The 1,153,433-nt window shown below is 33.0% G+C and overlaps 2 protein-coding genes across 4 annotated transcripts; both read left to right on the top strand.

The window, feature by feature from the left end:
- The first annotated feature begins 29,913 nt into the window (after positions 1 to 29,913).
- Positions 29,914 to 968,337, top strand: LOC118188575 (glutamate receptor ionotropic, NMDA 2C-like). 3 transcript variants are annotated; one of them, XM_085820357.1, is made up of 18 exons: positions 29,917 to 30,068; positions 308,239 to 308,294; positions 487,983 to 488,322; positions 532,325 to 532,587; positions 659,441 to 659,622; positions 677,709 to 677,965; positions 785,770 to 785,953; positions 799,394 to 799,520; positions 802,982 to 803,202; positions 833,687 to 833,834; positions 835,460 to 835,643; positions 839,219 to 839,344; positions 843,630 to 843,850; positions 861,792 to 861,952; positions 894,505 to 894,686; positions 936,432 to 936,667; positions 954,242 to 954,414; positions 968,026 to 968,337. In XM_085820357.1, the coding sequence occupies exons 3-18, from the start codon at positions 488,091 to 488,093 to the stop codon at positions 968,189 to 968,191; spliced, it is 3,063 nt and encodes a 1,020-aa protein (XP_085676483.1). In that variant the 5' UTR covers positions 29,917 to 30,068; positions 308,239 to 308,294; positions 487,983 to 488,090; the 3' UTR covers positions 968,192 to 968,337. The 3 variants fall into 3 exon arrangements, with proteins under 3 accessions (XP_085676482.1, XP_085676483.1, XP_085676481.1); XM_085820355.1 differs by having other exon boundaries at positions 308,239 to 308,278; XM_085820356.1 differs by lacking the exon at positions 308,239 to 308,294 and having other exon boundaries at positions 29,914 to 30,068.
- Positions 968,338 to 990,776: 22,439 nt separating this feature from the next.
- LOC146996215 (zinc finger BED domain-containing protein 5-like) lies at positions 990,777 to 991,607 on the top strand. Its single transcript, XM_085821388.1, has one exon. The coding sequence runs from the start codon at positions 990,777 to 990,779 to the stop codon at positions 991,605 to 991,607; it is 831 nt and encodes a 276-aa protein (XP_085677514.1).
- The last annotated feature ends 161,826 nt before the right edge of the window (positions 991,608 to 1,153,433 follow it).

The following is a 1,153,433-nucleotide window of genomic DNA, read 5'->3' on the forward strand; positions in this document are numbered from 1 at the left end:
ATTACTGTCTAAGTTTAACTCCTCCATTTTAACATTCCAAGCCTCACACTTTAATTTATGCATTTCAAGCTTAATATGCTTACTGATCCTATTTAACTCCGTTTTAATAATTGGGTCCCAGGTGATATTATACCTCCTTCGCAGCCTGTTTCTTTCGGCTATGAGAGATTTGACGTACCTTGGAATCTTAGCGATTTTTCAAGACCTTTGAGTAACCTTGGTGGCCTCATAGTAAGAGTCATTAAGACATGTAGTAAACTTATCAATCTCCTTGTCAATATCAGAAGGGCTTTTCATAGCACCTAATTTAGGGAGCCTCACTTTCACAACATTGTGGTACATTCTCCAGTCGGTATGGGTCTTAACATTCGTATAATTAATACTGGTGACCCCTAGTGTAGCAATCACAGGAGTATGATCAGAGCTTAAGTCGTCTCGAACCTCCAGCACCATATTAATTCCTGTATTAGTCAAGATGATATCTAGAATATCAGGAGTGTACCTGATGTTGCTGGGCCTGAACGTCGGTACGTCAGGCGCAAATATACCAACTGGGTGGTTACTGATATACTCTCTCAGTACTTTACCATTGTGATTAGTGCTACGGCAGCCCCAATCTTTATGCTTACTATTGAGGTCACCACCAACAATCATTATTGAAGAATCCGGAATAATATTTTGTAACATTTCCTCAGTTAGCCTATTAGTAGGGGGGTTGTAGATTGCCGCAAATAAGGTATCTCCAATCTTAGGCAAGCTAATAGAGGCAATCACAATTTCATAGCCCTTGTCTCTTTCAGTCGAAATTAAACAAGATGAATATTTACAATGAACGTAGATGAGTGCTCCACCTCCTCTGTGATGTAACCTATCACATCGGTAGGTTCTATAATTTTTGATGCTAACTCTGTCTCCTGGGGTGATGTGCGTCTCGGAGATCAGGCAAATATCAATGTCGTTCTCATACATAAAGTCCTCCAACTCATCTTTCTTTCCTCTTATGTTGTTAGCATTCCACACTAACATCTTGATTGGCCTAAAATTATTATCTTTCCTATCCATGATTGGGTTCATTATTGACCGCGTTGAAACTACTAGCATTGGCGCTAGGAGCTAAATTTACTTGTAGAATGCCGGAAGCCTTAATAGCCTCAACAAGGTTTTTAAGCCCTTCAAAAATACTTCTAGCTTCATCTAGAGTATTCATTGTTTGCCCGCCAACAGCGGCGGCATAAGATTTATTGATAATTACTCTATCACTGAAATTCTTCAAAGGCGGATTTTGAGTATTTATTTTGGGAAAATTCGGGCAACCCCTGTAGTTGCTTGTATGATCTAATTGGCAATTTATACACTTAGGTTTATCTTCTCTTGGCTTGGGGCAGTCTTTTGAATAATGATCGCCAGCGCATTTCATGCATTTCGGGTCATGCATACATCCTGCCTGGGCATGATGAAATGCTTGACACCGAAAGCATTGTACCGGCCCTTTCCTTCCTTTGTAAGCTTCTACTTTAACATTCAGCAAACATAATTTAGTTATATTATGTATCCCTCTCGCTTTTTCATTCCTCTTCAAAATAACTAGAAACAGGGGCAGATTAAATTTTTCTCCATTTCTGCGTCTTACTAATTGCGAGACTCGTTCAACTGGGAAACCTCTATCTATCAGTTCATCAGATATCTCAGGTTGGCGTGTCGATCGGTAAGCTGCGTATAACAACTTTAACCTTCTTGTTTTCGGGTAAAATAAATGAGTGATATTTCACTCCTTTGGCATTAAGTAATGCAGTTAAACTCTTATGAGTTTCTATACTGTCAACTTTTAGCTCATAGTGGTCTTGAGCTTTCATTATACCTGATTTTAGCTTAATTCCTGCATCTTTAAACATTTCCTTATATTTTGACCAGGAGTATTTACCATCCTGTATAATAATCGGGGGAGCTTTATTGCTCACTTTATTTGGATGTATGAATTTATCCACATCCTGCTCATTATTTTCGGCAGAATTGGTACCAGTTTCATGATCATGAGCATCACCTATTAGCCCAGCCGGGCACGTGACCTCATCTGCAGCACCGATAGGCCGCACCATGCTTTCCGTCTGAGACGTACTCGCAGCCGGCTTTTCGGGGATCTCACTAGATGGCGCCACATTAGCGTGGGCTTTATCCATATTATCCACGTCTGGGGCTGTATCCATATTATCATAAGTTATTTCCGTGGTCGGCTCAGCTGTCGAAACTTCTGACAAAACAGAGGAATCCGTCAGAGTAGACTTTCGAGAGGGTTTTCTTAGTCTTCTAGTAAAATCTCCTTTAGGACCTGAGTCCGTGTCGGAGCTGTCTTCATTCAGTGCTTTATGTTTTTTTAGACTGCTCTTCATCTGAGCGCGCAGGGCTGCTGGCTCGTCTGACATTAGTTTTGTTGATTCCAGTTATTGAAGAATCACTGTCATTAACCTTAGGAGCAGGGATGTTTGGTTTGGGAAGAGAAGTAGAAGAACGATCAGCGTTCAGTTCTCTGTCAATGAAAAGTTTGAGGCGTCGAAGGAATTTAAGGTCTCGTGCGTCCTTAGATGAGAGAGATCCATCAGCTTCTTTGATGCATTCTAAGTTGGTAATCTCAGAGGCAATAAAATCAATCATTCGATCCATGGTGGAGCGGATGGCAGAAAATGAAGCAGCGGAGAAAGCAACCAGAGTCTATTGCAATGCCGACCTACTGTTACAGCGGCATGCACTCTGATCAGGTATAATAAAAGAAGAGTTCTAATATCACAAAATCAGGAGCGAGCAGATGCACGTCTTAAAAATCTCAATGCAATGCTGATGTTGAGAGGGCGTGTCTTGCCCTTTTGGATGGAGGGTAGATGCCGAACTCTCGGCCAATCACGGCTCTCGGTCTCTTCTGTGAGCTGCGAATAGCAGGATCGTATGCAGGAATCCGCTGAAGTGCTCGGTTATCAATCTGTTCAATTTTGAGGAATAAATTTTGACTAAGCTTTTTAATATGGTAATCTACAGGTTTAATATTTAGGTCCGAATGAATCACACCTGTACGGACGTACCAGGCTGCATTCAGGGCCATACGTAGGGTCTTACTTTGAAAGGATTGAAGTTTTTTCACATGAGTTTTTGCAGCAGTACCCCAGATTGTACATGCATACATGAAGACAGGTCTTATAATTGATGTATAGAGAAGAATTTTGTTTTTAATTGACAGTTGGCTCTTCCGAGCTAAAAATGGGTAAAGTTGGGCTCTAGCACCTTTCGCTTTATTGAGAACACTTTCAATGTGAAGGCGCCAGGTTAATTTAGAATCAAGTACAACTCCTAGGTACTTGTAAGAGTTTGACCAGGGAACATAGTCGTCAAAGAATTTAATATTAATGGAAGGGTACGGGAGGGGGCTACGTTTGAATATCATAGCAGCACATTTAGCAACATTAATTTTTATTTTCCAAGTGATGAGCCAGTGCTCAAGGCTAGAGAGATAACTCTGAATGTTTTGGACTAAGTTTTCCAGGCGTTTGTGTTGAGCTAGGATGGCCGTATCATCTGCATAAAGTGCAAGAGTGATACTTGATGATTTTGGTATGTCATTTATGAAAATGTTGAACAAAATTGGGCCTAAAAGTGACCCTTGGGGGACGCCGCTTAGTATAGGACGGGGTGTCGAAATGATAGAATTAACTCGTACAGAAAAAGATCTATTAGTGAGGTACGAATTAATTATATGAATTAAATGGGCCGAAACGTCAAGTCGTATGAGCTTGATAATAACTCCTATATGCCAAGTCCTATCAAATGCTTTGGCTATGTCAAGAAATAAAGCGCCAGTAAGCATTTTGTTACGAAACCCTTCGTGAATGAACTCCACTGTCCTCAGCAGCTGGTGCGTGGTGCAGTGTTTTGCTCGAAATCCAAATTGTTCGTCAATTAGAACGTTGTGATTTCGGAGAAAATCATTCAGGCGTTTAAGTAACACAAACTCGTATATCTTTGATAACGAGGATAGGAGGCTGATAGGTCGATAATTTTGAGGGTTAGAAAGGCTTTGGCCTGGTTTTGGAATAGGCACAATAAGTGCTTGTTTCCAGCTTTGAGGAAAATAGCAATGCTGTATCATAAAATTTATAAGCATTACTAAGAAAAATAGATAATGGGTGGGTAAATTTTTAATCATACGATTAGAAATAGAGTCCATACCAGGGGCTTTTTTGGGTTTGAGCTTGGTAATGTATTCACTTACCTCGCTCATGGATGTATATTGTATTTCTCTCGCAAAAGGCGAGGAGAGGAAACGTTCAACATCTTGTGGGAAAGAACTTGCGTTGTTCGCAAAAATTCCTTCATTATGTGGTGTAAATTGAGTTTGAAGAGAATCCGCAATTAATTCGGATTTCTCAGCGTCTGTGTGAGCCACCGCTGCGTCCGTAGCTAAGGACGGAATGTTAGATTTGTGTTTGCGTAGGCGGGCTGATGCGCGCCAAAGACTGTTATCATTGGTCGTTAAGGACTGAATGTAATTCGTGTATTGTGATTGGAAGAACTGGTCACATGATGCCTTGATCTCATTTTGGAGAGTACGAAGTTGAATTTTTAAGCCAGGATTTCTATTTCTTTGCCAAAGTCTCCGTACTTTATTCTTTTCTTTAATTTTGAGTTTAATTTCTTGAGGTATTTTACGAAAATTGGGTCTGAGGGTGGGTTTTGATACTTCCTTATAAGTATCAGTAAGGGTGTTCGTTAACTGATCTACTGCTTTGTCAATATCATGGCTGGATTTAATTTCGAGGGAGGGTATGCTTTTAGAATTTAATTTAAAGCGAAAATTGTCCCAATTTGTAGAAACGAGTGCCGGAAAATTTTGAGTAAAAATAGTACAGCTAAGGTCAATGGTTACGGGGTTGTGATCTGATGATAGACAATTTTCAACAGTCACTTGATATCCAAAAGGGATGTTTCTAAAGAGTGCCAAATCTATAAAAGAGGGGGCACCCCGTGAACCATATCTAGTGGGGGAATCCGGCGCAATGATTTTAATTTGGGCGCACTGAGCCCATTTTAGGAGGCCACGACCAGCAGGGTTTGATCTATGGCAACGCCAATGCTGGTGGTGACAATTTAAATCACCAGCTATGATAAGATTATTTGAAAAATTGAGCAGTTTATTAAAATCGACCACAGGAAAATTTCCACCTGGTGGAAGATAGGCAGAGATCAGGACTAGGGATGGTGAATTTTGAATAAAAATTTCGATAATTGTTGCTTCAAGTTTGTTCATATTTGGAGTGTCAATTCTGCGATGCGGGATTGAATTTTTTATGTAGATACAAGTGCCACCATGATAAACATCACGTGTATTCGAAGCTTGCCTGTCATTTTTATAAAGTGCATAATTTACAAGCTTGGGAGCTCTCCCTGGCTGGAGTTTGGTCTCTTGGACAAAAATGATATCAAAATCCTTCTCTTCTACATAGTCTCTAAACTCATGGAATTTGGAAAGAATGCCATTTGCATTCCAGGTGCATAGTTTTAGATTTTTCAACCCTTTCAAGGTATTGAATTTTAATGAATGTGGGAATCAGAGAATTGGAGAGTAATATAACTCTCAAAGATATAGTAGGCCGCGTCAGCACCAGATGGAGCCACTCTGAGCTGCGGTAAGGCGTTTTTGAATGCCAGAAGTAATTTGCTCTGGTCAATGCCAGGCTGATTAGAAATTTGGATTATAGCCAAAAGGATCTCGGTACAATTTAGAGTCGGATTTGCTCCTAAGGGGACCGATAAATTTGGAATAAGTGGGGGTGCAGTCTGTTGCATACCCGTAAGGGCAGCAGAGTAGGATACTCCAGGACGAGTATTATTTGCACTGGGAGTGTGTGCAGCCGGCAGTGTTGGAAATGAGTTATGTTGTATACTAAATTTGTTCGTGTTGCCAACGGTCTGACTGGGTTTTGTACTTGGCTTTGGTGGTTGACGATTTTTGGATCCAGGGAATCTTGGACAGGATCTCCAGTTTGCTGCGTGGCTTCCAGAACAGTTAGCACATTTATTGGGTTCCTCGAAGGGCTTGGTGCATTCCTTCGCCTGATGCGGACCAGCGCATCTGACACATCGTTGAGGTAACGTACAGACCTCCGAAGAATGAAAGAATCCCTGGCAACGCCAGCATTGCGAGGGACCTTTCTGCCCTTTGAAGTGTTCCATCACCACTTCTGTGCCAAGGAGTTCAGTAACTGAATATATTTCTGAAGCTTTGAGGCTGTTATGTATCTGGAGGTAGAAGAGTGGCGTTGGCATTTTTGTCTTGAATTTTTTGTTCACAAAATGGCACGCATTCGTTATTTATAGTAGCGGTTACATAATAAGTGTGAATGTTCTAGAAGGTACTGGTCTAGGGGGAAGATCCTAAATTGCGGAAAGTTAATTAGAGGTTGCCCGTTCGCGTAGAGCAAAGCCATCGTATTTTTTATATTTTACATATCCCCCCTCAAAAACAAGAGGCCGGGTGAGCAAAGCATTAGTAGATTAGTGAAGCAAGAAGTATGAGGAAAGACATGAAGAAATATCCAGGACATAGCTTACAGTCCTTTTCCTCGAATGAAGGTACTGGTGAAGTTTCTTAATTATAGATTACATGCTTTAACTATGTCCTATCATAAATCATGATCTTCTCTTATATAATTATGAAGTTTTTGAATTATACAATTTTAAAATGATTTATATATAAAAATATAACTAAATTTTATATGGAAGAATAATAATAAATAAATTACAAGCATAAAAGTCCTGAATTTTTCTCAAAATATCCGCTAAACAGTCCTTTTCCTCGAATGAACGTACTGGTGAAGTTTCTTGATGCCAGTAAGTTAGCTTATTTTTATCTTATGGACTAATAAGTTCACAAATATTATGCACTTTTTCCAATAAATATGGTTCAATAATAATTTCCTTTTCATATAAAACTTAGAAGATATACAATTTATACATGATATAAATAATGTATTATGTGCATTCATTCTTCTCATCGTGGGTAATTAACAATACATTCACATATTTTAAAATAACTAAAAAATTCAATACAAAACATTATGATATAATACATTAAAACAATTCAATAGAAATTTCTAATAATATAATGTAATATTTCATAAAACAATAACACCTTGAATAAAACCTTTGGGATGTCCTCTCCAGCAGATCAGCGTGATTAGCTTGCTGATGGTTGGGGGGTGCTAGGTACATAATATCAAAAAAGCCTCCGTTGCCTAATAAAAGGTAACTGGTTTTTGGCATTGTACGTTGTATCAAAGTGTTTTTGTAAAAATACAAAATCTTACAAAATTAAGTTTTAAGATAACTTGTATGATCAAGTTAAAGTCTTTGCTAGAAATTTGGAAACTAGTAATGAATATTACTCTACAACAAGAAGAAAGAAAAAAAATTGTTACAAAATAATTTAAAATTATATGAAAATGAAAACAGGGGAACTTTTAACAGTTTAGATACTGCGTAGATGATCGAGAAGATCGTAGTGGGTTGAAGGTGGCAGAGTAGAAAGCATGATGAAGCAATTTAGCACAACGTATCTTGAAAAATCACAATCTTTATTTTTTTACGCATATCAAATCATCCTTTTTCAGACAAGATGTTTCCTAATTATATTTGAATACAGTAAGTTGCATTTTGAAGTACGAATTCGTTTTAAGCAAATAAGCGGCAGCAGCATACATAAAGAGCATCTTGCCGGCAGGAGAGCTTATGCGGAAAAGGATGATTTGATATGCGTAAAAAAGCAAAGATTGTGATTTTTCAAGATACGTTGTGCTAAATTACGTCATCATCCTTTCCACTCTGCCACCTTCAACCCACTACGTCTTGTCGGTCATCTACGCAGTATCTAAGCTGTTAAAAGTTCCACTGTTTTCATCTACGTATTTTGGAATCATTACATATATATATATATATATATATATATAGGCAGTTTCAAACATATATATACACGTACACACACGCACACCATTTTAAATCTATTTTACAATCCGGTTTGGAAAACGAGTCCTTTATTGTATAAGGTATTCTTAGCATGCCTTCGTGGTGTAGTGTTCAACACGCTCGGCGCGTATTCGAGAGGTCTGTGGTTCGAGTCTCGGTGAGGGCATTGCTCATTATTCATCTTTCATGCTTCCAAAAAATCTGAATGTCTCTACAGTCATGCCCGAACTAAAAAAGTTTGTGGATAGTGATTCTCCACCATCAGGATTGACGTTTGGGTCCCCTAATCCCCAGTCGTCATTAAAAAAAAAGGGGGAGTACAAAAGGTATTTCTCCCGCCTTCTTAGCACGCCTTCGTTGTGTAAAGGTCAGCATGCTCGGCGCGTATTCTAGAGGTCCGTGGATCGATTCCCGGCATTGGATCCGTGGATCGATTCATTTTCATCGCTCCTGCTTCAAAAAAAAAAAAAAAAAAAAAAAAAAAAATCCTAAAGTCTACAATTGTGTCACATAGAGATGTGACGTAAAAATAACATCCAAACGGATTCGAGAACGATGGAAATGAATATTTCCGTTGAAATATGATATCAAGAGCACAGCAACGTCGAGTGGTAAAATCGTGAAATAGTAATAGTTCATACCAAGCTTGAATTCATGCGAACGGGCTGGCTGCGTGGGCGTTTTCATTGTTTTCTCCATGTGTCATGAAGGCATCCCTCCCCTTAGGTAAGTGAGGGCCCTTGAGTGCTTTGCTGTAATGAAATTAAATAAACCAAACCGAAATATAATACCTGACACTTTTCGCGATTACAATACTTCCTTTACTTCATAACAAGAACGTTAAAATTTATTTTTCTTCATCTTTCATTTTAAAAGTACCGGGAAATTTTCAGTCCTTGACATAGTCCATGTCACACATTTATTATTATTACAGTCAGTTCTAGACACTTGAGAAATTTATGCTTAAAGGTATGTTTCTGAAGCCTGGTGTTTAATAAAGCTAGCATTTGTTTAACAATGTGACATTTTGTTCCAGAAGAGCAGTGATTGTCCACATGTACAAAGTATTTTGTGCAGTGTATCGATAGTAATTACAATATTTGTCGTATATGTATTATAAATGCATTATATTAGTTAGTCCGTCCATAGTATCTCCCAAAAGTTGAATATTAGTAGGTTGATCTGAGGTCGACTCAAATATACGGGCTGCTTGCATAATTAGTTTCGATAGCTTTCCGCATGTGTACCGTGAATACGAGCCAATTACACAAAGAAATTCTTCCATGAAGGCATCCCAACCCTTAGGCGGATCGTCATGGTGTGCTTTGCTATACATAAACAACCTAAGCTAGCGTTTCTCAAACGGGTTTCAAGTGGGGACCATTTTTATTTGTTAGAATGTTCTGCGGACCACCCACCTTTTTTAAATAATGTAATGAATCTCTTTACTCTCACTTTTAATACCTACTTTAATTGTCAAAAATATTATGATAGCCACATGTTAAATTACTCTTTTAAAGGTTTTACCGAAGTTGAAAAAAAGAAATAAATGTTTTGGCAGTTTTTATTTCCGTCAGTATTTTTTTAATGATTTTCTTACTATATCTTTTAAGATAGCGAAATTACTGAAAAGTAATGTCAGTGATAACTGATTGTTTTTGAGGCTGTAATTCATTTAATGCGAAACTGTCACTTTGTACTGCTATGATTAAGAATAAAAATGAATAAACAGGAAAGTTTATTTATACATGAATTTTAATTTGAATATTGAACTTAAGTCACAATTTCGCAATATAAACCTGATAACTGAAATAACTGAAATTAAAGCTGGTAATACGTACTCTTAGTCAGTTTAATTGTAATATAGACGTCTGGAACCCAACCAGTTCTAACTGCTAATTACCATAATAAGTTCAGAATTACGTTTAATAAATCCACTATTCAGTTAGATCTACTCGGCTTTGTATTTGGCAACGCTTTACTAATGGCGAGCAAATCAATCCAAAGCGAGCGTAAGTTACAGTTAAACGCACACCTAGAATGAGATTAAACTTTAGGGTACAGAAAGAGAGTGGGAGAGAATAGAGTGATAACAAGCAAAATTGGTTACGATAAAATTACATAATGGCAAGCATAAATTTATTTTTTCTTTTTTTTAAATTTAATTGAATTTATCTATTTACTTTATCTCATAAATGTAACCCAAAGAAATTTTAAGTTAATAAAGTTAAGTTAATAAATCAAATTATTATTATTATTTCTTCAATTTCAAATTTATTTATTTAATTGAATAAGTCTGTGAAGAGTATGCATTAAAGGTGAAATACCTTCATGGAGAACTTATCAAGGGAAGCTGCTTATCATTCACTCAAATCATCTTTAGGAAATCTAAAAATGTCCTTCTCAAGTACAATTTCAGTAATATTATAGCTAAGCTCCGTCAAATATAAAATTAGAAAGTTTTTTTCCATAGAACTGATACTTCTTACTGTATAACATTTTACTCCAGTCTTCAAATCTGATGAAAGAAATAATTCTGATGTAGGAAATTAGAAATAAATAACTAATAATAATAGCGTAATAAATAATAATAAGATTTTTTTATCTGTACATCTGCAGAGATTTTTGGATATAATAAAGAATAGAAATAACAATATAATAATGAATATTATAATATAATGCATATAATAATGAAATGGAACTGATTTTCTGTATGTAGAATCTGTTTCGAGCTTGTATGTAGAATTGTTAGAAAGCGCTTGTCGCCTGAAACTGGTTGAACGTTTCGAATAGAAATTTCTTTATGCGTATGGTATAAATATTATTATAAAAATATAGCTTCCTTTCTAGCATTTCATTTGGTGAACATTTGTAAGTTTATTTACTTTCTAAAATCATTCAGCCAAATTTGCTTTCTATGTATACGCAAGAGTGTTCCACAAATTTGAACAGCTGAAGAAATATAAAATTTTGATTATAAATTCCTTTCCAAAAATCGATGTAGTAAAACTATTTTACTTTTGATAAGAACAGGAAACGAATTCCGCGGAACACTGTGTAAAGCGAAAGTATCGTTGATTATATCGGCATATTTTTAACTTGAAAAACTTAAAATCTTGCGAAAATGCTACTACCAAATCTCTGACATATAGGATTTGTGATTCAGGGATTCCATATAACGGAATGGTCATAATCATGAGACTTTTAAGATTTTAATCTCATAATATTGGCCATCCATTTCATATTGTTATTGTTTGTTATTTAAAGAAATCGGAATTTTCCTGAACCTTTTTAAATGAGAAAATAATATTGGACTTGCGTTTACTACGCGTAAAAATCGAGCTTATATAATAAATCGAGAACTTGAAAAAATTTGAACTAGTGGTGGCAGCTCATTACCTCCAAAATAAGTGAATTACACAATTACGTAGGTTCCATGGACAATTTTAGGGTTGTCAGATCGCTGAAAGAAATTTTTGAATTTCACATTTAGGACAGAACTGTGCGGCTTTCACCGAGATAGCTCAAATTCAGTCAGTGTGGGCTACATATAAAAAGCGAATATATAGAAAATATTTTAAAAATGAATAAATAAAATGTGTCACCGAGATGGGATTTTGTTTGTACCTCACGCGCTCTTGTTGGGCCACACTGATATTTTCTTTGAGCCTTATGCAGCCCGCGGGCCGTGAGTTGGACACTCCTTCTTTAAAGGAAAAAATGTAGGTCTTGATCCTACGACGGATCTTAGCATTAAAGCTAAGTTTACAATAAAGGAAACCTTAACTTTTCCAGCAAAAATTTCATGAACTGAAATACGAAATGCTATAACTTTCGATTATGTTATTCTTCTAGAAGATTAAAAATCAAAAGTGTTAGCTACCTAAGTCTCACATCGATCTACGTCGCTTCTCTGTGATGTCATTTTGCCATCATCGTTTTCAACTGCTGAGCAGTTTTCTATTTTCATCGAAACAAATCCTGCGTCTTCTCACATTTCCTCAATTTGACACAAGATAACCATCATTAAAATGCCTACACCATAATCTTATTTGCTGTCTTTGTCATAGACATTATGCTTTCATCATACAGATTATCATAAACATCGTCATCAATATCAATCATCATTGCAAGAGAAAGAAGAATAAGGATTTCACCGAGTGCAACAAGAAGATAATATACTTTATAAAAAGAGAAATATACTGTACATTATATACGAGTAAAAACACACTAAGTTTCACTTTAATGTTTCACCTAAAAGTTTTCTTTGTTATGCTTAAAATGAAAGATTTTTATTTTGACATTCTATTGAAAAAGTTAATTATGCAGAAAAATCCAGAAACTCTTCAGTTTCAGTTCTAACTCATGTTTTAAGGATCATCTTAAATTTTCAGGGTCTGTTATTTAATATACCTAAGCGTTACTTAGAGTGTACTGCAACTCATAGCAAATGCTGCTTTACTTTAATAATGCAGTATACAAAGTAATACAAGGTACGGTATATTTTATAACTACGTAATAAAATTGATAACGCCTTGCGCTAAATGAGCTATTGTGCATTGTGCTAAATTTATCGATTGCATGTCCTAAACATTGTAATTGCATTTGCGTAAGTATCTTACACCATTTAAAACCGAATATTTGTATAAGTATCGTACTGACATATCCAGTTTCAAATAGTGTTCGCGCATGTCTGCATTTCAGGTATCGGCGATATGGCCTGAAACACATTAACCGCGTATACGGAGTTCTACTTCACATCGTTTTTGTGTACACTGTGCAAAAAAAAAAAAAAAAAAAAAAAAAAAGAGGAGGGGCGAGGATTGTTCTATATCTTTCGTTCTATTGGGCCAATTAACGAAATTCAACTTGCGTTTTCATGTGTCGAAAGCGCGACTTAGGATATATATATATATATATATATATATATTTAGTTTATTTACTAAAGAAATATTCATTATGTTATCTCCTAATATAAATTTAGTAGAAGTATCAAAAAAGAGGGAACCCATATGTAGGAAGTATAATTCCGAAAATTGTGTTTTAAAGTAACTTGAATGTAAATTATGAAAAAAAAACGTTTTACGGGGACTTGAATTTAAATCATGAATAACCAAATTTCAAACATTGAAAAAGAAATTAAATATTAAAAACAAGTAATTATCGCTATTGATCGGAAACTAGTTGACTTTTCAAGGGGAACAAACCAACTCCCTTTCACTGAACAATAATTAATAAATGCGAAGGTGTTTCGCCTTTTACTCAAGTAAGAATGATGATGCTAAACTGGCAAATTAAGTTAGACCAAATTTTGGAATTTATAGCCAAAGAACTCATTCTGAATGAAGCATTTTAGCTAATACAAGATTCTTTATAAATTTTGAGTGAAAAGCAATTTATGTAGTAAAATGTACAAAATAGTTGAGTAAATGTCCCTCGACACCTTCGCTTTTATGCATGTTAATTCAAGACTATTTTTATAAAAATAAATACTGTAGTAATCTTAATTGGAATTATGAAAGAGAACTCAAAGTAGTTGAAATAAACATGAGAAAATTAAGAAACATAATGCTGTCCTTGCAAAAACAAATCAAATAAAAATTGAAAAATTGAAATATATAATAAGAAAGTAAAATGTAAAATGTTCCTGAAGATATAAAAGGCCAGAAAATGCCTTAATTAACTTACGTTCTTTCTAGTGGGATGTCGGTAAAGTGTTCTCTTCTGTAAAATCGGACTTTTTCTGAAATGACATGCCAATATTTTTCCATATTTCGATTCTACGACTGAAATTGTACCCAAGTGCCATTAATATCTCTTTTTTTATTAAATTTACTTGAATCATTCTTCCAAAATTCGAAATTTAGGTTAATTTCAAATACAAATTTTATGATTTATTTTTAAAATTTGTATTTTTTGTTATTTTTTATAAATTTGTCGAAAAGCGTTTTGTATTATAACCTACAGAATTTTTACTATCATCTTAAAGTAGATGTACACAGGTAAAATAAATTAAGAAAATTTCCATATTTGATCTACGATCTCCAGAACTACTGTACAGATTTTAATAAAATTTGGTGTGAACATAGGTTGATATAATATAAGCAAAATAAACTTTTAACAGGTTTAATAGACACACATGTTCGTGTGTAACACTCATGGAAGTCTGAAGGTCTGAAACAGCGGTTGCAGAAGACACAAAGAAATGGGTTAATAGGGGGTATGAGTCACCTATTACAACCGTACAGGCCTCGCAGCATGATGTCATACTGGAAATAAGGCAGTTTATCAGTTCCTATGGCAATTGGTCCGACTCATTCAGCAACACTGTTTTCAGTTCATGGATGGTTCTCGGAGGGGGTTGCGAGTTGTAATTGCCTTCCCCAGAGCGACCCAGACATGCTGTATAGGTTTGAGGTCTGGAAGCCTGACTGGCCAATCTATCCGGCGATTGTCCTCACTCTCGAGAAATTCGTCGACCAGAAGAGCTCTATGTGGCCTTGCGTTATCGTCCTGTAAGATGAACTCGGGGCCCACTGCACCCGGAAAAGGCGAACATAGGGCTCCAAGACCTCATCTCTATACTTCACACTAACAGAGCCTCTGTCAAAGGCGTGGAGAGGTGTGCGGCCAATCAACATGATGCCTGCCTAGACCATTACACCGCTACCGCCATAATTGTTGATTTCGCGGTCATTGAAGGGTAGGTAACGAGTCCTTGGATCTCTCCATATGAAAGTACGGCGAGAATCGGTGTTTAGGGACTTGTCGGTGAACAGAACGGTCGTCCATTGCTCCGTACTCCAATGACTATGCTGCCTGCACCATGCTAATCGGACTCTCTTGTCCGCAGACGTGAGCGGGATGCAAAGAGCCGGTCTTCTGGCAAACAACCCTCTCTCATTCAGTCTTTTGGAAACAGTCACCTTTGTTACACGGGTTCCTGTGGCTGCATACCGGTCCCGGGGGAGCTGCGAAGCTGTAGCCCCTTTGTTACGCTTCGCTAAAATGAACAAATAGCGGTCTTCTCTGGCCGTCGATGGATCCAGTATTATGGAACTGTTTCCATAGGTTACACACGACGCTGAGCGTTAAATTAAACTCTCTGCATATCTGGCCTACCTCTAGGCTCTCCACAATTCGCCACCTCATTCCATCGTCTAAACGTTGGTATTTACTCATTTTTACTGTTCCGATGTGAATTGTACGCGAATTGCTGCAAGATAACACCAAGAAATTCGCCGAGGGGTGATAACGAACGCAATTCGTCTTACCCCCCCTCCACGCGCTTATAAAACTTGTTTTTCTGTTGGCTCCTCGTACACATACGTGTACGCTTACCTATTTGCCGTACAAGATTTGTATTTTTATCTAGAAGCAGTGATTTTTTTTTCAGTTCAGTTTTTTTCATGCAATTCGATAAAATATGCAAGTTCTCTTAATTTATTTCACCAGTGTATATCTAAGCATACCTGCAAAAAATTAGAGTTTTTTTATTCAAAATTTCCTTAGATATACGTGAATTTACATTTTGGAGCGTTTTGAAATTTGACGTATTTAATATAAGCGGTAATAATGAAAATGTGGTTAACGCACTTTGTTAAAATTATTTGAAAGAATAAACGTTGGATAAATTTTTCCTCTCGTGAATCAATGAAAAGGAAAGGAAAAAAGTAGTAATTATGAAATGTAGTAAGTAAAAAGTAATTATGAAAAGTAGGTTACTATAAATTAAGAATTACGCCAAATGAATTATTCTTGGCGCAATCTGAAAAAATGCGCCAAGATAAATTATTAAATTTCTCCATAAATTTCTCACCAAAAATTACAAAATTTAATATCTAGGCATAAAATGAGTCGTAGAATCGAAATATGGGAAAAAGTAATATATAATTTTAAAAAAAGTCCGATTATGTAGCAAAATACCTATGTTAGAATAGTGCTATATATAAATATAATATTATATCCGAAGTCGCGCTCTCCAGACATGAAAAACGCAATTTGAATTTCGTCAATCGGCCTAGTAGAACTGGAGATATGGAACAGTCTCATTTTCATTTTTTGCGTAGTGTTCTTCCTATACACCCATACAATCATATTCTGTATAATATTAAGCAATGACGGAACAAACGTAATTCCGTTCTTTACATCTTGAAGCACAGATCCTTAATACAAGGGTTCAGTATTCAAATACGAAATCGACTTTAGTTTAACAGCAATGCGCAATTAAGCGCACGACAGAGTTCTTGCCTTTTGGCAAAGACGTTAGATTAGACACAAATTTATCTTTTTAGTATTTTATATTAAGAGGAACAAGAAATTCATTTATCTTATATATCTATTCCATTATTTTAACTTCACGGCCACTAATACGTTAATTATGAAGAAATTTCATATTATTGCATTCCGTACAAATGCGAATTTCGATTAATAAAGATTGAGGCCTATAAAATTTATCAAGATGTAACGAAATTGTTTTCCTTAATTTCGACAAATGGAATTAATTAATTTAGAGTGTGATACAATCCTTTTCAAAGAAATTTTAAAATTCAAAGGTTTTATTAGCTTTTTTTTGCACTAAGCAAAAGGTAAATAACCATTTTAGTTAAGAATTGTTTCACTAAAAATAAACGCTTTCTTTCGTAGACAATAATGCTACGTGAATAGCTTTTTTTAAACAGTTAAAGGATAAGAAAAGAACCGAATTGACTGATTAGCAACTGCAGGCCCTAATGAAGGTCATTTCTTTCTCTCTATAGATTTTATCAGAACAGAAACATCATCAAGCGTCAAGCTGTAATGAGAAACAAAGAAGTTCATAATTATTTCCACATCAATATACACATTTTTATTTATGAGTAGAGGAAACTTTGGTAAATAAGATTAATAGGCTATATTGTCATTATTTATTCCAAGTTTTGTCCATTTGGATGAAAATTTAGAAAGTTTTCATAATTTCTTTATTTTTAGATTAAATTAAATTAAGTTATTCAGTAGTTAATTAAGCATACTAAAAATATTTGACATGAATGTCAGTCTGAAAATGTAGTAATTAGTTGCCAGTTTATATGAATATGTTTTTATTTTACTAATTAAAAATTTCTTTGTATGGGAAAAAATAGGATGTCCACCGTTTTCAGATTGTGGATTGGGCCCACATATAATTTGAGTTTGAGATCACTGTCCCTGAAGCATCATACTAGATTAGTTAAATCTTGTGCATCATTTACATATACTACATTTCGCTTGTAATACTTTAATTGTTGTTTCCATAATTTTGGGCTCCTAGTTAATGTAATATCTTATTCACTCCCAAATTTAGGGAGCTAGGATAATTTTGAAATTTTAGAAGATAAATTTAATAAATTTCTTTGGATTTTCACATTATTATAAACCAAAAAACTAATACTGTAAAAAATAGTCTAGACTGCTTCGAAATACATATTATTTTTATGGGATCGCAACACGTTTAAATCGTGTGACCTGGGAGGTTTCTGAAGGACGCGGGAAAGAATGAAAATTCATTTTATAAATAGTATTGAAAAAAAAAATGGGGATTATCATGCCAAGTAAGCTTCTATCATTGAAAAGACTCTATTATTTAATGCTGGCAAAGCTTTTTCTTGTGATTGTGTCATATGAAAAAGGGGAACGCTAAGGAAGGCTAAAAAAGGAATGTTAAGGATTTTAGACTTAAAATTTCTACTTTTGTATAAATCGAAATTTTTTTAGCACAAACAGATTATATACAGCATTCGCAATATTATTACATTCGGGTTCTCAGCATTTATCATTGACAACACCATTTTGGAACACCATTTTATTACTTTTAAGGTATTTAATTAAAGGGGCTACATAAAATATCTTTTAGAATAACATTTTATTTTAAATTATCTGAGAAGGGTCGGTGTGTTACAAAGCTTCTAACAGCTTATTTCTTCATTCATAACAGTATCTAAGCTTTATTGATTTCCAGCTACATCGAGTGGTAAATAATTTACGAATGCCCTTGTATAGGAGATTCCTGGGATGATATATAAGATTTGTTGCAGTTTTCTTATTAGAAGAGAAACTAATGTAAACTCCATTCAGGTGCTAACTTACTTTAAGCAGTCTACATTTAATAGTAATTCTAGCTAACTTTGAGAAATTTTGCTAACCAAGTTACTGACAAGATTCACTGCATTTACAGAAATTATTGGTTCACTTACATGTTTTATTAAAATTAAAATTAAAATTTTAATTATTATTAATTTATTATTGGAATTAACTGATGCATTACATGCAAAATAACCCAAGACTCTGACGGGCTTCATCACAAACTGAGATATAATTTCTTTCATTTACTCGAAGGCTCATGAGGAATATATGTAGCCACAGATGCTATTTATGAACGACATCAAAGCTTTGCTCAAACAGTATATACTTCATTTACAATTTTCTTCTATTACTCAAAATATTATTATGTTGTTTATGAATCAACATATTATTGAAAGATTCATTAAGGTTACCTCCTCAATGACAATAAACCAGTGATTTTTTAGTGTAATTGTTTTAAATGAATTTTCTTCGAAATCAGAAAAAAAGTTTTGCAAGTATACTCTAGTATTATATAAATGTAATAGGAATGGTTAGGTATGTAGAAGTAATTTTCGAAAAACACAGCAATCAGTTCGTTAGATTATAAGGTTATCTTTAATTAACCTGTTATATAACATTCCAACCTAAGTTTATTCTGGCAAATTATCAACAACATAAATAAATTTGTCTCTACAAAAACTTGAGTAAGCTGTCGTGGAAAATAAAATTCAACGAAATTATTTATTTTTACTACTATTTGGCATTATGAAACTACATATAACAATAACAACCCACAAAATGTAAAACTGAATTAATCTTAATGCTTAAATTGTCACCAAATTAAGACTAGCTTTCAAAAATAGTCAAAACTATTGCTTTTAAATAGCCGACTGCCGCTATTTAAAACTCTTTTAACCGGTTCGAATCCAATAATGGTAAATATTATTTAGGGGCTAAAGCAAGAAATACTGCCTACTGAAATAAATACCTACTGTTCCTTACTGATACATATGCTGCGCGATTTTCAGCAAAGCATAATGCTAAATTGTGAAGAAACTTCCTAACTCAGTGCTTTTTGTACAAACGAATGATTTAAAAGATTATTGATCATTAAAAGAATCATTTTTAATACGAATGAAAATAGGCGAAAGAGTGAACTTTTTGGCTTTGAAACTAGGAAAAAATGTATGATTATATAATAAGACAGAACGTTTTGCGCCTTTGTTTTGCTATTCTCTTGCGATCATGAATATAATGTTTAACCAATATAACTGATATGGCAAGTTACATTAACGTATCATTAAATGTGATCAATCATAGACAGAAACAAGCAGAGTTGTATTTAAGAGAATTAAGAGCACGTGGTATGAAAGACAAAAAAATCAATGTAATGATCCTTTTCTTTGTCAGCGCTATGAAAGAAAGGTATTTAACATTATAATCTAAGATAAAGTAGATTATTAACGCACTTTTAAATTCTGATTTACTTTACGAAATTAACTTTTTATTCTAGCATTTGATTACAAGGAAACAAAATGTCACGAATTTGTAGCAAATATTTACTGCATATTTTACCAGTCATAATTTTCATACGACTAGTCAAATAAATTACTAGTCAAACAATAATATTAAGTTTTTTCTGAAAGGAGCGGAAAGAAATTAAGCCTTGTAAATAGTTTTTTTGCTTTCCATTAAAAATTGCATCAAAATTAGATAATATATTTTAACGTGAAACTGGTTTTAATAAAATAAAATTTGAACTTAGCGGGTTGAACTTGGTGGTTTTTATCCTCTACAATGAGGTATTGCCAGTTGAAGAAGTTTAAAGGTCATATCTTCAACATCATAAAAGTAAGTTACTGGTTTGACTCGTTTAAAAAATGATTTTATCTGAACATTGAAATAACATTTGATAAAACGTGCCATTTTATACAACTAGTGTCATAAACAGAATACTATTTCTAACACCATATGATGTGTCGACTACGAAATTCCTAACTCTAGTTCTTATGTTTATTTGAATATACAGTTCAGTATAGTAGTCATTAAAAATAAAATAAATGACAATAATGAGATTTTTTAACAATTTTACGTTGCCCTTCTCTCTGTGTATTTAAAAAATATATTGAAATGGTAATCTTCTTTTATAAAAGGTAATGCACTTTTTAATATTTTCATGGTTTAATTACAGCATTTTACTTAAACGTTTTATTGTTAACTCCTAAATTAAGTTTTTTTATTAAAATATTTTAACAGTAATGATCTAGTGTTATTAAATGGCCCTCGTAAGTACGCTTTTTTTACTTAATCCAAAGTATTATCTTAAATATTAGATTATTATATGACATGTTATGTTCAGAATGCAAAATAAGCTTATTAACGGCTAAGCGAATAAGATTTACGACCACTGATACTTCGACTCGATTTAGAATCCCATTAAAATTGTTGCAACTGGCAATATACGAAATGCGGATTTCTCTACTCACAGTAGGAAAATCCACATTTCGGGGATTTCCCTACTGTGAGTACGAGCCAGTTCCTCTCAGAAAGTATCTCCAAAGACATCCCTTCTCATATAAGATAGCCCTCTTGTGCTTAGCATGATTGATGAAAGAAGAATAGAAAGTGCAGAACAGTGTTTGATTTGTTAATGAAATTTTTCTGCCCTTCTAATCAGCACCAAGATAAAACATGCACCTGTAAACACAAAACAGAAAAGGATAAGTTTCTGAAAAGATTTACACAAGTAAAAATTAAATTAGGCAAACTTTATACCTTAAGCGGATCGTTTTTGTCTGATCCACTTCGAAATCACTATGGTTTTCTAGCAAATCAGTGTCAACCTAGAATTCAGATTTTTACCTAACTTCATGTTTCTCCTTTTGAACATGTTTAGGTTTATGATAGCTTTCGATTAATAATTTTTTTAATTTGCCTTCTACTTCAGGTAAGGCTCTTGAAATTATTATTATTATTTTTTTTGAATAAAAAATTTTAAAAGTTAATTTTATACCACATAACAACAAAATTTTTTCCTTTAAGTCTTTTGAATATAAGGCATTTTAAATATTTTACTAATGTTTTAAAGGTTGCAACATTTACAAATGATTCTAAGGAGAAAATAAAAAGAAACTTCAAACAGAATGAACACGGATTTACACATTCTAATAAAATTCTATTTATTTTTAAGCTTGAACAGTTGCTTGTCTTACAAATAAAGTCAGCTACTGAAAGATCATAGTTTTGTAAATTTTAATTATACGCTTTTCTTCGTTTCGTTAACGTAACAAAAAGAAAAATTCAGAAAAGGAAATTACGAGACTCAGGAGCATGAAATATTCATTCTTCATTATCCTCTTTGAGTATAACTTAATATTTGAGTCGTATTGTAAAACGTAATCCAATGTATCACTACAAGATCTCCTTAACCAGCTTCGGAATAAGCCATTTAAAAAGGACGGTTCGTGTTATGCAGCACATGCAAATGCAAAATTGGATTTGCAGCTTTGTGTAAATTGTAACAATGGAGGGACGCTCCCAAATGGTTAGATTCGACAAAGTTATTCTGGGAAACTAAAATAATTGAAAGATTAGAGATTCGCAGTAAATGTTAGAATTTAATTTATGGATAGAAGACATAACACGACTAATATTTAGTTACGTTTAATATCAGAAAATCAAATTTAAATAGATCGGAGTTGTTATCTATGAATTATCAGTATACACAGAGTAACATGATTTCTATCTTTTGTGGATTCAAAGAAGCAATTAAGGCGAGCCTAAATCAATAAAGCAAGAATAATTCGTTTTCAAGTATAGTTCTTACACATATAATTATATACAGGGTGGTGTGATTAATTAAAATTACCCTATTTAGACCTATGAAGAGTTCGTTCTGGTAGACCTATTTCGTTGAGACTTGGTATGTAGGTTACAAGCACCACGGAGAAAAGAAAACTTCATTAAAAATAATCGTTCAAATTTCGAATGGGATGGGAGAGTCCGAAAAAAAGAAAAACACATACTGGAAACACAAGTCTTTATTTAATCAAGCATTTTTCAATGCGCATTCTGTTTGCTTCAAGCACACGTTCAAAGTGTGTTATAAAGTGCTCATAAGCAGCACGAAGGATTTCCCCATCAATTGCAGCAATGTGTTGTGTTATATTTGCTTTAAATTCAGGCTTAGTCCGTATGCTTCCTACAATGACATCTTTCGTTTGTTTACTTGACACACCGATAGAATTTTAAATAAATCGCGGAATATATTTTAACTCTCTTGTTAAATTTCCTGAAAATTCTGAACGGCCTTCAATTTGATATCCTTGTAGAGAATATGCCTATACCAACATGTAGCTTGTGGCGAAACGTCAAATAGACGTGTAAGCGACTTATCGTTATGTCAAAGACGAAACAGAACTTAGGAAGGGTATAACAGACCTTTTTATTTAAAATTAAGTAAGTTCTACAGAAGGAACTTCTTGTACTTACAGAACTAACTAGCAATTTATGGCGTAAATCAAAAAGTATGGAATTAAAATTTAGCTAAATTAGTCAAGGGATACACAGAAATAATCAAGTCTCAAGTTGGCTCAAGCCTTCACCGGTCTCACAAGTACTTTGGCAAGAATAAAGCAACGCCGTAGACCGGAACGCTGGTCTCAGAATAACAACTAGTAACGCGGCCTTCCACAGACAGAACACACTTTGACTAAGCAATCTCAAAACCTCCCTTAAATACACACGAGCTAATTTGCAATCTGGCAGGAAAACGGAAAAGTGAAGAGACAGTGAAGATTTGAAACATAAAGTAAATGATTAATTAACCTTACATCCTATAAGATGAGTTTTTATTTTTGGGGAACAAAGAGAAATCAGTATATTCATCATATAATATGGCCCGAATAAACGATTACTGAGATTAATCATATTTATTTTTGCAAAAAGCTGATTGATAACATTGCGTTGTGAGAAAATTAAAAAAAATCATTTGATTAATGAAGCATTTTATAATGTAATGTGTACGATATTTTATTAAAAATACGCTATCATTTCTCGTAGATCATGTAGTTTATAAATTGATTATAATCAAGATTATAAATTTTTTGTCAATTGCTTTCTATCTAACCTTGTACATAAAAAAAATCTGAAAGGTTTCAGATTTTAAATTACGTCCAAAGGGGCGTTCTTTTAATAATTTGTCTGTTACCTTTATTTATTAAATATCACGTTCTTCGAACTTAAAACATAAAATTCAGTTCAATAGCAATATCGCAAAACAGTTTTAAATTGAGCATATCACTAGAATTTCCGATACAGAATCTCGCTCGCTGGAATTAAAAATGTTTTTTCTGTACAACGTTGTCATCGCTCACTTTGAAATTGTTGAGTTTGTTAATCAAAAATTCCTTAAAGTTTTAAAAAATATGAAATCGATAATAAAACAAATTTCAAATTTGGGCTTTCACATGCCCATACTCGCAGCAGGATTACGTCATTCAAAATTCGATGGCTCTATGTACCGTTGTTTTATTACAATGCGAGAAATATGCATACATTTATGCAGATGTTTCATTATTTAATTTCTTCAAATATAATGCAGGACTCTAACATTTGGTGGCAACAGTTTGAAAAGTGAAACGTACATTTATAGTGAACCAACGCAAAATCGCAAAACGAAAACAGAAGTCCTTTAGGGACAAAGCCCCTTTGGACTAAATGGACTTAAAAATAGAAGGTTCTTTGGATTGAAATAATATTTTTTCCTGTCCTTTGATAGGGTTATTATTTTATCATAAATGATATGCAGACATCCAGCTTTCGTCTTATTTACGATTTCTTGAAAATAAGGCAATATTTCTGTTTGTCATTTGTATCAGATCCGACTGAAAGATAGGTATTATAATTTATTGGAGGAAATTGTTTTTCATTTCAATAGAATTTTAATGAGTTAATTTTTTAATTTGCGTATTCGAGAGGTCCGTGGTTTGAGTTCCGACTTGGGCAATGCTCATTTTTCATGACTCCTCCTTCCAAACAAACCTAAATGTCTCTACAATTTTTTATTTATTATTCGATACTTGGAAGTATAACTGGTATTTATCTGATTAAGCTTTAACCAGCATTGTGAAATATTGTTCTAAGGCGGTGGCAGTTAGTTTTTGAGCGTGGAAGCAGGGCAGTAATAAGAGGAAAAAATAAAATTGGCAAAGGATGTGCCACTATCTTTAGTTGCACAAAGATGAGGTTTTCTTTCCTATTTCATTTCTTTTTGCTATTGGGCTGGTGACATCGTAGTCAGCACTTCCTCTTCTCTTGTAAAATGTATGAGCATATCTGCTGTTCTCAAAAATAAATTCAGAACATGCGCTGGTGATTGACTTTCCTTAGTCTTTTTAGCAGGGAGATGTTTTACCTATCGTAAGGTATCTGTGCATGTTTTAATCTGCTTGCTTTACTTTTGATGTACAGCTTTTCAGTATATCGCTCTAATTTCTTCTGATTTGTCTTGTCGGATTTTGGTTTCAGAATTCTCGTGCAGCAGGAGAAAATTCTCATCTGTCATTCGAATCTGTCTTTCTGTCTGTCTGTTTCCATGGTTTGGGAAGGTTCTTGATGTATTATTTGGGACACCTTCTTCAACTGTTCGCATGGGGTTCTCGGTAGTAAAGAGAGCTAGGATTTCTTCTTTCTCGAGAAGGCATTCAGGACGTCTGCGGTTTAAAACTACATTTCACGCAATTTGTACCACAGAAGTACAGATGCTATGTGTGGCTAAATCTCTGGCATTTATAGCACTGAATTGGCCTATTGTTTTTTGGTTTGAATTCCCTTATCCTTACATTTATACCTAGAATATTGTTTACATTTAGACGACTCTTCCTGCTTTATTCTTCATTAGTTCAAGTATATATATCGAACGTTTTTCAATACCAATTTCATTTCTCTTATAAAACTATTTTACCATATGTTGTGGAAGTGTCTGGCTGCAAGGTCATCTTTAATGCCTTCTTCGGAAGTCATCTATATAGGGAACTCTTTTAATAATAACTTCAACTGATTTTTCGCTTTTACTCTGATATTAATGAGCAAAAATATTTCTTTTCTGTTAGTGATCGGTCAATCTCATTTTCTGCGTTGATGAAAAAGGAAGTTTGCTTCAACGTGAACTGAACAAATGACCAGTAATTCTTTCTTTAGCTCGTTCCAGTCAGAGTCGTTATTACAGTTGGAGGAAGTTTTTTTGTCACTACATATATTACACCATTTCTTTCGTTGTCTGTCTGCAGATCACTTAGTGATGAAAATTTATTCCACTGTGAAATTTCAGTCATCTCTGCAGAGCAATTTTTGCCGCCAGGTTGCCATTTCTTTACCTTCAATCTCCGTTTCTTGCATCGATTCGCTCTGAGCCTCCACGTCAATAATATTATATTCCTCTTTCTCCATATTTATCATAATTTTAGGTTAGCTTGCATCGAATGCATTTTTGTAGTCTTTAGAGATTTTCACATCTCCAAGTCTTATGCAAGATAAGTATACGTATCGTTAGCCTTATAGTGCTTTGTTCTGGCGTAAACTTCAGTTCTGGATCGTTGTCTGCTATTTCAATAGCTTTCCATTTATTTTTCCTCTATTCAAATTCTGATACTGTTCTAGGAATTGAAACATCATTTCGACATTTTTTCTCTTACCTAGATTTCTCTGAAGTATTGGTTCGCTTTCCCTTCTACTACTTCTTTTTTTGTAGCTATTTCTGTCTTTGGTTGTTTTAAAAAGCCTTCAAGTTTTATATGTCCTGAGAGTTTTGATACAACAGAACTGTCTTCAGAATCTTCCGAGATACCTTCACTATCATTCGGTTCTATAATACAGCCACCGTTCAAACGCGTTAAGAATTTATCCCCAGAAATTCAAAACATATAACTCTCACAAAATGTCATTTCTACCATTTTTGGACGAACATTTCAGATATTATTCAAAACCAGTCATGTCTTAAACAAAACAGTCACAAGTGGCTCATAAGGGTATTTATATCAACAATAAAAATGGCTGAAATACAAACGTATTTTTGAACTTTAACCACACCAAAATATGTTGGTAACACAAATGCGTATTACCTATTAGATTCAGTTGGGATAAATTTGTTATTAGAATTTTTAGCAAATAAGGAAAATCTGGGACACATCGCCCTGCGATTGACAGTATGAAAAACTGCAAGGATCTGTCAATGCTTCCATGATTAGATACATTTAGATAATATAATGTTTTTGTTCAAAGATATTCTGACAGAATTAATCACTGAAATTTTATTCAGCTCAAATTTTATTCATGCGATGAAATTTCAGTTGATTCATAATAACATTAAATGTAATTCAGAATTAAAATTTACCAAATTTAAGATGTAGTTGGAATCTTTCATATATTTCTTAAGCAATAACATATCAGCAATACCATTCAGCTTTGGTTGGAATATGAATTTATAATAGATATATAATACAATAATATGTTCTGTTGCTAGAAGTAATGTATAAGAACCACGGTCTTGATGTGCGATTAGAAACATTACAAGGTATTTTCCCCCTCCTTTCCGCATGTTTTCGTGATTAATTGGAAGCACGCTGGGAATGTATTCGGGAGGTCATGAATATTAATCCCGGCGAGGACAATAGCGGATTTTTTCACTTTCCTGATATTAAAAAAAAACTCTACAAAGACACTACAAGTGGCACCCGAACTGAAAGGTGATGAGCGATGATTCTTCACAGAAGGATTTGACGATTGGGTCCCCAAATCCGTAGTCGCCCTTTATAATGGGAAGTATATGAGGTATATTCTTCCTTTTTTCCGAATGCCTTCGTGGAGTATCCGTAAGTGCATTTCACGCGCAGTCGGGAAGGTACAGAATTCGAATTCCAGCTAAGGCATGGCGGATTTCTTTAGTTCCCTTACTTCGAAAAATTCTAGAAAGATTCTACAGCATTATATTAGCGTTAAAGAAATTTAACATTGTAATGAATTTGAAAACGAAGACAAAGATGTGGAGAGAGAGGTATAGTAGAGTAAAGACTGATATTCTCGATTATAAATTTAGCAGCTATAAATTCTAAAACTTATTATATCTGTGACTGAGACAATCCTTTAAAATTAGAAAGTATGAGTTAAATTAAAAACACATTTATACATAATCAAAAGTTTGTAAAGTTTATTCTAAGTTTTCAATAGTTATCTTTAGTTAAAGCTACTATCCTGTCCCTTCTAATTTCAACTTACAATTTACTGCCAGAGTGTGTTTTTAGAATCGCGGTTAATGCAAATGAAGGAAGAGCGGTACTTAAGTCGAAGTTCCGCTGACTTCGTTAGAGAGCCAGAGATTCTGACTAGCTCGCGTTTGCCTTTTGGGTACACTCTCTCTAAGCTATAACTACGCTCGTACGTATTTCAGGCCCTTGATAGCTTCGGCGTTTAGTTAACATTTAGGGGTTAACTCCTTTAGAATTTTGATAGCTTCGGCTATATCGTTTTAGTTAAGCATTAGTTAAGTTTGGTTTCCTAGTACTCTTGCGTTCAAGCCCAAATGGACGCTTTTCTGTACGCTGTAACACAAGAGCCCTCTGTAAATTCTCATTTTAAGAAATAAAGAGTAATTAACCCTTCCTGAGTTTACACTTCTGTTGCCTGAGCTAAGGCGATTATTCACTTACCAGTTCTCGAGGTTCCACACACATAGCTTAGGAGAAGAGGTTGGAACCCTATAAGTGTACCTAAAAATATTGACACCTGACAGATAGCTGAGTATTCCCAACATGTGTCTGAAAATATTTGTGAATCATACATACATAATATAATTTTGATCTACTTATCCACACATTAATATGATTCAAAACTATATTAATTTTATATATCATTATATCTATCGTTTACATTTATCTATTGCTTTTTGATATAATATCTTAAATAACTAAGTTTTGAAATTTAGTTTTAAATGCATGAGCATATTGAATTTTTTTGTTAAGTGCAAAATTTGGTTTTTTCCCCGTTTACAAGACTTACTTTAATTAATGCTCCAGTGAGCTTATAACATGAGTTTAAAACTTCTTAAGTTTTAATAAGAAGCTCTCTTTGTAGAAAATATACAGTTCCTTCACATTTTCTCTCTGTTTTTTGCCTATTTGAATTCGGTAAAATATCTCTCAAACTACACTACTGTAAAGATTTCTTAATGACGATATATATAAAAATGATTCCGAAGTCGATAGATATATGAGTTGTATAAGATATATACATATATATATATATATATATCTTATAAGAATGTTCCTGAAATTTAACATTAAAAAAATGTTGCACATGGGTTTCATTTTCTAGTTACGGTAATTTCTGATCGTTTAGCTTGAGCGCCCTGGGCACAGACTACAACACGGTGAAATTAAGATATGCGATTCTTCTGTGGATCTATTCAATAGTCAATATTCAAAGATTAAATTATCGACGAGTAGAAATCGCAAGTATATGCAGCAGTGAAAATTATAGTGTGCTTGAAACAGCAGCGTAGAATGTATTTTAGAATACTTATGTTACCGTTATAACCAACAGTATACCAATATTTCTATCACCGCCGGAAATGTATTGTATAGTACATCAGATAAAATAGTGGAATCTGTATTTGGATTTATCTCGCAAGCTGAAATCACACCAGCATGTGTGATTCAGATTCATTTATTTTTGAAATAAATAAATGGATGGTATTTTCCACATGAGACAATACTTTTGTAGAAAATTAGGTTAAAAAACATTAAATAGAGATCGATTGCATAAAACTCTTATTGATGTCGAGAACGACTGTCATTCACCTCTCTTTTCAAGGAAAAGAAAAGGTGAAAATAAAATTTTAGGCGACATGTGACTGATTTTGCTGCATAAACTTTCCTAAGTGATTCAAGAAATCGAGGCATAGTTAGAATTAGAGGCTTACAATTAATAGTTAAGATAATCAATAGTTAGAATTTAAAACGCAGAGTGGAAAATTCTGAAATGGTACTTCTTCTTCCTAGATTATCCTTTAGTCAGACGTTTTTAAAATAAGGTTAAGTATTTAGTAGAGGTGCCAACTAACATCAATTTATATATGTCTAAACAATATCTGCTATAGTTTAAGTTCCATTAACAATGCAGTTTTATGTGGATAGAGAAAGATAACACAACTAGTTAATGTAAATGTATGTTATGTATTACAGCTGTGTGCATACTTAGATTTGTATTTTAATTTTATGTAAGAGAGCTGCCAAGTAAAGGGGGATTAAATTCTAATGCTTTTGAATAAGCTCTGAATTTAGAAACATTCCTTGACGATCCTTCTGGAAATTCCCTTTATCCTTTAAGTAAAAACACGCTTGACAACTTGAGCACTACCAGATTACGACTTTATACTACGCTTAAGAACACTTTCCCAAAGGAATTGGAGTAAATGATCCTTAATTTAGGTGATAAATGAAAGCTAAAAAACAATTCTCTCGGAGTGGGATTAAAAAATATCTTCGGCATGAAAACATCAAAAGGACATCAGACAGCCTTAATCACCTTCTTCTTCACCGAGCAGCACCTCATGATTTAAATTCCTTCGGAAGATTGCCTTGATGGAGAGTGGATAGAGAAAAAAATCTTTCTTGCCTTTGATGCCAACCCAGATCCCCACATTTCTCCTCGTCCCCTCACTCTTCGGGATAATATGGCGAGCATCTCGAACCCGATCACCACCCACTCGCGCATGCGCGCTTGTGGGAGTGATCCCTTGTATTTCTCCACCTTAGCATCCCCTCACGGTTTCTCAGAATCCCCGAGCTTTCCGGCGGCAGATAGCTGCACCAGTCTGGAGAAATGCCGCCACTGGCTGGAGTGAAGTCCGTTTCGCTTTTCCCATGTGCCCGCAGCCGGAGTACTCTGTTCCAGAGACACTTTGACAGCCGTCGGAAATATTGATACTGGTAAGTAAATGCCATTAAATTGCCTGTCACCTGAAAATTGCATTTATATTTGCATGCCATGCTAGGTATGCGGATACTGTTTTTAGTGGAAAGAAATAATGATATAAAGGAAACGTAAAGGATTGTCGCTAAACTAGTCATTCTACGCAATAGTATGACATACGTATTTATATTTTTGATGTAGTAAACCTCTGACCTACATTTTGTAAAAATTTGAAAATACGTATAAATTTAAGGAGAGTTTGAGGAATTTATGAATTTGTGTTAAATTAACTTAAATGCTTATACATTTAATTCCACTGTAATTAAGTTTTAACTTTTAAAATATTTTGTTTTCTATTATAGGTTAGAAATAAAGTCGAAAATGCGAGACAGTTATAGAAAGTATTGCAATAGTAGTTAAAAGAAAGTATAATTATTAAAAGGAAAAACATTCTAAATTATTTTACTTCACTCGCGTGCATTCATTAATGAAATTACTAAATGTGAAGCTCGAGAATCGAATCCCTAAAATGTCATTCAGTTTGAATTGAAATTTTAAATGATTGTTACGAGGATTTTGTTACTTTTATATCTAATTTTTGCAACAAGAATCTGAAAGAGATCTGAAATGCACCAAGGAAATACACTATGAAAAGAGAATGACATGTTTTTTTTCTATATCAAATTATTTAAAAAATTTCACTTGAGATGCAATGGAATAAATTAATTATAAAAGTTGAAAACAAATTAACGAATTCATTCTATTTATTAACACTATAATGCAAATGTTTAAATGCTTGAGTGATATTTAATTCATATTTTACTTTACTGTGAGTCTAATTATTTAAAGGTTTTATTGAAATTACAGCTTGAAATTAGTTGACCACAAAGAATATTCAAGAAAATATGAAATTATAGGATTTTAGTGGGATTTTGGAGGAATTTAAACCAAAGCATTACAGGAATTGTCTCGTGATTTTTTGGGGGGGACCTCCCAGGCCTTTTACTATTTTTTGTGCTCTCAGGGATTTTTAAGGAATGTTTGTGAAACAGTTTCTGATTCTTTTAACGAAAGACAAGAAATAGAGTTTCTTTTTATAGGATAACCCAAAACTAGTTTCTTCAACTTACGTATAATGAACGAAATTTAAATTGAACTTTTGTAGACCTATCGTGGTTGCATACATAAATATGAAGCGAATTTCTTCAAAAATTCTTCGAGAATGCATTTCAGGTTAGCTAGCGCATACGTGTTTTATTGTTTCTAATTTCTCAAAAAATAGAACTACTCTACTTGTGACCGGAGAAAAATATGTTTGAAATTAATGACGAAAATCGAAGAAATTGCACTCTAATTCTATATTACCGTAATTATTCAATGAAAGGTATCGTTTCATTGTATTCGTACATTTGTACATATGTACAAATTTGTACATATGCACATTGTACATTTGTACATTGTACATATGTACATGGTATTTGTACATATGTTCATTGTATTTGTTACATTGTATTTGTAAATAATCAGAAGTGAATAAGGTTAAAATAAAGCGGCAATTTCAGATTCAAAATGTCATCGAAATGTCACCGGACGTTTCTAGAAGATGGCGTGAAAGCACATTGCAGTGTCTGAATGAAGCATTAACGTTTTGAAATTGCTTTCAAGCAATGTTTTAAAAATTTTTTTATTCTCCAATATTGATATTTTCTGTTCATTTAAGTTTTAATTTGTTAGTTATTTCGTTTTATTGTTTGGGCTGTTATTGTAAATTATCAAAGAAATTTCAATTGATTATTTGATGTAATTTATTAGCTACGCAAGTCGTTAAAAAATCTAAAAATGACATGACGACCTCTTTGTGTTACAAAGATCCTGATTGTTTCTAATTGTGAAGAACCTTAGATTGCGATTAAAATAGAATGTAATATTTAACCTGGTAAATAATTTAACGAATATTTTTAATAAAGTTGCCGTATATACTTTAATTTTATGAAAAATTAATTTAAATTTATTAATAATACTTGAGCTGATGAGAATATCTGCTCCGTGTAGAATGCTTTAGAAGATGACTTTTTAAAGCAAGTTTTAAGGTATTTATTCAAGCGGAATACGTAAGAGAAAATAATAACACCAGAATCACAGAACGTTGCTTTTAGCCTAAATTACCACTAATTAGTACCAATCATAACGAATTCAGCAAATATTTAGGTAATTATTGAGATTGCATAAAAATGTTTTAAGTAATCGAAATACCTTCGATAAATTTTAAAGTCATTAGTTAATTTGATTTATTTAAGGAAAAATGGCAAATGAAAAGAGTATATTATAATCTATTAATTCAAATAAAATTTTATATGAGCAGTTCTTTTTAAATAAATTCTATTTAGTATTTCTTTTCGGGATAAAATTTAACACAAGTTTTCTGAGATAACACTTGGTAAGTTGATGGGTCAGTGGATGAATCAGTTTAAACTGTGATAAATATATAATTCTCCTTCTTAAGCTGATATTACTGTTAACAGAAATGAAAAGAGTCTTATAATTTCTCATTTAATACTTTTGAAAAATATTATTTTACTTCGAGAATTACTAAATGCTGTAAAGCTTTTAATGTTGCTTTAAATAAGTAAATTAAAGCGCACTTTGCGGACGCAACATTTTACAAAGCACACATTTAAAATCCATATGGCAGAGTAAAGTAAGAAGTGCTAATACTATAATAATTTTTTCTAATCGGATGCACCATATTCTTTCATTTTCTTAGCTAGCGTGCGTTGAGTTCAAGCGTTTCTTTAGACTAGCAGCTTTTTAGTTATACAAAACTAGAAGATTAATAAATAACAGTTAATTAAGTAGCCAATTAAAACGTTAGTTTATTTTCTCAATTGTTTTCAAATGAATATGATTTTGAACAGTAATCTGAAGTTAAAATAACTTTAGTGTTAAATACGGAGGCATTGTGAAATACGAAATATCACGTAACATGCTGCAATCTAATTTTACATCAAGAATAATATACGCGAAAGCTATTATAATAAGACTAATCGAAAATATATGTAAAATAATTTAATTAACTATGATTCGAAAAATTCTTAATTTTTGCTTTATGAATAGTTTATTCCCTGAGAAAAGCTTCTTAAAATATGGAGTATATTTATTTTGACACATTAATTGATTTAAAATCGAAAACTTTCGTAATGATTAAGGACTGTGGAAAATCTTTAAATTGAATTTGAAAATTCTGCTAATTTTTTATATCACGAAAAAGATAGTAGCTATAACTCTGGTTTTGTAATTTAATTTGTCATAATAATTAATTAATCTGTGATTAGAAAAATACTTTCTAATATTAATAAATGTAGCATTGCTTTATTCGTATGCACGAGAAATTGCAAAAATATCTTTTTTGCGTGTGATGTGATTTATCACTGAAGATAATGGTAAACGATCTATGAGAGACTTGAGAAACGTTCAACCTTTATAGTATCCAAAATTGGACTTTTACTTAACTCATCGTTAAGACTGCAATTTCTTTTTAACATTTTGCGAAAACATTTAAAGCAATACTTTAAAGCTGGCGATATTTAAGATACCTCAATTAAATTACGTGTTATTGCACGATTTGTTTCTCATTTATTAAATATGATTTCTTACAATAATTTCAATTACACAAAATGTTCTGGTGAATTTTTAATTAGTAGTATGCGATTATTTAGTCAGGGCAAAATGATACCACCATTTTGGGGTTTTATATAATTCGGAGTTGGTGTATACCTCCGCATCAGCTGTATAAGTTATTTTTTGCAGTCATGTGATTTGTTGACAAGTGATTTCGTTAAGATGTTTTTGGCTTGATTGGAATTAGATTGGCTTGGGTTACTCACTTTTGAAAGCTAAGAATATCCATCTACATAGAGGGATTCCTGCATGAAGAAAACATTTGGAAGACGTAAAAGCAAGTGCTGTGAACGCTATTCACTTTGAAACAGTGCCATTTGATAATGGCATGTCACTAGGTTTTCTTACCGTATTTAAATTGCAATAAATTATTTCTTACAACGAATGTTTTATGCAAAAATTCAATAAATGTAATGATATTATGTAAATTTATAAGTGGAAACAATCAAAGTAATCTACTCGTATTTTTCAGAACAAATATTAGATGTAAGTTTCTTTTTTAGCATTAAAATTCCAAAATAAATTTCAAATTTATTTTGAAATTTCTCAAAAATTTTGTACTCAGTTTCAGCGCTAGTAATGTCAGTTTTTTTGTTTCATGCACTAGCCTTGCAGTGATCGAGCAGTAAAGTCGCTAAACACTTTCTTTCTTTTCGCCATCGACGGAACAACTGGTCCACTGGGTGCTTTTCAGCCTGTTGGATCCCATCGATGGAATTAAAAATAAATACATGAAAAAATATAAACAAAGAGCTTAGTACTGTGTTCTCCGGGGATTGGTAACGAAACGAGGAACATTGAAATAAGGACCAGAACATGGAAAGAAGGTGCATGGTGGGAACTGCTGAGACTAAGCGGAACACTTTTCACTATTATGGTACATGTTAGGCATACAGTTATATTAAGGATGTGCTATAATAATCAGGTACAGATGTAAAGGTGATCAAATACATTACAAATTGTGGAGTACATTAAATGAGTTCTGTATTAATCATAATATTAAATATAATTAAAAACAGCAACAAAAAAAAAAAAAAAAAAAAAAAAACAGCCCCCCCCCAAAAAAAACACAAGACATTAAGTAAATTAATATATATACGGAGCGGGATGTTGACGGCACGTTGTCCAAGGAAAGAAGTCACTCCAGTCTGTCAGCAATGCCTTTAGCAATGCAGTCTCTAGTCTTTAGTGCAGTCTCTAATGCGGCTTCAGATCATGGCGAAGGGGCTACATAGGAGGTTTCGTTGTCATCGCCGTGAGTATCCTGATTACATGCCAATTTCTTTCAAAAAGTCCTTTGCGAAAGCATCCCTTTCCTGAAGCTAGTAAGCCAATTGTGCTTTCCCGTATTCAAGTACTTTAACATCTTCCAATCAGTGAAGGAATATTGAATTATAATTGATATAATATTTGTTACTGACGAAATAGTTTTGCTACTGTAAGGTTAGATAACTTGAGAATGTCCTCGAGGGTTATCAACCTAGGAGGAAGGTTACCTTCGTTGATGACTTTCTAAGAGAAATTTGCTCATGTTCACATTGCCCTTGGAGAAAACCACGAAAATCAATCATGCAACCAGACTGTTCACCTGTAGCCGAACCTGTGTCAAATTACCAGCATTCAGTGGTGTCGGGTATTTGTGGGCTTATAACTTTTAGAAACAAAATTTGAATTAAATTTTCTACAAAAAATGTTTAATTATGGTTTCTGCTTAGCCAGTATAATCAACAAGGATGCTTTTAAGAGTGTAACTTTTATTTTTTTTAACCTAAAATTTTTTAAATATTACATACAGCAACTCTAAAATTCTGGAGTACCTAGATTAATAGCTTGTACCATATTTTAGACACAGGATATTTCCGGTGTCTAAAATCTTTTTTGCAGTAGGCTAGATTCGCATTTATCTAACTGAAGTTGAATAATTTGATTTCAATAAAAATATTACATAGTTAAGAAATAATGTATTTTAATATTAAAAATTTGCTTAAGAAGTAATTGACGTAGCATCATCATGTTTATTTAATCTATGTCGAGAATAAGAAAACCAATTATTGCTAGGAATTTACAATATCAGCAAAGAAAGATCAGGGGAAGGCGCTAGACACCCTGCTTTTCTCTTTACATTTATACTGCGTATTTTACAGAACATTATAGGCTATACACATTCATCTAAATTAATTGAATAGCACCTTTAGGAATATGCTGTTTGTTACATTATATTTCTATATTATTTTAATCAATAAAAATGCTAAAAACAGACAAAAAATTGAGAGAGAAAATTTTCTTACTGAAATAAAAGGCAACATTAACAATTCCATAAATACAGTTCTTTAATAATTGCAGTCCTATAACTCAATTATAAGGGTAAGCAATTTTATTTTACGATTTCTTTGACCTCTCCTCTTTTCCCGTCTCATTCTCAGCAGAAAGTGATATTCAGCATTCCTGCAGCACGTATTGTTTGTTGTACGTTAAACCGAGAAAAGGAGTTCTGATAAAATTTTAATTCTCCTCTAAAATATATTTTATTCAGAATTTTTGATTACGAAAAGTATTTGCTTCATTAATTAAAGATTTCGTTTTACATTAAAAAAGAAAAAGATGCTTTTATTTTCTACATCTAGAAATTAAATCCATTTCTCGAATTATGAGAATTTGTTTTTCCAAAAAACAATGTTTGTAGAAGCTACAAATAAGCTAACTAGCTCCAGTTTGATCAAATTTTGGAATATGTTTAACTTCTGTACATACTGCAAAAAACGCAAGCAGTATTCAGGTGAAAAAAAATGAAAACAAATTCGGAATATTCTTCTGAATAAAAATATAAAACTTTTATATTATATTCACTCAAAAAGTAAAATTCGCAAACTCCACAATTGCGGTGATAATTTTAATAAATACCGATGTGTATTACTTAACAAAAATGTTCTCAGAGAAATTTCTATAAAAACTGTTTCCTGAAAATGTGTTTCGTAAAAGTTTTATAGCACGTATCTATAAACCTGCTTTTATTAGAAATATGAATTAAATAAGTTAAGAAAATGATTGTAGTTGTTCAAATGTTAGAAATCATTTTGAAAACTAATTTTCAACCCTGAAAGTTTTCCCAGTGATACACATAATTATATGATTGCTATTTTGATGGTGTTTTGTGATTACATTAGCCTGCATACATATGACGGCATTCTTTCATACTTGAAATTACTTTCTACCGAATAGCAGATTTTGATCTCCAACAGTTTGCGAAAATACATGTCACGTATGTAAAACATGATACAGCTAAATACGGGTACTAGAAAACATTAGCGTAAATTCTGCAAGACAAATACATCAAGTTACATTATCAGATAAAATATAGTTCATGTTGTCATGCAAACATAATTAATGCAGCTTTCGACCATTTGGCGTCATATAGCTTTTTCAGCAAAGGGAATTTCTGTAAAGAAGCTTGGGTTTCCATCTATGATTTAGGAACGGAAGTCAGCCTTCAAGGTTTTTAACATCTTAATGAAGAAAAAAAAAAAAAAAAAAAAAAAAAAAAAAAAAAAAAAAACCAGTCAGCCAGCAATAATATCGAGCCAGAAAATAAAATGTCACCGTCATGCTGATGGCATTGAGCATGACTCATCTTGAATTTGAGCCAGTGGGTTTCATTATCAATGCTACAATATTATGTATAAGCACATATGCATAATGCAGTACTATGCATAAGCGCTTTTACGCTTATGCACATTATTGTAGCACTAATAGTGAATCCCAGACTAAGTTACAAAGACAGAAGAAAATGTGCAGAGATCCGGAAGACCGGATGGGTTCCGTATTTATATAATATTCCTACTCTCATTTCGTATCTTGTAAGAAATTTGTGGCCACGAAACAGATCTCTCACGCGCCATATCAACTTTATTTATTTATTTACTTATCCACTGACTTCTGGTTGCTCTCTATCAAGATAGGTTTACGAGGTCAAATTTTTTTTTAGCATTTCCAGGTATCTAATACAGGCAAAAGCAAGTGTATCACAAACACCAAGGGATCCATTCATCTAACGTTTTCAGATATGACAGAGTATTAATACAAATGTGTGTTTTCAGTAATTTCTTAGATTTCAAATAAAACTGCTGTATCAGCATTTTCTAAGAGAACTTTGAACAATGGGGAGGTACCTTTCACAGAAAAGTGCCCTGAAAAATTTGCAACTGGAAACATAAAGCAATATAAATATTCCACAAACATTGTAATTTAGCTTGGCGTTTTCAATCATTACCTAAATACTTGCATTTCAGAACTCTAATGGGGTCCCAATTAACTAGATTAATAAGGCCTCTAAACACCCGTGTAACTGGGTGGCTCGTGCGTAAAATAAACGCACGTTAAGAGTAACGCAAGTTGGTGAATTTTCTTTTTATTTACGTTTATGGTACTTTTTTTCAATAAAGGCTATGCGGCTAAAAATATTTTGTAATTGATACCCAACGAAAAATGCATACTCTCAAGAACAAAACATCAAAACTCCCAAACAAACAATGGGATTTTGCGAAAAAAGAGTAACATGAGAAACCCGTCTAAGATTACTCTAAAGAAAACAAATTATATATGATGAGGGAATTCACACATCAACAAATTTCCTTCGACTATTTTTAGAAAAGGATAACTTGCTGAGGCTAAACATTAACAAATGTGGCAATTAAAGAGAAACAGCCGTGCATCAAAATAAATAATATCCAAACAAACCTTCCGCCAATATCCCAAACCGTTTGAAATTGGACTAATCGGTGAAATAAATACACACAAAAAATTAAAATTACGTCTAAAAATATGTTGTTCCTTATTTTCATTGGATAAAAGACAATTTATATATTTACATATCTTTATAGAAGTAATTTTAGAAATGTGTATGCCATAATTCAGTTTTATTCTCTAAAATTCTTTAAATCGATATTTGCACAATTTTGTTTACCTGAGTATGAAATTTGTAGAGATTATTTCAACGTTAATGTGTTTACTAAAGAATTTAAAAATGTCAACTAACATGTGAATCAAACGAAGTTTTACTTAAGCAAATAAATGAAGTTTATTAAATTTGCCTTATATTTTCTTATTTACTTATAAAAGAAATAGATTTTGAGAAATATAAGTATTCTTTCTTTTTTACTTCCTTGTACGAAGTAAAAAGGAAGTATTGTAATCGCGAAAAGTTTCAGGCAGCATATTTCAACGAAAATGTCCATTTTGACCGCTATCGAATGCAATTTAACGATGTTTTTGAGTGATATCTGTACGTAAGGACAGAATAAAAGACTCGTTTCCTCCAAAAAAAATTATAAAACTGCTTTAAAGTTAATTCTGAAGAAAATGTTTCGTGGCGTATGTACGTACGTACGTATCTCGCATAACTCAAAAACGAGTAGCCTCAGAACGTTGAAATTTTGTATATAGGACTGCTATAACATGTAGATGTGCACCTCGTATTTTGGTTGCAATCGGCCGCACTAAACGTATATAAATATATTTATATATATATCCACTCTGTTACCCAGCTCAGTGATCTCAGTTTCTTTACTTTTATATGTTTGTAAATTGTACATTTTTTGCTTTAAAAATTTTTTGCTTTTAATTTGATTGAATTATGTTGTTTTTATCTTCCGGTAAAGGTTTTTATGCCTTTAGTAAATCTGCGTGCAATATTTTTAGAATTATCAACAATTTTAAAGTTGTTTAAATGCCGCTAAGCCTTTTTTTTTTCTGGCGGCCATTGATTGTTTACATTTGAAACAGCAGACTGGTGGATTTGTTGCCAATCTAGAGAAACTTAGCTTCGCAACAGCAAAGATAACGCCTTAATTTATTATTGCCAATTAAATCATGCTTAATCCTTTCTGGAATTTTTGCGAGGAAATAAGTGTTTAAGATTTACTTCGTAATTTGTAATATAGATATTTTGAGTTTTTATGTAATTTTGCCTTCTCGCGAAGGGAGAACTGAATTAATTGAATGAGAAATACTCAATCGTCTGTGAAAAACTGTTTCTTTTTTGTTTTGTTTGCTTAATTTCTTTTATACATCATTCTAGCTTTATTATAGTATTTGAATAGAACATGTGGCAACGATTATATAATTATATTCTTTAAATGATATAAATTGTGTACATTGTGAGTTATAATATGAACGAAATATAATACTGTTAAGTAAATCTAGTGCCAGAGTGTCGCTATGGTAAACAAATACTAGAGTGAATTTTAAAGAATGCATTTATTCTATTGTGGTTTATGCGCTGTCGGCGAAGTAGATTTAATTCAATCCAATAAGTTTAAATGAAATGCAAGAAAACGTGTGTATAATTTAACATTCCGTACAAGGAAGTCATGTGGTGTACACATCAGATTTTTTATGTAATATTTTCTGAGAAGTCGTGTAGAATTTTAAATGATATAAATTATTTTTTTAACATTCTGTTCTTCATTAAAAACGATATTGTTGGTTATAATTAATAATAAAGTTACATTAAGACTTCTAAAAACTATTAATAATGTAAAAATGTTAAAGGAGAAGCTAAAAAAATTAAAATGCGTTTTTCTCGAAATACGCCACAATACTGCTTCAGATGAGATTTTCTTCAGAAAAAAAAGAATAAGCTCAGACTGCATACTTATTAGTTTGACTGAATAAACGATTCCCTGGAAAAGCGTTTGCCCGGAAGAACGTTTAAAATTATTTTTCGATTATAAAACTTTAGTACAGTATTTTTGAAATATTCATTTCGCTGTACTTTATTTTTAGTACTATTACCGCTTTTTCTAACGGAAAGAAATTCGGAAAGGATTTTCTCTTTCAGGAAAAACGGTTAGATATTATTTAAATCTTGCTTCATGCAATAATTTTAGATTTGTATGTTTGACTGTGACAAAACTCCTGGGTTTAAAATGGTTTCATAAAATGCTTTCAGGGAAAGATGAAAACAAATATTTGACTCTTAAGTTATCAATCACTATCAAAAACAAAAGATTGAGAATAATGCTGTATTTCAAGCCGTTTTCATCGGACAGAACTGATCAAATCTGAGAGTTGTTGATACATACACTAACTATGTTTATTATTATATTCTAAAATCGCAAAGAAAATTAAGTGACGTGTTGCTTGATCGTTGCTGGTCAGATGAACAGCACAACCACAAACACGGCTTAAAATAAAATGTTTCCTTTACTTGTTAGCCTGACGATTACACAACTTAGTAACAATAATAGAAAATGAAATCTTTCAAGATATTCAGAAAAAGGCTTAAAAATAAAGGCTTAGAAGTTAAAATATTAAATACAGGCAAACCATGCCTAAGTAAACTTTAGCAATCATGTATCAGTCTTTTCACGAAGCAATCATGGCTACAGAGGGTGACGCTGAAATAATTCCGAAGGGTGAGGTAACAGAGTGACGGTCGGCGACAGCTTTCAAAGATTTTGTCCCAAACTTTAGGTTATAGTTACATACGATACAAACGATACAAACATAGTTAGTGTATCGTTAGTTTAGGTTATTTGAATTAACAAAGCATGTGGAGCTATCTGTCTAAAATTAGACACGCCTTCGTGAAGGATGTTTGAAGGGAAATCAGCTAGTATTCACGTTAGAGATTGAGAAATGCACGAAATCCGTCCACAAAATTATCCAATTTATCTAGGGTCCAACCCAAGGTCGAACTACCAGTAGTCAGCCATCTAAACCACTCGGAAACTAAAGAAAGCCCTCGAATTGAAGAATTCTGAACTTATTCACATTAACCAATTTGCCTTCCAGAAGGAGCGAAGGAAAGCAGAAGAAGTATAGACAAAATAATAAGGCAAGTGGTTAATTAACATAAATCCCTGCATATACAATGAAATGATAAATACTAGCAGCAGTGAGATGCTAATATCAATACCACTGTTTTAATGCCTTTTACTGTGATTGGTGTGTTTTCAGTTTGGGAAATCAAATTATGCTATTTATTTATTATTTCCATTTTATTATCCCAAAGGGCGTTAGCCCAGATGGGCTATTAATTTTGTTTTGGCGTTTTGCGTTGAAAACTTTAAATGTTCGTTTCACTTTTCAAATTGTTGCCACCAAATATTATCGCCCTGTGTTATATTTAAAGAAATTAAGTAATGAAAACCTGCATAAATATATGTATGTTTCTGGCGTTGTGATAAAACAACGGTACCTAGAGCCATCAAATTTTGAATAACGTAATTCTCTTCCGAATATGGGCATCTGGAAGCCCTAATTTTGAATGTTTAATTTGTTTTATTATCGATTTGATATTTTGTAACCCTGTAAGAACTTTAGATTAAAAAAACCAACAATTTTAAAGCGAGCAATGGCAACACTGAACGGGAGAAAAAGAAAAATTGTTATCTCCAGTGCGTGATACTGTGTATCGGAAATTCTAAAGGTATGCTTTTTAAAAATTATTTTGCGCTATTGCTGTTGAATTGAATTCCATGGTTTAAGTGCGAAGAATATGATATTTAATAAATAAAGATAATACACAAAACGTTAAAAAAAGGCCCCTTTGGGCGTAATATAATATATGAAAACTTTCAGATTTTTTATAGCCTTGTTTTTAATCTTTTTATTTTTAAATGTATGTTCTTAACTGCTAAAATACGTATTTTTTGCACATTTTAGCTTTTAATATTAATATAGTTTTTAACTATCATTTGGCTTGGCTTTCCAGGACTTACTCTTGTAGTCAGACAGTGTTAAAAAGATATTTTTATGTAAACTACTGTAATTACTTCTCCTCTTTAAGCCATTTAAACTTAAAGTTTCCATAGGAACATTTATGCTTTTCAAAATTAGAGAAAATATACACAATTTATATAATCGCTTTTAAATATTATAAATTTTAACTAGAAAATTTTCATGCAGCTTTCCAGTGAGAACTGACATTCTTTAAGGTCCTTTTATAGGGTTTATTCTATTACGACATTTTAATTCAGCTTACACAAATCAGCCTAAGAAGGTAGTGCCTTCGTGAAGACTCATCTAAAAGAAACGGGCTCGTATTCACATGATCCATAAGAAAAATCTGATGTGGGCACTATATGGCTTCCTTCTATGGCTTATTAAATTATACACATATTTATCTGCACTTCATTAAAACTAATTTCCTCTAATTATTCTACCTTAATTAACCGTTCTCTCAAGGCAAGTTGGAAATGATATATAAAATCAAAAATTTTAAAATTAAATATCCTGGTCAATTTTTATCGTACGATAGCCAAAATTCATCTAATTTTATTTTGAAATAGCGAGTATAAAACTTTTCCAAATGTACGGATAGGAAATGGGAGATCGCATTAAAAATTAGGTTTCGTTAGTTGTTGAAAATTAAATTTTCTTAGAAATTATTTTCGTCATTTAAAACACATCCATAATTGTAAGTATAGGACTACGATCAACGATTGCGAAAATAAAGGGAAGGCCGTTTAAGCCGTATGACGGGGGTGGATATAAAGCTCTTCTTTTATATACATAGCAGAAATAACGGGATCCTTGGAAGTTTAGTAAATAGAAGAATTATATAACTGGAAAATCAAAACTAACTGAAAGGACTGAAAATGTTTTCCGCATAAAATAAAGTTTTCCTATAGTGTGTTGAAATCTTTTCATTTTTTTATTTAAGAGTGTAAGTAAATGAAAACATAATGCTACGATTCTGCGTAAAATTTTGTTATTACAGACTAACGAATCATCGCCGAATTAATATAATTCAATTCTTGAAGTGTAAATGCTGTTAGAAATGTCTTCATTTGTTTATATACGTTAATAATAGGAATGTTATTAAAATGCAAGTTGAACTGACTGACCAGTACAGTTTTATTGCTTCCTCCTAAAATGACTAAAGATAACACAAAATTCTATTGCACAAATTGAGTGAGTATTGTATGCTATTTATTGTTGTAGATACTGAATGTTTTATTCTTACTGCTTCAGTAATATTGTAACAATACAGGATGTTAACAGAGAAATGCCAATATGTTCGCACTCTTACTGGAACTTTTTGTTTTCAAAATGATATCATCCAAATGATTTCTTTCATCCTCTATATTCTACCTTTCCATTTTATACCACTTTTTTAGGCATTTACAGGGTATACGTCTTTGAAATCGTTAGCGTCTTAGTAGAATGTCAGCATCAAGTGTCCCCAAAAGAAAGTATTACAAACTGTAAAGGCCTGGGAGTGTGCCATCCATAGGAGAGTCGTGTAGATTTGTGGTAGTTTAAGGCTATATAGGAACAAATATATTCTAGATTTGTGTGGGCGCTTTCGTTTTGCAGCTCACGGCTAACATCATGTAGCGTCATAATACATTAACATTTCTGAGGACTCCGAAATGATGATGTAAAATGACATAACATGCTTCCTCTGTTTGAGCAATAATAGGTAATATTATTGCAACTGGTATCTTTATCTCTGTTGCACACTTGAATGGCTCTGAGCTTCAATAATACTTCTGAGAGTTCCGGAATTATGACGATAAAAAAGCAATACTTCTTCTACTTGAGAAATAAAAGGTATGCAATTGTTATTTTTTTTCTATTTTACACTTGAAGAATGGCTCTGAGATTGAAATTTTTTATAATCTTTGTCATATTTATGTTCAGTTTAAAACAATATGAGATCATTTTGCATTTTATAGCATCAGTATATTAAACATTCATTTTACGTATTAATGACCAGTCTTACGAGCAAGCTCATATTTTATACCTTTTATTGTAAACTAAGCTATGGACGACTGAATAAGACAACGATTGAATAGGACAGTTAAATCTGGCAGTTCTCCTTGGGTTTAATTCCATTGAGTAAGTCAGCTGTGTGGGTGTTTCGAATTTTCTCATGTGTAGCATGAGTACTCTCAGAACAGGAAGGTATTCCTTTCTTTACATACACCGCTGGCCATCCAAAATGCAATACGAAGAAGGACAAGAGCTATCCAAGTTAAATTTATTTCAGAGATTACACATAATATCAATGTTAATTAATTTGAAATACACCCTTCTTTGAAGTGAGGAAGACGAGAAAATCAGTAATGACAGTTATTTACACGTTCGTCAATAACCTCTGTTACACGCAGCGGCAATGAATGAAAGGGGCTTTTAACGTGCTGCTGAGAAACGGCAGCCCCATGCCTCCGCACACAGCCAAAGATGATGCGGTGTACCCACGGGTCCGGCATGCCCGGGTAGGCGTTCTCTAATTATTGACTAGACATAGTCGATGGGAGACAGATCTGAAAAACGGACAGGCCTGGAGATAATTCAGTATGGTGGGATAAGAATAAAGCTTGAACATTGCGTGCACTGTGTAGTCGCGCATTGTCCTGCTGAAATGTGGTTGGAGGCAAGCCCTGAAATTAAGGAAGGAGAATAGCCTCAAATATATTGTTGGTTGGTAAGCGTACCGATAATGTGTACTAATAGGGTACTGTAGTGGAATCCATTATCACTCCATACCATAACACTAGGTACAGGACCAGTATGACGATGCATAGCAGCCTTTCTCCACAGTGTCTCCAAACTCTAATTCGACGATCGTGGTACTACAGGTAGAAGCATGTTTCATCCGAAAACACAATGACATGCCATTCTTATGTCCATGACTGCATTCAGTGCATCATTGCAAAACAAATGCCGATAGTTTAAAGGTAAGCGAGGCAGTGTACGCCTAGCGGACAGTCCGTTGTATGGTAAACGACGTCGAAATTTTTGGGCAGGCACATATTGCGTAGTTATAGTCTACATTATGGTATGGTTGCGGATGTGGCAGTGCGCTCCTTCAGTGCCAAGCATACGTGTATTTCCGCACAGAGGTGCGATGAGGCTGTTGCAATTGCTCCTGTTTGTTAGTCATTCTCTCCTGCATCCAACAATTGCACGTTTGCATGACTATTGCTTGACTACTTGCGGCACGATGACCGATTTCCGGAAAAATAATTTACAATCTGTGAATGCAACAGTTATTTCCCGGTCGAACTCAAAAACGTGCTTGAATTATGCTAGTATTTTTCTACGAGGCATACGGATGCTACATAAACAAAAAAGTCTCATGAGAGAATAATTCACGTTATTCAAAAGGGTAAAATCTTTAATCTCTTTATATGCGGATTACAAGGAGAGATGCATTCGTCCATGACATGCGCGTGCTCTGAAATCGTAATCATGTACATAATCCAATGTGGTATACACATGATGTAAGTTTCATGCTACTTGGATGCTTCTTTCATGGTACCGTATTTTGGATATAGCAGTTTATTGCGCTCTTCTGTTTCTTATATTCAAATAAACAATTAAACAGATTTTTTTTGTATGCGCTGTATTCTATTTCAATAAAAAAATTCCCTAATGGGGGATCCTTACTGCTTGCTTGTATCTGATTAATTAGTGCAGCAAAACAGTGGTTGCGTACACAGCGTTCATCTTTCGGTGTTTAAAAAGGAGCAAAACAATTCCGCAACTGCATACGGATGCAATAGTTGAATTGCGAGATTTCTGGAGGAAACTCCTCTTTAATTTATTGATAATAAGCTTTCCGTTGTATCACCGAATTTACACAGTCTTTTCACGTATGGTGTAGCACTATTTAAAATACATTTAATTCTGCAATGAATGATGAAAAAGGAGGGATTGTTATGGAAACTCATTTTGCAAATTGCCTTGGATTAATAGCTCTAATTTTTTAATAAACATAACTATTTTAATCATTGACTTAACAAAAATAGTAGAATAACTAAAACAAATAATGAGTTTCAAAAATTCATATGTGTTCGATATTATATTAGTGGCACATTCTGCACGTTACGCTGGCCCGTCAAAGATAACAAATAACACATAAGAAAGGAAGAACTTCTCAACCTTTTTATGGAGATCAAAATAAACAAAAAATTTCAGCCGAATTGCAGGTAAAACGGAAATGGAATTTGGAGCCGTAAACCTCACAGAAGTTGATGAAAAGCATATTTTCTGAGCCAGAATTTAATTCAGAGCAATAGCGCCATTTTCATTCCTCGAAAAATATTTCCAAAAGAAGAGGTCAAAAGTTGCAGAAATATAAAAGTTAAAATGTTGAACAAATATTTTTCCTAGCTCTATTTTTATTCAAAAGGGAAAAAAAATTCGATTTCTTTTTATGCATTCCTTTTGACTAGTTATCAGGTTGTATTTCCTTCAAAATGACAGACGTGAATTTCGCATTTAAAAATGTATGTTCCTAATGATTATTTAAGATACTGTCTAACATCTTTATTGCTCACTTTGAACATCCACCGGAAACAAAGGAATTTAAGCATCATAAATACCTGGTTTAAACTGTAGAATATATCCTTCTTTTTTTGGCAAAAGATTTCTGCTCATAGCATCACGTGTTGTAAAAATCTGTTACAAAATTTAATTCGCACATTGTCTCAGAGACATAAAATTCATTCTTTTACATCTTGCTTCCTATATGAAATACATTTGCTTCCTGTTTCCCTCTAAATGTTTTAGCGTGTTAAGTCATTATCCCCTAACATAATTGAAAAATTTCAGTCACTCCTGATATAATTCACAACAGTTAGTCTTTTTTAAAAAAGATTCAAAACGCTTGAGAGAAAAAGGACTATAATATTTTAATGATGAAAGGAAGTTACTTGTGAGACATCTAAAAACTTGTCTGCGTTCGTTATCTATGACACAGTTACATTTTAAAGCGGTATTTAACAGTAGCATCAGAATAAATTACCTATTTAAGAGATCAGTTATTGAATAGCGTTAGGTGATGATGAGTATCTGAGATTGCCATGTCATCAATCTCAAATGTAATATAATATTTTAATAGTTCTATAAAAGATTTGAAATTCTATAAATTTCTCAGTCAAAATATAAGGAATTATCTCATTCCTCGGTGCTTGCTGTCCTGGTTTAAATGGGTACGTGATTCGAATTCCAGCGAGGTGAAGTTGATTTCTCATGTTTTCTGGCTCTAAAATCTCTAATGGCATCTATTGAATTGTAATAAATTATTAATGTGACCACAAATGCTAACTTCTGAGGAAACGCAGCAGCGAAGTACCTTGGTCATATAAAAGAATTTCTATTGGAAAGGAGCAAAAATTAAATGTCACATAGTTAAAAGTTGAATTAATTAAATACATTCAATAAATTCAGTTTAAGGTATTTTCTCTGTTATACACATTTTCTTCTGTCCTAACTTGCTATTTTTCTGCGTTTGATGTATAACAGATGGGTCACTGGTTCTTCAATGCAAAGCACTGCAGTAGAATGCTGAGCTTTACAGATTTTAGAAGGCAAGAAATCTTCAAAGAAATGACTACTCTAAATTAACATTCTATGCTGGTTTTAAAATTTGTTTTTTTTTTTCGATTTATTTGTCAGTGAAAACAAATGAAGTGTTTCGTTTAAATTGTACTGCAGGTAGAGAAAAATATTTCATTTATATTTCTTACTTAACAGCTTTGAAAGAAGAAAATAACAAACTCATCAAAAATATAATAGTTAGTAATCCAAAACTAAACAGAACAAAAAATAAGAACTTTTTTCTGAAATAACATCGGCGATGGACATTATGCTCATTAAATAGTAGACAGACAAAACTAGTTGTTTTATTTTTGGTGGGAAATACCAGACGGAAAAATTAGTTTTCGAAAGAAGCGTCTAGCTATTAATATCTAATCTAAAATTCTTTCTTTGGTTTTACGTATCAGCTTCCGGTAAATTGCTTCACAGACGGAAAATTGAAGAGGGATATTATTTTTTACAGTGCTATTGTTCGTGCTGATATTTTTAAGAATTGCTATAGTTTCAAACATTTGAAATTTCTACAGTTTTTCTGCCCTACTATGTCTCTTTAAGCGGCAGTAATATTTACTTATAAATCTACATTAAAAAAAAAGATTATGAAACCCTTGTACGCTTCTCGAATGGATTTAGAAAAGAGCTTCATCCATGATTCCATAGAGATTAATGGATGCAATGATTATTGAATGAGATATTCACAACTTTAAATTCTGTTCTCTTTAGTTTCATTTCACATCTTCTGTAGTCTGATTTATTGTGGAAAAAAACTGCATGTTTCTCTTTCATAGCAGGTAGAATGTTTTAAAACAAATCAGAATTACGAGAAAGAACATGTTTACTACTTATAGACTGTTAAGCAATTAAGTGCGCGAGGTGATTTAGTCCCGAAATATTTTCTTAAAACGAATATGAATTTTGTGAAGGTGTAATAGTTTGCTTATTTCCTTTTGGGAACAGAAAAATACATAAATAATCCTTTGATTTTTTCTCATAAATTGCGTGTGGTTTCTATACTGCATATGATACTGTAAAAGCCAATTTTTAACTCTGTATATATTAGGTTTCGTTAAATACATTGGCTGGGATTTTGTACCAAAATAAAAATCTTTGTGTTTTTCTCATGCTGATTTTACCAAGTTGTTAACAAAAAGACTGCTCTAATGTGTATCAATTATCTCCTGAACTACTGCCAGAAACTTAGCTCAGTATACAGTAATTCCTTATTATAATGTTACTCAACATGCTGGGATTTCGGATGTTACGTGGGTGCGGGTCGAAAACACAACTGACAAACTGGAACGGAATGAGGATAAGAGGATACGGAATAATGAATTTAGTAAACTGAAAGAGTAATTAGTCGACTTAAGGACACAGAATAATGCTTTGTAAGAATACGTGGTTTTTAACAACTTCTTTCATGAACTACACTTATTATGCATCTGTTTATACTAAAACTGATCATAGACATAAAACAGACGTAACAATAGACATAAACAAAAACATGATTAACTACATACAAAAATAAAATAAAAATGTAAATTATCAAGAAGTACATTTATCCATTTTGTTCAGCTATTATTCGGCTTACACTCAACCTGATAAGTTCAGCTTATTTGCCATTTAGTTCTCACATTTTTTTCAGCTTAGAATTTGAAAGGTAAATTGATGATCTCATATCATGTTGTCTGTCAAATGGAATTAGGGAATACCAAATTCTGAGATGAGAGGAAATTAAAGAAAGGATGTGAGCAAAATTTGAAAATTGATATGATGAAATGAGAAAATATTGAAAAAATTATAAAAAATGTATACCAACAATTAATAAATACTCCATCAGAAATTTTAAACATGTCCTAAACTGCAACTGTTAAAAATTTTGCTATTTCATTGCTGAACTGTATGTGGTGTAAGTTGAAGAAAACGATGCATAGTAATAATAAAAAAGAAAAAAAAAAGGATCAATATAAGTGAGTGTAAGAGCAGACTGGTAGTGCGAGAGCTCAGCGAGGGCGTAAAAAACCTTAGAAAACTCTTTTGGTTAAAACTCTCCCTCGTTAAAATCTGAAACGTTTTAGAATTTTATATATATTTTTTATGTACGAACATGTATTATGAAGTAATCTTGAAAGTTAGTGCAACACGTTTTACATGAATTACATTATCATGCATTATTAACGGTATTACCAGCTATTGATCCAAACAGTTGCATTTCAACGTTTTTCATTTAAGAACTATAAATTATTCGAATAAGTTTTTATAACTACAATTTCAGATATTGTAAAAGTATTATAATTTAAAATAGTAATCTTTAATGAACGTAAAAGTGTACAAATATACTTAATTTAACTGCGTACAAGCTCACGCAATTACCTTCTTACCTCCGGGTGAGAAAATATCTTGCTTCGGCTCTGTAATTGATTGTATATCACAGGTGGTCAAATACTTTTAACCACAGGCTACAGAGATCTTATTTAGTGCATCATACGAGGAAGGTCGTCGCAACGTGCGATGCTGGGTCTGTGACAGTCTTCTACGGTGGCCTTATTGTTTACTCGGATGCGGTACTCGATTTCATTGGCAGAAATAAAAAAATAAAAATAAAAGTTAAAAAAACTGCCTTTTAAGAGCGTTTTATGACTTAATTTCATACCTTTTGCTTTAAATATGCTCCAGACTTTAAACACGCGGTCACGACAGCCTTGCATGAGGGTCAGTTAATGAAATATAACATGTAGACAGGAAATGACGTGTGTACTGGTTCATTTTTAAAGAAAAATTTAGGGATTCATAAGCTCTCTTTTCTTAATAGTCTTTCTATTTCAACGATGTTTATATTTCGGTTTTAAATTTCTATATTAAAGCTGTTAGAAATGAAAGAACTATATTCTTTGGCAGATGCATGTGTTTCTAGCATTTGTAGTGTTCTCAGCTTAGGTGATGGCTAGCGTAATCATGCGTATTTATGCTATTTATGCGCATATACTGTATAGCAACAGAGGCGCAATCATGCTGCTCGTAGTTCACGTAGATAATCGGGTATGAAAGAAATGAAACTATTGTTACACAGGGTTTCATAAGGGCAAAGCCCACGCCCCGAAAGGCCACCTTTTTTCCAAACCCATTGTAGATGCTTCTAACGCCAACATGAAGAATTATCCGTCAAATAAATTTCAAGATCTAGCAAAATAGAGAATGACGACTAGGGCGAAGAGTTACACAACATAAACGAAAACAGCCAGAACCAGTTCCAGAATTTTCGGCTCATATGTAATCAAAACATTTGTCATCCCATATAATAATAATAATCCCTTATAATAAGTCCGTTAAATGCACGTTTATTTAGTTGTCGTATGTGAAAACAACTTAGTAAACGGTTTGTTAGGCATCTGCTTTTATCGGCTATGCTTGGAATCATCCAGAAGGAGCAAATTCAGACGAATGGGCATTCAAACACGAAACACATTTAAAATTATTATTGCAATTATCTGCGATAAAGGTTTAGTTTTATGGGAAAGTAACAAGAGCGTAACAAAAAGCGAAAAGTTGTAGACAGTTGTGTATATTTTTAATTTTAAATAAAATTAGTAAAAAAATTACTTTTAATGTTTTAAAAATAATTTTACAGAAGCATAACATGAACATTACGTACATTAAAGTATATAGAATTGCATATGATGAGATTTGATTAACATATATATATATATATGTAAATTATAAAATATAAAACAAAATTAATAGCAAAAATATGAAACTTTTGGTAAAATACCTTTGAATTCATAATTCTTAACCAACTGGCAAAAGACTTTTAAATTCATAACTTTTAATTAAACGCATCGCCTTTCTAAGGATACGTTTTGTACCATTCTGCGTCGCTCTGCAACATGTCACGCACTACGATCCTCCCCTCCACGATTTCACTGCACTGCGAAATATATTCTGTCTAATCGCTGCTCAAAACTAAAACAATAGAACCAGCTTTTAAATACAACCAGCCACGTACTACATCGCACTTTCTCGCTCACCGCTTTCAGTATAATCCGTATTCACTGCTCCATGGGCCTTCTCTATTGCTTAAGATGTAATATGCATATAGTAAATTGTGCGGGTGCATTTTGCGCCAAATATGCTCTACCGATCAATTATATGATGTACGAATTAAAATGTATTTAAAAGATGTTTCTAAAGTGTCCAAGAATAAATTATATGTTCAGCTTTGCACATCTATCTACAACTTCATCATTTCACCTACTACACAGTAACTTCAAGCTATATATCTCATGTACAATCGTCTTGGTCTTGATTAAAAAAGTGATTGGCCTCCTCTTCTCTAGTCAGCTTTCTGATAAGCTCTATCAACGTATCACGACTGTAAAACTCTAAAATATCATATCACTCGCATACCCACATATACATACGGTGTGTCGGTCCCCGTGCAGTTTACTTTTTTATGCATTACCTTTTCAAAATATTGCAGAAAAATAAGTTTAAAAGAAAAATAAAAAATTTTCCCTTTTATCGTCACACATCAGTTAAACAAAAAGTAAATAATATAGGATGTCCCAAATTTCAGAAAGGTATCTGATTAAGATGGTCGAGATCGTAAAACTTCAGATCTGGAACAGAGAAAGTTTAAAAACACTGTATATGAACAGAATAGTCAGAATATCCCCCCCCCACATCAACATAATGAAGAGATCGTCGTGAAAATGTTAGCCAAAATTTATTTTCAGTTATTCAATTTGACAGTACGTTTAGAATATACATGATTCAGGAGTTTATTGTATTATTACCGGTAATGCAAGTGCTTGAAGAAAAGTGACATAGTAAAGGAGTGCAGGACACCAGAGTTTCATCATTAATCTAAAGGTATATTCCCGCTCCACTAACTGTGTATTTCTGTTCCAATTTTAAGAGTGAACACCCCGGGAACGGTTCGAAGGTCTAATCCCCCTCTTTCCTTACCGCCAGCCGCTCGAGAGAACTTTCGGCTTGTCGTGTAATTTGAGTGCCCTTCTGCAGCACAGACACTATACGCTTACAAACATCGATTCTTTATTCTGAATTTGAAGCCTTGCCGATAGGTACAGCAGTAAGCATCGCTAACCACTATACCGTTTGGGACGCTCACACAGAGGTACAGAAAGTTTGTCATAAAATACATATTACAGTCACAAAATGTAAAAATGAATTCCAAGAATCTGGCGCTGAAGACTATGCAAGCCTTTTCGTATTACAGTTAACGAATGCATAGCTTACATAGGTAGCAGCTAATCTCATGATATTTTGATTGCAGGTTGGATAGAAACAATGTAATAAGTTTGTAAGAGCTTTGTGAAATATTATGACTTCATATACTGTGTGGCAAGAGAAAATTATTTCTGAAGTCTCTCTACTCTATTACAGGAAGTGACGTTATTAAAGTTTCAACAGCTGTAACTTCGAAATGTGGCTCTAGAAAGAAAACCGTTTAATGTTTTTGAGGCAGTGTCTCAGCAGAATTTACAAAGAATATTACTACACGGTGATTCATTGGGTGGTTTTAAGCATGTGTATGTAAAGGAAAACAAATGAGAAAAGTACGAATTTAATTTTCTAATGATTTAAACTCTGTTAGAGTTAACTTTATTAATAGCATTAAAAGCACATTCGTCAAGGAGTTAAAAAGTTGATTAAGTAAATTTTAAAATTTCCAATTTAAAATCTTTTTCATCTCTATTTTCAAATAATGTTATCAGATTTTCAATAAAAATGTTTTCAGGTTGTAGCATGTTTGTTGTATTTTAAAGGCTTAAAAATTTTAAAAATTGACAAAAAGCTAGATTTCATAAATTTTACAAAACTGATTTCATTACATTTAAAGATTTCAAAATATGAATATATATGACTTTTAACCCAATTTTGTAACAGGAAGTTTATATTTACGATATAGAGCTGCAAAAAAAAAAAAAAAAAAAAAAAAAAAAAAAAAAAAAGAGACTTTGTAAGGACATATATATATATAAAAGAATAAAGTATAAAAGAAGTATTCTTCTTTATTGAATCGCCTCATTTCAAATAGGAGTATTTTTCTTAATGCCGTTCCAATTGAAAGATGCAATTACTGGAAAAATATATAAAGACCGATTTTATTTTCTTCTTCTAGGGCATGTCATTTATAGGCATTTCTACTCGTTTAGGCTGCCACGAATTCAAAACTGAATGATTCCGCTTGTCATGCGGAAGGAAAGCGCAACTTAACCGTGAGACCTTTCCTAATTCCGAAATGCCAAAAAGTCGTTCCTGCATCATTTATCTGAAAGATTCCGAACGAGATCGCAGGTATAATAAATCACTTAAATGAATCAATCACTGCTTTTCATTCAAACGTATCTTTCAGAGTATCTTGAATCATTGAACTGCTATAATTGTAAATGATGCACAAACCAGAGTACTGGTTTAGTTACCGATGTTATTAACTTTGTAAAGCTTTTAATTACCACTTATCAAGCATTAAACGCAAAAAATGTTCTGAGTAATAATTATCCAATATCTTCTGTCAGCGGGTAACAATTCAAAACTTACTAGTTTCTTTTTGTCTTTATCTTTTTTTAAGTGTATATAGGGAAAATAATGTTAAGACACCATTATTTTGTAAATAATTTCTTCTTTTAATTTATTAGAATAAGAAAGGATTTCATGCTTGTTAGCTTTTTTTTTAAAAGATTTTTGATTTGATACTTTTACTGTGACACTGTAAACCAGATTTATCTCTCTACGAGGGACGATATCTTTATGAAGGATTTTATGACGGCGGTTTGCATTCACGTTACATACGAACAAAAACGGGGAAATCCTGGCTTAGCTAGCCTGTTAAATCATTCAGGAAAGAATCGAGCTAATTTACCTGATAAATGAAGACATAATCATAAATACCTAGAACCGGGCTGACTGAAAACTAGGTCTCTTTCATTACTAGAACTAGGGAGTTTTAACCACGACACTGGTAGATTTAAGAACGTTTGAAACAAAGTTTTAAAAAAAAGATTTTCTCTTCTTTCGTCATGTAAAAATGTTAGGAATCAATTTATATTTCTACTCAGTTCGTTGAAAGAAGTATAGGATTTATGTTTTCGACCGGTACTAGGTGACCGGCCATTGGTATTAATGCTTACATATACATACATTTAAATCCTATTCCTTTTATAAAGTTTCCATATAAAACTTTAAAAAATTATGTTTACCAAACGCAGCTTAATTTAATTTTTTTATTTTATGCAAATGGTTTGCTTCACTCTAGTGGATTCTACTTTACGTCAAATTACTACTTCTCTTTCTCTTGGACAGATTGTTATCAGCAGATAATCCTACTTTTCTTTCTCTTAGGCAGCTTGTTTTGGAAAAATGTTTATTCATCATGTTTTAAGATTCAAATTAAAATCAGATTATTTATAGAGTTTACAAAATATAAAGAAACAGATAAAAATCAAATAAAATGCACTTTTAATTGAAAATTATGGTCATAATACTGAAACGCTGTATTGAAATCTTCTGAAAATTGTATAGAAAACGGTGTAATGCGATTGTAATCAAGTGCTTATTTGTAAAGTTGAGATAACTCTGGTACACTAAAGTACATTATAATTACTAAGTACTAATACGCTGGTACACTAAAGCATGTTTGTAATGAATAAAATTCATTAGAAAAATAATTTGTAACAAGTTCTAATGAATCGATTACGATTATTTTAGCACCTATCACTTAGAGGCATAATCAGCTTTTGTATTCGAACTAGCCAGCCTATTGCTATTTGAGCAAGCATCTCATTATGATAAAACAATGATAATGATGATAAAACAATTTAATGAGTAAATGACACTGGAACGAGCACTTGTAGACGACTGATTAATTGATTCATTTTCATGCATTTGTTTTGCCCTGAGCTTGTTTTACATACCAATTTATCATGTCTGGATATTTAATTTTACTTAAAGTTTTCGAGCTTCTTCGTTTATCATCTTACAATCACTTATCTGATTTTTTTCCAATGTATGTAGCTGGAAGGGAAGCATATACAGTCTACATACCTTACCAGTACATGGATTTTATATTTTGCCTCAGTATGTAAAGAGATAATTAATCAAGCTAAAAAATGGATTAAAAAAACCTAGATAGCTTTTTAAAGAAACTGACTTCCTTAGTAGAGTCCTATTTTAAATTTCTAGAATTAAATAATTATTTTTAAATTCCACCTTATTTTCTTCATCAATCAATGTCTCTTAGGTAAAGAAAGCGATAATGATGCAACATTATATTAGTTTAAACTATTACTATTATTATTATGACTTATTCTAAATTTTACATTTTTTATGATTATGTTTTTATTTTATCTATGTATGACTTTATATAAGAATTTGCTTTGTATTATTTCTAAGTGAAGGTCAGATAATACCTAGATATGCTGTTATTATTGTTGTTGTTGTTTACAGAACTGTACTGCATTGTTATTAACCTATATGAGCCAAAGAATATTCGAAGTTCAGATTTTGAGCGTGAAGATGCAGTTGCCCCTCGCTCCCTGTTTTTAACTTCACTAATTTTTCTTGTCCTTTTTGTTACATGTTTGATCATATAGCCTGGCTCAGTAAAAGTAGGCGGCCAGTGTAACTCTGATTAAAAATCCGGTTATAACCACGTGCAGTGCTGATAAGGACCACGTGTTTCTGAGACTCCTTCCCCTTTATTTTTCTTCTTACTATGTATTTCTTTCTTCTGATGAGGAGGGACCTTTAGCTGCCCTCGAAATCGATTGAGTGTTTCAATATACTTACGCTAAATACAAGGTTGTTTTTACGATTTTGATTGTCACATTAGCGTGTTTCTCTTCTAGTCTATCTCTTAAATTCTTTAAATATGTTTTAGTTGGGTTAAATGGAATCATTGATTTTTAAACACTTTTAAATTTAACATAACATTGTATCCCAGAGCTATGATCTTAGTTTGGGTAAATATGAATCATGACACGTTTTTTAAAACATTCTGCACTGAGCTACATAACACGGGTGTCTGGGTTGAAAGGAGTTTTTACTGATTACAATTATATTGAAAATGTTCATTAAAACTTCGAAAGGATATATTATTTAAATTATGTCAACTAGACTTGCAAATTAAAATAAAAAAAATTAGATTATTGACAGGTTCTTTTATTGCTTTTAAGCTTTAGTCTCTTATGAAAGTAACCTTAATTTGAACTGTAAATTAAATATCTTATATAATATCGAATTATATTAAACATTATTGTAATTATGGTTATAATAGTCAATCGCGTAATAATCAATATTATTCAAACGTATGGAATTTAAAGAACTACGTATCTTGAAATGGCAACACTTTCTAACACAAGTAAATAGCATACAATGTCAGCATAAAATTGCTACCATACTTAAAAACAATCTTCCTAAACATCTTACTGAACGCAATTCTTTAAGTAATCTTTTCTTTCGGGAAGTTTACACAGGTAGGTCTCATAAGCCTTCCCTTCCTCAGACTGTTTTATACGGCATGCAAAGTCGAATGGAAATTTTTGGCCATTGCCATAAAATATTTGCCTATTGCATTTGGTGGCCATAGATCTCATACCAGCTTAGCGAAAAACATAATGTAACTGTCTGTTGTTGTGAAAGGCTTTTCTGATGTCAAAACTAGTTTTAAAATGTATATTTAATTTTGATTTACACATTTACACTTCCAGGACGTAATTTCTTTCTTTTTTTGAGTATCGTTTGTATATCTTCTTTTCTATATTGTTTCTTGTCTTTTCTCATTTCTAGGAACGTATGTTTGATTCATCACTAAAACTTTGAAGAACTACTGGCTAGAAATCATTGTATATCTCGTCGTTGTTTTCATTCTTCATAACAAAGTCCTTCGCATTTCGAACAGAATGGTCATGATTAAAAATACGAACACTCCCTGTAACAGTTTAATTATAACTTGTTTAAAAGTTATGATGAAACTCATACTTAGATAATAGCCGTTGCTTGAAGTAGATCGCAACTTAATAACACAAGAAAATTCTGTAACTATATTGAATCTCATTATTTTTCATTACGTATATTCCTACAAATCGCGTCCTTTTGTCATTAATAATAACCAGAGAGTCATTATTTGACAAGTGCACTGATCCTTAGTGCCTTTATTCATGGGTGAATGAATCCTTTGTGCATGACAGAACATATTCACTCAAGATTATAATTTACGAAGAATTTTAATAAGGCATTTGTGTATAAGGATGCAATGACATTTACTCTATCATTTTTATTTCAGTTTCAGAGGTAATTATTTTTCTCGAAATATATTGATGTTACAAATCTTATAACGGCATGAGTAAAATGGAAAAACTATAAATGATTATTGATTTTCCATTTTTTTGCATGACGTTTTACAGGCCTTTATATAACTTAAAAATTCCCTTCCCAGAACCGTGCAGACTGACAGACGACTTATTGGCTGTCCTTTCGTCTAGAAAACTGTAAATACAAACTCAGATAGGGTTTTAAAATAAATATGTTTGTTAACAAATCATCTGACGGTTGTACAAGACTTTAAAATAATATGAAAGGGCACAATTTCCGCAGCTTCTGGAAATTCAGAACATATGTTCAATTTAAACTAAAATATTAATTGCACAGTAATGCACGTCTTCTAAACTTTGGCTCGGTACTTCATGTTTTGACGAAACAATGGCCGCTAGCGAAGCTAAAATGATAATTTACTTCAGTAACAGGAAAGTGTAATAGAGTAATCGCTCAGCGATAGCTTCCAAAGGATCTTTCTCTCTCTAATTTAAAGCCTAAACGCTCTTTTACACTAACTAATTTGTATCCTGGTGGAAACGGGCGAGTTTATATTAAAAACAAGATAATAAGATAGCTGGATAAATTAACAAAACACTCTACAACGACATGTTATGTGGCGTAATCTCAATATTAATTAACCATTTGCAGAGACCGTGTTTAAAGGCTGTGTCTGTTCTTACGGACGAAAATCTGTCTTAGTGTTCGCGGCATCTTCTTTAGGAACAAACGTGCTAGCATGGTTAAAATTTGCACTAAAAAAGTGCATAATAATGTCTTGTGCAACAAATTATGTGTCATATGCTTCTTAGCTTTTTGTCATTTTAAATAGCTTCATTTTTTATGAATGGTTTGCTCTTATAAGTACGTCTTTTTTATAAGATGTCTGCTTAGACTTCTTATTAGCCCCAAATTCCAGTTGCCGCAGCAGCATCTATGAAATCAAATTTAGTCGTAATCTGCATCTTCCCAAACGGGTAAAACTTTTGTTTTTAACTAATACATAAATAGCTGCTATAAAAATTAAAAAATATATATCTATAAGCTTTTAGATTTTACATTGCGCTCAAAGGGGCGTTTTTTAACGCTTTGTGTGTTGCCTTTATTTATTAAATATCATGTTCTTCGCACTTAAACCATAAAATTCAGTTCAACAGCAATATCGCAGAATAATTTTAAAATGAGCACATCTTTAGAATTTCCGATGCACAGTCTGGATAATAAGCTGGGCTGGAGATAAAAATTGTTTTTTGTTTTTCGTACAGTGTTGCCATTGCACGCTTTGAAATCATTGAGTTTGTTAATAAAAAATTCGTTAGTGTGTTACAAAATATGAAATCAGTAATAAAACAAATTCCAAATTAGGGCTTCCAGATGTCCATATTTTGTGGAGGATTACGATTTAAAATTTGATGGCTCTAGGTACTAATGTTTTATCACAATGCGAGAAACATAAATACATGTACACAGATTCTTGATTATTAAATTTCTTTAAATACAATACAGCGCTGTAATATTTCGTGGCAACAGTTTGTAAAGTGAACCGACAAATCGTGAATTAACGGAAAATTCCAAAACGAAATTAATAGTCCTCCTAGGCTAACGCCTTTTGGGCTAATAAAGCTCTAATGCATTCGCTTAACTGTTATAGAATAACATAAAATAAACTTCGAAATAATCGAAATGAACTTTTCTCAAATTGTGTAAAAGCTCTAGCAGAGTTATTGTTGAATTTACTCAGCAAAATGTTTAAAATCTGAGAAAAATCCGAGAATGAGTAAATATTTACAGACTCCTTGCAATTTTTCTCTCTTGAGGGGGGTAACATTTAAATTTAGATTATAGTTACAGTACATGTATATTCCTTAAAAAGTGCTTTAAAAATTTCTAATCACAAATATAGAACGGTATTGCATGCTACACAGCATTTGTATAAAACAAAGAACGTTTATACTTAACGAATGAAACAGAGGTAATCCTGCACGCCAGCGGCAGAATCGTTGTAACCATGAAAAAATAAGAACTCATTCCAGGCTTTTATTTCTGGCAGTTGTATGATTGAATGAGATACTACTTGGTAGTTCCTTGGTTTCTTTTATGTAAATTTGAATACGGACAATTAATTTAGAAAAGCCTCAGTGAAGAAACTTTTCCCCACTAGGATACGTTGCTGTAAACAAGGTACCCATTTGTCAAATATCTCTCCGCCGTTAGCCAATCAGACTCTCCCTGACTGCCAGCAGAGGAGAAGAAAAAAGACGTCAGCGAAGAGCTAGCAAGAGAAATTTGAATTTGTCTGTAATAATTTGTGTAAGGTGTTCGTTCGTGAATTTTAAATTTGGATAAGCCGGTATTCTGAGGTAACTTTGTAAGGTGTCAATGAGAACACTGAGTGGAGTATTTAAATCTACATACCCTTCAAAATTATTTCGTATTCACCATTGTATATAGCATTGAAAAAGTGAAATAAAGTGTTTTAAAATGGATGTATCAAGTTAGAAGTAACTCTCGTCATTCTGTCAAGATATTACGCCAGTCATAATTAATCCAATAATATCCATTTACGTGTTGCTTTCTCAGTACAAAATTATAATTACATGGAATACAAATTCGCCTCACGGACACGAATACCACGGATTTGTGAAATTATTTTGAAAGGAAAAACTATTTTCATAAAATGTGTACTAGCTGAGGTAAAGATTATTAAGCTAGTCTCTTTTAATATAAACATAAGAAGCGGTAAATTAATTTAATATATGTGTTTAAAGCTAGGTTATTTCGACTGCTTATGAAAGGATTGTTAATGAAAAAACATTGCGTTTATATAACAAAATGTCTTTATTACATATTTAGAGTGATTCATAGAAATCTCTTGAAACTTTCTTTCTGAGAAACAGCGCAAATGAAGTATGAGAGAATCTTTTGTTAAAGTAGTAGTTCTGTGACTATTGCTACTTATAAGAATGATTCTTAATACTGGTAACCTGTGAATTTAACTTGAACATACAGGGTGTAGAAGCTAAACGGAACACAGATGCAGATTTTTATAGATTTTTATTTCCTAAAATCTTAAAATTTCATTAGAAGTATATCTTACATAAGTAATTCTAATTTTTAAAACTAAATAAAAAATTTCATAAGAAGGATTTCTGTTCTGTAATGGAGCATGTTCCAAAAAATCTCACTTTTTATGGCCTACATATAAAAAAAATGCAAACAAAGTACTTATTGTATGCTGTTATTGCATTACTATAAAACATTTATTGTATGTTTATGGATTAAAAAACAAATCGTTTTACACTTATATATTCAAAGTTCTCTGAATTGTGTTTAACAATATGTTTAAAGCGTTAGTCAAAATTTCAATACCAATTTTTGTTTTACTTGCTATTTTCTTACTTGACACGAAAACATTAATCGTAAGAATGAGCAAGTGTTGTTTCATAATTGTTCACTAGATTTATTTACTAGTCTTGAATTCCATTGGTAACGAACGAAGAAATATCACTGAAATCAATAAATTCGTTGTCGAATATTTATTTGCCAATTTTGTATGCAAAGGTATGAAAATTCTAGTTTTTTAACAAATTAAAGCCAAATAGCTATTTTCTTGATTGAAATTTTTTTCCCAATATTTCGAAGCTATTTTTAAGTTTATTTTTTAGAGATGAGCATTGGGCTGCTAATGAGTATGACAAAAGATAATAAGTCAGTAAATTCATTATTATATATTTCCTTGGATATTGAGTATAAAGTTAACAAACTGCTTGTATTTATTGCATTAAAGACATTTTTAATACTTTAGTTATTGCAGCTTACATTGAGCAGGACCCATGTAAAATTCTCATTTTAGTTTTGTAGAACTGTATAAAATTGTTTCAACATTTTTATCAGGATTGAATGCTTTTTTATAAATTTCTGTATCTTGTTTTCAAAATAAAAGAGGACGTATATATGTGTAAAAAATACTTAAGGAAATGAAGACTTCTAGCCGTCTTCTTCGAACACATTGATAGGATAGACTAAAAGAGATGTCTAAGAAAAAAAATCAGTGCTCCAATAGATTTCCAAATAATTCATAGAGTTGTTCGTTAAGACACACTGATAAATCATGAAGAAACTGAATGTTTATCTAAGGTATTGAGGAACTTTATACAATATATATGTCACCTGAAGTAAGATAAACTTTCTTCTCTGAGAAACTTCGCATTGTCTTCTATGTTCACCGGACATATCTCTTTCTTTTCGATTACTTCTTTCTGTTTTTTGTCCGAACAATCTTATGCGCTACCAGAATTTCTTGGACCAAGAAACATTAGAAATGGAGTTAACAAAATGTTTTTCTGTCACAGAATAAAGATTTCTATCGAAAAATAATTTATAACGTAGCTGCAGGTGGCACAAGATTATCGATTCTGAAAAGAAACGATAGCTGAAAGAAATGTTTTTGAAAGATTTCTTTTAGCATTTTCAATGAATGATGTAACATATTTTGCCTTATCTGATGTTTTCATAATGTTTGTTTCAATAAATATGATATTCGCATCGATAATGGGGAATTAGCTAATAAATTTATATTGTAAAAAGTAATTTCAGCTACATTTTTTGCCACATAATTGTTGCCGGCCAAATGAAAAATTCAGCATTGTATAAAATAACAAAATACTGCACACTATTCACTGTTTGGAAATTATGTCTACAACGTAAGTAGTAAATGAAGCTCTAATAGGATTTAATCTACCTGTTAAATCTGTTAATAAAAAACAGTGAATTATTCTGGTTACATAAAAGCAAGTGAGGGTCATCCGCTTAAAGAAATGTTTGGCTTTGTGGATGACGTTCTAAAGAAACCTGAAGGTTTTCTGCTACTAAGAAAAGATCTGTTCATCTTCGACGTGTTCCACCCAGAATGAGGCCTTCATAACCTAAGTGCCTGCATCAGTGTAAACTAATGCACCAGTAAAGGAGGGTTTTTCCCGTTGCAAATGAAGAAATTATGAGAAACCCATGCAACAGACTCGTTCCTTGAAATTTCAAGCCACGTAAAAGTAACATTACTCAGCAGATTTATCCTTTCAGCTAGTGTTGGGATCTTTAATAAAAATTCTGTCGTCAGTTGAATAAATGAAACAAAATAAAATCTCAGATATTAACTTTATATCTAAAATCAATCAACTACTGTAAAATTATGACATAGAATGCATCTAAATAAATGGAGTAAATGCGCATGCATAGAACATAGGCATAAATATAGGAATATATCCTAAATAAATGGAATATATGCACATATATGGAACATAGGCATAAATATAGGAATATATGCTAAGTAAATGGAATATATGCATAATAAATACAATAAATATAAATGGAGTAGGTGCGCAAAATATAAATAAAAATGAATGCAAAAAATGACAGATGTCATGTTTGTATTAAATTCAATTTTGTTTGCTAATTTGTTTATTGTACATAGAAAATAATTTGTGAGACTTCTTCTCTACGTATCACTAATTCATGGCTGGAAATATCACAGACTAAAGCAAGTTAAAATGGAACCTCAGGGTAAGAATTAGAGTGAGCATAAAGTAAATGAAAGCCAGGGGGGTGGGGAGTTAGTCTAAATATCCCCTGGCTTGCATATACTGAATCTGAATCTGAATTATAGCATCATAATTCCTTTACCAAACATACATTAACATAAATAATATCCTGGATATTTCAGGAGAAGATGGTCGAGGAAGAAATATTATATATGCGCTCTTAAACGCAATATACAATTGAAAATGTTTATAACTGCAGAAAAAAACATTTACTTATTTACTTACTTTTTTTTCCTACTTTTTTTCCTTCTTTACAGTATAAGATTTTAGTCTAACGTAATAGTTTTTATTACGATTCATAAGGTTCTTTGTTTTTATCTTAATACTAATTCGAAGAAAAACATTTTGAATTATTTGAGTAAAAGAAGAGTTTGAATTTGCGGCTACCGTTATCAGTTGACGACAGATTTATCTGCTGACGCTGCCATTTCAGTATAAAGTGAGTTAAGTTTGTAAAGGCGTTGATTTGTTTTGGTAAATTAAATGTCTTCTGGTGAGGAGCTTTTAAACGTCAAGTGAAGCCACACGCGCAGGTAATCCTTGACTGACCTATAACACGCAAATATAGTTCAGCATTTAAGTTAATCAAGCCCAGTTTGCTATTCAAATACCTCTGTTGTTAAATTCTAAGCCTATTTAATTTATCTTTGCAAGGCATCGTGAAGAGTTTTAGTGCCTCTTCTTAAGTCTTAATTTTGTGTTTTTTACCAGTGAAAATAACACAAAGTTTTATTCTCACTGGTGGTGATTTTTTTGAAGTGCATTAAAACAGTCAAGACACCAGCAGTTAGAGATATATAGACAAATTTAAAATTTTATTTAAGATAAGACTTTAGAAAACGTACGAGCGCAATTTCAAAATAATTGATCCATTTAGTTCATTCAAATGTATAACGTTTTAATCATTAAAGAAAAATTATTGAAACTAAATCTCCAAGAATTCATAACCTATTACGTACTTTATAAGAAAGAAAAAATGAATGGAACTGATTCACGTAATAGAGCAAAACAAGTATATTATATGCTATTAAATATATCGAATAGTATTCGATGACTGACAACTCACAGAGACTGCAAATAAATTGCAGATTGAAACTTTAAACGAGACACTGATTAAAAACACCAAAGCTTGTAAAATTGGACAATAATATATACTAATGTAGAGCAGTCTTCATTAATGTGTATGAAATGAAATAATCAATCATGATCTTTCTTTCCGATTCGTTATAACATCTTGTGTGCAATTTTTTTTTATTCTATTTCCTTATTAAATTTAGAAATTTCCAGAATCATTAGAGATTTTTTGAAGTAAGAGATATGAAAAATGCGCAATACCCTTGCCGGAAATCGAATCCTGGACCTCTCGAATATGCGTCGAGTACGCTTTCAATTATACGACGAAGGTATGTGGAAAGGAGGAAGAAAATACCTTGTAAACTAAAGTTCAAATTTTTGCTAAAAATGAATAGTTAAACTGAATGTTTTTTGATAACTACATTTAATTACGAATCATGATTTTCAATGCTAAAATGAATTTCATGCGCTTGTCCTTATCTTACCGTCAGAGAAGTGATATAAGTCACAACAGACACAATAACAATAATAGCAGTTAGAAGCAATTTGTTTCCGTATAAACATTTCATTCTCATTCACCTTCACCTGATTTAATATAGTTGTTTAGGTCCTTGATGCCTGCAGTTTAACGGCTTTTGTATTAATTTACTTTATGCTTATGTACCCACAAGTACTTGAAAATAAGTTTTAAATGATTTTAAATTTGTTCTGTAATTATTGCTAATCACTTCTATAACTTGTCCCTGATTTTAGCAAAAGCTAGGTTTCAGCGAATGGAGCATTAACATTTTAATTTAAAGCTATAACACCATGCAAAAATTTTCATCGGTGTAAGTCATCATTTACAGTTGACGAACACAGAGCTGTTTCTCCTTTGCTTAAACCATACTAAATATGCTTTCGGAGAACAAATATGTTTTTGTTTGCATATGTAAATCTTTTCAGATGTTCCAGAATTAAAGATACTGCATTGGCATTGCGTAATTTAATTAAAAATATTTTCAATTAAAATATAATTTTAAATAAAAGAAAATGCAAGGTTATGAGAAATTAAGGCATTCTTCTCGTGGGTGCCCTTATGATGTAACAGTTAACAAATTAAACTAGCAACTGGAAGACATGTGTTTGGATGTCGTTGAGGACATAGTTACTTTTTCACATTTCCAGCAGTTAAAATCTGAGAATATATATATTATCAAGCAGTAATTAAAAAAAAAAAAAAAAAAAAAAAAAGCTTCAAACGTTTACGTAGCATAAAACTGACCTTTTATAAGGCAGGACATTTATAACCTTAAATGTTATTTGCTGACCAACTACAATTTGTTGGGTAAATAAGTCGGTGTTCTAATCTATTAATGTTGAAATCTGAAAGTCATCAAATGCAAAATATCCACGAATAGAAAATAAATGTTATTGAAGAAATGAAAATGGGCAAATTCTACGTAGACAAATGAAATGCTGACGCAGAAATGGAGTAAAATATTTTGTAACTACGGGAGTAATGTTGTGCTGGGCAACTGCTTTTCAAATTAATTTTAAAATATGTTAAATAAAGTAAGGAAATGTGACTGAATGGTAATAAGACGACATCTTAAGAATGAGAGTGCAAAATCACTCTCATTCTTAAGATGAACGTTTACGTATGAACAACTGTTCGACCACTAAATTTGCTTATACATACGTTTAAACATATATTTATATCTTGCCACAAAAAAGACAGTTCTGTATCTTCCATTCTGCTGGCCTGATTGAAAAAAATTAATTTACATTTTTCATGTCTCAAAACCTCGACTTAAGATGTATATTAGATTTATATTACGTTCTAAAGCAGATATTCTCACACAAAATCGGACTTTCGTGAAATGACATACCATTGTTTTCCATATTTCGATTTTACGACTCCAGTTATGCTAAAGGGCCAAATATTGTAAAAATCGCACTAGTAAAAATTAGCTCTCCTCTCTAAATTTTATGTCCTCAATATTAATTTAATTTGGTATATATTTATCAATCTCTCTTTTTTTATTGAACTTACTTGATTCCTTCTTTTGCAGCTATTTTCTGATTGGTTTTTAAAATTTAAATTTTTTAGTAATTTTTATAAATTTTTGGAAAACATTTGAATCTATAAACATTTTGCCACCACCTTAAAATAGATGTATTTAAAAGCATGTCTGCAAATAATTAGAGTTTTTTATTCAAAATTCCAAATGATATACGAGAATTTATATATTGGAACGTTTTGAAATTTGGCATTTTTATTATAATCGATAATAACGTCAGATATCCTTTCCGCACTTTGTTAAAATTATTTTAAAGAATGAACGATGCACCTCCTTTTCCGCTGGTGCACACTAAAGAAAGGGAAAGGGAAATACACTCGCTTCCCAAAGTTAAAAAAAATCATCAAATACTGCTTTGATTGACACAAAATTCGGCAGGAAAGTAGCATGTATATTCATGCATAAAACAAAATCAATAATTATATACAGAAATGAAAACAATATTAAATTTTTGTAAGTTATCAGATAATGGAGACTTAAACAGAATTATGTATAAAGTGAAAATAAACAGCATAAAATGAAAAAAAAAGGACATTAATAGGATATGTGACCCCCCTCATCTGTATACAAAGTTTACACCTTGTGACCATGCTTTCAATTTGGTGGTCAACCGCCGCAAAATTAAGCAATCGCCATTCTTTTTGTAGAGCAGTTTCCAGCTCAATAACAGTGGTTGAAGGTGGGAAACGTGAAGATACAGCACGGCCGAGAGCATCCCAAAGATTTTCAATGGGATTAAGTTTGGGCGGAATATGCTGGTCACACCATACGCGTAATCCCTTCACTCTCCAAGTAGTCATCGACGATGTCAGCTCTATGGGGACTTGCGTTATTGTCCATTAAAACAAAAGTAGGGCCAACTGCTGCAACGTACAATCTCACAATGGATTCCAGGACTTCATCTCGATACCGGACAGCCGTTAAAGAACCCCTTTTAAAGATGTGCAGATCGGTGCGGTATCCTAATGAAATCCTTGTTCACACCATAATGCTTCCACCTCGGAATGCGTGATGTTCGGTGATGTTTTGGGACTGATTGCGTGTTCGTTGTTCACGCTATATCCTTATACGCTTGTCATCTGCCTCTAGAGCAAATCTTGACTCATCAGTAAACATGACATTTCCCCAGTCAGACACATTCCAATTGACATGTTCCCGGCACCACTGTAATCGTGCCCCTGTTGATTAGACGAATACAGCAACACAACCTCGAGGTACCCGGGTGTACAGTCCACTCATATCTAATCTTCGGCGTACAGTGACTGCAGATATCGCCTTACTAATGGACGCTGTAACCATAGATGTCACACGTTTAGAGGTCGCTCTGTGATTCCGCTTGACTACAGTAGCATTATATCGATCTTCCGCGTTGGTTGTAACCCTTGGGCGACCGACTACGGGCCTTCGGACAACTGTCTGTGTGGTTTGGAATTATTTCCATAGACGTGAAATTACAAAATGATGAACGCCGAAGAAAAGAACAGTATCTGTGATCGACTATCCTGCTTCAATGCGCTCCACAGCACGCCAGCGCTCAGAATCTTCCATTCGTCTTCTGGAACTCATAGAAACACGTATGTCTTGAAAACAAATTGTACGAAAGTTTTAAACACCTTCTATCAGCCCTTACAATCAACTTTTGTAACCCTTCATAAAGCTGGCTTCTTATAAGACAGCCTTTTTTGCATATTTATTGACATGAAAGCGCGATTGGCTGTTACCTAACATATTTGCATACTTTCATCTACCTCTGCAGCGAATTGCATCCTCTTCAATTCTGATTGGCTTCCGGAAATTAGCATTTTCCTCTCCATGCTTAACTTTTGGAAGTGAGTGCAGATTACTATAAATTAAGAATTTATCCAAGTAATTTATTCTTAAGACAAACTAAAAAGGTGCGCCAAAATTAATTTTGAAATTTCTTGGTAAGTTTCTTCCTAAATTTTATAACATTTAATATTTGATCATAATTTGAGTCATAGGCTCGAAATATGGTATGTCATTTCAGAAAATGTCCGATTTTGTGCCAAAATACCTATGTTTGAACAATGCTAAATATAAATCTAATATATGTATGTAATGAAAGCACACATTTGGAAGCACTGATGGTAAAACCACTGAGATGTAGAAGCGTAGCAATGTTGTTTAGCGTAGAGATGATTAGAGCTTCCATCAATTTTGAAGAAGAAACAGTCATAGCCGGATTAAATTCTATATTTATTTAAATTCTCATTTGTGGCTACAATTCACTTAGCACTCCAGTCGTGCCTATCTCCAGAACAATTTTAATACAATTGCGATAGAAGCAATCATTGCAGCAGCTTCTTGTTAGGATAAAAACGCAAGCGAAAAGAAAGAGAAAGTCGCAGTAGTAATGCCGAAAAAGAAGGGAGGGAGTCAAAGTTTTGGTTTACAATTATTTTGATTGGGCAAGAGGTATCTGCATTAAGGATTACGTAAGATCGTATGATTAATGTGAATGCCGCAGTTTAGACTTGTAGCGCTATTTTTAAAATAGGGAGATGAAGTCCCCTAATTAAATAAAACGAAAAGAGATTACAGACAATTAAAATTAGAAGTTTGTTTTTATATTTTTTATCTTACACATTCCCCTGTTTCAAAAAGAAAAGGCGGAGGGATAGAGAAGCCTTTTTGAGAGAAAAAGCATTAGAGCAGCAAAATATGTGAAATATAATTTTGAAAATACAAAACATAAAGTTAACTTTTGAACAATTAAAAAATAATAAGTCGTAAAATTTTGAATTTAGTAATAATTTTAAACACTATTTTCTTTCAAAACAATTGCATATTTTTAAAGTCCTACTAAGATTTGAGTGCACTTGTTTCTGGATCTCTCGCATCACAATTTTGATACTTCAGGAACGGATTTCAGAAAATGTTTACACACAATATCACAGTTATAAAAATTTTATATACCATTAATTGTTACGAATAACCATAAATCTTAAAATTTTACACCATACTAATATTCACATTTATAATATTTTAGCAATCGCAATAGCATGATTGGGTTTTACTTTTATTACTACATTTTTAAAACTTTCTTATTTTACACAAACTGGAAGACCAAAGAGCTTTCTTCTAGCACACACATATTCAGCTATTTAGGCATCACCACTTTAATGAACTCATGTACTAAAGTTTCATGAGTGGTTAAGGGTTGCTTTTGGCAGTTGCTTATACAGGCCTCCGTTCCTTGTTTAAAGGCAACTGGTATTTTGAACTGCACTATACATTGCATTTATATTTAAAAAAATAACACTCCATTATATGAAAAAATAAAAATTCTATATAAAAAATTAAATAAAGTGGAAGCCTTCAAAGTTTTCGTTTATATGAGGAGGGTAAAAGAAACAAATAACAGAGGTAAAACAGGGCCTCTGTTTTGAACCACTACTTCCCCATATACTCTATATTTAACATACAAATATTGATAATTATAACATTCATTTACCATAATTCCAAGCAAATTTTAATACATTTTACTCTTAATTAAATTCTGATATAAATTTTTTTACGATTATTCAATTTCTTAAATCTTTGGTATTTTTAATAATTTTAACAAAATGTAATATTCTCCCATTTAATAATTATTTAATTTATATTTCATACATACAACATTCTCAAAATAATTAGAAAATTCATAAAATTCAAATTTTTAAACAGTTATGTTATTACAAAATAATTCCAAAATTCTTCTCATGTCAGCAAAATAATCCAAAAATTAACAATAATTAAAAATATTGTACAAACTTATACTTACTAATAACGATAAAATTTCTTAATCTTCCCTGAATAAAATCTTAGCATACTTATATATTTTAATTTGATATCTTCTTGAAACAGTGCTACTTTTTTTTATATTGATCGAATTAAGCTCATTTTCTAAAAAAACCAGACTTTCTGATTTCAAAATATAACCAATTACTGAATAAGTTATTTACAATGATGCAGCCGGAGAGAAACTAAAAAAAAAAAAAAAAAAAAAAAAAAAAAAAAAAAAAAATAGCGCTATTAAAACACAATATCACATAACATAATACAAAAATATAATAAACGTAATATTTTTCAATAGCACCACTTGATTTTCTGGATGGAAACAACTTTAAAAAGCTAATTTGGAACCGGAGGAAAAAATCACATTTCAATAGCACTTTTGTGTAAGACAAAAACTATGAAAGCAAACTTCTAATTTTGTCTTTAATCTCTTTTAGTTTTATTTAATTTGGGGATGTCATCTCCCTATCTTAGAAACAGCACTACAAGTCTAAACTCCGTCGTTCAAATTAATCATGCAATTTTACGTAACCCTTGATGCAGATATCTCTTGCCCAATCAAAGTAATTGTAAACCGAAACTTTGACACCCTCCCTTCTTCTTCTGCATTACTACTGCCATACATTCTCTCTTTTCGCTTGCGCTTTCATTCTAACAAGACGCTGCTGCAATGATCGCTTCTATCGCAATAGCATCAAAATTGTTCAGGAAATAGGCAATGATTGGAGTGTCAAGTGAATTGTGACCATAAATGAGAATTTAAATAAATATGGAATTTAATCCGGCTCGACTGCTTCTTCTTCAAAATGGATCGACGCTATAAGCATCAAGTCTAAGCTAAACAACATTGTGCTTCTACATCTCAGTGGTCTTACCATCAGCGCATCCAAATTTGTGCTTTTATTACATTTTTAGCTCGACGGATTTGGATTACGTGCTAATAACCTCAATGGAACATTTATTTTTCAGTTCTAGTTTTGTAAAATAGTATCTGAAAAGTCATCATTCTAAAAGTTAGATGTGTCGAGTAATCAAATGATATGCTATCATTAAATGTATATCCTAAATTATGCTTTTGAGACATAAAAAGTGCAAATTAAATAACATCAAACGACGAGTAGAATGGCGTGTATAGACCTGTCTCATTTTGTTTTGTGCAGAGTTGAAAATTAACCAAAAAAGGCTACTGAGAACCAAAAATATGATAATTATTTCTTCTAAACTGAGACTGCAAAAAAGAAATTTTATTCTCCTTTTGGTGTAAATTAACTGTTATGTAGAACTAACTAATTGCGTTTAGAAAAAAGCCACACTATTGCGGATAAATTTAGCATTGCACTTTGTAAGAATTATGTTAATTTTATAAACAGTTAAATTCTGAGTTACAGTTCCTTTCCTATCGATTCTTACTTCAACTTACCACTTCCGGCCAGAATGTAGATTTAGAATCATCGTCTGAATGTTAATGAGGAAACGCGGTATATAAGCCTGAAGTTCTACAGTCTTAGTGAGAGAGATACCAGATATTCTGGTTGTACGCGTCCGCCTTTTTAGGCTACTCTCTCGTAAGTTATTATTACGTTCGGCCGTACTTTAGGCCCTTGATAGCTTCGCAGTCAGTTAGCTTTGAGAGGCCAACTTTGTGAGAATTTTTAAAGCTTCGGCTATATCTCCTTAGTTAAGATTAGTTTAGTAAGATTAGTCTCTTAAGTTCAAGCCCAAGTGTCGGCTTTATTAAATCTCTAAGTAGAAGTCATCTGTTAAACTTTACTTAAAATAATAAAGGGTAACAAACCCTTCGAGTTTCTTTTCTCTGTCTACTGAACTAAAGCGATTATTCGCTTACCTGTTCTTAAGGTTCCTCAACTTTAGCTGTAGATTAGTTTTAGTTGGTATAATAAAGGGTTATTTTACCCTTCTATCTTGTTGTTTCATGTCACATACGAACTCAAGCGATTATTCGCTTATCAGTTCTTAAGATTCTTCATTTCCAACAGTAACTTAGAATTACACAGTGGAGAACCCTACAACTTTTCGCATGGAATGGTTTCTCTCATTTCACTAGAATGATATAGTAGAAAGTAAAGATAAAATAATTTAGTTTGTTTTGTAATTAAAAAAGTTAGTTAGAAGTATCTCGAATACAGATAAAACCGAATGTGCAGTACCTCTAACACTATCTGATAACCGGCAATGTGTTCTGTCTTTTCGTATCCAAAGAAATTCTGGTTTCTCCAAGGGAAGCTAATTAAGTTATAATCTAATTAGCTGGAGATAATTATATGCAGAACAAAAAAGTGGATAAAGGTAACATTTTGTATCAAAAGCCCTTTGTAGCAAGCTTAAAATAGAATTGTGGCAATATGTTCCCTTTAATTGTTCCTGTCAATTAAAACTCATTGAAAAGTTTGGCTTCGCGAAAAAGTATCAACAAAACGCTTGTTTAGGACTGAATAAAAACACCTGTTTGTTACTTTTATTGCTAAAGAAAGAAAATAAATTACAAAAAAGAAATAAGTTTATTTTTTTTCTTTTACGACATACATTCATCACATAATAAAAATAGTTAATGAATCTCTTCCAATTATTATTCTTTTCTCCAGGTTTAGATACTATTTTCTTTCAAGAGAGTTTTCTCTTTTTTCGCCTTTTAAGAAGATAATAGGGCTACAGTCATGTGTTGTAACTAAAACAATAAATTTAACGAAGGAAAAAAAATGTCAAAACTTTCGAAGTGGTCATGGAATAAATTGCAAATTTTGTGGCCGTTAAGACTTCTCATTAGCATTTACAGGAAAACAAGGAAGGAAAGAAAATTCTACTGTATGTTCAAAGCAAAAACTGAAATACGTGATACATAACTAATGAATAAACTTTGCCCTGCACAGTTTTTTGTTAATCAAATTTTATTATTTAAATTCAGCTCCGTTATCTACAATCAAGATTCCCATTAAAAATGAACGGTGACAGGTGATTTATGTATTCTTGACATCTAATAATGTCGAATCTTTCTCTCTGTTTGTATATATATATATATTGCGTACACGCACAAAAAATTTCATTAATATTTTAAAGTTGGAGAGAAGATTTATTCTGAATCGAAACTGTCCATATCGAAAAGCAAAGGAAAACAACTTTCTGTAGTTTGGAAACGATGAAATAGGTTTTATTTTGGAATTTTTGAATGAGATTATTTCAGTGCATTTTCCTCAAAAAGCTCTCATGGAAATTAATAACAAGTAATGTAAATTTGACAGAAATACTCTAATAATTCCAATTAAAATTAAAAGATGATAAGGAACGTCTGAAATCTGTGGATGTAAATGACATTCACTAGAAAAACTGATGCTTTTGAATTCCCATGAAAACTTCTTTGAAAATTGCGAAAGAATCTGTGACAATTCACCCAGCGTTACTACTTTACTTAAGGTGAAATTCTACTTAATAATTTGAATTTTTAATGTAAAAATGTAATTGTTTTCATCACTGTATTTTACATAATCATGTTTCCAAGTACAGATTTCTGTCGCTTTATGAAAATAAAACATTCGTATAAAACTTTCTTCAAACGGAATTTTGAAACATGAAGAAACATCCATCATTAAGTTATATGAGAAACAGTATGATCATTTCAGGCTTGTGAAAAAATAAAAAGGAAACAATGAAAAGAACATATGAAACAAAACCTTAACAAATTATACCCAATAAACACATAATACTAAAATGATGATACGATAACACTAAAGCGAAGATGATATGATATAACATCTCTCCTTAGTTCCAAACAGAAATAGCATTGCTTAGTGTACTTTTATTTCCAAAATTTAAGAAGATAGAGAGGAATCTGGATGACTTACAAGGGCTGATTCGTAAACTGAGTCGTCGGAAGCTGGATATTAGAAGATACAAGAGACTATACTGAAGAAAAGGGATGGTAAAGAATATTTGTTCTTTTTATCAATTTTGTTTTAGTTGATATTTTATTTGTTTCTTTGTTCGTTTAAACGCTTGTGGCAAAAGAAGTGAGTGTCTCTGCTTTATGGAAAGGATGCTTTTGTAGCCGTACATTTTCTGAGAGTAAGTGGCATAATGAATGTTCGAAGTTGGGAAAGACTCATAAGAGCCCGCATATTCAGCTTCACAGCCGGAGTTGAACCTGGTTCAAAGTACATATATTCAGTGGTTTTTAACTTTACAGCAATTGGTTAGGTTTGGTTTATACGAAAAAGATGAAATGTTTAACTAACAGATTTTTTTTGCCTTTTACAACACCTTCCTTTGTATACAATAAATAGTTTTTAAAATTATCTTAAGCTTGCACAGTGGTTTCCAATTCTTTTCTTTCATTTATGCATTCATTGCTTAAAGCAAACGATAAATTTTCATGTTTTAATTCTAGTCAAAGAGAAGTTCTTCTAGTTTTATTCGGGTAACGAAAAAAGGTAGTAACATAGTTCTTTTGTAAAAATGATATGGCTTGGAGTGAACTTTTATGGCACAAGGGATATGTGTAGTTTTATTCTTTAATCAGCTATTTCAAGATGTTGGAAGCCATGGGAATGTAGAAGTTTCGGGAACCAGCGGACTATGTCATATATTTTATAAAAAATGATATGTTGCGCTGAAGGTTATGAGTGAGCAGGTTTTTCTCAATCGTGTTTGCATCATGAATTGAAATAATTTTTTTCTTTTATTTAGTTGTTAACTTAACCGATAGAAAAATATTTCTGCAATGATCAGCAGTTTCTTATCATTCGAATCGACCGTTACAAGAGACAGGGGGAATCGATAGAAACATTTTATCGGAAAGACAGTTGAGCTCAACGGGACAAAAACGTTCAATCGATATGTGTTATAGTGATGACAAGGTTCTTTCGAAAGTCGAGCTTCCTGTCAAATTAACATATATCTCTATTAATCACCTTGTCCAATGCTCCGGGCCGTACTTAAACAAGAAGAGATTTTGAATTCCCATGTTTCCTTCCGTATAAAAGTGAATAGAGAAATGTTTCAAATTTGAGTGATGGACGAATCGAAAGTATTTCAGCCAAAAATGTAGAAATAGTTCCAGAGAAACAATCCTTGGGTGGAGAGTTTATTTAGAAGCGAGTGATTTAGATCGAGTCATATTAATGTATGATAGTTGTTAAAAGGTAAGAAAAGATATAAGTGCCAGAAGCAAAGAAAATTCAATAATAATAAGCAAATGCATAAGGTAAATCTAAATACCTAACTTCGTGATACAAGGCATGTCATTTACCACAGAGTAACGCATGCATTGTAGATTGGATTGAATCCTTTCTCGAAAGAAGCGATAATTATTGCAGTGCTGACATTACTCAGAGTTTTAGTTTGCATGACGTTAAAAGGCTGTCCAGTTAAATGATCTTCGAAGAAGTAACATTTTCTTTTGGAAATATTCTTGCATAAGTTTGCTCTAAAAATACATTTGTTCCAAATTGTTAATTAGTTATTAATATGATTATATAAATTAAGTTATTCAAGCTGAGCGCAATGTATGTTTCATGGTATTTTTAAATATATATTATTTGCTCTTTTTTTTCCCGTAAAGCTTAGATAACATGTGCAACTTTTAAAGATAAAAATCACCCTCTTCTTGCATGTTTTTAAATCTACGCATTTTAATAACCCTCCTCAGTGACATGGAATTAGCCGGAATATTGTTATTATCAAAAATTAATTAATAATTATACATTAATGAGTTAATTTTGAATATACAATATGATACAAGATTTCTTACTTAAATTTCAATAGTAGAACAGTGCACAAAAATAAAGAATAGTTTCATGATGAAATGAGCATTTCAGAAATATTAAACGTACCTTATGTCTAATAACCATTGTGCTTTACATTATTTATGTTCTTTTATCAGTCTTCTTGTATTTCTAGAACCTTTAGACACTACACGTTCATAAGCATACATAGTGTTTTCTGCATTTCTGGCCTTCGTTTAAAGTTTTTTTATGATCATTTAATGACCTGCCTATTTTATAAAACTTAAAATTAAATTTATTTCCTACTCCGAAAAATGTAGCTGATGCCTCCCACATGATCAAAATTTTGGTAATCTTTGCTCTAAAACAAATTAAAGGTAAGAGTTTTGCAGTGGTATCATTAAGTTTCCCTTGTTTTTCTACCTGCAAAATTTAATTGAAAAGGAAAATGTTTTCTTTCATTAATGTATAGATACAAATACCTTTGAGTAAAACATTATCCCATCAGATACATAAATCAAAACGAATTCATTGATTAGAATTTATTTCAGTTTGCACGATTTTGAGAAAATAATCGTACAGAGAATTTCGATGGCTATGGTTATTAAATATTCTAAATTTAGTTTCCGTGAATTCAAATTTAAGTTAAACTTGCATAATATTTTATGATCTATTTGCCAAATATGGTTTTCTCATCTGGTTCTAAATCTGTTTTAGTCAGTACACATTCCCCCATTAACATTGCGATCCCACATTTTCGCAGAATTCAGTCCCACAGTTGCGCGTGCGATCACATAGTTGAGCGTAATTCAACCCATTGTGCTATTTAATGTTTATTATGGCTTATTTGGCTATTATCAGATATTTAATAGAACTATTAATGCTCGTTAGTTCGCAGTTGCCCAGCCAGCTCATATCAGCTAGAATCAGTTTGCCAGTAAACGAACGTAGTTTCAAAAATTCTTTTCTGCATTCACCCTCAGATTGCCACAATCTTCCTTATGGCGTATTATTTCACTATAAATCAGTATAAAATATTTAACTTACGTAGCTAAACGTTGAACATTAGACAGGCTTGTAAAGAATAGGTATTACTTCATTCTTCAATAACTTTAGTTAGAAAAGTAGCATGCAACTTTCTTAATATTGAGACCGTATATGCTATCAAGTAAACAATAATTAATTAAGTAAAGTATGTGTTTGAAAGGGCCATCTGGATTAAATTATATAAGTCTATAATGATCTTTACCAATTAAAAATGTTAAATATTTTCTTCGCCTTTGAAACGCAAGGTAATACAAATTGTTACACACGCACAGTATAAAAGTGCTTTTCCATGAGAGTACACAATTATTACGAAATTTGAAAGCAGATCCTTTTGAAAATTACAGAGTAGCTAACTAATTTGTTTCAGTAATGCTTTTGATAAACAAAAATGCAGCGATATGTCTCTTATTACACTCTTGCGATCCCACATTTGCGCAGAATTCAGTCCCACAGTTGCGCGTGTGATCCCATAGATGCGCGTAATTCAACTTCATATTAGATGGCTCTGCGCTCAACAACAATGATTCCAGTTAGGTAAATTCACATAATTTGGAAACGAACAAACGTAGATATATTTATCACCTGTAGAGCACAGTGTCATATGCTTTTGAATATGTAGTATACTTTGAATAAATTTGAGTGTCCATTAACTATGCTTCAAGCAATAAAAGATACACTCCTCATAATTTGATAATGATGACACAAACCCTTTTCTAATTGCTATATCAATATATTTAAAATATGTATTTTGATTGTTCCTATTTTTCATCTAAAAAGTTTTTTTTGACTGCGAAACGGATATTTGGATCATTCTTTATGTATGTACGTTAAGCAATATAAACTTGTCAGATGCAATTACTTCTTCAAATGAATAAACATAACTATTAAATTTTCCGTAACTAGTGAGCTAAAAAGGAAAAAGGTTCTACTTCAATTGTTATACGCATCACATATTATGCTTAGTTATGATAGCAACTGATGGTCCGAAAGCTTAAATATTGACTTTCTGATAGTACGAAATTAGTAAATAGTCAGCATTTTTAGGCTTACTATAATTTATCTATCTAGATATTTAGATAAAAGTTACAATAGTAAAAGGTTAGTTAAATGAAATGCAAGTTAAGATAATAAATTTTAAGATTGTTTGTTTCAAAGCACTTTATTTTTCAAATAGATGTTAAAAACCAGGAATCATTTCAATCACTTAAAGCATGAAATTGATTTTAATACAAAATTCAAAGAAATCTTGTTAGGAAAGTCATATTGGTTTTAAGAACTAAGCTGATGAATTTGAAAGACAAAATAAATGTTTCACAAATGCATTATTACGAATTAGCTTTGTTTTCATTTTATTTAGTATAATACAAAATAATTGCAATTTATTTGAAAATTTATTAAATTTAAAATGGAGCTTAATGAATCAAAGAAGAAAAACTGAATTTAAGATAATCGTTTATCTTCTTGGTTCTTACTTTAAACAAACGCTTCAAGGGTAGTAATTCTTTTTTCTTTTGTTAACTCTTCTCACCGATTTTGCTAGAGTAAATTTAATTATGTGAATTTAAAGTCAGTGTCACATGATAGTTATTCACATCGTAAGAAAGTATTTTATCGTTTTACAGAAAAAGAGGAATTCGCGTTCCGTTTCGATTTGAAGAAAGTTAAAATATATATTCAGTAAGAGTTTTATTTGGGTTGTCTAATAGTTCTGAATAAGCTTGTATCTGTGTTCTGACAAAGAAAGTGCAAGATATTATTTAACCATTCTAATCTGAACTGCTCGAGGTTTAAGTTATATTGGAATCTACTGGAAATCATTTGTAGAAGCATATCTATCACCTTTTCAGAATTAACAGAAACACAGTGAACGAAGTTCTAAATAACGTAAGTTACAATAGTTTACTGAATTTTGCATCTTTCTGTCGCATAAACATAACTTACGTATTTCGAATTAAATACTTTATTTCAAATCTGGGAAAGTTCTAGAACTTTACTATGTGGTATTTTATCTTAATTTGATTTGAAAGATATTTTTAGACAAAGTAGGGAAAAGAAATTTTAATTTCCTTTAATATATGGCGGAAAGAGAATACAAAATTGAATTCGAAAACGTTCTTACTTGTGAAAGAAAACATATCCAGAAGAAGTATTTCCTTAAAACTCAGTTTCATTAAAAATACAGAAATATAATTCTTTTTTAATAATTCTCTAATAAACGCAACAAGAATGAGCTAAGTTGCTTTGATTCTTGTTGTTACACTATTGCTTTTAGGCGTCCTATTGCAGTTAATAAATGAAATTTTCTTAAACTTTATGTTCTTTTGTTGGAAAATCTTTATGTTTATTAACTGAACTCTAAATGTTTATTTTCTTAACATCAGGAAACAGCGTCACAAAAATAGTGTATTCCTTGATAACGTTATGCAGCAATCTTATTTCAAAGAAAATAAAATAACAAAACTATTTTATTTCCGATTCCTTGACAGGAAAGGCGAGTAATCTTGTTGTGACAATGGATAGGTTGCAGGTTCCAGTGAAATGTAGATAAACAAAGACTTAGAGTAAAGTTTCCTATTCATTTTTTATTTACACATAGCATAATAGAAGACACGTTCTGTCGCTCGACTGAGCCAAATATTTGTTTCAGAGTTGAGGGGACACAGTTTAAAGAAATAAGTGTTGATTTGAAATGGAATGCTTCCATGTACTTGGTAGTTTGACAGAAGAAAGGTCTGAAATCAGAAAATTTGTAATATACAAGAAAACATTCTTAGTGGTCGGTGAGATATAAGCGGTAGCTTCGAAACACAATTTTCTTAATTAGTACAGCTCCATTTGTTATTTGGATTTAAATGGACCCTTTGTTGTATGGACATGCTAAGCAAACAGACTGTCTGCGGGGCCTATTCTTTTCTTACAGTCATTTTGTATGATGCTTTTCGTCCGCTGTCGAGCCCCCAGGAAAGTTACTAAGAAATTAGTTTCTTTTCTTGGGGTTGTGGAAAATGAACATGTTACAATTTTGTTCTTCTGTGAGATTAATTGTTTTTCAAGAGATGGTGTAACATGCTTTTCAGCCAATCTAAGATGATATAATGTGTGGTTGTATCAAACGTAATTTTAGATTAATGATTAAATAAAATAGATGTAGATGATGGGAAGAAAATAAGAAGGAAATAAAACGAAAAGAAATAACAGTAAGAAACAATAAGAAAAAAGTCGGAAACGAGGGTGAGCTGATTTAGAGCCTACCAATTAGGAAGAAACGACGAAAAGAAAGTACGAAGGTTTAGATATCGTGAGTGCGTAGGTGGACGGAGTAAATTTGTAAGAATGAAGATGAAATTTATTTGCGAGAACGAGGATGAAAACGAATGAGGGATTGGTCCCTCGAAGGATGACCAACTGAAACAGACTGTAAACCAGCGTGTGTTGGAGATTGCTATATTGTTTAGTGCGTGAGGGAAATAAAAAAAAAGGAGAAAAAATTGAATGTTACTAATGTTATTTGAAAAGAGACTGATATTTATGAATTCTTGTTTCCAGTGACTGCTAAAGCATCAGGAATATTCTTTCCTGAGTATCTTCGTAGATTATTTCTGGAGTTTCTGTTTCTGTGATTGACTGCGACAAGCAGCCCGGATGAGTAGAGTTTAATGCTGTTGTCTATGGCGCTTTATTGAGAGACTACTTTCCCAGTGTCATTTTTGACTCCGATTCATAAATTCCTGAGCGATTTCAATAGTTCGAACCTGTGTTCTACCGACCGAAATCGCGTATATGCCTTCGGATACTGCTGCTTCGGGAAACAAATTTCCAGAAGCTTTCGGAATTGACGAAATCTGATGTGCTTTGAAAACCAGCTGATTTGTGTAATGTATTCATTTGCTCGTGACAAGAACTATTTTAGGAATAATTTTCAAACATATAACCGAGAAGATTTGTGTTAACTCGTTCGAAATGTTTGATATCAGCTCACATACGTACTTCTTCCCTCTTTTAGTGTATAGTAATGATTGTGTAATCTCTAAAGACGAATTTACATGTAATTTTAACTAGATCAAGGTTTTTATGTCTATTACGAATGAGTGCTGAATTCAGTATCCATTTGTATTCTTTATTTAGAACTCAATTTCTTTCTAAGAAATTTAATATCGTATCAGATATTGGTCTGTGTTGCACTAGTGTAAAAGTCTAAAAAAATATTTAAAATTAATATTTTAGAATTATATGTTGCTTGTCTTTCTAGCATAATTCCTAGTTTAAGTAATTAAACTTGCTTTATCATTTTGAAGCCCGTTCACTCATTTTGCCTCAATTTTGCAGTCATAGCTGAATAAATGCTTCCTTTGGCAGATATTAAAATACGCACATGCAAAACGTGATCATAAGGATTATTGAAAAAGAGAGAGATATTCATAAATAATCGGGAAAGATTTTGTTTAGCTAATACGTTAATTCTGATTAATTGTTTCAAAGAGGAATGATTCTTATTACACTTAAAAGACTAGTAAAATGCCAATGCGAGGCGTATATGACACTGATTCAAATAAAATTAATTTCACTTTATTAATTTATATCTTAGGTGTAAAATATTTTCAAGACAAAGACAAGGCATAAAATCACGATGCAAAAATGCATGTCGAGAACACACTGATGAATATGCCCTAAGATCTAATCATTGTTTACAATTGGTAAATAACAATGTTTATGAAGACTGGAGGACAGGGAAGAGAATCGGTTGCACTTTACTGTGAATTCTGTAATGAAGGGATACTTTACAGGATATGGAAATTTAATAGTTTAATAAAATCTCTTAAAATAATTTGTAAACTGTTATCGACAGTATTCATTTATTAAAATTTGTGTTATTATTCACTGTCAGCACACGAAGCAGAAAATAAATATTCATTGTCAGTCACAGATGAACAACACAATGTCTACTGTTTACCTCTGATGACAGATCGAGCACTTAACTGTTAAAATAAAACGTCTGCACTACCAATGGAATTTCATTAAGCAAAAAGTAAAGCAATATATATTTGTTTTCATTTTTGATACAAAAATGATTCAGTAGTTTTCTATAGATAACGAGTTCCTTTCTTAGGAACTATAATATTTCTTAGGAACTATAATATTTTACCTAAAATCGCCAGTATTCCTTGAAACGAATTGAGCTTATTTAGCGCTAAATTAATGGATAATTTTGACACTTATTAAAATTCATTTATTCTTATGTATATATGTTATCTAAGTGTGTAGTACATCACTAATCGATAAATTAAAATCAAAAATCCATTGTTTTCTTTAAGCTTACATTCCGCAATAAATTTAGGTCTTGTATGGAAAGCAGTCTCCATTTCATGGAGAAATGTTGTGCTTATATAATGGAAGATTAATGAAGAATTTCAGCTGAGTGATTAATTAAAACAGAGACCTGCTAAGTATTATGTAAATTAAAGCGAACGTTGAATAAAGGCTGCGGTCTTTTGCCTACTCTCAGTGGATTTCCTCTTTTGTTATTGATAAATGAACAGAATTTTCGGAATGAACTGCTTAGGGAAATTTAGAAGCTTCGAAGAATTTGAGCATTATGTTTGCTGCCTATAGTTTATGAGTAAATCGGCAAATAATAATTGCGATCGGCAAAATAGGCTAGCCCACAATTCTCTTTATTCAGGTCCTGTTTAGTTCTGTATGTATGCACTGTGAAGTTGAATTCAAAATTTAAATTTACCTTTAGAATGGCTTCAGTTCTTATAAAACAGTACGTGATCTTAATACCACCTTGTATATTCAGAAGTAAATGTATTCGTTTTACGGATAAATACTTAATTTATTTTAAAATTCCTGAAAATAGACTTGTAATTTAATACTCTATATTGCCTTTCTCTTCTCGGAATGTTAGCTTTTTCCTTCTAAATCATTTTATTACAAACTACTGTAACAGTAATACCAAAATCTGAAACGTCGGGGAATAAACTGAAGGCTGAACAGGAAAATCACTGCCCGTCTTGGGTGACGCGTGACTCATGATCATGAAAACTCTTTCATCTTGTCTTATGCATTCACTATCTATTGTGTAATATCTTACAAAGAATTACATACTCTGATTTCTAGGAATTATTTCTCATGTTCTCCATCATTTTGTAGGAGACTGAAATTTTTAATCTAAATAATTCTTACGAAATCTGAAAAATGCTTAAAGTAAATGTTATGCATTAATTGTAGCATATATACCAGTTTTATTAACCTATTTTGCTGTTTTTATGGAAATATGTTGCCACTAAATTTATCAGGTACCTTCTCCCTCCTTTCTGCATGACTTGTGATGTAACGTAAGCACACTCGGAGCATATTCGAGAAGTCCAGGTTCGAGATTCGGTGAGGGCAATGTTCATTTTTCAAATCTCTTGCTTTTAAATAAACTAATACCTCTACAGTGGCAGCCGAACTAAAAGGTGGTGAATGATGATTCTTCACCAGCAGCTTTTGGTTAATGGGTCCCCTAATACCCAGTCTCCCTTTAAAAGGGGGATATGTAAGATATTTTCTCCTTTTTTTCTGCATGCCTTCGGGGTGTAACGGTAGCACACTCAGCGCGTATTCGAGAGGTAAAAGTTGGAGTCCCGGCGAAGGCATCGCTCATTTTTCATGTCTCCTGCTTCAAAATAACCTAATGATGGTACGAATTTCAATTTAGCATCTATTTTCTTACCACGAACATTCTACATTATATGAAAATAAATGCTTGTTCTGAAAAACAAAATTCTACGCAACGCATGTCCGTATACAAACCTATTAATAAGATGAAATATATTTGTAAGAATGAAAACAATTGATTATTACTAATTTATTGAGAGCGATACGCTTAGCTTATATTGATCTGGAAGTTTTAAATATAAGCTCTAGCTTTGCAAATAAAAGATGAAGATACTTCCTTTTACATTATCAAGTTGGTGGTTATAAGTTGGTAATTAACAACATTGACGCATTGATTAAATAAGGCCAGATTATAAAATGTGAAGTGGAAGAAAACAAACATGTATAACTTTTTTCTTTTTATAGTAATGAGTATTCCTAGGCAATGTCATCATACTTTCAGTCGGTTAAAATGGAATTGCAGTTTAGAATTTAGTTTCAAACGTTTCGTATCTCTGTATTATAATTAGACTCTTTTGTAAGAGAATTAGAATATCAGCAGAATTAATTTCAAAGGAAATCGTCATCTGACCTTTCATATTTATCTGTGGTAGAAAACGTTATTATCGTTATGCAAATACATTTCATGTTCAACATGCTTAGCAAGATAACCAGTTATAAATCAAAACCTTCTTACGTAAAATACAAGCATTTTTTCTTCTGTTCTACTTTAAATGTTTTTCTAGAAGAAGGCGTAACCAAGCAAAAACTGTCGATCATTCATTTGCAAATGTCTCGTACTATGTAAATAATAAAGTTAACTCCTAACTCAGTAAATATATATTTATATTCTGTTCTGCTTTGTAATGCACATAAAATCTTTTGTGGATTGTGTAATATCTTATAAATATGATTTATTCTTGATGCAGGTTTCAAGATAACTATTATTATCCGTTGCTTAGATTAAAATTATTCATTCCCTCACAAAATGAGACGGCTCGCATGACTTGACAGGCAAGAAGTTGCTTTAACATTTGTTTAGAGACAACATTTAATTATTTACAATAAAACTGCTTAATTACAAGCTTGTTTTTTTTTTTTCGAAAAATTTTAAACTGGCTGCTCTAATCACAATAAATATTTATCTCTAAAACACTAAGGCGTTGCCACCCATTTGCAAATAAAGAATGATTTAAAGTAGTTTGCTTACCATAGGTTGAGCAACATTCTTCTCACTTGAGTTCTAGGATTCTTAGGAGAGCACTTAACAAATATATACATTAAAGAATACCGATAAATACTAAAAATATACTAAACATACAATTATAAATGTAAAATGGTTTAAAAGACATTAATGTAGGAAATTCAAATTCTCGCAGTCTAAATAGAGACAAAATATTATCCTTAAATATTAAATATAAACTTGCTGAAACACTAGAAATGCTCAAAATATAAAATGTATATTTCAAGTTAATGTTAATATTATTCAAATGTTCGGCAATTTCTAATGGATATAGCCTTTGAATAGGTTTTAGTAGTTTTTTAAAGGTGTTTTTTTTTTTTTTCATTTCACCAGTCTTACTCATTCGTCTCTTCAAGGAAAGAGTTCGATCGCTGTTGCTAATGGCTAGTAACTTCTTTTTCTTTATCCTATCTACTAATGAGGACGATATCTCCAACTTTGATTTGGTCCAGATTTTCAGGAACGGATAAACACAAGAATCCCAAGGTTTAACTTAGGTATATATAAATATACGCATATACGCATGCACAAAATTTTAAAGTAAATTTAAACTTATGAAAATAATGAGATATCAGTAGGAATGTATATCATAAATTCAAATGAAAAGAATACAGAAACCAAATATGGAATGATAAATAATAATTTAATAAGAAAAAGATCTTAATGAAAAGTAAACATGTTTTTGAGATAATCAAAAATTTTAATACAAATATAAAATAATATCTATGTATGCGTTTAATACATGAATATCAGTGCTAGCAATAAGCCTTCAACAGATTTCTAAAATTTACAAAGACTAGTTTAAATTTGTAAATTTTATTAGAGAAAACGTATTCCCAAACGATTTATATCGAAATGATATGTTATTATCAGCCTAGTATTTATAAGGAAAGATTACCTCTAACTCACAGATGAAAGCTACATATGCTTCTTGCATCTTGATTTCAATATTATTTACAAACAGAACCGAATTCATATTGTGACACATAGCGGTGAAATGGATAAATTAAATGAACAAATGCAGTCGTGTAATTTGGTTCTTTGTGTGGGTCGGAATACAAGCAGAGTTGCTTTTAACTATCTAGACTAACGGGATAAAGGTGCATGTGTTTAAACAATTAAAGGAGCTAGTAAACACTGTGTCGCCATCACAGCGGTAGAAAACAATACCAGTTTGAAAATAAATTCTGTGTGACCTGATTATTATTTCACCATAATAATATCTGGAGCAAATGTGGTATAATCCTATGGCTTCTGTTACACGAGTAAAATTATTTAAGTTCCGGCTTCAATTCAAAACAAAAAAGTAAATACATGAAGCCACATGAAAGAAAAAAAATCTTTTGCCTTTTGTATGAAGGATGAAAACTTTCATTCAATTTAAATAGTGTTCCCTAAATATCATATAGTTAGTTAGAACCTACGAATAAAAAGTGATCTTAACCTGAGGTAAAACCAAACAACTCATTTGTGATCGTTAGATTTTTAAAAATTAATATAATAATTATAGGAGATCAATTCCGAAATATGAAATGAATGTCTTTCAGACCCTACTAGAATGACAAGCGAGCTTTAGTCTGAATTAAGATAACAAAGTTCTGAGATGGTTAAAATAACTTCTTTATTGAACCTTTAAATTAAACAGAAGGACCTGATGTGTACAAATAACCTTCATCAGTTGCGGATATTTAAAATAACATAAGTTGAAATTCAAATTCAAGTATCATAGATAGAGACTGTACAAGCTGGCCTATTTAAAATGGCTAAATACGTGTATTTCAAAAGAGAGGATTTTTAACGTGGGCTAGCAAAACTTCTGAAGCCGAAATATTCTCTGGCAGAGCTGGCGATAGGATATGAACTGTAGGCGAGTTGACAAAAGCTCGAACTGTAAAAAATTCAAAACCCTCGATATAAATACATTTGCGTATTGCATTCAGCTGAGAACATCAATTCTTACGCCTACATTTCACATCTTCAACGAATATTTTTGTCACGATTTTTTTCTCTCACAACCCCTTCTAGATTTCTTTTGTTTTTATGTAAGCCATCCATCTTTTGTTTCCACAAATGTACTCAAAATTGTGTAAATTGCGGTTCCATTAACTCGACGAATTCGTTTGCAGACCTGGTAGTCATCCTGGGGATTTCTGGACTTCTACCGCGTTTCCATTTGGTTCTTGATCCGCGTCGATTTCCTTTGACTGTCTGCGTATTTCGGGGGTTGCGGTTTCTTTCTTAGAACATTTCTTTGGGGGTTTGTGGTCTCCATTATATGGTTTGCCGTTCATTTGCATTTTCTAATGCAGTTCACTGCATTCTTTGAAAAATCAAGACTAAAACATTAATCTGAATAAGTGGGAAAACTTTAGGGGATGATAGAAGGCAGCTATGCCAGCAATATTCGTCATAGAATGTATGGTCGAATCGCAAATGGCAAACCACTAGGTGGCATTGTAAATAAATGGTATAAAAAAGGTCAGTCCTCGCACCCAAAATCATTTTCTGCCGTCATTACCTATAGTATTGCTGTTTATACCCAAAATTTCTAGGGCGATAGATTGGTCGAGGTCTCCCATAGTTTCGTCACCAAAATCACTGGGTCTGTCGTCTTTGGACTTTTTCCTGTGGGGGCCCATATGAAAACCCTGATCTACAAGTACTCCATTAAAACCAATATGATCTAGTCAGGGGTGCTGTTGTTGCCGGTGATATTCAGGAAATGCCTGGTGTCTTCTCAAATGTGCGTCAATCGCTATCCGCAGGTGTGAAGTCTGCATTTCAGCTGGCGGAAGGTGTTTTGAACAATTTCTATGAGCATGTTCTATTAATAAAATGTTTTCTGAAGTATCTCCTCTCATTCATGTGTGAATTCTTTAAATGAGATACTGGAAAACTATCTTTAACTTCTCACTGCTTACGTTCCGACTCTACATTCAATGACGAATATTGTTCGTATAGTTGCCTTCTGTCGCACTATAAAGTTTTGTCCACTTGTTCAGATTCACCCTGTATATATATATATATATATGTTTAACGTATTCTTGCGAAGTCTCCTGATGTCTTACATATAGACTATTGTGTTTCTGATGTCTTAAAAAGGGCTCTTTCTAAGCTCAAACCAACCACGCTTGATGGACTGTAGAAAATATCAGAAGAGGCGGAATGGCAGTTTATACCCATGGGAACTTAACGAAAAGCCCCCTATCATGGAAATCCTAATGTAGATTTCTAGTCCAGAAAAAAGGATGTTAAACGGAACATTTAAAAACCTACCTTTTTTACAGTTTAAATATTTATCAGACGACCCCTAATCCGTTGTAAAAACGTCTAAACACCCTCCGCAATAAAGGAGTAAAAATATAACTTTGAAAAGTGCCTTTCAAAATTTAACCAATTTGAATAATACGAGAATATTTAAGCACTTTTCTAATTTTTGAAAATAGTAGTTCAACTTTTAAGCCACTTTAATTTTCCTTTCATTTAAAGAATAAATGTCCAGACAGAAAATAATAATTTAATATATTCTTTGAATCTGTGTAGGAATTTCACGTTTCTTTCTAAATGTTACGAAGCATTAATTCTTCTATTTCCGAATAACATTAAGTCCCGTCTGTGGTAATTACAGTTGGGAGGCTAAAGCACTTCAGAGCAATTGTGTAGTCTTTTCCTATCAAAGGGAAGGAGAATTCCTCTCCTTAAATTCTGAGAAAAGATTAGTAGAATAAATTGCATCAGGACTCCTATCCTCATCCAGTGCGTCTAGATAACTTGATTTAAACTTGAGACTGGAACATTTCTCAGAAATAAATAATCTTAGTCGAAAGTTTTCAGATTAAATGCATAAAATCCTCTTTCCTTTACCTTGCAATTTTATACCATTACCAGAAACATAGCCTAGAAATGATGACAGTTTTTATCTTTCACGCAAAGTACTGTGCCAGACATGAAAACTAAGAGTTAGGAATTATTACGTAAATGTCCATTTGGAATGCTTGGACTAGGCATCATTATCTTGGACCAGGCATTTTTATCAAACTCTACTGTGCCCGTGGTGTGATTATACTTGTTTCTTATATATATATAGAGCCTTTAGCATAGCTGTTTGGAAGGGTGATACGAATATGCATCGAAAACATATATTTGTTTTTGACATGCACTAGCGTGCTAGTGAAACACACGCGAATTATTCCATGTAATTTCTTCTTTAGTTTCCTTAAACGCTTCAAATAGAATTACGAATCGTTCGAGATAAAAATAATGTCTAGCTATAATTCTGCTCTTTGCATTAAAAAATTGATTTCATAAAGCTCATACCAAACGTCTGAAATTTTAACATCTTTCAGACAGAAAATTCGCTATTTGTTAAATTCTAGTTTCGTGAGAGGGTCGAATAAACACAAAAAAAAAAAAAAAAAAAAAATATACAACTTATCTGTTAAGACATTTAAGGTTATATCTGAAGTTCCTATATGTTAAATGTTAAATATGAAACTACTTGCCGTGAAAGGTAGTGATCGTATAGTGAAACGTGTACAGCATTTTTGCGTTGTGAAAAAAATGCATTCCGGGACCGCGCCGTGAGAGGATCGAAAACATAAAACATATACAAGATATAAAGGAAAAGTTCATATTAAATATATAAAGAAAACATACTGTAAGAGGTTCCAGATTAAATATCAGTTTATTCAATTACAACACAATAAGAAAAATCTTAACCTCATCTGAGAGTCTGTTCATTTAAATTCATAAAAAAACTTAAGGTTTGTCTGGTGATTTAAAAGAAAGGAAAGGGAAACAATTTAAGGCATGAGAGTTAAATTTTAGATTCGACGTTGTTTTTTACTGCAAAGGACGTTTTTGAAAAGCTTGCCTAAAGTTCAAACACACCAAAAAAAATAAAACTTATCTTGAGGGGACATCTTGAAGTGGAGGACTCGTATCTTATCAAGCGTTGATGTCGGCCGGGCTCATCTTGACACTGGTACTTTATTTTTTCACTGTAGAACAGAAACAGGAGCACTGCTGCCCAGGACGGCTATCCGCTTGGTCCTGAAAGTCCTATGTCAACACGCAGGTAACTCGTTCAAATTTCGCCTCTTTACCAGCATGCCGCAATGAAGAGGGTTTTCAGCCTCCGGTCAGAAACGTTTTTTTCTAGGCAATTACGGCTCGCCTGTTCTTACTCATCCCAAGAGCAAGCTTCACGAGTAACGTCCCAAGTAAGTTCCACCCGCCAGTCAGTAAGAGAGAGAATCCAACTCGAATTTCCTTCAAGCCAGTTTTCAAGAGCAACGTCCACAAGTACAGCAAGCCCGAAAGTCAGCGAGTCCAAGAGTGAGCGAGTCCCAGAAGTGAGTGCGTAAGAGAGTCGCCTCTTAACCCAAAACGCCGTCGGGGAGCATATTTGCCGCTCCCCGCCGGAAAACATCTCTCGTAGTCAATTACATTTATCTCCTTCAAGCCAGTTTTCAAGAGCAACGTCCACTAGTCCAGCCAACCCAAAAATCAGCGAGTCAGTCCGAGAGTCAGCCAAAAAGTGAATCCCACTCGAATTTTCCTTCGTCTCCTTCACAAACCGGGCTCCCACTATGGCTTCACTTATCGCCCCCTTAATTATGGCAAAATCTTCGTTTTCAACTCCAGAATGCGGAAATAAGGGTGATCGCGCATGCGCGCCCTTCTTCACTTAGCCAACAACCGGACCCTCAATCGCCAAAAACCTGAATGACTTACATTGAAAGACAAGTAGCAACCTTTGACCTTTCCGTCACGTACTTTCCTCTCTTAAGGTCAACTAACAATGAAAATTCTTTCTCGAACATTCTAAAGGACAAGGCGCGCGAAATCATGACTTGGCAAAAATTGCCTCCCTTTCCCTGCTTCTTTCACAATGAATAAAAGTTTGTACAAGATTTGCAAATAGAGGAAAATAAATAATACTCTTTTAAACTAAATAATATTCCCAGAAGCATCTGTTTTTCCCCAGAATTAAAGCCTTAAAATAAATAATTCATAATCAAATAAAAATTAAGATTTCCATAAATCATAAAATCACTCACCTAATTTTTTATAACGCTATCAGATAATTTCTCTACATAACATATTTATTTTTATTATTTTATTGGTTTGCAATGGAACAGCTATATTTTGTCGCTGAATACTCACTAAACATTCTTCACAAAGCCGAAGAACAATAAAAGTTTCTCTCTACGTGAACGAGATCTATATTCATCTAATAGCAACATATTCCGTATCTCTTTCTTACATTTTGGATATCCATTCAATATATTTGAAATGCAGACGATATTAATTTATTCTTATTCAGGTATTTTTTAGAACTGTTAGTTTATAAATTTATAGATTAATTATTGCCAATTTTACATTTATACAATGTTTTAGAAGTTTGTAATATTCCGCTCCAAAAATAAATTAAATATAATTTGTAGCACATTGTAAATGAAAATATAACATTTGTTTTACAATGTATTGTACCTCATAGAAAGTTATCACTATCCAAAAAATATCATTTACCGATATCTACTTCCACGCCCGAATACTACTTTCATATTTCTAAAGGTACACTGCGCAAAAAAAATGGGACAGTTCTCGGCCTTTTAGCTAAGAACATATTGTAGTATATCCCGTTCCACTGCGCCGATTGACGAAATTCAAATTGCGTTTTGCATGCCTTGAAAGCGCGACTTAGGATATATAGTAGATTTACTCGTATATATAGCATTGTTCTAACATAGGTATTTTGACACAAAATAGGACTTTTTCTAAAATAACATGCCAAATATGTTTCCATATTTCGATTCTACGACTCAAATTATGCCTAAATATTAAATTGTGTAAACTTTGGTGCGAAATTTACGGCGAAATTCAAAAACTTATCTTGGCGCGTTTTTTTCAGTTTGCGCCAAAAATAATTCTTTCGGTGAATTTTTTAATATATGGCAACCTATTTTCCTTTCTTTTCTATTGTGTAAGAGCGGGAAAAAAGTCACTTCATTCCTACCTTTTTACACTGTGCATGAGCGAAGAAAAAGTCACATCGTTTCTACTTTCAAATAATTTTAACAAAGTGCCTAAACCACATTTGATGTTATTATTGCTTTCAAAAAATATTCCAAATTTCAAAACGCGCAATATATAAATTCACGTATTTCTTCGGAAATTTTGAATAAAATCTCTAATTTTTTGCAGGTATGCTTAGAAATGCATCTACTTGATGGTAAAAATTTTATAGTTTATAATTCAAAACATTTTTCGAAAAATTTATAAAAATTATTTAAAAGTACACATTTTAAAAATAAATCATAAAAATTTGACAAATTTTATTTGGAATGAAGCTAAATTTATAAATATGAAATAAAGAATCAACTAAGTTTAATAAAAAAAAGAGAGATTAATAAACATATACCAAACTCAATTAACATTGAAGAGCTAAAATTTTGAGAGCTAATTTTTTAAAAACTACTCGTGCGATTTTTACAAAATTTATCAGTTTGGCATAATTTAAGCCGTAGAATCGAAATATGAAAAAAACATGGCATGTCATTTCAGAAAAGTCTGATTTTGTATCAAAATACGTATATTAGAACAATGCTATATATAAATCTAATTCATATCCTATCTCACGCTTTCGAGACATGAAAAGAGCAAGCTGAATTTTGTCAATCGGCCCAATAGAACGTAAGATATAGAACTGTCCCATTTCTTTTTTTCGCAGTACACATCACTGCGTCTTAATAATAACCTGGAGTGCTACTAATATTGGTTTCTAAGCTTGTGTTATTTACGTAGTATTCTAAATATCTCATTTCGAACACTTTTTAAGATATCACATGAAAGTGTGAGATCGTCTGTATGTACGTGTCTGCAATTTACTTGCTGGTCACCATTGATTATAGCACTCAATATTTATGTATTAAAATGTACCTGTTACATCCAACCCAGCAGTAATTCCAGAATTTTCTAATAATATACCAGGCATTTATGTGGTGTTCTTAAAGTGGAAAAGTGTGTTATTGTGTCAAATTAACGTGAAAGTTATGTACGTGGCACAGGTGAAAAGTGATTTAAAGTGTTATTAAGTGTTGATATTGTATGGTGAAAGTGTTTTCAAGTGTTAAGTGATTTACGCGAAAAGTGATTTAAAAAGTTTACGTTCTGTCAACGGGGATTTATAGTGTGATTTAAAGTGTTCTAACGTATTTTAAAGTGATCCATAGTGTTTATGTGAAAGTAATATTACGTGCGTGGTGAATTCCATCAACACTGATTTAAAGTGATTAAGGTGATACAAGTGTTAACGTGAAAGTGATATAAATGTGTTATTAAGTGAAAAGTGCTCAACGTGTATCGGTGATTCAAGAATGACACGTAACTCATCTGCACAGTCGGAAGGAGAGCCTCAGATGGAAAGGTTGGATTTCGATCCGCAAGAGTTACTCGACAGTGACCAAGATCATCAAGGCAAAGTTCACCTGCTCTACGAATTTATAAGAAAGACAGCCAGCACTTATAGAAGGGGCAAATTCCTCCTACCTCAAGATCTTCGTGAGCAACTGCTATGTGCTCTGGAAACGCTAGCCTTGAGAGGCCCATACCTTGCAGAGAGTCCAACCCTAGCAGACATAGGAGTAAACACGTCGACGGTACTTTGCTGTGAACTTGCTCACTCGATTCAGCAAAATGCAAAAAGACAGGTGAAGCAGCTCTATGCAAGCAAAGATACTATACAGCAGGATGAGCACCCGGTTATAGAGGGCAAAAATGGCCAACCTACGTACGCGCAGGCGGTAAAACGGAGATGGAAAAGGAAGGTCACGAACAGGCCGACACTGCTGATCCTCCCTAAACGTGATGAACAGAGTGCGGATATACGCGGGGTACTAGAAAAGCATGTCCAAATTGAAGATCTGGGTGTCAACCTTCGGGGCATTACGAACTTAAATGCGTGGCGGTGCGATGCAACAACAAGGATGAAGTACAGAAGATAAGTCAGTTCCTATCTCAGCACGACAACCTAAAGGATACAGTACGCACGCGTATACCACGGAAGAGAGCACCGAAATGCACAATCGACAATGTACCGTACGGCACCTCGGAGGTGGAAGTACAAGAAATGCTACAAAAGTCTTGCAAACTTGGGAATGAAGAGTGTAGAGTCCTCTTCAAGCGCCCGGACAGAAGGAATAGAGCCCCAAAGTGGGTGATTGAATGTACCCCTGGTGCCTTTCATGTCCTCATGTCCAAACGAAGATTGTTCCAAGGATGGAGGGAACATAGTATCTACGAGTTTACAGGAGCCAAGAGCTGTTTCCGCTGTCAGGACCTGGAACATACGTCGAAAGACTGCTGCCACAGGCCTTACTGCGCTTACTGCGGAGGCTGTCATGACATTAACGAATGTAAGGCGGACTGCCCTGAATGCATTAACTGCATCATAGCAAACAGAGATTCAAAAGTTAAAGTGGATACACACCATGCAGCGTACGCAGCCAATTGTCCAACATTTAATGCGCACATCCAGAAGATTAAAGCACGCACTGACTACGGCGAGGACAACTAATTTAATAGCCAAGTAAGCAAGGCACCGTCTACCTACTACAACAGCCAGTCCACTTAATAACAAGCGCACCTTTCTAGGAAGCAAGTCAAGTATTTTTACAGTTAGTAATTTTACCTTAAAAGTCAATTAATTTACAAAAGTAATGGAAGTGAATTCAAAAACAGAGGAAAGCAATGTGCTCAAGTTTGTCCAAATTAACCTCCAAAGAGCGCGCGCGGCTACTGCACAGCTAGTGCAATATGCTATGGAGGAAGAGGCGGACTTCTTTTTAATAAAAGAACCTTTTCTTTATGCAGGGCAAGCAGCAGAATTTCTCCTCCAATGGACCGTCATCCAGGATTCAGGAAGTGAGGGAACAAGAGCGGCAGTAGTTTGTTGCCACAGCAGATGGTTGCAAGTTGTGCTAGCAAAGTCAAGAGACATGGTCACAATAGCAATCGAGGCTATGGGACTGAGTGTCCTGGTCACGAATGTTTACATTCCACCTACAGTAGACATTTCTCCCACATTAGATGCCTTGCAGAATATCCTTACGTCCTACCCGCATGCACACCATGTATTGGCAGGAGATTTTAACTCTCATGCGGAGGACTTCGGATATCCGACCACAGACCCAAGAGGTAGAGAAGTTGTGGACTTCATTGCATGCAACGGACTCATTCTTCATAACGTGCCGGACAGTCTGCCGACCTTCGAGACCCAAATGGGAAAAGGATGGCCCGACATCACTCTGTCAACAGCGCGTCTGGCTCAGAAAATACAGCACTGGACCGTAAGTGACACTCCCTCAAACTCGGACCATCGCTATATAACGTTCCAGATAGGTCAGCCACATGCGCACTTTATGAACAAGCGTTATAGAACCAATGGCAGAAAATAAAACAACTTGTAAGCAGGCTAGGACCAGTACTAGAGCAGGTGGACGAGGCACTTATGGAATGTCAGAACAAAAAGGATGCTGACGATTAACCACCAGTATGATACGAGATATTCAATCTAACTGTGATGCCACCCTAGGCCTGAAATCACCAAAAGTTTTAAGTGTGGCAAACTGGTGGACGAAAGAGCTCCGTGCACAGCGTAGTCGCACCAGGGCATTTAGGCGTAAGATGAAGAGCGAAAGAGACCCAGACAGGAGGCAAGCCCTTAGTGTTTTTTATAATAAAGAGCAAGCTCAGTACAAAAGGGCAATTACAGCCGCAAAACTTGCCAGCTGGAGGGAGTTCTGTACTAAGAATGTAGAAGTCTATTGTGCTCTCCACAAGATAGCTTCGAGCAAAGTTTACAGACCACCGCAGCTAAGAGCCTTTGCAGGGCAGCAGGCTGGACACATAACGGAAATCACGCTCAGGACAATTCTTGACGCCGTACTTCCGGAAGAGGATAATACAGATCCGTTCGACCACTAGGCTTATATGCTGCACACATCTGTCCCAGATGATATGCCTTTTACGGAGAAGGAAGTCTCCGCAACGATCAAAATTCTCCCGAAAAGTAAAGCCCCTGGTCCGGACTCAATAGACTATCCAATCTTGAAAGCAATACATAAAGCAAGATCGGGCTTTCTCACGGGTTATTTTAACAAACTGCTAGCACTGCAAAGCTTTCCAGAACCTTACAAAATGGGGCAGGTTGTGCTCTTTAAGAAAGAAGGAAAGGATCCAAACAGCCCATCCTCTTTTAGGCCGATTTGTCTTCTCCCGGTTATAGGGAAATTCTATGAGAAGCTCCTAGTCCAGCGGCTTAAATTTCATATGACGCAGAGTGGGGCAATCTCTGACGCTCAATATGGATTCAGAGAGCTACGCTCAACGATTGCTGCCCTATCAAAGATAAGAGAGTATATCAGCCACTTGCATGAAAGGAAACAGCATGCAGCGGTCCTAAGTCTGGACCTGCAAAGCGCATTTGACTCTCTGTGGTGGCCCTCAATTTTAGAGGCACTGCACTAGGCAAGAATCCCTGATAACATCCTGCAGGTTTCCAAGCAATACCTGTCCAATAGAAAGTTCATAGTAACACACACTGGCGGAGTCATAACCATAAGCCAGACAGAAGGCTGTCCACAGGGATCGTGCGCGGGTCCAGACTTGTGGAACACAACTTTCGATTCCATCCTACGATAAGAATGGCCGTCCCATACACAGATAGTAGCCTTAGCGAATGACGCGACCTTTGTGGTGGGCGGCAAGAGTAGAGATGAACTGCAGCAAAACTGCAATGAGCTAATTGATACCTTCTCACGGCTATGTCAGAAGAAAAAGCTAATAATTTCTGAGGCAAAATCGAAATATATAATTTATAAGCCAGGCCAAACTTTAATAAGAAACTCAACCATCCAGCTTAATGGGAAGACCATCAAAAGGGTCAGAGAACTAAAACTCTTGGGTATTATATTGGATGAAAAGTTCACCTGGCTGCCTCACCTTAAAGCGCAAAGAGAAAAGGCCCGCCGAATCGCAAACAATCTGCAAAAAATGCGAGGCCCGCACTGGGGCCTTCGGCCCAACATCTACAAGATACTTTACTCCACTGTCGCGGAGAGGGTTCTAACCTACGGAACAGCCATCTGGGCAGCCCCGATGACAGTCAGAAAGGCAAAATTGCTAAGTAGTGCACAGCGACCATTTGTCCTGGCCATAACGAAGACCTACAGGACAACGTCGACTGCGGCCGCTTCGGTATTAGCAGGGCTTATGCCGCTCCCAATCAAAGCGCAGCAAGAAGCCTCAATTGCAAAGGTGACGCAACTCCAACAGCCATGCACATATGTGGATGTATGCTATCTGCCAGAAGTCTACGAAACACGCAGGTCCAAACTAAGCACACATCCGCCGGAATATGGACTGGGCATAAGGACTTTCCACTCACCAGCGTTAACCCCGCGCTTAGACGGACCAGGGGCCGTGCTTTATACAGACGGGTCAAAAATTGATAACGCTGTAGGCAGTGCCTATATAGCCTATATAGATGGAAACATAGCAAAGGATTGGAAGGGCCGTCTGGGTGCACAGAACTCAGTGTTCCAAGCGGAAGTAGTTGCCCTCACAAAGGCAGTGAAATGGGCAATTGACACACGGCAGAGTCGAGCTACGATATTTGCTGACAGCCTGTCAAGCATTTATGCTATCAACAACCCTCTCCAGCGCTCCGCACTAATCTCGCACCTGCAAGAAGTCCTCCGTCTACAAGTCAATGAGAATCCAAATTTCCTGGGTGAAGGCGCACGCCGGAATCCAGGGAAATGAAGCAGCAGGCGCTCTTGCCAAGGAGGCTGCCCAAAATGAGGAAAGGGAGCAGATTCAGGTGCCCCTGCCCTGGTCATGCCTAAAGAGGCAAATAGAGGAGACCGCCATTGGGAACCGGCAGAAAGAATGGGACCGAATCCCGCAAGACCGCAGAGCATATGAGTTCCTGCCCAAGGTAGAGGTGGACCGGCTCATCTCAGCGCCCTACCTCACGCGATATATAACAGGCCACGGCCCTTTTCCGACGTACTTTGCAGAAAGGGGTCTAGCAACAACTAATATGTGTGTTTGTGACAACTTGGGCTCACCAGACCATTATGTCACGGAGTGCCTCTTAACAGCAGAATGGCACATCAAATTCCCAACCACCAATGTTTTGCCTTTCAAACGCCTTCTCGTAAAACAATCGCGGCACGCGGCAAAAGCTTAAAAGCATAATGGACAAGCTAGAAAAAATGGGCATAGACCTCTGCAGGCCGGAATAGGGCACATGCAATAAACATAATTGGCATAACGATTCTCAAAGCTTACTAAAGTAGCTAGGACAGCAATGGTATGTGTATCCGTAGTATGGAAATGTAACTGTTTTTAGTTATCCACGAGCCGACGTGCCGTTAAAGGCTATTAGCACAGTAATGGACAGTGCACATCTAATACTGTAGATGTAACGTGGCATGTATTGAGCACACATCTGTTAAGCGTCTTACAACTGTGAAATCTCTAGATGGTTGCAGGGCCAGGGTAATACCCGAGTAGTCATAGAAAGCAGTCCGGGTGCCCTGTCCTGCTGTCACCTGTCACCTGTGTGTGTATGTCTTTCGTCCGTGCTGCGCGTAAGCTAATAGACCAATGGCTACGAAATTTGGTACACAGGCGCATCTAGACTAGAGACAGTGCACCTGGAAAAGATTTTTTCAAAGTTCGAATGAGATTCTTTTTATTTTATGTTTTTTGATTAAATCGCATTAAATCGATAATTTTTTCTCATTATATCAGCAATAATGGCTAAGTGCCGTTGCTGACATCACTGTTACCATTGTTCCTGATATCAGCACTGTTGCCACTCGGAAAAATGAGGGGGGTAATTCTGTGCAGTTTTTAAATTTCATGTTCTCTTGGATACTGGACGTTCGTCGAAAGAACGCAGTAGGAAGTTGGTTAATTTATTTATTAGGATAATTAATATTTGCATTGAGGCGTATTGCTTATTTCGTTGTAAAATTTTTATATGTAATACATTTTTTATTGAATTTTTTTTCCTAATAAATTTTTCCTTCAGAGTCAAATTTTGTGCAGTTTTTACATTTAATGTTTAGTGTTCCCTTTAGGCATTTTCCGGTACATTTAAAAGCCAGACGAAGGCTGGCCGTGTAGCGGATGGTAAGAAATACATTTTAATTTTGTAACGCCTTATTAACTTCGGGAAGCGAATGCAACAATCAGCTAAACAGTTTCTCCGCACATAGTATATATCTGCTGAGAAACAAAGTTTACAGACAGAAGACGTTTCTGCGCTTCTATTTTCTCCTTAAAAATGAAGTATTTGCGATGTTCAAAGTTATCAAGAACCGTTAAAATAATCGGACTGCGGAAAATTAGACTTTTATGAATTTTCAGTTCTTTCAGAAGTGGCTGAGTTAATAGTGAACTTCCTTAAAAAAGTGTCTGAGTGGTCCCTTTAACGATAAATGTTTATTTTATTAGATTTCTTTCTTTTTTCTTATTTTTTGAAAAAAAAAAAATCAATATCGTTTTTTCGGTACCTTATTCTCTACTCAAATAATCAGCTCTATCAAGGGTATCTCAAAACGTAACGTCATTTTTTCATACCGGTACCCCTCCTAGTACAAAGTTTTGCCAAGGTTTTAAATGGGTACATATAGCATATCAATAAAGCGTAAAACTCCATTATTCGCACTCTTTTGAAATTGTTCCTAGCTATCCTTCAATATATTTACTTGTTCATATGAAAACTTGTTCATATGAAAAAAAAAACCCATTCATATGTTTCCTCTTTTTGATTCAGTGTCAGTTGTGATTTAAGCAATAATTTTTTTTAATTCCTCTGCGACTTGTGTTGTATGATTCTATATTGAGTGTTGACTGTAACAGGAACAAGCTACTCTAAGCACAAAATCCCTCCCCCACTATCCAGATACCAACCAACGGTCGAGCAGTTAAAGTCGCTGAAACTGTGTTCTACCTGGGTTCGATTCCAGCTGAACTGGCTGCTACTTGGGAGTTTTCGCATATCTCCCTTAGATATTCGAGTGGGACACGAGTCAATTTCCATTAGAAAGTCCTCCACGAAAGCATCCCTCCCCAAAGAAAGATAACCCTAGAGTGCTTTGCCATAATTAAACGAAATTAAATTAATAAATCCTACTTTATTAAAGTCGTTACATTTGTATTGCAGTATTGCTTGTCACGTCAATTTTGGTACTGTGAGAAAATAATAACCTGCGGCGCGATAGATCTGAGGATTTTTAGCGAACTGAAGCGTGATGCTGCAATTTTGCATCGCAGTATAATGCAGCTATCACATTTCACTCGTCATTTTTAAAATTGAACTAGCATCAGAAAATATCCATTACAACTTACAGCTCTTCTAATGTATATTTCTAGATTAAGGCATGATAATATTTTTTTTCCATGTCCTGACATACCTTCAGTGAGTGGTTGCGATTTTATTGACTCAGTACAAAGTAAAATCGCGTTGCTACCTAGTAATTTTTTTAAACGGTTCATAGTTGTCTCTTGTTATCCTATAACAGTTTATAACCTACTTACTAACCCACTGAATCTTTCTTTGCAGTACCTTTGATTTTATTGTAGAAATGTAGCTTCAATTTAAGAACTTCACCATTCAGTACAACTCCACGATAAAGGTATTTCTAGGTATAACAAGTATTTTATTTTTACTTAAACCTTTTAATACGTCGTACATTTGTAAGGCTGATTCATTTATTTTTACAATAAAATTATGGAAATTGGATATGGTTTTTGATTTATATGGGCTGTATTTACTTTCGTACGTCTCCCTTTTTTAATCAATAATTCTCTGAAAATTAAAAGAGAAACAGTATGCGAATACTTTGATTTCCGAAGGATTTGGTAGTTACAGAAAGAACACAATGAAAAGTATTCAAGCATAAACTACCAGTAACTATCACTATATTATTTATTTAAAAGAAATCTACATTTAAAAATGAACGCATAATAATATTAATATTACAAATATCTTATAAGATATCTTTATTTATAATTCCTGTATCTTGAATCTTGCCCGCTCTTATTGTTGTCCACTGCTTCTCTCTAGGCCTCAAATCATTTAATGCTGCTAGAATCGCTATTTGTGACGTTTGTTGCAATTTGCAAACTACTGCCATCGTCACCATTGTTATCGTCTTACTCACTATTCAGTCTACCTTCCCACGAGAAGTGATTTTCAGAACCGCCATGAGCAACATGTTAGCCCCGTCTTCTTGAAACTCCTTGCTTCATCAACGGGAGCCAATAAACCAAAAATCCACGAGCAAATCAATTAGATTAAAATACTATCTGGACGAATCCATTTTAATATTCAGGGAAGTTCGATTATTGAACCTCTTGTAGAAGGGTAAAAATACATTAATACTTAAAACAATTCAGAAACTTGCGTAGAAAGCCGAAGAAAAAGATATTCAAGTATATACGGTATATATATTCGGTTTTTAACAAACGACGTTTTTGATTTTTATCTCTTTTAAGCAGGCAATCAAAGGTATAAACGTAGAAAACTTATAATGATTTCCTCTGTTCATGTTAGCAATCTGCTTCTCATATCGCTTATTAAAAGTACAAATTTTAACAACATGTAAACTAACAGATAGTGTTTTTTACGCACCTATAATTCATAATAAGAGCTACTGCACTTATTATGTTATAAGTAAGTAAATTCTATACTCAAAAATCTAAGAAGAGTTTAAATAAAAACAAAAATTTAAAATTGAATTCATGCAATTGCATTTTAAGGAATTCCTTTGACAAAAATTTCTATTCCTGCAGTTTTTTAAACTTAGAATTACGTATTTTCTTAATCAATTTTATAAATTTAGTCAATAAATTCAACAAACTATTTCAGCAAATTCCACATTATTAAGGACAGTTTACCCTGTTTACTAATATAACTTGACAGTTTCCTTATTATCACGGAATCCGCAATATAAACACATTTTTGCAGATGATCTTTAGCGTGACGAAAATAGAATTGCCGTGCAAAGTAAGTTAAAACTGTTGAAAACATATGTTCATACGATTCTTAAGATAACAATATAATAAAAAATGATTTCATATGCTCTCACTGTTAATATATTCAGCTGGAAACATACTGGGTTTAAGGACTGTTTGAAAAATGGGAGGTAATGCATTACTGTATGACGAAAATGCTAAAATAAACAATGCATGCCATTTACATTTTTTTAAGAAAGCTTTTAAGTAACTGGCATGAATAGAAATGCCAGTTACTTAAAAGCTTCCTTAAAAAATGTTAGTGATATTTATGCTAATATTTACGCAAATATAATAACCTTTAAAAAGTAGTTAAACTTTGATTTCGCCTTAGACAGCTTTCTTCTGCAAATGGTAGCATTATTAATGACCTCATTAAATAAACAGGAAGAGGAAATATGAAACCTTAGAATGAAGTGAAAAATATTTTAACATGATTAGTAAATGAAACAATACTTACATGCTAAGAAAAAGACAAAATTAGCTCACGGTAAGGTCAGAGATGGTGCTCAAATATTACTCAATACAAGAGGAATATCGAAAGTTATAAAATTGCTTACAAAGCAAAGATTCTTGAGAAATAAATTTAGTAGAACGTCGATGAAAGAATATTTTCATTCCTCAGCTATCTATTTACAGCAAACTTGTATATCTCTGTCAAAACGGAAAGGAAGTTCCTAATAAAACTGTTGATAAAAACGAATCCTAGACTATCGAAAATGCGTTTTCGAGAAGCTTTCAGAATACTATTGACTTAGCAAGCAGTTATCTATTTTCTGCAAGTTGGAGGCAAACATTTGTCGTGAAGGCCTCTTAATCGTATGTAAATTATACATTTTGTGTTTTTCCTCACCCTCTTTTTAAAATACTGACAATAATTTTTCCAGAACTATAAATTCTGAAAAATAATAAAGAAATTAAATGCATGCAAAAGAAATTAGGGTGTGTAAATGATGCATTAGAAAAATGCTTCAGAAATGATTACAAAGTTGTGATAAAATAACAGGGAGAATAATTAAAAATAAGCACATATTAATGAAAAAATATGAACCAAAAATACAAGAGAGTAATAAAAATATTTATCAAAAGGAAAACGTCATTGTTAATTCAGCCATCGTCAAGCAGAAACATTTTAAGTATCTGCATGTCTAAGTCAAATTATATCTGTAAGAGATCAGACTTTGAATAGTTTTTATAAAAACAGAAACCCATTAAAAATTGTAATACGTCATAAGAATGAAAGAGAAATGTAGTAAAGAGCAGAAACAAATCACTCTTCACTTCCACGCCGAAATCTTACGGATAAATAGAAATCTTTGGAGAGGCAATCAAATTTAAACTAGAGTTTACATTTTCGATGCTACTTGACTTAAAATATGCATTCTTCCTGATTAAAATAGTTGTGAATACACTTCAAAATAGCTCTCTTTTAACTTGATTTCAAATTCATCGCTTGATTTCAAAATTATGATCGAAAACTGAAAACGACGCTTCTAGTTTTAATGCATTTTCCTTGAAATGGATGATTTAAATATAATTGTGTGAGGGTCATTGAGATTTCCTCGTTTCTTTTAAGATGCATAAAACCTAATCATTCATTCAAATTCATACGGAGTATTGTGGGGTGAGGAGTTGTTTCTTTAAAAATGAATAATTTATATCTGCGATTCGCTTCGTATGACTTGTTTCGATAAATCCTTTTTTAATGAAACAAGGGCTACAACAAATATACTTTTTTTCATGTTTTTTAAAAACTCGTACGTTAAAGTAACTTAAGTATTAAAATTCACAACGGCATAGCCATAAGCGTGTAGTACTCTTATATATGCATTGAGGAATGCTGGAAAATAGTAAATGACATCGCAATTATTAACTGAACGAATGCCGTATTCAGGATACTACACTTTTCTGAGACCGTTTAATTTGTCAACGGACACGACATCAGTTATCCATTTATTTGACATATTGTAAATGGATCATCAGAAATTTAACCTTATTTAGCATAAAACTAGTTTTTGATGATATTGGTTTGGTAAACAAAGCGAGTAGTAATAAATCACTTATGAATTGCTACCTGACGGCAAAATCATTATTAACATGAAAATCTGTGACATGTTTAAATAGGCAGTATCTCAGTTTTGAATAGAAATCTAACACTAATGAGTGTTTTTACTTTTATTACCCGATATTTTCACGAATCAATTATATGCTATTAAAACAAGAACTAAGCTTATTTTCTTTTGTTGCACTTGAATTTTGAACCATTTTTAGTGTAATGATGTTTACTGTTATTACAGGTTTCCGCTCCCCATTCTTATTCCACGAAGAATAGAGTTTTAATCTAAACAATTTAAACAAAGCTGAACGAGGATCTTCTCTTTCGTTTAAAGCGCTTTCGTGTCAGAAATTGAAGTTTTACAAAAATACGCAATGAAACAAACAAAGAATTGTACTTCTCACAACTATTTTATATAAACTAGACTGTTCGTTTTTATAACCTAACTAGAATATGGGATTGCTTATAGAATTAAAGAATTTTCAGAATGAATTAAGAGGTAGGACTTTTTTTATGTAAAGTGAAGAGTTTATATTTTTTATTCAACAAAACGTATCATATTCCATACATTTAGTCTGCGGGATTCTCATTTTCAGGATAATATGTTTAAAATGATAGTAAAAATTTTATGCGAACTGAAGTAGTATCCAAACCTGAGAATTTAGTCCCAAGACTTCGAATGTCGTCTTCAGGATACTACATTTTATGGCAAATAAAAGTATCATGGAAACATATATCAGGTATATACCGAGGAATGCATTTGTCGCCTGTTAGGGGATGCGAAATATTGATATATATATATATATATATAAAACCCATAAAACATTTAATAAGGATAAAGGTGTAAGGCAATGATTAACAAAACCACATATTCGTGACATTAAATATTTGAAATGCGAAACATCTCCAATGGTACAGGCGAACAAAAAATGGATTTCGTCTAATAAAGAATAGGGTGAAAACAAATGCGGTCATCAAGCGTTCACGTAGGATATCTAATGGTTTCATGTCGAAGATTTGAACAAGTTAATAGATGACGCTACCTCCCTTAATTTATCTTCTGTCGTATTGGTGACTAAGATGGTTTTGAACATAAAATGTAATATATGCAGGCTTTCCATCGTTTTCAACCACATGTCTTAACTTGTGTTTAGAATAGTTTTCAGTAGCACTGTAATTTATGCTCCAAGAACTAAAATCTAATGGAAGACGGATATGAGATTTCGCCTACGAATGACATTCAGACTGAAAGTGCTTAATATCGAATCTCAGTAATGGCATGAGGATTGACAGGCTACAGAAAACATGTATTATGCATTGTAAAAATTTAGAGTTTATGTTAGTTAACCCATTTACTTATGATTTAGATCTATAATATCACTTTCTTTTTCATTAGCTCTCATCAGGTTGTGACTGAGTTAAGCATGTTTATGTCGGAGTTTTTTAAAGCTTTAGAAATAGAGCTTTTGGCAGCACTGCTAGCAGTTGCACCTTTTTTTTTTTTTCGTTCAGATCGGCTGCGTTAGAAAACCATCATTAGCCTTTTTTCTATCCGAAGTTGAATTGTGCAATTAGAAGTAAGCCAACGCTTAGTTAGGCTATTTGTATTATAGTCTCTTGCCATAAATCCCTGTATTTAATTTGTGAATTCAAGTTTCTGTTACTTAATACCCGTAAGTGACGGAGTTTAAATTTGTACTCACAAGTTGTGCGTTTGTTAAATTCAAGTTCTTCATAGAAAGTTTATTTAAACCTTCCCAAATTTCTGCCAAAGTTTATACAGGGCAAGCGATAACTCGCTTGTCAGTCTAAGCAAGGTTTAAGAATTTTAAGTCACATTTACACAATGTCGAAGCCTAGAAATATACTTCTTGTAATTGGTTTTCACGTAGAAGCAGCTCTTGTGTACAACAGCTAGAAATATGATATAGAAACGCCACAAATGTAAGAGTTTTTCCTACGTCTCTCAGCATCCCTTGTGTAAATCCTGTCCATACTGGGTAATTAGCTGGTAATATGCCTGTTGCTTTTCATAAGAGAGGTAGAAGTCATGTTTTTTGTTTTTTAGAAATGCGTCAATCGGATCTTCTGGTGGAAAGTATAGTAGCTAATACTCATTTGATGCTTCTTCCAATCTATCGAAATTTTTGTCAATGATGCTATTTTGACCTCATTCTCACTTTTCGGTGTTATCCATATTGTTTCTCTGCAACTGCAAAGTTATCCGTTCATATATTATGTACCAGTCTGACTTCTGATTAGGTTAAATAGTATTTCTGTTTATTCAGATTCCAGGAAAAGAAAGTCAAGTAATTTTGTTATAGGCGCTTGGAAAAACGGATAAACCGAAAGACTGTCAATAAAATCCTTTCCACTTCTAATTCCAGAAACGTAATACGAAGAGAGAAAAATACTTCCTGTTCATTTGATGAGCCAAATTGTTTCATAGCCAATTGGAGTCAGCGAAAATAAAAGAAAGTTATTTTCACAGAAATGAGCCTTAATGCATGATGGTAAAAACAGTTAGAAGAAAATGCAGACATACTATATACCAGACATTTCATTTCTTGAAAGTCGTTTCGCTAAAACAAGTCTTGTGTTGTAAGAAAGAGTGCTGAAAATACGTTAATATTTTTTTACCTTCTGGGTAAATAGTAGAAGTACGGCGCAAACGTGTAACTGCTGCATACTTATTATTGATTTGGAAAAAATTGTATTACATACTGTTTGAGCAGAGTCAGATCATGTGAGGCCTGGCTGTATCAGAAATAGGTTTTAATTAATAATTAAATGAAGAATTAAATAAGAAAATACTGTCGTATAGAAAACGAAAGGAAAGGAAGGAGGAAAGTGCGGAAGATAAACGTTATTGGGTTCGTGACTGAGGTTCTGGAGGTTTATTGATACGGTGAAAAAACGATTAAGAAAACAAAATGATGGTAAAATGTAGAGCAAGGAGAACAGAGCTATGAGGAGTTTCGGTATATACTGAGTTTAGTGTGCGAGATAAAATGGATCGCCCGAATTGTGGTCTTCCGTTCTTGGTATGTTAATTTAAGAAGAGAGCGATTTTCTAGGAGTTTATTTCTCGATAGTGATTTGTGCTTCTATTTCATGATGTTTAGAAAGAAACATTTTCCTGATTGTCTTCGTGATATACAGATTTGAGGATCTTGTTTCTAATTCTGACGAGATAAGTATCAGCTAATGTGTAGTGATTTTTTCTACGGCATAATATTCAGAGAATGCTTCCTGTGTGCCTTCCCTGATTCTGATTCGAGAGTTCCGTGTAAAATTTCTCTTTGTGTAATTAGCTGTGACCAGATGACAAAAGATAATTTGTAATCTTCCCAGCTATTGCGTCTTATTCAGGGATTATTACCTGACATTTTTCCTTGCATTTGGATGTGGGCTAATGATCATGGTGTGCTTGGATTAAGAAAACCACTGAGAGAACAATGAATTCATCTGCTACTTTCAGAACTAATTTTCAAAAACGAATCTCAATATAAAATCAAAAAGGTTAGAGGGAACTCAATAAAAACCATTAATGACAGACTATGCAAGTACTCCTTTCCTTACATTAGTATGTAGAAGTGATTTTGTAATTTCTGAAGATGAACTTGCGATAATTGTAAATGGATCAAGTTTCTCCCTTCATTTGTCTAGTACAATCTGAGTAGACAATTCACTCAGCATTTGTTTGCCGTACTTGGACCTAATTTCACTAATTTCAAATCGTATCAGATATTGATCTAGGCACTTTCGTGTAAAAATGTTAAGGAATTATTAAAAATATTTGTGATATATGTTTATGTTGTTTACCTGTTAACCACAGAACAACCTTAATATTTCCAAATTGGTTTATATTTACTTAATCTGGGTTGAAGTGATCTCGGTTTTACTCTGTTATGCTAAAATGATTTATACTAATAAGAATCTAGAGTTTCCTTTCCAATTAGAAGTATGATATTTTTATCTAAAATTCTCCTCTACGACTCATTTGCTTGTAGGTAGGTCACATAAAATATAGCTTTTTCGGAATATGGTTGGTTAAGATACACTAGATGGTTCATTTTGTTTCCTTCGAAATGCCTTTCGTTTGCCAGTTAAAGAAATTTACAACAAAGTATTGCAGTTAAAATAATAAGGCGCTGAGCATCTGTCAGTTGACTTCCCGCAGCGGCCTACAACATATACTTCTTATGATATAGATATACGTTTCTACGGAGCACGCCTGACAACATACTTTCTCAAGGTCTATGTGCAGCTTGTTTCTGTCTGCTATTTCATAAGTGCACATGCAAAAACTTTATTTACTCTGTTACGTAAACTTGAAATGCAGCCTATCTTCACTACACCATGATCATTTTACGCAATGTTGAAAGGAATGTAACAGCTCATGTACATTATACTATCGATAGTATAATGTACATGAGCTGTTACATTATACTACCGTTTTGTTTCACTGTCTTCTTGAATAACCTTTATCTGTGATTATAGATTACCGTATACATAACAACTCAAGCAAAAATAAAGATCTTAATCTATACGGTTAAATTATTATCTTAAATTTCCGATTACTGTATTTAGTAATAATAGAAGATTGTCGGACCGAAAGTTAAAATCTGGAATAAAGCGGCTTATTAACATGTTGAATCTGGCGTTTATACAAACCAATAAATTGAATAAAAAAAACCGCCGCCAAATTTCGGCTAGGTAAATAATTCGTAACACAAGTTCAAGCTAAATAAATGTAAAACACAAAATTAGTAAATTCTATTCTAAAACTTGGCTCCTCCTGACTAATCGCTACAGAAGAAATCATAGCAAGCTAAGTGAAACAGCAGAAAATCGAAATTAGGGTGATGGCCGGCTTACATCGGCAAACACTGTCTAATAAATCTTGAAACAAGTAAGATATTATACTGTAAACTAATTTGCGTAATTTGCGTTCTGTTTGAAAGTTTTCTTTGCGTTTTCATTGCGCTAAGTTTTTCAAATTAACCTCATTTCAAAGCGCTGTATATAGTATCTTATTTTAAGGTATTGTTAAGAAATAAAGCTTAGTTCAGTTTTTTAAAGCTTATTTTGCTTGAATAAATGAACCTTTTTATTTTTATCTTTCTTCAGTCGTTACCCCTGACAAAGCCTACATTCTTTGAAATCATGTAAGAGTACACCTGTGCAGCTCTAGTTACGGTTGATGTCACATTGGGTTCTTTTTTTGAAATTTATAAATTGTAGTATATTCAAAATTTGGAATCTGTTTGCATAGCCGAGACAAATATTTAATTAGCAGGTTATCTGCGGTGTTTCATTAATATTTATACTGCCACAAACTACATAGGGATTTTCTGCGGTATTATAAAAATGAAGATTTGAACCACTTATTTGTTCACTTTATTCAAAATCTTATTATTCGTTTCTGTAACAGAATTTCTAAGACATCTTGAAATTAGCTTTTTATAATTCCATTAATTATTTATCAAAGTTTATGAATTTAATCTTATTTTTAAATCTTCTAAAAATCAAATATTTGTTCAGTTACAAAATCCGTATTAGCTCCCAACCGAATTTGAAATGGAATGCTTTGGGGAATTTTAATTCTCGTTATGTATATCTTTTAAGTGATAATTTTGAAATAAGAAAGATTAATAAATAAAATTAATATGTATCTTTTCAACTAAACATTCTATTAACTGGTTAAATTCGTTGTTGAAGATAAAAATTGTTTTAAATAATTTTTTAGATAATTTAGTTATTCGGAATATGTGTTGCTTAATTGCTATTGTACACAAAAATCCTTTTCCATTTTGTGTTTCTTGGCACTCGAACTATTTATTTCATATTGAAATCTTTTTTTTCCATTCATTTCGTTTTCATATAACAACTTAAGTTCATTCAAATCCACATTTTCAATTTGAAAAATTCAGAAAAGTATTTGATAAATAAATATTTCTATTAAACTGTGACATTCTTTTTGTAGTTTTCTTTTCATCATGTTTATATGTGAATATATAAAATCTGAGCCCGTTAAAATATATTTTGACGCTATTTTTAACTGCAAACTACATTTCCACTTTTAGCATACATTAAATTTCATATATTGTTTACAAAAGTTTCAAACATTCGAGCTTGGGTTAAATTTTGGTTGATTGCATTATGCCTATCAGAAAATATTTCTTATATATTTTATTTATATTGCATTTTAGCAGCAATTAATATGTTACTTTTCCTTACTACATATTGAAAATGGTCTAACAGAAAAAAATGCATTCATTTGCTTATGTATGTGCGCTCGTATTATTTTTGAATTAAGTGAAAATATTGATTAAAACTATGTTCCACATAAAACTGATTAACTCTCTAGACTTCTTCAACGATAAAGAGGATTTTTTCTCATACCATAAGTTTTCATTAACTAAGATTAAATAAAAATGCAAAAGCTAAACTAAAATGCTTTAATTGCTTCTGCTATCAGTATAATTAAAAAGAGAATATGAAACTCAATATATGCTGCGTTATTGTTGGTAAATTTAATTATCCTCGAACACTTTATATAATGAATTTTTTCCCGTCTAAGGAATCGTTTCGAACTCGACAGGTTCGAAAGATTAATAAAAATTACCAGGGTTCAAAAGACTTAATAAAAATTATATACAAGAGTAAAATTTAAAATAAAAAATATTACGTTTGCTCCTACTATCCGCGTAATTACAAATTAAGCGAATTCATAACTCAAGTTCTATCGTACCTCTAAAGACTGCCAGATATACGTACATTTAATAAAAAACCATAATAATTAGAAATTTCATAGCCACAATTAAAAGCAAAACTGATTTACAGGTCGTATAAGAATATAAAAAATAAGACTCATTTACTTAGCTTTCCAACAGAACAAAATAACTGTAAACTCACAGCGTCACAAAATGTAATCAAAATTAATATACGAAACTTTTACACCAACCTATAAAACTAAATTTAGCTACTGAAATTAAAAAGCAATAAGGCATTTCTTAAATACTTTATTCTAAATTCATGTTTAGTCTGTTATTCTCAAATCTGGTTTAATAAGCCGAGAGAAATATTAATAAAAGGAGATGTTCCTGATCAAATTTCACTTTTCTATAACACTTTTCAATGAATAAGTCATATTAAATCATGGAGTAAAATTACAATTATTTATTTTTTATTTATTTATAGGAACGAAATGCATTTTGCTTTATGAGATGAAGCATTAAAAAGGAGGAAACCTTTTTTGACACTTTAGAATTAGTTATAAAACCATGCCAGTTATATAAAACGGATATTAATGATCTAAAAGAAGATTTTCAGAAAAAGCATGCGCCATTCCTGTCAGCTCATTTTTTTTTTTTTTTTTTGTTTTGTTTTTATGCTCATCGTGTCTTTTTTAGAAAAAAAAATTAAAAAAGGAAACATTAAAGAATACGTGAAAGAAGTGCGATCTTCCTTTCCCTTCTAGTTGATCGGTAATTCTGTGGCCCGGAGGCAAATGTGCTTTTTTAGAATTAACCGCTTGTTATTCTTTTGTTCTGTATTAGAACGCTGTTAATTATAAGTTTAGAAACTTAATTAAGAGTGTTGAGTAAAAAAATTTAAACTTTTATCACCTAATTTGCATTTTGTCAAAAATATATAAGAAATCAAAAACTTTGTTACCTAATTTGGAATTACGATATTATTGGTACCTGGTGGGATACTCCTTTTTTACATTGAGAATAAACATTACATTTTTTTTTTCATTCAGAATAATATGAAAAACATTCCGTGTTCATTTAAATATGAAAATTAAATTAGATACGGAATGTCGTGTTACAGAGTTATGCGTATGACTTATTTTTAAATAAACAGTTATGTAGCTAATTTATTATAATGATTACAGATTTATAATATTTATCTGCAGCAGTCCTAGTAAAATGAATTTCTACCAAGGAAATTTAGTCAGTGCTTACTACTTTCTTACACACGCCGGTTACTTTTAACCTAACATAGAAAGAAATTCAGGTTTATAAAAAATTTAGGCTACAACAATTAAACATATTAAAATAAAGAATTGTTGAATTGTGGTGAAACAACATAATTTTTGGTGAATGAATTGTTTTGAATATTTAAGAATATGCAAACATGAGCAAAAACTATGTTCATATATTTTTAGTGGTAAAATTGAAAAGGTGGTTTTAGACATAGCATTTTGTAAATGAATAAAAACCTTTTGTGCAGAGAAAATAAAATAGAGATTCAAAGAATACAGTACTTACAGTAAATAGTTCATAAGAGATAAATATATATAATTGTAATGTATACCCTGCATAAAATCATAAGCATAATTTAAATAAAATAATATGATCTGGATGTATTTACTTATTAAATGCGCATGGTGTTTGAACATGGTACAGTTCTTGACTTTCGGCCTTGGTTACGTTATGATTGGAACTATTATTTTGCCCTATTATATTATTTCCATGATAAAAGATTTTAGGAATATAAATATAGTTTTACTGATTTTAAAAGTTTTATGACTGAAAATTGCTATTCAAACGACAAGATATTTTACTAAAAATCTTGACATTCAAAAGCATCAAAACATCTCAAATAAGCGTACCAATTCTTATATAAAATAACATAATATATCTGTAATATGAAATACACATTAAACATGCATCATTTTTTAAATTCGCACATTCATGAAATCTGATGACATTGTGTTAATTTTGTTGCCTTCCGTGACCAAAAATTCTGTTCAGACTATTTAAAGTTATTGAAAGACAGAGGTATATACGGAGACAAAGTGTAAAATTTTAAACCAACAAAAATTCTATTTTGTCCTATACAATTTGAAATAGTGTTAATGATTATTGGAGAAGTTAAAGCAAGATGTATATGGAAGAAAAATCGTACAATTTTACACCAACCAGATTTCTCTTTGGCCTGTATAATTTGCAACAGTGTTAATGATTATTGGAGGAGTTAAAGAAACAAGAATAAGAGTAATATTTAAAAAATATTGAAATTTTGAATATTACCTTGATTCTTGTTGCTTTAACTCTGCCAATAATCGTTATTTGGCAAGTTACTTTTAACTCAAAGTAGAGTTAATGGTTTGGCTGTATGTAACTATATAATTGTACAGTATCTACTGTTTGCGTTTGAAAAAACTGGGAGGCTAATGAAGTTATTTCAAAGTCATATTTTTCATACTCTTAGCTATTTGAGTATGCAAAAGCATATAAGGGCTTTCACCCTATCTGAAATGTCTTCGTGGAGGATTTTTTAAGGAAACGTAGTTTGTATTAATATGGCACATGGCCAGAAATAACAAAACCAATTACTCAGCCCGTTCGTGTGACTTGAACTCAGATGGAACTAACAACAGTCAGTGGTCTTAAGAACTTGGACACTAATTGGACTCATTTTTCATTGGAAAAGATTACAATGCTTGAAGATGTACTGTTTTGTTTGGAAATTATATTAAAATCACGTTATTAATGTATGACTTTAGAGAACAACTGCGCAATATTAAAAAGTAGTAAATCAAGCAATGGTATAATATCTTTTTAGTAGCATCTAGCAATGCATTGTTTTCCTTTAGTAAAGTTTCAGAAATCTTCTATTGCATACTGTCCCTTTCTGTCATTCTGCATCCTAACAATAAATACATATTTCTTTGGAAGAGAAAGCAACTCTTTCCAAAACTACGTGATATTTCCAATCTAGAGTGACATGTGAGAGACTGTCCAGAGGAACCCTAAAATAAACCGCTCATTTCAGAACATTTCCCAGTAAACAAAGATTTGAGCATATAGCAGATATTCATTTCCCAACAGCGAACGAAAAGAAAAGCAAAAAGAAAGAAAAATATTCATTCCCGTTCCGTGTGCTATTCTATTTTTTTGAGGTTGGAACTACGACAGTTGCAACCACGAGATTCTTGAAGAAATTGTTTTTGAATAAATCTTATGTATCAAGAGAAAAACTGTTGAGAAATATTTTTATGATTTCTCTTCTGGGAGCAAGAGTGGATCTCGTGTATATATATATATATATATATATATATATATATATATATATATATATATATCGTATATATATATATATATATATATATTAAGTAAGAGGAATGTTTAAAAGCTAATGCTAAAAAATACATTTGACACTATAGTTCCTTAGCAAAAATGTAAAATCATGTAACAACAACAAACAGTACTAAAGTAGTAAAAGCTATCTCGTAAAAAAATATGTAAAATTTAGAAATCGAGATGACTTCAAAATCAAAAAGGGTGAGAAAAAATTAAGAAATTTTAATGCACAAAATATTTTAAAAGGACGCTTGTAAAAGTTAAATACATAATAAATATGTACAAAAATTGCAAAAAATGGTCAGATAGCTCAACTCGAGGTTTGAGCCGGATTTATCAAAGGAAAAGCAGCTCAAAACTCGAATCAAATTAATACCTAAAACGAGTTTCTTCAAACGATAATAATTGAGACTATAAACGTAACTTCATTAATAGAATAATCCAACTTAATAATTTTTAAAATGTTAGTAAGTGTCAAGTATATCGCTTCTTTTTTCGACGCTCTAGTAATTTAAATTGCAAAGTAAAACTTACCATTAAATAAGAAAAAGCTATACAAGAAAGCCTAGTTAGGCAAATGTACAATTAAAATAAATAGCCAAAAAGCTATTAGTCCAAAAATTATACAATTTTAACCGTCACTAGCACTATCTTGGCCACTAAGGTCTCTCTAATTCAAGTTGTCTTGCTTCTTTTAAATATATATATATTTCTCCTAAAAAACGTTTTCGTAACCGGAACCTTTCTGCTTTCAATTTCTACAAGCACAGATAGAATTGTTGCATTTGAACTAGTTTAATTTATCAAATGAGGCAAGCTTGTTTTGATTTTAGAAGGGAAATAATAATATACTCTGTGAGCAGTACCTACTTTACTTTTAATATAAGGAAATTAGGGCAAAACTGTACTGCTGTTTTTAATGATTTGTGTTGTCTAGTACTTACTTCCTTATCGGAAATGCATACTGGTGTTACAAATATTACTGAAAGACATTAGTATATTTTTATTTCACTAACTGCTTTATTACTATATTCCTTTACAGAAGAAACTTAAATAAATTAACATGCTTTTTCATGAAATCTTGGAACTTGTAATGTTTTGGAACTTTGTTTTTTCTTTTTTTCTTTTGTTTTCACATGGGGGTTTTCACGTATTCTATTACTTTTGCTTTTGCAGGTCTTTGCTAGAAACGTTCAGTAAACGACCTGAAAGAATACTGATATAATATTCTAAAGTTATCAATCATGAAGCACTGCTGTCAACCAACATGACATTCATCCTTTTTACAAATCTCTAAACCAATCCCATTGCTGCAACTGATTTCCAATGTGTCTTATGTTGTTCAATCATTTTATGTTCACTATAGTGAAATTCAAACTCAGAAGCAATGACCAGGAGGAGGAATTTGGAAGGCGTAGAAATATTGATCCATGATTGACTAGGAAATTGGAGGCGAAGGCAGATTAAATATTCAGTTTTATTTGCATCAGCATGTTGCAGCTACACACAAGTCGGCACGTTAAATATGCCTGCTCTAAAAAGCTTACATTTTTGATAACTTTGTAGCAAGAAAGCAGCAACAGACAGACAGCACTGCAGCTAGGCCAAAGAGTTGAAAGCAAGTGCGTAATGTTCAAGATTAAATCTCAAGTCAGACTGAGTCAGTTTTGGTTTTCAAATCATTTTGATTGGACAGTTAATACTGCTGTAAAATTACTATTGGCTGGTTGGGTTTTAGTTCCATTTACATCATCACAATTACGTAAGAATCATATGGCATAGAATTTTCTCGAAATGACGCAGTGCTAATAGATGTTCCTGTTTTTAGAATACAGAAGGGAAATTAATTTACGCTGCTAATTTAATCTTTTATATATTCTTTATTTTTCTTACATATTCCCCCTTCAAGATTAAAAAGGCGTAGCGACAGAGAAGCCTTTTTAAGGAAAAAACGTTAGAGCACTAGCAAATGAAAAAAAACATAAATCATAAAATTTTGATCCTGTACAGTATAATTTAGAAATATCAATTTTTTTAAAATAAATTTTTAATTTTTAGAATCCTATTGAATGTTTCAGCATTTCGGTCCAAAAGTCTTTTTGTTTGAGAGTTCACATAATCACAATTCTTCAGGTAAGGTTCTTGTTATCACACACACACTCATATATATATATATATATATATATAATTTGTATATATGTATAATTTGTATATATATATATATATATAATTTGTATATATATATAAAATTTGTATATATATATATAATTTGTATATATATATATATATATATATTTAAATTTGTATACATATATATATATATATATATATGAATTTAACAAATATTCTCTGTTCGTATTATCAAATATAAAATTCTCTAATCATATAAAGCAAATATAAAATTTAAATTTAAGAAATTTTAATACAAAGAAATAAATATAATTATTTTTGCTGCGAACTAATTTACAATATCATTTAAATTCTAAGAGCATATGTAAATTAATTCCACTTATCTAAAACCATGAAAAAGTATATATATACATATAGTGTATATCTCCATACAAACGTATGTATATGTATATACATATACACATACAATATGTGTATATTTGTATATCGTACATGTATACATACAATATTCAAATAAGCTTTACTAGCTATCACCCAGTCTTTATGAAGACAGAAGATTAAGCTATGAGAAAAAAAGGACTCATGCTTCAGATTAATTTTGAATATGGAATAAAATGCTTTTAATATGATTTTAATTCATTTTCACAGTAGTCTACCTAATTTCTTTTAGAACCATCCAACATGAGGCCATATTATGGATTAAAAATGATGTTAAAATAATTATAAAGAGTTAAGACGAAAGTTTTAACTGTTAATTCGTAGACATTCGGGTAATCGTTTTTACATATCTGAAGGAAATTTGACATGTTCATAAATAATTCCGTAAGCAAATTATGTGAAAAATACTTGATTAATAAAACACAGACTAGCGTTAGAATAGAGACATAACCTTCCAGAATAAGAATAGTTTTAACGTAATCAAAAATTAATTATGCTCATATTCTACAAAATTGTTCGAAAACGGTGAATGCAAGGATTTATTTTCTTGAGTATTGAATCTATATATATGTACTTCCAGCTGTAAAATTCATCAAAGTAAGACAGAGAAATTTATGAAAATATTTTATCACACCGAGAAGACTCTTCTGAAAACAAAAATTAACGTATCATATCATCTCAACAAGACAAAGTTCCTTCTGCTTCTGTGTGCGAACCTCACAGATATATGTTTAAATCGTAGCTTAATTAAGCTAGCCATAAATACAACAACGAGTGCTTTTTACCCAGGGCAAAAATGTTAAATGTTGGAACGAGCAATTTTTGTTCCATAGTTGTTATCTGAATCTGATTCAAAAGTTTCGAATTTCTGCTGGAAAAATTCTGCACGCAAAGGCATGGAACTTAGAAATCCTTACTAATTTATAATTTAATTAATATCTTAATAACTGGAAGTTTTTCCTCCATGGGGGATAGTAAAATAGCCGAGCTTTCTTTTACGTAACCCATTACCTATAGCAGCAGAACAGTTTCCATAAAACTATAAGTCTTCCTTATTTTGTGATGTTTTGTAGTAGAAAGTACATGTTGAAGAATCAGTAGTTATGAAAAGACACACTGTAAATATTCTGTGAAAAATTTTTAATGGAAAATTGTTATAAATTACTAAGAAAATTATCTTTTATCTCGAAGAAAGTGCTAAGTCATAAAATGTAAAAGTAAATTATTTTGAATTCTGTAAAGGTAAGGATCAGTAATGAAGGCATGTGATAAACAAAAATTTTGATTATTTAAGGATCATAAAAGTTTAGAAAGAGTCATTAATTTAGGAGAAGAATGTGCATGAAAGGTTTGGGTACCAATAAAGCAGATTACTTGCGGATAATAAATGAATTTCTTCCCCAGTTAGTTTATTTTAAATATATGTGTAAAAGGACATAATTCTTATTTAGTAGTAGTATATGATATTTATGCATTTTAGGAATTTATATCCAAATTTTCATATTCATCACAAAGCTCTTGCTATTGAATTTCACGCTAGACATTATTTAATATATACTATAATTCATAATTATTAATTTTAAACTTGGAACCGAAAGCTGTAAAAAATCTTAAATGTCTTAAATTTGCAGAATGTAATTTAATAGAGAATGACATTTCTAGCTCTCCAACACACAAAAAACATTAGCTTTTACTACATGCAGAACAAAATCTTCTAATCTGTGTATAAACGGCATTGTAAGAAAACCGCCGTTAGAGGGCGCAGAATGAGAAGCGTGAGTGCCAAGCGAATTTGATGGTTATATGTTGCGTTTCCTAGCAAAAAAAAAAGATTCCTAGCATGCGGCTGATTGTATAAATCGTTGTATATAAAAGCGGCTTAAGTGTGTGTCGCCGATAGTTTATTGTTGCCACTCGGAGAAATGAGCGCGCAAATTAACGTTTCCACAGTTTTTAATTAATATCTCGGCCGATTAAAGATTAATTAATATCTCGGCCGTGCGAAAATGAGAACGGTATCGAAGGTACGCGACTCGAATTTCAACTCGGCGCCGTTCCGTAGATATTCGAGAAAAAGGAATTTGCACATAGCCAAATCCCTCTAATAGGGAAAACCCAAGAGAGAAAGTGGAAAACGTAGGGATAATTAGTTTTTATTTAATATCTCGGCTAATTAAAGTCTCACGAAGACGCGAATGCTCAAAATTGCGTGCCACGGACCTGCGGAATTCAACGGTGTGCTTCGGCTAAGCCCGGGAGCCAGCCGTTTCTAGAGGAGATGATGTTACTTCACCCCATATATATATGCGGCTTAAGTGTCTGTTTGTCGCCGGTAGTTTATTGGTTGCTTGCGTAACTGTACTAGCCAATGGGGTGAAGTTGCCACTGCACAGGGTTGCCGTTTCAGTTGAGACGTAGACAATTTCCTGTAAAACTTGCATTTGCTATGGCAAACAATAAGTCTTAGGGCCAAACGCTTAAGCGTGTGGGCATTTTTTTACCTGAGCATGCATTTGGACACGGTCAACTTTATGTTGCCTGTTCAAGAGTTCGTGAAAGAACGGACATAAAATTAAAAAAAATGGATGGTCCTCTGTAAGGCGAGCTTAAAAATGATGGAAATATCTACACAAGAAATGTTGTGTACAAAGAGATCTTTGACATGTGAATTAACATTTTATTATTTAAATAACATTTATTTATTGAACTAGCGTCGGTTCTTAAGAAATGTACCGCCAATGGTTTCCTTCATTGCACTCTACTTTAAGCAAGTGGAAGGGAAAACCCCGTGAGGCAGTAAGCAAAGGGGCGTCCTCGCCGCCTGTGTTAAGTACTAAGTTGGTTCGAAAGGTCACGGCACCAAAATTGTTGGTGTCCGCCGATAACATCGCGGACGAAAACGTCGCAAAGAAAACAACGCAAGGCGAAAACATCGTGCTACAAAACATCGTGGGAGAAAACATCGCAGTCCTAAAACATCGTGATACAAAACATCGTCGTCGAAAATAAAGCGGTTCAAAAACTTCGCAGTTTAAAAACATCGTCGTCGAAAATATCGTGGTAAAAAATAAAGTATCTACAAATCATCGCATGACGATAACATCGCAGACATGCTTTTTCCATACATGCTTTAATAACTGTAAATGAATATTCTCATAAAGATTTGTGAGCGCAAAATGTAAAGAAGGATAATTTTTACTTTCACATTTTTTATTAACTAATAAATTTTTTCTGAAAAAGTAAGAAGGAAACTTAAGCATAGAAAATTAAATGCAACTTATAGATTATACTTTTCATGAAAAATTACCAGTAAAAACTTTATAAAAAATGATTTATTAATGGCCTTTGTTAGTTAACTATGTCAGTTTAAAATTCTATTAATTGCTATAAGTTGCATTAATTTGCTATGCTTAAGTTTCCTTCTTACTTTTTCAGAAAAAATTTATTAGTTAATAAAAAAATGTGAAAGTAAAAATTATCCTCCTTTACATTTTGCGCTCACAAATCATTATGCGAATATCAATTTACAGTTATTAACGCATGTTTGCGAAAAGCATGTATGAAAAAAGCATGTCTGCGATGTTATCGTCATGCGATGATTTGTAGATACTTTATTTTTTACCACGATATTTTCGACGACGATGTTTTTAAATTGCGAAGTTTTTGAACCGCTTTATTTTCGACGACGATGTTTTGTACCACGATGTTTTAGGACTGCGATGTTTTGTCTTTGCGATGTTTTCTCCCACGATGTTTCGTAGCACGACGTTTTCGCCTTGCGTTGTTTTCTCCGCGACGTTTTCGTCCAAGATGTTTTTGCCGCGATGTTTTCGGCTGTAACCAAATTGTTATGTCGTTTTTTGAAGGTACCAATAAGGTAACCTACTAGTTGACCATAACACTAAAATACTCTTACAACAGGAAAATACTAGTATCAATAAAGTTTTCAATTGCGTTGTGTTTTTTTTTTTTTTTTTTTTTTTTTTTTTTTTTTTTTCCGGATTAACCCTAAAATCAATTTGAGAAGTAGACTGGTGAAAATCATGAGCACACAAAAATAAAATAACCATTGATTGATCTAGAAAAAGAACCTATTTATTTAATTCTTATGCATTTACTATATCCATTACTTAGAAAATCAAAATATATTCAACAATTCTGTACTATTGTTTTACAATCCTTACTCTTACTGAGTAATATTTCTTTAACTTTAGTCTTTAGAATCTCTATTATAGTTACTTTTACAAGCATGTAAACATACCAGAAATAAATTATGAATTAATGAACAGTACTCTCCCCGGGGAGAAAAATAATAATAAAAAAAATAAATAAATTTAACAAGTTACTCTTTCCACTTCACACAGAATAATCAATACAAAAAAAATGCATACTACTGCACTCAATAACACCAATTAAAATACAGTTATTGCACATAATAATTTTTTATTTTCTTTAAAGTATAGTTTAACCGGATAAAAGTAGTTACGCTATTACAATTCTACAAACAAAGTTAATCCCTGAGAGGAGCAAAAATGCTCAGATAATGATACTATTACAAATCAATCCTCACCATGAAGGAACTCCCAAAGTTCAATTAAATAATTTCATGAAGAACTTATTTTTCTTTACAATTGAGTTAAGTTACAATAATTTAAAAAAGTTATAAATCCTTAGTCAATCTAATACTTTTACTTAATCGACACACAAGAAATGATTTCTATAGATTTAGTTTAAATTTATCAACTACAAAAAAAAAAAAAAAAAAAAAAAAAAAAAAAAAAAAAATTAAGGTTCAACAAATTAAATTAATTCAATAATTTTAAACTGCAGATTTCCATAACATTTAACGAACCAAGAAAGAAAACATAAAAACTTATCTGGTTGCTGAGTAGCAGGAAAAGTCAAACAAAAAAAAAAAAAAAAAAAAAAAAAATGTCAATTGAAGCTCAGGAGGAATGCTGGCAGCATGTTGAAGGAAAAGTGTTCGTCGAGTATATGGAGTCATCACGGGAGCCGAGAAGTTTCTAGTAGATTTTAGGATGAACAAATGAGGTTCCAATACAGTAAGGTAGTTGAAATACAGTCCAGGATTTGGAGATACGAGGAGTTTAGGATGAACAAATGAGGTTCCAATACGGTAAGATAGTTGAAATACAGTCCAGGATTTGGAGATACGAAGAGTTTAGGATGAACAAAATTTCAGAACATAACTCAGGAAATCTGTCGGCGGGAAACGACGAATCAATTCTCTATGGTCGTAGACGCGGGTGTAAATTAAACAATTCAGAGTATGCAAGAGCCAAATGAATCCTTTCTAAGGCATCGTAGACCACTTCCAAGGCAGCAATTATATGGTAGAGAATTAAGAGCAGGCATCATTTTTCTAGACATTTTTCTGCATTATATTTCTTGAGATACACAAACACACAAAATCAACTGATGAAGAAAAAGGAATTTGGTGAAGACATTGATGCCCATAAACTAGGGCCCACGCTCAAAGCGCAGTGGCAAGAGGCCCGTATTTCTATCTGGACGATTTTTCATTTCCTCGCAGAATCAGCTGTCGTCTCGAACAGCATAAGAAAGCAATTCAAAAGTGCCAAAAAAGTGTGCTCGTCCCACAAAACAGCCCGTTAAAAGGGGAAGCGCCGGAATACCAACTTGGCACTGCTCACTCCTCGCCAAAATTTAAACCAATTGCAACTTCAGCATTCCTTCATATTAACAACCTCGCCAACGCCACCACTTTGAAACCCCAACGGAAATTCGAAGTCGCCAAGCCGTCGCCAATCAACCACGCCTCGCGAAAGGGAGAACTTGGAATTTCAACAACCCTGTAAGCAGTCCCAACGAAGGAACGCTGAAAACTCGAAAAAACGACTATTTTACCAGAAAGAGGGCACTTTCCCCAAAGTAGAAATCACAATGACAACGGAAAAAAAACCTATTAATTAAAGCTCATAACTAAAATGCAATTAAAGTTAGGAAAACGAAAGTTATGTCAAATTAAAGAGCTAATTTTTCTGCAACTAATGATATTAAATACTAAGAAATCGACTTAATTTTTATCATGAAAAACTGAGTTTATTACATGAAAATTCACCTATATCCATTGTCTGAGTGTACAAGATTGAAGACGCCGTTCGCGTAAACTCGAATAGCCGAAATAGATTACACTAGAATTAATAAGCCAAATAAAAGAATATATCCAAACTTGTTGTGTAGCTAAAATTTTGAATATTTACAAATTAAAATTTTGATCTTTATGATTGACTTAATTATATTAAATTTGCTACACAACACCTGCCCTGGGTAATTCAGTTTGAATTATTAGACACCTTTGCACAAATCATTTTAATTACAATTTATAATATCTAGAACAGCGGTCATTTCGTATGACCGCCGGGCTTTCTAGTGTATATATAACTGTATTAATAAATTAAAATGTAACGAATAACAAAACTAAAAAAAAAAAAATAAAATACAACCCCCCACCCAAAAAAAAAATCTGAAAGATTTCAGATTTTAAACTACGTCCAAAAGAGCAAATTTTTAACGTTTTGTGTGTTACCTATATTTATTAAATATCATGTTCTTTGCACTTAAACCATAAAATTCAGTTTAGTAGCAATGTCGCAAAAATAATTTTAAAATGAGTCTGTCTTTAGAATTTCCGATACACAGTTCCGCGCCCGCTGGAGATAAAAGGTTTTCCATCCGGTAGAGTGTTGCTATTGCTCGCTTTGAAATCGCTGAGTTTGTTATTCAAAAATTCGTTAAAGTTTTACAAAATATGAAACCGATAATAAAAAAAATTCTATATTTCAAATTTGGTCTTCCACCTGCCCATATTCGGAAGAGGATTACGTCATTCAAAATTCGATGGCTCTGTGTACCGTTGTTTTAGCACAATGGGAGAAATATACATACATTTATGCATATTTTTCATTATTTAATTTCTTCAAATATAATGCAGTAAAATATAGAATAGATGGAGCAGAGACCCACGTATTAAAAATTAGGTATGATTTAGATAGATTGATTTTAATTGTCCCAATGTCCCATTCTTCAGAAATGGTCGTTAACCTAATGATATATGAATTTCTAGAATTTTAAATCAAATCTACTATCTTGGGTTTCAACAGTTACTGACAAGAAAAGCTGCCGAAGATTCTGACCGCGAACTCCATGAAACTATCAGGCTCTGTGATGCAGAACACAGGTGTGTTCTACTGTTAATAAATAGTGAATTGGTTTATAAGTATTTGAACTACTGTTAACAAATAGTGTTTGGGGTTATAAGTATTTGAACTATTATCTAAATCGCTTGTAATTCTCAAATGGTGACACAAGTATTAATAACAGAGGTGACGCATAAGATGCCGTGGTTTCAATATACACCGAAAAGCATCTTGTATGGGAGCTACTTCTTGTTGGGAACCTGTTGGAGCAAACAGCAAATGCCTGAACTTAAATAGAAAGACAAACAGAATAATAAAATGCCACAAAATGTTACGGCTTCTGAACCAGTCTTTACCATGGAACCATAGAACACGAAGAAACAAGACTTTACCAGCATACGTATTTTAAAATTCTAAGAAAAGAATAAAGTACGACTCATTGACTATAAAATGCTTTAAAACTCACAAGCACGTTACGTTTATAGTATTTATAATATATATCTATCATTGTAGTATCCATTGTACTTACAATGTATATCTATCACTGTAAATACTACGGAGGCGCAGTCCGCTTTCAAAGCCCTAGTCTGAAAAACTCTGGTTGTGGGTGAATGCGAAATATCACACTAGAATCCTTTTATGGCAATAAACATTGTTGTTCAAAAACGTTCTTGTCTTTTCTAAAATTTCAAGTCAGACCAATATATATATATATACATTCTTTCCCTATACTGATTTTTATCTCGCATAATGCTATTTGAAAATATCAGGACACTGGCGACACGAGCTGTTTGGTCTGATATTCAAATTTTTTTTTTTTTACTTCAGCTTTTATAAAGCAAATTATATATAATTTGTTTTATAAAAGCTTTTTAACATCCTCATGAAATAATAAGAATTGCAAACTTAAAATGGATTATGCAAAATGCTACAGCAATTTCTTAGAATTAAATAATTAAACCAAGTAAAAAATATGAGAAACTGCTTAACCATAAAAAAGGTTTAAAAGATTAAGGAGTAAAATAAGAATTGTTCCTAAGAGAATAATAAACAAGCTCTTGTCAGAGGGGAATACAGAATTAAAAAATCTCTTAGACATATTTCTGTATGGAAGACAACATTAAATTTAGACTCAAAAAACTAATATAAAGTATTATTAAAATAACTGTAGCCTTGTCTGTTATAAACTAACCTTCAATATTGCGTTATTCTTAAATAAATTGCAAAGAACAAAATTATAGTTAAAATCAAATTAAATAGCTAAAAATATCAATAATAATAAGTCTAAAATGTTGACTTAAATTTAAAAAATTATCATGTTACGCTGTGCCGAAATGGATTTAATTTCAGTATATAATAAGTAAATAAATAATAAAATGAAAGGATGAGAGTATTAGAAAAGCATAAACTCATAGCTTTATAATTCTTTTTATTATTGTTTTAGAGGAAATATGACTAAAAGATATTTTGAAGCAAATCTTCCCCCTGACGAAATCTTGTTTAAATTAACTTTTATTATTTTATCAGTAAAGAATGTTTTTTACTTCTGAATAATGGAAAAAATTTCTTGGCTGGAGGGGTTTTATTGCTTAATTTAGGAATTGTTACAAATTTTGTTGTAATTCATTTTAAGCTTATGTTTACAGTTTCATGATTATGCTAAAATGTTTCTCATAAAAATTAAATACTTTAATTAATTTTGTTGCTTGAAAGCTAATTAACTTTTCCTATGTATTTTTTATATAATTGTTTTTTCTCCTTTGTTTTAGATATAATTATATTACCGAAAACACTTTGATGTATGTAATACTAAAACTAATGCATATTCTAACGATAACTAGACACTTTTTGTTGCATTGTATAATATTTTGTAATAGGCTCCATACCCGTGGTCTTAAACTGGAAGCCCGCGAACCACATGATAACCCCCCGAAGTAATTTTATGCAACCAACGAAAGTATTTCAATTGTATATTTGTTACAAATACGGTGTCGTAAAGATTTAAAGATTTTAATAATTTGAACTTCGAGTTTGCGTTATTTTCATTTCCATTAAAGCCGAACATGAATAATTCACCAGAATCTCTATAAATGGAGCTACTTAATTTATTATGTGATACAAAGCTAACTCAAAGATTTAAAAACACAGATTTTATTAATTTTTGTTTGTACTCGTCGTTGACCAATGAGTATCTGCAATCCGCAAAGGGACAAAGTTTTAGTAATTTATTTCCAAGGCTACGAGTTTTATCAGAATTGAAATGCCCTCAAGTGTCAAGCTATAGTACGAAATAAAGAAATCATTATTTATATACAAAGATGTGTATTTTTATTTATTGCATCGAAGAAAAATTAAATATATAAGACAGAGAGAGACTGAGTAGTCATTATTTATTCTCTAGTTTTGTCCCATTAATAAATTTTCTCTGAAAACTTAAAAAGTTTTCACAATTTGTTTATTTTTAGTTGAAATTAAAGTAAGATGTTTAATGACTAATTAATCATGATATAAATATTTGAAAGAAATGTCAGCCTAAGAATTAAAACTGATCTATCAATAAATTTGAATTATAAAAACCAACAAAACCAATTAAGTGGAACCAACAAAAATGCCTCAGATGTATCATATTTTAGATTTCAGATAGACAATAAACTTGAAATTTGCCTTCGGGATGTTATTATTAGTGTTTACATATGTTATTATAAATTTTTAGTAAGCGAAATTTAAAATTTATTACCTTACGTTTTATTTTGTTGTTAAAATTAATCACTTTGTTAAAAAAGGAAAAGAAAAAAAATCGGCAGTTGTTTTTAGATCGCTCATTTGGTTCATTTGATTATGGTAAAGCACTCGAGGGCTATCTGCCCAGGAAGATGCATGCCTTTGTTGATGACGTGGCTCATATATACGTTACACATGGGGAAAATTACGAAAACGCCTATGCAACCAGTCCGTTCGTGGGATTCGAACCTCGGACCGAAATGCCAGTGTCCAGCAAATTCACCGTTCTGCCGCTGGTGGGTACATGCAATTGCACACCACTGCTCACTGTTTTAAAAACATTTTCTTGTACTTGACTTATCATCTTGGTTTATTGCCTTTCGAATTCTGAAAATGGGATCTGTAATTAATTTGCTTTTGCACATCAGCAGCAGGAATCCATAATATTACATTTTGAGTTGGGATCGAATGCAGCGTTCTGATAAGACTTTCCCAGCTTTCATTTATGCCTGGGAAAAGAGTAGATTACTTCGATGGCAGACGCTAAGCTGAAGGCTTCAAGTGAAGAATACTACTGTAACATCAATTTAATAGAATACTACTGTAATATCAATTTAATATTTTTACCCCAATACCGGAGAGTCATTGCAGCTGTGAACGTTATGCCTTATTCACAATACTAATTGGTGCCTAATAGTGTGCTAAATTAGCATTTAGTAATTAGCACTAAGATTTGAAGAAATATAGATAATAAATATAGAATACAGATAACATTGACCAAGTTGTGACATAATTTACAAGTATGATCTTAACAAAATGCTATGTCAGCAGCTTCAAAGCGCTCTATAAGAATTATGTAGAACATCCTGAGAAATAATTGAAGCAAAACTGTAATCGGCTTATTTGAGCTTTTGAATTAACCTACCTAGGATATATATGCACTTTACTTGAAGTATGTGAACCATAACATTAACAGTGGAAATTTATTGCGGAAAGCAATTTCTTTAATTAAAGGAAAATACTTGGATAATTTAATAGTAATAACTGATGATCTTTTAGTCCTCTGAACGCGCACATCATCTAATTAAGTCTGTAAAGTTCTCTCCTCCATGGTAGTGGTTTTAAAGGCATATATACAACATTTAAAGAGCAATTCTTTAAATAAAAGCGTTCGTACAATAATTATGAGTATACTAATTTCACAATTTCAAGATGCTTAAGCTATTTTAGTAAATTACCTCTAAAAAATAAAATAATCATTTTTCAAATGTTCATTTAAATTTTAAATTGAATGAAGCAAAATATACCATATTTGTCGATGACCAATTCGGACATTAATGATTCAAAGTTTTTATATTGCTGTGGAAAAATGTAAACGTATAAAATGTACCGTTAGTTATTACTATATAGTGCATTATTGGATTTCAAGTAAAGTTTATTTACATATACGAGCCATCCGATTACCGCTTTCATTTGAGGTTTTTTATTTATAGCTGGAATATGGTAAATGTATTCGGCGTGTAATTCATTTGATTGACCATTTTTATTTTAATATATAAACCTTAAAGTATTGCTTTTTATTACTTTAGGATACTTCTACTCGTATGGCATATCTGTATATTACTCACCTTTCGTTCGTATTTTCAACTGATAAAAGTGCATTATTAATGTTTTTTGGTTCCCAAAGTCATTTTAGAAACTTAGAAGGAAGGCAAGCTTAGGTGGAAGATAGAATGAATGGTTTCTGAGAATTCTTGGGTTTGTCATTGGCGAAATGGAACATTTGATTAGAATAAAGCTTTCTAGGGCTATCTGTCTATAAAGAGGAATGCTTGGTCGAGGACATTTCGCAAGAAAACTGATTCTTATCTATAGATCATATAATTTATAGGAAAACTCGTAGTGAACTCTGAAGTGTTTCTTAAGCTATTCGGCTACTGATCAACTCTTTAAGCTATTCAATAACTAATGCGATGTTTGTGTTACTAAACTAGAGTTTTGAAAGAGGAGCTCAGGACTATACTAAACTTTAGATTTCAAAAGAAAAGCGGAGACCATTTCTTGAAACTTTTGTAAAGAATTTTTCAATTTCATAACCTCAGTTAAGCGCCATTAATTTCTGAGTAAAGGCAATTGCCCATTTAAGTCTTGTAATGTATTTTCGATTCTTCCCAACTTAAATATTTGAATTTAAACATACTCTGCATGACCTGAATTGAGTAAACGGCAGAAGTTTCGAAATCTTTAGATGGCAGGGTTCTTAACTAGCTTCAAGATTAAAAGGCATTTTCTAGAAACTCATACAACATTATCTAGTTGTCGCTGAATTGTTGTTTCTGATTACAGTACTTCAATAAATTCGCTCATCGAAATCCCCCTTCGCGGCCGTTTAATAAACATTCAAGAGGCATATGAAAAGACTGCAGTTTAATAAACAATGCGAAATAATTAGACAGTGATATAAATATTGTGCAATTAAAAGCATTTTAAATTCTGAGTTTTATTATTAAACAGAAAACAGATTTTACATTGAGGAGGGGGAGAAAACTGTGAAATTCTTCTATAATCAATGAAAAGGATTTTATTATGCGATGAAACGCGATTAGATGAGATTGGATGACTTATTGAGATGGGAGGAGGTTCCTCGTGTTAGTTTAGTTACAGAACGACAGAATGGTTTTACGTATGTGAGCATCGTGATGTAACACATTTAGATTAATATTGGATTAAAGCGGTTATTTTTTCAGTCTTCCGATGGCAAAAGAATAAATAATATAAATGACAATAAGAAATTAAGAATTGAATATTTCACAAGAATTGAATATTTTTTTTAAATGTAGAAAACCTTTCAATAAATATTTTTTTTTTTACCATTTTGGTTTTAAAAGAGGGCGAAAAGTTTGTTTTTATATCTGTGAAAACTTCAAAACATTATCCGATGCATTTTCAATATTTAAATTTTAAAATCGTATATGCCAAATACTCAAAAAAAGAGCAAGTTTCAGAAATTCAGCAAAAATTCAAAATGTTATTTAAAATTTTCATGAAAGTTTTTTTGAAAGATGTTTTTGATGTTTTTTCTGTTGTATTCGGTGTTGCATGCAGTAAAATTCTGATGCGCTTAGTATATTCGTGAAACGAAGTTATGTGTGAAAAACCGTTTGTGCGCGAAAAATCGTTTAAAGATTAAATAAAAAAATCGAATTTTGAAAAATATTTCCTTACCACATTTTACTTTCATTAACAAAAAATGTATATGCAAAATTTGAACTCGATAGTTTAGCAAGAGTTAGGTTAAGAATCGATGACAAACTTTCACCCACAATGAAACACTAGAAGTGAAGTAAATAAAAGATTACATTAATTATTTAAATATCATGTATTATCTCTGTATGTAGCGAAATCTAACTCTGTATAAATCTGAAACTATAGAGAAACAAACAAAGTGTGACATATTAGAATGCACAAGTAAGCAACCAAACGTGATGCTGCTATAAATGAGAGTACCTATTTTCAATTCTAGTAAAGCAAGAGCGGTAAGGAAACCATGCAGTATGCAAAAGAACGATTGCAGGGGATCTTTTATTCGTGCGAATGGGACTCAAGGTATTTGGAAAATATATTTGGGTCGAAACGGCACGCATTACACGGTTTTTCTATTAGAAATCTGGATTCGACTTCTACAGCAACATGAAAATGATCTTCAGCTATTCCGCTGAGATTTCTGTTTTTCAGTAATATCGAATATAAGTTCAAAACAGTTGAAGATTAATCCATAAAAGAAATTTATTCGTCTTAAGATAGACGTTTATATCTTTAGTCACTCTCGTTTACTTGCAGGCTATTGATAATTCATAGATATTTTGTATTATTCCACTCTAAAACATCAAAGTAGTACTAAAATTATCCCGATTTCGAATATCTGAAGCAAAGTTTTGTTTATCCTTTACTTATTTTTCCAACATAGTAAAAGTTTCTTTTTTTTGTTCATTAAACTAATGTTAATGTGTATGATAATTTAGGGCAGAGGTTTTCGAAGCATTAATTTCAGTCAGTGTCTGCAATTAAATTGTTTAAAGTGATTAGAAATTATGTTGCCTATTCTTGGAAAAGCAGTATTGTACTGTATATGGAATTGGTTATTCATAATTGCGATACCCTTTGTTAAGTACAGCAAGTGCTCTTTAATTAAAATATATTCAAAATTAATTTTGTTATTTTTACGCTCTAAAAATGTTTCTTAATCTAATTTTAAGAGAACAGGAACAGGTTTCACATCCTGTTTCATATAAATAAAAATGCATGTTTACATAAATTTAACTTGATAAGATCGAGGTAAATAATTATTTTGATAAGATCTTAATAAAGTTAAAATCGAGTTTTTAGAGTTTGGTTTAGAATTGTTTTAATTTTAGATAGTTTAACCAGTATACATAAAAGTTAGTTCCGTTGTTTTATTTAATGGAAGCGAATTATATGGTTAGGCAATGAAACATTGTCTCATTTTAAAATTTTATCCAAAGTAAATGGGGTTTTTTTATTTTGGAATGTGAAAATAAATGTGTTTTACCTTACTTTAACAAATAATCTTAATTGACGACAAAATACGACAACTAGCATTTCCATTATAAAAAAATGCACTTTTAATATAAATGATTACCGAATCATTCGGACGTTTCGAATAACTGAATGAACTATGATCTTAACTGCTTCTAATATTTGCAGATTTCCTTGTTATAATTGTTCTGTAACAAAAAGAAGAAGGTTATTTGAAACGACAAGGACGTATTCGATTTCACCAAGGGTTATGTGAAAAGGATTCTGCACAATGCCTTTTTAATCACACTGCTCGATATTTTAAAGTATTTATAATGCTTAACTTCTTAAGAATGGTTTTAATTCTTTGCCATGAAACTAGTAACTCCTTCAAAAATTTATTAAATTTGTATGGTACTAATTAAAGATGAAGAAACTTATAATTGATTTTTTAAGAAATATATGAGTGCATCTGCGCTTTTCAGTATGTCATTATTAAGTATTCTGCACAAAATCATTAGTTCATTCAGCTTAAACTTGCTACGTGCTTTCCATTGAAAAATAAAAGGAAAACATAACAAGAAAAGAAATTGTTTAAGTGAAATTCGCAAGAAAGATATAAAATGATCAGCATTCTTACTTAATTCTTTGAACAAATTTAAAAGTTTTAACAGCACTAAAATTTCAAGAAAATATTATTAGCCAATTAAATTATTTTCTTTTTCTTTATTCTTTGAGTAAATGCAGTCCAAGAAAAATAAAAGAATGGTTAAATAATCAGTGATTAATGACGGAACGTTTCTATATTTCTTAATAAATATCAATTTAATTAATAGCATTAAACAACGAATTATTGCCTACTTCTTGTATCTTTGATCTTGAGTACATAAAACAACAAATGTGCAAATATTTTTTGCAGTTACATGTGATTATCGTTTGATAGTACACATCAGTGTTTCCTGATATTAATATTACTACAACCAACACTTTTATCTCACAACAGATAACTTGTGCTTGTAATGAAATAATTTTTTGTCACAATTCGTTTTGAGAATATCCTGTTACTTAAAAATGTTCTTATGTAAAGCAGTTTCCTTTCCATCTACCTTTAAAAGAATTACTCCATTACATGTTGTCATATGACAGAGAAACATCATAATGCATCTTGTGAAAACGGTTTAAATTTATATGACTAGAACTAATGCAGGAATGATTATCGAATCACGATTGATCGTGACAAGCAAGCTATCGAGGTATCCCTAAAGCTAAAATAGCTGTATTGTATGTACAGAGTTCCTTAAATTTGCGAGTTATAGCATAATTGCCAATATAAGTTGCAGGAACAATGCGATACACACTTCCTGCAACGTAAACCTAGGGCTAAGTCAGTGCCATCGAAAAAATATACATGGTCTCATCTTAGTACAGGGAGCAAGTGATACCCATCCTGAAAAAAGAGATATACAGCACTACAATACCCAAGTTTACAGTTCATTTCAAAGTACGCTTAGTACCGTCAAATGCGCAAAAAGGTTATATCACATAAAGTGTTATATCATGTTGTACATCTCATCTCCATTTTCGAACTCGTCAGAGGCGTACGATTTTTAGGGTCAGTAGTGTCAAGAATATACGGAGAATACACGGATGGTGGGAAAAAGAATTAGCGAAAGGGAAAATTTCAAAGAGCAATAAGCCTCGAACGAGAGTGGTGAGAGAAAGTTCAGTCGTGTTGTGCATAGTCAACGAAGCTCAAATTCCCACCCTGCTGAGTCAGGCTGCCAGTCGTATAGTCAATGAATTGATCGTACAAGACTCGTTTCACCATATGGGCTTCGGAAGCCGTAGACCCACATTGCTGAATTGCACTCGTTTCACCATTGCTGAATGCATGCCATCGATCTGCAGTTCTTGCCTGGACAAGACAACACAGCGAATAGACTATAAAGGAATGAATAGTCTCGATTCCTATTAATTAATATCGACGGGAGGATGAGAATTTGGCGTCAAGCTCATAAAGCCATGGATCTTGCATGCTGGGTCGGAACTCCACAAGGACATGGCAACTCAGTCATAGTCTGAGATTTTTTTCTCTTGTCAGCGTTTGGGATCTTTGGTATTTTTACTAACCTCCCTGAATATGATTCGGTACGTAGAGTTGCTGGGGAATTATCTCAATCCATTTCGATTGCTCTGTCATTCGCACAGAAATGGAGTATCCCAGCAAGAAAACTGCATTCTCAAAGGTTCCAGTTAGCTACTGCCTGGTTGGATGAGCATTCCTCTGACTTCTCTGTCATAAATTGGCTACCTAGAAGACCTGATTTAAATTCTTTTGGATGACTTTTTGAATGTTTTGGAGAAAGGTGTGAAATCTTATCACACATAACTACAGACCCTTCCTGAATTATGAATACCTCTCTACAGTCTTTGGCAAGCCATTCCCATAGAATGCTTTCGCAAACTTATTGAATCGATGCCTCGTCATGTGGCAGCCATTATCAAGGCCAGAGTAGTCCCAACTCGTTATTGACTAGCTACTCTCAATTCAGTGGCACTTCACTGTAGGAAGAAATAATGTTACAGACTTAAAGGGGCGTAAAAGTTATAAAATTAATTATGTAAAAATGCCTGCACAAAATATTTATATTCTGGAGATCTTTTATTTCACGCTCAAACGCTTCATAAAAATATGCAAAATTTAAGCACCTAAATACATTGAAACAGATATTTGCGTTTTGTAGAAGTATTCGCATTTAATATGCTTCTGGAAACATCCTTACTGTTGAAGCCATTTTTTTGATATATTGCCTCTTTCTTGTTTCCAATATTTTCTTGAAAAGCATAATCTGTGAATCAAATTACAGGAACCAGGAATAACACTAGTAATTTAATTATGAAACTCCATTCATAAGGACCATATTCTAAAATAAACAGAGCAGAAAAAGTGTTACACAAATGAAAGCGTGAGCAATCAATGTACTTGAAAAAGTTACTATTCTATGCGAAAGAAATACGGAAACTCTTTCATCATTTGAATGGATGTGTGATTATTTGTTGTGGAGCATGTCCATTTGCTTTAATGAAATTCTTTGTAAATCAAAAGTAAAAAAAAAGAAAAATACCTGGCTCTTTCGAAGAAAAGTCACAGATTTAACCTTCTAAAAAACATAGAAATTTGTATCAGATGTTCAACAACCTTTTCAAATATGCAATCAAACATATAGGATAGAGTAATTTCATATTTCTGCTCACTTAACCCATTTTGTATATTGAGATGAAAACAACGAAAAATTTTAAATGAAAGTTAAGTAAATACTTACTTCGGTACTACAGATCTGAAAAATAATGCGTTGCTTTAAATTATACGCATACTTGGAAATTATTTATTACATATAAACTCTTTTAAAATTGAAGAATGACTGCTTTAAATTTCTTTAAATACAATGCTTAAAACGTTTGCGGAACACGCCTGTAGATAAGCTTTGGGGAAAATATCTATTACCTAGTTATTTTCGAAGTAATAATCATTAGAACGCACACATGGACTCCAACACTCCGGACAATCTTGGAAGCACTAGTAAATGGAAATACCTGTAAACAAAGACCTCTAAACTGACATTCTGATAAGAGAATAAAATAGAATAAGAAGGCTAAATAATGATTGAAACAATGACGGTGACCCATTTAGAATTAGAGAAAACCAAGCTTCTTTTGCCAAACTTGGCGTCGTAGCGAATAGTAACTAAATACTTTAACCTCATTTGCACTACAGCATGACATGTACTTACAAGATGATGTCACGTCATTTTTAACGCTAGATGGTAAGTACATTAACACTCTTGACGATCAAATTTAAATATTTTCAAGTTCCACCCAAATGAAGTACAGAAACAGTTACTCGAGAATTGTTCAGCTACTGTGAAAATCCTAAGCACCTTACTGTAATTTTGGAGGTGATTAAAATGGACTTCATTTTATTTGTGTGAATAGAAACTCTTCTGCTAGGATTATGAATCGAAAGGGAAACGTTAATGAGTAAATATCAGCGTTTCATTATTACAGTGCAGCCGACTTAGTAATGAATCAACTAATCCGAAATAATAAAAATTTTATCTAATCTTAAAATATTTGATTCTTTTGTTTCAAATACTAAATAAATCAAAGCGTATCAAATACTAAAATAAGATGGCCTTTAAAGGCACTGCGATTAAGAAAGCTTAGATAGCGTTGTCTTATCTATCATTTTTCGACTCCCGAATTTGTTGCTCATTCTCTGTTAATATTTCTACAATAAGATACCTGTGCTCATATAGCGGCGTCACTCTTCTAACTGATTAACTGCATGGCAAAGGGACAGTTTGCATGCATATAATGAACTCCACTCGATATTAAATTATGTAAGGGGCAAAACTAATAGAATTTGTAAATTTTCTCTATTTTTAAGGTAACTATTGATCCATAAATACTAATTACCCGCCAAAGAATTATGTAAATTTTCAGAGTCGAATACGGAAGAGTACACGTGCGTGTCTGCGGAGCTGTGATACTCATTCACAACATTCATCGTGTTTCCCGCGAGAGTTGAGTAAATTTATGAAGCATCAGGTAAAGTCAGTAGCCACGAGTGTTGGATGACAGAATCAGATGGAGAATTATGGGTAGTGTAGAGGCAGACCAATGACAAACGCAGGCGGCTACAGAGCTCAGTGTAACACCCACTATAGTCTGCAATTTATGGATGTAGTTTGGATCTACATCGAGAAGACCTGACAAGATCGAAAAAGATCCATAATGACAAACGAGAATCTTTATTTGGTACTTTCAGTACGGCGACACAGGACCGATACACCTTAACGGCTTCGACGTAAGCTGTGTGCTGCCACTGGATTCCGAGTTTCACGATCTACAGTTGCTCGAAGTTTTCATTAGATAGGCCTGTATGACAAAAAACGCGCTTTTTGCTTTCCGCTCACTTCAGCACACGAGAGAGCGCATTTAGCAAACAGCATGCACCTTGGACCAAACATCAGTGGAGTACCGTCCTTTTTCCAGATTAGTCGAGATTCAGCCCGGTCACAGATTCTCGGCGTAATTTCTGGTGAGAACACGAAACACGTTATCATCCCTCCTTCTTCATGGAAAAGGATCATTACGTTGATGGAGGTGTAATGGTTTGGCCAGGCATTACGTTAGACTGCCACCCTTGTATGTGTTTGACAAAGGCGCACTGCTGTGAGGTATAGAGAGAAGATCTTAGAGCTCAATGTTCAACCTTCAAGGGGCTTAATGAGTCCTGTGTCCCTGCGTCGGATGACAGCGATCGTCCAGATAAGGCTTAGCTCGTCGACGATTACTTAGAAAGTGAGGATATTCGTCGCATAGATTTGTCAGTCTGATCTCCTGACCTTAACCATACAGTATGTCTGTAACGCTCTGGGAAGGGCAAGTACACCTGGCCCCACTCATTCCCTCTGAGAGCCATACCGGAGTTGAAACCTTCCTTGTTGCAGGAGTGGGATCGAGTGCCACAGAGAATCCTCAATTGCCTTTTCCCCCGGAATTCATGATTTTACTCAACCCACAATCTTTGGCCACCATAACAAACTGAACACAACTGAATAAAGCTGAAAACTATAATCTGGATGGTTTGAAAGTAATGCTGTTAATTTCTCACTTAACTTTTAACTATTAACCTTCAAGAGACGGGGCAGTTTGGAAAGGTTTCACTTAAAAAGACGGGAAATCCAAATGCATTTCCACCCCTCATTTTAGCTGCCATTGTAAAGCGAAACTGCTACTCTTTTGCAACTTTTTCTGTAGGTCGCCTTTGGGGGTCCCCTTTTGTTAATTTTCAGATAAGAGACTAGGGAATAAGATAAAAGAATTTGTTGAATTTGTTCTCTTTTCTGCTGTTTCTTTTCCCTGAACTAGGGAAACATATTATGGTGAGATTTCGTAGCTAAATAATTGTCGTATGTTGGAATATTAACTTTATTCAGTTTTTATTTGTTTCCAAACTGAATTTAGTTTAGAATTAAATGTACTAATTAACATTTTTAATTTATACTCGAAAATGATGTTTAACTATTTGTTTCTCGTGTAAATCGGTAGTACGCTTTTATTTGTTTCCAAGCATTATATATCAAACAAATCCCATTGTATTTTTCTTATATTAGTTTGGTTTAATTTTTTTATTAGTATTCTTATTCAGTTTAATTTATTGATTCCCCCCATTGTATCGTAAGTTATTTCATCTTTCAACTACATTATTGTTCATTGTTCTTTCTTTCAGTTTTGTGGTAAAAGCTTTTTTTTATCCTTTAGCGTTTTTTCTAATTATTTTTCTTTACTTTAAAAACAGATTTTATTGATTATATTTTCATTGCATTGCCCTCCATTGCATTTTGTATGTTTCAAACAGCAATATTAAATACAAAAATTACAATAAAGAGGAGAATATAAAGAAAAAATAATTTTTAATGACTCTGAAAAGTTGGTGAAATTAATACTAATGTAAATTTGCTAAGATTTCACTGCTGAAGGAAACGAAAGGGAATTATGAAACCCCACAGCTGGGAGGCGCGAAGGTCATCTCGCATAAGTGGCAAGGGAGGTTATTCGAACAATGACTATCTATCTCCGCACCCTGAAGGATGAAGGGAGGGGAATTCGCTGTCCGATATTTCGGCCACAGCCGTCCTTTTGAGACACTGCAGCTCTGGCCGATTCTTAGGCCACCTGTCTTGTAAAGGTTAAATAAAATGTCAATAAGATATCAAAATAGATAGTTATATAGCAGAAGTAGGTTTAATATTGATGTTGAACATTGATTGATTGTTTAATATTGATTATCCTCACCCGAATTTCAGCATAAAATGAACATCAATTTTCGGAGACGTCTTTATAATCGTGCTGCACTTTTGTGCAAGTCGACCGGTATTCGCAAAGACACAAATCTTCAAAACGGTGCCGCGGCATAAGGGACTGTGCACAAAATGAAGATCAGTCCCCCCTCCCGAAACTGATCGTCAGCACCCATATGCCAGTTCAGTGTTTTTCATAAATCTGTGCACATAATTATGCAAATCTGATTTTCTTTTAATTAATAATTAATATAATTAAACAGGCAATGAAATAAATCTTCAGCACCTTTATAAAAAATCTGAGTTGTAATAAAATACCTTTATGGAAAATGGTGCATTGGCATAAAGGTAACCGCACCTTTATGAAAAAATGTAGGGTTGGCATACGAAGTTTTCGTCAATAAGAACAATTTCTTATGTTCTTAGAAAAGGCCTCAAGAATTTTAATAAATTAAAATTTATTTTGGTCGAAATGAAGAACTGCATGCAGAAAAGGGAGTGAAAATACATACATATGGAATGAATATAGATAATAAATTTAATAAAAGTGTCTTATACCAGGTCTTCCATATTCTATCAAATTTTCAACGTTTTATACCGTCTATCTAATAGTTTAAATACCCAATCTGATTCACTTTTGGCTATCTATGTACATGTCTATTTTAAATATAAAAACATTTTTATTGCTAGTAATAAAATGTTTCGAATTCTGATTCCCAATTTAATATTTGCTTTTTATAGTGTTTTCCAAAATTTTTACCATCCTGACCTACGAGCTCGACTGCATATAGAAGAAATTTGATTTTTCAAAATTCTCTAGAAAACGTTGCTCTCTATAAAACAAAAAGAAGAAAGTCAGAAGAAAATAATGTTATTTAATAATAATTAAATACGAATACCTATCAATAATCATTTAAATCAATTAAAAATTGTAGATTAGTTCATAATCTAAATAAATATATATGACTGTTAAATAAAAAAAAAAAATCTGATGTGTACTCCACATGACTTCCTTGTACGGAATATTAAATTATACGCATTTTTTCCTTGCAGTTCATTTAAACTTATTGGATTTAATTAAATCTACTTCGTAGATAGCACATCAACAACAGTAGAATGAATGCACTCTTTAAAATTCACTATATTTGTTTATCATAGTGACACTCTGACCCAAGTTCATTTAACAGCGTTACATATCATTCATTTTATAACTAATTCTAATCCTAATAGCCTCTGGTGTAATGGTACACAATGACATTAGGATTTTAACCAGTTCATTTTGCATATGCCTTAGGCCAGTTGCGTATGTAAATAAATCAAGGTGCTAATATACCCACCCGAAGGCGAAGATACTTCGGCCTTGGAAAAGTTTTGTGAAAAAAATTAAGTTGCATGAGTTTTATAACTCAGAATGGACGCAATTTATATAATCTGAAGAATTAGTTAATCGCTGCTATATGTTCTAATTAAATACTTTAATAAATCTAAAACGATGCATAAATGAAATTAAAGAAACAAAAAAAAAAAAAAAAAAAAAAGCCAGTTTTTGACAGACGATTCAGTATTTCTCATTCAATTAATTCATTTCTCACTTCGCGACAAGGCAAAAATACACAAAAACTAAATATATATATATATTATTAAATATATATATATATATATATATATGTGTGTGTGTATATATAATAAAAAAAATAAAAACGAAGTAAATCATAAACATTTATTTCCTCGAATAAATTCCAGAATGAATTAAGCATGACTTAATTCGCAATAATAAATGAAGGCATTATCTATGTTGTTGCGAAGATTAGTTTTTCTAGATTGGCAACAAATCCACTATTCTGTTAAGTTTCAAAATTTAAACAAACAAAGCTGCCAGGATTATCAAAAAGTAGGCTTAGCCACACTTAAAAAAAAACTCTTCTATTGTTAATAATTCCACAATGGTTGCATGCAGGTTAACTAAAGGCATAATAATTTTAACCAGAACAACATAATTCAATCATTTTTAAGCAAAAATGCGCAATTTACAAACATATAAGAATAAAGAAACTAAGCTCACTGAGCGGAGAATCAGAGTGGATATATATATATATATATATATATACATATATTTATATACTTTTGAGGTGGCCGACTGCAACCAAAATACGAGGTAGAATACATCTACATGTTATAGCAGTCTTACATACAAACTTTCAACATTCTGAGGCTACTCGTTTTTGGTGCATACAAGATAGGTAGTTACTGACGCACAGACGTCATAAAAAAATTTTCTTCAGAATTCATTTTGAATCCGTTTTATAATTTTGTTTTGGGGGGATAAGTCCTTTAGTCTGCCCTTATGTGTAGATGTCATACAAAAATTTCGTTAAATTGTATTCGATAATCGTCAAAATGGATATTTTCTTTGAAATATGATACTCGAAATTTATCGCGATTACAGTACTTCCTTTTTATTTCTCAATCAATGTTCTTTCACGATGCAGTCCATGTTTTGAGAGCCACTATTTTAGTTTTTTCAGCGTTTAAATTTGCGTTTTTAGAAAGCGGGGTTTACTGATTCTATATAAGAACGCAGATGCGAACCTATATGAAAAACGCTTGATTGGCGTAATGGTGATTACGATTATTTTCAGCTCGCATATGGGTGCAGCACCCTTATGCGGGAGAACTGTTATGAAGCGGTCCCTGTCTTCGTTTAAAATTAACTTTCTAATAGAAGACAGATTAAGTCGTTTATGGTGTTTTAATAATTAAATATATAGACCAAAAGTAATAAGAAATATTAAAATCTTCAGTTTTTATTTTACTTACCATGAAATTTTTATCAATACTAGCATTCAAGCATAGTCTTAAAATTTAATCAAGAAATCTGACGGCATCCGTTCGAAGCTACTTGACCACTTCACCGGCGAGCAAAACTTCTATATTTTGTACCATTTTTCTCTTCCAAAGGCAAACATTTTGTGTCTGAAATTTAGCTCAGTTAACGAGAGAAATATTTCCTTCCCCCTTCCACTACCTGTGAGGTCTATTGAGAAATTCTATTGAAATGAACCTGAACCCCGTACTTGTCACACTCAAGGACGTCAGTGACAACCCCATAAAGGCGACCATCGAACACAAAAGCTGGTACCTCGTAGAGGAGATATTATCAGCTTTGACCACACTACCATTTAAGACCAAGCTATGTCGTCCCTGGAAATCTGTTTTTATAATTATTTTAAATATAGGAATAATTTTAAAGTGTAATATATCATACATCATTTTATAAATAATAAAACTATATTCGTACGAAATATTCCTAAATTAAAAATCTTACATAAAAATAAATAAAATATCTTAATATCTTATATAATATATATATATATATATATATATAAATGTGTGTGTGTGTATTCGGGGTAATGATGTGATGATAAAACGTGTTAAAAACTCGCATCCGTCTCATCTAATGCTATGCATTTTAGGACTTTTCGATTTGCATCTGATAATTAGTAAGAAGAGTAAAATCGATTGAAAGTTATTCAAATGCAAATGCCATTTTTGATTGTGAAATAAAAGCTTTGTTAATTAAAGCAAAAATCAGTACATTTGCTTATTTGAAATAGAAAATAATCTGTAATAAAACACGCTCGAATTACTTCTCATATATTTTCATACATTTAATTATTAGCCCAAAAGCGCTATTAATCTCATATCGGGATTTTTCGTCCTGTCACTTTAAATGTCTGAATCATTTTTAAATTGTTCCCATCAAGTCTGTTATCGCCTTGCATTATTTTTAAAGAAATTAAATAATGAAGAATCTGCATGTATTGTGAAAAAATGATGGTAGATACAACCGTCAAATTTTGAATAATGTAATTTTCATGCGAACACGTGCACCTGAAAGCACAAATTTTAATTTCGAATTTGTTTTATTATTTTTTCATATTTTGTAATACTTTAATTAATTATTAGTTAACAGTCTCAAAGATCGGAAAGCGAGCAGTGGCAACACTATTCCAAATAAAACATTTTTTATCTCCGACTCGCGAGACTGTTGCCATTCGGAAAAAAAATAAGATATTTCTCTTTCATTATCAAATATTTTGTCATTTTGCTGCTGAATAGAATTTTATGTAGCGAAAGTTTATATTTAATAAATAAAATTCGCATACGAAAACTTAGTAATAAAAAGAAACAAAAAAGAAAAGTTCTCTAAGCCATCTTATTAAGAAAACTGAGGATTGGTATTATGAAATGAGAAAAGACTGAATAAAATAGAAAAATATATTGCAGCATTTAAAATTGCATCGGGAATTCAAAAAATAGGCTGCTTTTAAAAAAGTTGTGATTTTGCTGTTGAACTGTATGCGCGATGAAAGCGATACTTAATATTAAAGCTAAGAATACAAACAAAAATGGGTTAGCAGGAATGAGTGCAATAGAGACTAAGGACTCAGTGAGAGTGTTAAGATACGCCATCAAATCCGTTAGTTGACCGTTAAAATCTTAAAACTTTCAGATTTTTTTTTTAGCCCAAAAGGACTATTAGTCTCAGTTTACCATCGCCACTGAAAATTTGCGTTGTGTCATTTTTCTGTCTGTATCACTTTTCAAATTGTTGCCACAAAATATGCTATCTCCCTGCATTATATTTAAAGAAATTAAATAATGAAAAATCTGCATAGATTGTGAAAAAACGATGCTACACAGAGCTATGAAATTTTGAATAAAGTAATCCTTCACGCGAACATGTGCACCCGAAAGCACGAATTTTGAATTTCGAATTTGTTTATTTATTTTATTATTATCTTTTTTCATATTTCGTAAAATTCTAATTCATTTCCGACTAGCAAACTCAACGATTTGAAAACAGTGGCAACACAATTCGGAAAAATTATTAAAAAAAAATTTAACATACGAAAATTTAGTAATAAAAAGAAAAAAATGTTTTGCAAGCCATCTTACTAAGAAAACTAAATATTAATGTTATGAAATAAAAAAAAGACTGAATACAGTAGAAAAATATATGGCCAAAGTTAACACTGCATCGGGAATTCTAATGAAAATAAGAAATGAAAATAAAAAATGAAAAATGAAAATGAAAAATGAAAAATAAAAAATTTGAAAATAAAAAAAAATTGTCCTTTTGGGCGATCATTAAAATCTGAATTTTTCAGATTTTTTTTTTTTTTTTTTTTTGTGTGTGTCTATTTAATTTTCTTTATGTGCGTGTGTGGGGAGGGGAACTTCGGTAGCTTAGATGTTTAAAATTCGTATTTAAAATTGCAATTATTTAACTTACAGTTTTTTAGCTTATTGTAATTTTTCTACAGCAAAGAATGTTTTAATTATGTATAGTGCCTGTGTCAAAGAGTAAGAAGGTAGTAAATTTTCAGTTGTTCTTGTAACAGATGCCTGGAGAAATGACAATGCTTTGAATAATGGACTGAAAATTCAATGTTATTCATAATAAAATTAAGCAGTAAATTTTTGATAATTTTTTTTTTTTAACTTTCTTGTACGAAATATTGCAATCGTGAAAAATTTCAGGTATCATATTTGAACTGAAGTATACATTTTAAACATTCCCAAATGCATTTAGACGACTTTTTTTTTTTTTTTTTTTTTTTTTTTTGCGTGACATCTATACATGCTGGCAAAGTAAAGGGCACTTTTTTCCAAAACGGATTATAAAATGGATTTAGAAAGGATCAAAAGGAATTTTTTTTCGTGACGTCTGTATGTACGTATGTATGTATCTGGCATAACTCAAAAACTATTAGTCATAGAACGTTGAAATTTTGTATGTGGGACGGCTATAACATCTAGTTGTGCATTTCTCTTGCAATCGGCAATACCAAACTATATTAAGACACAATAACACGCCGAATAAATACTAATTCAGAAGTCAAACAACAAAAATCAGCGTTATACCTACAAAATTTTCACAGGACTAGTTTCGATGGTTTTACCGAACCATCATCTTCAGCTGCAAAACCGCAAATGAACAAGATAGGAAATAATGATTAGATAAGATAAGAAAGCCTGAACAAGAATAAGCAAGTGGCGCCATCTGTTGGCGAAACCAGAACTAAAACATAATTTCTCTAAAAGCCGAAGGCAAATTTGGATTGGAATTAGGATCGTTAACTAGAACAGAAAGATTTTTATGAATGTGAAATGCCTCTAGAAAATCCAGTTCTCCAATGGAAGATGTTTTTTGAATAATTTTGGCAGCAGAAAAATTGGAAGTGTGATTTTCGGACCAGCAATGTTGAGCAACAGAAGACTTCTGTGTTTCCTTTTTTCTAACATATGCCTCATGTTCTTTGACGCGAAATTTTAAGGCTCTCTTAGTTTGGCCAATGTAAATTAAACCACACTGGCAAGGAATCCTATAAATACCCCAGGAATTCATATCCGGAATGGGGTCCTTGAGTATAGAAGTTGGAATTTTATTGATGGGAGAATAAACAACCCGAAAGTTAAATTTCTGCAAAATATGTGCAACGTTATAGCTAATTGATGGAAAGAAGGGAATGACAACAGAATTTTTATAATCTCCTAAAATAAGAGTGTGGCTTTTAGTGTGTTCAGATGAGAATTTTTTAACTGCTTGATTAATAATGTTGGGTGAAAAGCCCCTGTCAATAGCTAAAAGTGGTATTCCTTTCCGCCCTATTGTATCAAATTTAGGTACTGCCTCGTATCCTTTAGCTAAATATTTAGTTTCTAGATTTTCCACTCTATTAGACAATAACATTTACACCATAAAAATTCAATAGAGTTTGTAAAAAAGGTTAAAAACATTTCTCCTAGTAATTTACTCATGGTTTCTTTTGATGTAAAATCATTATTCACCAATGTCCCAGTGGAGGGTGCATTAAGATGTCTAGAAACCAGACTTCGCGAATTTCATTTCTCTTGCATCGAAATTGAGGAGCTAATTTCTCTCACTCAACTCTGTTTGAAACAAACACATTTTGTTTTCCAAAATAAATATTACAAGCAAACTGAGGGATTAGCCATGGGAAGCCCCCTCAGTCCCATCCTGGCTGATATCTACATGCATTATTATGAATCAAAATTGTTTGAAACTTTAAACTTCCCGGCATGGTTCCGCTACGTAGACGATACTTTTACCCTGTTTGAAGATAATAAAGATGATTTAAATAAAGTTCTTTCAACAATGAATTCTATTGATCCTGCTATTCAGTTCACTTTTGAACTTGAGACTTGCAATTCTCTTCCGTTTCTCGACATTCTGGTCACACGTAACATATCCAACTTCAGTACTACAGTTTACCGTAAACCTTCATCGGTTTGCCTTCCACCACACTTTAAATCATGTCATCCGACTAAACAAAAGTTAGCTTGATTTTATTCCTATGTTTTCCGTGCTCTTCAAGTTTGCTCCTCCAAACTAGCCCTTGATGAAGAACTAAATTATTTAAAAGCAATAGCTCAAGTCCTTGGTACATAATGTAGAGTTTTATGAAATTAACTAAAACATATGTAATACAGAGTAATGACACATTTCTATATTTTAAAAAGAAATTAAAAGACATTCATAATTGGAGGTAATCAAAATCAAAACATACTGATATGGCAACGAAATGAACTGAAATAAAAACATAAGAACCTTAGTTTTAAAAATGTTGTGATACTTCTTTTGTATTGCAGCTTCCATTTTTTAAACATCAAGCTGGGATCAGAATTATTGCCAAGTTCATGTCTCATGCACACTTTGTTGCTGCCTTACTTCCTCAATTGCTTTTAATATGGCATAATATGGCATTCTAAGGTCTCAAAGATTTTTACTATATTAACTCTGCAAAGTAAGATATATGATTCAGAAGTCAAACAACAAAAATCAGCGTTATATTTAAAAAATTTTCACAGGACTAGTTTCGATGGTTTTACCGAACCATCATCTTCAGCTGCAAAACCGCAAATGAACTGAAATTGTTCTAAGGCATTCTAAGGTCTCAAAGATTTTTACTATATTAACTCTGCAAAGTAAGATATATGATTCAGAAGTCAAACAACAAAAATCAGCGTTATATTTAAAAAATTTTCACAGGACTAGTTTCGATGGTTTTACCGAACCATCATCTTCAGCTGCAAAACCGCAAATGAACTGAAATGATTTGCGGTTTTGCAGCTGAAGATGATGGTTCGGTAAAAGCATCGAAACTAGTCCTGTGAAAATTTTGTAGGTATAACGCTGATTTTTGTTGTTTGACTTCTGAACCAAACTATATATATATGTAATGTATGTGTGTATGTATATATACCCGGTTTAATACCTTTATTCCGCCGATATTTTTGCAATCGTTGGTCGTAGTAATACACTTCCAGCTACAGAAGTGTTTTAAATGACTAAAATATTCAGGTTTTGACAATTTCAAATTAAAAATAAATACATTTTTAGATAGATAATGAAACTAACATTTAATGCGCTCTCCCGGTTTCTGTATATATATTTGGTAAAGATTTATACTCGTTATGAAAAAATACAAATATAAGAAGTTTGACTCTTGTATTCCAAAAAATTGGAGCAGGATATATAATATCATAACTTACATTTTTTATGTCATTTCCAACTTGCCTTGACGAATCGGTTAATTAGGTTACAATAAGCGAAGTGTAGCAAAAATATGTATAATTTAACAGGCTGTACAGGAAGCCATGTAATGTACACGTCAGATTTTAATTTTTTAAATTATAATTGTTGCTGCTGTCTTTATAATTCCATTATTATTTCCTTTTTCTTATTCTAGACTCGAGAATTGTATTTTCCAAGGCTATTTTCATATAAAATTTTCGCTGCCCTTAAAGTTAGATTAAGTGAAATTAAGTGCTTAACCAAATTTATTTCTTAAGGTTTTGGTATGTGTAGGTTAATTTCAATATCTTTGCATAAAGCACTTATCTCTCATATATTTTAAATGATGTAATTACATATAGTTTTTTTCACTTTGTATTTAAAATTTAAATGTTCTTTTTAATACTAAATTTTAAATGTTAACATAAGGCTGCAAGTGTTAAATAAATAATGAAAATTGCGTGTAACAAATTATTAATTGTGAAATACCAATACTCTATTCTTATTTACTTATTTCTTTATGACTTTACAATGAAGGTATACCTAATTCTACTTGAAGAAATTAAAATTACATTTGCAAAATAATTTTTTATAAAGTAAATATGTTACGAGGTTTATTTATGAAATATGAAAGCTAATTAGTTTTACGATTTCTACCATGAAAGTGCAAATTTTATAATATTTTAATTTTTTTCAGTATTTTTTACAAATGAAGATACACTCGGAAAAACTGTGGATATATCTTTTTAAACCTTTTACTCCATTAATGAATTAGAAAGTAATCATTAAATAAATAAGGAAATAGTGAGAATATAATATGGTTTTATAAAAAAATTTCCTTGTTGTTTCATGAAATTTAATTTACTGTTTCTCGTCCTTTAATTATTTAATTATTATAGAGCATGGTATAATAAAAGTTTAGGTAGACTTACACGGATGGTTAACTAAAATTACTGGGCGGCCCGCCGAACGAAATGCTCTAAAGGAAACACTGCATAAAGAGTCGTATAAATGAGATACAACTACATTCAAAAAGTTAAAAAAAAATTCTTCAAGGAATCAAAATTAAAACAGAAAATATTTTATTTATACTAAGTTAATCATGAAGGGGTAAAGGAATTATTTCTATGCGAAATTCTTATTACTTCAGAAAGAGTTCAGAGTATATAGTGTATGTACTCAAAAAAAAAAAAAAAAAAAAAAAAAAAAAAAAAAGGCCACGTTCGGATTTGAAAGGATAGCATTTAAAACCTTCAGACTTGTTTGTCAGTTAATGGGAAGGTGTGTGAATTGTTGTGCATCTCTCGAAATCTGTGTTAAGGGGGATTATTCCCTCGGAAAAAGCGATCCCCCGTCGTTTGCTTTTCAGGTACAATCTGTGGAGTGAGTCTGGTCAATTAAGCCATCAATCACTTCTTTTCCTTTTCGACTGGTACTGAGGGGTAGGAAAAATAAGAAGCGTCGAATCTCTCTCGGGGGTCACGGTTCATGCCAAATTTCACCTCGACGATAGTCTGCCGTCGCTGACGGTTAAATAAACATTTCAAACTGACGATACTCTATCGGGGCAAACGGTGAAGTGGTTAAACACATTATTTCCTGCATTACAAACACGGAATTGTAGTAAAATCTGTTATGTAAAACTGAAACGTTATATTTTGTAAAATCTTCAAAAGCGAAAATTAGTCGAACAAGAGGAATTTCGCCAAGCGCTGTCCATGTTTATATATCAATATCGCTGCTTTTTGACCACTAATTTACGATCACTGACAGCATGATATTCGACAGAGTGTGTTGCTGGTAACCGGTAAAATTTTAAAAGTACTTTTATCTTTACTTTGAATCTGTGACATATAATGTTTAATTTTTCTTCCAGCTAATTATACATTCTTCTTTATTACATTCTCTAATTTATGTACGATTTTCACCAGAAGATTACTAGATTATTCACGTAAATTACTTAAAAGAAACTGAGTATAGTGAAAATTTGCAGTTGAAATATAGTGAAAATTTGCAGCTATCAATTAAGTTGTTTCAATATATGTAAAATGAGAGCACTAAAACTTGTTAAATTCTACTTAAACGTATAGCAACAATCTGAAATTTAATAGAAGCCAAAGTCCAGCACAATAAAATTCCATTTTCTGAAATTAATCTCAAACTACTAAAGTTGAATTTGGCCATTAAATCTCAAGTGAAAGCCCTTCTTATGCATCAGTCATCATTTGCGTCTTTCCTTAAACTGTACTTTTCAAGGACATTAAGCTGACAACATTTAAAATCATGAGATAAAGAATAAGCATTTTCCACGTTTCCTGAAGACAGAATAGAACGTTTTGTATTTCATTTTGATCTTTTTCTTCAGAGAGCCTAAAATCAATTTACATTAAGAGCAATTTAAGTAATGGGAGTTACTCTTAAAAGTTTTTCAATTCTCCCAAAATTCCGGGAAAAACTTAAAATATCAAAAAGCCGATATATATAATTTCTGCTAATTGCATGCATGCACTTTCATCATTTCGTAAAATTCTTCGTTTCTTGCAAATTTCCAGCGTTTAGAATAATTGCTAATTGCTTTCAACAACATTGGATAATTATTCTGTTACGAGTATTTTTATTTTATCAGCCTACTTCTATGAAAATTTATTTTCTTTCATCTTTCCTTAAATGTGTTGGAAGTATAGAAGCATTTCCTGAGACTTCGCTTTATTTTGGTTATCTTCCCTTAATAATATGGCTTTAGCACGTAACAGCTGTAGCTTTGATTGCTGTGCTTCGTTTATATTTCACTTGAAAGTAAATATTAAATTGAAGATTGTGCGATATCACTCACAAATTATCTCATAGCAGTTTTCGGGTGTATTCTCAAAACGTAAATATTTAAATTATTTATAAATTAGAAAGTGTTAATTATCATTAATTTTAATATGTTTTAACTGTTTCTGAATTTAAAATCTTTCATTCTACTTTAAAAGATTTCAGGTCTTTAATTGAAAGCTTTATATATGTAATAATAATATAATATAATACAATAGATGGTATAGCAAACTGATGATTCTAAAAGTTCAGATAGCTCAATTAATGAAAATATCGATACTTTCTACCAGCCGCGTGCACGAGGATTCATATTTAATTCTTAAAATATAATAGAAGTGTATGTTTTTGCTTATGAAGTTTTAAGACTAAAAAATAATTTGCAAACATTGTAAAAGAAAAGGAAAATTAAACTTTTCTTTAATTCAAATGGAGTTCAGTTTTCAACGCCATAGATAAAAATAAAGCAAGTTTAAATATGACTTGAAGTATTTGCTAAAAAACATAGCATCACAGTTTATAATGGCAGAATTAAAAATGTTTCCTCTGTGCATTTTTTATAATTTTGCAAAAAATCATAAAATAATTAAAAAAATTTAAAGGCCTTTTTGTTTAGAAATAGTCAACTGATACGCAATACTTGTAGTTACAAAGTTTTAGATTCCATTTGCTTAAATATGAGTGATCATTTATCTGTATGTAATGTAAATATTAAAATGAAATTTAACATTTAAAATAGCTTAGAATATATAGATAGAAAATTAAAGTAAATGGATTACAAATACGAAGGATAAAAATACTGTAATTCAAAAATTGTCTCAATGAAGAGAGGATGACATGAGATTGCAGCTTAACAATTTCAATCTAATAACAATGAAATGAAACGTATCACATTCCCGAAAATCTTCAAAGATGTTAGTTGTTGTAAATCGTTTCCGATGTACTTTGCTAATTTTGTGCCTTTAACACATTTTAGTTTTTGTAATTATAGAAATATAATACTAAATGTATAAATAAACAAAAATTGCATAATTAAAAATTATTGATAGTACTAAAGAACAAAACTGAGTTGAAGTAAGACTTGTATGATTTTACATCCTTGGAGAGTTTGTAGCAGCTATCAATTAGCAGACATTTAGTGTCGATAGTCACATATAGAGAACTAGCTTGTAGATCACAGTTAAAACAAAGTATTATCATGATTATTAATCCAATTTATACTTAAAATTCATTTTCATACTAAAATATATATAGTCTGTATCAAAAAGCCGATATATATAATTTAAGTTTAAAAGTTTTAAAGCGAGCAGGCGGAAAAAAAACCGTAACAAAAAAAGAGTAGCCTATTAGCGAACTGATAAAACATAGTAATAAAGTGATAGATGAAATTATTGAAACAAAAATTAAAGCTTAAAACTATTTTTATTATTACACATAGATTTTGTTTCATTAACTAGATTAAAAATCTTTAAAACATAGTTTAAAGTATTTGAAACGCAGTGAGAACCTTATTGCTTACTTGAAGCAGTAATTGGTAAATAAATTAGCTGAATGTTTCTGCAGATCCTGGGAAATACTTCAAATAATAGAACAGCCACTTATTTTTACTTCTCAACTGTTTTGAGACGACTGGTATCTGCAATAGTAGCTTCTCTGAGAGCATGTTTTTTCTATTCTTTTTCTTAAATTGAGGATACATTTATTGTATGAACCTTGAGTACAAAAGAAGCAGAAAAGAAACTTTTTTTATTGCCTGCTTCCGAAATATCTGTTTCTAAGCTAGCATAAATACGTTACCGGGATCAAAATGAGACAATACTACTTACGAATGTATTGAATGTAATTTCTTCAGAGTCTTTATTCTCTCACGCCATCGCAACAGAATTTATTGTTAGATCTTTTTCGTTGCTAGAGAAAGAAGATAGTTGATGGATCTCATATTTTTATCTTACGTGCCTCAATGTTTTACTTTTCAAATTTAGATAGAAAAGTAGATAATGATTCGCTTTTCTAACAAACTCTTAGAAAGAACACAAAAAATACGAAAGTACTTCCCTTGAACAAATATAAAATGTCTTCACATATAAAGCGATTATTCATTTTCAAGAAACACAAGACCTGTATATATAAGACGACCTCACATGTAATTTTAAAACATAATTATTTTAAAACTTTTCTGTAAAGAAGATAATTAAATTACTTGAAACAATATTTTTATATTTTCTTTTAATTTAAATGTTAATGGATAAGTGATGAATTATGTAAAGCTGTGCATTTAGAACGAATTACGTTTTCAGATAGGCAGATTTCTGGAAGAAATATTACCATACATTCCGATCAATACCGTTATATATTACTGACACTTTAAACTAAAGTTCTAAACTTGAAGCAGCATTAAACCTCCCAAGGGTAACGCACTTTGAAACTACGCTAACGGTAACTACATGTGAAATTTATATAAATAGTAAATATCTCTACAGAATGTTCTTGTACATACTCGTAAATCTATTCATGTATTATTTTACATATTTACAGTCATAAAACAAGTATTAAATTTTGCATATTTTAAATGGAGATGTAAGTTTTTCTGCTTTAAAAGTGTTCGCATGATTTGAAGAAAATTACAAAAAATATATGTACATTTTGATGGATTTTCAAGCACAATCAGTAATTTTAAAAAACGCTTTGAAAAAGAGAAAATTTGCATGTAAACTTAGCAACAGAAAATTCGATTTTTCTTCGAACGGTTACCACATATTGACTCAATACAGATTCTTCATCATCTTATTCTAAGTGTAGTAGAAATGTAGACAGTATGTTAGGAAGTTTTTATACGAAAATGAGGAACATATGAGATCACCGCATCATCTCAATAAACTCTCTCATTCATTTTCTTAAAATCACAAGAACTGCTTAAACAAGGTTTTGCTTTTCCTATGACATTTCTTTATTGACTGATAATACAACAGGGGACTTATATTAATATTGATTTATCACCATTTTTTTAGAAAATTATGAACAAAGAGTGTGTGTGTGTGGATCTCAATTATATCTCACAAAGCGTGCAACATTTAATTTTATGTACAATATTATCTCCTTTTTTCGCATTTTTTACAGTACTGCAATGTGAATGACTTACGGTTTACGATATATGATATACACTCAAGAGCCAAAACATTATGACCACCTGTCAATAACGAGTTGGGCCACCTTTGGCGCGCAACACAACTTCAACCCGCCTTGGCATGGATGCCACAAGTCCTTGATAGATGGCCGGAGACAGATTGTACCAGATGTTGTAGCAACTGTAGTCACGCAAATCCGAGATATTGCGAATTGGTGGTCTTTGACCTATGAGCTGCCGTCCCATGACATCTCAAATGTGTTCTATCGGATTGAGATCCGGTGAGTTAGGCGGCCAGGACATTAGCTGGAAATCAGCATCATATTCCTGGAACCACTCCAACACAATTGTAGCCTTGTGACACGGGGCGTTGTCCTATTGGAATATTCCATTTCCAGGTGGAAAAACAGAGGCCATGTAAGGGTGCAAGTGGTCCGCAATGATGTTCAGGTACCCTGTAGCATTCATGATCTGCTCTATCACAAACACGGGTCCCAGAGACGCCCAAGAGAACGTTTCCCAGAGCATAATACCGCCACCACCGGCCTGTGTATGACCTACTGTGCATTGAGGGAGCAACTGTTCGCCTGGAAGACGGCGTATCCTGACACGGCCATCTGAGTGATGAATGACAAACCGTGATTCATCTGACCAGGCAACTCTCCCCCACTGATCCATGGACCAGTCGCGATGTTCCCGGGCCCAGCGGAGGCGCAGTTGGCGATGACGCTTCGTCAGGAAAGGCACACGAGTTGAACGTTTGCTGCGTAGCCCCATATCCAACAGTGTCCGCTGAACAGTGTGCTCTGATACTTTTCTACTTGGCCCTGCATTGTATTCGGCTGTCAGCTGGGGCACAGTCTGGCTCGTTTTGCTTCACCATGCGAGGCAGTCTCCGACGACCTTTTTCTTTGATAGCGTGTGGACGTCCAACACCATGTCGTCTACTGCTGCTTTCACCGTCATTCATCCACTTTTCATACGTACTAACAATTGTAGATCGTGAACAACCCACGAATCGTGCAGTTCGGAAATACTTGTTCCGAGCCTTTGAGCCATTACAATCTGCCCTCCATTAAAGTCGCTTAGATCCGCAGCCTTTCCCATCACACACAAAAGTAAGTGAAAAAATGATTCTTCAGACTCCAGCAGCAGTTAAATACCACTTCCACCTGATCACGTGCCTTCCACGTCATCCAGGCGCGTTCATCGCAAAATGTATGTGAAATGGATTGTGAAATCATTATGCTGGTAACAATGTTAATTACCTTTGTATCATTTAAATTTTTGCCATACTAAATTATTTCCTAGAATGTAAGTTAACTGCCCAAAATGAAGCTTTAGAGATTTTCAATGAATTATATAACATTTCTTAGAAATCGCAAATGAATTTTATGAAGAAGGGTACTACTATCTTTCCTTCCCAAGATGAAGGAAAAAGTGCTCCAAAATTCCGCTCACCTGAGTTCCACTGTGAAGATCAATTAAATATTTAGTGTTTAAAGAAGCATATTACTTTTATACATGATTTAAATAAAACGTAAGTTTAAAATAAAATTTTTGAAACAAAATTCATTAATTATTAATGCATTCAAAAATAGTATTATTATCGAAATTGATGAATGCAAAAATGACCCATTTCTACATTTGTAAAAGTAAGCTTGATTACGAATTATCCAGAAAGAAAAATGATACGAAACTAGTTCTTCCCAAAAGAATCGTATTACGAAGGATGTAATGTAAACAATAAATTGCAAATTCTCCATTTCGCACTAATGATAATCGATCTTCGTAGTAAACACAAGGAATTTGAACGTGCTTAATCTTTTAATGATAAAGATACATAAATGCAGTTTCTAGTATTCATGTATTGATAATTATATGTAATGCAGGCGTACTTACCCTTCAATGAATTTTGTTTAGGGGAAACTGATGAGATCTATTTCTCACCGTCAGCAAATAATGTAGGACGATTTGTGTTAGGTACTGCTTGATTACGGAGCGGGTTGGAAAAAATGTCCATTATTTTAACGTACCATTACCATCCTCAGTCTAAAATAGATTTCGAAGTTGAAGAACAAACTTCAAAGTGTTAGAAATTTCTAACATCTTTACGAAATTTTGCTGGAATGAAATAGAAACAACTTCAGGGATATAAAACAGAAGGAATCATTCGATGACTAAAATTCAGCCGATAACGTCCTTCGGATTCTGAAAGTGTGTTAAAATAATATTGACTGTGCTTTATAGGAATTTCATTGGAATTTTGGATAAAACACAACTAAAGGCTTTCCTCCAATTGATTCAGAGTTATATGCTTAGCGCGGTAAAACCCTTCGATCCCTTTCTCTACACAAAGAAGCTGATCGATTGAAGATACTAGAAATTGTTATCTAGCCACTGTGTTTGTAAACTAAAGCTGTCTTCTTCATTTTATTAAAAAACTAGCAGCTACGTGGCCAGCCTTCGTCTGGCTTTTAAATGTTTCGGGAAAATGCCTGAAGGGAACAACAAACGTTAAATTTAAAAACTGCGCAGAATTTTACTCTGCAGAACAACTTCATAAAAAAATTACACAAATTTAAAAAAATGTATTACGTATTACAAAATTTAAATGAAATAAGCAATATCCCTTAATACAAATATTAATTATCCTAATAAATAAATTAACCAACTTCCTGTTGCCTTCTCTCAGCAAATGCCCAGTATCCAAGATTTAAACATTAAATTAAAAAACTGCAGAGAATTTTCACTCTCGTTTTTCGAAGTGGCAACAGTGCTGATTTTCAACAGTCAGCAGTCCAGTATACAATTGAATGAAAAACTGTTGCCAAAATCACATTTCTAAAAGAATGAAACTATTCAAAAAATGCGATAAAATCGAAAAGATAAAATTTAAAAAAATCTGATTCTAATTTTGGAAAAATCGCTTCGAGGTGCACTGGCTTTTGTCTAGATGCACCTATATGCCAAATTTCGTAGGTCTGGTCTATTAGCTTACGCGCTGCACGAACGAAAGACACACAGACTCTTTCCTTTATTATATGTAGAGACTAGGTGACTAAGGTTTTTCAAAATAGATATAATAGAATTCACTAAGTAATTATTAAAGAATAAGCCCACAAAAAAAATGACTGTCATACAACAACTAACATCGCAAAGATTTGCCCTTTTTAATACATATATCCAGATTCTTTCGTATTCAGTGTTAAACTGTATTGCCATCATTAGAGGTATAAAATGCTTGCTGTTTCAGTCTAAATAAATACTGTTTAAAAAAGTTATCAGAAAGTTATTATTCAGAAACCTGGCACATTTCAGGCAATATTAACCAGTAAATTTACGTCACATTTAAATTTTTTTTTTTTTTTTTTTTTTTTTTTTTTTTTTTTACATTTTAAAGCCATAAGTGTTTTGTAAAGAGTAATTGATATGAAAATACGTTCTTATGGAGTTACGCGTGTTTGCTATTTACATCAAAGGAACTCTGGAGAGATAAATTTCTTTAATCATTTAAAAATTGAACTTACTCATTCGATTTAAAATATTTTACGAAGATGATTAAGTTTGGCTCCTAATTTGCTGTCAACGAGACACTGAGTTCATAAAGAAGAATCTTCGAATAAGGTTGTTGGTTTAAACTTTTTTAAAGCCTAATTTCGTCTTATTTGGCACATTGCAGACAGTTTTAACATACTAAAAATGGTTATACAAAAATTATTATTTTTCTAATAATGCCATTACTGTTTCTTTTATATTTTCTTTTAAAAGAAAATCATGAAAACAATGAGTTTGAATTTTCTGTGATGTTATGATAATTTGGATATCGTTGTTAAAGTTAGAAAAAAATCTTAATATCTGAAAAACATTACCCTCAAATTCCACTACTTTCAAAGAAAATTAAAATGGTACTCATGATCTGGAGCTTTTGTATGATATTATCATGATAAAATGCATTTAAAGTGCAATTGAAACAATTGAGATTTTGTAAATGTTATATGTCTTCAAGATAATTGTTTTCTCCCAAAGAAGAGAGATTTCCCAGGTTCCTGAAGTGACCTTTAGATGTTTATTGAACATTTTCGTATGTAATAAATACAAGAAGAAAATAATTTCTGCAATTCTGAAAGTTCAAGGTGAAAAATGTAGTATATACTTTTCTCTAATCGTTTTACTAGGAAAGAGATAAGTCACAGAAATATCTTCAGATATTTTACTAAAGGAAATATGCATGAAATATTTGATTAAAAGAATTATAGAGAGAAAGATGATTCACTGTACCATAATTTTGCAATAATAATCCTTTTATGAAGATATTAACTGCCTCCCCAATGCGGTATACTTGGTATATGGATTTGACTTCATTGGAAGTTTTGACGTAATGCCAAAATACAGTCTGCAACACCTCCAAGCGGCAGTTATCCATCTTCGATAATTTCAACCTTGAGTGCGGTGAGCGTCATAATTAATTGAGAGTGATGTATTTTGAATAAGGTTCCTCTTGAGACAAATGTGTTGGCACGAAGATAGACATTCACATGCAGGATTATTAATTACAGACTATATTCATTGGTTTCAGTGTATCGCTGCGCTCCTTCCGGTTCACTACTTGATATTAATCGATTGGCAGCCAACGTTAAGATTATATCGATGAATATTTAAAGATATTATCCACAACTGCAGCTGAGATTATAGGAATGCCACAAGCAGGAAGGTAACTTTAGCAGGAAAGTTTGTAATTATCAGTCTAAAAAGAGAAAAGTTTTTAATTTGCCATTATTGTTTCATCATAAATAATCTATGCAAATGGAATTAATTAGTTTTACTTATTTACCAGCATTTGACAATATTTGAATAATATAGCTTACGAAATTTATTGGATGAAGGATTTATTCTGCCAGGGCAGAAAGTTTTCCCTATTTATGGACGTGATGTTTTCACCTCCCAGAAAAAGTTGACGTTTGCTTCTGAAAGTATTATGGCTTTAGTTGGCTAAACTGAAAGGAGACTTTTTTGGTATGCACATATGCATAGATAAGATTGTAGAGACATTAGGTATTTTTTTGAAGCAGGCAAGATGAAAAATTAGCAAAGCCTTCGCCAGGAATCGAACCACGGACCTCTGGAATACTGGCCCAGCGTGCAGAACCACTACACCACGAAGGAACGCTAGGAAGGCGAGAAAAGTACCTTATATACTACCCCTTTTAAACGGCGACTGGGCTTCTTAGGGGACCCAATCGCCATATCCTGGCTGAGGGGAAGCATCATCCAACACCCTTTTTTAGTTCGGGCGCCACTGTAGAGACATTAGGATTTTTTTGGAAGCAAACAAGATGAAAACCTAGCAACGCCTCCGCCGGGAATCGATCCACAGACCTCTGGAATACCAGCCCAGCATGCAGAACCACTAAACCACGAAGGCACGCTAGGAAGGCGGGAGAAATACTTTATAAGGTTTAATCTAAATCCGTAGTCAATATTAGAACCTTTTAATTTCTTTCAGTACGCAAATTTGAAGAGGGTTAAGAATTCTTTACAAATTATTCTCTTTACCTTTGCTTTCCACGAGCTTTCACTATCATAAAATTATTGCTTATCAGGTTTTAAAAGAAGTCTCCTGAAAAATACCTTTATAGTATAAATAAATAAAGGGAAAACGGAAGAGAGAAAAATAAAAAACAGCCCAGGATATTTGACTTTTCAACGTATAGCTAGCTGAATTAATATCATTATTGTCTTTTTTTAAAAGATAAAATTTTAAGAAAAGCAATGGAAGAAAATCTCGTAATAATCTATTAAAGTAAGCAGTGACATTTCTTAAATTTAAACAAAAATTTGAGAAAATAGCAGAGAAAGATAAATTAATTCTGCATCATTTTCTTTTTCTCATTTATTTATTATTTATTAATAATTTTTGTTACTTATGAACACACATTTCCTTTACCTCTCCAAGACCAAATTCTTCTAGGATCATCTATCATTAATTATTTCTTGCTTCCTCTGCACAGTACTCCAGATAAAATTAAATTTGCTTGGTTTCAACAAACTGCCGTTATTTGAAGTGATACTTAAGTAGCTTGGAACTTAATAGATTTCATCAGTGAGACATTGATTAGATTTCATTTTTGGTTCTGCTGATGCATTCTGTGACAAAGATAGCTATAAGTAAGTTCAATATAAGCTTTCGCACAGAGTAGTTAATAAGCTATCAAAGTACAAAACTTAATTTAAGAACAAAGAAAACTACAAATCCACTAATTAACAGTGATTACCTTTGTCAAATATATTTCAGAACTGAAGCGACAGCTGCTATCAATCTGTCATGCTCCATTTTAAGAACAATTTATAGCTACTAAAGGTCTTAAATGAAATATTTGTCTGTAACTCTAAATGTACAGAAGCCTTGATAATATACTAGCCTGGATATTGCTTCAAAAAGCACGTTTTAAAGTGCAGTGACATTTAAAACGAAATCGTGTAAATGCATAAAGTGATATATTTAAGTTTTCCATACTAAATTCACTAAAGGGAGAAATAAATTTTTTTTTATCTTACACGTAGCTTCTCTTTCTTTTATAATAGATACCGATTTGAATTCGGTTGCTAGTAAAATTAGAAATTAAATTTTATTTCAGATGTATATAATGTAGCATAATTGTCAGTTGTAATTTCATTCAAATATGAAAATACGCTCTTAATTTTTCTACACGCTGTTAAGTTATTTTCTTTAGTTGTTTTTCTAAATGCTAAACTTCTCTTAATATCCTCACAGTACGCCTGAAGCAAAAAGTGGTGAATAATATTTATGGCGTTATGGTAATATAAACCTTACAATTCAGCAAATTTCAGTTTTAGTTTTGCGGATATTTTTGAATAAAATTTTATTGACTTCGAGGGCGATAAGACATAAGTCTCTTTTTCTCTCGAGAAAAACTACGGTACTATTCGGTTTTGAGGGCCGTAAAAAGTCGCCAAACTATTGTTGATGCCAGTGCTGCCAAAAATAATTGCGGCAACCCTAATGTAAGAAAGGAAGTATAATAGTAAATAACTATTTAAGATTGATGTTTTAATTTAGATGAAATGTTAATTTCGTATAATACTTTTTTATTATTATAATTTATATTAAAAAAAGCTAAACATGACTGAATGGAAGTATAAGAGTAAATAACTATTTCAGATCATTTTTATAAAAATTGCTAAACATAACTGCATGGATGCCTGCATCGCTATCGAGTTATCGCTAAAGCATAATTTCATCTCGTTGGTTGTTCAAACATAATTTTCTATAATGAATGATGCCTTTTCTATGAAAAAATTCTCGGTAAAGTGCAGAATCGCCCACTGTTTCAAGTGTCTGTCTTAAAACAGACCGTGTTTGCCGCTTTTACACAGATAAAAACAATTGGATTTTTGTCAATTTTCTTTTACTTTTTAAGTGAAAATAGGTCGATGTGTACATAGATAAAGTCAAGGGTGTGCGCAGTGCCGTTTTTGTGCAATTCTAGGATTTTTGAAGTGAAATAGTCGTGAAAATAGTGAAAATAGGTCGATGTGTACATGGATACCGAGTATACGCAATTCTTAAAAACGCGTCAAGCAGTGGGTGATTCTGCACTTTACTCAAAATTCTATTGCAGACTTTTCGTCACGGGCAATTCACAAGTTGTTAAATAGGATATCAAAAAAGGATTTAAAAATTAAACTAGTATTTCAATGGCGTCTTAAGAAATATAGAACTACATAAACTTATATAAACTTACGCAATCTGAAATCGGCGCGTACGCTAGATTTGGCGCTCTGTTAAATGGGCACGTTTGCTAGATTTGGCGCTTTTGCGCATACATTTTCGCTGCAAGTTTTTTACGGTCCTCAAAACGGAATAGTACCAAAACTGCTTTTGCAAAAATCAGAAAACTGGCAAATATTTCATATTGAAAATAACAAGCGGAGGAAACCGAAAGCGAACATAACGCCATCTATTAAGGAAGATAGTAATAATACTTGAGAAACTAAGATTTTAGAATTCTGAAAGCACTTAGAAAGAACTAGTTTGGAATTGAAAACATTAACTAAATTTCATAAAAGTGAACAGCTTCAAGCTGGAGAAGCTCTGTAGATAGTTTTTGTAAATCAGTTATGCTTAGCTATCCCAGCTGGTGAAAGAACTTATCTGAAATCAGGAGGTTCTAGTTGGAGCACTACGTTTATAAAGTGAAACAATCAACTATGTTTTTTTTGTTTTTGAGATTTCTGTCAGTTGAAAAATGTGCATTTCGGTTATTTGCAAAATCATTCACAATGCTCATTTGAAAATGCGTCATCATATAACATCAATTCATTTAGCTAAACATGACCGGAAAACATAAGGTGTTGTTAGAAATAAATCTGATGATGCTATAAATGAAACATTCAATTCATGGGATTTTTAGTATAAGAAAATTTGCTGTTAACATCACATGACTTCTTTATACTACCTATTAAATTACAGGCATATTGTTTTCTGGCATTTAATGTAAACTTATTTCATCGAATCATTCTAACTTAATGACAACAAAAACTGCAAATTTTGAAATTAAATATCCCGGTCAATTTTTGTCGTACGAATATCAAAATTTCTTCTAATTTTACTTTTTCATAAAAAGTATAAAACGTTTCCAGATATAAGCATAGGAAACGGGAGATGGAATTAAAAGTTAGATTTCATAATATGTCGAAAAAATGTTTTCTTTAATTTGACATTGCCAAAACAAATATTTTCGTCATTTCAAACTTTTCTGCAACTGGAAGTATATGGCTAGGACGAATGATTGAGAAAATTACTGGTTAAAGACTTTAATACATATATATACACCGAATGGCCATTACATAATGACCACCTTGTTAATAACATGTAAGACCACCTTTAGCCTTCAAAACTGCCAGCACGCGGCATGGTATTGACTCCACAAGATGCTAATAGTTAATCTGAGGTATCTAGTACCAAGCGCTAACCACCTGGTCCTGTAATTCCCGTATATTGCGAGGGAGACAGCGTGGCAACACGACTTTGGTTTTCGAGGTTGGACCACAAATAATCTATTGGAGTAATGTCAGGTGAATTTAGAGGCCACGACATGAATGTCAGTTGGATGTTCCTCGAACCACTTCCTGACATTCAATCCCTATGACATGGTGCATTATTCCGTTGGTAAACACCATGCGCCGCCGGAAATATTGTTATCATGAATGGGTGAATCTGGTCTGCAACGGTGTTCACGTAGCGCCCAAACATCAGGGATTGTTCTGTGGGAATGGTGGGTCCTAATGTGCTCCATGGAAACATTGCCCACACCATAATACCCCCAACACTGGCTTGTCTCCATCCAACTGTGAGTCGGCGAGCTAGGATTTCGTTTGGAAACTGACGTATTAGAACACGCCCGTCGATGTGATGTACCAGAAAACGTGATTCGTCGGACCAAATGCAACTTTCTTCTATTCTTCTAATGTCCAATTCCGATGTTTTTTGTTTGCCCATTGCAGATGCAGCTGGCGATGACGTGTTGTCAGTGGAGGGACATGTATACGCCATACAGTGTGTTGAGAACACAGTTTGGGTCGCCATTGCTGTAGCTGGTGATGATTTCGGCTGTTGTAGCTTTTCCGTCATGGCGAAAAATGCGTAACATCCTCCGCTCTCTTCTGGAATAAATGCGCCGTCGATGACACACTGCTGGCCGGAGAATTGCCGTTTCACCATCCGTACATCACTTTCGATATGCTCACAACAACTGCATGTGAACAGCCCACTAAACGCGCCGTTTCTGATATTTATGGTCCCAGTCGCCGAGCCATAACAATTTGACCTTTATCGAAGTCTTATAAATCAGCTGCTTTTCCCATTATGTCGCTAATTGCGCTATGTTTGGAAATAATCGAATCGAATCGAATCATAATGTACCGGGAATATCGTGCAGGGCACGACGTGTCCGGATCAATGACACATATTGCCATTAAGGCACATAACATGGATGCAGTCATGATAAGTAGGATCTGGAAGGGAATAGCAGTGAGTGGGAGCAAAGAAGGGCAAGAGGATCATGAAATAACCCGACACCGCAAATAAGGAAGTGCTGGAGTGTATGAGAAAGCAAGTCAATAAGTATAGTAGAGTTAACTGGCAGTGGTTTAACGTAAAAAAAAAATCTGCTCCTAGTGTAAAAGAATATAATGCAAAACAAGTGCAATGAAAAACAAAACAAATGCAAAAACAATATGGAAAGACAATGTGAAAAATGACTACGTGATAGGAAGATCAGTCTTATTGTGGTGCGTAGCGAATCGCCTTAGATCATAGTTCTTTTCAGATATTTTATAGTTCAAGAGATTAAATAAATTTTAAGTATTGACAACCTAATGCTTTATCGAAGAATTTTGTGTTTGTCTTGTTAAGATACGTTTAAGATACGTTTCAATGGTATTAAGCCTGAAATCTTAATGAACTGTGACATTTCTGACATAGCGATGTGCATTAGTGATAGTGGAAAGGGAACGATTTTGAATTTTCTGTAATTTCAGATCATTTTTTGTAGCCAAGATCCATAGAGGTGAAGCATAAACTAAAGATAATGGAGGTGTAAGCAAAACTTTTTTCTCCTAAGATCCATACTAGACGTTTTCCGACAATGGGAATTAGACTATTGATAAACTTACTTGCTTTGTGTCTAATCTTGTTAATATGATCATTCCAATTAATTTAGAACTCAACGCATAGCCGCTTTATATACTCCAACATCAGCCGAGCATGCGCAGTGGTTTCCTGGGCAAGCGCAATGGCTGTATATACACATATAAATCGTATCTATATATATCTATATATATAAATAGAGAGAGAGAGTATATGTGTATATACACTGAAGAGCCTAGAGACAGAATTTTTGACTAAATTGGTCTCTCTTTTTCGTTTACTACTTTCTACTTTTGTAGTTCCTTTTTCACAGCTTCGCGAGTAAAACGTTTCATTGGATTTTCTGAAATCTTCGAAATTACATTTTTCCAGCTTTAGCAGTGAAGTAATTTGATACTCTTTGCAGTTCCTATTCCACATTATGTTAGTCTTCCTAACAAAAAAACACTGTAAAGCAGGTTAGCTCTGTAACAGCTTTAATATAGTTATTAATCTCTCGTGCATTTGAAATAAATGAATAATAAATAATGTGCAGATTACTGGCAATATTGAAATGCAGGCTCGAGAGCTGCATGCATTTTCTCGCACGAAGCATGTAATTATTTTTTTTTAAATAAGTTTATAGAATATGTTTTCTCTTCTTGTTTGTATGTCGCTATTTTTGAGTGTTAAATAAAAGTTATTGCTGTGTTCCATCATTGGAGTTGCTTCATTTCGCCAAAGAAGTATTACAGCTCCGTCTTTACCTTTATCTCTTGCTCAGTTGAAAAATATTAAAATTATTGAATGAAGCAATATGCTTTGTAAATGTTGTAGATTAAATGCCACGCTTACAACTTCAAAAGTTATACATCAGCAAACGCTCTGAAAAACTTTTAACTGTATTTCGAGACACCATTTTGTAAGAGTTGAATCCGTCTTCTACCTTCGAAACCCCTCTTTCGGACCCCGTGTTTTTCCCCACTGGCCGTTTCGTACCATTGGCTACTGCTTTTTAATACGTTTGTTTCCCCCTTCCTCACCGTCGTCTCACCTAATTGGTGAAATTTGATTGCTTTTTCATACTGGAAGCTTTTATTTGGAATTCATCTAATTCCGGCAACCTTTTTCAGCGATTTTTGCTCACTTTAATCGGATAAGGCCAATGCAATGAACACAGGTATGTTAGTCTCTTTCTTCTATTTTTCTTTGCCTTTGATCTTAGCAGCACCCGTTTTGAGTTGTTATTTTTATTTTTATTTTAATCTTCTTTTTAATAAAGTTTTTGTTATTCGTGTTATAGCGATTACGCTTAAAATTGTGTACTTTTTTGACTAATAGCTTTTAAGCTATTTATTTCAAATTGTACATTTGCCAACCCAGACTGCCTTGTATAGATTGTTCTTGTAACAGTATCTAGTTTTAAAAAAAAATAAAGAAAATTTTTTCTTGGTTCCTTTTTGTTCTTGTCCCTCAGGAGCTCACTTTTGTGAGTACGGGTGTGGTAATCCCGAGGTACCCTAGCCCTTCAGGGGATCATCTTCTTGGTGAAACGGGGGGTTACGATCCTGGAGCCCTAGTTGTTATGTCGTGGAGCAAAAACACTTTTACTTTACACCTGACTGCCACTGGCTCCGACATAGCAATGTGAATACTCTACATCTAAAATTTTAAAACACCATTCCAGAATTTAAATGTTTATTTAATAGAATTCTATTCATATATTTGCAAGTTATACACTATAAACACAATAAACAAAATTTGAACTTATCTGCACCAGCCTGAATAAGCCTGGCATAATATTCTGAACTCGACGCAACCTTAGGGGGGAAAATACCGCAAATTCAAACACAAGGTTTCATCCTTTCCAACGCAGCTAATTTTCTAAATATATTTTACTAATATCCGCAGCGGGACAGCGGATTCATTTCATTCACCCAAAACTCAATTGTTTTAACGCAATAATATCGCAAAGGAAAACATCGACTCAAAAATCAAAATATTAAAATCTATAGAATATCATCCGCTGTTGCCATTCCAGCACTGCCAAGTTTTTCTTCCTGCAGCTGTTGCCAGACTTATCCTCGCTGTATGATGAGAAGTACGACATCCTCCCACCCTGATTTTCTCAAAATTGGACATTGCATAAAATTTTCTAACATTACGAATAAAACAAAACAGTACTATGTATTAGTTTAGAAAACACATAAAAGAAACTCGGTTAACATACAATATATATGACAGATCATACTAAAATGAGATCAATAAAGAATAAACTTAAATAATTAAAGTCATTGCTAAAGAAAAGAGGATATAAGTCCAAAATGTCTATATTGTACATTATGTCTAAGAGCATGTCCTTGGTTTTAAGAGTCTACCGTAGCTAGATCTGTTTTCAGTTGCCAGAGTTAGCACAGGATCACTGGTAGTTGAAACTTCTAGTGGATACAGTTTTTTGATTGGTCTTACCAAATATCCACTGCTTGTTTTTACCTGTACCACTCTGGTAGCCCCATCTCTGCTACTGAATATTTTTACAATTTTGCCCATTGGCCACATTAGACGTTTTTTATTGTCTAGTTCTATGAGGACTACATCCCCCACCTTTAGGTTTTGACATGAAGCGCTTGCCTTCTGCACTAGTTGAGCCAGATATTCCTTGCGGAAGCGACTTCTCAGTTCTTGTCTCAACGTATTGCAGTAATTTACACGCACATTCAGTTTCTGGGAATCAATGTAATCCAGATCTGGTACCCCCACTTGTTTTATGTCTTGCAAAAATAGGGAAGGTGTCAGAGGTACGAGCTCTTCCGAATCATCATAGATGTATGTTAAAGGACGGTTGTTTAATGTGGATTCAACATCACACAGGACGGTCAGTAACTCCTCGAAATTCACCGACGATCTCCCTAGAATTCGCACGAGAAGAGTCTTGGTGGAACGAACTAAGCGCTCCCACCATCCCCCCCACCAAGCAGCCGTAGGGGGGTGAATTTCCATTTTATTGGAAAACACTCGTTTTCTGTGATTTGTCTCCAATACAGGCATCTCAGAGCATTGTCTTCTCCGGTAAAATTGGTTCCGTTATCTGAATACATTGTCGCAGGACGGCCTCGTCTGGCAATGAACCGTCTCAGAGCCTGTAGAAACGTTTCGGTACTCAGAGAGGTGACGGGCTCCAGGTGAATTGCCCGGTATACGGCGCAGGTGAACAAGACGATCCAAGCTTTACTCTTTGGTCTCAGAAGTAAAGGTCCACAAAGATCGACTCAAGTTGTTTCAAAGACTGCCGAATCTCTTATTCTGTCAAGGGGTAACTGGATCGGAGGGGTAGATAAAGCCTTAGCGGTAAATCTCCTACATACTACACATCGACTTACGCAAGATCTTATATTACGTTTCGACGAAATGATCCAGTATCGCTCTCTTAACTTAGCAGCTAATATCTGCATCCCGCATGACAGTTCTTTTCATGATACTCTCTTATGAGGCATTCAGTTAAGTAATGCTTAGACGGAAGCAAGAGGGGATAAAGGAAGCAGAATTCATCATCACGTTCAATGATTTTAGTTTTAACTCTGAGGACTCCGTCGTTTTATTTCACTACCAATAATCCATGGACTCTTGAAAGTGCTTCCTTTGCTCTAAACTCCACAATTCTCTTGAAAGTGCTTCCTTTGCTCTAAACTCCACAAAAATGTTTCGGCGTTAGTTTTTTCTTCTACTGTTAAGGTATCTGAAGAACACGAGGGCTTCTTTAGGAGTTTATTAGTAAAGCGTAGAACCCAGCAGAATACTCGAACTATTTTAGAAAAACTCGAAAAACGTTTGTACCACTCAGAATCTTCTAATTTTATACTCAAACTGACAATCACTCCCCTCTTAATTTCTGCTGAACAGAATTTTTGTCTGGAGTAAACTCAAAGTCTGGCCATTCTTTCGGAGAGCTTTTCAGAAATTCGGGGCCCTCCCACCAATTGCATTGCCGCAAATGTTCAGGCATACAGCCACGAGATGCCACATCTGCCGGATTCAATTTCCCAGGGATATGTCTCCAACATTCCTGCTTCGAGATTTTCCGAATCTCCTTTACTCTATTATTCACAAATGCTCCCCAGTTTTCCTCTCGTTGTATCCAGCTAAGAGCCACAGTAGCGTCTGTCCAGTAATATATCGGGACATCGACTAAGCACAGGGTTTCAACAGTATACCTTGCCAAGCGTGCACCTAGAACACACGCTAGCAACTCCAAACGCGGAATAGTTATTTTCTTTAAGGGCGATACCCGTGATTTTGCTATGACGAATTTCACGAAAACTTTGTCTTCTTCCTTACTTCGTAAGTAAATGACAGTTGCATAAGCAGCTTGACTGGCATTACAAAAGACGTGTAGAGTCCATGAATCCTTAATTCCAAGACCCATGCGACGAGGTAATTTAAGGCTGGAAAGACTAGGCAACCTTTCGTACCATCTCTCAAATCTTGTTTGAAGTTCATCCGGTAATGGCTTATCGCAGGTCGATTTTGTTGCCCAAGCCTCTTGAAGAATTAATTTCGCAGGTAGTATGACGGGCACAAAGAAACCTAGCGGATCAAAAACAGCATGGATTAGAGACAATAGTCTCCTTTTTGATAAGTCTCTTTTAACGATTTCTCTTTGGACGGATATTGTAAGGCTGTCATCTCGTCGGTCCCACTGCAAGCCTAGAACTGCGGAGACTGGATCACTATCTTCAGCTGCTAGCTCTTGATCATCATATTGATTAAAAGTCCACATTCGAAGATCCATTTTGGCTTCTGCCATAATAGTAACCGACTGGCTCATAAAAACCTTTAGCGCTTCGTTATCATCGACTGACGTGACACAATTGTCAACATAAAATAATTTGGCAAGTTTTTTCGCAACAGCTTTGAATTCAGGTAAAACGTGAGACAAAGGAAATGAAATCACAGCTGCCAAGAAATAGGGGCTACTAGTTAACCCAAAAACAACCCTCTTGTGACGAAACACTTCAATTCTATTATTTATCCACCACAAAAACTTTAAGTAATTTTGATCGTCACGCTCTACCTCAATCTGTAAAAAGGCCCGCTTGATATCGGATGTTACACCAATTGCCTTTTCCCTAAACCGCATTAGAATGGCTGAGATTTCTTCTACAAGGTTTAGACCTTTTATCAAGCAATCATTTAGCGAAAGCGAACCAACGACTTTACTCGACGCATCGAATACAGGCCTAATCTTGGTAGTGAGGCTACCTAATTTTACTACTAGATGGTGTGGTAAATAATGCTCTCCGTCATTCTTTACTGATTTTGGGGCAATTTCTATGACATCTTCCGCTAGCCATTCGTTAAATACTGTACTATACTCATCAAATTTATTTAATTTTCTCAATTTTCTCGTAGTAGCAAAGAGCCTCTTTTCTGCAATATGCCAGTTAGAGGGAATATCAGGAGGGAATTTTAGAGCCCAAGGTAAACTCACGCAATATCTGCCATCTCCGGTTCTGCGAAGGCCCCTAAGAAACTGCTCTTTCGCTGCTTGATCTTCTGCGACTCTGGAAATGCTTTGTGCATCATCTGCAATGCCGATAGTTTCTAACTTCCACATAAAGGAAGGTTCCATGTCTTGAATAAGAAGATTAGTTACTAACATAGATGGGGTACCCTTAAAACTTTGGATAATCGTTCCTTTCGATTCTCCGCACAGCGTCCATCCCAGTTTAGTATTTATGGCTGTCAAACCATCCTCAAGCTGAATTACTTCACCAGTAAGTATTTGTCCATAAATATCACTCCCTATGAGGATTTCTATTTCCGGGTGACCCTCACCGACATCTGAAATCCAAATTCTGTGTCTTTTTAATTCCTTCAATAACGGTCCTTTAGGTATGCGTGGTATGTCTCCACAAATGGTATTTTGATCCAGAAAACTAAATTGGTACACTTTGTTTTTCCCAACCGTTCATAGACCTATAGAATATCTCTTGTGAATTTTTGACTCAGTCCTTGTGCCGCCAAATAACGCGTGAGTTAAAATTTCAGAGGAAGTGCTTTTCAGATTTAAAGCTTCAGCTGTGGATTGTAAAACGTAAGATCGTTGGGATCCACAATCCAAGAGGCACCTGACCACCTTCTTTACAGTGCCTACAACTATTTCAACCATTAACGTCATAAGAGTGACTTCATTCATACATAAGGGAGAGGACATTGTACTTTGTACCATTACTGACTCGTTTAGTTTTTCCTTATTGTCAGCATTGTTTTCTGATACCTCCGGGCATAAAATTATAGGGTGAGATCGCCTACACAAATAGCATTGAATAAACTGTGGGCACTTCTTCGCAAAATGCCCAGGTTTAAGACAGCGGAGGCAGCATTTTAATTCTCTTAATTTGTCTAATCTTTCCTTTAAGCTCATCGATCGAGCTGTAAAACATTCTTTGCTTTCGTGAGATTTTCCGCAAAAACACATTTTTGTTCTTTGACAGCCACTAGACTTGCTGCGCTAGCGATTGGTTTTTTGGTCTTAACTTTTACATCTTTAGAATGATCATTGCGCGAAGTAGAAAAAATTTCAAATCCAGACCTAGCTAGTTTAACTCTCTGCTCTCCTTCGACCTCTTTACGCAAAAATTCCAGGAGATTCGTGAGACGTGATCCTTCTTTACTGAACAAAACGCTTCTCTGCCATACTCGAAGCGTCTCAGCAGACAGACAAGACTCGACCATGGGATATAACCAGGAAACATTAGTATCCAGGGCTAAGCCTAAAGACTCTATAGATCTGAGATGGGATTCGATTTTGTCAAACAGTGACACTAGCGGCAACCGATCTTTCCCTTGTGAGCGTACATTTTGGATAATTAATATTAACAATTCCCTCACATATATCTCAGTTAAAATTTCCTTGTTTCCAAAACGCTCCTCAAACGCAGAAATGGCTTTCGGGTAATTTTCAGCCGTTAAAGGATAACTATCTATCAATTCATTAGCCCGAGTTCCGGGTAACATTGATTGAGCTAAATAATGGAATTTGTCAACGTCATTAAGCTCCTTATCCTCATGGATCTTTTTAAATTGACCCCAAAATGTAAGGTAACTTAATAATTGTTCATCGAATTTTTTAATTTGAATTTTCGGCAACTTGTACCGTTTTCCATTAGAAGCACTTATGTTACTATCCGTGTTAGAACTCGTATTGACACTACGGTCAACCGCATTATCTATATTCTCTTTCACCCGACGATTGTGATAAACTCATCTGAATATTCTTCGCAGCCTATGACCTCTGTTTCCAGATCATCTTCAGCGGTTTTTTCCTTAATCATTGAATCTAGTATTTCTGAATCGCAAGATCTCAACTCAGCAATTATCATCTGCAACTTCAAAATTTTGTCTTTCAATACATCTCTATCCGCTTGAACGTCTTTACAAAAGTTCGGTTTTTAGAATCTTAGCCGTCCTAGTAAAGGCTTTGCGTGCCGTTGCACGCTTTTTCTTCAACATATCAACATCCATTTTATCTTTAAATGCAGACCCACTCAAAACTCAAAATCTGTAATGTTATCACCAATCCGACAAATCCTCAAAATTCGTCTTTACTCAGCAATTCCAAAAATATAACTCAATATAATAAAAATGAATAACAATATGTCATAACATTCATAATACAGCAAAACAAAATTATTTTGAATATCACACCAGAAGATTTAACGCATAACCTTTTCTACGTTTACACTGCAGACGATTTAGCGCATAGCATTTCAATTAAAAATTGAAACTAATTCGAATACAAATACGAAATTCAACATTGCAGACGATAAAACGCATAATAACACTTAAATTAATATTTACTTCTACAATAATATAATATAGCAAACACAATACTTTCTCAACTATATTAATATAATAATCCCAACACATTCGAATCAGGATCGCAATCCTGGCAGGCTCGCCATTTTGTTATGTCGTGGAGCAAAAACACTTTTACTTTACACCTGACTGCCACTGGCTCCGACATAGCAATGTGAATACTCTACATCTAAAATTTTAAAACACCATTCCAGAATTTTAAATGTTTATTTAATAGAATTCTATTCATATATTTGCAAGTTATACACTATAAACACAATAAACAAAATTTGAACTTATCTGCACCAGCCTGAATAAGCCTGGCATAATATTCTGAACTCGACGCAACCTTAGGGGGGAAAATACCGCAAATTCAAACACAAGGTTTCATTCTTTCCAACGCAGCTAATTTTCTAAATATATTTTACTAATATCCGCAGCGGGACAGCGGATTCATTTCATTCACCCAAAACTCAAATGTTTTAACACAATAATATCGCAAAGGAAAACATCGACTCAAAAATCAAAATATTAAAATCTATAGAATATCATCCGCTGTTGCCATTCCAGCACTGCCAAGTTTTTCTTCCTGCAGCTGTTGCCAGACTTATCCTCGCTGTATGATGAGAAGTACAACACTAGTGATCATTCCTCCTTTATTTTTGATCTCTCCTTATCTGTGCTAATTTCTTTTCTTCTGCCTTTGTGGTTTTCCATTTCGAAGGTTTGGGCTCAAAGTGAGATTCTAATACATTCCTTTGTTTCTAGTTTCTCACAGAGAGAAACCGTTTACGCGTTTGCCGTGCGTTGGGACCCGTAAGGCTGGAAAGAATGGTCCTGGTAGTTGAGGGGCGAGGTACTGTCCCCAACACACTGCTTTGGCCTCTGCTTCAGACTAAAACGGGAGGCACTTAGTTGTCCCCGCTAGTGACAATCGGCTGGTCTTTTGTCCTTAATGACAGTGGCTTGGGGATAAGCTTTCGGGAGAGCTGACTGTGGGGACTTCAGAATGCGTATAGGTCTGGCTAGAAATTATTGGCAAATCCATTAGCAAGAACATCCGTACTGATGCAAACGCCAAAGAAACTACTGATTGTCCGCGCTTTGTTGTTGTTTCCAGTGCCTCTGCAGAATTGAAAAAGATGTCTCCTTTCGTGGTAAGCAAATACATTCATTCATGCATAGGTGAGCCAAAGAACATAAGCGTGTTCGATCTAGAGAGCTGCTTATTGATACCGTTTCGGCCATCCAGTATGCTTCATTTTTATGTCAAACCAAACTTGAACATGTATCTATAACTGTGTCAGCGCACAAAACACTCAATTCCTGTAGAGGTGTGATCTCGGAGATCGGTTTCAGAAGAAGAGTTCCTCTCAGAGTTAGCTGACCAAAATGCCTGTGGTGCTAGGCGTATCAAGATGCGAAAGGAAGGCCAGTTGATTGACACGAAAGACGCGATCCTGACCTTCAAATCGCACGATCTGCAGAAGAATATAAAGGCTGGGTATCTAAATTGCCTTTGTCAGACCATATATTCCTAACCCAATGCGATGCTTTCAGTGCCGGCGGTTTGGTCACTCTAAGACATCCTGTCGTGGCAACCTGACGTGTGCTCGATGCTCGTTGATTGGTCACGATAGTGATAATTGCACTGCTGCGGTATTGTGTATAAGTTGCAAGGTTGATCATCCAGCATTTTCTCGATCGTGTCCAAAATGGAAAACAGAAAACGAAGTACAGACGGTAAAATTTATTAGAACATCTCCTATGCAGAAGCCAGAAAGGTGGTTCAAAGCGCACAGCTTCAACCAAATATATCATATGCTAGTGCCGTTAAAGCAACACGAACCATTGCCACCCAAAATTCAATAAATGTACAGACTCCACCAAATAAAACGCAGCAGATTGTAAGCAAGAAAAAAGAAACCCATGTCGTACCAAAAAAATAAGAAATATCAATCCATAGTAAACCCAAACATGTCCCTCCAAAAATTTTAACAAAAAAATAGAAGCCTCAGCAATAGCTTATTTGATGATATGGTATCTGAATCTTTAGATTCACAAAATATGGAAGTAGAAGAGAAGCTAGATGTTCCCAAGCGTCTATTTCTACGAAAACAAAACAGCAACACTGAAAGAACAAGCATAAATCATAATGCGCACCCTTTTGTGTCATGAAACTGCCTCGGCTTCCACCGAAATTTGCTTTACATCAAAAGTATAGTAAATGCTCATCCCTCTGTGTGCTTAGCAATACAGGAAAAAACTGAAGCCAGAACAAGAAGCAAAACTTCGGAGGTTTTGGTTTGTTAGGAAAGATAATCTTGCATGTGAACGTGCCAGTGGAGGTGTAGGTCTCCTCACCGCACTTGATTATCCATCAGATACACTTCCTTTGACAACATGCCTCCAAGTTGTCGCTATACGGGTAAATTTTCATATTGTGGTTTCAGTCGTTTCTCTTTACTTACCTTCAAATGAGCATGTTGATCAACAGCATTTAAATGACCTCATACAGCAGCTGCCTAAGCCCATTATCATAACAGGGGATTTTAAGGACCATAGCCTGCTGTAGTCAATGAGGACAAATGAGCAGATGATCCAAGATCATTGCCTTTGTCGCCTGAATAATGGGCAGGACACAAACTTCCATAAACATACAAGGACATTTCACGCTGTTGATCTTGCCATCTGTTCACCATCTTTGTTGCCATTTTGCACTTTCAATGTTGAGAATGATCTTTACAACAGAGATCATTATTCCATTTTTGTATCTCTCGTACGAGGAGTAGCAGGCCCCATGTCGAGATCCCCTCGTTTTATACTTGATAGTTTAGACTGAGAACTCTTCTCTTCCTCTGAAGAGCTCACAGAGAACATGGTAGAAGATGTGCACATCGATGATGCAGTGATATCGATGATTACAACTGCTTTTACTCAGGCAGCTATACTCTCCATCCCTAGAACATCAGAAAAAATACTAAAATATTAGAAACCATGGTGGAATAGCGACTGTCATGAAGCACTGAAGTAAAAGAAAAAATCATGGGGAATTTTTCGCAGATACCCTACTTTGCGAAACCTCATAGCATTTAAATGAACCAAAGTAAGTGCGCGAAAACAAAGAAGGCAAAGCCAAAGAAATTCTTGGATTACATGTGTCGCAAATAACATCCTCTACGCCTAGTAAGTGAGCTTGGGAAAAATTTAGAAAAGCATGCGGAATATATAAAGAACACTCACTTTCCTTTTTGGGAAAAGATGGCCGAGTGATTAGCTCCATAGAAGGAATTGCGAATACTATTGGTGAGACATTTGATGCCGTTTCTTCCAGCAGAAACTATTCACCTGCATTTCTCTCTATCAAGAAGCACTCCGAAAGAAATCCCATCGCACTCAAATCTTCCAAATCTGAACCTTATAATAGAGACTTTACTATGCTTGAATTAAGGAGAGCTTTGTTGCAGGCACATAGGTCTTCTCCGGGTCTTGATGGCGTGAATTACGAAATGCTGAAGCATCTGTCCTGTAAGTCACTGACTGCCCTTTTCCCTCTTTACAATAGGGTGGGGAATTTTCCCCAATGCATGGAGGGGAGAGCTGTAGTAATTCCTATTGCTAAGCCAGGGAAAGATCCAAGGAATCCCTCCAACTATCCGCCAATGGCCCTTACGAGTTATGCAAGCTGCTTGAGAAAATGGTAAACAGTCGCTTAGTCTACTTCTTGAAAAAGAATAATATTATATCGCCTTATCAAAGCGGTTTTCGAAAGAGAGAATAACCGTAGATAACATGCTCCTTTTAGAGATATCGAATCGAAAAGCTTTTGTAAGAAGAAGTGACAGTGTCTCAGTATTCTTCGATATTGAGAAAGCTTATGATAAGGCATGGAGATGCGGTATACTTCGGGATCTTCACAACAGTGGCTTGCGCGGCAACCTACCAATTTTCATTGAGAATTCCTTGAACCCTATAACTTTTCAAGTAAGGATTCGCTCTGTGTTGTCCGATGTTTTTGAACAGGAAGAGGGTGTGCCTCAAGGCTGTGTGCTTAGTGAAACCCTGTTCAGCTTAAAAATAAACTCTGTATTAAACGAACTTCCTCCCACCATCTTAGGATCTCTTTATGTTGATAATCTACAGATTAGCTGTCGAGCGGCAGACATGAGATACGTAGAAAGGCAATTGCAGATCGCTCTGAATAAGATCCAAGCATGGTCAGACAAACAGGGATTTATATTTTCCAAACAGAAAATTTTGTGCGTGCACTTTTGAAGGAACTAAGTAAAATTTTTAGAAGTAACGTTCGACCGAAAATTGACTTAATTGAATACTAAATATTTTAAAAGTCTTGGCAAACACCTCCTGGCGTGCAGAACGTTGCTCTGTGCTTCGCATTTACAGAGCGCTTGTCCGCTCTAGACTGGACTATGGCTCAGCTGTTTATGGATCAGCTCGGTCATCAATATTGATAAAACTAGATCCTGTTCACCATCAAGCTTTGTGGAGTTGTTCTGGAGCTTTCAGGACATCTCCTGTTTAGAGCCTGCATGTTGACTCTAACGAACCATCCCTTTATCTGAGGCTTGAGCAGTTGTCCCTTTTGCAGTATTTTAATATTTTATCGCAACCTGAGCATCCTAATAAGCTGTGCTTACTTAATAATATGTGCAGCACTTTATTTGAAACACGTCCATCCTGTGTGCCTACCTTTCCTTTAAGTGTTCGCCCTATCATTGAGGAACTCTCCCTATCTGATATGTGTCTCCAAGTAGTGCAGAATTTAGAAATTCCACCTTGGGAAAATGCACTGATCCAGCTTCTTAATGTTTTCAACCATCACGTGAAGACATGCACTAAGGACATCGTTTACAGACAACTCTTTGCTGAGCACAGCATAAATATAGCAGTTATCTTCCAGTATAGACAAGTGGATCTAAGTCAAACGATCTTTTCGGGATGGCATTTGAATTGAAGATCATATGGAGGGCAAACGCTTGCACCATGCTTTCTCTGTCCTAACATCTGAACTAACTGCATTATACTATAGTCTTTTTTACATCTCAAAGCTTGGCCTAAAAACGTTTATAGTTTATACAAACTCCTATAGTGCGCTTAAAACATTAGAAGCTTTTCCCAACACTCAATCCAGTAATAGTGGATGTTCTTAAGATTCATATAAACTTAACGAGTCGTGGATATGATCCTGTATTGCTGGGTTCCTGGGCATGCGGAAATAAAGGGGAATGAGCTGGCAGATATCACAGCGAATGTGCTGTTGACCTGTCCAGTCGCCTCATCCCTTTTAGAGACATATGTTGTGTTGTCGAAGAGAAGATCCGAAAAATATGGCAGCAACTTTGGGATGCTCAGCTTCAAGTTGAGAAATGTAAAGCCTAGAATTGAGCATTGGGATTTTACTAGAAATCGTAAAGAGGAAGTTCTTTTGACTCGCCTAAAAATTGGTCACACTAGAGCGACACATAATTACACTTTTGAAAGCTTTTGAAAGCTGTTTGCTCAAATTGTAATGTTTGTCTATCAGTTCGTCATATTTTAATTGACTATCCATGTTTTAATAGCCTTCGTCAAAATTATTTTAATAGCCGTGACTACCTCTCGGCCGTTTAATAGGAAGAGAAGTCAATGGTAATTTATTTTATTTCTTAAGAGTCTGGCATTTATTACTTAATCTAATCTATTTTGAAAGATTATATATTGTGTTTTAATGTGCGCTTTTATGACTTCATTATCTGGATTTGGTACATTTGTCCTATTTTTATTTACTAAGAAATTGTTTTATTTCATTAAATTAAATCATCCTACCTCATGTTTGGCGCATTATAATGATCTTTGGTTTTGCGCGAAAAAATCTCACTCACTCATTTAAATTGCAGGCGCGTGTGGAAAAGCAGCAAAGCCATTGAGACTTAGCTATATTAATTTAATTTGATAATTTTATCAATGAACTTCCGCTTTCTGTCTCCATTGTTTTCGTTTGACGAAATGCGCTTACTGTATTAGCTTAATTTGAGTTTTATCCCGCTTTTCCTTTGATAAGTCCGTATGAAACCTCGAATTGGGCTAATTTACCATTTATTGCAATTCTTTGTATATAATTTCTTTAGCTTTGAAATGTTTTTGATTGTTTGCGTAAATAATATGAAAATTTTTAATTAAAAATTTTTTTTGTCTTTTCTGAGCACTTTTTGTTTTTGAAATTTATAACGTTTTGTAGTTATTACTATAGGCGTTTTCGCGATAGCTTTTACTGCTTTAATATTATATTATTGTTTATACTGGGCATAATCCTTTACTCTGGAACTGCAGTATCAAATGTGCTTTATAGCATTAGCTATTTTGAACTTTTTTCTTCTGTGCAAATAGTATACACTCGTATATACATACATACATACATATATATATATATATATATATATGTGTGTGTGTGTGTGTAGACTGCCAATTACAATAATAAAGGGGGTGTATAACTAGATGTTATAGCAGACCCATTTACAACATGTTAATATTCTACAAATAATTGTTTTTGATTTATGTGAGATAAATCATTACATGAATACGTACGTACATGATTACAGACGTCAGGAAAAAAAGTCCCTTTTGCATACATTTTAAATCCATTCTAAAATCCGTTTTGGAAAGCAGATTTGTTTATTCAGTTCGTACGTACAACTCTGACGGGGAAAAAAAGGATCCAGATAGATTCGGAAATGGTCAAAATGGATATTTCTTTTGAAATATAATACCCGAAATGTTTCACGATTACAATATTTCCTTTACTTCGTACAAGGAACCATTTCTATTTTCTTACTTCGTATAAGGAAGAAAAATGTTTCAGCATGTAAGATATTGATTTTTATAGCTTTGAACAACCAACTACAATCATCAAAATTAAGAAATATAATATACAGTTTTTTGTTAATTTAACTATAAAAGCAAAATTTATGTATTTGTTTTGAAATTTTTTAATAGACCTTAATGTACATTTTTTAATGTAGAATGACACATGATCAAAAGTTTCGTGTTTTAAAGTTAATTTTATTTGATTCATTAATTAAGCTGGGGTCATCAGTATGCGATCAAACACGAAACTAATATTTAGTTACGAAAAACATACCTTGCCCGTTTAAATTTCTTATATGAGAAAGGTTTCCTAGTTAAATATCAGCAAAAATGCAAAGTATATTAAGTGCAAGATTATCTTATATCCTAAAACTGAGGAAACTTGAGTATTCAAGTACACGAATTAAAAATAAATAATTCATTTGACAGAAAATATGTTATTGGGATACTGATATTTTTCTTGCTTAGGTTCCATTTTTTTATATTATGTATAGTAAAAGAGTTGATAATTCTATCACTTTCTGCTCTGAAATGCCGTTTATCTATTTTATTTCTTTATAAAAACATCTGAATTTATATAATTAAATTTTAAAGTGTGTAATCCTTATTCTTCTGTGTCGAATGTTATCTCCAAAAACCTATTTCTGAGGTTCAGAAAAATGGTGAGGAAAAGATAAAATTTAACGCCTTTGAAGCAGAAAAATTCTTTACCAAGTTGACAGTTATTATCCTACATTGCGTTAGCTCATGTAAAAAAAGGAAGTCTCTTTCCTGGGGCTCAAATTAAATTGCATTAACAGCTAAGTTAAATAAAACGCATTTACCTTTTTTTAATTCGCTATTTTATTATAAAAAGAAATGAAAATTCTCATTAGGAAACTTGTTCTCTGAAATGCTTTTATAGCGGTTGTTTTTAAATTTTAATGTGAGATTGCGAAGAATCGTTTTCTGCTCTTAAATATTTTCCTGAATATGAAGTGTTAGTCACAATTTTTCATATTTATGCTTGAGTTTATGCTTGAAATGTGTTTGGCAGTTAGCTTAATTTAGAATATGGACAGGAAGATACGACGCCAGCATCTAAGAATTTAATTTATGAAGAGATTCTAATTTTAGCAGTGTCTTTATTCTTTTTCATTGTAATATAAACAATAGTAATGAATATAAAAACGTATACCGACAGTGTTATTATATAATTAAAGTAGTTAAATCTGGCCATAGAAAGGCGGATAAAAAGTGAAAAGGCGCGTAAAATAAAATATTTTATATTTGCTGTTAAAAAAATGAAGATCTCTTACAATCTCTAGAGTTTAATTAATTTTCTCTACATTTCTTAAAGTAATGAAATTTTATTTTTACCTATATAACTTAGAATTCAGCTTATTAAAATCGAAATTTTTATGCATGCATTCTAATGCAGAGTAGCCCATAATTCCCCTCGGAGTTTCGAATCATTTTAAGGCAATGGCTAAAACAAATGCAACAGAAAAGTACATAAATACATTAAGAATTTCTTCAAATTTTGTACCTACCATATAGGTGAAGTATAGTATGTGCACATCTGGTGATGCGGTCGTCATCAGTCTTAGCCTAGTTTTCTCAGACAGCTTGTTGAATTTTCATCGTACAGGAAACCAGGCTCTTTGAACTTCCCAAATAACGCATGAACGTCTGTAAATACTTCTGTTTGATATTTCAGGAATTATCTTCATTGTACCTTCATAAAAGATTGACATTTGGCAAATCCTAAGATGTAATAAGCTTCGTGATCTCTAATAAGTGCTATTCTTGTGAACATTTCCAACCAGGGTTATGATTAACAACTAGCGGCTTACGATTACGTGACAGGCTCATTATGAATATTAATTTAGAGAAACTCTTTATGTTCTGTTTTTGTATGCTTTTAATATTAATTTTAATTTAGTTTTAATTACTGCATTATGAATTTTCAAAACCCTAGTAGGAATAGTGAATGATAAATCCAAGGTTTATATATACCTTGAACCTTAATGTTATTGATGAATATAAATAAAATGTGAATTTTGTACAATGACTAACAAACTATGTTGAGGTTCAAATGGAGAAAAAATAATAGTTTTTCAATAATTCAATTGGTGAAGATTAAATGGGTTGAATGAATAGGGATTCAATGATGGTTACATAGCGGCGAAAATGTCGCGGTTTAAGATAACACAAAGGGGAAAAGTATTCGTACAAAGAGATCATGGAAGAAAAGAGACCAAGGCGTAAACATCGCAGCTCTAAAAATATCGTAGTATAAAATACAATAGAAAATAAAGCGGTGGAAAAAAACTTCTCGTTTTAAAATACCATCGTACAAAATATTGAGGTAAAAATAAAGTACCTAAAAATCATTTGCTCGATGATAACATCGCAGACATGCGGTTTCTTATTAAAAGATGTTGCACAAATTTTTGAGTATGATCTCATAATTCATTATTTTTATTTGCATATTGCTGTTTTCTTTTTATTTTTGAGACAATAGAAATTTCTACTTTTTTGTTTTCTTTCTATGTGACGTGGGTATTTGCTTCCGCATTTAGACTCGCATTTCCATAGTGATTATTTCATGTTTTTCATTTTTTGGGGGATGAGGAGAACTCAAGAAAGTTCACATTTTATTTTGTATTAAAACATTTATTCACATATTTCATATTTTTCTTCTCTTCTTTTTTTCCCATGTGTACGTGTGTGTGTGCGTGTTCAGTTTTTAATTATTGTCAATATGGCTGGGATAGGGAATTACTGATATTATTAAATACTTCCTTTTACTTAAATGATCAAATTTTAATCTTTCTTAATTGTTTTATTGTAATAAGTATATGAGAATTTTAAAATAAATTATATATTAATTTTTTGTTTCGCACTTTTTTCGTTTTGTTTCTCATTCATTTATATGTACTATAAACACACTTACACGCATACCTACTACGTGTACATAAATTTATCTTAAATTCCTTTATTTCGTATCCACGCAAAAAATAAACCCCAAACGAATTACGTAGCAATAAACAGTGTCTAGTCGATTTCTTCTTTCTTTCTTTTTTTATATAAAAAAGCAAGATTTTTTTTGTTTGTTTTACAATCAGAAACCTTCGATTTCTAATGAAGGTGAAAACCTTTACATTTAACTCGCTCCAGATCTGTAATCTGTTTTTAAAGTAGTTGTTGACAATCTTTGAAACATAAGATGTGTGTAATGAAATTGAACAAAAATGTTTATTTGAATTAGCAGTTCTAATTATTTTCTAGGTTCCGCGTTTCTAGGAAATTTTAGATTAGTGTGCGCATTTCTAAAAAAATATGTCACATGTAAGCTCCTGTTCTTAAAAGTTTTGTGATGCTTTTCGATCGGAATACTTTTGTTCCATTTTGTTTTTACCTAATTAAAGATATTTTTATATCCTAACAAATTTTACGAAAGAGCCATTAAGTGTTTGGCGTTTTATCTGTAAAATTAAGCTTTTAAATAAACACTTTAAATTTTGCTTATAAATAAAAAAGCCATTTTCCAGGCGATAAGCTAGAAACGGGTATAAAGATCAGATTGCAAATTTTTTAGAATTTTATTTAAACAACAGTTTCACAGAAGCAGGTAATTTCTGTTTAGATGTAGGTCGAATTGTTTCGTAACAATTCGAAAAATGTATTTGATTTAAATGTGCTTTAATTCTGAGCACCGTCTTTTCGGCATTAAAGGTGATTCTAAAAATCATATTTCAGCCTTTTTGGATATTGTTTTGCATTCGTAATTGCTAAGTTCATGTGCATATGTGCATTCGTATTGATTGAAACATTAAGGTAAGGCCTTGTTGAATACAATTTAATTATTGTGAGAGACCTATCTGTCGAAAGAGAGCTAAAGAAGAGAATGTTAAATTATATGATTTCCTAAATCTGACACGGATTGGCGAGAATGTTCTATGTGAAACATTCAAGAAGAAAAAAGAAAATACTGGTGTTTCTTATTTGTTTTTGTCTTCGGCTAAGCTTTTTATTTCTTGTCTTCCACCTCGACGGACAACTAGTTATCCATAAGTTATATAGCCTCCGAAGATATTCACAAACAAGGTAGAACATTTTAGCAAGATTTATGAGGCGGATGTGACAGAAGTGGCTAACTAGAGAGCATGGGCACTGATTTATCCAGCGATCCGAGGAGAAAAGGATTTTCACTTAATGGTTTACCGTTTTCAGTTCGTGTACTGAATACAGATGATTTGTTATCATATTTTTGTCTTTTTAAGTCTCTTTTCAGAGTTCCATTGTTACATTTAATTTCTGCTAGACCTAATTCAAATATTTTCGCTTCAATTACTTCGAGCTTTAGATTATTTATTTGAAAGAGTATCATATAACTGATACCCTCAGATGAATAAATTAAAAACAAATCTGGAATCTTCCAGATCATACAAAGAGCCTTACGTTCAGTGAAAACTTCATGGAAAAGCATAAATTATTTTATGCTTTCGTTGAGCTCGGAATCTACCAATCTGCTGTTGCATTCATTCCTGCTAAACAGCATTTTTGTTGTATTTTAAGCTTTATTATTAAACATCGTTTTCTTTGCATTTACATCATACATAATTCAAAAGCAAGATCACAAGAATTTTAAAAGCAGCATATGTTTAGAATTCCCGATAAAGTGTTGGCATACATTTTTCCTATTTTTTACAATCTTTTCTCAGTTCACCATAGCAGTGTGCAGTTTTCTTACTGAGATGGCTTTACAAAACTTTTGTCTTTTCTTATTAACATTTTGTGTATTAAATTTATTTATTAAATATCACGCTCTTCGCTTTTACGCTACATAAAATTCAATTCATCAGCAAAATCGTAAAGTGAAGAAATAAATGAGCCTAAATAGATTGTAATATCAATGAACATTTTTAATGACAGAGATTAACTTAAACATAGTTGCGTACAGCAGAGAAAAAAAGGGCGAAGAAGTAAGAATGGTATACATATACATACATACGTAGTAAACAGTTACGTCATCATTCACCGCGCGGATAAACGCGAACGGCGCATGCGTCAGGAGAAGCTCTCTTAAGCTAAACGTCGTATTATAATTTATGATACAACATAAAGTATTTAAAATAAGCATATATTTAGAAAATTCAGTCTCGCGCGCTGGACATAAAAAGTTTTTTCCTTTGAACAGTGTTTCCACTGCTCACTTTATAATGGTTGAGTTTTTTAGTTAAAAGTTTTAGAAAATTTTAGAAAGTATGAAATAAATGATTAAGGGAACTCGAAATTCAAAATTTCGCCTTCCAGGAACCCGTGTTTGGGTGGAGGACTATATTATTTAGAGTTTGATGACCCTAAGTATTGTCGGTTTTTCCCAATGCAAGGAACATGCATATATACATGCATGCAGATTCTTCAGGGTTTAATTTTTTTTAAATACTACGTACCGATAATATTTGGTGAAAATCGATATGCCGTTTATAGTGAACCGACGCAAAATCAGTCTTCTAGATATTTACTAGCCCTTTTGGGCTAATAAGTATTAAATAAAATATTTACTTAGAAATTTAAATATTTTCCGTATACCTCTCAAACTGTTGCCAGTTTATAAAACATAAAATATGTGCAATGTAATTTAAGAAAATATGAGTTTTTTAATCATAGGCTTGTTATCTTTCGGCGCATTACAGCTTTATTCATTTTTCGGTTTTTATAGGCTTTCAGTTTAAATTATTTCTAACGCGACTAATTTCACTCAAAACTCATACCATGGCGCGTTGTGTTTTGGTTTGTTATCTGAAAAATGGGCTTTTAATTGCATTATGATTACCAACTATTTGTTAACAGGAAATATAAATTTTCTTTACCTGTAGGATAAAAATATATTGTCGGATGTTAACCTGTACCAGATTGCAAGTGTGTTTATTACCCTAAAGGTTTTACAGTTTTAATAACAGATGTAATAAAATGTATGTAAATTATTAGAAGCATCATATTAGTAATTTGAACGGAGTTTTCCCTTGTTCTTTAGATTTCTTTTAAATCTCCCTTTATGTGAATAAATAGCAAGTTTATTAACTAATATAAAATTAAATTCACTTACAAATTATGTCGTAATCTCTGTTATTAAATAAAGAAGACGCTGTATGCATGTTCTTTGCATCACGAATAAAGGAGGGGACACTCGTAGACAAAAATTTTAAATGCACGTAATCTTGCACTCGAACATGTGCACCTCGATGCCTCAAATCTGAATTTTTATTTATTTTATGTTTTGTAAGAACGTAATGAATTTTTGATCAATTAACTCGCGAATGAAAAGCAAAGTGTTACGCCTCGCAAATAAAATCCCCCTCGCACTAGCGTATTGCCATTTCGGGAAGAGTACAACGTATTTATCTTTCCAATTCAATCAAAAAAACTTGAATATTTGAAAGCAGTGTGTTACCAGCGCTGGAAATAATACACTTTTATCTTCCACGCGGTAACGTGTTGCCACGTGAGGTTCTAAATAATTTTTAATTTGTGCTTGCTGAAACCTAATATTGATAAAATAATCGAAAAATATTTTTTTTTTCTGAGCAGCAAATGGAATTAGGTAAAAGTGTTTAACCATTTATTTAGAATGAAATGTTTCTAAAGTTTAATTGATAATAAAAATAATAAAACTAAATTTATGCACTGCTCCAAAACTTTTATGGAATATCAAAGTTTTGGATAACGTTTGAAATGGATGGAAGCTGACAGATAAATGTTAGTCTTAATACGTTATGTGAAAACATAAGTTGAAAATGATAACTAAATTTTAATAAACTTTTAAGGATAAACTTGAAAACATATATTTTGGTATATATCGTAAAACAAAAAGTAAATTCTTTGACAGCAGGTGTATACAGGATGCGCAGGTCAATGCGATTATAAATAAAAGTATTTGGTCACACTATAAACTCACCATCTTAAAATCGAACACTTCGTTGCGCAAATAAGGATTTGCTATCTTAAAGAACTGCTCTCTAAACGGCACATAGTCTGATGTCAATAGATAAGAAAAAGTGTATTTTATACGAGAAAAGAATATTGTTTCATTCGTCTAATATCCAATCCACAAAGTTTTCACACACACTCGGAGGGCAGATTTTTGCCGCAAGTTTAAGGAAACGTATACGTTAGACCTAAGGTAATGCAAGCCATTATTATGGACCCATTTTCAAACAGTTTGAATTAAACATTTTGTAATAACATTACACCGCCCAGCCAAAATTAGTTAATGATGCTGACTGACGTACCGGTGGAGCTGTGTTCGAATCCTCGAGAAGGCACTGATGTTTATAAGCGCATAATATCTGTGCAGCAAGGGGGAATTAAAAAAACACGGCGAAAGGAAATTCCTATCAAGAGGTTGGTGATAAGATAAAAGGGAGAGACACTTGAACCGCCCCTGGGTTAGTCTGTCTTAAAATTTAGGCTGGAGCTTAAGGGGTAGCTATGTTCAACAATACGTTGATCACCTGCCGTACTACAATGCTACCGGCCTAGCTTCAACTTGTACCTAGACTTAAGGAAATATCTCTCGGTGATCTTAGATTGTAATCCCGAACAAGATATAGATGTTTACATGTGTATAGTAATTGTTCGGCATGGATCGCTTAAAATATGGTGAACCAAAAGATTTGTTATGAGGTTTAGTTGTGGCGAGAGAGGATTAGGTGATCCTCAGATCGGACTGTCGGTATTTTCGTAACTGAAACGAGGATAGATCTGTACAGTAAGTGCGCAAACTATACCTGTGAAACTGCAGGGAGAATTATGTTGCCCCGCGCATATCTTCCTGTCACGTACTACGGCAATAATCGTTTGAAAGTCATGTGATAAACTGAGTTCACGATTTAAAAATCAGGTTAGGTTTAAAAGCTAACGTTTAATGAAACAAGCAACTGTTTTCATTATTTACTTCAAGTATGTACTTATTTTCCTTCTAAAGGTAGGACTCAGATAAGAAGCAAACCTTTTATTTTTTTCTTTTGAATAAATATTTGTTAACTCTTACATTAAAATCCTTTTGAAGAAGGCAGAGTAACGGTTGCCTATGACGAGAAGATGCAAAGCCTATTGTCAAATTTTTAGACAAATATAAAAATGTCTATTCACCATCCACTTCAGAAAGCAGATTCAGGAAGCAATCAAGTGCTGAACGACGAGATCTTTGGGCTGAAAACTATTCGATGCGTATGAGGAAGGAAACTATTAAGGCAAGGAACGCAGTCTATTGACTTAGAAATCTCAGGGCAGAAACTCGTAAATCCTATCTCTATATTTGAAAGATAAACTATGGATTTTTGAAACCGTACAGATTTATGCTTCTTATGATTTCTTTCAGGCCGTAGCAGTAAAAATATGTTTTCAAGAATAGCCATTACTTGTTAAGAAATTTATTGAACTTCAATCTGATTTTCAGAAGCGTTTTATTTTTAAAATTTATGCGAATTAACGTTTCGATATTTTCTTAATATTTCTGAAATTATACTGACATTTAATTCCATTTAACATTTTAGAAACTACGTTGTCATTTTATTTCACATGTGAAATAAAATGTAGTCATCGGATGTAGATGTGCATTGGGTTAAAAGTGCTTAAATTCCTGATCTATATTACCGACAATACACAACATTTCATTATTTAAAGTTTTCATTTGTAATCCATACGTATCCACATGTATATATTTTTAATTATATAAATTTATATGTCTCTAATTTCGTCCCATGTCGAAGCTGTTCTGAACTTTGCTGACTGCTTCACCTAAACTTCTATCTTTTAAGTTACGTTAAAAAAATTCAAATCATTAAATTATAAAAAATACATCTTTCTCTCAAAACTCCAATTGAAATGAGCAATTAATTCAGATATTGAGTCAAAAAACATAGCTCTATTTGCTATTTTTTGGCTTATTTTATATCAACTTCTTATTTTATGCACTGCGTTCTCTCTGATTATTTTCATTCGCTTACAAGATTGAAAATGAAATATGCGCAGTCTGATGTTGTATTCCAATTGATCGTATATATATATATAAATATATATATATATATAGGTATGTATCGAACTAGCACTGAACAGAATTCGCCATTTTAAACGCTTAATTCTTTGGCCAAAGATAAAAACGAAAATTCCAGAGCTTAAGACCAAATTCACTACTGCAAAAATAGGCAAAGCAAGCAATAATTTCAGCATCATCTGTATAAAATTCTACCAAATGCGTTTTGAAAAAGAAATCAATCAACAAATTATATACTGTTTTTTAAAAGTAACGAAAGATTAACAAGCTTCATGGTTTCCGCAGAAAGCTTCATTTATCCCTTAATTCTGATAATTAGATTTTCAAAACATTTTCAAAAGCAAGTACGGCCTAAGTTTCACAAGAACCTTATGAAGTTCAGGTATACATCTAATGGAACCAAGAGCCACAAGAAAGATTTTGACATTTGTTTTTCATTAAACTAAAAAAGACTGTAAATTTACTTGTTATAAAACTAAAAGAATAACACCATTCGAACTGGATCATAAATATAAACCTTCCTGTTCTAAATTTAATTTAAAAGATCAAAATACTTAATATCAATTGCTATGCCTTTACGCATCAATGCCTCTTGAAACTTGAAAATCTTTACGCATCAAATGCCGCTTAAAGAAATCTACAGCAGTCTACTAAAATTACCTGAATTATCTCCAGATATGCTTAATATTTTGGATGCTAATAGTTGAAAATAGATCTCAACTGCTCACTTGTTCATAATTACATCAAGTTTCAAAATCCTGTTTACCTCAATGGTTTATCTGCAGATAAAAGACTCAGCTGCCTCGTATTCAGTTTGCTGCCCTGCCTCTCTCGTTATGAGCGAGGAACATAATTTACAAGTGCACATCGCCATTGAGGGAGGGGTTCAATAATGAACCAATGAAGCTTCTACTGCTCTTGCGACGCTGAATCTTCGAAACCGTAGATGTGAGCGCATGTTGTTGTCTACGTTTTATTTTGCATTTACCTCGCAGTTATAGTATATGTATAGCTTATTAATGCTGCTACCATTTCGGTAGAAAATCTTAGTGTTTCATTTTATCAGTTTATTTAATCGCCAGCATTTCACTTCCGTGACACTTATCACGATTTGATATTCGGATAAGTGGCATAATATCGCTCTTTATATCGAGACAATGACTCATGCAATTAGTCTCAAATATTATTTGTTTACTAACACTCGCGGAGTAGTACTTCGATACTTTTATATCATACTGGTCCACAGCAGGAGATTTCTTATCCTGTTCTTACCAGTTCTTTAAAGAGTCCCGATGAAAAGCATCAGCGAAGCTTTCTCCAGGGAAGGCAGAAATAGATGGAACAAAGGGTGCAAAGCAGCTTTCTTCATTCGAGCAGATGCCTGACTGGTTGTAGATTAAAGGAATTCAAGCGTACAATTATTTAATCTTTTATTTGATTATACCTATTGTTAATGTTAAAAGTTACATATGAATAGATTAAAAATATTCGTTGTGAATGGGATACATCCATTCTCTTTGCAAAGTATTTCTTGCGCAGGCAGTACATTTAAGAGTGAACAGTTACTAACGTGAAATTTAACACATTAAATATGTAAGAATGCAATTTAGGAAAATTCACTTTGAATAAAACTGTGCGTTGGCTATTATTATGGAACATTCTTTTCATATAGACTGCAGTAAAAATTGCTATGCCTTCTGTTATTTACTTGCATAATTACACTTATTTGATCTTAATTCGCACTGAAAATTTTCACAAGACATCCACAATAGATTAATTATTTTGTACAGGAAATCGCGTGGCAAAACGTTTTCAACCAACTTGCTTAAAGCGCGCAAAGGTCATGAAAATGCCCGAAGTATTACTGCAAGCTCATTGGTAAATTCTAGAAGTCACTCCCTCGGTGGCTATACAAATGTGCACTTGCGAAATATGCGAGAGGGGACCATGCCACATATGAGACTCATTTTCAGTTCGATATCACAATGGGATTTTGGACATCCTCCACAGAATAATCTTCATAGAAGTGCTTATTACTTAATATCTTAACACCAGAAACATTTTATAAACCAATATTTTACATTTAGTTATGCCCTGCATACAAAAATTTCCCTATTCAAATTTGTGTGGTTCTTAAATACGATTCAACAGTTAAATTCAAAATGCCTCGATCAATTTTTGATGTACGGAAGCCAAACAGTTATAGAGCTACAATTTATATGTTAATGCTAATTAGCTCAATAACCAAAAGATGTGAAAGTAATAGTAGCTATATCTAAAACAATGACAAAATCGTGATAAGTTAAAAAATAACCTCGTTATTTAAACAGAAATTTAGAACTCCAAAGTACTCTTTTGTGCTGCAATTTCCACAACGCGTGGGAATGCAGAATAAAATAGAAGAGTCCAAATTAACTCAAACGTGTAACAGCAGGAAAAGAATATGCAATTACTTATATTAGAAGCTAGCTGACGACTCCACTGTCATAATTTAAGTTTCGGCAGCGATAGAATGCAAAACCGAACAATTACAACTATCAGAGCTGGTAGGAACTAACAAGTAAGTTGCACGCCATTCCAGAAAGCGCTCTGCCCTAAAATCCAATAACCACACTTTAAATACCGGTTACTAGGTACCCGGCTGGGCTAAAAATAATAACGTTAATTGGCAAATGTTGAGGGACATTCCGAGATGGTTTGTAAGTGGCGCATCACTGAAATAATTGTCTCTAGAGTATCAAGAATTTTTGAAGTTAACATTACACCTTTTACTTCGTTTCCCTCATCACCTAATTTATTTTTTGATAGATCATCCGCTACAATATTTTCTTTCCCAGGAGTATGTTTAAATATTAAATTGTAGCCTTACAATTTAGAGGCCCATCTTATGAGTCTCGATGGTATATTCTTCCCGGAATACAAGCGAACAACGGAGTTGCCTTCCCAAAATACATTCAAAATTTTGGTTCCCCAAAAGGACTGTTAGAGTTTCTTTCTCTGCAGCGGTACAATTTGAGTTAGGTTTAATGTCTTGCTAAAATATGCAATCGACTGTCCGGCTTGTTTAATCACGACACTTAACCGCAAAAGTCGACGCATTTACGGAGATTTTTAATTTGCCGTCCGCGTCAGGAAATTTTAAGAACGGGTGCTTCAAATACTGCCATTTTATGTGCTTCAGGTACTGTGTTTGCTTCTGTCGACCAGGCGAACCAAACGTTTTCCTCTTTAACAGTGGTTTTGCTTTGTTAAATCTTTGATGGAATTGGAGGACATATAATAGCCTATAATAGGAGCATAAGCCCCAAATAGAGACCAATTATTTGCCGTATTAAGCTGCGATTAATATTTTACTGCTCCCATTTTAGAATCTTCCGTTTCGATTTTCCCCTTTTTACGTATCTTATGGCCCCGGAAACGAAGTTCTTTGGCCGCAAATTTGCATTTAGACCTATAACCTACTTTTAGAAGCGATAAATTTCGTGTGAATTCCGAATATGTTCACAGCTGTCTCGCTAGTAACTATTATATCAGTCTGAGTAAATAAACATAGAATTTCCAACCAAAGATCTTAGAGTAATGCCCATAGGTCTTTGAAACGTATCGGTTGCTCCGCATAGGCTAAACGGCATACTTAAGAAATGCATAACTCCTGATTGGGTTATAAATGATGTATCTTATGGTTTCTTATACATATGAAACTATCCAGAGGTGAGGTTTGGAGGCGTCATATATTTTATGGATTTTGTATTTTTCGAATGTGTGTATGTGATTATGGCAAAGCCTCGAGGGCTATCTGCCTAAGGGGAGGAATGCCTTCGTGGAGGACTTTCTAAGGGAAATTGGCTCGTATACACGTTACACATGAGAAAAACGTCCATGCAGCCAGCCCGTTCGCGGTATTCGAACCTCGGACCGAACTACCAGTGTTCAGCGAGTTTACCGCTCGGCCGCTGGTGGGCCAATTTTTTTTCGAATGATTTCCTCAATTAATTCTAAGAGATAAAACGAATACTGTTATGTAGTTTAGATTTTTGTGGCTTACAGCAAAAACGCTTTGCTTGAAAATTAGTAAGTGGAAGATAATTTTCTTTTGGCACAGGACTACAGTATTAATTAATAAAATTATGGTTACTTATGAGAATCATAATTTTATTGTTTCAAAAATCTGTCGTTCTATTATTACCTTAGTGGTTATGTTACCATAGTGGTAGGGTTTTGCTGGGTGCGGGATTTCCAGTTTCTAAGTTTGATTTACCATTTGAGTCAGTCTGAATTCTCATCAGTCAAATCTGAAAATTCTCTTACCTACTGCTTCAATTTTATTTTCTCGCCCGTGTTTAATTTCTTTAAGTCCAAAGCCGGAGGATGGATTTCTTTTCCCACTTGCTCATTCATTTCCAATTGCACACTAGCTTCCTGAAAGCTAATTTTCGGATCCGCAGCCTTTTAGAAATACATCCGCCTGTCACTTTGCTACTAGAAAGGAAATCACCTTCTGGTGTTTATTTTTTATCTGTGCCTGTAAGGCTACTTACTAACTCTGATTTAACAGAATTTCAATTAAAGGGAGGGAAAATATTTTTTTCAACACGGTATTTAATTGAAACTCGGAGGAAGATTTTTCCTGTGACGTTTCTATTATCTCTGTTTTTCAATATCTCTGAAATAGTCTAAATTCTTAGTATCTTCCCTGAGTTTCTTTATTTCTGATTTATTTAACGATCGCCATTAGCGGTTGAAAATTTCTTCCGGTTTTCTGAATATCTTCTGTCTACTACACTTTGGGCTTCCTTTCGTTTCAGATCTACGAAAATAATTGCTTGATCTCTAGTCTTTCGCGCTGTTTGTGCACTCTTTGACATTCGTCTACTTTCGAACTTCACCGCGAGCTAACTGCTTTAGGATACTCGGTTTCCTAATTAAACAAAATCCTGAATTTGTGGCAGAAACCTAGGCAATGTTACTTGGATAACCTGTGTATCAGGCTTTTCTCCATACAAGCATACAATTTATATTTTCTATAATATGAACTCCGTCAAGTCCTTAAACTTATTTTGATATCTACCAAACAGTTACGCTTTTAATTTCGCCTTATCTTTCACCACTGGGAATATTTTTACAAGAGCGGTTTTAAATATTTCGAATATGTGATTTCACTTCCTGATTCAGAAAATAAAAATTTTCCGACGCCTTTGCACTAGCTTTGTGCTTATATTCAAAGCGCGGCATTTAGTACCATGAACTTCTGTACTTTTTTCTGCAACCGGACAAAGTGTGCCTCTAGAAGTTCCAAAAATATCGAAAATCTACTATCCATTAATGGCTGGTTTCATCAAAGCTCGCAAAGTGTCTAGGATGAATCCGAAGTTTTCCATTGAACTTCCTCATGCCAGAGGAGCCTCCAGTCTTGGGACACCAAACTAAATGTTGCTTTGCAACATGATACGTAACTTGCTCGGGAGCCACTTGTAAGGTTACACTTGAAGTGACAATCCTAATTAGTCCAGTTCTAATTAGATGTGCTAATCCTAATCATTGTAGTTACCGCGTATGAAGGCAAAGGAAACTTATGGAGAAAAAGAACTGTCAGAATGTCATCATTTATGCTCAGAAGAAAAGGAGGTTTTAGGTCTAAAAGTCATAACTCCCGGAAAGAATAAAGAAATTTCAGCCTGCATGCAGCGCGTAACAATTTTCCGGTAAATAAACAAATAGGCTACATATTCGGTGAGTTTCAAAAACAATCTGCCTGTCCTACATATCCCTCTAAATTATGTGCTTCCTTAAAAGTAATGTGTTTTACTTTATTACTGTCTTGTACTATTCACTTGAATTAAAAAGTTGAAAGCACGAAAATAAGTAAGGGTAAATTATTTTAAGGAAGGAAAAGAAAAGATCAGAGTAACTATAGATCGATTGTTTAAAAGAAAGAAAACTGTGATGCCCTTCATCTGAAAACCGCTCTTGATTACGGTCCACACGGGCTTTAAGATGGGGTTCTGGGACTTTAAATACTTTTAGAACTAACAGTAACAGCGGTATTTGTGTTTAGTAAATTCTTAGAAACTGGACATAAATTTTTATTGTTTACCAAAAGCCGAAATACTAAATGTGTCCCTTGAGAAATTAGTAACCAACATACGAAAAAAAGAAATTTTTATTTAGAAGTAGTGGAAAAAAAGGGAACAAAGAAGACTGAGAAAATAATCAGACAAGCTTTATAAGGATTGTAAAAGTGGACTTAAAAGATACTTTACCTCGAGGGACAGAACTCTTTTGCGATAAAAAATTATTTGATTGTGGCAAAAGAATTTGTTATAGCAAAAGAGCTTAAAGCGCCATCTAGTTCTACAAAGATATTTCTTGTGCTAATGTAAATTGAAACTGTTTAATGAAAGCTGTAGAATTTATATCAATTATAATTTATTTATTATTATACCGATTTAACACGTGATGGTGATCACACAAACTGAAGAGCACCATTTTACATTTAATAAATTTGTGACATTAGCTTTTAAAAATAAACAGCTTAACTGAAATCTCATGCCAAAAGATAACCATAACGAGTGCTTTCTATCTGATTACTTACTTCTATCAGCTACTGTCACACAATACCTTTTGAGTGACCTTTCTGTCTGCTGCTTAGCTGACTGTAAGAAATAGAGATTAAAAAATGGGAAATATTAGCTTAATTTTATAAGATGGCCCTTACAACTTGCTATCGTTTTAAATTTATTTATTAAACAACAGCACTATACAAAAACAAAACGTTCGTAACATTGGTTCTTTTAATTTCACTACCCTTTTAACGGCTGGCACCGACGCTCATCTCTTACTCTCTCTGTGCCTATTTTCCTCTGTCTGTGTTTAACCCCCCCCTCCGATTTAAATTGTCCTGTTAGTTTCCTTTTCAATTTAACTTGTATATTTTTTATAGTCTCTGTATAATTTCTTTGAATGTAATACATGACGATAACATTAAATATTTTTAAATCACTACGTTTCATTTCAATTTTCACACACTCTGGCTGTTAATTTTTGATCAGTAGGATTTGTACTATTTACACACTAGTTTTTAAGTTTCAATTAATTCTTTTGGGCTATATATGTTATTTCTTTACCCTTTCGGTTAGATTCATTTTGTTAATTTCCACTAAATTATTGATCTGAAAACCAGTGCTTCAATGATAATTATGTTTGCTAAATGTAATCGAAAAATTTGTAAAATAGGGAAATAATTTGCATGTGTAAAATCGGGAGGGCTAGCGAAGCGAAGTTCTGCTCTGTCATTCTATTTTCAAAGTACGGGAAACGCGTGGAATATTCCAGAACTTTCGCATTGTTCTTTAGCTTGCTCGGGTGTTAGAGTACGTGATATCCTTCAGCAGAAATCAAGGGTTAATGTGAGGTTACGTGAAAAAAAATCAACAGGTTTAGGCGAAATGGCGTCCACTGGTGTTACTAGATTTGACTGGCTGCGCTTGCTCAAATCATTGTTTTTTATTGATTTGGTAAAATAGTGGTTTTGGTCGTGCTTAGAGGGTACGAAATTCTAGATTTCTGGTATCGTAGTTTTGTGTGATCGCGCGTACGATTTTCGTTTTCTTATAATCGGACGTTTTGATTGCGAAGTAATTGTGATGCCGAATGGGTATTGCAGGGAGATTTTTGCACAGCAGAACCACCGGCCTAGTCTTGGTTCCCGACCCATCGAAGTAACTGCTTTCGTTCCAGCACTGAACATTGTCGGTAAGCTTAGTACTTTTAGATAAGTTTTTTTTAATATTTTGTTTAGTTATTTTTCCTTATTTTTCTCAATTTACACCTAATCTGATTAATGTAAAAGGGTTTTGTGTGAATGAGCAGTTGGAATTTTCTTCGCTGTCTTTTCCTGAAATCGGTATCAGTGAAATTAAATTAACTGATGGCTGTGATTTGAAAATATCATTAATGTGTAAGTTGATACTTAAGAAGCTTTATTTATTATAATGAAGTGATAATGCCAGAAAAGAAAACACAAAATAAAATGTAACGGTCTGTTTTGTGCCAGGATAAAAAAGTTAGGTTTTTTTTGGGGGTACACCTCACTTATGTTAAAATATGATTTTTTTAATACATGTACTTATTTTTGTTACTTATGTACTTATTTTAGTTAACCTAGAATCCAAAGGTAAAATGAATAAAAGTGATTAATTGGTTAAATCCTCTGCTTATTATTTTGTCTTTTCTTAATATAATTGTTCTCAAAGTCACGAGCCTAGCATTCGATAACACAGCGTATTTTGTCCCATTACTTTCCGACTTAAATTTTAGTGAAATTGACCTAAATATGGTTTATAAGTTTAAATGAGAAATAAGATAAATATGTTTTGTAAAATTTCAATTTTTTTTACATTTTTTATTTTACAAGTCAGTGCCGTGGCGGTACTGAACGTTGGTGCCGTGACTTTTGCCTTTTGGCAGACGCGGTACTAAACATAGTTGATACAAATTCAGAAGACAAACAACAAAAATCAGCGTTATATTTACAAAATTTCCACAGGACTAGTTTCGATGGTTTTACCGAACCACCATCCTCAGCTGCAAAACCGCAAATGAACAAGATAGGAAAAAATGATTAGATAAGATAAGAAAGCCTGGACAAGAATAAGCAAATGGCGCCATCTGTTGGTGAAACCAGAACTAAAACATAATTTCTTTAAAGGCCGAAGGCAAATTTGGATTGGAATTAGGATCGTTAACTAGAACAGAAAGATTTTTATGAATGTGAAATGCCTCTAGAAAATCCAGTTCTCCAATGGAAGATGTTTTTTGAATAATTTTGGCAGCAGAAAAATTGAAAGTGTGATTTTCGGACCAACAATGTTGCGCAAAAGAAGACTTCTGTGTTTCCTTTTTTCTAACATATGCCTCATGTTCCTTGACGCGAAATTTTAAGGCTCTCTTAGTTTGGCCAATGTAAATTAAACCACACTGGCAAGGAATCCTATAAATACCCCAGGAATTCATATCCGGAATGGGGTCCTTAAGTATGGAACTCGGAATTTTATTGATGGGAGAATAATCAACCCGAAAGTTAAATTTCTGCAAAATATGTGCAACTTTATAGCTAATTGATGGAAAGAAGGGAATGACAACAGAATTTTTATAATCTCCTAAAACAAGAGTGTGCCTTTTAGTGTGTTGAGATGAGAATTTTTAACTGCTTGATTAATAATGTTGGGTGAAAAGCCCCTGTCAATAGCTATTGCTTTTAAATAATTTAGTTCTTCATCAAGGGCTAGTTTGGAGGAGCAAACTTGAAGAGCACGGAAAACATAGGAATAAAATGAAGCTAACTTTTGTTTAGTCGGATGACATGATTTAAAATGTGGTGAAAGGCAAACCGATGAAGGTTTACGGTAAACTGTGGTACTGAAGTTGGATGTGTTACGTGTGACCAGAATGTCGAGAAACGGAAGAGAATTGCAAGTCTCAAGTTCAAAAGTGAACTGAATAGCAGGATCAGTAGAATTCATTGTTGAAAGAACTTTATTTAAATCATCTTTATTACCTTCAAACAGGGTAAAAGTATCGTCTACATAGCGAAACCACGCCGGGAAGTTTAAAGTTTCAAACAATTTTGATTCATAATAATGCATGTAGATATCAGCCAGGATGGGACTGAGGGGGCTTCCCATGGCTAATCCCTCAGTTTGCTTGTAATATTTATTTTGGAAAACAAAATGTGTTTGTTTCAAACAGAGTTGAGTGAGAGAAATTAGCTCATCAATTTCGATGCAAGAGAAATGAAATTCGCGAAGTCTGGTTTCTAGACATCTTAATGCACCCTCCACCGGGACATTCGTGAATAATGATTTTACATCAAAAGAAACCATGAGTAAATTACTAGGAGACATGTTTTTAACCTTTTTTACAAACTCTATTGAATTTTTTATGGTGTAAGTATTATTGTCTAAGAGAATGGAAAATCTAGAAACCAAATATTTAGCTAATGGATACGAGGCAGTACCTAAATTTGATACAATAGGGCGGAAAGGAATACCACTTTTATGAATTTTGGGAAGAGCATATAATCTGGCACAATTCGCAACAGATGGGATAAGCGAATGTTTTAAGTTGCTTGAAATGATTTGAAGATTTGCGAAGATTTCATGCATTTTGCTTACAAACTTTTTGTTTTCTATTCATTTCAGTGAGGGATTCTTCTGCTGTTTTGTGTGTGCTTTATTATTGCTTAGTTAATTTAGTTTGATTTTCTGCATTGTTTATCATGCCCTCATCCATTAATCGTTTCACTAAATTACGCCTGAAACGGCAAAAATTCGGCAAAAGTCGGTTGCATATTTTTCATCTTTTCTGCTTCTAATTATCCTAATGACTCTACAAATGGTGCTCGAACTAAAAGGGTTGTGGATGATGATTCTGCGCACCCAGGATTTGGCGACTAGGTCCCCTAAAACCCTAGTCGCCCTTTAAAATGGGGAGTATATAAGGTATTTCTCCCACTTCCCTAGCGTGCCTTCGTGGTGTAACGGTAGCACGTTGGGCCGGTATTCAAGAGGTCCGTGGTTCGATTCCCGGCGAAGGCGGTTGCATATTTTTCATCTTTTCTGTTTCCAATTATCCTAATGACTCGACAATTTGACGAATACTTCTTGGTTGAATTATGTGTGACATATAAGACTATGCTAATAGTTCTAAATATGCAATAAAATATTCTGAATATGCAATATAAATATAAAATAGTTTATAAACATTTTCAACCATGCAATTTTCTTTACCAGATAACAGCTGCTAGATTACTGCAATTGAATCCCGTCTAGATCCTTTTCGCATGACGAAATAAAAATTCACCAGACAACGAAGCAGGTGGTTCTAACGAGGAAAATGTTTCTTTGGATGTTTTATTTCATTTGGTGCATTCTAATCGTGCCCCCCCTCAGAACGTGAAGCAAAGAAACGAAGCTGGAGTTTTCTTTTCTTAGGAGGCACATTCAGAGTTAAATTTTTACGCTGATGTTGCTGTTGTTATTTTAATAATAAAGAACGCCAGCATAAAAGGTCGAAGACATACATTTTTCTGCAGTTGGTTATTTTTATTTTGAAACGAGTTTCCATGTCACGAACTTCATGAGTATAATTAAATTAGAGGAGCTAATTTTGTTCTTAAATGGCTTAAAAAATGGCATAAGTGAGGCAAGCAGTAAAGCTAAAACATACAAAACCATATCATAAGCTTCATAAAATCAAATCAATGAAATTTTAATAAAATCTAAAGATACACGTAATTCAGTTTTAATGTCTTTTAATGCATAGATCATAGAAAAAGGGAACAGGAAAAATGTAGTAGAAAATCACCAGTGCCTTTGCCTGGAATTGAGTTTTCATTCATTAAAAATGTAATGAAACTATTACGGTAGATATGAATACTGAGGTGTATTTCAAAAACTTCGAAGATTTAAAAGGTTTTACGCGTCCTGAACTAATGATAATGTCTTATGTCAGGTTTTGCATATTTCACTAAAACACCGCGAATGCGAACGATACATTATTTTTATAAAATACGTTATTGTTTCAAATAATATGTAGTGGTTTTAGACATTTTCTCTTTATTTAAATAACTTATTTCAATGAACAAAACTTCCAAGGATTCATCAGTAAAATTTTCAGACTTTTTTAGCAGCATAAGGTATATCAGAAATTTTAATACAATTTTACTTGTAACAAGAAGTTAATTTAAGGTTTTATTTCAAGCATAGTCTGGATTCTGATGAAAAAAAGTACAAATCAAAAGTAATTGCAATAATTAACATAGTTAAAATTCAGAAGTCAAACAACAAAAAAATCAGCATTATATTTTCAAATTTTCACAGGACTAGTTCCGATGGTTTTACCGAACCACCATCCTTAGCTGCAAAAGCGCAAAGGAAGAGATAGGATATAATGATCAGATAAGATAAGAAAGCCTGGACAGAAGCTAGTGGCGCCATCTGTTGATGAAACCAGAACTGAAACATAATTTCTTTAACTCTTTCGCATCGAAGTCGCCCGTAACGCCCGTTCATTCAGGCAACGGCAAACCGCCCCAACGCCTCGTTTATTTTCTACCTAGTTCTTTCCCCTCCACGTTAGTGTATGGCTCATTGGTTGCGCGAGTTGTTAAAAGACATGTCAATCATTCTTTTGAAGCAAATAAAGGAGAAATACGTAAAGCTATTGAAGTTCGCAGGTGCAATCCGGTTCTAAGGTGAAACTGCACACAATGGATGAAACCGCAGGGGGAAAGGAAAACTATTTCAAGACAAATTCGTAAACACGGGCGTTTTCGATGTTTGTTGAAAACAGATTTGGTCGTCTATCGATGCGAAAGAGTTAAAGGCCGAAGACAAAGATGGATTGGAATTAGGATCGTTAACTAGAACACAAAGTTTTTTTTTTGAACGTGAAATGCCTCTAGAAAATCCAATTCTCCAATTGAAGATGTTTTTTGAATAATTTTGGCAGCAGAAAAATTGAAAGTATAATTTTCGGACCAACAATGTTGCGCAACAGAAGACTTCTGTGTTTTCTTTTTTCTAACATATGCCTCATGTTCCTTGACGCGAAATTTTAAGGTTCTCTTACTTTGGCCAATGTAAATTAAACCACACTGGCAAGGAATCCTATAAATACCCCAGGAATTCATATCCGGATTGGGGTCCTTGAGTATGGAACTCGGAATTTTATTGATGGGAGAATTAATGACTCGAAAGTTAAATTTCTGCGAAATATGTGCAACATTATAGCTAACTGATGGAAAGAAGGGAATGACAACAGAATTTTTATTATCTCCTAAAACAAGAGTGTGACTTTTAGTGTGTTGAGATGAGAATTTTTTAACTGCTTGATTAATAATGTTGGGTGAAAAGACCCTGTTAATTGCTATCGTTTTTAAATAATTTAGTTCTTCATCAAGGGATAGTTTGGAGGAGCAAACTTGAAGAGCACGGAAAACATGGGAATAAAATGAAGCTAACTTTTGTTTATTCGGATGACATGATTTAAAGTGTGGTGGAAGGCAAACCGATGAAGGTTTACGGTAAACCGTAGTACTGAAGTTGGATGTGTTACGTGTGACCAGAATGTCGAGAAACGGAAGAGAATTGCAAGTCTCAAGTTCAAAAGTAAACTGAATAGCAGTATCAATAGAATTCATTGTTGAACTTTATTTAAATCATCTTTATTACCTTCAAACAGGGTAAAAGTATCGTCTACGTAGCGAAACCATACCGGGAAGTTTAAAGTTTCAAACAATTTTGATTCATAATAATGCATAAAGATATCAGCCAGGATGGGACTGAAGGGGCTTCCCATGGCTAATCCCTCAGTTTGCTTGTAATATTTATTTTGGAAAACAAAATGCGTTTGTTTCAAACAGAGTTGAGTGAGAGAAATAAGCTCATCAATTTCGATGCAAGAGAAATGAAATTCACAAAGTCTGGTTTCTAGACATCTTAATGCACCCTCCACTGAAACATTGGTGAATAATGATTTTACATCAAAAGAAACTATGAGTAAATTTCTAGAAGAAATGTTTTTAACCTTTTTTACAAAATCTATTGAATTTTTTATGGTGTAAATATTATTGTCTAATAGAGTTGAAAATCTAGAAACTAAATATTTAGCTAATGGATACGAGGCAGTACTAAATTGTTTTTGTAACGTTTTTGTTGTTTGACTTCTGAATTAGTATTTGTTCTGCGTGTTATTGTGTCTTAATAATAGTTACAATAATAAGACAGTGGCTTAGCGAAGGGTATATGATGCACCAGCGCCGCCCGCAGAGAGAGACGCCAAAAAGATATTTTGTCCCGGGCGCCAGTTATGCTCGCTACTCCACTGTAATAAGATTAAAATTTCTTACACATCACAGAGGAAGCATGTCTTAATTTTTGACAAAACTCAAATCATATAAGAAAGTTTTAACGAAACTGAAACATATGTTTATTTTAAAGCAACGTTAGTGGAGTTTTTGGACTCCTTAATTCAATTGAAACTTAAACATTATTTTCTTTAGTTGTGTAGTATCATTTTACTGAGAAGCACTTCTAACTGTTAAGATTTAAGTTTCACATATTTTAACTAAAAATATTTCGGCTACGTCATACTGCTACATACTGTACTAGAACGTTCGGTGTCTGCAGAATACCGGTTGTCTGTCTCGCTGAATTCTTATTTCTTTAAACTGAAACCAAGTGCTTCTATTACTATTTAAGTGATATATTAACCGTGCATACTTTCCGACACACAAAGTTTGCTAAAATGTACAGAAAATAAAGCTTTTTTACTTTCCTATCATTCGTATGCGGCAACACTTTCCACCCTTTCAAGTATTAATTTCTTCTGTAACTTGACCTGTTTATGCATGCAAAAGAATCTCAGCTTTTTCGATGTTCAATATCCTTTTATTCCTAAGATTAAACACTCTAGCTTTTGATTTAGAATGCAGACGTGGACCTTCATCCTTTCTCTTGTAACTGTCGTAATCAATAACTATTACATTTGTATTATATTTGAAGAGACATTAAAATATTCAGTATATGAATAATCTAAATATTGAACATGCGATAATTATGGAAATATTGTTGTGTCCCAAATTTTAACTATACTTATTTAATTTAATTAATCAGTATTTATTTTATTTTATTGAAATTGTTGTAAAGATGTAGTGGATATTTATACTTTAGCAGTTAAAATCATTAGCTGTATTTATTTTTCGATGGACAGACTGTCTTTCAAAGACAGGAATCGGTTTTCTGAACATCTAGGCGAAAACACGGTCTTAGTGTTCCACAACTGATTGTGAATAGCATGTCCTATAAGAGAGAACTGTATAGTAGTATGTTTTTGCGCTACAGGGGTTTTGTTACTGCGTAGTAAAGGAATATTTAATTGGCATCTTTGCTTCACTTTTCTTTGCGAATGATGAAAGTGTTGAATAAATGTTTTTTTTTTTTTGAACCGTTTATTCAACATTAAATAAATGAAATTCGCCTGTAAATTCTTATTTCAAGAGCAGCAGTGATTCTTTTCTGTTGTTGTTTCTCCGTTGTTAGGAATCGAATTTTGTTTCCAACGCGTTTAGGGGTAACTCACTAGTCGCAACTGCCCAGCTGAGATCTTTGTGCAGCGTCTCTATTTCTATTAATTGAAGGGAGTGAAGTATTAAAAACAATAAAAAGAGAAAATTCTTTTCGGTTGGTCAGAATTAATTTTATGTGTAATTTTTCGGTCTGTAGAATTTAGTGGGTGGAGAAACCGAGTTTCCTTCGGGCTTTTCTTCAAATTTAGAGTTAGTTTTGAGTGTTGGAGTTTGAAGTTTGGCTGGAAAGGAGTTTCTGAGGTAAGCTGTTCTTACTGCGGGTTTGCCTGCGCAAGTGAGCTGGCGCTGCGTTTCATTTCTACTGTAGCGATCGCGTGTTTCGATGAAGCTTCGGTAGTTGCTTGCGCGTGTTGCCATCTGTTAACACCAGTGAGAAGTTCACATGTATGTATCACATGGGCGAGATCCAAATCTTGGTCGGTTAATTACGAGTCGAGTTCTTTACCGCTAGCCCAAAAGATCTCCGTTGCGTTAGGTTAAGAATGCTCTTTCAAGTTTGCGAGCGTTGATTTGTTCTCGAGATCGCTACACACTTCCCAAGCATCTATGATGGGATATGAGGAGAAACCCGTTTTGTTGGCATGTGTATCGCCTTTAGGTTGTGGGGTGGAGCATGTGACATAGTTCGTCATTTATCCTCAGTGGAGGGAGGAGTCTGTCCTTCTCCGGGTCACCAAAGTATTGATCACGTAGTTCGGTGAAGACTCGGTAGTTGCTGGCTTGTGTCGCCTTCTGTTAACACTGGTGAGAAATGCTGCATCGCATGAGTTGGACCCGAACCTGGGTCGGTTTATTACGAGTCGAATTTTTTAACGCTAACCAAATAGAGCTCCGCTGCGCTAGGTTCAAGAATTCCAACTCCTTCAAATTTACAAACGTAGAGTTGTTCTCGAGATCGTTACACTACCGATAGTGCAGAACCAGGGCTACCTCTTTGCGGGCCTTAACTAGCTAGGCAGGCGCGAAAATTTGCTTATGGAGGGCAGCCAAATTTTGTCCGAGGCGATTTAGCAATTTACTGCGAGATTTAACTTCGAAATTTCCACTTCAGCTTGCATCTGCGGATAACCTCTTCCAAACTCAAAACTCGTGTGAAGCTGAGTATGCAGAAACATTAAATATTTGAATATTGTATATGTTATTTGAGTATTCGTCTGTCTAGTATTGGTCTGTGACAGTTGGTCTGTCCAGTTACTCCATTTATTTGAGCCGTAAGGCTTTTAAGAAATTTGGAGTATCTATATGTATAAAAGGAAGATTCTATGTCTACGAAATTTGATACATAGGTGCATCTAGACAGGAACAAATGCACCTCGAAGTGTTTTTTTTAAAATTTTATGGTTTTTGATGAAATCGCATCAGATGGATAATTCTCTATCATTATATCAGCACTGTTGCCACTCGGAAAAATGAGAGCGATAATTCTGTGCAGTTATTAAAATTAATGTTTCCCTTGGATACTGGACGTTTGCTAGTAACGGGAAATTGGTTTATTTATTTATTAGGATAATGAATATTTTTATTAAGGAATATTGCTTATTTCATTGTGATTCTTCTTATATGTAATACATTTTTATTGATATTTGTGCTTTTTTTAATAAATTTGTTCTGCAGACTAAAATTATGTGCAGTTTTTAAATTTAATGTTTGGCGTTCCCTTTATGCATTTTCCCGGTACATTTAAAAGCCAGACGAAGGCTGGCCGCGCAGCGGTTAGTTGTTAATATTTTGATTGAGTGTATAGGGTACTCAAAACGCGCCCTTAAATTTACTGCACTTGTTATAATTATTTGAATGTTTATTGGTAAATTGTAATGCCGTAGGTGCCAGAAATGTATTTAAACTCCTTAAGTTTATTATTTATGTGAAACTGATTGATTGTTGCATGAATATTTCTTCTCTGGTGTTGTGAGGTTTTGAATTTATAGATTTGAACTTTGTTGCTCTAGAGCTATTTTGCTAATAGATTGAATAGGTAGTTTATGGGAATTGAAGTGATGGTTTTTGTTAGAGAGGTAGCATTCTGTTTGCTGAAGCAACAGCAAAGATTTATTCCTCTTTGTTTTTCAGGTTATGATTTTACCAAGTGTGAAGTGGCATTTATTTGAATTAATTGATTTTAAAGATATGTCTAATGATTCATTTGGGGTTTAGATTAAACATGGAGTTCTCCTACACAATAGAGAAGTTTACAGTTTTTAGCATTATTTTTAAGAAGACACTTTATTCTTTTTTTATTGTTTATCCGCCACCAAACAGAGAAAGAAAAGCTAAATAAGACGGTGAATTTAAATATTACTACTTAAAATTTAACAATATTGTGAAAATCAGATATAAAAATATAATTTAGAATATATAGTCAGTTACTGTAAAAAGTAAAAATTAAATAAGAATATTTTGAGCATTTAATATTTAAATGGAGTAATTATGACAAAGTTTAAAGAGAGTATTATCATACAGCATTTTACGCGCATCGTATGACTATAAATGTGACCTTTAAAATTACCAGAAATTGCCGTAGATAAACGAACCAAGTGTTGTGTAGAGAATTTGTCTGATAGCGTTATAAAAACTAGGTGAATGATTTTCTGATTTATGGAAATCTTAATTTTATTTGATTCTGAATTATTTATTTTAAGGCTTTAATTTTGGGGAAAAACAGATGCTTCTGGGAATATTATTTAGTTTAAAAGAATATTATTTATTTTTTCTTTTATTTGCAATTTTTGTACAAGCTTTGATTCATTGTGAAAAGAAGTAGGGAAAGGGAGGCAATTTTGCTAAGTCATGATTTCGCGTGCTTTGTCCTTTAGAATGTTCTAGAAGGAATTTCATTGTGCAGTTGACCTTAGGACAGGAAGTACGAGACAGAAGGTTCAGAGGTTGTCACTTGACTTTCGATGCAAGTCATTCAGGTTTTTGGCGATTGAGGGTCCGGTTGTTGGCTAAGTGAAGAAAGGCGCGCATGCGCGATCACCCTTATTTCCGCATTCAGGGGTTGAAAACGCAAATTTTGCCAAAATTAAGGGGGCGATAATTGAAGCCATAGTGGTAGCCCGCGTTTGTGAAGGAGAGGAAGAAAATTCGAGTTTGAATCACTTTTTCGTGTGACACTTTCCGTGCGAGACTTGGCAAGACTTGCTTGCGGAACTTACTTTGGACGTTACTCTTGAAACTTGCTCTGGGATTGAGTGTTCTAAACGATGTAATTTACGAAGAGAGATGCTCCCCTGCCGCGTTCTCGAGTTTGAATCAATTCTCGTGCGAGACTTGGCAAGACTTGCTTGCGGAACTTACTTTGGACGTTACTCTTGAAGCTTGCTCTTGGGATGAGCAAGAACAGGCGAGCCGTAATTGCCTAGAGAGACGTTTCTGGCCGGGAGCTGCAAACATGCTCCCCTGCCGCGTTCTGGTTAAAAGGCGAAATTGAACCGGGCGAGTGACTTAAGACTTTCAAGACCAGGCAGACAGCCGTGCTGGGCAGCAGTGCTCCTGTTTCTGTTTTCCAGAGTAAAAATAGCTTCGTCGTTATGAAAAACAGTTACCTGCGCGTGTGTTTCGCCAATAGTGCCAGGACAGGACGATGTCTTCTGAAACTTCCATTTGTGACCGTAAAAATCAACCCCGCCGACGTCAACGCTTATTAGGATACGAGCCCTCCACTTCAAGACGTCCTTACAAGATAAGTTATATTTTTTTGTGTTTGAACTTTAAGTAAGGTTTCAACGACTTCCTTGGAATGTAAAATAACAACGTCGAATCTTAAATTAATTCTCAGGCTTTCAATTGTTTCCCTTTCCCCTTCTAAATTACCGAGACAAACCTTAAGGTTTTTATATGAATTAGGGTGTAATAATTCAAGTTGTTTGTGTAATCTTCCTTAGAACATATGTGAATTGCAAATAATATGTTTTCCTTAACCTCTTAGAAATTTTAGATCGGGTACCCGTTAAATTAAAAGAGTCATGTAATAGATTTGCAAATCATGAATTTAAATGTAACAAAAAGTAAATGACAAATTGAAGAATTGCCCTGTGTCTAAAATAAGTAAATTAAAAGGTAACAAAAATAAGAAATTAGACTCTCTGATGAGGATAAGATTTAATTTTTATTGTGAGGAATTTGAATAAACTGATATTTAATCTGGAAACCTATTACTTATGTGTTCTTTATATCTGTTATGTGTTTTTCTTATATATATATAGATTTTACATGTTGTTTATTCGATCCCCTCACGGAGCGGTCCGGATGCATTTTAACAACGCAATGCATTAAAAATTCACTTATACGATCTCTAAAAGTTTGGTAATTAGCCAACTCTTAAGAGTTTAGTTTCGCAGTTGATATTTAACTAGTTACGGTTTCACCTGTCTGTTTCTGCATTAGTTTCCTCCCTAAGAGGAAGTAGTAACACTACATTGGTGCCCATGATTTTTACGGCAAAGTATAGAAACAGAACATTGGTGCAGTAGCTATTTAACACCAAGTCAATATATGATAAACAGCAATATTTGCATATCACAATAATAGGAGACATTTCTGTATATGCATTATGTCTATACAAACAATTCACGAAGATTTCTCATTATATATTCTCATTATATAAGCCAACATTTTTACGTTTGTTTTATTTTATTGAATAACTAACAGTACTTTATCAAAAGACTATCCAAACAGTTATTTTTTTTTTTTTTGATAGTAAGTTAAAATTTCCTAATTCTGGAAATCAATGGTTCCAGTGCAGTTTCCCTAAAAGGACAGGGAAAAATCAATATTTCCATCTTTTTTCGCCTCTTAAACCGCTTGAGAGTCAACATTTAACTTCTTCGAAGATTCCCAAAAATATTTATCGGTTACCAATAAAGATGAGACGCCACCAAAATATTCCTTTGCTTTCCTTTCTTCTTTCGATTTTCGATCTTAAAGAGAAGGGTGGGATGTAGAGTGTAGGGTGCGGGGGAATAGGGTGCCGATTTGGAGAAATTCGAAAGCCGCTTACTTTTCTAGTGTTAAGCATAGATCAGACTATATATTTGCTTTTTCGTTGCTACTTTTCGCGGGACACGTTCTGTAGAATCTGACGTTGTTTAGGAATTATTGATTTCTTTCTCTAGTTGTTTAGAGAACACCTTCCGTAACAATCATGAGATGCAAGTTCAATTATTCACAATGTAAGAACGAAGAAAATGCCATGTTTGTTGAGATAGAATAAATTGTTTTCTTTGTTTTTGTTAGTCCGTGACCGTCTGCTGTTGCTTGTAACTTATTATTTCCCATTTCTTTAGTACCTGCTTTAGAATAGTCGTCTAGTTCTAATAGTACACAAATTATTCCCAAAATGCTCATCTAACACAGGTTTCAAAGCTTGTATAGAGTGTACCATTATCCAAGTTCAGTGTGTTGCACTCAAAGGAAAGAGTTGCAAGGTTATAAATATTTCGATAACACTTTTAGATGAAACAGGAATCTTAGAAGCAATATAAAGATTATTGGACGCTTTCACGCAATAAAACTTACATGATTAATACCATTCATTTTTAAGGGCTTAGCAAGTGTGTAAAGATATTTATTTTACATTAATGACGTTTATAAATTTAAAGCTGATTAAAATCTAGAATTTTGTATGTAAACAAAAACAAAAACCCAAAACATTTTGCCGTCTGACACAGAAACGCATTCGTATGAAGGTTATTCCAACACATTTTGAACGTTCAGGAAGCTACACATTAAAGAACATCGTAAAATTATCTGTTTATCGTTGCTCAAGTAATAAAAAAAGTATTATTCATAATTGTGAAAAATAAAATTTTCAAACAGGGATTATCATTATACTTTTTTGGTTATATTTTTAATGCTTTCATTCCTTCCATTACAAAATCTGTGAATAACTCAGAAATAATACAGTATTTATGTTTCGTGAATAAAATGGAAACATTTTGCTGAAACCATTCAAATATTATACGTGAAATATGCAGTTTTTCATTAGGAAAGCCTTTTCTATTATAGAGAAATTCTGAAATTTTACATGAAACTGTTTGGAAAACTGATACGGCAATGGAATATAATCAAAGAAAAATAAGAGAAATTAATTTCATATCAGGAACATCATTTTCGTTCCAGTGATTGTAGCTGCTTCGCTTTTAAATGATTTTAATTATAAGACATTCCCATTCCTTTACATATTTATACAAAATACTTCAGAGAAAAAACTTATGCCAATCTTAATAAACTGTTTTTAATAAATTAATTAATTTTTAGTATTCTTCACGCAGAAATAATTCTGAAAACTAAGAAGACCTGCTAGATAAAGATTAAATAAATTTCAGCTGTATTGAATACAGCCAAATATCAAAGAAAATGAATATAAATATACTGGGAATTTTAGAAATTAAATGCTTGTAAATTACGATTATACTAACCAGGAAGGGTATAACAGTGACTGCTTTATTGTGGACAGCATACTAAACGACCAAGTAGAACTAATTTCTGCTTGCTACTAATAATGTATTGAAAAAATACATCTATATTTTTTGCAGTGACTGGACTTTTGGAAGCCTGGAGAGAAATGCTTTTGTTCTCAAGCTAAGCTTCGTTAAACTTAATTATGGAATAAATTTTAGAGTATTCAGGTTAATTTTCTAGTGTTAAGCATAGTACTGATTTGACTTGAAGTAACTTTCTATTACCGATCATTGCTTTGCAGAACATTAAACTTTGAAACATTAATCATGGCTAGCAGCTTCTCTTTATTTCTTATTCTGAAGCCTATAGCCTTTCTCATTCTTTCTTATTCTGAAGCCAACTATACCATTAGTTTTATGTATATATCATTGGTAACGGGACAACAAAGTTAATGCCAAGGCTTGTACAGATTTGCAAAATGTATAAGATGTACGTAAGTGTTTTAAATTTAAAAAAAATGTTCTACGAAGAAGACATTATCGTAAACGGAAATAAGGAGTATCCTTTTTGCCATGGCATAATTGTTTAAAGATTCCAATATTTCGGGTTTATCAAAAGCGGTATTATTTCTCAAACGGAATGTAATGAAGTAGTAAAGCCCGAATCTCTAAGGAATCAAATAAGCGAACGAATGAAACTATGCTAAGATGCTGCTGTCACTGCTAATGCTGCATATAATAATTAATGTAACAATAAGTAATAACTAAAGTAACAATCATGCCTTAAAGCTTATTCATCTCATAATATCTTAAAACGAACATCAAAATAGTTTGCATAATAAAGATCATAAAGTTAAATCACATTAATAAAGTTTATAACATCCCATTGATTGTATTACTGGAATCTTAAACTTTACAATTTTAAGCATATAAAACTCTCCAAAGTATTTTTTGCTTGAGCATTTAGATATCTGAGTAAACGGCGTGTGCTTTGAAATGAATTGCAAAAACTTTCCATTTCTGGTCAACAGATCATCCGAACTCTATTTCATATTCAAAATACGTAATTTGCCAATACTTGTGATGTGAATATTTTAATTTCCCTTCCTTTTCCGTTTCATTAATTTTATGATTCGCGATTTTTAATTTCTTATTTTTACGATCGATATTGTGATTTGTGATGTAAAAAGAAATACATTTTATAAAACCAAATTTAAAAACATGTTTCTGTCTGTATGGTAGCAAATGAAACACTACGCTGATGATTTGTGTTCAGATCCCGAAGAAGGCATAAACATTTGTAACTATACTCTCATTTGAAGTACTACAAACGCTTTTGAAATTTGTTGATCGGAACTTTAGTTCAATTAGTTAGCAGGAAAACTGGAATACGAGACTTTCAGTTCCTGTTCCCTGAGGTTTTTCTCTAATAAGTTGAGACAATGTTGGGCAAAGCATATCTTCCGTTTAGAGGGTTATTCCTGTCCGGCCATGGAGTTACAACAACACAAGAAAGAATAATCTAAATTTTATTTAAAATTCTTAATTTAAATAATTATCAAAACTTAAAACAAAAAAAAGGCTTTAAATATGTTATAATTTGATTTATTATTACAAATTTAATTTCTCATCGTTACCGAACTGAGATTTTCTTCCCAGGAACCTGGTATTCGTGTACGTTCTCATCGACCTTTTATTAAGAATTAAAGGCATTTCCTAAAACTCCGTGATTTAATGTTACTTCACATTTCCGACGAGTTTTACCGGAAATGTTAAGTTGCATTAAATTTTTGCTTTAAGGCACGCAAATCAAAGAATTCCTTAAAAAGACGATTTTGGTAATTTTCTTGCATTGTAGTTTTGAGAACGAAGCAGGAATTTTCCCGTTTTTACTGCGCATTCAATGCGGGAACCACGTTCCTTGAAAATGGGAAAACATACCGATGATTGTGCAATTTCCAGGGAAAAGGGTGGAAATATTACTAGCGTATTTTGACAAAAATTGCAGGTATTAAAAATTGTTAATATATATATATTATTATAGAAGTGTTTACTATAGATATTTCCACAAAACCAACTGCATATCGATTGACGCTGGCAGGCATAGTTTTGTTCTCTTGCAAATTTACCGCTGTATTATAAGCAAAAGGATAGGGTTTAGTTATTTTTCATAAATGGAATTATTCTATTTTTAGAAAAGCAACACGATGTTCTAGTCTCCCGCTAAAGTATCTCTTCTTCAGATGTTGTGTAATTTGAAGAAAATGCTAGAGGGCGCTGTTGCTCGCTTAGTTGTAAGAGAATAAAGTTTGTTCATGTTGAAGGCGGCGGCCTAAGAATACGCTCTGTATATAGTAATTAAAATATTGTTAAAAACGTAAAAGTGTTCAAATTAGTAAACCCACTGAACCACCATCATCTGTTTTGGAGATGCACAAAATTATTAGATGGTGTATCGGCCGGGAATTAAGGCTTTGTGAAGATTTTAGGTGTTCGATCCAAGTGTTTCGATTTCAATAGATGTTTCATACTCGAGGGACAATGGAATTCCAAATAAAGGTAGGGAAATCTTAAATTAATTATTTAGTGATTATTTGTAGTACATTAGTAAGTATTTATTATTGCTGTCGTGGGTGTATTTAAATTAAATAAAATGGAAGAGAAGTTAGATAGATTGAAACGTAAACGTTCCACATTGAGATCGTCTGTTACTAGGTTAATTAAAGTGATTGAAGATAAATTAAAAATTGAAGGGGAGGAAAATTCGATTAAAGAATTACGAGAATTGTTTGAATTATCAACCGAAAAGAAAAATAATTTGAGAACGCTTGATGATGAAATACAAGAGTTAATTGAAGAAGATTGTAGTATAAGCGAAGAATACAATGACAAATGTATAATTGCTTGTAGTCAAATTAAGCAGTTTCTAGGTGCGGTTACCGCAGTACCGCCAGCAAGGAATCCCCAAAGTTCTGATTTAAACCAATCTAGTGGTAATGGAATTTTGCATGTAAGTTCCAGTTCTAGTGGGAGAAGTACGCTGAAATTACCAAAATTAATGATTGATAAATTTTGGGGAGACCCCAAACAATGGAAGGAATTTTGGAATAGTTTAGAAAATTCGATACATAAAAACGAAACGCTTTCAAAAATACAAAAATTTGTATACTTAAAAACATTCTTAACGGGACAAGCTTCGAATGTTGTGTCAGGCTTTGAGTTAACAGAAAGTAATTATGATAGTTGTGTAGCATTACTAAAGGACAGATATGGTCGAAAAGACCTGATCATTAATTCGTTCATGAATAAAATTCTCAATTTGGAAGCCGTTAAAAATTCTGCTAACGTAAAGGCTTTACGTAAATTGTATGACGAATTAGAAGTTTCGATTCGTAATTTGGAAACTTTAGAAGTAACTTCTGGCTCATATGGACATTTACTAATCCCAATATTATTAAAATTAATTCCGGACGATTTAGTTTTGGAATTTAATCGGCAAAGAGGATCGAAAGATAAAGTTGAAGTTTCGGAATTAACACAATTTATTAAAACGGAAATAGAATGCAGGGAAGTTTCAAATCTAGTATTAAGCGAAAGGAAAAATCCTGTGCCTCCGCGAGTCGATCAATCAAAATATGAAACTAGAAAATATGTAAAAATACACCCACGGCTGCATTTCATACTGCAGTTAACCGAAAATGCATCTTTTGTGATAATTTGCACGAGTCATTTAAATGCGAAGTGAATGTTTCTGATAAATTAAAGAAACTAAGATCCGAAAACCGCTGCTTTTCTTGTTTTAAAAAATTCCATACATCAGAAAGGTGCAGAAATAAAACTAAATGTAATAAATGTGGCGGTATGTATCACAATGAATCGCTTTGTACTAATAAATCCCTTGTAAACAAAAAGTCGGAACAAGGTTATTCCAAAAATGAAACTGAATCTCGGACTTTGAATTCTGAGGAAAGAAATAAAGTTCAAAACTTAAAATTGATTGCTTCTGTTCCTCAAGGTGATAATAATAATGACTGTAATGCCAGGGAAATATTATTACAAACTTGTACAGTTTATGCTTGTTCTAAGTATAAATCAAAATTAACTAGATTAATTCTTGATCAAGGCAGTCACAGATCCTTTATAACGAAAAAATTGGCCGACCTTTTAAAACTTACTCCAATCCGTTGAATTAATGATTCTGGTGATTATTCCGATATTGACTGCGAAATAGTAGACCAGTTTGAAAGAAATTTGCAGTTTAAAAACGGAAGATATGAGGCAAATTTAATCTGGAAATACAGTCCGAATAATTTAAGAAATAATTTTGAGGTAGCTAAGAAACGATTCGCAAACCTTCACAATAAACTAAGTAAAACTCCGGAGATTTTTCAGGAATATAAAAATATAATTGAAAACCAGATATTAGAAGGAATTGTGGAGGAATGTCCAAATAATGATACAAATTTGGGATATTTTATGCCTCACCGAACAGTGATACGACTTAGTGAAACTACTAAGGTAAGAATTGTGTACGATGCTAGCTCAAGGACAGAGGATACGAATTCGTTAAATGACTGCCTTGAATCGGGACCTAATCTAAATCCAAATATACTAGACATTATGTTAAATTTTCGTAAGTTTAAGATAGCATTTTGTGGAGACGTTGAAAAAGCCTTTTTGATGATAGGAATTGCTGAAGGTGATAGAAAATTTCTAAAATTTCTTTGCTTTAATGAAAATAATGACTCCTTTAAGATTATGCAAATGTGTCGCGTAGCTTTCGGTTTGACTATATCTCCTTTCATTTTGGCCGCCACTATAAAATATCACATTCGAAAATATAAAGATAAAATGCCGGACAGTTTCCAAATGTTAAATTCTTCTGTCTATGTCGACGACCTATATTTTGGAGCAGGAACGGTTGAAGATGCATATCGGTTATCTGTAGATGCGGTTAACATATTTAAGGATGCTGGGATGAATTTCAGAAAATTAAGAACTAATTCTAAAGCATTAAACGATTTATGGGTCTCAGATGGGATTAAGGAATCAGACAACAAATTAACTAGTGAATCGAATTTCTTGGGCATGATTCGGAATTCCATTGAAGACAATATAAAGTTAAATTTAAAAAATTTAATTGACTTTTCTACTGGAAACGATTTTGCTACAAAAAGGAAACTTTTACAAAACATCGACCAAATATACGATCCATTTGGATTTATCGCACCCTTTGTTATTCGGGCGAAAATTATTATGCAAAAAATCTGGTGTTCCGGTTCTGACTGGGATGAGGTCCTTCCTGCAAAGATTAAGGACAAATTCAACATTTGGCTGGAGGAACTTAATGATTTAACTGAAATATCGATACAGCGAAATTTCTTTGATGACGATCCAATGAATATAAGCCTTCACCTATTTTCGGACGCTAGTCCTAAAGCATATGGGACCATCTTATATTTCAGATATTGTACGAGTGATTCTAAAATTAAAACTTCCTTTATCATGTCGAAATGCAGAGTTGCACCTTTAAGAGCAATCACGCTTACTCGTTTAGAGTTAATAGGAGCATCATGGCTGCTCGAATGTATAAATATTTGAAAAAAATTGTTTGGTGATTTAATTGAGGATGTTTATTTTTGGAGTGATTCCGAAATCGCCATTACTTGAATTAAAGGTTCGCCAAATAATTGGAAACCATTTATCGCCAATCGTGTTACAGAAATACAGAGTATATGCAACAAAAAATTGTGGAACCACTGCGAAGGAAAACAAAATCCTTCCGATTTACTGACTCGAGGAATTAGTGCTCAGTCACTAGTTAAGAATGATCTGTGGTGGCATGGGCCACACTGGTTACGTTTTTCTACTGAAAGTTTTCCGAAACAAAAGAAATTACAACCAAATTCAGAATCGTTGGAGTTAAGGAAAAGTATTATTCTGACTGTACCTGTGATTAACAATGAATCCCAAATTTTGCATATAGAAAAATTCAGTTCTTTAGGAAAATTACTTCGAATTACTGCCTATGTATTTAGATTTATTGGGAGGCTTCGGAAAAGGTCTACAGGGAATGGACCTTTAAGTGCTTTTGAGATTAAAGCAGCTGAACATTATTGGGTAAAAATTACGCAACGAGAATCGTATCAAGCGGAAATAATTAAGTTATCAAATAAAAAATCAATTCTCGATTCTTCCATCTACTCCCTTAATCCAAGGCTTGATGAGGAGGGAATTCTTCGGTTGAAAGGTCGCATTCAATTTGCAGACTGTCACGAGAATTTAAAACATCCTATTCTATTACCCTCAAAATGCAAGTTTACCGAGTTGATCATCATGGACTCGCATGAAAGGGTATTCCATGCTGGAGTTAATTCGACACTAACTCAGATCAGAGACAAATATTGGATCATTAAGGGAAGACAGCGTGTTAAGACTATCATCAGAAAATGTGTGATATGCAAACGATATAGTGCTCGTCCTGGGGTACAGGATATCGCTCCACTTCCTCCAGACAGAATCCAAGAGGCGCCTCCATTTGCTGTGACCGGGTTGGACTTCGCCGGTCCATTTTTTTACGAAAGACAGGCAAGGTAAAGTTTACATGCTGTTGTTAACGTGTCCGGTCACTCGTGCCTTACATATAGAGATAGTAACTGATCTCAGCACTGAAAGGTTTTTGCTAGCTTTCCGAAGATTTTTAGCTCGCCGAGGACTGTGTACCACCGTGTACTCCGATAATGCCAAGACTTTTAAAAGAGCTGATAAAGAACTAAAACATATTTTTAAAACTTTGAGTGACTCATCTGTGAAAGAATTATTTTCTGCTAGAGGCATAAATTGGAAATTTATTATTGAGAGGGGTCCATGGTGGGGAGGGTTTTGGGAGCGTATGGTACGAACCATAAAATCCAGCTTATGCAAAATTATTGGTCGAGCATCCCTTACTGTGAAAGAGCTTGAAATCCAGGCAATGATTAATTGTAGATCAATTACCTACGTGTTTACCGATCCCAATGAACCTTCTCCACTAACATCCTCTCATTTCTGGTTGGTAGACGATTACTATCTCTGTCCTGCTAATCAAATAACATCCCAGAAATCTCTGGACAATAAGGCAAATTTTGGAATTAATGGCAGGCAGAGATGGTAAAATAAGATCTTGCATAATTAAAACACCTACTGGTACCTTAAAAAGGCCTATACAATTGTTATATAATATGGAACTTAACTAATGTTTGTATTTTGTATTTTTAGGTATGATTCTCCTGATCTTGCTGATAGGTATCATTTAATGTTTTGTAAAATTTTATGTGCTTATAATTATGTATGCATGTTTGTTATATTTAACCATTTCTCCAGGATTTATTGTCGAAATATTAATTGAATATTCTAGAATATATTGAAAGATGAACTCTCCACCGAGTTCAGGTGGGGAGTGTTGTGTAATTTGAAGAAAAAGGCTAGAGGGCGCTGTTGCTCGCTTAGTTGTAAGAGAATAAAGTTTGTTCATGTTGAAGGCGGCGGCCTAAGAATACGCTCTGTATATAGTAATTAAAATATTGTTAAAAACGTAAAAGTGTTCAAATTAGTAAACCCACTGAACCACCATCATCTGATTTGGAGATGCACAAAATTATTAGATGGTGATATTTGTCGTCATGAATCAAGACAATATCGTTGATTTTAAACTGAGATGCGTTAGAGTGTGGAGGACAAATATTGGCTGATCTTAGATTAAAAAGATACTCTGATCTCCAACGCTTCCAAAAATGATTTAAAATATCTTGATGGTATTTACATCGTCAAATATCAGATGACAGTATTCGTAAAATGCGACTTTATTTCAATAAATATATTCCTAGTTATTTGTTACTTTTTCTTCTGATTATAAAGTTCCCAGAAGGTAATAGAAGACATTTTAAGTACTGTTGGTAAATCGACTGATTAAATAAAAAAATTGTACTCTTTATATGACTACCGTAAAGATTATTATACAATCAACGTAAGAAAAACCTAAAAGTTTGCAGATTTTAACGGTCGCCCAGAAGAAGTTTGTTAAGGTGTTTTTACAACTTGTAGACTATCGGTCTGCTATTGTATTCACTCCTGCCAACCCACTGTTAGTATTTTGTCCTTTTAGCTTTACTATTAAGCATCATTTCCTTCGCACCTATGACATACACAGTTCAACAGCAAATTACAAAAATTTTAAAAGCAACATACATTTAGAATTCCCGATGCAGTGTTAAGTGTTAGCATGGGGCACTTTTCTATTTTTTCAGTCTTTCTTAATTAATCATATCAATGTTCAGTTTTCTTAATAAGATGGCTTACAAATATTTTTGTCTTTTTATTATTAACCTCTTATGTATTAAATTTATTAAGCAAATATCACATTCTTCCCCACATAAAATTCAATTCAACAGCAAAATCACAAACTATTTAAAAGCAGCATAACTTTAAAATTTCCGAGAGACAAACTTGAGCGCTGAAGATAAGAATATTTTATTCCGTATAGTGTTGCCACAGCTCGCTTTCTAATCGTTGAGTTTGTTAATCAAAAATCAATTGAAGTTTCATAAAACACGAAATCTTAAATTCAAAATTCGGGCTGCCAGATAAACATGTCCAGGTGAAGGATTATTTGATTCAAAATTTGATGGCTGTAGGTATCTTTTTTTCATAATACTAGGAACATGCATACATACATATATACATGTAGATTTTCATTATTTAATTTCTTTAAAAATAATGCAGGACAATAATATTTAGTAGCAACAATCTGAAAAGTGATACAGCCGTTTATAGTGGACAACGTAAAATCCAGTTTCGAGAATAATAATCACATTTCGGCTAAAACACTTTTGGATACAAATGTTCATTATTCCATAGCAAGTTAATAAGTTCAAAATAAGTTCCACAAATCTGCTTAGAAAATTCAGAAAGAACATAGTAACTAATACTTTCACAAGGACAGATACAAGGTAGTAAAATTGCGGTTTTACATAATAGTTAACATCATTAGAACGTTTTATGAAATCGGTACTCAAAGGCTTAATAACAGGACTTGAGCATGATTAAAGCAACTAAATTAGTTCTCATATATTTCTATGAATTTGTAAATTAAGTTTTCAACCATTCTTTTTTTAACTTATGAAAAGTTTGATGAATATTTTACTAACTATTGGAATATCTGATGTAGTGTAGTTTCCATATAAAAAGTTAGATTTTATATTTATAGAAGTTTCCTAATATGAATGCTGAAACCCTTTCCAAAAGCTTCTTCGCTGTGTTTTGAAAAACCGCTTGATTTGAAGTACATACCTGAGACCACTAATTAAGAAAACAAAGCCTATAGCTACAGTTTCCGAGTAGTGTATGTAAAACAACTATACAGCCGGGATTTTCTGAATTCGTACAATCATATCCAGGCTTATGTGAGAACAGTGCTCTTTTATAAAAAACTCGGAGAATATGTAGCTAGAAAAGAGTGTTCAATTGTGAGCAGTTGGGAGCCAATTGTGTGTGTGGGGTAAATATTATGCACGGTTATGCACTATCAAAACAAGTAATACCAAATTATTCGATGTTAAAAGTCACCAATTAAATATAAACGTGAAAAGAAATCCTAGTCTGTTTACTATTTTGGGGAGCTGTAATTTAAGATTCTGTATTTATCGGTTGTCTCAAAATAACTGAAAAGATGCCTGTAGCGCCATTTAAATCCCAATTTCTTTCAGGTTTCAGAGTTATAAAAGGCTCCAAGAGACATTATCGCATTCTAGGACTCCTGCGGTATAAGCCCCGAGGACCGGCTTAATAACTATAAATCTTTTGTAATGTCTGAAGACAATCCCTAAGGAAATCGGGTCTCAGCTTTGCAATTTCCTAAACTGTGATAGTAAAAAGGAACTCAGAAGGAATTATTTGTGGAAAGCAATTCTATTGTTCTAAGAAACGAAATTTAAAATTGATGTTCGAATAACGTGAATTTGAATTACATTGCGATATTTTGCGCGGAATTTCCTAATTTCAAATAAGTATGTTGGACTATTTGAATATGGCAATGAATACAAGACTTACCCATCTAAGGGAAAGAGTTCCTTCGTGGTGAGTTTTTTAAAGAAACCTGTCTCGTATTCACATGGAGAAAACTGAAAAACCGCACCATGGAACCAGTCTGTCGTCCTGGGCTCGAACCTGCTTCTACTTACCAGCATGCAACGGTCTTAATCGGTCGGCTAGCGGTAAGGCAAATTTACAACGGCGTCTGTAATCTGATCCGTTACTAGTTTGTCTTATCATATTATATTACATTCCGTTATACTATCACATCATTAAGAGTTCGAACAACATGGTATATTAACAGATCTGAGAGAAGCGTACGAATTTTAATTTACTACGAATATTATATATTCACTATCCTTATGAGCGTAGACGAAACAGTTTTAAAACGATAAATGCAATTAACAGTTTTCATCTTAGAATTTGTACTCTTTTCCATTCTAATTATGGTAGTAAATTGCTGACTACTTTAATTAAAAAGTAACATCAGTATGAAAGTAGTAACCACTTAAGAAAATAATGCATCAAAATAATTTATACAAGTATTTTATAAAGTATGAGATTGTAAGGTTTATCCAAAGTTTTTAACAGTTATCTTTAGTTAAAGCTACTTTCCTGTCTCTCCTAATTTCAGCTTACAATTTCCTTCCAGAATGTGGTTTTAAAATCGGGGTTAATGCAAATGAGTAAGAGCGGTATTTAAGTCGAAGTTCCACTGACTTCATTCTGACTAGCGCGCGTTTGGCTTGTGGCTAAACTCTTTCTAAGCTATTACAACGCTCGGCCGTATTTCAGGCCCTTGACAGCTTCACCAGTCTACTTGATATTTAGGGGCCAACTGCTTATAATTTTGATAGCTTCGGCTATATCTTTTTAGTTAAGCATTAGTTAAGTTATATTTCTTATTAGAGTTCAGCCCAAGTGGAGGCTTTGCTGTACGCTCCGAGAAAGGAGCCGACTGTTCAATTCTTATTTTGAGAAATAAAGGTAATTAACCCTTCTTGAGTTTTACGTATCTGTTTCTGAACTAAAGCGAATATTCGCTTACCTGCTCACGATGTTCCTACACATCTAGCTGTTAGATAACAGGTTGGAACCCCACAAGATTATATTGTTTATAATATTGCATAAATGTGCACTAGGCGCTGCTTAATGTGATCAGATTTATTCGCAATTACTTTAATAAAATTAACCGAATAACAGCATTAAATGATGAGAAAAAATATCCTTCAAAACATCAATGAAACTTGACCGATTTAATAAAGACATCACTAGAAACATATAAACAGGTACTTTCACACATCACAGTATTTTATTTAGGGATGTGCAAAGTGTGTTTATAAACTATTTACAACATCTTTTATATAAAATTTTATTTATGAACTGTTCATAAAATTTCCCATGCTATCTTAATATTCAGAGGCCATTGCTCACTAGATTCCTCGGTGATTCCTCACTGCTAATGTAAAATTTAAAATTCAGGAAAAGGAAACGTTCTTAGGTTGGCCTAGACGATTTCAAGGAATTTTTTTTTGAAAGGAGGAAAATTCTTCAGAATTTGATTTTCTCCGGAAGAAGAAAGGCCTATGTCTGATTGATTTGAAAATCGTCAGAATTATTCAAAATCTAGCTCAAAGTATCGTTGCTCTTTTTCCTAAATTTAAATGTTTAACTAAAGTCCAAACCAAGAGGCGACTCAATCCTTTAACTTAACGACATTTCTTCGGCATTTGATAATAGTTATAATCTGCCTACCAGCGACTAAGTGGTAAAGTAGCTGTAAAGTGAGATTCCCCCTCCCCGTGTGAAACATCAATAATAGCCAGTTTCCCTTGAAAATTCTCCATTGGGCATCTCTCATTTTGGCGTGTAACACTAGGTGCGTCGCAAAAATCCGTAAATTAGTTCATTCAATTTATGTAATTTAATTCTAACTATTGTTTTCAAAGTAGATAACATATTAAATAATCTACTAGAAAAAATATATATAATCTGTTTTGATTTTATTTGACTACATTATTTTAACTTAAAACAAATTTATTCTATAATACATTAATCATATTAACCGAATTGTTAATCATAATAAGCGATGTACCAGTGTTCTCACCGGCAAACGGACAGGAGTTTGGCAATGTGATAACAGTATTCGATTGATAACGTTAACCTTCATCACATTAAGCGGTGTCTACTGTATTTACTTACAAGTTCTTTACGCTCTTACATTAGTGTTATTACTAAAACACCGTTTTATATATTTCGTCTGTTTAATAACGTATGTTTAAAATCTTAAAGAAATTCGAGACTCTCTGAAAAACGTAGTAGCCAAAATGGAAGTCCAAAATACCGAAAACAAGGCGAAATATGTTCCTTTCGATATGACTGTGTTAAATGACTAGAAGCTGGTGCTAGCTCACTGGTGACAGATAAATAAAATAAAATATGTCAAACAAGTAAATAACTATCGTATAAGAAACTCTCAATATGAATTCAGCCGGTTGAGCGACCATGTAGAGACATTAGGTATTTTTTGGAAGCAAGAGAGATATAAAATGAGCAAACGCTTTCGCCGTGAATCGAACCACGAATCTCTGAAATACGCGCCGTGTGTGCAAATCACCACACTACGAAGGCATGCCAAGAAGGCGGGAGAAATACCTTATAACTTTAGATTTAACCTTTAACTTTAGAAGTGCAAATCTGTCGCATTCGACTCGATTGATTTTGGTCTTTCTTTCTAAGCCTTCATGCAAAATATTTCATGATAATAATCCGTTCTTAAAGTGGATCGAGGACATATATATATTTTTACAAAAGACGCTCATATGCGCAGAACTGCTCGAAATGTTTTTCATTCCGATAAGCTCTTTTAATCACAATGGATTTTTGGTTGTTTCTAGTTATAGGAAAGTAAGCATGGCAGTATAATATCGAAATGCAATGTGCAGTTTTTGGATTACAATTTCAATGCAATTAATACAAATTTGCGCAGCAAATGCAACCTGATAAGAGTATTAATGTTTCAACCAAATATATATGTGTCTGACGTATTATTAAATTATTTATTTCCTTATATATTTATTTTGTAGCTGTTTTGACTTTATCTCGTAGAATCCTTGGTGTACACGGAATGCTACTTGGTAAATGATTTCGTTTATGTAATGTAGGAAACTATATTGCACGAAGACTAACTTAGTACAGTTGTGTTTATTATATGTGTAAATTTTATTTATCTGAATATTTATAATACAGATCTGTAAGCTAACTTCAAAACAGTTTTTTTTTATGTTGTTGTTCATTAAGATATTTTTACTTGTATATGAAGGAAGAGAGGTAAAAGCAAATATATGAACTTTTACACTTAATCATCTTCTGTTAAAGTGATCGTGGATCTTAGTAGTTGCTTCTCGGCTAAACAAACAATCTGGCTGTAAGCGTGTTTTAATGCTTCTCCTAACCTAAAATAATCTTCTTAATGAGGGTATATTATTTGTTGTTTTCTCTAATTCTCAGAAGCGAAATAGAATGATTTTGAGTTTAATGTAAAATGAGTTTATGTATGAAGGGCGTAAACAGTCAAAAGTCGGTAACGATGAAACGAAGCGACGTGTAAAGTCGTAACCTTAGCAACAAACAATCGATGAACCTCATACGTTGAGCTGCAGGTGCAAGATTCAAATCTCAGCTAAATTTGCAATCTTTGCAAGTTTTTCTAAAATAGTCTTCTATGATGGCATCATTTCATAGGCTGAGTGCATAAACGTAATTAAAACATACGTCTAATTATCTGCAGTAGCTTTTCAATACGTTTCATGTTAACGTAATTTCTGAAAAGGGAAGAATAACTGAAAATTCGTGTTTAATCATCAAACGTAATACCGAAAAACATCAAACGTAATACCGATTGTCACGTAAGAAATTAGTGAAAATTTAGTAAAAATATTTACTACAGATTCATTTAGTGGAAAATGTTTATAGAAATGGTATTTTCTAATCCATTTCTTTTTACTGATTTCATTCCCAGTGAATTAACAGCGAAGTAGAAAACATTAAGAATTTCCGTTGCCAGTAAAATCATTTTTATTTTACATTTTCAGCAGTCCCTCTCTTTCTTCTTTCAAGCTAATGATGGTTCATTGCAATAATTCTCTGCGTGATTTAACCGTTAACACATTTATTTCTGGCAAACTGTTTCGTGATTCTTTTTTTTTTTTAGCAAAATCGAAACTTCGGAATTTAATGGTTTCTAAAGGACAATCTTAGATTCGCATTTCGGAGCACTTGTGAAAACCTTAAATGGTATATTCGTATAATGACATACATTTATCTTTGGATTTTCCGATGCTCAGAAATATCATTTAAAGATTGAAGAACCACCTGTAAAACTGTGAAATATTTTTCATATCTTTCATTAATGGAATATAAACGAAGAAGCTTCTTACTGTAGTCATTAATGACTATTTTGATTAATCAGGGGAGGAAATAATTATAACCATTCAAAATGAAAATCGTCATGAAGCTAAGGAAGAAGGCAAAAAAAGTAAATTTCTGAAAGCACTTGAATTTCACGGAAGATTTCCATACTCATGGAAGAAAAGTTCTTATTTAATGAAACATAAATGCCATGCATTATGTATACATGAATGCATATATACATATATTCGTGGGCCTGTGTAAATATATATATATATATATATATGTATCTGTGCGTGCGTGTGTGTAAGATAAGCAAACATGTAAATCAAAATTTTACTTTAATTTGCAATAGTCCCTCAGTTCTCTATTTTAATTTGGTTACCTACCCTCTCCGTTCTAAAGTAGCTACTTCTTATAATAAATGTCTCTACACTGTGTCATTTCAAAAGCGCTGTCATATGATACTTATATAACACTTCTACTGATATAACATGACGCAGATGTGCATGAAACGCTTTGGCCTAAGATGATCTCAAAATGAGGAATAGAAATTTCAAATTGAAAAATGACTTAAACTAAATCATTCTGAACCAAGCTTGACGGTATCGCAATCTCTCTGTCGCTAGTGGGCTGCCAATCGTTTTTTGCTGTTGCCCTTTTTTATGCCATCGAGATTAATTGCTATGAAGATGTATAAAAGACATAAATGTGATTAAAAGCGGACGCACAGACTGTGACTATTCCACTGTGAAATTCAAAATAATGGAATCTTCGGGCAGTTATCAATGTGATATCGAAGAAGTTCTGATTCATCCGAGCCAAAGTTTTCCCTTTATTCCATGCAAGGGTAATCTACAAGTTTTGCTCCTTTCGAACAAGGTCATGCTTCATGGTGACGTCGACGTCTTTGACTCGTAAAGCCCTGTTTCCATTAGTGAGGTACGAATGTGTTGTTTATGCGGTTTACAATCAGCAAAGAAACTAACTTTGATTGGCATCTGTAATGCAGTTTTCAGCCGTCAGAAAGAGAATGGTTTGATCTTGAAAGAGCTTAACCTTGTCTGTCTAGTGACATTGGTTCCATAGTTCAGTTGCAGTGTTTCTGGGAACTACTGCAGTCGTAAATGTTGATCATGTTGGGTTAACAAAGCAAAATGAGAGAGCTGACTACTGCGAAATCCCATATCCATTAAAGACCAATTTAAATTTTGACACTGGACATGAACTGTATTCAACTGTTGGTTAGACTATAACAATCACCTATTTGGTTTCTCCAGGCTGGGTTCTTGCCGACGTTCGCGTTCGTTGATAAAGTGTTGATGTCCAACCTCTCGGCAACTACTACTAATTCTACGGCTTTTTTTTTTGTAGGTGCTAATAACGACAACTTGCGATCCACGGCGAGCAATATCGTTTCGCAGATACGCGTTCCTAAATTTCGGACCCCCGCAGTTTGTTCTGTAGCAAGTCACTCAAGACTCACAGGCAATCGAAAAAAATGTCTTAGTGTCCCTGGCAACCTAGTTGGGGAAGTGTAAGTGCAATTAATAATTACAAACATATTTTAATTATGTATAAATCATACAAAATTTGAAGAATTACTTTGTGATTAGATATACATTGTAATTACTTGTTTGTAATTCTAATTATGGTATAATTTACCTTAAACCACACAATTACACCCCTTCATGTAATTATATATTTTAGTTACAATTACAATATGTATAATTGTGGTAAGTAATTATAATTAAGTAATTTAAAAAATAATTGACTGATCAGTTATAATTACGAAACTGGTATCATAACCATAATTAAAAATTATTATGAAATTCAAAAGCACTTTTGAACTGGTTATTCATTTCGGATAACAAGATCTTAAATAACATAAATGAGAATTGGCTGTTAGTGAAATGGCAATATTTTTCACCTGGAATCGTTCTGCACATATCTGTTTATCGTAACCATGTAAATTGTGAACCCGTCTTTTATTTAGAAATAAAAAAAGTAGTTAAAGCGAAATGTAATTAACAAAAATTGCTTTCTGTCACTTCAATTCGGAGTATCTAACTTTGTGAAGTGAAACTGATTACTTCATATATTCCCAGAAACGACACTTCAATTGGTTTATTTGTTCATGGGAAGAAACATAAAAATGGAAGTGATTTCATGAAGGAATTGTTAAGGGAAACTGGATGACTTTCACATCATACGGTAGGTGATATAAAAGAAAATCTTAAAATTAGCTAGACCATTCAATAAAACAGGACTGAATACAACTGTGAACTCCAACTTATTCGTTTTCATAATGCCAATTAACCTGTGCAGTAGTTTAATTGATTGCATAAATTTTTAATCCAGTTAATAACACCTGATTTTCGTAATTATAAGTATTATAATGAGTAGTCATTACTTCAGGGATATTTTACAGTTATAACATTCAGTATTTTGCATCTGGGACATTCCTTCTTACTATCCAGTAATAGTCCATATCTATTCTGTAATTTTACGTTTCTACTATTTATGTACATAGGACATATTTTTTAATAAAAGCTGCTTTCAGGAAGGGTACGAACAATTTTCTGTCTTCGGGCTTGTATTGGTACCCCGAAAGCTACTCAAGTAATTAATCTCCATACCTGTAGCATAAAATATTGTATTTAAAAAACGATCGTTTAGTTGCTGATGCGCTGATGCTTCTGGTGAAAATTATGCTCTTTTTAGTGGTTCTTTAGAAAATTGATTGACGTTATGATAAATTAGAATATCTGGTAAATAAGTGGGCAGGCAGTATGTCAATAGTAGCTAGTATATTAGTAGAAAGCCAATATGTCAGAACAATTTTCTGTCTTAGGGCTTGTATTGGTATCCCGAAAGCTACTCAAGTAATTAATCTCCATACCTGTAGCATAAAATATTGTATTTAAAAAACGATCGTTTAGTTGCTGATGCTTCTGGTGAAAATTATGCACTTTTTAGTGGTTCTTTAGAAAATTGATTGACGTTATGATAAATTAGAATATCTGGTAAATAAGTGGGCAGGCAGTATGTCAATAGTAGCTAGTATATTAGTAGAAAGCCAATATGTCAGACTCATTAGTAGAAACTAATATGTCTGTCAGTAGGTAGTCAGTATGTTAGCAGAAAGCCTATATGTCAGATACACTTTCTGATAAATTAGCATTTTACTGGTAAATTAGTGACGAAAAAAATCATTGAAGCCGAAATGGCCTAAATTAATCTAAATGGCCATTTAGATTAATTTAGTTTAGCGATTTAGATTTAATAATTCAGCTGAAAGTTCTGTTATAAGAAAGATTCTGAGGTAAAATTATGAGTTTTTATTTATTTATTTTGAAGTATTTTTAATTCTGTAATGATAAAATTCTGAGTTTTTAGTTGAAATCTGCTTCGCAGAATGCATAAGAATGAGTGAAAAGACAGTCAACAGACAGAGTAACAGAGAACTGTTCGTAATCGTGACCTTCCATACACGGCATGTAATTTCATTTCATAAAAATGTTTTTAGTAGCACAAAAGAATAATCTGTATGAAAGAGGCGTTCATTCAAGGCGAATATCATAAATTACTACACCGGGCGAGTACATAGGATGATATCCCTTTCCTAATAGTGTTCCTGTAAAAAGAACATCCATCATGGAAGCTCTGTTTGACGGGTTTATAAAATGTAGTAAGACATTTCATGACTTTTTCTAACTTTTCTGAGGAAAGAAAAAATATTTACAATATTATATTTAATTTAAGCCGCACTTGATGACCAAATTTGTAAGACTAAATTTAGGACGCAGCTTCAAATCAAAGCGAATACTTTAGCATCTTATTTCTCAATATATTAGGAATTTTATTTTGTTTATATTAATATTTATCTATGAAATTAATTTTAATACTCTTTGAAAAATTTTTTAATATTTTACAATTTACAATCCAGTAAGTTTTAATTTTACTGGATGGTTATTTTTTATCATTTCTTCCAAATTCTCAAATCCTACTGCAGCTTAAGTTCGAAGTGTTTTTTAACTTATGATAGACAGTTAGACCCTTTTATTACCTTCTAGAACAATATCAACATATACACAAACGTATACACATAACAGTCTTATGTATAAGCCTTTATCACAGTATGCATCCTTATTACAGCAAGACTCCCGTATCGAGCCGCTTCATGCACCACCGCAAGATGATGTAAAAAAATATAAAAACTATAAAAAATAAAAATTCTGATTCATCTAAGCGCCAGCTGTATTGACTTCGAGCGGGTTCGATATGCATCCGCGCCCTTCGAGAAACAAAATATTCTCAAGCGTTTCAAGACACAAAATTATTCTGAATAAATTTGCTCCTTGAAGAAGGATCCCATGTCACTTTTTTCCTAACGATAACGATAACGCATAACGATTTTTTTTATATAATTTTTGTACATAATAATAAATACTTTTTATCATTAGTAATTATTTACTATTGTTGCTCCTAGCAGAAAATCTTATGATAATCTCCAGTTTTTGTATTACTATTAAAACTGGTACCATTAGTGTACTGATAACTATTCAACAATTAATTTGAAAAATTAATCTTCGCAGGAAAATTTTAAATTTTCGAATATTTCTGCTTGCTGATAAACTCCCAAAGTTAAATATGCCTTAAATATTCAACATATATGATCATTCTGATTAACATGTGACAATGCTCAGAAGTTATTTTCTCTAATTCTTAGAAGAAATTACCTAACTGTGAAAGCATCAAACTTCTATTCCCGTTTATTAAAAAACACAGGCACGTATTTTTAACATATGCATGCTTGCATCTGGGTTTTCGCATTTTCCTGCCCTATTCATTAATATGTTATGTCCGTTCCTATTTATGTAAAATAGCTCTCTGCACAGTATAAGTTTTTATTCCATATCTCTAAATGTACCATAATGTACAGCTTTATAAATGTTTCGATCCTCTTCCCAGCGAAGCGATTTATCAAAGCATTCAGAAATGACGTGATTTTTATGCTGGATGTTTTTGGAATTTCAATAATTCATACGCAGCGAAATCTGTCGTAGCCCTCGTCGCGTTAGGAATCGGAAGATGGCTTTTGCTACTTGAAGGTTCTGTCATATGAAACTCGTCAAAGAATGATGACGTTTCTTATATGCTATACATGAAAAAAAAGAGTATATTTCTATATTTTGTTGGACTTCATAAAAAAGATTTCGCTTCGATAATTTTTGAAGCTTTAAAGCAAATTTGAATGTAATAAGATTGTGAAATTTTAATTATTTTATTAGAAGTAACTAAAATATTATGGAAAAATATTAAACTGACCCCGTCTTTTTTATAGAAATAACCAACGCATATCTCTATATGTGTACAAGCGTTGTAAAATAGGTATTATACTGAGGTAAAATAGGTACTGCAAATATTTGGGCTCTCGCCTTCTATAAAGAATATAATATTCTGGAATCAAATTTTAACATTTTGGAAGAGTTAATATTTGAATTTAGCAATTTCCTTCCGTTCCTAGCATTATTATTTTCAGTTAGTGATTTTTATTTGTTACAGTAAAGATCAAAAGTTTTTACCAAAAGCCTATCAGCATTTATTTGTTTTTTTAAATTATGAATGCATGTTAAACATCAGTGTAACAAACAGGATCATTTAAAAGTATCTTTAAATACGCTTGTACTATTGTAAAAATGTGTTTAAATACACTGTTTGCAAAATAGCTACACTGTTTGTATTCTAGATATATTATTTAGTTTCATTTTTCAGCAGTTCCTGTTTTACATAACAATTAACATATAAAACATAATGCTCATATTAGGTTAGGTTAATTGCAAAAAATTATTCTGCTTCTCCTGCAAGTAATCTTCTGCATCAAAAGTGATATCTAAACATAATGTCAAACTTTTGCACTCACATAGAGATTAAAAGGGTCTATGAATATTTTATACAAAAACATAATCTTTTCAAGCGTAATGTACTTTTTAAGATCTAATAATTTTTCTATTTATATCTTTTCTCAAAAATGTCACTTTAAAATTTTAAAGAAAGAGTTTTTAATGCATATGCGGTGTCATTAGCCACAACATCCGCTGATTATATTTCATTCACCTTTCACGCACATTACAGTGACTGAGCTAAGGAGGTCGTTACAAGAGCAAAGAGCATGATATTCAAGTCATGCTTATTGATGAGCTCTTATATTCTTTTCAATATTATTTATGTGACGTTACATTTTTGAGAGAGCAAACAATATAGCCAATCTTATGTTGTGGAAAGGGATACTTATTAAGGCGGCAGTTTTCTCGTTTACGCAGAAGTCAGTTTAACAACCACACTAGCCTGCATGTTTTTTCGCTTGAATTGTTGCAGCGCAAACTAAAAAGAATGGATATACCAATAAACCTTTTTTAAAATGCTTTTATATTGTCTTCTTGGTGTATACAGAGTACAGTATTCGTATTGGATTTATAGTTTGTACTTCTAAATCGTAGTATAGTAACATATAATAAGAAGTCTAATAAGACGACTAGAAGAAGCTAGAAATTTAAAGTGTTTTCAGTTTTAAATTGACAAGAATATCTGGGAAGAAAAAAGGAAACATGCTGCATATATAAAGAAATAGCTTAGAAATTATTCGAGGCATTGCCATTCGGTTTTAAACAATATTCTATTCTGCGTATCAAAACTATCAACCAAAATAAAATACTTAAACGTTTTTGAGCTTTAATTTAAAAGTTTAGTTTAGTCAGTTGGCAAGAGTAAAAAGAATTTCACTTATTTAATAGTAAATTCTCTTCTGTGGTGTTAGAGTGAATTTGAAGTTTCTCAATGGTAGCCTAGCAAATCAGAGAATTAACCTTAACTGATATTATTCAATTTAAGGAAAAATATCCATTTCTAACGAGATTATCAAAAAATAGTGCACCTATGCCGACAAAAGAAATATATATATATATATATATATATATATATCACTTCACTCACACTGAATAACAGCTTACAGTTAAATGTCTAGCGCATTAGTGTGAAAACCGTAATTATTGCGATACAAAATAGAGCAGTGTCATATGTTTATTCAATGCATTATCAAGCAAAAGCCTTGAGATTGTTTCCTAAGAGCATCTTTCAGTTATTTACACGACTGCTGTCTCTGCTCCTATAAATAATATTTAGTAATGTCTCACGGGGATATTCACATGACGAGAAGTCAGGACTCCTGGCTAGCCATTCTATCGTTGTAGGGAGTTGTGCCTATCCGTTTACTGGAAAATTGACATTTGGGAATAATCTGACATAGATGTCATAGTAAGCAACAGCTCCATCAAGATGGATTGAACAATTCAGTTGTCAGCTAGAACATTCAGTCTTAGGAGCTCTGGAGAAAATAATTAACGTATTTAGTTGTTATGTAGATTACAAAAATCTAATTAGATACATGCATAAACGATCAGCTTTTATATGTTATCTAAAGTGAAATGCAGACTAGAAATGTTCATCATGCAAAGGGAGTAGAAAGATTTCTGTACAAACTTATAGATAAGATTCTTTAAGCTGCTGTTGCTGTTGATGGCTTTCAGAAGTTGTTTATACAGTCTGCGGATTTAATATTTTGGTTATACAAATTAACATAAGATAAGTAGTTTAATGCTGATTTTATAAATAGGACCTGGTTAGACGATTTTTAGACAATATTGAGTTTTAAATAAGTAAATTGAATATTTATTTTAAAATTCACTTGAAATTGTAAATGACGTTTGAAATAATGGCAACATTCGAAAGTAGATTAAAAACTGTCTCACATTAAGAAAAACGATTTGATCCGGCGTAATTCAATCTAGAGAAAGTCATGTAAACAGTGAACAAATGTGATATTGCTTGCCATTTTAGTAGAAGATACTGAGAATACATCTCATGATTGCAAAAAACACTAACTGCGTTTAGTACGTTTACCATTTTAAGTTGACATTGAGGCTTCCTGCAAACTGGCAGGAGGAAAGTAGAGAGTTTTCATCAAGCAATTACACGCGTAGAAATTTATTGAAGTGGACATTTATTGTATTGTAAACAATAGCTACAGAAACATATATTTTACTTTGTTACGGTAATAGATTTTCCCTGTTCATGATGTCTCTTCCTGAACAGGAACGTGTTGTTCCTTGCAAAAAGTTTTCCACAGGGCTGTAGGTTCAGAGTTTCTCTTTTGGTTGGACAAGAATTCTCTATGCATTCTGTTCTCATTAAATGAGTTAATTAAATCCCTTTCTTAAAAACCTTTGTCTCCTGAAAACATTTTTAATAAAATAAAATTGTTTAGCGGGTATTCCAACAATACTGTGAGGAATAATTTTCTTTTCAGTTTGAAGCACACAGAAGTGAAATAGAACAAACCTTTTCAGCAACCATTTTGAAAATATTCTTCACAGTTGTTAAAACGTCCGTCAAAATATGGTGTAAGTATATATATGAATACATCAAACATTCTTATATCGTGCATCAGACTATGCTTACAAATTGTATGACATTTCAACAGGTATAAAATTTTCCCGTAATATGTTATTCCATCATGTACCAAACTAAACCGATGTTTTAAAGTACTTAATATTCACATTATAAATGCTAATGCTCATAAGTTTTATTAATTCATTTATTGAAGAATGCTATAATGCGGTTGTTAATAAGTAGTAGATTATGTATGTGATTTTTTGAGAATTTGTGTCTAACGGTTCAGCCCGCAATACGCCTTTACCAGATCAGAAGGTCGTTTAAACACCTTTGATTTTGATTATCTGTCATATTAGCAAATACTGTTTTGTTTATTTTAGAAGGTTCCATCAAATATAATCTTTGTTTTTTAAAGACTGTTAATTTAACTGTCGAAAATTTATTTTGAAATTAAAAAAAAGAATTTTTAATGAATACATTTTTATGGAAAGTAAGCAAAATTCTTAAATTTAGTGAAAATCAAACCTTAAACTGATTTTGTTAGAATGTAATGTTAGTTACAGATCGAATTTGGCTGAAAATTAAATATATACGTTTATTTAATGATGCACCCTCACTAAAATCATACTTTTATTAAAAATTGAATTTTGAGTCATAGTTTCAATTTATTTTTATACTGAAGTATAAAAATGAAAATCTTAAACAGGCTTCCTGTTAGATCTCAAATCAATTAAATTAGTTAAAGAAGTTAATATTTGTGATTTACTGAAAACCAAATAGTTGTTTAGAATCCTCTGGTGGCAATCTTTTGCATTCGAAGTGTTTACTGAAATTAAATATTTGAATGGGACATTAAACTTCTTTCTTGTATAAATAACTGATTTTCACTGAATGAATTTTGATTTTATTACATTTTCGTTACTTTACATACCATCATTCAATTGCAAATCTGTTTATTTCTATTGTTTTTTAATCATTGATAATGCATTTACAGACGTAACAACCATCGACTATTAATGCATTTACAGACGTAAGGTTAACTAAGATAATGATATTTAGCTAAAATTCATCGCTTGAAATTTCGTTGAAACGAACTGTGATGTCTTTGATCATATGTTATATAGTGCTTCTTTTCTTCCTCTTTCACTGGATATTTGGCGACATGTCATTATTAGAAGATTCTAAATGATTAGGCGAGACTTGGCTTCTCTGATTCTGTCAAAGTTTAGTTTCAAAAATTATTCTAAATCTGAAAGAAACCTAAAACATGTAGCTTTCAATTTAGTGACTAGTCTGAATATTTAGGAAAGAATAACGAAATATGATTGCACTGATTAACATTTAAACTTTCTGTAACCGACAGAGGAGAAGATATTGTATCTTCTAAAAAGCGTTCTAGGTATCTTCAGAACCCAAGTTTTTCCTTTCATTAAACAATAGTTCTCTGTACGCCTCTTCATTGGGTGAGTTAATAAAAACCTTATATTCTGCAAACCATAATTTCCTAAAAATTGTATTGCATGAAACAATGTTCCAGGTGGCTGCTGGCCCAGAATTTCTCCTGGTGACTGAATGAAAATTATTTTTTGCGTTTATAAAATTCTTACTACTTTATTAGAAACGTAAATTAAAGAAACCAAGATTTTTAAGGGCACTATATGGCCTGATGATTTTCTAACCAATGGACGAGAATTGTTTATCTTTCCTAACTGTAAGTAGTTTATCTTTTTTAACTGTAGTCATTGTTAGTGAGCAGTTAAAAAGAACTGTTTCACTTCTGTGAGTGAACAGTTCTATCTGATCCTTTAAAGGAGAGGTTTTGCTCAACTCTAATTCAGACAGCAAGCAGAAACTTAGGAATATTTAGTTCATGCCTCTCATGGTCCATTTTAAACTTCATTTTGACGCTCAGTGATCTTTGAGTACTCACTAATACATGTAATTCCCCAGATAAAAATTTCAGGGTTTATGTCTTTAAATTAATTTGGTCATTCATGTTGAATATTATTACTTTAAATTAATAAGGTCATTCATGTTGAATATTATTACTTTAAATTAATATGGTCATTCATGTTGAATATTATTACTTATTATTCTATTCTGTAAAACCTTTGAGAGTAAAATGGGATTATCTTTGAGTAGTCGTAACTATAGACAGTTCCATAACTGAGAATTTCAGGGTTAACAACATATTATTCCATTACGTAGAAACTTTGAAAGTAAGATATGATTATCTTTGACTACTGATAACTATGGTCAGTTCGATACCCGCGCATTTCAGGGTTTTAGTTCTGGAAAATGGTTTGATCATTTTCATTGCTGATACAATCGAATGCTTGTTAGAACGTTCCCTCTCGCACTGAAGGAAAAGGTTATTAAAAGGATTAGTCGCGACAGAGAAACTCAATTTATATAACCTCAGAACGGGAAAATTAAGATTCTCAAAGAGATTCTATCCGTAGCATAGAGTTTTAAAAAACTGATATTTGAATGGGCAAAATTTTCCCAGTGTGATTTGTTACTGCCCGATTTTTGAAATGCTTCTAAAGTGAAAGATGGCATTGTCGTTGGAAATGCTTATGCCCTAGCCTGTTACTGCATTATCAAGGTAAAATATTTACACGAAAACTTTCTGTTCTATCCCACTTTGCATCAGATTCGCAGGTCAGAAACTTAATGTCATTTTTCTCTTTCCCCTTCTTCCAAAGGCATTTCTTCCAAAACATTTTACCTATCAGACGTAATAACATTCCTAGTCACAAAACATGGCATAGGTGAGAGAAAAATGTCCGTTGCGTCGAAGGGTTGAAAACAATCTCTATGTAATCTGGATGCCTCAACCTCGCCATAAAAGTTTCTAACCAGATGTAATAGTCCTGTGAGTCACCTTCTGCCAGGCTTTGTTAATGAGAATTAAGCAGTGGAGAGGATTAAAATTTTGTTTTCACTTATTTCTGAGTGCTAATTATGTGACTCAGTTGCTTCAAAACACCTTTTTAAAATCACAGGTTTCCCACGTTCTTCCATAATTATCTGACGGGAAAACAAAAATTGATACTCTATTTGAGCCGGGCGCGAATGCTTATATCTTCGAAATTACAAATGTTACAACCAATCTAAATGCATCATTAGATAGATAGAATATCACATCACCAAACTCAACTCTTTTGTTTAACTTGGGTGAAGGATATACGCATACTAACGTGTCAAAAGCAGTGAAATTTTGGCGAAGCTTCGTGCGCCTGTGCGACCGCGTGAAAGTGTCATTAGTCGTCTAGTAAACAGTCGTACGTAAATAATCAGTGTGTTCGAGTGATGTTTACTCTACTTATTTTATTTCGTTCGGCAAGCTAGTGGTGTTACTATTTATTGAAATTGGACGAATGTACGATTTGCACCACCAGAATTTACTGTTAAGCAGCTTAAGAGAATACATGATCCAGAAGCAGGCGATATTTGTGTGGTTGATGTAATTGTTAATGGGCAGTCAAGATTTATTCTAACATCCGTATGTATTCAATTAACTGTTAACTCAGGAGATTTGAAGATGTCCTTGTTTAGTACATTGATGAAATATTCTGTGACTGCTTTATTGAGCAATGTAGAGTTTACTGATGTTCCTGTTATTATGATGGGAGATTACAATGTAGACAAATGAAAGTTATTTGATTTTATGAAACATGATAATAATTACAATATGGTGCCAAGTAACTATCCAGGTATACTTTGCAGCTCATTTATAGATTTAACATTTACTAGGAATGCAACTACGGACATCTTAGATGATATTAACTCTCGTACCATAGAACAGTTTTACATTTTAAATGAATAAATATGATAAATAAAAATCTGATGTGTACACCAAATGACTTCCTTGTAAGGAATATTAAATTATAAGAATTTTTTCTTGCATTTCATTTAAACTTATTGGATTGAATTAAATCTACTTCGCCGACAGCGCATAAACCACAATAGAATAAATGTATTCTTTAAAATTCACTCTAGTATTTGTTTACCATAGCGACACTCTGGCGCTAGATTCACTTAACAGTATTATATTTCGTTCATATTATAACTCAGAATTAACAAAATTTATATCATTTAAAGAATACAATTATCTAATCGTTGCCACATGTTCTATTCAAATACTATAATAAAGCTAGAATGATGTATAAAAGAAATTAAGCAAACAAAACAAAAAAGAAACAGTTTTTCACAGACGATTGAGTATTTCTCATTCAATTAATTCAGTTCTCACATCGCGAAAAGGCAAAAATACATAAAAACGCAAAATATCTATATTAAAAATTACGAAGTAAATCTTAAACACTTATTTCTTCGAAAAAATTCCAGAAAGGATTAAGCATGATTTAATTGGCAATAATAAATGAAAGCGTTATCTTTGTTGTTGCGAAGCTAAGTTTCTCTAGATTGGCAACAAATCCACTAGTCTCCTGTTTCAAATGCAAACATCAATGACCGCCATTAAAAACAGGCTTAGCGGCAATTAAACAACTTTAAAATTGCTGATAATTCTAAAAATATTGCACCCAGATTTACCAAAGGCATAAAGTCCTTAACCGGAATATAAAAACAGCATAATTCAATCATTTTTAAAGCAAATAATGTACAATTTACAAACATATAAGAGTAAAGAATCTGAGATCACCGAGCCGGGTAACAGAGTGGATATATATATAAATATATTTATATACTTTTTTGTGCGGCCGATTACAACCAAAATACGAGGTGCACATCTACATGTTGTAGCAGTCTATATACAAAATTTCAACGTTCTGAGGCTACTCGTTTATGAGTTATGCGAGATACGTACGCAATACGTACATACGTTCTTACAGACGCCAAGGAAAAATTCTCTTCAGAATTCATTTTAAAGCAGTTTTATAATTTTTTGGAGGAAACGAGTCTTTTATTCTGTCCTTACGTACAGGTATCACGCAAAAACATCGTTAAATTGCATTCGAAAGCGGTCAAAATGGATATTTTCGTTGAAATATGCACCCTGAAACTTTTCGCGATTACAATACTTCCTTTTTACTTTGTACAAGGAAGTAAAAAATAAAATAAAATGTATTTTGTGTGTGCAAAATGTTTCTTTTTTGTTTTATTTGGTCTGTAACATTCTCACTCTTCTGCTAGTAATCCTACGCATTAAACATCAGTGGCTTTTTAAACTAAAAGCGAGTGTCTACCGTCAATTTTGTTAAGACAATTTGTTCATGAACCAAACTGTCCTTAAGATAAGGCGTTCATGAGCTATAGTTTCATTCTAACTCTATTCCCCAAAAATGCTTTCCTTCATTAGTAATATCTCAGAAGGTTGCTGTTAAACGTTCTATTGCCTTAGAAGACCTACAACGTTTAGACTTATCTTTCAATAAGACTTAAAGCTTTCCAGTATGTGATATATACCTACACTACTATATACCTAGACTAGGTAATACTACCTAGACGATATGTTGGTTAGCAGAGGCTGACTGCTACTCTAAAACAAAGCATATCTGCACAATTTCTTTGTAAGGCTTAACTGTGTCTGTGTTTTGCTTTTCCTTCAGGTATAGAATCAGTATCACTTATGGTCGTCGCCTTGGATAATGTTCTCTATGATGAGAAAATTAAATGATTTATAACTTCAGTCGAATGATAAGCCAGTAAGTGTCCAACCACTGGAGTCCAGGAGAAGGGAGCGTTAATCATCTGTGGAATAGTTTTCTAGTTGCTGAAGTTTCTTTTCCTGCAGTTTATTAAGCAAAAAAAAAAAAAAAAAAAAAAAAAGACAGAAGTGTAGATTTTTATTATCTCAGAGCATCGAAAATTTGGAATGTTGAAAGCTTTATAAATTTCGGACGTAGAATACTGTGAAAGTTTTTATCACATCGTCAAAAGTCTCACATTATGAATTCTTTTGAGAACAACTACCTCTGCAAATGCAAAGCTGATTTCCTGCACGCTTGAAATTCATGTAAAGCTATGCCTTAAGTGTCTATTTATTCCTTCGAAAAAATCGATCCGAATGCCCATTATACGTTATTCTCAATATTGATGCAGATTTTTCAATTTATTTCAAATACTTAGTATGTTATATAATTATGTGACTCTTTGGGAAATTTTTTAAGTACTCGAAATGTATTTTCTTCTTGTTCGCGTAGTGCATTTTAGGATTTATTCATAATGACATTACTGTAGTTTTACTTTTATCCTTTGTAAAATTGCTAATCCATTTTAATTTTAAAGTAAAACGCGAAAAAATAAATGTTAAATCTGAATTTGATTTTGAAATTTGTGGAGTTATTAATAAAAATAAAATTGAAACATTAGCAGTTTAACAATAAATAAAACTCTAAAAATATTAAATTAGGTTTAATGAACTGAAATTTTACATTTTATTTAACCGCCAATCTTCAAACGGCAGAAGTGCTCACTTAGTTGGATCCCTTCAAATCTATCTAATATTTTGATAAAATCTATTTCTCTTAAAATGCATTAAGAAGAGACAATTCATCACTATTTGTTATTATGAATTAAGTTAGTTTCTCATTCTTTGACCACATCATCAAATTTATCAAAGTCAGTCCCATGGATTTGGGTAACGAGAAATAATACAGAGTTTTCACACTTAAAATCATCAAAATTAATAAAATTTAGCTATTAAATTCATTTTTTTTTTTGTTATTCAGGATTTTTATCAGCACATTTACTGCAAAACATTATGTACCATATACAAATTAATCATGTGTTACGATATGAATAGGTTTCAGTTAAAAAAATCTTTCTATTTCTCTGTACTTTCATTTTCCTATATACGCATTTAATTTACTTTTAGAATAAATTTCACTCGAAATCTGCTATCAATCAAATCACATATGTCAACAGAAAAAACATGTTTCCGGACAGCATTTTGAAAATTTTGTTTGTGCATAAGAAAATGGAGTTTCGGAATATGCTTTCGAGCAAGGATTCTAAATTGTCATCAATCATCTAAAGCTTCCAAGAAAAGCGATACCATCATGGATAGTTTTCCTAGTGCTAGTTTTCATCTGAAAATGACATGATAAATGTGTAATAGCTCACAATCTCAAAGTGACGATCACAGGAACGAGTTCTGTTATCATTTTTAGAGGTTTTCTTATAACACAGTATAAATTATATAAAAACAGTCTTTTGAAAAGCTGAATTTAAAAAAAAAAAAAAGAACTAAAAAAATGTCAAAGTATCAAATTTAACAAAAGACAGTTTGGAGCAAAATGTCCATCAAGAAACCAAGGTGCTACAGAAGAATCATATGATATATAGAGATTAATACTGAAACTATTTATTTTAAATAGTAATAAGCTTTAGTATTAAACTATTGCTATTTATAGGACAGATAGGCGAAAGACCCAAAGCCGGCTGCTTTATAAATCCAATTCAGAATTTTATATCACATTATCAATTTGTTACATTTCAAATTTCTGTTTAGTAATTTTTTTAAAAAATATTCATTGCTTCTGAAAATATTGATTCAATTAAGTTAGTTTACTTCACCATCTCATTCGGTTAATCACTTCGTTTCGTAAAATAGTTTGAACGTTTATAAAATGAAGCAGTTAGCAATTAGAAAAATCAGTTATCTTGTTACTATCAATTACGTATTATATTTTTCTGTAATTTTCTTTTGCTACAGAGGTCCGGTATTTTCTTCAGTAACTTCTAATTATGTTTCTAAATTGAATGCTTTTAGTTTTTGTTCCGTAAACGCCTTAATTTAAGATTATTGAAATATCTTAATGTAACATTAATTACTTACTATTGACGAAATTTAAAAGTAAACTACTCATATATATGTATTGAATCATCAGCTTTGGTACAAACACTTTCATTTGCAACAATTCCAAAGTAGAAATGAACGGACTAGATCCCATTTACCGATTCATTGCATGCTAATAGCTGCACAGGCGGAAAATAAAAAAAATGGCGTAAACTAATTAGCAATGGGATGAGTTATTTGAAGTATGTTGTATTAAACAATTTAAAGAGATCTACATAATAAATTATAACCATGATGGGAAAAACGAATATTAGTGAAACGAAAAGAATTAATACAAAAACAGTTTAGCGATTATAATAATTGCAAATGTCTTAAACTCTTACGTACAATAAGTATTTTATTTCAATAGTTCATTAGATAATTTTATCGGCATAATATACATTTAGTCTCAACTGGGTTAAACATTTGTCGCCTAAGCGAGTAATCCATATTTGTCAACAGCAATATGAACTAATGTTCTCAGATTACTGGTCGTTTCATGAATTTGATATAGATATTTACCAAGAGAGGATTCACTGTATTTATCACAAACCGGAAGCTGAAACGTACAAGTGCAAACAGTAGATAATGCATGTAGATGGAATTAAAAATATTGCGATATAATATAGAAGCTCACAATAAATTCTAGCAAAGCCGTAGGCCAGAGCTTTTTATTTACACGGACGCATGTCACTTTATTCCTAAACTTACGCAGTTAAAATGGGGTCTGCTGAATTTTATTTCCGTATGGAAATAGCATTTTTATCTTCAGACATAATAATCAATGTAAGCTTCTAATTAAGAATACTTTATGAAAATTATTGTTAACTATCACGATTTTTACTGCTTATTTAAAGTCAAACTTAACGTATGATAATTAGTAAATTACGCAAAACACAATAAAATTGATGACGGAATTCTTTTGGGATTTCTTTCATAATTAGGTTTCGATAGTAACCTTGGAAAGTCCTTGGAAAGATAAGTCCTTGGAAATAATAAGTCCTGGGAAATAAATAAGTCCTTGGATATAATAAAATAAGTCCTTGGAAAGCAATGCAGTTTTTTACTGTTTTCAGTTTCGATAACATTTAGTTGCTGTGGTTTGTTTGATTTGTAAAACACGAAGAGGGTTGCGATTTTGTGAAACATAATATAAATTAGATCAAATAAATTTAATTCAAAGCATCAAAATTTGAGACAGTAGTTAGCAGTTTGCTCTAAATATTTATTCGTTTGCTGCTGAAAGTCTTATATAATAAAAGTCATGTACTAATATCAGTCAATTTATGTTTTAATGTACATGATTTCTTGGATTTCAATGAGCATTGCATTGGAACTTAATATGTCAAACAATTTCGTGAATGAGCTTTAATTTAAAATCAGTATTCAAGTATCAAACGTCTGCATTGGTAGATCTATGCAATCAAAGTCTGTGTATTTTCGTAATTTACCTAAATCTTAATTTCTCAAATAGAAATGGTATAACAATTATGTTTTCTACAATCGTCAAGAATTTTAGGTCTCAAGTAAAATTAAAACCGAAAATTAATGAAAGTGCAAAATTACTTGAAAAAAAATTAAGTCCTTCGTGAGAGAATAAAACATTAATACATTTTGTAATCCTGTCTGCTACATGGAATTATTTAGTACGTCTGAGGAAATTCTAATTTTGAATTTAAAAAAAAAATTAATGTTTAAAAGAAAATAGCTTTATTATTTTGACTGACTCTTATGTACCTTTTTTTGTAATGCCAAACACCTCATAGCCTATTAATAAAGCTCCTGAATGCTTTCATAGAAATCAAATTTCGGTATAAACCTCAGCTTTTGTTATGTTACTTAATTTCGAGAAGAGTTCTTAGAGGAACTTTTCATTTTTAGAAACATACAATAGAATATGTGTGTCGAATGTAACGAACAAGAAAAATGACTAAGTATAGATATATTTTTCATTATAATAAAGTAATAAATTCATTTTGTGAGTAATTTTATTGAGTAAAAAGGAAACAACATTATCTGGCTTTTTTCTTCAGCTGTAAATTCTTCGATTGAAGGCCCACCAGTGGCCAAGCGGTAATGTCGCTGAACACTGGTAGTTCGGTCCGAGGTTCGAATCCCGCGAACGGGCTGGCTGCATGGGCGTTTTCGTGGTTTTCCCCATGTGTAACGTGTGTACGAGCTAGTTTCCCTTAGAAAGTCCTCCACGAAGGCATCCCTTCCCTTAGGCAGATATCCCTAGTGTGCTTTGCCATAATTAAATACACCTCACCACACCTCAGACCTCTTCGACTGAAGTAATTAATAACTCACATCATTATAAGATCGCTTTTTCCGTATTGCATTTTTATTTGGCATATTCTTTTTCATCCAAACTTTCCACTGTCACTGCTTCAGTTGTTTAGGCTTTTAAGTGGATGATATCAGTTAAATAAAACCATGCAAAATATTGAACTTAAACTTCTTTTTTAAAGCAAAGGAAAGAAGAATCGCGAAAAGAATATGTTTGCACCACTGACAACAGTCTGTATGATTGAAACTGAAAAACTTCCTTTCCGAAACGTTGTCAATACATTATGTACGCACTGAGTCTTAAAAGAAGCTACTCTTCCTAACTGCATTTCTTAGATTACGATAGAAGAAATAGAAACATCGCTATATTCCGAAAAAAAAAAAAAAAGTTTTTCCTCTAAAGAAAGAGCCTGTAGGAAAAACTACAGTTTTAAAATCGTAAAAATAATCTCTCTCTCAATACTTTAAAAGAACTGCCCTGGAAATTGGAGATGTGACAGCATTTTCCAAAAGCTCATAGCTTTTTCTTTGACAGTTGTTATTTGCTAATGAGGGATACTTTAGAAGAACATTGTTAAGTATGTTTTCCTTTTACGCCGAATTTTAGTTTTAATGTTTTGAAACGAAATACAATTTCAATAATGTCAAAATATCTGAAGTTTTATCTTTCCGATGCTGAGCCTATTTATTTGCCATTTGGTGAAAATAACTGAAAGGTACTAGTGTAAATCTAGCTTCCCGTGGGAAATAAGCTTGATTTGCCGAATATAGCTATGCGATGATACTGTGTTACAGTAAATTAAATTTGGACTCATTTAATTAAACTCATAAAAATACTCGTCATTTAACTTAATCAGACACGTACTTCAGATTTCTTTCGAAGACCAACTTTTACTGCAACTAAAATGTTTTTAAGCAAATCTACTGAGCTTTCATCTAAAAAAAGAATAAATAATTAAAAATTAAAAACAAATACATATGCGTATTCTAATTACAGTTAAAATCAAAGGAAGAAACCTTTTTCAGAATATCTGCAAATGAAACTATTGTAACTGATTTACGTGTCTTATTTAAGACTTGTTGAGAACAGCTCCCTTCATCAACTTAACTTACATCCTTCTACTTCAAATTTCCAATAGTGTTTCACTTACCACAATGATATATAGATTAGGGAAAGTGCTTCTAGAGCCTTGTTCATTTAAACGAGAGCTCACACAAAGTGCATCGTTGAGAATTAATTAGGCGTCAAGAGAGCAGAGTTACAGCGTTAATCAATGGTAAGTATCTCTCTTTCTATCCATGCTTCTTTATTTCTGTCGAACTACCGCTCAAATAGCTAGCAGGTTAAGCATGAAATCTTCCTTTCTTACTTCTGAACTTAACGTTTTGTACCTTATGGGCAAGAATCAAAACGAAAGGAATGCATTAACTAAAATTAAACTTGCTAAAAAAAGGAGGAGATAGAAATCTGATCTTCATGTATAAAGTATTGTTTAATAACTGAGAAAGCTACTTTATCTAACAAAAGAAAATTTGAAATTACGATGCATTTCGGCTCTCAATTTTCGAGAAAACAAAGCAAAACAAAGCGAATGAATATGCTTCTTCTTTAAAACAGGAAGAGAAGTACGCCTATGTAAAATTTTAAATTAGACAAAATAGCAGTTCTATTTATATTACATATCGATGAAACTTTATTTAAAGGGACACAATATAAGGTTGCTCTTTTGCCTAGCTTTAAATGCTCCTCTTTGTTCTCCGGATTTCGAAGCTCTGCTGAGACACATATATCATTGTAGAATAAGAAGTATTGTTATCCAGGAAACATATGAAACTGAAAGAACGTTTCTGCCTTAAAATTATTTTTACATAAATAATAAAATATGTTTCTTAAATTATATTACTCAGCTATGCATCTTATAATTTAGAAGATAAATGAACATGCCCCGAGGCTTATCCGTTGTGCTTGATTTGGATATTAATGTTCTTTTCCTTTCGATTACCTGCGTGTGAGGTTTGCACCTTGTGTTTCCCATCTGGAGACCAAACAGTAGAATTACTGATCAAACGATTAAATTATACTATACACAATAATGGAGCTAAGTGCGCTTGCAGTGACCCCATGAAGTGAAATGGCAATAATGCCATGCTTAGACAGGATGTCAGTGCTTGAGTAGTGAAAACAATTTGCGTTCAAATATTACTACACAAAACCATAATAGATCACTTTGGTAAAAATTTTAATGCATATTTTTCTTAATATCTTGTAAGCTGTTTCGCTATTTCACTTCGGCCACCTCTATCGATCATTTCGAATGATAAACCATATTAAACTTATCTTTAAAATTTGAATCTGTTGAGGCCTTTCTTCAGTCTTTCCTCGTTTCTTCATATAACTATTCAGCTTTCTTAGTAACATGACTTAACAAAATTATTTTTTCTCTTTCTATTATTAACGTTTTCTATTTTTAATTAATGTCGCTTTTCTTTTTTGTATGCTTAAACAATATTTTGCTCGCACATACACTACATAAAATTCAACAATAAAAATGCATAAAAATAGCATATCTTTAGAATTTGAATTCCCGGTAGAGTGTTAAATATTTCTATACATTTTTTATATTCGCTTTATTATATTTTAAATAACTCATAATATGTAGTGGCAACATTCTTTTATTTCTTTTACCATATATTTTTTATATTCGCTGTATTATTTCTTTAAATGTACATGACGATAACATTTGGTGCCAACGTACTTTTATATGAAAGCGACGTGGACAAAAAAGTGAGGATCGAGAGTAAAAGTATTTCTGTATTTCTGGTACTAAAAAGCGGCAATATAAAATCTTGGTTACAATCAACTACCTAGAAGCATTTACTGTTTAAGTTTAAAAAATTACAAATATTATACTAATTCATAACATTAAAACAACTGCAATTTAATTTTGATGTGTAGATTTCAGTTTAACGTCTGGAACTGTTTTAAAGTAAACAGCTATGGTAAGCTCTGTTAGTCTACGAGTTAGTCCTTTTAAGATTTTAAAAGTACTGAACATTAAAAAGTGTAACAAAAGCTGTGCAGAATGAGAAAAATAAATGGTATATAACATTTAGTATGACATTATTTCTTAGTAAATTAATACTACATGAAGATTTGTGCGCTTGAGTAATAAAAAAAATAATAGTCTATGCAAAACATCGCTATACATTCATTTTACTCAAATTCATGAGTTTAGGATTTGTAATAATGATTACATTTATGTAACAATATTTCCTATTTTGTCAGGAATGTACAGCGTGAACTGGGAACAAGACACTTCAAATTAGTTTCCTTCGTCATGTTTACAAAATGCGTTTAGGGATGTATGCGTACATAACCGCGTTTATGCTTGCTTAAAGATGCAGTTATTTTAGTTTGTAAGATTTAGACAGATAAATTTTAAGGCTTACTACTTTAATTCACAAAACATTGTACAAAGCGAACTTTGCTATTTTCAGTAATGTTTGCTTGTTTTCAGCTCCTAACTGTAAATTCTGAATATTTTCAGTCGAGTTTTCGTTTTTCTTTTAATTCGAAAATCGTAATTCAAAAGATAGTTAAACATGTCAGTTTTATTAAAAATTTACTTGCATTTTTATGTTTATAAAATACATAACATTTTCCTGTAGATTTGAAAATTTTGCTTTCATGACAGCATAATTTCATCTTAGTAATATAGAATAATGGCGACTAAATTGAAAACTGTGTACGCGGTTTGAAGTAAGACATTATATAGCCACGTAGCGTATTTTTTTTAATTCAATAGTTTTTTTTCCTTTTGGTGTTTATGACAGTGTGCGGAGCATATTTTCTGCTCGATAGTAGCATTTGACCGAGCAGGTATAAAAAAATCATTTTGCCGTATAGACTTTGAGAAATATTGACTTTAAAATACCTTACTAATCTAGAAGTTCTCGAAGGAGGGGAAAAAACCCTTTTTGAACTTTTCGAAGAAGTACACAATCTTTGATGCTAGCTTTACTGAACAAAAGCAAATTCAAACATACTTTTCCTAGTTTTTGGCAGTCATAAAATAAGTGAGTAAAATCTCAGCTATCATACGTTTTTGAGTTTCAATAATCAATATTTGTTTCGGTTGACTGTGCATTTTGAATCATTTGGGATTTTTGTTCCAAATATTCCGTTATTTTTCTGAGAATACTGAGTTGACACTTTTTTTCATGAATGAATAAACTCTTGCAAAATAAATGTGTTTACGAAGTGCTTTCCACAAAACTGCCGACAAAAATGTGCATCGAGAGATATATGAGTAAAAGTCACACTGAATCTCTCAGAAGGAAACAAATTCGAAAAATAATTTTGTAACCTTTTACTTTATTTGTAACATATTACTAACTTTTGTAATATGTAACTTAACATTTACGAGCATAATTTTGTCACCATTTTCAGTTATTATTACAACATAACCATGAGCTGCTTTAAGAACGTTGAATAATACTGGTCAAAAGGAATAATTTATCAAGCAAAAATTAAACTAAATCTTCTTAAACTATCCCTTTTCTGTCATTAAAATCAAACAATACTTGTTTTCCTATTATGTAGAGTTTTTTTTTTGTTCATAAAAATAATGGTGTTATTGAATGTATCTCTGCATAAATATGCATTGCAGTGGAGCGCTGGTTTGACAGTCCATATAAGCTTTGTGAAAGATTTTTTATACACCATCAGTAATTGAACTGAAACGCATCGTTTACAAAAGTTCTCTATATATTTTTAATTCTGCATTTTAGCTAAGTACATTCGTCATAATATAAATACAGTATCTTATATGGCGTGAAAGAAAATATGTGTTTTATATGTATTCCCGTGCGGTGACTTTTGAAATGTATCAATTATAAAATTCTTCAGATGTTATCACCTTGAGATTTCGATCAGAATATCCCAATATGGGATTGTATGAAATATGGGATTATATGTAAATACATTTAGAGTAAAATTCCATAAGGCTACCGCAAATTGCACTAATTTTTTATAGCTACCAAACTTGGATAGTGGTTAGCGACGCTGACTGCCGTACCGTAGGGCCCGCGTTCAAACCTCGGAGAAGGCATGGATGTTTGCAAATTTAGAATGTCTGGGCGGCATTCGACACTCTAAATTTGCGGCGAGCCGAAAATCTTTTCGAGAGTTCGGTTATAGGGTAAGAGGGGTGGGAGACTCTCAGACCTGTCCCTCCCAGGAGTGCTGTCGATCAAAATTGGTCGCGGAACTGTGCGAAGTCTTAACTGTCACTTGTACTGTGCTCAAGGCGCAACGGCAGTCTGTCACGCAGAATTCCGTGAGCTTGTTCTGATGTTACTGTCAAATAAGTGAGATAAGTCATAACAACAATAACAACACTAATTTTTTATGGTCGAATCTCATCCATTTAAGTGCCTTGTTTTCCTTATGTGTTACGAGTTTCGTTGACATAGTTTTCTGCATTGCCGAGTTAGTTCAAAGACTGTCTGAATGTTCAACAACCTTAATTCATAACAAGTTCTCTATTCTAGGATTTATTCTAAAAATTTTCGGAAAATTTTTTAGTCAGTTTTATGTCTGAACGAATGTGTAGATATTTTTGTTCATTACTGTCTGCACCTACGTTACCTGGCAAATGATCATGCATGAGTTCAAGAAGTATGTATTTCGGAATCATGTTATAACCAAATTTCATATCGAAGCCTAATTCTGTATTATAAGCTCTTTCTTATATTTATTATTTAATTGCATCAGTGCTTTTTCTCAACGTATAGTAGATATCCAAAGTAGATTAATTATTTTCTGAGTCTGTTCAAATTGTAAGTTTTTGTGGCATAGTTGTAAAACTATGAGACCAGAGCAGAATGTATTTTACTAGTTTTTGCATCTGCAATGTACGGCCGTGTTCTTTTATTATAAATTTACAGAACAAAGCGAATGATATTTTTATTTTATAGCTTCTGAAAATTAGTTGAAAAATGCAAGAAAAATATTTTTCGAAACTAAGTAACGGTTCAGAAAAGGAAGAGTTTTAGAATGCAAAATTATTAAAAATAAAATATACTATAGCCTGGAATCGAATTCAGTATCTTTGGATGAACGGCTTGGTGTGCCAAACATTTCACGTCTAAAGCTTACGTATTTTTCCTTGAAAGGTAATGAATTAGATAATAAGAATTTAAACAAAATATATATTTTAAATTTATAAGGAATGATTACATAATAATTATTGCGTATAAATTGTGAGAAACAGAACATTATGTAGAAAGTAAATAGATACATATTTATTTAATAGCCCAAAACGAGAATTAATTATTAGCCCAAATTGTCTCGAAACGGGATTTTGAGGCATATCGCTATAAATGTGCGTTCACTTTAGATAAAGATGATTCCCTTAACCACCAAATTTTCGCCACCAAATGTTTTCACCCTCTATTGTTATTAAAGAAAATAAATAATGTAGAATTTGCATGCATGCATGTTTTCCTCGAGCTATTAAATAACGACGGAACCCAGACCCATCAAATTTCGAATAACATAGTCCTTCACCGAACCTATGCATCTGGAAGCTCAGATTTTGAATTTGGTATTAGTTTTATTACTTTTTCATATTCTGTAAAATTTTAATTAATTTTTGATCAACCAATTCAAAGATTTGAAAGCGAAAAGTGGCAGTACTGTTCGAAAGAAATAACTTTTATCATTTTATTTAACAACATTTTTATTTCCAGCACGTGAGAATGTTGCCATTCGGAAAAATATAAAATACACTTCAAATCTTTCAATTTTAATTAACAAACTCGGCTTTATGAAACAATGTGTGTTTCCACGGCCGGAAATAAAATACTTTTATCTTCCAAATGCTACTACATTGAATAAACTATTTCAATATAAAAATTATTTACTCTGACAGGGTAAGAGGGGTTAACATATTGAAAATGCCTTGACATAAAAATAATTCTTTCGTGAAATTTCTAGAAGCTATGCAAAAAAATTGAAATCTCTGACATTCTGTCAGAGTTCTTTTCAAGGCAGTTGATAAAACAAAATATGATTTTCAACGTTCTTCTGATATTTTGGTCATCAGTTTCAAAAACTTGTTTGTCGTCTTCAGACCTTGTAACACATATTAAGAAATTGTACTTCGTCACGAGCAGTGACGAACTATCAACCTTCCTGCGCTATTTTTGCTGATCGTTAATTTAAATGTGTGATATTTTGCAAGAATTTTAAAATTTCACGTAATTTTGTAACTGTTCGTAGATAAATGAAATAGAATTTCTCTAGAATCAATTTTGAAATTTGGCAAACTTAAACATGCAACAGATATTTCGTACAAAAGCTTTACAGAAAGCTTTTACATGCACTGAACGAATGTGGAAAGCATAATATAGCATACGAAAAGACTTTGGTTCTGTCTCTCGAAAAGGTATTGCAGTTGATAGTATATAAAAGAGAGCAGTCATTTACGGAGTGGGAAATGGAATATACTTCTAATGATTCTAGTAATCTAGATAAGATTTGTTTCCATTTGCTCTCTACCTGAAGCCAGATACTGTCGTAAACTGCTGAAAGGAAGTTTGATTTAAAAAATAAGCATTTTTGATATCCGACCTTTGAGGTAACATCAATAATTTAATCCAGTTTCTCTCTTCGCATTTGAAATATTTACCTAAAGCATATACAATCAAACTGAGTCTTTTGCATTTAGTAACACTAAAAACGCATATGTCCAAATTTTTCGTTTACATTTTGTCAGGACTCTGTGTCCTATGCATACTCTTGGCAAACATATTGGTGACAGTATCAAGGTCCTGATCTCGAAAAGTGAGCTGAATGCAGCTATGATATTGTGAGTGCTAAAAGAAGGGTGTAAAATGCCCTTTTATTTAAATCACTATTTACAGCAACTCCCAGCTCGGGAGTGATAACAAAAAGATAATGAACTGGGTCTAAACTGAACAATCAAACAAATTAAAGTAAAGCTTAAGTAGAAATTTAAATAGTCGCTGTTCTCAGAGCTTAAACGCGAGATTTGGCCTATCTATGGTGCGTAGCAAGCCTTAGCTAAGTACTAGCGCACTTAAATAAGTAGAGTAATAGCGCTAAGGCGTAAGAATTTAAATACTAACTAGTCTGGCGGAATGTCGACCGACCCGAAGTGGTCTGAGACTAAAAGCTCTCTTACACACTTGAGAAGTTTCTCACTAACCTTTAAATACAAAAACTTGGCTCCAACACAAATTAGCATAAAGCTGAACCGCGCGCTCATTCTGAAGGGAAGTTGAAAGAGTTTACAGGAAAGGGTAACTTAAAATAAAAAGAAATTTGGTTAGTTTAAATTTAAACCTTACAATTTAACTTCTGAAATGTATGTCTATACACAAATACACTGTCGCAGAGCCGTTCCAATATATTTTTTCACCTGAGGCTAAAAGGTAAATACGCGCCCCTATACATATATATATATACATGTCAAAATAACTATATTTGTATTAAACAAAAGAAAATGTATTAAATCAAAATATCATAATTCTTATAGCATAATTATACCATAATTCTTTTAATTGTATTATTAAGTATTTTTAATCGAAGCTTTATAAATTCAGAAAAATAATATAGCCAATTATTTATAACTTTCAAATGAAAATGTTAAAAAATTCTTTTTTGATAAATAAGAAATAACATCGAAACGCACATTGCATTAATTTCCAGATTTTCTTTCAGTTCTTCCTATTGTTTTATTAACCTATTGTTTTCCTCTAATAATAACTGACAAATTTAAAAACATAAAGTAATTTTCGAATTCGTACGGCTAGTTTGGCGCTCCTTCTAGTGATTCACCTGAGGCAAGTGCCTCACCCTTGTCCTGACTCTGCACTGTCGACTCACTATGTAAGTGAACTGAAGGAGAATTAAAATTTTTTCTTATAAGCCAATAGTAGCTCAGGAGAGATAAACTTACGAGTGTATTAGGAGCGCCTCCAAGTCAAATACTGTTCTTAAAAAGCTGCTATCGGTTTCATGTTTTCTCGATTGATAATGCATTACAGCTTCCAATCCCACTGTATTCGAAAGTTAAAATTTGAAACTCAGGGACCCCGCAAATAAACTGTTTTGTGAGAAGTTATAGAATGACCAGGGTTTCTGAACCATAAAGCTTTAGGTCTGGGGCAATAGTGCCTGTGTCCTATATATGCACGAATAATTTTTGTCTAGAAAGAGCAGAAAAATGTAACAAAATGATAAGCAGTGAAAAAAAAAAAAACCTAATGAAATTTTTTTGTACATCTTATCACAAAAACCACTCAAAATAAGCAGACAAACGCAAGTTAAACTATCAAAGAGTTGAAAATAACACACATATTTCATAGACTAGTGCAATATTTTTAAAAATAAATTAATTTTGCGAAAATACTTTTAATATTGGGAATAGAAAAGGGACCGAAAATTAAAAATTTTAATTTTATGGGCCACAGATAGAAAGCGCACACAGCGAACTGATTGTTCTTAAGTAAGCTGAATGCGAAATGCTTCATATCTTCACTGCATTATTTGCATATGTGCATGATAATACAAGAATATGCAGTTTATCCGCGTGCTATATAAACATTTCACTATTTTGCTTGAAGGCACTTTATTACTTAAAAGACAATTTAAGTTATAAAAAGGTAAATTAAAATTTTACTGTGAAAAATATATTGCAGGTTTTAAAAGTAACTAAATATATTTACATGAAAAATGCAGTAGGTTTAGAATGTAAATATTAACGTACGTTTTTATTTGTTTATATATATACTAGAAAGCCTGGCGGTCATACGAAATGACCGCTGTTCTAGATATTATGAATTGTAATTAAAATGATTTGTGCAACGGTGTCTGCTAATTTAAACTGAATTACCTAGGGCAGGCGGCGAGGACGCCCCTTTGCTTACTGCCCCACGGGGTTTCCCCCTTCTACTTGCTTAATTGCTTAAAGTAGAGTGCAATGAAGGAAACCACTGGTGGTACAGTTCTTAAGAGCCACCGCTAGCTCAGTCAATAAAGGTGATTTAAATAACGAAATGTTATTTCAGATGTCACAGATCTCTTTGTACACAACATTTCTTCATCCATTATTTTTTATTTTATGTCTGTTCTTTCACGAACTCTTAAACATGCAATATAAATTTGACCGTGCCCAAATGCAGGCTCAGGTAAAAAAATGCCAACACACTTCAGCGTTTGGCCCTGAGACTTATGGATGGTCATAGCAAAAGCAAGTTTTATTGGAAACTGTCTACGTCTCAACTGAAACGGCAACCCTGTGCCGTGGCAACTTCATCCCATTGGCAAGTACAGTTACGCAAGCAATCAATAAACTATCGGAGACAAACAGACACTTAAGCCGCATATATATATGGAGTGAAGTAACATCATCTCCTCTGAAACAGCTGGATCCTGGACTTAGCGAAGCACACCGTTGGATTCCGCAGGTCTGTGGTACGCCATTTTGACCATTCGCGTCTTCTTGGGACTTTAATTAGCCGGGATATTAATTAAAAACTAATTTTCCCCAAGGTTTTCCCTACAATTTCCACTTTCTTTCTTGGGTTTTCCCTATTACAGGGATTTAGCTACGTGCAAAATTCTTTTTCTCGAATATCTACGGAACGGTGCCGAGTTGAAATTCGAGACGCGTATCCTCGGATTCCAAAAACTTCTCCGAATCCACCGATACCATTCTCATCTTCGTACGACTTTATTCGGCCGAGATATTAATTAAAAACTGCGGAAACGTTAATTTCCGCGCTCATTTTTCCGAGTGGCAACAATAAACTATCGTCGACAAACACTTAAGCTGCTTTTATATATAAAAGATGTGTGTGTGAGTATGCATTGTAGTTTTCAGATTCTTTATTATTAGCAGTAGAGGTACTAATTATCACAAAACTAACTTTTTGTTCGAATCCCTTTTCGAAATGTTGCCACCAAATGTTATCGCTATGTATGATTGTTATAAAGAGATTGGATAATGACGAATCCGCAAGTACGTTCGTAACACTGTGGAAGTACGACTACACCTAGAGAGCTATCAAATGTTTAATATATGTTCTTCATGAATATGGGCGCATCGAAGTATGAATTTGAAATTCAAATTTGGTTTTGATTTATTTCACATTTTGTACAAATTTAATGAATGTTTTTGATTACCAAACTCAGCGATCTGAAAACGAGCCGTAGCAACACTGTTTGAAATAAAACATTTTTGTCTTCAGAGCACCAAACTGTTGTCATTTGAGAAAAAGGTAAGATATTTATATTTTGATTTTAGTTAAAAAATTCGGCTATTTGAAAGTAATGTGACACCACTGCCGGAAGCTCCAGCCAATTGCCTTTCAACAAAGCCTAAGATATTTTACTTTTAAATTTAATCTAGAAGGATACTGAGTAACAAACTGAGCGATTTGAAAGCAATAAATACAGTTCTTAAGAACACGTTTTAACATAATTTATAGGGTATTTATGCTAATTGACTAGTTATTTCAAGTTTTGAATCCGTACTTTCACTTCTCTCTTCTCGTCTTCCTGTCACAAGCTCGGGTGTATAAGTGAGGCTTTGAGACTGATTAGACACATCGTGTTCTGCCGGCTGAAGGACATGTTACTAATTATTAGGTTAAGTTCAAAGTTTCTGTCTTTGGCATTGCTTTATTCTTGCCCACAGTGCTGTCACGACGGGTAAACTTAAAAGGCAATTTACGCGTTTAAATTGCTTTTGGCTAATAGGCACTTAGATTTAATATTAAGTTCTATCTTGAGTTCACGCAATAAATGCTGGCTGATTTGATGTTCCTTCTGCTTAAATTCCTTAATTTTAAGTAAAAGGGTCTTGCACCCTTCTTAAGATTCCGTTTCATCTAATACATAGCAGTAAGTCGCTTACGTGTCTACTTGATGATTTGCGTTAAGTTGCATTTAATAAAAGGCATACTCTGTACAAACTGATTTTTAAAAAATTCATTAAAATCACGAGATATCTGTTTAGAAATGTTAAATACTTTTATGAAATTACACTTGATGAACACATTCACCGAAATCATTATTTACTTTTCTTTTTTTTTTTTTAACTAGTACAGGCGGCTGTTCACGTGAGCGGTTAGTTTTTAAAGAAATGATTTAGCTAATATAAAAAAGTGCATGGAAACACTTATAAAGTTATATTATTTATTTTAAGCTATTTTTAAGTATTTTATGATTTTGCTGTTGAATTTTGAGGCGAAAGTGTAAAGAACGTGATATTTAATAAATAAAGTTAAAAAGCCAAAACCGTTAGCAATAAAGAGATGAAAAAATATTGTACTAAGAAAACTGAACACCAATATTAAGAACTGAGAAAGACTGAAAAAAAAAGTAGAACAATTTTAAGCTAACACTTAACACGGTGTCGAGAATGCTAAACATGTATTACTGTTAGAATTTTTCTAATTTTGTGCTGAATTTTATATGGCATATGTGCAAAGAAAGCAATTCATAACAATAAAGCTGAAAAAGATTAAAAAAATGTTGTGTTAGTAAGAGTGAATTTAAGAGCAGACTGGCGAGCTCAGCGAGAGCATTAAAATCTTAACAAACCGTCTGGAGCTACGCTGAATCTGAATCTTTTTAGGTCTTTTTTTAGTGCATCTGATTTTATTTGCTGAATATTATGTATTATTTGTGTTTTAGTTCGACGCATGTTTTACAAATATTTTTTGCGTAATTTGTGTAATTTTAATTTAGGTATAATGATTATTTTTAGTTCAAAGGGATTTGAATCCCGAAGGACTATTAGTTTCGTTTTGGCATTTTGCGTCGGACGGATAAATGTCGGTTCACTTTTCAAACTGTTGCCATAAAATGTTAGAGTCCTGCATTATATTTGAAGAAATTAAATAATGAAAATCTGCGTAAATGTATGTATATTTCTCACATTGTCATAAAATAACGGTACATAGAGTCATCGAATTTTGAATAACGTAATCCTCCAACGAATATGAGCATGTGGAAGACCAAATTTGAAATTTGAAATTTGTTTTATGATCGATTTCCTATTTTTTAAAACTTTGACGAATTTTTGATTAACAAACTCAAGGATTTCAAAGCGAGCAATGGCAACGTTGTGCAGAAAAAACATTTTTATCTCCAGCGCGTGAGTCTCTGTATCGGAAATTCTAAAGATATGCTCGTTTTAAAACTATTTTGCGATATTGCTGTTGCACTGGATCTTATGGTTTAAGTGCGAGGAACATGATATTTAATAAAGAAAGGTAACACACAAAATGTTAAAAAACGCCCCTTTGGACGTAATTTAAAATCTGAAACATTTAAGATTTTTTTTCTTTTTTTTCTTTTTTACATGCTTAATTTGTTTATTATCTTACAGAGTTCGCAAATGCATGGAAATAGATTTGTATGCATATCATGAACAGAACTGGAGGCAAAGCTTAATAAATTATAGCAGGGCTTGGTTAATTTTACAAGATTTGGCCTTTTCTTCGCCAAATTTTTCCATATTTCAGAAATGTCAAGTCTTTCGAAAGTCGTATTCGGGAGTTAAGGGCCATGTAGACTGATTTTTCTAGAACATTCTTTTGTTAACCATATTCCTTCGCCTCTCCGCCAAATGAAATTTTTAAACTTTTGCGATAAGAGAATTGGAAGTACAGTTGCACCTTTTGATCTTTATAATAAACAGGCACTATTAGGACATCTAAAGATATTCGTTCGTGAAGCATAGGAAGGGTATATGGAAGCTTTGCTGGATTTTCCATTTACTGTTTTAGTTAGTTGTTATTATCACTTGGATTTGCAATAAAGGTTCAGATGTTTTTCTTCATCTGGCCTGATTTCTCAGGAGATCTTGTTAAATAAGTAACAACAGTTCTTTGTAACATTTGCTTTAATAGTACTCTTGTGAATCTTGCGGATATTTTTATGCCCTTCGAACGTGGATGAAATCTGATACAGGAAAGAAGGAATCTTTCAAGCTCTCAGCAGGACAAATTTTGAATACTTGATATAATTCCTCATAGAAATATCTAACATCGCCAGTGATATTAACTGAGCAAACAAGTAGCAATATAATGACTTTATTGCTATTGTATTGCCTGTGTTTCTATATGCTAGGTAAACATTCGCTCCTATGCATTTGTTAAGTTACACTAATAACATTTTGCCGCATGTCTGCGCAAATATATAATTGATTACAAATAGCATATATTTCCGAATGATTAATAATTGTTTAACATAGGTTTCTGATGCAATTCTTACGAAAGGTAGCAATGTATTAGCGGATAAAAATCAGAGTAATATAATATGCTATCTTAATCAAAATGAGCTTTGTTCAGTAATTTGTCTTTCTTTTTCAATTCGTAATTATGGATCAACGTTTTCAACTGCATAATTTTTCATCAACTTATAGCAAAACGTAGTTTGGCTCTGATCCTAATTTAAATAATTTTAAGAATAAATTTCTGTTTCTCAACTTACAAGGACTTTACAATAAATTGCAGTTTCTTAATAATATAAAATTTATACGTTTATGTATTTTTCCCTGATTCATAACAGCTCTACGAAAGCACGTCACACCTTACATAGTACCCCATCAATCATTAGCTGTAAGACATCAGCATAAAAGAATAAAACACATCAGGGTTTGCAGTAGGACGCCATCAGATGACGTCATGCCTTCCTCTTGATGTATGAAATATGAAGCCGTGGGGTTATTTGTTTTAATCTGTTGGATGCTTTTTGTTTTCGAAACTTTCAGAATTATTTTGCACTTGAAATTTATACTGCCTCATATCAAAAATTTATATTTGATGAAAGTTTCCCAAGAGCTATAAAATTTAAGGCTAGTTAGGCTGTTTTTATTCATTGCTTTTTCTGAAATATATTTTCTTATTTTATGAGAGACGTTGTGGGTATTCTTCTTAACCTACTTCATTTAAATTGATGACCGGGGTGTTTACGATTTTGCACAATAATAATGCACTAAAATGAAACTGGAAAAGCGCTTAAATTCTTTTTCATTCTAGAATTGTACGTTTTTCCTCTGCATCTTCATAGGACACTTTGCTTTATTTCTGATCATAGAATGCTCAGCTGCATGGTGCCGTATTTAGGGAAGTTGAAGGGATTGCAGCCCCTCCGAAAACTTAAATTTTAATTTATAAATAGAATACAGTTACAAAAATATTAGTTTTTTTTATAAGAGTCATAGGCCCCTTCCCCGAATTTAAATCCCAGTTACAGTCATACACGACTGCTTTTGGTGATTTGTTTTGCAATACTTTGAATGCAGAAAAGGATACTAGCTTTACACATTATATATATATATATATATATATATATTATATATATTATATATCTTACATTCTCTATTTAGTACCTATTCATTTTTCTGTTCCTATCCCTACGTATGCACATAGTACACATCGACAAGTCAATACAACACAATTTAATTTCTCCTATAACCACATATGCACACATATGGGATAAAAATAAGTAATCTATAAAACATCAAACTAAAATTTACTTAATTATGAGTTTATTGATGCCTCGCAAATGCAGCAACCAGAGCGGATAAAAACAAATAATGTTTTTTGATAAATCGTTCTGAAATACTTCACAAGCAAAAACTTATTAACGAAGAAACTAACAATAGTGACTCCCTAGCACATAATTAAAAATATTAACAAATTTGTAATGTGGAAAAAAACAATTTAAAGATATTTAGAAAGCTATCTATCTATCTTTCAAAATGTTTACATTTTTTATAGCTTTGCAGTAAGAAGAGAGCAGCAGGCAACAGCCTTAACTAAGGCGAAGTATAGAAAGCAAAGACAGTTATGTTCAGAAAGAAACCTTAATTCAGAACTAGTTAGTTTCGGTCTTTAATTTATTTAATTGTATAAATAATACTGCTGTAAAATTATTATTGGCTGTTTGCGTTTTAGTTCCATTTACATTATCAGTGTTATGTAAATGTCATATGGCATGGATTAGTCTAGAAATGACTCAGTTCAGTAAAAGGCTACTATTTTTAGAATACAATTTGGAAATACCAAATTCAGCATTAAGGGGTTACTGCTAATTTAAATTATAATTTATCTTTTATATATTTTTTATCCTACATATTACTAATACATGTTATATGACACTTGACTGATAATAAAAACCTATGTTCTCAATCAAATAAAGTTTATATAATATGTGGCAATGAAATGTTAGAAAAGCACGAATACTTCGAAAATGAATGCAAACTTTTTATAACAACACGAAAGCTGATCTCTTATAATTCTTCAACGCGTACTTTAAGACTGTTTCAGTCTTTGAATGAGATAACTAATTACAGTGTGAAGAAGTAAGTTTCTTGTTTCTAATTAATACTGTCTTCAATATTGAGATATTCGGAAGAAGAATTTTGTTGCATAACATCTCTTTTAAGGATGTCTCGTAATTTAGATATGAGATTAAAATCAGACGATATCAATTGTCGGTTTGTTCAAGAATTTCATCAACCATCTTTGCTTATGTGAATGCGCATCACCGTTCATAAAAGAATCAAGGACTTCTAAAATTCTTTATATAGTGTTCCGGGATTTAGAAATCTATTGACAGACCATAACGCTTGTGCATTTCTTGCAAGAGAGTGAGTTTATTGATCATTATTTCTACCATACTACGACATTTTCATCGTTGTGAAAATCACACTCCGTAATACTTGAGAGAATATTTCATGCTCTTTACTTCCTGACTGTTTTGAATCAACTGATAAATTATACTTCTAATTGACACTAAAGATAACACATGCCCATTGAGTCCATCTCTTAATTTATCAGTATCGATTCATGAAGACATCTTTTATTGTGTTATATAAAAAAAATTGTGTTGTTGTTTTAATACCTTTAAACTTTAAACTTTGACTCATGGTGCCGGACAAAATACTCAAAAATAAAATATCAAATAATTCAAAGCAATAATTATTCATAATATATCAAAAGATGAAACAAATATACAATCTTATATCGTATCTGTCAATCAATCGTATAGTGGTAGTACAATTTAACGTTTAAGGTTTGCGTTGTGAGTAACCTATGTGAAAGGAAATATCAATAACTCCAAATTCAATTAAACTCCATGTTTCTTAAAAGCCTCCCGGCTCAAACAAATGGACGGACATGACAGATCACAGTAAATTATACGCTACATAAATACACAAATGCAATTAAATTTTAAACACACATTTATTAAATTCTTGAATATATTATATAATTAAATAATGGATAACTGATCAGTATCCTACAACATATTTTTACTCGGAAAAGTAACACATAATGTCACACGCATTTACAGCCTACAAAAATTAATATACCTTAAGAAGGAAAATGACACATATCTCATTCCAAAATTAACGTACTCATATTAATTTGTAAGTTTACTATTTTTGACGTTCAATAGCTCACTAATTAAGCCGGTAAAACAAATCTTTAAACCTTCCTTTACAGACTTTAAATTTATTAGTCATTATTCAAAATTTTCTAATCCTTTAGTAGTTTACATATGTAAAATAAATAATTTCCGTTTAAGTAATTTGAAAAGATAGAGAGGTAGACAAATTTAAAAATCACTCACAGATGGAAGACAGTTTTTCTGGATTGAAGAATCTTTAGTGTCCAATCCACTTGGAAATGAGCTAAAAGAATTTTTTTTTTCCAAAACACTTTCAGAAGCGTCCATTGATTCAGGAACCGCCTTAAATATTTCCATTAAGTGAGAGACAATTTCCGAAAGAAAAGATCTTTAGTATCCAATCTTTTTTCTGTCAAAACACTTTCAGAAGCGTCCAGCGTCCATTGATCTCAGGAACAAGGGAAGCATGATACCTCCTTCTGGAACAAATCTGTATCTCATGGAAATTTCTTTAACTGGAATGTCTCAAACATGACTATTCAAGTTTCCAAAATACACGATGAAGCGGCGAAACTAAATTTTGGGTAGAGCACTTTTGGCACAAACTTCTTAGTTGTAACCAGTCTCTCCTGTCTATGACGAACAATTCTAACTGGAAAGCCTCTAACATGACAATTCAAAGATCACAAAATACACGATGAAACGGTAAAATCAAATTGTGCGTAGAGCACTTTCTCCGTGCGAACAAATTCTCATCAGCGGGAAAGCGGCGAGAAACCTCGCCTCAGACCGAGTCGCAAGCACCCCGCAGGAGGTAAAGCCACACCGAACTTTTTCTTTTACTGCCTTACATCTTCGCAACTCAAATGTCTCCAAATCCGACGCAATAGCCGGCGCCCGCGAGAGCAAGACCCGCAAGGGGTCAAGCCTCCACTCCTCTTCTTACTCTTAGCTTCTAAGAATCAGGAAACAGAATCAGCAATCTCTAGCCTGGTGCAAGCACCCAGGAAAACTCGGTTTCTCCGCCTCTGTGAGTTCATAGGCTTTCAAAAAAATCATAAAATTAAATCTTACAAATCCCGGAATTTTAAGTTATCTAAATTGAGAAAATGACACACCCATGACGAATCAAACACCAGAAAATCTGACAATGCAATCCGAAAAACATCTGCACATATAACGTGAGAAAAAGAAATAGACCCCCGAACTAACAAGCGAAACTAGCTTTTACGAGCATCCAATTATCTAACTTAGTACACCTCCCACTGTCTTGAAGTAATAAAACTGCAAACTTTAACAAAGCGACAAGAAAGCGATTTCCGTTTCACACGCCAAGAGTTAAAATGGCGACAATACGCACCCTCTACTTCCTCCATTGTTAAAAGGCCATAAACCAGATGGCTCCCGCAACCGTTTCTCGCCTTAGTTACGATTCCTACTCAAGAATAATGAGTTAAATAAAACCTTAAGAGCTTAAGAATACTATTTTCCAGATTAAAATACTCATGAATACAAATAAAAATATTAGAAAAATAATAACTTAAAACACATATTAATAATTGAAATTCGCGACATAACAATTGTGAGCTCAGTGAAATTCTGACTATTAGTTTTCTGGTATAAAGGTTTTAATCAACAAACTTACTGTTAACAGTTTGTCACAGTACAAGTTCCAGTGACGGCTATAATCCCTAAACATGTTGCTTAGCTATAAAGTCCACGTTGCAGCTCACAGTTACGATCAGAAGCTGATGCTGAGAAAGTTGATTGTTATTTTTACTGGTATAGTAGCAACAGTTATAACAAATGACTTTAAACTGCTTTTCGAAAAACGTCAACCATCTTGCCACATACATTCATAACTGCGTTTTGTTCCTAAGATGCTAAATCCTCATAAATTCTTCCAATATATTTCAGCACAGTTTAGGCGTCATAGAAACTTGTTTTTATTCACGAAACATTGATATAAATCCATAAATTTAAAAATATTACTTGGTTTCATGTCATGCATTATTTATACATTGAAAAGCATATTTCTCATATTGAATTGGATAATATTAACTGGGCTTGCGTTCTATTCATTACATGAAAGAAATATCAGATGCACTGTTTATTTATGAAATAACATTATTTTCTGAAATACTATTATTTTTATAAAGACAATTTTGGACGCAAAAGCACATATTAATTCATTCCGTAACCTAAAAGATTTTATCTGAATTACAGTATGATAGGTTTGTTAATTATCGTTTATCTAGTAATGTTTCAAATAGAAATATTTATAAAAATTATTAAGTTGTTCGTTTTTCAAATTTTTCATAGTAATCCACCTAATTTAATTACTAGCTCATTCTCGAACATGCAGTTTCGTTGACATGTTCCATGCAGGAAATTAACAAATAGGAGAGATACACAACGCTTCATTAGAATTTACTTTTAATGCAAGCAGTTTCAGCATGTCTTATATTAAAATCCAAAAATAAAAATATCAAACAATTGTTCGGTGATATCGTGGAGAATATGTGCAATACATTAATGTGCTCAACAATTATGCGAGAAATATACACAGACGTTCTTTAAACAGGAACATGACAAACTACTGTATACAAACTACTGTATACAAATATCTGATATTTCTTATATAATTTATTATTCATTAATTTTAGTGACAATAGAATAGAAGTACATGCTAAGGTTCGTGAAATCTTATAATTTAGGTATTTCTATTTTACTTGCCAGTGGTTAATACATGTTTAAATTAAATGCTCGTTTGATATTTTGAAGCAAATATTAGCAGAATGCAGCCCTAAGCTTCAGGAATAATATCGTGTTTTTTTCCTAAATATATATATGTAACAGTATTCTTCGCCATGTTTTAATTCACGGCTATCCCTAAACATACCTTAGATATATAAGTTATTTTCTTTGATAATATAAGTCGACGTCTACAGAAATTTACTTACATGGAATCAGAGCTGCCACTTTCCCGTGGGAAATAAATACGGTATATAAGTAAGTTGGCCGGGCATAAAGCGAAAAGAAACTTACTGCAGAGATGCTTGGGAAGTTGCAATGGTAGATTAAGAAAGTAATCCGTTCCTCCTAGCGTTTGTCTTTTCTTCCGGACCGAAACGTAAGCAGATATATTCTAGTACAAATATTTATCAACAAATGAAAAACTGGGTAGTTCAAACCTTTTGTATACTGCATTCCTCTTTTTAAATCAGAATGCATGAAATGTGTTTTTATGCAAGGTGCTTCAAATTGAAAGTTGTTGCTTAATATTTGACAAACATTTTCCTCCTTAACTTCATCGGTTATCCTGTCAACATGATAATCAAACTCATCAATCATACTTTCTTTTAGTTGGAACAACATCTGCATTACTTCGTTTAATCAATGATTCGACTGATAGATTTCCAGGTCACACTTTGACCAAACAAATTGCATGGTTTGTCTGATGAATTAGCAGTAGTTTATGGTTGACATTGAGAAAATATAACGATAATTGTAATACCTTTGCGTGCAAAGAATGTGTTTCACGTTTTTCGTAACATTGATAGAATATGCATAAGAGGAACTTTTATTATCTTAAATTATTAAAACGGATTAAACGCGTACAGATATTTTGAGTTAAGTCTTTAACGATTTAACTTTTGCAGCTATATTGGCTTTATTTTTTATTTAATTTAAGAGCCGTGAAGAAACATAGATGAGTAAATTTGTTCTGGAATATATGTAAAACTTTTTCAGTTAAATGTGTGAAACGTTTCGTTTTAACTAATTAATGGAAAAAATAGTATTTTACAGATTGTATGTTTTACTCTATGCATTATGAGGAAAATAATTTTTATTTTTACAAAAGCCTCGTACTTATCGTTTATAAAACTATTTAAAAAAATCATGTATCCTATAAAGAAACCTTTCAATTGGAAATGCATTTTAGAATCAATCTTCGAATCTGTTAAGTCTGTTACCGATTTCTTTAGACTTCTTTTATATTTATATTTGTAATCCACCGATAGATGGCAATGTGAAAAATGCCACTATCAGAGGATGGAGTTTAACTCGGGGTAGAATGAGAAGTACGGGAAAGTGCGAAGCGAATGTAACGGCGTTCTGTTGGTTTTGCGAAATATAATGGCTTTATGAAGAGAATATAATTACGTTGTGTTGTTTGTATATTTGTGTAATATAAATTCTATTGATAAACCAAACGAAATAGTCGTGTGAGTTTATTCTGCGTCAAACCAGCAAACATCTTTCACATCCTGCTTATATTTTATCTTCTTATATTTCTTATATCTTATCCTTCTTATAATTGTTTGAAATTTATTAAAGACATCGAGATAATTTCTTTTGCCATGTTTTGGGAGTTTGTGAGTTGGTTTGTCTCAGCTTTGCCAATCCAACAATGTCAAAATTGAAAGTGGAAATAAATGAATCTCAATCTATGTATGTCTGTAGAATAGCAAATCAGTATGAGAGAAAACCTGTGATATAGTTGTACTATTTAAAGGCTGTTGTCAAGACAAACTGTAATAAATCATTAGACTTCTGTTAAGTAATGTGATGATATTAAATAAGAAAGCTGCTAATTTACAGATTTTTCACATGAGGATGTAAAAAAAAAACAAGAAACTTGTATGATAATGATTTAAGAACGTTTCATGGGCATGTTAAATCTGCTTTTCTAATGTAGGGTATAGTGGAGTTAAACAACCAATGTAATAATAATAATAATTAATGCAATTTAATTTACAAGTGAAGGTATATCAAATGTGAATCTTTATTAAAATTCAGCTCTTGCAATGAGAAGTTATGTTTTAGTTTATTTCTGTTGGCTTGTAAGGCATTTAATTTTGTAAAAATATATTTTTATACACATGCTGATATATTTGTAAGTATGCATTTTAATGATACGTATTTTATACTTTCATTCTCTCAAAACTAAATCATAATCTTATGCAAATAAACCAGATTGCTATGCTAGCCAAATTGCCAATATTTATTGCTATATGTATGGTGATTTGCATAAGCAATTTCCGAATTGCTTACCCACAACAATAATGAATTAAAAAAAAAAAAAAAAAAAAAAAAAAAAAAAAAAAAAAAAAAAACAGGAAAAGGAATCCATAGCAACTGAATAAAAAAATAATAGAAAATGGCTAATATGACATTTTATGCCTGAGCTCTCAAATAACTTCCCATAATTTACAGTTAATGTCTGAAAATAATTACAGTTAATCGTAAACATAATTAAAATTAATTACTTAAGGTATTTTCAATCCATATTGTAATATAGTCCATTTAACGCATTCGTAATTTTATGGTTCAACATTCCTCATTCTTGGTTCAACATACTGACAATTCTTTTCAACCTATTACCAAATAATGGTTTAGCCAAAGCACCAAATAATGAAGACGCAAGAGAAAGAAGCCGACGTGGAAAATAAAATATTTATATTTTACAAAATCCACGCCGAATACGAGATTGCCGATTAGGCTGATTCACCAAATAATGGTTCGATTTTTCGTCATCTTTTGGTTGCCAATTAATCAGTACTATAATTTGGTGAAACCTTGAACCAAACTTTTAACACTGTATCTGTTTTCTATATGATTGAAGAGCGCTTTCATGGGAAGGTTGCCAAAGTTTCAATCTAGATATGTATCGTCTTTAAATTTCTAGAATCAAAAGATTCTTTTCTGCGAAGCAAAAAATGTGAAAAATATGCAACTCGCCGGGACTCGAACTTGGACCTGTAGATAATGCACCGAATGTGTTACTCTTACACCAAGAAGGCATGCTTGAAGAAGGGATAAAATGTACTCCTTGGGCGTGGCATAAGACCAACTTGTTTGGTTAGGTGCGTCGGGCTGCGCCCATATTTGGTACCTTATGTATTCCCCCCTTTTAAAGGGCGACTGGGGAATAGAGGACCTATTCGCGAAATCCTGGTGGAGATAAATTGTTGTCCACCACCTTTTAGTTCGGGCGCCACTGTAGAGTCATTAGGTTGTTTTTGTGAAGCAGGAGATGTGCAAAATACGGAGTGCGCTGGCTGGGACTCGAACCTAAACCTCTCGATTACGAACCGAATGTGCTACCATTACACCACGAAGGCATGTTGGAAAGAGGGAAAAATTTCCTTATATAATCTACACTATTTTAGACAGATGTGCTGCTTATTTTTACTCATGTTAGGTTTCTGAAATAGATTACTGATTGTCACTGTGTTTTTCCCTAGACATCTTAAACGCTTCAATGCTTACGTGTTTCTGATTACTCAGAGCACATTTCTCTCTAGGTAGCAATTTCTCACATTGCTCTCAGACTGCAGTAATTTTCTCAGTTAATAATTGCTGTCATTATAAAATTATATGGTTTATACACTGACCACCAATAAGTATTTGGACACCTGTGATAGAAAAGAAAAACTAACTTTATTCAAAATCAATAGTTGGTAGAGCCTCCACGAGAGGTAATTACAGCGTGGAACCTCCGGGGCATACTTTCAATAAGTCTTTGTATGGCAGCTAGTGGTATTTTCTTCCACTCGGCTTCAAGAAGACATAGAAGTTCCTTCACCAATTTTGCAGCTGTAGTGCACCCCTGAATTCGGCGATGCAACTCATCCCAGAGGTTCTCGATAGGGTTCAGGTCTGGACTCTGGGAAGGCCAGTCCATTCGATGAACTCCATTGGCACCATATCAAGCCTTGGTTAACGTCGAAACATGAGAACTGGCATTGTCGTCCTGAAAGTAACAGGGATCCAACTCGTAAAACTGCCACAACGTAGGAAGCACATTGTCATCCAAAATAGTGCAGTAGGCATCGGAATTGAGCTTACCATGAATGGGGACCAAGGGTCCCAGCCCATACCACCTCCGCCGAACTTGACTGTTGGCACAATGCATTCTGGCAGGAGACGTTCTCCAGGTAGACCCCAGACCCTGCCATCCGAACGGTAAAGTGTGAACTTTGATTCGTCACTCCAAAGAACCCGTTTCCACTGATCTACGGTCCAATTTCGATGTGCTTTGCACCCCATTAACCGAGCAGCGCGGTTGGACTTTGTGATCAAAGGCTTATGGGAAGCAGCACGACCATGAAAACCAAGCAGATGTGCTTCCTTACGGATGGTATTCATTGAAACAATACTCTCGGATGCCTGTTGAAACTCCTCGCGGATGAGGGCCATCGGTTGGGTGCGGTTCTTCCGAATTTCTCTGGACAGCACTCGTCGTCTCTATCTTCCAGTTTCGTTGGTCTGCCGACTCGGGGCACATTCCGACAATCACCGCTCACCTTCCACTTCTTAATAACATAGGCCCCTGTCGATTTTGGGTACTTCAGATCGCTAGATATGTCTCTTAAGGATCGGCCACATTTGTGATACCCGATAATTATACCTTTCTCGAAATCAGAGAGCTCCGAACTGCGAGGCATCTTGAATGCGACTAAAGCCGATGCTGTTTCCTACACGATATATACCGGCGGAGTCCGTGACGTACCTTAGGACCGCAGATATCGTCATTTGCATAGGTGTCCAAATACTTATTGGTAGTCAGTGTAGTTTAACGTATACTATTATTAAGATCATTGCAAAATTTCTAAAGCTTGTATGAATTAGTGTTTTTCAAGAAAACTCGTAGGCTGTTTGAAGTGTTGCGTATCACTAATTAGCACATGCATGAAGCTATTTCTTCATGAAGTAATCGGTCATTCATATATAAATATATATATATATGATGGCTTCATGAAAAGTAATGCGACTGACTCATGGACTTCACTGTAACAACTCAGAAAAATATACTGTGTCATATAACGCGCTATGATTTTTTTGTTCTTTAAATTAAAATAATTTGCTTTGTCCAATGAAAAATTATGTTTCACAAGAGACTAAATTTGTTCTCAGTATATTAAATAGGTCACGTTATCGCCATTTTTCACGCGATAGACTACACATGATGTAGATTCTCCATTATTTAATTTTTTTAAATATAATACAGGGCTGTAATATTTGGTGGCCACAGTTTGGCAATTACCTTATGACGAAGAGGCAGCCATCGTTCAGGACAAAAGAATAATTCATAGCAATTGACTTCACAAAATAATTTGATGAAGTTAACTTTTGATTCAAAGAAATAAACTCCTATATGGCGTCGTTACGTAGGTTCTTGCTGTGAGAATAAAAGGATTTGAGAACTAAAACGTGGTTCGGAGGCTCATATCTTTCTTTTCTCAGTGTCGGTGGTTTTATATATGTGTGGTGTCTGGAATTGAGCCTGAATGAATTTCGCCAACTTCCCCCAGAAATCAACCATAATACGACAGTAAACTTGGGAAGAAAAAATCTGAAAGCTTTCAGATTTTACATTACGCTCAGAGGGGCGGTTTCTTCACGTTTTATGTGTTACCTATCATGTTCTTTGCACTTAAACCAAAAAATTCAGTTCAAGAGCTATATTGCAAAATAATTTAGAACTTTCGATACACCTCGAGCGCTGAAGATAAACATTTTTTTTTTTTTTTTTCCGCTACAGTGTTGCCGTTTTTCGCTTTGAAATCGTTGAGTTTCGTAATCAAAAATTCTTTAAAGTCTGATAAATTATGAAATAGGTAATAAAACTGTTGTTTTTTAAATTTGTGTCCTTTAAAGAACCTTGAAATTAAAGGCAGTATTATGTGTATAAACGAGATTCTCTGTTGCAGAAGTATAAATTGCACTAAGTTGAAAAACATAAGATTTAATCGGTTACTTTCTTTCTGTTTAACAAAATAGATGAACATATCGTGTCGGACTATGAAACATTAATAAAATTATACATAAGAATATGTAACGTAGGAATGTATTCGACTGGTACAACATGATTTGATGCCTGCTTAACAATCCATTCGGGCAGGTAGGTACTTGGCGATATGGAAAGATTATCCGGAATGCTTATCTAGATTCCTATTTCCATTGTGCTGTTCCTTGTTAGGACTCTATGCACCACATTTCTGCACTACGCTTAAGAGAATCACGGCTTCTGGCCACGTCGACAACCACCTAAGATAGGCATGGCAGAAAGGATAGTCTTCGGCACCATCAAAATCGGAAAGAACACAACCCTATCTCTCTCCATCGGGAGGATACTTCCGCGAAACTATATAGTTCACCTTTTCTGCTGAGCGCAGTCACGTGCAAATTTTCCAACAAAAACAGATTCCAAATTACGGCTTCCAGATGCCCATATTCGTATTCGTTGGAGGATTACGTTATTCAAAATTTGATGGCTCTAGGTGCCGTTGTTTTATCACAACGCGAGAAACATACATACATTTATGTAGATTCTTCATTATATAATTGCTTTAAATATAACACAGGGCTGTAATATTTGGTGGCAACAGTTTGAAAAGTGAATTAGCGCAAAATGCTAAAACGAAATTCATAGCTATTTTGTGAGAATGCTCTTTGGACAAACAACTACTAGAGGGAGGTATGTGCAAATATTTTGATATCTGTTAAAAGAAATAAAATCCTTGGAACCGGCAAAATCGTATAAACAGACGAAAGTCTTTCCACAAAAAGAAAAAGCAACGTTGGAACAGTGGGTATCCGGGAGTTTATGATGGAAAGTAAAGAATGTCTTCTGATGCCCTTCGCGATCGTGGTGCTACAACATTGATGACTGTCATTCAGGAAAACATCGCGGATGGCAGCATTATATTTTCAGATTCCTGGAAAGGATATAAGAAAGAGGAATTAAGAAATGCTAGCACAGTTATAATTTTGTATACTCTGAAACCGAATGCCATAGCCAAACCGTGGGGCAGTGCTAAATGGAGTCAGCGGGGCAGTGTTTGTCATTATTTGATAGACTTTATATGGCGTCGATTATATTCCAAAACTGAAATTTTTTCTCTAATATTGAATAATATCTATAGAATTTTATGCCACCTATTTAATTTGAATTTAGTTTTGTTTTGTTATTTTTTGTTTATGTGTAGAATATTCTTTATGCCAACTGTTTAGTTTAAATTTCGATTTGTTTTGTTATTTTTTATTTGTGATTACAATATTCTAGGTTAAAAAATTAAAAAGACAAATTTACTTTCTTTAAGAATTGCGAAATTAAATTTAAAAAAAATTACTTTTTGCAGAACTAAGTTTTTAGTCTTTTAAACTATATTATTACTTCATAATTTTATACTTGGCAACAATTGATCGTTGTTCCTTCTTTAATGATGGCAAAAAATGGCGCATTTTTTAACTAAAACACTCAAATGGAATAGTCAAATGTCTGCAAAATGAGTGTTCAAATTCTTCTTAATTTAGTAGAAACTATGGTCTATTTCCCGAAATGTATGCCGCCAGATGTTATATAAAAGAATGAAGTGTGTATAACAAATATGAAGTCTTACGTTGTTTTCTTATAGGCTCGGTCAGAGAGAGACAGGAACATTGTTTTGTAATCATTAATAAATAACACCCCAAAAAATTCAAAACTTTGTTCTTTCTTTCGGGTCACCTTTTTTTTGAAACGACCTTATGCTGCAGTAACACAGTTAGTTAATTTCAGTTGTTTGAGAAATTAAAGAAGATGCTTAATAACGTCTATCACCAGACTCCAGAAACTTTCACAGCTGTCATCTTTATTGAATAAAGCATTTAATTTGCTTATCAGATTTTTCTGTGAACATTAATTTTACGGATATTCTATGCTGTACACGTCACCACAGATTTTATATTCGAAGTTCCAGTTAACCATGTTTATCAAGGATTGATACTTTCGTACAAAACTTTTAATCACATATAGTTTCTCCATGCTATAAGAATGCTTTCTTTCCGAATTTTATTTCAATCGTCAGTGTACATACACTCATGTTGATAAATCCAGAAAGTCAAATGCAAATTAAAAAAGCTGACGTTAATTTTCCGATTTTCAATGATTTCCTTTCAACTTAGGAAACAATCGGTTATCAGTATTTTTACTTTTTAAATACTCCATTATTTATATTTCCTTCCTGTATCCATCTTTTGAATAGTTTAGAAATGTGATTGAAAACACACAAAAACAATTTTTTCCCCTCTTTCATAATTTATTTTCTATGTTTCCTTTAATTAATTCTTCTCAGCCACATTTTGCTTATGTTTTCTTTTCAACCAGAAGTAGCAAAAATTTCAAAAGAAAAGAAAAAGGTAGAAGCGGTAACTGTTTGAGTAAGCATAGTTCCATTTTATTCATACTCCTTTGAAAGAAAGATAAAAGCAAACTGATAATTGTTAATAATGCATTCTGATAAATTTCTTTTCGCAAAAGATTTTTTTTAACTTGACACTTTGAAGACAAAATTAAATCTTAAGCATCGAACATAGTTCTCATGTCACTTTCGAGAAAATGAAAGTGATTGCTGTATACACCCTCCGTGCTTTCTACCACAATGAGTAATCAATTAACTACATTTAATTAATCCATAGCTTACACATTTAAATTAATTCGCCTTATTAAAGGAATGGAAGAAGTGTTGTATAGTGCGCAATCTTTCTCTATAATTTTATTGTTGATATTTCATATATGTGATAGTTACGCCAACCGGAATTTTCCAACTCCAGTTCCAAATAAGACTCGTTTACGTTAAAAAAGAGACGGATAAAAAATACTTTGTCTCATTTATGGAAATTTTTATTTCAAATAATTATTAGTTCTTATTCCATCAACATTTCATGGCAAAACTTAATCAGGTAATCAAAACATATTACGTTCTAAACGTCTTTGTCGAATTATAATGTTCCTAACTACTTCGTCTGGGCTGAACGTAGAGGAACCTAATGAACTGTGTAGCGACTTGCCGCTAAATTCACGTGTGTCACCACAAATCCAGAGAAGTGTTAAAATACCCTTTTATTCACTGAAAGAAATACCAACAACTGGCCCCTTCTCGGGCTTACAGGAAAGCCTCCACTTGAAAATCAGTATAAGAAACTAACTGAGCATTGAGAAAATGACTAATTTTTATAAATTCTTAAATATTTGTTTATCCAAGTCTATGTATACATTTGAAATGAAGAAACTTGTAGGGTTTCTTTTAGCTTAACTAACGCATTATTCAAATTTTTGTTACCCTTCCTGAACTTCTCTCACATTTCTTTGCCAGGATGTAAATTTAAAGTTACGCGAAATGTGTGTTTAATCTTTGAGTTTAAAGAACGTGTTTTCGCTAGTCAGAGCAAGTTTCGTTGCTGAGCTTGCTGCTACGCTAATATTCCCCATGGCCATTTCGAGTAACCGTCACACCGGTTACAGCCGAAAACATCGCGGCAAAAACATCGCGGACGAAAACATCGCGGAGAAAACAACGTAAGGCGAAAACGTCGTGCTACAAAACATCGTGGGAGGAAACATCGCAAAGACAAAACATCGCAGTCCTAAAACATCGTGGTACAAAACATCGTCGTCGAAAATAAAGCGGTTCAAAAACTTCGCAGCTTAAAAATATCGTCGTCGAAAATATCGTGGTAAAAAATAAAGTATCTACAAATCATCGCATGACGATAACATTGCAGACATGCTTTTTTCAGACATGCTTTTCGTTCGCAAACATGCTTTAATAACTGTAAATGGATATTCCCATAATGACTTCTGAGCGCAAGATGGAAAGAAGGATAATTTTTACTTTCATATTTTTTATTAACTAATAAATTTTTGCTGAGAAAATAAGAAGGAAACTTAAGCATAGATAATTGATGGAACTTAGAGCACTTAATAGAATTTTAAACCGACATACTTAACTAACAAAGGCCATTAATAAATCATTTTTTATAAAGTTTTTACTGGTAATTTTCCATGAAAAGGTATAATCTATAAGTTACATTTAATTTTCTATGCTTAAGTTTCCTTCTTACTTTTTCAGCAAAAATTTCTTAGTTGATGAAAAAATGTGAAAGTAAAAATTATCCTTCTTTACATCTTGCTCTCACAAATCATTATGGGAATATCCATTTGCAATTATTAAAACCTGAAAAAAGCATCTGTGCGATGTTATTGTCATGCGATGATTTGTAGATACTTTATTTTTTACAACGATATTTTCGACAACAATGTTTTTAAACTGCGATATTTTCACTTTGTGATGTTTTCTCCCTCGATGTTTTGTAGCACGACGTTTTCGCCTTGCGTTGTTTTCTCCGCGACGTTTTCGTCTGCGATTTTTTTGACGCGATGTTATCGGCATACACAGTCACACCTGTTAGGTTTGTTGAGTCAACCTAAGTTAGCCATACTTTAACGTGCTAATTTAGCCGTATTCTTTTTATATTTGAATTTGATTGTGTAATAACGTTTAAGTTCCACCGCAAGTAGTCGGTGCTATTGTATAAAGCACGAAGTACGTGTCTTTCTATTAATACTTGTAGTTGGAATTAATAAATGGTTATTTTCACCATTCTTCTGTGCCTGTGCGAGAATTCGACAGGTTCATTAGTAGGATCTAGCTTAGTTTATGTGCCTCAAAAGACTAGATCTTATAAACATACCAAATTTTTATTAGTTTGATCAATACAGCCTGACCTAAAAATAGGACAATCGTATAATCCACTGCTAATCATTCTTACTTAAGTGGAATGGGAGACAGCACTCTAAGCATAGTCTAACGTTATATTTGTTTAAAGATAGTTTATTGGTTTTGTTGTGCAAGTTTTTAACTGCATCTTCTTTGTCTATTTTGTAGATTTTCACAATAACACGTTCAATTTGAAACTTTAGAAAATCTTTATTAATCTGTTGAACACCCACTTTTCTGCAAGATGGTTTTCTCCGAATAGAAAGTCCCAAATAGGCAACTGTTACCTGTCTTCGAAAATTAAGCAGGATCAGACTAGTATCCCTAAATAACTGACGGAGCTTTCATGCAGCAAAAAATGCTGTTTCAAACGCGTTAACAAAATAAATAAACAACAACAAATAAAGGCCAGTACCCTTTTTTTCCTTGAATTCAAGTAAGAGAAGTTGCTGCATGATTATCAAATAGATCAACTCCATTTTTATATTTATTGTAGGACACAATGCGCATTCGTATCTTCCTGTTTTCTGCCGAATTTTACTCTTCTTTCTACGGTTGATACGCTTTTTGTTTCTTCCAAATTGGACATTGCTTAAAAAACACGACTGACATTCCATTGAACTCCTGCAAATTTGTTTTTTGCATCAAACATACTATCTGAAGAGCCGTGTTCCACTTTTGACATTGGTGTTAGAAGGTATAAGTGTGCCTTTAGGCATTCTGTGTTCTGTAACAGTACCCGTAGAGAAGAAGTTTTTATTTTCAAGAACGGGTAATAATTCATGGGAAGTAAAGAACGTATCCATATAAAACTTAAGTATTTCGTTTGTAAATACTGACTTGCAATAAAAACAAATATACGAACAAAAAATTTGAAAAAGTTCCCATTAAAAAATTATTAAAACATATCTGAATTAATTCTAACTTGCGATAAAGACAAATATATAGTCAAATGACTCTTTACTTCTTTAATTTGAGTTAAATTATTTAAAAAATTTTATACAAAGACCATTTATATGCGCTGTCCTATTTTTAGGACGATGAGGAAATTTGCGTTAAATTAGCCGGCGATTATCAACTGGCATGAACAGTGCGGTACATAGTTGGCTTAATAACGAAGTAGCCTGACGGCAAACACGCGCCACTAAGGACTCCTAAACTCTCCTACTGAGTAAACTGAACCTTCCCTAAATACTCCTTCTACCTCATTTACATGTTAAATTACTAAAAACGTATTCTGGTAAGGAGTTGTAAGTGGGAAATAAAAATTTAGAGGAAAGGGTTTCAAAATTAAAAATAACTGTTATAAAATTGAAATAAACCTTAAATAGTGATTAGTTTAACGTCTAAACTTTCTTCATTTCTTTAAATGATTTAACTTTAGAAAGATTCATCGACGTTACGCTTATAACCCATGTAGCCTTCAAAGTATCATACTTTAGATTTTTTCAGGTATCTTGATTAAAAAGAAATATATGCTGTGTTGCAGAATTTCTTCTCAGTTTTAATGTATTTTAAATATTATAAATTATTTCAAGAACTTTCTTGGACAAATAACCCTTTACTGGTGCATTTTTGCGTTATCAAAACAGTTTTCTGAAAAGAGGTAAATAAAAAATTAAAAGCGTGTAAATGATAAATATTAAAAATATAACTAAATTATATCAAAATAGATAAATAAATACACTGCTGGCCACCCAAATTGCAACACAAAGAAAGACAAGAGATATCACAACAAAATTTATTTAGTAGATAAAATGATGACCAAGTATTAAATGATTAAATTTGTAGACTACTGTGATGTGTGGTTCCTTCAAGAATCAGTAGTCAGAGTAGCCGCCCATTATTGAAGATCACCGCTGCCAAACTCCTCGGTATTCATTCAAAGAGACTTTGGATGTGTTCTTGGGGTATAGCAGACCAAGCAGCTTCCACACGTTTCCAAAGTTGATCTGGTGTGGCAGCTTGGAATGTAATCTGGGTCATTCGTTCAGCAACCTTGGACCACATGTTTTCTATCGTGGAAAACATGTGGTCCATGTGGTTCCCTGGCCGGAGAGCGAACCGGCCAGGGAAGCAGTTCAATCTGGCGATTGACGAAGAACCGTTGGATAATTCGTGCAACGTGTGGACGCGCATTATCCTGTTGAAATATGGCTGTGGGCAAGCCCTGAAGGTAAGGAAGGACAACTGGCTCCGACACTTCGGAGATCTAGCGCTGGCTGTTTAAAGTACCAGCAATGCGTACTAGAGGAGTGCGAGAGTGATATCCAATACCGCTCCATACCATAATACCAGCTGCAGGACCAGTGTGGCGGTGCATAACGCAGCTGTTCAGCATCCTCTCTCCACGGTGTCTCCAGACTCGAATCCGATCATCGTGGTGTTGTTGACAGAAGCGTAACTCGTCAGTAAAGACAATTTCATTCCATTCTACCACCCACATCCTTTGACGGCGGAGACGTCTGTGGTTCTTCGTCAAGGGTACACGAAGCAATGGACGCCTTTCGCAAAGACCACTCTACTGTAAACGGTGTCGAATGGTTATTGTACTCGGCAGGCAGGTTTTAGTCCCTATAACTTTAATCCTTTTTATTACAATATACTTAAAACGTAAAGTGAGGCAAATTGATTTTTTCAAAGCAAAAATAGGGCAAATACTAAATAGTTACCTAACATTTTACCACCTTCTGACCTAGGACACTGGTCAAGGTGCAGCACATGTTTGCACTCTTAAATAGAGACAGTCACACATAATAATTAATGATTTACAATAGCTATGAACGCTGGCTTACCAAAGACCCTAACATGATACTGACCAAAGGTTACAGTAAAAATGTCTCTTTTAAAAATAAAAAAGAGGATAAAGATTATGATAATGTTTTTTTGATTTAACAAGCCTTATATTATACTCCTTATATTACATCATGGATGTAATACGTCTTGATATGAAGTGGATTTTCATGAAGCTTTAATCCGTTTTATTACAATACACTTAAAACGTAAAATGAGGCAAATTGATATTTTCAAAGCAACAATAGGGCAAATTACTAAATAGTTACCTAACATTTTACCACCTTCTTACCTAGGACACTGGTCAAGGTGCAGCACATGTTTACACTCTTAAATAGAGACAGTCACACATAATAATTAATGATTTACAATAGCTATGAACGCTGGCTTACCAAATACCCTAACAAGATACTGACCAAAGGCTACAGTAAAAATGTCTCTTTTAAAACTAAAAAAGAGGATATGGTAATGTTTTTTTAATTTAACAAGCCTTACATTATACGCCTTATATTACATCATGGATGTAATACGTCTTGATATGAAGTGGATTTTCATGTCACCCGAACTTTACATAAAACCGCGTGTAAGATGAGGAATAATAGCCCTAAAACGCATCAATTATTTTTCTAACGTTTCTACTCCTAATAAATAAGACAGGTTGAAGTTAATATGCTTAGATCCGCATGATTTAGGAACTTACTCATAAAAGAAGGAAATCTAATCAGTGCTAATTGCAAATATTCACAGACCCCCTTCAATAACTAGAGACTTTGTTTACTTTAGAACGTATATATCTTGAAATAATAAAACGAAGTAGGAGGAAAGACTACATTTTATCTCTTGAAAGATTATTTGCATTACATACATAGGGCGCTGAGACATCTTTAGAACGATTTCGATATATAACAAAAAAGCAAATGCTTTGGAATAAAATGTTTGCCAACAACTTATTTGAAATGAAAAATATCGTCTCTTACTTTTAAATTTATTTTTCTTTCAAAAAGTCACATTTAAACAAGCTTCGGATTAAAGGATAAGTTTCATGCGCATTCCGGAGAGAAATATTCCTTTTCCATAATTCAAAAGTGTTGTGAAATGAAAGCATTTCTAACAGCAAAATAAGTAACATTATTAATCGGAAGGGGGAAAAAATCTTCAGTCATTACTTTTACATGGAAAAACGACTCCAAACGTATACCCAAAAGAGGCACATACTCTTTCTAATGTTTGTAAATTGTTGGTAACAAGAGAAAATCTGCCTACTCAGAAATTTACAAATCTTAAAATACATCTGTAAAACAATAAATAAAATAACAAAGTAAGATTTACAACTTATAAAAGCTAAAAATTCCTAATGTTGACCAACTTGTGGCAAGGCATGTGGCTCAAAGCAAAACAATTTGTACAACTCTTTATGAAACCTATTTAGCAGAGATAAATTGAAATAAATTATGATTCTTGATAAAACATAGGTACTGAATGACTGGAAAAATATCTATTTACTATTGAAAACAAAGCAAAAAATTGTACAAACTTGGCTTCGTGAATACAAAAATGTTTCAGTATGGGATTCACTGTTGTCACGGAATTCTCTTGAGACAGGAAATTAAAAAAAAAGAGAATGGAAAAAAATACTAAAATCAAGTCAATCAAATTTCGTTTTGATTATTTGTTTTTGTCTATCACATTATTTCAAAAACATTTCATTTTTCTTAACAAAACAGAAATCACAATTACTTTGATAAAATTAAAGGATGGAGTTATATTTTAAAATAAATTTTAGGCAAAATAACTAGTAAACTTGATATTTTCTTCTGATTTAAGGAAATTTCTTGTAGTACAAAAATGTTTTGTTAACGGAATAAAAAATTACGGTACTAAAAAGACATTATTTTAATGTCTTTTTTTACTTCCTTGTAGGAAGCAAAAGAAGTAATAGTGTTATCCTGGAAATTTTTGTTATCATATTTGAATAAAAATATCAATTTTGAGCACTGTCAGATCCTTTCATATAAAAAAACGAGCAGACATAGAACGTTAAAATTTTCTATATGAGACTGATATAACATATAGTTGTGCATCGCCTTTTTTCTTCGCAATCGGCCACAACAAATGTAGTAAACACGTATATAAATATATTTATACATATATTTCTTCTGTGTTACCCTGCTGGATGAGCTCAGTTGTTTTATTCTTTTATGATAGTAAAAAGTACAGTTTTTGCTTTAAAAGTGATTGAATTATGTTGTTCTTATATTTCGGAGAAGGTTCTTATACCTTAATGAATCTTCATCTAGTAGTTGCAATATTGTCAACAATTTAAAAGTTTAACTAGCGCTAAGCCTGACGAGCCCGCCATTTGTTTACATTTGAAACTCTTAGTACTATAGCGAGTAATGTCAGTTGGTGCATCATTCTCAGTGTCGCTCTCTCTAGGGTGATCAAAAGTTAACTTTAAATTCTGGCGCTGAGAAAATCATGTCTTCTCTCCCCGTTGTCAGAATTGCTTGTTTTTGTCTAGAAGCTTTATTCTCTGTTTCAAGTTTTTTGTATTTTATAACTTTTATTTGTGTATTTATGTATTTTTGCCTTGCCGCGAGGGAGAAGTGAACTGATTAAATGAGAAACATAGCTCTAATGAAATACGAGGAAATAAGCTTAATTCAAGTGCATTAAAAATGTGTATAATTTAATAGGCCGTACAAGGAAGTCGTGTCCACATCATATTTTTTTTTTTTTTGGTAGTCAAAATTTCTACTTAGGTACTTATGTTATGGGGTTTTTAGGTACTTATGTTATGGGGATTTTAGGTACTTATATTATGGGGTCTAAGGCAACATTACTTATTCTGAATTATGAAACAGATCAAGCAAGCTTGGGGAAAGGAAAAACCAAGTTTGGTTAAAAGTGTTAAATTGAAAAAGTTTTCGCCGGGAAATAATGTTATGAATCTTACTTCACGGCACCAATGTTATATAGATTACCGTGAGAATTCAATCCAAAAAAAAAATTACTTATCTGGTAAAGACATCTTGACCAATGTTATATCTTAAATTCATATTATGTTAAATGTTAAATATGAAACTACTTGCCGTGAAAAGGGTTTCTACTTCCTCTTAGGGAGGAAAACTAAACTCTGAAGAATTTGCCAACTAACAAAATTTTAGTGATCGTATAGTGAAACGTGTACAGCATTTTTGCGTTGTGAAAAAAAATGCATCCCGGGACCGCGCCGTGAGAGTATCGAAAACATAAGAAAAACATATACAAGAAATATAGGAAAAAACATATTAAATATATAAAGAAAACATACTGTAAGAGGTTCCAGATTAAATATCAGTTTATTCAATTACATCACAATAAGAAAAATCTTAACCTCATCTGAGAGTCTTTTCATTTAAATTCATAAAAAAAACTTAAGGTTTGTCTGGTAAATTAAAAGAGAGGAAAGGGAAACAATTTAAGGCATGAGAGTTAAATTTTAGATTCGACGTAGTTTTTACTGCTAAGGACGTTTTGAACAGCTTGCCTAAAGTTCAAACACACCAAAAAAAAAAAAAATAAAGCTTATCTTGAGGGGACATCTTGAAGTGGAGGACTCTTTATCTTATCATCAAGCGTTGATGTCGGCCGAGCTCATTTTGACACTGGTTCTAAAAATGTAGACTCCACTTCACCACTGTAGAACAGAAACAGGAGCACTGCTGCCCAGGACGGCTATCCGCTTGGTCCTGAAAGTCCTATGTCAACACGCAGGTAACTCGTTTAAATTTCGCCTCTTTACCAGCACGCCGCAAGGAAGAGGGTTTTCAGCCTCAGGTCAGAAACGTTGTTTCTAGGCAATTACGGCTCGCCTGTTCTTACTCATCCCAAGAGCAAGCTTCACGAGTAACGTCCCAAGTAAATTCCACCCGCCAGTCAGTAAGAGAGATAATCCAACTCGAATTTCCTTCAAGCCAGTTTTCAAGAGCAACGTCCACAAGTCCAGCAACCCCGAAAGTCAGCGAATCCAAGCGTGAGTGCGTAAGCGAGTCTCGCCTCTTAACCAAACGCGGCCGGGGAGCATATTTGCCGCTCCCCGCCGGAAAACATCTCTCTTCGTAATTACATTTTGTCCAGCAAGCCCGTAAGTCCAGCAAGCCCGAAAATCAGCGAGTCCAAGAGTGAGTGAGTCAAGAGTAAGTGTGTATCCAACTCGAATTTCCTTCGTCTCCTTCACAAAACGGGCTCCCACTATGGCTTCACTTATCGCCCCCTTAATTTTGGCAAAATTTTCGTTTTCAACACCTGAATGCCGAAAAAAGGGTGATCGCGCATGCGCGCCTTTCTTCACTTAGCCAACAACCGGACCCTCAATCGCCAAAAACCTGAATGACTTACATTGAAAGACAAGTAGCAACCTTTGACCTTTCCGTCACGTACTTTCCTCTCTTAAGGTCAACTAACAATGAAAATTCTTTCTCGAACATTCTAAAGGACAAGGCGCGCGAAATCATGACTTGGCAAAAATTGCCTCCCTTTCCCTGCTTCTTTCACAATGAATAAAAGTTTGTACAAGATTTACAAATAAAAGAAAATAAATAATATTCATTTAAACTAAATAATATTTCCAGAAGCATCTGTTTTTCCCCAAAATTAAAGCCTTAAAATAAATAATTCAGAATCAAAATAAAATTTAAATTTCCATAAATCAGAAAATCATTCACATAATTTTTATAACGCTATCAGATAATTTCTCTACATAACATTCCTTTCCCCTAAGGAATTAAATTTTGGTTTACCAAAATTTAGAAGACAGACAGTTCTTGAAATACCATGACTCATACTGTGCAATAAGGCTAAAGGATAACATAATGTAACAATAGTGCACACGACTCCTTGGTAACAGTGACGTTACTGACACATTAAATTTCAAGTCCAAAATGTGCAAGTAAAACAACAATATTAATCAAAGCAATTACTAATTAAAATACTCAAGGAAGATCATCAAAAATAATTAATCAAAAACATCAATTAAATCACTTAATTAATTACATAGAAATATTCAGAACACATACAAAAATAAAAATAAAAATAAGGCGCTAATCACAAACAAAATATGTCTAAGATCAATCAATAATGACAAAAAGAATTTCTCTTTTTTTTTTTTTTTCAGTTCATTGCATCACATTAGTGTTGCAGTCTCTGTGTGGCCACATTTCTGAACGTTTATTTATCCATTCATTCCTTTTCAGTCCATTAATGTAAACAATTTCACCTGAGGTCGAACACATTCTACTATTGTGACAATTTCTGCTGAGCACAATCATGGAGTACATTAAATGAGTACGGAGTTGTCAATGCAAGCGAGGGAAAACCCTGTAGTTAGAAATCATTGTGTTAGCAACTCCCCCCTGCAGCCTTCAACGCGAGAAAATGAAAGCAACCAACCCCGGAATGTGAACTCAGCACCACAATACTCCTTAGTACAGGAACTTGACCTTAAAAGAAACCAGATTTCACCCTCCTACGTCTCACCTTCGACCAAGGAAGAACAATCACTCCTTCAAAGTTGAAGAAGACTTTATCTGTCAATTTTTTCCCTTACAATAGATAAGCCACTGAATGTGTTCGGATACTCACACCCGAAGAAAGAAATAATCTAATCCAATTGTTCACACCAAAAAAAATGAAATAAATAAAAATAAGATAATTAACGCGCCGCAGATACATAAAATACATTCCTGAGAAAATAAACACACGAATAATTCAAACAATTCCAAATAAAATATGTCACATGAACGTATTCAAACAAAGAATAAAGACCCCCCCCCCCTAAGTACACGAAATTGAATAACTTCCAGGAATGAATCCCAAACAATCACGTCTAAGAACAGAAGCGGCCTGATCAGGGCCAAGCATTAGAAAAGAAAAGAACGTTACAACACAAGGAACCTCGGAACCAGCCAAAAATACCCCCCCCCCCACACACACACACACCAAAAAAAAAAAAAAAAAAAAATCAGAAAGAAAGAAAACGTGATTGTCCAAAAATTCAATCCAACCAAAATCAATTCCGAAAATTAACATAACGAATACGCTGTGCAAATACCAATTAGAATTTTATCCAAAACACACAAAAATAATACTAATACAACCCAATGCATATACAAAATAACGTTTGGCCAAACTGAAAAGTCAAACTATATACAACAAAAAAAATATATATATATCTATATGTATATATTTCGCTAAAGTCTGATTTACTGAGTCCAAAAATAAATGTTTGCAAAGCCCTACATTAGTAAGCAACAAAACCCTGCGAATCCCTACGTCTCAGGTTATAAGGAATATCAGCACATTGATTATGAATTCTCTCTGGAGCATCAGAGTTGCACGCCTGCAATGAAGGAAAGTTTATACGTTCAGGTACCTTTGTCAATCTATCCACATGTACTACCTGCGACTGCTGTGGGCTCGTAACTGACTCAATTTTAAAATTCACTTTGGTGACCTGTTCGACCACTCTAAATGGACCCTTATTAAACTTCGCAAATTTCTTAGTCAATCCAGGCCGCAACACAGGAGTATAAAGATACACCATATCCCCTATTTTAATATTTTTTGAAAAAACAGCCTTGTCTCTAATCTTTTCCTGTCTTTCAGCCGCTTCCGTTAAGTTTTTATTTACTAAAGAGAAAACCCTGCGGAGTCTTAAAATTAAATCCCTTGAATAAGTGTCTGTGTCACGATAAGTCTTAAAGTCTGTTTGTGTCAACAAATCAATAGGTAAATTTAAATCTCTTCCATAAAGAAAAAATGCTGGGCAGTCCAGTAATTCGCTATGCCGTCCAGTTCTGTGCGCTAAAAGTGCGAAAGGCAAATGTCTGTCCCAATCTTCCTGCGTCTCACTCACAAGGTGGCTGAGAGAATTTATTAGAGTTGCATTTAAGCGTTCAACGACTCCGTCAGACTGCGGGTGGTAACTGGTGGTGGTGTGCTTAGTGATGCCTAATTTCTGATATACTTCTTTTATTGCATGTGAAATAAAATTCGAGCCCCTGTCAGTAACTACGTGCAAAGGCACACCGTGAGCCGAAATAAAAAGTTCCAGTTTTTCTATGATAGATTCAGAAGTAAAGTCTTTCAAAGGATAAGCCTCGGGCCACCTCGTAAAATAATCAGTGATAACTAAGATGTATTTATTTCCCTGTAAAGTAATGGGTAAGGGACCAACAATGTCCATGGCTATTCTTTCTATCGGACGGGAAGCCACAGGCATTCTCAGAAGAGGAGCCCTGTGAGAAGGCCGCTGACCCCTCCTTCCGATACAGGAGTGACAAGATTTTACATAATTATGAATGTCCCTATACATGCCTTTCCAATAAAAGGATTTTTGAATACGTTGCAGTGTGCGATGGAACCCGGAATGCGCCGCCACCGGCGAATCGTGGTGCTCTTGCAGAATACGTGAAACTAAAGATCGTGGAACAACCAACCTGTGCAGTTTTTGCCAACGGGTACGTTGCTTAGCATATTCACAATATAAAATGCCATTACGCATAAAAAATTTCAAAAAACAAGGACTAGGAGTCAAATTTTTTTTTATATCTGAAATAATCTGCTTACAGCTCTTCTTTGAACGTCTGTAATAAGTCTGGACTGACAGAATTTTGAGCAAGGTGCGTTACATTTACTGCTCTAGACAAGAAATCAGCTGTTACGTTCAATTTCCCTGGTTTATGTATTATTGTATAGTCAAATTGGGACAAGCCCATAATCCACCTAGCTATCCGAGAAGTGGGATCCTTCAATTTTAGTACGTGGGACAGCGACGCCTGATCTGAATAAATTGTGAACCTTTTCCCTAAAAGGTACTGGCGAAAGAAGGCAGTAGCCCAAACTACTGCTAAAACTTCCCTTTCAACTGTACTGTATCTGGTCTCCGGATCTTTTAACTTCCGGCTTGCGTAACAAATTGGATGCAAGAACCCAGTATCATCCTCCTGACAAAGAACAGCTCCTAAGGCTAAATTGGAAGCGTCCGTACAAAGCGAAAACGGTTTGGAAAAATTGGGTAGAGTTAAAATAGGTTCCTTTAAAAGTTCATTTTTAAGAGTGTCAAAGGAATTTTGAGCTTCATTGGTCCATTTAAATACAACTTTGTCTTTTGTTAGCTGTGTAAGAGGAAGAGCCTTCTGTGCGAAATTAGGTATAAATCTTCTATAAAACCCTACAAGCCCGAGAAACCTTCTAACTTCTTTTCTATTCCGAGGAGGAACAAATGCTTGTACAACTTTTAAATTTCTGTCATCTGGTTGTAAGATACCTTTTGATACCTTAAATCCTAGATAAGTTATTTGGCTTTTGAGAAAATGACACTTGGACGGTTTCAACTTAAGATTATGATTTCTGAGTCTGTCAAAAACTATTTTAAGCTTTTCAAGGTGTTCGTCAAAAGTACTCGAAGCTATCACAATGTCATCTATGTATATGCCTATTTTTAACGGGGACAGATTGGCTAAGACAAAAGACATGAGCCTTTGAAAGGAACTGGGTGCATTGCGCATTCCGAAAGATGTCCGAAGCCATTCGTAATGCCCGGAAGGGGTCGAAAAACCACTTTTAAATGTGTCATCCGGGTGGATCTTCATTTGGAAAAATCCCGAAGTTAAGTCCAACGTTGAAAACAAATTCGCATCACCCAATTGTTCCACAAGCTCGAGCATATTAGGAAGAGGAAATGAATCTTCAACAGTTTTTTCATTAAGTTTCCGAAAATCCGTCACTAATTTATACGTATTATCAGCTTTCTTTACAAAAAGAACCGGCGCACTATATGGACTATCGCTTTCTTGAATAATATTGGAATCCAATAATTCTGTTATTTGCCTATCTAATTCCTCGCGAAGATGAAAAGGCACTTTGTATGGCTTTTGTCGAACCGGAATACTATCCTTAAGGTTAATATTGTGTAGAATTGTATCGCACCCCGTTAGCTGAGTTACAGAAGAAGCGAAAATGTCATTGTAATGGCTTAAAAGCTTAGTCAGGTGCTGCTGCTGATCCGGTGACAAGTGAGAAAGGTCAAATTCTCCCCCCCCCACGACTCAAAATCCTCTCCTTTCTCCATGGTCGTCGTGTTATTCACGCAAGCAGTTTCTATTGAAGACACAGTAACAGGAAGAATAGATGCTAACTTAGTTCTTTTGTTAATATGAATAGTCTGTGGAGTAAAATTTGCTATCTTAACGCTAAAAGTCTTAGAATCATTATTTAAATTAACTGATCTTGCCACAGAGAATTTACTATGAGAGTTTTTATCAATCGGCTCTAATAGGACTGTGTCATGCGAATCATTAAACGTAGGAGCAATTACCTTTACTATATTCTCAGAAAACGGCAAAAGTTTATGTTTACGAACTGCATAGCAATAATCCAAGGAATCTATCAGTCTCGGAAAGAGACAATTTGAACTGTCACACCAACGTAAAGCAAAATTTTGCCCAAGTAATTGTTTAGTGCTAAATTCCAGCATGAGTGCATTATCAAGTAAAAACTGTGTTCCTAAAATGGCACCATAGTGCAAAGAAAAATCCTTGTCCTTAATGAGAAATTCAACAGGAAAAATCCTGCCTTGCAATACTACGGGAAGTGAAACTTTTCGTGTGATTAGAACATTCTGATTAGAAATTCCTTTTAAATAAAGTTTACAAGGAGAAAATGAAATTTTATCCCCTAACCCTGCAATAAGTTTTTCCTCTATAATATTAACCGTTGCCCCCGAATCTATCAAAAATTTAATTTCTGTCTGTAATATAGAACCCTCTACTATTGGTAATGAAGACTCTCCTGTAGTGACTACAAAGACGGATGGCACCTCTAAAAGGGCATTCGAGGAAGAAATGGAAGCGTGTTTCTCCCCACCCTTTTCTAGTTTAAATTAAATGTCTGAGCTTGGTGATTCAATTTGCTACCAGTTGCACCTCGATCCTGAGATGCTACCGTCAAATGTTCGGGTGCCATATGAGAATTAAGTGTATTCGCCGTTCCTGCCTCTCTTTGTCGAAATCTGTGATCTGATCTACCCTGCTCGTTATTAGACCTGCCATTTACATAACAATTTCTGCTTATGTGTCCTACCCGGTTACAACGGAAACATCTAGGCTGTAAGGATCTCGACCGAGGATTATGCACCATCAAAGATTGCATTTGGCTCTGCAAAGTATTCATCATCTGTGTCAACTGGGTTAAGTTCTGTTGTTGCAATCGAATAGCCTCTACAAGCTCTACATTATCACCCGAAACACAAAGAGTGTCCTTGGAATTTACCGTACCCGTAGTATGGACCGCCTTAACTTCCTCTGACTGAAAATCTGCCTCAGGATGGTTTTTTATCCACATCATTTCCTCCAAAACTGCGTGGTTTTTCGCTGCTACAAATGATTTATAATTATGGGGCAAAAGCAGACGTCTAAGGTGCAAATGCAATCCTTCTAGAAAAACAGATAATAGCAATTCCTGTCTCTGAGTCTCTGCTGCCGGATCGCCCATCCTTTCTACTGGCACTGTTTTATAAGATAAAGCCTCGATACGCGCAGCGAATTGTCTGACTGACTCCCGCGGCTTTTGAAATGCCTGTATAAGGGAGCGAATATGGGAATGTAGACTTTAAACTGTTGTAAACCTGTCCTTCAAGGCACCTACCAGGTAGGAAAAACCAGCTTCGCTCCTCAAACGCGGATTATTCCTAACAAATTCCGCGGCTTCCCCCCCAAGTTTAACCCGAATTACCGTAACTTTATCTGACTCCGTCCATCCTACATGTGATGCTATCAGTTCGAGTCTATCTAAAAAATCAGCTAGGCTAATGCTATTTTCTCCTCCCGTAAAAATAGGAACTGACTCCAGTCTGACTGAAGTACCCTTTACGCCCGGGGCTGTCTCTTCCAACATCTCTACTGATGGGTCAGGCTGTCTAGTAGAACGGCGCGTTTTCTTCGACATATCACCCTCTAATAGTTTTGAATCATTCAAAAAAGTTTCCAAATTGTCAAGCTAATTTAATCAGCTGCCAGTTACGCGCAAAACTTAAAAGAACCTCCACTCATTGACAACTCCGGTACTTTTACAGAAAACATAAGTATCGATCATTACATCTAAAACATACTGACTATTTCGAAAGCCTCAAAATTTGAAATTTACAAGCCTTCTTAAAACCTAATCGTTTGTACTAGTAAACAACCTAACATGCACAGTATGAAATCATTGAATCACACGTACTAAAACACTATCTTTTTGGTTAATATTATACCAAAACAGTTTAACTAATCTTAAATTCAAGTCTTAAATTAAATTAGAGAATTAATCTCCTGCAGTAACCAGTAAGCAACATAATTCAAATCAAAACATTAATTAGTCCTCACACATAAAATTTAACACTTTCATAAAACAGTAAGTTATACAACATAAATAAATTCAAAAAATCAGTTACCGATTCGATCCTTCACTAAGCAGAGGTCATGGCACCAGTGTTAAATTGAAAAAGTTTTCGCCGGGAAATAATGTTATGAATCTTACTTCACGGCACCAATGTTATATAGATTACCGTGAGAATTCAATCCAAAAAAAAATTACTTATCTGGTAAAGACATCTTGACCAATGTTATATCTTAAATTCATATTATGTTAAATGTTAAATATGAAACTACTTGCCGTGAAAAGGGTTTCTACTTCCTCTTAGGGAGGAAAACTAAACTCTGAAGAATTTGCCAACTAACAAAATTTTAGTGATCGTATAGTGAAACGTGTACAGCATTTTTGCGTTGTGAAAAAAAATGCATCCCGGGACCGCGCCGTGAGAGTATCGAAAACATAAGAAAAACATATACAAGAAATATAGGAAAAAACATATTAAATATATAAAGAAAACATACTGTAAGAGGTTCCAGATTAAATATCAGTTTATTCAATTACATCACAATAAGAAAAATCTTAACCTCATCTGAGAGTCTTTTCATTTAAATTCATAAAAAAAACTTAAGGTTTGTCTGGTAAATTAAAAGAAAGGAAAGGGAAACAATTTAAGGCATGAGAGTTAAATTTTAGATTCGACGTAGTTTTTACTGCTAAGGACGTTTTGAACAGCTTGCCTAAAGTTCAAACACACCAAAAAAAAATAAAACTTATCTTGAGGGGACATCTTGAAGTGGAGGACTCTTATCTTATCAAGCGTTGATGTCGGCCGGGCTCATCTTGACACTGGTTCTAAAAATGTAGACTCCACTTCACCACTGTAGAACAGAAACAGGAGCACTGCTGCCCAGGACGGCTATCCGCTTGGTCCTGAAAGTCCTATGTCAACACGCAGGTAACTCGTTCAAATTTCGCCTCTTTACCAGCACGCCGCAAGGAAGAGGGTTTTCAGCCTCAGGTCAGAAACGTTGTTTCTAGGCAATTACGGCTCGCCTGTTCTTACTCATCCCAAGAGCAAGCTTCACGAGTAACGTCCCAAGTAAGTTCCACCCGCCAGTCAGTAAGAGAGATAATCCAACTCGAATTTCCTTCAAGCCAGTTTTCAAGAGCAACGTCCACAAGTCCAGCAACCCCGAAAGTCAGCGAATCCAAGCGTGAGTACGTAAGCGAGTCTCGCCTCTTAACCAAACGCGGCCGGGGAGCATATTTGCCGCTCCCCGCCGAAAAACATCTCTCTTCGTAATTACATTTTGTCCAGCAAGCCCGAAAATCAGCGAGTCCAAGAGTGAGTGAGTCAAGAGTAAGTGTGTATCCAACTCGAATTTCCTTCGTCTCCTTCACAAAACGGGCTCCCACTATGGCTTCACTTATCGCCCCCTTAATTTTGGCAAAATTTTCGTTTTCAACACCTGAATGCCGAAAAAAGGGTGATCGCGCATGCGCGCCTTTCTTCACTTAGCCAACAACCGGACCCTCAATCGCCAAAAACCTGAATGACTTACATTGAAAGACAAGTAGCAACCTTTGACCTTTCCGTCACGTACTTTCCTCTCTTAAGGTCAACTAACAATGAAAATTCTTTCTCGAACATTCTAAAGGACAAGGCGCGCGAAATCATGACTTGGCAAAAATTGCCTCCCTTTCCCTGCTTCTTTCACAATGAATAAAAGTTTGTACAAGATTTACAAATAAAAGAAAATAAATAATATTCATTTAAACTAAATAATATTTCCAGAAGCATCTGTTTTTCCCCAAAATTAAAGCCTTAAAATAAATAATTCAGAATCAAAATAAAATTTAAATTTCCATAAATCAGAAAATCATTCACATAATTTTTATAACGCTATCAGATAATTTCTTTACATAACAAAAGCTTTCAAATTAAAAATTTCCCAATATTTATTAGCAGTAAAAAATCAATAATTTTCACTTCTTTCTAATAAAGGAAGTATCTTAATCGCAAAAAATACTGGGTATCATATTTCGACGAAAATATCCATTTTGTCCGCTCTCGAATCCATTTAAACGACGTTTTTCCGTGACATCGGTACTTATTGGTAGAATAAAGGGCATTTTTCCCCCAAAATGGATTTAGAATGGGTTCAAAAGAGAATGTTTCGTGACGTCCGTACATATGTAGGTATATATGTATCTCATAGCCTTAGAACGCTGAAAGTTTGTATATGGGACTGCTATTACATGTAGTTCTGCATCTCCCCTTTTTGGTTACAATCTGCCTCAGCAAACGCATATATATATATATATATATACATATGTAACAGATTGGGTATATATATATATATATATATATATATATATATAAGAGAGTGGGTGCATATATATGTACCCACTCTCTTACCCTGCTTGGTGAGCTCAGTTTTTTATCCGTATATTGTGGTAAATTATGCATTTTTTGCTTTAAAAGTGATTGAGTTATGTTGTTCTTATGCTTCACTTAAGGTTTCTATGTCTTTAATTAATCTGCATGCAATAGTTCTAGAAATATCAAACAGTTTAAATGTTAATGAGTTGCTAAGCCTAACGAGGTCGTCATTTGTTTACATTTGAAACTTAGTATCATAGAGAATACCTGAATTATATGCAATATTTTCTATTGGGTAACAGGATATAAATGTATTAACAGGCAAAAAAATGATTAAGGAATCTTGCAAATAGATATCGTAATGTCCTATAATATGTCTCTATTTCTCTCATCTTTTTTCTTATATTTTTAGTCCAAAGTGGCTTTGTTCCTGAGGGACTATTATTTTCGTTTTGCGATTTTGCGCCGAATCACTCTGAATGTCCGTTTCATTTTCAAACTGTTGCCACCAAATATTATCGCCCTGTATTATATTTGAAAAAATTAAATAATGAAGAATCTGCATAAATGTATGTACGTTTTAAGCACTGTGGTAAAACAACGGTACCTAGAGCCAGCGAATATGGGCATTTGGAAGCCGAAATTTGAAATTTAGAATTTGTTTTATTATCGACTAGCAGCTTCGCTGCCAGCCTTCGTCTGGCTTTAAAATGTACTGTTAAAATGCCTGATGGGAAGACGAGACGTTAAATTTAAAAACTGCGCAGAATTTTATCTGCAGAACAACTTCATAAAAAAAAACCACAAATTTAAAAAAGTGTATTACGTATAACAAAATTACAATGAAATAAGCAATACCCCTCAATACAAATATTAATTATTTAATAAATAAATTAACCAACTTCCCGTTGCTTTCTCTCAACAAACGTCCATAACCCAAGAGAAACATTAAATTTAAAAACTGCACAGAATTTTCGCCCTCATTTTTCCAATTGGCAACAGTGTTGATTTTCAACAGTCAGGAGTCCAGTATACGTACAATTGAATGAAAAACTGTCGCCAAAACCACATTTCTAAAAGAATGAAACTATTCAAAATGATGCGATAAAATCTAAAAGATAAAATAAAAAAAATCTGATCCGAATTTTGAAACAGTCGCTTAGAAGTGCACTGGCTCTTGTCTAGATGCACCTATATACCAAATTTCGTAGCCCTGGGTCTATTAGCTTAAGCCCAGCACGAACGAAAGACACACAGACCCTTTCTTCTATTATATGTAGAGATTTCAAATTTTGTAAAACTTTAACGAATTTTTGATTAACAAACTAAAGGATTTCAAAGTGAGCAATGACAACGTTTTACAGGTAAAACATTTTTATCTCCAGCGCGTGAGACTGGGTATCGGAAATTCTAAGGATATGCTCAATTTAAATTGTTTTGCGATATTGCTCTTGAACTGAATTTTTTTAGTTTAAGTGCGAAGAACATGATATTTAATAAGGTAACACACAAAATGTTAAAAAAATGCTCCTTTTTAGCGTAACTTAAAATCTGAAACCTTTCAGATTTTCTTTTTTATTTATTTATTATAAATGAATTTTATTTAATTATTTATTATTTTATTTCGATCAAACAATACTCCTGTGTGTCAACAGATTTTTAACTGTTAGATTTCTTGAGAGTCAAATGTTATATGTCGATTCATGACTTTTAGGATTCACCCTCCCCAGCAATCGCATATAAATTGCATTTCTTTGAGACTTCTATCAGTAGCAATTTCTTTGGAAGAAATTGATTTGAGAAAGTGCTTTCGATATTAAAAAGACTAGACTGAGACTGTGAATAAGTATTTTATTGACATAAAACACTTGGGCCATTATAAAACGTATTGACGCATATTCTGTACACTTTGATAATCACATCCAGGCAACTTGTTCTGAAAATTCAAAGCCGCTTTGGAGTATCGGTTTTCATTGGTATCATCAATTTCGTTTGTGCGTGTACTATTTCTATATATGTAGTATTGTATATATAGTATTTCTTTTGGATGGTGCGATGCAATAAAAGACGTCAGTTTTTATGTCTTCGGATAGTCTTACCCGGAAGTTGAAAAACACTGCATTGTATTGAGTTGCATATTTTTTATTTTTGGACAGAGAACAGCTCTGAAGATTTCTTTTAAGACGAAAAAACTCATTCTTTTTGTTTCTGGTGGAATCATATTCTGAAAAGCAATTTTCCTGTGGCATTTAAAAAATCACCGTCAAGAATAAAATGCATCCAAGCTGATGTCTCTAAAATATGAAAGATAAATATTACGGAATGTTTAAAACGTAGAATATACATTTCCCCTCACATTTTTACTCTTTAAATGTTTTTATATTTTTAATTATGCGTCATATACTTCAACGTTTCAATTAACATGGCATTAGGAAACAAAAATGTTTAGCTCTTATAAAATATCAATTTAAAGTTAATGTACTTGCAAATTATTTTTGTAAATGTGCGGAGAATGCAGCTTCATTCATTTTCTTCTAATTATTAAGGAATGAGCTGTGTTTTGAAATTACTGAGTATTTTTACTGTCTTATTGAACCCTTTTTATAATTAATTTAATCAAATGTGGTAAGATGCTGATCCGTATCTTTGGAAAATGCTGCCTTTGTGTGTGTCATTCTAAAGAGAAGTGGGTCATGTCCGTAGTGTTTACTATTAATTATCCTTTTAAACAACACATGTTTCGAATCTTTAGAATGCATGTTACGGGAAGATGGTTTACCTAAGTGAATATAGTTTTGTCTTAAGAGCTATAAAAGAAAGATATGTTTACCTTTTGAACCAGTGACAGAAATCTCCAAATGTATAAAAGATTTCCTAAGGCGTTCCGTAAGCTTTTATATTTCTTTCGCCTCTACAATACACCAAACTTCGCAAAATGGGTACAACAATTTATAAATATGTAGTATTTGAGACAAACCGCCGCTCTTCCATCACTGGTATGAGTTGTAATAATAATTTCTCAAATTAGGCGACTTTACGATGCACTAGCAATAGACTTTTATAATCGGGTAAAAATTTTTCAATGGCCCGCTGTGAGCAACGGGATTTGATGTAGATATTCGCTGCTGCAGTCCTTTTCTTCGATGGCATGACGACCAGGTATACTTTGCAAGTAACAAAAAATTCTTTACTTTTTAAATTACGATGTCAATTATTTCAAATTAATTTGGTAACCCTTCATGGAGTCAGGAAATTCACAGACACATTTTCGCCTATGCTTGGCAGATTTAATACTTCCTCTACAGACTTTACAGACAAGGGAGTTAATTTGAAGAAACTATTCCTTCGTTTAATCATTTGCTGATATCTGACACTTTAGAAATTGATATAATATGTTGATACCGTGATGTATACAATATTCCATCATTTTGATTTATGGAAATATTAATAAAACGTTGCTTTCCGAAGAAGATAATGAAGACAATTTCATTATGATAAGCAATTTTGTACTTAGCAAAAGGCCAAAATATGCTAATGAACAATACTAATAATATGTAACAGATGAAAAGCGTAATATTTCATGCAAATGTAATTCGAAATACAGTGTATTTTATTTTGCGGCTTGCATCAAAAAGGAAAAAGACCTGGAGACTTTTTGGTTCGAAAAGTGCACTTAGAAACACCAGAAATAAATTAATAATGGTTCCAACCGAGGAAGAAGTAACCAGAACGCTCCTTACTTATTCTGTTGCTATATTTCCATGGAATAAAAAAATATTTACTGAAAAACGAAAGAAACCGTCTTCATATTTTATGTGCGTACAAAAACTTTTAACTCTATATTAGTATATCTCTGGCTAAATTCCTTTAGAGCCAATGTAGCTACTTCGTTTAATGGCAACTTCTTCTTTCTGTTAGAAAAGAATGTAATAGAAAAATCTTAGGACAAGATATAAAGTTTATTAAAACAGGTACCTCTTAGATTTGATTTCTTTTCTCAATCGTTGATTTTACCAAGAGCGTGAAATTAACTAGTATGGTTTTAATATTCAATATTTTTTTTTGCAAGGAAATTCCGGAAATCATAAAGATGCACGTTGATTGGCACTTAGTTCTTCGTATAATATTTACAAAAATATGTGCTCTAAAGTAATACTCACAAAAACGCATCTTATTAATTACAACATGTATAAATGCATCAACTTTTATCTTCTCGGAGTATTAATTAATATTTGATTTCTAACCTCTGTAGGTAAGAGCATTTACGCTAATAATATTTTTAAGCCGAGTCCTGCAATTTTCGCACTGCTCATTTGTCTTATAAAAAAGTTCTGTATGAGCACCTCGGTTTTTTTTAAATTTACAATTTTAGCGAATTTACTGCTCTCTTTTCGAATCATATTTTTTTCTTTCCTCCGATGGCAGGGCTGCTGATCCACTGGAGAGCTAGCATATCGGCCAAGTGGCTCCACTGACGGAATTAACATGGCTACAAAAGTTCCTGGATTAAAAGCTACTCATTCCTATGTTTGGCGGGGATCGTATCTACTTATTAGAGGACATCATAGCATTTTTTATCCTACTCAGCCGTACTAAATATTCAAATATCTTACTATTGGCTAAATAAACCAACAATGCGGTGATATTTGATTCAATTAAGAAATCAAATTAGGTTATTTTGAATGTAATTGGCGGAAATCATATCTTTCAGATATTAGAAAAATTAACCTATCAAACAGATTTTACAGCTGAAGAAAAATGGACATTTCATATATCTGTATGCGAAGGTTCCATTATCGCTCGTTTAAATTGCGGCCGGGGTAGTGCCCGTTAGAAATGTCATTGTGGCCCAGCGGGGTCCCCGACTTCTTCGCTTGCTCGGATGGTCTACGGATTACGGATGCTGATTCCTGAAAGGCAAACTCCTACTGCAGGGGTCCATCTCTGGTAGTCCGTGTGTGAAGATCAGACGGATTATGCGACTCCTAATGGAGGCATTACTGAGGTATACATTGCGCTGTGCCTATGTGCGATTTTGTTAATAAAGTTAACAAACAAATGCACTACCTGACAGTGGATCGGATTATTTAACTATGACAAAGCGCACGAGTTTTTTTGCCTAGAGGGATACCTTCGTGGAGGACTTCCTAAGGGAAACTGGCTCGTATACACGGTTCACATGGGGAAAACCACGAAAATGCCCATGCAGCCAGCCCGTTCGCGGGATTCGAACCTCGGACCGAACTACTAGTGTTCAGCGTCTTTACCGCTCGGGCGCTGGTGGGCACTACCTGACAGTGAATATAAAAGTATGATCTCCCCTTAAACACGTTTTTCGGTTATAATATTTTATATTCTGATACTTTGAATACTTAGAGACGCTTCATACTTGATTCACTTTGATGTTGAGTTACTGCTTTTGGAATTAATTATTATGATTCTGATGTTTTTACATTTTCTACGGGACTGGAGTTAAAAACAGTCTCCAAAATAAAAAGAGACGTTAAATCAGGAATGTGAAATATTCGTATAGTTACATCGTTCACGAAAGCGTAAAGATTGGGTAATCGATTATGCCTGCATTAAATGCAAAAAATTATTATTATATCGGAATTTCAGCATTTGACTCCATTGTAACCATAATATTACTTTTAAGAGTAATTTCTTTTAAAAAAAACCTAATGATTTAATGTCAGAGATGACAGCCTAGGTACAGTAATGAGTGCCTAGTAACTTCATTTTGAAAATGGGATTTAATAATATGGAAAGCTAATGAATGAAAAAAATCTAGTGGTGTTTTTCCCGCACAGTTTTAAATAGCGAGTAATTTGTATGACAGATGGGTTTAAATAAATTTTAACTAATTTGACGATACTGTGTAAGTCAAGATGTGCGAAAAATTATGAAAATATAAAAGTGAAAAAGAGTTATTTACGTTAGGGAATAATTTAATTTATGGTTCTAAGATTACAGACCTTTTCTAATACCAGAGGGAGTGGATATTTTCTGATGAAAGTTTCGCAAGCTGCCATTCGTATAGTAAATAAATCTGTTTTCTATTTCTGAGATAATAGTATTCGAAATCATAAGACATGGAAATTCAGACAATTTAGTTTGGTTTATTTTCTGAAATCGAAAAATTCTAATACGTAGACAAAAAATTCTTCTGTATAGCATTCCTGTAATACGAAGCAAGAAATTATATGAAGAAAACCATGAAAAAGAAATCTAGTATTTTGTAATTACATTGAAAACTGTGAGAATTATTATAATCAATGCTCTGCTTTTGTGAGCAATTTTCAAAGACTTACTGGATTTTAACAAATAGGAAAATAATAATAGAGATGGTGAAGGGATAGGATTTCTAAAGGGAAATTTGCTACAGCTAAAAAGTAATATTTTTAATTTGTGTATACGAATCTTCGACCTGATTACAAGCTTATAATACTTCCAAACTGACATAAATCATTTTACCAGACTGGGCAAAATACAACAGAATACGGCTATCCATATTTTAAAACCCACAGAAATTACTAAGTCTAGCCTTCAATTCCTACAATATCACACCTCGAATTCCAGTTCTGAATTTATTCACCATTACTAACGGTTGCATTATGATTTCGATACTCAATTATAATTCACGTAAGATTTTTGTTTTTGAAGTCTAGTGATGATGACCTGAATGTACTCTCTGGTGTCAAAATGGTGGCTTCGTACGTTTGGATATGAAAAGAGAAAATTCTCGGATTCTCGATAAAATTTGAAATATTGGGATCTGCTGCGAATTTTATTTTTGGAAATAACTGATGCTTTTTCAGGTCACTATGGCTTTATAATTTGTATTATTAGAAAATCTGATCTCGCCCTTGCATAAATAAACTCTTTTCCAACAGATATCCTCACTCAACTGCTTTAATACGTTACAAAAAAATGCTTCACTTTCTTCTGACGTGGAAAAGTATTCTCAGTGCACAATGTTAAAGAAGTTACTAGCATTGTTTTAGATGGACTTCTAATTATCTTGGATTCATTGCTCTTAAGGAACTTGGATTCTCAGTTTTGAGAATCTCAGCACTATTTTGTGCTCTTAGAGATAAAATAGTCGGTTACCAGCTTGACTGTTACAGAACTTCGAATTAAGTTATGATGATAAATGATTTGCAAATAGTATAAAATGAAAAGGAATCGTGGTACTGTTTACAAATACTGCATGTGCTTTGAAATTTTTCCAAGCTGCTATAGAAAGTTATTGAAATTACCAGAAACTTAAGTAAGAAATTCTATGTGTTTTCTGGGTGGGGCAATAAAACTTTAATCAACATTTTATTGAAAATATAAAGTGATAGGGTGTAAATATTGTGAAAAGTTTCTATAGTGATTATACAGTACATGGATAATGTAGACGAATATTACAGGCATTCATGTGTTCAAACACAAGTCGCAAAAATTAAGTTCATTTTAATACTTAATATTAGTCTGTTGTACGGACATGTCCTCAAATACTTGGCGCCTTTTATTTGAACTCTCTCAGCCATAATCCGATGCCATAAATTGAGGTTACATTTAAGGATGAATTCCACGCCCCCCTACATGTAATTCCAACTCAGCCGGATTAATGACGAGCGTAAGAGAAATGTACGTCTATTTCAAGCGATGTAACGTGGATGAAATAATACTCCAGCAGCGAAATTCTGGCTGTTCTGTGGGCGTCATCAGATCCCTTATTACTAAAGCTTTCCTCGTCGCGCGTGTCGGTAATTGATTTTGATAACTGTTAACCCGAACTGGAAATCTTTCGCGTGGTTGAATAGTTAGATATTGCTTATAATACTGAGGTTTTGGTAAGTTCTCTTTTAAATTGAAATAGCTTTCGGGCTAGCACATCTGCTGTAATATTTGTAGCACGTAGATTGCTTTCAATTACTCGCAAACTGGATTGAGAATTGGTTTATTTGTAGTTTAAGGCGACTCAGATATTTAACAAGCTTTTACATTACTTTAAGACTCAGACACGAAATGTTTTGTTTAAGTTATAAAATTCATAAGAATTCGAAAGCGAGAAATAAGTGAAAATAAATAATTCTGCTGCCAAGAATTGAGTTTCGTTGATACGCCGAATCGATTTATTATTCATTATATTACAACCGCATAAATTATTCATTATAAATTTATTATTCATTATAAAGCAAATATCTTAATTATTTTCAGTGTAAATTTTATTGCGAACGCTAGATCTCTTGAAGTTTATGGTTTCGGTATTTGTAAAATCACATCAACGCATGGCTATCAGCTTAAGGAAAGCATTTCGTGAAGAACTTTAAAAAGGTTTTTGGCTTGTATTCACGATTCACTACCAGTGTGTATTCAACGGTTTTATCTTGTCAGCGCTGTTGCGTTCTAAAGCTCATTGGATCAGAAAAAACTATTTTAGCATAATATTACCTTAAGTTTTGATTACCTTAAAGCATGCACTTAAGATAATCAAAACTCGAGTTACCTAGGGAAGAAGGTTCGTCTCTCATTGGAACTTAATTCATAGCACTAGCACTGTGATTTGTTTCAAATGCTGCATTGAGTAGGATATGTCAATAACAAAAACCTGGAATGAGATTAAATTTGCAGATACATTTTCTAAAATTCAAAATGCTTGTTACTAGGAATCTGAGACAAGACTGAAAAACTGATGTAATTATGTTTAAACTTCAAATGGCGTAACAGGAAATTACTTTCAACTGAATTATTAATCTCTTTAATTTTTTTCTAACATTATAAATCAAACAAATCTAGCACACCATTGATGGAATTACTAAATTTAGAGATCATTGATAATTTTTACCTTGAGTTCAGTTTTCGGACTAACTAGATACTTTTTCCCTTCTCGTGACTTTCCAAAAGTGTAACGTTAAGTAAAGTTAATTTTCCCTCAAGTATATTATGAAAGCCTGCCTTGGAGGCGAGATAGCAGTTGATGATTTGAAAATTAATAAACCTAAAGCATTAGATCTTAACACCTTCTTTCAAATCGTATTTCAGTTTTATTAAAAAAGGAATTCCCCAGAATGTGTTAAATAATGTTTAGTTTCCCTTATGTCCGTCATGATCTAGAGCAAGTAGTCATCAGTGGTTTTAAAGTTAATTAAAACTAGAGCGATAAATCTAAATGGTGCCTTTAGGGAAAGTCAGTGTAAGTTGTATTTAAAAATGTCAATGTAATAGTTTATAGTACATCTCAACTCAGAATTTAAGGTATCCAAGATTTTCGGAGGACGCTTTAAAAAAATAAAAGAAAAACACATTTACTCGTATGTTTAGCTTTCAAGAATATTAAGGATAGATTATCATTATTTAAAATAAATGGCATGGTTTTGCAGAAAGGTTAAATAAGTATATAAAATTAGGGAAAGTTTATAAAACTTGCAAAATATTACATAAAACGTATTTGGATTTATTCTAACGAGTTTAATGTTATTTGAAGGAAATTTTAATTAGAAAGCTAGAAATGATAAAAAATAGTCTCATGATTAGGTTAAAAACACGGAACATTATTTGAAATTTATTCAAGCTATCTTTTTCCTTCAGTATAAGAATGAAATAAAGGTCTAAAGAGAATTTTCAAGGAGTGTCATGAAAACTAGATAACAATACCTTCAGCCATCGTATTTGAAGAGACTTTTGTAATTAGAGTAAATACCAGCCATTTCAAGATCGACTAAAATCTTTTAAAACCTTTCATAGAAAGTACGACAGCTATAGATGTTCATAATTTTCGGGGTTTTTTGTTCAAGAAAATGACTTTCCAGGGTGCATCGACACAAAATATCACTGAAGCTTTCGTTTATATTCCATGTTTTCCCATACACATCTTTAATTAACACTGATTACATAATTCAGTGTTAACAAGTTTATGTATGCTGTTGGTATCCTTCTGTACGTAATCAGTATTACTGTATATTCTCTTAAGGCTTAGTTTTAAATTTCTAAAGCCTAAAGCTGATTCACTTCGGCATTATCCGAATCTTCATATTTATTTATACATATTCCTCTATATACTATAAATAGTATTATCTCAAAATATATTATCAAACAATTGCAATTTCGAATTATTTTTTGACAGGTTTCTGGCATTTAAAAATGCCACTCTTAACGATTTGAATGCCCAATTCCTCTTCTTCCGTCTTCTTAAAATGTTCAATATCCTATCTTGTGATTAACTCAGACATGAGAAACATTTATTTCTAAAAGTATTTTAGCAGCTTTTTCGACAAAAGAAATGTTTGGGTTTTATTATATTGATGATATAAATCAGCTAATAAGTGGATTAAGATAAAGAAAGTTCTAAAAAGAATTTATATTGAGCGATAAAAATAGGAACTGAAAGGACTGAATGCTTCTGTAAAACCTAAAATACATGTTTCCTCAGCATCACGTGACATTAACTGACATATATTCCTGTGGAAATACGATTCAAGATTCCTAATTTATTTTGAGGTACCATCACAGTTAAATGTATAATAAAAACTGAATTTATTTCATAATGAAGGTTTATTTTAACAGGAATGTTTACAATTAGATCAAAACAACATAGTTAGTTTAAAATTATTCTTATCTTATTAACTACAAAATGCTGTAAAGCCTTCCTCTTTAAATCTACTTTGAAATAAAAAAGAAAATAAATAAAAATTGAAGAATGTCTCAACTCTATTCCCCATTAAACACTTAAAAGGAAATAGTATAGTCTCCTTCAATACGTACAAAAAAGTTTATCAAGATTAATTCAATAATCCGTGAACGAGTTAAAACCCATCAGGAGCATCAAAAGAGACAATTCTCAAATATTTACAATAATCTAAGACGAAATCTTTTGTACTTTTGCTGGTGTAGAGTTAAATGATTACAGGAGTATCATTACTATAGCACAGTATTTACTTTAATTCCAGAGACTGCACGATTCAGCAGATGTACTCAGATTACAGTGTACATTAATGCATTGTTTAATGATGAAACATCATTTATAGTTTATGTCTAGTTTATTGATGTAAACATCACATTACTCTGTGTGGATATATCTTCTTGAAACCTAGAAAAATACTCCAAAACTTTCGTCTCTGCTCATATAGTATATATATATATATATATATATATATGTAATATTTTTAAGTGCTCAGTCGTGAATCCGGTACTTCAACCTCTGGCTGTAGACATGGCTGAGGCTGAAGGCTTGATGAAGCAGGTAACAAAAATGAATCGAAGAATCACCATCTTTATTTTTTTACATGTCAAATCATCTCTTTGGCAGACAAATTATTCAGTCGTATTTGAATATAATACATTTTAATATGTATTTGAATATAATGCTTTTTAAAAGTACGACGTAAGCAGGAAAGCAGTGTGAATATGTTTTCACGGCAGAAGTCAGGAAAAAGGAACGTAGTTCCCCGCGAAGCAGAATTTATACTGCGTAGGTACATACGTGAATCTAAGCCGTGATTGGCTAATTTTGCTTTTAGTTACCTTTTTCAAACATGTTATGTAATTTGGAAAGATCTCGAATTTGGGAGAAAGGATGAACTTAAGGGGAGACCATAAAATCTAGAATAGTCAGTTTCGAGGTTGCCATTATTTCTTAACATATACATCGTATTTTATTAAATCTTATACATATATATAAACTTAAAATATCTAACTCCATGAACTAAGTATTTTGCTTTCGCGCTAGAGCAGCTTAACTGTTAACTGTGCATATAATAAGAAAACTCTAGTCAGTTATTAGAAGAAGTGTAAGATGATAAAGGACGTACGATGATTCTTAATAATAGTATGTATATATTGTATTAATAGTATAATAATATGTATATATTGCATTAATAGTATAATAATATGTATGTATAATTGTTATTAATAGTATGTATATATTGTAAATAAGTTTTCCTTATCAAAGTATACTTGTGTACACACGCATACATTCATATATATATAAATTAAGTCATAATAATTAAGTTAAAAAAACGGGGTCAGTCAAAGGTCCAACAGGAAGTACGTGTGCACCAAAATTCAAACAAAATCAAAACTCAATAAAATTAATTCACCATATTGTTGAAATTGCCTGGGAGCCAAGGAGCCAAAGAATTTCTGGAGCAGCCAAAGAATTTTCCACAAAGTCACGATTCTGGTTCAAGAAAGTCACCATGGTTGTGAATTCTTGAAATTATTCAAAAATACCAAGTGAGAAATTAATTTAATTAAAATTAAAGTCTGTTACAAGTGTAATAATGTATTTTTTTTTACATTTTAACTAATTAAGATATAATCTGTCTCCGACGTGACATTGAACCAAAAAATACTGCAAAAATAAACACTTCAGAAAAAATTCTCGAAATAAGAAATCAGAAAAATCATTGAGTGAATGAAAACCAATTATATATATATACATACATATATATATATATATATATATGTATATACATATATATGCACATTATATCGTAGTTTGATAATCAGACGATCTGAGTAAAATATTCAATAAGTTTTTATTATAATACTGGACTTACTGGGAGAGGTAAATCTAATTCAGCTTCACAGCTGGGAAACATTAAGTACGTCTTTTATTTCCTACCTTAAGAAAGCAGATGTTTCAGAGGGAAAACGTCTTATGCGAGATCTTGTTCCAGCTAGTTCCTTCAAAATGGTACTTCACGGTAAAAAAATTGGCCCTTCCCGGAAAACATGGGATCGATCTATTTCGTCTAACCTATAGTGCTCAAAATTAATGTTTAACACATTTTTTTTCAATCGTTTCCAAATGTGGTTTATGCTTTATTCTGATGAATAGTAGTGCGATCGGATTCTATCGCGTAAGGGAAGATTTCAGAATTGTGAAGCTTGAAGCAAGTTGCTCTTGGCTGGAAAATAAAATCAATTTATTCGGAAGCATGTACAAATATAAATAGTTTGAACATTTTATTTACATAACAAAAATTAATTTATCTTTATAATCGTAACAAAAGATCGAGAATCAAGTGCTAAGAAATATTATCATTCTGTTATTTACATCATTACTCATTACCTTCGTTCTAGAGTTGAGATGGACAAAGGAATGAAAGATCTAATATTATTTGGTATTCTTTTCTTTTCTTTTGTACTACACTTTCCAATTTTAATCCTAATAATACATTCTCTATTCTCCGAGTTTTCATTTATTCTAGGGATATATCTACTTCGGTATTTTATAGCGTTATGGCATCGAGAACAAAATATGCGATTTTATAATATGCGAGAACAAATATAATAACAAAATATGAGAGAGTAATATCATATAAGAATATTTAACAACAATTATTAATTAATTTTAACAGACAATAGAGTTCAAGGGTTTCTTAGTCATGTCATGTCTGCGCATTATTTCTTTTCTTTGACATCATGTAAATAATCATAAAAAGAAAATCAAATCTTAATCATACATACTGGGATGGAAAATTAGGAGTTTAGTTATGCTTATTGAGCATGTGGGCCAGCCTTTAAAAATGATGGGTATAATGATAAATGTTTTCTTCTGAGTGTTTATGTGGTGGAATCATAATGGCAATAACAATCAGGTGTACAATGGCTTCCGTAGATAGGATCCGGTCTATGCCTGGCCATATAGAGAAGAACTGAAGCACACAAAAGACAAAAAGAGAAGAACTGAAACATCCAATTTGAATTTACCACTTTAGTGATAACCTTTCATGATAAACATGGATTCTTGTTTGTACAAAACCAATAGAAAAAGAAGACATAATTCGGCCGTAAGGGTGGACGACATCTTGAGATGGATACAGGCTAATACCATGGTATTAATGATCAACATTTCATTAGTTGCACCTTAATGTAGGTTCCACAGACATTGTAAGAGTAGTCGACACTGCTTCGTTATTGAGTCGTGCCCAGCATATTCATCGCCGGGCGGATAGTCATGTCCGGATGAAAAGGTCACTGTGCAAATAAGTAGATGAGATATTCACAATTTTAACATCTCAAGCCTCCATTTAATAACAACAATCACAGCAGCTATCAATATTCACATCCAATGCAATCTTTCTAGAGGTCGGATATCGCAGATCATCACTTTATAAGATGTCTTCGGCCAGATAAGGTCTTTACCAATGTAGTTCTCGTATTCCCCAGGGCGGGTCTTTAACATTCTTTGAAGAAGCAATATCTTTGCCAGGTGAGGTGAAAACAGAAGCCAAAAATGGTGCATGTAATTGAAAAAGGAAAATTGTAAGTCAGATAGATGCCCGAACCCAAGACGAGGAAATCTGTAGAAGTCTGGTCTAATCCTGCTCTACTGTGGCTTCGCTTGCCTTAAGTAGTAATTAGCCGTGCTATTTTTTAGCTTCTTTTATTCTCTTAAAGACAATCATAACTTCATTCATTAGATTAAAACTTTTAGATGCTTAAAGATGGGAAAGAGGTCGTCAAGTTCTTCAGATGGAGGGAGGTTTGCTTTAAATTATCACTATATTTTTCTTTCCTGGGGAGTGATCGTTGTTTGCTATTAGGACCTAAGATGAGATTTGTTTTATGTTTTATTGAAGTTTTAGAATCACCTTTGGTATACTCTATAACTTCTGTAAGAACTTAAAGTTATTCTCTTAACGAAAATGGCAAACTGGCTTTTCTTCTGGTTTTAGAGTGCAAGTATCACTTCTGCGATTTTGTAAACATTTATAGAATCTTTTTTTAAAGCAACTGTGTCTGAGTGTAACCATATACTTAGTACCTGGAATATTATATAAGATGTTTTGCGGATATATTTTTCTATTCTGATAGGGAAATTGTAGAGCTTATTTAGAATACAGATAGCTTCTCCTTTTGGTTCTATTTTTCCTCAAAGAAGTAAATGGGAATTTAATTATTTGATCATTTTGTTTTTTGAAAAACCGTGATAACTGATCAGTGCCTTCTATATAAAGTCTTGGAAAATAGCCTCTTCAGTGACAGTGCTCAAGTTAAGTTTTGAGTACGACTTTAATAAATGATTTTGAACTAGTTTGAAATGTGTGGAAATTGATCTTAGCTTTTTGCAGATTTGACATGGTAGTTTTGTTATCAATTAAGGATCTAGTAAAAAGAAAAAAATGACTTGGCTTTCATTTCTGCTCTGTAATAATTTATTCAAGTTCTTTGCAGCATTTTATCTATCGAGATAAAGTCGGAGTTGTCTTTAATAATTACAATTGGTGGGATTCTTTGGTAGTTTTTAGTATCGGGTATCTGCATATTTTCAGCACCTTCATTACTGGGCGATAGTTTTTTAAATCTACTAATCTATTTCTTTGGGGGATTTCAATGATTATTATATTTCTAGCGGAAGTTTTGCGAGTCCGAGTTGGAAGTATCCATGTATATTCTGGAACTCGGTCCAAAAAGAAGTTAGTTTTCTGAGTGTTTTGGGAGTTCTTCTGTTGGTCAGCAGAAGATCCTATGGAAGATGAATGAATGTTCTGAACATTATTTTATTTATTTCTTCTGTTAGATAAGGAAATAGTTTCCAGGTGAAGTTCGACTATATGTTCTAATTTAGGGATTCCCGAGGCCTAGAGATATAATGCTTGCTGCCTTAATCATTTTTGACATTTTAGATTTGTTGTTTTCAGAGTTAGAATTTGTTATTTTACGAAAATCGCTGATTTTTTGTTTCTGATTATTATTTGACCTAGTATAATAATTTGAACCGGTGACATCCATGTCATCATCACTATAATATCCATAAATTTTGCCTAACTTGTCGATATCCAGCGATTTTCTTCTGGCCATAATGAGCATTTAGAATGATACTAAGCAGAACGAAAGCAGTCAAATTCGCTCGTCGTACAGCGATGCCAAACCTCGCCCGAAATGATGTGCACCTGTCTTAAGTTCCCCCTTTTTAGATTCTCCTACAGTTAAGCATCTCAACTAATGAAAATTTATACAGTGAGAACAACCAATCATAAAATTCGTCTTGCTTATCAGACGAACTGAACTGAAATTAATTCTTGTCTAATGTATTCCATTTTTCAGACTTTTAACAAACAAGCTGGTGGAGAATCCTGTCTTCCAAGGGAATCTGATAAAATCTCTTAGCTGCTCGCGTCTGATTCAGTCTCTCAGAAAGTTTCATAATAACCTTAATAATTTAGGAACTTAACATAATGTAACCTCGTCACAAAAGGGATTCAGTGTTTAAATTTTGAAGCGACCGCAATTAGATGAGCTATAACAATTTACGAAAACTGATCTTTTAATGAATGAAAAGCACAATACAACTCTCATCCGCATCTACATTGCTTACCATTACTCTACTTTCTGACCCTACTGCTTTCGCAGAAACGGAAATGATTCAAACATGTACAAATAGTGTCATACTCTGTTCGGAATATTAGCAAAAGTCTACACTGTTGACTTTCAGATATTATATATATTCCTATTTTGTAGGTAATCCTAATGCTTTCGGTAAAGAATTTCCTTGTCAAGTGATGCATTAGTAATCGCATTTGCTTCATGTTTTAACGAAGAATGAATGTTTTTGTTACAAAATGTTGTAAAATATAATATTTTACTTGAAATTAAGAAGTCGTGCACAAAAGCAAAAATCTGTTTCTTTAATTGAATTTTGATCTGTATTTAATTTTTATCTGTACGTCTTTCCACGTATTATAATTAAAAATGACATAATACTACTCGTTCCCGAATGTACTGTTATCCCAAAGAAGTTTTTCATGGAGCAGTTTACAAATATTTTCATCAAAAATTTAAATATCGTGATATTTTATGTAAATTTTCAAAATTCTGGCCAAAAATAAAAACTTTAAATTAAAAGAATTGAAAATGCATCTTCGATGCTGTTGAAAATGCTCTTCGAATTGACAATTATGAAAACTTTTGACACCCAAACTTGACTACTTTAAACAATTGCGTCTATTGAATAAATCACAGTTTGTTGATTTTCTTTGAACGTACTGCATTTCAGCGTAAGGAATTTCTCAATGAACATATTTCCGAGAATGATTCACCCTGAAGCTGTAAAAGATACATTTATTGAAAAATTCGTTATCGAAGTAATTCTGTTGGTTTCTTGATGATCTGTTAAATGAACCGAAAACTTTTATTGATGCTGCAATGAATAAAAATTTCTAACCTACGGAGACGTGTTGTTATTTGCATTTTACAAAGAGCATCGCGCTCTATCAGAGTAAGAAAAAAATATTGCCCAATAACGGGTAATGCGATTTTTGTAATCTAAATTAGCATAAAACGATGCTGTTTATTGGTATTATAACTTGAGTCATTTATGATACTCGTTTGATAATTTCGATGGATGTGAATTACTAAAAAGATACATTATTGTTAATAAGAAAATTTGCTGGTCACGCAACGTAGTTTTAATTCAATTACTTCATAGATATTTGCAAAATGTAAGTTAAAACTTCAAGATTAATTACCTTATTGACATTTATACTAATAAAGTAAAGTAAAGATGTTTCTAACGCACTATATTATATACCGTTGATAAATTTATATCACATTTCCTCTTTTGCATGAATTATCCTCACAATTCTAGTTTCTCATTTAAAAACACGTAGTCTGAAAGTTTTTATGCGTTTCGAAGTTAGAAAGATTACTATTACGTAAGCTATATTTCTGAATTTATCGCTTCTACAGTGCGGCATTTACTGAAGTACTTCACTATGATTAAAAAAAAATGTTTTGAAAATTTGATGAATCAACTAATTAGCGTTTATACCATTTATGAAATAAAAGAAGGATGTTTCTAATTCTTTATCTTATATACTTCTTTCGATGAATTTGTTTCAGATTTTGTCTTCTGCACACGGTGCCATCAAAGTTCTAATTTCTACCTATAATTTCTGAACAATCATTTGAATCAAAAAGAAATATTATTATAAAATTAGTAATACATAAATATGTATTAAAAATTATTTATTACAAAATTAGTAACACATAAAGATGTAACATAGAAATAAATGTAGACGTAAAATAGAGTTATAAATAACATGCAGATATTTTGTTTAGGTATTACAAAATTGCTAATATATAAATATGGAGGTGGCAACTTAACTTCAATGATGCTCAGGTTTATAAGTTTATAAAAATAAATTTACATAGTAAGGACTTAGTCTCAATAGAATTAAATTGTTACACAAGAATTCTTGTTCAAAACAATTATCGACACATTTATATTTCTCTTTTGTATTTTCTTATTAGCGTGTAATTCAAAAATTCACATTGTAAGAATTCAGAATCAGAACATTTACTATTTATGTAGCTATCAGAATTTTTCCTATTTATTATTAATTTATGCATTATGTGTATAAGGGAGACTAAAAACGATTGATTTCTTATTCAATATTTTCTCTTACAGGTAAGGCAACTGATGATTCTATGGTGAAGAAAGTTTGGAGGTATCACATTTTAAGAGTAATGTATAACGAATTTATGTAAAACCTGAATGTAACAATGTTCTATATATTTACAACATAAGAACGCCATTTTGTGGTTTTGATTGCATGCATTTTTATCATTTGCAATTGATACCAAACAACGTTTTTCAACATAATTAAAATATTTATATCACGATGTTATTCATGTTAAATTTAAGGACATGGCAAATATAAGGAACACTTTATATCTTCCTCTTTTATATATATCTATATATCGTGTTTACCTGTCTATCTATCTCTCTCTATATATCGTATATGTATATATACTTTCTGCATCTAGAACAACCTGTCTAATTACATATTGGCATTTCTAAATGTAATACTAGTTCATAACATGTCATTTTTCTCATTTACGTGAGAATAAGGATTATAATGTGGCAACAGAACCTTAGGCAACAGAAAGCCTTATCAAAATATTATTAAAATTTTCTCCACTAATTTTCAAAATTTTTACATTTGCAGCTGCATAATGTGATGATTTTATTTTACTTAATATTCCAAGGAGTAGTAGTATTAGACCATGGTCAAACAGGCTGTCACTGACACAAGAGAGTCATCATAAAAAAAATATTTACCTCTTTGCAATTCTTCTAAACCATTTTAAAATATATATACTTATAACTATTTTATGCAAGGTACTTGATTTGGAAAAATAAGTGCAAGATTTTATCACTATTGTTAAAAGCTTGACAATTCACTAGACAATTGCTAGACTCTTTTCACACAATCATAAATACTCATGGGCAAAATCCCATAAAAGCGAAATCTATTATTGTTGCTCGAATGACTGCCTTTACTGTTTTCCTAAGTTGTAATGCCATTTCAGTTATTCTAACAGAGGTAAATGTCTGGCACAGAGCACAAAAGCATTATAATTTTGCCTAAATATTTACCTGCATCTAAAATCGTTTAAAATTCCCTATAAATGTTTTTGTCGCATTCTAGGGACAAAAAATTTCTTGAATGTTAAACATAATGCTTCGAACTTCAAAGCATATTATTAAAATAAAGAAAGATGTAACTTTATAAATTGCGCAAGAAATGCATCATTAACTCCTTTGCTTTGGAGCTCTCAATACTAGCAACTGAAATTTAGAAGATAAATACGTTTATTGAAGTCTGCATTTTTTAAATTTAAGACTTAGCGATAAAAATCTAGTTTATTGCTTTGAAGTTCGTTCAAGATATGTTTTTATAATTCTTGCTCATTACTAGGAGCATACATGCATGCATAAAATGCTATTCTGAGAAATAAACGTTTACACTGTTAGCTTGAAGTTTTAAAAGGGCTGTGTTTCAGATTCCCTCAAGCTTGCAAATCTTTTTTAAAGTGCAGAGCGTTATGCTTTTAAACTCATTTAAAGAATAATGGTACATCAAACGAAATTGCGATATTTGCTGAAAGGCGATATTTTATCTTCTTTTTGACAATAAATGAATACAAACGATTCCGATTTGTAAGGAATTTCGAATAATTTATGAAATTGTTTCATATGCTACAAGTTTTTCTAATAAAATTACTAAGCCAAGGATTTAGTAACGTGAGTTGATTTTGTTATTTAATGCAAATCCTGTTTCTTGCTGTGGCTATTGCCTATTCTGAAGTTAAAAGGATTAAGAGTTATTTGAAGAAAAGTTGTTGTACACAGTAAATTTCCGCAACACTACAGACTTGTTTGAAAGATATCCGAAATCAATAGTTGACACTTAACTCGTCACAAAGAGGGCGTTGAAACAATACCTGATATTTTGTTCGATTTCGTTTGCCATCATGCATTTGTGCACCATTCTACTTGCGAGTACGATCCCAAGAATTCGGTAAGTCCTACAATAAAGAAACCATAACATTCACTTTTTCAACTTCCCCCTCCCCCAAAATAATAGCATAGAGAAATTCACAAGTGATGTATATCTGTGAAATATTATATTTGTTAATACAATTGCGCAAAAATATTCCTGTTAATAATAATCGTTCATAGATTGAGTATACTAGACATCATCTAAATGAAACACAAACTGGATGACCGTAACTTGTGACTTAGCTCGTTGCTGCAGATAGTTTCGATAATCAGCTGCGGAGAGTTGACCACTGTTGACAAGTAATAACCGAAACGCATAACAGCAGAAAAGGTTTTAATTTGTAAAGTGCTGTATTATATTAGTTAAACAGTTAATATTTTTTTCAACTTTTTCCGCCATATTTGTTTTTTACAAATTTTCTTTGAAAAACTGTATATGTAAACAAACTATTATTCTTTTGCCGAATAATAGTTAGTTTGTTTACGTGTGGTTAGTTTAACATGTGCCTATAGAAACGTCTGTTATAAATGATATTAATAATATAAATATATGTTTTATAAAAATCTATTAGTTAAATGCAGAGTTAAATATTACAAAATCCGCTTAAAAATTCTGCTGGACGAAATAATTTTGAAATTTTGAAACCATTCCATAGTTCAAATTTAAACAGCTGATCAAATAAAAAATCTCTTCAGAATACGAAAATTATTATATTATTTTTATAATTGCATCACTGTCTGATAATAGTTGATGAGAAGAACAATACATTTTCTCGAATCCGATCTTAATTCCTAAGAGATTCTCAAATCTTTAGACTCTCGGAACTGTTAAATCTTTCTTATAAGAAATAATAAAGAAAAAAAGAAAAGCTCTTACTGAAACTTAAAATTGTTTACTTAAAATACATTTTGAAATCTGTAATTATTAAAAGACAAATTTGAAAATAAATTTTTAAAAATGTACCTATATTAAAGAAAATATGCTAATAATATTTATATAATGATATACAAAGCTATTAAATGAACATTCTCAGTTAAAAGTTTTTGAATTTTTAATTTCCTTTACAAATTATATTATTTCAAAGTATATTAAGTTTCACTCAAGTTTTATATTTTCTAGAATTGTTATAAAAGCAATCACAATGTGAACAGAAACACCAAGTAGCAACGCTAAATTCCATCCACACAAAAGAAAGTCTTTAGCATTCAGAGCAGCCATGTGGTGATATTAGTGATCTCTGCATCGTAAATTTGCGTCCTTTTCTTACTGTATTGAACACTTCTGTTGAATGCTAGAAGACAAATTTTGTCCAAGTCTTGGACTAAAATATTTAACTGTTTACAGGCTAAGATTTGAAAGATTCTAATTGAAACCATTTGGTTAGGATTTCATGAAATAATTAATTTTAATAAATGAACTAAAACCCCAATTTTCGCTAATTCCGTTATCATGCTTCAAAACTCAATAGTTTTCTTTTTAGAGAGTTTTAAAATTCGAAATTTAATTATAATCGTGTTGAATTATATCGTTGAGAAAGTGCTATTTGTGTTATTTAAAAATTGTTTATACCTAAGAATTTTAACAAGAACTTACAAACACATCATAAATTTCATAATATATGGCCTTTTTAAACTTAATTATACGATTAAAAATTACTGTATTACGATTTTACGGCTATACACGATTAAAATTTAGTGACATATCATGATTTATTTTCTTTCATCTTATTAATGTAACAAAGGCACTCTGGTATGAAACTATAACCTCCATCATTATCAATTCAATCCTTAAGACTAGAATAAACGATTCAGTTATCATTTCAGACTTCATTTACATCATCGCGAAGAATGTTATGATTCTTTCGTCTCCGAGAAACGCATGCTAAACTTTTCTATAAGATATTTCTCCTCATACGCTCTATCTTCAAATATACAGCTGAAACAAATCTTTAAAATCCCAAAGTATGAATTAGCAGCGAATGTATCTCAGAAATAAATATTTTAAATCAATTGGCATTGTGATACAGCAAAACGGTGTTCTCTTAAAGCAAATTATGAGTTTAAAAATTCTTTAGTAAAATACATTCAGAATTTTAAAATAGATTCTTGATGTCAAATGCAAAAGTAAAAACGTTTCAAAAGTAAAAAATGTTGGAAACCCTGTTTATCACCCTGAAGCAAATATATGAATCCCATACGTATGAAAATCTTTCTTTCTGTGGAAAACTTCTCCGAATTCGATCTTTCAAATATAAAGATATACTATTCAGCTTCACCGAGTTACTTTGCATATAAAAGGAAACTAAGTGAAATACAGCTAAATATATTTCATTGGAAAGGGAACTGATAAGCCTTGAAGTGATAGATTTGAAATTATATTTGTGATTCAATATGTATCATAAAAATAATAATACGTGCATATATGGGTGAATTCATATACTTACATATAATTCACTTATTTTATAAAGTGAATCATATGAGTGAGAATTTCCGATGTAACTACATTAATTCGCTTTGATTGCCTAATTATAAAATTTATAGATAACAGAAAACGATAGACCTATCAATATCATTGATCACTAATTGAGACGTCGACCTAGAGAACAAACTGAGATAAGCTTTTGGGTATTAACTTGTAGAGTAGTAGCCTATGTTCAGGTTACCAGAGAAAGAATATTTGTTGAATAATCAAGCGAATCAAGCGAACGAGGCTTTGCCATAATCCCGCACACGCACTTGCCTGAATTTAATTTATTTTCTTTCTGTCTCGAAAGTGTGTTCTTTCTTTAGAGCTACTGCTTCTCGGCTGGTACTAGATTGATTACTGGTAACTACATTTATGTTTGGGAATGGCAGTGTTTTTTAGAGTTCATAAAATTTACACGCTGGCATATTTTATGATTTTTATAGTATCAGCAAAGGATACATTTTGAAAAATATCGAAAACCAGTCTCATAGCTTCTGTACCTGCAATGCTTTTGCTACTTTCGTAGTCTGTTGTTCCGTTTCAATTTTCCAAGTTATGTGCATCCCTTTGTAATTTCAATATAAATATCGTGACCCTCCGTAGAGCAGCGCACATACATAGAGTTATCACAAGAAGACATCTGTGTGTTACCAGAGCGCTGGCACTGAGTATCGCATAGGGTTAGTGATGTATTGGTCCTACAGATCAGTGCAAATAGCTTATCTTTATACTTTTGAGCGAATCAGGTGAACTGAAGATCAGGATCACATTTTTGCTTTCATCAACTGCCCCGTTTTATCTTGACAACACAGACAGCACAGATACTCTGATCCGAGAGCGGGGGGACACATTTCTCTTCCAAAACGGGAAGAAGATCGAACTGACAGTTATTAAACAGAAGAGTTTTAGGCTGGCTAGGAGAATTTGTTTCAATCGGCAGTGTCCTAAACGAAGCCGCTTGATATTCATTCGTTCGCTTTCGTAAGATAATAAATGCTTTTTTACGAAATATGTCGAACGTTTTCATCTGTTGTATTATTGCTTACGAGAAATCGAAGTGAAGATCTTGTGTTCTTCTTTCAGGGAAAATTCATCGAGTTTCTCTAAATGTACCATAGACTGAGACCGTGTATATACAAATTTATGCCGCTTATTCATAATTCTCAGACACTACGGCCAAGTGTCTGCAAATTAATAACAGCAGGATTTTACTCCCATTTTTAACTGAAACAATAGAGTAGCTGTTTTTCGGGAGCAGTACCTCGTTCCTCTGTTACCAGACTTCTCATTTCCAGCCGTACGGGTTTCTTAGAGGCATAAACGCGTTGGCAGTTTTCTCTCTGTGACAGAGGAAAAACAAATAGAATGTAACAGCATCTCACCCGGAGCTCCAGTCACCTAACAGGAAATCCTAAAGGAGAAATAAACGAGAAATTAGATGGTGAGAAAAGGAAAGATAACTTGCGCCCTGGGCTTGCGACCCCTGTGCTGACTAAGCAGGTGATCCGTCGAGGTGAATTTATCTTTGATTCAAATTACATTTGTAATTCCCAGGTAACGGATAGAGGATAAAATGTGATTGGATCACAACCCTCGATTTATTGGCCCTATTGTGAAACGGAGATAGGTTTTTAGACTTTAAACTGAAATTTCGATATGTAAATAATTTGTTTCGTTGTTATTTGTCCAGCACATAAAAGCGGAAGCTAATTAGAGTAGCTTTAAGTTCCTGTAACTTGAGCTGAAGTTATAAGTAATTTCTCTCGCCATTTTAGCATGCCTTCGTGGTATAGTGATCAGCACGCTCGCCACGAACTCGAGAGGTCCGTGGTTTAAGTCCTGGCGAAGGCATTGCTCATTTTTCATTTCTTCTGCTTCCAAAAAAAATCCTAATGACTCTACAGTGGCGCCAGAACTAAAAAAATGGTGCATTTGGCGACAGGGTTCCCTAATCCCCAATCTCTAAGGTATTTCTTCCTCCTTCTTAGCATGTCTTCGTGGTGTTGTGGTCAACACGCTCGACACGAATTCGAGAGTCCGTTATTCGAGTCATTGCTTATTTTTCATTTCTTCTGCTTCCAAAAAAAAGTCCTAATGACTCTACAAAGTGAAAATGCACGTTTAATTTGATTTTTATTTTGTGGTTGTTTTAACATTTTAAATTTGAGAGTAAAGACGAAACGACAATTTCTAATAATAAAGTAACATTTTCAAGACGCACAGTAAACTGAAAATAAAAGAAAGAAAGAAATATTTGCGTAAATGCTATTATATCTTCCCAAAATTTCAAAAGCGTTGAAAGCGACTCATAAACAGTTTACTTTTGTGTACTATTAAATTAACTTAGCTTTCTTTCAGAGAATTACATTATCTGATGAAGAATATTACTAGAATTACGTTATCTGATGTGCAAGAAGACATAAAACTTTTGCAGAAAATTGTTTTATTATTTAGTAATCAATTACGTGTTTGGACACTATCTCAATAATATATAATTTGATTTTATTAACAAATAGTTAACATTTTGTTCTTAATAAGTAATAATTTTACTCGAATAAGGAATTTTAGCTACATGTATATGCTTGTTAAATAGAAACTTAATTAATGAAATCATGCTTGAAATATAGGAAGATTCCAAATGTGTAAACCAACTAATTTGATAATTCGCACTTCAGTATAACGTGCTCTTTTTATGTAAATTAATGTAATTGCTTTAAAATTCCTCTCATTCGTAATTATCAATAATATTTAAGTGTTAATATAAGTGTTAATAATAATTGAATGGTGTGAATGATAATTGGAGTGTACAAATGGCCTCAAAAATGGTGGTCAAAGAATTTAAAAATAATTAAAACATCAGATTATAAATTTGATTTATTTGATTTATAATCTAAATGCAGTTTTGCAGCTAGAATAATCATGAAAGGATTTCTAAATATCTAAAAGTCTTTCGTCTTCTAAAATTAAGAGAAGTTCAAACAAAAAATACTTCCTAACTCAGAGAGTTACAAGACATTCGTTAACAACGAATTTATTCTAACAAATTTTCTCCAGGCAATGAAAATTAATTATTTGATTTGTTTACTTTTGAAAAATTAATAACAACATATTTAATTCCATTTATTAGAGAACATTAAATACCTCTTTTCGAATTATTGCTTCAGTTGTAATCATAGGTAAATAAATACCTTTGCTTTTACTAAATTTATCACGAGTAATTTTCGGAAGGATTAAAAAAGAATCATATTACAACTACTAACTAAATGCGTAGGAAGCGTTGTTCCTAACATTTAAAACAATTAAGTTAATATTTTATTTCACAATATTCAAGCAATATTTGAAAAATTACATTCAAATGGAAATGGAAATGCCAAGAATCGTTTGAACGTAACTGCGTTATTTGAACCCTCGATGAATCTTAATTTTAAAGAAAAGTTTTGCTTTTCGAGGTGTATTTTCTGCAAATGTTTCAGAAATAGTTTTTTTTTCTATTATGCTACTTGTAAAGATACAGTTGCTTTCTATATAACAAATTATATCGTCTTTTGTCAATAGCAATTCATTGCAGCAGAAAAATTAAAATTCCTTCACAAAATTAAAAGCCAACATTTTTTCCTCATTATTAAATCATTTCTTTCTTTATGTTTCTTTTCCTACAGTTTAATGCATCTGTTAATTTATGGAAAAATTGCATCAAACTTATTAATATCTAAAACATCAGTCTACTTATTACTTTCATTTTATATCTGATCCCATTCAGCTCTTACTGTTGCTGCCAGTTGATCCGGTGTTAAGACCCTTCATTTGTTTTTCCAAACACATTATTTATCAACGTAAGAAAATGAATAATTCAAAAACAATATAGCGTTTCGTAATAATATTTTTAACAAGTTTTATCTCTGTTATAATTTTAAATTTTCCTATCTGTACACTATCGTCTATTTCAAAAGCAAAAGTTAATGATGATATTTTCGAGCAAAATATAGAAGACTATCACTCACATGTATATTATTACTTTAATTATTATTTTTAAATGTATGCTTTTAATAAACTTGTACACTGTGAAATAACTGCATTTCGTATTCATAAGGCTACGTAGTTTGCAATACGATTCACAGTTGACAATGCCTCCATAGCTCTCTTTCTGTTGCGCGTGCAAATTTCTGAGGGCTGCGAGAACAAGCGTAACAAATTCTTACAATTTTATTAGGGATATATTTTTTTAAAACTATTTTGACGATTATAAAGGACATTATCATTTACAAAAAATTTTCATGCCATGATAACTTGTTCTTATTGCACAGAGGATCATTTCTAAATTATTTTAGAATTTATTCTAAGATATTATGCTTCATCTACATAACAGATTTGGTTTCAAAATCCCTGCAACACAAGTCGCATTCCTTGATACACAAGCAATTACGCAAATAAATTAAAGTATCATTTTCAGTCTGATCAATACTGTCTGTTGTACACTACATTATACTGTGCCATGAGTATCTTCATATTAGTGGTAGAAGGATTAAAGCGCTTCACTTAGAGCATCTGTGAAATAATTTTTGGGATTATATGAGTGAATACAGTTGTTAAGAATTTTAGAGCAATAAATACAGACAGTCCATTACTAATGAATAATTTTTGTTTTAAATTCTAAATAGAGTCTTGCTTTGTTATGTATTTGTATTTCACAATATGTAGCAGCTTAATTATTACAACTTTATTGCTGTTTCTGAAGAATATATTTTTTATCGTTTAAAGATATTACACAGCTGTTTACAAATGTGGTCCAATTAAGTGGCACATAATGCAGTTCATTATTTTCCGAAACATTCATTATCATAACATGGCAGATTTTAGAAAGCTAACAATCCAGTTCTATGTAGCTTACTTCTATTATATTTTTGCCAATATACATTTATGCTACATTGGAAAATAAATTCACTAAACAGTTAAACTTCCAGGTAATATTTACACAAATAGATGTGCATAAGAAAATCCTCATAAATAAAACTCACATTAAAAGTAGTCAAACGGCCTACCCCATTGCATGAAGTGACTGTAATACCAGAAAATATATACTATATTCCATCTTAAGTTACATCAGAGTAAGGAACTCCGATAAGAGATGGGATAAACGGCACGACATCGTGTATTCATCAAGCTATAAATCATAACCGGGGATTGAACATCATTGTCCATTATCGTCGATTACATCCGTCGGGAAACATACCCCGAAGGTCCATTTCCTCTTGACCTAGACATCGTGTTATTTCCCTCAGAAATGATTCAAAGATATTATTATAGAGAGACGCATATTTCCTTGTTCCTATACTTCGTAAAGGCCAAATGTTTAACTTAGAAGGAAAAAAGGCGTTGTCGGAGGAGATTCATTTTTTCCTTATTATATGCTTTTTGCACTAAGAACTGGTAAAACGCATATTAGTTTCTCCAGCCGTTTTAGCAATATAAAGAAATTTTAAGAATTTCAGTTATTTTTCCATTTAATATTAACTTTATCTGATTTTTAATCTCGCAAAGTAGAGCTCCTCATTTTAAAATTCCTCAGCAATAATCAACCATTAATTTTTAGCAAGGTAAATTTGATATGTTAAGCATTTTATTTTGATATGATTATCTATTTGGTATATTTTTTTAACTTTGTAAACTTATTTTTGCGATATGGTATAAATGTTAATATGCCTTTGTCATTTTCATGACTTCTTAAATTGTACTTTGGAATTTTGCATCTATTGAATTGCTAAGAAGCATTTTTAAAGATTTCTCTGAGTTTCTGGTTTTAATATTTTGCTTTATGAAAGATGCTAATGAAACATGTCATTCTTGACATATACAGTAAGTAACTAGAAATGCTTTGAATTCCGGATTATGTCTTCTGAAGTAACAGTGCTATCAGGAATGCTTACCCGTTTTTGGTTATTGAGGTCTAGATTACACTGCTATAAATGAGAATGCTTATTTCATATAGAAATAAATCTTCAGCTAGCAAAGTATTTAAGAACAGTTTTACTCTCTGATTTGTTTGGAAATTAACGGAGGCGGATGCCATTTGAAAAATCTGGACTTCGCATATCGATTGAACCAAGTACATTTTTCACTTTAATGTCTATTAATCGGACCGTTTAAAATCCATCAGTTCGAAATTTTTCTCTACAGATTGGTGGATTGAAAATAGTGATGCAAGGGCCTCTGATTCCGTTATATAGTATATTTTCTGGCGAGTCTCATTTTTGGATCATACGGCCGGTTTGTGTCGGCTAGGAGGATCGGGGCTGTGCACTTATAATGATAATAATAATGATACCTCAGTTCAAATTGAGCTGCATTCCCGTTGTGTCGTTGCCTCGGAGTCACTTGAAAAGTTTGGGGATCAGTGACCAATGGGCTTCTATTAAAGAGCTGTGTAAGTGAATCTAGTACTGCAATTCTCGAGATGCGTTTGCTGATTATGTCTCAAATCTGGGATATAATTAGCAAAATTCATGTTGTTGGCACTGGTACCTACAGTCTATGATATACCTAGTCACATTTTATGATTATTCATTGGTCTGGATGCGTCTAAAAATTCGGATAAAATACTTCAGCAAAATAAATGAATGAATATATTAACTTGAAATAAAATGAATTAAATACCATAATGGAATTATGCAGCTTTTTTTATAAATTATATTATTTTGTATTTTATTTGTAGAGATTCTTAATCATATTAGAGATTCTTAATCGTTTGTAGCGGTTATTTGTACACATAAATATTTTAACTTCTAATCTATTTAAAATCTGATTCTAATGATTACAATGAAATTGTTAAACCCTTTTTTATTAAATGTTTGATATGAGAACAGAAGCCTAAAGAGAAAAATTTAAGATGATTTGAAGAAAATTTTAAATCACATATTTTGAACGCAAATCATGATTTAGGAAAATTCCTCTTTCCTTTTTATACAAAACAATTACGAGTTAATTACCTCTAGTAAAAAATCTTTTAATCGCATTCTCATTTCGCACTACTTACGGCTTTTAGTCTTTTATGCAAGATGCGTTATAAGGTAATTAGTATTCAAAACACACCACCTTTAATTGCCCAAAAACGTTTAAGCTAAAAGTGCTTTTGTACAAATTACAGAAATTATAATTTAAAGTCACTTATTTTGAATAATACTTCTGCACAAAATTTTAAATCAATAGAAAGTAATTAGCGTATGCTGTGCCAACTAAAAGGCTTTCCGTTTTCAAAATGTTAAATCTGAATATTTTACAAAAACTAAAATGAAGTAGAAAGAAGTTTTCAATCTGTAAGATTTCATAAGCTTAACTGAGATTATTTATCACGAAATGCTGCTTTGCATTCCTACATCAGATAAGAAGTTAAATTAAAAATCTGTAACTTTGATTTCTTAATGTGTGTAAATGTAACAGAAATTTTAAACATTTATGCATAATTATTTCTGTTTATGGAAACGTTTCTTTATTTGAAACAATTGAAGTTTTGAAAATAATCTCAAAGAAAGGATTTTGCTTACAATTTTAATTCATTATTTTACGTTTTATCAGTGTTTATAACTAATGCATAATTCATCTTAAAACTTTAAGGAATAAAGTTGAGTTTTCTTGCAAAAAATTATGAATTTCTAATCATAATAGAGCCATAGAAAAATGAAAATTTCTGAAAAACATAAAAACAATACTTTGATTTGTGTAATTTTGGAAATGTGCAGACAGTTTTCAGATAGTCTTTAGAATCAAACTAAAAATTGTATTAAACAGTTTCAAAATTTAAACAAAAAAGATGACATCAAGAGCAAAAGAGCGAAGATATTTTAAGAAAAAAAGCTCAGAAGTCGTATGCAAAGTTTTACATTAAAATATATAACTTTTCGAAATTAGGTGCCAAGTTCATAAAGTAGAAAAATTTTATAAACTTAAAAAAACAATAAAGGCTTTGGGTGAAAATGTGCTTTAGGCCCCTGCTTGGCGATTTAAAAAATCGTCAGTAAAATATCAGAATACGTTGCATAAACAAAGTTGCGAAGGCGGAGCTATGTGACGTTCATAAATGGGTGGGACTAAGATTGTGACGTCACAATGTATTCTTTACAGATGTAGAAATAAGTATACTAAATGTTTTGTATTTCAACTACTATAATACGGTAAGTGAATTGTAACAATTATTAAAACTGTAAACAACGTCGCAGTCTCTCATACAGGGTGAATATTTTTAAGCTTTAGTATTTATACAAATAAAAACAGGTTTTTTAAAATTTTAATTTCATATTGCGGAACATTTTAACTTATCATCTTTACAAAATTACCTTATTGCTACGTAACGACACCATCTCTTACATACTAGTAAGTAAACAATCTTCATTATTTTCTAAAAATTTTTAAGCTTTACATTAATAAAAAAGAAAAATATTTATGATTGAATATCAACATCATACACAGCTTTCATTTCCCTGTTTCTTAAGTTCCTAAACCACGTTCTATACTCTCGTATTAGAATTCTACACGTTAATACATTTAAAAAATCTAATTTCTCACAGTGAAAGAAAATAAGAAAATATTAAAAATAAGCAATTTTAAAAAGAAAAAATATTTTCACTTACCCTTTTCAGGAAAATAAAAAGTCTTTTTTTTTTTTTTTTTTTTTTATGTCGGGGGAAAACATCTCTAAACCCGTCTTTAAGAAAATTTACTCAGTTTTATCAGCCGTTTCCGGCGGATAAATCTTTATGATTGCCGCTAAAAAGGCACGATAATGTTCATCACTTAGTGAGTGGTTGTGCCATTTTCGCCACATATATTCCGCTAAATATGAATCAAATTCGCCATCTACGTGGTTTGTATTTCGACGTAAATGACGTTTGATTCCAGACCAGGTACCTTCTATGGAATTAGTGTGCGCACCCGACTCGGAATCATGGAAGTACAGATTGTGGTTGACAGTCAGATGGCTATAACCTAAATTTTTTAATCCACCATATGCCTTCCAGCAGTCTGAAACCACAGTTGATCCCGGCAACACCCATTCAACTATCACTCTTTCCAAACTCTCCTTTGATTTATTCTCAACCTCTCTAAAAAAACATCTGTTCGTTCCTCTCTCTATACCACCAATTACCCAATGACCGTCCAAAGGCTTTCCTCTTCCATACTTCATTTTCCCGAATTTGCTCTCATCCACTTCAACTATAACTCCTTCACCACCAATTGGAACACTATCATTTATCACAGCCGTCATACACACTTCTCTGCAAAACATAAATCAATCAACAACAGCATGTTCATGCACTTTCACTTCTTGAATCACAGATTCATTTCCCATTTTCAAAAACCAACACTTCGTAATTCTCAAAATATCACATATTCTCAAATGGCTATGACTAAACCATGAACCTTTCCTTATACTCCTACAAACATCATGCGCATTCACTTTTACTTGCTTTCTACATCGCCATTCAAATCCATCTATACTTCCCTCTCTCTCACAAAAACGCATATTTTCACCCCATTTCGAACAAACAAAAAAAGTAGCAATCAAACCAACTTTCATACACCATTCAATGACGGCACGTTTTCCTTGCACTTCCAATAAAGTAATAAATTTACATGTACAATCACTCACCTCTCTCAGCATCACAGATAAATCCATTGCGACTGTTATTTAACGAAATATATGCAGAAAAATGTTAAAAACACACAGATAAGACTACTCGATTGATAACTACCAAATAACATTCAAACGGCAACTGAATTAACTGCCCAAATTACGAAGTAAAAATTCCAAGAGAAATCGTCTGCTTGGAAATTCTTTTTAACTGCAAGTATATATTTTTGAAAACATAAATTATCGTCTGCTACTTGACAATTTGTCTTCGGACATGTGTGCTCTCTCCGAAGAAATTTATTCGTATCTAGTTATTAAAAAACGCTGTGAAAGCCATGGCTTTTCGATATCTAAAGCTACGATAAGTAATATTGTCAACGATAGGAAATTTAAAAAAGACAACAAATATAATGAAATTAAAAAACAAAATAAAATCTGAAATTTAAGTTTGAAACACAAAATACCATTAGTTTCGCTTAAACGCTACGTGTAATTCACAACAAATGAAAGAGGTTTAAACCTCGTAGAAATTTACAACATTTTCATTCAAACATGGAAGTTTATTTCTCGCAAAATGCATGATTCATGCGAAGGATTCATTTGTTAAAATTTATTTGTGTGCATACATATTTTGTTAAAGAGATATCAGTCACTATGCATACCAGAAACAGTGTATAGAAAAGCCTGCTATACAATTTGAAGTCAATTAAATAAGATTAAAAAATTCATATAATTACACAAACTTGGCATAGCGCACTGCCTTGGCTTTGTCCATGTGCAAGTCGATCTATTTTTACTTAGAAAACATTAGAGAATTGCACAAACTCGGCATCGCGCACTACATTGGCTTTGCCCATGTGCACATCGATCTATTTTCACTTAAAAAAAATCCCAGAATTGCACAAACTCGGCATCGCGCTCAACGTCGGCATTGCGCACCACATTGGCTTTTCCCATGTGCACATCGATCTATTTTCACTTAAAAAAACATCCCAGAATTGCACAAACTCGGCATCACGCACAACCTCGGCATCGCGCACCACATTGGCTTTGCCCATGTGCACATCGATCTATTTTCACTTAAAAAAAATCCCAGAATTGCACAAATTCGGCATCGAGCACAACGTCGGCATTGCTCACCACATTGGCTTTGCCCATGTGCACATCGATCTATTTTCACTTCAAAAAACATCCCAGAATTGCACAAACTCGGCATCACGCACAACCTCGGCATCGCGCACCACATTGGCTTTGCCCATGTGCACATCGATCTATTTTCACTTAAAAAAACCCAGAATTGCACAAACTCGGCATCGAGCACAACCTCGGCATTGCGCACCACATTGGCTTTGCCCATGTGCACATCGATCTATTTTCACTTAAAAAAACATCCCACAATTGCACAAACTCGGCATCGCACACAACCACGGCATTGCGCACCACATTGGCTTTGCCATGTGCACATCGATCTATTTTCACTTAAAAACATCCCAGAATTGCACAAACTCGGCATCGCGCACAACCTCGGCATTGCGCACTACATTGGCTTTGCCCATGTGCACATCGATCTATTTTCACTTCAAAAAAATCCCAAAATTGCACAAACTCGGCATTGCGCACCACATTGGCTTTGCCCATGTGCACATCGATCTATTTTCACTTAAAAAAACATCCTAGAATTGCACAAACTCGGCATCGCGCACAACCTCGGCATTTCACACTACATTGGCTTTGCCCATGTGCTCATCGATCTATTTTCACTTAAAAAACATTCCAGAATTGCACAAACTCGGCATTGCGCACCACATTGGCTTTTCCCACATCGATCTATTTTCTGTGTATTACTGTGCACATCGATCTATTTTCACTTCAAAAAAACATCCCAGAATTGCACATACTCGGCATCGCGCACAACGTCGGCATTGCGCACTGCATTGGCTTTGCCCATGTACATATATTGATCTATTTTCATTAAAAATACATCAGAGAATAGCACAACGTCAGCTTTTCCAATTTTCTAGGATTGAGCCAAAAAGAAATACAAAATATTAAAAATAAGCAACTTTAAAACGAACCATACAAGAAAATTTTTTTCACTTACCCTTTTCAAGAAAAATGTAAAATCTTTTAGAGGGGTTTTATATATGAATTTATCTCAGGGGGAAACCTTTTGGATCCCTCCTCATCTTTAAATAAATTTACTAACGTTTTATACGCCGTTTCCGTAATATATGCAGAAAAAATGCTAAAACCCACAGGGGGGGGGGAAACACTCGATTAAAAAAAGAACCACCGCATAAGAATATTCAAACCGCAACAGAATTAACAAGTAAAAATAAAAATAAATAAATAAATAAATTTTTAAAAATGAAAGCTTTTAGATTTTACATTACGCCCAAAGGGGGCGTTTTTTTTTAACGTTTTGTGTGTTACCTTTCTTTATCAGATATAATGTTCTTTACACTTAAACCATAAAATTCAGTTCAACAGCAATATCGCAATATAATTTAAAATGAGCATATCTTTAGAATTTCCGATACACAGTTTTGCACTCTGCACGTAAAAATGTTTTTTTTTTTTTTTTTTTTTTTTTTCTCGTACCGTGTTGCCGTTGCTCGCTTTGAAATCTTTGAATTTGCTAAGCAAAAATTCGTTCAAGTTTTACAAAATATCAATCAGATAATAAAAAAAATTCCAAGTTTGGGCTTCCAGATACCCATATTAGGTTGGAAACGTACGTTATTCAAAATTTGATGGCTCTAGGTACCGTTGTTTTATCACAATGCGAGAAACATTTATACAGATTTTTCAATATTTAATTTCTTTAAATATAACACAGGGCGATAACATTTAGTGGCAACAGAATAATAACACAGCTTCAAAAGTGGGCTAAACCTTCAAGCAGTGGGCTAAACCGCATTTTAACCAGGCTTTGAAATCAAATACAACGACTTTTTTTGGTACATTTCCGTTTCGGCGGCGCAAATTTCACCAAGCAGACTTTATTGGCGATAATACACAGTATACACATAAAAAATGTTAGCAAATGTTAGTTCTAAGATATTTTTTTACTTTAAAGGCATAAACATTTCAATATCGTTTAAATTTTTTTAAAAAAAAACAGTAAATAAAAACATTAAATTTGTAAAAAGACATTAATTTAAGAATTTACTATGTTTTCATGGTTCAACATCCTTATTCGGCGGTTCATATCACGTGACCCCGAGTGATCTCATCTCACGTAAACTACTACAAAAATCCAATTCTCTCAGTAATTATCTACATTAATTTCAAGTTGAATCTTAATTTTGATTAAATGTTTAAATGCAAGAATTATTTCAATTCATACGTATAGCTTACTCAGAAATTATTTAAAACTTCGCTTTACTTCGTTAGTGCATTCTCATGAATTTAACCCTTGATTTTGCCTTTTCTATATTTTCGCCTTTCGGTGAGCGATGTGATTGCATCCTAATTGACTTAATTACCGCGAAGGGCCTTAGGGCATAAAATTCAACTATCTGGTAAAAATTCTATGTAATTGTGTGCCAGAGTTCAAAGAAACAATCAATCTGATAAGAAATGGCTGTGACATGTTTTGAAAATGGAGTGTAAAAGGTTACCAGCGAGGGTATTCTGTTTGGCATCAGTTGTACCATTATTGGCGACATCATCGCCTGCGACGGCAAAACGGAAAATTACCGACTTTTTATGTTATAGAATGTGCTGAAATCAAACAGAAAGAGTTTCTGAGTAATTTTGTTTTAAATTACATTGCAAGAACAAACAATCTGACGTAGCCAGCACATGATTTAACGCCGATTCCATGTTAAAACAAGAAATTAGCCGAATAGCAACGAGCTTTAAGTAAGCTATTACTTCCGGTTGATCTTTAGTAAATAAAATTAAATTTTCTCATAAACTTTATGGCTAGATGTTAATTATTAAAGGGGTTCAATTTTTCATTATTTTTTCCTGGCATACAATGGACAATGATAAATATACGTGCTCTCGTACACATCTATTCTGATGCTTTCATTTGAAAATATCGTATAGATCGTAGTGTATCCTCTGGTCATATAGTTTTTCGGATTAAAAAAAATGGTTTTACAACCACAAAAATTTTTAAAGTAACATATCTTTAGAATTCCTGATAGTGTGTTAAGCATTGCCATACATTCCGTTTTCAAACTTTTTTTAGTTTATGATATCCATGATCAGTTTCTAAATAAAATGACCAACTTCGTTTATTTTCATTTTAAACGTATATATTAAACATATTTTTTTTTTCACTTTGCCAAATAAAATTCAACTGAAGAATCCCAAAATCTTTAAAATCAGTAACTCTTTAGAATTCTCAACAAGGAATTGACGTTAATTTTTCCACAGACATGCCATGCACTTCCAAACGTACTACGTATTGCCATACATTTTTTTTTTCATATTCATCATATTATTTACATTGATTATATTATTTCTTCAAAAATGATATATAGCGATAACATTTAGTGGCAGCATACTTTTATTTCAAAAGTGAATTGACACAAAATTGAATCTGAGGCTATTATATTTAATTGCTTCATAACGAGCGTATTCTTTTTGCATTTATCGTAATTCCAAGAATACATGTAATGCTTAGAAACGTAATATATTGTCCTCATTAATATTCCTACTTTAAATGCCAAAATATGAGGTGTTTTAGGTTATCACTTCTTTGCTTTCTTTTTTAGTCAAAAAAGTGCTATTGTCTTATAAATCGATTCGACGTCGGTTCACTATAAATGGCGGATCAATTGTCAAATTGTTGCCACCAAATACTTTCCTCCTGTATTACTTTTAAAGTAATTAAATAATGAACAATTTGCATGTATGCATGTATGTCCTTTGCATTATGAGAAAACGACGGTAAATAGAGCCATTAAATTTTGAATAACTTAGTCCTGCACGCAAACATGCGCACCTGAAAGCTCGGACTTCGGAATTTTGAATTTTATAATTTATATTTTGAAAAACATTATTGAATTTTCGTTTAACAAACTCAAAGATTTCACTGCAAGTAGTGGCAACAGTGTTTGAAATTAAACATTTTTAACCAGAGCGCGAGAGACTTTTGTCATTTGGAAAAATATAAGATATTTATTTTTCAATTTTAATTAACAAATTTGGGCCTATGAAATCAAAGTATTGCAGGTATACAGAAAAAAGTACTTTTATCTTTTGCCATTCAGTAAACCCGATGATACTTTAAAATTTAATCTCAAAGGCTAATGAGTAATAAATAAACTAAACGATTTAAAAGCATTTAGCACATTTCATAAGAATATTTTTTCTCTTTTTAAATGTGTTTGATTTAAATTAACATGCATTAAAATCACGAGTTGTCTAATTAGAAATGGTTCTTATTTCTATGAAATTACATTATGATTATATGTGGATTCATTAAAATCATTATATACTTTCTAGGGGTAACATTTTAGGTTGCTGAGCACTTGAGCGGCTAGTTTTTAATGAAACAGTATAGGGAATATAAAAATATGTATGGCAAACTCTACCACTCTATACGGGATTATAAAGATATGCTGATTCTAAATAATTTGATATTTTGCTGTTGAATTGAATTTTACGTGGCGTAACTGTAAAGGTGCGATATTTAATAAATAAAATTAACACATAAAAAGATAGTAATAGAAACACAATTTTGTTCTTAGCCAACTTACTAAGAAAACTGAATATCGATATGTTAAGAGAAAAGACTGAAGAAAATACAAAAATGTATGTCAATACTTGACACAGCTTCGAGAATTCTAAATATATGCTGCTACGCAGTTTTTAAAATTTTTATGATTTTTGTTGTTAAACTCTTATGGGGCGTAGGTGTGAAGAAAACGATGTTTAATAATAAAGATAAAAAGAAAAGAAAAAGATTATCAGGAGTGAGTGCGAGATCGTACTGTTAGACAGCAAGCTCAACGAGGGCGTAAAAATTCTTAACAAAACGTTTTGGGTCACCAGAAAAATATGAAACCTTACAGAATCTCTTTTCTAAGTAATTCGGTAATCAGTGGAATAGCATAGTAGATTCTGCATACAATAGATAATATACAGGGTGATCAGCGAATAAGCCCTGATTTCAAAATTAAATATATCTACAACAACGATCGATAGAATTATGCGGCAAACTGTACGTTCATTAGCAAAACTGTAAAAATGGTGTACAAAAGTTTAGAAAATTTAGTTAGGAAAATCGTTAATAGATGGCGCTTTGCGCTGAAACTCTTTTCTCTGAAAGGAGTAAAAAAAAAAGTGAAGCAGCCTTTGCAATAAAAATACAATTTTTTCAAAATGTTCACCGTTCGAAACAATGAGGTGGCGTAAACGAACAATGAAATTTGACATCACGTCTTGCAATGTCTCAACGGAAATGGAATCACAAGCGACACCAATCAACGATTCAAGCTCTTCTAGAGTAGGGGATTGTCTCGATAAACAACGTCTTTCAATGCGTCTCATAGAAAGAAGTCACAAGGACTCAGATCGGGAGGCCAAGCTCCTGTGTCAGTAAATTGTGAATAATCTAACGCAATTACTCTATTTCCAAGGTATTCATGAAGAAAGCGAAAAATTTTATCTGTTCGATTTGGTCGAGCCCCATCTTGCATGAACCAGTCGATATCTGGTCGATCCTCCAACGCTAGTTGAGTGCTGACAAATTGTTCCAAAATTGTAACGTAACGTTCAGTAGTTATCGTTTCTCGTACAAAAAAGGGTCCGATAATGCCTCTGGCGCATACCGCAGCCCATGCAGTAACTTTAGGCGAATGCAGTGCTTTTTCTTCACACAAATGAGGATTTTCGGAACCCCAAAATCTCCAGTCTTGTTTATTAACGATTCCATTCAAATGAAAATGTGCCTCATCTGTGAACCAGATGCAGCTCACATCAAATCTGTCGTTGTCGACCATTGTTAGAATCTGATTCGCAAAGTCAACCCTTTGTTGCACACCTTTCATGGGTATGGCCTGATGTCTTTGTATTTTGTATGGAAACAGCCGTATGCTATTTTTTAATATTTTTTGCATGTTCGTGTACTTCAAACCTGTCTCTGATGTAATCCGTCGGATGCTTTTCCTAGGATTTTGCTGAACAATTCCAGAAACTTTGGCTGCATTTTCAGGAGTGATTACAGTTTGCCTAGGCCCAACATTTCCCTTTCGATCATCAGCCACGCTGCCAGTGCGTTCAAATTTCGCGAAGAGCATGCGAATGGTTTTCGCATCGGGTCCGACTGGAACATTGAATCGGTTTTGAAAACTGCGACGTGTTGGCGTAGGACTGTGTTCTAATCGGTGAAATTCCAGAACCAAAAAAACACGTTGTTCAGTGGAATACATTATTTCACTTTCTACGCTAGCCTTTTTTCACTAGCCAACAGTCGTACTGATCACTTTGGAATTTAAAGCACATTTTTAGAGGCTATTGCGATTAGAGCACCATTTGTTAATGATTTTCATAACTAAATTTTCTAAACTTTTGTACACGAATTTTACAGTTTTGCTAATGAACATACAGTTTTACCGCATAATTCTGTCGATCTTTGTTGTAGAGATATTTAATTTTGAAATCATGGCTTATTTGCTGATCATCCTGTATATATGTAAGATATAACGAAATACAGTGGCTGCGCTAAGAAACGATTGGCGACCTTAAAAATTGACTATTCTAGAGTTTATGCTCTCCCCCTAAATTCATGTTTTCTCCGAAATTCGAGATCTCTCCATGTTACATAACAACCTAAAATTAACCAATAGCAGCTTAGATATACTTATGCATCTACTTGTATAAATACTGCTTTGCAAAAACTACGTCATTCCTTTCCCTATCTTCGCCATGCCAAAATCTGCACGTTGCTATACCCACTTGCCTAAAATGACGTCGCTTCCCTTTACCTGTGTACATAAAAATTATTGTAATTGCTTATCATCTAGAAGTATCTTATCTACTAAGAACTGATATGATATGTGCGAAAATGCAGATTGGTGATTCGTCAAAGTCCAGTTTTTGTTAGCTTCGTCTATATGTCTCTACACTCAGACACGTCTACTGCTATAATTAAAAAGCACTGGTGTCTAACTACACACTTAAAATACTGCAGATGCATATATATATATTCTTTATTAGAAAAGTCTGTTAAAACAACCTTCAAGTAAAGTATCACTTCCAGTTTATCGATTTTATGAAAAATCTTTACGCTGTTCCCATTGATTACTAAAACTGAAAAGTTCTGGGTTATATTTTAATATAGTTTTTGATGAAAAACATTGCTGGCTAACTGTAAAGTACAACTTCTGATTGTCCAGTTTTCCCAAAATTTAACTAAGTCTTCGACTGAATGTAGAAAGCATTCTGCCGAAAACGTCGCGGAGAAAACAACGCAAGGCGAAAACATCGTAGGCGAAAAAAAAGCAGGGAAGTAAATATCGTAGTTTCTAAAATATCTGTGGTACAAAAGTGGAAAACTTCGTGATTCGAAAGTATTGTGATTCGAATTCATAAAGTGATTCGAAAACTTCACAGATTAAAAACATCCTCGTCCGAAAGAACATGGTAAAAAATAAAGTAACAACAAGTCGTCGAATGACAATACTATCTCATAATTGAGTTTTCAGACTTTAAAAGTTGTAAATGCATATTCTCATAACCATATGAGAGCACAAGAAGGAATTAGGATAATTTTTAAAATTTCGTATTTCATATTTTTTAAATAAATAATATTTTTTGTTGAAAGTTTAAGAAGGAAACTTAAGTATTTAAAAAGTGAAAATAAGTAAAGAATTAAAGCTACATTTAGCAGTTAATAGAATTTTAAACTTACATAGTTAACCAATAAATGTAATTAATGAATTAATCTTTTTATGCAATTGCATAAATATTAATGACATTTTAAGAAAACATAAACTGAAACAAAGCAAAATTTGATTTTCATTAAACGAATATCAGATTAAAAAAGGTGAAAGAAAATAATTTGATAATATGGCATCTAACTAAACAAATTTAGCATACGTAACCTTTTGCAGTTACTCGTATTCGTTTTCTAATCTTTTTACTATATTTTTCATGAAACATTTTCAATAAAATTTTATAAAAGAGATTCTATTCAAGTTTATAATTCGATTAACTGTTTTAAGTAGCATTTCGTTTTTAATCACTTTCAGTTTGAATCCTTAAGTTTCCTTCTTACTTTTTCAATAAACATTTATTAGTTAATTCGAGAAATATAAAAATAAAAGTTGTAGAGTCCAGTATATGAACTTCTGTCTGAAACTGGAGTAGCAGGAAAGAAAGAGAAGGGTTAAAGTGTCCTTTATTAAATCTTTGAAAACTTACAATGCGTCAACTCGACGCTAACAAACTTCGCCTCTGCTTGAGCGGTAACTGACAGTCAGATAATTGAAACTAAAAGTTGAGATATTAACACGAGATAGAACTAACCTACAGGGCTCAACGAAACCCCGCAACTTAAACCCCTTTCGAAGCTAGTGGCAGCAGATAAATGCAGCTTAAGCCACTTGAACCCAGCAATAAGCAAAACGCACCTACGTCAGAGGTGGTGGTTAAAGCCTAACTCTCCCTTTCTCCTACCGAAACTCGGCTTTTAAATACTTTGTATAAAGTAGAAATTTGCTTGCGTTCACACATGCTACAACATGTAACTATTCTGGAACTCACAATTAGGGGAATGAAGGCTTATAGGAAAGTTTTAACTTAAACTTTAAATTGTTAATTAAAATAAATATAAATCCCAACAAAGTATTCCTTCTTGCGCTCACAAATCATTATTCTAATATGCACTTATAACTTTTAGAGCCTGAAAACCGCATGTCTGGGATGATTTGTAGGTGCTTTACTTTTTTACCGCGATATTTTCGACGACGTTGTTTTTAAAGTGCGGAGTTTTAGAATCGCATTATTTTTTATGACGATGTTTTAGAACTACGGCGTTTTCTTCTTGCTTTCTTTCTCCCACGATGTTTCGTACGATGGTTTCGTCTTGTGTTGTTTTCTCAGCGACGTTTCTTTCCGCGCTTTTTTTGCCGTGACGTTTTCTCCTGAAACCATGTAAAAACTTAAATATGGAAAATAGAAATTTGGCGAGTTTCCTATAAGTGGTATCGCGGACGAAAAAATCGTCACGCGCATGCTAATAATACATAGACATCATGGTAAAAATAGTGAAAACGTGTTATGGGGGTTCCAATTCACGTTTATTCACTAACAACTCAGTCCCGAATTTTTGGACCCAAAACATTACTTCTCTTACCTAAATCTATTAGTTGATGAAATGTAAAAAATAATCATAAAAATCTAGGTTCTTTACTTGGTGAATTAAATGTTCTTGAAACATTTATTTGATAGTTTCAAATTTAGTTGTGTTTTCATAATTCATAAACATTTATGTTATTCTTTCCCCCCTGCTATTCAGAATTATAAAAATGGGATTTTTTTTTAGATTTATTTTTTACATTTACTAATTACTATTTTGTAACAATTCAATAAATTGAATAGTTTATTAAAAAAAAGGAAATTTGGAAAAGTAATACGAGCTCTACTGATAAAATAGCTTTCTGAAGGAAACCTATTTCTACAAAGAAATTCAATCCCATTTCGCAATCAACCAGAAATTTCTTTCATCCATTGGTTTAATTTGTTCCACTCTCATCTTTCATCTATATATTTTATGCTTCTATTCAAATCTTTCACAAAGTCTTGGAAATTTTCTTCTCTGCTCTGAAAACCATTTTTTATTTCTTATAATTCCTCCAGTGATTGCCCTTCATTGATGAAAAAAATCATTTATCGGCGTAGTGAAAGTAGAAATATATTATTTCCCAGTTTCGAAAGCAGACGTTTCCACAATAACAGAGTTCTAAAAAATTGAGGAATTCTTTGTGTGTTACCAGGGAAACGGAAATCAAATTATTTTTTGGACTCTTTCTGATAAGGAGACAAGTTATTTACATCTTTAATTCTACATCAAAATTCCTTCAAAGACGTTAAATGCATTTTTCTGTATAAATTTATTAGTAGAATATAAATAGGTTTTATTACAAATCAAATCCGTGTTTTCATTTGAATACTGCATACGGAAATAAAGTAAATCATAATGCGATTCCCTTAACGAAAACAGGTAATATGATATTAACTTTCTTATTTGAAGAGCCTTTAGAACTGATTCATATTATAATAACTCGTTCTATTTTTATTCAAATTTCTTAGGTAAATGAGAAATACAAAATGCAAATAATTTTTGTATATAAAGTATTATTGCAATATCGATATTTTAAAAGGTATTGCATTTGGACACTTTAAACATTTTTAATTAATTAGTTTTGCTTTAACCCTACTGTCTTTTCCTCCAGTTTACAAAATCAATCTCCCATTCGAGAAGTATTTGAATTTAGTAATATTTAAAATGTCCCAGCTGAATGAAGATGATGCAAATTTAACTGTATAACTGCTCTTAACGTTTCATATTTGACCTATTCATAACAGAGATAGGCATTAATACGGCATCATATGATAAGTTTAAGTTTTAGTGAGAATGTTTTCAGGTAGCTGAAGTTATTAGTTATTCTAAGATATCGCAAAATCCGAATATGTTAGTATTTTTATGTGCCAAGCATTTATCATTGTATTTCTGATTCTAATTCTCTACCAATAGTTACAATCCAGTTTTTAACGCTGTTTACCAGTTGTGGACATTAATTTGCTTTCCTGTATTTTACATTGTGTTATACCTATTCAGGAAAGGTTCATTAACCTGTGTGGAAGCAATTATTTATCCACAAAATCTAATGGGATTAGTGATTTAGTAAAATATGCATATTTGCACTTCATTTATTATAAAGATTTTTTGCAAAAATGTAACAGGAATCAGGTTGCAATGTTTAATAAGAACATTACTTTTCCTGCAAATATTGTAGACGTCTTAGTATTATTACTAAACCATCGCATATATTTGTCATAATGTATATCTTGAATCGCATAAAAACGCTTCCATTATACCACGTATTTCCGTATGACTTCATTTCTTTTTAATATAACAGCAGTTTGTTTAATTTTCTCCTTTTCTAATAATTGGTCTGACTTATTTTCACTAATATTATCTATTTTTGCTATATATAAAACAAAAAATACAAGATGTATAACAACTGATATATTACGGAGAACAGGGACGCCTGATAACTAACAGAGGTAAACGTGTATTTGCCTTCTTTTATCTACAGGTATCAATTCTCTGGGCAAGATGTATTACAAAAGAACAAGGAAAAACAACAAAAAAGTTAATTTCAATACAAACAATGTATAAAAAATCTTATAAACTCAATACTTGAATAATACGTTAATAGTGTATTCCATGTCTTTGAATTTAATCCACTATTTTATTAATCATACTGTCATCAATTGTTTCTACAAAGACTTCAAATTCCTCAGGCACTGGCAACTATTTAGCTGCTCGTAAATTTTTATGCTTTCTTATAGATTTCGAATGTTACAATGCCTGCTTTTTCCCTTTATCATTTCATAAGTCTGCCTTTACAAAAGTTCCAATTATTATTATTTTAATTTGTTATTTTATGTTCTGAAACTTTACTAACATTTATCTCTTTCCGTTTTGCCGCCAGATTTTCATTCTGCATTCCAATATAATCGTGAAAGTTTGAGAGGGTTTAGGTAGAAGGCGTTTTGCCTAGTAAAGACCACGTTGCAAAATGTTCTATTATAAGACAACAGTATCTGCCTTGCGCCGTTCCGATAGTATCTCACGCTGGTAAGTTTCAAGACCCGACTCCGCTTTTAAATTGCTCTGCATAGTCCGTGGCTCCATTACCTATATCGATTTAAATTTACTCTGAAGTTCTGCTTTGAGTTCTTGTCACAAATGTTGCCCGATTTGTGAGCACCAGTTTTGTCTTCTGTTCATCTTACTTAGTTTTATAAAAAAGAGTTTTCTACAACCTTATTATGTTTATGCAGTATTTCTGAAGTCGCTTACAGTCTTGCTGAGGATACTCACAAGTTACATTTAGTAAAAGGCTTTTTCCTTACAATTTAACTAAATCCAATCTTCATTATTCTCATCACAGTATTGTGTTGTTTTTCCTGTCACGTTCTCGTTTGATCTTCATGCTATAGATAACTAATTAATTCTTATTTTACAAGCATTTAAACATTTCTTACGATTAATTTAAGATTCCAGTTCTAATATAGTAAAACAAAGCAAAAGAGAAACATAACCATATAGAGACATTAGGTTATTTTGAAGCAGGAGAGATGAAAAATTAGAAACGCCTTCGCCGGGAATCGAACCACGGACCTCTGCAATACGCGTCCAGCGTGCTGACCACTACACTACGAAGGCATGCTAAGAAGGCGGCAGAAATAGCTTATAAGCATAGATGCGTAGTAAAGTGCTCAGCATAATATAAGTTCACCATTTTATGTAATCATTGCAACCGATGTTTTAACTGTTTCATAAAGTCCATTACTCAAATTTGAATGAAATAACGGAAGTCATTGTTGATATATTTCGTTCATTCGTAAGATCATGTAGCAAAAAGTGCGATTTATTTAGGGTCGTGTGCTTTGTGGAACGTTAAATAGATTTGGTCGAGTTATCCCACTTTACGAATTAAACAGAAGATAAATAACAACAGCTGAAACATTTATTGGAGATTTATATTTTATCCGCCAAAGGAAAGACCATTCCGGAATGAATCCCTGGAGCGCAAAACCCTAAGTGTCTATTCTCTGTGTCATCAGATGAGAGTCTGCATTACTTATGGTGTCTTGTACTAGTTAACGAAATATTCATAATTTAATGCAAAATTCTCTGGAAATGTTTCGTACGAGAAAAAAACGCAGGACACAGCATTTGATATATTTCGAGCATGCGCTATCAAGACAAGGAATTCATGCAAAATTACGTATAAATATAAAACGTTAATTTCTCTCATACAACTATTATTTCATTCATATGAGATTATGTAAAAAGATTCTAGATGTGAAGTGGGTATTCAAAAGAAAACCAGGTAATGTTTTTAAAGCTAGATTAGTGGTTCGAGGTTTACAGTAAAAAGATAGTATTGAGGATACTTACTCCCCTGTCATTAAGATGCAAACCTTAAAAATGTTACTTTCATTCTTGTAAGTATAATTTAAATATTCATCAAATGGATGTTGAGACTGCCTTTTTAAATGGTTATGTTGTGTCTGAGGTTTATGTTAAACAACACAAGGCTATAATGATAATTCGAATAGAGTGTATAAATTAAAGAAAGCACTATATGGGTTGAAAGAAAGCCCTCGTGCTTGGTATGAGTGTTTTAACGAGTATATTGAGAATCTAGGATTTCGTAGAAGTAAATATGATTATTGTCTTTACGTAAAATCTGAAAATGATGTATTTGTATATATTCTTTTATTTGTTGATGATTTGTTGATATGTTGCAGAGATACTCGGGTAATTAATGGTATTAAGGAACAACTACATAATAAATTTAAAATGAAAGATTTAAATAAAGTAAAAAGCTACATTGGAATTGATATTGAATATGATAATGAGAAAAGTAATATCTTAACACTGAGTCAGGAAAATTATATTGAATCTTTAGCTAAACTGTATGGTATTGAAAATTCAGAGCTTTATGATACACCAATGGAGACTAATCTTAAACTAAGCCAATCTAATTTAAATCAAAATGTCAAATATAGAAATCTAATAGGGGCACTCTTGTATATTAGTCATGGTACTAGACCAGACATATCTTTCAGAGTAAATTATTTAAGTAGATTTCAAAATTGTTATGATGAGACACATTTCAAATATGCTTTGAGATTTTTAAAGTATTTGTACTTAACAAAGCATCTAAAATTAATCTATAGTAAAAATATTAAAACTGATATTATGAATTGTTATGTTGTTGCTGATTGGGCAGGTGATATTGTTGACAGAAAGTCAACTACTGGGTTTGTTATTGAATTATTTGGTAATCCAATTTACTGGAAATCCAAAAAGCAAAATTGTGTGACAAAATCTTCCACTTTTGCCGAATATATTGCTTTATCTGAGGCTGCGACAGAAATTAATTTCTTGAAAAATGTTGTGAATGATGTTTTTGCTGATATAACTCACCCCATTAAAATTTATGAAGATAATTGAGGAGCTTTGGCCATTGCTAATTATGGGAACTTCACTAAAAATTCAAAACACATAGAAGTTCAATATCATTCTGTTGACGAAAATGTTCAAAATGGAGTAATTGAAATTGTAAAGATTGATTCAGAATCAAATATTGCAGATATCTTTACTAAGTCTTTAGGAAAGATTAAATTTATGAAATTTAGAGAAGGTTTGAAATTGAAATAAATTTTGTATACTATTTATTTAAGTGATGTTTATTTAAATATTTTTGCTTGAAATGAAATAGATTTTGATGATGTCCTTATGTAAACTAAATTGTGTTTAACTTTGATTTTAACATTTAAGTTAATGAAAGAAATTTAAAAAAAAAATAAAAACAATAATTTGAGTTAAGTGTTGAATGTTATTGTTTATATCTATGCTTAATTGTAAATGGTAAAGATGAAAAGATTGCTTATATCTATGTTTGTTTGTAATTAGTAAATATAAATGTAAGGAGGCGTGTTAGTTTGGTACATTTATATTTATCGTATTGGCAACACCAAGTTCTCTCTTCTCTGTGTGCGAGCTATGGATGCCGTTGTAATGTTGTGCACGTGTTGTTAAGTTTCAATAAAAAATGTGAAAAGATGCGTTTCTTATTTTTCAACTTGCTTCTTCATATGATATCGATTTATTTAACAACAATGTAATATCTCCGATATATTTTCAGAACAAAACCCTGTATTTCTTAAAAAACTGAGAGTTTAAAAATTTTTATACGCATTTATTAACGCATCCTACCTTCTTTGAAATAATGGAGTAGCTATCAGGCATAGCATAAGCCAAATAGATGCAATTCGTGATTCTGTCTGATTCACTTATAATATGAAAAATGATAAGCTTTTTTAAATGATAAAATTTAAAAACCAATTCGTAGTCATTATCTGATACGCTTTATTCAATTTTCATCATTAGAGCACTTGCAAAAATGTTTCTAATACTTTATGCTACTTCTTTCGACCGTAGATGAATTGGTCACTGATTTCTTTTCAAAATCTTACCCATTTCTAAAGATACGGCCATCTTTTTCAAATAAAAATGAAATTATATTCTTAATCTAAATATTCATGGAATTTCGTTTTAATAAAAATTTGAATTTCATTAAAGCTCTAAATTCTTGATCCGAACATCCTTAGAGGATTTTATTTTGAAATTCAGAAAAGAATTCTTCTGAAATTTATAGCATATCATAAACCTAAATTCTTGAGTAGTTATAGTAAGCCTAAATTCTTTGAGAGATTTATTATCCTTTATAAAAACGGTTTGATGGCCAAACTAATAATTTTAGACTTTCGCTTTAAAGGCTTAACGACAAATAGGAGAATAAACAAAGTTTTCTTTTCCAATAACGTTTGATCTCATAAACTTTCTCTCTCTTGAAAATTAGCTAAGGTCGTATTTTAAGACTTTCTGCATTTATTACGTTCTGATAATTTTACTTCTTGACTGCAGCTTTAATCATCACTTTCTAACAGATTTTGCACATCTTATTTTATGATTTTTCTGTTGCTTGTTTGCTCAATTTTTTCAATAGAGGTGAGCAACTTTGCAATGTATTTTCGATACTCTAACTAGTGTTAGCTTCCTTTTGTAGTTAAATTAATCATTCATAAAATGGTTGTAAGAGACAAACAAACATTTATTTAAAGATAAATCTTAATAACCTACACGTAACGTATTCGTAAACGTACATAACATAACAATCGTACTTACTGCATCGTAACATTAAACATTTGAAGCGTACATCATCTGCAAGTATATTTTTAAAATTATAAATAGAACGACATCCAGAAATTAGCTGTTGCCATTTCTCAATAGATATTTTGTCTAATAACAATTAAATAAGGTACTTTTCCGTTTTGCCGGCGCAAATCTCGCCAAGCAGACTTTATTGGCGACAACATACATTATACACACAAAAAATATTAAAAAAATGTTAGTCCTAAGAATTCTTTTTTTGAAGGCATAAACATTTTAATATCGCTTAAAATTTTATAAAAAGCGAATAAATAAAGACAATAAATTTATAAAAAGACATTAATTTAAGAATTTGCTATGCTTTCATGGTTCAACATCCTGTTTGCCGGTTCATATCACGTGACCCCAAGCGATCTCATCTCATGTATACTACTCTACAAAAATATAACGCTCTCAGTAATTATCTACATTAATTTCAAGTTAAATCTTAATTTGGAACACAAGTTTAAATGCAAGAAATACTTCAATTCGTACGAATAACTTACTCAGAATTTATGTAAAAGTACAGTGCTTTACTTCGCTAATGCATTCTCTAAGAATTAATGAATTTAACCCTTGACTTTACCTTTTCTATATTTTCGGCTTCGGGTAAGCGTTGTGATTGCATCCTAATTGATTTAATTGCCGAAAATGGCCTTAGACATAAAACTGAACTATCTGAATGAGGCGTAAAAGGTTACCAGCGAGAATATCCCGTTTGGCATCGGTTGTACCATTATTGGCGATGTTATCGCTTGCGCCGGCAAAACGGAAAAGTACCTTAAATAATTTACAATCGTGCTTACATTCGACCATCCTGACTTTTCAATTGTCCTCAATTGAACCAAATCTTATCATACATCAAAACGACAAATAAACAACAAAATATAATAAGTAGGTAGGAAAAAAAATAAAATAAAATATAATTTTTAAAAAAATTCTATAAGTCCTACACAAAGTCTCTATAGCGCAATGATTTGCGCACTATTCGCTTGGGCCTTTTAAGTTCGCCGTCAACCTCGTCATTATCATCATCTTCTGTATTTCTGGAAATGATGGCCTCCGAAGATCTGTTTTTAGCACATGAATCAGCTTGGTGGGGCTTTCGACAACCCATTTTTGATCTGTAAAGTGGACAAGATCTATATCCTTGACCGCGTGGCTGCTGTTCTTCGCCATTTGCTTCAGTATCTTTACTAGTTGCTTCTCCTTCCATTCTACTTTGACTGCATTGAGTGTCATTCCTATGATAGTGGGTTTTGCTATTAAAGCACCTTTGATAAAATCGTCTGGGATTCCAGTGATTGTCTCTTCTACCTCCTGAAACTCTTTGTTCGTTTTTTCTTTCATTTTGTTCATATTCACTTCCATCACGTTCAACGTTTCGTGGAAGTCCTATGGATATATAACTACAATATTGCCTGAAGTAAGGATGACGTAATTGCCTTCGCAAAGGCCTTTGAGGTTGTAGTTGCTGCTTATCATCTACATTCTTTTGGCTCTGACTACCATCACTTTCGTCATTGCCTTGGCATGAAGTGGTGTTTAGAGAACAGTTGGCCACAGTGTCGATTTCTATTTGCAGCATAAGGACTACTTTTCACCGAAGTGCGATTCAGTCCAATCAGATTTGCAGCTTCATTCCTCTTCTCTCGATCAACTTCAAATTCACCATATCCTACACTTCGAACGTCACTTTTTGTATTGTTTTTCTTTACTGGAGTTTGGTGAACGAATATATCTTCTTTAGTGTTCATTTTTATGAATTCAGTGCACCTGAGTTCTGAAATATTTAGTAGGAAGCTATCTCTGTATTCATTCGAAAGACGTAATAATTCTTGCTGATGATTAGCGTCGAGATCCGAGCTAATTTTAACTTGCCTTAAACTTATAGGAACTTTTATGTTGTTAATATTTTCCGTTTTTGTTAAGTTCGAGCTCAATTCAGAAATTTCAGTATTTAAACATAGTTCAACTTCTTCTGCTCTCCCAATGCATTGATCTTTTTGGAGCTTAATACTTCTATCGCCAACGTTAATCACTGGTATACAAGTTTCGCCATTTTTAATTTCTAATAAACAGCTTATACCTTCGGAAGGATTTTCTATCATAATTAATCCATTATCTACAGAATCTGTTTGAGAACTGACAAGACTGATCTCATTTTTCTCTAATTCATTTTTCTCAAGAGCTTTAAGGCAGACTCGATTTATTTTTTCATCAATTTGGAGGTTACAAAATAGTTCATCTTCCCTATACCCGAAGTGAAATCTTTTTCCTATTCTGACATAAGCGATGTGAGGTAGATCAAGCCATGTCCGTCCGATGATTAGATCAACTGGCTGTGCATTATCAGGTACAAGGTATATATTTATGGCTTGGCCTTTTACATTATCAATTTCAATATCGGCTTTAATCATTCCTATAGAGGTCACTGCAGGCACCCTTTGATTTCCAAAACCGTACAATTCATTCATAGCAGGTTCTTGTTTCACTTTAAGTTTCTGAGCAACTGAAGTCCTTAAGCGACAACAAAAACTCCCCGTATCAATTAAAGCCTGTACTTCTTCAGAATTATTCAGTTTTGCTTTCTTTAAATATGAATTGCTCTCTTCTATATTTTCGCCAACTTGCTCAACAGAATAATTTTTATCATTTGAATGATTATTTTCAGCTTTAGTAACACAATTTTTAGCTTTATGACCTGTTTTATTACATTTTCGGCATGTTACTACTGGTTTGGGGAGCGGACAGTCCCTTGAGATGTGTCCAAAATTATTACAGCTTAAGCATTTTGGTTCACCTTTTTCATTATGTGTGATAGCGTAGAGTTTTTTCTTTTCGTTCATTGTAGCAACTGGACAATCTTTAAAAGAGTTTCGTTTGTCGTAAGATCCTTCTTTCCTTCTTTACGCGGTTGTTTATTGTTGAAAGTTGACTTCAAGGTATCATAATCATCTAGTTTTTCAACTAAATCATTTGGTGAAATCAACTCAGACCATATGTCAATAAAATGTTCTTTTACTTCTGGAGACACTTTACGTTTTATCTGATCCGCTACAATAAATAAGGTCGCTAAGTTTCTCAAAAGTATCTACTTTAATTCCGCTTATCCATTCATTAAAAAAAATTTCTTAACTCCTAAGCAAAATTCTTCCATGTGTTTCCTACACTCTTATTGTGCGTAAAAAATTTTTGGCGAAATTTTTCAGGTGTCATCTTGTACCGTTTTAATAAGATCCTTTTAACTTCTTTATAATCGTTTGCAATCTCATCGGATTCTCTGGCGATTAACTGAGCAATATCATACGGCAATAAGCCAAACAAATGAGTAACCCATGTATTTTCTGGTATTTCAACTTGTTTAGCCAAACGTTCAAACATGATTAAATATAAACTGATATTCTCGTCAGGTTTAAATTTTTGCATCAAACGATGAAGCTCTAACTTTGGATTCATGTGCGTACCACTAGCATTTTCATTGGTGCCAGAATTTGTAGATCTACTTTCTGCTTCAATACGTAGTTTTTGCAGTTCAAATTCCATTTCATACTTTCGTTTTCGTTCCTCATATTCTTTTTTTCGTCTACGTTCTTCAATTTCTTCTTGACGTTTTCGTTCTTCAATTCCTTCTTGACGTTTTCGTTCTTCAATTTCTTCTTGACGTTTTCGTTCTTCAATTTCTTCTTTTTCCTTTCTTTCATTTATTATAATGTTTAACCATTCTTTGGGCATTCTTCATCGTACTCTTTGCTAGCCAAAATTATCTTTTTCAAATCGCTCATTTTATGACTCTCATTTACATCTTCTCCCAATTCTTCAGCTAATATTCTTAAATTGCATTTCTTTGCCTTACCGAAAATAGACATTTTCGTACTCATTAAAATGCAAATTATATATACATGCTATTATTATTAACTTCCAATTAGACAACTTAGTAGAACACAATTATTGGTATTTTATAAGTTTGTTTGACGTTCTAAATATATTTAAAAATTTAAAAAATGAAAATAATAAACTCTCTTTCCAAAATGATAAAAAAATAACAAAATTAAATTCTATAATGATTATGTTACATCAATTAATGCACATACCTTGAAATTCAAATTCTTTTCAATTTGTTTACGTGATAGCAAATTCTTGTAGCTTTAGGCTTATGTTTCAGAATAATCCCACTTCTGATTTATGTTAGCTTCCTTTTGTAGTTAAATTAATCATTCATAAAATGGTTGTAAGAGACAAACAAACATTTATTTAAAGATAAATCTTAATAACTTACACGTAACGTATTCGTAAACGTACATAACATAACAATCGTACTTACTGCATCGCACCATTAAACATTTGAAGCGTACATCATCTGCAAGTATATTTTTAAAATTATAAATAGAACGACATCCAGAAATTAGCTGTTGCCATTTCTCAATAGATATTTTGTCTAATAACAATTAAATAATTTACAATCGTGCTTACACTAGTGAATTTACGAGCTGCAGAGAACATATATTTTAAGCTTTTTTTCATTACAGTAACTCTAAAACTATACCAGCGATCGAATATGAACTGTTTTATAAAGATTTTACCGGTTATTTCCTTTAGATTGATAAGGACAGCAAATCATTTTATTAAAAAAGTTAAATTTTCCGTTAGCATTAATGTATTTGAAGGTCCCACGTAACTGTGGTTGAAATTATGATTAATTTACTAAATCAAACTAATCTTAAGAAATACGTATTGAATTAAAATATGTTTGGAACGTAAACACATTTTATGAATACTCACTCTACTGTAAACAATTTTTTTTCTTTTAAGAAAACTTTCAGATATTGATTTTGCGGTATTCCAAGCGTGTTTTCGCTCAAAAAAACTAAGAAGATATTTATTTCTTAAAATTACTCTTAATCGGTTTCCAGTGTTATAAATTTGCATTAGAAAAGTTTTTTATTAATTATACTAGTGATATAAAAAATAATCACGTTCAGAAATACCTAAATATTTTCAAAAGTGTACAATATGTGATATGAAAAACCATTATTATAATTTGCAAGGTGAATTAAAAAAGGGCAATATATCACAGAAATAACAATTTGTCAGACTTAATGAATGTGTTTTTAACTATTAAGCAGCATAACGTAATGTACCAGAAAGAGAGAAATAGGAATGTGGTGTACAGAATGTTCAAACTAATTCGTAGAAGCACCTTTTGTTTCGCATGCAAAATTCTACAAATAGAAATAATGAACTTTAAGATATAAAAAAAATCTGTATATTAACTATCAGATTTCGGAAAGTCCTAAAAGCGAAAATGACGAATGCATTTTGTTAGCATATAATTAATGTTCGTATACAGTAAATATGGTATATTATATAAATAAGGATCCAAAGTTTTGAGAAAGCGTGATATCAATACATCTTTGCTAGATATCTCTTTGATTTACTTTCACATGTAGATTTTAAAATCATACTCTGATTTTTCGAAAGAAAACACTTTATTACTTTATTATTAATTACTTTAAGAAAGATTTCCATAAAACATGTTTTACTTAAATCTGGGGATTCTACTTTCACACTAACGTGTGTAACAAAATATTTATGAAGTTTAATCGTATGCTACTAAAACCTGCAGAATAGACATTTCGCATTCAATGAATCAATCTGCTTGTTTGCTGTCAGTATGAGTCCTTGTATTTGACAATGTTAGTATAACGCATAGGTAGTTCTATTAAATAACCGCTTGATCCGATAATATTCGATCAGGTTAATTTTAAAGGAATTAGAAAAGTTAAACGAAAGACACAGGGAAAATGTGGATAGTGCTAGCTACTGTACTTTCACCAGGGCATGCGCAATGATATTGGCCTTTAAAATAATATGGTAGTAAATATGATTTAAATAAATGTTTTTTTCAATAACGAATCTCATTAATCCTTCTATTCAGTTCCCTTTTGAACTTGAAACATCAAATTCTCTTCCGTCCCCCGACATTTTGGTCAATTTTAACATATCCAACTTCAACTATCAACAACAACTGTTTAGAGTAAACGTTCCCCGGTTTGCCTTCCACGACATTTCAAAACATATCATTTGACGAAACAGAAGTTACCTTAATTTTATTCTCTTGTTATCCGTGCATTTCAAGTTTCTTTCTCCAAATTGGCTCTTGATCAAGAACTAAAAGTATTTAAAAGCAGCTGCTATTCAGAGGGGCTTTTTACACAATATTATAAACCAAGTAGTTAAAAAATTCTCATCTTAACTCATCAAAAGGTATACTCTTGTTTTAGGAGCTTATAAGAATTATGTTGTCATTCCTTTCTTTCCATACATTAGCTATGAAATTACACGTATTTTACAGAAATTTAACTTTCGGTTCATTTATTCTTCTATCAGTAAAATTCCCACTTCCATACTTAAGGACCCAATTTCGAATATTAATTCCTGGGTTATTTACAGGATTCCTTGCCAGTGTGGTTTAATTTACATTAGTCAAACTAAGAAAGCATTAAAATTTCATAAAATTTCGCGCTAAAGAATATGAGGCATATGCTAGGAAAAAGGAAAAACAGAAGTCGTCTGTTGCCCAACACTGTTGGTCCGAAAATCACTCCTTCCATTTTTCTGCAGCCAAAATTGTTAAAAAAATCTTCCACTGGGGAATTAGATTTTATAGAGGCGTTTCACATTCGAAAATCTTTCTGTTCTGATTAACGACCCTAATTCCAATGCATCTTTATCTTCAGCTTTTAATAAAATTGTGTTTTGGTTTTCTTGTGTTATCAATAGAGGGCACCAGTAGCCTAACTGCTGTCCACGCATTCTCATCTTAACTTATTTTTTTATCATACCTTATCTCGTTCATTTGTTCTTAGGCAGCTGAGGAGGATGGTTATGTAGTTAAACCATCGAAACTAGTCCTGCAAAATTTAAAAAATTTTTCGCTGATTCTTGTTGTTTGATTATTCCAACAACATTACGAATTGCATTAAAAACTAATAATAACGGTTATTCAGAAATTTGTACAGACAGTGGGCAAATTTAGAGTCTTGAGCCATATATGCCCGAAATTTTAACGTATTAACAATTATTTTTTTGTTCTTACAATTTTCTTCTCATGTTATGACTTCAAGTTTGAAATAAAACAATAATTCTTCAACTTTATGAATGACTCCAAGTGAATTTCGAGCGAGCATTGAATAAGACCCTCATCTAACTCATATCTAGACTCCTGCAGCAATAGAAAACTAAAGTTAACGTCAGGCAGTAAAAACCCTTATTTAATTTGACTTCTTCACAAAACATAGACATTTGATTAATGGAAGGCTATTACATGGTGTAACGAGTATCTAGAAGTATATCTCACGAAACACTCAAATTTACGTGTTTTCAAACGATTGCTATCAGAGAATGTGGTTCTATAATGCTGTATGGTAGTTTGAATAATTATAAATTACGGCATTAATAAAACCAAAAAAAAAAAAAAAACAACCTGATTATAAAAATCTTATACCTTCATATGGTCTCCCTGCGTAACATAATAGAATACTCATAAAATAATATACCCACTTGATTAACTTACCGATTCTCGAATTGATGGCGCTAAGAACAGTATATTTTACTCCCAACATCATGATAAAAGTTTTTAATGCATGCGCTGGCCGATTAAATTGCCTGAATGAAATCACGTCTGGAATACACGTGTCCACACTGAGCAAAGTTAAGGAAGCGAAAGGCAGTATCCTAGGTGTTTCAATGAATTGTGATACAGCGGTTTCTAGAATGGTTATGTAATTTATTTAAATAACAGTGAACTTTTATCAAAATTTAATACAACGATTTCTGCAAGAGGTTACATAATGTAACTACAGATAAAAAGTTAGTTTGTTGTCTAACATTTTTTTAATCCCAGTAAGATGAAAGAGAATTAAAGATCTGATTCAAAGATTTGGTAACTTGGTAATTAGTAACTTCTGTAGGAATTTGACTAGAGGGAAAGTCAAACAATTCTAAATTTTCTGCTTTCGATTCATTGATAGAAAAGACGAGTAATTTTGGTAATAAAAAGATCAGCTGGCTTTCCCTGAAACAGATATTTAAATAAAGGATTTAGGACAAAAACGTCCGAGTAAAGGTACTGTAGTCCATCTCAGTATGAAAGGGAAATGTGCTTATTTACTAGAGTTCTAATGATATGAATCATTCCAATGTTCTTAGGGGGATCGTCACAAATAAACGAACTTGCTTTGGGGAAAAATATTTCGTTCAATATACTGTTGAATATAGATATACCCCGTAGCTCTGAAATCAGGGGAGATAAAATAGGCCAAATAAGCCAAAACAATAGTTGCAGGAACATTATTCAAACTTTCGGAGCTGAAAAACGGAAGAAAGGAATTATTGCTCTTTCGCCTTCATTCAAACCACGAACATTTCATTAGCTAGTTAAATATGTTAACTACTTACATCACTAAATCACGTAGAGGACAATGAGATAACTTCTAATATTTCTGTCTACTTACTATTGGGAAAGACATGAGATCCTGACGATGAGTAATGACGAATTACCGTCCGCAACCATTTTTAGTTCGAATCGCAATAAAGAGAGCAACATTGTGTTTTCAAAGATGGGGACACGTTCTTGGAAGGATGCGAAAATATATTTTCCACTTGATATCTAGATTAAGAGCCGCTTACACCGCGAAAGCAGGTCACAGAAATGCGATAATTCCCTGTATACAGATTGATACGTAAAATATGAAACTCAGCTTAAAATTATATCAGTCCTTGTAAACTTAATACATTTACACATTTTCAGCGTGCTATCACGAGCATCGTACCTTTTACACAAACGCTTTGTCCTAGGTAACTATGAATTGCTAGTCATTTTTGGAAATTTTCCATTTATATTGCGTTTCAAAGACTTTTAAGAATCTTGCCTCCTCACAGAGAATAATAAAAAGGAGAAACATTTACTGAATCTTCCACGTCTACTATTGAGAAATCATATAGCTAATATTTATTCGAATAAATCATTTTGTTCTGAACATACCGATACACTACTTATAGCTATTGTCTAGGTAAGCGTTTTAGAACTTTAACCATATTTTAAAAGGAAACCCGGGATTTACCTTTGACTTGCAAACAATTTTAAAATAGTTATGTAGCGGCAAACCAATATGATACAACATAGCCAATCATTGTTTTAACTTTTGAAAATGCTGGCCTATCCACCTCTTTATCGCACATATTTCTTCCATGCTTTGAAACAACCGCTTAACTAATCAATCAAACCTCTGAAGGCTTGAAATCTACGCTATTTAATGCATTTCTTAACGTATACGATCATTGTTCTACGACAATTCATTAAAAAATTAATTGTAAAATGTTTATTATTATTATTATTATTTGTCTGTACACTAATAATTATATTTTGCCTCACTCATTAGATACTCAAGACAATACTTCATCTTTGCCTACCATTGATAGCTTGCAATATACAGCCATAAACAATTTTTACATTTTTAAGTATCTGCCGCTGTTAACTATGGATAAAATAGTTTGCTAAATTTTTGTAATTATAATCGTTTTAGGTACTGATGAACATCGGTTGTTTGACTCATATTAAATAGCATACTGATTTTTTATTACCTAGCTAAATGGATCACACGAAGTCGTTTTATACAGTAGAGGTTGTATGAAGGTATTTTATTTTATTTCAATGCTTGTAATACAGTTTTTTCCTTTATATTTTGAACTCCGTATGGCACCTTTAATCTTTTGATTCAACTTTAAATAAAACATTTTCCCCCAAAATTTAATAGGTTTTAATACAGCATAGTTCAAAAATTGTTTTTTCTCATTTAACCATTAATTTTAGCATCATAAGGGCAAAGGGGATAAAAGGAATTATTTGAAACTTGAAATTTTTTACTATAAAAATGATAGATATCTCATTCCTTCATAGGTCAGGAAATGCTGTTACCTGAATTTAGTTACATGCATTATGAATCAACCTGTGTATCAACTTACCATTTTCTGCGAAAGAAATGTAATCAATAAATGCGTTAACGACGTACGCAAGAATGTTCTCAAAAGATAAGAAAAAAGCTTATAAAGTAAGAGAAGTCCCTATAGCAACTGTGTTTGATGGTTTTATTTTGATAAAATGCAGGTGGCTCCTTTAGGGAAAAATAATGCACTACATACATGTCAAAAACCAGCAATGGGCCACTTTGGTTAGGATATAGGTGCTTAAGTATTCTAAGTAAGAGAAAGAGGAATATTTGATAAGAAATATCTATAGCAAGAGTACTGATTTAAGCAAATTGCCGAAAACATAGGAATAACTTAATTAGTGGAAATTTACTATACAAGGACTTTGAAAATGGTAGATACATGTTCTTTATTCTTAAATATTGATCCTAAGCATGCACTGCCAGTAATAAAATTTCTCGAAATAAAGTAGAGACTTTCACGAAAACAGTTCCAAGAATGTGAATGTAGAGATAGTGTAACTTTAATGCTCACAGAGTAAAATTTCAAATTAATAAATACATCATCGTGATTTCAATGAATTTAAAAATAAGTATTTCCGTATTTTTACGTGTTAAATTCAAAGTGATATTCAAGAACAAAATTATTGGTTCAGATCAGTTTATTGCTCAGTAAGACATGGTAAGACTTCACAATTAAATCTCCTAAATTTAGGGATCGGAATTTTTGGATTTTCGTTTAGGTGAAAGGAAAACTAGTCTTATCTGTTTAAGAGCAGGGATGACTCCTGAATGACTTTCTAAGAGATACTGATTTCTATTTACCCCACACATGTCGAAAAACCATGTAGCAGCCCATTCCTCAGACTCATACGTGAGACTGAACTGCCTCTATTTAGTGGTCTTACTACTCGGATACATGTAGGTCCAGATTTAGGGAAACGTTATAAAGCTTTGGCTATGAATGATTCTATAAACAACATTCGTAATTAAATTAACAGCTGGTTCTTTGAAATTATTTAATTATTCATATCCAATATTGTTTGCATTTCTAACTTTCTAACTCATATATCTATATCCTCTGCAATGTGTATTAAATTGGAAAATATTTCTAAAAGTATTAAATGTGAATTTAAAGTGATTCGGAAACAAGTATTATACCAGGATTTCTTGTGCTGTTCAAACTGGATATTGAGAAAAAAGACATCTGAAAGTATATAGCACAGTTTATTCTAACATACATGTATTTATCTCCAAAATTCTAATGTAAACAATATTGCAGTATTTGAATTGGACATTTAGTGGAATGTGATCAACTGATATTATTTAACAAGCTGAATTTAAAAAATGAATAAAAATATATACGTGTTTTACAACAGTTTTAGGAATAGGATTATATTAAGAACACATTTATAAATTTTAAATTTTTATGCACTTTTGGCTGAATGGATTATCTGAAAGCAACTGACTGGTCGGAAATTTTTTTAACAAAATGAGAGTAAAAATACATTTTTTGATTGCAGTGTACTTTATAGCATACACACAATATTTAAACAATGTGCAAAAGTTATGTCCAATTTCGAAAGATCAGTATTAATATAATGCATATATATCAAAAAGCACAAATAAATAGATTTTATAAGCCGCAGGTTAGTTTTTCTCAATTTATACTATAACATGAACTGCTAAGCTATGCACCCAGCTAACCAATTGGTGATAGAAAAACATAAATATCAGAAGTATAATATAGTAATATATATCAGAAGTACCAACTCAGCAGACAAAAGCGAAAATCCATAATATTAAAGCACCCCCATTTTTCACCTGTCAAGCTAAATTTACTGATTATACGGACATGGTAACTTATCCACCTTTAACGCACTCACTTTGCCTGGTGCACAGGTATACAATGACAAAGCCCAATCTTATATTAATTCTATCTCTTTTTCCTTTAGCAGCAGTCATGCACAAAAAAACAGCCTTTATCTGTATGACTTTAAAACTATAAATACCATATTTACAATAAAGTCATAATTGAAATGCATTCACCTTTTTTTTAATACCTTTTTTTTAATATGATAAGTAACTTAGGTAACTTAAACTTATTTTTGTAGTACACCGCATGAAAATTCAAATAAGAGAAATAAGCCGGTGTTTTAGGTATATAATTGCTTGGAACGTAACAAAAATCATTCGTTCATTAAAAATAAATTAAAATTAAGCCAGAAAAACAAAAGCATGCAGTCTGTTTGTTTTATAATTTATCACATTCTTTAGTAAATGCACTCAAACTAATTAATTTTGATCACCATATTTTTTTTCCCTTTCTTTTTTTAACATTTTCTCCTGATTGGAAATTTTCCTTATATCCATTTTAATTTTTATTTCTGTAATAAATTTTCGAGTAAGTAGAATATTCGGAGCTTTGGAAAGCACAAACGCTTTCATTATTCCTTAGCATTTTTAGCGTTAGTGTTGGAAATAAAGCCTTCTTTATTTTTTATTTCACGAATTTTATGCTAATCCTTCCCTGTAAAGCTTACTCTTTTGGTTTTATATATTTTAAAGCTATTGATACTAATTTCAGAGATAATGTATAGATAACAAATGAGCAGTAATTGGAAATCAATATATAGACAAAATGCGATATTTCGTACATTAAACATTTGTATCATTCTGTGTTACTCATTAATATTTTATTTCCATGCACCTTTAACATAAAGGATGCTTTTGAAATGAAATTATATTCCATTCTGGGATTCCTCTCCTGTAATTTCCATTCACAGCCTAGCACATGGGAAAAACTATTATGATTTCACGGAGAAGCTTTGCCGCTGGTAAAATAAAATGTTCTTTCCATTAAGAAGTTGATCACATATAAGCAAAATTATTTCACAACCCAAGACTTCCTACGAGAGACATATCTCATGCACCCTTCATTCTACGGCTGTGTAAGGAACTCTATAATTTCTATGGGAAGCAATGCTTAGGCAGTAGAGTCCCAGAATAATATTGTAGTAAAAATCAAGACAGAAGAGTAATAGGCCTCAAATAAATCATAAATGTGAAGCAGCAACCTGTATTAGGCGTAGATTTTTAGCATAGAATCTCTATTGATTTCGAGGGCGAACAAACTCCTTCTTCATCAAAAGCAAAGAAATCTGCAATTGGAAAACTAAGTTACGAGCATATTTATACCCTAAGGAAATCTAAAGATTCGACTGCTTATCATAATTTCGACTTTGAGTCTGCAAAAATTATCCAGAAAGCTTCTTCCACAGGAGAATTAGATTTTCTTGAAGTTTTTCACATTCATAAAAATTTACTGTGTTTAGTTAATGATTTTAATCCACTCCAGCCAGTGGCGTAGTGAGGGGGGAAAGGGGTGTATGATGCCCCGGACGACGCTCGCAGAGGGGCGCCATATGGTCTCCAAACAAGATTTTCATCATATCACTGTGCTTTTTTCATGGAAGGGGACTCCGAAAAGGTATTTTTCCCAGGCGCCAGTTATGCTCGCTACTCCACTGAGTCCTACCTAACGCTTTTAAATCTCTGTTATCCTAAATTTTCAATTTTCGTTATTATTTCTTCCAGGAGATGGCGCTACTCTTCCTCTCTTGACTTCCTTCGGGTATAAATATGTTCGTAACTTGGTTTTTTCCTCATGAAATTATTTTCATCCGCAGCTCATTTTTGAACTCCCGAAATTTCTCAGTGCGGCAAGGAGATTTCAGTTCAAACCCACATCAAATTTTCGCTGGTGGACAAGGAAGTATCCTTGGACCGATATTTTATATTTTGTACGTAAATGACTTCCCAAAATTCAGACAAGAACCTAATATTATGTAAGCATGCTACGCCAAAGTCTAGACGGCCAAATCACGCCTTGGAAAAGATTCAGCAGTTTATTCCTGATATTGAAGCATGGTGTCAGCAATGGAAAATTAAGATCTCCCCGGAAAATTCAAACGTTTTAGTCATCAGAAAATTCAAGACCACAGACCCCTCACTTGCAATGTTACTGTTCGGTAAAACAGTCCCTACTGTAGGTACGGGAAAATACCTAGGAGTTATATTAAACCGATTACTTACCTGAAATGCACACATAAGCAGTGTGTGTGGAAAAGCGTACGGCATTATGAAAATGTTTTACCCACTACTTTCTAAGAACTCTGGACTAAACCTTGAACGCAAAAAAGGTTTCACACTGTAATTCTCAGGCCTGTTATCACATATGCCTCCTCGGCCTGAGAAAGTGCTAAGGCAAGGGAAATTCACCGGCCGCAAGTTCTGCAAAATAAGATCATGAGAACCATCACGAACGCCCCATACTATATTAGAATGGAAGATACTATATTAGAATGGACGACCTTCATATTGATTATATTAAAGACTACTTATCCAAGCTAAATGGAAACTTTTTCAGGAAAGCAAAGAGACTAAAAATACAGCTACCTTTGCGTATATGAGCTATGAAATCATTCCGGACGATTTGCTCATCCAACCTTATGCTGCACACTTAATTAGGCAAGCCAATAATTAATTTTACTCGTCAGTACTCTCTGCTTACGCTCCGTGTGCATCTTTCCGCATCATCTATTCTGACAAGCATTCCAACTAGATTCCGACCAATCACAGTGAAGTGCCAGCAGGCTACGAGCATCTCACGGCTTTTTAGGTGTACCTACTTTGGACTTGTTTTTTTTTTGGACCAGTGTTGCAAATAGCTCGCGTCAACTCCTGAGCCCAGGCGAAACCCTCAGAGGAAACTCAATAAGGAATTTTCTAATACCAGGCTCCGCATGGAACTCTTTTCACTTTGCATGACTGAGAAGTATCGCTTCGGGAACAGAAACCCAATACAATACAGTATATCGCAGCATCGCAGTTTTCAGTTACACATTTCTTGGCTTCTGATGAATAAGGAGTTTGTTCGTCCTCGTAATCGATAGAGTTTCTAAGCTAAAAATCTACGCATAATACAGGTTGTTGCCTCACTTTCATGAATATTGTAGTATCGCAATATCGCACAAAATTATTCAAAAAGATAAAACTTTAGAAAAAAAATTCGTAGACCTACGGCATCAGTTTTAGATATTAATAAAACGCACGCACTTTCAGTCTGCAATGCATATGATCACGAGTTCTATTTAAGTAAATTTACATCAAATTTAATTTTTCTCTCATTTTAAACGATAAAGGAGGTCCAACGGGAAAGGTATTTTCTATATCTGAACTAGTCATGAAATCATCAATATCTTGCACTGCAACTCAGATGAGATATAAATTACGTAAAAAAAGGCCTAAGCCACTCCAGCTTTACGAGGAAATTCTTACAAAGAGCATTTTATTCGTGTTAATATTTAATATAGATTATAAATTTCATAAATTCTGATTTTCAAAAAGCTAAATTCAAGATATATTGTAGGAAAATATTTTGTGCGTTGCGTCTGCTAAAAATGGTACACGTCAGGTCAGTGGTCTTAAACTACATACAGTCACACATTTTTTTATTGCATTTATGAGAAAGAAAAAGGATGGAAGTAGCCAGTTTTATTTTGAACACATTCGTGAGCTAAATCTTTTATCTGAACACTTTAAGATAGATTTATTTTACATTTATTCGCTGATGCCAACTCTTGTACTACGAATGGAATTCGCTCTGAAAGTCATTCAACTTCTCTATGCCTGCGCTTTCTGAGATGGAACATGACAATGATCTGCAGTCAACAGAAGGAAAGAGGTTTTATACTCTGAGTTGAAGCATCTCATCTCATAGTGGAAGACTTAGATTTGTATAATCTAAGTAGTCATAGTGGACTATACTTAAATTATACAAATCTAAGTAAGCCAAAGAAAGCTAGATTAAAATGCATGTAACATTGACAACATTTTCTTACATGAAAGGGGTTGTACATCAACAATTTGTGTTTATATATTCGAATGTCACAGTAACATTTCATGCGATACTTTCATGTGTTTTATAAAAATGGTTGTAGCAAATGTTGCTAGCAATGAAGTAATGGAACTTGATTACTTCCACAGGACAAAAAAGGGATCAAAGTTCTCTAAAGAATCACACAATAATTGCAAAATAAATTTCGGATTAAAAGAAATTTTAGTGTTTCTTCCATTTTCGAGATTTTTTGTACAAGAAAGTAAGATCACATCTCAGAAGGTGCTTGATGCACATTGATTAAAGGAGCATACCAATCACTGCGCAGGTGTGCGATATGTGCTCAGTTGCAGAAAGGAACTAAATCGGAAAATTTAGTATTTGATATAATCCAGATAACTTTCCCGACTTTGGTCAGCTTATCTGTTTCTTTGATCTACAGTGCTCGAAAACGGTTCTTATGTTCCGAAAATTTTAAAAAAGCATATATCTATAGTTGAACTCAGATAAAAAGGTGTCCGCCGAAAACATCGAGGACGAAAATGCCGCGGAGAAAACAACGCAAGGTAAAAACGTGATGGTACAAAACATCGTGAGAGAAAAGAAAGCAAAGAGAAAGCATCGTGGTACAAAGTATCTTCATCGAAAATAAAGCGCTTCAAAAACTTCGCACTTTCAAAACATCGTCGTTGAAAATATCGTGCTAAAGTTCCTACAAATCATCGCATAACTCTAACATAGCTCACATGCGTAATTCAGATTTTAAAAGCTCTAAATGCATTTTCGTGTAATGATTTAGGAGCGCAAGAAGAAAAGAGCGGTATTTGTACTTTTATATGTCATATTTTTGAATGAATTAATAAATTTTTCTGAAAAAGTAAGAAGGAAATTTAAGCATTTAAAAATTGAAAATGAATGTAACTTATAGCATTTAAGATAATTTCAAATTTACATAGTTAATTAACAAAGCTCATTAATAAATTAATCTTTTTAAAAACGTTCTGGTCATATTTTTCATTAAAAATACAGCCCAAAAATATTTAGGAAAAGGAAAATAAATATCAGCATAATGTTGCCTCTCTAAAAATTGCTTAGTTAATTATCAAAATACTTTCTTTCACATTTGTTAATCTGATATTGTGAAAATTATATCTTGTTTTGTTTCCGCTTATTCTTACGTTAACATTCATTGCGCTTCCAAATCGTTACGCGAATATGCATTTACAACTTTTAAAACCTGAAAAGCGCATGTGTGCGATGTTATCGTCATGCGATGATTTGCAGGTGCTTTATTTTTTACCACGATATTTTTGACTATGATGTTTGAACCGCTTTATTTTCGACGGTATTTTGTACCACGGTGTTTTAGAATTGCGATGTTTTCTCCTTGCTTTCTTTTCTTCCACGATGCTTTGTGGCACGACGTTTCCGCCTTGCGTTGTTTCCTCTGCGACGTTTTCGTTCGCTATGTTTTCGGTTGTAACCTTGCTTCCATGATCTACTGTTCTTGAAAACGGTTCTTATATTCCTAAAATTTAAAGAAAGAATGCATCTATAGTTGAAGTGAGATAAAATGTATTACTGATAGAAAATGTTATATAAATTAGAGTTAATGGTTTTCGTTAATTTGTTCATTAGGCCGATTTCAAATTAAGTGTCATTTAATCTACTGCTGCTTAAACTCAGATTAAAACGCAACTCGAAGAGATTACGTTAGGTTAACCAAAACCAAGTCGAACTACCAGTATTATGCAGCCTCAATCGTTTAGCCACTGGTAAGCCATTACCAACTTAAACAGCATTCTATAAAGAACTGATTCGGAAAGAATTAGGATTTAAATTTAGTAGAAATAAGTTTGCTTAATGGCAAATAAAATGCATTGAATCAAAGTTTATTTCAAATTTTAAAGAGATGATACGTTATATTTTGAACAGTAAAATATCGTCACACTGTACTTCAGACTATATCTTTCTGTTTTTCTGCAATATTATGCAGAGAAACAATCAAAACCCGCAGTGAAATAATTTCTTATTAGTAAGTTCTGTGTTAAATGGGAAAAGAAACACGGCAATGTAAAATTTAAATCTGGGCAAAGAAACTGTAATTTGGAGTAGATTTTGAATAAGCTCTGTCGATTTCTAAGGTGATCAGACGCAGGTCCAACTTTTTAGAAGCAAAAATATTTACGCTGCAATAAAGAATGTAACTTCGCAAATTTCCCGTAAATAGAATGAGGATCGACAGATACAGTTTTAATATGAATTGTGTATCATTATCACCCTATTTCTGGTAGGTGATATGTCAAAAATAAATGAACATTTCTTCAGAACTTTAGAAAGGTAACTGCTTATGACCACCAATAGTAAAAATAATATTTTTTAAAACAGAACGAAAATTGCTCATAATGCTGGAAATATTCCCTTCCTGTAATAGTTTTGAAGGACAGAATAAGGCAACTTAAATGTTCTGCCTCGGAATGCTTCAGCATTAGTGTTGTACAACTGTATATCCTTCAAAACTTCTAGATTAACGAACTCAAGCTAATATTTATTGTAGCTTAGTAACAAAAGTCTATTTGCTTTGCGACTTCGTAACCATAGCAACCGACAGGTCGGATGAAGAAATTTGACGCTGTAGAGACTTTAGCATTCTATAAAATACGGCAAAGCAATATTCCAAAGCTTATTTTCGAACTGCAACTACGATAAATCGACGAATAAACTTTGAGCTGGTTAACATTTAGGAAGTGATATACGAAATTCATTTACTGCAACTTACTGACAGACCAGCGTCATTTATTGCCCCTTACTTTATTGCGTGTCTTAGAAACTACATTTCAACAAATAAAAGACGTGAGGCAATTTTGTATCCAGTTAGATCCACTGGCACAACGTTTTCAATCACAGTGCACTGTTTCATGGCTTTGTGCCACATTCTAGAAATTCTCATAAAATTCCAAGCTTCATCGCTATAATTACAGCAAAATTGAATAAAATATTAGTCGTAAAATAGCTTTTACACGTTTCTTGATGATGAGTTTAATGAGCCTTTGAATTATTATTATTCAGTTTGTCTATTGCCGTTTATATCTTCAAAATAAAAATAAATAAATTATTAAAATTATCTATTACACAGAATTTTGTTATTTATACAAGGGGTGATCAAATGGAAAGGTATGAAACGACACGGTGGGTACAAATGTAGACTTTTTTCAAACTATACATCATAGGCCTGAGCACAACGATCCCACTGATGAACAAGCCGCAGTATTTCTTGTTCCCGGAATTCCTGTGGCCGTGACGCGACCCAGTCCTTCAAAGCGTCCTTAAGTACGTCGTCCGAGTTGAAGTGCTTCCCTTTCAGGTGTTTCTTCAGTGGACCATACGCATGGAAATCGCAGGGCGACATGTCCGGACTGTAGGGTGGATGGTTCAACGTCTCCCACTTGAACTTGGCTAGTTCCATGTTGTGACTCTGGACGTGTGGACGCGCGTTATCATGGAGCACAACCATACCCTCCGTGAGCAGCCCCGGTCTTTTGTTCTTGATGGACCTGCGTAGGCGTCGGAGTGTCTCACAGTTCACATCGTAGTTAATGGTTTTCCTATACTCGAGGAATTCCACAAATAGAGGACCTTGAACGTCGCAAAAGACGGTGAGCAACACCTTGCCTGCTTGACGGCACGGCTTTGAACGTTTTAGTGGGAGGTGACGATCATGCTTCTACTGCATGCTGGCCCGCTTTGTCTCTGGTTCGTAGTGATGGCACCAGGTCTCATCACCTGTGACGATCCGCTCCATGAAAGCGGAGTCTTCCTGATACCGAAACAGATGTTGCAGTTCTTTTTGCTGGTCGGTGAGCTGCTTCGGAACCCAAGCGGCACACGCCTTCCGATATCGCAACTTGTCGTGAACAATTGTCCACACGGTTCCATAGCTGACATCCACCTTCACCGCCAACATTCGCAATGTGACACGCCGATCACGTCTCACTAGGTCGGTCGTTCACCTTGTCGATGAGATCGGAAGTGATGACAGTGTTTTCCTGGCCTGGTATTGGGTCATCACCCACACTCTCACGGCCTGCAAGAAAACGGGCACACCATTTTCTGACAGACGTGTCAGAGACACATTTATCCCCGTAAAATGTCACCATCCGGCGATGAATAGCTGCCGGTTTCTCACCTTCCGCTGTCAGAAACACCTAGCTGCTCCTCAGTCGGCGAATTTTGCAACGCGAACGCCATCCTGTCCTCATACGGAGTGCCGTATCATTTGGACGCGGCTTTTGATAAGAGCCTCTGCTCTCTCCTGCGCATGCGGGTGCCCGCGCATGCTCCGATCCCAGTCAGACACTCCAATCGCATCTCGAGATGTTTCGATAGGTTCTCCCATGGCGGAATATGCAAATATTATGTGTTACGTTTTTACGTCGTTTCGTACCTTTTCATTTGATCATGCCGTGTATATTATAGAAATTATATGCATTAGGTAAACTTTATATAAGTTCTTACAATATTACAAAATTTCCCATAAGAAATGGGACCATCAGAAACCGCAAAGTCTCAAAGTGAAGGAAAGAGATACACGGTGGATGGTTATGTTAGAAATCTACTGGCCGCCTTGATCAGTAAACACTGCTGGTATATCAAAAATGCATTAAATGTATTTCCCACCATTCAACATACGCGAAGTAAATGACAGTTGATGACCTCTTTTAGTTTCCGATGTAGAACGGAAGTATATCGCATATGGCACTTCAAAACACTTTTCATAAACACACACTGATGAATGGAACAGTGAATCATTTTGTAGTTGATTGAAATATGTTCCTACTGAGCTTAAAGCACTGATTAATTGAAAAGCGCTTAAATCACAGATGATCTCACAGCCTATTTTTTTTCCTTTTAGTAGACACTTTGAGAACACAACCGAGCAATTTTGAACGCAGGAATTAAAACTAAGCATGGCACAGACTTGCATTAAAATTCTCGGTGAAACGGGACTTTTTCCGTGATTCGCTGTGCATATAGAATGACAAAGCTGTGTACATTTCTTCATAATTCGAACTGGCCGAATAAGTTTTTCCATTGGAGTGTTGAAACATAGGTACACATCCTGATCGACTAAAAATATAATAAAAGCAAAATTTCAGAGAAGTACTGATATCCATATTGAAGAAAAAGAAGTCGGCATTCGGAGTGGTTTCAATTCCACTTTTATTTAAACTCACATTTGTGGCCACAGTTCACTTGACACTCTAATAATGCATATTTCCAGGACATTTACATTTTTTATACTTTTGCGATACAGCGTTACGCAAGCTTCGTGACATAGATTAATCCTGACTTTCTAGACACAGTCTAGAAATGTTATTGTTATTTACAGAATGAAGACGGGAGTTAAATGGCTGTTATTAATTTATTATTTGAAAGATAGATATTTAATATTTTACATCATAATTCTTCAGAGAAGATTCTTGTTATCACAGAGTATCACAAATAAAAATTTTTGCATGTTCATTACTTATAATTAAATGTAACACGCATAAATATTTATGATATCAATTTCCATATTGATAAATTATATTTTAACACCATAGATATAATAGGAGTGACATCTGCAGAAATTATGGTTTCACTATTATTATTTTTTATTTGCATTTCCTGATTTTACCAAACTGGAAGGCCCCACAGTATTTCTAAACAAACCTGTGTCTGACTAACCAGTGTGTCTGTTCTGCACCAGTGACTCAGAGATGCTACTGCAGTTACTTGAAAAGGCCTCCTTTCCTTGCATAAGGTAACTGGCGTTTGTGAACTGCACTAATACATTCCATAATAAAAAAATATATAATAATATATAAAACAAATTACATTCACCCATAAACTGTGAGCTTCAGCATTATATTATACGAGGTAAAGGAAAAACTGTACAGAGCTAATAACAGGCCTCTATTTCGACCAGTACTCCCGCAACACACTCTAAACATACAGTCGCCCATAAATTTAACATGCCTTTACCATAACTTCATACTACGTATCTGTATCAGTTTCACTTATTTTTTATATTCGCTTCATTCTCAGAATAGTTATAAACGTGAGAAGGTATTTTCCCAGCCTTCTTAGCATGCCTTCCTAGTGAGTGGTCAGCACGCACGGCGCGCATTCGAGAGGTCCGTGGTTCGAGTTCCGGGGACGGCATTGCTCATTTTCATCTCTCTTGCTTCCAAATAACTTAATATCTTTATAATGGCGCCCAAACAAAGACTCGGCGCGTATTCGAGAGGCCTATGGTTGGAGTCCCGGCGAAGGCGTTGTTCATTTTTCATCTCTACTGCTATGAAAAAAAAAAAAAAAAAAAAAAACCTAATGTCTCTACAACGTCTTAAAACTAATCCAAATTTTTTTAAAAAAATAACTCACAAATATGATTAATAACATTATAATTTAACAATGTGTCCTGAAAAATTATGATTATGTGGACTCTCAAGAAAAACGTTTTTTGGACTGAAATGCTGGAAAATTTAATAGGACTCTAAAAATTAAATTTATTTTTTAAATTGATACTTTTAATTATTAAATTAATTATTTTGGTGAAAATTTTATGATTTACATTCATTTACTACTGCTTTAACGCTTTATTGCTTTAGCGCTTTCTCTATAAAAGAAGCTTTTCTCTCAACGAGCCATTTTCTTCTTGAAGGGGAGGGATATGCAAAATATAAAATATCTATCTTTCAAATAAAAAATTAATAATAGGCCTTTAATTTCCGTCTTCATTCTGAAAATAATAATAGCATTTCAGAACTGGTTCATTTCTAGATTAATCTATGACACGAAGCTTGCGTAACTCTGATGACGTAGTAATTCGGAACCTAAACTCTGAAAACTGTTAAGTTTTTCTAACTTTCTCTTCGCATTCTTCCATATTGGATAACTACGCACTTTAGCTTCTGCCTGCGCACTGCTTTAATGTAATTTCCCTGGCCTCCCTTCCTATTGCAAAAGTATAAAACATTTTCTGGAAATAGGCACGATTAGAGTGTCAAGTGAATTGTGGCCGCAGTTGTGAATTTAAATAAAAGTGGAATTTAAACCACCTCGACAGCCGATTTCTTCTTATTTCAATATGTATCTACGTTTCTACGTCTTCAGTGTTCCTACATCAATACATCTCTGAAATTTGGCTTTTATTAGATATATATGTGTATTTCAAATGTTGTCCACGTGACTGGGAGCCGTCAGTGTGCCTTGAAGGACGACTTATGCAATGTCTATTTATTATTAACTTAATTAACATTTTACGCCACCAATATATATAAGTCCTTTTTATTACACACATACATACATATATATATATATATATATATAAATGCGATTAAGATACGATTACTGCTACGATTGATATAAAATAACGATTTAATTGAGGTAACTTTAAACTAAACAGGCAAAAAAGTAATTCGAAAGTTGAATTTTAATAAAACCATTAAAATAATAACTTAAGGTTACTAGAACTACTAAATAAACCTGGACTTTGTTGGAAAAATATTATGCAAAAATATATAACGTAATAAAAATTACCCGATATTAATTACAATAAAGAAAAAGTTGTATTATCATTGTCAGGTTAAAATTTTTCAAGACGTTAAAGAATCTAACTACGGTATGACATCTTTTTCTGGCAAAATCAGTTACGTTTCTTTTTGCTTCCGCTGAGGTACCGATATTACTTAAGTTATTCGTACGTCTAAACATGAAAAACTCCATTTGTACATAACAAAATTTGCAAATACAAACGTGATCGATTCTAATTATTAGAAAAGAAATTAAATGAAACAATTATTCGTAAAGTATACAAAAAAAATGCAAAAGATGGCTTAACCGCCGTTATACATTTTTATTCACACACACACACACACACACACATATATATATATATATATATATATATAATTTATTTACTAAATAATATTGATTATATTATCTCCTAAGATTAATTTTAGTAGAATTATCTTAATAGAGTGAATCCATACTTAGTAAATTGAATATCGAAAAATGTTTTAAAGTAACTTGAGTGTAAATTGTTGCAAATGTTTAACGGGGACTTGAATTAAATCATGAATAACAAAATTTCAAATGTAAAAGGATTACTTTGCAGCAATTGCGCAAGTAGTAGAATAACTCGATTTCTCACTAAGTGAACTAAGTGAAGATCATACAATATATATATATATATATATATATATATTACATATGTAATAGATACACATATACATGTATTTTTAGGAAATAAGCATAAATAGATTTAAATGTCAAAATCTGGAACGAGACTAAATATTTAAATTTAATTATTAATTTTTTCTTTCGATTATCCCTCAAGAAATTAAGAGTTAAAACTATTTTTAAATTTATCTTATTTAAAATTAATTCTGTTGAAGATTGAGATAAAGCTATGGAAAAATACTTAATAGACGCTTCAAACTGAAATGGAATTTATATTAAAAACTTAAGAATGCATATAAAAAAAATTAACTATTGCTGATCCAGCTGAAGAAGGCTGACTCTTTAAGAAGAATCAACCTTATACCACAAAATCTATAATAATTAAGGAATGATCCCGTTTCGTCTCTTTCATATATCTGAAAGAAATTCTTTTCAAATGCGGAAAAACGAAATTAAGAAATATGATAGATTTAGATTTAAATTAGAAATCTTTAAATATGCGAAGCGAATTCTCCGACGCTACCTAATTCGACATATTTATAAAATATTTTAAAACTGATTATTGATAAATACAAAGAGGAGTATCATTTCAAAAACATTTCTGCAATTAATATAAAAATTGTCAATTAATTATACGATTTTAAATGTTCCTATGTCACAGTGACTATATATCTATACATATTAAGTAAAAAATATAATTTTAACTTTGAATTGCATATTAGGTAAAAATATAATTTTCATTTTAACTTGCATTTTAATCTCTCTCGTTATGTTAGAGTATTTCATAGTTTTAATTCGAAAAGATGGTTCGTGTGAAAAATACGCGCTAAGGTTTGCCCTAAAAAACGTGGGAGAGAATGTTTCTAACTATTTTGAAATATACAGATTTGGATTGAAGAGAAATTAATGCTAAAGAAACTGTCTGATTGCCTGTAAACCAATAAATTCAAAATGGTATGGGCGAGGGCGGAAAGATGAAAACTCTTATCTCCCTTTGGCAAGATAATTAAAACTAAATTGTCAAAGATTAAAAATTAATAAATTAAAATGATTTCTGGCTGAAAGTCAACGAAAATGAAAACAGTGATAATCACTCTCAATGGTTTTCACTCATTATCGGATATTTTTACTAACACAAATTTTTATAGACACACAAATTTCTTCCCAATTTATCCATTTTTCACTTAAGCAGGCGTTAAATTTCAAATTAAATCTTTACAACACTACTGAGTTATGAATACTTTGTCTTAAAGCATAAAGGAAGAAAAGACTGGATTTTGTTAGATTTGAAACGATGTATATTTTATATTTTAGCTTGAAAATTTACTTTACTGTAAATAACTCTAGCGACTCTTAATAACGAAAGTCCATTTCGTTTCTAAGACTCAAAAATAGCGTATTTTGACTGAAAACCTTTACCGTAATTCTCACTATTTGAATTTTCCTTAATCTTTAGCCTGAAATAATTTTAATTTATTACTTTTTACTCTTTGATAATTTCATTTTCATATTCTTGGGCTCACCGGCGGCCGAGCGGTAAACTCGCTGAACACTGGTAGTACGGTCCGAGGTTCGAATCCCACGAACGGGCTGGCTGCATGGGTGTTTTCGTGGTTTTCCCTATGTGTAATGTGTATACGAGCCAGTTTCCCTTAGAAAGTCCTCCACGAAGGCATCCCTCCTCTTAGGCAGATAGCCTTCGAGGCTTTGCCGTAATTAAGTAACCTAACCTAACCTTTTCATATTCTTGTCAAAGGAAGAAAACAGCTGTCGCCTTTCCGACCTCTCAAGTACCATTTGATCTTCTTGGTCTGCAGCCAGTCAGGCAGATTCTTTCGTATATGTTTTTCCCCATTTCAAATCGACGTACACCAAAATAGTTAAAAACACTGTCTTCCTTATTTTTTATTGCAAACCTTAGCGACTCTTGTGCGTTATTTGAACGAATTCCTTTTTGAATTAAGACAATGGGATACTCATAACAAACGGAAGAGTTTAATCTGGAGTTAAAATTACATTTTAGGCGATATATATATATAGAGAGAGAGAGACTATTTAAAATCATATAATTTAATAATTTTTGTTTATATGAATTACCGATACGTTTTAAAATTGTTTCTTTTTTTTATTTAGCAATCATCAGTTAAGAAATATTTTGCTAATATATCGAATTAGGTCGCATCAGAGAATTCCTTGGCATATTTGAAGATTTCTAATTTAAATCCACAAATATTATATTTTTTTAGTTTTTTTCTACATTTTGAAAAATATTTCATTCAGATATACGAAGGGCACGAAATGTGATCATTCCTCAATTTTGTGGAACGTTGCATTGTCTGATTTCCTTCGAAATTTAGCCTTCCTCCATGAGATTAATAATAATTAATTTTCTTTTGATGTGTATGTTTTCTGAAATTTCTACTAAGTATTTTTCCATAGTTTTATTTCAAACTTCTAAAGAATTAACTATTAACAAATTTCATTTTCAGTTGCTTTTACTCTTTAGTTCCTGGGGGATATTCGGAAATAAAATTAAAATATATGGATATGAGGATATGAAAATAAAATTTATTTAATATTTTTATTCGAAAATAAAAATATTAAATATACACATATATATAAATATTCTTGCGAATATTTTTAAAGAAGTTAAAACAATGAAAATTAAAATAAAAGTTATGATACAAAACTATATGCTGCAAGTTTAAAAATAATAAAATCAAAAAAAAAAAAAAAAAAAAAAGAGCGAGAAAGAAGTTTGATATTAAAACTTTTGAAGGTCCAACATTTTTTCTAGGGATTACATTATAAACTGGTGGAACGCAAATTAAAGAAAATAACAAAACTGGAATTAATATTCACTTCAAGGAGTAAAAAGTATAAAATACATGAAATTTGTACATATCGAAACCAAAAACAATCAGATTTATAAATTATTTTGTTTAACGCTTCAAACAGAGCTTATCAAGGGAAAATTGTTTTAAAGCCTTAAACCAAGTTGATTAAAGAGTGCCGAAAGCATGTTTCATTCCTCTGAATTCCTTGAAACTCCAAACCGCATTTTATTAATCGAAATTTCATATCCAAAAATATTTAGTTTAAAAGTCTAAAAAAGTTCAGGTCTTTTCCTACATGCCTATATGTAATTTAATGAAAATTAAAGCACGAAAGAGAGCAACTTTCCAACAGGAAACTAAAATCAGAATCTAAACAAAAACAACTCAAAGCAAAAATATAAACTATTCAACGAAATCAATAAAGCAGAATAAATTGATACATTCCATATAATATATAATTATTGGACATTCCTTGGTCTTTCTCAGAGGGCTGCAGAAGAAATTTCAGTAGAGTCACGTTTCTGATTCTGAGTAATATCTAGATGATTTCAAATTCTTGAAACATTTCAATATAAAAGTTAAACATCAAATGCCAATCAAGAAGGTTTAATTAAGTACTTTAGAAGGTTTAATTAAGTACGTTAAAAGCGCAACAAAGTAAAATTGAAATTGTTTTTTTAAATTGAATTAATTATCATGTTAAAATCTGCTTCTACGTGAGCCTAATAAATAACATTATTTTGATAAATATTTGTAAAAAATATTTAGAAAATAAATATTAAAGAAAAACGTATTAAAAGAATACTCGAGCTAAGAATCAGATAAAACTTCGGCTGGTCAAATGTAATGTGCCAAATAAATTTCTAACTCTAGAATAAGCAGAACTGCTAAATGTTTTCCGTAAACCGAAAAGAATCATATTAAAATGCAAACTATTTCAAGTCAAGTTTTAAGTAAATTAATTTATTAAAAAGAAGTTCATTATAAAAATGTTTTCATAGAAATGGCAGAAAAATTTCCAAATCGAGAAAATATTAAAAACCACTTGAAGCCTAAAAAACAAATTAAGTGTTGGGTATAAATTAAAGCCAAATAAAAAGGCAATATACCTAATAACTGAGAAAATTAAAGCAAAAAATAATTGATTAATTCAAAAAAATTAACTTTAAAAGAAAGTTAAAACCTGAATGAAGTTACGGCCACACGAATTTTGTGAGCATTGTATGAAAAACAAGTCAAGATGAGTGGTTTGTGAGTGTAAACTGGTCGGGGTTTGTGGGAAGTTATGTGTGCTTGGTGAAAATGGAAAGAGATAAATTTAATTTTATTAAATTAAACCTTAAAAATGAATAAATTAACTACCTAAATATAAGCAGAATAAAATCTAATTTTGAAATATTTTATATTAAAATTGTTTACATATATATAAAACTAAATTGTGTATCAGAAAGTTAAAAATTTGTCAGTTAACTTTTACATGTAAAAAAGATGGTAGAAAAAGTTGTGAAAAAGAAAAGATGAGTGGACAGTAAAACGTCTTGTCCTATTTGCCGTATAACAGGATTGGAATAGAAATAACCATTTGTTAATAACAGAGACAGAGGAAGTTTTATAAATTTATTCGTATATTTAGAATTGTTACGCTTCCAGCAAATACATCCAAACTTGGTTTAAATATATCCTATCATAAGTTACAATAAATTTAAATAAAACTATCTAATGTGTAATTTTTGGAGAAGTAAATTAATAAAGCTAAATGGAATTTGATTTTAAAAAATTTAATTTTTAGATACTGAATTTTTGATTTAGGTCTTCAGCTGTAGTGCAGGTAATTTTAATTCTGAGTGAATGAGCTTAATAGTAGGAAAATTAAAATATAAACTTTTTTAAAACTTTAAAGTTAAACTTTTTTATCAAAAAATCTGATTACTTTACAGTTGAGAATTTTAAGGTCAAAATAATCTATTTCGTTATCATTGAAATTAGTTTTATTAAATTTTAAGCATTTAGGATAAATATTAGCTGTTTCAACTACCCCAGAACTATTGAAAGTGATAAGGGCATCAGTGTATCTAAACGTAAGCTTAAAGTTTTCTGTTTGACCGCAATTTTTCATAAAATTCAACTCCTGTACAAAAAGAAATAGATTGCAAATAGAAGTTGAATCACTGATGCCCATGTGAATGCCGTCATTTGGAGGAAATTTTTATCTTCACATTTGATAAAATTTTGGAAGAGTAATCAATTAAGATATATTAGAATAGATGATCCACTTTTCAAAATTAGGAATTTTATTTTGTGCTGGAAATAAATCGTAAAGTTTGAAAGATTGATATTAATTTCAAGGGAAGTAAGATAGATTTTCAAAATTATAACTGTTAATATCGTTAATGCAATAATTTTGAACAGTTTTGATACTTTTTGACAAGTTCTGTTTGAAGCGTTAAGCAAAGGAGATTAATTTCCTTTGTTTCGTGAATTTATATAACACTTTGTACCATTTTGATAAAAAATTTCGTATATGCTTTAATAGTAAGTTTATTGATTGTATTTCAATTCTTTACTCTTTTTTAATTTTTTCCCTATTCAAAATGTAATTCGGTGATTTCAATACCTTCACGGAGATAGGATATTCGGTTTATCTTTATTTATAGCATTAATTTGAATTTTTAATTTTTAATTTCTTTCCACTTCTTAACTTTACTTTGAAAATATATAGAGAGAGATATGCCTGATATCATCAAGTAAAACAAGTATAAATACTTATTATACGAAATCCCAGAGACCTCTTTTAATTCGCGCTTCTATTAAGTCATCAATAATTTAACGTCGAAATCAGGACTATGGTGAAACTGGAGCGGTCATAGCCCAAATGTACTTGGTTGATCCGGTTGTCATCCAACGCAGTATATTTCCGGAAGTATACTTAGAAGAATAAAATACTGAATAAGTTAATATATGTTCGAATTCTGCAGAGCTTTTGAAATATCCCCCACTTATGAAAATAAAAATTGGATAAACAGGTGAACTGGAGCGGTCATAGCCCAAATGTACTTGGTTGATCCGGTTGTCATCCAACGCAGTATATTTCCGGGAGTATACTTAGAAGAATAAAATACTGAATAAGTTAATATATGTTCGAATTCTGCAGAGCTTTTGAAATATCCCCCACTTATGAAAATAAAAATTGGATAAACAGGTGAACTGGAGCGGTCATAGCCCAAATGTACTTGGTTGATCCGGTTGTCATCCAACGCAGTATATTTCCGGAAGTATACTTAGAAGAATAAAATACTGAATAAGTTAATATATGTTCGAATTCTACAGAGCTTTTGAAATATCCCCCACTTATGAAAATAAAAATTGGATAAACAGGTGAACTGGAGCGGTCATAGCCCAAATGTACTTGGTTGATCCGGTTGTCATCCAACGCAGTATATTTCCGGAAGTATACTTAGAAGAATAAAATACTGAATAAGTTAATATATGTTCGAATTCTGCAGAGCTTTTGAAATATCCCCCACTTATGAAAATAAAAATTGGATAAACAGGTGAACTGGAGCGGTCATAGCCCAAATGTACTTGGTTGATCCGGTTGTCATCCAACGCAGTATATTTCCGGAAGTATGCTTAGAAGAATATAAAGCTTTGTTGCTAATCGTTTTATCATATTTGCAATGCTTGCGGTTTTATTTAACTTACAAAAGTCATAACAATCCCGATATTAGCATACTATGTCCATCGAATTCGTCGATCCCAACTTCACTAAGTTCAGCGTATGTGGCTGACTGAACTAAAAGAAGATCGCAAAGCTTGGCAAATTTAATTGATTCTAATATTCTACAAAACTCTGAGGATTGCTTATTCTCAATATCATTTCCGAAAGATTAATTTTACGGAGGATGCCGTTTATGTAAATCAGATAATCCTTGTATTTATGCATTTAAAGTAAATATTAAAAATAATCTCATCTATAATCGTATTTATCTGTGTTCGTTTGTCCGGAAATTAGTCTTTCGGAAATTACTTGCTAGAAACGCCACAGTACAGTCATTATAACGTTAAAATTGAATTGAGGTGATATCACTGCATCGCAGGCAAATGTTGCTCGGCGTTCTATATCACAAATTCAAAGTCACTTTGCTACACAGGATCGCGATAAATCTGATCATAAGGAGCCACACGTCGACCATATTTCTGGCGAAATAATTTCCGCGTTTGAGTTTCTACGTGCCAATTTAGACTGCATTATCTCCACGTGTCCAGCTCTGGAAATACGTGCGTTGGGCTAACATTCACTAGAGGATTTCTGTACAGACAGTACCGTAATTATCGTACTTCTACTATCGTAAAATGTTAGTCAATAGATTTAATGTTAAATAATAAAAAACGAATGTTTTCATAAAGTATGTTTTATTTCTTAAAGACGTTTATAAATGTAATACATTAATTTATTTAAATCTCTAAACACGTATTTTAATAAAAACTACTCGGTACAATGCTAGACTCTGTAGTAAGTTTTTCCAGGTGCATGCTATTGGAAGTTATTAATTATTATGCATCATATTAAATTTTAGTTTCAGCATTTTTGATCAATTTTGGAAAGAAAAAAAATTCAAACGATTGATAACAATTTCTAAGAAAACTTTTTCTGAACATTAATCTTAGGATTTGTGCCGAAGAAATAAAAATGTCGTCTTCATAGGATTCCTGTAACGAGTTACATAGTCACCAAATGAATCAGATGAAGTGAAGTAAGAAGAAAATTCGCCGACGAATTTAGTTCTGATGCTGAAGTACGAAACAGTAAAGAAATTTAATTGAACTAAACATTTATAAAATTTATTTATGCAATTTGCATTTAGCGTTAGACATAATTTTTCTACATTGAAAGATGTTATAGCTATATTTATTTCCTGTTTAATTATTACTTATTTGAAAATTTATAATATTGATTTTAGAGCATCTTTCCATTCTGTTTGTTGCTTTTTATTTACATAACAGTTTGACAAAAATGCATAAAAGGTCTTGTTTGGTTACATAAATATGTATGTTAGATTTTATTGCTGAATAATTTTGAACTTTTCCATTCAGATCGCTTCCAATATAAAGAGCTGTTTTCATAAACGGGTTATGTCTTTCCTATGTCATCTTTATGACGAGGAACACTGGACATAGTTACAACAAAATTTTCCATTCAGTTCTTTAAAAAACGAAATATGTGTTATTTTCAATGTATCCTTAAAGTAATTTTATCTATATTTTAAATTTTATGTTTAAAGTAAATTTATCTTCAAGAAATTTCCACAAAGCAATTTCAAGAGCAATTTCCAGAAATTTTGTTTATATGTTCATGACAATTTACCAGTGTTTGAGCTTGGAGAGGTAGTATTTCGTTAAATAAACTGCAAACCTATTTACTCTGATTGCGATTGCAGTTGCTTTCCGGTGACACAATTTTGCAACACAGCGAGTTAACTCCACAATTCACTCCCTTGTGCCTTTGGAAAATTTCTGTTCAAACTTTTATTCCCCTGATGCCTGACTCTCAGCCTGCAAGCGACATCTAAATTGCAACTCCAAACTACGCTCAGTTTAGAGATGTCTTCAGTGTATCGGAGTTCATGTCAATTTAACTGCCGTATTTTATCGAATTTTCTCTTTTCCAGGAGAGTTATGTCATGACCTCCACTTCATTCTGCATATTGAAATTATATAAGGCCTGATACCGCAAAGATTTTTACACTTTGATTTCATTTAGATTTCATAACTCTTATATAATTATTGCTTAGTTTTTATAATGTTTCTACCTTTCTTCAGAAATTATTTATTAAAACAACAAGAAGATTACTGTACACTTACGATAAGAAGAAGATTACTGATCACTCTAACATGCGATAAGGCATCTGTTTGCAAAATTGCATTAGAAATGCAGTAAATTCAATGCTTGATAAGATGAAAGCATTATATGGTAATAAAAGGAATAAATATTGATAAAGAACCTATTTTAAATTGCGAAATTCATAAAACGGATATGCAGTATGGTTTATAATTTGAATATTAAATATCTTGAGCAAGATTGGCAATAATTTGTATTTCTTCGGATTTGTCGAGGCCAAGTGTCTAAGTTTCAGATTTTAACGGTAACCCGAAACGGTTTGTTAAGATTTTTTACGCTCTCTCTGAGCTCGCAGTGTACCAGTCTGCTCTTGCACTCACTTCCGGATGCAATGTTAAGTGTTGGCATATTTTTTCAGGTTTTTCTCAGTTCATCATATCAATGCTTAGTTTTCTTCGTATGATGCCTTGCAATTCTTTTTTTTTTATCTTTTTATTGTTAACGTTTTGTGTGTTAACTTTAACGAGCATGTTCTTAGTATTTACGTTGCATAAAATTGGATTCGACAGCAAAACCACAAAATATTAAAACACAACTTATTATTAACTTTTCTTTGGAACTTTATTATTGCTGCTATCGTTATTATTGATTACTATAATTTGTAATGTGATTATTATCATCATTAATATGATTGTTTTTGGTATTATAAATAACGCATTAACATTCACCTAATACTGTATATATAAAAGTCTTTGGTTGGTGTGTTTTTCAGTTTTCACGACTTGACGTGACTGTAGCACATTAATACGCATCTTTAAGATGTACCAACTGGTTTTTCTGTTCAGATTTAAATATTTTTAATGAGCAAATTTCTGATTCACACACGTGAAATGTTTTGAAAGGAAGTAATACATTCGTTCTACTATTTGGTATCAAGAAATACTGACATCGAGTGTAAAACAAATGAAGAATACCGGGATGTTTAGAAAATTTTACTTTCATGATACAATTCACCCGACAAATATAAAAATGTGCTTTTCACATCAAAGAAGAGATGAAGAACGGCCAAATGGCTAAAGCTATAAAAAAATTCTATGTTAATTTTAGTCTCTGCAAATCAACGGGTTTTACTTATGAAGTGTTTTTACTTTTCTTCATGTAAAATGTAAATATGAGTCAGTTTTGAGTAGACCTATTCCCCGAACACATCCTTCAAGATAGATAATTCTAGCGTGCTGTAATGTAATCCGAGTATACCAATTCTGTAGGCGCTTGTCATATGTTATTTTAGAGACATTTTGTATAAGGGTTTCATCACATAACCAAATATAAAAAATTCATCAGGGATTTCTTTATTTTCATATGCTTTCTTGTTCATTTGTTTCGGCATTCATTTTAATTGCATAAAAGTTGGTTTCCGAATAACTGAGCACTGTGTGATCCGATTAATGTATTTCTTATAATTATAAAACACTAATTCTTGGATTTCTTTATTGGCTGAAATAATAATTTCTTCCTTAGATTTAAAAAGCTTGTCTGAAGTTTCAACAATATATGTTAAGAAATATAGAATTTTCCATATAATTTTTCCTAATCAATATAATCTTTCATAATAGAATAAAATGCAAACTAAAGCTTGAAAATTATACAACGCACTATACTAAAGCTTGAAAATTATACTAAAGCTTCGCAGCGTATCGATTTGTAAGCAGTTGTAATGTAATACATGCATCATTCATTACACTCTTTTCTTTTTCTTTTCTCTTCTGCATTAGACATCCGATGTTTCAGTAATTCTAGCAGTTGCTTCATCGCGTGATTATGAAAATTAGCGCTGCATTCTGGAAATTCTTAGGCTTCTATATGACTGGTAACAACAATTTCATTATCTTAGATTTGTCACTTGCTTTTGACTAACGTTTAGCCTCTAAGTCCAAAAATAACATCAGTTTTTTCTATCATGTCAACTTTTTAAGCTATTGATAATCTCTCTTTGTCTCAAAAATCATACAAAATATGGAGATAAAGGAAAAACGCACCAAATGTACTGTTCACAAACAATAGTTTATTCATACAATAGGATATATATAGTTATTACAAGCTAAATTTTGTTCATGCAAACAGTAAAGAATTTTACCAAATGATAAACATACATGTTAACGTAAAACGTTTCGCTTGTGGCTTTCTCTGGAGTGTTTAATCTGTGGACTTTCTCGATTAATGCTCCAACAATAGTCAGCCATCATATGCGTATCTCGTTACCTTGGTATCGTGCCTCCGTGACCTTCAAATGTTGGTGGAATCTCTCAGCCCGTGTATAACTGTCTGTATCAAAGTTTTTAGGGGAATTATACCGACGGTAATGTAGAAACTGCAATTTAATGCACATATAGCAACAAAGCATTTTGAAGCTCTCTATAAGTTGCTGGACAATCTTCTGTAATTTTGTGCTCGCGTATTTCCAAGAAAGCCTTTGACAATGTTTTTGAAGTCCAAACAAACGTTCTTTTGAAGTTCTGTCATTATTCCTCTGAAATATTCATCTTTGAAAAACTGCCAAATCTGTGCACCATCAAACACATCGGTCTCTATCTTTTCAAATGACAGGGTAGGAAACGCCAGAATGAGTTACTTTAAACAGTTTGCTTCAATATGTAAAGTTTTAACAAATTATCCTGAGACCCAATTTTATATCTTAGAGGTGGAAATATAATATTCTTTTTGTCGACAGTGGCTGACGTGGAATGTTTGGATCACCAGGTTTCAGGTCAGATCTTGACGGCTAATTCGACTGCACCCAATTCTTCTCACAAGCATGCACAAAAACTGAGATACTTAGTATATCTGCATTGCTGGCTGGAGAGGAAGCAGACCAATTTAAGGTCAACACAGATGATCCATTGGTGCACATGATAGTACAACAAGTCAATAACTTCCATTTTGTCTTCACATTCTTCACACAAACTGAATAGCCTATTGGGACTGCACCAAATAAATTTCCATTGTGCAGGACGACAAACTGTAAGCACCGCTTTGAACTATCAATGAACAATCGCCAGCGAGTTGCGTTAGAATCTGAAACGACCTCTTCCAATAAACCATGTATGTTATGCCAATGCCCAAATTCACCATCTCTTCGACTCACTTTCTCTTCATCGAAAGTAGGATATCTTAGCTCATTTTCCAAGCAAGTTTTTCTCGTGCAGTCTTCATGCTAACAGGACTGAAGCTTTCTTGATTAGTCCAAATCTCGTCCCAAAGCATTCAACTCATGCTCTTTAAATTCCTTACTAACGGAATCATCTTCAGTTTTAAAATATTTGTCGTTGGGGTGAATTCGATGTTCACAAGAATCGCATTGCTGTATTTCAAAAGAGGGCAATCCTTTAAAAATTTAGAACATATTCCCTCCATCCATATCCGTAAACTCTCGACCTTCATACTTTGTGAGGGACTCATGATTTATCTTAATTACCAATTTTTAGTTTAAAATAGGCAAAATAGGCTTGCCTGACACACATACTGATGTTGACGGGAAATAGTGAAACTGCAACATGTATAACAAAACGAAAGGGGTTGTTTAAGCATTTACAATGTGAACTGGCAAAGGCAGATATAAGGAAAGGTTTCATTTCATATATAAATAAAATCTAAACACTGCTAAATTTATATACAAACAAGAACTCGGACTCTACATTGGATTGGGCTACACTGTATTAGAGAGAGACGCAACGTCTCACTGGAGTATCTCAGCTGTAAATGAACTGGTCTGGACAAGTATGCACCCTGTCTCTGGTCTTCTATGGCGTCAATTAGCCGGCGCCAATCGGACGGCTTATGTCAGCGAATAGGAGAGCAGTAGTACTTTCTATGATCCATACTCGAAGCCGCGGAGAGTGGTCATATTCACATAAGGCGTAGAGAAAAAAACTTGATGTAATAGAAGAAAACTAACTACAGTTTTAAAATCAGCGTACCTGTTTAACTCTGAAACAGTTGAAAAATCGAACTAAACAGAAATTATGTTACAAATTGTTCCTCAGTGTATTTTACATGTAGGTAATTATTCAAAGTATCTAATGTAAATTTCGCTTCGTAAATAACCAATCTGAAATATTGGAAACGTTTTGGATAGAAAATCCTCCCAACGCCAATTAGTTTGTAATGTTGCGTGCTTCCAACGTGCACGCAACAATAGTGGTGACTGCTATGTACTGGAAAGTATACAAAGTCTTGAGAAGGGTTTAAATCCCTTTTTATTCAACTTTAGAAATTACAAATGCGTGCTCTTGACGCTCACAAACTACGCCGACCCGGCGGTAAAAATAAAAATAAGAAACTAAAAAAAAGAATAGTAACAAGTGACTAACTACGAGGCTCTCTAAACGTAACTAACCTAACCGCGTTCTAAAATACCGCTGATAATTCAGCAAACTTCTGAATATTACGCTGAACGATTTAACAATCTGCCGAGCAAGCACACAGGCTGAAACGCGTGGTTCTTCAATTTCTAACTAGCCACCTCCACGCTCGTAAAGCAAGAAAGCACACTTTCGAACTCGTTTCCCATCTATTTAACTCAGATTACTTCCGCTGACAATTTGAATCCTTGAGCGTTCTACTAAAATTTACATACTCTGGCATTGGCAATTCCAGTGGAAAGTAAGACTTCACAGGAAAGATAGTTTAAATTTAAAATAAATATAAACCCTACATTTGCCGCTGCCAGAATTTGGTAAACTTGGAAGCAGGTCCTACAAACGACCTGTTGAAAAATTTCCACAATTCTGAACTAAATTTTAAGAGCCTCGTTTACATAAAAAAATCTGTTTTTTCACAAAAGGTAGAATAAATTTCTGTAGATACTTATTTAACTCTCTCTTCTTACAGCAACCTTTCCTGGACTTCAGCAATCAATCTGTTCTCTTCCTTCCAGCATCTGGAAGGAATAAGTATCAGTATCTTTCTAAATACATTATAATTTACACTTTCTTGACACTGAATAAGTTTTTGTTTTTGAACGATTTATTTTCCTTAGTTGCTGCTTAATTCACATTCATTCAAGTATTCAAACATGAATTTAACTTTACCCTCGCTCTCCACCATGTGTGGTGTCAAACGGGAATATTCGTGTTTTAGTATTGCAACACTTCCCCTAACCACAATGATTTGTTAGAATTCGACGACCAAATAGGACCTTACTCGACATTCTACAACTCGATGAGCTATTTTAACATTCTTAAAATTCAAGTGTAGGTGGAGAACCCTACAAAACACATTCATTCTAACTTCCCCCTCATTCATCTTTAGACATGCAGGCTTTCGCTCTAAAGCATGATTTTATCTACAGTTTAATACTTAAATCTGAATTCATTGCCTTTGAGCATTTTTTTTAGCATATAAAATTTTACGCTTCTAGACTAAAATCTACTTTTACATAACTTTCAAGTATTTACGTATATTTACAAAATTCTAATACATATGATTTTTACAATTTACCATAAAATGAATAAGAGAAAAATAAATTCTTACTTTACTCATTCTTCGCCAAGCTGGCGGCACTGAAACTAAAGTTCTTATTAATACAAGAATACGAAGTTATTTTTATCTTCGGCCAAATTTTGGCTTTAACATAACAGAATTAGTCTTTCGACCAACAGAAACTGCTTGTTCTTAGATTTTATACTTAAAGAAAATAATACTTTTGCCTTAGCTAAATAAAGTAAAACAAAACTAAGTCTCAACCGAGACACATTGACTTTCGTCAAAACATAGAACTTCGTTTTTACGCATAACATTTCGGAACAAAAGAAAAAAAAATTATAGAAGATTTTAACTTATCTTTGAGTTTTCGATGATTGGAACTCCGACATCCTCTTCTGGCAGAACTGCTCCCACGTTATAGGTTTCATCGACGTCAGTCGTCTCCTTAGTGTCCTTCGAGTGTCGTTCACGTTGCTTTTTCTTTTTCGCCCTCTGCATGCTAGCCTCATGGAGTGGTAGTCGTCGGGTTGCTGTCTTTTCCATTTTGCCCCTGGACGGCTGGTCTTGGCGTCTTCCGGTCTGGAATCATGCTTGAATTTCTTCTGTTGGTGGTGGTCTTTTGGTTCCTCCTGCTGTCTTTTAGTTCTCGGGAACGGCGGCCTTGTTTGCACCTGACACTCTGGCCCTGGAAGGGTTCTCCTCGATGCAGAATTTCTACTGCGATACGTTGTAGGTGGTCTTTTCTTCTTTACCAAAATTTCTTTACGCGGCGGCTTTGCTTTCTTGTATTTCTTAAATGCTGGAGTCTGATCGTTTTCATGTCTTTTTTTCGGTGCCGTCGCATGACTTGTAGAAAGGCTAGGTTTCTCTTCAGTTCTCTGCTTCTTGGGTGGTGGAACGGGTGACGTTACTTCTGGACCTTCTACTTCTTTTACGCTTGAGTCCTGCAAGAAACTTTTAAGGATTTCGAAATCATTTTGATTATAATATTTTTTCACCTGGTCGGGACTTGCTTTACAGACCTCCCCTCTCTCGTTCTTAAGGTACAATACGACTCCCTTGATTTCCTGAATTACATAGGGGCCTTCAAATTTTGGAGCTAACTTTGCAGTAAAATTGTCTGGGGCACTTGATAAAGAAAATTTCCGCTTCAACACTTTATCCCCAACTTTAAAATCTGCTTCACGGCGTTTTCTATCATAGTATAACTTTTGTCTATTTCTTGCCGTATCCGAGCTTTTAACCGCCTGGTCAATAAGTGTTTGCACATCTTTCTGTTTAAATTCTTGCTCTATTTGTTGCACAAAGAATAATTTATCTAATGGCGTAATTAACTTCCGTCGAAAAAATAATTCTGCTGGGTTTTTTCCCGTAGTATCGTGATTTGCCGTTCTTAAAGCATAAGCTAACTCATTTACGTAGCCATCCCAGAGCTTGTGATGTGTGCTAACATAACTTCGAATTATTTTAACAATATTTTTATTAACTCTTTCTGCTATCCTTTTTGCTATGCCTGTGGTCTATACGAAACCATTTTGATATGGCGTATGCCAAGTCCAGTGCATATGTTTTCAAATATTTGGCTTACGAATTGTTTACCGTTATCGCTAATGACTTTTATCGGTGCACCGTATTTTAAAATGTATCTGTGTAAGAATGCAACTGCGACTGTTTTGGCTGACGCGCGTTTAAGAGGAACAATTTCTATCCATTTTGAAAAATGATCTACTATTACTAAAAGAAATCGATTTTTATTTAACTCGCTCTGGGGGAAGTGACCAAGGAGATCTATGCCTAAAATTTCATTCGGAAATGTAGCGCGAATGCTATTTAAGTACCCGGCCGGGCTGTAATTAATATCATTTATTAACTGACATTGATTGCAGGACCTGACATACGCAGTTACTATTTTGTATAATTACGGGAAATATACCTCCACGCGTACCCTTTTTAAAGTCTTTCTGACCCCTAAGTGACCCGCTGTTTTCGCGTCGTTTAATTCCTTCAAAATGCTTAATCGAAGTGAGTCTGGGATGACTAGTTTGTACTCGAGATTTTCGTTTGTTGTTTTCGTATAAAATAATAAATTATCTATTATTTCATAGTTTTCTGCTCTATTTCTTATCGCATCGATATCTGTGTGCTCAAAGCTTTCGGGGTCTTTTAAATATGCATAGATACTTCCAATTCAGGATCAGCTTTCAATTCAGCAATAATTGTTTCTCTAGAATCTAAAATTTTTCAAGTCAACACAGCGCATTTGAGTTCATTTCCTTTATCATCCAGTTTTATAGGAGAAAGTGCGTCAGCTACATTGTTTTCCTTACCCGGTTTATATTTAATTATGAGATTATATTCTTGGAGTTTTAAAGCCCATCTTATTAACCTGGGCGTTTGGTTTTTCCCTGAGTAAAGTCTACCAACAGCCGCATGATCCGAAAAGACTGTTACTGGCGCTTTGCCGAAATAAACTCGAAATTTGTGTACAGCCATTAATACGGCTAATGTTTCTCTCTTTGTAGCTGTATAATTCCTTTGTGCAGGGTTCAACGTTTTACTGAAAAATGCCAAAGGATGGCCATTTTGCATAAGAACCGCACCCACAGCATAGTCCGACGCATCTCCTGCAATTTCCAGATTTTTGTCCCCCTCCGGGAATTTCAAAACAGGGGCATTGATGAGCGCTTCTTTTAACCTTTCAAATGCGGTATTTGCTTCCGCTGTCCACGTGAATTTACTTTTCTTTCTTTTAATTACTAACAAGGGTTCAACAATATTAGCAAAATCTTTTATGAATGATCGATAATAAAAACATAACCCAAGGAAAGAAGAAAGTTTCTTGGCGGTGTTGGGCGGTGGGAAATTCTTGATTGCTTTTATTTTTGAATCTTGAGTTTCCATACCCTTTTGCAAAATTTTATAACCCAGATATTTAGGTTCTTTAGTTGCGAACTTGCATTTTGAGGCGTTAATTGTAAGACCGACCTCTTTTAATAATTTAAAAACTTCTTCTAGATCTTTAATATGTTGTTCCAACGTACTACTCGTTATAATTATATCATCTAGATACATTAAAGTCGATTTTCCTAGGACAGGCTTTTGAACAATATCCATAGCTCTCTGGAATGTTAATGGGGCCCCACACAACCCAAAGGGCATGCGTAAAAATGCATAAGTGCCCGATTTTGTTATAAACGCGGTTTTATGTATGTCTTCGGGTCTCATAGATATTTGATAGTAGCCAGACGTTAAGTCTAAAGTAGTCATGTATCTTGTAGATTTAATCTTTCTAATAATTTCCTCTATAACCGGCAAAGGGTAAACTGGGAATTCAGTAATACTATTAAGTTTTCTGTAATCAATAGCAAACCTCCAAGCCCTTCTATCCGAAGGAGGAAACTCGTTCTTTTTCCTTCATAGTACGACTGGACTCGCGTACTCACAATTTATGGGCGTTATTATTTTGTTCTTTAACATTTCCTGAATATGTTCTTCTATAATTTGCTCTTTCTGTTTATCATAGCGGTAAGGTTTAGTCCTACAGGGTTTGTCGGCAGTTAACTGTATCTCATGTGTAACTATTTGACAACTACCAGGCCGCTCTGAAAACAAGTTTGAAAAAGTACTCACCACTTGCTGGATGGCTTGGCTTTCATGGTCATTCAAATGGCTAAGGTCGACTTGCGATTGTTCCACTGGTTCCACCACCCTCCGATCCATCTCCAGCACGATAGAACTTTCCTGAAAATTCAGTTTGGCCTTCGCGGCTTTTAAAAACTCCATACCTAACATAAGTGGACTTTGCAAATTTTTTACTACAAAAATTAATACTTTAAGGCTTTCATTTTGAACCTGTATCTTTAAAGATAGTTTTCCGATACATTGACAAGTTTGTCCTTGTACTGCTATGATTTCTGTGTTTTTATTTTTAAATAATCGTAACCTATTAAAGTTCTTCTTAAAAAAAATATCACTCATAAAATTACCTTCTGCTCCTGTATCGATGAGGGCTTCTACTGGTACATCGCCAACCAGGACTTGTATAATTGGTAACTGTGAGCTCTTTACGATGACCGTATTTAGTCTTTTTGAGGGTTTTTTTAAAACTTCCGGGGTCTGGACCCTCGCTTTCACAGGCCCCTCTACTCGTTTAAAGCTTTCCTTTCAACTTCTGCCTTTACGCGGACGGTTGTTTTCAAATTTCCTTTTTGTGCCTTGACCTTCGAGCTTCGATGAGTTAGCTTGATAGCTCTTTCCCCCATAAGAGCGGTTTGCATTTCTGGTCTGCTAATTTGAAGATTGCCTTCGGATACTTTGAGAATACGATGCCCCTCTAGCTTTTTCCGCTATTCTGCGATTTTGGAACTTGACCGCCAATTCGAAGAGCTCCTGCAATGTGCTTGGGTTTCTAATTTCGAAGTAGTCTTGAACAGCAGGTAAGAATCTTGGTAAGATTATTTCAATAATCTCCGCGTCGGGTTTCTTCCCATACAGCATATCCGTCAGCTTAATTTTTCGCAGAATAAAGTCCGTCAACTCTTCTATATTCCGTTGATGAAAACTATATAGTTCGGCTTCTAGCCTTGCTCGATCTTTCACTATGGGGAAGGCCTTTAATAACGATTTTCTGAAATTTTCAAATGTATATGTCTGGATTCCGAATTCCCCTAATAAAAATTTGCCTATATTCTTCCACCATAGCGCGGCCTGTCCTCTTAGTGCAGATGTGTCGATGGCAACTTTTTGTCTTTCAGGCACAAAGTAGAGCTGGAAGTGATTTTCTAGGCCTTCTAGAAATATCGCCACCGAATTCTTTCCGTCGAAATTGACGTTTGGCTTGATTGACGCTCTCATCGTCTGGACCAGGTATCCAAATCCTTCCAATTGGCTTGCCATTTCTTGTTGTTGTCCAGCAGCTTCCATCCAATTTTCGGCCGTTTCAGTTCGACAAGTGTTCGGGCGCCAATGTAATGTTGCGCGCTTCCAACCTGCACGCAACAATAGCGGTGACTGCTATGCACTGGAAAGTATACAAAGTCTTGAGAAGGGTTTAAATCCCTTTTTATTCAACTTTAGAAATTACAAATGCGTGCTCTTGACGCTCACAAACTACGCCGACCCGGCGGTAAAAATAAAAATAAGAAACTAAAAAAAGAATAGTAACAAGTGACTAACTACGAGGCTCTCTAAACGTAACTAACCTAACCGCGTTCTAAAATACCGCTGATAATTCAGCAAACTTCTGAATATTACGTTGAACGATTTAACAATCTGCCGATGCAAGCGCACATGCCGAAACGCGTGGTTCTTCAATTTCTAACTAGCCACCTCCACGCTCGTAAAGCATGAAAGCACACTTTCGAACTCGTTTCCCTTCTATTTAACTCAGATTACTTCCGCTGACAATTTGAATCCTTGAGCGTTCTACTAAAATTTACATACTCTGGCATTGGCAATTCCAGGGCAAAGTAAGGCTTGACAGGAAAGATAGTTTAAACTTAAAATAAATGTTAGTTAAAATAAATATAAACCCTACAAGTTCACCCACTCTAGAATTATGGAAAAGAATGTCATAGAGGATCTGGAAACGCACAAAATATTCTTAGCCCATTCAGGCAGAAATTCGTGCTGTGTTACAGTGAGATGAACACACTGTAACGGTCCTCATTTTTGATGGAACATCAGTTTTAAATTAGAGAACTTCTTGTTCTCATGAGAACTAATCACCAAGTGTCCGTTAAATGGCCGAAGGGTAATCAACAAAGGAAAGCGCGTTAAAGACACCCCCTTGTGCGGTCTCTTTGCGAACTATTACCAAGTGTCCGCTAAATGAACGGAAGGTAATTCAACAAGAGAAACTCGTAAGGACAAACCATGGAGGTAGGAAGTAAGCTTCTTACCTCCATGGGACAAATCCCTGTGCGGTTTCCTTGCGAAATTAACGTAAAAGGAAGAAGGTTTTTGTGGATAATTATGTTTAGAGAGATGCTGTACGTAAGTTGTGCCAAGCTACTGTCAGAGCCGCATCATGGCTGTACTGTATTGATTTTTTAAGTTTTTATTAGTCCAGAAACCTTTGTTAAGTTTTAAAATAAATATTTAAAAGACCACTGGTCTTAGTATTCATCTATCTCGGATGTTCTTACTCTACAACATGAATACATGCACTTCGAAATCATTTATGGAATTATTTATATCATTTCGGAAGACATTTTGCAACGAGCAGCATTAATGTTACATATTATTCTTAATAATTACTCTTCTACGGACAAATAATATCATTTCAAAAATATAAGCTTTTTTTACTCTTTTGATTAACTCATACTATTAACATTGCAGGAGGGAAGTTACACGGTCTTTAATTAAATTTAAATAAAATCGAATGATAAGCCTGTGTTTAATGTTATTTGTTCTCAGCAAGGAAAAGTCAACATTCTTTTAGCAAATACAATGCAATAAGCTTAAAACTTCTTAATTGTATTTATGTTATTTAACATGCAGAATAGCTGAGATACTTTTTCAAAATATTAAGATTTAATGTTTATATTAACAAATATATATATAATAGATTTTAGATTTAGGCTGCAAACTGAAAAACAATACAGTGCTTTTAACTTTTGCTATATTCTTTTATAATGCTTGACTTGTTTTGAGAGTGTAAATAGTTCCAAAACATAACAGACGTTAAATAATTGGGATAAAGAATTAATAGTACCGACTGAAATTACAAATAACTGGTTAATTTAAACAATAAAGGCTGGACTTTATTATTACTTAGTTTTCTGTATAGTAGATCATTATACAAATTACAAATAAATAATGGGACATGAGAGCTGGAATATGTACCATCTCGAGCTTTCGGTAGCACCAGAGTACATATTTTCAGAATTTAGATTAAACACTGAGCCTGTAGCCATATATATATATATGTATGGCTACAGGCCATATAATATATAGTTCGTACATATAATTACAATTCAATTTTTTAAAATCTAATGTAATCATGCCTAGCATTTTCGCGCATTTTAAGCTTCTGAAAAATACCAGTAAAGTAATAAACTAAAAAATCTTGAATCTAATTTTTTTTACATACGAATTTCAAATTTTGACCTTTGTAAAATTGGCTCTAGATTTCTTACTTTATATAAATATACATAGATTATACACACACACACAAATATATATATATACATGTATATGTAGAGTGTCGTTCTACTTTACTATAATGATGACACCAATAAAGAAAGATAGAAAAATGAAAAGAAGTAAAATAATGCAAGTACTAAGCACGGGCTGACATCACATGAGCGGCAATCCTCACATCAAAACAAAAGAGTTTTTAGAGTCTCTGGAGTCTTATCTCTGGTTACCATAATCATTTCAAGCTCCGTCGTCCACGCTACCGTCGCAGCGTCTTAACTCTTACGCGAAGAAGGGTAGAAGAATTTCGTCTCAAAGTTTTCGGAGCCATCTAGCTATTGTTGCTGTTGGCATATGTAGAATGTCGCGAGGAGTTATAGGCAAAGTGCGGATAACCATACATAAATATATAACTGAAACACTGAGCAATGATACAAAATTAGTGTACATAAAGAACACGTGTCTACATCTCCTAAAAGTAAAATAATAAGGCTGAATATCGATAGAAAACAAGTCCTGATACAAAGCAGTAGTGCCATCGGACAATTTGAATAAAAAAATTTCCCTTTATCCAGGGCTTTTTGGAAATTTAGAGTTTTAGGAAGTAAACCCGTCGATGATGGGCGGAACAGAACCAGTACATTATACTAAGGAATGAGTTAGGCTATATTTATATATATATATATATAAATATAAAGGAATATATAACAGATATTGAAACAAGTATATGATTATATTGACGTAATGGGAAAAACAGTGAAATCGAAGGCAAGTATTTTAACTCACAGTCATAAGTCGGACAAGAATGGAAGCACGCAGACTAGTAGATAATCCAGCAAAAATGCAATAAGGAAAAAATAACTGAAGAACGGCAGCAAATAACGAATATCATTCACAAGTGGCAGATAAATATTTAAAGTTCTTTAAATGTATTAATTTTTAACTAAGAAGCCATTAATTTTTAACTTGGACATTAATGTGCAAAAACAACCGAGTCGTGTACCAGGATATCAGTAGCATTCCAGTCGTAGTCTTCAGCGAGTGTGAAACAGCAGTCGTACTTATTCAAATGGTTATTGATCCTTCATTTTACTGAATTTTAATAGCTTCTGTATTTGCTGCATGTATTTCTTGTTAAAGTTTTTATAAAGCTGTTTAGTGGCGCTTATGTTTTCCTTAAGTAGAATTCTGGATTTGGTATCACTGGCATGTTTCCGAATAGCGTAAGTGGACTCGTCAGATTAAACTCGACAGAGCACCAGAATTTCTCGTGATGCATTGAATAAAATAGCTGCTGAAGAGTAGGCATTCTCCAGTTATAAATACTTTTACTTTAGCTTACAGATATTATTATTAGTTGTTAATCACACTTCAAACTAATTAATCAAGGTAAAACAAAATTGCTTATCTTGTTTCAAATGGGTTGAGCGAGGGTCACTTGTTGATCTTCTCCTTGCATCTATATCTGCAAATCTTTGAGTTTAATTAATCCACAATCATATTAGATTAGTAATACTCAAAATCAAAAGATCAATACATCTTGCACAAAACACATATTAATACGGCACAAATATTTACATAATATTTACCGCTACATAGAAAAGGTTTTAAATTTGGCATGACATGAGACTTCTCCTTCAGAGTTCTCGAGTGTTCCTTTTTCCGTGAGTTCATAGTTCGTAATGACGTCACACAGCAACATCGGTTCTCAACAAGTGTAGAGTTACAAAAACAGATAAGTAATTTAGTATTGCAGAAAAAAGCGTTTTACTGTGGGGAATTTAATTTAGAAAGTGGCTTACTTGTGAAGATACAAAAATTTATCATTACAAAACAATTTAATGACTTGATTGTTATGAATTTCGGAAACTAAAATTATTTTGATCATTTTTTGCTTTCATTGTGAAATTGTCACATAAAGATTGCTAATCATCACGTGACATCATGTAAGATATCTGCCCTTAAATAACTCATCGAATAATTTCTAAAGCACTACACATTCTTCGGAAAATAAAACTGAAAAAAACAGTTTTTGTATTTTATTGTTCCCTTTTCATTTATCTCATTGTAAGGATCTTAAGTTTTACTAACGTTTATTTTATTTTAAATCTTCACTATCACTTCTTATTTTCTACTTCCGGCCAGAATTAAAAGCGTTAACTTATTTATGCAAAATTTGTCTGGCGAACGCCAAGTAGTTAAGTTGTGGCTTTTTGCCAAGCGAGAGAGAGGAAGGAGTTAGACGAAGCAGGCCGCTTGCCTTAGAAGTTTTACTCAGTTGCTGGTTGCCTTCCAGGCCAGAGGTTTAATCCTCTTGATAATTTTAAACGTATTGTAGTGTTAACAGTTCTCTGTACTAAATACGGCTTCCTGTTAATATAAGGCCAATCTTCCACGTTTATTATTTCAAAGTTAAGTTAAAGTTTAGTTCTATTTTTATATTCTTACGTTTAGACCACAAGTAGTGGGTCTTTGTATTCCGAAGTACGGAAATTATTGTAAATAGAGAAAAATAAAGGGTTTTGTATACCCTTCTTGTGTATCCTGTCTACTTACCACAGTTATTGAACATAGCTTTAGTAAGCTCTCTGTTCCGAGTCAGGTCCTTACATGTTCCCAAAGAAAGTAAGACGGAACATTGAACCTGATAGTGGCGCCCAACGAAGAAGAATAACCATGGCCGAGTTTCAAGAAGAACCTGTGCTGCCTGCAGAAGCGGCTCAGAATCCACAAATGCCAGCTGCCACCCTGGAAGGATTTGGTTACATCGTCCAGACCACGCGCGCTTCGATGAAACCAGAAGCAACATTTAATGGAAACTCACCGGTAACCAGTTTTTTGGAAAAATTGGATGACCACTTCATGCTGTACCCGTGCACGAATTTCAAAAAGTTACCTTAGCTACCAGCGCTTTGAGGGGCCAAGCGCTTAACTGGTTCAAATGTATAGGCAGAAGTCTCTTGGGTCAAGCAGGAAGTCCCACCTATACTTACGAAAATTTCAAGACTGCCCTAGTAAAAGCCTTCCCTGTTGTAAGGGATCGTGCGAAATTAGAAACGGAACTTTTCAGTATATATCAGCAAAGAATCAAAAATCTCTCAAGCTTTATTTTAAGAAAAATTCACGTCTTCAAATTCTTGTATGGAAACCGTCCGGATCCTGAGATAATTCAAGTGATTTTGCCGAGGTTACTGCCCCAAGTGCAAGACTTTATTGAATTAAGAAATCCGACTACACTGGAAAAGTTATTTGAGCTAGCAATCCAGTTTGAAAGTAGAAGAACGGCGGATATTGAAAGAAGACGCCAATATCAACAGCGAAACCAATTTGGTGCGCGAAGACTACAGCAAACTCAAGCACACGGCTACGGAAGCAAAGCGAATCAGTGGGCAAGGAAACCCGAGCATTCAAAAACAGCCGGCGAACGTCGACAGTTCAATAGCAATCCAGGAAAAAAGTCTCAAGGCCAGTGGAAAAAGAAGGAAAGCACGGAAATGAAAAATAATTTAAACTAAAACGGATTTCTGCTGACGAGAGGGTGCGGAAATCCGAAGGCCACGAAAACCCCTCTTCCTTCAAGTTAAATACAGTAATGGTAAAAAATTTGAATCTTCCGAAGATTGAAGTGTTGATGAATAATATCCCAGCCACCGCACTCCTGGATACAGCCGCGCAGTGTTCCTGTGTGGCAGAAGATTTTTTTAGGAAGTATTTTCGTAAATATCGTATATATAATTCGGATAATACGACAGTGTTAGCGGCGCAAGGAGAAAGATGTAAGTGTATAGGTAAATTACCGCTGTATGTCCGTATCAAGGACGAACAAGAAAAGGTTATGTTTTTTATAGTAAAGAATCTGCAAGCACATATTATTTTAGGAATAGATTTTCTTTCAGAGGCACAAGCAACGCTAGATTTTAATGAAGCGTCTCTTAAGCTGACAATGAAACCAGTTCTTGCAGAAAAGGCTGAACCGCCGATGTTAAACCTTGACCACCTGCCTAATGACGAGCAACGAAGAATCCGACAAGTGGTAAGTGAATTTGCTTCGTTATTTAGTGATATTCCAGGATTTACTCAGGTTACTAACCACAGTATTGACACCGGAGATTCAATGCCAGTTCGCCACAAAGTATACCGGTATGATAAGAACAAGGAAAAAATTATAGAATGGCATATCACCGACATGCTACGTAAAAAGATCATAACGCCCATCTCAAGTAGTTATGCTAGCCCGGTGGTTTTATGTAAGAAAAATAATGACTATCCATTGACACATCCAAAAAGGTGGAGATTCGCAATTGAATACCGTAAATTAAACTCAATAACTAAATATCCGGTATATCCGTTACCTATTATTGAAGAAATTCTAAGGAACATAACATCCACCAAATATATGACGACTTTAGACTTAACGACTGGTTATTTTCAAATAGGGATTAGGCCTGAGTACGTGCCTAAGACTGCTTTTATAACCAAGTCTGGCACTTATGCATTTTTGCGTATGCCGTTTGGCCTTTCAGGGGCACCGGCAACATTTCAGCGATGTATGGACATTGTGTTAAGGCCTGTTCTTGGAAAGTCCACATTTATCTATTTAGACGATATCATTATTACTAGTGATAATCTCGACCAACATGTACAGGATTTAAGACAGGTGTTTTCTTTATTAAATGAGGCCGGTCTAAAAGTTAATGTCGAAAAGTGCAAATTTGCAGCCCCTGAATTAAAATATTTAGGTTACAAAATATCTCAGAAAGGAATCGAGACAGACGAATCAAAAATAATCGCTGTACAAAAGTATCCGACTCCAAACACGGCGAAGAAGCTCTCTTCTTTTCTAGGACTTTGTTCATATTATAGGTCCTTTATAAAAGATTTTGCAGCTATTGCTGAACCATTGTTAAAATTAAAAAGGAAAAAGGCAAGATTCTCGTGGACGGCCGAAGCCAATAGTGCTTTCGAAAAATTAAAACAAGCATTAACGCAAGCCCCTGTGTTGAAATTTCCTGAAAAGGATGAGAATTTAGAAATTTCAGCGGATGCTTCGGATTATGCGGTAGGAGCGGTACTTTCGCAAAATCAGCAGCCCGTGGCATTTTTTAGCCGAACTTTAAATCAAACACAAAGAAACTATCCCGCGACCGAGAGAGAGGCAATTGCAGTTCTGTTAGCAGTGCAAAAGTTCCGAGTCTATTTTGGAAAGGCGCCAATAACAGTGTACTCTGATCATGCGGCGGTAACTAGATTGTACTCAGGGAAAAACTTATCCCCAAGGTTAATAAGATGGGCACTCAAGCTACAAGAATATAATCTGGTAATCAAGCATACCCCCGGAAAGGAAAATATCGTAGCAGATAACCTATCCAGAATTAAAATAGATGAAGAAGGTAATACTGTAAAGGTGGCAATGCTCACAGCATGTACAATAAATTCCCGAGAAACTGTAATAACCGAACTGGGTAAGGATCCTGGGTTTGGAAGCATTTATGAGTATTTAAAGGATCCTGAAAATTTTAGCCACCAAGATATTGTGGCGATAAGAAATAGGGCGGCCCATTACGAACTAATAGATGGTCTATTATTTTATACAAAAACTACGAATTCCAACAACGAATTTCGACCTGTTATCCCAGCTAGTCTTAGATTAAATATCCTGCAGGAGCTCCATGACAGCCCTTTAGCTTCTCATGCTGGTATTCGAAAAACTATCCAACGCGTACGCGAGGCAGTCTATTTTCCTGAACTGCAAAAGTTAACAAGGGCGTATGTCCAGTCCTGCCCAACATGTCAAGCAGTTAATTATATTAATTTCCGCCCGGCCGGGTTTCTAAATAGTATTAAATCCGAATTTCCAAATGAAATAATTGGCATCGATTTATTGGGCCCTTTCCCAAAAAGTCAGTTAAATAAAAGTCGCTATCTCTTTGTTATGGTTGATCATTTTAGTAAGTGGACCGAAATTGTTCCCTTACAACGAGCCTCCGCGAAATTAGTTACTGATTCTATTTTAAATAAATATATTTTAAAATACGGGGCGCCCCTAAAAGTTATATCGGATAAAGGTCCTCAATTTGTAAGTAATGTATTTGAAGACATGTGCCAAAAACTGGGCATACGTCATTTAAAAATGGTCCCGTATCGGCCGCAATCAAATATAGCGGAACGGGTCAACAGAAATATAGTGAAAATTATCCGTAGTTATGTTAAAAATTTTCATAAAAGCTGGGATAACTATGTCAATGAATTTGCTTTCGCCCTTAGGACCGCAAAACATGATACAACAGGAAAAACTCCTGCTGAGTTATTTTTAGGCAGAAAGATTATAACGCCGTTAAATAAATTATTTTATGTGCAACAAAGAGCCCCAGAATTTAAAATGGGTGATATATAAAAACTAATTAAAGAAGCAAAAAAGAATACTGAAGTAGCACAGAGAAAACAAAAGCTGTATGATGACTTGAAACGACGGGGAGTAACTTATAAAGTAGGGGATGAAATATTAAAAATTAAGCATTCACTTTCTTCAGCACCAGAAGATAAAACTGCCAAATTTTTTCCACGATTTGAAGGACCATATGTCATAGAAAAAATAACTCACGCTGTAGTAGTGTTAAAAGCCAGGAATGGTGAAACCTGCTCCGCAAACATTGATCAAATCAAACCCTACTATGATCGTAATAAAATGCAAATATTTACAGATCTTTTGCAGGATCCGGCACGGCAGACACTGCAGGCACAATCTCCAGAGTTGGAACAACGACAAGTACAAGGACAAGCCTTTAAGAGGCAGGAGCAAGTTAAAAGAAAGTTTCCCCGCGGGAAAATTGAAGGTAACAAGAAAAAGAAGCCGTTCCACCGTCCAGAAAAGAGAGCTCACGAACACCCCCATAATGAAGAAGGGAGAAGGACGACGTATGCAAAGACAGCCAGGAGAAATGACGGCAACTATAACCCGGCTCTAAAACGGAAGATCTACTCATCCGACAGGACTCTCCGCAGGAAATGTCGCCGAACTGCGGAAGGGCCACCAGCGGTGGAGGAAAAGTTACAAGGAAAATTTGAACGCCAGCAACGAGGTCCAAGCAGGAACGCAAAAGAAGTTTCCCGGTTCCGCCAAGACCAGCTGCCATCAAACGGCCAAGACCACAGGCAGAGGCGAAAAAGAAGGTATTCAAGGGTGACCGAACTGGAGAAAAAAGAAAGCTTCTAGAGGAAGGCACTGAAGGGCGAGCCCGCACAAGAAGGAGGATAAATCAAACGAGAATCTGCACTACCTTCCAGGACTGGGCTCAGAAAAGAATGTCCGAATATCACAAAGATAAGTAAAATTTTATGTTACTTTGCAAACTTAAGTTAATCTTTCATTCTTACTGCAAGTGGCAGATTTCAAGAAGTTTAACCTCAGGCGAGGTCTACCTTTATCGCCAAAAGGGCGAGAAATGAGTTGTTACCGATTTTGGTGTTATGTTTTTCAATTACTCGCGCGTAAAACTAAAGTTGATGTATAATAGCGATGTGTAAATACTTAAATATTGTAAAAGTTATTGTATAAATTTTATTTGAAACATTCTGGCAAGAAAGAAGTTTTAGTCTGAAAGACTTTTTGAAATGTAGTATTTCAATGTAGAAAGAATTGGCACTTGCTTTGAAAAGAATAGAAGTTAACAATGTACTACTAATGTATGTTTTCAAATGCGTAAAATTAACGGCATGTTAATATGTTCTTATATACAATGTGAACTGTTATTTTAAATGTTAAGAAATACCGTGACATGGTAAAAGTGAAAGTAATGTTAAAATTTTTTTTATTCGTGTGACTGTAAAAAGACTAAATTATGGTGAATATGTGTTAAAGGTTGAATGAATGTAGTTAGGCTCTCTGACGCTACACTTCAGAGTTAGCCACTTTCAGAATAGTACCTCAGGGTTTAGAGTTGAAGTTAGGGTGTGTTACGAGGTCTTGGTATGTTGAATTTTAACATGTTAGTGTTTTGATTGTAGGAGGAAGTGTTGAACACGTATACATAAACACATTCGTGTTTGGTGTTCTTTTACAACACATGTCAGAGAGCACGGGGAGAGATAATTAAAATAGTCATGAATGAAATAAGAATGTTAAGAGAAATATAAATATGCATGTTACTTGCCATTTCATTGTGTAACATTTCATTAAACTAGTTTTCCTTCCAGATCTCTGGAAGGAACCAGATTTGAATAAAAGCTCCTGTTTAGATGCAGTACAGATGAAAAATTGCGTGTCCTTGGAGCTGCTATTGTAAAAACAAATTTCTTTTTTTGAAATTTCTAGTTTCTGGTCAAAAATATTTGTAAAAGATTGGCCTAGCGTTAGATTCTAGAGCTAAAAGTTTTCAAAAAGTCGTTTTAGACCTCAGTTTCAAACTAATTAACTCTGGCGGGAAGTATGTAAGGATCTTAAGTTTTACTAACGTTTATTTTATTTTAAATCTTTACTATCACTTCTTATTTTCTACTTCCGGCCAGAATTAAAAGCGTTAACTTATTTATGCAAAATTTGTCTGGCGAACGCCAAGTAGTTAAGTTGTGGCTTTTTGCCAAGCGAGAGAGAGGAAGGAGTTAGACGAAGCAGGCCGCTTGCCTTAGAAGTTTTACTCAGTTGCTGGTTGCCTTCCAGGCCAGAGGTTTAATCCTCTTGATAATTTTAAACGTATTGTAGTGTTAACAGTTCTCTGTACTAAATACGGCTTCCTGTTAATATAAGGCCAATCTTCCACGTTTATTATTTCAAAGTTAAGTTAGAGTTTAGTTCTATTTTTATATTCTTACGTTTAGACCACAAGTAGTGGGTCTTTGTATTCCGAAGTACGGAAATTATTGTAAATAGAGAAAAATAAAGGGTTTTGTATACCCTTCTTGTGTATCCTGTCTACTTACCACAGTTATTGAACATAGCTTTAGTAAGCTCTCTGTTCCGAGTCAGGTCCTTGCATGTTCCCAAAGAAAGTAAGACGGAACATTGAACCTGATATCATTAGCGAAATTTGAAGACATATGATTGTAATAATATGGATGAGGCAGTTAAAATGAAAGCGCACAGTATTAAATTTTACATATTGATTAATGACTTTTCTGGTAAAAGCTTTGAAAGGTGATAAATTTTAATTACAAATTTGTAAGTTCTTTTCCCATAATTGAACATCTATGTGTTTTGAAACATCCTTCGAATGCTCTCGGCGTAAGAATGCTTAATGCGAGGAATATTAGATAGCTTAATAATAAAAATCAATTATTAGACAGAAAGGTGAAAAGATGTGTGTCTTTCTCTTTCAGAAAACAATAATAATTATTTTTTTTATTAATAAATAATCAACTTGTGGGTTCTGAAAAAAGAAACTTTACTGTTACTTCTAATTTCAATATTTGCTTTAAAGTAATGAATTTTGGAAACATTTTAAAATATATCTTTGCATTTAGTATTTGTTAAGCTAATTAATTCCTAGAACAGACAGTGTCATAAATTTCAGTAATGTTTTCCATGACTATTGTTTACTCTAGTGCTTTATGCATAATTTATAAATCTACATGAATGATTTAGCAGTTTTCAAGTTAATAAGCTGAGATTTAGTAGCTCAGTTTTCCATTATTCAAACTGCAGTATTTAATTTGTTTTCTTGAAATAAAGTATTTGTTTGAGTTGGGCTTCCGGGGCAGCACTGACCGATTGTCCAAACGGATCCCAGAACTGGGCCGGGTCGGTTGTGCAAGTTATATTTCTTAAAGCATTTTCTCCCACTCTTGCCGCCCAACCTGCATAGTGATTAGTGACACTGACTGCCATAGCGAAGGGCCCGCATTCGAATCTCGAAGAAAGCATGGTTGTAACTGTCCGTGGCTTCATAGGAGGCAATAGTGGCCATCTGTTAGGCGGTTCCGTAATGAAATGGCCACCACTTTCAGCCTTTATACTGGTGCAATAGTATAATTCTTATAATGGCTATTAAATGAAGCGCCTCACCATTATATAAAAAACAATTTGTTTGAAATTGCTTTCAAAGAATTTGTATAATAACAAGTACTAACTGCCTCTTGAACAACTGTCATAAAATTAGGATTATTATACCAGAAAAAAATTAATAAAAAAGGGTTTCAGAATATAATTTTAGAAGCGTCACAAATTTGCATTAAAATTACAAGAAACTCAAACTTTTATCGCATACCTTTGTAAAAAATTATTAATTAGTTCTCCGTTTTGTAGATTAATGTTTTAGTTAGTAGATTTTTCCTTATCCTGCAACTCTAATTAATAACATGTTCCTTTACAAAAAAATGATTAATTAGTTCTCCTTTTTGTAGATTAATCTTTTAATTAGCAAATTGTTCCTTATCCTGCAACTCTCATTAATAACATGTTCCTTAACTTCCTAAATGTCCTTAAAGAGGATACTTATTTGTTTATTTTAGAACTCTTACAACTTTCTAAAATAAAAGATTTGATGGGGATACCGAATGACTTCTGTTAGGTCTATTGAAATATACATATTTTTTACTCCACCTCATTTAAACTTATTTCCTCGAATTGTTCTAACTCAATTAACCATTTCCACAAGGCAAGTTAAAAATGGCATCAAAAGGTCCAAATTTTGAAATTAAATTTTCTGGTCAATTTTTGTTATACGGTAGTCAGATTTCTTATAATTATATTTTCTCTTAACAAGCATAAAACTTTGTCAGATATAATGACAAGAACCGGAAGACCACATTGAAAGTTAGATTTCGCTGTTTGTCGAAAATATTTTTTTTTTTTAAATTTAACGTTGTCAAAACATGAATATGTTTGCAATGGAAATGTATAATTATGACCAACGATTGCGAAAATAAAGCCCGGGTAAGGACTTTTAAGCCGGGCAAGGTTGTGGGTATATATATATATATATATACGTTTGGTATTGCCGATTGCAACAAAAAGTAGAGATACAATACGAGATGTTCTAGCAGTCCCATATACAAAATTTAAACATTCTTGGGATAACTGGTTTTGAGTTATGTGAGATACATACATTTATACATAACTACAGACGTCCTTTTTGAATCATTTTAAATGCATTTTTCAATCCATTTTCTTTGGAGAAAAAGGTGTTCTTTATTCTTTTCATATATACAGACGTCGTCCAAAAAAATCGTCTAGATGAATTTCGGGAAAGGTGAACATGGATGTTTATAATACGATACCCGGAATCATTCTCGATTACAATAATTCCTTTACTTCATGCAAAGAAGTAAAAATATAAATTTCTCCCGCTTTATAAAACACAAGTTTTGTATATTTCCCTTTTGCAAATAACGTAATACTGTTTTGCGATCAGCGAAGGCATTTCTTATATAATTTGCACGTTTACGAAAAGAGGTAGAACAAGAAAATATGGTTCGATATTTGTTTAATGCAAACATAGGACAGAAATATGATAATATGATTTCAATTGTAAAAGAAAAGGCTGATTTAGAGCAATTTAGCAGTATGTTTTGGATTGCTTACAATAAACTACCTTTTAGGATAAAAAACAGACTATCAGACAAAGTAAAGAGTTAAGCAAAGTGTTATCTTCCTAGCCATTAGTCAGAGCACAGGATAACGTTCAATGTATTATTGCAACGTGGCCGATAAACATTAGAACTATAAACATAGTCATAACAAATCCAAACAACCCTCTCTATCTACTTCTACCGAATTCTGTAATTATTCAGTTTATAGTACCAGCGTCAATGCGACTATCGTTAGGTCTTGTGTTGTTCATGCCGCTGCCTCCTCAGTCTTCCAGTGAGCTTGCTGCACCATCTTCAAATACTTGGTTCAAATAATTAGAGCTTTCATACTTGGGCTTCCTGGCATCTCTATACGTTCAGGAAAAGCTGTTACATACCGATTACATGGGCCGCTTTATTCCTAAATGTGTCAGTATCATGTGATGTGGATTCTCCATTGCTTATTTTATTTTAGCCAAGTTTCTTTGAAAATTGGGAAAAACATAAAGATCTAGTAATGTATATGTGTTGCATTAATCCTTACTTTATTAGTTAAATACCTTTCTTGTTAATCCAGCAGAGAAATATTGCTTTGAGAGAATATGTTCATTTAAAAACAAGTTCTCTACTTCAGCTGAAAATCCAAATAAATCGGATGTCTCTAATATGTCCCCATTCCAGGTTCGACTTAGTAACGCTGTACTACGTAATAAGTTCAAGCTGGTTTCATTCTAAACACAGTGAAACTGTAAAACAAGTTTTTTCATTTTGGATTTATGGTTATTATTTTTATGCGCATGTTCTAATATTGTTATGTTCAAATGCTAATTCTAAAGTTGCTAAAATTCGTTTTTAATATTACAGAAGGAAGGCTCTTGTTTCCTAGCACACAATTATTTGATTTTCCTTTAGACAACAATTAAAGTACAAAAGAATGTCAAATATTTGGAATCATCTGTATCAGAGCCTGCCAGGAATTATGAAAAATGTGAAATATAATTTTGCCTTTCTTCATTCATGCCAAATACATATGTATTTGCTGTAATAATAGTGAAGGAATCTCATATTTTTGTTTACTAGCATTTATTTTAACAAATATTAAATAGATGAAAATACATTAAAATTCATAATCACAAAGATAAATTACATTTATCTTCAAGAAAAAGTCATTATAATAAGAAAAAATGCAACCTACACATGAAGTTAACAGAATTAACTACTTGCAAATATGCATTTTACAAGGAAGGGATTGATATAACATTACCATTTTTATTGAATTTATTTTTGAAGGAAAAAAAAAAAAAAAAAAAAAGATAAAAATGTCTTAATCAATCTAACCAGTTCATCGTGTAAATGAATAAGATAAGTTTATATCTTTTCCCTCTCTATGGTTTACAGATATAATTTCTATAATTCTATAATTAAATAAATACGTATCGCTATGTATTTATTTAATTATAGAAAAATCTATTACCAACATTCATCTAAATTAGTTTAAGAATATTAAAAAATTCGAAGCGTACTAAACTATTTTAAACCACAAAAGTCAGAGAAAAGTTAAATATCCGTTAAAAATTGATCACTAACTAATTATTTATTAATTCTATTTAGCCGAGAAAAGCAAAAGCAATACTGGTAAGCATATTTCGGATAGCTGGAGTCTGGATAACTGGAGTTCTGTAAAATTTTGAATCTCACTTGCTTAAGACTTATCTATTATACTTTAGTTTCTTTTTCTAACAAAATTCATTCATATTTTATTCAACAATTTTAATAAATGTTTATAATCTTACTGTTTATGTTAAGTCTTTTAACGACAGTTAATTAGAGGGCATCATCACTTTATGAAACTTTCCTGTATTTATGAATAAAAGAACTATTATAGTACACAGGAAAAGGTTTTAAAGTGTTAAAAATATGCGCATAAATTTAAATTATATGTTCGCTCACCTAAATTATGCACATAATTTCATACCTTTTCTACATTTCCAGACCTAAACGCTTTTCTTATTCACCAGACAGCGAACATAATCTTGACTCGAAAATTCTATGCTGTATATAAGCTATCTGTGAAAACTACTTGTATTCTGCTCTTTTAAAAAAAAATTCCTCCCATAAATTTATTTAATTTTGTAGTAAAACTGGCTTAAACATACAATTATTTTACTACTATATTATTTTTATTACTATTATACTGTTTTTTATTAATCTTACTTTTAAGATCTCACAAGAATGAAATTAAAATTTTGAACCATATATTTTTCGAAAATTACATTAGATATAATGAATTCGTTAAAGTTAAGGTATCAAATTCTAACATATGCATCGGAACTATTTATGATGAGGATTACTATAACAGACTGCATATAACATGGTTAAATTCACTTTCAAAAGTAATTCCGTTTGTTCTGTTCATTAAAAGGAATTGTCAGATGTTAATTATTTGACTTCGGTAGCTCATCAATCAAGTGCTAGTCATCCTATAGCCGGCCTTTGGCTTGCCTTCTGAGATTACAACTGCGAAAAGTTTATAGTCATTGCTGTTAAACTAAATGCATTCAGCGGCTAAATTATCCTCATGTGCCGTACCAAAGTGCATCTGAAGAAGAGCAGAATTCTGAAGAACAGTAGGAAGACCCTTCCAGTCTTGGTGGGTATGTTTGCAAATTGTCACCTGACTACCCTATGGGCTTGTTTGCTGCTCATAGGGCATCCAAATGATGGCTACTTAGGGAATGCAGCTATTAACTCTGTCACCCGCGCTTGTATCACAACATGTGGTGTCTTGGAAAACTTTGAAAATCATTCATTGAGCATTGAGGTGATTAATTGTACATGTCGTGTGTTAATGTAATGGTTTACTTCACTTACTTCAATAAATCTGCCAGAAATAGAGGTTCTCTCTTCCTTCTGTGGCCGATGCTTCTTACATTGTGATGTTTAGCTCATACAACTACCAACTGGAGTAACATAGTTTACATTAGCGATGACAGGCTGTTGATTTTTTTTATGCTTCCTACTTTGTAAAACCATTCACCCAAACTAAAATTGTAATAATAGGTGCAGGGGGTAATTGTTAATACATCCATGTGGTAAATTATTACCTGCCCAATACCCTCCTAAATGTCGTCGAATGTTAATAAATACTGCATTCCTTCTGTGTGCACATTTGTTATGTAGCAGATAGCGCATCTAGCTAGTAACTGGAAGATGTGTGATTAGATTGCTAGTAAAAGCACAGTTAATGTTTCCTGCTTTGAAAATTTAATATTCTCTACAAAACAAATCACTTGCAGATAAATACATTGGTTAAACAAATTGTTGCTGCTAGAAATAACTCATGAGATATTTTTCTTTACTTTGTAGGGATTTATATTTATTTTAATTAACGTTTGTTATTCTTTACTATAAGCCTTCATTTCCTTAATTGTCAATGCCAGAATATTTTAATTTGGTAGCGCGTGAAGGAATGCAAATTCTACCTTGAAGAAAGAGTTTGAAAACCGAGGTTTAGTAGGAAAGTTAAAGAGGCTATTGCCGTCATCTCTATTGCGTAAACTTCTGCTCCCGGAGTTAATTGCGAGTTTTAATGGCATAACTGCATTTACTTGCTGCCACTAGTTCCGACTCGGGTTTAAGAAATAGGAATTTTCTAAGCCCTGTAACTTAGTTCTACTACTTGTACATATCTTCAAATCTTTAGTTCGTTCTTTGATTTCATTTACCGGCCAAGAAAAGGCGTAGTGTATTAGCGTCGAGCTGACGCACTGTAAATTTTAAAGAGTGTAAAATGCAGGGTAAATTTAACCCTTCTTCTGTGCAGTTACTACTCTTCCAGTTTTCACACAGAAGTTGAACAAATGTTAAGAAGAATGTTAAGAATCAACACAGAAGTTAGACTTCTACAACTTAAAATACTTAATTTAGAGATTTTCTTTCATAAAATGTACTTGAATAATAAATCTTACAGCAAAATTTAATTTCTTATAAACTTTGAGTTATCTAGCAACAAGCAAAAAAAGTTCAGTCTCACTGATGGCATTACGAATAAATTCGTTTCGTAAATTTTAATCATTAATTTCCTGGCAAAAAATACAGCCACAGTAAGTTTTCACCCTTCCTTTGTCTTTACTGACATTCTGTTTTTCTCTTAACTATCCTCTTCTGTTCAAAATGTTCGGGGAAGTGTCATGCTACGCTTGAAAACGGCGAACCTTAGAATAAACTAATTTAGCTTCTGAAGGGTGTCAGCGTACTCTTCAGAGAAATCGTATATCCTATACCTAAAAAGGAAACATATATCAAGTTATGTCATCCAGGACAACGTGGCTTATGTAACAAGTTATATCATCCAGGACACATTATGTTGCAATGTAAACGGAATTAATATTTTCATTGTTTGTTACAATGTAGTAAAGAAGATCATGTTTCTTGATTAGAAATAGAACTCTCTTATTTCACAACCATCTTGTCTTATTATACAGATTTCTCACAACAGCATCGCATTTTCTTTCTTATCATGCTAGCTTTACGGGGGAAATTTTACAAACAGTTCAAGCTATGCAAAATAATATACTGATTAATGTATGACATACCTCAAAAGAGTCATCTGACCAATGCTTCTACTCATGTCAGTAATGCGAGGGCAGGTATACGAGCTCCGAAGATGATTAACTAATAATATATTTCATTAAACATTCATTGCTTTGCAAGCAATTTCCGCTATTGTTTCCAATATGAGAGGATAATTATATGAGATTTAAAGCAGTCTCTTTAAAATGCTTTGAACATGTCATTTCTGGAAGAAGATAAATTAAGAATATCATGCTGTGTAACAAAAGTAATCAAAGCATTAATCTCTTTTAACTGAATTATCGGAGCCACTCGCGTCTACAAATTCGAAATTCACCATACTCTTTGCTATAGAGTCAGCAGCAATGTATGTTTTTTTGTTTAATTACGCAAACGTAAGCAAGGAATGTCTATCTATGGGGAGGAGTGCCTGTGCATAGGCATATGAGGTTAATTATATATGAGAAAAGCACTAACACGCATATACACCCTGCTAAAAATGCCCCGTAGAAACCGATAAAATTTTTTTAAGGGGAAGTGGCCTACGAGTACCCATACAGCTCTGCGGGTACCCGTAGGGCCAAATCCCCGTAAAAACCCACAGACAGAAACCCGTAGAACTGTGCGAGTACCCGTAGACCAAATCCCGGTAAAAACCCATAAAAAGAAACCCGTACATCTGTACGGGGACCCATAGGCCAAATACCCATAAAAACCCATAGAAAGAAAGCTGCACAGCTGTACGGGTACCCGCAGACCAAATACCCGTAAAAACCTGTAAACAGAAACCCGTACGACTGTACGGATACGAGTAGGCCAAATCTCTGTAGAAACCTGTAGAACTGTAGACACTATAAACGAAATCCCAATAATAACCCATAGCCAGAAATCAGAACTTTATGCATATCCATTAGCCAAATCTCTATTAAAAATTTGGATATTCCGTAGGTCTATACCTCGTATAAACCAGTAGACAAAAGCACGTACACCTATACAGGCACCCATAGGCCAAATCCTGTAAAAATCACTTCACAAAAATCCACATACTAATAAAGGTACCTCTTGGAAAAATCGCTGCACAAAACAGTACACAAAAACCCATTAACAAAACCATTAGAATTATATCATAGTGGAGTAACCATACATAGAATCGTACATAGAACGGGTATCCGTATGCAGAATCCCTATAAAAACAATACAAAAAATAGAAGAACTGTAGTTCAAATTTTCATAAAAACATACACCAGCAGAAGTACATAATTAGCACTGATGAAATGTACAGAACTAAATGGCAGAGAAAGCATGTAGAGTAATTTCAAATAAAATTCAATGCGAATAAATAAAATTGTTAAAATATCTAGAAGCCTACAAGCCCCTGTCCTTCTCAATGCATGTCAATATCTGTAAACATATTACAAAATATTTGTATAAATTCTCTTTACAAAATTTTAAACTCCCTTTATATAATTTTGAAAATAAAATGAATAGAACGATAATAATCAAAGTCATTATTCACAACCATCGAATGATATATGTACATATATATATATGTAAGAAAAAAAAGAATATGCAGAAGATTAAATTAGCAGCGTAAAATTAATTTTCCTTTTCTATTCTAAAATTAGTAATCTCTCTGCACTGCATCATTTCGAGATCAATTCATGTCATATGAGATAATTTGATGTTGTAAAACGAACTAAAACTCAAACAGTTAATAATAATTTTACAGTATTAATTATCAAATAAAAATGCATCGAGAACCAAAATTAGCTCGGTCTGAATTAAGATTTCACCCTTAACATAACGCATTTGCTTTCTACGCTTTGGCCTAGCTGGATTGCAGTCTGTCTGCTCCTTGTTTCTTACTACACATTTATCAAAAATGTTAATTTTTGGAATAGGCATAAATAATGTGCCAACTTGTTTATGGCTGCAACATATTTTCTGAAAGAAAAGTTGAATTAAATCTACCTCGACTGCCAAATTTCTTCTTCAATATGGATTGGAGTTTCACCATCTCTAACCCATCTAAATTCTTGCTGTTCATTACAGATTCAGTTGCTTGTATTCGACTATAGAAAATATTACATATATATACATACCATTTGATGGTAGCGAATCATTACTTTGACTGTATATATGTTATTGATTTGATTATAAATATATACATATAGTACTGTATCTCACCGCATATATTTGTATTTCAGTTCTTTAATTAGGAAGTTAAACAATTTTATTTAATCACATCAGCTTGTTTAACAATTTGATACCTAATGAGAAATGTATTGCCAAGGGATGGTACTTTCTAGCACCTGCTTAAATTTTAAGTTACCTACAATGCACTAAAAAAAATTTAAAAACAAATCTAGAAGAAAGCCTAATTTTTAGGAAGAGAAACACTATTAACAAGCAAGCAAAAATAATAAGGGACTTGCAAATTAGAAACTTAATATAGAGTTCAAATTTAGAATACTTGCTATCCCCTTAAAGCTCGCTTACCACTGATAGTAACAGCCTTCAGCTTATTATGACACGCATACACATAGATGTTTTGGTGGAAGAAAGAATGAATCCTAGAATATAATGTAGTGAAGAAATAATAATATACAAACACTGTGTCGACCCCTTATTAAAATACTTTGAATGTTACCTGTATCTCTCAGAAAATAAATGAAACATGAAGATAAAATACAATAAACTTAATAATACCCAAAATACAATAAATTATATTGTAACAAAACGAACTTAATATTACTTAATATAACTTAACGAAAAATTAATAAGTCTCAACAAATACCAATTCTCAACGCACAGTTCGGGAATTTAAGGAAATATCTCACACCGTATAATATTTCATTCCGTATCTTACTTTAGTGCTGTATAACCTTCCATAGATTTTACATAAATAAAATCTATAACATAATGGGTATTTATACTATATGTAGTTCTTGATGTAAAAAAGATTAACTTTCGTGCTGTAAAAATTCCATCTATGTGAAGAAGTATGAATATACTCATATGCACATAATTATAAGTATCTATTTATTAACTAACTAATTTAATGAAACTAAATTCCTATAGAAAAAAGTGTAGAATCGCCCACTGCTTGCCGCGTTTTTACGAATGGCACATACTCGGTATCCATGTACACATTGACCTATTTTCACTTAAAAAAAACATCCCAGATTGCACAAAAATGGCAAAATGGCATTGCGCACTCCTTCGAATTTTATCAATGTACACATCGACCTATTTTTACTGAAAAAGTGAAAAGAAAATTGACAAAAATCCAATTCTTTTTACCCTTGTAAAAAGCGCCAAACAAACGCCAAATAAATAAAGTGGACGATTCTGCACTTTACCCGAAAAAATATATATAACTACCATTTACCTATATATATTAATAATTTATTATTACAAAAGGTTTTTCATATATCATCTCAAAGGAACATAAATTTAATTAAAGCGATGCATTATTGTAATAAATTTGAGTCAGTGTTTTAGGTATAAGTTATTTAGATATCTATTGTAGAAAGAATACTTTAGAAAGTGTATAGAAATATTATTTTGAACCATAAAAATTCTAAGTAGTAAAATTTAAATTAAATTTAAATACTGAAAAGGTAGCTATTGTTTTTTACAGTAAATTATATAATATAATAATACCTCATGCTGAGCATTTTCTGTATTTGCAATGCCAAATGAAATTTATATAGTGCAGTATTTAGCAATATAAATAAATGTTCTGTACAGCCTTATACAAAATGCAATGAAAATTACTGTTATTGCAATTAAGAGGATATAGCACATATAGTTACATTTGTTTTATTTACGTTAATATCTATACAAACAAATAAATTTAGTGCAGAAAATTGTAACTACCATTTCTGCAGTATAACTAATGAAAGAAAATAATGTTTAAATATTACTCTAACTATATTTGAAAGCAATGGTAAAACAGTGCCCTTACAAGACTCATGATCCGAAAAGATTTGGTTTTAATTGCCTTTCAAAAACTTTCAATTACTTCTGCAAAATACATACCCACGTAAATTTACTACACCTAAGTCAATTGATTATACAGTGAAACTTTCCTAAAACTATCAACTCCACAATTCCAGATAATGCCAGCCTCCTTTAGCGTAACAAAACTATGAGTGATGTTAAGTACTGCTATGTAATTATGTTTCTGACAAATGTATCACTGTCATTTAAGAAAATAACCTCTATATGAGGTTTCACTTAATGTAATTTTTTTCAAATAAATAATTCACTTTTTATACTCTCAAAAAGACTAGTTTATTTAATATTACATAAATCTTATTCACAAATCTATTTCTATTTCAAAAGCAATTTATGAAAAACACACTTGCAATTTTCTTCATCAAACTAATAATAATGAAAATTAAAGTATGCATAAGAATGATATGTGTTTTAACAAAATAGGACAAAATATTTAATGTAAATGTGATTCTAGTCTCATACTTGTAAAGAAAAATAGACCAAAAAGAAAAAACAATGTAAGCTACTATGATCATCTAAATTTTCACATAATTTTAGTAGTGGAAAAAAGATTCCTTAATCTTGCATGTCTTGTCTACCTCATTCAATAAGTAATAAACACATTAAATATTTCAATGTTTATTTCATTAACAAAACTCACCTTTTTTGCTCGCGAAATATAATTAGTACATTTTTTGACATAAAAAAACATTCTTTTTGCTCGGCCATATCACATTAGTCGAAAATTCAAAATTGAATCATGCAAGATCATTTTTAAGTAAGGTATGCTCAAATTTATTAGTACATAATATTCAAATGATAAAGCAATCTACATTAAAAAGTATTTCTAGACTGTAATCGAAAAAACAAATTTTCCAAAATACACTTTCAGTAGAATGCAAAAACTATATTTCTGCATCTGATCTAAACACACTGAACCAAATGATCAAGTCAGAAATTTTCATTTTTCATTCTTTAAGCACATTGCTCTTCAGGATAAAAGTAAAGATGGAAAATCAATATCACGCATAGAAACTCCATTTCACAACTAGTCAGCTACCAGCCAAGTTCTCTCAAGCATTAGACACGATTACACGTGCATGGCTATAGTGGTAGTCGCTGTCGTATTCATAGTCAGTGCTGGTATTTTATTATTTATTACTAATTTCTAAACAGAAAAACATAGTAAAATATGTAATACAGTAAATCATAGTAAATTATATATTGCATTACTACATCCACGAAGAAAATAACACCACCATCGCACAACAACAAATAGAACGGCGCCATATTGCTTGTTTTGGGATACTTCTGAGAGTGGGGGATGGAGCATGGGGGGAAGGGGGATTTTTTCCTCACGTGAGCGTTAACACGGAGAAACGTTTTGCGATTGTGAATGAACTTGATCGCGTTAAAGAGATGTTGGTTGATACCGGTGTTTATTTTTAATATCAGAAATGTAAGTGCTTATGTGTGTGTATTCAGAGAACCAACTCGTAGCTAAAACCACCTAAGACGACCGCCTCTGAAAGAAATAAATATTTCTTAAAACATAAGTATATTTTGGTATTGAACATTCCCTCTGTAAGGCGACCATTCACAAAGAAAATTCTGCAAGTGTGGCTGGTCGCCTTAAAGAAATTCATTTCGTAGATGTCATCTCCCTAGGACGACCACCTCTAAAAGATAAGAGTATTTCTGAGAATGTGAGTATATCTTGGTATTGAGCATAACCTCTCTAAGGCGACCACTTGCAAAAATGAATTTTTATTTACGGCTGGTCGCCTTAGAGAGACCTTGTTGTGTGTGGTGTATATGATTACTGTTATTGTTTCCGAAAAAAAAATTTTAATCAAATAAATAAGCATATTTATTAAAAACCTTCTCTAAAACGACGACCTGCGTTTCCAGGTTACTCTGATGGTCTTAAAGAGATCATATTTTCATTCTGATAATTTTATTGTTTACAAGAATTATATTAACGTCAGATAGAAAATTAGCATAAACCCATATAAACCAACAGAAGATTTATTATTATATCAAAATTAGTAAGAAAACTAGTAAAATTCATTATAAACCAATAAAAACCAGTAGAAAGTTCTGACATTGTTGGTTGTATGGGTGTCAATTGATACCAGTAAGAAAAACCCACAGGGATCAATACAAACCAGTAAATGTCAGTAGAAACCATCAAAAACTCTATAGGTACACGTAGAAAGTTTTACTGGTTTCTATTGGTATTTTGAAACCAGTAAGAGAGACCCTCAGAGACCAACAGAAACCAGTAAAAGTCAATAGAAACCCATAAAATCTTATGGGTACCCATAAAAAGTTTTACTGGTTTCTATGGGGCATTTTTAGAAGGGCAGCCAGCTGTTTCGGGATTTGAACCTATGTCAAATTACCAATGTTCGGCGGTCTTTTTCACATGCCCAATAGAAGACTAGTCAGACATGATATTTAATCTGTTATGAAATATTTATAAATGCTTTTAGTTAATTTCTTAATTTTCGTCTGATATTAACATGCAGTTTTTTTCCATATGCCTTTATTTTTCGTTGTAATAATACATCGAGAGAAAAGTAGCAAATTGTTTTCTTTTTGTGTTTTCTCTAAACAGCAAACGCGTAAAAAAAAGTTATTTTTCTGATATACACATATACGTATATAATTTTTTTTCTCTTTCTCTCTATGTATACGTTCATGTAAATGTAAAACAAAAATAAAAGAGGTTATATATTACTGAAAATTTATTCAGAAGAATTTCTGATTATCATAAAATTTGAACACGCTACAAAAACATCTACTTCACCTTTCAGCATCACATACAAGAGCAGTTTAACTGATCACTCGTAGTGTTTTGTGCAAAATCATGAAAATTGACTTGGCCTCCTTAAAAAATCAAAATAATTAAATTGCCTGAGATGGAGGATATTTCATTATACGGAGTTATATAAACCTAAAACTATGCTTAACATTTAAAATTTTAGAAAACGTTTCTAAAATGTGAAAAATAATCCTCACTAAAAGTATATATTTCAGTGTAGATATAATTAACAATAAGAAACTGGAAAAAGTAGTCTCAGAAATAGATAACTTCTTAATGCTGGGATTTGGGATGCAGAATCAATGTCTTATACTAGAAAAACAAATAACTAATTAATAAAGCATATTTATATTTAAGTACGTAACTTAGTGATAATAAAAATAGTGATAATAAATAGTGAAGTTATTTAAAGGTATGATAAAATGTGTCAAATTAATGTAAGACCAAGTGTGGACTTCTATTTGCTTTATTGCTAACTTAACAAAAGCAGCTGCATGTGATCCAGGTCACATTTATTTCTGTAAGCAGAATGCATCTTGTATTTAAGTTTTGAAGCTATAGTTTAATCTAGGAAAGTACGTATCCACACTTAGCTGTGCAATAGTAAAAGTTAAAATTCGTTCAAATGAATCATTTATTTAGCTACTTTGAAAAGCATTATTCATTTGGCAATATGTTCAAGAATACAAATGAACTTGTTTCGGGGCATTAATTCCTCTTTTAGAAATCAGCCTCTGTTGACGAACCTTTCCCTTGAGAAATACGTAGATTCAAACTGCAAATAAATTCAGTGAATCAAAGTTGGGGAAAACTTTAATGGGCCGTCTAATTAGATCAGTATCGCTTTCATTTAGTTTTAATTTATTAAGTGTACTTTTTATTTACTCTAGGAATTTAATTGGCTCTTAAACGATGCTTTTTATTTTTTCTATTGCGTGGTGTCTTTTGAAATGCCGAAAATTCGAAAACTTGAATAACGTCATTACTATTAAGTTAAAAAATTATATTTAAAAAATATATCCGATAAATTGGAGGATGTATTTGATGTGTCGATTCTTCAGTTATTAAGGAATTTTTAACGCTTATTAATTGGAATTTGCTTAATTTAAGGAAATTTCTATATTGATAAATTACTCTTTGCGATTTAAGGCTTGGACTCTTTCTTTAAGTCTACCAGTTTAAAAAAGTAAAGAAACACAAACGATGCAATAATAAAAGGAAAACTGCTATAGAAAATAAATTAATTTCAATGCAGCGATACATAACATTCAACATTAGAAACCCCTTTTACTGATTATAGTTAAATTTTAATACAGTTGTTTTTGAATTAATGAACGTACAATTAATAAATAAATAACGCAGCTCGTTTTTGCTTAAGATTTTCAGATTTATGATGATGTCAATCTACTTCTTGTAAGAAAAATTATTTTGCTAAAAGTGTATTTTTCAAATGATATAGTTGTTTTACCTAACGGAAAATGAAAAGACGCAAGCTATTATTTACACTATTTTTCAAATGATATGGTTGTTTTACCTAATGGAAAATGAAAAGATGCTATCAGGTTCTGTGTTCCTCCTTACTTTCTTTGGAAACGTTAACTGTCCTGACTCGGAACAGAGGCTTACTAAAGCTATGTTCAATAAATTGTGAAGTAGACAATACACATAGGAAGGGTATACGAACCCTTTATTTTTCTATCTTTACAATGATTTCCGGAACTTCGGAATACAGAGACCAACCACTTGTGGTCTGAACGTAAGAATATAAAAATATTAACTAAACTCTAACTAAACTAACTTTGGATTAATAAACAAGTGCCTAACTCCAAGATTGGCCGTGAATTAACAAAAAGCCGTATGTAGTACAGAGAGCTGCTAAAACTACGATACGTTTAAAATTATCAAGAGGATTAAACCTCTGGCCTTGAAGGCAACCAGCAAACGAGTAAAACTATTATGGTAAGCGGCCTGCTTCTAATAACTCCTTCCTCTCTCTTGCTTGGCAAAAAGCCACAACTTAAGTACTTGGCGTTAGCAAGACAAATTTGCATAAGTTAAAAGCTTTTAATTCTGGCCGGAAGTAAAAAATAAGAAGTGATAGTAAAGATTTAAAATAAAATAAACGTTAGTAAAACTTAGGATCCTTACAATGCAAGCTATTATTTACACTATTTTTCAAATGATGTGGTTGTTTTACCTAACGGAAAATGAAAAGATGCAAGCTATTATTTACACTATTTTAAATATCCTCATCGTATATTTATAGTGATGCAAACAAATTTAATCATAAAGAAAAACGCATATATTTGCGATTTTCTCGATAACTAATAGTCAAAGTTAAACGTGATTTTCACCTTAAATTCCACTTAAAAATCTTTATCTTTTCATATAATATTCTTATATTATCCGTTTATTTAAACCGAAAAAAATCAGTTTACCTGTGTAAATCTGATTGCTTTTTTCTCGGGACATACGATTCCGATTGAAACACGATTTGCACCATTAGTAGTCTGAGAAAAACTCTATTTTTCCATGTAAAAATATTCTTAAAGAATTATTAGCACTAATTACTTGACAGAATTCATTTAATTACGCTTTAGTAGTCAAGAAATTTTAGAAATCAAATTAGAAGATTTTTTAACTGGTTAGTGTATAGTGGAATAAAGGGAAAACATAAAATATTATATTCGTAACTAAGCGCAAAATTAAAAAAGAAACTAATATAATAAAGACAGTTTCAGGAATTTAAAATTTAAAATTAGCTAAAGTTTAGTCTTATAATGACGTTAATTTTATAGAATGTTTTTCGTTTAGAGGAGGATACACGCGGGATTCATTTTCTTTTAGGACTATACATACTTTACAGTTAGTTTCAAAATTCTTCCAGATTAACGTCATTTGAAACTAATTTTTTTCTAATTTTAAATTAAATGATGACTAACGATTTTAAGTGAGATGCACATTTATCTACTTCACTACTATATCTGCCTTTATACATCGTTTAACTTCTACTATATCATTATTTTATAACTAGAAGAACTGAACAACGGAACTGAAACATTCTCTTTTGGATTGTAATACTATCAAGACCGTATAGGTCCGTTTTTGGAGGCCAATATTGCAAATATTCTACTTGGAAATAATCGATAAATCTTGTAACCTATTAGAGATATTTTTAGCCATACTTCTTGCAAAACAATAGCTATATCTCTTCATGATAATCGGAAAGGAACAATTTTCTAACTTCGTTCATTAGTAAGTCTAGCAGGATTAAGATGAGGGGAATCTGTTGGGCATGGAAGATGATGATAGACGTTTTCATTCTTTTTCCTTTAATTATTCTCTCACCAATTTTATAATGTGAATTAGTGCTCTGCTACCCTTATAGACGGTATCTCTTCTAGGGTACACTATTTGAACAAACGAAAGGAGCTGATTTATAAGAGAAAGATTTAGAACTAATTTATAGGAATAAATTTTTAACAGTGATATGATCGTAAAGAATTATCATCACTTCCAAAATTTTCCACGATACTTCAGGTCAAAGAGCAACTGGATGTGTAGAAACATTAGGATTTTTTGGAAGCCAGAGAGAAGAGAAACTAGCAAAAGCCTTCGCCGGGAATCGAACCACGCACCTCTGAAATACCGACTGAGTGGGCTGACCACTATACCACGAACGCACGCTAGGAAAGCGGGAGAAGTACCTTAAAAGGTCGAATTATGTTGTTCTTATGTTTCGGTTAAAGATTTTACACCTTTAGTGCTTGCGATAGCAGCCGAATTATGAGCAATGTAAAAGTGATGGTAGGCGTAACGAGGCCAGACACTGTTATTAGAACACTAAATCATTTGGTACGCCAACTTCCATGTCTTTTTACAAAGAGAGACTAAAAATTAACTTTCAATATTGTATACCAAAATTTTGGTCTGTCTGCCTGTTGGTTGATTTGCTTGTTTGGACGCAGAAACTCTAATTTTAATTGTAAAAATTGTTTTTAACTGCATTTAATGTTTTAGATTTTTATATATTTTACAGTTTTCAATGAAAGTGTTTTGAATCTTCATGGATTTTTGCTCCCCCGCGACGTGAGAACTGAATTAATTGAAATATGAATATATATATCTAATTAAAATTCGAGGAAACAGGGGCAGATTAAGTGAAGCAGAAATGTCTATAATTTAATAGTCCTTACAGGGAAGTCGTGAGGTGGCGACATCAGATATTTTGTTGCGTGCGTGTGCCTAAATTACATATACATTCATGTTAGGTAAGTAGTGACGGAAAGTGTTTATTATTATATATATTAATAAGAATCAAAGGGTTTGAGTAGGAGCAAAAGCGATGTGAGACGTTTTATATCCAATATAATATTCTGAAAACAATGCACTGATTTTAGAGGAAAGACGAAAGAAAAGTTTAATTAAACTCCCACTTTCCTTAACTCTGTGATTGTGACCTAAGAAGCAGTTTAGACAATAAATATTTCCATTCTAAGTCTCATGAATTTTTTCAGACAAGTGTATAAGTGTTAGAATGATATTCAGCCAACACCATTAAGCAGGCGCGTAATTTAGCTCTGTTGGTGCACCGAAGATGAAAGTCACTTTCTCCTTTCTACTCTCTAGTCATAATCTGTTGGACGAGAAAATGACCATCGCACGAGCTAACTTAATTCCATTCCCTGAATCCCTTAGTAAGGTAGGCGTTCTGAACACTACATGTTGACTCAAATTATTGTATCTTATTATTGAGGAATGTAGCGAATTGAAACGTTATGTTCTATTCACTCGGTTTTCATGTTCAGAATGTCTGTTATGATGGTCGTATGAAATGTCCTCGCCTCGTATGATGTCAGAATGTCGTCTCTTGTGATGGCTTTGTATGGAAGCATATTGTTGAGCTTATCATTTAAAGGCCTTCCTAGGCATAAATACATTCCACTAATAATATCACGTAAGTTAAGTTTACGCTAACCAGTTAAATTTATCTTAAAGAACTACCTATTAAAGAATTAAAAATTTTTTAAATATTTTGTATTGTGTTTATATTTAAATTTATTTTCAACCAGCCAAAAGTAGAAGAAACGCTCTCCGTGAGAGTTTAGGTTAAACATGAATTTCTGTACTTTGCACTGATAAAACCAGGAAAACATCAAGGTTTGAGAGCACTTTTTGAATTGAAAAATACGTTTCCCATAATTTTTGTTTTAATAATAATAACCTTTGGTTATATATATATATATATATATATATATATATATATATATATATGAGGATTACGTTTATATTTTGTATCACAAGAAACCGAAAAAAATATTTATTTGAATATTTATGGCAACGGTAGTTTAGCGTTCGTTCTTTTGTCCACTTTTATCCAAAAAATAGCTAAAATCAGAGATATTAATTAAAATCTCTTAAAACGCTAATTTTCGGTTTCATATTTCCGAGTGTCAACAGTTCTGAAACAATCAACAATGGCAACAGTGATACAACAGCATTATTGCTGATATAATGAGAGAGAATATCGATTAGATGCGATTTCATCAGAAAACATAAGATAAAATAACTCATTTTGAAAAACTCGCTTCGAGGTGCACTGGCTCTTGCCTAGATGCACCTATGTACCAAATTCGTAGCCCTGGGTCTATTAGCTTACACGCAGCATGAACGAAAGACACACACACAGAAACTTCCTTTTTATTATGAGTAGAGAATTTTATCAGAAGATCTTTCATTGCTACATATTCAAAGAATCCTTTTAATAAGATTTGTAACAATCAATTTACCAATAATTGTTTTTGCGCTTTTGTTGAATTACAACAAAGTTAATGAATACTTTTTTAACAATGCTTATAAACCATAATCTTTAGAGATATCAAATCTAGTGGTGCTAAAATCTTACGTGTGGATCTTATTTGCTGAAATGTATTATTTTTATTGCTAAAATCGAATTGGGGCCATTTTTAGAAATGGGCTTCTTTTTGTTGACAGTACTGTGTTACGTTTTTATACCAACACCGTTTATCGACAGAATATTGGGCATACTTATTTGTTTTGCGATTGCCTTCATTTTGTTTCCTCGAAGAGAAGAGAAAACTCGGAAAAGTAATGATGAAAACACCATTAACCGTAATGAACACAACTTTAATGCCGGAAAGAAGGTACATAATATAGATTTCCTTGATTCATATGCTGATATTAATGAATTTAATTACGATTTCTTTGATGTGGATATAGACAATGACACCGATTTCCTCCAAGTTTCTAACGTAACTTTCGATAATAACCGTCTTAATTTGCATATTGATAGTGACACTGACCACATCGACCATTTTGCCAAAGATTTCCATAATAATACCACTGATGTGTACCTTTTCAGTGATGAAAATTAATTTAGTTACCTTCATCAAGAAACAGAAAAGAATTTTGATTTTCCAAAACCTGATAACTCAGGTAATCAAACAGGCATGAATAGCACTATAACCATTTTCAATCAGAAAGAACTCAGTTTGAAAGCCTCTATTAAATCATTGGATTCTGAATGCATTGTATGGCATAACGATTTTGGAGCACAAGGGGACATCGATTTCGGCCATCTCATCAACACAAATAATGAACCAGAAATATGGATCATGTAGACAGAATAGAAGTGAAACCTAGGTGCTACTTTGGTAGACGGTTGCACGGGTTTTGGCGATTTTTTGGCGATTTTCCTTTGGCGAGTAATACAACTTATGGTAAACCCATTGCTGGATAAGTTATTTATGGTAACCGATACTTTGTTGTCATTTTATTTACAAAATAATGCGTTTTATTGTGCATAAATTCCGTGTTTAAAATATTATTTATGGCTTTTAAATATTAAAAATCAATTTAATTTTGCATTTTTATTTGAAATAAAAATTTTATTGTTTATCATATTTTATGAAATTTTATGTTGTGGATGATGTAATCAATGACGTCACCTTACTTTAAAAGTATTTCGTTTTAATATGTATAAATTTAATCTAATGTTTTAAACATTATTTATGGCTCTTAAATATTAAAATACAATTTAATTTTGCATTTTTTTTAAATGATTGTATTATGTATGAATTTTTAAATAATTTTAATTCTAGCCGTGATGTAATAAGCTCTCTGATTGGTTATAGAATATTTGTGCATTAACGATCTGTAATCAGCTCCCTGATTGGTTACTGACAATTTGTGCATTTCCGCGCCGTTTTAAAATTTAATTTATATCTTCAAATTCCTTCAAAGATGTTATCTAAATTATGATTCTGATTTTTTTTTGTGGTTCTTATCAATAAACAACAGGTTAAACACTCAAAAAAATGTAAGTACATATTTTTCTTTTATTTTATAATTGTATACTTCAATTTTTGTTAAAAAAATTAATACACTATTTTCAGAAATTGCTGAGATAATTATTGTCCATATGTTTTAATGTTAATTATATTCTATATAACGCATTTTAAAGTATTTGAATTTAATAATATTCTAATTCTTTTAAATGTTGGTATGATGGTTTTTAATTCGATATTCAATTTCAGTAATATTTTAATCTAATTAAACGTTGGCCCAATGTTTTTATTGCGGTGTTTTTATTCTCTTCTTTGCTATATGAAAGTAATAATAACCTTACTTTAGTATTTTATACTCATAGTAAATGTATTTATTTACACTTGCCTGCCATCTTAAAAAACGACATTTTCAACAAAAAATTAATCGTAAAAATTACTTTTAACGATATTTATTTATTTATTTTTTAAGTTTCGAATACTTTACTATGCGTAAAAACAGCGTTTTTCAAGATGGCTGACGTTTGTAAAAATCGCGCCAACAATTGCGCCAACGTAAATCGCCAAAAATCCGTGCAACCGTCTACCAAAGTAGCACCGAAACCTATTGAAGAATTTCAAGAACGCCTTATTGATATCATCGTTGACACCGTCGCTGTAATCTACGTTGATGACGAGAATACTCAATATGCTTCATCACATCCTAGCAGGCGTTTCACAATTTCAAACCTAAGAAAAGCGTTACTGAAATATTTTTGCTTTAAAAAAATTAAAAATAAACATAACAGTTTAAAGCATCATATCAAGATCTGAGCTAAGTTTACATAATTTCAGTTTATATTCGTCATAAATTTGTTCGAAATGATATCAATCTTATTGACTGACCAAAAATTGGACATTGACAGACCAGAGACTGACTAAGTCACTATTTCGTTGACTGACTAAATATTGGACATTGACTGACAAAAATTTGACAATGAGTGACCAGTCACTGGCTAAAAATTGCGCGCTGACTGACCAGTGAGTGACTAAGTGATGATGTCCTTGACTGACCTGTGACTCATAAAAAATTGAGCTCATAAGCAGAACTTATATTTATTTAATAAAAAAGAGATTAATTGGGGAGCCAAGGAAGCAGCTTGAATGTGACTAAACTGTGCATTTTAGCCAAAATTAAAGCTTTTAATTAAAGATTAAGAATTTTTTTATGTATAGTTTTGCAATTAAGGTATTTTTTTTTTACTATCTTTATATCCTATTCACTTTTTAATGCTATTTTATTTTTACTTATTTGTTTATTAATATTTACTTTTATGTTTTTTTGTATTTTCTTGTTGTTACTTTTTACATTTTATATTTATTTCTTCTTAATATTTTACTTTTTTATCATTAATTTTATTATTATTAATATTATTACAATTCTTATTATATTTTTGAATTTGATTTACTTATTTCTAAATTTTTTATTTTATTTTTCAATACAATTTCTGATTTTATTTTTCAATACAATTTCGTTTATTATTATTATTTCAAAAAAATTTCGAACTCATTATAATGTTTAGACGTTTTTTAAATATTTAATGTAAAATTAACACTTTTGGCTCTCCAATAAAATTTTGATCATTTGTCTTATCTCATTTATATCAAGGACTTTTGTTTATTATTATTTATTTATGATTTATTGTAATATTCAAAGCTTTATTCTTGAAAAATTGCATGAATCATAAAATATTGATCTTTCAGGCAAAATTACCAGACTTCAGACTCATCCCTAAGGTTTTCCATTTCCTCTTAATCCATAAGTATATCCAGATCCCAAAGAATGATTTTAAATAAAGAACAATTTACTTAATAAATTCTTGTAATTTGAATTCGAATTTCATGTAACTCAGAAAACTTTCTTTGGGTAACCGACCTCTTTAAAAGGTGTTGGTGTGTATTGAGAATAGGGCAGTGCACACTAGGGCTATCTGCCTAAAGGGAGGGATGCCTTCATGGAGGCATCTTTCTAAGGGAAACTAGCTCGTATACACGTTACACATGGGGAAAACCACGAAAACGCCCATGCAGCCAGACCGTTCGCGGGATTCGAACCTCGGACCGAACTACCAGTGTTCAGCGATTTTACCGCTCGGCCGCTTGTGGGGCCTCTTTAAAAGGAGATTAATTCTTGAATGTTAACAATTTGTATATTTTTACTTTAGCATTTTTATTTTTCGAGTTTGTTGAAATATGAATTATTATTTTAATTTGGATTATTTTTTGATATTGTGTTAAAACTCTTATACGAGGTTGCGATTTTTAATATTGTTGAAGAATTGCCTTGCTTTGATTCCAAAAAAATCCAGGTTTTTAGATGCTTTAAGTTTATCTGACTTCTATCTCTCTCTCTATATATATATATACATAAGATGCATCCTAAGACGGGTTTTTCCTGTATGGGGGAAAAATGCAATCTAAATTTCGTTAATCGGCTCTGCAGAATGGAAAATACAAAACTGTCACCTTCTAGTTCCTTGTACGAATTAAAGGAAGAACTATATTTTGAGAAAAGTTTAATGTAGCAGATTTCAAGGAAAGTATTCATTTTGACCGCTTTAAATCAATTGGAATGATTTTTTTTTTTTTTTTTTTTTTTTTTTTTTTTGCATTGTATCTGGACAGAAAATATAGGTGGCTCTTTTTTCCAATAACGGATTGTATAATGGATTCAGAAAAGAGATTTTTCGGTATTTTCAAGTATTTTCGTTTCGTGAGATACGTATCTCCAATAACTCGAGAATAAGTAGCCGTAAAATGTTTTAGAATATGGAACTGCTATAACATCTACTTGTACTCCTCGCTTTTTCCTTGCAATCGGTCACTTTAACATGTATAAATATATATATATATATTCCTGTCTTGTTATAGCGGCTCGTTCAGCTCTGTATTTTTGTTCTTATATATTAGGAAATTTTGCATTTTTCCCTTTTAACCCTTTAAAGACTCTTTTCATGTTTCACTCTAGACATGAAACATTCCCCATTGAAGGAGGTTTTGTCACAAAAAATTTTTTAGATGTTGGAAACCTGAATGGAGACTGAAAGCTGATGAATACAAATTATAAATTATGTCCCGTTTAATCTTTGCTATCACTGAACAAATGCAAAATATAGGCGCTGGTTATTGAAGGTTTTACTATTATTTGTGCAACCATGAAGATTACCTTTGTGAAACTTCAAACAAGCAATTTTTGCAGAAATAGATGATTTCAAGGGAAGGTTGAGTTTCGCCACGATTTAAGTAGTACTTGATTTATATTCCTTTAGTATAGATATTTGTAATACTACAATACGCATTTCAGACAACTTAATCACGCATTTACTAAGATTTGAAGACGTTCTTGATTTTTCTAGGTAAACAGACATGTTTTTTGAAACATAAAAAGCATCTGCTGTTTTGATAACAGATAGACCAGACGACCTCTTTTGAACTCTGATGTATCTCCTATTTTTTCTTTTTTTTTTAATTTGGGTTCAAGCGGTATCAAAAAGACAGATTCGAGAAGAAATTTTGGAAATTTTTCCAACTGTATCTTATACTCGAATCGAGAGAGTGAAAACAAATTATCAAGAAACATTCAATACATCTTTTTATAAAATTATTGTATTTAAAAAACACAAAATCTGTAAAAAATGGAACATTTTCTGACGAAAAAGCTGAAATTGAGAGATATAAAGCAAGATTTCCCTCATAAACAGAACAATGATGTATCTTTCAATTTGTAATTTAGAGTGATTTTCTATTACTGGGAACAGTCGCAGTAACACAGCACAGATTCCATCGATAAAAGGAATGAAACTTTAGCCACTACCTCTAGAAATGGATAGTGTTTCTGAGAGTATAATAAGTTCCGCCATTAAAAATGGCAGTTAATCGAAGTGTTATTTATGTAGTTTCACTACAACCTGTCAACTAAAGGGCAAGCTTAATCTTACTGTAGTCATATATCTTATGTTTGTTAAGGTTTAAGCTACATTTGCGCCCTAAGATATTAAACATTAGTATCAAAGTAGCATTTCTTTTTCACTTGATTCTTAGAAGTTACTAGTTAAATGTTATTTTCAGCAATTTACTAATGTAACTTTTTGTTTACTAAGTTTTAATACTAATACGTAATATGTATTTAATTTTGAATTACACAAAGATATATTTAATGGGACAAAAGCATTTTTCACCTTTTGCTAAAGACCAGATGGCAGAAAACTTTTATTTTTCCTTGCTCCAAATAATGAAAGAAAAGTCTATGTAGGCGCACATTTCAACCATAATTGAGTCAGAAGTCTAGACATCTCTTTAAAATTTCCCATAACTTTCAGAAACTCAGGAAAATGTTTTAAAATAAAATTTAAGCAATGGAAAAGTGCTACGCAAATGTACTTTTACTAAGTTTTTATTCCCAGCACGCTTAATGTGATTATGCATATTAGTTGAAATTTAACATATGGCGTAAATTAATGAGGCACAGCTTGTAGTTAGCGAAGTAATGTAATTAAATTTGTGGTGTATAAAACTGCATTAAAGTTATAAAATATAAATTATTGCTGCTAATATAGTATTGTGCTCATGTATCTATTGATTTATAAGAATATTTTCTATAATTTAAAGATCATTGCTGTATGTTATAATTTTAAAATCTTAAAACTTCTATAGACATAAATTTGTAACAAAAGTTATTATGACCTATACATGCAAAAAGTATTGCTATTGAAAAAGTAACTAAGTTACGTAAAGTTTTTTGGTGCATACGAAAACTACTTATTAGCACTTTTTCATAAAATTTCTGTAAGTTTCTTTTAAAGAAGATCCGAAACTTGTCTGTTAGCCAAGTAAAAATGTTAACATGATTCTTAGAGACAAGCCCATGAAAACCAGCCAAATATGGCACCTTCGTTAAGTTAAAAAGCAAAAGCGACATATTTGGCCAATTTTTGTTTTTTGGATCTCTGGAACTGAATTTATGACTGATATTTTGAAGTGCTCAAATTCAGCTGCTGTGTTACCAACGTGCATATTTCGAGGCATTCTTCCTTTTAGTAATAAAGTATTTGAGAAGGAAAAGACTCTTTACGCAGATATTACCAATCAAATATTGCAGCTAAAAACGTATTATTATCTTAAATCCTGCATTTACTAAATTAGTTTTCATCCATTTCGATGATCAAATTTGGATCACAAATTTATTTTTTTCTTGTTTTGAAAATGTTTCTAACGATGTAGCACAGATTTTATTCATATAACTAACCATCGTAATATTATGCAACGATCTGACATTTGAAAGCCATTTTTGGGGTTTTCTCTTTTTAATAAAATTACTAAATTATTTAATCTCTAATTTCAGTAGATGAGGGTGTGTAATTTGCTCTCAAATAACAGATAAATAAATATGGAAGTTCTGATACCTGATGTTATTCTGACTGACTTTAATCATTAATAAGCTGTTAGAACTGCTTACATGTGATTCTAAATCTACCTGCCTCTTTCTCAAAACAGATTTCACGGAGGATCATTTGAGATTCTGAAAGAGAATAAAAGTTTTTACCTTCGTTGTGTGAAAGGGTAATGAAAGTTCTGAAAAGACTTTTAACCTTTAACTTAATATTTAAAACACAACACTAAACATGGTGTCTAAGATATTTCATGTTTCAAAGCAGTGAACACAAATTAAAACAACAAATAAACTTAAAATTTTTGAAGGGATTGAACGCTTTGAAAATGTAAGAACAATAGGTTTAATTGAAAGGAAAAAAAGCCTTGAGAAATCTTAAATGAATACATCATGTAAGGGAGCTAGGAATTAGTTGTCATAATAGTTGGAAAAGTGTTTATATTTTTAAATGTATTTAAGATTACTTGTTTATAATTATTCATTCAATGGACAAATGGGTCATATTTTGCTGAGTACATAAAAATGAAAATAATGCAGTTACCGTCCTTATACATTCTGCCTAAGATGTCGATTCGGGGTATAGTCATCTTGGATGGAGATGTAAGATTTCACACCTCTGTCGTGGACGGTTGAGGGTGTACTTTTTAATTGGATGGCATTATCGACCACCAAAACTATTCCCTAGACATTTTCAATAGGATTCAGGTCTAGAGAACGTGTTAGGCGTACGGAGCGTTGAATATCCTTACTCTCTAGACACTCTTGGACAGTGACTGTTAGATGATATGTTGTGTTGTCGCCCATGAAAAACAAATTTACCACATACAGCACCACGTAACATGCGAATATGAAGCAGTAAAACATCATTGATGTATTGCTGGCCAATCATAGAACTTGTTGCAACCGCACGTAGCGGCGTGCGGCCATTGATCTGCATCTCAGTTACCGGTCTTTTCCTGATTAGTTTCTGGACGATAAGCAGTACCGCTCGCACACCAGATCAGTTGGCGTCTCTAATATGTTAAAAGACGGGACCAACTCGCATTTAACAATAGTGTACAAACCCAGTTTCGTTGAGCCAAATTACGATGCTCGCAGCACCATTGCAAATGGCCGGTACGTTACTGTCTGGATAACAGAATGCGCATATCAGGACGATGGGTACATAGTACTCCGTGGTGAAAACGTCTGGCTACAGTTTTGTGGAAGATTCTCTTGCCAGTAGAAGCAAGTAACTGGTTTGATACCTCAAGAGCTGCACAGCGCGGGTTCCTTTTTGTGGATAGCACTATGTACCATCTTCTGCAATCGTTGTATTGCAAACGCGGCCTTCCCTGTGACGTTTGCTACTCACTCATTCGCTTGAAATGATTTCCAGAGCTTTGAAAGAACACTGTGGACGATGTCGAACTCCCTAGTAACACCTGCTATTTTTCGCCCTACTTCAAAGTTACCAATAATAGGCCATGCATAAATCATGTAAGTGATATCGGGAAGACATACCGAAAATTTCAATTTCATCAACTGATTCTTTCACATTAAATTTCATCAACTGATTCTTTCACATTAAATTTCATCAACTGATTCTTTCACATTAAATTTCATCAACTGATTCTTTCACATTTGCTTTTTAGCAACAAAGGTCAATATGCATCAAATCCTTTATCTCTTTTATCTGCGCATCACATGAGGAACAACATCGGCAATCCAAAATTTGCGTACGCGCAACACGTCCTACTATATTCCGCACTTAAGCTAACTTTCACATTTTCCTGCCTTCCATTTTGTGATTGCTCTCGCTGCTACTGTCGTCCGTTCTTAGTAATTGTCCACCAGTGCATTTTTCTGTAAAATGTGCTCTAGATTTGAGGCAAATTGTAACAGGGTTAAATAGTAACAAGAGAAACGACAATATTTCAAGAAAAAAACACTTTGGGGATTATAATTATTTGATATAGTGACGATGAATGATATAAAATGGTTTATAGTAAAAAAAAGGTAAAATTAGTGCATTTAACACAAATAAATGATAAATTGTTTCTTCTCAGCCATTTAACTTGTGTCCACATTTTTCCAACTAAGCATTGCATCCATTCTTGCTCATTAAAATCGGTGTAGGCATCTTCGCAAGTTAAGCACACTTTCCTGTTTCAGAAACTGTATCTGAATTCAAAATCATCTTCATTCATTGTTTTATCTCTTTACTTCCTTTCCTGATTTTATCTTTAGTTTCACCTTTCAATAATCCTTTTTTCCTTTATTATTAATTATCTTTTTATATACTTTCTCTGATACTTCTTTTTCTGGTGTGTCAGCTAGAATTGCAGGTTTCCTTTTGCCTCGGCCTCTGTTAGACTGTTTTCGAGGAGAAGCATTACAGAGAGGTCTAATCTTTGAGTGTGAAAAATTGATTTTTTCTATTTGAGGAAAGAAAACTAGACAGAATAACGTAATTTTGCATTTTAAGATTAAAAAAGAAAGTCTAACTGCATGAATGAAGACTTCAGAGCAAGTTGTAACGTGTTGGACTCTACCCCGAAATATTGTTACAACTAATTACTAACAATACCGAAATATTGTCTCTATTGTCTGGGTTCGGACATTCTCCTTTACTTATGAAAACATTGCGAGTAATTAAAAAATTAAAGTAGAATTTTTAAGACTTAATACCTAGACGAAATAAATAGGTAAAACAATTTTTAAAAAAGATCAGTTAACTTGTCTTAAATTAAAATTAACGAAATATGTTTTTCCCGCTAACTAGTTAACGGGAAAAACGTTAAGCTCATGTGCACACAACCTCTCACTACCTGTTTCGGTGGAGAGCTGACTGAGCTTACTTAATAAGTCCAGTCATAAGAATTATGTTTATGGAAAATTCTAATAAAAATTTTAAAAAACACAATGTAACACAATGTTACTACCTACTCCTGTTATAACTAGTCCCTAGCCATTCCTATAGAAATTAAGCATTTTCAAATTTCAGACGTAAATTAAAATGTTAACAAGAAAATATAAGCAAATCATACATTTCCATGATACTAATTGAATGAAAATCACTTGTTATAAAAATATAAAGGCATAGATATCCAGTAAACGTAAGAATAGACATCAGACTTCAGTTTTTATTATCACATGTATAGCATAGTAATTTTCTGAAATTCCTTTGATAATGCATACATGAATTATTTTGTAATTTTAAGTTCCTTTCTAGGACGTAATTAGCATATGTTTATGTTTCCAAATTTTCAGTTCGTTTATTCTGTCATTTCTTTCGAAATACCAAATTATACGCCATATTTAATTTTATATACAATAAGACGTACGAGTATATTATTTACTTCGTCTATGCATTTCATTGAACAAATATTGTTAATTCGTTGACCGTTTTTGTAATAATACTTGTGTAATACACAATTACGCTTTCGTGTCAGATGTTTAGATATTCGCTATTGGCACTAAGGGAAAAAGCCCGTTTGTAAATGCATCTGCACCGATAACGATCCTTAACGTCCTGAAGTAACGAGAATAGCTCTGTCGTCATCCCACAATTATCGAAATCATTAGTATCTGCATGCTCTTTTCGGATTGTTGTAATTAAATACAGGAAATGAAAATGGTCACTTGGGAACAGTATTGTGTTGTTTCTGTACAGTTTACCTCTTAAATATACCAATTTCTTGGATTATAGCTAGCTTCATGACATAAATGCAGACAGAATATAGCATTTATAAATAATAATAAAGTATTTGATTCACATTACTTAGCTTCTATACCCACATTTCTGAGTTAAACTTAGCGCTTCTCAGTTTCGCCATTCTCCCCATTCTTATGAATTTCGCATTTAATATGTACGTATTTTCATTGAGTATGATAAAATAAATATTTTTTTTTTACCATTCCTTGAAAGAGTATAATGTATACTCTTTCAATGTTTTCATAACTTTATTTCGCATTCATTTTTTTTGGATTAAAATAAAATGTCAAAATCCATTACTTTCATATTACGCGCGAGAGAGAAAAAAACATATTGTAGTGAATATAGGACTCTGGTTATAATATAATACATAATGCAGTGTAGTATGTAGTAATCATTGCTTTATTTAATTTTAATACAATATTACAGATCATGTATAATTGATCAATTAAATTCGTTATCATGTTCATACGCTGCCTGTCGTATACTGTACCAGCATTTTGTTTATACATTATTCACTATTAACCGCGGTTTCAAGTATTTTCAGTAAACTTTGGAATATGGGGGACACAACTGCATGTTGGTGTAGCATTTAGAACAAGACAAAAAATTTCTTCTGAAAATCTACGAGTGGCGGGGGAATTGAAGTGCTTTCGATCATTTTCATCAAGCTAATCGTTTCTTGTATTCAATTCATTATTCTAATTCAAACTAAAATTTACTGATACATCAGATCGTGTATCGTGTTCATGAAAACCATTCAATATACTATCTACGTAACTTAATCAATCTATTCTAACCATTCTAGTCTCGTTTTTTTTTAAATGTTAAATTCATTTTATTCACTCACTTCAAAGACCAGCCTATAATATATATGAAATACAAACAGCTCCTTTTAACGTAAAGGAAAACGCGGTGTCTTAGTGAGTACTATTGTAATTTACTAATACAGAAATCTCAGAAATTACTTGTCATCTGCAGCTTTTAATATATTCTAGGAGAGTAACGCAGTCTTATATAATCTGACCATTTATACTTAAATGTGTAAGTGGATTGCTGTGATCTCCGGTAACGTTCTTTAAGCAATTCAGAAACAATTATGTTTTATGGATTATCTACAATATACCATATTTTCGGTTAAGAATTAATATTACACAATTATATATATATATACACACACACACATTACACAATTATGTATTATTACACAATATTTCTTGCAAGAATAAAATTCTTGTGAAAAATATTGATTGGCGTTCATATAATATAATACATAAACATGTTGTGATACAGTGTGCAAGGTCTTGCATGTATGCCGAATGCAAGAGATATGTCGGGCTGAATATTTTTTTAAATATATATATAAAAAAGACGTTCTTAGCGAAATAATTTGTTTTGCTAAATTTTAAATTTCATTTAGTTTGTACTTAAAAAGACATACAAAAATAATAATAATGACACTAAGAAAAAATACTTATTTTTAATGCTAAAACGTATTATCGTGCATGTGAAAATAGGAGAAACTTTAAATAACAGCACAAGTAAATGAACTGTTGAACTTAAGTCTGACAGCACATTCTAAATGAGAAAAGAAAATAACACCAATAATAAATTCATTAATTATGTGATTGACTCTATATAATCTAATTTATTACAATGCCTTAAACTGTTATTACACTTTGAATTGTTCAAGAATCCCTTACTTTTACAACGCCTGTATTATGTGTTTCTTATTTAAACCTCCACGACAGCATATTTATGCTTGTCCAGATACACCGGTGATGATTTGTGTGCATAAGAATAAAATTAAATATTCCGTCTTTCAGCGAGGTATTTGGTATGGGTTGACATTCATCGGAGTATCCAATTTCGGGCTTTAATGGTAATACATGTTTTATGATTGAACGTTTATGTTTTATGTTTTAACATTTGGCAATATATCCTGTTTATAGATATTATAGCTTGCAAACTGGCAGTTTATATGTACCGATTAATTTTTAATCAGTAAGCGAAAAGAGTTCCCAGGTATAGTATTATGGGTAAGTGATTTAGCAACATTCCTTATTTTGATAAACATGATTTTGTTGTAGCAGTGAAATTCAGAAATTTGGTTTCAGGTTTTATTAACTAAACTATTTTTGAGTAATTAATTTTAATGGCATTCCAGAGATTATAGTTTTGAATAAGTAGTGAAAATGAATTCATTAGTGTCATGTGTGAGCTATTAATTATTATTAAATAAAAACAGAGCGAAAAGCTATATAAAATATTTCCATCCTTAGTAGTTTATACCTTTTGTAAAACCAGACTCTAACAAAAAAGGTAGTTCGATTAGAAGAGGATATTGAGTTTTAAAGATTCGGAAGCACATTCGCATTGTTGATCAAAGAATTCTCCAAAAGAAAGTGCATTAAAATTGCACATATTATAAAGACAATTTTACAGTTAAGCGTCTTTATTATTACTGCTAAAAGTATTTTGCCAAAAGTAACAAACGTTTTCTTTCCATCCGAATCAGATATTAGAAACTGTGATTATAAATGAATTTGCAATATTATGTGGTTCATTTATCAACCTTCAAGTTGCAGTAAAACGGGAATTTCCTCCCAGTGTAAATTTAAGTATAGGAAATTTCCATCCTATACTTTGAAAAATATAATTATAGGAACTTTCCATTCTTATACTTTGCAAAATATAAAAGCGTAGGAACGGAAGGTGCCTATACCTTTATTTGGGAAATGTTCGCTCGATATGAAAGAATAAAATTAGAAGAAGCTTGACTCCCTCACCATAAAAATTTACCGGGATATTTAACCTTTAACTACTGTGGCTTAAATTGTCGCATAACTACTGTGAGCGGTCTCTCAGACCGCTTCTGCTAAAAATAAAATAAGATTTTTTTTTTCTTATTTGAAAAATATTATTTAATTTCATATATTTAACTTTCTCATGAAGACATAAAGCAGTTTTTATAGTTAAATCAGTTGATTAAAATAAAAAATATACTATGATAATAATTCCTTCGCTTACGTATCTGGATGGAAGAAGTAAATTTAAAAATACAACTTTTTTATTTTGCATTAAAATTTGCGATAAGAATGCTTTAATAAGAATACAGAAAATTAATTTTTATTTTAAAATTATAATTCGAGCTGCATTTTATACATACTTTTCTACTGCTTTGTAGACACACTGATTCTTTGCATGCTATATATTTGTAAGCTGTTTTCCTTTTTTTACTCGGTGAACAAATATAGCACGTTCTTTATTTTATCTAATTTATCGTCTTCAATGGCAATATTTCCTTCATCATCATTTATTCCGAAAACTCTTCTTATTGTAAGTTCGAGTTCTTTAGGTAAAAAATGATGAAGTTATCCTCCGTTTTACATGAAACTGCACCAATTGAATTCTAATGAAATCTTTTCGTTTCATTTTCGGAGTCAATGGGATAAGATTGAAATAATACGAATGCATTCGTTGTACAGATATCCAAGTTTCTGAAGAATATTGCCATAGGCCAGTGTCGGGTTCGACGAGCAGTTGAATAGATTGAATGAAGAATAATATTGTGACTACGAGTTCGAACACCTTGTTGGGCTCTTGAATAGACCATTTGAATTAATTTTTTCCAATAAAAAAATCTCTTGTAGAAGGAGAACATGGATTTTCATTTTCATCGGCAGATATTTCTGAAGTTGTGTCGTGGTCGCTCTCAATAATTTCATCATGGGAACTTTCATCACAGAACTCTAAATTAGACCAATTTCGAACTATGTATTCAATTTGGTCTTAGGTAAGATATCTAAAACGTTTACTGCACGCATTTGAAGCCATTTCAAAAATATTTATAGAAAAGCGAAATATGTAACAATAACGAAAAATGAACTTTATGGGCCGAAATTTGAATAGTATCTGCTGTGATCGGTCCCACAGACCGCTGAGGGGGGAAAATTAAAAAAAAGTGAAAGAAGAAATATAGCTACCCAAATGCAACTTGGTATGTGACCTTGGACAACTGATTTAGGAAGGTACTAGGAATGGCAATACTCATTAATTATTCTAAGGGGTGGAAGCATTTAATGGAAAATGTTTCGTGGTCTGAGAGACCGCTCACAGCAGTTAAAGGTTAATTTCAAAATTTGCAGTTTTTGATGTAATTTTCGACTTGCCTTGAGAGAGGGGTTAATTTATAAGGTATTTCTCCCGCCTTCGTGGTGTAGTGGTCAGCACGCACATTCGAGAGGTCCGTGGTTCCAGTCCCAGCGAGGCCATTGCTCATTTTTCATGTCTCCTGCTTCTAAATAACCTAATGTCTCTATAGTGGCGCACGAGCTAAAAAAGGTGGTGGATGATAATTCTCCACCACCAGGATTTGGCGATTGGGTCCCCTAATCTCCAGTCGTCCTTTAAAGGGGAAAGTATGTAAGGTGTTTCTCCCGCCGTCTTAGCATGCCTTTGTGGTGTAGAGGTCAGCACGCTCGACGCGTATTCGAGAGGTCCGTAGTTCGAGTCCCCGGCGAGGGCATTTCTCAATTTTCAAGTCTCCTGCTTCTAAATAACCTAATGTCTCTACAAATTAGAATAATTCAACGAAATAAGTGTAAATGAAGTGTAACAAAATATTTATATAATTTAATAAGCCATACATCATGTAGTGTCCACATCAGAATTTTTGTTTTACCGTATGTTAAATAAATTCTACTGATTTGAATTTCATATTTCCAAATATTTTTTTTTCGGATACTTATATTTAAGTTTTAATTTGGAAATATTAATGAAACTATACTCGTTTTAATTTCATATGTTCTCAGTTTGGAAATTATACTACAAAAAGCCACTTTAGCGTCTAGTTTTTGTCAATCTCTTTAATTCACTTCAGATAGAAAACGTTTTTTCAATTATTCGGTAAAAGCAGTAAAAGTTACTTTTAGTATAAAAAAGAATGTTCTTTATGCAATGCAATTTGCACCTAAAGGACAGAAAGCAATAAAGGGAAATAATGAAAGTCAGGCCAACAAAATAACTTGAAAAAAGTCTTTCCTCCTTAAAATGGGTTTCAGGTTAGAGGGCCAAAGAAGCACATAAAAGTGCTTAGAAATTTTATCCTACGACTGATTCAAACAAGGCTTATTTCAAACTGCAATTCCTGCGATTTAATTCGCGGATTATGGTCTTTGCGAATCAGATTTAAGTGTCTGCAGGATTTCATCGATTGATAAATTTTTAACGAAATGTTTCGCAAAGCTATTTCATTAGCGAAAACTGGAAAAGCGATGGAGAAAAATAAAAACTTCATTTTGTCGCTAATTCTGAAAATAATAAGAAAATGTCTAAAGGGGTTTCTACAATAAGCTCCAAAGCCGAGACAAAATCTGAGGAATTTCATAAAAATGTAATTCTTTTCACGCTGCTGCGGAACGCGCCAGAAAGATTAAGTTTTCAGAATTTTCTATACTGAAAGTCTGCGTTTATTTATATTACGATAAAAGATTCGTAAGACAGGAATAAAAAATCCATTATTATTTATCCATTTTCCTAATGGGTAAAATAATGTGTATCTCTTTATGTTTAACATTATGTATCCTGACCTCGGCTGCGATAGGAAATAAAGCAGCAACTAAAATGCAGTAGACTTTATATTTTTTCTTAATTTCCCAAAATAATAACTTAATTGATTAAATTCAGGAATTTTTACTGAATTAATTTGGGAATTTTAAATTTCTTAAATTAATTCGCGGATTAGAATCTTATATGCATCAAATAAATGAATAGTTTTGTTATAATATATGGTGTGTTGCGGTGCAAAATGTAAAAGTGAAATAGAATTAAGTGTAGTGAATTAGAATTACTTGAGCACCAAAAATAGTCACTTGGCGTTTTTTGAATTAAAGGATTAGCAAATGTAAATCAAATGAAATGCTTACTTAGTAAATCGCGTTGTGTAGCAATAACCCATAAATACTTACTAACGTGCAGATGAAAATGTGTGATCTAGAAGGGAATATGAAATCAAATTACTTACCCCAAAGTATGACAACTGTATGTTACGATATCAATTATATTTTATTCTTCATCTTTGATATTGAAATAAGCATTAATATAAATAATTTTATCAACCAGACAGACGAATATATTTGAACATCAAGCACGAGTGATGCGCATCACCAGAATAACGTTGCACTGAGAATAAAGTTAATCTTTCTCCATCAGCTCCAAACAAAGTCTTGGCGTAAAAGGAATAATTAAATTCTATAGCAGTCATTAAGCGTACTTAATTAATCGCGGTATTTCTGCATTTTCTTCTTTGAATCAGGAAGTTTCAGATCTCACAAACACGTGCGCGCGAAGAGTTCTCGAAAGGAGGAAGAAACTGAACAAAAATTATTTTCTGCAATGATGTACAGGAAACAGGAGTAATTATTTTTCTGAATCTTCATGTAAAAATCTCACCAAAAAAGATTATCATGTATAGCAGACAGCATCGAAGGAAGTAGCCAAACGAAACAAGAAAAATGGCACGTCGCATCGGCCAGGGAGAGGACAGACCAAAGCCCGTCCTACAGCCTCGAACGCCAGCAGCAGAAGAGCGAGAAACAGGTTGTTGCAATCTTTTTCGTTGTTGTCCTTGAGCGGTTGCGGATAGCACACCTGACGCTGGATAATGTGGAGGCTTGCCTGCACAAGTTTAGAGTAGGGCAATGGATAAACTTTAATTTTCTCATCTTCTTTTTTTTTAAAAAAAATTTTTTTAATGTTTTTAACGCACGTCAGGATTTACAGACCAATGATGTGCAGTAACAGCCAAAGAGACCTTCCAAAAGATGATTTTTGAGTTTTGATTTTAAATCTAGAGAGAACTTTATTAATGTCTAAAATAAAATATGTAGCATTTTTAAGTTTGAAGCACAAAACGTCAGTAAATTATAGTCATAATTTGTAGAATAAAATGCATCGCTGTATTTTAAATACATAACTTTTAAGGGATCAGTTTCGGTAAATACTTATCAATATTTTTTGTTATAACTAGGTTTAAGTTAAAAATAAATCTCTTTGTTGTGTTGTGACTTATCTCACTTGTCTGACAGTAACATCAGAACAAGCCCACGAAATTCATCGTGTCATTTATGTTTATCACCAGAGCTGCTATCAGGACCGAAAGTCACTTTTTGTCTCGCATTTTGTCCGTATCACATTTGCATCTGAATAACTTTTCAAATAACTGTCACTAAATATTATTACGAGAATATTAAATAATGAAGAATTCGTGTGTATATATGTTCCTTGCATGTGAAAAACATGACGGCATCTAGAACCACAGAATTTTAATATCCGGAGTCTTCAACTCAAACATGAACTCCTCAAAACCGAAATTTTAAATTTCATATTTGTTTTTGATTCATTTCATGTTTTGTAAAGATTTAACTAATTTTCTTTATACTAAGTCAGCGATATGAATGCCATGACTGGAAACACTGTTATAAATAAAATACTTTCAGCTCCAGCGTGCTAGACCTGTTGCAATTCGGCAAAATCTAACATATTCCTCTTTCAGTTTTAATCTCTAAATTCAGCTGTTTAAAAGCAAGGTGTTGCCGCTGCCTTGGATATAATACTTATTATCTCCAGACACCGACGTATTGCTATCCAGAAAAGCGAAAATTATTTAATTTTCAGGTTTAATCTTTCTGTTACTGGGTGTCAAACGAAATGACTGATAAGGCATAAGCGCAGTTCTTAAAAATACATTTTTAAAACTTTTGATCTGATTGATTTAAATGAAAATGCATTTAAATCGTGAACCTTCTAATTAGAAACATCAAATATTTTTATAAAAGGACACTAGCTGCGCTCGTTAAAATCATTACATGCTTTTCGTTTTTTATGATAGCACTTTAGGCGACTATGCGATCGAGGAGCTAGTTTTCAAAGAAATAATATAACGAATACAAAAAAAGGTGGATGGCAACCCCTAACACTCTATTATTAAGAATTAAAAAAAAATATGCTATTTTTAAATATTTTGTGATTTTACTCTTGAAGTTTAGGTCGCGTAAATTCGAAGAATGCGATGCTTAAAAATAAAGCTAAAAAGACATAAAACTAATTTTAGCAAGAGAGAGTACAAGAGCAGATTGGTAACTTGCAATGTTCAGCGAGAGCATAAAAACTGAAAAAATCCTCTCATGCGACATTAAAATATATTTCTGTTTCTGTATGTTTTCTATTCATTGCTATTTAAATAAAAAGAATAATTATTTTAAATGAAAAAAAAATGATCCTATGCAAATGTGAGAATACGCCTTCAAATTTTGTGACGATAATTTCTTCATAATTGTTTTTATTCCGAGCGAAGATACTGATCTCATGAGTTTTGCGACCTTATCGACTAGGCATGTTTACTGTCTGTTTCGTTCGGCTGTTTGCTCTGGGTTAACGATAAAGCAATGTTAGTGCGGTAAGGCCATTTTTATCAACGATAATTAAATTAATGGAAAAGAAAATTCTAAAATTCATTGCTGCTAAAGTGCTCCAATAAATCTTTCAATAAATTTTTACCCCTGAAGAGTTTTGTTGTTGATACAGAGTTACGACTGTAGAGATTTTGCTATATCCCGTTTGTTTTCTTTTTTGAATGAAGATTCAAGACTATTTTCAAGACACGTACAATTGTGAGTTGACGTTAACCACAGGATCATTTCCAGAATTATTCCACTACACCTATATGGCAGTGATAATTATTATAATACATAGGCCCCACCAGCGGCCTAGCGGTAACGTCGCTGAACACTGGTAGTTCGGTCCGAGGTTCGAATCCCGCGAACGGGCTGGCTGCATGGACGTTTTCGTGGTTTTCCCCATGTGTAATGTGTATACGAACCAGTTCCCTTAAAACGGCCTCCAGGAAGGCATCCTTCCCTTAAGGCAGATAGCACTCGAGTGCTTTGCCGTAATCTAATAAACCAAACCAAACCATATTATACTACATATCGAAGATTCTAAAATCTTCGTAATAAAAACATGAAGGTCGAATGACTGAATAATGAACAACATTTATGTGAAATAGACGTAGCACTTCTTCGTCTTTCGTTGAAACGCATTGGCGATTTTTAGTATTGATTCAAATAAGTCGCATGCTTCATTGTGAAAAAACATTTTTCAGCTTTTAGCGTCTAACATGTGACTGTAATGTGACTATTAAGTGTTCTAAGGCAGAATTTTCTGTGTTACCTTTGATGAATCAAAATTACATATATATAGTTATTGTGGTCAATAAAGCTATAACTACTGATGCCATTTTGGGTTTTTTTTTTTAGTGGCGTTGTTACCTTCTATGAGTAAGCTGAAATTCTCAGAATTTAATTTATCTTCTGCTGTTTGTTGCGGTATTCGCAACATAAATTTCTAAAGATTTTATATTAATAAATTTATCATGAAACAGACACCGCGAACAAACGTAAATTCTTTAGTTTACTTACTACTACAAAATAACTATATTTTTCTAACAGCAATTTTTCGCAGTTTAAATTTGATTTTATTATAATCCTACATTTTTTGGAGTCTTTCTTTCATATTCTCCTTGTTCGTTTATTATTCATAAACAGATAACTAAAACGGTAAAGTAAAAAAAGGTATTAAAACATTTATTACCAAGCTTTTGTAGCTCAAAGAAATTGTTATTATTTTAATTAATTATTTATTCTGTACTATCTATATGCAAATATATGTGATGATTTGGGAAATACCGCACACGTGGGTCATTGAACCATGAGCGAACGAATATGGATATGGATATGGATCTGGAAGGATATGCAGACGGATATGGATACAGATATGGTGAAGTGTGCTTGACACCCATTGTTTAACCATAGGCAATGTGGGTATTGTCCAGTCGCACTAATTTTCCAGATACCCTTTCCTTAACAAGGCGTCCAAGGGGTCCCGCCGGGCGTTGCTGTGTTGCCATAGATCTGTGTCTCTCATGGATAGGAAGTTCATTTTGTTCACGATTTCCTTTCTGAGATGTTTGTTCTTGATAGCATATCTTATAAAAGGATTTTTTCCCTGAGTTCGTAGGTTTCAGATAATGTTCAGCTGTAAAGAAGCATTTAGGTGTTGAAGCTTGCTTCTTCCTTCACGTATACAGTGATGTGATGTAGCTAAGTTCCTTGCATAAAAGTACGTGGAAAAGAGGCCATTCTGCGATATGAACCACGCTCCTCCACTCGTTTTTGAAATGAGTGCAGTATCTACTTTTGGGAGCAGTTGATAGGTCATTTTTTCTTGTTCAGCGTTGTCCCACCATGAGTGTTTTGAAGTTTGAGTCAGGCCATGGCACCGACAAGTATTGTGCATTTTGATTCTTAATTGCTTCTTTGGCTAGGATGTCAGCCTTCTCTTTGCCTTTGGTCCCTACAAGTGCTTTCAGCCAAGTGACAAACAAATGTTAAAGAAATGTTTATTTTGGGATACTGAAATTTTTCTGCAATCTCTTGGATTAATTTCAATCTGTGGTGTGAGTTTGCGATGGCGTGCATAGCTGAAAGACTGTCTGTGAAGATACGTGAAGGTTTTAAGGAGTTTGTGATGCTATATTTGACTGCTTCGACGAGTGCTACTGATTACGCTTGGAATACACTGCTCTGTTGCTTTAAGTGGAATTTTTGTTCAGTCGTCGATTTGGAGTCTAGGTAGATTTTGATTGCACTGTCTTTGCTTTCTTCCAGGCTGGAATTATATCTATAGAACTGAATCTTTTCTTTTCTTTCGGGAAATTTCCTTTCGTTTGCTCCTTCCTTTATACTTAATGTAATATGAAATGATTCGCTAAGGTTCTCTCCTATTGCAGGAAGAAAGCTTATTGGGCGGTAGGTACCTGGGTTCGATAAATTATGGCTTATTTTTATTAAAAAAGACTATCTGGCCTACTTTAGAACTTGGCAAGAGATTTGTTTGTAGACATTTATTAGGCTGGAGAGTATATAGGGAAATTTATTGTGCATGTTCTGTATGAGTTGATTATCAATCCCATTCGGACCACGTGCTTTTTTGTTTGGTAGGAATTTGATTGCTTCTTAAACTTCAAAGATAGAGAATACTCATTCTCTGGAGTGATGAGTCTTCATTTGAGAAATCATGGAAGAATACAGCATCCATTATTTTCTTGATGCTTTGGGTTGTTGCATCTCTGTGTGTTTTGTACTGAGCAAGCCGTACTGAGCAGGTCAGGAGGTAATCTTTTGGATTATCGGAAAGGAAAACTTCTAAATTAGAATTGCTTTGTGGCGTTTGGAGCTTTGTTTTGTGAATTTGGATAGGTTCTTGTTGTTTATGGAATTTTCCTGGATTGTACATATTTTGTTCTTGCTTTAATTTTGGTTAACTCTTTCTGTTAACTCCGGTAGACTTGGGAATATGCAGGATGGTCGATTTCCAAGCGGATCTTGTTTACACTGTTGTTCAATTCGAATTTGTTTCAGGACCGGTATTCTGCTTTGCATTCTGTGATGGAATATTTTGCCCTGCAAAAGGTACAGTAGTTTTTATTGTTGCAGTGTTATTGCTGATGTGAAAAGTCATGGGAAATGAAGCATATGCTGATTCCAGTGAATATTTTGGTAGTATGGAAGATTCATCAAAGATCTATCGAAAAGCAGTAGTAATAAATTTAAATAAATATTATTTTTTTTTAAATTTAACATTTTGCGTCAGCAAATACTTTGGTATACTAATCGTGCCTGTTCCAGAATGTAACATTTACGATTTTGATATTGTTGTGATAAGACGACAGCAGCAAGCAGTCATACAGCTTGGCGTTCAGAAGTTCAGAAGCGAAATGCTTTAGGTCCAGGATAAAATCTTAATTCATAAGGAGTTATATTCCACTTCAGTACCATTTTGTTGGGTAATTAATAAAGCACTAAAATATTATTGAGAAAAGACTTATAAAAGAAATTTCCGTCAAAACGATGTACTATAAAAGTCATATGATATGAATTAATCTAGAAATGCCGCTGTCCAGAGAAAGTTAGGTTTTCAGTTATCAAGAGGGAATTCAGAAATGTATGTGTGTACGCATGTATGCATGCACATATGTATATATGTGTATACACATAAATACATACATACATTTCTGAACCTGGTCTCGATAACAGAAAAATACCTAAATATATTATAATAACTACTATAATTAGAACAGAGAGCAGAAATACCGAAATTAAATGAAGTATCAAGGGATTATTGCTAATTTTAAACTATAAGTTTGATTTACGTATTTTTATTTTACATATATATTGTAAAGGAATTATTAGAAATAACTGCATTAGCTTTGTAAAATCAACAAAAATAAATAAATAAATAAATAAATAAATAAATAAATGGTGTAATTGTAATGATTTAAAAGTATATAGTCTTCCACTTAAAATAAACTTAAAACGAGTTTACGAAGAGTTTAATTATTTCTGTAGATTTATATTATTTAGAGATGCAAGAGTTTGTTTGGGCTGGGATAGAACAAACTCTTGCATGCCTGATGATCAAGAAAGATCAATTTGCTTTATTTAAGCTTATGGTTGTACTTGTTTACTTAGATACACATGCCTAACTTTTAATGCATGTGTCTTAAGTAAACAGTTTTTGCCATTCTCTGCACGTTCTTCTCTCACTCTAATGAAACTCATTTATGGTTTCTCCAAATTTATTTTAGATTCTACTCTTTTAATCGATAACGTTTCAATTTAATTATATCATTTATTCGGGCACTAAAGTATGCTTCATCATTAGTTTAACAGAACAATAACTCCAAACTGTTTCCTACTGCAAATATATTCAATCAATGGCCGTCTGGATGTACCATTAAATGTCCAGAAATCATCAGTGTTATCTGCAGACATTGCAGTTGTATTCCGCATAAGTGAAATTTCCTTAATAATAATTTGATAACCTACTTCTCCTTAATGACAACTATACATTTCGGTAGTACTCTCTGAACTGCTTCTCCAAGAATTTATGCCGCTTATGTTTAATGGATAGTCAATAAATTAAATGTATTTGATTAATATGTATTTTGACTTTATGCGATAAAATCTTTAAAGTTTAGATAAATTTATAAATATACTTTCGAAATTTTTTTTTTTTTTGTAAAGTAAAATTGTCTGGCTGTTTTATTAAAGATAATGTGATGTGAAACAAAATGAAATCCCATTAAGAAACACCAGGATAAAGCCAAATTTAAAGTTGTAAATTTTTAAAAATATTTTCAGTACTATGATGAAATGAAATGCTTACTACATACGTACATTATTACTTTCATCGTCGATGACTGCTGCATAAATGCCATAAAATACCGTGAAATATTCATTTAAAAATAAATATTTAAACTTTTCTCAGTTTTTTAATTACTTCCTACTTACGCAATAAAAGTAATGCAAAAAATTCGATTTAACTGACATTTTCTTCCAGTCTGACGAATTTCCAAACAAGTGCAAATTTTTTTCTAATTTTAAATTTATTAATTTTTCGGAAAGCTTTCTTTAAGTTACTATGGGTCTTTCTTACATCCAAGTAGAATTATCCCTGGGCTGTACACAAATAGAAGAGTAGTTTGTCAAACTTTGAAAATAAACTACAAATTTAGGAAACAGGAACTGTTCAGTGGTTCAAAATAAAGTACAGAAGGTTATTAGCCGTATGAATATTTAACGATTTGGAAACGAAATCTAAGACTATGCGATACCGCAATTTCATTGGCATTTGTAATCTCCTTCTATGGATTGACTGTAACGAAATTCTAGATCAAGTTCGAATCATTCATAATCAAAAATGAGATGCATGGCCTGAAAAGTTTTACATAATTTTAATTAAACTTAATATTTACATACAGTGTAGGCTAAAATGTCTAAATCGAATATTAACGCTTAAAAGGCAAAAACCGAATAGTTCCATCAAAGAATCTAAATCGAATTATACTGTGTAGTGCATAGAATTCTACTTTCAAGAAGAATATTTTTTCAAGTCACATGTTCAGAAGGGGAAGCGTAAGCCAATAGATGTACTTCTAACGCAATCTTTTAGCGATATCAAATAATATTACTTAACATTGACAGAAAAAATGCATCCTATAGTTACCAGAGTCTAATGGTGCGTCCAACTCGAGGAACACATATGCATTCAGCTTTCTTGTCACATTCATTGAGGCAACTAAATGTGTGTTGAATATTGGCTAGCTAGGAACATTCCAATCAATAGTTTAGTATCGACTTTTCTGAATTATTTTGCATATTCAATTTTTATTCAGTATTTTCTGTATGATATTCATATTTGAGAGCAGAAGATGTACTTAAATTCTGACGATTGAGGCAAGAACAGTCATATATATATATATATTATTTCCTGCTTTTAGTTTGACCGGAGATATAAGAAATAACGTTTTTCCGAGTACAGCGCAACTAATAAGGCATTTATATAAGTAAATGATTTTGTAGCTTGGATGATAATTTCTTCATAGATTTACGTGATTAATAATGAGACATTCAAGCCCTACTCTGGTAAGATGCAAACTGTATTCTTAAGAGTTGTCTTTTTGTCATTCTGCCCGAAAGAAAACACTTCCCTACTAAAAATGCCCCATAGAAACCAGTAAAACTTTTTATGGGTACCCATAAGATTTTATGGGTTTTTATTGACTTTTACTGGTTTCTGTAGGTTTTTTATACTGGTTTCAAAATGACCCATAGAAACCAGTAAAACTTTCTACTGGTACCTATAGAATTTTTGATGGTCTCTACTGACTTTTACTAGTTTCTATTGATCTCTGTGGGTTTTTCTTACTGGTATCAATTGACACCCATACAACCAACATTTCAATGGCAGAACTTTGTACTGGTTTGTATAGGTTTATATTGACTTTTACTGGTTTTCTTACTGGTATCAATATAATAATAAATTTTCTGTTGGTGTATATGGGTTTATGCTATTTTTTTATCTGACGTTAATAGACTTCTTGCATACAATAAAATTAACAGAATGAAAATATGATCTCTTTAAGACCATCAGAGTAACCTCGAAACGCAGGTGGTCGTTTTAGAGAGGGTTTTTACTAAATATGCTTATTTATTTGATTTAAATTTTTTTCGGAAACAATAACAGTAATCATATACACCACACACAACGAGGTCTCTCTAAGGCGACCAGCCGCAAATAAAAATTCATATTTGCAAGTGGTCGCCTTAGAGAGGTGATGCTCAATACCAATATATATACTCTCGTTCTCAGAGATATGTTTATCTTTTAGAGGTGGTCGTCTTAGGGAGATTGTATCTACGGAATGAATCTCTCTAAGGCGACCAGCCACACTTGCAGAATTTTCTTTGTGAATGGTCGCCTTACAGAGGGAATATTCAATACCAAAGTATACTTATGTTTTCAGAAATACTGGTTTCTTTCAGAGGCGGTCGTCTTAGGGAGGTGGTTTTTGCTACGAGTTGGTTCTCTGAATACACACACATAAGCACTTACATTTCTGAATTACAAATAAACACCGGTATCAACCAACATCTCTTTAATGCGAACAAGTTCATTCACAGTCGCAAAACTTTTCTCCCTGTTAACGCTGACGAGAGGAAAAAAATTTCCCTCCCTCCCCCACTCTCAGAAGTTTCCCAAACAAGCAATATGGCGCCGCTCTAGTTATTGTTGTGCGATGGTGGTGTTATTTTCTTCGTGGTTGTAGTAATGCAATACATTATTTACTATGATTTACTGTATTACAAATTTTACTATGTTTTACTGTTTAGAAATTAGTAATAAATAATAAAATACCAGCACTGACTATGAATATACAACTAAAGCCATGCACGTGTAATCGTGTCTAATGTTTGAGAGAACGTTGCTGATAACTGACTAGTTGTGAAATGGAGTTTCTATGCGTGATATTGATTTTCCATCTTTACTTTTATCCTGAAGAGCAATGTGCTTAAAGAATGAAAAATGATAATTTCTGACTTGATAATTTGGTTCAGTGTGTTTAGATCAGATGCAGAAATATAGTTTTTGCATTCTACTGAAAGTGTATTTTGGAAAATTTATTTTTTCGATTACAGTTTAGAAATACTTTTTTAAAACTTGTTCATGTAGATGCTTTATCATTTGAATATTATGTACTAATAAATTTGAGCATACCTTACTTAAAAATGATCTTTAAAATTGAAAATTTAGATGATCGTAGTAGCTTACATTGTTTTTTTCTTTTTGGTCTATTTTTCTTTACAAGTATGAGACTAGAACCACATTTTTACATTAAATATTTTGTGCTATTTTGTTAAAACACGTATACTCATTTTTATGCATACTTTAATTTTCATTATTATTAGTTTGATGAAGAAAATTTCAAATGTGTTTTTCATAAATTGCTTTTGAAATAGAAATAGATTTGTGAATAAGATTTATGTAATATTAAATGTACTAGTCTTGGGAGTATAAAAAGTGAATTATTTATTTGAAAAAAATTACATTAAGTTGAAACCTCATATAGTGGTTATTTTCTTAAATGACCACCTCTGATAATGGCACATTTGTCAGGACAATAATTAAATAACAGGACTTAAAAAATCATTCATAGTTTTGTCAGGCTACAGGAAACTGGCATTTTCTCGAATTGTGGAGTTGATTGTTTTAGGAACGTTTTGCTGTATAATCAAATGACTTCGGTGAACTAAGAATCACTCTAAGAACCAAATTAACTAGTTATCAAATTAAAATACTGAACAGCTCGTTAACCTTAGCTAAGCCGGGTTCTGACTTGGCTAAGTTAACATTAGGATTTCGAAAAAATTTCCGCGATAATTGGAAGGCTGTGACCAATCACGGTTTCAGTAATAAAAGTATAGTACGCAAATCAATGATATTTTTCAATGCTCACTAAAATAGTTGAGCTGCGAAATTTATTTTTATAAATGATTCTTATTTTCTTTGTTCCATACAAGTATTCTTTATAATGCTGCAATCATATTGGTTAGTTTCTTAAACAGATGCAGTGTTTAAATTTTGTATTACCATTCTTTATATAAAGTATGAAGTTTTATTGTTTGAGTTTCTGCTTGATAAGTAGGACATAAAACTAGTAAAAAATATTATGGTTAGTACCATTTAAATTGTTAGCAATGATGCATTTCATATATAAATTTTATTATCTCCTCATGTCAGTACAGGAAGATTAAATTTCAAAATTGCAATGTCTAATTCTATGAAAACATTACAAACTGTGCATTTAGGATTACGTGGCAAATACTTTGGAGAAATAATCAGTGCAGGCCCTTTCACATGTTCAATAATTTTTTAAACTTTAGAAGTTGGAGCATTAATAGCATCAGATTATGATCTCTTTTCAGGTCTGGACTGGATAAAATTAATTGGGATACAGGAAAGCACATGAGGATCGCTTTCATAGAGATTTTCTAAAAATAATCTCAAATCTTCTTTACGGATAGGAAATATCCGGACACCTCTATTCAGCCAGCCTATTCGACAGGATTGGAGCTCGTTCAGTATACACCAGCGTTTAGAATTTTAACTTTTGGCCGCCTGGCTTTCTTTTGATAATTAAATTGTTATGAAAAGGATGTGGCTGGCTGAGAAGTATTTGCTTCGTTTCATACTGTATAGCAGAATGAGTACCTAATGCACTATGCTATAATTTTGCATTATAAGTACGGGAATAAATTCGCATGATGATATAAATTTCTAATGTGTAGAATATTTGGTCTTGCAGACGACAGCATAAATTTACCATCTTTAATTGTTGTGGTTATACAATAGTTATTATTGCAGAAATTTTCTACATCGGGAGGCTCATCAATGGTCGAGTGTTAAAGTCGCTGAATACTAATATTTAGACAAGGGATCGAATCTTGGTGAATGAGCTGGCTGCATGACCGCTTTCGGGCCTTACCCCACATGTAACATAAATAGGAGCCAGTTTCGCTTAAGAACTGCTCAACGAAGCCATTGCTCCCTTTAGTTAGAGAGATCTTGCATGTTTTGTGTGTGTGTATTTAATTTAATTATGGCAAAGCGCACTAGGGCTATCTGCCTAATGGAAGGGATGCCTTCGTGGAGGACTTTCTAAGGGAAACTGGCTCGTATACACGTTACACATGGGGAAAACCACGAAAACGCCCATGCAGCCAGCCCGTTCGCGGGATTCGAACCTCGGACCGAACTACCAGTGTTCAGCGTCTTTACCGCTCGGCCGCTGGTGGGCACTCTTCTTGCATGTTTTGCTATAGTCAAATAAACTAAATTCTGCATCAGGTTCGAAATGCTCCACCAGATTCGACTATCGACATATATTTCTGAGTCGCTACATTCATAATAGATTGATTTATTTAAAGTATATTCTCTCATTTTATATCATTACGAAATACTTATGAGCTTAATATAAAGGCTTATATTCAAAAGATAATAAATAAATATACGTTAGAATTATATGATAGCTCTGCAGTTTATAACTTATAGATTAAAATTACATATCTTTATTCAGCAAACTTCTCCTAAACGAAATTAAAATAATATTAATATGTGTTGCAATCCGAATTATAAGTGTTTGAATGTATATTATAAACAAAATATAAGTTCCAATTCAGAAGTCAAACAACAAAAATCAGCGTTATACCTACAAAATTTTCACAGGACTAGTTTCGATGGTTTTACCGAACCATCATCTTCAGCTGCAAAACCGCAAATGGACATTTGCTTCAAATGTCATCTTCAACCGCAAATGGCATCTTCAGCTGCAAACCATTTGCGGTTTTGCAGCTGAAGATGATGGTTCGGTAAAACCATCGAAACTAGTCCTGTGAAAATTTTGTAGGTATAACGCTGATTTTTGTTGTTTGACTTCTGAATTAGTATTTATTCGGCGTGTTATTGTGTCTTAAAATATAAGTTGTAAACAAATATAAGTTAAATGTATGTTGTAAGTTAGTGTGTATTAATGTTTAAAAAATATCTTTTGAAATTATGAGAATGGCATCTTTTAATGATTTAATTTAAAATCGTTGTAACAATATAAATAATACGGCTGATCTTAGAATACTAAATACTTAAATTAAATAAGCTACGAAATGCTATATTTCAGAACTATATCAATTCAGTATAAAAACATATACCAGTGAAAGTTAAAATAAATCTTAAAACTTATTCTAAATTCAATAGAACATCATTAAATCTTTATAAATATGTAACGATATCAAGTAAAATCCATATTCTGAATCTCATAAAAGTTCATTAATCAGGACTCCTAAACAGCAAACAACAGGCACAAAAGTACTTTCCTCAAACAAACCTAGATCTTTCAAAAATCAAACCAGATGAGCTCAAGCATGAAAATTTGATTAAAATTCTTTAGGCAGACATTTCTTTGCGCTCATTGAGACCAAAAAAAAAAAAAAAAAAAAAAAAAAAAAATCAGTCTGCCTTATCGAACAATAATTAAATTTTGTGTGAATACTGCATTGCGGTAACATAAATATTTTTTATTTCTTTATATGAATAATGAGAAGCAATTCTTCTGTAGTTAGCCAAAATTAAAAACCTAATACTTCGTTTGCGATGCAATAAACGCAATATAACACTTAGGTGCTTTGCTATATTCAGTTGGAAAACAAGATGTTAAGTATTTATAAGGTAAAATTAGTTATTTTTGACATAGATTTAAGTTACTTACGTATTAGCTCAAGCCCCTTAGTAAAAGTCACCAAATCAGAACGCGTCGAATTCTGGTAACCATATAGAAATTCTTCAAAGATACCAACATCACCGCAAACACAAAAACCATCATCGTTTCTCGCATGCTTTCTTTTTGTTCTGTTCCAAGATCCACCGGTTTTTGTAGACAAAGCATTATATCCTTTTTCATAAAGTTTTAAAATTTGTGCTTAAGCGATTTGCCTGCAATAAAAAAATCATCTACAAAATTTCTGCTAGAGCATTTTCCCGCAAATTAAGTAAAAGGAACGATAGTTTAAATATTTTCTCACGTGATCGCTCTGAAATTTTCTCAAGTTTAAAAGAAACAAAACCCCAGTTTTATGTAATTGATTTTTCTTATACAGTAACCGCGGCTGATTAAAACCACTTTCGTTACAAGCATATTTTATTTTATTTTATTAAGTGGTTTAGTTTAATAGATGGTGATTTTTATATTCCAAAGTGTAATATAGTTTCAAATTTATCTAGTAAAGTATGAACTGACTAGCAAATTGAGTAATTATTCTTAAATAATAACTGAAAATTAATTTTAAAATTTAACAATTTTGAAATTTAACTTTTTTATTTTTTATAAGCATATATTTATAATTTTATTCTCGACGAAATTTTCTTTTTACAGAAAACTTTTCTACCCGTATTTGTTTCATATTTTTCATCAATAATATTTCAGTTTTATTTACAATTTTGTAAAACTGCTAACAGGTTTTCTGATGAGCATTTTTCAGTTCAAAATGTTTTTTCAAATTTCTGACAGTTTTCTAGATTTAATTTACATTTAAATCATTACTTTCTTCTGTATCCCTTCCACTGTTACTTTCTGCAGATTTCTAACACATTATGTAGTACAATAGTTTAAAAATGTTGGAGTCAGTTTTTACTTGGGCTCAGGGTCGTCTCAATTGACACATATTCTAAAAGTGAATCTTCATAGCTTCTGTCTGTGTTATCTGAAACCTTAGATTGCAATTCCTCTCAGGCTACTTCTTCTACATTAAAGCCACATTTTGGAAGCCCAGCATTGATTGCATTTAAACGATTTACACCCTGCATGTTTCAAAAGACTGACACCCTCCATTGACGATATGCAGGACCTCTCGCAGAGACATCAGTTTACTTATCTCCTTGCATTATGACAAAATTCATCTCTGCTTAGCATTTTTCTGAAGATATTTATGTTATGGCATATGAAAGCTTTTGTACCCTGATTGTTTCCTGAAGTTCCAAAATGTGTTTGTACAAAGATACATTAATGTTTTTCAGAAAGTAATCCGAAGAGTGTGACTAATAGTAAAACCATTTTTGTCATTTTTCAGTTCGCTGTACCATTTCAAAAAAATACCAGTAAAAATACTAATTATCATCCGCGAGTCCTTGTTGCAAAGAGACGTTAGAGGTAAATTTTTTATTCTTGACAAATGTCGAAGTTTCTGCTTTGGTAAATAATTATTGCTGTCTTATTTATTGTTGAACCCATATTCCATGTTAATGACACTGTCACTCGTTTCTTCAACATTTTTAAACGAGCTGCTATTTCACTTTTAATGTGTGTTTCGGTAATGTTCTTTTAACGAGTTCAGCTTCTTCTGTGTTATATATTTTGTGTGGATTATACATTTTAGACACCTAGGCAAAACGTCTTTTATTTAGTTATCAACCATATATTGATCAGTCTTTTTTTTATTACCATGCAGTTTCGGATGAAAAATGTTGGATTTCTCTTTGCACAACTTATGAGCCATCTATCTATCAATTGATACAAAATTCTCTGCTAGCAATTTAGTGAAAGCCATTGTTTTTATCGTGTAAATTAGGAATTAGGGATTAGAATTAGGGAACATATTTAACTTAATAGTTTGCACTTAATCTAGATGAGCAGTTTTAATGTCTTTAGATTTTGCGTCTTTTTTTGCTCGGAAGTCAGATATTCGTATTTTTCAAGAATTATACTTAGTTTTTTAAGCAAACCGCATAATGCTCTTTGGAAAATTTCCAATTTAAAAGCACTTTTTCTCTAGCTGCATTTACCAAGAACATCATGATATTTTAAAAATTTATTCCTTCGATTCAAGCTTCAATGTTCCGAATAAGCATTTTCGTCACATCCCAAGCTAAGGGACCAACAAATTTTTAAAATTCATCTTTCAATGATTTAGCCCATTTTAAAACTCCCGTTTCAGCCATCAGAAAGATTACACCTCCTTTGTTTAGTCGATCTACTTGTTAAAAATCTCTGCGAAAAGCGGGCATCCCGAAAGAAAGATTTTTAATGTGAAAAACAGAAAAGATGAAAATCAGAATTTTAACTTCCACCGTCTGTCAGCGGGTACTCGAGTAGGAAATCATTGACTTTTGTGGTTTATTTTTGTTAACCTTAACTAAAGAAGTTCTGCTTTTCTGATGTCAAATGCGCAGAAAGTGCTTTTAAAATAGTATGTTATAAGTGTGTAGACTGCGGGGGGGGAAGAGTACGATCAAACCTGCTCCATATAAGTTATTTCTCCCACCTTCCTAGGGTGCCTTCGTGGTGTAGTGGTTGTGCACGCTAGGCCGGTATTCTAGTAGTCCGTGGTTCGATTCCCGGCGAAGGCGGTTGCATTGTTGGTTATTTTCTGCTTCCAATTAACGTAATGACTCTACAAGTGGCGCCAAAACTAAAAGGGTTGTGGATGATGATTCTCCGCACCCAGAATTTGGCAACTAGGTCTCCTAAAACCCTAGTCGACCTTTAAAAGGGGGAGTATATCAGGTATTTCTCCCACCTTCTTAGGATGCCTTCGTGGTGTAGTGGTTCTGCACGCTGGGACGGTATTCCAGAGATCCCTGGTTCGATTCCCGGCGAAGGCGATTGCATATATTTCATCTTTCCTGCTTCCAATCAACCTAACGACTCTATATCCATACTTAAATTTTAAATAAGTAAGTTAGCTCCTGTCCAGAATACGTCAAACGGATGAATCACAGATAGCTTTGATAGTTACAAGAAGTATATTCTGGAACTGTAGAATCAGTCTTTTGTCATTCTGAGCTTTATAAGCGAAAAGAATGAGTTTCCCAGAAATGTAAACCTAATATGTGGCTAATTTATATACTAGTGAGTTTAAAACGCGGCAGATACTCTACGTATCTAATTATCATAAAATGTAAAATATGATTTAATAATATGTATGTACATAATGAAGAAGATTTTACAATTATAAGTTGTCATTTTTCTTCCTTAAAATTTAGTCAGGCTGTGCCACATGGCAGCGTTTATACGCAAAGACCAGATTTAGAATGAAGCTTTTTCTAAATTTACTTTTTATTAGTAAGGCTTTTAATACTTAATACTCAGGCATATGAACATGTAGCTCTTAATCAAAAGGAATGGTAAGGCAGTTAAAATTAAGATATCTTCTGTTTTGTTTCTTATCAACAAGTTGTCTCAATATTGATAATGCACTTATAACTCTTATACTGCTTTTATTCCTTCCTCTTCAAGGCATTTACGTTTTCTATTATTGATTTTATAAAAGGAAAACAAGTTTTCATACGTAATATACTACCATACAAACTGAATATTTGCCAGGAGAGAGTAATAATGTATGACGAAAATTTATCAGTTTTATATATATACATATAGAGTATATTAATTTAGTAGTATATATATATATATATTAATTTGGTAATTAGTAATTGCCGCGCAAAATAATGTTTACCCTGTCGTCTCTATCTGGAATGAAATGCATGTGCTAGGCACCAAGCAACATAGTTTTGGATTTCGTGCTGAACCCAATATTGCGATTTTCATAGCAGTTATATAGAAGCTTTTCGAGAAAAAACGAAGAACGATAGTACCTGTGTTGAGTTTTAGTATTACTCACAAACTATTTTTGTCCTAAATTAAAACTTATTTTGCTTTAACTGACTAAAGAATCACAAGTATGTAATAAAATGGCAATGAAATTAAGAGATAGTTCTCATGTCATTTGAAAGGTATGTATTAAAAAGGATGGAAAGTATCTAAATTTATCACGCCTCTGAGATTTGGGTTGCAACACACTTAGATAAAACGGAATTTTAATTTGGGTAGTAAAAAGGTTTAATTACACAAAATGTAAAAATTTAATAAGATTTATTTGTTTGGCTTCAAATTTATTCATGAGATTAGCCATTTGATCGAAACATTTATTTCAACGAATATCTCTTTTAATTAACATTTCGGCACGTTAATTTGACTATTTCTTTTAAAATAGGACAAAGGATACGTGATTGGTTAAAAGATTAATGTAATGTACATAAGATTTAATTGCCTAATAGAAAGGATGACTTCTAAGAGAAAGTTTTTCATATTTACGTTACACAAAGGGAAACCATGTAAGCCGCATGCTCGCAGCACGTTTACCAAAATTTAAAGCAAAGTCGAACTGCAAGTTCTCAGTATTTCCTTTTGGTAAGCCATTGCTGGACTAACATAAATTACATATACGCTGAAAAAATTGAGAGATATATTACAATGAATCTAATCTTTCTAACAGGAAATAAACTCCGTTTGGAGCTGCTATTTCAGTTTTGTACATGTATTCTTATACTGACTTTTAAAACTTCATATCTTTAAATAGTGTCATAAAATAATTGGCAGTTTCGTTCTTTGAGTACCAAACTAAGTAAAAATTGATTGCTTTATATTTAGTTACATTCTTTCGGTGACTTCAATTAATGAAACTGCCGGTACGTTTTAATCGAGAGGTATTTTTTTCTAACTTTTTACGCAACTTCAAATTATATTCTAGTCTTAACCCTGACATAAAAAAAATTTTGTTTGCTTTTGCATTCGGAAATAAACCTATTCTTAATTACATTATGACTGATTTAAGAAGTACCGTGGATTTCTCTACATCATTTTTAATTTGGGAAACGCTAACGTAAATACCATAAATACTATCACGTGTAAATAACTTTAAATAGATCGCTTTCAAACGAAGTTAAATGATACACGTGGCAATAAATTAAGCTTGCTTTTTTAGTAACTCTATTTATTGAAGAAAATGATTAGTACAAAATTTTTGTCCCGGAAAAAAAAGGATGCTAATCAAGAACATTAATTGGTAATTTAAGTGGACCTAAATGGGATACTTTTCCTTAAGTCGGAAAATGAATGCATAAAATATCCATGCTTCTTACCTCTGAGACAACAGACTAAGACGAAAATGCTGTATTAAAAAGAAACTACTTCAGAGAGAGGTTTGGTAACTGGTAAATAAATTGTAATTAAGTAGTTTTGATTTGGAAGACAAAATTAGCTTTCCATTATTCCATATCAGATTAAGTACTGAAATATCTCAGGCAGCTTTGAACCGAAGAAGACTACATATACATATAAAAGTATTTCTCAAGTAAAATTCGTTCATCAGAGCATTGAAAATTAAGAGAAGAAACTTTTAATGTTTCTTATTCAAAATAATTTTTAAAATGTCCAGATTTCATAAACTTAATGAACATGATTCAGCCTCTTTCCAAATCCACTTCCGATTCAACTGTCAGAAATCTCCTTCAATTGAGAATTGCTCTCAAGTAATAGAGAGCATTGATCTTATATTTCAACATTCTTTCTTAGATTTATTATCAACGGTAGTTATTTGCACACTTTAATTATTTTCTAAGAAATCTTAGTGATTTAAATGAACAAAAATAGTTTAAAGAAAACATAAAAATTATAGAAGACAGACACCAAGGAAAGCGGAAAATCTACATGATGACAGATATTGCTGGATTTCTAGGTATTCCTGAAAATCGCAATTTTAGGAATGCATTTTGAGAAACATTTTAGCCTTTAAGTAGCTGAAAGTTTTTATTTGAAGTTAAATTTGAAAGAACATAAAATACCTTAGAACTTATTTGTATTTATCTTCAGTTATATTATGTGTAAACTGAGCATGTAATTAGATCATCGATTCTAAGAAAATTTTAATTTTTCTTGGTTTTAGCAAAATATTTAAAAATTTTAGTTTATTATAAAATCATTTGTCGATGGATTTATAATATTATATGAAATTTTTTCCCAAAAATATCTTCTTTAAAATTAACGTAAATTGAATATATATATATATATAAAACATATGCAATATCAATATATTTGTATAATTTGATGTTAATTAACCAATTACTATAATTTGAAATTTTACTATAGCTCTCCTTTCATTGTAGTCATTCACAATGAAAATTAATTGTGGAGTATTTAAGCCGAGCTCTTGAATGTTTTAGAGTCAGAACTTTTGGCAGCTTATCTTGCTGCTAACGTCCTATCGATAATCTTGCCGTAGTTTATTCCGGTTTTGAGCCATACTGCTATCCGACTTTTAAAGTGCGCCTTTAGTAACCTGAAGTAGCTTAAGCAGATATCTTTTGTGCAGTCTCAAGCTACGTTAATTGAGTTTAAACTTTCAGTTTTATGTTATTTTCATACCTACAATTAGCAGAATTTCATCTTTAGCACAACCAGTGACTTCTATTAATTTTAAGGGTTAAATAAAAAGTTATTTTTAACTTTGATTTCAAGATTTTGTTATTTAAATTCAGACTGGAACGATAGTTTGCTTGTTCAGTCTAAAAACAAATTGACTTGCTCAGTCTGAAGAAAATTAAGGTTTCTACACAAGCAGAACCCTACATATTAAATTTAATTAATACATGTATGATAATCAAGAGATTAAAGTTAAATCAAAATTTGATCTTGAAAGGGGCAACTTTCCAAAGGTAATACTCAAATTAAATCTAAAACAATTCATAATTCAAACAGAAATTATTCAATAAAATTAACAAAACATTATAAAACGGACAGAAAACATACATAAATTAGATATAAAAAATATATGATTGTTAAAAATTCGTTGGTCTTTTTCGAGGAGCAATCGTAAAATAATCTTCAAGAGATAATAATTTAATCAAAATTAGATTATGAAAGGGTCAGGAATATACATATAAATGTGTTATCGTGAAAGACCAAAATCTGGAGAATGTCAGGAAATATTTGCTAAATAGCCTAATTTCTCACTTACTTCGGCAAACGTCGATATGCACCACGAACTGATGGTGAATATGTAATAAAAGTATTTTGTTACGTTTATAAATCATACTTAATTAATAAAACATATTATATATATTCCAAAATAGGAGAAAATTTAAGTAATAGCAGTGTAAATAAAGTGTTGAAGTTAAAACTAACAATACATTCTAAATGCAAAAAGAAAATAACACCAGACATGAACTTACTTAATTGTGTGATTGATGTTATATAATCTTATTTATTTTATTATATCTAATCAAATCCATTACTCATAAAATAAATTGATTTATTTTATCAATTTTATATTATTGATTAAATAAATACTTCACTATTTATTTTATCAAATCTAATCAAATCTCTCTTTTATCAAATTTTTTATTTTATCAAAAGATTTTATGACACTTTGGATTTCACAAGAGTTTCTTGTTTTTACTTCGACTCTCTATCTGTCTTCTTGGGTTCTTGTTTTGGATGTCTACCTGGGCATATCTGTGTTTGTTTATCGACATACACCGGTGGTGGTCCAAATATATAAAAATATAACCAAATATTCGATTTTTCACCGACGTATTAAGTGTTGACATTGACCGGAGAATCTTAACATTCTCCTACTTCGGTCATTCACGGTAACATATATGTATGTAAAATGAAACGAATACATTAAATTCAAAACACATTACCATTAGTTATTGCAGCTTGCAACGCATAATTGGGCTTAACTTATTTTTTCCATTGTTTGGATTCTTCTTTTAATTAAATATTTACGTATATAATGGACGAATTTGTGCTTTGATCTGTTCTATGTAATATTTTCAAAGCATATTTCTTTTCTCTTTTTGTTGATATCCGAAAAGAAATCCTATTCTAGAATATACGTTTAACCAGTTGGAAATTTAGGAAGTTTCTAAGAAAAGAAAGTAATCGAATGGAATTTTTTGTGTCTTGAAAACTTCTCGACTCTTTTATCGAGCGGTTTCTGTGGATTCGAAGAATCAAGTCCGGGAATTATTTTTACGCATTATTTGAAACAGATTTTACATATGGCAACAGATGGCGGATAGGAGAAAAATGCTGGAATTATTCAATTTCAGAGTGTTTGCTTTCCATTTACATAGAAGAAAGAAACTCATAGAATTGAAAATACTCGAGGTTTGAATTATGTTTCAGTTCTGCGTACTTTATTCAAAGAATTTCAATTTAAGCAGAACGTCCCAAATGATTGATTAGATAACGATATTTATGCATTTTGTGGATCTAGGGCTAAATAAAATTTATCTTGATTAAAATTTGAATGAATAATTGTTTTTCCTGAATATAAGACTGTGTTTTTTTTAATCTGATGTGGTTCATTTGAATGTTATAAAAACAAAACTAGGCATGCCTTGAAATATTCGATTGTGTTAAGCTACATTTGTTCGTATTTTTAAATTATGGTTTATGCATTTATTAAATATCATGTTATTTTAACACCTTAACAAAATGCTATTTATATTTACTGGTAGTTAATATTTATTTGTTTACATGATTTATTTCCCTGTCTAATAAAGTGACATCTAAGACCAACTGGATCTTTATGTCACATTTTGTGTTTCGACAAGCTGTTTTAACATGCACCCGTTTCTTTGCCTCAAAATCTTAGTTCACTTGAAGGAAATTTTTGGATATGTGATTTTGTATAAATATAAAATTCAAATATTTGTTTCTTTTATATAATATATAATATATTTGTTTCTTATAATATATTATTAATTGTTTACTGGAATCTTAAAATTCACAATTTCAAATATGTGAAAATAACATCTTAACTGTTTTTCAAACTTCTTAACTGTTTAAAAACATAGGATTCCATTTAAAATTGCTTTACACAGCTTCAAAATGAAGAAAAATTTAATTAAAAATTCTAATATTTTACATTTTTTTAGATGCTGAATTAGCATTTTTGTGTGTTAACAGATTGTGTAAACTTTAGGAATAAACATGATAGAAGGGTAAAAATGTTAACCAGAAATTTAGAACCTATTTTACAAATCCGAGGAGTAAAACCTTTTATAGGTGAAGATACTTGGGTAAATCCGGATATCTTCATCATCCGGATACTTTCATCAATTTATATCCCAAGTATAAATACGAGCAATATAGCAAATACGAAATGATTTATTCAGACATTCCTAATTTTCTGTGATTATGAACTTTGATCTCTGCGTCTACGGCTCACACAATTTTTCCACTTCGCCTTTTCTTAAAAATACTATAGTTTTTTGTGGTATAATTATTGTTTTCAACAACCGGTAAAGTTCGCTTAAACAGTTTAATTTTATATGGTTTCGTCGCTTAGATAAAAAAAAAAGTTTTTTTTTTTAGAAATATATAACATAATTTAGTTTTAAATTAATTTTTGTTTTTATCCCTGAGTAGAGCGAAAAATAAATAAGCGATAAAATTTAAATATCTGGCGCGGGTAATCTATATAAAAATGTTTCACTAACTTTTTTCGGATGTGTAAATTAACAGATCATCTGTGAATTTTTAACTTACGCATTCCAAGAGGATAATTATCTTGAAACGGAGAAAAATATCAATAATTATTTCAGCTAATACAAATTGCATCTTTGGAAACTGCTAATTATTTTTCAGAAGTCAAATAAACGGAGGAAGTTTTAAAAAATAAAATTATGTGAAAATAAGAGTATGAATTTCTAGAATAATTGTTTCGATTTCACAAACCATTTTCTAAATTAATAAATTGCTTTTTGGGGAAGGAAAAAATCATTTTGAGAATTTATTTTTGTTGAAACGGAGCTACTGCACCTGGTGCCCATAATTATCCTGTTTACGTTTCCCTTCACTCTTAACTCGGTTTAGAGGGGAAGCAGCCATGCATCTTAAGCTATACACCAGAATGCAGGATTAAATTCAACAGGAGTTTCTTGAAGCAGTGGTATAAAGACTTCTACATGTAATTTTAATTGGAAGTATAAAAAAACTTTAATGTATGCATCTTAAATTCATAAAAATATCTTACCTAAATACCAAATTGAAATTTTAGATAAAATACTAAATATTTTACCTAAATACCAAACTGAAATTTTAGATAAATACTATATATTTTACTTAAATACCAATTTGAAATTTTAGATAAAATATTAAACTAAGGTGCTTAAAATTATCCCGCATGTGAGAAAGATATAAAAAATTTCCGTCTTTAATTAATTGTTGAATCCTAGTTAATGCTTAATACCAAACTATTAATGGAAAATCATAGTAGTTTATGGTTATTTTTGCAGTTTATCTTTTAAGTAAATCGTAAATGAAGCCTGCTGTTGAACTGAACCCATAACAATAAGTAATGAAAGGCTGCTATGGGATAAATGAAAATTTCAGGAAACAATTTTCGGATTAAAATGCAACTAAAATTAGTAGAATTCATCAATGTCCATGTATCGTAACTCAAAGCTATAAAAATATTAAAAATATGCGCGATAAAAATGTAGTAGTAAACAATATCATATCTTAATGTGTGTAGAAACTGTATTTGAACCAGATGGCGCTGTGGGCGCCTGAATTCGTTTGAGTAGTTTAGAACATTGCTGACTGTGAGAGATGTAACACGAAACCGAAATATTAACTAAAGTTATACTTGTTTCTTTATTGTAAATGTAGTTATTTGTGTCGTCAATAAAAATTGGATAAAATGACAGACTATGAAATTCAATGCTGCGTCTGACAAGTAAGCGAAATTTCTTTATTATTATTTGATTTGAATATTGAGTTTTAGAATTATTTAGCGAACGCGACAAAGAATGTATATGCGTATTTACAATGTGCATTTTATAAATTTTCTGACCCCTGATTGGATGCTTTCTCTGCAAGCATTTCATGTATGCATGCAATAATGGAGCTAAAACTCAAGCTTTGCAGACAAAGGAGACGGTATCTGAACTTAGACAGGTAAAACACTTAAGTGCAAAAGCCAGTTTTTGAGATCTTAGAACAATATCAAAAACTGTGTTCAATTAATATGCAATTAGTAAGAAAATACCGGTCCAAAAATAAATTTCTGAGACTAGCACGAAATTTTTCATTTGCAATAAGTTTTGCATAAGCACAAAATCTGATGTCTAGTAAATTCTAGAGTTGCATCGCTTGACAGCGCTGACTTTTGATTTATGAAACTTCTTTTTCGGTTGTTGCAACAGTAACTGAAATGAAGAAGTTACGGATATCTATATATCACATTATTTATTACTGCAGACGCTTCTGATTTCTATCTATTTTATTATCCGTACATCCAATTTGGTGACCTAGTGATAAGGAAGTTGGCAGCTTTAGCCAGACCTGCGTTCAAATCACGGAGAAAGCATAACGTTTGTAAGTGTATGATGTCATTGCGCATGAAAGCACTTAAAATACTGTTGAGATGTGAACCTTCTGGAGAGGTTCGTAATAAGTAGATAGGGATGAAAAACGTTCGGATCAACACTCTGGGTATATCTTAATATGTGTATCTTAATGTGTGTTGTTGTTCTCCGTCAAAGCTGGAACGGAGTTTCTTCTTTCTTGCTGGTGTAAAATCAGTCGTTTTATATGATGTAAGTAAAGTTTTTGGTAATGAGAAGGCTAAAGGACTAACAAGTACAACTTTCCAGACAAATGATTAGTTATCAGAATGTTCTACCATTGAATAAATGAAAAAAAAGTGCATAATGAATTCATAGTTTCGTATACGTGTTTAGTTACTTTCAGTCATTTCTCTTCTACACGCGTATTATCCCGAGTTTTATTGAAGATTAGAGAATGATTTTTTATACGTCAGTATTACTCAAACGAACCTTTAAAATCAAACGAAATACAAGGCTTTATGGTTATTTATTTATTTAAAGAAAATCCAGCGTATGCATATCAAGGGGTATTTTTTGCTAATCTATGTTTTTCAAGAATCAAATATGTACTGTCAATTTCATCGGTTTATTTTTTTTCTTTCACTTGCCATTCACATAAATATAAACGAAATTAATATAGGAGCCATTTTTTATCAATGGATTTTGAAACCTACTGGTGAAGGGGCATGGAAATAAGCACTTTAACTGAAACTGATAGATTTTAATGAGTACTGGAAAGAAAGTTTTTTCATTAACTCACAAGCTTTGGAAGTACTAACAAACAAGTATTAGCAAACATTGCTTATAATTTTTCATTAATAATTTGCTATTAATCATTATCAATGATCCAATAATGGTTATCGATGAAACATTTTTAATCGTTTCTTTCTCATATCCGAGATATTTTTGAACTAACATAGTTTGACCGATTTTCCAGAACTGCGAACAGAACAAGCATTTGTACAAAATATTCGTCGGGTGAGTACTACCAGACAACTGCTGCATGGACAAGGACAAAAGGGAGAATTAATTGCCATTCCTTTAATGACATTTTATAACACATTGAGAATAAATACAGGAGGTAAATGACAAGAGGCAGCAATCCCAAGGGAGAAAAAGATTTTTAAGAAGGTTTTGAATTTAGTGGAATATGTCAGCCATGACACCCGACTCTATCGTTCTTGGCACTCCAGGTGATCAGTACATTTAGTGTACCGCATACATTATATATTGGTCATTTAAAAGTGAAATAGACCCTTATTTAGCTACCCCTTGTGTGAGCTACTTGACGCATGCTCTCGAAAATCGGCGCCTTAACGGCTTCTTATGACGAATGTGCTTGAAACCAGCATTAATAGTCACTATATGTCATGAAGCTTTCACTCAAGAGATGATTATTCATTAGTAATTCTTGTATTTACTAATGAATTCATTAGTAATTATTGTAAAAAGCGTATTTTGTAAAACATTTCTTGCGAAGCATTTTGAGTATTTTGCCGCCTGAAACCGTGGTTCAAAGCCACGGTTTCACGCTTTGAACATCATATATTCAGTAAGAATGAATTATATGATTATTTGATTCGGCTGAGCTTAACTATATTTATTAAGATTCATGTTTATAACAGTTATGTACAATTATCGCCATAGGGCGATAATTTTTAGACAGCAGGAACAGGTCTCTGAACGACTGATTGATTTATTTGAATAATTTTCGAATGCATGAAATTATAGAGTGGTCAAAACTAAAAGAATTTTATTACATCTTTCATATACTACCTTGCTTCAAGCCGGTTGACAACACGCCAGTGTTAAGAATAATACAATCGACTTTGGTCATCTTATTTAATCAAAAAAAATAGCTACAAAATCGTATTTAAATTCTTTTCATGTTTCAAACATTTCTCATCAGAAATTAAACTTATTTACTCAAAAACTTCACAAACGTATTGTCTTTAACGAACGCATATTTTTCATAGCTCTGGGAAGAGAAACGGCTAGTCCTTTCATAGCATATTTGAATATTGCCTTCTATAACTACAGGGAATTTTATTATATGAAATAGAAACAAGTTTGGAAAGCTACATAAGAGAAGATTGCGAAGAAACAATTTTAAGATCAGAGAAACTATATGAGAATAAAGAAGTCATGTTTGTTCAGTTGAAGGAAAGGATTTTGAGTAAAGAAAGACATGTTCAATAAACTGTAGTGCAGAAATTTAATTTATTGCACATTATTAGAATGCCAAGAAAAGAAAGGTAGTTGACAAATTCAACTTCAAACTTTAATGAAAAGATCAGCGAAATTACTAACTGTTGAAAAATATATCAAATTGTTTTTTTTCGAAGCACAGTACTTCCATTAAAAGCAGTTAAAATAATTCGATGATAATTCCTATTTAACATTTTGTTAGGTCGAAACATATGCTGTTTCACTGCATAATCAATTTCAATAGTTTGATTTATGATCTGAATGAAATGAAAATTATAGCTTACAAAGTAGATATTTGGCTATTACTTTTGTCATATTTTACATTCTTGAACTTGAAAGTAAATAGTCATTTGTAAAAAGTTGAGCGGGTAATTATCTAGATTTCATAATGAACAAAAGTTCGAAATGAGAAATTCTAACCGATATTTCTAACCGATTCTAACGGTTAATTATTAATTCTCGGTAAATTAGCTGTAAAAATTTATGCGTGTTTCGTAGCACATTGGCTTAAATGTGTACTTGAAACTCGTGTAATGTGGTCGCTGTTTTCTCTTCTTGCGATTTTCGACTCAATTTTGATGGAAATGTTAAAAATAACAAAGAATTTCTATGAGTATACTAATACTAATTCCGTATGAAAAAATAAAACATCTACCTATCACACACATTTAAAATAAGACGTATCTAAGAAGAAACTGCAAATTAAATGTGTTTTTGCAGAAAAATATCTAAGATGGATTTACATATACAAATTAGCTCTTCGTCAGGAGATGCAATGAATAATCTAAATAGTCCTTACTTAAACTTTTGTACTTCGAACAATATAGGTGCACTGTATTGTTCGGTAATGTATATACTGGTAATGTATATGCGGGTCACAATGTAGCATAAAATGAATAGTTTAATAAAATAAGAATAAACATTTAAAAAAATCAAATATATTCAACTGTTTGTTCAAAAATTAATGAGATTTTTTATGTTACGAAATGCTTACTGTTTTCACGAATCTGGTTTATAACTGTTATATGCTGCCTCTAATACATCTTTAATGCAATCATCTACATACGGCTTTTAAAACAATCATATATAACAAAACGGAACGCTGCTGTGGTTGATGAACTACTAGGGCTAGGATCGAAGGCCATAATGTAATATTTTAAATCATCTGTGATGTGCTAAAAATGCTTTTTACAATATTTTTAATTCGCCGAAGGCAAGTAGAAACTGGGAGTTTTATTTCTTTAATTTGCGCAGTAATGATTGTATTATTAAATTTATAATATAATGTGTTAGTTTCTTAGTTTTGATTTGTATTATTAAATATATCAAATAACTTATTGGAAACACTGAAAAAGTATTTGTTTACAATTTCTGCATCCGCAAATTGTTGAATTTGCGGATGCAGAAATTGTTACATATTGTTGCGTGCGTACGGGTTCGTTATGAAATGAATGCACAAGTCCGATGAAAAATGAACAAAAATGTATTATTATCACAACAAAAATGCTTAAATTTTCTCAAATTATCATGCAGTATTACAATATCTCACAGTAGTTATCTTTTAACTACTCAAATATCCAATAGAACGTATTTCAAAACAGCTAAAGAACGCTAATCCGCGAATTCGCTACAATCAACAAGAGCAGTTTTCTAAACAACAACAAACTAAGCAACAACTACAAACTGAGATGTTTTCCTCCTTTTATAAGATTTTAAAATCACGCGCTAGAATTTTCCAGTACTTTCTCAAAATCAAAAAGAGATATTTATTTATTTAATGCACGCGCTCTGGTATTTTCAATTTTCCGGCTTAGCTTTCTTTTAATATTCGTCACGCGCTGCACTACGCGAGAAATAAAACCATTTAATTTATAATTGAACTAACATTAGCTTTTGAAATACCAAATTCGAAACACTGAAAAAGTATTTGTTTACAATTTCTGCATCCGTAAATTGTTGAATTTGCGGATGCAGAAATTGCTACATATATTTTACATATGTTCGAGATTTCATATAATGCCCTTGTATCTACTGCCTTTTGTGAAACATTTCCTTGTTTTATTTTGTTGGCTCGAAGAAAACTTCATTTTTTGCTTCATATTAAAGACGCTTTAGAAAAAATGTCATTAAATATCTTGTATTTCATAATGCATTGATAATGTTCAGTATTATATTATTAACATTATGATTTCACGGCGAAACATACCTGTTGTTGAACCATGTTCATTTTGTACAACAAAATATTCTCTTCCAATTTGTCTTGAAATAATATATTATCGTCGGCTAGTTTTCATTTGTTTCTTGAAGTCATTTCTCCCATTACAGATATCAAAATTCTACGAATGTGCGTTTGATACTAAAATAATTAAATAGCACAACTGCCACACATCGAATTAATTACAAACCTTTGTGCACGCCCAATGCAAAATTCGTGCAAATATCATTATGTATCCTCAATCGGGCATCCTTAATCGGGCATAATCGGGGTGGAGGTCGGTATTTAACTAAGTTGTAACAGGGGTGTCTTAATGTTAGTAATAGATTAATTTAATAATTTAACAATAGATTTGATGTAATAGTTGAACATGAACTAAATTATAAATTCTGATGACGTGGCTTCACTATTCCCATTAATTCAACTTCTATACTATGAAACTATTGATAACCTCAAACAAATTATTGCCAAAGGTTCTTTTTTCTTTATGACTAGGAGACCACATTTGCATAAGCTCAAATTAGTTACCTCTAACTTAGATCTTGATCACCCTACCTCAATGAACTTACTTTCGCCATCAAATCTTTCAGCCTTTTGGACAGCTTCCTACATGAAAGAGATCTTCTCAAACTGAGGCTTCGCATATAAGTATGGAATTACTTATTTCAGTTTCACAAATTTAATGTGTTGAACTGCTATGAAAAAAAGAATTTCTGACAGATTTATAAGGATTTTTCCCTCGTTTCCGAATGCTGTCGGGGTGTAACGGTAGCCTTCTCGGCGCGTATTGGAGAGGTCCAGGTTCGAGTCCCAACGACTGTATTGCATATTTTTCACTCCTTCTGCTTAAAATATCCTGATGACTCTACAGATCGAGAACTTTCTCGAGGATGGTGCACCAGTTCCAGCAATGACAACCACTACCGCCAACAAATAGGAGAAAAAGGAAAATGTCGCTAAGATAGCAACAAGAGGTATTCAGCTTCCACTTGTGTACCTAGATAACATCTTTTCTTCTCAGTAAAAGAAAAATATTACAGATTTTCTATTTCCAGTTTCCCTGATTCTCTGCCCCAGACCACGAAGTCTCGTGGAAAAATAATCACGATCTGATTCAAGTGTAAAAGAGGATTTCCTGTGGACTAGCTCTGTTTTCAACACCGTCTTCTAATATTAGTGGAACCAATGTTTTATTACTTAAGTTTAATTTCTTTCTTAAGTTTCATCTGTTTGGATCTTCTTAATTTAACGGCTGAGATGGAGGTGATACGTAAAATTACTGCACGCTAAACGAGGCCTACGTGACAACTGCTGTTAATTGATTGTTGGGTTTAGTTAGCGGGATGTGGGTTATTCCTAATTGATTGTTGTCTCGTCACTTCTACAAAAAAGTGGGTATGTTAATTAAGTACTTATTGTTTTCGAGATTTGGAGCGATTAGAGCTATTTCTCTCGCGATTTCGATCAAGATTAAAACTGAAGGAATATACACCAAGCCATGATAATGTTAAGGAATTAAATAAAAAATAAACTGCACGGTCCTTGGATGAATGGGTTGTATTTAACAAAAGTAGAACTGAAACATTCATCAGCTATTAATGTTACAACTCCCAGAAATTTAATTAATTTACTAGAATTTACTAAAAGCAATAAATGCTTCCAGAAATCTCTTCCATATATGCAAATAGCATATTAAATAACTGAGAGTGGATTGCTAAATTATTTTACATGGTGAAATAGAACTAAAACTGTGTGACATATTAATGCACATATTAAGCGTTAGAATTATATTTGCAACTTTTGTTGTGAAGGATTGTTAACGAAGGTTGTTAGATATCGGACTGACAAATTATTACGATGGGGCGAGTTCTGATATTGTTTAATTTCAGATTTATCAAATGTACGTTAATCTAACATTTCTGCATTGAATTCGTCTATGGTAGACAATATTGTCTTAAAATACCTTCAGCACCTTTTTACAAATCTAACCCTTTTCTCTTGACAGGCTAGTACGAATTAATTTTACTTATCACCTGGGATCGAAAAATTATCACCCACTATCGAAAAGGCTACGGCTTTACAGATAGCATCATTAGCATACTTCGTTAATACTCTTTTATTCAAATTGAAAAAAAAAACAACCATTTTATTATTACAAATTGTCTTTACCCCTAATAATAGATTAACTGGTGGGAATTCTGTGACACTTGAAGCATCAATGCAAAATAGAAACATGTAGTATTTTGCCCAGCTTCATCTGAAACATGACCATATTAAACTTTTAAAATTATATCTGAAAACAGTGTGGATTTCAAATAAATGTTCTCGCCAGGGAAACTTTTTATCCTATTAAACCTTATGAATGAAACTTTATAATAAAAACTAAATGCCGTATTTGGACTGCAGCAGTCTGAAATCTACTAGAAATAAAAAAATATCTGCAGATACCCTTTAAATGCAGAGATATGGTTTTGAAATTAATACGAAAGACAAATATGACGTCATATCCGGTGCAAAGAAAAACCTGTCTTGGACACATGAAAATTGAGATTTGTACGTAGGTAGATGTACAAAATGTTCACCGCCCATATCGAGGTATGCAGGAGCGTTCTGTTGAATCGCTAACTGCACATGTTGTAGCTGCATGATGGCCACCAAAGTTCACGCAGCATGAAGACGAGTACCAAAGTCAGTTTCTGTAGTAACTAAGTCTCTGTACTCTAATTCCTTTAGATATCCCCATACGAAGAAATCCAAAATCGTCAGATTTGGTTATCATGACGGTCGTAAAACCAGACCCCACCCTCAATTTAGTGGTCTGGATATTTCCTATCTAGTAGCCATTCACGAATAGGAGCTCTGAATTGCGTCGGAGTTCAAGCATACTAAAACCATAGGCCATATACTGCTGCCCAGGGTATGGTCTAAGAAATAGGCCCTGGGAAATAGGTTAATACATCACGGAGAAATACGAAGTATGAATATCTCGTCAGCCATTCAGGGAGAAGATATGGTTCTAGTCATATGGTAAATACGAGTTGTATTACTCGTATTTACCATATGACAAATGGTCATAAAAATTGTATATGCAAATATCGATGTTTCCAATAATGGTTTTTTCTTGCACCGGATAAAGCTTCGTGTTTTTCTTTCGCATTTATTACGGAAACTATGAATTCAGAAGCTACGAGAGCTTGACTATCATATGAGCTTATTTTCCTGTCATTTTAGTTTTAAGCATTTGAGCGTATAAAAAATTCCAGTACTAATATTTATAAATAAATCGAAAACGCTGTAAAGAAAAATCTGTTTAATGGTTCATATTTTGATGATAATCTTGTTGCCTTTGAAAAGTATTAAAATGCAGTGAAGTAGCAAACTGTCTTATTCTTGCACCGCTAAGCAAAGCAGTGTTGCAGTTGAAAGTTACGTTAAAAATACAGCGTTAGTGACACGATACATCGATTTTCGGTGCTAGATCTTTTTCTGGACAACCAGCGGACGAACGGTAAAAGCCATCAAACATTTTGGACCTAGAATCGAGTCTTTTCCAGCGTGCTGGCGGCATTGGTGGTTTCGTTGTTTATCCAGTGTTTTGTAATGGTGATAGAAGCCAGGTTTCCTTAAAAAGTCTTCCACAAGGCAATCCTTCCTTTCCGTGTAGTGCAAATGACGGAGCACGTAGCAAGTAAGAAAAAAAATTCTGTAATTAATTTTCTTCCTTTCTCGCTTTCTTTCCTTTTTATTTATGTAAGAAATTGATTGTGAGTACTTCAGTATAAGTATGTTCTTTAATCTAATCTTGTCAGCTTACTGTAAGTGCAGAGGGCACCTGAAAATTATAGAAGAGTATTAGCTTGCAAAACAAATAGTTTGTTAGCAGTTTGTCCATACCAAATGGATATCTATTGAGTAACGTAACGTGACGTAATAATATATCGCGAAAAATGGAAAGATTTAGAGTACAGAAATGTTTAACTTCACAAAGCATTTCCGAGTATACATCTGACCGCAAAATTAAATTCAACACTTATCTTTTCCTTTTTTTAGCCCAAAGGAGCTATTAGTCTCAAAACGTCATTTTGCATCGCTTCACTTTCTGAGTTGGACCAACTTTCAAACTGTTGGCACCAAATAATATCGCCATGTATTATAATTAAAGAAAGTAAATAGTGAAAAATCTCTATGAATGCGTGAGTGTTTCTCGCATTGTGGAAAAAACAACGGTAACTAGAGCTATCAAATTTTGAAAAACGCAGTCCTCCAACCGAACATGGGTACTTGGAAGCCCGAATTTTGAATTTCGAATTTGATTTATTATCTACTTTAAAATATTAAAACTATCAGAACGAATGCTTTATTAACAAACTCAACGATTTCAAAGCAAGCAATGGCAACACTGTACCGTAAAAACATTTTTACCTCCAGCGCGCGAGACTGTGTATAGGAAATTCTAAAGTTTTGCTGTTTTCAAATATTTTGTGATATTGCTGGCGAATTTAATTTTATGTGGATGACGTGGGAAGAACATGATATTTAATAAACAAAGGTAACACAGAAAACGTTAAACAAACGCTCTTTTGGACGTAATATAACATCTGAAAGCTTTTAGATTTTCTTTTTTTTTTAGCCCAAATTGGCAATTTGCCCAAAAGGGCTATTCATTTCGTTTTGACCTTTTGCTTTGATTCACTGTAAAGGGCGAGTCACTTTTTAAAGTGTTGCCACTAAATATTAGAGCCCTGTATTTAAAGCCATTATATAATAAAAAATCTGATGTGTACACCACATGACTTCCTTGTACGGAATATTAAATTATACGCATTTTTCTTGCATTTTATTTAAAGTTATTAGATTGAATTAAACCTACTTCACCGACAGCGCATAAACCACAATAGAATAAATGCATTCTGTAAAATTCATTTTGTTTACCATAGCGACACTCTAGCGCTAGGTTTACTTAACAGTATTATATTTCCTTCATATTATAACTCAGAATGCACAAAATGTATATCATTTAAAGAATTATCTAATCGTTGCCACATGTTCTATTCAAATACTATAATAAAGCTAGAACTATGCATAAAAGAAATTAAGCAAACAAAACAAAACAGAAACAGTTTTTCACAGACGACTGAGTATTTCTCATTTAATTAATTCAGATCTCACTTCGCGAGAAAGCAAAAATACATAAAAACTCAAAATATCTACATTAAAAATTACGAAGTAAATCTCAAACGCTTATTTCCTCGAAAAAATTCCGGAAAGAATTAAGCATGATTTAATTGGCAATAATAAATGAATGCGTTATCTTTGTTGTTGCGAAACTAAGTTTCTCTAGATTGGAAACAAATCCACTAGTCTCCTGTTTCAAATGTAAACATCAATGGCCTCCATTAAAAACAGTCTTAGCGGCAAATAAACAACTTTAAAATTGCTGATAATTCTAAAAATATTGCACACAGATTTACTAAAGGCATAAAATCCTTAACCGGAAGATAAAAACAACATAATTCAATCATTTTTAGAGCAAAGAATGTACAATTTACAAACATATAAGAGTAAAGAAACTGTGATCACTGAGCCGGGTAATAGAGTGGATATATATATAAATATATTTATATACGTTTGGTGCTGCCGATTGCAACCAAAATACGAGGTGCACATCTACATGTTATAGCAGTCCTATATACAAAATTTCAACGTTCTGAGGCTACTTGTTTTTGAGTTATGCGAGATACGTACTTACGTGAGTTAATTTTAAAGCAGTTTTATAATTTTTTTGAAGAAAAAGAGTATTTTATTCTGTCCTTACGTACAGATATGACGCAAAAACATCGTTAAATTGCATTCGATATTGGTCAAAATGCATATTTTCGTTGAAATATGCTGCCTGAAACTTTTCGCGATTACAATACTTCCTTTTTACTTCGTACAAGGAAAATCTGCATAAATGTATATATGTTTCTCGCATTATGATAAAACGATGGAACCTAGAGCCATCCAACTTGGAATAATGTACGTCTCCAACCGAATATGGGCATTTGGAAGCCCAAATTTAGAAATTTTTATTATATATTTCATATTTGGTAAAACTGTAACGAATTTTTGATTAACAAACTCAAGGATTTCAAAGCGAGCAATGGCAACACTATACGGAAAAAAAAATTATCTCTAGCGCGAGACTGTGGATCGAAAATTTTAAAGATATGCTCTTTAAAATATTTTGTGATATATCTGTTGAATTGAATTTTATGATTTAAGTGCGAAGAACATGATATTTTATAAATAAAGGTAACACAAAAAACGCTTAAAGTGGCTTTTTAAAGGGGCTTTAAAAAAAGCCCCTTTAAGGGTAATATAATTATTATTATTATTGTTATTATTTTCTTTTTGACTGTGAATACAAGTCCATGATATTTGTACTTCAGCCTTCTCTCGCCGATAAATATAGGTGACTTCATCAGCCATCGTATGGAAGCGTACTTATTATGTCACTTCCGTAACACTTATGACGGGATTTTATAAGTTGAAATTTATTTAAGTAAAGTGAGCAATCTGAAAATTGCTTAGTGTTAAAAAAAGCTAATTCATTTAATGATAATTTAAAGACTATACCTTCGTCCTCTATAAAGATGGGAATATTTTACGCCTATTTAACTGCAAATTTAATTGCGTTTTTTGTTAATTTTTACGTCAAATGTAGTAGTTTATCTTCGTCCTGAGCTCACTTTAGTTAATGCGTTTCATGGGATATACATTGGTACATTTTTAACAGCAACAAAATATAAAGAATAAAACTATTGTCAAAATTCCTTTTAAATCTCTAAAGTAAAGGTATTAAGTTCACATCCTTTTTAGCAATAGAGGCTCATGTTAAAAACAGGCAGTAATTTCAGCTCTTCCACTCATCCAGTAAACCAAAGAAATGCAATAAAACAAAAATAACCTCGGAATCTAATTACTCCGAGCGCAACTCCAGAATTATATTACTCTTAAATACTGTGCTATTTTGCCCTTGCATTCTCTTTTACCATCTGTGCCGGGATTTTTATCGTTGCGTTGCCATGCAACAGAAGCTGAATAACAAGCATAGATGATTTTCAACTCCAGAGAAAGTGCAAAGCTCTTATGTTTATTTTAGATGGAAACATCACAATAATCTTTTTAAAACTAGATGCGCCATTATTCATGTTTTTTCCTATGCAATTTGTTCCTCAAAAATTATATTTCTCATAATCTGGAATGCATCGCGTTGATGTAATAATGTATTGAAAATCTATCATATTAATATGAAATTTCAAAAAGCGTTCTGGAGATGTTTTCGTATTCTTTCAAAATGTATGGATTTGAATAATGAGAATGATGTATTTTAAAAAATATTTCAATTCAACTTCAAACTGTGCTTCTGGTTTCATTATTTGATTTATACCAGCATTTTTACCAAGACTGTAGGGATGCTATAAATATCGGCGTATTTCTGGAAATTGTTAATTGTTTAAGAAAGGTACCCTGTTACTGGAATGTTGTACAAGTAAATATAGAAAGGTTTCCCGGTTTTTAAATTAAATTAAAGCGACCCCGTGTTTTAAGATACCGTTAAAGATACATGGCTGTTTAAATTTTCTAATCATATTAGGACGAAACTATACAAAGCCATATTACATGGTAGATCCTGCATCTTATTTATATATTTAATTTGTTTATTAATAAGATTTACGTTAAAATCAAGGACTGACTGTCATGTCAGAATGCAAAAGTGTCAAGAGTGTAAAAATACATATCAAAGTAAAAATTAGGCAAAATAATAACCTTGCGTTTGCCGTAAATTTTAAATGAAACTATCGATTTCTAAGCGAACATGTAAAGGTTCTTCTTCACAAAGAACCAAAAACATTGTACAGAAGGATTCTCTATTTTTTTTGTAGATTTTTTTCGTATGACGAAGAGAGACCTGTACCTGTTCCCCTTTGAAATCTGTAGAGTTTCATTTAAAATCTACACCAAACACAAGATTGTTGTTTTAAATAATTAACAAAAAATACAAAAGAGTATCTAAAATGAGAAATGCCCAGATAATGAAACCGCTGTTTATTATTCCTATGAATATTTAAACAGCAGTACTCATATAACAAGGAAAATACTATTCATCGTGCTCAGGTTATGATTAAGTTCAAATATCAGAATTCCATTACCTCTCCTAAAACAGAACCCTCCTCTGAAAGGCAAAGCACCGAAATAACATCAATACTTATTCTGTTCCATTACAACAAATTTTATTATTATATATGAGCAATTATATATGATTTTATTAATTATTATATATGAGCGAGTTTATCTTTTTACTTCCTTCCCGGTTTTGATTTCCTATTATATCAACAATTTATGCTTAATTCCTTTGCAAGCTTCTCTGTACTAATTCGGATTCTTGCCTGCCTTATTTCTGCTTATACTGTGTAACAAACGGAAAAAAATTATTTGTCATGAAAAACTTTTGAATAAGCCTAAAATAGTAATCATTGAAAATATAACTTAAATGCTTTCAAATTATTTTTTTTTTTCAAATCAGTTTATTTCAGAAAAACAGAGCTGCTATAAAATTTCAGTATTATAGTATAACAAATATCTGTTTTTTTCCATAATGTTAGAAACCAGGACTCATCATTCTGTAAAATTACTTAAATAAAAGTTTTTTCGGATTTCGTCTACATTTTCTCCGATTTTGTAATTGTTCAATGTTTGTTTCAGATTTGATCTAAATCCTGGCATCTACTATATCTGTTATTACTCTGGCCGATATAACTCGATTCCAGAATAACATATCTAGCAGCTATACAATACCTACTCAAATTTAAAATCTCTTTCTGATTAGCGCTGTCCCAAAATAATTCGTTAAATATCTTAGAAACTCAAAAAACGAATTCCTTTAAACTTATGAAATTATAGGGGATTAAGAATTTTATTTTTCAAAAAGAAATATGACAAGTCTAAATTTGGAAAATTTTTAAAAATATCTATTTATCTGTCAGTTTATCTTCTCTCTCTATATATATAGTATATACACATACATATGTAAAAATTTAGGAATTTGGAATTATGATTTTGAACCATAAAGAAGAAATTGCAGTCAAGGTTAATTTCAGTCAGTATTCCTTTTTATTTTCACTGAGATGCATTTCATTAAGACGGGATAAGAGACTCGAGATGTAAGTGCGCCTGTTCTAGAACGTTTCATATTTTTGATGTTTCGGTAAGAAACGAAACAGCAGTCAACTGTCTAGCTGGATTGAGAAGAAAGGAAGTGCGATATGTTCAAGAGGAAATTTTCTTTCAAAATGAATTAGTTTCAGTTCTGAATTCATTTATAGTGTTAATTTCGAGGGTATAAAATTATTATTAGTTATGTAAGTTATCTGAGTCATGAGCGTCATTCAACAATCACGTGACAGCAATTAATTTTGAAATGATACGGTTTAGAGTTTTTTATTATAATAAATTACTATTTTTAGATTGGAATGGGAAGATAACCAGATTAAAATAGACAGTAAAAGGATTAAAGTTAGTATTTTGACTTATCTATTTTTTATTTTACGTATGTATCTGTATAAGTAACTACAGATACAGAATTGAAATATTTGCGAATTGCTTTATAATAGCATTTATATCATTTATATTCATTTCATACATTAAAATTTTAAAAGGAATATTTACTTTTAATTTTTCTATTTAGTCTCGAAAAACGTCTATTTATTGTAATACACTTTTAACACAACACCCACATTTATAAGTAAATGCAATAGCAATGAATTTGGATCAATAAAACCTCCTACTGAAATGATGACTATACAATACGTTTTCGGATTAAAATTTCATTTGTTTCCAAATTTGTCTAGTTGTGCTTGTACTTTACTTGTAGCTTTCAATTTTTAAATTTTGTGGTAAGAACTGGGTCAATCAAAAATCTCTTTTCATTTAAGAAGTGCGTGATTCGGTCATCAAATAGCCGTTATTACGAAGTAAAACGTAGAAAGAAAACAAATCGTTTGAAAGATTTCATCATGAAAGAATTGCTCGCAATTAAGGATATCGTTGAAAAACAAATTTGAGCTTTTTTGTTTTTCGAATCAGTTTTGTCAGTCACTTAAACATAAAGGTTCATTTATAGTTGTCAGATAAACTTCCCATAAGTATGGAATTTCTCATTATTTAAGTAATCAACTCTTTTGTTATATAACTAAATTCCAGCTATAAATGTTATAGAATTATATAGACTAACTAAAAATAAATATTACAAATAAAGAAATTACGAACAAGGAATAAAGGAATGTGTGTCCCAAAAAAAAAGATTTTTACTTCTCAGGAAGGACAGAATTTATCTGAATAGTTTAAGGGAAAAACTATTTACTTTAGGATGTTAGTGCGGTATGTTGTTTCATTACTATCTTTTTCTGCACCGTGCTTTATAACAAATAATTCCACATTGTTTTTTTCGAAGATAGTTTCATCTCTATGCTACAAATGAATACCGCTATCAAAATTTTGTTCTTTCTTCAAGTTACTGGGAATTAGTTGTGTTGCAAAGTAAGAGTTTTAAGGGAAGTTTCAATGCGGCTCATCTCATTATGCTTAAGCCTTTGTCACTTATATTTAGATGTAGACCTGAAAACAGTGTCTTAATTTAAATAATGCTCATTAGGATACGTGTTTATTGTAAACTACAGTTTAAATAGTTAATGAGGTTATGAAAGTTCTAATTTTAAATCTTGGATTAATAATAAACCTAACAATGAAATAACTGCAATATTATACTATCGTAGTTTAATGATGCTTAAATAATGCTAGTTAGAATGAATATATTTTTTTATATTTAACCGAAAATTGAATGAATTCTCTAGCCGCAAAACAATGCCATTTCAGACCAGCTTCTTTTGGCGTCTGAACGAGCTGTCTGCATACGAATTTTTTTTTAAGGTAACCGACCTCATTCAAAGGATGTTTTTCAAAATGTATGTCATATTTTTGAATTTATGTAATTGTTTTGTGAAGTGTTCTCAAATTTAAATGTAATCACTGCAAAAGCGAGAAAAGTCATTATTTTGAGAAATGTACGCAAAAAAACTGAAAATTTTATATCAAAATTATTAAAAGCATCAACCATCACTGACAGGAAAATATTGTTGATAAAAATCTATTTTTGGCTTTATTTTATACATACTACCCAGAAGCATACATTGAACTAGAATAATTTGAAAATATTGATTCACTAGCAAAATATGTCCAAATATGTCAGTAAACACTAATTCTTTCTTAAAATAAACACGTTGAAGAAAAATAATGTAACTTAAATTCTATGGGACTTTTTTTTAACTTCTAGTCTATATTATACATAATAATGTATAAAACGTGTGTGCACAATATCAAATGATTCTATAATGAACGTTTAGAGTTATCACGTTGCCGTGAACATAAATCATGAAAAAAACAATTAATTAAAAACCACGTTTAAAATTTTCAGATTGTTACATGACATTATATACACAAATATTCAATAAAAATGCTCCTGCGTTATATATGTGACAAAGTGAGAGTATAATATTTAAAAGAATAGTAACATAAACATTATGATTGCATTTTAATTCATCAAAATAACCTTTTTCATTTGCAATAAATGTTCCAGATAATGTAACCTCACTACCACTGACAGATGTTTCAGTTTCGTTGTGATTACCAGCATCAGCAGTCGCGTATTTAGTGTATCGGGTTACCGTAAAATTTTAGCTTTTTTTAATGACTACATATAAATTTTCGCATTCTCAAACTGTCGATTGGTGCTACTTTGGTAGATGGTTGCACGGATTTTGGCGATTTTTCTTTGGCGAGCGATACGACTTATGGTAAACTCATTGCTGGACAAGTTATTTATGGTAACCAATACTTTGTTGTCATTTAAAATATATATATATATAATGCATAATTATGCATAATAAAACGCTATATATATATATATATATATATATATAGCGTTTTATTATGTATAAATTCCGTGTTTTAAATATAATTTATGGCTTCTAAATATTGAAAATCAATTTAATTTTGCATTTTTATTTCAAATAAAAATTTTATTGTTTATGATATTTTATATACTCGGATAACCATCCATCCACGTTATGTTGTGGATGATGTAATCAATGACGTCACTTTACTTTAAAAGTAATTGGTTTTAATATCTATAAATTTAATCTAACGTTTTAAACATCATTTATGGCTGTTAAATATTAAAATACAATTTAATTTTGCATTTTTTGAAAAAGGATTTTATTATGTATGATTATTTAAATAATTTTAATTTTATGCGTGATGTAATCAGCTCCCTGATTGGTTACTGAATATTTGTGCATTACCGCGCCATTTTAGAATTTAATTATTCATCTTTTCGAATTCCTTAGAATTCAAAGAGAAAGGATATGTCCGTTTCGAAGATGAGTGTTGTCATTGGTAAGTACCAAGAATTATTGGTATCGGAATAAAAAAAATCTGTCCTTTGAGACCTTATTTTGGCCATCCTGGCGTTCCTAATCAAAGATTTGTTTATAAATTGTTACAATGGTCAGAAATTTATTTTACATTTTTGGAAAAAAACTCGCTAATTGCTTCTTCGATGAAGTGCGAGAGATGCGGATCACAGATGAAGATAGTTAAAAGAGCCGATTCCGAGGACGGCCCTATATGGTATTGTGGTCACGGTGGAAGAAATAACCACTGTAACGGTAAAAAATTTATTAAATATTCCTCCTTTTTTACCGACAAATATTTTTCATTGATATCTAAATTATGATTCCGATTTTTTTTGTAGTTGTTATACGAAAGTGCTAACAGCATGCAACACAAGTGCGAGCCGGGATGAATGCATTCCATTCTCATTCATTCGAAGAGCGGCTGGGGAAGGGTACGAAACTTAGACAACCAAATCCAGGGTCTGATTAATTCACTGTAGTTTCGGCCACTGTAGACACTGCAGAGGTATTTAAAAATGTGAAAATGTGAAAAATCAACTGCTCCACTTTCATGACTTAAGCAATATATTTCCAGTTGGTAGCTGGATGTGCTATCCACTCATCAGCACGCGCGGAAGAAAACGGTAATTTCTTACAAATGTAAAGATTTTTTTCCTAAATTTATTGGTGCTTGAACAACAGCAGTATTTTTAAAGCTGTCGCATTCAAAAACATTTTCCAAAAACTTGATAAAATATTTTCTAAGCTATATTCTGTATTAGTTTTTAGATTTAGTTTCATCCTAATGTTGTGTGATGTGTTTATAAATTCCCTCCTGCAATTGTATAAAAGTAATGCTGTTAATTTTTAATGTATTTGAAGTATGTGTTTACGTTCCTGTGTTAGAATGGCGTCGAAATGAATGACGTAGTTTCAGTTTTAAATATCCTTAATAAATTCAACTACTCTCGGTCTATTTAAACCAAACTGAATACATTTAATAATATAACCTTATACATAAACATTTAGTAATAATTCAGCAATACAGATAAGCTTTAAAATAAGAATTACAACAGTTACAGGTCAGCTACGCTTCTAGCGACCGAATTCCACGAACGACAAACCTCAAAAGCGTGTTGCCAACGCAGGGCAACGAAAGGTGGAAATTAATTCGATAGGCGTGGAAGTAAACAGTATGATTCAAGAAACATATATATTTCAGTTATTCAGATTACCGTATAAAGCAGCTAAAAAAATAAATGACCTGTCAATTTGCAAAATAAATTCTGTTTAAAATTATTAAGCTTTCTTAACATGTATTTACATTTAAATCCGTTATGAAGAACTTTAACATTTAAGATTTTCGCAGATACTTTATTTAAAAAGCTGCGAATGTAGGGTTTTAAAATAAAAGCTTTTAAAGAAGAGATGCTTTCAGAATATAAATCTGCGGGCAAGCTACTGAATTCTAATATTCCCAATAGTTAATAAAAATAATTTTAAAAATATTTAAAAGAAGTGACTACTGTTTCTGTGGTAGGAGAAATATTAGTGTACTAGATATGAATTTAGCATTTGAATATTCCGAGGTAAAAAGCTTTCAGTACAGATCAACGGAAGGACGTATTGATGAAACATTAAACCTATAGACAATTCCAAATACTAGTTCTAAAAGTGGTTTCCGAACTCATAGTTGATTTAATTGGTGAAGTCTTTCATGCTCATCATTGTTCTGTTAATTTAGTACAGTGGTAGTCAACTTGGTCACTTTCGCTCACTAGTTGACGATTTAAGCTTCTATAGTGGCATTACAAGTTTTTGTCTGATAAAACTGATTAAGGAAGATAGAAACGCACTCACACATACAAGGGATGTACATACGATAGTTTAGTTCTCTACTTGACCGTTGCCCCAAGCACAGAGTTCTCTTGTTTCGATACTTTATACGACTTTATCACTTCCCTTAGATATCCAGTGAAATATTAATGGCACATATGGCATTTCAGATGCAAATGTTTCGTTTGAATCTTTGCCCCAGGTAGGTTTTCTCAAAGGAACTGGTTTTTCGCGTTAAGTCAACCAATCAGGTATCCCTATTGCAAAATTCCGATTTTAACGTGCTGTTGATAGTACGTAGTAGATGTAATACTGGTTTAACGAGAGCAAAAAAAAAGGTGTTACCATTCAAGTTTCGAGTTCAGTTTGTTTCATGTTGGGGGGTAGTACCTAATTAGATGTTCTACAAGTAAGCACAAGTCTACAGTTTAAAATGCGTTTTATAAACTGTGTATTATAATCCATGTCTGTCTCCCATAAAAAAAGATAATGACGTCGTAATTCAGTAGAATATCTGAAGAAGGATTTTATTTAATTCTTTGCAAATAAGCAACCTTTAATACATTTACCGTGTCATAAAGAGTTATGAAATGAAGCAATGAAGCTAAGTGATTGTGAGAAGACTTTGCTACAAAGCACTCAAAAGAGAAGGACACGTTTGTTGAACATTTTGAAGAAATATATAAATAATTTCAAAATCTTTCAATAAAAGCTGCTTCATTCAAGAAATAATATGACATTAACGAAGCAGTAATAGGCTGTAATAGCATATCCCAAATTTTTGCAAAAAGTGGGAACTATTATATCGAAGAAATTTTAATAATACCCCCTTTAATTGAATTTATCTCAACGTTAGGGCATCAAGATATACTTCAAGCTTTAAATACAATATCTTTAAGTGATAGCACAGTAAAATGAAGAGTTGAAGAAATGGTAGACAACGCTGAAAATAAACCTATATGTATTATAAAAAATTCATTTCAATTATTACAGGTAAGAATGATTTGCTGATAATACACATACTTTATTTTGACGCAAACAGTACACTACAAGAAGAAACGCTATTAGCAATAGATTTTATTATAGTTACTAGAGGAATATTAGTATTTAATTCTGTAAAATTATACTTTACAAAAAATAATGTACCCCTCAATAATATTTTTGCCTGTGCTACTCATGGAGCACCATCAATGCTAGGCCGCTAAAAATTTAACTGTTAGTTAAATTAAATAAATCTCCACAACTTCATAATTTTCAAGAGTTGTTATATTTTTATTGAACTTTTTAAAAATCTTCCCTTTTTTCTGTTTAATTGAGTATGAATTTAAAATTATAGACTAGATTATTTATTACTATTATCTCTCTCTCTCTTTCTCTCTCTCTATATATATACAGAAGCTAAATCTGAGCTGACGCGAAGGGAATAATTATGTATAATATGCATTTGAAAAGTTATGCAAATACATATTTTCAACACATACATCAAATCATCAAAAACAAAAGTACTTGAATGTGCTTGGGGAAGATATACAAGCAATACGCACTGAAAAAAAAATGTTTGCTAAAAAGCTAATTTTTAACTTTTAAAAATCAATTTGTTAACTGTAAACAATGAAAGTTATATTGAAAGTGCAAACACATGTAAATTATTTCACCAATACATTATTTTTAAAACCATGAAAGACCTGTAATACGTTTCCTTTTTCTTTATTGCCAGAAATAAGAACGTCAATGGGAAAAGAAAAAGTATTACTAACTGGTTTCCGTGTTCTGTCAGTATCATTTTAATGTTATTGAATCCGTATAAAAACATCGTTTCCTAAAACTTAAGGTCGTAAAGCTATTACCAATGCATGTTGTTGCCACTTGAAACTGGAAGCATAACGGAAAATTCCCGAACAGATCCCCAAAGGAAATTCAAGAACAACTGTGTACCATAAGAGGGTGTTTCAAGTTATGTTCTTGCATATCAGAACAAAAACACAGTTGCGTTTCACAGCATGTCCTCAGATATACTTTGTATTGAATGAAACACTTACATGACGATAACCTTCCAATTTTATTGTTACTGTTTATTGCTATCGTGTTATATGCAGCTTCACACTTTTTCACTTTAAATAAAAAGCTTCCTAAAAACGTACAAATGTAAATTCTTGCTTCAGTTTTGAGACAAAAATTATTCTGAAGCAGGAATAACTTCTACAGAGACTTCCTAGTTTTTTTTATTGTTAGTGTAGGATTACACTTTTTACTGCACCTTATTTCTGCAGTTTAAAATTAAAAGAATGTATAATTATGATTATTTGTTTTCTTCCATATTACATGCTTTCGTGGTATTATTTTAATCACGTTCGGCTAGCATCGGGAGGTTCGGAGTTCTAACACTGGTGTGTGCATTATTGATTTCTCACATGAAGTGCCAGAATGGTGCCAGAATTAACATATAGTGAATGATGCCTGTTCGTCACCACCTGAATTTGGATTTGACTGACAGGTCTTCTCTTTCCAAGTCGTCCTTTAACTTTGGGATGTAATTGGAAACATCTCCAGATAGCACTGCGAGGTCAGGAATCTGAAACCTGGTAAAGGCATTGCTGAATTTTCATCCGCCTTGCTTTAAAATAAATATAATATCTCTGCATAACTACTAAACAAACAGCTTGTATAATGTAATAAAAACCTACTACTGGTAGATTATAATTCTTTTAAAATGGAGAATAGGAAGTTTTCTGTCTCAAAAGAGGTAATTTAGAAGAATATAAAACAAAAACAACTTTTGTATTACCAAATGATATAAAAGTAAATTAGAGAATCTTGAATCAGAAAGCTTAGAGCAGAAAATGAAACAGAAAAGTTCACACTCATTCGCTTTATGATCCTAGCGTTACGTAATCTCAAGATGTAAATAAACTAACCAGATAACAACTAAATCCCAGCATTCGGGAAACACTGAATGTTCTTCGGATGTTAAGACAGTAATTACATCTAGACACTTTATTAGAATTACATCTAGAAAGAGACATTCTACCGGATGCTTTGTAAATCACCTTGTAAAAAGTGAAATTGCAAACACCAAACATACACGATCCAAGAATAGCTTGTACAATAAAGTTATTTAAAAGGTTTTACACAAAACGGAATGAAATTGCTCATTAACTGAACTTCATGAGGTAAAGTTTTAACATAATTTTCCTTTGATAAAGAGCTTTTGAACTTCGAAACTCAGAATTCTTCATATTTCTCAAATACAAATAAAAGATTTTAACCTGCATTTTAATTCTACTTAATTAACCACTTGCCACCTGAACAAGCTATGTTTTTCTATTTAAAACGAAATTTCTCGGTATCTTTTTTATTTTACTTGTTTACGTATTTGTATACAGCAAAATACTAATACGGTTTCTACTTAATTAGAAAGATGGCTTTGTTTGAAGTTTTCGGAGAAAACCTGGCTCAAATTTGCTTTATACTTGCAGTCAGCCTGTCAGTTATGATTCGAAATTGGGGCTAGCTCATCAGAGTCCGAGCAAAACGACCGCTGAGCACTGGTAATTCATCCTCGGAATAAATGCTTGCGAAATATCTATCGCATGGAAATTTCTGTTATTTTCTCCATGTGCAGAGTAAGTATTACCCTAGAAAGCCCTCCACGAATTCAGCTGTCAATTAACCATATATTCTTCCAGAGTTTTGCCATAACCCAAATCCTAATCTTGAAAGTAGGTTGAATTACCAGTTTTGAGCGATTTTAGCCACAGAATCAGCCCACATAATATTTACCTAGCCTTACGGACAGCGTTGCTCTCTGGATGAGCTGAATCTCTCTCCTGTGAACACGTAGCAATGAACTAATATGACTCAAACAGCATTCTGGATTTAAAGAGATCCGAGTTGCAAAAACCGAATAAAATGTTTTCAATCCTCCTAAAATAATGAAAAATGTTATCGTTTTAATTGGCAATCGGTTAAATTTCAAGATACTTGATGTGTTCTCGAAGTTCTTCAAAGTCTGCATTTAAAACGATTTCTAATAAATTTTCTTCTTAACAAATTGTTTCTTATCTAATTTTAATGCTCCAAATTTGTGTACAAATACTTTTATACTTTTAATTAAATATTTTTTAATTTAATCTTAGTTTCTTTTTAGCCCAGAAGGGCTATTAATTTCGTTTTGGTATTTCGCGTCGAAAACTTTAAATGTCCGTTTCCCTTTTCAAATTGTTGCCGCCAAATATTATTGCCCTTTGTTTTATTTAAAGAAATTAAATATTGAAGAAGCTTCATAAATGTATGTATTTTTCTGTCATTATGATAAAACAACGGTACTTAGAGCCATCAAATTTTGAATAACGTAATCCTCCACCGAATACAGGCATCTGGAAGCCCTAATTTGGAATTTGGAATTTGTTTTATTATCGATTTCATATTTTGTCAGATATTAATGGATTTTTGATTAACAAACTCAACGATTTCAAAGCGAGCAATGGCAGCACTGTGCGGATTTTTTTTTTTTTTTATCTCCAGCGCATAAAACTGTGTATCGGAAATTCTAAAGATGTGCTCATTTTAAAATTGTTTTGCGATATTGCTGTTGAATTGAATTTTATGGTTTAAGCCCGAAGAAAATGATATTTAATAAATAAAGGTAACACACCAGACGTTAAAAAACGCCCGTTGTGAGTAATATAAAATCTGAAAGTTTTCAGATTTTCTGTATTTTTGTATTTTACAGATTTTCTGTATTTGTTTTTCTGTATTTTACAATTTTTTACAATTATATTATTTATACAGTATATTTTTGATTGTAATTTTGCGCATACTATTTCTATATTTCGTTTAGAAGATTTTTGTTTTGATAATTATCTTAGAAATATAGAAGTATTTCGAGGAACTTTCATTGGCACTTTGCGTAACAAATTGCATATGAAAATTTGAACTATAGTGATACGAAAAATAGGAATTTTCTTTAATTTTTCCTCTTCAAAAATGTCCATAAACCTCATAGATTCAGTACATATTTTAATCAGTCATTTCTTCATTATGTATTTATACGTTGATTTCGAGATTTCATTAATTTCTTTCACATACATTTGATTTCCAAATTTAGACTCTAAAAACCATAGATCTTCCTTCGAGATTTTTTATTTGACTGTAATTTAAAAATTATTCGTAGAAATGTAGAAAGAGTGTTTATTGGAAGATTTCCTGCAGTGCTACTTTGGTAGATGGTTGCACGGATTTCTGGCGATTTACTTTGGCGCAATTGTTGGCGCGGTTTTAACAATGGTCAGCTATCTTGAAAAACGCTGATTTTACGTATTTTACCCATAGTAAAGTATTCGAAACTTTATAAAAAATAAATAGTGTTAAAAATAATGGATTAATTTTTTGTTGAAAACGTTGTTTTTTAAGATAGCAGACAAATCTAAATAAATATATTTACTACGAGTATAAAATAATAAAGTAAGGTTAAAATATTACTTTCATATAGCAATGAAATAGAATAAAAACACCGTTATAAAAACATTGCGCCAACGTTTAATTTGATTAAAATATTTCTTAAACTGAATATCAAATTAAAAACTATCATACCAACGTTTAAAAGAATTAAAATATTACGTAAATTCAAATAATTTAAAATAAGTAAATAAGAACGCTTCATACACTAGAGCTAAAATGACAGCAATTAGAATAAGTTTACTGCCGGTAAAAAGAGAGGAATGTCTAATAGTTTTTTTTTACCGTTATAGCGGTTATTTCTTCCACCGTGAACCACAATCCATATACGGCTGTTCTCAGAATCGGCTTTTTTAACGATCTTCATCTGTGATCCACATTTCTCACACTTCATTGAAGAAGCAATTAGCAAAGTTTCCTCCAAAAATTTAAAATAAATTTCCTCTGACCCTTGTAACAATTTATAAATAAATCTTTGATTAGGAAAGCCAGGTTGGCCAAAATAAGGTCTGAAAAGAAAATTCTTCTATTCCAATACCAATAACAACATTAATCTTTGAAAGCAACTTATTCGTTCCCTATGAAATTTAAGGAATTCGAAGAGATGAATAATAAAATTTTAAAATGGCGTGGTAATGCACAAATATTCATTAACCAATTAGGGAGCTGATTACAGCTCCTTAATGTACAAATATTCAGTAACCAATCAGGGAGCTGATTACATCACGCATAGAATTAAAATTATTTAAGAAATCATACATAATAAAATCATTTTTCAAAAAAAATGAAAATTTAAATTGTATTTTAATATTTAACAGCCATAAATAATAATTAAAACATTAGATTAAATGTTTAGATATTAAAACCGATTACTTTTAAAGCAAAGTTACGTCATTGATTACATCATCCACAACATAAAATTATATAAAATATCATAAACAATAAAATTTTTACTTCAAATAAAAACGCAAAATTAAACTGATTTTTATTATTTAGAAGCCATAAATAATATTTAAAACGCGGAAATTATGCATAATAAAACGCATTTTTTTTAAATAAAATAACAACAAAGTATCGGTTACCATAAATAAATTGTCCAGCAATGGGTTTACTGCAAGTCGTATCGCTCGGAAAAAAAAAATTCCGTAAATGAGACTAGTATTAATTTATAGTCTTGACTACCCGGTACTCAGACCGAATAATTTAGAAACATACAAGAATCACTAGCGAAAAGCTAAGTTTATTTCTTTTATGTTTTAGTTATCAAAATGAGCTGCTACTTCGAATAAAAGTTCCAATAGAATCAAAATTTAAAATCAAAATAATCACGAATAACTACTTGTTGCCTTTCAGGATAAAAGAAATATAAAAATGAATATTAACAAAAGAAAGTTAATTTTACAAAATAATTAATCACACACAAAAATATAAATTCTTGAATTTAAAAATAATTATTATTCGTGCAATAACCTGGAAACTACGAATTCACTGAAACGTAACATTAACAGTTAATATCTTTAACCTTTCCGTAAATGTTTTTGATGAGAGGCAAAACCGGAAACTAAAGCTGTTGTTGTTTTCCTTGCTATGCACTTAACAGTTAAAATTAAAACCATGATAGAATTCGACTTTGATGGAATATTTCTATACGTGGGTAAAGTATGAAAATTATGTTTGACTTCTTTTATTTCGACCGTTTATTTCGATATAGAAATATTTTAATAATAACGAGAAAAACCATCGTTTGTAAGAATCCAAGGGAAGAGGAAGAAAAATAGCTGAAGCAAGTGAAACGTTTAGATGTTACTTAAAATAACCTGTGATATTTGATGCCACTGTGAGAGTAAAAATAACTACGTCACGAAGAGCTTAGTCGCTAATGAGCACTGGAATTTAAATCACGTATTAAAATTAAAAGATTTCTGACGATTTTGCTTTACGTTGGCAGTTTTAAGAAGGCGGAACTCAGCAATTAAGAAAAGGTTTTTAAATTTTTTTAGGCTGGAATTATTCCCTTGATAGCTAATTTTTTTTTTTTTTTTTTTTTTTTTTTTTTTGTATTTCGGCTTTTCTTGCGAAATTCGGAATTTAAAATTTTTCTAATTAAGCTTATGTACGAAGCGTTTTTAAGATCACAAATATACATTTTTATAAATTTAAGTTTGTAGATATTCATTACATCTAGGGGTAATTATGACACTAGCAATGTATTATTTGTTAATGATATTAGCTAAAACCTACATTCCGTACAAAATAAATGAACGAAAAAATAAACTAAAAAAGAATCACTTTTACCAGGTTTAAAAATTCATATGTCGGACCTCAAAGAGGCAGCTCCAAACTTTAACTCTTGCAGAATTGAAATATAACAGACTGGGTGCTGAGTTATAAGACCACCAAATTTAGTTTCTTTAACATTCGATATAATCAGGGAAAAGGAAATGATTTTATACAACACGATGCTGTGGTTGCTGTGCAGGCTATGTGTTTTACTTACTGATAAAATGTCTCGAAATATTTCTAATTTTGAGACTTTTATGTGTTTGGAGCTTTTCATATAAATCTATAATAATCGACAATTATCTAGGACAATGATTTAAATTCTAATTCATTCGTTCTAAACCTTTATGAAAAAAGCATTTCCTAATTCATTACTTTAATTTTTTTCTTAGCCCCCACATCGAGCTGCGTGGTCAGTTTCCTTCTAAGAATGGTATCATTGTAAATATTTCTTTACTTTTTTTCCTTCCTTTATTCTTCTTCTGCTTTGTTTCTTTGCCCGCTGACTGCAGCAGTAAAAGGAAGTGCAGTTATGATCGTAAAGCACTCTGAAGGATTTGTTTCTAAATATAGTTTTTTAAGTTTTATCTCTTTTTTGCGTTTGACGTATTTTTTCTACCATCGTATACACGCAAAAACACTATTAATGAAAAATCTAATAACAAATAATAATAAACAAATAAACTCCGTAACTTTCTTGTTGAATCGTTGTTTGAGAGCAGAATATCAAATTTTATAAGATTAAAAAAAGCAACTTGAAAATTAGTTTTATTGAAAATACATGTAATTTTGGTAGAGTTCAGAAAAGAAAGCGAATTTTTCTCATTTAACTTTTTGTTTCTATTCTGAATTTGCCTACGAAGAAAGCAATGGTACGTAACTAACGTTTCCTAATTTCCTTTCTACCGTCTATCAGTTTTATTAAAGCCTTAATATTATGACATAGCTATTCAATTCCTTATTCATGTGCTTTTTATAATCTTATAAAACCTTTATTTCTTACATATCTTTTCACATATATTATGCTAGGAAGATGGTTATATATTGTCATAAAATTGCGTCAATGTCAGCTAAAACTTCTTTCAAACATTATATATATATATATATATATATACGTATATATTTATACCTTTTGTCATGTTGTAATGCAGAATGTTATACAGGCTGAATCTGAACAAGAGAGCAAAACTTTAGGGTGTGATAGAAGGCCGCTATATGAGCAATATTCATCATAGAAATGTATGGTCGGAACGCAAAGGAGAACCACTAAGTGACATTGTAAATAAATGGTATGGAAATGGTCGGTCTTCGAGCCCAACGGCATCCTTGTCTTCGAAACAACCACCTTACTCAATGTAAGCGATTGGTTGAATGCTTCATCTGTCAATAATATCCTTCCCTTGACAATTCTTACCGAAGTCATGAACATCATTAAAAATCTAAGTACAAAAAAAGCACCAGGTATTGATGGTATTTCAAACCGAGCCATTCGTGCATTACCAAAAAATATCATCTGTAAATTCATCGGAATCATCAACGCCTGCTTAAGTCGCTTTATTAATTCGCTTAATTCACCAACGCCTCCTATTTTCAACTCGAAGGAAAATGGCTAAGATCATCCTTACACCCAAACCTGGGAAATATCATATTCAACCTAATGGGTTCAGACCCATCAGTCTTCTACCTGGATTATGAAAAGTTTACGAAAGAGTCCCACTCAACAGACTGAAGCCCTATCTAAGTCTATCCCCCCCAGAGTAGTTTGGATTTCATGCAAGTCTTTCAAACGCGAAACAATTATTAAGAATCACAGAATTAACTGGAGCTGCTCTCCACTCCAAGCTCAATGTTGTCCTCCTGATGCTGGATGTGGCGAAAGCCTTCGATCGTGTCTGGTATAAAGGAATCATGGCAAATCTGATCGACCTTCATCTGCCAAGAGAAATTATTCTTGTGATTTTTTCATTTATAACTAAGCGCACTTTTCGCGTCGCTATGGGAGATGTACTTTTGCTTCTAAAATCGTCTATGCTGGCGCCCCGCAAGGCTCGGGAATCGGGCCCTTGCTTTATCTGTTTTATGCTCATGACTTCCCAAATATGGAAGTTCGCAAAAGTGCTCTGGCGTACTATGCAGACGACAATGCTTTGGCAGTGAAGTCTGCAGACGCTAACCATACAATCAAACAGCTACAGAAAATCGTTCCTCTTATCGAAACCTGACACATGAAATGGAAAGTCTGTATCAACGCCCAAAAATCGCAGCTTCTTCTTAACCGTCGTGGGAAAAATAATGTTCCAATTCGAAGGCAATAGACTCTGTTTAATGAAGAATTCCGCATGATACGAGATACCAAATATCTGGGTGTCATCCTGAACCAAACGTTTACATAGACCTCGAATATTAATCATATACGCAACAAATCCTTCAAAGTTATGAAGTGCTTATACCCCATGATTGGAAGATTTTACAAACTGGAGTTGGAAAACATGAAGCTTTCTTGTACTTCCATCTTACGCCCGATAATAACTTATGCATCCCCGCTGATGTGCAGCAACTGACAATAACATTCAAAACCTTCAGATTGTGCAAAATGAATATGTGTGTGTAATTACAAATGCACATTATTTTGTTCGTAACCATTTCCTTCACAGGGAACTAAAACTGGGATCAGTTAAGGATTACCTGCACAGAGACCAATGTGAAATTCTTTGATGGTGCAAGAGACTGTACTTATTCACAGCACTTTTGACTCTCACTACGACATCTTCAATGAGGATAAACATCTTCGACATTTCTCAGCCTTCATGATACAAAAGCATGAAAATTTAAATTTTCCAACTTAATTTACCATTTATTGCAGTATGATTGCAGTTATGAATTTACAGTTGTAAACTCCTGTGCTTTTGCTAATAGGATGCTCAAATCACGTGACCGTGGTTTCTACTAGTGGCTAGTATGAATTCTTAGTAGCTTCCCTTCGTTATCACATCAGCAAAAACTTTTAATGCTGCCTATATACATATGTAAATTTCATTTACTGCACTGATATTTTTCTCTTTTGATAATTATGCGTATTTATATTTGGAATCACCATTACTGTGGGAGAGACTATCACGTTTTGATTTAATTTTGTTTACTTCAATGTACAGTGACCAAGATCTACTCACCGCTGAATTCATTCCTCTATTCATAAAGATAATTTTTATTTTATTATTTATCTATTTTTGCCATGAAATAACTTTATTTTCAGTAGCGTCGCTCTGGAGTACGAGCCTATCTGAGGCCTGTTATTATCACACGTGAGTATTGATCACGCCTCTTTCCCGAACTAGCTTGTACTCTGAACCTATGCTTCAGCATTCGCCTACCTGATGCGCTCCATGAAGTACGATATTTCGAGAAACCCGGATCAAAACATGCAAAATTCGCGGCAAATTCATCAGAACTTGGAACGTGGTTCCAGCTGCATTTCTACCGTCGATTGCAGTTACACGAACTACGAAATTTTCAGGGCGATGGATTGGTTGAGGTGGTCCCATAGCTTGACCACTAAGATCGCCGAATCTCTCATGCTTGGACTTTATCCGTTTTGGTCATAGAAAAAGCCTAATCTTCGAGTCTCCCATTGAAACCAGTATGGATGTAGTGGTCAGGATAGCCTTTGTTGCCGGCGATATCCGGGAAATGCCTGATGTCTTCGTAAGTGTGCATCAATCCCCCCCTCTCCTGTCCGATACGTTTATAAGTATTGATCCTGCACATGTAGCTTGCAAGCTCCATGAAAAACAGAAACATGAACCTTCAACATTATCAACAAGATATTATATTCGTTTCAGCTGCTTATATGGCATATACTAGTCAGTAAAGTGACTGCCAGTGAAGCACCAACTGTCTGATGTAAATTGTGTTGTTTTTTCACCAGATCATAGAGCTAAGGTACATTATGGAACAGTGTTTTCCATAAAACACATAAATTATATCAATTTCTTGGGCGCAGGGAATAATTAATTTTAATAATAATATTTTCTGAAATATATAAAATGCATTTACGTTTCTATATTCGTACAAGCTCTTAATTTTTACAGTTGGACGAGAGAATTTAGGATTAATTTTTAATTTGATTTTCCGATATACCTTCAAAATAATTGAATCCTTTTCAATATTTTTTGTTCCCATCTACAAAATCTTCGAATCTTACAGTGTTATAACTTGTTTTCCGTTATATTTTTCACCCCAATAAAATCGAAACAAGTTTAGTATTAGCCGTATCTCTTTCAGATTTGCCGGTTCAATAAAGATTCATTAATATTTGAAATAACTCAATAAAAGGCTTCGGTGTTCCTTTTATAATAAAATAAAATTCAAGATATTTGATGATATATGAACAATACAATAATAATACAATCCATTGTCTACTTACATGAAAATATTAATTTGATCCGACAATAGGTGTGCAATTGATTTAGTAGCAAACAGTTTTACTTATTAATAGGAACTGAATGAAATATAAATATAGTGAGAAAGAAACGCCTACCGGTTTTTCAAATGAAATAACATAAGGGTCTCATTTTTATTCATGTTTAGCTTTATAGTTCAATGTACATCAGCATTAAGAAGAGAAATAAGAATTACGCTAATATCAAGTTCTGAAAATGAGATGCTTAAAATATTGTCCTCCTTGGTCAACAAACTGCTACAGTTGATCAGCAATCTTCACATAATATTTGGCAGCATTTTTCTCGGTACGATGGCTATCTCGCGTTAAATGGCAGTCTTTAGTTCAGGTAAGAAACGTGAGTGATCGACGTACAACTTCGATTTTAAGTAACGCTATGGGAAGAGGTCGCAAGCCAAAAGATCAAGTTGTAGGATCAAGTTCTTTTAGCTAGCATAAAATGTGAACAGATCTACCAAAGTATTAATTGCGAATTCTCGCACAGATTTAAAGATGAATATAACCAGACCAAGGTGTAAAAGATCCTTTTACTGAACACAGTGTAACTGAGAAACGTCACGGACTTATAAACACCGAACACTTGCGGTGAGAACTTAAAAGATACGCAGTACTAAATTTAAAGATAGGTGTAGTATAAAACTGCATAATTTAACTTTATCTAACAAGTTGACTCAGAACCCCACACTTGCAGAATAGTAATTCGGCGGCAAGAATATCTAGCCGATATTTAAGGTTGACAGCTGGAACAATTAGCAAAGTGCGCTTACAATAACGAAATAACGCTTTGTTAAACTTTTCGCTTCAACAGATTAAATACTTTCGTTCACCCTAAATGCTTGCAAATTACAATAATTATTAGTAAGAATAAATAAAATCCTACAAAGTTAAAGAATCGCCGCACGATACCTCTATGTCAGGCAACTAAAATATCCATAAAAATCCTCCTAAATACTTCTATATGATCCCTTGCAGTGTGGGCACTTGATCCATCCTGCTGAAACCACAGGTGAATTCGATTTGAGCGTTTTGTTCTAAATTCTGAAGCAAGAATTTCTGTAGCAGTGCAGTCTCTTTTATTTCTTGATCATCTTACCCAAAGAATACGAGAAGATCGTCCCAAATATTGTCACTTCCCACTATACTGTAACCCATAGTGAGTGTAGTAGACGCTTGTGAACTAATGAGAATTTCACTGATTGATTGCATGGAGGATGATATTTGGAAGATATTGTTTTTAGAACGTAATGTTGGTGAAGCTTTTATTTGTTTATCTATTTATTATTTGCAAATGGCGCAAATTATTCAGTATAGCTATAACATGAATTAAAAGTACTTCTTTCTACTTGCTTTTGTAGAGACATTAGAATATTTTGAAGCAGGAGTCGTTGAAAAATCAGCAATACTCTCGCCGGACTCGCAACTGGATCTCTCGAATAGGCGACGAGTGTGCTATCCTTACACCGCGAAGGAATGAAATACCTTATATACTCCTCCTTTTAAAGGGCGACAGGGGATTAGGGAACATAGTTGCCAAAATCCTGGTGGTGAAGAATCATCATCCACCACCTTTTAGTTGGAGCGACACTATAAAGTCATTAGTTTTTTATGCTAAAGACGTGAAAGAGGAGCAATGCGAAGGCCGAAACTAGAATCTGGATCTCTCCAATACGCGCCGAGTGTGCTACCCTTATACCGAGAAAGCATGCAAAAAGAAGGGTGAAAATACCATGAACCGTGTTATTTCATTTTTAAAACCATCAAAGTTTCCTTCACAATAAAAATAAGAAAAAATGTAACAAATACCTCCATATGATTTTTTTAATTTCTAATATTTCACTAGATTTTTCAAAAGGCTGTTTAATAATTTAATAATAATATTTTAGCAAATAATGAATTGTCTTTATCTATTCTAGATTTTTGAAACGAGCTGCAGATACCACTTAACGGAGCGGCTGAACATGTTGATATCAATACTCGAACCCACTCATCATTACAGAATAAAACCATAAACTGACCTCAGCATGGCCTGGCCTCTTAAGAGCATTTTACTGGCAGCTTTTTTATTGGCAAATGTCAGTTCTCTCAAGAGTAGGACAAGCGTTTTCAGGGGCAGAGAAGATGTTGTTACTCCGAGCGATATAGAACCTAAGCAGGTTATTCGATTTGGTGCTATTTTGCCGAAAACGTCATTAATTACAGTTGCCAGACAGATGAACAAGAAGATTACAGATTCCGTAGAGCAACTAACAAAAGGTTAGTAACAAAATTTTATTTTGCCTCTTTAGTTTGTATTCATAAAAATATTTGTTCATAATTAATCCTTCAGTTGCTGCGAATACATAACTAAAAATCGATATATATTAAGTTATCAATAAATTCCATAATATGATTTCGAAACATTCTTCACTGTGTCTCTGATACGACAATTATATGTTCCTACATTAAATATGTGGTGTCAACTTGTGTATATACATTCGGTATTAATGATGCAGGCTTTGAAATTGAAATAATGCGTAGTCATGTCTCTTATTTTGTTCTAGGCCTTTGAAAAATACTTCATGAAATCAATTCTTCTCCCTTTTAATGCAAGCTTTTTCTCGTTTATTGGGCAATTTTGATACGCAGCTCTCTTTTATTGCGAAACTTTGATAAATTATTGATTTAAGCTTTTTCTTTTACTTTTGTTGCATGTTTTTCTCCAAAGTTCTGCTTAATGAAAGGTCTTATAACTTCTTTTTAGCAATTTATGTTTATTCTTGTCAGAACATTTTGGGACTTTTAAGGTATGTACTCATTATTTTCGGACATTTATTCTTTTGCAAATTGGTATTTTTAAAATTTGATGTAAAAAATTATATAAATATTCAGTGAAACAAATAATTTTGTTGAAATGCTTTCCATTTATTTTTGAAATTATATCGGATAAAAGAATCTATTTTACTTCGAAGTCTTAAAATTATTGAGCTCATCTTATACTTCGCCATGATATTTTGTCCGAGGACTAAGCGGAGTGAAATCTACAAAACATTTCTAATGTCAGAAATCTCCAGTGCTAAAAATTAAAAACCGCAAGGCAAGGAAAAATTAAGAATTCTATTCTTCGACGCATCAGATTTATATTAACCTTCTTATTTATTGCTTTTTTTAGTTTATATAGGGTAATGTTACATAAGCCGTACCAAGAAAGAAAAAATAGATACCAATAAAGTAGGATCTGTGAAAAAAGAAAATTTATGTGTGGTAATAAAATCATCTGGTATCGTTGCTGATATGTATTACAGTAAAATTCAATACAACCTAGTCTCTTGGAAAAATTAATAAATTTATGAGCATGAACAATAAGACTTAGATAGCCAGTATTCTAACTAGTATCAGGTAAAGTTTAATTCATACTACATTTAAAATTGAACAATTTTAACAAAACTTTCTTTTTCTCACTTAATTTGCTTCAACAATTAATTACAACAATGATAACAAAGATACTTTTTCATTTTATTGTCAACTTCAGTACATTAGTCTTGCACCCATCCTTTGCATTTCAGGAACTGAATAATATTTACTTCTCGGTCTTCTTCAGAAACATTAAAGGGAGGCGAGCAATATTGTTGAACTAGTGGGTAACTCGTTTTGCTGGAAGAGGCGCAGCTGGCGTGTTGTTACGCCTAATATTAAGAAGGTACGGCTTAAGCGGGGGTACGATTTTCGCAATTTTACCCTATTATTTCCGCTTTCGCATTTAAGTTTACTGAATTCAATGAAACATATTACAAATCAAGAAACTGCATATTCAGCTCTTTTGTGCATTTTATATGTATTAGAATTATCGCATCCCAAAATAAACTCCAATTTTTAAGTAGTCGCTTAGAAAGTCTGAAGTGAATTTAAATAAAGATGGAATTCATTCTCTCATTACTTAATAATGAATTTGTGTACAGCTTAATCCACAGACGTTAAAACATAAATTTATGCTTATCGATAAATTAGGCACATAACTACTTTATTAGTCTGTTAAGAAGAAATTTAATGGAATTTTATGAAATATTTTATTAGATTTAGTACCTGTTTCAGCTTTGGTGATACTCTTTGTTGGTGATACTTTTCAGCTTTGGTGATACTCTTTGTTGGTTGTTTTGGTGATACTCTTATGCAGTAAGTGGAAATTTTATATTCATGATTTGATCCCCATTTTCTTACTTGCTTTGCGTTTTCAACATGCAACGACAAGACACAGGCTGAGTGATTAAGTCGCTGAACACTGGTATTTCGGCCCAAGTTTCGAATCACGCAAAAGGGATGGCTGCATCTGCCGTTTCGTAGTTTTGTCCATCTGTAACGTGTATACAAGCCATTCTTTCTTAGACTTTCCGTATTCCTCACCAGAATGCAAATTAATTGGCTGTGCATATAAGCTGAGGTGTTTTGATGTTGAGAGTTACTGACACGAGCGCTACGTGGTTAAATTCTGCTACCTCTAGTTATGTTGCTATGTTGGCTATGTTGGCTTTGCAGCTATGTTGGCTTTGCAGCTATGTTGGCTTTGCGTTTTCTCGCCACCGATACTTTAATCTGAAGCGCCGGTAATTTATTGAGACAGCTTATGGTTTTATTTAACTGTGTAGTCTTAGATTGTGTATCAACGGTTAATTTCAGTTTTCATATATTAATCTGCATTTCCATGAGTTATGGTTATTTGTAGCCGTTGCCAAGTCGGGATTTCATGTTTAAAATTTTTTAAGCCTTCGTAAGACTTTTCTTGCTCTCTCAGACATAGCGGTAATTCGCTACATGTCTGTTAGAGTTATAGAACTTAAGTAGCAGTATTAGCTCAAGTATAACCTTACAAACTCTAAAGCCTTATTCTACAAGATAAGAAATAGGAAAAGGTATTAAAAAAAGCTGTATAAATACATGGAAAACGACAAAGTCGTCTAAATACTACATGGAAACAGGAGAGCACTGAGCGCAGTATAAAAGTGAAGTAGAGAACTAAACTTCCGCATGTGTATATGTATACATCCATGTAATTTGTAAATCTTGCTTGATCTTCATCACTAAACAAAAATCTATACTATTCCACGAAAGCTTAATTCGCCCCGTAATGGGACAAGTTTGACTAGACCTGCTGTGGATAAGCTTTCAGTACACGGTCCACAGTATCTAAATTCTACTTTTATACGTCGGTTTCTGCATTAAATTAACTTTGCATTAATGCATGACGATTTTTATTTATTGAAACGAAAAACGTCAAAACACAAAATTTTAGCAATCACTATATTGTTACTCTGAAAGTAAAGAAAAATCTTATGCAAAGTGAATGGTAAATAACTTCCTATTTGATGAGTACAGTGCTTGTTTTGCAGTGTGAGAAAATGTCATATGCTTAACAGTAATAAATATATTACAGGCTGCTCAAGTGGATTTACTTTCTTCAAGCGATCCGCATTTTTCTATGAAATAAATCCATGTGTAGTTATGGAAGTGTTAAATATTTTCCATTAGTTTTAGTTAAGCTAAAAATTGTTACTCGCAAGATAGTAATAAATTCGTTTAAAAGCTACATTGTGTAAAATTGTCTTTACTTATTGAACTGTATCTTCTAAGTACAGAAGTACAGTGTAAATGTAAAACTGAGACTAATTTCGGCTGAATCACTAAAATATCTTTAGACAAACTCCTCTTATATCCTCCCTGGAGGAATGGCAGTAGAACGGTTAATTAATCTTGGAGTTAATTAGAAAGAGTAGTTGACCATGGAATTTGTGACAGACATTAAATGTTTCTGGTCTGGAACTTCCAAGCGAAATTTAAAAGGTGATTAGTTTGCCTTTCCTGTAATGTTGAATATTAATTTCTGGATTTAAGGAGGTTCTCTCGTTTCCTGGGCCAAAAACCCACAACCCGCGCGAATTTCTTTCATTTCTTAAAAATGATAATATTTATTACTTTGATACACTTAGGAAGGATCAGTGTTTTATGTTTAAAGAAGTCGAACTTCTAAAAAAAAAGCAATTGCGAAATTCGTGTTCAAAACATATTTAGCATTGCATCGTAGGGATCCAGATTTTTAGGACTTTAGTATCAATACTGACATGTGCTACTAAATTGATGTATATTATTTGCGGTTATTCGACAACTTCTCTATTTGAAGGAACTCTGTAATATCTTCCGTTTTTAAGATAACTATAACTAAAATTGATAAAAAAAAATTATATGTATCCCCTCTGCTTCGAATAATATGTAGAAAGCTGCAATAGTTTTAATCTTCAGTTTGAATCACGGTAGAGGCATGACTTTTTGTAATTTGACAGTATCGTTCTTCCAGGAGGTCGATTAAAACCCATCGCCCCGAAAGATAATGAGATAAGAACAAAATGTTAAGAGCTTAAATTCAAAATTTACGAAGACAAAGTTACTAAATACTTTTACAGGCTAGCTACGAATGCAGCTCTTTGCGGAAGTTAGAACTATTAATTGCTTAAATCATCTACTTATATTTTAATCTACTACCCATTGCTTAAATCAGCTATTTATATTTTAATTTACAAACCATTAATTGCTTAAATTAGCTACTTATATTTTATCTAATTGTTTTAAGCCGGATTAAATTGCTTAATTAACACCTTGTCTAATTCTTTCATGAATATATCTTTGAGTTATTATTTGAAATTATAGAAGTTTCAGCTATTAAAATATAAGGAATATTTTGTTAATTTTAATTTTTGTATTACTGAAAGTTTATATTACGTTAAATTTTATATTTATAGAACTCCAAACAAAACATTGAATCTGTTTTTCATAGAAATCTAGGCTTGTCCTGAGAAATTTTATACTTGGAAGTGCACAATTCTAAGATCCATGCTTAAGAAAATAAAATCTTTCTGAACCCAGTTTATAAAGAAAAGAATGGATGTATGATCTCTTTTCACTAAAAGATGCTGCAGAATTTCAACTGGATTTAGTACGATTAGAAAACAGTCAGATAATCAAATGAAAATTGCGCTTGCCGGGGTCTAGAGCAAATACATGTTTTCAATAATGAAGGCGGGAGAATGTTTTTTATAATAGAGTTTTATTTTTAACGAATATAAAAGGTGAAAATGTTTCTTTTTGCTAAAAAAAACACAGTTGCTTTCTTCTACAGATTTAAACGATGGGATTATTTATCATTTGCCTTATATACCTCACTTTTCTATTACTTCGACTGAAACATATGGATTTTGCCATTATGATTGCAAGCGCAGTATATGTGCAACTGACGTATTAATTAAAGAACGTCAGTTACTGATCAAAGTAGAAAACCATGGATGCAAATATAAACATAAGGATAGGATCCAGTGGAGTTTCACTGAAGAAAAGGAATGGTTATTTCAGCCATCCGTATACGGTTAGCAGCCATATGTAATAATGTGGCGCTAAGTTATTGAACCGTATTTCCCTGAATATTGGAGTTTAAATGTGGTATAGACAGTGCTGCAAACGTCAAGGGCAGTATGCATTTAGTAGCTGTATGCAAATCGAATATGATCCAGAGTGTGTTCAACTTAAAAATGCTTAACATGCGAACAAATCGAACAAGAAAGACACAAAGATCAGTGCATTAGACATGTGAAATCCTGCATAAAATCATTCATCGTGACAAATTAGCTTCGGAATGAATCTTTTATTTGTTCTTTTCTGAACAGAACCAGCGATAAGTTTATAATACAAGTCCCCAGTCCTTACTCTATCAGGATGTACCAGAAATGAAACGCCAGTTCATGATATGGATGTTTGTTGGATGTTGTCATCAAAAGAAGCCATAAATCAGATTTGTCCGGAATCACGTATGAGGATCTTATTTTGGGAACAGAAGAGAATTTTGAAGAATTAAATTAAAATGAAAATCTTAAGATGACCTAAATTTAAGCGTAAATAAATGATAAAAATATAATTAATTATTTATTAAAGATTTAAATTCAGATGTGAAAATGCATGATGCTAGGAAAGAATTTCTAAGATGGAAAACTATTCCTTAGCAAATATTTATGTTATATGGGAAAAAGTGGAGGTACCTAAAATTCGGTGGTACAAAATTTACATAGTTGATACCGAACACAAAAAAAGGAATATTTAGTATTTACTAAAATTGACAATCTGAAAACTCGGAATCCTAAGCTGTGTAGGGGAACTGTGTGATTGATCTAAACTCAGTTTACATTCATAAACTCTCCTTAGAATCAATTAATCAATGCAAATTCACATTTAATAAAACTTAACCTGAAAAATAAAGAGGAATATGTCTTCGCTGGTGCTAGGAGAGTGCTCTCTCCCAAACTAATCCGTTACTTCATATAGACACATATTCACCAATTCGATAATTAACTCAAGAGCAACAAAACTCAATTCCATTAATTCATAAACACACAAACACCAGGAATGAAATATTCTTACAACAATAAATTGGTTCCTCATTAATAATAACTTCAAGGAGTTTAAATACATTCCTGGCACCTACTAATTATTTCAATTTATCCAAAAAACATTATATTAAGTGGCTAGTACTTTAAATACAAAGGCGTGTTGTGAAACCCATAAAAATAAAAACAATACTCCAAGTTAAGTCTCCATGTTTTCTAAAAGACTTACGGCTCAAACAAATAGAATGACCGGATAGACCAACAATTAAAATAACTCAAATAACACGAAGAATAATATATACATATATATATCATCAATATATATATCATTTATGATAAGAAATTTAATAACATTTATTACATTTCTAGAGTATCATAAAAGAAGATAGCTGGCTAGACTACCCTTATATCTAACAGTAAATAAAATTCCAAATCATATTTTTTCCAAGCATCATCTATCAAAATTAGATTACCAAATTAACATAATAAACGATTATTTTGATTACTCTAGAACATTGAATTAGGTGTTAAAAATAGACCTCAAGTAAGCAAAAAATGTTTCTATGTCATTCCAGTCTTAGCTTAAACGTTGCAAATCAATTAATAATTAATGCAAGAAATTACAATTAACAGAATTACACATTTTATAGGCACTATTTTTAATGTGTCTTTAACCCTTTGCGGCACAGTGTGTCCGGTCTGGACACACCTAAATGTTCCTTCTGTACGCACAGAAAAATTGAATGAAAAAGGATTTATAGGTTACTATACGTTACTCTGAACCTTCTTTATTTATAGTAGATGGCAGCTCAACACAAACCAGTCCATATAGTTTAGCCATGTTTAGTTTTGTAAGACCCTCATTTTTCAAAGAAATCTTCCAGATTTTTTTTAGGGTATAAAAGGAATTGTTTGAAAAGAAATTTATATGTTATTTTTTGGCTGTATGCTAATCTTCTTATTCTATATTAGTTTTAAATTTTTACCTTGAAATCTTGCCTAAAATCAAATTGCGAACCCTAGGTGTACCCAGACCTGTGCTCACCGATAATCTAGGACAACTGAGGGTCTGCATTCTTTGTTTCTCCGCATCTCGTCGGTCAGTGCATTACAACAATACCCATTTCAGCACTCTTTTCGAAGCTGTTTTCAATCAGTGTGCCCAAGGCACACCCACAGAATTAAAACGATAAACTTCCCAAAATTTTACTTGTGTACTCCTCTAGGCCTAATTAGACTGCCTACCTTTTTTTTTTAATCAAAACTCCAACTTTAAAAGGTAGCGTGGCGGAAAGGGTTAAGGCATGCTTCGTTTTCTCTATTTTCAATTTCGAACCAGTTACGCAAGATGAATTAAAATGACTGTAACTTGACAAATAAATGCAATAGTTTGAATAAAAATGTAAGGTAACTCACACTTGGACTTTCGGAACCCCTCGAACGCAAGGATCTCCTGCATATCGACGACTTCATCGGAGGATCACGTTATCCAGCTCCTGAAATAATCCTTCGCCAGTCCACACATAATGCAAGATAGACGACCGCCTTCAGAAAGCATAAAGGAAGAAAGCCGGGATATTAATAATTCTGAAGTACGGAAGGCAGATGAATGGAGAAACACAAATGAAACCGGTGTCACGCAGGTGATTCAGGTGTCAACTGTAACAAGGACTGCATATAGCGTTGAAAAGCATTAATTGACCTGAACAGGGAGAGGAGTGAAAATTAAGCCTTTGATGAGAACTCAACCTGAGCGACTACACAAGGACGAATTGCTCTTCCCACGATCGGAACGTTGGCTGTAAAGCGGGTTTTAACTACGAGGTGCTTCGGCGATAAAAACGCAGGTCCAGCCCACTTGCTTAAGGAAGCCCGCAGCAGGGCAAACGCATCCGAAGCGTTTCAATCTGGCGATTGACGAAGAACTCTTGGACAATGCGTGCCACGTGTGGTCGCGCATTATCCTGTTGAAATATTGCTGTGGGCAAGCCCTGAAGGTAAGGAAGGACAACTGGCTCCAACGCCTCGGAGATGTAGCGCTGGCTGTTACCGGCAATACATATTAGAGGAGTGCGAGAGTGATATCCAATACCGCCTCATACTATAATATCCGGTGCAGGACAAGTGTGGCGGTGCATAACGCAGCTGGTGCCAACATTACAACTTCAAAAACTCAAAAATGATTGACTGAAACTCGCCTATAAGACCTCGAAGTATGCTCGCTTCCTCCCCCCACTAAATTCTACAGGCCCAAAAATTAGACTTAAATTAAGTTTGACCAACCGTAAGAATTTCTCTTTTTGTTTTGTTGTTAACACTTGACTCTCTTCAACAAATATAGAAATAGAGACGCTGCAGAAAATCCTCAGCTGGACAGCTGGAACCAGTAAGTCACACAAGCGCGTGAGAAACAAAATTCGAACCCTACTAACACCGAAGAACAAGAGGTAAGATTGATATGTTCCTTAAAAATAAGAAATTTACACAACGGTGCATAACGCAGCTGTTCAGCATCCTCTCTCCACGATGACACCAGACTCGAATCCGACCATCGTGTTGTTGCAGACAGAAGCGTGACTCCTCAGTAAAGAAAATTTCATTCCATTCTGACGTCCACATCCTTCTTCCATCGCACCATTGGCGGCGGAGACGTCTGTGGTTCTGCGCCAAGGGTAGACGAAGCAATTGACGTCTTGCGGATAGACCACTCTGCTGTAAACGGCGTCGAATGGTTCGTGGTGTAACTGAGCGACCGTCATTGCCATGCCCACAACGTTCCTGTCATCACGTGAAGTGATGCACTGAGGTGGATGCGATTGACCACGTCAGTCCGTCGTACCCTCCTGCATCCTACGGTCACATATCCGCGTTATAGTTGTTTGGTTTCGTCTAACACGACTTCCGATTTCCCTGACAGATAATCCACACTCTCGGTAGGCCACTATCCTTCCTCTGTCGAACTCGGATACTTGATCAAACGATGATCGCTGTTTACTACGAGGCATAATTGATCCTTTTTTAAAGAGAAAGAGAAAAAAAAACACACAGGAAAAACACAATTACCGAACTAGAAATCGTCGAAAAGTCCAAGCCTTAAATAGCGCTTTGAAGTGGCGCCATAGGCGCGTGTGATGTGCGTCTGCACTGAAATTCTAATCATTTGCATATCTCACCTCCGCTAATGCATGTCGGAAATTTCCTGTTATTTGCATGCTTCCTTCAGGGTGCTGCATTTACGGTGGCCAGCACTGTAAATATGAGTAAAGATTTTAACTGTTTAAAAAGTATCCACTAACTTTTTACGAATGTTTCAATTAAATAAAATACCTAAATAGTGATTAATTAAATAACATAAGCACCTTTAAAATTTTCGACACAACACTTATTCTAAAGCCATTTAGTTACTTTAATTACAACGAAATCAACTTCTGTGTTTTGAAGATATATTCTGCCTCTCATGCTTATGAAAATACATCTTATATCTGTCATAAAAAGATTCACAAAAGAAGTTTTAAAAAAAGATTGCACTGTCTCAGGTCAATGTTAGTTTAGAATAAAACATTAATGCGAGTTTTTAATTTTAGAGCAAAGGTTTTATTTATCTCAACAATTTCAAAATGCAAAACAACAATTTCATAAACAAACTATAATGAAGTTTAACTCCGAAATTTGTTATTAATTTTCAACATTATATGCTATTGTATTTTTTGATAACTGTATGTACATAGCATGTCGTGAAAAGAAATACGCCAAAATAAAACATAAAATTAGGCAAAATAAGAATTTTAAGTTTGGCGAACATTTTAACCAAAACTCTATGATTTCAATGGCAATGGGTACAGTCGCTCATCATCTGGAGAAAGAAATCGGGCAAAGAAGAGAGCTATATCGGTGCCAAAGGTGAAGTAGTAAAACAACAGGGAGATAGTGACATCTGTTCACAGAAATAGTAGCAAAAAATGAAAAATTAAATTAATAGCATTTTAAAAGCTTTAGGAAGAACTGGATTAAAGTCATTAACTGAACAATTTAAATCTTTGTGAGTGTGAAGTGTTTCAAAAAAATTCAGTTCACGGACTGAAGAAAATTTGCACAATTTTTGCACACTCAGATTCAAATCTGTAATTAAACTTTCAGCAATCATTAGACATTGAAGATTTGTGTTTTCTTTTCGATTCATGTTATTCGTGTTCGATAAGATTCGTGTTTCTTGATGCAAAACTTTAACGCTGTTTTAGTTTGGCCGATGTATCAAAAACTACATTAGCAAGATATGCTATAAATTCCCCAAGAATTAAAGCCAAACATGTAATCTTTAACAATCGAACAATGAAATTTATTGAAAGGGGAGAAAATGACTTGAAGACTGAACTTCTTTTGATATAAATACATCTCCCTTCTTTACATAATTTCTTTTCTTCTGATTGATGAAGGATCTGCACCTGCTGACTTCGGTATCTATAGAGTCTTCGCTAAAATATACGCCAAATAGAAGGTTGTTGCTTTAAATAAGTTTATGTTTATGCACATACGTTCTATAAGAAGGTTATACTTTGCACATGTTACACACGTGCTGTAAATATTTGCTGTAAATATTTGCCCACTTATTGCAGTTACATCGAAATTACTATAAACTGTTACCATAAATTAATCATAAGATAGTATATTGATGTATGATTCAAACATAATATATTGCCGAGAATATGATATTGAGAAACTGAAATGAGAAAAATGTAATTTTGTTACTTTTATTTCGATGACACTGCCTTTTCCCAGATATGGAAAAATATCTAAATTTTTTTTTCGATTAATAATGAAAGAAATACCTGGCGCATTTTCAATGAAACGCATAATGATATAAACAACTCATTTAATATAGATCTTAATTACGCATGAAAATGACTTTTCGAGATTATCGAGATTATCATTTATTCTGATAGATGTAATGTTTGCAGTTGTTAGGTTATATACGCTATTTGGTTACGGGCAGAAACATCGCGGATGAAAACGTCGCAGAAAAAAAAATGGAAGCGAAAACGTCGTCGTACAAAACATCGTCAGGATTCAAGGAGAAAACATCGTATTTCTAAAACACTGCAGTACAAAACATCGTCGTCGAAAATAAATCTATTCAAAAACTTAGCAGTTTAGAAACATCATCATCAAAAATATCATGGTAAAAAATAAAGCACCTACTGATCATCGCATGACGATAACATCGCGGCCATGCATTTTCCAAGCTTTAAAATTTATAAATACATATTTGCATAATGATTTATGGGCGAAAGAAGGAATAAGAAATATTTTTGTTTTTATATTTTTGAGTTAATTAAGAAACTTTTACTGAAAAATTAAGAAGGAAACTTAAGCATTCAGACACTGAAAATGAGTGGAAAACTGATGCTACTTATAACAGTTGACAGAATTTTATAACTTGATAATTAATTAAGAAATTTTAATACAGGTAATCATATGCATGTACTTATTGTCCATTTTCTAATCTTTTCAGACTACATTTTGCATGAAAAATTACGAGTAAATCTTCATAAAAGAGATTAATTAATTGAATACCTTTATAAGTTAACAATATACGGTAAAAGATTCTATTAACAGCTATACCTAGCATTAATTTTCTACTCATTTTTTGAACTTGCTTCTTATTTTTCCAAATTAAATGGAAAATTTATTAGTTAATTCAAAAACGTGAATGATAAAAGTAAAAATATTCCTCCTTCCTTCTTGAGATCATAAATCTTTATGCGAATATGCATTTACAACTTTTAAACTCTAAAAAGCCCATGTTTTGAAGTTATTGTCATGCGATGATTTGTAAGGGCTTTATTCTTTCATGATAGTTTGAACGACTATTTTTTAAACTGCGAAGATTTTGAACTGCTTTGCTTTCGTTGACAATGTTTTGTACCGCGATGTTTTAGAGCTACGATGTTTACTCCTTTGTATTCTTCCACGATGTTTTGTACGACGACGTTTTCGCTTTGCTTGCTTTCTCAGCGATATTTTCGTGCGCGATGTTTTCAGCGGATACGGCTCTATTTTTAATGCTTCTTATTTTTTCTCTTTGAGGCGATAGTAATTTGTGATGGATGAATTATATTTATTAGCTTCTAGCAGGAAATTATCAGAGAGACCAAACTAACTGCTGGCTTGGTTTTTAAATGTAAATGTCTCTTAACTCAAACGTAAAAGTATATTTCTTTTCGAAAATTTTACGTGCCACACATTCCGATAAATTCATTAAAGGCAATGAAATTTTATCTTCAATGCTGAAATACTTTTGAACAAAGGAATACTATAATTTTTTAAGCTCTCTGTTTGAATTCTGCAGTAATTTTACGGTTAAGTGCCCAATGTAAATCAGAACATAATGGAGCCAATCAGATTTGAAACCGCAATAAAAATGATGAAATTAATTTTTTTTTACTCAGTTCTAAAAGTAATCCCATAATATCTGCCACATATTAAACTGAATAAAAAATTAACTTTTGTTTTATGTTTTTTTATTCAACTGAAGTTAAAATAAATATGTGAAAAAATTAAAAATGCATAAATTAATTCAGAAGAAGTTTAATTTTATTTGATATGAAGAACTGTAGAGACATAAGGTATTTTTTCAAAGCAGGAAAGATGAAAAATATGCAACGTCTTCGTCGGGAATCGAACCGCGGACCTCTCAATTACGCGCTGAGCGTGCAGACCACTGCACCACGAAGGCTCGCGAAAAAGGTGGGAGAAATACCTTATATAACAACAAGCGATTGATTTTCTAATAGATTTCTAATGTACTTGAAAACTGCATTTAAGTCTTGTTGCAACTGTATTTCAAACTTTCATACCCCATTACAAAAATGTACAAGTACTGATTTCTGGCATTTGAGACAATCTCTAGAAATTGATATAAGCTCAAATATAAGATAGAGCAGCATTTAAAAACGATGTTTCGGTGTTCCTTCAAAGTCAGTCTATCTCAAGTATATAATCCATCACAGATGCTATTGATTATGTGCTTTCCGTAAGAACTCTATTATCTTCTACTTCTACACGATTTTGCTGTATTGTCGCAGCTGATCTGTTCTGTTATGTAACTTAACCTCCTTTACCGTCAGGCTAAAACTATAATTTTAAGACCGAGCAATCCCCTGCATTAATCTAAATATATAGGTCGTTGAAACAATTAGGTACAGATTTTATTCGTTTTAGAAAATTGATCGTTTTCTCCATTACGAAGCGTTAGGCTACCAAAGCATTTATCATCAACGCAATCACACAAGAAGTAAGATCTCTAATATTGTGTTTCGTACCTTTTGCTAAGCATGCAAATCCTAGAGTGCTCTTATTGGTTATGGCGTGAGATCTTTTTAATTTACCTTTTACATTGTATACAGCATCCAAATTTTAAACATACAGATTATCACCTCTTGAAAATTTACGTCTTTCCTTTACTTTTTTTCTGATGTAAATTATACTGTATCCAAACTAAACATTATGACTATTTTCAACTTTGTTGTAATTTATGAAAGATGTTTTTAACAACTGATGCATAGAAATTAATGAAATATATTAATCATTTTACATAATCAACACAGACTGCAAACTCAACTGATGAAAAAATAACTCCTAATAATTCAATGAGTTAGCCTCTGTATTTTAGCATGAAATATTAACAAAGATATTCTTAATAAAACTTTTCAGCAGTCCAGTTACAAACTTAAGAATTAAAAGTAAACACAAACTCACACAGTACAGAATGAGTAAGTGCTAAAATGAACTATATCTTTTTTTCACCACTACTACTTAAATATTTTTTAATTTGCCAAGTAACTGGCATTAACAATTGAATTAAGCCAGAAATTTTGTTTCCCAGCTATTATCATTAATTCTGTTAAGTCACAATGGATGTTTTAGTAACTGAAATATTTACTTTTGGGGCTTGTAAAGTTTATATTTGTCAAACCCTTCACTTACAATGTTGAAGCTATATTCATAGAAAATGTTTAGCTTAATTTGAGAAATTTTGTAAATGGATAAATATTTAAAGAAATATAGTTTGTAGCTAGTTTCTATGAATACCTTTCACATTTTATTTTGCTATTCCACAAAACTCTGCAGACGTGTGCCATCACTTTCATGTTCCAAGCAATGAGTATAATATGACACGTAAATCTTATAAGATATGAATATTTTTTGTAATTTCTGCAGATAATGAAATCCAAATGAAATCTGCTTGACAGCAGTAATTCTGACCAAATTCTCACTATAAATTCATATGAAATATATTTTTTTTATCTTATCAAAGGATGCGAAATACATAATCCTTCGATATTTCTACAGAATTCTAACAAAACTATTTATTTGTAGCTGGAGTTATTAATCGTGTATTCAAAGGATGAAACAACTTCTTGTTCATTTCCCTAGAGTGTGAGGAATGTCCTAGTGAATTCTATATTTTGAGTTTTTTTCCCCAAGGATATATGAGAAATAATACTACAGCACTTCAAACTGGAGTTACTAAATAGATAGTTATAAAAGAAAAATAAATAATAGGCTCATGTAACTATATATTCATGAATATTTAAATGAGTTTTGTCCTTTGAGCTTCTTTTAGTTGAGTATAAAACGAAATTCTTACAGAATTACGAGTTATTAAACAAGTGGATAAAGAAGAACAAAATAATTTTCCTTCTGGATTTGTATCATTATATATAGGTACTTCTAAGGATATAGACAGACATGATTTTGAAATTTGATGTGATATATTTCCTAATGTAACTGGCAAAAGAACGATGCTTTAAGTCAAGATTGGGAAAAATAGCCGGAAATTTCACGTAAAGCCTTAATGCGTTATAAAATCAAGAAAAAGCAGAATTAAACTTTATAGTTTAGGCACATGACGTATGACATGCGAAACGTGTTTTATTAATGATTTTTATATTTTTAATGTTGTAAAATTTTCTCCTATTTAAAAGATTTAAGTAATTATTATTTATTATAAGATCGTTGTAAATATTTTACTTTATTTTACTGGCAGTGAGCAATGCATTTGAAAGATATATAAAAGATATTGCACTGTGTAAACTGGAAAATGTCTGTGGATTTTAGTCAGATTCTGAAGAGTATTTCTTGTCCTGGAAAAATTGTTTCAAATGTTAGTAAAAAAATTTATTTAGTTATTGACTACATGTTACATATTTCTAAATTTTTTAGCAAACATTTGAAATTATTTTATAGATTTTTTCACATCTTGTTACATTTACAGACTATAGTTACAGATGTCTACAGAATCAGGTTAAACTTTTAATTAAGATAAATTTTGCAGTTTTTCAGTTTCCGTTCTGCTCAGAAATGTAAAATATTTTAAGCAACGCTGTTTCATTTCGTTGTCTTAATTAATATTTACTGCACACTGGAGTAACTTAAGTCTTATTTCTTGATTTTTGATTCAATAAATGCGTACCGAAAATCTGGGCAAATATTTCAACAATTTCTTAACTTATATAAACCAGGGTAATTTAAACAAAGAAAACATAAACACAATCCAAGAGAAGATTGGTTACTAGAAAAACTCGAACGCTAAAACTTCTGAACTGTTCAGGTGAGAAAATAGATTCTTAGGAGAAAAAGAAATTTACTAAAGGTAGCAAAGGCATTCTTACAAAAGTCATTTCATTTCAAAAAAAATAACTCGATTGCTTCGTGGTTTAGTGGTCTCTAGGGAAATGAAAACTCACTATCGTTCAACCCATCGTAAACACGCCAGCCATAAAAAAATTTAAACTAGAGATTTCACAAGGTTTCAAAATGAAGAAGCTGTACCTTTAAATGAAGAGGCTTCTAAAATAAAGAAGACTATACATAAAAGTAGCAAATAAATGTAATTCTTTTTAAATAGATAAATACACAAACAGACGAGACAGGATTAAAGAGAGCAAATTAGAAGATTTAAGTTTTATCCAGAAGGATGCCAATATAATTGCACTGCTTGTATGTGCCTTTCGCTTTTAACTTCCTTACATTTATTTCTAGTAGTACCAAAATAGGTCCCACATAAACTAGGAAGCAAATATAGTTGATATACGGGAAGGTTTAAAAATTAACATAAAAGGACCCTAAAATCAAAATTACACATAATAGACAATTGTGATGCAAGTAAAACTAGTGTTATCCACATTTCCCTAAGGCTTATCCAGGGCTTATTTGAATCATTTCAGACATTCAGCTGAAAACAGCCAGAATGTCTCATCAGCATAGGAGCCAACATATTGCCAACCCTCTTGGAAATTGAGGATATTTCAATTTTCGATAGAAACATTCTCTAGCACTTCCAATAAAATATCTTTATTTCCACTAAAATAAATTACATATTGTAATAAATGATATAAACTAAAATAACAAAATGCTATAAAACTTTTATGTCAAACACAAAAAACGTGAACAATTCGTTAAAAATATTACAAATACTGCTTAACAAAATCAAAACTATTTACAAGTACTGTGTAATTCTACGGAAAAATGTAACAAGGTCTTACTCAATATAATATATTTATATCAGTACCCATATTATGGAAAATATTAATGTTTTCTTTAAAATAAATTTTTACGTTTAAGCACAATTTATAATTTGTGATAAAACAGAATCTTTAAAATAAACCAGTTTATCTTTTAACAATCATAAATATTACTCCCATTTTCTGTGACATATTTTGATGACTTTTTTAGTTCAATAACAGATCTGAAAAAATAGTACAGAATTAAATCATGATTTCATTGTTTAAAGTTAATATAGATTCTAAGAACAATTAGTTTTCTTTAGTTAATACTCAAAACAGACTAAACATCCAAATATTCCCCAAAAATGCCATATCTGAAACTTGCAACCATATTTTTAAGCATTGCATCTATTAGTAGGAACCTTGGTTAAGAAAGGCTAACAGCAACAATTACACTCGAAGATGATATCTGTCACTGTTTGCTCAAAACACCGCGAAACGACTAAACGAGCGTTGGTATTTGACTTTTAGTCAAGTCAGTCGTTCGACTATTACACTAAGGATTCACACTGTCAGATTTTATATGAAAGCACTAATGGTTGGTTTTTTTGTCTCATTCACTTCATCTTCCAAACAAGGCCCGTCTCATGTTTAAATGAGTCAAGAGAAAACGAATCATGCTTTATTTATTGAAGAGTCCAGATATGGTATGAACTGTAATTCTAAACGTGTTTCGATCTAGAGGAAGGAAAGAATACGCAACTTTCCTTCCTTCTTGCTCATGAATATCACATTTTCACGTAAATGCTTTCCCAGTTTGAGGATACTTATCATCTGTATCCGACACCACATATATGTGGACTATATTCTGGCATAGAATGGAAGCTTGTTAACGCAGACATTTTGTTACACTTGAACGGATGCTAGTTTAATCACAAGATTTGAACAGATTTGCATGTCTGAGCATTAAGCCTCCAAACTGTAACAGGCTAAATACCTCACCAGGATTTGAAAAGTGCACTTTCATATGAATCTCGCGCAGTTCAGCAAGACTTGATCATTGATTTGTTAAACTGCGTGAAATCAGTATATGAAGTTTCAAGATGCCTCGGATACAAACACATACCATTGGCCGCAGTATTTCGCCTTCCATTGAAATCACAGGCATAATCATTAAACTGTGCTGTGTTGCAGAGACTGATCCAACCACAGTGCAAACAACTGTTGTTCCTTTGACTCGCAGGGTTCGATGACTATGTAATTCTTTGTCAAACCTGCTCTGATCAGCATTGAAGACATGTGTAGGTGAGACGTTTCTTATAACAATGGGTTTGTGAATCTTGGTAACAAAATCATCGCACGCTTATGACAAATTTGCCTCCTTATCCTGCCAATTCCTGCCGACTGTGTGGGTTATTGCTCTGTCAACAATGTTATTATGCTTCTTAAAGCGATACACCCAGGAAACAGAAGCTTTAAAATAGATTTATTTTGCCGATCCATCGCTATCTTAAGTTGCATGGCCCACAGTCGCAATATCTGGTCGTGAATAATTGCTCCTTCTCTTTGAATTTCTGCAGGACACCCTGATTAATTTTTCGGATCAACGGAGTATTCCGTTTTTCTTCCAAATTATATAGAATGTTCATGCTCTTAATGTTCTTAAAATGATTCATTACTGAAGTATGCGACAGACGTTTTGTCCGAGGTTCACCTGTCTTTGAATTTGTGGTCCAGTACACTAAATCACGCTACTTGTAAGCAGTCCACTCCTCTCCTGCCATATCTACTGGACCATCATGCTTTCGCCTTTCGGGCGAAGGACACATACTCGGATGCCCATGAACTCGAAATATAGTGAAGTGACTATTGCGATGAGCATTGCTGTTCCTTATCGACACCCTCATTTCCGAAGTCCATTTCCTTGTCTCATTATTCTCCATTACCTCCAGCAAATCCTAATGTCCGGATCTTTTCCACAATCTCCATTTTCCAGGAGCGTAGTTATGTATTTTATAATCTTCGAATCTTGGTTGTTCGGAGATCGATTGCTTGTTCCGAATTGGGAGACCAAGGCAGCCGCAACGACTTTAGGATCCATCTACACTGTAAGAAGAAGGCATACAATACGTATACTTGACAGCAACATACGAAAACATACAAGAAATAGAGACGTCATTACAGTAAATATGTCCATTTATACACATTTTAATGATACTTTGTGGATTCCATAGCTCCTAAACGCTTGTCCCCAGCCCCTAAGAATTTACAGTTTTTTTACTTGTCGCATAAGTTTCCAGAAAATATATGGGTATCCGTGAAATCGGTATCAAACGAGAGAAGGTTTACTTGTGAGGTAAACTGGCTCGCATATACTTTCCACATTAGAAATCACAAAAATGCGCACGAAGCAAGCCCGTTTGTCGAGATTCGAACCCAGGACTGAACTACTTCTGCTCAGTTTTTACCGTTTGGCCGTTGGTGGGCCTTTCAATAAGTTAATTGATAATCACAAACTCCGTCTGCTAATCTGTAAATTGCAGTTATATGTAGAATTTGTTCAAAGTACTTGAATGGTATTTTATTTGAAAAGATTTTTTATTTAAATACCAAACCAGTACAACCAAAGTAACATGAAAGAAAGAAAAAGGCTTTAAAATTATATATTACAAATGATGATTATAACAAATTAATTAGAAACTAATTGGAATTTATTGTATAAAATTTCAAAATATTTACTTCTCTCAGTTATAGTAGTATATATTTTGTGTCTAAATACATTAAATGCGCTTTCTAACTTACCAAAGTTTTATAAATTTAATCACATGCGTAATTGCTTATTTTGGTTTTTAACTGAGTTTGGATCACTTTTGTGCATTATATCTTTAATACAGATCTATACGAAATGATCACCAGTTGTACCAATACAAAATGATCACCAGTTGTACCAATACAAAATGATCACCAGTTATACCAATACAAAATGATCATCAGTTGTGCCGATACAAAATGATCACCAGTTGTATAGTCCAAGTTGTACGGGGAGACTCCTAAATACTTTCTAATATCTTTTCCTCTATAATATTTATTTACTAAATATTATTTAAATAACAATAATAAATTTTCCAAAATACGCTTATTATTTCTGTCAAATTTAACACCTTGTCGTGTTAATCAGTAGTCGCAAATCACGGTGTAACTATAAGATCTGAGTGAAACGTTTGCTTTATATAACTGCCTATCATTTTGCGACATCTGGGACAGTTATTCAGTTAAAACATATTAAACACCCCAAGATAACGTTTATAGATACATAAAGCTATATTTGAGATTCAGTGTTAAGGTATGGATCAATTTTCATTACATCTGCTTGTTAGCATGTCATTATAATTAGAAGTGAATGTCACCCCTAAACAAGGCGTTCACTAATTTACCAATTCTCTTTCACTACGACCATAAAATTTATAAAATTACTTCAATAATGGTTCGGTTCTCTGTCCTTCAGCGGTATGTAAAGCTTTATCATGCACATGAACGCTTTCAAACCCCCCTTTCATTATTCGATGATATCAATTTTAGTCTTCCAACTACAATGCATTTAAATTATAATAAATCTAAAACAATGTATAAAAGAAATTAAGCAAACTAAGAAACAAACAAAAAAAAGTAAAGAAAGGCAAGTAAACAGTTTTTCAAAGACGATTCAGTATTTCTCATTCAATTAATTCAGTCCTCACTTCTCTACAAGGCTAAAACACAGAAAAACTCAAAATATCTATATTAAAAATTACGAAGTACATATTAAACACTTATTTCCTCGAATAAATTTCGGATTAAGCATGATTTAATTCGCAATAATAAAAGAAGGCGTTATTATTGTTGTTGCGAAGTTTAGTTTTTCTAGATTGGCAACAAATCACTATTCTGCCAAGTTTTAAATGTAAACAAACATGGCCGCCATCGCAAAAATAATTAGTTTAGCCGCACTTAAACAACTTTTAAATTGTTCATAATTCTGCAAGTATTGCATACAAATCTACTAAAAGACTAAACCGGAAAAACCTAAGCCGGAAGATAAGAATAACATAATTCAAACATTTGTAAAACAAAAAATGTACAGTTTGCAAACATATAAGCGTAAAGAAACTGAGGTCACTGAGTGGAGTAACGGAGTAGACAGTATTTACATATATTTATATATTTTTGGTGCGACCGATTGCAACCAAAATATGAGGTTCACATCTTATAGCAGTCCTATATACAAAATTTCAACGTTCTGAGGTTACTTGTTTTTGATTTATGCGAGATACGTATGCACAGACGCCACGAAAAATTCTCTTCAGAATTCATTTAAATTAGTTTTATAATTTTTTTGGAGAAAAGAGTCCTTTATTCTGTCCTTACGTACAGATGCCATACAAAAACATCGTTAAAGTGCATTCGATAGCGATAAAAATGGGTATTTGCGTTGAAATATGATGCCTGAAACTTTTCGCAATTACAATACTATTTGTTTACTTCGTACAAAGAAGTAAAAATTCACCCTTTTAAAAAAATTGAGTATCATGTGCTTTCTAGTTTGGTATTTTTTTCTATTTATATCACGGTATTGTACGTAATATTTGCATCAGAGATTAATCCACTATGTTAATTTTCGTTTTAAACTGTGATCCGTAGGAACTGAAATTCTTAGTTAAATTTTATTCTGAATTTTAATATTCTTATAAATATCAGTTTTGTTTAATTTAGAACAAACAGCAAGACACTTCTAATTAAAAATGCATTTACAAAATTTAAGAGAAGTGTTTTAGATTGCTTAAAAATAATTAAATATTAGTCTCTCCCGGAAAAACTTCGGAAGTGACTCGTTATTTTAAAAGTACAAGTTTTGAAAACTATAGCTACAGACATTCATTGGCATTATTAAGATTAAAAGAGCAAAAAGTGTTGCTACTATCTTATTTTTCAATTTCGCTCATGTTACGAAATCAGCATTTTTTCTTTTTCGAATGTATTGCATGCATAAAAGCAACAGCTCTTCTAAATTAGTTTTGGCAACAAGCCAGAGTTCCCTCCCCCCCCGTTTCTGATACCAAATAACTACTTTGTGAAAGGGATTTTCGTGGAGATGCTAATGGAAATTAAACCCAGGAGTATAAATTTTAATGCATTTTTAATCTGTACTTCGGTAAGAAAAAAGTCAAAGTCCATTATGCAGTTCTTGAAGAATGACTATTTCAGTTACGACACATTTTTCAGTTATGTGTAAAATTCAATGAAATCCTTCTGAAAAAGTTACTTGTTTCCTTGTAATCGAAAAGGTACGATACAGCTACTTTTCATGCAACAGAAAATATTATTAAATAGTCTGTTGTATTTGTATATGCATGTCTCATCAGTCTTCTAAGACAGTGTTAACTTTCATTGGGATAGCGGGAAAACTTTCTCTCCTTCATAATAAATAATAATTAAACATAAATTTTTAGAATAAATCTGGTCTTTCCTTTATAATGGATTTCATGATTTTGATTTCACTGGTTAAGAACCTCACCACCCTGATCGGTATATGGGTGAGTACACTGCTGCCTCTATTTTTCGAATATTGGATTAGATTTGGATGTTTGTAAATGTATAGGGGTTTTGCAACATGGAGGCACATAAAATAACGGCAAGCGAATCGTTCCCTTATATAGCTTGGTGGTAGGCGAAGAAAATTGGGAAATCTTTGGACCTGTCCTCTGAGGGAATTCTTCTTCAAAACTGCCATGGCACAATCGTATTGTCGTACCTATGCTAAATGCAAAAACAGCTCGCCGCTTCTTGCCTCTTTAACATTCTTGGACTTTTCTGATGCTATCGCGACACAAATCACAATACAAGTTACTATTATACAAGTTATTACCACACAAGTCACATAAAATCTCATATCCGTCTATTTTAAATTTTAGATTTTATTTATTTATTTATTTACACCAAAGTACACAAAAGTTGCTTTGCAGATCTAAGAAAAATTAATTAATATCGATATAAAATTTTAAATTCTAAGAAAATTCTAAGAAGACAAGATGGATAAACATTACTATCAAGCTATAAAGATTATTTTAATTAACACTTTACTTTTACTTTGATTTTTCTGCTACTCTGTTTCATCCGTCAGTTTTCTCAGAATGTAAATTAGTTGAGATTTCAATTGCGAGCGAAGTTTCAGATTAAAAGAGAGAGTTTGGCAACACACCAGCGACACTGTTTTCTTAGGGAACCCCTACGTTTATTTACCATTCTTTCCGGCGAGATTTTCCTCGCATTTACTGACGTTTATGCTTAGTTAAGAGGTCAATTAACTATTACGCTTAGTTAAGAGGCGCTGTTGAGGATTACCTAACAAAGTAATCCTCCGCAGAGCCAATTCTGTGCAAGTTTTCTGTAAGTCTCCTATGCAAACAATATACATGATTCATTAATTAGGAGAAGCAAGAGTATTTTATAAAGAGATTAATTCTGAAATCCCGCGCGATTAATTACTTGAACAAAATATGAAATAAAATTTTTCTTTAAGATGCAACTTTTATTTAAAAAATTTGATTATCAAGAAAGGAGAATATTAATTCTTCTCTAAAATGATTATTGTGGGTAAATCAAGTACTTCTTAAAGAATTCGAACGCATTGTTCTGTTTTATTTTGCCAAATTAGGAGGATTTTTAGAAAAACAATTTTCTGTTCCTTAAAAAACGTTTATTAAATTTGAAAATATGTAATCGGATTTTCTATGTATTGTATAAACGTATTCACTAAGCTGAAAGGTTTGCACCTGTCATGTTATGATATTTCTTATTTGTACATACATAACCCAGGTATTGTAGGCAAATAAAAAGGGGATGTTATAGAAATAATCTATAACAATTATATAAAAAAGTGAAAAGAAATAAAATTCATTGCAATGAAATAATAGTTAGTCTTTCCTTTATAATTAAGCGAAAATGTGTTATGTTTGCTTGGAAATGAGTAATGGTAATACAGAATGAAGTTGATTAATTTACAGTAATGAACGCTTATTTAGCGTATATTGATTAAATTTACTACTTACTTTTGCGACATCCTGAAACTGAAATTGTGGTTGAAATCGTGTTCTGTGTAACCATGTAAACAAAACATACCGCATGGAAACCTTCAAAATCTAGGTAAAAAATTTACGATATTCTAACATATCATAAAATCACAAACCTTAGGCGGGACGTATGGTATCTTAGATCTCTGAATATTTTTCTGTTCACTTAAAAACATAGAACGATACTCATATTAGATTAAACGCTCGAGTTATGGGTTATTCTAAGTCTGCGAAATTAACGAGAAGACCGCTGTTCGGAACCAAAGGGAATAACTTCACAAGGGAAAAGAAGTGCAGTCTGGCACTTTACTTCTGATATACGATATCCATTTTGCACACTTTTAAATCAAATTTATTTGTTACATTGCAGAGTCGTTCTCTGTTTTTCAACATAATCTAAATTAAATCCTACAACGAACCTGGCGAATTCTCGCACAAACGTGAATAAATTACCAGCACAAAAGAAGGGTGAAAATAACCCTTTATTAAACCAAAATAGTTAACAAACAGGCACGATCTTCGTGCGTTACAATAGCTCCGTCAAACTTGCGGTGAAACTAAAAACGTAAGAGAGTATAATTCAAGTCAAAAATCTAAAACAAGTAGTATAATAAGTAGGCATAGCACGTAAGTTACGCTTAACAGGTTGACTCACAAAAACTTAACAGGCATGATGATAAATAACAAATGGCCCAGAGGCTTACTAGCAGAACAGCGAAATAACAACGAAACGTGCGCTTGCTAGCGAAAACACGCTCTGAATAAACTCAGAGTCACCCGTTTAAATACGCACTTAACTTACTGCACTTAACATACTGGCGAAAGAATGTGAGAGGAAGTTGAGAAGTTCGGTAAAGACATCAAACTTAAAATAAATTTACTATGCAAAATAAGAGACACCATACAACATTTGTGTGTGCAGCTTAAATTTAATCAATCAATTTTAATTTTGCAGAAAAGGTGTTTGAATCATTTCAATAAATGTGCAGTTTCTTCAGATGCTTTGATTTTCTATGTATGACCCAAAATTCAGATATTTTAAAAATTCAGGGCACCAATTTATCAAAATAGTTTTAGCTATTCATTTATATTTCTTTGTATTTAAATGTATATTTTTTTATACTTTACTGTTTATTTATGTTTAATGTATTAAATTTTATAACATCTTTATTTCACTATAAATTGACACTGGAGTAGAGAAGATGCCTTAAGAAACACGATATTGTCTGTTAAAACTTCTCGGTCTTTAGCAGCACAGCACTTTATAAGTTTCCAGAATCTACACTAAGGAAGTATTTAGATCGATATTTCTAGTTCTTTTATCATCTATTATTCTATGTTCTTTTATCATCTTCTCTTAATATAAATAGCAAATTGCGAGAAGCTGTGATTTGCCTAACAATTTAATCCAGATGCTGTTACATTTATATTGACAGTGTGTTTACTGCTATAAATTCTGTAACTTCAACTGTAGTAATCCGGGAATTTTTAAAACCAAATAAGCAAAATTCACTCATGTATTGAAGAGAATTTCAGTTATATCCTCGGCTTTCCATGAGTTATGTTTTGTTGATCACCTTCTTCTATAAAAGTAATTTTGCTTACAGCTGCAAGAAAACTTGAAGCTTTTCTCTTGATTGAAATTTCTCTTTATTCAGGTGATATTTACGAGCACCAAATACCTGACAATATAGACTAGAAGAGAAACACGCCAATGTGACAATCAAAATCGTAAAAAACAACCTTATATTTAGCGTAGGTATAATGAAACACTCAATTGATTTCGAGGGCAGCTAAATGTCCCTCCTCATCAGGAGAAAGAAATACATAGAAAGAAGAAAATAGGAATCACAGAAACACGTGGTGCTTATCAGCACTGCACGTGGTTATAACTAGATTTTTAATCAGAGTTGCACTGGCCGCCTACTTTTACTGAGCCAGGCTGTCTGATCAAGCATAAAGAAATATTAGCGAAGTTAAAATAGGGAGCGAGGGGCAAATGCACATTACGCTCAAAATCTGAACTTCAAATAATGGAAAGCAACCACTGAACGGATTTTTATACCCTCTGGTAGTACCAAGTGCGAGGAGGTAACGCCATCTATCGGCAACAATAATTGAATTAAGACAGTAGAATTTTAAAGGCATTAGGAAGGACTGGATTGGACTTCAAATCATTAACTAAACTTTCTAAATCTTTGTGAATGTGAAAAGCCTCAAGAAAATCCAATTCGCCTATGGAAGAAGCCTTTTGGATGATTTTTGCAGACCCAAAATCAAAATTATGGTTAAAAGTCCAGCTATGATACGCTATTGAAGACTTGTTAATTTCCCCTTTTTTGACATAAGATTCATGTTCCTTGATACGAAACTTCAACGCTCTTTTTGTTTGGCCAATATATCTTAAACCACACTGACATGATATACTATAAATTCCCCAAGAATTCAAGACAGAAACGCAATCTTTTAGAATCGAAGGGTGAATTTTATTAATAGGGGAGAAACCGACTTGAAAATTGAATTTCTGGAGAACCGTGCAATTTTATAGCTAACAGAAGGATAAAATGGAAGCACGACAAGGTCATTGTTTCTCCCCTATTAAAAAAATTCACCCTTCGATTCTAAAAGATTGCGTTTCTGTCTTGAATTCTTGGGGAATTTATAGTATATCATGTCAGTGTGGTTTAAGATATATTGGCCAAACAAAAAGAGCGTTGAAGTTTCGTATCAAGGAACATGAATCTTATGTCAAAAAAGGGGAAATTAACAAGTCTTCAATAGCGTATCATAGCTGGACTTTTAACCATAATTTTGATTTTGGGTCTGCAAAAATCATCCAAAAGGCTTCTTCCATAGGCGAATTGGAATTTCTTGAGGCTTTTCACATTCACAAAGATTTAGAAAGTTTAGTTAATGATTTGAAGTCCAATCCAGTCCTTCCTAATGCCTTTAAAATTCTACTGTCTTAATTCAATTATTTTTGCCGATAGATGGCGTTACCTCCTCGCACTTGGTACTACCAGAGGGTACAAAAATCCGTTCAGTGGTTGCTTTCTATTATTTGAAGTTCAGATTTTGAGCGTAATGTGCATTTGCCCCTCGCTCCCTATTTTAACTTCGCTAATATTTCTTTATGCTTGATCAGACAGCCTGGCTCAGTAAAAGTAGGCGGCCAGTGCAACTCTGATTAAAAATCTAGTTATAACCACGTGCAGTGCTGATAAGCACCACGTGTTTCTGTGATTCCTATTTTCTTCTTTCTATGTATTTCTTTCTCCTGATGAGGAGGGACCTTTAGCTGCCCTCGAAATCGATTGAGTGTTTCATTATACCTACGCTAAATATAAGGTTGTTTTTTACGATTTTGACCTGACAATATTTTCTTCTAAAGTAGTCAGTTTGTTTGAAGAGCTTAACTATTCAAGATGTCTGAATGTTGAACCATGAAAGAAGAGTATTTGTTTGGAGCTTAAATGCACTTACAAAACTTTTTCCTCAGCTTTATTTAATATTTTTCGTAATAACATAAATGTAATAATGATATTTATTCCTATTTGTTTCATTTTGATCTGGCTTAAATTTTTGAACTAGTTCTCGAGTCAATTATGTATGATATTTGCATGAACCAATTTCCGAAAAAAATTTCAGTATACATATTTCATATTACAACTAAAAGTCTAATATTTAAAAATGAAAATTAAAAATGATTTTTAAAAATGAAAAAACAATCAAAGATTTAAAAAACAAATGTAAAAATCGTAAGAATAAAAGGAAGTTGAAATCTGATCTTTGTGTGTAGACTTCATATTTTGATGCATACATTTCATAATTTATTTCTAAATCAGAATACAGAAAGCACAGAAAATTATTGAAAGTTTATTGAACAGACGATTGCTGAAAACACGAAATATCAAAGGTACCGAAAATGTTACTGGAAAATCTCGTGTTCAATTTCGAAGAAGGGCAGAATGATTTTTCTGGCACTTTCATCCCTTAAATTCATATTTTCTTGTATATTTGGCGATAAGGTATTCGGCGCCTGCTTGCGAATTAAACAAAATGTTTAAGAATTAATTGTTTTTATTTTCTATAAATGACAAGAGAGAATTTAGAAGAAATAAGACAATAAAATCACATTTTAAAAGAATTAAATTTTATTTTAATCAGAAATATATAGCTTAAAATTTAACATTTATGAATAAAATATTTAATTAATCTAAAAATAATTGTCTTTTATAAATCTTAAATTTTATTTTTCTGCATTTTAGATGAATGAAATTAAAACATATTTCCCTTAGGTCTGTTTCGTATGTATATATAATTTTCAACTGCTATTTTAAAATATTGCAAGTTCTTCTCATAAACAGTAAAGATTTGTGTTAATATATATAGGTTGTATTAATCTGCTCGTTGATTTTCATTTATATTCTTCGTTTAAATTGTTAAGAAGAGATTTAGAAGCAAAATAAGTGAATCCTTTAAGCAATAAAAGCATTTCCTTTGACATGAAAAATGCATAAAACAGTGCAAAATACTTATTCCACTGCATATTATAATACATTTCCGCCTCCTTTGGATAATATAAACAATGAAAATATGACAGTTATTCACATTTATGTATGTTAGTTCTAAGTGTATTAACGTACATTAATCCAGTGCAGGATGTAGTTATTCCTGTTTCTAAATGAAAAGAAATAATACACGCTTGACAAGTCTGCGAAATGCTTTATGAGAACTTGTCAAACTCAGTAACCGAATACTTACTCTATGCTTCAGAAAGAAATTCTGTATGAAAAGAAAATGGACAGAAAGAAAGGAAATTTTCAGAGTTGAGAGTAAACAAAAATATCTTAAAGAAAGAAGATACAAATGGAAACAAATGTCTGAAAAACTGAATCTCGAGTTTTCATGTTTGAAATAAAAAAGACAATATTCTTTTCTATCTGTCAATGGCTAGGGGGAAAGAATAAGATTTAATATGTGATCTTAAATAGGATACAAATTTCAACTAAAACCTAAGTTTGTATTTATTTACATTCGGAGTAAATTACATTATAGTATCGCATCGAGTTCATTTAATTTAAAATAAGCTGTTTCAAGTTTTACACTCCAAGGACGACCTTTGAGATATAAATCACAAACCTTCAGCTTCGAAAAAAGAACGAATTTATTATAATATAGAAACAATTCGTCGAATTCGTGTAACGAAAGAAAAGGCAAATAGAAAAACATATTCTTCTAATATTTGAATAAAGTAGAGTTTAATAGAAAGTGCTAAGGCTCTAAATTCTGGCTAATTTTCACATTGAGTGAGGATAAAAATCTGACAAATAAGAATATCTGGATTACAACCTTCTTACACAGCATATGAGAGGTCTCCAGACTCATATTTTTTAGTAAAGATGCAGTCCTGAAACCTTTGAAAATAATTCAAGAACAGATAAAACACTTATTTTCGCCACGCTTTCAAAAAAGGTTGTTTAATAGGTTCTGTATATCTTTTCTGTACATAATTAAATATTCATTTCTAAAATAAAAGTCAGTTAACAACTTGAAAAACATATCCCCTTTGCTTCCTTTATTTATGCCTTATAATGACGATAATATTTTAAGATTGGGATTTCGGCAGAAATATTTGCTTTGCCGTTTTATGCACATCTGATTTTGATTTAATGCTTAAGACATATTCCAAGAAGATATATTTCCTTCCTTTTCATATTTTCATAATATGGTGTTAAAGTAGTTGTCCAGTTACTGAATTCTGCTATTTGTGATGTGCGCTTAGATCCCGAAAGGAAACACCCACAAAAGGAGCTCCTATGAAGATTGTCTAGATTTCTTTACATTTAAATGCATCAAATTCCTTTCTGGAAGCTCTTCTGGAATCTAAGCCTAAGCCAGGCTCTTTCCAGAGCCAAAATACCAAGAGCATTAAAGCTGCAGTAAGGAGTCTAGCACCGGCTACTTGCAACAATACCTGGTACCCATTTTCTTCTCACTATCAACGAATGCCACTTGGTTCGTACATTTTTTTTTCTGCAGAGCCATTTGCCACTACACCTGATTACTTTAAAATACATACCTAACATCTTAATGGCACTCTCCTCGTTTACGGTTATAATGTGTATCGCCATCACCGCACAGAGGGGATTAGCAGATTTTAGCAATTTAGAGAACTTGGCCATTTTCTGCCTCAGTCATTGCTATATGATTATTAGACAAGAAAGAAGTCAGAAAGAGGTCTTTAATTTCCTATTCTAAAGGAGGAGACTATAGATACGGGCGCTTAGGTTTATCTATGGGTAATAAATAAAGATACCCAAGATCTGTCGTGGCAATTTTTGTTACGAGGTTAGTGGAAAGGGAGGAGCAAGATTTATGGGACCCTTAACCCCTTAACCGCCAAAACTACAAGGAATGTTTCTTTTCTCATGAAAATAATAACAAATATTAAATTAAGCATTTATAACATAAATTTACATTGAAAATTAAAAAAAATGCTCTTACCTGTGGAAAAAGCGAGTGTTGCGTTCGCGCAACGTCAGCGGAATAAGACTACGGGTGTTTAGTGAATAGGATTGTACTCGTGTGATGCTTCTTTTGAGTGCAGCGCAGGATTACTTTTTAGCTGTATAACGTTTTATAAATCTACAAATCACTTTATTTGTAATTAATTTAATATTAAAATATACGTTGTATTTCTTTTACAAATACAGATTATTTCATTTGAGATTCAAGCATGAAAAGCTTGATTACAATCATGATGTAAAGCTCCATTACATACTTTGCATCTATGAACAGTCTGGCTATGGTACTCTTTACAACAAAGTCTTTTGTTATCGACGAACTTTACGATAAAATGTCTACCATCTCCATGCAATGGTTTTTGAATGCTGAATTTGCACTATGTCTTCCTTTTGCTGATCTATTTCTGGCTAATTCTACATTCTCAATAGGAGTTTGCGAAAGGAATAATGCATTCTCGCGTCTGAAATCTAAAACAGAATTTATATTTCCAGTAGTAAAAAGTGGTGATATTTAGTAAGTTTAGATACGGTCTCACCTAATATAATTTATCAGTATTGTCAATTTGACTATTGTCAAATGCAAATTCTGCTTCATATACCTGTACTGCAAACGTGATATCCATTCTGGTACAACAGGAACAGAAATGTCCCTATCAAAAGACCAATACATTTTTTCTTGAGGTAAAGAATAATATCCTGTAAGCAATAATATTTCAATAAATAAATCTTCTCATATAGGCTTCAGATGCAATATTTTTTTTTTTTTTTTTTTTTTATTGGCTGAGCGTATATATTTGTCTGTTCACTTTTCAACGAGAAGAGAGTAAATGTCTAAACCAAAATTAAAATCTCGAAAATCTGTGCACTAGTTTTACCTTGTGTTTTGTCTTTTATAATTCCTATTCTATCTCTGTCCTCATGTTCTTTCTGAGACATAACTAACAGTTCCTTTTTTATCTACTTCAAGATTTCAGTCTTCTGCTTTTTAAAATTTTTAGTATGACTATAACTGCTTTTAGAAGGCTGAAACTTACTTCTTACGTGAATTTCAACATCCCCAGCAGTATCATTTGGTAAAATATCATTATCATTATTTAAAACATTGCCATTCCTTTCTTCTTCGTCACTAGCCTCTGCAATTTCTGGGGGAAAAACAACAATATCAGTTTCATTCTGGTCATTATTAAGATTATCATCATCTGTTTCTTCATCAAAAAATCTTTGAAGGGCTTCTTCTAATGTAAGATACCTCGTTCTAGGCATTTTTAAGCCACCAGAACATCGAAAGGAATGAGTGATAAAGGAGATTGAATACCCGTTTCCTGCTGACATTGCGTCAACGCAACACCTGTTTTCCCTTTCTTTCCCAACACAAATATAAACATCTGACTGATGTAATGTTCTGATAAACGGTGACTTTGGCTAAAAATAGATCACTCATAAGGACGGCGATTCTTTCGTTAAATATTTTCAGCAAAAATATCCGGTCGAAAATTAAATTTTGCTTAAAGTATGAGATTAATTATTATAAACAAAATGATTGTTGAAGGCAAATATTTTTTACAGAAATAATCTAATAATCTTCATAATATTCCCTACACAAAATCATCTGCTGGTATCAAATATCTTAGGTAGTTATATTTATATACGCATTTATTTTGACCGTTGCGTCAACGCAACACCAGCGGCATTTTTTAAGCATTATTCATTGGAATGTTTTAATTCAAACAGATATATTATTGTGCAGAAGTCTCACTAAAATTTTCAGAACTCAAGATCTCAAAACAACGTTATTATTTTTCCGTTTGCATACTTATAATTATATTATATGAGTTGTCGTGATTCGAGAACAATAAGTGAAAACATACAGTATAAGAATTAATTCATTTACTCAGAAGAAGTATTCAGTATTTAGTGGAATTAAAATGTGTTAATGCCTATTGATTATGGTTGTACCATGTACATCCATGTTACATTAACATACATTCGAATCAAAACTCTAAACCTGATATTTGATGTATTTAGTCTTACATCTGGACATTTTTTTTCAAATACTTTATCATATAATTATCGCTGTGGAAATGGGATAATCTCGATTAACATAATCTCGATTTTGGTCTTATCATCATGTTACAAAATTATACACTTCCTAAAGAAAATGCCAGGCCGTCGTCAACAGAGGAAGTTACACCAGAGATAGGCGATTTTACGAGGGACATAGTGATCGGATTGAGAAGGACAGGTTGGTTCATACGGTAAAACTCTGCTAACACACACGATGCATTCACAGCGCACCAGCTGTAGTGATGATGGTTGGAAAAAAGAAATGTGGCAAGTTCGAGGGGTGAAGGGGCAGCCAGAGTGACGTCAGACGCGAGGATCGATGCATCCGCCCACAAGCGATGGCGCACCTACAAGCCATTTCTAATTTCATTCTGTAGCAAGCTCAAGACATACTGTAGATTCCCATATCGAACAGAACCTTTTGCCGTAGGTTGGTAGCTAGTGTCCTGCACTCGTGGCGCCCGTTAAGAAGACTGCCATTGACCCTACATCACAGACTCTATCGTCCACAAAGGTGCTGGGTTCGAGCGATGTGGACGACGGAATGGCACAGGGTCGTGTTCTCAGATGAGTCTCGCATCTGTTTCTCCATTGAAATCACCACGTAAGAATGTGGTGTCGATGGGGAACAGGTCCAATCCAGCAGCAATTGCGGAACGTCCCACTGCACGACAACGAGGCATCATGATTTGGGGGGCAATTGCGTACGATTTCAGGTAACTTCTAGTTCATATTCAGGGCACAATGACGTCCTGCTGATACGTGGATTATATGTTGCTGCATGTGACCCTCTCCTACTTTTAGGGAGTGCCCAAGGCCCTTTATCAGAGGATAACGCCCGACTATCCACTGCTAGCATCAGCCAACGTGCCTTGCAAGGTGTACAGATGCTTCCCTGGCCACAATTCTTTCTTGACCTCTCACCAATCGAACACATTTCAGATGTAATTGGACGCCATTTGAGACCCTGACATTGCCGCGTTTAAAAGACGAAGTGTGGCAGATGGTTGACAGCGAATTGAGAGTCGTCCCTCAGGACACCATCCATTGTCTAACTGAGTCTGTACCTAGACATGTTGCTTCGTGTATGGCCGTCCAAGGTTGTCCTATTACCTACTGAGCCGACGCTGTTCTCTGCATTATGTATATCATTTCGAAATAATTATCACTTTTTATTCGCTATTGTCTTTCTGTGCTTGCCGAATTTCATCACTTTTTGGCCACTCCTTCTTGATATTGCATTTTCAATGTCAGATATTGTATAAACAAAGGATAATCATTGTTATTATAGGATATTGATGAAACTCATGTTAAAATATTTCTTTCAGTCATTTAAGTAGTGGCTTCTTGGCTGCCAAGAAGTTTAAGATAAAGTTTGACCTAATTCGAATGTTAATAAACTTTAGATATGTTATGAAGATAAAAAGCTTGACTTTCACATAGGCTTCAATAAAACTTGACTTTGCCGTAGTCTTCAATGGAAATTTCTGTTGTATCACCAACTAGTATGAATTTTTTTTTTTTTTTTTTTTCAAAACCTGTACGTCTGTTTTCATCTTACCACTACAAACCGTTTTTCATATTTTGAAGTTTTAATTATAGATTTCTTCATAAAAGTAATTTTTTTATTAATTTTAAAATTTTAAAAAATTTGGGCCGTGAATTGTCTTAACAGTGTGAAAAAATAATGTCGTATTTTTAACCTATTCTGAGTTATTCATTATCTGAGTTATTCATTTCCTTTAATAATCGGTGAAATTTAATAAAACCAATTAATTAGTTAGATTTGAAAGAGCGAAACTGTGCTTTATTTTAAATCTGTTTTAAAGAGAAAAATAATAACATAATTTAATTTTATTCATCAATAACCGTTAATAATACATCAAAACAAAACTAGAAGCATCTTAATTTTCCACGTTGCCTTGCAAATGGCTGTACAAACACTTTGCCACTAAGCTGTCAAAGTTCTTGGTCTAACCTCAAAACTATTTTTAGTTGTACCTATCATCTTTCTTTCAAAAAGAATAAAGAAAAGATTCAGTAATTTATTAGGTTGCCAAAGGATTGAACTACATTATTAAGTATCTATTTTTTATTCAGCCCGAATTAGATTCCCAGATTTCGTTTTAAAAATATAACTATTTTATGTGTTATTTAAAAAAGCGAAGAAATAGAACAGATAAAATATATAAAATTAGTTTTAAAAAAATTGTTTTCATGCAGGCTACTGATTTATTCATGAATTTTTAAGTTCCTTAATGGAAATTTTAAAATGTTTCATTCATGTCTTCTATGTGTACTAATGGATAGTTCTCCATTTCGTAATGTGTTGCAAAAATATTTATTTCTAAATGGTAAAATTAAACGCAGAGTCACGATATGAATAATATTAGCAAACTGGTTTCATATCTCGAATAGATAATTGAGAGTTCTTTGTTGAATATTTTAAAGTTATGCTTCATCGAAAGTAATAGAGATACGTGTCATGAATGAAATTTGCATTCCAAGTATACAGTAGTAGAATAATTTTAAAATCAAATTTAATATTCAGATAATAAACAGTAAATAAAAAAGTCCTCTGATAAAGTTTATGACGATGACATCTTTAAGTATTATTCATGGAAGCAATCGCTCTGTCCGGAGGGTTGAATTTATTTGATTAGATGACTACGTATAACTTAATGTGGATCTGTCATGAATTTAGTCACTCTGCTGCAAAGCAGTAATATGAATGCAATAAACGATCGGATTCTAACCAGGCGCGCATTTCACTTGTTTACATTTAAATTATTTATAGATTTACATATTTATCAAAACTACAAAACATTTCATATTATAAACATGTCTTTCATGATACATGCTACAAATGTTTCATAGTCTTTCATTTAACTGATTATGGCAGAGCATACGAACTCTATTTGTTTCGAATGGATGCCTTCGTGAAGAACTTCTTAGAGGCACGGAGAACGGAGTTAGAGAAACCACAGAAATACTTTGCAGTCAAGGAATTCGCTAGAAATCTAAACCAATGTTCAGCGACAAAATCCATTCAGCCGTATTCACACACCGACGGAAATTTGAAGAAAAATGCAAAAGCAATATGGTAAAAAAAATTAAAGAAGTCTTTGTTTTACTATTTCTCTGTTTGTGTTCGCTTTGCTATTATGATGTAAGCATTACTACTATTCTGTTTATGCAAACTGATGCAAATTACTTCTAAGCTTTGCTCTAATTCGTGTCGCTCATGTGGAAAATGGCGAACACTCCCACACAGCTAACTCAGTCCGTTCATCGAGATTTGAGCCTGGGTTGAAGTATCAATCAATGCTCAGTGATTTTACCTCTCTTGCAGCATATGGGAATATAATTTTAAAGTTATATTTAAAATTTTCAGTTCTTTTTATTTTTCGGCCTAATAAATCTGGTATTCACAATACTTTCTCATCACACTAAGTTTTGTTACGATTTACATGAACGTTTCCTTGATTCTTTCATATATTTCCACAGACCTTTAACATAACAAACAAAAAGAATAAAATGATGCATTCAGCAGAAAATACTTCAGACACGTAGAAAATGCTGCATATTTTCACAACAAAGGTTACATTGAAAAGTCATTGAAAAAGATGGTTTGGATTTTGACAGTTTTTACAGAAAATGTATTGGTGGTACCTGATAATTTATATTGCAAAATAAACACGGAATTCTTTTTTTTACCATATTATTAGTTAAGTTTAGGTACGAATTCACTGAATTTCCCTATAGGTATCACAGCGCTACTTTATTTCCATTCACTTACGCTGAATCATGCCTGATGGTATGATCGTAGAAACGGTATCAAATGATACCTTCGGAACTAAATATTTGCATCCTATAAATTGCACTGTACACCCTCCTAAAGATAACAGGCCTGATATTATGCTTAAACTATTACTGCGCGTCATCTAAAGCAAAAATTCTACTATCTGTGCACTATGGCCAAAGCCCTGGAGTGCTGAACAAGCGACACAATTAAAGCAAATGCTGCTGATTCCCATAGACATACAAGGCCCTTGAAGGAAATATATTGTAATCATGTGCTGCTAGTGAACGGTGTATTATCACATTAAACTTTGCATTGCATAAAGTATAGAATTATTTACATACGTTTCATGCAATTAGATGCTGTACTAGATATTATAGGAAAGTTTTACAGAGAATATGGTGTAGGGTCGTCGTACTCTCTTTGGTAACATGAACTGTGCAACGTGCTTACTAAGAAACATGGCGACTTCCTGCACAGGCGTAAAACGTACCTACACAGAAGAATTGTAAAAATAACTCTTTATTATTCGTCAAACTCTGTTACGATTTGCATGAATGCACGTCTTGCTTGAAAGAGCACGTCCTGCTTGCAATGACACCGACAATTTCCGGTAGAGCCCAAGAATCGTTACACAATCAATTCAAAGATAAAGAGTAGTGATGGACTAACAATTTAAGTTCAGCTTCATTTAATAACCTATCCGGCGTGATACTTATTTAAATGGCCAAAACGGCGTATCAGCAACTTAGCGTAACAAACTTCGCTGGCTAGAGAAAAACGCTCTAAACAAACTAATAATTTTTAATTTGATTCACCCGTTTAAATATTCACTCCACGTATTTTCAAAATTTGCATCCTGGCGAAGAAATGCGGGAGAAAAGTGAGAGGTTCAGGAAAGATGTCAAACTTATAATAATTTGTTATGCAAAATAAGGGAAACCCTGTAATGCAAGTATAAAAATAATAATTCAAAAAAAAAAAGTTGCATTGAACGGTTAAAAAAGATTTAGGCTGTATTTATCATAGAATATCCAACGCGTGTTGCTGCCTTCATGTTAACTGTCTGATTAAGAACAAAGCGTGAGTACGTTTCTGCGTATATAGCATTACTTTATTATTTTGGCGTAAAAATTATGAATATTTATTCATGATAAATCATAATATAGTGATTTAACATTAAGGCCACCTTAAAACAACTGTTTATAAAAGAAACATTTTTATGTTGGCAGTGTGTTGTCGTTTGATTAGTAAAGCTACGTTTTTTCCCTCTTCGTCTCGTGTGATACTGCTAGAAAGAGTTGCGACTCACAATTGTTAAATTCCCACAATCCTACATTTCATTAATGTTATCTTGGTAGTCCGTTTCCATTTCATTTACTGCACTAAACTATTTTGGATATTTTTTGTGTGTGAATTTATAAAATATGAAATTTTATGCATATTCAGCACTCTGAGGACTCGAAGTCCAGCAACCTATATTCAGTTTTAGCTATACAGTCAGGTCCTTATTGTCATACGAAAAAACATAATGATGTTATTTTAAGCTATCTAAGTTTCTAACTTCAAATTAATTCTAAGGATAATATGAATTTTTAAGGATTCATATTATTTACTTTTCCTAATTAGTTTTCTAATTTAGGTAAAATACGATCCGATGAGTGGCCAAATGGTTAAGACTGCTAAATACTACTAATATTCTGCGTGGTAGGTTCGAACATAGGCGAAGGCTTGGTTAGTTTCGTGGATTTCTTCAAATATTCATAGATGTACGTGAATAAGAGTCAATTTTCTTTAGACATGTCCTCGAAAACATCGATTTTTCTTAGACAAACAGCAACGTGTGCTCTTCCATATTACGGTATGGGAGCCAAACTTAACCGGTAAAAGTATCTTCCTTCAACTTACTTTTGCTGAAGAATTAATGTTTTCGCAGGTGTATTTAGTTCCATTTGTCCCCTCAATGTATTCGAAAAAGGATTTATGACACAGTGGTTTATATGAAATGGTTTCTTTATGTTCTCTAAGCCTTCATCTATATTACGCTTGCTGATAGGTTGAATATATATATTTTTAACGGCTAGTGTTTATTTCCTGCATTTCTTTATTTCCAACATTTATATATCATTTATCCAATAGTGTTTATTTCCAACATTTCTTTCATTTACCTTTTTCCCTTCTTTCTGATTCTCATATGAATTATAAACCTGCTCACCTGATCACACTACCGACCAAGTATGTAAAGCATTCCCCACGAATCATGCACTTATGGTCACTGTATTGACGCTTTTGTGGGTGTTATTTAGATTTACTTATTTTCTTCAATCGGATTTATTTATTATAGCAATGTTTATTTATTATAACATATAGGATTTATTTATTATAGCAAAGTTACAAATAGCGTTACTTATATTTTTATATTATAATTTTAGATATTATATTAATATTCTAATTTATTAAATTAAAAGTAGGTACTATATTCTAATATAAGGAGATCTTATATTTTAATTTCATAAATTAAGAACGCTTACTCAAGGTATTTGTCTTTCCATTAAGTATTTAAATCTGTGTTTATTTTATGGAATCCATTATTCTTGTTTTGCCATTTCAAAAGTAATCTACAACAAACTTTGGGGAAAAAAAACTACTGGTCTTATTCTGCTGTTGTTGTTGTTGTGACTTATCTCATTTGTCTGTAATAAACATCAGATAAGGCTACGAAATTCATCGCAGCAAGGAGTAAAGAACAGCGTCTGTCGTTGGCAAGAGCCTTGAGCACCGTACTTGAGTACGATTTTGCTAAATTCCGCCTTCAATTTTGATGGAAAGCAGTCCGGAGAGACAGGTAACAGAGTCTTTCACTCCTCTACCTCGATTACAAAACTCTTAAGAGGGCTTTCGGCTAACCGTATATTTAAAGTGCCCCCATGCCGCATAAATACTATACATTTACAAACATCCATGACGTCTCCGGGGTTTGAAACCGGGCCCTTCGGTGTTGCAGTCAACGTTGCTAACCACTATCCCGGTTTGATAACAACTATTTCACTTAAAGTGCCTTTGGTGTCCGATTGAAGAGAGCTAGTATTTAAGTTCCCTACGTTGTCTTCCTTTACCTCATTTACGTATGAAACATAGGAAGCTAGCTTATTGACGAGCTGCAAAGCTTCCGCAATTTTTTATTCACGATCCGATTCTAGATTTCCGAAGTGTGAAGACTAATGTCAAATTTCTATATACTTTTGGAAGTGTACAAAATGGCTAATATCATCAAAAGCATACTTGTTTCCGTTGTATAAAAAAGCGACGTAAAGATTTATACAAATTATTAAAAATTTTTAAATGCTTAAATATTTATAGTTATTATAAATTAATTAGTTTTTAATCCACTGTTGATTAATTCAGTTTTTCCTTCCAAATTTGTTATGATTATTTTAAAATGTGCGTATATTTTCCAGTAAAAAACTATTAGAAAACTTTAAATGAAGTGAAATATTTACACAAAATTTTATATGATAGACAAATGTATATGTCATTTATATGTATAATTTATTTCTGAACTCAAATGTGAAATGACAATAGGAACAACTACAATTTCAATCATTTTCTTTTTTTAGGCCTGCGCAATTATAATTATTATTAAAAATATTGACATTTATACATTATAATGCCAATATTTAAAGCATATGAGCTGCTATACAACCGCCACTGCCTGAACTCATTTGCGACCAAAGGCAGGTTTAACTAAGTCAATATATATATATATATATATATATATATATATTTTTTCATTTTTAAAATTTGGAATTTATATTTAATGTCTATATTTTTATAAAATTTCCACCATATTTAGCTAAATTTTTAACAGTTTCTGAAAAGCGCAATTAATTGTATAAACTATTTATCATGTTTAATGACCAACTGTAATGCTGAAATAAATAATTTCGTGAAGAGTAATACTCAGAATAAAAACTAAACAGTTTTGAATAATTATATATAAATTGCCTAAAATGTTTCCTTTCCATACATATCACGGTCGAGATGTAGTATTTTTTATAGGCTGAAGAACACGATACCTCGGTAATTGATAATGAAGATATGAGGCATTTCCTCCCCAACATCATTAGATAATGAATAAAAAAATAGAGAACTCTCATGCTTACAGCTCTCTTACGCAGCGATGGATTTTGTTTTGTATCTGAAGCGATAAAATACGGAGGAACACTAATTAATGTCTTTCAGAATAATTATGCTAATTAAAGCGTTTCGGCTTTGCGTCATTTTTGTAGCAGTATTTCATTAAACAAAAATAGCTGGAAATAAATCAATAGTGACAGTGCTGGGAAATGTTTCCTGAATAAGAGGTACTTAAGAACACCGTGGTGACAAAAAATTAACTTAATTAGCTTAAACATTTATATTAGGAGTTAAAAAATACTCTAATGAACCTAAAATACCATAAAGATTGAAAAAGTTAACGGTTAACAGGTATGCTGGAAGCAAACCAGAAAAGAGATTCTATGGCTTTTAGACAATCCGGAGCCTTCGATCATAGCCTAAGATCGCAGCGGAGTGGAACATAATAAGAAACTAATGGGAAATCAGTCTTTGCGTTGCAAGGGTTAGTCAATAACTTGAGCACTTTAGTAAATCCTCGATAGTGAAGATTTTGTTTCAGTTCTCAGTCATACAAAAATGCAGCTTCAAAAACACTGCAACATTTCAACACTTTTGACCAACTCTGCACAAAAACATCACACACACTCAAGAAATGCATAGGCTGTATAAACGTCGTAGATGTCACAGCAGAATTTGGTATTCGTCTTCAATGTACATCAAAGTATCCTCAAAAGAAAAGCAATCATAAACCCTGAAGATATAACATTTAAATAGCTAAAAAATATGCAAAGTATAAGAATATGCATAATATTAACAAAGAAGTAAAAGTCAAAAATAATTTATGTCACAAAAGGAAGCATGATCAAATATTTAAAAATGAAATATAATAAACTTTATAATCTGGACTCGGACAAGAGGTTAAACTCTCGGCTGACTGATGAGAGCAAAGACATTGCATAGCTGAGGCCCACTTCTGAAAAGTTGAATTGCTGATTCTTTTCTCTAATCGCAGTTAGCTCCTGAAATTATTTGTCCTTTATTAGACCTAATATTTTCGTTAGAGAACTCCACGTAATATGGGATGGGTATAATTCATTATTAACTCATTATTATTCTCGCTTATACTTAAAGGTCTTATTTTAATCAGATTCTATTATCATGATCGGTTTCTTGCATGACACGTGAACGTGGTGCCTCATTAGTATAAACGAAAAGCATGCGTTTCATTTTTCTGAAGCCAGTAGTTAGCATTTGCTAACTTAAATGTAACTTTTATTTAAAATTTTTCTAGTTTTTATCTTAACCTTTATGTGTTCAGTTTTTAAACCTGACAAAGCTATTTACCTTACCTGAAACCACTTCCTCCTATCTGTCTAAGAGAGCTATGACCAGTCAGAAACGTTAAAAGTAATACATATTTTAAATAAGAACAGTATAGGAAGAAATGAAATATCAGAGTTTTATGTTGTACTTTAAACAATACATCAAGGTCTGTGTCATAAAATAAGCCATAAACACGCATCATAAAATAATAGCTAAAAGTATAAAAAAGTACAGCACAAACTTTATTGTTTCCTAGAGACATTTTCTTCTTTACAGACAACATTCATTGATGGTTACGTTAAGAGCTACGTATCTTGGTAACACGAAAATGCCATTTGGAAATAAAACTGATTGATCGGCTGCGAAGAGAAAGTCAACAAATAAGGCATTATATAGTTCAAAGTAAAGGAATTTTTACTCAAACGATGTGTTACGCATTTCAAGAAGTAAGTCGTGTGTAGAAGGGAGAGAGGAATATGAGGACAGAAAGAGTGAGCAGTTAACTCCTCTCTTTCGAAAGTTGTATGTGCTTGCTTCCTTTCGAAATTAAATTAATCACTCATAAGAGAATTTGAAAAGACAAGCAAGCATTTATTTAAAGAGAAATCGTACTCATTACTTAATAACCTACACTTAACGTATTTGTAAACGTACATAACGTAACAGACGTTCTTACTGCATCATACAGATGTACATTTCAATCGTACTTCATCTGAATAAAATATAAAACGAACGACATCCAGAAATTAACTGCAGCCATTTCTCAGTAGATATTATGTCTAATAATAATAATAATTTACAATTGTGATAACATTCTACCATCCTGACTTTTCAGTTGTCCTCAATTGACTCAAATCTTAGCATACATCAAAACAACAACAAAACAGTATAATAATAAGTACGAGAAAAATAAAATGGAATATAATTTTTAAAAACTTCTATAAGTCCTACATACAGTCTCTATAACGAAATGATTTTCGCACTGTTCGCTTAGGTTGTTGCTTTTTAATTTCGTCATTATCATCGTCGTTATTTTCTTCTGTATTTCTGGAAAGGATGGCTTCCGAAAATCTGTTTCTAGGACGGGAACCACCTTGGTGGAGCCTTCGACAATCCATTCTTGGTCTGTAAAGTGGACAAGTTCTAGAGCCTTGACCACGTAGCTGCTTTTCTTCGTCATCTATCGTCATCTTCATCATCTTCGGAATCATTGTTAGTTGTTTCTTCTTCCGTTCGACTTTGGCTGCATTCAGTGTAATTCTTAAGATAACGGGTTTTGCTTTTAAAGAACCTTTGACAAAATCGTCTAGGAGTCAAATGATTGTCTCTTCCACCATCTGGAGCTCTTTCTTCGTTTTTTCTTTCATTTTGTTCATCTTCACTTCCATCACGTACAAAGTTTCGTGGAAGTCTACGGATAGGTTGTAGAGACATTAGGTAATTTTTGGAAGCAAGAGAGGGGAAAAATTAGCAACCGCATTCGCCGAGAATCGAACCACGGACCTCTGGAATATCGGTCCAGGGTGAAGAACCACTACACCACGAAGGCACGCTAGGAAGGTGGGAGATATACCTTATATACTCCCCTTTTTAAAGGGCGACTGGAGTTTTTAGGGAACCCAATCGCCAAATCCTGGATGAGAAGAATCATCATTCAACATTCTTTTAGTTCGGGCGCCACTGAAGAGACATTAGGTATTTTGGAAGCAGGCAAGATGAAAAATGAGCAATCGCCTTCGCCGGGAATCGAACCACGGATCTCTTGAATACCGGCCTAGCGTGCAGAACCACTACACCACGAAGGCAGGAGAAATACCTTATAAGATTAATACGATATTGCCTGAAGAAAGGACGACATAACTGCGTTCGTACGGGCCTTTGAGGCTGTAGTTACTGCTCATCATCTACGTTCTCTTGGATCTGATTATCATTAATTTCTTCATTCTGTCTATGCCTTGCTATGAAGTGATGTTTAGAGAACCTTTGGCCACAGTGTCGATTTTTATTTACAGCATAAGGACTATCTTTCACTGAAGTGCCCATTCAGTCCAATCATATTTGAAGCTTCATCCCGCTTCTTATATTCCTTATGTAATTAAATTAATTACTCATAAGACGATTTTAAAAGACGAACAAACATTTGAAGATAAATCGTACTCGTAACTTAATAACCTACACGTAACGTATTCGTAAACATACATAACCTAACAGACGTTCTTACTGCATCGTACCGATATACATTTCAATCGTACTTCATCTGAATAAAATATAAAAAGAACGATATTCAGAAATTAGCTGTTGCCATTTCGCAGTAGATATTCTGTTTAAAAGCAATAAATAATTTACAATTGTACTGACATATGTGAAAAGTTATTTTAATTTAATCTTATATTATGTATTATATTCTTCACAGGAAAGAATGCGAGATTCTTCTCCAAATACCAGATAAGTTTGAAACCCTTGATCGTACCCTTGCCTTTGGATCCTAGTCCCACTGTAGTGCTGAATGCTCTGTGTAATGAGATGCTGCCTGAAAATGTCGTGGCCATCCTCTACTTAACCAATGCCGAAGTGTACGGTAGCAATGCTGCATCTGCTCAATACCTTCTTCAGTTAACAGGGTACCTCGGAATTCCTGTCATAGCCTGGAACACAGATAACATAGGATTAGAGAAGGTAAGATAAAGTGGACCGATTGGCTGTGTTACGTATAGCATTCTTTTTATTATGTCACCTGTAGAGGGTTGAAGAATCATTCGTTAACTACCTATTTTGAAAATTTACATTAATTACAATCCACAGCTTATGACAACTTTAGAAGCAGGGCACACTTAAGTTTTAGCAGTATATTTACAGGATCGTCTGCACGCTAGTTTCTTTTATTATTGGCTTAATTTGCAATTGAATTAACTCAGTCATCTTTAGCAGTCACTTTCTTGTTTAGTACTATATGACTAGCTGCTTTAAAAATAATTTTGTATCCTTGTAAGCGGGAATACTGCATTATCTATTGCTTAATGAAAATTTGAAATTCTTCAAAAATACAATAGTTGATTCCGATAAATTTTGAAATTTTGTATTGATGATATAATTAAAATTCTGCTTGTGTTTTAGAATTTCTAAGCTTTATGTATATGAGACATGCCTAATTTATCTAAGCGCTTTCAAAGCCTGTTAAAGGTAAGAAAGTATTGCTTTTTTATCAAGGATTTCTTTTTGTTATTATTATAAAGGTTAATAAATTAAGAATTAATGCACATACAGTCAATATCAGTTAAAAGTTCGAAAGAACTGCTGAAATAAATCAAAAACTTCCTAAATAGTTTATTTCATACAATTTTCTCTTAAACAAACATGAGTCATTTAAGAGCATTAATCGCACTGTTTTGGATCGTTTTCACGGCAATGAAATTTTATTTTTCATGAAAAATATACAGAAAAATAAATTTCAGTCTAAAGAAAATATATTGCAATTTGATCCTCAAAGGAGAGTATGTAATTAATTCTTCAGTTTTAAATAAAATGGTAATAAAAAGTATAATAAGGCATACAAATTTTGCTTCATCCCTTAAAACATTAATATTTTTTTATTTCCCATTATCAAAACCGTGCATTAATTGTTGCATAAAAGCCGCCCAAGCGGTATAGTGGTTAGGAAAACCGACTGCGATACCAAAGTGCTCGGAGGAAATATGATTGTAACTGTCTGTCCCTTCATAGGAGGCAACAGTGGCCCACCTATTGGGTGCTTCCGTAATAAAGTGACCACCACTTCTGGCCAAGCCGAAATCGGCTAAAAGACTCGACATTGAAAAAAAAAAATGTTGCATAAAATTAAATTCCGTTGAAAAGAAATGTTTCAGTTTAAAGTTAACTGCTTTTGTTTTCTCATTTCTTTTGTATGTATAAAGTTATATAAATAACATGCATAAATATAACAGGTATTAAATGTTTATATGCTACAGTATGAAATAAAGTATAAATACATGTAGAATATTCCCCTAATTAAATTACTGCAAAATATCAACAGCACCATTCACTCTCTTTTGTATCGCTAATGTGCAAACAAAAAATCAAGGAGAAAATACATTTTCCTAGGCTGATAAGCAACATATTTTTTAAATTGGCAAAACTAATATTTAAATTTTGCCATTCAATAATTAGTACAGTAAGGAAAACCTGCAGAAGAAGTGCTTATTCAGCATTAGCATTAAAAAAGGAAATTAAAAGAAAACAGAAACCTATTAATAAAATTTTTGTACTGAATAAATCAACATTATAAAACAGTCCAAATTTCTATTGCTTTTGTACAGCGCTTTATAAATATGAACCAATAGTTAAGTTTCAAAATTATGTCGAAAGACAAGAAAAAAAAAGGCTCTAGAATTCTGTTATTAACTTTGACTGATACTAAATTAATGTCTGATATAATTATGATGATCCTGAAATTTTAAAAAAGTAGTTTTTACTTCTGAAAACATAAATTTCAGATAATTTCTTTTTCAGTTTTTTAATTCTCGGATGAAAATGTACTTTGATTTCATTCATGTCAAAAAAAAGTTTCACAAAATCGATACCTGTTCTTCTCTTTACATTATAAATTACTCAAAAACTTTAATTGTTATTCTTGCACTTGGCAACATACCACCTAAGTATCATAACGAAAACAAAAGAAACTGATAATATTATCATGCTAAATAACATTAAAAGCAGCAGACTATAAATAAATAAAAATACATATAAATTATATGTACTAACGTTCTATTACGTAACCAGATTACTATATTATATAAAATTACCAGAATAATGCTCTGATATGGTCCTAAAGAGGACACATCATATCCATCGATAAATAGAGAAAACAATTTGAATCTTTTTCGATACATTACTGTTAAACATTTAGCATTAAAATATTGTGTTTTAGAAGAGAAATAAAATAAAATTAAGACTCTGTTCTTTTTCGATAAATTATTATATTTCTGCCATTGAAACACATAATAGACAGAATAAAACTGTCTAGAATAGACAAAATAAAAACCAAGGCTTTATTTATGTTAAAAAAATATTAAACTTCTATCATTAAATTATAGTGTTTTTCATGATTCCACGAAATATTTTGATATTTTAAAAAATAACGTAAGCAAATGGCACCCCTTCTTTATAATAAGAAATAGATTCAATCTTTGTTTACGTTTTTCACAATTCATACTCACTGACAGTCAAGGCCAAATCACATAATTCCTACTGATAACAAAATTCAAACACAGGATAGGTCACCTATTGTTATAGATGCAGGTCTACAGCTCTGTAGATTACCTGTTGCGCGAATGCCGTTTAACCTATCATTAATGAAAGAAGTATCTTCTTAATAAGGAAATAAAAAAACGTTTAATTGCCCATCGAAAAAACAACATAACAGATATTTTGTAAATATTAAATTATCCTAGGCGAGAACACACAAACCGAATGCTTATAAAAATAAGAGAAACATGTATCTATATCTATATCTATATCTATATACGTATATATGTTATGTCTATATCTATATCTATATACGTATATATGTTATGTCTATATCTATATCTCGTATATATATTACGGTGAAACACCGAAATCTGGAGAATGTCGACATTCACCGGTGAATGTCAACATTCACATAGTCGCTTGGTGTATGTCCGAAATATTTTCCAAATACTCTTATTTCTGACTTACACCGGTAAATGACGACATTCACCATGTGTAAATGGTGAATGTTGAACATATAAGAATATTATATTTTTTTCTCCGTAATTGTATCGAAAAAACGCACTTGAGACTTAAAATAAGAACTTAAGAACATAAGAACTTAAAACACACAGTACATTCAAAATGAGAAAGGAAAATAATAGAAGTTAAAAACTTAACAAATTACGTGATTCCAATCTTATTTATTGCAACAACATAAACTATTATTACACTTTGAATTTCACAAGAGGTCCTTGCTTTTACAACTGCATTTATTTGTGGAACACTTCCTTTTGCAATGACAGCATGTACATATACTCCTCTCTTTTCGACCTACACCAGAGCATATCTGTGATTGTCTACATATACCGGCGAGGGTCCGAATGTACAAGAATGTAGTGCAATATTCAATCTTTCACCGACGCATTTAGTGAATGTTGACATTCTCCGGTGAAAGTCGACATTCTCCAATTTTGGTCTTTCACGGTAACATATATACGCAATATCTTAAAGCCTCCAGATTTATAATTAAATTAATGGCAATTTCGTTATAAGGTATTTTCTCCTTCCTTTCCGAATACCTTTGTTGAGTAATTGGAAACATGCTCAAAGCGTATTCGAGAGGTCCAGGGTCCGAGTCCCGGCGAGGCATTGCGCATTTTGCACGTCTATAGCTGCAAAATAACCTAAAGACTCTACAACGCACTATATGAAACTTTCTTAAAACATACATGTCGATGCTGTTATTTAATTTTATGTAATAGTGACTTTGTTGTGTAGGTGAAAATCTGAAGAATCAGATTCTCATTAATAAATATAGTTTTTAATCTGACTTCTAAATGAATAATTTAGCACAATGCGTTAACTGGACTGCTTAAATTTCTCTTCACAGTTACAAATATATCGTATCTAGGTTCGATTTGATAAAAAAAATTAAAATCTCAATATTTCCTTTTGCTCCCATTAACATACATAGTTCACAATAAGTGCATAAATAATGATCTTGGAACTTAACACCTTTACCTATTGACATAGTAACAAAACGATTAGATTTACATAATCATCAAAATCTACATAGAAGATAGCAGATCAAAATAACGTCTCTCTAACATAAGTTTACTCCTAATCATTGATTACAGCATATTTATAATCAACGACATATTTAATTGCAATATAATCTCTACACGTAAAGACAAGAGTAAGAATGCTAACGTGAGCACAGAATAACTACGGAAACAGGAAGTAATGTTCTTGTTTTATGTTTGCAGCATTTACCGAGAAACAAGCTGTGATTTGTAACACATAGTCGATAACATCAGTCCCAATAATGGTCGGGACAGTTATATTCTGAAACAGCAGTTCCGATGCAACCTCAGAAAACAATCTCCATACACTAGAATATTTTATATATTCGTCGCACTATCATCGCCATCGAAAATCGAAGCTTTTAGAGTTAAGCCTGGAAGTACACGCTCACGCTCTTTTCCTCCTTCACTTATTTAATAACAGTTTCGAACAGAGTTTCTGTTGATCATCATTTAAGGAGGAACGAAATCGGTAGTTTGTCGTCTTCAGCACGAACACCCCACAGATCGTGGCTTTTTATCGTTACCATTGTTTATACGCTCACGACCTCCTTTTTTATGATACCTATATAGCAATCTCGAAGTGAATTTTGACTTTGTCCCCAATTAATACATACATTTCTATCAGTTACTATCCGCACTTCCTTAATGAGGTGTACCCACTGTATCTCGAAATTATACTCAGTTCCTAAAAGCTTTCTATATCTGCCTTTGATGTTCACTCTACCTTTTTTTCGTCAATTCTTCTTCATTTTTCTCAACGGTCTCAGAATACCTCACTTAGCTTTTTTCTTCATTTTTTCACTCTCTTTTATCGCTTCTTTTCATTTTTCTTTTTCTCACACAATGTTTTCACTATTTAATATATAATTATTGACTAAATCATCTTCTGACACGACCACACCTCACATCGTTTTACATTGGTCCAACTAATCAACCCATAATTTATCAAACCAATTATAGGCATGCCGTAATTAAAATTATGGCGTGCATTAAAATTATGCAACACACGTTTTTTTCCTACTTCGCCCAAAGAAAGACGACTAGTGTATTTTTTGCACTTGCTCACGCAGCAAGGATCCACTGCAACCAACAAAACGTCTCTTAAAAATTAGCAGGTAGTAGACAGTTTGTTTACCTTTTCTTTCTAAAATAGCCCAAGGCTCATTAAAACAAAAACAGCAGCAAAACAAAATGGCGTCATACTGAAAGCTATTTTTTTAAAGACACGCTTATTTTGCCTCCACGAATGAATTTGTTTACTTTTCAATTTTTCCTCGTTTTAGATTTTCTGGCCATTTTGCCTATTCACGCACAAGTGGGTATTTTTTTCAACTTCTTGCAAGATCCAGCGGTCTGAGTGAGCGTCTCTTTCGGCTGAAATACGATTGAGTTCATTAAGGCAGCAGAAAGCATTCTCTTTCTGCTACGAATAGATAAGACAAAAAGACCCTTTATTCACAGTCCATTTGTTTATCTTTACCGGCGCCTGTAACATTGAAATCCTCGAATACTTCAAAAATTAGTATTATATCTGAAGCTACTTCGCTACATAAACATTTTTCTATAATTTTGTTCAATACTTTCCCGTACCTTTCTGAATTACTGTTATAACATGCTAACAACGAAAAACCCAAATTAATTATATGTAATAGGGACCGTTCTGTTTAAGAAAATTCGAAAATAGATGTGATCAGACAATGATCTTCTTCTTTTGGGTTTTATTTTTAGCTTTTATTCCCTGCATTTGGTAGAAAAAACTATATTTCTCTCGCCCTCCTAGCGTGCCTTCGTGGTGTACTGGGTCTGCACGCTGGACCGGTATTCCAGAGGTCCGTGGTTCGATTCCCGGCTAAAGCGGGCTTCGAAAAAAAAAAATCACCTGATGTCTCTACAAAACTATTAAAATTTTCAATAATACTGTATTAAAAACACAAGCAGAGTTATCATACCGATACTATAGGAAGACATTTTGTTACTACTAAGTGCTCTAAACCCATTAATAATTAAGACACAATAACACGCCGAATAAATACTAATTCAGAAGACAAACAACAAAAATCAGCGTTACATTTACAAAATTTCCACAGGACTAGTTTCGATGGTTTTACCGAACCACCATCCTCAGCTGCAAAACCGCAAATGGTTTTGCAGCTGAGCATTTTCGGCTTTGCAGCTGAGGATGGTGGTTCGGTAAAACCATCGAAACTAGTCCTGTGGAAATTTTGTAAATATAACGCTGATTTTTGTTGTTTGTCTTTTGAATTAGTACCCATTAATAAGTCAATTTAATGAAATAATATCAATATGTTCCCTTTTCTGATAACATATTTGATAGTTGACATATAAGTAGACAGATATAAACATTCTAACAGAATATCTCTGAGACTGCTATTATGGAAATACTGCAAACGCTTTTAATATAGTTGCTAGGCAAAGGCAGGAACTTATGCCACATATTTAGACATTTAGGGCAACAGAAATAATTTTCAACTTCATCGCCAGTGTTGTAAGCATAATGGAATTGATCAGTCGTAGTTAAAGACATACCTTCAATTTCGAGTAAGACGAATTGACATTTTATTATGCTTTTTCTCTTTGCTTTGAAAATAAAGGCATTATTAAACGTTTTTCTGTAGTACCCACGCATATATTTGATAGAAAATGTTGATTAAACTATAAATAAATTAATAAATGAATAAGTAAATAAGAAAAAAAAAGGTGTGCACAAGAAACACGTCGTAAATTAAGTCGTGTATTAAATTGTGAGCAAGTATTCCAGATCCGAGATTGGTTATGGATTATACCTTAATCTCGTGACCAAACATTCTACTAAGTGCGAACTCTAGTATCATATTTAGAACTTATTACTGTAGCATAAATTTAACCGTCAATTTCAACAGGAATTATCATTCTAACCTCTAGGCTCACCAGCGGCCGAGCAGTAAAGTCGCTGAACACTGGTAGTTCGGTTCGAGGTTCGAATTCCGCGAACGGGCTGGCTGCATGGGCGTTTTCGTGGTTTTTCCCATGTGTAACGTGTATACGAGCCAGTTTCCCTTAGAAAGTCCTCCACGAAGGCATCCCTCCCCTTAGGCAGATAGCCCTCGAGGCTTTGCCATAATCACACACACACACACACAAATTCTAACCTCTACACCTGAAACTCAATGACTTTGCTGCGAGTTACACAGCAGAACCTGAAGTCACAGCTATATAGAGATAAGTCACTATCAATGGTAATCCTAAAGTATACGAAAATATATCACGTGACCAAAATAAATAAAGTTTATTTTGTTTGTCATATTTTCCAAACTGAAACCATGGTTCTAGGATCAACTGTTCGAAACAGATATTTAAACGTGCAATATTTTGGAAACTCCTGTACAGTGCCGCCAGAATCCTTTATGTTCAACGCATCTGTGGGGACAATCTGTAAAAACATGTACGCAATAAAAATTAAATAACTATCCTTGAATTAAATTATGTATTTTTTCAAACTTTAAGCAAATATAGTAAATACATATTTTTTTCGTTTCATATTTTGTTCTCAAAAAGTTTTTAATCAGTCTTGCAGTTAGTTCTGTTTATTCCTGATAAATGAAACGCATTGAAAAGAGATATAAGTGTACTATATTTCTAACACACATTTGCATTCTTCCTAAGTAAATATGAAATCATCCAGATATTCAAAATGCACTGGTTATGTATTGTAGACAGGCAACCGTTCTGGTTTTACAACCATATAAATCAGCCTGTTTAAATTAAAATAATGGGTAGAGAGGAGATTTTCGAATGAAATTAAAGTTTAGCTCTCAAGTATGATAAATGAGATCCTAAAACATTACTTACAACTGTTTACAACCTACGTTGACCGTTACTTTACATGTAAGAGTTAATTTAAGTTTGCTGTGGACCACATGTTTATCTTTGTAAACAATTAAGGAATGCATTCTGGAATAACGAACTCATATTACTCGAAAACTTTAGTTATATATACATGTTTGTGTGTGCGTTATATACACATATACATATGTAACAGTGCTCTAGACAGAACAAGTGGATGACAAACGTAAGAATATGCAAATGAGAGACTTTAAAATATGTCCATTTTAATACATTTTGGTCGAATATTTATATCATTAACATTTTATTCTCAAAATGTTCCCTAATTTCGAACACTAATGTGAAAGCTAAAAAATTTACACTAGTGATTAAAATTGTGGAAATCTTTTGGGAAGCTTTTGGAAATTTGATGATTCATAAAATCGCTCTACTTAGGAACGATTGAATGAAATTGTGAATCAAGTAAAAAATAGTTTAATCAGGAATATATTGCATTAAAATCTTTTAATCAAACTTTATAGCCAAGTAACAAGGAAATAAACACAACTTTATTAGTTTCATGTTAAGAGCTCTCCGTCATTTCAATGTAGTTAATGTTTAGAGAGCCAATCAAGTATCAACTTGTTTTGGCAATGACTCAATAAGGTAATAACAGGATTTAGTTAATGATATTTTGTAACTCAGAGGAAGTATGTTATGAAGATACTATCAAGTATTTTTTTGTCTGTGTGTATATGTGTTAAATTTATTGAGATTTTTAAAACATAAAAATGCTTATGAAATGACACAAAATGTTTACGGCTGTCACCTAGAAATCCATAAATAGCAAAATAGTGCTGTTAAGTAAAAAGGTGTAAGAAAAGGTAGCATTCCTAAAATTTTGCTTTTTGAAAAGGCATAAGAAGAGTCAGTCACAAAAATCCTGACTGCTAAAGGTAGGGAAAAAAAGGTGCAAAACACAGTGTGGTGATAGAAGAATTATAATATTGTAAGTAAGAAAATAATTGGATATATAAAAGAAAAACGGCTCAATCCACAGTGAAGTTGGCTGCAAAGATTGTTAAACACAGACTGTAGAAGTTTAGCCTAAATGCTAGAATTCCACTAAAAACCTAATCTTGTATTCCAAACAAAAGCTGAAAACATAAAAATATGCAAATACTCTTGTTGACTGGTTAGTAGAACACTGAAATATTTTATTATTTGGAGTGATAAGACAAAACTCTCAATGCTTGGTAGTAATGGCATGAAGGAAGCACGGAAAATATTTGTATCCTGATTGCATTAGACTAACCGTGGAACATCCAGTTGTTACCATGTTATTTGGGCTTGTATCACATTAAAAGGTGTGAACAGAATTTTAATGATTAATCGGAATACAAATAAACAAAATTAGATAAAATAAACAAATAGGCCAAAACTGAACTGTCGTAAATGATCCTTTTCGAGATAATGAAGCATTTACATTTCAACAGGATTCAGCAATATGTCATATTGCTATAGAGTGAAAAATGTGATTTTATATTCCACTACTGGACTGTTCTGGGAATAGAAAAGACCATAATGCCACTGTAATTCCGTGGAGTGTATTAAAGAAACTTAAACAGATTAACAGTAGAAGTAATTCAGCAATAAAACGACTATTATGTGCAATAATTCAATCTTATAACAGCCACAAAACTAAAACTCTTCCTTCTTTCCCTGATAAGAACTTTGTAAGGCTCTGATAACCGCTGAAGATTAGAAAATTGTTCATTCACTGAGCATGATGACATATGTTATGCATTTCATTTCTCTGTGCCTTTCAATTTTGTTAATTACACTGAGATGGCAAGAAAGTAATTTCGGTTTGCGCAAATGTTTGTTATGTTTGCTGTCTTTATGTTTGTTTTGTTATTCTTTTGTCAATCTTATAATTCTTTTTTATTTTGAGATTTGGTAGCTGACTCGTTTTAGCTTTTTTAACATGAGATGCAGAAATAAACGTTTTTGACAGCTTTTACTTTTTTAATTCCATAAAGACAAGAAAGCGGCTCAGGATCACAAGGTATGGGAAATTTATTATGTTAATTGCTTAACAGAATCCATATGTCAGAATAGCTTTATAAAATCTTGGAAATGACTAACGTCCTGCCAACTTTCTAAAATTGATGATGACAAAATTAAAGCCATAATTGAATTGAAAGCTAAATTGCATCAGAAAAAAAACATGCTGTCAATTTGGTAGGATTACAAAGGTGTGTATTTTGAGCTGCTTTCCGAGCAACCAAATGATCAATTCAGATGTTTATGGCCTACAATTTATAAAATTAGAGTAAGAAATCAACCAAAGAGACTTAAGTTGGCAAATCGCAAAGGAATCTTGCTTTAGCATGACAATGCAAGTCTTCATATACGAGTATCTTTATCAACAGGTACGAAATTATTACAGCTTGATTGGGAATTTATATAGCATCAGCCATATAGCTTCAACCTTGCAACATCGGATTGTCCTTTATTTCTAAGCTTACGAATTTTTTTAAATGGTAAAAATGTCACTAATAACGATGATCTCTAATTTCTTGCTGATGAAGGCTAGAATTTGTATGAGCGTGGAATCATGAAGTTACCAGCAAGATGGCAAGAGGCCTCGACCAGAATTCAAGAGATTTAACTGGTTAAAATTGGTTTTTTATATAGAAAACGTTGAGTTTTATTTTATTTTAAAAAATCGAAATTACTTTCTTGCCCTCCGATAATTATTGTTCTAATACAAATATTCTACATACTTTTTATTGCATTCTATTCCTGATCAAATAATTATTTCACTAATATAAAATTTTCCGGTATTACTCCAAATAGATTGTCTGATGACCTCAAAAATACACTTTTTCTAAAAGGTTGCTACAGTTTTGGCCCCTGGTTTAAATACAGTATTATTTAATGAGAAATGTGTGGTCTCTCAGACGAATAGCCAGTTCACCATAGTTAATTTTACTGATAATATGATATTTTCAACAAGTCCAGAAAGAGGGCCTAAAATTTGTTCCAAGTGTAAACATATAATTACATCAGCCAAAAGTTGGTACCAATATAAATAATAAGTTTTATGAATTTTACTGCATGTCGTTGCTTCTGTTTCGCGCGGTGTGCCAACTTGTACTGATTCTCATTTCTTGAGTATGACATCAATAATTCTTCGCAGTTTCTTTACATGGAAGGTGTTTGTTGCACACTGCTTTATGTTTTTCCTGTTTCATATGTAAGTGAGATATCGGTTAGTTGTTCTCAGACTATCCTGCATGAAAGTATCTCTTCTTTTCGATGGCCTTCTTATTAACGAATTTATAACGGAATTTCTTAACGATCACTTTATAAAAGAAAGATCCCTGTCATCCTTTCTCTCGAACATTAATAAAAAGAAAATATGACAACATTCAAAATCAGAAATAGCATTATTTTTTCATCAAAGAGAGAGAACGTAATGATCTCTAGAAACCAGTATGTCTTTCACCCCGATATTTCAAACTGAATTTTTTTTATTTATATTAAAATCAAAAGGGGCAAAAAATTTAATTTCAGAGCTAGTGCAAATTCGAAATTATCTTAAGCTGATGTAATGAGAAAAGCAAATTCTATTCAAAATTCAAAACTATAGTTCTTGAAATTACTCACGTTACGTCGATTCTTGCTGCATATTTGTAGTTGATTCAACATTTTGCAATAATGTTAAGTTGTTCTAATTAATAAAAAATGTCTTTCGTTTATGTAAAAGTGTAGGTAAAATTTTTCTTTTGTATTGAAATGTCATCGTTTAAGTATACTTATTTGTTTTCATATTTTCTCATGTCACATATATTTAGACGATGATAATTACTCGAATATTACAAAAGCGTATTGAAATATATACTCGAAAATTTAAAAAAAAAATTAAATATCGAAGTAAAAGAACTGGAGTAAGGTTAATTAGGAGAGAAATATGTCATGCTTCTTAGTTCCCTTAGTTATACTTTTCTGAATCCTTGGTGACTGTTTTTTATTGGCGAAAATATGCGAAAGAGAAAGCAGAATTCATTGGTTGGTGAACCTAGTTAAGTTACTGTCATTTAATGAATTTGAAACGGTGCGTATCCCATATATCTCTTAATCTCATTAAAATAATTATCGTTATTATGTTTCTACTCCTCAATAAAATAAATTTCACAGTAGTCTAGATTTGGTTTCATAAGCTATAGCAGACCCTGCGCTGTAGTTTTGAGTTTTAAATTTATATGAGTTTTGAGAGTAAAAGGAGCATTATATTGCTGAATTTACTTATTTCTCATTTAAAAATATAATTTAGGCGATAAAACCCTGTTAAGAGTCACAAAATTTTAGTTATTAAGTACAAACATTTTAAAATTAAAATCTGAGAGCGCTGCCGTCTTACAGTATCACAATATTTTCTAAATAGTTGAATCTGGTATAGATATTTTGTAGACGAATTTAAAAAAATGCTGTGTAACTTTAAGAAATTATGTTTAATAACTTATGGGTCTTGAAGTAGAAACAGCTTGTATAACCTCCTAGCTAAAATTACTTCTGAATAATCTTTTTCTAATGGCCTTTATGCTCGGCTTGGGCCAAGACGGCAAATTTTCGTTTAGTAACTAATTAGAGCAGAAAGCAAGCTAAATTAACAAGGAGCTAATGCGTAATTAACCACTACTTTCTCACAACAGAAATTGAACAGAACAAAGAACTAAAATATTCTTGTAGATCATCGCTTAATTCAACATAAATTGTTAATGCAATAAATTAGTTTGCTTTAGATATAGATCCTAAGCCTGCTTTACTCCTGACTGCTAAATAACTACTGTAAATTCCGAAATTATCACTCGCCAGACTAAGACCTCTCTCACTCTAAATAAAACAATGAGTGTACAGGAGAAGGAAAACAGCAATAACAATTTAAAGTGTGTTAAAACACACATTCATATCCGTTATTTAACGGCAGGTGTTTCTGTTACTACTAATTCTTAATATCGACGTTTGAGTCGATTTTGATATTTGTTAATAGTTATACTCATTTATGGACCTGAAATCAAACATAGATAGAATAGAGGGAAAATGAAAATAAACTGATTAGGATTTACAGTTATGTCATTCCATTATTAGAAACGTATAATCGATGGCTGGGACTTCTGCAATCTGAACTTAAACCTGCTCAAACTGCTTCTACTTTAAATCTTACTCTACCTTGTATACCTACGCCTTAAAATTGAAATTCAGAGTTTTAACCATGAACAATAGCTTGGTATCGTAAGTTCGGCTGCTTAATTTCGGCCATTTACAAGTTTTATGTAAAAAACGTAGATTTCATAGTGAACTTAAAACATGATTTATATTCTTTTCCAATTTAAATTAATTTTAATGTAAAGTTCAATTATTTAAGCGATTTCGCGAAAACTTAGTTTTTATAATTTAAAATGTAAGCATTCCTTTTTAGTGTGAAGTTATTTTCACGTTTACAATTTCATATCTACATATCTTTCAAACTATTTTTATGATATCTTAAGCTTCGAAAATGTTTTAAAACATACCTGTAATTAAGTTTCAAATAATATTTCGAAAATGGAAAGAATGAAATCCAGTGTGTTCAAATCTTTCATCACATTACAAAATTTGTATTTCTATTCTTTTTTTATTCACTTTTTTCTGTCACATGATATCTACTATTTAACCTCAACCCTACCAGAAGTACAGGCAAATAATTTTAAAGAAATATATTTAAAGTTACGCCTTTGTGTGTTTTTATACCTGGAATTAGTTTATAAGGTATTTTTCCGCCTTCAGCATGCGTTCGTAGTGTAGTGGTCAGCTGGGCGTGTATTCCAGAGGTCCGTGGTTCGGTTCCCGGCGAGGGGGTTGCTCATTTTTCATCTTTCCTGCTTCCAATTAACCTAATATCTCTACAAGTTCCTGAACATTGCTTCCTTTTATCGTATCACGATCGCTGCACAAAGCAATGGACTTTTAATTAGTGACTGAAATTATCAATTAAAAGCTTATAAAATAGGCTTTTACTGAAATTTTTTAATATTAATAAACGGAATTAACCCAGACTTTGTCTTTATATCACTACATGTTACAAAGAATATGCATCACTATTGCAAATGTAGCTCATATATACTTCCACGTAAAAGCGGGGATGAATGACATCTATGTTACTATGTTAGGGAAGTTATTCACCTAGAAATCCGAGATTTAACTAATATATCTCTTTCATTATAAGCATTATAACTCAGGTTATTTTGCAATGAATTTTAATAGAAAACTTCAGTGGCTCTTAAATCACTCTAAAAATGGAGTTTCGTTTAAAATTTACAATGCAAAGTTGCATGACATCAAACTTCAAATCCTTGATGTTCTACAGAAATTTCAAAAGGCTTCATGCGAGATTCTATTAAAGTCACAGACGTGAAAAATTTCATCCGGTGAGAATTCACTAAAGTAAACTTTTACAAGTACAGTTAGACAGCACATATGTAGAGCATAGTTAAGTGAATAAATTAAATCCAAACTATCTTTTTATTCCCTACCGCGCTTCTGGCATGATGTTTACTTTGCTGGTGATGAAATATTCACTCGTATGGAAGTAGCTCTAAATCCTTTTCGTAGAGAGTTACAGACCTTCTTGCGTGATTTTCTACAAAATTATGTTACTCAGGCATAGTTCTTTCCTAAAATTACATTTAAAATAAGTTTGTATTTTAAGAGCTTAAGCTAACTCCGAAATCCAGCAACTCGTGACTTTACAGAAGAGTTGATATTACAGCTTAGTTTATTGCTGGCTTGACGCTTTTTCTCTGTAGAAAAGCATGCTGTCAAATTAGAAAGATTTAAGTGATTTATTTCTTGTCTCAATGTCCGAGAGGCAGATGGAAAAATAAAATGTGAGGTAAGCATTAATTTTTATTGTTTTTGAAGGTTTAAAATTATTTACTCTGAAACATTTTCCTCCGCCACACGTTCCAAATCTTTAAGTCTGTGGAATTGATTCTGAAATAAATGAATACTAAACTGACGAAATGATCAACCGTACCCCAATTTATGTTGATTCGCAACACTCTGGTTTTATTCCCGCATTCAGAGACATAAAATTATATCTTTAAATCTTTCTAAGTAATTATTTATAATGCAGTTAAACTCGGACCTTTAAAACAGATTTTACTTCAATTTATTCATATCTTCACTACTAAACCATTTCAGATGTCGACAAATAATTGCTTAAGTGCTTAAACTTATTCAAATAATCTTGTTTGACTGAAAGGCTGAGTATTTTTTATCGAATCTGACCGCAGTACGAATACATGATATAAAGTAGTCTTATAGACAGCTCTATATCCGAAGCTAAACAGAATATAAAAGGAAACATTTTAAACTGGACCCGGAAATACAACAGCAAAACAAATTCAAATAAAAGAACACGTTTATGAGCTATAAAAAATAAATAAATGTAAAAAATGCTACGCTTTAAAAATGATACCTATGGGCTCATATTCTGATTTCACATGTGAGGCCACTAATGAGCAGTGTTTAAATTGGTTTACAGTTTTTGAAGAATGATTCATTTAAAAACATTAACAAAGCTAAAGCTTTTAATTTATTCAAGGTGTAAAAAGGAACTGCACATCATTGTGCAAAATGCTGGGAAAAAACTGCGTTTCCGGGTATACATATAAGTACACATCTTTGAAGTTTCAAGAGACTTTAATATTTTTCACTGCGCGTTTTTGTTATTTTTAGAAACTGTGTACTTCTTTTGTAACAGTCCTGCATTTCATTGCGCATATTTTATTATAACATTAATATGAAAAATAGCACAGAAAGCTAAATCTTTTACAATCCTCATTGTGTGTTCTCGTACGCTTATTTACTATCTTAAAGAAAGAAGTCTTGCTATTGATATTTCGTTTATAGTATTCCTTTCCCGATGCATGTAAGGGTTACATAGAATTCCATTGTGTAACAGATTTTTATAATCTAATTACGTGAATTTCGCATTAATTTTTCTGAACATTATATATGTATAAATGAATGGAATGTTTTGAAATATTTTTTGCATTGTTTGCATTTTAATGCAATTTCAGGTAGTCTAATTGCTACAAAAATTTTACTGCTTTATCCAAATTGCAATGTCAGTGTTTCGCCAACATCGAAATCAGTGTTGCGGTAAAATCATCAGACTTTATTTTTTTATGCTGTTTAAGTTTAATGACAGTTTATTATTTATATATGTGTTCATTTACATATAAGTGAACTGTTGCTGCAATAAAATCGGTATTGATACTAAAACTGTACTTTTTTACGATTCTGAAACTAGTACTTTTATTCACTGGGGTTTACGCAGCTGTGATAAAATATATTTTTTTTTTCATATTTTAAATTCATGTCATCTAAAAATATTTTAATTCATAATTAGCATATTGATTACCACACGAAACATATATCGTTTCCACAACTCGAACCTGCAGAATGAAACACCGTCCTGTATAAATGATTTTCAAAGCATTACTAAATTCTGGCTGTGTTTTTAAAACTTTGCATTTCTTTATTACTTTTAAAGTAGTTTACACTGACCCGAAAGAACGCAGACATCTTCTTCCATGATTTGCTGCAAAAGTGTGATAATGCACAACTTTAAAACAAATGTTTCCTGATCTTAATAAAACATAAACAGGTGACAGTCAAAAGAGAATACATTTCATGCAAATCATGACTCTACTTTTATCTGTTTATACAGTTTTTTATATTTTCGTCAAAGAATTCGATTTCACTCAAATCACTTTATATGAACTTTTCATTTATTATAAAATTAAATTTTCTTTCCTTCTGCTTTCCAGTTAAATGTACTGAAATGTATGAGCCAATGTAACTTGCGTAACAACGCTACCATCTAACTGACAACCTACATGGTAGAAACTTCGATGCATAAGACCTCAAAAACACCTTAATTTCAAAACTGACCATAATGCGCTAATAAACAGGTGATTAAAATATTGTGTTTGCTGGAAAGCCTAACTTTTTATTTATGCATGCTGCTACTTTTTGCTTTAACTCACTTTTATTTTACTTTATTATCTTACATTTAAACATTTCATTCCTACTTCAAGAATTCAATAGTTCCAATTATGCAAGCAACTATTTTACATTATCACACAGATTTAACAGAACTGTATCGCTTGCAATATTGAACATATTATTGCAATATTGATATATATATATATATATATATATATATATATATATATATATATATATATGCATAATTGGTAAGGCCGATTGCAACCAAAAAGAGAACACATTCTATCACAGCTACATATTATAGCAGTCCCATGACCAAACTTTCAACGTTTTGAGGCTACTCCTTTTTGATTTATGCGAGATACATATAGACTTACATATAGACGTCACGAGTAAATCTCTTCTGAAACCATTTAAAACCAATTTACAATCCGTTTTGGGAGCAAAAGGCCTTTATCCTGGCCGTATATACAGACTTCAAGCAAAAATAAATGCTCCAAATGTGGTAGGCAAATGAAATGGGTTCTGTTGAAACATTATACCCGAAGTTTTTCGCGATAGCCATATTTCTTTACTTCGAACAAGAAAGTAAAAAAAAAATTCTCTTTATCTAATTTTTCAAAGTTTTTCTCTAAGATGTAATTTTTTTCCTTCTGATATTAATGATTAAAAGGTGAAAATTACTTATTTTATTTTAAAGTAAGTACAAAATACGGCAAGAATATATTGTGCTGTAAGGAATAATATTACAACATACGCATAGTGAAATAACATTAAGTAGTACTCCTTGTAGGAATGCCGATCTTTTTAAATGAATAATACTGAACGATACGCTGTCACGGAGGAAACATAAAGAAACAGCAACACGAGTTTAGGAGTCGGAAAGAAGGATCTAACAGGAAGTGCTAAAGGTTACCTTTTAGATTTTAACGACCGTGGCGAAAGCTTTAATGCACGGGAAAAAAGCGTAAAAGTATAATTTTTTCTAAGCGCTTAACATAATTTTATTACATCGAGTTGATAATTGATAATAAGTTGTATATTTTAAAATTTACATTGGAAGAGCGATTTTATTATGCTTAGACAGCTGTATTTCAAAAAAGAAAATCATCTGTAGAAATTTCGTTGGGTTGCAAATTCAGCAATAATGTGAAAAGAAAATTTGGAACAACAAAGAATATACTTTTATTCAGATATGTGAAATTTATAGAAAATTTTTAAATGAATTAATAAGTTTCGAAAATTATGATAAATATAAATAATATAAAATTAAACAAAATCTGAAATGTTTCAGATTTTAAATTACGTCCAAAGGGGCGTTTTTTTAACATTTTGTGTGTTACCTTTCTTTATTAAATATCATGTTCCTCGCACTTAAACCATAAGATCCAGTGCAACAGCAATATCGCAAAATAGTTTTAAAACGAGCATATCTTTAGAATTTCCGATACAGAGACTCACGCGCTGGAGATAAAAATGTTTTTTCTGCACAACGTTCCATTGCTCGCTTTGAAATCCTTGAGTTTGTTAATCAAAAATTCGTCAAAGTTTTAAAAAATAGGAAATCGATCATAAAACAAATTTCAAATTTCAAATTTGGTATTCCACATGCTCATATTCGTTGGAGGATTACGTTATTCAAAATTCGATGACTCTATGTACCGTTATTTTATGACAATGTGAGAAATATACATACATTTACGCAGATTTTCATTATTTAATTTCTTCAAATATAATGCAGGACTCTAACATTTTATGGCAACAGTTTGAAAAGTGAACCGACATTTATTCGTCCGACGCAAAATTCCAAAACGAAAGTAATAGTCCTTCGGGACTCAAGTCCCTTTGGACTAATAATTAAAACCTTAAAAGCTGGTGATTTGTAACGCCGTCCAATGAATGGAGGCTAAATATTTATGTTTTTCTAAAGTTTCTTCATAATTATAGATATAAATTTATAATATTTCTATAGCAATTTATACATACTTGGAAAGCTCCTACACTGATATATACTATTGCCTGGCATTTTAAGCTTTAAATAGAAGAAATATTAGAAAAAAGTATTTTAAATGTGGATATTACATTTACAATTTTCAATATTTAGAATGTCGAAATGCAAAAGAGGTGAACGGTATTGATTAATGAAGTTAACGTAGGTATTATAACTTAACAATTAATGAATAAAAGCATTAATGTTTTGTTATTATTATTATTATAATTAAGGAACTGAGCTTGCTCCAAAGTTTTATATTATTAAAATAACGTATTAATTTTGTAGGTAAATTACCTAAGCAATAGTAAACTCAAAACGCAAGCTGTACTGTTCCTGTAGAACAGTTTTCTTAGCAGCTGTATTGAATGCGCAGAGAAGTTAGTTATGCAATTGCTGCTGTAAGCAAATGAAAAACTACCGAAAGTATTTGAGGTTTACCAGCTTAACAAGGCAAAGTTAATTAACAGTTTTAAAGATAATCAGACTATACTTACCTCATTGCTTGCACGTAAATAAAGGTTACCTATGGTTAAGCAGCCTTGCTAGGGAAATTTATCAGTAGCTATCTAGTTTAAAGTAAAACACAAGTTATGATTTGCCCAACACAACTATCTTTCCAGCAGCTTTCAAAAGTACTAAAACTGATTCATAGCAATTGAGATTCATAGCAGAGATCGTACATACGTCATTTCTGCGGCAAGTAAATTTTCAACTTTCTTGGAGTGGGTGGGGACTTAACAAGATAAGCATACAAATTGTTAGAATTCTAAGGTATTTTCTCTCTCTTTACCGCGTACATTCGTAGCATAACTGGAAGCACGTCCGGTAGAAATTTGATTGCCCTGAAGTTCGAATACTAATGAAACGAAGCACATATTTCATATTTCCTGCTTCAACAAACCTAATAATTTTGTAAGTATAGCCCGAGAAAAAATGTGGTGAACGATAAGTCGTTCAACACCAGGATTTGGAGACTAGGTCCTTTTCTTCCTAGTCACTATTTAAATGGTGGAAGCTTTAAGCTGTTTTCCCTACTTTATCTCAAACCGTTCTTACAATTAGAAGCTAATCCGGCTAGCAGTAGGGATGCCCGGACTTCAAATCCGAGGACCTCATTGATTCTTCATTTTTCCCAGCTCTCAAAATTATACGTCTACAGAATTAAATAATTTCAAAAGTTGCTGTTTGTAAATTTGTATAATCCATCTGCATTTTAAAATGCTCACAGTTTTTAAATCAGATTTAAATAAAATTCGGGATGAGAAGTTTGAGCAACGCTTACAGTTAGTGCGCAAGAGCGAACGTTTTTGTAAATTTCTAGTAATATTAAGCTCATAATATAATGCTTTTATAATTCATGTTTAATTTATAAAAATACTATGGATTATTATGAATATATTCATAACTTCAAACTTATGAATGTGTTAAACTTATGATACAAATGTTTTGGAAAAATATAATATCGCAGTCAAACACTATTTATTCAAATTTTCATTTATAAGAAATAAAACTCTCTCTCTTATTTATCTGAACTTCTTTAATATTTTTTTCCTGCGAATCCAATTTCTGCCTGCTAAAGCTAGATTGAATAAATGTATCGTTAACATAGTAATCTTATATCGAATATCCTTAAGCGTTTAATAGAATTTTGAAAAAAGAACAGGAAACTAATAAAATAAAATAGGGAAGAAATGTTACTGTTTCATTTTCCCTGTATGACCAGAAAAAGTTTAGAAACATCCTGTCAAATGTTATTGAAAAAGACAATTTTTCCATCATAGCCAGTTCCATCATTACCTACTTTATATTATTTTATTTTCTTGAGTGTTACTTTGCAGTCTGTGGATGAAGTGTAAAAATGGACATAAAAACGCGTTGTTATAAATAGGAATGTGGAATAGTGCGAGAGGGAAAAAGAGTTGAAAGCAGATATTTGCCGCCAGAGGCCGCTGCTACCGTCACGTGAGATTCACAACTACTGATTGGATAGGAAGTACAAGCAAGCAGTACTTCAGCTTGACAGCGCCCAGACTAAATTTCGTCTTTGGCATACGTCCATAATGAAAAACCAAATCCGCCTTGCCTTTTTTATAAGGTTTTGCGGGCTTAGAATTTATATCATACTCTTTTGAAGATTTTTTTTCTGACGGTGCACAACGCTATTGAGAGCAGTATGTCCAGAAGTTTTTTCCCTGAAGGAGCTTTTCTTTGTTGCTTTCTTGGTTCCGAAATGAAGACTCTAGGGACAAAAATTGAATTTTCCCAAGTCCCAGATTTTTTTTTCAAACTACAGGAGATTTCCTTTCACGGACATTGGACCTTTGGCTATATTTTAACTTGTTCGACATCGTCAGCTGATTCTTAGCTGCGCGCTAGAAATTGATTTCATAGAGATATTTCTAACAAAGAATAGATTTGTCTAGGTTCATTTTTTCTAGAAAATGTAAACAAACAACCAAAATTCGTATGGTTATAACCCCTGCGAAGAAGTAAATATCTCACTATATATAAACTTTAAGTTTATTACCGTATCAAGAAATTAACTTCGGAATTTTTAATTAATCTCATTTATTCAACTTAATTTATTTTTTGTGTAATAAAGAAAACTGAAATCTTACTTATCATCCCTTCCTTCAAGATTAAGGACGTAATGTCATTTTCAGTCGCTAGAATACTGCCTGTCTGAAACATATAAAACATTGTTTATTTTACGTATGAGTTACTGCTTGAGAACTGAATATGCTTCTGGTATTTTATACTTCTTCGCGATAACACGTGACACTCTCATTATTATTTATTTTTAGTATAAGTATTAAATGTGTCCACGAAAACATTCCTCGAATTTATTTGGTTACAAAATGAAAACTTTGGGGGACTGTTGTGTTAATGTTTTGGGTAAATGTGTCACAACTCATAAAGTTTCCTGTTTTATATTATATATATATTTTTGTGTGCGCCACCTGTCACACGGCAAACATCTAGGCGATAATCAAGCTCATTCGATAATCTGGAAAGCATATATGGTGTGATTGTGTTTACAGCTTCTGTGATTCTGTCTTGCACAATTTTCATGGATGCAGGTAAAGGAGGTACATGCACTATATCTTTCATATACACCCTCAAGAAAAAAATCACAAACAGTAAGGTCTGGTGACTCAGGTGGCCGGTGAAGAAACACCTGGTCATTGGTTCCAGCACGACCAATCCATCTCTTTGGCAGGACCTCAATGAGAAAGTTACGGACATTATGATGCCAGTGCGGTGGTGCTCCATTTTGTTAAAGAAAATAGTCACCTACCTCTGTCAGTTAAGGCATCAGTCATTTCCATAACATATCCAAGTAACTGTAGCCGGACACACTTTCACCTTCAAAGAAAAAAAGACAATAAACTCTCTGTCCTGAAAATATATTGCACAAATCACATTACACTTAGGAGAATCACTTTGTATCTCCAGTGTGGTGTGGGGATTCTCTGATGTTTACCTTACCATTCAGGTAGAAGGTTGCTTCATCACTAAAAATGATCTTCGACAGAAGATTGTCATTATTTTCCAGTAACGGTTGGAGATCCGAACAGAACTGCTGTTGCCTAGGATGGTCTTAAGGTTATAACTTCTGCATCAGTAGCAGTTTATATGGATAAAAGTGCAAGCGTTTTCATAACACCTTGTTAATCGTGCTTTTCTAGGATTCTTAGTTTTCTACTCGGTCTGTGAATTCACTCACAGACCTCAGGTCAGAGAGAAAGGTTTCCCTCACACGATCAACAACTTGCAATGGATCTGTTGGTCCATCAATAGAGTCCTTTCCGCTTATCAAGATGCACCCTTCTTCGACTAAATCTTAGTATCATTTCAAAGATTGACTTGTTTGAAGGGGGTGTCACATCAAATTTGTGACTGAACGCACGTTTAACAGACACAACACTCTTTGTAGTGTGGAATTCCAACACACACCAGCTGTACTGCTGTTTGGAGAGCGGCATCTTCGATTTACTGATATCTAGAGGAAAAAATGGGTAAATGTTACAACCTGTAGGGAAGAAACAAAAATATTTTGAGTTACTACACTTTCCGACAGCTTACTTACAAACATACTACGGAAAGTTTTCATTTTACAATCAATTCAAATCAGGAAGTATTTTTGTAGAGACAATTTTGTTTATATATTAGGTACTAGTAGAGTAGAGAACAATTATTTGCAGTACATTAAGAGTAACTGCTATTGACAAACAAATTGTCAGTTATGTTTGTGGCCATTAGGGAAATAAAGATAGTAAATTCTTTTGATGATTGTTGCTATGGTATTAGCGTATCTGATATTGCATCTGACAGATATGAACTGTTTCATGAAATAGTGAACAGTACCACGTGATTTGGCATCTAGAATTGACTTTGTATTTATTCAGAATTCCAGTGCTTAGGAAACAAAGTAAACTCTTAAAGAGTACAGATTTTAACGGTCTTTACAAAGGGTTTGTTAAGTTTTTTTTTAAATTCTCGCTAAGTTCGCAGTCTACCAGTTTGCTGTTACACTCACTCGTTCTAACCTCCTTTTTTTGGCCACTTCAGGTTTATTATTAAACATAATTTTCTTCGCACTGATGCCATATGCAATTCAATAGTAAAATTACAGAAAGTTTAAAAGCAGAACAGCAGAATATATTTAGATCCTGATGCAGTGTTAAGTGTTGGCATACATTTTTCTGTTTTTTCAACCTTTTCTCTCTTCGTCATATCATTGTTCAGTTTTCTTGGTAAGATGGCTTGCAAAACATTTTATTGTGTATTTTTTATTATTAACGTTTTGTGTGTTAAATTTATGGATTAAATATCATGTTCTTTGTATTTCTGACACATAATATTTGTTTCAACAGCAAAATCAAGAAATGTTTAAAAGCGGCATGTTCAGAATTTCCGACAGAGAGAGTCTCGCGCGATGGAGATAAAAATGTTTCATTCCGTGTAGTGTCCCCACTGCCTGATTTCAAATAGTTCAGTTTGTTAATCAAAAATTCATTGAAGTTTTACAAAATATGAAATAAATTATTCGAAATTCCAAATCCGGGTTTCCACATTCACGCATTCGGGTCACGTATTCGGGACTATGTCATTTAAAGTTTTGGGGCCCTAAATACAGTCGTTTTTTTCACAGGGGAATATAAGTACCTGCACGCAGTTTCTTCATTATTTAATTTCTTTAAAATAATACAAGCGATAGTATTTGGTAGCAAAAATTTGAAAGGTTATACAGACGTTTATAGCGGAAACCGCAAAATACCGTTTTGAGATGAACAGCCTATTCGCGATAACGCTGTTTTGGGCGAAAAAGCATGAAATTTTAGTTAATTCTTTATTAGCTTGCATGATTATTTTAGTCTTTAGTTTTCTTAATGAGAAGCATACATATTTCAAATTTTGTGCATATAAATTTGAAAACTAATTACATGAATATCATACGGAAGTCCTTTTCAGTCCAAATTTTGTAGTATCCTAAATTCCGTTCATGATGTTTTAAATAGTTGCCAAGAATGTAAACGTATAAAAGGCATTTCTTATAGTTGAATAAGAACTTATAATATTATCCGTAAATAAGTTTTAGGATTTTTAGAGAAATACCTTTTCATAGTAGCCTAGATATTCCGAATTTTCGGGGCTGATTGATTTCGTTTATTTGGTTGCGGCAAAGCACGGTGGGCTGTCTACTTAAGCTGAAAGATAGCTATGAGGAGACTTTCTAAGGGAAACCGGATCGTATCATCAACTAGTGTGTATACATGGCTAAAACCATAAAAACGCCAATGCAGCCAGGCCATTCTCCTGGAATTGAACATAGATCGAACTTCCCGTGTTCAGAGACTTACCGCTCGGCTGTTGGTTGGCCTTTCAGCTCTGGCACTCGAAACTGTAAATTATAAAATTTAGCATATATTTAGAGGCTGTACTACCCGAAGACACTAGATAACTCAGAAAGTAGATTAAGATTTATATACATGCTAATACAAATTGTTTTATTTTCTTAGCCGCATTTATTCTATTGCAGAAAACAAATCTAAATTTTATTTTTGATGTATGATAGATGAATTTGAAATTGTAGCATACTTGACATAAAATATTCATTTCAGAACTGTAAATCTGTCATTTTGAAATACTGTATGCTTACATTATGTTCTAAAGATCTCAAAATTTTAAATTCTATGCCTAATTTTATAAATCTCGTTGCCTGAATTCCTTCCTAAGAATATACAGGAAACAGTAGTAGCACAAGTATAAATTATATATATATTACAAGAGAAGAGAATTATGCACTTATAGTACGTTAGGCATGAGTCATATATGTAACTAACGCGGCATTTATTTATAAATATTACAAATTAACACAAACAAAGTAAATTCAAATCGTATTCATACTGGAATACAGAAATTTGTTTTACAAATGAAAAAAAACCTACTGCAAAAAGTGAAATGAGACCTGTTCCAAAATCCAAAAAAAAAGAACGTTTAATAATAATATGTCATACAAAATCACCGCAATTGTTTTTTTTTTTTTTTTTAAAGGTCTTTTTTTTCTCCCAGCACATCTTCTTCAAGAGTTTGATGTAACGAGAGAAGTAAAAGAAAAAAGCTTTTCAGAATAGAAAAATGCACAAGCTGAAATAAACAAAACTACATGATTCAAATTCTATCGAATTCAATTAATTTATGCAACCGCATATATCCAATAAAAAAGGCCCACTAGCGGCAAAGCAATTAAATCTCTGAATACAGGTAGTTCGACCGGGATTTGATTCCAAGCAAATGGTTGGCTTCATGAGCGTTTTTGTACAGAAGTGTTCCAATAACATGAAAATCTGTGCATAAAAATATTTAGTTTAAATAATTTTTATGGAATGTGCTATGTATACGAAGCAACACAAATAATTTAATAAATAAACAAATAACGCTCTGGTCTACTGCAAATCAAAGAAATTCGTCAAAAGCAAGGAAATTCGTAGAACAGATAACGTTTTGCATTGTGAACAAAAATCATTGTAATTATTATATAAAAATTTAATTAAATAAAAATATTAATGCTTATTAAAATGAACGCAAATTATGTAACTGTATTAAAACAATTTTTGACTGTGATATTAAAAACATATGACTATGATTGTGTGATAATTTGTGTGTTTACAAAACGTAAATTACTTTAGAATGTAAAGCTGGAACAGAAATAAATAATTTTAAATCTAGTGCAATTTAAAAACGAATATATACATCAAATTTCCAGAAATGTTAGATCGCTATGAGTAGAAGCCATGCCAATTGATTTACCAAAGGATTCAAGGGTATGTTGCTAGAAGTTGTAGTACTTTTTACACAAAAGAAAACGTAACTGAAGACGAAATAATTTCTGTCTTATAACTTACTTTGTAAGGAACTTACCTTGAGGCTTTGAAGCTAAAATAGGCCCTTTATTTATAAAAAAAGAGATACGTTTTTAAAAAAAAACCTGTTCAAAATTAAGACAAAATCTTATTCAACTAAAACACAATGCAAGTCCGAACGTTATGTTAGTTCATTATGTTAATGTTTAGTAGATAAAGAAGATATAATTATAGTTATTTGGGGAAAACGTTAATTTTACTGAATGGAAAACTTTAAAATGTCTTTGACAACATGTAGAATCCGTTCAAAAAGAAAGCAGTTGTTTAAAAAATAGTAATTGGTAGTGAAATAAGTAGGGATATATTTTTTTAAAGAAATTTTTGTAAACTAATTTAAAATACTTATTGACATATGTAGGCTGTTTAAAAACGATTGCACGACTCTGCATATGAAATAATGCAAGTGTTCGGACTACGACAATTTTGACTACGTAGAGCATTTAATTAAAATTAACGGTTTCACATAAAAAAATTAAACTGCAAAGAAATTTTTGTTCATTCATATATTCCTTATTCTACTATAAATCGTTTAAAATACCCATTTTGTAACGCAAATTTAGCCTGAAAATGTGTTTTGAAATGATATGACTTAAAAGAATTTTCACCGATTAAAAAGATGGTAAAACAAATATTTATGGTATAAATTTTCCATTATTGTTATTCTTATCAAGATTTTCTAGCTAATGAAAATGTTAAATCTTACAACTTATATTTATCCGTTATAAAAGGAACTTTTTACAAATTTGCATTATATAACCTAGAGACGTGGCTACCATTATTAATATTTTATAGGATATTCAAAAATCTTAATTTGGAATATATTGAATAAATTGGTTCCTATGAAAATATGCAACTGGTTTTTGAAAATGATAATCGTTCAATTGTTTTGAAACAATATGTCTACATATATATATATGTACATATAAATATTTATGCAGAAAAAGGTAACATAAATCTAAGCTAAATGTGCGTGGTGTGTAAATTACGCTTATAGATTCTGATTAAAAAATTATTCCTAGATACTCAAATCAACAATGTCCGTTTCATCTACATGTCTATGTTTACAACCAAATCTTAAAAAAGTTATTAATTTAACTATCGTGCATGTTGAGCAGGAATGCTAAATTTAAAACATATACCTGCTAAGAGGATGAAAATTGAAATAAGGAACTACTCTGCCGAAATTAACTTTTCTAAAGTAAATATTTCTCGAGTATTTCTTACACGATGCATAATTAATAATCAAGTTAACCCTGTTTATATAGATGAAAAGTCAGATTTTTTTCATTTTCTATACATAATCACTTTCAAAGTTTACTTTTATTCCAACAAGTTTGATGTAAATAATGGTAAAATTGCAGAACATTGTAATATAGAAAATCTCCCCAAAATCCATTTAAATTCTCATGTAAAGTCTGTATGACTACTCTATATACATTCGTTTTTAGAATTAACACAAATTAGAATAACTAATTTATCATAATCAAGAAAAGAAAGCAAATAAATAGTACAGTGTCCAAAAGAAATTTAATTAATTCACTACTTTTTCTTGAAAGTGTCTCAACTAAAATTTAATCAGTTATAGAATGAAAATTGTTTTTCTTTTATTGAAATGAAAAGAAGAAGTGTAAGCATTCTAAAATAATAATAATAATAACATATTTTAACGCATCAGCACTTTGCGTTATTCTTTTCAAAATTACGCTTCACCGCAATGTAAAATAATGCAAATATTCTGACTAAAACTGAAGGGAACAGACAAGAATACACTACACCCAAATATAATTAAAAGTAAAAGATCCCAATTTAAATTAAAAGAGGAAAATAAAACTTCATTCAAAAGGCACATAAATTAATTTGAAAAAAAGACAGCATCAAGAATAAAGCTTGAGAAATATGGTATGAGAAATTGGTTTGCCATCTCTGTTGCCCTGAATATATTATTTAACCCAAATTAATGAAAGGAATTAACATAATTGTATCAGATCATTATTTTTACAGCTAGTTATAAACATGAACTTTCTTATTAACTTTAGCCATAAGAATAATACATAATATTCATAAAATATGCCTGATGAAGTGAAATATGTATATTACAATAGGATAGAACCACCTTTAAGATGTAATACATCTTAATTACAATAATTATTTGCTCAAAATTAAACATGCAAAGAATTTTCTCCTTCTTAACCGTGTGTCATCGTGGTATAACTAGTAGCACGTTTCGGCTAATAGTCAGAAGATCCAGAGTTTGAATCTTGGGAAGTGCAAAGCTTATTTATCGCATTCTCGAGCTGTGAAAAAGTATCACAGCTCTACAAGTGGCGAGTGGCTAAAAATGTGTGTGATTATAAGTCGTCAGCACCTGGTTTGGAGGCTGGGTCTCCTTCCTCTCCTTTTAAATAGGAGGAGAATGAATATAAGGAAATTTCACCTTTTTTACTGCGTGCCTATTTGGTGTAAACGAAATCATCTAGCACTCCAAATCTTCGGAGTTCGAATTCCGAAGCGTACAGTTAAATTACCATCCTTTCAAGGCTTTGAAAATTTGCAAAGAGACTGTAAAGTGGTAGTTTTTCATGCCAGTGTTTTCGCACTCTATCTTTGCGGGCACTTGTAAATGACTTATGAATGAAATAGAATTACTCTATATCATTCATATGTAAAATTAACTATACATAATTTTTTATTCGATGTAAAATCTGTCTTTCTTTACACAGTGAATCAACATAAAGGAGCGAAATGAATGTCAATGCATTTATTGTAATAAAGGTGTCAATTTTAGTTAAAGTAAATTTAATGACCCGTAATACGGAAAGTTGATGAAATTTATAATGAATAATAATTTCATACGACTCACATTTTGTTCCATTATAAATGTTCCATTTGTTGTTACGTGTTAAAGTTTATTACTTGGGGTTGCATCGTTTATATTTTTTTGAATTCCATACTGAATCGAATTTATATTTAATTTCAGAAAATGATCAAATGCTTAAAAAAATTTTGTAACTGAAAATAACAAGATAATTATTCAGGTTAGTAGATAATACTTCGAGAAAATGAATTTCATCATTTTGTAACAACCATATGAAAAAACATATAAAAAATAAATTAATTTAATAAGTTTTCAATTTACTTATTTGAAATTTAATCGTCATTCTTGTGTTAAATGCAAAAAAAACTTAATTTATAATTTACTTTGATTTTCATTCTCAAGTTAGATTATTGAGTTTCATTTTCATTATTTTATTTTATTTATTTATTTTTCTTCTTTTACTCAAACTTTGTTTTTAAAATTTTTCCCCTTTGAAAGGACATTTGTGCATTTATTTTGTTAGTGCTATAACTTACTTGTTTAATCCTTATAGTATATATTGTGAAACACAAAGAGTTGGAATTAAGAGTTAAGAAAATAATTATTTAACTTCATGTTTGCTTAGAATATTTGTTTCTATGTAAAACGGAATAATTTAAAATAAACTTATTAATCTGGATTACTTTGCAACAGAATTGTGCCCTCTGGGTTGTTCTTTCCTATTATTTTAAGATGCGTCTTATAAACACAGTAAAATTTGTATTATTTATCTGAGGATATAATATTTAGATACATTAATTTTCGAAAATTATTTTGACTGTTTAAACTTTAAGATATTTCCATAATTTTTCTTGATAAAAATGATTTCTTTCAAGTACAGGGATGACGATGAAATATGATTTAGTAATTTGAGAAGATCTATGACATTATGAACGCAAACTTTATCCGAGATGGAAGTAGAAACATCCTTCAGATAATTTACATATGAAATTCATAAATTTAATAGTAGTTAATACGATTGTTCTAAATGAGATTGCTTTAATTTTTCTTTGTGATATCACGTTTTAAAATTTACAGTACACAGCTATTTTTTTAATTTCTTCGAGTACCTTTTCACAAAAATGTTATTCTTTGCATGGCTGTAGAGCAAAGGCCTAAAGGATTTAGAAAAACAAAAATGGACTTCTATAACAATATGCTAAAATAGTACATGAAGCTGCTTTGATGAGAACCAACACATACTTGTTCTAATGAAGCCGAAAGAAAACGTTGCCAACGGATTCAACAAAAAGAGATGAATGTAATAAAAGCGTTTATGAGTGAGTCTTTTGTGTGGAAATTCAATGTGCATGGTTAAATTGGTAGCTAAAACATTTTCGTAAGAAGCTTAAATCGTCTGGAGTATTTTTGTTGAAGTAGGTAATGGGACCTATTATTTCCATTCTCTATAATTAGAAAAGAAGATTAAGATACTCGGGTATATTAAAATAAATTTACAATAAAACTTTCAAAAACAGTGACATATGTTGGATTTTATTGCAAATATTTTGGTTGCTCTATTAATTATTCATTACTTTGTTTCTGATCGGTTATTGTAGAATAATATTTTTATCCCATGGATACATTTAACTTAATATTCTTGTTACCTGCATTTAATTTGGATGCAAACTACTTATTCTAATGGGAAACATTTTTGTTTTACCATTTAATGCATCATAAAAAGTGTATCTATGTAATTATGGTTTTCGTGAATTAAGTATTTTACATTTATAAATTGCGTACTGAAATTTTTCCAAATTGTTTTATTTTCTACCAAAACGTAAACGAAATATGAAATAATTAAATGGTTCGTAAATCGGACATCACAATATTGTGTATACTGATTCTCAAAGCGTAGTAGATTTGTTTATATTAAAAGTCAGAGTTTTGAACTGGACTTTTTAATTTGGGCTATATACATTAGGACTACAGGCTATATACTGTGAAGGAAAGAATAACTTGGGCAGGAATTTCTAAAGGAAAGTGATTTATGTATATGCGATATATAACAAAAACATTAAATCTTTTGAGTCGGCAATGGATTGATCAACAATATCAGCAAAGAAACAATGTTTTCTATCCCTTTCTTTTGTCTTCTGCTCTGTTGATTGAGATATTGGAGTGTCGAAACTATAAGTTTCTTAAAACTACATCTAAAATCCTTATTAGAAAATAATGTAATGAAATTCATCGCAATAAAGGAATGGTGTTGGTGTATTTAATTATGGCAAAGCACACGAGGGCTATCTGCCTAAGAGGAGGGATGACTTCGTGGAGGACTTTCTAAGGGAAACTGGCTCGTATACACGTTACACATGGGGAAAACCACGAAAACGCCCATGCAGCCAGCCCGTTCGCGGGATTCTAACCTCCAATAAAGGAATGAAAAGCATTTAAAAGAATTAACAAAAATAAGAATGAAATTTATTCCTGTCTGAGTTTTGGAACTCAGAACTTGTTGTAGAATTCAGAATCGTTGTAGCTACGGATAATATTTATAACAGAAGTAATCAAGCCATATAAATTTTAAGGACTTGATCTAAATAAGAGAGTTGGTGCTCGGGCAAGGCGTTTCAGACCTCAGATAAGATGGGAGTATTAATTTCATAAAATTCTTATGAAACAAAATTACGAAATTTTCTAAAGGTAAATAAAGAAGCGATTAAGGCGATAAATATGTTTGCTTCTGCAAACATAAAAATGCTTTTATTCCAAAAATGGAATTGTGAAGACATTAGGTTAATTGGAAAAGCCGGAGAAATGAAAAATGAACAAACGCCTTCGCCGGGAATCGAACCGCGGACCTCTGGAATACCGGCTCAGTGTGAGAACCACTACACCACGAAGGCCCGGTAGTAATGAGGGAGAAATGTCTTATAGAATGCCATAGTGGATTCTTTCACTTTTATTTCTGATTAACGTATCGAGTATATTCACTTAGACTGAATTTTAAAGAGCTGCGAGTTTATCAACTATGTACAAATCTTTCTTCAATGCGGCTTGAACAGTTTCATTCCGACTGTTATGCAACAGAATTTTAGTTTATTCAGAAGTTAAAACTTTACGATAAAAACTAAACAGTTTCGAATGTTAAGAAATATGAAGGCTGAAGTTACAGATGATAAGGAAAAGAATGATTTGAACTGAATTAAATTTAATTAAAGAAATGGTTAAAGGTGAACAAAAGAAGCGATAATGCCTTTAAGAGCTTTAATTTTTTTTTAGAACTGGAATATCGGAGTAAAAATGAAGAAAGATTTATAAATAAGAAAATTTATAAATGAATTCCAAGTTAGTTTATTTGCATAAGTAAAGCAAGCATCTGATGCCGTAGAAGCAGAAAATAATATACGTTAAACATTCCTATGAAATCAATGCTAAAGTTTCGAAAGCGTAAAATGCAGAGTTTACGGTTTTAATTAAAATGTTCTGTATTGAAATAAATTCCGTAACGTAGTAAGCAGTTCTGCCCTAAAGAAACATTGGTAAAATTTTATACTCAAGAGTTAGTATTCGGATAGCACACAAAATGTGAGAGAACAGACTACGCATGGCAAGGTCTTGTATTTTGCAAGCAAAACGCTTAACTAGTAACAAAACGCATTTAACTCATTTGTTCTACACATGCTTTTGTTACTAGTAGTAATTCTTGTAATCTTTTAGAGAATGAATTAACTGAATCTCTTTCGTTAGGTGGATAAGATTACCGCAAATGATAAAATCAGCAGAATTTTCGAGGTCCGAAAACCCTTCGTGCAAGTAATACCTTTTCACTGCAATGACGAGCACCTGGGCAGATCCCAAATAAGATAGCTTCTGGCCTTAGGTTCAGCATTTTCTGAAAGATCCAAAGCTCACTTTTTCAAAAGGTAAATAAAATCAAAATATGGTGAATCCCAAGATTACTTTGAGGTCTTCTAAAATCTGGAGGCTTAAGCTTAATTAGATTATTTGTGTATGGCAAAGCATGCGAGGATTATCTGCCTAAGAGAAGGGATGTATTCGTTGGGGATTTCCTGAGAAAAACTGATTCGTATTCACGTTACACGTGAGATAACAAGGAAATAAACTAACCAAGCCTTTCTTTTATGTAACAATATGGCTTCAGGGAAATTACTAAGTGTTTATTTAGAAATCATAGAAGGGAAGGCGAATAATTTTATTGCACATAACTGACAAAAGTAAATAAGCAAAGCTTCAGAATAAAAGGTTCTTTCTCTTGTAATAAGAGAGAAATACTTCCTATCACTCTAATGAGCCAAATCGTTTGACAGCTATCGGGGCTTGTTGCGAAAGAAAGGACGTTGTTTGAAAGACAATTTTACTTGATGCATAATTGTCAAAGACAGCTATAAAGCTTAAAATTATGAAGATCTAACTTTACGATAAACAGACAGAGTCGTTCTAGGAAGTTAAATAAGCGGTAGCTTTGAAAAAAGTGTTCATAATTGATAACTTCGCTATTATTGTATAAAACGATTTTGGACTTAATAAATGAATGTAATGTAGATAAGCTGTCTCGAGTCTTATTGTTTTGAATCTTTTCTTCTGATGCATTGAATCACAGGCTGTGTGGAGGAGGCTTAAAAATACGCCAGCATTTCTTCTCGGGGAAAAAATGCGGGGCATTGGCGTATTTGCTATAGACTTCTAATTGGTTTGACACAGGAGTATGGCATACTCTTCGACTAATGTAAGATCATGTGAGGAGTGACTGCGCGAAAATTCAACTTTAATTAATAATTAGGTGAAGATTTAAGTACGGAAGAATATGGTCATAAAAGGGAGATAGAGGCTTGAGGAAAGATCAGAAAGGAAGGAGAAAGTAAATTATGTTTTAAGGAGTTTTGAGAAATGAAGAGAAAAGTGTTAGAATTTCTGAGAAATTCCAAAAAATAAAAATAAAAAAAAAGTGCAAAAGATAAATGATAGAATGGTGTGGAAGTAATGGAAGAGAAAGACAGCTGCGATAAACCACAAGCACTGGCGAGACGTATTAAAAATTTAAGATGTATCGGCCTTGTCTGCTATGATAAACTGAATTAAATTTTTATTTCGGGTATAATTATGTATCGTAAGATGGACAGTGTAGAACAGTGAGAATTGAATTGTTACTTAGTGAAAACTGAAACTGTTAATTAGTGAAGGGTTCAAGGTCGATCAATGGAAATGTTGTTCGAGACTGTTATTTAGTGTGCGATGATGGAAAAGGATATGAACGTGGTCAATTTCACCCTTTGAAACCTCTTCGAGACGATTGTGCGACTCTAGGACGATTGTGCGACGATCGGTCCGTAATGTCCCAGTCTACGGCACCTTATTCAGATGTTGTTTCACGAGAGTCTTCCGTGCCTTCGGATGCTGTGTATTAATTAATGATCTTGGTGTGCTTGGATTAGGGAAACCACTGGAATGTGTGCTGAAACCATTTGCTACTCTCCAGTGAAAAGGAATATGAACATACAACCATCACCAAGTCATCTCTAACCTTTTTAGGTTAGAAAAGACTTCGCTGAACCTAATGATGACCTCTCACTTTAGCGTGTAGAAATGATTTTGTAATTTTAAAAGACGTTTAATCCTAGTAAGGTCAAGTTTTTATACGTCCGCAGTCATCATTTTATGCCGTATTTTGATCTTCATATCATTCCAATAGTCTAATATCGTATGAGATGTTGATGTAAGTCCGTGTAAAAAACTGAAGAAAATTGTGAAAATGAATATTTGTGATATATGTGCTTATGCTCTGTACCAATCTAGCACAACCTTAATAATTGTAAATTGTTTTTATTAAATCGAGTCTTGGGTTGTTTTGTTACCGGATGTACTGGTAACGTTACAAAGGTTTGGATTCATAAAAATCGATAATGGTGTTTATCAGTTAATCTACAATATACTCACCTGATACTATCGCTAGAAACATCGCTTGAAATCGAACCTGGATCTAGCCTCTAGTATTCAGTGGTCTTAACTACTTCGCCATTGATGACTTAAAGTGTTTAATGCGTAAAGCCTGTTCTTGTGGCATGGTGTCAGCGAACTGAATTGTTGGTAAGTATAAAATTAATACAGAATGCTACAGTTTTTCTAAAGAGCTCATTCCTCTTTTTGATAGGAATGAATGAAATTGTCGTTTATTATGTTCCGAAGCAACATTGCACTATGCTAGGACAATTAATGCATTTTCACAGGAAGATTTTGGTGACTGCAGTATAACTTTCCGTTCATGCCTACTAAGATTTCTAGAAATGACTCTATTAGATAAATTTATGGAGTCACCTTTAACGGGTAAGTTTTAGTAAGTCCGAGCATTGGCAGAAAGGAATTTCATTACTAAAGTGCCTATGAAATACCTCACTGCATACTTGACTATTCAATGGATACCTAATGTAGAGGTAATATGCGTTGGTGGGTATTGAGTTGTTCACTATGTGTTAAATTCGTTAAATAAATGTCAAGAGTCTGCAGACAGGAGTTTGCATATTGGATATTGTTTCTTTCAACAAAGTAAAACATCAACAATAAATTTGATGTTGAAGACAATACCAGCAGCATGCTCAGAGTCTTTTGATGTAATCCTTTCAGAACAGGAAGTGCGCGAGATTTACATATTGACAAGGTTATAAAAAAGATAAAAAGTTTTGATTTATTAAAAATTGATTTAACAAGGCTCGATGCCACAATAAAATTTAGTTTTAAAGAGATGTAGCTCGTAGTGCAGTTACACAGGTACCAAGTAAAATAGGAAGTAGCTTAGATTCTGAAGGCTCTGTTGTTAATGGATTCGAAGAGTTACTAGAGCAAAATGTTGAAGGTACGGTATTTAAAACGGACCAGTTTAACTATAAGAGCCATAATTAAATTACATTACATTTACAAGCTTCGTAGCGAATACGTTTATGATGTAGGGTTATGCGGAGGCCACTGTTACCCACCGTCATTACTTCTAGAAACTGATATGGCTTTACACCTGTATTAAAACTCTCACACAGGAAATCAAAGATAATATCTGCAGTGTGTCCAACATTCACCACCGAGTCATCCGAAGCCCACGAGATTTCTCGCGGCGAGCAGCGCAAGATATGCCTGTCGTTGGCAACATCCTTCATCACCTTACCTTGATTTAGCTCAGTTTCACTCCCAATTTTGATGGACAACGCCGTGGGGGGAAGGGATCCGAGCGTCTACCACACCTCTTCTTCTACCACCAACCTTTTGAGAGGACTTTCACTTCGCATATTTAGAGTGCCCCCCATGCCGCATTTACAAACATCCATATCTTCTCCCGGATTCGAACCTGAACCCTTCCGCATGGCAGTCAGCAACGCTAACCATTATACCGATTGGGCGGCTTTTAATAAAATAAATGTTATAAATGTTCAGTAAATATGTATAAGTGTGGATTTTAACAAAGCACAAAATGTTTACATATTTAGAAAAAAGTTAAACTTTATTTATTTATTTATTTATTTTTTTTGGTTTTTTAATTATTCTTATTTTTTTTTTAATATCGTGACTACATAAAGGCGCTCGCTAGACATTTGCACGACGGCGCCAATTAGGCTTGGCGCGGGTCTGCCTGTTACCATTTTCAGATGCAGACGCTTGATATGCTCCATATGTGAATAGTCTTTTGATTGTATTTGGCAGATACAGCTGCGAATTTATTGCTTTATTCCCTTTATTTGATGGGAAATGTGACACAGTTAAACTACATAAAAGAAAAGTTATGTTAGGGTAATTGATAATTGAAAGGCGCACAGCCCCCCAGCCCACTTCGCCGAAAATACTTTCAGTCAAAAGTCTCACAGGGGCTTGTTCAGCAGCCACCGTGAAAGTTAAATTAAAACAAAACAGAACAAACTTAAAAAAACGCCTGATGAGTATAAACTCATCAGATCTAACACCACTTCCTGCCATTTATCTCCCTGATAATTTTCTCTCCTGCTGCCTTTAATTTTTTAAATAATTTTTTAAATCAGTTTCCGGGTGGAACTGATAAGTCCGCAGAATATTCTTAATTGCTAGACGAGTCTTGACGAAGTGGACACTATTACTACTAATATTATAATATTATTATATAATAAATTTCTATCCAATTTTATGATTTTCATTTTATTGAAGGGCCCACCAGCGGCCGAGCGGTAAAGTCGTTTAACACTGGTAGTTCGGTCCGAGGTTCGAATCCCGCGAACGGGCTGGCTGCATGGGCGCGAACGGGCTGGCTCCCCATATGTAACGCGTATACGATCCAGTTTCCCTTAGAACGTCCTCCACGAAGGCATCCCTCCCCTTAGGCAGATAGACGTAGTGTGCTTTGCCATAACTAAATAAATCAAACCAAACCATTTTTTTAAAGTTTAAATCTAAATAAATAAACCGGCAATCCCAGTAATAATCACATTTATGTCAATAGGGTTATGTAAGCGCATTAGAATATATGACTAAGCACATGCTATCTGCCTTCGTAGTGGAATTTCTAAGGCAAATTATTAATGTTACATATGGTGAAAGCCATGAAATTCAACTATAGCCATCCCGTAAGCCTGGGTTTGAACTACTAGCACTCAATGGCATTATTACTTGGCCACATGTGGGGCACTTAAAGAAGGATTAGACTGTACAGATTTAGTAATAGGTGCTCATATTAATAAGACATTAAATCTTAAATCCGTATATTAATTTTCTGATTTTTTAGCATTTAGAAACCTCTATCAAAGTAATTCAAATACGAAGTTTTAAATTCATTATTTACAGAAATGAAATCTTACCGGTAACTCATGAATTATTATGAAAGTTATTTGGAGTGGTTTAGTTTTGACCTGCAGAGTACAACAAAGTCATATCTTGATATTGCGAATTTGTTCGTAATAAGCTTGAGTCACTCAAAAGAACAACTTCAACTTCCTCAGTATGCCGCCATTATTAGGTATTTTACCTGATGTTTTCCGTCTCTTGCAAATAAACGCCATAAGAGCACATAACGTGAAATATTTCTAAGCAGCTAGTCCCGTGAAGGATTAGTATCGAAAGTAAACAAAGAGGTGTGACCATTTGTCACATGAGCAGAATGTAAGCATCTGATTGGTTGTAACGATTCCTAGGATTTTCCTAGAAATATACAAAATTAATAACTAGTGCATAAAATGTAGTATGGTGCAAGTGAAAGAAAAGCCTAGATTAGCGTCCTTAAGCGTTCTAAATATATATACAAAGTTTAGAGCCTCTATAAGTACGATAAATGCTTGTGCAGTCAACATATGTGGTCAGCTGTTCAAGTGTAGCCAATAAGTTGACTGAGTTCAGATGGAAGATTTCAACACGAAAAATACATTTGCAGATCATCAGCTGAAAGTAAACATATTCAAGTAGATACTACTTGAAACTGTGTTAACTCAAGTCAGCTAGGCAAGAAAAATGAGAGTTTCTTGAGACAATTCGCGAGTAATGGGGCACCATATTGTGGGAAGTCAATAATTGGGAATCATAATTAATGAAAATTCACAAAGTCTATCTTCGTTCGTCATTTTAAAATTTGCATTAAGTAGGAAAATTGTATCATATGCGCTGGAAATCGGCGAAGGTTATCTTCATTTAGAATTTCATAAAGAAACATATTGAAATATTTCAAAACCTCACAGTTGAGAGAATTCTTGTAGAAGTTTCCATTGTTTTTTGAGAAACTTCATCGATGACTTAAGTTTTAAATCCTCGTGCAAGAGCTTATTTTTTACAAAATAATGGGCATTAGCCATAACTCTAAGAAACTTGTTCTGCACAATTAAGAGTTTCTCTACATCGGTTTTAGTTGCTGCGGCACAAGCAGGCAATGCGTATGTTTTAATAGAGTTCACTACGGAGATAACACGTTTTGGCCAGATTAAGTTTGGTGTATTTAGTAGGAAGCACTTCATAACTTTTGTAGCCTTGGCTCTGATCTGCCGAATATGGTGAGTCTAAGTCAGCTTTTGATTTAGGATAACACACGAATACTTGGTTTGCTTCATGATGGGTACTGGTTCATCGAAAATGTAAAGAGGTTTCTTAATACGGCTTGCTCTTTATCTTCTCTTGATAAGAGGTAACTGTGACATTTTGCATTAATGCACACTTTTCATTTACAACACCAGTCTTCTGTGATGGGGATGTGCTCTTGTAACTTCTTAATTGCATGATTTATATTAGAAGATTTGACTGCAAGAGCAGTGTCGTCTGCATAGCACACTAGCATTGAATTGTGTTGGCAGATGGTTTTAGGGAAGTCTGAAGAACATAGAAGAGGTATGTAATGTGTCTAGTTACTAAGCCTTGAGGCGCGCCAACATGTGTATTCGTTCAGTGGAAACAGTAGTTCCTACTAAAATTCTGAATTTTCTGTCCTAGATGAAAGAAATAAAAATTAGAATCAGCTGCAGTCTATTTCTATGATACAAATGATTTATGGCACAAAACATAAATTGACTGAATGTTGAAAGAAAGAAATTTAGTTCGTTTGGAGGAAGAGGAGAAAATCTAAAATTGTAAAAACATTTAAAATTTTTATAATGAGTTTGGCCGTTATTATTGAGACTTTAGAGAGGTTGCATTTATACTTGAATTTTCCCTTTTTCACAAATTTGAGAAACTTCTGTTAAACTCAAACATCTTCTAAGGCTTAATTCTATTTCTATTTTAAATGCATTGAAATGGAAATATTAAGTTTAAAGCTAAGGAAAAGAATGTTGGATATCAGACGAAAGTTTACGTATAGATCGTAATAGCGTGCGATAAGAAAGATATTTTTTTAAATCTTTTTCTGGAACGAACAGTGAAAGTAAAGAAAGAGGAGAACATTTCTAACTAGGAAAGTAAACAGACGATGACATATTTTCTTTTACTTTTTAGTACAAAGAAAAATACTAACTTGAAATCCTCAAAGGTAGAGATGTAGTTATACTTTTTATTCGTATTCTTTGAGAACGTGACCTGTTTAGAAATGACAAAGCAAATGACAGAAACGAAAGAATAAAATTATTTCTCTCTGGGATTTTGGATTTAGGCAACAAATGTTCGGCGTTTGTTCATAGCTCAAAGGAAAAGAACTGCGCATAATTTTAAAATTCAGGACGTGACTCATTCTTATTTTCTTGTCTGTGAATGGAGAAAAGAAATTCTTGACTCGGGAATTTTCTTTTAGGCAGAAGCGTTTAAATTTGGTTTTAATGGGAAGAATGCTACGTCTCATTTAACGATGCTATTCTTCGTACATTTTAAACTCAAACAATTTCTAAAATTCATACAACATTACAATTGTTGCGTGCGCACGTGTTCGTAATACACTGAATGCACACAGGTCCGATGATAAAATTTATTTATGAAACCAAAACCCTTTAGAGTTCTGTAATATTCCACAGAAATAATCGCAGAAGTGTTCACAGTATCACAGAGTACACGTCAATCTACTAAGAACGTTAAACACAACGCAAGCTTAGCGCATCTAGAAGGCAAAGCTTCCAATACTCCGAAATCGTTCTGAACTAATAACTCACAGCAACAACTGATGGCAGATTCTGTCTACGGGCTTATATAGTTTTCATCTGGCTCCGTAGGTATTTCTAATAATTTCTGCCTCTCGAAACTACTAGAAGGCATATGATACACTTACAGTTACACAAAACATCAGTTACAAGTATTCAACTACAATACCTATTACAGGGATCGGACCAAAATCGCCAAATGCTCGCCAAGTTTGACCAACACATTGGACGCCAAAACCATTTCCAGTTTGGCGAAATGTCATTAAATTGCCGAGACACCCATTCACTCAATGTTAAGTAGGCTTTCCCCTGTAGTATTACTTTTCTTGCAAGCTTCGCTCTGCTAGGTTTTCATGTTACATTATACAAAATAAATATAGCAGTTTCATATATAATTACACTAAAATCATCAATCCATGAACAACTGTAAAATATTTATTTGCAACTCATGAACGCTAAAATATCCTTAAGGCTAATAATTGCGTAATGATGTTTTGTGAATTTATGAAACATTTGAAGGAAAATTTGCTATTTTGCTATTGAAAATTGTTTTTGCTTGTTTTGATTGCATTTTCATAGGGAAAAAGTGTGTTTCATGAGAGTTAGTTCATGTTCATGAGTGTGTCTAATGAAAACAAAGTTTAATGAGAAGATCATAAGATTGAGAACCAAATTATGTAATGAAATAAATTTAATACTCCTTGCAAATTCAGTTTTCGTTAACGAGTATTTGTTACATAAATGCAGGGTAATCAGCTTGACCAACTGACGGCACTCTTTGGACAAAAGAAGACGCTGAATTCGCTGCAAATTATTCAGAACAAATAAGGAAAGATGAGCTCGCTATACAACAGCAATAAAAAAGTAGGATTAGAATTTATATGACGGTAATATTATGTAGCACAACCGCATAACAAACATGTCTTATTCAAAGGACAGAGTTTCACGGCAGTAGAAGGAAATAGCTGAAAATGTTGGAATGTTGTCTGTAGAACGAAAAGGAACAGAGATACCGAATTTCAAACAATATGACGGCGGTATAAAGGAAATGACAGAAAATATACAGAAAATGAAACAAAATATAGTTTTTGAGAGCGGAAAAATCACTTACTGAATGCAAAGGTTACAAAATGTTCGATATGTACAGGGTTAACCAAAGTTAACAGGGCACTCATCAAGTTATACCCAGATACCAACACTCACAAAGTTAGATATGTTTGTCTTTAAGCTTCTCAGTGTATGAGCATTATTCCATTACGGGGTAGATAATACTAGAATCAGTGATCAATCATTGTTAAATAACTGGAAAGTAGAGAACAGGCTATCAAGATGTAATGCACATCAAGCGATTTCTGATATGATCTTAAAGCAACTGTTTCACAATCGTAGTCACAAGTGCTGAGCGTAGTCTTGCATCCGGTTCTTCTGCAGATTATTACATACCCACAGCTGTGTTACAAAGTGTTTGGATGCAGTAATGCAAGGTAAAAAGATGGAAAATTAGTGGTATGTATAACAACTATGTAAGACAGCACGTTAGAGACAAAAAACACCTGAAAATAGATAACACTTGAGCATCAACCCTGACATTGGAAGCGCATTTTACTTTCATTAAAGAATTCTTGTTCGGTATTATTTTCCTTTTTGTAGCAAACTTTACTTCGATAATACAGTACTATTAAATGCAACAAACAAAGCCTGCGCCAAATCAACTGCTTAAGTGTTCCGATCATTAGAAGCAGCACGCTTTTGGTTAATATAAGTAATCGACGGAACTAATTATGTAATTATGTTTCAAGGGTCAAAGTTAAACGTTATATGCGAAATTTTGGCATAGCAGATTGGCAGACTTCTGATTTTGCATTTTTCAAATATTATTGTTTCGTTAATTCGTGAATGGGCATATTTAACTAAACGATCTTCTTAGTCTGTTGGGCTACCTTAAGATAAATAAAAATTAGAACACTACTTAACTTCCAGAACACATTTGGCTCATATAAACAATATGAGTAATTAAAGGATTTTTTACGAATATATGGGATTTTGCTTGATCTGGAACTGTTACCTGGTCCAATAAACCTAATAGACATAAAGCGAATTATCACTATGTTTGGGATAACTGAAAAAACGTGGGTAAGTTTAAATAACCTTTTTATTTAAACAGACTATAGACCATACAAGCACTCTCTTGTGCTGACAGTATCAGCCATATCTCGTGGTGATGTAACTAAATAGGACAGTCATAAGCGCAGGCAGAAATACGCTGTGTCTTAAAATCTAAAAGCATCAGTTTAAATTGTGGAGTCATTATCTATTTTTTTTGGAAGCACGCAAGATGAAAAATGAGCAACGTCTTTGCCAGGAATCGAACCGCGGACCTCAATTACGTACTGAGCGTGCAGACCACTACACCACGAAGGCACGCCAAGAAGGTGGAAGAAATACCTTATATACTCCCCCTTTTAAAAGGCGACTGGTGTTTTTAAGGGACCCAATCGCCAAATACTGGGTAAGAAGAATCATCATTCAACACCCTTTTATTTCGAGGGCCGCTGTAGAGATATTAGGTTATTTGGAAGCAGGAGAGATGAAAAATTAGCAACGCCTTCGTCGGGAATCGAACCGCGGACCTCTGGAATACCAGAACAGCGTGGAGACCAGTACACCACGAAGGCTCGGGAAGAAGGCGGGAGAAATACCTTATAAAACACTGGCTACCTTATTTGCATTCTGGTGACGTAACGGAAAGGAGAAGTAAGGCTAAAAATCGTAATAACTGGTTAGTTAAAATAATAAATTTACAGATACCTTTTGAAACTTAAAATTTTAGCTAAGCAATAATTTTATATCACGGTGCATAGAGTTAAGGCTTCCTCTCACATTTTAGTGTATATCAAATTTTTCCAGCACACGAAAGCTCCTGATCACAACTCTAAGCTTCCTCGCAGTTCTTTATGGCTAAACGCCGAATCAAAAACTTGTATCTAGAAATAAATGAATAAACGGAGGTCTTCCAGACCTGCTATAGATCGACCGTCTCAAGCGCAACCCTGGTTGGCATTCTGCCAAAACACATAGACTCGTCCAAAAGGGGTGATATTACTTGCTGCGACGTGAAAGGTCTTCTCTTCTCCGGAAAGAGCTATACTGGAGGGAAAGAAAGTCCCCATCCTTCCATCCTATTTTGAGAATAATTCGGTCCGAATGGCGCATGCGTATTTGCGCTCATGGTTGCTGATGAGGCAGTAGAACTATAGCAAGTGTCATTTATGCATAGAGAAACGTAAATAGTTATGACATTCACTTCCCATACGCTTTTATCACGCTGGTTTGTCAAAGCGGAGCTTCCATGTTCCAGAGCAGAAAAAGGCATAGTAAGCTTCGGAAGGTATCCTGCTTCTAAACACTTCTTATATGTGAAATGTTATGTTTTTTCCTATAAAAAAACTAAATTAATCGCTTGTGAGGGATGAGGGAAGATTGTGTACACTTAAAAAGGAATTTTATTCAATAAAACTGTACTATTTGTTTTAAAATTGCAGTAACAAATCAAGGTACAAAATTAAAGCAGACATATTTAAGAAAGAAAAAGTCGATTTCAGTCTGTTTCTCTCTCGATAATCTGTGTTCAATATTGTAGAAATGTCTGACACCTTCCGTTCAAAAGGCAACTTTTCGTTTCTGTTTTAGCTAGGAGCTTTTTTTAATTTTTTTCCCGCTCTCAAGGGAAAGCTTCTTGAATCACGTGTCTTGTTTCATTTGTAATCTCTTAAGTAACGTTGTGACGGTTCCTTCCCTTTGTACTTATCCTGAGTGTTCTCTTTCCCATAGTGGAATCCCGCTTGCACAAGGGATTTATATATTATTTCGCAAAGATTTTTTATCTTTTTCTCTATCGCCTCTTTTTTTAACATTTTACCATTTTGGTTTTCATTTCGTTAACTAAAGGCAATTTTAATAAACTTCTTAAAATGGATGTGCATTTCCGTATTTTCATTTACATGAATTAAAGATTCTAATACGATTATTATGTGAATTAAAATTATTTCATGTCGTAATTGCGCAACATTATAGTCACATTCTTAAAATAATGTTATTTAAAGACAGAAAACATTACAAGGACGCAGAAGAAAGAGAAAGGGCTCTTAAAAGTTGTTACTTTGAAATCAAATTTATCAGCATTGCATATGCTTTAAACACGTTCTCTTGGTAATCTGAGTTGATAAATTTAATTCGATTAAAATGAACAAAAGCAAAAGAAATAAATATTACGGTACTTAACTATGTCTAATATTATTCAATATGCAAATGGTTAAATAAAATTAAAAAAAAACATAATTTCTTGATAGGTATTGGATTGCCTTTCCTGAGATCCCAAATCCGAAATCTGAAAACTTTATATTTTTTTGGTTAAAAATATATTTTAAAACATTTAACAGCACCCCTATCTTGTATATAAGGTGTTTCGAAACTCATGGTAAAAAATTTAAAGAGTAGTAGAAAACATCTCTACAAGCAATGTTCACCATACAAGGCAAGGGCGGAAAGCAAGCGATGAACCGCTAGATGGCGCAGTAATGGAAAGCATAAAGTTCGAGGTTTTTACACATCGTCATTTCTAGCGTCAATTTCAGAAGGTATGTCAAAGTACAATAATCAGAAAAAGAGGGAGACATTATGTATGGTCTTGCAAATGGCAATGCTCTGGAGGCCGAAAAACTGTACAGGCAGCTTTTCCCGAGAAGATACCTGTCAAACCGAAAAACATTCGAGGGAACATCGGTGCCTGTGTGAAGCCGGATCCTTTGTCACCGGCATGCATGATACAAGGCGTGGCAGGAAAGTGCAGAAGCCACAAACTGTAGAGGGCATTCTACAAAGAATGAAAGGTCGTCCGGATATTAGCACCCAAGATGTTTTCCGTGCCGTAAATGTGCCCCACTCCACTGTCTGGCGAATGCTACAGACGAAGGATTACACCCCTTACCATGCACAGAAAGTGCAAGCCTGGATACCTACAGATTATGACCCACATGTCGAGTTTGCACGTTGGTTTTTGCAACACCTAGCAGCGCAGCCTCATTTCAGTGCACAAGTGTCATTTACGGATCAATGCACCTTTACTCTTGAAGACATTTCTAATACGCATCTTTTATCACCCCTTAAAATTTTGCCTTAAAGTTTCAAAACACTCTGTATATTTAACTTTTCAAATCTTAAACAGTTTTAGCATCTATCTCTTTTATCTCGTGCTGTAATACTTCTTTAGCAATTGCAAGTAAACTCCAATGATGGAACACAGCAATAACTCTTAATTTGCACTAAAAAAATTGGCGACATACAAAGCAAGGGAAGAAAAATTATATATACTTATTTAAAAAAAATAATTACATGCTTCGTGAGAGAAAATGCATGCAGCTCTCGAGCCTGCATTTCAATATTGCCAGTAATCTGTACATTATTTATTATTCATCTATTTCAAATGCACGAGAGATTAATAACGATATTAAAGCTGTTACAACCTCTCCCCGAACGGAGAGACTTTTTCCGAAGGGAAAAGTTCTGTAAAATTCGAAAGTTTATGAGCTCAGCATTCTGAATTATTTTAAGAAGAGGTAATTTCTCCCATAAGTTCCAAACTTTAGAACAAAATTTTAAGTTTTCAACAAATACTTTTACACCACATTTAAATAGAAAAAATGGAGAACGTTCAAATTAGTCTTCCTTTTTTTCTAGACGGCGCCTAGATCTCTTCCATGGTGGACCAGTTCCTCGGGTATAATTCATAGCAGAGCCTTTCCTCAGTTCATCTGTGCCTTTCAGATAATATTCAATTGTCATTTGCTTTCGACAATTGTTTTCTTCGCCTATTAGTAGCGGCTTTGATATTAAATCAAAAGCCGAAAGATGATGATAACGCTGCAATGCAAAATGATTCTCAATATTAATTTCTTTATCGTTTTTCAAATTTTCGTGAAAATCTTCCACGTTTAATTCTGGTGATTTAACTTCTTCAAAGATTTCTCTGGATGCTTTATTTTCTTCTTTCATCGGTTCCAAGATCTTCTCTTCAGCTATTTTCTTTTCCTTTTGAACTCTAGTAGAGACGGCATTAACCTGGTGAGGATGATTATCAGGTTCCTTTCTTTGTTTATTCAACAGTGCAAAAGTTCGATTGCCTAATAAATACCTTCCTTTGTCGAGTTCATTTCTAATATTGGCAGCCTTAGTTATTACCCGCCCAAGATCGCAATTTAGTTCGATGTCAGTCAATGGTAAACAGGTTGGATTCAAATATAATGGCTGTTGCACCCACACATTTTCACCTGTTAGCATTTTCGGCGTGATGGATTTGAGACAAACTATATCAATACTTGCACCTGAATCTCTTAATATAGGAATTTTATGACCATTTACGTAACCCATACTAGTATAAGGTAATAGAAATTTATCCTCTGGTTTTGCATTAATTCTGTTAAGATTAGCAGCAGATTCAGTACTATTCTTAAGTTTTGGACATTGGGGTCTTAAATGTTGGTAGGACCCACACTGATAGCATTGTGGCTTCTTTCGTTTTTCATATTTGTCATCTGGACGTGGACTTCTAGGTCTATGAAACCAGCTTTGCGAATTAAATCCTGATGACAATTTGTTTTGTCAGTTTAATTTTTATTATCTGAACTCAATTTACCTTGAGTTAGTGCATTTATCTTTCTTTCTGCCGATCCACTACAGGCGTTTTTTGAAAGTTTCCGCAAACGTTTTCATAGGCATCAAGTTTTTCAGCTAATTTTTTAGATGAAATCATCTCTACCCACTCATCAAGAAAATAATCTCCAATTTCAGGAGGAACTCGACGCTTAAGTTGGTCAATACCCATCAAATATAGCAACTGATCAAAAGTCTTAACTCCTAGACCAGTCACCCATTCTTTGCAATAATTTTCTATTTCATAATTGAAATCCACCCATGTGGATTCGGTACTCTTTTGATGTTTCATAAATTTCTGCCTAAACTTTTCCGGGCTTAGTTTAAACCGTCTTAACAATAAATTCTTCACGTGTTCATAGTCCTTAGCTTTATCGGAAGGCTCTCTAGCTATCAACTGGGTTACTTCGTAAGGAAGTAGTCCTAGTAAATGAGATACAAATTCTTCTTTATCAATTTTAGCCCATTCTGCTTGCCTTTCAAACAATAGCAAATATAGACTGATATCTCCTTTCTTGTCATCGAATGTCCGGTATTTTGAAACTTTGTCTCTGCTTCAAGTTTTAATCTCTCTAATTCATACTGTTCTTTCCTTCTCCGCTCTTCCACTTCTTCCTGTCTTCTACGTTCTTCTCTTTCCTCCCTCTCTTTCCGCTCTTCTATTATTGTGTCTAAGACTCCCTTGACGAATACTTCATCATAATCTCTACTTTCATAATTTTCTGTTTTAAATCGACCATTTTCAAATCTGCAGTCACATGAACTCCCAGTTCAGCCGCGAGATTTTGCAAATCTTCCTTACGAGCTCTTCCTAAGTAAGACATTGTTCCATGTTTAAAATTAACAAACACTGAGTTCTTTATACTTCCTCAGAATAGCTCAATTCAATTACTTTAATTAAATAATGCAATCAGGAATCACAAAATTAAATGCACTTTGTTAAATACGTATACCTCAAAAATGAAATATTTTAATTATATGAAGTTCATACTCTCTACTACATTAATTGTGACTAAAATAAGAATAACAACATAGAGCAATATATATATCTACCGTCTGGACAACTAAAATGAATATTAAAAACTATATCCAATACGGTAATAAAATAAGACAGTTCAGTATTAACAGGAAGTAAAATCTGGTATCGCTAATATTGCGTTCAGTGATGAACTGATAAAATAAAGCAATTCAATATTAACAGAAAGTAATAATCTGGTATCGCTAATATTGCGTTCAGTGATGAACTAATAAAATCAAAATACGCACGATTATTCGATCTCGGTCGGTGCCTCCAAAATAATATGACTGTGATACTTCTTTAGCAATTGGAAGTAAACTCCAATGATGGAACACAGCAATAACTTTTATTTTGCACTAAAATATGGCGACCTACAAAACAAGAGAAGAAAAATTATATATCCTTATTTAAAAAAAAAAAAATAATTACATGCTTCGTGCGAGAAAATGCATGCAGCTCTCGAGTCTGCATTTCAATATTGCCAGTAATCTGTACATTATTTATTATTCATCTATTTCAAATGCACGAGAGATTAATAACGATATTAAAGCTGTTACAGCGCTTGTAAACCTACAATGTTGGGCCAAAACATTTTAAGCAGAACTAATGACGTTAAACATCTTCATTTACTGAAATAATTGAGGCTACTCTTCATAGAAAGGGCATTATCGAGCTTTTGAAATCATTTCGAGAGTATATCAAGTCAAAATTATTCTATATTTGCCCTTGAAGATGCCCATTTGTTAGAACTCTTTAGCAGGCAATTAATTAGGTCTCCATAGTATCACAGCAGTGAGAGTTTAATTTCGTCAAGAGGCTTGGAATTCAGCAGTACACTGAGCTGTTTTTGAGCCATAAATGATGCGGCTTTCATTAACTTATCAGGTTCAATGTTCCGCCTTACTTTCTTTGGGAACATACACAGACCTGACTCGGAACAGGGAGCTTACTAAAGCTATGTTCAATAAATGTGGGAAGTAGACAAGATACACAGGAAGGGTATACAAAACCCTTTATTTTTCACTCTTTACAATAATTTCCGTACTTCGGAATACAGAGACCAACTACTTGTGGTCTGAACGTAAGAATATAAAAATATTTAACTAAACTCTAACTTAACGTTGGAATAATAAAGGTGGACGATTGGCCGGATATTAACAGGAAGCCGTATGTAGTACAGATAACTGTTAACACTACAATACGTTTAAAATTATCACGAGGATTAAACCTCTGGCCTGGAAGGCAAACAGCAACTGAGTAAAACTTCTAAGGCAAGCGGCCTGCTTCGACTAACTCCTTCCTCTCTCTCGCTTGGCAAAAAGCCACAACTTAAGTACTTGGCTTTCGCCAGACAAATTTTGCATAAATAAGTTAACGCTTTCAATTCTGGCCGGAAGTAGAAAATAAGAAGTGATAGTAAAGATTTAAAATAAAATAAACGTTAGTAAAACTTAAGATCCTTACATACTTCCCGCCAGAGTTAATTAGTTTGAAACTGAGGTCTAAAACGACCTTGTTGAAAACTTTTAGCTCTAGAATCTAACGCGAGGCTAATCTTTTACAAACATTTCTTACTAGAAATTAGAAATTAAAAAAAAATTGTTTTTACAATAGCAGCTCCATGGACACCCAATTTTTCATCTGTACTGCATCTAAACTATTCAAATCTGGTTCCTTCCAGAGATCTGGAAGGAAAACTAGTTTCATGAAATGTTACACAATGAAATGGGAAGTAACATGCATATTTATATTTCTCTTAACATTCTTATTTCATTCATGACTATTTTAATTATCTCGCCCCGTGCTCTCTGACATGTGTTGTAAAAGAACACCAAACACGAATGTGTTTATGTATACGGGTTCAACACTGCCTCCTACAATCAAAACACTAACGTGTTAAAATTCAACATGACAAGACCTCTTAACACACCCTATCTTCAACTCTAAACCCTGAGGTACTATTCTGAAAGTGGCTAACTCTGAAGTGTAGCGTCAGAGAGCCTAACTACATTCATTCAACCTTTAATACATATTCACCATAATTTGGTCTTTTTTCAGTCACACGAATAAGTTTAAAATTTTTGGCATTACTTTCACTTTTACCATATCACAGTATTTCTGAACATTTAAAATAACAGTTAACATTGTATATAAGAACATATTAACATGCCGTTAATTTTACGCAATTTAAAACATACATTAGTAGTACATTGTTAACTTCTATTCTTTTCAAAGCAAGTGCCAGTTCTTCTACATTGAAATACTACATTTCAAAAAGTCTTTCAGACTAAAACTTCTTTCTTGCCAGAATGTTTTAAATAAAATTTATACAATAACTTTTACAATATTTAAGTATTTACACATTCCTATTATACATCAACTTTAGTTTTACGCGCGAGTAATTGAAACACATAATACCAAAATCGGTAACAACTCATTTCTCGCCTTTTTGGCGATAAAGGTAGACCTCACATGAAGTAAAACTTCTTGAAATCTGCCACTTGCAGTAAGAATGAAAGATTAACTTAAGTTTGCAAAGTAACATAAAATTTTACTTATCTTTGTGATATTCGGACATTCTTTTCTGAGCCCAGTCCTGGAAGGTAGCGCAGATTCTGGTTTGATTTATCCTCCTTCTTGTGCGGGCTCGCCCTTCAGTGCCTTCCTCTAGAAGCTTTCTTTTTCCTCCAGTTCGGTCACCCTTGAATACCTTCTTTTTCGCCTCTGCCTGTGGTCTTCGCCGTTTGATGGCAGCTGGTCTTGGCGGAACCGGGACACTTCTTTCGCGTTCCTGCTTGGACCTCGTTGCTGGCCGTTCAAATTTTCCTTGTAACTTTTCCTCCGCCGCTGGTGGCCCTTCCGCAGTTCGGCGACATTTCCTGCGGAGAGTCCTGTCGGATGAGTAGATCTTCCGTTTTAGAGCCGGGTTATAGTTGCTGTCATTTCTCCTGGCTGTCTTTGCATACGTCGTCCTTCTCCCTTCTTCATTCTGGGGGTTTTTGGGAAAGGGCCCAATAAATCGATGCCAATTATTTCATTTGGAAATTCGGATTTAATACTACTTAGAAACCCGGCCGGGCGGAAATTAATATAATTAACTGCTTGACATGTTGGGCAGGACTGGACATACACCCTTGTTAACTTTCGCAGTTCAGGAAAATAGACTGCCTCGCGTACGCGTTGGATAGTTTTTCGAATACCAGCATGAGAAGCTAAAGGGCTGTCATGGAGCTCCTGCAGGACATTTAATCTAAGACTAGCTGGGATAACAGGTCGAAATTCGTTGTTGGAATTCGTAGTTTTTGTATAAAATAATAGACCATCTATTAGTTCGTAATGGGCCGCCCTATTTCTTATCGCCACAATATCTTGGTGGCTAAAATTTTCAGGATCCTTTAAATACTCATAAATGCTTCCAAACTCAGGATCCTTACCCAGTTCGGTTATTACAGTTTCTCGGGAATTTATTGTACATGCTGTGAGAATTACCACCTTTACAGTATTACCTTCTTCATCTATTTTAATTCTGGATAGGGCATCTGCTACGATATTTTCCTTTCCGGGGGTATGCTTGATTACCAGATTATATTCTTGTAGCTTGAGTGCCCATCTTATTAAGCTTGGGGAAAAGTTTTTCCCTTAGTACAATCTAGTTACCGCCGCATGATCAGAGTACACTGTTATTGGCGCCTTTCCAAAATAGACTCGGAACTTTTGCACTGCTAACAGAACTGCAATTGCCTCTCTCTCGGTCGCGGAAGAGTTTCTTTGTGTTTGATTTAAAGTTCGGCTAAAAATGCCACGGGCTGCTGATTTTGTGAAAGTTCCGCTCCTACCGCATAATCCGAAGCATCCGCTGAAATTTCTAAATTCTCATCCTTTTCAGGAAATTTCAACACAGGGGCTTGCGATAATGCTTGGTTTAATTTTTCGAACGCACTATTGGCTTCGGCCGTCCACGAGAATCTTGCCTTTTTCCTTTTTAATTTTAACAATGGTTCAGCAATAGCTGCAAAATCTTTTATAAAGGACCTATAATATGAACAAAGTCCTAGAAAAGAAGAGAGCTTCTTCGCGGTGTTTGGAGTCGGATACTTTTGTACAGCGATTATTTTTGATTCGTCTGTCTCGATTCCTTTCTGAGATATTTTGTAACCTAAATATTTTAATTCAGGGGCTGCAAATTTGCACTTTTCGACTTTAACTTTTAGACCGGCCTCATTTAATAAAGAAATCACCTGTCTTAAATCCTGTACATTTTGGTCGAGATTATCACTAGTAATAATGATATCGTCTAAATAGATAAATGTGGACTTTCCAAGAACAGGCCTTAACACAACGTCCATACATCGCTGAAATGTTGCCGGTGCCCCTGAAAGGCCAAACGGCATACACAGAAATGCATAAGTGCCAGACTTGGTTATAAAAGCAGTCTTAGGCACGTGCTCAGGCCTAACCCCTATTTGAAAATAACCAGTCGTTAAGTCTAAAGTCGTCATATATCTGGTCGATGTTATGTTCCTTAGAATTTCTTCAATAATAGGTAACGCATATACCGGATATTTAGTTATGGAGTTTAATTTACGGTAGTCAATCGCGAATCTCCACCTTTTTGGATGTGTCAAAGGAAGTCATTATTTTTCTTACATAAAACCACCGAGCTAGCATAACTATTTGAGATGGGCGTTACGATCTTTTTACGTAGCATATCGGTGATATGCCATTCTATAATTTTTCCTTATTCTTATCATACCGGTATGCTTTGTGGCGAACTGGCATTGAATCTCCGGTGCCAATACTATGGTTAGTAACCTGAGTAAATCCTGGAATATCACTAAATAACGAAGCAAATTCACTTACCACTTGTCGGATTCTTCGTTGCTCTTCATTAGGCAGGTGGTCAAGGTTTAACATCGGCGGTTCAGCCTTTTCTTCTGGAACTGGTTTCATCGTCAGCTTAAGGGACGCTTCATTAAAATCCAGCGTTGCTTGTGCCTCTGAAAGAAAATCTATTCGTAAGATAATATGTGCTTGCAGATTCTTTACTATGAAAAACATAACCTTTACTTGTTCGTCCTTGATACGGATGTATAGTGGTAATTTACCTATGCACTTACATCTTTCTCCTTGCGCAGCTAACACTGTCGTATTATCCGAATTATATATGCGGTATTTCCGAAAATACTTCCTAAAAAAATCTTCTGCCACACAGGAACACTGCGCGCTGTGTATCCAGGAGTGCGGTGGCTGGGATATTATTCACCAACATTTCAATCTTCGGAAGAGTCAAATTTTTCACCATTACTGTATTTAACTTGAAGGAAGAGGGGTTTTCTTGGCCTTCGGATTTCCGCACCCTCCCTTCAGCAGAAATCCGTATTAGTTTAAATCCTTTTTTGTTTCTATGCTTTCCTTCTTTTTCCACTGGCCTTGAGACTTTTTTCCTGGGTTGCTATTGAACTGTCGACGTTCTCCGGCTATTTTTGAATGCTCGGGTTTCCTTGCCCACTGATTTGCTTTGCTTCCGTAGCCGTGTGCTTGACTTTGCTGTGGTCTTGGCGCACCAAACTGGTTTCGTTGTTGATATTGGCGTCTCCTTTCAATGTCCAACGTTCTTCTACTTTCAAACTGGATTGCTAGCTCAAATAATTTTTCCAGTGTATTCGGATTCCTTAATTCAATAAAGTCTTGCACTTGGGGAAGTAACCTCGGCAAAATCACTTGAATTATCTTAGGATCCGGACGGTTTCCATACAAGAGTTTGAAGACGTGAATTTTTCTTAAAATAAAGCTTGAGAGATTTTCGATTCTTTGCTGATATATGCTGAAACGTTCCGTTTCTAATTTCGCACGATCCCTTACGACAGGGAAGGCTTTTACTAGGGCAGTCTTGAAATTCTCGTAAGTATAGGTGGGACTTCCTGCTTGACCCAAGAGACTTCTGCCTATACATTTGAACCAGTTAAGCGCTTGGCCCCTCAAAGCGCTGGTAGCTAAGGTAACTTTTTGAAACTCGTGCATGGGGTAGAGCATGAAGTGGTCATCCAATTTTTCCAAAAAACTGGTTACCGGTGAGTTTCCATTAAATGTTGCTTCTGGTTTAATCGAAGCGCGCATGGTCTGGACGATGTAACCAAATCCTTCCAGGGCGGCAGCTGGCATTTCTGGATTCTGAGCCGCTTCTGCAGGCAGCACAGGTTCTTCTTGAAACTCGGCCATGGTTATTCTTCTTCGTTGGGCGTCACTATCAGGTTCAATGTTCCGCCTTACTTTCTTTGGGAACATACACAGACCTGACTCGGAACAGGGAGCTTACTAAAGCTATGTTCAATAAATGCGGGAAGTAGACAAGATACACAGGAAGGGTATACAAAACCCTTTATTTTTCACTCTTTACAATAATTTCCGTACTTCGGAATACAGAGACCAACTACTTGTGGTCTGAACGTAAGAATATAAAAATATTTAACTAAACTCTAACTTAACTTTGGAATAATAAATTTGGAAGATTGGCCGGATATTAACAGGAAGCCGTATGTAGTACAGATAACTGTTAACACTACAATACGTTTAAAATTATCACGAGGATTAAACCTCTAGCCTGGAAGGCAAACAGCAACTGAGTAAACCTTCTAAGGCAAGCGGCCTGCTTCGACTAACTCCTTCCTCTCTCTCGCTTGGCAAAAAGCCACAACTTAAGTACTTGGCGTTCGCCAGACAAATTTTGCATAAATAAGTTAACGCTTTTAATTCTGGCCGGAAGTAGAAAATAAGAAGTAATAGTAAAGAATTAAAATAAAATAAACGTTAGTAAAACTTAAGATCCTTACAAACTGATTGATTCAAAGTATTCCTACATTAGAAGAAGGCATTAATTTAGGAATGAATTGTCTTTAGCGAGTTTTCTCAGGCCCAATTTCAGCTATGTGAAGGAGCTTTGTGAAATGCAATATAAAACGCACCATACATATTACGAAATAAGTAACATCAACGTATGCAATACTTTGCTGATAGGATGGATTTCCAGTCTTATTTGATTTCCTATTTATACGAATAAGTGCATCTATTCAAAACAGCTGAAAATATAATTTGTTCGACTAGACCACACTAAAAAAGTCAAAGAATGTTAAAGACCATTTTTTTTGCTCTAAGTAGAGAGCTTTCTTTAATGCCATAATAATAAGACTGATATTGTTAGTTAATACTTACCATACATAAAAAAGAATTATGCTGCACGGTGCATTAGCTGATACTTGAGATAACACCGGATACTTGAAAACCAGGCGATTCAATGAAGTTTCAATACTGAAAGGAGATGATATTGAAGATGTCCTTTTCGTTAGATGACAATAATTCTTCAGACACCCGTGGTTCACATTTTGCACCACTTACGGATACTGATAGTTTTCGCCTGTCTTTAATTCTTTTCTGGAATTCACATTCTTCTATATACTCTTCCTATTATTGTCTATGAAAACCAACAGCATTCGCCATCTTCGAAGCAAAGTGGTCTTCTTTTGATCTTCGGGATATGCTTTCAATACGCATAAATCCATCGGTCCGGTAAAACCGGCGGTCAAATAAAAATAATAACCTGAAAAGAAACTAAAGACAAGACTCTAACTACGAGGCTCTCTAAAAGTAACTAACCTCACCGCGTTTTACAATACCGCTGCTAATTCAGCAAACTTGAAGATCACTTGAACGATTAACAATTCTTAAAGGCCAGCACACATGCCGAAACGCGGGGTTCTTCAATTTCTGGCTAACTACCTCCGCGCTCGTGAAGTAAGAACAGCACACCTTGAACTCGATTCCTTTCTATTTTACTCAGAATACTTCCGCTGATAATTTGAATCCTTGCGCGTTCTACTAAAATTTACATACTCTGGCATTGGCAGTTCCAGGGGAAAGTAAGGCTTCACAGGAAAGGTAGTTTAAACTTAAAATAAATGTTAGTTAAAATAAATATAAACCCTACATTTGCCGCTGCCAGAATTTGGAAAAACTTGGAAGCAGCTCCTACAAACGACCTGTTGTAAGTTTCTAGAATTCTGAACTAACTCTCGAGAACCTCGTTTACACAAAAAAAAAAATCTTATGTAACAAATTGTATACTAAAATTCTGTGTATACTTATAACTCTCTCTTACAGCAACTTTTCCTGGACTTCATCAATCAATCTTGGTCTTTTCCTTCCAGTATATGGAAGGAATAAGTATCAGTATCTTTTAAATACATTATAATTTACACTTTCTTGACACAATAAATTTTTGTTTTTAAGCGATTCGTTTTCCTTAGTTATTGCTTAATTCACATTCATTCAATTTTTCAAGCATTAATTTAACTTTACCCTGGCTCTCCACCATGTGTGGTGTCAAACGGGAATATTCGTGTTTTAGTCTTACAACACTTCCCCTAACCACCATGATTTGTTAGAATTCAATGACCAAATAGACACACCTTACTCGATATTCTACAACTCAATGAGCTACTTTAACATTCTTAAAAATTCAAGTATAGGTGGAGAACCCTACAAATAACACATTCATTCTAACTTCCCCCTCATTCATCTTTAAACATGCAGGCTTTCGCTCTAAAGCATGACTTTATCTACAGTTTAATACTTAAATTTTGAATTCATTCCTTTTGAGCATTTTACTTTTAGCATCTAAAATTTTATGCTTCTAGACTAAATTCTACTTTTACATAACATTCAAGTATTTACGTACATTTACAAAATTTTAATACATATGATTTTTACAATTTACCATAAAATGAATAAGAGAAATAAATTTTTACTTTACTCATTCTTCGCCAAGCTGGCGGCACTGAAACTAAAATTCTAATTAATACAAGAATACGAAGTTATTTTTATCTTCGGCCAAACTTTTGGCTTTAACATAACAGAATTAGTCTTTCGACCAACAGAAAATGTTTAAAGAAAATAATACTTTCGCCTTAGCTAAATAAAGTAAAACAAAACTAAGTCTCAACCGATACATATTGACTTTCGTCAAAACATAGAACTTCGTACTAATGCATAACATTTCGGAACAAAAGAGAAAAAAATTTTACAGAAGATTTTAACTTATCTTTGTGTTTTCGATGCTTGAACTCCGTCATTCTTTTGTGGCAATATTGTTCCCAAGTTATAGGTTTCATGGACGTCAATCTTCTCCTTACTGACCTCCGAGTGTCGTCCACATTAGTTTTTCTTTTGCGTCCTCTGCATGCTGGCCTCTTGGCGGAGTAATCGTCTGGTTGTTGTCGTTTCCGTTTTTCCATGGGACGGCTGGTCTTTATGTCCTCCGGCCTGGAGTCCTTCTTCAATTTCTTCTGTTCCTGGTATTTTTGTTCCTCCTGTTGTCGTTTCAGTTTCCGGAACGGCGGCCTTGCTGGCACCTGACTCTCTGGCCCTGGGCGCGTTCTCCTTGATGTATAATTTCTCCTGCGATCCGTTGTAGGTGGTGTTTTGCTCTTTACCACGGTTCCTTTACGCGGTGCATCTGTATTCTTGTGTTTCTTAAATGCTGGAGTTTGAAAGTTTTTCTTTTTTCTTTTTGGTACCGTCGTCCGAGTTGTAGAAGGGCTAGGTCTCTCTTCAGTTCTCTGCTTCTTGGGTGGTGGAACAGTTGTTGTTATCTCTGGACCTTCTACTTCGTTTAGACTTGAGTCCTGCAAGAAACTTTTAAGGATTTCAAAATCATTTGGATTATAGTATTTTTTCACCTGGTCGGGACTTGCTTTACAGATCTCCCCTCTCTCGTTCTTAAGATATAATACGACACCTTTGATTTCCTGAATTACATAGGGGCCTTCAAATTTTGGAGCTAGCTTTGCCGTAAAATTGTCCGGGGCACTTGATAACGAAAATTTCCGCTTCAATACTTTATCCCCAACTTTAAAATCTGCTTCACGGCGTTTTCTATCATAATATGTTTTTTGCTTATTTCTTGCCGTATCCGAGCTTTTAAGCGTCTGATCAATCAGTTTTTGCACATCTTTCTGTTTAAACTCTTGCTGTCTTTGTTGCACAAAGAATAATATATCTGAAGGCGTAATTAACTTTCGGCCTAAAAATAATTCTGCTGGGGTTTTGCCCGTAGTATCGTGATTTGCCGTTCTTAAAGCATAAGCTAATTCATTTATGTAGCCATCCCAGCGCTTGTGATGTGTGCTCACGTAACTGCGAATTATTTTTAGTATGTTTTTATTCACTCTTTCTGCTATGTTTGCCTGTGATCTATACGGAACCATTTTGATATGGCGTATGCCAAGTCCATTGCATATGTTTTCAAATATTTGACTAATGAATTGTTTTCCGTTATCGCTAATGACTTTTATCGGTACACCGTATTTTAAAATGTATCTGTGTAAGAATGCATCTGCGACTGTTTTGGCTGTCGCGCGTTTAAGTGGAACAATTTCTGTCCATTTTGAAAAATGACCTACTATTACTAAAAGAAAACGATTTTTATTTAACTCGCTCTGGGGGAAGGGACCAAGAAGATCTATGCCTAAAATTTCATTCGGAAATGTAGCGCGAATGCTATTTAAGTACCCGGCCGGGCTGTAATTAATATCATTTATTAACTGACGTTGATTGCAGGACCTGACATACGCCGTTACTATTTTGTATAATTGCGGGAAATATACCGCCTCGCGTACCCTTTTTAAAGTCTTTCTGAACCCTAAATGACCCGCTGTTTTCGCGTCATGTAATTGCTTGAAAATGCTTAATCGAAGCGAGGCTGGGATGACTGGTTTGTACTCAAGATTTTCGTTTGTTGTTTTCGTATAAAATAATAAATTATCTATTATTTCATAGTTTTCTGCTCTATTTCTTATCACATCGATGTCTGTGTGCTCAAAGCTTTCGGGGTCTTTCAAATATGCATAGATATTTCCAAATTCAGGATCAGCTTTCAGTTCAGTGATAATCGTATCTCTAGAGTCTAAAATGTTTGAAGTCAACACAGCGCATTTAAGTTCATTTCCTTCATCGTCCAGTTTTATACGAGAAAGTGCGTCAGCTACATTGTTTTCCTTACCCAGTTTATATTTTATTCTGATATTATATTCTTGGAGTTTTAAAGCCCATCTTATTAACCTGGGCGTTAGGTTTTTCCCCGAATAAAGTCTACCAACAGCCGCATGATCCGAAAAGACTGTTACTGGCGCTTTGCCGAAATAAACTCGAAATTTGTGTACAGCCATTAATACGGCTAATGTTTCTCTTTCTGTAGCTGTATAATTCCTTTGTGTCTGATTCAATGTTTTACTAAAAATGCCAGAGGATGGCTATTTTGCATAAGAACCGCACCCACCGCATAGTCTGACGCATCTGCTGCAATTTCCAGGTTTTCGTCCCCCTCCGGGAATTTTAAAACAGGGGCATTGATGAGCGCTTCTTTTAATCTTTCAAAAGCTGTGTTTGCTTCCGCTGTCCACGTAAATTTACCTTTCTTTCTTTTGATTACTAAGAGTGGTTCAACAATATTAGCGAAATCTTCTATGAAAGACCGATAGTAAGAACATAACCCAAGGAAAGAAGAAAGTTTCTTGGCGGTATTGGGCGGTGGGAAATTCTTGATAGCTTTTATTTTTGAATCTTGCGTTTCTATACCCTTTTGCGAAATTTTATAACCGAGATATTTAAGTTCTTTAGTTGAGAACTTGCATTTTGAGGCGTTAATTGTAAGACCGGCCTCTTTTAATAATTTAAAAACTTGTTCTAGATCATTAATGTGTTGTTCCAACGTACTACTCGTTATAATTATATCATCTAGATAAATTAAAGTTGATTTTCCTAGAACAGGCTTTAGAACAACGTCCATAGCTCTCTGAAATGTTGATGGGGCCCCACACAACCCAAAGGGCATGCGTAAAAATGCATAAGTGCCCGATTTTGTTATAAACGCGGTTTTATGTACGTCTTCGGGTCTCATAGCTATTTGATAGTAGCCAGACGTTGAGTCCAAAGTAGACATGTATCTTGTCGATTTGATCTGTCTAATGATTTCCTCTATAACCGGCAAAGGGTAAACTGGAAATTTAGTAATACTATTTAGTTTTCTGTAATCGATAGCAAACCTCCAAGCCCTTTTATCCGAAGGAGGAAACTCGTTCTTTTTCCTACATAGTACGACTGGACTCGCGTACTCACTATTTATGGGCGTTATTATTTTATTCTTTAACATCTCCTGAATATGTTCTTCGATGATTACGTCTTTTTGTTTGTCGTACCGATAAGGTTTAGTCCTACAAGGTTTTTCGGCAGTTACTTGTATCTTATGCGTAACTATCTGACAATTTCCCGGTTTTTCTGAAAACAAGTTAGCAAAATTACTCACCACTTGCTGGATGGCTTGCCTTTCATGGTCATTCACATGGCTAAGATCCACTTGCGGTGTCTCCACAGGTTCCACCACCCTCTGGTCCATCTCCAGCAACACGGAACTGTCTTGAAAATTCAATTTGGCCCTCGCGGCCTTTAAAAACTCCATACCTAAAATAAGAGAATTTTGCAGATTTTTCACTACAAATATTAATACTTTGAGGCTTTCCTCTTTTACCTGTATGTTTAACTCTTTCGCATCGAGAGACTACCAAATCTGTTTTCAACAAACATCGAAAACGCCCGTGTTTACGAATTTGTCTTGGAATAGTTTTCCTTTCCCTTTTTTGCGGTTTCATCCATTCATCCGTTGTGTGCAGTTTCACCTTAGGGCCGGATTGCACCTGCGAACGTCAATAGTCCGTATTTCTCCTTTATTTGCTTCAAAAGAATGATTGACATGTCTTTTAAGAACTCGCGAAACCAATGAGCCATACACTAACGTGGAGGGGAAAGAACTAGGTAGAAAATAAACGAGGCGTTGGGGCGGTTTGCCGTTGCCTGAATGAACGGGCGCTACGGGCGATTTCGATGCCAAAGAGTTAATGATAATTTCCAGATGCAGTGACATGTTTTTCCTTGCGCCGCTATAATTTCCGTATTTTTGTTTTAAATAATCGTACCCTATAAAATTCTTTTTGAAGAAATTTTCGCTCATAAAATTTCCTTCTGCTCCTGTATCGATGAGGGCTTCTACTGGTACATCGCCAACCAGGACTAGTATAATTGGTAGATGTGAGTTTTTTACGATGATCGTATTTAAATGTCTTTTTGATGGTTTTTTTAAAACTTCCGGGGTCTGGACCCTCCCTTTCACAGGCCCCTCTACTCGTTTAAAGCTTTCCTTTCAAGTTGTGCCTTCTGGGTACGCGGATGTTTATCTTCGAATTTTCTTTTGGGGCCTTGACCTTCGAGTTTCGATGAGTTAGCTTGATAGCTCTTTCCCCCATAAGAACGATTTCCATTTCTGGTTTCCTCATTTGAAGATTTCCTTCGGGTACTTTGGGAATATGTTGCCCCTCTAGCTTTTTCCGCTATTCTGCGATTTTGAAACTTCACCGCCAATTCGAAGATCTCCTGCAATGTGCTTGGGTTTCTAATTTCGAAGTAGTCTTGAACAGCGGGTAACAATCTTGGTAAGATTATTTCAATAATCTCCGCATCGGGTTTCTTCCCATACAGCATATCCGTCAGCTTAATATTTCGTAGAATAAAGTCCGTCAATTCTTCTATATCCCGTTGATAGAAACTATATAGTTCGGCTTCCAGCCTTGTTCGATCTTTCACTATGGGGAAGACCTTTACTAACGATTTTTTGAAATTTTCAAATGTATATGTCTGGCTTCCAAATTCCCCTAATAAAAATTTGCCTATATTTTTCCACCATAGCGCGGCCTGTCCTCTTAGTGCGGATGTGGCGATGGCAAATTTTTGTCTTTCAGGAACAGGGTAGAGCTGAAAGTGGTTTTCTAGACCTTCTAGAAATACCGCCACCGAATTTTTTCCGTCGAAATGGACTTTTGGCTTGATTGACGCTCTCAAAGTCTGGACCAGGTATCCAAATCCTTCCAATTGGCTTGTCATTTCTTGGTGTTGTCCAGCGGCTTCCATCCAATTTTCGGCCATTTCAGTTCGATAAGTGTTCGGGCGCCAATGTAGCGTTGCGCGCCTCCAACTTGCACGCAACCAAGAGGTGACTGTGAAAACTGGATAAAAGACAGAGTCTTGTTAAGGGTTTAAGTCCCTTTTTATTCAACGTAATAAATTACAAGTGCATGCTCTTGACGCTCACAAACTGCGCCAACTCGGCGGTCAAATAAAAAAAAAAAGAAACTAAAGAAACTAAAAAGAAACTAAAGACAAGACTCTAACTACGAGGCTCTCTAAAAGTAACTAACCTCACCGCGTTTTACAATACCGCTGCTAATTCAGCAAACTTGAAGATCACTTGAACGATTAACAATTCTTCCAGGCCAGCACACAGGCCAAAACGCGGGGTTCTTCAATTTCTGGCTAACTACCTCCGCGCTCGTGAAGTAAGAACAGCACACCTTGAACTCGATTCCTTTCTATTTTACTCAGAATACTTCCGCTGATAATTTGAATCCTTGCGCGTTCTACTAAAATTTACATACTCTGGCATTGGCAGTTCCAGGGGAAAGTAAGGCTTGACAGGGAAGGTAGCTTAAAATAAATGTTAGTAAAAATAAATATAAACCCTACACCTTTATATTCATAAAATATCTTAAAATGCTGCATGTGGTCGTCCATTTCCCTATATGAAGGTATTTTAATACCATAATGATCAGCATCTCCGTTACCATCATATATAAACTAAATATTTACTTAATATACCTCATTAAATAATACTTAAATATACCCTATTTACTAGAATTTCAAATGTTTTTCCAAACATGCGTGATTACGGGAGCAATTTTATCGCAAAGGAGAAAGGAATAATTCGCCAGGTGGCGTCGGGGTAAATGTGCAAACTTTTAGAAATTTTCTCGGGGTTGGATTTACATTAGCAATTAAGCAACTAAAATACTTGCGCCTAAAACTTACATAAGAAATACAGCATATACAGCAAAACAATAGAAAAATACAAGAAACAATAGAAATACAGCAAAAGAATAGAAATTAAAGAGTTTAAGAAATGCAGCAAAAGAATAGAAACTAAAGAGTTTAAGAAATACAGCAAAAGAATAGAAACTAAAGAGTTTAAGAAATACAGCAAACGATAGAAACTAAAGAGTCATATAAATAATTAAAGTACTGTAAATAGATGTTATATAATACATATTTCTTCAATTTATCTTTATATTTATCAAATTCTTGCATGCTTATCCACACCGCCTTATAATATCAAGGTGTAACTGAATTGTAATTGTTATTTGAAATCACAAAATAGAAGAAGACAACTCCCATTCATCATAAATATATTACTTTTGAAATTAAGGAGAATTCTGCTTCCGTTTGATAAAAGTTTCAAAATTACTAAAAAGAAAGAAAGGGTATCTATTAAGCAAATTCAATAATGTGCACGTTCCAGACTTCTCCTTTACAGCTTAGAACAACAAAGGATTAGTTAAATAAAACAACAGAAGAATTTATAGCAAATATCCGAGAAATCTGTAAAAGTACTTTTCCAGTAAGATCTGAAAAACCCTACTTTCATATAAATTGGTGGACTAAAGCGTTACGCACTCAGAAGCATCAGACCAGAGTATTAAAACGAAACATGAAATCGATTACTGACAATGAATTAAGACAAGACACCAAGCATGGATTAATTTCGAATCGGAGATAAAAAATACAAAATGAAGTTCCTGAAGGTAAATTAAAAATTTGGCACGGTTATTCTTCAAATAATAAAGAAATTTTTAGCACCTTAAGATCGCCAGTAGCAAAATATTTGAACGGTCACAAATCCAAATTCTCTCAATTTCAAGTTCTGCTACATTCAGGATGCCTCTCAATAAACCTGAAATGAAATTTCTTGACTCAGTCTGTCTAAAGGATGATCCAAGCGAAGATTCTCCTATTCAAACTTTAACCTGTAATTGCAATGAGATTCCGCAAACAAACAACGACATCTCATTCTCAAAATAAGAAATCAAAACTAATAACTAAACACCCAGCTTTAAGAAAGGCCCGAAGCCCGAATGGCACTGATAATGACAATATAAAATTCATCAAGCACATTTGACATAGTCTGTAGTTTTGCTGTATAGAACTCTTGACTTTTCCTGATTGCCTGAAAACTGGCAATATCATACTCTTCAATAAGAAGAATAAAAGCTTTGATGAACTCAAATTTTCTTGTCCGATAAATCTTTTCCAGCCTTGTGAAAATATTTGGAGAGATGTCTCATTGGCCGGCTAAAATTTCATGTTTACAGCAAAAACCGGTTGTTGTTATTTATGCTCACTTGTCTGACAGCAACATCAGCCCAAGTCCACGAAACTTCTCGTGGCAAGGAGCGCTCAAGATACACATGTCGTTGGGAACAGCCTTGAGCACCTTACAGGTGACAGTGCGATTTTGCTCAGTTCCGCCCCCAATTTTTACGGAGAGCACCCCGAGGGTACGGCTTCAAGGGCCTCCCACCCCTCTCCCCTTCCACCAAATCACACGAGAGGACGTTCGGCTGTCCGCATATTTAGTGGTGCCGCCATGCCGCATCGGTACTATACATTTATAAGCATTCATGCCTTCTCCGGGATTCGAACCCGGATCCTTCGGCAGGGTAGTGAGCGATGCTAACACTATATTGGTTGCGCGGCTATTAAAAACTTAATAAATAATAACCAGTTCGGATTTTGAAGCTTACTTTTAATAAATCATGTAATTAATTCAACCCTTCAACAAGTCGAAAACAATAAAATCGACCATTTCATTCTGCAGTAATATGTCTAGATTTCAAATCAGCTTTTGATTCTTTTTGGTGGTCAACAATTTTACAATCTTTGCATTCATTTTAGTGTCCTCAAACTTTGTTTCTTATTATTCAAGATTATTTCAAAAAAATATGATTATTTTACAATAACATCGAATGTTCTTAAACTTAATATGTTTCACAAACAATAATCAATCAACAAATGGACTGTATTCCTACACTTTTATTTTATTACACTTGTCAGCGATGCGAAATAATTGATATAAAATAAGCGAGCCATTCTACATGGCTGTCACAAACACAATTCTATCAATCAATTATCTTGTTGCCACACATAAAGTTCAAAACTAAAGGAAGAAAAACAAAAGGAATTTACGCTGTTTGCAACAATAATGCTGTTTGCAGTGATATAATGAAGCAAACGATACTCACATAAACATCGAAATTTGGCCTAAAAAATTCAGAGGATGTCCCCTGGGGTCTTACATGAGTGCAACTCTCTAGAATATCAATTTTAACAACATCATTGCCTATCCAGGGCAAAAACACTCAAAACCTAATCTCTTTCGCAGACGATATTACTTTTTTAATAGGCGACCATACCAGAGACATTTTCCAGGATAATTGTAATGTTACTTCAAATATTTAATCAACTTTACAAAATTCAAAAACTGCATATCTCATATAGTAAGTCTTAAGTAATCCATAAACGAAAGCAAACATAAACGAAGCCTTAGCTCTAAAAACGAATAACAAAAGATCAACTCTGGGAAAGCAATCAAGTACCTTATGTTACAAATGAACAAGAAATTCTTCTGAATTATTCATCTACAAAATACTAAACTTCTTACAACATCAACAGCTAACTGCTTACGATGCATGCACATGTATGACTGGGACTAAAATCACGGAATAACAAGGATTCTTCTAAAACATTTATATCAAAAGTATAAGTTATGTAGCCAAAATTTGGGTGCAACTACTAACAGCCAGAAAGATTAAATGTTTAAATTCAGTTCAAAGGTCTTTTAATCTTTGCATTACTTGAGTGTAGCGCCCATTTTCAAATACAACTGTTGATACTTTAGCTGGTAGTCTTCTACAATCAATCAGTGAAAAAAGGGAAAACCGTTCATGAAAGTCGTTTACGTAAGAAAAAAAAATAAGCTGCAGAAATTAACAACCAAATCCTTCTGCCATCCACTTATGAAAAGAAAAGCAATCTCAGTCTTACTCGGCCAGCGCTTCGCTTCAGCAAAATAAAATTCCCCACGTCTGATGAAAATTCAAATCATTCATCTTCACTTGCATACATTAACAGATCAAAAATTGAACAAAAGGTTGGTATAGCAGTGTAATTTCAAGTTACTGCTTCAAATATCATCAAATGGAAAAGTCATTTGCATAATAATAGTAGTGTTTTCTAGGCTGAATTGTCAGCCATAAGAGCAACGACTGAAAAAGTTATCCTCAAAAATCTCAATCTGACTCCTAAGCATGCATTTTAGCTATTAGGGATTCCTTAGCTTCCTCTCCATTAGTTCCCGGCATATGTTTCTTCTTGCTTTAATTTCAAACTACCAAACTCAAATTTCATGGATCAAAGGACATAGTGGGTATTTTCATAATGATCAACCAGATAAATTAGCCAAAGAAGCAGTTCTAAATCAAAATAGTATTGAAATCATCCTTCAATGGTCTCGATCAAACTTCAAATGCCCACTAAAACAACTTGCTTCAAATTATTGGCAAGATTTGTGGAATAATGCTTTACAAGGAAGAGGCTCATATAATTTGATTCCCAATGCAAGCTTCGCATCTCGGTAGGCGAATTCTCCGTTAAAGTACTCTATGACAGAACATGGACCCTTCTCCAAGTATTTCTACGCAATAAATATGGAAGCTCCGATATTGTATATGTGGGAAGAAGGAACTCTTGAACATGACATTTTATCATGACCCTTAACTGAGGATAATTACAAAAATCATCATAAACCGATCTCCGGACTTTCCAGAAATTTCTAATTAAAATTAAACATCGATATCCTAAATTTAAAAAACAATTATGCAACGACTTTCTTTATATGACCTTTGCTAAATACAAGTTCCTCTTGGTGCATGAATTTAATGAACGTCCAATGAACTATTTACATCCAGTGACTATGTTCAAAAGCTTTCCACTTGTGAACTTTATAAACTGCTCCAAGATAATATCGTTTTTTTTTTTTTTTTTAAATTGTGTTGTTTTTTGTCAAAACGTATTTTTAAATTTCCAATTTTTGCATTCCCAAATCCCTGAACTTTCAGATTTTTATTCAGTGTTTTTTTTTATGCTATTATCGAACAATTTGACTGCGTGGACACTTCATTAGTGTTAATATTACAATTAAGTCTAACGAGTTTTCAGACTTTATTATATTTATTGCGTTATGTTAATTACATGTTTCTTAAACACGAAATTTATTAAAAAACTGTTACTTTAAATATTATTGTTAAATAAATGTTCTCAATTTAATATATAAATTTCAAACTGTGTTGATTTAAATTATGCTGTAATCTGTTTATATCCTAAATCATAATTTTTAATAAATACTGGATGGGGGGTGTACGAGGGGATTGCACGATGTGCCATAATTGGTAAACTCTTTTATATCTTTTGGAAAACTTCAGAGATACTTATCTCCTCAACCTTTCTTTGTACACTCTTATAAAACTTGCAATATTTTTTAGGGTTAGTTAGCATGGGAAGATATTATCGGTTGACCCATGGTGCATCGCAGGTGTCCTATACTTTCACCTGTATCTATGTTAATTTAATTAAAGACTAAATGAAAAGGTTATTTTAACCTTTAGTAAAATACAAAGGTTAATATTTAATAAGATAATTTTATTTTGTCAAGTGAAGAAGGTAATATGTGTGATAAAATGTAATTATATTTGTAATATAATTATATTTTGTCACAAATACTGAAGAAGATTATTTTAATCTTCTTCAGTATTTGTGACTTGTTTAAGCGGTAGCTCACTATGTGTTTAGTAGGATCTGCTGGACGTTTGCTTCCAGTTACAGTAGAATTTGAAAACCTATCATTTCTAAGAAGATTAACACGACAACTCAGTATCCAGTATTAGATTGACCAGCGATTGTATATTGTAGATACATGCATTCCAAGGAACATAACGACGGAATCTTTCTATTTTTACAGAGCACAATGCAAAATTTTATCAAAATATCTTGCATTATGCTTTTTAAAAATAGAGAGATTCCGTCTTTATCTTCCTTGGAATACACGTAACTACGATATAAAGTCAGTGGTCAATCTAATATTGAAGTGATTAGTCTATAAGTGATTGATCTGAAACAGAACACTTCCAGTACAGAAGTTTGAAATGTTAACATAACATTAAGGAAAATCTTTCACTTTTTCGCAAAATTAAGAAAGTTCAGCATCACATGTTTCTGAAACTCGTAATAAACTGATATTTTTCAAACTCAATTTTTTATCATTTAACAAAGCAAAAATAACAGAATAGGAACCTCCAAATTTTAAATGTGTAATCGCAATAAAAGTTGTTTCATAAATTAAAAGAATAATCTCAATATGTTAGATCATTTCACATGAAAATATTTTTTTACAGTCAACAATTTTATGATTACAAATATTCAAAGGAATTAAGTCTTTTAGCTTTCTCCTTCCTATAATGATTGATTTAAAATAGTTTACATTACCTTCTACTCTATGATGTATCCTTAATCTAACAATTACGCTGTCAGTAATTATGGCACTAAATTTGCTATTTTATTGAACATCGTGTTTCACGTCTCTTAGCAATTAGTTGGTTCGGAAAAGGAACACTTCCGTCGATTTGGAGTCTATAATTAACATGGCAGCTGTGAGGCAATGAAAGAAATGACCTTTTACAGTAATTGTCTTACATAATTACGTCGATCAACACAGTCATACATGAAAAGAAAAAAATTAAAAGGACTTCTTTTATTTTGGGACAGAAAATTGCAAGTACCCAAATTAACTGAGACCACAGTAAATATGAATGTTCGAAACCTTCAGATAATTACATTCCGTTTTCATTATCACACGATAAACATGTTAAATATATGTTTATCGAAATTTAAAAAGTTTAAAAAATTGCCTTTCCATTTATCGTGCTTTATTGAAACAAAAATTAAATGAATAAAATACGTAGGACATTCTGTAAAAACTCCGAAGGATTTGACTACTAGACAACTATGAAAAGTAAATGGAAATTGCTTGCACTTTTTCGACACAGTCTTGTATCACTGCAGTACAATTTTTCCATCTGCCTGCAAAATTCTGTATTCCATAAACGTAATATTATATCGGTTGGCTTCTGAACAAATGGAGACCTGTTTCAATCAAGCATATATCCTTCTAAATTTTGTGTTTCTACGAGATATGTTTTCGGAGAATCAGGTATTTTTCTTCAATAAATCATTTTCGCGAAATCAGGAAGGTAAACCGGATGTAGCAATAACTGTCAATGCAGTTGTTCAGTAACTGCCACATCGAAATCTAACAAGATATACGTTAACGATTTATACATGCAGTTAGTATAATAATAAATATCTAACAATATTTAACATCAGTTCATTGCTTCAGTAAAAAATGTCTATAATTTAATAGGCCATAAAAGGAAGTCATGTGGTGTCCACATCAGATTTTGTTTTTTCATTTAGGATTTATTGTTAATATGGACTTATTCAAAATTCTGCATTTATAATCAGGATGTGCCCTTTAATTATTAGAACAAAACTGCAGATCAAAATCGTAAAAACAACCTTGTATTTAGCGTAAGTATAATGAAACACTCAATCGATTTCGAGGGCAGCTAAAGGTCCCTCCTCATCAGGAGAAAGAAATACCAAGAAAGAAGAAAATAAAATAAAGGAGAAGGAGTCTCAGAAACACGTGGTCCTTATCAGCACTGCACGTGGTTATAACTGGATTATTAATCAGAGTTGCACTGGCCGCCTACTTTTACTGAGCCAGGCTATCTGATCAAGCATAAAGGACAAGAAAAATTAGCGAAGTTAAAATAGGAAGCGAGAGGCAAATGAACCTTCACGCTCAAAATCTGAACTTCGAATAATGGAAAGCAACCACTGAACGGATTTTATACCCTCTGGTAGTACCAAACGCGAGGACGTAACGCCATCTATCGGCAAAAAAACTGAATTAAGATAGTAGAATTTTAAAGGCATTATGAAGGACTAAATTGGACTTCAAATCATTAACTAAACCTGCTGAATCTTTGTGAATGTGAAAAGCCTCAAGAAAATCTAATTCACCTATGGAAGAAGCCTTTTGGATAATTTTTGCAGACTCAAAGTCAAAATTATGGTTAAATGTCCAACTATGATACGCTATTGAAGACTTGTTAATTTCGCCTTTTCTGACATAAGATTCATGTTCATTGATACGAAACGTCAACGCTCTTTTTGTTTGGCCAATATATCTTAAACCACATTGACACGATATACTATAAATTCCCCAAGAATTCAAGACAGAGACGCAATCTTTTAGAATTGAAGGGTGAATGTTATTAATTGGGGAGAAACCGACTTGAAAATTGAATTTCTGGAGAATCCGTGCAATTTTATAGCTAACAGAAGGATAAAATGGAAGCACGACAAGGTCATTAATATTATTTCTAACAGTGGAATGTCTTCTTTGATGGGAATCTGAAAATTTTTTAACGGCTTTATCAATAATCACGGGAGAAAATCCACAGTCAATCGCAACTGCTCTCAAATAATTAAATTCATTGGTAAGCAAAGATTCAGAGGAACAAACTTTAAGCGCGCGGAATACATAATAGTAAAAAGAAGCCATTTTTTGCTTAACAGGGTGGCATGACTTGGCATGGGGTGGTAAACAAACTGCAAAGGGTTTACGGTACACAGTGGTGCTAAAATCAGTTTCATTGCGGATTATAAGAATATCAAGGAAGGGGAGGGAATTGCTGGATTCAATTTCAAGAGTGAATTGGATGGCTGGATCAATTGAATTCGTAATAGATAGAATCTCGGATAAATCCTCTTTATAACCGTCAAAAAAGGCGAAAGTGTGGTCAACATACCGAATCCAAAGACGAAAAGATAGTTTATCAAATAATTTCATCTCAAAATAGTGCATATAAATGTCAGCAAGTACCGGACTGAAAGGATTACCCATAGCCAATCCTTCAACTTGACGAAAATATGCATTTTGGAAAACAAAGTGGGTTTGACTCAAAGAAACTTTAGTAAGCGAAACCAACTCATTAATTTCAGCATGTGTGAAGTGAAATTCCCGAAGTCTAGTTTCAAGACAATTTAGTGCTCCTTCGACCGGAACATTAGTAAACAATGATTTGACATCAAATGAAACCATAATGGAACAAAGTGGAGAAATATTTTTAAGTTTATCAATGACTTCAACAGAATTTTTTACAGTGTGAATATTGTTAGCATGTAAAGGAGAAAACTGGACACTAAATATTTGGCCAAAGGATATGAAGCATTACCTATGTTGGAAACAATTGTTAGAAAAGAGATACCGGTTTTGTGGACTTTTGGAAGAGAATAAAGCCTAGCGCAATTAGTAATAGGTGGAATAAGTGATTTTTTCAACTGAGTTGGCAGAATGTGGGAAGATTTAATAGCACTTTTAACTTTCGTGAGGTCCGAAGTTGAAGGATCTTTAGGGATCGAGCAGTATGGGCCTTCATTTATCAGTTTAGAGAGTCCAGTAATATATGAGTGTTTGTCCGTAACAACGATCTGTCCGTCCTTATCAGCTTTAGAGGTAATGATATTAGTATCAGAATGAATTTCACGTAAGATCTCATTTTCCTTTTTGCTAAGACTCGAACCCAAAGATTTGTTAAAATTAACGTTATGAGTAATTAGGTGGCGGATTGTATCCTTCTGCGTTTCCGAAATTTTGGAGAATTTAAAGGCTTTTTCTATAGGGGCGATGATTTGAGGAATTGAAGGTTTAGATGTCTTTGAAAAGTGGAAATTATATTTTAATACTTTTAACTGATCCTCCGAAAGATTCCTATTGGAGATATTAACGATAGGGTTAATGTTTACAGTGGGAAGATCAGCTATCTTAATTCAGTTATTTTTGCCGATAGATGGCGTTACCTCCTCGCGTTTGGTACTACCAGAGGGTATAAAATCCGTTCAGTGGTTGCTTTCCATTATTTGAAGTTCAGATTTTGAGCGTGAAGGTGCATTTGTCCCCCACTTCCTATTTTAACTTCGCTAATTTTTCTTGTCCTTTATGCTTGATCAGATAGCCTGGCTCAGTACAAGTAGGCGGCCAGTGAAACTCTGATTAAAAATCCAGTTATAACCACGTGCAGTGCTGATAAGGACCTCGTGTTTCTGAGACTCCTTCTCCTTTATTTTATTTTCTTCTTTCTTGGTATTTCTTTCTCCTGATGAGGGACCTTTAGCTGCCCTCGAAATCGATTGAGTGTTTCATTATACTTACGCTAAATACAAGGTTGTTTTTTACGATTTTGATTGTCACATTAGCGTGTTTCTCTTCTAGTCTAAAACTGCAGATATCCATAAAAATTATCGATTGTTTAAATTATAAATTATAAATTTTAATTCCTATCCATTAGATAAATTATTAAAAAGTTTTAAGTAATGCGATCGAGAAATAATAGGTTTAATCTACTTTTTTAAAGTTTGTTAGTTTGAATAGTAAAAAAGTGTTTTTAAAATAAAAAAATTTTAATTCATAAAATTATAAAAATTCCGATCTTGTACTCGTATTTAAATTCTAGTTTAACATCGGACACAAAAACAAGCTGAATAAACCGAGTGGCATACTAATTTGAGAGTTAATCTCCCAGAAATTCAAGGAGAGCAGAAAATCTTTATTTAAAATCACTTGTTCAAAGTAGCAATACCAACTAGTAGTAAAAGAGTAACTTGTTATTACATTGTTCTATTATAGTATTCTACTTTTATTTAATAAAGAAAAGGATTAGCAGCTCAAGATATAATTGTGCATTATTTTCTCCGGATCACTTGTTCACGTGGCTTGCAACAAATATATATTTCAAGTGAAATGGCATTACTTTCATAAGAGCTGTATATACCGGGTGGCCATAATTAAACTGACAGTGTGCTCACAGTGTTCTGTAGCGCGATCTATTTGCGAGAATGACGCCACATTTTGTAGGAAGATTAAACAAGAGTATGGCACGAAGGATTCCGCGAAAAAAAAATTAGTTCCAAAAGTCACCGCTAGGAGAATATTTGGCGCTGTGTAATAGAAATTGGGTGTTAACAAATGCAAATTAATACGGAATAAAATTTATCGTAGGTCCATTCTTCTATGAGAACATTACCCCGACAGGACCGGAAACCTGTTCTGTTACCGGAGAAAAATATCGCCACATGTTGAACAGCTTTGTCATTCCCGCACTTCGGCAAAGACAATGCCTGGGGGGAAATCATTTTCATGCAAGATGGAGCCCCTCCACACGTTGCTGTACGGGTGCAACAGATGCTACGACAGAAATTCACAACAGAAAGAGTCATTAGCCGCTTTTTTGAAACTGCATGGCCACCTCGATCGCCTGATCTTACCCCATGCCACTTTTGGCTATGGAGTTACCTTAAGTCCAAGGTCTATCAAGGAGTGGTCCAGGACCTGGCTACGTTGAAGGATAACATATCACAGACTGTACGGGAGATTCCTGCAGACATGTTACTTTCTGCTATTGTGCATACTGCGCACAGAATGCAATATGTGGTCCACAACAACGGCAGCCACATTGAACATCATTTGAATGCAAAATAAAAGGTAATTTCCGTATTGATTTGCATTTGTTAACACTCTATTTTCTATTACAGAGCGCCAAATATTCCCCTGGCGATGACTTTTGGAACTAATATTTTCGCGGAATCCTTCGTCCCCCGTCCAATTTAATCTTCCTACAAAATGTGGCGTCATTCTCGAAAATAGATCGCGCTACAGAACACTGTGAGCACTGTCAGTTTAATTATGGCCACCCGTTATATATTACACTTGATATTGCGCTTTGCTTACTGTTTTGAGCATTAAGAAAGTTAAATTTCGATATATTTGCAATTGGAAAACCGTGACCTTCAATATTTGGTCACATCAACTGAAAGTACCCACTTCTGTCGTGAGGTTTGAGGAAGTCATCTCTGTGATCACAGAGTAGTGAATGATTGCATTTTATGTTAAACTTAGAAGAACAGTAACAAAACAAATGAAATGTTATGTATGCATTATATAATGAAACATTTAGCCACGCTTTAGTTTCACTCTTTCAGAGATGAAAGCGGTTCAAAAGCAATCAAAAAAGCACTTTTGGGCAGGTTATCTACTGCGGTTAGGATACTCAGCTTATTCGATGGGCAGACAGTGAACAACAATTATTGCGTAAACATTTTAAAACCATTTTCGTGACCACTTTGAGGAAGAAAACACCACATTTGCGCGCGAAACGGTGCTTTTGCTTTAAGACAATGTCAAGTTGCATCTTGCTCCTGTGTTATTGGCCGCATTATTTAAAATCTATCTGTAAAACTAAATTACCCATATCATATGTATACAGACACGAGATTCTTCGGCGTTCTCAATACTGAAAATTTAGACACGAGATTCTTCGGTGTTCTCAATACTTTTGAATACGTTCTCAATACTCAATACTAGTATACTCAATACAGGTTCAATGCTTTCAGTTCTCAATACTTTTTAGTACTTTCAATCACATCAGAAGAGATTTTTCAGATGAAGAAGTGATAAATGTCATTCTAAAAAAATATGCCACAAATCAAAACGCTGTAAAAAAATGTAATCCAGTGTGAAAAACTGACTTTTTCTAAAGTAAGTCTCATACAGTTATCTGATTCTGAATTCGAGAATTAATATCGAAACTTTTCAGTGAATTTAAGACCTTTACAAGGATGACTGATCCGCAAACTGGGAACCACAATAACCTAGAAAGTGTTCCCTTCAAGGTATTTAAAAATTTTAATTTTTATGGATTATATTAAGCAATTTTGTTAAAAGATTGAACTGAGCTTTAAGGAAAGCAAGCTACTGCTTGGCACTTAATGACATATTCACTCGCTTAAGCTGAAATGGATTTTAATTCTGTGCTTAACCAGGTTTAGTTCATCCTCAGGAAGAAAACGAACAATTATACCGCGTTCTACTGTGTCCCAAAACATGAATTCAATAATTGTTACTACTTTCAGAATCTCTAATGAATGTAAAGAATTCACTTTATTTTCAGGGAGTAGAAGCGCAGTCGAGTTTTCAGTGAGACAGAAAATACAATAGCCTCCTATTATTAAAATTTCCCCTTGAAGCACATAAAAGTTAGTTACGACATAAAAGATAAAAATTCGAATGCACTTTGTGAATTTAGACATCAATGAATTAACTCTGAAGCTTTTATGCAGAAAATAAGTTTTCCAGAACTAAAATGAAAAAAATGGTAAGAAACAGGATGATTATTATTTACTCGATAATTATCACGAATGTGATGGACAAAATGCTTTATTGTCGAGACAGACACAAAAGATGATTTGAAACTCTCAGAATTAAACGCGTTTTTTAGTGCATATTTCCTTCGCTGATCTGGATAGATATTTTAAACCTCAAATGCATTTTATTAAAATATTATAATCTAGTTTAGCATACAGATACATAAAAAAAAAGTTCACCAACTTGAATAAAGAATTCCTCATTCAAAATGGAAATATGCGTGAAGCGAAGAGCTTTAATTCTTTCGTTAATGTAGAAGAGATTTAGAATTCATTATCATTTGCTAAGGAATGAATTCTTGCATCGTTATTATAATTCATATGTGGTTATTGTTTTTAAACAGTATTTAATAAAAGAAGGAGCAACTTTACCTCTTGATTGAAACAAATACATTTGTCACTTATTAAGTTTATTAAAGCTTCTTAGGATATTAAAGCTTTCACTTCGGTTTGTCCACATTAGTTTTTCTTATTCCAGATTTTCAAAACCATTAATATAGACCTTATTTCTACAAACTTGGATCCTAGACTAGCGCATCAAAATGCAAAATTTTTTAAAATAACATAACTCAAAATTTTAAGAAAGGAATCTTAGCCCTTTTTTTTTTTTTCAAAGGATGAGTAAAAATTTTTAAAACACGATAAGTTAAGGTTTATTGCATTTTAAAGACAACAGATTTCAGCAATTTAATGCATAATTTTTTGAGATGCCGCTTTTCCGATGAATAAAGTGAAATTCTTAAAATGAGAAGCTTCTATCTGCTCTTGTTGCTTAAATTATCTACAAAAGTCCTAAAAAATAAACTTGGAAATAGGATAAAAAAAACTTAAATTAATAAATGAAGCCTGGGATAGTTCCATAAATTCTGCGCATAACGGAATGAAAGTTTCGTGCTTAATTATTTAAAGTGTAATAACTTTAAGAAAATAATACTTGAGTTTACATAAAGAGGAAAGAATTGCATAAAGAGTTATATATTTTATAAAATTTTTTTATCTACAATCATAAAATACTTTTCATAAAAGCCTGGTTTTATTTGGAACATTTTTATGAGGAAGTCAGTATTAACAGCTATGGAAATAAAGCCAATCATATCTAACAGACTGTTAATATAAATAATGTAATAGTCGAAAATAAAAGCCTTAAAAATTTCAGTTTTAGAAATATTAAAATGCATTATCCATATTCATTGTGGCCCTTATCAATTCGAATAATAAAACAATCCACAGTATATTGATAAATAAAGTCAAACACACGAATTCGTTACTTAGCATTGCACATAAAAGCGTATTTAATTTAAACAATAAAGTCTATTTGACAAAAAATTAGCAAAAGAAAATTTCGAATCTAACAGGAATGAAAAAATATATAGAAAAGAAGTATTTCCTACGACTTGACATTCAGAGCGAGCAACCAGCGTCCTACACAGAAAAAAAGTAAGATGAAAAAAAATTCGAATTATGTTCAAATTAAAACAGCTATTCTGAAGTTCGAATAATGATTTAGGAAGAAAAAATATATACAAAAACATTAATATACAGAATAAGATAGATTTTCGTAAGAAGCTAAGAATTTAATGACATTTATATCCCTTGCTTTGAATTTCAAATAGGTAAGAAAAGGGAGAGAAGTCCACCCGCCTGACATTGCTGCCATATGGTTATAGGAGCTTCCTCCATCAATCCATAAACGACGGCGACCAGCGGCCCGGCCATGATCTCCGAGCAAAGATATTAATATTAGCCACGAGAAACCAAAGAATGAGTCCGGTAACCAAAACGTTAGAATAAAGAAACAAAAGCAAACGTAAAAATACAAGTCTTGTATGGCCACAAATCTGATAAAACATACAATCAAAAAGGAAAGAGAGAGAAACAGAATAAATCTAAATCAAAATAATGTTGTTAGTATAATAAACTGAAAAGAAGGAAGGGAAAAAACAAACATCAAACTTACAACAAACATCCACACAAACGTAAAACAAATAAATCGCATTCTCTAGTAAATAAAAGATTGGGAAGGGCCAGGAATAAACTTCCGCGAGGAATTCCCAAACAAAGTCAGAACTAACTTAATACCAAGTTGAACCAGCAGAAAGATCATTTCCGATTTTACCACTGAGACTCTAGTTCTCAGTGGTACTGTACAGATTACTTATAAATTCAAAGTACAAAATTTAAGCATTAAAGTTGTAATATAAACGATTAAGCATAAATCTCCTCAGAAATGATTCATATATTCAAAGCATTTAACTGAACATTAGTTTTATACTCCATGAGCTATCATTGACAAAATTAAACATAGAGAATGCCCTAACTAATAATCCTATCCGTGTATAAGTATGTGAATAAACGAAACAACACAAAAAATCAAAACTCTTTCGGGTTTACAAATAAAGATTTCTTAGAACATATGCCTTGTTCTTTAAGACACATAATATATTACAAAGTACATACATAATATACGTGAGTAACACAACACAATTAAAATTACAAAGCTTAAAACAAAAATACATAATATAAAAATTACAAAGTTAAAATAGTACTTTCTGAAAACATTCAGAATATCAGGCATAAAATACAAATATAAAAATCACAAAATAAAATCATTAAAACCATACAAAGTCAAAAGAATTATAAAAATTCATTAAAATATCTATAAAATTCTAAAAGCACAGAATACCAAAAATAAAATCAGTTTCTTAAAAACATTCAATAAACAACATTCATAATAAAATCAATATATGTATAAAGGTTAAAAGAGATTTCAAATTAAAATTCCACATTCAATTCTATTTACATTTAAGTAGCCCAGAACGGCCTCCACGTGCTTAACATGTTTACTTATATCCAGAACGTGACTATCTGTGATTCCATGTAATTCTCTCAAATCTTTAAAAATTTCACATCGATAGAAAAAAATGGTCTGAGTCAGCAGGAACTTCACATCTTGGGCATAGATCCGTTTCTTGTAAGCAGAATTTTTTCAGGTAACTTGGAAATCTTCCATGCCCAGAGAGGAATTGATTAACGTCAATATTGTTGTAAAGTGGCATGTGCCATACATAATAATGTTTTAATCTGTATGAACCGTAAATTTTCTCTGTTCTTCTCCGATTCAGACCATATGGTATTCCAATTCTTCAAGCAGTCCTCCAGTAATCCAATGCAGTCTAATTGTAACACTGCTAAAAATATCTCCATACATTTTCTTAATATTAAAAATGGTAAAATTTGTAGAAATAGGACGGGATAAAACCTGTAACAAAGAGAGACAATCACTATATATATTAACAACAGAGGAACATGGAATTTCAAATTGAACATATATTAGGGCTTTTTCAAGAGCGCAACATTCGGTTTGGAACACCGAGTTGTAAGAATTCATTCTATAGCATTCATGATGAATTTCGGTGCCATAATAAAACACGACAAAAGCCGCTCCGATTTTTCCATCGATGCCCGAGCCGTCGGTATAAATATCAAACATATCAATAATAGGTAAATCTCTATCAAAATTACAGGCAATATTACAAGCGGGATGGACAAGCAGTCTATCAAATTTTTCAAATGCATATTTAGTAATTAAAACATCCCCGTAAAGCTTAAAATCGAGGCTACCATTTCTGAAAAGAAACTTATCATAATAAGTACTGTAAAGAATTGAGAGAGGCGGAGTGCCGGCCAGGATGCATAAAACTTCCGTGGAGACCGTCCTGAAGCTACGCGTCATGGTCAGGCACCAGCTCTTTTGAATGGTATCCAATTTCATGCGTATTCTACAGAGTTCTCCTGCTCTGGAAACCCAGGATCCTATGCCACACATAATAATGGGTATAACGACATTCTTATAGATTTCACGTATCGTGTTGCTTTTGATATTCAAAGTACACGCAGAAAATGAACGTTTGTAGAAGATTAAAATTTCGTTAGTTCTCCTCTGCACAGCTTTGAAATGTTCGGCAAAGGTGAGTTTAGGATCGAGGATAACACCTAAATATTTCATGGTGTCGACGATTTAATTCTTGAGGCATTAAATCTGAACTGAGGAGCTCTGCATTTTCTGCCACCCTTAGGGAAGAACAAGGCGTTGGACTTCTCCAAACAGAATTGGAGACCTTCATCCTTTCTCCATTTTTCAAAGCGCAAAGTAATCTGTTGAAATAGTTTTTCTAACTTCTCTAAGGATTCCTCTTTTAAAATAACAAGAATGTCATCGGCATAAGCAACAACCTTAACATTTTCGGGGAAATCAGTCTTAAGCAACTTATTTATAATCAAGTTCCAGAACAGGGGTTCACTACAGGAACCCTGCGGGCAACCTTTATATATTTTCACAATGGCATCATCCTTGTCATCAAAACTTATATCATTTAAACAAGATAGTTCTGTTCTCAAAATAGGACATGTAAATTCTAATAATATTATATGGAATCTGCAAATCTAAAAGAGTGAGCAATAGGGAAGACCAACTTATCGAATCAAAAGCCGATGAAATGTCGAGTGAAAGTGCAACGACATGTGTATCAGATTTATTTTCTATAATGTATTTGGTAACTTCATGCAGAGCAGTATCAGTACTATGGCTAGGAAGGAAGCCATGCTGGTTTCGACTCAGTTTATTGTTTTTCAAAACCCAAAATAGTATTCTATTAGCCAATATTTTATCCAGAATTTTTCCCCAAAAACCCAAAAGTACAATAGGGCGCTTCTTTCCATTTGATTTAGGGATCATTATGAGCCTCCCCATCTTCCAAATATCGCGAAAAACACAAAATCTAAAACACCTATTAAAAAGAAGATATAAAAATTCAGAGTAAAATCCATAAAAAACCTTAATAAAAACAGCATGAATTCCGTTTGGCACGGAGGCGCTTTTACTACGTAGCTCTTGTACTGCCCTTTGGACCTCCTCCTGTGTCAGATCTGGATCCATCATGGCGTCACCTTCCAATCTAGTTCTAATGCTATCAAAGTTTTCAGGTATACCCAAGTCAAGAGTATCAATTAAAGCCTTCTTATTTAATTCAGTTTTATCACTCATTGGCTCAGAAGCCTGTATCATATTTCTACTCCTGGTTTTGCCAGTGGCGATTCTCAAAAATCCATCATAACTTGTGATCACTCATGGATTCTTCTTCCGAGATCACCAGATCGTCAGGGTGACAATTCATGTTTGTAAAGGCCATTACCAGATCCGTCCACCCAATTCCTATAGAAGAAGAAAAAGATGGTGGCGAATCATCTGCGTTTAATAGGTCCAGTCCGTTGGCAATTATAAAATCGAAAACCAAGGTCCCCCTGGAATCGGTGTTTGGAGCACGCCATGAGGAATGCCTTGCATTAAAATCACCAAATATAATCAAATTCTCATAATTTGGGCAGACATCTTCCAATCGAGTAAGGCATGTCGAAACGTCCACGGCAGGAGAAAAATAGCAGGAAATAATGCCAATCCTGCTCGCTCCAAAAATTGAGATACAGACAATCTCATCAGACTTAAAGTCAAAGACGCATTCAGTATCTTTGTTAATAACCACAATGGCCGTGCGTCCCCCAGGATGTAAAGCAACGCGCCATGCATTCTGACAGAAGGCCAAATTTCCGTTAATCAGGTAGGGCTCCTGTAGGCATAAAATGTCAGGGACAAATCCCAAGACATTCTCTAAAACCGGGAGCTGGGCGGCAGCAAGAGAACAGTGATTAGCATTCAAGCTAACAATCTTCATATTAAAATTTACAAAAAACCCAGATAAAATACAGAAGTAATAAAGAGAATTTAAAAACATATGTACAAATTATTGTAACCCGACTTCAAAGCAGTTCTATATTTATATGTTAAAATCAACATCCAAATGCTCGCAGATAAAATCTTGTTCACTTAGAAGGCATGGACACGCTTTATCAGTGGCGCGGTGAGACACATCATATTTAGTTTTGTATTTCTTATTAGAGAATTCACAATTAATACATCTAGTGCTTTTTTCATTACAATCTCTTTTAAAGTGACTTCCCGAACATTGAGAGCAGCATGTCTCAGACTGACAATGTCTTCTTGTGTGGCCAAAAGACCAGCAATTAGTACATTGACGGGGTCTTAAAAACAATTTTACGCTGTATGACTGCCAGTCAATCAAGATTCTCTTGTTTTGCAGTATATCTTTTTGGCATCTCGAATCAACAGCAAACACTCTATGAGACTTTCCTTCCTTGGTAGTAATATCAAATAAATGTCTGACACATTTCTTATTACATTCACAGTTCTTACAAAATGCCATAATCAGAGTTTCATTGTCCAGATCTTTTTCAGTATCATAGATAATCACTTTTGGTCTTATGAAACGCTTCTTTCTCATAAAGATCTTAGACGCAAGATTTTTCTCATGTATAGCTTCTTCAAGTTTTGAAACTTCTTTTTTGTTGGCCAATTTGAGTCTAAGCTCTCCATTCTCAAATCTCTTGGATTTATGATTGTGAATTCCCAGCTCGGTAGGATTAATTTCTCCGACGATTTCGTCATATAAATAAATATCTGGAGCCAAAGGTTTAAGAGTCAATTCGTCTGAACCCTTTATATCAGCAATTTCGTGATGTTCATTGCTGCAGGATAATCTTTCAAAACTTTCAGTGATCATTCCTCGCAAGTCATTAATCTCACTCTTGATATCTTTAATCTCACAGCTTGTGTTAGCCTTAAGTTCCATCTCCAGAATATGTAATCTTTGGGCCGCAGCCAATTCTAAAATCTTATCAAGTCCCAAAGTAATTTTATCCGGGAGCATTGCTCCGAATTTTTCTGCGTCTTTATCTTATCAACTATTTTATAAAGTTCTTTCACAACTTCATTAATACTATTGGTCTCTCTCAAAGTCTTATCAAAGACATCTTCCTCTCGACACTCACTTCTCTCTGATCCCGCCATTTACTCTGCAAACTTCTCGTAATCGGGCTCCAATCCGATAGTAAAAACAGTTCATAAATATAAGTCACAAATATAAAAATTTTTTTCAAAGTACAGCAAGGCCCATAAAACACATTATATAGGACAACCTCTAAGCACTCAAATTCGCGAAAAAAAATGGTGCCCACAGGGCCTGACACCTTCACCTGCCGTAAGACAGTTTAAAAAGGTTTTACATAAAAAGAAAATGCCGTGTACCTACAAGTGGAGTTTGAACACGGACTTACATACCTAAAACCTTAAACACTAACCAACTTAAAAACTAATAACATTAAAAATTACAATAAAAAGATACACACACACAAACTACAAACCCGAAAGAGAAAGAAAAGAAAAATACATACAATAAAATACACAAAATCAAAAGAAGACGAAACAGAGAAAGACCAAAATACAATACAGACCAAAGGCAAGACAATTTGCTATATACGCTGTAAAATTTAAAATCAAATTAGGAATATAATATAGATCTCATTCAGATTACAATTATCCCAAGGTATACAATAAACGTTAAAACGTATTCAATAGCATCACAATAGGAAGAGGCCATACGTCTATTACAAAATTCACAGAACATTTGCCAATAAAATAGACAATAAAATTTACAAAGCAAAAGTGCTATTTACGTTGTATACATTATATATTGCAGAATCAAATTAGGAATAAACAGAGATCTCATTCAGATTACAGATTTGCCAAAATACAATAAACGCAAAAGCGCATTCAAAGCATCACAATAGGAAAAAGCCAAAAATCTATTCAGATTTCACATAAAAATTGCCTTTATAGTGCCGTAAGATATATAGAACAGAGGTGCATAATAACAGCAATAAGGGAATAAGCCGTATAACGCTTATACAATATCAGAGCCAAACGTACCCGCTTCAGGGCAGTATCAAAATAATGTCTCGTTGACGGATAAAGGACGTATCACGAGTCGTCCTCTGCCAATACAGATATAATCTCACAAAAAGCAATAAAATACTCTAGCTCGCAGAAGCTCTAATAGTTCGCTTGACTGAGACCAGCAAAGAGAAGACCCGTTACAGCTGTGTCCTCTTTTACCAGATCACAATGTCACAGACCTCTTTTACCAGATCACAAAAAAAACTTGAAATTAATAAATGAAGCCTAGGATAGCTCCATAACTTCTGCAAATAACGGAATGAAAGCTTCGTGCTTAATTATTTAAAGTGTAATAAATTTAAGAAAATAATACTTGAGTTTACATAAAGAGGAAGGAATTGCATAAAGAGTTATATTTTTTATAAAATTTTCTTATCTACAATCATAAAATACTTTTCATAAAAGCCTGGTTTTATTTGGAACATTTTTATGAGGAAGTCAGTATTAACAGCTATGGAAATAAAGCCAATCAAATCTAACAGACTGTTAATATAAATAATGTAATAGTCGAAAATAAAAGCCTTAAAAATTTCAGTTTTAGAAATATTGAAATGCATTATCCATATTCATTGTGGCCCTTATCAATTCGAATAATAAAACAATTCACAGTATATTGATAAATAAAGTCAAACACACGAATTCGTTACTTAGCATTGCACATAAAAGCGTATTTCATTTAAGCAATAAAGTCTATTTGACAAAAAATTAGCAAAAGAAAATTTCGAATCTAACAGGAATGAAAAAATATATAAAAAAGAAGTATTTCCTACGACTTGACATTCAAAGCGAGCAACCAGCGTCCTACACAGAAAGAAAGTAAGATGAAAAAAAAAATTCGAATTATGTTCAAATTAAAACAGCTATTCTGAAGCTCGAATAATGATTTAGGAAGAAAAAATATATACAAAAACATTAATAGACAGAATAAGATAGATTTTTGTAAGAAGCTAAGAATTTAATGACATTTATATCCCTTGCTTTGAATTTCAAATAGGTATAAGATATACATATTTCACTTTCTTAAACTGACAATATTCTCTAAATTTTTTAAACAAATCTTGGGAAGAATGCATTTACGTTACGAGCAACTGTTGTATTAGTAAACATTGAACCAAAGACCAAGAATGGGTTCTTTATTCCCATTCAGATTTATTGACTAAGTTGTCAGATAGATCTCTATGTTATGATAGAAACATAGAGATGATAGTTATGATAGAAAATTTTCAATTTTCGCTATTCAGAAAAAGTGAAAGCAGTGAATAATGTTGCGAATTGCCGAATTTCGGTAGCTTTCTCACAAAGCGGGGTTGGGGTTGCCAGAAAGTGGGCAGGGAAAGGCAGAATTGTCAGATTTGGCGAGAAATCGACCATTTGGCTACAAAACTGGCGATATCCCATAGACGGAGCGAGAATATTCTAGAACGCATTCTTAGCAGTTTTCGCGAACATATTCTCGAAAGCAAGTTAAAGCTGTATACACCCTTGCCTGTACGCGGAGTAGTAGTATTTTGGATTTAGTAGTATAGTAGTGTCTTGAGTTCAGAGAATAGCTTGAAAGTGATCGGTTGAGTCGGGAGCTGTACTTAATGCTTTGCTGTGAAGCTGTCTTCATCGTTACAGCCTGAAGGCTGTGTTGCTGATTGTTTCACTTTGTTTATCGCAGTTTTTCGATGACTGTAAAAGTGTCTTTGGAACATCCTCGTGTAATGCTGGCAAATAAATTGTGTTTTGATTCTCTTTTAAATTTGATTCTCTTTGTGTTATTATCAATTTTAACATTATATAATTACTAAAAATCCACGAACCCGTAAAAGGTAACAGTAATATGAGCCTCGATGTATACAGTTGGTGCTTCTTCTACAGAATTAAGTCTTGTTCCTTATCGGTTTCTTGTGTTCGAGTATTGATGTTCTCCAAATTATGGCCTTCAAATAAGGATTTTGCATTGTATCTTTTGCAAGACATAGAATAAACATCCTAGTAAAACATCTTCAGTAAAGTTTGCTGAATCTTTGCAACCATGGATAAAAATTTTCTGAAATCTGGAATACGCGAGTAGAAAATTCCAGATTATTTTTGGACTTAAGTTAAATTCGTAAATAATTTTTTTATTCATTTTTAGTGTTTTTGTATTTATTATTCATGAAATGATTATTCACTGCATGAACGGGTGATTCGAGGGAAGAGTCAGAATTATGATATTTACCCTAAACAATTTATCGTGTAAAATTATTAGCGTATAGGTATATTATTAACGTAACATAATTCATAGAAGGAATCTTGTGACATTAGTTGCGATAAATATTTGCCATTTTTGTTAACAACTGTTTACAGTTGGCGAGAAAAAATTATACGGTGAGCTGAACTGTAAATTTCGATAAAAATCTATAAAAGGTCAAAGTGTACGACGATGATTGCATGGATCAAACTACATCCTCGAGTTATGTGTTCCTAGATTTGGTTGAAGTAGTCCAGTTTAGCATCCGATGGTAATATAAAATCAAAAATCGGAATTTTAGGAACAGTGTTTACGACACCCGGTGCAATGGAAACAGAAATGATCTGAGAGTATACGCTCTTATTTAATAAAGAGGATTTATAGTTTCACTGCGCATATATTTCCTTATTATCTGAGCACCGTCCGGCCAATTATAGGACATATTTTTAATTCAGTTTCCTTGGAAGTTTTGAAAGAAGTTTGCAAAAATATGTACTTAAGAAAATCCACATTATCATTTTTCATCATGACACGAGCTTCTCCAGTATGGATATATTTTAAATAAAAAGATGTTAATGTTTAATTTTAATGTATATAAACTCTTAAGGTACTCTTTTAATCTGCTTCCCTATCTTAAAAGAGTAACATATTTTGTATGAATATTTCTGTCATTCATGTGCGTCATTCATATATTGATGGTTTCTATGTTTTTTTTAAAAAAATATCATTGATACATATGCTTACATAACACCAATGAAATCTTAAAGATAACAGTTAAATATTTTTTTTCTAATTTTAAAACAAAGCATTTCAATGCTATTGGCGCCTTATTTTTAAGGAAATGTTATAAATAATCATAACTTTAACCTTTTGTGTGCTTTTGTTGCTTGCTTAATTTATAATTAATCCTCAAAAATCTATCGCTATAGAATTTCTTTAATTTCGAAATCTAGAAATAATTAAATAAATTCATTCTTCGTTACTTATGAATCCTGTTTTGTAAATAAAACTTACGTATAAAACAATGTAAGAATCTACGAAAACTCTTTCTATGCTTTTCCTAAATAAAACTATACATCCAACTGTTTCAAAGACTGAGGCGTTTAGTTTCATATGGAACACTTTCGAATTATAACCTCTATTAAGCGCAAGAGATTTTGTAATTTACTAAAATTCCTTATCTTTTTCCATTTAATCAATGTTCAGTTTGATTTGCATGGTTCTATGATCTAATAGTATAAAAGTATAGTAGATCTAGTAGTATAGTATAAAAGTATTTTTCCTAAATACTTTTACAATAAACTTTAATATTTTCATTAATTCTTGCCGGATAAAAATTAAATATTATGTTTTTCAAGCTCGAAATAGATTTTGTATTTTATTTTTAACTATCTCGCATACCACATTAATTTTGTGAATACTACTTTGCGAAGATAATGACCAAATATATTCACTTCATTGAAATTTTCTGACACAACATATTTAGAAAATGTAGAGTATGGTAAAAATCTAAAAGATCTAATAGTTTCATGTATTCAAGAAATCTTTAAATTAATTATAATTTAAAGATTTGTGCTCCTACTACCTTTCTGTGTTTCTCCAAATAGCGAAATATATCATCACATCACTATGAAACTTTGCTTCAGTTTTCACCGTTAATTCGACTTATAAGACTCATAAAATCATTGTAGTGAAAAATAAATGTTCCCGAAGTTAAACTTTTTGCTGCTTGCCGTTTGTGAATTAATACAAATTTTTGGTTTAAACAAGATTTTTACATCTTATAGCTACATTCGTGCATATGCTAATAAAATTAAATACTCCATATGATAATTAATTACAACAAACATTTTCACAATCTGAAATCCAGCTGTTCTGTGGAAACAGAAAAAAAAGTGACATCATTTACGGAATCAAATCTGTAAAATGCACAGTATATTACTTTTAAAATACATTGATTAGATTCTACTTTGATTGATATTTTTGTAGAGAGTTTAGATATTTGACTACTAAACTAATTTTCATTCTGATTTTCTTAATTTGGTCCACAACCCTAACTAGTGGTGTAATATTATGTCAACAGACCGGCACTATCGAGTGACCAGAAGTAATCAGCTGTATTTCTGCACTGGAATTTAATGGGAAACCCAAGTTAACTTAGAATGCTTTGTCTATCAGTTATATGCAGTGTAACAGGATACTCAAGCAACAGCTCTGTATTTCTGGTTACTACGCCTTTCTTGTGTTATTTCAAGTCGATTGTTTTATAACAATCTGGGAAAACTTCACTAGAGTGACGAAAATAGGATCATAACATCGTACGAATAATAATGTATTGAAAATATGAAGAAATTTTCATCATGTTTTTAATTTACACAAAATGGTTTGCGTTTTATAAATACACTATAATCATGTCAACGCATTTTTACTGCATTTCGAAAAGAGAAATAGATGCTGAAATCGATATGGTAGCTTCATTTTTATAGTGGCTAACATTGTTACGCAGATTGGAAAAAAGTATATTTCAAACTTTGGTAGTTAAATAAAACAAAATCACATGTCCTGTACATTGGTAAGAATTCTCAGGGCTGGTAGTTTGCCACTTTGCCCGAAATAAAAATCAGCATACGGAAATAAAGTAACGTAATGTGATGCAAACTAATGAAAATGCTAATTTATTCCCTATATAAATAAGCAGCGTATTCTTATTAGTGTATTTAGAGTTCATTAGAATTATGTATTTTATATTGTAGAAGATTAAAATGATAAATTCGAATCTTTAGAATACTACAAAACGGAAATTATCACTTTTAAAGCATATTTAAAAAAATGTCGGAATTCATTTCTATAAATTGCTGTTCTTAAACGGAAAGAAACCGAAGATATAAGAAAAGAAAAAGGTTTATAAAGATAACGTGTATCTTATTTCGCCTTGTGTTAACAGCATGGCAAACGTTTCATTTGTTACTCGATTTAGGAGAAGAACCGATGCATTGAAGCATTTGGATGCTAAGCACAAAATGACAGGTGACGCAAACAAAAAGATTCTAAAAAGAAGTTTTCGGAACTGCCGAGTATTGGACGCAGGTGTTGCTTTCACAGCCCATTGACGCAAACCATTATCTGATGAGATAAACATCTTTTCCGATCATTTTGGATGACGAAACGACAGAAGGTTCTCTGCTCAGCGAAACAAATTAATCAGTGTTCTGAAGGCTACAAATGTATTATTATCTTTTAAGATGAGCACAGCTTATTATATATTAATAAATTAATAATTTCTTTTTATAATTCTTTTAATAAATATCTTTTTAAATGTTCAAACAAAATATACTATGGGACGTCATGGTACAAATAAATCTGCCGCAAATTAAAACAGAATGTACATTAAACAGTGAATAACAACAAAAATAACTGTCTTATTAGAATTTTGGGCTTTGCGTACTGGGAAACACTCCTACATTTGAAGCGTTATCTGAAAATGTTCGCAAGGCAATTCGCTTTGAAATTTTAAAAGGTTATTTTCTTGCTACTATCAAAGTAACACCACACGGAGCAGACAGATTTGCTTCAGCCTCCACGTCATTCCCTTAAACATTGGTGAAAATTCTCTTTTAGTACCTGCCATAAAATGGAAATTGTGCCATTTTGGTTAGCTTAAACTTTTTGAAAAATCAAGCTTCTAAAACCTCATATTTAAAAAAACAGCGGGTTCAAAAGCGGGAAGCTAAGTAATTGTGGCATAACAGGGATCTGTTTCTATCCAAGAAATCCAAAAACATGGTCTGATAAAAAATGAAGTTTCATTTTAAAAATATTTTGCCGTGTCTGATAATGATGCTCTACCGGATAAATTAACTCGTTATTTACAATTTGTATGGATGAAAATGTGCTTTGATAGAAATTATCAACTTTGTAATTTGCAATTCTGCCCCTAATCCCACTTTCCTGTGTCTAGTGTCTAAATTAAACATAATCTCTAGTTTCGACTCGCTTAAAACAAAAAATTGACCTAAATCCTGCTACACATGACATTAGAATAAAAATTAATTTAAGGAGTTTAATTCTCCGCTTCATTTCCATTCCATGTAACTTGAGCCATTTTCATTGTCGTACTTACATTTTCAGATCAATATTCTTACTCAGACTCAAGATCCTAAATTGGATTGCATTCTGCTAATGATGTCTTATCAAAGAACTGTTCACGGACATTACATTCTCCATAGTTATACATTTGCTAATGAATTTCGTATTTTATTCCCTTCTGAAAATGAAACTTCTCGTTGAAATCCAAAATAAATTTATCAGTCTAATATAAAAGCCAGGTGAACAATTCTCGGGTTCTCTTGAAATATATTAAGTTAAATTTAATCTTGGCAGTTTTCAGGGAAGCAAACAGGGCTATTCAGAAAACAACATTTGAGTTAGACTGTCATTATCCAACTGAATGGGATCAGGATACAGTAGGTTAACAAATATGTTCAAACAATCTTTTTCTGGATCAATCTTTTTCAAACAATTTTTGTCTCTTTTAAGCAAGCTATTTATTCACGAAGGTTACAAGATTTGTAAACAAACTGATTTTCAAGCATTTTGTTTTGAAATTAAGTAATTTTATTTCAGGCAAATGAAAAGAAAAAATATAATAAGCTCAACCGTTAAATTTTCAGTTAATGCACTTAGGTAGTTCACTTTTGTTTAACAAATGACAAATATTATTTTATCTATACCTGCAAACATAATGCTTTTGCGTTTAAAAGGTAGGATTAGAAAAATCTACTCGATTAAACAGATTTTTTAATTCTAACTTTAAGACTATGGACGGAGGTGTAATATTTTATACAGAAGCATTAAGATTTATTTGAGGAATTAGAGGTATCGAAGAGTTAAACTGTCGTATAGTAAATGAAGACAATTGAAAATTCTGAAGATTTTTAATTATTACCTTTTTGTTATTGTCAGGTGATTTCTCCAGTCTCGTCGAAATCTGTCCAGCCAATATTAAATGAATTTGAATAATATATCATTCCAATAATTAAGACTATACTTTAAATGAACTTTCTGGCCTAACGCGTATATAATATCTTAGCATAGGGCTGTAGTTGTTAATCTATGCTACATTCTTTCAATAGATAACTGAAGCTCTGACATAAAGAGATACGTCTGCAAAATATAAAACTATATAATTTTGAGTGAAATGTAAATCATTGTCCTGCTATAAAGTATGAGTATTAAGTGGACATTTGGTGTTTATAACTAAAATACAGCGAACGCGAAACAAAACATTCACGTTAAACTTACCAAGCATGTTAATGGCTGCTCCTTTCAATTAGTAAAATAATTAAAGCAATAAACCTAAAGCAAAAGGAATGATCGGGGCTTACAGTGATCACGGAATATATGTCATTTGAATGAGAGAGAAGGTATTCCAAAATATATTATATTAAAAGCAAGTAAAAATGTAAATATATTTTTTCTTTTTTCTTTCTCTCTCTTTTTTTTTTAGGGAGAGGGAGATCAGTCCTTACTTCTGAAACATTATTTTATACATAAAGGATAGTCATAGAAAATCTTCCCCGATTCTGAGCCTCTAGTGGCCTATCCGTTCAACCAGTAGAAATGAAATTTTGGGAATTGTTAATTGAAGGTGTACTCGAGATTGCGATGATTTAAAACAGGGATGTCAAACTCATAGGTACACTTGGGCCAAACAAATAAGGTTTAACTTTAGGCGGGCCGAAAAAAAAAAAAAAAAAAATCAATATTCATAGAAACGTAGATTTATTTCGAATAATACAATAATAAACATATATATATATATTTATATAGAAAAGAACAAGAAAAATTTAATGTTTACGTCCTGATACTTGACATCTCTTCTCTGCTATTATCTTTCCTATTTCGGGAGAAATTTTGTTTGCAGTGATAACTTTCAACGCTGACCCAAGGTGAGCATCATTAATACGGTTTCTAATAGGAGACTTATTACCTTTCATGACTGAAAATAACTGCTCGCACCGATAAGTGCTACCAAACATGGAAATAATTTCATATGCGAATTTTCGAGTATTTTCAAACCTGGCTCGTAAATATTTGTAAAATTCAGGCACGCCCACTTCAATGAATTTTGCTTTCAAATTTGAGTTGCATTGAATCTCGATCACCTCCATTTGCATATGGCTGGGTACTGAGTCAATATTTATTGAGAAAAATCGAAGAAAACAACAAAAAAAAAATTGTCTTCGAGGGAACTAAAATCATTAAACCTCGTTTCAAATTCAGTTGTTAAATTTCCAATCTTTTCTGCGTATTTTTGATACGAACAAGTATCATCTAAACTTGATTTGTTCATGCTGCACGTCGGGAAGTGCGTCAAATCTTCATTTTAAAGTTATTTTTCCCAAAGAACTAGTTGACATTTGAATGCTTTAATTATGTCAAACATGTTCGTAATGATATAATCTTTTCCTTGTAACGATAAATTTAAATCGGTTAAGTGTTTGGTTATATCAACCAAGAAAGATAATCTTGTATCCATATTGGATAGTAAAACAAACTTACGTCTTGATTTTTCGTTTTTAAAAACTGACATATTTCTTCTTCCAAATCCCAGAATTGTTTGAGAATCTTGGAGCAAGATAACCGACGTACCTCGGTATAGTAGGACAAACCCGAATATTCACTATCTAACTCACTTAAAAAAGCAGTGAATTGACGCTGATTTAAACCTCGAGATCTTATAAAATTTATAACTTTTTTTATATATGACAAAACATTCTCCATATTTATTACTTTCGTGCATAGAACTTCTTGATGTATAATACAATGCATATTATGAATGAATGAACCGTGAATTTCACTAAGTTTTTTTCTTAGTAATGCTACGAAGCCCTTGTTTTTCCCGGTCATTCATGGAGCGCCATCTGTAGCTACAGAATTTAATTTTGCCATTTAATTTAACGTTGAAAAGTTAACAAAAATTTATTCTTTCCACAAGAGATAAATCAAAATGCTGAAATATTTCTTCAAAAATATTCTAACAATATCACAAAATGTCGAACGTTTACAAAAATCAATTCAAAACAGAGAAACTAATTCTATCTCACAGCGAAATCGCTACAAATCAATCACAGCATTAAGTAAACAAACAGTTCACTAGAACTACAGCTACTATTGAGATGAGTTGTTTGTTCTCGGCTTTTATAAGCTTTATAATTAATTTCTCGAATATACTGGAAACATCTATAAATATCTGGATTTTTGTGGATGGCAACAGCAATTACGAGATATTTATTTATTAGGTATTAAATGCACGCGCTGTTCGATTTTTAACCTTCCAACGCAGCTGTCTTTTCAAAAATCGTCTGCGTTACTAAGGCAATATATCGTACAAAACTATGATTGGAAAACTGAGACCATGAGTTCGGCTATCGGGGGATGCGTACAAGTTCTGAGTGCACGTGTCCCCAAAAGCCGAAGGTAGCTGAACGCAAGCTACTCACACGCACTTGTAATTTAAGTAGTGTGTGTGTCAGCTCCCTGTGAGTAATCTAACAACACTGAATAAATTATCGTTAATTACTTAGCAGTAAACATTTCATTTTTTCCTTCGTCGATATGTTATTTTATTATTATATATTATTATTTGCCGATATATTGGCCGGGCTGCAAAAATATTTGTTGTGGGCCGAATGCGGCCCGCGGGCCGCGAGTTTGACATCCTTGATTTAAAAAAACAGAACTGTCACGGCTACGATTACAGTGAAGACATTTCGAAATTTTTTAACTGCAATAACATTTTTTTTCTGCACAAACGGATCAGCGCATTGAAAAACCATAAATGGCGTTGGAACTATACACGTAGGACAAATATTGCTAGCATAAAACACTTACAAAGAAAAACATTATAAATATCTAATGACATCACGAGTAAGGAGAAGGAAAAAAGAATTATTGGAATTACAAGTTTTCAACCTGAACAACGTTTCAAGGTAGAGTCATCTCCCATCAGTCTGCAATTTTGTGGCCGCCTCGACTCTCTGACCTTACTCCGATGGATTTATTGTTCTCAGGTTATCTGAAATTTAAGATGTACGCATAAAATCCACAAGATTTGCCAGAATTGAAAGATGCCATAAAATGTAAAGTTATACATATTCCTTCTCCTACGTTAGGTTCACCCATTGCTGGTTCGCCCATTGATTGTCATAGCATCTCCCGTATTCTATGCGTCATCATCTGCGGATTTGAGCACGTTGAGAATTTGTAATTTTAACAAAAGTTATTTCCCCTCTCCTTTGCGTTGCCATAGGTCCTTTATCATTTGCCATAGGTTTTTTTTTTTTTTTTTTTTTTTTTTTTCTTTTTGCGCTTGTTTTACGCTGGCAACTTTCGTCATACGTGTATCATTGCAACGCCGTTTATGGTTTTTCAATGCACTGATCAATTTGCTCAGGAAAAAATGACCTTTGCCATTCAAAAATTTTAAAATTTTAACTGTAACCGTAACCGTTAAAGCTGTTTTGTTTTAAATCATATAATATCGAGCGCATGCTTTCAAATAACAATATCTAAAATTTCAATTCGATTGGTTGAGTAGATAAACCGCTAGGGTTTCATATATCGGGAAGTTTGTTATGACCAACCAGTACTTCTGAGATGCAATCATAGAGTTACCACATTTTAGCAATAATGTTAGATGTTTTCCATTGCATGTTTAGCAATTATAAATCTATATGAAGTTTTGAGTTTCATAGTTAATATGCTATAAGTTAAAAAATGCATTATTTATAATTCAAATTTGAAAAATGCCGAAATAGAAGGTTCGAACTGCATCTTTCCAAAAAATATCGCGATTCTAGGCGAGTTACTTATTGACTGAATATATTCATTGGCATCAGTTTCATTTAAATTTTAAATCAAAAGCCTTAATATTTAGTTTGTAAGTTTTTAAATAAATTTCCTACTGATTATTCAGAAAATCTCCTAATGTCTATCCTTTCCCAGGCTTTATACTTATTCCTATAATCACCCAATATATGTATGATAAGTGAATATATGTATAGCGAAGTAATTTATTACAAAACCTTTACAGATCAAAGTAAAACGACTGCATTTAAATGTAAAATTAACTTTAATGCATTTACAGATTTATTAATGATTCATAATTATAATGATATAATTCTAATGCATTTGCAGAAAGTCAAGCCGAATGCATTACAGAGAAAAATCAGTAGTTTAATAAAATGAGAAAGAACGACGTCAGATTTTCTAAATAAATTTAAATTCATCATGAAGTTCCTACCATGTGGCCTTCTAAGTTTTCTAAGTTGGAAAATCTCAAAAGCTGTACGATTGTCTACCATAATCGAAGCTCCTCAAATAGTGTAAAAACTCAAAATAAAATACAGTCTTCATTTATTCATTAAACTTTCAAGTACTCAGCTTAATTCAGTACTCAGCTCAGTTGCTATTTCCTTTCTTTATTTTTAGCTAGTTCTGTTTTTCTGTATTTGAATCTTTCGCGCCTGCAGAATTAAGAAATAAAAACAAGAAGCCTGGCAAAATAAAAAGTGTTGCCAGTCCACGCTACTAAATTTTATGTTATGACCACATGCATTCTAGCCGTTATATCAAAATTAATGGTTAAATCAGAACTAAAGAATTCATTTTTGTAGTAAAATTATTGGACACAGAATTCGAATTTATTTAAAACTAAAGTAAAATATTATAATTCCATTAAGTATTAGAAGAAATTTCAAATTTTGCTTGAATATTGTTTTCCTCAGTTGGCTTTTTTTTATGTACTGTTAAATGATTCTTTGAGTTTACTAAAATATTTTTTAATTTAAGATAAATTACAGAATTATATACTGCTTTTAAATCAATGTAATATGCTTCTCTATTAAGTTATAATACCAGACTTTAAATTAAATCAGATTTCAGTTTCTTTTGGTGGGAAGGAGGACACATATATATTTCTTGGAAGAAAGTTTTAATTTTGTCTCTTCATGTTTTAGAACAGTAAGTTTTTTAATAGAAATGCTTCACATTCAAGTAGATCAATAATCCTAAAATGGCACTAATATGCAGTGAAAGCAGTAATAAAACTATAAATACCCAACCTCCACAAAGTACAAAAGATGTAATCAGAACGAAAACTTCATTTCACAGAATAACACTGGTAAACAGGCAGAGCTAGAAAGATAGAAATCACCAAGATTTAAAAAATAAGGATTGTTTTTTATTCAAGCATGACGACTGGATGAATTTCCACAATTTTGTTTTATAAAGGATGTAAAAGATTAAGATTTCAGAGCGATAAGGGGAGGTTCATCCTTTAACATATTGTTGTCTATTAGGCGATCTCAGAGATATAATATTGTTCATATATCTGCCAACCTGAAATCGAAAATCGGCATTTATCTATTACGGCTGATGGGAAAGAAACAAATGACTCTCGGAAAATGACTTTATTGCTTGATAGCTTATTTATCCATCATATCATATTTTGTAAAAATTGCAACCATCCTATAAATATGAGTTGTATCTACATGGCTATTCCAAATTAAAAGCTGAACATGAAAGTAAAAATTGTTTTTAATATTTTTCTCTTATCATAAACAGGTATTATTGAAATTTTAATACAAAAATTATGTAATTCCAAATGTCTGGAAGAAATATGAACTTTCCTAACGCAGGATTTATGTGTACAACACTTTCATTTCTGTCATTTTGTATTTAATCCATAAATTAAGGACAATAATACATATTAACCCAATTTATTTCAAACATTCTAATAGGAAAAGCGAAGTCTACGAGATAATTTTATACTTATTACATTTAGATATTTCGGATTTGTACTATTATTAAATTCATCAATGTTCACATATCAAGATTTTGTCTGAAAGTAACATTGTCCATTTCCGTCACATTCTGTACAATAACATAAATAATGTAATAGATAATATAAAAGAACACGGAGTTACTAAATGAGCACTGCAAAATACCTGCGGGGCAGTTACCAGAAAACAGTATAAAAACTATGTAATAGTTAAGAAAACCAGCAAAAAATGGTGCCTATGGCAAGTAATTTTCTCTCTGATGTATCACAATATCTGTTAAATATGAGAAGAGTATTTACACTGTTCAAAATATAATGAGAAGTCTTTGAGATAAAATTTGTATTTAAGATGCAGATTTTACTAACAGTTTCCCTGAGAGGAATTTAGTTTCCTGAAATAATATTTATCTAGTCAACTTTGCGTAAAAATATGCTTTAGTCATTAATGAAAATGGTGAAATAGTGGTAATTACAGTAATATATTTATAGTCTTCAACGTGTTTTACAGTCGCTTCCAAACGTATCTCGAGGTACATTATATTCGGTGCATTTTTTATTCGAGGGGACCCCATATTTTGGTTTCGCAGCAGTTTATTTGGTAGTTCCTTTCACACCTTACTTTTAGGTTTACTTTTCGGGTGACAGACATATGGAATTTTAAGGTGCACTCTTTAAAATTCTCTATTACGTTGACCCAATTAAAAGAAAACCAGTTAAAACAAAAGACAATTTTTCAAATATTTTTTAGATAAATCAATTCTTAAATTAGTTTTGCGCAGAATTAATTCACTGATTCACTAGCTTTTACACCATTAATGCTTTCTGAAAATCTTTCAATTAAAATTTTTTCAGCATTTTCTGCGATTCATCCTGAATGCTATCACTACATCAGATCTTAGAATCTGACTTAGAGTTATGAATCTAAGTCCAAATAATAGGCCTCAAAATGAAAAACAAAGTTGAAGTCCATGGAAATATAGGTAATAACCTGGAAATCATAATTGTTTTCGCAATGAAGAGTGCTGTGCTTCGAGCATTTGACAAACCTAACCTACCAAACGGTGTTTTGCGCTGATAGTTGGAGTAGTTGAGAGAGTTCCACTGAAACATATTTTCTTAACGGTATTGAACAAAAATTTGCAGTGACCCAACCTACTCGCCAGATTTGGATCGGGTAAGATATGCATGCAAAAAATTGAAATTTAAACTGAAATTTCATTTTAACTTCGAAGGGAATATTCTGCTGGGAGTCCAAAATAGGTTAAACACACTTGAACTAAATAATTTGCAAAGATTCTTAAAGGATTCATCGCAAGGACTGACATCAGTACAGAAATGCAAAAATAGCTTGTTTTCTACTGCTCGTTTTTAAACATTGTTTTAGCTTATAACCAATCAAGAATAATGAAAGCCAAACTGCGTGTTACTAATTTATTATGTAATTGAAAAGAAGGATATACTTTTCAAACATCTTCAACATAAAGCTCTGCATAGTTGTGCATCTTCGCTTCAACGGAAATTACTTTTCCGAAATACAAATACAGTATTTTTATTTTCAATCAGTTAATCTAAGAGAAGAATATTTTCAAGATATATAACAAAGTATCTAATGACTGAAAACTCCATCATTGAACTGAAATCTCCAATTGTTATGCGACTTCTGAATGCCTTTTTGATATCGAGACTAAGTTAAGCAAATAAAAGGAAACAGTCGCGAATCTGTCACTTAGTGTTCGAGAAATTTCAAACAATTTTCTAAAATAATGATGAGAGTTTAAGTCAGTATTATATCTTTTTGAGCTAGCCACAAAGAATCATAAATTAGATATACTTTCCCAATAACAATTGGCTTGTTTCCTGTAAGTGTCAGATCATTTTATTTTTTTGTCAGATCATACTACGATAGTGCGATTACATAGGTCAGTAGTCATAAGTAAATGTCTGGATCCTTGTACTTATCCTTGTACTAATTTTCCAATATTAATTTCAGTGGCACCTTGTTATAGTGATCGAAGTATTTAGATAATTTTAGTTTAAGGATAGAATTTAATGCAGTCAAATAAAGCAAGTACTTGCTAGGTTAAGCGCTTGCCAATATGCTTGTTCAAAAAACTAATTTAAACTTTACTTATGGTCAAAACTTCAGTGAGTATTTTAAATTCATGGTAATAACTAAACATGTTTGTGCATCAGGGGTTGAATAGCACAAACACCATACTTTTACTTATTCCTTGAACTGGCTGTTAATCTTCGCCGCTGTGCATTTCCTTGAATGCTAGTTTAAACATTAAAGGGAAGCTGTATTTTAATAGCTTAGCGTCTTTCCTTTTGAATTCACTGGATTTCTGTTCTGATGACTGCTACCAAAGGAGATGTCAGGCAGAAAAATATAAAAATTGAATGCAATAGTTAAATAAATTAAAGAAACATTTTTGATACCTGAAATCAGATGCTCTATCAGCTAGATATTCAGCTAGATTTTGCAGAAAATGTTGTCGAAAGTTTTCCTTAACCAACTTAATAATTAAATTTTTTGAGAGTATGTTTGAGAGTAATTAAATGTTTTGAGAGAGACGAAGAGTTTCTTAAAAAAAAAGACGATTTAGAAAGTTAGTTTTTTTTTTATACGAAACCGAGATTATCTCCCTCTCTGTCTACTTTCTCTCTGACTGCTGAGTGCAGTTGAATGCATTTCAAATTAAATTTTTGAATTACCAATACCAACCTTTTTTTTTTGCCCTGATTAAAATAAGACTAGCACAAATTAAACCCACGCAAAGTTTTAAAGAAAGCAACAGAATACTTCCTAAGAAATTATTGGATTGGCAATATGTTTTCGTATGCTGTAAATTGTTAGAGCATCCAGCTGGCTCAGGAAAATCCGTAAATTAAATCTCAGCCAGAGAACAATTGATTGATTTCTTCCGTCCTCTGCTCGGAAAAAGACCTAATAATCACTATGTTTTTTCATAGTGATTTTTAGGTCTTTTTCCGAGCAGAAGTCGATACTTTCGATATTAATATTTCACAAGCGATCCGCCTTAGAAAGTACAACTACCAAACCAAATTATTTGAAACAATTTTTTTCACATTGTTTTAGAGTAACTAATAATAAATGGTGTTTATTTAAAACATCAAAAGGACTCCATTCGGTATCATTACTACTCTCCTACCAAAGACAGTTGGCTGGCTTTAGCGGCAGTTTTACAGTAAGGATAATATCTGGTCAAAGAAATGCAATACTTTGGATAATTTACGTTGTATTTGCATTGTTTTATACACTTTCATATTCTTGTCTTTTACACATCTCAGTCAAAATATACATTGCAGTCAAAACAGGAAAATAAAAGTCTTTCGTGTTTTAAGGTTTTCGCTATTTTTTAGAGATAAATAAAAAAGCTATTTTTTTCATTCAAAAGTAATTCATTTTAATGTATTGTAATGTTGCGCGCTTCCAACCTGCACGCAACAATAGTGGTGACTGCTATGAACTGGAAAGTATACAAAGTCTTGAGAAGGGTTTAAATCTCTTTTTTATTCAACTTTAGAAATTACAGATGCGTGCTCTTGACGCTCACAAACTACGCCGACCCGGCGGTAAAATAAAAATAAGAAACTAAAAAATGAATAATAACAAGTGACTACCTAGGAGGCTCTCTAAAACGTAACTAACCTAACCGCGTTCTAAAATACCGTTGACAATTCAGCAAACTTCTGAATATTACGTTGAAAGATTTAACTATCTGCTGAGGCAAGCACACAGGCCGAAATGCGTGGTTCTTCAATTTCTAACTAGCCACCTCCACGCTCGTGAAGCAAGAAAGCACACTTTCGAACTCGTTTTCCTTCTATTTAACTCAGATTACTTCCGCTGACAATTTTGAATACTTTGCGCGTTCTACTAAAATTTACATACTCTTTCATTGGCAATTCCAGGGGAAAGTAAGGCTTGACAGGAAAGATAGTTTAAACTTAAAATAAATGTTAGTTAAAATAAATATAAACCCTACATTTGCCGCTGCCAGAATTTGGTAAAATTGGAAGCAGGTCCTAGAAACGACCTGTTGAAAAGTTTTCACAATTCTGAACTAAAATTTAAGAGCCTCGTTTACATAAAAAAACTGTTTTCTCACAAAAGGTAGAATAAATTTCTGTAGATACTTATTTAACCCTCTCTTCTTACAGCAACATTTCCTGGACTTCAGCAATCAATCTGTTCTCTTCCTTCCAGCATCTGGAAGGAATAAGTATCAGTATCTTTCTAAATACATTATAATTTACACTTTCTTGACACTGAATAAAGTTTTTGTTCGTTTTATTTTTCCTAATTACTGCTTAATTCACATTCATTCAAGTATTCAAACATGAATTTAACCCTGGCTCTCCACCATGTGTGGTGTCAAACGGGAATATTCGTGTTTTAGTATTGCAACACTTCCCTTAACCACAATGATTTGTTAGAATTCAACGACCAAATAGACACACCTTACTCGACATTCTAAAACTCGATGAGCTATTTTAACATTCTTAAAATTCAAGTGTAGGTGGAGAACCCTACAAAACACCTTCATTCTAAATTCCCCCTCATTCATCTTTAGACATGCAGGCTTTCGCTCTAAAGCATGGTTTTATCTACAGTTTAATACTTAAATTTGAATTCATTGCTGAGCATTTACTTTTAGCATCTAAAATTTTATGCTTCTAGACTAAATTCTACTTTTACATAACTTTCAAGTATTTACGTATATTTACAAAATTCTAATCCATGTGATTTTTACAATTTACCATAAAATGAATAAAATAAAAATAAATTTTTACTTTACGCATTCTTCGCCAAGATGGCGGCACTGAAACTAAATTTCTTATTAATACAAGAATACGAAGTTATTTTTATCTTCGTCCAAATTTTGGTTTTAACATAACAGAATTAGTCTTTCAACCAACAGAAACTGTTTGTTCTTAGATTTTATATTTTATTTAAGAAAATAATACTTTTGCCTTAGCTAAATAAAATAAAACAAAACAAAGTCTCAACCGAAACAAATTGACTTTCGTCAAAACATAGAACTTCGTTTTTACGCATAACATTTCGGAACAAAAGAAAAAAATTTTATAGAAGATTTTAACTTATCTTTGAGTTTTCGATGATTGGAACTCCGACATCCTCTTCTGGCAGAACTGCTCCCACGTTATAGATTTCATCGAAGTCAATCGTCTCCTTAGTGTCCTTCGAGTGTCGTCCATGTTGCTTTTTCTTTTTCGCCCTCTGCATGCTGGCCTCTTGGAGTGGTAGTCGTCGGGTTGCTGTCTTTTCCGTTTTGCCCCTGGACGGCTGGTCTTGGCGTCCTCCGGTCTGGAATCATGCTTGAATTTCTTCTGTCGGTGGTGGTCTTTTCGTTCCTCCTGCTGTCTTTTCGTTCTCGGGAACGGCGGCCTTGTTTGCACCTGACACTCTGGCCCTGGAAGCGCTCTCCTCGATGCAGAATTTCTACTGCGTTGTAAGTGGTGTAAGTGATACGTTGTAAGTGGTGTTTTCCTCTTTACCAAAGCTTCTTTACGTGGCGGCGTTGCTTTCTTGTATTTCTTAAATGCTGGAGTCTGAACGTTTTCATTTCTTCTTTTCGTTACCGTCGCATGACTTGTAGCAGGGTCGTCGCATGACTTGTTCTCTTCAGTTCTCTGCTTCTTGGGTGGTGGAGTGGGTGACGGTACTTCTTGACTTTCCACTTCTTTTACGCTTGAGTCCTGCAAGAAACTTTTAAGGATTTCGAAATCATTTTGTTTATAATATTTTTTTACCTGGTCGGGACTTGCTATACAAATTTCCCCTCTCTCGTTCTTAAGGTACAATACGACTCCCTTGATTTCCTGAATTACATAGAGGGCTTCAAATTTTGGAACTAACTTTGCAGTAAAATTGTCTGGGGCACTTGATAAAGAAAATTTCCGCTTCAACACTTTATCTCCAACTTTAAAATCTGCTTCACAGCGTTTTCTTTCATAGTATAATTTTTGTCTATTTCTTCCCGTATCCGAGCTTTTAACCGCCTGGTCAATACGTTTTTGCACATTTTTTGTTAAAATTCTTGCTCTCTTTGTTGCACAAAGAATAATTTATCTAATGGCGTAATTAACTTCCGTCCTAAAAATAATTCTGCTGGAGTTTTTCCCGTAGTATCGTGATTTGCCGTTCTTAAAGCATAAGCTAACTCATTTATGTAGCCATCCCAGCGCTTGTGATGAGTGATAACATAACTTCGAATTATTTTAACAATATTTTTATTAACTCTTTCTGCTATCCTTTCTGCTATGCCTGTGGTCTATACGAAACCATTTTGATATGGCGTATGCCAAGTCCAGTGCATATGTTTTCAAATATTTGGCTTACGAATTGTTTACCGTTATCGCTAATGACTTTTATCGGTGCACCGTATTTTAAAATGTATCTGTGTAAGAATGCATCTGCGACTGTTTTGGCTAACGCGCGTTTAAGTGGAACAATTTCTATCCATTCTGAAAAATGATCTACAATTACTAAAAGGAAACGATTTTTATTTAACTCACTGTGGGGGAAAGGACCAAGAAGATCTATGCCTAAAATTTCATTCGGAAATGTTGCGCGAATGCTATTTAAGTACCCGGCGGGCTGTAATTAATATCATTTATTAACTGACATTGATTGCAGGACCTGACATACGCAGTTACTATTTTGTATAATTTCGGGAAATATACCGCCTCGCGTACCCTTTTTAATGTCTTTCTGACCCCTAAATGACCCGCTGTTTTCGCGTCATGTAATTCCTTCAAAATGCTTAATCGAAGCGAGGCTGGGATGACTGGTTGGTACTCGAGATTTTCGTTTGTTGTTTTCGTATAAAATAATAAATTATCTATTATTTCATAGTTTTCTGCTCTATTTCTTATCGCATCGATATCTGTGTGCTCAAAGCTTTCGGGGTCTTTCAAATATGCATAGATATTTCCAAATTCAGGATCAGCTTTCAATTCAGCAATAATTGTTTCTCTAGAATCTAAAATTTTTGAAGTCAACACAGCGCATTCGAGTTTATTTCCTTCATCGTCCAGTTTTATACTAGAAATTGCGTCAACTACATTGTTTTCCTTACCCGGTTTATATTTTATTATGAGAGTATATTCTTGGAGTTTTAAAGCCCATCTTATTAACCTGGGCGTTAGGTTTTTCCCCGAGTAAAGTCTACCAACAGCCGCATGATCTGAAAAGACTGTTACTGGCGCTTTGCCGAAATAAACTCGAAATTTGTGTACAGCCATTAATACGGCTAATGTTTCTCTTTCTGTAGCTGTATAATTCCTTTGTGTCTGATTCAATGTTTTACTAAAAAATGCCAGAGGATGGCTATTTTGCATAAGAACCGCACCCACCGCATAGTCTGACGCATCTGCTGCAATTTCCAGGTTTTCGTCCCCCTCCGGGAATTTTAAAACAGGGCCATTGATGAGCGCTTCTTTTAATCTTTTAAAAGCTGTGTTTGCTTCCGCTGTCCACGTAAATTTACCTTTCTTTCTTTTGATTACTAAGAGTGGTTCAACAATATTAGCGAAATCTTTTATGAAAGACCGATAGTAAGAACATAACCCAAGGAAAGAAGAAAGTTTCTTGGCGGTGTTGGGCGGTGGGAAATTCTTGATGGCTTTTATTTTTGAATCTTGCGTTTCTATACCCTTTTGCGAAATTTTATAACCGACATGTTTAAGTTCTTTAGTTGCGAACTTGCATTTTGAGGCGTTCATTGTAAGACCGGCCTCTTTTAATAATTTAAAAACTTGTTCTAGATCATTAATGTGTTGTTCCAACGTACTACTCGTTAAAATTATATCATCTAGATAAATTAAAGTTGATTTTCCTAGGACAGGCTTTAGAACAATGTCCATAGCTCTCTGGAATGTTGACGGGGCCCCACACAACCCAAAGGGCATGCGTAAAAATGCAAAATTGCCCGATTTTTTTATAAACGCGGTTTTATGTATGTCTTCGGGTCTCATAGCTATTTGATAGTAGCCAGACGTTAAGTCCAACATAGTCATGTATCTTAAGATTTAATCTTTCTAATAATTTCCTCTATAACCGGAAAAGGATAAACTGGAAATTTAATAACACTATTAGGCTTTCTGTAATCGATAGTAAACCTCCAAGCTCTTTTATTCGAATGAGGAAACTCGTTCTTTTTCCTACATAGTACGAATGGATTCGCGTACTCACTATTTTTGGGCGTTATTATTTGGTTCATTAACATTTCCTGAATATGTTCTTCTATGATTTGCTCTTTCTGTTTATCATAGCGGTAAGGTTTAGTCCTACAGGGTTTGTCGGCAGTTAACTGTATCTCATGCGTAACTATTTGACAACTACCAGGCCGTTCCGAAAACAAGTTTGAAAAAGTACTCACCACTTGCTGGATGGCTTGGCTTTCATGGTCATTCAAATGGCTAAGGTAGACTTGCGGTTCTTTCACTGGTTCCACCACCCTCCGGTCCATCTCCAGCACAATAGAACTTTCCTGAAAATTGAGTTTGGCCTTCGCGGCTTTTAAAAACTCCATACCTAAAATAAGTGGACTTTGCAAGTTTTTTACTACAAAAATTAATACTTTAAGGCTTTCGTTTTGAACCTGTATTTTTAAAGATAGTTTTCCAATACAGTGACAAGTTTGTCCTTGCGCTGCTATGATTTCTGTGTTTTTATTTTTAAATAATCGTAACCTATTAAAATTCTTCTTAAAAATATCACTCATAAAATTACCTTCTGCTCCTGTATCGATGAGGGCTTCTACTGGTACATCGCCAACCAGGACTTGTGTAATTGGTAACTGTGAGTTTTTTACGATGACCGTATTTAAGTATCTTCTTGAGGGTTTTTTCAAAACTTCTAGGGTCTGGACCCTCGCTTTCACAGGCTCCTCTACTCGTTTAAAGCTTTCCTTTCAACTTCTGCCTTCTGGGTACGCGGACATTTGTTTTCAAATTTCCTTTTTTGGGCCTTGACCTTCGAGCTTCGATGAGTTAGCTTGATAGCTCTTTCCCACATAGGAACGATTTGCGTTTCTGGTTTGCTCATTTGAAGATTTCCTTCGGATACTTTGAGAATACGATGCCCCTCTAGCTTTTTCCGCTATTCTGCGATTTTGGAACTTGACCGCCAATTCGAAGAGCTCCTGCAATGTGCTTGGGTTTCTAATTTCGAAATAATCTTGAGCAGCAGGTAGCAATCTTGGTAAGATTATTTGAATAATCTCCGCGTCGGGTTTCTTCCCATGCAGCATATCCGTCAGCTTAATTTTTCGCAGAATAAAGTCCGTCAACTCTTCTATATCCCGTTGATAAAAACTATATAGGATTTAGGATTTAGGTAAATCCTATATAGTTTTTATCAACGGGATATATAGTTTTTATCAACGGGATATAGAAGAGTTGTTCGGCTTCTAGCCTTGCTCGGTCTTTCACTATGGGGAAGGCCTTTAATAACGATTTTTTGAAATTTTCAAATGTATAGGTCTGGCCTCCGAATTCCCCTAATAAAAATTTGCCTATATTCTTCCACCATAGCGAGGACTGTCCTCTTAGTGCAGATGTGGCGATGGCAACTTTTTGTCTTTCAGGCACAGGGTAGAGCTGGAAGTGATTTTCTACGCCTTCTAGAAATATCGCCACCGAATGTTTTCCGTCGAAATTGACGTTTGGCTTGATTGACGCTCTCATCGTCTGGACCAGGTATCCAAATCCTTCCAATTGGCTTGCCATTTCTTGTTGTTGTCCCGCAGCTTCCATCCAATTTTCGGCCATTTTTGTTCGACAAGTGTTCGGGCGCCAATGTAATGTTGCGCGCTTCCAACCTGCACGCAACAATAGTGGTGACTGCTATGAACTGGAAAGTATACAAAGTCTTGAGAAGGGTTTAAATCTCTTTTTTATTCAACTTTAGAAATTACAGATGCGTGCTCTTGACGCTCACAAACTACGCCGACCCGGCGGTAAAATAAAAATAAGAAACTAAAAAATGAATAATAACAAGTGACTACCTACGAGGCTCTCTAAAACATAACTAACCTAACCGAGTTCTAAGATACCTCTGACAATTCAGCAAACTTCTGAATATTACGTTGAAAGATTTAACTATCTGCTGAGGCAAGCACACAGGCCGAAACGCGTGGTTCTTCAATTTCTAACTAGCCACCTCCACGCTCGTGAAACAAGAAAGCCCTCGTTTCCCTTCTATTTAACTCAGATTACTTCCGCTGACAATTTTGAATACTTTGCGCGTTCTACTAAAATTTACATACTCTGGCATTGGCAATTCCAGAGGAAGGTAAGGCTTGACAGGAAAGATTGTTTAAACTTAAAATAAATGTTAGTTAAAATAAATATAAACCCTACAGTATTATAACAAAAAGTGTGTGTAATAATTGGATTACAAAACATTTTCAAATGCAGTGGAAATTTATTTCTTTAATTTGACCAGATACTAGAAAACTTACGAGATTCTCATGATAAATTATCTGTTATTACTAATAAATAAATTATGTTTTTCATTGTAAAAACAGGTTTAAGAGAAGAAAAAATAGGGGGGAAAAAGGGAATGACTCAAATATTATGTCAACATCGTCATAAATCACTTTGCTTCTCAGTGATGTTATCAGACAGAAAAACAATTTTTGCGCTCGATAATTAATTACGAAAATTGAATTTCTAGCAAAACAATAATAAAAATGTACTTAGTAGACGGAACACCATTAGAATACTAAATACATTAATCATGATAAAAATTATTTCATTAAAGAAAAAAATCAACAAATTTGCTTCTCTTTTGTGTTTCTCCAGTCGCTGATTTAAAAAATAGTTGCAATTCTGAAAATTGAATTACGTTTTAAATACTGATAAACATGAAGAAGGTTTATTAATGGTATTCTAAAAGTGAAATTCCTTTCTTTGAATTTATATCATTTTATAATCTCCGTGATTGGAGCAAACTGAAACAGGAAATAAATTAAGGGATATTCATTTTAAGATTACTTCAAGGAAATGTTCTTGAAATGCGTAAAAAAATTATGCATAAATTACAGCTTGATAGCTTGTTATTTTCCATTTATATAAGTTAAAACTATATAGCATTTTAGTTTGAGAAATTTTGAAGTTGCAAACAGCTGAAGGATAAATGTTTAAAGAAGTTAAAAGCTGTAGCTGCCCTTTCAGTCAACCTTTAAACTAGTACATAACTATGAGCGAACGGTTATCTGATAGTATGTGATCTTATTCTCAACCAACTATACGGCATGATTTTGTCACCCTCCATTTTGTATCCGTTTTAACATCCTCCATTTTTTTAAATAAAGGGGAAGAACATATTTTTATTGATTCAGTTGTATCTAAAATTTTAAGCACGTTCCATTTCCTTTTTAAAAGTCTCTCATTGATATAAGGAAAAGTTTCATTATTGTTAAGCATATTGCATTTCGTCAGAACTGTATTGGAATATAAATGTATTTTAGTCTTATGTCATATTTAAAACTCTTGAGGCTCAAACAAAAATTTGCTAAAGCTTACGAAAATTCATGTGATTCAGAAACAGTGCGCGACGAAAGCACCAGTATACTGGATTCATGACATTTGAGTTGTACGAAAAAAGCGTTTTTAATAGTTTTGTTTGCTTGTTGCTTCATGCCTACCATCAAAATTTCAGCTTTCAAGTCATGGGATTTCAATTACGCCTGTATTCCTTGTTAGCCCTGGAAATAGTTTTGTTTTGGAAAACATTATCTGGTACGTTACCAGCTGCGCATTTAAAAAACATTAAAAGTGGATATAAAAATAATTTCAGCAATATTTCTCCTGAAATATGAGTTTTGTATCGAATTTTTAATGCATATGCGTCTGTCTTCCTGTGATACTAATGTCATAAAATTATATTTTACCAATTATTGAGGGGGCCATATTCTGGTAATTATGTAGATTAGCATTATAATACTTGTTTCTAAGTAAGGGATGTGTCTTACAAATAGATAATATTAGAAGCGTAAGGACTGCACAATATTCTAACCAAAAACCTTAATAAAATTGTCTTCTTTTTATAATAACTTACACTCTAGAAAGATAAGCCGACTCGTTATGGTAGAATATAGGCTAATAAAAATTTGAGAACGTGATATCAACCACATTTCCAGAAATAGTGCACTATTGGATTAATGCAAAGTATGTTTCGTATATAAGTAAAATAACAGAATAATTTAGAATGGCAATTTCCGTTTTTATTTTTACATTTTCAATTTATATTTTGATATTTAACTATTGTAATTTTAATATACCTTTCAATAGTAATAGTATAAATCAAAAACTACATTGACTGATCGTCAATAAAATATCAATATATATGTAACAAAAGCTGTTAAATGCATTGAGAACAAAATATTATAAGAAACGTATCATACATAGCTATATATATACATAACAGGCACAGTATTCTCCAATCAGTGTTCCCATAATACGGAGTCAGCTCCATCAAGAATCAGCTAAGAGAATATTAATAGCAATTGATATTTTTCTGTTCTAGAAAACTCCAGTGTTTTGGAACTTTTTTAGTTAACAGCACATAATTAATAACTCTAATATGTAGCTCGAGATGTTATTATTATGTTCGCTTCCAACTATGACACTATGATCAGTCAGCGCAATGTCCCCCACCCCCTTCGTGTAATAAAAACAGTCGGCTTGAAATTACCTTCTATAAGTACCTTATATTCATGCTGAAGAACGACTATTTTTCTTTACAAAACAGAAGAGTTATTAATAAAGCGGGATGAAAGATTGTAAAATTCTTATGATGACAAATGAATATATTTGCACAGCTACATTTTGAGAAATGTTGTCTCTCTTTTTTTGTATAAAAACAGAAAAATCTATGAATCTAGAGTGAACATGAAAAGATAAAAAATTATTTTTCATTTATGCACAGTAATAATAAATTTCATATAAACTCAGGTTTATTTGAAACCTATGAGTTTTAAAATAAATTGTTAGATCTGATCACTCAAGCAGATTATTTTTTTGCTCTGCTTGCAAGTTTCCATTTTTTTTTTAATTTGTTTACATGGCAACATGCAGCTTCATGTTTCCTATTTTAAATTATTCTCCTCTGTGCTTCAGCAGTTAAACCATGGGGATACAATAACTTTTCTCTTTTTTACATGCTGCATTTTGGAATCAATAGAATCAGGTAAATATTACTCCTATTTCTTTTTTCATTAATGATATGTTTGAAATTTCTTTAAAGGATGAATAGGAATAACATACACTAACTGAAATTTTCTTATTGCGCATCAAAAAGTTTAAATTCGTTTCAATACATTTATTGCTAATCTCTAATTTCATTATTTGTGCTCCTATTTCTTCTTATTAATGTTTAAGAAATGAATGGGAAAGAAAAGATTTATTATTATTCTGTAGTCTCTATTTATGTTTATAACCAGTTTTCGTTTATGCTATTCCCGAGGATTTCTCTACGAAGCAATATGTTTCTAAGATTTGTAATAACTCGCAGCCTAAAAGGCAAACAAATATTATCTCAGTAAGTATAAATGAATAAAAACTGAACCAATACATTATTAAAATTATTTTAATCAGAAATCTTCATTTTGGAAAGAATTAACTTATCAATCAAATGAAAACAAGTAAGTATGGATACTGATTTCTGATTCAATTTGACGTTTTTCCGAAATGCAGTAATTTAGAGCATTGTTCATTGTGATAACACATTTATTGTTTAAAACCGTGGCGAAAAAAATTAAAGAAGCAACTATTAAAAGGTTCTGTATGCCAATTATGTTAAACGAAGACCCATAAAGGATAGCTGGATCAGAATTTGAGGTCAACGTTATTACATTCTCAGTGGAAGTAACTTTCGTTATTCAGAAATATATACATATTTATGTCCGTCCGTCCCGCACATTTGGACAGGAGTGCAAACAAGTGCTTCAGATTCTAATTTCAAGGATTATTCGAGCATCTGGGTAAAAGTGTTACGTGTGGAAGGTGAAACATGACGTTGAGAATGCATTTGAAAGGTTGTAAAAAATGGCGTGCGACTTATTTACCAATAGCAGAACATACAGTTCTGCAAAGACCAAAAACTAACCAAAGGCTTCATTCCAAGAATTTTAAAGAGAGTGAGATGTATGCAGAATACCAGTCAAGAACCTATGTGTGCCACAATCGTTATTTGGCAGTCTGTCAGGACCGTTATTTAGCAGCGAATTCTAAAACAAATAAGCAAGTGATGCCTAATCCCATTTCACGGAAATTATTTCAGTGCACCTATAAAAACTTAGCTTTCAATATATACCGTGAAAGGTTGGTTTGCTTTGATTAGCTATAGCAAAGCGATCGCGAGCTCTTCCTAAGGGAAGGGATGTCTTCGTGGAGAACGGATATACCGTGAAAGAGAAGCTGCATACAAGAAACTCATAACTTAGGTCTCACTAAGTCTGTGAAATGTGCCGTTGTTTAAGTGGCGCAGAGATCGTTTTGAATGGATTACTACGGACTGGCAACGAATTTTCTTTATTGATAAGTTTAACTTTTGTTTGGAACATGATTCCACATATTTTACAATCCGAAGGGAGAAAATCACATGCAGAAAGCCTTAAAACATTCTTCAAAGGAATCGGTATAAAGATAACGGAGTCACGGCACGGACGGATGTTACTCTGAATGGTTACACTGGCATGCGCAATTTTACCAGAGCAACTGCTCATACTAAAATATGCAAAGAAGATTCTTACGTTAAGTTCTTTAAGAATGCAGTCGGTCAAAACTTGCACCTAATAAACGATAACATTCTTCCGCATCGCGCTACATTGCTGACCGATTACCTTGACAGCGAAAGAGTCAAGCAAATAAAGCGGCTAGCATTATATTATCCGGAATTACATTTTACAGAACATGAGAGAAACGCACTAAGATGACGATTTCGATCAAAGCAGCAACTACCTAGAAATCTCAAGAGCTTCAACTGTTATCAGTCGGTAATATACTTTGCTGTCCCAGGAACATCTGGATAATCTAATAGACAGATAGAAATTCATTGTAAAACTTGCATTCACGGGGGACCGAACACCTTTGCTTTCTCTGTATCTGTAAAACCTTTATCAACAACGTTTTCTTACTCTATACGTTCTTATTTAGATTTAATTTTTGCAGAATATTGTAATTCTGCATTTGAAGATATGTCAGGCATAACAAAATAAAGATTTGCGGCAAGTCTCATATTCCTTGCTATAAAGCCTTACAAATTACACAACTTCTTATAGTTGTTCCTGTAAGTTTCCTCACCACTGTACAGTTAAACGTCGTTTATATGCTTCTTGATGATGTGTTTTTCAAGTTGCGTGTAAAACTTTAAATCCTTGAAATGTTTCCTTTGAACATAATGTTGAATAACTTATTTTACATGCTAATACACTTGGTCTAAATTTCAAACTCTATATCGAACTGGGTCTAAATATCCTGAAAGAGGAAATGAAATTGAATGATTCTCAATATAATTCATACTGTTTAAAAATGTTTTTTTTTCTTTACTTAGAGTTTATGAAAATGGAATAATCTATTATGGAATGGCTATCTCATATTACATGTTGACCTTTCCAGCCTCCTTGAAACAAGAATCAGTTACAAAAGTGATTTAGAATCTTTAGAAGGGCCATACCTTTTTACCAGAACCACGTGTCTTTTAAAGTTTAATTGTTCAGTGGCTAAAGAATTTGTTATCATAGATTTTGTACAAATTTGTCATTGATTCGTCGTCACCACATTTCTGTACAAATTTTCTAGTCTTGTTATTTGGGTATTAAAATGGCTTAGCGTTAAATGGAAGATCTGATTCTTAAAGGGTATAAATGTTTCTGTAAGTAAAAGCTTATTAAGACAAGTAAGCAATTTCTTCAATCTAGAAATGTGGATTCAACAAACTCGTGAATTTTGCTTTTCATAGTGAAGCTTATTTACAAACTCGACGGAAAGAAAAACAGTTTTTATTCAAATTCATAATCAGCATGCAAAACACTCCGCTAAAAACAAAAAAAAATCTCTTTATATTAAAGAGTTTCTTCAACAACGGTCATTGAGCTCTCCGAAAAAAATAATTGAAAATTGTTTTGGAGCGTAAAATAAATAACACTGTTTCTTAAATTTCAGATAAGGTGTGACATAAATGAAATTCAAAATGCAGAATCAGCTGCTGTGATCTTGTAAAGAACTCAGCTCTCGAAAATCCAATGAGGCTCTATTTACTATTAAAAGGACTATAAATTAAAGGCTGCTTATAACGTCCATAAGATGCAATTATTTTATACTGCATTAAAACATTCGAGCAGACGAGCAGAAAATTTTCACCGTCAGGCATGGATGAGAAGCAAATCTTAATTAACTGCTTTATTGCTTGTTAATGCCAATGATGCGAAAACATTATTATTTCCTTGATGAACGAATCTTCCAGCCCCTAAGTACGCTGCTTCCCTACAAAAAAAGTGCATGACTAACTTTGTCTTTATTTGGATGAATCAGGGAAAGTAACAGGATAAGATCAAGGATGTTAAAAATCGGCTATATACTCAAGAGTGTTCAGCATTTTTATGCAGAATTTTTTTTTTTTTGATTTTTTAGCTCGCTAAGTATTTATACTCTAAACTGCTTACAAACTTACTTGAATTCACAAAAATGTTAGGATCACAAAATAAGAAAATTATGTAAAATAACACTAAAATATATGCTATGTCTTCTCTGTTAATTGTACAAGAAAATACAAATATAATCAGAGAGATGAAAAAAAATATTATCGAGAGTTTTTCTAATAATAATCGTAATTCAGTGCCAGAAAGTTGAAGATTAAAAATCTAAAAATTTCAGTGTTGGCAAATAATTATTATAAGGTGTTTCTCCCGCCTGTTTGGCACGCCTTCGTTGTGTGGTGCTTTGTAAGCTGGGCGCGTATTCCAGAGGGCCGCGGTTCGATTCCAGGCGAAGGCGTTGCTCATTTTTCATCTTGCATGCTTCCAAAAATACCTAATGTCTCTACACAGGCACCCGAACTAAAAAGGGTGGTGGATCATGATTCTCCACACCCAGGATTTGGCGACCGGGTTTCCTTAAAAGCCCAGTCTCCCTTTAAAAGTGGAAATATATAAGATGTTCCTCCCGCCTTCTTGGTATGGCTTCATGGTGTAGTGGTCTGCACGCTGGGCGCGTATTCCAGAGGTCCACAATTCGATTCCCGGCGAGGGCGTTGCTCATTTTTTATCTTGCCTGCTTCCAAAAATAACCTAATGTCTCTACAGGATTATCTGATAAATTATATTTTTCATCAACAGACATAAGTAATGAAAGATCAATCCCAGAAAAGATTTTAAAGCTCACCATTTTTGCAGAAGAATAAACTTCTTGCCCTGTTGATATTATAAAGTAAATATGATATTTAATTTTGAATACTGTGAAACTAAAATATGTCTTTCAAAAATGAATTGGAAACAAGTGGACTGAACTGACTGTCATTCACTCTGAATTTTCTTCATGGGATGAAAGTGAGCTTCTGTGATAATTTAGGACGATGTATCAGAAAATGTAGGTAAATTGGTATAAATATCATAATCAGCTTTGCATTATTCTGAGAAACGAGTAGCTATTTCTGAAGTATGAAATACCAATTCATTAACATTTCAGTGAATACTGACATTTTTTTCTATAAGTTTATTTTACGGCCTGAAATCACAAGCGAATATTTTAATTTGAAACACCATAACTGTTCAGTTTCCTCAACAAAATATCAAGTTGACTGGAAAGCAGTGCAATATTTTAACTTGCCAAAGTTTCGTAGGAATACACTAATATGATTCTGCAAATAATAATTTTACAAAATGTAATATTGATACTATGACCTGTGTTTACTAGCTCAACTAACAGGAATTCATTATTTGTTTTCATAAGCATTTAAGTCATATTAAGCTGCGTATTGCATGCATTCGCTCTGTTTTGCGCCCAAGAATGGGACAAAGGCCGCTTGGAAGCTTTTTCCATTATAACCGTTGTTTTTAGTATTTGGAAATGTGGAAGTGCCAGTTTTATAAAATGGTTTAAAACGTTTCCAAGCAGAAATTTTAATCCATAATTGGGATATAAAGGGACGTGGAAAATGTTGAATTGATGTTGCTCATACATAGAATAAAATCCAGATATCAGTGGTAAAGAAATAGCGGAGAAGTTTCGTGTAGACAGTGAACAGTAATAAATCATTTGAAATAAATAGGCATTCTCTTTTAATTCCAAATGCTTCCAACATGACCTCAAAAGTGAAAAGTGTCAGCAACGCGTACCACCTTGCATTTTTCTGTTCATAACAAATCGAATCTTTCTTAAAGTGTATTGTAACTGAAGATGATAATTCTTATGATAATGTTACTGGAAGAAGAGAGTTGCTGCCCTCCCCCCACCCTTCAAAATAAAATACGCGTTATACGGAGCAACCAGGATCTCATCTAAAGATTTGTATTTGGTAGAATATAAAAGGCGTGGCTACTTTTAAACTGTTCGAAAATAATAAAACATTAATGTAGACAACGTCTGATTCAAAAAAGGACCAATGTGTATTATGCCTCCTCCACATAGCCCGAATCTACCTCCATGTGAATTTTTTATTCTCTCTTCTAAAGTCTAATCTTCGAGACCTCCGGTTAGATTCATTAATGGCTATTATGAAATAGCGGAGGCTCAAAGACGATGTCGAAGATGGGTTCCGGCACATGATGAAGAAATAACAGAGAAGCTGAATTAAAAGTAATAGTGATTAATTGGACAAAGACCATGCTGGGATACACTTTGCTGATATATTTCAATATTAATAAATGTATTCACATTGTTTTCGGAAACGTCCTCATGAGTACTATTTAGTGATTCGTTGATCATTGAAGAATCCCAAGAAGCTAAAATTTCCGAAATGAAAATGCCCTTCAGGATTACCTCTTTTCTGGAGCATTGCGGTTTATAAAAAAATTGCGCTGACAGGAAGACATGAATAACTTTTCAGGTCTCGCAAAGATATGTGAAACAAATTCTTTTCAATTGTTTATCTAAAAATGCTTTGTTAGAAATTTTGAAGCTGCCGATCTGTCAAAAAAGAATTTCGATCTTCAAATTTTCTCAGTCGTTCTATTTCTATTTCATGGACAATTAAAGCGGTTACTGATTATGGTTGTTTTACTCGTTCACTAGAGTCATCTCCCTAAATATGTCGGATGATCATGATCTCAGACACAAATAGCCCTTTTATATAACAAAATAAGTCTATTTAAGGTATTATGGTATGCGTATTATGATGATTATAATGCGTATTATGATAGTCTCAGTACTGAATATGGTATATTTAAGAAAACGTTGCTATTGTACTGTCACTTTACATCTACAGTCTAATAAATTTTCTCAAAGACGTTCATTGTTCGTACGTATCTTACGTATTCATCATATGTAACATTATTTTGCAGTTGCAAATTGAATTTGTCATATTTTATTTTCTGGATGTATGTTACATTAAAGCCAGCATGCAGCTTTTGAAGCTAAAACTGGATACTGTCAGTTACACCATCATCAATGACAGTACAAATGTTGCAAAAGCAGTTGCATTATCATTGCACTACCGTACAAATGTTAAAAAAGCAGTACAATTGGCAATATACAGTAGAAAAGGTGTGGAAAAGGACAGAATGAAACAAATTAGTTCGTTTTGGTATTCTATGTAGCTACAACAAATAAAATGTTCTCAATAGCTTAAATATAACTATTAAAATATTATTTTAAACTGGCACAACTACATTACGCAGTGGATTACCATATACCTGGATAAATGTTTTAAAATGCTCTTTGATATATTTTGCATGGCTTGAAAAAAGGTGAATTATATTTCTCGGTATATATTTTCTGCACTATTTTATTCTAGCCAATATTATTTATGTAAACTTTCCCCGCGTAAAAATACCACATAGAACTGATATGTGAAAGAAAACGATTTAACAGAACTACTGATAAGAAGTCGAAAACATGAAGTCAGTTCTACGTAGTAATTAGCTTTTTAGCGCGTTCTTTTTTAATTCTGAGCTGCATAATCAGAAATATGAAATTTCTTTTCTTTTTGCACCGCTGACTAATTAAGTTTGTAATTAAGTTTCAAATTTCGTTAAAAAGTGGAATTAATTTTTTACGTACTTTAGAAAAAAGGAGAGATTTAACTTTTACAGTTTGTCTTAAATTTCCAATTATCATATTAATGAAATTACGAACATTTCATTAGCGAAGACGTAAATAATATAAGCTGTTGCTATTATATACAGGTATTCGAATAATTATAAGGCTTCATTAACATCGCTGATAAAACTTTAAAAATAAGAGCAAATTTTACGTAATTCTAGCTGTGGAAATTTCTGTTCCTTATACGTCATTGAATTTAGAACGAGACTAGATAGAAATCTAACTGTGCGAGAATTCGTAGAAATTAAAATATGCGGATGGAGTATTGTATTTTATATTACGTAGACGTCCATCCGTTTCCTGCGAAAGGCAAATTAAAAATTTCGCTTCCGATCCGCAAAACCCAAGTTTACTGATTATTCCATAAAAAGCACAATAAAAGCCAAACAATTCTTAAAACTGACTGCAAAACTAGGCATTAAAAATTCATGCACTCATATTTTATTTCCAGATAATAACTAGAATTTTTATTAGTTCAGAACTGAAAATTAAATCTACAATTAGATAGAAACTTACACAAATTTATTATAATTATTTTATTTATAATAATTAAGTAAAATGCCGCTTTAAATATAAAGTCTTCTACAACAGAAAATGCTGCAAATGATAATAGTTAATGTAAAGATCTGGCACTGATATTGTTACTAAAAATCAATGATATTCTAGTATGTGATATAGCCGTATGCATAATTGAGTTGGTATATTTTTATGCCGCGAGAAACACAGGTTTTCGTTTCTATGCTCTTTATTTTTCAAAGTAAAGGTATGTACTGATGAGGTACATCTTATATTTTCCTATCCCAAATTCGAATGTTCAAGATAGTGATATGGGTAATTTACTCATTATCAGTTGTATCTGAAACCTTAAGTTCTGTGTTTATGCTTGGTCATTCTCGTATACCATATTGTTAATTTTATTTTGTAATTCACTCTTAAGTCAAAAAGAACTTGATGATACCTGCTAGAAAAACCAAGTTTCCCCAAATATTTATTTTGATTTCTAAACTAGTTGTCAGAATTTATGTGCCTTACATTATGGTGCTGCTGAGCCAATGAATACGTTTGAAGCAAATTACTTTACCGTAGAATGTACATATGTTTGTAAGAAATGTTTGAGCTGTGATTGAGTATCCTTCTTCTTCTGAAACTGACTGTAGGAAAGTTTTGCATGTCTTATGTCTTTGCGCATATTTACTTTTGAAAACTAATGGTTCTAAGTACTTCCATAATTAAATTGCAAGTTTGTTGCATTTTCCACAAGTCGCTGAAGCTCCAAATTGTTCTCTTCGTGAAGTAATTCATCTCATGATACATTTCACGCCATTAAAGTATTATCATTAGATACGTCTTTCAGTGAACATGTAAGTCTAATAATTCCCCCAATAATTCTTAATGTTTTAGTGATTCTTTGCTCAGAGTACATTGCCAGCTATGCTTTACCGCCTACATCTATGCTTTTAGTAGTGCTAAGTTCTACATTCTGCAAGACTGTAGTTCAGGCGCCGGCAACCCTTTTTGACTGCAGATTAAAATTAACCAAACTATGTATATTAAGAGGACTTTTTGGATCAGTGGTATTTTCATTCCAAAACAAGCTGCTTTTTTGGTGAATAATAAAATAAATTTGAGAAAACAACTTCAATATGCTTAAAACATAAAAATCAAACTTAGAATTATAATTATTATAAAAACAAACATAACTGAATGAAATTCATTCTTTTCTTCGATGTCACTGGCTTTCATAGCTCGTTAGCTATGATTCTCCGGTTCTTAAAATAAATTTCATGTGTGAAAATATTAGTCTGCATTTAAAAGTCGAACCAAGTGAGGACAAAATTCGAAAGCAAATTTTTGGAATTTTGGATTACGAATCGGCTTTGCCGATCTGATAGACTTCTACTTGAAATTATGTTACTGTTGTTTACGTTTCAAAAATAAAAATGCATAGTCACTGCTGCAACGTTTAATCAAAGAAATGACTACTGTTATTATTTATTTTCAACTTAATTTTTGTAGTATCCTTCAAGTGTTCATTTCATAGTAATGTTTTATATATTATTTTTCTACATTATATTTTATTTTTCTGAACTCAAATTATCACGTGAAATTAGGGAATGGGTCACTCGATGATCCGCGTGTCATAGATTATCAAGGTCTACTGTAGTCAATATTGATAGAACTTTATAAGCGAATTGTTAAACAGTCCGTTATTCTTGCAATTGTCTGGTGAAGATTCGTTTTCTGTAATTTGAATTTTTTAACGAGGTACGTTTTTAGGCATAAGCAGCTTTTATTAATTCCAAATTAGACACCATTTTAACCCTCTTGGTTATTATTTTCATTGTAAAATAGCAGATCTTGGTAAACGCCTCAAAACTCTGTTCTGTAAATTTAAAGAAAGATTAAGCCTGGTAATATTGTTTTTAATAAGTTGATTTAAATAGTTTTTATCCTTGGCCATTAAAGTGATTGTTGAGAAATGCCCTAAAATAACATCTCTTGACATAATATTCTTTCAAAGCAGCAGACTTGTAATCTTAACACAACAAATATATTCAGTAACAAACATATGTAAATAATATATTCAGTAACAAACATATGTAATCTTAACACAACAAATATATTCAGTAACAAACATATGTAAATAATATATTCAGTAACAAACATATGTAATCTTAACACAACAAATATATTCAGTAACAAACATATGTAAATAATATATTCAGTAACAAACATATGTAATCTTAACACAACAAATATATTCAGTAACAAACATATGTAAATAATATATTCAGTAACAAACATATGTAATCTTAACACAACAAATATATTCAGTAACAAACATATGTAAATAATATATTCAGTAACAAACATATGTAATCTTAACACAACAAATATATTCAGTAACAAACATATGTAAATAATATATTCAGTAACAAACATATGTAATCTTAACACAACAAATATATTCAGTAACAAACATATGTAATCTTAACACAACAAATATATTCAGTAACAAACATATGTAAATAATATATTCAGTAACAAACATATGTAATCTTAACACAACAAATATATTCAGTAACAAACATATGTAAATAATATATTCAGTAACAAACATATGTAATCTTAACACAACAAATATATTCAGTAACAAACATATGTAAATAATATATTCAGTAACAAACATATGTAATCTTAACACAACAAATATATTCAGTAACAAACATATGTAAATAATATATTCAGTAACAAACATATGTAATCTTAACACAACAAATATATTCAGTAACAAACATATGTAAATAATATATTCAGTAACAAACATATGTAATCTTAACACAACAAATATATTCAGTAACAAACATATGTAAATAATATATTCAGTAACAAACATATGTAATCTTAACACAACAAATATATTCAGTAACAAACATATGTAAATAATATATTCAGTAACAAACATATGTAATCTTAACACAACAAATATATTCAGTAACAAACATATGTAAATAATATATTCAGTAACAAACATATGTAATCTTAACACAACAAATATATTCAGTAACAAACATATGTAAATAATATATTCAGTAACAAACATATGTAATCTTAACACAACAAATATATTCAGTAACAAACATATGTAAATAATATATTCAGTAACAAACATATGTAATCTTAACACAACAAATATATTCAGTAACAAACATATGTAAATAATATATTCAGTAACAAACATATGTAATCTTAACACAACAAATATATTCAGTAACAAACATATGTAAATAATATATTCAGTAACAAACATATGTAATCTTAACACAACAAATATATTCAGTAACAAACATATGTAAATAATATATTCAGTAACAAACATATGTAATCTTAACACAACAAATATATTCAGTAACAAACATATGTAAATAATATATTCAGTAACAAACATATGTAATCTTAACACAACAAATATATTCAGTAACAAACATATGTAAATAATATATTCAGTAACAAACATATGTAATCTTAACACAACAAATATATTCAGTAACAAACATATGTAAATAATATATTCAGTAACAAACATATGTAATCTTAACACAACAAATATATTCAGTAACAAACATATGTAAATAATATATTCAGTAACAAACATATGTAATCTTAACACAACAAATATATTCAGTAACAAACATATGTAAATAATATATTCAGTAACAAACATATGTAATCTTAACACAACAAATATATTCAGTAACAAACATATGTAAATAATATATTCAGTAACAAACATATGTAATCTTAACACAACAAATATATTCAGTAACAAACATATGTAAATAATATATTCAGTAACAAACATATGTAATCTTAACACAACAAATATATTCAGTAACAAACATATGTAAATAATATATTCAGTAACAAACATATGTAATCTTAACACAACAAATATATTCAGTAACAAACATATGTAAATAATATATTCAGTAACAAACATATGTAATCTTAACACAACAAATATATTCAGTAACAAACATATGTAAATAATATATTCAGTAACAAACATATGTAATCTTAACACAACAAATATATTCAGTAACAAACATATGTAAATAATATATTCAGTAACAAACATATGTAATCTTAACACAACAAATATATTCAGTAACAAACATATGTAAATAATATATTCAGTAACAAACATATGTAATCTTAACACAACAAATATATTCAGTAACAAACATATGTAAATAATGTAGCTCCATAATTAGCGCGTAACAACAAAATGTAAGTCTTCAAATCTGAGAGCCTTTCAATATAAATAACCCACTGGCGGAATTATTTGCTTAGTTCCTATAGTTCTGACAGTTTGAAAAAGGAATAACAGTCTGCTTGAACTCTGGAATAAATTTATTTTCGGCAAGCTATTGATAGTACTCACGATGTCACGAGTAATTTGATATTTATTCACTATCTTCTCAGCAGATGAAGGGTGAAAGTAGACGATGCATCCGAAAGCGTGCAAAATTTCAGGAGTAGTTTCCAGCATGTGCTATTTTCTAATGAAATATTCAGCTTGAAAATTTTGTTCTGGATTTATAATAAAATTATGGACAAAGGATATGTAAAGTGAGTGGCAGAAAATTACATCGTCGAAAATATGAAGAACCTGTTCAGTACCTTAGATTCTTTGTGTTCTGTGCATTTACATGACTGCAATGGATGTGTAATAGGACATACACTGAAGGCATTTTAAGTTACTTTCCCATTTATCTATTTAGAAACATTAGTTTCTCTCTTAAAAATATCATATATCGATTTATAAGAAGCTACCGATGCTATCGGTAAAATCCCTATTATTCTCTACACTTCATATATATTAACTATAACAGCTGCTGATTACAAGGAAATCTTTTGTACTCTGAAAACAAAAAAGCATTTCTAGTATTATTTTTATCCCAATATTTCAGAATGCGACAGCCTCTTTCATTCAGCCATCCAATCCCATAATCTTACAGCTCTTAGAATGATAAAAAAGATTTGTGAGGAAACCATGTCTGTTCCTGAAATGGTACTGCAATACGGGGTGAAGAAATAAGTTAATGATAATCTCCATTTGTAATTCTTTAACACCGCGTAATGAGTGTATGTGGTGGAAAAAGTTTCTCAGTGCAAATTACTTTCCTCTATGAAACTCCCTAATAAAATGACCCCTTCATTATGAATATTGTAATGAGGTAATATTGTAATGAGGTAATGAAGTCAATATTTGTGGTGATGTTAGATCATTATACGTAATATGTGAGCTTATTAAGGAAGACGATATGTGTAGGACGAGGTATCGAAGACGATAAAGAAGATTTTTCATTTGAATTTTTCTGATCTTGTTGCGACTATTGACTTTAATGACGCAATTGATTGATGATAAATGTTTTAAAAGTGACCACAACTGAGAAGTCAGGGCAAAATATTTCCTTCAGGTATCTGGAAGTACTTCTGATTCCAACTATCTGTAAAAACTGAGCTACCAGTAGGCATGGACGCTTCATACGTCAATAATTTCTTGATGGCAAGAACATTTCTCAGTTAATGTTATCAAAACCTTTCAACTGATTGCAAAATTACTCGCACAAGATCACAGTAAATATTCGTATAACATTCAAAATGTTTTGAGCTGTTAAGTTACAGTATTTTGAAAATGTTGTTTTTATCGTCTTTGATTACAAAGCCAGTTGAAAAAGGGCTTCATGGTATTCATTCGTATGAATTTTTTAAAATTTTGAAGTTAATGCAGTATAGTTCGTATTTGAAAAAGCATTGTGAAAAATTTTAACTCAAATTCGTTGATATAATTTCGGTACTGTATTTAATTATTTTGCAAATTAAATCAGATAAATGTTCTTTATTTTATACTGAATTTTCACTTTCTGTAATTATTCAATTATTTAAGAATTTTCCAATTGGATTTCTTTATCAATAATTGTTTCATTAAATGTGTAACCACATATATTTAAATGTGTAACACAGATATTTAAAAGTAAAAATGTCTGTTTTAAAAAATATTAGGTTTAGGCTTGTATATTAACAGAATTACATTCCATCTATAACTAAACTATTTTTGAAATTATGATTTTAATTCATTTCTAGTAAGAAAACAAATTCAAAATTCGTGTTTCTATGTGCCCATGTTCGGGTGAAAGATTACGTTATTCAAAATTTGATGGCTCTAGATACTTTTCGGTATCCCAGGAACCCTACTATATGTGATTGGCTTTGATGAACTTGTACCACATTATGCTTAAAGAAGACTTAATTTCCATCATGTCTACATGAAGAATGATTATGGACGTTATATAATGCAGTATGTTCTGCCCATCATATTTTTGTGGTTTTACTTCAAAAGGAAATTTCTATAAAAAGTACGTTTTATTTCAGAAACAAATAAATTTTACTCTTAAATCTTTTTTTATAAACTTACTTGGGTATCAATATTAATATAAGCCTTTATATAATGTGTAGCATAAACACAAATATCTCGTTAAGCTTATAGAGTTAGCTTTCTTAGGCCACATAATTCTAGGTATTCTGATCAAATTTTATGTGACGTTAAAAAAATTTATATTCTCAGTCAACCAACAGAAGCACATTATAAATATCTTTCAGAAGGTAATTCTCTCAGAAATTCAAAAATATTTAGAAGTATCCGTCCAGTACGATAACATAGTTCTAAAGTTAAAAATCGATAATTTATGAAAAAAAAGGCCAATAGTGTAATTCACTTTCATTCAGTTTCCAGAAAACTTGAAAAACCTACTTTAATGTCCAATTTCCGTAATAAGCTCACACATCGCTTATCATTCACTGCGTCACTGCAAATGTTGAATTCATTACAAAGTTCATAATGAAGGAGCCATTTTATTAGGGAGCGCTACAGAGAACAGTAATTTGCGTTGAGAAACTTTGTTTTTGTTGTTACCTATAATTTGACCTCTTCTGTTACAACACGTAGCTAATCTCCCACATGGAAAATTTTGTGTAGAGAACAAGCATTTGGTATCGTTAAACTTTGATAGAATTATGTAACGAGTATCCAATAACAGCTTTGTGAAAATTTTGATTAGATTTCTGACTTTGATATAACTAGTTAACTAATTAAATTAACTTTAACTAGTTAAATTTTAAAAAAAGAATTGATGATCTGCCAGTAGCTGGTTAGAGACAAAGATGAAAACCAGTTTCATTTTGTTTATATATTATTATTATTTTTTCGAAAGAAAATCAAGGAAATCGTAATTATTAAAAGACTTTTATGCGGTTTGATAGAGAAGAAGGAAAGCAAACCCAAGATTTTAGGATAATGACATATTAAATCTTCTGCAGTCACGACCATAAACAAAACAATGAAACTTTCGTAGCAAGTGAAATGTTTACATCCAATGAGGTATAATACTTGCATTAAAATTAACTATTAATAACAACAAATAAACGCGTTGTATATAAACGAGAAACAGTTAACAAATGGACAGAAACTATTTCATCTAGTGGATCTGTTAACTTAATAAAGAAGTGTTACTCAGTATAAATTATAATTATTTATACCAGCAATGACAAAATCTGTCACTTTATAATAATAGATCTTCCTCTAAATAAATTATAGCTATTTATACTGGCATCTTTTCTGACCAACCTTAGTAAAATTGGCTATTGCTGTGGCTCACTGTTTTAATAAAATACTCTGCTTTAGAATATGTCGTCTTGAATTTACTTGGTAGTAATTAAATTCAGAGCACTTAGACTTAGTAATCCATTATCCTATAATCACGAGACTTGAGTGAAAACTCACAATTATCATGGCAATTGTTTTCGTGTTCCACGTGTCACGTACTATATCTGTTCTTACATATTATACCGTTTCGAACTTCTTTCTAGTGTTAAGATTCATTACAAAATTAAGTATAAATTAAAACTGAAAATAACAAAACAGTTATAATGGCTTTAAAATAACTTCTAATATTGACTGATTTTGAAACTAGTTATTATAAAATAATGTGTTTTAAAATATGTTAGCCACTCTGAAAAATACTGTGTACACTGTATATTATTTAATAAAGGTATTTAGAGTACGAAGCAATACGGCTTAATTAAATTTATATAACATCATGTGCTCTGAAACTGCAAAATTTCTGCATACTACGTCCTTTCAAATCCACAGTCCACTTCAAACTCCTATGACTCTCTTAACATATGGAATCCACCTACGAGTTGACATCTAAATGTCTTATGGCTAACACCCTGGAGAGGCTAGTTTGTGCTAGCCCCTTCAGGGTGTTAGTCATAAGAGCTTGGCCATAAGCAAGGGTGTTATCCATAACCCTCCAAGGTGTTAACCATAAGCTAGGGTGTTAGCCTCTGTAGGCTGTTAAACTAACAGAGATTAGCTTCAGCGACGTACAGTTATGTGCTTATATAAATATTAATGAGTCTTTTGTGTCTGCCAGGCCATTGGCTTGGATAAGATTTCAGCGTTAAGCACTAATGTTTCCGATTCTATGCTTTCTTAGCGAAAAGAAGTATTTTAAATATGTTAGTCAAACATCCTCTCGAAAGTCCGATATCACGTAAAAAAGCATAAGTTCTTTGAATCCTATTCACTCATGCTCAAATAGGGAATCCTTGGCCCAAATTGTGATGATGATCAGCATTCTTTTCAAGGCTTTTGCGCAATATATACTCATTTGTTTATCTCCGCCTTTGATTGTTCCACAGGTCTTTTTGCACATGCAGATTTAGAAAAATATTTCTGTTCCCTTTTATATACATGAAGAAATGAATAATTCATTTAAAAATGTAGTTGCTTTTCGAATGAGTAAATTTTTATATACAAGGCAAAAATGTTCCGAAATATAAATTTATGATTTCAAATTCTTCAGAGTGATTGTTAATGTTTATTGATATGAGTACAAAAATATGTAAGTTAACATTTTAAACTGAAATTTCGTACAGAACTCTGCTTCATTTTCTTAAATCAACCCCATAAATGACATGTGACTATTTTAATGAAATTTTAGCGATATAGTAAATTCTTTATGGCAAGATAGACTGTTTCCATAAGAAGCTCAATTTGAATTGACTGTAATAATGACAGACAGATTTGAGAAAATTTCTGAAAGATAGATTTGAAATGTTCTTCTCACAGAGACTACCGCAGTCACAGGTTCTCCAGCTGGCGCCGTCCGTGGAACATCAGTCATCAGCCATGCTTAGCATCCTCAGGAGGTATTCCTGGCACAAATTTGCCATCGTCACCAGCCAGATAGGAGGCCATGATGATTTTGTACGTGCCGTTCGAGACCAAGTGCTGGCCATCACAGATTTTAAGTAAGTAAAACTTCTATTAGTTTATCTGAAAAATTTTGAATATATCAGCTTATTATCAAATTTTCACAATAAGTAGAGCCGAATAACAGCAGATAAGAAAAAACATGCAACAAAAATGAAAATAAGTTAGACATCTCCTAGAATAATAACACGAAAATATTTTACAACTATCGTAATAAAGCAACCTGTGAAGGTGAATACTGTTTCTGAGGATATAATAACTTTATTTATCATTACCACTAGCTTTTAAAGCGAGTTTCTTTGCAGTATATTAAAGTGCCTGAGATCACAGATAATCGTATTAGGAAAACTTCATTCAGCACGGAGATCATATGTAAATGTTATTTTAAGAAAATTAGAAGAAAAATTGTATTCTAATCTTTCTGTCTGCATTCTAGTTAAATATTTGAAACAGATATTTATCTAAACGACAAAAAATATCTAAATATCTCAATTTAGGACTCGCAAATGAATATCAATTATGCAAACTAAATGCAGTAGGTTTCGCAGCGACTAAAAAAAATATGTTAGGGTACAAAAGTTTATTATCCTTGTAAAACCCACGCAGAAAATTTTCGCCATGAGTAAACATCTTATTATTACTCAGAAAGACACTTTTTCTGTAATTAAGAACACAGTTTACTATATGGAAGACAAACGTTTGTCAGAGATGCACTTTGTAAAAAAATCATCTCCACTTAAGCGGAGTACTCGCGATTACCCGATTACCTCCCCCCGATTATTTACGTCTGAGACTTGCAACATATATACACCAGATAAATAGATCGATCGATCAAACATCTAAATAGATTGTGAAGGTCATTCTACTTACCTAATACGTAAAACAAATAAAGTTGCAAAGCATTGTGTTTCGGCAGTATCGGCAACAAAAACATTCGGCAGATTTTGGCTTTCTGTTTGGCGCGATCATTCTCCTTAATAGTGGACTCCAAGCTTTCACAAGGAATACAAATACGCAAAATGTGTTTCACACATTTAAAAATTTATAAATGTTTTATGCATTAAGTGTAATATAAAAAAGTAAAACACATGAACATAAAGAAAAGCAACAAAACAAAAAAAAAATTATTCTCACTAAAACTTCAAAAAAATTGCTACGAACCAGTGTTACTAAATTTTGTATCTTCTTACCTATTAGAAGCAGGCTTCGAATCTATTATTTACTAAGAAAAATAAGAAATACGTTGAATACTTTTCAAGGAGGGGATTTAAGAATTAAGTGAAGCAATTTTTTAAATGAATATTAAAAAATGTATCAATACATCACATTCATTGAAATTAAATTTTTGAATCTATTTTTTAAAGTCTAATTTTTTTTTTATTTCTGAAAAACATGATTATATTTGTAAAATTAAAAATAATAATAATACAAAAAACAATAAAACCTAAATATAATGAACCATTTTTAAAAACCTTTTGCTCATATTATAAGGTATTGCTCCCGCCTTCTTAGCCTGCCTTTGTAGTGCAGTGGTCTGCACTGTGAGCGCATATTCCAGAGGTCAGTGGTTCGATTCCCGGCGAGGGTGCTGCTCATTTTTTATCTTGACTACTTCCAAAAAAAATCCTAATGTCATTACAATATTCTTAGTCTAATTGGAAGTTATTTCCATGCAGTTGCTTCTATTATGATGATGTCATATGGTGAGACTACAGAGAAATGTATACTATATACTAGTTTTTATCAAATGGATTCTCTCCAAGGACCTGTAAAATATTTCGGTACGTTCTCGCGGACCGGTAAGTTTAATAATTCGACCCATTGGCACAATTTTTTCACATATATAAATCATGAAGACAAAAATGATTTTTAAAGCATTTTTTTTGTTATAATTTACATATGCACATTCAACTTACTTAAAATATTGCATCGAAAATAAAACTACCAAAACTTAACTAAAGTTCTAAGAAAATTCTAATATTTCGTGGACCGGCAAATAATTATTGCGGACCGGCGGTTGAGAAACATTATATACTATGGAGAAATATGCAAGAGGGTCGATGAAGAAAATCATTCTTTCAGAAGCGGTCAATGCACGAAAATGGTTAGGAATCTCTACTGTAGATCCACGAAGACTGTAAATAACGATAAATGAGCATAAGAGTTCAGAATGTGATAAAAAAAAGAAGTGCAAGTGTGTATTAATTGCATAAGATTTAATAAAAAGACGGAAAATGCAACTAAGAAAGTTGATGTAAATCATAAGCCATTTTCTGGAACCTGCCCCAACCATACATTTATGATGAATCTTGCAGCTTCAAAAATTTATTATGGGTAAGTCCGACAATTTGTCTGTTTCTTTTGTACAAATAAATTTGCACAAATCAAAACTTGCTACTCAGCAACTTATTTTATATATGGAGGCAAATGACACTGATGTCGCACTGATTCAGGAGCCGCACTTTTATAAAGGTGTTCTTCCTGGCTTTCCAATAAAATATAAAGTTTACTATGATTCCGAAGCAGAAGTTGTCAAGTCTGCTGTTATTGCTCGCAATCAGAATCTTTCTCCTTTTTTAGACTTAAATCACACAGTTTATAATACTATTGTTTTAGATATAAAAATCAATGGTTCTGACTTGACTATTTGTTCCGCTTATTTCGAGCCCCAAACTAATATTGACATAGAACTATTAAAAATTTCACAAATTTTAACGATGAAGAAACCATGCAATTTTTTATGTGGTATGGATTCGAATAGCAAATCAGCGATTTGGCATAGTCCTATTACTGATGCTAGAGGAACGAAACTTAGTGATTTTATTAGTGCGAACCATTTGTTTCTACTTAATGAAAATCGCGGACCTATTTTCTGTTCCACGCAAGGCTCGAGTTATATTGACCTTACGCTTTGTAGCTTAGAACTGCTGCCATACGTTCAAGGTTGGGATATCTCTGAGGAAGATTCTCTTTCTGACCATAAAATGATTATCTTTGAACTTGTTTTATGCCGTCCGATTATATCTTCTAATTTGTGTATTTTAATTTAAAAAGAGCGAACTGGGTTTTATTTACTGAACTTTGTAAGAGAGAATTGTGTAACTTGAATATCCTTCTTAACAGTTGCTCTGATTGTATTGCATTAGAAAATGTTGTAAACAGACTTTCTACCGTTGTTTTTAATTGTGCTTTACTTTCAATTCCGATGAAGAAAAGTAAGAAGAATGGGGTCCCTTGGTGGTCTAAGGAAATTGATTGTTATAGAAAGCATGTAAATGCTGCTAGGCGTAGATTCCAGAGAGAAAGAAACTGTCTTCTTAAAAATATTTATAAAATTAAATATTTCGAATTGCGGCATAAGTACATGGCTAAATTAGCTAATGCTAAGCTTGAGTCGTGGAGAAATTTTCTCTCAACTATTACTGTTCACAATGTCTGGAAATCTATATATAAGTATGGGGTTAAGACCAATTTTGCGAAAAGGATTGAGATTTCGGGAATTAAACTCCCGGATGGCAGTGTTACTTCGAGTTTGAGTGATACAATTGTTGCTATAGTGACAAAGAATTTCCCAAGAGATAATGCGCGTGATGATAGAAATTCTCATAGAACTATGCGCACTGAGTCTGATGGACCTTATATTTCTTTTATGGACTGTCCGTTCTCTACTTCAGAAGTTAACAGTGTTATTAAAAATCTCAAGAAGAACAAATCACCTGGGCTTGACTCTCTTTCTAATGAAATGGTACAGCACTTTCATGCGGTGGATAGCACTTTCCAGCACAATGGAAGAGAGCTCGGGTTGTTTTGATTCCTAAAACGTTAGATATAAGAACCCCTTATCTTGATAATATTAGATGCATTAGTCTTTTGCCTACTTTGGGAAAATGTCTTGAAACTCTCTTCATTAACAGAATAAATTGGTATTTGAGACAGAAATGTTTTTATAATGATTTTCAATTCGGGTTTACACCTCGGAAGTCTGCTGAAGATGCCATTATTTGTCTTTGTAATAACGTTCAGTATGAAAAGAAAATGAAGCTTACTACAATTCTTATTTCCCTGGATTTCAAAGGGGCTTTTGATAATGCTTGGTGGCCATCTATCTTAACAATTCTAAAAGATAACTGGTATACCACATAATATCTATAATCTGCTTAAAAGCTTCTTGAACGGGAGGACCGCTGAGCTTCAGCTTGGAACCGAAACTAAGGTTTATTCTCTAAAAAAAGGCTCTCCTCAAGGTTCTGTGCCCGGACCTACTCTTTGGAACATGATAATAAATAATCTTTTAAGTCATCTCGACGGTTGTTTAAAAACTGCATTTGCGGATGACTTACTTTTAATTTTCCAAGGAAAGACTTTAAATAACATGCTTTTAAGAGCACAAGAAGTTCTAGATTTTGTCTCTAATTGGGCGATTTCTCATAAACTTATAAGGTATTTCTCCCACTTCCCTAGTGTGCTTTCGTGGTGTAACGGTAGCACGCTGGGCCAGTATTCCAGAGGTCCGTGGTTCGATTCCCGGCGAAGGCGTTTGCATATTTTTCATCTTTTCTGCTTCCAATTAACCTAATGACTATACAAGTGGCACCCGAACTAAAAGGGTTGTAGATGATGATTCTCCGCACCCAAGATTTAGCGACTAGGGTCTCCTAAAACCATAGTCACCCCTTAAAAAGGGGCGTATATAAGGTATTTCTCCCACTTCCCTAGCATGCCTTCGTGGTATAACGGTAGCACGCTGGGCCAGTACTCCAGAGGTCCGTGTTTCGATTCCCGGCAAAGGCGGTTGCATATTTTTCATCCTGTCTGCTTTTAAAAAAATACCTAATGTCTCTACAAACTCACTTTCAATTCCTCAAAAAGTAAAGCTATGATTGTTCCCAGAAAGTTTGATGAGCAAAATATTGCTCCTTTGATACTTGATGATCCGTTGGAATTCGTAGAAAATGTTAAGTATCTTGGTGTCATTCTTGACCAAAAATTAACATGGAAAAAGCACATTGAATTCCTTTCTGCTAAATTTGAAAAAATTATTAATGGATTCCGCCGAATTGCCAAATATACTTTTGGAGTAAGCTACGATGTTAAGAAACTCATGTATGAGCAGTGTATTGTACCTTTCATTTCATACGGCTCTCGTGCTTGGGGACATGTTCTTGCAAAGAAGGTTAACAAAAGAAATTTGGGAAAGATTCAACGGAGAATTCTTCCTCGTATTATTAGTGGTTATAGAACCTTAAGCTATGAGGCTACTTTTGTTCTTGCAGGAGTTCTGCCTATTGCTTTTGAAATTGCTTATAAGAATAATATTTTCGAGTCATTGGCAACTGATACTTTGGAAGACTGCATTAATGGAATTATCCCCTTCACTGATCTTCCTCATCCCGTTACTTTAGAGACCATAAGTTTCTGAGAGTATAAGAGACTACTGAAATCAGTTTTCATATGGTTTTCTTTACAGATGACAGCAAGTTGGATAACAAGGGTGGCCTTGCATTGGTCTTTTTGAAAGCATTCCGAGGTTTTTTTATTTTAGACACTGTATACGGAATGAATGCACAGTTTTTCAAGCAGAACTTCTGTGCATTTATCTTGCCGTCAAATGGATCAAGGATAATAGCACAACTTCCTCAAGGTACCTTATTTGTTCTGATTCTCTTCAACTTTTGAACAGTATAACCAGCTATGACAAATTAGTTATCAAAACCCTATTAACTGTCAGTTCGCTTAGAAATAGAGGAATTGGTATCTGCTTTGCTTATGTGCGTGTTCATCACGGTTGCTATGGAAATGAAAGAGCTGATTTCTTAACTAAAGATGCCTTAAATTTACCCATTGATATCAACATTAGCATTCCAAAGAGCTATTGGAACTCCTTTCATTATAAGAAGCTTTCAGCTAAGTAGAATGAGTAATATATTTCATCTTGTAATGCTCAGGTAAAAAGTTCTTTCCTTCTATTTACCATAGACTGCATTCTGAGTCTTTCCTCTCTATAAATTTTAAAGTTTTTCAATTTCTATCTGGTCACGCTAAATTTGCAAGTTACTTGTTTCTTTTTAATCTAAGATCAAACAATTTATGTGAATGTTCAAAAAGAGTACCTCGGGATGTGGAACATTTGATTTTCTCATGCTCTACATTTGATTTTCTCATGCTCTACATTTGATGGCTCTAGATTATGCTTGCAGAGCGATTTGAAAATATTCGTAGTGACTTAGCCAGTGAACTTATCTGTTTTCGTGAAGTTCAGACTGCTGTTCTTTGGTTTTGTTTGTTTTATTTATGTATGTAACTTTTAATGTTTTAGTTAACTTACTTCTGTAAGTCCCGAGTTATACATATGTGGTGCACGGGGGGGGTCTGTATGTTTTAAGAAAATCATTTTTAAAGCAAAAAATGCACAATTTACCAACATATAAGAATAAAAATCTGAGCTGAGCCGAGTAGCATAGTGGGTGTATATATATATATACTTTTGATGTGGCTGATTTCAAAAAAAAAAAAAAAGAGGTGCCCAATACATGCTATAGCAGTCCTATATACAAAATTTCAATGTTCTGAGGCTACTCGTTTTTGAGTTATGCGAGATACATACATGTAAAATATGACAAAATACGATAACCGTTTTTTAAAAAAATATTCGCGATCTCAAAATTAACATTCTAGATTTCGTGCTTTTCCCCTAAATTCATCTGTTCTCCCGGATTCGAGATCGTTCTATGTTATGTAACGTTTTAATGCAGATACCTCTTCTCCAATTAAATTCATTGTAAATCAAAGCTTTCTCTATCTCAAACTGAAAATATTAAGTCTCTTCCTTCTTCCTCTGTCTTGCAGTGTTCTCTTTCGCTTATGCTTTCCTGCTGGCAAGATGCTAGTTTTTCACGCTATGTATTACTCATTTTATCCTCTCTTTAGGGAGAGTACAAGAAGTGATAGCACATGCCTGCTGTCCCCCTAGAAACACTCCTAACACCCCATATATAAAATCATAGCTATGTAAATTTTCATTTTTATGAAGTCCCTAAGGACCACATTGACATATTAAAATCGCAATAAACATACAAATAGTGACTTTACCTTAACCTTAGAACAAAACATTTACAACATACTAACATTCAAAAATTCTGATTTACATAATCAATCCTTCGTCCCTCGTCTTGTTTAATCTTCCTACAAAATGTGGCGTTATTCTCGCAAATCGATCGCGCTACAGAACACTGTGAGCACTGTCAGTTTAATTATGGCCACCCGGTATGTTTCCTTCTTACAATCACTTCTAAAATGTTATACTAATAGAAACGTCCAACATTTATCATTAATATTTAAGTATTAAGTTTTCCTAGGCTTTCTGTTTTAGCTTATTTGAATAGGTCATGTAGAGATAATTATTCTGTTTTATTTAATAGAATTGAATGAACACCAGCCTAATCGTCATTAGAGTTTATTTGGTCATCATTAGAGATATCTTTAATGCTCGCAGACAGCCTATGTATTTCTAAGCTGTTTTCTGGATTTCTGCCTTAAATTTACCCATTGATATCAACATTAGCATTCCAAAGAGTTATTGGAAGTCCTTTCATTATAAAAAGCTTTTAGCTATGTGGAATGAGGAATACATTTCATCTTGTAATGCTGAAGTCACCAAAAAGTTCCTTCCTTCTATTTACCATAGACTGAATTCCGAGTCTTTCCTCTCGTTAAATTTTAAAGTGTCTCAGTTTTTATCTGGTCAAGGTAAATTTGCAAGTTATCTGTTTCGTTTTAATCTACGATCAAACAATTTATGTGAATGTTCAAAAAGAGTTCCTCAGGATGTGGAACATTTGATTTTCTCGTGCCCTACATTTGATGGGCCTAGATTATGCTTACAGAACGATTTGAAAATGTTCGAAGTGACTTGGCCAGTGAACTTATCTGTTTTCGTGAAGTCCAGACTGCTGTTCTCTGCTTTTGTTCGCTTTATTTATGCATGTAATTTTTAATGTTTATTTATACATGTAACCTTTAATGTTCTAGTTAACTTACTTCTGTAAGCCCCGTGTTGTACATATGTGGTGCACGGGGAGTCTGTATGTTCTCAAAGGAAAAAAAAATGTGCCTAGCAGAGGACGTGTACGACTGGAAAACATGGATCTTATAAGAAATAGACCAATCCAAATGGGTTTTCTCCCTTGCCTTGGCGCATTGCCGGCTGTCACCTTGACCACATGAGGAAAAGTAGGGACGACTTGTAGAAACTTAACAATAGTTGGCTTTTGCAGCGCGTATAATTTTCAAGGAAAAGCTGGTGATAGCGCCTCATTTCACAAATTAGAATTTTTAGATATTTTTATTTTTGAAACTAAGATTGATTTTTAAAAATTTAGCATTTTTATCAAGCATAATTAATATTCTAAATAATTATAAAGCTGTTGACGCTTTCAGGTCTAGATATTTTTTTTTAGCTGTAATGAATGTTTCCTATGCTGTAATGAATATTGTATCTACTTCTTTAAAAAAAAATAATATTTTAAATCTGAACTAATAGACAAATTCAAGCAAACAATTTTTTCTTACAATTTTTATGCTTTTTATTAGTGTAAATAACTAAAAAATACTAAAATCGAAAAAATGGATTTTTGAAAATTTTTAATTGTACTGCTTTTTTAAAATTATATCTGAATATTATAGCGTAATATTCTACGAAGGAGTTTTATTTCAATAACATTTCATAATACATCATAGTGATAAACACTTTTAACACTTTAATAATTTTTATGCATTTATTCTAATGTTAAAAATTGTATTTAACTGTAATAATTAATTGTGCTAGTATTTTATAGTGATTATTTTTTAAAATTTATTTCTAGTTCTGCATAAGTTTTCTTATTTATTGTGAATTCACTTTATTAGCCCAAAGGGGCGGCAGCTCAGAATAGCTATTAGTTTTGAAACGGCATTTTACTTTGCTTCATTATAAATGTCCGTTTCACTTCGCAAACTGTTGCCACAAAATATTATCGTCCTGTATTATATTTAAAGAAATTAAATAATGAAGAATCTGCATCAATGCATGTATGTTTCTCTCGCACTGGGGAAAAAACAACAGAATTTAGAGCCATCAAATTTTGAATAACGTAATCCTCCACCCGAACATGGGCACCTGGACGAACTAATTTTGAATTTGTTTTAATCCATTTCATATTTTGTAACTTTATTGAAGTTTTGATTAACAAACTCAACGAGTTTAAAACAAGCAATGGCAACCCTGTACAGAAAATAACATTTTTATCTCCAGCGCGGAAATTCTATGCCATTTTCAAATACTTTGTGATATTTTTCTTGAATTAAATTTTATGCAGTTTACTTGCGAAAAACATGATGTTTAATAAATAAAGGTAACGCTCAAAAAGTCACGAAAAACGGTCCTTTGGGCGTAATATAAAATCAAATCTGAGTGCTTCCAGAATTTATCTTTCTTTTCCTCATTACACTTAAAAAGGTTTATGTTCCAAATTTTATGAATTCTGAAAATAAATAATCATCCTGTAATGTTAATAATTAATGATCATATAATGAAATAAATAATCGTCTTGTTATGTTATAATAATTTTAAAAACTACTGCCTGGAAATGCTCATAAAATCAAAGAAAATTATCAGATCTTGTTTAATTTTACCTTATTTGTTTCAAAGCATCATTTTCTATCAGTATTATTTAATTTCCCTTTATTTGTACACAAAAATAAGTTCATATGTTTTGCGTTTAGAATTTTTACAGTTTTACTAAAGTAAAGAAATTTATATAAAACTTACGCTTGAAAAAATACGCAAAATGCAGTAAAAAAGTGCTTTTATGAGATATATTAACCTTATCTGCAAAAACTGTGACTTTCATAATCTCATCACTTATACGACGTATCACATTTAATAATTAAAAACAATTAGATACAAACGCCATAGGTTTCTGTGCTAAAGTAAGCCGGATCGTCCCTACTTTCTCTTGCGGACATGTGGTCGATTCACGCTTTGGTCACTGGGTTAGTCTATCTCTGATAAAGGTCCATGTTGGAAAATATTTGATTTAACGTGTTGATATAAGAAAAAAATTAAAAAAAAAAAAAAAAAAAAAAAAAACTTCTATTCCTCGAGATTTTTTTTTTCTGAAGAAAAGTGTTTATTTTTACATATATACATACGACGTTTAAATTAAATAAAAAGTAGGAATTTCTAAACTTTGCAAACCAGATTTTGCCAGAAGCACATAAACATATATAACACTGTCACCCACATAAAGAGAAAAATCATGCACCTGTAGGCCTATCTGTAATCTTCAAAGTAATACGAAACTGCAGATGTATGTTCTTCACAACACCGCATATTTGGATTTCTTGTTGTTTTTTCAAGTCAAGTAAAACGTGATCTTATTTTAGAGAGCTTTTTAGATTATTCTTTGACTTAAATACCTTTGATAAATTATACAATAAATGTTCTTTAAGACGCTTTAAGTTAATTTAAGCGAATATGTACGACGTGTAAATCGGTCTGCAACTCTCCTGTAAACAATAACTATCCCATAAAAGTTAATGGAAAAGCAATTACGTCACGTTTGTGAGCTTAAAGCCTTTTGCTCAGTTTTAAGGCTTAAATAAATAAAAATCACTTTTATTGCTTTATTGTGGGGAAAGAATGAGCTGTACGTTGAGGCAAGTAATTTCGTTGTTTATTTCTGCCGAAATTACGGTTAGCTATTAGAACTATAATTTTGTTTTCTTCTAGTTTTTTTTAATGGAATAAAAGTATTTTATTTTTTAACTGACATTTCTTTGTTGAAATAAATTCCGAAAAATTAAAAAAGGAAACTCTCCTAGTAACATTACAAAAAACAGTATTTATTCTACTAAAAATATAAAGCCAGTTTTTTGGACGCTTTGAATGTACAGATGGGTTGTACACTATTGTTAGTCTGGATTTAGACTTTGATTTTCATTTACGGCTCCACATTTGATGTGTTACTAAGGTTCATCCTTTTTCAAAGATTACTTCCTGATATCTCTCTGCGAAGATTATGTATGCATTTGTAATGCAATTTTAATTTCTCTTCGCTATGTAAAATACATCCATTTCCCTCTCCTTTCTCTTTCTGTCATTTGTTACTCACTCAATGCTCTTCATTTCGAATGTTTTAAGCCGGAAATTCTTTTTATTACGCGTATCGTTCCAACGCCACTTACGGTTTTTAAATGCGCTGATCAATCTGCGCAGGAAAAAAGTGGGTGCCGCCATTCGAAAATTTCGAAATGAATGTAACCGTACCACTGAGAGCTCTGTTGTTTTAAATTATCACAATCTCGAGCACATACCTACAAATAACAACATCTGAAATTTCATTTCGATTGGTTAAGCGGATCGGCCGCTAGAGGTTCATATATCGAGGAATTTCTTTTATGACTACTCTCTGTGAATATATATACTCTGACTGCTAAAATCAGGTTACTTCAAACAAAAATTCAATATATATACTGATATAAGTAATTCTATTTTTTATTCAGTAATGGTGATTCCATTCAAGATATATGTTGCAACTTTTGCAGGTAAGAGAGATATTATTTTAAAAACATCGTAGCGGTAGAAGTGCAGGGTATTCAAGAAAGATAATATCAAATTTTTGTATAAATCTCGCAGATTGAAACTCCCGCGAAAATAGTCATTACGCACCTGTGCGTTGAAACAATTAAATTCCATATTTTCATGTCCAAAACTTGCAGATATAGTCGAGGTATTTCTAAATTAAAACATGTTTTCATGTCTATAACTGACTTAAATTAGAGATTCAAGGCATATGAAACAGCTTTTTTAGAGATTAGGAATTGCATATTTAGAAGTTAATAACACTGTAATCTGTAAAATAACAGCGGTTAGGAAATTCCAAGCTGCTTTCTGTAATTTTCGCTGAAAGATTTATAATCAAGTGTTTCCTTGATTTGGGAATGTTATATTAAGCCATATTTTGTATTTAATTATTTAAGGCATTATAAATAGTTTACTAATTGGGATTCTTCTTCTCTGGGTCTATGTTAAATGATAGACTATATATTTACAGAACCATCACACTAACAGAATTTCAACTGCTTTTATGAAAATATTTACCTGTTTAAACACACTTTATAATTATCAATGCATATTAATACTTAAAGAATAAAAGTCTGTATTCTCCTTGTCTGATCACTTTGATTAAAATATGCACTTTATTATTTTTTTTCACTCGCTAAAGCTACTTTTGGCATTTTTGCACGCATAATATGCTCATTTGGTCATGGCTATGCCGAGATTTTATTATGTACATATTTTTAAAATTAATGAATAATTTTGCTTGAATTTATGATTTCTATAATACTGAAAACATCTAATGTTTCATTGAAATAAAATTCACAGATGCTACTTTGATATTGCTACTTTAAGCGTCAAACAACAAACCGTTTTAACAAATGCTACTTTAACAGTCAATGTCATTTGTAAAGATTTATTTAAAATGACAGTTTATTTTTGCATTAATTCTCTGCTGTTCAGTTTTTCCTTCAACCTTCAGCAGACTATAAATTAAGTGAAGTGAAAAGCACAATAATGTTTGCTCATTACTCTGGCAATACGTATTGCACTGGTAATAAGTACTGAGGTCTATCTAGCGATTAGGTCGCTGAATTTTCAGCCTGTTGCTAAACTGATGTTGCTCATGGGTTTGATGAATGACCATTTTGCTTAACTTGTAATTTGCTAAGAATGAGATTAGTGAGAGTCAAGAACTGGAGCTTTCACTGATTTTCTGAAATATTTTGGGTTAAATTTAGGCTTTATTTCCTCTAGGATTCAGCTTCTTTGAAATAATAGTGAATGAATTTTGTTAAGTGTCTTTATTACAAAGACCGCGGCATAAATTTTGAGCTTTATTTTCCTCTTTGATGGTTTATTGAAGTACGAAAGTCTGTTTTCAGTCAAATCAGCATTTACTCGTCTGACCATAATACACTAATTAGAAAAAAGCCAACTTTACACGTTTTGCTAAAATTATGTCAAATAAAATCTGGGAAAAACTAAAAATGCTAATGAAAATAAAATGTAGATCAAAATAGCATGCACGTTCTAATTTTCCCTACTGCTAAGTCTTGTTTCCTTTAATGTTTACTTCAATATGTGCTACAATTTTAAGTAATGCTAATAATACTTTAATTACATCATTTATTATTTTCAGTTTCATTTTGCAAAATATTTGTTATCATAGTTAAAGATTATTCGGGAAATGGACTCTGTCTATATATTAAAATCTTTCACTTAATTGTTTTATGATTAAAAGTGAAATAATTTTGTTCTAACCTGATAGCAGAGAGTAACGCAAATTATTCCTAATGAAAAAGAGCATATATTTCCATCATGAAGACAAATTATTATATGAGTCAATTTTAAAAAGTGAAACTACATCTTGGTATCGGGGTTTGCTAAAATATGTAAATATATCACTAGATGATATTTAGAGATATCATATTGGTTACGTAACGTTTTGGGCAAATATCGCAACCGTATAGAATTTATAAATTTTTATTTTTACTTAAAGAATTCTTAAACTTTTAAATCAATAATTTTCCTTACTTCTTTGATAAAATACCTCGTACATATAATTATATTCTTTTGTGTAATGAAACTAAATTTTATTTATTATAGAAAGTAAGAATATGAAGGCAGTAAGTAAAATAATGAAAGATATATTTAAAATATTTGGACACTTTTCCTTGTGAAATTCGTGACTTTTGTTTATAGAAATGAATGAAAACTATCCCTATTTTGTGGATTAAATTTGCTGCTATTTCTTTCATTTATCCTAAAACAGTAAGTTTCTCATGTACGCTAATTGGACAAAGTACCTTGAATTTTCAGTTATGCTTAAGTCCATCACAGCAGCTATGTGCAACACACACATTACAGCAGCTATGTGCAGTTATCACAGCAGCTATTAATTTTTGACCAATTTTTATAAATATCAACAGAAAGTTAGTCCGAAGTAATGATTGGTTTCTTATTAAATTATTTGAAAATTTTAGTCTTAGGAAAAAATATCAGTAGAAATTAATTTAAAAAGTTATTAATAGAAATTCTGCAAAACCGACATTCGAAAATTAATTCTTTCTTTAAAATATTACCTATACATGATTTATACATATAACACTGGTGTATGGTACGTCTGTGGAATATATATTTTTTATGAGATATCCGAAATTTCCGCTTAGTTAATACATTAAATATTTTTTCGAAATTCCTTCATATTTTAAAGTGAGTGGATATATGAAAATATTTTAAATTTATTTATTTTTTCTTAATGTCTTTACAGAAAATATACGTTATAACAAATTCTCTTCTTTTCAAGAATTCAAATACAAATTATATTGATTTACATGTGATAAATTACTATTGCTAAAGTTTTATTATTTTCAATAAAATTTTTTGCAAAACGTGATAACGAGGCACCCATTATACACATTGGTTCAAAACGTACTATACAAACTTAAAAAGCTTGGTCAATATCGTAAAAGTAAACCATTTTTATCCAGGAGTACGTTTTTGCATCCCCGTTAGCTATATATCATTACTGGCCAGAAATTACATTGGCTAGCACGAGTCTTTGATGAGATGGACCGAAATTGTTTTATCTTTGATCACAGCGCTAATCTGACTTGTTTCTCGTTGATTTCTTCATCTCGGGTTACCTCAAAACTCTTGTGTGGGACTTAGAGTCTCTGGCATTGACCACTTTGCAAGAGTAGTGTAGAGTCCTGGCATTTTTTAACATGAATACCTATCCATACGTCGATGTTCTAAGACTTGTATTATCGCTGTTCAAAATGACCGCTTTTTTAAATTGATGACTAAAGTATGCCTTAAACGTGTTATATTCATTTACATATATTCCGTTATCGCTTATTCTTCGAGTATTGCGATCATACTAAATTGTGTATGCGTATACATGGTTCTACGTGAAAATGCTCTATTTTTGTATTCATGACATATCTTTAAAATTGATCTAAAATGTTCTGAACTGCCAGATCATACCTTAAGAAACGTAGTTATACGACAAAACTGTAATTACTGGATAACTTTACAAATTATACTATGGTCACATAAATGCATTTTTCAAGCGGCACAGTATTCAAATGAAAGTACTATGCATCATGTTAAGTAAAATCAACTTTAGTGAACTAAATATACGAATAAAAGAGAAAAAATATCAGTAGAGAAAACATCATGATTGTGTTTCTTTTAAGCGTTTGAATGTCAGGAAAATGAAAGATGTCATTTAACTTATCCAGTTTCTTTTTGAGTATGTCCATATTGCTCACATCTACAAATGGATGTCGTACAAAAGCATTCGCTACGCTCTGTTTATCATCCACAGAAACAGTTGAAGAAACTATATTCTATGGAGAACAAAAGATAAATCGAGGCGTAAAGTGAGCATTTGATTATCCATCTAAAATGCGCAACATGTCTATGCTGGACCACAGTGAGGGATAGCTTTTGTTAAAACTTTTAAATGCAGTTTTCTTAGTGATCCAACAACAGACATCTATGGATGTTGAAAATTCCAGAAATAGCACAACAGAAAATAACTAACATTCCCATGCGTATCGTTCAAGGAGGCTTCATGGTGCTGAAAAATAACATCTACATAAATCTGCAAATTTTTGTCATGATAATTAAGTACCTTGAAAATAAAAGTGGAGAATTATTTAATTAGGCTACTGAATGCAATATAAAATATAAATGCTATTAAAGTGCTTGAATCGTATATAAAATTCTCACTTACATATTGTTTAAAGTTTATAGCTACCTCTAGGATCAAAGAAAACTAAACAATATGCAGCAAGCATAAAATGCATAACATAATAGCGCTTGGATTACTTTGTTCCTCCATTTAGCCGATCAGCGACTGTGGGAGTTTCTTAAAGTCTGAATAATGTTGTCATTAGCACGGCTAGACTGGTTTCGTTTATAGCACTGTTACGATTGTACACGATATTAAGGGCTTTTAATAACCAGACTCGATTCGTTTCAACTTAATCTTCTCTTGTGAAAGGATATATTTATATAACTGAATATATTTCGCTAATTTCTTATACTAACACATATTAAGACATCACATTCTTTCTTACACTTCCAGAAATAGAAGAATTCGATAAATTCATAAAACAGGAGTTTTTCGTCCCTTAAAGATATAAAATACGATCATTAATCAATGTAATTCACGCCCTACGAAAATTACTGCAGTTTGCTTTAAAGGATGTACCAAAAGCAGCACGTATGTTTTTCGTGTTTCAGCAACAAAAGCATCGTTAAGAAATGGAAGTGAATACGTGCTTGAACTTTTCCCCCGCATTTGAGAAACGATGGGAAATCGAAGCTCGTCACGTTTTCAGCAGCATAAAGCTGACATACCACAAGAATAAAACTTAAATAGCATTTCGTTTTTCCGCCGATATTCTCATTCTTCTTTCTTGATGTACCCGTTGGTAAAAAGACTGTTATAGACAAGTCATTTGGAATATATAGGAGTTTCTGTATAGTAGTGAGAGTCTTGAATTGTAAAAGCGAACGGCGCTCGTGAAAATAAATGTATTTTGGGCTCCAAATAGTTGAAAATGAGAATTTTGAATGTGAATTTGAGAATTTCCAAATAGTTTAAAATGATGATTTTCAGATCATCTTAGGGAAATTCTGTCTGCAAAAATAGGAAAGAGAGATATCAAAATATCTTTTATTTTGATCTCTGCTGCTTGTAGAATCTGCAGACTCTGAATAACGATATGATAAAAACATTTTATACAATAGTGCTTCCTACGTCGATTACTTTAAAAATAACTTACACTCGACTTTGTTGCATGTTTTTTACAATACATGGAACATAAATTCAATTTATTCTAAAATTCTTCTTTATTTTCATTTTTGTTTTCAATTTTAGGATCATTTACCACTAAAATTATTGCTATGTGTTTAGATTGTTTCTGCTATGTGTCTGTCAGGTTTTATGTGTATGCTATTTGTTTTTAGTAGTTCAAAAATCTTCTTATGGTTACTTTTGAACTAGTATTTATATTTAGAATGCAATGTTTTCCCCACGAATAATCTTAGAATCATTTTTGTCAATCAATTAAGCAAGATTTTACTAAATCTTTCTATCTAAGTTATAGTAACTACACAGAAAGTGAATGAAGTATATCCTTTCTTGTTATGATATGAGCATTGCCAGACGAGGCATTGACAGCTGTGCCATTAATCTAGATGAAAATGTTACAAATTTTAACCGAGCATATTCTTCCATTAAGCATACTTAGAATTCTCCGCTTTAGGAAAAACATTTGCAATTAATTAGTCCCACAGTATAATGATGTTACATGTATTTTTGTGTAAAGTATAATGAGATGACTCATTTTCATCATGAATGTAGAATTAATCTACAGTTAATTAAATAATGAAATAAATAACTTTGAAAAGGGACATGACCGCTCTTCTAGACTTATACATTGAGAGTTACATTTCTGTATCACTTTGATTAAGGAAGCTTTCAGTTTCGTTGAGTTTTACTGCATTATCTTATTAACCTATTATTATTCAAATTCCACAAGCATTTTTGTCAATTTGAACAACATGAAATAAGTGGCTTATGTTATACCACGTGCTTCTACGTGTCTCATTTCACTGTTACGCCTGACATATCGGGGAAGCTAACTGAGGTATGTCACAAAACTTTCGGATACAAACCTACTTTTTTTTATTTTCGGCGAATCATTTAGGTAGTCTTAACTCATTCTGTTTTACCTAAAATGGCAGTTCTAAATAGATGTTTAAAATTTTTCTTCCTCTTCTAGCATTATACTTTACAAATCAATAAATTTAATAACGATATACGTAAAATGTAAACAGAGAAACATTATATCCTATTAAATATTATATTCTGCTATATTATTTAGTCAGTTTATCAATGATCAGATGATGTGGGAAGTGTGACTTTAAACACAAAATGTTGCAAATCACTAGTTTAGATAATGTTATGCTAGAAAACAGCACATGATATATCACATTCATTTCCAGGTTCACCATTATGGATATTTATACCTTGAAGGCTCGTTACGCAGATGAAGCTCGTGCTGAAATGGAAGAACTGGCCACTAGCGAAGCTAGGGTCTTTCTGTTATACTGCAACCGCCAAGAAGCTATGTACATCATGCGAGCTGCTAACGAACTGGATTTGACTGGAAAAAATTATGTTTGGATCGTTACACAGTCAGTCGTCGGAGCTGCCTTTGGCAACACACCTCCCCCGTCCGATTTTCCGCCCGGACTCCTAGGTAAGTCCTAAGAATAAAACTTATTTTTACGACAATACAAATGCAGTCGAAAATTCGAAAAGACCTGATATGAATACTTAATTTCCAGTTTAACTTAAATCGCCTAACATGACTTTAACCCAAATTGCTCTGCATCTGAACAGTTTAAATGATGGGTTTATTTTATTTATTTATTTTCAGCCAATAACGTTATCTCAGAAGAGCTGTAATTTTGTTTTGGCATTTTGCGTCGAAGACATTAAATAACCGTTTCACTTTTCAAATTGTTGCCACCAAATATTATTGTCCTGTGTTATATTTAAAGAAATTAAATAAAGAAGAATCTACATAAATGCATGTATGTTTCTCGCATTATGATAAAACAACGTTACTTAGAGCCATCGAATTTTGAATAACGTAATCCTGCACTGAAATATGGGCATCCGGAGGCCCTAATTTTGAATTTGTTTTATTATCGATTTCATATTTTGTAACATTTTAATTAACAAACTCAACGATTTCAAAGAGAGAAATGACAACACTGTACGAAAAAAAAAAAAAACATTTTTATCTCCAGCACACGAGACTGTGTATCGGAAATTCTAAAGATATGCTCCCTTTTTCCCCCCTTTGAGAACATACAGACTCCCCGTGCACCACATATGTACAACACGGGGCTTACAAAAGTAAGTTAACTGAAACATTAAAAGTTACATGCGTAAATGAAGCGACGAAAAGCAGAGAACAGCAGTCTGGACTTCACGAAAACAGATAAGTTCACTGGCCAAGTCACTTCGAACATTTTCAAATCGTTCTGTAAGCATAATCTAGGGCCATCAAATGTAGGTCATGAGAAAGTCAAATGTTCCACATCCCGAGGAACTCGTTTTGAACATTCACATAAATTGCTTGATCGTAGATTAAAACGAAACAGATAACTTGCAAATTTACCGTGACCAGATAAAAACTGAGACACTTTAAAATTTAACGAGAGGAAAGACTCGGAGTTCAGTCTATGGTAAATAGAAGGAAAGAACTTTTGGTGACTTCAGCATTACAAGATGAAATGTATTCATCATTCCACATAGCTATATATTTTTATAATGAAAGGACTTCCAATAACTCTTTGGAATGCTAATGTTGATATCAATGGGTAAATTTAAGGCATCTTTAGCTAAGAAATCACCGTGGAAGCCATGATGAGCACGCACATAAGCAAAGCAGATATCAATACCTCTAATTCTAAGTGAACTAACAGTTACTAGGGTTTCGATAACTAATTTATCGCAGCTGGTAATACTGTTCAAAAGTTGAAGAGAAGAAAGAGAATCAGAACAAATGAGGTACTTTGAGGATGTTGTCCCATTATCCTGGATCCGTTTGACGGCAAGATAAATGCACAGAAGTATATGCTCCTTTTAAAATTATTTTGTGATATTGCTGAAAATAAAATTTATTTATTTCGAAAAGTGTTGCTACTGCTCGGTTTCAAATCGTAGAGTTTGTTAATGAAAAATTTGTAAGTTTTACAAAATGTATATTTAAATAAAGAAAAATGCCTGTTTGTGTGTTTGTTTGCTTGTTCGCGTTATTGATTTCTCATCCATTGTGATCCACTTTTGGCCACACTGAATCGACTAAAATTGAATATAGGTGAAATATTGGGTGGAACTTGAGCTTTTACGGCCATTTGATTAGAAAGACGAAAATCAATAAGAACTGCGTGACCTGCTTAACTGCTGAATTTAAAACTAATATGAGGGAGAATTAATTTATTTTTCTATCAAAACTTTTTATGTGGGTTCTGTACGCATCAGACTAAAAAATGTATGACTATGAATCGTATTTATTGCATCGTTATTAGAGAAGGATTACAGCCGTAGCGTTCTCTCTGTTGTCAGATACATTACTCTCAATCTAACTTAAGTGATATCAAATAATTCCACTAGTATTTAAAAAAATTAAGGTAACAAACAAAACGTTAAAAGAACGCCCCTTTGGGCGTAATTTGAAATCTGAAAGCTTTCAGATGTTTTTAAAAATTTATTTTATTTTTAAACAGTAAACCCCCAATTCGAATAAGCGAACGCGTGAAGTTCGCTACGGTATGAATTGGATGTTAATGAGAATAGGAGAATTAAAAAGGAGAGAATAAATTCAACTTTAAAGTTATGTACACATTTTAATGATAATTTAGTGATAAATGAAATTACATAATAAACAAATATCGTTAATTCATATTAAGTGTAAATGAATTAAATGTATTTTAATTAAATTAAAAATAACTATTTTTTTAAAACTTTATAATTCAAACTTTGGAAACAATGAACAGTAAAGTTAACATACTAAATCAACTTATGAAATTAAATTCAAAATTTAAAAATGTTTCAAGTAAAAACATCGTTTAACTTTGTTAAATATGAATCATCTGCGTACCTCCACACTTTTTCCCTTTTCGGATTTTCTAATATACACTCATGTCCATAAATTAAGGATAATTCGAAGTCACGCGAAAATCGAACTCACGAGAGTGATATATAAGGAATACAGGCAAAGAAGTAAAATTGTTCGCAGGCGCTTTATAAGCATTTCAGTGCAATAACCGAATAGTTATGACACAAAGGACGCATTTGGATGATTTTTTACGTAGTAGAATTATCGGCCGTCTGTAATGTGAGCGTACCCCACTAGAAGTATCAGACGAACTTGGAATTGCCCAGAGTGTCATCTCCAGGCTTTGGCAACGATTCCAAGATGATGGTAATGTGAGTAGATGTTACAGCACAGGTCGCCCCAGAGTTACAACGCCGAATGAGGACCGGTATTTGGCAGTTAATGCCAAAAATAACTGGCGGAGCACAGCCTGAGACCTGTCTCGTCAGCTCTCTTCAGCCACTGGTACGGCAATTTCAAGGCAGACTGTGTACAGACGCTTGGGGCAGATTGCTCTATATGCTCGTAGACCTGTCAGATGCGTTTCACTTACTGCAACTCACTGTCGCCTGGAGTAGAGAGAATGCATTGTGGTCATAGCAACAGTGGGCTTGTGTGATGATTTCCGAGGAGTTCAGGTTTAGCTTGCAGTCTGATTCTCGCCGGACTTTCATATAGAGAGCTCCAGGTACCCGTTAACACCAAGAAAACATCATTAAACGACACCGTTACGGTGGTGCAGGAGTGCTTGTTTGGGGTGGAAATATTCTGGGTTCCAGAACTGACCTGCATGTTCAAATTGGAACCATGACAAGCCAAATCTATCGGGACGTCATTCTGGAACAACATGTACGTCTGTTTCGGGGCGCCATGGGCGCCAAATCTGTGTGACAACGCCCGTCCTAACTGTGAAAACATCGTAAGCAAATGCCTTAAATCGGAGGATATCACCCGTATGGACTAGCCAGCATTCTCACCAGACTTGAATCCAGTAGAGCACGTGTGGGACATGCTTGGCCGACGAGTTGCAGCTCGTCAACCTCCTCCTACATGTCTACCGAAACTTCGGAGAGCATTGCTTTTTGAGTGGTGTAATATCCCCCAAAATCAGATCGATAATTTGATACTCAGAATCCTAGGCGTTGTACGGACTGTATTGCATCGTCTGGGAGACATACAATGTATTAACAATCATACCAACCATGTACTATTGGTTTTTTGTAAATAGGGTTTTTTTGTAATTTCCAGGGAGAAAAAAATGGCTATTTTTTTAATAATATCAAACATATAGCATCTTTTTTTGCTCTTTACCTTTTGTTTAATAAATAAGCTTTACAAATAAGTCAAATTTGTTTTGCTTCTAACTCTTCCTTTGCCTGATTTTGCATTACCCTTAATTTATGGACATGAGTGTAAAATACGCATATGCGAGTTCATTTCTTCAGAGAAAATATTGAGACGATTTTTGCGCGTAGAAACGCATGACCATGAAGAGAACTGTAAATTCTGAAGACTTAGAATTAAAGGTTCTTACAAAATAAAGGTATTCTTGGATTCAAATATATTTTGGAAATTTTTGTGTAATTTTAAAATGCTATTTTATTGAGCCTGCAGATCATTACTTCTCGTAATAATGAGAGAGATATTAATGAATAAACAAATATATCTAAGATGGTCGAAAAATTAATAAATGAATAAGCAAAACTAAAAAGATGTATAGAGGGTTAGAAGTTAAATGCAATTATTTAACACGTTTGCGTAATAAATAAATACTTAATTAGCACAAACAGTTTAATGTGAATGAACGCACAAAAATAAAAAATAAAATAGAAACACAACTGAAATTTATCATCTTTAGAATTAAATTCGTATCGTTGCCCAACTCCAAAAATGCATTCTTCAAAAATATACTGTATTGTCATTTATTGGCCGAAGATTATCGATTCGTTTTACTGTTCTCCTATGTATATATCTATGTATGTATGTGCGTGTGTTATCGGTATATGCAAGAATATATCAGAAACGCAAAATGTATAAAAATAAAGTATTTTTGAGCCTCGAAAGAGGAGGTCAGAATCCATGCAATACTAAATCATTTTTCCCCTGTTAACGCAAGACAAACAATACACACTTGACGTGCTATCAATAAATTAATTAGAAAATGAAATGAATGACAGTGAAAAATAAATTACGTAACATTGCCTATAAAATATTTATTTTATTATAATTACATTTACTCGATTAAATCAAAGCATAAACTATCTGTGAAGAAGTTTCTCCATCAGAGACATAATTAGAAATTAAAGGTGTGTTTCAATGTTTAGTTAAATTTTTGCACTTAGGAAAAAGATTTGACCTAAAGTTTGAATATAATTGATGGTATCTAGCTTGCAAGCTTTGAGAATTATTAACTTGTGACAAGGCTTAGGTATTATACAAATATAAAAAGGTGTTCTCAACATCATATCAACTCAGTTAATTAATACACTATACTCATTACTACTTTCGAGTAATTAGTAACTAGTTTTTAATAAACTAATTACTACTTTGGACAATAATCGCCAAAAGCCCGTGAAGAGCCTAAATCTTCTTCTCAATCACAGCTTCACAGACACGTACTTGTACATTTAGATATTAAACGCTGAATATTTGTATAATCCTTCGGCCGCATAATTACTACCTTTGATTCAATACTTTTTGTAAAAATAGGATATAATTTGCAAATTCTATAAATTTTGCATAAGCGTATATTATAGGTGAGCAAGCCTATGGCCTAATTGCATTGTCACTTTATCAACAGCAATTTACTTACTACGCTATGACTTTAAAGTTGGATAAGATGAAAGTTCCACAAGAATAGCATATGTAAAAAGAGTGGAGGCCTTTGTCCTAATAATTTAATAAATTTACAAAGTAATTACAGGTATAGTATTTTTGATATGCAACTATAAAACAAATGAAATATATAGGATGACAGAAATGTAAACATCACTCTAGTAACAGTTGGGGTCAAGAACTAAAATCAAACTACGTGCAACACAAGTATGCACATGAAATGCTAAAAATATGCATTCCTGTGCAGATTTCTAAATTCTCAAACACTAACAACACAATATAGATAACAACACTAATCTCAGGTAAAGCAAAGATAAAGCAAAAAAAAAAAAAAAAATCTGAAAGGTTTCAGATTTTAAATTACGTCTAAAGGGGCGTTTTTCTTAATGTTTTGTGTGTTACCTTTATTTATTAAATATCATGTTCTTTGCACTTAAACCATAAAATTCAGTTCAATAGCAATGTCGCAAAATAATTTTAAAATGAGCATATCTTTAGAAGTTCCGATACACAGTTCCGCACGCTGGAGATGAAAAAGGTTTCTTCTCGCCCCCCCCCCCGTAGAGTGTTGCCATTGCTCGCTTTGAAATCCTTGAGTTTGTTAATCAAAAATTCGTTAAAGGTTTGCAAAATATGAAACCGATAATAAAACAAATTCCAAATTTCAAATTCGGTCTTCCACATGCCCATATTCGTAGGAGGTTTACGTCATTTAAAATTCGATGGCTCTATGACACCGTTGTTTTATCACAATGCGAGAAATATACATACATTCATGCAGATGTTTAGTCCAAAGGGGCTTTGTCCCTGAAAGACTATTGTTTTCGTTTTGCGATTTTGCGTTTAATCGCTATAAATGTCCGTTTCACTTTTCAAACTGTTGCCACCAAATGTTAGAGTTCTGCCTCATATCTGAAGAAATTAAATAATGAAAAATCTGCATAAATGAATGCATATTTCTCGCATTGCGGTAAAACAACGGTACATAGAGCCATCGAATTTTGAATAACGTAATCTTTTCGTTTTCATATTTTGTAAAACGTTAACGAATTTTTGATTAACAAACTCAAGGATTTCAAAGCGAGCAATGTCAACATACTACGAGGGAAAAAAAAACATTTTTATCTTCAGCACGCGGAACTGCGTATCGGAAATTCTAAAGATATGCTCATTTTAAAATTTTTTTGCGACTTTGCTATAGAACTGAATTTTATGGTTTAAGTGCAAAGAACATGATATTTAATAAATAAAAGTAACACACGAAACGTTAAAAAACGCCCCTTTGGACTTAATTTTAAATCTGAAAACTTTCAAATTTTTCTTTTCATTATTTAATTTCTTCAAATATAATGCAGGATTCTAACATTTGGTGGCAACAGCTTGAAAAGTGAAACGGACATTTGTAGAGATTCAAGCAAAATCGCAAAACGAAAACTCAGGGACAAAGTTCCTTTTGGCCTAAAAATATATGTACAAATAAAAAATGAACTAATGACTAAAAATTATAAATCAAAACATAGAATGGAATAGAAATATTTATAAGTGTGTACAATAAACTACGAACTATGCTGCGCAGTGAATCTAACAGCTTCTTCTAACAGCTGCGCAGTGAACAGCTTCCAGTACTATACAAATGGTTATCAATGAGTCATTAACAGTAGACGGTGTTAGTTAACTTGAACTTTTCGTTGATATTCTGAGATATTGTCTAATCAGAGGGACCTTTAATTTCCTATGGAACATCGAATATCTGATAAAAATATAAGCATCAGCGATAATTCGAAGCACTTTATTTTAGATAATTTTAATCTATTAATATCTGACAGAGTAAGCAATGCCCAAGCTGGGAAGGCAAAATAGACTTGATATTCATTATGTATAAAGCTTTTTTTCTACTTAGGTCCAGATTTAATCTGTAAGTAAGTAGAAACAGTAACTGACGCATTACCGTACTGGCTATAATGATTGCATGCTTGGTTTGCTGTTTTCATACTCACTGCATGTTGGTCAAATGCATGATCTTGAAAACTTCCGAGGACTAGAATTTTTTTTCTTCTTTTTTTTAACGAAATGAAAATTTTTGTAAGCAAAATCAAGAATTTTTTAATTAAATTTTGAGTTTGGCTTATTAAATATTTTTCAGAACCTGTACATAAACAGTAATAGAATACAAAAGAAAAATTCAAATTTATATTTACTATGAGCTGCGGTTACTCTAGGTACGTCTTCTTAAACAAATAAAGTTTTTCTGTAGTTTAAGCTTTGTCTTGTACAGTCTTGCTACAAGCAGCTGAGAATAAACTCCAGTGATTGATACCCTTCATTTCTGGCAACATTCTTCAGTTCCATAAATTTTGGACAGTAACTGTTAAAATAATTGGTTTGGCGAAAACGATCTTACACAGCAATTCCGATGTTATCTGCTCAGGAGTCCAAATATTGATCATAGTCTTTTCCCAGTCAATGGGTTTACAAGGCAATTTCGAATGCATTCGTACAGTTTTGACTTAATTAGTGCACTAAACTCTGACTTATCGGTTTATGCTCCAAAATATAATTAAATTCGATAATTAATTTTGAACTAATGCTGTGTACAAATTTCCAGCTGTAAACGTGATGTGAAATGAATAAAAAGGCATATTTTTATTTTTATTGACTAGCTAAATCATGCATGTAAACTATTATTAATTTCCAATAAAGACATTTAAAATTAATTTAGAAAAAATTTTTAAAAATTTGATTTTATATAACAAAACTATAAACGCATAAAATAACATTAAAATGTATTTTAAAATTAAATCAAGTTATATACTTTTCAGTAAATGTTTACATCATAATAATGTAAATTTTAGAAAGTGTTAAATAAATATGCTATAAAACAGAATAAACTGGGGACAGCTCATTTTTTCATAGTTTTAAACTTTTACATGATTAACTTGTTTAATGTATTGAAATTTTGAATTTAGTGAAAATATGACTATCTGAAACTTTTTTGCTAAGAATATTATTCTATATATTCAGTTTTTCACTCTGCTTGTATTCTATTTGTCTATGAAAAACTGCATAATTTTGAAAACTGTTATTGTACAAAATAATAAGTTTATGTAATTTATTGTATAATGCAGTAATATCTATGTAATTATTTATATTACTATATAGTAATAAAATGCATCTTATATTACTGAACAATTTTCAGGTTAGTATAGAAATATTCAGAAAAGGAGTCCTACATTTCTTAGAATTTTCAATTTCAGCTATGAAGAGCATTTTTAAATTCATTCTTTCAGGACTCCTTTATGAATGATATTTTTGCAGTTTTATTAAAAAAATACAAAACACGCGGATAGTTACACAATTTTGGTTATTTATGCGCTTCCTATCAACTTTAATTTCCTAGAGAAGAAGGTAATGTGCCAAATCTATCTTCCTTCTAGTTGAAATAAATGTTTTAAATTTAAAATTTAAATTCAATTTCCAATAATATAGAAACTTTGAATTAATAGTAGTTTCTTCATCATTTTATCATCTTCATCATTCATCTTCAGTTCATCAATATTGCTGCATTTAAGATATTTACTCCATCAAATTAAGAATTAATTTGATTGCAGAATTAGAAAATGGGAGTGGGAGTATGAGATTTCCTTCGTATTAATGTGATGTTGCTAAATGTTAGAAGCATTTATATTAAACATCATTCAATAAGTAATAAAATCGTTTTAAAAAATATTTTGCATTAAATTACTACCTGTCGTAATACATTTATATAAAGCAGTTTTATTATTAGTCCTGAAAGAGCTTCAAAAATTACTTTTTTTCACGCAATAATAAAATCATTTACTTGGCTTTATTCGACATACATTGAGAAAAATAATTTTTACCTCAATTTTGTTTATAAAAACAGTTTTCATCTTGCTCGGAAAGTGTCTGAAAATAGTTGGCAATCGAAAAGGTTCAAAATTTGTTTAAGAACAAAGCTTTCACCTCGGAATCTCGCACGCAAATACTTCCTCGACTTAAGGACAAATCATGTCCTGAGTGACAATAGTTCATCACAGACAATAGTTCATTCAGAATTCTTTCCCCATTCCTCCAAATCTATTATTATCTTTTCTTTTATTCCAATCCAGTAAAGAGGAAAAGTGGTTATTCTTTCGCTGAACGGCAGAAATTGCCGGAAGCATATTCAGAGGAAATATATTTGAGCAATGCCGCTTTACTAGTTAATTAACAACATATAAGCTTTTCTTTTCGTTTAAAATTTTTTGTGAGTTTTTTTATGTTGATAAATAGGAGCAGCATACTCATCAGTTTACAACTATGTACTTTATAATCTGGCTTTTTCGAAAATGTTTATTTTTAACCTTTTGAAAGCCAAACGTGCATGTGAGTTTATTAATCACACAAATGCTCGTTTTTTATTTTAACGGTATTTTAAGAGACCCACATATTTCTATATACATTTCGACAAAGCTAGGCTAACGGAATCAGGTATATGTGTAGAAAATAACATTAACGTTAATAAAGTCATTATTATTAATTGAAACAAACAGTGTAATATGCGATTATACAAAGTACAAATTAGTAATTTCTGCTTGATATTGACATGGTAATGCACTTCATAGCCTGACTGAAGGAAGGAATAACTAAAGAAATGCTGTAAAAATGAGTTTAAAAGTGAAATTTTGTAAAACTGCGTTTTCCAATTTTTAACTCGCACGTGATTTAAGATTTTATTGTTTCTGGATACCATAAAATCGTACCTGGCATAAATAAATGCTATTGGCAGCAACCAATTAATAAGATATTTCACTTATATCCGTTACTATAGAAATACGTTGCTAAATACACCGTCAAGTTAATCGCTAAATTTGTCGTTTGCCTGAACTTCTTAACAACGTTTTTATCTATTTTAGCTACTGTTTTTTTTTTTTTTTTTTTTTTTTTTTTTTTTTTTTTGATACCGTGAGTATTTTAATTAATAACATAGATTTATATTTCGTCGACTGCCAGATTTCTAACTTTATTTCTTATGTATAATATCATCTGCATTAAAAATGAAATCTCTTCAATATGATAAAGTTTTGTAGTGATTAATACAGGGAAAGCGTCTTTAAATTTCTTATTTTTAATTCATTTCTGTTAAATTTTGCGTATGATATTTTACTCTCAAAACGGAAATAGTTCAACTGACTTCTGTAATTTTAAGATTGAAATATTTTCAACTCAGTTTTAATATTGTTCAAAGGCGAAAACTTAGTTTTACAAGTTAGTAACAGTATGTAATTTTATTTGACAAAAGAAATACGAAATTTTATGTTATTAAATTTTTATGTGTTTAAATATATATTATTTCCAAACTCTTCATCCAGCCTTTATATTACAATATTTAATTTTCAGAACAAACTCTTTTTTTTTTTTCGAATTCCCGCAGCATATAATAACTAAATAGGAAATTTGGCTTAGAAACGTTATGCAATCTTTTAAACTTCACTACCCTAAACAGCAAGTTCTTGTGAAATGAAACGTTCACTGAACTTCAGTTTTATTGCAAATAATTTAAAGCAGAATAAAACGCAAATCTGCAAAGCAACGCACACAGATGGCAAAAATTCAAACTGAATTAACAAAAGTTCTTTGATGACCTTTTCCATGATTTAATTCTAATTTGTGAAATTTGCTTCTAACCTGTGACATGTGAGCGAGGTGAATACAAAAGTGTTCGAGAACAATTTAGGTTTTTTTTTTTTTTTTTTTTTTTTTTTTTTTTTACCTTACTAATTAGGTTACGTCCCTTATCACAAATAACAACATCTTAAGCAGATAAGTTCCCTTAAAACTTTAAGTAGTAAATTTTAGCTTTAAACCCGTCTGGAATTTTAAAGCAGGAAGTCTATTCAATTTCAAAGGGCTCAAGACTTTAGAGGAGAAAGGGGAAGAATGTAATTAAATCAGAGGTCTCTGCGTGGAGTAAAAATTCTTAGCAATGAAAACAAAAGATCAAGAGCTTGAAACGGCAAAATTTGAAGACTTGCGATAGGCTTGACATTAGAAAGAAATCAAAACATGCATACGTATCTACGACGACCAAAATTTTAATTGTTTTTTACGGTTATCGTTATTTAAATTAACCGTTATTTATAATGTTGAACTTCACTCTAACTTCTCCTTTCAGTTTTCTCACCAGAATGTAAATGAGTTTAAACAGAGTTTTATGATTGTAAAAGAGAGCGTGTTTCTGGCCTCCAGGTGCAAGTTACATTAGCTCCTGCCAACTCTAATAATTTGTAATTGTTCAGCTTAGCGTTATTGCTGACGATATTTGAATTTGTTACGTCGGTAGAGTTCCTGAACCAGCTTAGATTAAAATGTAATTGTTTTGACAAATATTTCGCTCCTTAACTTAAAATATACTGCTCCTTTAGCTGCATCATCACGGGTTGTGATTGATTTTGTAAGCACAAGAACGTGCATTGAGGACATAAGTTCTGTTGATATAAAAGGTTTATTGAAACCTTTATCTGATTCTATAGTTACTGAGAGGCCAAGCGATAATTTGTTTCGCTTCACTTCCGTTTGAGGTTACGGACTACCTTTCACTAGATCAAGGGAAACCCATAGTTTGTTTAAATAATTCTTTAAATGCTCATTGTAGAGTTCATATATTCAGTACTATCTGTATTCCATAAGAAAAATACTGATATTTTTGCACCGAAACATCCTTAAGACTTCTCTACAAATAACTGAAATATTAGCATCTCCAGTATTTCTCGTTTTCGTCTCAAAAATTACAGTGTGCTTATCTTGATTATTCCAGATTTGGATAACTAATTGCTAAGCTTTTCGTGCACGGTTCTAAGTCAGCAGCCTTCTCGGCTATTGGTTTCTGCAATCATCGATGAATTTTTCAGTCACTTCTGGAACCGCTGTGGAGAAACGTTAGGTGTAGCGTAAGTACTAAGCTTAAATTTCGATAACTTTAGTAGCATTTAAAAGAAGATAGTAGATGCGTAAAAGACTGCCACTTTTGGCAATAAAGTCCGTGTACCTTTTAAATTGCAATAGGATACAGTTTTCAATATAAAAAAGGAATAAGTTTGCTTCTTAACAATATTTTGAAACTCCTGAATGGCAACAACTTTTTTGATAAACTGTCTGCTGTTTGAGGTAAGCATTCCATTCAGCAGTTTCATTGTTATTCATAAATAACAGCAGTGAAGCACATATATTCTTCAAACTTCTCCAGAATAAACAACAGGATCCACCTTGGCATTCAAACTTCAGGCCTCCCGATGCTAGCCTGTCGTGCTTCTAGTTATACTACGGAAGAAAGAGGTAAGGAAGAAGGAAATTCCTTGCATTCTCCTCATTTAATGGGCGACTGAGGAGTCACGATCAGTCATCAAATCCAGGTGATGAAGTATTACCATCCACTTTTAGTTCTGGTACCACTTACAGAATCTTTTAAAATTTTAGATCTTAAAACGTGAGAATATCAGCCATACACTTTTCGAGATACAAATTCTGGACCTCTCGATTTCTAGACAGACCTGCTTCCAGTTATATACATAAAGGAAAGAAAGAATTCCTAACAGTGCTACCAAACATAAATTAAATAATTTATTATAAACACGGGAATTCAACAAAATATCTTAAATTAAGAAGAAACATGTTTAATATGTAAATACAGAAGTGCCTTCTGTAAGTGAAACTTCTGAATAAGAGACTCCTCTATTTAAGGGGCGTTGAAAATAATCTTCAAGAATAAGCTAGGGAAATAAAGAAAAGCAGGTATTTTCTTTTTTAGCAAATTTGAGGCTTCAAAAACAAGTTTGCGCTCAGTGAAATGTAATTTTGTGACAAGAGAACAAGAAACTTAAAAGTTAATCCCTCTCTTTCGAAAACCGCTTTTTTTTATTAGATATAAGAGGGGGAATACATTGGGAAACAGCAAGTTGGGTGCAGTCATAGGATATTTCATGTTCATATCAAAATCCAGTTATTCTTGCTATAATTCTCAGTATGGGGAGGAAAACAGTATTAGCCAATTGCAAAACAATTCAAGACAGAGACCAGTGGGAATGAAAAAGGGATGATTTGACTGGGCTATCTGCCAAGGAACAAGGATCTCAAAATGATGACAGAGTGATAATTACTATCATTTTTGCTAGAAAGTGCGTTATTTTCACATACGTTTTACATAGCATTTTTATATAACATGGCTTCAAACACGTAAATCCAAAGGTTTTATCGCTCCATTAGCACCAGAACAAATTGCCATGGATGACGCTCAGCGAATGTCAGAATGGTTAATTTTTCTTAATGAAAAAAATACCTGAAAAAATAGGAGGATTCTACTGTTTCTCTAAAATTCATCATTTTAACGGCAAATGTAAAACTGAAATCAGTGATATTAAGTATTTTTTTCATCCAATGCAACATCAACATTGCAGCCTTTGGACTAAATATTTAAACAGAAGCTTCAATGCTCAGTACAAAAAATTATTTTTGCGGCACGTTCTTTGTCAAGCTGCTTCGGAAACAGAGATCAGTTTTAACAATAGGTAAATGCAATTTTTTGGATAACAATGGCGGTTAAATCCATATAATAAAGCTATATTTACCAATGTTTTAAGAAAGCAGGCCTTGAAATCCAAGTTTCGAGTGTCCTCAGTGAAAATGCTACTGATGAAAATTAACTGTTTCAATTTGTCAAAATCAATAACTGTTTCAAATGGAAGAATATTTAGAAATCGATGATGATTTTGCGGACCTTTAATTACTATCCAATTTAAATGCCGATTTGCCGGAGGAGCAAATTATATCTAATAACTTTACTAAGGCTTCTTTCTTTTACCATTGCTAGAGATGAATCCGAATGTCTTTGTAACAAATAGCAGAAATATTTCCTTCCTTGAGTATCTTCAAGTATTACATGAATTAAGGCGTGAATTATTAAAAAGCAAAGAAGATGTATTATATATGCAACAAAGAAAACCCTGAATTTAGGACTTAGTTTGAACTAACATCATTATTCAAATCTTTAACACTTCAGATAATTTACTGCTTGTTGTGAGAATAATTATATTCATTCTCGTCCTCTTAAAACATCAAAAATGCATTGCCATAATTTCTAATTTAATATGCTACTGGCTAAACATCTGGCTACTTTTAAATAGTTCGGCTACATTAAATAACAGTATTACGAATTTAAAACTTAGCCCTGGCTTAACAGCAGATGAGTTGATTCATAAGATGAATTTGTGTTAAGAAAATGGGATAAGATTATCAGAATAAATATAAACTCGCAACCCTTTAAATCGCATTATTTTTTTGAGTAGCGATGAATTCATTAAGAGAATAACAGTAGTATAAAAATACAAAGCCTACTGCTCTTAAAGCAAATTTGGCCATATCTTAAGGATAAAATTTGCAAATTTGGTTGAAAGCTAACACTTTTATATAAAGGTTCAAAATCTAAATAGTGTGCTATAGAGAGAGTGTGTTCAAATTCAGATTCAAAATAGTGTGCTCAAATTTCCAAAATTCCCTCAGATGAAACGGAGAACGACATTTTAATCGTTTAAATCTATTGAGTTATTAAGTTTTTCCTAACTAGGTAACACGAAAAAGCAACTATGTCATCGTCGGAATTTTAATCGCTCCTCTTCCAATTCCTAACCACATGTGTTGCAGTACACTCAGTTGCTAACAGGAAGTACTTACATCGCGAAAGAATGCTATAATTCTTTTATATATCTACGACCAACGATGAAGGATTATTCATAAACACGTTTTGATTTTAGTAAACAAAAAGGAAATGGAGTAAAATAATGTGTAGGCTGTTTTGAATTAGTAACCTAGCAATGTTTATTGAAATATTAGGAAAGTCAAACTTTTACATGGACTTCGAAAAATTTAAACGGTAATATGTAAAATGATTTTTACAATTGAATGAATGAGTCAACAGTCAAAGAGAAATAACCATCAAAATACGATCAAAATTGAGCGATGCAATAATTATCAAAATCTGTTGTGGGTTTGATATAAATATGCTTAAAAGGAGCTAACCTTGTTAAGTTTTTAAATGCATATCTCTGGAGGGTAAATAAAATTTGAAAAAAAAAATATAAAACTAAATCAGGAACTTTAGATTTCCACCTTTAGAAATGTTGATTTCAGAAAACCTGTAGAAATATTAATCTGGGGAAAATGTTACTCTCCGAAAACTCGAAAAAAAAGCATATCATAAACTCCGAAAACTTCCGAAAAAAAAAAAAAAAAACCGCATAAAATTCGGTTCTTATATTCCTCCTAAAACAGAAGCTTTCAGCCATACTTCCATTTGGAAATGTGACTTAAGTCATCCAATTTTCAGTTAGATATGATCCAGTTCAGAGGGAAGCCAATTTTGTGTGTTACACAATAATATTTGAAAACGGTTTATTGTAGGATAATGCTGCAATTAACAGCTTTGCAACATTTTCTTGCTATAAATCTGATTGGAACTTTTTTCTTCCATTTTGTTTTGAAGGTCATACAAATACCTTCGCGAACAAGATATCAACATGGTTTTCTTTAGGGACGCAGCCATTATAAAAAATTTAATAATCAAGAAATTTAAAAAATGGCTTTTATTCCTCTTTTTGACAGAGAAATTCATCTTTTAAGAACGTTTGGGGGTTTCAATTATTATTTTACACGTTGCAATCGATTTCGTTTCTAACTACAAAGTTTTTAAGAAAGATTTAATATTGTTAAGTAGCCAACTGTCGTTCAGGGATAATTCTAACTGCTCATTTCGATTCCATGATAGGAAAAAGGAGTGATTTTTTAAAGTAATGACAGAAGATATGCATGCACCTGCGAAAAGGTGAGCAAATGTATCCCGGAATAAAAAGCCTTTCTCTTTGTGTGTCAACAGCGGAAGAAAAAATGCTTCATCTGGTGTTCATGAAACAAATCATCTCATAGCTCGTGGAATGGGGGCACTCCGTGCAAAGGTTGCCATGAAAGAAAAGTTGCTTGATGATGCAAATTATTCCTTAGTTCATGATTGTCAAAATAGGCAGAAAAGCTAAAATTAGGAAGATTCAAATATCTAGTTAACAAATGCGTTGTAAGAGAAGAGACAAAAGGTAGTTTTTGAAAATATTTTCTTTATTAAACATTGTTTAGGCCCACATTTTCAAAACTAGACAGCAAACACAAGCTGATGCAAATTAACTTGCTTGAACTATATCGTGAGAATAAAAAAGAGCGTGCGTTTGCTTAGTGATCTTTTTTTGTTTGTTTGTTTGTTTGTTTGTTTGTTTCTGCTGTTCTTTCAATATTCAATAAATATTGTTACGAATTTGGTATTTAAAAAGCTAATGTTAGTTCAATTATAAATTAAATGGTTTTATTTCTCGCGCAGTGCAGCGCGTGACGAATATTAAAAGAAAGCTAAGCCGGAAAAATTAAAAATAGAAGAGCGCGTGCGTTAAATAAATAAATATCTCTTTTTGATTTCGAGAAAGTACTGGAAAATTCTAGCGCGTGATTTTAAAATCTTATAAAAGGAGGAAAACATCTCAGTTTGTAGAGTTGCTTAGTTTGTTGTTGCTTAGAAAACTACTGTTGTTGATTGTAGCGAATTCGCGGATTAGCGTTCTTTAGCTGTTTTGAATTACGTTCTATTGGATATTTGAGTAGTTAAAAGATAACTACTGTGAGATATTGTAATACTGCATGATAATTTGAGAAAATTTAAGCATTTTTGTTGTGATAATAATACATTTTTGTTCATTTTTCATCGGACTTGTGCATTCATTTCATAACGAACCCGTACGCACGCAACAATATATTTTCATTATAAATTATTTCTTCCGCCTTCTCGGCGTGCCTTCGTGGTGTGGTGGTCTGAGAGCATACTCCAGAGGTGCAGGGTTCAATTCCCGGCGAAGGCGTTGCTAATGTTTCATCTCTCCGACCTCAAAAATTCTTATGTCTCTACATCATTATTACAGTTCGCTTGAAATTTGACTTTATTAATTAAGTTCTAACATTATGCCACTTTATTGCTGAATAGCTTTTGGAATTATGAGGAAATAAAATGTAGCTAGACTGTCTACCAAGCCTATTTTTTAAAAAACGCTTCGTTAGTTGCACTAGGTTTCTCGCCATCACGAGAGTAAAACAGAATAAGTTAGTCTCGTTTCCTCACTACAAAATGAAGGGTAATGCAGGGCATAGTTTTAATTCTCGCATACTTGCAATGGAGTGGAAATGTGGAGTGAGATACTCCGGGACCAAAGATAAGATCATGTGAGGTGCGTGATCATGTCGCGTAGAATTCAATTTTAATTAATAATTAGATGAAAAGTTAAATGGTAAAAATATTGTCGAAAATGTGCGGCATGAAAAGATGTGGGGATGATAAAATGGTAGTGGAAAATGAAGGTCAGGGACAGAAGTAGAGCTGTAATGAACAAAAAATAAGGGTGAGATGAAGGAAAATTTACTGAAAAAAAAATATGTATAATAAAATGAATGTGTATAATGATCAGCTGAGTTAAAATACAACTTAGTGTGCTTTGAAATGCTGTTCAAAACAGTTATTAGGTAGTGCATGATGAAGGGAAAAATACGTAAACGTGTCAAATTCAGACTTAATGACTTTGAGTATCGGCTAAGAGTATCGGGTTACGAAGAGTGATGATCCAACATGGGTGTCCCAGCCTATGATGTAGCGGCTACGTACGCTGTACCGGTTTTATTGCCCCTTCTGTGATGATCAAAACAAATGCTGGTTGAGATTATTATTCAGCGTACGATGAAGCGGAAGGACAAAATAGTATAAACTCCAGACTTAAAGCATCGAAGTTTGAAAGTGAAGATAGTGTGACGATTTGTATGTAATTTTCTAGTCTACGGCGATTTATTTAGTGATTCTTTATTAAGAGGATTCCGAGCTTCCGAATACTGCTGTCTCAGGAAATGAATTTTCCTACCGTTATCTGAACAGATGATATTGGCTTGATGCATTAGGGAAACCACCTGTTAATGGTATGAATTTGTATGCTACAAATTAGGACAATTCTTCAATAAGAATTTCAAACTTAAAACAGACATTTTAAGTGTAGCTTTGCCGTACCTGTTGATATCTGCCCACGTAATCACTCTACACCTTCTCCCAACATGTAGTAATGTAGTAAACGTAAACTTTAGGAAAGAACCCACATTTAAATTCTAACTATCGCTTTAAAAGAGATCTTTTGAAGAGACCAAAAAAGCAGTAGTCCATAGGTGAAAATTTCGCAGGAATGCTTTGAAAAGGTATCTATGCAATACTTGTATCAGTCTTCATTTTTTTAAGGAATGAAAGGGTAATTCTTGAATAATGATTGGCTGCTTTGTTTTTGATGACGTTTCACTCTTTGGACGTCACTGGGATAAAGGAATTGGATTTCTTCTGTAAATATAGAACGTAAAACTTTCTCTTGATAGTGCATTGAGTCAGTTTGAACACATTTTTCCATTCTTCTTATTTTTAATTTCCCAGCTGTAAGAGAATTCTGAGGCAATTATAAAACCCTTATTGAAGCTTTCTTTGCATTGACGGAACCGGGACTGTACACATTTTTCTCTTATTTATCGGTAATAAATATATCTTTTTACTTCCTTGTACGAAGTAAAAAGGAAGTATTGTAATCGCGAAAAGTTTTAGGCAGCATATTTCAACGAAAATATCCATTTTGACCGCTTTCGAATGCAATTTAACGATGTTTTTGCGTGACATCTGTACGTAAGGACAGAATAAAAGACTCCAAAAAATTATAAAACTGCTTTAAAATGAATTCTGAAGAAAATTTTTTATGGCGTCTGTACGAACGTATGTACGTACGTATCTCGCATAACTCAAAAACGAGTAGCCTCAGAACGTTGCAATTTTGTATATGGGACTACTATAGCATCTTTCTTTACTCTTATATGTTTATAAATTGTATATTTTTTGCTTTAAAAATGATCGAATTATGTTGTTTTTATCTTCCGGTTAAGGTTTTTTTGACTTTAGTAAATCTGTATGCAATAGTTTTAGAATTATCAACAATTTAAAAGTTTTTTATTTGCTGCTAAGTCTAATAATTTTTTTGATGGCGGCCATTGCTTGTTTACATTTGAAACAGCAGAGTAGTGAATTTGTTGCCAATCTAGAGAAACGTAGCTTCGCAACAACAAAGATAATGCCTTCATTTTTTATTGCGATTTAAATCATGCTTAATCTTTTCTGGAATTTTTTCTAGGAAATGAGTGTTTAAGATTTACTTGATTTTTAATAATTTAATTTTTCATAATTAGTAATTTTTAATACATATATTTAGATTTTTATGTATTTTTGCCTTGCCGCGAAATGAGAACTGAATTAATTGAATGAGAAATACTCAATCGTCTGTGAGAAACTGTTTTTCTTTTGTTTTGTTTGCTTAATTTCTTTTATACATCGTTCTAGCTTTATTATAGTATTTGAATAGAACATGTGGCAACGATTAGATAATTCTTTAAATGATATAAATTTTGTGCATTCTGAGTTATAATATGAACGAATATATAATACTGTTAAGTGAACCTAGCGCTAGAGTGTCGCTATGGTAAACAAATCGAGTGAATTTTAGAGAATGCATTTATTCTATTGTGGTTTATGCGCTGTTGGCGAAGTAGATTGATTTAAATCTAATAAGTTTAAACGAAATGCAAGAAAAAATGCGTATAATTTAATATTCTTTTTTTTTTTTTTTTTTTTTCAGTCAGTTAGATAAAATGATGTTTCATCAAGAGTCGCAGTATACTTACTTCCATTTATCTCCTCTGTTCAACAGTTTTCATACAGGGTTCTAGAAATTTTTTATCTTTGAGACACGTGTCTTGGAAAAAGCTTGTGAACATGATGTTTTTTTAGATTTTTTAAGTTATAAATCTTGGTTTAATACTTTATTTTTGATTGCTACAGATTTATTTAAAGACTTTGTAATTGATTTTCTCTTCGGAGAAATTTTTTTTGTTGCCAAACATTTGTTAGCAACTTTAGAAACATTAGAAATAGTACGAACTGTTTTCGGGAATTTAGTTTTTCGGGTATTTCTTCATTTCATGTAGAAATAATAATTCACGGTTTTCTCTTTCTGATTAATAATGTTGCTCATTTTGCTCATATACTCGTATTAATATCACCCATTTCACAACGCTTTTGTATCAGTGAATAGGGATATTTCTCTTCGTAAAGAGCGAAAACATATCCTTCAATCCAGAGCTTGTTTACCTGCGATATTTTAAAAGACGAATAAACTTAAAAAGCAGCAAAATATATTAGTTCCCATTTCAAATTGTAGGTTGATGGTAGAAACCTTTAGTGCAAAATATTTGGTTTTTTTATTCCTGATCAAAGTATTTCTAATGTTTCTAACTCCCTCTGCATGTAATGGCTACCAGCGGCCGAGCTGTAAAGTCGCTGAACACTAGTAGTTCGGTTCGAATCTCGCTAACGGCTGGCTGCATGGGGGTTTCCCTTAAAATGTCCTCCAGAAGAGTATCCTCACAACAGATCCTCCTGACAGATAACCCTAGTGTGCTTTGTCGTAATCTCAAAAAACCAACCAAACAAACAAACCCTTTCTATGTAAATTTTGCATGTGGAAATGTGTAAACTCCTTGTGTATATGCCTCAGGCACATATAATATATTATGTGTTGCGTATGCCTATTTACATTTACTTTGTATATATATTATCGCGCGTGTGTTACCTGTAAATGGCATTACTCTGGAACAACTTTTTAAAACATCAAAGTCTCTTCTTATAAATATAAGGATCTCAAACTGTTGCTCGAAGGGTTTGGTTGTTCAAAAGAAAGGTATTTCATTAAAATCATGTAATAATACTCGAGCAAACGCTTAACTTTCCTGAAAAATATAAAGGCCAAATAACGGCTGAGAAATTGAGAATTAAATATTTAATTAGTTTGTTAAAATATGAAAATTAAATACAATGTGAACATTATGAAGCTACATAAAAAAAACCGCTTTATAATTTCTGAACCATTGGCGAGATTCATGTAGAACTTAGCGGCTAAATTAGAGCGTGTTAGGAATTTGTTTGAGAATGCTTACTCTTAGTGTAATCGTTGTTCATTTTTCGTTGAAAATGTCAAGATACAGAATTTCTGAGCGTTTATTTGTCGTCAAGATCTACTTTTCGAGCCATAACAGCCCTGTTGACGGTCAAAGGAAATTTGCGATCGAGTACAAACTAAAGACAACCGAACCAAGTATTATAACAGTGACAAAATCTGATTAAAATTTTCGAGAGAATTGGTAGTGTTTGTGAGACATTGTTGGCAAGTTGGTCTTCGAGCAAGTGTGAAAACGCCTGAAAATATCGATAAATAGGAACTGTGTTTTAAAATTGCCCAAGGACATCGATTAGACGAGCTTCACAACATGTCGAAATCAACCGGGAGATTTTGCGACAAACTGCTTTTTCCTGCAGCTCTTTAAGTACAAAATTAAAACTCATTAGCCAGTGCCATTTCCATTGAACAGCGTTTATGCTTTGCCAACATCTTTGTCGATATGATTGAAAAACAAGAATTTGATGTGAATATGTTTTGGCTTAGCGACGAAGTCCGCTTTCGTTTGGAGGGGTACGTCAGCAGGCAGAATTGCTGCATTTGGGGACTGAAAATACCCATTTCGCGATTGAGAAGTCTCTTCATCCCAAGCGGGTATCTGTTTGATGTGCAGTGTCAAGTCATGGAATAATTGGTGCGATTTTCACTGCAAACACGTTAACCGCTGAACGTTATGTTAAAATTTTAGAAAGTGATGTCTAGAAATCACTCGGCCACCATATTCTCCTCATCACAACCTTTATGATTCATTTTGTGGGGCAGCATTAAAGACAAAGTTTAGTAAATAACCCCGAAATCATCGCTGAGCTCAATTCAGAGGTCATCGAAAGTATCGATGTCTGGACACTTCAGCGAGTTTTGCAAAACTTGCCTCTTCGATTGCACCACGTCATAACCACTGATGGCAAGAATACAGAACATGTCATAAATTAAATACGAATATCTGAAGTTAATTTTCAAATTTCAATAAAATTTTTGAACTCGGTAATGTTTGAAAATATATTTTTTTATTTCATATAGCTCAATAATTGTCACGAAGTGCCAATTTATCTAACCATTGATTAAAGAAACGAACGTGTATGCTTGATCGCAACAATGTCCGCTGTGACGAACGCAAATCCTTTATAATACTTCAATAAGAAAGAATAACATTCTATGTAAACATATTTTTCATATTCTAAAATTCCTAATTATAATTTTCATTTCTTGAACATCAAATTTACACACAGAATATTGCTGAATATGAAACTAAACGCATCTGAGAATGAGTCAATCATTTTGAACAATCTCTTATTTTATTGCAAAGTTTCTGATTAAGATTTTTTATTTGTTGAGCATCAGATTAACGCACAGTCGATTGATAAGTAAGTATGTTTGAAAACCTAGCATTTCAATTTCAATAATAAAGCATTCATAAGGAAAAAAAGTAAAAACTTTTTTATTGTTATAATTAAAATCCTGATTTCCTTTCAGAAATGTACATGTTTTCAGTCTTAATCAAGAATATTTATGCCACGTGCCTTTCGAATTCCACTTAGCTGTCCTTCTACTTCAAGTTATTGATTGAAGATAGTGATTTCTAGAGAACTCCAATATCCAAATCTTTCTTCTCAGCTTCTTCTCGAACCCCTTTTTCTCTTCTTTCTCCTTGCTGCCGGCAACTTAACGCTCCAACGCGTAGAATGAAGTTGAAGTATGTAATGAGCTGACGTAAAAGTAACTGTGTAAATCTAACTTTGGAAGAAATGTTAAATAACTTCAAGAAAACAGTTTGCTCTGCAATAAAAGTCTCCTTGAGGGAGTACGGCGAGGATGGCACTGGTTGAAGAAGGAGTAAAATGCAATTATTTTTGTTTTCCCAGCATCTACTTGATTACTTGGAAGATATGCTCCGGAAGTTAGTAATATGTTTATTCAGTTTATGCTTTCATGCCAAATCGCTATTACCACAAAATTAACACAGTTTTAAGCAAGGTTTCCTGATTGCAAGAATATTCTGATTTAAAATCAGGAAATGGAAAATATTTTAAAAATACCAGCTGTGATATATAAAGGAAGGAGAGCTTTGACATCAGGTTGAGTATTTAATTGTCTTCTAATTTATTTAAGTTTTTGAATTCTGAAAATTTACGAATTCTTCATCCATGTAACTCAGTCGCTGTTTCCCCCTCTTATTGCACAATAAAACCCTGCTCATTTACTCTCTTTGAACTTGAACCTTTATTCTACCAATACATTTTTTTTTTTTTTTTTTTTTTTTTGAAAATGATTTAGTTTTAGAAGCTGATTCCCATTGAATGTTTTGGCAACATAGGGGACAGCGACAGACTCTGAATCTTCGCATACTCTGCCTCCTCTCATGCAATCTAATCAGTATCCTAGACAGCTGGAATGGGAATATTACATTTAAAGAATGAAATCTAATATTTTCCCCTCTAAGTGTTAGTTATTTATTTTTTCTTTATTAATGCTTTGTGTCCAAATTATACTATGTTTTTCTGTTTAAATTGAATCGTTATCTGTCAGATCAATTTAGAAACAGAATAACTGATACAATATATTAAAACCTTAAATTTTGTTTATAAATGAAAGGAAAATAATTATTATATATGTATTTTAGTTTTTTTCTTTTTTTTATAATTCCTAATGCTATATGCAAATAAATTCGAATCGGTAGGCTAATTCAGACGCGGGTAAAATGTTCTTAAAATAAATAAAATATATTTATTTTTCATTATAACTGAAATTTTGAATCTAATGAGAAAATCACAGAAAGCGTTTGAGTCCCTTTCAGCTCCCTTTAAACGTTCTGTTTTAATCAGTTTCTAGTGGGAAATACTATACTAGTCCCATCGTACTATATAAATGTATTCGTCAATGCAGTGTATATACATCAAAATATTTATTAAATTTTTTCTAAAGTAAAATCCTTGGATTCCAGTTATGTCAAAACTCATTATACTATATTTCCTTTCGTCGCTTTTCTCAGAGAAGTAGAATACAGGTGGCAAAAATAGTAACTTCCAAAAATCCGCTTAAGGCTGTCAGAATGTCAGCTTTAAGAGGATATGTCAGATTCTGCTCTGAAAAGGATTTCCGTGCTTTCAAGATAGGGTCAAGAACTATCATTTCACTCTCTGATGTATGATTTTTTTAGGCAAATCTCTTGCTGTTTTTGCTCCTACGTTGTAGAATTTATACCGTGGTTATGCATCAAATACCAGCGTTCTTAGGATCTTGTTTGTTTTTTAAAGGATTTTCTAGCATTTTTATGTGCCAGAAAAGAGAAAAAATAAATGTTAGAAACGCTTTGCATTTCTCCATTCAAACAGTCCGCTCGATTTGGAAATAGATTCTTAGGTTTTCTGTACCTTGTCACAGAAAATAAAAGATCTTCGAAATATAAATGTTTATTTTCCCCTTTTGTTATGTTTGTAGCCTTGTGTGGATATTTACTTATTGCAGTGGGTTTGAAAGAAGATACAAAACATTGGATGTGCAAGCTTTCCAATATTATTTCCCACAGGATGACGAATTCCACGTATGTACTCAGAACATAAAAGTAAATACTCAGAACATAAGAGTAAATTTAAATTGCTCGCTACTTCATTTAGTCTATAATTTTGATTGTGCATTTTTTCAGTGTTTATTTGTTTGGAGTTTGATTGTGTACATGTTCCATTTGGTATTTTATGATTTTAAGTATTTCATTTATGTCTTTCATGTAAAAAAAAAAATAAATGATGTCAAATAATTTAAATATATTCGAAGAAAGTTATTTTCATTTTCATGTTAAGCTTTTAAGTTTCTGAAAAAGATGCAAACATTCTAATCCTCGAATTCCGCAGAAACTCGATACACGATTTCTTTGTCATTTGAACGCTTTTCGAATTCTGATCTAAAAGTTAGAAATAATAAAAAAATAAACAAAAAATTAATTAGTTTAACTCAAAATTTCGGAAAATTAGTTTTATATATGCTATTAGAAATAAATGTTCATTAGAAAAAGGACATCTGTCTCAGAGTCATTGAATCTGCATAAAATATAGTATTTCTTCGTGGTGGCCTTAAGTGTGACACTCGTAATTTTGTGGGGAGAAATTTTAAGTCTTTGCTACCGTTCATATGTGGTAATTCTTTAATGTCCTTTTATGTATCAACTATCAAGTCCACTTTTTCTTTGTTTTAAAACGATTCTTTTGGAATAAACGGGAAGATTTGAATTATTTCCGACATTTTCTTTTCAAAATATGTTAAGAAAAGGAACGTCAAATTTTAAAGTTTATAAGGTATTTCTCCCACCTTTTTAGCGTGCCTTCGTGGTGTAGTGGTCTGCATGTTGAGTGCGTATTCCAGAGGTCCGTGGCTCGATTCACGGCGAAGGCGTTCCTAATTTTTCATTTTGCCTGCTTCCAAAAAATACCTAATGTCTCTACAAGTTTTATTTGGGTGTTTCATTTTCTAAATATGAATTATGTATGGTTATGATTTTTAAAATATGTATTTCTTAAATGTGTTTTCCATTGAACGCAGATTGCAAATTTTACTTTACTTGAAAATTTTCACTATTAAGTTGAAGTTCTTTTTTCTTCTTATTATTATTCTTATATAAAGGATTCGAGAGATTAGAGTTTTGAAAGCTTAACTATATTTTCGGCGAAAGACCCTCCAACGGTCGAGTGATAAAATCGTAGTCTGGTTCGGGGCTCGAATCCTGGCGAACAGGTTAACTGTATGGGCGTTCTCATGGTTTTGCTATGTGTAACGTGTATATGAGCCAGTTTCCATTAGAAAATCCTCCACAAAGGCATCCTTCCTCTTAAGCACATAGCACGCAATTGCTTTGTCATAATTAAATAAACCAAGCAAACATTTAGGCAGGAACAGCAAATAGAATACCTTCGTAATTTTAGTAGGTATAGTGCCCATAAGCGTTTACTAGCAAATACTTTTAATGCATTTAAAATACTCATAATCATTTTAATTACTTCATATATGTAAGTTTTATTTTAATTAACATGTTATTTTGTTATGTTAAATTTTTCTCTCACTTCTGTTTCCACCAACTCCACCAAAAATGCAAATTAAGTGCGTTTATGTAATCTAAGTTAAGTGACAGAGTATCATGAATATAGGGGTGCTGTAACTCTACCTACGGTAGTGTTATGCTGATTGCTGCTGAAATAAGTTTCCCATCTGCTGAAATAAGTTAAGTAATTACATTAGAAGAGCATTAGAAGTGTTACATTAGAAGTGTTTAGAGTTTTAATTTAATTGTATAAACAACTGAATAATTGCTGCATTCTTATGCCGCATGAAGTGGATGTTAAGTTCTTTTATACATTTTATTTTTTGTAATTTTAGACCGATATGCATATAAATGCTGTAGTGTGTAGTATATTTACCCATGTTGCAATTACTTGTGTTATTGGGTTCTAAATTAAATATGGAATAAGAATTCACCTAGTAGTCTAGGAAAGTTGGCTAATATTTAAGTTAAATGCAAGATAGGACAGGAAGATATGTATGGAACACCAGAATTTCACCATTAATTGTACAGGTATAGTCTTCCTGTACTAAATGTACAGTTTCGCTTGAATTAGGTACAGAATGCTCCGCTGGACAGATAAGAGTGTCTCTTACTCCTCTTGCCCTACCACAAAACCAATGTAGAGAACTGTAGGATAGACAGAGCCATAAGATAGGAACTTCACGAAAACTGCAAAAATACTCTAAATATATTAACGTCTGTAAAAACATCAGATTACAGCTATCCCGTAGCAGTCGTAACTTCCTATAATCCACAAACCAGGTCACAAAATCACCAGAATGCCGCTTCGTAAAATCGGTAGTAATAAAATCAAGTGTTTCGAGACTTTCAAATGTCTCGGTCTCATATTAGATCATAAATTCACATTAATTCCTCACCTACAAGTCAAAAGATTAAAAATAGCTAAACTAGCAAAATCCCTCAAAATGATGAGGGTTTATAACTGGGGCCTCAATCACCATATAATCAAAATCTCTCTTCAAACAGTAATAAATAAACTAACCACCTACGAATCTGCAATAAGGGCAATTCTAATGACTGCAATAAAGATCAGATCTCTGAATTCCATGCAAAGAACATTCCTAATCAATATAACTAGAGCCTTTAGTAAGACTGCAACGAATGCATTCGAAATTTTATCCGGCAAGCTAACACTCTCTGTACAATCTGAAATCGGTGCTACCATAGCCAAAATTCTTCACCTTATGTACGCTACAACATATGCTAGCATAACATACCTACCTAATAACTATGAAGAAAAAACCTCTGAAATGTATAAAACACCCAGCAATATCACTAAATAACCCCAAATACATTATAGACTAACAGCCAACTATGTTCACAGCCTTCACAGATAGCTTCAGTGTTCATCAGGTTATGTTCATCAGCGTTTCTGTTTCTGAATTATTTTTAATTTATTTCATACTGGAAAAATAACTTTCACTCACATATGCAGAACTGAACATTGCCTCCCCTCCACTTCGAGACAAACCTGGACCGAAATTGGGTATTTTTCTTTAAGAACAAGAGGCCAAATATTTTCAAAGCTTGAAGAATGTGAGACATTTTGAAAATCATTTAGTTCCAACTCCATTGCAGCATTATCTTCTTGAAAATCCAAATGCTCCATGATACAAGTAGAGAATTTTTCAGCATCAATCTCTGTAAAAGGCAATTTGACAAACTGTACAACAATTGAAATCCTTTTAAAATCTTTGAAGCGTTTATCAACTTCTCACATCTAAAATAATTTCAACGTATTATTTGCTGCTTTAAACAGGCTTTGAAGAGCCTTTTTTTTTCAAGGGTTTGTTTCAAACAGGCAACGTGGATCCATTTACCTTGGATGATATTTTTATCTCACAGTTCCAGCTTTATGGAGAATGAAGCAACATCTGAAATTGTTCCGCCAATATCTTTATCCCCATATTGAAGCTGTAAGTATTAAATTTTCGGTGATGTCTGCGAGAAAAGCAAAATTCTGTGGCCAAGCCGGATCTTCTAGTTCACGAAAAGATTCCCCTCGTACTTTCAAAAATTCTACTAAGGTAGAGAGCAATTCTTGAAACCGCTGTAAAACTCCACTGAACCAACAAACTTCCGTATGAAGCCATGATCGCCATACTGGCAGTCTACTTCTTTAGTCAGTGCTCTGAACAAACGTCTCTGAATTGCATGTACTCTAACTTTGTTCAATATTTTTATGACTGTTTTCATAACATCATACTTAAAAAACTTCCCACACAGTGACTCCTACGTATTACTCAATGGTAAGACGGAAATTTCGGAACGCTGTTGTCTCTACGACAAAAGGTAACGAATCCCTTTTCTTTGCCTATAAATCGCAGGAGCTCCATCACTTGCTAGGAATATAAGATCTTTAACAGCTAAAATTATGTCCTGACCTGTAGTGCGTCCTATTAACGGTATAATCTTTACCAGCTCCTCTCTCATTTATAAATTATCAAAACCCATTCTTGCAAAAACATCCAACTGAGAACTATACCAGTCGATTCGTTAAGTTGCAGTAGAAATAGCTGCAATGATCAAAGTCAGTTTTAAGTTGTGAGTAACATCAGAACTCATAACCTTCTCATTATTGTATTTGCAGAAAGCTGTACAGATTTAATAGCAGACATTATCTCAGTTTTAATTTTGAAGCTATCAAATGATTTATCTGCAGCTTATAAAAATGCAATTTTGATTATTTCACAGTCTTCCTATGGTTTTTTATTCTGTGCAATAATATTTGAAACTCGAAATGACGACGTAGTTGCTCCGTTATTCTTGTTTAATGATTCTGAAAAGTTTATTGTTGACATTAAGTTTAGATTTTAGCTGCCTTGCCTTTTCTTTTTTTAGAGCAGAATTCAGTGGTAAATCCTGTTCAATCCCTGCGTAAACGATTTTGAAGTGACGTTCGACGTTTCCTTTCTTCCCAACTGATACAGTAAACAGCACAGCACAGTAAACAGACACATTTATCCTTTCCCTGGGTAAAGAAGTAATCGGTTTTCCATTCCGAATGAAAGTTTTTTGCTTGAACACATCATCATTAGAACAGACCTGACTTAGTACCAATGCGTAAATTAAACTATCCAAATTACCAAGTGTCTCGTATACATACGAAAAACATAGCGTGCACAACCTCACGCGTATACAATTCAACTACGAGATGAGGCTGACAATAGCATTTGGGCTGGAGAAACAAACAGTTGTTGTCGTGCGCGCCTCCTCAATGTCAGCTCAGTGGAGGAATCAAGGTTAGCCAACCGAAACGTTAACGCGATCTATCGATAATGTAATCTATCGAAAAAAAACTGCTGCAGAAGATTTCAACAAAGATCAATGATGATATCAAAATATCAGCGTATTTTATTTAACAATATATCTCCAGTCATAGCTGCTTCCTCACATATTTCAATGACAGAAAATTATCAGCGATTGATCGGTGTATATGTGGAGAAAGGGGAGATTCTTATCACTACCTATTTACATGTTCTCTAATGGAGAGATTTCACATTAGGCACCCAAATAGCTATGATATAAAATTTAAACGTTTCCTGGTGCAACATCGAAAAATATATAGCATAGTTAAATACATTCTCAATTAAATACATAAACAAGACCTCAACTTAGGTCATCCATAGACTCTGATCCATAATGTGAAAAGGTGGTTCCTTGATAAACTCCTTGTAATCTTTTTATAAACGTTTTGTAACATTTCTAATCTTCTAGTAAACTTTGTAACTATTTTCGTAAATTTCTTCTGCCCTTTTCGGTAAATTTCTTGTAACCTTTATTATAATCGTTTTGAAATTATAAATAAACTGGCGTTTGGGAAGGTTAGAAGGACAAAAGCCTTACCAGTTTTGTCTACGACGCTGTTTTGGTGCCCCGCACACTTTTACCTGACTTGACTGTCGGATAGCCAGTATGTTAAGTGCCCCCATGTCTCCACGACGCTACACGTTTACAAACGTCTATGCTGTCTCTGAGAATCAAACTCGGATCCAACGATATAGCAGCCAGAATCGCTAACTGTTATACGATTGGGGTAGCAAGGTTAAGTACAATAAGGAGGCCAATAAGCGCTATATTTTGATACTTCAGAAAAATGCTCCTGTCTGTAATCGTTTACAGAAAGGATCTTGTATTTCATTCCGAATTAACAGAGAATCTTTGAAAACGTATCAAAAATAAAATTTTCATTAAACATTTGTGATTTCAAGTGCTAAAAGTAAAAAGCAAGTTACAAAGTAGACTATTTGAAAAAAGTAAAAGAACGTCAAGACTAGAACTATGCATTTGATCAAAACTTTTTCTGAGAAGTGCGAGAAGCATATTCAAGAGCAACTATGCCGTCTGAGGTCACGTTTTTATATCTGTTACCAATGAAGTTCAAGATTTTTTGAATTAAACTTGGAGAATAACAAGATAAATAAAAAGTACTTATACCAGTCGCTAAATTTTGAACATTGAATAAAAAAGCATTCATTATTAAATTTGTAGTTAATTAAATTTGTATTATTAAATTTATTATTAAGTGTGAATTCTACAGCATTTGTTGCCTACCTCGAAATAATAAATTTCAAAATAAATAGCAATTTATTGAATGCAGATAGCAGCTAAATAATGAATGTCTTAAATCTTGTAGTTATTTTTTTTTAAATTTGCATATACGTGTGCAATGATAGATATCGTAAACAGATACTTTCATTCTTTTGTATTTTGAAATTCTCAGAATTTTCAGAAAAATCTGTGCTTTCATAAATATAAATAGTTGTTTATGCAAATGGGTAATGGCTACAAAACAACTGAATAATGTATGCTACTTCCAAGAAAACTGTAGCTTCGGTACGCATTTGCATGACTTTGCATGTATTGAGTAAATATTTGCAATTCGTAGAAAATGTTCATTTATATTTTTGTGACAATGCTACTTAAAACACATATCTCAATATGTTACTCTGATTTAAATTCACAATACTAAAATATATTTATTACGCGATTTTAAGGAAGAAAAGTATAAATATTGTATTCTCTCACAGTTCAGGAAAAAAATTTGACGAGACAGAAAATAACGAGATAAATACTTTTCATCCCCAGCTTTAAATTCCCAGGCACGGATAAAAGTCCCGTTCCGCTTAGCAGTCTCACCGACCAATCAGGAGCGTGATTAGATAGCACGTGACATTGCATACAACTTGCCTATTTTTCATCGGCAGGGCAACAATCTAGAATAAGAAATTATAACTAGTTGAGCATTTGAAGTGCAAAAAGAGTGAAAAATTATGATTTGTTTATTGTTCATATTTAATCCAGGACTGATGCAAAGAATTCTGGGAGAACGAACCCCGGAATGCTTCGGCATGCTCCAAGGAGTGACAGTTGATGTAACTAATAAATGAAAAATTAATTCATCAGAAAAACATAAACGCTCATGACATGAAGAAGTTACTAATGCTTATATAATAAATTAACTAATAAAATGAAATATTATAATCGTACGAAATCTAGGAAGAATTTGAAAGCATAACACTAGAACAAAAGAAAGAATTGCATTCATATTTATTGAAGCTTACATATGTTTAAGACGATGAATTATGTGAATTATATGAATGTTATGATGTTTACACATTATGTACTTCGGACCACCATTTGGTTATAATTAAAGTTCCACTTTGAAATGGTCGGGAAAAGGAAAACTTCTGGACTAAATGATGTCAAACTTGGTAATCGTGTAGAGGAGGTCATAAGAGTTTAATTTCCGCGAAAAGTTTAAAAACTCACCACCACGGGAGAAATGGCGCTTTATGCAATACTGTTAAACGAAATAAGGATCAGAATCTAACTTAACCTTTTGTTACACGGATTTAACATGTTGTATATCCTTAAAACACATTGACCTTGTAGAGACATTAGGTTATTTCGAGGCCGGAGAGATGAAAAATTAGCAAACGCCTTCACCGGGAATCGAACCACAGACCTCTGGAATACCACTACACCACGAAGGCACGCTAGGAAGGCGGGAGAAATGCCTTATAACCTAAGCAAATTGCCATTTAAATGCGATAAAAGTCGAGTGCGCCATCCGTGTAACAGAGAAATCCGTCCGTGAAAACAACAAATTAGCGATTAGAAAATGCGACATCGCAAATCACTCGTTCGGTCTTAAAACATGAAGATACCGATTTAAAACGCTTTTAATGGTATAAAATAGTTTCAATCGTTTAAAACTGTCCGTAAAGGGCAGAAGTTCTACCCATACAAAATCAAACATGTTCAAGAACTTAACGACCCTGCTGCAAGAGAATCTTTCGCTTTGGAATTCTATGCACGGATGGCAGTGGACGAACGTTAGCAATGAAACATTTTGTGGACAGATCAGGGCTAGTTTAACTTAAATAGTTATGTCAACACCCATAACTGCAGGATTTGGCCCTCATATTATCTACCCAGTTCCATTGCATTCTCCTTAAGTCACCGTCTGATGTGGAATGACAGCTAGTTTCATAATTGAACGATTTTTCTTTGATGAGCAGTCGACAGCTGAAACTGTTACATGCGCTGTGACTGCAGCTGGCTTAGAGTCAATATTAAGATGTTTCATGATACCTGAAGTGCAGCAACGTGGAATTTTAGGCACAACGATTTTTATGCAGGAATGGGTCCCACGGCACATAAATAACTGTGTGTCACACAGTTGCTCAGGCAACATTTCACAAATGAATGGGTTATAAGCCGACACTTCCCCACTTCTTGGCCACCCCGGTCACCAGACCTCAACCTCTGTGGCTTTTGACTATGGGGTTAACTCAAAAGCACTGTTTATGATGATAATCTAAACAATTTCGCGGAAATGAAAGATGAGCTAAGCTGACATGTCCGTAACATTCCTCCTGATATACTAAGAGCTGCTGTTGAAAAAGCAGTGATACGATTTAACTTGCTTTCGGAAAATGCTGGATGCTGCATTGAACATGATTTGTAACACGTTTTAAACGATTAAACACATTTTAAACCGGTGTTTTCATGTCTTATTTCATTTAACAATATTGCATACAGCGCCATTTCCCCCCTGGTGGTGAGTTCTTAAACTCTTTTTTTCTTCTCGGAAAATAAATTCCCATGACCTCCTTTACATGATTACTAAGTTTGATAGCATTTGGTCCAGTAGTTTTCCTTTTATGACCGTTTCAAATTGGAACTTTAATTAAAAGCACCCTGTATGTTACTATACATGCATTTAATTGATTAATTAGAAATAATTCATTTAATAAAAGAGAAGCAGGCAGTAGTTTCAAGCCAAGATGATTTATATTGATATGATGGGACATTATTACTTATAAATTCTAAATTAGAAGAACAGTATTTTTTACAGTGAAGTATTTATGCATGCGTTGAATTAAAGGATGCAAATAAATTTCTTGGTTTGATTTCTGCATCTTTACTAGTAAAATACTCTATTTTTCAAAAAGTGATTTAACATTCATTGATTAAGAACTGAAACTATTTCATAACTGTAAGATGAAAATATTTCCTTTTTTTAAATGGTAATGCAACATATTTGAGTATGTGCGTACTTCTAAAAAACGTAAAAGCTAATTTTGAAATTATTAGTTATTTAAACGGTTTCATAAGTACTTTCGTCGAAAAATGCAGCAGCAAATAAATCACAAAATAATGCTAGATAAAAAAAAGTAATTATTTTGAGAATAGCTACTTTTAATGCAGGATAATAAATTAGTAACTAATAAATATTATTAAAAGCAAAATAATTTAATATTTCATTTAAAATTTAAATGAATGTATTCTGAGCTTAATTTTTATCATTAAATAGCATCATATTAAATGCTAAGTGTGGTTTCACATTGCGAAAATTATTTGAATTTTTGGAGGCTTGGTCAAATTATACTCACCTTAACTGTTTTAAAAGCGAAAAAATATCTTCAGTAAAATCATCTAAACAATTAAAACCCTGATTTTAACTGCATATTTTTGCAACCAGTCTTTGACTCAAGAGCAAAAAGTTAGAACTAAAGGAAATCTGTTAAATTCGAAAATTCAGGTATTTCATTATTTGTCAACTTATTTTAATGAGATACCTAAAACCTTCACTACCCGGCTCGCCAGCGTCTGAACGATAAAATTGCTAAATATTGTTAGTTCAACGTGGGTACAAATCCCGGCGAACGAGTTGGATCCATGAACGCTTTTGTTATTTCTTCCATGGGCACGAGAATTTTTCTTAGAAAGGCATCCCTTCCCACAGACAGGTAAACCTCGAGTTGCTTTGTCTTAATCGATTAAGCTTACGTGCTTCAACCATTCATTATGAATTTTTGTTTATAGTTATGCTCTTAAATGGAGGAGACATCTCAGTTTAAATTGAATTCGAAATATATATTAATTGGTTAATTTCCACTTAGTTGGCAAGCCTTTATTTTAGACTAAGCATCATATTTTCAAGCCTTCGAAATATCCTACAATTTCACATAAGTGTGGTTTTGCCTTTAAAATAATTTGTTGGGGTCTCCCGAAAAAACATTCTGACAGATTATACTATTAATGAAATTTCCTTCAGCAACGTATGCCCGTTTAACGCTTGAAGTAACATAGGTAATAAAAAACGGAATTATATATGTTAGCTGTCTAATATAAAACCAAATGCTTCCCAGCATAAAATTTAGGGCAACAGAAGTTCCAGTACTCGGAGTCGGATAAATCGAAATTTTTATGCTTCCAGCAAACGCAATTTATTTGAAAAAATAAATTAATATTCACTTTTCTAGATAACTCGAATTTTATTAGCTCGAAATATGTGGTAATTGGACATTTGTCGAAGGACACAGACGTTACTGTGGATCGTTTCTTTCCCAATATGCAGAAGCTAAATATCATCCCCAAACTAAAGAGGTCATGCTCCAGATAATCGTTGTGGAAACTCTGAATGCGAAGTAATTTGCTGTACAGTGGCTTTCTGGGTCACTGAGTATTTCCAATTAGGGTCTATATTTTTACACTTGTGAGTGTTTCAAAATATACTTTGATAGTTGCAACCCACACTTTTAATCTAAAATAAAATAAATTTGATATCTCTAACATTCTACATATTAATTCTATACTTTAAAACATTTAATTCATTCCTCTGAAAAAATATTTTTTAGCCAAATATATCTTGAAAATCTTAACGTAATGAGTTAAACAACCATACAATCTCAAGGTAATGTCTTTCTCTGCTGTTGGTATGATAAGAAATTCTTTGAATACAAAGGAAGCATTTTATTAACCTTCATAATAGTTTTCAAGTGAACATAAATGGAATTCTCCCCGACAAACTTATGATTTGAGTTCATTATCATTTTACGTAATATTTTTAACGTGAACATGCGTATAAATTTGAAATTTCTTGATTTTTAATTACGTTTCAATATGTCATGTACAGTACACCATTGCCGACGCGGTGTTTGCCTCAATAATGCATTGCGCATACGAAAAAATCGCATCCCGCAAAATTTACTTTCTGTAGAAAAAAAGGGCTTAGATCTAGTTCAGATTAAGAAAGTATGTATAATTCATTCACATTAAATATTATTGTAATTAAAAGGGGAAAATGAAATTAATATTAATTGAAAATATTTTATTAATAATTTCACTTATTAATAACTAAGCATATGAGATAATTATTTTTTTAATTGCTAGCGATGGGTAAGTGCAAAGTTTATCAGTACTTCTTGTAGTCTTCATTTTTCATTTTGGTCATCTCCATTGCAAAATCTCCTATGCCATTTTTTAATCATTTGTTTAACCTTTTGTACGTTAAAATGCTCTTTATGTTCTTTCGCTGCTTTCATCATCGGCTGGTGTTATAAAACTTTCCAATTCTTCATTTATCGTTTCACGATCGTCATTCTCGACTAATTGTTTTTCATATCCGAAAACCATTCACCGCCTATAGTTTGTGGAATTTGTGCGCTATTCTTGGGTCCATGTCCATTAGCTTGAAATCCTTTAAAGTTATTGGCAACTTCTGGCCAGATCTTATGGTCAAATGAACAAATGAATTCATCAACAATGAATGCTTTCTAGCATTCATTGTTGATGGATTCATTTGTTACCATGCGAGTTTAATCATTTCTACGCAATATGTTATGTTGAATTGTCCCAAAGATGACTTTCGTGCGTCGTGCTTTCGTTCGCCACTTTTTATCTGCAGAGATATAAACGTGCCTGACATAGTATGCTTTAAATTCTTTTATGATTCCTTTATGCATTAGTTGGATTAAGGAAGTGGTGTTTAGTTGAAGGTATAAAACCTGTGCATTTGGATGTAATATTGTGAGGGCTTCACTACCATTATCGAGAATAAGGAGAACTTTAATGATCTGGTTTTTGTTGTTCTAAGTAATTATTGTCTTTTTTAATGAATTATTTTTCAAACTAGTCATCAAAAAAGATTATCGCAGAGAAGCCGATGTTCTTCACTGTATGATTGAAATTCTCGCTTAGAACAAAATGGAGACAATTAAAATAACTCGCGTAAGCAAAATCTAATTGCGTAAGTCCGCGTTCGGCAGGGGTTTACAACATTCTGAAAAGATTTTTCCTGTTAAATTAATCAATAATTTCTAACGTCATACATTCTTAGATATCATAAAATATACTCGACGTTGAAGACTGTTTAATGAATTATCACCAAGTCCTTTAATTCACTACAAAGTCAGGAGAAGTGTGTTTATCAATTCAAATCGGTTTTTAACAGACGGCACCAACTCGTGCTTAAAACGCCAAAAAAGTTGAATCAAAAGGTAATGAATAACTTAAAAATTAATGAAGCTAAGTATAGCCTAATGGCTTCACACTTTCACTATCGCGCAAGCTGGCTCTGAATCAAAAGTTGACGAAACCAAACCTAATAGCAAGATTATAACTCAACGCCACAGAATTTTAATCGCTAGAGGATCAAGGTTAACAACGTGACTTTCAAGAAGGCAGCAAACGCTCTGAGTTCATCTTCCAAGACCTTCTTTTAAATACTAACTTCTTTCTAATTATTTGAATACACGCTTGCTAGTCAGTTTGCATTCTGACAAGAAAGTATGAGTTGAAAGCAAGAGCAGTAGGAAATCTGACCGAACATAAAATAGTTGTTGAGTAAATCAAACAAACCGCCACAAACTTTTGTCTCTCTTTTCTATTCCAATTATTAATTTGCATCAAAACATAATCCTAGATTTTTAGGCGTAATTTCCTGAAAGCGAATTATAGATTTTTCGAATTTGCTTACGTTTCTTTCAGCTCCGGGTTACAAGGATACTTAGATAAGTTAATTAAATAAAGCCTCATCAAAATGCTATTTATAACATAACGAGATGTTTAAAAGCTCACAAATTCTTTTTGCTTTTTGTAAAAAGGAATCGAAATGAAATGAAAAAGAAAGTGACCTTTCCTTTGGAATTCGTAATAAAAATCATAAAAGATTATAAAGTTTTAAAAAAAACCTAACGGAAAAACAACATATATTGCAAACCCAATACAACAACTGGTATATAACACATGAAATGTGTACAAACAATATGAGATGCGAATGGCAGTTCCAAATAATAAACAAAGAAAACTAAAATAAATATGTAATGCTAATTTAAAAGTACCTAAAAAACAAAAGAAGTATTCTTCAGTAAGTGTGTAGTAAGCGCTTTCTCAGGATCTTCTTCAAAATTCTTTTTGTAACACTTATTTGCATTTTCAAAAATTTTGTTGAATTCACGAATATCAATGTTCTTCATTTATTTATCTATCTCGTTATAATTTATTAAGAAGCTTAATTAAAAATCTAGAATTTTTAAGCTTTTATGTATAACTTCATAACAAATCAAATAAGATCACGGTAGTTCTGAGTCCTCAAAGTCTTATTAATTAAGAACAGGGATTGTTTTAAGGTATTTTGTTGGCATAATTCAAGCAAATGAAATGTCAGTTATACTACACCAGATGACAGAAGTATAAATATTTCATTTCAGTCTTAGATTTAAAATAAAATTTCTTTGAGCTAAAGGATTGAGGCTTTGGATGAAATGAGTTCTTTTTCCAAAACCATATTTAATATGATCAGTCCATGATGGGTTGTGGTTAGAAATTATTTTAAGGTAAATTGCATTGTTGATTCTAGAAATTCTTTTCATAACAAGAGAGAAACTATTAACTGGTGTTTTGCTTACATTTCTGAATAACAATAGGTTTCGAATGTCAATTTAAGAGAAACTTTCGACTTCTTTGAAATAACTTTCATTATCCAAAACGCATTTGATTATCCATGAATATATCTTGTCAACATTGTTCCAGTGGGACTATTGTAGATACCTACCTATTATAGTATATTGTAGAGAAAATACTTAAAATATGCTTATTTATACGTAAAATACTTTACGACAGTATATGTGTATTTTCGGGGCCTAGGCTTGAATTCTTATATTTCCTTAACTGTAACTATTTCATTAACTATTTTCAATGCAAATCATGGACATTCATTTTTCTTAAAATGATTGCAATAACTACTGCAACATAGTGTATTATAAACTATTATGTCCGGTTGTGAAATTATTGCTATCATTGCTAGAAATAAAAATAATTCAAGGTAGTTTAGAAAATAAGTTTCCATTTCGAATAAGAAGGGAAAAAAGAAAATAGAAGTTTCTAAAAAAACTGACGAAATTCTAGGTTTTATTTTCTTTTTTGAAGTTAGTGATTGATTTCGTCACTATCAAAGACTTACCTCTTGTTTCACGCTCTTTTAGACGTAGAAAAATATCGACAGCATTACGTCAATGACTGAATGACGTACGTCGTATTTCCTTCTTTTGTTAGCATTTCTTCCTTTCTTAGAATGCTCTATTCTATAAAAGATATCCTTTATTAGTCTCCTACCGTCTCATTTTATTTTAAGAAAGGGGCCTTGTCTTCAAAATCCTGGCTTCTCTTTTCCAAGAATTCGACGTCATTAGATTTATAACCTGATGAAAAGGTGCATTCTTTTGAATGTAAGATGCTGAGAAAAAATAATTTTAAAAAGTACGGTTTTCAGGAATAATGTATACAAACGAAAGAAAACTTTGTTATTTTTAATTTCTCAGTTATTTTATTTTAATTTTCATTTAAAATTAAGTACCTTAGATACCTTATTATTGGAACATCAGATGTCAGATTATCTCGACCACATGTTCTTTCTAGACTGAGTAGAGTTTAGCTAGCTGTTGTCTCATTTGCATATTTTAAATCTTCACGTTCTTTTTAAGAAGCATTAAATTAGTTCATATGAATGTGTAATGTGGATTTGCCTACAAATTTAGGCAATTATAAGTATTTTATTATATACAAAAGTTTTCATCTAATTTATTTAATTAACTCACAATCACCGTATTTTTCAGCTTATTTCAAATTATTTTTAATTTTTACCTCAAATCAATTTTAAACTTAATTGATTAATATTTTACAATCCGAAGTTTGAAAAATTTGCATTGTTTCAACTTAATATAATCATAGTATACAAATACAATCATCTCACTTTAGAATTGTTAGGCTTAAATAGGTGTTTCGACGTAATCTTAAAACGCTAATTTTTTAAATGGCGTAATTAACTTTTCGTGAAGTTGAATTTCCTAAATACCTGATCATTTAATTTAATAGTACTCAGGGATTCATCTATACATTTTTTAAACTTAAACGTTTCGTTAAAATAGAAAACATGGGCACTAGAGCAGTAATAATTGTATAATGGGAGAATATTTGGTATAACAAAAACATATAATTATGTCATTAATCAGAGTTTTTTTAATTCATCGGTTTCAGGTTTTCTTTACAGAAAACAAATCAATAATACCTTTGCATTAAGACACAATAACACGCCGAATAAATACTAATTCAGAAGTCAAACAATAAAACTCAGCGTTATATTTACAAAATTTTCACAGGACTAGTTTCGATGCTTTTACCGAACCACCATCCTCAGCTGCAAAACCGCAAATGAACAAGATAGAAAATAATGATTAGATAAGACGAGAAAGCCTGGACAAGAATAAGCAAGTGGCGCCATCTGTTGGTGAAACCAGAACTAAAACATAATTTCTTTAAAGGCCGAAGGCAAATTTGGATTGGAATTAGGATCGTTAACTAGAACAGAAAGATTTTTATGAATGTGAAATGCCTCTAGAAATCCAGTTCTCTAATGGAAGATGTTTTTTGAATAATTTTGGCAGCAGAAAAACTGAAAGTGTGATTTTCGGACCAACAATGTTGAGCAACAGAAGACTTCTGTGTTTCCTTTTTTCTAACATATGCCTCATGTTCCTTGACGTGAAATTTAAGGCTCTCTTAGTTTGGCCAATGTAAATTAAACCACACTGACAAGGAATGCCATAAATACCCCAGGAATTCATATCCGGAATGGGTTCCTTGAGTATGGAGCTCGGAATTTTATTGATGGGGGAATAAACGACACGAAAGTTAAATTTCTGCAAAATATGTGCAACTTTATAACTAATTGATGGAAAGAAGGGAATGACAACAGAATTTTTATAATCTCCTAAAACAAGAGTGTGCCTTTTAGTGTGTTGAGATGAGAATTTTTTAACTGCTTGATTAATAATGCTGGGTGAAAAGCCCCTGTCAATAGCTATTGCTTTTAAATAATATAGTTCTTCATCAAGGGCTAGTTTGGAGGAGCAAACTTGAATAGCACGGAAAATATAGGAATAAAATGAAGCTAACTTTTGTTTAGTCGGATGACATGATTTAAAGTGTGGTGGAAGGCAAACCGATGAAGGTTTACGGTAAACCGTAGTACTGAAGTTGGATGTGTTACGTGTTACCAGAATGTCGAGAAACCGATAAGAATTGCAAGTCTCAAGTTCAAAAGTGTACTGAATAGCAGGATCAATAGAATTCATTGTTGAAAGAACTTTATTTAGTCATCTTTATAACTTTCGAACAGGGTAAAAGTATCGTCTACGTAGCGGAACCATGCCGGGAAGTTTAAAGTTTCAAACAATTTTGATTCATAATAATGCATGTAGATATCAGCCAGGATGGGACTGAGGGGGCTTTCCATGGCTAATCCCTCAATTTGCTTGTAATATTTATTTTGGAAAACAAAATGTGCTTGTTTCAAAAAGAGTTGAGTGAGAGAAATTAGCCCATCAATTTGGATGCAGGAGAAATGAAATTCGCGAAGTCTGGTTTCTAGACATCTTAATGCACCCTCCACTGGGACATTGGGGAATAATGATTTTACATCAAAAGAAACCATGAGTAAATTACTAGGAGACAGGATTTTAAACTTTTTTACAAATTCTATTGAAATTTTTATGGTGTAAATGTTATTGTCTAATAGAGTTAAAAATCTGGAAACTAAATATTTAGCTAATGGATACGAGGCAGTACCTAAATTTGATACAATAGGGCGGAAAGGAATACCACTTTTATGGATTTTGGGAAGAGCATATAATCTGGCACAATTCGCAACAGATGGGATAAGCGAATGTTTTAAGTTGCTTGAAATGATTTGCGGAGATTTGGTCGCAGTTTTTATTTTTGACAAGTCTGAAGGTGAAGGATCTTTAGGGATCGGATTATATGATCCTTCGTTTAAGAGTTTAGTGACACCATCGATGTAAGTGTTCTTATCCATGACGACTATCTGGCCACCTTTGTCGGCCTTTGAAATGATAATATCCGGGTTAGAATGAATTTCGAAATATTACAAGTATAGCATCGGCGATGGGAAACATTAATTGGACTCTTAATACAGGAATACTTTTAACAGTTAAAAAAAAACTTTCAGATTTTATATGACAGCCAAAGTTTTTTTTTTAAACATTTTTTGTGTGTTGCTTTTATTTATTAAATATCATGTTTTCCGCCTTTAAACGATATAAAATTCAATTCAAGAGCAATATCACAAAATATTTAAAACAGCATATCTTTGAATTTCCGATAGACCAGACTCGCGCGCTGCCGATATTTTTTTCTGTCCAGTAAAATCGCTGAGTTTGTTAATAAAAAATTCGTTAAAGTTTTATAAAACACGAAATGTAGAATAAAACAAATTCGAAATTCAATTTTCGGGCGTCCATCCGCCCATCTTTGCTTGAGGATTACGTTATTCAAAATATGATGGCTCTAGGTACCGTCGTTTTTTCACAATGCGAGAAACATACGTATATTCATACAGATTCTTCATTATATAATTTCTTTAAATTGAACACAGGGATTTAATGTTTGGCGGCAACAAATTAAAAAGTGACTCGTCTTTTATAGTGAAACTCCATAAAATGCCATTTTGAGACTAATAGCTCTTCTGGACTATCTTCCTTTTGGGCTAAAAAGATGTCATGTCGAATGCGAAATACAGGATGCTGTCAGAGGACAGCCAGTTGAAAAGAACTGAAGCCAACTGAATGAGAGTAGAGAAACGGGAAAACGAAGATAATTTCTGATAGACAAAACCGAACTGTACCAGCTTTTCGTTGGAATTATGCATAACATTTTTACCATATTTTTTTATTTGTATCATGACACGTGTTACATTTCTCTTTCAGCCTTTCTAATACCTGCATATCATATGATGTACGCTTGTTTGAATTTATCTTTTTTATTTTTTGATTTTACTTTTATGCCGCCCAAACGAGACAGTGGCTAGGGACTCTGACTACTGTACCAAAGGGTCCATTTCGAATCCTGGAGAAGGCATGGATGTTTCGAAATGTATATTGTCTGTGTGGCATGGATGCACTTCAAATCTGCGTCGAGCCGAACTGGTGGTAGGGGAAGAGGGATGGAAGCCCTTTAGGATACATTTTCCCCCGGGTGCTCTCCTTCCGAATCGGAGGAGGGCGGAAAAGCTAAATTCATTGGTGCCCAAGTCTCTTGCCAACGAGGGACACAATCTATACTTCCTTGCCACAATGAATTTCGTGGGCTGTCTGATAGCAGGCAAGCGAGATCAGTCACAAAAACAACGATTATGCTTATACAATCAAATGTATTTATATATTAGTTGTACCTTTTAACATTAAATCAATGCAAAAAAGTGGGATATTTTTCTGTCCACTCTCTTGTTGAAAAACCTGTGGAAACGGCCTGTGGTTGGCCAAATGTGGACAAATTTATTGAAACAGTTTTGCCTATTCGTATTAGCTAGAGCACATTGAGGCTAAATATGCTATCCGCCTCAGCTAAATGGATGTGTGAATATATGACGATTAGGTGTTTTAGTATTATATTTATTTTACTTAGTTAGTTAGATCAGATGCAAACTTTTTAACTAAAAAAAAATTGCAAATATTTTCTCTTAAATCAAATCAAATTATTAAGCATTAATAACTGTTTCCTCATCCAATCTTTATCTCAGACTTTATAAAGCGACATCTTACATATCTTTGCACATGGATTTGAAAAAAAAAGTATACTTTTTTAAAAGGTTAAGAAAAAAGGTACACCTTCTCAAAATATTGCACCTTGGAAATTTGGCATCATTATTTAATGATTCATCGTTTTGCACTAAAATATATGGCACGTGTCCTAACAAATTAATAATACGAATTAATTCAGTACCACATTAAAGAAACATTATACAACCTGATTTGAATTTATCTAATTTTACTCACAGAAACTCATGTCAGATGTTTAATAGATGGCAGTATTTAAATGCTAATTAGTATAGCCATTCATTAAAGATGCATTAGGATTATAATCTGAACTTCGTGAATATCGTACGTCTGACCCATATAAACTGACCTTCGGACAATGATGGATTGGTCTAACCTTTAAAGAAGGCCACATTATACCGAAAACATGGAATTTGCTAATTTGATGTACAGGAGTGCTGTTGGAAATTGATCATGTGCAGATAACTTTTAAAAACTCATGGATTATTGAATAATTTTAGTTTAAGTTAGATGACTAGCAGATTTACGTGTTCTAAGGACATATAATTTCTTTTCTTCCAGACATACACCTTTGCTAAATTTATAACAATGATATTTGTTACACTCAAATTTTCTTTGGGTGTTATATTTTCATATGTAGCATTATTTTTTTCTGCTCTTCACATTTGCATCTATGTTGTGTTTCAAGAAAGCCTAGAAATCATTCCAATACAGAAATAGTAGCAAATTTTCACTGTGAGTAGGTCACTCTGAAATTTGCTTAACATTTTCCGTATGACAGACACATTATTCGGAATCGCTGCTGACAACGGCTTTCTTATGTGTTCTTCATTCTGAAGAGAGATGCGACATCTATAAACTATCTGAATACAGTAGCACGAGATGGACTTTCATTTCCAAATGCTAACTGTAGACGTGGAACGCATTCTTCTTGATTTAATATCATTTTAAAATCACAGAGAATCATAGCGCGATAATGTTCTCGCCTCAAATTCATTATTCCTCCTGTCTAAAATTTACTCTCCGCTAAACTACTTGCAAATGGGCAAAACCATCTGGTAGATTAAAATCGTTAATATTTTCAAATGTAACTATTAATAATTTTCTGCCTCTTACCGTCTGCGCGTATCTCAAAAATTCCAGAGTGACGTGTATGTATATATATATATATATATATATATGTGTGTGTGTGTGTGTGTATACCTTTGTTTCTATAAATTATCTCAATATAACTGCAATAAAAATCTAATTGTTGAGTTTCATATGAAATTATATATATGAATATATTAGTAACCGAAGAATGAACAGTCAACGATTCCATACTTCATGCTCAGCTGCTATTCTGTATCAGATTTCAGTTGTCATACAAAGATAACATTTAAATACATGATTTATTTACTAAAAAAAAATAACAGCTTATTGAGATAAAACTTATTTTTAGATTTGGTTTACTATTGTTGCTAGTTGTAATCTTTATTTTTCATATGGTCTCTTCTCTTTAGAAAACTAAAATCTTTATCAGATGATTCCTTTGGAAGTGAATCCAGATTATTCATCTGCAAATGGGAAGCGTAACATGGAAAATACATTGAGTCAAACTTCGAGTTACTCTGAAACTGGGATATGAATATGTTATTGAAGCCCTAATAATTTTCACTGTTAATGATCTAAAGTCAAGAAGAAATAAATGATTATTTTTCATGTGCGGCAAAAATTAAAATTTTCTTCAATTACCTTTAACGAGCGCATAATCTTTCACATGTAAAACAGTATTATAGATTTGCATTAATATTTGCATGTAAAGTAAATTTTTAAAACCGAGGCTATCCAGCTTCTAGATTAAGAAGCTTTAAACCGAAATTATTTAGTAAGATCTATTTTTGACCAGTAGACTAAGGTTTATTAGATAGATGTTATTTAATAAAGATAGAAGCTCTTATTTAGTAACAAATTTTTATTTTTCTAAAATCCCCACTTCTAGGAAAGAATTATCATTCTTAAAATTAATATGATATAGCACTGCCTTATTTACAATCAGTTTGTAGTAGTGGTTCTCAATTTCTTTTGTCCCATGCACCCATTTCACGATTGCTTGAAGATAATTCTCTTCCTTCTTTCCAAAACATGAAATATATATTTATATCAGATTAAATTCGTGTAACTATAAATTATGTGTTAAATTATCAATAGCCCTTTAATTCCTCTTTTTAATTTGCGATATTTCTCCTGTCTGATTTAAAAATAGTAATAATCTTTTCTAGAATGCGTCTTTCAAAATTAATTCGTTTATCAAATTAATTCAAATTAATTCGTTCAAAATTAATCATTACTATATGGAAGAGCCCTCAGCCAATTAGAGTAAAAATAATTACTATAAATACCATCGCTACTAACTGTGCACCCCTTTTTTTGCTTTACCTTGCTTTTGTTAGCCACATATGGTTTTCTTTCCCCGCTATCATCTTAAAAGACGTAAATTTTCAAAATAAAGAGAGTGCATAGAGCACCCATAATGATGAAATGTGTGAAACTGTTTTAGTTGCGAGAATGAAAATGTATATGAACCAACGTCACTTCTGATAAAGTTTTTTCTTCTCTGTTGTTGTGTCATGAGATGTATCTTCCAGTAATCAAGATTTCTACGCAGCTCTGTCATTCTATGTGAGCAGATTGGAGTCAATAAGTTATCTACACCGAATCATTTATAGATATATATATAAATAGAAAGGTAGATGGAATAAAGAACTGGATCTTTTATTTATGTAATGTTAGTACATTACGTATAACTGTAAAAATGAGAAGGCATCATGTGTTACTATTATTTTTTAAACATATTGTTTCAAAAGTAGAAATTTTGGTTGTTTTGCAAATTTCTATATTTATTTTAAATGTTTTGGGGAAAATAGTTCTCAGAAATATGTCATAGTATCTTGCTTGGCTTGTGGCTGTCTTTATTTGAGAAACCAATAAATATATTTGCCCAATCATTTAAAAAAATTGCTGCTTTGTATTTGCATAAAATTTGAATGACAGACATAAACATGGTATTTTATGTGTAATTCTTTACATCTTGATAATACGTCGTCTTGGATGAAAAAAATTGAAACAGATAATAACTGTCGTTTGTGCTATAACTTTTTAATTTATAATTAACTAAGAATACAGCTCGTTGTCCATATAAATATGACAGACATTCGAAAACTTTCAAATTCATTTCAAAAATTTCAAAACACTCAGACTTGTGTTTGAAACATTTAAGTGCAGAGCATTAAGTAAGATAGCTTCTTGAAAGTTGTGTCTTAGAAGTCTCTTATATAGTCATGTTTAGAGAAATATGACAATTTTGATCAAATGTAAAAGAAACACGACAATGTAAAATATAAAATTGGAAAAAAGGCAACCTTAGTTTGGCTTAGATTTGGAACAGTTTATTCAATCTAATCTAAGCTAAACTTGCTTTTTTTGTCAAATTTTAAATATTGTTACGAATTTTGTATTTAGATATATAATTTTAGTAGAATTATAATTAAAATTGTTGTATTTTTCCCGTGTATTGCAGCACGAGAGAAATTTTTAGAGAATGAGAAAAGTGAAAATGCAAGAGCACGTGCATTTAACATTTAAAAAATGGTTATCTCAGTAATTTTTGTCAAAAATTATATTGAAAATGAATAAATGTAATAGACTCCTAAGTTAGCTGTAGCCGTAATTCAATCCTCTTATTGCTTTCCATAAACCTCGAGATGCAGAAATTACTAGAAATTTCTCGCGACGGCTGAAATCTATAAAAAGCCATAGAGAGACAACATCTCAGCTCAGTTGTTTAATTAGTTGCTTAGTTACTGTCGGTGCGAGTTGTTTAGTTCCGCGCGAACTGAGATATTTGAATTAGCTTTCCCTTCAGATAACGCTTTGCATTGTGTTGTATTTTGGCGTTTATAACTACTGATTATACTGCGTGATATAGGAAACACTTGTACGAATATCTACGAGGAAAATTCAAGCTTTCTGATATATTTCTTTTGATAAGAATAAATTTTATTAACCTTTTATCGGACTTGTTCATTCATTCTGCTACGAACTCGTACGCACACAACAATATGCAGTCTCTTTTTCTTTTTAAGAAAAACATTTAAAATTTAACATTTATGCAATTAATTTTCGATATATTGATATTATTAAGTTATTTATTAGCCAAGTAAACATTTTGTAAAGAGATGAAGGCCTATAAAACTAGAATTGGTTCATAAGAAACGATTCTTAAAATTATAGTTTGTCTTTAATTATTTGCTTTTCTTTTTAATTGCAATAATTGTTCAGTTGTTTGAGCGAAATTGTTGATGAAAGTTCTACAACATGAACACATGCCTATGAAGGATGATAGTTTCTTAAGCAGTATTCCGCGGAGGTACTTTCTAATAGCTATTACTTTAGAATTTTCAGTTCCAGTTCTTTGGCTGGATATTTTATATCCAGCCAAACGAAATCTTTATATAACGAAGCCAAATCCCTATGTAACGAAGTTCTGGGGCAACGAAATTATACTTGGCGGCATTTATCATTAGTACAGCTTCATTTAGAAGCGAAAATACTTCACGTATGTCTTTAACATGATCGCCGGTTGTTTCATTAGTGACTGTGACATCATTTATGTTAATGAACACATTTTCCATTGACTGGTTGTAATACAGTTTAGGCTTCACGCCAGTTCGGATGTTATATGCAACGCTTCCATGAATTTTGTAGATTTAATTTTCCGAATGATTCTTTCATTTATGAGAAAAGGATAAGCAGGATACTTAGTTATCCTGTTCAGTTTCCTACAGTCATCGGCGAATCGTCACGCTTTGTAACGGTAGGTGGGAGACCCTTTTCTTTCCACATATTACTATTGACCTTGCGGAAGGACTAGTTATCGATGTTATAATTTTATTCTTTAAAATTTCTTCTATGTGGGCTTCAATTATTTTCTCTTTAATTTTATCGTAACGATAATGTTTAGACTTCACCGGGTCCGCCGTACCTGTGTCATTCGTATGAATTACAATATAAGTGTAGCCTGGATACTCGTCAAATAAATCTGAAAACTCACTTCCCAGTGCTTTTAACTTTCGTTTTTTCTTCCGCCACCAAGTGCTGTAAATCAGCTTCCGGTACTTGAGTTTGTCTTTCTTTCAGCTTATTCATCTCTAACTGTAAGAATCTTGAAAGTTAAGATGAGCTCCTGCCAATTTTAAAAATATCTACCCCCAAAATTACGGCAGCTTGAAGATTTCACAAGACAAATGAAACAATTTTTAATTGTCCTTCCTTCACTTGTATTCGTACATGCAATAATAGCTTACCGATGCATGTACGCTGCTTGCCTTTCGCCGAGGCGTTGGCCTAAACCGTTAACCATTTGACCCGTCTCCATAACCTGCTATGCGTTATTTTTCTGCCACGCCTTGATTTTAGATCTTAGTTGCTAATTCAAATAGACTTTCTACAATCTTCGAATTGAGGAGCTCAAAGAAATCTTACATTTAATTTAGTAACCTAAGAAAAATAGCTTAGATTTTGGAACACTACTTTGTTTATATACTTCCCATAGAATAGAATAAGATCTGTCAAGTCCTGTATTTTAAATTGAAATTTACTAAATAGCTCTGATTCGAGTTTGGCTCTACCTTTTAAAACGAGGAAAGCTTTAATAGAAGCATTTTTAAAATTTTCAAATATGTTGATATAGCTTCCTACCTCACCTAACAGAAAGTTTATAGTGCATTTGTACCATAAGCGAGACTTGGCCTCTAAGTGCAACAGGGGCGATAGTAACCTTGTGTGCCGCTGGCAATGGATACAGTAGAAAATGGGAATTCAATTGCTGGAGAAAGTTCACTACTGAGCTTTTGCGATCAAATGTGATTGCCGGTTTCATAGCAGCTCTTATCGTGTGATAATAAATCCAAATCCCTCCATAGGATTAAACGTAGATGGCGGCATTTGCGACAACGACGGGGCCAAATTAGATCTTGCATTTTCTTGTGGTATTTTTCTTTTCGAAGTTCGGGCGCCAATACTGAGTTTGGTCTTCTTGGGGAACACAAACTAGATCCAAAAAGAAAGATAATCCCCTTTTAATGAGTTCCCTTTGCGTCTTTTTTAAGTACGTATGTTTGTGCTGTTTTGCAGCAATTTTGATGATATTATATTTTCGGTTGTTATATTTTTTAGTATGCGTTAATTCAGTACAATTATATACGAAACGGTGATTAATGGTCTTATTTTATATTTTGGTTTTCTCTAAGAGATAAAAGAAGTAGCAACAAGCGCTTTCAACAAATCGTTCATTTCTTTTGTTCAGCATTTTCTAAGAATGCGCTATCTCAGGTTCATACCATTTATTATCTGAAGTCCATCAGCAATCGTAAATAATAGCGTTATCCCTAATCTTCTGATCTTCGATAAAGTGAGTATAGCAACATCATCAAATTTATCGTCATATAGGAAAATAAAACAAAATATGTTTTGTCCGCAATTCCCAGCAAAAAAAGTCATTTCGATCAATCAAGAAATGTCTCCAAATCTAAAGGATATAATTTTTCTGCAAACAAAACCGAATGAAAGAATTTATTTCTGTCTTTATGTCCTCTATTTCTTTTCGATCATATAAGGTCTGAGACGTATTTATTCGTAGAAATAAGAAAAAGAAAGTAAAATCCTTAAAATTATTTTTTAGAAGATAGCCAAAAAGTATTATATCTAAAATTATAAATTTTTCGCTACAAAGAGAGGTGTCTTTCAACGAAGTTGTAAAGCAAAATCTTTCCCTGACGCTAGCAAACTCTTTCCCTAACTCGGGGATAAAGAAATTACGCTTTTGATTTTTGTTTTGCTGAGTGCAAAATTCAGAAACACCTACACAAAATATAAAATCTGACATATAAAGTTTCAACATAAACTTCTAATGTTTGACATTTTCAGGATATGGAATACCCGCTTAAAAAGATTTTCCGCCTAAGAAGTATAATTGCATAATACCAAATCTACATATTTGTATGAAATTTTATCAATTTAACATGTTTAAATATACAAAATTTTATTTATTTATTTATTTATTTATTATTATTATTATTATTATTATTTTTTTTTTTTTTTTGTTTTGAAGATTATTCTATATTTCAGTTATGAAATTCCTCATTATATGGTGAATTTTAAGCAAATGAAATCAGCACTGGTGATGCACACAAATCTATAAGTTTAATTTATTGAATAATGCTTGTCCAATGCGTAAAACAATAACTATATTTTAATAAATTAAATCCAAAAGTTCCAGTCCTTTGAGCAAACAATTTATGAAACCAACGGAAAATTAGTTTATTGACTTAGATAACTTTTCAGTTCGTTTTGCTAAGAAATTTCAAATATCATGCTTTATCAGATTTAAGGGAAAATTATGAATATACTGCTTATTTTGACGATTAATGGTTCCACATTAAGTATTATTGCCTTTGCAACTGGCCGCATGAAACTACTAATATCTCCGCTAATTGTGGCTGTAGGTATGGACTTATATTTAACTTTTAATATAAATTAAACGTATGGTAACTTAATGAACGTTTAATTAATTTCACCTTGGTCTCCTCTTTTACAGGGTTCATAGCGGAAAATAGTTTTTATACTAACAGAAATTAATTCATTTATTCGTATTTTAAGTCATTCTATGCTTTATCACACGCCACACATATCTCACGGAAAATGAAGATCTATTCTTTTACTGTCTGGAGAATGAGAAAGATGAAATTTCGCCATCCGGGGTTTTTACATAGACTGGTGCAATTACATTGAAATGAAGGAATAGGTGATACTTTGGCAAATGTATCTTAATGCAAATGAGAAATTCAAGGAAGAGTAAAACTTTATATTACATCTCAGGAAATTGGTATTTGACAAAACGTTTGGTAAGAAAAAATATCTGTTGTCAAAATTTTCGTAATTGCGATAATTATTTTTGTGAACTTTGTGCTCTTACTGTGTACGTTTTTGCCTCAAAAATAATATTCAAATGCTTTAGACCTTTCGAACCATCATATACACAAATTTATATATAAAAAACAAAACAGCAAATCCCACCAGCGGCCGAGCGGTAAAGTCGCTGAACACTGGTAGTTCGGTCCGGGGTTCGAATCCCGCGAACGGGCATGCATGCATGGTGTGATACTTCTTTGGCGATATGAAGCAACTCCAATGATGGAACACAGCAATAACTTTCATTTAACACTAAAAAAATGGCGACATACAAACAAGAAAAGAAAACATATTCTCACATTTTAAAATAAATTACATTCTTCGTGCGAGAGTCGCACGAGGCACTCGAGTCTGGTTTCAAATATTGCCATTCACAAATACCTTAATGTTCATCTATTTAAATTATTTAAACTACAAGATTTTAATATTATTTAAATTTGTTACAACCTCTCCCCCAACGGAGAGACTTTTACCGAAGGGAAAAGTTCTGTAAATTTCGAAAGTTTATAAGCTCATCTTGCTCAATTGCTTAAAGAGAAAAGATAACTTCTCTCATAAGTTTCCAAATTTTCAGGCCGAAAATTTTAAGTTTTAAACAAATATTTTTACACCACATTTAAATAGGAAGAAAATGGACAGTGTTCAAATTAGTCTTCTTTTTTTTTTTCATGACGGCGCCTAGATCTCTTCCATGGTGGACCAGTTCCTCGGCTATAATTCACAGCAAAGCCTTTCCTCAGTTCATCTGTGCCTTTCGGATAATATTCATTTGTCATTGCTTTCGACAATTGTTTTCTTCGTCTATTAGTAGCGGCTTTGATATTAAATCAAAAGCCGAAAGATGATGATAACGCTGCATTGCAAAATGATTCTCAATATTAATTTCTTTATCGTTTTTCAAATTTTCGTGAACATCTCCCACGTTTAATTCTGGTGAATTAACTTCTTCTTCAAATACATCTCTGGATGCTTTATTTTCTTCCTTCATCGGTTCCAAGATCTGCTCTTCAGCTATTTTTCTTTTCCTTTGAGCTCTAGTAGAAATGGCATTAAAATGGTATCACTAAGTTTACGTTCAAGTGATAAACTAATAAAATAAGGCAGTTCAGTGTTAACAGGAAGTAATAACCTGATATCACTAATATTACGTTCAGTGATGAACTAATAAAATAAGGCAATTCAATATCAACAGGACGTAATAATCTGGTATCACTAATATTGCGTTCAGTGATGAACTAATAATATAAAGCAATTCAATATTAACAGGAAGTAATAATCTGGTATCACTAATATTATGTTCAGTGATGAACTTAAATAAGACAATTCAATATCAACAGGAAGTTACGTTCAGTGATGAACTAATAAAATAAGGCAATTTAATATCAACAGGAAGTAATAATCTGGTATCACTAATATTACGTTCAGTGATGAACTAATAAAATAAGGCAATTCAATATCAACAGGAAGTGATAACCTGGTATCACTAACATTGCGTTCAATGATGAACTAATAAAATAAAAATACGCACGATTATTCGATCTGGTCTGTGCCTCCAAAATAATTAAGACTGTGATACTTCTTTGGCGATATGAAGAAACTCCAATGATGGAACACAGCAATAACTTTTATTTAACACTTAAAAAAATGGCGACATACAAACAAGAAAAGAAAACATATTCTCACATTTTAAAATAAATTACATTCTTCGTGCGAGAGTCGCACGAGGCACTCAAGTCTGGTTTCAAATATTGCCATTCACAATTACCTTAATGTTCATCTATTTAAATTATTTAAACGACAAGATTTTAATATTATTTAAATCTGTTACAATGGGCATTTTCGTGGTTTTCCCCATGTGTAACGTGTATACGAGCCAGTTTCCCTTATAATATCCTCCACGAAGGCATCCCTCCCCTTAGGCAGATAGCCCTAGTGTGCTTTGCCATAATTAAATACACACCAAAACAGCAAAAATAATATTTCTGATTTTTCCCAGAACAAATAGAACTTGGTCGCAGTTGTTCATTTCTCTTTCCGGAAAATCATTTCATAAGTTTGCCTATGACCATTTGTTAAATAAAATTGCTATTAATTGGATGAAAATGCCAAATTTGTTTCTTTTACCTAAAACGTAGATTTCATGCAATTTTCAAAACTAATTTTTGATTTATGAGGCACATCTAAACCATACCATGATAAGTATCAAAGAATATAATTCTCGTTATTGTTTGTAATATTTTTAACAATTTCATGTTGATTTTAGTATCTTTTAGCTGTTTTAGAAAATGCTTTCTGTAGGCTATAAAAATACTCTTTTCAATAGCAATAAACTATTCACTAAAGAATTTTTGAACCTGAAAATGAAAAATATATAAACGCAAGTTCGGATTTGGATTGAAAAAAAGAGTACTTTTATAAGACTTCCTGTTTAGACTGTCATTTTAAAAACACATACGGATTGCATGAAACAGACTTTTCAAAGCTAAAGAATGTGTATCATTTATGATGCTTTCCAGGAGACACCACTGTTATTATGCTTTCTCTGGAAAACATCTTATTTCTGATATGTCCTCCAAAAGGAAATTTCAGCCTGCAATAACATATATATGACATATATTTCCCATAACATATATATATGACTTCCTCCTCAAATATAGAAATATCCATTCTAAATAAAATCTTTAGTGTTAGTTCTGCAGCTCATGTGATTCAGTATGTCTGCTCTGGATAAATCGCACTTATTTATTTTCAGTGACATTATATGAAATTGCTCGAATTCTACCGATTGAAATTATTTTTTCTATTAGAATAAATATGTAATGTCAGTGTCTATAGCTATAACATCCTGTGAATAAAACTTTCAAATCTTTATAATGAGATACTATAATAAGTTGTGCCTTAAAATTACATATGCGGGTATAAGTTTTTAAATTCTCATACAATATCCTCACAGATCTATCTCGTATTCCACTCTATGTCTGTCAATGAAGTAGAGGATTGATGTAACTTAATTGTACATTTTCTAGAGCAAAACTTCTGACAAGATGAATGAAGATGAATGAATATTTTCTCAAGTTTGCTAATACTTCAAGATAGCGTAAAAAAACCCACAAAAGCAGTGTATTAGTCAAAAAATAAAATCTGAAAATTCCGCCATTTTTATGAAATTAATGCCTGAAACTATATTTCGTCGTATAATATTTTTTTCTTCATTTCTCAAATGACTCGGGTGATATTTCCTGCCCCTCTCCATTAAGTTTAAAAAGCATTTTTTAAAATTCTTATCGAAGAAATTTGGCTCAGGTTTTGTCTCAGAATGAAATGTAAGCACGCATGAATTCCTCATATTATTCAGAGGCTTCTTAATTTGGAAACAATTTATTTCTATCAAGCGTTCAAGATTTGGTGTCAGGTCTTTCATGCCATGGAAAAAAATAATTTTGAAATGGGTGGATAAGAGAAAAAGTACCATTGTTAATGGCTATAGTAATCTGAAAATGAAGGCAATTATTTTGAAAGAGAACACTTTAAGAAAAACCTACTGTTATTGATCACAATCATCAATAGCACGAGCTCATTTGGCCAACCAGTGCTCAGGCATGGTAACATTTACAGTTCAAACTCGAGAAGTTAACGCAACTGTAAGAGAAATCCAAAAAATCCTTATAATCTTTTATTTTTTAACCGCCCTAATTTTTGCAGATGTATTTTTAAAACTTTTTGTCATCTATCTATGAGAGTTTTATAACTTTAATCCCATTTACTATGTGCGGTTAGTAGAAGTGACCTTAATTAATACAAAACCAAAGAATATTTGCAAAATTCAGGATATTTTCAGTGACATGCGTTCGAATGAAAAACTACAATAGTATTCGGTGCTCCATGGTGGAAACCTTCTCTCTGCAACCATATGTGCCACATATAAATTGAATCAAATCTATTCTACCAGTTATAGAGTCGAAAAATTTAATTTTATAGAATCTTTAAACTTGAATCAGTTTTGTTACTTTAATCCATACTTCAGTTGCTTAATGTTTAAATACTTTCTTTGATTTTATTAAATCCTTCTTTTACTGCTCAGCTTATGTAAATATATTGGTTTAGGAAAAACGAAACGAGCTTCCCATTGACCTGTGAGTGTCACTTCAGTGGTAAAGGAGATACTTTTAAAGTTAACTAGGTATCGACAACATAGGGTAAGCGGTTAACACAGTACCTTTTTACTTCGCAAAGAAGGGAAATGCAGTATTCATTCAGGGAAACTAACTCTATTTTAACCAGACTTCGAAATTTTTCTACCAAGCTTTTCTTGTGACTTCTTACCACTGCAAAACGAAATTCATTTCGTTGAGCTACTATTTAAGTGTTTAACGGAACGTGCAATTGCCTGAACTCAGATATCAGATAAAATTAATTATATGCTTATATGTCTGCAGGTAGTAATTGGGCGACTTCTCATTGCAGATATTCCTTCGGTTTTAATGCAAGACACATTTTAAACTTCATACCATATCCTCAACTAACTTACAGATTCGAACGCCAATTGATTAGAAGGTGCCTTTTTCTTTTAATATGTCTTTAGTTTCACATTTCACAGTTCTCTGTCCTCTTAGACTGCAAAATTTCTTGCAGTGCTCTCAAAATCTGCAGCTAGACAATATCGAAATAATCAAACAGCTAGTCAATATCGAAATAATGATATATCAAATCGGCTATGATAGGGGTGTAGTGCATTTCAATTGCTTCTTCCAGTAATTACGAAAATTATTTCTTATATATATGCATATTTCATATCTTATGATTTGATAAGTTTCCCTCTGTTGGGAGGCTGAACGAAATACTTTGCCTTAATTTACAACTATTTCTTTGTTCATTCAAATACTTTCATCTAAATTTTGTCTTACACTCTGAAAAGGTACTTCATCCTCCAGATTAAATTATACTGCGCTTCATCAGTTATTTTCATATCATGCAATACTCCCTAACGGCAAAGAACAAAGCCCTCAAGTCTGTAACATCAGTTTCAGATTTTCGTCGCGACTTTGTTTACTTTCTAAGAACCAAATTAAATTTTGTATATTTATCTAGCCGCGAAAGTAGACTGAGAAGAGAGAGCGAGGGTGAGTAGCAGCATTCGGCGAAGATCTGATGAGAAGCAGAACTGAATGGGGACCGCTCACAAATGCTCAAAAGATGTTTTGTATGGATGAAGTACTTTTAAGACCGCATACTGAAAAAGAAATATGCCAAAGCAAAACGCATTAAAAATTTTAGATGACTTATACAAAGATATTTTTACATTACTTTGTTGTAAATTACTTAGATTCTATAAAAATGTATTATCTCTTGTTTAATATCGAAGTACATAAAGCTGTGTTTATCTTTTTAAGCATACCAGTTTCATGTTTGATTTATGTAAAAATAAATTATATTTAAGAGGTATATCAGTGAAACTCTTACATTTAGTTTTAACTATTAGCAAAAAACTGAATATTTTCTGGTCACAATAAATTTTGGACGTAACCTAATTTACTAGATTAAGAAGGGCCAGACAAAATGTAAATGTAACTAAAACATTGGTGTACCACTGCAGATGGTTACGCAAGCTAAAATTATTTCGAAATAAGAATTTACAGTATTTTACAGAATGTTAAATGAATAATAATTGTTTTCAAAATAAGTTAGCATATTGAAATGATTTGTGACTAGTAATAAAACTAGCAGTTTTTAATTTATTTGAGACTTTCACTATAAAATTCCTTCAAAGGGTAAAAATAAAACTTTTTACGAGTAAACTGTCTATTTTCAAGTACGCCAGATAATCATTAAATTTTACTCCATTAATATTACAATATCTTTGAAAAAAATATATACAGAATTCTAATCGTCTAGAATTATAAAGTGCTTACAAAACAACTGTTTGATTGCTATTAGATAGGTAAATTAAAATGGAAAGGTTTGTGTTGGATAGACATGCGGAGTTATTTTACGGCTTTGTAATATTTCAAAATGTTGCTTTGGAACTCCTCAAGGCATTTCGATTCTGAAACTCCCTTAAAGGTAATAAACACGTGCAAATCGAGCGATTTTAAATATGCCTAAAAATCTTAAAAAGGGGTCAAAACATACGAAATAATTATAAGTTTTAAAACTTTTGAGAGGGAGGATTAAAAGATATATCTTTTTTAAAGCGATATAAGATCGAAATCACACAGTAGAAATATGTTGTTAGATATAGTATACTTTATAGTTTGAGGTATCAGTATGACTTGGCCTATCAATATGATGATAAATAAGGTTAGCAAAATAAACAACAGTAGTGCCCCCCACTTGTAAGCATGCACACAAGGTAGCAGCGAATAACAATGAGGGTGTTAAGTCCTAAAATTTTAAAAATTCAGTGGATGTATATCGGATAATAAAACAGGAATATTAAAGACGCCAACGCATCACTTGAAAGGATGTTTGATAATAAGGAAGAAAGTGGTTAGCTGAGAAAAAAAATCAGTATAGTTTATTAAGATACAATCTTAATGAGATAAAAACAGAGATGGTAAAATAAGATCTATCATTCAAAGGATATTTTTCTTATAAAATCCCGACATTATTGCAGTTTTGAAACATTTAATTCAGAGTGGTGGTAATTATACCGAAAATTATCGATCCTATTTGTTTAATTTGAGCATATTAAATTTGCGTTTCAGTATCACTATTTATGAATCTGTTCTGCATTTTCAGTTATGTTTGTGCATACTGTATTTGTAAAAGTTCTTTCTCGTATTAGTAAAATCCAAAATGGCCACTAAAATTATTAATTTTTTTTTATTCTAAAAGTATTTTCGATATAGAAAATATTTTGTTTCCTAAGGGAGAAGCTGACAGTATCATAATTGATTATACGTCGTATAGATGCATATGCGGGGAAAGCGGAGACCCTGAACATTATATGTTTCAGTGTCCCTTAACGTCAGCCCATCCCACCGATACTGGAATAGAATTTAAGAGTTTCATCATTAAGCACCGTAAAGTTTTCCAAAACATCAAAAATATTATTAATTTCCTACACCGCCAAGGACTGGACCTGTGTCATCCATAGCTTACAACCCAAAATAATCCTCTAAGTTCATAAAACGCAACAATAAGATTATCCACTCTCACTCTCGTATTATACAAGAGTACCTTTAGAAAACACATATCTCCATTTATTGAGTCAACAGTGACTTTTCTCATACTACTCAAACTACGAACTATGAACTACTCCATACTGTGCAATGTGTGACAGATACACCAGTACTACGTACTCAATACTATTTATCGTGAAATGAATTCATAAACTGTATGCTGAACTATGAACTGCACTATAAATGAACTTATAAACTGTGAACCGTGTAACAAAAAGAAAACCAAACAAACAACGAACCACATACCATAAACACTCCCTCCCCACCAACAAAGCTCCAAACCGAAACACAAAAGAAATTTGTATATACATCTGCAAATAACGTATTGTAATTATTGTATTTATCCATCTAACTGCAAAGTACCCGTGTAAAGTATATCTTAGACAATATTGTCTGCAATGTAAATTATGCACCATTAATATATAACTGTGTATTATGAATGCTGCAATTATGAATGCTTAACAAATTCCCGAGCATGGTGTTAGCGATTGTCCGGTCAGGGAACACTTCCATAGATGGTTACTGCAGTGAGGCGATAACAGTTTTGCCCATGGCGATATTTTGGTGCCCGCTGTACTTCTTTCTGTCTGTATGATAATTTATTACGAAATGCAGTTCGTATTCTAGTGAATATTGTGTTCACGTATTCTAAAGAGTTTCCACTATTCCAAACTAACTCTCTATCTACACATCGTACAGGAAAAATATATTTCTCTTGATAATATATGACGCTTCCAAGATCAAAAGCCATTTCAATAAATAATACATGGAAATACATTGAGCAGATAAAACTTTAGAATATTCTACAATACCCAGCTCTTGAAACTCCTCCACTGGTGCAGAGATTTGTTTCAAGCGAAAGAAATTACATTCTACGACTGTCTAAGCTTTCAAACGTTAAAAATCACAGATTCTCTTCTTTGTGTTGCTTTATTCTGACATGCCATTCTAAATTTAATTTGTCCACATGAATAACTGTTTTTCTCGGTTAAAGAAATGACTGGAAAAATTCTGAATTTTTCCGTAATGTATAAATAAATTTGGTGGTGCTATCATACTCGTAAAATGTATGTTATATGTCAGAAGTGAAAAATGCGTATATGCTGAAGTCCATAAATAGGAGTTTATTTAATAATAAAATCGTTTGAAAACTAAGATATTTTCTTTATTTTAATCCAGAAACATCCAATATTTTTTTTGAAAATACATTAAGAAGTATGAAAACAAACAGTACAATTTATAACTTCATAGATATTTTCAGTCATTTTTTATTTATAAATTTTTCCAAGCATAAATGTAATAATAAAAGTATTATGGCAAGGATATTTAGAAGCAAAAAGAGAAATTGTTATAATTGAAGTCAATCATTTCCGACTTAATTCTCATACAGAACTAAAATGGCTATCTCTCTAGTTTTGGTCTTAAAAATGAAAACCAAAATTAAATATGTTTGAAAGCGGAAAAATCGGTCACTAGGAAATGAGAAAACACTAAATTTCCATCAGAAAGTCTTATTTCTCCAGAACACTGTGGCTTCACTCTTTATTATTGTAAAAAGGCTATTTTCTTTCCTGAAATCTAGAATCCTTTACGGCAATTATCATTTCTTAGCTACCTCTTAACATCAGACTAAAATGCAAAGGAATGACATTTTGATGCATTTTTATGTCAAAAAATATTATTCACATTTCCTTCTTCTTACTTCTTTGTCTTTTTTTGGGGGGGGAGCTCTCTGGTCCTGGAAACTTAAAATTTCTGCAATTTCAGATATGTTGCTTTCTTTCATTGTCATGGCTATGAATCAAAACTAAATTTCTGCGGCTAAAAACACTACAATATACACTCAAGCAGAATCGAAAGGTAAACTTAAGACTTCTATAAAGTTTTTCAGTCGCTTTAAAAATTTTTGCATTAACTCAAAATGGCACATAGGGATTACTTTGATGTCGAATTTAATTTCAGTCAAGTTTCCGAAATTTGAGCAGTTGTCAGGTTTTTTTCTTGATATAGGTAACAAATTGATTAGACAAGAATTACAGGTGCTTAAGTTATTCGTAATACAAAACAAAAAAATTAAAGAACAATAACTACTATATTCTCATTTCAGGCAAAAGCAAATTCTAAATTTTAGCGGTCGTATTTGAACCAAAGCAGCAACGAATCCTGCAGAAACACAGCTTAGACATAAGAGATTATGCTACATAATTTAATAAAAACCAGAATTTATATTTTTTGATAATTTTTGTTCTAGTATTTAAATGTATGGTAGTGAAATGAGGTAAAAATTTTATTCTTGCCTATTAACTATTTTGCCAGAGTTTAAAATAAAATTTACATTATTAATAACAACATCCTCGACAATTTATAGCATTAGCATGAAACTCTGCAAAATCTTTTAAACCACCCCTAAGCCAAAGGTTCCTGAATAGTTTGTCAGTTTCTGATTTTAAGCAGAATCTAATTTAGTTAAAGCAAACAAATATATTAACAAAATTGCCCCATGGTATAATTTTAAGTGTAACCGTCTCCTTTTCTACAGATATTTTAAAGACAGATATGAAAAATAGAGAGTCCGTCATTTGATTAGAGTTGGTCACTTTCGCGTGAAATATTTTGTGAAGAAAATTATTTTCATAATTTATTGCAATATATAAAAGTTTGAACGTCGTGTGGATATTTGTTATTCATTTTCGGTGACTTTCGTTGAGGACAGACTCGAAGTTTTGAATATAGAAAAGCAGTGTGTTTACTTTCGGCAGAAGATATAAAGCATCCTAAATTTAAGCCTTAATTCTGTACAAAACCTTTACTGACAATATTTCTAAAGATATCTATAAATGTTTAATAGTGAAAACAAATTACAGTATGTATTTCATTTTATAGCGTAATAAGACTTCAAAGTTAAAGTTCGGTGAAGTAGTATAAAGTACTGCTTTTATAGATACAGGCAGAAAATATTCAAAGATTAAATTATCGATGCAATGTACTCGAAAAAAGTTTGAAAAAAATACAATGAATGAATGATTCTAACTTTGTTTGTAATTGCTGAAAATCTGTTTCAATACTGCCCACCAGCGGCCGAGCGGTAAAATCGCTGAACACTGGTAGTTCGGTCCGAGGTTCGAATCCCGCGAACGGGCTGGCTGCATGGGCGTTTTCGTGGTTTTCCCCATGTGTAACGTGTATACGAGCCAGTTTCCCTTAGAAAGTCCTCCACGAAGGCATCCCTCCTCTTAAGCAGATAGCCCTCGAGGCTTTGCCATAATCACACACATACACACACACACTGTTTCAATACTACATCACTTAAGCTAATAGAAGGTTCTTCCTCTTATTATTATTATTATTATTATTATTATTATTATTAGTGGTTATGGTAGTCTTACACAAATATTTTACAATATCTGGTATACCATCCTGAACTGTAGTCGCATACACACAGTGTTACCTGTAAAGAATAACAAAAAAGAAAAAAAACCTGTCAGCTTATATACGGTTCTGTATCTGATCAATTACTGCTTCAAAGAGGTAACGATTCCATCATTTCCATATCATTTTGACATATGTTTTTATTCTAAAATAGTTAAGACTCTTTATTATAAATATTACGCAGTTTTATTCGCAAAAAGTATTTATTCTCATCTTACAAAAATTCAGCTTTTAACATTTCATTAATTTTTTTATAAGTGTTGTATGCTAGGACTAATGCCAGATGTAATCTAATAGTTATCCTTGAAGCAATTTTTTATTGATTTTTTATTACACGGCTGTACTTTTTTTATAATGCACCTATACTTAATAATACTTTAAGGAATTATTGACTCATATTTATTAATATACTGTTAGTTATTAGTTATCTTTTTTAATATACAGATTTGGCTACTCGAAAGGCAATTACGCTTATTAAAATGCGATGCATTTTTTTACAGTTAGCATTTTTAGAAATGTTTCTTCGGCTAGTGAATAATCATTTAATTTTAAGCCTTTTAATATAGGTGTATTTTAAATGTACATTGCACAACATTTGTTATTAAACAAATAAAGTGTAACCATAGTATTTTTGTAATTTTAGTGAAACCCTTAATCCTTGTTTTATTCTTAATCGCTTGAAATTTTCGTTAATTAGTCTTGGATATACTACATTTCCGTATTAGATTAGTAGTTAGTACCTCAAGTTTGTAAAGGAATTAGGATTTTTCAATGTCAGGAAACTGAAGAAATCCACAATATCATCGTCGCGATTCGAACTGCAAATCCCCTTAATAAACGCATTGAGTGTGCTTCCAGTTATACCACGAAGGTATGCTAAAAGGAGGGAGAGAAAATTTTAGAAGTTTTACAAAAAAAAGTCGAGCACAGGGCAAGTCTTGCTGTATGCTTTGATCTTTTGTCTTTATAAGATTTAATCTATGTCTTTCTTCAGACTTTAATGTATGAAATAACGAAATTAAAACTTACACAACTAATAATAAACACAACTGTTATGGCGTTGTATATTTGGTAAAATCGAAGAAAGCAACCAGAAAATTTTGAGTTAACGCATTTGGAGGAAGTGACTGTATTCTATCCTTCACTTTGTTCTAAATTTCATATGAAGAGGATATTTCAAGCAAAATTAGTTCAGGAAAGAAAGACCTTCTTTTAGATGAAATGAATTTCTTTTACACAATATTTTATTTGAATAACAATTTTATTTTTACTTTTTACAAATTGGTTGTATTATTCAAAGAAACTATCTTGTAAATAATTTGTAAATTTACAGCACATTATGTAATTTTACACACGCAGATGTTATGATGAAGGACAAGGTATTATTTGAAATAACAATACATTTTTTAGACTACAATACACTTTTTTATGAAAAACATTAATACGATCCTCATTCTTCAGCTCCCTTATTCATCAATTTCTTAATCTTCTTAAGATATGAACAATCTATGTTATTTCTGATTATTTTTTTAGAAATTACACTTTATCCTTTATTAGTGTAACACAGTTCATATTTGTCATACTTAATGGAGTTAGAGATTTCAATCTAACTCCATTAAGTATTTCGTTAATTGTCGAAAGAAAGGAATTTTAAGCCCAGTAAAGGGTAGGTGAACATATATATATATATATATATATATATATATATATATATATAGTTAATGAAATGAAGACCTTCTTTTAGATGAAATGAATTTCCATTACACAATATTTTATTTGAATACTGCCAGATTTATATATATATAGAAATAAAAAGTGCATATAATATATATATATAATTACAAAACAATTTTTTGAAAAACAAAATATAATCATGCCTTGTATTTTCGCGCCCTAAGCTGTTGAAAAAGATTTTAAAACAAGACCAACAAAAATTTCCTGCGATAAATTCTAAAATTTCGGTTTGCTTCAAGTACAACAAAAAACTAAGTAGTTTTATTTCTAATCATAATGAAGACGATTTAGTAGCACCATGATTTTGTAATGAAGAAATATTTCTGCCATTTGTTTACGAATAGCACATGCATATTAAAACAGGAAATCTGGACTTTATTCAAGATCAAGAGATTAGACTGCTTATGAAAAAAAGAAACGCAATTTAGACTACTAAATTCATTAATAATTACATTGCATAGAAAGTATTTCTACAGATATTGATAATTACATCTTAAAAGTAAATTTTCAATTAAGTTTACCTTCATATCTATTTAAAGAATGGAAGAATGAGATTATTACTCAATTCAAGAAGAAAATTGAAAAAAATTGAAAATGTAAAGAAATTAATAACTGGAAAAATTTACTTCTGAAGATTTCACAATTAAAAAAGCAATTTACCATCACCAAAATTATAATGCAAACAATAATTTCAGTATTTTATGGAAAAATTCTACAATACTATAATTGAAAATGAACTGAAAATTTCTTCTACCTATAGTATCTGCAAAAATATAGGAAGAACTGTAATTAACAAGATATCAGGTTTTTACAAAAAATTGAGAATTTCTGTTTTCACTGCAAATAAAAGATTTGCCAATCTTTATGCCTTACCAAAATTTCATAAAAGTCCTGTCAAATTTAGATTTATAGTCGATAGCATCAGAAAGTTGAATAAGATTTTCGAAATATTTTATCAATCTACTTAAAACTATCTGTAATATAATTTTTGAACAATTTAAAGCCGACAAAAACTTCTGTTGGATTATTTTTTACGACAACTTGAAAATTATTGAAGAATCTAGAAATCTTAAAATTTACAATATTAACTGCTATAACTTTGAAAACCTCTACACGTCTGTGCCATTAAAAAAAAATCTACGAAAATCTTTTTGAAATGACACAAATTTTTCCTGAAATACTTAATATTCTGAATTTACAAAAATGGAAAGAATTTCTACATTTTTGCTATACACTGTATTAAACATTCAAAATTTCTTTACCCGAAAACACAAGGAATTTCAGTGAGAAGTTCATATTCCACTCAACTTAGTGATTTATTTCTATTTTCTAAAGAATTCAAATGTCTAAAGAGTCTTTCTTATACGATTTCAGTAAATTTGAACACACTTATAGATATATTGATGACATTATTGTCTTCAAGAATTATAATCTCGTCGAAAATAGCAACATCTACCCAAACTGTCTAAGACTTAATAAAACCAATAAAAACAAAACAGAAATGATTTATCTTGATCTAAGTATTCACAATCTAACAAAAAATAAACTTTTCGATAAAAGAAATGATTTTAATTTTCCCACTAATACACTTATAAGTTAGAACTCCAACATATCTAAAAATGTTATTGCAAATACTATTATTAACCAAATTAGCAGAGTTAAAAAAGTTTACACTGAAATAGAAACACAAAAAGAAGAAATTCTAATTCTCACCAAAATTTTAAACGAAAATGAATTTTTTTTAAATTCATTAATAGTCTTTTAAAAAAATCTGGAGTAGTCTACACCTTATAATACTTTTTAAAGTATGATTTTTTTATCTGAAACTCCGAAAGAGAAGGATGTTTTAAAAGACATATAGGATTTAATTTTTTAATTTTTTATTTTTCTCTTAATTACTACTCTGGTATTAAACAAACTAACTAATTAACTAAATAATTCTATTTATGCTCCAAGAAAATCCAGTCTGAAACAAATGCCACAGAAAATTCAATCACATGCTACTACTGAACGGGTCTTCAACTTCTGAAGACTCTTTGCCCCTTCGCCACCATTTGTCCATTTTGAACCATTGGACCATTCGTCTCCATTTCTTTTGCCTCTGGAGATTCCTTTATTTATCCCAGAGACCTTCTCCAACATCATCCGGACATCACTTCTTGTAGTGGCTTTCATTATTCTTCCCTCCAATCTCATACTAGTGCCGTTTCTTGAACCGCTATCTTTTCTCATTGACTTGACGCTATCAGTATATTTGAGCTTTCTCTGTTTAACGAGAGCTGTTAAGTTTTTGTGTGAACTCTCCATGTTACCTCTTCGTTATATTTCTTTAAACATTCATTTCATACAACGTTCTTTGTTTAAAATTAAACTTGAGTTCAGCTAATGTAGGCGTGGTCCTAGATTTCTTAATCATGTACATTCAACTGAAATCAGTCAAAGTTTCTGATTTTATTTTATTACATAACACATGCGAAAGGAAACAGTGCACATGCAAAAAACTCATGAAACGTATACCAAAGTAGACTTGGATAGTCTACTTTGGTATACGTTTCATGAGACAATTTCAATATTTAATCTGCTCAGTAATGTAAAATATGTGAACGTTGCTAATAAGTAATACATTCACTATTTATATACATAAATGACTATTCCGTACCGAGGTGTATAAACAGAACTTGTAGTTGTAAATATCTGTACAAAGCATGGCAGTCTAACTAGCAATGAAATGAATTATTGTTTTAAGAATTTAATTAATTGTGTTTTTATTGTTAATTCCATTAAATTCCGCTGATGCTTTGAATCTTGATAACACGGTTGCGCTTTTTTAACTGTCATTGTAACATAAGAACGGATAAATTAACAAGTTTTGAAACTTTTTAAATTTTGAATTATAAAATGTTCTTCACTAACTGCTTTAATAAAAATTCGTGTTTCATTTATCGCACAGTCGAAATTCATTTTGTCATCAAAATTATTATTAAAAGGAAGAGTTTCTAAATATAGTTATGAGTCGCTCATAAATATAGCTTTCTTATTTCGAATATAATTTTATTTTTATTCGTCTGATTAAAGAAAAAGATTATTTGTCTAATCGTAGGGGCTTTTGTGGAGGACGTTCGAAGGAAATTGGCTCATATACATGAACGAATACGAAAGATTCATGCAGTCAATGCGTTCATCGAAATTTGAACACGGGTTTAATTATCAGTGTTAAAGTAATTTTATCCGCTCAGCCGCTAGTTATAATTTAGAACATAACAAACCAAAATTTCACTCAAGTAAACAGTAGTCGTGGAATGTATGTCATTTAGAAATAACATTAAAATTAATTTTCATCACCTGAAACGTTTATATTTATTACATTGCCTTTACATGCACATTAAAAACTGGAATAAATTGAAATAAACAATTACAAAAAGAATGAAACATAGAAAATTTCCTTTACGTTTAGCCATTATTTAATACCGAACTCGAAAAGATGACAAATATCAACTCAAAAAATTTATATAACGGTATTTGCAAAAGGAAAAAAAAAATGAAGAAAGAACTTAAAACGCAAAAAGAGCGAGAATCGAAGTAACAAATTGTTTTTTTTATTTTTTCCTCTTAAGAAAATACAGTGACTACCAATAAGTATTTAGATACCTCTGCAAATGACGATATCTGCGGTCCTAAGGTATGTCACGGACTCCGCCGGTATATATCGTGTAGGAAACAGCATCGGCTTTACTCGCATGCAAGACGCCTCGCAGTTCGGAGCTCTCTGATTTCGAGAAATGTATAATTATTGGGTATGACAAATGTGGCCGATTCTTAAGGGACATATCTAGCGATCTTAAGTACCCAAAATCGACAGTGGCCTATGTGATTAAGAAGTGGAAGGTGAGCGGTGATTGTCGGAATGTGCCCCGAGTCGGCAGACCAACGAAACTGGGAGATAGAGACTGACGACTGCTGTCCAGAGAAATTCGGAAGTACCGCACCCAACCGATGGCCCTCATCCGCGAGGAGTTTCAACATGCATCCGGGAGTATTGTTTCAATGAATACCATCCGTAAGGAAGCACATCTGCTTGGTTTTCATGGTCGTGCTGCTGTCCATAAGCCTTTGATCACAAAGTTCAACCGCGCTGCTCGGTTAATATGGTGCAAAGCACATCGAAATTGGACCGTAGATCAGTGGAAACGGGTTCTTTGGAATGACGAATCAAGGTTCACCCTTTACCGTTCGGATGGCAGTGTCTGGGTCTGGCGTCTACCTGGAGAACGTCTCCTGCCAGAATGCATTGTGCCAACAGTCAAGTCCGGCGAAGGTGGAATTATGGTTTGGGGGTGTATCTCCTGGTATGGGCTGGGACACTTGGTCCCTATTCATGGTAAGCTCAACTCCGATGCCTACTGCACTATTTTGGATGACAATGTGCTTCCTATGTTGTGGCAGTTTTACGGGTTGGATCCCTGTTACTTTCAGGACGACAATGCCAGTTCTCATGTTTCGACGTTAACCAAGGCTTGATATGGTGCCAATGGAGTTCATCGAATGGACTGGCCTTCCTCGATAGAGTCCAGACCTGAACCCTATCGAGAACCTCTGGGACGAGTTGCATCGCCGAATTCAGGGGTGCACTCACTATTCGTGCAGAAACGGTGAAGGAACTTCTATGTCTTCTCCAAGCCGTGTGGAAGAAAATACCACTAGCTGTCATACAAAGACTTGTGGGAAGTATGCCCTGGAGGGTCCACGCTGTAATTACCTCTCGTGGAGGCTCTACCAACTATTGATTTTGAATAAAGTTAGTTTTTCTTTTCTATCACAGGTGTCCAAATACTTATTGGTAGTCAGTGTATTTCCCGGAAGGCACCGAATTCGCAAACAAGCCATGTGGGTTCAAATTAAGGACAATTACCCCTACCCAGTAGCGGAATCCCACACAAGAACGCACGTTAGGGTGTCGTCGTTGATATTCCTACCCCTGCGACCAAGGAAAAACTGTCCCGAGCCCCCAGTTGCCGTACACTTTACTCGGGATATATATGTCCCAGCCCCCAGGAAAAGGCATGGAGGTAGGAAATTAGATGGAGTGGCCCTAAACCGGTTTTCCCATACTCTGCTTTGAAGCACTGGCGATGCCTTCTTTGGTGACTAAAACATTGGGTAATTTACCATTGAGTTCAATAGGTTTTCACACGATCGGATGTAAATATTTTGTAATTACGTCGTAAATATGCATATAAATGTATATATTTTCTTTTTCTACAATACTTCAGAGGCCTAAGTATATGGAAAGAATACATTTTTAAACAACATTTTATTATGAACGGAATTAAATGCTATATTCTTCACAGAACAGTTTGCTCAGAATGGTTTCATTTGAAATATTTTCACAAGTTTTCGTTAATTACATTAGGAAAAAAAATTAAGGTAATTCGATTTAATTCGGTTAAGGATTACAAAAATTAAGATAAAAGTTTATTGTATTATTAAAATTATGCATTATTTCTTTTCTATTTATAGATCTTCTTCCTAAAATACTTTCTCAAATAGAACATGATTTTTTAGCTTCTAAGGCACCTTTTAAATCGAAAGCTATAAATCAATTTATAATTAATGCTCTATTCGGTCCATTTCAAATTAGAGCACCTTTTAATTTAATAGCGAAATACTTTAAATAATACTTAATTTTCTCTGAATATTTCTGAATAAGAATAAAATAAGGATTATTTTTTAAATATTATTTAAAACTTGTAACTGACTTATGTAAGGGTAATATGTGACTGATAAGGGGAATAATTCTTTTAATTATACTTATCAGATTTTTTTACCCTTAATTTCAACAATACATATTCCAAAACTCTTCTTTATTACTTTCTTAAGTGCGCATCTCATAGCATTTACTTTACAATACCTTTTAACAGATTGCTTTCCAGTACGAACAATTCTTGCTTAAATAGTTTTATAACGTATTTGTCAACAGAATGCCAGTTCATGTTTAAAATTCAGTGTTAAGGTTGTAGCGTTGCGCGCCTCGAACTTGCACGCAACCAAGAGGTGACTGTGAAAACTGGATAAAAGACAGAGTCTTGTTAAGGGTTTAAGTCCCTTTTTATTCAACGTAATAAATTACAAGTGCGTGCTCTTGACGCTCACAAACTGCGCCAACTCGGCGGTCAAATAAAAATAATAACCTGAAAAGAAACTAAAGACAAGACTCTAACTACGAGGCTCTCTAAAAGTAACTAACCTCACCGCGTTTTACAATACCGCTGCTAATTCAGCAAACTTGAAGATCACTTGAACGATTAACAATTCTTCCAGGCAAGCACACAGACCGAAACGCGGGGTTCTTCAATTTCTGGCTAACTACCTCCGCGCTCGTGAAGTAAGAACAGCACACCTTGAACTCGTTTCCTTTCTATTTAACTCAGAATTCTTCCGCTGATAATTTGAATCCTTGCGCGTTCTACTAAAATTTACATACTCTGGCATTGGCAGTTCCAGGGGAAAGTAAGACTTGACAGGAAAGATAGTTTAAATTTAAAATAAATGTTCGTTAAAATAAATATAAACCCTACAAGGTTATTATATATTTAGATAATATTTATGATCATTATAAATTTAGATGCATTTAATAATTAGATTTCTTCACAGTAACTTTCACAGTTATTTATGAATAAATAAATCCTTCAGTTCAAACACATTTATAAATAATTTAATAAATATTTACGTATGTTGTTAAAGGCAGATACATACTTTTTGGAAGCACATGCATAAATACCCGTACATGTTTCATATTTTTCATTTCCGGCATGTGGAAATCTTTAATTTCTGTGCATTCGCTATATTTTTCGAGTAAAGTAATTTACACTAATTTTAAAAAGTACATGTTACAAAAATATGTGGATGTGAAAAAAATGTATTTTATTTAAAGCATTTTGGCGTTTGGAACATAAAATAAAAGTAGCGAATACTGTATTAAGAGTATCGAAAAATGTATACAATTTTAAAGGTACGGTGAGGTATTTTTCATTCTTTAAGCATAAATGTTTTGCTAAAATCTATATTTTTGTAGTTCAACAGCTTAGAATTTTATAAAACAAATTCATAATCAAAATCGCTGTTGTTAGTTATAGAAAAATAACCAAGATGTGATTTTTGCGTAAATGTCGCTAAACTACAAAAATTGCTATTATCCATCATACTAGGAATGTTTCTTTTATGCGGAAGTGTTCTGTTTTTTGATTTGTATGGAACTCTTGTGTGTCGAATTACAATCAGAGCGCTGTCAAGCGAGCTTCTGAATGTAAACAAAAAACACCTCATCTGGTGACCGAAGCTTCGGAGCAGTGCTTCACTTCTAATGCCGGTTTGGCCACTCCTTCCTTTCTTACCTGCATGGGAAAAGTTAAATCAAGAAGAACATAGTGCTTCTAACAAAGAAATCTAAGAGCTAATTTATTTTATAAGAGGTAAAGCTACAAAATAAACGATATTGAACATACTACAATAATCATAATAACACAACCAAGGAGGTTAAAGTAAATGGAGTAAGCCTGCCGTGTATGTTCCATGCAATGAAAACGAAGTTATGAAATATCAGAGTGTGCCGTGATGACTTATCATGACCGCTGCCATTACTGGACGTCTGTTTGGTTTTGTTTACACTCCAGTAGGTGTTGTCTACATGTTAAGTATTAATCATTGAACTTTTCTCAAGTTCTGATCAGTCTCAAGTTCTGATTTTAATATTTAATGTAAAAGGTTTTCTACTTACTACACAGAAACATCACAAGGATTGGAGATCCATCATGAAGATCGGTATTTAAACAGCATTTATTAATTGAGTTTGTATAATTACTTATTTTAGTTTGTATTTTCATAAACTTACATTCATTAAGATAAGATTTACATTATTAAAGGAAGTAAGAAAGCAAAATATCTTTACTTATAACTAATATATGCCAAGTAGCAGAACTTCTGACCCAAGTAGCACAGCAACGTCACGGATGTCGTTGCAATATGTCGTCTTTAAGACGACCAAATGTCCGCGAGCGTCCACTGTTTTGCAACCCTAGCAAAGACGTCTTTATTACGCCTTTGTAGATGAGGTTTCTGTCGCATAGACGTCGTTATTGCGTCTTTCGAAGATGATATTATGGTTGTGAAAGCATCGTATCACGACGTCTTAAAAACGCCTAAATGTTCGCAAAATTCCACCTTTTTGCAGCAGTTGTGAAAATGTCGTTATTATGTCCTTGTGTTACATATTGATTTATGCAGAAAAATAAGCTTAATGATTAATATATTTTTCTTCTTTTTTAAATTTTTGTGTTCCTTGTATTTTTCTAACGTTTAAATATTTTATCATTTCCTGAAACCAGAAGATAATAGAATTTTTTCTCTTTAGACTAAATATGCATAATTAATAATAGCCTTAATTATTTTCAGTACTTTAAACTGTAGTTTTTAAATAACTTAAATTCTAAGTTACGATTATTTAAGATTTCATTATTTTTTTCCTATGAGTAATTATGAAAATAGTTATTATAAATATATAACATTAATAGTAGGTTTTAAGTAAATAAAACTCAATTAGACATAAATAAAAGTAAAGACATATATGTGGGTAAAAAAAAAAGAGCGTTTCTGATAACAGCATTATCACATTTATTTCTGTTAAATCTCAGAGACATTGAAAATTGCCACTGTTATGATGAATTAGGAAGCGGTTCTTGAGGTAACATAATTAATATATTACCTGAACCCAAGTATAAATAAATTTATTCGCGTTTCACAGTAAAAAATATAACCATTAACTTCTATATCTCCAAGACATACAAATGAAAGACAGTATAAAGTAGTTAATAAATGTGATCAGAAGTATACCTATATCTAATAACTTCTCATATTCATATCTAAAATGAAATAATAACCTAACAAACAACATACATGACAGCACTATTTAAGAAAAAACATGAACTAGTAGTATTTGAAAGTATAAATAGCAGAAGGAAGGTAACAGAACTAAATTTCCAAGTAATAAAAAAATATTTGTGTTTTTTAAATAATAAGCAATTAAAAGTGCAATAATTATGGATTGCAGTATTTACTAATAATGCTGATGCTTCTTAAAACCATTTCTTTCGATCATATGTTAACCCTTTAACTGTCAAGTTATTTTGATGATTTGGGTACACAAATTGTCAAATTTTTTTATTGGAAAAACCAAATGTAGCCGAAATAAACATCTCCCGATATATATTCGGGTATGACAATACAATGCACTCAAAAAACAAATTAGCCCGAGAAATACTCGAGCGTGACATTTTCGAACACCAGTGCTGTGCCCGAGATAATCTCGGGCATGACAGTTAAAAGATTAATGTATTTACTTATTTTTAGTTTCTACATTTTAGAATAGTGGTGTATTACAATGATTAATTCATGCACTTTTAATAATCAATAACTTTCCTTTTGTCACTGTACAGAAATAATTTAAATAATATAGTATACGATAATAAGCTAAGAACGTTAAAGTAAGCTCTTCGTTAAATAGCAAACGATGAAACTTTTTGTTTCTATTTATTATTAATTTCTTTGTTATTACAAGTATATAAAATGTATGCGAAGAAAATAGAATATACATAAATTTAATAAAAAAGAAAACCTAATTTCCAACATTCATTTATTGAGATAATGTAATAAACATAACATAGCGGCAATAGAATATACGTAAATTTAATAAAAAATAAAACCTAATTTCCAAAATTCATTTATTGGGATAATCTAATAAACGTACATAACAGCAATATTAAAAAAAAAAAAAAAAAAAAAAAAAAAAAAAAACGCGAATTACACAGTGTTTGAAAGAATACATTCCAAACGAAAAGTAATAAAACTGCAATTTGCAATCAATAAAAAATATTTAGTGTTTTTTAATATTACAGAATTAAATATCACATAATTATAGATTAAAATATTTCATAGAAATGCTAATGTTTCCTAGAACACAAGTTCTTCGATCATGCATTTCATACACTGTTTAAAATCATTAACCTTTTCTGCATACTGTACAAAAGACAATATACTACAGAATGTGCATTATTATTAATTTTAATAATTAATTAATTGCTTATATTATACATATACCTAATTCATCTTCAGCAGTCATATTAAGTACTGGTACCAGTCCAATAATTTCTTTGTATTTTGAAAATAATGAACATACCATAACAGCTTGAATTTCTGTTGCTTCTGTATTGATTACATTTTAAGCAAAACTAGAAAGTGGCTTACAGTTGTATGTTAATTTTGGTTTTATATGAACTAATTCTGAAAGCCAAATTTTCAGTATGAACACAATAATCGATTAATATGAATGATATGCGATATAGCACTTAGGACGTTGTAACCGAAGCACTAAGCTCGTAAGTTTATCCAAATATCGCACCGCTGGAACCACAGCGATTGGAGACAGACACTATTTACACAGAGACACTATTTCACGAACACTATATTCCACAAACCACTATAGACCACAAAGACACTATTTCCATAGAGACACTACTTCACGAACACTATATTCTACAGACCACTATAGACCACAAAGGCACTATTTCACGAACATAAGATTCACGATAGCAGATATTCACACACAAAATAAGCACAACTCAGCATTCTCACGATAATTTCACTCGCTGAAGGCAGTTGAAGTAAATGGATACAGAACAATGAGAAGATTCACAATGCGATCTTTGATTAACAGTGCATTACATTTGCTTTTAATATAAGCAATATTATTTATATCAGCCATTGATTGATACAATTTCAAACATGAAGTAAATCTTTTCAAACACCTTACGGATGGCATCTTTACCCAATCACTTGAAAGAACTGCTAGAATCTGAAGTAGTTGCGCAGTTGTTCGAATTTGCCAGCTATCCAAAGCGCGCATATCTCGAGATGCTCGTTAATATAAGCATCCAGTAAATAATGTACAAGTCTGATTCTCCTTCCGCCATATATATTGGACAGCCGTGAATTCGTCCTTACTTCAAAAATAAGAAATAAAGTTATATTTCAGTAGTGAAATAGTTGCTTACACGTGATTTGCATTGATTTCGGAAGTATGATTTTTTTAGTATATAAAATGCATACCTTAATAACTTACTTTATGGATTAGTTTCATTTTTTAATATTTTGCTATAATATTTATAAAAAATATTTTAAGTATTAACTACTTAAAAAAATTTTAAACAATTATTTAGCACGTATTTTTAGTACTAATTAAATTTAATAAATCAAAAGTATTTATATTAAATTTACATTTCATTAGATGAATCTACCTTAGATTAATATATTTCGATGAAATAAAGTAATGAAACATTGCAGAGTAAATCTTAAGCGGACTTCAAGTTCTTGAAAGGGCAGATTTATTCTCTTTTCATTCTAAAAATAATGCTGATGAACTAAAAAAAAAAATACTAAAACGACCACGTCTAAAAGGGGTCATATCATGACGTTTCAGCGACGTCGACAAATTGCCGAGATGCAACGGCCAATATTTTGCGTCTTCACAACGTTGTAAAGACGTCGTAAAAGTTACCACGACTACTTTGCAACCTCTCGGACCAGTTTGCAACGTCGTGTGTGTTAGCAATTAATTAGTTCCTTTATTAAAAGCACATTCCCTCAAACATTACCGTTCAAACATTAATTGTTAGATACTTGCTTTATTCAGAAACATTACCGTCAACATTACTGCTAAAAAACATTACAGTTCAAATTATTACCGTTCTAGCAAAAACTGTTGTTGCCAATCGGGAAAATACATTTTAAATAAAATTAATACCTTGCGTTTACATTCGGGCATCCTGACTTAGTTACGACCTCGGAACATTAAGAACTTATATTTAAAAAAATTAAATCTGTAATATTAATGTTTATAGTTTGAAAGTTTTTAGCTGTCATATAAATCCACCCTCGTTTTCTATTCTTTTTCCGTGTCCTAGTTTTAGTAATATGCGGCGTGTTGTTATCGTTATCCCCAGTAACACTAATGTCATCACCATCATCATCGTCTTCTTCTGATTCAGCTTGACACTGCCATGACTTTAATTGGCTCACATGAGCTGTCGTACTAAAGAAATGTCCTCTTACCTTCTCTTCTCTATAGGTATCACTTGGTAAAACTTCTATAACTACCAAAGGTCCTCGGTACTTTTGTTGTGTTTTGATTGATTCTCCAGTTGATTTAGGTACTCTTCTGATAACTACTATTTCTCCTCTTTCGAATGTTAAAGAATTGCTTTTCTTCTTGTCATAATTTGCTTTCATTTTCATCTGCATATCTTCAATTCTCTTTCTAGCTTCATTCTGTAAGATTACTGGATTTTCCCATTCATTTGCGTCTTCATCTGTAATCATCCTCATCAATCCGTCGTTAAATTTTGGTCAATAACCGTGAAGCATTTCGAAAGGAGTTTTATGTGTAGTCTTAGTTATCATATTGTTTAGATTTCTTTCGCATTCCTTAATCTTTTTGTCCCAGTCTCTCTGATTCGGATTTTCCATACTCGTTTTAATCGTAGCCTAAATTGTTCGATTTGCTCTTTCCACCATTCCATTACCACTTGGATGTTGAGTTGAATTGAGTGTATGACTGATTCCATTATTTTGACAGTACTCTTGAAATTCCTTCGCTGTGAAACATGTTCCTCTATCGCTGATAATTTTTTTCTGGTAACTCAAAATCATCTACAAAACTCTTCAATGCAACTAACACATACTTGGTTGCAGTACTTTTCATAGGATATAAGCTTGTAAATCTCGTAAAATTATCAATTATTACAAATAATTCTGTATTTCCTCTTGAACGTTTTACGAATGGTCCTAAATGATCTATATGTATAATTGCAAAAGGTCTTCTACAAGGTCTAATTGGATACAGTACTCCTTGTTTCTTACCACTAGGCACTTTATTTACTAAGCATTCGAAACACATCGAAATGTGACGCGTAACATATCGTTTCATTCCTTTAAACCAGTATAATTCCTTGATTTTGGCAACAGTTCGGTCTGCTGAAAAATGTCCCAAAAGATCGTGAAATTTTACTACAATACCTTTTCTCATCGATTTAGGTATGACATATAACAATTTCTCCTTTTCCTGATCTTTTACTTTACGAAACAATCGATTATTCTTCAAGACGTAATTTTCAGTTACATATTTCTCTGCATTCGTTCTATCATTTATATTTTTCTTTAAAATGTCTATTAATTTGCGTAATTCTGGATCTGAATGCTGAATCATAATAATTTGTTCATCTATCGTTAGAGTTAAACAAACTTCCAAGTTGTTTTCAATTATAGAGTCTAAAGTTTCTTCTGGCTGATCAACTGGCGATCGGCTCAATGCATCCATGTGACTCATTTTTTTACCTTTTCTGGATCAGATTACTCCACCTTGCTATCTGAGGATTTGAAGTTTTCTTCCCGTTTAAATAAACTAAAGCTTGGCAGTCTGTAATTACCGTAAATCGGATTCCAATTAAAAATTGTCGAAGTCGTGTCAAAGTACAAACTATAGCCATTAATTCTAATTTGCTTGAATGATAATACTTTTCTGTTTCTGTTGTTCCTTTACTTACACAATAAATTAAATGCCATTTTCTATCTTCACCTTTTTGCAACAGCATTCCTGCCAGCCCTTTGTTGCTCGCGTCTGTGTGCACTTCAGTCTCTGCTTCCTGATTATATAATGCTAGTATTGGTTCATTAGTTAAATGATCCTTTAAAGTACTGAATGCTGATCTTCGTTCCAACCAAATGTTTCATCCTTCCTCGTCAGTCTCGTTAGCGGCTCAGCTTTCTCTGCATATTTCGGTACAAACTTTCTAAAGAAACTTGTAAGACCTAAAAATTGTTTAACTTCATGTTCATTGTTTGGTTTAGGAAAGTTTAATATGGCTCGTACTTTTCTTGGTCCAGGTTGCATACCATTTGATTTTATTAGAAATCCCAAATACTCAACTTCATCTTTTCCAAATTCGCATTTTGTCAGTTTCAATGTCAGCATTGCTTCTCTCAATCTATCAAACACTTTCCCAAGTTTTTCTATCACTTCTTCCTAAGATTTAGCCGGAATTAATATGTCGTCCAAATAGCACAATACTTCTTTATTAAGCAATGGACCTAAAATTTGATTCATAAGTCTCTGAAATTCTGCAGGAGCATTAGCTAGCCCAAAGATCATACGTTCAAATTGACCAGTATCATCTGGAGTAATGAAAGCTGTTTTCAGTTTCGCTTCTTCAGTTAAAGGAATCTGTAAATATCCATGAGCTAAATCCAATGTAGTGAAAACTTTACACTCACTAAGACATTCAAGAAGATCATCTATCCTAGGGAGTGTAAATTTATCTTTAACAGTTTGCGAATTCAATTTTCTATAATCTATCACTAATCGTAATTCACCTGTTTTTTTTCCTTACGAGTAAAACTTGACTAGCATACGGAGATCTTGTTTCAGTAACAATTCCATATTTCTTCCATTCATTTATTATCTTCTTTATAGAAGCACTCTCTTCGGCATTTGTTTTATACGACTTCATACAAATAGGCTTACTCCCTTCAATTTCTTTAATATCCATTTTCTGTTAAGTTTGTACACCCTAATTCCTCCATATTTAATGCAAAACAATCTCGATACTCATTTATCAAATGTAAAACTTCCTGTTTTCTCTCTGGCATAATATTGTTATTAACTTTAATTTCTTCTAAAGTAATCGGTTTCTTAAACTTCTTAATTTCATTTATTATTAGTATTTCCTTTTGACTTGAATTTTCAGTTTTCTGATCTGAACTTGGTTCAACTAATTCTGCTACTTCCGCTCTACCGATACATTGAATCTCTTTCAAAACTAATTTTCGATCGCTGTAGTGACTGGTATCACTGTTTCTCTCTATATTACTTCCAATAATGAGTCCAACTCATCTTACGATCCACTTATTAAAACATAACCGTTATTTATTTCATCAGTTTTAACTTTCACGAAATTCCTAGAACTCCTAGAATAGAATGCTTGAAGAATAGAAGCCACTGGATTTTACAACATTTGTGCTTAGTGGAGCATCGTTTCATTTTGCTTCTAGTATGAATGTCTTTTATTCTTGAATTTTTGAAGCTGATTCGAATGATGAGCATGTAACGAATGTAACTCTCAGCATGAATGGGCTCCAAACTAAATCTAAATGTTTCTAAATCTGTATTATGTGATTTTTGTTTACAGATCTACCGTATGTCACATATATACGGAAATAATTTATCTTGTATGGAAATTTTAGAAGGCGAACGATATATATCAGGTACCCCACGAAACGTATTGCCTGTCGTGTCTGCATATTTTAACCATTCTTTTGGCAATCCTCAGTAAATGAGTGCCATCATATTTAATCGTTATAGTGAAGTATTTTATGATGATCTGTAAATGAAGCACTATCTGATGGCTTAACTAGAGTTAATAAATTTGTGAGATATGATAATATGAAATAGCTGGTCATTTTATGCATTTCTATCTTAACTGAGATTTCATGCATTATAAATTCATTGAAACATTATTTTTAATATTTATTGACTTACTGTTCAACTCATATTTCCAGTGACGTATTAAAATACAACATATCAATTACATCAAACTTTACCTTGCGCCCTGGAATGTAATTGATGTATTGTCATGAGGGAAAATTAGCAGGTAATAACTCTTTTCAAAAAAATTAATCAATGCTTAAATATAGCTAAATGTAAATAAAAGAATTATCATTCCCTTCCGTTTTTTAAGCTTTAGATTATGAATTATTCAAAAAACATTCTAAAATAATTTCAAATTGCCCACTACTCAGGAAACGTTCTGGAAGATCAAGATTGAATAAACACATAGAAAATTTATGTTGCGATAATAAATAAAGATACAATATTTGTGAAATATTGTAGACGCGAGATAAAAAATTTTATTTCTTTATGAGAACCTGAATTGTTCTTTTTTATATAAACATAAAAAATAGCAAAGAAAAAAATTACAGAAAATGTAAAACAAATACAGAATTTTTCTTCGGAGGGAGAGGCTTCCTTAAGCTCAGAAACTATCAGAGAAAAACAAAATGTTTTAATATTGCAATATTTATGAAAGATATAAATCCTATGCGCTGAGGAAATTTGCCATATATATTTCCTTACAGTTTGTGCCTTTATTCTTTACGGAAGCAGACCATAAGATCCTTCTTTATTATAGAGGGTGAAAAGTTCTAGGATTTGGACTTTTAATTTTTCGAGTCACGTTACGTTGAGCTAGATTTTCATAGCATTAATTCTTCAGGCAATCTCCAAAGCTGCCAATTCCAGAAGATATTTTCGTGCTTGCTCTGGGCAAATGTTTTTGTCGTCTAAATAACAGCTGTGCAAAGCATATCAACACAGAAACTGAGAGGTTTAAACAATTTATATTTGTAAAAAGTCTTTATTTCATATCAAACTGCATAGTGACACAGTGCTTGTAAATGCAAAACAAATTTAGATACTTCTTAAAAATATTAGCATATATAAATATTACTTATAATATCATAAAATTTATGCAAAAAAGGTTGCTTTTAAAAAAATATATATTACCAATATAATTGCAAACAAGACAAACTCATAGAAATATCTTTTTATCTTAAAGTATTTGCCGGACAACATAGTTACAAAAGTTTTCTTAAAAAAGTTGCATATATTTAAACCTTATAATAAATTGTGGGTTAATTCATTAAAGAAAAATATGCTAGAGCTATCTGCCTAAGAGAAGGTGTGTATTTAATTATGGCAAAGTACACTGCCTAAGGGAAGGGATGCCTTCTTGGAGGACATTCTAAGGCAAACTGGCTCGTATACACGTTACACATGAGGAAAACCACGAAAACACCCATGCAGCCAGCCCGTTCACGAGATTCGAACCTCGGACCGAACTACCAGTGTTCAGCGACATTCCTTCTCTTAGGCGGCCTACCGTTCGGCCGCTGGTAGGTCACCTAAGAGAAGTAATGCCTTCATTAGGAAATTCTTAGAAAAACTTGCTCAAAAATTCACATTATACATAGGGATATCTACGAAAACTCAGAACAAATTACTAGTAATCAGCGTTCATACCTCAGTCACTGATTTGCCTTTACCTTTAAAACTGGGAAATATTATAAATAAAAAGCTTTTTTACTTGTTAATTTTATTCATGCCTTTATGTATGATATTTTCCAAGCAGAAATTCTTTAAAAAATTCAAACGAAACTAGTCCATATATTAAAAGTAATAATTACGAAGTATAATTACGAAGAAAAATTATTAGTTACATTTTTTGAAAGTATACGTTCTAATAATATTGATAGAAAGGCATAGCTTATTGCAATAGACACTGTTTCTTCTTCTGCAGAACAAAATACCAACCTATAAATAAACATTAAAAATTTGCTAGAACAGAAACTTGTATATAAAAATGCGCCGTTTCTTGATCGTAGCTTTTGCATTTTATTCGTAGCATCTATGCGATAATGATAAAAACTATAGCATCCACTATTTACTAGCGTATTATTTTCATTCTACTATTTACCAGAATATTACTTTCACTCAAAATTATTTTTCATGGCTTAGATTTGGAACAGAAAGTTATACTAAAAATGCTGTATTCTTTTTTGACAAGCGAATTGATTGGTTTAGAAATTATTAATGTAAGACTGTGAACTGATGAATTCATATGAAATCACTGTAAAGTTTTGAATTGCACAGAACGCCCTTAAAAAAGCTTAATTGATTTAAGAATTTGTAATTTCTGGTACGTTTGCAGTATTATACTCAGGCAATGTTGTAACTAGGGTGTTCTTCGAACAAGGCTCATTCGGCAAACGCGCGAGTACAAAATTTTGAACATGAGCGGTGTCTCACAGTCCCCTTTGATAAATACTGATGAAAATATTCCAGGAAAAATAGCGTTCCACCGGTTGTGAAAGTCCGTCATTAGCATTTTCCTTGGGAAAAAATTGGCACGGGCTACAATTCATTACTAGATTTTTTTAAGTGTGTGATCCATGAGTGATGGCATTTTAGTACGTGGTTGAGACTGTTTAAGAAAGTGCAATAGAATATGCATCTGAACCCCGCTCAGAGGCACGATTTATTTATTGGACTATTGATTACAAGACATCTGGAATCACCAAACATCTTTTGCTTGCGAAAGACATCATGGTTCATGAAAACAGACGATTCATTATTTCCTTCACATCACTAAAGTTTTCACAAATTTCATGGTCAGTTCTTCAAACAACAATTGTGTTTCTGAGGAAACCCTGGTTCGTATAGGACATGCAAATTGAATCACACTGGCTCATATCGGACTTGCAATCACGGGAAAAACCACCAAAAACAACTATGAGGCCAGCCGCTCACTTGGAATCGGAGCGATATCGAACTACCAGCGTTCTTAACCACTCGAACACTAGTGATGTCCCACTACATCTAATTATCGAATCTGCATCTGTAAAATTTCTTAGTCTGCAGGTGCTTCTAAATCGACAAAAAAGTGTTATGTTCAAAATTGGTTCCAAATCAGGCAGCTTATTTCTGTGAAAACGCCTTCAGTTTAAACGGAAATTTTGCAGTAAAATAGCTGAATGATAACAGAATCTGAGGGAAATTCATGATCTGAAAATCTGTAGTCTATTATTTTGCACTGTAAAAGTGTCAACTAAACTTATCCTTTGTGGTGTTATACAGTTAACTAATATTGCAACATTATATTTTATTCTAAAACTGCTAATTAAAATCGATATCACTAACTGATCGTGAAGGCGTCGTATTTTCATGTTGGATCTCATGAAATCATGTTTTATCAAAACGAACTCTCTATTCACTACTGTCGTTGAAAACATTTATGAGTATTCATCCTTTGTTTTAGTCGGGAGGAAGAATTCAAGAAAAAATTGAGCCCCTTTTAAGAACTCAGTAAAACGTTCATTAGAATACTTGCCGGCCTAGCTCAATTTCGTGAAGTCAGGTCTTCTTAGCTTCCTAAGCAGTAAAAGAGAAAGTGATCGAATCCTTCGTCATCCACGAACCTGTCTCTCCAAAGGGATCTTAACTATACAGGAACCTGTTAGGTGTATTCTTTCCTCGCAGAACAGAGAATACTTGAGTACAAACCTCAGCGAGAGCAATAAATGTCACAAGAGGGGATGGTAGCATACTGGTTACTTGGACAGATCTTCACTTAAGTATTTAATTTGTGTCACTTCAAGAAATATCAATTTAAGAAGAATTAATAAATTTTAAATTATTAAAAATTAAGTTAACATTTAATTTTGATTTTTTTCTTATTTATGTGAACATTTCTGTAAATTTAAAATTTAAATGCAGCATTTTATTTATGTTTAACTAACAATTACGACTTATTTTTGAATCTTTCCTTTATGCCATGTTTCCTTACGTGCTCAATCAGTCTAGATGTTTATGCAGATTTTAGGGCAAGCTGAATAGTTTGAACGGAGAGGAGGAATCGTAACCAGCTTTGAATGTACTAATAGAGAACTCGGCTGTTGCTACCGCCGTCTGCCTTGCTTATCGGAAGCAGCCATGGAATTAAAGTGAACGCTGCACACTGAGGACGGTTTGGATAAGTGTAAATTTCGATAAAGTAGGTTGCCCGGCACAGTTGATAAGTGTAGTTTAGAGTAGGAAGGCTAGTATTCTAGCCAGTTCAGTTGTATACTCCAGCCACGTAGCTGTAAGGAAAGAAGACTTACATTTTGCGTTTGTATTATTTTAATTTTATTCTCTCAGGGATCAGAAAATAAAGTTAATAGTTTACATTTTTATGTGCCTGTTATTTCCGCAGCCAGTTAAGCTAAAAATTGTAAATTGCTGTCGCAGTATAGGTAACATTTGAAGGTGAGTGGTTGGTTAAAGATACTTATTTAGCTAGAAAGCTCCAGCTAGATTCTATTTAGCTAGCACATCTCCATACTGTTGCACCCTAATGTTTGTGAAAATTGCAGAACCATAAAGGAGTTACGCAAACTGAACCAAACTTACAGAAAATGTATTGTGAGGTAAAACATGAAAACGATTAGAATTACAATGCGACTGCGCATGTGTGGAATGAGACCCCCCAGCCCCTTGTTGCATGCATATAAACGACTTTAATATTGCGCTGAAATCCGTTTATCATCCTCTGCCTGTGGTGAACATTTAATTAATGGTCAATTTGCGTTGTCAACAGCGGAGGGTGATATACCAACAAAGAACGGAGTTTGAAAGAGATCGTCAGTATGCGAGAGGATGGACTTTTGTATCGAGCAATCGCAGCCAGCGCCACAACAGTGACGCGTGTTTGGAAGAAATAGACAGAGGAGAACCAAACAAGCCGAAATTTTGGCAGTGGCGCACGCAGTAGCACAATAGCACAGGACAGCAGACGCTTCATCCGCATGGCTATTCGTACAGATCATCTTGTGTGTTAACACAACGTTGAAGCACGGCTACAGGTGTTGTGTTGCCTAGCTCCACGGTTCATGACCGTCTACTGCAGCATGAGCAGCCTGCAAGAGTTCCTCTACGTAGGATTCCCCTGTTGCTAAATCACAGACTGTTCCAACTTCAATGGGCATGGCAACACAGTGCATCGTTTCATATCTCTGAAGAATCTCGGTACAGTGTGCAGTAAAATGATGAAAGAGTACGCATCAGATGTTACAGAAAAGAATGTCTGCTCCCACAGTGTGTTATCCAGCGTCATGCTGCACAAACACTTAGCATTATGGTGTGGGAAGCTATTGGGTATAACTGTCGATCCCATCTTGTGCAGATTGCGAGCAACCTCTGTAGTAACATAACGCTACTTAAGGGAAGCTGTGGAGCCAGAGGTTCTCCCCATTCTTCAACGCATTCCGAGGGCTCTATTTCAGCAAGATGATGTTCATGCACATGTTTCTCAGACTGCGCAAGCCTTCTTTAAGGCCGTAATGGTTTTGAAGCAGTTAGAAAAAATAACTTGCCTACTCCAACTCCCTTCTACTATTTCTTCTCTGCTTTTATCTCTTTTTAATTTCAAATTTACAACTCTCAGGGAAAAAAAAAACAATTTGGACGTAGCTTAACAACGGTTACAAGACACGAAATACAAACGATACCAAATGTAGCGTTGCCACTCCAATATTAAGGCCATAAATATGTATAAAATAATGAGAAATATAAATACGAAAATATTACAACCAATATTACGAGACATAAATATATATAAAAATGAGAAATATAAATGAGAAAATATTACAGGGTACAACAGGTTTCGCTTCTTCCATGAACTACTCATCCTGGATATGTCCCCTACTGAACATTGTGTTTCAGCATGGCAAAGTAGTCATACCAAAAGCAAATTTTTCTATTCTTCTTGAAACATTTTTTGAGGCGATCATTATTTTATGTCATGAATATGCCAATAAAATACGTTTCTAACAGCGTGTAATGCATTCCTAACGCTGCTTTTTATACTTGCTTCAAAAATAAAATCTAATGAAATCTGATAATATCACATAAATTTCAATCCTCTCTATATATTTCTTTTTAAATTTTGTTCAAATAACATACCTTTTTCAGACGGCTATGGACTTTTTAGGATTTTCAGAATTTTCTATTGTTATAGCTGTATGGTAAAACATATAACGCAGAAACGCATGCCGGGACTTTCAAAATTGAATTTTTTAATCGAGTTCTATTTTGAAATTCTTTTAGTGGAATTCAAATTTATCTTATTATTACGAACTGAAAACTATAGGTATTGTTTTAGTTTGTTTATTGGTAAAATGCCCTTTTAGGTATAATATTATAGGCTTAAGTTTGTAAACTGCATTTTGTTTTTGTTTTAGATTCTATTTTGAAGTTCTTTTCAAGTAAAGGTTCAAATTAAGTAGCGAAATGGAATTTTTGAGTTTATCAGAATAATTCATGGTTGTAACTGTTTGAGATAAAGGATATCCGTATAAAAGATTAATAAAGATCAAGGTTCCCTAGAAATACTTAAAAACTTCACTGCGAAAGATATTTCAAAATGCTGCGCGTCTCAGTTTCTCTTAAACTGATTCTTATGGTTACAGTCGAAAACATCGCGGACGAACACAGCGTATAGCGGAAACATCGTTATACAAAACATCGTGGAAGAAAAGAAAGCAAAGAGAAAACTTCGCAGTTCTAAAACATCGTGGTACAAAATATCGTGGTCGAAAATAAAGCGATTCAAAAATGTCGGAGGTTTAAAATCATCGTGGTAAAAAAAAGTACCTACAAGTCATCGCATGACGATAACAACGGACACATGAGTTTTTCAAGTTTTAAAATTGTAAATACGTATTCTTACAATGATTTAGGAGCGCAAAAAGGAAAGAGGTGTATTTCTACTTCTATATTTCATATTTTTGAATGAATTAACAGAATTTTGCTGAAACGTAAGAAGGAAACTTAAACATTTGAAAACTGAAAATGAGTAGAAAATTAATGTAACTTATAGCACTTAATAGAATTTTACATTTACATAGTTAATTAAGAAATATCATTAATAAATGAGTCTTTTTTTATAAATTTTTACTGATTATGTTTCATAAAAAATAGTGTCTAATAATTTTTAGAAAAAGGAAGATAAATCACTGCCTGAGGTTAGTTAACTACGTATATTTAAAATTCTATTAAGTGCTATAAGTTGCATTAATTTTCTACTCATTTTCAATTTTTAAATGCTTAAGTTTTCTTCTTTTTCCGCAAATACCTATTAGTTCATTCAAAGATATGAAATATAGAAGCAAAAATACCCCTACTTCCTACTCGCGCTCTCAAATCATTATGCAGATATGCAATTACAACTTTTAAAACCTGAAATACTCACGGTTGCGATATTATAGTCATGCGATGATTTGTAGGAACTTTATTCTTTTTACGACGATGCTTCTAAATTCCGATGTTTTTTAACCGCTTTATTTTCGACCACGATATTTAGTACCACGGTGTTTTCTCTTTGCTTTCTTTTTTCCCACGATATTTTGTACCACGACGTTTTCTCCTTGCGTTGTTTTCTCCGTGATGTTTTCGGCGGACACCGATTCTTATGCACCACTGGATTCTTGTGCACACCTTTAAAAAATGAATCGGGTAATATCCCTTTTCAGACTTTGTTGATTTATTACAGTTTGGAAATAATAATCAATTTAAATTTTATGTAGACGTATACGAAAAATTCCCTAGTCAGCTAGTTCTTTATTCTGCCATAAATGTTTCAGTTAAAAAAAAAAATATGTCTAATGTCATATTTTAAATCGGAAAAAAAGTTGTCAGTAATTAGATGCCTTAAAAAACTTCTACTTAAATTAATGATATCGATTTAATGGGTAATATAAATTTGAATTACAGTAGATAAACTGTTTTCGAATTTTACTATTTCTATAAAAGGTTATTTGAAGCATAGACCACTTAAAGCTGTGGGGACATTAGGTATTTTTGGAAGCAGGCATGATGAAAAATAAGCGACGCCTTTGCCGGGAATCGAACCACAGACCTCTAGAATACGAGCTCAGCGTGCAGATCATCACACCATGAAGGCATGTTAGGAAGGCGGGAGAAATACCGTATAAAGTAAAAGCATTTTTTAAAGAAATTTGCGTTTGAAAGGCTTGACATGCACTGGGTATTTGCAACAACATTTGCATATGACTCTCAAAAACTTTTATTATGCTATCTTCTATAATTCTTACCATATCAGAATAAATGTTTCTTTCTTTGGATAACTTCGTTTATGAAAGAAACATTTCCTTCTTGTGAGTCCAGTACAAAAATTTAAATCTCGTATATTTTTACTAAAACGTGCTTGTGAATTAAATATTATTTGAAATTATAATATCTTATTTATTTTCTTAAACTGAAATCATTGATATATGATCATCATTCAAGAGATACTTAGCCGTGCAATCATTTTGAATACATGTACAGCAATGGTGAAATGCGGCTTATAGAAGAGAACTTGTAGAGTCATTACTATTTTTCGAAGCATGAAGGATGAAAAATGAGCAAAGCCTTCGCCGGGAATGGAACCACGGGCCTCTGGAATACGCCCCCAGCATGCTGACCACTACACTACGAAGGTATACCAAAAGGGCGGGAGAAATTCCTTATAAACTAAAGTCTATTTTGAGGCTTCCTGTACCGTATGCGAAGATGAATATATTAAGAAACCTGTGTATGTACAGGTTGTAAGAAGGAAAGCATACCTGTGAACCCTGTAATTACTTTATTTTGATAATCAAATTTGCAGTGAAACTGTAATTATTCAAGTTTTTAATAGATGTTCTATGATGTGTACTCCTTCGATGAAATGGTAAATATCTAAGCGGTATCCCAGCTCCTGTCACTTCGTCACAGGATATCCTTTGTTAATCATTTGAGCACTTCAGTTACCTGCTACTTCAGTTGCTGTAGGTCCTGGAGAAATTGAGGCACGGCCATTTTGCCTTTGACAAAACCCCATAAGAAATCATAAGGGGGTTCGATCTGGGTATCTCGGTGCCCAACAAAGCAATAGCATATCATTTGACCCAGCACAGATAATCAGCTATGGGGTGGACTATCGTTCAGGCATTGGCGTACGTTTTTATGCCAATAGAGCACCGTCTTGCTGGAGAATGAAACCGGGAACAGCTTCCTTCAACTGAGAGAACAGCCACTCTGAAAGCATATCTTGGTAAATGCACCCGTTGCTGGATTTTTCCACGAAGGAAAAAAAAGACCAAAAACACAACTGTTGGAAATGGAGCGGAAAACGTTCATCTTTGGATAATCACACTGATGTTCCATTACATCATGTGGATTTTCTGTGTCCCGAAATCGTAAATTATAGCCACTAACTTCGCCAGAAATATGAGAAGAGGCTTCCTTCGTAAACACAAGTATATTCGCGAAACTATCTAACTCCAACGTGTCTTGCAAATTCCTATAGAAAGCTTTACGCAACAGTTTGTCGGAATGTTTCAACATCTGCACCATCTGAAAGGTGTCTGGCCGGAATTGTAGACATTTCCGTAACGCACGCCACACTGTTACATGAGGAACATTGATTTCAGAACTCGCACGATGCTTCTGTGATTGCACTGATAATTCACTTATAGTAATTGATGATCACGATGCACTGATAATTCTGTGAAACATCATAAAAACGTTTCACGAAGCAACCCATTCGTTTGGGCTCTTCATCTTGGCCTGGTTTTCTTATACAAGCAGCCCGTGTCCTTAAACTGCCTCACCCACCGTTCGATGTTGTGACGATGGGAGGTTCTTTGACAAATGGTGTTCCAAAATGTCTTTGAACGACTATAAATGTAATGTTTTGGCTTATTCCGAAACACAGTACACGTTCTCCTGTGTGGATGGCGCCATTTTGATTAATAGTGCCTTTAGCGGCGATTTAATAACAGGAAGATTTTTCGCTGCTGCCAGATAAAACTTGTGTAATTTTAATTTCAGAATTAATTTGTTTTGGCTTAATAAATCAGTTACAGAATTTACAATTTATAGTATTCTGTTGTTTTTGTCCATTCAATGTGAAACACCTTGTGCAAGTATTATTTAAAAGTTTACTTTATCAAGACGTGTACCCGCAAATTAATGAGACCCGTAATTTCCAGCAGGAGAAAATTCTCTTTTATGGAAGAAATTCACAAAAGATTTAAAGGCATTTTCTCCTTCTAACATACGTATTTTTCAAAAACAAAAAAATGACAGGAATTTGAATGAGACGAGAAATTCTGACCATTTATCTCCTTCCAATGTTTACTTTGGCTCATTCTTTCAGAATAGGCGAAGCAATGCAATTGGATCATGCATCATACCTCCGTGAACATCAGAGCAAGAAGAAAAATCATCTAAATTTCATCTAAATTTTGCCTTTTATTCCAACTGTTTTTAAAATACTCTTAGCTACTTCAAAGCCATTCTAATAATGGTTTGAAAATAGCGTATTTTAGGCATTTTTTTTCAAAAAATACCTCCTATAAATTTGCTCAAAAAATTATTTCTTAATTTATGTGTTTGTTAATAAGTTGTGGTAGTATTCAACATATGAAAAGTTTATATGTTATTTATTATTTTAAACTGGAAATGTTAAAAAGACAATGCCAGCTTGTTTGCAAGGGAAATTCAGGCAGAAATTTATTGTATGCTTAAAAATTTGCATATTATCATGACCAGACTTATTGCGTATTTATTATTGCACAACTTTATTGCGCATTTATGTTTAGCGCGCATTATGTTCATTGCAACAGTCATTTTGCATCAAGTACAGTAGTAGTAAATTTCACATCAGCTGCATATAAATACTTTTAAACATGAGAAACGCTTCATGTTGAAAATGCCCTTGGTAATAAATGTCCTTAGTAATTTTTTGAAAGAAAGGATTTATTGACATTTAAATCAACTTCCTACCGAAATCATATTGAGCTGATGTATAATTTGGGAGATTCTTATCTATAATTATAATATATATATTCTCAAATCCAGGATTTCTGGGTAGAAAAAAATAACTCACAGCTTTCGAAGTGTAGTTATATCAACGTTTATCTCGGAATCGTGCTGCCCAGACAGGAAATTGTCGACCCCTTCATAGGAGGGGGCGGTGGCCTACCTGTTAGGTGGCTCCATAATAAAGTGACCACTGCTTCCGGGCTTAGTAGTGGCCAACGCATATAATGATTAGGGCCCACCACTGGAAATAATTTTTTTTCAAATAGCCGCTCAGACGGTATAGTGTTTAGAGAAGATAACTACGGTGCCGAAAGGCCCGAATTCGAACCCCGGAGAAGGCATGGTTTTAACTGTCCGTCCGTTCATATGAGGCAAAGGCGACCGCGTATTAGGTGCCTCTATAATAAAATGGTTACCATTTTTGGTCTTAGGAGTGGCCAATGTCGAATAATCAAGTGTGCGCTATTGGCATTATTAGAAAATGATTAAAAATGATGATTCAAAAATACGGGAAAGCTTTAAAAAATATTTGAGACTTCTGAAACAAAAGGTCATTAAAATTATATTTATTCTGATTTTAGGCAGATTTCAAAAATTGTATATTACTTTTTATTTTTTAGGAAGTCCTGAACAACTTTCCTTTAAATTAAAACATGTAAATAGTTTATTATTTTGTAAGTTCAGCCGATCATCTGTTTCGTTAATTTCTCCATTTAGCTGACATGAGGCTGAAAATTTTCTCACAGTATGCTGCACTTGCAGAAACTGAAAACGCATACGACATTTTTTAAAAAATGTTAACAAATTTATAATCAGCACTTTTTAAATGTGCTGTTTGATATTTTAGATCTTTCAAAACGTTCAAAATTTTGAAAGAGTCAAAGATTTTTTTCTTTTTAAATTAAGGTTAATTTATCAGTAAGGTCATCCATATTCATATTCAAACTTAGCTTAGTTCTAATATATTAGAAATGAATTATTTAACAGAATTAGACCTGACAGGTGAACAAACGTAATATTTTCATCAAGATCTTATCCTAAATAAGTTATTGGCTGAAGAAATAGTTTAAATAAGTAATTAGCTGAAGAAATAATTTAAATTGGTTGAAGAAATAATAAGTCATCAGTAATTTTTTCAGATTCTACATTATCTAATTTTTCCAATTGTTGAATATGAAAGCCCAAACATTGTTCATCATATCAAGATTTAAGGTTATTACTTTTGAGTTGACCAAAATACTGAAACCACCTACACCAAAATTTTCGTTTTTCTGTAGTTCTTCAACGACCAATCTAAATATCGCCATTTTTTGAGTGAATAGGGAGTTTTTATAAGTACATTTTCTCACTTTCAGAATAGTTGTAGACAGCTTATAAGTATATAAAAATCACACATATTTGGCGTAGGACACGAGAGCCCGCTATTGAAATACTTTCAGTTCTCAGACTATATATTTACTAGTTTAAAGACGTTAGAAGAAGCAACTTTCAAAATTAAAAACACTTACAGAAGTTATTAATTTGTTTAGTTAGACAGAGTTATTTTTAAATTATTTTTACTGGCTATCAGATTGGATGATAGTTTGGTATCTGTATAATATTACCATAAAAGTTTCAAATATATTTACAAAAAGAAATGGGAAATGAGTTAAAATTAAACATGTTGCATTTAGGAAACATTTTGTATTAATTAAACACTTTCCAAAGAATCTGCCAATCGATAATTATTTTTTGAAATTTTTGTGTCGAACAAAAAGAGTATGATGTGTGATAAAAGCAGATTGAATTTCAAAATGTAATTATTTCTTAATTAAAGAAGAAATAAAGAAGTCTAAAATTAAAGCTAAGTTTTTTTTTATCTTGCTTTCATGTTACATATAATATATATTACATTAATGAACATGATATACATAACATATATTATATACACATGATACACATGCATATATTATATATATGTAAGGTGTGACACAAAATGGAGACTGTGTAGCTTTAAAAAAGAGTGGAATTAGCAACAACTGTTTTCATGACGTCATCCCACACACCTCCTCTATCCATACGGCCAGTTTTGACTTAACCGATCACGCCAATTGGAAGTCATTGAGTGAACACGTGCAACTGCATTCTGCCAGAAAAATGTCTAATATAAAAACCAAACAGCGAATCAACAACAAGTTTCTTGTGAAACTTAAGCAATCTGCCACAGAAACATTTTAAATGCTAACCGAGGCTTATGGCGGTAAAACTTTGTCTCGTGCACGCGTGTTTGGATGGCATAAGTGGTTTTCAGGAGGAAGGGACAGTGTGGAAGATGATGAACGTGCTGGGCGCTAAATGTAAGCAATTACAGACCAAAACATTGCCAAAGTTCGTGAACACCGTTAATATATAACTGTGTTAATTCAGAAGTCAAACAACAAAAATCAGCTTTATATTTACAAAATTTTCACAGGACTAGTTTCGATGGTTTTACCGAACCATCATCTTCAGCTGCAAAACCGCAAATGATTTGCGGTTTTGCAGCTGAAGATGATGGTTCGGTAAAACCATCGAAACTAGTCCTGTGAAAATTTTGTAAATATAACGCTGATTTTTGTTGTTTGACTTCTGAATTAGTATTTATTCGGCGTGTTATTGTGTCTTAATTATATAACTGTGTATTATGAATGCCGCAATGTAAACAAATTCCCGAGCATGGTGTTAGCGTTTGCCCGGTCAGGGTACATTTCCATAGATGTTTAGTGCAGTGGAGCGATACCAGATTTGCCCATGGCGATGTTTTGGTGCCCCTGTACTTCTTTCTGTCTGTCTGTCAAAGTTTGTGATGTGATCCTGGGTGATCGAAGTTTAGGTGTTCGTGTAGTGGCGAAGTTGGTTAACTTGGATAGGGGTAGCTGTTCGACGCATTTTACTGACGAATTTCACATGAAGAAGATTTGTGCGAAGGTTGTTCCAAAAGTTCTGCCCGATGACCACAAACAGTGCCGTAAAGACGTGTGTGTGGACATGTTAGAACGCAATGCAAACGAGCCAAATCTGTTGGAATCTGTTGTAACATGTGATGAAACATGGAGTTTTACCTATGACCCAGAAATTAAGCGCCAGACGATGCAGTGGAAGTCTCCAGGATCTCCAAGACCGAAAAGAGCATGCATGTCAAAATCAAAATTCAAGGAAATGTTGATTATCTTCTTCGACATTAATGGAATTGTAATGATTGAGTGGGTTTCCAGTGGTCCGATGACCAAAAAGTGGTCAGGCTGTTAATCAACAATACTACAATTAAGTACTAAAAATACTTAGTAATAGGAAAAAAAGGCCACAGTTGTGGAGTGATGGATGGCTGTTATACTAGGACAACACACCCGCTCACACGGTCCTATCTGTCAAGCAGTTTCTGAACAGCAAAAACATTTCTGTGATGGGGCATCCTCCTTATTCACCTGATTTGGCTCCATGCGACTTTTATTTATTTTCTAAAGTTAAATCTTCCTCAAAAGGGACCCCATTTTACCTCAGTTGAAGAAGTCCAGGCAAAAGCGAAGAATCTCCTGAAGGGCCTTCCAAACCCTCGTTCCAAAACTGTTGCCAGGAATGGCAGCACGAATGCAGAAGTTTATGAATGTTGAAGGGGACTACTGGGAAGATGATAGTGTCACGGAGAACCGATTCTGTAAGTACAATGATTTATTGGACCAGTCTCGTCTTTTTTGGATCACGTATATCATGTGTATTATATTTCTATTATATTAAATGTGTAACATATAATAAGATATGTATATATACTTGTATATATATTAAAAATCAATTTTCGCAATTACTTACAACTTTATATTTTTAATATTTTTCCTTTGATATTTGTTTATAGACGGCACAATACAATTAGGAACTTCTGCTCTTTTAGGCAGCATGTTTTAGAAATTTGTATGCGTCCCCTAAGTTTTAGAACATTGTCTCTCAATCTATAAGCATCGATTTTATTCAGGCTGAATATAATAAGAAAAAGGAAATAAGAATGGCCCTTAGGGAGTGTGATATAAAAACGGTAGAGAAAAAGTGTCTGTCGTGTTTAAACAGTTGATTGCGTCTGATATCTTCAAACAAGTATTCCTAAAAAAATGGGAAAAAAAATTAGGAAACGAGGCGGCGGAAATTTAAATTAATTAAAAGTTTTTGGTCACAGATTGTTTGATCAGTCTCTTTGCGTTTGATAACATATATGCGTTAGAGCACTTTAGAAAACAGGAAGAAAAAAGAGATTTGGGTTTTAAAACGCTTTTAAATAGGGCAGAGATTTAAAAATTTCGTACTTTATAGATCTATATTATCCATTCTGACACAATCAAACTCTAAGAATATAATTTCGGAATCCTGCTGAATAAAATGCTGCAATGCAAATGTGACAGTATAAAAATTCTCAGAGTTTATTGATAAAGTAGCAGTTGCCTTAAAAAGCTAAAGTTTTCCCTGCTTTATTTGATTCATATTACTGTGAATTTTCGCTTATCGAAAATTTTCTCGTGTCTATCCTATCTTACCTCCCTCATTTAGGAGGATGTAGAGAATATAAAAATAGCTTTTTTTCTTCAGCATCCTAAATCAGTCAATACTCTTGCTCACTCGTATCCGCAAATATCCTGCCCTGTGAAAACAAAACGTTCTGCCAACCCACATCATTATCTAGTGCCCGCAAGCTACAATATCTATAAAAGAAATTTTGTACGGCTGATCGAGTATCATTTACTATCTAACTGTTGTCATTATTCACACTGTAATCTTTAGTTTCAATTTTTAATTAATATTTAATTCTTTAATTTTGCATACCACATGTGTATACAATACCAGTAAATATTTCTTCTGCTAAAAATGATTAATTTTAATTTTTTAGCTCCTTGTTTCAACCTGATAACCTGTATTTCTATATGTTATTTCATGTATTAAGCTGGATACTGAAAAATCAAATTATAAATATTCTTTATTTTTTACACAGTATTTGTTACAAAATGTGTGCGGTTTTGATGCAAAACATAATGTTTAAATTATACTTAAAACAGGTTTTGAAGTTTCGCATGGAAGAGTCTCCCTGCCTCTAGCAAGCGAAACTACGAAATGACATTATTTCTGCTGTTACATTTGCTCATTTCCACTGAGCCATAGTGTATGTTGAAGTTGCTGTGCTAATTAATAAGATTGCGAAGGAAAGTGTATGTCGAACATCTGTGGCGTGGGCGATGTTGTAGATCTTTGTGCTCGAAATACGAAGACGTCAGAACAGCGGGCATATCAGTGATGCGTTTGAATATATGGAATCAGATAGTCATTCGCTTAAACATAGCCGAGCTACGAATGGAGCTTACGCAGAGGTGTACGAAAACATTTTAGTAACTGTACTTACATATATATACAATTATTCTTGGATACATAAGGTACCTATGTATCATAGTTTACATTGAATACATATATTTACGTAAGCTTGAATACTTATATACTTTACTGCTTGTGCCATTTCAACAGAAGTCTTAAGTAAATGCGCATTTTTCAAAACGTTTATGCATGTGAAAGTTTATTTTGGGTAAAAACTAATAAATTTTAATATCACCTAAGTAGGGACATCCAAGTGGTGTTCTAGGCTTACAACGTGCCCTAAGAGGGAACATCCCAATAGAACGATTAAAGCCTTTCCATCAGCAACCTCTAACGAATTTTAGAGAGAAATTTTAATTTTGCGTTACATCTACTCATCAGAGTTTTCGTTACTCCTTCAGGCTTGTTAATTTTGCAAAATTAACCTCATACATTGTTTTAACTTAAGACCATTGCGTAGTTTTTATACAGCTGTATTGATCTGCTTTTATCAGAACTAAGTACAACAAATAATTATATTTTCGAGCTCCACAATGAAACGTAGTCCAAAAATTTAGAATTCCAATAATTTCTTAGATGTTATCTTTAAATCTTCATGTTTTTCACTAGGCTAATCACGTTTTTCACTGGATAATCAACACTGCATTATAGACCGTTATATACTAATCAACATTGCATTAACTACACCACGAATGCATATAATCAGATATTATTATAAAATAGTTCTTATCAAATAAGAAAATAGTCAGAAAAATCGAAATAATAAAATTTAGTAATTAAATTGTTCATGATTTTTGTCCTTCTGTATTTTATAAAAAGGGCCGAAACATAATCGCAAAGCTCTGAAAATACTTGTAAAAGAAAACACGTGTATAAGAAGCTTGAAAATGCTAATGAATCGCCAGAATTTTAAGATTTTTGCTTATAAGTACGTGAACGGCAGATAGCCATATATGTAATTATCATAAGAAAAGAATATATTCTCCACTACGACAGTTTTAATGAAAATCGCGCTGCCCAATATTATTGATTGCGATCCTATAATTTGTGTAGTTTTTTATTCATCGAATGTTTTCATTGTTTCATTCATTGTTTTTCAATTGAAATCAGCTATTTTAAAAAAGGCTTCGCAACGAGACAAAAGGTTATAACTCTTTCTTTCCTTATTTTCTCCTGAAACGGAAATGGGCTTTCATGCATTCGCAGTATAAGTACTTGATTTCGTTTAAGAGTCAGGCATTATTTTTAAGGGAAGCTTGCCACATCTGGTGGTAATTAACTTCTTTTATGGAGTCTTAGAAAAGTTAACAGCAGGTTTCCCCTTTTTCGTAGGCTCGGGTTTCAGTAACAACATGTTTTACCCCTTCGTTTGTCCTTTTCGTATCAAACTGTAAAGGAAAATTGATCAGATATTTAGGGTATTGATTCTAAAGAAGATAAACGAGATTTTAATGTGGAAATAGCTACGAATAAATGGCTAAGAAATTGTAAATTGTAGCTGCATGTGGAAAAGGTTATAAAACTTCTATAAATTTAAATTTATGTTTAGGAAAAGTTGTTGTGGTGTCCCTATATACGAAATATTATTGGTTAATGAATTGTTACATATTTTAATATGTAAATCTTTTAATAACTTTAATTTTAAAATCTATACTTATGCATTGGTACATATCCTAAGTCGAGCTTCCGAGACATGAAAAACGCAAGTTGAATTTCGTCGATCGGTTCGGAACGAGAAATATAGAACTGCCACCCCCCCTCTTTTTTGGTGTGAGGGGGAGGGCAGTGTGCATCTACAAAACTCTTGAAATATGTAAAAACTCATTATTCATATAAATCAAGACAAAACATTGTATTATATATGTATATTAAAGGAAACCAAAAACTTAACACAGGGCAACAGCTCTGGTTAGCAACAGTGGCTATAAATAAATAAAAACTGTAAACTAAATTATTTATTTTTTAATTGCAGAATTTAAAAGAGATAAGAAAGGAAAACTTACCGGGGGTATATCTAACAAATTTAATGAAAATGTGTTATTTGATACGCTTTTTATTTCCATGAAAATTATCACTTAGACATATGGAAAGCTATTATTTCCCACATTTACATATTTAAACCTTTCGAAGTTCTGACAACTTACTGCGAGCTGTTTACCATAAGACGAAAAGTTTAGAGTTCGTAAAAAATTGATAGAAATTTATATGAAAAAATTATGGAAAATTTTGTAAATTATATTCATCGTAAACTTATCTGCAGCAATGTTCACTGGTACTGAGGGAAGCCTAGTCCCGGTATAAAGCTGTTAGTCTCGGCAATCTTGTCCTCGGAAGGGAGTGTACACGGCAGACTGAAAATTTTCTCGCTGAATTCTCTATCCATCTAGTGTTTTCTTAGAGGGTAGTTGCAACGGCTCGCAGTTCTTATGCCGACTGCTAGTCCTAGCTGGGAGACCACTGGAGATCAGCCGGATTGCTGGAATATGCCATCTCAGGAATCTGATCTTTTAACACTCATCGGCTGAATCCATGGCAGACTGTGAGGGACCAATAATAACAGGATAAACTCGCTAGGTAGTTGGTATCAAAATGTAGCGGAGACCTTAATACGCTTCTAGACGCACCCAACAAAACAGGCCTACTTCAGAGAAGTGGCGTTTATTTCAGCTGCTAAAATTAATTAAAAACGTTAGCTCTTTCGAGTGCGCACGCGGGTTTTAAAGGCATAAAGACTGCCACATTCCAGCCTATATCCCAAAAGAGGTCAGAAATTTCAGCACTCATGCCAAGAACAAAACAATAGAAAAATTTGTCCATTTTCCTTCCTTCAGTTCAACTCTTTCTGTATATAATGCCAATCGCACTGTATTAAGCATATAATTTCGAGATAAAAATAACTTATTGTTCGTTGCTGTCTTTTTCTGTTTGCCGAATTTTACCACTTTTCTTGGTGTTTTATTTTAAACATCGGGTAGTGTAAATAAAGGCGTCATTTCAGAATTGGCGAAGCTTTGGAGATATCCCCGTTAACTTTCACGGTCGACGGAATGGTAAATCCTCAGAAACTAAAATCTCTCCAACTTCTGGGAAGTTCAGAACAAAAGCTGAAGTCAAATTGCATTGTATGAAATAAAATGAAACGCGCCCACTAAGCTTCAACTCAGCCCGCATTCTTTCATAAAACAGTTACGGCAATCAATACTAAAGCAGATTTAAATAATTCAATCGTAGGGAGAATAATAGAATGGCGGTTAGCTATAGCTGCTAAGCGTTCTGTCATGCTCAAGAACTCTGCGATTATACAAATTAGTTAATTTGTAACATGGTGACAGCAGACGAAGGTATACGTAAAGGTAAGGTGCAGATAAAATAATAACATAATTTGTTAATCATTTTATAAAACCTATTAGAATGACTATGAAAACGAATCTTGTAATGCATTTCAAAATGAGGTCATAAAGCTTTTAAAACAGGGAATTTCAAAAGAACAGAAGAGTAATTTCTTATTTACAATTTAATTTCTAGAAAATCCACTATTACTTTTGCTTTTCTGTCTTTGGACTTTTATAAAAGGAAAAAACATATTTTAAAATAAAATATTTTAAGTATTTAGATATAATTAAATATTAGCTAAGCATTAATAAAAATAGGAAGATTCGTTAATCGGATGTTTGTTCCTCTGTCCTAGGCTTATCTACACGCTCTCTTTCAATGCTTATTCGGGAAAAGGAAAGCTAAATTAATAACCTAGTTTCCACTCTAATACTAATCAAATCCTTGTTATAATTTTGAGGGAGCTATCAAATTTTGCGCTGGGATTAATTTGCCTATGCCATACCTATTTAACTGAAATTCATCTCCTTTAATGCTTCGTCCTATTCTACGCGGCTCTTTCCATAAATTAATACTAGCTACCTTAATAATAAGGAGGTATTTGCAGTGAGAAATTATTCATAACAACAGAGATGGAAACCTTCTTCAATAAATTAACATATATATATATATATATATATATAATATAGAACGCCAGGACACATGTATATAAACATATAATATGTAAATATAACATAGTATGTGTAGTATTTGTATACTTAGATGCCCAGTCATCTTCCTTTTATTCCATTCTAAAGAGGCCTTTAGGAAAAGGCGTTTAAATGGAAAAACAAATTTTGGAAATGTCTGTTAGCATTAATGTGATAGACATGTCTGCAAAAATTTAAAAAGTTAATTTAAAATTTATTTACTCATTAAATAGTCCCACTTTAAAACGATTGATGACAAATTCAATTGATATTTCATATCAAAATTGAAACCTTAAGAAATATTAATGTACTTATATGGTAGACTAGAAGAGAAACACGCTAATGTGACAATCAAAATCGTAAAAATCAACCTTATATTTAGCGTAGGTATAATGAAACACTCAATCGATTTCGAGGGCAGCTAAAGGTCCCTCCTCATCAGGAGAAAGAAATACATAGAAAGAAGAAAATAGGAATCACAGAAACACGTGGTGCTTATCAGCACTGCACGTGGTTATAACTAGATTTTTAATCAGAGTTGCACTGGCCGCCTACTTTTACTGAGCCAGGCTGTCTGATCAAGCATAAAGAAATATTAGCGAAGTTAAAATAGGGAGCGAGGGGCAAATGCACATTACGCTCAAAATCTGAACTTCAAATAATGGAAAGCAACCACTGAACGGATTTTTATACCCTCTGGTAGTACCAAGTGCGAGGAGGTAACGCCATCTATCGGCAAAAATAATTGAATTAAGACAGTAGAATTTTAAAGGCATTAGGAAGGACTGGATTGGACTTCAAATCATTAACTAAACTTTCTAAATCTTTGTGAATGTGAAAAGCCTCAATAAAATCCAATTCGCCTATGGAAGAAGCCTTTTGGATGATTTTTGCAGACCCAAAATCAAAATTATCGTTAAAAGTCCAGCTATGATACGCTATTGAAGACTCGTTAATTTCCCCTTTTTTGACATAAGATTCATGTTCCTTGATACGAAACTTCAACGCTCTTTTTGTTTGGCCAATATATCTTAAACCACACTGACATGATATTCTATAAATTCCCCAAGAATTCAAGACAGAAACGCAATCTTTTAGAATCGAAGGGTGAATTTTATTAATAGGGGAGAAACCGACTTGAAAATTGAATTTCTGGAGAATCCGTGCAATTTTATAGCTAACAGAAGGATAAAATGGAAGCACGACAAGGTCATTGATATTATTTCTGACAGTAGAATGTCTTCTTTGATGGGAATCTGAAAATTTTTTGACGGCTTTATCAATAATCACGGGAGAAAATCCACGGTCAATCGCAACTGCTCTCAAATAATTAAGTTCATTGGTAAGCAAAGATTCAGAGGAACAAACTTTTAGCGCGCGGAAAACATAATAGTAATAAGAGGCCATTTTTTGCTTAACAGGGTGGCATGACTTGGCATGGGGTGGTAAACAAACTGCAAAGGGTTTACGGTACACAGTGGTGCTAAAATCGGTTTCATTGCGGATTATAAGAATATCGAGGAAGGGGAGGGAATTGTTGGATTCAATTTCAAGAGTGAATTGGATGGCTGGATCAATTGAATTCATAATAGATAGAATCTCGGATAAATCCTCTTTATAACCGTCGAAAAGTGCGAAAGTGTCGTCAACATACCGAATCCAAAGACGAAAAGATAATTTATCAAATAATTTCATCTCAAAATAGTGCATATAAATGTCAGCAAGTACCGGACTGAGAGGATTACCCATAGCCAATCCTTCAACTTGACGAAAATATGCATTTTGGAAAACAAAGTGGGTTTGACTTAGAGAAACTTTAGTAAGCGAAACCAACTCATTAATTTCAGTATGTGTGAAGTGAAATTCCCGAAGCCTAGTTTCAAGACAATTTAGTGCTCCTTCGACCGGAACATTAGTAAACAATGATTTGACATCAAATGAAACCATAATGGAACGAAGTGGGGAAATATTTCTAAGTTTATCAATGACTTCAACAGAATTTTTTACAGTGTGAATATTGTTATCAAGTAGAGGAGAAAATCTGGAAACTAAATATTTGGCCAAAGGATATGAAGCAGTACCTATGTTGGAAACAATTGGTCGAAAAGGAATACCGGTTTTGTGGACTTTTGGAAGAGCATAAAGTCTAGCGCAATTAGTAATAGGCGGAATAAGTGATTTCTTCAACTGAGTTGGCAGAATGTGGGAAGATTTAATAGCACTTTTTACTTTCATGAGGTCCGAAGTTGAAGGATCTTTAGGGATCGAGCAGTATGGGCCTTCATTTATCAATTTAGAGACTCCAGTAATATATGTGTGTTTGTCCATAACAACGATCTGTCCGCCCTTATCAGCTTTAGAGATAATGATATTAGTATCAGAATGAATTTCACGTAAGATCTCATTATCTAGCTGATCTTCCCACTGTAAACGTTAACTCCATCGTTAATATCTCCAATAGGAATCTTTCGGAGGATCAGTTAAAAGTATTAAAATATAATTTCAACTTTTCAAAGACATCTAAACCTTTAATTCCTCAAATCATCGCCCCTATAGAGAAAGCCTTTAAATTCTCCAAAATTTCGGAAACGCAGAAGGATACAATCCGCCACCTAATTACTCATAACGTTAATTTTAACAATAAATCTTTGGGTTCTAATCTTAGCAAAAAGGAAAATGAGATCTTACGTGAAATTCATTCTGATACTAATGTCATTATCTCTAAAGCTGATAAGGGCTTCTTTTTACTATTATGTTTTCCGCGCGCTAAAAGTTTGTTCCTCTGAATCTTTGCTTACCAATGAACTTAATTATTTGAGAGCAGTTGCGATTGACCGTGGATTTTCTCCCGTGATTATTGATAAAGCCGTCAAAAAATTTTCAGATTCCCATCAAAGAAGACATTCTACTGTCAGAAATAATATCAATGACCTTGTCGTGCTTCCATTTTATCCTTCTGTTAGCTATAAAATTGCACGGATTCTCCAGAAATTCAATTTTCAAGTCGGTTTCTCCCCTATTAATAAAATTCACCCTTCGATTCTAAAAGATTGCGTTTCTGTCTTGAATTCTTGGGGAATTTATAGAATATCATGTCAGTGTGGTTTAAGATATATTGGCCAAACAAAAAGAGCGTTGTAGTTTCGTATCAAGGAACATGAATCTTATGTCAAAAAAGGGGAAATTAACGAGTCTTCAATAGCGTATCATAGCTGGACTTTTAACGATAATTTTGATTTTGGGTCTGCAAAAATCATCCAAAAGGCTTCTTCCATAGGCGAATTGGATTTTATTGAGGCTTTTCACATTCACAAAGATTTAGAAAGTTTAGTTAATGATTTGAAGTCCAATCCAGTCCTTCCTAATGCCTTTAAAATTCTACTGTCTTAATTCAGTTATTTTTGCCGATAGATGGCGTTACCTCCTCGCACTTGGTACTACCAGAGGGTATAAAAATCCGTTCAGTGGTTGCTTTCCATTATTTGAAGTTCAGATTTTGAGCGTAATGTGCATTTGCCCCTCGCTCCCTATTTTAACTTCGCTAATATTTCTTTATGCTTGATCAGACAGCCTGGCTCAGTAAAAGTAGGCGGCCAGTGCAACTCTGATTAAAAATCTAGTTATAACCACGTGCAGTGCTGATAAGCACCACGTGTTTCTGTGATTCCTATTTTCTTCTTTCTATGTATTTCTTTCTCCTGATGAGGAGGGACCTTTAGCTGCCCTCGAAATCGATTGTTTCATTATACCTACGCTAAATATAAGGTTGTTTTTTACGATTTTGATTACTTATATGGTATTTGTATCTTTATTGTTATAAGTAAATCTGATTGCAGTACATATGTAAATTATAGTGGCTGAAGTAATTAATTTAGTAAAATTAAAATATTTCGGCATTTTTTTAAATTTAATTATATAAACTCTACTTATTTGTAAATTATAATGTATCCTCTCGGAGATGGTTCAAATGACTCTGTATGTAGATGATGGTATTAAAAATACTAGTTAGTTTTTAGAGGCGATTTCAGAGGCGACGAATAAGTTTACTGTATTATATTTCATGCCTTTAAAAAATGACATGAATGACTTCATTTTGCTTCCTGCCACCTAAACAAAGTGCAACATTTTTCTTTCATGATGTCTGCATTCAATGGGAATATTGTGTCAGCAATGCATAAAAATTAGTTAGAGATAATTTCAAATAATATTAAATCGTTTTCGATATCATTAGCGAGCAAGTTCTTTAAAAGATATCTAAAAGCTCTGCTCTGTAATCTGACAAATTCACTCCTAGCTATTAAAATTATTACCCTGCGAAGACGGTACGCAACAATGGTTAAATTAGCATAAAAAACTAAATACTACACACCGGAATATGCAAATGTTTAGACTTATAGCGCATACGCACAAAACAAGTATGAGTAACGCTACATTGTATGTAAATGAAAAGATTTCACAGATTTGACGCTTTCATCTGGAAATCGCATTTGAACGTCGGTTGTTGTGTAAGACTCCGTTCATACGATGCTACTTTGTTCATATGAGGTTTGTGGCTAGGCAACCACATTTCGTTACATCAGAAAAACTGGTTTTTGCCAAAATGCGCTGACTTTTCACCTTTATGCCAACTTGTTATAAGTACAGATCAATCAGAGTGAATCAAACACGAGCTGAGATTCAATCGACGGTTTCACTGACTCAGCTTCCCATTTAAGCATGCGAAACTTCACCTTATCTGATTGGCGACATTTAAACCCTGTTAAATAACTGTGATTGAACTTAATAACTTTAATGTGATTAACTTAATGATTTACGACTTAAACCCCAAAGCTTTATAACTAAAAATTTTCGTAGAAACAAAGTTTAAAGGTCCTGTTACAAAAGAAGAAAGAGAAACTCTTACCAGCAATTGTAACTCGACTGTGAGGATCGTGATCCACCGGGATTGCGTTTTATCGTTCCGCAATATTGCTGCTCATGTTAGTCAAGATCCCATGACTGTCAGGCGAATATTGAATCGATGGGACTAGAAGGGCCATAATGAATGCAATACAGAATCTCTGCGGCACCGCTGAGATCCTACCTGGGATATAGTTCATAGATGGCCTTCCCGAGAGGATTCTTGGTGGGGATGAATGATGTTCTCGAAAGGATGATTGTATTCCCAAGATCCAGCGTTTCCAATATAATGGCGTTATCGGGATCTCATTCATGGATGGCGGTCCTGAGAGGATGCACGGATGAATGCCATGCACCCCGAGATGATACAGGGCACTCATCTTCCTAGGGCACTAACAGCGAAGAAGAGAGGCATACTGTCCTCTAGGCCTCGTGGCATGGTGCCGCATGTCACGTACCCTAAATCAGGACCTCGGCTAGTGCACAAGACAAGCGTCTGTACGCGCAGTTGGACAAAGTGTGCAGGCACCACAAAATGTCAGCACGGTGAACACCATTGCAGGTTCCCTTGATGCTTCAGCAAGCCATAGGCGTGACTTTAGTCATTCGACGAATGATGGACACAGGAGATGGACACAAGACATTCGCATATCCTTAAGTAAAACCACAAAAAAGGACAGTGAACGTTTTCGTCTTGCATTCGTCATCGTCATTTTTTACATGTCCATCACCTAGCGTGCTGGTATGGAGGGTGCTGTTGCGTACACATCCCGATTACCTTTTATGCCCACAAACGGGAAATTTAAATTCGAAGTGTGGCAAAAATGTATCATAAGCACTTATTTAAGTTCTTAAGGTTTTAATTTATTATTCTACAGAAATATTTTAAATATGATAATGTAATAAATATTTTTAATATTGCATTATTCTGAATTTTTATTTTAATTTTAAGGGTTAGGTTTTCCTGTTTATGTTATTTAAGTAACATCAAGAATCCAAACATTTACATAATGAAGCAGGCTTTATGGAAATTATTTTGCTTGCAATGAATAACTACAAAATGTCAATACCTTCTTAAACTGTCTAAGAAGGTACTGAAAATGCGCTCAGGTACACAGTAACGTTCAGCGTTCCTAGGTCAGGGGCAGACTGGGGATCTTAGTTCGCTCGACGCCGGGAGCTAGTAAGTTAATATATCGTTTACATATCTTTACTGCTTAAATCGCTCAATTTATGCTGTTAAAATTTTATTTTAGAAACAACGTTTCTTGAACATTTACATTCTTTTTTTAGTATTGGGTTGTAGATACATTAGGCTAATTGGAAAAGCCGGACAGATGAAAAATAAGCAAACACCTTTGCCGGGAATCGAACCGCGGACCTCTGGAATACCGGCCCAGCGTTCGGGGAAAAAAAGAGAAGTTTTTGTTCTACTTGGTGGGAGCCTGACTGAGTTATCGAATATGGATTTGAAATGTTTGCTCATGAAAAAAAATCGTCACTTATCGAAGAAATAGTATCCTTGTGATAAGCCACTGGATTGTAGGTAATACAGGACAATATTCAATATCTGTTTGATTAGCATGACCAGGAGCTGACCATCGACGAACAGAAGGATCTACATCGCAAGAACCAGCATCCTATCACGCCAGAATAGCAGATTTTGTCTTCTAAGGAAGAAAAAAAAAAGGTTGAGGAATTTTTCACTTAAATAAGATTAGGATCTTAGCTAAATTGTAGAAAAACGTGCGAAATAAATTTTACAGAAAAGCGTCGCCCGGTTAAAGCATGTCACATTTCTACGAAATCTTCAGAAGCAGGTGGAAGCAACTGTCATAACTTAAGTTCCTAGTTAAAATCGCACAAAAGAGAATTCATTGGGGCAAGAGACAAGAGTGATTCCGTTATTTAGCCACGATTCTCTTAATCCGTTTATGTATTTTTTCGTTTCGTTCTGTATTAATCTTATAATATGTATACTTCTGAGTAGTTAAAATCATCTCCTCTTCTTTATTCCTTACTGAGAAATTCATTTTGATATACAAGTTCTTTGGATTACAAGCACATTGCTGGAACGAATTATGCTCTTAAACGAAGGCATATCTAAATCAGTAATTCTGTTAAGAATAACAAAAAGGAAAAGATAAATGAAGAGTTCAAATGTAATTCCTTTGGACAATAAAGAGATAAAGGTAAGAATTTGAGCAACGGTATTTTCCTGAAAATGAAATTAAATTAAAATCGGACCTCTAACTAGTAGATATTTGAGATATGAATACCATGGATGTATATGTAAAGTAAAAAATTAGAATAAAGAGCATAATATAGAATTTCGAAAAAAAATTTTGGAAACAATAAAATAAGCGCGAAGTTAAAGTCTTAAAATATATTTAAGTAAATAGTGAATGCCAATGTAAGGAATAATTTTTTAAATATGATACAAGCAGAAATACTCTAAAGTGCAAAAGAAATAATAAAATTTTAATACCGAGCCAATTCCAAAATTTAGTGAATACAACCTAAACGGGAGCGAAAAGAATACAGGAAGATACAAAAGTTTTGCAATGCCTTCTATGACTTGCATTTTACTTTTATTGCTTGAATTCTACTGCTGCGTTTTATAATGTATGAGATAATATTTCTTGAAACTCCAAGGTGTAAATGGTAAATTTATTAAAAGAACTTGCTTTATTTTCAGGTATCCATTTCAACACAACAAAAACTCGACTCATGGAAGAAATAGAAAGATCGGTAAAGATATTTATTCGTGGTTTGGAACTTTTCCTGAATGATCCTCAGAACGATAACATTACCCTCGCTCCTCAACTGAACTGCAGCAGCAACAGTGAGATCAAATGGAATAGAGGAGAACATTTTTTCAAGTAAGGAAGTTGGTCTTAATTATTTAGTGCTTTTAAACACAATTTAAGTCAACAGATGAGGAATATTTTCTAAATGAAGTAATGTGTTTTAAATGCTATCATGATACTTGCTGATTGAACTAGCCAAGTATGAAACTTTTTTAAGAAACGTTTTTTTAAAACTTTTTTATGGTTTTCAAATAGTAGTTGATTGTTTTAAAAAAGAATCGAAAAGTTACTCGCCGTTTTTGATTTTATCAGACAAAATGCATAGATAATAAAACTCGTATTTAAACTAATTTTTAGTGAAAGAATCGAAATGTAGGAGTTAAGGCACGAGTTTTATGCTATTTTTTTTTTTTTTTTTTTTTTTTTTTTTCAGAGAAGGTACGTTTTCTGAAAAGTTGGGCAGACGATCGTTGAGAATTTGTCTCCAAATAGCATATTGTATAATCTGGAAATATTGCGCCAATGGGACAATCACTGCTATATATGTTCACCACTTAAGAACTTAATTTCGAGCTTTCTATCCAACGTCTACAAAAGACGGACTGCAAATCGTTGCTGTTTGTTTGTAAACGACATTTATGAAAGAGATGTTTTTGTTACAATGTAGCTCACGGTTTCTTCGCAAGGGTTGACAGCTCTTGCGAAGCCATAAAATCCGTCTGTCCTTCTATATTCTGACTAATTGTCTGTCAAAGTAAACCAGTTGCTCTCGAAACAGCAAAACGAGATGAAATTTCTGCTCGTAATATTTCCTTGCTTTTTCGCTTTTACAGGAGTTGTAAAATGGCGCCTGTTTCATTTCGAAAAAAAATGAGAGTTTTTTAATGCAGATTAAATTTAATTGTGATTATTAATTTATTATTATTTATTACGCATCTGTCCCTTTCGTAATTTATCGACTGCCAGGAGAATATATTGAAAATCAGAGATCGGCATTTCTCCACTTTTTTTCAAAGCAAAAAAGGCCAAGTTCTGTCTTTGTTTTTTAATAAGCTACATCATATTTAGCCCAGAATGTTATCATATTTGTACGAAAGTAACTAAACTTCAGAGTTTTGTAAAATGTTTTCAAACAGTTTCATTTATGCTTTCTTTGTTTCACACTGCAGTGTAGTGTCTACTGCTTAACATTTTTTTGTGCCTTCAGCAACTGCTGAATCATGCTCAGACCATAAGTAAATGTCACTCTAAGAGTGAAAGAGAAGAAAATGTGACGTGATACTAGTGAAATTATAAAATTGAATCTTGTTTAAACAATTTAACAACTGAGGCGCATGACCTATGACAAAGAAGTTTGTACAAAATGAACATAATTCTTAACGATTTTGAAGTGAATGTATTCGTAAAAGTCTCGAAAGTACCATTTTTAAAAAAGATCCGAAATTCGCGCTTCAATTTCTAAGTAATGTATAAATTATGTCAGTTTTTCTGCTTCGAGATCCCACGAAGGCAGGAAGACATTAACATCATTTATTTTGAAAGAAAATTTATTCATTAAAATTATTTGCAAAGGTCAGTGCGCGCATTGTATACCTCCATCGGTCTGATAACTTAATAAAAAAACAATGAAGAAAGTACTTCACTGTTCCATTAAGTGAATTTAACCTGTCCTGTCGAAAATTAAGCATACATTAATAGCTCGTAAAATTGTGTTTAAATTGCTGGTTTCAACAACACGTAATTTTGGAGGACGTCGTATGTGAACTTGAATAACATTATTGTACTCGGCAGGCAGCTTTTAGTCCCTATAGCTTTAATCCGTTTTATTACAATATACTACTTAAATCCTAAAGTGAGGCAAATTGATTTTTTCAAAGCAACAATGGGGCAAATGCTAAATAGTTACCTAAAATTTTACCACCTTCTCACCTAGATCACTGGTCAAGGTGCAGCACATGTTTGCACTCTTAAGTAGAGACAGTCACACATAATAATTAATGATTTACAATAGCTATGAACACTGGCTTATTAAAGACTCTAACAAGATACCGACCAAAGGTTACAGTAAAAATGTCTCTTTTAAAAATAAATTTTTAAAATAAAGAATAATGATAGTGGTTTTTGATTTAACAAGCCTTATATTATACGCCTTATATTACATCATGGATGTATTCTTCATATCAAGACGTATGTATGTTTTGATATGAAGTGGATTTTCATGACACCCGAACTTTACATAAAACCGCGTGTAAAATGAGTGGTCTAAAAACACATCAATTATTTTTCTAACGTTTCTACTCCTATAAATAATGCAGGTTGAAGTTAATATGCTTAGATCCTCATGATTTAGGAACTTACTCATAAAACAAGGAAATCTAATCAGTGCTAATTGCAATTATTCACAGACCCCCTTTAATAACCAGAGACTTTGTTTTTACTTTAGAACGTATATATCTTGAAGTATTAAAACTGAGTAGGAGGAAAGACTGCATTTTATCGCTTGAAATGATCATTTGCATTACATACAGAGGGCGCTTAGACATCTTTGGAACAATTTCGATAAATAACAAAAAAGCAAATGCTTTGGAATAAAATGTTTGCCAACAACTTATTTGAAATGAGAAATACCGTCTCTTACTTTTAAATTTATTTTTCTTTCAAAATTTCACATTTAAACAAGCTTTGGATTAAAGGATAAGTTTCATGCGCATTCCGGAGAGAAATATTCCTTTTTCATAATTCAAAAGTGTTGTGAAATGAAGGCATCTCTAACAGCAAAATAAGTAACATTATTAATCGGAAGAGGGGAAAAAATCTTCAGTCATTACTTCTACATGGAAAAACGACTCCAAACATATACTCAAAAGAGGCATGTACTCTTACTAATGTTTCTAAAGTTAAATTGTTGGCAACAAGACAAAATCCGCCTACTCAGAAATTTACAAATCTTAAAATACATCTGTAACAACAATAAATAAAATAACAAAGTAAGATTTACAACTTATAAAAGCTAAAAATTCCTAATGTTGACCATCTTGTGGCAAGGCATGTGGCTCAACGCAAAATAATTATTACAACTTTATGAAACCTATTTAGTAGAGATAAATTGAAATAAATTATGATTCTTGATAAAACATAGGTACTGAATGACTGAAAAAGTATTTATTTACTATCGAAAACAAAGCAAAAAATTGTACAAACTTGGCTTCGTGAATACAAAAATGTTACAGTATGGGATTCACAGTTGTCACGGAATTCTCTTGAGATAGGAAATTAAAAAAAAAAAAAAAAAAAAAAAAAAAAAAGGAGAATGGAAAAAAATAATAAAATCAAGTCAATGTATTATTAAGAGAAAGGTTTTACGTCCGATATTTACAGAAGAATTTCTATTTCTTCATCCCAATGACTTTCAAAGAGTGAAACTTCATCAAGATAAAACAACAAGTCATTATTGGAAAAGTACCACAGCATTCTTTGAAAAATGAAAACAGAAACAGGTATTGCATTAATATCTGTAAGCTCAGCATCTAAGGGGTTAGTAGACAGTCGAAACACTTCTAGGTGAGTAAATTATTAAAGTTAGCTATCAGAGGAGTTACATTAAAATGGTATTTACAGGTGAAAAATAACGGTATGATTAAGAGGTTACGTCTTCGCTTCATCGTCCTTACGTCTTAATCGAATAGCACACATTCCTCTTATTTCCCATCATCCTTCTGCCTGCGAGACTGTCAGTCGTGTTGTATTGCCGCGCTCCTGCTACTCTCATGCCTTTTCGAGGTAGTTTTACGAACTACCCTGATGTTTTAGCTACGAACTATTGTGCATCAGGTCTCTTGAAAAGAGCTCTTTCTAAGCGCACAACCATGATGAATGATATATTCTATAAAGTAGTAGAAGAGGAATGAAAATCAAAAATCGTAGAAATTTCTCGAAAAGTCCTTCTATTATGGAAATTAAGGGAATTTTAGCCCAGAAAAGATATCGAACATTTAGAAAAATACATTACATTTTACATTTAGACATTAATTATCATTTTAGAACCTTTACATTTTAGACATTAATTAAACCTCACCCAAACCCTTCTAAAAATGTGTAAACACTCTCTGTACTAATCAAATACTTTTAAAAGCAATCTTTTTTAAAACAACTATAATTTCCTCTATTTTTAGGTAGTCATTTAATTGTTTTCTTCAGATGCTCAATATAGCTCTATCATTACCCGTTTATCTATTAATTAGACAGAATTTCCATAAAAGAATGAGCAATCGCTAGCTTATGAATACACAAACTTTTAGTTTTAAAACTGCTATATACTGATATTCTTTCCCTGCACTGTACAAAGCACAATCATGTAAAACACGACCTGCTTCTAGAAATACCTCCCTAAAACTATCCTAAATTGACTACCAGTTAGTGTGTCCAGTATTTCTGTAAATACAATTAAATAACGGTATCGAAATTCACAAATTCGTATGCTTTCTGAGGAGGTTACTTGAAATAGAATACAAGTGTCATTTAGAAAAACAAGTAGTTGTCTTAGGGAAATTTCAGTGTACTGTGGAATTTCATTTATTCAAATTAATTGGAGCGTAGCAATGTTTTTCGAATAACCCACAATGGACTGATTTTTTTTCCATATCCTTTTAAATTCATTTAAGAAACTCTGAAATTTCCATTTAAAGGTTACGTTTTATTTAAAACACTTAAAGGATATAATACGCATATGTAATTTTAAAAAAACGTATTTAAAGTATTTGGCCGGATTTGAACCAGGGGAAATTAGCAGCAATTTTTTTCCGCTTTTGCTCACTGCAGACAAAAATTCACCCAAAATAAGATGGAACTGCAAAAGTACTTTTCATAATTTATTAAAAATTTTTATGTTTCCGTTTATGGTACATTATTTAGTTCAGAGAAATGATTTATAATAACTGAAATTTTAACTGATGTAATCCATCAACGAATGTAGGTATTTGGAGATTAAAGCAAAGACTTCGCAATCCTTTATACTCACATGCATTTATAAAATTACGTATATTTAGTTCTGTATAGTGAAAAAGGAGTTTATCGGAATTCAGATGTAGTCTTCATATACGCTATCATTTCGGTTAAACGAAGTTCTACTAAATGAAATTTGAACCTTTTGGTTTGATAACCGAGTTCAATTTTGACATCAGCATCCATTTTATTATCAGCGAAAACTGTCTTCAATGACAAAGATGAAACTGTGGTCGCTTAGTTTCAAGGATTTAAATCTTTCGATTATTACAATAATGACTAGACATGTTATAGATTAAATTCCAGGGGTTTCCTTCTTTGGATTCACTAACAGCTGTTACATTCCCACCTCATTATTCTTCACCCCTTATCAGACTGTCAATTTGTAAAGGTTAAATCGCCAGGATTTCAATGCAGTAATTAATACGTAATATCAATTAATACGACAGTTTATCCATCCGAAAGACTTAATAAATCGAATGTTGCATATATATTCCTCTTTCAGTCTTCAGTGCTTTTTAATGACGGATAATATAAACCCGAATATTCAAAAATTTGTAAACTGGAACTATTTATTAGTTTTATTAAGTTATATATTAATAACAATAATTCAAGTAAATCAAATGATATATGTTTCTCAGTATATTAAATAAAAAATTAAATTGTAGGTAGTTAAACTTACTGTCCGTTTTCACTTTCTTGTACGAAGTAAAAAGGAAGTATTGTAATCTCGAAAAATTTCGGGTATCATATTTCAAAGAAAATATCCATTTTGACCGTTATCGAATGCAATTTAGCGATGTTGTTACGTGACATCTGTACGTAAGGACAGAATAAAGAACTCTTCCCCCCCCCCAAAGTTATAAAACTGATTTAAAATGAATTCTGAAGAGATTTTTTCGTGGCGTCTGTATGCACGTACTTGGGTACGTACGTACCTACGTATGTATGTATGTATCTCGCATAACTCAAAAACAAGTAGCCACAGAATGTTGGAATTTTGTATATAGGACTGCTATAACATGTACATGTGCATCTCCCATTTTGGTTGCAATCGGCCGTACCAAAAGTATACAAATGTATGTATACATATGTTATTCGGCTGAATGAGCTCAGTTTCTTTATTCTTATATGTTTGTAAATTGTGCATTCTTTGCTTTAGAAATGATTGAATAATGTTGTTCTTATCATCCGGTTAAGGTTTTATGCCTTTAGTTAACCTGTATGCAATAATTGTGGAATTATCAACAATTTAAAAGTTTTTTTAAGTGCCGTTAATCCTAAATTTTTTTAGCATGGCAACCATATTTTTTTACATTTGACACTTACCAGAATAGTCGATTTGTTGGTAATCTCGAGAAACTAAGCTTCGCAATAACAACATAACGTGTTCTTTTATTATTGCGAATTAAATTATGCTTAATTAATTCTGGAATTACCATTTAAGTTATTAGCTTGTTTTCGCGTAGAAACTGTAATTTTAATTGTAAAAAAAAATTGTAATTGTTTTAATTGTACTTGGTGTTTTGAGTTTTTTCTATATCTTTGAATTTTTAATGATGATATTTTGAATTTTTATGTATTTTTGCCTTGCCGCGAGGTGAGAACTGAATTAATTAGCAGCCCATGCGCTTTGGATAAGCGGCGCTGAATAGTCTGTGAACCCCTTTTTTTATTTGTTAATTTCTTTATATATTGTTTTAGATTTATTATAGTATTTGAATAGAACTTGCAGTAGTTCTTCAGATGATATAATTTTTGTGCACTCTGAGTTATAAAATGAATGCGATGTAACTCCGTTAAGTGAACCTAGCGCCGAAGTGTCGCTATGGTAAATAAATATAGTGAACTTAAAAGTGTGCATTTATTCTGTTGTGGTTTATGCACTGTCGGCGAAGTAGATTTAATTCAAAATTCGTTACTGTTAATTCAGTACGTTTAAATGAAATTCAGGAAAATTGCGTATAATTTAATATTCCATACAAAGAATCATGTGGTGTACACATCAGATTTTTTTTCTGAATGTTAATTCGACGTGGAACAATTTTTCTTTCTTCATTTTAGAATCATATTTATAGTTTGTTCTTTATTTTTCATTCATTTGATAAAATTTCTTTAATTATTGCAAATTAATATCTCAATGCTGAAATTATTCGCTGGTATACTTAAATAAGCCGTTTTATGAATATCCTGGAAAATAATAAAATTCAAAGGTAATTTTAAACTTTTGCTCTCTTTCTTTTCAGAAACAGGTGAATCATGAAAAGCCATGATTGTTTTAATGTTTGATTTATCAGTTTTCATTTTATTGCTATCGTGCATAAATGTGAAATACGCTTATATGTAATGGAAATGATTGAATGAAGGCAATTATTCATCTTTTGTCAACTTGTAAGGTATATTTTAATTTTATAATCGTTTTTATGCTTCTTTTCTATCCTTTCTATCTTCAGCTTACAAGTTCCTACCAGAATGAGTTTTTAGAACTGCATCAAATGCAAATGAGAAGTAGAATAGTATTTAAGTCAAGTTCATCTGACTTCGCCAGGGAGAGATAGGATATAAAAAAATGGATATTTATGTAATGAAATCACTACAGTGCTATCTCTTTTTATACCTTGATTCATGCTATGTAAGATAAAATGCTATATGTAAATATTAAGACTCTTACTAATTCAGAAGTCAAACAACAAAAATCAGCGTTATATTTTCCAATTTTCGCAGGACTAGTTTCGATGGTTTTACCGAACCACCATCGTCAGCTGCAAAAGCGTAAATGAACGAGATAGGATATAATGATCAGATAAGATAAGAAAGCCAAGACAGAAAATAAACTAATGGCGCCATCTGTTGATTATATCCTATCTCGTTCATTTACGCTTTTGCAGCTGACGATGGTGGTTCGGTAAAACCATCGAAACTAGTCCTGTGAAAATTTGAAAATATAACGCTGATTTTTGTTGTTTGATTTCTGAATTAGTATTTATTCGACGTGTTATTGTGCCTGAACTAAGACTCTTAGTCACATGAAATTTTCATGCAGTTGCTTCCTTGACTGACTAACTTATTTTTTTATTATTAAAAATATAACATAATTTATTATAAGAGCAACAGAAATAATTTAATGTTCTTGTTACAAAATAATTTTCGATTTGTTATGCCGTTACGAATTTTTCGTAATTGAAAATAATTTTTGGAGTAATTTTTACTATTAAATTTTCCGAATATATCATAAAATTTTAAAGGATTCGTAGCACTATTTTTTTAAATGCATTCTTATATTTAGAAAGGAAAATATGCTTTTTATAATAGCAGTAGTATTTCGCTTTCATTTAAATATGGCAATATCTTTGTTAGAATTATTGTATACAGTTGCGTATATATATATATAAAAAAAAAAAAAAAAAAAAAAAAAAGAGGTTTTTTTTTTTAACTACACAACTAGTTTAGTTTTATTTACGCATGTTTTTAACTGCATGCGATTGTGTACATAAAGAACTTACTGCATACTGCATAGATAGCAACTGCATACTGTAATGTAGGAATCAAAAGATTATAAGTTTAAAAAATATCGATCCATGTGTACAGATTTTCTCTTGCGGCGTCCGCGCAGTCGAACACTCGAATAAAACAGACGCAGGTTTATTCTTGAGGGCTAACGCGGTCTCTCGTACCATACTTCTGATTTTTGGCCACAGATATTGCTGCGAGCAAAGCCACCGCAAAAACCCGAAAGCGTGGAACGACTTCGAAGCAATAATTCAATCTCGCTCCGCTCTCTGCCAGAGTGATGTTCCTTCGACGTGACGAAAAAATGCACCTCCTCCACCCGCATGTCTGGGGTAAAACTGACAAAGTCCGACGCCACCCACGGAACCTCGCTCCACAAGTGCTCAGTGGGCTCAACTATTACGACTATTACCCCGCACTCCCAACACAACACTCACCCAGTATGCAAATGATACTGCGAGCCTGGCACGAAACGCATCTCTGGATTCAGTTAAATATGCACTGCAAAGTTATATAGTACATGCACTGGAGTCCTGGCTCCAGAGCTGAAAATCAAAAATCAACGTCGAAAAAACTGCGGTGGTCATGTTTTCGAACCGAAGATCTATCATCACTCATATTTCTTTGTATAGTACTGCTCTCCCGTGGTCCAAGCAAGTAATCTTTCTTGGTGTTATACTTAAACAAAGATTAACATGAAAGTCCAAAATTACACACGTAATCTCTAAGTTCCGGAAGTATAAAGGTACTCTTCACCGCTTAATTCGCTGGAACTCGATTTTATCCCTCGACAAGAAGTTACTCATCTGTAAAGCCATGTTGCGCACTTTTGTTATTTATGCCTGTCCCGTCTGGGGTTCTGTATGTAAAACTACGTTTCAGAGACTACAAATCAGTCAAAACATTACGCTACGCCAAATTGCTCGTGATCGTTGGTTTTACAGTACTATTCACGAAGAGATTGGATGATTTTATGCCAAGCTCTTCGGGCTTCTTACTGTATTTATTGTAAAAATTAAAAGCAAATTTCCAGGGTTAACAACCTCAATGCTAAATTACAATTAGTACAACAGTTACAATGCTAAATTATGATCCTAATCCTGCAGGTAACAGAAGACGACCTGGAATTCTTACACATTTAGACTGATTAATGTATTCATTTGCTTTTTTCGTGCTTTTTTTCCCTTGTATTGCCCTTTCTCCTAATTATCATTTTTAGGCTACCCCTTTCTAAACGTATTGTCTCTGTGTGAGTCTTCCTCACCCCCTTCATGATCCATCTGCTTTTTGTTTTCTGTCACTTTATATCATTTTACTTGTATGCTGTTGTAACATGTTGTTTGTGTTGTTATATGTATATTAAGGTATTTTCCGTTTCGCCGGCGCAGGCGATAAAGTCACCAAAAATTATGCAACCGTCGCCAAACGAAATATGTCGGCTGGTAGCCTTTTACCGCCACATTTTGAGCGGGCATTTTTTATTAGTCATATCTCTTTCCCAATACGTAAAAACTGGATGAAAAAATTGAAAATTTAGACTTTACCCAGAGCAGGGAAATAATCTGTCAAATTCTTTTAAGCAAAAGGAGTTTTGTCTAAAATTGTTACTTGTGATAATAATCAAGAAATAAAATTGTATTTCGGTGACTAGATTCAATGGCGCTGTAACCTTTCATCGTGTCGCAGTAAAAGAAGTATCCGGAAAGGCAGATAGTCTGAGTCATTGAAATGAAAGTGGAAAGACACTAGGGCTCCAGGATAGTGTTCTCCATTTTCACCAAAACGGATCTTGGAATGGCCTGAATACCTCGGGATTGCTACCCCTGTACTAACAAAGAGTGAGCCCCTGAGGGCTGTCAAGGAGAGTAGATGATAAATGAGTGGTAATCCAACATTATCAGAAAATCTGCGCAAGATACATTTCTAATGCAAAAACTTTGTATAAGGTAAATGATGAGCTGTTGTTTCGGACATAGCACTTTTATTTTGGAACAAATCCCGAAATCTTATTTGTATTTATTGAATTTCTTCATTATATGTGACGCAGTTGTGTCATACCTCGTAAAAATTTATTCAGTTACAAATGATGCAAAATCCTAATATAAATAATGATACCTTTAAAGATGAAGATCCTAAAATGTAATAATGTAATTAAAATAGTCCCAGGTTTTAAACCCCAAGATGATAAGGACGGAGCTGCATTATTCTAGATTCGGCTTAAGAGATTTGATTTTAAGTACTACACAAATATTTGATTTTTTTCAATGAAATTAACGTTTGTGCTAAACTCAAATAACATAAAATTTATATTTTTTTGTTGCTGCTTGAATTAAAATTTCCAATTTGCTCACAAAATATAAAAAAAAAAAGCATTTAATCTCATTCAGTCGTTGAAAGAACCACCTGCTCGATTTCATTAAAAATATTAAATTGCCTATCCCGCAACAAAATGCAGTCGAAACCATGCAAAGAGATAAGTGCAGTCTGTTTCAGTAGTCTTGAATTGTCAAGATGGCATCTTCTCTTTGCGTTGCCACGGCAACGAAGCCCGGAGAAAAGGACTTTTCTCCGGCATTCAACAAGTTGCAAGAGATGCCTCATTAAATGAGAAAATTATCCCTTAGGAATTCAATAAAAGGATTGCTGTTTAGCAGATCAGTATTTTCTATAATTAATCCCGGCAATTAAAGGCCCTATAAATGAACAGCCGAACAACAGCAGGTAATTAAGAAAATGCTGGAATGTTTATGAGAGTGACATTTGGTGTGCTTTTCGTGTAACCGGATTTCTTTGTTGTTCAGATGAAAATTCCTAATTTCGTCGGGGACGTGAAATTAAATCTCGTCTAGTGAGAACTGAACTGACTAGATAGGCGAAATATAAAACCAGATGTAGTATTAATGAGAATATAAATATTTCTGAATAGAAGGAAAGATTTTCTTTAGTGTTTCAATTATGTAGATTAGTGCGTGTTCGGGAAAGTAAATTGAATCTCCTACAATCATGTATCGTGCTAAAAGCTAAGATATCAAAACAAAATTGCCCAGATTTGGCATTATCAATGTTTCTAATGAAAGTCTTCCAAAATATTTGAACGTTTATTTTAGATTACCTTGAGTTGATATGCATTTATATTCTACTTGACTTAACAAGTGATGCCTTCTACGATATGAGTTTTATTTATTCTCAGGCCACTTTGGGAAACAGGCATTTTCCGGACTGCTTTGCTTTGATATGACACATAACTTTTAATTTATCTTCCGAATTAAAACGACTTAACAGTCTCAGATTCAAAAGTATTAAACGCAGCCCTAATTATTTAAATCTTTATTTTATAGTTTACTTAAATCTATAATGTAATTCCCTTATAATAGTATTTAATTTAAGCTTTAAAATCATACTTTATGCCCGAATATTTTATTCCAAAAATGGAAAACGTTTTAATACCTGAATACATGATTACCGTATGTTAGCAAATATAAGTTAGTACGAAATCGAAATATTTAGTTTTAACTATCTTATGTTTAGACATTTTTATGAACTTACCTTATGCTCGTTAGTACATTAGAAGCTACGTTTGCTCGGTTGTTTCAGAAGAAATCTTCAGCAGATTTTTTTTAATTTGCTATTTATTTCTTTAAGATTTATGAATTTATACCTATCAAAATAAAAGACACAGTATTATAAATGATAACGTCTCTTAAAGAGCCACGTGATTTATTTCGTTTAACCTTCATTACGTCCGCCCATTGTTATGAAATGTGGTAGAGTAATTATGTATTTTTTCAAGATACATGTAAACGTATACTCCAGATATAATATGTCTATATGTTTGATTACTTTAAATGAAGCAATTTTAGCAACATTATGGTCATACTCGGTGCCAAATACTAAAAGTAATGAGAAAAAGTCAGAAAATAAAAATGGGGTGTCGAGACAGATGGAAGGAGAAACCAAATGCAAAGTTTATGACTCTTCCTAATTTATTCTCCTCCTATGTAATAATATGCATGCAAATAAAAAGCACAGCAGTTTTTTTTTTTTTTTTTTTTTTCATGGGCGAAAGCATACAACAGTCATGAGCAGCATTATGCGATAAAGCAAGATACCAAAAAATGGAAAACTGAAAAAAATTCCAGTTTTAAATGCTGCAGCTGGGGAAGACAATTTACAGAGTTTATTTTTCCTTCATTCCCATTCCTCATGATACAAGGCGTTCGAGGATACAAAGTAATGAAAAGTACTGTAGCACGTTTTTCAGTAACTATAGCAGGTACCGTAATTGAACATTAAAAAAAAAAGAAACAAAGAAAGCTTGTGTACGTCAGTCAAGAAACAGAGGTACATGATTCCTTCGTTATGAAATGTTCCAAATTACACATTGCCGCCTATGAAGGAATGATTGAATTAAAATCACAAATCTTTCCCATTAACCGTACTAACTTAACTCCGTCTGATTTGTATTGATGCCCACTCACGTTACAAAGTATCGCCTTGAAACTGTCTACCAGTTGTGACTTCCTCGTAACATATTGGCAACTCCTAAGACGTATTTAAATAGCATCTCTGATGAGGGATTTCTTTCACTGAAAGACAGGCAGCTAGCCTGGAATTATTAATACACATTCTATATCTATTCTGTTTCGACATTTATAGCTACACCTCACTGGTCAACTCTTTCAGTACATTTCGTCATGTCTTCAGGGCCGTTTAACGATGGAAGGATTTCACTGTTTTGAACTGCAATATAACGCTTTGACATAAGCAAAAGGAAATTAGAACGAAAAATTTGAAAATTATTCTGCAGAGATTCACTGATTAGTTCATTACTGAAGTTAAGGTTTTGGGAAAAACAGTGGTGGAAATCCCTTAAAAATTATCGACACTGATGAAAAGTAAAATTTGGTATCAAGGCATTAAAAATGCAGAACGTCAAAATAAAATTTAATAAATCTAAAACAATTTTCACATTATTTTAACCTTCGTCTTCATATTTAATAGGTATTTGCGAATGGTAAGCATTAAGGAGAAAGGCGGGAGGGCTGATCTGGAATTTAATCCCGATGGAACGCTAAAATTTGTGGAACTTGAAGTTATGAACCTCAACAATATGGGATTCTGGGAAAAGGTAAGTGAGAAAATGTATTCTTTCTCCTATGGACAAATAGCTCTCAGAAAGATCTAGTTTGATCCAATTCAGACAGCTTAGAATCCTCATTAATTTCCACCTAATTATGGTAAAGTGAACCTGTCAGTTAAGATTGCCAACCTGTTACCGCTATAATTGATTATCTCTGCAGGTTAATTAAATGATATTATCCTAAATATTGAATACGACAGAACACGGAATTTATACGAACAATATATCATTCTGAAATATTCGTAATTAAAATAATGCTTATAGCAATATTAGATAACCTTTCTTAAAAGATAAATATTCTGCAATAACTTACTGAATATGTCAAATTTCATATTTTTGGGTTAATTTTCTTTGATGTTATTATTTTGAAATATATTCCATAGAGTTTATATTTAATTGAAATACTTATATATTTATTTTTAATGTGTTGGAATAGTGAATATATTATTAAGAGTTTTAAAACCTGTTCAGTTCAATATTTTAGTTCTGATTATTTTTATTAATTATTAACAATATAAAGAAATGAAATAAAATAGTTCCCGTAACTGTAATATCTAGTAATACATAGCTGTAATTTAAACACAGAGAAATATCATCTCCTAACTTGAAATTTATTTTTCTTTCAAAATATCGAGTGTAAATAAGTTGCGGGTTGAAGGATATGATTTTCTTGCTTCTAATAAACATATGCGTATTCTCCAATTTGATATGCTGTGAAACACATGGCATTAAAATTTTGAAGTTCAAACTCAGCAGCATTATTTATCGGAAAGATACAAATCATCAACAGTAGTACTTTATAATTGAATAGAACATAAAAACGAAAACTCTAGAAAGTTGCGTACTCTTTCTGATTTACCTGTAGTAAAGCATTATGTAGCAATAAGAAACTCTCCGACACAGAAATTAGTTGAAATTCTGGTAGAAAGTTCTGGTAGGGAACTGTAAGCTGGAATTAGTATGGATAGGAAAGGAGCTTTAACTTGAAGTAACTGTTAAAAACTTAGGATAAACCTTTCATAGTAATTAGAGAAGAAATTATAATTCTTTACCCGAATTTTTCAAAGAGTAAAACTATACGAAATCATCTGTCTAGGGTTGCTAAACGTCCCAGGTTTTGCTGAAAGCATTTACTGTTATTTTTTATGGCTCACTATTATTAAAGTGGCAAACCTCTACTAGTCATGCTTCCAAAGCTATCATTTGCTTTCTTTGAATAAAGACGACTGCTACAGTATTTCATGTATGCAATTTTAATGTAATCTTACAAAGTCTCCAGATGTTTCATATACGGGGTGTTGTGTCTTTGGGCTGCTGAAAACAGCTTTTCTAAACTCAAAGCTATCATGATTGGCGTTCTATGAAAAGTGAAAAAGGAATGTAATACAATATAACTGAATACTTTAAGAAAATCGATTCTGTCAAGAAAACTCACTGCAGACAGAGTTCAAATAAAAAAAAGACAGAAAAAGAAAAATGTCCATAACTATCAAAGGACCTGTAAAAAATCTTAAAGACACTTCCGTTTACTATTAAAATAAAATTTTTAAATGTTAGGAAACCTTTAGTTATACACTAAATTGTTTATCATTAATTAGGGAAAAATCACAAAAGCGACGATTGCTCAAAAAGTTACATGTAGAATTTAGTGAAACTGACCCACAGTATATGACACATAATAAGACAAAAAACAATACACAAAAACATTACCAAATAATTATGGTGTCATAGGAATTAGCATATATATGAATGAACAAATCGGATGTGTCAGTTTGGTATAGGAAAATTACTTTCAAGATGGAGTATGATCTCTCCTAATAGCAATGCAGCACATACAGCGATGAGTAATGAAGTCAATTATGGGTTCGGTCAGTTCCGTAAGAAGTGTAGGCCATTGCTCTTGCAAAGCAGTCGCAAGTGTGGCAAGGGCTTGTAAAGGAAAATTGAGATCAGCTAATGCTCTTCCCGAAGCATTCCAAACATGCTTGATGGGATTCAGATCTAGTGATCGAGCTGGCCACTGCAAGCGCTGAATTGTTTGCTGCTGAAGATAATCAGCCACGACTCGAACCCCGTGCGCTCTAACTTTGTCGTCCTGTAGAAGAAAATCATCACCTATTGCCTCGGCATAAAGGCGCTCATAAGCAACTGAGGGTGTCATCTCTATAGGCATGAGCATTCACGATTTCACGTGGAAAGACATGAAGGTCTGTCCGTCACCCCAAAGATATACCACCCCAAACACAGACACTGCCTCCACGGTATGCAACTTTTTCATGGATGTTTGATGGATGATAACAGGTTTCAGGCCCTCTCCAAATCAGATAATGCTTACTATTGCTTTTGAGGCTAAATCTGGATTCATCCGTAAAGAGAACAGCATTCCATTGAACAGCCGTCCAGTGGACATGTTGACATGGCAACTTCAAATGTTCCCTTCTATGACGTAACTTGAACGGCACTCAAATGGCTGATAACCTTGCTTACACACCTCCTTCACGAATCCTTCTACGTACTGTTGACGTTGACACAAACCTTTTGGTGTCCGCAACAAAGGAAGAATCTGAGCTGAGTCGCAGTTGCGATTCTGTCCCTTCGTGCGCCTAACAGCAAATGTAGGTCCTTCGTGCGTCCAACAGCAAATGTAGAGGAAAGTTTATTAGCCACAGGACTCACATTCAGCCATTTGCCCATTTCTGTCTGACTTTGTCCTGCCTCTAGTCTCGCAATTTCTCCCCATTGTAGTTCTTCGGGTAAATGATGCCTGGAGATCATTGTTACGAATTGGCCATCCGTGATTTCTTATCTCAGTATCACAGCGAAATTTGCAGGCTTCCTCTCAACTGTGCAATTTTATGCTGCATGTATTGTTTCAGACTCTCTTTCCAGAACATCGTATTCTTACAAGTAACGTAATTTTTTAGATTAAATTTTTTGCAAGTCTTAAAAGTGATGAAAGTACTCTAAATTAACGTAAAAATTTGCATTGAAATTTCTTGCATATAGAAATTATAAATTTTGCTTTTTTGCCAAAGGAAATTAAATTTTATGCAGTAAATCAATTTCTTTCACGTATATACTATTGTTTTCATTTGTAACAAAATTTAATTCATGTAATTGTCACAGCAACTTCAGGACTAGTTTTGGAAAGCGCAGAATGTTTTTAATGACTTTCATTATCTGTAGACAACCTTATAAAAGTCTAAAATGTCATATACCCATATTAAAATATATGATGTAATCAAAAACCTGAAAGCTTACTTTTTCTGATTCATTCTTTAGACTGTAACCTTGACTATTCAAACCCCATTTATTCATGAAATAATTATTAGAAAGTGTACATATGCATTATTCACTATCTTCTTATTAAGAAATATATTATGGTATTAAAGTAGGTAATACTCTTAATAATAGTTAAAGTTATCCATATATACTTTTTCCTGTAATAGATTGGTGTGTGGACTGAAGATGGATTGGATATAAAGGATATCGTCTGGCCAGGAGATTCTCCAGTACCCCCTCCTGGAGTCCCTGAGAAGTTTAACATGAAGATCACATTTATGGAAGAACCTCCTTACGTTAATCTTGTGCCACCTGATAACGAGACTGGGGAGTGCGAGACCAGCAGAGCCGTCCGTTGTAGAGTAGCTCCCAGGTCTGCCATTGAAGGGTGAGGCACATTTTATCCTTTCATTTAAACTTTTATATCTGAAAGACAACGCAGAAGCATTTTTTGATTGGAACAGAAGATGGGATTCGTGTTTTTATATCCCGACGTCTATTTTACATTTACACTTGAGGAATCAACTTTTTGTAACTAAATTTGTGTATAGGGTTCCACTCTTTTAATGAACAATTCGTCCCTTACTAACATTGCCAGGTCACTTATCGCCTCATTATATGACTAATTACTAACACAGAAGAAGGTTTAAGCAAGCTCCGTAGCTTGCATGATTTCAGGTATCCTAAAATGTGAATTAAAATTCAAAATACATTTGACTTTGATAATTTACAAATACTCTAAACTAATTTCGAAAGTAACTCAGCTGACGAAATGCCGGAGACTAATGCTAAATTTTAGAGCTGGGTAAGGAAATAGCACAACGATCAGCGTCGCTGCTAAAATTCTCTCTAACAATAATATTCTTACACAGCCGTATCTTATTTAAATTCTGGTGAGAGCTAACGAAAAGTAGAAGTGATTGTAAAGTTCAAATAATAAGATAAAAAGTTGATCAACATAACTTGTTAACATTAACATAACATGTTATCGTAAAGCATTTATTACATAACTAGCGTGTCATTTTAATTACACGAGGTGAATGGAAACTACCCATAAATTTACAAATCATTTTCAACAAATTTAGAGCCTAACTGGTAGTTAAAAGTAAGAAATATACCTCAATAGTTCAATTCAACTGCACTTCCCGTTCTCATTTCTATACACAGCATGCAATTAGCTTTCGAAAACATGTTGATAGACACAGTATTTTAGTCTATGCCCTTCTGTAAAAGTGCGAATTTGTTTTCCTTCTATAATTATTTAAAAGCGCTTCTTAATTCTTAATTTCTATAATGTTATTTCAAATAGAGATTTTTTGCAAATAGCCTCCAAACTAGTAAATAACTGGTAGAATCATTAGAATGAAATTACCACCTTTCTAAAAAACTTGTTTCAACCTGTTATTGGTTTCAACCTGTTATCACTAATGTGTGTAGCCTTATTTGTTTCTTTGCAAACAGAAAATGATCTTTTATTCTGAGTATATACTTTGAGTAAAATATGTTCAATTATTATCATACAGCCTCCGTTTACTTTCTCAGATATATATTAAGCATAATTAGGGTTTAGCTTACTGATAACATTTCAAGGGCATTCGAAATGTAAAAAATTCCTAGGATTAATATAGTTTATAGAATTTACGTAGTTTCGCATCGAAAATTGAAATTTAATTTTATGTAGGTAAAAGTTTTACGCCGAAGTAATGGACAAAAAATAATGTTTTATATTTTGAGACTCGCAGTAAGTTCGCTAACCAGTCCTTTAATTGGAATTTATTTCCCAGTGAACATTACTCTCGCTCCCTGAGAATAAACAATGGACAGGATAATTCCAAGACTTTATGTCAAGAAGCTGTATTGATAAAGAAAAATTCCAGTTTTTTTAAAAAAGTCTAATTTATTCTAAGTTCTAAAGTTTAACCCATTTGTCTAATAGCTGATATTTAAAAGTGATAAGAAACGTTTATCTCTAAAGCAATTCTTTCCACAGATTGTTAAATGTGCATTGAAACGATTAAATGAAATTTGAAATCCTCAAAGTTTTAGATTATAAAAAGAGGTATCTAAAAACTAAACATCGGTGACAAAAACTGGATTTTTAAAGAATTTAAAAAAGCAGGGGATTGATAGAGAGAAGACACAATCTATATTCTTGAAACGAAGCCTTCGTCCAATGAAGAAAATGTGTGTGTATTTGGTGGGGTATATAAAATATTTGTCTGATTTGCTTCGTGCGAATAAAATTATTGCTAAAAGCTGTTTCGTAAATTGTTTACAGACCTAAGCTCTTTAAGTTAGAGTAAGCTCTTTGTTTTAAAAAAAAAAAGATGGGGGAGAGAGAGAGAGTGAGAGAGAAATTTGCATTATCCAGCAGAAATTGCGTATTTTTTCCATCCTAACAACACTCTCTCTTTCAGCGGGAAAAAGATGCTGTCTTTCATAACGCAGATGGAAAATTGTGACTCAGTATCCTACTTTCATAATTTGACACTAAAATACATAAATTTTTATCATCAAGTTGTCGAATATTTAACCTTAGGGGAAGAACAGCCGTAAATTTATTTTTGGTTAAAGGTGAATGCGTTAGATTTACGTTATTTTAACCCTTTACCACTTGCGCAATTCATACAACAAAGTTCCCTTTCTGCGTATTATGTAAATCATATACTTTTGAATTGCTGGGAAAATAAGTTAATGTTCTATAAGAATAATTTTGAGTCAAATGTAGGGGTAATATAATATTATAAAATATCCTTAATATAGGCATTCATGTCAATATTTTCGAACAGTGTAAATTTGTAACATGTATATTACTAGCCTACCTTTTCATAAGTTTATATACAGCGTAAAAGAAATAAAACAACCAAAATACAATAGAAAACATCTCATGAAATAAATAACTCTAGTTTTTATAAATATATACAGACATGGCTAATTATACTAAAATACGTATTCCGTATCAGTTCCTCTACCGTTTCGTGAAGAACAATTTCTACATTTGACAGCTTTTGTGGAGTGTTCGTTTCAAATGAATCTGTTGCAGGCCCAACACTTTATAATGGTAATTCTGTTTTTAGACCTAATGGAGAAAACGCAGCGAGTCCGAAGTTTTTTTCTTTGATTCGGCATGTTGTACTTCTACTTCTCTTTCATGCTGTCTGTTATAATTGTCGATATTATTTTCTTCAGAGCTATTAGAAGACTTCGAAAAACGAATCAGCCAATTTTAGTAACAGGTAAAGTCATAACAAAATTCGTTTTAACTGTTTTTGCAGACCTACTAGCCACTGATTTTTTTTTACTCTGTTTAGATTTTTTTATCGTTACCGATAAAACACTCGTCATTGCGTTCATCATTCGCATTGTCAAATTTTGTATCTTCTTCATCAAATTCTGAATTGTGTTAAGGTTGTTGCTGAGAACGAAAGATCAAAATTTAATTTATGGGTTCGCATCTACCCGATGCGTGGTGTTTTGGAAAATCTAGGAATACAAAAATCATTCCGAAAATATGAAACCACTTTATTTGAAGCATATGAAATAACATACAAGGAGAGATACAAAAACTAAAATTTTCTTTCACTTTAAAAACTAAAGATTGATTCTACTTCTCATACATTCTAGAAGCTGACGTCACTCTACCCAAGCTTCAATTCACTTCAGTTCAAAACAATAATGATCCTTTCTAATTATCCTTCATCATCTTCTGGATCAATTTCTTTCTGTGACTTTTCTGCTTCCAGCAATGCTTTTATTTTTTCCATAGTAAGTCTTTTAGAATTTTTTTATCACAATTTAAGACTTAAATTGAAAAATGAACAAAAACAAAATTATGTGTTTCAATTAAAACTCCCACCAGGGGTAGAGTGGTTTGTTAAGTTTTGCTGTTCATCCAGGTTGCAACCATGAAATTTTAATGCTTTTCAAAAATGTAAGGTGAAGCTACTTTCCCTTAGAATCTCACTCATGAAGGAGTCCCTGCTAAAGCCATCAGTGCTGTCACTTTAATCAATTAATTAATCACCTGCTAAAAAAATTTTACGCTTAAAAAAAAAACGAACTGCCTTTTTTGGGGAGGAGGCATCATCCAAACTGATTGACTTTTGGTGGTTCCAAAAGATCTTGTTTGTCAGTGTTGTTGTCACCACACTTTCTGCACAAAATCTACAAGTATTCTAATATTATAATGCAAAGAAAAGGCATCCCTTTAGACCGCAATACGTTCATGCAGTAATACTTCAGTATTGGAGTATCCAGTTTTGGGATATTTCGTGGATTTCCCTGGAATTAATTTTTATTGGGTTTTTCATCTTTATATAGAAATTTTGATTCTATCTTTATGTTTATGAAACTTCTATTTTATGTTCCTGTTTCAAAAAATGGGGAATATTTAAGTAAATAAACACCCTGGGAAAATCACCGAGTAAATTAAATATCGAGTTACAAATATCCGCGTAATGCTAGTGAAACGATAAATAAGCGGCCAGAACGCATCTGTATGGTTCGATAGGTGAACAAATTAAGATCAATGCCACCATACAAAATGCAGAACTCGGTATATCATATTATACATCAATCATTTTCTTTTCTTTGTTATTTGATCCATGATCTGGACAGTAAAGTATTATCTAAGTGTGCAAGTAAGTTGGCACATTAAATCTGTCAATAAAAATGATTAATCATCCATATCTTTAATTTAATTCTCGTGCATTCTGCCGATATGTATGGTTCTCTGAAGAGCCGAACATTAATTTTGATGGAAGTACAAATGACAAAATAATAGATTTCGCGCAACAGGAGAAAGCAATAAAAATCATGGTTATAGAAAGATTGTAAGGATTTATCCACCCATGCTTTCTTCACCATTGTTATGATTTTCCGCTAAACTAATTCTAAGTGCTACATGAAAATGTATGTTCTAGAGCTTTTTGATCTAACTGCTGCTATACCAACTGAAACTCGATGATTTATGTAAGGCTGAACACTATTACAGTCGTGTGTCATTTTGCGGTTTAGAGAGCTTTATATCTCTTTTAACGTATCAGCTCTTTGTATTATCATCGCCCTACGCAATAATCTAAGGTATACAGGCTAAATTCTTTTTGCTGCGTAAAATGTCTGTTGATGTGCCACGGTACACAATCACACCCGTCTGATGTTCTGCTGGTCTTTTTCCAGGCATCACTTTAAAAGTGCGATGCGAAACTGTCTGCCCAGTGTGCCATAATTGTGGAATAACCCCATCTAGATGGAGTTTACTAATAACCCCATTTAAATCCTTGTAAATTTATTTTGGAATCTTTATAAAAGATAAGATGTAATCAGTAAATGCCTATCAATGTGTAAAGACTTAAAACCTAGACTATAACATTTCGAAATGTCAAAAATGAAGTCATTGCATGAATGAGTATTCTCTTTCAAGAAGCTATATGATGCGCTAGTATTATATTGAACATATAGTCAGAAAAAAGCAGTTTATCAAAGGAAAAGCTAATACTTCACATCATTTCAATATAACTGAATGCAAATCTAATTTTACGTTTACATGGGTTATCTTTCACATTCACAAGATAAGGGATAAGAGCACAGAGCAAGTATATATGATAAAGAAGTTGTTTTAAATATTTTTTAAAGTCCTAGCTACTGAATGTGGCTTTAAAGTTGTCACGGTACTCCAATAATTTCTTCAAAACTTTTGCTGTGGTATCGACTAGTATCTGTTATAAACCCTGACTACACTCGCCGCTTGCGCGGGGATCTAGACATAATAACCCATTCCAAGATTCAAAATGTATTGTCTAAGGCATTTAGCCGAAAAAGATTCGTTCTTTCTCTTGCTGCTTCTATACACAATAAAAATCTCTCAGTTGTGAAAAATTATTTTTTATACCCCTCGCATGCAAAAATGATTCTTTATAACCTAATTGAGTATTAAGGTAAAATTCTGAAAACGGGTTAAAATCCTTGCCCTTACGTTACATTCAAAAATAATATTAGTCCCCATGATCATATTTATTACATTAATTGTACAATGCGGGAAAAAAAAAAGAGGACTCCCGTTCTATTGGGCCGATTGACGAAATTCAACTTGCGTTTTTCATCTCTCGAAAACACGACTTATAATAACGATCAAATACATCTTTTTCTTGGAGATATCTAAAAATAGCCATAGTCTTGTCCAATACCTGCTCAATTTCCTGCTCAGTCGTATCTCTAACACCTTTCTTGTGTTTATCATCAATGAATAGGGATAGATGTTCAGGTGATTTGTGGTTTAAGTTGAGAAAACATTCAAAGTCACTTGCTATCATTTGCTTAAAATACCTGTCTCCACCAAAGGAATGGAATAAAAAGTGGTCAAAACGGTCTTTTAAATCCAAAAGGCTTTTGACAAAAGTTTTAATGCATCACTTTTGCCTCCATCATCTTCTGTAACAAGAGCATTTCCTTCCTGTCTTAGATAAGAACTTGCACATTCCACCATTGTCTTTAGACCATCATGTACCCCACGGAAAAGTCTCTACACTTTGAAAAAAAATTAACAGTTCTATATCTCCTGTTCTACCCGGTCGATTGACGAAATTCAAATTGCGTTCTTCACTTCTCGAAAGCGCGACTTAGGATATGTATTAGATTTATATGTAGCATTGTTCTAACATAGGTATTTTGACACAAAATCGGAATTTTTCTGAGATAACATACCAATTTTTTTACACATTTCCATTCTATTACTCTAATTACGCCAAGTTACTAAGTTTTGTAAAAGTCGCACGAGTAGCTTTTAAAAAATTAGCTTTCAAAACTTTAGTTCCTCAATGTTAATTGAGTTTGGTATACATTTATTAACTCTCTTTTTATATTAAACTTACTTGATTCTTCCTTTCACATTTCGAAATTCAGGTTCATTCCAAATAAAATTCACCCATTTTTATGATTTATTTTTAAACTTTGTATTTTAGGTAATTTTTATAAATTTTTACCATCATCTAAAAGTAGACGTATTTCTAAGCATACCTGCAAAAAATTACAGTTTTTTATTCAAAATTTCTGAAGATATACGTGAATTTATATACTGGCATGTTTTGAAATTTGGCATATTTGTTGAAAGCGATAAAACTTAAAATGTGGTTTTGTTAACTAATGCTAAATTATTTGAAAGTAGGAACGATGTCTCTTTTTCTGCTCATGCACAATGTAAAGGTAGGAACGAAGTGCCTTTTTTTCCGCTCCGGCATAATAGAAGGGAAAGGAAAATTGGTTGCTATATATTAAGAAGTTTGTCAAGTTAATTATTCTTGGCGCAGACTGAAAATATTGCGCCAAGATAATTTTAGGAAATTTTATATGTAGGCATAGTTTGAATCGTAGAATCGAAATATGGAAAAAATGGTGTGTTATTTCAGAAAAAGTGCGATTTTTTGTCAAAATACCTATGTTAGAACAATGCTGTATATAAATCTAATGTATATCCTAAGTCGCGCTTTCGAGATATGAAAACACAATTGGAATTTTGTCAATCGGCCCAGTAAAACGAGAGACATACGTAAAAATGTTTTTTTTATCAGTGTACATATGAATTTTCTATAAACAACGTTTCATTTTGTTAGCATAAATTTAGGTATTTTGCATAATGAAACTCGAAAGGCATACGAAACTAACGTGCGCCAAGATATATAGTGGCGAGAGAAAGTAAAGTTCGTGTGCAATGCAGTATATTTGATTTTCACCCTAGCTACTTGTACCTGGCTCAAAGGTCTAATCCAGTAGTACTTTCTCTTTTTTCAGGTGCGGTGTCAAAGTATATTCCTGTTTCTTTTTCTTATTGCCTAAAATAGGTAAGCCTGGTGATATTTAGTACTGATGATGATTCTATGTAAGTTATTCTTTTGAATACTTCAATTTTAATGTCCGTGAACATTATTACTTTTTGTTATGCTTAAGTTAAGCAAAATTATCCTATTTTATTAAATAAAGATTTCGTAGTTAATCTTTTTGACTTATGATTCTTTAATTCTGTGCTTGAGGAAACGTACTCATTACGCCTTCAGTGCTAATGCACAACCAACACATTTATTAAACAAAGTGCTGGTGCATATAAACATTTCAAATATGCCTCTTGCTTTATGCCGTCTCTCTTTGCTGCACACTTTCTTTTTTATTCAAAGAAACAGAGCAAAAGGAAGTTTTAAAATATGAATATTTCACATCAGAAAGCAAATTTTCACTGATACTTAATCTGTTTGTAATAAGTGTAATGAGGGTAAATGAATATTAAAATATCTATGAATGTTGGTATGAAAGAAAAGGTGTCATTTGTATACAAGTATTCATGGAATAACCGTGCTTAATATCGAATTATTAGCAGTCAGGAACTCTCGATAGTTTACTTCTGCTGCGAGGAGATGACGCTGGTAACCACTTAGACCCTTCCAGTTCGAAATTTCGGTGCGGTCTGCTCATTTAAGAGAGTTCGAGAACGCGGGGTATCGCAGTACTGTAACTGCGACTTGTGGCGGAATAGTTTCTGTTATTAAGCTGTAAAAATTTAAAAAGGATAAAATCATACAGAAATCATGACTCAGAGATCCCAATCATCTACTCTTCACAAAAGTAATAATTTTTAAAATTGAGAATGCATTTTGAACTCATGGTCGCATTTGTCGTGGCAGTAAGATTGTATATATTTTTCCATCGACTGCGCAGAGACATTGACAGACCTCATAAATACCGTTAAATTGTTGTGACGCATCTCACTTGTCTGACACTGGCATCAGAGTAAGCCTAAAACATACATTATGGCAAGGAGTGCAAAATTTCGCCTGTCGTTGGTAAGAGCCTTGAGTAGCATGCAAGTGACAGTACGACTTCGCTCAGTTCAGCCCAAATTTTGATTGACAGCATCCCGGGGAAGGTGTGTGTGTGTGTGTGTGATTATGGCAAAGCCTCGAGGGCTATCTGCCTAAGAGGAGGGATGCCTTCGTGGAGGACTTTCTAAGGGAAACTGGCTCGTATACACGTTACACATGGGAAAAACCACGAAAACCCGGGGAAGGACGGATCAGACAGCCACTCATCCCTCTTCCCTTACCACAACCTCTGGAGAGGACTAACGGCTCGCCGCATATTTAGAGTGCCGCCATGATGCAATATACATTTACAAGCACTATGCATTTATACAGACATTATACATTTACAAACATCCACGCCTTCTCCGGGGCTCGAACTCGGGCCCTAAGGTACGGCAGTCGGCGTCGCTAACCATTGTCTCGTTTGGCTGGCAGATGTACAGTTATAAGAGGTAATAAAAGGGTGTTTTTATAATGAGACCTGAGCAATGAAATATTTGTTATTATTACTGCAGTTCTGGTTTTAGATAATACAAATTTTGATCTTAACTGAAAGGAAAGAATAAACTGGAATAAATTATATATTTCTATTTTCAGAAATAATAATTTTTTTAATTTAAAAGTTTTAAAATAAAACTGGCATAACTCAACTCAAATGCCGTATTCAAAGAAAATATAATAGTTTTTGTTTCTTGTATATGTTGATATTTAAGTTTGTGTTCGTATTTTGTTTTCATTCGCAGTTTTTAGTAAAGTTAATTTGCTGAAGTCGTTTCACATTATACAAATGTTTTGTTGGAATCAAACAGTAAATGAGGTGTCGAAGGGAACAGAATGATAATTAATATATATTACTATAATTAAATTCAAAAAATTTCATCGCATATTTCAAATATCATCTAAATTCTAAGAAATTACGTTATTTAAAAGAACGAAATAAACATTAATAATAAAATTGCATTGTAAGTACTCAAAGTAACAGCCTTACAATTATAGACAGACAATTATGAAAACTTTTAAATGCATATTATAATATTTATCACTTAGAACTTGCATAACAAATTGAATATATTGATTTAAAATTAAGAAAAAGAAAATTTTTGAAGAAATTTATTCTAAAATTCACTGATTCGTGTTCTTAAATGAGTTTTTAAATTATTTCCATTTTTATAGTTTTGATCATGATAATAGAGTTAATCTCCAATATGAACTCTGGGTTGATTAACCAGATTGAGTATTAACTGAATTTTATCTAAAAAAAAATAAGTAATGGTGGAAAGGTTACTGTAATAAATCCAGCATAAAGTAAAACTATCAACGAAAAACAAGGAAAGGAAAAGAAAATTATGATAGCAGATGATATCACAGTATTTGGTACTTTATCCATAACAGGTAATTTAATTGATATAATCCGAAATATAAAAATATTGCATTTAAAAATCTAACTAACTTTTCTATAGATTTTTATGCGAATTTGGATTCCATATTCTGTGAATATTTCAAGAATTCATGATCATCTAAATATAATTCAGAAACGTGGCTCTGTCCCAAAATTCTTTGTTTGCTCATTAAAAAAGACCAAGGAATTTTAAATAATTTTTTAAAACATTTTATGTACTTTATAATAACTTTATTATGCTTTAATAATTTCATTGATCTGTTTTTTAATTGTTATTGTTTTATCTTTGTTTGAGTATTTCTGATTCGAAAGTAAGCCCTTTCATGACCTAACTGTGATTAAATTAACTCTTGAAAGTATAACATTCTGCCTAAATTCAAAAAGATGACTTCTGCATAAGAATGACAACTTCTTGGTATTTTTCAGACTATTGTTTGCACATGTATTTAAGGCCGTATGAGTTACATCAAAATCCTAGCCAACGTCGTTCATCCTTCCTTCCATGGAGATAAAGAAAGGAAGAACGGGAACACCCCTAAAGTAAAATCCTAAAAGACACTATTAAAAACATCAAAATGTCATATCTAGGGCAGTGAAAGTCTTTTCACCTTCGGAAAGGACAAAGTAGTTGGAATAGTCTAAAGTTACCCTTTTCTTTTTTTTATTTACATTATAATAGGATACTATGGGCGTTCGAGTTATAATATATAGCTTTATCTTTGCTTAGATTTTTTTTAAAACTTATTAATATAAAAATGATTATATTATTATTATTTTCTTCTTATTTTTTATATAAGTCTTTGCCGCTTTGACGCAAATTTCCGGTTTAAATTCATTAGTTTAAAAATAAATTTACTCTGATAAGTAATCTAAGAGATGAATTGTAATATACTGTGTGGAAATGAGTAAAACATTTTCAGCAAACTATAACTAACAATGATAATAGTACGTCATATATACTCTTAAATCATGTAAGTCTGCCCCTCAGGAGTTCACTTTTGTGAGTACTGGTGTGGCAATCCCGAGGTACCCTAGTCTTTCAGGGGATCATCTTGGTGAGACGGGGGTCACGATCCTGGAGCTCTAGTGATATTTCCTCCTTTCTTTTTCATCTCTCCTTATCTGTGCTAATTTCTTTTCTTCTGCCCTTGTGGTTTTACTTTGGGCTTGTGGAGCTTTAGGCTCATAAGTGAGATGATTCTAATACATCCCTTTGTTTCTAGTTTCTCACAGAGAGGAAACCGCCTACGCGCTTGCCGTGTGTTGGGACCCGTAAGGCTGGAAAGGAGGGTCCTGGTAGTTGAGGGGCGAGTTATTGACACCATCACACTGCTTTGGTCTCTGCTTCAGATTGAAAAGGCGAGGAGGGACTTAGTTGTCTCCACTAGTGTGAATCGGTTAGTCACTCGTCCTTAGGGTCAGTGGCTTGGGGATGAGCTTCGGGAGTTCCTGCTTTCGGGGAAGCTGACTGTGCGGCTTCAGATTGCGTATAGATCCGGTTAACCCTGGCGCAGGTATTTGTGTCCTCTTGTTGGGCTCCGTGGTGGGTGGGGCTGCCATGTCCGAATCTTAATTTTTATTTCAATATGGCTCAAACAAATTTAATAAATACAAAAGAGCATAATAATGCATCAAAACGAGTAAAAACAAATGTAAATGCAAATCCAGATATAAATCCAATAAGTCCACTGCAATTTCTTGTTATAAACGATATCATAGGCAATCTCAAAAAGCTGTCACCATTATTAATTCAAAAGTACATATAATTTCCAATTGGGGAACCGAAGAATATCAAACGGTTGAGCTCTGGAGATCTTCTAGTTGAAACTATATCAGTAACGTATTCTGCAACACTCATTGGACTGAACTTTTTAAAAAATCGATGTTGAAGCGTCAGCACATAAAACGCTCAATTTTTCTCGTGGTGTTATGTCAGAGATCCTCCTTTATGTTACAAAAGAGGAAATTGCCTCTGAGTTGTAATACCAGAATGTCTGTGCTGCCAGACGGATCAATATGCGCAAAGAAGGCCAGTTGATTGATATAAAGCATATAATCCTGGCCTTCAAGTAGCCTGATCTGCCAAAAAGGTATTATGGCCGGTACTTACACTGCCCCGTAAGACCTTACGTACCGAACCCTTTGCGATTCCAATGGCCATTTGACACTTTGGCCATTCGAAAATGTCCTGTCATGGCAAAATCACATCTGCACGCTGCTCTGTGAAAGGCAATGACAGCGAAAATTTCAGTGCCTAGCCACTATGGTCAAATTGCAAAGGAAGCCAAACAGCCTTCTCACGACAATGTCCGTAGTGGAAATCAGAAAAGGAGGTGCAGACAATAAAAGTAAGGGAAAAAATATCTTATGCAGAAGCAAGAAAATTAGTAACAGATACTCAGCCTCGAAAATATTTGTCCTGTGCCGGATTAAAATCTTTTAAATCAATAAGCACTCAAACTGCAATAGGCCTACCAAATAAACAGCCAACACCACAGAATATACAAAAGAACAAATCACAGAAATCAGGAACATCAACAATTAAATATCAACAGAACAAAGAAACAAAGGATAACAAATGTGAAAATAATAAAGAAACAAAAGAAAATTTTAAATTTTTCAGAAATCCCAGTTTGAGCTCTTTTGGGAGCCTCAGCTCAGACAGTATAGATTCTGAGATGGATGAAGAAGAGGGGCTGGATGTCCCCAAACTGCTTCCACGAAAATAAAAAAAAACACTGAAAGAACAAACATGAAGCGTAATGGCCATCCTCATTTGATGAAACTGTTAAAATTTCCATCGAAATCTTGAAAATATAAAAAGTATGATTGATTTGCATCCCCCTGTGTGCTTGGCATTTCAAGAAACTTTACTGAAACCTCTTCACCAAGCTAAGCTTCGGAGGTACTCTTTCAGAAGGAAAGATAAGCTTATAGATGGGCATGTGAGCGGGGGTGTCGGCCTCCTTACCTCACTTGACTATCCCTCTAGACCGATATATCTAAGCACAGACCTCCAAACTGTTGCTTTCGAAGTAAATACTAAAATGAGCTTACTTTCAGCCTTTACTGTTTATTTGCCCCAAATCATTATATCGCACAACGAGAATTAGATGACCTAATAGAACAGCTGCCTGAACCCTTTATCATCATAGGGGACTTAAATGGACATAGTCCACTCTGGGGAAGTAGAGATAGAAACCCCCGAGGCAGACAAATTGAGCAAATGATTGAAAATCATTGGCTTTGTCTCCTCAATAACGATCAGAACACCTACTTCCATGAGCCTACAAGGACATTTCACGTTCCAAATTTGGCTGTCTATTCACCATCTCTCCTGCCTTTTTGTACATTTAGGGTCGGAAATTACCCTTATGATAGTGATCATTTTCCAATTTTGGTATCTATAACACAAGAAGGAGTAAATCCCATATCAAGATCTCCCCGTTTTGTACTAACTAGGACAGACTGGGAATTCTCCTCGTCTCTCGCAGAGATTACAGAAGAGGTGGTAAAAGATGTGTCGATTGACGAAGCTGTGAAAGCAGTCACGGATGTCATTATTCAAGCATCTACTGCCTCCATTCCAAAAACATCAACAAAGCTTCCTGAGTATACAGAAATCATGGTGGAACCGTGAATGTCAAGATACACTGAAACAATAGAGAAAAAGCTTGGTGAGTTTTTCATTAACACCCCACTTTTTCAAACCTTATTACCTTCAAAAAAGCTAAAGCAAATGCAAAAAGTGTGAGGCGTAAAAGCCAGAGGGATTCGTAGATGTCCTATGTGTTTGGAATAACAACCTCTGCATCTAGTAAACGAATATGGGAAAGAGTTAGCATGCGAACTGTACAAAGACCACTCCTTTTTCTTTCTGGAAAAAGATGGCCGAGTGATCACTACAAAAGAAGAAACTGCGAACGCGAGACAAGCGCCTGGCCCCAGCCACCACCCCTGTTCTTATTGGTTGCCGTTTATGACGTCAGGCTGAAAAGATTCCATTATCTGTTTCGTTTGAGTTATGTCAAGGGGAACTTATAACTACTTTGGATTTGGTTCTTTCCTGTGTTAATGTGAATTTGTGCAATGTAACAGAATATTTGCAATTAAAAGGAACCTAATAGTATAAGAAAATGTCGGCACTTTTTATATAAATTGTTTAATCATGTTAATGGAATAGATAAAACTTTATAATGCGTAAATAGTGTTTGGCTAAGCAATCCGTATTCAATGCAATTCATAGCGCTATACTGATATTTAAGAAATGTATTTTATAATTTCATATAAAAGGAGACCATTAACAAGATTTGCTTCGTCAGCAAAGTCAAGAAATAGCACTTAACTCTTACTGTGTAAATAATGTCTGCCGCAGTTTTCATGAATTAGCGGTTTATTTTGCAGAAAAGTATTTTTAAAAGTGATATAAATGTAAAATTTAGTTACTTCTTTATAAAAATGAACTGTTTGATAATTAAATTACCTTCCTTTCATTTATTGCTTGTTGTATAGAGATTGTTTGGTATCAAAATTGTTCGTAGTCAGATTAATTTTTTACTTTCTAATCCTAGGCATTAATTTCTCCTCATTTATGGTTAAAAATAAGATAAAGTGATAAGATACTTTTAAATCGTAAAATACTTATAATATCGTTTATTTGACTTTGTCAATTGGAGTTATCATTCTGTTTTTTTATGTATTATTGTTTTGTTTCTTAACTTTTATATCTTATAAAAAGTGTTTATTGTCAAATGACTTCGATATTCGTCTAATGACCAAAATACTGCTAAACGGTTATCGACTGCACATCGAATTGCACCTTTTTTTCTAATATTATGTATATTAACAATATATTTCTGAAGCTACTTTTTATTTTTGTAATTTTTTCGCAAATATGGCAAATTATTCCATTGCTTCGCCTGTTTCAGCGCTAAAATGACCTCGAGCTCAAGCTTTTGGCGCACAAAAATGCTGCAAAAATTCTTTTCGTCACTGTATGACATCAGAAGTCGTGTCCAATAAGAGCTTGGGGTGGTGGCTGGGGCCAGGCGCTTGTGAACGCGAGTGCTACCCGCCGCCATTTCTTTCTGTTAAGCAACGCTGTGAAAAAGCTCTCATTCAGTTCAACTCTCCCATCTGCGACCATATAACAGCGAATTTTCCATGTTTGAGCTGAGTAGAGAATTGATGCAGACACACAGATCAAGCCCAGGTCCGGATGGTATCAGTTATGATGTTGCCCTTCTCACCATTTTTAATCGAGTGTGGAAGGAGCTTTCCTTTCCCAGTGCATGGCAGAGAGCTGTTGTCTCCCTAGCTAAACCTAGGAAAGACTTGAAAAATCCCTCCAACTACCGACCAATCGCTCTTACAAGATGCGTTTGCAAATGATTTAAATCTTTGCAAACCGCCGCCTAGTCCATTATTTAGAAATATACAAAGTAATCTCACCATATCAGATTGGTTTCCTTTAAGGTAGAACAACTATGGATAATATATTCATTTTAGAAACCTCCATCCGTAAAGCCTTTGTCAAAAGGAATCATTTAGTGTCAATATTTTTTTAATTCAAACAACTTATGACAAGGCATGGAGGTATGGCATATTATGTGATCTTTGCAACAGTGGCTTGCGTGGAAACCTGCCAATTTTCGTAAGGAATTTCCTGTAGGCTAGGTTTTTTCAAATAAGAATTGACTCAGTGTTATCAGATGTGTTTTTCATGAAGAGGGTGGGCCTCAAGTCTTCGTTCTTAGTGTTACTCTTTTTAGCTTAAGAATAAACTCTGTTTTAAAAGAACTTCCTCCTTCCATTTCAGATTCACTATATGTTGATGACCTGCAGATAAGTTGTCTAGGTGCAGATATGAGATACGTGGAGAGACAATTGCAGATTGCTCTGAATAGGATTCAAAAGTGTTCAGATGGTGACGGCTTTATATTTTCAAAAGAGAAGACAGGAATCTTCATCCTGAGCCTGAGCTTTACCTTCACGGCTCGTTGATTCCAGTTCTCTCTGAAGTAAAATTTTTAGGAGTGGTGTTTGACCGTAGGCTTACCTTTCTTTCTCATGTGTTATATTTTAGGAAGAAATGTTTCAAAATAGTAAATCTACTAAAAGTACTGACGAACACCTCCTAGGGTGCGGAACGCGGTTCTTTACTTCGTATTTACAAATCGCTTGTACGCACCAGATTGGACTACGGCTCAATCATATACGGATCTACAAGGCCTTCTCTTTTAGTGAAACTTGATCCCGTACATCATCAGGCTCTGAGGATTAGCTCGGGAGCTTTCAAAATGTCTCCTGTTCAAAGCTATATGTCGATTTTTATGAACAGGCGCTTCAACTATGGCGTGAGCAATTATCTCTTTACCAGTATTTCAATATTATGTCACAATCTGATCCTCCCCTCCAGGTCTGCAGGCTTGATGACTGTCACAAACTTTTATTTTCTAAACGACCTCTTAACGTACTTTCTTTCTTAGAAAGAACAGAAACGCTGACAGTAAAATTTTGCTTGTCTGATATCAAGGTCCAGGCAGTGAAGTATCTAGAAATCCCACCTTGGTATAATCCTAAAATTGAGCTTCTGGATGTTTTTCAAGATTTTAATAAGAGTGACACTGATGAGGTAATATACAGGCAAGTTTTTCTTAAGCACAGGGATGAATGCAACACTTTTACTTCCATATATACAGACGGCTCAAAATCAGCCGGTGATGTAGGAGCTTCCTTTGTAACTCGAAACCACACTGAAAGCAAGAGATTGCAAAATGCATGTTCCGTATTTATTGCTGAATTAACTGCTGTGTATATCGCTTTTGCATTCATCTCTAAAAAAATCCAGAAACGTTCATAATTTACACAGACTCTTTAAGTACTCTAAAAGCTTTAATAATTTTTCTGAGATTTGAAACCGTCTGAAATTTAGTAGACATTCTAATAATACATAAAAAACTAAAGAGCCAAGGGTAAGATATTCTTTACTGCTGGGTCCCTGGACACGTAGGCATAAAAGGTAACGAGCTGTCAGACATAACTGCAAAGTCTGCAATTGTTTTGTTGAATCCGCTTGTTCTTTTTAATGATATCAAAATGGCCAACAAGCAGAGAATCTCAACTAAATGGCAGTTATTCTGCGACAATCAGGTTTTCAATAAATTGAGAAGTCTCAAACGTAAATTGGAGTACTGGAAAACAAATAGAAACCGGAGTGAGGAGAAAATTTTAAGCTGCCTTCGTATCAGTCACACTCGAGCCACGCACGGTTATCTGTTGAAGGCCCAGATTCAACCTGCATGTTCAAACTGTAATGATGTTCTAAGGGGACTCATACACCTTAAACCCCTCATGATCTTCGAATATGTGACTATTGCAAGAATTGGGATATTTTATTTATTTTAAAAGCAATTACTTCCAACTTTTTACAGCTGACTTCATGATATAGCTGCTTTGGAAACTAGTAACCAGAAAGTTTGTGTTGCCACATATATTTTTGTAATTTAATCCTCTTTGTGACAAAATATTTCGTCGTATTTCCCCCTTGCGCGCATGATATTTTAAAAATGGCTAATGGTACATACTTGAAATTTGATGGAATTCTTCATATGGACACTATTTTCTAACTGAACCAACAATCTGATGAATATTTTACTATTGAAAAATTTTATGGACGAAAACATTACAATTTTTTTTAATAAAATACATTTTATAAACTCAACTCAAAATAAAATAAAAATTTAACATGAAAGTTTTATAATTTTAGGTTCACAGTAGTTTCGAGACGTTATAAAAGCTATATATTAAATATGGAATTAAATTATGAAACAGAATGATTTAAACTGAGTGCGCAAGTTGGAAACATGACGAAAAATGTTGTCACAAAGCGGATTAAATTATAAAAATATTTGTGGCAACACAAACTTTCTGATTACTATTTCAGAAAGCAGCTATATTATGTAGTCATCTGTAAAAAGTTGGTAGTAATTGCTTTTAAAATAAATATGTTATCCCAATTCTTGCAACAGTCACCTATTTGAACATCTTATGGGTTTTAAGGTGTATGAGTCCTCTTAACTGTTCGTCACTTTTTAATTGAATGTCCAGATTTTAACAAATTTCGACTGAAATATTTTAATGACTCTGACTTGCCTCTAGACCTTGAAATCGGGAAAGAGGATGATACAAATTTATTTGACTACCTGAAAGAGACAGGTCTTTATAATTTTATTTCATTTTGTCTTGCTGTTACACCTTAGTATTTTAATGCAATATATTTTTTAATTATTTCAAGTTTTAGAATTTACACTTAACTTTATCTGAACATTGATCATTTCAACAGTTTTGGATTTTATACTTTTCGTATTATTTTAACTCTGCCTGTCTATTTGTACCTATGTCTGTTATATCCATCAGCTGTGGTTTAAGTGGCTGACATGTGGTTCAGCTCTAACCTCTAAGGTTTTGCCCAGAATATCCACACACTAACCAATCATGTAAGTCTGTCTAGAGCCCTTCTCTCAAAACTGGTGTACAACACGTAATATTCCCTTCTCAATTTTCAAGTAGTTAAATTAGAAAAAACAGTAAAATTTTGTAAGCAAATGTGGTACATACCCCTTTTCGCAATGATAATTGCGGAATAGGATAATTAATACCACAAATAGATTTTGTATCTGCAAACTTCAAGGCTTGATTTGCTAGTCCATTACCTTTCATCCCAATATGTCTACGAAACTTCCATTCAATCTGATTTCAGTTCCGGAAGTAACTTACCCATGATTTATCTGTACGCCCATTATAACCTTATCATTATCCCCTTAGAAAGCAATTGGAAGTAATTTGCTTTGAGCATTCGAAAATATATTTCTGTAATATTCTAATAATTTAAATTATCTTATTTAAAAGCTTTCAGTAGTACAATCAGTTCAGCTTCAAAGACTTGGCAATCCGCAGAAGATTTCATAGAAATGAATATCAGCTACAAATTAATACCCAGAGAAAATGCCCTTAAATTAAGATTCATTATGGGACTGGAATTGAGAAATATTTTTCCTTTCTAATTCAAGGAAACCCGATTGAATGAGCGCACTTAATTGAATTTTCATTAAAAAATAGAAGTAAATAAATTAAGACTACTTAAGAAACGTCATTTGGGTTATCGATTAGCCAATGTTCCGACAAAAATTTAAATCTGCTTTGCACCGAGTCACATCAGTGAAGCAACAAAAATCAAATTGTCTCTTATTAGTGCATAAAACAGTATGTCACTGAATGGTATATGAAATTTAATTACTTTATTTCCGGATGGTTAATGGTGTAAAACATATTTTCAACAAAAGGTTTAGAAAAACACAATGTACGAAGATATTTACAAACTCTTAATTTGTATTATTCTTACTATGGCTTTCAACAGTGTTATTTATTTCAGCTCAATCAACTCTTACTGTCACTTATCGCATAACTGTTATCCTTTTCTTCAAAAATTAATTCACCTTCGTACCTTTGACAGTATTATTTATGCAGTGTTTCTTGAAAGACGTATTCTCTTCTTTTGCTACTTTACTTGAATTTTTTAGCCTAATGCTCATTTACGAAATCGTTTGGCAGTTTTATTCATCCGTAAAATCGTGATTCTGCTATGCCGCCTCTTTTTATAATTCTTCTGCTTAAAATCACAAAATACAGACAGAGAGCCCGAAATTTATGCAGATATTAGTAAACCATTGCGAGTTGGTCTTTTTCTGTTAGCCAAATATGTTTGTACTGTAATGAAATTAAGAGGATTTTCCTTTATAACATTTTATTCAAAAAACTATTACTTATTTTTAAAAAAAAATAAATGCTTTGCTGTAGTAAATCAGAATACAAAACACACTTTTTCCGATAAAATTTAATAGTACAATTGATTTTTTATTTTCCTGAATACATCAAACATTTCTATTTTAATTAAAGTAATGAAACAAAAAGTAATAAAAGTCTGTTTGCAATCGTATTTTCCTTTAAGGTTGCATACGGGCGAACTAAAGAAGTGTTACATTTTGAAGAGAAAAAAAAAAGATATTCATGGAAAAAAGTCCATTTTCCCATCAAACACTAACATTCATATAAACACTGACGCCAAGCGGCATACAGCAAGACAAACAGAAAGTATCTCTAAGTATAATTATGGTGTATACGAGCCAGTTCCCTTAGAAAGTCCTCCACGAAGACACGCCCCTTAGGAAGATAGTCCTAATGTTCAGGAAATTCACATAATTTCGCTACAATAGTTTTGCCAATTTTTAGAAAACAGCATACATAATTATTAAACAAAAGCTCATGAGAAAACAAAAAAGCAGCTTCATATAAAGTTCTCAAATACCTTTTCATTAAGCTATCTTCTAACCAAACGACATGTCTACATATTCATTTAAATTAATTTAATAACTTTTTTAAAGAACATCAGCTTTTATGTTATTTAAATCAACTAACAATATAGGTACATAAATAAATTAATAAAAGCTTAATTTTACTCGGCCTAAGAAAACGAACAAGAGACCAGATATCTGTATTCCAAATAATTACATTTCTGTTGCATGATTAAAGTTTTCTACAGTTTTGTCGACAAACGTATTGACCAAGTTCTTTCGTGAAATGTCTGCATCAAGTACCATATATATTCTTGCATTTTTTATGTACTTCTCTAAATTTAATCAGAAAAGAACTCTTTGTATGCTACAAATATTTTCCTCCGAGCAAATTACAAATCCAGTTAACCCAAAAAAAAAAAAAACAGTCTCTATTCTCTTACCTCAAAAGAATGAATATTCCCTTAAAAGAATTTCAAAAGAGTTAATCTAATGATGTCACGTCTGGGAAAGTTCTTTCAAGGTAAATAACGGTTAATTCATATTGGTGCTTAACGTTCCGTAAACTGTCAAACTGTCACTAAAGGAATTGTCATAATCAACTTAAGTCTTTACTAAATCCCGTGAATTTAGGAGAGGTCTGATATTGACAACTTTGAGTAATGTAAATCTAACAGACTTGTTGTCTGGCTTGCCTAATACCAATAGCGTGTTTATGACTGTTTAGCTGGTTGTTTGAAATCAAAACTGTCTCGTGATTTAATTCGCCAGAGAAAAGGATTAGAAACCAAAACTGTCAGCTACTTTAAAAACGCTGCACAGTGCAAAAACGCTGCACGCTTTAAAAACGCTGCACAATACATATTTTAAAATCATTGTAAAGCATGATGCAACATACTGGACTATATTCTTGAATAAAATAACAGATCTGTGTGCATGATAATTTTTACAACTATGCAACACTTATAAATTTACAGTTAGAAGCAATTTTGGCGGAAATTAATAGTTTTAAATTTACTGTTTGCAAGTCTACCGTTTGCACAAATTGAAACTTTTCTCCATATTCTCTGAAATAAGATAAATGTCTTTAGTTGCACATCAGAGAAAGTTATGTGTGGCTGTTTACAAAAGAGAACTCCATTGTAGGAATAAGATAGCTGTGAATATCATAATCAGGTACTCTAAGATGAAATTAGTGACAAAGATTTGCGTGAGATTGTAACTATATGTCTGTGCTAAGTTTGAAGACCATACAAAAGTATTTAACCATGTTACGACTTCTGCGACGTCAATGAAAAGAATAATAGATATTTTAGAGTAATTTAATGTGAAATATTTCTCTATAAACCGAGACAAATAAGATACAAAGCAAACAAATAGTATTTTCGACTGCTATATACGGCTGAAATTTAGGAAAATCATAGAAGATTCAAATCATTACATTCAAAGTAAATTACAATTACATGTAAAACTTAAAACGATGTAAAATACAAGCAGATGATATAAAATACGAAACAGATTTAAAATTTTGAAAACTGTTTCATTTCTTTCAAAATTAAATTTTCTCAAAAACTGTAGAAGTTAACATGCAGCTGTACCTAAACAAAATGATCTGGTTCAGTACTTATTGGATGATAACTATTGTAAATAATTTTAAAGTGATGCTGTTAAAGAATTTAAAGAAATTTAAGTTTTACTAAATAGATATATTTTTATTTTATATTAGACTAGGGCAAATGTGCATGCCGTGGACTCAGTCAGCTAATAAATTCACATTTGCAGAGTGTTAAGTATCGCTATATTTTTTTACATTCGCTATACTATATATATTTGGTATCTAAATTAATGAAAGTATCCAAACGATTTGCTGCGGATATCTTCCCCTGTGAAAAATTATTACTGCTTGGAGTTTTTTAAAAATTTTGCCAATTCTTGTTTAATTTCTTTTCCTCCTCTGGCACGTTTATTCGCAAAGTTTATGCAAACTATTAACACACAAAGATACCAATTCAGTATCTGAAAATATAAAAATGTTTAAGTAATTGTTTTTATTTGAAGCTGTGGATGGCAACAAATTGGAAAGCAATTTAAAATGGAATCTTAAGTTTTAAAGCTTTTGGGGGGACTAGGGGACAATATAGGTGTTATTTTATACATTTGCAAACTTGAATTTTAGGATTCCAACAATGCAATCTATGGGTTTCTACAAACTTTTTTATTACAATCTAATTTTATCGTTTGAATTCTGTGAATTGTTTTGATGTTAGTTTTAAGATGTTACAAGATGATGTGCTTTATGACATGTGTTAACTATTTTAATTATTGTTTAATTTAATTATTATTTATTATTACTTTAGTTGTTATTCCTAGCTTTAACAGTGATATCAACATCTTGGTTAATATGATTTAGAAAGTCATATAGAAAAAAAATAGCGAAGAAGGAAGAAGGGCGAAGAGAAAATAATGTGTGTGGTGTGCAGCTGCAGCTAATGGTATTCCAAAAGTAATACTTACGTACTTTAATACAGTAAAAAAAACACTCGAAAAGAGAACTTCAAAAATACATTTTATTTTAAATACTTCCATAATACATTAATACTCAATAATACACAAACTTAAATAATACATTTTGGTTTTTCTTTCTTGGGAGGTGGGGTGTTTCGGAAGTACTACAGAAATCATTGTAACTTCGGCGTCAGTTGAAATTACAAAAAAAATTGCAACCATAAAAAGCATTATGTTAACAGATATGTATATGTACACATAAAATAAAAATAAGTTGGAATTATATCCATTTTAAATCACTTCAGATGAGTTCAACTTATCAATATTTACAAGTAATGTTTTCGAAAATACGAGTAATCAAAAACATTCTGAGATAGATCTTTGAACAGTCAAAATATTTTAGCTCTGTCTGTGCGCTTGACGAGTAAACATCAACATTGAGCAGTAAAAAAGTCAGTTCTTTTCGTACCCTGGATGAAAGTTAATATCAATATTAACATATACAAATATTATTCTAAACAGATCTTTGAGGACTGACAACAAGGGTTGAACGTTGTACAGGACACAAGTACGTTGGTTTGTTATTTTAATTTAAAGCATTATTTGAATAAGTTACGGAATTGAGGGGCTTAATAGTTTAATACTAAAAGACAAAAGTGAGAATAATAATGTTAATTTTGCTTCATTATTTATTACGTAAGGTTTTACCGAAATTAAGAAAACTTTTTCGAAGAATTTTCTACGCAGAATTAATTATCTTCTTGAAATATATTCTCAGTGCATTGTATTTTGCTTTATTTCAGGCAGAGGGTATGAGATCTACCGTTGCAACATATAGGTATTCCTTTTATGCCGATTATTACATGAACTAAATGTCAGTACATAGTAAAAAATAACACTTCCTAAGAAGCACATTCCTCCACATTTGATCAACTAAACTGTGGTGGTGACGAGTTATCTCAACCTACTTTCTCTACTATTTATTAGTTAGTTATATTAGAGTAAGCAGCCTGTTAGAGTAGACAGTTCAAGGCCAATTTTTCTCTTCTGGCTTGCTTTGTAACCACAATAACGACTGATGTAGAAGATGGTTGAATCCTCTAATTTACAAAAATATTATTTCCCTTTTGCTGTGATGATGGCACATATTGCAATCGTAAGTAAGAGGACGGCCGTTATGACATTTAAATGCTTATAAGTAGAATAAGAGATGATAAACGGCAGTATGCTTGAATCTGCCCGACTTAGAAGTGCATGCACACCTAACTAAAATTTCGGCCTACACTCATACATATAGTATCAGCTTTCAGAATTCACCTTTAACAATATTAATAACTGCAAACGTATATAGGAGATTTAACACAATATCTAAAGTAAAATAAGATTTCATAATGTAACAAACTCGAAAAATAAAAATGTGAAAGGGAAAATATACACAATTATAAAAATATAAAAATTAATCTCCTTTTACTGAAACTCCAATTCAAAACTCATCAGGGGAAAATGAATTGAAGCTTCACTGAGTCGATTAATATTTTTCGTGCTTCTGGTTCATTTGAAATCAAAAACCGAAAAACGATTCAATTAAATTTCCATTTAAAACATTAAAATTCGTATAAAACCGAAAAAACGAATCTCAAGTTTACCAAAGTTTTCTCTAAACGCTTTCGAAACACTTAAAAAAAAGAATAAAACATAACATCGTGTCAAATTGATTACTAAAAAAAAAAAAAAACATAAATATTTACATTATGCAAATTGACTTTTCAAAAAACAAATTGGTCTAAACAGCACTGAAAAATTGGGTGGTTCCCGATTATGCTAAACTGAACTTTTAATACCAAGAATACGATACTGAATTCTTAACACGACCTTCTTTAACGTAAACTAAATGAATTATTAACACAACTAAATTGTGTTCCTTGCAAAAGAAAGTAGAATTCAGAGCTACTCTGAAGAAGCAAAAATTGTGTAGTTCTTGGAAAACGTACGCGATAAAGTTCAAAATGTCCAATAGCAGAGCTAAGTATTATAACATACGTTCAAAATGTCCTATCCTATTAAACTTTGTGTGCTGGGGTACCAAACGTTGGGTGTTATGTGTAAAAATTATGACTGACGAGCAGGATGATTGTCATGCAAAATGGCGGCGTGAGAAACTTCTTTAAAGATGTTGTCCTCTGTAAAATCTTAAAACGCGAAAGCAGAATTGGCTCAAAGTTGAGGAATTGTGGCACAATACGTTTCTGAAACTAGATGCCCCATTTTTTTTAGTAAAAGCAAGATTTGTCATCTATTAAATTTACAGAATAGTAGAAAAATAGTATAAATAATATTTAAGAGAGAAAAGAAACAATTTTTATACATATTTACATTAAATGTTTTCTCGCAGTCATCCAACTATTACCTCCGATTAAGGTTTAGGTAATAATTATCATATCATTTTAGATGAGAAATTTGAAAAAAGCAGTTAATATCAGCTTTCTTTAAAAAATAGAAATTTTGAATACTGGTATTTTATTCTCTAAGAAAATTTTTATTAATTTAGTTATTTCTTCTTGTAAGTATTCGGCATTGTTGCAAATATTTTTTGATTCTGAGCAGTTGGGTTTGTATGGTATCAAGTGTCACTCGTTTGGAGACATTAGAGGGCCAATGGATGTGTTTTATAGCAGGGAAACAAAATCTTTTCTTTTGTCATAAATTTTAATATCTTTAAAATTGATAATGGGCAAATATAGGTAATTAATATCTCCTTGTTGAAAATTAGTTTTATTGAGTTTTAAACATGAAGTACAAATGTGATTCTCTCTCTCTCTCTCTCTCTCTATATATATATATATATTCAAAATAAAGTAATTAAAGGTAAATTAAAAGACCTAAAACTTAAAATTTTGAAAGCAAGTTTGTTAATTTTAACATACTAGTTTGATTTTTAAATTTCTAATTAACTACTTGTTTTTTAAATTTAATTTAAGATTGTATCATTTTTTATCTTCTTATGATTTTGAATAAAGTTTTAATTGTTTACGTCTATTTTTGAATTTCAGTGAGAGTGTAGGGGGATATGTCTTCTAAAGTAAACATCTCGTACAGGTTAATTGTGTTCTTAATGAGAAACTTTAATTTTGAGGTTATTTGCTATTTTAGTTTATAAGATTCTTATGGCTTAAATGGACTAATGTCTTTTTTTGGATCGAGTATTAGTTGTGACTTATGGTTTGATTCTAGCAAATAATTTGATGCTTACTTGGAAATAAGATGAAACACTCTCTTAATTTAGTTGTTGTTAATTGATGGTAGATTGGTTTTTCCTTTTGATAAGTCGATTAATAAGCGATCAATGACAATAGTTGCTTATTCAATATTTAAAATTTACTTTTGGTTTTGGGTTTTTGCGATTAAAGACTTTTCTTAGCCGATTTATAAACAAAAGTTGAATTTACTATTTAAAATGCTATTTACCTTCTAAAAATTTTTTCTTTCATGGTTTTAAATTCAATTTGTGTTCCTTGGAGATGGTATATGGAAAACAATTTCTTTTAATAAATTATATATATATATATATATATATATATATATATATATATGTAATGATATATTTAAATCAATTGATTAAATTAAATTCTAATCATATTCCTTAATAATGTGTTGGCGATTCTCTACCTAACTTGCATCCCTGTTCCTAAATTTTGGCGAAATCCTTTCTTTATTATAAATTATATTAACAGGTTGGAGCCCGCCAAATCGCCAAACCCATAAATCTGTCATATTACATAAAGTATTTAAGAATACTCGTGATGAGAAGGTAGCGTCACCTCGTGATTTCAAGTAATATCGCTGATTGGATGAACACCATGACGCACACATATTTATAAATAAGGCTTCTACTCGAGATACAGGAGGAATGCTTGTGAGATGTATGCTAAAATAATAAAATAAACGTATCACTTTATATTCCAAAATTTGTCTCATTCCTGTTGCTCCGGCTGCAGAACACAAATAATGTTGTAAACTTTTCTATCTTTCTTATTTTCCACTTCCGGCCAGAATTAAATGCTTTAATTTGTTTATGAAAAGTGTACTAGCTAACGCTCAAGTATTTAAGTTGTGGCTTTTTACCAAGAGTTAGAGAGAGAGAGGAAGCGAGCCGCTTGCCACTGCATTCTTACGAGTTTCCAATCAGTTGCTTCTTGCCTTTAAAGACAGAGGTTTAGTTCTCTTGATATTATAAAACGTATTGTAGTTTCAGCAGTTTGCGTACTACCTGCGTAACTTTTTAAAAAGCCCAGTCTTAGTGTTAGGCGTTTGTATACTAATTCAAAGTTAGCTTTTAGTTAGCGTTTTAGTTACTAGTTTTATATTTTTACGTTCACATCACAAGTGGTTGGTCTCTGTATCTCGAAGTACGGGAGCACATGTAAAGTAATAGAGAATAAAGGGTTCAGTATATCCTTCCTGCTTGTGTCGTTTATTCCACACATACTGGAACATAGCTTTAGTAACCTCTCTGTTCCTATTCAGGATACGTTATATTTCCCAAGCAAATCAAAAGACATACAAGTCCTGACAGTGTATGAGATTCTACATTTCATATATATATATATATATATATGAGACGCCCACTTAAGTCCAGTACCACACGTTTAACTGCCGGACGGCTGCAGCTATGCTCATACAAATGGTGTCTTGATATAGTAAAGTGGCTATGCGCTAGTAGATGAGACCGCTTACAACGCCACTGGAGGAAAACGGCGGAATTAGCATTCCTATCGCGAAAACGGTACGAGATAGGAGAAAACAGTGAATTACAAAGTTGTAGATAGTCATCTTAGTGCAATTAGGCATCTTGTAGATATGAATGCTAAAACGAGAACGCTGAAAACTCACATTTGTTGCTTCACGATTTTCGAAACTGTGACGCGATTCACGAAACTTGAATAAAAAGATATGTGGATCAAAACCCGCGCGGTGCATCATTGTACTGATTGTCTTTTCAAACTGAGTACACAATATTCAGATCATGCACAATTGTGTCTCACCACGCATGAACTCAACGGAACTTGAGCTTGGTGTGCGAACTTAGTGCATTAGTCTGAAACGTCAAATCTGTTCACCTGAGATAACTATGAAAGAGGTATTTTCTTTAAGTTGTATGCTGAAGCTCATGCTCATGGTGCGATTTTCAAAAAATGATTATTGTGTCATGGTTCTATTTTACAGTGACTGTGGGCGTAAGGTACGATGAGCTGCGCGTTGTATTGACAACGTTGTCCTGCAGGGCCGCATGCTTTGCACAAAACCGTCCTACGGGTTGTGAGAGGTTTAAAGGAGATAGGCTGCATGACTAGCCGACTATAATCCAGCAGATCAGTTAAGATAGGACGGAAAGTATAGCTGGAAAATGTATTTTCAACGCCTTCACATATCTGAACAGCGGCCTCTGAGAAAATCCTAAGGTGCTCATTCATACCGGCCAACATCTTCTCAGGCATTACTGGATGGGATGCCTGGAGATGTTTAGCATGGTGCAACTTCCTCATGAACCAGAGCTCCAGTCAATATTATTGGCAGATAGTGTGGACGGATGAGGCATGCTTTTCGTGGAATGAAATGTACAATAGGCAGAACTACCATTTCTGTGCACTGGAAAGTCTATCATGTTCTACGAAATCAAATGCGGTTTTCGATTAATTTTTGGTGTGGAATTTACAGTAACGGGCTAATCGGCCCAATATTTTTACCAGGCTACATTAATGGCAGCACGATACTTAGAACTTCTGCAACACGTAATACTTGATCTTATCTGGAATATGAGTCTGCTTCAACTCCAAAATGGATGGTTTCAACATGACGGCGCGCCTGCGCACAAGGCATTACCAACGAAGCAGTACCTGATGGAGAAATTCGGAGACAGAATAATCTGGTATGGTGATTTCAAAAAGTGTCCTCCACTTTCACCAGACCTCACACCAAAGGACTTGTTCCTGTGGGGGATACCTCAAACAGCAGATGTATGCGACCCCTCCGTAAATACTGCAGGACCTTCAGCAACGTATTAATGCTTCTTGTGCAAACGTGTCACCTGTTGTGCTTCAACGTATGCAACGTGAAGTTGTAACAAGGGTCGAGATGTACATTTCGGCCTACAGAGAGGAGTAGGAATATCGGAAATAAAGATGTCTTGTGATTAGCTGTTTGTTTCCCTTTCTATGATCGTTTCATCACTTCACAGAGTAGGAAATCGCATATAAACAAACATATAAACATATATATATACAATGCGAATTTAAAATGTTCTGTTCTTCATATTACTGTCCTCGAGGTGTCTTTTTGTACGAAATTCGATGGTTATCTACAACTCTGTAATTTACTTTTCCTCTTATCTCGTGCGTACTGTTTTGATAGCGCTAACTCCGTCGTTTTCCACCAGGTGATGCTATAAACGGTTTCAGCTAGTAGCGTATAGATACTCTACGATGCCTAGACCCCACTTTTATGAGTATAGCGTCAGCCATTCGGCAGTGGGCACTCTGTATATGTACTGTACCTTAAGCAATTGTTGCAGTTCCATGTTATCACTTATTTTGGCATCAAGGTAAGTGATGTATAATTCTTAGATATTAATATTTCTTTTCTGATAGTGTAAAATCTTGATCCTTGACTAACGTTAATCAGTATTTCTTAAAGAAAAAGTTGGAAGAGTTTTTATTATCTGTAAATTACGTAGTTAGTATTCAGGCCATCCATTTTTTTTTTTTTTTTTTTTTTTTTTTTTTCATTTTGTAAATATTCGATTGATTGCCATTAAATGATGGAATTTTGCACTATTATAGTTTTTATGACATCCTAACTTCCTAACTGATATTGTTGCTTCTCCGAATATTCGGGTTCTTCCAGCTTAATACATTCATTAAAAGCGGCCGGCGTCGGTAATTATGTGTGTAATCACCGAGAATATTTCACAGTGTGGCGCCAAAGGACAACACTGAAACACTGACTCAAACAGCGTATAACCAAAAGTTACAAGGTGTAAGGTTTAGGTGGTCATTCGTGTGGGAAACAGCTTTTGAAGATACGATCATCTTCAAATTCCAATCGCAGCACTTGCTTAGCTGGACCTGTACGAAGTTCTCCGTCCTGCTTGAATGTGACACTATAGAGCTCTTGTATCTCTTGCAAAGATCGAATGGTTGTGTCTTTTAATAGTGCTGCATAGTACATAGAGTACTTGCCTCTTTGCATTTCTTGCAAAGAGTAAATGATTCAATCTCTTAAAGAAGAAATTATTGTGTCTGTTATCGGAAGTAATTCTGAAAAGAGGGAATGATTTTTGTCTTTCATAAATCCTTGATAATTCTCGACTGCGGTAGAAACAGTTCGAAGTAAACCGATGTAAACTTCTTCAAAAAAGAACTTATAATGAATGGCACAGCGAAATGCACCGTACTTTTACTTTTGGCTAATGCAAGGGATTTTCCACAATAGCGCATGGATTCTGTCTCCTCCATATAGCGGAAGTTGTTGGCGTTTTACATTTTTGTAAGATGTTTCCTATCTAATCAGTGTTATTTATATCATTCACTTTAATGGATAGAAAAGCACTTTAAATAAATTAGGATCGGTCTATTCTCCCTGTAAGCAAGTGTTTAAAAAGGTCATGAGCCAAAAAGTACTGCTTAACGTCTAGTCGGATATTCGTATTATTATTGCATTATTGTATACATTTGAGTTAGAATAAAGTAATCAATACATTTTTTTTTATTTCAGGGCTAATTTATCCATTGCCATGCGTAATTCGAATTATTATATGTGCTGCTCCGGTTTTTGCATCGATCTGCTCCAGAAGTTCGCCAACGATTTGAGATTTAGCTACGACCTCTATAGAGTTGAAGACGGCGTTTGGGGTGTTTTTGAAGTAAGAAAAATATAAAATTTTTGTTAAGCACAGAACATTATTTGATGTTTTTAATATTAAAAGGAAATAGTTTACCAGTCTCTTTTTTATTGCTGATGTAAAAATAATTATTTAATTTCATTTTTCTGCTTAATACCTTTATAAATTATTTAAATTAAGATAAATTTCAAATGACAAGTTCTTCTTAACTTCGTTTTGGTAAATTACTCCTTTTTTTATACCTAGTGTTTGAAATGGCTGAAGAATGGCTGAACATTGGTGTTTTAATCTAGATTTAATTCCAGAAAACAAAGCAGTCCATTTTCGTAGTTTTGCTTTCGTGGCTTTACGAATATGTGTCGCAAATGGGAAAGAGTATACTCAGAAAATCTCCCATGAGTGTATGAGTATATTATATGAGGCCATAGAGGTCATTTCCGTAACTTGTTATTACAACGTAACTATTATTGACATGAGGAAGAAATTAAACCATCATCGCTTTTATGACTTAAGATAACAAAATAATTTTAACTAATTTTATTTGCTAAACGCCTCTCATCTAATATTAAATAACTTTCCCCAAAAATACAACAAAAATGTATGCGTATTTTCTTCAGTTTTTAAAATGCGATAAAAATCACATTTAATATCTGTCACCGGTACCATTTCTTCTTTGCAAAGAAAAAAAATATGTTTGGTGATAGAATTTTGAGCTGTCAAATGCTTCTTTCACTGACAGTTAAAAAATAAAAATTAGTTAACAACTAATTTACCAGAAGATAAGTACCTATTTTAAGGTTAAAAAAGTTTAAATAATAGCAATGGCACATTAAATATTATGATCATCCATTAGCCTTAAGAGAGAAATAAAAACCTTGCATGTCACTTATGTCAAATACTAGGATAAGTTTGCATGTTACATCTTAAAAAAAGGAATTATAATGTATGATGAATGCTATTGCCTTGTTTATAAACTCAAGATGTTGGAAGTCATTTTGCATGTTCTGATTTAACTTTGAAAGACCTTGTTATGAAGGTAAGGTCAGCAAGTGAAACAATAAATCGCAAATGTGTGTAATGGATTTTATTTCTTTGTAGTTCTGTTTGTTTAATTCTTAATCCTATCAGATTTTGAGGAGATATAATTAAATTAAATAATATTAATATATTTCTTAAATAATAATAATAAATTGTTTAAGAATTTTCTTGAAATACTTGTTTATAATTTTTTAACCGCTTTAGAAACGTCTATAGCGTCTACGCATTGTTTGCATCGTTTTTCTCCATGAAATTAAATATCAATACGTCCTCGCAAATTATCATTCCTGAGAGATATTTCCAATCCTGTTTTGTATATCGCATATTTTCAAGTAATCAAAATTTCAAAAATTATATATTTATGATACCGTTATAATTCGAAATGATGTAATCTTTGATCATTTCTTACTTTAATAGAATATATGGAAACCTGTCTTAGCATTTTGATTCAGTAAGCTTTCTTTTTAATAATCTCTGATGACATATATTAATGATATGAAAGTAGTCGTCTGTTTATTTCAAATTATGTGAATTTTGGTGTTCATCTAATATATTTGCAAGTTTTCCGCAAACAATTTCAGGTCTTCCTCTCTTTCTTCTTTCGATAGAATAATACGTGGAACGGACTTGTCAAAGAAATCCTGGACGGCAACGCCGACATGGTGGTCACCTCCATTAAAATCAATTCCGAGAGGCAAAAGGCGGTCGATTTCACAGTGCCCTTCATGGAGACAGGAATCGCCATCGTTGTCGCCAAGAAGACGGGAATTATTTCCCCCAAAGCCTTTTTAGGTGAGTTTTGCACTTAATCCCATAAGCTCTCATTTTCTCTCATGCCGAGAGCCGAAATATCCATGCATGGAATGCCTGGAAATAATTTTAACTATTATGGCGAAAACTTTGGATGCAATTGGTATAAAAGTGATCTAGAGTCTTGCAAATAAGAGCACAATTTCTGAGAATGTAAAGATTTAGCCACTGAAATGATAATAAACATTATTTTATGCTAAAGTATGCTCAATATTTTAAATGAAATTTATAAAACTACCTAGACGAATCACCACCACAGTATTTCAAATAAAATTAAGGGGCAAAACATGATGTTTACCAGAGCCGGGACAAGAGTGAAGCAATTGAGGCACTTGCCTCAGGTGAATCACTAGAAGGGGTGATGGATTGGCTATACGAATTCGAATATTACTTTAATTATGTTTTTAAATTTTTCAGTTATTATTAGGGGAAATAAGCTTCGACAAACTTAAATTAATAAAACAATAGCAAGAATTGCAAGAAAATCTGAAAATGAATGCAATGTGCAGCATTTCGATGTTATTTCTTGTTTATCAAAAAAGAATTTTTTAACATTTTCATTTGAAAGTTATAAATAATTGGCTATATTATTTTTCTAAATTTATAAAGCTACGATTAAACAATACTTTAAGATTAATACATTTGATTTTGATTAAATACAGTTACTTTTGTTTAATATAAATATAGCTATTTTGATATATATATATATGTGGGCTCGCATTTACCTTTTTGCCTCAGGGAAAGAAATAGCTTGGCACGGTTCTCATGTTTATATCCCTGGAATTTATATTATGCCAGCTAAAAGTTGAAAAACTATTCAGAATAATCATTTCATTGATATCATACGTTAAAACAGTGTTGTTCTTGTCTTTCACTGGAGATATATAACCCCAGAATGCCTAGAGTTCTTTCTACTCTATACTAGTGTCAGTTTGCGTTGCGTTACATTACGTTACAAATAGCTGTCATTTATGATGGTGTTGCAAAGATGAAGCAAAGTTCTGATGCAAATTTATGTTGCAAAGTTCTGATGATGTCATTTCTGATGAATATGCAAAGGGCAGTTAATGACAGCTGCATGTATTCTGAGCTGCAGAAGGCTTAATTTAGTATTTTCTAATTATAATTACATATCGCTTGTATCAACTTTAAAACAAAACTGTAATTCTTTTCATTATACTCTGTTATACTGCAAGAATTAAACCATGTCTGTGAGCTCGACAGCGTTTAACTGATACTGAACTATTTTTGAAAAGGAATATTTCATGACATAAGAAAATTAAATATTGTATAGTTGAAGAAAATATATCTGCATATGAAAGGGAATAAAGAACTCTATAATGGTAACTACTTTTATATCATATTTGTTGTCCCCTTAAATAAATTGATTATTACCACCGGGTTTTCCGAATTTGTATGATCCATTTTGTGGATATCCATTTGTGGATGTATTTTTTGTATTGTTTTCCGATTTTGAAAGCAAGTTTGTTATAAGTCAGAAATAAAAATAGATATCGTCATTTGAATTGAGATTCAACACATAGGAACATTGAAAGCAAAGAATCCAAAATTACTTGTTATAATCTCTCCAAGAAAAAATACATTTGAACAGCTGATTATGTCATTGTAAACTCCAGATCGAAAATGCGGGAAAATATTCATTATTTCTAGTAAAAATAGGTAATGATAGTAGCTAATTACGTAAATCTGGTAAACTTAACTTCTTTTCAATCTCACTTTAACCATTATTTATGTTAATCTTCTGTTCTTTACCTGGAAAGATGAATATGTAATTTAATATTAAGCTTTTTTTTCCTGAATGTTTTGAATCACGCGTTTCCATATTGCCCTTCTGTTTAAATTTGACTTGTTCTAATATCGCATCCTCCCTTGCCAAGCTGTTTGCTCTCTGAAGCTAAGTTTCTTTAAACTTGCTTCACATTCATGATCCTAGATCTTCTGTCCTCTATTGGGAGACATTGCTTTCTCTCCTTTTATTCTTCCAATCTGATTAAATACTTCTGCATATGTAGTTTGAAGCCTAGTGCTTATATTATTTAATTTTCCGTTCTTGAAAGACTTTTAAATTTTAAGTATTAAATGCATACATAACAGACAAGTAACCAAATATCTAAATTAATCAACTGGTTAATGTGAACGGTGGATTGTAATAATAGTTACTATAAATGGAAAAATTATGGCTGATCAGGATAAGCTCTCTTATTACCAGTATATATCCTTTAGTCAACATATAGTATGTTCTCTTTATCACTTCAACTAATTAATTCTTAGCTGTATATTTTGAAATTTCCGCTGGCAACGACTCTAACTCCCTTATTTGCTTATGAAATCCGTCTTCTTTTCCACTTGAGCAATAATGATTTATCATATATATTACTAAATATTTTCAAATTTCACTTTTCCCAATGTATGACAATAATGGTCTAGCACTATTTTGTCAAACAATGAATTTGCAGTAAATGAACAAGAAATTTCAAAAATTGCAACAGAAAACAAAGAACAAGGAAGAATTTTTATCTTTTTGCTGTTTTATTTTTTAATTTTTCTGCTTTTGCAGTTCATTTTTTATTTTATAACAAAAACTAAGCTTTTTAGTATTTTGCTTCATTTCTTCTAAGTTTCTAATAATTTTCTATTACTTTTATTTTTCTACAAATGTTGCTACTTTACTGATTATTTCAATTTATTCCTAAATGGACAGTAGCATTAAGAAAATTATTTTTGTTCACATGGATTATTACCGTGATACTTCATCAGATCCACATGTGATGCAGCTAGGAATTACAGAATTTTAAGTATATGATGGATTTTTATAAAGTACCATATGTTATAATAAAACCGTGGTAAAAATAGCACAAACAGAAAAGAGTGACACGCTAAGTAAACTAGAGTATAATAAAGGCTATATATATCTACATCAACAAGCATTTCTTCTACAATAAAAACATGAATATTTTAAAATGTAATAGACCCATAAATCTTGCAAACAGGAATTAATATTTTGTGTATCTCTAATTCAGTGCAGTTCTCCTTGGAAAACCCTCCAGCCATACAAGTTTTATTACGAGGTATGAATGAAGCTGGTCTTCCTCTAAAGGGAAGAGCAGTTTCTAGAAACTAAATTCATAAAAGAAGATTTTGAAAACGGTATTTGCAAGACTTTTTCGGAAGTAAGGAATAAAGCGATTCATACATAGATATCCTAGATTCTCTATTCCTCATGATTGGATATTTCGTGCATGCTTATTTTGCAAGCCACAAAATGGAAATACATCATAGAGATGCCAATATAATGTTAAATGCAGTATTATGAAATTTAATATTAAATAGTTATATTTATACATATTTTCTAGCAATAATATTTCTTTTCTGTTTCCTTCCTTCTCTCCTATTGTCAGAATGTTTTAATGGGAATTAATATAGAAGTAACAAAAGCTTGAATGAAGTAATCTTCTAATTCAATCAGATTTTTCCCCTCTATTGTATTTATTCAGTTACAAGAACAGCAAAATATGATCTCAATTTTTATCTTTCAGAACCATTTGATACGACGTCTTGGTTGATGATTCTGCTAATCAGCATCCAAGTGGCAGCCTTAGCAATTTTCTTCTTTGAGTGGCTAAGCCCTTCTGGCTATGACATGAAAATGTTACCCCCCAGAGGTAAGACTTCTTATTCATTAACTAAACTGGAGGGGATTAATTATAAAAGAAGTAGATCTTGTTTTTAACTACAAATGCTAAAATATGTTTTTAAAATTTATCTTAAATGTTTTTCATTTCTTAATCCCTGCATTAATAACAAGCAATATGAAATCGGAATAAATGTTAGGAACAACTTTTCTGAAAGCATTTTAACATCAAAAAATAAATTAAGAGACTCTGAATTTTAGGTTCTATTGTTTTCTGATACTTTTGTATTTTACTTAAGTAAGTGATTTTTACTGAGCCACGTATCGACAGTGGGCTATAAATTTTTAAAACTTCGCAATGATAGGCAGAAGATGAAAATTTAACTGTTGATTGGTTGAACTTTATGTATATTATCATACAAAAACACTTCTTTTACTTTCTTCAATAACACTTTAGTTAATGTGCTGAAAGCAAACTTTCCAAACATTTTCAGGCAAAGTGGTTTCTTTTTGCCCCCTTTTCCTCTTTATAGTGTTTTTTTAAAGGAATAAATATTCGTTTAGTATTTTTTTACCCGAAAGTACATATCATTTTATATTAGTATCAGATTTCTATTGAAATATTCTCTTCATATTTTATATATTGTATTCAAAATGCATAAAATATTTGTTTAATTAATTTTGAGAGAACACATAATTTTGGATCTTTATTTTCCAACCTCTCATAGTGGGTGCTTTGTCGACTACTTTAACAGTTTAAAAAGTATATTATTTTGAATGATAAAATCGATTGTTTAAGTTATGCTCTAATAAGTCTTCCTATGCAATTCGTTTAACTTTTAAACAATCAAAACCAAAAATGAATCACATGGCCCACTACTAATACATCAGCGGCCCGCTTCTAGGAAAACCAAGTTTCAGTCTAGCTAAAATGCTTCTTATATTTTAATACAGAACGATAAAAGACAGAGTGAGCATATTTATATAAAATATTAATCTAAAAAACGGAAACGGAATAACGGAAAATAATATATTCCTTCCATTCTTAAGAAATAAGATGCTATTAGGAAAGCTTTGAAAACATTTTAAAGAAGTAAAATTAACTACAAGGAAATTACGCGGTTTCTTTTCAACGCATCAAGAACGGATGGTTCGATTCTTAGTGAGTAAAATTGATGAGACAAGAGAATCTGTCTTGGAAACGTCTGAAGCGTGAAAAGCACAATTTTCAAAAGAAATGCATAAAAAATATATTAAGCGAATTAAAAAAAAAGATATCAATGGGCTTAAGTAAATAAAAGTTAATGGCACTCTTTAAACGTGAAAAATGGTGTTTTACATATAACTATTCCAGAAACAGCACAAGTAGTAATGCAAGCACAACTCAGAATAAAAGATGTCAAGCTAATGTATATTTTTCATAAAAGCTTTGCTTAAGAAAGAAAATTATTAATGAAGTAAGACTGCATTTCACTGAAAAGGTTCCAAACTGTAATTCGTTGCATAGCCTAACTGTTTATTATTATGCCTACGTTTTGGTAATTGTATTATAGTACTTTCTCTTGTACTAAAATGAACGTTGAGGAGCCTAGTGAACTGTAAAGCGACTTATCGCTAAGTTCAAATAACTAATGACGTAGACTCAAAGAAGGTTAACTACACTTTATTTCACTCAAAATAAGATGAGCAGTTAGCCTCTTTCTCGGGCTTACAACAAAGCCTCCACTTGGGCTTAAATTCATAATAAGAAATAAGAACTAAATTAGAACTAACTAAGAGATTTAGCAGAAGCTAACACAATTATCTAACGTAGTTAGCCATTAATTTAATTTAAATATTAAAAGGCACGTGCTATTCGGCGGTAACAGTTTCAAGAGAGATTTAGCCCGAAGGCAAACGCGCGCTACTCAGTATTCCTAGCTATCTCTCTCGAAGAAAGTTGAGCCTTCCTTAAATAGTACTTCTGACTTATTTGCATTCAACGTGATTCTAAAAACTCATTCGGTTAGGGAGTTGTAAGTGGAAACAAGAATTGATAGGAAAGCACCATTATAAACTGTTATAAATTTAAAGTATACTTTACAGTACTAATGAAAAACCATACGGCAAAATATAAATTTTACCTTTTCAAATCTTAAATATATGAGTTGCTCACATCAGAAAGGTCTATTGTACGAACGCCATAAATTTATAAATAAATTAAAGATTTATTCTTTTATGTAACTTTAAGCATTTTACTTGTAGTTTAATGTTATGGTTTTAACAAAAATGAGAGCAGGAAAAAATATGTAGTAGAATTTGTTTTAATTTCCTTGATAGTCCTTTAAATGCTGTTAAGCAGTCCACAGTCGATGCGTTTAGTCTGCTTGTAGTCTCAGTGAAGAAAATTTTTCATACTAGTTTCAAAGGTTGAACTAGTTTTTTGTTTCATACTAGTTCAACTCAACATACATACAAAGTATTGAACTAGTTTTTCATACTAGTTCAATACAATCTGCATTAAATAAAATTTGCCAATTTTATCTTAAAAATTAGCTGCCAGAAATATATAGAGAAATAATTTATTTTTCTCAGTTTTTCCCTTAAATTATTTATTTAAAGCATGGCAAAAGTTATCTGCTATATTTTATGTTAAAAACGATTGATGGATTTTTTTTTTAAATAAGTGACCAGTTGTTTGAATGTCGAGATGCACTGACATAGTTCGATTGAAATTAGCAGGAGAAGTTGTTGAATTTAATTAATTATCAAAAGTAATATGTGAGTTTAACGTTCTTAATGAGCTTTAAAATGACAAAAAAATAAAATTTTATATTTCTCCCTAATATAAGATGACATTTTCGTTCCTTAAAATTTCCTTTCGAAAACCGCATCTGTCCTATTATACAATCCAATATTTAAAACAATACGTTAAGAACAACTTTAGTTTAAAAAAAAAGAGGTAAGTGACAACAAAAACGTATTTACTTAGTTTTACTTCAAGATATAGTATTTACAACATTTCATTTTCGTTCTTATATACACCTTCAACATATGAAAATTCACATGCTGAGCCGTTAAAAAACAGCAAAGATTTGAAGCTTGATTTGAAGATTTAAAAACGCGGCACAAAGGAAGGATAATGAATTCCAAGAAGGGGCATCATTTTTGTGGACGAGAAACATCCACTTCAATATTTCACGTTCGAAGGCGTTTTACCATATCGATAGTAAAAATACATCCAGAATAATGCACTATAAACGAGCGAGTTATATTAAGATGAACGGGTAAATATTTTCTTATGCTAGCAAGCATGTTATAGCTTCGAGACGTCAGAATATTTCTTGCACACTGGATAAATCGTTTTTAACACCACTCTGTGTATACTGATTACCTTCAAAACAGTAAACTTTCTTCTGCGAATAAAATGTTGCATTAAATGTTCTTCGTTTACCATTAAAAATACTCTCTAACTTGCAATTTCTTTTTATGAAAACAAGCCGATTTTCTTGTAACTACTTATTTGAGTTTTACACATTTTCGAGAGCTTTACGGGTTTTGAAATTCTCTTTAGGCTATTTTATAAACAATACTTCTTCTTTCATTTCTTAAACAGTTTAATAATTCAAGACCAAACCAAGATTCTTATATTTGTGATACTAAGACAAAATGCTGAATTGTTAATGACTTTTGTTATCATTTATTATTTTAATTGATCAAATTTAATGTACACTTTTTATTGTTAGCCCAAAGGAACGTTAGGCACAGACGAACAATTACTCTCCAAATGGGATTTTGCGTCGTATATTACTTTTCAAATTGTTGCCATCAAATATTATCGTCCTGTATTATATTTAAAGAAACTAAATAATGAAGAATCTGAATGTATGTATGTGTGTTTCTCACATTGTGAAAAAACAAATAAGTAGTACCTAAAGCTATCAAATAATAACGTAGTCCTCCGCCCGAATATGGACATTTGGAAGCCGGAATTTTGAATTTCGAATCTGTTTTATTATCTGTTTCATATTTTGTAAAATTTTAACGAACTTTTGATTAAAAAACTGAACGATTTCAAAGCGAGTAGTAGCAACACTGTACGGAATAAAACATTTTGATCTCCGGCGGCCAAGACTGTCTATCGGAAATTCTAAAGATAGGCTGTTTTTCATTATGTTTGCCCAAATGCTCTCGAAACGTGTATGTGTGTGTCGATGAATAAAGCGTATCTTTGAGAGTAATATAAATTCTGAAACCTTTCGGATTTTTTAATTTTGTTTATTTATTTTGTTGATTTGTTTATGGTGCTAGAGATTGTATCGCTATTTGTTTTCCAGAGCACCGTTTCTCGCTGTTCCGCACGTACTGGCTTGTATGGGCCATCCTCTTCGGGGCAGCGGTAAACGTGGACTGCCCGAGGGGTTATACAGCCCGCTTCATGTCCAACGTGTGGGCCATGTTCGCCGTCGTCTTCCTTGCCATCTACACCGCCAATCTGGCAGCCTTCATGATCACAAGGGAGGAGTTCTACGACCTCAGAGGTATCGAAGACGAGCGGGTGAGTTTAGAGGGCTCATTACTTTGTAAAAATTACCATACGTTAGGCTTCTTCTCTACAGCAGAATACCGCAGCTGTGTTTTGTATCAGAACACGGAAAGAATGGAGATGAAAACTTTTATTTCGTGATATTTTTCGCAGCAGCTAAAATGTTTCTAAGACATTAAATAAGATGGTATCATGAACACTAGTAAGGCTCCCCTGTCTCTGCTGCAGCACCAAACAAGAAGCAGCAGTTTCGCCCTGCTGACAATCCGTGGTACTGCAGACTCTTTCGCACTGTCATTGAGGAAACGTTCTGCACTCGAGCCTAACTCCAAACTCAGGCTACGAGACGTGACTGCATGCTTCCTTAAAGCCAAGAGGAAAACATGGCTGTCCTCTGAAACATTAGTTCTGAGATACTGAACTGTGTTCAGTATGGTGCTCTTGAACTCATCGATTCCAAATTCGCTTGACAGTTATATCCCTACCAACACGAGCAACAATTTCGAGGAACGATGAACTGTTGTCCCGGTATGCAACGATCTTGCCGCGGTCGAATTCCTACACTTGTTGACAGGAGATTTCACTTCTTACGTGACGTGAGGCATAGCACGATCTTTGCATAAAAACATTATTTTTTCTTATACTTTAGCACAATAGAAGATATTTAGCTGATTAAAATCAAAATACACAGGTATTAAAAAAATTAAAACAAAGAAACACAAAAACGAATATTCATTAAAATAACAGCAAATAAATTTCTAATTAAAGCACATAATTTATAACATTAGAATCCCTTCTTTGTAGCTGTTTTAATAATCTAAATATTGAGTTTATTCTCGCGAAGTGCGTGTAATGTAGAGTGTTTTTTGCTGTCCAACAATATTAACTAGTGAAACCGAATAAAAATTAAATAACTAATTAAATTTCAAACTAGCACGAACAAAAACCCTAAGGTAACATAAAAATATAGGTGCTAGCCCATTAAGCATTTATTTGTGATCGTAATTAAACAGGAGTCATTGCATTGTGAGTATCACCTTACGGGGACCGTGCTCAGGAAAAGATCGGATAAAAGATAAATGCAATACACAAAGAAAAAAACATAATAGGAATTTCAAAATAATAAATAAGTTTATCAAGGCTCAGGTTATTCTTAGCAATTTTCACAATTACCTATAAATTCCATATTTCTAAATTTAATTTTTGGCACCAAAAATTATCCTAAACCATACCTATTTTCTATTTATCATAACTGAGATAAGTCAATTGGGTAAAAAGGAAAATACATTTTTAGTAAGTATTTAACATCAGAACAAGCAATAATTACTACATCATATTGTAGTATTTTTATAGTTGTACTAATATATTATATCTTAAGTGATGCATTTTGTAGTAAATACTGTATAGTGTAATATGTCATCATAATGTACTAAATATATAGCTGTACTAATATATATCATCTTACGTAATGAGTATTGTAGTAAGTAATGCACTAAACATCTATGTACTATTCATTAAGTCCCGCATTAAGTGCCTAAATCAACTTTAAGTATTTATCCCTGCGATATGTACTACGTCCTAGAGTAATTCTTAGGCGTTCAAACCTCCTTTTATATTATATGTCTTTATGTGTTTATGTTTTTATTTTATGTGTTATGTGTGTGTATATGTGCTGTGTTCAGTGTATTTTATGTATTTACTTGGTTGCGTTCGTGTATGTATTTGTTTTCTATTTTCTGTTTTTATGTGTTATTCACTATATATAATGTACTTTGTATTTCACCTCAACCACATATGTAATCCAACCAACTTATGTCAAACAATTGTCCTTGTAAACCTTTCTTAAATCTTAAATAAACTCCTGGTGCGGCCTCGTCCGACTCCAGGGAGTTGTTGCCTCTGGATAGTGGAGGAAGCGGGAGATATGCCTGTTTACCTCTGTTAAACACCAGATATTCCCGTCCACCGTCACCTGCTACAGCTTTAAGGCTTGCATTCTTGAAAACACAGTCCGTAGGTGAGTCGACGAGGTATAACAGGCCATTATCTTTTCCAGCGCACTACGACTCCAGTCTACTGCAGGGAAATTCCAGTCTTAACTGATTCTAACCGTCGTTCCAAAACAAAACTTCTAAGAAGTCTCCAAAAATCCCTTCATCATGACAAGGCCAATTAGTCTGCCGTCCATAGTCGCGGAATAAAAAGTTAACCGCACACGAAGAGTTAAACGAAGCCGGGTCGAAATATGATTATCTAACAACAACCGAGGAACTACTTATTTCTAAATGCATTTATTCAGCAAATATTACTAGCCGGGAAGCATAAGTAACTATCCCGCTAACAACCGAGAACTGCATCTCGTACTTCAGAAAAGCCAACTTACTCCACGAAACAGCCCCACAGCCAAAAGTGATTAGGTACTTCATTTAATTCCGACGATTACCAAGCAAATCCTGTTCCCCGAACTTTCAGTGGAAAGCACGGTCAGACAGCGTAATTGCAGCTCCCCGCCTTAGCAAGTGAAAGAGCAACCTCACTGAACATAGCACAGCAAAAATGACCCGTACACAAAAGTCCTCCTTCACTTTTCGCAAAAACAGGCTACCACAAAAACTAGATTTTGTGTTAGATTTTCTCCCTTTTTAGAGACCAAATTTCCACTTTTTCACCCAAAAGGATTAAACCGTCCAACTGCGCACGCGCAACTAGTCAAAACCCGAGCCCAAACTGGACACTTGTATCGCCAAAACCAGTAACTTTTCGTCGTAGGTGAAACATTAACCCCCCCCAAATTTTATCACGTTCCCACTTCACTCATGACAACTGGAACTAAGACATTTTTTTCTAAATGTTCTAAAAAACTAATTCTTTGAAGGAAGAATGACACAGCAAAATTCGCCCTTTTCCCTGAATCTTTTCACAAGGAAATGAAGTTTTCTTGGTTAATTGAAATAAACAGAAAAATAACATACATTGAAGCACTGGTTTTTCCCAAAATATAAGAATTTACATAAAATATTAATACATTAAATTAGTAATCCACGGAATTAAATAAAATTCTGATTTTTATTAAATAAGAAAGAATAATTAACTTAATTCACAGAAGATTAACACAAAAAATATTTATAGAAGTCCCCACTTTGCTTTACAGTGGAATTCTAAAGATCTTAAAGAAGTTAAATCGTGCATGATTGGAATAGTAATTCTTAGAACACGTAGAACTGATACTTTATGAAAGCGCCTATGATTATTTACGTTTGAAAAGAAAAGATAAGTACCTGATAAAGTAACGGTACGAGACTGTAATGCAAAATATATATAAATTTTTTTTAAACTAATAAAAAATAAATGATAATGTAAAATAAAAATAACAAGAATAGTGCAAAACGAATAAAATTCCAACTTTTAAATAAATTTTCTATTCTTGGAAGTAGAATTGTAGTATAAAGAAAGTGAAATAGAATAGAGTATAAAAGATTTTGTTGGAATTTCACTAATTAAAATTAATTTTCAGGATAAAAACATAACGGCATAATAGTGAAAACTTCAAACGAGAGCAATCAGTATAACAAATAAATCCTCTGTTAATTCTACAAAGCAGTTGACACTGTGAAACAGAATTAAATATTCGCAAGCAAAAAGAAAAGAAAAGAAAAAAAAATTCCCTTCGTTAAGAATTGAAAATTGTGTAAAATTCGAAGAGCACATCAAAACGTATTACTTCTAACACTTTAATATTTCGCTTTCTAAATTAAGTAATGCTTAAAATTTTGAATTATTAATTCTAACAGGATGAGTGTTTGAAAGTTAAATAAATCTAAGAAACGTGTCTTTGTTCCTATTGTTTTTAATTGTTTGTAAAATACGAAAATACACAAGCAAAATTTCGTGTTCAGTTTCTTCATATAAGGTAAAGCCTATTAGGTAAATCCTATTTGATATTCGCATAAAAAAAAATTCTTAGAGGGGAACAAAATTAGCAAAGATTAGCTTTTCGTGAAATGTGATGTGAAATTTTAAGAGAATAAATCCATTATTTAAAAATGTATGAGTTTACTTTTACATTTCATCTTGCCTGCTTCCAAAAAATACCCAATGTCTCTACAACTTAATGCGGTGTTTTCTGAACGTGCGGCATTTTTATTGTACTGTCATTCTTCGAAACTGTATATTAATAGTACAAGTACAGTGATTCTTCATTGCCTTATCTACTTACGAGGACTGAGATGAAACTTTGCAAAATATTTTATCTTTTGAAACGTTCTGATTTCAGGCGTAACATAATTCGATCTACCGTTGCTAAGACTTATAACGGTTGTTATTGAAGGCAAATCCATCTTTCCAGATTTCATCATTAAATTAACTGCAGCTCATTTTTGATAGACATTATAAAGTTGGAAATAATTACTCTTTCAAAAGAAGAATTTTCGTTGTAGTCAAGGTTCTATTACTTGTCACATCTTCATTCAGTTTTTGTACAACCCACAGCTCTCGTGACTGAAAACTCTAATGAGTCTTCTTTACTGATTATAGTTAGTTATATTTACTCAAAACTATACATATAAATGTTGTTCCAAATCGATCGTTAAATTAAATTAATGTTCTTGAAGACCGGTTCACTGATTATAGAACAGCTGTCAATAACCACAAATCAACATCGGTTGATTTTGTAGATTTATTGCCAAAAATAAATGAGGCAAAACAATATCGTATGAAGAAAAAATTGAATAGAAAAATGAAACATCATAGTTGACATTATTTTAGTGAGCAAGCTTACTTGCAGGTTACAAGTTGAAAAATATATTCAAGTATTTAACTTTTACGAACATAAGGCCTTTATTTGATAGGAAACACAAACTTTCTGTAAAAAATAAAATAATAATATACGAAGCAATTTTAACGCCTGCATTTGTATAGGCAGTACCTATACGTAACAAATAGTACAAAACAATCTAGATCCAGATTACTCAAAATAAAGTGTTTAGAGAGGTAAAAGCTTCTCCTTGGTACATTAAAATAATTTCATACGCAAAGACCTCAAATACGTACTCTCACAGAATTTATCAGAGAGCAGCTATTAAATTCTTCTGAAACGTTAAAGAACATGAAAATACTTTTCAAACCTTATTTCCCTTTGACATCCATCGGTATCTTGCCAGAACGTTTTGCATAAAAATCTATGATTAATGTTCCTCAACCTTATCTTTTAAGTTCAGTAAATTATACGTTTTGTCTTAAATTAACAGATTTCCACCTACAGATGCGATACTTGCCTGTGTCCATCGGGCCCCACATGCGCAAGTCATCGCGGCAACTCTTTATTTACAAATTGTACATGTTGTTACACTAAATGAAGTGTAAGGAGATTTGATCCTTCTAGTACTCCAAAAAGACATATGATCTAAGAAAATAGTGTTATATTAAACCTTTTACATTAATTACAATACTTATATTCAAAGTACATATAACTACAGAAACCACTAGAGTAAAAATTTACATGATCGAACACATACATTTGACTCAAAATTATATTAATCGTTTTAAGTTACTTGAGTAAAAGTTTTCCTTTTTCATCTCCCAAAGACGAAAATTTATTTCTTTTGCATAATGAATGAATGAAAATTTTCAAGGAAAAACATTATTTTAATAAATCTGTTGAGATATTTAGTGCACCACGTAAAACAAACGGAAGCGCAGTTATCCCTTCCCTTAGGTAGATTGTCCTTGAGTGCTTGGTTATAATGTAAACACTCCGATCCAATCCAATTAATTTATAAATTAGCAGAAGAAATAAATTTCCAACTTTTGGAGATGAAAATGGAAAACTTTCGCATGAGGATTACAGCCGAAAGCATCGTGGCAAAAACATCGCGCACGAAAACGTCGCGGAGAAAACAATGCAAGGCAAAAACGTCGTGCTACAAAACATCGCGGGAGAAAATATCGCAAAGAAAAAACATCGCAGTTCTAAAACATCGTGGTGCAAAACATCGTCGTCGAAAATAGAGCGGTTCAAAAACTTCGCAGTTTAAAAACATCGTCGCCGAAAATATCGTGGTAAAAAATAAAGTATCTACAAATCATCGTATGACGATAACATCGCAGACATGCTTTTTTTAGGCATTAATAGCTGTAAATGGATATTCCCATAATGATTTGTAAACGCAAAATGGAAAGAAGGATAATTTTTACTTTCATATTTTTTATTAACTAATAATTTTTTCCTGAGAAAATAAGAAGAAAACTTAAGCATAGAAAATTAATGCAACTTATAGTACTTAATAGAATTTAAACCGACATAGTTAACTAATAGTTGCAATTAATAAATCGTTTTTATAAAGTGTTTGCTGGTAATTTTTCATGAAAAGCATAATCAATAAGTTGCATTTAATTTTCTATGCTTAAGTTTTCTTCTTACTTTTTCAGCAAAAATTTATTAGTTAATAAAAAAAATGTGAAAGTAAAAATTATCCTTCTTCACACTTGCGCTCACAAATCATTATAAGAATATCCATTTACAGTTATTAAAACCTGAAAAAAGCATGTCTGCGATGTTATCGTCATGCGATGATTTGTAGACACTTTATTTTTTACCACGATATTTTCGAAGACGATGTTTTTAAACTGCGAAGTTTTTGAACCGCTTTATTTTCGACGACGATGTTTTTAAACTGCGAAGTTTTTGAACCGCTTTTTTTTCGACGACGATGTTTTAGAACTGCGATGTTTTCTCCCACGATGTTTTGTAGCACGACGTTTTTGCCTTGCGTTGTTTTCTCCGCGACACGTTTTCGTCCGCGATGTTTTTGCCACGATGTTATCGGCGGACACCTTCACGAGTGACTTAAAATAATTTTCAGTCAAATGTTATTTCATTCATTAGAGAATGATTAAATAATTCTCTAAAAATTGTAATAGCTGTTACTTTTTCTTTTCTCTGAAACTCTCTCTTATCAAAATGGCTTACAGCAAAAGCCACTTTGATTTAAATAAAATTTGTATTTAAGCTTTTAAGTCTAGCACGTAAAGTAGCTGCGAATTTTAAACTTTTTGCAATGTTTCACCATTTTAGCTCATATAAAATTTACCGAAATTCTCTCTTGCCATCAAGCATGAATAATCCAATTATAACTTGATCTAGTTTAAGGGATTAGTCAGTGCATTTTAGGTAACCCTATTTTAGTATTTTAGAGATTATAGGTTAAAATGCTACTATAATCTGTAAGTAAAAGGAGGAGGATTATATAATTCATCACCTGCGAAATATTTTCAGTTGTTAAGCTTTTGTAGTCTTTAACTCAGTTTAGGATGTGAGATTATTTACTTCGAGTTAAGTATGTACTTACGTGCCTAGATTTTATTGCTGATGCAAAACTATTTTCCTTTTATATATTCTCATTTTGCTAACGGATAATCATTCGTCAGTATGTTTTACTGGTGAAATGGGTATAAAAGCACAGAAGAAAATAGTGTCTTTAGCAGGGTTCGATCCTGTAATAAATTGAGCTGGTTTCCCATGTTGTGGTAACAGCATCAAAAACATTGGCGCATAAAAGCTATATTTAGCGAGCGGAGCCAAAGGCCGTAAAACAATTTGAAGGCAAGGACAGATGAGTAAATACTTTATTCACCTATTCTTTTCTTCTTTTTTTTATTTCTTTGGTTAGCCTAGTTTCTTCTTCCTTCCTAAAGAACTGTTGTTTGTTGGAAAATATCTTAGTAGCCACATGCTAGCGTTAAATAATTGCAAAATGACTAACGACGTGACAGAATGAAATTGCTGTAAAGGCTATAAAATAGCTGTTTATCAGTTGCAATATACTAGTAAAAATAGACTAGTACGAAAAGCTTGGTCAAACTGGCTTTACTTTTAAATCATATATTGTTGAGTTTCGTTATAACGACTCCTTGCGTCCTAAAGAACACGTCAAACTGGCTTATACTTTGCTTACAAATCAAATACGGAAGAGTTTCGTTATAAAGACTATTTCACACTAAAGGAAGAGCATCCCATAACTAATAGTTCCGATATAAAATGGATTAATGTACTCCCATGACTTTGGAACGTCTTGCACTCAGTGTTGAAAAATGGAATAGTAACTGTAATGGATGGTTGTAGAATAAACATCGACTATAAAAGTATTACTGAACATGTTGTGCCAAAAGCAGTCGTTATTGTTTAGTCCATCTTTACTTTATTACTCCTAAATATTTCTTTATATCTTAAAACTAATTTCGTGTTGCTTCCTTATATGCTGAGTTTCGTTTGTACATTTATTTGCTTTTCTCGTGTTAACATAAAGATGTAGTTTGACCGAAGAGATGTAGGTAAATGCTAAGGTATCTGTATTACAAGATTTGGACTTCTGTGACAGTATTGACTTATAGTCTGCTCCCGCTTTTAAACGTCAACTACTGAACTCGAACGTTAGAAAGAGCCTAACTTTGCTTGTCTACTGACCTTGATAAATACTCTGAGAAGAGCGTTTCATTTACTTCTTTCGTTTGGCTTGTCTTAGTTTGGCTGTCAAGGATTTTCTTTCAATAGCTTTACTATAGATTCTACTGGAAATCCCTTCACTTGAAGTTTTAATACTCTAAATAGTTGTCTTCCTTAATTATTCTCAAATTAAGTAATGTCCATTCGTTTATAAAATGCAATATGTTCATGTGATGTTTATTTAATTAATGATTTCAGTTGGGTAAAAAATATATTAGGTATTAAAAACAAATCAACTAAGCAACTCGAAATATTTGTTACAAAAGTTTCAGATTATAACATACGTTTCTTGCTGCTGACAAAAATGTGAGTCAGTATGTGAATTTTCTCCCAATATTTTTTTTTCCATTTCATAAAACACAATATACAATTCTTAATTTAGATAAACGCACCTTGCAATACTTCAAAACTAATTGTCTTTTTGTATATATTTTATCTTTGATAGTGCATTAGGAGAGAGTTCGTTTAATTAGGATCTAAACCATCGGATATAACCATGTAATTCCTCTGTCCCTACCAAGACAGTTACAAATGATATTTTTCCCCATAATCATATAGCATACTAACTACTTTTCCATTTACCATCTTCATTTCTAATAAGCGCAGTATGAATTCTGAAAATATGTATATGATATTTTTGCCAAGTATGAGAAAATGTTACTTTGGTCAGCGAAACAATATACGGTTAACCGCTTTCTATCATTTACTTAGTCTCTTAATTAGTTGGAGTGAATTGTACTTTCGTAATGTTTAGCATGCGTTGACGTTCATGAGATTCTGAAAAATTTGAGAAGTCTGCAATAATGAAGTTGGACTTATTCAATATACAACGTAATCTGGCAAGAAAACTGTTAATTTCTGATAAATGAGCATCAGGGATTCCTTTTAGAAAGGAAGACAACTTCATTTCTTGTCGTAGTGTTCTTTGTTGTGGAACCGTACACTAATGATGGTGTTAGTTAATCGTTAGGACTGTTGTGGATCACTTTATATCATAGTTTTCGTACAAATAAAAATTAACGTAACAACAAGTCATTAATAGTAAAAATATTTTGAATAATTATTTATGAATATTCTTATTAGTAAAAACATTTTCACATACAAGAATCTCATAAAATTTCAAAACATCGTGTCCAGGGTATCAATGAAAATCAGAGAAAAAATACTTCTCAGAGAAGGATCACATGAAACAAATTAAACCATGAGTTTGCTAAGTGATTTTAAAGCAGTAAATACAAATTTATTTCAGTTATTATTAGCTACTAGGTAGACTCATGAGGTTACATTAACTGAATTCATTAAAACCATTATATATATAAAGAGAGATAGATAAATTATAATAACTACTTCACCAAGCAAACGGCTAGTTAAATAATAAATGATGTTATTTAATAATTACTCAATGATATTTTGAAGATTATATTTGAAACTTTAAGTGATTTTATTTGTGGAAACATATGCATGAGATGTATATAACCAAATAATCAGAACATGCAATAAAAAGGCAGGAATCTGTGATTGCCTGAATTGGAAGAATACGGGAAAAGTGCCCGTAGCCGATTTTCGCATTTACAAAAATTTATTTCAAGCAAACAATTTATTTTCGAAAATTATTTATAGAGTGTATAAATACAGTAGTGATAAAGTTTCAGGAGAGATAGAGTACACCTAAATGATGGAAAATCACATAACAATGCATGGTAGGAAACGCTTTCCTGGCGAGGTAGTGACAACACAAAACTCAAAAAAGGAAGGAAACAAAACATGTTTTATTATGTTTAGTACTGCAGAAACCTACAAATAAGAACAAGCAAAAATGATCATTAAAGAAGGTGTTCGAAGTTACGACCCCGGACCGTGATGCAGGCTTTACTTCTCTGGCGCATGGAAGATCTGCATCACGAGTGGAAGATCGCATGGAAGATGCATGACGCGTGGTTCCTGCATAACGGTCCGAGTCGTAATTTTGAGCACCTTCTTTGATGATGATCATTGTCTCTTTCTGTTGTTTTTTCTTTGTTTTTGTTGTACTAATAACAATAAATATGTTTTCTCATCCGTGTCCATTCTTTCTTGACTTTTGTGTCATCACCACCACGCCTGAATTTTATTTTTCTAGCAAATCTAACAGAAAAAAATGTGTAATACCTGTAACAAATTATTTTAATTGCTGATTTCCCAGTTCCATAGCTAAAGTAATCGTTTCACTTATTTTGCAACTGGAAATTTTTCTTTACTTCTAGATTCTTATATATTGAAAAATCTAAAAATAAGTATTGACAAAACATTTTTATTCAGCCCAAAGAATAAATAAATAGAAACGGAAAAAAAAGTATAAATTTAAAAAAAAAGTTTTGGAATAAGAAAGGATACCTCAAACGAAGTTTGAGTGAATGAAATGTAAAGATTAAGAGAAAATCTTAATATTTTCAAGAATTAGATTACTGAATATTATGGCTAGCGCAATCGGGTTGATATTTAAGGAACTTGCTGAATGCATCTACACCTTACTTCCAGATTTTTTCATTACCCACTAGAATCTTTCCTGGTAAATTTTAATAACATCTAATTCCTTCGGATAATCGAGACTAAATGCTCATAGAAGGTTTCCGGGATAATAGCTATGTAAAGATAAGAATGAAAGGAATAAAACATAAACTATTAACAGAAAATTAGTAAACTTTAAAGAACAGGATTAAAAGGATACCTATCTATCTCAAGTCAATCAAACATATAGTGTATTACTTAAATAAATGACATCAGTCGACCAATATGGCTTAAACACACCTTGTTTTCCCTTTTGAATAAAAATCAGTTATTTTTAAAGAAATGACAATAATCGTCCTTTCTTACACTTACCAGAGTCAAATCGTTATTAAATATTTTAAATGTATAATTAGTTGTGACTGTACTTAGAATACTGGCAAAAATATTGTTTAAAATAAAAAATGCAGTGAACGCATTGTTAATCACATGTCTAACTATTGACAGCAGTTCTCGTATTTGACGATTTGTCAGACGGCATGGTTAATAAATGTTTTCGTATTTTAACATTAGTTGAAATACAAAAGCGAAAGTATAAACAACATATCCTAAAATCAATACTGTAGCTACGTTTTAATAAAATTTTGATACTTTTCGATAACAGTGATTATTAACAGAATGTTTTAACGCTTTTACTATTATCTTGTGTATTATTTAAAAGTAATTTCTAACTCTGTATGGTATTCATTCTGAAGTAAATAAAATATGAATTATAGTTTCGTACAAGGCATAGATTTTTTAATCCCTCCGATACTTCATTATTTGCTGTTTAAGAGTAAATTAATTCACTCTAAATTTGCCTATGAATATGAATAATTCATATTCCATACTTTAAGACTTATGTTTTGTTTCTACCTGTCAGCATGAAATAGCTTTGAGCCGTGTTAATTTGTTTATGAGTAGTTTGATGACGTTTTCCCAGTTATATCTACTGATTGTCTAAACCTAAACGATGAAAGAGGTGAAGTACTGAAAACTCATGAAGAGGGTACGAATTTCAGTTGAGTGAATGTACAAGAAATAGTAAAAAAAGTGGGAAAGAATTTTACTTCATGACCATATCCATCTCCTGGGACAAAGAAAGGATGTCTGCCGCATCCTTTTGATTTTTTCTAAAATAAATTTCGCATCAAAACATTCAATAGGAAGATTAACAAAGAAGCGAGAAATTCTCAAGATAATTGCTTATTTTAAGGGAAGTGCAAGGAATTAATTTAATAGCAAAATGTTACAGAGATAAATGAATCCTCTTTGGAAAATTGAATTACATTTTCTAGAATACAAAAGATGAAACTTTTACACAAAAGAAAAATTTGAAACCTTCAGAATACTCCGAAGGGATTAGTTTAATAGTTAGAATATTTTTATAAAATCAGCCAAAAGAAAAGGAAGAGAAAATGATACGATTATTCTTTTCTATATTAGCCTAATCTAACTTTGCATACGCACTTCTTAATTTTTGATACAGAATGTGTATAAATTTCTACAAATACTTGCGTAGAGTTTCTTGAACGTATGTTCATAAAATAGCCAATTTGATTTATATTACAGTTCTTCGAAAAGTAAATTTATATCAGAAGCTTAAATAAATAACATAAATTTGCTGATAATATAGTTTCTTGTAAAACCATCAGATGAAACAAAATTTCCATTACTTTCTCTGATTTCTTTACTAACAGCATTAAATATGGTTCATAGATATGAACATATTAACAGCATTAATATGTTCATATTAACAGCTTATATGATATGAACATATTAACAGCATTAATATGTTCATATCTACGAAGCAGATACGTAACTTTTGAAATGCGATTTATATTTATCAATCAAAGAATTGCCCTAAGAATTAGACTAAAAAAGGCTATAATTTTTAAAGTATTTTCGAAACTTTGATTTGATTTACTAATGATTATATGATAACAAATATTTTTAAATCCTTAAAACTTTTATCTCTCTGTTGAAGAACGTTAGCTACATCAATTCTCAGATTTTTATGCATAGATTTCGTGAACATTTTCCTATACTTTAATGAACACATTGCTTATTTTTAATACCAGAAGTGCTAATAGTCTCGAAACTAATTTTTCCAAGTGTTGCGTTAAAAAGAAGTGAATCTTTCAAGTGTTGCTTCCAAAAGTTATTGTTTGCTTTGGGATACTACACTTTGTAGTATAGCTGTATTTCATCTGTTGCATCCTCGGCTGTGCTTTCGAGGATAAGAAGACTAACTGACTCTGGATTCGGTTTTTCCCACGAATGTTTTTGACCAAGAGAGCGACCATATTAATAGTTTTTAAGGGAAAACATTTTATGTTTTCGAGGAATTTTAATGTATTATAACGATTACGTTGGAAGATTGGAAACTCTGAGACTAGACTTTCTACAAGAACATTGGTGTACTTATTTGTGGTAACTATGTATGTTCCACACCCCTCTTTTCCTCTTGGAGATCTGAGGTATATAACAACTGTCGGTGGCAAAGGTCAGTATGATAGTACGTAACCATACAATTAAAGCATTTTTAAAAAATGGCAGATTACATATTTAAGAGATTTATATTAAATAGCCTTTTATAATAAGAAAATAGAGTAAGCTTATTAAGAAATTGTTGATTAGTGAAAATGCATAATGTCACCGATGGAAAATGACAATTTTGATGGGCACGGCAGTCAGCCATTGAATGCGAAGAACTAAATAAAAAATGGATACGTTCCCTTAATTAAACTAATCATTAATGAAGACACAATAACACGCGGAATAAATACTAATTCAGAAGTCAGACAACAAAAATCAGCGTTACATTTACAAATTTTTTTTTCCCATCCTGGCTGATATCTACATGCATTATTATGAATCAAAATTGTTTGAAACTTTAAACTTCCCGGCATGGTTCCGCTAGGTAGATGATACTTTTACCCTGTTTGAAGGTAATAAAGATGATTTAAATAAAGTTCTTTCAACAATGAATTCTATTGATCCTGCTATTCAGTTCACTTTTGAACTTGAGACTTGCAATTCTCTTCCGTTTCTCGACATTCTGGTCACACGTAACATATCCAACTTCAGTACTACAGTTTACCGTAAACCTTCATCGGTTTGCCTTCCACCACACTTTAAATCATGTCATCCGACTAAACAAAAGTTAGCTTCATTTTATTCCTATGTTTTCAGTTACAGTTTACCGTAAACCTTCATCGGTTTGCCTTCCACCACACTTTAAATCATGTCATCCGACTAAACAAATGTTAGCTTCATTTTATTCCTATGTTTTCCGTGTTCTTCAAGTTTGCTCCTCCAAACTAGCCCTTGATGAAGAACTAAATTATTTAAAAGCAATAGCTATTGACAGGGGCTTTTCACCCAACATTATTAATCAAGCAGTTAAAAAATTTTCATCTCAACACACTAAAAGCCACACTCTCATTTTAGGAGATTATAAAAATTCTGTTGTCATTCCCTTCTTTCCATCAACTAGCTATAAAGTTGCACATATTTTGCAGAAATTTAACTTTCGGGTTGTTTATTCTCCCATCAATAAAATTCCAACTTCTATACTCAAGGACCCCATTCCGGATATGAATTCCTGGGGTATTTATAGGATCCCTTGCCAGTGTGGTTTAATTTACATTGGCCAAACTAAGAGAGTCTTAAAATTTCGCGTCAAAGAACATGAGGCATATGTTAGAAAAAAGGAAACACAGAAGTCTTCTGTTGCTCAACATTGTGGATCCGAAAATCACAATTTCAATTTTTCTGCTGCCAAAATTATTCAAAAAACATCTTCCATTGGAGAACTGGATTTTCTAGAGGCATTTCACATTCATAAAAATCTTTCTGTTCTAGTTAACGATCCTAATTCCAATCCAAATTTGCCTTCGGCTTTTAGAGAAATTATGTTTTAGTTCTGGTTTCGCCAACAGATGGCGCCACTTGCTTATTGTTGTCCAGGCTTTCTTATCTTATCTAATCATTATTTCCTATCTTGTTCATTTGCGGTTTTGCAGCTGAAGATGATGGTTCGGTAAAACCATCGAAACTAGTCCTGTGAAAATTTTGTAAATGTAACGCTGATTTTTGTTGTTTGACTTCTGAATTAGTAATCATTAATGGTTTTTGTGACTAGCTTTGGAATACAGATAAAAGATAAAGCTGGAGTCAGTATATTTTAAAGACAGATGTTTCTATAAAAGCAACTCTCCTATTTTTGAAGGGTATTTTAAATTAGTGATTTAATTAAAATTAAAAAAGATACGTAATTTAAAACATAAGCAACAAATGCACTGTTAATGTTACTATAAAATTAATCGAATTTCAACATTTACGAGCAAGAATTTTGCATGTCGTATAAAACGTTTTGAGTATTTATGAAATTCATGACTGCATTTTGCTCTGCCATGTAAGAAAAACGTTTAAACATTTCAATTATGACCGAACCCATAATCGGTCTTGTGAAATTGATTAGTTAAAAATCGATTCTTTGACCCAGAATTTTATCATGGATGCAGTTATATTTCATTCTATAAATCGATTATATTGGCAGCAATGGCCTTGAGTTTTCGTTAAACGCTGTCACGGGAAAATCTGCATTATAATTCTTATAATTGCTTCAAAGTAAACATTTCATTTTCTAAAATGATGAAACCACGCAATACTATCACATTATTGATTTAGTATTTTATATCAATAAAATTCTAAACATCGTTCAGCCAGATAAAACACTATTGTGAACCTAAATCATCTTTGCACTACTTCTTTTTTTTTTTTTTTTTTTTCTCTCCCTCAAATCTGAATTTAGGACCTAACTCTTTTTTGCACTATTTTTTGTTCCAAATCTGAAGTTAGCTCTCAGATAACGAAAGTTGATCCTACACCTTGTTAACTAGACTCATTTGTTTATTTATTTTCTAAAATAATTTAGAAACTTAGAATGCTATAAATGAATAAAACTTAGAATGTTGTGTTATAGAAAGTTATACCAGCATAAATATTTTGAAAATGAAAAACTTGTCAGGAAACTTCTGTATATTAATTAAAGCAAATTAAATACTTTTGAAGCTGTACACAATGTTTGCCTAGCTCTGTATGATATCATAATAAATTTTGTAAACGTTATGTAACTAGCTTATTTATGTAAATTAAAATTGATATTCTGCACAGTGCTTTTACTTTTTGTCGTCTGAATTAAAGCAACAGTTTTCAGAAGAAAACGAAAAGAGAGCAAAAAGAAAAGATAATTAATACTATTCTAAAATTACAGACATTTCTTGATTAATAAGGATAATTAACTTCTCAAATTAGTCGCGTTGATTAAAGCCATTTTAATACTTCTTGATATTCTATAATGAAATTAATATTTTGAGTTTGCATCTTTGTTTGCGCTTCCATTTACTCTTGTTATTTATAATTTTTCATATGGATTCAGAAATAAAATTTTCTTAACAACCTCAGCTTTTAAGTCCTTAAGTTATCCTGTTCATATTTTTCTTACATCGCTAAAGAAATTAAAGTTTCGATTATGATGTAATCGGTTTCGCTTCTAATTATAATCTTCCAGCTGATTTGACAATGAGTCTTCCATTTCGTCCGTCTGTGTTCTTAAATTTTCAATGCATTGTTTGGTGGCGAACTCCCTAAATTCATTCATCCTGATTAAAATCGGCATAATTCGTTAACTAAAGCAGTTCTTGCCTTCTTTGATCTTAACTTTTATATACTTCATAATCAAATGTTTTGCTTACTTTTTAATGCCTAAACTAGTATTTATTTTTCTTTTCTCCTCATTTTCTTAGAATAACCCTTTCTTTTCCTTTGTCATGACTAAGATACTTATACAAAGCAACAAAATTATTCAAGGCTTAGGCAAAATACTAAAAAGTTTTTTAAATGTGTTTGAGATGCTAAGATAATAAACAAATGAATAAAAATGTAATTGTACAACTAATATACTGACCGCATTATTGCATCCATTTTCCTTCCCTAAAACTGTGAAGGTAGTACAATAGTATTCTTCGTATTTTCACATAAAAAGAAAGATATTTCTTAACATATTTTCATAAAGTACGAGTGTTCACAGGACATGTAAGTGTGTGGCTCCTTTGCATGACATTTCCAACATAATAACAAAGCCACACTGAAAGCGAGATTGATGATCTGAGCAAAAGATTCTCAGCCATATCTGCCTTGCAAAATACTTTTTCCGGTTTTTTTGCGGTATAGTAGAAGACCTGAGATTTCGTACTTCCACACTCTGCATGAACCAAAGAGCGATACATAAAACATTTGGACGGATTTATGCTAGAGTGATGCTTCAAAAAGATCTCATGTCAATACCGACCGCAAAACATATTCTATATGAGAATGTTTAGGTTAGTTGAACACAGTAAAGCATACGTAGGCTATCTGCTTGAAAGTTTTTAGCGAAGGTTTTTAGGTTTGAAAGATTTGTTAGCGAAAGAAGTTTTAAAAGAATCGGAAGAAACTGCAAAACTTACTATGAAGCGAGCCCTTTTGCACAATATGGCTATATATCTGGAGAAGTGAAGCTTTTATGAAATATTTTTTCTCTGAGAACCTGAGTATTATTTATGTTATAATACGTCGAGAAAAACCACGAAATTTCCCACGCAGCGATTCAGACCAAACTACAAATGTTTAGCTGTCTTATCTACTCAGCTGCTGGTTAACACTGGTACATGAAGGAATATTTTAATGTTTAATACAAACTCCTAATGCAATTTTTAATTTTTTATCATCAAGGACTTTTTTAATCAATTTGCTTATTGCACAGTCTGGGGTGTACTAGTTTTTTGATCCTATAACGTATACCTTAATCAAGACTAGCTTAATTATGAAATAATTCCTTTCTAATTCAGATTGAATCATGTATAACCCTATATTTTTTTGCAGCTTTACAATCCTCGGAAGACGACACCACCTTTCCGATATGGAACAATACCGCACGGGAACACAGAAGCTGTGCTACGTGTCAACAAGCCCGAGCTTTACCGGTATATGAAGGCATTCAAGAAGAAAACCGTCCTAGAAGGTATCAAAGCAGTGAAAAAAGCGTAAGTATACAGTTTTGTTAAAAAAAAATAATTAAACACTACTTGGAGTTTTCAATTTTTAGATTTTCGCCCTATGTTTTAAATCAGTAATTAATTACCATATTTGCCGGAGTATAAGACGCACCCCCCTTTTTACGCACATTTTTGAAGGATGAAACTTTATTACTAATCATTATAACTCCAACGAGTTCTTATCATTTTCTCGGTTGGGGGCGCCTCTGCAGCCCTGTTTCCATGTTCTTTAGCATACGCAATCACACATAGCTTTTATGCTATGTTATAGCAATGCCGACGTTGGTTTTCAGTCATAACAAATTTAAGAAACTTGAACAGTAGAAATTTCACTCACTTAAAAGTCGTTCACAAAAATTGAGAAGTTAAAAAGAATTGTGTCAAAGGTAACGCACGACTAAATACATGTCAAAGAGTAAGGTGTAGATATATTGTTTCAGTTTAAGAAGCGACTCAAGTAAACCAGCCTTTGGAACTTTGACGGTTTTTATCGCACGAAAACTTTCAAAGAAGCTAGCAGTTATTTCCAGTATGTAAGTGGTTGATGATCTAGTAGTCTAATATATAGGATTTTCAAACATCCTTCCATGTGTACATGAAATGTAAAACACTTTTTATTAGAAAAAATCTATACCGAAGCGCCTTTCACTCTGTTAGAAGTCTGGACATACTTTGCTCTAATTAACGAATCCAATAACAAAAATTTACAAAATTTAAATTTTAATTCCAATCCCATATAAAAGTACTTTTCCATAAAAACATTTTTCTCAGTAAGAAAAAATTTTGTAATCAAATTGTTAAACGAATTGCAATCTTTAGATAATTCAAAATTATGATTCTAATCATATCATAATTCGAAACCTTATGGTATGGGAACAGTATTCAGTTTGAGCTACAGACGTCCAAATATATAAATTACTCCCTATAATCAACAAATGTAAAGTTTTGTATACATATTTCTGAAATATATCATTTGAAGAAACTATACGCATCGATCTAAGACTTCCGTTCGTAGAAATGCTAAAATTCGAAATTTTTGTCTGGCTAAATTCCGTTTAAAGCCCTTAAAATACAAGTCTTTCCAGTCTTCTGGAGAAATTAGTTTAAGTCTTAAAGTTTTGTCAGGTCTCTCAAATACAGTCTTATAGATTATTTAAAAAATTTCTTTAAGATATATATTTAAGAATTCTTTGAGTATTAAGGTTCCTAAAAAATTCTTTAAGGCTAAAGATCAATTTAAAACATTCTTTATAATTCAGACGCTTAAAACTTTAAATTTTCAGTATTTTTAATCACAGATTCAAACAGATTAAATTATTGCAGTCTGAATGTTCATTTCGTTTGATTCTATTTTGAAAACTGTATTATTTGCCTTGAATAAATCGTTAGCTGTATGAAAGCAAAGGGCAGTTTCTCACCCACAGTGACTCATAGAAGTATGGCAGTCTAATGTTCGACCGTGCGCCGCCGTACCACATCATATGGTTTACGTAAAAACTGCCAGTGCAACAGTGAACTGGCCCATTTCGCCCTTAGCTCGAGTGGAAGGATGTACGAAATTTTTGTGTAGAAGTTTTCTTTAATGTCAGCGATAGTTGTGTCAGGAATATGGTGTGTTAATAAAGTTATGTTTTGCGAAGCGGAGTCATGTCATGAAGGATATTCACCGAGCTATAACCCACGCACTATAAATTGGTGACCCGTCTACACACATGAAGCTGCATGTTGGTTGTTCGTTCAGGAGCTTGATTTCAGGACTTTCATATTTTTACCTTCAGCCACTGCCATGAAGGAAACAGCAGCATTGAAGATACCGATTTACAATCCTAGTGACCCAGCACTTTGGTTTGCTATGTGCGAATCAACTTTTGCTTTAGCCGCACCCATGCCTGTTACGGATCCGAAAACGAAATTCAACTACTGCGTCGCTCATTTGTCGCCGGAGATTGCTTCATTGGTTCCAGATATCATACTTCGGAAGCTCACAGATTCTTCTTACGAAGACCTCAAAGCTTCCATTACTGAACGATGTGGGGAAAACTTTTCGGAAAGTAAATATGGGTCTACTTTTAAAATTGGTAAAGGCTGCCCGCAGGGTTCCTGCAGCGCTCCTCTGTTCTGGAACGTGATTATGAATAAATTGCTTCAATGTGAATTTTCTGGCAATATGGAACTTGTTGCATATGCTGACGATGTCGTTGCATTGTTTAGGGAGGACTCACTTGAAAAACTGGAAAAATTGTTTGATGGGACCTGTGCAATTTTTGATAATTGGAGTAATAGTGAAAAATTGAATTTTAATATGGATAAGACACAGGCTATGTTTTTCCCGAGGGGAGGACGTGTGGTGGGATCTCCTCGAATTCGGTATCATAATAAGAGAATTAAATTTACAGAAAATATGAAATATTTAGGTGTTGTGTTGGACTGTAAGTTGACTTTTGTTGAACACTTTAAGAACGTGCAGCGAAGAACAGATCAGCTTTTACTTGCCTACAGAAGGAACTTTGCGGGCGATATTTTTGCTAAGAGATCTGGTATATTATTGGTTCTATATAAAGCCGTTGTATTACCTATTGTGATGTATGGAATTGGCGCCTGGGGTTCCAGAGCGGGGGAGCTGGTGAAGCTCCGGATGAAGTTGGATTCTATACAGAGAGCTTGGGGTCTTGCAGTTACTCGCTTTTTAGGACAATCCCCACGGAGGTGGTTTGTGTATTGGCCGGACTGCCTCCCCTCTCAGTTTATTACGAATTTTATTACAAGAAATATCTTTTACGTTCTGTAAATATTGATATGATTTGTTTTGATTCTAATATTATTACTGAATATGTTTTTCAAAAATTTAATGTACATTTATTACACGCTGTAAATAGAATCAGTTATGGGTTTGATAGAGAAATTCCAAAAATTGGAATATATGATATTTATACGGATGGTTCGGGGTTAGGAGTGTGTACTGGAGCTGCTTTTGTTGTATATTTCTATGATGTTGAAATTGATTATGGTTTATATAGATTGAATTCTTATAATTCAGTATTTCAAGCGGAATGTATTGCTGTTTTGAAGGCCTTGAAATGGATTAAAATGAATATTAAAACATGTGTTACTATAAAATTTGTATATAGATTGTCTTTCTTTGCTCCAGTTGCTCTCTTGCCCCGATAATGTTAACTGTGTTATTATGGCTATTAAATTTCTGTTGCAATCTATAAGTTCTACGATTTCTTTCCATTGGATTAAAGCCCATGTGGGGTTTTTTGGTAATGAGAGGGCTGACAGTCTGGCCAAGGAGGCATGTATTTCAACTAATGCACCCATTGTGGAAATTTCTGGTTCTAGACAAATTGCCATTATGAGTATGAAAAAATATTATATAAATATATGGAAAGATGTGTGGAAAAGTTCAACAAGGAAAAATAATTTGTTGATTAATATTGAAATTACAGATAAAGTTTTAATCTATAATGACATTGATATGAATCAGATTATCACCGGACATGGTAGGTTTCCTCATTATTTAAAGAGATTTCATGTACAAGATAATGATCTATGTCCAAATTGTAATGTTTTGGGTGATGCCAAACACTTCGTGGTGGATTGCCAATTGACTGATTGTATTAGACGAAGTTTTAGTGATATACATTTTGATTTATTGAATCTTGATTTTAAATATTTGAAATTATATGCAAGAGAATTGATGGCCTTTATTAATGGCAATAGACATGCGATTGGGGTTTTTAACTAAGTTCGTTTATTTTCAATGTGTTTTCTTGATTTAGTTATTTTTAGTTTTCTTCTTTCCTGTTGTGTCGTTAATCCAGCCATTTTAAAAAAAATATATATAGTTCTATGGCAACCTTGCTGGATGTATAATTATTATTTTCTTTAGTTGATTATACTAACATTTTTAGTTACTCGGAATACCGGGCTTGGTTTCTTGGAGCTTTTAATATTAAGTTAAATCTAAAGTTACTTCGTGTATAATATCTTGGATTAGTTGTTCTTTTTTATTAATCTGGCGTTTTAATTTTCGTTGGGGGACTCTCCGGGTCGCTGGCTGCCTTCGCTTGTGGTGTGAATGGGACGCCCCTTTTGGACCATAAGATCACTTTGTGATCAGGCAGGTTGGGGAGTTCTATCAAAAAACAGAAAGAAAAAAAAACGATGTGGGGAAAGCAGTACCAATGAAATACGGAAATTACTCGCCGGTGAGCAACTTGGAGACAGAAAAGAGCCATCCGATTTGCTTTGTATCATGACAAAGCGTGCTGAAAAACATAATATATCTGACTCATTGTTACTAGACTTATTCATTCAGCAAATGCCGCCAAATGGTCAATCTATCCTAGAGTTGGTTGAGCCACTCAATTCATCGAAAGCTGCCAGCACTGCTGAAAGAGTATTGGAAGTTACACCCTCTCAGATAAGCGCAGTTTCTTCAACTGTATCTGTCAATGTATCTAATAATTCTAAATTAGATTTCCTACTGCATGAATTCTGCAAGTTGCGTGGTGAGGTTTTTTCTCTACAACGATCATGCAGTGTTTCCAAAAAATAGCAGTAACAGGAAGCGAAGCCCTTAATTAAAGCAGCTTCGAATTGTTCTTATTGCTGATATCGTCGCAAATTTAATGAGAAAGCTAAAACGTGTGGGTTCCACCATGAAATTTCAGGGAAATGAACCAGGGAAAGTGTAATGGACACTTGCGCTTTACCCTCTGAGTCTTGCCGCCTTTTTATTACAGAAAAAAAATCAAATAAAGTATTTCTGTGCGTCACTGTCTCAAATATCAGTCTCCTTTCAGGAACTAAATATAAAGTGCGTCAGATAGCTATTATGACGTTTTCTGCAGCTAACGGTACTCCTATTCCGGTTTACGGACAAAATTCTTTAAGTATCGACCTTGGACTTCGTCGCAGTTTTAACTTTACTTTTTATACGTGTAAAGTGTCAACAATTATTATCGGATTTGATTTTTTTGCATAATTTTGATTTATTAACTGATTTGAGGAACAAAAAGCTTGTTGATATAAAAACGCATTTAAAAATTAATTGCAGTGTAATTAACACATATTTGTATTCTGTTAAAACAATTATTTCATATAGTGTGTATATGATGAATTACTGTCTAACTATCCTTCACTGTCGGAGCTTCCTGATCTTAATGAGCCTGTTAAGCATAATATTATGCATTTCATTGAAACTATTGGTCCTCCTGGTTTCATGTAAGCCCAGGAGGCTAGCTCCAGATAGATTAAAAATTGCTAAGCATGAAATTAAAAAAATGATCATGTTAGATCACGTGCAATCCTCCAAATGTAATTACTCCTGTCCTCTTCGCATGGTGTCAAAGAAAGGCACAAACGAATGGAAATCTGTGAGAGATTTTCAGAGCGCTCAGACAGCGAGGGATAAGTATCCTGTTACCATAATTTGTGATTTTGCAGCAGAGTTGCATGAAGCGAAGGTATTTTCTCGATTATACTTGGTAAAAGCATTGTATCATCAAATTCTATTTTGTTGTAAGATTGTAAAGATTGTATTATCAAAATTCCAATTAATCCCTCTGATATCCATAAAAAGGCTATTGACACTTCTTTCGGACTTTTCGGGAGCACAAGAATACAGTTTAGACTACGTAACGCGGCTGCAACCTTTCAACGCTTTATTGCTGAAGTAACTCGTGAGCTGCAGGGAGTATTTGCTTTGGTCGACGATATATTGATTGCATCAAAGGACGAAATTGAGCATTTGATACACTTGAAAGCTCTTTTCGAAAGATTATGTAATTACGGGTTACGAATTAATGTATCTAAATGCAATTTTGGTTTAACAGCTTTGGAGTTTTGGTGTTTTCACGTATCGGAACAGGGTTTAAAACCTTTACCCGACAGAACAGAAGCCATTCAAAAATTTCCGAAACCAAACCTCGTCCGTATACCTCGTCCGTTCATTCCTGAATGTTTTTGCTCTAAAATGCTTTAGCAGATTCACTGTCTTTCTCATGTCGGTATTTCAGCTTCAACAAAACTAATTACTAAGCGCTATTTTTGGCCTAATATGAAGAAATTCATTAAAACTATAGTTTAATCTTGACTACGGTGCCAATGTTCTAAAATTCATAGACATTCGAAATCACCGTTGGGTACTTTTTCTTTGCCTGATGCAAGATTTGGATATATCCATGTATTGATTTCATAGGTCCTCTTCCACCGTCTGAAGGAAACCGTTATTGCATGACAATTATTGACAGTTTACCAGATGTCCGGAAGTTATAAGTACTGCCGACATATCAGCCCAGACGACTTGCAAGGTGTTAGTACATAACTGGATAGCTACATTTGGCTGCCCGGTATCTATAACAACTGATCAAGGCCGAAATTTTGAATCTCACAAGGATTTATAACTACTGCTTATCATCCTCAGTCGAATGGGCTGATTGCGAGATTTCATAGGCAACTTAAAACTGCAAAAATGGCTCATAACAATTAAAAATGAACTGAAATTCCGCCTATAGTTCTGCTGGGTATCAGATCTGCCATTAAGAAAGATATAAATGCTACTTCTGTGGAACTTGTCTATGGTACCATACTTAGATTACCCTCAGATATGCTGAATACTATTAATTTCGTATCTCCTTCTGAATCTTATGTGTCACAGCTTCGTTCAGTCATGCATGTAGTTAGACCGATTCTAACCTCGAGGCATGTTCAACCATCAATTTATGTACATCCGGCACTTCAAATCAGTTTTCATCTGCGTATCGATTGTGTTAAACTTTCTTTAACTCCACCTTACACAGGTCCTCATGCCGTTGTTAAACGAATCGATAAACATTTTATTATTGAGAAATAAGAAAAAGATTACAGTTTCAATCGATCGCTTAAAACCAGCGTATATGTTGTCGGAACGTATAGATTGACCTGTAATTCCTCAGATTCCACATCAGAAAGTCAGGTAAGACTCAAAAATTGCTTCAAAACAAGTAATTACTCGCAATGGACGTCGTGTTCATTTTTCCCGAAAAACTGATGACTGTAATATGATTAAAGTTTTTCTCTTGGGGTTTTCTGTGAAAGTTATAGTATATAGATACTTGATTATTTTCTTTTGCATACGTATTGGGAGTTACATAAAATTCTTAAATACTTTCATTATTTTTGTTTAATTAAGATATACATTGTATGGTTATATATTTCAACTAGAATTTAAGTGTAATATTACTTGTATATTACTATTCATATATTTTGTATTTCTTATTTTTTGTACTTACATTTTAAAGTATAACTTTTATTCGAATGTGTATATTTTAAACTGGAATTTTGCAACCAACCCCTTTTGTGTTGTGACTGTGTCACTGGGGGGGGGGACTGCGTGCGGCGCCAGACCCCGTCATGTGGTTTCCGTAAAAACTGACAGCGCGACAGTGAACTCTCCCAATTCGCTCTTAGCTCAAGTGGAAGGATGTACGAAATTCTTTGGGTAGAATTTTTCTGTTATGTTAACGATAGTTGTTTTAAGAATATGGTGTGTTAACACACCATATTAAAAAGTTAAAGTTATCTTTAGCGAAGTGGAGTAATGTCTTTGAAAGATATTCACCGAGCCATAACCCACGCCCCATAGAACCTTTAAAAATGTCTTCTTTAGACATCACAAAAAGATATTTTCTCATCCTAGAAACAACCATATTAATCTTATCTTGCTATTTTCCCTTCTTTCAGTTATGTAACTGCTGAAAGAAGCGAAATTAGCCTCCATAAATTCAAAGCTAATTAGCCTCCATAAATTCACCTTTTATCTTATTTTTTATTCATTAGCATAATTTGGTTTTCAGTCGTTTACCGAATTCCTGATTGCAATTCTCAAAGAATTTCAAACATTCTTTGTCAATACGAGTTTGGCGTACAGAAGCTAAATTGAAACAGGTTTAAATTTTCTCATTAAGAAACTGAGTACTTTTCTTTGCAATCAATAATGAGCCAAAAATGATGAATTAGATTTCCTTGACGCCTTTTATAAACATTTACCTGCTTTAAAAGCAATAGCACTTACAATCCACTTTATTCAAAGCTTTCAGAGTTCTAATTTCTTAAAGTTTAATCATGAAGTTTCATTTTGATTTTCTTCTTTACTCGTTTGATGGCTGTCGAGTCATTTAATTTTTGGTCACTTTATTCTGTGTCCTTGTTTTCCCCAAATATTTTGGGAATTTGAATTTTTTTAAAATTGAATTAAGAAAATAAACATCAGTCGCTTTCAGAATCAATAAAATTTTGTTTTAAAATTTACGATGCTCATAAGTCTTTTCCTCTTGCATTGTGGCTAATTTCATATTCAAGAAATATGACGTTGCGTAGCCGATCTGAAATGCTTTGTAAAATGCTCTATGGAAAATGGCAATATTTTATGTAGGTATTCATAACGGCGGCGATACTGACCTCCAGGGTTCACGAAATATGGTGTCATTGATGATCAAGGATTTGATAGCCGAAAGCACTGGAAATTGATCAGCATAATTTTTTAAATGTGTAAATTGTGTATGCAGGAAGTGCAAAATAAAAAAATAAATGACAATAACACAAAAAAGAAGGTAACTAAAGTAACACGAAGAACGCAAAACTGGAACAGAAAACAAGAAGCATATTGAAAAATTTTTAACGAGATAATTTAAGAATTAAGTTCAGCACTTAAATGGAAAAAAAAGAGAGAAAAGTACCTCAATTACATCAAGAACAACCATCATATTCTTTAAAATAGCACTTTTGTGCAATTAAAACTTGCGATTGTTTCTGAAATCTTGTTTATAGGTTTGGTTAGGTTTTGGTTTATTTTATGACGGCAAAGCACTCGAGGGCTATCTACCTAAATAGAGGGATGTCTTTGTAAAGACTTCCTAAGGGAAATTGGCTCTTATATACGTTACACACGGGGGAAAACCACGAAAACGCCCATTAGGCCAGCCTGTTAGCGGGATCGAACCTCGGACCGAACTACCAATATTCAGCGACTTTACCGATCGGCCCTGGTGAGAAACTTGTTTATAATTGTAAAATTAATAATTTAGTAATAATAATACAATAAATAATGAAACATAAATCTTTTCTTTTTCAAACCTTTTGTTCATATTATTACGAATTTTGTACATAGATGATTTTACTGCAATTATACGTAAAATTGTCGTATTTCTTTTGCATAATGTAGTATGAAAATCTGAAGGGGCGAAGCTTGCCGGAAAAATTACAAATACAAGGGCAAGTCTATTTAACATTGAGTAAATAGCTATCACCCTAATTTGGCGAGAAATCGCCAAAAGTAGCCGAAAGTGGCAACAATTTGGCCCCATTTGAAACCCTGTATCACAGTAGTAGGTATTGTAATTGGATAACCGAAGTGGAGATTTTCTGCAACTGTAACTGTATTGGGCCCTCATATGCCTTCCGGTAATTTCGAGAAGCAAAAGGTATTAGAAATATTTCGGCGAGAGCATTTGTCCTCAGTTGTTGTTGCTGTTAGTTCACAACGACTTCGGACTATTGAAAGCTTCGCCTTTTAGATGCACTCTTTTTGCGTTTTGTTTAACGTTCTTAGTAGTTTGAAGTGAAACTATTGATTGTACTCTGTGTTATAGTGAACACCTGTACGAGTATTTCTGTGAAATGTTCGGAACCCTGAAGTATTTCTTTTGATAAAATAAATTTTATCAGCCTATCATCAGACCTGTGTGCATTTAATGTATTGCGAACCCGTACGGAAGCAAAAATATATTTAATCTCTATTATCTTTGCAACTGTTATGTAACTGTTATCTTTAATTAATGTTAACTTGTGAAACTGTTATCTTTAAACTACTCGTGTTCAAATTTTTAGGAGGTCCATGAAGAAAAGAAAACTGTTCTTTTAAAAGCGGACCCATGCAAGAAGGTTGAGAATCCCTGTTTAAACTAATGTTTTAAATTTATAAGCGTCTGTTGCCGCATGAAACTGTATTCGTTTCTGAGAACAAGGACTAGAGTAAATGAATAATATGGTGTTTTATCTGTTTAATGATTTATTATAGAATATCTAATTGCGTGATAGCTAATATAATTGACCTAAAGTTTATACGATTCTTTTTATACACATGTCATTGAAATCTTTTGTTACAAATATAAATATTTGCTGAAAGAGGCATGTACTTAAATTTCAGTTGAGATTTAAAATACATTTGAGAGTGTTTTATATAGGTCAAAGGTTTATAAGAGCAAACGCGTTTCTATAACTTCATCAGAAATCAAATTAAATCCTGAAATAAAAACTGACATATTAGTAGAATATTACAATTCTGATCAAAGGAAAAGATTTTTATGAGCCCTATCTAAGTTTAACTTTAAGGTCAAGCATGAAAACTTTTTGTTTCTGTTTATAAATAAATAAAAATAGTGTTTGAATAAAATTTCTATGCAGAAGAAACGTGGTTTTTATTCAGGGAGAAGCAATGAATAGATTTACAGCAGCTGGATAGCTATGTGCAGAGAATTTCTTATATTTTTAACCTTAATCTGAAAGCAAGGTTTAATATGGGACAAAATCCGTGCAATTTCAATTCTACAAAAGAAGCAGTGTTCAAAATTAAATTTAATAACAAAATCCTAGGCTTTCAAATTGAGCTAAGCAGAGTTTGTTCTTTTATGGGAGGTGGTATACGTAAATAAAGTTTGTTGCTTCGGATATCCTTATGATTTACATATAAATAGACAACCAGAGACGGAGGATTGTATCAAAAGGCATACGAATCACTTGGATCAGTGTGCTGAATTGAATCACCAGTGGCGACAATAAAGAGAAACAGGATTTCGGAAGCTTAAACTATTCAGATACTGAATAAATAAGGCTATTTCCATTGCAAATAGGCTTGCACGAATGGACTATTCTTTGCTGATGTTTATATTTTACAACTCATTTAATCCTATTACCTAACGAGAAGTTACGAACTGCGTATAACATCAAAAGAATTGTCATATTCTATTAATGATAAACAACTGTAAAAACAAGCTCAATGATGTATTCAAAATCTGTGTTTTAAAATTCGAATACAAAAATTAATGCGAAATATAAATTCTTATTGATATTATTTTCTACTCTTAGAGTAATGTTTTTAAATATGAAATTCTTAAACAACAGTTGCGTTCAATTTTAATCACAAACGTTAAATTTAATTCCTAGTAAAACAGAGATATTTATTACAGATGATGTTGTTTTATATTCTAAAGAAAATATATTATTTTCGTTTAAGTCTTAGCAAATACCAGTGAAGAAATTCATGACTTACTTTGACAAGGAATGTCTGCCAAACTTGAGTTTTCAATGATCTTTTCTTACCGGGTTGGGGGGATATTTTTCATCTTAAAAGTTAACGATAAAGTACAGTCGATAAGCAAATAAAAAGAACGAAACAAATAAATATATTTGGCGACGCAGATCTGTTTTACAGTTTTCGAGAACTTCAAAATGCTGCCCTAAATTATCAAGAAAGTTCGTCTTTGAAGATCAAAACTTTCATCTTCAATCTTTTATTAAATGTGAAGATTTTGATCATCAAAATGAGTTTATTATTTGTCGCTAAATCTAACTAATATCATTCTTTTCGAATGAGCAGAATCAGTTATTTTTCCCAACTAGATAGAGCTTCTTTGTAACTTCTAATATCTTTGTTTCAAACTCGATTCTCGGATAGGAGTAATATATTGCAGGAGACGTGTGCTGTTTCCAGTTTTTTTCCCTCAATTGCAACTAGCCGTTTGAGGTATAATAAGGCAAGATATTCACATATTGGATAAGAATTATCACAATTCAGTATTCAGCACAATTATTAGGACTTATTTATATCTAAATATTTAATCATTGTCAGTGAAAGGAATCATTTCAATGAAAAAAATATCACATTTTCTCGCGTAATTTGCCGCTAAGTTTATAGTGTTAGGCTCTGGAAATTTTTAAAATATTCGCTTATTTTTCGCCTTTGCCTATTGCCCTTTGAAGGTTAGTATATTGATAAATCGTATTTCTTCAATTAGTTTTATTTTTATTCCAAATATTCAATTTGTATTTGCATTTTTATATTAGCATTTCATCCATGTTATTTAGCTGTGCATTAATTATTTGAAAGCATTTTGTACAGACACTTCGTCAAACTACACGGACGCGACAGGTTATTCTCATACTTCAGAAATTTTTAAACATATAATTTCATCTTGCCTCTGTTATTTAAGTTCCAGCTCATTTTAGCCTTGTCTGCTGTTGATGTGCTCTATCGTTCAGAATCCGGGTCTTTTTTTGTGCCTCCTTCTCTTTCCTTCCTCTGGAGTCCCTCTTGAGAACTCATGGGAAGACTCATTTATGTGAAGTGCACGGTGGCTTTACAAGCTAACTGACCCACACAAGTCGCGCTCTGAACTCTGGTTTAAACATTGTCGATTCAGTCCGGTTCCTTATTTAATATCGGGAATTCGTGATTACGAAAAGTGTCTTTTGTCGTGCGTTTACTACGAACGTAGGGTACCATTTTACCGTAGAAATTTTAGAACTATGGGAAAAGCAAATAATCGTAACTGTCTAGCAAAAATTTTAGTTCAAATTAAAACCTTTAAAATTCGTTGAAGTTAATGGTATCAGACCTGTCACGAAACATTTGATGTTCAACCTACTTTGATTCGGCACAGGAGAAAACAAAAAGATGCAGTAAGGAAGACAAATTCACAACGAAGAACGTTTCAATGACTAAAAACTGGAAAATTTTCAGAAATTTATAAGGTAGTGCTAAATTATATTACAAAGCAAAGAAACAATGGCATAGCTGTGGCGCACGAAGTAATGCAAATGATAGAGAAGGATGAAGCGAAGAAACGTGATATTGCAGACCAACAATTTAAGGCGTGTGGAGGATAGATCGATGATTTCGCGAGTTGTTTTCTTAGTTTATTGAAAAGAACAAAGCTTGTACGACGGCTACCAGAGACTTATGAAAAAGGTGTTAGATCTCCTCAGGTCCATGATCCAGCAAAGAAGAGAATAAGATCATGATCATGTAGGAAATGCAGATGAAACTCTTTAATTCTATGACCTGCCTAATAACACTAAACGCATTTAATCCAAAGGGAGCATCTTTTATATTAGTAAATCTTACAGAAGCTGAAATGGTGCGTTGAACAGTAATGACTGCTCACGGTGAAAATTTGCCGCTTTTTACCGTTTGAAAACAGTAGACGATGCCAGAACAAAAACGTCTTCGTGATATCATAGGTAGGGTGTAAGTTTATATGTCATCTAACGTAATGAAAGGATGGCTCGAATTTTTATAAAACCAGGCAGAACAGAACCAGCCAGCCGGCCAGTTGCTCTTCTACATAAGAAATCTCTGTTAGTCTTCTACAGTATCCGAGGGTATCTTATGGATGATGTGAAAAGGAAATAAACCGAATAAACATTGCTCCTGTCCAGAAGGACCTTACATCACGTCCGCAACTATTGGACGTATTAGTGATACCTTTCAAATATTATCTTCGAAAGTTTTATAAGGAATTGATATTAGCAGGGTCAACAACTCTAGAAAAATCGGAAAATTTCAGATACTGATTCAGAGATTGATTTACTCGTGTATTTTGGGTTCGTGGATTCTGATTAATAAAGCAATAATAGTGAAGAACTTCAAGAAAACGGGGACTTCTAATGCGCTCGTATAAAGTAAATTCTTCACTTAATTTTACCTCTCAATTTTTTGGACGATAAAATAATTGAAAAGGGGGGATACGTAAAAGATATGGTACGTTTTAGTAAAAAGTTTCTCCTATTTAATGATAAAAAAGGTCATAATTTCATAATATTGCACTGCCTTGTAATGGTATATTTAGATGGGGTGGTACCAACTAAAAAAAGTTAAAACATGAAAAGGAGTCGTAAAGTTTATTGTCAGGAAGAGATTGAGGGGTGTAGATATTTTAAATTAAAGAGATGCAAGAGAACTGTCAGCCGTAATAAAGCTGCTATGTAAATGTCTAAAAATGTTTTGAGAATAATTTCTTGAAAACTCTGACCTTTTATTTAGAGAATTTCTAAAGTTTAGCCGAATTACACAACTGAATTGCAACCTGACGATAAGAAACCAATATAAAAAATAACTGGAAATTACACGTAAGTTTTAAATACATACTTAAGTTTTCTGTAACAAAGAGTTGGACTATAAAACTTTCGTAGTTTTAAAGAGGATCTATACATCGTGTTTTGGATGTTAAGTTGTTAGTTAGAAACATGATTTATTTCGGAATTAAAAACCTAGCACATTTATGTAACATGCAAAATTATTTATAAATAAATATTACGGCCTAACGAAATTAGAAATGAAAGCGAATAAGAGAGCAAAACGTCCAATTATCTGCCATCAAAACAAAATATATACCGGCGAGAATTTCGAAAGTAATTTACAAAAATAATTTCACAAAATATGTACATATAATAATTCTCATTTGCATATGTACATAAGATAAAAATATCAAAGTGAACTTCTAATTTTAATTGACAATATCCTTTCTTATTCTTCATTTTAATTTAGATATTTCCTCTTGCTGTCCCATATATAGTAAATATGTATAATATATCAATTTAAAGTGCATCATTTCAAAATTAATCGGCATCATACCTTGCATAACGCTGCAATGTAAGTATGTTATAGCGAGTCAATCACTTTTTCGAGAAATGAAACGTTTTGATTCTTATTTCCCGTACTTTTTTATGAATGGGCCACTTTCTCTCCAGCTGTTCTGAATTATCCATTCTCTGCGCTAAACTTGCAATATTTTAGGATACCCATAGCGCCCGTAATGATGACAATCAGACTCTGAGTCCCCAAAATTGCTTTAACGAAAATTAAAATGTACTGAATCGACTGTTGCATCTGGCTGCAAGTGTCATTATTCTATCTATGCAATAAAGCCTCTTTAAGTCATTACAACGCAATAAACCATTCCCTCTCTATTACAGCTGCAATTAAACCTCACTTAATGGTACAATAACGGTTTTTTTAATATTTTGTTTTACTCCTATAACGAGCAAAACAAAATATTAAAAAAATTATTCCCTTAACGGGCGATATCTCGCAGAACGAATAGCGTGGGAACATCGTGACTAGAAATGGGCAAAATCGATCTGTTAAACGATCAGATCAGAACCGCTCTCTCACTGAAGTGAATCAATTCTTTTTTACGATTCAGCGCTCACTAACAATGACTTTGATAAGTGCGCTCAGAACAGGAGTGGATCAAAAGTGGTGTGCTCCGAGTAAAAGTAGTAAGATGGGAGAAAAGCAGAAAGAATCAAACAAGGAGTGGAATCGGGGGAATCTGCATAATCAAACCCCTCATTCTCCGTACTGACTTCTTTTCATTGTACTTTTGAAATCCCCTTAAAATAAATTTCTACAACTCGCAATAAAATTTTGGAGGCAAATCCCAAAGAACAGGAAATTGTCTTCTGACGATACCGGCATTTTTTTTCTTTGTCTAATTTTATAAGGTAATATTAAATATTGCTTAAGGTTCTTCTATGCGGTAGGGTCGACATTTTGTTCTGCAAATTTGAAAAAATATATTAGACAGAAAAATTTATGTTTATAAATATATACTAATTCCTAATACGTAATACTATGCCACAGCATTCGAAGAATCGAAATGAAACTTAATGGAAGAGCTCCGAGTAGTCGAAAAGAGAAAGTAATCAAGACTCCTCAGGGGCCAGATCTGCGGCTAGAGAAGGAGCGCCAGAGCGATCAAAAGATCAAATAATGAAGACTCCGTAGAAACCAGATCCGAGGATGGTGAAGGAGCGGAGTGATGACAGCTTGGAGTCCTAGAAGGAAACGAAGTGCCTACTTTATTACAAATCTACTTACTTTAAGGAGAACCTCGCATTGACAGATGGGGAAAAAATTCAACTCCTTTGCAAACAGGGGTGGTATGTTCTGCTGAGATGCGTTGGTTTATTGTGTTTTGTTTTCTAAATAGTAGATGGAACATAAGCAATCCAAAAGCCCCATTTATTCATATAACACGCACAAAAAGTCAAGACATTTCCAGTAAATAAAAGGAAAGAAGAGGAATACATAACAGGAAACAAATTTTTGGCACGCTTCCTGACAAGAGCTCTCGGTGAACTGTTAAGAAATAACTCTCCGTTTTCGCTGCATCGCTGATCATTCGCTCAGTAAAGTGAATCAGTTTTGAGTCAGTTCCGGAGCGGATCGTCTAATTCTAATCGTGATGCCACCTGCAGGATCCTGCCTGCGTCTTCACTACCTGTCTGTCATTAACACTCCTTCAGCCAGAATCTTAATATCGCTTGTAAAAGTTATAGTTGGTCACATTATTGTGTAGTTTTCTTAATACAAAGTTTAAGCATGCTTACACGTTTGTCCCGAAAAGAAATGCCGTAACGAAAAATCACTGACCAGCCAAATCATTGAGTCAAACGCCAAAGCATACTGATGCGAGAAAGAGGTGTGACCGTGAATGCCTTTGCATGCACATGTAATCGATTTACATCAACGATTTCTACTGTCCTCAAAGGCAAGGATAATATTAAGGGGATTGAGGCTTTAAAGGTTATCACAAAAATTTCTACTCAGCAGCAATGTATTTTCGACGACGCTGAAAGACTGCTTTTCATATGGATCAATGAGAAGTAATTGCAGGCGAAACTAATTTTTGATGACCTCATTAAGAAGACTCCATGCTCATCAACGGACGAAGAATTTGCATTCAAGGAAAAACCTGAACGGTCAAAAACGTGAGAGATGTATTAGCATCCACAGCGTATTGAGGCATAAAGAAGCAGCAATTTCAGGTATAAAGGCAGCTAAGAACTTCATTCGCGTATTCAAGAAGCTTATGAACTGTAACTGTTACTTGTCGCAGTAGGTTTGTAATTGTGATGAGACCCGTTTCTTTTGGAAAAAGATGAGTAAGCGTACTTATATTACAGCAGAGGCATTGCCGAGCCACAAACAAATGAAAGACAGCCTTCGCTGTTGCTCTGTACAAATGCAAGAGGCGATCTGAAATTAAACCGCTGCTCGCTTACCATTAGAACAGTCTCTAGAAATATTAATTACAGAAGAGCAGATTAATGCCACGTGGAAGTGCAACAACAAGGCTTGGGTAGCACAGATTGTATCAATGAAGTGTTTGGCCCATCTATAAAACACATACCTCCTTGAGATGAATTAGCTACTCTGTGCCTTGTTTGTTATAAACAAAGCATCCGATCGATTTCTAGGATTAATAAATAACTTCCTTGAAGAATTTAGTTTCTGCCTCCTTTACTGCTTCCTTTGATATAAAATTAATGAGCTATCTGAAAAATTAAAAGCAATTTTAATTCAATTTTTGTGAATTGTAAAAAAGAGGAATTAAAGGAATTTATGGCTAGGAGGGAAATTATTCAAGATACTATTGACAACATTTTCTTAAAATTAAATCGCGCATTTTCAAAATTAACAGCAGATAGTGAACAACTAAATTCTATCACTACAGAGATGAATCTCTGTAGTATTAGAATCTAAAATAAAAGTCTAAAGGCATATCTAAGTAAATCTAAAGACACATTTGTCTAAGGAAGAAAATGCATATAAATTGTACTTTAAAAAAATACGCATTTAAAAGATGCGAATGGGAAGTTCATTGTTAGACTTCCTTTTAAGAATTCGCCTAACCAGTTGGAAAAATCCAAACAACAAGCAGTGAAGAGATTCCTCAGTTTAGAGAGAAAGCTTCATCAGCTTCCGAAATTGTACAACAATACCAAGACTTCACGAAGAAGTACATGTGACTCGGACATATGGAGAAAATTCCGAAGAAGTAGATTCAAGTGAATGAGTCAAAAGGCTTCTAAATGCCAAACGATGCAGTGATTGAGGAGTTGAGTATAACGACAGGTTATAGATGAAAACAGGTCCGGACACCCGAGCGGATTATACAGACTATTCGGGTATTGCCCGGAGCCCACAACTGTCTAGGACAAGCAGCTCCTGATTCGCCAAGAGCATCGCATCGGAAGTTCATTTATATATCTTATATATCTTATAATGCGTACCAGACATTTATTCACTGAATTATACTAATTCTTTCTTTAGGAGACGTATTCATGGGTTCAGGTAAATTGAAACATACCTGTGTATGCAAGTGAAACATTATACACATACGATTGGTCGAATTCCTAAGTTATCATATCCTCATACTCATACACTAAAATACACGCTAAGTTTACATGGACATATTTCGTACATGTAATTAAGACATTAATATATTCAAACTCTGTCCTGAGAGTGTTAGCACTACGCAAAAAGGTGTAACGACTTCTGTAAGAAGCATCCCATGTGATCGTTTGGGAAATGTACATTCCAGTTAATATTAACACTAATATTAATATTAGCTTGCAAAATTTTGCCATAACTACATACTGCTACATACACGTCTGAATGTGGCTATCTACATATGTCTCTTCAATACACTTACAGTAAGAAACAGTATATACGAAATGGTCATGGCTAAGTTGTGAGCTAAACTTTAATGTTTTTGGGAATCTTGGATGCCTGCTGAAGAGGCAGAGCACTACGGTTTAGATTCGTGAGGAAATAAACTCTGTACTACAGATTTCCGTACCCAGCGTTTCAAGTTTGCTCATGATGCACTTTATCTTTTTATAAAATGCTGGTTTAACGAGAAAGCTTTTGTGCGCAACCATGTTTCCTGAAGGTCTAATATGCCAGATTTTTGTGAGCGGGGAGGTTGTCAAGCTGTGGTCAGGCTCTCCGACCTCACCGCACACACACATATTGGTTCCCGCAATACCTCTCTCAAAAAAACAAAAAGCTTGGGAATGGCCTATGTCCCGTTACGAATCTCATGAGGTGTGTATCTGAGACCAGTCTTTCTTCTGATGTTTTTATGAGCTGTTTACTATTCTTCGGCAAAGTACTTATCTGGACTTTCGCTGAATGATGTAATAATGGTGGCTAACAGAGTTGGCTAGATACAAGATGCAATCTTTGAAGTGTGATGGGGTTTCATTCTTGGAAAGGCAAAATCCTGCTGATATGGGTATGAAAGGAGTTTCGCCTTCAGTAATTTTTATTGTGATTTAATAAATTATGGTTCTGAGTGGCTAAAAGAACCTTCAATTGAAAATACGTTCAACTAAGAGGTCTCACGTCTGCCTGCCGAAAGAAGCGCTGATAAAAGAAAGAAAATAAATAAGAACAGCAACTGGAGTCACTGAAGCTGATAGCATCTTCGGCAGATATATATCTTGGACCAGGCTGACACTCATAATTTCTTAGCGCTTGAGATTTAGAAAAAATTGTTTCAGAACTTCTGAGAAGATAAATAAGGGTTTCTTGTCTTCAGGAGAGTTGCAAAGCTTTTTAGCTGGTCCAAAGCTTTTACAAGTTGCATTAAAGAGAAGTTTTTGATTATTTCTTTATGACCCGTAGTTTGGAAGATTGCACAAAAATGTATTGCGTGCTTTCGCAACCGCCCTCAAACAGCGCTCCAAGTTATGCTGACCTCCTACACTTCATAGTTCTTCAATCTGCTAAAGCGTAGGTGGCAATTTCTCTGAACCTTTTGGAGTTAAACATTTTAAAGGAAGAAAAAGCCGCAATATCAAATGTAACATTTGAATCTTCGTATGACTCGCTACAAAGATAGTTCCTCTGGAATTAGAGAATTATCTTCCTTCAAAGGCCCTTTCAGGATAAATAGGTTCGTTTCCTTTCAACGAAAGTCATCAGAAATAGATATTGATAGTAGCACAAATTTCGTGTGGCAAGTGTAGAGCTGACTGAAGTCATTTCTATGCTTCAGAAAAATGAAACAATTCTCGATTTTCTAGCCTTTGAAATCATAGAAAGGTTATTCAACCCATTCTCAGCCTTCCATTTTAGCAGTCTTTTGGAGGCTGGAGTGAAATGTATGAAATTTTATCTAAAACGTACAGCAGGCAATGCAAACCTTACATATGAATAACTTGAAACAATAATACAGTAGGTGGAGGGTTACAGCCGAAAACATCGCAGACGAAAACGTCGCGGAGAAAACAACGCAAAGCGAAAACGTCGTACGACAAAACATCGTGGGAGAAAACATCGCAAAAAGAAAACATCGCAGTTCTAAAACATCGTGGTACAAAACATCGTCGTCGAAAATAAAGCGGTTCAAAAACTTCGCAGTTTAAAAATATCGTCGTCGAAAATATCGTGGTAAAAAATAAAGTATCTACAAATCATCGCAGGACGATAACATCGCAGACATGCTTTTTTCAGGCATGCTTATATAACTGTAAATGGATATTCCCATAATGATTTGTGAGCGCAAGATGGAAAGAAGGATAATTTTTACTTTCAAAATTACATACATTTAAAAATACATTTAAAAATTTATTAATTAATAAATTTTTGCTGAGAAAAACAAAAAGGAAACTTAAGCATAGAAAATTAATGCAACTTATAGCACCTAATCGAATTTTAAACCGACATAGTTACCTAACAAAGGCCATTAATAAATCATTTTTATAAAGTTTTTACGGGTAATTTTTCATGAAAAGTATGATATATAACTTACATTTAATTCTCTATGCTTAAGTTTCCTTCTTACTTTTTCCGCAAAAATTTATTAGTTAATAAAAAAATGTAAAAGTAAAATGTATCCTTCTTTACACCTTGCGCTCACGAATCATTATGGGAATATCCATTTACAATTACTAAAACCTGAAAAAGCATGTCTGGGATGTTATCGTCATGCGATGATTTGTAGCTACTTTATTTTTTACCACGATATTTTCTACGACGATGTTTTTAAACTGCGATGTTTTTGAACCGCTTTATTTTCGACGACGATGTTTTGTACCACGATGTATTAGAACTGCGATGTTTTCTTTTTGCGATGTTTTCTCCCACGATGTTTTGTAGCGCGACGTTTTCGCCTTGCGTTGTTTTCTCCGCGACGTTTTCGTCCACGATGTTTTTGCCGCGATGTTATCGGCAGACACCAGGTGGAGACCTACCTAATCTGGAATAGTCTTTAATTTAGGCAGGTCGAGGACTGCCTAAATTCCAGACTAATTTATGCTTTGCCAAGCAATTTAATGATTTCAATGTTTTTACTCCTGGACTCTTTATTATAAAGAAGGTACTTATTTCAATGCCTGAACAAAATTTTCTCGATAATAACACCAATAAACTCGGTAGATGAGGAATTGTACAATGAATGTTGCAGTATTTTGGGAAGAAATGGTCTTTTGAATACTTGTCAATTGTCAACACATCAACCTAAGCCCAACAGGCAAACGTCTACAAAAAATCTAGAAACAGAAGATATTTTATTGATTAAGCATGAAAATTTACCCTTTATGCATTAGAAATTGGATGTTATTATAAATACGTTGAATACTGAAACGTCCAATAGGCTTTGCTTGTTATCAACAGCTTAGTTTAGAACTATTACAAACTCTGAACTAGACTTTTTTTGAAATTCTAGTCATTTTAGTTTTTGTTTGGGAATTTATGGTTAAGCAAAACACTTCTTTAGCGTAATGCGTTTTGTTTTAACATCTTTTTTTTACGTTAATTTGATATATTTGCTAAAAACGGCGGTGTGCTAAACTTTACTTTCTAGCTTTTATATAGCACCGATTAACTGTGACCTCGAGAAATCACACGCGTTGATTCGTTACAAGTAAAAATAATTTAAAGTTTGATGGAATTAAGTTTTTCCCTCATAAACTGTTAGAGACAATGAATCTTTCCTCCGAAGTTTCTCTGTTCTGCTAAAAGATGACTTCTAAGACTTTTGTTCTGGAGAGTAGTTGGAAAATGATCGCTTGTTACTCTAAGGCAGTAGCCTTAAAATTGTGAAACAATGTGAAAGATCTGAAGGTAATGTAATGCACTACTCAACAACGTGGCTTTGTAAATTGCCAAGGGTAATTAACGCTGTCTCGAGACAGCTTTCGCTTGAGGCTGAGCCATACGCAGTTAATTCTATAACATGTACAGGCGAGTGTATGAAGTGTCTAACGGCAGGAATATTTTGAAAATTTAAAACAATACTTTATAAGGTATGGTATTCTCTCCCTCCTTTTTGCATGCCTTCGAGGTGTAACTGGAAGTACAATTCGACGCGTATTCGAGAAGTCCAAATCTGAATCCCGGCGAAGGTTATGTGGATTTCTTCAATTAGCGACATCGAAATATTCTAAAAGGTATCTAAAAGTTTCGCCAGAACTAGAAAAAAGGTGGTGGAGGATTATTCGTCACCACCAGGATTTGGCAATTGGGTCCCATCATCACTGTCGCCCTTTAAAAGGGAGAGTATGTAAAGTATTTTCTCCCGCTTTTTCCGGATGCCTTTGTGGTGTATCTAGAAGAACACTCAAAGCGTATTAAGGAGGTCCTGAGTTCGAATCTCGGAGAGGACACTGTACATTTTTTTACGTTCCAGCATCGATAGATCCTAATGACTTCACACTGGATACACTGGAAACTTACACTGGATAAATTTGGTAGAAAAGATCAGAATTTTAATGCAATGACAACATGTTAGCTCTTAGTAACAAAAGTACTATAAATACAGACAGTTTTAATTGCATGTGCGCTACAATAAAACCCATATCACGTTAAAAAGTAGCATCATACATTATTTAGGCATACTGACATACGAATAACATAATCAACTTAGTATATCACATAATAGGTAGAACTTAATATATTATGAGTGAGTTGAATAATACAGTGAAAGGAATGCAGGATATATAATGAAAGCGAGAATAATACTAAACAAACGAATTAAATAAGTCGAAATCAAGATTTTAAAGTCAAACTATAGTTGTTATAACACGTACAATACCGAAAAGCAGACATGAAACGCAAAGTAAAAAACTCAATATATTTAAGGATAAAACGACAAACTAAGGTAAATACGAAATATAAATATTCTTCTAGCGAAAACTTACATTTCACTGTGCATGTAGATAGTTCTAGCTTTGGATTTGGCTAGCAATAACTAAGAATTGTTGGTGTTTCATACCAATGAAATTCCAGTAAACCCACATACGATAAAGCTACAATAGATCTAGATCAACTAATCACGGCAATTCTATAACCACCACTGAACTTGACGTCCAAATCATCTAGATACCAGTAGTAAAATCATGAAATACTCAAGATTTAAAAAAATATCAGCCGAATCAGATCAAAATCACAATTCTGTGAGTCTTTTCCACCGCTTAAATCCCAAAAAGTTCCTGGGAGAGAAAAATACTCAAAGAAGATGGTGATACTCAATCAATACGTCAGTTGAAACCGTGGAAAAAAGGAATGCTTGGGGAAAAAATAAACCATATCAAGAAACCTACTTTATTGACTCTCAACAGAAAATCCATTTCAAATAATTCTAAAATCGTCTTTTCTAAGGAAATATTATTTGCAGCGAAACGATTTATGTTGCTAAATTTTTCTGAAGAGAATTTAGTTTCAGTTCTTGTGTCTTTTGTTAAGATTGTTAACATCATTGCCCATGAGTATTAATCATTGTCGTTATGAAACGAGTAAGCGGTGCTACGCGTATCGCACCAAACTGCAACGGAAAGGGGAGAGATATAACATCGATGACCAGTATGATTAGAACATTTTCATGTAAAGGAAGGCAAATAAAATATTTTATACTAGAAGTATTTACTGTTATGAGTTATGAATTTAGTGTTGTGAAATTTGTTCGCATGAACCTTCATCGGGCTAAAGCTTTATTTATATTTAAGGCTTGAGAAATATTATTTGAAGCTTTCTGTTTAGCTATTATGAGACAAAGCATTCCACATACTTTTTATTTTACTCAGTCAATTTTAATGATAGTCTAAATTGTTTTTATTAAGTTTTCCGAATATAGGATTTATAGATTATTTTCTGTACATACTGTTTTGACCCAACGAATTCAGAATAGGAACTCGATTACCTTTATTCTGGCATCTTACGCTGAATTATTTATAACTTGTGGTCTGTACGATCAATGGAAAAGAATTATATATACCTAAATAATCCACATAAAAGCAGCAAATGAAATGAATCGAAATGTAATTATTAATTAAACAAAAGCAGCCGTCATTAAACAAAAGCAGCCATAAAGACTGCGTTCCATTTACTTTCGGTTATTAAGAACATAGATCATCAACCTTAAATTATCAAATTCTATTTCAGCGTCCAGTTTACAACATTCGCAGTACATAACTTTCTATTATTAATTCAGAAACGATAACTGAAATTAAAAAACAAAATAAAATAACAGTGTGTATCATTTAATGATAACTTCTGTGATATCAGAATTTTGAGATGTGGATTGACTACTCCATACGCTATTTTCTTTTCTATCTTTATTTATTGGGAAAGAAAAAGACTTGGAGAAGACGGTGATCCTCAATCAATACGTGCTACTCTCTCTTCCCAATCCACATCCCAGTTCAGTGTTATCATTTTGTTTTGCGTGTTAGAAGGAGAGAGATGCCTCATGTTTTCGGTTGTAAGGCTTAACATTCATTTCTCAACATTCTTCAATAAATTCTCATCAGACTCATTGAAATATGCAAACGTCAATGCACTAAAACGTAAGCTTTTCTTCATTTGATTCATTACACTAAATGTATTTAAAAACACTTTTTTTTTTCATTTTAACATGCTTATTTCGCATATAGAAATTTTCACCTGGTCCTCAGATTTACAAACAATAATAATTCGGCAGTTAAATGGAGCTCTAAAATGCGTTTAGTTTCAATATAAATAACTGAGTAAATTTTAAAAATTGAAAAAAAAGATGTTTTGTATTTTTAGTTAGATCTCATTTTAGTTCTGCCACTGATACATATTTGATCAAAGGAATTTTTTTAAAGTTTTGTGCGTAATAAGGCAATTCAGAACAACACTAAATCTAGGAAATGTAATAATAAGTTTACCAAAGCAAAATTGGTTGAAATAATTTCTTCTGGAATTCTACAAAACTATTCAGGATTTAAAAACGTTATTGAATATTTACTGACAAGCAGATAAAAGAATGCTTTAAATTTAGGCAAAAAGCAATTCTAAAACTTTACATTGACGTGGTTCTCTTACAATTAAAAAACAGTAGTCTGTCATGCAGTTATGTGTGAAAAATAAACAGAGTGAAAAAATGCAAATATATTTTTGTCAGAAAATACTGAACGGTGGCAGCCTTCAGAAACGTAACACTGTTGTTCAGAACAAATCAGCGGCATTCTTTGATTCTGACCTCACGCGATATTTCTCTGAAACAGACATTTCATAATACATAAATAAAATACAGCAGATTTGTGTGCGATAAATCTTTAAACGCACTGCTAAGACATTTGCGTAAGTAAGCCTCTAACACAGTTACAAAAGAATCGCAATTTCCGGTAACCAGATATTCTTTATTAAAAAGAAGGGAATATTACTTAGCTTGAGAATAATAAATCATTTGAAAATTTCAGAAACATTTATAGTGAATTAATAATTCATGACGTTAAAATGGCATTTACATAAACTAATTCCGCCCTTTTAAAAAGTAACACCAGTTTTACCTTTTAGGCACGTGATTGCTGCAGACTGCAGATTGAAAGACGGAATGATTATAATGCCTGAAATTGTTCATGCTCCCAGTTAGTCTTGTTTCGCCAATTTTATACCTTTTAACGCATGTTTGATTGAGGTTCCTGAGTTTCATTACACACAAAAAATTTTTAAAAAAAGAAATGGGAAGAAAAACTAAAATCGTCTAATAATATGCTCACTTACTTTTTTGTTGCTGACGACAAAAGAATTATTTGATTAGAGAATATATTTAATTTCGTTACCGAAATACTTTTCTGACAAAGAAACTGTGTCATCACATAAGAATACTCAAATGCAGGTCAGCCTGCAAGTACAGATAACCCAGCAGGTGAAGAAAATAATATTTAATTTCCTAAACAAATTAAGATCTAGTGGGTTAAAATACAAGGTGATCAATAAGAAAACTGCATCTCCATGTTGAGCTATGTGCTGCGGATCGTTTCGTGATTTAATTTAATGAATGTCTGGATAATGTCCTAAGCTACCCACAGATTATGTGGTGTTCTGGGTTCACAGTTCATATTCATTTCCCAAGAATGGAAGGATATTCAACCGACATTCAGTCGTGGCCTACAAATTCTTGTTTGGCGAATAATCAGAGGATTATGCTGCCCAAAACGTATCTGTATACTTTACTGGTCTGAACTGTATGTTGCCGAACGTTATCATATAAAGAAACTACGTTTGTTTCTTCCTACAGGTATTCTATAGCTTCTTTATTATATACATTTTACCGACACAGCCGTGTGCCGTTACTGCCCTCTAGAGTGCCGCGGCTTATAGGACAGAAGAGTCATGATATTATACTTTGATGCTGATTAGCTATATGGTGCTTCATAAAGGCAAAAGAATCCCAAATGGTGAACGTTATTGGCAAGACAGAAATAGAATTTATTGCTGATCACAATCTTATTCCATTTTACTCTTCGAGCGACTGTTTTGCAACCTCTTTCTCAGCGATGACGACGACGATTAGCTGTTAATGGTAGCTGCCTTTGCAGCTGCCGGTTGGATCAACAAACACGCTTCAACCGGTGCGACATTATTCATGTTGATATCAGAATAAACACAGCCTCCTGTATGCTTCACAAATTATCGTCAGTTGAGGTTTACTTGCATGATTCGATAAATTCTGTTCCACTGCATCGCGGCCCACCAGCTGCCGAGCCGTAAAGTCGCTGCACACTGGTAGTTCGGTCCGAGGTTCGAATCCCACGAACAGGCTGGCTGCATGGGCGTTTTCGTGGTTTTCCCCATGTTTAACGCGTATAAGAGCCAGTTAACCTTAGAAAGTCCTCCACGAAGGCATCCCTCCCCTTAAGCAGATAGCCCTAGTATGCTTTGCCGTAATTAAATAAACCAAACCAAACCCACTGCATCGCATTCAATGATATCTGAAGGTATAAATACTTCTCTTGTTGACTGTACAGCAGATACAGATAGAAGGGCGAGGGGTCAATAAATTCATCATTGGTAGTACGGATATAGTCCTTCACTAAAGAGAGGTGGGAGACCGTCGGACTGCACCCAGGAGATTGCGGCCCAGGAGACAACGGGCTCTCTTTTCCTATCACTAACCTTCCGAGAGGAGACAGTATTATAGTCCGAGTGGAGCCTGTGTTGGGTGTGCTGCGTCAACTAAGAGGCTGATTATTATCGCTCAAGAGTGTTGCAGCACACTCGTATATTACATTACATTACAGTGTAATAGTAAAAACACCCACAACTCACAGCAGTAACGGCTTCTTGAATGTCTACTTCATTTGCTACTTCATTTCTAGTTAACTATAGGAGCCCGGTCTCATATAGTTAACTAGAAATTTTAATCATTCACTAACTTGCAATTGTGTATTCATTCTGCAAATGACGTGTCATGCCATTCATATCTTCGGGATGTGACAGTATCGGTATCAGGCATTGTTCTTTTGCTTTTCAAACATTTTCAAACTTGTCACTTTATGACAACTCTGTGAGCTATAACAGCTTTTTGCTTGTAATAGAAAATGTATGTGCTTATTTACTCCTGAATTAAAAATGCACAAATTTTACAACTTGTTACTTTTCCATTTTGGCAGTTCTGTGTTCTGTGGCAACTCTTTGCTTATAATAGAAAATACGTTGCAACGTGAGCTCATTTACTCTTGATTTACAAATATACTGGAGTCTTAGACGGTATGGATAAACTGAAGCGCAATCTTAAAGGCTAAGATGCACTTGCAAATGAAATAATCCTTACGCAAGCATGAAATAATCGTAAAACGTGCCGAACTATGCGAAATATCGTCAAAATTACAGATAAATATTTATGCAAAAAATTTGAAGTAATATCTCTTCAAGAAAACGGAATACTAGTTTTATCTGTAGGGTTTGATTTTGGGATCATATCAAGGTACAAGTGTCTTTTTAAATGTAGCAGTGAAGTTTAAAAAATAGTCTTTCTTAGAGGAAGAAATCATGGCATTTTAAAAAGTATTACCTTTTAAATGTCATGATTCGTAAGCGTGAAATTAAACAAGTAGTTCCCAATTTGATCTACTTTGCACTTAAAAAAGCAAGACCCAGTAATATGAATTTTTAAAGACGCTTCAAAATATCTTCCATTTTCTAAATATAATCGCTAACCACTTTTTGTTTTATATAATAAAAAATGTTTTGAGACAGTCGCACTATGTATTCTCAGAAAGATAACAGTCATAAAAAGAATCTCTCCCTAACCCCCAAAAAAGAAAAATATATATATTAATGAAAATAGAAAATATCAAGGAAAGGATACATAGGTAGGTAGTAGAAGTGAGTGAGGCACCAAATACTTCATAATGCATCGCACAGGTGATATCCCAGCACACTAACCCTTCTTTTAATATGGTTATAGGGGAGTCTACTTGTTAGGTGGACCGGACTTCGCTTCTTTTCTAACCCGCTTTTTATCAAAAGAGTTGTGAAATTTTTATATTTTATTTGCTACTTAAAGTAGTCCTTTGTTTTACAAATTGGAATGACATGAAAATAATCTAAGAAATTTCATGGTATACAAATGAATTGATAAAGATATGAGTGAGAAATGTCTAAATGATATTTTTTTTTCAATTTATTTATTAAATGTTTTTATAACTCAATTCATTTTAACGAAAAGATATCGTAAACAACTTCCTTTCATTTATTTATACACCCTGAAGTAAAATTCTTAGTTTAAAGATTCTTTCTGTTGTAAAATTTCGAGATTACGTTTTTACATGTCTTCATGCTTTACGCTTCCTCAGAAATTTCGTAAATAATGAAGGTTACTCCTTAACGAAGCACATAAAACAATTTTTTGCACAGACTGAAGCTTTTGCTTTGTCGAGAATACCGCAAAGCTTTATTAATCAGTCAATATTTTAAGTTACATTGTATTTTTAGTTCTTATTTTTCTGAAATCTTGCACTCACTTCAGAAATATGCAAAAGAAAGGAATACGTGATTCATAAGTATAATACTTTAAAAAGATATTTTCAAGATTATTTTTAATTACAGATAAGCCATTTGCAATGTCCTGAAATAAGTAGGAAACTTTAGAAAAATAATTTCAACAATGTGGTGAGAGGGATTCATGAAAACAAAAATTTAACTTTTTCGTAACTTCGCTCGGTAAAAATGCCAGTTTGTGAAATAATCATTATGCGTTAATAAATTCAAAATAAGAAGGTTTATAATAAGTGCACGTTTGATAAGGGATATTTAAGAACATATGCATTGGCTTTAGTCTATTTCTCAGCCTATCAGTTACTTAAATTCAAGACTTCTACATGAAACTTAGGGTAAACGAAAAATAAAAACTATTGCTTTGGGTATTAAAGATTTCTTTTTTCCTATAATTGTATTGTTAAATGCATAGCTGATTCAAAGCATTCGTTAAACATATTTCCGCGATTGGGTATTCTTATGAGTTTAAGAAACGCTGAGATTTTAAGGAACTGTTCTCAGTATTATATTTTTAGAAATACATAGGTATTTTTGCAAATAGAGTTTTTTGCTCTCAAATTTGTGTAAATGAGTTTATTAAGAACAATTTATATAAATTCCAGTTATAATTAATTCAAATTTTTGTTTAATTTGTATTTTATTAGTTATAGATAAATATTTTACTATTATTTAATTACTTGTGATTTCATTTAGAGAAATACGTATGACAAGTATAAACAAAATCTCACATTAATAATTTGAACTAAGGTTAAAGAAGAGAAGAATTAAACACAGTTAAAGACATAAAGGAGTTAGAAAGGACGAAGGAAGAAGATTAATGAAGTAAACATAAAAAACAAAGAGAACGAAGTAAATATAGTTAAATAACCAGACTACATATTGGAATCTTAACCTCCATCCTTAAAATGGTAGGAAATTCCTCCTTTGTTAAGTCACTTCATCAGCGATACATCGCACCAAATGTAACTCAATGAAATAACACTCTGTCACGTGACGGTTAAATTAGTCAGTTAATAGGAAATTCACTCAATTGTTGTTGAGCAGAAATTATTTCGATAGTGTTTGATGGCTTCAGATACTTATTTGTTAGAAGTACTTGTACCAAGCGAAGAGGTGCTAAGTTTGAATCTGAATCCTAACTGCAAACTATATAGTTAAATCATAACACAGGATTCCTGTTCATCAATGTTATTGAGTGGTATGTATTTGAATGACATATCATTATTTTTGAATTCTTAACTTCTATTTATAGTTAGCAGACAATGTCATCTTATAATATTTGAAAAGTAGATTACTAAAGACATGTTTTTTGAGGAAACATTTTTATTCATTTGCACTTGTTTCATCTTCTCATAGTAAGAAAAAATATTTGGAATATGTGCTTCTTTCTCAGCTAACATACGGAAAAAGTCTGAATATAAAATTTTTGTCTCTTGAAATTACATTAACACTTTTTCTACTTCAAATTCTTTCCAAACTAAATTTCAAACGCACTAAAATTTTAAACTAAGTAAGTGCACACATTTATGGTTTTGACAAATTTAACATTCTGATAAAAATTTCTTGCTCTTAATTCCTTAATTATATTTTACACTTGCAGAAGTTTGCTATGAAGTACGATTCTTTTCACTACTGACTTCCGTATTGATTTCTATGATTTTTTGCAATATGTACTTAAAATTCTTACTGTTTAAAGTTTTATTTTCTGTAATTTTATTGATATTGCAGCACATTCTGTCTTTTAAATCTGCAATACCGACAAGTTCCACATAACACAATTAAGTTCATTTTACAAATTTCTATAATGCGATAGTGAAATCTTTAAAATTTCGTGTTGGGCAAACAAAATGAACTATGATCAGTTTCAAATGAGGCCATCTTGAGCAACAATAATTTATTCTATGCAAAACGCACGGAATTGAACAGACTTTGGATGGCAGGTTAAAGACCAAGGACTCTTTGTATCATGTACTGTGACTGCTAATGTTGTTTGGTATATCAGTATGTGAAACACCACAGACTGAATATGCTCATTCCGGGAAAGATCTGATGGATGCGTCAGCCAAGAAATTCTTAATTCTTGCTGTGCGTTAAGGAAGTGTTGGACATTGTGTATGATGTGTATGTGCTCATTGAATTGCTGGCAGAAGGCGTTAGAAAACATTTGAAGGTATAACACAACCGTAGAGACTAACAAGACTGTAATACAAAACTGACTGGTCGAGTGCCAAAGACGCGAACGAGACATGATTATTATAGAATATCACCCTATATCATAGATTGGCTAAAGACTGTCTGCCTGCTATAAGGGATGCTTTCGTAAAAGACATTATAATGAAACTGGTCAGTTTTCACGTTACACTTGAAAAAAAAAAAAAAAACCGGAAATATCCAATGTATCCAATCATTCATCGAGATATGAACTCGAATCGAAATACCAGTGTTTCATGGTTTAATCGCTCGGTCTCTAGTGGACACTCCATGACATAATTCTTGTTGCTGGGTATGTGTGACAATGGAATAATCCCACAAAGAAGTTTTACGAAGTGACAGCATACACGCATCGTGATGAGCCAGTATGAAGTGCCTACATCCAGGAGAAATCATCTGAGAAGCCAGTGTCAGGCCGTTTTTGAGTTCATGGGCAATATTCAGTGTCAATCGTAGCCTGTGACACCATTGCTGTGTTATTAAACGCAGTCAGAGCAATGGTCGCTTTGAGAACAATCTGTCGCACTCAAGATATTGTCTGAGCGTACGTACAAAACTAAATTCGGATACTTGCTGTTATAGGTTCATTTTTCTTAGTCGAGGCATACGAGGCATATCCTACACTTTTAATTAAACGTAAGAGGAAGAATCACTGATCACACATGGAAAACCCATGCGTTATTCTTCCCTCTTGTACTCATTGCACATGGTGTAGGTCCATTATTTGCATATGAATTGCCTTCTTAATTATTTCCATAACCTATCTGACTCTTTATAGCATAAATGTCTGACCTATTGTTGCTTTGTTCACGGCGCTGCAAATGATGGCCGGTTCTGTGTTATAAGTTTGCAGAAGACTTCAACATAGTTTTGCCAGCAGAATTTTTGTATTGGATTTTATGTGACTGATAAAGTAATGAGGAAGAATTTATCAAATGTATGTCAGTTGTAAAATATTTCCTTAGAACTTGTAGCATACATTTCTGGTTATAGCAAAATAAGTTAATCTCGATTTCCATTTGCTTTTTTAAAATGTTATGCTGACTTTTAATGCTTAAGTATTATATAGTATGTCTGCAAGCTGTCCATCATAGACATGCTTTATACGTATATTTTATACTGAGCATACTCAATGATAATTAAATAGATATTATTATAATTGAACATTGTTTATTCCTTGTAGGGAGTTGGATGCTTTTGTTTACGATGCAACTGTTCTTGAATACCTAGTAGGCCAGGACAACGAATGTCGTTTGCTAACCGTCGGATCGTGGTACGCTATGACCGGATATGGATTTGCTCTGCCAAAGAAATCCAAGTACCTCAATATGTTCAACAGGAAAATGATCGAATACAGAGAAAACGGTAAGTGCATTTTTTATGTTATTATGTCGACAACTATTAAATTAAAGCTCTAACAGCAACTTCCGTTTTAGTTAATTAATAATGTTAGGTGTTAGTTTTTTGGAGGTACTGCTGTTTTAGAGGTACCCCCGAAGAGTAGTTGATTGATACGAAATTTTAAAGTGCTTGTTAAACCTGAAGAAGAAATTTATCATGCCAAACAGCCAAAATTAAAGTATTGAAACAGGTACTGTGAAACATTTTTAACTTTTAAAAGGATGTTTGTGTAATTTCAGACTTATTACAAAATGACGAAAGACTCGAAATGTTTTTTTAATATAAAAATTTAAATACAAATGGAGTCTCCAGAGTGCTGTGAAAGCAGATTTAAGATATCACCCCATACAATGCTGCCTGGTTTTCTTTTCATTTGTACCAAGTAACTTTAAATGCTTTCGATGGTATTTCAAAATGCAGTTTGACTGTTAGTAGGTAATCAGAATGTTAGCTCTCTTATTTTTCTTATTGTCCCAAAACGCAGCAAAATGTATCCTAAATAACAAAATGTTTAGATACATAATAAAAAAGGCATCAAAATCTGTAGCATAAATAGTGAAAATGCAACTGCAGCTTTGGTGCTCAAGTAACATCAATATGTTTATTCTCATATGATACGTGATTTCTAAAACGTACGTGATTCCGAAATAATGCTACAGAAAACAGTTTTTATAGGAGAGTCAGATACTTGAAGACGTTAACATAAATTGAACTGAAATTTAATTTTAAAGTGAATTGTATTTGCTTAGAATAATTAGGCCCTATGAACCAATTCTTAAGAAGATAAGAAAGGAGTCGAAAGGATTCAAAATGTGTTACAATTAATTAAAGTTCCATAAAAAAAATTCTTTTAGTATATAAAAGGGATTGTATTTATGTTTTCCTTTCCAAAAAAGGAAGCAAAATTTCCTTTTTATATAAAAAAGAAAAACATATGATAATTCATGATTGATAACTTTAATTTTTATAATTTGATTGATCATTTCAAATTCCATCTCTCATCTGTTGCTAAGCTATTTTAAATGGAATTTTCTTCTAATTTCAAAAGATAAATTTTCTTAGTTATACATTTATTTATCTTTATAGTACTGAAGAATTCAAATATCTTGACTAAACTTGGACCACCAACTAAAGTTATAATTAGCTTTCAGTGATTGAGAGAAATTTTTTTTATTTTCGTTTTATTGCATTTTATTTCAATAGAAGCTTATAGAGTAAAAATATTACTACCTTACAGCAAAATACAATGTTCTTGGTTTCGACAAAATGAAAAAAAAGAAGATATTAGACATCTAAATTTCCTTCTTTTGCCTACTTTAAACGAAAATAAAATAATAAGTGTAAATTTTATTTAAATAAGTCATAAAACTGAAATATAATCGTGTTCCACTTTTTACTGCACTAAGGGAGTAAAGGTTGCTTGGGTAAAATCAAATTTGTAACTTACTTCTATTTAAATTAATTAAATTAATATATTTTCATTTGACTGAAGTAAAATAATAAAAAATAAAATGATTCATATTATTAATTTTTGTGAGACTAATTTTCAATAAAATTTTTAACTAACAAAGTAAAAAGGATCATCAATTTAGTTGCTTAGATATAATATTTTAGCTAAAAATACTGTACTGCTTATGTAATATACTTATACATATTCTATATTCTGCTGATAATGAAATATATTAATTAATTCTATATTATATTAAATATATTAATTAATTCTGAATTAACCTTTTATATTATTTGATTTAGTGCTCAAATAAATTTCTCAATTTAATAAAAAAAATCAAAATGATATGCTTCTGTTTTGTTAGGTAAGTGAGTCTCTTAATCATTTAATTTGAAGCAGGTCAACTGTGTTGCATTCTTCCTGCCGTTCTCCTCAGCCTACAATTATATCTACAGCCTTAGTTATTGTTGTACGTAGAACTAAGTTCTTCATTTTTAAATGTTACCGCTATTGTGGGGAATAATATTTTCGTCAAACTATTAAACGTTTTTCCACCTGTCATGAATTAGTAATTTGTATCCATATTCATCATGGCATAGAGAATTAAACTAACACAAGTAACAAGAAAGCAGGTTTCAGGACCAATTAATGCATTACTTACTTTAATCTAAATTCTTACATTGCTGTTGATAATGTGTAATGTATTGTGCTTTTGTTCATATACTTAAATTCAAAATTAAAAGGGCTAAGTAGCAACTTTAATTTTACTTTGCCTAAGAGAAAAATACCGATTGGATTATTGGAGTTTCAGATAACTGGATTTCTAATGTATACATACTTTTCTTCATTAACGCAGCAACAAAGTAATTTCTGACAGGTATCGGATTGACTAACGGACATCTCAAAGATGGAGTTTTTCATAAAAAAAAGTGACGTTTTTTAGATTAACCTGATATATCATTGAAACAATTACGAGGAGATGTGGTTCTCTACTAGGATAAACACTGAACTAACAATTGTTCAAGCACTGAATCATCAACCAAACAAGAAGTCGATACTTGGAACGTTTCTAGCAACCTAACAAGAAGTCGATACTTGGAACGTTCCTTCCGATCTCCTAAATCCATCTAGTATTAGAGTCTCTTTTTAATATTCATGATATACATTCTGGTTCGCTATAAGCCACAGCAATTAAAGCGTATTCGTTGAGAGTGATTAGCAATTAATGGATTTAAATACACTAAAATCAGTCAGTGGATATCAAGTGACGACCGCATCTATGCTTAGAATCCATTGTGTTTCTTTTTATGCTGCCTTGTATGTTCACCCACGATTTTTGCAATTTTTACTGTTTTTCTATTCCTGGAAATTAAATTGCTTTCAATTTTGCTTTGAAAGCAATGAAATATAATAACACCCGAAAAATGGGAATAAGGTAATTTGTAGTATATTTAAAGCTATAGAAAAGGATCAGAGAAATATCTGTTTCTCCAGTTCATCAAACAACTGACGTGAGAATAAAAGTTTTAGTAAAATTTATTTGCGTAATTTTAAAATTTCTTTCAAGTATTTTTGCAGTAATGTTTCGGTTTTACAACATTAAGGATATTATCATTATATAGACAAATACGTAATATAAGGCATTAGAAACAACTTTTGTAAAATTCGCTCATAGTCTAAGTGTTCATAAAAATGATAACTTGAATTACGACATGAAATCTATACCTATAAAGAAAATAAAAAATAAAATTTATTAAGACATACTTAATTTTTAAATCGAAGAATTAGGCACACTATTAGTTATTCACAATCAAATCTACCTAAAGCGTCATTCCTTTCCCTAACTTCTTTTCTGCCAACACCGCGCTGCTTTACCTTGCTTGAATGCCTACGTCATTTCTTTTTAAAAAACCAATGTACATAGAAATTACCGTTTTTCGTTACGATTGGATATATGTCTACTAAGATGGTTTTATATGCGTGAAAATAAAGATTGCGACTTCTACAAAATTCATTTGTGTCAGCGTCATCTTTTCGTCTTTCCATTCAACTATTTAAGACTGCAAGCTGTTAAAGTATCCGATTCCTCCTATGAATTAAAATATTACATATATATGTGTGCGTATGTGTATACCCACCGCCTTACCCGGCTTAAACGTTCTTACCCAGTCGACTTTCATTTTCGCAGTTGTTGGTTGTAATCATATACTTTGAGTTACAGAAGTGTTTTAAATGACGAAATTATTTATATTTTGGCAAGGTCAAATTAAAACAATATTTCAATAAATAGCGAAATCTAACTTTAAATGCCGTCTCCCAGTTCCTATAATACACGTGGCAAAGTTTTATAATCCTTACGAAAAAAATAAAGTTATAAGAAGTTTGACTGGTCTAACAAAAATTTAGGCTATTTAATTTCAAAATTTGAAGGTCTTTGACGTCATTTCTAACTTCCCTTCAGAGGTCGGTTAATTAAGCTAGAATAATTGTAGGAAATAAGTTTAGATGAAGTGCAGCAAAAAATAGACAGAGTGTATAAGGATGGAAGATGTGTTTAATAGACCGTTAGAAGGAAGTCATCTGGTGTCCGTATCAGATTCCTTATTTATATTCTCAGAAATTATTCTTTCGGGGGATGATTGCACTGAGAGATTTCATATGCATAATGTGTTGAGTTTTTAATATTTATATTGGTTTCAGCAACAGCATGTCTTTTGGATATAAACTAAAATACATTTAAGAAATAACTTAAAATCTTGCAATACATATCATTTTAACAACTTATTATGATACTTAGAGTTTTCTATGACATGTCTTGCGCTCTCCAATTACTTTAAATTTAATATAATTAGTTGGCAATTAACACTGATGTCATGCAAATTAACTGCTTCTGCAGGCAGTATATCATTAAAGAACGCTAAAAATGAAAATGCTTAAAGTGACACTCCGAATTTAACGTTAGCTAAGATAACAAACAATGATTAAATTTGACACTTAAATTTGGCGCATTTTATCGATAACATAATTGCATTTGCAAATGTATGTATGTACTAAGACGATGACAGAAGTAATTTTAAATAAATTCTATGATATTCAGATTACATGGATTTCTCTAAATGTAATTACAGTTGTGTGGGTGGATGCAATTACCGTTAGTGAATAGGGGTATAAATTTAATATATAGCCACTGGGTATATGTAAAACTTATGAGCATATTTAGTAGAATGACATAAAATGTTTTATTAAATAAAGAACGAAAATAATTCGATTTGTTATCCTATTTGTGATATTTTATTTAAAGATTATTTTCTATTGTTAAAAAATAGAGATTCTGTAAAATCAGACTCATGAGAATTTTTGCCGTTCTGGAAAATCATAAGAGACTTTAATTCTTAATTCAAATGAACTGAATGCCAAATATCTGCAGTTTTCCAGTTTGTTGGAAATATGTTTTCTTGTGATGTACAAGGCAGCACATTTAACTAGCCTCAGGTTTAGTTTCCTGGCAAGGACAAAAGCTCTAATAGCTCTAGAAGAAGCAAATAACGTAAAATGGGGTGGATTTCACTTTTTCTTTTTTTTTTTTTTTTTTTTTTTTTTTTTTTGGTAACAGAATATATTTTAACAGCAAAGTATGAAATCTTAGACGTTCTACACTGCGCTGAAAGTTATAGAGTCTTCATTAGTTATAGAGCAGAAATTAAATTAACGCTCTTCTGACCATATTAGACTAACAAGCGAATTATCATTTCTTCTAAAATTATTAATACAAGGTCATGCGAAGGTTAAAATAACTTTTTATTAACACTTTCACAAACAGAAGCGCCCTCCAGCGGCCGAGTAGTAAAGTCGCTGAAAACTGTTAATTCGGTCCGAGTTTCGAATCTCGGCAAACGGGCTGGCTGTATTTGCGTTTTCGTGGTTTTGCCCCGTGTATAATGTTATACGAGTCACTTTCTCTTAAAAAGATCCCCATGAAGTCATTTCTATCCTTAGGCAGATAGCCTTTGAGTGCTTTGTCATACTTAATAAACCAAACCGAGACTTAACTAAACAGAAAATGCAATTCGTGTGTACAAATAATATCCGCCACTTGTGAGTATTTAAACTAACAAAGACTGAAGTTTCAAATGAAAGGTTAATGTAATCGGATACTATACAATGTGGTCTACATAAGCTGGCTTTTCTTTGGGCGCATTTTAACATCAGCCTGGAAAATGGCTGAAATGAGGATATTCACTGGCAGAGAGCTATATAACATTAACTACAGTCAACGTTGCCAAAAGCTCTAAATAACAGTAAAACATTGAAAAACTCAAATACTCTACTAATTTTCATCCTGGTGAACATTATGAAAAAGAAGAAGTTATAGTAAAGGTTTAAATGATACGAATTGGTTAATTAACGTAAAATATTCTAGAATCTACAGAGTAAGGTGTCAAAATGATTTTCCATAGATTGTTTAAACATTTCATACATTTCGTAGGTATTTTCTAATGTTTCCAAAAGGCAGAGCATCACTTGTCCCCAAAACAAAGCCAGAGAACATCCGCCATTTGTACTCTCATTCGGTAGTATGAATAATAAATATTATTTCCATTAGCTACTGGTTTCAAAAATAACTGAACGACCTAAATCGTCCAATCAAGAACTGCATGCTATCATGCAACAAAGTATCTGCAATGATGTTTTTAAAAGAAACACTACCTGTCGAGATTTAGTGAATGATGTAGAAAACATTTAAAGGCTATTCAAAATAAACCATGTGACGTTTGGCCATTTCATCGCTATGATGTGATAGTCGTAGAAACTAAAAGCAAGTTGATTTATCCTATTGAAGAATGAGACAGTGAAATCCAGTTTTGCCTCCAAGTTTCTGTATTAAAATCAGCTCCCGATACACTCGGTTAGTCCAGTCGAAAACAAAAGCTAAGTTTTTTATTTGTGAAACGATGAAAAACTGTTTTCAGAAACCATCAACATTATACAAACTTCTCTACAGGTAATATAAAAAGGAAACGAAAATGTGTGGGAAAACAGCAGTTATACCGGAGATGTCTGCCACATAAACTCTAGTAAAAAAACGAAAATTCCTTTGAATTCTTAGCGCGAATCGGAACGCAATGATTTTATTCAAGGTCTCTTGTAAATATTATGTTTTTAATGACATTTTTATAATAGTGTTTCCATTTCTGATGCTGCTTATCCTTCCGTTATTTATAATGTGTTCTTTTTGCTTTGATCACTGATTTACTTAACCAAATGAATTAATTAAATTTCTGTTAATAGGTAACTTAGTAAATTTGTAGAGGTTACTTTAAGTTCCTAACAGTTATTTGAAGTTTAAACATGCTTTCCTGTCTGTTATTTTTTCCCATCTACTATTCCCTACCAGAATGAGTTTTGTATCGTATTGTATGCAATTGAGTTGCAAGGAGTATTTAAGGAAGGTTCAGCTAAGTTCACTAGGAGAGCGTAGGAGTCCTTAGTGGTGCGTGTTTGCCGTCAGGCGTTTTTGTTAATAAACCTACTACACTCGGCCGTATTGCATGTGCCTCTTGATTATCGCCGGCTAATTTAATTAAGGGCCAACTACGTTAGGTATTTGTGTCTAGCTTCGGCTAAGTCAGTTTAGTTTAGTAATAGTATTTAGTTTAGTATTAGTAATCTTATTTTTCGTATTTTGATTTGAATCCCGAGTGAAGGCTTCCCTGTACGCCCCAGAGAAGGCCAAATTTGATTATTTAGTTGAATGAATAAAAGGGTATCTTCACCCTTCTCCGGACTTTGTTGTTAAATACTAGAGCTCCACAGTTCAATAGGTCGCTCTACATTCAGCATAGCCAAAGTAGTGAGGATCATTTTAAATTCTTATCAAACTTCTTTAAGTTCCAGACAGTTAATTAAATACCAGATTAAATTGCTTGAAAATACATGTAAACTCTGAATAATACTTTTCTGCTAATCATAATAAGCGATTTTTCTCTTACCTTTTTTTAACTGTCTTCGAATTAACTGTGATTTTGAGTTAACAATAAACTTCGTCCTCGATACTACCTATTAAATTTGGAGATGACCATACTTTTAATGATTTTTTTAACTTATTTGGCCACCTGCAATGGAAGATCTGGAAAAGTGCTGAAAGAAACCTCACACGTATCTGGTATAAGAACAAACATGATTCGTCATGAGAATAAATTGTATATTTACCTTTATGATCTGTGGCAGAAAAAAATGCGTGAAAGAGCTTTAAAGACTGTAGTTTTTCCAAATTCTTGTCGTCAAGTCGATCTCATCGGTTTTTAATCGCATTTTCCACTGGAGATATAATTCTGTACTGATACACCAAGATCATTTTCCACCTCTGGCCACCTCTGAAAGTGTCTATAACCAACGTAACCAATGATAAAGACACACAAATTCTTTTGCACTTCTGGAATCCAATGTATGACTTTCTATTCCAAAATACGACAGGGAATTTGGTGGTTTACGTTGTCCGTTGGTGACTATTATGCATGAGCTAGACTGTGGTTTTTACTGCCTCGGCTTAAAACTTCTGAAGGAATTTTAAACAGACTTCATACCAGATCATCTTTTGTTTTATGTCCAGAGTTTAAAACATTTCTGAGCACTAAAATACTCTTTGATCAACTGCTTCCATTCAATCTACGGGGGTTCCTGAAATCTATTTGCAAGATCAGTTGGAGAAATTGAAACTGTTCTTATCATTTTACTAAACAAACGAGTCCTCATTTATAGGGCTTTTTCCTACTAAACTGTTTCGAACTTTTTTGTCTTTACTTTGTAGGGATTTATATTTATTTTAACTATTAATTTAAACTTTTATTTGAAACTTTCCTATAAGCCTTCATTCCCCTAATTGTCAGTGCCGGAATACTTAAATGTTGTAGCGCGCGTGAACGAATGCAAATTTTCTACTTTGAAGGAAGTAGATAAAAGCCGAGTTTCGGTAGAAGAAAGGGAGAGTTAGGCTCTAGCTGCCGTCTCTGCCGTAGGTACGTTTGCTTATTGCTGGTTCAAGTGGCTAAATCGCATTTATCTGCTGCCACTAGCTTCAAAGGGGGTTTAAGTTCAAGATCTCGCTGAGCCTTGTAGGCTAGTTTGATTGTTCACTTGTTAACATTTCAACTTTTAATTTCAATTATCTGATTTTCAGTTACCGCCCAAGTAGAGGCGAAGTTTGTTAGCGTCGAGTTAACGCATTGTAAATTTTAAAGAGTTAATAAAGGCTGCGTGAACCCTTCTCCTGTGTAGTTTCCTGCTACTCCAGTATACCACCTGAACTCTACAACTTGATATAAATAAGCATCTTTCCCAGTTGCATTCCAGCATCTCATTGTTGATAAATTAAAACTTCATGATTCTGAGAGAAATATCGGAACTTCTGTCTTTTAAAGGGTTTGCTGTATTTATTAACCGATATATTCTTTTCAAAAGTTCCCTTTTTTATACTGACAACCAATGATTAGCAATATTAGTTTGGAAACTCTATGTCGTAAAGTGACATCATGAGCTAATATGTTAGTAAAAGCACCTGAATTCCATACATAATTTAAAAGTATCTGCAAATGTAATTTGAACGTAAATTGAGCTGACTGTGGACTGTTATAACAATATCATAGCGAACTACTATTTAAAAAACTTCTCTGTATTTGTCGTACAGTATCAAATATTTCTGTCTCTCCTCATTAAAAGCAACCCATGTTCAGTTCATGTTCCATACATAAAGCAAAAGGTAATATGAACAAGAAAATGGGTCTGATTCATTAAAACAGATTTACTTTTAGGAAGACATTAGATCACTTTTATTAGAATGAATAGAATGATATGTAATAATATACTTTCAGCAAATTGAATATTACTGTCACAAAAACAAGGCGAGAGAAAATTACACTCAGAAACTGAGCTATTATATGTTCGTATTAAATATACAGTCTTCCAAAAGTTAACATGCGAAGCAAATTCTGAGTTTCCAAACGCATGCTTCAATTTTATTGCATGAAACTTATTTAGTTGTTGAAAGTGAAGGGAATATTCGAGTATTATATAATGTGATTAATTAATAAGGGAATATTCGATTACTATACAATTTTGTCTTCTGGAGCTATCTGAAGACACGTTTCCGGTTGTCATAAGGTTACCGCTCCTCTGATGATAAGGAAATGACTTTATTAGCCATGCGGCAACCAAGGGGAAACCGCATAAGCTCTAAAGGCAGCGGTTATTATAAAGGTTGAAAGGTGAATACCCTCAGTTGTTTTCCAGCGAAAACTACTTATGAAAGTATTGTATGCCCGGGTACTACACGTCTGTGCCCTTTTAAGCGTCATATCCAAAGACAGAGAGTATAAGTAAATCATCAACATTCAAAAATAGCTGGATGTTCCAATGTATGGTCTTACCAGTGGCAGGTAGGTTAAGTCACTGAACATTGGCAATTCGACTCGAATTTAAATCTTGAAGAACGGAATGGTTTTACTGGCGTTTTTCCCCATATGTTACGTAAATACGAGTCAGTTTCTCCAAAATGTTCTCCGTTATCACATGATTTCCCTTAGACAGAAGTCCCTCGCTTGCTATGTTATAATCAAATAAACCACACTAAGCCAGTATAAGTCACAATTTGCCCTGGAATCCGTTAATAAACAGATAAGAATCTGAAAACAGAAAAGAACAAGAAAGAAATCCAGTAATATTTACTAACGCCATTCTTTCAATGCTGATAATATAATACTGTGGTTACCCACAAAGAACCTGAAGACATTGTTCTCTCCTTAACATGTTCTTGCATGTGCTGTGTTTTCCCGTACATCCTTTTCAACTACTTACACACAGCTGAAAACTATTCCATTAAAAAACGTAATTATTGCCTACTGGCATGCGCTTGAATATGTATTTAAAAATACGAAGCATCGTTGCAGAACTTATATGAAATTCAGAGATGGTATGAAGTATTTTCTCCCTCCTTCCAGCAGGCCTTCGTGGTATAACGGTAGAACACTCGGCTCGTATTCGAGAGGTCCAGGTTCGAGTCGTCCAGGCAAGGGCATTGCACATTTTTCATATCTCCTGCTTCAACATAACCTAATGGCTCTACAATGGTTACATCAATTATTGTGCTGAATTGTTATGTTGATTTTTACACACAAAGATCACTTTGGTGAAAGGTCTAAATTCGTTATGGAATTTTTAGGAGTTCTGGAATATTACTTTAGAATTAAATGCATCTGACTTCGAGGGAAAACACATAGAAGAAAGAATAACATGCAAAGGCCGCGGAGGGAGAGGAAAGGTACCAGGATGAGACGCCCCTTTCGACTTGCACCCTTTCTCCTCATCATAAGTGAGAAAAAATATGCAAAAGAAACTGTATTCACGATTGAGAGAAATATGACTGGTAAATAAGAAATACAAAATTTGAATCAGAATGAGACAAGAAAAATAAATACACAAAATTATTAATATATGGCTTGATTTAACAGCGAAAGTTCGCTGGATGCTAACTATTTTTTAGAAGTATAAACTGTTTAAAATATTTACATCAGTATTTCACAGTACTGTTTTTTATATTTAAATTTCTATTTCTATGGCGATGAGTTTAGGGAATGATTAGGAAAATACGATTTGTCAACAAAAGAATTTTCTTTTCCTTCATATAACTTCGATTTTATTTATTTCTTTATGCGCTTATTGAATAAATTCCTGATTATAGTTTGCGTTCTCGTTTTCATGTTTTCCCCGAAACCAAACTGCGTAATTAGTTCTCTATCGTATTAGGCCTCTGGGACACTTAGCTTAATACCAGCATTTAACAGGATCTCAATGCAAGTCTCTTCGAAATTCTGTTTACCGTTTAAATAGAAGGATATTAACAGCTTACCAGGGGAATTACTGAGTTAATTATGTGGATAAATTGAGATGGGTTGAAAAGTGTATAACTATAGCATTAGAGAAGTACGATTCGTTGCAGAGTAGTTAACCCTATAATTTTAGATAAATCACAATTCTATATGCGTTTCAATAATCCTAGACAATTACATTACATATCGTTTCTTCGAAACATTGTTATATCAGAAATTCAGTTGAATATCCATAGATTCTAGTTTATTTTAATAATATCATATTTCTGTGTTCACAAGTTATGAAATAATATAAATGAGAATATCAGTTACGTTATTAATCATCATTAAGATTTTAAATATGCAAAGGTGAGTAGGCATGTTTTCCAAAAAATACAATGATCTTCCTAAGTAGTAGACGGATAAGTAAAACTGAATGGATATTTGAACTGAAAGACTGCATGGAAAATTTTGGAAGCAAAGTACGAGAAACACAAAATCATCAAAGAGTCAGCATGTAAGGTATTTTTTAATTGAAAATTTTAAATTCCTTGTGCACCACATAGTATTACACAAGGCTTACAGTGGTAAGTAAAAAAAAACAAATACAACAACACAAGATAAAATAAACTTACAAATTTACAGATGACACGTAAGAGATAAATTTAGAGAAGAAAGAGAAAGACATTTTATGTTGGACAAATAAGTGAAGAGGGGGAGGAAATGTAATATTCACAGAGTTTAACCTAGAAATGAGTTCTTATCGTCCTTCCTTGAGCTTTGAACAATAGAACAACAAATGTTCGACATTTTGCACTCCCCCGTAACTGCATGAACACAAATCTCTACTATATAACCTAAATCTCTTCAGATATGAATTGAATTTACCATGTCCAGTTAGAAATTGAGTAACTTCAAAATTTCAGAAAAAGTGTTTATTATTCAATCTGTGACAAATGGAAGGAAAATATAGTTTAGTCAAAGAGGCAGTAGTAGAATTCCTGTATAGTTCATTGCATTTGAGTATTGAATCATCCCTATTTTTGTTCTTGAAAAATGACTTGGGCAGTATTATTGGGGTACTTACTTGAAGATGTGTAGCTTGTTTTGCCAACCAATCAGCCCTTTCATTTCCTAGATTGCCAGTGTGGTCACGTACAAGATAACATCAACATCTTTATTATTAAAGTCTTTAAAAAGGGCATGAGAAGTGACAATTAATTTATTACATGAGAAGATACTCCTAAGAGAATATAAGGATGAAAAAAAATCAGTGCAAATAAGAAATTTAGCACTTAGCGAACAGTTGTTAGATATTCACTTAATTGACTCACTAATGCACAGTAATTCAGCTTGGAAAACACTGCATTCATTGGGAATTCTAAAGAGTTTGTATTCCAGTTCAGAACTGGAATTCTCCCCCTCCATCATGGAAAACCATGATGGAAAACAACATAAGCTAATCGAACTCGATTATTCATTTTACTGCCATCTGTATAACACACATCAGTGAAATTATCATCAACAGAATTGTCATAAATGATAGTTTGAATTGGCAAACGATTGGCAGAATGTGGAAGATCTTCAAACAACACCTTGGTATCGAACATAAATTTGCTGATGGCATTTTTAAACTTTTTGTCATTTAAAACAGGAAGGCCAATCGGAGGAAATCCTGAAATTGCGAAACAGGCTTCATAGCGAATTGTTCTGTTTTGAATTCTACGAAGTATACGGGAATTAATCTTTTTTTCTAGAGCTGTTCCCCACACTCTAGAAGCATAGCAAATAAAGGGGACAATATCCTGCTTATAAATCATATCAATAACATTAGATTTAAAATCAAATGTATTGCCAGAGACACGATTAAGTCCTTTAAGTATATTTTCACACTTATTAGATAAATACATAATATGATTTTTCCAACAAAACTTGTGATCAAGAATAACATCTAAAAATTTAATTTCTTTCACTATTTCGAGTAAGGTATTATCCAAGTATAATTGTTGGTTTGTATAGCTGACATGCTTTCTTTTAATTATCATAATTTTAGATTTATTAGGATTGAATTCCAATTTCTGTTCTCTGGACCAATTGGAAATACTATTAAGGACCGTATTAAAGAGAGTAATGGGACACTTCTTTTGGAAACAAATTAGTAGATCATCAGCAAAAGCAATTGTTTTACAACTCGGACAATGTGAGAGTCTATTGAGTAGATCATTCATAATTAAATTCCACAGTAAAGGTCCGGAAACCGAGCCTTGAGGGCAACCTCTTTCCAAAATGCGGGAGAAAGAAACGTGGCCAAGGGAAAGCAATGTAGATCTGTCATGCAGAAAATCTTTAATAAGGCGGAAAATATTACACGGAATACCAGCTTTCCTTAAAAAAACAAGTATCCCAGGCCACCACGCGTGGTCGAAAGCACCTTTGATATCAAGGAACATTAAAAGTAAGGTAAGGATAAGGTATTGTAAGGATTATGTTAATTTTATTAACAGTTAAATTTTGAGTTAAACTTCCTTTCCTATCGCTTCTTAATTTCAACCTACCACTTCCGGCCAGAACATAGTTTTAGAATCACGTATGAATATAAATCGAGGAAGACCGGTATTTAACCGCAAAGTTCAACCGTTTTAGGGAGAGAGAAGCAGAGATTCTGGCTAGCACGCGTCGCTCTTTTAGGCTACTCTCTCTTAAGCTATTGTTATGCTCGGCCTTACTTTAGACCCTTTATAGCTTCGCAGTCAATTAGCGTTAAGGGGCAAACTCCGTTAGAATCTTGATAGCTTCGGCCATATCTTTTTAGTTAAGATTAGTTAAGTTTTAATTCTTAGTTTCCTAAGTTGAAGCTCGAGTGTCGACTTTATTGTACAACTCCAAGACGGAGTTCTGTTAAACTTTAGTTGGAATAATAAAGGGTTATTTCGCGCTTCTCACTTGTTGTTTGCTATCTCACGAACTCAAGCGATTATTCGCTTACTAGTTTTTAAGATTCTTCACATTCAATTTTAACTTAGAAGTAAATATTTTGAAGAATCCTACAGTATATTTTAAGCTTGTAACTGTTATTTTAATTTAGTGAACCTTTCTTGTCTTATCTCGCTTCAACTTACAACTCCCTACCAAAATGAATTTTTAGAATCGCGTTGAATGCAAATGAGGAAGAGAAGAGTATTTAAATCAAGTACAACTGACTTCGTCAGAGAGAGAGAGTTAATATTCCTAAGTAGCGCACTTGCCTTTGGGTTACGTCTCTCTAAGCTGTTGTTAAGCTCGGCCATATTATGTGCCTTTTGATAGTTCGCCGTCTAATTTATGATTACGGGCCAACAACTTTAGAATTGTGTTAGCTTCGGCTAAACCTTTTAGTTAGTCATTAGTTAGTTGTTATTTCTTACTTTTTGAGTTTAAGCTCAAGTGGAGGCTTTGCTGTACGCCCGAAGAAAGGGGCCGACTGTTAATCTTATTTTGAGTGAATAAAGGATAATTAACCCTTCTTGAGTTTTTGCTTTCTGTTCTTTGAACCAAGCGATTATTCGCTTACCAGTTCATTAGGTTCCTCGACATTTCATTTAACAGGATAAAAGTGAGGAACTGGATAAAAAATACGTTACATAGTTAATGCCACATAGAAGAGAAAATTCTACATAAAAGCTTAGAAAGTAATTTCTGAAGTACACAGAAAAGATAGAAATTAAATCCCAAATTCGATTAAAAATTTCAGCCTATTAATTTAATGCAGCCAAAAGAGATACAAAAAAGAATACTAAAAATGTAATTGTACGGTTTATTTACCCTGTAACCGAAGAAAATATCATAGTTTGTTATTTTTGAGGCAGTTTCCTGTTTTTTATGGTGTAATAGAGGAAGAATTATATTCGATGAATGTTAATGATTTGAAAGCTAAATTAATGATTTTCTGGTAGAGCGTTTTACCAATAGATGATTAATACCGAAGTTCTAAAGCCTAAGGTAATGTGAGGTGGTGCAAAGATTGAAAAAGGCCAAACTGCAGAAATTATTTACTCCTAAATTCTGGAAATCTTAAATAATTAATCAAAGAGTATTTCTTAAAGATTTCACTCATATGTTGCTAAAATAATCGAGGGATTATTTTAAACTGCCTCAAATGTATCTGCTTCCCGCATTTAACAAGGAACAATAACCATTCTATTTTGTTCCAAGTACTTTAGTGACATCATTATTTTTATGCACTAGTTCCTTCTATTTTCGCCTTTTTTCCTTTGTTCCATACTTTTCCTGATATTACTCATTTAATCGTCATTTTTAATTTTATCAATGTTTTCAGTATTGAAATTGCTATAACAAACATATGCATATATTGCGTTATGCGTGTTCTAATGATAACGAAAGAAAGTTATTATTAAGAATTAAACACTAAAGCAATATTAAAACAAATACACAAGCATCACAATTTTTTAAGTTTAAAGCCTCAGGCAAATTGCACTTAATATTTTCCTCCACTTTAAACTAGAACTGTGACTCATTTCTGAATTTCTGTCTTTTCAGACTCGAACTTCAAAATACATTTTGTTCAATAGCCTCACAGGGCACTCCAGAAAGTAGTTTTTGCGATCTTAAAAGGCGCGTACTCCTGTGGGAATGTGTAAATGTCACACTTATCGCAAGTGTAGGAGCCAATAGAAGAGATACTAAGAATACAGTGTTCGAGTGAAGGATAATAAAACTCTTGTCTTGAAGCTATCATCCTCAAAACAGAACGAAGATGTTCCTATGAAACTTTTGTTTCCTCAAATTGTAGTGAAAATAAATGTATCATACAAAACATAGTATTTCCCCATTTTGATAAAAATGTTATAAAATAATCACTTATATTACTTTTCTGCATTACATATTAAATTTAAAATTGAAGGCGAAAAACGTACGGCAGCATTCCTTGCATGTTCTGACTCATACTAATATTCTGGTCGTCATACGTCACTGCATGTTACCTGACGCAGCATTTTACTTTGGGTTTTATCTAAATTAGCTTGTTTGTTTGAATCAAATTCTGAAATTAACACACTGATCAGTCAAAACACTGTGATCATTCATTTAATACCATATTCCTCCACGTTTGGCAACAAAATTGGCTACAACACATCATGGCATGAAGTCTACGAGGTTTCGTTTAATGCCCTGCAAAATATTTTATCAGATTTACAAGCAAAGGACAAGTAATTTCTGTAGATTACAGTGAGCTTTGAACTGAGGCTACATGATATGAATAGGAATAATATCAGTCATGTCTGGAGGCCAAGACATTAATTGGAATTCATTAACTTATTCGTCAGACCACTCTAGCGCACTTCCTATCTTGTAACAAGGAACGTTCGTGATGCTGAAAGAAACCACTTCCGGTGGAGAAAGTGAAAAGCTGAAATTAGTCAGCAACTGCATTTGCGCAGTAGACAGCTATCATGATATACTGAACAAAACTACCGGATCAGATATTCCCGTAAGAAACTCTTCCAAAGCGCAATATATCCAACACCAATCTATTTACAATCCACAGCACATTCGTGAATCACTTACTTGCCTAGCATTCTTTCACATAGCAAGTGACATGATGTAAAAAACAAAGATCGTGATTCATCCAACAAAGCAAATCTTTTCCATTATTATTTGGCCTAGTCACGATACACAGGGTCATTGTTATCATAATTATCTCTTATTCAGGATTAACAGGGTATCTGAGAAGGGGTGTGCGGCAGAATCCTATAAGCTATGTGGTAAGCTGTACTTGCACATGGCTTTGCTTTGTATTCAGAATGATCCACCATTAACCACCTGTTTGCCTTCAAGCGACACAGTCTTCAATGTCTACATTAGTGGATCAGGCTTGAGCATCCTATGCCTCAGCGTCTACTTCACTGCCCTTCTTCGTCTTTTCGTACGTACTCAAAATGGGAGCACACAAACACACGGCAATGTCATTTCTCAGATTTTTCGTTCCTAGCCTTTCGATTATCCCAATCTGACCTCTATCAAAATTGCTTAAATCAACATCTTCCCCATTGCACTCACACGTAGACAACAGAACTCATGTAAATAATATTTATGGGTTCAGCAACAGTGTTCTTTGTGCTCTTGCATGAACCGATAAAAGAGCTCTATTTAGGACATGTAGCACAGTGAGTCGTGAGATTCATTCTGAAAATAGTATTCGGTGCAAGAATAAAACTATGTATCTTCCGGCAACTTTTTGAATATTTGAAACTTGTTAAGTGCTATCTATGTCATTTTGACGAACGCGTTCTCACACTGGTGGCATTCTCACACTGACAAGAGTGGTCATAAGCTTTTGGATGGTCAGTGTATTTGAGCTCTTTTATGATAATGAATTTCTTAATTTTTAAGAATGGTAATGCATTATTCCAAATTTATTTTTCAAAATTCTACGCAAAATTTCTCGTTTATGATTTGGTGTCGAATTTACCTTACATCTCTTTGTCTAATTTTGATAACTAATTTATTGCAGGATTTTCATCTCTAAACCATCCGATGAATAAAAAAAATAATCTTATAAATGTTCGTTCGAGTTTTCAGTTACCTTGCAATTCTGAACAGCCATGCATTTTTAAATCAAAAATTCAATCCTCCATTGTTGGCAGTTCTATTATTTTAGATAACGATGAGAGTACATCTCTAAATAAAAGGCATTTAAATGAATTTTTATTCATTTGGAAAAGCGGAATTACAAGGAAACATTTTCTTACATTCAAAGACGGTAAGCTTTTTCTCAACTGATTTCACACAGTCTGACTGAAAGAATATGAAATAAAAATGTTTAAAAACATTTCAAACTATATATTTAAATTAAGTTGTAGGGTTTATATTTATTTTAACTAACATTTATGTTTAAACTGTCTTTCCTGTCAAGCCTTACTTTCCCCTGGAATTGCCAATGCCAGAGTATGTAATTTAGTAGAACGCTCAAGAATTCAAATTATCACCGGAAGTATTTTGAGTTAACTAGAAAGGAAACGAGTTCGAAAGAGTGCTTTCTTGCTTCACGAGTGTGGAGTTGGCTAGTTAGAAATTGAAGAACTACGCGTTTCGGCCTGCGTGCTTGCCTCGGCAAATTGTTAGTCTTTCAACGTAATATTCAGAGTTTGCTGAATTATCAGCGGTATTTTAGAAAACTCGGTGAGGTTAGTTACGTTTAGAGAGCCTCGTAGTTAGTCACTTGTTATTATCTCTTTTTAGTTTCTTATTTTTATTTTACCGCCGGGTCGGCGTAGTTTGTGAGCGTCAAGAGCACGCATTTGTAATTTTTAAAGTTGAATAAAAAGGGAGTTAAACCCTTCTCAAGACTCTGTCTAATTTCCAGTTCTCTGCAGTCACCACTTTGTTGCGTGCAGGTTGGAAGCGCGCAACTTTACAAAGTACACGGAAATGTAAAGTAAGTTTTAGATGTGAGAACACTTTTAGTCATATGAAACTAAAAATATGAGTAAAAATAAAATCATAGTTGTTTTAAGAAAGGCTGATATTAAATCACAGTTATCAAGTAGAAAGTAGAAATTTATGAGAATTTCTTGTAATTATTCTTACACGAAATCTTACTTCACTTAAATCACTTAATATCAACATATATATTAATTTGATGTCTCATAAAAGCAAGAGTATTGCGATGAGAAAAAAATTTATTTTAGTGCGATTAATCAAATTTTTTGTTTGCTAAAGAGTTTAATCAAGTTTATTTTTTAAACATGTGCAGCTGAGCAGAGGAGCATATGATTTCGTTACTGAATTTTTATTTTCAATAATAATGATTTCATATCCTTAAGTTTCATCGTCCAAAATTTTAAGAAAATTTCTTATTTACTTTAATAATTTCCGAAGCAGTGTTTCAAGCAAGACATTTTCCAAGATCATTGTGTCGTCGTACTAGAATTGAACGACAGCATTAGAATTGTCATCTCCGGTCTATTTCTGCCAGTTTGTCATGACAAGCAATGAAAATCTTACAGAACCGCTAGGGAGCAGGCCATATTCAAACTCTGGCTGTTGACTGATATTCTTGGAGTTACTGTTTGAAGTAACAAATGATAAAGAATAAGCGATTGCTGTCTTATGCTATTATTTTATGTATAGGCTATCAGTGCTCCCGAAATGTTGATTGACAAGTATAGCAAGTCAGTTAATTAACTATATATATAACCACAAACTATACATTGATATATATATATATATATATAACTTCTTTAATGCCGACCCACACTGCTCGGTGCGGATTTGAACTGATTTGCGCTGTCACAACAGGAATTTTGAGCTTTTACACCCGTTGCGGTTGAAATAATTGGGTATTTATTTCAACCGCAACGGGGTATGCAAACTTTTGGCCAATGTTTGATAACAAGCAAATTAGAGCTTAGTAAGAGGAACGTTAACAGAAGGAAAATCCAAAAAATAAACTTACGTTTGAATTGTGATCGGGATAGTGAAATACACATTGAGAAAATCTAACAAACGCAGAGAATGGATGAGAAAAGGAAATCAAAACGCAAGAATACGCCATAAATAAATAACTACCGTAGTTGCACAGTTTGCACAAAGAGTATGAAAACAACCAGTAATGCGATGATGCTATATATGAAACTCTTCAGTTGCTTTCGTATTTATTTCAAGTAACACATTAATTTAAGGGAACAAATATTTACTTTAAAATTATATTTTAATTTTTTCAGTAATATAATTCTGTATTTTATTTTATCTAATTAGAAGAGTGTAAATATTTAATTGAAACTATCGATTAGGTATTGTCATTCACTACAGGCACATGGGTACTAGAAGGAAATTTCTTCTATTTAACTAACAACACCTGGCTTCCGAAGCATTCCGTAGTATAGAAAATCATATGACATCAAGCACTTGTATTTTGCTAAGATAAAATCTTGCAGTATTCTTCTATTGCCTTTATATAAGTCAAAAAAAAATGTTGAGGGTAAATTATTTAAGCTATGATTCGCTCTACCTCATAATTGCTCCAATCACTCTCCCCGGTATTAACCCAATGACTGTTATTCAGAAAATCTATTATTTAATTTCGAAATTTTTCTTCTAGTTTGTTTCAGTCTATGACACCAGAATTGAATGCTTTCGAAGTTTTATAATAAAATGTCTCCTTTTTTTTCCTTTAACATTTATAGGCTTTTTTTTAATAATTAAGATTTGAAAATCCCTATTTTAAATTGAAAAAATATCTTCATATTGCTGAATATCTTTTAATATTCATATTTGTGTGCTGTAGAGAAGAGTGATTCGATACTTTTGTATAAAACTAGTTATTTTAAGTCATTAAAATATTTTTCCATAGTAATTTATCTTTTTCAGAAATATATCTTTCATAATAATTTATCTGTGCAAAATCCCATTTTAAACTGAAAAATGTATCCTCAATATACTAAATATCTTTTAATACTCGTATTGGTGTGCTATAGAGAACAGCGATTCGATACGTTTTTATAAATCTAGTTGTTTTGAGTCGAGTCATTAAAATATTCTTTCTTAGTAAAATATTTATTTTTACAGTTCGAAATAGAATCTTTAGCTGGGTTTAGGCCATCGCTTTGTTCTATTTTGTATCAATATTTCAGCTTATATATTTATATTTCCTTTACGTAAGTCTTCTCCTTTCTCTTTCTTTATTATCCTTCTATTTATTTCTTTTTATTTCTTAATTATTTGTTTTATTCACTTTTTGTACTTTGTGCTCATTTATTGCAAATTTTTGTATCGTTTTCAATTTTCTGGTTATTCAGAGATGGTATAATGTATTTTCTCCCTCCTTTCTGTATGCCTCCGTAGTGTAATTTTAAGCATACTCGACGCGTATTCGAGAGGTCCAGTTTTGAGTCACGGCGAGGGAATTGCACATTTTTTACCTCTCCTGCTTTAAAATAACCTAATGACTCTACAACTAAAGGAAATAAATAATTACCTAAATAGGAAAGTAAATACAATGAATTCTCTCTAAAGCAACTGTTTATAGTTCTAAATGATGTATTCTAATATAAAGCTGGTCTTCTTATAAGGATAAAATTTAATACCAAAATTTCATAGCTGTATTGGTCACTTCTAGAAATGGTCTTCTTTGGAAGATGGTTCACTGTATGTTATAAATTTTCAAGCAACAACTAAAAAACTTTCGAATATATATCCGACAAAATTTAATGTAATTTTTAAATTACTTATAGGAAATATCTAAATATAAAAAATCCTCTTTAAATCGATCATTCACGATTCCATATCCTTTTAGTCTTCTGTGGATATAACCATCTCAGAAAGGTTATGTTTAAGAGCTATATTTATTTATATTCTTATAAACACTGGCCGTGTTAGGAAGATAATTGCTAAGAGAGCTCATTGCGCTTATTTATATTTTTTGTAAAATATCTTTGTTTAAATTTTGTAGGTATAATTTTAAACTGGAGTCTTCTCGATGAATGTTGTAAAAATGAATCGGTTCTCGTTAATATTCCCTTGCCAAAATGGTACCAGTGCCCGAGGGGTAAAGTAGTTTAACACGCGTATTTCAACGCAGCCGACGAACTGGCTGCTTCAGACTTTCGAAGTTTTCTTAATATACAGGTGCGAGCCAGTTCCTAAAAATGTTCTCCATAAAGGCATCCTTCTCATAGGCACATAATCCTAATGTGCTTTGCCCTAATCCAATAAATACAGCAGAGTCGCACTCCTTTTCGGAGCATAAAATGTAGATGCTACTGAAGACGAGACAGCAAATTCTGACTATGTCTTGAAAAATACATGATTGCCAACGAAGATTATAACAACGTTTTTATTTTAACTAAACAGAAAATGCACTCACTACGTGCTCAGAATTTAACCACCACTCGTGATTAAGTAACTTAAACTCAAAATAGTATGTACAATCAGAATGAATTAACTTTTAACTATATAACTGGCTTCTACTTAAATCTAAATCAACTTTAGTGGCTGCACATAGCAACCGAGTCTCAATCAATATAATTTAAAGTATCAATATAATTTAAAGTAAGTGTCTAGCACAAATATGCAGCTACTTGCAAATACGCGGCCTAATTCGTTCTCGGCATAACCCGCTCTACTCGTAACTAACTCTTTTACTGCGAACTCTTAAATTCTACTTCTTAAATACTATTTACGAACTCACTGAGATATGCATATACGTCGATTAAATTTGCATTCTAGCAGGAAATTTATATCACAGCAAAAGGAAAGTATCTTAATATATAAAATAATTTATTAGTTCAAAACAAGGTTTTAAGGTATTTCTCCCGCCTTCGTGGTGTAGTGATCAGCATGCTCGGCACATATTCGAGAGATCCGTAGTTCGATTCCTGGCGAGAACATTACTCATTTTTCATGTCTCCTACTTCCAAAAAATACCTAATATATCTACAGTGTCGCGCGAAGTAAAGAAGTGGTGGATGATGATTCTCCACTACCGGGATTTCACGACTGGGTCCCCTAATTCCCAGTCGCCCTAAAACGTGGGAGTATATAAGGTATTTCTCTCACCTTCTCAGTATGCCTTCGTGGTGTAGTGATCAGCACGCCCGACGCGCATTCGAGAGGTCCGTAGTTTATGTCCCGGCGAGAGCATTGCTCATTTTTCATCTCTCCTGCTTCAAAAATACCTAATGTCTCTACAAAGTCTTTACAATACAAATTCAGTGCTGAAATATTATATAGCTACCCCCCTCCCTTATATAAATATAATTCATAACGATTCGAACGATTAACTAATCAAACATCCAAAAAATTAACTGCAAACTATACATCAAAATCCTGATAACACTTTAAGAAGACAGACAAACTGAAACTAAACAAGACTTAGTTTTACTAAAAGAATATCACATTAACAAAGGTGAAAGAAAATAATTTTACAATACAGTAAGTAATTAAATAATTTTAATATAGGTAATCTCATGCAGTTACATATCTTCCCTTTTCCAATTCTTAGTGTACATTTGTCATGAATAAACACCCAGTTAGACTTTATAAAAAAGGTAAATTAAATAATAACCTTAAACAGTTAAGTACATAAATTTAAATTTATATTAACTGCTATATGCAGCACTAATTTTTTACTAATTTTCACAGTTTTTTTTTTTAATATTTAAGTTTCTTTCTTGCTTTCTGAGCAAAAAAATTGTTAGTTAATCTTTTTATGGAGTTAGTCATCTTCCCTTTTCGAATTTGTTTAGGTTATATATTTCATGAAATGCTGAGAAACTAATTAAATAGCTAATTTTAATAATCAAGTACATAAATTTAAAATTCAATTAACTGCAATACGTTGCATTAATTTAAATATTATCTACAACTCATTTCCAGGTTTTGAATACTTAAGTTTCCTTCTTTCTTTTTTAGAAAAAATAAATTGTTAATTAATGCAAAAATATGAAATACAGTGGTTAGAATAGTTCTTATTCCTATCAACGCATGTACAAATTATTGTACAAATACACATTTGCATTTTTTGAAGCCTTCAAAATGCATGCCTACGATATTATCGTCATATTATGATTTGTAGGTGCTTTATTTTTTGCCACGAAAGAAACTTAAATATTAAAAAAAACTGTGAAAATTAGTAAAAAGTTAGTGCTGCATATAGCAGTTAATATAAATTTAAATTTACGTACTTAACTGTTTAAGGTTATTATTTAATTTACCTTTTTTATAAAGTCTAACTGGGTGTTTATATTTTTTACGACGATGTTTTAAAACTGCGATGTTTTCAAACCGCTTTACTTTCGACGACTATGTTTTATGCCATGATGTTTTAGAACTGCGATGCTTTCTCTTTTCTTTCTTTTCTCCCGCGTTGTTTTCGCCTTGCACTGTTTTCTCCACGACGTTTTCGTCTGAGATACTTTACCGCTATGTTTTCGGCGGACACCGTCCTTGTGCGCTTTGGTGTATTCTAATAATCTCCGTTTTAATCCATCAATAAGTAGCAGCATACTCAGTCATTTCCATAGCCATCCTTTGACAGAAATGAATGATAGAAATGAATGAAATTCATCTTCTTGGAAGTGTTAAGGAAAATACGTAGTGTGTAGACTTTTATTTTAATAAAATAAGCAATTCAGTTCAATAAGAACTCTCCGTTAAAAAACTTTATCACTATTTATACTCTACGGACTTTACTTTTGAGATCAATATATATACGGGTAATTGTAGTGACAACAATTTTTATTCTTTTGTGACAAATATTTTAAGAAATGCTATGTTAAATATGTAGAATTTCTATTTTTTCCCTCATTCACTCGCAGATCTGAAAGTCAGAAAAATAACTTTTTAGGTTAATTTATGCGTTTGCTTAAAGTTGAGAATCAGAAAGTTTACAAAATTGTCTGCTTATTTCGGAAGATGACAGTATATAGATTCTCAGATGAAAACTTGGGTGTTCCTTTAGTAGAGTAGTTTTCGTTTTAGAAATTTTACATGTTCGGTCAAAATTCTCCAGCAAAAATATATTTTCCAATCGTTAAAAAATTATATAATCTCAAAGAATGTTTTAACAGGTTCTGCAGAATTATTGTTTAGTATCTTTTCTAACCTGAGAAAATTGATTATTCTTTTGTTGTGTCATGACAGATGCAAGCAAATTATAGTTCTGTATTCTTTCCTGGAAGCAAATGTATTCGCAAGAGTTTTCAGGTTTTCTCTATTCATTCAGACTATAATTCATCCAAAACTTTTCCTTTTTTCCTTCTTTGAAAGATGATTTGTTGGGAAGCCGAATGCTGGAAAGAAAATTAATGTTGTTCATCATCTCCTCTCCCTCCCTTACCCCACAAAAAGACTATCGAACGAAAGCTTTACCTATATGTTTGGAATTTTGTATCTTTATTTCACATTTTCATTCGAAAACAACATTATCTAAACATAAAATTTTCCGTCTCTGGTACAACATTCCTGCAATCTACAAGAATCTTTCCTCATTTTTGATTTGCTGTCGTTTCATTTTAGGCTCTTGAGATTATTTTCCACTTTGAAAATTATTTAGTGAAGTTAGATATTTCAGTTGTTCTTAATGATTCAGAAATTCTTTTGTTCTGATTTTTAAGTAATATTTCATAATTTTATATAGTCATTTGTCACATACGAAATTTCTCAAAATTATGGTTAAAGTTATTAATTTTAATTATAATAAAAACGTATTGTATTTCCACAATGATTCGTTAAATTAAATATGACAAGTAGTTTTTCTAAATTTTGAAATTAATGAAAACCTTGAACATTTCATTTATTATGCTTTCATTTATATATCTGAACATGCAATTGAAGAGTTTCGAATTGAGTGACTGCAAAGTCAAAAGAAAGGAATTTCAGAGCATGATGATGAAGCACCTTCGCAAATATTTTCTCGTGTTTTAAATAAATAAATAGGCATAAGAATGTAAATCTATTTCTTGTTTTCCTCTACCGTTTGATAAATTTCATAAAGGTTAATAATTCAATCAGAGCATTTTTTCATAAAAATTAATGTGCCAAGTATTTGTTTTAAAACCTTTTCTTTAATTATACTCTATAGTGTATAAAAATAAAACTATGAAATATTATTTAGTGTTTTAAAAAACTAGATCTCAAAAATTCAAAAATGTTAGTTTTGAACCAGACATTCAAATTGATTTCTCTTAGGTAAAAAATTCCGTGGCATAGAGAAAGTACCTTTGTTTCTTTCTTAAGCTATTATTCTTTAATAAGCAATTACAGGTGCACAAGCAATTAATGCTCCACATTTTAATTAAGTTCTCTTTCAAAAATATAATTTTCCTTTTTATTACAAAGAACTAATATTAATACTAAGCTATGTAGATCCAAGATTTTCTGGCTTCCCATAATATGAATCATTTGGAAGTAAATTCCTGTCCTGACATATACTGGTGAAATTAAATAAATGAATCTCAAAGATCGTCTTTTTTTTTACTGTTTACTGAATGAGGTGATGAGCTAATTTGTTCTAAAATGTCTAAAATAGGGTATCTTTCTATGATTAAATGTTTGATTAGGAAGGAATTAATCTCAAAGAAGTAAAATAATGTTCATCATGTGCATGTTTATCTCCTTGCTATCCTGTAATAAAGGAAGTAGGTAAAACAGTTTCGCATACACTGAGAATCGGAAGAAGATTGTTCTCATGAAAATAAGCCATTGGAGATACTATGGATAGGAAATATTGTTCGTACCTAAGAAGAAATATTTAATGATAGGAGATTAAAAGTCAAGAAAGAAACAGCAAGATTGGATAAAAAAAATCAGACATGTGTTTCACCCAAGGAGCCGGCGTTTGAATAAATCCCAAATGTACTCAATGAGGAAGAATTCGAGTGATCGGGACGGGCATTGAAGGGTTGTTATGTTGCGAAGGAAAGCCGTGTAGTGACCTGTGACAGGCATTATCAGATTGAAAAATAACTCCTGACAAGTACTGCGATAGGCCGCAGGATATTCGTCTATGTAATATTGCCTAATATAGGTGGCTCGTGGGATGACTAAAGGTGACTGTACGCAATAGCATCTGACACTGACGCCAGGCATGATGTCAGTATTTCTTTCTACGATGAAATGGAGTTGGTAGCATTGGCTTGGCTTCTTCCACACATATATAGGTTTGTTGTCCGATCCAAGAAAGAGCCTAGATTCATTTCAGAAATCGATGCAATTTCATTTCACAACATTTTATCCAGCCCTATAGTAAACGTTGTTGGTGGCAAGGAAGACATTAACAGAAGATATCGTAAATGGGCTTCGACAGTGCAGTCTAGCATCCTTCGGTCGTTGTCGAATAACTCTATGTCACATCAAATATTCTGAACTTGTAAATACGTTCCACTGGATAGTGGAAATTATAGCCGTCAATATGGTTGTAGAAGTACATACGATTACTCGTCCTGTGCTCGAATCGCCCTCTTCGACCTGGCGTCGCTCTTCGCACTAATGGATGGCATTCTAGAACCACTGCTATTAATATCGTCTCACTATAACGCTATTTCTGAGTAATGATTACCCTGCTTCTAGGAAGGCAATGATGCATTATCCTTGAACCGCGTTCAGTTAATTGCCTGTTACCTCGATTCAGGCTACGGATCATTCTTCTTAGCTATGACCAAAAGCACACTATGGAAACCAATGCGAATCCGCATGGTGGAGGAATGCTGAGTATTGTGTATCGGCCGGGTCGCTGTTTTCGCGTTCGTCGTAAAAGCGTTCTGTGCGTTCAGTAACTGAACATGTTTGCGATTTTTTTATATGCTTAGATGTTTTTTATTTCGATAGAGTGTATATGGCATTCTTTAGGTTAAGTCATCATGAGAGATTACTAAGATTCTTAGCTAACCAGTTAAAGATTAAAGCATGCTATTATGTATTTAATATTACCGCTAAAGTAAGTATAATCTTGTAAAAAAGGACCTACAATTAACACGACCTACAATTACAAAGACCTACAATTACAATTAACTTTCTGTTCCACAGATCAGATTGTTAAACCCACTAAATTACAAAATGCAGCTTAACAGCTTTAAGAAATTGGAAAGTAAGGGCTGATTTGACATGATTAGAAAGACTAATTTTTTGAACTACATAACTTAGCAGAGTGTTTCTTTCTTTTCAGAACGATATGTGCACTCAAAATACAGCTTGGGTCGGGGCAAGATCTCTATCCATTTTCTAAGGGTTCTTGAGGTGCTATTGTAATCTTTGGGCTGCGTCTGGAATTTGAGACCAGTTTCTCTTTCACGCTGTGATCTGCTCTTATCCAAGTAAGATACAGAAACTTCATTTGGAAAAATCTTTGCGATGAGACTCGGTTGAATGGGCCTTTGACGTCATGACCAGAGTGATATTATCGTATAATAACGTAATCAGACCTTCAAAAACTCTTGCTTAAAATGCACAAACTTCACAGTATTTCCAATCAAGCAGAAAAACATTACACTAATGATAAAAATAACAACTAAAATAGATTTTTAATTATACTAAATTTGAGGAAACAACAACCTTCCTCACAATGTATAAAAAAGTCCAGCTGAAGTATTACGCAACAGAAACCAGTGAAAGGCAAAATGCGTGCATCTGAGAAACCAGCGGCTAAATAGTTGCTATATGGCATCCCTATAGAATTTTAATTTTCTAAAATTTCTCGAAAAAATATTTTAGCAGTTGTTTCTTAGTAACAAATAATGCTTAACTATCTGAAGCAATTCTGAATAATGTTATGTGTAACACATCGTTTGAAGCAAAACGTTAGCGATTTCGATGAATGATTTATTAAATAAAGTCTTAAAAGTCGTTTTTATTTAAAGTTTTGTTCAGAATGGTAAAAAAATCGAGCATATGTTTGATTCTTATTTCTAAATAATCTTGAATTATCCGAAACATCGGTTATTTGCATCTCTTTTTCTTCTAACCAAATAAAAATATGTTTTTATTGACTTCTCTACCTAATTTCTAATATTTCATTAATTTAGGGGACATAAAAGCTAATTTTAGTGCATATTTCTATGTATTGCTTTCTTAATTTTATTTTTTTTTTATTTTAATAAGGAAAAATTACTTATTTTAATTGTAGTTGAATTTCGTCCAATTCTAGGAAAGTAAAAATAAAAATAAGATGAAGCGTTTAGTTTAAGAACTTACGTTAATAAAAATAAAATTTATTTCATTGTTTTGTTTTTGTTGCATGTTTATTCAAATAAAAATAAGTTTTTATTTTACGAAAGTAAAAGTATTTTTAATTTTATAAACTTTGTTAAATAAAATGAAATCAAGAAAAAATAAAATTCCCTAACTTGAATTTCGATAACTAGTATTTTACCTACAGTAACAAACAGCTATCTGAATTTTGCGATTATCCAAATAGATTTAAGTCTTAGTTATTTCGTGTATTTGGAGCTCTTCTGTAGTTAAAAATTATCTATTTCTTACCTGATGTTCTAATACTGTTCGGCTTTGAATCGCAATTTTATTCTGACGACCATGCATGTAAATTAAAAGTGCAATGGAATACTTTCAACGGCAAACTCATTTCTAAACGACAGCAATTTCTGCATCTTTTATAAATGAATTTATTCACTGAATTTTACGACGTGCTGTGAGGACCAGTGAGTCAAAGTATTGATGCATTACAAAATCCCAATATTATACAGTAGGTTTGTACGTTCCTGTTATATACCTTCATTATTCTCTAAGTTCCTCACGCTGTTACAGCGAAATAATTTTACCTCCACGCTAAACTGCTTTTACGTACTAACATGAATATTTGTCCACTTCCAAATGGAGTTCGCTACATATTAATCAACCAGAACGATGTAATTAGCAAATATATTAAATTTCAATTAATTTAAACTCGACGCAATTCAGGAGTGTTGCCATACCTCTGACATCGTTGGGAGGAAATGCCATAGCTTGCGCTATGATGTTGAATGCTGGATGAATCTGAAATGCTCAGACTATCCCTAGAATGCACACCATAGCACCAAAACATATACGCATAATACTGTGATATTTCTTGGAGCCTTTATGCTGGCTTGTTATAAATGCACTAAATTTAATTTAATAAACTTATATTGATCAAGCCTTTATATTTACTTCGAAAAACATTTATACTGGTTTATCGACGTCACAAACATTTATAGCATTGGTGTCTAATCTCCAGCCCTTACAGCTCTGAGGTAATAGAGCGGCGAAAGAAATTTAAAATATACAGATAAAATACACCTTTATACACCTTTTATACTCCAATAGCAACAAATAAACGTTGTTTCAAAGAATAACAGAATCCAAAATTAAACTGCACTGAGGCAATTTCACGGTAGGAAGTTGAATTATTCTAAAATTCTCTTTGAATGTAGTTGCGTAAACTACAGAATGCATGCTAAAATGACTGTCATTTTATCAGAAGACTTTAAGAATAATTTCAGTAGTTCAGAAGTCACCAACAATTAGCAAATTTCTTACGAATTTGGAAATGTAACTTATGGGATTGTAATACGTGAGACACTTAACAGGTTTTAATATAATCACGAATGAAACGAGATAAAATTAAACAGTTATTATATTTTCTTGAACTCTTAGCCAGAACATTCTATGCTAAACACTGAAACCATTCAATGTTCTACACACTGAAACTACCAATCTTGTCTATTGTTTCTTAGATTTCTTTCAATTTTTTTCACTTTCATCCAATAGCAGAAGTCACCAAGAATGCAAAAAAAAATTGTATATCTAAATCATGTGAATATGGCAGGGGCGTCAGAATATTAATATTTCTTTCAGAACTTCGTTGGTGAAATTCGTAAATTCAAAATTCTATAAGCATTATTATAATTTCCAAAGATCAGGTTTTAGGTTTCATATTAAATCATTTTACAAGCCATTCGGGTTAATTAATTAAGATTAAAGATTAATTCCTGCCATATCGTTCCTCTGTAAATGCATTGTGGGATTTCAAAATTATAAGCTGATAGCGTTTATAACCAAAAGGTAAGATAATCATTTTGTCATTGTTTTTTCCTTTTTTGTTTCCATCAAAGTTTCATAAACAAATCATCTAATCATCCATTGCTGTATCATCAGTAGTTCAAGCGTTATAGTCATGTCACATCATATGTATTAATTCCTAACACACTTCGAACTTTTGTAGTTATAATATTCGAATTTCCGCGAATACCATAACAAATTTCCGTGAATACTATAATGCTCTCTCTTCTCGTCTGCAAGAAGATGGGGCATCCACTTGGAAAATCGGTTTCTGAAACTCAGACCATCTTTAAGAACGATATTTAACTCTTCCATTTAAATCTTATGCGCAAAATCAATACGCACATAGGCGAAATAGCAAGTTTCAGTTACTCATCTGCAATAACATTTTTTCCTGTCATTGAGTTTTCAACTACCTTCGCCTGAGCCATCTTCGTGGAAATTATTTACCAGTTTAAAAAAGAGCATACCAGCCAAATATGGTACCAAATGAAAATGCTTCATATCTTAAGCATAGTTTTAAACTTTTGTGACATTTCTACATATTCCTTTTATTACAGCCTATAAAGGTAACTTGCGAAAATATTTTAAATGCAGAGGCATGGCTTTCTAAGGATTACAGGTATCATTGAAAGCTTTCATGGACATCTGGTTAAAAGCATTTTCAAAAAAGGAAGTTGCAACATATAACGCTAAATAATTGCAGTATTAATGGAAAGTTGTAAGATTCTATCTAAATTTGTTACTTTGTTGGGTAGATCCTTACTTGAACTGTGAAGTGACTGTTCGCCAAATTTAAATTGTATCAATAACAACCCATGGAAAGGGTGAAAAGACCCTTTTATGCAACCCAAGAAAAGTATTCACAGTCGGCATTTCTGGTGCGTACAATGTGGGTCAATACTTTTGACTGTAACTCAAAACAGAAACACAAAATTAAAAACTAAATTTAAATAATCAGCCGAAGCTTCAAAGTGATAATTAACGCCAGCTGGCTTTTGGTCCTACCACCGACGTAGACAAACCAGCAATTAATATACACAGCCGTAAAATAGCAAACTTAAATATCAGCGAAGCAGCGTGGTCGAAAGGCAGAACACGCTCTTTCTGAAGTAAATCAGACATCAGTTTAGAAAGTATCTTTGTACTATTTACTTTCTATAACTTGTAAAACTGATGTAACATTCTGGCGTGTATAAGAAAGCGTGTATTGAATGCAAGAACGATAGGAAATGTTGCTTTAAAATAAAATTAACTTTATAAATCCCCTCAAATTATGTAGTAATTTTAAATATTTAATGCATAAATTCTGAATATTTCAAACTCTTCAGAACGCCCTGTGTACCAAGAGAATGAAAATGTAATTTATTTGAGTCTTTTATGTTGTTTCTATCTAATGAATAAATTCCAGCGTTTCATAAAAATTCCTTATAAGCAGCATTTTCTTCCCTAAACACAAATAAAAAATAAAGTTTCAGCTTTCGTAATTGGGAAGACTGCAAATACACTAGATGGCTTAAAGATAAGGTTGTGACGATGTTACATTAAGTTCTATCGTCGGCGATTAGGTAGTGGATGATCTAGGGGAGAACAGAGCGTAGGAAAGAGAAGATTATCGTTTTATATCATCAAATCATCACAGCTACTCTTTCACTAACTGTTAGGTCCACTACCAAAAGTCGATGTTTTCATCAACTAATGGCGTGAAAAAAAAATTTGAAATATGCAAGTATACTTGACTATTTTCATTGACATTTTTTTGCGATCGTGCAAATCTTTGCAAGCAATCAAATCATCTTGCAAACTGTCCTAAATATGCGTGTTTGTTTACATTTAAAACCATATGGTTCTTCAATAATTGCATAAAAAAGCGGGGCACACCTAATTCACATTTATTTTTTTAACAAATAGCTATTTAAAGAAATATTTTTTGTGTTACAGTAATTTAATTTATTATAAGATTTTAATTAATTGTTCAATTTGTATAGATAAAAGGCTTAAAACTATGGCACTTATAGAGCTGAATATGCACTGCTCGTGTTCTTCAGTTTTGCCGACAGACGTTGTAAATGAATTAACAGACATGTTACGCAGTTTATACAATTTAATTAACGTTAAAAATAAATTAAACCTTAGAGTGACATGAGCATTTTTATGTAGTCATTAGATTTGTTGCCACTTACGTTTTATTGAATGAACGCATATAAATATAATAGATATTACTGCTCAGAATTTTAAAAAATCAAAAGAATATAGCCTACAACAAAAATAATAGTTAGCAAACAAAGAGGAATTGCCTAGGCATAAAATTGTTTCGTAATCGATATGAGTTACCAACGCTACTTCCAAAATTGAATACAACGTTTAGCTAATGATGAACTCAGAGGATAAATGCATGCATCCTGTTATCTCAAATTTGTTTACATTTTGATATGAATATTGTAGCTTGAAACAGAAAATTGAAAATACGCAGTGGTCAATAATTTCTAGATTGAATTTTCGTAGTAAAGTAAAATATCTTCTTCAGTTACGCAATTTATACCGAAATCCTTATGCCCGATAAAGGCATATACCCTATAACAACAAAATAAAACTTCTAAATGCTCTAAAGAAGAAAAAATAGAAGTTCATTTTCTAAATCCGGAGAGGAAGTTGAACTGAAATTACATAGATCCAAAGTTTTAAATACTCTGTAAATGCATATTTTAAAATACTTATTGGGAAATAGGATTAGAGAATAAGTAATGCCTTCAGTCAGCATTAGCGTAACAGAAAAACTAATGAATGGAATCTTGAAGCATTAGATGCTTCAGCATGCTTTTAACAGAAAGAGAAAATAAATGCTGAGTGAAAAATCTTTTAAAAGATTTGTCTTATACCTCATTTCAAAATCACTCACAACAGTATTTTAGTACCGCTCATATAAAGGAGAATGCTGGTAGTGGAGAACCTCCGAGCTCATTTCATTGCATCTGACGGTAGGGCACAACATAGTATTCAATTTTGTGAAACAGTCTATGTTGGCTATTCGACAATGAAATCTAACAAAAGAAATTTTTTCAACAGTATGTATCTTTAACTAGAAGTCTACATTCCAGGAATATTATTTTACATAGTTATCTAAAATCTTGAATATTAAAAACCCTGCGTACATAATGTTCAAACCACAGCTAAAAGGACTACCGCTTGGCCACTGGCGAGCTTTTCAATCTAAGAAAGCGAAGGAAAGCAAAGAACAGATCTGAGGCATGTTTCTATTCCGAGATCCAGCTGCTCGCTCAGCTCTTCGCTATTGCAGCATTCCATTTAAGATCGCTTTGCCAGACCTTTGTTCAGATTTAAAATCCATTTCAACGTAAATTGAATTAGATACTAGAGTGACTTTGAAATGGATTTCTTCTGTTTCAAGGATTACTACATGCAACAGTGGAAGAAAAGAATATATATATATAAAATTAAATATCTCTACAGCAAAGATCGATATAATTATGCGGTAAACTGTAAGTTCATTGGCAAAACTGTAAAAATGGTGTACAAAAGTTTAGAAAATTTAGTTACGAAAATCGTTAACAGATGGCGCTCCGCGCTGAAAACGCTTTCTCTAAAAGGAGTAAAAAAAAAACAATAAAGTGAAGCAGCCTTTGTAATCAAAATACAATTTTTTCAAAATGTTCACCGTTCGAAACAATGAGGTGGCGTAAACGAACAATGAAATTTGACATCACGTCTTGCAATGTGTCAACGAAAATGGAATCACATGCAACACCAATCAACGATTCAAGCTCATCTAGAGTACCGGGGTTGTTTCGATAGACAGTCTCTTTCAATGCGCCCCGCAGAAAGAAGTCACAAGGACTCAGATCGGGAGAATATGGAGGCCAAGATATTCCTGTGTCAGTAAATTGCGGATAATCTAACGCAGTTACTCTATTTCCAAAGTATTCATGAAGAAAGCGAAAAAACTTTATCTGTTCGATGTGATCGAGCCCCATCTTGCATGAACCAGTCGATACCTGGTCGATCCTCCAACGCTAGTTGAGTGCTGACAAATTGTTCCAAAATTGTAACGTAACGTTCAGTAGTTATCGTTTCTCGTACAAAAAATGGTCTGATAATGCCTCTGGCGCATACCGCAACTCATGCAGTAACTTCAGGCGAATGCAGTGCTTTCTCTTCACATCTTCACATAAATGAGGATTTTCGGTACCCCAAAATCTTTAGTTTTGTTTATTAACGATTCCATTCAAATGAAAATGTGCCTCGTCTGTGAACCAGATGCAGCTCTCATCAAATCTGTCATTGTCGACCATCGTTAGAATCTGATTCGCAAAGTCAAGCCTTTGTTGTAAAGCTTTCATGGGTATGGCCTGATGACTTTGGATTTTTTTTTTTTTTTTTTTTTTTTTTTGTATGGAAAGAGTTGTAGGCTATTTTGTAATATTTTTTACGTGCTCGTGTACTTCAAACCTGTCTCTGATGCCATTCGTCGAATGCTTTTCCTAAAATTTTGCTGAACAATTCCAGAAACTTTGGCTGCATTTTCAGGAGTGACTACAGTTTGCCTAGGAACCCAACATTTTCCTTTGGATCATCAGCCACGCTGTCAGTCCGTTCAAATTTCGCGAAGAGCATGCGAATGGTTTTCACATCGGGTCCAAATGGAACATTGAATCGGTTTTGAAAACTGCGACGTGTTGCCGTAGGACTGTGTTCTAATTGGTGAAATTCCAGAATCAAAAAAACACGTTGTTCAATGGAATACATTATTTCACTTTCTACGCTAGCCTTTTTTCACTAGCCAACAGTCGTACTGATCACTTTCCAATTCGAAGCACATTTTTTGGCTATTGATATGTCATTGCGATTAGAGCACCATCTGTTAATGACTTTCGTAACTAAATTTTCTAAACTTTTGTACACCATTTTTTAAAGTTTTGCTAATAAACGTACAGTTTACTGCATAATTCTATCGATCTTTGTTGTAGAGATATTTAATTTTGAAATTAGTGCTTATTCGCTGATCACCCTGTATATAAGAATTACTACTCAGCGATAGGATATTTCCAGGGTCTTCAGGTAGGTGGCACCCCAATTAAAACTTAAAACTCCGAATTACATTATTATTATCATTTTAAATACTTTTTTTTCTATGTGATTTTGTGCATTGAGTAGAGTATCCTTACAGATAAAATTAAGACATATATTAAAATGCTTCAAAAAATTAACGAAATCTTGCAATCTTATTTTTGAATTCCAGCTTAACATATGAAAGCTCACAAAAACTTGCATCTTTGTAGTGTGAATCTAATGAAAAATAAATTGTAATTTATCTTCTCAGTAAGAGTATTTCTACATACACATGATAAATAAGAAACGTGACATCTACAGTTATGAGGTGTGGTTTGGAGTACTTTCCATTTACAAGTATTACGTATATTGCAACGTTTGACAATATGTATAAATTCTGCTGCAAATATAGATAATTCTGTTGCAAAATGTTCCATACGAATGTGATGGGTGTTCTATATAATTTAGACACTATTTGCTCAACAGCTCAATTGTGAGCAAAGAATCTGATTTATCAACAAACGTCATACACAGAAAATACTCTCGAAAGACTTAAACGAACGTGGAGTTTCAACGAACACGGGAGGACATAAATTTAGTTAATGGGTTTATGGTGAGTGATATGAAAGAAGACTGACAGCTTAATAAAAGGATACTTCCGTAGAGGAGTTTTTAAAGGAAATTGTTCCCTGTTTGCATTGCGAACATGAACGCCCTAAGCAGCCAGCCCTTTCTTCGAGAATCAAGCCCATTTAAGACTACTGTTGTTCAGAAGTTTTATTAACTCGACAAGTAATGTGTCCAAAAGCAATATAGCCTTATTATTGTATACTCTGAACAAAGTGTTTCAGAAAGACTATAAGATTAATGATTTGTTGTTCATAAATCTCTGCTTCTAATTCATGAACTTATCAGATAAATAAAGCTTTCAGACTACAAAAACTCTATCATTTGATATATTTCAGGAATAAGAAATTCAAATTATATTATTTAATTACGCTATTGGTTTGTTAACTAATATGATCTTTCTAAGAAGATGATTCCAACGGAGATATTATTCTAATACGAAATATCTTTTAAATTAAAAATTTTCTATATTGTTTTTGGACTGAAAATGTCTTAACGTATCCTAAAACTCTCTTGCAACCGATGAGACGAACGATAAAAATATCAATATCAGAGGTCTTATAAAATTTTAATTTCTTTAAATTCAAAAATTTATTATTCTTGTTTACTACAAATGGAAATTTTAAACCCTCACTTTGTTTTGTATTTTTCTGACGCAAAAGAGAACTTTTCAAAAATTTGCATTCGAAAACATAGATGGGTATATCTCTTTCGAAATATTTCATGTGTCCTCCAAAACATTTTAACAAAAATATCTCTGGGTCCCCATCGCATTAAAGGCATTTTATAAAGATTTTTAATACGATTTCAGTCGCGGTAAATTTTACATATTTTTATTGACTATTTCTATGACATTTGTACTAATCTTTTTTCATTATTTGTTCGTTTATGTTTACTAAGAGATGTTCTAGAACCAGCGCTGGTCGAATTTGACATTTGAAGTTAAATAACTTTTATATCATTTTCATATAACGGTAAATTAAAAAGGAACAGGAAAAAAAATAATACGATCAACTCGACATATTATCAGAAACATATTTTATACTCAATTTTCAAACATGAAATTCCTTCCCTTTACACACAGTGTGATCAATAAGTGCATCAAAACAAAGCAAGCAGCGACACGTCAAAATCTACTGTTAATTTCCTGAAACAAAATGGGGGTCAAAGCCATACTCTTCACTCATATACCTACTAAATCTATCTCTTAATCTATCACCAATGTATTTTTGTGCTTCTGGACTTTTAAAACGGGAGTTGTTCGAACGTCGACCTACAGCCTCCTTAGACTTTGGAAAGCTGTTCAAGAGCAATGGGATAAAATACCTCTTCCGATACTACAAAAGGAATTATTTGTCTCTGAAATTTCGGCTTATAAAAATAGTGAAGAATAAGGGTTATCAAATAGGAACATTTAAAACATAAAACTTTTAGGTAAAATATTTCTGCAATTACAAGGAAAAAAGTCTAAAAATTTTGCGAACATCCTTTGTATATATCTTCTGCAAACTTGAAAAAAAATATGTAATGTAATTCTATAAAAATGTTTAATGTTTTTAATTAGCTATATCATGAATAAAATGCATTTTTTAAATGAATCGAATAAAAAATTTTAAATAATATTTTTACAAATTGCATCTATTGCTTCTAAATACTTTAGCTTGTTTATTAATAGCAGATTAAAATGAAAGAATATTATCTTACTTTTTTTTTTTTTTTTTGCAAATGGCAGCAGATTCGAATGTAAAGTACGTAAAACAACACAAAATCGTGTTTCGAGACTAATATCCCTTTTGGGCTAAAAATCCAAATTTCAAGCTTTATTAGAACAGCCATTTCTCATGCTTAACTAACATGAACTCATGCTTAACTATTAACTAAGCATTTCTCATGCTTAGCTTATACATAATATCACTGTTAAAGAAGTTAAGGAATTCAAAACTAGTTATTATGTGAAATGATGGAAGCAAGCAAGTTGTATCTTTCAAAATATGAGTCAAAATTACGTTGCATATAATCTAAAATCACAGCAATGATATTCTTTTTCTTCGCATAGCAGATCGGGGCTTATGTATGAATCAAATCTTAATTAATATTATATTATAAACAGTTTTTTTATCTGTTTTTTTATATGATTATCCCACTGTTACTGAATCAGGACTAGTTTTGAATTGAACATTATAGTTTTTTCAATCTAAACGTATCATTTTTATTAAATAAAACATTTTTTTTCGTTGCCCATTCTCTATGGTTATGAATGAATGCTGCTTCGGTGCCTAAGAGTAGGCGTTTGTTTACTGGTACGATAAAGACATTTGTGATAGACATGTGAACACCATCGAATTATCTGCCAAGAGTTTGCGGTAAAAAAGGATAAGATAGTGCCTTTCGATTGCATTCCCAAAATTGTTATTAATAAACACTGGCGGAGTACATGGCAAAATAAGTAATACTGACTTCTTTAAAATATAAAACCTATAGGCAATACTAAATACAGCTCCTACCCCACTCATGATTTTTCATAGTTCTGCCCTCTCAATTACTTCGGATAAGAAGCAGCAACGATAAAATTCCTGGTTTTTCTTTTCAGTCTAATATCCGAACATGAATTCCCTGTTATTCTGTAGACATTCTTTCTTCTAACATCTTGGAGAAAAATGGCAAGAGAGGGGAGCAATGCGCATATTTTTATACCTCGAAGGAGGTGTATTGTTTCCATTCAACATATGAAATTCCGAAATGGCAGAATGAAATTCGTAAGCATGATCATTCCTTGGAAACTAGCAGTCGAGTAGAATGGAAAAGATCCAAAAGCAGCTCTTGGAGCAAAATTGATGCAACAAGAACTTTACCGTTTAAAAATCCTCGCGTATAACATATTCTTAGAGTATTGCAATTCTGCGAAAACTTTCGATGTTTCTTACAAACTTAAGCAGTCTGTTACTGATTAACAAACTGAACAATTTAAAAGTAAAACGTGTCACCATTGTGTGAAACTTAAGACCTTTAATTTATCATTCACGTATTATCAAACATAGCCAATTCTCTTAGTAATGTCATTCGGTCAAACAAAAGACATTTAATTTATATTTCTAATAATCTTGCTGATTAGCAAGCTGAAAATTTAAAAGCAATAAATAGACTTTTTAATAATATAAGCATCATCTGCTTATTCTGATGATATATCAAATTGATATAAATTAAAACATAGAAATAAAATTAATTTATAATATATCCATTTAAGATATTTTTATGAACATTTAAAAATTTGTTAAAGAAAAATATGCCGTATGTTAACTACCTGATGCAGAATATTTTTATGAAAGTTGAGGATATGTGTTACAATTTTTATATCTTTTAACGTTTTGAATACACTTTCAAACTTTAAATGGTAAATTCTTTTTTCTCCGTTAGAGTGTAATCTGAAATTTTCTTATTGCAATTTGTTTAATTTATTTTATTTATTTTCGTTTGAACTCTTTTATCTTTAAATACCTAGATAACATAAGAATGCTATTTAGTTTCTGTTATCTTCTTGCCCAAATTGTTTTACTTAATTATAATCATCCCCCCATTGGATAGATTTTTTTTCATGACATGACTATAACTTTCGTAAGCAGTCCATTATCAAATACGAGATCTGTTAAACGTTATAGTCGCAAAAAAAAATATTTTTTAATTTCTTCTTTCTTCCAAACAGCAAATACCCAGCAGCAAGTTGCCATTCAGCATGACTTAAGATCCTCTTTTGTAACACTAAATTCTTTACAAACTAAATAATTTAAAGAGAATAATTTAAGAATTTAAGAATTATAAAGATATTTTTAAATAATTTACCTGTTTATTTAATTGTATAGTATCTCCAAATGATACAATTAGGAGTACATTTAATTGTTATAATTTACAATACATCCAAATAATAACTTTAACATAATTTTAACATTTGCATCTTTATTTAAATTTCAAAATGATGTTTTTAGCACCATATAGTTCTCATTTTAGTACAGAATAATCCTTTTCTTATTTATTTGTTTCTCTTTATATCGAAATTTCAATTAATAATAAATAGTAATTATGATTTAAAGATAAGCACAGTATGTTTCAAAATTTTATGAGCAAAATTCTAAAAGAGCTGCGTAATGAATATTTCCTTGTAGGCGGCTACAAGTGTAATTATGAAAGCTGTACTTTCCAATACGGAAACATTAATCATCAAAATGCGCAACAGTTGTTTTATATTTGCTGTCTAAATTTAGTATTTTTTTTTTACTTTTGATGAAAGTCTGATCTGACTAAATAAATTCATTCGGGAATACCTCTTCTAATTTTGCTCTTAATTAAAATGGTGATGCTAGGTAGTTCTAACCTTACAGACGTAAAGCAAATTATCGCTATTTTAGATGCAACTAAAATGACTTGAACAGTTTAATCAAACCTTTTTGTTTAAAAAACACTTAGAACATAAATGTACTTTCTTGTGCTGAGAGAAACAACTACAACTTATGGCTGGGTAACTAAAGTAAAGTCGGTTTCAAAATTAAAACGTAGATCACCAGTGAAAGACAACACAATTAAATTTTAAACCAAGCTGGCTCAAAAACTCTTAACTGGTGTTCAAATGTCAGCAGCATTAACGCAATGCCGAATTATTGCAAACTTAATGAATGCTGGCAGGAGCTACTTACCGAGTCCGCGGAAGAAACACACTCAGTCTTACAATCCGAAAACGTCAGCTTAAAACTCTCTAACCTCATTTACATTCTGATGAGGAAATGGAAAGGTGAATAACTGGTTAATTTAAATAATAGTCTTATAAAATTATGAATTTAATTTGTTAAAACATGAAGAGTATTTAAATATTTGAAATTTTAACGTTAGAACTAGGAAATTGCATTAGAATTTTGATTTTACATTTAGAAAAGTCTCCTACCCACAGCGTTGAACTGTTTTCATAAAATTCGCTTCTTTATTTTAAGGTATTTTTATTTGGAAGTATATATGTCTAATCAGTATTTAAGAAATTAAAGTCTACTGTTATCTTTTACGAACATCCAATCTATCAGAAACTCTTTGAATAGTAAGAACATTTTTTTTAATTAGTGCTATATTTTGTGCAGTGAATATGAAGGCAAAGTTATCGTTGTTTAATTTACTTATTTTTTAATCCCGTTGGTATAGGCGACATCGAGAGACTCCAGCGATTCTGGTTGCAAGGTGTGTGCAAGCCCCAAAATCAGAAGCGAAATGCCAGCAATCCGCTGGACATCAACCAGTTTATGAGTGCCTTCCTGCTACTCGGCTGCGGAGTGCTCTTCACCCTTCTGCTCCTGGGACTGGAGCACATCTACTTTCTATATGTAAGGAAACATCTTTCGAAGAAGGACGACGGAGGATGCTTCACGCTTGTTAGCCTCGTGAGTACACTCTTGCCTCGAAGCAACAACACTTGTTTCTTGTACCATTCGGCCCTTCTCGCAACTTATAGATTCTGTATAGAGTACTTAGTGTGCTATGAAACAGATATTTAATTCTGTCTTTGCTTACTTCTCAAACCTGAAACTTTGTTTCGTTGACTAAAAACGAAACGTTATCAAATATTTTCATTGCCACTATCCTTATCAAAGGTTTCGTTGCCCAGAAAGTCTTTAAATACAAAAGAGTCACCTTTATATACCTCAATACCTCAATGGGTTTTTTAATTTAAAATTTGGTCCTTTTTTATTTGAAGTGAAAAGTAGAAGCATTACTCGCCGTGCTATCGTCAGTTGGCATGTAAAGTACTAACAGACCAATACTGACCTGAGTTTTTGTCGGTGACAAAAACAGTCTATTAATTCTTACCTTATAGGTTATTATATACTGTATTCTTACAATAAGTAAGATTCAGAAAAGAACACGTTGCTAAGAAAATTATAAGAAAAAATTCAGTACTGACTCGCATATTTTACCCCCGTTACTTACTAATTTTATTCCCGTAAATCGATTTAGAAAAATTACGTATATGTAAAAAAATGTGCACCATTTCTGAAAGAGAAGTTAAAGGAAGAGCTTTAAGGATTAAAAATCGTATGTAAATTAATACAATAATATTACTGTATTTCTTTTTCAAAGAAATCGGTTGCATTTATTACTATTAATATAATACTTCTTACTTATACACCGTCCTTTACAGTTTATGCCTGTGTTGGACGATACTAAAATAACTCAATAATATCTAAATTATATGTTGGAAATACCAAAGGACAAATACGGGAATGAAGCAAAATGTAAGTAATATCGATTTACGTTCTATGGTTAAAAGATAACATGCCATTCATAATTTCTGTTTAAAAAATGTCGGTATCTAAAAGAATAGTCTCATATAACACAAATAACCTATCAAAAATGGGATGAAGTTGATCTGGGATGAAACTGAGCAGAGTTATTTTGTCGGCGTATTTATGCCCAAATTCTATCTCGAAATCCTACCTAATCCGATCACAGATTATTCATGAGGTTTAAGTCTGGTTTTACTCGCAGACACGGAAATAAGCAACATCATAAAGTAGCAAAAATAAAGATATTTCGCAACAGATTCCACATATGATAATTTACATCAAAATAGACTAGTAGCTGCATCCACCTCATTTCTTTGCGACATGCGCAATTTTTCATAATAGTTTTCGATATTGATAAGCTATGAAATTATTTGGAGAGTTTTAAGGCTGTCTCTTATCTCCAAAAAATTTGGCAATCTATACAGTGAAATAAAATGTCGATATAGGTAGAATCGCTTATTTCCATTCGGCAAATCTTGCGTCCAGAATCAACAATATTTCATTAACAATCCAAGACTAGTTACCCTCGTATTTTCCCTTTTAAATATCCAAGATTTACATTAAATTACATATTTCCTAAGTAATGGGTATCGATCCTTAAATGCTAACAACGGACTTCTGTTGAGTGAAATTAACTGTAAAGCGCAATTTTAGTTAAAATTATTAGAGCAAAATCGTGCTAAATTGTGCAATTTCCAGCAATAAAAATCTTGATAATTCTGCAAAATATCTGGAACTTATCATCTACAGGCGAACAATTTTTGACTCGTGATCCTAGAAAATCTACATATTTGCAGATATTAATTAAAATCAGTAGCACAAAAATCTATGGCTAATTTACATTGCGTCATGAAAAAAATCAGTTTACAGAGGGAAATTTCTCTGCCCATCACATTAATATTTGCTGACACTGATTATGCGTTAAATACAATGTCATGGTGTCGTTTTAGAAGTATAAATTCGGTTTTAAAATAGCATAGGAGTAAACTAAACATAAAGCAACATTAAGCTTCAAACTGTTACTGCTTTTGTCTACTACAGCAAAATCTTGAAAGTTGTTAAGCGAGTAATAGAGGTATAGTTTATAATCATAATATATTGCTCTTGTGTATAATCTGTTGTTATAAACCTGAATACTTTTAATGATATCTTATATCGATTTTTTTTAATTTGAAGAAGGTTTCTGTTCAAAGGCCGAAGTGTCAATTACCAAACGCATCAAGATCCTTGCTTTAAATTAAGTATTGATCTGAAGACTTTAAAATTCGGATATTTCTTTAAAAAGACAAAATATTCACCATTTGCGTTATATGAATTGCCGGAACAAAAAACTTTAGTAATGTAATGAACTCCTACATCGGTACTGAAGGAGACTGCAGACAAAGTTGCCAAATGATGCCAGGTATCTCTGTAGATCTTGTTTCTCTCATGCAACGCCGCAGCAAGATTCAAATTCGCAATACACTGAAACCAAATTCTACATACAAAATATTTTGGATTCAGTAAAAACAAATGATTTTTTTATTATTAATCACAATATTTTTTATCATTTGGGAGCAAGAATGAAATTATGAAGATTCTAAAACATGCTGTATTTTTAAATCAAACCATTCTTATTTAAGTCATTTTTATGCTAACGCTTTTATTATTCCATGACATTCTCGTAATTTTCCAACTCAGTTTTTCTCTGTTCTTCGTAATTTTACTTTTAGTTCGGTATACAATGAATTTTGATAGAGCCAAAAAATCATTTGTTTTACTTTTTAATGTATTTGAATAAAATCTGTAACTAAAACGCTACGTGTATTGTGCATATGCTTTTTTGGTCCATTAAAGAAACGAACTAAATTCACTGCCTCAGAACTTAAAAAAACGCTCTTTAATCAATAGAATAATGAAGCATGTGACATTACCTTTCTTTCGAGATCTACAGTTTCCAAGTTATGGTCAGGTTAACTCTTGAAAAACGAAATTTATAACGGAAATATTAACTGTAACGTGATAAATTTTAAAAGATGAAAAACAAAACCCTTATTTCATAATTTTTCTACACTTGTTTTAATCAATGAACGCAGTATTTAAAATTTAACATTAGAAAACAAATATATTGATTTATTAGAAAACAAATATAAAGATATTGTTTTACAGTCTCTAGAAATTTCAAAATATTATAAAGATCAGTTAAGATTTTCAAGATATTATAAACAGCAGATTTTTCTAATGTTAAATTTTAAATACTGCGTCAAACATATAATGAACGAAAAATCGTGAGTTTTTGGAACTTATCAAAATTCAATAAAATTATATTTAGTATCTGGAAGAAATTTTATTTTTAAGATTACATTTTTGACTTTTCTGAAATGCAAAAATGTAAGTTAACGTATAAAAGCAGGAATATAAGAGCCAGTAGAACGAGAATATATGCCAGAAATCAGTAAAATTATCTTCATCTTTAAATTTAAAAAATAATCTCTGAGTTTTAAAAATTTCGCTGTGAAATATTGTACCCTTGTTATCAGGTTCAATGTTCCGTCTTACTTTCTTCGGGAACATGCAAGGCCCTGACTCGGAACAGAGAGCTTACTAAAGCTATGTTCAATAACTGTGGGAAGTACACAGGATACACAAGAAGGGTATACAAAACCCTTTATTTTTCTCTATTTACAATAACTTCCGTACTTCGGAATACAGAGACCCACTACTTGGGGTCTAAACGTAAGAATATAAAAATATAACTAAATGCTAACTTAACTTTGAAATAATAAACGTGGAAGATTGGCCTTATATTAGCAGGAAGCCGTATGTAGTACAGAGAACTGTGAACACTACAATACGTTTAAAATTATCAAGAGGATTTAAACCTCTGGCCTGGAAGGCAACCAGCAACTGAGTAAAACTTCTAAGGTAAGCGGCCTGCTTCGACTAACTGCTTCCTCTCTCTCGCTTGGCAAAAAGCCACAACTTAAATACTTGGCTTTCGCCAGACAAACTTTGCATAAATACGTTAACGCTTATAATTCTGGCCGGAAGTAGAAAATAAGAAGTGATAGTAAAGATTTAAAATAAAATAAAGGTTAGTAAACTTAAGATCCTTACATTGTAACAAATACGTCTGTGTGCGAAACCGTAAGAAAATTAATTTAAAAAAATGTGTCAAAAGTTGACTTAAATCTTTGGGACAAACAAACAGAGAAACGAACTTAAAAAAACCATGTTTAAAAAGGAATTAAAAAATAAACTATGAAATTAATAGCAATAGATACATCATTCAGATCCTTTAGCAGTTAGGAACTCGATATCATAAACTGAGTGAAAATTAGCTGAAAGAACAAAATAGTGTATCAGAAATTACTCTTAAACTTAATTTGCGGCCGTGTTTCATTTGGCTGCATTCAGAATTTCGATGTATGCCTAAATAAAACATTTCACTCTTAGAACATTCCCAAATTTCTAAAATCATGTTAGTTGCTCATATATTGTTTTATCTCTCTTAAAAACATGATATGAATCAAACCATAATTCCTAAAACGAAATTATTTCCTTTCCTTAGTTTTCACTTTATTCAGTTCTCATCAGATAGCAAAATTAGTTTTATATGTATAGTCAAACTTTTCTTTTTATATATTTATCGTGTTTCGGAACAGACAGCACATTAATGCATTAATAAACTTTGATATTCCAAACTGTACAATTTTCATGTATAACAGGACAAAATTAGATCTACAGAAGAAATTAGTAAAGCTAATAACTTTAATCGAATATTAATTATTTGCATGTAAATGCCTGCCATCAGCGAGGTAAAGATAATAACGAAAAGACTAATTCAATTATCAGAATAAGCTGTTATTTCACAAATAAAAGGGTAAACATTTTTAATAATAAATGAACATCGACTTCTATCAATTATAAGAAATTTAAATTTAACAAACACTGTCAAAGAAGAAGGAAGTCCTATTATTTCAGCGATGTTATAGTATAGCGTTAGAAAAGCCTACAGTTTTGTTGATCATTATGTAAAGGAGATAATGATTCAAATCTTAATAAATCTGCAGTTTCTGAAATCTATAAAATATTGCATTATGAAGAAGGTTGCTTTTTAAATGATTCACTTCATTACGCTATAGATAGATAAAATACTGTTGCACAACGAAAGATAACTGAATGTCTCCAGAATGGGTAATTGGTCAAACTGTAGGTTGAAAATAAACTTATGCAAAGAAAACTGGATGATTATGTCATAGTGTAATGAATCCTTGATCATTCTCTGATGATTCCTCAGAGAAAATGACCTTGTGCTAGATTATGAATTAATGAGAAGTTCACAGTATTGTGAATGTTATTCTAAAGCGAAATTTTAACTTGGCTTCTGTCTTATTTTGATTATGAAAGAACAAGTTATACTTCATATGTCTATTATTCGATCAGATTTGATGTCTTAAAAATGTACAACACGAGAACGTATTATTGACGTTAATCTTTTTAAACTTTAAAGCCAAAAACAAAATATTTGTGTGAGATTATTAAAGCATTTACATAATTGTCTGCTAGTAAACTGCAAAACGGTATTTTTTAAGGATGCCTTTTAGGTACTGGTAACGATAAGAAAAAGAACATTTCTCAGATGTTTTAGTATTTTTTGTATGTATGCACAGGACAATATTTTGTTATTTTAAGTATTTGTTTATTGTATTAAAATCTTAATTATTTAATTCAAATAGCCGTCGAAAACATATTAGTATGCCTTAATTTAGTTTTCTTTAGAAACTGGATTCCGATTTTAATCTTCTAAATTCCGATTCTGAATGATGACCTACTAAATTATTCATAGTAATTAATACATAATGCTGTACCATTTTGTAACTGAACTTTTCTTCTGTGTCCCTTCATTGGACAATAAAATTTCATAGCTTTCTTAACTTTACAACCAATTACACTACCGTCGTTTTTCTTCATTTGGGCATCTCCACCTCACTAGACATAGATATGATGCATACAATGTAGGTACCTTCAATTCCAAAGCAAAACGTTATGCAATAGCACCTAAGAAAATATCAAGAAAATATCAAGATCAGTTTTTATGAAATAAGCTTTTATTCAAAATTCGTAAAATAATTAATGAATTATATTTAGAATTATGAAAAAAATGTCTGAAAGAGGTCACATTTTAACGATCGCCCCAAAACGAATTTGTTAAGGTTTTTTACGCTGTCTCTAAGCTCGCAGTCTACCAATCTTCTACTTCACTCACTCCTGTTAACCCATTTCTTTTTGTCTTTTTAGCTTTATTATTAAGCATAATTTTCTCTGTACTTACGCCATATACAACAGCAAAATCACAAGATTTCTAAAAGCAGCACAGCAGGATATTCTCGACATATATACATACAGTGTTAAGTGTTGGTTCTTATCGTTACCAGTACCTAACATTTTTATGTTTTTCTTTTTTTTTTTTTTTTTTCTTTTTTTTATATCAATCCTCAATTTTCATAGCAAGATGATTTGCAAAACTTTTTTTTCATCTTTTTTAATGTTAATGCTTTGTGTGTTAACTTTATTTATTAAATACTATATTCTTCATGATTACGCCACATAAAATTCGATTCAACAGCAAAATCGCAAAATGTTAGAAAAAACATATGTTTAGAATTTCCGCTATGTAATCTCGCGCTCTGGAGATAAAAATGTTTCATGCCGTGCAATGCTGCAACTGCTGGCTTTCAGATCGTCGAGTTTGTAAATAAAAAATTCACTGAAGTTTTATAAAATATGAAATATAAAATTCGAAACTCTAAATTTGGGCTTCGAAGTGCGCATGATCGGGTAGAAGACTACGTTATTCAAAATTTGATGGCTTTAGCTATCGTCGTTTTTCTATAATGCAAGGATCATACATATATACATACAGATTGTTCCTTTTTTAATTTCTTTAAAAGTAACATTTGTTCGCAACAATTTGAAAATTGATACAGCCGTTTATAGTGGACGATGCAAAATCTCGGTTCGAGACCAATAGCCTATAAGGGCTAAGGCTCTTTTGGCCTAAAATTACAGAGCATATCAAATTCATTTTTTATAAATAATGAAAGTAAATCAAGACTGATATTTTATTCAAATCTATAGCCAAATAAACTGAAACGAAAGGATTAAAGTCATATAGTTGACGAAGGGAAAATATAAGTTTATTAAAAACGAAGCATATTAAAGTAGCAATTTATCTGTCATATGTTCTTTATAGTGCTTGTTATTCTTTATAGTGCTTGTTCGAACGAAATTTCATGTCATCATTTGACAAAATTCAACGAAAAACTGGTATTAGAAGTATATTTTTTAAATAAGCTCTTTTATGTACGAAAGCTCTTTTATGTACGAGATATACGAGATATACATATACGAGATATCATGAAACCAGCCGTATAATACTTAATGTTGTGCGAAAATTTTAATATTCGCATGATTCAACATTTATTCAGATTTTATTGGGAAAGGAATGCAATCCATGTGTTTCCCCCATACCCTGCAAAATTAATTATTCCATACTCCAGATTTAGTTACTATTTTGACAGATTCGCTGATGTGTGCAATAATAGAATTCTGAAAATAACACAGAAAATCCAAGTAATTTTATTCTAATCATCAGCACGTTACTCTCCAATATTTAAAACGGAAAAATTAATTTAAGCACTCGTCTGACAATTTACTAAACTATTTTTCTTTTTAGTATTTAGTCACTATATTCATTGACTTTGCTCGATCCTAACTATGACTTCATTTATTTCCGTTACTTTTACGTGAAATTATTTCAGGAATAGTTTTTCTGGTAATGCTGATTATCAGTCCCGAAAGAGGACGTTATAACTGTTTTCTTATTAGGGCAGTCTGGAGCAATGCTAATTAACAAATGAAACGCAAAGCGTAGCACTGTGATAGATTATTTCTTAATCCCCGAGTTCTATCAGCTTAAAATTTGGTAAATACGCGAAATTTCAAAATGAATCTTCCTCATTTTGTAATGCACACTGGGAAAAACCATATAAAATCCGATGAAGCTACTTCTTTTCGCTGAGAATATACCCTGGCCGAATAAACTATAAGATATTATTTCTCATTATGCCGACATAATTTAACTAACTGAAATTTCCTCGTTTGAAAACGTTGCAAATTTTACATATCTGTTGTCGTATATGTCTTAAGAATAACATTTTTTAGCGGATCTACTTTTTTGAAGGATCGAATTCAGTACGCAATAGGTGTGTTTAAAATACCTTGAATCATTTTATTTTGAACTGTTCGAAGAATTTTTCGTTCTGTGTTCGGTATGCTTTCTCAGATAAAGAATACTTGTTTAAGTATAATTTCTATTAATGTTCTTGAAACTCTTTTCGTGTATTTCAAAACTGGTATTTACAAATAACAATGAGACCTCTGTTGAAATAGCAAATGCAGTATCATTGCTACTGAGAAATACGAAATACTTTTATTGCACCGAGAAATAACATATTATACATTTTCAAAAGAGGGATTATATTTGCCGGGTGTTAAGCAATAATGCGTCGACTTCTAAAGCAATCTTTAATATATTTTGTTTCCTTTATATAATTGCAGAAACGCATCGAAATGATTTTAATCGAATGACTATATGTAAAGAGAATATAGATATATCCATGAACCTTATCTGTATTTATCTATAAAACATAAATATTTTCATTGAAATTTGTGAATCTGATGGAATAATCCAATCGGATGGAATAATTCTTGCGACATGTAGTGTTTAAAGTTTCTGACGGGTAGATATGAGTGGTGTCTCCTATAGGATGAATTTTGCATATTCTCGATTCTGACATACGACTATGAAAATAGTCACTTGAAGAATACCGATCTACGTATACGTCACAAAGAAGCCTCTTTGCGGTTTTGAAGTAAATGCAGGCATTCACATCGAAATATGGACAAAATATTAGATTATAAATATTGCGAATTAATCCAACAGACCCGAAACGACTCACATACGCTGGTGTATGAAAACAAAAATTCAATCGCAACCTGCAATACTTAGTATTCTTACGTCAGAATTTTAAATTATTGTGTGCATTCCCTTAGTCAAATTTTATTGCGCTCCATTTCTGTATATCGGACTTCGGACTTTCTAGATAATGAGGTTTTGCCTTATTTCGTTTGTTAACGCAAATTGTTGAAATAAAATAGGTCTGCGATTTCCAATAACTTGCGGTTTATAAATTAAACGGCGTGATAATGGAAAAAGAATATATGCTTAAAGTTTATGAAGCATACTTTTTTTTATTATTATTATTATTTTATTTCTAGACAATAGGCTTCATTTATTTCTTAATATTTACTACTGATTCTGTACTTAATCTTCTTGTAGTTTTGCGAATATAGCTTCACATTTTGCACAGTTTTTAAGGTCTTTCTCGCTCTTTCTGAGTGGATTAAATGAACATTTAAAGGTTTATTTTAACATTAGTGAGTTATATTATGCGATGAGAATCAATGAGATTTTGAAAATATTTCCTAAGCTGCCACCTATATTAAGTATACTGTTGTCTTGGCGGCATTTATCGAAATATCTCCCAACTAGGTGGGTTTTAGGGAAAGTCAAAGAGAGTGCATAGTATATTTATGAGCATTTTTGAAGGATTTTATCATAAAATTCGAGGTCCCATTCCCATGAGCGAGAAACATATCAAAGAATGATCTGCAAAAGCCGCTAGTCAGTTCATAATAAAAATACTCAATAATGAATTCCAAGGTGAGATTTCCACAACGATCTTAAATCACTGAGCGAAGTTTTAATTTCCATTTTTCTTAACCTACATTATGAATTTCCTGCAGCAAACTGACTATGGCATTAATGAGTTGGTGCAGACTGATTCTAAAGATGTGTATAAAACTCCCAAGACATATTTAGGTTTTTATATATTGCCATAAAGAATAATTCTATGAAAAGGGCAGATTAAATGGGAAAATATGGAAAAAGCGCCGCTTGAGCTAGTTACAGTAGCAAAATACAGAACAGCTTGAAATGTGCTCTCTTCTGTTCGTGTAAAACAAAAAGGTCTGTTTTTGATTTGCATAATGTTATATGTTTTAAGAATGATTCTTATGTATCAAAGCAAAAAATGAATGCGATACCTGTACTACAAAAAATCTTCTTGGTCTTCAAAAATGCCTATTCTTTATCACGATATATCCAACTCTGTAGTAAAAGTACTACAGTTAAAAAAAAGGTGCTAGTATACCGTAATACCCTCTTTTATCTTGATTTAACAACAAGGGAAAACATTATCAGGAATTTTTGAAGCTAAATTCGAAATACTTCAATCGGCTGTCATGGATATTGGACAACAGATTTCTAATAACACACACTATATACTACAAGCACGCGCGCATGAGGAATTTCATATTCTTCCCAAAAATCTTTCTTCCTTAGAAAATTTTAAAAAAAAGATGAGCAATTTTCGAGAAAAACAGAATGCACCCATCTGCCAATTTATGAATTCTGAAAGATACAGATTGCTGCAGAGCAATAAACTCGTTTCTTAATACAGAAGGGAAAATGCATTAAGTACCATTAGTGTTTTCTTTTAACTAAAGCAGTGAAATAATACGAAACTGTGCTCCCCCAGAAAAGGCAGTAAAAATGGACGGAACAGTTTTTGATGAGCAATAAATTTTTCGGGTCGAGAACGAGTTCGACAGTTATTGGCTATTTCTTCTTTTAAAAAATTTCTGCTCTCAGGAAAGCTAATGATAACAGTCCATAGCTACGGGCTTACTTTTAATGTGTAAAAATGAGGTAAGATGCTGAGCAGAAGGATAAAAATAAACCACGAAATATTATTATTACAATTCTAATGAAAACATTCTCTTAATGTTAGCGTGCTTAAATTAATATAGTTACTTCCTATGCAGAGAGCTCTCATGTGCTTTGCCGTAACCCAAATCCAATTACTGTATTTACCGACATAATTTTCAGCTACAGAAGCAAAGTTATTTTTTTCCATTAAGACAAATTCGCACCCCTGATTATCTGAACTATCTTTTCGCTTCTCCCCTCACTTCTAGACGAAGGCATGAAATAAATATATATATAGCAAATAGAGCAAAAAGAAATTATTCTTTAAAAGATTATCCTATCTGGGGAAAATTGTGTAAGGCAGTTAATTTATCTCATGTTAATTGAAAATGGAAAAATTGAAGCCAGATACGGAAATTATCTCTTTTATACATAGCTTTGAGTGCGAATAGTATTTAACTACTAAGAATCGAAATGTTTGCGATGACATTCATTTTTTCAAGAAGAAATTCGACTTTTAATAAATCTGTTTATGGATAACGGAGTACCCCAAATTAAAGTTCACCAGGTACTAAAAAAGCATGTATTAACTATACTTTGTAAATTACATGTTAACAATGATATGCGAAACTTACTCTAAACCGAAAGCCGGGTAAAGAAGGATTGCTTACGCACGCAGTTTACTGTAAAAGTGTAATTAATCTCTCTGTAAAACAGGTAAGCAATCTCTCATATATTATGCCTTATAATTTTAAACTAACCTGGCATTTTTTCGTTTTTTAACAAAGAGCCAGCTTTTGTCGAAGACATATTAAAGCTCAATTATGTGAAACTTTTAAACTTTTAACTAACTATTTTAATTTTTCCTCTTACAGCCAGATATCATTTTTAAAATCAAGTTTATTTACAACCAAAAATTTCGCCATTTTGTTTCACCGAGGCCAACGTCAGCCAGTTTAACCCGATGTATCTCAGAATACGTTAAAAATTACAATTACGACAGGACGGCAGTTTTCAACCAGATACTCGTCAAAATGCTCTCCCATAGGAGAATAAACACGAAACTATTTTTGTTTAACATACCAAATAAATCGTTTCCGCCCTCTCTTTACGACGGTTTCAAGATTCTTACAGAAACTGGCCATCTCCCTTTTTCACATGCGTTCAAACCACAGAATTTAGCAACTTGTGCCTTGGCTTACGTTTCCGCTTTAGAAATGTTAGCCTTTTTTCCGATCACTCTTAGACTGCATACGTAAGTTTATAAGGTATTTCTCTCGGCTTTTTAACGAGCCTTCGTGGAGTTATGGTCTGCAAGCTCAGCGCATATTGAGCGGTCCGCGGTTCGATTCCCGGCGAAGGCGTTGCATATTTTTCATCTCTCCGGTTTTTCCAATTAACCTAATGTCTCTACAAGTTCCTTTTCTCCTTTTCGTTTAGCTCCTTTTCATTTCTATATTTTTCTCATTTTCAGTAGTAAAAGCGTAATAAGAGTTAATTTTCAGTAGTAAAGTGTAATAAGATTTAAAGTTTTCTAGCACCAAAAATAATACTGATTCAATTGTAAATTTCTTATTTCAAAAATACCTGGCTTTTTAATGCTAAAATTTTAGCTAATTACTTGAGCTTAGCCCTTTTTTAATTTTGTTTATAAGATTCTTTCGTACATTATCATAGTTGTATAAAAGAATAACATTTTCGAATGTAACTGTATACAGTTTTTCTAGGTTTTTTTAGTCCAATGAGGCAATTTGTTCAGAAGGACTAATCCCAGAAGGAATTTCGTTTTGGCATTTTACGTTGGTTCACTATAAATGTCGGTTCACTTTTCAAATTCTTGCCACCAAATATTATCGCCCCGTATTATACTTAAAAAAATTAAGTAGAGAAGAACCTGCAAAAATATATGTATGTTTCTCGCATTGTAATAAAACAACGGTACCTAGAGCCATCAAATTCTGAATAACATTCGTTTCCACTCGAACATGGGCATCTGGAAGCCCAAATTTCGAATTTGGAATTTGTTTTATTACCTTTTCCATATTTTGTAAAATTTTAACGAATTTTTGATTAACAAGCTCAACGATTTAAAAGCGAACACTGACAAAACTGTACGAAAAATAAATCATTTTTATCTACAGCGCGCCAGACTGTGTATCGGAAATTTTAAAGATAAGCTGTTTTTAAAATTATTTTGCAATATTGCTATTGAACTGAATTTTATGGTTTAAGTGCGAGGAATATGATATTTAATAAATAAACGTAACACACAAAATAAGCAATTTTATGGTTGAAGTGCGAGGAACATGATATTTAATAAATAAACGTAACACACAAAATAAGCACAGTCCCTTTGCGCGCAATGCAAAATCTAAAACGCTTTCCGGTTTCTTCTTTCTTTTTTTTTTTTAATTATTATTATTATTATTATTATTATTATTATTATCCCAAAGGAGCATTATCTCAGAAAGGCTATTAATTTAATTTTGGCACTTTACGTCAATTCGCTGTAAACGGCGAATCACTTTTGAAATTGTTGTTATCAAATATTATCGCTCTGTATTTAAAGAAATCAAATAATGAAGAATCTGCATAAATGTATTTATGTTTCTCGCATTGTGATAAAACAACGGTACACTGTGCGGAAAAAAAGAAGAATTTTTCTCTGCAGCGCACGAGACTGTGTATCGAAAATTTTTAGATATGCTCATTTTAAAATTATTTTGCGATACTGCTGTTGAATTGAATTTTAAGGTTTAAGTACAAAGAACACGCTATTAATAAATAAAGGTACCTCTCAAAACGTTAGAACATGATATGTAATAAATAAAAGTACCACCCAAAATGTTTTCAGAATTTTTTTTACAATTTTCTATTTCATATTTTGTAAAGCATTTATGAGTTTTGATTAAGAAACTCAATGATTTCAAAGCGAGCAACGCCAACACTGTACGGCAAAAAAACATTTTATCTCCAGCGCGCTAGACTGTGTATCAGAAATTCTAGAGATATGCTCTTTTAAATATTTTGCGATATTCTTGTTGGATTGAATTTGACGGTTTAAGTGCGAAGAACGTGATATTTAATAAAATTATAAAATATGAAAATCTTTCGCTTTGGTTCCTTAATACAAAGCTTTCAATGTATTTTTTCTTATTATTTTATATCTTTCTTATTTCTGAATTATTATTATTATTTTATATCTATTATGTTTTATTCTAAATTATTATTCTTATTCTTTTATATCTTTCTTATTTCTAAATTATTATCTTAAGTTTCATGTGCATTCATCATTATATTACTCCATTTGATTTTATCCCACCAACGGCTGCGTCACAAAGTCGCTCAACACTGGTAGTGCGGTCAGGGTTTCGGAACTCTACGAGCGGGCTAGCTTCATGAGCGTTTTCGTGTTTTTTCTCATGTGTAACTTGTGTACGAGCTAGTTTTCCTTAGGAAGTCCTCCAGGAAGGCAACCCTCCCATTAGGAAGAAAACCGTCGAACACTCTGCCATAATTAAGTAAACCAAACCTTTTGATTTTATTCATAAGTACGCTTGAGTTTTAAACTTCGTTTGGGCTATAACTTGTGTTTGCGTCTATCCTATGTTCGGCCCATTGTAACCTTTGTTATCATGTCCCAGAAACCCACTGCCAAAATCATTTCTCAGAGCCATGCTGTACATTTCGTGTGTGTTTTTCATACAGCAATAGTGTTTTTTTTTTTTTTTTTTTTTTTTTTTTTTAGTACAATAGACTGAGTCATTATACGTCTTAAAAATAGCCTGATATTAATTGTGCCTATAAACTTACAAGCAATTCTAACTTTTTTATATTATTAACTAGAAAGCCCGACTGGTCATACGAAATGACCGCTCTTCTAGATATTATAAATTGTAATTAAAATGATTTTGTGCAAAGGTGTCTGGTAATTCGAATTGAATTACCCAGGGCACGGGGCGAGGACGCCTCTTTGCTTACTGCCCCACGGGGTTTCCTCTTTCTACTTGCTTAGTTGCTATATGTAATGCTATATTTATATACAAAAGCAAATGGGTTAATGTCTTAAAATAATTCTTCCATTTCATTAAATAAGGTCTCAGGAACTCTTTTATTCCATTCTAAACGTGCCGAACTGGCTTCTGAGGGATCAAGTATATATAACTGAGCAAACTTTCTTTTCCTGTCAGAAGGATGCAAAGTTCCAGTTTCATGGTAAACTTGACCATGAAGTGGAAAGCAATAAATTCCTGGTCCAAACAAGTCACTTGGTTTGTTTCCCATGGACTCAAAAGCAAACGAACTATTAATGGATCGAATGCTATCCACGTACTGTTTGCTATTTGGAAGGGGGGATTCTGATTAGTCAATAATTTATTTAAGAGTGGTGGCTAATTCTCAGTTAGTGGAACTACAATGTTTCCGTACTTGCAACATTGAGAAAATCTTTTCTTGCCACGGTCAAATCGATTAGTTTCTAACGAATGCTAAAAATTTAAAGCTTCTCCTTTTGAAACTGTTTTAATCCTTTTTGCGTTTCGGTCAGCATTACTCTGTCTCTTTTTTTTTTTTTTTTTTTTTTTTCATTTCTTTCCTGCCTTTGTTCAAGGGGCTCATTTGTCGTGACAGGCTAATGCAAACAAATGTTCCCCTTCCCCCCGACACGCAAAAATTTGCATTCAGTTGTAAACCATTTCAAAAACAGATGATTGTTAATGCAAACAAATGTTCACGTTCCCCTGACACGCTCAATTTGCGTTCAGCTGAAAATTCAGTTTAAAATACAATGTCGAAATAAAATCGGGCAAAATTTGAAACTCTTTATGCGAAAGGATATTTAGCATAGAAGTTTGAGTAAACCTACCTGATGAAATGTACTACGCACAACTCGTTAGTTGGTTTCGTCTCCTTTAATTTCTCAACGTTTGCAAGTTTCTAGCTAATTTCAACAACTGTATGAATTAAAAATATTTAAATGTTCTTAAATACCATAATAATTTAATTAAAACAATGATAACTTCATGTATGGTATCAGTGTATATGGACTCTTTGAATGCCGTGACAACTTCACCCCATTGGCTAATACAGTTACGCAAGCAAGCCGCATATAATAAAGTACGCACAGCAACCGATTAACTATTGGCGATAAACAGACACTTAAGCCGCATACAATAAAGATATTATAATACAATGAGATAGAAAGTTCCGATTTTAGATCATTACATTGTGTTTTATCATAAATCAATCTTCTTATTTTTTATAACAAAATAACTGAAAATGTCCAAGTTATTAGGAGTTGATGTGCCTATAGTCTAAGTTAATGTGCCTGTAGGGACGGGCAAAATTAATATTGTTAAAAGCTGTGCTTAGTCGTAATGACGGCACCTCCTTTAACTAGTCAAATTCACATGATAATGGCAACCATGCAATAAAAACTTCAGTGCAATTGGAGTAAATGTTTTATAACTCTCAACGCAATCAATACTGCTCAACGCTGTACCTTCAGATAGTTGCGGGATCCGGACGATACCCGATTAGTCTATGCAAGCCGTCCGGGTGTCTAGACCTGCTCTCATCTCTCATCTGCTCAACGCAATCTTCGGTAAACTTACGTGACATAGCCAACTGTTGCAAAATGTATCATTCCTGTGTTTAAACAGCTTAAGGACTCTACTAAATAGTAAGCATGATGACCGAATACACAAACAAAGCCAAAGAACAGTTGAGACAATCATGCTTGAAGAGTCGAAGAAAAAACCGATTCTTTGTCGAAATTTCGAACACGGGATTGTTAAAACCATTATTCAAAACTATCTTCGTAAGTCTGCATGTATATAAAATTCAGTTTAAGTCCACGAATTAATTGCTGCATTTTGAATTTATGACTTAAATACTAATTGCAATGTAAGATGCCGAATATTTTAAGGAAGGTAATTTTCAGAGATAGCGCAACTTTTGTGTGAGTTAAACGTCTCATTTGGGTAATTCCCGATTAGTAATTGCAGAATGAAATTGCAATCCCTACAGCAGAATGAAATTGAAGAGCACATATGGAATTAGCAGAAAGTAAATTTTTGATGCGGATTGATGTATAAACGCATAATTATGTTATCTTCATTGACAGACACTCTCCTGAAATGACTCTTTGAATATACTACAAGTGTATTTTTTTCTGGATGGAAAGCATCAAATGGACAATAAAATTTTATAACAGCTGTCATTTTTCGGAAAGAAAGCGCTTCTCTGCATTGCAATAGCCATATACATCGCTTCTTGAATGGTGTTTCCGGATCACTGGATACGAACGTCGATCCCAGCATTAGATCCCTAGATGTTCTAACGGCTTTTCCATGTGGATATGCGTAAAGTTCATTCTGCATTCTAGTTTCTGGAGAAAATTCGTGGCCTAAACTACTTTTGAAACAAATTTATCGTAGCTGTTCCTAATCAACAACAACTCTTTGACATCTTCAGAGTAGTCATCGGAACTCATATTGATGTTATATATTTTCATATTTTAACGTTGCATATTTTTAAAAATTTTAAACCATGTTCAAATTTTTAGTATTTTTGTTTATTGTGTAGAATACATCAAGCTGCTTCAAGTACGTTTTCTAATGTAAATATTTAGAATAAGGTCCATCTTTTTCGATATATATTAGCAGTCTTAATTGAACCACATGAAAAGGAGCAATAAATATAGATATTAATTATATTCATATTTTTTTAAAAGTAAAATCAGAATATGGTGGTCATATTTTTATTGATAATTTTGTGTAAGTTTTATTTCAAAAATAATTATTCAGATAATACCTGTTATACTCCATTCTTGATTCTATTCCAAATTGTATTTCCAGAGCATGGGCAAGTCCTTGAGCTTCCGTGGCGCTGTTTACGAAGCCCAGGACCTGATCAAGCACCACCGATGCAAGGATCCGGTCTGTGATACGCAGCTCTGGAAGGTGAAGCATGAACTGGACATGGCTCGAATCCGTATACGAAAGCTCGAGAATTATATTCTTCAGTTAACGTAAGTGATATGCGTCTTGATAATCTTAATTTTTATATCGCCTTATGGAGATAACAACACGAATTTGCCCTGCTGATCAGAGATTCAGAGATTCTATTTTATTATTTTCCCTTCTCCTTCCGTCGTAACAGCTATTGCAATCTTTAAGCAAAATTCTTTTCCCATATTTCACTTGAATTACTGCTTGATTGTTCAATGGAAGTTTTCTGTTTATTTGGTGAATGACTGTGAATGATTCTAAAACCGAAATGTGTAAATCATTTAGTAAATTTTCAAGTTTATGATTTCAACAAAATTTCCTTTGACAGACGATGAAACAATTACTGATCAGTCGATAAGATGACAATGATAGTAGGTTCGGTGAAAGAGAAAATGAAGATAAGTTTTAAAAAGAAAAATAATATTTATGACGAAGTCACATTAAATTTAAGATTGGAATTATTGCAATCGTATAAAAACAGATAAGGGATTTCATCTGAGTCTTTTGACGACAAGTTTTTGCTAACACACTTTTGTAACATGACTAAGCAATTCAAGACAGGCAATCAGACAAGAAACCATTTCAGTTCAGTTTGTCTGTTAAGAGAGAGAATATTATGATTGGTTGTTCTCGTTGTGGAATATTTCCATTGGCTGAGATGCTTAACTTTTGGTTTAATTGTACTAACTTATAAATAGCGGAAATTCGTGAATCCTGTGGCTGTTTTCGCTTTTACCTTTTTGCTTTTTCGCTTTCTGAAGCTGGTAAAATCGCTGCTGCTGCTGCTTTTTACGCCAGCAGCAGCAGAAATTCTTATTTTTCACCAACAACTCCCTACTAGAATGAGATTCTAGTATCGTATTTTATGTAACTGAAGTAGAACTAGTATTTAATGAGGAAGTTCAGTCATTTCTATTGAAGAGCTCAGAAGTTCTTGGTAAAGCGGATTCTGCCTTAAGCCCACGGTGTTACTTTAAGTTACGTTTACGTTGTTACATTTCACTATCTTACTACGAACGGCCGTAGTTTTATGTGCCAGTTATTATTCGCCGGTGAGGTTTAATTACGGGCCAACTCGGTTAGTTATCTTTTCACAGCTTCGGGTAAAGCTTAGTTAGATTTGGTTTGGTTTCTTATCTCATCTTAAGTTAAAACCCAAGTAGACGCTTTCTTGCCAACCCGAGAAGGGGTCAGCTGTTAGCATTTGAGTGAATATAAAGGTATTTTAACCCTTCTTTGGACTTATTCTTGTATAGTTATAAGGCGACCAGCGAATAATCGCTAGATAACGTTCTAGTACCCAAGGACACGTTAATTGGCTAGAACGTGATAAAGTGTTCTCTCACACCTAACACCATAATAGTTGCAGTTAATCCTTTAATGAAATTGTTTATTGAATGATCGGTTGCAGGATCACAAACTACTGAATTGCTTAAAGATTCTACAGACGTGCAATTTCACAAGAAAGGACTTGGAAATGCAATGGAATCGACAATGAAGAAAAATGTCCCCCTTCAAGAGCTAATTTACATTCCACTACAAAATAGCTAACTTGAGAAACAGTGCAATATTCGAGAAATAGAGTAACTTTCCTCTAAGTTTCACCTCTTTTGAGAAATGCCTTAAAACAGCGTAGTGTTAGCTGGGAGCCTAACATTCAATACACACATTTCTAAACATTCAATTATTATCTATTGTTTCACTTTGGCCAAAATTTACTTTTTATACAAGGTTAAATTTAAGACACTTCAAAACTGACATTTACAATTTCTACTTTCAACACAAAAATTTTCAGATATTTAACACATCACGTTTTAAATTCATTTTACATCATTATTCTAGTTGCTATTCACAATTTACCATCTTTTCGTATAATCTTAATTTTAAGTAAGATATTTACAACTAAGTTCTCGCCACTTGCGAATTAAAATTTTTCTTCTTTCAAAACATTTAGCAACTTACAACTACATGACATAAATTGAACTTTCCATGTAAAATAAGCAAAGAAATTTTCACAATGCTTATAACAATGCTGTCTTGAAATTTTCCCACCTGTGCATCTCCTAAGTTGGATCCCCCCAACAAAAACTTGCCAATCCCTTTGTATCAGCTGAGAGCTTGACCTATGAGGTTCGTTGTAGCTATCGTGATTTTTTTGTAGTTGGTTTACCGTATACAAAGTGAAATGCAGGTCCAGCAGCTCGAGAAAAGTCATTATTGAGCCCTTTTTGTCGAATGTGGCATCTGGCTTCATTGCGGCTCCCATAGTCTCGACGATAAATCCGAATCCTTCCATCGGATTTTTTGACGTCTGCAGGATGTGAAAAGTCGGAGAGGTAAACGAAAATTTTTTGTTCTCTAACGGCATGGTCCGTTTCAATTATTCGGGCGCTAATGTAAGATTCCTATCTTTGAGTTACAGCTAAAGTTGAGGAACCTTAAGAATTGGTAAGCGAATAATCGCTTTAGTTCAGTAGACAGAGAACAGACACTCGAGAAGGGTTAAATACCCTTTATTATTCCAAATAAAGTTCACAGAAGACTCCTTTTTGGAGTTTACAATAAAGTCTCCACTCGGGCTTGAACTCAGAAAACTAAGGAATAAAGCCTTACTAAACTCAGCTAAAAACGATATAGCCGAAGCTATCAAATTTCTAAGAGAGTTGGCCCCTTAACGCTAATTAACGCGAAGTTATCAAGGGCCTAAAGTACGGCCGATCGTAAAAACAGCTTAAAGTAAGTAAAGCCAAAAGGCTAATGCGCGCTGCATAGAATCTCTGGCTCTTTCTTGAAGTCAGTATACTTTCGCAGTTAAATACCCTTTCTCTTCCTCATTTGCATTTGACCACGATTTTGAAAACACGTTCTGCTCGGAAGTTGTAAGCTAAAATTCAGAGAGGACAGGAAAGTAACTTTTAACTAAAAATTAACTGCTAGAGAAATTAGGATAAACCTTACACCTTATACAAAAGAAAATATATGGACTACATAACTATTTGAAATACCTATGTCCATTCAAGGCGAAGACACTGTTCTCTACCAATTTAAACTCCCATGCCTGTTCAGTGGCGCAGGCACTGTTAGCTGTGGGTATCTGCATCTTTCAAGATGCTAACGCCTCCATTCACCGAAGTCATTTTGTTCACTCTTAATTTGAAAAAAACGAAGATGAAGTAGTACATCTTCCACGGGCTGCACGGTCACTAAACGTTGAATACTCGTATTATGGAACTACTCTGTTCTGCGTAGGAAAATATAGCGAGATACTGTTTTACTCTCATAGCGTTTTAAAGAAATGAAGCAGTTTTGTATGTCAGAGAGAATCTCATACTTCACTCCTCAAAAGTGAAATTGCAACACCAAGAAAGAACGCGCGTAGCCTCATGCAAATTGCCGGAGCGAGAGTTGTGAGGTGGATATACAAATGATAAAAGTTGCGCACGCATTGGATCACGTAGTACGCATATGCGGGCTATGAAAGTCAGCCACTTTCTCTTCTCATAAACATCGTCTGAGGGTTTACGGAACATTAGAGACTTTAGAAGAAGCATAGAAAATGTCTCTGAGACTTCGGCGAGCTCAATCGGCTCAGTGCCATCAGTTAACGAGCGGAGAACGTGACCGTATTATCGAACTCCATGAGCTTGGTTTGTCGCTGCGCACAACACCCGTGTTAGGCATAATGTGAGTACCATCCAACGCTGTGTCACACAATGGATTCAGGAAGGTATGCGTGCACATCGAAGAGAAAGTGATGCGCATAGGTGCACGTCGGAGCGCAGAGACCAGCGTATTCGGCGGTCAAATACTGGAGACCCTTTCTCCACGTCACGTGACATCCGAAGCCGGTTGTCCCCAAGATGGATATGTGGTTACCCAAACTATTCGCAATAGATTGCATGACGTACACTTACGTTCACGGGTACTTGCCACAAAAGTACCATTGACTGCTGAACACAAGACTAGACGCCTGGTGTGGTGTCAGCGTCAAAGTGCGCGGACCATCGAATTGCATCGGGTTCTGTTCACGGATGAATCTCGTTTCTGTCTGTGGAGGAATGACGGCCGTCGACCGGGCGTCCCGGAGAACGCTACGAAGCAGCCGATTTTGTCGAGCGTCATATCGGTCCTGCACCGGGCATTATGGTTCGGGATGGCGTAATGTTTGATCACAAGACATCCCTGGTACCCATTAACGGCAGTTTGACAGCGGGCCGCTACGTCGCGCAAGTTATGGAGCCTGTTATTCTTCTCTGGTTGCAGGGCGCACCCAACACGGTATTCCAACGAGACAATGCCAGGACGAATGTCGCACGGCATACTGTTAACAGCCTGCCCGGATCTGACATCCTACCCTGGCCGGCAGCCTCTCCAAATCTGAATTCCATCGAACACCTGTGGGATGTCATTGGACGTGACATTTACCGAGGACGACGGCCGCAAACCCTGGATGATCTGCGTACAGCAATTGATGTAGCTTATCAAAGGCTACCTCGGGCAGCCATCAATGAACTCATTGATAGCATGCTCGCCGGATTGCCGCCTGTAACACTGCCCGAGGTGGCCACATTAGATACTGAATAAATTGGTTTATAATGATTTTATGTGTCTGTTGTTTTAATCATTTGCATATCTATCTCACAACTCTCGATCCTGCAATTTGCTTAACGCTACGAGCATTTTTTCTTGGTGTTGCAATTTCACTTTTGAAGAGTGTATATTAGGTGCACTATATTTCATATTTTAGATTTTCTCGTAACTTGAAATTCAACATAAGTAATAACGAATTTTATTTTTACTTGTGCTTAATGCAAAAAATCTGTTAAATGATAGTAATAGTGAAATGACAAGCTTCATTTAATTTCTAAAGTGGATTCCATTCTAAATACTGCAAAAGAGCACAAAAACAGAATAGTATCGGCTAGATCCATTTAAAAGAAATATGTTTCAGTTTTAATCCCTTATTCTTTTCTCAAGTTGTATTTCTAAATCCTTTTAAGAGATTATGTGTTTTTCTATTGATTTAATTGAATATTTTTGGCCAACGTCTTTTTCTTACACAACCAAATGCTTTTCATTCTCCTTTACGAAAAGAGTTATTTTTTATAACACGTAGATGAATACTTCAAGTTCGGCGAATATTTGATCAGTATAGCATTATGCATGGAAATATATGCAGGTACCGGTCTGCAGTGTTTAAAGTAAGCAGCTGGTGGTGAAACGAGTGAACGCTTTTCCTGGCGACTTCACTTCCTTGGTTTAACATTCAGCTTTCAGACAGTTGCAGAATATTAAAGAATTGCTTTGGATAGTGTACTTAGCATCTTGAAATCTTCATTGTGTAGTGTCTTAAGTGAAGCTGCCTTGGAAACTCAACTGCAAAAAGTAACTTTAACTAAATTAAAAGAGTACTGTTTAGCTAATTAACTTCGTGCAACTAAAATAAATGTTTAATTTGAGGTAAAAAAGCAAATGTATAATTTTGAGTTGCGCTTTTGAATTTACTTTAGAATATATGTTTGAAATACCAGCCATTTATATCTCTCATCAGTTTAGAAGATTAACAGTTGTTCAGAATGTAACCACTAAAATTAGCCAGATCATTTTTTCCTTTATAGCTGAATGTAACTTCACGAGTTGTTAATTTACTTACTAGAATAAGAGAGAAACACGCCAATGTGACAATCAAAATCTCAATAACCACCTTGTATTTAGCGTACATATATTAAAACACTCAATCGATTTCGAGGGCAGCTAAAGGTCCCTCCTCATCAGGAGAACGAAATTACTAGAAAGGGGGAAAAAGAAGAAAAAAAAAGCATCGGCAAATGAGTCTCAGAAACACGTGGTCGTTATCAGCACTGCACGTGGTCGTAACCGAATATTGAATTAGAGTTACACTGGCCGCATACTTTTAAAATACTTACTAGTTTTTAACATAAGACAATAATTCATTTCAGTACATGATTTTAAAGAAACTTTAATATATATTTACATGAATAGATGCTGATTTCCTACAGTTTTTGACAAATGTGTAGCCTATGCACATTAATGAAATAATATTGCATATTTTGTACCAGGTATAGCGTTATTTATTTGCTCCGTGAGTCATAGCTTAGTTGCAAGAGTTTCATTAAATGGACTAGCGTCTTCAAGAATAAGTATATATCGGGGACATTTTAAACAACAAAGAACAGATACAAAATATAGTTGCTTATTAGAATTTCAAAGTTTCTGTCTCAGTGAGTTTCATTTAAGGCGTAACTATGACAGTGTTATGTTAACGTTTGATTAACTCAAAGGTTTTGTTGAATACATTAAATTCTAATTAAATTCAGTTCTGAATTTCATGCTGTTTTATGGAGTAGTAAGCTGAAGGCTAGTTTGAAACCAACATAATTTTAATGCAAGCCGAAAATTCACATATTTTTATATTTTGTTTTACGTTTCTCAGCAGTGCTGCAATTCACAGATGCATTTATGTTAGATCTTAATATAATTAGGTTGGTTAACATTGCTATAATTTTGAGTTCGTAAGTTTTACTGTTGATAGCAAAAGTTAGTACACACGTAAAGGCGAAGAATTAATTGTTCAGGTCAAATTTGGTTCAAGAAAGATTCTTTAAAACCATCGGAAGTAGAGTTTTAATTTAAATTACTATCTCTGAGATGGTTACCTATTTAAGACGATTATTTATTTAAGGCAAATTTTATTTTACATAAATTAAAATTCATTTGCTGTACTGTAGCGCATACATATATAAAATCATAGCTATGTAATTTTTCATTTTAATAAAGTCCCTAAGGACCACATTGACATATTAAAATCGCAATAAACATACAAATAGTGACTTTACCTTAACCTTAGAACAAAACTTTTACAACATACTAACATTCAAAAATTCTGATTTACATAATCAATTCTAAAAACTAAGAGAAGGCGAAGGGTACTTACATAAGCAAACTTCGAGAATTCGGAAACTAAATCCAACTAAATCTAACTTAGGCTGCAGATGAATTAATGTAACTTATACTAGCTTAGTCATTTACAGTTTTTAATACTGTTCGTTAATTTTTATAAGGGAAGCCGTCGTCTCCATTACGCTAAATATCAGTTCAGAACAGCTACGTATCAGTTTTTTATAATACGACGCCCAGATAATTGCACGTACTGAGTCGGAGCCGATATTTTAGTTGGAGTCATAAGCCGATATTTTAGTCGGAGCCATAAGCCGATATTCTAAGTCACTAGCTCAATAAAAGTCTTTTTATAATACTTTGTAAACACAAAAAAATTCATCCAAATTCAGTTAGGGACACTTATCGTTTAGCCTTCTCTTAAGTGTCTAAAAAAGTGGAACATTTCATACCTTCGAGCAGAAGCATTTACTATTTAGCCATTTCTTAAATGTCCATAAGGCTGGAAAAATTCATCAGTATATGGCAGGAATCTTTATTGTTTAGTTTAAAAAAAAAACTCGGTAAAGTCGGAAAATTTTATCAGCGTAAATCTTTATCAATCTTTTTCGTTTAGTCATTTCTTAAACGTTAGAAGTATTGGAAACCTTCATCAGTGTGGCAGCAGAAAACTTTATCGTTCAGTCAGTTTTTAAACGTTTATAAAACTCGAATATTTCATCACTGTAGGGCAGGAACTTTTATTGTTCTGTCTCCCAAGCAATCTGCCACCAAATGTTCTTTCTCTGTCTAAAACCTACACATGTTTCTACTAGTTATCATCAGCAATTTTCTTCCCCTTTTTGTTTTCTTTTATTTCTCATATTGCTAAACTTTCATCTAACTCAGAGTAGAACGAAGGAATTCCCACAAAAATGTTCTCTTTCGACAGAATTGTTCCTATTTAACTCCAGACCTAATTTTTAATTAAAAGGTCTTCTATCGCAGCTACATCTCACTTAACTGGTCAGTCACAGTCCGCCGCAACCTTTCCTGAACCAAGTATAACCACATAGCAATTTGTCCATATCTTATGATTTCTGCATAAAGAGGAGTCATAAGAATCGGATTAATTTTGAAATAATACAGTTTAAAACTGTTTGTTATAAGCACTCACAAATGTTATGATACTAAATGAAAAGAGTCAACTTAAAAGTGTATTTAAGGGACTGCTGCAAATCAAAATTAATCTTTGCAATGTAAGCCCCCAAAAAAGGTATGGTTAATTACTGTAGATTGCTCTACACAGGAGCGAGACTGGTCCAGGAGACTGTAATACAATAAAATTAAAAATAAATCCCCAAATAGCGATATATGAAAACAGTGTGTTTCCTCTGTTTCAAATAGAATACTTATTATCTCCAAGCACCAACGTGTTTCTATGTATTAGGTATTTTTTCCCTTCCTTTCCGCATGTTTTTCTGGTGGAACTGGAAGCATGCTCGACGCGTTCCGTAATTCGAATACCCTCAAGAATATTGCGGCTGTCTTCAGTTTTCTAACGTTGAAAAAATTCTAAAAGATCCTGCACATTCAGTAAAGTCTAAGATATTTAACTTTCAAATTTAGTTTTTCTGTTGCTGGATATCAAACCAACTACTTAAAAGCAATAAACACGGTTCACAAAAGCACTTTTTCTACTTTTTAATGTGATTGATTCAAGAAGAAAATACATTTAAATTAAAATGCATCATTAGATGTCTAATTAAAAACATTAAATATTTTAATAAAATGACACTCTCTAGATTCATTCAATTTATTACGTACATTTTTAATTTTTTGTGAAAACTTTTTTAGGCGGCTGGCCGCTCGAAGGGCTAGTTTCAAATAAATAATATAGCGTATATTAAAAAATGCATTCGGCTTTTGGACTCACTTAACAAAAATGATGCTCAGCGAAAGCATAGGAAACCTTAACAAATCCTTTGGTGCGACGTTTAAATCTAAATTCTTCGAGATTTTTTTTTTTTTTTTTTTTTTCTTTTCATCCTTTTTATTTAATTTTGAGTAGCTTTTTTGTTATTTTAACTTTTGTGTATGTATTTCTGTTAGACTGTTAAACCCCTATTTGGATTTAATTATTATTTCTTGCTTATTTAATTTATTTAGCAACATACTGTGCGACATCAATAATTTATAATCTTAACATGAAATTTCTAAATTTCTGTTTATCTATTTATATAAATATATATATTATATAGATAAAGTAATTCGCAACGAAGATATTGCATATAATTTGCTGAGGAGAAGCATTAGACTCAGTTGTAGACAACCCATCCTTCAGTAGTTGCAAATACCGAGTGGCCATAATTAAACTGACAGTGCTCACAGTGTTCTGTAGCGCGATCGATTTGCGAGAATGACGCCACATTTTGTGGGAAGATTAAACAAGACGGGGGACGAAGGATTCCGCGAAAAAACAAATTAGTTCCAAAAGTCACCGCTAGGGGAATATTTGGCGCTGTGTAAGAGAAAATAGTGTGTTAACAAATGCAAATCAATACGGAAATTACCTTTTATTTTGCATCCAAAGGTTCAATGTGGGTGCCGTTGTTGTGGACCACATATTGCATTCTGTGCACAGTATGCACAACAGCAGAAAGTAACACGTCTGCAGGAATCTCCCGTACAGTCCGCGATATGTTATCCTTCAACGTAGCCAGGTCCTGGACCACTCCTTGATAGACCTTGGACTTAAGGTAACCCCATAGCCAGAAGTCGCATGGGGTAAGATCAGGCGACCGAGGTGGCCATGCAGTTGGAAAGTAGCGGCTAATGACTCTTTCTGTTGTGAATTTCTGTCGTAGCATCTGTTGCATCCGTACAGCAACGTGTGGAGGGGCTCCATCTTGCATGAAAATGATTTCCCCCAGACATTGTCTTTGCTGAAGTGCCGGAATGACAAAGCTGTTCAACATGTGGCGATATTTCTCTCCGGTAACAGAACGGGTTTCCGGTCCTGTCGGGGTAATGTTCTCATAGAAGAATGGACCTACGATAAATTCCGCTGTGAACCCACACCAAACACCTTTGGTGAATGTAAGGGAATTGCTGTGACTGCATGTGGTGGTTTGTCATCCCAAATTCGGCAGTTCTGGGTATTCACAGTTCCATTCAGGTAAAAGTGGGCCTCGTCTCCCCATAAGATTTTCCACGGCCAAGCATCATCTACCTCCATTCTGGCAAGAATGGAGGTAGATGATGTGAGATGAGGTGAGAACAAAAGTCAATCGCTTATCATGGTCGGGGTACAGTAACTCCTGTACAAGGCTGATCTTGTACGGATAGAAGTTGATAATCTTTCGTAAGATTTTCCATACCGTACTGTAAAGCATATACATATTCCGAGCTACTCCATGAGAGCTAGAGGTGGCAGCAATATTGTCTGGTCCTCTGTCGACAATCGCCGTGGCAACTGCTTCGATTGTATCCTGTGGTACAGGTTTTCGTCCTCTGCCTGACTGAACTTTCAGAGAAACTGTTTTCTCAAACGTCGCAACCATTGCTTTTAGCCCATTAACTGACACAGGACCGTTACCTTTACGCATTTTTTTGTGCGTTCTAAAAGCACGAAGAGCGGCTGATGCGTTGCACTGGTTGAGGTAAAAGAATTTGACCAGTAACGCACGCTCGACTAAAGAAGGAGACATTGCACATAAACTTTCAATTCGATTGATTCGAAACGTAACACATTGCCTTTTAAAACCCAAGCAGCTGGCACTGTGCGAATGGGTCTAACGTGAAATTTGAATAAAGAACTTCTTCTTCTGCTCAGCGTTCGTGATATTGCAGATCACGAGACTTTGTCGGTGTTTATGTAGATTTTACGCTTTTTTAAAAGTGTTGCCATATTGCACTAGAACTAAATCAGAAAACGTGCGTAATAAAAGGTAATTTTATTCCGTATTAATTTACATTTTGTTAACACTATTCCGTATTAATTTGCGATTGTTAACACTCTATCTTATATTACACAGCGCCAAATATTCCCCTAGCGGTGACTTTTGGAACTAATTTGTTTTTTTGCGGAATCCTTCGTCCCTCGTCTTGTTTAATCTTCCTACAAAATGTGGCGTTATTCTCGCAAATCGATCGCGCTACAGAACACTGTGAGCACTGTCAGTTTAATTATGGCCACCCGGTATGTTTCCTTCTTACAATCACTTCTAAAATGTTATACTAATAGATACGTCCAACATTTATCATTAATATTTAAGTATTAAGTTTTCCTAGGCTTTCTGTTTTAGCTTATTTGAATAGGTCATGTAGAGATAATTATTCTGTTTTATTTAATAGAATTGAATGAACACCAGCCTAATCGTCATTAGAGTTTATTTGGTCATAATTAGAGATATCTTTAATGCTCGCAGACAGCCTATGTAATATTTCTAAGCTGATTTCTGGATTTCTGCCTTAAATTTACCCATTGATATCAACATTAGCATTCCAAAGAGTTATTGGAAGTCCTTTCATTATAAAAAGCTTTTAGCTATGTGGAATGAGGAATACATTTCATCTTGTAATGCTGAAGTCACCAAAAAGTTCCTTCCTTCTATTTACCATAGACTGAATTCCGAGTCTTTCCTCTCGTTAAATTTTAAAGTGTCTCAGTTTTTATCTGGTCAAGGTAAATTTGCAAGTTATCTGTTTCGTTTTAATCTACGATCAAACAATTTATGTGAATGTTCAAAAAGAGTTACTCAGGATGTGGAACATTTGATTTTCTCGTGCCCTACATTTGATGGCCCTAGATTATGCTTACAGAACGATTTGAAAATGTTCGGAGTGACTTGGCCAGTGAACTTATCTGTTTTCGTGAAGTCCAGACTGCTGTTCTCTGCTTTTGTTCGCTTTATTTATGCATGTAATTTTTAATGTTTATTTATACATGTAACCTTTAATGTTCTAGTTAACTTACTTCTGTAAGCCCCGTGTTGTACATATGTGGTGCACGGGGAGTCTGTATGTTCTCAAAGGAAAAAAAAAATGTGCCTAGCAGATGACGTGTACGACTGGAAAACATGGATCTTATAAGAAATAGACCAATCCAAATGGGTTTTCTCCCTTGCCTTTGCGCATTGCCGGCTGTCACCTTGACCACATGAGGAAAAGTAGGGACGACTTGTAGAAACTTAACAATAGTTGGCTTTTGCAGCGCGTATAATTTTCAAGGAAAAGCTGGTGATAGCGCCTCATTTCACAAATTAGAATTTTTAAATATTTTTATTTTTGAAACTAAGATTGATTTTTAAAAATTTAGCATTTTTATCAAGCATAATTAATGTTCTAAATAATTATAAAGCTGTTGACGCTTTCAGGTCTAGATATTTTTTTTAGCTTTTCCTATGCTGTAATAAATATTGTATCTACTTCTTGTACATATGTGGTGCACGGGGAGTCTGTATGTTCTCAAAGGAGAAAAAAAAAAAAAAAAAAAAAAAAAAAAAACATTTCTAAAACCAATTTTGTAAGCTACTTTACAACTTAAATTTCCGAAAGCAAGTTTTACGTTAGCAAAATTGGTTTTTATGTAAGAGATATATGTTATGCCATTTTCTTTAACGATTTGGAGCTATAGTGTCACTTCTTCTTTACGTTAGCTCACAAGCTTCGGAGATCTAAATTATAGGCACAAATCACGAATTTGTTCCGTTTAAATTTTAAATATAAAATAAATTATTTAAATCTTCTTCTGTTCCAGTAGTTAATTATCGCGACTGACTGCCTCAGTCGGACTGAAGAACTGAAGATATTTACAGACAGAAACTCTAATTATACATAATGAGTTTCAAATTTCCATTTTTAAAATGGTTTAAATTTATAATTTAACAAATTTTTCAATTCCATGTTTCAGAACGCAGAGCCAGTTATAGTAATATGTTTATTTTGACCAACGGCGATTAAATATTTGGAAATTTCCCTTTAAACGAAACGTACAAAAATGAAAATTTTGTTTCCTACCTGAAGATATCAAGCGACGAAAACTGTGACAATCCGAATATTTATCTTATTTGGTTAGCTTCTGAAACTAGAGTTATATCGGATTACTCCCAAATCGTTCAAGTGATACTTAAATATGCAACAATTTTGAAGATATATCCAAGCCGATAAATGTCTTTGAATCACTTTCCTTCTGTAATATGAATTAATTGCAATTATAATAAACTGCATGTGTAAAATATAAATGCAATTTTAATTTTTTAATTTTTATCCTAAATATTAGTAACATAGTAATATAAAAATTAGTATCTGACGAATTATTACTTTCTTATGCCCATGCTCATGCCGTAGATATGGGAAATCTCAGAATTAGTGTTATTGCATTTGTTGCATGTAGAGTTTTCTTGCTTTTGATAAATGCTTCATAAATGTTTGAATAGTGTTTCATTTGTGATATAAATTCTTGGCGGGAAATACGAGATCGTTCTTTGAGTTTAGAAATACGAGATCTTTGAGTGAAGTACAAAAATAATCAGATATATATAATGCGTTTTCAATTCGAAAAGCGACTTTTCATTAATACCTGCATTTTCCAAATCATATATATAAAACTCTCAAGCTGTGAATAGCCCAGAGAGACTGGGTTTATTAAGATTACTCTGGTTTTAAAATATTAAACCAAAAAGTATTTAAAGTGGTATATTTGAAATAATTTTTCCTCTTATATTTTTCAGAGGTAGCAATCCTACGACAGCCGTAAAACAGCCGATAGACCTAACCAGGAATCACATTCTCACGAACGAACCAATAAAGAATGCTTTACCAGTGACAACACGAGAGCAACTGGCCAATTGGCAACCTTCGTACACGGAAATTGCAGAAATCGAGACTGTATTATGATTCATTTTAACTCTATACAATATGTGGATCGCTCATGGAGAATGCGTGGTTATATTTATCTTTTCTTCCTCACTTGTTATGTCATGCATGTATATATTAAATTAAAAGCATATTATAAAAATAAAATATACGTTATTTAATCTCAACTTTTATTCTCATTTATTGCTTTTTCACAGCTTTTTTTTACAGTTGAGATTACTACAAACAGACCATTATGATTAGCATAAATGCTCGCAGCAATTATATGAGTTATTTAAAGAATATTAAGTCTCTTCCCTCTAAAGTAATTGGGTTTAAACTAAAATGCTTACTTCCAGAATCACAAAACAGTAATTATATTTGGTAAGGTAAATATTTCAGCCTGGATTGGGCAATTTTTCTGAAAGCAAATGATACTGCTCACCTATAATTACACAATAATAATCACTGTAGATGGAAAGATAAAATGTACAAAATAATGAAATTTATCGATGTAGCACTACTTTGCGATTTTTCATATTTTTCAGCTACTTGTTTGGACATTTCTAAAGATCGATTTATAAAACAAAATTATTTTTAAAATATCAAAGAAAGAAAGAAAAAGCGCATATTATAACATTTCTAAAGAACAAGTCTAAACAAATTAATGCATGAACCAAAAAAAAAAATAATAATAATGTATGAAAAATTTTCCAAATATTTCCTTTTTTCCTTAAATAGAAGTAATGTATAATGTTGCTTAGCCATAAAACTAATTTTTTCATGTTGAACAAAATTAAAATTCAATTAGAAAATAGTTTTAGTTTAACAGCTAGGACACTACTTTTGTACAAGAGAAGAAATTATTATCATCATTTGTTTTGAGCCCATAGTAGTATACACAAAAGAATACTAATATAAAACATATATTACAATTTGAATACGGAAATAGAAATGTAGTTGAAGTTTTTGTTGGAGGAGAACAGACCAAAGCCCTTACCCGTGTAGCGTTGCGCGCCTCCAACTTGCACGCAACCAAGAGGTGACTGTGAAAACTGGATAAAAGACAGAGTCTTGTTAAGGGTTTAAGTCCCTTTTTATTCAACGTAATAAATTACAAGTGCGTGCTCTTGACGCTCATGAACTGCGCCAACTCCGCGGTCAAATAAAAATAATAACCTGAAAAGAAACTTAAGTATAGTAAAAATTTATTAACTTAAGTACTTTACTTTACTTCTATTAAGACAAGATTCTAACTACGAGGCTCTCTAAAAGTAACTAACCTCACCGCGTTTTACAATACCGCTGCTAATTCAGCAAACTTGAAGATCACTTGAACGATTAACAATACTTCCAGGCAAGCACACAGGCCGAAACGCGGGGTTCTTCAATTTCTGGCCAACTACCTCCGCGCTCGTGAAGTAAGAACAGCACACCTCGAACTCGTTTCCTTTCTATTTAACTCAGAATACTTCCGCTGATAATTTGAATCCTTGCGCGTTCTACTAAAATTTACATACTCTGGCATTGGCAGTTCCAGGGGAAGGTAAGGCTTGACAGGAAAGGTAGTTTAAACTTAAAATAAATGTTAGTTAAAATAAATATAAACCCTACATTTGCCGCTGCCAGAATTTGGAAAACTTGGAAGCAGGTCCTACAAACGACCTGTTGTAAGTTTCTATAATTCTGAACTAACTCTCGAGAACCTCGTTTACACAAAAAAAAATCTTATGTAACAATTTGTATACTAAAATTCTGTGTATACTTATAACTCTCTCTTCTTACAGCAACTTTTCCTGGACTTCATCAATCAATCTTGGTCTTTTCCTTCCAGCATCTGGAAGGAATAAGTATCAGTATCTTTCTAAATACATTATAATTTACACTTTCTTGACACAATAAATTTTTGTTTTTAAACGATTCGTTTTCCTTAGTTATTGCTTAATTCACATTCATTCAATTTTTCAAGCATTAATTTAACTTTACCCTGGCTCTCCACCATGTGTGGTGTCAAACGGGAATATTCGTGTTTTAGTCTTACAACACTTCCCCTAACCACCATGATTTGTTAGAATTCAACGACCAAATAGACACACCTTACTCGACATTCTACAACTCAATGAGCTACTTTAACTTTCTTAAAAATTCAAGTGTAGGTGGAGAACCCTACAAAACACATTCATTCTAACTTCCCCCTCATTCATCTTTAAACATGCAGGCTTTCGCTATAAAGCATGACTTTATCTACAGTTTAATACTTAAATTTTGAATTCATTCCTTTTGAGCATTTTACTTTTAACATCTAAAATTTTATGCTTCTAGACTAAATTCTAATTTTACATAACATTCAAGTATTTACGTACATTTACAAAATTTTAATACATATGATTTTTACAATTTACCATAAAATGAATAAGAGAAATAAATTTTTACTTTACTCATTCTTCGCCAAGCTGGCGGCACTGAAAGTAAAATTCTTATTAATACAAGAATACGAAGTTATTTTTATCTTCGGCCAAATTTTGGCTTTAATATAACAGAATTAGTCTTTCGACCAACAGAAAATGCTTGTTCTTAGCTTTTATACTTAAAGAAAATAATACTTTCGCCTTAGCTAAATAAAGTAAAACAAAACGAAGTCTCAACCGAGACATATTGACTTTCGTCAAAACATAGAACTTCGTACTTATGCATAACATTTCGGAACAAAAGAGAAAAAAAAAATTTATAGAAGATTTTAACTTATCTTTGAGTTTTCGATGCTTGAAACTCCGTCATTCTTTTGTGGCAATATTGTTCCCAAGTTATAGGTTTTATGGACGTCAATCTTCTCCTTACGGACCTCCGAGTGTCGTCCACATTAGTTTTTCTTTTGCGTCCTCTGCATGCTGGCCTCTTGGCGGAGTAATCGTCGGGCTGTTGTCGTTTCCGTTTTTCCATGGGACGGCTGGTCTTAACGTCCTCCGGCCTGGAGTCCTTCTTGAATTTCTTCTGTTCCTGGTATTCTTGTTCCTCCTGTTGCCGTTTCAGTTTCCGGAACGGCGGCCTTGCTGACACCTGACTCTCTGGCCCTGGGGGCGTTCTCCTTGATGTATAATTTTTCCTGCGATCCGTTGTAGGTGGTGTTTTGCTCTTTACCACGGTTCCTTTACGCGGTGCATCTGTATTCTTGTTTTTCTTAAATGCTGGAGTTTGAAAGTTTTTCTTTTTTTCTTTTTGGTACCGTCGTTCGGGTTGTAGAAGGGATAGGTCTCTCTTCAGTTCTCTGCTTCTTGGGTGGTGGAACAGTTGTTGTTATCTCTGGACCTTCTACTTCGTTCAGGCTTGAGTCCTGCAAGAAACTTTTAAGGATTTCAAAATCATTTGGATTATAGTATTTTTTCACCTGGTCGGGACTTGCTTTACAGATCTCCCCTCTCTCGTTCTTAAGATATAATACGACACCTTTGATTTCCTGAATTACATAGGGGCCTTCAAATTTTGGAGCTAGCTTTGCCGTAAAATTGTCTGGGGCACTTGATAAAGAAAATTTCCGCTTCAATACTTTATCCCCGACTTTAAAATCTGCTTCACGGCGTTTTCTATCATAATATGTTTTTTGCTTATTTCTTGCCGTATCCGAGCTTTTAAGCGCCTGATCAATCAGTTTTTGCACATCTTTCTGTTTAAACTCTTGCTCTCTTTATTGCACAAAGAATAATTTATCTAAAGGCGTAATTAACTTTCGGCCTAAAAATAATTCTGCTGAGGTTTTTCCCGTAGTATCGTGATTTGCCGTTCTTAAAGCATAAGCTAATTCATTTATGTAGCCATCCCAGCGCTTGTGATGTGTGCTCATGTAACTGCGAATTATTTTTACTATGTTTTTATTCACTTTTTCTGCTATGTTTGCCTGTGGTCTATACGGAACCATTTTGATATGGCGTATGCCAAGTCCATTGCATATGTTTTCAAAAATTTGACTAATGAATTGTTTTCCGTTATCGCTAATGACTTTTATCGGTGCACCGTATTTTAGAATGTATCTGTGTAAGAATGCATCTGCGACTGTTTTGGCTGACGCGCGTTTAAGTGGAACAATTTCTGTCCATTTTGAAAAATGATCTACTATTACTAAAAGAAAACGACTTTTATTTAACTCGCTCTGGGGGGAGGGACCAAGAAGAACTATGCCTAAAATTTCATTCGGAAATGTAGCGCGAATGCTATTTAAGTACCCGGCCGGGCTGTAATTAATATCATTTATTAACTGACATTGATTGCAGGACCTGACATACGCCGTTACTATTTTGTATAATTGCGGGAAATATACCGCCTCGCGTACCCTTTTTAAAGTCTTTCTGACCCCTAAATGACCCGTTGTTTTCGCGTCGTGTAATTCCTTCAAAATGCTTAATCGAAGCGAGGCTGGGATGACTGGTTTGTACTCAAGATTTTCGTTTGTTGTTTTCGTATAAAATAATAAATTATCTATTATTTCATAGTTTTCTGCTCTATTTCTTATCGCATCGATATCTGTGTGCTCAAAGCTTTCGGGGTCTTTCAAATATGCATAGATATTTCCAAATTCAGGATCAGCTTTCAGTTCAGTGATAATCGTATCTCTAGAATCTAAAATTTTTGAAGTCAACACAGCGCATTTAAGTTCATTTCCTTCATCGTTCAGTTTTATACGAGAAAGTGCGTCAGCTACATTGTTTTCCTTACCCGGTTTATATTTTATTCTGATATTATATTCTTGGAGTTTTAAAGCCCATCTTATTAACCTGGGCGTTAGGTTTTTCCCCGAGTAAAGTCTACCAACAGCCGCATGATCTGAAAAGACTGTTACTGGCGCTTTGCCGAAATAAACTCGAAATTTGTGTACAGCCATTAATACGGCTAATGTTTCTCTTTCTGTAGCTGTATAATTCCTTTGTGTCTGATTCAATGTTTTACTAAAAAATGCCAGAGGATGGCTATTTTGCATAAGAACCGCACCCACCGCATAGTCTGACGCATCTGCTGCAATTTCCAGGTTTTCGTCCCCCTCCGGGAATTTTAAAACAGGGCCATTGATGAGCGCTTCTTTTAATCTTTTAAAAGCTGTGTTTGCTTCCGCTGTCCACGTAAATTTACCTTTCTTTCTTTTGATTACTAAGAGTGGTTCAACAATATTAGCGAAATCTTTTATGAAAGACCGATAGTAAGAACATAACCCAAGGAAAGAAGAAAGTTTCTTGGCGGTGTTGGGCGGTGGGAAATTCTTGATGGCTTTTATTTTTGAATCTTGCGTTTCTATACCCTTTTGCGAAATTTTATAACCGACATGTTTAAGTTCTTTAGTTGCGAACTTGCATTTTGAGGCGTTCATTGTAAGACCGGCCTCTTTTAATAATTTAAAAACTTGTTCTAGATCATTAATGTGTTGTTCCAACGTACTACTCGTTAAAATTATATCATCTAGATAAATTAAAGTTGATTTTCCTAGGACAGGCTTTAGAACAATGTCCATAGCTCTCTGGAATGTTGATGGGGCCCCACAAAACCCAAAGGGCATGCGTAAAAATGCATAAGTGCCCGATTTTGTTATAAACGCGGTTTTATGTATGTCTTCGGGTCTCATAGCTATTTGATAGTAGCCAGACGTTAAGTCCAAAGTAGACATGTATCTTGTCGATTTGATCTGTCTAATGATTTCCTCTATAACCGGCAAAGGGTAAACTGGAAATTTAGTAATACTATTTAGTTTTCTGTAATCGATAGCAAACCTCCAAGCCCTTTTATCCGAAGGAGGAAACTCGTTCTTTTTCCTACATAGTACGACTGGACTCGCGTACTCACTATTTATGGGCGTTATTGTTTTATTCTTTTACATCTCCTGAATATGTTCTTCGATTATTACGTCTTTTTGTTTGTCGTACCGATAAGGTTTAGTCCTACAAGGTTTTACGGCAGTTACTTGTATCTTATGCGTAACTATCTGACAATTTCCCGGTTTTTCTGAAAACAAGTTAGCAAAATTACTCACCACTTGCTGGATGGCTTGCCTTTCATGGTCATTCAGATGGCTAAGGTCCACTTACGGTGTCTCCACAGGTTCCACCACCCTCTGGTCCATCTCCAGTACCACGGAACTGTCTTGAAAATTCAATTTGGCCCTCGCGGCCCTTAAAAACTCCATACCTAAAATAAGAGGGTTTTGCAGATTTTTCACTACAAAAATTAATACTTTGAGGCTTTCCTCTTTTACCTGTATGTTTAATGATAATTTCCCGATGCAGTGACATGTTTTTCCTTGCGCCGCTATAATTTCCGTATTTTTGGTTTTAAATAATCGTACCCTATAAAAATTCTTTTTCAAGAAATTTTCGCTCATAAAATTTCCTTCTGCTCCTGTATCGATGAGGGCTTCTACTGGTACATCGCGAACCAGGACTTGTATAATTGGTAGATGTGAGTTTTTTACGATGACCGTATTTAAATGTCTTTTTCAGGGTTTTTTTAAAACTTCCGGGGTCTGGACCCTCCCTTTTACAGGCCCATCTACTCGTTTAAAGCTTTCCTTTCAAGTTGTGCCTTCTGGGTCCGTGAATGTTTATGTTCGAATTTTCTTTTTGGGCCTTGACCTTCGAGTTTCTATGAGTTAGCTTGATAGCTCTTTCCCCCATAAGAGCGATTTCCATTTCTGGTTTCCTCATTTGAAGATTTCCTTCGGTTACTTTGAGAATACGTTGCCCCTCTATTCTGCGATTTTTCCGCTATTCTGCGATTTTGAAACTTCACCGCCAATTCGAAGAGCTCCTGCAATGTGCTTGGGTTTCTAATTTCGAAGTAGTCTTGAACAGCGGGTAACAATCTTGGTAAGATTATTTCAATAATCTCCGCGTCGGGTTTCTTCCCATACAGCATATCCGTCAGCTTAATTTTTCGTAGAATAAAGTCCGTCAATTCTTCTATATCCCGTTGATAGAAACTATATAGTTCGGCTTCCAGCCTTGCTTGATCTTTCACTATGGGGAAGGCCTTTATTAACGATTTTTTGAAATTTTCAAATGTATATGTCTGGCTTCCAAATTCCCCTAATAAAAATTTGCCTATATTTTTCCACCATAGCGCGGCCTGTCCTTTTAGTGCGGATGTGGCGATGGCAACGTTTTGTCTTTCAGGAAAAGGGTAGAGCTGAAAGTGGTTTTCTAGACGTTCTAGAAATTCCGCCACCGAATTTTTTCTGTCGAAATGGACGTTTGGCTTGATTGACGCTCTCAAAGTCTGGACCAGGTATCCAAATCCTTCCAATTGGCTTGTCATTTCTTGGTGTTGTCCAGCGGCTTCCATCCAATTTTCGGCCATTTCAGTTCGATAAGAGTTCGGGCGCCAATGTAGCGTTGCGCGTCTCCAACTTGCACGCAACCAAGAGGTGACTGTGAAAACTGGATAAAAGACAGTGTCTTGTTAAGGGTTTAAGTCCCTTTTTATTCAACGTAATAAATTACAATTGCGTCCTCTTGACGCTCACAAACTGCGCCAACTCGGCGGTCAAATAAAAATAATAACCTGAAAAGAAACTAAAGACAAGACTCTAACTACGAGGCTCTCTAAAAGTAACTAACCTCACCGCCTTTTACAATACCGCTGCTAATTCAGCAAACTTGAAGATCACTTGAACGATTAACAATACTTCCAGGCAAGCACACAGGCCGAAACGCGGGGTTCTTCAATTTCTGGCCAACTACCTCCGCGCTCGTGAAGTAAGAACAGCACACCTCGAACTCGTTTCCTTTCTATTTAACTCAGAATACTTCCGCTGATAATTTGAATCCTTGCGCGTTCTACTAAAATTTACATACTCTGGCATTGGCAGTTCCAGGGGAAAGTAAGGCTTGACAGGAAAGGTAGTTTAAACTTAAAATAAATGTTAGTTAAAATAAATATAAACCCTACACCCGTTATCAAAATGTGCAAGCTAAACGGAATTGCATTGTCTTCTACTTCGAGGGTTCATGAATTCATAAACTGTCCGTTAACTGGGAGTGTTTCTGTTAACAGAGGTTCGAATATATGAATATATATGGCTTAATGTTAAAACAAAATTTCCTTACAATTATTAAATTTCATTTGGCTGCAGACAACAGTGGGGACACATTAAAAGTTTTGCAGTCGATGGTTTACAGGCTGTTATAGATCTGATTTATTTATAATACTCGTAGTGTATTCTTACAAAATGCTAAGGAGTTTGGGTAAAATGAATTTTAAATGATTATGTTATGCTATATTCAGCAACGCACTTCTGTAACCTTGAAGATGGACTTTGTCAACTTTTAATGCTAGATTCTATTTTATCGAAACTTTAAAAAAATAACACTTTAAAGAGAGTTAATAATAAATGAATAGATGAAAAGCAAAAGCATAATAATTTTTGTTGTCATTACACTAATTGATTAGGTACTGGGAAATATCTACAGGATGAAAGGAATAAAATCTTTGATAAATGCTGCCCGAATACAAGGAATTCTGGAAACCGAGTTGTAGAATGATAATAGTTATATTCGTGAGATATCAGTGATGCGCATTTTATGCAGCAACAAAGATACTGATAATGATTTTAACATACAGTAAAAAAATAAAACTGCACTGACGAAAAGATTGAAACACTAACATATTTGTTTCTTAAAGCGAAACCAATTTCAAAAGGTTTCTTAGCAGTATTGCATATTTCGTGCAGTGTGAAAACGCATTTTTGGCAACGCAGTAAAGAAACCTGACGTAAACTGATATTCACAGCGTTTTCACATCTCACTGGAGAATCTGCGTTTAGTAACAGCACCTACAGAAATCTCAATTAATTTCGACAGATATATATATATATATATTTTTTTTTTTTTTTTTGGATATTGTAGAACGAATAACATCATTTATCATCAGATTCAGTTACAAACTGAAAGACGTTTTTCATAGAAACGTAATGTAATAAACATGCATTCATTTTTTACAGAGTTCTTAGATAGACTTCTTAGTAAATGATTCTATTTGAATACATCACTCGTGATTATTAATAGTATATAAATATATATTTCATTCCTCTAATCACTTAGCGTACAATATTATTTGTCCTCATGAACCAGAGTTCTTAAATATATGCATTTTTATATTTAATATATTCATTATATGCATACATAATTTCTAAAGTAGCAAATATTAATCTAAGTTCTGCCTAACAAAGATCTGATCGGAAAGAAAAGTTACTGATCTGGATTATTTTAATATATCCTCTTTCTAAAGAAAATGTAAACGCCATCTTCAGAATTAATATGACCTGCCGAATATTCTCTTTCTGAATCATGCGCCTCTTGAATAGCTCTTCTTCTTAGATATATGGATCTCAATTTCTTTTTTTGGATCCTATAAGATCCTTCAACTGAAAGGATGTTCATAAAATGTTATCGAATGATGACGAAATACATAAAATTGTTATATGTGTTTGCTTTGAAAATGTGATCTGCTCATTCGTAACCCAATGGCTGTTTGCAAATGGAAATAGAAAGAAGAAAATATCCTCGCGTAAAAATATATGGATGTATGAAAGAAATCAACAAACAGAATAAAAAATATTATATAATGTAATGAAAAATAAATGTGACGTCCTTCAATTAGCTGAAAAGTATTATTACTATGAAGTTAAAAACCCTACATTGAACTAACATATTTATATTTGAAAAGACCCAAAATTTGAACAAATAAATTCATTAGTAGAAAGCTTTCATAGTCTTCACAAATACATTTATTAGTACCACATATTCCTGTCTAGTTCCTACACGGTTTATAGCATATTCTAGCTTGAACAACTCCAAACTGAAAAGCTTTCAAATATTTTTACTAATGAACTTATTTGCATTGCTTATTCCAAAAAGTGTTTTGTACTTAGTCATTAAGAAAAGTTACAGCATAGATTTCATTTTACCCTTATTTTTTAAAATACTTGCATTAATTCTCTACTTCCTTTAGTCTATTATATCCAAAACCCAGTCATCATTTAATACCGCTTGAAAACATAATAAGGAATATTCCGCTAAATTTAGAGATGTTAAAAACATAATGTTAAAACAGATAACCCTAACGATAACAGATAACGTTTAAAAAAACGGTTTTATTCAGAATAATATATATTGGCTCAGACTTCGAGATAAGAATGCAACAAACAAAATGAATCATGCAAGATAATTTGAGGTTCTTTCTGAGCGGCTGTAAATTTTTGTTTCTGATACGTCTTTCCTTTACTCAGGACTGCAATTTATATTTCATGCTGTCGCATTTCCCTAATGCAATATAATCTGTATATCACTCTCGCTCTGGCTATTCGAAAAAGGAATTCTGTAGCAGTGAAAAGTAACATGACTAAAATAAGATGCATAGGTGTGTATGTATAAATATATAAAATTATTATTATTGTCATCACCATCATTAAAACACCAGTAAGTAAGCATAAATTATCGTTATATTTCTTCAAGAATTGTCTGCTGTACACATGTAAAGGCAGATACATAATTGTATACGTATAAGTAATGCATATTATATGAAAATTATATATTAGTAAAACTCTTTAAAGGCAAAAGAGATAAAATGATTCCTTTAGATTGTCGGAATTATTATAAAAGACCAAAGTTTAAGAGTAAAATTTCTAAGAGGAAACATGAAACTCTTTGAGCATCGATTTTTATTATGAACTATTATTTACTTAATTTTCTTAAAATACTTACTATTACTTTAAATTTGTTTAAACTCCCCACAAAATGAGTTTTTTAGATCGGCTTTTCTCAGGAAAGCATAACTGAAGCTTTAAAAAATGTATGAAATATACGTAGCTTTAGTTCATTTTGAATAAAAGAGTTAAAGACCCAAAGTAAACGGAAAATACTCCGTTTTACATAATGATATGGGCCTACCAGCGGACGAAAGGTAAAGACGTTGAACACTGGTAGTTCTGTCCGAGTTTCGAATCCCGCAAACGCGCTGGCTACATGGGCGTTTTCGTGGTGTATACTGCGAGCCAGTTTTCCTTAGAAAGTCTCCCACAAAGGCATCCCTCCCCTTAGTCATATAGCCCTTCAGGCTTTGCCGAAATCACATAAACCAAACCCAACTAAACCGTAAGGATACGATAAAATTTGATGTAAGTGTAAAATACGGCCTCTTGGACTGACGCCAAATGTCAGCGCTAATACCGGTTTTCTGATAACACAAAATCGACTCTGTTTTCCCAATGCCTATGGCAAGCATTTTTTGTTAGGCAACAATAAGTTTAGAGCTGTCCAGACGCTATAGTGGGAGCCTACTGGAATACCAAGGTATCACCGGGTTCGAATCCCGGTGAAGGGGTGGATGCTTGTAAATTTATAATGTCTTTCGGCATGGAGGCACTCTAAATGTATGGCGAACCAAAAGTCCTCTCAAGTGGATTGGTGGGAGATCCGCGAAACACCTCTCCTGGGGATGCTCTCCCTCAAAACTGGGGTGGAAATAGAAGTCCAACCTTCTTGAGGCTCTGGCAATCATTCTTCCATGAAATTCATCGGCAAGACAACAACAATAAGTTTAGTCTCATTGTATTTTCTTAGTTTAGGAAGTCTACGTGACACGTACAACACGTACAACATGTTCTTGTATTTTGAATTTTGACCGTATTTCGAATTGTTGTAATTTTAACTGCCGTTTATTGATCTTTGGTTTTAATTAGCTGGCTGGTTCTAAAGTGTCGTTGTTCCGTCATGGTACTTACGTATTAACGCAACCACCTTGGCGCAATTGGCGATTTTTCACAAATGAAAGGTTTGGTTTGGTTTATTTAATTATGGCAAAGCACACTAGGCCTATCTGCCTAAGGGAAGGGATACTTTCGTGGAGGACTTTCTAAGGGAAGCGGGCTCGCATACACGTTACACATGGGGAAAACCGCGAAAACGCCCATGCAGCCAGCCCGTTCGCTGGATTCGAAGCTCGTACCGAACTACTAGCGTTCAGTGACTTTACCGCTCGGCCGCTGCTAGGCCCCACAAAAAAAAAAAAAAAAAAAAAAAAAAAAAAAAAAAAAATTCTTCCCCAATTAGTTTTTTAAAAAGATGTTTATTGTAATTCGATATAACTAGATATACTAATGTAAATATATTGTTTGTATGAAGTACAATGTACAATGAAAGTTTGTATGTATGTTCGAAGTAATTATGTTATATTAATTTGCCATAATTCAACTTTTGTTAATAGGTCAATCTCTTTGTAATAATTGTATACTGTGTCTTTGTAATTGTATATTCAAAACGTAAGTCTAGTATTAATGTAAAATTACTATGTAAATGTCTTGGTAGGCTAGCATCCGATGCGGGCCAACTAAAAGCCCAGCGGGGTACAGTAGTGCGGCGGAGCAACACCTGTAAAAGTCACTGACGAAGTTCTGGTGCTCCGTCCACTTTTCCCTGTCCCTGTCCCTGCTAGGCCCCACAGATGAAAAGGAAAAATTACTTATAGGGAGCAAGTTAGTAGTTTTCGTGAATTTTTTAGAAAGATTGAAAGATTGCCAAATGATCGATAATTAATTTAAGTCAGCAGACATTATCAACGTATGAAAAAGTTAACTATTGCAATTTAAAATGCAAATTTCAATTATTACGTGATATATATTAAAAACAATTGACGGGAGGCTGTCCGTTACAGTTGTTCCAAACGGCCACTAATTTTCTAAGATTAGGACTAGTTAAGATTTTTAATGCTTCTTAATTTGTATTTTATTGATTAAGTGTTCGTTTTGTTTATTTTACATGTTATTTTGTTGCTTTAAAAATGAATTTTAGGGAAATTTTCAGAAAAATAAAATTAAACTAATATTAATGTGTTACTTATTTATTTCTTAACATTATTCCTCCACAATTTCGAGTAATTAAAACTTTATGTAAAATTGATCGATGTATGCAAAATATCAAACATAATTCGCACTATCCTAGTCAACGCCTGCGACAAAGACAAAAAAATCTTTCATATTTTTACTAGCCGGTGTTACTCTTTTCATAAACCATAATCTGTCACAAATATTGCAAACATGTCTAAATTCATTAACTTTGAAGTTTTTGCCAAAATATTGTGTACAGAACTGATCAATTATTTTACTTGACAGACACTGTTGAAGACTTTCCCCCACGATAAACTGGTAAAGGTACACCCTGATTTGAATATTTATTATTGGGAACAGTCGAAGAAGTTGAAGTACCTTAATTTATTTCAAAACTATCAACTTCAGTTGATTTTATTTTCATAATGTAATATCGCTTGTTGCGTTCTTTCCATTTTACAGTTAATTGTTCATTATTTCTTCTTTTAATAGATCTTTCTTTAACTCTTTTCTGCTTGTATCTTGCGCTGCATTTTTACTGCATCTTTATTTTTAGCTGTTTATGTTTATTTTTGTACAAATAAAATCAGTTCGTCGCTCCCACAAACGCTTACCCTCAACTTGAAAATAGAACTAAACGGTGTTATGACTTAACTTGTGCGTGTGCTCTTGTGATGTCAGCAAAATATTATGCATTTTTGCCTAATCACAATTCTAATTTTCAAATTTTTTTGTTTATTTTGTAATGACCTGCTTTAGCTATGAAATAAGCTAAGGACAAAAGGGATTTTTTTCAGTATAACGTTGTACAAAAGCTTTCCAGAGCAACATAAATAATATCATAAGACCTCCCAAGACGTAAGAACATGGGTAATGTAAGAAAAACTTCCAAAAAAGGAAATCAAAAGAATTAAAAGGAACTTTATTGAAAATGCAACATGGAGCACAATGCGGCAGAAGGCCGAAACATTCATGAAACCAAGTCTACAACAAGAAACAGCCAGCCTTTAGTATAGAATATGATCTTTTCTTACTCCTGTGGAGGTTTCACATCATCTGTCCATGCTGAGTATGAGGCTGTCAATGAGTTATTGAGGATTCACTGCACATTCTTTTGTAGTGCCAATCGCAGATCCTGAGTCATTATTGGCGACAAGTTACGGGCTGTCACACGTTTCTCTAGAAAGTCAAATGCATGCTCGATGGATCCGGAGACTTTAGATCCTGAGACTTTGCCGGTCAATCCATGTATTAAATATCCTCATTCTCCAACAGCGCTTCGACAATAATTATGCGATGAGGTGGAGCGTTCTCGTCGATTAAAAGGTATCAAATTTATAGTTGCTACTTCATCTATTAGCTTTTTCCAAAGGCTTCGTATTACTTAACTGTTCATTTTTATAATTTCTAAAAACCCAATTTGGGAATACCTTATTTGGCAGATACGTCCGCTACCGTGGTTGCTCGTGGACGACTACTGCTGAATCGTATGACAGCTGTTCCTGCAATTTAAAATGCTTTCCAAAGTCGTGAAAAGATGCTGTGAGCAATCCTAAACTCCGCAGCCACCCTTGACACACTTCGACCTTCCTCAAGCTTTCCAATCATTCGACCTGGTGTAAAATCATCCAGATGTCGTCTAACAGATTTATTGTTCGGCATTTCACACACTAATCTCAGATATTAAGGCAACAACTAGAAGTCGTTTAAGCTGACATACACCGTGCAATAGCTTCCCAGAAATGCTGAGCTCACACCGCCAGCGATCTTTATTCTCCTCCAACAATCCCCCATTAACCGTCTAGCTGCATATATTCACATGTGCTACAGTACCTGACCCTATTTGATATCTTGACTGGTGTTTCAGTCCGCTTGGTCTTTATTCTGCTCATAAGCTAATTTTTCAACTTCGTCCTGAATTTTTACACACCAGTGTAATTTAAATTTTCACTTGAATTAGCATCTTAGGACACAAAATTGAATGTAGGTGTGTATTGCAGAGATCTTGTTTGTCAAAATGCTAACAGGTAGGCTGTTCGGTTAGGTGGGAGTATTGAATACTTTTTACATAAACACACGTCGTCATTTCGGTAGACCTTGCTGGAGAGTAGGTGTAAGATTTAAAAGATGAATATTGTAAAAGTTCTCCCATGTGATGTCAAGTGAAGGTAAATATATTTATGTAAAACTTTCGAAAGGTAAGTAAATATGGCAAATGCATTTAAACTATCTTCTTGTTTTAAACTATTTTCTTTCCAGATATTAGAAGGAGACAAGATGAAAAAGTGCTGAGAAATAAGTATACAGAGTTTGTTATGGAGGTGGTATAATATTTCGCCTACGGAAACTAATTTAAGAAATTTTAAGACTTAAAATTTGTGAAGTTTGATTCAGTGTTAAGATTAGAATTTTATTATCTTTATAAGATCGTTAAAGATTTTTTATTGACCACAGTTATATTTTGGCGGGGAAAGATGTGAGGTGTTTATTATTTTTACTAATAGTTATTTTATTTTGTTAGGCTTTCTGTTATTTCTTGTTTCCTTCGCGTTTCCTGGATCCACCAGCGGATCGAGCGGTAAAATTGCTGAACATTGGTAGTTCGGTCCGAGGTTCGAATACTGCGAACGGGCTAGCTGCATGGGCGTTTTCGTGATTTTCCCATCTGTAACGTGTATACGAGCCCGTTCCCTTAGAAATTCCTCCACGGAGGCATCCCTCCTCTTAGGCAGATAGCCCTCGGGCCTTTGCCATAATCACATCACACACTCACACACACCTTCACGTTTCCTCGCCAGGATATAAATGAGTTGGGGTAAACGAGAGTGTATCCAAATTGAAGCAGAGAAAAGGTTAGTCCTAGCGTGTTTTGGTACTGAGTGCGCACATTGTTGTTTTCACCAGCTGTTTGAATTCTGAACCTCGGGTTTGCGTCCTTGAAGCTGTATTTAATATCATGCCGATGTATGTTTCTGAGTAAACCTGCTAGGTTAAATTAATTTGTGTAGTATTGAAACAGTAGTTTATCTTTAAATATAGTTAAGTTTACCATTATCTATAGTTTTTTCGCTACAAGTGGATGGTGGATTTATAAGCACAAAGACTGTGCCATCTTTAAGTAATTGAATTTAATAAAAGTATCTTTTACACCCTTTCCCTGTTATATTCATTTTCTAGTCTTAGAGAGAAGTCTCTAACAGACTTCCAGGTATGTCTAGTAGTATGCTAGCCAATAATATTAGACGTTACAATGAAATTTATTTAATATTTACTTTAGTATAATTGCAGAAATATTAAAATTCGATGATATCCTAGGAAGTGAGCAAGGAAATCAAATTTGGATTTCAATTTTTGGATTTTGATATATATGGACTATCTGCGTAAGGCAAAGGTGTCTTTCGGAAGACTGTCTAAGAAAAACTGGTTTTCAATCACTTTACGTTTTGGCAAAAGAAAAATTTATTCACCACAAAAGTTCAGTGAAATACTTTTAATTAACTTGCATATGAGTTTCCTATAGCAAGTATTTGATTGTATGGAGTACTTTCCGCATTAAAATAATTAAATATGAAAAATTCAGAAATAGCCCCAGACGATACATTGTAGAACGTTTTCTTTCGGTCCAAACATATTATTTTTGAAATGAGTTTTTCCAGCATATATTAAAATAAGTGAGTTAATAAGTAAAATTTAAATCATTTTTATAAATATCCTCAAAGGGAAAGTTTTTTTAAACTTTTTCTCAAAAGAAAAATGTTTAAATTCGTAATGCAGACTTTCACTCAACAAACACAGGTGTTTAACATTCTTATTTAATGAGAGAGTATCTCCCGTTTTGAGCTATTTCTTGAAACTGCATTGGATAAAACTAAAGCAATTTTCAAAACACGAAAATATGTAAATTCGTGTATATCTTAGAAAATTTTAAATAAAAATGTCTAATTTTTTGCAGGTATGCTTAGAAATACACCTACTTTAAGATGGTGGTAAAAATATTATAGGTTATAATTCAAAATTGTTTTCGAAAAATTTATAAAAATTATTTAAAAATAGAAATTAAAAAAATAAAACACAAAAAATGGGTCAATTTTATTTGTAATGAACCTAAATTTTGAAATGGGAAAGGGAAAATCAAAAACGTTTAATAAAAAAAGAGATATTCATAAATATTTGCCAAATTCAATTAACATTGAGGAGCTAAAATTTTGAGAGCTAATATTTTAAAAACTACTCGTACGATTTTTACAAAACTTGGCATTCTGGCATAATTGAGTCGTAGAATCGAAATATGTAAAAAAATTGGTATATTATTTCAGAAAAAGTTCGATTTTGTGTCAAAATACCTATGTTAGAATAGTGCTATATATAAATCTAATATATATCCTAAGTCGCGCTTTTGAGACATGAAAAACGCAGTTTGAATTTTGTCAATCGGCACAGTAGAACGGGAGGTATAACACTGTCCACTGTCGCATTTTTTTTTTTTTTTTTGAGCAGTGTACATAATTTGGAATGAATACATAATTTGGAATGATACATAATTTGGAATGTAATACAAAAATTTGGAGCATAATATATAAAATAACATACTAATAAATGTACAGAATTTTAAATATAATACAAAAGTTTTAAACATAATATATGACATAACTCCTTAATATATATACGTAGTTTTGAACATGATATACGACGAAAAGAATAGTAATAAAGAGTAGTTTACGATGATATGATGTTCATATGTAATATCGATATGATATGATGTTCATATGTAATAAAGTACGAAATATATGTACGAAATTTATAGTTCAAAGTGTATAGTTCAAAGTCCATAATTCCTAAGTCGATATTCAAAATCCATAGTTCAAAGTCTGTAGTCCATAATCTATAGTACAAAATCTATAGTTCAAAGTCTGTAAGTAAAGTAATATGTTTATGTAATTCATATACATAATTCAAATACACAGATATTTCAAATATACAGTTCAAATAGTTTATGTGTAAATATAGTTTTATATTTGAAAATGTTCATGTATATAGTTTAAGTACTTCATACACGTAGTTCAGGTAGTTCGAATAAAGAGTTCAGATAGTTCAGATATATAAAAGATTGAAGTTTCTAAAATATAAATACCTCTAAAGTTATATAAATTGTAATTTATCATACTCTTCAGAGTTTATCTGTAAAATGAAGTCCTGATAGTTCAAATATAATGACTTTTAGAGTATGCGGTATGTTAATAGTTCATAATTGTAAACTCATAAAAAGTTCCTAACAAAATGCAAGAGTTCGTAATTGGTGGTAGATATAGAAAGTACAATAGTATCTCATGAAAGGTTCAAATTATGATAGATTCCATGAAATCACTTGGATTGATTCGATGTTGTTAAGTCAAGCCATCCTATTGCAAAAATAAGGTCAAAAGAAGGAAGAGTATCTGTGCTATTATGAATTATAAGATTTTTTGAGGAGATGTAGTCTTCTAATTGGCGGTCTTTAGTGTCTGTTGTATTATAACCCCAAATGGTATTGTCGACATTGAAATCACCGACAATAAGCTGATGAGTTGAAGTTTGAGAAAGTAGAATGGAATCTAAAAATTGTATATCTCTATCAAGTGAAGCAGTAGGTGGTGAGTGAGTGAAATTAGAGCAATTGAAAGCCCAGTTATTTCTCAGAAAACCGCAACAAGATCTCTTTCAATCTTCAAGATTGACGGGGTCAAGTCAAAGATACAAATAACTATAGCAGCACGTGGAGATTGCTCTAAATCTGCTTTTTGGAAGATACTCCACTGAAATGGCAGACCAACTATTATTCCATCTCTAGTAAACGGCTCCTGAAGAATTATGATATCAGCTTGATAACTGACAGCAAAGGTGCAGTTGCAGCTTAGCGTTTTGTAAGTTTATTTGCAGGCATTTTATTTTATTGCGGAAATTTGCTCGTATAATATTTGTAGCTGTTGGATTCATATTATATATAATAATAAGAGGTATAGAAATAATCTATTTAATTTTGATATTGGGTTCTACTACGGATTTTTATTACTTCTTCTTGGTAAAATAGACGATGCGGAGCATATGCAGTATGATCACAATAATAATGCGTACCAGAATGTTTATTATTTATGGTGTAGTTTATACAGTTTGGTTTATCGGCAGGACATTCAACTCTATGTGTTTTTCGCCACAGTAAGCGCAGTGACAGTGATATGGGCAATTATTCGTTCTATGGTCAAAAGCTTGACAATTGGCACATCGTCTGGCGCCTATGATTTCGGAGATATAGAAAGTATGCCAGCCATACTAGATTGTTTGCAATGAAATACATTTATGAAAGGTAACAAGTGCACATTCGATAATCCATTTAATTGCATTATTTCGATCTCGAAGTTTAAATAAAGGTTTGAATTCTAATAGATTACGGTTTGTTACTCTTGAAAGAATATTTACAACGTCTTCTCCTGTTGCGTTTAGTGGGAGTTGGTGAATGGTACATTTTGGTGTTCGCTTTTTTGGGATTCTAGTATGTATGCTATCGTGTGCATGCGCACATTGCTGGAGTAAGTTATTTAATTCTTCAACATCTTCTTTGGTCTTGCAGTGTACGGCAATTCCTCCTTTTCTTATGCAGACTATTTTCTTAGCTTGAGTTTCCACTTTTTCAATCGGTAGTATGATTTGCAGTTTATCAGGTAATTTGGAGATGTGTTATGCGTCTTTCGCATAGATTAGGAGTACAGGATCATTTTGTTTTGATTTTAATGCCTGGGCATATGTACGTCGGTTTTGTACTTCTTCGTTATCCTGATTTACAATAACGTTTGATCTTTTTTCCTCTACGTTCGAAATGTTGATGTGTACTTGCACTGTTCCAGTGCAGAAACAGAGATTTGCTGTCTTTCTTGTGGGGCTGAAGTGATAGAGTCACTGGTTGTAGAAACAGTCATTTGATATAGAGCTGTGAGTAAATCCTGTAGTTCCTCTCTTATGACTTTGGTTAGTACATATTTTAATCTATACCTGAAATTGCTTATTTCCAAACATCTTAAGTAGATTTCGTAAGCTACGGAGTTTGGTACAGGACAAGGTGCGTTAGTTTGACGATCGCATTGGTCAGTGGTCGTGCAGGTAGAGAAATGATCATCATGGTGTTGGTCAACGTTTAAAAACACTGGAGATAATAATATTGGTAGTTTGGAAGGATCAAATTGTTCAATAGCAATCCTTGGTTCGATTAATCAGTACATAGTTGTATCATCAAGAATTGGTGGAGAATTTATCACTGAATATTTGAAGATGCAGTTCTAGGCATTTTTGTTGAAATGATGTATTTCTTAATAATGACTCAGTTTAAACAAGTAAGGTCTTTCAAATACTAGAACTCTCACAAAGCGTGTATGATTTCACAACGGAGGTAAATTTTGCTTCAATTAAAATATCTAGAATAATATTTAGTGTAAACAATAATTCAGTCAATATAAGATTAATGTATAAAATTGCAGTCAGTTCATATACAATAATCTAGTCATTTGTCAAAAATGCCAAGAAATATAGGTGATATGTGAACAATAGAGCAGTGCTCCGCAACCGGTGTGCCATGAGTAGGATATAGGTGTGCCGCAATCAAATACATGTATTTGACATTTTGCAATTTTTTATCAAGTATTTAATACACAATGACATTTTTTTCCCCTTAATAATGTCTATTTTAAATGTTTTTATATATTTCACTGTTGTGTGGTTGTGTGTCAGCATTTAAATTTTTTCGGCACTTCCTTGATAACTCGGAACTCAAAAATATATAACTTTTTTTTAAACATAAATTTAAACGAAATATATTGGTTTCAGACCATTTTAATTAAAAATAATAGCTCTAAAACTGTTTTTTTTTTTAATTTGAAATAAACCAATCAAATTGAAGAATTTTTGTTTTTTAATTTTTTTAAAAAAATTTTGCAGTCAGTAATAACAAAAAATGGTATACAAAAATTACTTGAATTCTAATAAATTTATATAAAAACAAGTTTTTATCAACAATTATTTTTAAATATACTATAGAATGATTATTATAAGTAAATAATTATTCAACGGTGCATCGTGAGACGGTTAAAAACTGCATAGTGTGTACGTGTACAACCAAGATCCACCTAATTGATCACAGAATAAAGCAGAATACCCGTTATGCGCATGTGTTATTTACACTGTCGTCCGGTACATCACGTGCAACCATACGTTACTGTTGTCAATATTTCACAACACAAAGTTAAATAAACACGTTTTTACCATTAAAGATATTTTATTATGTAAGCGGAGACATTATTCGTAGCCTCGGCTTCGTAAAAATGGTTTGTTTTGGATTTAATATTTTTATTTAGTTTATTTTCTGTCATTGAAATCATAATCTTCAATCCCCTTCCGGGTTGTTTTTCCTTTTATAATAAAAATAATAAGTTTTGCAATTATTTATAAATGATGGTTGCGTCTGTCATAAAACTGTCATAAAACAAATAAAAGGACGAATATGAAATTAATAGCAAATGCTGTTGATTCAGTGTTGCGTCGGTTTGTTGTTACTTTAAAACTCCTCTTTAATACGTCATCCTTCTGATCACCAGGTCATGCTTAACGAAGAATGTGGTGGCCATAAGAACACATTCTTGTCGTCGCACGACATATTATCTTACTGAATAATGTTTTGTTAATGTTCTTCGTATAATTTTTTTTTAGTTTTTACCCCTTTAAATATGGATAAATTTTTATGCCAGAAAGATTCTTCTTCACGTACAGATGATGAAGATCCACCTACAAGCGTTACAAAAAACCTGAAGAAAGTAGTGAAAAGAAAGTACGACGAGGATTACATTAAATATGGATTCTCGTGGTGTGGCTATGAAACATCACCAAGACCACAGTGCATCATTTGTGGAGATCAGCTATCAAACGAGTCAATGGTACCCAGTAAATTAAAGCGGCATCTATATTCAAGCCACCCCAGCTGCGCCAACAAAGACAAACAATATTTTAAGAGGTGTTTAGAACAAAATAAAAAACAGAAGAAATTTATGAAGTCGGCCGTAACAGTTCTGAAAAGGCACTAGAGGCTAGCTATCATGTTTCTAAATTAATTGCACGCCAGAAGAAGCCACATACTCTCGGCGAATCGCTTATTAAACCAGCATGCATGGAAATTGTCCGACTTATGCTTGGGCCTAATGAAGCTGAGGAAGTGAATAAAATTCCATTGTCTGCAGATATAGTTAAAAGACGTATTTGTGATATGTCAAGCGATATTTTAGAAACATTGATTAAAAAACTGTTATCGGCTGAAAGATTTGCGCTTCAGATCGATTAAACAACTGATATTAAAAATAAAGCACAGCTGATAGCTATTGTACGTTTCGTTGATGAGGGCTCTATTAAAGAACATTATTTATTTTGTAAGGAAGTTCCAGAGCGAACAACCGGCGAAGAAATTTTTCGATTAACTGATGATTTCTTCAAAATTTGTAATATTCAATGGAGCAACTGCATTGCTGTTTGCACGGATGGAGCTGCGGCAATGACAGGCAGTAAAAAAGGTTTGTCTCTTGTGTGAAACAAAAAAATCCGACGGTACATTTTACACACTGCTGCATACATCGAGAAGCATTGATGGCCAAGAATTTACCAGAAGAACTTTAGAACACGATGAATGAATGCGTCAAAATCATAAACTTAATTAAATCAAGAGCCACAAATTCGCGAATTTTTGGATTACTTTGCGCAGAAATGGGAGCCGAATATGAATCATTATTATTTTATGCAGAAATTCGCTGGCTATCCCGAGGCAAAGTTTTGGCTAGATTATTTGAGCTTCGTCACGAGGTGCGTGAATTTCTTTTAACACATAATATGCTCGAAATATGCCAGCACCTCGATGATGGTTACTGGATAGCCAAGCTTGCATACATGGCTGATATATTCGAGCATTTGAATGAACTTGATAAAAAAATGCAAGGTCGAAATGAGAATATTTTAACGTGCTCCGATAAATTACAAGGATTTATTAAAAAACTCGAAGTCTGGGAGAAAGAGTTGCAAAAAGGATGTTTAGAAATGTACAGAAGGACTAATTATATTACAACCGAAAACAAACAATCAATTCTGGATCTGGCCCAACAACATTTAAGTATGCTTCAGCTGAAATTTGATCAATATTTTTATTCCATCAATACGGAACAATACGATTGGATTCGAAATCCTTTTGCAAACAATGTAATAAATTCTACGAAAGCGCTGCCTCTAAAAATTCGAGAGGAATTTACAGATTTGAAAAGTGACACGACTTTAAAATTATACTTCTCCGAAGTTCCATTAGATGTTTTTTGGATTTACGTTAAAAAAGAATATCCTCATATTTCCGAAAAAGCAATTTTAACATTACTTCCATTTTCTACGACATATTTATGTGAGCAAAGTTTTTCAACTCTATTATTAATTAAAAATGATAAGCGGTCATGCTTAAAAGATCTTGACCAAGAACTTCGTGTTGCGTTGTCAGATATTGAGCCGAATATAAAACTTTTGTGTTCATTGAAGCAAGCGCAGGTATCACATTGATAATTATTATGATTGCATATAAATAAATATGTTATGGTTTTATAATTGTATATTTTTCAAATTAAAAACAAAAATTTATTGTAAATTTTGTGTATAAATCAATACATATATACATTAGCTTTTGGTGTGCCACGAAATTCCAGAAAGATTTTTTGTGCGTCGCAGGTGAGAAAAGGTTGCGGAGAACTGCAATAGAGATTTTCCTGAAGTAAAGATGTCTTAGTAAAAACTATGTGGTTTAGAAGAGAAAATATTGAATTTTAATATGGTATAAAAACATAACATGCTGATATGAATTTATTAAGAATACAGCTTAAAATACTATATTCAATTAGAAAACTCATTAACACAATAATATAAATCAAAATCAAATGTAAAAATAATTTATTTAACAATCATAATATTGGCATGTGCAGTTTAATGTTACATGTTTAACAACAATGCTTTAGAAAATGTTTAAAATAAGTATTAAATGAAATTAAGTATTTAATTAATATGCCTTCCAAATATGAAAATAATTTAATAAAACCCATATGGTTAAAAAGAGAAAAATCAAGCTTTAAAATGATATAAAAAACATGGCATACATATAACCATTCTTCAAAGCACTTAGCCTTATAAACCTTATTCAAAAATCTATTGCAATATTGCAATGGTTAAATATTACAAAATCTATTGCAATGGTTAAATATTACAAGAATGTTAATAAAACATTTCGAACTTAATTATATTGAAAAAGTTTAGAATTTAAAATATAATTTGAAAAACCTAACATATATATGCATGAGTCTTATGTGATTGAAAAGAGAAAAATTTCTGCTATTGAATGACATATATATGAAAATAAAAAGCAAAGGCACTGAAGAGAAAGGCTTAAATATAATTCCCCAGACAGGCTTTAACAAGGAATTTAATGGAGAGACATTATTGAGACAAGATAACCTACAATTTGCAGATTTCAGAATTAAACAACTCCTGAAAGGTTGTAGATGGGAAAATGAAGATTACATCATTAAACGCAGCCTTGGAAGGGCTTCAAAAAATATAAGTTTCGACCTTCCCGAGCCAATCCATACGCAACCCGCAATAAAGCCCTTCAGAGCATAACAAAATCCGTCCAATACAGCTGAGAGTTAGGCGCCGACTATTTTATTCAGTACACTGGTGTGCAAAAATTAAGGACGAAGTCGAAAAATTAGCATATCAGCTGAACGAAAAGGCAGAGCGGACAGAAAGACCAATCAGGAGATTAAGTAAGGTGATGTACGGTAGCACCTCCGCAGATATGCAGGTAGATGTAATGGGGGAGTGTCTGAGTAGTATAAAGCATGTTGTCGGTGTAAGATCAGTATTTCTGGCAAAGAGATTGCACGCTGTATATCAGTTAAAATCACACCGAGTTGCTGCCTCAGCGAGAAATGGCGAATAATCAATCTGTTAGACGACATCTGGATGCTTTTACCCGAGGTCGAATCATTGGGAAGTTGGAGGAAGGCCGCAGTGTGACAAGTGTGGCTGCAGAGTTTGGAATTGCTCACAGCATCGTTTCACGACTTTGGAGACAATTTCAAACTACAGGAACAGCTATCCGGGGGTTTAGTAGTGGTCGTCCACGAGGAACCACACCCGCAGATGACCGGTATATTGCCTTACAGGCCAGAAGACACAGGCGGCAGACAGCGGGAGAAATCGCTAGACACACGACACAGGCGACTAGACGACCGATATCGCGTTTTTCCGTGGCCAGAAGACTGCACGGTGGTGGTCTGTTTGCACGACGCCCTGTACGGTGTGTACCTCTAACGCCTGCCCATCGGAGAAGGCGTTCTCTGTGGTGCCGGGAACACCGGAATTGGAGAGACAATGAATGGGGACGAGTACTCTTTACAGTATGGGATTCAGTCTGAGTAGCGATTCTCATCGCATACTCATCTGGAGAGAGCGGGGAAGCCGCAATCATCCCTCGAACATCATTGAAAGGGACAGGTATGGAGGTGGCGGTGTTCTCGTTTGGGGAGGCATCATGCTTGGTAGTCGTACAGACCTTCACATCTTCGACGCAGGTTCAGTCAACGGGACCCGTTATTGTAACGAGAATCTTCTTCCGTATGTGCGTCTTTTTAGAGGCGCTATGGGTCCGCAGTTCCTTTTCATGAACGACAATGCACCATGTCATCGCACAGTAGCTGCTGAACAGCTCTTAGAGAGTGAGGATATTGAACGTATGGATTGACCGGCACGATCTCCGGATCTCAATCCCATCGAGCATGTATGGGATTTTCTAGGCAGACGCTTGGCAGTTCGTACCTTACCACCAGTAACGATTCCGGAGCTTCGATTGGCGCTGCAAGACGAATGGGCAGCAATGCCTCAACAACTCATTGACACCCTCATTCTCAGCATGGGCATACGCTGTGAAACCTTCCTAGCAGTCAGGGGAGATCATATCCCCTATTAAAGACCGGATGTTTCTTGCTGGACCCCCATCACAGGGATGTTTCGGCCTTCAGTCGCATTGCGCTCCATGCTAATTTTTCAATAAAGCTTTTTTTTATTCCTCTGATTTCTATTTTAGTAAGTGTTGCTTACGTTATTCATGTCCTTACGTATTGGGGATCTTACGGTATTAAATGTTTTGTTTTGGAAAGCTTTTGTACAAAGTTATATTGAAAAAAAACCGTCTCGTCCTTAATTTTTGCACACCAGTTTATGCTGTAGAACCACCTTAGATGGTGCTACACGAAGCAAGTCGTCTAGATACAAGGTCACTGAGACTAAGGATGGTGTCCTGAGGAATGGCTCTGCCACAGTTCGTCTTCAGAACGCGGCAATCGCAGGGTCGGCAAATGGCGTCCAATCACATCCCAAATGTGTTCGATTGGTGAGAGATTAGGAGAGGACGGTGGGAAGGGAAGCATCTGTACACCTTGCAAAGCGCGTTCCTTGAAGCGAGCAGTGTGTGGTTGTGCGTTATCCTACTGATAAAGGGTACTGGGCACTCTCTGAAGGTAGAGGAGTGTCATCGGCCGCAGCACATCATCCACGTCCTACTGCCCTGAATACGAACTAGAGTTGTCCTTGAATCGTACGCAGTTGCCCCTCCCAAACCATGACATCGCGTTCCACAACTACTGCGGGATTGCACATCGAAGCCACACTCGTACGCTGCGACTATCATTGGAGAAACAGAAGGGTAACTCATCTGAGAATACGACAGTGAGCCATTCCGTCATCCACATCACTCGAAGCCGGCACCATTGCAGACGTTAGCTTCCATGATATGAGTAAAATGGCAGTCTTCTTAACGGAAGCCAGGAGTGCAAGCCACTAGCGACCAAACGACGACAAATAGTTCTGATCGATATGCGAACATTCACAGTGTCTTTAATATACTGCAGAATGGAAGTAGAAGTAGCTTCCACAGTGTCCTTAGCGGCGGGTGCTTCGATCCACGCTCCCTGGCGTCACTCTGGCTGCACCGGCACCCCTAGAACTTGCCCCATTTCTGTGTTCCAACCATCGTCCCGCATAGTCGGTGCACTGTGGACTCGTCCAGGTGTGTGTCAGCTGAGATTTTCTGTGTGGACCAATTTACGCTTCTCAGCCTGATCACCATGCCTCTCGTAATATCGTCTGTCTTCTGCAACTGCCCCCGTTGACGATGTCCTGCCATTCGCTGCTATTACACGGGTCTTCTGAACCAAGAACAAATTTTCTACGATTATTTCCCTAGCAGAACTAATGGCACGAAAATTGAACATTTTGCCGATTCTTTACTTATAACTTCTTTAACGTGCGCTGGAGAGCTGCGCATAACTCGGTGACTTGCGTCTACCCTGAAATTTGCATAATTTTCGGATAACTCTTTCTTGATGTTGCATTTTCAAAGTCGGGTAGTCTACAAAGTGGCTTACAGAATCGCGAACTGTAAGAAGCCTCATACCATTTCAGAACTTATTCTACCGGCTCCTGTAGATATGGTGAACATCAATGTAAGTATGCTGGGAAATTGCTTTTAAAAGTGCCTTTGGCCGATATCACAATTAGTCTGAGAATACAACAAATGGCGGAGGATATCAACATTCAATTCATTAAAAAAAATTAAAGGAGTGGACTTTGGATTGCAGCTAGATTGATCTACGGTAACATTAAGGATACTCATTTGATATGCTATGTATGGTTTATAGATAGTAATAATATTAAAGAAGACCTTTTTTGTAAAAATATCACTGCGGAAACGAAGGCTCAGGACCTGTTTGAGATTCTTGCTGCATTCATATCTGAAAATAATTTGAATCGGCCTAAGTGTGCTGATGTCTCTACTGATGGAGTTTACTCCATGTCTGGATACTATGGAGGATTACAGTCACTCATTCGAATCAAATCACCAAATGCACTATAGACCCATTGCATTATTCAAAGCGAAACGCTTGCGCCAAAGTGTCGGAGTCCTTCACTGAATCAGGTGTTAGACTGTGGCAAATTTTATAAAATCTGGTCCATTGAAAGCAAGGTTTTTCTTTAAAAAATGTATATGAGGATACGAGGGTTATAGCCGAAAACATCGCGGCAAATTCACCGCGGACGAAAATGTCGCGGAGAAAACAACGCAAGGCGAAAATATCGTGCTACAAAACATCGCGGGAGAAAACATCGCAAAGAGAAAACATCGTAGTACAAAATATCGTCGTCGAAAATAAGGCGGTTCAAAAACTTCGCAGTTTAAAAACATAGCCGTCGAAAATATCGTGGTAAAAAATAAAGTATCTACAAATCATCGCATGACGATAACATCGCAGACACGCGTTTTTCAGGATTTAATAATTGTAAATGGATATTTCCATAATCATTTGTGAGCGCATAAGATGGAAAGAAGGATAATTTTTGCTTATATTATTTATTCACTAATAAATTTTTGCTGATAAAGAAAGAAGGAAACTTAAACATAGAAAATTAATGCACTTAATTTTAAACCGACGTAGTTAACTAACAAAGGTCATTAATAAATAATTTTTATAAAGTTTTTACTGTTAATTTTTCATGAAGTGTATAAACCAAAAAAGATTAGAAAAAGGAAGGTAAGTAACTGCACGACCTTATCTATAAAAAAATCGCTAAGTTAATAATGAGATTTTTTTTTCACTTTTGTTAATCTAATACTCTTATAGTGAAAATTATTTCTTGTTTAAATTACTTTTTTTATTAAAATGTCATTAAAATTTTCATGCACAGAGTGCAGTCAGTTACTTGAATGTCGATTTGCTAGTTATGACGAAAGTCAGCTATGCATAATATTTCAGTAGGGTTTGGATTTATTAGATTATGCCAAAGCACACTACGGCTATCTGCTTAAGGGGTGGGATTCCTTTGTGGAGTACATTCTCAGATTCATATGCACATTATACTTCAGGAAAATCTTCACGCAGCTTTTTTTATGTTGTTGTTGTTGTTGTTTTGCTTTTTTAGAAATAATGTATACTTGCAGTGAAACTTCTTGGTGACTATCTCCTTAAATCTGTGTTTAATATGCAGGCGATATAAGGTTCGCCCAGCAGTGCAAGTTACAGCTCCGCTTCTAGCAGATCGTGTTCAAGAATCTCCTCCAGTCGATGGGATTGGCATTGACTTTGCTGGCCCGTTGTTTACAAGGGAAAACGAAGAAAAGCACTATATTTTATTATGTACGTGTGCAGTCACGAGCTATTCATTTAGAACTAGTTCCTAATTTAAGTACAGAAACGTTTTTACTTGCATTTCGAGGATTCATTTCACGACGCGGAATATGTTCTACTATCTACTCAGATCATGCGAAAACTTTCAAAAGAGCAAATCTAGAACTGAAGGAAATATGGAAGAAAATTAACCACCAGGAAGTTAGAGGATTTTTCGGGAAAACTGGAATTCACTGGAAGTTTATCGTTGAAAGGGGAGCTTGGTGGGGCGGCTTTTATGAACGTATAGTGAGAACAGTGAAAACATGCCTCAAAAGGATAATTGGGAAGTCGTCTCTTTCAACCGAAGAATTCAGAACTGCCTTAACAGAAATAGAAGCTGTAATAAATTCAAGACCGATTACCTATGTGTACAGTAATTCACAGGAGCTATCTCCTTTAGGTCCTTCGCATTTTCTCGTAGGGAAACGTTTGATTTCTTTACCACCGGTAAAATACGATGGAAATGTTAATGCAGATAGAAATAATATGATAAAGCGATACAACTCTCGACAAAATTTGTTAGATCATTACCGGAAAAGATGGAAAAGCGAATATTTGCTAAACTTAAATCTGCAAACTGTGTAACACCAACAAAGGTCAAAGGAGACTATAAGGAGAATGATGTAGTCTTGATCGGTGATAACAAGTTACCTAGAAATATGTGGAACATAGGCAAAATTGTTGAAACGTATATTGGACGTGACGGTAAGATAACATATGCTCGTGTAGTGTAAAACTTAAATCTGGTATAGTGAAACGACCAATACAACATTTTATATCCATTGAAGCTTTCAAAATAGATTATATATGCTGATAAAATAAAACAATTTGAACTTTAATATTTCATTTAGAATTCTATATATTATTCTTATTCTTATTAGTATTATTAGTTATTGTTTTGTTATCTATTATTGTAGTATTATCATTATGTTGTTTTTTGATATTAATTGTAGTATTGATAATTAATTATTGTTTTTGATAAGTAAGTATGGTATGATGTTAGTTAGTTAGATTTAACTGGTGAACTTGCAGTTCATGGGGGGCAGGATGTTATAAATTGATGGTTTGCGCCGTTAGGTGGCGCTCCGAAATCTTGTCTCTGCTGTTATTCTATAACTAGAGTTTAGTTTTCATGGAAGATCGAAGGTGATAAGCCTAATAACGATGAAGGCGTTTGCCTAACAATAATTCTTGTAGGCGTTTGCCTTCGATCTTCCGTGAAAACTAAACTCAAGTTATAGAATAACAACAGAGACAAGATGTTCGGAGCGCCACCTAACGGCGCAAACTATCAATTTATAACATGCTCCTTCTGAATTTACTTCTGTGGAAGAAGAGAATCTTATCGAGTTACCTTGAGACAACAGTTTGAAAGCAAAATTTGGCAACATGGAATTGACAGAATTCCGGATTTCAATAAAAGATGAATATTCTCTTCTAAATGATAAGGCTCAGTGGATTTTGATTTCATTTTTGACGTCGTATTTGTGCGAAGTTTCGGCTATCACTGTAGCAAAAAGAAAGTATATAGCAAAAATCAATAAGGAAAAGAGAGTGGGGGGTCTACTTTAATTTCACAATTTGAGCGAATATGCAGTGTTTTGCAGGCTCATCCATCACATTAATTAGTCAATTACTAATTTAATGTAACTAGAGTAAAAGTATCTTAAAAAATGTAGATACACGAGTTTTATTTATTTCTATCTCTTACTTATGATTAGTCATAGTTTTGCTTAAGGTAGGGCGTCATGGAAAATTTTAATTGAAATAAGGCACCGTCACTCGGAAAATTTTAATTGAAAAAAGGCACCGTCACTCGGAAAATTTTGGGAACCACTGCGTTAAGGCTACTAAGAACGTCACCTTGAAAACAGCCTGAAAGGATGCAGCTGTAACTTCGGCCATGATAAGCTTTGGGTTCGGATCGACTCATGTCCGTAAACGGCCGTGGGCTTGACTTAAAGACACAGCGTAATTTTCAGCTCCACAGATGAATGATAATTTCAGACAATTTTAAATAATATTTTATGACATTAATAATTATTCTTAACATTTTAAATAAGTGCTTATTTATAAAACATTTTTGCAAAAGCATTTTTCTTTCAATTTTATTGTCTCTTTTTTATTTCTGTAATGTGCTGAGTAAATAAAAACCCTGCTGCTTAAGATGAACATCAGTCACTATCTACATCCATTGTTTAAAAGTGATTTAATGTTAATGTATCTTAAGTAAGTAGAAAATAAAACAATATGACCTATCAAAAACTAGGTTATCGAGAAAGTTATTCAGATAAACTTTTAAAAGTATAAAAATAATTTTATATACGATATGATGATTTTTATATATATTTTTATGACTACGACCAACAATTGCGAACATAATACCCAGGAACGGGCTTTTAAGCCGGTTAAGGAGGTGGGCATATATAGTTTTTTATATGTATATATATATATATATATATATATATATATATAATATGTGTTATATATATATATATAATACGTGTTATATACACGTTTGTTACTATCGATCGCAATAAAAAATGGAGATGTGCAACTAATGCATTATAGCAATCCCGTAATACAAAATTAACACATTCTATGGCTCATCGTTTTTCAGTTACGCGAGATACATAAAAAGTGAAGGAAAAAAATCCTTTTAAGTCCAGTTTACAATCCGTTTTGAAGAAAAGAGTTCTATAATCTTTTCGTATTTGCGGACATCACACAAAAATATCGTCAAAATGGATTCGGGAGCGATCAAAATGTATATTTTTGTTGAAATATGTGATATGAAATTTTCCACTATTAAATACTCATTTCACTGCTTACAAAGAAGTAAAAAACCAAAGCTCTTGTCTTAATTTAGTAGGCTTCGATTTGCAGTGCATTTGCTGCAAAGTATAGACATCGAATTGATATTAAATATGGTGACATTTCCTATGAGCACCGTCTTTAGTTACATTCATCATGACTGCAATGGATCTCTTCCGTAAATGCAGAAACTTTAAGATCTTTACACTATATTCAATATTCTTGACCTGGTCCCACATAGGAAATGTAACACGGCATGATAAGATCTTATGTATAGTCAGTACCCAAAACCTAAGGTCCAAGTCTTAAATTCCACACGCAATAATCATTTCGAAACCAATAACGTGAACACCTCCATTTTGATGAATACATAGATTATTTTTTCCACAGTTCTTTACAACTTTCAATACTGTAGCAATAGTAGAGCGCACATATCTATTTAATACATTTCTACTGAGGATATCGTTCAACTTTCGACTTAGAAACTGGTGGACAATTTTTGCCATACCAACTCCTGGAAGCTTGAGATTGGTTCACGAATTAATGCCACAAACAATTTTCTCAACATTTCGAAATGAATATCAAATACCTGCTCTCAGTTAATACGCTTTACTAGAGACGCTGATAGTACTTACAGATGCTACATAATTTCACTTGATTACATAAATTAAATTAGTATTCAAAATTTAAAAAAAACATACTTTAAGTAACAGTAATACTTTAAATAAGTACTTTAAATAACAAATCTCGCTAATAGTGAAGAAATTAAGTTATAAACAACTTTAAAGAACAACATTTACAAGAAAATTTGAACAATACAATCAAGAATGATTAATAATGTTTATATATGCCTTATTACTTAATAACCTACTGTAACGGGTCTAATACTATAATATCATCTACCATCATTATTATTATCACACTAATTTTCTCTCGCACATAGTTTTGTTTTAAGTTGATTGGTTGTATGATATCACTTTCCCCATTGTTTCGCAGAGAACAAACTTAGCAATACCCATCGCCGTTAATATTCCCCGATTAATTAGAATTTAATCATATAATATATTAAAATTGTCAACGTTACCTACGGCCTACATAAAAGAGTTAATTAAGAAAACTGCATTGACATTTCTTTCAAAATATATCCTATTAAGTGTATAAAATTTAAAACAAAGAGTAAGTATAGTTCTGTAAGATATTTTTACATTTCATACAGAACTTCCTCGGCATTGAATTCTTTACTTCGATAACAAAAACTATGGATCGTGAATGGAACCACAGGAATTTAAATTCCATTCTATTATTGAATTGATAGATATTTTCTTGGTTACTTTAAAGTAAAAAAAAACTATTAAGTAAATATATCTTGTTAAGAATGGCTGAGCCTTCTAATAAAGTTGCAGGTATTTCAGACAGAAAAACGCAAGATTTCCCCAAAGTGTTGTTTCGAAATTTGCTCTTGCATTTATAATTACAGTTAAAAATGAAAAATCTTCAATCCTAAGAAAACGTAACTTCCCAGTAAATTGGAGATTAAGCAAACGACAGCACATGGAGATGAAGGAAAAGTTTTGAAAAATATGTTTAACGTGGTTAGATCCTCCTTGGCTGAAAAATAAGACATCTTAATAAAATATGAAACAGTCAGCGCTAACAGCGCGAAATTTTGGAACCGACTTAATCCGCACTCAGAATCTCTGTTATTAACATAGCGTAACGCATAATTCATCTCAATTGTAAACTTTCTAGACAGCTTACAGAATTAAAATGCTATTATGACATTTAATTCGACAATAAAGTAGTTTTCTATGTTAATTTATGGTGAGAACTTGGAGAACTTGGAAGCTTGGTATTCATAAATTTCTTTCGATGCCCTTCATTTACACATTTGCATGATGAAACGAATCTAACATCTATCCGTATTTCAGTGAGCGAATAATTAAAGTGTTCTTACAATAATATTTTTTATAAATGCAATTCCTATGCTGTGGATATAAAAACCTTTCAGCAATTTACCATAAACAGTAAATATTTTGGGTTTCCTTTTACATCTCAATTAATTTCATATAATGTAAAAGCAAAGAAATGATCAGAATTACACTTATTTAAGGGTAAAATGTAAAATAAAATAGCCACATATACAAAAAAATAGATGTAAAATGTTTTAATAAAATTGCGTATATTTGTAGTCTTACTTTTTCGTGAATGGTTAGTCTCATTTTGAAGACGTAAATGAAGTGATAAAGAAAAGAACTAATCCTGTTTAGCATGTATTAGTATCTGTACTTTCTTAAACATTTGCATCGTTGCTAAGTTTATCAACCCAAAAGCGGTTATTAGTTTCGAAATAGGATTTTGCGTTGGTTTACTACAGTAAACAGAGTATCACTTTTCAAACTGTTGGCACCAAATGTTGTCGCCCTGTATCTTTCTGGAAGGAATTAAATAATGAAGAACCTGCATGTATTTTTCTTGCATTGTGAAAAAACAACAGTAGCTAGAGCCATCATATTTTGAATAACATAGTCCTCCTCTCGAACATGTGAACCTAAAAACTCGAGTTTTGAATTTCGAATTTTATATTTCCTATTTTGTAAATCTTTATGAATATTTTATGAAATAACTCAACGATTTGAAAGCGAGCAATAGCAACACGGAATAAAACATTTTTATCTCCAGAACGTGAGTTTGTTTATTGGAAATTCTAAAGAGATATTTTATCCTTTTATTTGCCTTATTTTTTATTTTTATTTTTATATTTTTTTACGAAAAAATGTTAATGATGTTAATAAAAAGTAACTAAAATGAAATTTTCCTTTGTTGAACTAAGTAGGAATTGACTTTAAAAAAAAATTATATTACTTGTTTTTATATTTTTTAGCCCAAATTGCCGTTAGCCCAGAAGGGTTATTAATTTCGTTTTGACATTTTGCGTCGTTTGGCATTTTGGTTCACTACAAAAGTCTGAATCACTTTTCAAATTATTGCCATCAAATTTTAGAGTCCTGCATTATATTTAATGAAAATAGATAAAGAAGAATCTGCATGAATGTATGCATTGCCAAAACACGACAGTACCAAGAAGCATCAAATTTTAAATTACGTAGTCCTCCACTTGAATATGCGCATCTGGAAGCCCAAATTTGAAATTTATAATTTGTTTTATTATCTACTTCATATTTTGTAAAATTTTAGCGAATTTTTGATTAACACACCCAACGATTTCAAAGCGTTCCATTAACATTAACATCGAGTTCATCCTCAAGCATGGATATTTTATGCGCGAGGTTTCTTTACATTTCTTAATAATATAATGCTGGTAGCCTTGCAACGCAAAGACGTTACAATGTCTAAGGCTATTTTGCGTCGAATGACTTTGAATGTCTGTATCACTTTTCAAATTCCGTTTTGAATCTTCCGAGACAAAAACGCTGTTTTGGGCGTAATATAAAATCTTAATGTTTTCAGATTTTTTATTTTATTGTTTTGGCTTTTGAGTTTTAATTTACGGGGCCAAAGTGCGAAGAATATGAAATTTAATAGATAAAGTTAACAGACAAAATGTTAATAATACAAAGATAAAAAAGAAAGTTTTGAAGGCTATTTTACGAAAAAAATTGAACATTGATATGACTACAGTATAAAAGACTGAAAACATATAAAAATGTATGCTTCTCGAAAACAAGAATCTGCAGAAAAATTTTAAAATTGATTACGTTCAGCACTACCTCAATAAGCTAAACGAAAATTTCTACCGTAATGCCGAAACCAATTATGCTGCAAATTTTGCTGAAATCTTAAACTGTGAAATTTTTCCGAACTATGAAATTACACCAGAAGATTACTTTTCAGACCTTACGCAGCCCATCTGTTTAATATGTAAGATCTATACGCATAATTGTTCACAGCATCATCTTTACTGCACAGTTTAAAATGTAGGAACATTTCCTAATTCCCTTTATATAGGAGTCTTCCATTTCATCTCACTCCTTTCCATGTAAACGTTAGCCCAAACGTTAGCTCTCGACATTGTAGTGGTTCAGGTCAACAGTTCGAACCAATTTAATGTTATATTTTATATTTTTCATCTCCCACTTACAAAAAGTTATTTCTTCATCACCCAGCTTTTTTTCTGCATCATTCATCAATAATTCTATTTTTTCTGCGTCTGTGTTTATAGGATATTTTTTTAAGGATTTGAAATCTGTGAAGTTCTGACTCAAGAGACTAGTTTCACTCAGAATACTGACTCAGGTCTCAGAACATTTCTCCCACATTCTGTGGATCCAAGAATTATCCCTGATCACTCAAGAAATTGTATTTAGAAGAGCCTTATTTTTTTCCTCAATTTAAATGTTTTTACTATTCTTCAATATAGTGTTTAATTTGATCCGCATTGTGAAGTTATTAGTCTAAAATCCAGTATTGCCAACTCTGATTGAAATAGAGTATCGAAAGCGAAATAAATTTTAAAATCGGAACTTTTATAATAACAGCAAGTATGGGATGAGATATCAAACAAAAATACATTAGGAAATAAACTGAAGATAAACTTAAGTTAATCGATTGTTGCTCGTTAGAGAAACTTACAGCATTAATTTAAAAAACAATTCACAAATGTAAGCTTAAGAGGCTGGCTTGGTTTGTTTTATGGCAAAGCACTGGAGGGCATTATTTTTATAGTAAAGCACTCGACGGCTATCTGCCTAAGAGGATGATGGATGCCTTCGTGAAGGACTTTCTAAAAGAAATTGGCTCGTATACACGTTACATATGGGTAAACTACGAAAACATCCATGCAACCAGCCTTTTCGTCAGGATTCGAAACCCAGATCGAACTACCAATGTTCAGCGAATGTTTACCGCTTGGCCGCTGTTAAATCCCAAACACGAAAGAAAAAACAGCAAAAGTCTATTTTTGCAGATACTTTCTAAATCCAAGGTGAACAAATTAATGCTTATGTAGGCTTATATGATAAATCAGTCATTCTTAATCCAAACATTATTAAATATTTTTCTTTTGGCTTATGAATACTGCTTTAAAATTTATTTTTTGCATATGGAAAGAAATTTCTGTTAAATTTTTCTTGTAACACAGCGCATACATTCCTCAACAATAGACTATGCATAGCTGAAGTCTGCATTCGTCAAGTGACAAAAGTTACCATGCTGAAAAAAAAAAAAAAAAAAAAAAAGCTCTACTGCGCATGTGGAAGTATAAGCTCTGATAAAGGGAGACGCTAATGTTGAATCCAATTTCAAATCTTGCGAATCTTGAACCCAATGTCATTGGCATGTTCTTTCCTAAGTGTGTGAATAGTTATTTCAAATCACTTTCGCTCGGAAGTCGTTTACTAAGATATCATTTCGTTCTGCAAGTAGCCCTTAACCTTACGCAGTTAGAGAAATTACCAGGTCCATAACTGAACGAGCCAGGTCCATAACTCAAGTTAGAAGATCCATAACTGAAGCGATTGCTCGTCCATAACTAAACAAGCAATCGCTTTGACGTGGTTAGAGAAATTTTATACGAAAAGACTCTCTTGCTTTTTTCATGATCGAAGCAAGAATAAGAAATGCCGTGATAAAACCAAGAAAGTTTAATATTTTTTGAAGAGCGCTCTATTAGACGATGCAGCGCTACCCGTACTGTTCGAAAACTTCAAATTATTGCTCTGTGAACCATATATGACGAGTTCGGGCATGAAAACACAAAACAGTCATGAACAAAGAAATAGCCACATTTATTATATTCTTATTATCAATATCTACTGACCTTCAGGCACTATGAAAACCTAATTAGAAATGAAGGAAATTTAGCCAAATTAAATTTTCTGATGCAACCGTTATGTCTTCCAAAGTAATCTTGCTGCAGAAAATGTCTCATACTGCAGTCGTCTTCATGCTCTGCAAACGACTTACATTCATTGTAATATCCATTTTAGTGATTAGAGAATAAGTGCATAACAGACCTGGGGTTACCTTGGAAAAAATGGTCAGAACTTTCAGATACAATTCACCAATTAATTTACAGGATTGAGATTCAACAGAGGCCGATAAACCGCTGAACACTGGCATTTCGATTCTTAAAAAGATTTTACTCTCGTGTTTTTTCATAATCCAATCCAATCCGATTTCCCATTAAAGCATTTTCTCCCTTTCTAAACAGGCAGGTATCGTGTATTTGCTGTAATCAAATAAACAAACAAACAGTTTACTGAAATGGATCACAGTATAAATTTGGCCAGACTGCAGTTTGTGTCCCAACATTGATTCAAATAGGGTAAAAGTTGGAATGTATGCAAACAAATATAAGGAACTAAAGAGCAATCCTTAATGTAAATAAGGTGTGAAAAGCTTGATAACTTTACGTCAAAGCAAATTTGCTGATATACTGATTATTACTATAAGTTAAATATAAGTATTACTATAAGTTAAATATTGAAAATACATACAACTACACCCAAATTTAAACAGAATATTTTCCTCTGACAGTCAGATTTATATGTATTAATTATTTCTGTGTTCAACAGCTACTGTGAGCGATATTGTTCGTTTAAAAGGCTTCATTTTAAAACTTCAGCTGCCAACAGAGCTTAAGACTTCTCGGTTTGTAAACGAGTGCTTTAAATACCAAACTAATAAACAGCCCACTGAGCATTAATACGGCAGCCATCTAGATAGGTGAGGTGTTTGAACCATAACCCTTCGGACTCTAAGATCGAATCCATAGTAAAACACGAGAATTTGTGACTGTTTCATTTTTGCAATAAAGAACTTAACATCTGTCCACCTGCAAATCCTTTAAGAAAAGAGAGATACGAGATCCTTGGATTCCATTCTCTGATAAATGCTAGATCAATACTCGAATAGAGTTTTGACAGGTAGCCTGCATGGGCTTTCTTTTAACTAAGCAATCCAATCCGATCCCTGAAGCGATCTCCTTCACAAGCTTATCCAGTATAATAGATATCTAATGGAAAAGACTAAGTTTTTCGATAATTTAAATGTTCTGTATGTACTGGATGTAGCCAATGCTGGCCTAGACGAGGCTAGACGGGCAATCTTTGGGGCGTCTAAATTCTGTGGCCCAATGCCACAATTTTGAAAAGAATCTCTAAATTCTGATGTCCGGCTCGAACGACACCTCATGCACGGACCCTTGCATCTTTCTTCTACATACCTAAATTTCTGTGAACGATACAATCTAATATTTGAACCTGTGCAATAAAGTTTGTTACTATTACAAAAAGCAACGTATTAGACATGAAAGAATTTATTTTCTACATTCAGATTAGAAAGAAATTTACTCTGCGACGATTCTATGAATTATTTTTTTAAATGGACATTACTGTTAATTTAGAAGTTAAACAACAAAAATCAGCGTTATATTTGCAAATTTTCACAGGATTTGTTTCGATGGATTGACCGAACCATCAACCTCAGCTGCCCAGAGTGCAAATGGATTATTACTAACTTTCGTATAATCTCCGACAATTTACCACACTAAGATCTAAGCATTACTTTGCTAACAGTTTATGGTGTTTAACAGTATCATTTTAAAAGTAGATATTTAACATTTTAAGAACTTTAAATTGCTTAGAATAACCAGAATTTTAATTCATATATCTCGATTGAATATTTAGATTTACAAAATGTTCATCATTGATGTTGCAGTTTCTTTATCAACATTACTGAAATTAACTAAGATTTTACAACTATATACAAAACTTTCAATATTATTAAAACGCACAGTTAAAAAAAATTATAAAAATAAAAGTAAAATTGAGTAAAAAGATTTCAAATTTTACTTAAAGATTAAAGAATAGACAATGAGGAAGTAAGCAAAAGTAACATTATTTTACATTAAAAGAGGTTAAGCCTTCACAGATTCCGTACATTAAATCGTAAAAAAAAATACATTTTCATTTCATTTAAATCTCTCTAAATATTTTTCATTCTTTTAATTGCGTAAATAACTCCATATCTTTATTCAAAACAGTGCGTTTTATTCGCAAAACAGTTATATTTTTTATTTATTTAAATATTTTATCCTCTGAAGTATGGAAAACAAAAAATTTAATTCTATGCACGCTTTACTATTATGTTTTCTGAGAAAAACATCCCAAATGTCACACTTTTGGAACTTTTTACATTCGTGAAAAGCATTTCGGTTCATTTAACCCTCTATGTAATACGTAAAAAATTGATTAAATAAAGAAAAAATAATCATTTCTATAGCAAAGAAATAAATGAAAAATCTCTTTATAAGGATTGGCGGTATTTAATTTACTGCGAAAAATATTCATCAGAATCTTTTGCAAGTAAAGGGATGATTTTCGACTACGCCTTTCAAATAGAATTTATCTTACTTTTTCTTCATAAACTCTTTTAATTAATAAAACAAAAAAATAGAATCATAGCATTAGAAAAAAATATCTGTTTACGCAGATTTCGTTAAAAAGGAAAATGATTTAATTAAGCTAGACAAAGAGCAGACTAATCCATCCAGTTTAATTATATTATTTAGGAAATAATTCTTGCAGTACATCTTAATTTCAGATTACTTTGATGAAACTAGTACTTGAAGGCGATATCAATAAGGACCTTTTCCGAATGACTAAAAGGATGCTTCAAACTCATTTGTCTGTCTTGCGCAAACAGCTTTTACTCCCATTTAACAAACATTTTTTCCATCAGTTTAACAAAGATATTCCACCTCTTCCTTGTGCAGAAAGTGAATATACGAAATTAAGTGGAATACGGACTTATTACGATAAAATAATAACTTAAGGTCTTTATTATGGAAATAATAAGAAAACAGACGTATAATATTACACTTTTAGTGCACCAATAGGGGGAACAATTTGAAATATAATAATGATGGTAAACCAATGGCATGCATCCACTAAATTTGGGTATGGCATTAGTTGAGGAATTTAGATACTTAAATATCAGCTAAGTGAGTCGACGCCTGATCTTTAAGAACTCCTTCTCCTGAAAGCAGCTACTGTGGTTGGCATAATATGAATTATTTGGCACGTAACTTGCAACAGAAGAAGTCGCAATAGTTTTATCTTTATTAAATAAATATAAATATTAATGCTGTGATTTCTGTATCAATGTCTGTTTCTGGTTGCAAATTAAGAGTATTACGGTAGGAGTATTTAGTTTTGTTTTTTCCCTCACTAACCAATACGTTAACACTATATGTTGGCACGTACGACCACATTAAATATCTTTTTTTAAACAATTGTTACGCAGATGTATAAAAGGTTCGACATCCCGGTCATATAATTTCAGTCAGGATACTAACAATGTGTGTTAGTAACTTTATTCATAAGCGTTCTCTCATTCGTAATAGTCTGATCTGAAATAGAGCCATTTGTCCTCATCAGTGCAGAATACTGCGTTTGAGAGAACGTGCATCAGTTAAGATGCTGACACAAATTATTGGCACTGTAACTAAGTCGTATCATTTTGGTTTAAAAATAGCACCGAGTTGTGTAGCAAATTCATGCTACACAACGATTATTTTTGTTAATATTCGTACTGATTTGGTGTAATTTTAATTGGGATTTTTTGGGTGAAAGATTGGTAATTTCTTTTCACTCGTTACTTGCAAACGCGCTGAAACACACAATGGAATTGGGTGGATTTTAAAGTAATAAACTTAATTTTATATAAGTAAGTTTAACTCTTAATATTTAATATCGGTAGAAGCATAAAAATTAGCTCTTTAATTTGAGATCACTTTCATGATTCTAGCTTTAACAGATTTTAAGTTATAGCCATTTAATTAACGAAAAACTTGCTAAGTAACTTGCTGACAAAAGGGGGGGAGACAATTTTTCAAAGTGAATAAATATTTATATTTTTCAATTTTTTTTTTTTTTTTTTTTTTTGTTCAATTTTTCAATTTGTTCAATTTTTTTCCTTTTGTTCAATTTTTCAAAGTGAGCATAGAAGAATGCTCACTTTGTAACAAAATTTCGTGTTCGGTTGACGCGGGAAGCGATTTCCTGTGGGGTAGCTTTAGGTTTGCAAGTATTTGAACTTCGCAGATGTTCAGGCGTGGCCTTGGTATGGCGCAAATTTGGCGAGATTTAAGTTTGAGTTAGGTTCAACACCGCGGGAAAAGTAGAAATTTCGCTTGGCTTAAGGCGGGAATTTTCGTCAACTGTTTTTTCACCTTTTCGGTCGGCCGGGGGTTTAGCCAATGTAGCTGCCCCCTCATATCTAAAAGGGGTTGTTCTGCAGGAATCATTCTCTTTAGCCCCGTTCACAAGAGCAGATTCGACCGGTAGCGAAAACCGGTTCTTCCAACGTGTCCCGTTCACATGGGACAAGCATTAACTGCAAAGAATCTATAGTGTCCCTAGAGTTTCTTTGCCTGAAACCACCAATTTCGAATTTTTTTCTCTTCTTTCCGAAATTTTTGAATGAAAATCGATTTATTACTGATCTTTTACCAGAGAGTTTTCTCTGACTTCAACACACTTGCTCCCCAAGCTAGTATTGTGATTTTATAAATTATTTCCTGTGATTTAAATTTAATGTAAATATACTTTGCTATAATAAAAATTGAAATCGCTTAAAGTTTTATTTAAATTAAAAATACTTTCTGAATATTTTGGGATGAAATATGAATCAAATAAGTATGAATGGGAAACGAATGATCCGTACCAAAGCCAAAAAGACCAAGCCCTCCCCATTAACATAGAAAACCACAAATGTCATCTGATGAAAAAAAACTAAATAACACTGGACATATACCAGTGAAATTTAGATCCAGGCAGTGTATATTTTGTAGCATAAGGAAGAAACCTCGTAGAAGATAGATGTGTGAAACGTGGAATGCGAGTCTATGCATGTACCAAAAAGACAAAACATGCTTTGAACAGTGTCACAATTTTTTTTTTCTTTGAAATTTAAAAACAAAAATACTGATTATTTTTTTAATCCTTATTTTACTGAAATTTTTTACCCATTTAGCCAAATGTCCTTATTATGTAGGTACTTATATTTTCACTGCTACAGAAAAATTACATAAATGTTTATTTTTTAATTTTTTCTGACGATTTACCTTGTAAAATAATGTAAAAAAATTATATATAATGCAATTCTTACATACATTTTTTTTTTTTTTTAAATTCGTAATTTTCTATTAATTCAGGATATTTGTTAAGTTTGCGGGAGTATAATGGAAAAGTAACCCTTTTTTCTATCAGCAAGATTTATTTCTATTTCATTTTAAAGATTAATAACAATATCTCTTCCCTTTCCATTTCTCATTATCTTGTAATTATATCACCAACTCTTTAATACATATATATTTCTCTACTACTGAACTAGTTTCTTTCTAGTTTAGATTTAATGATTTGCACTGGTTTTTCAATTGTAAACTGTTGCAAATGTTACCAATGCAAAAGTTTAAAATCTGCAATCATCTGAGGCGAAGGAATGAATCAATACTATATTTTACAGAAGTTCCTAAAGGAGAATTAGGTTTGGTTTACAAAGATTTCAGATGACCTCTAGGAACAAACTATATTCGTTAACTGAGGTTTCACTGTACTTACAGACAATTTAGATACTGAAGTTACATTTGAAGATACACACATAAATCCAAATTCCATATAAATACATAAATCCAAATTTCATATATATACATAGAGAGAATTAAATTACATGAACTTTTGTAAAATTCAACAAATTACATTATATTACAAAAACATTAAAATCCAACAAATAGTAATATAGCAAAAATACAAAATCAAAAACTTCTCACATATACTCCTTACATTAATATATCTTTCTTACAAATAATACATATAATATATACAAATAAGACTTTTTAGTGTAATTTAATAATTTTTTTCTTTCCTCTACGTCTGTTTTTCAAGCAGTTATTTATACTTTTCAGCTTATAATATATCATAAGCTGAGCATATGAACTGACAATATATTCCCACATTTTTACTGCATGATAATGGCATGTAAGCCATTTATGATCAATTAGTTTCAGTTGGGATATAATTTTGGATTTCACATCTTTTTGGCTACATATTTCATCAAACAAAGTTACAAATTTTTCACCCATCTCACAAACAGTAAATGTAAACTGTTGTGAGGGGTAACACAATCCATTTTTCACTACATCAAATTCTTTAAAATACAAAAAGTAAGTGTGTTCACCCAAAGATTTATCAACAAGAAGAATATTCTTACATAAAGTGCAAGGAAATTGCTTCAATGCCCTTCCTGCAAGATATCCAGCAATATAAGCTGCTGAATTTTGTGAAAATACATCATATGATGTACTTGCAATACAAGCACTAGTATCAGAATTTTCATTTGCTACCAATAAGGGATCATCAAAGTCAATTTCCATATCATTTACATCACTGCCATTTCCAGGCTCAATGTTATCGATAACTGTCAGCAACTTTGTAGGTATCAAAACTGTATCATTATCAGGTTCACAGTTTGATAGCTTACTTGTGCTTATAATATTCTGTGCCATTAGTATTCTCATCCTCTGTTGAAAATCATATGCAGTTGGATGGTCATTATTTCCACCTCTGCGTCTAACAACAGAGAAAAAATTTTCCAAGGCATCTTAGGTGAAACGACACATTAATACAATTGGTACATCTTCCAACAGAACTGAAATTAACTGCTGATAGTGTTAACTTCCAGCCAAATATACTTGGGAAAGATTTTTTTTTTCTGTTTGAAATTCAATACCTTTGATGAAATCCATCCTTTCCTTCCAGGTTTTTAAGTGAATCGATGACTTGGTAACTCCTGCAAGAAAAGGATTAGAGTGCTTAAGCGTTCTACTGTTCAAACTGTCAAATAAAATATTTATGTTTGAACAGAAATCTGCTGTAAGACTAGCCGATGCGGGTAAGCCATTTAGTGCACTAAGGTAACACAGGCCTGAAGACCTGAGCTGCTAATTTTACACTCATAGCGCTAAGGCAATCCACATTTACATGGCGGTCTGTTAATTTCGGAACACATCTGTGAGGCATTTTACGATCAAATTCCCACAACGATACGATGTGATTCCAACTAGCAATTTTGCCACCCTGAAATTTAACATCATTCTTTCTAAAATTATTTCGCAAGCACTTCAAAAGGTGTGAATACCTTTTTGTCTTGACGTATAATATATGGTCTTTCTTCTGTGACTTTCATAAATTTTTTGTAACAAACTACATTGTTTGCACCACCATCACAAACAACAGCCACAGGTATCAAACCATAATCAAATAATTTTGATAGGGCTTCCATGACCAAAGTACACAACATAAATCCTGGAGTAGTGCGAGAAGAAAAAAAATAGCCAATGACCTATTTCCACTTTTTACACAGCTCACGGACCATAAAAACAAGACCATGAGTTGCATATTCGGGAAATGTTTTTAGTTCAGTGTAGGAACCATAGTTTTCAAATCCAACAATGTAATCACTTTTCTTATCATAAGATAAGCTTTGCTTTAAAGTGATTTCATCGAAGGATAAGATGCAATACCTGTCATGGATTTTCAGTTTGCTAGCAACTAATTTTATGGCATTGAGCACAGCAACTGAAAATCCAGGTTCCATTTTTATAACAGATACAGCTTTCAATAATGTAGGTTTGCTGGGCAAATGCAAAAAGGCCTTCAGTGTATTATATGATTTTGGACTACTAAGATAGATCTGAAGGCACAAATTTTTATCCATCAGTGACCATCTTCGTCCGTATTTTGACACATTTGATGCTTTTATTTGTGATTTTATAAAAGTGAAAACTACAGAACTAACTAATGAGCTAATCAGCTGGAGTGCCTTTTCGGCTCCAGCTTTGTTTGCTTTCCTTTTTGCTGAATGTTTTCGTTTTAAATATGCCAGCTTATGACTTAACTGCCTTATTTTTAAAGATTTTGGTGTTAAATTTTTGTTCCATTTTAATCTTTTTGGCGTCTCGGTGATATTATTTAGTTCTATGGAGTGCTGCTGTGAACTAAGTTCTAGAGAGCCAGAATCTGTTTGTGAGTCAGAATCTGTTTGTGCCAAAGGACTTGAATTTTGATTATCATCGATATTGATTGCATGCTGCTGCAATTTCGAGCACAACTTCATAGACAGCTGATGAACATTTACAACTCTGTCGTTTCTGGACAGCTCATCAGCTAGGAAGGAAAAAGAAAAATTATATATATATATATATATATATATATATGTAGTCTTCGTAAGTGCGACACAACCACCAGAGGGCCTCACCGATGCGCCAGCAGCGAGGTGAAAGAGGAGTATGACAGAGACTTTCTTCTGCTATCCCACGCGAAGGTGGTGAGATGTCTGTTCACACGTGAAGGTGTAGAATAAGGAACTGTAGTTTTCCACGCGAAGGTGGTAAATTGAACTGTATAATACATCAGCAATAACGAGTAGACACTAATCGGCTATGTGATAAGACTGGTAAAAGCTATACAGAATCGTGTTTGTATCAAACGGCACTTCTATTTAATCTAATTTGTACCTTTTCTGATTATCTTTATTAAATGTTCTGTGGTGTGGAAAACAACGTTGGAATTGTTATTTAGCATCTTCAACTCCCCCACTACAAAAAATCTGGGGGCTCTGACCGTGATATTTGGATACTTGATATTTGAATACTTCATACTTGGATACTTCAGAGAAGGTACTGTGAAAACCTTGCTTTATTTCTTTCTTGAAGATAGTGATACTTTTGTTTCGTTTTTAAAATGAGTTTCCTAAATAATTTAAAGGAAAGTGATTTAATAGTAATTGCGGAACAAATTGGACAGACTGTTCCAGAAAATGCTAAAAAAGCTGACTTTATAAAAATTATCGAAAATTCTGATGTTTTCAAAACGAACGTTGAATTTGTTCATGGCGTCGCCAAGTCTATCGCAGACGATCGGACGCCTAAAACAAGTAATGAACACTATCTGTTAGAGATCGAACGTCTTAAATTAGCTCAAATTAACCCTCCAGGCGGCAAGGCCGTATATATGCGTTCGAAAATAATGGCTCTCATAGCGGCAAGGCAGCATATATGCGTCCAAATATTTTGGTCCTCATGGCGGCAAGGCAGCATATATACGTAAACTTAAATTTTGGCACGAAACGGCAAAGCAGCATATATACGGCCTGTCTCAGAGTGCCCTCCCCTCTCTGCTCTTAATGTAAACTGACAGGTGATAATTTTTCTCTGCGGGAGATAATTGAGGAGAGGAAACTATCTATTCGCTAGGGGGCAAATGGGTTTTATCGTCAGGTTTTGAATAACAGCTCGGAATAAATAGCTCGTTCAAAACTTCCAGCTGTTCTGTGCTTATACCAGCTATAGTAAACTTAAATGTTTATGCTCGTAAAGAGAATTTTCATTTTCCAGCCTAATTATTCTCCAAATTTTAGATGCAGTTTGGCAAAATGTAATTGGAATTTAAATTAAAATTGCAAGAAACTGCAATAATATTTTGAAATATATGATTTCAATTATATTGCAATTGTAATTAGCTTAGCAATTACAATTAGAAAGTAAGTACTTTTTAAATGCAACAATAATGTGTGTAATTGCATTTTAATTCTTAAGTCTTACAATTACAATGCAATGATAATCACAAACATTATAATTATATAATCTAATTACAATTACAAATTTTATTGCATCTAATCACAACTACGGTAATATTAGCTAATTACAACGTAATTTTAACTGCAATTGCAGTAGGTAATTATAACTAAGTAATTAGGGAAGTAATTGTCTCTGATAATTAGAATTACTTAACATAGTGAAATTATAATCATAATTGTAATTCTAAGTGTAGTATGCAATTGTAATAAAATTATGCAATTACTAAGTAGTTATAGTTAAAAAGTAGCTGTTTTTTTAATTACAATTACAATTTACGTAATTTCATTTAAATTACAATTACTCTATATTTGTGAAATCCAATTTCATATTCAATGCAACTGCAATCATATAATCTAATTACAATTACACTGTCATTGTAACTCCAGTAAGTAATTATAATAATGTAATTAGGATAGCAATTGTTTCTGATAAAAGCAATTACGTAGCCCAGGAAAATCATGATCTTAATTGCAAATGTAATTGCAGAATGCAATTGAAAACACATAGTAATTGGAATAATATTATGCAATTATCTTGTAATTACAATGTAACAATTTTTAATTACATATACAATTTACTCAAATGCATTTTAATTAGAATTGCATTTTAATTGTGAAATCTAATTGAATAAACAGTATAACTGTAATTATATAATCTAATAAAAATTACAATGCAATTGTAATGACCTCTTAATTAAAATTGCGCAGCAGATGATTAACTATTTAATCAGAAAAACAACTGCATCTTATAATTTCAGTGACATAGGCTAAGGAAATCGTGATAATATTTGAAAATTACAGTCAATAATATTATATTCGAAATGTTTCTGCATTTTGGATAATGAGTTTTTAAATAATACAACCGGATAATCACCTATAAGAAAAATATTAATATTTTCTGTCATGTCTTCTGAATCATCTTACATATATTGTAGTTTGTGGTACCAGCATAAATAGGAGTTTATTTAAAGGAAATATTTTATATAGATCGAAATGCACATAACGTTAGTAAGCAAATATGTATGTTTATGATCTTCGATATACATGTGAACTTAAATTACATGATTAAGGGAAAGCAAGCAAAGAGTTTATGCCAGTGCAAAGGGATGTTTTCGCAAAGGATTTGTTACGGGACGCTTGTCTTGTTTACATTACACAAGAAATAAATCATAAAAATTACATTTATCCTTTTCTTTTCAGAAAGGAGATCATCAAGGACTAAACTAAGTCTCATAATTTTATCCAACCTATTGCTTTAGCTGGTAAAAAAGGATTCTGATCAGCAATCAGTATGCTTAATTGCTGTGTGTATTAGACATTTTACTAAATCCATTTATTATGGATTACCGCCCAGACAGTAAAGCGGTTCGTGACTCTGGTTGCCGTACCGAAGAGCCTGGGTTCGAATCCCGGATAGGGCATGAATGTAATTTGTTCGTCCTCTTCATAGGTGGCAACGGTGGCCCACGTATTAGTTCCCTCCTTAATAACATGACCGGCCTTAGTAGTGATCAATGTCTGTAAATGGCTACTACCTGCCACTGGAAAAAAAAAAAATTACGAATTGGTCTTTTATTCAACATAACACACATTTTTCATAAATAGTTAAAATGCATTATTCAGTTACAAGTGAAAGTACTTGCATGAACTATTTTCCATCATTGTTTCATGTAAGAACAAATAAAAGTACAATTTTCTTATGCACCTGTGATTGTCATATTATTTGGATTACGGTAAAGACTGCAAAGATGCTTCTGTGGAGGACTTTCTAAGGGAAACTGGCTCATGTTCATATCACCCGTTAATAAAAGCAGGAAAAGATCTTTATTTAATTGAATGCAACGAAACGTTTAAGAAGAATGCTGTACTCATAGAGAACTTTCTAAAATAAAATGATTTGTATTCATGTTACACATAAGGAAATCCACGGAGCTATCTAAACATTTAGATTGTTTGCCAAAATGGGCACCCGATTTGAACTAGTAGTATTCAAAAGACGACTTATTACTCTGCTGAGCGAAAAATCTAATTGCTTTTGAAGTTATATTGTAATTCGAACAATCATTGTATTACAATTATTATTATTGTTTTTCCCCAATGGCAGATTGGGAACAGTTACAGTGCAACACAGTCCATTAGTCTATACAAGGCCAGAAGTTGCAGTCACTTTATTATGGAGGCATCTAATATGTGGGCCACTATCGCCTCCTATGAAAGGACGAACAGTTAAAGCCATGCCTTCTCCGGGATTCGAACCCAGGCCCTTCGGTATCGCAGTCAGGCTTCCCTAACCACTATACCATCTGGGCGGCATAATTACAACTACAACTGCGTTAGTTGTAGTTTTAACTACAAAGTAACTACAATGAATTACCAGCTTTTCTCAGTCAATAACAGATAGCTTAAACTTTAAAGATAAATGGAAGGTCTTATAATTTGTCGAATGGCAATATTCTAAGAAAGTGCAGTCTCCAGGATGGTCGAAGTTTAATTACAGTCTTACATTTCGCATACTCGCAGCACTTGCCCAAAGGCTGTTCCAAGATTATTTCTGTTCACCTCATCCATTAATTTTGGAGACAGAATCATGTCTAGAGACATTTTTTTCTGAGGACAGTATTTTATATAATAGAAAATAATAATAATAATAATAATAATGCGTCTCCCTCAAGGTGCAGGAAACAACGAGTACTGATAAATTTAATTGAAATTACAATTATAATTCTAGTTAATACAAATACAATGTTACTTTAACGGTTAGAATTACATTATAGTTCTAATGGCAAAAATATCAAATGAGTGTTATAGATTAGTATACTTTTACTTATCACAATATTAAACTTTTAATACCGTTTTATTTTATTTAGCTTATCACAATATTGAGCTTTTTAATACCGTCGGTACTGAAAAAATGTTTTACTAGTGTCATGAAATGTATATTCGATAATAGTTTCTCATTGATGTTTTTCTTATATATTTTTCTGCATAATTCATAAATGTTTGCAATGGAAATAATTCTGAGGCTTTTATAATACTTCTAAATTTTCATGAAATAAAGTTCCATTAAGGTTTACTTGAAGCAGATTCTCAGTGCAAGCACTCGAAAAGAAGTTATGCTACATTTACGTATTATGAAATGGTTGAATGTACAGTATTTACTTGTAACAGCGGTGCTCAATATATCGCGTTTTCTGAAAGAATGCATATGTTGCCTAAAATCGAATTTAAATCACTATAATCAGAATAATTGGCTAAAGTATTAAATTGTAATTTTTACAGCATCAATCGAATTCGTGGAGTTTATTGAAGATAAAAATGTGTTGATATTGACAAGCTATATTAGTTTTTGTACTATAATGAATGCTAGCTAGTAGCTATATGAATATAATGAATGTACTATAATGAAGCTACCTAGTAGCTACTCTAGCTAATAGCTAGAGTAAAACTCAGGATATGGTAACATTAAATAAATAAATAAATAAAATTTAAAAAAAAAAGAAGAAGCAGAAAACGAAAGCGAAAAGGAACTGAATACATTCGGAAAGAGAAGGCTTACTATGGTGAAACATTAGAAACGTGTAAACAAAGTGTTAATACTATATGTGAGAAAATACTAAGGACAAATTGAAATACATCATAGCTACGTTTGGTGCTTTCTATATTATTTGTATCAATATTAATATAAGTACCGAAAAATACTTAAAAAATAGGTATTTTCGAAAATTTAAAGGAACAAAATTGCAGTCTGAAAATTTATAGCAGCGGAACTTTTGAAGTAATTTGATGCGTTTTGAAGGTCGCCATGAACATAACAATTTATAACTGTCAGCTTTTACAACTAGGAATCAGATAAACTCTATTGTTTGGTAAACCGGACTGTCTAGTAATGTTTTCGGTACTGTCTAGTTTCCGGGAATGGCGATGTATGCAAGCTTGCAAGCTTTTTCCTCTTTCTGCCCTAAGAATAAACAGCTCATAGGGGAATTCTGAAAAATATATAACCCTTTCATATATGTACTCAAACCCTGATATTCACAATAGCGTTTCTTTATTTAGATAGCTTTGAGCATGCAAATTCAGTAAAAATCAGAAAACTAGTACCATACTTATAACAAAGCAGGTTATCTCAATAAACGAAGGGAATTAAGTACCGGCGATGGCAAGATTTTCCCATGGTTTGAAGACTAAGTAATTTATTCCTTTTAGAAAATTTTCTCGGAAAGCAAATCATCACTTACGGATGGAAGAATGTTCTAAGAACTACGGGATAAATTTATAATGGGAATAAAAGAATGAAAGAAATCGGAAACTCTTTTCTAGTAATCATCTTACTCCTCGATAGTTGGTTTCAGTATCACCTTTTTAAGGAAATGATACATGAAATGGATTTCAGAAACTGAATCTCGAAATCATCAATAACTATCCAATATTCTGCATTTGTAAAAATTTGTTTAATTTGCATTTCAACCAAATGTTGAAAACAAAGTGGAAAAAAATCTCCTTACAAAAGGAAAAAAAAAAAGATTCCCATTCTTTTACAGTGATATTCCATTAAATTATATCAGAAAATCATATCACTGTTGGATGCAATAAATACTAATTTCAGACATGTTGCCTGTTTATGTCGTTAACTCTCTTTTGCAACTGAACACTGGTAGTTCTGCCTAAGTTTGAATTCCAGCGAATGCGTTTGTTGCTTGGTATTTTGGTGAATTTTAGGTTGAATATATACCAAACCAGTTTCCCTGAAAAAGTCATCTACAAACGCATCCTTTTCCTCAAGCAGGTGCCCATCGTATGCTGCCTGACGAATGTGCAAGAATTTTTTTTCTTTTACACAGCTTTCATAATCACATATTACCCACCAGCGGCCGAACGGTAAAGACGCTGAACACTGGTAGTTCGGTCCGAGGTTGGAATCCCACGAACGGGCTGGCTGCATGGTCGTTTTCGTGGTTTTCTCCATGTGTAACGTGTATACGAGCCAGTTTCCCTTAGAAAGTCCTCCACGAAAGCATCCTTCCATTTAGGCAGATAACCCTCGTGTGCTTTGCCTTGAATAGTACCATACCAATAATACCATAATCACATATTATATTATTGAACATTTTTAATTTGCAAAACTATAAGTTATGGAAAACTCAATGACATATTTATTTAGATTAATAAAAAGATAAAAATTAAATGCGTCATCGGCATCATTTTGTTAGTAATATCATTATATAATCTATTGTACTTTTTTTTAGTGTACTGGGGAATTAAAGAAAATTTCTCAAAAGTATCATCATGTTTTCGTAAACTGATATATAGTGTTAAATTATTATATTAAATTTCAGTTTATTATAGCATAAATCGTAAATAGCTGCATTATTTATAGCTCTTGCTTCACTGAGCTTTCGGAAGTTAATCTGCCTCCATCCGCATAATCGAGAAGCAGGTCGATTTGTTTCTCAGTGCAATCGCTGTGGGATCTTAATTCTACTGACCGATGTTCTATAAATTTAAAATATTTTGCCCTGCCTAAATTCTGTAGCTCTCTACATTCTAAAACTTTTGCCGTTGTCAAGTGCCAAATTCTTAGAATTTCGCCATCCCTGAATTTTCTTGTTCGATGCCTCTTTAAATTCTAAGAATTTTTCAGCCATTAATCTGCCTCCTGGCCAGACGTGTTTTTCGATGCCACATATGTCACTGAAAAAGGTTGAAAAATCGGAATTTTAAAATCAAACTTCCTACTTTTCATCAAATAAATTTTATCGATTATGAGTGCTGTGAAAGCATTAAAACATTTATGTAATAAATACACAAACACTTCAGAAACATTTTTTTCTCTCTACTGAAGAAAGGCCTGTCTCTGGCTATCTGCGAATTTGATTAAGTTTTATCCAAAATCTACGTCAAAGCGTTTCTTTTTGGCCTAATATTAAATTTTACATTGGCATGTTCCTGTCCCTGCTTGATGTTGACAAGGTTTATTCAAAACTTACTGTTCTTATTTTTTATTTTAAAACAAACAATTTAAATGGAAATCCTCAGCTTGCTTTTATTTATTTAAATAATAACATTTGATAATGTGAATTGAGATCTCTAAGTAATTTGCGTATTTGAACCAAAAAAATGTTAAACACTAATTTTGAAGTTTTTGTTTTGTTTTGCTTTATTTTTCCTTCAAAGCACGCGAGAGCTATCTGCCTAAAGGGAGGAATGCCTCCGTGGAGGACATTCTAAGAAAAACTTACTCGCGTCCACATTATGCACAGAGAAAACCACAAAAATTCCACTTTGAAAGATAAAAGTGTCTAATTTTTTAGAGCGAGATTTTCCTAACAATTAATTTTAGCAATTTAATACAAGTGCTATATTTAATTAAGAATTAAAACAATGTTCTTTTTTGATTAACATAAGGTAACTTTTTCTGTCAAAAATAATCATATGAAAATGCACCGAATTTCAGTACCATGTAATTTAGTTCGGAAACTGAGAGGTATCTGTGACATCTTGTCTATATGTAGAAAAATTTTAATAAGGTTATTATGACTGAAATTTGTTTCAAAATATTCAATATTTCATAACTTCTATCAACCAATAAATGCGATAAAGGTAAACTCCCCTTTTATAAATATGAAACAAGATAAACGAAATAAATTGTGGTAAAATGAATTACAAACATTATGTCGAAATGACTGACACTGAGCATGTGTTTGTTATTTTAATAGTAATTTAATTGTCAATTACATATAGCTTTCAATAGGAATTGGGTATTTTAAGCCTCTTATAAATTTTTTCTTAGCGTTAAAGCTCGATAACATGAATCAAAAGCAGAAAATTAGTTAAACTACACTGTCTCACTAGTCGTAAGATTATATTACTGAAATATGGATATAAAAGCAAATTAACATTCTATAAACGTACATTAAAATACCGAAACGCAATAAAAATCAATAACATTTATACTTAAAAAGCAACAAAGCCGGGCTCATGTGAATCACTAGAGGCGCCAAACTGCCTATACGAATTCGAAAATTACTTTAATTATTAGGGGAAATAGGCTTCGTCAAACTTAAATCAATAAAACAAAGCAAAAAAATTTCAAGAAAACCTGTAAATTAATGCAATATGCATTTCAATGTTATTTTTTATTTATCAAAAATTTGGATTTCCAGAAAAAAATATCTTTTTTCGTCTAACCAAAGCATAGACACAAAACGTGTTCTTTCCTCCGTAAGGGCAAAAGCAGCCCATCTGCTTAATCGCCTTTAGGCGGTAATCAAAGGACAGTAGGAAACCATCACTTAAGTGAAACGACTTGTTGATTGCCCTACAAGGAGGGGGGAAGAAAATCTAACAAAGGCCGTTTTCAGGACAATTTTGGTTCACTCTAAATGAAAAAAAAAATTGTAAACATGGTTAATTTTTACTGCAGTTTTCGAGACGTAAATAGATTTGAATTCGAGCCGCCCGGTGGGTTAAGAAGCAGAGTGAATTAGAAAGTTTAAAATCACAATCATTATCTGTGATAGAAGAAACGCGCAGACTAGTGTTGAAGATATTATTAAAAGCGTCAAAACACTAACTATAGCTGTACCTCAGAAACCGGAAACTATGCATTTGTTTTTTCAGTCACTTGAGAAAGCTTTTACTACTAAAAGTGTACCAGTGGAGTTAAAATCAGAAGTGTTGATTAATATATTAGATGATAAATGTAATAATGTTCTAACGTATGTTTCTGAACAAGAAATCGCGGATTATGATAAATTAAAAACTCTAATCTTGAAAGAATTTCAGCCAACACCGCGTGAGTGTTTGAACAATTTTAAAAATGCGCAGAGACATTCATCTGAATCGCATATTCAGTTCGCGTCTCGACTCAGTGCAACTTTCAATTATTATTGCAAGTTAAGAGAGGTTGATGACTTTAAGAAATTGTGTGATCTCATTGTATCTGATAAGTTGTATGAAACTCTGGATTCTAAAACAAAGGAACATATTAGTGTTCGGGAGGGTCAAAGTTGGTACCCACCTAATCAATTGGGAAGATAATATGATTTATTTTATTCATCCAGGGGTAAATCTTTAATTGATACCAGTAACACGCGAATCGAAACTCCAGAAAATAAAAAGCTTAATTTTTCCAAAAACAATCTTAGAAAAGCTCAGAGCAATTTCAAGGATTCAGGGAAGTTTGTAAATCAGGGTAGTAGTAAACCAGATCGTATTTGCTATGTTTGTGGGAGTAAAGGGGAATTATTTCACTTTGCGAGAAATAGTCCCAAACGGTTAGGAAAGGAGGAAAGTTTGTCTCCAAAAAAGGTATCTGGGTTAGAGATTGAATCGGATAATGCAGCTAGAAATAAGTTAGAATTTATTGAACTGTTGATTGATGGTAAGAAAGTAAAATGTTTAATAGATTCTGGAAGTGAATTGATAGTTGTAAAGAAATCTCTATTTCCGAATAAATTATCAAGTGGATGTATAGAACTCAAAAGTTCGTTTGGTCACGTGGTTAAAGCGGAAACGGCTAAGTTTATTTTTACTTTATGCGAAAGCAAATACCAAAAAGAGATAGAAGCAGCGATAGTTGATGAATTGATATTTTCCCCCCCTTCCTGTCTAAAAATGATCTGTTGTGACCAGGTGATGATTACGCAATATGAAAATGATTCCGTCTCTACGGAAAGGAATTTTTTGTCTTTTATTTCTGCAGCCATTGAGGCAGACAGCGAAACAGATTTATGGCATATTAAAGATGTAGGATTACGCAATACTGTTTCCACTCTTATTAATGAGTATAAACCGTTAGAAAAGCCGCGCAGTACAGACTTAAAAATGAAAGTAATATTAAAAGATGATATTCCAGTTTCTCAGCGTTCGAGGAGAATTCCTTTTGCTGATCAAAAAATTGTTGATAATCAAATAGATGAATGGTTAAAGGATGGGATTATAAAGCCGTCGTGTTCAGAATATGCTTCGCCAATTGTTTTGTGTAGAAAAAAATCGGCGAAGACACGGATTTGTGTTGACTTCAGGCAGTTAAATAAAAAAATAGTTAAGGATTCTTTTCCTATGGCACAAGTAGAAGAGGTTTTAGATCGTTTGGGTGAAGCAAAGGTTTTTTTCGACATTAGACTTAAAAAATGGTTTTTTTCATGTTCCAGTGGAGGAAAACTGTGCTAAATATTTGGCATTTATTACTCATGCAGGCTTGTACGAATTTCTAAAAGCACCTTTTGGTTTGTGCACGTCCCCTAGTGTGTTTCAAAGATTTATTTATAATGTGTTTAGAGATTTAATTCGGGATGACACTGTTGTTACTTACATGGACGATTTTATTATTCCAGCACGAAACGAGAACGAAGGTTTAGAAAAGTTGAAACGCGTTTTAGAAGTAGCCAAACAATATGGTTTGGAGATTAATTTTAAGAAATGCCAATTTTTGAAAAGAAAAATAGAATTTCTCGGGTATGTTATTGAGGATGGTACAATTCGCCCCTCTACTGAAAAAACCAGGGCTGTTGAAAATTTCCCGGAACCCAAAAACCTTAAGCAGATTCAAAGTTTCTTGGGCCTTACTGGGTATTTTAGGAAATTTATTGCCAATTATTCAAAAATAGTGAAACCATTAAGTGATCTTCTTCGTAACGGAGCAGAATTCAAATTTGGGCCTGAGCAAAAAGATGCATTTAATAAATTGAAAGAACTTTTATCCACAAGTCCGGTTCTTCATATTTTTAAACAAGGAGCACCATTAGAATTGCATACAGACGCAAGCAGTCATGGTTTCGGCGCTGTATTGCTACAAAAGTCAGATGATGGACAGTTACACCCCATTTACTTCATGAGTAAAAAAACTAGTCTCCAACAAGAGAAGCTATCTAGTTATGAGCTTGAAGTTTCAGCTATAGTAGAAGCTCTAAAGAAATTCAGGAATTACCTTTTAGGATCTAAGGTCAAGATAGTTACGGATTGCGATGCTTTCCAGAAGACCATGTTTAAGAAAGATCTAACCCCTAAAGTGGCGAGATGGGCGTTACTTCTAGAAGAATTTGACTATGAAATTGTTCACAGATCGGGGCAACAAATGAATCATGTGGATTCATTAAGTAGAAACGCTGTTATGATGGTTACTTGTTCTCAGGGAGAAGTTACAGCCAAAATTGCAGCTGCGCAAAGAAGTGATGAGCGTCTCCAGTTGCTAAAATCCTTAGTCGAGCAAGGACTAAAGAAAGATTTTCTAATGAAAAATGGAGTATTATACAAGTTCGACAGTGGTCGTGAGCTACTTGTGGTACCCGAAGCATTAGAGTTAGAAACCATACGTAGTATCCACAACAAGGGACATTTTGCAGTGTCTAAAACAGAAGATCTGCTAAAAAACGACTTTTATATTCCTAACCTTAGAAAACGAATTGAACAAGTTATTTCAAATTGTGTAGAATGTATTTTGTGCGACAGAAAACGAGGTAAGAGCGAAGGGTTGCTGAATCCCATACCAAAAGATAGTATCCCTTTGAGCACTTTTCATATCGATTTTATAGGACCATTACCGTCGACAAATAAGAACTACAATCACATCTTAACCGTGGTTGATGCATTCACAAAGTTCGTGTGGCTCTATCCAGTAAAGTCTACATCAGCCCAAGAGGCATTGCAGAAGCTGAAACTGCAACAATCAACTTTCGGTAGTCCTTTGAGAATTATAAGTGATAAAGGTACGGCCTCTAAAGACTTTGAAGATTACTGTAGTCAAGAGAAGTTCCAGCACATATTTACAACTACAGGCGTTCCTAGAGGAAATGGACAAGTGGAAAGAATTCATCTCACTCTCATTCCAGTCCTATCTAAATTATCCATAGATGATCCAACCAAGTGGTACAAATATGTTGGAGATGTACAAAGGATCTTAAACAGCACTAAGAGCAGAAGCACAAAGAGTTCTCCATTTGAGCTTCTCACTGGTGTTAAAATGAGAAATCGAGAGGACTTAAAGATTATGGAAATTCTTGAAGAAGAAGAAAGAAATATGATGAAAGATCGAGAAGATATGAGAGAGGAAGCAAGAAAAAACATTCTAAAAATTCAGGAAGAGAATAGAAAAACATACAACAAGAAGAGAAAAGAAGCACATGTATACAATGTGAACGACTTAGTTGTCATACAAAGAACGCAGTATGGAGGTGGTCTAAAGTTAAGGCCAAAGTTCTTCGGCCCATATCGTGTAACAGCGAGGAAAGGCAAAGATCGTTACCAGGTGGAAAAAGTGGGACACCATGAAGGTCCTGGATGTACCACTACAACAGCTGATCTCATGAAGCCGTGGACTTCTACTATATAGGAATATGTGTGGTTCTTCCACACTTCTTTCTTTTTGTTTTTTTTTTCCGTTTATTTTGTTTTTTTTAAATTTATTTTCAGGTGCTGTCTTGATGTTCCAGTGCTGCTGATCCGTGTTTTCGTGGACGAAAAAAGTGTCAGGACGGACGAGTTGTAGTATCCGTAAGTGCGACACAACCACCAGAGGGCCCCACCGATGCGCCAGCAGCGAGGTGAAAGAGGAGTATGACAGAGACTTTCTTCTGCTTTCCCACGCGAAGGTGGTGAGATGTCTGTCTACACGTGAAGGTGTAGAATAAGGAACTGTAGTTTTCCACGCGAAGGTGGTAAATTGAACTGTATAATACATCAGCAAGTGCGAGTAGGCACTAATCGGCTATGTGATAAGACTGGTAAAAGCTATACAGAATCGTGTTTGTATCAAACGGCACTTGTATTTAATCTAATTTGTACCTTTTTTGATTATCTTTATTAAATGTTCTGTGGTGTGGAAAACAACGTTGGAATTGTTATTTAGCATCTTCAACTCCCCCACTACATATATACAACAAGACTAATGCATAATAATTCATAATATTATCATTATCAATTAATTATTTTATGAATATTTCTTCCCTAAACAAATAAATATTTAACTAACCTGTAACACGGTTTGACATTTAGTTTTAAGAAAAGAAGTTTTGATTAATCTTCGGATTATGGTAACTTGGCGATTTTTTGGCGACCAACCCTGCTACAGCAACCTGCTAGTTTGTTTTGTTTTTTTGGACACCATTTTGTTTTGACGAAGTAAAGGCCTTTTTTTTTTTTTACTCAACATTTTTTTCCAACAATTTGCTAGCCGAATTACGCTTATGCTAGAACTTTTATGGAACAAAAGTGCTTAATCATGACGAAGATTAGGTGCGAAATTGGGAGAAAGTGCAGAATTGCCCACTGCTTGCAGCATTAAGATTTGCACATACACGGTATCATCCATGAACACGTCGACCTATTTTCACTTAAAAAAAACATCTCAGAATTGCACAAAAATGGCATTGCGCACACTCTTGACTTTATCCATGTACACTGCTAAAGTCCTAGCTAGTAAACTTTATCGTCTTACCAAAATGTCGCCAAACTACCTGTTGCCATATTCCAAAGATTAGTCGAAGTTTTAATTTTATTTTTAATTATCGTTAATTTCATTTATCCTGAGTTTGTAAATCTGATTCAAAGCCTAAAATTATACTTTGCGTAAATATATTCCACTGCATCATATTCTAAGAACATTCTGCTATATCCTTTATGGGAAAAAAAGTATACCCTATTTTTTTTTCTATAAAGGATTTACTAAGGAAAATTTAATGGATTTTAAAAAATGATTACTTTACATTCTCTCAGACCAAAATTGACTATGTAAGAAACAGCAGAAGAGTCCTCTCATAATAAATAAGTTATATTATTTAGGTAAACAAATGAAATTTCTGTGGGAAATTAAACTAAATTATCATTCAGAAAAAGATTTATCACTCTTTTTAAAGACAGCAGACTACTCTCTTTCTGAGATAACATAGTAAGTTGTTGATCAACACAATATATAAGAGGTTAAAATTTAAAAAATTTTTGAAATATATAAACTTGAAATTAATGCATACCTGTTTCACCAAATTTTGTTGGTTTAGCACTCGAATGCAAAAAATGCTTCTTGGTTGTGGAATATGCATGGTCTTCAAAATGTGCGGAAAAAAGACGACTTATTATAAAAGAGAAGGTGGTTTCTTTAATATTTCCTTGTCACGTCCAATCAAGTGAATTCTACATGCTTCAATCCATTGTGCTGATCTATAAAAGTGAAAACATGAAATTTACACCTACTTTACACAGGGAACACTAGTGTTGATTTTTCCGTTAAATCCTATGTGATATATCTGACTTCGAATCTAAAATTTTCTGAAGGACACAAAAACCTTGTCTAAAACTTAAAGATTTATTTAACTGGAACTTCAACACTGATGAAAACTTAACATCATAAACGAAAACTTAACATTTTGGGTGGAAAACATTCAAAGTGCTTTAAAGTAACAGCTATGCCGGCACGGTGAAGAACATTTTCCTTTAAAAGACAGAATCCATCTAGCCCTTTCGGCATATATCTCCATTCGCTGGATTCAGACTTCCTCTCCTACGTGTTTTGGACTTAAACGGCCGGACTGGAACTGGATCCGGAACAAGACGGGAACCGGAACAGGACGGGAACCGGAACAAGATGGGAACCGGAATCTATCATTCCCTGGCTTCTCTCCCGGGCAGGTCCACTCTGGCTCGAACTAAAATGAACTGCGGTGCCACTAAGGAAAGCACCTCCTTTTATTGCCGGCGGTTGCCGTTACTACAGGCGATTATGCAAATATTTAAGATCCTTCCACCAAGGAAAAAAAAGTGAACTTTCACAACAAAGTAAAACAATTGTAAAGAGCCTTAATATGCCAGTCTGTCCGGCGGAGTTACAGTTCTACCAGATCGTGTTACAGGCCTGACAGATTTATCATCTATGTTGAGTTTCAGACAACGAATCTTGTTTTTCATTCTGCAGCTTCACGGGTACATCATTTTGTGTTACCTCTAAAGGACACAAAGTTCGATGAAAAGCCTGAAGAAACACTTCTGTAGATAGAGAAGTCAACAACTCCAAATGCACCGCTCTATAAACGACGCATGTAAAAACACAAATCCATGCCTTTTCTTTGTTTCTCAGCAATAAAGGACCACAAAGGTCTATACCGTTTACTTGAAATACTGCTGAATCATTTACTCGCTCTATTGGCGGTGGGGCTGATAAATCATTTACTCGCTCTATTGGCGGTGGGGCTGATATGTGGTCAACAGGTACAGCAGAATATCTCTTGCAAGTAATGCATTTACTCAAAACAGAACGCACAGTTCTTCTGCCAGATAACAACCAAAACCCTTCCCTTAAGGTATTCAGTATATATTGTACACCTGCATGTCCTTTCTTTTTATGTTCTTCCATAATTAAATTTCTAGCTAATGGATGTTCTCCTGGTAATATTATAGGTGTTCTAAACTCTAACGTGTCATCTCTTCGAAACGCACCAGTTTTAATTCTTAGAATTCCCGCATCATAAAATGGACTAAGAGCTCGTAAGCGTGCGTCTTCTATATCCTGAAACGATTCCGATTGAATCAAGCGAATAACAACCTTTTCTGCAAAATCAATTTCATCAACAGTGAGTTCACCTTTCCTTTTTTTCATATTTCTGCAATTAAAGAAAAATCGTTGAATCCAACCAACAACTCTAACTGTTTTTCGATAGCTAGAAAATCGCTCACTCAAACTAAACCTTTCACTAGGATGACACTAGAGATGAAACCACTGCCTTTTTTTTCTCGCTGGCTATTTCCGCTTCATCAGTTATAAATTTGGCACTCGGCCAATTTTCTTGGGATTTTAAAAGCCAGCTCGGACCCTCCTACCATTTTGACCGGGAGAGTTGGCGAACTGAACACCCTCTACTTAGAAGATCTGCAGGGTTAAGGTGACCAATCGTGTCAAAAGCCTTATTTCCTGTACTCTATTTTCTACAAATGACCCCCATAGTTCTTCCCTTTTTATCCATGCAATGACAGTAGTTGAATCTGTCCAGAAAAATGTACTTCTGGCCTCAAAGTCTTTTAGAACGTCTGCAGCAAGACGAGATGCAATAGTTGCTGCTAACAGTTCGAATCTTACAATAGTCGTTTCCTTTTTACCACAAGGGGAAACTCTAGACCTAGCCTGAAGCAACTGGACTTTAACTGATTCAGGTTCTTCTACACGAATAAAAACTACTGCCGCATACGCTGCTTGACTGGCGTCACAAAAAACATGGATTGAACACTGTTTTGGCTGATATCGTATCCACCTTGGAATTTTAATGTTTTTCAAAAGAGAAACGTCTTTTACTCATTTCAAAAATTTACTTTTAATTTCAGTGTTAACTTCTTCGTCCCATTTTACTTTTGTTTCCCATGTACGCTGTAATAACATCTTAGGTAATATAAGGACTGGACATGTTATACCGATGGGATCAAATACTTTATGGGCTATTGCCAAAATACTTCTTTTCGTAACTTTCTAGAAACAAAGATTTTGCAAATTAGCAACATTTATTTGAAGAGTGTCGCCTTGTCTTTCCCATAACAAACCTAATACATTCGCAATAGTTTCTGTTTCTAAACTACAGTCGGTATATTCCCAACCCCGTAATTCAAATTTTCGTTCTGCCAATAACATCTGAAGATACTTTCTTGAAGCGCTGTAATTCATCTTCACTTCCGACACTTGTTACACAGTTATCAACATAGAAACTATTCATTAATTTAACAATAATGTTGGAAGGATATTTTACATCTGCATCATTTTTCTCTAAAATGGAATTTAAGTGATATTGAATAACAACTCCAAGTAAAAATGGACTACTGGTTACACCAAATAAGACTCGAAAGACAGGTACTTCCTCTATTATGCCCTCTTTGAGCCATTCTTGGAATATATTTTCATACTCTTGGCGAAGATTATCCAGTTCAAGTTGCCTAATCGTACCGTGCAACCTTTTAAGAGATAACTCAAAATTATCCGACAGGGGAGGGTGCCCTTCCAACCAAAGCAAAGACACTACAAAGCGTCATCTTCTATTTTTACAGTATCAAGAAAATGTTGCCTGGTAGCCTCATACAATTCCAATTTACTCTTTTGTTCGGATGGGTCCGTAATACCAAGTGAGTCGAGGGCCCATAACTCAGAAATACAAGCCTCTTTATTCAACATTGAAGTGACTAAGAATGTTGAATCTTCACTATTCAACTCCCCGGTTTTTCCCATAACCGTCCATCCTAACTTTGTCTCAATAGCTACAAGACCGTTTGAAATTTGTTTACGATTCCCCGTTAATAATCGTCCTGCAACATCGGCTCCTATTAAAATTTCTATAGGTCCTTCTAAACGATCTGTTAAACTTATTCCACAGTCAGCAAGCTCTTTAAGCCGTATTCCTTGTCCAATAGAAGGTATATTATTACAAATAACAGGCTGACTTAACGTATCAAAATTACAACTGTAAGAGCCAGACGTATTAGATAAATGAATTTTGTAAACTTTATGTTCACACAAACTGATCGTCGTACCGCCAAATAACGCGTGGCTAAGGTATTCCTTTACCGTATACCTATAACCCATATCTTGAGCTGCGCTTTGCAGAATATATGACCTTTGAGAACCAGTATCAATTATAGGTCGAGCCGAACGAGATTTTTTATCTCCTATAATTATTACTCTTATTGTTTGCAGAAAAACTTTAGGAGACCTAGAAGAAATGTTGGCGAGTGTTTCAGCCTGATTTGGAGGCTGTTCCGTTGCCCTTGTCTCACTCATTTGTGAATGGCCCTTACATAGAAAAATATGATGCCTTTCGCCGCATGTAAAACAAACTGTTTTTAATCTACACCTCCTGATAGAATGTCCAGATTTCAGACACAGATAACAAGAGCGTGTCCTTTGGACCAAAACTTCTCTTTCCGACAGCGATAAGTTACGCGCCTGAAAACATTCCGCAAAACCATGATTTATACTGGAACAAAATAGGCAGCCTTTTCTAGCTTCATGAGAAAAAGTAAACAGTTCAGCTGCCGTAGTTTTTAAGTGAGGTTCTCTTATCTTTAAACCCGAATTCCCTTTCTTATTACCGTGAGCCAATCGATCGAAAACATTGAAAGATTTAGCTGCTAAAGAAATTCTTTCCTCACTTTCAACTTCACCGCGCAAGAAACATAAAAGGCGCTCAAGGTCAGATTCCCTTTCTCTTAACTCTTAACTCGGCGTTTTCGCCGGTTAAACTTTCTGATCCTTTACGCGAAAACCTAAGTCTCTCCCACGTCTTTAAGACTTCATTCGGCAATGCTGATTCTACCAATGGATATAATATCGCGCAATATTTGGCTCTATTTATTCCCAATATCTCCAAGGCTCTTAGAATAGATTCGAGTTCATCGTATAGTTTCCGAAAAGAGTGTGTACCTTGTTTTTGAATAACAAGCGTTAGCAAATCACGAATATAAATCTCCGTTAGTAATTCTTTGTTACCAAAACGCGTTTGCAATGCTTCAATTGCACTCTTCTAACTATCGCCAGTTAACGGAAAGCTTTTAACTATTTCCTCTACGGGAGAATTCTTCTCCATAGCCTGTACCAAATAAGCAAATTTATCATTATTATCTAATGTAGGATCTTTATCAATCTTTTGGAATTGCCCCCAAAATCCTAGCCATTTCTTCACGTTGCCGTCAAAGATAGGCAATTTAATCTTCGGATAATGTAACATTTTATTCTGAACAAAGGATGGATCAATTAAAGTTACATTCGGGGTACCAGAAGTAAGATCTTTTAGTTTACTTTCCATAAGTCTCCACCTATCAAAATATAATCCAGATTCATCCATTTCCTTAATAAGTAATGTCTCATCTGTAAATTCTTTAAACATTAATTCTCGTATTTTCATTTCAGTATCAAACAAAACTTTAGCTTTCTCGGCAATAACTTTTATTTTAATTAATTTTTCTTCCTGATTAAATTTAGTTTCTTCATTGTCAAATTCATTACACGCTTTACTGAATAATCTTCTATATTGAGTTCGTGCTAACTTTAAGGCTTCAATGATTCAAAAATAAAAAAGTCGCTTACCTTTCAGACAATATCCTGTCGCTTGGCGCCAAATGTTGATTTTTCCGTTAAATCCTATGTGATATATCTGACTTTGAATCTAAAATTTTCTGAAGGACACAAAAACCTTGTCTATAACTTAAAGGTTTATTTAACTCTTTCGCATCGAAGTCGCCCCAAACGCCCAAACATTCAGACATCGGCTGGACGCCCGAAACGCCTGAATAATTTCCTACCCAGTGCTTTCCCCCATCACGTTACTGCATTACTCATTGCTTTCAGGTGTTGTTAAATCACGTGTCAATCATTCTTTTGAAGCTACTAAAAGTAGCTTCCTTTGTTCCTTGTTTCTTTTGTTCCTTTGTTTACTGTCAGTGTTTAACTTTTGATGCCCGAAGTTGCAATTCCGTCCCAAGGGGGAACTTCACACAGTGTCAAAGTGTCGAAGAAAGAAGTTCTCGCTTTACTTAAGTAAGGCTATTGTTAGCGCTGTAGTATTCAACTTGTCATGGGGGAAGGAAAAGCATTCCAAGAGAAATTCTTAGATACGGGCGTTTTCGATGTATGGGGAATTGAGATTTTGCCCTCTCTCGATGCAAAAGAGTTAACTGGAACTTCAACACTGATGAAAACTTAACATCATAAACGAAAACTTAACATTTTGGGTGGAAAACATTCAAAGTGCTTTAAAGTAAGAGCTATGCCGGCACGGTGAAGAAAACTTTCCTTTAAAAGACAGAATATATCTAGCCCTTTCGGCATATATCTCCATTCGCTGGATTCAGACTTCCGCTCCTACGTGTTTTGAACTTAAACGGCCGGACTGGAACTGGACTGGATCCGGAACAAGACGGGAACCGGAATCTATCATCCCCTGGCTTCTCTCCCGTGCAGGTCCACTCTGGCTCGAACTAAAATGAACTGCGGTGCCACTTGGAACTTTGGGACTTTGCGGTTATACTGGCTTTCAGCAGGAAATTAAAGTCCTGCTCTTGCCAGTTCCTGATGTGATCCCATGTGGGGCCTGACAGAGTAGAAACCTGAAAGAAATTTTCTCTCGTGGAAGTAGAAGTGTGCTAGAGAGAGAAAAAGAGAAAAAGAAGCGCTTTGCTCCTGTACTGCTACATCTTGGATGGAATCCGCCAAGCAGGCGCCGGAGAAACTTCGGATGACCTGTGTAGGATAGCCCGAATACTAACTGTTCATTCGTCGGAGCCAGTCACGTGGGAGGTCACCCTCCCAGAAACTGACCCCGATCGATGCTGCTTGAAAACCAGAAAACTGGAACTTAGAATTCTGAACTCAAGAGGTGGGCGGCAAATGGGCGGAGGTTTTTGTCTTCAGCCAGGATTTCGTAGATAAGAATGTCCGTGAAATTAGCGGGATTCACATTGATAATATTATTAAAAAAGTTGTTGTTTATTCTACTGAGGTAGTCCTGAATACTATATATTTTCAAGTCGGAGTGGAGAGTCCTATTCCGAACATAGTAAGGAGCTTTTGTGATGATTCTTAGCACCTTATTTTGAAGCACTTGGAGTTTGCTAATTTCGTTTGCTTTGTAGTTTGCCCAGGCTGGGGAAGCATACGTGAGAATGGGTCGGATTACAGTTTCATAAATCCTCTTTTTCAGTCTGAGGGTGAAGTTTTCATTCTTTAGGAGAGGGAAAAGCCTGAAAATGATCCCGTGTGCTTTTCCGCTTACTCTAAGTATATGATCCTTCCAATTGTAGTTCTTGTTAAGGGTAACTCCCAGGTAATTAGCTTTATCAACTGTAGGGATGATTTTGCCAAAATGTTTAATCTCAGTTCTGACCCGTTTCCTCTGTGTGCGATTTCGAATGAGTAGAATCTTGGACTTTTCTGGCTGAATGCACGTTTTCCAGCGACTGCACCACCCCTCAATAGCAGGGATGATTTTCGCCTGAATTCTTGACAAGGCATACTCTGGGTTTAGAGACTTGGTGGCTATCGCTGTATCATCAGCGTAGCTAGCTGCGAGAACATTTGTATCCTCGGAAAAGCAAGGGAAATCGTTGGTATAGATGATGTAAAAAATAGGGCCTAAAATTGACCCTTGAGGAATACCTGCGTAAATATTTTTGACACATGAAGTTGCATTTCCAACTCCAACGGTGCAAGTTCTATTTTCAAGGAAAGACTTGATAATGAGTATCAGATTTCTGGGGAAACCGAGATGAATTAGCTTATAGATTAGCCCTGGATGCCAGACGCGGTCAAAAGCCTTTGCCACGTCTAGCATCAGGATAGCAACACTCATTCTGTTGTGCATAGCCACGCCGATGAACTCCGTGAGCCTGACTAACTGCGTTGTGGTCGAAAGTCCTTTTCGGAAACCGTGCTGGTGATCAACGAGAAAGTCCAAGTTTTCATGCATTCTGAGATAAATAATACGCTCCAGGATCTTGCTTATGGAGGACAGCAAGCTGATGGGTCTAAAGTTTGCCGGGTAATCCTGTGTTTTCCCTGGCTTAGGAATCATCAGGATGCTTGCTTGCTTCCAGAAAAGCGGGAAATAATTTTGATACAAACATGCATTGAGAATGCCTGTTAATTTGCATACGGTCTTAAAAGGCATGTTTTTCAGCATCTGGTTCGTGATCTTGTCCTTTCCTGGAGCTTTCTTTAATTTAAGTCCCTTAATAATGTTCTGCACTTCGTGCGGCGTGGTTAGTTTGATAGAAGGTTCCGTAGAATGGGTGTGCAGCTATTGATCGTTAAGGTAATGAACTTGAATGTCCGAACTATGATCTGAGGGGAAGGAATTTGGAATGAACTGTTTAGAAAGGTGTTCCGCAAAAAGTTCCGCTTTGTCTTGATCGGAGTAAGCAAATCCGTAATCGCATTTAAGCGGTTTTCTGGCAGAGCAGGGGCGTTTTAGTGTCCTTGTATGACGCCAGATTCGTAGTTGATCTTTTCCATCTTATCCTGCCATAAGCTAGAACGATGGTCCTGAATCTTTTGCTTGATTTTCCTATTAACCCTGTTAATTTGAGTTTTGATAGCCGGATCCCAGGTGAGATTAAATTCCTTTCGGAGATGATTTCGAAAGCAGATTATTTCGCGAATATTGGCAGGAAGCGTGTGCTTATGTCTGACACCGTCAACCTCAGTCGTAGCTAGGGACTTAGCAGAATGCAGGTACGAAGTAAAGTCTGTTATAGCACGTTCAATATCCGAAGTGCTTTGTAACGAGTCACAATTAAAATCAGTGGTCATCAAAGTATTATGATAAAGATTCCAATCAGCATGCTTAATTGGTGGTAGGTTCTTAGCATTTTCTACTCCAAGGTAAGCAAGCACAGGTACATGATCAGAAGACATGTCACATGTTACCGTAATAGCCATAGGAATATTGAACGTCGTAATAAAAATATCCAGAATTTCAGGCCGATGGTTGAGTATATTTGGCCTATAGGTAGGCTCATCCGGCACATGCAGAAAGACAGGGTAATTACACACAAAATCATGCACTATGCGTCCATTATAATTCGAGTTGCGGCATCCCCAGTCGAGATGCTTGGTGTTTAAATCGCCACCTAGAAAGGTGGGAGAGTCTGAGTTAATAAGTCTATCCAGAATTTCAGCACTGAGCTTGTTCCCAGGGCGGTTATACACCGCACAGAAAGTGACATCCCCAATGTTGGGTAGATTCACCATCACTTTAACACTTTCCATTCCATCACAATTTTCTGCACTTTTCAGATATGAATCAAATGTCCTTTTAACATAAATGAGCACTCCGCCACCGTGGTGGCGGAGTCTGTCACTACGGTAGCTGAAATAATTTGCTGTCCTTAAGGAGTGCGAAGGGTTAGCATGGGTTTCTGTAATTAAGCAGATGTCTGCGTCATTTTGCTGGATAAATTCATGAAGTTCCGGTATCTTGGAGGTAACGTTCTGCGCGTTCCAGAGCAGGATCTTAACAGGAGAACTTTGCCGGGAGGTGGGATTATCCATGATTGGGGGAAGCTGGCCTGACTGTGTCCTCTATCTTAGAGGCGGTAGGAAGTGCCTTCGCTACATCAGCAAACATAGAGATGGCTGTTGTGAGCTTTTGAATTACCGCATTAGCTTCGTCGAGCTTTGCTTGAAGCTCACTGAGTTGTGGGAAGGTTGCTTGTGGCGCCATCTGTGTGGGAGTAGCATTACTATTGTTGACTACTACTCTATCTGCATATGATATGCCTTTTTGCACAAAGGATGAGCGAGGCTTGGGGTAGAACGAACAACCTTTAAAACTGACAGTATGAGGAAGTCCGTAATGACAGCACTTTGGTGGCACATCCTTGGGCTTGGTGCAGTCACGAGACTCGTGCCCCTGACCACATTTTACACACAGTGGTGCGTGACGGCATTGACTTTGAGCGTGGTAAAAGTCTTGTCATCGGAAGCACTGCGTCATACCGCGTCTACCTCTGTATCTTTCAACTGTTATCTTTAGCCTCATAAGATACTTTAGATTATTAAAAATGTCCTTGGTTTTCTCATTCCTTTCTAGCAAGATCAGGAATAGAGGCATGGGGGCAATTTCAGGACCTTTTCGGCGAGACATTTGTACAACCTTTTTAACAGCGTATCCTTCTGCAATGAGAGCATCTTGGATATCCGTAACTAGGGTGTCAATCGGAAGGCTACAAATGACGACTTTGATGTTTTTGTCTTCAGCAAGCTGATATGAATGAAATTTAATCTTTTTGTCGTCAAGGAGGTCCGTGATGTTACGATAAGTCTCACTGGAATTGACTTTGATTTCAAATTCATCTACGGCTTTCATCTTTGCATTAAATTCACTGTAGCCGGAGTTATCCAATAGATCAGTAATATCCTTCCATTTCCAGTTTGAATCCTTAATGACAATCGGCGGAAGATTCGAACTTCTTTTCGGAAACTTAAATTCTTCAGATACATGAGCATCACTTATTTTCCCAGCCGGGCACGTGACCTCATCTGTATTTCCGATAGGCCGCACCATGCTTTCCGTCAGAGACGTACTTGCAGCCGGCTTCTCAGAAGATTCACTAGATGGCGCCACTTTAGCGTGGCTACCGGTCGCTACTTTAGATGGGTTTGTGGAGCAGATTTCATTCGGCTTTTTGGATGAATCATCAGCTTTTGCAGCCCTCGGTTTCATCCTGCGTTTTACTGCAACATCGCCTTGGGTAGTTGAGTGAGTACTCCGTTCAGTACCATGGGTATGAGCTTTTTCGGGAGGAAGCTGAGTTAGCACATGGTATTTGTTTTTCAAATCCAATTCGGCTGACTTTTCAGGGCTGAGCGGCCGTTTAACACTGTGGCTGGGGGTAATCCATTCCATGCTTGAATCCACATCGTTAGAATGGTTAGACTCAGATTGAGAGGCCAAATCTCTTTCCGTGTTATGTATTATATCCATAAATCTGTTCAGGAATGCCAATTCAACTTGCTCATAGGGGGTCAGGCTATCATTCCTGGAAGTCAGTGCATGAAAGCGATCCACAATTTGCTGAATAATTGACATTTTCCAGATCAAGTCCAAGTCAAGAAAATTAGAAATAGGCAAGAAATAGGGCACGCAAGGACCTTTTACAGTCTCCAGAACACAAGGTTCAACGGGAACAAACCTTCTGTATGTGCCAACAAGTGCAGAAATATGCGAGCAGTTAGCAGAGTAACGGCAATCAAGAGCGAGGAAAAACTCACCACCGCGAGCAAGCAGCAAATCACTACTATCCTATCACGTCTATTGACGAGCGAGCATACGGTCTGATTAAATCAGAAGCACCCACCTTATTGGCGAGCGACACCATCTGCGGTGCCACTAAGGAAAGCACCTCCTTTTATTGCCGGCGGTTGCTGTTACTACAGGCGATTATGCAAATATTTAACACTAGTTTTAAACAATAATTTAAAATGTAACTTATTACTGTGCAAAACAAATACATATTTTAATTTTTCCAGAAATTTGACATGTAGACAACATTTAAGTACTAATTTATGTACAAAATATTTAATATTTATGCATTTTACTCAAACTAATGTTAAATTTTTAAGCATCCTGCTTATGAAAAAATTCATTTTAGCTGATGCATATATTCAACTAATGCTTCTACGATTTTGTAATATTTACATAAATATTTTATTACTATTGTATATATAATTAGGCTAAACAGATAAGGAAACATTATTCACATAAGATAATTTGAATAATTTCTCCGATTTAAATTTCGTTTAATTCAAAGTGATAATCGAAAAAATTACTAGTACAAACTGGATTTAAAAATAAATTTATTTCAACTATTTTGGACCAGGGATAGTACAAAATCATTGAACAATGTTATTGCATACAACACAATCAAGGATTAAATATTTTGGAGTGCCTAGGGTTTATTACCCTCTACTTTCAAGTCTTAAAAATAAAAATATTGAGCAGAATTGAGAAAAAAGACATGAAAATCATTAAGGAAATTAATTTAAAAGGAAGTCATCATGGCTCCTAGGTCCCATGGTCATTTTATTTCAATGTAGCAATGTAATGTAAATGCGTAGGAAATATCCTCAATCAGAATTTAATAATCATTTACTATGTACTTCTGAAGGTGACTTATATTTCTGAAATTATACACAAAACTGGTGTTGAACATCACACCTCTAGATAACCACTTTCACAGATGTCCAAAATCGTACAGCACTGTGGTTGGTTATCTTACAGAGCTTTTTGTATTTTAGCTTTGTTTCTTTAATTTCAATAAAACATTATGTGAATTACAGTGAATATCACACAAAGTATTGTAACAGCTTTAAATAGTATTAAAATCTTGTAGTTTAAATATTTTAAATAGATGAACATTAAGGTATTTGTGAATGGCAATATTTGAAACCTGACTCGAGTGCCATGTGCGACTCTCGCACGAAGAATGTAATTTATTTTTAAATGTGAGAATATGTTTTCTTTTCTTGTTTGTATGTCGCCATTTTTGAGTGTTAAATAAAGTTATTGCTGTGTTCCATCATTGGAGTTGCTTCATATCGCCAAAGAAGCATCACAGTATGTTAATGAATATAACGTTTTCATTTGAAGAGGAATAGTTTTTTTAATAATAGAAAGTTAAAAAAATTTCTTCATCTGTCATACTGTATTTATTTTCATGCATTTTAAACACTTATAACTTAAAATAAAAATAAAATTTTTACCTCTCTGGATCTTTAGGAAATCGAAAGAATTTTCTTTCAGGAAAATACCAAGAATTGGCATTACACACCACACAACGCACATAAGCCTTTGGCGAAGGATCATTTAACCTAAATGAATTATTATTATAAAGATTTAAATCACATCAGTACAGAATATATAAAAATTGAATATAAAAATAAAATATGGATATTTAATAATTAATTTACAGAATACATTTAAGTTTCAAGGTTGAAATAAAATAAAAAAGAGCCAATGAATATCATGACACCAGAATTATGCTGCTAATTTACTTTAATAATTTTATTTTTAAAACTGGAAAAAATTATTAAAAAATTAATTTAAAAAATAATTAAAAATTGGGATAATATTGCAGTTCTTAGTAGCAAAAAATGATATCTGTGAATAGTTTATTATAAATAATGCTCAATGTATAGAATTAGAAAATATCATGAACTGAAAAATTGATACCTGGTTAAACGAAAATAGAAGAAGTTGCAATATTCATTACATATAACTGCAGGAAAGATCGGATATGAAGAACTGAAATAATTTTCATTAGCAATATAGTAAATCATCCATGATTGCTTGATTTTATCCTCGCAATTATATACAAATATACTAATTTTGCGTAAGAAGCTTTGATAGAGATTTTTCAAAATACTTCTTATTTCTTTAACAGTAGGAATTATAATTTTTCAATAAAATGTTCCAATGAAACTTTTAACTTTTTTAATGCCAACTTAATTAATAATCGTTCATTACATATGATATTTGTTTACCATCCCATGTTATGGAATGGATTTGAACATAACTCAGGTAATTAAAAAATAATTCTAATATGAAAAGGTATAAGAATTAAATACTTTTACGTACCTTTCACACGCAGGATTACTAGAGCGTGATTCATTATTTTTTTCTATTTCCAAATGTTCAAAATTGCTGAAATCGTCGTGCTTAACGTTCAATATGACGCGCTATGACGACTTCTACGATGTTGTTGACAACCTCTCTGGCTCTAGAGCGCATGCGTGAATGAATTTCAGTGAACCTGAATTTACGCCTGTAAAATTGTCAAAAAAGACACATTTTAGACTCAGTTTTACTCCGTGGCGTTGCTGTGAAGTCGAAGTTTCACTTCTTCTCACTATAGATTCTTTGATTCCCCTAGAGTTTCTTTGGTAGAACTTGGTTGAATGTTCCTTACCTCTCGGGAGCAGGGCAAGGGGAGAAATCCCGTACTATACTGCGCTGTTCACTTAATTTTAGTTACTGCTCGCTGGACTGTCAGCTAAATAATCGCGCTGATAGATGTCTGGGGATGTGATAGCATCCCCCCAAAAATTAGATAGGACTGTACAAGATACAGAAATTATAGACAAATACAGACAAGTTTATCTGATGCTAGGTATTCCAGAAATATCGTTCAAATTAAAACTAAAGTTAAGACAAGTGCATATCGGCTTCAACGCGACAAGGGACTCGGTACCTTCTGAATAATTTTGTTTTTTAATTTAAGCATTTTCATCTACTTTTTATGAATATTATTAAATGGTTTTGTGAGACAAAATAATTTTAAGCTGAAAAAAGTTTTTGCTAGTAATTTTTTTAATTTAAATTTTTTGAAGAAAAATTTTACAATTAAAATGTCTTTCTTCTCTTACAATTTTCAATGTCTCCCCCCAGTTTTTTATTATATTTATTAGAGTGTTTTTAAGAACTTCAAGGAATGATTTTGCAATTAATGAATTAGTTTCTGAGGAAAAAAAAATACACTTTTATCTAAAATCTTTAAAACAGATATGTACATTTTCATTTCAAATAATTTTTCCTTTCAGTATTTTGCAAAACCCATCTTTGTTTCTATAAAGTATATAATTTTACATAAGCAGTAAAAATAAAAAAAAATAGTCTATACCTGTATGTTCTTAAACTTAATATGTTTCACAAACAATAATCAATCAACAAATTTACTGTATTCCTACACTTTTATTTCATTACACTAATTATAAATAATATGTCAGCGATGCGAAATAATTGATACAAAATAAGCGAGCCATTCTACATGGCTGTCACAAACACAATTCTATCAATCAATTATCTTGTTGCCACACATAAAGTTCAAAACTAAAGGAAGAAAAATAAAAGGAATTTACGCTGTTTGCAACAATAAAATGAAGCAAACGATACTCACATAAACATCCTGGCCCTCGCTGAAATCCCAGGGGATTTCAACAGTTGGAGCATTTTGAAACTTCTTAGTCTGTAATAAAAGATAAACATAAGAAAAATAATACAAAATATTATATGCGAAGCAGTTCATAGTTTTTAGTCTGAATAGGAAGAGGACACAATTTCACGACTGGTCACCATGACCAGTTATGACACCATTTATGACACCATGACCAGTTTTAACACTAGCAGCTCTGACTCTTTGATCTGAGCTCGGATGAACAGCAATTATTCTCTCTAACCTCCATTTAAGAGGCGGAAGGTTGTCTTTTTTGATGAGGACTAAGTCATTGACTTCTAAATTGATTTGACTTTTTTGCCATTTAGGTCTTTGATGAAGCTGAGACAGGTATTCTCGACTCCATCTTTTCCAGAAGTGCTGAAAAATAAACTGTCTTAACTATGTCTTGAACTATAATTTAGGTCTGGTTCAGGTATGGCAGTTAAAGACGTTCCTATTAGGAAATGACCAGGTGTTAATGCAGTTAAATCATTTGGATCAGCCGATGTTGGACACAATGGCCTAGCGCTATCAAGGTCTGAAATTCCGGATAAGTCAGCACAGTATCACCAACAGTCCTTTTTTAGATGTAATTTCATTGACTTTACTGCCGATTCCCATAGTCCACCAAAATGGGGAGAATCGCGGGTTGAATATCCATTTTATTTCCTCTAAAGACAAAAATTTGTGAATTTCTTGATTTTGCTTACATTGCAAAAAACATTTTCTGATTTCTTTGTCTGCACCTTTAAAGTTAGTACCACAGTCACTATAAATCTCAAATAATGGTTTCCCTCTTCTTGCAATAAATCGTTTCAATGCACTTAAAAATGCCTTTGTTGACAAATCTTCTACCACTTCAAGATGTACTGCCTTGATTACAAAACACACATATAAGCATACGTAATATTTAAATGGTTTTTGTCCACGTCCTGCACGATGTTTAATCATGAACGGTCCAGAAAAATCTATTCCAGTTCGATGAAATGGTCGCGATTGTGTTACTCTAGATTCCGGTAGATCAGCCATTATTTGACTTGCAGTTTTAGCTCTAAGTTTGCAACACGTGATACAAGATCTTACTACTTTTCGGATAGCAGATCTAGCAGCTATGATCCAAAATTGCTGTCTAATTAAAGATAGAAGAAGTTCTGGTGCTGCATGCAGATATTTGACATGAAAGTGTCTAATTATGATTTCTGTCAGATTGTGTTTTGAAGGTAATAAGATTGGATGTTTTTCATTTTCTGATAGTTGCGCATTTTTCAGTCTTCCTCCTACACGTAACACTTTGTTGTCATCTAAAATTGGACACAAGCTAAGGAGGTTGCTGTTTGTAGGTAAGTCCTTTCCCAACTCCAAACATTGAATTTCTTTTAAAAAAGGAAATCGCTGTATTATTCGGACAATACAGAAAAATGCAGCTCGAATTTCATTACTAGATAAAAAAGACGTATTTCTTTCTATATATGCTACTTTAGAATTCGATATGAATCTTAATATCCAAGCAAATATGTGTTGTAACTTTGGAAATGAAGATATATTTGATATAATAGCAAGTTTCTGTACAGGTTCAGAAACTACAAATGAGACTGTTTTACGTGCATCTGGTAATGCCTCTTCATCTATAAGAATATTTTTAGACAAGGCAATCTCACTGCACTTTAACCAAGAAGGACCATTCCACCACAACTGATGAGATAATAGTTCTGCAGGAAATAATCCACGTGAAGCACAATCAGCTGGATTTTCCTTTCCATCAACATGACTCCAGTTCTCAGGTGGTAAGATGGATTGTATTTCAGAAACTCTATTGGATACGAATATTTGCCATTTTTTAGGATCTGACCTTAGCCATGACAACACGATTTGTGAATCACTCCAAGCTTGCACTAAATCAAAATTTATAACTAATGCAGCTTTTACAGACTGAATCAAGCGTGCCAATAACACTGCTGCACATAATTCCAGTCTTGGAATCGTAATAGATTTTAATGGTGCTACACGAGTTTTAGCTGTTACGAGTTTAACATTAATGTCAGAGTTATTGCAAGTTTTGATATAAATAACTGCTGCATAACCTCTTTCAGACTCATCACAAAATCCGTGAAGTTCACATCGAAAATAATCAGGTAGCAGAACTTCCCTAGGTATATTTATAGAATTCAAAAGTTCAACTTATCTACATAGATTTCTCCAATTTCGATCAATCTCTTCTGTTACAGGATCATCCCATGATAATTGTAATTTCCACAATTGCTGAAGGATCATTTTAGCGAGAATTACAAACGGAGCTATCCACCCCAATGGATCGAATAGTTTTGCTACGAATGACAAAATAATTCTTTTAGTCGGAACACTTTGATACTCTATTACACCGACATTACATTTGAATTCATCATTGTCCGGATGCCATTCCAATCCCAGAACTTTCAATGTTTTGTCTTCTATTACACGATGAATATTGTCACTATCTGTGTTTGTTAAGCCAGAGGTTTTTAACAATGGCGGTTCACTTGTCGACCATTTGTGAAGCTCAAAGCCACCCCTTTTTAGCAGTTGTTGCAATTCATCTATCAATGCAATACCTTCCGAACTATCTTTTACAACAGTTAACATATCATCAACATAAAAATCTCTTAAAACTATATTCTTTGGATAAACTTTGGAAAGTTCAATCCTTCATCAATCGCTAACTGACTCAAAACTTTGGTTGCAAGATATAGAGCAGCTGCAGTTCCATATGTAACTGTTTTCAAACGACAAACTTGTATTTGCTTATACGGGCTATCTCTCCATAATATTCTCTGAAAATCTCTATCTTTTTCATGAACCTTTATCTGTCTGTACATCATTTTAATTTCAGCGGTTATTGCAATGTTATGAAGTCTAAATCTTAGTAAAATACAAATTAAGTCATCTTGTATTTTTGGGCCTATCATTAGTGTATCATTTAAAGAAACACCTATGGTTGTTTTAGCGCTCGCATCGAAAACAACTCTCAGTTTTGTTGTTAAGCTAGAGTCCTTCAACACGAAGTGATGTGGATTATAATAGTGTTTATTCTCTAATTCATAATCTGTGTCTGGCACTAATTCTACGTGTTCTAGTGAAAAGTACTCTTTCATAAACTGAATACTGATTGGTTATAAATTTCTTTCATAGATAACAGCCTCTTCCCCAAGTATTGAAATCTTCTGTACGCCACTTCACGGGAGTCACCTAGAATATCTCTGTTTGAATGGTAATGCAACTGAATAACGACCCGATGTGTCTCTAAAATGAGAGTTTTTAAAATGTTCTTCACAAAGTTTTTCTTCATTTGTTAAAGTTTGTACATTTGGAAACTTTTCTAACTCCCAGAACGAATTTACTAACTCATCTGTGTTTGTATTTAAATGATTTACATATACTGGCTCAAAATTTGTAGATTCAAAATTTGTAGTACCCGAAATTATCCATCCCAACCTCGAATTTAGAGCAAATGGTAGATCAGGACCACGTTTGACAATTTCTCCCGTCATTAAATGCAGAAATACATTTACTCCAAATAAAATGTCAACTGGTTGTGACTTGTAAAATAATGGATCAGCTAATTGTAAATCACTGAAGATATCGAAGATGATTGATGGCAAAGATACATAGGGAATGTTATCTGTCACCTTGTCCAGTACAAACGCTGATGTTGATACACGAATATCACTTTTAAAATGAGAAGTGAATACTAAATCGACTTCCCCATTACTTATAGTATTAAATTCTCCTAAACATGATACAGAAATGGAATTATCTTTCACTCGTAATCCTAATTTCTTCACACAATCCCTTGAAATAAATTATCTCTGAGATCCAGTGTCACATAAACATCTACACTTCACAAACTGTTGTTCAGAATTTTGAACTTTTATTAAAGCAGTACACAATAAAATGTGACTGGTTTGATTACCTTTTGCATTCGAATCATAATGAGAGGCACAAACTGTGGCTGAAACGTCCTTAGGACTCGTTAATTCATCTCGTTTAGGGATAGATTGCGTAGGCGGAGATATACTGTTTAACTGAGTTTTATTCTTTGAATTATTTACAATGTGCAAAATACTGTGATGCTTCTTAAAGCAATGTTGACATCTATTTAAACTCTTGCATTTTTTGAGCAAGTGCATATTAGATAAACAATTAAAACAGTAACGATTAGATTTTACAAAGTCTATCCTTTGCTGAACCGATAAATTTAGAAATTTCGAACATTTGGCTAAACTATGATCTTCTTTACAATAACCACAACCCAAAGTAGCAACCATAACATTATTCTTATTTTGAAACACAGATTTAGGTACCTTATTACTTGTTGATTTGCTATTTTGAAGTGTTCTTGCATAGTTTTTTAGGAATTCAATTAAAGTCGTAAGTTTTGGAATTTCATTAGATTTTAACTGACGTTCCCACCATAATTTTGTAGAAGGGTCTAATTTTTGCAAAATTAAATAAGTCATTAAAGTTTCACCAAAATTATCAATGGTTTGATTCAATACTTCTAAAGAACGAATTACTTCAGTAATATTGTCAACTAAATTTAAAATAGCAAATGCTGATTCATTTTGAATAGTTGGTAAGCTTAGAAAACGTTTAATATATGCAAAATTTTGTTCTCTCTTATTTGAATATCTTTCGTCTAACAGATTCCATGCTATTTCAAAATTACAATCCGAAATTTGAATGGTTTGAATAATGCGATATACTTCACCTTTCAACGAAGCCTTCAAATACTGCAATTTTTGAGCATTAGATAAATTTGTATTATTTCTTACACAAGCACTGAAAAGATCTTTAAAAGCTATCCATTCTGTAATATTACCACCAAAAGTCGGTATGGGTAATTTAATATTGTCAAAAACCTGTTCTGAAATTACACCATTAGAATTATTTTTACTATTTTGATTTTTTAATATTTTTTCACCTTTAAATTTCCACAAATAAATTTTATCTGTGTACTCCTGAACATTATCTATTTCGTTTTCTATTTCTTTAGTATCTGTAATTAAACTTTCGATTTCAGAATCAAGCTTCTTTAACTCAATTTCTTTTCGTGTCAATAATTCGACACATTCCTCTACTTCTATTAAATTAATTTCATCTGCAATTAAAATAGTTTCAATTTTCTTTACATAATTAGTAACACTCCTGCGTAAGACCGCTCTTTTTGTTTTAAAAGTTATAAGTTCACTCATAATTGATCAATTCAAAAACAGAAATTGTTCTTAAATCACTTAACACTATTATTAAAATGAAATCGAATTCTATGCTGTATTACAACATTGTTCTTAAAATTTAACAACAAATTTAACGAATTTTTGTTCAAAATCCACTTACCTCACAAATTGGAGTAATTTTTCACCAACCATATGCATATTTGCTTTGTTAGAATACACTTAGAACAGTCACTATCTTCACTAGCTCTTCGGCTAGACTTTTGACCAACAATAAATGTTCTTAAACTTAATATGTTTCACAAACAATAATCAATCAACAAATTTACTGTATTCCTACACTTTTATTTCATTACACTAATTATAAATAATATGTCAGCGATGCGAAATAATTGATACAAAATAAGCGAGCCATTCTACATGGCTGTCACAAACACAATTCTATCAATCAATTATCTTGTTGCCACACATAAAGTTCAAAACTAAAGGAAGAAAAACAAAAGGAATTTACGCTGTTTGCAACAATAAAATGAAGCAAATGATACTCACATAAACACTGTATATGTTTTAGGACTTTAAGTAAAAGGATTTAATGAAAAAAATGCAAAAGTCCACTCCTTGGACTCCATGAACCGGACTAGGAGAATTTATTCGTGGATGGGTCCTGTCTTTGAAGTAACGCGCTCCATCACAGCCACTTTTCTAGCCCAAAGCGTTGTTTCTTTTTCCTATAAAGGCATATAACGTTGCGCGCCTACAACTTGCACGCAACCAAGGGTGACTGTGAAAGCTTGTATAAACCACAGAGTCTTGTAAAGGGTTTAAGTCCCTTTTTATTCAACGTAATAAATTACAATTGCGTCCTCTTGACGCTTACAAACTGTGCCCACTTGGCAGTCAAAATAAAAATAATAACCTGAAAAGAAAGTAAAGACAAGATTCTAACTACGAGGCTCTCTAAAATAACTAACTCACCGTGTTTTACAATACCGCTGCTAATTCAGCAGACTTGAAGCTCACTGGAACAATTGCCACTACTTCCCGCCAAGCACATAGGCCGCAACGCGGGGTTCTTCAATTCTCGCTAACTACCTCCGCGCTCGCTAAGTAAGAATCTCACTCTCACCGAACTCGTTTCCTTCTATTTAAATCAGAATACTTCCGCTGATAATTTGAATCCTTGCGCGTTCTACTAAAATTTACATATTCTGGCATTGGCAGTTCCAGGGGAAAGTAAGGCTTGACAGGAAAGATAGTTTAAACTTAAAATAAATGTTAGTTAAAATAAATATAAACCCTACATTTGCCGCTTCCAGAATTTGGAAAACTTGGAAGCAGGTCCTACAAACGACCTGTTGTAAGTTTCTATAATTCTCAACTAACTCTCAAGAGCCTCGTGTGCACAAAAAAAAATCTTATGTAACAATTATATACTAAAATTCTTTTGCTCGTTACAAAGCTTTCTTCTTACAGCAACTTTTCCTGGACTTCATCAATCAATCTTGGTCTTTCCTTCCAGCATCTGGAAGGAATAAGTATCAGTATCTTTCTACATACATTATAATTTACACTTTCTTGACACAATAAATTTTTGTTTTTAAACGATTCGTTTTTCTTAGTTATTGCTCACTTCACATTCATTCAATTTTTCAAGCATTAATTTAACAAAACCCTGGCTCTCCACCGTGTGCGGTGTCAAACGGGAATATTCGTGTTTTAGTCTTACAACACTTCCCCTAACCACCATGATTTGTTAGAATTCAACAACCAAATAGACACACCTTACTCGACATTCTACAACTCAATGAGCTACTTTAATATTCTTAAAAATTCAAATGTAGGTGGAGAACCCTACAAAACACATTCATTCTAACTTCCCCCTCATTCATCTTTAAACATGCAGGCTTTCGCTCTAAAGCATGACTTTACAGTTTAATACTTGAATTTTGACTTCATTGCTTTTAAGCATTCACTTTTAGCATCTACAATTTTATGCTTCTAGACTAAATTCTACTTTTACATAACCTTCAAGTATTTACATACATTTACAAAATTTTAATACATATGCTTTTTACAATTTACCATAAAATGAATAAGAGAAAATAAATTTTTACTTTACTCATTCTTCGCCAAGCTGGCGGCACTGAAACTAAAATTCTTATTAATACAAGAATACGAAGTTATTTTTATTTTCGGCCAAATTTTGGCTTTAACATAACAGAATTAGTCTTTCGACCAACAGAAAATGCTTGTTTTTAGCTTTTACACTTAAAGAAAATAATACTTTTGCCTTAGCTAAATAAAGTAAAACAAAACTAAGTCTCAACCGAGACATATTGACTTTCGTCAAAACATAGAACTTCGTACTTATGCATAACATTTCGGAACAAAACAGAAAGAAAAATTTATAGAAGGTTTTAACTTATCTTTGAGTTTTCGATGCTTGAAATTCCGTCATCCGTTTTTGGCAAAACTGATCCCAAGTTAGAGGTTTCATGGATGTCAATCTTCTCCTTATTGATCTCCGAGTGTCGTCCCCGTCGCTTTTTCTTTTGCGTCCTCTACATGCTGGCCTCTTCACGGAGTAATCGTCTGGTTGTTGGCCTTTGCGTTTCTGCCTGGGGCGGCTGGTGTTGACGTCCTCCGCTCTGGAGTCCTTCTTGAATTTCTTCTGTTCGTCGTATTTTTGTGCCTCCTGTTCTCGTTTCAGTTTCCGGAACGGCGGCCTTGCTGGCACCTGACTCTGTGGCCGTGTGCGCGTTCTCCTTGATGTGTAATTTCTCCTGCCATCCTCTGTAGGTGGTGTTTTCGTCTTTACCACGGTTTCTTTAAACGGTTCATCTGTATTTTTGTTTTTCTTAAACGCCGGAGTTTGAAAATCATTTTTTTCTTTTTGATCCCGACGTCCGGGTTGTAGAAGTGCTAGGTCTTTCTTCAGTTCTCCGTTTCTTGGGTGGTGGAATAGTTGTTGCAGTCTCTGGCCCTTCTATTTCGTTTAGACTTGAGTCCTGCAAGAAACTTTTAAGGATTTCAAAATCATTTGGATTATAGTATTTTTTCACCTGGTCGGGACTTGCTTTACAGATTTCCCCTCTGTCGTTCTTAAGATACAATACTACCCCTTTGATTTCCTGAATTACATAAGGGCCTTCAAACTTTGGAGCTAGCTTTGCCATAAAATTGTCTGGGGCACTTGATAAAGAAAATTTCCGCTTCAATACTTTATCCCCAACTTTAAAATCTGCTTCACGGCGTTTTCTATCATAATAAATTTTCTGCCTATTTCTTGCCGTATCCGAGGTTTTAAGCGCCTGATCAATTAGCTTTTGCACGTCCTTTTGTTTAAACTCCTGCTCTCTTTGTTGCACAAAGAATAATTTATCCAAAGGCGTAATTAACTTTCTGCCTAAAAATAATTCTGCTGGAGTTTTTCCCGTAGTATCATGATGTGCCGTTCTTAAAGCATAAGCTAATTCATTTATGTAGCCATCCCAGCGCTTGTGATGTGTGCTCACGTAACTGCGAATTATTTTTACTATGTTTTTATTAACTCTTTCTGCTATGTTAGCCTGTGGTCTATACGGAACCATTTTGATATGGCGTATGCCAAGTCCATTGCATATGTTTTCAAATATTTGACTAATGAACTGTTTTCCGTTATCGCTAATGACTTTTATCGGTGCACCGTATTTTAAAATGTATCTGTGTAAGAATGCATCTGCGACTGTTTTGGCTGACGCGCGTTTAAGAGGAACAATTTCTATCCATTTTGAAAAATGATCTACTATTACTAAAAGAAAACGATTTTTATTTAACTCGCTCTGGGGGAAGGGACCAAGGAGATCTATGCCTAAAATTTCATTCGGAAATGTAGCGCGAATGCTATTTAAGTACCCGGCCGGGCTGTAATTAATATCATTTATTAACTGACATTGATTGCAGGACCTGACATACGCCGTTACTATTTTGTATAATTGCGGGAAATATACCGCGTCGCGTACCCTTTTTATAGTCTTTCTGACCCCGAGGTGGCCCGCTGTTTTTTTTTCGTGCAACTCCCTCAAAATGCTTAATCGAAGCGAGGCTGGGATGACTGGCTTATACTCAAGATTTTCGTTTGTTGTTTTCGTATAGAATAATAAATTATCTATTATTTCATAGTTTTTTGCTCTATTTCTTATCGCATCGATATCTGTGTGCTCAAAGCTTTCGGGGTCTTTCAAATAAGCATAGATATTTTTCCCCCATATGAGCGATTTCCATTTCTGGTTTCCTCCTTCCTTCGGGTACTTTGAGAATATGTTTCCCCTCTCGCTCTTTCCGCGATTCTGCGATTTTGAAACTTCACCGCCAATTCGAAGAGTTCCTGCAATGTTCTTGGGTTTCTAATTTCAAAGTAGTCTTGGACAGCGGGTAACAATCTTGGTAATATTATTTCAATTATCTCCGCATCGGGTTTTTTCCCATACAGCATATCCGTTAGCTTGATTTTTCGTAAAATAAAGTCCGTCAATTCTGCTGTATCCCGTTGATAGAAACTATATAGCTCGGCTTCCAGCCGTGCGCGATCTTTCACTATGGGGAAGGCCTTTACTAACGATTTTTTGAAATTTTCAAATGTATACGTCGGGCTTCCAAATTCACCTAGAAGAAATTTGCCTATATTTTTCCACCATAGCGCGGCCTGTCCTCTTAGTGCTGATGTGGCGATGGCAACTTTTTGTCTTTCAGGCCCAGGGTAGAGTTGAAAGTGGTTTTCTATACCTTCTAAAAATACGGACACCGAATTTTTTCCGTCGAAATAGACGTTTGGCTTGATTGATGCTCTCAAAGTCTGGACCAGGTATCCAAATCCTTCTAACTGCGTTGTCATTTCTTGGTGTTGTCCAGCGGCTTCCATCCAGTTTTCGGCCATTTCAGTTCGATAAGTGTTCGGGCGCCAATATAACGTTGCGCGCCTACAACTTGCACGCAACCAAGGGTGACTGTGAAAGCTTGTATAAACCACAGAGTCTTGTAAAGGGTTTAAGTCCCTTTTTATTCAACGTAATAAATTACAATTGCGTCCTCTTGACGCTTACAAACTGTGCCCACTTGGCAGTCAAAATAAAAATAATAACCTGAAAAGAAAGTAAAGACAAGATTCTAACTACGAGGCTCTCTAAAATAACTAACTCACCGTGTTTTACAATACCGCTGCTAATTCAGCAGACTTGAAGCTCACTGGAACAATTGCCACTACTTCCCGCCAAGCACATAGGCCGCAACGCGGGGTTCTTCAATTCTCGCTAACTACCTCCGCGCTCGCTAAGTAAGAATCTCACTCTCACCGAACTCGTTTCCTTCTATTTAAATCAGAATACTTCCGCTGATAATTTGAATCCTTGCGCGTTCTACTAAAATTTACATATTCTGGCATTGGCAGTTCCAGGGGAAAGTAAGGCTTGACAGGAAAGATAGTTTAAACTTAAAATAAATGTTAGTTAAAATAAATATAAACCCTACAGGCAAACTGCCTCTGTTTAACGAAGTTTCCATATTCAATGCCTAGGAATCACCTTCTACAACTCCAAAAAAGGAAACATTCTTTCGAAATCTCTCTTGTTTCTGGAATGTTCTCCAAATTTTTTGCTTCATCTGCAAATAAATAATGTAAATATAAGTATTAATTATACAAATAATACTTCCTTTTACAGTTTATGTAAACAGTCAGAAACCAATTCTTCCAATTAAAAATGTAAACAGTCAGAAACCAATACTTAAACTTTTTTTAAATACTAAATTATCAATTTACCTTGTAATCAAAAAATGACACAACTAATCACAATAGCACACGAGAGTTATTTTTAAGCAAAAACACTATCGTGGAAAACGTTTTACAGAAAACTGTCCAGATTACAGATTACAGAATATTCGTAGAATATTCCCATGCAACTTCCCCTTTCGCAGGGAGAATTCGGGACAAACTAGCAGCGTTCAATCGATTCCGCTAGGCTACTGGTGTGACTACTGTACAAAAGGTTCCTTAAAAAAGAAAACTGAGATTATTGGAACTTTATATATTTCTCTATGTATTTAGTATGAATACTATATCAATGCAGTGATAATAGTAAATGTGACAGAAATTTTGAATCCAGAACACGGAAATCTGGAACTGAAATTCTAGTAGATGGATTTGTACACTAAAATGCTATTTTAACATTCTTCAGTATTTTATGACTTGTTTTAGACTCATCTGTAACTCGCTATTAGTCTAGTAAGATCTGCAGTATGTTTGCTTGCAGTTTCATCAAAACCCTACAAATTCTTTCAAAATTAAAACTTTATTTTAGACGTTGGTATGTACTCGAGAAACAAGATACAGTTTTGACTATCAAGTTAAACGTTAAGTTACGTACAAGAAACGTAAAGCAGCTAAATATTTGAAACATGATATAGCCATTGCTGTGAAATGGAACTGGTTAAAACCAGATTACTTTAAAATATGGGCATTTCAAAATGCTGCAGTTCATTGTGAGCTATTAAAATCACAAGTCCTCGACACATCATAATTATCCTCTACGGCTTCAAGGAGAAATAATGTCTACATCTTAATTAATTCTAAATCTCCTGAAAGCTTTTGTTAAACCGTTTTAATACGGAGAATAACAGAAAGAAACTTTGTACCATGAACTTCTGTAACAGAAATAGAGAATTCAAGTATGATCTGGACTACTGCATGTTTCGTGCTACAACTTCTGTGACGCGGTAAATAACTTTGAATATTCTAGTCGTCACCTGTTACCCACTTTGCAGTGGGAGCGTGAAATTATCAGTAGCGCATGAGGGCCTATGAGAGTGGTGAATAATCAAGAAGTGCCTTATTCCGTAAAGTGAATTTTATTGTTAAAAGCTTTGGAAGATATAACGATTTAATGTCCTAAATTATGGCCACGCTTCGCACAGTATATGAAGAAACATGTTCTCACGTACTGGCAGTTGAAACTGTCCGTTCTCTCTATTGTCTATATTTAGCCATTGTATTCTCCAGTGTCACTAGGCAATTAGAGAATATGTTCCTAATCAATATCTTTGAGGTGAAGATAACACAAATTTCAGAACAAGGATGATCAGAAGAGGAAGAATATTTCTAATTACGATATGCTATAAAAGCACATAACTATTCCATTTCATCAATTATTCCATTCGTCTATAATTTCAAAATTTCAAAATCCAGTTGCAAGAATAAAAGTACCTCTCTCATAGAAACAATGTAAACTTTAATAAATAAAAATATTCTTAACATTCTTAAAGGGAGAAATATTGGTTTAATATTTTTAATGTTTATTAAAATGTATATTTCATACTTTATAATGTTCTTTTTCCAAAAATGAAAATCTCATTTTTTTTTCAAACTCGGGACTTACATGCAATTTTGTAGCTTTGATATTTTTCACATTCGATTTTATGAAAGGGAATTTCAATAAGAGAGAAAAAATGTTTAAATCGTATAAAACTTTATTTTGATATAAAAAGCACACTTTACAAGACGAAGCATTTTTCAAAATTACAGCAACTTCAAATAAAATAGCTATTTATCTACACCAGTAAAACATATCAAACGTTAAAGAATTCCTTTTAAAATAAAATGTTTCCAGTTGCTACTTAGCAACAAAGTCATAACAACAAAGCAAATCACAATAAGCTGATTGCATCCGCTTCCGACTTCCGTTTTTTTAATCTACAAAGGGAACTTTTCCCTTACTCAAAGAAATTTCAGCATTTGCAATTGATGACAAAAATTCAATTCAAATTCCACAGCTTGACAAAGAAAAAATATGACAATTCCGAGAAAACTTAAAAAGAATTTGGAAAGCAGATGGCGTTTTTTATTTAAAGCGTTTTTTTCCCACAGAATAGCAATATTGGTTGCCATGATGTCGAAAAAATCGAAAATAAATCTTTTTTTTTTCATTATTTATTTTCTTCTCTATAAGCGGTAAAACTTAGTGTTTAAAAAAGCGACTGTAAAATACAAACGGCAGCTTAAAATTTTGTTACCTTAGTTTACAGTCTTTAATAAAATACGACAAAAATTGAACATTACTCTAATAAGGTAAACGTTTTAAGGAGCAGTTTCCTTGCATTTGGGTATCGGGCTATAAAGAGTATTAAAAAATGATTAATCCGTCTTTTAAGTGAGATTCTTTATTATTATTATTATTATTTAGATCTTATTTCGGTAATTTATTTTTTGTGTTAGGACCGTTTAGCTGCTCTAACATTTTTTACTTAATCTCTATTTTTCCCCAATAGAGAGCGATCTCTCTTAATACAAATGTTTCAGACTTAGGTTATGTAAATGCGTTCACTTGTTTAGAGCAAACTGCTCATTGAGTAGTTAATTAGGTTTTGATTTAGATTATACTAACTGTTACTTATGTTATACTATGCCTTCAAATATTCATTAATATGCAAACTATAAACTTCATCGTTTTTTCTGTGTGAACTGTGGACTTTTAACGAAACTGCTTTGTGATTCTTTGGCGGCGAGCTGGATTCATTGAAGTCAAAAAAGGAAATTTATCTCTAATATTTAAAAGTTTATTTTTAAAATGATATAGAAATATAATTTTATGCTAACTTATTTTGATCTATCAAAATGTGACAAAAATTTAGAATAGAGGATACAGAAATTTAGAATAAAATAACTTAAAGAATAATTATAGGCAAAACCTTCCATAGTTTATTTTATATCTCCAGACAATTTATATCTTAACTTCCGGCCAATCATAGGAAAGCGAATGAAAACGTTAAATAAATCTTTATATTTACTCCTCAGCCTGACGGTAATGTAAGCTATCCAATAACATAAAAGTAAAAGCCGTTTCTTGGGGGAAAACGTTGAACAAGCATTCTAGTGAAATTCAAAAACTAAGTACAAAGTTAAGCGCGTCTAAAGAAGCTTCAGCTTAGGCCCCAGCATTTTCACAAAGCAATTACAGCCAGTGAGGCTGTAATTGCTTTGTCGATTGCTTTGTCGATTAAGCAATTTAACCAACAGCAGAAAGCTGTTGCAGGGTAACTGGCCAGAAAAGGCTACTAAAGGTTCTATTTTCGAATTCAACAACTTCTTTAAGCTTATAACCATTAACAAATTTTTTCCTGAATCTCTGGAAATATTCTTTGAGAGAGTTGGCCAAAAGTATATGAAATAATGACAGCGCAACACTACTTGTGCGAAATTATGCTGTCGCTTTGGAGACGCTGTGGGGGATATGAAAAACAAAAAAACATGTCTAAGGAATTTAAAAATGTCCTAATCCGACTATAATCATTAGCAGATGTACACTACACACTAACTTTGTGATGTAGATATAAATGACTAGCAAGAATCAGTTCAATTCCCTGGAAGTGCAAACACAAAAAAGTAAAACATATGAAACTTGAAAAGTCCTAAAAATAATCACTTGATTACTTTTAAGTGAACCTTTCCTACTTGGAATCGTGATGTCCTTGCCCTGTATAATACTTAGTCTTTTCAAACTGCTTAATACTGTAGGATCACAGTCCGTGAGGGCAGCATCTTCAGGAAACTCTGAGGTTGAAATATTATTAAAGAAGTTATAGCATTTCTTAAAATACTGAAAACTTTCAAGTACCCTTGGTCTTTACCAACACCTAAATTTTTAAAGCCTTTTTTGGAGATTACTCTAATCCGTATTGAAATCTGAATTTACAATAGTTTGCATGCGACCAGCAACTTTGTTTGGCAACGGGAAGCCTTCGTCAGAATTTACGTTTGTTTCCATTGCGACATCATCGAATTCTGAACCGAAATGATTGTGCTTTGTAACATCATCTCAGCATGAATAACTAAAAGTATGATTTTTCAGAGTTTTTCTTGGGATTTCCCAGTTTCTATCTGCTTTATTTTTCTCAATGGTTAGCTGTGAGTTATTTACAGGTCCAACTTGTACTCACCACTGGAACTTCTTCTTGCGTTTCAATTATTGTTATGCTTCCTTAGACTCCAAACTTACGCGGTTCCTGATTTTAAGTTCTCTCTTATCAGGACATTCAATTTTATAGCTCTTATATAATTCTAACCTCTCTCGTTCATAATTCTGATGCCAGCCTCTCGTCGATTGGCATCAGAATGTTAAAAGTTGAATTACATACAAATGCACAGAATCGGGTATAATACTCTTTATAGAATCCCTGGAAGATTTCTATTATGAGATTTTCATAATACTTGAGAGCATCCATATTAACAGTTGGCAAAAAAGTGGCATTATTAATACTTTGGATTCATAGATGATTCGAAAAGTACTGTAGCAAAATTTGAAAAGAGAATATAATGTCTTTATAAAAGTCACATCGTCTGGTGCACTTTCTGAGTTGCTACTGAATCCAAATCACCTTATCAATCTACCTTATCAAAATTGTTTCCTGAGAAACAGAACTGCCCTTTACTGTTAATAGCAATAGCTCCCAAGTCAATGTTCATGGACCCAAAAGCTCTGCGTTAAAGTATATCAACTAATTTTCATCCCAGTTAGAATCAATGAACGTATAAATAGAGATTAGTAAGATAAGTGATTAATTTATATAAAAACTTACATCTTAATTTTCGTAAGTATTTAATGCAATTGAGTACTGAAGACAAACAAAATGCAAATGACTATAGATTATTACATAAAAAGTATATTATTATATAACAATATATAATATAGTTGTTATATACACTAAATTACACATTTAAATATAGAAAAAATATTGTGCTTATATCATATCATACTTATGCATGATGAAATTACAGATGATCTGGTGCTTATTAGAGGAATATGTTTAAATTTTAATACAGGGAACGAAAAACGAACAAAAGTAGTGCAAGAAAAGAATTTCTCGAAGTAATTTAAAAATACGTTTATGGTAATTTGTAAATAATTTGTATATTTTTAAAAAATCTTAATTAATAAATTATACAATAAAACATTAAAACATATGCCGCTTGTGATATTTCTACGAATAGCAGTTGCTTAAAGGTTTTAAGACATTCTAAAGGCTAAACCTATAATGCATTAACTTTTATTTTCTTCCGGAAATGTCAGATAAATACTTGTATATCTACGAAATATGCTTTGCCACTTTAAAAACTAATATAAATATTTAGCCCAAATTTTATTCAGTCATTTAATGAAAATTAAATTATGCCCGCACCTCCACTGAATAATTAGCTTCTTATGACGATAATATGATGAATAATCATTGATAAATATCGTTATGAAATATATTTTGGAGCCTAAATGGAGGTTACCAGAACTAAGCTCATTTCTTTCATTATATTAAATTGGTTCTTCTGAAAAGAAATAACTTTTACATTTATAACATCCCGAAGAGAAAACTTTTAAGGTTGTATCGTTTTTATTTTTCGATAAAATCACATCCGCAATAAATAGTAGTTGTCTTTTAATCCATTTTCGTGGTCGGCGTTGCCCAATTACTGGTTGATTGATCATGCCATCAGTCTAAAGTCACCCACTCAATAGCTTGAATAGAAGCTTTATTGTTCGTTCTTACACATGCAAAAGTCTACTTCTGGAAGTCTCAATGTCTTGACATAAACTAGCCCAAACTAACCACTAAACTGACACAAACTAACGTTTTCTCCGGTGGGACCAAAAATTAAATAAATTTCGGTACTCTAATTTAATTAATTCTAAGTTTTATCTTTCTTCCAGTTGACCAAATTGCTTGTTTTCGCGTAAAACTAATTGCAAAAACTGGTTTTTTTAACTGTTTTTAATTGCATTCAGTGTTTTAATGGTTTTTTGTGTTTTACTACACACTTATATACTGTGTAAGGAAGACGGTTTGAACTTTTATGTATTTTTGCCTTGCCGCGGAGTGAGAAATAAATTGATTGAATAAGAAACATCTCCCTTATGAAATTTGAGGAAATAAAGTTTAAATAAAAGCGAGGTTTAAATGAAGTGGTTTAAATGGAGTGAGGTTTAAATGAAGTCCAGCAAATTTGATTTAATAGGCTGTACAAGAAAGTCATGTGATGTCCACATCAGATTTTTTTAAAATTTTTACTCAAACCATAGCATGAATTTTTAATAATTTGATATTTTTCTCTTGTGTCACTTTTATTCTATTACTCACGTATTTGCTTCCTCTATAAAAAGTGAGTGAATGCTGGGCTAAGATGGCTCCCGACCACGGAGGAGAATTAAATGGAATGAATTATATACCATCACAGCGTAAAAAATCTCCAAAGTTACAATGTTGAATATTATATACTAATATCAGTTTCTATGTTTTATAAAGTCTTTCTTGTTCAAAATTAGTTCATGTTCATGCTCGTTGTGGGTACCTGAAACAATTGCTCAGATTTGTACTTTTATACTTCTTGTTGAATGAAAACAAGCTTTACTATTGTATGTATGATAAGTAGTTCGGGTATTATTTAGCTTGATAACTGCAGCCGCTAAGCGTTATCCTGATTACCTGTTTCTCTAATCATTTCAAACATACACTGGTGTGCAAAAATTAAGGACGAGACGGTTTTTTCAATATAATTTTGTACAAAAGCTTTCCAAATCAACACATTTAATACCGTAAGATCCCCAATACGTAAGGACATGAGTAATGTAAGCAACACTTACTAAAAGAGAAATCAGAGGGATAAAAAGAAGCTTTATTGAAAAAGTAGCATGGAGCGCAATGCGACTGAAGGTCGAAACATCCCTGTGATGGGTGTCCAGCAAGAAACATCCGGTCTTTAATAGGGGATATGATCTCCCCTGACTGCTAGGCAGGTTTCACAGCGTCTGCCCATGCTGAGAATGAGGGTGTCAATGAGTTGTTGAGGCATTGCTGCCCATTCGTCTTGCAGCGCCAATCGAAGCTCCGGAATCGTTCCTGGTGGTAAGGTACGAGCTGCCAAGCGTCTGCCTAGAAAATCCCATACATGCTCGATGGGATTGAGATCCGTAGATCGTGCCGGCCAATCCATACGTTCAATATTCTCACTCTCTAAGAGCTGTTCAGCAGCTACTGTGCGATGACATGGTGCATTGTCGTTCATGAAAAGGAACTGCGGACCCATAGCGCCTCTAAAAAACAGGCACATACGGAAGAAGATTCTCGTTACAATAACGGGTCCCGTTGACTGAACCTGCGTCGAAGATGTGAAGGTCTGTACGACTACCAAGCATGATGCCTCCCCAAACGAGAACACCGCCACCTCCATACCTGTCCCTTTCAATGATGTTCGAGGGATGATTGCGGCTTCCCCGCTCTCTCCAGATGAGTATGCGATGAGAATCGCTACTCAGACTGAATCCCATACTGTAAAGAGTACTCGTCCCCATTCATTGTCTCTCCAATTCCGGTGTTCCCGGCACCACAGAGAACGCCTTCTCCGATGGGCAGGCGTTAGAGGTACACACCGTACAGGGCGTCGTGCAAACAGACCACCACCGTGCAGTCTTCTGGCCACGGAAAAACGCGATATCGGTCGTCTAGTCGCCTGTGTCGTGTGTCTAGCGATTTCTCCCGCTGTCTGCCGCCTGTGTCTTCTGGCCTGTAAGGCAATATACCGGTCATCTGCGGGTGTGGTTCCTCGTGGACGACCACTACTAAACCCCCGGATAGCTGTTCCTGTAGTTTGAAATTGTCTCCAAAGTCGTGAAACGATGCTGTGAGCAATTCCAAACTCTGCAGCCACACTTGTCACACTGCGGCCTTCCTCCAACTTCCCAATGATTCGACCTCGGGTAAAAGCATCCAGATGTCGTCTAACAGATTGATTATTCGCCATTTCTCGCTGAGGCAGCAACTCGGTGTGATTATAACTGCTATCTCGTGCAATCTCTTTGCCAGAAATACTGATCTTACACCGACAACAAGCTTTATACTACTCATACACTCCCCCATTACGTCTACCTGCATATCTGCGCATGTGCTACCGTACATCACCTTACTTAATCTCCTGATTGGTCTTTCTGTCCGCTCTGCCTCTTCGTTCAGCTGATATGCTAATTTTTCGACTTAGTCCTTAATTTTTGCACACCAGTGTAATGTTTTTATAGGGGCTTCTACTTACGTAGTGTCTTCAAATTTTCTCTATTTTTCTATCTATAAGGACTGCTCTATCTCTGAATGTGTTGAATGTATACGTTTCCAGGCACAATGCTCTGGGTTTAAGTGCCATTAAGCTTGCTTTCTCTTTACAATTAATTAGAAATCAGTAAAAAAACAAAGATAAGAAGAAAGAAAAGAAAAAATTAAAAGCCCTCACTAATAGAAATGAAAATATTTTTTCTAATTTAAAAATTAGTGGAGTTACTTACTATATGCATTAAATTTCACCATAACTAAATTTCAACATAACTAATAAAAGCAAACATTTGGCAAACCATTAAATGGCGTCCTATAAAAACTATGAATCTGGTAGAAAAGTTCCATCTATGTGTTTCAAATGAACACGCAGAAATTTAAAAAGTCAATCTTGGTGATTCCCTAACAAAATCTTTTTTCATACTAGTAATAATGAAATGATAATAACTGTGTCTTCTAAATGATAAAATAATGGGAAACATCTTTTCCTTACGTAATCTTCATACAGTTTTAACACTACTTTAATACACCAATTCTAATGTAATTGTGAAGACAATCAGACGACGCTTCATCTCTTCTACCATCTAACTATAGTAATCACAAATTCAAAGTGAGAGTTTAAAATAAACGTATTTAATCTCATGTCAAGGTAGATATCTCTTGTGTGCTTTGCCATATTCGAATTACCAGTAACCAGTAATCTTACCTCAAATTGGCATTTACACAAATCTTTAAAATGTTACAGAACAGCAATATGCGAGAAATTCAGAACACATGTTCAAGTTTAATTGAATGTGAAATACAAATTGACCTGTACATGTAATCCTTGGCTATGCCGTATGTATTCTTGAAGCAGAAAGCGGCTTGCCGAAGCTAATAAACTCAATTCCAACCGCAGAGAAGAGAAAGAGTGGTGGTCAGCCTATGCTGCAAAACATTCTTTCTCTAAATTCAAGAACTTTGAACTGATTTATACTTTAAATGATGCGTATTGATGCGCGAGAACTGACTAAAATCCAATTACTAGCAAACTTATAAGATAAGTGAAGATAAGTGAGTTAATTGGCATAAAACAAAATACTTCCAATAAAGATTCACACACCTTGTCCATAAGAAAAGCCTTATTGTATTATTTACAACGAAGCACAGAAAATATATAATTGAATTCAGGTTATTATAATTTTTTTCGCGTTATATTATCTGCAAAGATTGGTAAAGTCTTAAAGTAGTAGTATAGATTTTAAGTGAACAGTTGAATTTCTGATATTTATTCCAAATCATATTTTTACCAAATGAAAAAAGTGGTTTCAATGCTCAATTTAAGCTCTTAGAGAAAACTGCATAAATTTGTTATTACTTTGTGGAAAATGTGTTTAAGTCTTTAAAATCATCCGAATGGTTAACAAAAAATATTAATGCCCTATACTGTTTGTTCCCTGAAATTTCGGATAAGAAACGAAGTGCGAGTTCCTATCAATGTCTTCTGATTGCTACGCGTAGATTTCAGTAAAGGCTGTTAAAATTATAACAGCACACATCTTGCTCACATTTAGTAACGTTAACTGAAAATAATAATAAGAAATTGTGTAGCCAATTATGAACTCTATGCGCTGTAGCGTTAAAATTTTTATTTTCATCACTTATTTTTACAGAGGCATCTGTATTTTTAATCCACGAAACTCTTCTTTCGAGAGCAAAATATGAAAATGTATCACGTATTATCATCTTTGCTTCCACTCAAAGGCATACTCATAATAAGTAAATATTTAACTATCATCACATATACATATATTTAAGCTTCACCGAACGTACGGAATATAGAATGGCATTCAGATTGTAGAATATAATCTTCTTTTGAAGAGGAGGGATAAAATTGCATAACCAATCAAAAGTTAAATATAACAGGGCTGATATTTGCTCATCTTTTCAAACAGTACCGCAGATTCAATGAAATAAAATTCGAATACCAAAACCAAACTCCAGCTTCGATTTTTACATTTTGTCGTTAATATTTGCTTCTTATTTTGGTACTGTTCGAAATGATACTCTTCAGCACATTTTCTTACGGTATTGTCGAGGCATTTTTTTTTTCATGTTAGAAAACGTTCAAATGATGCTTTTTTATATACTCGAGAAGAGAAATTACGCTCAATATAGCCCAAGCTTCAGGAAGTGTTTCCCGTTATTATTTAACGTATATTACTATAAATTTTGTACACATGTAAATAATTTTAGTCCAATTATATGAAAAATTGTAGTATCTTTTCCATAATGTAACATGAAGTGCCTATAGAGACGAAGCTTTGCTGGAAGTATAAGACTACAGGAGGAAGACTATTAACATTGAGGTAAATGGCTATCTCGCCAAGGATTTATTCAATCATAGACTCCTGTGAAAGTTAATGGGAAGAAATCTAGTTATTAAATATATCTAAATTTATAATGAATATAAATATTATCTCAGCTCGTCAGGAGTTCCGGACTGCGTCCTAAATAGATAAATAAATGTTATCTCAATATATTGTTGCGTTTCTAAGGGTTCGCGGTTTTGGAGTGATTGAAGACAACACTTAATGAAGAATGAAAACAAAATTTATTAGCCAGTATTTACTCAGGAGACCCGGTGGCGCAGTGGCTAGCGCATCACGCAGCAGCACCACAAATCCGGGATTCGATTCTCGGGCTAATCAAGGTCGACTCAGCCTTTCATCCCTTGATTTCCATCACTTGGGTCGATAAAATGAGTACCAAGTTCGCTTGGGGACTAAACACTGGGGGTTCTGCGACATGCTGACCACTTGTTCAGGACATATGCTTACGCACCCCGGGGCCCACGGTCAAGAAAGCAGATTTCGGGCACTGCAGGCCTTGGCTCTCATTAGGGCTGTAACGCCACTGAGTTTTATTTACTCGGAAAAGCTCTAAAAACATGGTAACATCGTCGAAAATCTACGACAAACACCCTGAAACAAAACACAGCCTTCGGGCTACAGGTTATAACGGTGAAAACAGCTTCACGGCAAAACACCAGAGTACAGCTTCCGACTCGGTTCGGTCGCTCTCGGAACTCAACATGCTCTAGAGCAGCGGTTCTTAACCGGGGGTGCCCGCACTCCTGGGGGTTCAGGAATGTATTTTTGGGGGTGCGGGAGAAACCCCTACTTAACCAAAAAAATTATTAAATATCATTTACTAAATTTCTTATAATAAAATATTTGAAATCTGCAATAGTGTCCCCAGTATTGAAGCTCATAAAAATTGGTAGCACCTAGCTCACTTATCGGCAAAAGACACAGGAAGAGCCGATGCTGATGGACGTATACACTACGCTACGAAAAGGCATAAAACGCTACAAACGAACGCGAACAGGCAGCGAGGTGACGGAGAAAAGAAAAAATACTTTGTGGGAATACAAGCGGAGAACGTTATCCCAGCTTGCGCATGCGCCGAGTTCAATATGTGCTACTTCAATGGAATCTACGGATTCACAGATTTGTATCTGCATCTACTGCGCCTGTGTTAGGTTGAGTTAAGTTGAGTCAACTATTGTGTCTGCGACATGTGTATTGTGTATTCTGACTTGTCCAGAAACCTCTTGAGACTAATACATTCTTAATTGCCAGGTCAAGCCGAATAGGATTCAGTGATATTAAAAACGTAAGAACATTTTATATATTACATTACATTATTTCTAAATAATTAAATCGATTATAGTAAACCCTACTATGTCAAAAAAAAAAAAACGACATCGGAACGATAAGTATGCCGGTTATGGATTTACCTGCACAACCGAAAAAGATGGCACGCAATGACCGCAATGCATCTTGTGGTCCAAGATATTTTCAAACAGCAATCTCAAACCATCAAAGTTATTAGAGCATTTCAACAATCTGCATGGTGGCGAAAAAACGCATAGCATAAACAGCTTGAAGTCAAAGCAGGCTCGGTTTGATACCAGTGGAACTATCCTAAAATTGTGCGGACCAGCAATTCAAAAACCTTTATCAGAAGCGTCATATCAAGTAGCACATTTATGTGCCAAAAAAAAAAAAAAAAGAAAAAAAAAAAAAAAAGAAAAAAAGAAACCTCACACGATCGCTGAAAGGTTGATTAAACCTTATGCTTTAACTATTGCTAAAACAGTTTTAGATTCAAAAGCACATAAAAAATCCAACAGATTCCATTATCGAATGATATTATACGATCGCGATTACAAGATCTCAATGAAGATATTTTAATGCAAGTTATTGAAGACATAAAAATCAATCTACTAAAAATAAGCATGTAAATGGATGAGTCAACTGATGTTGATAATTGTAGCCAACTTTTGGTATTTGTCAGGTATGTGAAAGAAAAAGAGGTGATAGAAGAATTTCTATTTTGTGAGCCACTGGAGGTGAATACGAGAGGAATTGATGTTTTCAATCGCATCAAAGACTTTTTTACTAAATATCAATTACCAATGAATGTGATTGGCTCAATATGCACTGATGGAGCCCCAGCAATGTTAGGCAAAAATTCAGGATTTTTTTTCATGCATGAAAAGAGAATTACCGGAAGTTTTAATAACGCATTGCATGTTGCATCGTCACGCACTTGCGTCGAAAGCATTGCCAGAAAGTTTAAAACAACATCTAACTACAGCAGTAAATGTAGTAAAATACATCCGAGGGCGAGCGCTTGATCATCGCATTTTTCCTGCATTTTGCGAAGAAATCGGTGCTGATCATACCGTGCTCCTATATCACACCGAAATACGATGGTTATCTAAGGGTCGCATGCTTAACAGAGCTTTTGAATTGCTTGAGGAAATTATTCAATTACTGACTAGTCAAAACTGTTATTTAGTAAAAGATTTTGAGAGTAATGATGCAATGCTGAGGCTGGCCTACATAGCAGACATATTTAGCTATTTAAATGAATTGAATCTATCAATGCAAGGATTTGGTATAAATATAATAATATCTAGTGAAAAATTATCTTCATTTATCGCAAAATTAGAAATTTGGATACGTCGAGTAGAAAAGGGGAATTTTGCAAACATTCCCTTGCTTGATTCTGTTATTGCGAAAAATGAAAAGAATACAATTATACCCGACATTGTAATACATTTGAGGCGATTGAGCGAATCATTCAATGGATATTTTTCTACCGGAAATATTACCAAAACTCAGATATGGATACTGGATCCATTTCTATTTAACTTAAATTTGATGGATGATAGTGATCTGAAAAAATATCAACTTATTGAAATGCGAGCAAGTGGACATGTTCAAATGGAATTCGAACAATTAGAATTGCAACAATTCTGGTGTTCACAGTTACAACTTTATCCAGAGTTGGCGAACGGAGCACTGCAGTTACTCTTAGCCTTTGATACCACCTACTTGTGCGAAATAGGATTTTCATCGCTTTTGCATATAAAAACTAAAGCGAGGAATCGCTTAAATGCAAGTGATGACTTATGCGTATGACTTTCAAAAAAGGAACCTTGCTTCGCCAGTATAATAATGAACAAACAACAACAGACTAGTTATTAATAAAAATAATATTGTTTTGTATTTATAAAATGTACAATGTTTTTGAATAAACAATAAGTTTCGCAAAAAATTTATTTTTCTAGACTAAAAAAATTAAAACACATTTTCAATGGGGTGCGGAGATAAATTTTCAAATTCAATGGGGTGCGACTCGCTAGAAAGGTTAAGAAACACTGCTCTAGAGACTCTCCACGCTATAAATCGCGATACACTCGACGATACATTCGATAGACTCGCGATACTCTAAGAGACTGTGACGAGAGACACACTCGATAGCCTCAACGATGCACCCTCTCGATGCACTCGACGACCAACTCGACACTATAGACTGACGATCAACTAGATAGACTACGAGACACTCTCTACAAAACTGCGTACCAGTAGGGTTGATATAGCTTTCGGGTCATTTTAAAACGTTTCAGATTTCTGCAAAGAGTGGTGTCAGTAACGGCCTTTTCATCATAGAATATATAAGTTCCTTGTAATATTACCACCGATACAGGAGGCTGTATTACAATCATCCGAAAAGATTTGGCTCGAAAGTTGCAGGTTAAACTCATTCACACGGTGCCCCGTGTTACCCTTCAGACTACGTGTAGTAATAAAATCGGAATGATGGAAAGTTAAACAATAACATCACGTTTGGAGGTGCCGCTCACCATCATGCGCCATATGTGGCAAATATTACAGGTCCTTCCATACTCGGATTAGACATGCTAAAGAAATATAATTTTTCTTTGGCTTTAAAAATAACGATCTGCATTCTGCATTTCAGGACATAATCCTAATCGGAATTAAAGATGAAGGAGTAAATTCCGTCCAACAAATAGTAGCTCAATACTATACCATCGTACCAGCAGTTATATTCTGCAGTTATCTGGTTAATTTTCAACAAATTGTGATTTTCTTGATTTAATACTCGTTCTTTTTAACTCAAACAAGAGTTTAATGCTGAAGCATTTTTTCTCGTCTCTTGTATAGCATCAGTCAGGTGAATTTGCTTATTTGCGTAATACTGCACTAGTTTAACTACAGAAAAGTATTATCCGTTAAGTTAAGAAAATGACAATTTGTGAAAAATCCCTTATCATCCTACTAGTTTCAGTAAACAACTACAATGCAGCTCACTGCTTTACCGATGTCATTTTGAATCTGCATGATATTCATCTGAAATTTTTATATAAGTTGCTTATAGTAGTTGACCAAATTATGAAAGAGAAATGTTGGTATATTCTGCACATACGAGATTAAAAATTGTTTTCTTTAAATGATCATATTTATTGAATATTCTTTGTTTTCATTTCAAATTACTGTTTTCCTCTTGAACATTACCTCGTTTTCTTTAGATTTCGTTAAAAAAGAAAAAAAAAAACTTTACATTTCATAAGCAAAATATATGAAAAAATTGGAAATTTTAAGTGACTTTACTTTATTCTAGTAATCTTTATAACTTTTTTAAGATCGACGGTAGGAAAAACACAGCTTGTAGTCTATTTTGTATACACACCGTGTCCACAAAAGTCCTTACCCAACCTTTTTATTTTAACAATCAATGGTCGTGGGCGTATACTTTCAGTTACAAAAATGTTTTGAATGACGGAAATATTCATGTTTCGTTGTTTTTAGGTTTAAATAAATCAGTGTCGTAAAAATTACGAAACCTAAATTTTTATATGGTGTTTGATCCCTATATGTAGGTAAATTTTGTACTCATTACAAACAACAAAACACATAACGTTTGACACCCATATAACAAATAATTAAACCAGATATTTCATTTTAAAGTTGGAGATCGTACTAGGGGCAGTACACAAACTGAAGAGCCAATATTTGCTTATGTACATATCTAAAAATAAAATATCAGTTTAGAAAAAGTTTCTGTTGTTAATAGATAAAGCATCAAAAATTCCTAAGCTGATGATTATGAAACGATCAATATTTTTCCACCTTATTCACAGAATTTTATAGAATTCTGCAAAAACATAGCGTATTGGCACCTCACCATTACTCTTTACAAAAGTGAAAAATATTTTAGAGCCATTAAATTTATCGATGCAGCAGACGGGAAAAAAAAAGGCGCATTGCCCTCGCCGGGATTCGAACATCGGAACTGCCAGACATGCTGTCCAGTTACGCAACAAAAGCACGCGAAAAGGAGGGAGAAAATGCTTTATAATATTTCTATTTTAATGAAAATTTCTGTGGTTATTAGATTAGGATTCTAAGGAAACAGAACTTTATGAGAATATTAATAATGTATTTATAGCGTTTGGAAACCTAATATCTCATTGAAAATTCTTTCATACCACTTGTAACAAAATTATAAAGGAAAAAAAATGTTACACAATAGTATATCGTAAAAGAATATCACTGAATGGCATTTAAGGGGAAGAATTAGCCACGAATTATTCTAACTTACTTATTCACCGGCATCTGAAAACAGTTTGAGAATGATGTCAAATATTGAAAATTTAAAATAAAATATTTTGGGCCACCTTTTTTTCTCAAGAGAGTAAAAAGTTTTGTATTTTACTTTTTACAACGAGTATGAAATGTTCCTTAATATAAGTACAAGACTTATGATTACTATAGATTTTATATTTTTTATTAAACGGATTTTTTCAAATTTAAAAATACCAAAATACGAATATTTGCATTTTTCTAAGATATTTTTGTAACTGGAAGTATGCGGCTACAACCAGCGATTGTAGAAATATAGGCCAATTTAAGGTCTTTTGTGGACAGGGTCTATACTGTGATAAAAAATTTTGAACTTCTAGATTTAACTTCCTTCCATCTTAAGCCGTTTTTTAGTGCTCGCACTGAGTTTAATTTTAGAATTAATGAAGCCACGTATGATAGTACAAAGGCCCAGCATATTCTCCTCTTGCCCCTCGAAATTGCTTGAGCTTTATGACGAAATCCCTTCGTTAATGACTAAATAAAGGTTGGTAATGACTTGGATTAAATTGCAGTTAGAAGTTCAAGACTGGTGTTTTCAGTGCAGGGTGTTTCGCTTTAAGTAATTTACTGACTCTTATTTGGAATTTAATAGGATGTTTATCCTGCTTAATGCTTCTGCAGTTTTAAAACAAAGTAATAAAGTTTTTTGTGGATAAAATAATAAGTAATAAAAGTGGATCTTACCGAATTTAAGTATTTTTACTCATTTGGAAGGAAAAAAAATAACAGAAATTTGATTATATGAGCGTATCCATTTTAAACGTGCAAAAGTGTAAAACTAGGCATCTGGAGAGGGACGAAACTTTATTTTTTTAATTTTTAAAGGTATCATATCCTAAACTCAAAGATAGCAATAAAATGTATTTTCGGTCTGCCATCGTTTATTCGCAGAGCTATTTTCAGCAGTTTTATAGCACTTTAAATTAACATGATGTGACTAGACAACTCGAATCGTTCAGAACAATATCACATTTCAATGCAGAGTGCCGCTTTGGGATACCATTTCGGAAAATATTCTATTTTTCAATATTCTTCAGTTTTTATAACTATAGTTGATATAAATAAACACAGTGAAAAAACTGACATTCCAAAAGCCAAAGGGAAAGAGAGAGAGAGAGGAAGTGGCGCTGGATAGATCAAGATGGCTAAAGCTGACTGAAACAGTCTTGGCCGGAAATCGGCTGTTGAGCGTAAGAAGAAGGAGTTGATATAAATTTAATTTGGTGCTCTAGATGTTCTTTTAGTGCTTATGGTCGGTATATGTGATTCTTAAGATGCTTTCTTGATATCAGAAATGCATTCAGTTACCAAACAATCGTGCGTTTCTGTTTTATGAATTCATGAAACTTAGGAACAAAAAAACTGATCTGCGAAATGAGTGTTGGATTTCTATCTCATCTCATCTTTCAGGTCATCTTGAAAACCAAACAGTGAAATTAAACCATCTGAAGATTTTTCAATAGATCATATTTGAAAATACTGTGATATGTAAACATGTGGATGAAATCTTAACTTTCGTAAAAATATTTTAATGAAGAGTAATTATCTGATAATAATTTATTTGATCAATTATTTTAGCTAGTACAACATGCAATATTCCAAAATGTAAAGAAATGTCTGAAATGGAGTAGCATGAAGAGAAAATTTTGCATAACCAAAAGAATCATGTTTTTCTTTAAACTCTGTGATATTAATAACCGAATTTCGTTTGTTAGTAACTATTGTAACAATATAACGAATACTTCGTTAATAAACCCCATAAACCACTCATGGCGACCACCTCCAAAAGTGAATAATACACTCATGTCCATAAATTAAGGATAATTCGGAGTCATGCGGAAATCGAACTCTAAAATAAATATATCACCTGTAAAATCACTACACACATCTTCAAGAATCATATGCAAATTTCAGGAAGTAACCAGATGGCACCGATGGTACGTCACAAGGACGAGAGTGTAAGAGGGTGATATATCAGGAATACAGGCAAAGAAGTAAAATTGTTCGCAGGCGCTTTATAAGCATTTCAGTGCAATAACCGAATAGTTATGACACAAAGGACGCATTTGAATGATTTTTTACGTGGTAGAATTATCGCCCGTCTGGAATGTGAGCATACCCAACTGGAAGTATCAGATGAACTAGCAACTGCCCAGAGTGTCATCTCCAGGCTTTGCCAACGATTCCAAGATGATGGTAATGTGAGTAGACGTTACAGCACAGGTCGTCCCAGAGTTACAACGCCGAATGAGGACCGGTATTTGGCAGTTACTTAGAAAAGAAACAGGCGGAGCACAGCCTCAGACCTGTCTCGTCAGCTCTCTTCAGCCACTGGTACGACAATTTCAAGGCAGACCGTGTACAGATGCTTAGGACAGATTGGTCTATATGCTCGTAGACCTGTAAGATGCGTTCCACTTATTGCAACTCACTGTCGCCTGCGGTTAGCCTGGAGTAGAGAGCATGCATTGTGGACATAGCAACAGTGGGCTTGTGTGATGATTTCCGAGGAGTTCAGGTTTAGCTTGCAGTCCGATTCTCACCGGACTTTCATATAGAGAGCTCCAGGTACCCGTTACCACCAAGAAAACATCATTGAACGACACCGTTTCGGTGGTGCAGGAGTGCTCGTTTTGGGTGGAATTATTCTGGGTTCCAGAACTCCGCGCAGAACTGACCTGCATGTTCAAATTGGATCCATGACAAGCCAAATCTATCGGTACGTCATTCTGGAACAACATGTATGTTTGTTTCGGGGCGCCATGGGCGCACAATTTGTGTTTATGGATGATAACGCCCGTCCTCACCGTGCAAACATCGTTAGCGAATGCCTTCAATCGGAGGATATCACCCGTATGGACTGGCCAGCATTCTCACCGGACTTGAATCCAGTAGAATACGTGTGGGACATGCTTGGCCGACGAGTTGCAGCCTGTCAACCTCCTCCTACATATCTACCGGAACTTCGGAGAGCATTGCTTTTTGAGTGGTGTAATATCCCCCAAGATCAGATCGATAATTTGATACTCAGCATGCTTGGGCGTTGTACGGACTATATTGCTTCGTCTAGGAGACATACAATGTATTAACAATCATACCAACCATGTAATATTGGTTTTTTGTAAATAGGTTTTTTTTTTGTAATTTGCTCCAGGGAGAAAAAATCGTTAATTTTTTTAATAATATCAAACATATAGCATCTTTTTTTGCTCTTTACCTTTTGTTTAATAAATAAGCTTTACAAATAAGTCAAATTTGTTTTGCTTCTAATTCTTTCCTGATTTTGCATTATCCTTAATTTATGGACATGAGTGTATATTGGAGAACATAAAGAAACACTGCTAGTGATCATTGCAAATAGTCGTACTCTCTGACGTGACATCTTCACAGCCTCAGACCTGTCTCGTCAGAAAGCCGAAATGTTTTGGAAAGAACATTTCGGCCGAATTTCGGCCGATTTCAGAAAGCCGAAATATTTTGGAATCTTCGGATTTTTTTTTTGGGGGGGGGCGGCGAATTCACTGTAAAATAAGAGCAACTAAGAAATCTTTAATTAATAGTATTAATTTTTTGAAATAATAATATTATATTCCAGACAAGGTTTATTGTTGTTGTCACAGGAATTATCTTACCCCGTATTGGCTTCAAAAAGTCTTACTAACATATAACTTAGCTAACTAAAGTATAACTTAGGATAGAATAATAAAGTAACTTAATGAAATATAGCTCAGTGTACGAGAGATATTATTAATGATAATGGCTGGCTTTATAAATGCTTTTAGGTATATATTGTTTTAAAACAAATTTGCTTTCGTAGCCACTTATTTTCAACTCTCATGTTTGTTGTCTGTGTCCATTCCGTAATTTAAATTAACTAGTAATCAGAAATATGATATCAAAATCATTTGCTAAGCATACATAGTGGAATAACACTGGTCACGTTATAAAATTACTTAGATCTTACATTGTAGCATGTAAACAGCTTACATTAGGTACAGTCAATCTGTGAATTCTTGATTGATAATTTGATTTTCTCATATTCAAAATATCCGTAGAGAAGTTAGAAAGTACAATATGCAATATTCCAAGTATAGTTTATAGTTGCGTCCTACGGATTCGTGGTTTGGACTTGGAGCAATTGATGATAATACTTAAAGAAAACTCAAAACACAATTTATTCGCTAGTATTACATAGGAGAGTTCCAAAGACAAGTTTACAGTCGTCGAAAACACTACAATAAACCCTCTGAAATAATCAGCAACACAATCTTCAGGCTACAATGGTAAGAACAGCTTCACGGCAAAGCATTTAAATGCAGCTCCCAACTCAGTTCTGTCGCTCTCAAGCTAATCTCTGAACTCGAAACACTACTACTGAACTCAACATACTCCTACTCCGCGCACATTCAGGATATATATATATCTTTAATCTACATTCTCGAGAAAACTTTAAGAATGCATTCTAGAATGTTCTCGCTCCGTATACAGCCAAATATCACTAACTGAGCGATTTCGCACCAAATCTAGCAACTCTGCCTTTCTTTGCCACATTCTGGCAACCCTAACCCCACTTTGGGGGAAGCTGTCTTACCGCAGCTAAGCATTTCACAATATTATTATATTTTCCTTTTCTACAATCATAAGAAAACTTTTCCCTTTATTTGCTGCAATGAATATGTCTAAACAACTCAATATCAGTAGCCACATAAAAAGTCAACATTCATTATATGTATATGTAATATTTTTCGAGCGTTATATATAATATATATGTTATATATATATGTTATATATAATACGTATATATAATATATACATGTATACTATGTATGTTGTATACATATATAACATATATATATATATATATATATATATGTAAATCAGCTTTGTAATTTATTTTAGTAGTAACTTCTTCATTCATCATTTTTAATTCATGCATCTCCTCTCTGTATTCTCAAAGTACTAATAACTTCCTTACAATTACATTCAATTTAAATAAAAATGTATATTTAATAGCCTCGCCAAGTTTCTTATTTATTATTGATTAGCATTCTACACAATCGAAATTCTTCCTCTTCAATATGGATCTAATACATTTCTGTATCTCAGTGTTCCGACTTTAGTACTTCTGGAAGCTTCAAAACTCATTTGTTTATTGATATAAAGTTGTATCATGTAGTACGGGGAAAAGAAATCACAAACAAATATAAGAAAAAATACGTTAAATTATTTAATATCCTTTTGATTCAATAATATTTTTAAATACATAAAATTTTATGCAGTAAGTGCAATATTAAAAAGTAAAACTTACAAACACAAGAAAATAGCACCTCCTCCCAAAAAAATAAAGACAAAGAACTCCACTGTTTGTGGAAGGATGTGATTATCCTTTATTGAAAACGATTGTATTTCTTCAGAATATATATTTTTATATACAAGTCACCTGCAAATTTAAAAGAAGATTTTAGTATTCACTTCCAAGACATTGAAATTTTGAATGCGTCAGCATAGCTCTTAGAAGAGATGAGCTACGATGTACCGGACCTTGATATTATGATGCAAGAATAGTTGAACTACATTGAAGGAGAATGTTCAAGCAGAAGTCTTATTCAAAACGAAAGAGTACTCTAAGTTTTAGACACTTTTAATTTAAAAGTCATCCAATAGAAATATCCTAAAATAGAAACTGTTACCGAACCAACATTATTGACTTTTCCCTCTTCTTACCCAGTGGAAGAAAAAGCTTTAATTTAGTGAATAATTTGCTATTCAAAAAAAGAAACAGGTTGAACATTTTTACTTCCTTGTACGAAGTAAAATGGAAGTATTGTAATCGCGAAAAGTTTCAGGCAGCATATTTCAACGAAAATATCCATTTTGACCGCTATCGAATGCAATTTAACGATGTTTTTGCGTGATATCTGTACGCAAAGACAGAATAAAATACTCTTTTCCTTCAAAAAAATTATAAAACTGCTTTAAAATTAATTCTGAAGAGAATTTTTCGTGGTGTCTGTACGAACGTATGTACGTACGTATCTCGCATAACTCAAAAACGAGTAGCCTCAGAACGTTGAAATTTTGTATATAGGACTGCTATAACATGCAGATGTGCACCTCGAATTCTGGTTGCAATCGGCCGCACAAAAACGTATATAAATGTATTTATATATATATCCACTTTGTTACCCGACTCAGTAATCTCAGTTTCTTTACTCTTATATGTTTGTACGAGTAAATTGTACATTTTTTGCTTTAAAAATGATTGTATTATGTTGTTTTTATCTTCTGGTTAAGATTTTTATGCCTTTAGTAAATCTGTATGCAATATTTTTAGAATTATCAACAATTTTAAAGTTATCTAAGTGCCGCTAAGCCTTCTTTTTATGGCGGCCATTGATGTTTACATTTGAAACAAGAGACTAGTGGATTTGTTGCCAATCTAGAGAAACTTAGCTTCGCAACAACAAAGATAACGCATTTATTTATTATTGCCAATTAAATCATGCTTAATTCTTTCTGGAATTTTTTCGAGGAAATAAGTGTTTAAGATTTACTTCGTAATTTTTAACATAGATATTTTGAGTTTTTATGTATTTTTGCCTTCTCGCGAAGTGAGAACTGAATTAATTAAATGAAAAATAGGTATATTTCACATCGATGTGTTTGGTGTAACTGCTTCCTTTTTCTTTTCTGGAAAGATTTATGCATGATATATTGTCCTCGAATACGATGTTAGCTTCCTGTTGAGCGAAACCTAAATCTCCCATCAATTGTCTAATCCATTGTAGCTCCTGCAATGTTAAGGCTAGAGCAATGTATTCGGCTTCTGTCGAAGATAGGGCGACACAATTTTGTTTCTTGCTTCAACATGATACCGTGCTGTTTCCTATTTGAAATAGATATCCGGATGTGGATTTTCTGTCAGAGGTATCTCCTGCCCAATCAGCGTCACTGTAAGCTTTGATGACTGGTGCACCATTGGATTTTAGATGTAATTTGTAATTAATTGTAGCTCTCAGATATCGTATGATTTTAATGATACCGTTTCAGTCCGATGTTGATGGATTTACTTTTCTGCTAAGTATTCCAACAGAATTTGCTATGTCAGGTCCTAATACTGTTGCTAAATATAAAAGTGCTCCCACTGCTTCCCTATACTTCCGATTATCGGGAAAAACGTCATCCTGGTTGTTTTGGTTCTTCGTAAAATTCGTAGTCATGGGTGTACTGCTTAGTTTCTTTGGTGACTCTCCGTCGAATTTTTCGATCATACTCTTAATCTTGTTAGCTTGATGAAGTTTAAAGCTTCCGTCTTTTTCTCTTTCGATTTCAATTCCTAGATATGTAGACACTTCTCCAAGATTTCGAATGTCGAAATATTCTTTGAGAATTCATTCAACTTCTTGAATTGATTTACACTTGTCGCTCGCGACTAATATGTCAACAACGTAAACGATTATGTAAGTTCTTGCGTTTTTCTCGATTAGTGTGAAGGAACATGGATCAACCTTTCCTTGAACGTATCCTTGTTTACGCAGGATTTCAGCTATCTTGTGATTCCAGTTTCTGGCTGCCTGTTTTAGTCCGTAAATACTTTTGTTCAGTTTACAGACTTTATTTGCTTCTGAAGCAGAGATGTAGCCTTCCGGTTGCTTCATATATATATATCTTCTTTCAGATCTCCATATAGAAAAGCTGTTTTTACATCGAAGTGATTTACGTGCATTTTCTTTTGAGCTGCCCCTATTGCCAAAATAGTCCTTATTGTGGTATACTTTACGACTGGTGCGAATGTTTCGTCATAGTCGTGCCCAAATTTTTAGCAATATCTTTTAGCTACTAAACGAGCTTTATATCTGATAACATTTCCTGAAGCGTCGGATTTTGTTTTAAATGTCCATTTGTTTCCAATTGCTTTCTTTCCTTTTGGAAGATCGACTAGTTCCCATGTTTTGTTCCTCTTCAGTGCTTCCATTTCTTCTTTCGTAGATTTTAACCACAGTTCTTTTTCTTTGGTAGGAAAAGTTTGCAGTTCTTCCCAGTCTTTAGGAACTTTGATTTCTTCATTCTTAGCCATGTATGAGAATCTGTTTGGTGGGATTCCTTTAGTCGTTCTGTGGGATCTTCTCGGTAATAGGGGAATTTCTTCTGTTTCAATTACTTCCTCTGTAATAGCATTTGGACGTGGTTCTGTCAATTTATTTTCTTTAAAAGGCCATTCTGTTTCCTCATGCTGATCATTTAATTGACGAGGCATTTCTTCTTTTTTGTTTTCATCGAATATTACGCTTCTTCTGATCACGACGTTGTTTGCACGTGGCATGTAAATTCTATATCCTTTAGTGCAGTCACTATATCCAACAAGAATTCCTTTTTCTGCTCTTTCGTCTAGCTTGCTTCTTTTCTGCTTTGGAACTCGACAATAAGCTGTGCTGCCGAAAACTCTGATATGGTTTGGATTCGGCTTCTTATTATTCCATAGTTCATAAGGTTTTTTTGTTCAACTGATCTTGATGGTAGCCTGTTTTGTAGATAGGTGGCTGTCATTACGGCTTCACCCCAAAATTCTCTTTTGAGTCCTGAATCGAGTAGCAGGCATCTTGTCATTTCCATTAAGTATCGATTTTCTCTTTCTGCTCTACCGTTCTGTTGCGGTGAATATGCTACGGAGGTTTGATGTTCGAGTCCCTCTTCCTTTAGATAGTCTTCAATCTCTTTGCTTGTATATTCTCCTCCATTGTCTGTTCTTAAGACTTTTGGCTTCTTTCCAAATTTGTTCTTCGTTATGGTTACAAATTGTTTTAATTTGGAGATAGCTTCATCTTTTGTAGCTAGCAGATAGATCGTTGTGTATCTCGAATGATCGTCGATGAATGTTATGAAGTATTTCTTTCCTCCTAGTGATGTTGTACCGATTGGTCCACAAATGTCTGAATGTATCAAGTCTAGAACTGATTTTGCTCTTGTTGTTAGCTTGGGATATGGCAATTCAGTCATTTTGCTTCTGATACAGCATTCGCATTCTTTTTCCTTTTTGGCTTTCTTCGTCTATCCTTATTCCGGTTGCCAGGTCATCATTCTTTAGCCTCTTGATTGCTTCAGAATTTCTGTGTCCTAGCCTTCTATGCCAAAGATCTATACTATTTTCTCTTCTTTCTGCAGTTGCAAATTTGGCTGTTTTTCTTTGCGATTCAACTACGGTATATAAATTTCCTTCCGCTTTAGCAATTCCTATGGTTTTATTTTCTTCTTTATTCTGAAAATATCTTCTTCAAATTCAACTGTAAATCCTTTCTTTGTAATTTTTCTTACGGATATCAATCCTCCTTCTAGGTCAGGAACGTACAGAACATCTACGAGTCTCACTTCTATTTCGTTATCTTCGTCGTCTGTACAGTATAAGTATCCTTCTCCTATACCTTCGGACTTCATCTGCGTGCCATTAGCAATTGTTATCTGCTCAGTTTTGCTTCTATCCAATTTGGTGAAAAAGTTTATGTTATCGGTCATATGACAAGTAGCACCTGAGTCAACTGACCAGTTTGAGTTTTGAAATTTTTTTTCTTCGAACGTGTAATTCTCAGTCTTCTCAAGATTCTTATTTTTGTTTTCATCTTCATGTTTGTCCTCGTTTACAGCAACTTTCGTTTTCTGTTTATTTCCATAATTTCCTTTATTCGTTTGCTTTTCATTCTTGAAAAATGAGTTACTTTCGCTTTTATCTTTCTCTTTGTGGTTATTTAAAAATCAGCATTCTTTTTCTAAGTGTCCTATTTTTTTGCAATAATTGCATCTTCGTTGATTGAAATGCTTGAATTTTGTGTTAAAATTCGTTTTGAAGGCAGTTGTTTCTTCTGCTCGCGTGCCTTCTTTTCTTCTCAAGCATTCGTCGATGAGTTTCATTTTCACGTATTCCAGCGTTAAGTCTTCTTCTGGGTATGCTTCTAAAGCTGTAATAAGATTTTCGTAGCTTTTTGGTAAGCCGCTTAGTAAGAGTTCTGCAATGTGACTGTCCTTTATTTCTTCACCGATTCCTCGCAGTTCGTCTACGATTTCGAGCATTTTGTTGACATGTTCTTCGAGTTTTATTCGTTTTCTGCTTTTAACGTATACAGCTTTCTCAGAAGGTAAAGTTTACTGGAAAGATTCTTTCTTTCATGTATTTTCTTTAATTCATTCCATATTTCTTTGGCTGTCGTTTTATTTCTTATGTGTACGATTTGGTTGTCTTCTACGAGTAAACTAATGGTAGCTTGTGCTTGTTCATCTCGTTTTCTCCATTCGATGTTTATTTCTTTTGGTTTATCATCAGCGATTAAATCCCATAAATTTTAATTTTTCAGGATCATTTCAAGTTCATATTTCCATACTTGATAGTTGTTATTGTTTAGTTTCATGATCGAATATTTATTTTTGCAGCTAGTAGCCATTTCTGCTTCTGTATTTCGAATGCGCAGTACACAACTATGCAGTTTTGTTTCGCTTTTGAAGACAGGCTTGGCTTTTCCGGATTATCCAGCAGTAATTTATGGCAAAGTATCTTTTCTGTTTCTTATTCTTGATAGCTTATCTCGATATATTTTATGCGTTTAGTTGAAGTAAACATACGCTCAGTCTCATAATCTATTGTTGAAGGTATTCGTGGTTCATTTTTGTTTACTGTTACAACTTCGCTAAATCGAGACGAGCAGATGAATAAAACAGAATTAAAGTTCTTAGCTTAATAAAGTGTAATCCAAGCTGCGGATGTAAGGAACACGATCATTATATTAGCAAACACAAAATAACATATTTATTAGGTATTAGAAGAAAAAAAAATATCTAGCGATGATTACAAGCGTTGTTTACTGTCCATTGTATAACGCGAGAAGTGAGTCATACAAAGAGAGAATGTTTCTCATTTTTGGATCAAGTCCAATCACAGTTAGCGGGGGTGAGGGGGAAATTAACGTCGGAGGGTGCAGCTTCATCGCTGTCATTATGAATTGCTCCACAATTAGTAACCATTTTTTCCCTGAAAGAAATTCTCATCCTTTCATCAAGTCTGCCACAAAATTTCGTAATTTTCTGATCAGTGGTTCCGCTTGTAGGCAGCTTTAAAACAGGGTTCTTTAATTATAGACACCCTGTACATTTGTCTGTTATTTAGAAACAATGTATTTGAATTATAGGGAAAACATTTAACCTGATGAGGAACTGCCATCTTTGTTATGAAAAATAAAGCATTATTTAAAGTCTGAATGATTCTTATTATTTAAATATTTAAAATTTCTGACTCTCAGTTCAATTCGTTTAATTCCGGTGTCCCTTTTTCCTCTTCAGCAAGGAATTAACTTTGTTCTTCATTGCAAAAAATGATGCGTTTCCTTTTCTATAACGTAATAACTAAATAAAAACTCTGATGCGGATACCATATGACTTCCTTGTACGGTCTATTTAATTGTACTTTTTTTCTGCACTTCATTTAAGCTTATTTCTTCGATTTATTCTATCTTAACGAACCGATTCCTGAAGTCAAGTTGAAAATGAAATCAAAAATTTAATTTTTTGAATTAAATATCAGAGCAGTTATTGTTGTATAAGGGCGTTAAACTTCTTATAAGTTTATTTTTCCATAACGTGCGTAAAACTTCCTCAAATACAGCATTAAAAGTTAGATTTTGCTATTTGACTAAAAATTTTTTATTTTAATTTTAAATTACCCAAACATGAATACTTCCTCATCTGAAACACTTTTGTAGCTAGAAGTATATGACTTCTACCAATGGTTGCGAAAATAAAGGCGTCTAACGAATTTTAAGACGGGTAAGAAGGTAGTACGAATTTTAAGACGGGTAAGAACGTGTATATACATATACACGTTTGGTACTGCCGATTTAAATAAAAATGGAGGTGCACAACTAGATGTTACAGCAATCCCGTATACGAAATTTCAACGTACTACGGCTAATTTGTTTTAGTTAAGCAAGATACATACACACGTGCATACAGACGTCGCGAAAAAGGTCCCATTTAAATTCCTTCGAAATCCAATTTACAATCCGTTTTGGAAAACAAAAGTGCCCTTTATTCTATCCGTGCATACAGACGTCACGCAAAACAATCGTCCAAATAGATTCAGGAAACGCCAAAATGTATATTTCCGTTGAAATGTGCTTTTTGCAATTACAATACTTTCTTCACTTCATACAAGGAAGTAATAATGCTACATTTTGTCTCCTAGAAGAAAATAAATAACACTTTATTCTCAACGGTTAAATAAATAGTCATACGTAAAAAAATAACTGATAAACACCAAAAAGCTAATAGGATGAAATAATGGTTGCTGTTATGGTAGTCGCTCTGTATATGATGGGATTGAAATTCCGTTTCGGAGCAAAAGTGTTCACACCATTATTAAGTTTGTTTAGACTATTTTGTCAAGAATAACATTTGTTACGGTCAAGTAATGTCTCCATGAATAAATGAAGAAAAATGTGCCGTAATGCTTACCTACTTACTTGCCGCAAATTGTAGGCAGTATGTAAATTACATATAATCTTTTGAATAACTATTATAATACCTTCTCTTCTAAAATATGTACTCTAATGTGTTGTATTTTTATGAGAATTAAACCAACGAAAAGTTATAATTATTTAAGTACGTTAATAAGCAACTTAACTTTACTTGGACCTTCCCCTCAAAAAAAAAAACAAGATGTTCAAGTAATAGTAACTCTGGATATGCTTAGTCCGAATAACAGAAGTTTCACAATATGCTCCCAGTTCCCAGAAGTTGCAATACCTTTATTTCATGATTGGTCTTTCATCTGATGTTCAGTTTCCTCGCAACATGTTATGGAATATTTGCCTTGTGGAATAAAATGTTTTCGTTCAAATACTGCGCTTCTTAACAAAAAACAAGCTTTGAAAACGACAGAGTGGATACTTGAGTAAGAAAAGCACTTTAGAAGAGAAACAAAGAAACGCAGAAAAAAAAGTATTTGGTTCTTAGATGATACACTCTTTTTTCACATCAAGAGGGAAGAACCTTTTAAAGTAACAACTATCTCCGTAAATTGAATTTCATCTTCTCCTGCAATAACAAGCTCTTTCAGCTTTGAAAAAGGAAGTTAACGTCGCATATCATGAGCATCTTTTATTCAATAAACGTAAAAGATACCTGTCATGAAGGTACTTTCAAAACATTAAAATATCTAATAAAATGGATGATAAAAATTTTAAATGTCTTTTAATAATCCAAAGAAATGGAAGTGGAGTGTCTTCATGGCACAGTTCTTCAGTTTGTGCTATGAAAGAAATTCTTCGCAAAATGATTATTTTTTGCAGTAGTATTGTTAAAAGCTTATTCTTTTACAGATGTATTTACTTAATAATGTGAATTTAATTTTTTCGCCAGTTTCAAAAACATTTAATGGAAATTCTTTAATGTCTGTCTGTTGTATTCACGTCCATTTGACACGTAAGGATAATTCAAATTTTATATACCCTTTCTGTTTCGAGTTGTCACAGTTTCGGAACAGTGAGATAATTGAGAGGTAAATATTTTTCTGGTGGCATGCCAAAACCGCGAATCTAAACCGAATATCACCGATTTAAAACACAACATGTTAAAGAATTTTTTCATTTTAAGCTTTGATAGCAAAATGCATTGAATTACATATGGTGAAGCACACTCAGGATATCTAATGTTTCAGATAGATACTTCCAAAAAGGACTTAATTATAGGGAAGTTGTCCTTTATTTATATATTTTTTATAATATATATGAAGAAATTCTCTGCAGCCAATCCATTTAATAGTCGTGTGCGGAACCGAGTGTGAAATGTAAATTAACCAGGTTTCGCAAACTATTTTTGGCACAAAGTAAGGGTGTACTATACAGGGTGATTCAGAATTCATCATCAGTATTTGGTGAGGAGTTAGGGAATAGGAAAAGAAGGAGATTTCACATAGGAAAGCATGGGCGCAAACGAACGCATGGTGGTGTACACAATCAACACCTTCTTTAATACAAGTCTCCCTACTAAAGGCTCGTAGTCATGAACCTTATAAGAGATAGACTAACCCAGTGACGCGCGTCACCGACATATCGGCAAGAAAGAGTAGGGAAGATCTGGTTTACGATCTGGTTTTAACACTGAAACCTACGGCGTTTGTATCACATAACTCATTTTAATTATTAAATGTGATACGTTGTATAGTGATGAGATTGTGAAAGCCACAATTTTTTCCAATTAGGATTTAATATATCTCATTAAAGCACTTTTTACTGCATTTCGCGCATTTTTTTCACGCGTAATTCTTGTACAAACATCTTTACTTTAGTAAAACGGTAAAAACTCTAAGCACAAAATTTATGAACTTAATTTTGCGTAAAAATAAAGTAAAATTAAATAAGATTGATAGTACGCAATGCTTTGAAATAAATAAGGTAAAATTAAACAAGATCTGATTTTTTTTTTTTTTTTAATTTTTTTTTTTTTTTATTTAATGAACATTTTCAGGCAGTGATTTTCCAAACTATAATAACATTACAAAACGATCATATTTATTTGATTATATGATCATTAAATTATTAACATTAAAATGGATTAGTTATTTTAATAATTCATGTATTCATGCAGCTTCTTCATTATTTAATTTCTTTACATATAGTACCGGGCGATAATATTTGGTAACAACAATTTGCAAGGTGACACGGATATTTATAGTAAAACAGCGCAAAATGCCGCTTCGAAACTAACAGCCTTTCTAGGCTACCGCCCCTTTGAGCTAATAAATTAAATGAACAGTAAATAAAAAAAAAAATTATGCAGAACTAAAAATAAATTTAAAAAAAATAATCACTATAAAATACAAGCAAAATTAATTATTACGGTTAAATACAATTTTAATATTAGAAATAAATGTATAAAATTCGTTTTTAAATATTTTAGTATTTTTTTACTTTTTACACCAATAAAAAGCATAAAAATTGCAATGGAAAATTGCTTGTTTGAAATTTTTTATTAGTTCAGATTTAAAATATTATTTTCCAAAAGAAGTAGTTACAAATTTCCTTACAGCATAGGAAAAGCTAGAAAAATATCCAGCCCTGAAAGCATGCAATAGCTTTATAATTATTTGGAACGTTAATTATGCTTGTTAAATATGCTAAATTTTTAAAAATCAATCTCAATTTCAAAAATAAAGATATGTAGAAATTCTAATTTGTGAAATGAGGCGCTACAATCAGCTTTTTATTGAGCACGCTGCAATAGGCAACCAATGTTAAATTTCTGTAAGTCGTCCCTACTCCTCCGGATGTGATCAAGGTGACAGCCGGCAAAGCCTCAGACGAGGGAGAAAACTCGTTTGGGTTATTCTATTTCTTATAAGGTCCATGCTCGTAGTTCAGTGACGTCACAAACTGTTGGCCTTTTCGACGGGGAGCAAAAGATCGCCCCTAAACCAAGGCCATCTAGATGGCATTAGCAAGTTAGGGGATTTTCGTTCTTGGTCGTGAGAAGGCGCGTTAGTGAACCAAGTCTTCTTAATTTAATACTGATTTTTTTTTTTTTTTTTTTTTTTTTCGAATTACATTATGCCTTTAAAGTGCTGTGTGCCGTTATGCGGAGGAAATTATACTGACTGTCCTAAATTGACAGTATATAGATTTCTTAAGCAACAAGATGCATTACATAGATGGTTAAAATCGATACCGCGAGAAAATTTTACCATTTCGAAGTATTCTCGGGTAAGTTAAGCCTAACTTGAAATTTAAATTTATTAAGATATTTGCTTCTGTATTTAAAAGAATGGATACATTAATATTAAGGAATTTCATTTCTATAGAATACATTATGTATAATATTGTGTAATAACGTATCAATAAGTATAATTCTGTATCGAATTGTATGGTTAATAATTATGTTTCGAATTGTATGCTAAATATTCACTTACTTTTTTAAATCTCCAATTTTTTTAATTTTTGATTAATTTTATAACTTGGAACTTTCAACTTCATACGTATATGACAAAAAAGGAAATCATTTAACTAACTATTTAGTACATTTTGGTATTAAAAAATTTTCTAAAGAAACTGTGAAAGCAATTAGTATGCTTATGTTTTTTTAAATTGCAATATAAAGTGCACAGTTTTCCGTAAAATAATAAATAATTTAAATTCTTAATGCATGAAAATTCAAATATTATTCAAACTTATGTCACTAAGAATTTTTTTCTCCCCCCCTTGCTATGTGAGTTCTCACATAGCAATCATATGTGAGACAAACACACATATGCTTGATATTACCTGTTTTGTTAAAATATAAATTGCATTACTAGAAATCCTACTTTTATTACTTTAAAAGTAGTAATTAAGTCTATTTTTACATTTGCGGGGATTTAGGTCTGTGAATTACATTTTCATGAGAAAGATTTTCAGCGTGTTTCTGAATACTAAGAGGAAAAAACGGAAAAGAAAATGGAAGTTCCATTAAAACAAGTACTATTGAAAGAAAGTGCAGTTCCTTCAATTTTCAATGCTTGCCCCAAATATTTGTCTTCAACAAAATCATCTCGTGAAGAGCCGCTGAAGAGAGAAGGGAAAATGAGCAAACTGAAGCACCAATATCTAAAAACATAGCAGAATAGCAAGTATATGAAAATAAATACTGTTATAGTAATCTGAGTGAGCTTTCATCATGTCTAAAAAATTTAAGATACCTGATGATTTAACAGTTGTGATTAAAGAAAATAGTATATTTTTTCTACAGACAAGCACAGAATCTGCTCCTTTTATATCTGCATCAGTTGTTATCCATGATGATCTGCAAGTGAAAGCATATTTTAGAAATATTCCACTAACAAAAATTAGTAACCATGAATTCCCTTTAAAAATTAATAATGTGTATAATCTCTGTTCATTGCTTAAAGAAGTTGCAAAAATTAAAGGTGATAGTAATGAAAACAGCTTTAAAAGTTTATTATTCGTAACTCAAGGCCTTCTTCGTGAATTAGAAAAAAAAATGCTCCTGAACATAAAAAGAAATTAGTTCAGTTTATATTTGAGCAGCTGCCATTACTCCATTTTCATAAAAATAATAATAGGTACAGTTCTGATCTGTTAATATTATCAAGTTTGATGTTTTCAATCTCTCCACATTGCTATAAATTTTTAAGAAATAGTGCATATGTTACTTTGCCACAACCTTCTACATTGAAAAGATTATATTCTGAATATAATGTTGATCCTAAAGTGGAATTCTGAAAATTTCCTGAATTATGCTAAGGAAAAAAATCCGCTTTTTAGACGAAAACGATAAATATGTCACTGTAATGGTTGACAAAATTCACATTAAACCATTCTTAAATTTCAAAGGTGGAAATATAATAAGAATGGCATATAATTGTGTAAATGCTGCTAATTCTGGTTGTATTTTTAAGCTGCAAAATATTAGATCTTCATATAAAGATGTTATAAGTATTGTCCCAGTAAAATCATTATCAGCGCAATGTTTGCATGGATATATCATGAAAATAATAAAAGGTTTAGGAAATTTAGGTTTTCGTGTAATATGTGTTGCTACAGATAATAATGCTGTAAACAGACGAGTTCTTTCATATTTTGATAATCCTCCAAAAATTAGTATTGTATACCAACATCCAATTGATCCTATTCGACCATTGTTTTATATAATTGACAGAGTTCATGTACTTAAATGTGTTCGCAATAATTGGCTGAATAAAAAGAAGTTAGGGCAATGCATGTATTTCCCAGACTTTCCTGAAACACCAAAAACGAAATCTGCAGACATTTTAAAATCAGCATATTTATTGTGCTTAAAGAAACTTCATGAAATTGAATACAGCAGTATTGTGAAATATGCTCCGATTCTGACCACTAAGTCATTTTTTATATCCGAATAATCTAGAAAGACAAAATGTTAAACTAGTTCTTCAGTTGTTTAATTTGAAAGCGACTGAAAGTCTTCGTATTGCTGGTTCTATATATGACATTCAAGACTGGAAACAAACTGCTGAATACATTCGAATAATAAGCACCTGGTGGCACATAATTAATGTAAAATCCTTTTATCTTGGTGAACATAAACTTGATGTTTTACAGCAGTGCTCCGCAACCGCTGTGCCGCGGCACACTGGTGTGCCATGAGTAGGATATAGATGTGCCGCAATCAAATACATGTATTTGACATTTTGCAATTTTTTATCAGGTATTTAATATACAATGACATTTTTTTTGTCCTTAATAATGTCTATTTTAAATGTTTTTATATATTTCACTGTTGTGTGGTTGTGTGTGTGATTGTAAGTGTGTCAGCATTTGAATTTTCTCGGCACTTCCTTGATAACTCGGAACTCAAAAATATATAACTTTTTTAAGCGCAGGTATCACATTGATAATTATTATGATTGCATATAAATAAATATGTTATGGTTTTATAATTGTATATTTTTCAAATTAAAAACAAAAATTTATTGTAAATTTTGTGTATAAATCAATACATATATACATTAGCTTTTGGTGTGCCACGAAATTCCAGAAAGATTTTTTGTGCGTCGCCAGGTGAGAAAAGGTTGCGGAGCACTGTTTTACAGGAAACCGATTGCACATTCGGTAGATGATCAAAGAATTAATTTTTTAATATATTCTTGGATTGGTTAGAAAAATGGGAAATCAGTGGATCTGATACCGGTCGTTATACGAAAGAAACTCATCTTGCATTAAAGCACACTATATTATAGAAATTTCGAGATACTTTGCATAGAAGAACTAAACCAAAAATAGGTTCTAACAGAAAAATAGCAAACAGTTTAGGAGATCGATTTGATCAATACAGACAGTTATTTGGTTGTCAGTATAATGTATGTATTACACAAGTATCTGAAGCAGGGAAAAAATTACGGGTTCGCTCTCTTCTTCCTTTAACTTTAAAGTCTGCCATTCATATTGAAATTACCATAAGTAAGATTGAATGTGAGCAAGAGATAAATGGTGACGTAGAGGAAACAGAAATAACTGTATTCAAACTTGTTGTAAACGAACAAGACATTATAAATATTAAAGATAGTCTACTAATATATATAGCTGGTGATTGTGTGCATTCTGTGATGAAAAAAATCAAATTGTGCATATTGTAAAGATCATTTATTATTACCAAACGAATTTCATTATAAAGAAGCATGTGAGCTGATAAAAAATTTACACTGTGGAGGGTTGTAGTATTCACGTGATGAAGTTATCACCATCATTATTTATAACTACATTTTCTTATCCAAGCTGATATCTTTTGAAAACGAATCTATTTTTTGAAATGCAGAAATCATAGGGTTATAGCAACCCACCTTACTACAGAGCTATTATGTAGCTATGAAACGTATTTGCCATTTGAGACATATGAAAATGAACACTCGTCCAACAGACTTCTTAATCTTTTTGTGCATGTAGCCTCAAACATCTTCCTTAAGAATTACTGTAAAAAATAAATGACACATTGTGCAAACAAGGTGGAAAGAAAAGAAAAATTCAAACTTTTAATGATGAAAAAAGATTATTTTAAATTTCATTTTGAGAAACTTCATTTATGTTGGTGGCATAAAAGTTTAATTGCATCGATACCGATTGCACTCAGAGCACAAAACTTTACTTAATTTTTTTAATTTAATGTTAATTTGTTTGAAAAAATCTACAATTTGAATGTAATAAGAATAAGAACATTTTGAGAATGTTATTAAAATACTTGGTAAATTGACAGCAGAGGAAAATTTATTTAAAAGTTGTAAATTTCATTAAGGGAATGAAGGAGGGATGGAATGTTAATGCAAGGGACGTCCGGTATCCTATTATGTCATAGCACTTTTCCTGACATAATTAGGCTCTACCACGTACACTCTGGTAACGAGGATTGGAAACCTCGGCTAAACACCTTGCTATTTAAGAAAATTCTATTTAAGAATAAAAATAAGAAATAATTGTAATTCAACTTGTGTATATATGTGTATATAGAATTATTTTCTTTAATGGAAGCTTTTGTGCTTATACATCTACCCTGCTAAAATTTAAAAGCTTGTAATATCCTTAAAAAGATTTCCATACATCCTTCCTATATATTTTTTATGCAGTTAAGTGACTTGAATATTATTAGTATAGAGGGAGATTCCAACATTTCTTTGCTGTTACTTATCAAAAGTCAACCAGTACTTTAAAGCATTATTTTAACTGTAAACATACAACATAAGATCATAAAAAATTAATAATATATAATATACTTTGTGCATATGAATATATGAATATGTTTTCAATGTTATATCCGCGAATGAATTGAAAATACATATTTTCAACTCTCTCTGTATATATATATATATATTAATATTATATATATAATATGTATGTATATATAATTATATAATATTTACAAAGTAAAAAAACGAATATGTATCTACATCACTAGAAAATACTATCTTGTTAGTTGTTGTAAGCTTTAAAAACATATATATTTAAAGGTAAATAGTAGGTGATCAACGGCGATTGTCAGCCGCCAATTTGTGACGTCTCGATCTCGCAGTTGAGCTTCTGTTTAAGAAGGTGTTGCCACTACTAAAGCCGGAAGCTGTGGGCTTTTTATTTTGTTATTATCGAGGCAATACATGGGTGGGTTATTATTGCTTCTTACAAAGGAACGGACATATTATATCTATGCCTTCTCCGGGATTCGAACCCGGGCACTTCGATAGAGCAGCTTTCCCGTCTGGTGATTTTGTAACAAATATATAACTAAAATATATTCTTGGGTGGCATAAAGTAGGGACCACTGCTTTAAAACATGTTTAGGCCATATGTTTTAAATCTCTCCTAAATATGCTTTAAAATAATTCATTACATTTTCTCCAGTTTATAAGTGGCTCCCAGTGTCTGAATGAACAAAATTGCTGAAAACTGGTTGTTCATCCCATATTCTCTTCTTACAAATGAGCAAATAATCTCATCATGATTTTTACCAAATTATTTCAGTGATCTCAATATTGCATTATCGATTCACAGGATTTTGTTGCTGCTGCCTTCACAAAAGTTGTACGGGAAGAAATAACCAAAGCAAATAGATAAAACGCGTTTATTTTATTTCTTAGTATTTCCCACTTTTCAATAATACATATCCGTTGTATTTGAGTCAGCGCGACAGGAATGGGAAATTCGTAAAAATAGGTAGGGGTGGACGAGGGAATCAAACCCCTGCAAGAAAAGAAACACATGAAGAAATAAGCGCTTCTTTAAAAACTTTCTCTTTCTTCTTTTTAGAATTAAAAATTATAGTTTAGCTTTTGAGTGACGTGCTTGAAATTAGGGTTCTAGAAACCTTTTGTTGACGTATTTATGTGTCCCTTTCTTAATCCTTACAGTCCTAAATTTAGTTGACATTTGTACAAAATTAAATTGACGCTGAGACATATTTATAGAAGATCTCTTTTGTATGACACCCAAATGCCACTGAGGAAATTCTTAAATGCCACAGGGTTATTTTATCGATCGAGGCTAGTCTTTACTTTACAAATGAAAATTTTGATGTAATAGAAAAATGAAGAACCTTAACAAAATTTTGTATTCGAATAGAACATAAAATTTTCTTCATGGTTTAAATTTCAGAAATTTTCTCGGAAGATAGAAAATTATGTAATGACTATTTATGTGATGTAAAGGGAATATTGAGCAGAATTGATTCGGTAGTATTTAGAAGGAACAGTTCTACTCATTTTAGTTGCAAATATGCTTTACTATGGATGTGCTTTAATTCTTTCTGCTTACAGATAATATAAAAATTATGCAGAGAAAAAAATCACTTTAAATTTGCTATAAAATTTTTAAAAAATCAAGTTTTGCTGAAATCGTTTAAGTGATCTGGAGGTTTTTAAGCAAAAATGTGCATTTTCTTCCAAAATTTACGAAGTGCAATATATAATAATTTTATCGAGATTTCTGCTTTCCGAAATTCTAGTTATTTGGATTGATTACGGTGTTTCTACTGCAAATAAAATCAGACTTTTTGCTCATTTATTCGAATAACATTTTTGATTGGTTTAAGCAATAAAAAAGATAATATATATGTATAATTTTTAAAATTTTAATAAAATATTTTAAAAGAATGTATTGGCCGAATAAGAATTCTATAAACATTAATAGGAAATTAATTACTACCTGCTGTTCTTTGTTTACTCTATGAACATTCTTTACAACTGTGAGGCATAGAAAAGGCTTCTTTTCTATCAACCCACTATATAAACATGATAAGATTGTTAATAGTATTCTTTAATTTCGACGAAGAAAGTTGTTCCAGCATCTGAATGAAAATAATGCAAAATTTTAACCGTCGAGTGTGAGTTGATATAAAGCTGTTATACCGAAGGAATAAAACTGCCCTCTGTTAAATATGCATCTTTCCCATAATGGGGGAAAATATCCATTTTTTTAACACCAGCTCAGTTATGGTTCAGCTGCTAGGGTATTTAAGTTTTATTGCAATCAACAGGCTGTTTTTACCACATTTAATATATAGAACACAAAGAACGTAGCGTAAAATAACGGAAATAAATGAAGATAACAGATAATATGGATCCAGAATGGAAGGATAGGTATTGTCTAATCTGACAGCTGCATATCCTTAAGTAATCATTTGTTTTTTCATTTACCGAATATAAAGACGAAAAGCAATCTCTGTTATTTTGAGTTTTAAACGCCAAATTTGGCGACAAAATAAGTCACCAAAACCGTTTTCAGCTTGGCGATATGTAGCCAAATTACCGAGATACCTATTTACATTCTTACTTTTCCGGAATAGCATCTCTCTTTATTTATTTTTCGCGTTACATTACCCAGCAAAATACAACAATTTCTCACAAACGATCTCACTAAAATCCTCTGTGTACAAAATTTGTAACAATGATCCCTTTCAAAGTACTGCACTTCCTGGGCAGTATAATCCGTGGACAGGAAGTCATACGTACAGCTAAGGCAAATCACGTAATAATAAAAAATAATGTCAATAAATAACAAATCAAATGCTAAATTAATGAGTGCACAAATTTACAAACTTATAAATAAAAAGGAACATGTTCTTAATGTCTCTTTACATTATATACGCTAAGGGGACTATGTGCTATTGCCATAGTAACGAGTTAGCCTGTCGTAATGAACGACTTTAGGCTTAGAATAGGATTGCTTCAGATCCGAAATACGAGGTCGTTCGGCCTGTCTAAAACTGTGTAAGATAATATATATGTATCATTTTTAAAAGATAATATATATTAAAAGATAATATATATGTATATTTTTTTAAATTTTAATAAAATGTATTGGCCGAATAAGAAGTCTATAAACATTAATAGGAAATTAATTACTACCTGCTGTTCATTGTTTACTCTATAAATATTCTTTACAACTATGAGGTATAAAAAAGGCTTCTTTTCTATCAACCGACTAAATAAACATGATAAGATTGTTAACAGTATTCTTTAATTTCGACGAAGAAAGTTGTTCCGACATCTGAATGAAAATAATGCAACATTTTAACCGTCGAGTGTTAGTTGATATAAAGCTATTATACGGAAAGAATAAAACTGACCTCTGTTAAATATGCATCTTGCCCATGATGGGGGAAAATATCCGTTTTTTTTAACACCAGCTCAGTTATGGACCATCCCAATGTGACTGTAGGAAAGAGTGCCTTCCGTCAAATCGGATTCCACAAAACCCCACTCAATCGCCTTATTTTCAAAATCGCCTTACACATACCGGCCTTATATAGTTTTCACTCGGTCTTCGAGATATTTCTAGTACTTTCTGTTTCTCGAAATTACGAGAAAGCAATATAAGTGTCGAATTACGTTTGCAGCTTATATAGTCAATTACGTTTGCAGCTTATATAGTTATTCAATTACAATACCTATAGGGACCAGACCAAAATGTCGTATAATAATTGACAAGTTTGGCCGCTTCTCGCTCTTTCTCGCTAAATTTGGCGCCAAAATTGGTCACCAAAACCGTTTTCAGTTTGGCGATATATCAGGATGTTACCGAGATATATCGATAAGTTACCAGTTTATTCAATATTAAATCGTCTTGAACCTGTACGTTTACTTTTCTGGCACAGCTTCTTTCTTTAGATTTTTTTTTTCTTGAGTTACATCATTCAGCATAATACAACAATTTCACAAATAATTGGTCTAATCCTCTATCTGTGTACGAAATTCGTAGCATTATCTGACATTGAAATATTTTTATATCCTGAAAACTATTACAACATAACTAAAATTGCACGAGATTACAAAGTTAATTACAAGAGATCGCAAAGTCAGCATAGGATTATGCAGGAAACAATCAGGGTTCATGCCGCCAGATGTCATTGTGAAATGAGAGAGTTCTCTCTAGTACATTGATAGAAAGACAGATAAAAAAGTTTCATGACGCCTTAAATGTTAAGATGTTTTACGTAATATGCATAATATATCCGTTGGGAGTGAAGGGAAAGTGATACAGTGTTTAACGGCGTCCTACCAAATTTTCAGTTGAACAGGAATAAAAGGATGCTCTTACAAAGGTAATACGTAATACTTATGATATATACATAAAAATTTTAGAAGTATTTACATCACTGGTAGAATTGCATAAAAATTTTTATAAGTATTTGCATCACTGTTAAAATTACATAAAAAATGTTTATAAGTATTTACATCATTAGTAGAAGAAGACGCTCTTGTCGTCGTATGTACTTTGGTTACAGACTAAATATTACGCGTTATTAATAAATAATTTAGTATAGATTTTAATCATAATTTATTCACTTTGTTCGCGAATTTGTGTATGATAGAACAAAGAACAGTTTTTCAGTATTTTTGAATGCACATTCCGTTTCGTATTATTTAAAGCAGAATTTGTTTTGCATTAAAAATTGCCAAAGGAGGCGCAGTGTATGGAACTGGCAACCATAAAATAAACAATCATAGAAGTTAATATTTTTTTCTCTGGAGCATGAGATCACGAGGTGTCAAAAGGCAGCAAGCTTAGTGTTCTCAGACCGCATTTATATGTTTATATTTAGCGCAACATGCATGCCGCTGTAGTAATTATATATTCTATCTTTATACGAAAATAAAATACAAAAGAATTGAGTAAAAGAAGAAGATTTTGGAATCTTTTCTCTTTATTGGGTATAAAAGCGTTATCGGATTCTTTTAAATAAGCAAGCTGGGAGTTACATTACAGTAGTATTTTATAAAGTGCATAACTGATTTCCCTAAGCCCTTGAGTAAACAGATTCTCATCTTAGTAGGGAATGCTGGAACCTACCATGAATGTAAACAAATAATTTCGCAGCTGCCAATCATATTTGGAGAATCCCTCATTCTAATCCTCATTCTAATCATATCTCTAGGAGTACCTGACGTTCGCTCATGACAGACGTGCTGAGACACGCTTAACCAAATTATTGACATTATTGCCCGTTGGCACACGTCATCCAGTTTCTCGGGACTAATTGTTTTCTGTATGCCTACGATTGCAGCTGATGCTGGCCTGGGGCTAGCAAATGCAAGCAATAAGCTGAAATTATATTAAAGTTAATCCGAATCATTCAGGATCCTTGACTTTACAGCGCGATACTGTAAACGTCAATAGAGTATTTACCTTAAGACAATATGAGCCGCAACGATATCAATTGAACATCTTGTTTCGCATAACTTTTTTTTTCTATCTGAATTTCAGACAAACTGTTATAGTTTACCTAAATTTGTTTCACAGGCTAGATTTTTAAAAATTAAATCTTTCTTTCATATAAAATTCTATTTTGATAATCAGCAATCCACCGATTAGAATCTTTCCTAATGCAGTGAAATGCGCAAGACAGCGTGCACTTTTTTAAAGCGCGAACAAAAAGTTCATGATTTTACTTTTCCACGAAAGAAAATTAACATTATCTACGAACAAAGGCCACAGTTACTATGTACTCGCTTTTATAAATAGCTTTAAACTTTTAATCAACAATATTATCTCTTAACACACAGATCTCTGTGTTTTATATTGTCTGCCTCGTGTTTTGCTGTTCGAAATATGCGAACTGAATAATTTTTGTCGTTTCATTTTTGTTTGGGTATCAGGTTCAATGTTCCGTCTTACTTTCTTTAGGAACATGCAAGGACCTGACTCGGAACAGAGAGCTTACTAAAGCTATGTTTAATAACTGTGGGAAGTAGACAGGATACACAAGAAGGGGATACAAAACCCTTTATTTTTCTCTCTTTACAATAATTTCCGTACTTCGGAATACAAAGACCCACTACTTGTGGTCTAAACGTAAGAATATAAAAATATAACTAAACTCTAACTTAGCTTTGAAATAATAAACGTGGAAGATTGGCCTTATATTAACAGGAAGCCGCATGTAGTACAGAGAACTGTTAACACTACAATACGTTTAAAAATTATCACGAGGATTAAACCTCTGGCCTGGAAGACAACCAGCAACTGAGTAAAACTTCTAAGGTAAGCGGCCTGCTTCGATTAACTCCTTGCTCTCTCTCGCTTGGCAAAAAGTCACCACTTAAGTACTTGGCGTTCGCCAGACAAATTTTGCATAAATAAGTTAACGCTTTTAATTCTGGCCGGAAGTAGAAAATAAGAAGTGATAGTAAAGATTTAAAATAAAATAAACGTTAGTAAAACTTAAGATCCTTACATACTTCCCGCCAGAGTTAATTAGTTTGAAACTGAGGTCTAAAACGACCTTGTTGAAAACATTTAGCTCTAGAATCTAACGAGAGGCCGATCTTTTACAAACATTTCTCACTAGAAACTAGAAATTTAAAAAAAATTATTTTTACATTATCAGCTCCATGGACAACCACTTTTCATCTGTACTGCATCTAAACAGGAGCTTTTAGTTCAAATCTGGTTCCTTACAGAGATCTGGAAGGAAAACTAGTTTAATGAAATGTTACACAATGAAATGGCAAGTAACATGAATATTTATATTTCTCTTAACATTCTTATTTCATTCATGACTTTATTTTAATTATCTCTCCCCGTGCTCTCTGACATGTGTTGTAAAAGAAAACACCAAACACGAATGTGTTTATGTATACGTGTTCAACACTGCCTCCTACAATCAAAACACTAACGTGTTAAAATTCAACATAACAAGACCTCGTAACACACCCTATCTTCAACTCTAAACCCTGAGGTACTATTCTGAAAGTGGCAAACTCTGAAGTGTAGCGTCAGAGAGCCTAACTACATTCATTCAACCTTTAACACATATTCACAATACTTTTCTCTTTTTTTTTTTTTTTTTCAGTCACACGAATAAGTTTAAAATTTTTGGCATTACTTTCACTTTTACCATATCACAGTATTTCTTAACACTTAAAATAACAGTTCACATTGTATATAAGAACATATTAACATGCCGTTAATTTTACGCATTTTAAAACATACATTAGTAGTACATTGTTAACTTCTATTCTTTTCCAAGCAAGTGCCAATTCTTCTACATTGAAATACTACATTTCAAAAGTCTTTCAGACTAAAACTTCTTTCTTGCAGAATCTTTTAAATAAAATTTATACAATAACTTTTACAATATTCAAGTATTTACACATTCCTATTATACATCAACTTTAGTTTTACTCGCGAGTAATTGAAAAACATAATACCAAAATCGGTAACAACTCATTTCTCGCCTTTTTGGCGATAAAGGTAGACCTCGCATGAGGTAAAACTTCTTGAAATCTGCCACTTGCAGTAAGAATGAAAGATTAACTTAAGTTTGCAAAGTAACATAAAATTTTACTTATCTTTGTGATATTCGGACATTCTTTTCTGAGCCCAGTCCTGGAAGGTAGCGTAGATTCTTGTTTGATTTATCCTCCTTCGTGTGCGGGCTCGCCCTTCAGTGCCTTCCTCTAAAAGCTTTCTTTTTTCTCCAGTTCGGTCACCCTTGAATACCTTCTTTTTCGCCTCTGCCTGTGGTCTTGGCCGTTTGATGACAGCTGGTCTTGGCGGAACCGGGAAACTTCTTTCGCGTTCCTGCGTGGACCTCGTTGCTGACCGTTCAAATTTTCCTTGTAACTTTTCCTCCGCCGCTGGTGGCCCTTCCGCAGTTCGGCGACATTTGCTGCGGAGAGTCCTGTCGGATGAGTAGATCTTCCGATTTGGAGCCGGGTTATAGTTGCCGTCATTTCTCCTGGCTCTCTTTGCATACGTAGTCCTTCTCTCTTCTTCATTCTGGGGGTGTTCGTGAGCTCTCTTTTCTGGACGGTGGAACGGCTTCTTTTTCTTGTTACCTTTAATTTTCCCGCGGGGAAACTTTCTTTTCACTTGCTCCTGCCTCTTAATGGCTCGTCCTTGTACTTGTCGTTGTTCCACCTCTGGAGCTTGTGCCTGCCGTGTCTGCCGTGCCGGATCCTGCAAAAGATCTGTAAATATTGGCATTTTATTACGATCATAGTAGGGTTTGATTTGATCAATGTTTGCGGAGCAGGTTTCACCATTCCTGGCTTTTAACACTACTACAGCGTAAGTTATTTTTTCTATGACATATGGTCCTTCAAATCGTGGAAAACATTTGGCAGTTTTATCTTCTGGTGCTGAAGAAAGTGAATGCTTAATTTTTAATACTTCATCCCCTACTTTATAAGTTACACCCCGTCGTTTCAAGTCATAATACAGCTTTTGTTTTCTCTGTGCTACTTCAGTATTCTTTTTTGCTTCTTTAATTAGTTTTTCTATATCACCCATTTTAAATTCTGGGGCTCTTTGTTGCACATAAAATAATTTATCTAACGGCGTTATAATCTTTCTGCCTAAAAATAACTCAGCAGGAGTTTTGCCCGTTGTATCATGTTTTGCGGTCCTAAGGGCGAAAGCAAATTCAGTGACATAGTTATCCCAGCTTTTATGAAAATTTTTAACAAAACTACGGATAATTTTCACTATATTTCTATTGACCCGTTCCGCTATATTTGATTGCGGCCGATACGGGACCATTTTTAAATGACGTATGCCGAGTTTTTGGCACATGTCTTCAAACACATTACTTACAAATTGAGGACCATTATCCGATATGACTTTTAGGGGCGCCCCGTATTTTAAAATATATTTATTTAAAATAGAATCAGTAACTAATTTCGCGGAGGCTCGTTTTAAGGGAACAATTTCGGTCCATTTACTAAAATGACTAACCATAACAAGGAGATAGCGACTTCTATTTAACTGACTTTTTGGGAAAGGGCCCAATAAATCGATGCCAATTATTTCATTTGGAAATTCGGATTTAATACTATTTAGAAACCCGGCCGGGCGGAAATTAATATAATTAACTGCTTGACATGTTGGGCAGGACTGGACATACGCCCTTGTTAACTTTTGCAGTTCAGGAAAATAGACTGCCTCGCATACGCGTTGGATAGTTTTTCGAATACCAGCATGAGAAGCTAAAGGGCTGTCATGGAGCTCCTGCAGGATATTTAATCTAAGACTAGCTGGGATAACAGGTCGAAATTCGTTGTTGGAATTCGTAGTTTTTGTATAGAATAATAGACCATCTATTAGTTCGTAATGGGCCGCCCTATTTCTTATCGCCACAATATCTTGGTGGCTAAAATTTTCAGGATCCTTTAAATACTCATAAATGCTTCCAAACTCAGGATCCTTACCCAGTTCGGTTATTACAGTTTCTCGGGAATTTATTGTACATGCTGCGAGCATTGCCACCTTTACTGTATTACCTTCTTCATCTATTTTAATTCTGGATAGGGCATCTGCTACGATATTTTCCTTTCCGGGGGTATGCTTGATTACCAGATTATATTCTTGTAGCTTGAGTGCCCATCTTATTAACCTTGGGGATAAGTTTTTCCCTGAGTACAATCTAGTTACCGCCGCATGATCAGAGTACACTGTTATTGGCACCTTTCCAAGATAGACTCGGAACTTTTGCACTGCTAACAGAACTGCAAGTGCCTCTCTCTCGGTCGCGGAATAGTTTCTTTGTGTTTGATTTAAAGTTCGGCTAAAAAATGCCACGGGCTGCTGATTTTGCGAAAGTACCGCTCCTACCGCATAATCCGAAGCATACGCTGAAATTTCTAAATTCTCATCCTTTTCAGAAAATTTCAACACAGGGGCTTGCGTTAATGCTTGTTTTAATTTTTCGAGCTTCTTCGCCGTGTTTGGAGTCGGATACTTTTGTACAGCGATTATTTTTGATTCGTCTGTCTCGATTCCTTTCTGAGATATTTTCTAACCTAAATATTTTAATTCAGGGGCTGCAAATTTGCACTTTTCGACATTAACCTTTAGACCGGCCTCATTTAATAAAGAAAACACCTGTCTTAAATCCTGTACATGTTGGTCGAGATTATCACTAGTAATAATGATATCGTCTAAATAGAAAATGTGGACTTTCCAAGAACAGGCCTTAAAACAATGTCCATGCATCGCTGATATGTTGCCGGTGCCCCTGAAAGGCCAAACGGCATACGCAAAAATGCATAAGTGCCAGACTTGGTTATAAAAGCAGTCTTAGGCACGTCCTCAGGCCTGACCCCTATTTGAAAATAACCATTCGTTAAGTCTAAAGTCGTCATAAATTTGGTTGATTTTATGTTCCTTAACATTTCTTCTATGATCGGTAACGGATATACCGGATATTTCGTTATGGAATTTAATTTACGGTAATCAATAGCGAATCTCCACCTTTTTGGATGCTCCAAAAGATAATCATTATTTTTCTTACATAAAACCACCGGGCTAGCATAACTATTTGAGATGGCGTTATGATCTTTTTACGTAGCATATCGGTAATATGCCATTCTATAATTTTTTCCTTATTCTTATCATACCGGTATGGTTTTTGACGAACCGGCAATGCATCTCCGGTGTCAATACTATGGTTAGTAACCTGAGTAAATCCTGGAATATCACTAAATAAGGAAGCAAATTCACTTACCACTTGTCGGATTCTATCTTGCTCGTCATTAGGCAGGTGGTCAAGATTTAACCTTGGCGGTTCAACCTTTTCTACACGCACTGGTTTCATCGTCAGCTTAAGGGACGCTTCATTAAAATCCAGCGTTGCTTGTGCCTCTGAAAGAAAATCTATTCCTAAGATAATATGTGCTTGCAGATTCTTTACTATGAAAAACATTACCTTTACTTGTTCGTCCTTGATGTGGACATACAGCGGTAATTTACTTATATACTTACGTCTTTCTCCTTGCGCAGCTAACACTGTCGTATTATCCGAATTATATATACGATATTTACGAAAATACTTCCTAAAAAAATCTTCTGCCACACAGGAACACTGCGCGCCTGTAGCCAGGAGTGCGGTGGCTGGGATATTATTCACCAACACTTCAATCTTCGGAAGAGTCAAATTTTTCACCATTACTGTATTTAACTTGAAGGAAGAGGGGTTTTCGTGGTCTTCGGATTTCCGCACCCTCCCGTCAGCAGAAATCTGTTTTAGTTTAAATTATTTTTCATTTCCGTGCTTTCTTTCTTTTTCCACTGGCCATGAGAATTTTTTTCCTGGATTGCTATTGAAGTGTCGACGTTCGCCGGCTGATGTTGAATGCTCGGGTTTCCTTGCCCACTGATTCGCTTTGCTTCCGTAGCCGTGTGCTTGAGTTTGCTGTAGTCTTGGCGCACCAAATTGGTTTCGCTGTTGATATTGGCGTCTTCTTTCAATGTCCGCCGTTCTTCTACTTTCAAACTGGATTGCTAGCGCAAATAACTTTTCCAGTGTAGTCGGATTTCTTAATTCAATAAAGTCTTGCACTTGGGGCAGTAACCTCGGCAAAATCACTTGAATTATCTCAGGATCCGGACGGTTTCCATACAAGAGTTTGAAGACGTGAATTTTCCTTAAAATAAAGCTTGAGAGATTTTCGATTCTTTGCTGATATATACTGAAAAGTTCCGTTTCTAATTTCGCACTATCCCTTACAACAGGGAAGGCTTTTACTAGGGCAGTCTTGAAATTTTCGTAAGTATAGGTGGGACTTCCTGCTTGACCCAAGAGACTTCTGCCTATACATTTGAACCAGTTAAGCGCTTGGCCCCTCAAAGCGCTGGTAGCTAAGGTAACTTTTTGAAACTCGTGCACGGGGTAGAGCATGAAGTGGTCATCCAATCTTTCTAAAAAACTGGTTACCGGTGAGTTTCCATTAAATGTTGCTTCTGGTTTCATCGAAGCGCGCATGGTCTGGACGATGTAACCAAATCCTTCCAGGGCGGCAGCTGGCATTTCTGGATTCTGAGCCGCTTCTGCAGGCAGCACAGGTTCTTTTTGAAACTCGGCCATGGTTATTCTTCTTCGTTAGGCGCCACTATCAGGTTCAATGTTCCGTCTTACTTTCTTTGGGAACATGCAAGGACCTGACTCGGAACAGAGAGCTTACTAAAGCTATGTTCAATAACTGTGGGAAGTAGACAGGATACACAAGAAGGGTATACAAAACCCTTTATTTTTCTCTCTTTACAATAATTTCCGTACTTCGGAATACAAAGACCCACTACTTGTGGTCTAAACGTAAGAATATAAAAATATAACTAAACTCTAACTTAGCTTTGAAATAATAAACGTGGAAGATTGGCCTTATATTAACAGGAAGCCCTATGTAGTACAGAGAACTGTTAACACTACAATACGTTTAAAAATTATCACGAGGATTAAACCTCTGGCCTGGAAGGCAACCAGCAACTGAGTAAAACTTCTAAGGTAAGCGGCCTGCTTCGATTAACTCCTTCCTCTCTCTCGCTTGGCAAAAAGCCACCACTTAAGTACTTGGCGTTCGCCAGACAAATTTTGCATAAATAAGTTAACGCTTTTAATTCTGGCCGGAAGTAGAAATAAGAAGTGATAGTAAAGATTTAAAATAAAATAAACGTTAGTAAAACTTAAGATCGTTACATGGGTATCTGGCTAGATTTCACAATAGTTATTTAAATTATTATCAGATACAGCGGAAAATGTTTCAAAAGTGTTAATATTTCAATATTTATACACTCTGCGAGTTTGTACAACGTTTTGCTTATTTTTACTTGGTGACGCGAATTTTTATTCTAGATTATTTTTGTAACAGTATAGATTTAAGTCATGCACATTTCAATATACAATAATTTATTATGGATAATGATGTGTGGTATCGTTAGCGGATTCTCTGAGATAGTTTACAGAGGACACAATAGTTACAGCGTTGTACGATGAAACAATTTACAATTAAACCGGCAAATACTATATGTGAAAATTTTGATGCACTTATCAGAGCGAATACAGTACAAAGCGATTTTATCAAACAAAAATATATACCATACCTGTTTCCTCTTCCACTTACTTAACGAATTGCTTTTTGCAGCATTTATTTTATCATCGGATTATTTAGCTAAGAACTATCTGGCATATGATCTTCCTTTAATATGGGATCAAAACATGTTTTCCAAAGCTATTGGTCAACGATTTAAATATTAATAGGAAAGCTGTAAAAAATGGTTTGTTGGTCCAATACATGAGCGATGTGTCAATGAAATCTTTACTCCGTCACTAAAAATCATGCACATACGTTTTCCGTAAAGCCATTAGATTTTTCCCCTCCGGATACATGAAAAATGAGCCATTTTATCTCTGGGATTTTTGAATGCTAACCTAACTTCCTACCACATACACAACGAAGACACATAGACATTAATGCACTAATTGATAACATTCTCTTCCACTTGAAAGCCGAGTGGCATAGAGGTATTTGACCCAGTCGATGAAATGCTGGAGGAGACAAATTACAAATGGAGGAAACATTTTATTTTAGGAAGCACTAAAGAGATACTGATTTCTTTTCTCAGAAGCAGGAAACATGAAAACTCTATTATGGCCTCGCTGGGATTCGAAGCCAGGATCATAACTATTACTAGCAAATGTTCCGGGGAAAGCAGTGAAGAAGCCTACAGTTCCTTGTATGCTCCCCCACATAAGCAGTGTCTAAGGAGAGCGGAACGACATCCACTCACTCAAATGCGATCGTCCATCACATTTTAGCTAGGCGCCAATTGCAGAGACTTATATTTTTTGGAGCAAGAAACGTGAAACAATCAGCTTTTGCCTTCCCTGGGAGTCGAGTCTCGGATTTTTCAATTGTTCGCATGTAGTGCTATCAGCTACACCACGAAAGGACGCAAAGGGAAAGGAAAAAATTATTAATAAAAGTGTCATTAGAAATTATTACATGCAATTCTTTCAAAAACTCCCATCACATAATTACGTTAAACTGTATTAACTGTTTGCTGCTTTGTTTGCCCACTGACAGAAATAGTCAAGTAAATTATTTCGATAGATCACTTCGAATCACTGAATATGTGCTGAGCTTTCCGATCTGAAATTTACCTCTAACAAAGACAAGTTATGCCCATTTTTTATATTTCTTAAATGTGTTAAAGTTCCAGCATCCTTAGAATTAAATTTGTAAAATTTTATTTTAAGTTTAAAATATAATTAAATTGAAATTTTAATTAACCGTCTAAATTTTATTTATTTATTTATTTCTGTTTCTAATTTTCTTCGAATAGTAGTTTTTCCAGACGTATATGCATTAATATATTAAACGCGAAGATGAAAGGGGGATTTAACAGCATAAAATTCATTTGCATTAGCGACCTTTGAGAAGTCTTTTACGCAACTGTAAAGTGCATTGATCCAACTAACGTTTACATAAGAAATTACATGTTTTATGGGGTAACAGTTTGTTAAATTGAGTAATACTTCAAAATTAGGCACTACTGTGATTTTATGCGGATAAATGTTGACTTTTTTGCAACAATCTTGTGCTCAAAGAATGCATAAGTGCTACGTCGTATTTTGTTAGCTTTGACGTGTTCCCACTCCATCAAATTTTATTTTTCCACACATAAAAAAAAAGAAAAAAATTAAATTAAAAAAAAACTGTTTGGAGCTTCTCCTCTGTTCTGCTTATCAAACACCCTAAATTTCGCGTGTAACATTATGAAGTTTGACTTTCTTTCGTAGCATGAATTAGTATCAAACTCCTAACAGACATGAAGTGAATTATCGCTCTGCCTGAACAACAGAGTCTTGAAAAGATTTAAAACAACCATTTTCTTTCAAGAAAACTTGAACACAATAAGTTAAAATAATGTGTGCCAAATACATTTTGAGGAGAAAATGTAGTTGCACTCAGTTGAACATCTATGGTACTTAATCTATGGTAAATAGTAATGTAACTAATAAGTAGTATAAAAATGGGCGTTCTGCATCAGGTGGGTCAGTGGGTCAAGGGGCGTGGTCAATGACGTCACACAGAGGGCGGGTCAAAGGCAACGTCATCACACTAGGAGGCGTGGTCACGAGGGGAGTTGAGTTGTTGGTAGACTGCTGATTGAGTTGTAGACCTCCTGCTTTTCATTTAAAGTTAGTTTTTTTAAATTGGCAACGGGAAATATTTTCTGCATTTTAATTTTGATGAAAGGGCGATGCTGCCCTCTATTAATGAAAAAGTGAATTATATGTTTTAGAAATATATTTTTTAAGTCTGGTGTTAAAATTATTCAATGCGCGACTCTGAAAACAATGTAAATGAAACAAATATAAAAAAAGACTTTCCTTTAATGAAACTACAAGATAATTTTTTTTTATTACTCAATTTTATTCTGATACTTTTATTCTTTCTAGTTTTCCATGAAACTTTAACTTATTTCTCAGGTTTTCTGTTTTCATAATAACATATTCATTTACTGTCATATTTATATAATCCTTAACGTTTCTAATTTGAAATATTTTATTTAATTTCCACATACTATTTTTTTTTCATACCTTACATAAATTTCAGCATACCCTGATTTTTAACTTATATGGCATATTTCACAAACGTTCCCGCACATGCTGTTTATTTGTTACACTACTTAATTTTGGATGCAATTTCACACTTTTTTTAACGTTATAATGTTCAATATATTCTGAATTTTAACTTCATTTACTTTTTTTAAAACCACTCTAGTATTTTATACACACTTTAACTTAGTGGTTTGAAATTCTATTTAAAAAGAAACGTTTATTTTTCGTGATCTTAGTTCTTTTACTAAATTTTCTACATAATTTCTAATTTCTTTAACATGTTCAACAATATCTTCCTTACATTACCGAATATTTTTTTTAAAAAAACTTAAGTCTATAACTATTAATTACTTCTCTTACGTTCATGATTTCCCTTCTGTGTTTATATTTCTTAATTCTAGTTTAAGCGTTTTATTATAACGTTTTTATTTCTGTCTCATAACTCGTAATTCCAACATTTTATCCCTTTTTATTCCTTTTAACGATATGGATTGTTTTCGTTTACTCCATATTCAAACATTTCCTTACAATTTTTAAAATACTTGTTTTATTCTCCGATCATAATAAATCATCTACAGGTTTTACTCAGAAATTTCCATTCACAACTTTAAAGTTTAAAACCATTTATATCTAACTATATTTCTTTCTCATATAGTTTTACGATTTTCAAAGTGTCTAACATCATGTTTAGTTTTAAATCCCTATTACCTTTAAGTGTGTTGATAATTTTCATTTCTAATTTTACATCCACATTCAGTGTTTCATCCACACATACCAAAATCTTTCTTACATCTTCTGATATTTAGTCTGTGTCATATTTCAGTACTTCAAATGAATTTACACTGCTCACATTATTATTTTTTCATGTTTTAGAGACACTGACTATACTAATTTTACTATTTTTCCTACACTAATTGCATCTCTGTCAGCACTCATGATAAACTAGCAATTGTTTTGCATCACATGCATAAAGAAATTCTTAAAACCAACTTTTTCAATATCGTACTCAAATTACTGTTTTCCAGATGGGAAATACCAGCATTCTTTAGTTTTACTCTGTTACATCTTTTTAAATTTTAACATCTTACTTTTAACTCTAACATACATCTTTCGAACAGTTTTTTCTTTTAATGATAGCCTTACCTTATTTGTTCAAATTAATTCTTTCATTCACCTTCTTTACTACCTTTCAGTACCTTCATAATTCACTATGCAAACGCAATGTCTTTCACGGACATTCTGTTTAATAATACTACAAGTTTCGTTAATTGACAAAAAGCGAATTATTTCTCATTTCAAAATAGAACTACTATATTTTTGCACAAACATTACCTTCATCCATTCAAGACTCCCCTTAACCAGTAACTGAAGTAGCGATAGGAAAGGAGACTCTTATCATATGCTCTTTCGACATTTGAGGTTTTTAGAACTTCTTTGGCAAGTATATCAGTACCATCAGAAAATATACTTGACATTTTTACCCAGTTTAAAGGCAACATACTGTTATAAGAATGATTTTAGTTAAATTTATAAGACAAATAAACACATTTTGTGCTAAATAGGCATAAACATTTAGATTCAGAATATTTCTTTTAAATCCGATGTAAAACTTGAATTTCATTTATGATACGGATTGTCTCTTGATTTTCTTTTGGTTTACCTTACACTAATAGAAAATTTTTATTTTACAAGTTCAGCTTTTAACGAAATAAAAACTACGATACACCTGCTGTTTTTAAGAAAAGGAACTTTGATATATTTCTGGAAATGTAAATGCTCTTAGATTTTTTTCTTTCAATAACGTTGATTTTCATTACTTTACTAATTTCAATAATTCTCTTATTAGCTAATATGAATGAAAGATTGTCAAAAATGTGACACAGTATAACTCTTACGAACATACGTACCTTTACCAGCATACAGATATTACCGATTGAAATGAAGAAAGATACAGATATTTTACTCCAATCTACATTAAATTTAAAAAAAAAATATTTAAACTTTCATACATTCCAAAGAATAAACGAAAACTCAATAGATATTGTCATGTTTGTATATATGAGATAAAAGTTTTATGAATGGTATTTAAAGTAATGCTTAGAACTTCATAAAAGCGAACATTCACTATGTTAATACACATATCATCAGTTATTTACATTAATCAATGTAATATTAATCATTACATGTACTATACGCATATATATTTAAAGTTTAATTGTCTTACAATTGAATAATTAACTATTGAGAGAAAGAGGTTCATATCTTACACTATTTAATTCACATGGAACAAATTTTTCCATCAACCACATTGAACCACGTTTATTAAATTCGCCAAAGCTATTTTATTTCTGCATTTTCACACTCACGACACATTTTAAATGTAACTATTGATTACTATTTCAAACACCGATATCATAACTCAGTGTAAAACTACACCATAACTCATTTTTTCCCTACTAACTACAATTTTATATATTCAAGAAGTACATCTAAGACATGATCATTTTCTATGTTCTAGCAAATCGATTCAATTGGGAACATACTATTAAGACTTGCGATTTTAGAAGACTTGCATGTATTAACGATGTCAACGTTTCTTCGTTTTTGTAAGATTCGCATCAAACCATGTCGCATTCGAATGTGGTGTAAGAGATCACTTTTTCTTTTAAACACTTGTAAACAATGGATGCAATTTATAAGAGAAGTATCATGCTGTTTCAAAACATCATCATCAGCATATTTCTGTTTCTTTTGACACCAGCAAAATTAAAAAAAAAAAAAAAAAAAAGGTTCGTGAGATTTTCTTCAAATTCTGTTTTACTTGAAAAAATGCCCGAACATTCAATACGATGTAAAGATTCATATTGTTTTAAATTCTTATGCTCACTAAATATTTTTTATCATAATTTACTCTTAAAAGTAACTTTATAAGTTTTCATATCCTTTTTACATGAAAAGAACTTGTGATTATTCACTACAAAATTCTAAGACGAGAAGCTTCGCGACTTTTCAAACTATAAACTTAAATTTCTTAGGACATACACTACATCTGATGTTTCTTTCATGAGATTTCAAATATCTCTTCAGATTACTCGTATTCAAGAAACCTTACAAATATATCACTTAAGTTCAGCGAATAATCGCTTCATAAACTCTTAAATTTTCAACACGAGTGAATCACTTGAAGCATATACTGCAGTGTAAACATACAATACTTAAAAAAATTGTTATAAAAAATAAAAATACATTCATTTCACCAAGAAGCTTTTCTATTTAAATACATTTATTTATTTCCAAAGAACAAGTTTCTGTATTACACATAAAATATACTTAGAATTTTCTTACATTAATTAACATCAAATTAACAGCAATATCCATTTACTGACATTTGATATACATGTTTGCTTTAAAATTAAAACTAAAATTTTAATATATTTCTATTAAAAAAGCATAGTCATAACATCAAACAAACACAGAAATTTAAATAGAATAGCTGTACTTATATTAATGCATTTTTATAATCTTCATAACATTTCAATTCAAAAAACCTATCACAAAATAAATGAAAAATGTTTTTCTGCCTTAAAGAATCCCTTATATTTTTAAAATTAATACATAAAAATATATCTTCACCAATATATTTAATTCTATTATCAACACTTATTATAATGCAATCATGTCTTGTTTGTGAAGGATGATTTACAATGCAACCTTCGCATTTAAATAGTTTTTTTAATCACTGAATTTAATTCAGTTTTGATAGAGTTTATGAGTTCTTTAAAAAGTTCATCATCATCACTTACCATATCCGAACAATTGTTTTTACATTTGATTTGCAACGGTAAAATAATTTCAAAAATACTTTTATATAAAGTATTAGATACATCAGGAATAATTTCTTTCAATTTTTTTAAAATATCACATTTTACTTTTAGGTATGTAGGTTTTAGTTTAAAAGAATTTTCATCTTGTTTAAAAACTTGTTGAAAAATACACTCACCTTCTTTGTTGAAAACTACCAACTCATTATTGCAAATGATGCTGGCACTCGTATAGAGAAGATTAAATTCATATATTTTTGAGGAAAATTCTTGCCATGTTGCAGGAGTTATAACAACACCGCGTGTAGTAGGGTAAAATATTTTATTTTGTTCCACACATTCACGTAGATGAATGTTCATTCTGTTTTCAAACTGATTTATGGACACAAAATATCCCCAACCAAGAGTCCACTGTGCAATCAACTTCGAACTTTCTTTTTTCTGTTCTCGATTATTCGGCATGAAGATATTTTCAGGAACAGATTTCATATAGTGGGCAAACCAATCATCCTCTGGAAGTTCATCCTCATTATCTTCCAAGCGTCGTTTTTTAATTTTCGAAATTTTTATGTTTCGGAATGTGATACTAATTCTAGGATCTTTAACGTCAGGTTGAGAGGGTATTCCATGCATCCAAAATTGATTCGTTGGGGGTTTCATTACAAGGAGAGTTCCATGAGTTAAGTCCACGCTTCGAGATGTGAAATTTCGCCTGGTAAATACCATTTGACGTTTTGCACCTAAACTGATGATAGGTATATCACCTTCAGGTTCGAGACAAGTTTCATTGTCTTTATGCGTTGAAATTTTCGCCACTCCGTCAGGATAATAGTTCAATAAAGCAAAATTATATTTTTTGCCAGTTATCGTTTCAACATAATCTTTTACATTTAGAAGAGTTTGAGTCCATGGTTCTGCACAAATGCTCGTTCCAGAGAATTCGTAACTAAGTCCTTCATCACCAAAACCGAGTACTTTTCTTCGTGGAACATACTAAGTCCCATTAATTTCAAAACTAATATTTTTAAAATCATAATTTGATAGTTCATCTAGCAAAATATCAGCTTCATTTCGTGAATAAAATTCTTCGTATAATTCCACATTTAACTCTGTATCACATATATTCCTCATATTCGCTTTTGAATCTAACGACAATTCTGAATGATATAGAAATACGTAGCATTCTTAAATAGCAAAAATTATCTAAAAAATACATTAACGAAATGATGTCATCAACACTTATCGTAATACATTCTTGTCATGTCTTGTTTGTGAAGCCAGTATTTCCGGCGTCATATGTGTAAAAATAATCATGATAGGATAGTGGGAAAGAGTTATAGTGTCCTAATGTTGTTATTCTGAACCTCGATATTACATATATGCATAAGGAGAATCTTAAAAGCATCATCCACTTATCATGATAGAGTAATGGAAAATTTCTAAAAATCTGATAATCATACGCGAAAGAATGTATTATCTTAGAGTTGTTGTTACTATTCCAAGTTTGACAATACATACAGAAGTGAAGGAAGACCCTTGATAAGCGCTGTAGACAACGTGCATTAATGTAAGAAAATTCTAAGTATATTTTATGTGTAATACAGAAACTTGTTCTTTGGAAATAAATAAATGCATTTAAATAGAAAAGCTTCTTGGTGAAATGAATGTATTTTTATTTTTTATAACAATTTTTTTAAGTATTGTATGTTTACACTGCAGTATATGCTTCAAGTGATTCACTCGTGTTGAAAATTTAAGAGTTTATGAAGCGATTATTCGCTGAACTTAAGTGATATATTTGTAAGGTTTCTTGAATATGTATGTTAGAGTTAAAAGTAAGATGTTAAAATTTAAAAAGATGTAACAGAGTAAAACTAAAGAATACTGGTATTTCCCATCTGGAAAACAGTAATTTGAGTACGATATTGAAAAAGTTGGTTTTAAGAATTTCTTTATGCATGTGATGCAAAACAATTGCTAGTTTATCATGAGTGCTGACATAGATGCAATTAGTGTAGGAAAAATAGTAAAATTAGTATAGTCAGTGTCTCTAAAACATGAAAAAATAATAATGTGAGCAGTGTAAATTCATTTGAAGTACTGAAATATGACATAGACTAAATATCAGAAGATGTAAGAAATATTTTGGTATGTGTGGATGAAACACTGAATGTGGATGTAAAATTAGAAATGAAAATTATCAACACACTTAAAGGTAATAGGGTTTTAAAACTAAACATGATGTTAGACACTTTGAAAATCGTAAAACTATATGAGAAAGAAATATAGTTAGATATAAATGGTTTTAAACTTTAAAGTTGTGAATGGAAATTTCTGAGTAAAACCTGTAGATGATTTATTATGATCGGAGAATAAAACAAGTATTTTAAACATTGTAAGGAAATGTTTGAATATGGAGTAAATGAAAACAATCCATATCGTTAAAATGAATAAAAAGGGATAAAATGTTGGAATTACGAGTGATGAGACAGAAATAAAAACGTTATAATAAAACGCTTAAACTAGAATTAAGAAATATAAACACAGAAGGGAAATCATGAACGTAAGAGAAGTAATTAATAGTTATAGACTTAAGTATTTTTAAAAAAAATATTCGGTAATGTAAGGAAGATATTGTTGGACATGTGAAAGAAATTAGAAATTATGTAGAAAATTTAGTAAAAGAACTAAGATCACGAAAAATAAACGTTTCTTTTTAAATAGAATTTCAAACCACTAAGTTAAAGTGTGTATAAAATACTAGAGTGGTTTTAAAAAAAGTAAATGAAGTTAAAATTCAGAATATATTGAACATTATAACGTTAAAAAAAGTGTGAAATTGCATCCAAAATTAAGTAGTGTAACAAATAAACAGCATGTGCGGGAACGTTTGTGAAATATGCCATATAAGTTAAAAATCAGGGTATGCTGAAATTTATGTAAGGTATGAAAAAAAAAATAGTATGTGGAAATTAAATAAAATATTTCAAATTAGAAACGTTAAGGATTATATAAATATGACAGTAAATGAATATGTTATTATGAAAACAGAAAACCTGAGAAATAAGTTAAAGTTTCATGGAAAACTAGAAAGAATAAAAGTATCAGAATAAAATTGAGTAATAAAAAAAAATTATCTTGTAGTTTCATTAAAGGAAAGTCTTTTTTTATATTTGTTTCATTTACATTGTTTTCAGAGTCGCGCATTGAATAATTTTAACACCAGACTTAAAAAATATATTTCTAAAACATATAATTCACTTTTTCATTAATAGAGGGCAGCATCGCCATTTCATCAAAATTAAAATGCAGAAAATATTTCCCGTTGCCAATTTAAAAAAACTAACTTTAAATGAAAAGCAGGAGGTCTACAACTCAATCAGCAGTCTACCAACAACTCAACTCCCCTCGTGACCACGCCTCCTAGTGTGATGACGTTGCCTTTGACCCGCCCTCTGTGTGACGTCATTGACCACGCCCCTTGACCCACTGACCCACCTGATGCAGAACGCCCATTTTTATACTACTTATTAGTTACATTACTATTTACCATAGATTAAGTACCATAGATGTTCAACTGAGTGCAACTACATTTTCTCCTCAAAATGTATTTGGCACACATTATTTTAACTTATTGTGTTCAAGTTTTCTTGAAAGAAAATGGTTGTTTTAAATCTTTTCAAGACTCTGTTGTTCAGGCAGAGCGATAATTCACTTCATGTCTGTTAGGAGTTTGATACTAATTCATGCTACGAAAGAAAGTCAAACTTCATAATGTTACACGCGAAATTTAGGGTGTTTGATAAGCAGAACAGAGGAGAAGCTCCAAACAGTTTTTTTTTAATTTAATTTTTTTCTTTTTTTTTATGTGTGGAAAAATAAAATTTGATGGAGTGGGAACACGTCAAAGCTAACAAAATACGACGTAGCACTTATGCATTCTTTGAGCACAAGATTGTTGCAAAAAAGTCAACATTTATCCGCATAAAATCACAGTAGTGCCTAATTTTGAAGTATTACTCAATTTAACAAACTGTTACCCCATAAAACATGTAATTTCTTATGTAAACGTTAGTTGGATCAATGCACTTTACAGTTGCGTAAAAGACTTCTCAAAGGTCGCTAATGCAAATGAATTTTATGCTGTTAAATCCCCCTTTCATCTTCGCGTTTAATATATTAATGCATATACGTCTGGAAAAACTACTATTCGAAGAAAATTAGAAACAGAAATAAATAAATAAATAAAATTTAGACGGTTAATTAAAATTTCAATTTAATTATATTTTAAACTTAAAATAAAATTTTACAAATTTAATTCTAAGGATGCTGGAACTTTAACACATTTAAGAAATATAAAAAATGGGCATAACTTGTCTTTGTTAGAGGTAAATTTCAGATCGGAAAGCTCAGCACATATTCAGTGATTCGAAGTGATCTATCGAAATAATTTACTTGACTATTTCTGTCAGTGGGCAAACAAAGCAGCAAACAGTTAATACAGTTTAACGTAATTATGTGATGGGAGTTTTTGAAAGAATTGCATGTAATAATTTCTAATGACACTTTTATTAATAATTTTTTCCTTTCCCTTTGCGTCCTTTCGTGGTGTAGCTGATAGCACTACATGCGAACAATTGAAAAATCCGAGACTCGACTCCCAGGGAAGGCAAAAGCTGATTGTTTCACGTTTCTTGCTCCAAAAAATATAAGTCTCTGCAATTGGCGCCTAGCTAAAATGTGATGGACGATCGCATTTGAGTGAGTGGATGTCGTTCCGCTCTCCTTAGACACTGCTTATGTGGGGGAGCATACAAGGAACTGTAGGCTTCTTCACTGCTTTCCCCGGAACATTTGCTAGTAATAGTTATGATCCTGGCTTCGAATCCCAGCGAGGCCATAATAGAGTTTTCATGTTTCCTGCTTCTGAGAAAAGAAATCAGTATCTCTTTAGTGCTTCCTAAAATAAAATGTTTCCTCCATTTGTAATTTGTCTCCTCCAGCATTTCATCGACTGGGTCAAATACCTCTATGCCACTCGGCTTTCAAGTGGAAGAGAATGTTATCAATTAGTGCATTAATGTCTATGTGTCTTCGTTGTGTATGTGGTAGGAAGTTAGGTTAGCATTCAAAAATCCCAGAGATAAAATGGCTCATTTTTCATGTATCCGGAGGGGAAAAATCTAATGGCTTTACGGAAAACGTATGTGCATGATTTTTAGTGACGGAGTAAAGATTTCATTGACACATCGCTCATGTATTGGACCAACAAACCATTTTTTACAGCTTTCCTATTAATATTTAAATCGTTGACCAATAGCTTTGGAAAACATGTTTTGATCCCATATTAAAGGAAGATCATATGCCAGATAGTTCTTAGCTAAATAATCCGATGATAAAATAAATGCTGCAAAAAGCAATTCGTTAAGTAAGTGGAAGAGGAAACAGGTATGGTATATATTTTTGTTTGATAAAATCGCTTTGTACTGTATTCGCTCTGATAAGTGCATCAAAATTTTCACATATAGTATTTGCCGGTTTAATTGTAAATTGTTTCATCGTACAACGCTGTAACTATTGTGTCCTCTGTAAACTATCTCAGAGAATCCGCTAACGATACCACACATCATTATCCATAATAAATTATTGTATATTGAAATGTGCATGACTTAAATCTATACTGTTACAAAAATAATCTAGAATAAAAATTCGCGTCACCAAGTAAAAATAAGCAAAACGTTGTACAAACTCGCAGAGTGTATAAATATTGAAATATTAACACTTTTGAAACATTTTCCGCTGTATCTGATAATAATTTAAATAACTATTGTGAAATCTAGCCAGATACCCATGTAACGATCTTAAGTTTTACTAACGTTTATTTTATTTTAAATCTTTACTATCACTTCTTATTTCTACTTCCGGCCAGAATTAAAAGCGTTAACTTATTTATGCAAAATTTGTCTGGCGAACGCCAAGTACTTAAGTGGTGGCTTTTTGCCAAGCGAGAGAGAGGAAGGAGTTAATCGAAGCAGGCCGCTTACCTTAGAAGTTTTACTCAGTTGCTGGTTGCCTTCCAGGCCAGAGGTTTAATCCTCGTGATAATTTTTAAACGTATTGTAGTGTTAACAGTTCTCTGTACTACATAGGGCTTCCTGTTAATATAAGGCCAATCTTCCACGTTTATTATTTCAAAGCTAAGTTAGAGTTTAGTTATATTTTTATATTCTTACGTTTAGACCACAAGTAGTGGGTCTTTGTATTCCGAAGTACGGAAATTATTGTAAAGAGAGAAAAATAAAGGGTTTTGTATACCCTTCTTGTGTATCCTGTCTACTTCCCACAGTTATTGAACATAGCTTTAGTAAGCTCTCTGTTCCGAGTCAGGTCCTTGCATGTTCCCAAAGAAAGTAAGACGGAACATTGAACCTGATAGTGGCGCCTAACGAAGAAGAATAACCATGGCCGAGTTTCAAAAAGAACCTGTGCTGCCTGCAGAAGCGGCTCAGAATCCAGAAATGCCAGCTGCCGCCCTGGAAGGATTTGGTTACATCGTCCAGACCATGCGCGCTTCGATGAAACCAGAAGCAACATTTAATGGAAACTCACCGGTAACCAGTTTTTTAGAAAGATTGGATGACCACTTCATGCTCTACCCCGTGCACGAGTTTCAAAAAGTTACCTTAGCTACCAGCGCTTTGAGGGGCCAAGCGCTTAACTGGTTCAAATGTATAGGCAGAAGTCTCTTGGGTCAAGCAGGAAGTCCCACCTATACTTACGAAAATTTCAAGACTGCCCTAGTAAAAGCCTTCCCTGTTGTAAGGGATAGTGCGAAATTATCAACACACTTAAAGGTAATAGGGTTTTAAAACTAAACATGATGTTAGACACTTTGAAAATCGTAAAACTATATGAGAAAGAAATATAGTTAGATATAAATGGTTTTAAACTTTAAAGTTGTGAATGGAAATTTCTGAGTAAAACCTGTAGATGATTTATTATGATCGGAGAATAAAACAAGTATTTTAAAAATTGTAAGGAAATGTTTGAATATGGAGTAAACGAAAACAATCCATATCGTTAAAAGGAATAAAAAGGGATAAAATGTTGGAATTACGAGTTATGAGATAGAAATAAAAACGTTATAATAAAACGCTTAAACTAGAATTAAGAAATATAAACACAGAAGGGAAATCATGAACGTAAGAGAAGTAATTAATAGTTATAGACAAGTTTTTTTAAAAAAAATATTCGGTAATGTAAGGAAGATATTGTTGAACATGTGAAAGAAATTAGAAATTATGTAGAAAATTTAGTAAAAGAACTAAGATCACGAAAAATAAACGTTTCTTTTTAAATAGAATTTCAAACCACTAAGTTAAAGTGTGTATAAAATACTAGAGTGGTTTTAAAAAAAGTAAATGAAGTTAAAATTCAGAATATATTGAACATTATAACGTTAAAAAAAGTGTGAAATTGCATCCAAAATTAAGTAGTGTAACAAATAAACAGCATGTGCGGGAACGTTTGTGAAATATGCCATATAAGTTAAAAATCAGGGTATGCTGAAATTTATGTAAGGTATGAAAAAAAAAATAGTATGTGGAAATTAAATAAAATATTACAAATTAGAAACGGTTAGGATTAAAAAAATATGACAGTAAATGAATATGTTATTATGAAAACAGAAAACCTGAGAAATAAGTTAAAGTTTCATGGAAAATTAGAAAGAATATAAGTATAAAAATAAAATTGAGTAATAAAAAAAAAATATCTTGTAGTTTCATTAAAGGAAAGTCTTTTTTTATATTTGTTTCTTTTACATTGTTTTCAGAGTCGCGCATTGAATAATTTTAACACCAGACTTAAAAAATATATTTCTAAAACATATAATTTACTTTTTCATTAATAGAGGGCAGCATCGCCATTTCATCAAAATTAAGATGCAGAAAATATTTCCCGTTGCCAATTTAAAAAAACTAACTTTAAATGAAAAGCAGGAGGTCTACAACTCAATCAGCAGTCTACCAACAACTCAACTCCCCTCGTGACCACGCCTCCTAGTGTGATGACGTTGCCTTTGACCCGCCCTCTGTGTGACGTCATTGACCACGCCCCCTGACCCACTGACCCACCTGATGCAGAACGCCCATTTTTATGCTACACTAATATTTTGACAGCAATAAATTTATATCATTCATGAAAAATTACTTTTTTTTTTATTATTATTATTTTTCAGTGGGATAGAAATTTCGTTATAAAGCGCTTAGCAACATACAGAATTTTCATCTTACAATGAAGTTGGCTATTAGTGCAAATGTCTTTAGAGAAGTATAAAATATTGACACTGAGGATCAAATATATGTAAGCTGTCACTAAACTATTAGATAAAAGCCCAAATTGCACAGGTATCAAAGATTATTTTCTTCTAATCTCTCTAAAATCTCAACAAAACTGCTGCATATTCTTTCAATGAACTTGAGTTTAGAAACCTCTTCTTCCACTTAACTTGTACAAAAAATACTATATAAAGAATAAATTGTTGACGATTTTATTAAAATAATAAAAGAAATCTTATCAAATCTGCATTTATGCAGTTTACAGAGGGTGATTCTAAGACGTTTTCGTTCTTCATCTGAATGACGGAGAATAAAAGGCCCTTTCTCTGCTTGTTGTCAATGAAATTTACCATAATTCTGCAATTATTTTGACAAGTTAATAAATACTCCGAGTTTCAAGCACGCATTTTAATGCAGCTCTCGGGACTTCTTTATTGGGCAATCTGGTAAATCATACACCTCCCTGCTTCGGTTCCAGAGACAGCTAAGAAACATACGATCGATATAAAGGACTATTTTTCTTACTAACGGCATAATGATGCCATACAGAAAGCGCTATTCTGAAAGCCTTATTGGCCTGCATTTATTGTACTGTAAACCAACTCTAGCCTCTTGTACTGTAAACCAACTCTACCTCTAGCCGCTTGAGAGCGTTTTATCTGCTATAAACATCGATGATTTAGAGCTTCTGCCCCACAAACTGTAAGAAAAGCTTGGATACTGTGCTTGCGAAGTATTTCAATGCAAAAGATGATTAATAAATGAACGAAAAGGAAGTAATATCAATCTATTCTCTTTTTTATGACTAAAATGGACCTCTCTGATTTTTAAGACAATGTTAAGTATTCGTCAGAAATTTTTTAGAATGCAAAAAGTAACATTAGTTGCTAATATATTTCTGATTATTAGTATATCCACTTCTTTGTCTGGACCAGGCAGAGTATTAACAAAACAATAAATAAATTAGTTTACTTTCTAAGTTACAAATTATTTGTTAGAAAATCCTATTATATGATATAGTAATAGTCTTTAATTGACTAGAAAACCAGCAGTATTACATAAAACATATGCATGAGAATTGTTCGTGATTATATTCTATATTAACTCAATTTCGACACTTTTTTTGTCTGTTACGGAGAATTTTTTAGTCAACTTCTGTCATATTGGTTGGATATGAGGAATATTTGACATTGCAATAGTAAAGCACTGTTAGAAGAGGGAAACCAATACAAATATATATGAAAATCTATAATATTGGTCATGAAATAAAACAGGTATGTCACCAGATCTGATTAATTATACTTAATTTTAGCTCATAATTATGGCGTTACTGAGTCTACTCTGTGAGATTTTTTTTCTGTGAGCGATTTTATAATTTTTAATATTCGTCGTGTTCTAAGGAAAGTTTCAGCTTATCTCGGTGTTCTTTGGGCTATTTTTAGCTGTTTTCTTTACTGGCAAAAACTGCTATTCAACTCAAACTGAAACAAAGTTCTTTTGTGCTGCGAATCCGTAACATGCAGTAGTAAATAATTTAATTTTAGGTTATTGACTGTTAATCAAAACGTAGGTGTATTTCAGATTAATTAATTTAAGAGAACTACCCTACGCTAACATTTTTTCATTTTAGTTAAAAATGTTCCTTACCTTTTCTAAATAGGTTTCGTAATTTTCAGGAAACATTCTTGGGAAAAGTTGCCATCATGCATAGAAGGAAAATTATAAAAGAAATTAAATGATATAGCTGTAAATTTAATGGTTTTAATTTAAATTAATGATTGATTGAGTTGTATTTTAATGTTTAAATTTGCCTTAAATTAGCAATTCAGGGAGAACTTGAGTGTTTTGCTGTTTAATAACAATCGGTACAGGCTTAGTATTTGGAACGCCTGTAGATTACTGAACTTTTCTTAAGGGTAGCCTGACCAGTTATCTTAAAATATCATTAATGCATATGTATATGTATTTATGTGTGTGTGCATTAATCATATTTTTATATAGCTGGCCAGGTTATATACAGTGTATACACATACACACACACACACACACACATATATATATATATATACATACATATATATATATATATATAATATTGTAGACAAGTTGATTAAGTATATGTTGATTCATAATAAGAACAAACTCGACAGTCGAGGCAGATTTGAAAAGAAGCAGTACTGGCAAATTTAAATATTTATTTTTATTTTAATTGAAATTTGCTGCCATAAACAGCTTTTCGTGCCTGTTCGAAAACATTTAAATTTTCGTAGCTTTGCGGCAAGAAGAGAAGCAACGAGCAGCTGTCTAGTAAAGTCGAGAAGCAGAAGGGAAGTGTAATGTGATCAGGACGAAATCTTAATTCAGAGTGGGTTTGTTTCATTTTGATTGGCTAATTATTAAAGCTCTAAAATCATTATTAGCTGTTATATTCCTCAAAACAATTTACTTTACCATAGCTATGTAATAATATATTATTGATTACACTTGAAATGACGCAGACCAGCGAAATTTATCACAAGCAAATGCTTTTTTAGAATAGAAAGAGGGAAATATTCAAATTTAAATGAAGAGTTAAGGGCTACTGCAAATCTAGTTATTTTGATTCACACACACACACATATGTAAAATATAAAAATCTAGCTTTCAAATAAGAAATTAATAGCCCTTTAACTTACGTAACCAATGTTCAATCAAGGAGGGATCGTTTCGCACAGGTTCGAGTACGACTGCACCATTATCGTGATAAAACTGCGTTACTATTGAAATAAGGTAACTTAATGAGAGTTCCAACAGATTGGGTTGGAGAAGACTGCATCAAAAGAACTTTGACAATTGTACAGTGTCAAAACTCAGTTACCTTGTTTAAGGAACGAAGGCTTTTTTTTACCTTTCCCATACCTTTTCATCTTGAAGGGGGGTTATGTAAAATATAAAATACCTAATATGTAAAATATAAAAATCTAGCTCTTAATTAATAAACTAATAGCTTCAGTTTCATTTTTAAAAATAACAACAATAAATTTGTCTCCCTGTAGTTTTGATGCGCACTTACCGATGAAATCTGAACCCCAAATCCTGTATGTTAAAATATCATGTGTTCTGAAATGAAATTTGGTATAAAAAGGTTAATTAAGTCACAACTCTCTCTCTTCCATCCTTTATCTTGCTTTGTATTGCCGCTAGCCTCGTAGAGTTTATTTTTCTAAATTCATCAATTGTTCAAGATGTAAGCTGTTCAAAAACTGGGAGGTGCATAGCGCATCCACAGTGATAATGTGAATTATCCAAGAATAAAATTATGTGTGGAATTTACCGTTATGTGTGTTCTTTGTGTGTCATCTTGCTAACTACGCAGCAAAGTCTTCAAGTTATGATGCAGTCCTCTCCGCCCTAATCCGTTGCAACTCTTACCAAGTCATCTATTTTAATAGTAACATAGCTTTATCGCAAATATATATAAATGGTTTCTTCTTTCATCAGAATGGTCAGTCCAGGATTGTAGACACGCACTTTTATTTTCTAGATATTTCAATTATCTATTTAAGATTAATTTGAAGACCGTGGAAGGCTGTATATGAAGATTTTACGTAAGAATCTGAGCGTATACTCTCGCTACTCAATTATAAACAGGAAAGCAACTGTATTGGAGCTACCTGCTCGTAACTCCTAGCACTTTTTTTTCTCAAGCATCAGCGTCATTCTACCTCGGTACTCTATTTTTCTCGCTCTGTCTTTGTTCCGACAAAAGGAGGTTTTCAGCATTCCATAGGGGCCGATGACATGGCTATATGTAGATGGAGAAAGGAATGAACTCTCATATATATATACATAACTTTATTTAATCACTGCATTTTTTTTTTCAATATGCATTTCGTTTACATCAATCGCATGTTCAAAGCATGTTATGGCATGTTCATAAGTAGCATGGAGAGGTTTACGATCAATTGTAGCAACATGACGTGTTATGCTTGCTTTTAAATCAGGAATAGTCCATGTGCTTCCTCGGAGACACTATCTTTTAGGGATCCTCGCAACCAGAAGTCACAGTTCGCAGCAAGAGGAGGCCAGACGGTCAGGAAACTTTTCAAAATTACCCAATCATTTCCAAAGGGAACACAAAGCACTACTCTCACTGGTCCGGTAATAAAAGGTGGTGCACAATCTTGCATGAAGACAGTAGTCTCTAAACATTTCCGCTCTTGTAAGGCAGGAATGACTTGCTGAATTTCGCAATTCCGTAATGGAACACCTTTTAGTACCTTGAGGAGCAGCTTCGTTCTCCTAAAAGAAGGGACTAAAAATGAAATCAGTCACAAAACTACACAATACAGTAATGTAATCAGGGTACAGAGACCGTTCATGCGCAACATTAGAAACTGAATACTCCATACAACAGCTTTGAGTTTAACTGTTCGACTAAAGTAAATGAGACACGTCTGACCAAATATTTCAAGGCCAAGCGTTGTTAGCGGCTTTTCTGGCCAAAAATGGCTATCAAATTGAATGCGTTTGCCTGTTCTATAAGATACAACTCTTCATGACCTACTGTATAAGGGAAAAAAATCAAGTATAACAGTGATTGACTGTGTTATTGAAAAATATTGGAAGCTTGTCAAAAAGTATTGGGAACCGGGTGTTCTTTCGACCATGGAAACAGCGAGTTCTTCAGTTTCATTTGAAAGCCGTTTCCGCCCTCTTCCTCTCAGAACGCATAATTCCCCAGTCTCTTAATTTAGTAAAGAAGCCTTAGTTTAGTAAAATTAGTTCAGTAAAATTTAGTAAAATTAGTAAAGGAATTATGTTTTTCAAATCCTGTCTCGACATAGGTTCCTTTCATACGAATTTTAAGCATGACATCTTATGCATGAACAAAATCATTGCAAAACAATTTTTTAAATATGTATTTGGGTTATGTTTAGCTTAAAATAATACTTGATACCGACCAATTTTCGTTTAAAGGAAGGTAAATAAATATTATTTGAAAAACACGTATATATTTGCTAAAGAACAAATATCATGTTTCATGAAAAAAGTTTCTGTCCAAAGCTTTGCTTCAAAAATTTTATTTCTGAACAAAATAAAACCTGAACTATTCTTTTATAAAAATATTTCCTATTCTTCTCATCGATTAGTTTCTAACTTTAAATGTTTTTGATGAAACAAAAAGAAGGAATTTCCATAAAGAAAACATTTCTTTTTCTTAAGAGTTTAGTTATAGAAACATTTAAAGCTCCCGTGTTGGAAACAGAAAATAAATCTTAAAATACAGCTGTAGGGTAAAGAACAAATTACTAATTTTAGATACTCTTTCAAAAATTTCAGGAACATTTCAGAAAGTCACTAATTATTTCCTCTAGTTTGTAAAGATTTATGCATTTCATATTATTATATACAGGGTGTGTCGAAAATATAGCGAAAAATTTCTAGGGTAGGTAGGGTACATCATAAGAATTGAGAACTGCATAGCAACCCATGATCGAAACCACGGGGGTAAGTGGTAGCAGAGGTAGAAGCTCGGAAAGGATACAGGAGCGGGATTAATTTGAAATATTTATTGGACATCAAAAGTACAAACGGGGTATGAGATGACTGCAGCTCTAATGTCACAACAGATGCTCTAAATCTTCATCATCAGACGCCAAGCATGCCTGACTCGAACGGAACATTGATTGCCGGATACGGTCGAATAACACCGCGAGTTTGTTGATTGCAGCAGCAGCGCAGACGAGTCTTGCCACGAGATTATTTTAGACTCCATAGAATCGTGATACACGATAGCGTTGAGGGCTCCATACAGAAAGAAATCAAATCAGGGGAGCAAAGGGGCCAAGGAACCGATCCACCACGCTCAATCCGTCAATAAGGGAATGACCTGTTCAAATGCTTACGAATATCCAGTCAAAAAGGAGTAGCAGCACCATTATGTTGAGACCATATGTCGCACTTCATATTTGCTGGAATATCGTCAAGTGAGTCCCCTGCTCCATAAAGATCCAATATTTCACTGCGGTAATGCGGGATATTAAAAGGTACGCCCCGACTAAGCAATCGCTGGCAAACGAATCGCTAGCACTGCGAAGCGATGTTGTACTGCATGGTGTCGCACACCTTGGGAGTTTTCTTGAGCTTACAAATACACATTGTGCTTATTGAATACGCCTTCCCTATTTAATGTGGCATCATTAGTGAGCAACATATAAGCTGGGAAATTCATGTCTCCGACACTTTATTGCAGATACCACTGTGCGAAATGCGCATGTGCAGGATGGTCATCGGAGAGCAGTGACTGAATCCTTTGGAGATAAAAGACGTATAAGTTATTGGCTTTCAAGACACGATGTACGCTGCAAAAGAATTAGACACTCTTAAGTCATGGGCAACGGCATGCATGCGATACTGGTATTAGTCTGTACGGCATACAGCATACTTTTCATAACAAACGAATGCTTTGATCGTGGCCTGCCCTTACTATTCCTGTTATTTAATGACCTGTACTCACACCAATTTCGATGCACATGTGCAAACACATCGTGATGCGGGCAATGTCTGTCTGGGAAGAGTTCTCGATAAATTTGTTCAGAGACTTTTTCAGCAGCCGTTAGCTATTTTGTACAGTAGGTGCATGTCTGCAGCCTCAATTGTTCGTAAGCCGTTGCATACTGTTCGTATGCTGGTTACCGCTATAATGAGGAAATCCTCACTTTCCCCTCCAGCGCTCTCGTATAGAGAAAACACCTAGAGGTGTACGATGATGTTTCCGGCAATGGCTTGCTACGCAGTTCTCAATCTTTATGATCTGCCGTAACTCCCCTTAAAGCTTGTTATTATATTTTTCAGACACTCTGTACTTCATGTAGCAAATGGTTTATCTAATTGATGGCAGTATCTGCCAAGCTCCTTTGGTAAATGTCAATGCGTACCTGAGTGTAGTAAAATGTATGTTATTAGAGAACGAGCTTTCATTAAGTATATTGCTGCGCGTTTTCGCTGTGTAAATAAAAGTATATTTTTGTAACATAGATGTTCTTTACTCTCTAATGCGAAGCACTAGGTTAGTGCATGAATCTCGACTGATTCAAAATCCATTTTCAAACCGCGGATCACTACAATAAAAAGTGGCGTCCGTCTAACAGGACGCATTAGTTAGGTAAAGGACACTTTTGATGGTTTAACAGCAGAAGTGGAAGACTTTAAAGTTAGAATACCTCTGAGTGCAGCCTTCACGAAAGCATATAATAGCTTACATGAACATTTCAATGAGTCAGAATTGAACAGTCATGTTCTGTCATCGTCCCTGGATATTCTGAAAGATAAAGGAATTCGACTACAACAGTTGGATGAAGAAATATTGGATCTCCTATCGAAATCGAGAGAAGTCTCGCAAGAAGAATATACTAAAGAATTTGAGTCATGTGAGACTTACGAGGAGAAATTAATAGCAGCCAGGATGCAAGTGAGGCAAGTCATTGTGAAAATGGAGAAAAATTTGCTGACTCATGCATCAGTAAACGAAATCAGAACTATTGATTCAAGAACAACGACAGTGAATTTGAAGCTTCCGAAAATAAATTTAATTGAATTTACAGGTGATCCACGACAATAATTGAATTTCTGAAATACGTTTAGTAAGATACATGAACATCCAATTCTAGATGATCATTTGAAATTCGTATATCTGATCCACGCTACTGCTGCCAAATCGGAAGCATGAGAAATAGTGCAGAGTTTTCCGACAACTAAAGAAAATTATTCGAAAGTCATCGAACATTTAAAGAACCATTCTGGATGTGAAGATATTCTTATACAAGTGTACATTCATGTTTTATTAAATCTTGTGTTGTTAAATAATAGACTTTACGCTATCATCGTTGTATGGCAGTTTGGAAACAAATCTGCGTGCTCTGGAATCTCTCGATGTGACTGAAGATAAATATGCTAGTGTTATTTTTCCGTTAGTTGAATCTTTGCCTGCCCCCCCAACATCTTACGCATGTGGGAGAGGGAACGGGAGAGCTCGTCACAACAAGGTAAGAGTGATCTTGAAGCCATTCTTCTGTTTTTGAAAAATGAAGTGATATATGAAGAGAGAATCAAATTAGCGGGTTTTTCTTTTGATAAAATTAGAAAATTTAAAAGTTGCATTAATGATGAGTCTAATATTCCTACTTGTAATGATTTGTATACAAGAGACAAATTTAAATAAAATGCTCCTATTAAGAAAGTCGAAGAATCTTGTTTATTTTGTGATAAAACACATTTAACAGAAGTTTTAAAGCTAGCACGCTTACATATCAGGATAAAAAGATTTAATATTTAAGAAGCGTGCGTGTTTATTATGCTTGAAAAAAAAATCACATTTCTTGTAACTGTAAGTCTAAGGTGAAATGTTTAATCTGCCAGAAAAGGCATTTGGCAGTAATGTGTCAACAAGTTCCTTCTCAATTGAAAGAGACTAAACAAGTAGAGCCCGGGGCGAAAACTGAGGTCAATGTTTTGGCTACCAGATCCGCGAGCTCCGATGTGTTATTACAAATATTAATCGTTAAGGTAAAAAATGCCACCAGGGAAAGGATAGTGAGAGGGATTATAGATACGGGTTGTGAGAGAAGTTATTTAACGAAAGATGTCACAGATTCTTTGAAATGTAACAGTGTTGGTGAAGTGAAATTAGTTCATAAATTATTCGGAGGTGTAGAAACAAAAGAAAAATTGCGTTCTAAATATATAGTTCATTTGAGTAGCCTTCATAATAAGTATGTATGTAGTGTGCATTGTTTAAATGAATCTGTTATTTGTTTTGATGTAAAGAAAAGACCTAAAGGTCCTTGGCTGAAAGAACTTCATAAATTAAATATTCAGATATCAGACATAAAGGGTAATACTCCCAAAAATGAAAGTGACGTTAAATTGTTGATATGTTCTGACATTGCTGGAAAATTATTCACCGAAAATATTACATGTTTACAAAGTGGTATGGATTGAAAACATGTTTGGTATGGATTTTAATGGGTAAAATTCCAGCGAAGGAATCTTCGGATATAAATGATTCTCTTGCATGTGCTTCTTTATTGCTAAACGAAAGATCGGCAGAAAACTTGTGGAAGTTAGACGTTATTGGTATAAGTGACCCAGTTGAGTCTAAAAAGAAAGCTGAAATTCATGAGGAGACCATACAGTATTTTGAGGAAAATTTGAATTTGGATTCAGCCGGGAGATATGAAACTGCATTACTTTGGGTACTGGACCCCACTCGCTCGTCTAGTAATGAAATGTTGGCAGAAAAACTCCTGACTAATACACGAAGGAAATTATTAGATTTAAATCAAATTAAAGTTTATCAGGAAGTATTTGATACTTGGTTGAAGGAAAGAATTATTGAAGAGGTAACAGATGGCGAAGTAGATAGAGAGCACTATTTGCCTCATAGGCCTGTTTTTAAAGAATCTAGTGAAACTACGCAAGTAAGGCCGGTTTTTGAGTCTTCGGTACACGGCAAAGGATAACTTTCCTTAAAAATAAAAAACTTTCTTTAAAAATAAATGACTGCCTTGAGAAAGGTCCCAACCTAATAGAAATAATTCCAACATTGTTGAATCGTTTTCGGAAATATCCTATTGCAGTAATTTAAGACATTGAGAAAGCTTTCTTGCATATTGGTATAAGAGAGAAGGATATAGATTATTTACGTTTCTTTTGGAAAAGTGAAGAAGGAGAGAATACAAAAATTTATAAACATTGTCGCGTGGTTTTTGGGCTTAACTGTAGTTCGTTTTTGTTAGCCGCTACGTTGAATTTTCATTTAAATCGTGCCCCAGATCAATTTGGAGCTACAGCCAATATTTTGAAGGAGTCCTTCTATGTTGATAATTGCCTGACTTGTTTTAAGAATGTTGAAGAATTGAATAGATTTGTACTAGAATCGAGAATGTTATTGTCACTGGGAAAGTTTAATCTTAGAGCATGGCAGTCGAATTGTGAAACCGAAATAATTCCCACCTCTAAATTAGATACATCCGTTTGCGTTTTAGGGTCAAACTGGGGTTTGAAGGATGGCACTCTTTCCAGTAAAATGGAGTCACTAAAAGAAGAGGAGATTATCGCGAGTAAACGAACACTCATTTCTTGCGCACATTTGACTCAGTAGGCTTTCTTTCTCCCGTTAACCTGTTCCCAAAGTTGATATTGCAAGAGTGCTGGAAGTTACGATTAAATTGGGATAAAAAATTGCCTGAACATTTAGAAAAGAAGTCCATTAAATGGGTAAAAAAAAGTGAAACTGCTGTCTGATGTCAAAACTCCTAGATGGCTTAATATTGACAGATCGGTTAACGAAGATGTGAGTCTTCATATTTTCAGCGATGCCAGCAAGCATGCCTGTGCTACCTGTATTTTCTTAAGAGTGAAGACCGAAAATAAGCTTTATCTAAGTTTTATGCAAGCACGCACTAGAGTTGCGCCTTTAAAGAGTACATCCATCCCTCGTTTGAAATTATTATCCTGCTTAATCGGAGCGCGCTTGGGACGTGTGGCCTTTGCAGACTTCAACATGCCAAATTTAAGAACATTCTTCTGGACTAACTCAACAACTGCTTCGTACTGGATTCAGCCAGACGTACGATGGGGAACTTTCGCTTCGAGTCGTGTCCAAGAAATCAGAACACTTTCAGAAATAGAAGATTGGCATTATATCCCTCAGAAGCTGAATGCAGCCGATCTCCCTCATACAGGCAGTTCAGTTAAACAGTTTTTGCTGTCGAAATGGTGGGAGGGCCTATCAATGGTGGGAGGCCACCAGAATCGTCATGGTAAAAAAGCACAGATTTCCCGGAGGAAGAGATCATAAATTCAGAAAGGCGGAAATCAGTATTGAAAACTCTTAATAAAGATTCTAAACCTGAAAATTAGTATTACAGGTACTTTTCATTTATAAAGAAAATTGTAAGCATGTTAGGTTGGATTCTTAGGTTTTACTTTAAATTACGAAGAATTACAAACGAAACCTTTAAAATTTTGTCAGTTTCGGAAATTGAAAGAGCTGAGATAACTCTTATGTTATTGATTAAAAGAGAATCATTTTAGGGTGTGAACGATGATGAAAGTATAGACCTCAGACCTATAGTTCATCGTGATGGTTTGATCAGAGCTAAAACCAACATTTCTTATCGCGACTATACTGATGACTTTAAGTTTCCCGTCATTTTGCCATCTGATCATGCAGTAGTAAAATTACTGATAATGAATGCACATAATGAGCTGCTGCATACTGGTACTTCTATGGTGATGTCTCATTTGCGAGAAAAGTATTGGATCCTCAAGGCTCGTAAGACAATACGAAGCTGCATTAGAAAATGTGTGAAATGTCAAAGATTTAAATCCAAAAGTTGTGACGTAACTCCAGGAATTTCGCCGAAAGATAGAGTACGTGATGCAAATATTTTTGAGATCGTGGGTGTCGATCTGGCAGGACCCCTCTACCTTGGTCGAAAAGCTTATATTGTTCTTTACACATGTGCGGTCTATAGGGCCATTCACCTGGAGTCGGTAACATCCTTGTCAACTGAAGCTTTTTTCCAGTCATTGAGACGTTTCATTTCTCGTCGCGGAAGACCATCTACAATATACTCAGACAATGGTAGTAATTTTAAAAGAGCGGAGAGCTTTCTACATACACTTGATTGGGAGAGTCTGTGTTCAAAGATCACTGAGAAAAGAATTCAGTGGAAATTTATTCCTCCCTCCGTACCCTGGTGAGGCGGTTGGTGGGAACGTTTAGTTCAAATGATGAAACAGATTCTGAGAAAAGTTCTAGGTCGTGCTGCCCTGTATTACGAGGAATTGCTTGCAGTACTGTGCGACTGTGAGAGAGTAATCAATACCAGGCCACTTACCTACATGTCGGAAGACGTTGAAGATTCATCCCCATTAACTCCAGAAATGTTCCTGCGGGAGATTTACAAATCAGGAGTACCTGATATCGATACAGTGGATAAGGAAAAACTGAGTAAACGAGCTAAGTATCTACAAAAATTGAGAGAACAACTTAGAGCAAGAATCCGTGTGGAATATCTAGGACAGTTACGTCACCAGACCATTAAAATTTCTACAGCTAAACCTCTCCAGGCGGGTGAAATTGTTCTACTGGAAGATAACAAGAAGAAACGTGCTTTTTGGAACCTGGAGCGTGTCATAAATCTGATACCTGGTCGTGATGGACAAATAAGACTTGCTCTCATAAAGGCAGAGACTTCTGAGTTTCTAAGACCAGTACAAAGACTATACAGACTTGAGGTGGATAATCTAGTCCAAAAGGATATGACTGAAAATATTCCTATGACTACCAGCAGTAGTAGAACTGTGAAATCAGTGAGACGTCTGTGAAATGTTTTGTATTTGTCTGAATACTTTGTAATAATATGATTTATTTTTTTATTTTTCTAGGTTTAGTATTATCTGTTTGTATGTCTAGAAAATTATTATGGAATGTATTATGGAATGCTGCATTCCAGGTAATTAGTATTTCAATTAAATTAGATCATCTTGGTAGGCATAATTTTAAACTTCAATATTATATACTGTAGTATTATGCATATATTATATTTAACAAATGTGTGAATTTACCAAGTAAATTCAGGTGGGAGGAATATGTAGCAAATATTTTATCTAATTGATGGCAGTATCTGCCAAGCTCCTTTGGTAAATGTCAATGCGTACCTGAGTGTAGTAAAATGTATGTTATTAGAGAACGAGCTTTCATTAAGTATATTGCTGCGCGTTTTCGCTGTGTAAATAAAAGTATATTTTTGTAACATAGATGTTCTTTACTCTCTTATGCGAAGCACTAGGTTAGTGCACTAATCTCGACTGATTTAGAATCCATTTTCAAACCGTGGAACACAACACTTCATAAGTGAATGGATTAATTTTATCTTAGAAAGGAATACTTTTTATCTTTTTATGTCGTGAAATGTTGCGAAATCAATTTTCCTAAGCTGTAGCATTAGAATAAAGTACTATTTAAAATGACTGAGATGACTTTTTTTGATAGAACCCCCGCAACATTGCGATTGAGGAGAACTTGAACTTGAGAGGGTCTTGCATACATAGCTCGACAAATTTCTGAGTAAAACTGGAGAGAAGACAGAAACATCTATGTGACAGTCCCATGGCATGCAAAATCCAGTCTTTAGAAGGATTATTAATTATTAAGAAGATTACTCCTGACTGCTATGCAGAAAGTAAAACGTCTGTTCGTGCTGAGGATAAGGTTATGATATAGTTGCTGAAAAATTGCAGCCCATTCATTTGTAATGTCAGCTTCGGGATGTCTTGGGTCACTACAGCTCACAGTTAGATACTTTTAATATTTGGAGTAGTAGCCGTGTATGGGCTTCATGCGTGGTTCAGAGCCCCTCTCTGGTTTTACGTCCGAACATATGTAAATTAAACAGTCGCTGAAGACGCCAGCTTTATGAAAGATTTAAGAAGGCTCATTAAATATTGATAAGAAGTGTTTATAATTTTCTTAGAATAACTTGTAAGGATTATGTTAATTTCATTAACAGTTAAATTTTGAATTAAACTTCCTTTCTCATCGATTCTTAATTTCCGGCCAGAAATTCCGCCCAGAACGTAGTTTTAGAATCAGATCTGAATGCTAATGAGGAAGAGCGGTATTTAACCGCGAAGTTGTACAGTCTTAGTCAGAGACATACCAGATATTCTGGCTGCACGCATCCGCCTTTTTAGGCTACTCTCTCGTAAGCTATTATTACTCTCCGCCGTACTTTAGGTCCTTGATAGCTCCGCACTCAATTAGCTTTAAGGGGCCAACTCTGTTAGAATTTCGATAGCTTCGGCTATACCTCTTTAGTTAAGATTAGTTTAGTTTAATTCTTAGTCTCTTAAGTTCCACCCCAAGTGTCGCCTTTATTGTACAACTCCAAGACAGAGTTCTGTTAAATCTTGACTGGAATAATAAAGGGTTATTTTACCCTTCTATCTTGTTGTTTCCTGTCACACGAACTCAAGCGATTATTCGCTTATCAGTTCTTAAGATTCTTCACTTTCGACGGTAACTTAGAATTACACAGTGGAGAATCCTACAATTGGCGGCCGAAAATTTTTCAACGGACCATGTCGTTAGAGTCTAAGAAGTTCACGTTGCCCCGTCCGACCTTCCAGGTCCCTCAGACGTCCACAAATCCAATGGAAGGATTCAGATTTATCGTGGAAACGATGCGTGCTGTGATCAAGTCAGCCGCAGCATTTGACGGTAAAGGCTCAGTGATGACATTTCTGGAGCAACTAGACATGCAATTCACTTTGCATCCTGTAAACCAACTGCATAGAGTGACCATCGCTACTACAGCCTTAAAAGGTCAAACCCTCAGCTGGTATAAAGGGATTGGAAAGTTTTTGTTGGGGGACCAGGTTCGGAATCGTACAGCTGGGGAAACTTCAAGTCTGCATTGTCAAAAGCATTTCCAATTGTTAAAGACCGTGCGAAGTTAGAGTCGGAATTGTTTAGTAAATATCAAAGCAGTTTCGAGAATTTGACGGAGTTCATTCTAATAAAAATCCAAATTTTCAATTTATTATACGGGAAGAGGCCCGATAATGAACTCATCGAGGTGATTTTTACCGCGTCTACTACCGTCAGCTCAAGATTTCCTCGAAGTCCATAACGCGCAAACATTAGAAGTTCTATTTCAGCTCTCGGTGAAGTTCCAAGGCAGAAGGAACTTGGAGAAAACGCGTGCGAACCAGTTTTGCCAACACTCAAGGTTTACTTCTCAGAAAAAACCGCAAGTTCAGCACAATGCGCATCTGCAGACGGGAAAAAGTGAAAAGTCCAATAAGAAGAGCGTGGATAAATCTAAAGGTGGCGGATACAAAATTCAGCGAAAAGAGGGGGGTGGGGAACCAGAATTTAAACGAAAACCGGTGATCGAGAAGAGGGAACGGTCACCAAGTGGGAAAAAAAGCCCCTCAGAAATACGTCTAAATACAGTGGTGGTGCAAAATCTAGCCATGCCGGAGATACAAATTCTTGCAAATAAAGTGACTGCTACTGACCTCCTGGACACCGGAACTGTTCATTTCTCTCAGAAGAGTTCTTTAAACAACATTTTCGTCGTTATAGACTATTTAAAACTACAAGACAAAATTTACTCACATCTGTAATATTAGGGGTTGATATCTTACGCGCAGCTGGCGCGAATCTTAATCTCAAGAATTCTACGTTTCAGGTGCACATGGACGCCGTGGAAGAAGAGGAAGGGTCTATGGCGGAAATGGGCTTGGAGCACCTGAAGCTTGAAGAGAAAGAAAAGATTCAAAAGTTGGTAAAAAAATTTAATTCTTTGTTTAATGATAAACCTGGCTTCTGCCAAGTAGTAAATCACGCTATTGATACAGGCAAGGCCCCTCCAGTCCGGTCGAAACCATATCGATATGATAAAGTCAAGGAACAGATTCTGGAACATCATATAAAAACAATGTTAGAAAATAAAATCCATTGTGCTGGGCTCCGATGGTCCTTTGTAGGAAAAATAATGGGCTACCGCCCGAGCACTCGGACGCGTACAGGTTTGCAGTTGATTATCGCAAACTTAATAGTATAACGAAGTATCCTACGCATCCCCTACCAATAATTGATGAAATCATCAGGAAAATTCATTCAACTAAGTTATGAAAACCTTAGACTTAATGTCTGGTTATTTTCAAATCGCCGTAAAACCCGAAGATGCTGAAAAGACTGTGTTCATTACAAAGTCACTCGTCTATGCCTTCTTAAGAATGCCATTTGGTTTAAGCGTAGCGCCGGCTACTTTTCAAAAAGCAATGGATATCGTTTTAAGGCCAGTTTTGGGTAAATGCACAGTATTTTATCTCGATGATATAATATTAACCAGGGAAACAATAGACGACTACGTGAAACACTTGGAAGAAGTTTTAAATTTGCTTAACGAGGCCGGTTTCAAAATAAATGTAATAAAGTGCGATTTCGCGGCCAAGGAGTTGCGGTACCTTGGGTACTAGATTTTAAATAAGGGCACAGAGACCGATAATTCCAAAATATTAGCGATAATAAAAGTTACTCTCCCCAAAAAACGGATAAGAAATTATCTTCGTTTTGGGGCTTACGTTCCTATTACAGAATGTTCATTAAAGACTTCGCCAAAATCGTGTAGCCTCTTTTAGTGCTGAAAAGAAAGAAAACTAGATTTTCTTGGACAGCCGAGGCGAACACCGCTTTTGAACACCTAAAAAATCCCTAATTAATGCCCCAGTCCTGAAATTTCCAGAAGGTTAACAAGATCTGAAGATCGCTGCAGATGCATCCAATTATGCAATTTTAGCGGTGCTTTCGCAGAATGGGCAACCGATAGCCTTCTTTTCGAAAACGCTGATTTCTAACCAAAGGAACTATTCAGCAACAGAGCGAGAAACGCTCGCTGTTTTATTAGCGGTTCAGAAATTTCGCTTCTACTTCGGAAGTTCTCCGATGACAGTATACTCGGACCATGCGGCAGTCGGTCGCTTGTATTCGGAGAAAAATTTTTCGCCTCCCCTGATACGGTGGACATTAAAACTACGAGAATTTAATTTAAATATAAAACACATGACTGGAAAAGAAAATTTAATAGCCAATGCCCTTTCAAGAATTAAAATTGATGAGAGGAATACAATCAAGTGTGCTATGCTCACTTCAAAAGTTATTGAGTCCCGTCAAAAGGCTTCAATGATAGAGTGAGTCTATCATTGAAGAATTAAGAAAGGATCCTGAATTCAAAGACATTTACGCAAATCTTGAAAACCCCGAAAATTTTGAACATGTAAACTTAACAGCTATTGGAAATAGGGAGCGCATTACGAAATACTGATTGATAAACTACTGTTTTGCACGAAGATAACCAATGATAATCAAGAATACCTGCCAGTCATCTCTGCGAGTCTACGTTTAAATATTTTAGAAGAATTGCTTGATCTGCCGTCCGCTGGTCATTTCGGAATTCGAAAAACCGTACAGAGGGTACGCGAAGCGGTTTATTTTCCGCAGTTGCAAAGAAATCGATTGGACATCAGTCCGGTGAATGTGGTGGCCAAGAAACCGATCCACTACGACCAATCCATTAACCTCCAAACTTTCTGCTTAGGTAAGCACGCACAGCATTTGCGAAATGTGCAGGAGCGCCATCATGCTGGAACCACATTCGCCGAATAATACCATCCGGAATGCATATAAGCAAAATGTACACTGCTAGGACAACGGCTTAAGTTTGGCCAATGACAATCCAGATAAGGATCAGCATTAACTCCGCCCATATGAGTGATGTCACATTCCTGACGTTTGTTTACATTCTGCTATTCGGCGTTAAGGGAGGGCGCTGTGATCACGTACGATGGAGGCAGGATCTTAGAAGAGCTCCTAAATTTTCAAAGGTTTCTTTCAGAAAACGTTCATTTATTTTAGAAAAATTTTCGCGAATATCATCTACATTGTCTCGTTCTCAAAACCGAAAGTTTTCGTGTACCTAAAGGTCTTATCTTCCTTGCAATCTTTTACAACACCAAAGACGGAACATTCAGATAAGTAGAACTTCTTTTCTCTAAGCTAAATCAAATATTTGTCACTAAAGTACCTTTAAATTCATTTATTTATTATGATCATTATTATTATGCTCATTTTATTATGTTCTGGCATTAAATACTTAGTACTTGCCTTAAATCATGTGGTTCCTTTTTTTGTTTTTGTTTTTTGGTTACCATCTCGTAGGGACGCTATCCTTATCAGTAGCCTTTATCAGTAGTGTAGTCTGTTAGCACTCCCCATTGGGGCCCCTTGAGGAATTTCTCGAGAGGCAAAAAGCACGATATTGGGCCTCAATGAATGTATAGATTTGTAGTTTTTGCTCCTTTAATCTATATTTCCTATCTATTTAAATTAAAAGCATATATTAATACAGTGTGACTCAAATTGATAAAATAGTACACATATAATAAATTATGACCATTAACTTAATAAATAAATAAAATGCTTATTTAAAAAAAATAATTAATATTAAAATAAAAAAAAACTCTGTAATTTATTTACTTATTTAATTTTGCTGATGTGTTTGTTCTCGCCTTGTTTTAGATTTATGATTTTATTTGATGGTGTTTTCTGAGTATATGAATATGTTGGAAACCGCAATAGATGATGTTACTTAAGTTAATGTATAATTTTGCATGATATTATATGTATCTTGATCTTATGTGTCTTTTGTTACTGTGTCTCAAGGTAGAGGCTAACATATTGTTTTCCATGTTAAAAAAAAATAAAAGTCTAATTTAAAAATTTTTAAATTTTAGTTTCCCTGTTATAGTAAAAGTTAGCTTCTAAACTAGACTTATACTGTTATGTGACTGGACCCCCAATATTTATTTTTTATTATTAATTTTCCCCCATCCTTACATCTATTCAGCTTTACAAAACACACTCAGTACACACACCTGGAAGACTCTATTTAATGTAAATGATAACAACTTCATTTGACTACACTCATGGACACAATCTTTTTTTTTTTTTTTTTTTTTTTTTTTTTTTTAACAAAATTCTCTTACTTCCTTTCCTTTTCTTTGTACAGGCCATTTTTTTTTTAATTATGAATATAACTTTTTTTTTTCCTCTTCATTACTTTTGGGCCATTTATTTTTTACTTTTTGTCCCATCTTTTCTTCCTGGCCTTTCGAACTCGTATAAAATATACGAAGTTCCTTTTTACTCTCCTCTGAAATACGAAATTGCCCCCCTTTCTATATACCTTTCCTTCGCACCTATGCTTGATTTTTCGCCCATCGGTGCCTAAAGACTTAGCGGGTGCAACAAAAGACATCTGTCTACTTTGTCTGTCTGTCTATTCGGCGTTAGGAAGTGCGTTCTTTGAATGAAAAACATTTTTACTTTGCAACGTAAATTTGTTCTAGTGATACTATTTTTTAAATTTTCCTTTAAAGTATTATTTCCTTACTGTTCCAGAAGGAATATAAATTTGTGTCTCAAACATTATAAAATTTCTCACTATATGCGTGAGTGTGTATACATACGCATGCTCACATACATATATTTTCAATATGTAATTAATCATATGTCAATTATATCTATCAATATGTGTGTGTTTTATGCACATAAATATGAGTGAGTGTGTGTGTATGCGTGTATTCATTTTTCAGAATGTCAGATTTCTAGGAAATAATCTACAAAGCTTTTTTTCTCTTAATTTCTCCCATCTTCACATTCAGTTTTTTTAAATAATTAAGCTGAATGTATTCATATTTAATATTTCTGCACAACTTGATTTATCACTTAAAAATGCATTTATTTAATTTTGGATAAAGTGGGATGTTAATTCCAGTAGTATATGATTTTTAATAGTAGAATAATTTCTTTAAAGAAGCTTTTGTTTGTTTTTATTTTTTAATTCCTTCATAAGAAAATTACGTAATAATATTACAAATAATTAATTTGTTACTCCTTACACATGTCTGAAACAGGTTAACAGAAAATTTTCATTCAATAGCTTTATAAATTTATTTTAAGCAGTATTTTAATTTAATAAGAACTAGTGTTGATAAGTGAATTTCCATTGCTTTCTTTATACATTTAGTTTAGAATTCAGTTTTCAGTGCATGTAATTATTCTCCTTCATGGCCTTCGAGCCCATCAGCGGCCGAGCGGTAAAGTCGCTGAAAATTGGTAGTTCGGTTCGAGGTTCGAATCCCGTTAATGGGCTGGCTGCATGAGTGTTTTCGTGGTTTTCCTCATGTGTAATATGTATACGAGCCAGTTTTCCTTAGAAAGTCCTCCGCAAAGGCATTCTTCTCCTTAAGCAGATAGCCCTCGAGGCTTTGCCGTAATTAAATAACCTAACCTAACCAAACCTTCATGGCCCTCCCCACACAGCCCAACAGAGGCTGAGTGGTAAAATGACTAGAACGCTGATAGTTTGATCTGAGTTTGATTTCAGTTGGACAGGCTGGCTGCATGAGCACTGGTTTTCCACATGCGTAACATGGATATGAGAGTTTTTCCCTTAGAAAATCCTCCACAAAGACATACCTCCCACATAGACCTTGTGTGCTTTCCATAATCAAACAAACCAAACCAACCCTCCAAGCAAAACAGCTTCTCAAAAGAAATTCTTCATATCTGTCAAGCAAATGACATTCGTTAATGTAATAAACTGTAATCATACATACTAAATGAAACTCGGAGTTGTTATTAATTATGCTTACAGAAACAAAGTACAGATTTTGTTGATTAATTTGCATTTTAGAAATAGTTGAATAAATTTCTGACCTTTAATAAATACAGTCAACTCTAAGATGACCACCAGCAGTTCTACATGATTTTAATTTTGTGTAAAGCTTGTCATTTCAAAAAGAAGATGTTCAGTACCAGAATTTGTGTATTGAGGAGAAGTAGTCAGTTTTAGAAATGATCACAAAGAAAAAGTTTACTGTGTTAAAATGATAATCTGTTCCTAACTTTTTTGCAGGGTTTGATTTGGTTTATGTGATTTATAGCATTTTATAGCTCGAGGGCTATCTGCCTAAGCAGAGGGATGCCGTCATGGAGGACGTTCTAAGGGAAACTGGCTTGTATACACATTACACATGGGGAAAATGTCCATGCAGCCAGCCTGTTCGCGGGATTCGAACCTCAGACCGAACTACCAGTGTTTAGCGACTTAACCGCTTGACGCTGGTGGGCTTCTTTTTTTGCAGGGAAGGAAGTGTAGGACATAACATATCTAAATAGTCCATGTTAAGATTTAATCTAGGAAATGAATAATGTTGAAGCTGAAATTAAAATTATATAAATTAGAATATCATGTAATGTTAATCTCAAATTTCGTTTCCTGTGATGTGATTTTTTTTAATGTAAAGATCAGGCTCTGATATATTGATATATATATAAACTTTAAATATAGTATGAAGTCTTATATTTGAGTATAATACTGAAAAAGGTTCGACATATGAGAAAATAAATATATGTTTTCTTCACATGTTATGGAATATTCATCCTTGACTTAAGGGAGCGTGAAGTTACACAGTTTTAAATTTAAAGTTTACAGAAAAACGTATGATAGTCACAAGCTTGACAAAAGATCCTTTGCTCAAATGATAAAAGGCTTTGGGGAACATAGATGCTAATTAGAAATGTGTGCTAAATACGAGGCAATTGGCATCCACAAAAAATGCAGAGTATTAATTTTAATACTGTTTTAGGTTCTTACATATTATCCCTTTGACCGTCCAAATAGCATGATTTAGTGCCTTTGGTTTAGTGATTTTTTTGCCCTCGGTTTGGTTTGGTTTATTTAATTATGCAAAGCACTCAAGTGCTATCTGCTTAACAGGAGGGATGCTTTTATGCAAGACTTTCAAAGGGAAACTGGCTCTTAAACACATTACACTTGAGGAAAACCATGAAAGCGCCCATGCAGCCAGCACATTCGGCAAAATTGGAACCCTGAGCTAAATATCTAGTATTCAGCAACTTTACCACTCAGGTGCTGGTGGTCTGGCCCTCCGTCCTATTAAACTAAAATTCATCTATATTTATAAACGGCCTATCAAAAAAATGCACACACTTTAATAATAAAAGAAAATTCGGTTAATCTTCAGATTATGTTAACTTGGCAATTTTTGGGTGAAAATTTGGGGACCAAACCTGCTAGTTTTTTTTTTTTTTTTTTTTTTTTTTTTTTTTTTTGGATGCCATTTTGTTTTCACATAGTAAAGGCTTTTTTTTTTTTAACTCAACATTTTTTTCCAACAATCTGCTAGCCGAATTACGCTTATGCTAGAACTTTTATGGAACAAAAGTGCTTAATCATGATGAAGATTAGGTTTGAAATTGGGACAAAGTGCAGAATCACCCACTGCTTGCCGCGTTTTTAAGAATTGCACATACAAAACCGTATCCATGTACACGTCGACCTATTTTCACTTAAAAAAACATCCCAGAATTGCACAAATATGGCATTGCGCACACTCTTGACTTTATCCATGTACACTGCTAAAGTCCTAGCTAGTAACCTTTATCACCTTACCAAAATGTCGCCAAACTACCTGTTACCATATTCCAAAGATTATTCGTAAATTCTTGTGCTTTAGTATTGAACTTAATTATAATTAAATCATACATATCAGAGGCTATGCTAGGTTTAATAATAATATTTATGAATATGTACAGTAACTTAGATTGCTCAGTCACAGCGGTAGACATTAACAGCTAGAGTTATAGCACAATACTGAGCAGTTATTTGAACAATGTTTAGTCGATGTGTCTGAGGCGACTGCTGCACATTCTGCCATAATTTTTTGATGAAGGACCTCTAGCCTAACCGATTTCTTGTACTATAAAACATCGCTCAGAGTCCTCCAAATCCATTTTGGTTCACTGTCATGTGTTACATATATGCGAGAGTACGAACATGTTAAGGAAATATCATACTACATATTATAAAGATAATTCAACTTAGAAGCCAATATATAGATATCATCTATTACAATTTCTATATATTTTTCTGACAGATCCTGTATGTGAAGTTGTACTTTTCATTAGTCCCACCTATTAATTAACTTAGGGGTTTTATTGTACGGAATATCTATGAAACTGAACTGATAAATTTTCATATCTGTTTATTTGTTTGCTTTTCATATATTTTTTATGTTGCTTTACATGATGTCAATTTAAACATAAGAAAGCAGAGAACAAAAGAAATTCACACTGAAACTAAATTTAAAATTAGTCTGAAGATTACTGATGTAAAATAAATAGTGTCTAATTTATCAAAATCACATAAAAGGGCAAATAAATAATTAGCATATTCAGATATTTATTATAAGCAAAAATTTTATATTCTTAACAGTAAAAATGCACATATTACAATGCAATTACTTTATTACTTGCAGCCACCTCAGTAGAACTCGTCAAATTTTTAAAATGTGTCAAACTCTAGCAACCATGCTCATAACAATCCTTTAATAGGACAATGTCGCCATTTTCGTATACATTCTTTGTGTTGTATTTCAAGTTTCAACATTTTTACGAACAAATTGTGATATTTTTTGCCTTAATTTTAAAATATGCTCTTTGGAATTTATCAACAATGAAAAAAACTACAGTGGAAACTCTACAGGAATACAAAATTTCTAAAAGAAAGAAAAAAGAAATGCATTTGGTAGATAGCCGATGCTGCTGAAGTTTGTGTGATGCCGAGTGTCTGAAATTATTTAATTTTTTTTCAAGCAAAAACAAACCGCTTGGGGAAAAGAATAGGGCAAAACAATTACAGAAAGATTTGGAGATGAACATGCTTTATTTCCTTATTTAATAATTAAAATTTATATTTCAAATTCTAAAGTATGTTTTCTTTTTATAATTCGATAATGTTAGCCAACTTATGATAGATATCAATAATTTGGGTATCTATTTAAGAAAAGTTGTGCAAAGCATCAACTGGCACCCAATGAATAATTTTTACCTTTTCATGTCTTAAATCCAAATTGAGCTAAGGTGGTTCTGTTAATATGTAAGTATCATTAATTTTACAGGCAATACACTGTATTCTTTTATATACTGTAATATTTAGTTTGTGCTGAAATTATGTAGTGGCAATTTTACTTAAGAGAGAAATTTTTCAATATTACAAGTTTACATTTTGGTCAATTTTTTTATGTGATAAAAAGTAGCATGTTAAAAGTTGGATTTCTTAAATTTTGTAATAGTACTAAGTATTATATTTTAAATTACTCGATGACTAATCCAGAAATAAATAATTTAATTCTGTATACTCGAAGAAAATCATTTCTGACTGGCATAAAAATCAGATTTTTGAAACAGTAGTAGAAGAATCATTAAAAATACTTGGTTTTAAAACTTGAATGCAATAAAAACAGGTTAGCATGAAATGTCTGAGTAAAAGCTAACTTGTGATCATTATGTATATACAGTCATTTTTATGTAAAATAAATGTTACATGATTTCTTAGACCTCTGCTTTTCAAATTCTATCTATTAATCTGAGAATTTGATTATTTCAGTGTAGTAAATAAATGTATTATAGACGTCAATATGTTTGTTTTTTGTAACATATACTTTGAACATTTTAATTAAATAATTTTTCTTCAATAATGTGTGCATATATTTTACTTATGATGAAGAGAAATTAACATTTAAAAAAGGAATTACAGACTGAAAATATTTTGTAAAAGAAGATATTGGAAAAGGAAATTATTGCAATTCATAGAACTTCTAATTCAGAAGTCAAACAACAAAAATCAGCGTTATACCTACAAAAATTTTTCACAGGACTAGTTTCGATGGTTTTACCGAACCATCATCTTCAGCTGCAAAACCGCAAATGAACAAGATAGGAAATAATGATTAGATAAGATAAGAAAGCCTGGACAAGAATAAGCAAGTATCGCCATCTGTTGGCGAAACCAGAACTAAAACATAATTTCTCTAAAAGCCGAAGGCAAATTTGGATTGGAATTAGGATCGTTAACTAGAACAGAAAGATTTTTATGAATGTGAAATGCCTCTAGAAAATCCAGTTCTCCAATGGAAGATGTTTTTTGAATAATTTTGGCAGCAGAAAAATTGAAAGTGTGATTTTCGGACCAACAATGTTGAGCAACAGAAGACTTCTGTGTTTCCTTTTTTCTAACATATGCCTCATGTTCTTTGACGCGAAATTTTAAGGCTCTCTTAGTTTGGCCAATGTAAATTAAACCACACTGGCAAGGAATCCTATAAATACCCCAGGAATTCATATCCGGAATGGGGTCCTTGAGTATAGAAGTTGGAATTTTATTGATGAGAGAATAAACAACCCGAAAGTTAAATTTCTGCAAAATATGTGCAACTTAATAGCTAATTGATAGAATGAAGGGAATGACAACAGAATTTTTATAATCTCCTAAAATAAGAGTGTGGCTTTTAGTGTGTTGAGATGAGAATTTTTTAACTGCTTGATTAATAATGTTGGGTGAAAAGCCCCTGTCAATAGCTATTGCTTTTAAATAATTTAGTTCTTCATCAGGGGCTAGTTTGGAGGAGCAAACTTGAAGAGCACGGAAAACATAGGAATAAAATGAAGCTAACTTTTGTTTAGTCGGATGACAAGATTTAAAGTGTGGTGGAAGGCAAACCGATGAAGGTTTACGGTAAACTGTAGTACTGAAGTTGGATATGTTACGTGTGACCAGAATGTCGAGAAACGGAAGAGAATTGCAAGTCTCAAGTTCAAAAGTGAACTGAATAGCAGGATCAATAGAATTCATTGTTGAAAGAACTTTATTTAAATCATCTTTATTACCTTCAAACAGGGTAAAAGTATCGTCTACGTAGCGGAACCATGCCGGGAAGTTTAAAGTTTCAAACAATTTTGATTCATAATAATGCATGTAGATATCAGCCAGGATGGGACTGAGGGGGCTTTCCATGGCTAATCCCTCAGTTTGCTTGTAATATTTATTTTGGAAAACAAAATGTGTTTGTTTCAAACAGAGTTGAGTGAGAGAAATTAGCTCATCAATTTCGATGCAAGAGAAATGAAATTCGCGAAGTCTGGTTTCTAGACATCTTAATGCACCCTCCACTGGGACATTGGTGAATAATGATTTTACATCAAAAGAAACCATGAGTAAATTACTAGGAGAAATGTTTTTAACCTTTTTTACAAACTCTATTGAATATTTTATGGTGTAAATGTTATTGTCTAATAGAGTGGAAAATCTAGAAACTAAATATTTAGCTAAAGGATACGAGGCAGTACCTAAATTTGATACAATAGGGCAGAAAGGAATACCACTTTTATGAATTTTGGGAAGAGCATATAATCTGGCACAATTCGCAAGAGATGGGATAAGCGAATGTTTTAAGTTGCTTGAAATGATTTGCGAAGATTTGATCGCAGTTTTTATTTTGGATAAGTCCGAAGGTGAAGGATCTTTAGGGATCGGATTATATGTTCCTTCGTTTAAGAGTTTAGTGACACCATCGATGTAAGTGTTCTTATCCATGACGACTATCTGGCCACCTTTGTCGGCCTTTGAAATGATAATATCCGGGTTAGAATGAATTTCGCGCATTGTAGCTCTTTCTCTCGCAGTTAGATTTGGTTTCAAAGGTTTATTATTGAATTTCACATTATGAGCGATAAGATGCCTAATCATTTCTTTCTGTGAATCTGAAACTTTACTGAACTTGAAAACTTTTTCGATAGGAGCCAAAATCTTTGGAATCGAGGGTTTACAGGTTTGTGAGAAGTTAAAATTATATTTTAGAATTCTCTCTTGTTCTTCTGAAAGACTAACATTAGAAATATTAACTATTGGCTTGATGTTTACAATGGGAAGATTTTTTGAACTACTTGGACTGGAAGACTGTAAAAGAAGTTTTTCGAATTTAACTGCAAGGGTGTTTTTATGACGGTTAACTGCATTCTCCGTTCTAGACCAAGACATTTGTTCAAGGGCAGTGAATTTTGGATATGATTTAGCGAGTTCCAGATGAAGCTTATAGAGTTCATGTTCAATTTTGGACAATTGTTGACGTGTATCCCTTATCACGGACCGAAGTAAGGCAAGCTTGCAATTTAACAGAATTCTTGAAACGCGACTCGAAGGTTTTTGATTAGATTTGATTTGAATAAAATTGGGGATCAATTTTTTGCATTTACATTTAAGTAAAAAGTCAAGATGATTCAGGAATTTTTGCCGTTTCAGGCGTAATTTAGTGAAACGATTAACGGATGAAGGCATGATAAACAATGCAGAAAATCAAACTAAATTAACAAAGCAATAATAAAGTACACACAAAACAGCAGAAAAATACCTCACTGAAATGAATGGAAAACAAAAAGTTTGTAAGCAAAATGCATGAAATCAGACAAGCAAAGCACAATATCCAAATGTACAAAACATAAACATAACTTGAAAATTTCAAAAATGTACTCACCGAAACTCCTACAATCACAAAATTTCTTTTTTGCACGTGGTGTGGCCGCCATTTTGTGATTGTAGGAGTAAACTCCAAACTAGCCCTTGATGAAGAACTAAATTATTTAAAAGCAATAGCTATTGACAGGGGCTTTTCACCCAACATTATTAATCAAGCAGTTAAAATATTCTCATCTCAACACACTAAAAGCCACACTCTTATTTTAGGATATTATAAAAATTCTGTTGCCATTCCCTTCTTTCCATCAATTAGCTATAAATTTGCACATATTTTGCAGAAATTTAACTTTCGGGTTGTTTATTCTCCCATCAATAAAATTCCAACTTCTATACTCAAGGACCCCATTCCGGATATGAATTCCTGGGGTATTTATAGGATTCCTTGCCAGTGTGGTTTAATTTACATTGGCCAAACTAAGAGAGCCTTAAAATTTCGCGTCAAAGAACATGAGGCATATGTTAGAAAAAAGGAAACACAGAAGTCTTCTATTGCTCAACATTGTTGGTCCGAAAATCACACTTTCAATTTTTCTGCTGCCAAAATTATTCAAAAAACATCTTCCATTGGAGAACTGGATTTTCTAGAGGCATTTCACATTCATAAAAATCTTTCTGTTCTAGTTAACGATCCTAATTCCAATCCAAATTTGCCTTCGGCTTTTAGAGAAATTATGTTTTAGTTCTGGTTTAACCAACAGATGGCGATACTTGCTTATTTTTGTCCAGGCTTTCTTATCTTATCTAATCATTATTTCCTATCTTGTTCATTTGCGGTTTTGCAGCTGAAGATCATGGTTCGGTAAAACCATCGAAACTAGTCCTGTGAAAAATTTTTGTAGGTATAACGCTGATTTTTGTTGTTTGACTTCTGAATTAGAAGTTCTATGAATTGCAATAATTTCCTTTTCCAATATCTTCTTTTACAAAATATTTTCAGTCTGTAATTCCTTTTTTAAATGTTAATTTCTCTTCATCATAAGTAAAATATATGCACACATTATTGAAGAAAAATTATTTAATTAAAATGTTCAAAGTGTATGTTACAAAAAACAAACATATTGACGTCTATAATACATTTATTTACTACACTGAAATAATCAAATTCTCAGATTAATAGATAGAATTTGAAAAGCAGAGGTCTAAGAAATCATGTAACATTTATTTTACATAAAAATGACTGTATATACATAATGATCACAAGTTAGCTTTTACTCAGACATTTCATGCTAACCTGTTTTTATTGCATTCAAGATTTAAAACTAAGTATTTTTAATGATTCTTCTACTACTGTTTCAAAAATCTGATTTTTATGCCAGTCAGAAATGATTTTCTTCGAGTATACAGAATTAAATTATTTATTTCTGGATTAGTCATCGAGTAATTTAAAATATATTTAAAATATATTTAAAATGTATTTATTACAAGATAATGAAATTATAGTGTGGATTTTAATTCAAAACTCTTTTCACATATCTTTAAAAGCCCAATTTTAAACGGTACTTTTCTGTTATCAGGACAGGATTCAGACAAATAATGTATGTATCAACGAGTGGTTTGGGTTTCATTTTAGTTTAGTATGGCAAAGTACACTAGGTCTATATGCCTGTGGAAAGGGATGCCTTTGTGGAGGACTTTCTAAAGGAAACTGGCTGGTATACACTTTACAAATGGGGAAAACTACAAAAACGCCCATGAAGCCAAAGAATTTGCCTGGATTCGAATCCAGTGTTCAAAGATTTTACCACTCTGCCACTGGTGGGCCTATGCACGTGTGTATAAGTGTGTGTGCATACACACACGTAACATGAATACATACAAAATCTGGTTCCGAAAATAGAATAGCACCTTTTAACTGTATATCTTACAGTTTTGATTAATTTTATGTACTGTCATCAATAATACATCTTATTAGATACATCAATGCATCTTATTATCATTAATTTCTTACTAACAATTCAATTTCAATTGCCATGAGTTGATGCATGACTCATACATATATAATATATAAGTTGGTTCAATATAAAGATCACAATATAAGTTACATAGCATATTTACAATAATTATTTATTACTCATACATATAATGTATAAAATCAGGAGTAAATTGTAAAAAAATACTTTTAATGAAATTGGAAATAAATGAAAATATAATAATCTACATGTCATTACAATTTTTAAATGCACAAACTTCACAGTTAAAAATACATACTGATGTAAGAAAATCAATATTAAATGCTTTTTCTCAAAAAAAAAAAAAAATTGCCTGTTCAAGACATATTTTATCAAGTGCAACCATCAGTGGAAACCCAGGTAATCAGTCTTTAATACGACAAAATGTAAAATTTGAAATATAACTTTAAGTTATTTTTTTTAATCCATTCAGTTTTGGCTTATGTAAGTTTCACTGTATTTAACTAGATGTAAAGAACTATAAACACACATTCACTTGAAGGTATGTTTCCAGGAAATAAAAGTATACTTATCCGATTCAATTCAAAATTACACCTTAGAACACGTTATGATACCTCATTGTTAGCCATTTTCGATAGTCTTGAAATAGCATAACTGGTAACATATATTTCTAAATTCAGTTCTTGTTAAATTATGTTAAGCATCATTTAGCATTTGCAGTTTTATAACTAAATTAGGTTTCAGTAGGCAGTGGCATAGCTAGGGTGGAGCAGAGGGGGCGGCATCTGTCCCTAGGCGCAGCATCCAGGGGGCGCCAAATTGATGGTACGAAATTTTAGAATGAAGTGTTTTCCATTCGTGGCACACACAAAGGGGCAGAAAATCTTCAGTTGTCCTCGGGCGCTGAAAAATGGCGCCACGCCTCTGTCAGTAATTCTATTACTCTAAGCACTTACAGTTATTCACTATTATTTTCTTAACATTTTAACTAAACAATGAGCTTCCTTTCTAAGAATGCATACTGAACAATGAAAATTCCAAATATTGTAGTATATGCTTTACCAGAACTATAATGTCAGTTAATAGTGATTTTTTAAAATTGAATTTGATTAAGATACCTCATTGTTAGGTATTTTCGATAGTCTTGAAATATCATTACTGGTAACATATCTTACTAAATTCAGTTCTTGCTAAATTTTGTTCTTTAGCATTTGCAGTTTTATGGCTAAATTAGATTTCAGTAGGTCTATTACACTAAGCACTTACAATTATTCAGTATTATTTTCTTTACATTTCAGAAAAATAATGAACTTCCTTTCTACGATTCCAAATATGATATATGCTTTACCAGAACCATAATTTGTCAGTTAATAGTGATTTAATCTTCATAGATAAGCATATCCAACAGTCCTGAAATATCATAGCTGGTAGCATATCTTAAATATATTCAGTTCTTATTAAATAACATGTTCATTATTTAACTTCAGTAGTTTCACAGCTAAATTACATTTCAATATGTTCATTAGAATGGATACACTTTTTCATCTTTTATACTCTTTATGTTCTAATAATGAAATGAAGTTTATTTCTAAGAAAGCATATTGAATCCTGTAAATCATATTGATTTCTTAATCAAAGCACAATTAATGTTGTAAATATTCAAATAGATATATATGAAATTTTCTTGACACACACTATGTCAACAGTTACTGGTGGCAATTTGATTCAAAATATTTACTGCATTAATTACTGACACAAAATAGCACTTGGATTCACTAACTTAACATAACCTTCACTTGGTTTAATTCCCGCAAGTACATTTTATATAGTAGATGATTTAAGTCATTGTCACTTAAAAGTTTCTGATTATCAATATGCAGAATAATTTGTAAACCACACTTTACATTGTATCTTCCAGCCATCAGTAACTTCCATCTGACTAGACCTAATTTTGTATTGGAACAGAAGAATAATCCTTAATATTCGAAACAAACATTAAATCGTTATATACAGATATATACGCATATATATACACTTTTATTCGGAAAAACTAAATGTACATTCAAAAAGCGCACTTCGTAACTCCGAACAGTAGAATGTAAACAAACGTCAGAAATCTGACGTCACTAATGTGGGCGGAGTTAATGGAACCCTCATCTGGACTGTCATTGGCCAAATTCAAGCCGTTGTCCTAGCAGTGTACATTTTGCTTATATGCATCCGGAATCTCGTTCAGAAGATACGATAACACAGTCTGAAGAAATGTCAGGTACTTACGTCTTCAAAAGAAACGTCCAAACTGGACTGTAGTAAATACGGGCCCAACAAACAGTCACTGACAATTCCAGTATGCACATTTACAGCAAAACGTTGTTGCACAGCTCTAGGTCTTGTACCGTGTGGGTTCTGATGAGCCTACACATGCAAATTGTGTGTGTTGAAGACACCCTCTCAAGTGAAAAACGCTTCATCAGTGAAAAGAACAAACGTTGGAAAATTGGGATCAATGGCTGTTTTCTGCGTGAACCACTGATAAAAAATAACATTCTTGGCTATTATACTGCCAGTAATTTCAAATGAAATGGATGCATTCGTTCATCGTGTACTATCCGCCCCGCTGTTGCCTGCGAAATTTCAAACTGCCTAGCCATACCTCGTGTGCTAGCATCAGGCTGTTCGTCGATTTCCTGTAGGACAGCTTCCTCTATTGCTACTGTCCGTGCCGATCGGTGCCTCCCTCGATTAACATTACTATCAGCAACTGTTTCACACATTTGAAAACATTTGATGCTGTGGCTCACAGCGGTTGGGGAAGCGCGCTGTATACAATTGCCTAGCTCGAAGACATTTTCCTCCTGCCGCACCGTAAGTTAAATGCATATCTGCAAGTTCATTCCACATATACCAGTTCATGTTACTTCTGAAAAGTCACCTAATAGAACGACGACCGACTGCAGGCGTCAAACAGCTGTACTTATCTATCGGAGTTGTGTCAACACCTTCTTACAGAAGCAAAACTACGAGATCGTGATGTTACAAACTGGCGGCTGACAATCGCAGTTGATCACCTACTACTTACCTTTAAATATATATGTTTTTAAAGCTTTACTATTAAGATGGTATTTTGTAGTGTTGTAGATATATATTACTTTTCTTTTCTTTTACTTTATATATCTATATGTATATATAATGTTGTATGTTTTACTTTATATATCTATATGTATATATAATGTTGGTCCTATATTGTATGTTTACAGTTAAAATAATGCTTTAAAGTACTGGTTGACTTTTGATAAGTAACAGTAAGGAAATGTTGGAATCTCTCTTTACACTAATAATATTCATGTCACTTAACTGCATAAAAAATATATAGGAAGGATGTATGGAAATTTTTTAAGGATATTACAAGCTTTTAAATTTTAGCAGGGTAGATTTATAAGCACAAAAGCTTTCATTAAAGAAAATAATTCTATATACACATATATACACAAGTTGAATTACAATTCTTTCTTATTTTTATTCTTAAATAGAATTTTCTTAAATAGCAAGGTGTTTAGCCGAGGTTTCCAATCCTCGTTACCAGAGTGTACATGGTAGAGCCTAATTATCTTAGGAAACGTGCTATGACATAATAGGATACCATATGTCCCTTGTATTAACACTCCATCCCTCCCTTCTTCCCGTAATGAAATTCACAATTTTTAAATAAATTTTCCTCTGCTGTCAATTTACCAAATATTTTAATAACATTCTCAAAATGTTCTTATTCTTATTACATTCAAATTGTAGATTTTTTTATACAAATTAACATTAAATAAAAATTTTTCAGTAAAATTTTGTGCTCTGAATGGCATCTGTATCAATGCAATTAAACTTTTAGGCCACGAACATAAATGAAGTTTCTCAAAATAAAATTTAAAATAAGCTTTTTTCATCATTAAAAGTTTGAAATTTTCTTTTCTTTCCACCTTGTTTGGACAATGAGTCATTTATTTTTTACAGTAATTCTTAAGGAAGATGTTTGAGGCCACATGCACAAGAAGGTTAAGAAGTCTGTTGGACGAGTGTTCATTTTCACATGTCTCAAATGGCAAATACGTTTCATCGCTACATAATAGCTCTGTAGTAAGGTCGGTTGCTATAACCCTATGATTTCTGCATTTCAAAAAATAGATTCATTTTCAAAAGATATCAGCTTGGATAAGAAAATGTTGTTATAAATAATGATAGTGATAACTTCATCACGTGAATACTTCAACCCTCCACAGTGTAAATTTTGTGAATTAATGTGAATTTCGTCAGCCATTAAAGTGACATATTTATCGTTTTCGTCTAAAAAGCGGATTTTTTCCTTACTGTAATTCAGGAAATTTTCAGGAGTTTGCTCCACTATAGGATCAACATTATATTCAGAAGACAATCTTTCCAATGTAGAAGGATGTGGCAAAGTAACATATGCACTATTTCTTAAAAATTTATAGCAATGTGGAGAGATTAAAAACATCAAACTTGATAATATTAACAGATCAGAACTATACCTACTATTATTTTATGCAAAAGGAGTAATGACAGCTGCTCAAATATAAACTGAACTACTTTCTTTTTATGTTCAGGAGCATTTTTTTTTTCTAATTCACGAAGAAGGCCTTGAGTTACGAATAATAAATTTTTAAAGCTGTTTTCATTATTATCACCTTTAATTTTTGCTACTTCTTTAAGCAATGAACAGAGCTTATGCACATTATTAATTTTTAAAGGGAATTCATGGTTACTAATTTTTGTTAGGGGAATATTTCTAAAATATGCTTTCACTTGCAGATCATCATGGATAACAATTGATGCAGAAATAAAAGGAGCAGATTCTGTGCTTATCTGTAGAAAAAATATACTACTTTCTTTAATCACAACTGTTAAATCATCAGGTATCTTAACATTTTTTAGACATGATGAAAGCTCACTCAGATTACTAGAACAGTATTTATTTTCATATACTTGCTATTCTGCTATGTTTTTAGATATTGGTGCTTCAGTTTGCTCATTTTCTCTTCTCTCTTCTTTCTTCAGCGGCTCTTCACGAGACGATTTTGTTGAAGACAAATATTTGGGGCAAGCACTGAAAATTGAAGGAACTGCATTTTCTTTCAATCGTACTTGTTTTAATGGAACTTCCATTTTCTTCCCCGTTTTTTCCTCTTAGTATTCAGAAACACGCTGAAAATCTTTCTCATGAAAATGTAATTCACAGACCTAAGTAAATGTAAACATAGACCTAATTACTAATTTTAAAGTAATAAAAGTAGGATTTCTAGTAATGCAATTTATATTTTAACAAAACAGGTAATAGCAAGCATATGTGTGTTTGTCTTTGGGGGCAGAAAATAATTCTTAGTGACATAAGTTTGAATAATATTTGAATTTTCATGCATTAAGAATTTAAATTATTTATTATTTTACGAAAAACTGTGCACTTTATATTGCAATTTAAAAAACCATAAGCATATTTATTGCCTTCACAGTTTCTTTAGAAAATTTTTTATACCAAAATGTACTAAATATTAAGTTAAATAATTTCATTTTCTGCCATATACGTATGAAGTTGAAAGTTCCAAGTTATAAAATTAATCAAAAATTAAAAAATTGGAGATTTTAGAAAGTAAGTGAATATTTAGCATAGAATTCGATACAAAATTATTAATCATACAATTCGATACAGAATTATACTTATTGATACGTTATTGCACAATATTATACATAATGTATACTATAGAAATGAAATTCCTTAATATTAACGTATCCATTCTTTTAAAAACAGAAGCAAATATCTTAATAAATTTAAATTTCAAGTTAGGCTTAACTTACCCAAGAATACTTCGAAATGGTAAAATTT

Source organism: Stegodyphus dumicola, chromosome 7 (genome assembly GCF_044657685.1).
Source record: "Stegodyphus dumicola isolate Sdum_Otavi_A_Nest chromosome 7, ASM4465768v1".
Lineage (NCBI taxonomy): Eukaryota > Metazoa > Arthropoda > Arachnida > Araneae > Eresidae > Stegodyphus > Stegodyphus dumicola.

What these genes read in the sequence shown, in the direction of transcription:
- LOC118188575 (XM_085820356.1), top strand. Translation starts at nt 488,091, where the DNA reads ATGGCCTGGCCTCTTAAGAGCATTTTACTGGCAGCTTTTTTATTGGCA. An exon ending in GCGTTTGGGGTGTTTTTGAA is followed by an intron (nt 833,835 to 835,459) that starts GTAAGAAAAATA and finishes TTCTTTCGATAG; the next exon opens with AATAATACGTGGAACGGACT. An exon ending in TTCCCCCAAAGCCTTTTTAG is followed by an intron (nt 835,644 to 839,218) that starts GTGAGTTTTGCA and finishes TTTATCTTTCAG; the next exon opens with AACCATTTGATACGACGTCT.
- LOC146996215 (XM_085821388.1), top strand. Translation starts at nt 990,777, where the DNA reads ATGGGAGCCGAATATGAATCATTATTATTTTATGCAGAAATTCGCTGG.